Source organism: Drosophila simulans, chromosome 2R (assembly GCF_016746395.2).
Source record: "Drosophila simulans strain w501 chromosome 2R, Prin_Dsim_3.1, whole genome shotgun sequence".
Taxonomy (NCBI): Eukaryota; Metazoa; Arthropoda; class Insecta; order Diptera; family Drosophilidae; genus Drosophila; species Drosophila simulans.
Genome location: NC_052521.2, coordinates 7,254,431 through 8,299,634, shown reverse-complemented (window position 1 = coordinate 8,299,634; position 1,045,204 = coordinate 7,254,431). Strand labels below are relative to the sequence as shown.

General features: G+C 42.7%; 132 protein-coding genes, 12 long non-coding RNA genes and 5 pseudogenes across 349 annotated transcripts; 71 read left to right on the top strand and 78 right to left on the bottom strand.

Annotated features, from left to right (window-relative positions):
- The first annotated feature begins 26,435 nt into the window (after positions 1-26,435).
- LOC6733926 (serine protease inhibitor 42Dd) lies at positions 26,436-28,080 on the top strand. Its single transcript, XM_002080934.4, has 4 exons — positions 26,436-26,589; positions 26,662-27,566; positions 27,621-27,765; positions 27,831-28,080. The coding sequence occupies exons 1-4, from the start codon at positions 26,574-26,576 to the stop codon at positions 27,953-27,955; spliced, it is 1,191 nt and encodes a 396-aa protein (XP_002080970.2). The 5' UTR covers positions 26,436-26,573; the 3' UTR covers positions 27,956-28,080.
- Positions 28,081-57,570: 29,490 nt separating this feature from the next.
- On the bottom strand, positions 57,571-58,288 carry LOC6733925 (general odorant-binding protein 56a). The gene is made up of 2 exons (XM_002080933.3): positions 58,153-58,288; positions 57,571-58,096 (listed from the first exon to the last, which is right to left on the bottom strand). Exons 1-2 carry the CDS (start codon positions 58,204-58,206, stop codon positions 57,653-57,655), a joined length of 498 nt encoding a protein of 165 aa, XP_002080969.1. The 5' UTR covers positions 58,207-58,288; the 3' UTR covers positions 57,571-57,652.
- A 4,337-nt stretch (positions 58,289-62,625) lies between these two features.
- LOC6739376 (glutamate transporter polyphemus) lies at positions 62,626-64,687 on the bottom strand. 5 transcript variants are annotated; one of them, XM_016172201.3, is made up of 7 exons: positions 64,481-64,616; positions 64,360-64,425; positions 64,124-64,274; positions 63,582-64,061; positions 63,336-63,514; positions 63,035-63,207; positions 62,626-62,976 (listed from the first exon to the last, which is right to left on the bottom strand). In XM_016172201.3, exons 2-7 carry the CDS (start codon positions 64,401-64,403, stop codon positions 62,717-62,719), a joined length of 1,287 nt encoding a protein of 428 aa, XP_016026977.1. In that variant the 5' UTR covers positions 64,404-64,425; positions 64,481-64,616; the 3' UTR covers positions 62,626-62,716. The 5 variants fall into 5 exon arrangements, with proteins under 5 accessions (XP_016026977.1, XP_016026976.1, XP_016026978.1 ...); XM_016172200.3 differs by having other exon boundaries at positions 64,360-64,421; positions 64,485-64,599; XM_002076248.4 differs by having other exon boundaries at positions 62,627-62,976; positions 64,485-64,687.
- Positions 64,688-69,584: 4,897 nt separating this feature from the next.
- LOC6739374 (DNA-directed RNA polymerases I, II, and III subunit RPABC1) lies at positions 69,585-70,407 on the top strand. Its single transcript, XM_002076247.4, has one exon. It carries the CDS (start codon positions 69,685-69,687, stop codon positions 70,315-70,317), a length of 633 nt encoding a protein of 210 aa, XP_002076283.1. The 5' UTR covers positions 69,585-69,684; the 3' UTR covers positions 70,318-70,407.
- A 415-nt stretch (positions 70,408-70,822) lies between these two features.
- Positions 70,823-74,226, bottom strand: LOC6739379 (zinc finger protein 2). Its single transcript, XM_016172204.3, has 7 exons — positions 74,185-74,226; positions 73,550-74,119; positions 73,180-73,485; positions 72,936-73,127; positions 72,777-72,878; positions 72,043-72,721; positions 70,823-71,981 (listed from the first exon to the last, which is right to left on the bottom strand). The coding sequence occupies exons 2-7, from the start codon at positions 74,073-74,075 to the stop codon at positions 71,726-71,728; spliced, it is 2,061 nt and encodes a 686-aa protein (XP_016026974.1). The 5' UTR covers positions 74,076-74,119; positions 74,185-74,226; the 3' UTR covers positions 70,823-71,725.
- On the top strand, positions 70,872-71,436 carry LOC6739378 (NADH dehydrogenase [ubiquinone] 1 alpha subcomplex subunit 6). The gene is made up of 3 exons (XM_002076250.4): positions 70,872-71,008; positions 71,085-71,200; positions 71,255-71,436. Exons 1-3 carry the CDS (start codon positions 70,879-70,881, stop codon positions 71,381-71,383), a joined length of 375 nt encoding a protein of 124 aa, XP_002076286.1. The 5' UTR covers positions 70,872-70,878; the 3' UTR covers positions 71,384-71,436.
- Positions 74,227-74,552: 326 nt separating the features above from the next.
- LOC6739377 (tigger transposable element-derived protein 6) lies at positions 74,553-75,651 on the top strand. Its single transcript, XM_002076245.4, has 2 exons — positions 74,553-74,829; positions 74,887-75,651. Exons 1-2 carry the CDS (start codon positions 74,717-74,719, stop codon positions 75,449-75,451), a joined length of 678 nt encoding a protein of 225 aa, XP_002076281.2. The 5' UTR covers positions 74,553-74,716; the 3' UTR covers positions 75,452-75,651.
- LOC27206950 (zinc finger protein 423) lies at positions 75,488-81,825 on the bottom strand. 3 transcript variants are annotated; one of them, XM_039292048.2, is made up of 13 exons: positions 81,251-81,825; positions 81,089-81,188; positions 80,610-81,026; positions 80,396-80,545; positions 80,224-80,337; positions 79,800-80,150; positions 78,305-79,033; positions 78,055-78,234; positions 77,904-77,999; positions 77,754-77,789; positions 77,396-77,668; positions 76,338-77,247; positions 75,488-76,277 (listed from the first exon to the last, which is right to left on the bottom strand). In XM_039292048.2, exons 1-13 carry the CDS (start codon positions 81,638-81,640, stop codon positions 76,097-76,099), a joined length of 3,927 nt encoding a protein of 1,308 aa, XP_039147982.1. In that variant the 5' UTR covers positions 81,641-81,825; the 3' UTR covers positions 75,488-76,096. The 3 variants fall into 3 exon arrangements, with proteins under 3 accessions (XP_039147982.1, XP_039147983.1, XP_039147986.1); XM_039292049.2 differs by having other exon boundaries at positions 76,338-77,244; XM_039292052.2 differs by lacking the exons at positions 79,800-80,150; positions 80,224-80,337; positions 80,396-80,545; ... (1 more) ...; positions 81,089-81,188; positions 81,251-81,825 and adding an exon at positions 79,237-79,373.
- A 389-nt stretch (positions 81,826-82,214) lies between these two features.
- On the bottom strand, positions 82,215-83,405 carry LOC6733924 (INO80 complex subunit E). The gene is made up of 3 exons (XM_016167821.3): positions 83,056-83,405; positions 82,436-82,998; positions 82,215-82,377 (listed from the first exon to the last, which is right to left on the bottom strand). The coding sequence occupies exons 1-3, from the start codon at positions 83,287-83,289 to the stop codon at positions 82,281-82,283; spliced, it is 894 nt and encodes a 297-aa protein (XP_016026972.1). The 5' UTR covers positions 83,290-83,405; the 3' UTR covers positions 82,215-82,280.
- Positions 83,406-83,775: 370 nt separating this feature from the next.
- LOC6733923 (peroxisomal (S)-2-hydroxy-acid oxidase GLO5) lies at positions 83,776-85,123 on the bottom strand. The gene is made up of 2 exons (XM_016167820.3): positions 84,611-85,123; positions 83,776-84,546 (listed from the first exon to the last, which is right to left on the bottom strand). Exons 1-2 carry the CDS (start codon positions 85,114-85,116, stop codon positions 83,850-83,852), a joined length of 1,203 nt encoding a protein of 400 aa, XP_016026971.1. The 5' UTR covers positions 85,117-85,123; the 3' UTR covers positions 83,776-83,849.
- Positions 85,124-85,453: 330 nt separating this feature from the next.
- LOC6733922 (peroxisome assembly factor 2) lies at positions 85,454-88,763 on the bottom strand. 4 transcript variants are annotated; one of them, XM_016167817.3, is made up of 5 exons: positions 88,629-88,763; positions 88,393-88,525; positions 87,822-88,334; positions 87,003-87,758; positions 85,454-86,946 (listed from the first exon to the last, which is right to left on the bottom strand). In XM_016167817.3, exons 2-5 carry the CDS (start codon positions 88,411-88,413, stop codon positions 85,543-85,545), a joined length of 2,694 nt encoding a protein of 897 aa, XP_016026968.1. In that variant the 5' UTR covers positions 88,414-88,525; positions 88,629-88,763; the 3' UTR covers positions 85,454-85,542. The 4 variants fall into 4 exon arrangements, with proteins under 4 accessions (XP_016026968.1, XP_039147988.1, XP_039147989.1 ...); XM_039292054.2 differs by having other exon boundaries at positions 88,393-88,551; positions 88,629-88,725; XM_039292055.2 differs by lacking the exon at positions 88,629-88,763 and adding an exon at positions 88,581-88,599.
- Positions 88,764-88,971: 208 nt separating this feature from the next.
- On the top strand, positions 88,972-91,351 carry LOC6733921 (transcription initiation factor TFIID subunit 5). Its single transcript, XM_002080929.3, has one exon. It carries the CDS (start codon positions 89,049-89,051, stop codon positions 91,161-91,163), a length of 2,115 nt encoding a protein of 704 aa, XP_002080965.2. The 5' UTR covers positions 88,972-89,048; the 3' UTR covers positions 91,164-91,351.
- Positions 91,352-91,354: 3 nt separating this feature from the next.
- On the bottom strand, positions 91,355-92,928 carry LOC6733920 (periodic tryptophan protein 1 homolog). The gene has a single exon (XM_002080928.3). It carries the CDS (start codon positions 92,815-92,817, stop codon positions 91,438-91,440), a length of 1,380 nt encoding a protein of 459 aa, XP_002080964.2. The 5' UTR covers positions 92,818-92,928; the 3' UTR covers positions 91,355-91,437.
- Positions 92,929-93,138: 210 nt separating this feature from the next.
- LOC27208337 (5-hydroxyisourate hydrolase) lies at positions 93,139-93,723 on the top strand. Its single transcript, XM_016183930.3, has 2 exons — positions 93,139-93,285; positions 93,363-93,723. The coding sequence occupies exons 1-2, from the start codon at positions 93,253-93,255 to the stop codon at positions 93,669-93,671; spliced, it is 342 nt and encodes a 113-aa protein (XP_016026967.1). The 5' UTR covers positions 93,139-93,252; the 3' UTR covers positions 93,672-93,723.
- A 155-nt stretch (positions 93,724-93,878) lies between these two features.
- On the top strand, positions 93,879-130,704 carry LOC6733918 (proteoglycan 4). Of its 7 annotated transcripts, none has more exons than XM_016182317.3 (8): positions 93,879-94,087; positions 106,747-106,881; positions 113,595-113,779; positions 120,581-121,238; positions 121,292-121,379; positions 126,294-126,731; positions 126,824-126,887; positions 126,956-130,704. In XM_016182317.3, exons 3-8 carry the CDS (start codon positions 113,596-113,598, stop codon positions 129,907-129,909), a joined length of 4,386 nt encoding a protein of 1,461 aa, XP_016026966.1. In that variant the 5' UTR covers positions 93,879-94,087; positions 106,747-106,881; position 113,595; the 3' UTR covers positions 129,910-130,704. The 7 variants fall into 7 exon arrangements, with proteins under 7 accessions (XP_016026966.1, XP_016026965.1, XP_039147981.1 ...); XM_016182316.3 differs by having other exon boundaries at positions 93,879-94,800; XM_039292047.2 differs by lacking the exons at positions 93,879-94,087; positions 106,747-106,881 and adding exons at positions 108,257-108,395; positions 126,067-126,210.
- Positions 95,898-96,482, bottom strand: LOC120284413. The gene is made up of 3 exons (XR_005543652.1): positions 96,417-96,482; positions 96,288-96,363; positions 95,898-96,033 (listed from the first exon to the last, which is right to left on the bottom strand). It is a non-coding gene; the product is annotated as an uncharacterized LOC120284413 (long non-coding RNA).
- A 309-nt stretch (positions 130,705-131,013) lies between the features above and the next one.
- LOC6733917 (protein LTV1 homolog) lies at positions 131,014-132,792 on the top strand. Its single transcript, XM_002080925.4, has 2 exons — positions 131,014-131,163; positions 131,223-132,792. The coding sequence occupies exons 1-2, from the start codon at positions 131,161-131,163 to the stop codon at positions 132,693-132,695; spliced, it is 1,476 nt and encodes a 491-aa protein (XP_002080961.1). The 5' UTR covers positions 131,014-131,160; the 3' UTR covers positions 132,696-132,792.
- A 1,244-nt stretch (positions 132,793-134,036) lies between these two features.
- Positions 134,037-142,352, top strand: LOC6733916 (glycine receptor subunit alpha-2). Of its 7 annotated transcripts, none has more exons than XM_039291320.1 (11): positions 134,037-134,140; positions 135,859-136,013; positions 136,625-136,701; positions 138,118-138,217; positions 138,266-138,441; positions 138,763-138,852; positions 139,834-139,989; positions 140,047-140,411; positions 140,526-140,654; positions 140,733-140,837; positions 140,934-142,352. In XM_039291320.1, the coding sequence occupies exons 2-11, from the start codon at positions 135,952-135,954 to the stop codon at positions 141,132-141,134; spliced, it is 1,461 nt and encodes a 486-aa protein (XP_039147254.1). In that variant the 5' UTR covers positions 134,037-134,140; positions 135,859-135,951; the 3' UTR covers positions 141,135-142,352. The 7 variants fall into 7 exon arrangements, with proteins under 7 accessions (XP_039147254.1, XP_039147255.1, XP_039147253.1 ...); XM_039291321.2 differs by lacking the exon at positions 134,037-134,140 and adding an exon at positions 135,438-135,768 and having other exon boundaries at positions 140,526-140,642; XM_039291319.2 differs by lacking the exon at positions 134,037-134,140 and adding an exon at positions 135,445-135,768.
- Positions 142,135-146,213, bottom strand: LOC6733915 (periodic tryptophan protein 2 homolog). The gene is made up of 10 exons (XM_016167816.3): positions 146,058-146,213; positions 145,893-146,005; positions 144,570-145,835; positions 144,172-144,511; positions 143,961-144,106; positions 143,757-143,904; positions 143,461-143,695; positions 143,234-143,395; positions 142,666-142,882; positions 142,135-142,604 (listed from the first exon to the last, which is right to left on the bottom strand). The coding sequence occupies exons 1-10, from the start codon at positions 146,073-146,075 to the stop codon at positions 142,400-142,402; spliced, it is 2,850 nt and encodes a 949-aa protein (XP_016026954.1). The 5' UTR covers positions 146,076-146,213; the 3' UTR covers positions 142,135-142,399.
- A 165-nt stretch (positions 146,214-146,378) lies between these two features.
- LOC6733914 (pre-mRNA-splicing factor Syf2) lies at positions 146,379-147,284 on the top strand. Its single transcript, XM_002080922.4, has one exon. It carries the CDS (start codon positions 146,512-146,514, stop codon positions 147,190-147,192), a length of 681 nt encoding a protein of 226 aa, XP_002080958.1. The 5' UTR covers positions 146,379-146,511; the 3' UTR covers positions 147,193-147,284.
- Positions 147,285-147,474: 190 nt separating this feature from the next.
- On the top strand, positions 147,475-148,099 carry LOC6733913. The gene has a single exon (XM_016182325.3). It carries the CDS (start codon positions 147,498-147,500, stop codon positions 147,990-147,992), a length of 495 nt encoding a protein of 164 aa, XP_016026953.2. The 5' UTR covers positions 147,475-147,497; the 3' UTR covers positions 147,993-148,099.
- LOC6733911 (proteasome subunit beta type-5) lies at positions 148,082-149,184 on the bottom strand. The gene is made up of 2 exons (XM_002080919.3): positions 148,925-149,184; positions 148,082-148,862 (listed from the first exon to the last, which is right to left on the bottom strand). Exons 1-2 carry the CDS (start codon positions 149,069-149,071, stop codon positions 148,161-148,163), a joined length of 849 nt encoding a protein of 282 aa, XP_002080955.1. The 5' UTR covers positions 149,072-149,184; the 3' UTR covers positions 148,082-148,160.
- A 26-nt stretch (positions 149,185-149,210) lies between these two features.
- LOC6733910 lies at positions 149,211-153,161 on the top strand. Of its 2 annotated transcripts, none has more exons than XM_016182328.3 (4): positions 149,211-149,451; positions 150,080-150,153; positions 150,220-150,645; positions 150,701-153,161. In XM_016182328.3, exons 2-4 carry the CDS (start codon positions 150,094-150,096, stop codon positions 152,996-152,998), a joined length of 2,784 nt encoding a protein of 927 aa, XP_016026952.1. In that variant the 5' UTR covers positions 149,211-149,451; positions 150,080-150,093; the 3' UTR covers positions 152,999-153,161. The 2 variants fall into 2 exon arrangements, with proteins under 2 accessions (XP_016026952.1, XP_016026950.1); XM_016182326.3 differs by having other exon boundaries at positions 149,212-149,451; positions 150,091-150,153.
- Positions 153,162-153,322: 161 nt separating this feature from the next.
- Positions 153,323-155,641, bottom strand: LOC6733909 (deubiquitinase DESI2). Its single transcript, XM_016167815.3, has 5 exons — positions 155,440-155,641; positions 154,968-155,151; positions 154,592-154,900; positions 154,218-154,306; positions 153,323-154,151 (listed from the first exon to the last, which is right to left on the bottom strand). The coding sequence occupies exons 2-5, from the start codon at positions 155,103-155,105 to the stop codon at positions 154,070-154,072; spliced, it is 618 nt and encodes a 205-aa protein (XP_016026949.1). The 5' UTR covers positions 155,106-155,151; positions 155,440-155,641; the 3' UTR covers positions 153,323-154,069.
- A 176-nt stretch (positions 155,642-155,817) lies between these two features.
- On the top strand, positions 155,818-157,105 carry LOC27206620 (transmembrane protein 170A). The gene is made up of 2 exons (XM_016182329.3): positions 155,818-156,226; positions 156,285-157,105. The coding sequence occupies exon 2, from the start codon at positions 156,431-156,433 to the stop codon at positions 156,815-156,817; it is 387 nt and encodes a 128-aa protein (XP_016026948.1). The 5' UTR covers positions 155,818-156,226; positions 156,285-156,430; the 3' UTR covers positions 156,818-157,105.
- LOC6733907 (crossover junction endonuclease EME1) lies at positions 156,963-158,119 on the bottom strand. The gene has a single exon (XM_002080915.4). It carries the CDS (start codon positions 158,052-158,054, stop codon positions 157,125-157,127), a length of 930 nt encoding a protein of 309 aa, XP_002080951.1. The 5' UTR covers positions 158,055-158,119; the 3' UTR covers positions 156,963-157,124.
- A 51-nt stretch (positions 158,120-158,170) lies between these two features.
- Positions 158,171-158,599, top strand: LOC6733906 (H/ACA ribonucleoprotein complex subunit 3). The gene is made up of 2 exons (XM_002080914.4): positions 158,171-158,331; positions 158,394-158,599. The coding sequence occupies exons 1-2, from the start codon at positions 158,278-158,280 to the stop codon at positions 158,532-158,534; spliced, it is 195 nt and encodes a 64-aa protein (XP_002080950.1). The 5' UTR covers positions 158,171-158,277; the 3' UTR covers positions 158,535-158,599.
- Positions 158,542-159,491, bottom strand: LOC6733905 (transmembrane protein 223). Its single transcript, XM_002080913.4, has 2 exons — positions 158,960-159,491; positions 158,542-158,900 (listed from the first exon to the last, which is right to left on the bottom strand). The coding sequence occupies exons 1-2, from the start codon at positions 159,360-159,362 to the stop codon at positions 158,608-158,610; spliced, it is 696 nt and encodes a 231-aa protein (XP_002080949.1). The 5' UTR covers positions 159,363-159,491; the 3' UTR covers positions 158,542-158,607.
- Positions 159,492-160,201: 710 nt separating this feature from the next.
- Positions 160,202-168,795, top strand: LOC6733904 (activating transcription factor 7-interacting protein 1). 3 transcript variants are annotated; one of them, XM_016182330.3, is made up of 5 exons: positions 160,202-160,418; positions 163,607-163,759; positions 163,821-167,046; positions 167,522-167,964; positions 168,027-168,795. In XM_016182330.3, exons 2-5 carry the CDS (start codon positions 163,648-163,650, stop codon positions 168,473-168,475), a joined length of 4,230 nt encoding a protein of 1,409 aa, XP_016026946.1. In that variant the 5' UTR covers positions 160,202-160,418; positions 163,607-163,647; the 3' UTR covers positions 168,476-168,795. The 3 variants fall into 3 exon arrangements, with proteins under 3 accessions (XP_016026946.1, XP_039147252.1, XP_016026947.1); XM_039291318.2 differs by having other exon boundaries at positions 163,595-163,759; XM_016182331.3 differs by lacking the exon at positions 160,202-160,418 and adding an exon at positions 162,541-162,665.
- A 1,748-nt stretch (positions 168,796-170,543) lies between these two features.
- On the top strand, positions 170,544-235,408 carry LOC6733902. 2 transcript variants are annotated; one of them, XM_016182333.3, is made up of 9 exons: positions 170,544-170,922; positions 174,699-175,063; positions 215,565-215,617; positions 217,935-218,949; positions 219,046-220,536; positions 233,339-233,501; positions 233,563-233,831; positions 234,021-234,224; positions 234,281-235,408. In XM_016182333.3, the coding sequence occupies exons 4-9, from the start codon at positions 218,029-218,031 to the stop codon at positions 234,536-234,538; spliced, it is 3,306 nt and encodes a 1,101-aa protein (XP_016026945.1). In that variant the 5' UTR covers positions 170,544-170,922; positions 174,699-175,063; positions 215,565-215,617; positions 217,935-218,028; the 3' UTR covers positions 234,539-235,408. The 2 variants fall into 2 exon arrangements, with proteins under 2 accessions (XP_016026945.1, XP_016026944.1); XM_016182332.3 differs by lacking the exons at positions 170,544-170,922; positions 174,699-175,063 and adding an exon at positions 192,755-193,319.
- On the bottom strand, positions 175,739-177,546 carry LOC27207685 (probable G-protein coupled receptor Mth-like 7). 2 transcript variants are annotated; one of them, XM_039291323.2, is made up of 7 exons: positions 177,185-177,546; positions 176,962-177,112; positions 176,725-176,901; positions 176,392-176,643; positions 176,151-176,325; positions 175,895-176,089; positions 175,739-175,840 (listed from the first exon to the last, which is right to left on the bottom strand). In XM_039291323.2, exons 1-7 carry the CDS (start codon positions 177,539-177,541, stop codon positions 175,801-175,803), a joined length of 1,347 nt encoding a protein of 448 aa, XP_039147257.1. In that variant the 5' UTR covers positions 177,542-177,546; the 3' UTR covers positions 175,739-175,800. The 2 variants fall into 2 exon arrangements, with proteins under 2 accessions (XP_039147257.1, XP_044778554.1); XM_044922619.1 differs by having other exon boundaries at positions 176,725-177,112.
- LOC27209381 lies at positions 177,782-179,637 on the bottom strand (annotated as a pseudogene).
- On the bottom strand, positions 179,996-182,157 carry LOC120284331 (annotated as a pseudogene).
- On the bottom strand, positions 182,035-184,109 carry LOC6733903 (annotated as a pseudogene).
- Positions 235,409-235,613: 205 nt separating the features above from the next.
- On the top strand, positions 235,614-236,857 carry LOC27206621 (CDK-activating kinase assembly factor MAT1). The gene has a single exon (XM_016182334.3). It carries the CDS (start codon positions 235,759-235,761, stop codon positions 236,719-236,721), a length of 963 nt encoding a protein of 320 aa, XP_016026943.1. The 5' UTR covers positions 235,614-235,758; the 3' UTR covers positions 236,722-236,857.
- Positions 236,858-237,202: 345 nt separating this feature from the next.
- LOC6733900 (ubiquitin-conjugating enzyme E2 W) lies at positions 237,203-243,855 on the bottom strand. Of its 2 annotated transcripts, none has more exons than XM_016167811.3 (5): positions 243,717-243,855; positions 238,812-238,903; positions 238,565-238,667; positions 238,269-238,500; positions 237,203-238,203 (listed from the first exon to the last, which is right to left on the bottom strand). In XM_016167811.3, exons 1-5 carry the CDS (start codon positions 243,738-243,740, stop codon positions 238,190-238,192), a joined length of 465 nt encoding a protein of 154 aa, XP_016026940.1. In that variant the 5' UTR covers positions 243,741-243,855; the 3' UTR covers positions 237,203-238,189. The 2 variants fall into 2 exon arrangements, with proteins under 2 accessions (XP_016026940.1, XP_016026941.1); XM_016167812.3 differs by lacking the exon at positions 243,717-243,855 and adding an exon at positions 239,513-239,898.
- A 53-nt stretch (positions 243,856-243,908) lies between these two features.
- Positions 243,909-245,922, top strand: LOC6733899 (D-aspartate oxidase). Its single transcript, XM_002080907.3, has 5 exons — positions 243,909-244,037; positions 244,400-244,823; positions 244,889-245,012; positions 245,087-245,232; positions 245,309-245,922. Exons 2-5 carry the CDS (start codon positions 244,636-244,638, stop codon positions 245,856-245,858), a joined length of 1,008 nt encoding a protein of 335 aa, XP_002080943.1. The 5' UTR covers positions 243,909-244,037; positions 244,400-244,635; the 3' UTR covers positions 245,859-245,922.
- Positions 245,923-246,246: 324 nt separating this feature from the next.
- On the top strand, positions 246,247-254,137 carry LOC6733897 (ras-related protein Rab-3). Its single transcript, XM_016182335.3, has 5 exons — positions 246,247-246,874; positions 250,419-250,663; positions 251,128-251,246; positions 251,310-251,481; positions 251,539-254,137. The coding sequence occupies exons 2-5, from the start codon at positions 250,439-250,441 to the stop codon at positions 251,683-251,685; spliced, it is 663 nt and encodes a 220-aa protein (XP_016026939.1). The 5' UTR covers positions 246,247-246,874; positions 250,419-250,438; the 3' UTR covers positions 251,686-254,137.
- Positions 248,215-250,236, bottom strand: LOC6733898. Its single transcript, XM_002080906.4, has one exon. It carries the CDS (start codon positions 250,012-250,014, stop codon positions 248,431-248,433), a length of 1,584 nt encoding a protein of 527 aa, XP_002080942.1. The 5' UTR covers positions 250,015-250,236; the 3' UTR covers positions 248,215-248,430.
- Positions 254,138-254,545: 408 nt separating the features above from the next.
- On the bottom strand, positions 254,546-303,302 carry LOC6733895 (protocadherin-like wing polarity protein stan). 4 transcript variants are annotated; one of them, XM_039291314.2, is made up of 8 exons: positions 302,639-303,302; positions 283,967-283,995; positions 267,385-269,084; positions 259,961-267,284; positions 258,022-259,878; positions 257,136-257,142; positions 256,560-256,624; positions 254,546-255,673 (listed from the first exon to the last, which is right to left on the bottom strand). In XM_039291314.2, the coding sequence occupies exons 3-8, from the start codon at positions 268,904-268,906 to the stop codon at positions 255,640-255,642; spliced, it is 10,809 nt and encodes a 3,602-aa protein (XP_039147248.1). In that variant the 5' UTR covers positions 268,907-269,084; positions 283,967-283,995; positions 302,639-303,302; the 3' UTR covers positions 254,546-255,639. The 4 variants fall into 4 exon arrangements, with proteins under 4 accessions (XP_039147248.1, XP_039147250.1, XP_016026938.2 ...); XM_039291316.2 differs by lacking the exon at positions 256,560-256,624; XM_016167810.3 differs by lacking the exons at positions 256,560-256,624; positions 257,136-257,142 and having other exon boundaries at positions 302,639-303,301.
- Positions 303,303-319,584: 16,282 nt separating this feature from the next.
- LOC6733894 (early nodulin-75) lies at positions 319,585-320,555 on the bottom strand. The gene has a single exon (XM_002080902.4). It carries the CDS (start codon positions 320,498-320,500, stop codon positions 319,790-319,792), a length of 711 nt encoding a protein of 236 aa, XP_002080938.2. The 5' UTR covers positions 320,501-320,555; the 3' UTR covers positions 319,585-319,789.
- Positions 320,556-320,773: 218 nt separating this feature from the next.
- Positions 320,774-323,705, bottom strand: LOC6733893 (probable elongator complex protein 2). The gene is made up of 6 exons (XM_002080901.4): positions 323,442-323,705; positions 322,607-323,390; positions 321,995-322,552; positions 321,631-321,934; positions 320,986-321,483; positions 320,774-320,928 (listed from the first exon to the last, which is right to left on the bottom strand). Exons 1-6 carry the CDS (start codon positions 323,562-323,564, stop codon positions 320,814-320,816), a joined length of 2,382 nt encoding a protein of 793 aa, XP_002080937.2. The 5' UTR covers positions 323,565-323,705; the 3' UTR covers positions 320,774-320,813.
- Positions 323,706-323,925: 220 nt separating this feature from the next.
- On the top strand, positions 323,926-327,516 carry LOC6733892 (ARF GTPase-activating protein Git). Of its 2 annotated transcripts, XM_016182336.3 has the most exons (8): positions 323,926-324,079; positions 324,262-325,161; positions 325,398-325,554; positions 325,617-325,702; positions 325,765-326,049; positions 326,419-326,609; positions 326,682-327,078; positions 327,141-327,516. In XM_016182336.3, the coding sequence occupies exons 2-8, from the start codon at positions 324,286-324,288 to the stop codon at positions 327,342-327,344; spliced, it is 2,196 nt and encodes a 731-aa protein (XP_016026937.1). In that variant the 5' UTR covers positions 323,926-324,079; positions 324,262-324,285; the 3' UTR covers positions 327,345-327,516. The 2 variants fall into 2 exon arrangements, with proteins under 2 accessions (XP_016026937.1, XP_044778503.1); XM_044922568.1 differs by lacking the exon at positions 323,926-324,079 and having other exon boundaries at positions 324,184-325,161.
- LOC6733891 (mannosylglucosyl-3-phosphoglycerate phosphatase) lies at positions 327,479-337,000 on the bottom strand. 3 transcript variants are annotated; one of them, XM_039291887.1, is made up of 11 exons: positions 336,793-337,000; positions 334,668-334,776; positions 331,612-331,813; positions 330,780-331,386; positions 330,633-330,719; positions 330,009-330,572; positions 329,364-329,878; positions 329,060-329,299; positions 328,896-328,991; positions 328,761-328,831; positions 327,479-328,680 (listed from the first exon to the last, which is right to left on the bottom strand). In XM_039291887.1, exons 3-11 carry the CDS (start codon positions 331,798-331,800, stop codon positions 328,620-328,622), a joined length of 2,430 nt encoding a protein of 809 aa, XP_039147821.1. In that variant the 5' UTR covers positions 331,801-331,813; positions 334,668-334,776; positions 336,793-337,000; the 3' UTR covers positions 327,479-328,619. The 3 variants fall into 3 exon arrangements, with proteins under 3 accessions (XP_039147821.1, XP_016026935.1, XP_016026936.1); XM_016167808.2 differs by having other exon boundaries at positions 331,612-331,810; XM_016167809.2 differs by lacking the exon at positions 331,612-331,813.
- Positions 337,001-337,337: 337 nt separating this feature from the next.
- Positions 337,338-388,159, bottom strand: LOC6733889 (myb-like protein Q). Of its 3 annotated transcripts, XM_044922566.1 has the most exons (11): positions 387,468-388,159; positions 384,035-384,300; positions 383,807-383,971; positions 343,318-344,277; positions 343,018-343,156; positions 342,397-342,927; positions 341,928-342,122; positions 341,484-341,873; positions 340,709-340,811; positions 340,453-340,636; positions 337,338-340,062 (listed from the first exon to the last, which is right to left on the bottom strand). In XM_044922566.1, the coding sequence occupies exons 2-11, from the start codon at positions 384,182-384,184 to the stop codon at positions 339,757-339,759; spliced, it is 3,123 nt and encodes a 1,040-aa protein (XP_044778501.1). In that variant the 5' UTR covers positions 384,185-384,300; positions 387,468-388,159; the 3' UTR covers positions 337,338-339,756. The 3 variants fall into 3 exon arrangements, with proteins under 3 accessions (XP_044778501.1, XP_039147811.1, XP_039147813.1); XM_039291877.2 differs by having other exon boundaries at positions 341,484-342,122; XM_039291879.2 differs by having other exon boundaries at positions 337,338-340,047; positions 341,484-342,122.
- Positions 376,659-378,241, top strand: LOC120284393. 2 transcript variants are annotated; one of them, XR_005543607.1, is made up of 2 exons: positions 376,659-376,864; positions 376,939-378,241. It is a non-coding gene; the product is annotated as an uncharacterized LOC120284393 (long non-coding RNA). The 2 variants fall into 2 exon arrangements; XR_006541569.1 differs by having other exon boundaries at positions 376,919-378,241.
- Positions 388,160-402,857: 14,698 nt separating the features above from the next.
- On the top strand, positions 402,858-464,071 carry LOC6733888 (longitudinals lacking protein, isoforms F/I/K/T). 25 transcript variants are annotated; one of them, XR_006541568.1, is made up of 8 exons: positions 404,556-404,915; positions 412,271-412,663; positions 412,726-413,119; positions 413,339-414,061; positions 414,127-414,207; positions 436,019-436,360; positions 436,607-439,050; positions 439,119-439,512. XR_006541568.1 is itself a non-coding variant. In XM_016182338.3 (7 exons), the coding sequence occupies exons 2-7, from the start codon at positions 412,490-412,492 to the stop codon at positions 437,812-437,814; spliced, it is 2,922 nt and encodes a 973-aa protein (XP_016026930.1). In that variant the 5' UTR covers positions 402,858-403,271; positions 412,271-412,489; the 3' UTR covers positions 437,815-439,512. The 25 variants fall into 25 exon arrangements, 23 of the variants coding, with proteins under 23 accessions (XP_016026930.1, XP_039147815.1, XP_016026911.1 ...); XR_001600069.3 differs by lacking the exons at positions 436,019-436,360; positions 436,607-439,050; positions 439,119-439,512 and adding exons at positions 426,946-427,120; positions 430,200-430,416; positions 430,563-434,521 and having other exon boundaries at positions 404,563-404,915; XM_016182338.3 differs by lacking the exon at positions 404,556-404,915 and adding an exon at positions 402,858-403,271 and having other exon boundaries at positions 436,607-439,512.
- On the bottom strand, positions 404,098-404,424 carry LOC27206900. Its single transcript, XR_001600195.3, has 2 exons — positions 404,294-404,424; positions 404,098-404,238 (listed from the first exon to the last, which is right to left on the bottom strand). It is a non-coding gene; the product is annotated as an uncharacterized LOC27206900 (long non-coding RNA).
- On the bottom strand, positions 426,711-428,190 carry LOC120284392. The gene is made up of 2 exons (XR_005543606.1): positions 428,102-428,190; positions 426,711-427,106 (listed from the first exon to the last, which is right to left on the bottom strand). It is a non-coding gene; the product is annotated as an uncharacterized LOC120284392 (long non-coding RNA).
- Positions 464,056-465,846, bottom strand: LOC6733876 (peflin). Its single transcript, XM_002080884.4, has 5 exons — positions 465,712-465,846; positions 465,433-465,652; positions 464,778-464,857; positions 464,653-464,716; positions 464,056-464,581 (listed from the first exon to the last, which is right to left on the bottom strand). The coding sequence occupies exons 1-5, from the start codon at positions 465,718-465,720 to the stop codon at positions 464,355-464,357; spliced, it is 600 nt and encodes a 199-aa protein (XP_002080920.1). The 5' UTR covers positions 465,721-465,846; the 3' UTR covers positions 464,056-464,354.
- Positions 465,847-465,852: 6 nt separating this feature from the next.
- On the top strand, positions 465,853-466,918 carry LOC6733875 (translin). Its single transcript, XM_002080883.4, has 5 exons — positions 465,853-466,011; positions 466,065-466,152; positions 466,221-466,317; positions 466,380-466,495; positions 466,552-466,918. Exons 1-5 carry the CDS (start codon positions 465,937-465,939, stop codon positions 466,866-466,868), a joined length of 693 nt encoding a protein of 230 aa, XP_002080919.1. The 5' UTR covers positions 465,853-465,936; the 3' UTR covers positions 466,869-466,918.
- Positions 466,919-467,314: 396 nt separating this feature from the next.
- On the top strand, positions 467,315-476,448 carry LOC6733873 (carnitine O-palmitoyltransferase 1, liver isoform). 3 transcript variants are annotated; one of them, XM_044922567.1, is made up of 9 exons: positions 467,315-467,538; positions 472,425-472,606; positions 472,667-473,404; positions 473,686-473,885; positions 473,946-474,284; positions 474,629-474,688; positions 475,165-475,546; positions 475,609-475,968; positions 476,029-476,448. In XM_044922567.1, exons 2-9 carry the CDS (start codon positions 472,466-472,468, stop codon positions 476,149-476,151), a joined length of 2,343 nt encoding a protein of 780 aa, XP_044778502.1. In that variant the 5' UTR covers positions 467,315-467,538; positions 472,425-472,465; the 3' UTR covers positions 476,152-476,448. The 3 variants fall into 3 exon arrangements, with proteins under 3 accessions (XP_044778502.1, XP_016026901.1, XP_016026903.1); XM_016182366.3 differs by lacking the exon at positions 474,629-474,688 and adding an exon at positions 474,397-474,462; XM_016182368.3 differs by lacking the exons at positions 467,315-467,538; positions 474,629-474,688 and adding exons at positions 470,323-470,646; positions 474,397-474,462.
- LOC6733872 (peptidyl-prolyl cis-trans isomerase-like 3) lies at positions 476,276-477,416 on the bottom strand. Its single transcript, XM_002080880.4, has 3 exons — positions 477,279-477,416; positions 476,979-477,215; positions 476,276-476,718 (listed from the first exon to the last, which is right to left on the bottom strand). The coding sequence occupies exons 1-3, from the start codon at positions 477,279-477,281 to the stop codon at positions 476,473-476,475; spliced, it is 486 nt and encodes a 161-aa protein (XP_002080916.1). The 5' UTR covers positions 477,282-477,416; the 3' UTR covers positions 476,276-476,472.
- Positions 477,417-477,460: 44 nt separating this feature from the next.
- LOC27208567 (chromatin assembly factor 1 subunit B) lies at positions 477,461-479,908 on the top strand. Its single transcript, XM_016184143.3, has 2 exons — positions 477,461-478,059; positions 478,121-479,908. The coding sequence occupies exons 1-2, from the start codon at positions 477,470-477,472 to the stop codon at positions 479,757-479,759; spliced, it is 2,229 nt and encodes a 742-aa protein (XP_016026899.1). The 5' UTR covers positions 477,461-477,469; the 3' UTR covers positions 479,760-479,908.
- Positions 479,909-480,474: 566 nt separating this feature from the next.
- On the bottom strand, positions 480,475-508,078 carry LOC6733870 (G protein alpha o subunit). 6 transcript variants are annotated; one of them, XM_016167801.3, is made up of 8 exons: positions 507,923-508,078; positions 506,381-506,637; positions 497,582-497,766; positions 497,336-497,496; positions 484,907-485,035; positions 484,713-484,842; positions 484,484-484,637; positions 480,475-484,418 (listed from the first exon to the last, which is right to left on the bottom strand). In XM_016167801.3, exons 2-8 carry the CDS (start codon positions 506,496-506,498, stop codon positions 484,231-484,233), a joined length of 1,065 nt encoding a protein of 354 aa, XP_016026892.1. In that variant the 5' UTR covers positions 506,499-506,637; positions 507,923-508,078; the 3' UTR covers positions 480,475-484,230. The 6 variants fall into 6 exon arrangements, with proteins under 6 accessions (XP_016026892.1, XP_044778504.1, XP_039147822.1 ...); XM_044922569.1 differs by lacking the exon at positions 507,923-508,078 and adding an exon at positions 507,733-507,750; XM_039291888.2 differs by lacking the exons at positions 506,381-506,637; positions 507,923-508,078 and adding exons at positions 500,365-500,750; positions 501,523-501,664.
- Positions 487,067-496,676, top strand: LOC6733871 (probable cytochrome P450 49a1). 3 transcript variants are annotated; one of them, XM_016182370.3, is made up of 14 exons: positions 487,067-487,283; positions 489,817-490,049; positions 490,281-490,444; positions 490,518-490,683; positions 493,612-493,692; positions 493,786-493,902; positions 494,002-494,078; positions 494,583-494,778; positions 494,846-495,020; positions 495,085-495,254; positions 495,326-495,404; positions 495,470-495,575; positions 496,019-496,140; positions 496,220-496,676. In XM_016182370.3, the coding sequence occupies exons 2-14, from the start codon at positions 489,847-489,849 to the stop codon at positions 496,331-496,333; spliced, it is 1,770 nt and encodes a 589-aa protein (XP_016026897.1). In that variant the 5' UTR covers positions 487,067-487,283; positions 489,817-489,846; the 3' UTR covers positions 496,334-496,676. The 3 variants fall into 3 exon arrangements, with proteins under 3 accessions (XP_016026897.1, XP_016026898.1, XP_016026896.1); XM_016182371.3 differs by having other exon boundaries at positions 487,067-487,508; XM_016182369.3 differs by lacking the exon at positions 487,067-487,283 and adding an exon at positions 487,690-487,868.
- Positions 508,079-508,561: 483 nt separating the features above from the next.
- LOC6733869 (succinate dehydrogenase assembly factor 2-B, mitochondrial) lies at positions 508,562-509,465 on the top strand. Its single transcript, XM_016182372.2, has 3 exons — positions 508,562-508,713; positions 508,766-508,953; positions 509,016-509,465. The coding sequence occupies exons 1-3, from the start codon at positions 508,696-508,698 to the stop codon at positions 509,284-509,286; spliced, it is 477 nt and encodes a 158-aa protein (XP_016026891.1). The 5' UTR covers positions 508,562-508,695; the 3' UTR covers positions 509,287-509,465.
- Positions 509,466-509,656: 191 nt separating this feature from the next.
- On the bottom strand, positions 509,657-510,818 carry LOC120284352. The gene has a single exon (XM_039291459.2). It carries the CDS (start codon positions 510,816-510,818, stop codon positions 510,345-510,347), a length of 474 nt encoding a protein of 157 aa, XP_039147393.1. The 3' UTR covers positions 509,657-510,344.
- Positions 510,819-510,842: 24 nt separating this feature from the next.
- On the bottom strand, positions 510,843-516,073 carry LOC6733867 (ran-binding proteins 9/10 homolog). Of its 4 annotated transcripts, none has more exons than XM_039291456.2 (12): positions 515,951-516,073; positions 513,799-515,186; positions 512,875-513,039; positions 512,613-512,806; positions 512,363-512,544; positions 512,176-512,288; positions 511,966-512,117; positions 511,705-511,907; positions 511,478-511,641; positions 511,283-511,422; positions 511,034-511,145; positions 510,843-510,979 (listed from the first exon to the last, which is right to left on the bottom strand). In XM_039291456.2, the coding sequence occupies exons 2-12, from the start codon at positions 515,132-515,134 to the stop codon at positions 510,843-510,845; spliced, it is 2,898 nt and encodes a 965-aa protein (XP_039147390.1). In that variant the 5' UTR covers positions 515,135-515,186; positions 515,951-516,073. The 4 variants fall into 4 exon arrangements, with proteins under 4 accessions (XP_039147390.1, XP_039147391.1, XP_016026890.2 ...); XM_039291457.2 differs by having other exon boundaries at positions 511,283-511,416; XM_016167800.3 differs by having other exon boundaries at positions 512,613-512,803; positions 515,951-516,072.
- Positions 516,074-517,854: 1,781 nt separating this feature from the next.
- On the top strand, positions 517,855-518,937 carry LOC27207150 (peroxiredoxin-6-like). The gene is made up of 4 exons (XM_039291376.2): positions 517,855-518,051; positions 518,114-518,488; positions 518,552-518,627; positions 518,691-518,937. The coding sequence occupies exons 1-4, from the start codon at positions 517,969-517,971 to the stop codon at positions 518,817-518,819; spliced, it is 663 nt and encodes a 220-aa protein (XP_039147310.1). The 5' UTR covers positions 517,855-517,968; the 3' UTR covers positions 518,820-518,937.
- A 706-nt stretch (positions 518,938-519,643) lies between these two features.
- On the bottom strand, positions 519,644-520,552 carry LOC27206158 (HIG1 domain family member 1C-like). Its single transcript, XM_016167799.2, has 2 exons — positions 519,864-520,552; positions 519,644-519,805 (listed from the first exon to the last, which is right to left on the bottom strand). The coding sequence occupies exon 1, from the start codon at positions 520,414-520,416 to the stop codon at positions 519,934-519,936; it is 483 nt and encodes a 160-aa protein (XP_016026886.1). The 5' UTR covers positions 520,417-520,552; the 3' UTR covers positions 519,644-519,805; positions 519,864-519,933.
- A 246-nt stretch (positions 520,553-520,798) lies between these two features.
- Positions 520,799-522,243, top strand: LOC27206622 (peroxisomal membrane protein 11C). Its single transcript, XM_016182374.3, has one exon. The coding sequence runs from the start codon at positions 521,477-521,479 to the stop codon at positions 522,080-522,082; it is 606 nt and encodes a 201-aa protein (XP_016026887.1). The 5' UTR covers positions 520,799-521,476; the 3' UTR covers positions 522,083-522,243.
- A 1,372-nt stretch (positions 522,244-523,615) lies between these two features.
- LOC6733866 (peroxiredoxin-6) lies at positions 523,616-524,660 on the top strand. Its single transcript, XM_016182373.3, has 4 exons — positions 523,616-523,807; positions 523,870-524,244; positions 524,308-524,383; positions 524,447-524,660. The coding sequence occupies exons 1-4, from the start codon at positions 523,725-523,727 to the stop codon at positions 524,573-524,575; spliced, it is 663 nt and encodes a 220-aa protein (XP_016026889.1). The 5' UTR covers positions 523,616-523,724; the 3' UTR covers positions 524,576-524,660.
- A 1,195-nt stretch (positions 524,661-525,855) lies between these two features.
- LOC27207204 (peroxiredoxin-6) lies at positions 525,856-526,908 on the bottom strand. Its single transcript, XM_039291378.2, has 4 exons — positions 526,710-526,908; positions 526,273-526,647; positions 526,134-526,209; positions 525,856-526,070 (listed from the first exon to the last, which is right to left on the bottom strand). Exons 1-4 carry the CDS (start codon positions 526,790-526,792, stop codon positions 525,942-525,944), a joined length of 663 nt encoding a protein of 220 aa, XP_039147312.1. The 5' UTR covers positions 526,793-526,908; the 3' UTR covers positions 525,856-525,941.
- Positions 526,909-528,273: 1,365 nt separating this feature from the next.
- On the bottom strand, positions 528,274-529,683 carry LOC120284336 (peroxisomal membrane protein 11C). Its single transcript, XM_039291379.2, has one exon. It carries the CDS (start codon positions 529,038-529,040, stop codon positions 528,435-528,437), a length of 606 nt encoding a protein of 201 aa, XP_039147313.1. The 5' UTR covers positions 529,041-529,683; the 3' UTR covers positions 528,274-528,434.
- A 280-nt stretch (positions 529,684-529,963) lies between these two features.
- On the top strand, positions 529,964-530,873 carry LOC120284337 (HIG1 domain family member 1C). The gene is made up of 2 exons (XM_039291380.2): positions 529,964-530,653; positions 530,712-530,873. The coding sequence occupies exon 1, from the start codon at positions 530,101-530,103 to the stop codon at positions 530,581-530,583; it is 483 nt and encodes a 160-aa protein (XP_039147314.1). The 5' UTR covers positions 529,964-530,100; the 3' UTR covers positions 530,584-530,653; positions 530,712-530,873.
- A 706-nt stretch (positions 530,874-531,579) lies between these two features.
- Positions 531,580-532,626, bottom strand: LOC6733863 (peroxiredoxin-6). Its single transcript, XM_039291377.2, has 4 exons — positions 532,466-532,626; positions 532,029-532,403; positions 531,890-531,965; positions 531,580-531,826 (listed from the first exon to the last, which is right to left on the bottom strand). The coding sequence occupies exons 1-4, from the start codon at positions 532,546-532,548 to the stop codon at positions 531,698-531,700; spliced, it is 663 nt and encodes a 220-aa protein (XP_039147311.1). The 5' UTR covers positions 532,549-532,626; the 3' UTR covers positions 531,580-531,697.
- Positions 532,627-534,838: 2,212 nt separating this feature from the next.
- LOC6733850 (potassium channel subfamily T member 2) lies at positions 534,839-632,253 on the top strand. Of its 18 annotated transcripts, XM_039292644.2 has the most exons (31): positions 573,006-573,714; positions 589,847-590,696; positions 596,957-597,150; positions 614,299-614,378; positions 614,833-614,932; positions 614,998-615,196; positions 615,259-615,333; positions 615,390-615,473; positions 615,535-615,629; positions 615,694-615,877; positions 617,413-617,676; positions 617,747-617,925; positions 618,064-618,204; positions 619,132-619,281; positions 619,383-619,648; positions 620,624-620,935; positions 622,195-622,506; positions 622,680-622,830; positions 623,246-623,770; positions 624,399-624,504; positions 624,571-624,786; positions 624,841-625,004; positions 625,061-625,172; positions 625,245-625,430; positions 625,485-625,691; positions 627,953-628,129; positions 628,599-628,804; positions 628,968-629,204; positions 629,280-629,325; positions 630,151-630,339; positions 630,401-632,253. In XM_039292644.2, the coding sequence occupies exons 2-31, from the start codon at positions 590,568-590,570 to the stop codon at positions 630,686-630,688; spliced, it is 5,574 nt and encodes a 1,857-aa protein (XP_039148578.1). In that variant the 5' UTR covers positions 573,006-573,714; positions 589,847-590,567; the 3' UTR covers positions 630,689-632,253. The 18 variants fall into 18 exon arrangements, with proteins under 18 accessions (XP_039148589.1, XP_039148591.1, XP_039148576.1 ...); XM_039292641.2 differs by having other exon boundaries at positions 573,003-573,714; positions 625,254-625,430; positions 628,968-629,325; XM_039292640.2 differs by having other exon boundaries at positions 573,005-573,714; positions 628,968-629,325.
- Positions 540,679-541,122, top strand: LOC6733860. The gene has a single exon (XM_002080868.3). The coding sequence runs from the start codon at positions 540,679-540,681 to the stop codon at positions 541,120-541,122; it is 444 nt and encodes a 147-aa protein (XP_002080904.1).
- On the top strand, positions 541,178-541,948 carry LOC6733859. Its single transcript, XM_016182376.3, has one exon. The coding sequence runs from the start codon at positions 541,464-541,466 to the stop codon at positions 541,899-541,901; it is 438 nt and encodes a 145-aa protein (XP_016026884.1). The 5' UTR covers positions 541,178-541,463; the 3' UTR covers positions 541,902-541,948.
- LOC27206420 lies at positions 542,085-542,744 on the top strand. Its single transcript, XM_016174475.3, is given in 2 exon segments — positions 542,085-542,257; positions 542,259-542,744. Coding segments are annotated over 2 exon segments (600 nt in total). The 5' UTR covers positions 542,085-542,143.
- Positions 542,914-543,348, top strand: LOC27208813 (annotated as a pseudogene).
- LOC123327144 lies at positions 543,626-543,952 on the bottom strand. The gene is made up of 2 exons (XR_006541638.1): positions 543,836-543,952; positions 543,626-543,782 (listed from the first exon to the last, which is right to left on the bottom strand). It is a non-coding gene; the product is annotated as an uncharacterized LOC123327144 (long non-coding RNA).
- On the top strand, positions 544,412-545,168 carry LOC27206623. The gene has a single exon (XM_039292660.2). The coding sequence runs from the start codon at positions 544,412-544,414 to the stop codon at positions 544,880-544,882; it is 471 nt and encodes a 156-aa protein (XP_039148594.1). The 3' UTR covers positions 544,883-545,168.
- On the top strand, positions 574,209-578,325 carry LOC6733855. The gene has a single exon (XM_002080863.4). It carries the CDS (start codon positions 575,083-575,085, stop codon positions 576,862-576,864), a length of 1,782 nt encoding a protein of 593 aa, XP_002080899.1. The 5' UTR covers positions 574,209-575,082; the 3' UTR covers positions 576,865-578,325.
- Positions 591,069-593,777, bottom strand: LOC6733854. The gene is made up of 2 exons (XM_002080862.4): positions 591,829-593,777; positions 591,069-591,676 (listed from the first exon to the last, which is right to left on the bottom strand). The coding sequence occupies exons 1-2, from the start codon at positions 592,753-592,755 to the stop codon at positions 591,518-591,520; spliced, it is 1,086 nt and encodes a 361-aa protein (XP_002080898.1). The 5' UTR covers positions 592,756-593,777; the 3' UTR covers positions 591,069-591,517.
- On the bottom strand, positions 593,979-594,782 carry LOC27208615. Its single transcript, XM_016184177.3, has 2 exons — positions 594,656-594,782; positions 593,979-594,603 (listed from the first exon to the last, which is right to left on the bottom strand). Exons 1-2 carry the CDS (start codon positions 594,726-594,728, stop codon positions 594,215-594,217), a joined length of 462 nt encoding a protein of 153 aa, XP_016026881.1. The 5' UTR covers positions 594,729-594,782; the 3' UTR covers positions 593,979-594,214.
- Positions 598,017-598,645, top strand: LOC27206687. Of its 2 annotated transcripts, none has more exons than XM_016182493.3 (2): positions 598,017-598,323; positions 598,435-598,645. In XM_016182493.3, the coding sequence occupies exons 1-2, from the start codon at positions 598,125-598,127 to the stop codon at positions 598,515-598,517; spliced, it is 282 nt and encodes a 93-aa protein (XP_016026880.1). In that variant the 5' UTR covers positions 598,017-598,124; the 3' UTR covers positions 598,518-598,645. The 2 variants fall into 2 exon arrangements, with proteins under 2 accessions (XP_016026880.1, XP_039148596.1); XM_039292662.2 differs by having other exon boundaries at positions 598,020-598,397; positions 598,457-598,645.
- On the top strand, positions 599,123-600,089 carry LOC27208648. Its single transcript, XM_044922718.1, has 2 exons — positions 599,123-599,308; positions 599,521-600,089. Exon 1 carries the CDS (start codon positions 599,123-599,125, stop codon positions 599,243-599,245), a length of 123 nt encoding a protein of 40 aa, XP_044778653.1. The 3' UTR covers positions 599,246-599,308; positions 599,521-600,089.
- On the top strand, positions 599,577-600,089 carry LOC27206624. The gene has a single exon (XM_044922717.1). The coding sequence runs from the start codon at positions 599,577-599,579 to the stop codon at positions 599,769-599,771; it is 195 nt and encodes a 64-aa protein (XP_044778652.1). The 3' UTR covers positions 599,772-600,089.
- LOC6733851 (beta-mannosyltransferase 4) lies at positions 600,418-601,460 on the bottom strand. The gene is made up of 2 exons (XM_016167798.3): positions 600,774-601,460; positions 600,418-600,704 (listed from the first exon to the last, which is right to left on the bottom strand). Exon 1 carries the CDS (start codon positions 601,301-601,303, stop codon positions 600,914-600,916), a length of 390 nt encoding a protein of 129 aa, XP_016026874.2. The 5' UTR covers positions 601,304-601,460; the 3' UTR covers positions 600,418-600,704; positions 600,774-600,913.
- Positions 601,579-602,438, top strand: LOC123327143. The gene is made up of 2 exons (XR_006541637.1): positions 601,579-601,945; positions 601,998-602,438. It is a non-coding gene; the product is annotated as an uncharacterized LOC123327143 (long non-coding RNA).
- On the top strand, positions 602,736-603,334 carry LOC123327142. The gene is made up of 3 exons (XR_006541636.1): positions 602,736-602,879; positions 602,946-603,094; positions 603,151-603,334. It is a non-coding gene; the product is annotated as an uncharacterized LOC123327142 (long non-coding RNA).
- Positions 632,254-632,321: 68 nt separating the features above from the next.
- LOC6733849 (nidogen) lies at positions 632,322-640,550 on the bottom strand. Its single transcript, XM_016167797.3, has 12 exons — positions 639,845-640,550; positions 637,459-637,938; positions 636,625-637,386; positions 635,915-636,556; positions 635,416-635,686; positions 635,208-635,353; positions 634,738-635,147; positions 634,407-634,564; positions 633,618-633,872; positions 633,387-633,561; positions 633,045-633,329; positions 632,322-632,985 (listed from the first exon to the last, which is right to left on the bottom strand). Exons 1-12 carry the CDS (start codon positions 640,073-640,075, stop codon positions 632,730-632,732), a joined length of 4,071 nt encoding a protein of 1,356 aa, XP_016026863.1. The 5' UTR covers positions 640,076-640,550; the 3' UTR covers positions 632,322-632,729.
- LOC27206796 lies at positions 633,885-634,589 on the top strand. Its single transcript, XM_016182603.3, has 2 exons — positions 633,885-634,008; positions 634,063-634,589. The coding sequence occupies exon 2, from the start codon at positions 634,065-634,067 to the stop codon at positions 634,368-634,370; it is 306 nt and encodes a 101-aa protein (XP_016026864.1). The 5' UTR covers positions 633,885-634,008; positions 634,063-634,064; the 3' UTR covers positions 634,371-634,589.
- A 1,126-nt stretch (positions 640,551-641,676) lies between the features above and the next one.
- LOC6733847 (general odorant-binding protein 68) lies at positions 641,677-643,339 on the top strand. The gene is made up of 4 exons (XM_002080855.4): positions 641,677-642,597; positions 642,716-642,829; positions 642,881-643,037; positions 643,096-643,339. The coding sequence occupies exons 1-4, from the start codon at positions 642,457-642,459 to the stop codon at positions 643,305-643,307; spliced, it is 624 nt and encodes a 207-aa protein (XP_002080891.2). The 5' UTR covers positions 641,677-642,456; the 3' UTR covers positions 643,308-643,339.
- Positions 643,333-644,397, bottom strand: LOC6733846 (cell growth-regulating nucleolar protein). Its single transcript, XM_016167796.3, has one exon. The coding sequence runs from the start codon at positions 644,242-644,244 to the stop codon at positions 643,399-643,401; it is 846 nt and encodes a 281-aa protein (XP_016026862.1). The 5' UTR covers positions 644,245-644,397; the 3' UTR covers positions 643,333-643,398.
- Positions 644,398-644,589: 192 nt separating this feature from the next.
- Positions 644,590-647,705, top strand: LOC6733845 (ribonuclease Z, mitochondrial). Its single transcript, XM_002080853.4, has 2 exons — positions 644,590-645,962; positions 646,021-647,705. The coding sequence occupies exons 1-2, from the start codon at positions 644,738-644,740 to the stop codon at positions 647,094-647,096; spliced, it is 2,301 nt and encodes a 766-aa protein (XP_002080889.2). The 5' UTR covers positions 644,590-644,737; the 3' UTR covers positions 647,097-647,705.
- On the bottom strand, positions 647,376-685,764 carry LOC6733843 (sorbin and SH3 domain-containing protein 1). 30 transcript variants are annotated; one of them, XM_044922679.1, is made up of 21 exons: positions 678,804-679,007; positions 669,844-675,322; positions 667,348-667,554; positions 661,685-662,062; positions 660,992-661,090; positions 660,670-660,809; positions 660,499-660,571; positions 660,249-660,281; positions 659,665-659,818; positions 659,480-659,600; positions 659,128-659,160; positions 658,874-658,942; positions 658,657-658,709; positions 658,410-658,588; positions 654,191-658,024; positions 653,871-653,969; positions 649,458-649,764; positions 649,286-649,400; positions 648,743-648,949; positions 648,451-648,683; positions 647,376-648,273 (listed from the first exon to the last, which is right to left on the bottom strand). In XM_044922679.1, the coding sequence occupies exons 2-21, from the start codon at positions 675,278-675,280 to the stop codon at positions 648,105-648,107; spliced, it is 11,940 nt and encodes a 3,979-aa protein (XP_044778614.1). In that variant the 5' UTR covers positions 675,281-675,322; positions 678,804-679,007; the 3' UTR covers positions 647,376-648,104. The 30 variants fall into 30 exon arrangements, with proteins under 30 accessions (XP_044778614.1, XP_044778626.1, XP_044778615.1 ...); XM_044922691.1 differs by lacking the exons at positions 667,348-667,554; positions 669,844-675,322; positions 678,804-679,007 and adding exons at positions 666,363-666,434; positions 666,620-666,802; XM_044922680.1 differs by lacking the exons at positions 653,871-653,969; positions 678,804-679,007 and having other exon boundaries at positions 669,844-676,019.
- Positions 685,594-689,863, bottom strand: LOC6733840. Of its 2 annotated transcripts, none has more exons than XM_016167793.2 (4): positions 689,614-689,863; positions 687,546-687,708; positions 686,746-687,052; positions 685,594-686,649 (listed from the first exon to the last, which is right to left on the bottom strand). In XM_016167793.2, the coding sequence occupies exons 1-4, from the start codon at positions 689,713-689,715 to the stop codon at positions 685,827-685,829; spliced, it is 1,395 nt and encodes a 464-aa protein (XP_016026858.1). In that variant the 5' UTR covers positions 689,716-689,863; the 3' UTR covers positions 685,594-685,826. The 2 variants fall into 2 exon arrangements, with proteins under 2 accessions (XP_016026858.1, XP_002080884.1); XM_002080848.4 differs by lacking the exon at positions 689,614-689,863 and adding an exon at positions 687,781-689,482.
- A 286-nt stretch (positions 689,864-690,149) lies between these two features.
- On the top strand, positions 690,150-691,543 carry LOC120284455. Its single transcript, XR_005543719.2, has 2 exons — positions 690,150-691,150; positions 691,214-691,543. It is a non-coding gene; the product is annotated as an uncharacterized LOC120284455 (long non-coding RNA).
- Positions 691,544-693,614: 2,071 nt separating this feature from the next.
- On the bottom strand, positions 693,615-698,693 carry LOC6733839 (mRNA cap guanine-N7 methyltransferase). 6 transcript variants are annotated; one of them, XM_016167792.3, is made up of 5 exons: positions 698,051-698,687; positions 695,483-695,963; positions 695,307-695,418; positions 694,512-694,925; positions 693,615-694,031 (listed from the first exon to the last, which is right to left on the bottom strand). In XM_016167792.3, exons 1-5 carry the CDS (start codon positions 698,066-698,068, stop codon positions 693,827-693,829), a joined length of 1,230 nt encoding a protein of 409 aa, XP_016026857.1. In that variant the 5' UTR covers positions 698,069-698,687; the 3' UTR covers positions 693,615-693,826. The 6 variants fall into 6 exon arrangements, with proteins under 6 accessions (XP_016026857.1, XP_039147969.1, XP_039147971.1 ...); XM_039292035.2 differs by having other exon boundaries at positions 695,349-695,418; XM_039292036.2 differs by having other exon boundaries at positions 693,888-694,057; positions 695,349-695,418; positions 698,051-698,693.
- A 717-nt stretch (positions 698,694-699,410) lies between these two features.
- On the bottom strand, positions 699,411-705,616 carry LOC6733838 (chondroitin sulfate N-acetylgalactosaminyltransferase 1). Its single transcript, XM_016167790.3, has 5 exons — positions 705,479-705,616; positions 700,850-701,917; positions 700,606-700,742; positions 700,243-700,545; positions 699,411-700,183 (listed from the first exon to the last, which is right to left on the bottom strand). The coding sequence occupies exons 2-5, from the start codon at positions 701,886-701,888 to the stop codon at positions 700,040-700,042; spliced, it is 1,623 nt and encodes a 540-aa protein (XP_016026851.1). The 5' UTR covers positions 701,889-701,917; positions 705,479-705,616; the 3' UTR covers positions 699,411-700,039.
- Positions 702,486-705,485, top strand: LOC6733837 (synaptobrevin). 5 transcript variants are annotated; one of them, XR_001600071.3, is made up of 5 exons: positions 702,486-702,644; positions 702,932-702,988; positions 703,712-704,046; positions 704,334-704,551; positions 705,092-705,485. XR_001600071.3 is itself a non-coding variant. In XM_016182387.3 (4 exons), the coding sequence occupies exons 2-4, from the start codon at positions 702,942-702,944 to the stop codon at positions 705,166-705,168; spliced, it is 459 nt and encodes a 152-aa protein (XP_016026854.1). In that variant the 5' UTR covers positions 702,486-702,644; positions 702,932-702,941; the 3' UTR covers positions 705,169-705,485. The 5 variants fall into 5 exon arrangements, 4 of the variants coding, with proteins under 4 accessions (XP_016026854.1, XP_016026853.1, XP_016026852.1 ...); XM_016182387.3 differs by lacking the exon at positions 704,334-704,551; XM_016182386.3 differs by lacking the exon at positions 704,334-704,551 and having other exon boundaries at positions 702,487-702,644; positions 703,781-704,046.
- LOC6733836 lies at positions 705,510-707,148 on the bottom strand. Of its 4 annotated transcripts, none has more exons than XM_016167787.3 (6): positions 706,985-707,148; positions 706,713-706,907; positions 706,495-706,645; positions 706,282-706,428; positions 706,027-706,232; positions 705,510-705,976 (listed from the first exon to the last, which is right to left on the bottom strand). In XM_016167787.3, the coding sequence occupies exons 2-6, from the start codon at positions 706,823-706,825 to the stop codon at positions 705,901-705,903; spliced, it is 693 nt and encodes a 230-aa protein (XP_016026848.1). In that variant the 5' UTR covers positions 706,826-706,907; positions 706,985-707,148; the 3' UTR covers positions 705,510-705,900. The 4 variants fall into 4 exon arrangements, with proteins under 4 accessions (XP_016026848.1, XP_016026847.1, XP_016026849.1 ...); XM_016167786.3 differs by having other exon boundaries at positions 705,510-705,999; positions 706,095-706,232; positions 706,985-707,147; XM_016167788.3 differs by having other exon boundaries at positions 706,095-706,232; positions 706,985-707,145.
- Positions 707,149-707,475: 327 nt separating this feature from the next.
- On the top strand, positions 707,476-708,918 carry LOC6733835. The gene is made up of 5 exons (XM_002080843.4): positions 707,476-707,691; positions 707,744-707,888; positions 707,945-708,070; positions 708,122-708,271; positions 708,328-708,918. The coding sequence occupies exons 1-5, from the start codon at positions 707,564-707,566 to the stop codon at positions 708,634-708,636; spliced, it is 858 nt and encodes a 285-aa protein (XP_002080879.1). The 5' UTR covers positions 707,476-707,563; the 3' UTR covers positions 708,637-708,918.
- Position 708,919: 1 nt separating this feature from the next.
- LOC6733834 (histidine decarboxylase) lies at positions 708,920-715,045 on the bottom strand. Of its 4 annotated transcripts, none has more exons than XM_016167781.3 (9): positions 714,992-715,045; positions 713,766-714,000; positions 712,640-713,218; positions 712,301-712,410; positions 712,085-712,138; positions 711,107-711,800; positions 710,644-710,789; positions 710,361-710,589; positions 708,922-710,095 (listed from the first exon to the last, which is right to left on the bottom strand). In XM_016167781.3, exons 2-9 carry the CDS (start codon positions 713,791-713,793, stop codon positions 709,392-709,394), a joined length of 2,544 nt encoding a protein of 847 aa, XP_016026842.1. In that variant the 5' UTR covers positions 713,794-714,000; positions 714,992-715,045; the 3' UTR covers positions 708,922-709,391. The 4 variants fall into 4 exon arrangements, with proteins under 4 accessions (XP_016026840.1, XP_016026842.1, XP_016026844.1 ...); XM_016167783.3 differs by lacking the exon at positions 714,992-715,045 and adding an exon at positions 714,204-714,222; XM_016167779.3 differs by lacking the exon at positions 714,992-715,045 and having other exon boundaries at positions 708,920-710,095; positions 710,361-710,583; positions 713,766-714,073.
- A 2,813-nt stretch (positions 715,046-717,858) lies between these two features.
- On the top strand, positions 717,859-756,967 carry LOC6733832 (probable nuclear hormone receptor HR3). Of its 5 annotated transcripts, none has more exons than XM_016182391.3 (9): positions 717,859-717,916; positions 746,131-746,358; positions 746,585-746,753; positions 746,929-747,092; positions 747,158-747,261; positions 747,330-747,476; positions 747,545-747,788; positions 747,848-747,998; positions 748,060-756,967. In XM_016182391.3, the coding sequence occupies exons 1-9, from the start codon at positions 717,874-717,876 to the stop codon at positions 748,178-748,180; spliced, it is 1,371 nt and encodes a 456-aa protein (XP_016026838.1). In that variant the 5' UTR covers positions 717,859-717,873; the 3' UTR covers positions 748,181-756,967. The 5 variants fall into 5 exon arrangements, with proteins under 5 accessions (XP_016026838.1, XP_039148758.2, XP_016026836.1 ...); XM_039292824.2 differs by having other exon boundaries at positions 717,883-717,916; positions 746,923-747,092; XM_016182389.3 differs by lacking the exon at positions 717,859-717,916 and adding an exon at positions 722,949-724,234.
- On the bottom strand, positions 719,389-721,044 carry LOC123327146. The gene is made up of 2 exons (XR_006541645.1): positions 720,368-721,044; positions 719,389-720,276 (listed from the first exon to the last, which is right to left on the bottom strand). It is a non-coding gene; the product is annotated as an uncharacterized LOC123327146 (long non-coding RNA).
- LOC27208973 (THAP domain-containing protein 11) lies at positions 721,436-722,460 on the top strand. The gene has a single exon (XM_016184513.3). The coding sequence runs from the start codon at positions 722,066-722,068 to the stop codon at positions 722,402-722,404; it is 339 nt and encodes a 112-aa protein (XP_016026839.1). The 5' UTR covers positions 721,436-722,065; the 3' UTR covers positions 722,405-722,460.
- On the top strand, positions 724,250-732,718 carry LOC123327145 (putative uncharacterized protein DDB_G0283779). Of its 2 annotated transcripts, none has more exons than XR_006541644.1 (2): positions 724,250-728,902; positions 732,166-732,351. XR_006541644.1 is itself a non-coding variant. In XM_044922728.1 (2 exons), exon 2 carries the CDS (start codon positions 732,371-732,373, stop codon positions 732,716-732,718), a length of 348 nt encoding a protein of 115 aa, XP_044778663.1. In that variant the 5' UTR covers positions 728,244-728,896; positions 732,166-732,370. The 2 variants fall into 2 exon arrangements, 1 of the variants encoding a protein (XP_044778663.1); XM_044922728.1 differs by having other exon boundaries at positions 728,244-728,896; positions 732,166-732,718.
- On the top strand, positions 756,875-759,010 carry LOC27208199 (uncharacterized histidine-rich protein DDB_G0274557). The gene is made up of 3 exons (XM_016183811.3): positions 756,875-757,008; positions 758,146-758,219; positions 758,483-759,010. The coding sequence occupies exons 1-3, from the start codon at positions 756,991-756,993 to the stop codon at positions 758,718-758,720; spliced, it is 330 nt and encodes a 109-aa protein (XP_016026835.1). The 5' UTR covers positions 756,875-756,990; the 3' UTR covers positions 758,721-759,010.
- A 5,532-nt stretch (positions 759,011-764,542) lies between these two features.
- Positions 764,543-803,821, top strand: LOC6733830 (potassium voltage-gated channel subfamily KQT member 1). 17 transcript variants are annotated; one of them, XM_044922499.1, is made up of 19 exons: positions 764,543-764,743; positions 794,983-795,168; positions 795,334-795,551; positions 795,611-795,786; positions 796,003-796,128; positions 796,187-796,297; positions 796,536-796,723; positions 797,240-797,284; positions 798,619-798,815; positions 800,572-801,021; positions 801,446-801,573; positions 801,661-801,745; positions 802,032-802,074; positions 802,139-802,235; positions 802,300-802,653; positions 802,718-802,821; positions 802,889-803,004; positions 803,270-803,484; positions 803,552-803,821. In XM_044922499.1, exons 2-19 carry the CDS (start codon positions 795,032-795,034, stop codon positions 803,636-803,638), a joined length of 2,877 nt encoding a protein of 958 aa, XP_044778434.1. In that variant the 5' UTR covers positions 764,543-764,743; positions 794,983-795,031; the 3' UTR covers positions 803,639-803,821. The 17 variants fall into 17 exon arrangements, with proteins under 17 accessions (XP_044778434.1, XP_016026820.1, XP_016026833.1 ...); XM_016182408.3 differs by lacking the exon at positions 764,543-764,743 and adding an exon at positions 794,724-794,892 and having other exon boundaries at positions 798,634-798,815; XM_016182403.3 differs by lacking the exon at positions 764,543-764,743 and adding an exon at positions 794,724-794,892 and having other exon boundaries at positions 801,503-801,573.
- LOC6733831 (tubulin-specific chaperone cofactor E-like protein) lies at positions 790,640-793,826 on the top strand. The gene has a single exon (XM_002080839.4). It carries the CDS (start codon positions 791,546-791,548, stop codon positions 792,923-792,925), a length of 1,380 nt encoding a protein of 459 aa, XP_002080875.1. The 5' UTR covers positions 790,640-791,545; the 3' UTR covers positions 792,926-793,826.
- Positions 803,739-807,401, bottom strand: LOC6733829 (zinc finger protein 761). Its single transcript, XM_002080837.4, has 10 exons — positions 806,577-807,401; positions 806,367-806,522; positions 806,045-806,306; positions 805,833-805,985; positions 805,630-805,773; positions 805,441-805,576; positions 804,904-805,359; positions 804,655-804,841; positions 804,364-804,596; positions 803,739-804,308 (listed from the first exon to the last, which is right to left on the bottom strand). Exons 1-10 carry the CDS (start codon positions 807,328-807,330, stop codon positions 803,832-803,834), a joined length of 2,958 nt encoding a protein of 985 aa, XP_002080873.1. The 5' UTR covers positions 807,331-807,401; the 3' UTR covers positions 803,739-803,831.
- A 150-nt stretch (positions 807,402-807,551) lies between these two features.
- Positions 807,552-810,345, bottom strand: LOC6733828. The gene is made up of 5 exons (XM_044922484.1): positions 809,486-810,345; positions 809,281-809,369; positions 809,051-809,225; positions 807,798-808,994; positions 807,552-807,737 (listed from the first exon to the last, which is right to left on the bottom strand). Exons 1-5 carry the CDS (start codon positions 810,311-810,313, stop codon positions 807,684-807,686), a joined length of 2,343 nt encoding a protein of 780 aa, XP_044778419.1. The 5' UTR covers positions 810,314-810,345; the 3' UTR covers positions 807,552-807,683.
- A 145-nt stretch (positions 810,346-810,490) lies between these two features.
- LOC6733827 lies at positions 810,491-811,993 on the bottom strand. Its single transcript, XM_016167773.3, has 3 exons — positions 811,852-811,993; positions 811,401-811,793; positions 810,491-811,341 (listed from the first exon to the last, which is right to left on the bottom strand). Exons 1-3 carry the CDS (start codon positions 811,904-811,906, stop codon positions 810,734-810,736), a joined length of 1,056 nt encoding a protein of 351 aa, XP_016026811.1. The 5' UTR covers positions 811,907-811,993; the 3' UTR covers positions 810,491-810,733.
- A 69-nt stretch (positions 811,994-812,062) lies between these two features.
- LOC6733826 (upstream-binding protein 1) lies at positions 812,063-822,727 on the bottom strand. 3 transcript variants are annotated; one of them, XM_016167771.3, is made up of 13 exons: positions 822,129-822,727; positions 821,025-821,136; positions 820,687-820,932; positions 818,030-818,102; positions 817,570-817,956; positions 817,290-817,434; positions 816,522-816,995; positions 815,730-815,905; positions 814,322-814,447; positions 814,049-814,253; positions 813,864-813,979; positions 813,166-813,240; positions 812,063-813,106 (listed from the first exon to the last, which is right to left on the bottom strand). In XM_016167771.3, exons 1-13 carry the CDS (start codon positions 822,462-822,464, stop codon positions 812,689-812,691), a joined length of 2,889 nt encoding a protein of 962 aa, XP_016026809.1. In that variant the 5' UTR covers positions 822,465-822,727; the 3' UTR covers positions 812,063-812,688. The 3 variants fall into 3 exon arrangements, with proteins under 3 accessions (XP_016026809.1, XP_016026808.1, XP_016026810.1); XM_016167770.3 differs by lacking the exon at positions 814,322-814,447; XM_016167772.3 differs by lacking the exon at positions 814,322-814,447 and having other exon boundaries at positions 820,687-820,893.
- Positions 822,728-822,989: 262 nt separating this feature from the next.
- Positions 822,990-825,451, bottom strand: LOC120284436. Its single transcript, XM_039292293.2, has one exon. The coding sequence runs from the start codon at positions 823,221-823,223 to the stop codon at positions 823,044-823,046; it is 180 nt and encodes a 59-aa protein (XP_039148227.1). The 5' UTR covers positions 823,224-825,451; the 3' UTR covers positions 822,990-823,043.
- A 1,825-nt stretch (positions 825,452-827,276) lies between these two features.
- LOC6733825 (copper chaperone for superoxide dismutase) lies at positions 827,277-828,328 on the top strand. Of its 2 annotated transcripts, none has more exons than XM_002080833.4 (3): positions 827,277-827,390; positions 827,442-828,085; positions 828,147-828,328. In XM_002080833.4, exons 1-3 carry the CDS (start codon positions 827,286-827,288, stop codon positions 828,280-828,282), a joined length of 885 nt encoding a protein of 294 aa, XP_002080869.2. In that variant the 5' UTR covers positions 827,277-827,285; the 3' UTR covers positions 828,283-828,328. The 2 variants fall into 2 exon arrangements, with proteins under 2 accessions (XP_002080869.2, XP_016026807.1); XM_016182410.3 differs by having other exon boundaries at positions 827,293-827,390; positions 827,455-828,085.
- Positions 828,329-828,447: 119 nt separating this feature from the next.
- Positions 828,448-832,240, bottom strand: LOC6733824. 3 transcript variants are annotated; one of them, XM_039292287.2, is made up of 6 exons: positions 832,158-832,240; positions 831,348-831,852; positions 830,173-830,421; positions 829,910-830,108; positions 829,541-829,848; positions 828,448-829,487 (listed from the first exon to the last, which is right to left on the bottom strand). In XM_039292287.2, exons 2-6 carry the CDS (start codon positions 831,780-831,782, stop codon positions 828,873-828,875), a joined length of 1,806 nt encoding a protein of 601 aa, XP_039148221.1. In that variant the 5' UTR covers positions 831,783-831,852; positions 832,158-832,240; the 3' UTR covers positions 828,448-828,872. The 3 variants fall into 3 exon arrangements, with proteins under 3 accessions (XP_039148221.1, XP_016026805.1, XP_016026806.1); XM_016167768.3 differs by having other exon boundaries at positions 831,985-832,236; XM_016167769.3 differs by having other exon boundaries at positions 832,016-832,236.
- A 177-nt stretch (positions 832,241-832,417) lies between these two features.
- Positions 832,418-840,167, bottom strand: LOC6733823 (ATP-dependent 6-phosphofructokinase). 7 transcript variants are annotated; one of them, XM_016167762.3, is made up of 12 exons: positions 840,012-840,167; positions 839,844-839,946; positions 839,724-839,791; positions 839,350-839,665; positions 838,328-838,429; positions 836,915-837,256; positions 836,703-836,857; positions 836,481-836,589; positions 834,766-834,954; positions 834,099-834,541; positions 833,199-834,041; positions 832,418-833,145 (listed from the first exon to the last, which is right to left on the bottom strand). In XM_016167762.3, exons 1-12 carry the CDS (start codon positions 840,053-840,055, stop codon positions 833,007-833,009), a joined length of 2,853 nt encoding a protein of 950 aa, XP_016026799.1. In that variant the 5' UTR covers positions 840,056-840,167; the 3' UTR covers positions 832,418-833,006. The 7 variants fall into 7 exon arrangements, with proteins under 7 accessions (XP_016026799.1, XP_016026798.1, XP_016026803.1 ...); XM_016167761.3 differs by lacking the exon at positions 836,481-836,589 and adding an exon at positions 836,223-836,331; XM_016167766.3 differs by having other exon boundaries at positions 839,844-839,964; positions 840,012-840,137.
- A 33-nt stretch (positions 840,168-840,200) lies between these two features.
- LOC27208070 (14-3-3 protein zeta) lies at positions 840,201-850,383 on the bottom strand. Of its 4 annotated transcripts, XM_039292289.2 has the most exons (8): positions 850,256-850,377; positions 845,499-845,653; positions 845,082-845,195; positions 844,845-844,971; positions 844,094-844,217; positions 843,470-843,633; positions 843,123-843,251; positions 840,201-842,426 (listed from the first exon to the last, which is right to left on the bottom strand). In XM_039292289.2, the coding sequence occupies exons 2-8, from the start codon at positions 845,558-845,560 to the stop codon at positions 842,271-842,273; spliced, it is 876 nt and encodes a 291-aa protein (XP_039148223.1). In that variant the 5' UTR covers positions 845,561-845,653; positions 850,256-850,377; the 3' UTR covers positions 840,201-842,270. The 4 variants fall into 4 exon arrangements, with proteins under 4 accessions (XP_039148223.1, XP_039148225.1, XP_016026791.1 ...); XM_039292291.2 differs by lacking the exon at positions 843,123-843,251 and having other exon boundaries at positions 850,256-850,383; XM_016183697.3 differs by lacking the exons at positions 843,470-843,633; positions 850,256-850,377 and adding an exon at positions 848,873-849,023 and having other exon boundaries at positions 843,123-843,286.
- On the bottom strand, positions 843,547-844,105 carry LOC120284435 (annotated as a pseudogene).
- On the top strand, positions 844,230-845,579 carry LOC123327093. Its single transcript, XR_006541556.1, has 2 exons — positions 844,230-844,749; positions 844,809-845,579. It is a non-coding gene; the product is annotated as an uncharacterized LOC123327093 (long non-coding RNA).
- On the top strand, positions 850,381-851,477 carry LOC6739369 (mRNA turnover protein 4 homolog). The gene is made up of 3 exons (XM_002076242.4): positions 850,381-850,535; positions 850,601-850,848; positions 850,909-851,477. Exons 1-3 carry the CDS (start codon positions 850,508-850,510, stop codon positions 851,401-851,403), a joined length of 771 nt encoding a protein of 256 aa, XP_002076278.1. The 5' UTR covers positions 850,381-850,507; the 3' UTR covers positions 851,404-851,477.
- LOC6739371 (transcription factor AP-1) lies at positions 851,423-853,088 on the bottom strand. Its single transcript, XM_016172198.3, is given in 2 exon segments — positions 851,423-852,751; positions 852,856-853,088. A coding segment is annotated over 1 exon segment (1,119 nt). The 5' UTR covers positions 852,728-852,751; positions 852,856-853,088; the 3' UTR covers positions 851,423-851,608.
- A 461-nt stretch (positions 853,089-853,549) lies between these two features.
- LOC27209024 lies at positions 853,550-866,281 on the bottom strand. Of its 4 annotated transcripts, none has more exons than XM_039292282.2 (7): positions 865,719-866,281; positions 859,154-859,422; positions 857,947-858,186; positions 855,798-856,797; positions 855,310-855,738; positions 854,969-855,251; positions 853,550-854,895 (listed from the first exon to the last, which is right to left on the bottom strand). In XM_039292282.2, the coding sequence occupies exons 2-7, from the start codon at positions 859,362-859,364 to the stop codon at positions 854,701-854,703; spliced, it is 2,358 nt and encodes a 785-aa protein (XP_039148216.1). In that variant the 5' UTR covers positions 859,365-859,422; positions 865,719-866,281; the 3' UTR covers positions 853,550-854,700. The 4 variants fall into 4 exon arrangements, with proteins under 4 accessions (XP_039148216.1, XP_039148215.1, XP_039148217.1 ...); XM_039292281.2 differs by lacking the exon at positions 865,719-866,281 and adding an exon at positions 863,392-863,590; XM_039292283.2 differs by lacking the exon at positions 865,719-866,281 and adding an exon at positions 863,556-863,589.
- Positions 864,025-865,705, top strand: LOC6733820 (facilitated trehalose transporter Tret1). Its single transcript, XM_002080828.4, has one exon. It carries the CDS (start codon positions 864,177-864,179, stop codon positions 865,509-865,511), a length of 1,335 nt encoding a protein of 444 aa, XP_002080864.1. The 5' UTR covers positions 864,025-864,176; the 3' UTR covers positions 865,512-865,705.
- A 645-nt stretch (positions 866,282-866,926) lies between the features above and the next one.
- Positions 866,927-872,628, bottom strand: LOC6733819 (protein eiger). 2 transcript variants are annotated; one of them, XM_016167760.3, is made up of 7 exons: positions 871,800-872,628; positions 869,430-869,555; positions 868,112-868,437; positions 867,945-868,049; positions 867,789-867,853; positions 867,622-867,693; positions 866,927-867,545 (listed from the first exon to the last, which is right to left on the bottom strand). In XM_016167760.3, exons 1-7 carry the CDS (start codon positions 871,968-871,970, stop codon positions 867,181-867,183), a joined length of 1,230 nt encoding a protein of 409 aa, XP_016026788.1. In that variant the 5' UTR covers positions 871,971-872,628; the 3' UTR covers positions 866,927-867,180. The 2 variants fall into 2 exon arrangements, with proteins under 2 accessions (XP_016026788.1, XP_002080863.2); XM_002080827.4 differs by having other exon boundaries at positions 867,622-867,711; positions 871,800-872,627.
- Positions 872,629-875,023: 2,395 nt separating this feature from the next.
- LOC6733818 (nodal modulator 3) lies at positions 875,024-879,954 on the top strand. Its single transcript, XM_002080826.4, has 6 exons — positions 875,024-875,453; positions 875,574-876,120; positions 876,274-877,159; positions 877,562-877,740; positions 877,803-878,767; positions 878,828-879,954. Exons 1-6 carry the CDS (start codon positions 875,311-875,313, stop codon positions 879,705-879,707), a joined length of 3,600 nt encoding a protein of 1,199 aa, XP_002080862.2. The 5' UTR covers positions 875,024-875,310; the 3' UTR covers positions 879,708-879,954.
- Positions 879,815-882,194, bottom strand: LOC6733817. Its single transcript, XM_002080825.4, has 4 exons — positions 881,578-882,194; positions 880,881-881,028; positions 880,472-880,822; positions 879,815-880,411 (listed from the first exon to the last, which is right to left on the bottom strand). Exons 1-4 carry the CDS (start codon positions 881,771-881,773, stop codon positions 879,970-879,972), a joined length of 1,137 nt encoding a protein of 378 aa, XP_002080861.1. The 5' UTR covers positions 881,774-882,194; the 3' UTR covers positions 879,815-879,969.
- A 45-nt stretch (positions 882,195-882,239) lies between these two features.
- LOC6733816 (cyclin-dependent kinase 10) lies at positions 882,240-883,751 on the top strand. The gene is made up of 5 exons (XM_016182412.2): positions 882,240-882,460; positions 882,522-882,594; positions 882,651-883,028; positions 883,082-883,528; positions 883,594-883,751. The coding sequence occupies exons 1-5, from the start codon at positions 882,332-882,334 to the stop codon at positions 883,728-883,730; spliced, it is 1,164 nt and encodes a 387-aa protein (XP_016026787.1). The 5' UTR covers positions 882,240-882,331; the 3' UTR covers positions 883,731-883,751.
- On the bottom strand, positions 883,723-884,203 carry LOC6733815 (39S ribosomal protein L42, mitochondrial). Its single transcript, XM_002080823.4, has one exon. It carries the CDS (start codon positions 884,150-884,152, stop codon positions 883,778-883,780), a length of 375 nt encoding a protein of 124 aa, XP_002080859.1. The 5' UTR covers positions 884,153-884,203; the 3' UTR covers positions 883,723-883,777.
- Positions 884,204-884,426: 223 nt separating this feature from the next.
- Positions 884,427-887,390, top strand: LOC6733814 (GPI ethanolamine phosphate transferase 1). Its single transcript, XM_016182413.3, has 2 exons — positions 884,427-885,289; positions 885,348-887,390. The coding sequence occupies exons 1-2, from the start codon at positions 884,506-884,508 to the stop codon at positions 887,246-887,248; spliced, it is 2,685 nt and encodes an 894-aa protein (XP_016026786.1). The 5' UTR covers positions 884,427-884,505; the 3' UTR covers positions 887,249-887,390.
- Positions 887,280-898,316, bottom strand: LOC6733813 (SPARC-related modular calcium-binding protein 2). Of its 3 annotated transcripts, XM_016167757.2 has the most exons (11): positions 898,230-898,316; positions 893,539-893,831; positions 890,506-890,665; positions 889,765-890,267; positions 889,592-889,706; positions 889,031-889,309; positions 888,733-888,824; positions 888,394-888,674; positions 888,141-888,275; positions 887,942-888,081; positions 887,280-887,885 (listed from the first exon to the last, which is right to left on the bottom strand). In XM_016167757.2, exons 2-11 carry the CDS (start codon positions 893,611-893,613, stop codon positions 887,824-887,826), a joined length of 1,842 nt encoding a protein of 613 aa, XP_016026783.1. In that variant the 5' UTR covers positions 893,614-893,831; positions 898,230-898,316; the 3' UTR covers positions 887,280-887,823. The 3 variants fall into 3 exon arrangements, with proteins under 3 accessions (XP_016026783.1, XP_002080857.1, XP_016026785.1); XM_002080821.4 differs by lacking the exon at positions 898,230-898,316 and having other exon boundaries at positions 893,539-894,088; XM_016167759.3 differs by lacking the exons at positions 889,031-889,309; positions 898,230-898,316 and having other exon boundaries at positions 893,539-894,088.
- Positions 896,313-896,731, top strand: LOC6733812 (defensin). Its single transcript, XM_002080820.4, has one exon. It carries the CDS (start codon positions 896,358-896,360, stop codon positions 896,634-896,636), a length of 279 nt encoding a protein of 92 aa, XP_002080856.1. The 5' UTR covers positions 896,313-896,357; the 3' UTR covers positions 896,637-896,731.
- A 368-nt stretch (positions 898,317-898,684) lies between the features above and the next one.
- On the top strand, positions 898,685-900,012 carry LOC6733811 (protein seele). The gene is made up of 3 exons (XM_002080819.4): positions 898,685-899,070; positions 899,167-899,334; positions 899,524-900,012. Exons 1-3 carry the CDS (start codon positions 898,986-898,988, stop codon positions 899,838-899,840), a joined length of 570 nt encoding a protein of 189 aa, XP_002080855.1. The 5' UTR covers positions 898,685-898,985; the 3' UTR covers positions 899,841-900,012.
- On the bottom strand, positions 899,987-900,510 carry LOC27209189 (cytochrome c oxidase subunit 7C, mitochondrial). Its single transcript, XM_016184670.1, has 3 exons — positions 900,301-900,510; positions 900,112-900,239; positions 899,987-900,055 (listed from the first exon to the last, which is right to left on the bottom strand). Exons 1-3 carry the CDS (start codon positions 900,388-900,390, stop codon positions 900,046-900,048), a joined length of 228 nt encoding a protein of 75 aa, XP_016026781.1. The 5' UTR covers positions 900,391-900,510; the 3' UTR covers positions 899,987-900,045.
- A 250-nt stretch (positions 900,511-900,760) lies between these two features.
- Positions 900,761-901,369, bottom strand: LOC6733810 (cytochrome c oxidase subunit 7C, mitochondrial). 2 transcript variants are annotated; one of them, XM_016167755.1, is made up of 3 exons: positions 901,183-901,369; positions 900,923-901,074; positions 900,761-900,868 (listed from the first exon to the last, which is right to left on the bottom strand). In XM_016167755.1, exons 1-2 carry the CDS (start codon positions 901,264-901,266, stop codon positions 900,958-900,960), a joined length of 201 nt encoding a protein of 66 aa, XP_016026780.1. In that variant the 5' UTR covers positions 901,267-901,369; the 3' UTR covers positions 900,761-900,868; positions 900,923-900,957. The 2 variants fall into 2 exon arrangements, with proteins under 2 accessions (XP_016026780.1, XP_016026779.1); XM_016167754.2 differs by having other exon boundaries at positions 900,928-901,074.
- An 800-nt stretch (positions 901,370-902,169) lies between these two features.
- Positions 902,170-914,918, top strand: LOC6733809 (lysophospholipid acyltransferase 1). 3 transcript variants are annotated; one of them, XM_044922500.1, is made up of 8 exons: positions 902,170-902,565; positions 910,868-911,091; positions 911,145-911,313; positions 911,370-911,540; positions 911,743-912,090; positions 912,157-912,489; positions 912,938-913,184; positions 913,295-914,918. In XM_044922500.1, exons 1-8 carry the CDS (start codon positions 902,470-902,472, stop codon positions 913,351-913,353), a joined length of 1,647 nt encoding a protein of 548 aa, XP_044778435.1. In that variant the 5' UTR covers positions 902,170-902,469; the 3' UTR covers positions 913,354-914,918. The 3 variants fall into 3 exon arrangements, with proteins under 3 accessions (XP_044778435.1, XP_039148219.1, XP_002080853.2); XM_039292285.2 differs by lacking the exons at positions 912,938-913,184; positions 913,295-914,918 and adding an exon at positions 912,832-912,867; XM_002080817.4 differs by having other exon boundaries at positions 902,171-902,565; positions 912,938-914,918.
- On the bottom strand, positions 902,565-907,086 carry LOC123327092. 2 transcript variants are annotated; one of them, XR_006541554.1, is made up of 3 exons: positions 906,361-907,086; positions 903,675-906,260; positions 902,565-902,896 (listed from the first exon to the last, which is right to left on the bottom strand). It is a non-coding gene; the product is annotated as an uncharacterized LOC123327092 (long non-coding RNA). The 2 variants fall into 2 exon arrangements; XR_006541555.1 differs by having other exon boundaries at positions 904,004-906,260.
- On the top strand, positions 907,169-909,539 carry LOC27208799 (mucin-2). The gene is made up of 2 exons (XM_039292286.1): positions 907,169-907,308; positions 907,365-909,539. Exons 1-2 carry the CDS (start codon positions 907,299-907,301, stop codon positions 909,422-909,424), a joined length of 2,070 nt encoding a protein of 689 aa, XP_039148220.1. The 5' UTR covers positions 907,169-907,298; the 3' UTR covers positions 909,425-909,539.
- A 1,144-nt stretch (positions 914,919-916,062) lies between the features above and the next one.
- LOC6733808 (activating signal cointegrator 1 complex subunit 1) lies at positions 916,063-917,480 on the bottom strand. The gene is made up of 4 exons (XM_002080816.4): positions 917,214-917,480; positions 917,062-917,161; positions 916,744-917,008; positions 916,063-916,694 (listed from the first exon to the last, which is right to left on the bottom strand). Exons 1-4 carry the CDS (start codon positions 917,362-917,364, stop codon positions 916,152-916,154), a joined length of 1,059 nt encoding a protein of 352 aa, XP_002080852.2. The 5' UTR covers positions 917,365-917,480; the 3' UTR covers positions 916,063-916,151.
- Positions 917,481-917,800: 320 nt separating this feature from the next.
- LOC6733807 (palmitoyltransferase ZDHHC20-B) lies at positions 917,801-922,353 on the top strand. 9 transcript variants are annotated; one of them, XM_016182416.3, is made up of 8 exons: positions 917,801-918,349; positions 918,407-918,528; positions 918,618-918,724; positions 918,958-919,204; positions 919,338-919,500; positions 919,570-919,699; positions 920,536-920,640; positions 921,740-922,353. In XM_016182416.3, exons 1-8 carry the CDS (start codon positions 918,214-918,216, stop codon positions 921,876-921,878), a joined length of 1,149 nt encoding a protein of 382 aa, XP_016026770.1. In that variant the 5' UTR covers positions 917,801-918,213; the 3' UTR covers positions 921,879-922,353. The 9 variants fall into 9 exon arrangements, with proteins under 9 accessions (XP_016026770.1, XP_016026776.1, XP_016026775.1 ...); XM_016182422.3 differs by lacking the exon at positions 921,740-922,353 and adding an exon at positions 920,727-921,082; XM_016182421.3 differs by lacking the exon at positions 920,536-920,640 and having other exon boundaries at positions 918,958-919,195; positions 919,365-919,500.
- LOC6733805 (putative methyltransferase C9orf114) lies at positions 922,293-924,627 on the bottom strand. The gene is made up of 2 exons (XM_002080813.4): positions 923,146-924,627; positions 922,293-923,086 (listed from the first exon to the last, which is right to left on the bottom strand). Exons 1-2 carry the CDS (start codon positions 923,855-923,857, stop codon positions 922,350-922,352), a joined length of 1,449 nt encoding a protein of 482 aa, XP_002080849.2. The 5' UTR covers positions 923,858-924,627; the 3' UTR covers positions 922,293-922,349.
- Positions 924,628-925,016: 389 nt separating this feature from the next.
- Positions 925,017-955,536, top strand: LOC6733804 (cAMP-dependent protein kinase type II regulatory subunit). Of its 5 annotated transcripts, none has more exons than XM_016167131.3 (10): positions 925,017-925,219; positions 926,863-927,018; positions 944,592-944,812; positions 949,960-950,141; positions 950,369-950,469; positions 951,080-951,175; positions 951,312-951,459; positions 951,528-951,603; positions 952,023-952,208; positions 953,301-955,536. In XM_016167131.3, the coding sequence occupies exons 3-10, from the start codon at positions 944,599-944,601 to the stop codon at positions 953,429-953,431; spliced, it is 1,134 nt and encodes a 377-aa protein (XP_016026765.1). In that variant the 5' UTR covers positions 925,017-925,219; positions 926,863-927,018; positions 944,592-944,598; the 3' UTR covers positions 953,432-955,536. The 5 variants fall into 5 exon arrangements, with proteins under 5 accessions (XP_016026765.1, XP_016026766.1, XP_016026768.1 ...); XM_016167132.3 differs by having other exon boundaries at positions 926,768-927,018; XM_016167134.3 differs by lacking the exons at positions 925,017-925,219; positions 953,301-955,536 and adding an exon at positions 952,361-952,503 and having other exon boundaries at positions 926,614-927,018.
- Positions 955,537-956,179: 643 nt separating this feature from the next.
- LOC6733803 (transitional endoplasmic reticulum ATPase TER94) lies at positions 956,180-960,659 on the bottom strand. 3 transcript variants are annotated; one of them, XM_002080811.4, is made up of 5 exons: positions 960,492-960,659; positions 959,167-959,269; positions 957,043-959,079; positions 956,823-956,977; positions 956,180-956,759 (listed from the first exon to the last, which is right to left on the bottom strand). In XM_002080811.4, the coding sequence occupies exons 1-5, from the start codon at positions 960,506-960,508 to the stop codon at positions 956,666-956,668; spliced, it is 2,406 nt and encodes an 801-aa protein (XP_002080847.1). In that variant the 5' UTR covers positions 960,509-960,659; the 3' UTR covers positions 956,180-956,665. The 3 variants fall into 3 exon arrangements, with proteins under 3 accessions (XP_002080847.1, XP_016026761.1, XP_016026762.1); XM_016167752.1 differs by lacking the exon at positions 960,492-960,659 and adding an exon at positions 959,347-959,594; XM_016167753.1 differs by lacking the exon at positions 960,492-960,659 and adding an exon at positions 959,347-959,594 and having other exon boundaries at positions 956,823-956,974.
- Positions 960,660-969,037: 8,378 nt separating this feature from the next.
- LOC27207579 (segmentation protein even-skipped) lies at positions 969,038-971,130 on the bottom strand. The gene is made up of 2 exons (XM_039291927.2): positions 970,272-971,130; positions 969,038-970,201 (listed from the first exon to the last, which is right to left on the bottom strand). Exons 1-2 carry the CDS (start codon positions 970,408-970,410, stop codon positions 969,210-969,212), a joined length of 1,131 nt encoding a protein of 376 aa, XP_039147861.1. The 5' UTR covers positions 970,411-971,130; the 3' UTR covers positions 969,038-969,209.
- A 5,970-nt stretch (positions 971,131-977,100) lies between these two features.
- On the bottom strand, positions 977,101-978,586 carry LOC6733801 (WD repeat-containing protein 89). The gene is made up of 3 exons (XM_002080809.4): positions 978,458-978,586; positions 977,436-978,402; positions 977,101-977,378 (listed from the first exon to the last, which is right to left on the bottom strand). The coding sequence occupies exons 1-3, from the start codon at positions 978,483-978,485 to the stop codon at positions 977,138-977,140; spliced, it is 1,236 nt and encodes a 411-aa protein (XP_002080845.1). The 5' UTR covers positions 978,486-978,586; the 3' UTR covers positions 977,101-977,137.
- Positions 978,587-978,955: 369 nt separating this feature from the next.
- On the bottom strand, positions 978,956-980,802 carry LOC6733800 (eukaryotic translation initiation factor 3 subunit J). Its single transcript, XM_002080808.4, has 6 exons — positions 980,609-980,802; positions 980,298-980,389; positions 980,000-980,113; positions 979,647-979,935; positions 979,446-979,582; positions 978,956-979,383 (listed from the first exon to the last, which is right to left on the bottom strand). The coding sequence occupies exons 1-6, from the start codon at positions 980,622-980,624 to the stop codon at positions 979,321-979,323; spliced, it is 711 nt and encodes a 236-aa protein (XP_002080844.1). The 5' UTR covers positions 980,625-980,802; the 3' UTR covers positions 978,956-979,320.
- Positions 980,803-981,363: 561 nt separating this feature from the next.
- Positions 981,364-984,474, bottom strand: LOC6733799 (spaetzle-processing enzyme). Its single transcript, XM_039292403.2, has 3 exons — positions 983,913-984,474; positions 982,106-982,718; positions 981,364-982,049 (listed from the first exon to the last, which is right to left on the bottom strand). Exons 2-3 carry the CDS (start codon positions 982,654-982,656, stop codon positions 981,575-981,577), a joined length of 1,026 nt encoding a protein of 341 aa, XP_039148337.1. The 5' UTR covers positions 982,657-982,718; positions 983,913-984,474; the 3' UTR covers positions 981,364-981,574.
- A 54-nt stretch (positions 984,475-984,528) lies between these two features.
- LOC6733798 (prenylated Rab acceptor protein 1) lies at positions 984,529-985,769 on the top strand. Of its 2 annotated transcripts, none has more exons than XM_016167135.3 (3): positions 984,529-984,963; positions 985,016-985,225; positions 985,282-985,769. In XM_016167135.3, the coding sequence occupies exons 1-3, from the start codon at positions 984,881-984,883 to the stop codon at positions 985,571-985,573; spliced, it is 585 nt and encodes a 194-aa protein (XP_016026757.1). In that variant the 5' UTR covers positions 984,529-984,880; the 3' UTR covers positions 985,574-985,769. The 2 variants fall into 2 exon arrangements, with proteins under 2 accessions (XP_016026757.1, XP_002080842.1); XM_002080806.4 differs by having other exon boundaries at positions 984,532-984,963; positions 985,019-985,225.
- On the bottom strand, positions 985,749-989,602 carry LOC6733797 (peptidyl-alpha-hydroxyglycine alpha-amidating lyase 1). 2 transcript variants are annotated; one of them, XM_016167749.3, is made up of 6 exons: positions 989,301-989,602; positions 988,898-989,075; positions 988,597-988,837; positions 987,558-988,057; positions 986,943-987,377; positions 985,749-986,405 (listed from the first exon to the last, which is right to left on the bottom strand). In XM_016167749.3, exons 1-6 carry the CDS (start codon positions 989,427-989,429, stop codon positions 986,236-986,238), a joined length of 1,653 nt encoding a protein of 550 aa, XP_016026756.1. In that variant the 5' UTR covers positions 989,430-989,602; the 3' UTR covers positions 985,749-986,235. The 2 variants fall into 2 exon arrangements, with proteins under 2 accessions (XP_016026756.1, XP_016026755.1); XM_016167748.3 differs by lacking the exon at positions 985,749-986,405 and adding an exon at positions 986,482-986,525 and having other exon boundaries at positions 989,301-989,601.
- Positions 989,603-989,819: 217 nt separating this feature from the next.
- Positions 989,820-990,483, top strand: LOC6733796. The gene is made up of 2 exons (XM_002080804.4): positions 989,820-990,153; positions 990,206-990,483. Exons 1-2 carry the CDS (start codon positions 989,922-989,924, stop codon positions 990,370-990,372), a joined length of 399 nt encoding a protein of 132 aa, XP_002080840.1. The 5' UTR covers positions 989,820-989,921; the 3' UTR covers positions 990,373-990,483.
- Positions 990,484-990,610: 127 nt separating this feature from the next.
- LOC6733795 (myocyte-specific enhancer factor 2) lies at positions 990,611-1,035,325 on the top strand. Of its 10 annotated transcripts, none has more exons than XM_039292394.2 (12): positions 990,612-991,371; positions 1,008,416-1,008,631; positions 1,014,843-1,014,901; positions 1,026,950-1,027,343; positions 1,028,186-1,028,389; positions 1,029,170-1,029,488; positions 1,029,839-1,029,937; positions 1,030,053-1,030,189; positions 1,030,260-1,030,432; positions 1,030,531-1,030,946; positions 1,031,344-1,031,412; positions 1,031,972-1,035,325. In XM_039292394.2, exons 4-12 carry the CDS (start codon positions 1,027,290-1,027,292, stop codon positions 1,032,115-1,032,117), a joined length of 1,617 nt encoding a protein of 538 aa, XP_039148328.1. In that variant the 5' UTR covers positions 990,612-991,371; positions 1,008,416-1,008,631; positions 1,014,843-1,014,901; positions 1,026,950-1,027,289; the 3' UTR covers positions 1,032,118-1,035,325. The 10 variants fall into 10 exon arrangements, with proteins under 10 accessions (XP_039148333.1, XP_039148328.1, XP_039148334.1 ...); XM_039292395.2 differs by having other exon boundaries at positions 990,613-991,371; positions 1,029,170-1,029,470; XM_039292399.2 differs by lacking the exon at positions 1,029,839-1,029,937 and having other exon boundaries at positions 990,611-991,371.
- LOC120284446 lies at positions 1,013,599-1,020,243 on the bottom strand. The gene is made up of 3 exons (XR_006541619.1): positions 1,018,715-1,020,243; positions 1,016,074-1,018,594; positions 1,013,599-1,015,366 (listed from the first exon to the last, which is right to left on the bottom strand). It is a non-coding gene; the product is annotated as an uncharacterized LOC120284446 (long non-coding RNA).
- Positions 1,035,326-1,035,330: 5 nt separating the features above from the next.
- LOC6733793 (electron transfer flavoprotein-ubiquinone oxidoreductase, mitochondrial) lies at positions 1,035,331-1,037,929 on the bottom strand. The gene is made up of 5 exons (XM_016167747.3): positions 1,037,533-1,037,929; positions 1,037,196-1,037,422; positions 1,036,568-1,037,139; positions 1,036,056-1,036,505; positions 1,035,331-1,035,991 (listed from the first exon to the last, which is right to left on the bottom strand). Exons 1-5 carry the CDS (start codon positions 1,037,558-1,037,560, stop codon positions 1,035,454-1,035,456), a joined length of 1,815 nt encoding a protein of 604 aa, XP_016026753.1. The 5' UTR covers positions 1,037,561-1,037,929; the 3' UTR covers positions 1,035,331-1,035,453.
- A 414-nt stretch (positions 1,037,930-1,038,343) lies between these two features.
- LOC6733792 (FMRFamide-related peptides) lies at positions 1,038,344-1,042,474 on the bottom strand. The gene is made up of 2 exons (XM_016167746.2): positions 1,042,340-1,042,474; positions 1,038,344-1,039,665 (listed from the first exon to the last, which is right to left on the bottom strand). Exon 2 carries the CDS (start codon positions 1,039,663-1,039,665, stop codon positions 1,038,622-1,038,624), a length of 1,044 nt encoding a protein of 347 aa, XP_016026752.1. The 5' UTR covers positions 1,042,340-1,042,474; the 3' UTR covers positions 1,038,344-1,038,621.
- Positions 1,042,475-1,045,204: the final 2,730 nt, after the last annotated feature.

The window sequence follows — 1,045,204 nt, the reverse complement described above, 5'->3', positions numbered from 1 at the left end:
CCTTGGACAGGACTCTTCCCCAAGTTCATTTGCAAACAAAGCTCTTGCTCTGTAGTCGCTTTTTGTATAAATTACAGGCAGAATTCAGCTCAGCCCGGCATATGAGTGCTTGTGTATTTCAGGAGTGCTCTTGCAACGTGTTGGGCTCGGAAAATGGTGATGGTGCGCAATGCGCATCCTTAAAGTCAGAAAGACCCAAGGCGCTTTTAGCGCCACAGCCACACAGGGAGTGAACGAATGCAATTTCTTTCGTTTTAGCCGCCACAAAATTGCCACCAAATCAATATTATTAGACACGACAAGGAAAAGCAGCGGAAAACGTGTGGGAAAAACTGTGAAAAGTGTGTGGGAAACTGAAAAGGAAAACCCTGGCGCTGGTATGACAAGCTCGAGAAACATGTGATGTTCACATACGCAAATCGGGGGCGTAGATGGTTGCAAATGGGCGGCTGGTTGCCAGAGGGGGCGTGCCCCTTCCAACTGTAGCAACACGAAAATTATGATTACAAGCAAAGACTGTCATTTGCCATAATATTTGCAGCATAACGATTATGGAGCGCTTTAGCCACGACTCCCCCACCGAAAATGGATAATAATAAAGAGCTGAATGGGTGGCTTGGGTGGCTTGGTGGTTCGTCCTTTGAATGTCTGGCCCCCAAGATAACACACATCCAGCGAGTGCCAATGACAATGACATCAACTGCAGACAAGCCCACAGAATGGCACACAGAATGGCCAAAAGGGGGTGGTGTGGCCCGCAATAGGAATAGGAATAGGGTAGCTCCCATATGGGGCGAATGAAACGGGGCTCGAACTACAAAGATCCATGGACCGATAGAGCCAGGCTAACAAGCCAACCCAGCCCGAATGCAAACCAAAGCAGTCGAGGGCGTTGTTAGCCTTCCAAAGCACTAGGATCACAAAGTCTGGCGAATTCTGCTCGCTGCTCAGAGCTCAGATTCTTTTGGACTTAAGTATAAAGTTATAATCACCAAATAGTTATGTAAAATCAAATAAATATGCTTAATTTACATAAAATGCATAGACTAACAAATACTTTGGTGTAGGATAGATTGAAAATACATAGCCTAGCATATTACATAACTTGCTCGTATATCCTTTAACTCCTCTTAAAGCTCTACGTACATTACTAAATTCTTCAACTTGTAGAAACCTAATTCCCTTGTCCGACCTCTGCCGTTAAAAATTAGTTTATCTATGACAAACTTTTGGCGTCTTTAAGCCAAACTCGCTTTTTATAAATCCTCTTTGGGAATTCCGATGGGGGATTAACGGCTCTCGCAGCGGAGACATCTGCCGATTGCCACAAAAGTTGCCACCCAGCGGCTGCAGTTGCAGTTGCAGTAGCCGACTGGCTGGCTAAACAGCTTAGAGGTGCTAATCCAGAGGCGCGGCAAAAATCGCAAAATCAGATTGCCAAGTTGGCCTGACAGGCGCAACGTGGGGCGTGGCGGGTAGGGTGCTGCTTTGTGTGATGTCATGCAAATGTGGCACGTTTAAATGCTTCGGCTTGGCAGCTGCCCCAAACCATTGGGACTCTGGTATCGCTTACCAGACTTGTCTGATTCCGATGCCGAAATTGCCTGCTCACTGCCAATGGCATCAGGCAGTGCACTGCAATATGCAACTTATAGTAGTGGACCAAATGGTAATAACTAATTCTACTCTTTTTTAAACAGTTAAGACAAATCTTTAAAGCCTCAGATAGATGAAGATAGCTAGTTATTTCCTAGATACATATATATAACACAAGCGAATGACTTCATCTTTCTACTGGCTTCTGTACTAGTCTTTCCTTTTTTTGCAAGCGCATAAAGAAGCAATGTTTTTCTCTGTGTAGAACAGCGACAACGACCGCAGGTGCAAGCGCAGCCATCTCCATTTCCTTCCGCCATCGCCATCTCGCTCTTTTTGCCAGGGTATAGAATAACTCCCCCTTCACACATACTTTTCTCATTTTTTTTTTTTGGCAACTGGCGGCAAGTGCACTTGAAGTGTATCGAATTTGTATGGATTTCGCTTGCAGCCAATAATTTGACACTTGCACTGCGCGCAAGTGGAACGAAATCGGGCAGTCGGGAAGGTGAAAGAGACGACACGAGAGAGAGTCAGAAAGAGACGGGGCGATAAGACACAGGGACTCTTAAACCAAAAAGAGCGGATTCTTGAATAAAAGTTGGCATCGCCAGCACGCGAGGGCGCCATAAACAAGGAAGCTCGCACGAGATTGTGTTACTCAGTCTGTTTGTGTGGGCATAAATGCATGTTGAGTAAGCAACAATAATACTCACACACACACAAACGAGTATGTGTGTGCACCAACACAAGCGAACTTCAACGCAATTGTCATCACCATAAAAATAACATAAAACTTTTTTACGACTCCTGTGGCCTGCGTAAGTCTGTTACAGCAGGATTCCCCAGGCGAAGTGGGGATAGTGATACTCATGCGGGCTCTAAGGATTGTGGCCCGGCATGTCCTTGTGGCACCACTTCAAAACGGGACTGGCTAACCAGCCATAACCCAGCAAAAGCCCCCAATTCGACATCGCTTATGTCACGACAGCCAGCTCATTAAAGTTGTAGCCGCTTCTTTTGTGCGGACGTGTGCTGGCCCACTCCCATTCTCACTCCCAATTCCATCCGAACCTCCAGTTGGCACTCCAAGCTTCCCGCTCCGCTTTAAATGCATCCCGCACCACCACCGCACCATCAATTTATCTCAGTGCACCCACCCACTCATAATTCTCCGTCTAAATGCCTGTTTGGCGAAGCGTAATTGATAATGCATTCAATTGGCCAGCCAATTTGCTAAAGTGCCTAAGTGAAGTCGCCCCCACCAGAAGTTAACAGTGGGCGAAAGCTCGAACTCACTCGATAGTTATTAACTTTTTTTATACATTTCTTGGAATTGTGGCTCATAATATTTATTATCGGTAATATTCTGAAGTTAGTTTGTTATGGGATATTGACTTCTTCATACATTTTAAGTGAAAAATTTAAGGCCTTCACATTGCAGATCCTTGTGGTTTCAGGACACTGTGCCGATACTGCAGGCTCCTGAGCTCCGCAGTTTCTGTTATTGGCCGTTGTCAGTGCACAGATTTAAAATCAACAACGGGCGAGCGACAAGCGACAGCAGCAGCAACAACAACAATGTCTGACCGAAGTCAGGCGTACACTCATTTGCACTAAAAGCGGCATAAATATAAACAGGCAAGAAGGCGCAGACCGAAAATGCAAAAAAAATAAGCGGAAAAGCGGAGGAAAATGGGAAAAACCGGGACGAAGGCTCTTCTCAAAGAGCAAGTGCAATGAGGAGCAAAGTGGGGACAAAGGTAGACTGCGTATCGAGAGGAGACTGCAAATGAATGGCAGTGCAGCCAAACGTGTGCCCGACCTAACGTTAATTTAAATGTTAATGCGCAGCCATCAGGTCGTTGCCAGACTTCCACTGCCCGATACTTCGTACCCGATACCTAATACCCCTTATTACCCCTTATCGGCACCCTACACTTGAAACCCGCCGGCTGTTTGCATGTCGCTTCCGCTCTTAAATGCTGTTGACATCGTTGTTGTTTGTGTCACTCTTCTTCTTCGACCCTCATGCAAAATGGCCACTAGCCAAGGGTCGCCATTTTGTCAATGCGCTTGTTAGCGCCGCCGATGTGCCACTTCCGGTTCGATCATCTGGCCCTGATTGTACATTGTCCGCTGCAAAAACCAGGGGATACCTTAAAAGATAAATCTGCTTCTAGAAACTAACATAATGAAATTGGTTGATAAAACACTCTATGACTAGGTTATTTCCTTGAGCTTTGAATTGCTATCTTTCCTGTATACCTATACTACATTTTAAATCATATCCAACATATCACAACGTCACAATTACAACATCACTCATATTAAATGTAAAAGATTCCATAAGTCATTCTCCACATTAACCTCAAAGCAGCTCCTCCATTCCAATGCATAGCAACGTGAATCACTTAGTTTAGTGTTAATTAAATCGCTTTTTATTTCACAACCGCCTACAATTAGCCTTCATTTAAATAATGCTCAGGTGGCTAGGTGATGAGATATAAGGGACTTGGTCGGTACAATTAGCCGGAAGCATGACTTTACCAAACCGTGGGTTTAATGAGCCATACGGTTTCCCCAGTCGGTGACTTTTTTCTGTTCGAAATAAAAAATGAAACGCGGACCAACCCAAAAAAAAAAAGAGGAGGAAAACATATCCATGTATAGCTACCACTCACCCACTTACCAGTGTAATAGGGGTCAAAGCTCTGTGGACACGGGTGGACATTAATTTCGCTCCAAAGTGGAAATACACACGCATCGAGGTTAGCTTTCCGTGGAAATGTCACACATGCGGATATGAGACGGGTATAATTTTTCATGCATATTTCAGAAGGCGTGTGCCTAATTAATTGCAAACATCTATGCGATGACATTGGCATAAATTGTCTTTTAATTTGCGTTCAGGATCCTCTGCACTTGATTGATGCCCTCGCCTGGGTGTGGTGTGACCCACTTAACTGACTGATTCATCTCGATTCGCTCGATATTGGCATTTACAGAACTCTGCCGTTGACATTTGATGTCGGTCAGGACGGCAAACAACAGGAACTCGACCACTCGCAATGTCCTTGAGCCCGACGGCTACATAATCGTGCCAAGTGTGCGAATTCGTTGGGGGGGAAATCCGTCGCAACGATGGACCAGGGATTTTAGCCACCGTTATGCATGTGGAATTAGCGTCTGCGGCTACGCCTGCATACTCGATGGACCGCCGGCAATTCGCACGCATCCAAATGTTAATTTCGCCGGCACTGACATATGTACACAGGTACTCTCATTGCCATTCCCGATCCCATTTCCATTTCCATTTCCATTCCCACACCCATACCCCACCTTCGCCATCCGCCGGTTAGCTGACTAATTGACCCAGACACGGCTCATGACTGCCCCTCGTGCTCCAGTAATCACGCATCCCACGTCCATTTCGGATTCAGAGGGCAGAAATAGGCCTGCGTCAGCGAACCTGCAAACCAGAGCACTATGGTCAGGGTCATCAATTGGGCATGCCAACCCAGACCGCCGTGATTTTCATGGCTTCACGGGATTCATGGGCACTGAATCAAACGCAGCCCGTGAATAATTAGAAGTTCAAGGGTAAATGAAAAGTGGTCGCCATCGGGATCATTCAAGTGGAATTTTTTACATATTGCTTACTTTCTATCTATGTATCTTATATTAGCCGCAGTATTAAGTAAATAAATCCAATACATTGAAACCGATTACTTAATGTGCAACGGAACCCAACTAGGGTAAGTCACAGTCCTCCGCGAAGTCCAGCTCATCAAGGACTGAAGACAGAAATTAACTTCTCAGCTTCGTATTTCATAAGCCAGCCACAATGCACGCCAACCGTTTGGTAAACCACTTGCCTCACAATGGCTCACAATTAACCCAGACGGTCAGTCTGCGTCCTTCTCCGGGGCTGGTTTCGCCTTAACTTTATTGTTCCGATAGGGGAATATATGGGTGAGAGAGACGGGCCAGGGGGAATGATGGCGGCAAACTTCCTTATAAGACATTTACCGACCGCACATTAACCAAGCAGGATCAACATGGCATCCATGTATTATTTAAGCGCTGCGCATCCTTTTGCCGTGCCCTGCATAAAATTTCCTCCAGCGGAAGTTTGTCTGCAGGACGCAGATCCTGGCTTCCCAGCCTGCGCAACCTTCCCGCTGCTCCTTGGCGTGCTTTATGTGTTTCCGCTCGCATTTCTTTTGCCATTTAAGTACACACCTAGTTTGGATTTTCCTCCTGCCCAGCCGCTGTCGTTCCTTTGTTCTTTTTGCTTCGACTGCCGGACGCTTGTTTATGTCTCTTCTTACGTCTTTGGTTGCCCAGCCCCTCGCTCCCATTTCATTCCCCATTTTTTGTCTGTTTCCCTTTTCGCTTTTTATTTTTGTTTATGGCTTGTTTTGAACCTTGTTTGAACTGGTTTAAAATTTCTTGGCACAGGCTCCACAACGCTCCTTTTTGGCAGGCTCAACCGCAATGGACTGACGAGGAGGTGGGGCGGTGGCAAAGCTGAGCTCATAACTTTGTTACACACAATTAACAATTTGATGCTATGCCAAAAAGCCTACGGCACCGAACAAAAAATAGAACATTTTCATTTTTATATAGAGTATCTAAAGTGTTTTATGTGTACATATTTTTAAAAATCCTCCTTTGAAACCCATTTGAGTAACTCAATTTGATTTCGTTTATAGGCCTTTAATTTACCAATACTTTGATTGCATGGTCACACTCGTTATTGGTGGTATGGTTGTGCTTGCTAATTTCTTTAATTTAAAGGATTAAATGTTTCTTTACGTGTATACACCAGCTTCTACCCGCCCATTCCACTCTACCTTTGACTGGAGTTGAGCAAACAAACCCAGAACTGGCAGTTACATTGTTCCTGCGGTTGCCAAACACCGACAACACACGAGCCTTTAAGTGGGCGTCTCTAATTGAAAAGCGCAGCCAAAAATAAAACACACGCATTCCCCATGTGGCCAACTGAGTGAGTGTGTGAGTCCCGGGCTCTCCTGCGCCGGAAGACTCCTTCCTCCTACTTCCTTTTGGGGGACAGGTGCGCCTCGAGTGCACTGCAATTGCTACGTAAATTTTATGCGCTGCTGAAACTTTGCTGGCAATGGGGTTGTAAAGCCGAGCTGAGATGACGCCCTTGCCCGAGCTTAGCCCGCAAAACTTTAAGGTCAACTTGTTACTTAAAGTTGCATCCCGTGGCGTACAACTACCTAGAGATGGGATAAACAGTGTGTTACATGTTTGTACTGCACCTTATATTATTGTAAATGGGACCAGCCTTTTACTTGCTGCACTTCAAACGAAAGTATACTGCGCGGTGTGACCATGCAACTGTAAATTTGTCTAAATATAGCAGATTATTACAAAACTATAAATGCAGCTTACTCCTACTTACTTGAGAGTAGTTTAATTTTTAAAGTTTACACATGAGGACTACAATGGTGCCTTATAAATTCTTTATCTTGACCATCGCTAGATGGAAAAATGCAGCATATGCTTTACCAAGGTAACTCGGTGTGGGTACTGCTGGAAAATTAGCCAAATGGCCGCTAAGTGTTCGCTCTGCGCTTAAGCGGCATAAAAATGTGCAACTTTCCATGCAGATGCGCCTGCCGCACTCTCATTTCTTTTTCTTTTGCGACAGATGGCGGTGGTGGAATGCAGCTTGACCTTCACCTGGAATGCCAGTGGACAAGACAAGGCGGCTGGAGGAAGGGCGGGGATGACGATGTGAAGATGGCTTTGCAAGCGATTTGAAAAATTTATTCGAAAATATTTTTGCCAGTCAACGATGTAACGACAGAACTTCAGCTTTGGGTCCTGCCCTGCCATACGGGCAACCAGCCATCCTTCCTGTCGTCCTGCATGAGAAATAGCTATGCTCACTAACAGGATATGCTGCCAAAAACATTTTTAATAATTTAGCACACATATTTTCACATCTTTGGTGAAATTCACTTTGAAGACCTTGCGCAAAGTATGCGCCTGATGTTGTCGAAGGGGGTGTGGCTGGTTGGGGCCGTACCAAACATATACATACACATATATAATATATATATATATATATATATATAGGAGCAGAAGGACCAGCTGTCGATGCGCCTGGCATCGCTTGGGACCCGTGTCGACATCAACGTTAGTGTTGAGTAATGCGAAACCAATTTTCGAGGCAGCATTATTTAAAATCCCAAACATGAGACAGCTTTGATGTCAAAAGTCGTGAGGTTGCAGCAGCAGCAGCAGCAGCAGCATCGGCATCAGCCGACTTATGAAATATGAGCACTGAGCATCGTTGGAATCGCTGGCGGTAAAGACTCTCAAGGTACACACACAAATTAGTGGCCGGCGCAGCGGGCGGGGATGGCATGAGAAGTTGGCTTTGGCTTGGTTCGGTTGGGTTGAGTTCAGGTTGGCAAAAACTGTTTAACTATGCCTTTGATGTTCTCCAAATGCCGCCGGCGAACTCCGAACAAGTCCCTTGTATTGCAAAACTCCAAGTTGAACTCATTATGCTTAGTGCAGCTGTGCCTTGCTGTCGCTTTAATCCAATTCGCAGCGTTGCGCAGCGCGCACAGCCGCATCGCCTTATTATGTGCTCCACGTGGCGGATGAGCAATATGCGCCGGCATTGGCCGCAGCGTCAACATTTGCCAGCACATACGAGCACCGTCAAATTGATTTCGTCCTGCCAGAGTCAGGACGAGTTATGCACGAAAAGAAACGCATGTTAAGTAATGCCTGACTTTTTTGTTACACTAAAGAATATTTTGTAACTGAAAAAGGTAATGGTGTAAATATTGTTCGTGTCTTTAAAAAAATATCTTATACGACCAAGAAATGGCTATTACTTTTTAATATGGCTTGAGCTTATTTTCAAAATTGATCATTTGAAAATACTTAAAATAATATATATTTTTTTACAGTGCAAGGCCTGAAGTTTTGGAAAAAAACCTATTTTCAAACGACTCTTGAGCTGAACAGCAGAATACTGTGAATCCCATTCGATGTAGGGTATTCAGGATCTGTATTGCAGGGCATTTCGCAATTCACTAACTCTTCACCCCAGCAAGTTGGTTAGTTGCATTGACTAGTTTGTTGGCAGGGCAAACATAAACACGCCTTTACGTCATGCGTCGTTTGAAAATTGAATTTTAATACACAAAAGCAGCCGCAGCTGGTTGGCGGCACTGTGAGCTGAAAGTTGGGATTTCGGTGGTGGTGGTGCTGGTGGCTTTTGTCAAGGGATTGTCCTTGTGGGCCCTCATACATGGAAATTACGCCTAGACAATTGAGCTGGCGTTTCTTTGGCTCAGACTCGGTCTCATTTGGCTTAGTGCATTACCTCAGTTTCGGGCCTCGACAGGACCTTTTATGTGCCGCCATTAACGAGAAGAAGTTGCACTCGATTCGGGCAGAATATCTGATATTTTCCAGGCAGTTCTCAAAGTAATTTTGCTGATTCGGTTTGGCTGCAAACTCTGCCTATTCGATTACCTCCTCAGCTGACTCTTGATTCAAATTATGGCCGTGTGTGTGTCTTTGGACGTAATGCCATTCCGGTACCAAAGTTGTCGACGCAGACAACTTCATGGCTTGCTCATTGATTTCCTAAATAAATTTGCCAACTGCAGCTGACTTTCTATCTCATTTGGCCCGTGTGTTATTTATTTACCAAAAAGTGCATTTGCCATTTTGGCCCTTTCAAAATCAACCGTTTGCTGAGCGAGCGAAGGACTCGAAGTCGAAATGCTTTGGCAGTGGGTAGAAAAAATCTTGAAATTAAATTTTCAAGCAACTTTCACTCGAGCGCAATGCAAACTAAATAATTCATGGCAGCAGCGGGGCAAAGTGGGTTGTGCGGGGGACCGGGGGCCTGAAGGGGACCAGCTGGCCCCAAGGTGCGCATGTGTGTGTATGTGTAAGGGAATACATTTAAATAAACAGCAGTCGCCGTCGCAGCGAGTTAACTTTTTGCCAAGGACCTTTGCAGACAGACCGCTGTGGGCGGGATGATAACGTGGCCTTAAAGCACTCAATCACTGAGAGAAATAGTACCTTACATTTTATTAAAATGTGCGGATTCACCAAAACAACGCTTCCAATTGATATTCAAAATACTCAATTATTGATTAAATATACCTGTAGTTTGCTTTCAGTGCACCAACTGACTGCGTGCTGGTATTGGTGGGGGAACCCTTTCTGTGCCGAGTGCTTTTGTGTCCTGGCTGCCATCGTATCGTCATGCCAAAATAGGCAAGTTCACTCAGGCAGAGCAATTGCACAAATGGCCAATTCTGCTCGTAAGTAGAATTTCCTACGTTTCGTCAGGGGTGCGCATTCACATTCACATTCGCATTCGCATTCGCTCCGATTCGTTTCTTTTCGTTTCAGTTTAGTTTCGGTCCTGCTCAGCACAGCGCTCAGCTCAGTTCAGTTTAGTTCAGTTCACTTTGGCTCAGAGCCCCCGAACTCTGGCTAAAACAGTGCAATTCTGTAAACATCTGGGTGGGCGGGCTGTGTGTGCGAGTGTGCGGGTGTGAGCTGGTGTGTAACGAAGCATAGATAAAATAAACAAAACACAAATAAATATGTACGCTGCATGGCCAAAGTTTAAAGTGCCAAGAAAAAATGAAAATAAAAACTTTTTCCTTCGCCATGCTGATTGCTTTTAACTTCGTACTGGTCATTTCAATGTGTGTGTGTGTGTGTGTATGCTTTGGCTGGTGGGGGGGTAATGGCAATGGAACGGAAATTGGTACGAAATGGAATGGAACGGAAGCTGGCTAAGTTGCACGCCAGCTTACGGATTGCCAGAGATGCTGCATATCCGCAAATGTACTTGAGCCATTGACCTGAATAAGTGATATTGAGCATTCGATTGCCAACTTGTCTCGCAATACCAAATTCTTCTCACACTATTAATTACATATGAAAGCCAGTCTGTTTGCACTAAAACGTTTTATCTGGCAATTAACATAATCCACTCGTGTTTCTCCTCCCGTAAGCTATGTACATTTGGATGGCTGATAGATGTGCTTGTTTAAGGCCAGAGACTTGTTGACTTGTAATCGTTCGGAATCTTGTCAAGAATCGTTCAAATAAAGTGGAAACGAAGCCATATCCAATTTAAAAATGCACATTTAATTAAAAAAAAACCCTTTGATACTCTTAAAATTTTTTGTTCAAAAGCATATATAGTTATACAAATTAAAAATGAAAGAATAAATAAATTAAATATCGTAGTGTTTTTTCCGATTTTAATTTGTTATAACCGCTTTTTGAAAGTTTTTTCTATCCCTTGGGACGTTTAATCATGTAATAAATTATATTCATTTAAATAAAAAGTGCGATGGCAATTATGAACGTTTTTTCCCGCGTTTTTTGCGTTTACGGATACAAAAAATAGTATTCATCCTGGAGGTTGAAAACCGTGTAAGTTTGCCATCCTGAAAGTACTCGAATAACCACGACAGCCCAATAAACAGAGATGTGCAATAACAATTTTTCTACACTTAGCAAAACGGACCGACACATTTTCAGGGTTAAAAAAGGATATTTGCCTACTTCTTGGTACAGAATGAGGTCAAGCGGTTGTTGTCATAATGTTGATTGCATTTTTATGCACTGCCATCGATGCAGTAAATTCAATTTAACGAAGTCGCCGCCCAACGTAATTAAATCCACGTCTACTTGCGTCCAGCTGGATGTGGATGTTGTTGCTGGCTCATTCGATTAACTTCAGCCGGGACTTGGCCATATGGAGAGTGGGGGAACGGCATGGAGGAGCAATGGCAATGGCAGCGGAAAACCAGTAACTGGCAACTGAAAACCGGCAAGCTGAAACTGAGAAACTGAGACGAGGACGAGACGGAGCGTATTTGCTCGTGACACTTAAACACATGCGGACCAAACTGCTTTATGCTTAATTGAGTATTATCCCTGTTGCACATGGAGAGCGATGGTCTGGGTTTATGGGACGTGGGCGGGTCGGGAAGATGCAGCATGTCTGCAAACAGCAGCTCTGTTTGCTTAATAGCATGGTCAGTAAATTTAATTAACTTCCCTTAAGGATACATGCAACATATAATAAAAGCAGTGCAGCACCAGTAGCAACTCAAAAGGACAAAACAAAGGCGACTCGAAAAAAACAACGGAAATATCCAGCTAACCTGCAGCAAGCCGAAGCTCAAATGGCCCTATTGGTAGCAACAGAAAGCATTAAAATCTTTAAAAATTGGTAAATACTAGTGGGAAAAAGAACACAACAATAATGAATTCATTTTGAACGTGGAGCTGTTTTCATTGCCAACTTTCGGTATGTTGTCACCATTGCTTATGATTCTTATATCTATTATATATATACAAACTACAAGATATAGGAACAAAACACCCATACCCTTGGCAAGAGTATCAAAAAAAGGACGAAAAAGAAACAGAGGCGAAGGAGACAAGCTCCAATGGCAGCCTGTCCCCATCTTTGGCTCAAGTTGCATTGGGATTACACACACACACACACACTCGGAGATATATATATATATATATACATTTATATATATGTGGAAGGCCGAGATGGAGAGCGTGGGAGAAGGGGGAGCACAAGACTTGACTGGCTCCTGGCTGATTGTTGGCTTGCCGTTGTCCTTTGAGATGTTGTGCAAACAAGCAGCTTAATGTCAGTCGACACAAGACAAACACAAGCACAGAGCAACACACACACACACACAGCCACACAGTGAGAAAGAGAGAGAGGGAGCGAGAACAGCACGCACACACGGACAAGGGAACACAGAAATTAACTTCTTTTTGATGAGCATATGTTGCACAGACGAACAAGGAACAACGAACCCAAAAAGCTGACTGCCGGGAATAAAACACGCCCGTAGCTATCATTGCCGCAAATTATAGTGCGCTGGCCTCCACGTTTATTGGCAGCAGATGTGGCTAAAACCGCCTCTTAGCCCCACTTAACCGACGATACCCCGAGCTCCTCAGCATCCCAGACGGAATGCATTCCGACTCAAAAACTGATTCACATTCCGACTTCGATTCATAATTCATAGGCATCCACTTTGCATGCCCAACGGCGGTGACGCGTCACGTTCTCCTGGTTAGGCACTCGCTTCCTTTGCTCCAGAATCAGTTGAATATATATATATGGATATGGCATTCCTGCATATATGTGCTGCATTGTCTTGTCTGGCCACGTTTGGGCCATAACAAATGATGCACTCGACGGCGGCACGGCCAAAAGTTCGCTCAAGGTGAATTGAATGTTGAATTGTGGCTGGTCCCCGGACTTTGGACTCTGGATTTTTTAAATTCGAAATCCGCGGCTGCCGGCTGCCACTTGAATGGTTGATTATCCTCCCAGCAGACAAATGTTAAAACGTAAAATTCAGATCCTTTCAACCGGAAGTTCAGTTTAAGCACAGCTCAGTTTGAGGAGCTTGAAAAATAGTTTTAGATTTAGTGTTAGCACATATTATTAATGATCGGTTCCTTGGTACTTACCATTTAATAAGTTAAATATTTGTTTGAAGTATATTCTTATAATTAAACTCAATCTGTGAGAATAGCAATAGAAATACATAGTTATCAGGAGAAACATTCATTTCCAGTTACACTTGGCACCCACTTCGCCCACTTCTTGTGCTGACCAGTTCACATACTTCACATCACTCATACGCAACGTGGTCCGTTTGAAGGCCTTTAATTGTGGCCGAGTGGAGGAGTCGGAAATCACGGCGCAACTCTGATGAGGCGTGCAATCAAAGTCAAGCAGCTGTAACCCCAGACACACCCTCTTGCGGCATGGCTGCCATGGGTTAAGGGCCCCGGGACTGGCTGGGTGCCTCAAAAAAGGTGCCATTAATATGGCCGTTAACATTGCGGTTAGTGGCGTTACCTTCGCACTTGCCGCATCGCCTGCGGGCAGCGGCATCTCATATTGCCAGTTGCCACTTACTCCGTGTGTGTGTGTGGCAGCTGCATTTAACACTGCCATCGACAGCGTTTCCGGACGTCCAACCAGAAGGACGGACGGATGGACAGACTGTCACCGGCAGTCGGCTAATGCCGGGTACCGCGCAAAAGTTTAAGTTGACTGCCGCCAGTAAAAGCCATTTAAAATTACGTGCCTGGATTTCTCGCCCTGGCTGCCTTGCAGCCTGGCTGGTTATTGAGAGCTTGAGTACGTGGACAGAGGGCCACCAGGCAACCAGGTTTGTCACTTGAAATGTTGCAGTTTCCCCAGCTGCACCCTCGTATGTTGCACATAATTTTCACATAAACGAGAGAGAGCCTAATATAAAAAATTCCCTCAAATCGTGACCGGCAAACGCAAGCGACTCCAAGGTAGACACATTGACTTAAAGATCCTTCGACCCCGCACCCGCATCCGCATCTGCACCCAAACCCAAACCAAAGACCATCCGAAAATGCAATCGTCCCGGGGGGCAGAGAGGCTCTTCATCTCATTCTCGTGGTCGTTGTGCGCCCCCAATGTAATAAATAAATCAACTGCAAAAAATGTTGCGCCCGCATCGACATTTTAAGTGTTGCCCATTGACTTTTGATTGCTTTTGGCCGGGGCCAAAGGCTCCGGGGATTCCCACTGGTGGTCGATGGCAACATTTTGTTGCACACAACGCAGCCAAAGCAGAGCTCAAAAAATGGAATGGAAAATTTAATGAGCTAGCCAAAGTCCCGAGTGGAACGGAATGTTTGCGGAGTCAACTTTTGTTTTCCTCTTCTATTTTTTTGGTTTGGTCTTGTTTTTTTTTTCTTCAACTGGGTTCGTTCTTTCGTTTGGTCAAAACTATTTTCAGCAAATTTGTCAAATTAAATTGCATGTACAAGAGGCCGCCATCGCATCCCTTGAAGGACCCAAGTTCGGCTGCTTGAGAGGATTGAATTAAAAAGTTGGTGTGGCGGTTGGCGGTGGCAGCACTGAAGCGCTCCAAGTAAAATGCCGCAAATTAATGTGCATAGTTTTTGTTTCGGTGCTCGGCTGCGGCCTGGCATTTAATTAAAATTGTTTACTAAATATGCTTAAATTTGTGCTCTGCCAGTCGCATCCCTTTCCCAATCCCAATCCCACACCCATTTTCCATTCCATTTTCCGAATCAGGTCAATGCACAATTCAATTTACGCGCCTGTATGCAAAATCAGTTCCGACAAACTCGGCTTTGTAACCGGAGTGACAAATGTTAATTATGGCATTTCGCGCCTCGACCTTTTCCTTTCCCTTCAACCATCCTCCTCATCCATCCCCATCCCATTCCCACCGCTTTATCAGCGGTTCGGATTCCGGCTTTGATGGGTTTTAATAAGGTTCAGAACGTTAGCTATCCGCCCTTTGCCGGCTTGTTGAGTGCTCGCGAATGCATAAAAGTCAAGTCAGAGCTAAGCAAAATGCATTACAATGATAATGCTGTCCTGCTTACTGGCCGACTTTATGCGCTTACACCGGGAGAAATAGGTGTGACAGTGGGAGTACGTGTGGGCATGCAACAGGCGAACAAGAACAGATGTTAGATATAACTGCTTAAAGTATTTAACAAAATATTCAATTATGTATGTACTCTAATTGTAGTGTATATATTCTAGAGCCTCGTTTTAGCAATTCATTATAATGTATCCCTAATACCAACCCCACATTTTTTCTCTGTGGTTCTGTGATGCGGCTGTTGTTACTGTTGCTCTTGCCGCGCTACATAATTCAGCAGGACATGAACTGACAATAAAATTTAGTGCTGAGCTCGCATAATAAAGTCGGCCGTGGATGAGAGAAGTGGTAAGGAGCTTGTCCAGCTCGGGATTTCTATGTTGCTGTTTCTGCCCCTGTTGCTACTTCCCCCGCCCCCTTGGCAGCAACTAAAAAGGGCTAAGAACTAAAAGCAAAGTCATGCGGCCAGCAGCAGTAATGAAAAAGATGAAGAAGAAGCTGCCAGGCTGTAAAACTGTAAGTTGGCATTAAGTTGCAAGCATAATGAAATTATTTCTCAGGCCGCTCCGACGACAACAGGATGATGGCAACGCATCGCTGCCACTTGCTGTTGCTGCTGCTGTTGCTGCTGATGTTGCTCCTGCCACTCCTGCTGCTGCTGCCACGGTTCCTCAGCTGGCAAGGCGTCGGCACATAAATACTTCATGCTTAATTGTCCTTTTGGGTGTAATTTCAAACGCTGCCACGCACACAGCAGGCAACGCACGAGATGACAGCTCTTAAAGCCGAGCTAAAAGCCAACCCTCTGCCCCATTTTACACCCCTTAACTGGCGCTTCTTTCGCTTCTCTCGCTTTGTTGCCTTTGCATCATTCTTTGCGCTGTAATTTTAGCGCTTGACACAAAAGTTGCAATTTTCGCCGGCTAGGAGCGGCAGAGAGATGGGGTTTTCGCGTGGAAAAACTTCCTGATAGAAGTAGAAAGGGAACTCTACCGGAGACTGACCAGAGGAGAGAAATGAAAGCAAAATTTAAGGGAACTCCCAACTTTTGCTCGTTAGCGTTGCCTTAACCCAAAAGCAAACTCGCTGCAATGGCAACTGCAACACTTGCTGCAATCGCAACTGTGGTCACACTCATGAGGCGCCGGCCCTTAGCAATTCACTCAACCATGCTCTGGCCACACTCGAGCCTCATTCAAACATTTTACATTTGCACAACCATCCTGCGGTCTTCCAGATGGAAGGCCTTCGTTTGTCAATGGCATGAATACACCGAGGTCCTGAAAGAGCGGCCAGCAGACTTTTGTGAGTGTTTATTGAGAGCTCGATGAGTTCCGGGAAATGTTAATGAAGAAAAATTGCAATAATCGGGCTGGCCAGCGGCTGAATGAAATGAATGGACATAAAACAGAGGAGGCAGAAGGTAAATAAAAACCTAAAGCAAGTAACATATTCATTAAGTCCCACTTTATATCAAATTTCAGTTATTTTGAGGAAATATTTTAAATAACAACTAATAAATATTACTAACACAGCAAAATATATTTCAAATTTATTCCGTTAATTCTTGGTTGAATAAACAAGAGATTTATTGCATCGCACAGACTCTAACTTTCTAATGTTATTTTCAAGGTATACATAAGCTGATTGCTTGACTAAACCAAAGTTAAAAACTAAATCGGTATTTTCAATGACCAGTTAAAGCAGCATGAGGAATAATTTGTTTAGGATTTTGAACCACTTCCAGCTGTGTTAATAAATTTCAATAAATATTTTCAATGCATTTCGGTGCGCTTTGCATGAATGTTATGATGTTTGCACGCGTGAAACGTCAACAATCAACGCACCAGCGAATAAGTGAATGCACTCGTGCAGCTGCTGCAGCTCACATGCCGAATTTTGGCCAGAAACAAAGCAGGGCCGAAATCAGAAAGCCCTAAACCCAAAACCGAAATCGAAACAACAGCCAGAAATTCGCCGGGGCGAAACGAAACGATTCTGGCAACGCAATCCACACGAAAGGCAGACAGAGAATACTCATCCATTTTTAAATTTTATGGCACAAACAAGCAGCGCCAAAATCGCAGATCCAGATGGGGGGCGGACGCCGGTCGCGGGGGCGTGGCACTTACCCACACAATTCTCTTTGGGAAATTAAACGCTACGTGATTGAAAGTTTGCTCACCCAAATGGCACATGACCAGCTTCATTTTGGGCTTCAGTTTTAGCTTTATCTTCGGTTTTCAGCTTCAACTTTGCCTGCAGTTTGTTGGCCTCATCAGCGAAGGGGGCGTGGCACGTAAATGGGCGTGTGCGTGTGGCGATTTAGTGTTCCGTTGGGGGAAGGCGCGTTTAATTATCCAGCTTAAAGCAATTTCATTCATTCCGAAAATCAACTCAGGTGGCCAACTGCTCTTCCCTTCGCACAAAGTGACTATTACTTTTCACCCCTTCACATAACAATATTTCCTTCGAATTGGAGAACACTAATAACTAATTAAAATGCCTGGTGAATGGTAGCTTCCGTTTTTAAATAATAGCCCACTTTTCTCGCAGTGTTTCCACTCCGCCCATGATTTGTGACTCATGAGTGTTGGACACACATTAGCCGCATTTGCATGACACACAGGCCGGCCACCACGCCCCTTTCTGCCTGCATAATTGGCGCCAATCAAATGCACTAACATGAAGGGAACGTAGTAGATAACAAGGAAAAGAGACAGCCAGATGGCGAGCGAAAGAGAGGGCACGCCGCTTCCTTGGCTTCGTGCAACTTCCGCTGCCTTCTGGTAAGTTGCCTGCCTGCTTTCTACTTTCCGTTTTTATCCGCTAACCAAAATAGAAATGAAATAAGTATCTGCATGGCCAGCCGGTCATTAGCGGCGACATTCTAGCCACGCCCCCTGGCCCCGCGCCGCCTGCTTTTTTTTCCTACAGCCAGCTTACTCATTTCCGCCCATGGGAAAAGTTTTATGAGATTCATAACTTTGCCTTGGCTTCGGTTTATTCGCCCGTACAATTTTTTCTTCCATTCAGTTTTTTTTTTTTGCATTTTGTGCAGCTTGTGCCACGTCTCGTCTCATTTTTATTGCTTTCTTAATTATGGAGTCACTTTACATTGACACGCTCCGGAGTTTCTGCCACTGACCCGTGCGCACTCCATGAAAACGATGCAAAATAAATAGCAAATAATTCGGCGCAAGCCGCTTAAAAGTTGGCAAACTATGGCTGGCTGGCCAGCTACGAAAGTTTAACTTTGTCATAACCTCTTTTTGTGCGAAATACTTTAGCAGCTCCGCCCGCCCCTTTATGGTTAATTAGCAGCAGCTCAAATTTCACTTTAAATATTTACGGAAAAGCGAACGGACGGTTGACAAGTTCGTCCTTTTTATTGGGTATTTTTTTCACATTAATAGCGCTAGCCAGTTAAGCCACTATAATATTTGAGTTACTACGAAAGTTATGTCTAAATTAAACTATTTGGTATTGTGAAATTTCATTGCTCGTTATAATTAAAGTCTGACAAACATTTTAACCACTTACTAGCCTTGCTTCAAACATAATTATAACTAAATATCCTCAGTTCTGGCTCACTTGCCACTCCTAAAAAGCATAAGGACTCCCCTCATCACAAGCTTTATCACCTGTAATTAGTCACTCTTAATCAGTTGCCCTCAAGAAGGATTTTGAAAAAACGAAAACATAAAGTAAAGATAATTAAGGGCAATAATAGGTAAGGAAAGCGGGTGAAAAACTTGCTGTAATTTCTATGCTAATTGCTGGCAGTCACCTTGCTGTTTGGGTTCATCAACAGCAATTAAATAAACACAAAAATCCCCCGTGCAGCGTGAGCAGCGTTAAGTATACGCCGCGTTGGCCGCAAGTGGCGGTGGTTTTGGCTGAAAGCGCGAAAACTTGCAGCCTGCCAGCAGCTCAGCACGATTCTGTGTCTCTCGCTGCCTGTCGGCAAAAACAGGCCACAATGGACCATTAACTGGTTGACAACAACATCAAAAGCCCCCTCCCCCCCCCACACCGACCAACCCAACCCCTCCAGGCAATCCCAGGTTTTAGGACTGGGGCTTAACCCAACCACCCGGCGGGCGGGAAATGGGAATCTGACGGAATCCAGCATCAAGTCAAACGACACTTCCGTTCTGCAACAAGCACCCCCTCTCTCACGGATTTCTGTACTTGGTGTCGCGTCCAGCATTTACAGTTAACCACATTTCCGGATTTTGCATCCTGGTGACTTCCGTCCTGGCATTTTGCGCACAGCATGCAGCTGGCAAAGTCTAAACAAAACGAACGAAAAGGTGGCACCGAAAAGAAGTTCCAGTTGTCATATGCACTGCTCGGTTCGGCTCGAGTCGGAGTTTTGTTTAAATAATTGAAGCAAAACACTTGCGGATCGCTCATACGCTGCTTGGCCCACGTCAATTTGGGACTGGGCAAGAAGTCGGCTTACTAATGAATAAATCAGCATGCACTGGACACGGCAAGCAAACAAAGCAAAAGCTCCAGTTCCTGTTGCCACTAATGAAGTCCTGCAGAGAGGAAAACGAGTTTCAAAGCTCATAATCAAGAAAATACAAACTTTATTATAAAATGTTATTTCTGGCAAGGTAACATTATGCATATAAAAGCAGCCAAATATGAAAAAAAGCTATACAAAATTATTAAAAATCTTAACTTAAGTACTCAATGCGCTGTGTATAATCCTTCTTTTTTGAATCCTTATGAACTCTTCTAGAGTTTTGAGCCAATTAGATTATTTTTTTCCTCTGTAGAGCTGTGCGCACGTGCGTTGTCATTTGGTTTGAAGCTGCAAACACACAAAACACGAAATCTCTTTGCCTTTTCGGACAAATCAATTAGTTGGCAAGCGGCCAAGGAGACGGGTAGACTGGGTGGGCTCTTAATTATGCGCCAATGTTGCCATTGCAGTTGCCATGACAATCCAAACTTATTTAATGGCCACCGAGCGGATCGCACACGCATACACGCACATATAAACACACACACCACCAGTCAAGTGCCGGGTTACAAACTTTGCCCGTTGCAAGATTAAAAAAAAAGGGAAAAAGATTCTCTATGCACATAAACAGTTTACAGTTGAAAAGTTAAAAGCATGCCAACACCTGCTTTGCACACACACACACACACGCACACGCACACGCACGGAGATTTTCTCGGTAAAATTTGTGGCATTCACCTGATTTGCCCCTGCTCGAAAAATACACACACACACACATCCTTTTGGAGACACTCCAAATTTTGACAGTTAACAAATTTCGTTGCAAAAGTTTGGCACATGTTTGCCATTGACAGAGAATTATGTCGGGCCCAAAAGCAGGACATGTTTGCCCGGGAAAAGGGAAAACCAGCCGAGGAATGGGCCACAAAATTAAGTGAAGCATTCGTGCGTGCCCGACAAAGGTGAGAAACTGCAAACTGCAAACTGCAAACAACTTCATTCTGCAACCAGATTTCCATTTTTTTGTCTCCTGCTGCTGAAACTGCTGTTGACATTCCGGCTGCTAAGTAAATTAATTAAAAGCATTTTACCACTGCCAAGCCGACTGCACTTACCGGCAATCGAATTGGCCGCAGGAACTCAATGTCGGCTCTTCTCTGGAATTTTGGTCAAGGATATTGCATTAATAACTGCTTTCGATCGCATCACAGATTGGATTTTGACCAAATCCCAGTTTCTTGTCTGCGAAATTGCACAACATGAGCTTTGGTGATTATCATACAAGCAAAAATCGAGCCATCTGGTTAATCAAATGCGGGTAATGTACTGTTGATATATTTAAGATATAATCATAATATTTTCTCTTAAATATATATCTTAAATATTCACTTTTAAATATCGTTTTTGTAATCTGTATTATTAAACTTGTTGCTCGCAGAGTAAAGTATGTAACAGGCAACGTTTCCAACCTTATAAACTATATATGTTCTTGAAACCTCGTATAAAATTTATTAATTTATTATTAATGTAAAATATATACTCGTAGTAAATTTTAGATGTGTATGATAAATCAACAAATTCTTGTTCTTTCCAAGAACTTTAATTTCTTCCTGAATAAAGATTCTCCCCCTCCACATGCTCTGATCATCTTTAAGAATCCTTGAGACAATCCGGCTAGGATTTACGGTTTCAGCCACGTCAGTTGCTTTTGGGACGCAGCTGCCGAGGACGTGGTTGTCGGCGGATAGTTATTGAACCGGTATATATAACCGGAGAATATGTGAAGTGGGGGTAACTTAGGGTTGCCTGTTTCGAGGTTGCTTTTGGCCGCACAACTGTGGCCATGTCGCAAATCGTTCTCCGTTGTCACTGGCCAAGGCGCAGAAAGCGCCCAAATCGTTTGTGTCTTTGCATCTCTTCGGGGATGCGGGGCATTTAAAATCGCCCTGCGGCACACATGCAAAACAAAGGAAAACTACGGGGGAGTCTAAGAGTCCTGGAGGGAAGGAAATTAAGTGCTGACCATTTTTCGACATGGCATCCCCACGCCGCTGATCCTTCGCCTCCTGCTTCGCTCATGCATTCATTTCACTTTGCACTATTTTCGGATTAAGTCCTGCGCCTGTCATGTTGATTTGTACGCCTCTGTGTGAGTGTGCGTCAGGATGAGTGAGTGCGAGTGTGAGTGCGAGTGTGAGTGTGAGTGTTTGGGCCACGTCTGCGGTTGCAGCGCTTTTGGCATTTTGCGTTGGTGTCGGAAAAGTTGAATGATGGCGTTTGCCTTTACTCAACCTTTCTACCCTCCACTTCCCCAACCGATTTTCCTCCTTCATGTGTGTGCGTGCGTTTGGGACCCAAATATTGTTAATCCCATTGATTTGTGTTAATGATTGTCATTGACACTGTTGACAGAACTGTTTGTGGAACCCATGTCCATGGGCCTGCTCCCTTCCTTGACCTCGCCACCGTTTCGCTACCCCCTCGCCACCAATCGGCAGCCGTTTCCGGATCCGGTCACTGCGGTCACTGGTCTTTGGCCTTTGGTCTACGGTTCCTGTCCCTGGTCGCTGGGAGCCAAATTTTATGAAAGACCACAACAGCTGCCAGCTGAGGTGCTAAATTCAGTTTGGGCTTTGTTTAAATTTTCAGCTGGCCACAAAAGCTGGGACCCTCGCATTTTCGCCACAGTGCGGAAAATTATAGGTGTCGTTATAAAAATAGCTGACCACAAAGGCAAATGGGATTAAATTGTTAATGATAATAATTATAATTGTATATCTTTGCTTAATAAGCTCCTTTTTTTATTATTTAGGCTATATTAGTTATCCCATGTGTGAGTAATAGAGCGGCTCGTTTAAGTATTTAAGTAAAGAAAAGTTCTTTAATCTGGTGGGTTATTAGAAAAAATTGGAACTCAACTCAATATCATGCTGAAGGTGATTTTTCTCTCTGCCACGAAGCCCAAGGACAATTCTCGCCGGCTCACTTGAGCGGCTGCAACTTGGAAATCTCAAGTGGACGAAGTCCGGGCTGTATAGTATGGTTGCCCCCCGCCTTCCCCTGCCACTGAAGCGGGTATGTTTGCTTTGCTGCTTGGCTTGTATTGATATTTCACGAGAAATCAACACAACATACAAATAGTCAAGCACAGGCTTCCTTGCCACCTTTTTCCCCGGTCCACTCACCTTTGAGAGATTTCCAACTTTGTCACCATTTGCAGCGGAAATGAAAAATCAAATCGAAGAAAGGCACAGGAAATGTAGCTCTTCGCTTTTCACTTCAACACTGTGTGTATGTGTTTGTGTGTGTGTGTGCTGTTTAAATTTAGCCAATGTCTATAGAAGTGACTGCTGGAGAGCCTCTCCACTGTCTATTACAAAACTCTCTCCGGCTGGATATCTGTAAATGTATTTGTAAATGTCCTTGCCGCTCCACGTGGCTCCTTGTATGTGCTTGGTAGTACTAACACACATGTCAGTGTGTCGTTCGCAATACCTATGGCTATAGGTAGGTGGATCCCACTCCCAGTCGGAGTCAAGCTTAGACATCAAATTGTGTTTTCATTGTTTTTCCAACGTGCCTTTCGATACTCTTCTAAGCCGTCGGTAAGATTATAAAAAATGCTAGCATCTATACATTCTACATTTTATTGTATTATGAAGGAATCCTCCAGTAAAAGATCAGGCCTTAGTAAGAATGTAAGACATTGCAAGCTTTAAATATACGATACCTTATTGAATAAACTCGTTTAATCGCTTAAGAACTTGTAAATAAAAAAAGTTCAATATAAGCATTGAGCTTTGGATCATTATCCCCAAAATTCATAGCTTAATATGACTCTTGTTAGCAAAATGCTTCTGCTCAACAATAGCTCCTTCGGATTCAATTCGATTTTGTTTCGTTTTCTGAAGAGTAACCGAACTTCGATTGCGCCCAGTCAGCGTCATTCACTTGTTTTCTCTGGGCATTTGTCTGCGCTTGAGACGTTTTTATCGTTTTGGCCATAAGCCTAAACAAATACAAACAATTTTGCCTCAACAGAAATAAAAAAGGGAACTCACGAGAGGAGCGGAAACACTAGTAGAGCCAACAAGAGCAGGGCAGTGCTGCAAAAACAAATTGTAAAAATGTCGAAAAAATATAAACAGAAATCAGCAGTCCAATGGGGAAAAACCACGGGAATAGAATGAGCAAACTCTGTGAAAACAGAGGAAAATCAATTGAATTCAGCTCAGACAGCTCTCAAACCCAAAGCGAAAACCAATCGCAAGACCCACACACACAAAACCCCAGCACGAAATGACACAAAACTGTTGCTCTTGATTTATTGAAATCATATACCACAAATCAGACAATTCACGCACAAACCGTACAACTAATTAAATGATGAATGCCTGGTACAATAGCTCAGAGACTTAAACTCACCTCAACGACTGAGCTCAACAAATAGAATTCCCAGAAGTTTGATTGAACACAATGAATGATTTAATTAATAAATAAATAGGTGTGTGCACACGTGTCTCAGTATCGGTGTACGGAGCAAAATTTCAATTGCAGCACAAGTGTGGCACAACAATTAATTATTGAGCCCGTTGTGCGTCTTGTTCTCAAACTCCCTTCACTGGTGCAACGGTGCGTATGCGTGACAACGTGTTGCAACACATTTGTCGATTGCCGATTGTCGATGGCAGTTTGCATTTGGCAGATGCAGTTTGCCGTTTGCTGTCGAAGCTTACAGCTTTCGACCCACTCTGCCATTTAGTCGGTTGTTTACTGTTTTCCAGATTCCGCCTGCTGTTTGATTTCAACTGCAAAATGGACCACAAATCAAATGGACAAAGCTGCAAAGTCACACATCGGATGGCCAGAGCGATTGAGAATTGGGCAAATAGAATACGTTAGTCGCAGGCAAAGTGAATAAGACCCAGTTTCTGTATCAGTTACATTTGCCTTGCAACATTGATTCGGCCATCAAATCGAATTACCATATGCTAAAAACCGGGCTAAAAAAGGTTAATTCCCTTCATAGTCGAGCCAATCAACTCGCCATTGTCGGTTTTCACTGCTGCTGCTGCTGCTGCTCAATATTCTAGCGAAAATTTCGTATTTATTGCGGTCTGCTCTAAGGAACTCGAAAGAGGTTTTTGGGACGGGTCGAGTGGGATTTTCTGAGCCGCAAACTAGTTGGCTGAGTACTTCTCGATGCGCGGCAACCGCAACACAGCACACAGAAACTTTCGCAATCGAAAATGATAGCCTGAAGGGGGCAGCCGAGAAAATTTGTGTGAGTTTCCAATGCAGCAGCTGCTGTTGCTGCGAAAAACCCCCACCCGGCTGCCGGGAAATTCATCCCACTGCCAGCCTGTATGCCTCTTGCCGTTTGGCGAATTGTTTCATTTCGCTGGCAATGCCTAAGCCATCAAAGCCGCATAATACAGAAAATTTCGAAGCCATGTCGAATATGTTGCCTACCTTGGGGCGCTTTGGGTACTTGCCACTTGGTACTTGCTACTTGATGAAAATGCAATTAGTGCGCGATTTGAATTTGATACCCCAGCGAATTCGCACTTGAACAGAGAGCGGCAGGCCGAAGTTGCCTTCCTTCGCAAGAGACAAAAGAATTCAATTATAATTGCATTATGGCTAAAAGTTTCGGCTCATAATGCGATCAAAATATTGCGAATTAAACGCATTTGAAAATCTATTGAAATTGCCATCGCTATTGGGTAAATGGAAAATGGAAAATGGGAAAAGGAATATGGAAATGGAAAATTGGGGAATGGGGCTCGATTAGGCAGGCGAGTCGTCGCACTTAAATGGCTCAATCAGACGTGAAATTTGTTCATTTGCGCCAGCCGAGTGCATGAACAAATGCATGATTGAATGAAAAGCACACACATACTTACACGGGGACAGAGCCGTGTCGCACAGATACTCACCCACACACACGCAGAGGCACACACAGAAATCAGGTGCCTAGACATGTAGAAAGCGTGACGTCAAAAGGTGAACGAAATGAAATTGAAATATAAATACAAAACGCATCAGGCGCATAAGCAGAGCAATCAAGCGCGAAATCTGTGCACAGCAATGCATAACTGCAGTCTCTTTATGAGAAAGAGACGGGTAGAACAATGCCGAGAGAGACGGGTAGAATGGGCACAAAAGGGAGGGCGCCATTCATATTCACATTCACATTCACTGTCAACTAGGAATGTGTAGAGTCTACACTGTAGACATCATTTAAGTCACTCCCGCATCAGCACAGGCACCCACACACTCACACATAAGCAGACAAAGAAGGGGATAGAGTTGGGCTATTAGAAAGAGAGGGTTAAGCACACACAGCTGCCAATAGAAAGAGATGGCCGGTGGGTGAACCGCCAAGGCAACTGCCAATACATTGACATTATTGACTTGCTGTCGTGGCATGCAAATAACAATGCCAAGCCCCACTGCATTTTCCCCCTATTTCCCGCCGATTTTCCACCATCGCCTCACAATTCTACACTCTCATCTCGAGGGCTGCGAAAATATTTGCCAGTCGAGATAAAAAATTGGCAGCGATACGAATCGGTATAACAAAACTAGCTAAACAATAACGAAATAACAAAAGCTATTGACATCAATGACAGCGTCCACAACCAACAATAAACAATTCCATAACCATATTACTGATATCCAAAACAAACTGTTCAATTCACTAGCAGATTGCTTAAAGTCAAGCAAACTTTACGTTAACTTTTAAAAAACCTAGAGTACTAAATTATCTGAATTAGTAGTGAATATTAACATTTAAAAGCTTTTAGGACATTAAAATAAACCCAATAATTCACTTCACTTCGTAAGATTGAGGGGCTTCCATATTTTGATTAACAGCTGACCTACAGCAACCGGTTTAGATGCGACTCAATCTTTAGAGATGATCTCGAACAAGTTGGTGACTCAGCTCGCACAATCCATTGTTCAATTCTTTAGAGAGCATCAATGAGCTTTAGTTGGATCGCAACATGCCAAGCGAATGGGGTAAGTTATTTTGTAATCTCCAGATTGTTGTATTTTTTAAAATTCACAAGTGGCTTTTCCTGCTTTCCACAGTATTTCTGATCTTCTGTCTGATCCCAATGGCCTCCGGGGGCACTACAGCACCATCGCTGAGTGCCAGTCCCATAGTCTTCGCCCGAAATCTGTTCCGGGCGCTCAACGATGAAGTTCCGCCCGTGAATATGATGGTATCTCCGGCTGGTGCCCGCAGTGCCATGACCTTGGTGTTCATGGGGGCCAGCGGGAAGAGTGCAGAAGAACTGCGCTCCAAATTGATCCTGGGTGTGTCAAATAAATCGGAAGTGGCCAAACAACATGCGGAATCCTGGACCGATGAGTGCTCCTGTGCGAAAAAAGGAGTTGCGCTGCGTTTGGTCACCCGATTGTACGTCAATGAAGAGGAGAAAATCCGAACTGACTTTAATGACATGGCCTTGGAGTTCTTTAATGCTGAGGCTTATTCTCTTAACTACTTGAACCCGGAAGATTCTGTCAAAAAAGTTAACAAATGGCTAGAAAAACAAACGTTTTACACTGTACGAAATCTGTTTACGCCTGAGGTTTTCAATTCCGAGTCCAGTGTAATCCTTGTAAACTCACTATTCTTCCGAGCCAAATGGGACAAGATATTCCCCCAACAACTTACACAGGTCGATGACTTCTGGATCAATCTTCTCCAGCGAATGGAAGTTTCCATGATGAGGCAGATTGGTCAGTTCCGCTATGGGGAGTCCAAGAAACTAAAATCACAGATTCTGCAGTTGCCCTTTGAGAGATCCAACTTGACCATGATGATTATTTTACCGACTGCTATCGATGGTTTGCCCGAATTGGAGGAAAAACTTGGTCAACTGGACATGAACGAGGTAGCCGCCAAAAGTCTAATGAAGGAAGTGGATGTAACTATTCCCAAATTCAGAATCGAGTGCGCCGTTGATCTTAAGGTTCCACTACAAAAGGTAGGTCCTATGTAATTACTTTGAATTGACACCTCCAACCATTCTATATTTAAGATGGGTATTAATAGTGTTTTTGAGACTGGACAAGCGGATTTGAGCTATCTTTTCGAAATGAAAACACCACAAAAGATTTCGGAGGCCAGACACAAAGTGTTTCTAAATGTTACTGAATTTGGGTGCGAAGTAGCACCAGAAGCAGGTAAGTAAATTGAAATGTCTTCTTTTGTTTTACTTCAGATGTATCTAAAATTCCATTATTATCAGAGGTCCAACCTGAAGTCCTCAAGAAGAATCCCGATCGCAAGTTCTTCAAGGCCGACCGCCCCTTCGTTTTTGCCATACGCGACAAGAAAAACGTTTACTTCGTTGGTCATTTCATTAAGCCCTAATTGCATGTATTTTGATGGTTATGGCCCACAGGCAATCACGCCAAAATGGGCAGTATCCCAATGAACTTCAAATTATTGCCAAACAAATGTACACAATGAATGCGAAATACAACAAGAGAAAACGATATAGTTCATTTCCTCGACTATCAGATACCCCTTAACTCAGCTAATGGGATATTTAAAAATATAGTTTGAAATAGGTACGATTTTGGGCGTGATACCAAGGATGCCACGGACACCCAGGAAGTCCTGGAGCTTCCAAGGAACTGAAAGTCCCTTGACCTGTCTTAAGGTAATTGAAGAATGGAAAATTGGAATTGCAAATATAGTTTCTGAGATCGAAGCGTACATACGTACAAACGTTCGTCTGATAAACGGACATGTCCAGATAGACTAGACTAGAAGCCTAGTGAGTTCTCCTGCCGATTGAGATTACATATACTTTACAATGTTTCCTTCTACCTGTTACATTCCATTCGACGAAACTAGTATACCCTTTTACTAAACGAGTAGCGGGTATAAAAACAGCAGGCGCATGCTAACATTTGTGCGGTGGGAAGATTTTGGGGTGCAAAATAAATGGCAACATGGCCGTCGCGGACAGATCATTGCAAAAATTCGTTGATGGGAGTAGGAGGGGAATTAATGGAGGTGGATCAGAAGGAATAGGGAAAATGGGGGAAAGGCAACAAAGAAACGGCGGCTGCCCAAAACCAAATGAAAAGTAGCTTGGAAAATGTGAGCAGCTGAGCAAGACTTTAAATACTCTTTCGCATTTCGAAATCCAATAAAAAAAGTAAATGCAATTATAAAACAAATAGATACTCAGCAAATCATGTAGCCTGCACTTTAAGTTCAATTAAGTGCAATAAAAGAGAAAACAAAATTTATTAGGCATAGGAAAATATCTGTTAAGTGCAATCCAAGCTTAAAGCGGCCCAGCAGGACCAAAAAGGACACCAGAAATATGTTTACCCCCCGTGAGAGTAGAGAAAAGAGGCAGCAAACGAGCATCGCCGGGATTCTTTTGCCGGCCAGGGAAGCCAACTTGTTAGCCAATTTTAAATACAACTGCTGCCACTGACAGTAATCAAGATTGCACGGCAATGCCGGCGCGGCTACAACAATGCCAAATGCCATTCCGGCCAGCAGAGGGCCAACAATTGAAAAATAAGTAATTTCTCAACTGTAGTGAACTTCGCCGAAGAATCGGAGGAGCATCAGGAGCGGGAGGAGTAATAGGACGTGCTGTAGTGGGTGGAGCAGCAGCTGAAACAAGCAGCCAAAGTCCGAGCTGGAGCATCGGAATAGGAACAGGAATCGGAATCGGAATCGGAATCGCAGGAGATGGAGTCGCTCGTCCGGTTGGGAAACGAAAACTTTGCCCGTCCAATTCATCGATGATTGTCGTGCAACGCGATGCGATTCTGGTTGTGAATCTGTTTCTGATTCTGATGCTGATTCTGAGTACGGCACCGTCGTCTGCCATTGATGACCATTGGCGGGAGCAACAACAGCAACAGCCGGCGTGGCACAAATGTTTATCTTTCCCCCAATTTTTGCCCCAATGGAAGCGAAGTTGGAGCTCTTCCGTCAGCGCAGCGGAAGTGCAGCTGCACAAACTTTGAAAAGACCCTGGGGAAAGTGCTGTTGGTATCGAACTGTTTCTGGCCATGTCATCTCCGTCAAATGCTAATGCGAAATGTCACCATAATCAAATTACCGAAACTGGGCACAACGAAATTAATTCGATTGCAGGCCAGGGCCATGAATAATTACAAATAAATGTGGAATTTCATATAGCCAATACTTGGTCAGGACACACACACACACATATACACAAATACAATCCAATTAATTTAATTGCTATGCATACGCTCGTGTTTGATTTACTCGAAATGCCAATATCTAATGGCCACAGTTGCGCAGAGGCATAATCTATGGGAAAAAACTGACCTCGCTTTTTCTGTGCATAATTAATTTGAATATGAATATTGTGGGGCAATGCAACGGCGGTCGCTTGCAACAAATTCGAAGCTAGGACCCATTTCGGAATGTAATTTAAAACCAATCAAACGCATCCACATGCAACAACGAGCGGCAAGTGCCGGCGGTCACAAAATGTATTAAGCATCCTTGTTGGCTTCGCAATGATGAGTGGTGGGTGGGTGGTGGACTGGGGCATCACTATTATCTATACATAACCCGTATCGTATTTAGGTGGAGGCAATTGCCTCACAATGGGGCAAGCAATCCATTTAATAGTTGCAACAATGGGGGTAAGCGGATCTGCATTATGAAACAATCACTTGACCATGTGTAAAATAGGGTTAACTTAACTTATAAGGCTGAACAATGGAGCCAATAGCTTCTACTGTTCCAATTCTAAAGGATATTGTATGTTAATAAGCAAGAAATTTGCCTGGAATATGTCACATGCAATCTACAAGCAGAGCAGAGACTCTTATCAAAGTTGTACACCAGCTCCGCCTAAAATCAATTACTTTAATAGCTATTAACTTTAAATTAGAGGCTCCAGTTTAAAGTATTTTGGGTTAAACTGTTAGGAAAACTCCCATTTAAACATTGCCTCATTTTAAAGTAAAATACATACATAGGTTAAAAATGTTACAAATTTCATTGTTAAATACGCTGTTACATATTATGAACTTTATAATATTTATATACAGGCTATTTGTAACCTTAGAAAGACCACCTAAATCAATATGCAAGATGTCTTTAGGACATCCTTTGCCATCGACTCTGTGCGAAGTTAATCAACTAACTGTTCTGCAAGCCACGCCTCCTGACCGCCCCTGCAAAATAGGGCGCATCTCTTGAGGGGCTAAAACTAACTTATTTATGGGTATCCCTGACTTTGACTTACGTGCCTGCCATTCGAATGAAGCTTCGCTCCTTGCGAATCATATTCATATGAGCTCTGTCCTGTTGGGTTCGTGTGGGTATTACCATTTCCCAGGACCCGAGTCCTTCGATCTGCGTCCTGAGTCCTGGAGTCGTGAGTGTCTATTGCCGCCCGTGCCACATGCTGCAGGAAATTACATTTCAATTTTAAAACGACTCTCATTGCCAGCTTCCGTTACAGTTGCTCACCTCCATTTGCCCATCGCGGCAGGTGGCCGTGTGGCAAGTAGTGTGGCAGGTGTGGCAGGTGCGCCAGATGCGGCAGGCGTGCCATTTCGGGGCAGGTGATTCGGAAAGGGAACGGCATCACACAAAATGGCCTGCCATGAGCGGCACTTATCGCTCGACTGCAGCTTAAGCGCCGGTTAATCCATCACAAAAGTGCATGCATTCCTCTGGCCAGCACCGCATCCTCCCCTCCTTACCCCTTCTACCTCCCTATATCCTCTCGCCTCCACTCCACTTCACGCCACTCCACTCGACTTCACCTCGCATCCCCCACAATTTCCATGTGCTGCGGGCCGTGCAAAGTGCTGCCGTTGCTGATAATAAGCCGTCATCCAGGCAAAACTCCTGATGAGCAGCAACTGCAGCCAAACTAAAGCGGCACCGAAAAAAAACAACACTCTATCTTTCAGAATCAATAATGATAATTGTAACAGCATAAATACTATTGTATTTACCTAATCGAAGTTTCAAAAAGGAAGTCAAGCGTATGTGTTAAGCAGCCGTATTGAATAATTTTATGCTTTCTATATATTTATTTATCTGGAGATAATAAACGAAATATTCAGCATAGTTTATCATATTATTTCTCACTGTGTAAATGTTCATAGTTGAATACGGCGCATGGCCTTTCATTGCGGTTACGCATACGCCGCGTTGTCCCGCTGGCCGACGTGCGTGCCATAAATAGCGGATGGCGGGGGCGAGTCTGAAGTGAAGTGGAAATGGCAGGGCTCATCCATTCCACTTGCAACGAATTGCAAGTCAACGCCAAGTGTCTTAAGTATGCAAAAAGAAAATCTGCAGAGCGCGGGCGGCGAACGGAACGCTGAACTCTTAACTCAAGTCTGGACAGGTGATTTAAAAGCCATTTGTCAGCCGAACAGGGAGAGGGGGGGGAGTCTGGGTCTAGGTCTGGGTGATTGGCTTGGGTCAGTGAAATTATTCAAATTATCCCTGAGAAGATTTCGCTGTCAGGTTCTGGCAGACGACTGCAGTTGTTTGGGGGCGGCAATCAAATGGCCTTAGTGGCATTCTTTTATCGCCCATCCGCATCCGCGTCTGCACTCCACGCAATCCTCCAGTTGACAGTTGACAACAGCCAGGCACCAGTAGCCAGCATCCTGAACCCAGAACCCAGAACCCATGAGTCGTGGGCCGTGGGCCCCATTTGTTGTCGCCGCTGGCAACCGACTGGATATCCCATCTATTATAAGTGCTTACCACTCGCCGACGAGCATTGACATTTGGCTAATGGCGAAAATGTCACCGAAATGCAGACCCAGACGCAGACGGGCAAATAAACAGCTTTCCAGAAAGGGGCGTGGTCCCACTTGGCGTGTGCTCTTACTAATCTCGCAAAATGGAAAACGAAACGGAAATCATAATTTTGCAACCTTGACCCATCACAATTTTCAATCAGCTTATAATTCCGCTCTCCAAAAGCAATGAATCATTTCTTACTTATCATTTCAGGATTTGATGTTCATTCGCCGCCGTCAGGTGTATATTTAAATGTAACATAAGTTCTGCCTCAAATTCTTAAATTTTTAGCGAAAGTTAAAGAATGGATCTTAAAGTCAACAAAAATTAACTTTTATTTCATGTCCTTATTGATTAAATGGTTTAATTTTAGTTATTGTTTGCACAAAGCTGTTCGAATACTTAATTATCCAGTTCCCTCTTTTAGCCTTTAAATTATTTTGTTTCCTGTGTAGTTTAAAATAAAATATGATTGGCACTGCATGGGCCCAACTATTTATCAAAATCTTATCATTAACCGAAGGGGGCCGCATTTCTTATCCGCAGTCGCGCACATAATTCATTTAGCAGCGGGAAGTTGTGGTTGTGAGTGGAGCAAATCAAAAGCAATCATAAATCAAATCATTTGATTCATTGATTACATAACACATGCAACGCTGTGCCTTTGTGCGTGTGTATGTGTGTGCGTGGCAGCTGTCCTAACGCGCCTATTTAATCAACCCAAACCAAACGCATGGTTGTGTGTAGCACTCATAAGCCACCGGATTTCCAGGCCCAATGAAAGGACCCCACCTAGCCAAGTTGCCCGTCCATTGATTAATAACAGTGCCCAGCATGGAGTAGCGAAAGAAAATTGCCTGGCTGGATTCTGGTAATGGGCCTCGATCCTGCCCTGCGTTGATTGGAGGAGGCCCTCAACTTAAAGCTGTTGCAAAAATATGGCAACAATTAAAATTGCTGTGGCCCATTGTCTGAGCACACACAAAAGCAATTAACTGTCCGATTTGATAACAATGACAAATATAAATATACGTGTGCGCACTGAGAAAGATATTTAGCTGCTTTTAAACAAATTTAATACAATAATATCATACCATCATAACCTTGGCAGTTTAATATAACTATTAAAATTATATTGCAATAAGTTGCACACTAGCGATTTGACTTTGATATGGTTCTGATTTCATGTTCCCCTTTATTCAAGTTCAATTTTTCGCAGTGTACCTGCACGCTTTGGTGGTAATTGAAAAGGACTCGATGCAGCCCGGGTCTGGTAAATGACTAAAAACATACAGAATATACAAAACACAAGGAGCTGGTGGGGATGCGGATGCGAATGGAGATGGAGATGAGTATGGGGCTGGTGGTGGCACGTCCGGGTCGCAAATGTTATGACAAGTGATGTCGCCTCTTGTTTGCTTTGCCAGCATGCTGGCAAATTCTCAAAATTGTTTTTTCATTACAGACTGTCGGTGGCGAGGAAAAATTGGGAGACCGTTGGGGGGCCGGGGATCAGACTGTTTGGCCTGCAGAAACTGTAAGCAACTGCAGTTCGCTGCACTTTGCCACTTGAAGACAATAACTCATTAACATAACATTCTGAAAGTCACTCGCTGGCATTCAAGTTGCAACACATGCGCCAACATTTCGCGCTGTCAATCAGCAGACAAGTTTCGCCGACAACAGAACACAAAACATTTTGACATTTGGCAAACGTCAGCGGAACAGATGATGAATGCGTTCCAGAGCCAGGCTACCAGGATCAGCCTCCTTCAAAAAGGACCAAAAAGGACGAAACGCACCTTTTTGCGTCTGGCAATTTAACTAACGAAACTCAGAAACAACAGATAAATGACCACAGAATGTATTTTATATTCCGGTGTGGAATCTATATATCTATTATATCTATGTGTGGAGTAAAGAAATTCAGGATTATATCCCAAATGTTTGAGATCTTACACAAACATGGAATCAAATAACAATATTTATATATTTAGAAAAAATAGACAGATAGATTCATTTATACACCTTTATAATAATAAACTTAAATTTATAAGTTAAAGCACTTTAAGCATTTTCTGCGCACTGGTACCTGTACACAACCTGAGTTAACTCGCCACAATGAATAATCTGAAATCAGCAGACATTTATGAATATTTTTCAGAGTATCTCAGTAGTCATTCCGTAAAACCATAAAGTTTCCAGTCGCTTTTTGTTTTATGTCTCTAAGCACTCGCGGCAAAGATGAACGACAACAAAAACAATGGCCAAGAATAATTGCATGAAATAAAAAGCGGATTTGCATTTTAGATTCGCAGCGTCCACCTTTTGCAATACTGTTGATTTTTGTGTTGTCATTAGAGGTGGGTGGTGGGTGGTAGGTGGCCACTGGCCAGGACCGTAGATTGTGCCACAACGAGCTGGAAAATATCTCAGCTGCCCGCTGACAGTCGAGCTGTGGGACCAAAAGTGGAAACTGCTTGGTCCTTCCGATAAGAAGTGCAGCCACTGGGGGCAAGGCGGGGGAAAGCCACTCTGAGCAAATGTCACACAAAACTAATACTCGGGGCCATTTTTTATGACAGCCTGTGTCCAGACCCTATAAACCTGAGAAGGGCAGATAGAACAAAGGAAAATACACTGACGAAAATGTTTCAAAATAGATGTAAAAAAATGTATACAGACCAGCTATAATCAACTAATGTGTGATTTAAGTATAGAAACTATTAAACTAATATTTATAAGAATTTTCATATAACTAAGCATTATAGAAAATGTTTTAAAAATGAAATAGTAAATAGTTTTCGCTTTTGGTCACTCGAAAGGTGTGCTTCGTCACTACGCGTTTTGCTGTGAACAATCTATAGAAAGGAATGCAATATTTAATTTGTATTTGTATCGTTATATTTTGTCTTAGTTTATTCTCACTCTGTACGACTTAAAGTTTTTGCAGTCTTTACAATTTGACATTTTGTGCGTCCTGTGCCCACGGCTCAGTTTTCCTGATTTCGGTGTTTAGTTACATGTTTGTCTTCCCAGGGACCGAATCTCCGTTGATGAAGTGCCGGCTAGCTTTAAAGTGGGTAATATATTTTTATGATTTACCCGCTGCCCCGGAAATTTTGATGAGATTTGCGTGGACGAACTTTTTCGTTTTCTTTGTTTTTTTGGTTTACGCTCATTTTGACATAATGCGGGAAGTTTGATGTGTTGTGATTTGCTTTTGATTGTTGGCATATTTCTGCACGGTGGTATGGGGGCGAAAAGAAGACTGCCAGCGATGGCAATTAGTTGAAAAAGAAAAGCGCGCGAGCAGAGGAAATGCGAAAAGTGAGTGTGAATATTTTAGCTAAATTTTGCAGAACGAAACCGCTGCGCAAATAAATGCGAAAATCCACCCACTCTCCTTGGGCCATTTTCGCCATTTCCCACTTTTTCGCCTTGTATGGGGACAATGTAACATGCAAATTTTGTGGTGAAGACTGCACAAAAAGCGGAGCAAGAAGCAGCGGCAACTATTTGCGCAAACAGAACAAGCGAACGAACAGCTTGTCTAATTGTAATCCGAGTTGTAAGTCGTTTAAAACAGACAACGAACGTTGCTCGAAGTGGGCGGCGGGCGGTGGGCGGCACGGACGGTTAGGGGGGCGTGGCAGGAGCTGGACGAACGCTGGAGTACTCGAATTAATTACCCTCGGAAGTTGCTTGGTTAACAACGCGCAGCGAAATGGAACGGCACACGGAAATGCCCAGAGCAGCGAGAACAGAGAGCAAAATGCACTGAGAGAAAATGGGTATATTCATAGGTATATGAATAAGTTAGAAACATTTTTCCTAACTCCAAACTTCTTTGCCTCTAATATTAGACTTGCTACTAGTAAGGCCCCACTATGTTACTCAAATAATATTCTAAGTTAATATACCACTCTTGATTGTTGGAAGCGTTTGTTACAAGCGATTGCTTATTTCTCCCAGTGCACCTTCCAAATCGGACACTCGGTGCTATGTGGACTTTGCGTTCGGGAATGTCATCATCAACGCTCAAGTTCGCGTGCACAATGTGGCAGTGGCAGTGGCACAGGATCCGGGAATGGTCCTTATACTGGCTCGGTTTCTGGCCAGGACTTGTGGCCGCAATGCAATGAAATGGCGACCGCACCATCCTCCCACTTGGAATCTCTTTCGCACGTCGTGCAAATGAATGCAGCGGAAATGAAATGAATTCGTTAGAGCCGCAAAAACGCAGCCAACGAGCTGCAATGAGAGCTGTGAACATTTCACAAACGGTTTGCAATTAATGAGTGCGGACGTTCCAAAAAAGTATGGCAGTATGTCTGTATGTACATCCGCCACTGCCAGGGGAAAATCTATAAAGCTATGCGTAAAGTGCAGGCGGTGATGGACACGCCCACTGTCGGCATGCCTTTCGAGCTGTCAGAAACATCAATCGGCAACTTATCGCTTCAACTTGATGGCAGTGTTGTGGCACGTGAAGGCCGAGATTTTCTATTTCACGGATGTGTATACGGAATAGTTGAGTACCCAGTCAAGTCCAAGTTTCTTCTCTTTGAACAGAGCTTAACATAATGAGCTCAAATTAAAATCTTGTTAAAAGTGCAAAAGGCGCAGACACCGAAGACAAAAAGAAAGGAGCGTTTGGAGCGGGCAAAAAAATTTATAGAAATTATTCACGACATTTGCACGGCGCTGAGACACTGGAACTGAGACTGAGCCTGAGCCTGAGACTCTCCACTCGGCTGCCTGCACTTGACTTCCAGTTAATCCCGGCAAGCTACTTAAAAGTCATTGCAGCAACAAAAGCAGCAACAGGAAGAGCACAAAGTGGGGAAGTGAAGATGCAGCTGCAAAGGAAAACTTAATTAGAAAATTATGCGCGCAAGTCGAAAGAGCAGCATTAGAAATGCGGACGAGCGACACTAAGCCCATCCCATCCCCATCACAGTACGCTGATTTGCATATTAAATGTCGAGAAGTGATTTTCTAATGAATCAAAAACCATAAAATTCGGCTGCATCACTCCCAACTTCACGGTGAGCGAGTATCTCGTGCAGTTTTAATGATGGCTTCGCATTAATGGCTGTCAAAATTGTAGCTCCTTACCCAGCACTTAGACACCAGCACACACACACACACTCCCACGTCTTGAGATGCTGCCAAAGTTGTGTGGATCTACTTAGGAAAGTTGTTGGCTTAAGCTTTTTGGCCCGTCGCCGTTGTGCTCTAGTGTCTGTGTGCAAGTTTATATCCTGCGACATCTACCACTTTTTTTCCGACTTTGTCAAAGCCAAATCCATGCGAATATGACTGATAAGCATACACATGTACGGTGTCACACAGCATAATATGGCGACTCAATTGAGCAACGGCTCTCTAACTAATTTAACCAAAAGACTATTAGATTGCAAGCTCTTAAGTTACTCACCTAATACATATTCATGCACAAAATGGCGTCCAACGTGGAGTCATGTCACGCCAGTATTTTTAATGGCGCCCAACGTGGGACTTTGCGCTTGAATTTTTAAATTAAATTTATCGTTTGCGAGCTGCAAGCTGATTATGCTAAAATATTTTAACATATACATTTTAATAGGAGATTTTGCAAAGCACCATAAATTCCTCTTAATCGTTTTACGATTTCGAAACTGACTGTTCCTGTAGCTACACTTATGTGTATAATGTGAATTTGGCAAGGCAAACTTTTCTAGCAGTTGGGCTGCGGGAAACGATAATTTCACACACGACAACAACGAATCATAATTTTCTCGCATTGATGTTGATTAAGTTGTGCTTAAAGTTTGCCATCAAGCGACCCTCGTTGGCCCGCCCCCTCCATTCATCCGCTTTTCACGTGAAAGACAGTTGGCGCGTCAAGCTGACTGACGACATCCTCACGTGCCAAAAAAGGAAGGTGAAAACTTTCCCAAGGGCTGGATGGAGATTTTCCGGGAGAAAACTGTGCTGGAAACGGAGACCGGGCGACAGTCGCATCAGAAGCCAATAAGGGCAGACATTAAAATTCATTTAATGGTCAATGCACTCGCACAGGGCGGCAAATCGGAGTTGCGGAGTTGGTTGCACCGCACCACAGTCATCGCCATCGTCATCGTCGGGATCAAAACCAGACGAGCAGCTGACTAAGTTTTAATTGAACTTTAGTGAGTTCCAAAGCGCCAACTTCGCAACAGCAAAGCCACAAAAGCAATGAACAAGCACAGAGACAGAGACAGAAAGCGGAAAGAACGAGACTCACCGGGCAGCGCTAAAAAATGGAAATGAAAAAGGGATGCAGCCAGGTAGCAGGCAATATTACTTTAATGGAATAATTAAGCATGTTTGCCCAGCACAATGGCCAAGTTTGCTTTCTTAGTCTTTGTGCCAAGACTATTGTTCGGGTTATCCACTAGCCAAGGAGCTGGTGGTGGTGGCAAGTTGGGAAGGGGGTAGCAGCGAAAGGCCCGCAGCTGAAATTCCTGCCATCCTTCTTAGCCATATTCAATATGCAAGCCGCAACGCAATTCGCAATCGCAGTCAGCGCCAGATTCTCGGCCATAATCATATTGAATGACAAATAATTGAGGTTAGTTTAGCCATTGACCTGTGGGATCTGCGAGCACTAAGAGCCGTCTCGCAAAGAGTGGGAACTACTCGGCGATGTCAAACACGTTTCAGGGCTCATGAGCAGGCCAAGTGTTGATGGGCGGCGGTCCAGTGGGTGGAACCACCACAAACCACACGTGCTGACGTCGCCGACGAACGAAGCTGATGTTGCCAGGACACTAAGAAAAACAATTACCTTAAACTTATACATTCGATAGGAAACTAGACCATTTACACCTGCTTTGATATTTCCCACGTTTGTTTAGAACAATCTGAAGTATTTTGAACACTAGGAGCATGTTCGTTGATTATACCCACATCACATATATACCTATAGATTTTTTTGAGTGCACTTTTCCCACCGCAGCTGCTATCGCCTCTGCTTCTTCTTCCACTGCCGCTGATCCAATACAAAGGCGAACAATTTTCTAAAGAAAAACTTTTTGTAACGGAAAAAGCAAAAGTTTTGCCTTCGACACCGCAACGAGGATTGTGTTTAGCAGGCCATACAAAAGTGTGAAGCAGACAGCCCGGCCAAAGAGAGAGAGAGGGAGAGGCAAGATGGACTGCGAGTGAGACAGCGATAGATGTAGAGTGCATCGCACTTCCTGCTCCTGCCGACTGCTAATCCATAGTCATAGTCACACTTGGCTAGTGATAGTTTTAGGCGTACGTGTGGAACGTTTCAATTTAGTCCGACGGAGTCGCGTGCGCAGCAAAAATTGAATTTATTATCATTGGAATTGATTGTAAGGAGCCGCATCAGCATCAGCGTACATTTTCTATTTCTATTTCTGAGACTGTGCCACTGCCACAGAGTCAGAGAGCCATAGAGCCACTTTTGCCACAAAAGCAGGTCTAATAAGTGCGAGAACAGCGGTCACAAAGTGTCAAATTTACAACTGACTTTGATTTATTCGCCTGATGAAGGGGTGGCGTAATTGAAATATCTTTGATTTAGCCGCCAGCTTTGCAGTGTGCGTGTGCAGTGGGATAAACGGGAAAGTTTGCTGAATGGAAACTTACATTTTCCATTCAAATGGCTGCTGTTTTCACAAAATGAATTTTCAGTTTGAATGCGGCTTGTGTGACCAAGGCATTAGGAACTTATTATTGAGTTATAAATTACAAATCTAGCAATTAAAACAATATTTGTTAAGGGACAGACAGCAAAAAAGGTGAAATTTAAACTATTTAATACAAGCAACTGGGTATGCGACCATTAACTTTAATGCAGTAATAGTAAGAAAAGTTCGATTGTTTTAAGCAAATTTATTTCTCGTCGAGATCTCGTAACCTTTTTTCGGACTTTCGCTGATTACACTGGAAACAGACGGAGGTTTGCCAGCGGAAGTTGTGTTCACTTTGGCAGCGTGGCCAAAGTCGTTAAAGCTTCATTTCCGGCCCAGTCATGCATGTAACCGAGAATTGACCGGAGGTTGGAAATTTGGGGGGGCTAGACAGAGAATCTGCACTGATGAGCATCCATTGTCTTTTGGCCAACTGCGTGGACTGCTCTTTGGCAGCTCTCTCTCTCTGTCTCTTTTCAGCGTTCGCGCTTAAAGTGCTTAAATTATGCAATTTAAATTAATTAAAAGACTCGTCAATCCGACACGTGCGCATTAGCAGCTTCAGTTGCAGCGCCAATTTCCACGCACCAACTTGCGGGCTGGGCGGAAAATTGGGAGCCGGGAAAGTCGCGCACAGTGTGCGATTACTGCCAACACTTTCATTAAAGTTATTACGGCACAAAATGCTTTTTGCTGTTTGCAATTGCTGCCACTCGTCTCGCGCTGAACCTGAAGTTGCACCCATAACAGTTGCCCCATTCTGCGCCCCGGCCCCAACATTTACATTTGGCTCACTGCGTTGCCTGCATTGTTGCCGCTTGTTGTTACTGTCGGCCGAAGGCGGCAAACTGAATATCCATCGACACACTGGGCTAAAAAAACAGAGTTTCTAATTCGGAAAGAAATCTTTGTAATTGAATAGTAAATATGTATTTAAAATATATTTTTGTAAGAAGCTTTGCAATTCATGTTGCAGTTATGAAACAAATATACTAAATGGGATATTCGCTTGCATATGTAATATGTATGTATTATGTGCATATGTAATTGTAATAAAAATATACAATCCATAAATTGTTATAAAAATTATAAGTCATAAAAATATATAAGTGATTCCTAAACCACAATTTCTTCCATATCTTCTAAAAACTTATTGTTTGCCTAGTTTATTTCCTTTTCCAGCTGCCTTTTTGCAGTTTTTTTTCAGTGTAGATGATGGTGGCGTTTCAAGGGAAATGAGGGGCACTCCAGGTTGTGTGTATGTGTATGTGTGTGTGTGGCTGAGGTGTTTGTCTGCGGTGCTGCGTGTGCTGATTGCTTGGCTCCTGCCAATGCCAACGGCGGTTGGCAGGGGTGTTGGCCAAAAGGAAAAAGGAGCGGGACGGGGGCGGAACATGAAAATGCAATGTGCTCGAAATGAAAACATTAAAAATTTAATTGCGATAATACAAGCGCATAAAATGTTAATGGAGTGTATGTAATCTGACACAGCAGACGACGAGGAAACTCCAAGGACTCCGGCGACTGCGATGACGGCAGGACTCGTCGGGGTAGCGAAGTGGAATGCAATGAAATAGCCAAAAGGAAGCAGCTGTAATGAAGGATAAAAGAAATTAAAATGCTTTGTATGTTTGCTGGTTGCCAACAAGGATCTGTGCAGGAGCTGCAGCTCCCGTGGAAGCTCCATCAGAAGCTGCCAGTCGGACTGTCAGTTTGGTTTGGCCATAGCCCGCCTGCGAAACGGGTTGCGCCAACTGGACACTGGTCTTGGAAAGCAAGATCCTTGGCGCGCACCGATGTGCCGCTTTCAGCGCCAAAAACCAACGAAAATGCCGGCTATGCGCATTAAAGTCGCTGCCAAGCGCGAAAGGAGCGGAATAAGTCGGTCCAAGACGCCTGCATAAAGAAATACAAATGCAAGCCAAAGGAGAAATGCTAAAAACAAGCTGCACAACAAAAACAAAAAACGGGGCCCCCCAGGAAATGGGAAACGTCTTGGGAATACCCTGGAACACGAGGAAAACTTTTCAATTTGCTTCACTTAAGAATGCAAGGTTTGGCAGGGCATATCACCAGCCAACTTTGCTTAAGGTTAATGGATGTCTTGGGTTTGATGCAATCTATAAGAAAGGGTATTGCAAACTTTAAAATAAACTTCGAAACATCTAATAGGTATTTCAATAATGTTATCATGTTGCTTTAAATACAAGTACTTATTTTCCAAATGCCTGCTCCTTTGTCATACACCCAATATACCCTTACAAAATTGCATTCAATGGGTTCGTCGACAAGTTGAAGCGTTGCAAATTCAACTCGACAGGGTAGTCGAAGGTGCTTCGTCGCTTCTTGTATTGGCAAAACAAAAACAGGAAGTGCTCTGCGTTGCGCTTAAGTACTTCCGCTGCCTCATTGTTGCCGTACACCTTGCGAACGAGAGCGCTGGAAACTGAAACTCGCTGGTGGAAATTCCAACTCCGCAGAGAGTGCAAATAGTTCTCGCATTCGCCATAATTGCCGCAAGCTGTTTTCCCTCCACCTGTCGGGCAGAAGCGGCAAAACAGCAGCAACAATCAAGAAGTTATAAAGCACAAGCACCCACTATATACAGATATATGAATGCTTTTGCATATCGAAGGTCCTGTGCCCCGCGGTGTGGCAAACAAATTGCGGAAGAGCAAAGCAGAGCAATCGTTTCGGGTTCTATAATCAGAAATGCCCGAACCAGATTCATACAAACTCATATATTCGAGCCAAACTCTGTGGCAACTTCATTTTGGCCATATGCCGGGGCCACCTTTTTAAAATGCAAAACAAAACTTTCGGTTAACAATACTAATCCGGCAATTTATGCAAGGGATTTCGACAGCTGGACCACAGCTGCTTAAACAAACTTAGTGGCTTGGGGGCAAACTACAAACACACCCCCAGCAGATAGAGATATAGGTATGGAATGCGACAAATACAAAGCACCCAGCACCCAGCATCCAGCATCCAGCATCCCGCACCCGGGTGGCCATCATAAATAAGTGGCCTGGGTTTCCCGACTGGCCAACGGGCTGACTGGGTGGTTGGGGCGGAAAGGCGGAAAAATCCGTGGTGGCCATGCTGAACGGACGAAAGATGCCCCAAATTATGCCAGCAGCAGCAGTAGCAAAAAAAATCGAAAAAAAGGAAGAAAGCCGAAAACAAAGCAGCAAAATTATATGAGGCGCTTACGGAACTTTGCATCGCCCATTTTCCCACCAACGCCGCCCAAAAAAGTCTGGCGGTGATGCATGGCGTATACGCAACTTTTGATGCCGCTCAATGTAAATTTGCCTCGTTAGCTAACGCCTCCCCCACTCCGCGCTAGGGGAAAAAACAATTCATTATAGAATTAGAAAGTAATTCGAACGGAAATTTTACTTGTGGACCGTTGCACAGCAAAGTTGCCACATCGAGGGGCCCAAAGGAATATCGTTATCTGTGCGGCCAAAACGGAGAGCGGGTGCGCACCTCAACATAAAATTTAAGGCGATTAAAATGTCAAACACGACAAAGCGTGCGGTATTAAAAATGCCAACAACGTGGCAACAGCCAGTACAGGGGGCGGCGGGGCGGGGCGGGGTTTGATACCCTGTCATAATACCCTGGAACATAAGGGTATATGCGCAGTAAACGGTTCACAAGCTTGACACTTGGTGATTAATACATTTTTATTATGCCATAGGATCTAAAGATACTCGTAGGTTTTAAAGATTTAACTTGTTAATAACAATAATGATATAATAATAATAATAATGCAATAATAATATTAATATAACAACAGAGAACCCAAAACAAAAATCAGAAAAAATTAAAAGTTGTCCTATACTAAAGTTAGGGTATTATTAGACTCGAATATCGCACTGTTGCTCCCCACAACTTCCCAGCTGCCTTTCTTTTCTATTTGCGACGGATGTGTGTGGGCAGTGGCCACTGGTCCCTTCAATTTTCAGCTCCTGTTTGCGTTTGCATAAAATCCCCTCCCTCCCACTGATGTCCCCGTTTTGGCCGCCACTGTTGCTGTTCTCTGTTTTCGGTTTTCCGCTGGCTGCTGCCTGTTTTCGATGCTGATGCTCCAAGCTGGATGTTTGCTGTTTGCGCTCAGTGTTAAGTGCTTAACGGCATGTCAGCGCTGCTGGTCAGACAAAGTCGGTGGGTCTTAAAAATCGAAAGCTCGCTTTCGGTTTTTTGCCTGTCAATTAGTTTTCCAGCAAGTGGCGAGGCAGCTTCAAGTCGCCTTTTCCACTCACTCTCGCACACAAATGGCGCACTTTAAGTCCGTTGGCGGCGATTCGCGGTTTTGTTTTCCGCCCGCTAGATGGCGCGCGAGAAAATTGCGCAAATTGTGTGACAGCGTGTGTAAAGTTGGCACTTTCACACATAACTCATAACTTTGGTGGCAAAACTTTCGCTTTGGCTGCAAGAAGTGCGGCGTGGGATTCGCTGGGAGCCAAAACATTGGCGACTATTTGGACGCTCATGTTCGACTATTTATCTCGACAAGTGTATGTGGGATTGTGAGCGGCTAAATTCTGTCTGGCTATAGCCTTCTCTTTCGCTCCGGAGTGCCTCCCTCCTCCGTCTCTTTCGCCTTCTTTCTCTGTCTTTTTCCTATGTGGTGGAGTTTTGACAGCGCATATAAAAGACCATAAAACAAAAGTTTTTGCTCAACTTTCAGCGCTGCAACGCTCAACTTTAACGCCTACAAAGCGGCGCTATAACCACTGCATTGGCTGGAAAGAAAGAGACGGGTATTGGGCAAAGAAAGAGACGGGCGGTCTAAACTATAAACTCTTTGCGGTATTAGAAACGCAGAGCGCAGCGCAGATTTTTTGCTCCTGCTTTTTGTTTTTTCTATTTTTTTGACTCCACCTTGATGTGTGTATGTGTGTTTGTGGCTATATATATGTGTGAGCCAAACAAACGCCAAAAGTAGAAGAAGAAAGCGAGGGGCTAGAAGAAAGAGAGAGGCAGAGGGAGAGGAAACGGAAGGAGCCATGAATTATGAAAATTTAAAACGTTGCCAGCATCAACGCAATGCAACTTTTTTGCCCTCTTAGCCTTTTTACAGCTTTACCGCTTTTTAGCCGTTGTTTTTCTTTACGCTTGAAATTAACTGGTAAATTCTGAGTTTCAATTGCCAAGCACACAAGGCACAAGTGCATCAACCCAACCCAACCCAACCACCCACCGTTGACATCAATCTTTGCCTACTTATGGGAGTCAGGGTTTTCCAAAAGGTCAGTGACTTTAAACCCAGATTAAATCCGATTGGAATATTATTCAAAAACGCTTTCGAAAACGTTAAAATATTTAGCAAGTCTGTATGAAATACATAAAAATAATTTCTAATCAGTAATTTTAATGATGATGCTAAATAGTTTTCATAAATGTTGAACTGCAATATAGTTTCTCAAATAATGTCTTAATATCCACCGACTTGAACTCTTATAATATATTCCTGTAGAAACTGAAGATGTATGTTTTAGAATGAGAGAAAGCAGGATTGTCGTGCTGCAACTGCAATTTCGTGCCTGCTCCTTTAATGAAGTAATAGAAAATGCAAAGTGCTGCATAAAAAATGATGCACATTTCTCAAAATGCAATTATGTCGGTTGTCTAACAGCAATGGCCATGGAGTAAGATCGTGCGAAAAGCGAGGGAAAACGCGGGAAAAAGCGGGGAAAATGGCGAGTGGAGGGGAAAAAGCCATCATCATCCTGGGGTGCTGCAGCTAATAATAATAACAGCTCATGAGCACTGACATTTGACAAATGGCGAAAAACAAGCGAGGAGCGCCCCAGACACGGCCACGCCCATCCATTTAGCATGCAAATGCAGTAGTGCAGCTGCCACCAACCGCCCACCCCCTCCAAGCCATTCCCCACTCCACTGGCCATTCAGTTTGGACAAGAGGGAATGGAGCACGCCGAAGGAGCAGCCAGTGGCAGTGGACAAAAGGCTCAAGTTGATCGGCCATATTGACAATGCCTTGTCGCACAAATTGTTTATTACCGGAAAATGTCCAGGCAATGTCTGCCAGTTAAACCTTACGACTTGGTAGCCCCAGCCCCCAAAAACCCAGCCCCCCATCGCCAGCCGCCCCCCAAAACCCAGTCTCAGTTTCAAATCAAAATGACAACGAAGCTTCTTTTCATTGTTGTCGCTGTCGATGACACAACACAAACAGAAAACAAACAAAAAAAAAGGAAAAGAAAAAAGAAAATATAAAAGCTGGCAAACAACTGAAAAGCGTGGAGAACTTCCATCCGCAGTGTTGATTTTTCTTTTTGGCTCCCACTGCTCTGCTCTGGTTGTGTATTTATTAAAAAACTTTTGTAATTATAGCAATGCGTCTTCTGCCATCGGACACCTGAGTGCTGGACATTTGTCTGTTTGAAGTTAAGTAGATTGCCGTAGCTCTTTGGGTATTCTACACAGAGCAAAAGCGATTCTTCGATGGGGATCAATGGGATCTCAGTTTACAGCTCAATCTGTGAATGTTTCAAAAGCTACGAAAGCGAATCAAGTACCCACTCTATCTATACAGATATTTACTAAGCACCAAACCATTTTCATATTGAATTAAGTACCTTGCTCTTTGATGGGATTAATTTGGATTTTTGTTTAGTATCAAAAACCAATGCGTTCCTATTTTGCATTCCATTTTTAATTAGTTAAGTACATAGGTTTTATCCTTAATTTGACATGGATAAACGAAACTTCGTTGGGGATCAACAGGATCGCTTTCAATACACAGAGATATATTATAAGTATATATATAATATTCATATTCATTAGGTATTCAACACATAGAATAAAGCGAAACTTTAAGTAAAATGACATAATAATATAAAAAATAAATGCCCTATTATATAGTATCCCTTTAGAGCTGTACCCATTAGACGCCAGCTAGAAAACACGTTAGAGCACTTTTCATTTGTGATACTTCGAAAAGTTTCCAAATGAATGGTACTATGAAAACATCAAAAACTACAGAGAAAAATAACCAGTTAAATAGCTGGAAACATGAAGTGCAATATATATGTATGAACGGCAGCAACATCGAGTGCAACTTGCTCTCATCGCCCATCAAGGCAGCAACTTTCGACACTACATGAATTTAATTTTTAGCATTTTTTCTCCTCGCTTTCCCCCAGCTCGGTACTAGGGCGAAACTATTGTAATTATTTTGAACAGCCAATAAGGGCAATGAAGCCGCACCGAGAGCAACAGCAACATCGACTAATGGTCCAACAACGGAGCCTTGTTTGTCCTTGCAGCAAGGAATTTCCCAAACTTGTGCAGCACCATGTCTATATAGGGAGTGTCCAATAGTCTCCCCTTGACATTACATTCTTTGCTCCATCGTAAGCTGCTCCTGCTCCCCATACCATCGTACCGAAATTTGTTTGTTTATTCCCATTTTGTGTGGAGCATTTTGTGCAACATTTTTTGGCAAATTACTTAAACAAACTTTAAGAAGGGGTATATATGTAGTCTGGATTGGCACCCACTCTCCTTATCGCACGGCAAACATTCCGGCAGGCAAAAGTTTAGCTCTAGGTCGGCCAAAAATGTAGTTTGATTTTGGGGCCTCGTTTCGGGCTAAATGTATTTGTTCAAATATTAAATATTCATCGGCTTTTAAGTGCCTTAAATGCTTACCTCTTATATGCCAATTTGTGTTTTAACCCGCTTTTTTATATTTTAATTCTCATTATTTTGTCGTCACATCACATTCACTGCTTTCCAAAACATTTAAAGTTTGCAAGCAGGGTTCATTAATTATTATTTGATGCTCAGGCGCTTTTCCAACTGTTTAAAATATATTTATTTAAACTTGTTTCTTAGTTTTAAAAAACATATATAACAAGATTTTATTGTTGCAAGACTTATTTTTGCAAATATTAAAAAGGTGGCTGAAAGGAAATTATTAATTTGCTGCTGGGAGTAATGGCACTTTTATCCCATCTTGGGTAAACATCTGCATTTGTGGCTTCTGGCTCTCTGGAAGACTTCCTTTGGCAAATATTTGAAATTTGCTCAATTTCGGCATCTCATTAACTCTAACTGGCGGCTATGGGAAATCGCACACATGCACATGCATAGATGTATAGCAGCTAATTAATTTTAATAAATTGGCCGCAGACTTTCCCGCACATATACATATATATGTACATATATAGCAACTCGATTGTCTCAAGGACTTGTATTATTTTTTGAGCTGAGCCTCCACGCAAAACCGAAAATTAAATAAATCCTGTGCCGTCAAATTAGCGCACGCAAGCTGAAGAACTTACTGCCTGTGTGTGTGTGAGTGTGTGGTTGAGAGCCTAAGTGTGTGTGTTAGCCAAGTAGTACTTCCTCTGTTTCGCCGATTTCCCCGACACGCGCCCCAAAAATCCCAGCGACTGACAAAGTGGCGCATATGAATATTTATGTTGGCGAAATTGATGCCGCTACAATTACCGTTACCGCTAACTACACACACCCACTCGCGCTCACCGAACATGGCTAACACATACGTTCACACACGCACGCAAGACACACACACACAGTTACATAGAACCACAAAAGCAACTGCGAGCTGCCAATTTACGGCACTTTGGCAGTAAAGTTTTTGCCTCAGCGCCTATAAATTATTGACAGCTTGTAAATTTCACTAAAGTCACTTGCGGTTCGTACACCCGCTCCATGTCGACCATTAAATGTGGAAGATACATATATTCGCATGCGAGCACGAATAGTAAATATATGCCTTAGCGAAGATTTATCTCCATCGAAATCTTTAATGTCCAGTTCCAGCCCATTTTTCCACACCCTTTGTCTAATGCACCGAAATTTGCATAGAACAGACTGCGCAAAGATCCAAAAAAAATAAAATGGCTGGCGTAACATTGTAATGGAACTCGGAAAAATCCCAGAGCGTTAATTTCTTTCGCTTCCGCTCGCTTTTAGTGGACTTAATTCCATTTGGGGCCACGACGACGAGGAGAAGGAGGATGAGGAGGATGCGGCTCACACGAGGAGCGGATGATGTCGCTATTAAGGACACATTAGCTGGACACTTTTCTGGAATTATGTGGCCGGCGGACGTGCATGCTAATGTCCTGTGAGCGAGAGAGATTGCATTAAATGCAAACGAATTCGCACAATGCATATGCACACTATGCGAACATTCATCCCACTGTATGGATTTTGCAGCCACCATCGCTCGCTTTCTGGCCATGACGACGTCGCCGGGAACTGGGTTAAGTTTTTAGGCGCTTCGAGCGTCATCGATGGGTCCTTCTGGTCCTGAACGCCTGTTCCAATGGCAGCCAAGACAACATGGCGTCGATTGGCGAGTGGCAAATGCAGCCGGAAGAGAGGGAAAACCGAAGCTTTCTCTTCGCATCTAATTGAAATAATACTGTCGTGCAAATTGCAGAACTGATTTCGTTTTATGTCGCCTTTAGCCGGCATATTTAAGCGAAATTAATGGACTTTCCGGGATGACGACACGAAGCGGAAAATCGGAATTTCCGTATAAGAGAATGCACAAGAGAGGGCAGCGAAAAGCTAAGAGAGTCCCCCGAAAAGCTCTTGATTTCGTGCTATAAAGTATGAGGGAACTTACGGTATTCTCAGGATATAACAGTTTCGCAGAGTTAACATTGCTGTCCACTGCTAACAGTCGGGAAATTTTTCAGTTCCGCTTTGAGAAACCCAAGAAAACATTTTCAATTTGTTTGCCAACGCTTTTTCCGACATGTCCCTGATGGCAAATTTGCATACTTAACGTTAATTAAAAACAACAAACATGCCCAAATCAGATTCGATATTCTTTCGTTTCGTTTTTCCCGCCGAACAACTTTAATTTACAACTTGGCAAATGAGCGTGCCAAGTGGCAGGGAAGTTGGCTCCTTTTTCCCTTACGCTCGGCTGGAAAACTTGAAGAAGGCAACGCAACGCAACGAAAACGCACAAACCGGAAATAATAATCAACAACAAACATCCACTTGGAGAGTTTGAGATGTCTATGAACTGCCACGACAATGTTTTCATTATATATGAGCGTGCGAGTAGATGTGTTGGCGTGGCAAACAAACGAATATTGTTGATGAATACTCGACATCACGTACGCCCGAGAAATGTACGTGTTCCCATTGTAAGGAAAGCAGGCAAGGCAAGACAAGTCAAGCCCCTCCCCTCTCCCTTCCCTTTCCCCACCTTATTTTTCCGCCTTTTCCGAATTTTCCGCACAACCCCTTTTGAGGAATGAGCTACCAGGGAGGCAGACAAAAGCGTAGCATAAATTTGAGCGTCTACGAATGCGAACTAAAAATGGGGCTTGAGCCGGCCAAAAAAATGAAAAATAACCAAAAAGCAAAGACGCTCGCGGTTATGCGGATCCAAGTGCCAACAAGCCGAAGAGACAATTTCTTGGTACACAGAAAAAAGTATCTAAGTATCTAATAATATCTATCTATCTATAGTTATCTAATAAAAAAAAGAAAATATTGTTGTCTACTTTTATATACCATTTATAATTACTTTCAAGGCTTCAGTGCTTTTGACTCGTAACAACAAATCTATTTTAAGTTATCTAAAATTTAGCAATTTAATTAGCATAATTTATCAATCGAATTACACAAACAGTACCATTATTTTCTCTCTCTGCACGATTGTATGTGCTTGCACCGAGTGTGGGCAATACAAAATACCATTTATCATATTCGTACGGGTTTTCGCTTCCCCAGTTTTCCCAGTTTCTGGATCATGAGTGTTTTATTGCAATTAATCATTGAGCGCACGCACGCACACACAGCCACTCAGACAGACACACACATCCAGATACAGATACGCTCACGCACACATTTACAACTCGTTACAAGTCCGCATTTCCCCCGAAAAAAAATAACTCCATTCCATTCCCCCGCTTGCCTTTTCCCCGCCAACATGTTAAGTTGATAAACTGCGCTTCCCTCTATTAACTGCTCCTGATGGCTGTTGTTGTTGTTGCTATTGTTGTTGCCTGACTGCCCTTGTTGCTGCTTTTATTATTTGTTGTGCACAACATGTCGCAGTTGCCACAGCCACCGACGGGCCTCCACACGTCCGTGCAACTCCCCAAGATCCTTGGCAAGGAGAGATAGCTTTATCACAATTAAAGGAGCTCAGTCAGGAAGTCGTGAGGGAAGAAGGCCAGGTGTCTACTGCCGTCTCTCTCCCGCCTCCTATTGCCGTCTCTTTCCATGTGTACTCTTGTTTATTACCCAATTTGTTAAGTTTTCCCCAGCATATGGCAAGTGGAATCAATATTTGTATGGGCTGAGATAGTGGAACTATTATTATCTTGATATGTAGATGCAATTTAAAAAAATATCTTTAAACAGTTGTGAAAATCACCTTCTTACGAGATTTTCAATCAGTTATCAGTTACGCTGATTTCGCGCATATTTAAATGCTCTAATTGTGTAAAGCCTAAGTTAATTACAGTCATAATTCAATTACTTCTCACACACAAAAATGAACTCGCACTCGGGCCAAATAAGGAAACTCCACCTTAGTTTACTTTAATTAAAATCATATTAGACAAACCTCAAATGGCAGCACTTTATGCTCACTCCTGGCATAATTAACCAAGTAAATTCATCTTTTGTTTGGCGAACTGGTCAGGGACAAGTGGCAGCCAACAATAACATTTCATTAAACTCATTAGCAAAGCCAAATATTTGCGCAATTAATTAGTTTTAATTACAATTGTCGGTACTTAGGCCTTCGGCAGTGGCACTCTGCATACACGGCGTATGCGCAATATATTTTAAGCTCAACACCAATGCGTAACAAATCAGCATAATTTAATTGAAGCCCTCCAAAAAGAATCATCCAAGTGGGTCGGGCATTAAATTCAACTTTAAATGGATTTGCGAGTAGCAAATTAAATCCAAGCAAAAGAACTAAGACAAATGAGAACGCTGGAGGGGCGAAAGTTGAAGCGAAAAATAGCAAATAATAGTGACATGACGAAATACAATCATAATCATGGCACAATACCACCGCACAAAAACAACAAACTACCCGAGAATAAAAAGCAAAATGGAGGAAAACTTTTGCCATAAACAACCAGCCGAGCGAGATGGCTAGCTGCCGCCAGAGCGAGATGGCGAATAACAAGGAGCATAATGGAGCATGGCTGCCAGCCAGCTGAAGCTGGAGCTGAAAGAAAAACTAAGATACCATGGCCATGAAGATGATGACGAAGTGGCAGGAGAGGCACGGAGTGGCAGCAGAAGGAGCAGCAGCAGCAGGACGACCACAACACAAATAATAATGGCATATAAATGAAGTAACAAACATTGTTTTCCTTTGACATAACTCATTAACCATCGGAGACGAGGCAACGGCACTGGGAATGCAGCTCCTTGGGAATAAGGAATACGGCATAGGGAATAAGGACTCTCGCATTCCAGAATGCTGCACATTCCTGTCTGGCTGCCGCTGCATCACGTGCCTGGCTCCAGCATTAATGCCAACTGGTGGCCAACTCATTTTAATAGACCCCAAATCCACCAGCCAGAATTCCCAACTAAAATTTCTTAATTAATACAATAAGCAGGAATAAATGCGGGTATGCTCGGCTGTTGGGTTGGCTGGCATGTTGCCCACTGCCGGACCACAAATGTCTGCAATTATTTTTGCATGCCATGCAAGGGGGCACAACAGCAGCTGGCAAAAATCTAAAACCCAACATCGCGACCACAACCGCAACAAGCCGTCAAGCGGCTCCCCCCGCCCCCTTTCCATCAACCCCTGCCGCTGTCTCTTTTGGCCCTGTTGTCTTTGCCATGTCAGCAACTTTCACCACAAACCGTCTCCTGTAAATGAAGAAATTCCTCGTGTCGCCCTGTTGTCTTCAGCTGTCTCGAACTCAGACTAGAGCTCAGACCCTCAGCTGGCGCTTCAAGCTGATTGAGGTTTTCCTCCAATGCACTGAGAGAAAAATGTGGAAGAAACCATACAATATCTTATTGAGATAATAACCAAACTGAAAACAACATACAGTCTATTTTCAGATTTAAACTTCAAAATGAAGATGGCTTAGCTTTAGTTGAACATGTATTTCTACCTTTACAATGAATTTCTCTCAGTGCACCTTTCGTATGACAGATGAAACTTCAAGATGGGTAGCTTGAGCTGCAGTTCCGTTGATTTGACTGCCATGAAATGGCAGAAACCGAATCGTTCTCCAGGGGCCACCTAATTAGGCCCTAAGCTTTCGGACTCAATCAGCGTGTAAGCAATTGCCAATACGTGATTTGCCAAAAAACAAAACGAAGCCAAGCCAAAGCAAATAAAAAAAACTTTCACACACGGCCGAAAATGTGGGTATGGCGATGAAGGAGGGCGGAGAGGGGGCGTGTCAGATCACAGCTGCGTAATCGATTTTCAAGTGTGAAAATCGGCCCTACTTTCTGGCCCAAAGCTATTTGCGGCCATTTTTTAATCTACACTCGAACGCTCGGCTGGCATGCGGCCGTATTTGCACAACGTGATGAGATTTTGTGGTCTACTCGCATGCCCACTCCACTTGGCCAGTTGTGAGCGACGCAACAACGCAACTTCTGTGCCCAGTTCCCAGCCAAAGAACTCTATTTACATTTTTTTTTGGTTGGCATATCGATCTTTTGGCCAAATCTTTGACTCCCTTTATGGGCCTGTTGGTCTCTTTTAGCGCCCAAAAGCAGACAACAGTTACTGCCTCTAAGCTCGAGTAATGTTTTTTTTTTTTTGTTCGTCCTTGTTTCTCCTCCTCCTCCTCATTTCTGGGATGATGGCGATGCGGATGGGGCCAAAACACGCAACAGCTGCCAGCAGCCGGCGAAAGGCGGAAAACTTTTCTCTCAGCCAGCAGCCAACAACAAACAGCAGGCGGCTGGAAAATGTAGGATAAAAAATGAAATAAGCATTACCAGTTCGAGGAAAAAATTTAAAAAAAAAATGAGTGAGCTGGAAAGTTGGGGATTATTATCAATATCAGATGGGCAAGGGGTTTTTGTTCGCCCCTTATGACTGTTAATTATGTGATTATTACTAAAAGTTTTCATAACTAATTTCAGTGACTGCCTTTATGTCATATATTCTACAAATATACTAGTTATAATGTTATATTCAATCTTTAAAGAGACTTTAGCTTCTTTTCGTTAGTTCTAAAAACAAATACACACTCCGTTCGTTCCTTTACCTATGTACTCCATTATAAAAGCGTGTTTGACTGGTAAATGCTCACCAATCCCCATACGTTTTTCCCCTGTCACATGATCTGCTCACCCAGCAGCATAGCCATATTTTTTGGAGGATTTTCTATTAGGACATTGCATAAACTCGTACGTATATGTACATACTTATATATCTGGGCAAAGGCAAAGTTTAGTCTAATGCTCTTAACGCTCATGTCTAACCTTTTTCCCGCTCCTGCATTCTGTTTGCAGCTGCGGTGAGGATTTGTCGCCTGTCTGTTTGCCTTCATCTTAGCCCACTGCCAGTGCCAGTGCCACGCCCCCCGGAACCGCCCACCTTCTCAGAATTCTCTACTTAACACATCTTCTAACGACAGACGTCGCGCAACTTTCGACATGTCTCCCGAGTTGTAAGGCGCTGAGAGTAGTTCCATGTCCAAGAGAGATGGCCCAGCTATCCTCACACACCGCCCAGTACACTGAAAGAAATAAATGAGACTATTTGGTGTAGTAAGTTACTACTTAGGATTCCAAGGAGTGTAATATCAGCTTTTTAAGTTAGTTAATGGAATGCCATACCATACAAGCAACCCATTTATTCTTTATTTTTTTATACAAACATTTCAATCCAGTAATTTAATCTATGTAACCTACTCTCAATACTATTATGCATCCTTTTAGAATAGCACCCCCCTTGTTTTCAGTGCACCCTTGCAGTTGTCTGACAGATGATACATAATTTGATATAAATGCATTTTAATATGCAACTGCTGCTCATTGGGACTCCCATGCTGCGGTGAATTTATGTTTTTTGCCGTAAATCAAATGAATAATTTAAGCTCTCCGCATGGCCAGTGTCTGTCACTTAAAAATGTCACGGGCTGCCATCAAAAATTTCCGCCATCCGCTTCGTTTTTTCCATATCTGATTTATACTGGCCGCCGCGGGTGAAATGCCGGAAAATGGGCAATGTAAGCTTTGCGTAATTGCATTAAATGGCATGGAACCGAATCCATCACACAGCAGAACAAGAATCGGTCTTATAGATGGAGTAGGGGGCAGTTCCAAAGGGTTGGCAAGAATGGGTAAACAAAAACAAGACAGCTCGTGGCCCCCAATGACCGAGACTTAAACTACCCTCGCACAGCCATCGAAATTTTAATATCAGCAAGCTCAGTTAAATGTTAATAAATATTCAATTATATAGTAAAATGTGAATGGCTAGAAAATATATAAATATTTGTTTTGAGCAAATAAATTCGAACTTCATTATGGAAGCCAACTTACCCGTTGATGGGGCATAAATATGCTCTTCTTGTTCAACATCAGCGCACAAAATTCCAATTTATTTTAATTGATTTATTAATGATTGCAATGTTCCATAAATGTAGCAATATAAATGTATTTTTCGGCTACCGCGATCTCATCTGCACTTTTTGTACTTCTGTTTGTCTGATGAGCGAAATCAATTTTCAAGATGAATTAAAACCGCTCAAATGACCAAAAAAGAAAATCCCTCAGACGTGTTTATATAAAAACATTAAACTTTTACAAGGGCTTAGTTAAAAACAAAACTTGATGCATAGTTTCGAGTGAGTTCTTTGCAAAAAAGGAGCATTGCGTACCTTCATCAATTATAACCCTTTCAAAGGATAAGAAATGTAAGCCTAAGGAAAAACTCGAGGGGTTTACAGAGAAAAGAAGTATGCAGTTCCTTCCTTTGTCTTATTTCTTAGATTGCACATTTGCGGATTGCCCCCCAAAGATCGGGCATAATTATGCAATTTCCTCTTTAACGCTTAGCCAGACAGACACAAAAAGAGTTAAATTCAATAAAATTTACATTTAACCACAAAAACAGCGACTCCGCCGGAGTCGAGAAGCCAGTGGCAAATGAAAGTAGGCAAAAGTTGAGATGAAAGTCGAACAAAGAGATGGAAAAGCAGAGACTTATGTAAATTGAAATTCAAGAGCAGAAAAACCAAGAACAACAAAAGCATGCCGGGGGAAAAGCGGGGAAAAACAAGAGCATCAACAGCTGAAAAACCGACGGAAAAGACAAAAAGAAAATTTTCATTCATTTCGAATTACGCTGTATGAGTGTCAAAATGGCGCTGGTATGCTCCTACCGCCCAGCATAATTCAGGGCTTCAGGGGGGATCCTGCGGGGGGGGCAATAGTGGGTGGTGGGCGATGGGTGGTGTGTGTTTTTATATTTTTTTTTGGGAGCATGGGCGCTGGAGGTCACCCGACAATTGGCCGGGCTTTTGTCACTTGTCGCTTCTGCTGGCGGTGCAGACCGAAAATTCAATTTCATGCCGCGTGACACAAAGACAAAGACAAAGCCAGCAAAGACGGACGGTTTTCCCGCTTTCCCGCTCGCCCGCTTTTCTGGGTGAAAATGAGGGGAGTGAGAAAAGTTGGGGGGGATGGAAATGTGCAGTGCATTCAGGAAGACGCCGGAAAGTTGACATTCAAAAATGTGCGCACTTCGCTCAAAAGAATTTCAAATTAGCCACTTTTGCTTAACAATTGGCGCAGGCAACAAATTAAAAGGCAGCCAAGTGGGCGTGGCACCGCAAAATAAATGGAAATGGAAAATCGAGTCGAGTCGAGTCGAGTCCGGGTTGAGTCGAGAGTTCAGGTGGTGGTCACAGAGCATCTGGCGACAATTTAAAGTCAAGTGGCGCGTTTGCCGAGTATTGAGCAAAAAATAATTGCCGCACAAAATGCACTCGAAATCGCAGACAAGTGGGCAAAAATGGTGGGTCTTTGGGTTTGGGTGGTCTTAAGTGGAGTCTGAGGCCAACTCGCAACTTCGATCTGGCATTAGCGTCATTTACACATCTGTGTGTGCACCACGAACTGCGCTTAGCTAACAATGCCGCTGCCTTCGTCTGCGGCACTAAGTGGCAAAATTTCCATAGAAAAGCGAAGTAACCGCAGCAGTCGCCGGAAAAAAATCCCCAATCGGAACACCAGCAAACGCTAATGGTCGCCGTCGAGTCAAGTGTCCGACTTTGGCCATATGGAAATATCAAACGTGGCATTGGATCGGGAGCTGTCCAAGATGGTCAATTTGCTAAGTGGAGTCGGGCCAAGCAGGACCTCTATTTACACTGAAATTATAGTATGGTGGAAACTATAAAATAAGCGAATAGCTAAGTAACACAAGGAAATATCACTTAAAGCAATTTCTTTGATTCTACGTTATTTGCTCCAGAAATTGTTATGAACTTTTTCTAACCCAAGAATTTCCATCTAATTTTTTAATTCATTTAATGTGCATATATATTATATTGTAATTGTTAAACCCATATACCGCCACCAAATGTTGTGTAAAGTTCTAAGGTTTTGGTTCATCGGATCCAGCTGGTGTCGTGGTGACCTCCACCTCCTTGGTGGCAAAAGAGTTCTGCTGCTGCTGTTTCAACTGCTGTCGGCATTGGTGAATCTTGAAGGCCGTCTCACATTTGTTACTGCCACGAATCGCGTGGCACTGGCGTTCTGGCCAGTTGATGGGATTACTGGCATCGGAAAGAAGCCCGAAGAGATCGCGTTCCACAAAAACACCATCGTGCATGAGACCCATTTGCTCGTAGAGGCAATGTGTGAAACACTGGACCGATTCCGAGGGCTCCGAAAAGTCCTCCCTTTGCAGCTGGTGCAACTCCCTGAGTGATATATCCGTTTGATCGCCGCACAGGCGAATCATGTCCTCGGTGATCGTTTTGGGGGATTCATCAGCCACGGTTAGACCCAGATTGATGTTTATCTTGGCGAAACGGGACTGACAGAAGAAGTCCTTTTATAAGCAAATCCCTTTTTTATAGAACTCCAACTTACCTCGCTTAAAGCGAACATTTTAAGCACAACCAATAGCACTAGAACTCGATTCATTTTGTAAAATTCGAATGATTCTATCTGGTTAAAAGCGCCGCTTTTATAAACTCATCTTTGCGATCATTAGTGGCAGCTTGGGAATCATTTTAATTGCGAATATCAACTCAATGAGGCGAGCGAAATTCGCGGTTTCCGTGGCCAAAAGCCTGAACAAGTTTGAATAACCAAGAGTAACAAGCCAAGTCGAGCCAAGCAGAAGCCAAATCGATACCGAATGCCAATTGGCATACCAAAAGTATCTTAAGAGCTGCTTCAACAAATCCCGAGTGCCAGCAAGTTTTCCTCTCACCCAAAAAGGAAAAAAATACACAAGTTGCAAAACAAAATTTTGAAACAAAACAAGAAGAAATCGGCTGGGAAACCGCAGCTTTCAATTGCCGAAGAGCAAATACCGTAAATTTATCAATGAATTAATTATGTCTTCAGGGTTTCTATGATTTCGTTATGCTAATTTAATTGAATATTTAAATCATAAAACAGCAAATTGCCTTCTATTAGAACAAACATATTAAAATTGAATTGAAACAAGCCACAGAAACTCAGCTAAAAAGTGTTTCAAAAATACCTAACTATAATAAGTTAAATACATTTTTAAAAATCCTATAAAAAATTTGAATATTACCCCACGAACTTAATCTACAAATCGGCATACTCTTTCGAAAACTAAAATACTAATAACAACTTTGGATATTCATACTTAAGTGTGTGTGTGTGTGGGTGTTTGGGGCACTTCCGTTTGGTTGTTGCGCCATTTTGACTGCGACTATTTCCGCTGGTCGCATTAACTGCAGGCGCATAACTTTTCCAATTTGCTTTTGGCAATTATTGATATAAGCCAGCAACAGCAACTTGAACGAGCTTCTGTCTGCCACTTCAGTCGATCTCTACCCGTCTCTTTCCCATTCTAGCCATCTCTCTCTCTCTCTCTCTCCCACGGCCAATCACGTTTGCATTGGTCCAAGCATATTTTCCTGCATTCTTGCGCATATTTGTGCAACATTCCAAAAATTCTTGAGCAAAGTTTCGTTATTATTGCCATTTTGCCGACTCTGGGGCTCTCGCAGTTGGGAGCCTGCCACTTTGATTACTTTTGCACTTGCCGTTAGATGCAATTAGTTGGTTCATTAGAAAAACAACAACAACAACGAAAACAACAACCCCGCCCGATAGGAATTCACACACTTAATCAGCAGTCTCGGATGAAGGGGAAAACTCTGTCTGAACTCTCACTGATTGCAGACGTTTGCACTCGGAAAAAAGAATTTACTTAAACATGTTTTAAAGCACTCCAAATTTGGTTGTCCTTGAAACTTGCAGAACTATACACACTATCTACAGATGGATTATTTATAATAATAATAATAAAGGCTTAAATATAAAGCCCACACTCTGTGCCTTTACTTCCCCATAAGATGCATCTGACTTAAAATATCAAGTAAATAAATTCCTTTCAATTCCAATTTCTAGGCAATAATTTCGGTTTCGAGTGCAGGCGAGAAGTTGTATCTTCGTATCTTAAGGATGCCCGGACTGCTGCTTGAGTATGCAAATCGGTCAGCAAGCCGGAGCTGAGTGATTTGGCCAACTCTTTTGGCCCTCTGGGGTAAAATTTGCCAACCACGCTGCGAAGAACTTAGCATGCAAGCGGCCATGTGACCCGAGGCTTTGAGCTCGGCTCTGTTGCATATTTGTTGCATAATGCCTTATAAACTTATGCACTGGCACATTGTTGACCAGTTGTCCGGAATCTCTCCGCCGCCATATATCCCGTATCCTATAACACATATGCCTTCGTCGTATCCTTCGCCCCTCGACATACATTATTTGCCGCTGTGTCCACTGCCAAAGCGTTTCGGGTTAAAAAATCTACAAATCGCATGCCGCAAACAAAAGCAAATGCCAGCAGAAGGATGTGGATATCTGGATATCTGGATAGGTGGACGGATGGATGGATGGAAGGATAGATGGCACAACGCTTAGAGGGTTAGATGGTTAGATGGCTGGCATACCAGCATTATTCCACGTCACCGGCCAGTGCACATTTCAAATTGGAAAGGAACGCTGCAAATACTGGGAACTTGGCTAAAATTCTCAGGCAAACTCTCATTCAATGCGAAATAAATAAGTAAATAGTTGAGATGCTCTCTCCGCTGTGACAATTTGGCCTTCTTTCTTTATTTCTCTGCTCCCAGCCCATGCCATCCTTGCGGTTTAATTTTCCCAACCCGTCGGCATGCAAATCACATACAATCAGAATGAAGTAAACGTGGGCCAAAGGCAAATATGACATTTCAGTCAGCCAAGTAAATAAATGTTAGGCGGCACAAATGGAACGTGCCAAAGCCGCTTGAAGAGTACGAGACCTCAGACACTCGAGCCCAGAGTTACCTTCACCTGTGCTCCGGGCTCTTCATCTGGCCGACAGGATCCGCTTTCATCCCTGCCTCTTTGCCCCGTGTCAATCCTTCGCAAACAACTGTGAGAAGTCATTTCGCAGCCCTAGAAATATGGAGCTCTTCACACGGATTTTTTATGCTTACGAGTGTGTCTGCTTAAGAGGAATGACCAGTTATCGAGATTTAATATTTTCAGCAAACTAAGTAATCGATTTATACCCTCTTAGTAAATACATTTAAACTTAAAAAATGCGTTGCCATCCTGAAACGATGGCAAATGTATATCTCAATAGCTATCAAATTATCGACGTTTATACGGACAGACGGACAAACGTAAGGACAAACGTATGTACAAACATACGGACAAACCTACGGACAACCCTACGGACAAGCATATGCATTTACAGACTGACACTTCCTGCAGCTTTTAAACCTACTATACTACTACTACTACTATACGAGAAGCAAGTATAATTATTAAAGGATTGTAAATTTAAGAAGTCATAACAAACCGCAGACTTTCATCATACGATTTTCCCATTCTTGGGCATCGTCTTGCGCAGCTTCGCTATCGTTTCTTTTTAGCCAACAAGTAATTGTATTAAAATGGGAATTTTTTCAATTTGAGAGTTTAGGCTGACAGGACTCGACTGCGACTGCGACTAGCGGACATGTGACAGGCGAGACACGGAGCGAGACAGTCGGGAATGAAGTTGTGGCACGCATTGTCTGAGACTCCGGCGAAGGGGCCAGCGACATTTTAGCCACCAACCATGTGGGACTTGCCTGCGCCGCCTCCTCCGCCACACTGCACATTCTCCCGACTCCTGCGGGTTTGCTCGGAATTGTTTGATAATGACACTGACATGATGCTGCACTGACAACTAGGCAAGAAACCGGCTGCAGTAGTCCTGGCCACCCGGCCACCCAACAAAGCACTTCCGCATCCTGTCTGGCCCACGGAATTATATACGAAAATTAGTTGAAGCGGCCGCCGCTGGCAAATTTCCTATGTGAGCTTTTCCTTTTTTTCCTGATCTCATTTCGTGTTTCTACCCACTCTGCTTATTTTTCCCCGGACGTTTTTTTTCCGTTGATTTGCTGTTCGGTTTCGGGCCTTCTTTTTGGGAGGGCCAGTGCAAGCGGCGCTCTAAATTAAGTTTTAAGCAACATGTCTGCAAAAATCATGCCCCAGGATACCCGTACTCGTCCTGGTTCCCTTCGTCCTGGCTGCTGTCGCTGGCAGTCGCAACGTTTTATTCTTAGCCTCCTCTCGGTTTTACTTTTTTTTTTGTGTATTTCTATTTGAAGAATGGAAATTGTGTTTTGTGTGTGTTTGCTGCAGTGGTCTTCCTTGTCCTTCGTGCAGTTCCTTGAGGAGCTGCAGGACTATTTTTTCGTATTTATTTTTTATTGTATTTCGCTGGCCGTGCTATTTACACTGGCGCAGTCAACAGTCGCCGTCGTCGGCAGTTGCTTTTCCTGTGCCTATTTATATAAATATATATATAGGTATTCGTATACGTATATATTTGCAGGAGCTGCAGGACGGGCAGCGATTTAACTTCCTCTTCTTGGCTCGGAATTTGTATTTGTGTATTTGTCTTTTAGTTTATTGTGCGGCAGCTAGGCAACTTTGCCTTTTGTATTTGCGCTCCATTGAGGCAAGGAATTCAATTTTAAAACCCCCAAACCAGGCGCAAACGAAGCAGGAACTTGTGGTCGTGGTCCAGCCACCCCTCACTGCATTTGATTACAGTTCCCCATGCCGTGGGCTCCATTTTAAATGATCGGCGGCTCCTGAGCCTGGGCTCAGCTAATTAAACGTGGCGTATACTTGATGTGCGCCTAGCCTAGTCGAGTATACGCCACGTTAAGCAAACAAGAAGCGGACGCCAGAGCTTAGACAACCGACTTAATGGGGGATAAGCCAGCAGCCGGCAAACACTTGGCTGGCAATTAATTAAAAGCCCCCGAACAAGCAACCAAATATTTGGTTCTTAAACGCTAAAACGCAAAGGAACGAGGGCGGACAACTGGGTAAATCCGATTTTATTTCCAACGATAAGCAACAGAAGCTGAGAAAATCCAAAATTGCAGCCCATTCTACCCTACATACTGTTGAGCGTCAACTGAAAATCACGGATCAGTTGCATTATGGCCACCGTGCAACCAACTGTCCCGAAAATAAGACCAATCAGCATAAGTAAGATATCCCGGATCAGCTTCCACATCAGCCGGCCATAACCCACATTATAGTTCAGGAACATATCGATCAATGCCGGACATAGAAGATTGAGGTTGCTCAACGAAAAAGCGCCTTCCAGTTCCGTGAGAGCCGCCAGATTGGGCACACCAATTGCCACGGCACCTATGAAAACGGAGTAATCATTTTTATAATTTCCTTATTTTTTACGTGTAAAACTCACCTGTGAGAAAAAGAAACAACAATCGAACTACGTACTCAATCAGCGTGCGATACCTTCCCCTGGGTTCAGAGTTTTCATAGTCGCTGAACATCACTGTGATCACTACGAAACCATTCAGAGGATAACTCAGAAATATTCCAGTGGCAATGAATACCTTAATGAACTGGGAAAGGCTAAGTAGAAAAGAGCACTTTAAAAAAGGTTACAGATAATTGAATTTTCTTTTAGAATAAGCAGAAGTTGAATTTGAAGAAGTTGAATTTGAAGAAGTTGAAATCTTATTGGGAATTATTTTACCTACATTTCATCCTGTGGAATATTTAGGGTAATACTGGCATGGACACTGTCTCCGAAACGCCAATAGCCGATGATTCCAAAAAACATGTTCGAGAGCAGGATGAATAAAACAGCAAGATTGAGGACACCAAAGAGGCCCAGATAGCTCTGCGGATGTGCCATATGGGCCTCAACGACGAGCATCTGGAGAATGGGAACCATAGAAGTTGAGATATATTATATACAATTATTTATATTTATTTTTACTTACAGAACCCACGGCTGTGAGGGAAAAGGCGGCGATGGCAATGAACTCGATCCACTCGACAGGAGGTGTGGCCATCTCACGATCATTAATATTGGGAAGACCATTGAACAGATAGTACATGATTAGGGCGAAACCCGCGTACAGCAGGAAGTTGGAGATCAAATTCAAGGGTACCAAATACTTTAGACGGCGGATCATGAAGAGCGGCAAGAGCAGCAAACAGGCGCCCAGCACATAATACCTTTCGTTGTACCTATCAATATAATGGTCACCAATCTCCTTGAAGTTCTTGGACACGAAGACCAGGTAAACGGTGCACAGCAGGAACTGACCGAAGACCAAAACGCAAGTGGTCATAAAACCAGCGGCCCGACCAAAGCAATTGATCCACTTGGGACCCTCCTCGTAGGCAATCCTCACGGCCTCCGGCATGGAAACTTGAGGAACACGACGCCTTCGACAACACTCCGTCATGTCAGCTATCTGTTGGTACCGTAGGTATTTAAAGAGGGGGATTCGGTTGGCCGAGGTAGCCACTTACAGACCAGCAAGTGGATGGAGTACGTCAGGAGTATCATCAGCAGAACGGACATCACGGCGCCCACCACGAATCCCGAGCAGCGGAAGGCCAGCGGCATCGCCAGGATGCCCGTTCCAATCACACATTTCAACAGGGAAATAAAGGCGTCACAGTTACTTCGTTAAAAGTGGTAAAAAATTTATGTAATTAGGCAGTATGTTTGGCGAACTCAATCAATTCATTATCCTACATGAAACTCACGTTAGGGGCACCTCCACACTTCGCTTCTCGTAGGGATTGTACATGTAGAAAGAGGTTATGGACTGGCTGCAAAGTAGCCTTAATATTATTAGTCTGTAAATGGAACGGATGGGGGACATACTCACGCTATGGTCGGAGGTTCAGTCTGCAGGCCAGGATCATCGTCCCGATGTGGAGCCTGATCCTGCGACTTTGGCTCCATATCCTTGGCGACATCAGCGGCAGGAAAACGAAAGAGTCACACAAAAAATAGCTACAAAAAACACAAAGTCAACGGCAAAATTGCCCCGAACTTTTGACAGCGATTCCAAATTAGTTTAGTCGATTGCGTAGCTTCGTTACTATTCCCACTCCCAATCCCACTTCCATTTCCGTTTCCGGTTTCCGACAATGCAGCTGCGCACATTCAATTCACTTACGCTTGATAACTGGCGCTGCATTTAGCATTGCCACTACAATCCTGCCGCAGCCCAATCAAAATGGCTGCACATGCGCACCCATTATCATAATAAGCGCAACTTATTGCCCCTTTTGCGGTCCTGCAGGACATAAAGTTCACCAACTAACGGCGTATTGGTCCTGCGGCGGTCGCAGGATGAAGGTTTCCGCGGTTGGCTACGGTTAGCCCAAATTACAGGGGACTTACTGAGCTAATTTAAGCCTGCTGTTTTCAAACTACTTAACTTAATGCAATCTGACTAATCTGGAAACTTCAAAGAAAATCCGAATTTTCTTTATATTTTGTTTCTAATATCCTTGAATTTATAAAAAGATAATAGATATAAGAGAAGTATCCCAGTTTAATCAAAATGAACTTATCCTGTCATGTTCTCCCGTGCCTAAGCTTCACTGTAGCCCTTGGCTGATGGTAATCTCCGGCTGCAGAGCGTCCTCTTTCCCCTTCACCATGAATTCCCGGGCTGCCGGAGGACGATTGTCATGCCAGAATGCGCACTTCCGCGTCCGCATTTAGTTAGTTGTTGTGTCTCTGGGTGAGTTTAACAGTAAATTGAATTAAAATTTATTGTGCAAATTGCAGAATTCCGAAATCGCGCCGCCCTGCGCTGCGTTGCACAGAGGAGGACTCGCCGAGACAGCGGCGCAAATCCAATACAAATAAAATTAAGTAAAAATGCACGAAACGTGGGCAGTAAAGGGGTAACCAGGGTGTACTGCATACATATAGATAGATATATAAATGCGGGTCTGTGTTGGCACAGAAATATGCAAATGCGATATTGTCGCTGGGCGACATTTACAACAATTACAATAACAACGAAGGCACCTAACTGCGTGCGACATGTGACACGAGATTCAAATGGGGGCGGTGGGGCAGGGCCATTTATAGCATATATTTTGCATAAAGGGAAATATGCAGCAGGATCTCCGACTGCTGGAAATAAGGAGCAGAAAGCGGCAAGCCGGGAAACGGGCGAGAGCAGCGCAGAAATCAAATAAAACAAATTTGGAATTTTACAGCAGACAAGGAACCGAGCGGCAGCATCGAAGGAACCAAAGAACTGCTTATGTGCGACAATGTCCTGGTCCCAGGACCTCAGCCTCCACATCCACTCCAACCCCATCTGTCCCGTGCTGCCTCCACATGTTCCTTAAACTGTCAGCAATGTGCGAGTGCGAGAGTGCGAGTGCCAGTGTGTATGTTATGGAAACAAACAGACTGACATTCAATTTAAATTCCTATACAAATAATTGCATGGCATGGGCGTGGGTCAGAGGGCTGCGATTCCGTCGGGGGGTCGGCTGTGATTGCTGCCGCCTGCCGCCAATAGATTGCAGCTCCCGGATAAAGCCCCTTACCTGCCCCCTAAACTCAATTTTTCACAATATTTATGCACAAAGCGAAACCAGGACACTGGGGACTTTAGTGGCTGAGTTGTTATTGTTAGTTGCAGGAATTAACTTTAAGCTACCTACAAATATTTGGTTTAAAACACCATTGTAGCTACATAAATAAGTCATTGGATGGGAGTATATATTGGATCCTATGCAATAAATACCTCTAATTCCACAGATCATATGCATATTGTATTGAATTTAAACTCTTTATAATTAAACTATTACTATGAACTTTTATATTTGTTCAAAAAATTGTCACATTAATATTGAGTGCTATGCTTTGATTGATAAAATATATTTAAATGCACAAGCTTTGTTGGATATCCTGCTTTGCCTGTTTTGGCTCAATGTCAATGGCCAGACTTGAGTACATCCCAGCTGAAATAATAATTATAAACTCCCCGTGCTGCTCCGTTCGCCTGGATGCTCGCTCGCTTTATCCCTACGCCATTATCCGTGGCTCATCATCAGCTAAACCGAAAATAAATGCCATTTCGAGCGAATTTCCCAATGCAGCGCACGCACAGGACGACGAGCCACGACCGCACAGCCACAAGGACATGCTGGCTTTTGTCCTTGCCAATTGGAGCTCAGGCGGCGTTCATCAAGTGCTGGGAAAGGTACTATTTTCTATCATTATCAAGGGTTTAGCTCCTTAGGTACCTATGTAAGGAAATATCGAAAAGGATTGAAAGGATTACAAATTCATATACTTTATCTTTTAGATACTTTAATGATTATACATATGTAAATATCAGAGCGTTCAAATAACACAAAAATAGATACTTAATATGAATATATTTATTTATATATTTATTTATATTTATAGAATATTTTTAGATATATTTTTAGTTTTTTACAACCTTATACTTGTGCACCTTATAAGCAACCTTATATTTATGCACTCAGTACTGCAGGAAAGAAAAAATAATAATTTCAAACTGAAATGCGTATTTTTAGGTACTTATCTTTCGTACCCTGCTTGGGGACTCTCCATATTCGTCATCACTGCTCCACTGGCTCACCTGAAGTTGGGGCTTTTGGCTGCGCCCCAAACATTATCGCCGCGCTTATCGCGTCGTCATCATCGGCGTTATCAACAGCTTAGCGTCGCCGCAAAAACTTTGCAAGTGCGCCACGTTCCGCTGCAGTGAGTGCCACGCCTCCAGTCGCAGCCCGCTCCGCCCCTCCTCTCCGCGACTTACCCATTCCGTGCGCCTCAATAATTTTGATCAGATTTTCTGACGCGCTTGTCCAGCGGTGGTGGTGTCGTGCTTCCTACAATATTTTTGCATTTATAATGCAATTCATCGTTCATTTTTCATACTTGCACAAAGTGGATTTTTATTAGATTCCCTTTATATTCGCCGCACTGCCCCTTTCCCCCCTTCTGTCCCTCCCCCGCTTTGGGGAACTTTGTTTTCGCTATGCGTAGCCTGCACTTTTGCCCGGTTTTAATGTGGTCTGGCCATATGGAGCGCCGGGCAACTTCGAAATTTCAATATCATCGAGCTGGAGACGGACGGTTGGATGAATGGACGGAAACCAATAAATTCCAAATAAGGATAAGAACGCATTCGCAGGGAAAACTACTGGCAGTGGGGATTGAGATCTTCCCTAATCCTGGAGGGCTATCAACTAACCCTTTAACTGATATGGAAAATACAACAAAAAATACAACGAAGATACAAAACTATTTCAAAAACATATGGAAATCCATTTTATGAGACAGAAACAAATTGATAAAATAACTTTTCTTACTTCAAATCTTGGTGATTCTTTAGGAAAAAGACACCCTTTTCCTTTTTTTTTTTTTGTAAGTTAAGCAAGTTTAATTTTAAGTTTATGAATGTTAAGAAACAGAATCCTATTATTCCAAATTTGTTTTTAATGTCCATCTGTTTGCGTCTTGAAAATTCATAGTCATGACTTCGAGAGGAATTCCACACGCTCCCCGCTTTTAATAACTGCAAAAGTTCAAAGTGCGTGGCTTCATTTATTATGCATATTTTCCGCACAATTTGTCAATGCCGTTCGCTGGCGTATGAGGCCGTCGAGGAAAAACTATTTGGAAAACAAACGCAAACCAGCATCCATACACATGGCGAATTTTCTATTAAATAAACTGTCAGTCATTGACGATGGTGCGTCGCCGACGTGCGGATGCGAAAGTCATACCCGATGATGTTCCAAATAATTGCACTCGGCACCGGGAAATAGGATGGTGGAAAATGCGAGGAAAAGCGGGCTGGGAAATATTAACGGCATTTTTAGTGAGCGGCACGCAGACAAAGGATAAGAAGAGCGGCATGCCACCGCAGCATATTATTTGCCCGTCTGGGTCCTAATTGAATGTTGCACGTAAAATATTGGAAGGAAAGTGAGTTGGGTTCATTGCGGGGTCACCAAACGTGAGCTGGGGAGCACACATATATGTACATACATGTATGCTTAACACATTTTGATTGCATTAACAATGGGTGTCAAAAATAATTATAAATGTAATGCCACAAGACATAGACAGATATGCATAGACAGATATGCATTAGTTAAAGTTCACATCACATATGTCAAATACGAAACTGTGAAAAATTCCGAATAACTACTTTTTTTTAAGTTAAACTATTTCATAACTAAGCAAACGGAAACCAGAACGAAACTTTCAAGATCATAAATATTCTATATTAATTACAAATGGCGTATTCTCTACCCAGATAAAAAAGGAAATTTTGCGTTTGAAAAAATCGTTGTATTCAAAAAAATCGTTGTAATTGAATCATAGGACATGGCTATTTGTCCAGTGATGATCGACTAGTGATCCTGATCAAGAATATATGTACACACTTAATCTATTTTCTAGATTACAATATTCTATTGTAATTATATTCTCAACATAATTTCCAACAAATCAAGTTTGTCTGTCATTTTTAAAGAACAACCGTACAAGGTGCCCTGTGCACGGAGCCTCAGGCATGGAGGTACAAGGTCCCACGTAAAAGGGGCTCCATACAAGTTGCTTCGTAAAAGGTTGTACAGGGTGTACCGTACTTGATAGTAAAGGGTGCTCCATACTTGTACAGTGGAACAGAACGGATCAGTTTCTGTGAAACTGATGAAGAAAAGTTCTAGAGCTGAAAACCAGGGAGGCCACGCAAAAAAAAATAATTAAAATTAAAGTTTTTTACATGATATGTGATACATATTTTGCATTTGCGACTATTGGCTTTGAAGCAAATTTTGCCATTACAGAGCTGGAAATTTTTTATTTAAATAAATTTCACTGCTGTTACGCTCTTATAAATGGTTCGAGTATTCGCTAAATATGTGACCACCAAACGCTCTTTAGTATTTTTAATTGTTATGCTGTAGCCGCTGTAAGGTATTTTATGCAGAGGCATTCTCTGGTCCTACTACATCATCCGCGTGCTCTGTTTATAATTTAGAAATTGTTAATTTTTGAAAATAGCCATGGATGACGAAGCGGAAACCTATAAGCTGTGGCGCATTCGCAAGACCATCATGCAGCTGAGCCACGATCGGGGCTATCTGGTGACCCAAGACGAGTTGGACCAGACCTTGGAGCAGTTCAAGGAGATGTTCGGCGACAAGCCCAGCGAAAAGCGGCCGGCTCGCTCCGATTTGATAGTTTTGGTCGCCCACAACGACGATCCCACGGACCAGATGTTCGTCTTCTTTCCCGAGGAGCCGAAGATCGGCATCAAGACAATCAAGACGTACTGCACCCGCATGCAGGAAGAGAACATCCACCGGGCCATCGTTGTGGTGCAGGGCGGCATGACGCCCTCCGCCAAGCAATCCCTCGTAGACATGGCCCCCAAGTACATCCTGGAACAGTTCCTCGAATCCGAACTGCTGATCAACATCACGGAGCACGAACTGGTCCCGGAGCACGTGGTCATGACCGTCGAGGAGAAGCAGGAGCTGCTCAGCCGTTACAAACTGAAGGAGAACATGTTGATGAGGATCCAGGCAGGCGATCCCGTGGCCCGGTACTTTGGACTCAAGCGCGGCCAGGTGGTTAAGATCATCCGTTCCTCTGAGACGGCGGGGCGGTACATATCCTACCGATTGGTGTGCTGATCCTGGACTTATGAATTAATTTAAGAAACCTATGATTTAAGGAAAAGGCAGCGAATTGTACACACTAATAAATCGCAATCTTTTCAGTGAGTTTTGTGTTTGGTATTGGTAAAAAATAAAAGTACTCGAAATTTAATTATTTCCTTTAATACTAGGGAGTTACTAAGAAACGAGTTAATTCAAGGTCTCCGCATTTTAGTTAGGATAAACAATAGTGTAAGTTGACAAAATGATATAAATTTAAACTAGTGTATCTATTTTATCTAAGCAGCTTATCCTAATCCATAAAAAAGTTTATATTCTTTTATTTCGAAGCACCAGGACAAAATTTGGGGACTATATTGTGGGTATTCAAAATCATTTGATATGAGATTTATTATATCGTGTAGCACCATATATTATTTTCAATCAGAAAAAATCATTGAAATAAATAGATTCATTTTTTTAATAATTTTAACAAAGTTTGGGTTTGTCGATTTGGGCGTAGTGAACTGCGGTCACACTGTTCTGCTTGGAGCAATTCGGTCGTAGGAAAAACAGAAAGAAATAAAAACAAATCAAATGGCCGGACGTGAAGCCGTGAAGCGAGCCGTGCAGCAGGTGCGTCCCATCCTGTCCGTGGACCGGGAGGAGGCCCGCAAACGCGCCCTCAATCTGTACAAGGCCTGGTACCGCCAGATTCCCTACATCGGTAAGTGCTCCTGGTTATGTCATCACCGTATGCATCCGTATCCCGACGCCATGTAACGCCATCCGTCCGCTTGCAGTCATGGACTACGACATCCCCATGACCGTGGAGCAGTGCCGTGACAAGCTGCGCGAAGAGTTCGTCAAGCATCGCAATGTGACCGACATCCGGGTGATCGACATGCTGGTCATCAAGGTAAAAGCATCCATAAGTGATCTATGCTGCAGGTGTTAATATTCTCTAACGCAGGGCCAAATGGAGCTTAAGGAATCCGTGGAGATCTGGAAACAGAAGGGCCATATCATGCGCTACTGGAAAGAATCGCAGGATCCCAAGCCCACCGACTTCCTCTCAAAATTCATCCAGGGTGTTAATTAGTTATTCAAATTGAAATAGTTTAAATACAAACTCCGACAGAGTGTAAAACGAAACGAAGGGAGTTTTGTGCGCTTCAGAAACGCGTGTGTGTCCTTGTTTATTTAGATGGTGACTTCAAAAATATGATGGTTTCACTGTGAATACATACTAATGAATGTTCTAATCTGGATTCTGATTCGGTTGAGCAAAATAGTTGTTCAAACTTAAACAGTGTGGTGTATAAATGCTATTTCTGTTAGGGCGATTTGTAAAGTGCAGACAGTCTTCTTGCTCTCGTCAGCTAATATGTGTGCCGTTTAAATTTGTAAATTCTATGCAGGTAGATTGATCGTCGCCGTGTTTTTAAGGTATCAAATTGAGCAGGTTGTCCAGAGCGGCGGAGCTGGCAAAGAGATCAGTAGTTATGTCGTCATAGTCCACGCCCAGGCTCTCCAGCTCGGCGAAACAGTCCTCCGTGAGGCCTGGAATCTCCAGCGAGTTGATCGACTTGTTGAATGCATCATGCCGATTGGTGTAGCCCTTCTTCTCGCGGAACATCTCAGCCAACTGCTCGTCGCTCAGTTCGATGCCGTGCACCTTCTTGGAATGTTGGCGAAATCTGTAAGTGGCATGGTGATGATTTTTCGGCCCAGTATATTCAGTTAGATTAAGTTACGTACTTGCTGCGATCAGCGAACTCGTTGGTACACTTCTGACACTTGTACGGATAATCCATGTGCTCGTACTGATGCTGACGCCTGCGCCATCTGGTCTTCGTCTCAAAGTTGCACACCTCACAGCGCCAGACCTTCGACTTCTGGTGACTTCTTTGCTCGTGCTCGCGCAGCAGGGTCATGTTTTGGAACTGATTGCCACAGGTAAGGCAGCTGACTGGTTCCTCATTGACGTGAGCCCGTTCGTAGTGCACTCGCAACTCCGCTGAGTTAACATAGTTCAGCGAGCACTTACCGCACTGGAAGTGCCGCTCCGAGTGCCGCTTGCGATGCATCGTTAGGGTTTCGGCGCTCTTGAAGCTCCGCCGGCAGATCTCGCACTCGTGTACTGTTTCCACGGCATGGAGTTGCTGCAAGTGCAGCTCGTACTTGCGCATGCTGTTGAACTGTTGGTCGCAGAAGCTGCAATGCACGACATCCTTCACCTGGCAGAAACGCTGATGGCTGTGCAGGCTGGCCTTCTGGTTGAACACCTTATCGCATGCCGTGCAGGCATATGACTCCGTTGGCGACACCGAAATTTGCACCGGAGTGTGCACCCTGGTGTAATGTTTTCTAGCCGAGCGCTGATCCTTGAAGATCCTGTCGCAAGCCGGGCAGTTTGCTTGCATATAGCAGTACATTTCTGGTGGATAAACTCAGTGAGTAAGGGCTTTTTTGATTCGAATCTTAGAGCCTACCAAAATCACCATCTATCTTGTGGTGATCGATGAGATGCTTCTGCATTTCAGACCTGTCTTTCGTCTCATAACTATTGCAAGGTCGGCACTTGAAGTTTTGATCTGCAACAATACGTATAAGATCGGTGGTACAAGGAATTTACTAGAAAAATAGCTCACTTTTGTTTAGGCCAATTATTTCGTCTTCGATCATTGAAATCTTGTGAATACTTTTGTAGTGAATCTTTAGCTGCTCTGCATCGGTATGCGTGTATTGGCAAATGTTGCATTTCAAAATTGGTATATTGGCTGTCGTGCTGCCAGTCGTGGCCAGCTTAATAAAGAGTGGCGATGAGACCTCTATTCCATTGGCTAGAAAGCAAGAGATGATAACTATAAATAGTCCAACTCGGTATACACTTACATTTCAGCTGAGTTTCATTGCTGGCCTCCTTCTTGGGACTTTGGCTACAGCCATCGTCGTTTAGAGTCATCTCCAGAGCGCGTTGTATAAGGTCGCACTCCTCGTCCGTCACATCGCCGTTTTTGTTATTGAAATTGTAATTGTTATTATTCTCGACAGCTTTTTCCGCAACTGAGACGACCATTACTGTCTCTCCAGATGTAATACTGTTTTCGAAGAAGGTCTCATTGTTCTTCGCATCCGAGCCGTCGTTCTCGTCCTCCTCCTCCAGATCATTGGTGTCGTACTTGACGTCGAAGAGTATGACTTTAACGGGGTGTAATAGAGAAGATTAGGGTGAATGCTGGGGTAAACAGTCAGTTAGGCCTACCTTCATCTTCCTTCGGCGGTGTCTTGCTGCTCGAAGAAGCGTCGACGTCCAGTCGCGGCACCTTGGTTCCTCGCATGTAGAGGACATTCTCCTCGATGGGACCCTCGTAGCCCTCGACAAACTGCTCGAACTCCTGGCTAAACTGATTCCAGGGAATCGTTTCGTTGCTGGCCTTTCGTTTAAGCTCTCCAGTGGGACTGGGCAGCTTGACGCTTTTAGCTTCGGCATGGAGCTTGAGATTCGATTCCAGGGCCATCTCGACAAAGTGCATAGCCACCTCCAGGGCGCGACAGCAGCGCACGCAGATCTGCATGGGCCAGAGGTAGCCACCTGGACTAATGACCCGCAGGTCCAGGTTGGTGCACTGCTTCAGGCTCTGGGCGTAGGTGCGCGACTTTTGCAGGTTGGGCACCTCGGCGCTCAACTGCACGGTTTTCCGGTCCACCGATAGACAGGCTCGGCACTTGGAGCCCTTGTTCAGCTTGTTCATCGCCAGCAGCGCGGGATCCGGTACGGCGGCGTCCATGGCGCTGCGGTTGATCAAGATGCTCCTCTGTGCTGGTTTATCCGCTTGTTGTAAGGTAGAAGTAGTTTTAAAAATAAGTTCGGCAAACAATGTGTATTGTATTTTATACCGCTCTTTTGTGATCAAAAGCAGTGTGACCGTTTCTTTAATTGCACAAGTACCCATGCCGGCTGCGTGCTGCGTCATTTAAGCTTCAAGGGTGTACACAAACAGGTGCGGGGGGTAAGTCACGTACAGAAGCGAATATAATTAAATATATATGTATTAAATATCAATCTACCTGCTTTCAATAAGATCACATGCCGGGCAGTAACCTTTGAGTTACAGTCGCTAGCTAGAAAATGGTTCAAGGCCAATAAAAGTTGCCTTTGATGAAAGCTACATTACTTGACAAAAAGTATATTCTTTACAAATATAGTAAAAACTGTAGTTTCTTAAACCCCCTTAGCAGCCATAATAACCTGGCATACGCCCTTGCCTTCTGTATACTTCATCGCTCTGGTCATACTGCACCACATACCTTTGGACGGACGGACACTCCCTTGAGCGGACAAGAAAACTGCCAAATTTGGCAGCAAGTTTCAGCAATTTTGACAGATAAGTGTTCATCGCTCACCCACCAGTAATGTTCGTCGACAAATATGCCATCGGGAAGAGTCAGAAAACCTAGAACATCGCTCACTTTGGAAGAGAAAATGGAGGTAATCCAGTCCCAGGAGCGAAACAAGCTATCGGTTCGGGATCTGGCCAAGAAGTAAGATCAATGCCTGATACATACATATGAATGTGTAAAAATAACGAGTTTCCACAGATTTAACATTGGGAAGACACAGGCAGCAGACATTTTGAAGCACAAACAGTCGATCAAAGAGGGTCTGTTGAGCGGAGAACTAAAGTTAAACCAGATGCGGAGGAATCCCCTCACTCAGCGGGGCGCCCAGATCGATGAGATGTGCTTCGATTGGTTCTCGCGTGTCCGTACCGAGAATATACCCATATCGGGGGAAATGGTGCGGAAAAAGGCCAAGCAGATAGCGTTGGAGCTGGGCCACTCCAATTTCTCTGCCTCCTCCGGATGGCTGGAGAAATGGCGGAAGCGACACAACATCCGATACAATGACACCGGTGACAGCCTGGATCTGCAGGAGTTCGAGGCCATTCTGGTGAAGAGCGAACCCATCTCGAACAAGGACGATTGTGATGAGCCATATCCCGTGACGCTGATCGAACCTATCTATTCCACCGAAGAGGCCATGATGCAGCTGGCCCGCCTGAAGGAGTTCGCCAAGGATGACTATGCTTCCTACCAGCAGTTGCTTAGCCTGGAAAATCAATGGAGCTGGAAGTGGAACACCTTTAAAAAGGAGCTTCCTTGACCCAAGCGTGCAATTTAAGTGCAATACACATTTATCTCGAATCTAGTAGTAAAAGTTATTTAATGTACGTTTCTTTTATAAGCAACATCGTTGAAGATAATTTATCCCTTCATCGCGTTGAACTTAAACCTAAAACTATTGAATATACAAAATACATAACTCACAAGAGCCGTTTGCCAAAAAAAAAAATTATACATATATATAATGGAGAATTTTAAACATTGGATGTGAAGCGTTTCTCTTTGGCCAATACAGAGCCAGCTGGTGGAGATTGCCTTAATCATGCTTGGGTATCGAATGGATTAACTATTGATACCTTGAGACCCTTTGCGGATTGTTTAAGGCGGTACCTTAAGTTGCCATTTGGGCATTGCTACTTTTGGATCCTCATAATACATTGAAAATTTCACCGAAGTCTATTTGTCAATAAGTGATCGCTCGTCTGTATTTCAACTAATTTTATATAAGAGATTGTGTTTAATGTCTTAGTCTAGAACTTAACAGGAAAACTTCAAGACATTTGATGTGCTAAAACGATGGAGAGGAACAGTACTTAGACTATATCAAACTTTGTACATTGTGCGATTACTTTGCTTGATTGGTAAAAGCAGAAGTTCTCAACTACTTGGAATTATCGTCAGCTCCTCAGGGCTGCCCATTTTCTTCGCTTGCACCGCTCGCATCCTTACGGCCATCCAGGAGCTCCACGGGCGTCGCGTCTTTAAGATCGTTAGGTTTGGCTTTGTTCTTAGCCAGGGATGAGACGTTTTCCAACTCTTCGGTGGTAAGTTGCATGTTATGGATTAGGAGTACATGGGTTACGAGTCTGCGTAAGAGAAATGATTGTAGAAGGATTACAAAGGATTAGAAAAGGGGAACCTCTCACCTGCCACGCCGCAAATAGGAGCGATCACACTTGGGACACTTGTAGGTTATCTCACCTTTGTGCACGCTCATATGATTTTTCAGATGCACATTGGACTTTTCCTCCTTATTGCAAACGGGACATATATACCGCGTGCTCAGATGAGAGGCCTTCTGATGGCGTATCAAATGGTGTTTGAAGGCAAAAGTCTTTCGGCAGCCATCCATAGAGCACCGAAGCGTCTTATCCTTGCTGTGCTTGGCCTTCGTGTGCCGCTCGAGCTCTGCAATGGTTACACAGGTCTTGGGGCACAGCTTGCACTGTGTTTTTCTATTACTGTGTCGCTTCATATGGAACTTGAGCAACGTGAGCGTGCGGTAGGTTGTATTGCAGATGGGACACTTGTGCTGATAGCCCCATCGCGAACGTTCCGTATTGGAGTGCAGCTCCATTTCATGCTTGACCAACTTGCCCAGCTCGTCAAATGTCTGGTTACAAAGCTTGCACATGTGAAGGGAAGAACGATGCAGACGGCTGTTGGAGCGTAAACCCTTCGCTGGTGAAGTTTCCAGGGCAGTGGTGGACAGCAGCTTATCGCTTTCATTAATTGGGCTGCTGAATGAGGCATTGTCGCTGAGGTCTTTGGATACGTCATGGATATTGGGCGACGATTGCTGGGCTTCGTCCCTCATTATGTCATATTCAAAATCAAAGGGTGTGGGCGTGGGAAAGAGAGTGGTGGACGATGAAGCTGTGGTTGCTACGGGTGATTCTAACGAAGTAGCTGCCGCTGCTGCTGCCGCTGATATTGCTGCTGCTATTGCTGTTGTAGTCACCGCTGTGGCTGCGTCCAATGTTACGGGATCTAGTTCTTCCTCTGGCACCGCCGGTTCTGCGATTTCTCCTGATCCATCATCTGTGCCGGCTTCTTCTGGTGAGTACAACAACAATCGACGATCATTGTTCGTCGCCGAACAACAGCGTTTTTAGATTATCATTTGTATTATGCGTTGGCGTATTTTGGGCACAGTTGAAATGGGAATTTGATTTGATTGGTGCAAGGCTATTGAGGCTCTTACCATTGCCATCGCCATTGCCTAAAGCTTCCGTCATCTTTTCCGCCCCAACATCCGTCTGCATCATCTCATTATGTTGGCCATCCACTGTGACCGAGTTTACGGGCCCAGGAATCGTCGATGAGGATGTGGCCATCGTGGTCGTGTTGGCTTCCCCGCAATGCGACGTTTGCATCTCTATAATTGTGTCTACCAAATGACTGCGCTGCAGGTGGCGGCTAAGGGTGGTCTTGGCCGCAAACGATCGAATGCAGCGCGGGCATTCAAATGGTAATTCTATTGTTGGACGAAAGAAGTGTTCATATATAGCCACAACGATGAAAATCGTATCCAGCCCAATCAAAATAACAAAACTACTTACTGCGTATAATAAACACTTCGTTTGCATGCTCGGACACTGGAATGAAAATATAATGTATCTTATTAGAATTATTCCATAAAAACAATGGTGGAATTCAAAATTATATCTTTAATCAATCGATACTTAATTATTGATCATTCATTAACTCACCTCCGTCATTGATTCCATGGTGGGCATTCAGATGTTTGCGCATCTCCGAATCTGATTCGCATTCAAACGGACACTTTGCGCACATGAGCATTGGATCTGTTGGTAGATAGAAAGTTAAGATGCTGTGATCTGTATACTGTATGTAACTTACTCTTTATCCTGCCAGGATACAGTTTTTCGATGTTGGTGCGGGCTACGGAAACCTTATCGCCCTTCGCCTGGACCATGTCCCTCGTGGGCATTCGCTTGTGCACAGTTTTATAGTGCCTGATCAGCAATCGCTTCATGTTGTAGAGGTTGGTGCACAGCTCGCAGCGATAGGGAGCCAGACCTGAAATCCAACCAGACATATGCATGATTATAGGGTGACTAGAGCTGTGTGACCGACCCAGCTGACTTACCCCGATGAACGAACATGTGGTTCTCGAATTTATACTGACTGGTAAACTTCTTATTGCAGTAAATGCAGTAGGGCTTCTGCAGATGCTTCGATTGCTCATCATCAAAGTCGTCCACATCATCATCGTCGCTGGTCAGCAGCAGATTCTGATCCGTGGCAGCATCATTGTTGTCATTCTCGTCTTCATTGTCGGCCTCGTCTTCTTCGTCGGCCACAGTATCCTCCTCCTCCTCGAAGTCTTCGAACAAATTCTCGGCATCAAAGTCCAGACTGATATTGTTATTATCAATCACAATGTCGTCACCATCCACAACGGGCATGTCATCCGCGGGAATTGTGCATATGGCAGCCACATCGGTGTTGTCAATGAAGTCCTGCATGTCGCCAAACATCGAAATGTTAGATGTATTGGCTGGTGCCTGAGGTACGGCTTCGTTCACGGGCAGATTGCTCTCTGAGATTTCGGGAAAGATTCCAAATGCATGATTGCTCGCCGCGCCGGTGGTTTCCTCCACTGTTGTCACTGGCGCCGGGTTCGTCACTAACAGGGAGTTGGAGGTTGCCGCATAGAAGAGCGGCGTCGCATCCACCACTACGTTGATGTCGCCCGATTCGGTGATGGTCGTCGATGTAGTGGCCATCGGCTCCGTTTGCTGCACTGGGTCAGGCATTGGTTGATCTACCACCGGTTGCTGCACTGACGCTTGCGTTTCCAAAACACCAGGCGGATCTGGAAGACATTGCATTACAAACATGCCAACATGAAACATATAAAACGGAAAGCCAGGGAATTCAAATGAGTATACAAATTTAACTGTTGGACTTAAATAAAATTTGGTTAGAGTGCAGGCTGGACAAACTCAAAGATAAACACGGTAACTATAAACAATTAATTATCAAAAACGAGTTAAGGTGCTCCTTTAAAGTCCTTACCGAAAGTCCACAATCCCTCCACTTGTATTCGATTTGCTTTTATTTACATGGAATAAAGGCCTCAACGTTTTTGTAGTTTCATCAGCGCGATGGCTAAATAGAGTTTCCCCAATCCTACCCGATAGTTAATGCCAAAAAACTAATTGCCATTATGATCATTATGAGCATCAATTTACTAGAAAGAGGACATAGCCTTGATATACACGGTGTTATGCTAAGTTTGTATATACAACAAATGTTACAATTTAAAATTTTATTGCTGTGATCTATATATTTTCGAATGTAAACGTTAAATTTTACTGCTGTGTAGAATTTTGGTTCATGGTTTGTCACAAAATTGCCGCAAAAATTATGATAAAAAAAAACGTATTGCACGAAAGTATGGTGAAATACCTAATGAATAATAACAAAATAATAAATAAATAAATATCAACATAAACTCATTCAACCAACGAAAAGATTAATACGAATTATCGTTTGCGAATCATTTCATAACTGTCCAAAAAACCGGCGAAAGTCGATACCAGTTTAAATGCCCTGGTTAAAACGATCTCATGACTCACATTTAATGCCCAACGGGATGTCGGTGTGATTTGATATCTTGGCCGGAGTCTGCTGCTTGGCGGCAACGCCTCTCGTTGTCGTTGACTCGCCCGTCCAACTGGGACGCAGTTGCACCTCCGTGGGCTGGACCGTGTGCCGCTCCTTGTAGTGGATTCGCAGCTGGCTAACGGTGGACGTCTCGAACAGGCACATGTCGCACGAGTAGACACGAGACTCTGCAACTTTCGCCTGTTCCTTGCCGGCCTTGCCATTTTCATTGAACCGATGGTGGACCATCTTGTAATGCTGTATTAGATCGGCGCTGCGCAACGAGTAAAAGTCGCATTGGTCGCAGAAGAATTTAGGAAGAGCTGTTTAAAAGAGATTCGATTAGTTATAGCGAATGATAGCATGCTGGTTTTAATGAAGGTGGAGTAAACTAACTGTTGTGAGTCAACTGATGAGATTTTAGACGCGCTACAGTGGAAAATGTTTTCGGACACAATTTGCACTTGTGCTTGTGAATGGATGTTCCGATAACGGCTGGTTTTGGCTTGACTGTAAGCGTACAAAAAAATAGTAGAATCATATTGTAAGTCTTTGGGACGGATCTTACTTCTTATCTGTGGCATCGTTTCCTCCACGATCAATTCGTTGACATCGATTTCCATCGGATCATTATGGCTGGACAGGAGATTTTGTAGACTTATATTGACGTTGCCGGAACTATTCGGTTTGCTATCGTCAATATACTCGATGACCACGCCTAAAAGAGATCATTATGAGTTTCATTTTGCAATCATGCATGAACCCTAGCTGGTTCAACTTACCGCTTCCGTTAACCTGCTGCAGCGAACCATCGGGAAGGACAAGGTACTCGGTGCCGATGCTAACATTGGGCGTATCCATCGGCGGCAGCGTGGAAGTGAGGCTGTCCACTGCCGGTAAGGGTTCACCCATGCTGACGGCCAGCTGGTGATCAATGTCTCGCAGTTGGTCGTTATCAATATTCGGATGCGGCTGTACGTAATCTTCCGGCCTAAGTACGGTGGGTATCAGCAACTCCATATCCTCAAGCGTGCACACTGCCTTGACCTCTTCTTCTTTTGGCGCTGGAAAATGCTTCGATTTTACGTGCTCCTCTGCCTGACTGAGGGGCATGTTGTGCATGGTCACATAGTGCTCAAACAAAACGCGTTGCTTCAACGACGTGAAGCTGCACAACTTGCAGTTGTACGAAAGACCCTCTGGAAAAGAATTTACACTTTTAGTTCCATAAATTACGCTTGTGGCGAAAGCCAAACTGTACCTGCATGCTGGCGTATGTGCTGCTTGAGCTCCAGGCGATTGTAGACCACTACTCCGCAGACCTGACACTCGTGCCGCATGGTCTTTAGGGGCTGTGCCGGCTGAAAAGGGAGAACCAATAGTAATTGTACGCTGTGAATGCCACTACTTAGGACAAACATACCTCTGCAGACGCTGGCTTTTCCAGTTCGTGAGCGATAGTGCCATTCAGTCTCCTTGTGACCTTGGGACACAGTTTCCGGCACAGGATCTCGTGGGCACGCAGCGCATTCTGAAGGAAGTAGTAAGCAATCTGCAGGCTCTTGCTGCACTCGATGCAGATGTGCTGCGGCAGCTCCGGCGCATTATCGGCGCTCACGCAGAAGAGCAGGCAGCGAAGGAGCGGTATCTTCTCAGTGGCGTCCGCCGGGTCCAGACTACGCGCCACCGACACCGAGTCCAGTTTGACGTACTCCACGTTCGTCTTCAAGCAACAGCGACAAGACAACTTGTAGTCCACTTCGGCGCCCGAAATTGGGTCCGAGTACGGGCTCTTCCTTTTGTTCAGCGCCATTGTTCATGAGCTGCTCATCGGGTGGCACCCGTATCGCCTGCGGTCCGTTCGAAGCGATTAGCTGGTGAAGCGCCACAATTTATCACGTCTTAGCGAATTTAATTTGATTGTTTTTCTCCACTCGCGTCGCGTCGAAATAAATTAGTAAAACAGGGTTGTTCTGCATTAGTGTTTTGTGCGGCAGGGCTGGGTAACAATTGCCAATGGCCAGGGCTGCGCATTCACTCGATGAACAGCGCTTATCGATAAGCAGGCACTTTCGCGCCATCGCATTTTTGCTTTTACACGGGGATACCAAAAAAAATTATAATTTTGTTAAAATTGGTAGAAATGTAATTTATTTCAACTACTCGAATCTTAAGCTTTTAAAGATTGTCAACTGATAAGGGTAATTAATGCTAGTTATATATGTTTTTTTATCGGGCGCAAACAGACTTATCTTAAATGTTCACAAAGTTTTTATTTCCAATTAGGTTTCTTGTAAGCCTATTTCTTTATTTAAAAATGAACATGTTAATAAATTTCAATCTTATTCTTTTTAAGCCCCAAGAAAGTTATTTAAAAACAAACCAAATAATTTATCAATCCAGTTGGATCTAGTTAATTTATTAGCTTTTCGTATTTAACTCAGTAAAAAATATTAGCTTGTGTACTCCATGGGCACGCACTCCTCGGCGGCCACCTCGTGCGAGTGTGAGTCGTCCTCCATCAGATGCTGCAGGCTCTCATTGGGATAACTAAGAGAACACGATTATTAGATTAGTGCTGCAAGGTGGGAATTGCACAACTTATTACCACTTAGAGGGGCTCTCATCGCTGAGCATCGTTGTGGGCACGGTGGCTGAAGTGCACTCCGGACTCATTAGCTCCAACGGCGTGGGTCGTCGCTCCTGCAGCTGGCGGGCAATCTCCGCTTGGCTCAGGCCGGGCGAAACATCCTTCGGAGCAGTCTGTAGTTGCGGAGGCTGCTGTGAAGGTGAAACCGTAGCGGTAAGTTGCTTTTTGGCAGCGATTGCTGGGATTCCATGGTTCGCGGGCAACATTCCGGTTAGGATTTTCCGTCTTCGACCGCGTGGGGCGCCCACTGTGGGCATGTGCGGAGGCACACCTGGAATTCCCGGTGCCCCCTTGTCTTTGTGCTTGCGCCGAATGGCGTCCTTGGATGTCTGAGATCCGCCGGCGGCGCCGGACGTTGATGCTGGCTCCGAATCGGAGCTGTCGGTGGCATCCGAGTCGCTAGAGTCCTTGGCCGGCTTCTCGTACACCAGCAGGCGGTCCAGCAGGAAGGTGCGATCCCGGGAAACCTTCAGCAGACGCCGCTGGTTGGTGTGCAACAGATCCTGGAAGTACTCGTTCTCCTGTAAACACAAAAAGCTGTGACTTGCCGTTGGCCAAGTTCAACTTTAGATATTTACATAGATGAGGAACTTCAGCTTCTTCTTGAGGTTCTTGTAGCGCTCCTTGAAGTCAGTCTCGCCTGCTCCCAGGCCCGCGGAAACGGAGGATGAGCTAGCGGGCGCTGCTCCGCGGGAAATTGGCGGGACGCGATCTCTGGCGGGCTGTGCAGGCTCGTCGTCGCTCGGCGGCTCGTCCTTTATGGCGCCATCCTCCTGGTTGGCCAGGGATCTGCAGTACCAACCGTCTAGCATTGTATTTTAATGGTGTTCGCGTTTTGTTAATTTTTTCTTATATGTACATGCCTCATAGAGATGGGAGCATTGCGATAACTGCTAGTTCTTCGCACTTATCAAGCCAAGCATGGTTATCGGACGACTATTTACCGTTCTCTGTTATCATTAAGTTAAAAATTGAGTTTCAGCATTTAAGTAATTTATAAAAATTGAAAACTCGCAATGATCTTTTGTGTTAAAAAACGTCTGAAATCAAATGATGACAGCATAACAAGGATCTGTAAGCTTATATGCTAAGCAGTTGTTTAGCCAAAACTGCTGTAGGCAATTGTATATATATTGTTGATATTAAATTTAAATTAATGTCTAAAAAATGTTTCTTTATAATAGGAATATTTCCAAAAAGTCTTAAATCTAAATGTAATCTTCCTATTATATTTTTTGTCTGAACAATGTAAATATTTTAATAGTTTTTAATTGCAAGAATCTGTTTTTAATTTATTGTTATAGACATGTTTATTAGATTTATAAAAGCAAGTTTGATAAGTTTTATGTATCCACACTAAAACGCTCCTGATTTACAGCTTGGCATATTTACTCTCATGTACCACCATTGCCGACGTGATGTCCCCCAAACTTTGGCAACCGATCAGCGCCATGGTGATCTCAAAGTCCTTTTTCAGCACACTCAGCATCTCCTCCACGCCCTTCTGTCCATTGTAGGCCAATCCCCACACAGCCGGACGACCCACAAAGACCGTCTTGGCTCCCAAAGCCAAAGCCTTGAAGATATCATTGCCCTGCATGATGCCTCCGTCCAGCATAACCACCAGATTATCGCCCACGGCCTTTACGATCTCCGGCAGGGCTTCGATCGAGGCCGGAACCGTATCGATCTGACGAGCTCCGTGGTTGGAAACAATGAGTCCGGCGCATCCAAACTCCTGGGCTAACACAGCATCTTCGGCAGTCAGCACTCCCTTGACCACAATGGGCAGATGAGTGATGCTCTTTAACCAGGCAATATCCTTCCAGGTGATAGTTGGATCAAACTGGCTGGAGACGTACTCATTGATGCCCGAGGCGCCCACAGCGGCATTACCCACTCCAGTAGCCTTAACGCCCTGGAAATTGGCCAATGTCAGGTGCGACGGCAAGCTGAAGTTGTTGCGCACATCGGCTCTACGGTGTCCAAAGATTGGAGCGTCGATGGTCAGGACGAGCGCTTTGAAGTTGGCCTTCTCGGCACGACGCACCAGCTTTTCCGTTATGGTACTGTATTTAAAGTGTTTTGTGTTTAATAGAAGTATTTGCTTATATATATAAATAATCAACTCACCGATCCTTGTAGATGTACAGCTGGAACCATTTGATGGTGTCCGGGGCACCGGCTGCCAAATCCTCCAGCGAAGTGGTGGACAGTGTGCTGAGTATAAAGATGGAGCCGGCTTTTCCAGCCGCCCTGGCATTGCCTACTTCGCCGTCCGGATGAGCCATCTTCTGCATGGCCGTCGGAGCTATGCCCAGAGGCCACTGCATCTGCTCGCCGAAGATCTTGGTACTAATGTCCAGGCGGGAGACATCTCTCAGACAGCGAGGTCGCAAGCGTAGCCGGCGGAAGGCCTCGCGATTCAGTCCCAAGGTGAACTGCTCACCGGCTCCGCTGCGGTAGTAGTCCAGGGCATTCTTCTCCAGTTGCCCAACGGCCTTCTTCTCAAAGTCCTCTACGCACACCAAAGCCATGGCTGTTATATAACAGGGGAATGGAAATATACAATGTTTGGCAACACCTCTTGACGCACCTCCCAGACTCGCACTGAACCCACTGAGATTAGGTGCCAGCATCAACGCTTTTGTCCGGCGGAGTCCATAAACCAGGGAATCGCGATAAGCACACTGTCTGCCGGGTGAAATAGATAAGGAATGCCTCACCAGCCCGAGATTATGGAGTAAAGATCAGCGCAGGGATCATTTAAATCAAAAGACGTAATTTTCCTGCTCGACATGGGGGGAAGCTATTGTCCGAGATGATAAGAACCCACTTCGCAAAGGTTAATTGGTATCACCTACCTCCTGCTGTCTTCCAAAGTAATCAGAGTCGCACTTCCACACGCTGGTTCCTATTTCATACGAGAGCTCCACCCACCTTTAGTGGTTCAAACGAGTGGAGGCTCGCTGGGAATTGTGAACTATCAACGGGTTTATTGAAAAACAACGAAAAATGTCTGTAAAAAACTAACTCTTAGAACTAGTTAACCATCTGCGCCTACTCTAGACACTGTATGAAGCCTTAAGGTTGTTGAAATACTCCAGATCCTTGGCGCTGATCGAGGGCACAAACTTGTTGAAAGACTTCGTGAAGTCTTCCACCTGCACGATTACGTTCTCCGGCACCAGTTCCTTCTCAGCTATTGTTCCACTCAAGTGTCCGTCTATGGTGCGCCTCACAGCGGAGAGCCATGCATTCGAGCAGATGGAGTACAGATCTGCTCCGCTCATTTCGCTCTTCAAACGCTCAGCAATCTGTTCCATGTCCACACCGGCTTCCAAAGCGAATCGCTGGGTTTGGGCACGCAAAACGGCTGCCTTGTCTTCGGCAGTTGAACACGGTCCCACGTAGAAAAGCTTGTCAAAGCGACCGGGACGCAAGAGAGCGGGGTCTATAAGATCCGGGCGATTGGTGGCGGCCAGAATGAATATGGGCTTGCTGGTGTCGCCATCGCTCATTCCATCCATTTCCGCTAATAGCTGCGACACCACCCTATCCATTACACCGCCAGAATCCCCAGCCACACCTCGATTGGGAGCCAGGGAATCCAGTTCGTCCAAGAAGAGTACACAGGGAGCCGCAGAACGAGCCCTGGAGAAGACCTCACGAACATTCTGCTCGCTCTGGCCGACGTACATGTTCAGTAGCTCTGGGCCTTGAACGGAAAGAAAACTCAGGTTGCACTCAGTGGCGACAGCCTTGGCCACCAGGGTTTTGCCTGTTCCTGGGGGACCGTAAAGCAGGATTCCCGATCTTCTTAGATTCTTGCCCATGAGGTGAACATGCTTAAGCGGCAGACCGATGCTGCTCTGGATCTCATCTTTTAGCTTGGCTAGACCACCAATGTCGGACCAATAAACCTTCGGCACCTTGGGCGCACCCAAACTGTCCGCGAAGGAGCTCTGCATGTCGGTGAGGTTCTTGGCGAAGTGAGACATATCCAGGGTAGTCCTACCCAACCTATTGCGAATCTTCATGCGAACCGCGTTGTCGTACAGCAACTGAAGGTCGCCCAGCAGAAAGCCCTGCGACTTGGCAGCCACATCCTGAAGGACATTGAGGGTGTTCCTCCAGCTGGGAGAAATGCGTGGCATGAACTGCGACTGATTTTCCCGCGAGAACAAGGGCAATTGCTCAATGGCCTTCTGGTTGTAGATAATATCGTTGAAAGTCTCGCGCACGTGCATCCAGCGAAGAATCTCGAATCGCTCCTCCTTGCTGGGCATATCAATGTTTATGATCTCCAAGAAAAGTCCTTGGATCATGGGTTTAAGGTGTCTGTCACTGGTCAAAGCCACTACTACAATCGGATGCTTGCGGTCCCTGTTGAAGAGTTCCTGGACCTGCACGTGGAAGGCGGAAAGCAGACGCAGATCCTCGTTACCCTCGTTGTCGATGCCAAAAATCTGAAAATATGAGTTGTAAAAACCTCTGCAAATTTACCCAACGAGAGCCCACGTACCTCGAAGTTATGGAAACAAATCATAAGCGGTTCGGAAACTTGGCTCTTGGCAAATACGGCTTTTAGCTTCATCTCCGTGTGGGAGGGAACTTGCGAAACGATCTCTGCGCAATCTGCTCCGTAAATATGCATTCCCAACTCTTGGGCTACGGCGCTCACGAGCTTTGATTTGCCCGATCCTCGCTCGCCTTGCAGGAGGAACACAGGAAATATGTGCTTTGACGACAGGCAGGCGGACTTTTTTGGCAGGAAGGCATCTACTGAGGAGCGCAACAGCTTATATGGCTTTCGCAGTCCACTTGGATAGTTCTCAACGATGGCCATACTGTCAAGCACTTGACGGGGCAGGAAACTGTGAGATGCAGGCACTTGAACAAGGTTGCTAAAGTTTTTGGCAACAATCGCTTGCAGCTCGAACTCGCTGCCCTTCGTCTCCAGGTGAATACACTTTAGGTGGACGTGGCGTAGGTGAGCGAATATCAGGTAATAGTGGGCATAAGTCGCAGTGCCCACCAACTCTGCGTTCACCTCGATGCGGTACGTATGTCCGCGATGCATAAGTCGAGGTGTATTGAAATAGTTGCTCAGGATGACCTCTGTCAGTTCGGCGGGAAGTTCATGGGGATCTGCGACTAAGTACACATGTGCTTTGGTTGCTATTCCAGGTATTGTCTGCTCATCGGCAAAATGCTCCACCTGCACCCAGCAGTTGGAGCGGATTTGAAAGCGATCCAATATGTTGCCGTAGAAGTTCTCCTGAAATTGTACACGAAGTAGAATTATAGCACATTTTTCTTTTATTTATAACTCGATACCCACCTGAACGTACAGACAATTGGGTTGGCACTGTGCAGCCGGCAAGATCTGGGCCACAATGGTATGCGGCGCCTCCTGCAGCATTTGCTTGATAACCGTTTGGGTCATATTTCCTTCATCTGAAGCTGGCGGCTTACCGATCCTTACCCTCCTGCCGCGGATAACCAAGTTGACAAAGTTGACGTCCGGCGATTCCGCATAGTTGTCGTACACCTCCTGACTGGCGAACACCAGGTGCTCCGACTTAATCAGCTCGTTCTTGATCAGCAGATCGTAGAGGCGGTTCGGAATGGGGGTCAGCTGCAACTTGCCCTTGTAATATTTGGCGTAACGCCAGTATACGGCGTATGTCAGATATCCGGGGTAGAGGAACCAGGGCCACTTGGGCGCCAGCAGCTGTATGGCAGAATTGTAGCCCTCGACTAGCTCCTGTACTCTTCCAGAGAAGCTAAATCTCGGCTGTCCTGGATCTTGCTGATCGAACGACACCGAATTCCGCTTGCCGACGACTTTTTTCTGCGGGAATTGATAACGACATTAGCTAATAGGGTTCAAATGTTAGTTATGGACCTACCGCATCATCATTTTCATTCATTTTATACAATAAATATGGACTAAACACAACAGAAAGCACGAGTACAAGGGTTAATTTCGAGGAGGCGGTGTCAAAGTTCAAGGAGTTGGGAGGTAGGCGCCAGACAAATACACTGAAATATGCAATGGCAAGTTAATCCTGTTAATGCACAGCAAATTATTACCCACTGCTATAGAAATTAGATTGTTTGTATGGCCAGTTACTTTGTATTTTACCTTTTTCACAATTACTCTCCTCTTCATTACGAATGTTTTGATTCTGGTAAGATATTTGCTCAAAAAATACTAAAAGTATTCAGTCAGCTGTTCACAGTTAGGCCTCTATAATCACATATTTAAATAATTTCCTTGGCCTGCATAAAAGTTACAATATTGATTTTTTAGTAGAATGAAAGAATGAAATATGTTTTTATATTTTAAATAATGCCAAATATCGGCAAAAAGCCATGTATATTATTATAATTTTTATATATATCCGTCTTTGTTAGTGCTTACTGTATACTTTGACTGTACTTGGTGCATTTCAGTATATTTCATTCTCTACTTTGCCGTTTTTAACCGCTCCGAACCTGGTCACACTATTCCACGCACAACAAAATAATACACAAGTTTCATATATTTCAATTTTCCGCGAAAATGAGCCTGGAAGTGAGCAATATTAACGGGGGAAACGGTACTCAATTGTCCCACAACAAGCGTGAGTTGCTATGCCTGCTGAAACTAATCAAAAAGTACCAACTAAAGAGCACTGAGGAGCTGCTCTGCCAGGAGGCGAATGTGAGCAGTTTGGAATTGTCGGAAATCAGCGAAAGTGATGTTCAGCAGGTGTTGGGGGCAGCTGTGGGAGCTGGAGATGCCAACCGGGAGCGGAAACATGTCCCATCTCCGGCGCAGAGTCATAAGCAGTCCGCGGTGACGGAGGCCAATGCTGCAGAGGAACTGGCCAAGTTCATCGACGACGACAGCTTTGATGCCCAGCACTATGAGCAGGCATACAAGGAGCTGCGCACTTTCGTTGAGGACTCCCTGGACATATACAAGCATGAACTGTCCATGGTTCTGTACCCAATTCTGGTGCAGATCTACTTCAAGATCCTCGCCAGTGGACTAAGGGAGAAGGCCAAAGAATTCATTGAGAAGTACAAATGCGATCTCGACGGCTACTACATAGAGGGTCTGTTCAACCTTCTTTTGCTGTCTAAGCCCGAGGAGCTGCTGGAGAATGACCTCGTAGTAGCCATGGAGCAGGATAAGTTTGTCATTCGCATGTCCAGGGACTCGCACTCTCTGTTCAAGCGACACATCCAGGATCGCCGGCAGGAAGTGGTGGCAGATATTGTTTCCAAGTACTTGCATTTCGACACCTACGAGGGCATGGCGCGCAACAAGCTGCAGTGCGTCGCCACCGCGGGCTCGCACCTTGGAGAGGCCAAGCGACAGGACAACAAAATGCGGGTGTACTACGGACTGCTAAAGGAGGTGGACTTTCAGACTTTGACTACTCCAGCGCCGGCACCAGAGGAGGAGGACGATGATCCGGATGCCCCGGATCGTCCGAAAAAGAAAAAGCCGAAAAAGGATCCCCTGCTGTCGAAAAAGTCCAAGTCGGATCCGAATGCTCCATCCATCGACAGAATTCCCCTGCCGGAACTGAAGGATTCGGACAAGTTGCTAAAGCTTAAGGCTCTCAGGGAAGCCAGCAAGCGTCTAGCCCTCAGCAAGGATCAACTGCCCTCTGCCGTCTTTTACACGGTGCTTAATTCCCATCAGGGCGTAACCTGTGCCGAGATTTCAGACGATTCCACGATGCTGGCCTGTGGATTTGGCGATTCTAGCGTGAGGATTTGGTCATTGACGCCCGCCAAGCTGCGTACGCTAAAGGATGCAGATTCCCTTCGCGAACTGGACAAGGAATCGGCGGATATCAATGTGCGTATGCTGGATGACCGAAGTGGTGAGGTAACCAGGAGCTTAATGGGTCACACCGGACCCGTATACCGCTGTGCCTTTGCCCCCGAGATGAACCTGTTGCTCTCATGTTCCGAGGACAGCACCATAAGGCTGTGGTCTCTGCTCACCTGGTCCTGCGTGGTCACCTACCGCGGGCACGTTTACCCGGTTTGGGATGTTCGCTTTGCGCCGCATGGCTACTATTTTGTTTCTTGTTCGTACGACAAAACTGCTCGTCTGTGGGCCACGGATTCCAATCAAGCGTTGCGAGTCTTTGTGGGTCACCTGTCGGACGTGGATTGTGTTCAATTTCATCCCAATTCCAATTATGTGGCCACCGGTTCTAGCGATCGCACGGTACGCCTGTGGGACAACCTGACCGGTCAGTCGGTGCGTCTGATGACGGGCCACAAGGGATCGGTGAGTTCTCTGGCCTTCTCCGCCTGCGGCCGGTATCTGGCCTCGGGCTCAGTAGACCACAACATCATCATCTGGGATCTGTCGAACGGATCCCTGGTCACCACCCTGCTGAGGCACACTAGCACTGTGACCTCGATCACCTTTAGTCGCGATGGAACAGTCCTGGCTGCAGCAGGCTTGGATAACAATCTAACTCTGTGGGATTTCCACAAGGTTACCGAAGACTATATCAGCAATCACATCACTGTTTCGCACCATCAGGATGAGAACGACGAGGACGTCTACCTCATGCGTACTTTCCCCAGCAAGAATTCGCCATTTGTCAGCCTGCACTTTACGCGCCGAAATCTCCTGATGTGCGTGGGTCTATTCAAGAGTTAGGAGCACAGATAAGCTAATTTGGTATACGTAATGTAATGTTAAGAATTTCTCGGAATGTTTAGGATTAATGTTTTATATTCCGTTTGTGCCCCACCCCCCCTGAAATGTCTATTAGTTGTTTAAGCATAAAAGTGTAAAGTGCATATATGCGCAAGTTATCAATAAACTTTAATTAATATAAAAGTCAATCATTAAGGTTCTTATATATAATTCATATTTATTTAAAAGTCATATAAAGCATATACACAGATAAATACGTAGCTGTACGCTTTACCTACTCCGCATCAGCGATTCCAAACGTTCGGCGCACGGCTATCGAGTTCTTTATGTTAAAGATCGCACAGCGCGGAGGCTTCTCCCCGCCGAAGGCCAGCGTGTAGGGATCCTCGGGGCACTGGCGCATGCACTGCAAGCGACCCATGTTGAACTCATGCTCGTAGACGTGCTTTGCCTCTGTGCCATCAAAGTTCCACACCTTTAGGGTGCCCTCCGTGGAGGTGGAAGTCAGAAGATTGGGCATCTGGTTGTTGAAGCACACACCGGAGATTTCTTCGTTGTGGGCCTTTACGGACCACAGCAGTTGGCCAGGCGAACGTTTGTCGGCGTAATGCAAGGTGCCATCGTTGGTGCCCACGATGAAGTAGTCGGTCTGCGTGGGATGCCACAGGACCTTCTCCACTTCACCGTCAACTTTCCACTCAATGCTGGAAGAGTTGACGCCTTCAGAGTCGCGGCAATCGAAGAGTCGAACGAATCCATCGGCACAGCCGGTTAGAATGCTTTGAGCCTCTTGCGGGTGGAATTCCAGCGACTGAATCTGTTTGCCAAAAGCGGTAATGGTTGTATGAGGCTGGCCCTCGTCCATGTCCCACAGAATCACAGTTTGGTCTACGGACCCGCTGGCCAGAATGTGCTCAAAGTTGGTGTTCCAAGAGAGATCCAGCACGGCGTCCTTGTGTCCATACTGCTCCTTGTTCTGTTTGCGGCTGCCTTTGGAACCAAGCTTAAATGTGGGCTCGATAGCGTCCTGGATGTCCAGATCCCAGATGGTGATTATCGGATCCATGCAGCCGATGGCGCACATGTTGCCCGCCTTTTCGCTGCCCGCGTCGTGATTCATCCACTCGATGCACAGAGGAAAGCTTGGCAGCAGAAAGTCGTGGTGGGTGTAGAGAGCCTCCTCCTCCTGGTTGAACACCCACACCTCCATGGAGGCGGCGTCGTCCTGAACGTGACCCACTAGAATGAGGTTGTCGCTGGGCTTGATGACCTCGTCCTCGGCCTCGGAGTCTTCGTCCTCATCGGGGATTTGCTCGCCAGCGTCCACGATGTTGGCCAGACTGGTGACATTGGCATTCGCCTCGTTGTCATACTCTTGAAATTGGAACTCGTCCTGCGGATCGCGGTTCTCACTATTGGCATCCGCGTGGTCGTCCACATCCATATCGTTTTCATCTTCCGCGGCATTTTCACCCTCCTCTGCCTCGTCGTCGCTCTCCTCGTCCAATTCCTGCTGGGTATCACCGATAATCCTGGCCAGCTCCGCCTGCGTCAGCACGATCTTGTCGGGACGATCCTTAGCCACGCCGCGAGGTACAAAGCAAAGAGCTGGGACAAAGTCAATGCTCGGCTCCGGTGGTCCTTCCTCAGCCATTATGATTACACTTTCAACTTAGTTTGATATACCAAACGAAATGGTAAACACGTGCAGTTCAAACGAGGCAGGTTGTGTGACCAGCTCTTATCGCTGTTACTAATACTTTAAACAAATACTGAAACGGCATCAAACGATTTTTATATTTTTAAAAAACTATTTCAAATTTATTTTATTTAACAATTATTTGGAATAAAAGAAACCCTTTCAAAAAATGAACATATGTATATATTTGTTTTATGTATATGCACTCCTCAAAAAACGTTTTGATTTTTGTCTTACAAATAATTTCGACATCCCACTTATCAGTGATTTTCATTGTTAATGCAAAATGCAATCAAAGATTAAGATAAAGAGTCTCATAAACTGGAGCTTTTGCTACCGTCTGAGATACCAGAGATATCTACGATCTTTAGTCTTAAATTTGCCCTCAGGATGGATGCACGAAAGTTTTCTACCCACATATTGGTAACCTTGCTTCAATTTTTTATGTATAACTATATTTGTGTTTATATAAAATACAATTTTTCGTTACCCCTTTACAGGATACTTCGGTGGGAAAGGCGGCAGCCAATGTGAGAATAACAGTTTCGAGGCTGGACGAGATTCAGGAGTGGAGATCCCTTCGGGCGGCCCAAACTGATGCGGATGGTCGCTGCCTGCTCTTGGAATCTGGTCAATTCCCCAGCGGGATCTACAAGCTGACCTTTCACGTGGGCGCCTATTACGCGGAGCGCAGTGTGAGGACACTCTATCCAGCAATCGACTTGATTGTGGATTGCAGTGAGAATCAGAACTATCACATTCCTTTGTTACTCAATCCCTTTGGGTATTCCACTTATCGTGGCACATAGTATACATCTAGCTCGGTAAAACCGAAAATGGATTTTAAGCAACTTAAAAAAATTGAATTGATTTGAATAAAGGTCTTTTAAATGTTTAGTTGTAATGTCTCGGGATTGCTCTATACTTCGTGCGATGTTCGTGCATGAGCAACCGTGTCATGAAATCAACTTATCTCACGCTCCCATCCCTATTCGCCAGTACAGTATCTTGCCATCTCTAGCCAGCATTCGGTGTCGTTTGGTTCCGGACTCAGTTTGTATTTAGCGGCTGACGCGGGAGGTTCGTGCGTTCGGTGCGTTGTCGGTGTTTGGAATTGAATGTTTTTGAAACGGCGATCGGTCGAGTCGTGTGCCGGTAATTTGTATACAAAAAAAAAAAACACATATTTGGAAATGCAATATCGATGGCAAGTGCTCTCTGCAAAGTGAGTGAGTGATGGATCCTTGCGTCCTTCAGTTCTTTTCGGATTCAAATCCTCCACCGAGGTGCAACAGTTGTTTCGTAGTTGGATTCTGAGTGGAAACAATATATCCATAATAATATATGTGTGCGTGTTTTCAAAAAGAGGCAAACAAGAAGTGGGATTTGTTATTGGAAAGTACAAAACAGCGCTCCCATAGACACACACACTCGATGCGGCCGAGCCAGCAAATCCCCGACAAATCTTAAACCAGTTTTAAGATACATATTCTTGGTGTCAGTGTGTGCATGTTGATTTTTTCTGGCATTGTTTTCGTTTATTTTTTATACTCCGCGCTGCTGCTGGCTCTGCATCTTTTTTGTGTACCCATACCCTTTGCGCCTGCCCCTAATCGCGTTTCCATTTTCTGGCCATCGTCCAGATCCGAGGTTTTGGTTTCGGGCTCCGCGTGAGCAACAAGTACCCCCGCCTAGTACCTATACCCATACCCAGACCCATACCTATGCCTTCATCTATATCTGTACCCATACCAAGTGCCTGGCCGCGTCTCGCTCCGCCTGCCATCTGAAAACCCGAAAAACTCGGAAAGAAACGAGCTTAAATTCTAACGAGATCAGCACGCCAGTTGGTAACTCTGCCCCTCCAATTGGTCCAATTTGAATGCGGTACGAAGCACCTCCAGAATCCGGCGAAGATCGCACAAGTAATTCCAAAAGGTGAGTGGCGGCGGCTCTAGGTGATCTCATCAGGAAGCTAGGAATAATATGTTGTTTTGGAATATATTTTAATTGGACGAAGAAACCTGTTGTTTAAGATTCACCCCACTTAGAACCCATTCTTCATTTATGAAATCCAACTTGTTTAAGTTTTCTTTCCTTTATCTTTTCCCAAATATTTGGGAAATATTAAAATTAATAGCTTAACTCGTAACTTTAGTTAAAATATCATAAAAAGTTTTTATCGTATTTAAAATAAACTAGAAATCATCTTTCATTTATGAAATCAAATTCTTTTAAGCCTTTGCTCTATCTTTTTTACCAAATCTTAATCACATTAAATGTTTCAGGATTATCGTAGCTAAATATTAGTTTTTTATTATTTTAGAATCATAACACAATAGAAGCATTCTCCAGATTGAGCTAGATTCTAAGCAAAATTAAAATGTAGATTAAATTTAATTTTATGATTGTGCAAAAATGTCGCCAGAACCAGTTGAGCTACAACAGCAAAATGAACACTTTCATTGTTCATTCGCCATACAAGTTCTTTGAAACGTGGGAAACAGTTTTTTCATTAAATATATTTAGATTGCCTAATTGTCTAGCCCGAGGAGTGTTACCTCACCTTTTCTGCGACATTTCGCGCAATTTGGTTTACCTAATAATTGAAAGTTCGGCGCCGAATTAAAACGCAATCAATATGACAACTTGCTAACGGTCAATTAATCACAAGACCCAATGAATTCGACAAAGAGCAGCCGAAAAATTGTGTATATGTAATTGATAATCGATCCGACGATAAACGCTTTCCTGGCCCGCAGCTCTGGCCAAAAGCCATCATTAATTACTGTAGTCCAGCGATAAATTGAACTATGGCTGCGAATACCGTTAGACGCGGCGCTGGAAAAGTGTCAAAAATCGTAACCTACGTGGTTATAATTTGCACTGACGTAAAGCCAAAAACCCAATATGCGATGATCGTTGAACGCCGTAGGCAAATTAGAGAGCGGCTAAGCGGCCAAAGTGCAGAAAAGAAGGCAAAAGTTGGCCGCAAAAACAAAGCAAACAGCACCAGGAAAAAAAACATCGAAATACGAAATAGTAAAAAATAAATGTAAAAAACCTTTAAGTCTGCACAGGTGGGAAGGGGGTAGAAATGGGGGGAAATCGCCAGTGCTTGAGCATGTTTGTCGTCGAGTTCAGCTGACATCGCAAAATGGCAAGAAGCCTCTGTAAGATGCACAGAAAAAAATAGTTTTTGAAAACATGCAGCCAAAATATAGCCAAAAAATATACTCTGTCCTTGTCATTAAAGTCATCAGCACATATTAGGGAAATATTTATAGAATCCAATTTAACATTGCATATCTTTTATAGATATAATTGTGGGATGTATGAACTTAACATTTTCTGTTGCTTTTTCTTCAGCTGAAAACCAATTACAAAACTTACAAATCTTTGTCCATATTCTAAGCTTTCCTTACCTTTCATTTCAATAACTATCTGCTGCATTTTTAGTGCATAAACTGTGAATAATACCCATTATTTGCAGCCGTGTATCTGAAATGGCAAGAGCAAACAGGAAATGAACCCGCATGCACTTTTTCAAGTACCTTTCGTTCGAATTCGCTGGCCGATTGCATCGAGTTGTTCACTCGAGCACCGGAGTTGGTTGGAGCCAGAGAACTGCAGCCCGCCACTGGCACTCTACGTCCACCCGATAAACACTCGGTCTCTAGGCACCCCGTCTTTTTTGACACCCTACTTGCGACAACAGAAAATATTCGGGTGTTTTACCAACGTTGTGTTTTTGTTACGAGTAAAAAAACCACCCGAGGCCTGCTGCGCAAGAGCCGTATGGGTGAGTGGACGCACAGTCAACGATCGGCCGCAGGTCATTTTTTGTACGCCTAAAATTTGTATGGGTGGAAGCGCGACGGGTATAAGAAATGAAGGGTAAAAGGGAATACCCAAGAAAAATTTCGTGCTCATGTCGGGTGCCACCCGTTTCGAATCATTACCTTAATAATTTTTCACAAGTCGCTAGCTGAATACTCTAATGACAAATATTCTTACATAAATTCATTTTTGAAATGAATTTTGTGACATTATGTACATAGATTCGGCTATTAGCATTATTACTATTACTATTATATTTACTATAATTTACATTTAAATAATAAAAACGTTAATAATATATAATAATATATAATATAATATATATATATATATAATAATTAAATTACATATATATATATATTAATAATATATAATTTAATAAGATATAATATAATATACATAATTATAATAATATATAATGAAGATGAAGGGCATATTTTACAAAGTATTCGACAAAGTCTAGAGCCACGCCGAAAGAATAGTGTATAAACGTATGGAGTGTAAAACGTATGGAGTTACGCATCTTGTCTGTGACTCGACTATCTACAAGAGTAGATAGACTGATAGAGACTATTACCCGAGTATTTTTCGAAACACCCGAGTATTTTTGGAAACACCCATGTGTTTAACGGTAAACCCACAAGTGTTTTTGTCACTCATCCCTTTTTAGGCATTTGTCTTTTTCTGACTGTTTGTCTTCTCTACCCTCCGTTATGGGTGCCGAGTATGATCGGCACCCGCGACGCAAGGCACCGTATTGATTCGGGTGCGCGCACAACGGGGTGTCTTGTCTGCATGTGCAGACGTATACTGTGTGTTTGTAAGTACCCGCGATGTGCGTGGCGGGTAGCACCCGCACACAAAATTGTTGGGTGTGAGTCGAGTGGCTAAAAATGCCACCTTTGCAGTTCTCTGGTTGGAGCTCCGAGTTGAGCTTGAGCTTGGTCTAAAGTAAATTTTGTCGTCGTCTTGTGTTTCTTAGTTCGCCTTTAAGTTGTGCACATACCCAGCGACTTTTGCGATGGTTCCATGCGGGTATATTCGCACTTGCAGTTGTGAGAACAATGCTGAATGTGCGAACTATTCAATGCAGTTTCACAGCAATTACATTTAGCCTTGAATACCAATGGGCAATTGCGTAGAGCTAACTCTGTTTCAACTGGGAGCTTAGAATAATTCGTCTTACTTATTCTTGACTTATGCTTATACTTATAATAATATGCTTTTCGAAATGCAGTAGAGATTCAAATGAATTTTACATACTTAACCTTCAAGATTTGATAATGATTGAGATGAATATAACTAACCTTTGACATTTCAAATTATCAAATATCACCTGCCCTTGCTCGCTATAGTTTGTTATAGTTTCTATTTAGCCACAACAAAATGTTGAATCCCCAAAATCGCAATTATCCGCGCTCTCAGCAGTTCAATTAAAAGGTATCGCCGTGTCGAATGTGCACGTCTAGCCTCACCTTTTAGTTTTATTTCATTGCATTTTGTTTTGTTAATTTCCATGCAATTTCAGGGCATTTCATTCCACTTGGGCGTAGTAGATGCTTTTCGCAATATTTGCGCAGTTGTGTGGGCATTTGCATTTGTATCTGAGTCCGGGTTCCAGGGGTGCGGATGTGTGTGGAAGTGTGAGTCGGCCAACCTGTTCGGAACTCAAGGAAAATGAGTCAGCAGCGGCGGGCCGGGCTTTCGCATCCATGAGATACATTTCGAGTAGACGCCGTAAAGTGTTTGCCAAGGATTTCAGGGGCTGCGGGGTCCTTCTTCCTTTCTGACCTGCACTCAAGCGTTTATCCGCCGAAGGTTTTGATTATTTTGTTTCATGTGCCCTTAGCAATGTCTCATATTACTTGCAGGGAATGGGCATGTACATGCCTACATATGTATGTATTTTCCCTGCCATCCGTATCTTTTCCTCTTCGCTTTGTTCGTCGCCCCTTCGCTTCATTTCCCGGCTATGCATGGGGCCACTCTAAATGTGTTCAATGTGTAGTTTCCGATAAGCATGCATTATGATATACACTTCGAGGCCGAAGCCGTACTGCGTCTCTTTAATTGAGATACAAAATGAGCTGCCACCAAAGAGCAGGTTACATAAAAAGATACATACCCAAAACCATCAACCATCCTGTGGGAGGAAACTAACAATTGCAGCTACATTAATATAGTTCTTAATAGGTAGAAATTTTCTTTAACCTAATGACATTTTTCCTGATTTACTCGCGTAAGATGCACGACCTTGACAATCTCTGGCCAAGAGTCTCGGCACAATTATCGTGTTTGGCTTTAATTCCACACGCTTCGTCTACAATGTTTACCAAACAGTTTTGGAGTGCGCTTAGTACCTTCCTTACCTTCCCACCTACTTACTGCCCCAAAAAAAAACCAAGTGGATTGCAGCAGGTGGCGTGACTAAGACATTCCGCCATGGCAAAGTGAGTTTTTCAAAAATTCGAAACTAATTTCAGACTTTTTGTAGCCGCTCTTCTCGGTTTGTTTCTGCTTTTCTGTGCACTTTATAGTTCGGTAGCTGCTGCCGCTGCTGCTAACAAGCATTCAGTCTTCCAAGCTGGCTTTTATTTTAGCCAATTTTTTATATTTTTTTATTTTTGCACACACATGAGCACTTTTATGGTTTCGGCATTAAAAATGTGGCGCAAAATTCAAACACAGAGAGGAGTGTAATTGAAAAGGCATAAGAGATGAGATGCTTCATGGGTGGAGCTAATGGGGGGGACTTTGGTGGTTTTGCAAGGGGGTTGGAGGAGGGGATGGTATTAGCCGAAGTCAGTCGCGCACTAAATCCCAATGGTAACGCACCCATTAATCACAAAAGAGAAACAATAATGCTCGGACGAGCGAAAAAGTGGTAAAAGCCGTTTCCAAAAAACAAAGCCAGTTGAGAAACGGCTTAAAGATGTTCCTCCAAGATATCAGCCAAGTGTTAATTAATAAGTTTAATGTTTTGCGCCATGAGCATGAGCATTCTTAAACATAAATACAAGATTAGTGAGTTTAGTGAGTCAAATAGAATGGTATCGCTTTCAACGAAATTTAGCTGCAGCATCTAGTGATTTTACCGCCTGACATTTCCACATTTCAGGGTGTGGTGCATTCGTCACCCATTTCTATAAGGTTTAATTAATCCGAATTGCGTTGTGCAAAACAGTTAGCTTCTGTCTCTTTGTCTTGGCCAATTTTTTGTGGATTGGGGAACGGCTGTAATGGGGTAATTAAAAGCATTGTTAATGGGATTCAACGGGGGAGGTACACACATACAAACCATTCCTGTAGACAAGTGTATGAAAAACAGGGAAAATACACTAGTGAGCATGTGTTGCCAATTAATTAAGTGAATTAAAAAGGGGTGGGTATAGGAATATGCCACTGTATCAATTACTTTGCAAATGTTAATTCAAGGAAAAATTGTTAAAGCTACGCTAGAATTACTGAGTTGTTTATTTTGCGAAATTATAAGACAACATATTATATTTTTGTCTTTAAATAAAACATACTTTATTGTATAAATCATTTGATATTTATGACTGTATCGTTTTCGCTACCCCGTTAACTCGAAAGGGAGAAGCTCTCGTTTGTAAAGTTCTTTATATATTTTAACTCATATTATATTATATTATCCCTTACCGCATTTGTATTCAACACTCAATGAAGAACACTTCGGTTGTGCCCTGCAATAAACTGCTATTATTAGCTAGCACTTATGCCCGTTTTGGCCAGCTCATTAGCCATTCTGGGCACAAGCCACGTAACAGTAACAAGGCATAAAAGGCGAAATACACGAGTTCGTCTATATGGCTATGAGCGATTCCATATTCACACCATTCACGATGGTTTATCAGGTTGCATGCACGCGATTCAAATCAATTGCCACAATGACACACATACAAATTGTTGTTGCTGCGGTGTTAGATACTTCTCGCAGGCACTGTATTTGTTTCAGACCCAGACAATCGCCTAATGCCCAAACCAGAACGATGACGAGGCAGTAACGCGAAGAAGACCTTCACGGTGGCAAACAAGATATATATATATATATGCAAAAGTATATTCTGTGGACTGAGTCGCATTCTATATTCTACGTCATCCAAGGAAAAGGGGCGGTGGGAGGGGCACACTCAAATCGAGACAATTGCACGTGCTTTGCATGTCGAATTACAAAATAACGAGAACAACAACTTGTAACTCACTTTACAATCGACAGCTACGCAGAAGCTCTTTTTTTTTAGTTGCAGAGCAACAGGTTTTATATACCTTCAAAAGCACTCAGAAAAATAACAAATAGCTTTCTTAACAATTGGAAACAAAGTCTAACTAAATAGTCCAAAATATCCCAACAAAATGTATTGTAATTATTAGTTATTGTTAAGAACTTTCGATGCTGGTGCATTCGTCATAACATTTTGCCTGCTGAAAGGGCAACGTTTGTCTGTGTCAAGCTGCTATTCTATATTCTATATTTTAAATTATATAATATATTATTTTTTTTAATGGAATTTTTTTTTTTCTCAAAAAGAATCGCTCAGAAGAGTGGGCGTTGTTTGCTTTCTTGTAGCGGTTCTTCGTTCTGCATAATTAGAAGGTTTCTTCTTCGGCGCATCAAATATTCAATCGACACAATGGCACACATTCGACCTCTATATTCTCCTCGCTCTTTGTTTTGGCCAATACATCTTATATTTTTATTTTGGCTGCTTTACTTTTATTTGGGTTAATGCTGAAAAATTGTCAGAGCTGGCGAACAACTTTCGTTGGGCCAAAGAGCGGAAAAAATGAGAAAAAAACTAATCTTTTGCACACCAAAGCCGACTTCTTCGCCAAGATCATGTCCGGCTTAGTGTCCGGGAATTATAAACTTCGTTTATAAACAAAGTTTGACGAACAGTTTGTTAGTAACTTTACTTTTTATACTCACAAGAGGTTAAAACGATTAGGCATTAATGTTGGCCAATCTTTTTGATGCGTTTCTTGTATAATTTGCGCGCTATTAGCGTACTTATTTTTAAGCACTCTTTTTTTTGGTTTTCTTTTTGGGTCACTGCTATTAAGTTTTTAGGTAGCAGATGGGTGGTATGTCTGTTTGGTAAGGTCGTACAGATATACAGATATATAGCGTGAAAAAAGGCCTAACGACTTACGAACTTGGTGCAGTAAAAGTTGTGCAGAAATTACACTGACCTTGAAATGTGCTTGAACTATGCTTAACCTTTAGTTTATTTACTAACGATTTAACTATTTCAATTGTATCACTTCTTTGTTTACATCTACATATGTAGATTGATGACCTATTGAGCTTCAAAAGATTAATAAATTAGAAACGATAAAATATTAATCGATTTCCGACTTATCGAGCAGCTGCAACGAAAGCAGAGCTTAATAAATAAAATATTCATCTTGTTATTCAGTTACTTTCCCTTTTGTCCATTTATCAGCTGGGGAAGTTAAAGGAAGTGTTTCACTCTATAGAAGAAATGAGCACCAGTCGGATAAGGCACGGACAGATATATGTTTATGGGTAGTACAAGAATATACGATCTCCAACCTTATCGCGAACTGCATCCGGACCACACCCAGGGACTGGAAATACACTGAAATGAAACCAGATCCAATCTCCTCCCTCCATTAAACGGAGGAATGTTCAGAAGTCACTTGGCGGATTTCATGCTCCGTTGGCTTTGATTAGAGCGTTCGATTTGTTTGTTTGATCCGATCCGATCATGCCGGCAATTAAATTCAATGAAATTTAATTTCGCAATTGAATTTCATTTTCAGCGTGCTTGCGAATTACTCGAGCGTTCAAACTTAGCCAAGTATTTATCGCCCCCGCAATTTTCCCTTTCGCCACTGGTTTTACAATTTTCACCAGCCCACAAAGAAGGCAAAACACATCGATTGGCTTGCCTTGTTTTTGCGCAAATTATCGGTCATCGAACATTTCAGTGTATAATACCCGGAGCACTCAAAAAAATAAATTTCGAAATATTCAGATTGCATTATTCATACACTTAAATTGTTTGTTATTGTTTTCATTAAGAGTACTTATGATAAAGGGTTTCTTAATAGAACTTATAATCTATTCCTAGTAATAGCTGGTATGTTTATGAATGAAAAAATGGGTTCATAAAAATACGAACTAAAATACTTATGATCCCAGCATGAAAATGTATTTTAAATTATTAATATTTAACAACAGGTTCTTTCGCCAGAGGGGAATCCTTCTTATTAACCATATGAACGTTACAATTTGGTTTTGGTTCGGTTTCCGCTATTCATGTTCATGCCCCATTGACTTATACTCGAGATGATCGAAGTGGCGGGGCTTGGGTAAGACGATGATGATGATGATGATGACCAAGGGGCGAGGTCGATTCCAAAGCTGGTCCGTACTCGTTTCATTGCCGATCATTTGGGTTTGAGGTTTACGATATTCTATTTAACGGCTCATCGGGTCTGATCGGCTATGGATCATGCCCCCAAGCGGGGGGATCTCGAGATTTTTCTTTGTTCCCAGCCCGCTGCAATCTTAATGTGCGGCTTAGGTGAGTGACTAACGGCCAGCTAAACCATGAGTAAGTGGCCAGGTCCGTGGGTAGTTCGAACATTTCAGGTATTGTAGATGGGAAATGATATTACTTTTGACAAGTTTGCCAAAATTGAAGCCATAAATGGTCAAATGGTGATCTGGAAATGACGTGGTTACTGTCAGCAGTCAATTAAAAATTTGCCAAATTAGAAATGCCTTTAGTGCTAAGTGAGTCACCAAGCAGATTCAGATATTAGAAACAAATACATTTTGCCTTACATTCATGCCAAGTTTGAAATCAACCCAAGATCATATTTTCAGCACAATTAGAGCATATTAAGTGTGGCAAGCGAGTGAGTGAGTGAGAGGTGTGGAGGGCGAGACAAGGAGAGAGTACGTACTTCTTGTTACTTTTTTTTCACTGTTTTCAGAATATAAATTAACGCAACAATTAACAGAAACGAGTTTTCGAGTTTAGTTAAGGGGAGAAAAAAGAATGAAGCGAAGAATCTGGCCATGGATGATCTTTCGGCGGCAAAGGGGGAAAAGATTGGAGTGGCAAAGCTGCTTTATTGAACACAACACAACTCTTCAACTATTTATAAGGGACCCCCGCTGAAGTGGCAAGTTCTTGTTTTGAAAAAAAGAAAAAAAATGAATCGAAAAACCAACGAAGCGATGGTAAGAAAGGGATAGACTTCACTAAAACATTAGAAATTGAGTGGTGGCAACGAAGAAAATGTTAATTTTTATGCCACATTGATGATGACTCCGATTTTCCAAGCAATATATATATATATATAGCACTTAAGGAAAAAACCCAAGCTTCTATCAAAAAGTTGTTTCTATCCAGTGCTGCAAAGTACAAAAATCGTTTGAGTTATCCAAACAAAGTTTGGGTTCTTAGCATTCAAATGATGTGATATTGCTAACTTTGCTTTTATTGTGGCTGTTTTTTTTTTCTTTTTTTTCGCCTCTGGCTTGATGTGGTCTTGTGGTTTTCCAGTTTTCAGTTTCTTGTTCGGGTTTTCGGTTTTACTTTTATTACCATTCCACTTACGAGCCGTATGGCATTGAAGTGTTGCATTACTCCAGACTTTAGGCAAATTCTGTCTTCGCTGAATTCGCAATCGCTGGCGTCATTTTTTTGGCCCACAAAGTTATGTGACAAATTTTCCATAAATACATTTGGCCGGCGGGCGAGAGAGTTCAGTAACCCCCATCTGAACTGACCTATTTGCGGCGATTGCCAGGCGGAAAATCGTGAGAGAGAAAGTGAGCCATAACATCCCAGAATAAGCAGTTCGGAAAAACTGGACACTTTTCTGAGGAAAATCAAATAGATTGTACTCATCGGAGATAATAATCTATTATAGCTCTTACTCTTAGATGTATAATGTTATTAACTTCTTAATATAATTTTTGCATATATAAATTGTTGCATTGTAAAGAATATGTAATTTGTATAGATATAATATCTTGCAATAATAGTTTTCATGCCACACAGCAGATAATTATGTCTTTCGTTCACTTATTATTGTGTGGAAATAATAATTATAAGCAAAGTTTTTTCCTCACGCTCGCATTTTTGTTTATTTTTGGAGTGTTCAAAACAAATTTTCTTTGCCCTGATGAGTCATAAAAACTTAAAATTTTGCATTCTTCAAATATTTATACTTATTATTATGGATCTACGCATTTTGTTCTCCCGCCACAAGCCAAACTAATTTAGAGAAAACAAAACAAATGACAAACGAAATTCAATTAGGTTTTGAATGGGTTAAATTAATGGCAAGAGACCTCGATAAAAGCTTACCGAAACCCGTTTAGAATCGACGATTCGGGATAATTTATTCATGGATTCATCATTTGATGCGATGCATTGTTCGATGGCCTAAACAGAAACTTTTACTTTTCATCATTGTTATGGTTCCACTGTGAGTGCTGCTCATCTTCGAAGACCCTCGAAGAGATCTCCCCTGCAATTAATCTACGCCAGCCCCAAAACATTCCAATTAGATAACCCAGGGCCTACACATTTCCAGCGGGCAGTGAAAGTTTACGGCTCGTTCTAGCCCACTGGGCCAGTACCCGGAATCAGAAAGATGAAATCCGGAATACGATCGCCATTTGCATAAAACACTCATCGAATAAAAGCCCTGTGCAGTAGTGGGCAGTCACTCGAGTGCTCGATCTCAAATGGTATGGTATATGGTATGGTATCGTACGTGGAGAAGATGCGTAGAAATCAGATCATGTTTTTTATATACGCATGCTTATTCCTCGATTGATGATGATGATATTGCGGAGTTGGAGTTTCACTAACAGCCGTGAAAAGCATCTTGAAGATTGCATCGGAAATGGTCAAGTGCATCACGATTCCCATCTGCGTTTTTCCACAAACTTTAACCTATTCCATAATGTGCTTCAACTCGATTTAAAAATCTTATAAAATACGTAAAGAAAAACCCTACTAGCTCAATTATTTTGGCCTTATTTAATTGCAGGCTTAGTTTTACTTTCTCACAAAGGACTGACCTCTCCTCCCTCGCTGACTTTTCCCGCCTATCGACATTTTTGCAGGCCCATTTCTATGCAAATCAGCTGAGAACACGCACACATCAGTTGGGTGCAAAAAGTAGGAGGTGCTTGGGATGGCTGGCTGGCCTCATATACTTATAATGGGGCACCGGCTTTCAATACACCGCATGTTATGCGATATGGATATGCAAATTCAAAGGGGTTAGGTTGGGCGAAAGGGGTGGCGCAGGGTTTTTCGAAGGGATTGGGCCTAGCCCAATGTGCAAATTCCTTTGGCCAGGGGCTTGGCTTGGCAAAAAACGTGACAAAATGAAGTCTGTTTTGGGTATTCAGGCCTTACGTAATGCGCCTGTTCGGGTCTCCAGTTCTCAGCCATTGTGGCATTGTAGTGCCGGGGGATAATCAAGATTTACGCCCGACTTTCGCCGCTATCATCGGCTAATGGGGCTGGGAAATCCAGGAGACGGATGGCAGATTGCGGCCGGGGGTTCATGTTCCCTTTGTGGGTCAATGACCGTCCAATGTGTTGATTGATTCTAATGCAGGAGACTGTTCCAATGCACAGTGAAAAAAGTTTCGAAATCTATTTTAATGCAACATTATCTAAAGGCTGGCATAATATCTAGCCTAATCTTTAAATGGCAAATTGCTTTTATTTCTTTTGGTAACATTTAAAAATTTTTTTTAATTGTTATCGAACACTGACAATAATGGATATTTTTTGTTTAAACTCATAAACATGTGTATTGACTATAGATCATTGCACGTTTTCGTTGAACATGAACTTGACGGGTTCATAAATAGCTTACAGACAGTTCTTGGGCATGGATACAGATGCCCCACACATGTGTCCCTCGGAAGCAGCTGAAGCAACCTTGGATTGCATCACTTCACCCTCGAAAACCACAATCATTTAATCTGTTTTCGTTCTTCTCTATTTTTTTCAGACCACCAACAAAAGAGTTTCGAACAATGTAACGACAACCTAAACGATCTAAACATAATCGAAAGCCGGAAAATTATTGTATTGCCCAGAAATCAAGTTGTTGAACAGACGCCAAAAAGCACTTCAGCGAAATCAGGTGAGTTGGGCAACGATTTGGAATTGCTTCTGAGATTGGAAAAAACATTCGTTACTAAATATTGATGTGCAATCATAATTCGCTTTGATCATATATTTTTCTGCTTAAATAGAGCAATTTCAAATTGCCATGAGAAATGGTTCTCTTAGGCAAGAGTGTATAAAACCCCTGAGAAGGGAAAACGACCAGTTGTTTATGAGTTTGTACTTTTCAAATTTACGTTTATGCGCGGAAAGAACCCTTCAAAGTTCATAATACGTAAGTGAAATAAACGTGCATATATATGCTAATATATATACTTATTCGCACCTGGGCGACGTTTCGCTGTTGTTATGGTAATGTGAGCTTCGTTTTGGGGTTTCATTCTCATTACAATAACGCTTTTGCCCTCATTGTTTGCAGGCAGCAAAAGACCTTGGTTGCAGATCGACCTTGAATCCCCGCGTGTAATTCAAACAATATAATCAGACTGATTAACGCATAAACCAAGCAGCTTAACACCTTCTCGCCGGAAAAAGAGGCAATAACTCTGTCAAAGTCGAACAACCTTGTAGCGTCCTCAGTTTTTGATGGCTCAGTTTTGGGCCAAGCCCATAAATTAGACAGTCGGCTCCTCGGATTTCCTTGACTAATTTCAAGGAGGTGGAAAGCCTGAACAGTGCTTATGAATTTCCACCAACTTGGCCACTCTCCAAGAGCGCAGGGATTCTGTTGCAGAGAGGAAGGATGTCGTCGGCTCCTTTTTGCCTTATTTGGTTATTCGGTGACAGACTTCTGCCAAATTCGTTGACTAGGTCAGGCTCTCTCTGTTTTTTGCATGGAAATGTGTGTGTGTGTGTGTGTGTGTTTCACTTTTGTTTTCTGTTGGCCAAAATGCGACTGCGCAGGGAGAGAGGAAGCCAGGAAGGTCCTGGCAACATGCCGTTGGCAACATAACTTCTTTAAAGTTTTCGCCTATAAAATACACTGAAAATAAAGGTTAGACTAAGGTGATAAGCTATATTAAGTTCATTAAAATTATGTGAATATGTTTTAAGATATCAAGCTGTCAGAAATAGTTATATTTAAATGCGAAATCCTCTCTTTAAAGTTGAGTCATCAGAGACTCCATGTTCTTAGCAACATATTTCCAGTACATGCAAAACTGTGTGAGCAATGATGCTGCGCTGCCGCCCCCGCGAAAAGAGCAAGCAGGATGGCAGGATGACAGAGGGAAAGGGACGACGAACTGAGAGCACATCTCGCAGTTGCGCTCCTTGACCTTGGGCACAAACGCACTCGAAGCCAACACCCCTCCCCTCCCCCCCCTTCGTTGATGCGAAATCCGTACAGAAATTCCGAGTCAGTCGCTCGCTTCCAGCAGCCACAAGTTGTGGCCACGCGGATGGAATGAAAAGTGGGAAGAAACAGTGAGGATTGAAAAGTGTTTGTTTTATTTTTTAATGTTGAATGGTGAACGGTGAATGATCCCCCGCAATGGCAGCTAGTCCCACCGATTCGCATCTGGATCTGCAGTATGTAAAGGGCGGAAAACGGGGAGCTGGAACTACAATTCCATCTGTTTGTCAATTAAAACGACGCAGAAGTAAACAGCACATAAATCAACAAGAGCATCATCATCAGTCAGTTTAGTTCAGAATCGGGTTCAGAATCTCTGAATCAGCGATTGCTGCTGCGTCATAATCATCAGCGCTCTTATCGGAACTCTTACTGACCCCCAACCCCCATCGATTCGCATCGATTGCCATCTATCATACACAGATTGATTGATAGGAATAGGTGGGGACATTTCCATGAGCCTCCAGGGTTCAAAGTTCGCATTTGTCAAATGGAGCGAAAATGGGGACTGTATAAACACGCCTGCCGTTTTGAAGAGCCCAATCAACTAGAATGAGATGAGATTAAATGGTTCTGCGAAAAACACAGGTTTTCACTGGACTGAGAGACCATCAAGGGTCGCTGGAAAATTTATTTGTATTTGGAAAACTCACTTAAGAGCTGTTGCTGTTGAATTTCAATTAATTGGCTATTAAAGTGGATGAAAACTCAAGGGTTTTAGTTAGAATTGCAAAATTGGGGCTTACATCAGATAGAAAATGTATTCATATAACTTCTAACTAACTATCTAACTAACTAGTCATAGTATTGTAATGATATTATAGAGCGAATATATATATGTGTTGGTAATATTTGCTAATTGATTTTCTTATCACAACACACCCACTTCTCATTACTTGCTCAACATTGTGCAATTGCCAAGACGCGTAAAATATGGCTCATTACATTTGTATTGGCCAAAAGTGGCCGGAATGTTTATGCTCTCCTTGGCCATTTGTTTATACAACCTGCCAATCTTTGTGTACACAAGATACAGCCATCTATTGCCTCATAAGTAAGCAAATATTTCATTTTCCTCGCGTTTTCATTTGAGATTCTTAATAAAGCTGTTTGGAAAGTAAAATAAATCATAGAAATAAATAGCAATAAATAAATATGATTTATTAAATCCGAAATTGGCATATTCCTTGTGTTTTAAAATTGCACTTATGAAGCTCTAACTTGGCCATTTTCACACTTAGAGACGACCTTCAAATGGCCCGAATCGCCCTCGTTTCGCATTTTGACCAAAGTCGCAGTGGCCGGGTCATTAAAATTGATGACAGATCCATTCAGTTGGCGGCAAATCGGGTGAGGTAATAAGGTACTCCACTCCGGAGGTTGTGCACCTTGCTCATGTGCGATGAGCATGCACTTTTGTTCAGCCCGGCTGTTTGCTTTTCCTTCTCGGCATGTTCGAGCTTTCCGGTCAGGGGCACTTTCCTTTTCAATTTGTCCAGCTCTTTGACTTGGCCATTATGCCACTTGGCCGTTTTGCAATGACGCTCGCTGACCAGCGTTTAGCCATTGGGAATTGTGCTGAAGTGATGGTAACAAGTGGCTACACTGGGCAAAATAACTGATTCTTTTGGCACTTTTTCATTTAGCTATTAGATAAGTTTATATGATTAAAATCACATGTACAACCAAGTAAACTTTGATTTGAAAAATTTTAATAATAAAATAAGCCATAATTATATACAGCTGTGTTCATAAAAATAGCAGTGCTTGGGACATGCGAGTTTAAGATACAAAATAAGTATGATTTACAGTTTTAATGCTTAATAATTAGGTATTTAATTTCAAACAATTCAAAAGATGTTTCACTTTTATTTTTTCAATAGTTTCGAAAATATAGATTAAAACAATATAATAGGCAGAAATTCTGGTGTTCACTGAAATAGCAGTGCTATGAAATAATAGTAACAAAATTCAAATTGACTTAGAATGAGCTTATTTTTTATTTTTATTGTGGTAATTATAAATATATATATATATAAATAAATGTTTTAATGTATGAACTGATGAAACGTTTCATAAATAAAACATAGCTTTTACAAACATATTTTTAAAATTATCTCACATATTATATATTAATTTAAAACAGCTAATGAATATCATACTTTAAGTATTATCCCATAGTTTTTTCTGCCTGTAGTTAATGGCTTAAACAGAGACGAGAATCTCTAACTCGCGAAACTGAGTTTGCTTTAAAGTTAGAGCCATAAGCTGGCTTCCTGGGCCATTGTGCATAGCCATCCACCTTCGTAATTAAGTTGGCAAATTTGTGTAATGAGCTAGTGCAATTATATGTAGGGGCTGGCACCGTGTTGTGGGCCTATGCAAATGCCACACATAATTATAGTTTGCGGCCGTCTGTTTTTTTTTTTATACTTTTGGTTTTGGTTTTGGCTTTGTTTTCCTTTTCATTTTCATTTTCCCTGCAGTGTTTGCCCACTTTGCCTGCTGAGTCGAGTGGCGAGTGTGTGTGCTCATCTGCGAAATGCAAATGAAAGTCAAAGTTAATTTGTAAGATTTTCACGTTGAGATACAAGCTCGCGAGACCGCCGGCAAAAACTGCGTGACGGCGATGAGTTACTTTTGCGGCTATGGTTAAAAAAAAAAAAACAGAAATGAAGTGAGATAAAAGTGCCAGGCCACGTCTCAATTTTCCGTCTGCCTGCAGTCTCGGCGGAAAAGCGGCGGAAAAACCCTCAACCGGGGAAATCAACGCCGTCGTTTTGCATTGCGACTTTCCAGCCACGAAAATGTGGCATACTTTCGGGCTGTTAATCAATTAGGGCTGCGGAAATTTCATGGATTCTTTAATGGCTGGTGCTCAGATAAATGGCGAGGGAAACTCCAGCTACTAGTTAATTTAATGTAATACTTAATTAATTAAACAATATTCTTTCAATGTGAATTGCACTTTAATTTAGCAAAAAAACGAGTTAATGATGTTTCAAAAAACACTACAGTTTTCATTTAGATTGTAATTAACGTATGATGGTTGCCGTTTTATTGAAAGATACTTCTAAGAATCCCAAAGAACAACACATGGCAGTAAAATTTGCATATATTCAAATAGAACCTACAAATTAAATCTTTTAAATACATATTCTTTAATTTGAGTGTGTGAATCGTAAACAAACTTGACTCATAAACTATTTAGCAACCTAATTCCCTACCCATATGCCCCCTGCTCAATTGAAACTTTTAATGAATTTCGCCTTGGCATTCCCCCAAGTTCAATGCCAAAATCGCATTTAGTGGACTGATCCCCCCATCTTATATCATCTATATGCCATCCAGACCCCCAGTTCAGTCATTTCGTTTAATTAACCAACGCTCAAAACGAAATGAACATTTTGCAGTTGTGTTGGCTGAGTGCAGATCGCTCATTTGTCTGCCCCAATCAACATCATCGTCATCGTCATCGCGGTTTCTATCATCATTATGGAGCTCTTCTTCATTTCATCAACTGGGGGATGCACCCACGAGTGTCGACACGAATCCGCGGCTGCAGTTTCCATTTCAATGCGCAAAAAACGCTTAAACTGCAATTTGCGCTTGTTTCAAGCGGGAAAAGGGGCGGCCAAGGGGGCTCCAAAAGGGGCGTGTTCTCCCCCACTAATTAGCACATCAAATACTCTGTGCACACGGAACACGTTCGCATCGCGTAGTGGGTGGGTTTTTTGTTGCCTGAAAGGGGTCAAATGTCAGCTCAACGCACAGCGCTATTTGGACAGCCCAACTAACTGGGTTAACTTGCTGGCTCTTTTGGAGCGTTAATCCCACGCTCGCAAACGCACTAATTACCACTTCTAAATTAGGCTGCCCAAAAGTATGCAGCGAAAAAGGTGTCAACTGCATTACTCACCAGATTGATACATTTGAGTTGAGGTAGAGTAGTTATTTAAAGCGCTTAAATAAACTTACTAAAATTAGTAGCATAAAACACTGTTAATATTACCTTTAAAATCGTAATGTTTTCAAAACTAATTTCTTTTCGTGCTTTAAAAAATATGAATGAAGTCTAGAGGCTGCCAAAAAATAATGATTTTAGAATGATTGCTCATTTGAACAGTTCTTATTACCAAATCAATACTTTTTGATGACGTAGACCCGCAAATATTTAACCATCCCACTTAAACCACTCGTAAATCAAGTTAGTGACCCAAGATGATCTGCCTGATGTAATTTAAATCTCACAACGTCTGTGAGTGTTCGGCATCCCCGAACTTGGCATGAATCATCCGCTCGAGCAGCCATTACTCACGTCCCATTCGTCCGGCGCCAAAATAAAGCCAAAACAAAGCCCACGACAGCAGAGGAGGACCATGAGCCAAAAGGCATATGCACATCGACAAAGTCTGCAGGCCACAGAGTTCAGGAAAAGGGGCAAATTCCTAGATGAAAATAGCTTTCCTTGAAATGCCTTTGGACCAGCCGCGATTTTCGATGCCAGCGATTCGAGGGAATCCGCCGAGCAAATGGAAAATGCATTCTGCTCATGCCGGACATGAATTTATTGGATGACTCGGGATGATCGAGTGGGTTGACTGAACTAAGGATGTTTTGTTTTTTTTTGGCATTTAAATCATTGTGAATCACACTAATTCCTAATGCTTTGAGCATATTGTCATTTATGTGAAGTCGAAATAAATTCCTTGCTTTAATACATAAATCAAAAATTCTCTAGGCTTAACTGAAAATATTTACATAAAATGATTGATTAATTTAAAACATTCTTTACACATTCTATCGTATTCACAAGTATAGAGATTTTTTCCAAAATTTCAAAAGCAGTGTTGTAACTATTTCTTCACATTCAAACTGAATTCAGTCTGTTACTTGTTGCCTTCTTCGGTTGACAGGTAACTATTTTAATTGCAAAAAAACTGTCAAGCTAACTTTTAATGTTTAGCTATAATTGCAAAGTCAACACATCCAATTACCCAGTGTTCAATAAGTAATTATTTTTAAGATACGCACAAATTGAATTAAATGCCACAACTTAAGGATTCTCTCAACCAATTTCCCTGTCACTCCGTCATTCTGCAGAAGACTGAGTTTTCCGCCAGTTTGTGGTGGCTTTTATCGCGAATGCAATATGACATTTAATTTCCCCCAGAACACCGACATAATGGAGATCCATTAGTGCGGTGTCGCAGGATGTCAGTGCAGCTTGAGTGATGGGTATGGGTTAAGTCCAGGGAAGTTCCTACGGAGGACTCCGATGCGGAAGAGAAGATACATATATTTCCATTGCACTAATATCGCTAATACCGCATACTTGCAGATGGCAATTACAAATAGTTTTCCCTTTTTTCCAGCATGTCTTCCGGCCTGATGTCGTGTGTGAGGGAAAACTCGCCGCCGCTGGAATCGGAGTTGGATGCCAGCTGCGCCGGGGGACCATTGTCATTGCCGGCGGGTCACGCCCACCCGCACAACCATGGCGCCACCTCAACGCCCATCTCCAGTCCAGGAAACGATGCCCACCAGTCCCCGACCGCCGGTGAGTTATCTAATTGCTTTCATAATACCACCAACGAGCCGAGCTGAGCTAACAAACAAACACATGCCGTACTCCTATTCCTGCCAAGGAATTTCTCGTTGGTCTGCGTTATTAAATCATTCAAGTGCGGAATGTGGGATTATGAAATTGCCTTGGGGCCTTTGCTCTTGGTTTCCGGGAATCGCTTACAGTATTGAGGATTTCTCTCCTTCACGTGTTCATCATTTCGGGAAAATCCCCCAGGACACGGGTTGCAAAAAAGGTTCTCGCTGATTGCCAAAGGCTTGGAGTTTGGTTTGATTGGCATCCCCGAGGGTTGATTGCAGTTGGGCAGGTTTTAGCCAGGGCTTTATGGATGTTTTACGGGCTTTGAATATCTGCTGACCTTGTTTGGGAAAAGCCAACATATTCCACGCCATGAAAAATGACATCAATAGGGTCCTTGGCCAAGAAAAAATTACTTTGTAGTAGGTAATATATGGTTTTGATACTAAATATTATATATTTGATATTAATATTTACCTTTTTCGCAAACTATTCGCGAAATATATCTCATAGAAATCTAGTATTGAGTTTTATATGTTATATAGTTTGTTAACTTACAATGAATTCATTTTACTAGGCCTTGATTACATCACTTGCCAGAGTAATGCCATCGATCATATGGAACGAGATTGGGCCTGTGCTCTTCCTTGAAAACTAAGTGAAGTATCATTGTTGCGATCGGTTTGCAGAGTTCACAGACGTGAACCCCTTTCGCAGATCCAGATCTTATGGTAGTTAGGAAAGTGTGTGTGTTGCATACCCAACAAAGCCATGTTATTGTAGACACCCTATACGAGTTGAGGGTATATGCGACTTGTGCAGACAGTTCGGTACGCACAGAGATGTAACAGAGTTCATGTGCTGGTTTGTTGGCTGTTTCGTATGTGCATAATTAGTGGGTTGTTTTGGCTTTCGGTTTGTCGACGCCAACTCCCCCTGAATCAAACACAGATGCAGATACAATGAGCCAGAGATAAAAGTGGCTGTAATACATATTCAGATTGGGCCACACATCCACATGGCTGCTACTGCACGAATCTATATACTTCAGTTCACATGTGAACTGGCCTTTGTCTATTTGTTTTCGTTGGGCTAGCCGTCATATAGCCACCGACAACTGAATAACTGGATAATGTTTATATAATTGTGGGTATTACTGCCTACACGTGCTAATTAACGCCCCCAACTTTCTACGGCTAATGCAAATGCACAGCGAATAGCGAATACAACCTCATAGGTTGGTGGTTCTGCCTGCGGATTCGTAATGGGAATAGGAAGCTTTATCCATTTGGGGTCACCCCAACCGTGGTCGTTATGACAACTCCCACAAAGAAACGACATCAACAATAACGGACAGCACACATATTATTCACAACATGAATAAATGGATCGATGGACAGTGGGTAAAAACGCATTAAAGTATTAGTTACCTTCAAAAACTCGGCATATTTAATCCCAAATTATTCAAGTAATGACAGAACCTCTTTATTGTTTTCATTAAAGTTTATTTTTATGTTTAAATATAATTAACAACGTTGTTAAATGTTATTGCTTTATTCAAAAATAATACAGCATTCTCAAATGTAAATAAGTCATATAATCTTAAAATTATATTTATAAGTTTGATGAAAAAAAGATGCTCATTTATGCATAATGTTTGAAAGAATTAGAAAATCATTATTAATTGTCTATATGTAGCTATTGCATCCAGTCACATTAACTCTGATTGCATAACACACTGATTGGTAATATAAGAGCGGTAATAAATATATTTTTTGAACAGCTCGCGGAAGTAGTAAACATACATGGGGTTCGATTTTTTGATTAGGCTCGTTAAATCGCGTTTATGGCCCACTGTGCTGTTGTGCTGCTAACAGCGCTGTTAGCCGCTCAGACGGCTGGCAGACACCTGCAGTGAGCCAAGAAACGCTAATCAGTCCGAATTGGCAACACAACGCGGCCAATAAGCCCAATCCCGCCGCTGTCGATGACTCGATTCGATTCATTTTAGCCGAGTTCAGTTGAGTACGTTTTTTTTCTGTTTCTGTTCGGGCTTTTCGCTTCGTTTCGTTTTTCGTAGATTTCAATTTCAGTTCCCGAGAGAAGTGAGTATCATTTGCTTGTATTGTATTGTGTTGGGGGGTCTGTTACTTCGATTTCCATGGCGGTCTTTCGCGCTGTCCCCCATTGATTCAATTCATTCTGTGCGCTCCGCTCCACCTGAACAGGTGAGCAATTTCGCTGCCGAACGCGCCGGTTATTGCACTAATTGAATTGTCGCTGAATGCAATCGCAATATTCAATCGAATCCGTAATCCCAACTCGCAATTTGCCATTCGCAATCTGCGAGCGATCAATCCGTATCCGAAAGATACAAGAGCTACGAAAGTCAACAAAGTTTAATCAATAATATCGGGAAAACATACATATCGAGTCATCGAACTAAGTGCAAACTTGTGTGTGCGCCGCTAAGTGAAGTTCAACTAAAGCAGATACTTATGCCTAAAGATACATGCCATATTCTTCTAACTATAAAAAAAAACAAGCTTGTTTACAATAGGCAACAATCAGTAAAGTAAACAATTCGCGGGAATTGTGCAGTTGAATAAAACATCTGGCGCTATTTTGGGCTTTATGATACATATTTAAACAGGTAATAAAACGTATTGTGTTTTTGTGCATTTTTTGGACTAGAACGAAGGGTGAAATATGTGAAATATTTGAAATTCTGTGGATACTGAACCCAGTTTGTTTTGAATATGCATTTCAAACATTTAATTTTCCAATTAAAACGCCCGATGAGCATATAGTTTAAAACTATTTACACAATCGACCCATAAAACCATGGGCCATTATAAAAGTTGACATCAGTTTGGAGCTTATCAAGCGATGATGATGGTTTGTTTTGGGTTCAATCTCCCATCTCTCCTCGAAGAAACCTCGTTACGAGCAGCTGCCGGGGGATTGGGCCAATTGCTTGACGCCTCTAATTGAAGTGCCACATGAGTTGTGTAATCAATTTGCTGCGTTGTACCGCCTGTTGTCGTTGTGATTTGTCGCGTTCGAGTGCGAACACCTCGAGTAAAAAGCACTACATTTCGGCCTGGTTAAAACTGATAAGCCAAGCCATTGGCCATTGGCACGCAGACGACTGATTGCAGTCGTCGTCTTTTGGGCCACAGATTGGCGATAGGTCTTCGCTGGAATAGGCTCTGATTGGCATTCGATCTTTAAATAAAATTGCCAGAAAATGTACTCAAATAGATTTCTTAGCACATTACACTCAAGTCAGTAGGATTATTAGAAAAATTAAGTTGACTTTATCATTAGCAAGTACTTATTAATCAGGCCATGCGATATATAGCGCTATATATCTAGCTGACTAAGTACATCTATTGATTTAGTAATCTATCTTTTTACCAACAAGATATGATTTATAAAGAACGAGAATGAAAGTTTTTAGGCCCTGGCACTTATTGTCTCTAAATTTCATTCTATTTTCTTAGTTGATTATAAAATTTCAAGAACTACGTAACTAAAATAATCGAAGGGTATTACTTTTGAGGCAATTTCTATTTCTTTGACAATCTTTGATAACTCTACGATCAAGTTATTTATAATTATTGGCCACTATGCCTAATCTATATAGCCGCAAATGCAGCTTTATCTCAGCGTTTTTTGTGTGAAACAATTACGCAGCAATTGATTGAAAGCTCGCCGATTATTTGCCGTGTTGATGTAATTAATCATACGCCTGTTGAACTCTTTGACCAACAAAATCAACGAACCTTGGCTAAATCCATCGGCATAACATTCAATTCTCGAGGTTTACAGCATTGCAATTTACTATATGCACACGAGTAGCGCCAACATTTGAAGGCCTCGAGACTCGTTTCTATTTTTTTTTTATTTTATTTTATTTTATTTCTTTTCTTTTCATTTAATTTTATTTTATTTTGCTGCTAGCAAGTTGTGCAATTCTTGGAGCTTTTGTCTATCTCTTTGGGGCTCGATTCTCGTTCTCCGCAATGGTTTGCTATTTTTATTCCACGCAAGTGAACTCAGCACTTGTTAAGCGGCTAAGCTGCCCACATGGGGTGTTCCAAAGGGGCGGCCGTGTGCGATGTGGGCGTGGCCTACTTGACCTTACCCAATACAACAATCCCAAGAGCCGGAGCTGGTCGAGCTCACATCCGCTGGCTACAAAATGCTCAAGAAAAACTGGCAAAAAAGGTCTCCAATTACTGCAATCGGCTAAAAAGTTGATTTGCACAATTTGCATGTTGAGTGTGTGTGTGGCAAGTCGATTGCTTTTGCCAATGATTAATTAATAAATAACGAACCCACAGCCAAACCTTTTTGGAATTGCAAATTCAGAATCGAATGGCAATCGGTGTCACTTGAACACCTCCAAAAAATCCCACGTGGGAAGTCGCTATTAGTGCTAACATTAATACCCAAGGCATCCATCCGCCATCCGACTGCCAAATTGAAAAGACGAAAATCGCTTTTGATGAATTACCAAAGCCATGCCAAGATGCCAAAGATGACAATGACGCCCACATTCGCGGAAAAAGCGAAACCCAAACCGATGACAGCGGCGGGCAAAGCCAAGTTGAACAATATGGGTGCTCAATAGACTTTAGGATAAATTAGAGATACTCGTAATGTATCCACAATGCTGATGTAATCGGGATTGCCTCATAAAGTGAATCACAGTCATGAGCCAGATAGAAACTTTTCAATTGAAAAGTTGGTTAATTAATTTAAGAACTTCAGCGTGTTGCAGAAGTAATGCCATTCTCGACTGACTCTGCTGACCCAATTAGGCATTCCATAAATAAACAATTTTCACTTGCTAAATGGGGTGGTAATGCCCGCCTTTGTTCGGTTAAAATTCCATTAGCCGCCGGTCCCCAAAGCAATTTTGGAGACGAACTGGGGCAGACAGCCAGACACCCCAAGGGGCAATAAATAGAATGACTTGCCACCGGGAGTCCTTGTGCCCCTCGAATAATTTCTACTTCTTTTTCCATGACTAATCAAGCGATGATGACCAGCCCCAACGCAGGTGAAATTAATCATTAAAATCGAGCCATCAGCGAAAAAACATAAATGAAGTAGTCGTACCCATGACTACACATGTGTTTGGCCATAAACAAATTCAAATACTTATACATTTTGTATATATTTTATACATATGTATATATAGTATCTTTTGCTCGCGTGTCTTGGCCCCAAAACGTGACTGTTTTTTTTGATTAGAGGGGTCGAAGCTTTCTTGGCAGAGTTCATTTTATTTTGATTTTATTTTTCGAAATTCTTGTACTTCCGTTCAGCGGCATTCTTTTCTCTAATTAATATATGCACTTACCTCCGCTGGTATGCAGACTTTCCACTGAAAGATGGGTATTTGTTTTCGAAACTTTCATTTCTGGTAATGACACACAAAAAGAGTGAATCACTTTAGGAGATGTTAAATATTCGGAGATGACTGAAGTGGAGCTTATCAGTACGCTTTGCGAATAATGAGGTCAGCAGTCGTGGAAATGCATATCGATTCGTTTATGAACCCATATATGAAATCCCAACTAATTCTTAGTATTTACACTTCACTTAGTTCTGATGCATGGGTATATATACTAACTACTTTGTGTACCTGCAAAAAGTAATCATTTCTTTATGATCGATAAGAAAAGGTTCTTTTTCTTTCACCTGCCTTATCGGCCATCTAAATTGTGCAAACATTTTGCGTCTACAGACATCCAAGTAAAGAAAAAACCTATAAAAGCTATTTAAGATAACTCAAATCGATTGATAAGCGTTTTTATAACCCTTTTTTCGCTTTCGGATTTTCGTATGCAATTGTTCTATGTATTGCAAATTGTGTATATCGCGCAAACTTGAGATACGATATGACCTTGTCTAGTAAGCTTCTATACGCGTTTTTTCACGTGGTGTCCAATCGTTCTTATCAACGATAAGAAGCCATCCCTGTCGCTCTCCTAATCCCTGCGTATTTCCCTCTCACTCTCGGCTAGGAACTTCCAGCAATTGAGAGTTCTTCAACTTTTGCCTATTTATGGTCATGTTTTTGGTACCATTCGCTGCGTTTTCCCTCGCTTATTGTTTACTTCTTATCGCTCAATTAGTTTTTTTTTGTGTATTTGGGGTCTTAACTTCTGATGAATGACAGAAGAATTCTATTAACAATCGATAGGCTCAACTGTGCTGAGTAAACTAGGAAGTTGACCATTTCCTCGGAAGTTACTACGGTTATTTTTACGGAAGTGCTGATTGCAAAGTGTATTTTGTCATCTCTTTAATGGAAATCCTTTATCAAATTGAATTTACTGAAAGGGGGGAAGCATAAGATTCCGTGATAACGCAATTCCCATCGCTGGTAATTTAATTCCCTTTGCCTGAGTGTGAAGCCCTAATCCCCAAGCGATTTTGCTCCCACTCCGGAATATTTATGCCCGCGTGTCAATCAAAGCGAAAGCATTGAATACATTGCTCTACTTGAAATCTTTAAAAATTAAATATTTTAAAATTTTTTTATAAATATGTTTCAATTATTTATTTAAAAATTTCCGTAACCTAACGATAAAATTTATTAATAATATAATTTATTTTTGATGCTTGGAGACAATTGCACCAGCAAGCGTCTGGAAAGCTGCCATCACTTATATTTCGAAAAAAAAAAAATTAAAAAAAAAATGTTCTTATATTAAGCATATTTCTTGGTCTTTCCAGAGCATCCAAATCAGCAGCAACAGCAGCAGAAGCGTCGTCGTTTCCATCCGCTTCGCAACCTGCGGCGCATCTTCCGGCGACGTACGATCAATAGCTCAGCGGACAGTCCTGCATCCTGTCAGTCGCCAGGAGCCGGATCCTGCAACACCTTGCCACCGCCCGCCACCAGCAGCAGCAGTGAGAAGAATCTGCGCAGCGGGATCGCATCGCCACCAGGATCTCCCCTGAATCCCCAGCAGCTGAAGGAGAACTACCAGACGCAATCGCTGCCCAAGTCCAAATCGTACGGCTCGCATCGCGATGAGCTGCTAAGTGTGCTCCTTGGCAAAAAGCGGGCCAGCAAGCAGGACCACAGCCAGGTTGCAGTCCAACCCGATTCCCAAGCGCAGTCGCAATCCCCGCAGGAAGCCATGTACCAGGCCCAGCGACAGCATGGCGGCGTCGCCGTCTTCCCCGATTCACTTGTCCTTAACCGGAGCAGCTACTTTGCCGAGCAGAGAATCCAACAGCGCCATCTTCGCAGCGTGGGTGACTCCTCGCAGGAACTGGAGTCCAGCCTAGGCTTAGGTTCGGGATCAGGATCCGGAGCTGGTGGCGCCGCTGACATCTCCGACAGCCAGCGAAGCCTTAGCGAAGGTCGCCTTCTGGATGTGGACGGGTGAGTTCATCTCCATTTCGCAGTTGCAGCGGTAGTTCAATCTCTGATTTCAGGGATTACTCTAGGGATACCCTGTCCCAGTCACATGACAGCGTCTTCTCCGAATCGGCCACAGCCAGCAGTCTATCCATTGTACTCAAGGTGAGTTACTTAAATATTTAATATGCATTTAATGTACATATGGAAGGAATCTATACCTTTTTATGTCCAAATTCTATGGCTCTTACTTTGCCAATAGGAAGTGATTTAACTTTTGTTTTTCATTGAACAAAGTTCACGGACCTCGGGTCACTGGGGGAATCCGCTTAATGTTTTTGTTATCTGAGCACTTGAGCTGCAATCAATCTAAATTGATTTTAATCAAAGTCAATTGGTGGCTTTGTTGGCACTCGTATCTGCATTGTGATGACCAAATCTTCTCTAGAGTCCATTGACTCACCATTTTTCGAGATTGGTGGGGAAAAAACACAACTTTGTCACCACTTTGATTAGCTGAGTTATTTTCGATTCAGAACATCTATTAATTGAGTGTTTTTCCCATGGGGATGAGTTAAATAACTACCAAAAATGGTGGCTCCATTGGCTTGGGTTTATTTCCCATATCAGATTTCATCGTTGATAAAACTATTTAGCAACTTCCAAAACAATTGCAAACTGAACTAATTAAATCGACTTGAAACTTGTGCCAAATGAAAGTCCAAAATAAAATAGTCTGGCTAAGATAGTTATCTAATAGACTAAAACATCATTGCGAACGTCATTATCAACATTAATGCATAAGTCGGTTGAGCGTTTTTCTCTTCATTTTTTGAGTGAAAAAAGAAAAACTATAGCCAACGCACGCGTCTTGCAAGTTGCAACTGGAAACAGAAACCAATGTTAGATGCTACACTAAAAGAAATACATTTAAACAAGTTTAAATATTTAAAGAAATTAAAATATGTGCTGTTAATTTGATATTTCGTTAATAGACGAATCAACAAATATTTCCCAGTATAGATTCTTATTTTATGGATTATTCTTTACTTTATAGTAAAGTATTTACACTTTAGTTGTTCATTATGGCTTCTTAATTGACGACCCAATATTTTCTTTCTGTGCACCCATGCAGTAAGTCGCTCCATCACCCGCCCGCCACTTTTCCCCCCCTGGAACTCCCGCTTTTCCCGGCGATTTTCCTCCACTGGCAGCGCGTGGCAATTTGCGGCTTCTTCTCCCGGCTGTCGGCTGTTACTTCTATTGCTTCTTCGGTTTCTGGACAAACGAGTTGCCAGCCCGATGGTCGCTTGGCCGCTTCTTGTTATTCCACTTTTTTCCACTTGGCCAGTGCTCCTCCAGCTACCCGCTTTTCACTCCGCGGGCTCCCAGCTTATTTGCCAACCTGGTTAGCAAATAAATCGCATTTCTTTCTGTTTCTATGCTATTGAACTCCTGCAAGTTTTCCGCTAAATCAGTTTGCATCGAGACTTTAGCCAGTGAAGACACACGATTTCCACGATTCCCCGACGCCGATTGCTATTTCGAAACCGACTCCGATCCGCGCTATGTCCACGATCCTCGAGATTCCTGGACTCTAGCCAAGTGAAAAAGTTACTGAACCTGCGATTTAACGGTCCAACTGGGTAACTGTGGTGGAGATTGAAAGAACTGCGATTCCTAGGTTGTCGGATTAATTGGTTTGACAAGCGGAAGTTCCAAGTGCTGAATAGATGATTGAACTTTAAATTCGAATTATTCAAGGATAGAAGATTAGATAGATTTTTGAATAGATAGATAGATTGGTAGTACAATACTGAAAGTAAAGTTCTTTATTTTCATTTCCTTGAAAAAATCCGTTGATTGCACTCCTGGGAAGGTGGGTATAGAAATCTAGAAGTCTTCCTCGTTCCTTCTCCAGTATACACATTTTCTAAGACCATTCTGTCCTGTGGCTCCCTGCTAATCCTCCAGTCAGTCGAGTTGAGTTGACTTGGCGACTTTTCTCTTGAAAAGCTGAAGAGCAGGTCGGAAAACGAGCTTAGGTCTATAAATATTTACCAAGCGATGTGCAGATGTGATCCCAGAGTCAGAGCCATGCAACCAGTTTGATGAATTAATTGCGGATAAATAGAAAGAGAAAAACATCTACACGATGGCCATAATGGAAAGACTAAATGACAATGCAGTGGAGCAATTTGCAGGCGGCCATCCGATGATGGCTGGTGGAGCGGGGCGAGCATTTAGTCCGGACGACTTGGAATGACAGTGATATGGTAACACGGTAACACGCATTAAAATCGCCTGGGAGCGAGCTTGGCCGTCATCGGACTTGGACTTGGATGTGAATGGGGATGGGGATGGGGATGGCGGATTTGGATTCGGATTGAGGGGGGAAACATTTCACACGATCTGCGCTAATGGACCAACTCCAAACACTCCTGCCCAGCTTCCCGACACTTGATTTTTCATTTTCGGCCTACATTCGTTTGCAGCGCCAACATGTATGAGATCTGTGGCACTTCCCGTCTGGTGGGCCTTACTCCCAGATATTACGTAATCCATCCAGTGCTGAATTTGCCTAGCGCACCGATTTCCGCAACCATTAGGAGCACACTCTGGTTCCCATGTACCGTGTCAAATCGTCCTCGACGCATCCGCGTTGGGATTTTAATTGCATTTCTTCGCACGCCGATGGGCGCATTCTGGAGTTGGCGAAAAAATGCGGCCCACGTCCATATCGGCTGGCCACTTCTACTGGCCAACTCCATGGCCCCACTTTCCGCCACTTGGGTTGACAGCCGAGGAGAAATTGATTCGAGGCGATTTGATTTGATGTGGCGTTGTGATGCGATGTGTGATGTGAGGCAGCCGGCGAAGCAGACTTGGGTGAGAGTTTTGGAGAAGGGTTCTTCAGTGCTCACTGGGAGAAAGCCAAGCCTAGCTCGGACAAAGTAAAGCTAACTAAGTAAATCAATAATATTTAGAAAGCATTAAAGTAGATGCAGTTTTTATGATTTAGGTGAATTTGGAGTATGCATCACTTGCAAGACAAACATTTATAAATTACTGTGTCGGAACTACTCATTCTCTTTTCTTAGACATTTATTATCTGGAAAGTACAAACCAAATGCAGTTCTTTGAGCTATAAGAGCCCGGTAATAAACCCACTGCCTTGTTTTACCCACATGCAGTATCATTTGTACCAATAAAATTAAATGCCCCATGCAATTGCAATTGGTCTACATAAAATATTAAAGATTATGGCCGAAGTCAGGGTCAAATCACGTTAACCATTTGCCGATCGGGGCTACCAGTGGTAAATGTGCACACTTTGCAGCATTTATCCCACTTGCAGATGGCGGCCATTTGTTTGAGCCGCATTTGAAATGCAACTCGGACGGCGCAATGATGCAATTGCATTTAATTCAAAGCGATTGCCGTGTGCCTCCCACTTGGCCAACTGTTGTGCCCGTTCTCTGGACGAAAAGAGCCCCTCTGTTGGATTGCGGTAATCAATGTTGGCGTTTGTGTGTGGCCATGTTGGGAGCCGACTATCCACTAGCGACCGGTTCCCCCCTGCTATCTCCTCCTCCAACGTGAGTTGGCCCACTCGCCAAGTGGGCCAATAAATCAGTGAACGTGACGACTGCTCGAGTCCGCTCCGCGATTTTCCTACTCAAAGGCGAAGTGGAACTTGGCGTAGAAGTGGCCATCCGGTGCAGGTAGCTCAGGTGGAAAATGGGTTAAGGTACGCAGGATAACTACCTGCAGGATACACGAAGCACCGCGAATTTCGCGGAATTGAAGCAGCTGTGAAAGGTTATGTAAAACTGTGTTTTCATTAAGTGTGGATTCACTATATTAAGAGGATAAAGTTATCGCATTAAAAGATACTGATAGCTTGTAGGACCTAGTAAGCATCTAGGTGAGATAAATCTCATTTTTGTAAAGCTAAGATAACCTGATCTATGTGTTTAAATAAAAACAAACACATGTGTCCTAATACTAACTTAATTATAAATGTGGAATATCTTTTGAATTAGGTATACCTCATATATATGTACTTAGGGATGCAGGCGCCACGATTTATCATCTTGCAGAACATTGAACTCGCCCCCAAATCCCCAATTGCAATTGTTTAGCTAGAATTGATGGGCGAGGTCTTTAACCTGAACCAGCACAGCACTTAATCCTCGAGCAACGAGCTCCCAAAAATAGCATCCCCACCAGAAATGAGTCCAACAAACAGATGGCGACGTCACGCGCCGCAAACACTGATAGATGAAACAACATGGGTCACGAAAAGGCGGGAATTCCGGAGTTAGAGGAGGGATTCTTTCTCGTTTTCGGACCCGTTGTGTTTACTCTGTGGACAGAGTCGTACCCTTGAAATCCGGTCGAGAGCTGACAATAAACAGATCTTCTGTGCCTGCCCTGCACCAATTGTGTTCGTCTAGGTAGCAAAGCAAATGCGACGCCATTTCCATTTCCATACCGATTCCCATTCCCATTTTCGTTTCATTTTCATTTCACTCTCGAGATGCATCTGCATCGAAATCTTCAGTTGCACATTGCACTTGGGTGTCGTCAGTTGCCGCTGCTCGAGTTGAAAGTGAAATCTTTGAGATCGCGTGATCCTCATAGGCAGAGATATTTCCATAGTCATATTAACGTCACAATGGTAGCCGGAGGTGCGGGTTCTCTCAGGGCGCAGTCCAATCCCTTCCAGCTTTCGTTTGCGGTAAGAATTCGTGAGGTATTTTTGCAATCTTTTCGGAATCGCAGGCTTCTTTGGTAGCCACAGTTGCCCAGCTTAATCGGGGATTACCCATCCATCAGTCATTTGTAGTCTCGTCCGCGCCGTGAGGCCCACCAAATGATCGACTTTAAGCAGAATCCCTTCAAGATGAAGCTGGGCGGCTCTTCCATGGGCGAAAGTCGCCTGGGACGCAGTTGTCTGCGGGCTCGTTTCGTTTTCCGCTGGAAAAGCTGGGTAACCCAACAGAAATGAAACCATGAACCACTCACTCTATGCCCATATAACCCGAATAACATCTTTATAAATATCCATTTCAGGCGGAACTCACGGATGTCCTGCGCAAGCGACGCAACAGGCCAGATGCCTCTGACGAGGATTTGGGTCTGCCCCGCAGCCCGGCTTCTCCGCAACGGAGGGCAGGGGGTGGAACCAGCAGTCGAAATACCTCCGGAGTGGGTCACCAGTCACGGGGTCACCAGAGCGAGGTGTCTTCACTCAGCTTGCACAGTGTCAATAGTGCCGAAGTGGAGACGGAGGACAGCCAGAGCTCCCATCAATACCGTCATCACTCGCGCGTTTCCACCAGCTCATCGATCTCGATGGGCTCGGATATACTGCGATCACATCACGAGGACGACGTGGACGCCGTGGGCGGAGAACGTCATCGTCTTTCCCATGCGGCGGCCAAGCACAAAATGGCCATCAGGCCTGTGAAAAAGAAAGGACCCACCAGGCAGCACCGGATGACATTGGAGGTAAGTGGATATAACATGGCGCACACATGGATCATGTGAAAATTAGTTTATATTTGTATATTAAACGTTTGAATATTATTATTATCTTTCAGACTTCCATTCCGGAGGCCAATGAGGATGTGCTTAAGATTAGCCCTGGATTAAGAGCTGTCCATGGTAAGAAACTGGCAATATATTATGTCAGCTTCTAGTCTGAACTAAATCTTTTTAATACCAATTTTTAGAAGCCGATCTCAAGATCAAGACGCGCTCTTTGCCACCGAAGACTCTAACTGCCATTGCACCACCGGTCCAGGCTAACGCCGCCAGCTCGGTGACGACCAAACGAACCAATACAATCGAGCAGAGCTCCACCATTACCAGCACCATTAAGACCACAAGCTCGTCCTCCACGACATCTCAGATGTTCGGACTTCGAGGTCTGACCAGCAAGAGCAACGCTTTGCTGGAGAATCGTGGAGAGTCTTCCACGGATGGGGACGACTTCCTGGCCAATGAGCGGGAGAAGGAGAACGAGGGTGGATTCCTGCGCCGTCTGATCCACCGGAACTCCAAGAGATCCATAGCCAGGGCCAACGACGGAGTCGAGGATACGGATTCCAGCCAGAGTGTGGCCAAGAAGCTGCAGATCTCAACCTCCTGCTTGGAGGCCGCTGCTCGGGATGCCGTTCAAGTGCCGGACAAGTCACGCAGTGCCACGTCGCACGAGCAGCACATCCAGGAGACGCGACAAACAATCAAGCGGGAGATTCACAACGAAGGCAAGCACGGATTGAACGCCATGGTCAGTAACTACGGTGTGCATCCACATCCACCCACGGCATTAAAGCCGAAATCAGGTCCTGCCGCCAGGCAGCGATACATGCCCAAGGAACTGGGAGCTGCTCCGCTGGAGAAGATAACCTCGGGCAACGATGTGACCAACTTGTTGTCGAAGAGCTCGCGGGGCAACGACACCTTCCAGTCCACCACTTTGGTGCGGGAACAGCAGAACAAAGTGGAGACCTCAACGCATTTCGGGAGGAAACCAAGGATTGTGGGCTTGAGTGCCTTCCAGCAGAAGCTATCGCGATCCAGTGACTCAGTGGGCCAGCACTCCAGCTCCTCCAACTCGTTGGAGACCAGCACGGATGAGCCCTCGGCCCTGTACTACGAGGAGAAGCAGCGCAAGACGGTTGAAAAGTCCCGCAGCTTCCGAAATTATGAGGACGAGGCTGTGGACTCCACGGCCGTGCACAACAATATGCCGAGTTTGCCGGATCTGTCGCTAAGTTTTCGTGTGCCTGCCTACTACAAGCAACCGCAACAATCGCCCTGTTCGCCGATTTCCCCCAACGCCAAGTGTGTGTCACTGGGATTCGAGATCAACGACAACAAGTTGCTGCAGGCCCGAGCTGAATCCACGGGCCAGTTGCCATCTTCTGCGAAAATCTCACCGCAAAAGGCCACCCCCACAAAGCTTATCGTGAGTAGTCCGGGTTCAGCTGATATCTCCAAGATCGAGGAGAACATTGACCTTATCGTGAAATCCCCTCTGGTGAACGTTCTAAGGAAGTCCGGTAATGTGGCTGATAAGCTGCCCAAGGAGCAAACTACTCCGACCAAACAGCGACCCAAGCTACTCGACTTGGGAGCAAAGATGACAGCTCCTGCGGCGAACCCAAGTCCCAGCCCGGCAAGTCCGTTGACCAAGAGTGCCAAGCTCTCTAACAGTCCACCCACCACCCCGGCCAAAGGGCAGGGATCCTCGAACAGCAGTCGCCGGAATTCCAGCAACGTGGAGAATACCGGTGAGCCGGAGTTCATGAAGATCCAGCTGAATCGCGTGGACCAGGCGCGTCTGCACAACAAGACCAATCACTTGGTGCTAGCGAAGAACTTCAAGTCGCCCACGGAGCGGAGTCAGAGCAACGATGATCTCAGCTTCCGACGGAACAGCGGCGAGAATCTGGCGGGAATCGAGATTGTGGAGCACCCTCAGCCGAAGCCTCTAAGCCCGGCAATCAGGCCGACGACACTGGAGCCCAGCTTGAGCAGGCAATTGAAATCCGTTAGTGCCACTAGTATGAGGAATAGCTATGGAAGTAGTAGTGAAGGATTAGCCACTCCAGTTACTCCAGCCACTACACCAAGCACACCTAAAAGCAATGGGTTTTCGAAAAGTATTCCCAGTGCTCCCAAGAACGTAAAGGAAGTTAAAGATGCCAAGGAGCCAGTCAGCCCGAAGGAGCCAGTGAAGAGCAATCGCCTTTCTCTGGAGGATCGCAAGCGGTTATTCCTCAGCGAAGAGCGAACGAAGTCAGTGGAGCTACGCAGGAAGTCCATTACCAAGTCAGAAAACACTGCTCCACCCACTCCTTCGGTGATTCCAGCAACGCCCGCCATTCCAGTCACTCCGGTAACTCCCACCTCTCCCGAAATATTCGAGGTCAATGGCAACACTTCACCCACCTCCAATCCCGTAGTGTTGCGCAAGAAATCCTTTGCTAGCTGCAACGGCAATCCCAGTCCCTCCAAGGACGATCCCACACCCGAGCTGATGAAGGTCTTTGCCCGCCGTTCACTTAAAGTGAAGGATGACGACGTTGTGGCTGTGCCACAGGTACAACCAGCCGCTCCAGTGACCAACAGCAAGAAGCTGTCGCCTAGTGGAGGGGGAGGTCAGAGCGTGGATAGCGACAAGGAGAACCAGTCGAACAGCGAGGAGAAGCTGGACAAACTGGCGCCCAAGAGCGAGCCCCAGGCGAAACATCACCCCAGCACCAATCGCAATTCGGTTGCAGACTTCCGCAATCTCAACAATAATAACAATAACCATCAGCAGCAACAGAAGGTGCCACCAAAGGTGGTCAACTACCTGCCCCCCATTAAGACCAGCAATCAGGGCCGCAATAGCCTGAATAACAATATCAGCAATGGTAATGGGAGTGCAAGGCCCGCTGCTGAAAGGTTTTCCCTGCAACTGAAGCAGGCCAACCCGACAGCAACTACTCCAACGTCTCCGGCAGCAGCGGCAGCAACACCTGTTGCAGCACCAACTGCAACATCTGCAGCAGCAGCAACAGCAGCAGTAGCGCCCAGTAAACCCATCGAGAGATCAGCCACCGTGGGCGAGTTCAAGGGAATCCACCAGAGACGCGCCGAGTGGGAGCAGAGGGCCAAGGAGGCGCTAAAGTAATGGATTACTTATTTGGGTTAACCTAAATACTCCGCCGACCAGACTGTACCTAGCCTAGCTGCAATCCAAGTGCTTTTGTCTAGTGATGCGCTCTCCTTCAAGCAAATAAAGCCAACTGGGAGGCAACAAATAATCAAATTATCATTATAATCGTTAGCTTAAAACCTGTAAAGAATCGCAAATGAAATCAAAGTTGAGGGCGCCGGACTGGCGAGGTCATCCAAAGACAATAGCGACCTGTTCGGGTCCGGTGCCCGAAAAACTCGATAGGCAATAACTATATACCGATCTTCAAAAAGTGACTAGATTATACTTATTTTTAGTCTGTTCAGAGTATCGCTTACTATTAAAAGCTACTAGGCTTCGATTCGAATTTGTTCTGTGCATGTCGAGAAATGTTTTCAAATAAACTAAATTACATCTATTAATTGAGAGTCAAGAAAACTGTAAGGACTGTGAGTATAATTACGCGTAGCAAGGAGCCTGATATTCGAAACATTTGATTTACTTTAAGTTGATATTTTGCAAGCTTTTAATTGGTAGAAGAGATTGATTTTACTATCTAGGCTAACTATTATTACATATTAGTATCTTACATGTTTCGAAGACCTTGTTTATGTATAATCTTTAGAGTCTGCCGAGATTACAGATCCATATGAATGTAAACGTGTAGAAATTTAATCATATTCACACCCAAGTGTATGCAAAACATTGCGAGTGTACAATTGTTTTCGAAGTGTCAAGATTGTAAATGTACATACAACAAATAAAAACGATTTAATAAATATTCAAGTACAAATTCGTGTTTCTATACTTATTTTAGTATTGGGAGATTTGTACAAATTTTAGTAACTATTAATGGTGAATATATTTTACAATCAAATGGGAAAATGTTTCAGTTCGCGGTTCTTAAGATTAAATGTTTACAATATATTACACTTATCACCCGGAACAAAACCATAAACTATTGATTTCATGGAATGAAAAATATTGGAACTTGGATTTTGTTTAAACGTGAATAATTTTATTAATCTGTAGATCTGAAAGAAATTTGGTTCAATATCTAAATTTCCATTGCCGCCTATTTTTCGAATTGAAGTGTACGTTGTTCAACACTAAGCCCAACTACGCAGTGGAAAAAAATCAGTGTGACCGGAAGGCAGTAATACAAAATCCCTTTCTGGGTGGCAGCTCCAGCAGGCACATGTGTTTCTCTGTATTTACAAAAGATTTTCCGAAAACAATCCAATAATGGTGGGTAAAACACCTCTAAACTGGATGAAACTTATCTCACAGGCCATCCTCCATTGCAGGTTAAAGGCAAGAAGCCGTACATTGACCGCAAAAAGGCGGTCACCTTCCATTTGGTGCATCGCAGTCAACACGATCCCCTGGTGACCGATGAAAATGCTCCGCAGAGGGTGCTCCTCGAGGCGGCGGCGCGCCAGCAAAAGCCGAAGGATCCAGAGCCATCCACCAATCCCGCCCAGCGGCAGGAGGAGCTAAAGAAGTTTGGTATTCACTTCGACGATGACTATGATTACATGCAGCATCTGAAGAAACGCGAGAACGACGTGGTTTGGGAGTTCATGGAGAATCCCAATCAAGCGAGAAAGCAAAAGGATAGCGAGAAACCGGGCCCTGCGCCCAAGCTAATGCTGCCCAGCTCGGTGTTCGCCAGCGAGTTTGAGGAATCCGAGGGCATGCTAAACAAGGCGGCTCCGCAAACCTTGCGTCTGGACTGGGATCCCGATGTGGTCGCTGCCCTGGACAGCGATTGTGAGAACGAAGAGCTGGAAGATGACTTCGTAATGCAGGCCATGGCTGAGGGCGACTCCGACGACGAGGAGTGGGATGACGAAGATGGGGAGGAGCAGTCCGACATGGACTTCGATTCCGATGACCTAAACGAGGATGAAAACGAGGACGAACTAATGGATCGCTTGGCACCCCTGATGCGCGAACGTCGCTTTGACGACGAGGAGCTCAAGTCGCGCTTCACCGAGTACTCCATGTCATCCAGCGTAATTCGGCGCAATGAGCAGCTGTCCCTATTGGACGATCGTTTCGAGAAGTTCTACGCCACATACGATGATCCGGAGCTGGGCGACCTGGCTCTCGAGGACATTGAGGGCAACTGGCACCAGAAACATCCCGTTGTGATGCAGTGCTTCCAGGAGTTCAAGAAGAAGGACAAGAGCATCGAGTATAACAAGGAGTGGGATCGCGAGCGCATCGAAAAGTATCGAAATGTGGTCGAGGGCGAGGAAGATCCCACGGAGGAACTGGTGGAATACGAGGTCGCCGACCCAAAGCAAAAGAAGTGGGACTGCGAGTCAATCTTGTCCACCTACTCGAATATCTACAATCACCCGAAGGTGATCGATGAGCCGCGACGCAGTCGTCGTTCCAGTGCCAGCACAAATCCAGCTCCCATTCAGATCGACCCGAAGTCAGGCCTGCCCACAAATGTGCTGCGCGGTGGGGTCGATGGCCAACTGACAGCCAAGGCGCTTGCTAATCTGGTCGATGAATCACCCGCTGCCACTGGGCCAAAGTCACTGTGCGCCAAATCGGTGCTCTCCACATTAAGCGTTCTGTCCATCAGACCCAAGGACGAGACCCCCGAGGAGAAAAAGGAGCGGAAGCGCCTGCTGAAGGACTATCGCAACGAGCGTCGCATCGAAAAGAAGGCCAACACGGAGGCCTTCAAAGAGGAAAAGAAGCGACAGACGCACGTGAAGATCAACCAGCGAACCAACCAACAGGGAGCCTCCATCGTCTAGCTTAAGTTTCCGGCTCTGTTCTCTAGGCTTAAATGTGAAATGTATACACAGGCGTATATGTTAAGTGATATCTATAAACGAACGATTGGATAAACGACAAACTGTTGCCGTGATTACGGGCATAGTTCACCCGAACTCAATGCATTAGCATTAGGAGTTGGAGACGGCCCGGGATGTCGCCTTCCGTTGGCGTCATCGTCGGTTGCCAGTTGTCAGTCGACCATTAATCAAAGTGGCTGACTGTGCAGCACGCGCTGAGGCTATAAACCACAACAACAATGCCACATCGCGATACCCTGGAAAAGAACGCAGCGAATGTCCTGCCAGGCGGCAATTAGCCCCAACTGACTTACTGACTGGCTGGCTGACAACAAGTTTAGTCTAGCGATTTGCGAGCTGCTAAATAGCTCGTCGGGCGGACATAAAGCGAAATCCACAGCGAGACAATCGAAGTGAAGCGAAAATGAAATAAACTCCAATTCATTGTCAGTTGGCGAACAGCAATGCCAACAACAAGAATGCTATAACAAAGTGGCTTTTTACCCCGCCACAAGACCATATGTACTATTGAGCTAGCAGTAGCGCCTAGCTACATCAACTATATGCACGACATGTCTGTGTCAGTGCGCTACTATATATTAAAGTCGGTCCTACAAACGCGATTTGTATTTACACAGTCATATAGAAATTTCCCACGAGGTTTGAGGCCGAGGGGGGCCCATTCAGGCCTCGTTTCCAGCCCTTGGGCACTTGGTTAGTGGCAGGTGGGGATTAGCCTGGTGTGGCAGTTGTTTAGCGTTTTGGTTACTTTGCGGAATTTTCAAGTCAACTCGCATGCACCTCGTTGGAAAACCCAACCGATGTCAGTCGACAACAAAATGCTGGGGATATTAGATTTATAAGTATACTCTATAGATTCAAAAGATCATAGTTATGCCATGAAAAACCATAACTGACCTTTAAAATTTAGAACTGTTCCACCACTTATAATTACACATGCGTACAATGATTATGGTAATGATGGATTTGTGGCAGCTATTGGAAATTACATTTGATCACTCCGCTGGCGGGTGTGGGCATGGGGATTAGAAAATCCCAAACACACTTCCAGCGAACCCAACACCAATTTGCAAGCGAACCGAGGGCCCATGCCCGTGCCCATGCAATCGTCCTTCCAGGCCACCATTGCCCACAACAGGCGGGACCCATTCCGAAGCCAACTCCCCATCGCTGTAAGTGGAAACCCGTTACAGTTGGTTGTCGTGCCTGAGCCTCCGCAGAACGTTGGGGATTTTTTCGTATGTCGTATTAAAGTTGGCAAGGCGAGCGGCCAAGAAATTCGCGTACTTTCACAGCCCAGCTCAGTTCCGCTCCATTCAGTTTAGTTCTGTTTAGTTCCTGAGCGAAGGCGAACGGACTCGGGCGCGCGTCGTTCCCGCAGCGCGGTAATTCCCCATATAATATAATAATAATATGTACATATCTGAATAATACGGCCTGGGACACGATGGGTGCACGTTGGAGTTCGCGTGAGGCGTGGCGCTGGAGTCGCGCAATTTTAGGCCGTTCTTTCGGGGAAAAACCAACCGAGAGTCATTAGTGAATGCCACTAACTACATAATTAATGTAATTGCCGTAGATCGAACATCCTGGTGTTTATGCATATAATAACAAAATGCGTCGGCATCTTGGGGCACTTTAAATTTCCATTAATTTCAATCCGAGCTGGATCTTTGAACATAGCCGCCCCAAACGCCACGCAGGATCCACGGCATTAATACAAATGGCTTCCATCCGAATGTTAGTGCGTGTTTTCAATCAAAGTGAAGTCCATCATTCAGTCGAATGTGTAGATAAAGTATCTGTGAGATCAACGCTACACGAGACATGTGGTGTGAGTGATTTAGGCAAGATTCGTATCTGTGTGTGTCCACACCACTTGGGGACGGGCCTGGCCTAGCCGGATACGGTTCATCTCACGATCTGCATACAGCCGCACTTCTATATACATACCCGAGATCGGGCAGATCTGCAAGTGGAATTTTTAATTTGCGCGAAAATACCCATTGCCATTGCCAATGTCAGCCGTAGAAAGTAATTTATAGGAAGTGGATGTCCATGCAATTATGTGTGTGCTGCCTGGCCAGGAAGCCTGCAATTGAAACCCTCGATCTGTCCATCTAACCCACAGATCGCCCGTGTCCGTGCCCGTGCCCCGTGCATCTGGGAAATCCGCACACTCGTATCTGCCAGATATCGGTCGCATAAATAGTCGCATAGATTGAGCTGTTACACCGGCCACCGTAAAAGCTGTCTGTCTGTTCAGCGACTTAAGTAAAATTGGCACGCGATTCAATTGAATCTTGGCGAGAAGTGTGCTGTGTGCCCTGTGCCGGGGCAATTGCCAGTACATCAGCATTATGCCATGCCTTGACCGCCGGCGGAGCTCCTCCTCCTCTCCATCCGCTCCAGCTTCTTGCGACCCTTCCGCGTCTATGTGTACAGTGGAGGCTATGTGGCCTGAATCCCCCCTACTGACCTAGGAAAACAAAGTATTTCTTTGGGAAAACTAGGATTTAGCTATCAGTAGTAACTGATCATATCTGTTTTCTTAACTTATTGAATAAATTTTACCATTTGAACAGACTTAATAGTTCTTTCCTAAGGCATTAATCTTAGTTTTACTTGCAACTAGAAACACGTAGGCTATAGTAATTGCCCGCTAGTGAGTTACCACTGTAGCTACCATTTTACGACAGCAATCCGCAATCGCACGCCCACACAGAATCCAGAATACAGATATCACAGATGCGGATACAGATACTCGTATCTAGATGATCACTCATTCGGCGCGCGAGCTCGGCTCTTGTTTATTTGAGTTCCGAACGGCAGCCGAGTCGGAGGGTAAACCTTGCGGATTAACTTAGCCCCAACCAGGACCCCGTCTATATATACGATCTATGCTCTCCATATATATACATATATCTTTTGTTCAGTGTTTGTGTCGTGCAAAAAAAGAAAAGAAAGTAAGAAACCGCCAGAGAGTCAAGTAAATCCAAAATCAAAACAAAATGTAAGAGCAGACCAAGATACATCCGTACAGAGATACAGATATACAAGTTGCGAATAGCAAAGGCAAATGATTGAAAATATTGTGTTACAGAAACCGAATTATGATATTCCCACGTCGGTGTAAAGTGAGATGATTTGAGGTCTGTGTGTTACAAATCCTTTCCCGTGCCGTCGCCCCAACATCATGCTCGACAAATTCAACACAAACGCATTCATATCGTTTGGACTGGGATTCATACTGATGTGGTAAGCTCGAGTTACACCGATTCCAGAATCCTGATTCCCTATACCCACTCCCATTCCCCGTGCCATCTGGAGTTCTGAGTCGCCAAGTGCAAACCCCACTTATCCCAGACCCAGAATCATAATCGTTTCCAGTTCAAGGGGAACCTTCGTCCTGCCAAATGTGCAAAAAATCGGTTCAGTTCGGTTTAGTTTGATTTCGGTTCGAAATACCTATAGCAAGGTCAATTGGATCACAGTCAAATGAGAATCCTGCACGGCATATGCGGAGGAAACTAATGTTATTACTCGCCTGCCAGGAGGTTAAACACCAAAACAGAACAGAACACAAAACCAAACCGAACCGAACTCTGAAACGAATCGAATCGAATGGAATGGTAGCGCCGGCCAGCACGAAGGAAGTTAATTTCAAATTCAGACTTAAATTGACAAAGTTTGCTACAGTTGCATGTGGCAGACATCAGGCAAAGGACTCCCCTTTGTCTCACCACACCAAACACCACACCCCCCTCCCCCCTGCTCGAAAGAGGGCTTTCCCACCCAGTACATTACATGCCCCAAGGAACTGCATTTGAATTTGCCCCACACTCTGTTTTCTGCTGCTCATTTTGCAGGCTGAGCGAAGCCACGGAAGCCCACATGAACTACACAGCCAAGCCGCGAGTAGTTCTTCCGCCTAATTATGTCAAGGGTAAGTTGAACTCCACCCAATAGCAATGCCCCCTAGATACCCTAGAAATACCCCCTAATAATATCCCCTCGAATGCAATACGGTTGCGGGCAGTAAATCGTACTCCTCGGAGGTGTCCTTTTCGATGCGGTCTCCTTTTGTGTTTAATTGCCACGGATTGCCCGCAGGCGTTTTTCTTTCCATTCTGATTTCTGATTTGTTTGCACCATGAAACCGCCAACCGTGCATATATGGATATGGATATGGATATGCGTGTTCGGGGTTTTTCTTCACCATATTTAGCCTTTTTTCCAACGTTTTTTCAACCGTTTTTCCTCTCCGCGCGTTTCGTGACGCGGCGAGTTGAGTTTCATGGCCTCCGTCTATGGCATACTAGGTTAGGGTTACGGATTACGGGGTAAGGGTTAGTAACCAAGGGGGCTTTTGACGTCATCCGGCATTACGATCGATTAAAATCAAAATAACATTTACCGGCGTCAATTGCCAGCCAGTCCGAATTGCCGAAGAATTTGTGCAATCTAAGGATCTAAAGGAGAGCCTCACATTAAAGTTACATTATTTCGCAAAATATTTCATGCTAAAAACGGAAACATTTAACCGAAACTCAGCCGCATAATTGTATGAGTTGAAGTATGCCAATTAAATTAGTTACTTTTTCATTTGGCTTACTCATAAAACGGCTAAAGTTCACTAAACTTAAACTTAGCTATAAATTACTCAACACAATTAAGTGCATTTTGTGCGAAAATGTAAACGACTGGCAACTGTTGGGTAATAAATCCTTAAGCAGATACAGATATTGAAAGCAAGCAGATGGTTATCCACTTAAAATCATTGTTATATACCAATTAGTGCGAACAAGTTTGAAACACCTTTGAATTTTGCTAATGCATTAGAGCATTACTTTTGTTTAAGCCAGTAGAGATTATTGAAAATATCCTTTTACATTTTTCTTGAATATATCTTAAATTAATATATTTCAATTGGTAAGTGTATCCTTATGCAATAGCTGCATTTGTTGGCCAGAAACCTTTTGCCAGAAGTATGAATAATTCACCAAAATTACCGTGAGGCGTGTTTTCTTCATTTGCGGCAATTGCTGAGAAGCTAATCAACACCTTTATTTCTATCGATTTTCACGGGTTGTGTAATACGCATGAAAACCGTAGGCTGCCCCTGAACTTGGTGGGAAATCGGAGCAGAAGTCGGGGGTTTCCTTAGTTGGTTTTTTTTTGGGGGAATTCCAGACGGAGGCCCCTTTAAAATGAATTCGCGCACGAAAGTTTGTCCGGATTTCTCTGTGGGATGGGATGGAATGGGTTGGGATGGGGTGATTGTGATTCGTGAATAAACGAATAAAGTGTTCACACCGAATGAATGTGTTGGCTAACCGGAGATCGCGTTGATTTATTGCAGAAATACGACCGCCCTCGAAGAAGGGCTCACCAGTGATAGTAGACTTTAGCATATTCGTTGTAGATATTAACTCAATTAACGTAGAGGATATGGACTTTAGGTAAGTGGCGACACCTCTGAGATCGGGAGTTCGTAATGGAGCATATAGCGATACTGTGTACATTTTCAGAGTAGACATGTTTATACATCAGCGCTGGCTGGAGTCGCGCCTGGAGATCCCAGATGACATATTCGAGGAGGGCGACGACTACGTGACGCTGCTTCCAGAGGTCTTTGAGAATTTTTGGCAGCCGGATCCGTACTTTCTTAATTCCAAAATTGCCGGTACGTCCAATCCCCACTATTGAAACCCATAGACTTATGTGTATGTGTGTAGTATGTATGTGTATGTGAGTAGTGTATGCTTCATGTTCGATGTGTGTTTTACGTACAATCTTGGATCGGGATTCCTCCTGCACTTTTGTCCAGCTGAGCTCATCACCCCTATGTGTCTAATTAAGCTCTATAAGTGTGGACCGTTTGTATATAGTAACGAATTACTTTGTTTTCCTTTGTTTGTTTGTTTTTTTTTTCCTAATCCAACGGTTACTAATCCACCGACTAACATTGAATTCCCGAACTAACAATACCGATACTTCTGCATAGGATACGGAAGTCCATATGTTGCGTCCACCTCCCTGCTACGCAATAAGGGTGAAAGAGATTCGAAAAACTTTCATCTAGACAAAGATATAAGTATATCAAAATGACCCTAGATCTGTGTTTGCCACTTTTGTGTTATTTGCCAAAATCCATCGAAATCGATATCAGTATCAGTATCAGTATCAGTATCAGTATCAGTTTCAGTATCAGTGCATAACTTCCATCCAATGTATCCTGTATATTCAACATTCTTCGATATCTATCTATATACCGACTACGTACTGGCCGATTTAAGTGTATACAGTTCCCTGTGTGTATATATACATATATCCCCCATGCATCGCACAGCCAGCAAAAGACCCAGTGTACATTTAAGTTCTTTTATAATTTACCCACCCAATACCCGGACCCGCCCACTGGCGGCCCTCATTATACGCACGAAATCCATTCCGGTTCCAATGCCATGGTCGAAACAGGACACTCCACCAATCCACCGTAGAGCCACCCGTAGTCCCCCACCGCCATGGTCAGGACCATCGCCCACGCTCCGTATCCGAATCCTAAAACGAAAACGAAAATTTGCAGTTGCACCCGCGGTCCTGATAAGATCTCACCTTGGAATCACGTGTGCACCCTCGTTGGCAATTTGGTTTTTTCCATTTTGGGTTGCCATTGTCAACATTTACAAAACAAAAATCGATTCCAAATCGGTCAGCCTTGTTTATATTCCCAGTCACGATTGTTAAGCACAAGTCAGTCTTTGATTTTCAAATAATATTATTTTCGAAAATGAATTATTATTTTTTTGAAATCATTATAGTAAGTTTTAAGTTTTACAAATTGATAAGAAACATCAACTCATTCGTCGTTAGTAGAAAATCGCGCTTAAACCTAGACGTAATGTGATCACCAGCAAGATCACCATCACGGCACCACCAATTGACCACCACCCAACCACTGAACCACCACCGAAATGCGCAAGAAATGAGTCTATCGATGCCAATGCCATAGTTCTAATCAAAACCCATTTGTTCCGCATCTCTGCAACGTCTTCTCGATGTCTTTTCGTTGTAGAAATAGCGACACTGACCCACAAGTTCACGTCGGTGACGCTCTACAAGAACAAGACGGTGCGCTATGCGGCGCGGATGCACGCGATCATCGCCTGCCAGATGGAGTTCCAGCTGTACCCCATGGACATCCAGGTGTGTCCCATCTACATCGAGAGCTGTAAGTGTGTGTGCTCTCCGGATCTGCAGTTTTATCTTAATGTATCCACTCCCGAAGTCTCGTCGAACAATCAGAAGGTTAAGCTGCGCTGGTCGGACTCCGGGGTGACCCTCAATCCGGAACTGAAGCTGCTGCAGTACAATCTGGGCCAGCCGCTGGAACTGGAGGAGAGCGACGGCTACATGCCGGAGAAGGTGGGCAACTTCTCCCGCCTCACCGTGTACTTCCGCTTCGAGCGCCAGATTGGCCACCACCTCATCCAGACCTTTGCCCCCTCATCGCTGGTGGTGATGCTGTCCTGGTTCAGCTTCTGGCTGGGACTGGACGCCATTCCGGGGCGCGTAACGCTCCTGGTGACCTGCATGCTGACCCTGGTGACCATGTTTACGGGCGCCGACATTCCGCCAGTGGCTTACGTAAAGGTGGGTTTATTGTAGGACTTAAAACTGAAAAACGAATCTAAAAAATATCAGCCTATATATATTAAAAACTAAAAAAATATAATAGTTCTAACCAAGGGGGCCTCCCTTTTTCAGGCACTGGACCTCTGGATGGCCGGGTGCATGCTGTCCGTGTTTGCCGCGCTGGCCGAGTTCGTGGTGGTGAAAGTGCTGGACGTGCAGTACCAGTACCAGGTGAACCGCATACCCAAGGTACTGCCCATGGTAAGGCAGCTGTGGGGATATCGCTTTAATAAGTAATGCCACCTTCTTGTCGTTCCGATTTCGATTCGATTCGCGTAGCGCATCAGCAACATGGAGAAGGGTCAGTGTGCGACGGTGGCTAGTTGGGAGGGCGGAGCGGTGCGGTCGCGGAAGGCCACTCAGACGCCCACGACACCGGGCCAGGTGAGCTATTAGCCACTGATATGGATATGTGGGGGAACCTGTGCACATGTCACACACATCATATATACATATATATAATTTCAAATAACTCCCTAGACATCGCTCCAGGGAAACGGCGGACCGCCCAAGCCAGCAAGACGTCAAAGTCTACTTTCCGTGGCGTGGACGGATACGGATACCGGCGTGGAGAAGATCATGTGGCGGGAGATCGACAAGGTGTCCCGCGCCGTATTCCCCATTCTGTTCTTTGTGTTTGTGCTCCTGTACTGGCCGATACTGCTGATGAAGTCGTCCTAGGATTTGGGGAGCTCCAGACTGCACATGTCTGGACTCCGTTAAAAAGTCGAACAAACGCGAATATGCTGATGAAACTGCAACTGGACTGGATTTGGATATGCACACTCCAAGTGCAATGTCAGTGATGCTAGGTATTTGGATCGGAATACTTGGAACCGAGAGCTCTATGCTGCACGTCATCAAAGTACAAGAAACCACAAGGAAAGTCTACAGTTACCTAAATACATCCATCGGGTACATCGAAATGCCAGTACTGAGTGTTACGGACTACTTGCTCACAAAGAATATATATGGTTCATTTGAGTATATGCTTTGTACAGATCCAAACAATAACGATATGTCCCCCAAATTATTTCAAATCTATGCCTCAATCGCAGAACTAAACACGTATGTAACTCTTTCGGCAGGACACCGCGCACTCCCACAGGATGGAATGCTTCGCTACTCAACTATATTAGCCATGATCCCACGAGGATAACCCAAATTTGAGTTTAGTTCTGCCTTATGCATATATATGTACACCGGATATGAAAGAAACGTATATCACTGTGCTAGTGACAATACCCAGAGTCGAAAGGGTTGTCCCTACTTTCAAAGTATACACTCTATTACAATTGCGAGCTACACGCATAAATCATTTTCGGGCAAACGATTTTAATTGAACTTTTGTATTAGGCTTAAGCAAATCAGCCAAGTTATGGAATTGGTGCTTTACGGAGATAATAATACAATGGCCTCAAAGGATATTTGGATTGTAAATAACGAAACGAACAGTGAATGCTTTTAGAGATTTTTACATATTTAGAATTATTTATCCATTATAGCGCATTTTAATGCAAACATTAGAGCTGTGGCTTTTACATCTAATACTAAAATCGACCTGTAGTTCAAACAGCGCACATCAGGCAGAATTTTTGAAACTATAAACATATATATATATATATATTTGTTAAGCTAAATCGAGTTTATATTTGATATGGAAATACAAACACAATGTAAATACATTACATCACTACTATATATATTACATGCATATATTTATCTAGGATTGTAACTGCTATACCAAGTTAAGTTTATATAAATATCTGTATTCTTTCCATTTTTAAGTTATGTTGTTCACTCAGCTAATCGTAGTTCAGTGAACCCTCTAACAATGTTATCGAAAAGCTTTAAATTTATTCTTAATAAAAGACAAGGCGCGTACATCTATCAAACAAACTAAGCGTCGATTTAGATAACAAGGAAATAGGTGGCAAAGCTCCGATTCAAGCCATCTCTTCTTCGGAACCGCTGTCGCTCTCCTCCTCATCGCTAAACTGCTCCTGTCCATTTTCGTCGTCCTTCGACCTGATAAGTAGCATTTCCTCATCACTATCTTCCTCCGTCGCATTGGGTTTGCCCTCGTTTTCCTGCTCCAACTTATCCGCTCTATCCAGGAGTACTTTCAACGTGTACTTGTTGTAGTCGCAGCTGAAAATATCAAGAACATAGTGAAAGTTCTTCTTTACACAATGTGAAAAAGTATACTCACATTTTGTTAAGCATTTCGTATTTCCTCGAAAGAACCTCGTGCAGTGCCAGCAAGCCCGTGTGCTGAAAGACTCCGTCTTGGTTTCCGTGTTTGGTCAGCAGACAGCAGCTCCATTGCAGATAGAACTCTATGTGTGGCGTGGACTGGAGATGACGGGCCAATTGTTGCAACAGTCGCTGGGCAAACTCCGGCGACAGATCCGCACAAACCAGTTCGACTGGAAAAGCGAAAGGAGCAAGGACTCAATATGCATGCAATGCAGACACGTGCTGCCATAGCTGTTTACGGCAAGCCATTTGCATGTACTACCATTATAGTTCGTTTGCAAACGGTATTGGAAGGGGTTATTAACCAAGGTGAGAGCTGGGGCGAGGACCTTGAAACTGTTTATTAACACAGCAAAAGTGCAAATTTGCACATTCGATCGGAGAACGGAGTCAGGGCAAGTGGCGAACGCCACTACGGCGGAGTGTGTCGCCGCTATTTTTAGTCGCGGCAGCGATGAAGGTTGCCAAAACTGACAAGGACTGGCCCCTGAATGCAGGAGGCGATTTAGCATTTTACTCACCGTCCTTATACGGCACTCGCTCCAGCACTAGGGCAATCAAATTGGGCTCGTTCAGCTTGAGGGACATGACCAACGCCTTGGTGTAATTCTGCTGCTTGAGGGACTCGTGGACCGCTTTCGGCGTAACTTCCAGCGAGAGATCAAAGGGATCGAAGACAACACCTGAACAGAAAAAATAGGTAGATTCAATATTTATGGTAATCATAATAAATCTTAGTTGAACCTACCCTTGTCTAAGGCGTATATGCAGAGTCCTTCAGTGCCAGCAGCCGCAAATGCCTGGCCTGTGGGTGAGAACTTTACGGAGAACACCCTAACCTCTTGCTGGAATCTCCTGGATGACATGTCTCCCCGTTGCACGCCCGGCAATCGAATAGCCACCCTTCCGCCCTCCAGCTCTTCACGTTCTTCCACCAGAGCCATGTTGCCAAATTCACTTAAATGTTTTCGACTGATAAAATCCTGTGAACAAAATAAACAGTGAGTGCAAGGATATGTGTTTAGGATTTCCTTGAGTACTTACATTAAGTCCATCTAAGCTGTGGTTTTGTGTGATCTCAAATTTCTTCAATAGTATTGCCTCCCTAACATGGTAAATGCATATGTTCGCAGACTTTCCAGCCGCCAGTATGCACTCACCATCCGCTGAGTACTCAATGGTGGAAAAATAGCTAGCAAAAAGGTAGTTAATATATAAAACTTATTTCAAATATAAGGATCATCATACTTTGCCTGAGCATTTTTCCTCGCTGTTATAATATCGGTTTCCAGGCGCCCTGCGCTCAGATCATTACGACCCTCTATAGTAGCAACTTGGCCAGCAGATTTGATGTCGAAAATGGTTATATTACCACTGAGAGTGGCCACAGCAATCTGCAAGAGTTTAAATGCCATATGTACTAAAGTAATGTCGAACGAATAATGGAGTGAACGCATACCTCTTCACCACTAGGACTGAATGTAACATTTGTAACATCTGAAACAGCATCAATAGTTTCGTGCTCGCTGTTGCTCTCGAGGCAGTTCCATATCTTGACGGTCTTGTCCCAAGAACCAGACACCAAAGTAGATGAAGTAGGCACTGGAGAGAATGCTATGGAAACTACGGGTCCCTCGTGGCCACTGATGATCTCCAGCAGCTTCCCTGTTTTAATTGACCACAGGAAGATGTCGAATACGTCCTGGCCGCCAGCCGCAACCAACTCGCCAGAGTAATCCACAGCCACACAGGAGAACTGAGCAGGATTCGGTGAGGTGAAAGTCCTGAAGTTGCGGTATCTGAAAAAAGGAGCAGCATATAAGTCTACCATACGATTGAGACCTAAGCAAAACCCACCTGTTGACATCAAAAGCACGTACTGTGCCGTCTAGGGAACTGCTAACCAGGAACTTCTTGTTCCTGCTGAACTGTATGCCAGTTACTCCACTTGTGTGCTCGCTGAAAGTAACAAAACAGAAGCTGCTCTGCGTGTTCCAGAGCTTCACCTTTGAGTCCTCACCGCCAGTGGCAATGAACTGACCATCCGAGGAGTATGCAATGCAGGTCATTTCGCTGCTGTGTCCCTGCTGCTTCATTATGTATTGCTCACTTTGCCACTCCCAAACCAGAAGTTGTCCAATCTCTCGGGAGGCCAATGCCACCCAGTCACCAGTGCAGTTGAAGAGGGCCGCCGAAATGGGATAGTCGGAGATGCTCAGCGAATGAATCATGTTCACGTCGGGCAATTCGTACAGGTAGAAAGCTCCGGAACTGAAGGCTACCACCAAAACCTTGGTACGAGTGTTGTAGTTTGCCGCGGTCAGTTGTACATCCCGCTGCTCTTTTCGCGGCTCATCGGCCAAGTAGTGACGAGTTATTTTCTTGTAAAAGAAGGGGTGACCCTTCGTCTCGTCCTCATTTTTTATATGGTTGACATCTTCGGCATCCTTGGACGATTCTTCCTTCAACGCATCCTTTTCCACCACATTTTCAACGTCATCTTCTGACTCATTATCAGATACTGCCTTCTTTTCCTTCTTCCTTTGAGGGGGAGCGATCTTCGGCCTTTCAGCATCCTCTAAATCCGAGGGAGCCAGGCTGCATTCCCACAAGCAGAGCTGACCATTGCGGCTTATAGTGTTCAAGTGCAAGCTGTTCGCCTCGAAAAAACAAGCCACAATGGCATCCGTGTGGCCGCTTAGGTTATAGGTTCGGAAGTTCTTTGTATAGTTAATGGCAACGATTTTGGTGGAGCTATCCCGACAGCCGATTGCCAAAAGTCGAGAGTCCGAAGACCAGTCCAGCCAAGTAACATCGTCGTATCCACCGAGGAATTTTCGGCGGAGGACGAAAGGATTGTACTCCCCGGTGATCTCACCAGGTGCACAGAATATTAGCACTACGTTGTGGACAGCGACGGCAAAGAAAGCTCCATTCGGACTAAAGCAGATGCACTGTACGCCCGTCTGGAACTTGTGACGATGTATCACCGTACAGGACATCATGCTGATGAGCTGCGCCTCTCCCCTTTCATTGACTGCGATCAGCAGACTTCCATCCGGGGAAAGAGCTATGTTCGTGTAGTTATACCGCGATTCCAGGGACAAGGTGCGCGATTTGTTGCTGCAATAATATATAAAATTTATTCATGATATCCTTGGATTTGAAATGGTAACTCACTTTTTCAAATCGTAGACCGTTATCCTATTGCCAACCGGACTGATAACCGAATTGCCATCCGGTGTGAACACCAAGTTTCCATTACGATATATTGTGCCCAACAGGTTGGAAAACTGTGAAATCAAACATTAGCAATTTGTAGTAATAACATATGACACAATTTACTTTGTAGGAAAACTTCATATTGCGGCGGGCTTTTAGCTAAAACCACGAGCTAAAATATAAACAAAAACTCCCGCACGTGTTGAGGTAAACAGCACATGAAGTTGGAATTGCACTAACGCTTTCTTAAATACCGCAGCACAGTATATACCATAACGGTGACAAACATCGAACAAAGCAAATACTAAACAACGTCTTTATAAGAAATATAAAATAATAATTAATTTTTTAAATATTTCATTGCTTAAACTTTAATTTGTTTAATTGCTTGTTATAAAATAATCACTTCACATTTACGTTAGCTGTCATAAGGGCTGTTCACTGTAATACGCTCCGAAACAGATGTTTTTACTGGTGCTGCCAACGCGGCCTAAAACCGACCAAAATAACAAAGAAGGGAAAACAACGCATTTTTACAATTTCTAAAAACTAAACAAGTTTTTAATATAAATAACCTATGGAGAAGACCAAAACGGCTGCGGAAAAATTGGCGGAGCGCAAGGCGCGTTTGCTGGACCTGCACAAGAAGCGGCAGGAGGCGCGTACGGACAACCACCAGGAAGTGGTGGCAGAGGACGCTCGCAAGAAGCTACCCAAGAACTGGGAGGCTCGCAAGCGACAGGCGGAATGGATCCTAGCGGACGACAAGGCGCGAGCGGAGGCACAGGCAGCTGGCAAGGATTACGAGCGTTTGAAGCTTTTGGAGGTATCCGCTGTGGATGCGGATCGCATTGAGAAAAAAAAGAAGCGTAAAGACAATCCAGATCTTGGTTTCTCCACATACGAAGCACAAACAGCTAGACAGTACAACCGATTGGTCAAGAGTATGCCTGCTCGCGATTTGGAAAAGTACGAGCGCCAGAAGGAGGAACTCGGAGACGCCTTCTACGGTGGTGCACACACCACTTTGCATTCGAGGACGAAGGACACTCCAGGTGCTATTAACAAAATGGTAACAGACCTGGAGCAGCAGATAGAGCGCCGCAAGAAGTACTCTCGCAGGAGGATCTACAACGACGATGCGGATGTGGACTTCATCAACGAGAGGAATTCCAAGTTCAACAAAAAGCTGGACCGCTTCTACAGCGAGCATACAGCTGAGATCAAACAAAATTTGGAGCGGGGAACAGCTATTTAAGTTTAGTATTTCATTATTTTATTATCCTTTCAATTTCTGTACGTATTTTTGCAAATCCAATAATAGACCGTTTACATGAAATTCACCTACAACACACAATCGTCTGATTACTTACACATTAAAGTTTAAACGTAAATGTTGAAGTTGGAAGATTCAAAAGTAATCTAATTATTTCGACAATTCATTTTGGATAAGATGTCCAATTTATAGCAATTTTTTTTTTTCCAAACCCTTACGTGAAAACTTCTGTAAGTATTTTTCTTATATGTAGTTTAAAACAAATTAAATAAAATGTAAAATTACTTATGAAGCGAGTTGGCAGCTCTGTTTCCAAGAGCAATACACTTATTTTTAAACGTATTGGAATAATGCAGCAGTTTAGTGCGCGGGAGAAATATTTGGTGTCCAACACCTTGAACTGCTGGCCCGTGATGCTGCAGGGTCATTCCGTGCTGATCGATCTGCACAACGAGACCTCCGTGGCCGGAATCATCGATGTAGCGGATGGACACATGACCTGCGAGCTCACCCATGCAGTTTTCATCGATCGCAATGGTGGTCAGCACCCCTTTGATAACTTCATGGTGCGGAATCGTATGATCCGGCAGATCCATATACCTTCGTACTTGGATGCCGAGCAGGAACTTCGAAGCGCAATGGAACGGGGAGTCCTGCGAAGAAAGCGAGTGGAAACCAAGGGCGGAAAGCGGACATTCAAGCAAAAACGAGCGGAAGTGCGACACAAGGAAACATTGGAAATGATCTCCCAGCAGAAAAAGAATAAGGAGACCTCAACCTAGACCTATTATATTTACCAATAATACCTACATTTATACTATTAACCCATTAAAGCCAAAAAAAATGGGCCCAATCCATTATACACAAAACATAGTCTCTAGCACGTTTATTTATTCCAAGAAATTCAAACGTATACAAACTGAATATCTTATATTCCCTTAATCCAAACTCTACTTAGCGGCCTGCTGCTTTAGCTGCTCCTGGTACTTGTAGTGCAGCTCCATGCAGTCGGTGTTGGAGATGTTGACCCAGCCGTCCTCCTTAATGTGATACACGCGAATGATACCACCGGAGTAGGCATCCCTGAATGTGGCATGGTAGATGGCGCGACGTCCCAGCTCCTGGGCCTCTTCGTCCTCCAGGTCCCAATGGTAGCCAGAGTCCAGGACACCGTAGGCGTACAGCGATCCACTACCAACGGAGAAAAGATTGCCAGGCGTGCGAGATCCCTCGGAGTCCACATAGTAGAGGCCAGGACCACGCTTATCGTAACCGGCCAGCATCATGCCCATGCTTAGACCCATTCCCTTGTATTCGTGGGCAATGTTGGCCATTATCTTGCTGGCGGCGGCCACCGAGATGCGTTCCTTGTTTCGCAGCTCGTGCAGGCGGCATTCCTTCGAAAGGACCCTGTCCCAGTAAACGCAATCGGCTGCGCCACCGGCCAAGGTGCCCAGCATGAACTGATTGATCTCCACGATCTTCTTCATCGACTGGGAGCCAATGTACGATCCACCGGTGGCACGGGAATCAACAGCCAGGAGGACGCCGCCCTTGAACTTGAAGCCCAACGTTGTAGTGCCGTGATCGAAGTCGATTTTGATGCCGGTCTTGTCGCCATTGGCCTGGATCTGATTAAGGTTGTGCAGGGGCTGAGGAAATCGTCAAATTTTTAAGTAAATTTCCCATGAAAGTCAGCTATTTAACTACATACGTTCTCGAATGGCGGAGCAGCCAGTGTGTAGGGATTGGCCAGATTGCAGATAAGCCCTTTTTGCTCTTCCTCCACGTCCGCCGATGACCAGGCAGTGGGCCGCATGTACGGAGCATTCGATATCTTGCAGATTTCAGCTAATGCCATTGTTAAAGCTCCTTTAAAAACAATTGGAAACGTTGAATGCGAAATGCCGATGACAAACAAAATTCGTTGCCTACTTGTAGAGTGACCGTACTTCGGTTGGAGCAATAATACGGACTATCGGCTTCATCGTTAGCTGCCGCAGGTACGGCAACGCTGCTCGAAACCTGTTGCCAATTTTGCCTGTGATTGGCTTTCTTTTAGTCTCTTTTTAGGCCTGGCTTGAAGCCAAATTAACTCTGGGCGTTCCATCAATCGTTGGCCAAATACTGCAAAGTCGGGCACTGAACAATAGTCGAAAGGAAACATGTGTAAATACGTGAGAGTGGCGAATTGCAATGCGTAAATTGCGGTCCAAAGACGGGATTTAAAATTAGTGAAAAGTAAGTCGGGAATCGAGAAAACCTAGGCGCACTTTAAACCTGGTTTTCAGGCCTAGAAATTTACTGTAATAGTGTTGAACATTTAGGAAACCATATATGTTTTATCAATGTGTTATAATGAAAGACATTTAAGCTACCCTCAAAAAGGTTGTATTTCAAATTACGAGTCCTTTATTTGTTCGTTTTTGGTAACTCCCACTTTTGTTTGTAATGACAATTACTACGTGGTACACCATTACGTGAGGCACACACACATGCGCATACACGGCCAGAAAATGTGGGATCGAAGATCAGATTCATTTGATCCCAGGTCAAGTCAAGCTCTTTCGTCGTCAACAAGGTTATATCAAAGCATATAATTTTTCATAAGATTTTGTACAGTATAAACAATTTTAACGGGTTATGATATATATTTAAATTTTAATGTTTAATCTTTAATTATGATGTTTTATTTTTTAAAGAAAAAATAGGGTTATAATTCTAGGAACATTGCAAATAATTGTTAGCTATGTAAGGAAAAAGTCATGAATTTTTCTGGCTTAGAAGTGGGTAAAGGTTACTTAAGACAGGGTAAAAAAATAATGTAGTTGAATAAAATGATGATTTAACAAATTTAATAAATTTTAAGTATTTTTGCAGACAATGCAGCATGGATCCTCCCGCATCCCGAAACAGGAAGCTCTCCCGAATGCGATATCCGGGGTAAGTTAGGGCACTTGCCTGAACCCCCCAAGCTTACACCGATGTAAAATCTTATTCTGATTTTAGCCCGACTCCAGCAACTGGACTTCTCTGCACGAGGCGGTAGCCGCCGGCGATGATCGCCGGGTGGAGGGTCTCCTGTTTAGCAATGCTGATCGACTGGCCAGGGAATCTGTGCAGGGAAACACCCCGCTCCACGAGGCCGCCAGTCGGGGGTTCAGTCGCTGCGTGAAATTGATCTGCGCACCCCCCACGCCACCTTCTTCCTCGGGGGTGGGAAAAGCAGCAAAGGGACAGAAGGACAAAGACAAGGATAAGAACAAGGGCAGGGTGAAGGTGGCCCACCAGACCATCGAAGCCCTACACAACAGTGCCCTGGGTATTGCCAACAACGAAGGGTTGTCCGCCCTGCACTTGGCCGCTCAAAATGGTCACAATCAGAGCTCCAGGGAATTACTGCTGGCCGGCGCGGATCCCGATGTCCAGAATAATGTAAGTGGGGGGCTCATATCAGTTATAACTATGTTAAAACAATCGGTTATTTCAGTATGGAGATACTCCGCTGCACACCGCCTGCAGATATGGACATGCAGGAGTCTCCCGAATCCTGCTCTCCGCCCTTTGCGATCCGAATAAAACAAATCTGAACGGCGATACCGCTTTGCACATCACCTGTGCCATGGGTCGCAGGAAGCTCACAAGGATTCTCCTAGAGGCAGATGCTCGGCTGGGCATTAAAAACGCACAAGGCGACTGCCCCATGCACATAGCGATCAGGAAAAACTACCGTGAAATCATCGAGATCCTGAACACGCCGAAGAAGATACGGAATCGCAAGGAGAAACCCAAGGAGGGCGGCAGCAGATCGGACAAGGACAGAGATCGAGAAAGGGATGTGGTGGACAAGGGTATCAACTGGTCACCCTACGGCTGTCACTACTTTCCCGATCCGCGTGCCTTTCCTTCACCAAAACTGGAGACACTGCCCAAGGAGCCACTTAAGTCGGGGGAGCAATACTTCCTGGATTTGGCTGGGCATATTCACAAGGGTCCGGTCAGCGTGGGCAACACATGCTATTGCGGTCCCTTCTTCCGTCACATTGAAAACAAACTGAATTGCAATCGAAAGAGTTTGAAGAAATACGTTCACAAAACAAAGGAACGTTTAGGTCACAAAGTTCAGGCATTGGCAATCAAGACGAACGATCAGATTGAACAGCTCACAAGAACGATTGTCGAGGACAGATTGCGATGCGAGAGCAAGAGGCAGCACCTCAGTGAGTTCCTGCGACGAGGTGAACCTATGCGCTCCACCTTCGATCAGCAGAACAAGAGCTCAAGGATCGAAAGAACAATGTCCAGGTGCCGCAGTCTAGAGCTCTTGGAAAACAGCCATGAAGGTGGCAGGCTCACCAACTCACGGAGTGTAGATGTCCTGGAAGATCAGGCGGTAGAAGCTATAGTACACCGATCAGCGGAGGTCCAGCTGGATAGCGACAGCGATGAGGATTCCAATGAAGCTCGGGATGAAGAAGAGGCTGAAGTGGGTGACAAGGACCAGGTGCAAGAGGAGACGGAACCAGAGGAGCACTCGAAGTTAGATGAACTTAAGCTAGATTTCCTAAAAGTATCCGAAAGATTGGGAGTGCTTTTAGAGAAAACCACACTGATCATGGAAAGGGACAGCGAACAGGAGGGCAAGCAACAGCTTTCTTCCTTATCGCCACCTTATAATCCCCATCCAAGAGCGGAGTCTGCCCAACTTCGTGACGATAAAGAGAGTGTTAATAGTCCTAATTTCGACGAGTACGCCAACGTAATGCGGCGCTATCCGAACTCCAGTGAGACCTCAAATCCCTCCCAGAACTCCAACAGCTGGGACTGGGAGGCTTCCCCCACGGGCAGCAATCCCCACCCGGATTACAATAAATACTACCAGCGCATTGGGAGAGGAGAGAACATGCTTAACTCGGTGATAAAGGCGCTTCGAAAAGATGCCTCCTTCGCGGATCTCGGCAAAGAGGAGACTGCTGTCAATGAAACTGCCGAGGGAATGGGTGGCGACAAGCTTCTCTACAAGGAGCAAGCAAGCGAGGCGGCAGGTATCTCCAATCTGATGAAACGACAGCCTCTTTGCTTGGAAGACAACTATCCCGTCATGTCGAATTTATTTTACTCCAATCCCATCATGGAGTACGCCGAGGAAACAGAAGTGCGGCAAAATGGCAATGAAAATATGAGTAAGGTGGAGATTCGGAACAGTGAAATCAAGTGCCTTAAGAAGCCGAACGCTGGTCAGGTGAGGGATATGGTGGCCCAACTGCAAAACACCATTGACTCCAATCGGCAGGACTCCCAGACGGCACATGTGATCGCGGCAAGATCACACTCCCGCTTGAACAATAACTTCCATCACTTGGAGGGCACCTCTTCGAATCCTTCGCCCACGTATAGTATTCCCCACCGGAGTAGCGCCCAGTTTGGGCTGCCCGACAGACACATACCCAAAGATGCCTATTTCCACGAACTGCCCCACCGTCCACCGATTCCACAAAACCCGCAGAGAAGGCTGCACTCCGGCTACGTACCAAATCCGGGTCTCTATCGCAGTGAAGATCTATACGTGGGAAGGATTCCACATCCAAATGCTCCACCGAGACAAGGGGACTACGTGGATGCGGTAGCCTACAGGCCTCTGCAGTCCCCCACCTTTCAGGCCATTGTGCCGCCCCATGTTAATCATCGGCCAAGGAACTGGCCCCATCCCAATCTTCCATCCAATGAAATCGATCTGGACGAGGTGTCTGCCGTTGGCCTCTACAACAATGTCTCGAGTCTAGTTTGAGCTCGGTAATCTTTCAGAGGTTCCCATTGTACATAGCTAATCCCTAAAAATTTATCTTAATTGTAATCAAGTTTTAAACTACAAAGAAAAGTTAACTTATTTCCAACTGATGCATCTAATCTGGAGGGTCTAAAATATATAAATATAATACAAAGATATATGTTGTTTTTTGTTTGCGGGGTTTTGCTGAGTGCTTTTAAATTCTGCGTAAGTTATGAGAATATCTATTCCTTAAATATTTGGTTCTTCCACTTTTAACCCCAAAAATAACCAAAATATTAAAAACTTTCCACCCCGCTCGTTTGTAAATCAAACCCAACCGAATGTTTTCGATCAAAATATATTTTTCTTTAAAAATGTTTAATAATAGTATTTATGCATGTGTAAATATCAGAATGTCAAGTACATATATTTATTGATAACAGATCATTTTGGTGTTTTGATAGACATGCGGCTTATGAACTCTGTAAAATTGTGTAAACGAAATCAACCAGGAAATCATCTCAATAATCGAGCTCCGATGTTTGGTGGGAATTCAAAAAAACCAAATCCCCACCGCTGACAAAAGTAAACAAGTAAATTGGGCAACATTTTGATATCGTTCACCAATATGTCTGCGGTATTGTTAGTACAATTTTAGCAAGTGCCTAATGATGATTTCTCGATGTCTTCGTAGTTAATTTAAAATTCTATAAATGACACTGCTGCTGAACGGCGCCTGCTACTTAAATTTATCGGCCACTTAATAATATCTTAATTCTGAATAGTCATATTACAAATACAAATTACAATAGCCAATAATTTAGTCACTTCGCATGTATGTATAAGTATGTCTCAATGTAGGTATGTTCTATGTAAGTATGTATATGTATATCGCCTAATTTAAGTCTATTAATAATAGTTGTTGCTTTCTATTTAGGGGGCGCTGTTGGCTTGGAAATTGATGTGACATGAGTAACCCGGCTTTTTTGCTCTGCGTAACTTAACAATGTTGGTCTCAGGACTGTTGTTGGATGTGAACTATGATCGCTTGTGTGTCGCCAAGTGACATATTTTCGGTCAGGTAACGTCTCAAAGGGGACTGTTGTCGGAGTCTTCGCGCTCTTGGATTGTGGTAATGCTTTGCTGCAAGGCATTCGGTGTCAGCCATTCTCTAAAAACCAACATAGAGTAGTTAATAATCATGAACGTGGCGTTTGTTTCACTTGGGAAGGCTTACTTTGGCAAACATCTTTGTAGAAATGGCACACAGGAGCTGAAATGCGCTAGACGATTGACCCAGCTGGGTATTTCTTGGCCGCAAAGTATCTAGAACGAGTAATTAGAATTGTAGATATAGTCAAATAAATCTATTTGGGCTTCAAAGCTTTCATTTTCTTGCTCCTAAACTCCAATCGTTTGGAAGCATCTAATTGTATTGGACTTACATAGGACTGCCCTACTTTTTAAGGTGATTCACTACAAGCAGTTCTGATTGTAACTGGCAGTATCTGACAATCGGTGAATCATGCATAAGCACACCCAAAATATTGCTTGATATCTGTAAGGGTATTCGATCCACGCAGTGGAAAGTTTCCTCGATTTATGTCTCACCTGAGTTAATGAGCCCGAGAAGTGGTTGCAATTGTTGTTCATGAGATGATATCGGTCGCCCCGGAACTGATTGCCCAGTTCCTCGACGATTCGTCGCACCTCCTCGTACGTGAAGTCGGTGCAGCCGATTTGGATGCTCTGCCGGAACTGGAACTGATCGCCCAACTCGTCGTGATCCCGCGGTGAGATCTCGAATACCCCCGTAAACGGAAATGGATGTCCGCCGTATGCGAATTCGGTGCCAAAGGCTTCTACGCCGGAGTGAAATACGCCCAGTCCGATTGAGGTGGTGTACTCGTTGATCCAGTACTGCAAATGCAAGGTTACATTTATAGTTATGCGGTTCGGAGTGGGCAATAGGAGTAAGCAAGCGTACCATATCGTAGACATTGAGTATAACAGGCTCGCGAGTACCCATATTGGATGGCAGGAGCTCTTCATTACCGATCTCGTCTTTTGGTACACTGAGACAGCTCGGAAACGACAGATTGCACGGCAATCCGTTGGAGAACATTGATTAAATGCGTCGTTGGTTTTGTGGGGCTCGAAGTATATGAAGTCTGCAATGCAGGGTCTTAGATTAATCTCGATTCACAAGCATATGCTGGTTAAGGGTATGTATATATGAATATATATCCACCGCAAAATGAAGACAACATCAACCGATTCGCATATTGACGGCTTACATGCATATATATTCCGCATATATATGTGTATAGCCGCGAGTGCGTAAGATACATATATCGTATATGGATGCAGTTACATACATGCATACATATGTGTACATATGTGCGTATGTATGTAAGTTCGTCTCGGAAGAAATGTGTCATAGTAGGAGGACGACTTACACCTGTTCAGGGCTATCTCAGCATCTCATTTTCCAAAACAGAAACTTAACAAATCATAAGGGGCCAAATTATACGCTAAAGTGTTGTTTTTCAACTTCCGCTTTTTGTTTTTAGTTTACACAAAATTTTTTTGTTTATGGATTGGTTTCAGAGTTGTCACTTGTGCCAAGAAGGTTTATGTTGAACTAGTTCGCCGATTATCGCTGCTCGATAACGATAAGCATGCTTGGGCTGAAAGCAGTGCATTTGAACACAGCATACAAAAGAATATACCTTAAAGTCCCTGTGCCTTCCCACTACGATATCTGCCTTACACGTGGATATTTCGAATAGAATAATTTAGAGCTGCACTGCGAGCCCGGAACCAGTTCGCAAGTGAATCACAGCTGTTTGCTTATCAGAACTGGCCCATTCCCAAACGTTCCATTCCCATTGCCATTGTAAATCGCAGACAAAAACAATATAAAATTAAATTAAACCAACTAAAAGTGCTTTGTGTTGCTCAAAATGTGGAGTTAGGGCTGCCGTACACCAGTAGCCTGGTAATTAAGCCCGATTTAGCATTCACTGCCGCCAGCCGAGCGCTAATTGAGTGCCGTGACGAAAGTTCAATCGATTCTTGACCGAATTAAAAATAAGCCAAACATTTGCTAAACTACAGTGCTAACCGGAAGTTAAGGCCATGCTAAATAGGATCAAGCAACTGGAAAAGACTGCAACCAAAATCCGGCTATAGAATACAACCAATGTGGTGTGGGTGTGGCCAATAACACACACATGTGTTGGCGTAAGTATAAATAAATGCCAAAAGGTCAAGTCTGAAGGGAGTGTGTTATTGTTTGCAGGTTTATGAATATTGGCTGATACATGCTATAAGAAGGGAATCCCCACCAGACATGCGGCTGGACACTCAACTGACCAACGGAAAAGCAATAACTAGCAACTAGTAACTAGGAATACCACGTCAGCTTCCATCGACTACGATTTAGCCATGTTCTCGGACGACACCGACGAGTTGGACACCATCGCCGATGTGATGGGTCTCCGGTCACAGGCGCGTCTCAATACGTTTCGCGAAATGTGGTACCACGTCTTTCTGTGGGCCCTGTTCTCCTCCATATTCATTCACACCTGCGCCGCCGTGGTGGCCTTCTTCACGCTCCGGAAACACAAGTTCGGACGATTCTTCTCGATCCTGATCCTGGTCATGGGTTTCCTTTCCCCGGCCTCGAGTGGCATCATCAGCAGTGCGGTCATCGCCTTTGTGCATCGCGCCTCCAGTCTGCCGATGTCCCCCATATACGCCATGATCTGGGGCCTAGGACAGACCATCGTCTCCGCCTGCCTGGGATTCACGCGGATTCTGGCCACGCTGTAGAGCACGGACTGATGTTTTTCATCATGGCCACCACTTACTTCATTCTCCTCATCGCGCCCAATCCAATGTTCACAGAGTTCCGACTTCCAAGCGGACATATTATCAATTCTTCAGGTGTGCAAACCACAATTAATTGAATTCATAGTTATGTGTATAGGAACATTGTGATTTTTTAATTATACCTTATACGATGAGAAAATAATGTAAAATACTTAGCTCTTAACTTAAAACCTAATTCTAATTGTACATACTTTAGGAAGCTAATATATGAGCAGATTCTAAAGCTAAGAACGTTTAGTTTAGTTTCCTAGATCAGGGTATTGGGATCCCTGGCAGTATACAATGTATACAGTTTGTTGCTGAGGACATTTCCAATGCGTCGCTCGGTGTGAAGAGGCTGTGGTCCATTGCATCGCTTGATCTTCAAATCGGCGAGACTTTGGACGGCCAGTGGATCGCTGGAAAAGTGATCGATCAGTTTCTTGGGACAGGGATACTGCGCTATTATGGATTCGGCCACTTCCAGCGTGACCATTGGCAGTCGATTCAGATGCTGCTGCCAGAGACGTCCGTATCCATTTCCCTGATCCACACGGACGCACTGCTTCTTGTCGTTGGCCAGGTACTTCTTGAAGCCTCCCAATGTCTCGTTGCGTTGCTTCTTATAGGGGGCTTCGGCTACTGCTTTTGTATAGCGCTGCAGCAGGGCCACTAGATCCTGGCTTTCGGGTTGATTGAGCTGCTCCACGTGTAGCTCCTGGAGCAACTGCATCTCGATCAGAGCGTCCTGGCTGGCCGAGCTGCCATGCTTGCTGTGACGGAGCGTTGGCAGGGCAATGGTGTACTGGCAGTCCGGAAATGAGGCCTGCAAGCGCGGTCCCAGACAAACAAGGCTTTGATCCCTTACAGCTCTTTGGAAGCTGCTTTCGGATAGCCACTGGACCACTTGGTTTTCCGATTTCCAGGCGTCACCCAGGCCGGTGGGACTGCTGTCCAGAGCAATCGTCTGCTGGCCCACATTGCGTTCCCACAGGATGCAGTGGCTCACGGGCAAGCTCCTTATTTCATATTTCAAGCCCGTTGAATTCAATTGCTGCAATGCCTCCTGGCCCACGGGAATGCCCAGAAATCCGGCATCTATGACCATCCGCACATATTTCATACATTCTCCGGGCTTGATACGCTTCTGTTGTTCGCGCAAACCCAGTTTGTGCAGCTTGTCCGCTTTATTTGACATTGTGTACGAAAGTCCGCCAAATATTCTATACAAATATGTTTAGAGATGGAAGTGAATCGATAGCAATGGAATTCTAGCTACGGTTCGAGGCTAGACTATTCTGTTCATTTGGATTATTTAGCGCCTATTCTTTTTCAAGCCTGGTAACACATTGCAACGCACGCCACACGTGTTTTATTTTCTTCTTCTTTGACTACGGAAAAACAATTCTAAAACTGCAAAAATGTATCTAATGTACACAATTAACGAAAACGGCGATCGCGTTTACACCCTGAAGGTAAGTTGTCATCAAAACCTATATGTATTACCCAGCAAAGATACAACTTGTTGCTCTCCTAGAAACGCACCGAGGATGGTCGTCCCACACTGTCTGCTCACCCAGCACGTTTTTCGCCGGAGGATAAGTACTCCCGCCAGAGACTGACCATCAAGAAGCGCTTTGGACTGCTCCTCACCCAGAAGCCGGAGCCCATTTACTAGGCCAAAGTTTACTTTTAATTAGTGTACACCTTTATTTACAAATAATAAGCTACGAAACAACAAAACTTGGCCTTTAAATGCGGCGCTTGAGGCCCGCCGTGTAATCGAATAACTCGGCATTCCGAAACTCGCCACGCATATCCAGGACATAGTACAGTGTCTTGCCCTTCACCTTAATGGGTAGCTGCACCCTGGCCATGTTCCGTGATTCCTCGGCGGAGACGCACTTCAATGGCACGGTCATAATGCGATTGCGGTTGAAGGGACCGTAGGTCACAAAGGAAACGCTCTGACCACCCTTTCTCAAGATAAGAAAACGCACCGATCGCAGAGTAAACATCCAGACAGCAAACAGTATGCCATATCCTAAAATGTTGGTTGAGTTTTATTTGCGGCTCGCCGAGATAGTACTTAAACACTCTTACCTATCAGAAAGCTACAGGCTGTGATGCCATTTCTGTACTTATTATCGCCCAGATTTATGCGCTGGAACCACTTCAGCTCCTCTCCGGGTTTTTCCACCACTGGAGCATCCTTAAGTGTCGTGAAGGCGAAGTGCGAGAGATATGTCCAGAAAACAAACTGACAGACCCCGAAAAAGTTAAGCATCTGGTAGAATCGGGGGTTCTCATACTTAAAAAGTATTATGTCCTTGGGGACACTGGTGTTCACATCGAAGGGGGCGGCTTGGGAGGAGAACCTCTTTATCGTGGAACTGACCGGCGTTTTAGTTACAATGGCCGGAGCTGCCAGTCTGAAACTCTGGAGGCTAAGGCGCTTAATGGAGTTGACGCCCTGCCGCAGGGCGAAATTCAGCAAATTGCTCATCTTAATTGAATACTTCCCGCATTTGTTATTATAAAACAAATTAACCTATAATCTACAGATGTTTTTATTTTGTTCCGCTGGCTATTGGTTCACTAGCTCCGGAACTGGAACTAGTACAACAAAGCCGAATTCAGGGCTGGCACATGCTGACTCCGTTCACTAGTTCACCCATTGGAGCAATTAACGAAAATAACACGATTTTTGCAATGTTCCCAGCTGTATTTAATAAGAACTTAACATTACTTAAGCGGGCCGAACATATTTGTCAATAGGATTCAGTTTAAAGCAAGATAAGGGACAGTGGTGATCACGTTGTAGTTCCAACTGGCAACTTAATAGTTCTGATCCCATGAATCAAAAATTCAGCTATGCAGCCCTAGTAATAACATCAGATTTTGTTTGGTTCCAAACTAGGGATGTACACGTGCCTATACAGCATGACGTTATTTATTTTGTATAAAAATACAATACAAATGGAGATTTACCACAGCTATTAAATATACATCCTTTTATAATATCACTATCGTAATGATTAAGTACCTAGTTTACGTTATATTTAGCAAAATATCCGTTCATCAATGTTAAGAATAAAGAAACAGACGCATAAAAATGCAATGTTGAATATAAGATAAAATAAGGTTTACCAAAATCCAACCTAAATAAATCCAAAAATAATAATTATTGTTAGAAACGTAATAAAACCATAATAAATCTCTTCACGATGCATAGCATTAATCGGCATCCGGAATCACGCGCCAATCTCTATTGAAAGTGCCGCTAGCTTGCAATCTGGGCGCTGCTCTTCGGAACCAGTTGTGCATAGACTAGTTCTTTTCGGCACTTTCTGTTGTTGTCCGAATTTAGTCTGTGTTTCACTCTTCGTCGTTTAAGGGCATAAGAAGCGGAGTTGCTTGCGAATTGTAAACAAATCGCGGAAAAGCTGTTAAATTCATTCAAATCATTGACATTTGATAGTAGCCGATGAACCACAAGTTATATTTCAATAGTTTTCGCTACTAAATAAGTTAATAAACGAGTTTATCGAGTCGTCGAAAGGTAAGTGCAGTTTTTTTTTATTCATTTTATGTTATATTTATAATTTTATTTAAATACCCTGCAATATTATGATCCAATCGAATGGTTCACTTGGAGTTTGGGTTTGTTTACGGGTTTTTGAAAGTTTTTTTTTTTTTATTTGGGCTGGGTATGGGCACCATACGCCAGATATGGTACGAATCTCTTTAAAGACATTTGTGTTTTCAGGGTTGTCAAGTGACCGCGATTTGCAAATCAGGCGAAATCTGCTATATATCTAGATTTGTTACTATGCTATATTTTAGACTAGACTACTGACATATAGGCGACACAATCTACCGCAATGCCATAGCAATAGGACAAAAAATGACCTGCCGGTGGCAACCCTGCCCGACAGCATGGTCTCAATTATACATTTAAAGACATTTGTTTTGCGCTTAATCGGGCACAACGCGTTTTATATGATAAACATCATGCATACCTGGCAACCCTGAAAACATAAAATTGTACAATAGGTGAATAAAAACGCTGCCCGTTTTGCTATTGCTTCTGCTTGCAACCTGCTCGTTTTAGGTTTTTCGGGGTTTTGTCTTTATCGAAAGTCTGATACCAGAAACGTGCAGAGGGCCCAGAGGGGATTTCAAAAATGTCCTTGCTTTCGTAGAACATGCAAAAACTTGGATGTTTTTCGACCTAACCTCACTCTGCATCAAAATCGATACGTAACCTAAAAAGAATGTAAATGCGTTGCAAAATCGCACACATACACGTTCTGATATACATACACGCTCACACCGATGTGCCGTTGCTACAACGAACTTAACTGGTGTGTGTGTGGGTGTTAGAGCGGGACAGCTATAATAGACATAGAGCCCAACACGGGCTTAAATACAAGACCGAACTTTAAAGACGATAAATTGGCCCATAGATACTTTTAGTTGCAAAAATACGACACCTAAACATGTTTGTTATCTACATTTGTGTGTATAAGCAACGGTTTTAATGGACCTAAGCATCTTGAAATAAAATATTGCCATCGGAGCAAGTCGAAATGCCATGATCCAATGTCAATAGCTCCTAGGATCAATTCCTTTAATATAGCCAAAATCGCCGGTTTTAGCATTTTATCCACAAAAACAACGACTTTACGCCTCGATTTTTGTTTGCCCGGTGTTGTAGTTGTTGCTTTCGGCCTGCTGCTGTATCTTTGTCGTGCTCTGTTCGGCGCTACGCGAACTTTATTCAATTCCTACATACAGGCAAATATATATAGCCACGTGCATATATAAATTTGGCCTCTTGCTCTCTCTTGCAATTACTCTCCGGCCGCTCTCTCTTTCCATCCCGCTCACTCCGCAACTTTCTACAAAACCGGTATCCTGGCAAGGTCCTAAGTTCGTTTCGAAAAGACCAGAAGGACGGACGGACTCTAGGTTCTAAGTTTTGAAATTTGGAAAGTTACTTTTTTTGACAGGGTTACATTCTGTTACATTTTTGCTTCAGCCTTCGCTAATTCCACATACTCTATGCATTCGGCCTCCATCTACATCTACTACAAGTCATCTATTTTATTTACTAACTCTGGTTGGAGCTGTGTGTAGTTGCACTAAGAAATAGATATTCCATAATGTTCTTTACTTATAATGCTCCCCCATTAATTGTAAACATATAGTCGTCCCGCTCTAACTGCCTGTTTCCTCATCTCACCCTGCCGCTCGCGACCAACAAAACGCGTTCTATTTGCGTTATTATTAAACGCTTTGCTTTTTTCGTTGTTATCAAACAATGTTTTTTGATTCAATGAGGATCCCTTCTCACCTCATTTCGATTTTTATACCATCCCCAATTGTTTTTATTTTTTAATTTTATGGAGAAACTGCCATACCAAAAGAGACTGCCAACTTGCCATAGAGCACAATAACAATGACGACTTTAGCTTTGCCCTATTTTTCGCGAAAGTTAAAGTTTAAGATGTGTTGTGGTTTCCTTAAACTCCGAGTAGAATTACATTATCGAATCTTATCATATCATCCCGAGACACGCCCTCCCGGCGACTATCTCCCCTTTGCTTACCCGTACGCCCCTGCCGCTTTTACCGCTCTCAGCTGTTTACTCTCTCGCTCTCATTTTCGTTCGTCGAGAGCTGGTTTGGCGTTCACCTCGTTCATTTTTGCACTAAACGCGGCGAGATGTTGAAGTCATTTTGATTTCTTTGAGTGTAGCCAAATCAAAATAAATCGTAAACAGGGTATCAGGAAGTTTAAACGTGTAAGTTACTCAACTCAATATAACTATTACATGTGCAGTTACGATATCACGTAAAAACCCAACAAACTCAACATAACCTCACTTTCGATAGTGAAAACTATTATATGCAGGTTTGTGTCACTTTAGACTCTAAAATTTTGAGCATAGATTAATTAACTGCTACCTAGTTAATTTGCTCTTTCTCCCCTTATTCGCATTTTTCGTCACACACTTTTTTCCCTTGCACGAATATTTATCGTCGCTTTGCTTTGTCTTTTCGCTACAATCGTGTAGTTATTGTTGCGTTCGGAAAGCGACGAACGCTTAAGACTACTAACAACAAGAACAATCACAACGGAGTAGATACACACCAAACCAAACCCAAAAAAAGAAAAAAAAAAAAAATAAAAAATGTTGGTCTTGAGTTATGATGATAGGAATATCATCCTTTGACTATGGAACATCCATACTCAAAGATTACATTGCAGTTAGTACTTCGTATATTTTAGAGTTAGAAGGGACTTCAAAATGAATTCGGGGAAGCGGTTTATGAGGTTTGGCTCGCTTCAGCGAGTCGGAAGCCGGCGATATTTTATTAAGACTCCGCCAAACCTCATAAACCGCTTTCCCGAATTAATTTTGAAGTCCTTTCTAGCTCTAAAATATACGAAGCACTTACTGCAATGTTATCTTTGAGAATGGATGTTCCATAGTCAAAGGATGAGAAGAACATCATAAGTCAAGACCAACATTCTCAAGTTATTGCATTAGCGTTTTGATTAGCGAAAATCGTGAACTAAGCTTTTCGGGAGCTTTCTTTTAAAAGCTATTTTAAATAAATTTTTTAAGGAGATTGAATTTCTTTTTTTTAAAAAATGGGACGGGAGCAGGTTTGTGACAGGGTTGCCATATCCCAGAGTTGTCAACATACGTCGTGAACTATAATATAGATTTACTTTCAGCCATCCAATGACGATTAAGTAAATCGACAAAAACAGTCAAAATGATGGGAGTAAGCCAGAACATGGAACTGAAGGAACTCTCTACAGAGGAAGCTTTGATGCGAACCCTATCCTCAGAGCTCGGCAATGAAGTGGAACCTCACTCCACCCCTGGTAAGTGCCACTTAGTTATTTGGATAAGTCCATTTGGGATATATCGATATCTGAATTACAGCCATTCTCAATGAATCCAGTCGAACGTCTGTGGATGAAGTGGATCTTTGTGAGCTAACCAATGGCGTCGATAGCTCCGATAACGTCAAAGTTATTGACAAACCAAAAAAGATATCGGACCAAGAGCGTAATCCAGGTAGCGATTTGGACGCTCTTCTGGACAAGATTAGCTCTATTGTGGATTGTAGTCCCAAAAATTCCGATGATATTGATTTACTCGATAGAGGCGAGGAATGCGACTCTGTGTCGGCGAAGAAGAGAACAGCTGGTGATACGGACAAAAATCTAAAAGAGCAAAAAGAAAAGCCAGAAGAAGAAGAACAAGGTGAAGATGTGCTTAGTTCTCTAGAAGGAGCAGAGTGCATCGATCCTGATTCTGAGTTAAAGACTGAGGAGAAATTAGAAGAAAATGAAGAACACGCTTCAGCCAAAGAATCCACACAGAAAACCGAAGATTTAGCTGATTCAGGTGAAATATTAAAGTCAAAGGAAGAAGATGAAGTCGCAGCCCATACTGCGGATAACATTGAAAAAGACGGTAAAAATAGATCAACAGAAGATGTGTTTATGTATGCTTTAGACTGTATTTCGAGTGCCGACGAGTTTGATGTCTTTTCCTCTCAGGACTCCAAGAAGGTAAAGCCAAGCAAAAAACTAAACACGGAAGATAACTCTTCTGCCAATGACTTAGAAGATATTTCATCTGATGACGATGATATAATTAAGGAAAATGAAAAACCCAACACTGAGGTTATAGATTTAGATTCGTCGAGTGAATGTGTGCCTTGCGAAACGGAATCGGAGGTCGAGGAAACTGCAGCTAACACAGAAGATACCGAAGTCGTTACTCACGGTAAGGTTTCTGCGAAGAAATCATTGAATTTGCAAAGTATTATCTCAGAAAAGTCCGCGAGTGCGGTCGAATGTGAGCCTGTCAAAGCTGATGAACATTTAACAGAAGGTGACGAACCCATGTTAGTTGGAGACGAGGTAACCGAAAAGTCGAAAGAGTCTATCCCAATCCAGAGCGAAGAGTCAATGGAAATCGATGAACCGGATGAATCCAAGGAATCCGAGGAACTTCAAGGGCAAAAGGAAAAAGAAGAGCCTGGTTACTGCAAGAAAGCAAAAGATTCAGAAGAGGCGAAGGATAAAGAAAAGCCGGAGATGAAAACCATACAAGCGTCGAAAAGAGCAGACATACTGGGAGACACCAAGGGAAAGGAAGATCCAAACCCATCCCAGGATGTGGAAGATGTTAAGGACACAGAAGAGCCAGAAAATAAAAAGGAAATAGAACAGACTGGAGAGCTTGAAGAACCTGTGGTGATCGAAGGAGAAGAAACAGAAGATCCAAAAAAGAAAGTCCAAAAGGAATTTGATGCTCGAACTCAAGCCCAAGAAATGAAATACACAACCATAGATGATTTGCTTGTAGAAGCGGTCAGAAAGGTTGTAGGGATAGAAGAAAAGAAGGTTGCAGAGGATGAACCAGAAGGCGACAAGGAACCCACGACAAATGGAGTATGCGAAATTTCTACTGATGGAAATTTAAAGCATTTAGAAAGCAAGGAATCAACGGCTGTTGAAGAGGAGACCAAAGAGACGGAGTCCGATGACGAAGTTATATTCTTTGAACCCCTAGAGAAGACCGAAAATGTTGGCACCACAGCCAATCCAACGAACGAAAATTCTGTGAAACCACAAGCTAAGGATGACGAAGTTGTTCTCGTCTCCGAGGATGAGGATGAAACACCGCAGAATAAGATACCGGAAAAGGAAGTTCAAACTACCCAAAAGGAAACAGCTTTAAAAGAACTTTCCAATGAGTCCACTACAGAATCAGGTGAAGCTAAGGACCTACAAATAGACAACTCCGACAATGCGTGCGATCAGTTTGAGAAACTGAAGACCCCTGATGTGGTAAAGCAAACTGCCACAGAAGATGGGAACAGTAATTCCAGCAATCTATTGCGACCCGCCGAGTACACGGAAGACTCGGCTCCAAAACGGTTGCGTCTCAGTACCGATGAAAAAAATGAATTCGAAACGGAGACGAATCAAGATGCGTCACCAAAACTCAGCAGAGCAAAGGATGGTTTGAAGGATGTAACCAAGCGGAGCCATGAACATCTGGACAGCAGCCCTCAGGAGGAAATACCCAATAAGAAAGCTAGGACTGAAGACTCCGACTCAAATAGCTCCCACGAAGGCACGCTACAGATTGATATGGGTGGACAGGATGACAAAGAAGAATCCCCCAAAAAAGAAGTCGAAAAGAAACTCGACTTCGACCTTAACCCCGTTCCAGAAATTAAACAGAATGTTAAGCCGCTGCGCTTGGAATTCTTTAAGACCTTCCGACGTAGTTTCGACACAATGACCCGTGACGACCTGGAGGAGCTGGTGCTGCAGAAGGTCGTCGAGGCGATGATGGTTAAAAGTGATTTCGCAGAAATACGTATGCAGCTGGAAAAATGCGAGAGCACTCTCGTCAATTATCGCCGCAAGATTGCCGAGGTGTCGAAGCAATTCCTGGATTTGGAGACGGTGCACAAGCGTGTGCTTAAGGACTTGGAGGCTAAGAACTCTCATTTCACCGCTCCTGTGCGGATAACACGAGCTGTTGGTCTTCAGGTGGGCATTCCGTTCAAGGCCATAAAGCCCACCGTCGCCGCTCCAGAGCCAACGCATGCTGCTGGCAGCGTGTTGGCTCCGCCCAGCGGAACGCCACCCAAGGCCAGCACCTCCCCGACGCGTGCGTCCGTGCGACCAAGACCTCCTCCGCCTCCCTTTGGACCATCCACATCCTCATCGGAAACGGGTGCGGGCGTCAGCGCCTCTCAGAATTCCAATCCCCAACAGCAGCAGCCGGCAGCACGGTCATCTCCATCCTTGGCCACGGCTAGTGTCACGCCACCTGTGCGCCGGGGCTGCTTGCAGAAGGTCACGCCCCATCGACCGGTACCTACTAACTTACAGCCCGGGCCAATGCTCACGAATCAGGCCAGCGTCCAACGTCTGCAGCCCCCACCGCCTATAGCTCAAAGGACAACGCACGCCTCCAAGCACACGGGAACACCTGGCTCCACGACTTCAGCGGTGGCCAATGCGATTAATAAAAGCGTCATGCGTGGCCGGATGTCAGCAGCCGCTTTCTTGGCGCAAAGACAACAGCAGCAACAACAACAACTGCAACAACAACAGGCGCAGCAACAGTTCATACTGTGAGTATAATCCTAATCGTCCTCTTCGATTAAAAGCGAATTCCACGCTTGTGCAGAAGTTTACAACTAGCAATTTATTATGAATGGTTTCAGACCCAATTAGGTAAATAGACTCATAGATAATAGCGAATTTTTATACCCTTTACTTGTACAGTAAAATGGTATACTAGAAAACTACCATATTTATGCCAGAAAAAATCAAAAAAATTAAACGTTCACACTTCGACTAGCTGAGTAACGCGTATCTGATACTCGGGGAACTCTTTTTTCTTAACATTCCAGTATATTGTATTGCTAATGAATCTTTAGGCATTACTCGTTGGGATAATAACCTAAATAGGTAAATACAATGCGTTACCGGTATATAAATATTCTTGTCAAATCAATTTTTGTATGTCCGTCCGTATAATCGCCGAGATATCAAATTCCTCATGTCATATTCACATTACTAACTTACAATTGTTTCATATTGCAGACCTCGACCTAGTTCCGGTCCCACGCCAGGTGCGAGTCCTGCCAAGCAGGTGCCGAAGTGCACAACTAAAGTGCGCGCCCAGCAGCCACCGCTTTCGGGGGCCACGGTCTCGGTGCCAATCTCATCCAGCAGCAGTGGGTCGGGATCTGGCAGCTATGGACAGCAGCAGGAGCCCAGCTTGACGCCGGCCAAGCCCAAGGAGAAGGCAGTCATTGACCTCACAGATGAGGATGATGCAGCGGCTGCTGCGGCGGCAAGGGCTGCCCAAGCACAAATCGAGGCTAACGCTCGTTTGCGTCAGGCATCCAATGCGGCGATTAAGCGGAATGCTCAGACCGCAGCAGCGATAAGAGGAGGACGTGGAGGCGGAAATGTGGTGCGAGCTTCTCCAATGCAATTGGCTCGCGTAAATGCTCGACAGTTAGTCCATAATAATGGAGGAGGTGAGTTGGAAAATCATTATATTCAAAATATTCATCGTACTTATTTCAAAACGTATCCAAAGGTCAGCGAAGTTCCTTGGGCTCAAACGTAACTATGCAGATACGTTCGGAGAACACCCCGCCTCCAGCATCTCGTTTAAGATACTCACATCCTGCACCACTGCCCACGTCACCTCCCCAGCCCTTCAATCCAGCCTGGAAGGTGCCTCCTTCGCGACCCGTTATCCGGATTAGTCTCCTTGAGACTGGTATCGTTATATCCTGGACTCTGGAGGATTCGAGCCCGCGGTTCGCAGAGTGCGTAATGTACCAGATCTATGCATACCAGGAGACGATTCACGAGCCCAGCACGGATAGCTGGCGGCATGTGGGCGATGTCAGCGCTATGTTGCTGCCCATGGCCGTGACTTTAAATCAGTTCCAGGAGAACCAGAGGTATTTCTTCGCTGTGCGGGGCGTTGATAGCCACGATCGATTCGGGCCGTTCAGTGTTCCCAAGACCTGGTCGTAGACGGATTGGTCTGTTCTCTTCCTTAGGTGTAGATTCTAGTTTTAGTAGGCGATATGTAATTTATTTTTGTCCTTGGTAATCCGTTCTCGAAACTAGCCGAAATGATCAGTTTACGCCTAAGTTATACAGAGATTTTTGAAGAATTTTTAAGAAGAAATAAACAAGTTATGCCAAGCAGCCAATCCTCTGCAGCCAGTAAAGAACAAAAGAAAACATTGTATTTTATTCTCAATAGGTTATTTAACATAAATAAGTTCAAAACTTACATTAAATAATACACAAGATTGAATAAATATCAAATGAGAATGGCGTTTATCTTATATTACATTTTGTGTGTGGGCTCTTTTTATTTCTATGACTAACATGACTTTTACTATTTTTAAACAGTTGTTTTATTTTATTTAAAGCCGATTAACGGAATTAGTTTTAGTAAAAGTTCATCATTCTTGAGTTTGTTGAACTAATGGATGGATTCCGATTAATGTTAATTCATCTACAATATGTAGTAACAATTATAATACGGTGCAAAAGCATTTCTAGCCTCAGAATCGATTGCTTATCTAATTAACAAGTTAATTGACGAAGCACCTGATGTTTGATATTGGCAAATATTGAGCATATAGTCACTAATTGGTGCTCAAGTGAAATGGGCCTGAGGTGTTGGAATAAGTCGGCCCAGGACACAATGCATGCGATAGTTTTCGGGTTTAAGGACGATGGGACATAAAATATGGATACACTCCCATTTAGGTGAGTGTGCCAGCCAATTTGGAGGTCACAACATCAACCGTCCCAATGCTCGATGAGAAGGTACAGTCGAGCTTGTGAATGTCAAACTTATGCCATGTATGAAAATTGGTATTATTATAAGCGAGTCATCATAAGCCAGACCATATCATGGATTTCAATATTAATGATAGCCCAATGTCGATTTATAGAAGCTCCACTGTAGCTACTGAGGCCCGCGAGGAAGGGGAACTGACAGCGGGGCAGAAGGCTGCCTGTAATGTGCTCCCGCCTCCATATCCTTGCGCCGCGTGCACTTGACATTGGCTTTCGAATCGGGTCTGTCGCGGCATTTTTGCTCATTCATGCGCGGCACACTGGCAGGGGGTTGGGTGTTCCGGGCGCGGAAGGTGCAGGATTGCCCTGGTAATGGCATAATCGACCCCCTTTCTGGCCCCTTTTCGTTCCGGGGGGCTGGCCACGTGCCGTTCTCTTTCGGCCGTTTCTGGTTTTTCTGTTTTTCCTGCTGCTGCTGCTGCACTTGCAACAGCAGCCAAAAAACCTTGACATTAAGCAGCGCCGTCGACGAGGCACAAAATCCTGCACTTGTGTGCAAATCGTCCTGCAAAAAGGGCGCTGTACTTGAGCTGTCCTAGCCAGATATTTGTGCTTCGAAAAAGCGGGTTCCTTAAAATTGACATTATTTCGGTATAACAGCTAGTTACCAATTTTTGATTATTTTAACAGGTTTTAAGCCAATATTAAAAAGAAAAGTCATTGTTATAACCCACTTTTACATTTAAGGACCGATATAGGTGGTTAGAAGAAATCATCTTTCTATATTATTTGTATATTTTCAACATATTAATAAATATATCTCTGATGAATACGACTATCTTAGACAATAGCAATTCGATAAATATTTGATATCTATGCTTCGTTTCCTATGACAAATTAGATTAATTACTGGACGTATACGTTCATACTCATACATATGTATGTACAGTTCGCAATAATCAATCAAAATGAGCTCCTAAATCGTTTGTGTGCCATCAATTAGTCGGCAGTTATTTTCGGTGACCCCGACACACGAGTGAGTGTAATTGAAATACCTGGATGTTCGGTCGCCACAATTGCAATTGAATGCTACAGTTGTTGCTGTTGTTGCCCTGACAAAAGCATAATAACAAAAACACAGATGTTCCGTCAGCAGGTTGCACTTCGAAGAGAGCGGGAGAGGAAAACTCTCTCTGGTCGCGTCGTGCGCAGTGCGCAGGACGTGCAGCACGGCAACACTGGCCGTGGAAGTGCCTACAAATGTGCGGTGGAAAGTCCGTTTGTTTATTCGCTTGCGGAACGCGTTTCTCGACGGTTGGTTCGGTCGCAAAGCAGGAAGCGGAAGTGCTGGAAAAACGTGCAACATCCGGCGGCAAAGCAGCAAAATGCCAACACAATAAAATCAAAAAGGAACCTGTAAACACACACACCTCCAAAGATATATAGTTAAAACATAAAAAATAATTTACAAAAATTACAAATGTATAAAAAGTTATTGCCTAAATTAGTGTGCGCTTGTTGATCAAATCAAGAATTAAAATTATTGAAAATAATTAAAATTGCCAAGTGCTTTTCGAAAGTATAAATATCTTAATTAAAACCGCGTTAGACCCTCATTTAGAAATCGAGATTACAAAGGGTCGAAAAGTTTGTGAAACCGATTCGTAAGTGCTCAAAGAAGTAATCCCCCCTCCCCCCTTCCAAACACCATTCACCTTTCTTTGTGTGCCACATTCTCCTTATGTGTGCCGGTGTGAGTGTTTATGTATGTTAATTAAATTACCGTTATGTGTGCTTACCACAGCAACACACTTACACAGAAAAACCAGCTCTATCGCAGTAATTATAAAAAAAAAACAAAGAAAAACAAGAATAATACAAAAAACAACAATTACAAAGGCCACTGAAAATCCATTTCCCATTTTCTTGGGCTCCCCCCCGCATTTCCTCTCTGCTTTCCCCACTCATCATCGCATGTTTTGCCCGCCCTGACACTTTGGGGCATATTTCTGTGTTAACTGGGCTGTGCGTGTGTGTTTATTACTGCGACTACGGCCATTGGCACGTACATCGGACGGAGTATCCTCAATTCGACGCCCATGTCCTTGCCATGTCCCCTCCTACTCCACGCCCCTGCTGGGCACTACTCACAGTTATTAAGCGTCTTATGGCAACTCTCAAAACGGCCCATAAGTATGCTACAGTTTTTGCTATTCTGCTGAAGAGTTAACTCAGGAACACTTGGAGAAAATTGTAGTGACAATCACTTATGCTTTTGAGTCGTGTATTTATAAAATAAAATATTTTCATAATATTTCAAATCAACAACAACATCAACAAATTCTTATAAAATAATGTTTAAAATTTCTGGTGCATTATAATTAAAAATAAATTTAAGGCTTCAACTTTATTCGGTACTCGCATTAATCTTTCAAATAGTGTCACGTTTCTCTCCGTGTAGGAGCAGCAGGTGCATTTGACTCAGAATTTCAGGTGCGAGCAGCGAGCTTCTGACCAGAAATCAATAGAAAATCAAGCTTTACGCTTGTGGATCTAGTTGGGGCTTAGTCAATCGCCTGGTGCAGCCATATACGCCGTTATTGCCCTTTGTTACATTCACCATTTGAGCCACTTTTATGTTCGGGCCCTTTGCACATCAAATTGATGATAAATTGCAAATTGCGACCATAAAATCCCCAGAGAGTTATTGAAAAATTTCACCGAAGAGGTCGTAAGGAACCGATGAAAAGGTATAGCATTTCATATTTATGGTACTTCCTGCTCTCATTTCATAAATATTAGGAAAGCAATAGGTACAAAAATGCTGGTGTATATGAATAAATGTTTTGGAAAAAACCTACCTAAAGTGCATATACGTTTGCATTTGTCAAAAGTATAATAAATATTTATTTAAAAAAAAAATGTATTTCTCCTTTTAGTTTAAGAATCGATGAGTGTGACAATTTATTTTACTATGTTTTTTAAGCAAAAGCTAAAGAAAACCGAATTTTAAAGTTCGACAAATGGCATTGGCCACGAAAATGCGATTTCCTGTACAGTTTTCCTGCAACTTTCTTGCACTTTCAAATGTTTGATCTATGCAATCCATGGTTGCAGGGCCAGTTGGACTGAAAGCTTTTTGGAGTCATTATCCCGTATTTCAATTAAGGGTAAAAAATTCGCGCTTCACACATCGAACATTAGTACGCTGTACGATGGTCTGGCTCAATTGAACGACAGCGAGTCCTTCGTTGGAGGGAATTGGGAGGACGAATTCAGAGGATTTCCCGGCATAAGGGATACGGGTGGCGACATCTTCGAATGGCACATGCCCGTATGCAAATTGCGCCATAATCTCCACTGAGCGTCGGGCATTGAGTCGTCGCCTATTGATTATCAGTTTTGCATACTAATATGCCCAAGTCGGCAGTGCATTGAAATCGAGCCAAATAAAGTGACAAGCTCCGTGTCCCACTGTTTGTTTCTGCCCGTCCCTGTCGCACCAACCGCCGCTTTCGTCTCTCTCGCACGTTTGCCATGGCAGCTGTCAGGGGGGTTCCCCTCGCTTGAATGTGTGCGATGTGTCCGGGCTTAAGTAGCTTTATGTGTCTGTATGTGTGAGTTTTGTGTGGTTATAGCATTTTTTGTTTTTCGCTTTTCTCGGTTTTCGATTTTCACCACGGCATTTCCACGAAAAGTTGTTTTTCCTTTCGATTCTGCTTTTTGCTGGCATTTTTTGCTTAACCTTATCGAGTGAACTACAAAAAGTAAGAAAAATAGTAACTACAAAATATTTAGGTACAGTATAGGTTGTGATTTCTTCATACAGAAAATAGGGCTATTTTACATCTATCTGATATTTTTCGAAAAAAAAGCTTTTTAAAACTTATTTTCCCTTACTTAATGTTTGTTGAGAAGTGCCAACGCCGTCGTCAACGTTGCCATTGTTTTATCACTTCGTAGTTCCCTTTTTAGTGGGTGGGTTCTATCACATTACGTATACGCATTTAGTTCCAATTTTTGCCTCTCGTTCCGTGGGCTTCGCTTTATTTTTATCGCCTTGCGTGTGTAAGCGAGTTTTGCTTGTGTCTTAGTGTGTTACTGTGTTTGCATTGCCAGTGGCGGCCTTTTTTTGCTTCCGCTTTTCCTCGACTGTTTTCCACTTGCTTGTGTATTTCCGCTGAAGTCATAATGGGAAACAGCTGATAGTACAAGCCCCCGCCCATCGCCCCCTAATCGAGCCCTTTTCTCCAGGGACACAAACAGGGGGCGGAACGGCCATAAAAGAGTTCTGATAATGGGCGTGTTTTTTGGGCCTCCAATAGTACATCTGCTGTTTATATGGGGCCCGTTCTTGTTTCGGAGTGCTGGAACATTGATTTAAGTTTTGCTTTTGAAACACCAAAACCAGGACTTGTGCCTCAAATCCAAACCAAGATTTCGGACACCTGCCACAAGCAATGCTGCAATGTAATAATTATAAAACATGTTCATCTTCGGAAGTTTTCGAAATTCAATATTTTCAAAACTGGACGTGAGCAAAGAAAACTAATTGGTGGTCAAACTTTTCTTGCTTTTAAATTCAAAATAGTCCATTTTCCCGAACCCAGCTTCTTTAAGCTGAAAAATCCGGCCTAAACAATCAATCAACTCACAATCCATAACATTCGGCACGAAACATAAAACAACACAAAATGATTTCGATGGGCAGCTGTCAGTTGGCATTAAAAGTTGTTTGGATGGCGTATTATAATTGCATTTGGTCATTTTTATTTGGAAAATTGGAGTCCCAACGGGAAGAGGGAGCCCGGCAGAGGCAGAAGTGAGTGATTTATGGTGGGAAGAACGCATGGCACACAGGGCGTATGATAAATGTCTGCAACGAGCTAAATTTGTTAGGGATGGAAATGAAATTACAGAAGTGCTCAAAGCGAACTCAAAAAGAAACCACAAAAAAAGGCACGCATAAACACAGTAAAAATAAGATTAATTTATTAAAATGGGAAGTACTGTTTAATATTTAAAATGAGTAATCATAAACATATGGCACAATTTCCAGAGCTCAACAACGCTTAATGCATATTTAACTTTATATAATTTTACTTTAATTTAAAGACTGGATCTAATACGTAGTAAATTTCGTCATTTCATATTAAAATATAAGATTATTATAATATAATTGTATAATTTAATTGTAAATATATTTGTATATGTATAATCATTATTACAATATCCATTATTTGTATTGAAAGTTCGTACAAAGATTTTAGTTTTACGTTATTATTTTTGTCCGTGCATCCACACACACATTTGCAATATTAATGATGCTGCTGCTTATGTAAATTGAAAGCAAAAAGGAAACCGCAGAGCATCATCATCATCATCATCTGCATCAGCATCATCATCAACTATAAAACTGTTTTTATTCTACCATTTTCAGCGGAATCTGAGCCAGCGAAAAGAAAGCAAGGCAAACAAACGATATGCGTATAGGCCAGGCCAAAAAGGACAAGATAACAAATCCCCCAGCAGCACTTAAGGCATAAATCTCAAACTCAATCAACCATCTGAGGCTGAGAAAGGGAAAGAAACAGGAAAGGTCCAAAAGACAGAGACAAACGATCTAAGTGGCTGCCTTTCATCTGGATATTGGGACAAAGTCGGCAGCAGAATAGGGAGCAGGATAAAAGGGAGCAGGGGCAGTTAGAGGAGCACCATCGTCATCCTGCATGTTGATTTCAGTTGAAATTGCGACCGCAACGAAGGACAAACAGTAGAAAGCTTTCAAGGACGTAACATGGCCAGGTAAGTCGACTTTGGCCTTCTCCGCATATATTTTGCCGGCAATTTATATATTCGCTCGCCTGTCAAAATACATTTCCAGTTCAATGCAAACGAAAACGAAGAAAGAAATCGTATATATCATTAGTCGAAATAAATATCGATATTTTTGGGATACTTTTTGGTAAATGATAAAAGTGAATGGCTTTCACTTGCTTTTCATTGTGGGAGCACATGTAACCGGCGAGAAAAATGTGCAGCTGTTCACTAGAGAGAGTAATGTGAAAGTACCATAGGATTTGATACCATAGATCCATTGATATCCATTTAGTGATATACTGATAACAGCATTTTCCACTTCCTTTTAATTAGAAATCTAGTGTTGTGTAAGAAAAAAAAAACAGGGTCATTTGACCAATTTTAACCAAATGATTTTCGAATTTTTATGCTGTTATCAGCTATTTTGTGGACATGTGAGTATATCTGTATACACTTACTTATTATAGGGTATGCTGAAGAAAATATGTGCATAGAATCTAATATCCATGTTAATTTATTCCTATTTTCGAGCCCCGAACCATAATCAAAGACCAATTATATAGGATTTAGTGGTGACTTATTAATTTATTTAGAAATGTTTAGATACAAAATTAAATTAAAATACAAAGAGGTTGTAGTTTTGAAATTCATTTACTTTCTTTTATATTTAAATATATGTATGTATGTTGTGGGATTTGCAGCACTTCCTTATTGATCGAACATCAAACAACGGTCTGTTGGTGTAAGTTCTTACCACGAATTCTGATTGTAATATACTTATATTATTAACGGAATAAGAGTTATAGGATAACATACTTAGTAATGAGTAGTTGACGGGTGCTTCGCTTACAAATAAGCAGGACACATAAAATGATACCAAAACCATAATGGATTTGAAAGATTATTATACAGAAAATGTCCCAAGAAGTGGTATTCACTTCTATCATCGAAACAAAGGTCAGTACCCAAGATACGCCCATAATAGCGGAAATCCGCAGAAACAATAGGTTCCTTAGGAGGGAAAATGGAATTTTAAATTAAAAAGAATAAAAAGCTCTAAGCGTGCACTTACCACTGAAAATTTAAAGTAACACAAGTCGCGTTCTTATCTGGTCGTTCTGTTAAGTTGCGGATGTTTCTTTTTGTTTTTATAATGTGTCTGATAGTCAGAACGAACATAATTATATTAAAGGCGTTCATGATCGCATCGGGCCCAAAATAATATAACCAGGCAGACCGCTTCCCAACTGCGAAATGGAGTAAATAGCTGAATCAAATGAATGCTTTAAATGTCTTCCACAATCGAAACGTACCCTCCACCGTGCATCTACTAAAACCAACTGAGGGCAACCAGTTCCATTTCTTGAGATCCTCTTCCCAAAGTTGATTCATCGTAAAGATGATTCCGAGTGGTATAGCAGATATGCCGTAGGCAAAAATACTGTAAGAGACGAACTCATAGCGATTTTCTTGGCTATCGACAGATGTGACTTTCTTCCATATGCAATAGCTGATTATGGAGAACCAAACAGAATTGGCAAAATCAAAGAAGTGCATGATATAACCTGCGGAAAATAAAGTCAGTATAATTTTTTCTTCATTTTCGATGCCTTCTTATTTAAGAATATGTATATTAAACCACTAACCTGCCAGTGAGCAAAAGTCATCCAACAATCTAAGTTTATCCATAAGCGAGATTAGATCGGTAAGAAATAGGCAGAATATGCAACTTATAAGGCACTTTCCAAAGTCATTTCGTAGTTCTTTCACAAAAAGATAAATGCCGATTGTGAAGATATAGCATATTAGCGAAACTGATGTTACTAAAGAATACTCTGAGTTAAAGGTTTTACTGAAGGATTTCTTTATAGACATAGCCTTACGCCCGTAAGCTCCTGGTATATCTATCGACGAAAACTTGTGTAAAATAATCCAAATCGTTTCTGGGAAGTCCGAGTAAATCTGATGGGGGTAAAAGCAATATTCTTCTTTGGTCTTTGAACTCTGGTCGAAGTGAAGGTACATGGTTCCGTTCTGAAATTATTCCGAATTATCCGAATACATTACATAATAGATAGGAAAATGTAGTTTATATCTAGGGTATACCTTGTACAACGTGTACTCATCTCTTCTCAGGCCGATCATTTCATCAATATCCCAAAACGATGTTATTAGCAGTGTTTGATTGTTGAAATACAGGGCCTCTGTCGAATTGTCATCGAGTCTTATGCTTAAATCAAGTTTTGAAAGGAAGAGATGCTTCTTAAAACTACATCCGCCATCGGCCATCGTATTCTTCCGGGGGCAACAAATCCGAATGCAATGCCACAGATCATCTTCATCGTTCGAATTGTTATCACTTTTTACACATGATTTCTCTTCAGTTTTATTGGAGTCTGCATTAACGGCTTGAAATTTTAACAAGATTAAAAAAATAAATGTACAAAGCAGTTGAAGTTTCATTTAAGAGCTGGATACGTTCTGTGCGGATATCCAAACTAGATTAACTCTCTTTAAAATTTTTTATAATTTATATAGCTTTATTTCTACTGCAATCTTCTGAGTAGAGAACTCGTGCTGTGACCTCCGTATTCCCTAAGGGACATACTCTTGGCACACTCGTTTCACATATTAATACGTTTGAAAAGTTTTACATATCTACCGATAATTGGGAATGCGATAATATTAAAAAATAATTTAGTAGCGGTTGGAACACGCACAATCAATGCGAAACGATGGTATCATTGTATCAGTTCATCATTTATCAAACGTGATTTGTGCTTCGGGCTGTGGTTATGAGTTCTCACGACGAATTCTAATTGTAATACACTGTTATTAAAGAAAAAATTAAAATTTAAGGAGAACGTACTTATTCATGAGGAGACGATAAGTGCTGCGCTTAAAAATTAGCATCACAAATATAAAGATCCCGAAACCGCGGTGAAAACTTCGGATTAATATAACAAAAAAATTGTAAAAGTTGGTACTCCACTGTAGACGGGTAACGAAGAACAGAATCCAAGATATGCCCATAATGGAAAAGATTCGCAGGAACGATATGTACCTTGAATAGGAATATGATATTAATATATTTATGGATAATAAGCTCCTAGTTTAAAGGACTAACTGTTGAAAGTCGACAGTAAGGCAAGTTGTGGTCCTGTCTTGTCGTTTGGCTAAGTTGTTTATTTCTCTTTTTATTTTCAAAATGTGTTTGATAGTCAGAACGAACATAATTATGTTAATGGCATATGTGGTCAAAGAGGGCCCCGCATAATAAAACCAGGAAGACCACTTATAAACTGCGAAATGGAGTAAATAGGTGAATCAAATGAATGCTTTATATGTCTTCCACAATCGAAACGTACCCTCCACCGAGCATCTACTAAAACCAACTAAGGGCAACCAGTTCCATTTCCTGAGATCCTCTTCCCAAAGTTGATTCATCGTAAAGATGATTCCGAGTGGGATAGCAGTAATGAGGTAGGCAATAATACTGTAAGAGACGAACTGATAGCCATTTTCTTGGCTATCGACAGATATAACTTTCTTCCATATGCAATAGCTGATTATGGTGTACCAAACAGATGTGGCAAAATCAAAGAAGTACATTATATAACCTGCGGAAAATAAAGTCAGTATAATTTTTTCTTCATTTTCGATGTCTTCTTATTTAAGAATATGTATATTAAACCACTAGCCTGCCAGTGAGCAAAAGCCATCCATCAATCTAAGATCATCAATAAGCCAGATTAGGTAGGAAATAAATAGGCAGAATATGCAACTTATAAGGCACTTTCCAAAGTCATTTCGTAGTTCTTTCACAAAAAGATAAATGCCGATTGTGAAGATATAGCATATTAGCGAAACTGATGTGACTAAAGAATACTTTGAGTTAAAGGTTTTACTGAAGGATTTCTTTATAGACATAGCCTTACGCTCGAAAGCTCCTGGTATATATATCGACGAAAACTTGTGTAAAATAATCCAAATCGTTTCTGGGAAGTCCGAGTAAATCTGATGGGGGTAAAAGCAATATTCTTCTTTGGTCTTTGCACTCTGGTCAGAGTGAAGGAATATGGTTCCGTTCTGAAATTAATCCGAATTATTCTACATTACATAATAGATAGGAAAATGTAGGTTATATCTAGGGTATACCTTGTACAACGTGTACTCATCTCTTCTCAGGCCGATCATTTCATCAATATCCCAAAACGATGTTATTATCAATGTTTGATTGTTGAAATACAGGGCCTCTGTCGAATTGTCATCGAGTCTTATGCTTAAATCAAGTTTTGACCGGAAAAGATGCTTCTTAAAACTACATCCGCCATCGGCCATCATATTCTTCCGGGGGCAACAAATCCGAATGCAATGCCACAGATCATCTTCATCGTTCGAATTGTTATCACTTTTTACACATGAATTGTCTTCAGTTTTATTGGAGTCTGTATTAACGGCTTGAAATTTTAACAAGCTTAAAAATATAAATGTACAAAGCAGTTGAAGTTTCATTTAAGAGCTGGATACGTTCTGTGCGGATATCCAAACTAGATTAACTCTCTTTAAAATTTTTTATAATTTATATAGCTTTATTTCTACTGCAATCTTCTGAGTAGAGAACTCGTGCTGTGACCTCCGTATTCCCTAAGGGACATACTCTTGGCACACTCGTTTCACATATTAATACGTTTGAAAAGTTTTACATATCTACCGATAATTGGGAATGCGATAATATTAAAAAATAATTTAGTAGCGGTTGGAACACGCACAATCAATGCGAAACGATGGTATCATTGTATCAGTTCATCATTTATCAAACGTGATTTGTGCTTCGGGCTGTGGTTATGAGTTCTCACGACGAATTCTAATTGTAATACATTGTTATTAAAGAAAAAATTGAAATTTAAGGAGAACTTACTTATTCATGAGGAGACGATAAGTGCTGCGCTTAAAAATTAGCATCAGAAATATAATGATCCCGAAACCGCGGTGAAAACTTCGGATTAATATAACGAGAAAATTGTAAAATTTGGTACTCCACTGTAGAAGGGTAACGAAGAACAGAATCCAAGATAGGCCCATAATGGAAAAGATTCGCAGGAACGATATGTACCTTGAATAGGAATATGATATTAATATATTTATGGATAATAAGCTCCTAGTTTAAAGGACTAACTGTTGAAAGTCGACAGTAAGGCAAGTTGTGGTCCTGTCTTGTCGTTTGGCTAAGTTGTTTATTTCTCTTTTTATTTTCAAAATGTGTTTGATAGTCAGAACGAACATAATTATGTTAATGGTATGTATGGTCAAAGAGGGCCCTGCATAATAAAACCAGGAAGACCACTTATAAACTGCGAATTGGAGTAAATAGGTGAATCAAATGAATGCTTTAAATGTCTTCCACAATCGAAACGTACCCTCCACCGAGCATCTACTAAAACCAACTGAGGGCAACCAGTTCCATTTCTTGAGATCCTCTTCCCAAAGTTGATTCACCGTAAAGATGATTCCGAGTGGTATAGCAGATATACCGTAGGCAAAAATATTGTAGGAGACGAACTGATAGCCATTTTCTTGGCTATCGACAGATATAACTTTCTTCCATATGCAATAGCTGATTATAGTGTACCAAACAGAATTGGCAAAATCAAAGAAGTACAATATATAACCTGCGGAAAATAAAGTCAGTATAATTTTTTCTTCATTTTCGAAGTCTTCTTATTTAAGAATATGTATATTAAACCACTAACCTGCCAGGGAGCAAAAGTCATCTATCAATCTAAGTTCATCTATAAGCCAGATTAGGTAGGCAATAAATATGCAGAATATGCAACTTATAAGGCACTTTCCAAAGTCATTTCGTAGTTCTTTCACGAAAAGATAAATGCCGATTGTGAAGATATAGCATATAAGCGAAACTGATGTGACTAAAGAATACTCTGAGTTAAAGGTTTTACTGAAGGATTTCTTTATAGACATAGCCTTACGCCCGTAAGCTCCTGGTATATCTATCGACGAAAACTTGTGTAAAATAATCCAAATCGTTTCTGGGAAGTCCGAGTAAATCTGATGGGGATAAAAGCAATATTCTTCTTTGGTCTTTGAACTCTGGTCGGAGTGAAGGAATATGGTTCCGTTCTGAAATTAATCCGAATTATTCTACATTACATAATAGATAGGAAAATGTATGTTATATCTAGGGTATACCTTGTACAACGTGTACTCATCTCTTCTCAGGCCGATCATTTCATCAATATCCCAAAACGGTGTTATTAGCAGTGTTTGATTGTTGAAATACAGGGCCTCTGTCGAATTGTCATCGAGTCTTATGCTTAAATCAAGTTTTGACCGGAAAAGATGCTTCTTAAAACTACATTCGCCATTGGCCATCATATTCTTCCGGGGGCAACAAATCCGAATGCAATGCCACAGATCATCTTCATCGTTAGAATTGTTATCACTTTTTACACATGAATTGTCTTCAGTTTTATTGGAGTCTGCATTAACGGCTTGAAATTTTAACAAGCTTAAAAAAATAAATGTACAAAGCAGTTGAAGTTTCATTTAGGAGCTGGATACGTTCTGTGTGAATATCTAAATTAGATTGACTCTCTTTAAAAATTTTTATAATTTATATAGCTTTATTTCTACTCCAATTCTCTGAGCTGCGACCTCCATGTTCCCTAAGGGACATACTCTTGGCACACTCGTTTCACATTTTAATACGTTTGAAAAGTTTTACATATCTACCGATAATTGGGAATGCGATAATATTAAAAAATAATTTAGTAGCGGTTGGAACACGCACAATCAATGCGAAACGATGGTATCATTGTATCAGTTCATCATTTATCAAACGTGATTTGTGCTTCGGGCTGTGGGTATGAGTTCTCACGACGAATTCTAATTGTAATACACTGTTATTAAAGACAAAATTGAAATTTAAGGAGAACTTACTTATTCATGAGGAGACGATAAGTGCTGCGCTTAAAAATTAGCATCAGAAATATAATGATCCCGAAACCGCAGTGAAAACTTCGGATTAATATAACGAGAAAATTCCAAAAGTTGGTACTCCACTGTAGAAGGGTAACGAAGAAGAGAATCCAAGATAGGCCCATAATGGAAAAGATTCGCATGAACGATATGTACCTTGAATAGGAATATGATATTAATATATTTATGGATAATAAGCTCCTAGTTTAAAGGACTAACTGTTGAAAGTCGACAGTAAGGCAAGTTGTGGTCCTGTCTTGTCGTTTGGCTAAGTTGTTTATTTCTCTTTTTATTTTCAAAATGTGTTTGATACTCAGAACGAACATAAATATGTTAATGGTACATATGGTCAAAAAGGGCCCCGCATAATAAAACCAGGAAGACCACTTATAAACTGCGAATTGGAGTAAATAGGTGAATCAAGTGAATGCTTTAAATGTCTTCCACAATCGAAACGTACCCTCCACCGAGCATCTACTAAAACCAACTAAGGGCAACCAGTTCCATTTCCTGAGATCCTCTTCCCAAAGTTGATTCATCGAAAAGATGATTCCGAGTGGGATAGCAGATATAACCCAGACAAAAATACTGTAGAACATAAACTGATAGCGATGTTCTTGGCGATCGACCGATGTGACTTTCTTCCATAAACAATAGCTGATTACAGAGAGCCAAAGGAAAGTGGCATTATCAAAGAAGTACGAGATATAACCTGCGGGAATTTCATATTCATTATATTCTATGCTTTTCCTATATTAGAATATATGTAGAATATATTAAACCACCAACCTGCCAGGGAGCAAAAGTCATCTATCAATCTAAGTTCATCTATAAGCCAGATTAGGTAGGCAATAAATATGCAGAATATGCAACTTATAAGGCACTTTCCAAAGTCATTTCGTAGTTCTTTCACAAAAAGATAAATGCCGATTGTGAAGATATAGCATATTAGCGAAACTGATGTTACTAAAGAATACTCTGAGTTAAAGGTTTTACTGAAGGATTTCTTTATAGACATAGCCTTACGCCCGTAAGCTCCTGGTATATCTATCGACGAAAACTTGTGTAAAATAATCCAAATCGTTTCTGGGAAGTCCGAGTAAATCTGATGGGGGTAAAAGCAATATTCTTCTTTGGTCTTTGAACTCTGGTCGGAGTGAAGGAATATGGTTCCGTTCTGAAATTAATCCGAATTATTCTACATTACATAATAGATAGACATTTTCCTATCTTATATCTAGGGTATACCTTGTACAACGTGTACTCATTTCTTCTCAGGCCGATCATTTCATCAATATCCCAAAACGATGTTATTAGCAGTGTTTGATTGTTGAAATACAGGGCCTCTGTCGAATTGTCATCGAGTCTTATGCTTAAATCAAGTTTTGAAAGGAAGAGATGCTTCTTAAAACTACATTCGCCTTTGGCCATCATATTCTTCCGGGGGCAACAAATCCGAATGCAATGCCACAGATCATCTTCATCGTTCGAATTGTTATCACTTTTTACACATGAATTGTCTTCAGTTTTATTGGAGTCTGTATTAACGGCTTGAAATTTTAACAAGATTAAAAAAATAAATGTACAAAGCAGTTGAAGTTTCATTTAAGAGCTGGATACGTTCTGTGCGGATATCCAAACTAGATTGACTCTCTTTAAAATGTTGTATAATTTTAATAGCTTTATTTCTACTCCAATCTTCTGAGTAGAGAACTCGTGCTGATAACCGTTTTCCCTAAGGGACTAATATGTTTGAAAAGTTTTACATTTATAATTGGAACTGCGATAATATTTTCAAACGAGTTTTTGAAGCGATTGCTATCCGCACAATCAGAATTTGGAATTCGGAGAATTAAGCCCAGAAGAACAGAGGGAACTTTCCCAATGGGTTCGAACATATCGAGATAATAAATATAGTTGATCTACTTATATACTACTATAAAATGCGTGGCAACCATTTTGGTTTATGAATAGATTTCATAATGAAAGGGAATTTATGTAGACGGTTCTAGTTACCAAAAATCCTTTAATTTAATCTCTTAGAATATGAAATATCTTAAGAAAATTCAATATATAATGTTCACTAACTACGTCTTGCTGAGTTGTCCGACTTTATTGAACTGTATTTATTCTATGTGATAGATTTATGTGATTTTTAAGCAAATATCTTTCATACACATTAAAAAGCTATATATTTGCAATCTTTATTTGATATTTTAAACAGTTTTCTCCCAATTATTACCTTAGTTATGTATGGGCAAAGCAGTGGCAAACTAAATAGATTTTGCAGGACATGCAAGGACACAGCTGCCAATGATGGCTAATAGTTAGCAATGGCCCTGGCCATAAGTTTTACGACTGCTAATGTGCGATCCCATGTCCTGGACAAGTGTTCTGCCTAATGACGGTCCTTCGACGGTTTGCCGTTCGCAGTTAGCGGAGCTTCACTGCCGCCACTTAAGGGCGATTTGTTGTTGGTCCCAGACCTTGTTGTTACTACATTGCCACCCTTTTCTATGGCTTCTACACTCAAAAAAAGTCAATTATTTTTTCTTCATAATTCGGTATACAGTATAGTACATGATGTATATTGATAAGATTTAAAAAATTGCTTAACAGTAATGGCTATTGGTTACAACATTTTTTTTGGTGATCCATTAAGCCATATCTTTTAAATATTCATATTATATTTTAAATATTCATGTTATTTTAGTGTTTCGAGTGCATTAGGCCCTCTTTATCGCCGCTACAACAACGTTCAGTGTGCAGCAAGGAAACAATGGAAAAATTTCAAGCGGATATGGATACATTTCCGGCGCGTGCTAAGTACGCACCAGCGAAAATACAATGAGGAATTGTTTGTCATTAATTTAATTCCACTAAGGAAGACGTGCACAGTACACATGCATTAAAAAGGCGTCTCGGTTTTAAATTTCATTCGCTCCACCCATCAACATGGGAGTGTTTTGTCAGTCGAGTTCGTCCTCCAGTGAGAAGGCAAAAACAAATAATAACAAAAGTTGCAGGATGAGAGGGGTGGCATTATAACTAAGTAATACAAATGATTCAAGTTGCTGCGCTGAATAGAGCGATTTCGTTTTCATCCAATGCCAGATGGATTTTCGCAGATTTTATTGAGACCTACCGCGTAAATTTCACTTTAAACAGCATATTTTATGACATGTACTTAAATCAAATTGTATTTATTAAATGCACTATATGTCCATATTGCAGTTAACATTTTTCTTTTATTTTAAGTGTTAGCCTGTGCTAAGCAATATTACGCATACGACTAGTTGGGTATATTTCTCAATTGTACTTGAAGTCAGCACAGATGCGGCTCGTCTCAATGATAATTTTATTTATTAATTGAAAATTACGCTGTAACAATTGTGCTTATATGATAGGAATGGTAACACCTAAGAAACAAATAAAACTGTCTTATCATTCAAAGCGGATGTTATAAACCATTGCAGTCACTCTCCTAATACATACGTTAAATCGTATTAAATATGGCGAAGGGATGGGTAAAAGCCACAGGTGAGCAGGGACTAGGAGGAAACTGACGCCATCATCTCATGTGTTCCTGGTCGCATTTTGATTGGCCATTGCACAACAATGTGGCTAATCTTCCTTATGGCCCCTGATCCCCTTCCTCACCAGCTTTTCACCTGTGTGCGAATTGCGTCAGAGCCAAGATTAATGGGTTTTCATGTAGGGCTTCCTTCCATTGGGTTTTCATTTGTTTACTTTTGTCATTGATTCGGTTTTGTTTCACTTTTTGCTCCACTGGCTCTGCTTTTTTTCGGTTTTAAAATGATATTAGGTACTTACTTTTGGGATGTCATTTTGATAATGTCAACTCATGAGAAGCCAAAATGTGCTGGTCCTTTTATAACAGATGTCATTGCGTTTGATGGTGGTTTTTGAAATATTCACGAAACAGCTATACAAAAATGTATTAAACCACTGCGAATATTGTGGTAATGCATAAAGTAAAATCAAACTTAACTTAAATTATAGAAAATTTGTGCAAGTAAACATTCGTAAAGGGGAATTAAAAATAGATGGGACACACAAGAAATTTCATTTGAGTTTTCAATTTTGAGTTCAGTAAAGTGAGCATTACTTTCTCTTGATTGGATTTTAAATTCGAGTCGATTGCGATTTGTTGGCGAACAAAAAAGGAGCAGCTCATTCAGGCGAAAATGCTTCGGCTGGTTTTCCTACTATTTGACCTTGTTATTTATACAAATATATATATACGAGTATGTACATATATATACGAGTATTTTTGGGAGTGTGTGAGTGCTTGTGCTGTTGCGGACTTCAGTTGTCGCTTTGATTAGGCCTTCTGCAGAAACGTGTCCAATCCTTTTCGCTCTACTTGATTTCAGTTGACGTCCAATTCGCCGCATATCCTTGCTAGTTCATTAGCAAAAGCCTGCCTGAGTTGCCACCCCTTCCCAACTCACTTTATGCATAGCGAAAATTGTGTTTTGCTAGCAATGTCATTTGGCGTGTGTTGGTCATTCTTATGGCGGTTCTTATGTCATGACCAACAACAATTAACGTTTATGTCGCCGGGGGACTTCGTTTCCACCCCTTTTTCCCAGGGTTGTTGTGTCGCACCTTCAAGCGAAATATGAGAAAAAAAGAGAAAAAGCCATACTCGAGTTTCTCGATTTCTAGATACCTCAGCTAACTAGATACTCAGCTAACAGAGCGGGAGTAATAATGTGTTCTCATAACTCTCAAATAATAATAATCCATCAACTAATTTAAGAGAAAATTTTTAAGCGAGTTGGCTTTAAACATATTTTAAAGTTATGGGCGTTGGTTTCTGGCATATTAGAGTGATACTGCACAGGTAATCACGAATATACGTATGTTTTCCATCGAGCTTAAATCACTGTTACATATGTACTTACCAACAAACCTAATATACCCTTTACCCTACAAGCACAGGGTATAATGAGGGAAAAAAGTCGGCGCCAGCGAAGCCCTAGCAAAGTTTATAGTCAACTTTTTTTAGCAGCGAATGGAGCAAAACTTTTAAAGGCAAACTTAAATGAGCAAGGACACAATAATCCCTTGGCTCTCGCAGCTTCAAATGAGCCATCAAAGGAAAGTTGAGGCCAAGTCGGGACTTTCGGCCTTGATTGCCAGTTTGGCCCCCAAAAGTCTGGCTTCAATGCCATGCCGCCTTCCCCCCCGCAACTGATAAATAATTCTCTTTTTGTGGTAAAATAATTTCAGTTTTTCAATGTGTAACCACATTGTTATAAAAGCTTTATTTTTGCTTTGAATAAAAAAAAACCAACTGACTTGTAAATAAATTAAGCCGTAACGTTCTATATATATATGCATAAGTAAGTTATTAACTACCTTTAGGATATCGAATTACAGAAGTGCAGTCAACTGAGTGGCGAGGTGTGAACATTTGAAAGCGCTACAAATCTATGAATGATCGCCTAGCATTAGCAGGCAATTACTGCTGGCCCAATTAAATGCAATTAATCGGTGAAATAATTGCAAACAATTAAAATCGCTAGACGACACTTGACCGGCTTATTGGGGCATAAGCGTTAAAATGCGAAGCCGAGCGGATAACTTTAAATGGCCAACCAGAAACTCCACCCAGGAGGTCTCCTCCAGCGGACGTCTGTCCTTGCATACAAAGCAACTCATTATGGAGCACAACAAATTGTGGCAAACATTTCAGAACGTAATTTCTCTAGATTCCAATCGTTTTTCCGCAGTCCTGGCAACCTTTCCGTGGTGGAAAACTCTGCGGCGGGAAGGTGGCGGGGGATGTTATTTGTCTTGAGCTTTGCGGCGACATTTTATCAAGCTTAGGTGCGCGGGTCCAGTCGGAAAAGCAGGGCAGCAGCTTTTCCAGCCATTTGAGTTATTTAAACTGCGCTTGCGGTTAAATTAACGCGATTTATATGAATTTATCGTCGCCGGCACACAGATTTTCACGAGATTTTCCTCCTGGCTCTTCCGTGTCTAAGTTAACTTGTTTCCCTTTGTGAACCTATGAGCGCACACATTTTTGCCTTTTGTTTGTCTCTGCTCTTGGCCAAAGAAAAAAAAATGAGTTTTTCCACGGCAGTTTTTCTTTTTAATTTTTTTTTTTGGGTGGGCGTGAGGAAATCTTTTTGGGATTTGCATGCTCCCAGCGTGATTTCTGGCTTTATTGCCGTGCCAGTCGACCCCGGAAAACCCCTTCCATATTTCCTACTCGTCCTTTATATTTTTTTTTTTTTTTCACCCTGCATTTTGAAGGCGAATCGATTTATTGTTTTTTCGCTTTATATATATTTTTTTTCCTGATTTTACGTTGCGCGCGTGACGAGCGCTGACTTTGTTACGTGCTATTACATGTTATTGATCCCCGCCCACCGCCCACTCTATTTGCCTTATTTTTACGCCCTTTGACATCCACATAGTTGCAGCTAATGTGCAAGTTAGAATAACTAAGGTGTTTTTTTTAGGGCATGCAGATAATTAATTAATTTAAACCGCATCTGTATTGCTTATTAATAACACAGATCTAGAATGCGTTTATTTACATTCAAAATTATTCATTTGTCATGACACTACGTTATCATATGGCATTTTTTTAATAAACAAATTTTTGTCAATATTTGAGTTACAACTCATGGATTAGTTGACATAGAAACACATTTAAATTGTGCACGTTCTGAGCTGCTGTTAATATTATCGCCATATTAATAATATTTGGCGAGCAAGGCAGCAATTATGAATAATAATAGCAAATATAACGCATATTATGATTTTTCATAATATGAAATATTTAAAATAACTCACGCGGTAATTGCAAATAAATATAAATGCCATGCATTCAATTAGCAAATAAATCATGTGGCCACTTTTTTTCACAAGATATGTATTAGCTGAAATTGCTCAATTTTCTTACCTATGTGAAACGTTTTGGAATTAAAATTAAATACAATTAAATTATGGCTTAAAATATGTAAATTTTTCTATTAGGCAGGGCATACCCTACAAATTAAGGTTCTAATGGCTTGACAACTATAAAGATTTCCATTCTGCAGGTATATAGCCATATTTTACCAATCTGAAACTAATCACCTTCGAAGTTTAAACAGCTGCAGATGTATGAACTCGATAATGAGGGACTCACATGCACTTTTGCCCGACAATTCGCCATGAAAGGCATTAATTTGCCTTTAATTTATAGGTCATTATCCATATCCAATTACGTTGGTCGAATAATAAATCAACGCCTGATTCTGGCACCGTTTCTAGATATCGAATACATTTTTACAGCTGCCGGCGACACATACTCGTAATTAGTGTGTGACTAGTGGGTTTGCCTTCTGCCTTTAAGTTTTAGGCCCGTACAACAGGGCGTATGCGCAATAATTGGATTCGGTGTGCAAATGAATGATTCATTGGGCGGTCAAGATGCTATTTAAACGACACAACCCTTTGCCCGACAGCCTGTTTGCTTAGCCCTCCAAGAGCAGGCAGCTGGAATCGCTCGAAAGATAAACACTGAGGCCGGAGCTCCTCCCAGTTCTAAGCGGCGCAGCATCTTTCAATGGCAACGGCTGCAATCAGGCAGGCAGTGCGTCGTCCTCTTTGTCAGGGATAAACAGAGTCCTTGCGGAGGAGGATAGCATCGGATGGGGATCTCTAGAAACTGTCCAAACCAAAAGCACATCGAGCAAATCAGAGTGGTGGCTGCTAAAACGCTCAGAAATGGAATGTGCGAATATAAAAAGTATTTATTGATGCATATTTTGAATAAAAAATCTATTAATTTTAACAGGACTTCCTGTAAAGTCCAAAAATATTTAACAGAACATTATTTTTTTTAATTTATTTTTTTTTTAATTTTTTATTTTTTAATTTTTTATTCTCTCAGTGTACGCCCAGAGCCGTAATCAGACATGAAAAAGTGAAACAACGCAGAGGCTGGGATTGCCGAGGAAATGAAGTGCGGAGTGTCGTGGATGGGGTATCCATCAGATGTGTCCATCATTCGGTGAATGCCGGGGATTAGTTGTGTTGATGGGATGGCCGATGTCCCACGTCCATTGTCCAATGTACGATGACCAGGAGCCGGTCCTTTCTTTTGTCGTCCAGTGTCCTTTGATTGCTTAGTCTGCTTACGGGCTGCTCAGGTGACTCCGTTGAAAGGACCCCGGGATGACTTAAAGTCCCAGGTTTATGGAAAATTTGAAACGGGATTACAGGGGCCGTGGGTCGATTAACAAAAATAGCTGGCTCGGGCTTTTGGGATATTCCCAAAATAACCAGATTTCATTTAGGGACACAAAGTTTGGCCATCAAAAGGTTAACTTCTGCAGAAATTAGTGCGTTCGGTTGAAAGATTTTTAAATACTTTTGTTCACTGTCGTATGGAAAACGATAAGGCATAAATATGAGAGTTTTCTTTTTTTTTGATTGAAAATCCGTCAAATGCGATTAGAACATTTTTTCCCTTGTTCGGCGTTTTCATTACAAATTCGCTTGAACTTTAATGTTTCTGACAGAAGTTGAGAAATTGCGAATGTTCCGCCATATGATCCCACAGCTCCGGCCGAAGTTTGGATGCACTGCCTCCCATCCTTTTTGGATAATGACCCATCCCGTTCCCCGTTTGTCACTTATCGCGCCACGCGAATTTCTGGTGCTCATTATGGACTCGGCGACACTTTCGCCTGCAAATAATGAAGGGGCTACATCATTATCGCTTCTGCAGTCATCATCATCAGGAACAAGAGGACCGGTTGGACCACCCACTTTTTAACGCCAGCCCCCCAAAATCCTGCGGCAAGTGTTGATGTTGTTGCTGTTGTTGTTATTCCGCTTGACTTCGAATTTCTGCGGGGGAAATGCGGAAAATATGGGGGCGCTTGACTCAAATGGAGCTCTGTAATCAACGGGCGGCTGCGAATGAAAGTTGACAGGAGCAAACAGACTGGCAGTGGGTTCGTCCTCGCCCTCCTGCCATTTCCATTTCCACTTGCCCATCCGTTTTTCACAGTCCCATTGGACATTTCTTCAATTTTATTGCTGCAATTTGCTGGTAGGAGCCGAGCACTCTGAATGAAGACTTTGTTTCGATTCGCAGGATGTGATTTTAACCGCACTGAAAGAAGTTAGCGGAAAAATCAGCTAAAAGTTTTCCAGATCCTTTTGGTTCTTAATGAGACAAAAGCTAAACTTATTTTCAAAATATGTCATTTTCTAAGATTTTAGACTATACAAAATATTATGTACAAATTTATGTACTTGCTTAACAAAAATTTCATATTTATAGATTCTTAAATTACAAATTAGTTGTGTAATCTATTATCTCATTTATGATTAAACACATTTTTCAACATTATTCATGGCAATTTTCAGTGCGAAGCTGTGTAAATCATACATTACTGTAGATTTTAAAATATTTTATATATGTATTTTAGGTTTTTAATATTTTCTTTCTGTGTACCTTTAACTATTTAGTTATCTTTCACTTGGCAAACGCAACATGAAAAGGGTCCAATTTATGCTTCAACTCGGGCTTGCCTTTTTTGATTCTGTTTCTGCGCCTTGTTGCTTGTTTTGAGTAATTAAATTCCTAGGCTTCATAATACCCTGAATAATCACCGACAAAATAAAGGAGTCGAAGGACTGTTTGAGGCATAACCAAATTCACAGTCGACTGAACTTAATGACCACTTAATGAGTTTCACGGAAAGATCTACGGACTTCAACATCAAAATCCAAACGGGCCATTTAAAAGTTCCATGCATTTTTGATAATTGTAATTTGAATTCCTTGCCATGACTTCTTGCACAAGAGAACTTTTGAACGTATCGTTTTTATTAGATTTTTAACGAACTTTATTAATTACGTTTCGGTTTGAGAACCGGTTTGTCGACATGTTAAATTGAGGTATCGTTACAAAAGATTTTCAAATATTAGCTAGTTAACTCCCTTAAAAAATATACTCGTCTGAAATGGTGATAACTTGCTGTTTTTTTCAATTTTTTTTTATTAAATTATACACAATTTGCTGTTTGCATATACATATGTTACATACAAGTACATTTTTAAAAGTCCGTAATTCCGTAGACAATTGTTCTTGTTCATTTTTCTAAAATTCCTATAACATGTTTTTATTTCGTAATTTACAAGTCCCTCTTGCATACAGAATACCAATTATCTTTAAATTTCAAATCCTACTTAATTTGCCATTAGTTAATTTTGATTTATTTCCTACATTAACTTCCTAAGTTTGGCAAGGATGCTAAAATTTTTTTTTTAATTTTTTTTATTTTAACAGAATAAATATGTTAAAATTAATAAAAATGTTATTGCCTATTAACGTTTTTAACTAACCTATAAAACATTTTAAGACTTACAATGGAACACAACTTTTGAAAGGCACTGTTACAAACAAAAGATCACTTCTAAAAAAAGAAAGAAATTATCATAAAACATTGTTGTGAAAGTTGTGTTTTTTCGCCATAAATCAAGTAAAAATAGAAATTTGAGATAAAAATAGATTTTCTAGAATTTGATGTTTTCCAATTTCGAACAGCTGTTCGGGCGGCAGTGTGGCCGCACACCGCGCTCACCCAAAATCCCGCAGAGCACCGATCAAGGGCCACACTGCGCCGACGCTCTCGCTCTCACCAGCACTCATTTCCAATTGGGAGAGCGGGCGAAGCAGTCGGGAAAGCAGCAAAGCGCGTGTAAACAGCAGGGAAGTCGAAATCGCATTTGTGCCTTGTTTTTCTTGGCCAAGTCGAAGAAGTCGCCAGAATTGGCCAGAAAAACGCAGTGCAGCAGAAAACTGCAGAATGCAGAATAAAGCTGGCGTATAAGCACCGGATAGGTGTGTGCGTGTGAGTGTCTCTCGCAAACGAGCGTCAGTGTGTGTGTGTTTGGTGTTCGACAAAAAAATATTGCTCAATGGCCCAAAAAAATGGAATGGGCAAAGAAAATCAAACAGCCCAGAAAGTGAGCAGATGAAAAACAACTGCTGGCAAATGAAAACAATTTCCCTAACGTGAAAAGTGCGGTGAAAGTGCAGCGAAAGCCAGTGGAAAGCAAATGCAAATAAATGCTGTTTTTGCGCTCAATTTGAGTTTTTATTTTTGTGAAAGTCTTGTGCTCTTTCTCCCACATCTTCCCCTCTTCACCGTTCCACGCTCTTCGCATCAATAAACCAACGAAAAATCAAAGAGAGGTGAGTTTTCGCCAAGCTGGAGACCAAAAATCGTGTAATGTCGTCTCTGTTAACTTTATTATTATATTATGTGCTTTATTTTTGTTGTGGAAAAACGAGACGGAGTTAAAAAATCTCAGGGCGTTGCGAAATTTGTTTCTCCTTTTTTTATTTTGCTTCGTTTTCGTTGCTTCTTATTTGCTTTTATTTTCTCAATGGCCGCCGAGTATTTTACAAGCAGCTGTGTTAGTGAGAGCGCGAGAGGAACGCTCTCTCGCGCGGTGGAGCCCATCAGCTGTGTTGTTTTATTTATCACGTTGCTTCCAAAAAAAAAAAAAAAAACAACAAGAAGGAATAAAAATCACTGGACATACGTATATTAAGGCCTTGCAAGCCGCTAATTGATTCCCGCCGCTGTTCAAGTTTGTTAGCATTAGCAGGCTGAAAAGGTTTCTCAGCCACTCGAGCGTATTCGCGAAAAACTCATAAACAATTCACTGTTTTCAAACAAATCGACTGCTGCTCTCTAACGCCCCCGCCCCCTCCCTCTTGCCCATTACCACGATTTGAGGCATTGCCAGCTGTAAGAAATTTTGCTCACATCGAAAATAGAAAATTTTTCAGATTTGTAAAAAATATTTGCTTTTTTCTAAAAGTTAAAATATTTAAAATAGAGTATAAAATAAAACGAGAAATTTTTAATTTGCCTATATGTTAAACATAGTAAAACTGGTCAAGATGTTGACAAATATGGTATTATTTTATTATATTACATATTTTAAAACCTTGAATATTGTATTTCTCTAGCTCACTTTTAGCGCAGTCTTGCTTAAACTTCATTAAATTAGAATTTGAATGCTAGGAAATTTACCACACGAATATCTAAAAATTGATTTTAAATCGCATTTGCGATTTTCACTGTCTCGGCTTGTTGACATTGAATGGTTTGTGTGTCAAACACACACGGGCTGTAATGTTTGCTGATTTATGCACTCTATCAGGGCTGGCAAAGTGCAATAAATTCACTTGAACTCGCCCGAGAAAAGCCATCACCCCACTTGATCTGTGTGCGTTTTCTATATTTAATTCGTTAATCAATTGGTGCCTATAAGGCAATAATTAAGTAGGAATATAAATGTTTCTGATGTTTGTTGTGCGCGGCTCCCGAACTGTTAAGTGTGTAATTCGTTTGAATCATTCACTTAATGGTTTCTCGTAGAATCACCATGTGGGTTGGTTTTTTATTTTTATAATTCGTGCGGCGGTTTCTCGGGATCCCAAATAATTTGCACAATTGTTATTATAATTTGTGTGTGATTTGGCTTCGGAGAATTATTCCCAAATACCAGAACACCACTTGGTCGAAACTTACATACATTTGCGATTTAGAGAGGATTTCTGACGAAAACTGGTTTTCGAGCCATACGTTCTCGATCATAATTCATTGGCGAGTCTAGTCGCCGTCTGTCCGACTTTCCAATTGTCCATTTGAACACCTTGATCGACATCGGAGACTGGGTAATCATAGTCATTGAACTTGTAATTGTACGACAGCCTAAACTTATTTTTAGTAACTTGGGTGCTTTTCAGTTCCAACGTGGTATTTAGTCTTATATCTAATCATTTACCGGTTTATTTCTTTAAATAGTCACATTTTAATTAAAAATAGAAACCAAGCAAAAATAAAGTAGAAGCGATTTAAATAAATGCTGTCATTAAAAATAACAAAATACATTAACGTTAGTCAATAGAATAGATTAAAAACTATTTTCTGTAAAATCAAAACACATTATACTTGGTTTTTAACTTTCTTTTATTTAATATATATAGATAATATATAGAAAACTATTAATGATATGCAATAGATTCCAATTAAAAGAACCTAGAGCTACATAGCGTGTGCCCAGCGATCAAAACTCGTGCCAGTTCAATGTTTATGTATGCAAATCGATGTCTAAGCTGCTCGGAACGAAATAAACCTTTTCATTGATTGATTGGCCAGTCGGATTTGGCAATCACACCTCCACGCATGCGACCCATTCCGAATGGAAAACCAGGCACAGTTGAGACCAAACAACGCAAACTGGCAATTAACAATATTATCGCCATCAGACAGAATTTACATTTGGGGCCCAAAGGCATTGTAAATTTGCTTTTCTAATCGAAACAGCCCGGGGCAACGAGAACCTCAGCTGATGCCAGCCCAGCCCCAACTTTTAAAGTTCTCAAAGATTAGAAAAAAAAAACAAACCCAACTCTCTATCCAAATCAGAACCAATACTGTATCTTTAAAATGCGCTCTAAACAAACTGCATAATAAACAGGAGTATTTTGCTTTATTTTGTCTACAGTTAATAAGTGACTGAAAGTCACGACCTGCCATAATATTGGCCAAACCCCACTTGATCCCCCCCAGTATCGTTCGATTTTTGCACTGAGACGTGCCTGGCGAAGGGCCATTAATCAGCTAACTAAATTGTTTACCTCAACCAGAACAACAGCAGTCGCCATGTGTGCTATTCAGAGTTGTAAAACGAGATATATTGAAACAAAATATATATTATCATATCTGATTGGGATCAGCTAAGAAATCAAGCTAAAAGTTCACCAATAAATTAGGCTAAGTATTAACTCACTGCTTAAAAAAGGTTGTTTCTATGTTTGTATTGAATTTACTAGAAATCAATCGAATTTTCATATCAATATTTGTCTATTAAATGCTGTTTTTGCCTAAATGGCTTGCAAATTGCATAGACTTAAATCACTATTTTAATGACGTTGTCATTCGCAGTTATTATAATTCAAAATTAAGCTGAATCTGGAACAACTCAGATAATCTTTATTGTGAAAATATGCAAACCAAATTGAGTTTAAACATGTTGGGGATATTTTTAAATACTTGTTAAATTTAATGTCCACTATTAACCAAAATATTTTCAATAATAAACAACTGCGGTTATCAATTTATAAACAAAATTCAATAAGTATCGTTGGTAAAACAAAACTTTTAGATTGCTTTTAATAGTAAAGGGAGTACCCCTTACATTTTATTGCTTGTTTTTAGTGCTCTATAATGACATAAAATCGGTCTAGCCTTGTCGCAGTCTTATAAATAGATTATATTGGAGTGGAAAGAAGTATAGATAATTAAGGCAAACAAAGTCTATTTTCTATTTCAACGATAATAGATAGCAGTACACAATTTGTTTCATGGTAAACGCCCCAAAAATAAAATGCAGTTCTATGCTAAAACCAACAACTATCTTTAGATTTTAGATTGATCTTTGATCTCGGATCGTATATCCATCTTTTCTGTATTTTTCCTTTCTTCGGAGTGCGGAATTTCGATATGAGGCGTGCAGAGCTTATTAGCATACATACGTATGCTTACCAAAATAAAAACAGTTTTTTATATTTTCTGGTATTGGTTGTTTTTATCGCTATCTCAGCTGTGCGTCCTCTGTCTAAGGTCAGTTTAGAGCTATTAAATCGAATTCGATATGCTTCCGAATGAAGCAGGAAATTTTGATGGAAAATTACGAGCGATTTTTATTCAATTTATCACTTAATGCTATAAAACCCTATAAATGCAATATGGTAATTGGGTCTTACGAAATAGCTTTTTTAAATGTCATTTAAATATAAAAGCGCAAAAGCAATCAATTAAATCAAATTAGTAGAGAACAATATTCATTATATGGTATATATAAGCAAATTGGTTGACTCGCAGTGAAGTTTAAGCTTAAGTGTAAAAACCTTCTTGACACATCATAAAGTTTCTAGACGCGTTGGGAAAACTCAGTCAGTGTGACAAGTTGGTAATAAAAACGGCCAAGTCAACAGGTAGAACAGAGTGGCAAAGCCAAAATGTGGAGAAACAGAAGCTGAAAAGAAAACGAAATCCCACCGAAAGGCCGACGGTTGGTCAAAAAGCCACTCCACTCCACTCACTCCACTCACTCACTTGGCCATAATATAGTACACATCGGCATAATATTATTTTGCGGGCCCAAAAGATAAGAGCTCCGGTTTAGTTCAGTTCAGCTGAGTTGAGTTGAGTTTGGCCAAAAGTTGAGTGGGGCGTTCGGCTCTTGAGATCTTTTGGTGGAGAGCTCTTTAACTTTTGTTGGCCAAGTCGTGCCTTCACTTTTGCTGAAACAGCAGCCGCAGAATTTGTAACCTCAGATCGTTGTTGTCTATTTCGCTGCTTATTTTTCGGTTTTAATGGTCAGAAATACTAAAAACACTGTGCGCTGTTGTTGCCGAAATGCGTGAGCCAGTGAAAAAAACAGGTTTATATTTTAGCAAAGTCGAGAGAACAACAAAAGGCAGAAAAAGAAAACAAACACATACGTAAATAAATAAGCCGCCACTTCTGAGCTGCCAATTGGTTTTGCAGTTTCAAAGTTTGCTCAGTCGCCGAGCGAAGCTCTATTTTTATATATTTTCTTCATCTAGCAAAAGTGGGAATAAATTATTGTTTTTTTATTAAGATTTTCGGGTTGGGCTGGAATCATGGATAAGTTTAGAACACGCTCGAAATTCAAATGAACAAAGCCGCTTTAACAGAAGTTTTGAAAGCAAGCCTCTTCAATCTTCTCTTTTCTTTTAAATGGGAATAAAATATATGCTCCTTCTTATCTACGTTGCTAAGCAATACATATAGTATTCTCTTTTTAAAAAACATATGTTCATATTTAATCAAAGAACTAAATCATTTATAGAGCAACTGTTGCGCCAAGTTCTTAATCATAGTGTGAATAATCGCTCTGAACGACTGAATCACATTTAAAGTTCACTTAAACGTACATATGTTTCACGAGAATCATTATTCTGAATAAAGCTGCTATTCAAATGGTTTCTTTTTTCCGCCTTATATAAGTGTGTTTTTCCACCCACACATTGTGAAGTTCTACGGTTTAATCTATGCAAATTTATATATATTATATCAGCTAGATTATTTATGAGTTTTCTATTTACCGTAGCCTTTTTTTCTTGGTCTCTGCTTTGACTTTTATTTATTGTTTTGCTTTTTACGTTTATTGAATTTGAATTTCTAATTATTTTCATTATTGCAAATATATTCCGGCCCCAGTTGGCTGCCTCTCTTTCGCACTAACAGTGTGCTAATTGTATAATTGCACCGCCCGTTGTTTGAAGTCCCCCTTTGACCCCGCGATCGTTAACCCGTGTGGGTGTTTTAATTTATTGCACTTCTGCGCTGGCTTTTCAATTTGAGACGTTGAATCCGTATTATTTTACCCCCGCCAACCACAAGGGGGGTAGGGGGGTGGGGGTGGCTTTTTCCAGAGATAATGAGAACGTGTGAATTTGGCCATTGTGGGGGAAGCGATTATTGTCTCGCTAATCAAAAATGTTGTAATATTTTCGAGCTCTCGATTATCAACCGAAGGTCGCTAGCCGGAAAAAAATGGCATAAAAGGCGGTTGTAAAATTCACCAGAATCAAGTGTCAACTCAGCACTTTTTCGCTCTGTGTATATATGTATATAGAATCGAGATTGTGTGTAACTCGTTCTGGTATCTCCTTAATGGCCTATTGCACAATCATGTTTATTTTCCAGCTAGTTCTTATTTGTTTCCTCGAACCATCTAACTACCTACCAACCAAGCAGGCACAATTATGAAGTCGGCGAAGTTTGTGATATTCGTATGCTAACCTGTTAAGAACCCCCTCTTCACCCGCTTCCTCCCATATCTCACTTCATTTTATTCAGGTATTTTTTCACCTGCATTGCCGCCTTGCTTCCTTATTGACCATCGAACTTAACCTGACGCATGATTCAGGTGTCGCATCGGAATTCGCTTTAGAATTTTATTCGGCAAAGTCAAAGGTTAACGCTCTCCAGCTGAATTCAAAACATTCGCTTTTTAAGCGGAACTAACTGCATGTGCTGAAAAACAAGGGATAATAATTCTTATCGTGATTATTTGGCTCTTATCGTTTGGTCGGTGCCCGAAAGTAGGGATGGTATAAATATGCATGATATCATATCGCTTAGATACCGGTTCAGCATGCGATATATAGCAGATGTTTTTCGAGCCGAGAGCTAGACTGGAGTTATAAATTAAAGTATATTCTAACTAGAAAATAAACTGTATATTCTTGAAATATTTTTTGTATGAAATAAGTACCTTTTTGTAAGAGTTCACTTAGGAAAGAACTTATGCTAATGTATGTTTTTAGTACACTATACTTTTTGTAAGATCTTAAGGATATTTTACATATTTCCATTACCATCTGCAGGTTTTCCATCTGGTCAGTCTGTAGATACAGTATCTTATCGATGGCACGGCATGTCCATTTTGGAGATTGCATCGCCCAAGTGACCTTGTCGTGCTAGTGGCTTCTTGGCCCCATCACCGCCCCCCAAAATGACTCCGCCCCCCAAAATGACTCCGCCGCGGGCAGAAGTTGGACAAAAGTCTGTGCCAATTGCCTTTCATTTATCATCATATTTCTTGCGTTTACCGCACACATTTCACCATTCGAACGGACGTGTCGTGTTGGCCTGGCCAAAAGAGTAGAGTCTGTGCTTCTGTTTCAGTTAGCGTTTACTGTTGCTGGCATTGGATTGTGACCCACTTTCGAAGCCTGGCCATTCCTCATTTCCCATTTCTCATTTTACATTTCACATTTCGTTGCTCGGCGCAAATTCAAACAAATGCATTTTTGCGGCACTTGGCCAAGTTTTTGTGTTTGTGGCCGAAAGTGAATGTGGCAGCGTAGTATGTGTGTGGACATGGGTATGGGCATATGTATCTGCCGCCTTGTATCATCTGGTGGCGAAAAGAAAGCTGTTTCCTTGGCTTACTTGGCTTTCACTCGCAGCACGTTTTTCCTGCCTAACCAAGCACACCGACTCGCCTGCCCCGCCCCCTTTTTTAGGCCCCCTCTATATAAATATATATAAAGGTTTTTTTTTTCGATCCCCCATCCACGCTTTTCGATCTCCTGCTTCTTTTTTCAGCTTTATTGCCTGGCCTGCCGCTGCACAGATGCTGTAAACATTTTCATAAGCACGCACTTCGCTCGCCGCCTTGCGAAACCGATGTGCAGGTCCATAAACATTCTCGGCCCCGATTATAGCCATTGCATTAAAAAAGGGCGCGGCACGACTTGTAAAAGGGCGCAATTTATGAGGCAGTGGTATATATGCCCACTTATTCACAAACCAGGAAGTGGTGTGCGTAGACATAGCCAATATATCATTTATCAGGCTTATTTATTTCAATAAGGAAGCGAACAAAACGGTTATAAAACATTGTTTTACGATTAAAACTAAAAATAGTATTTGTTTAGTACGGCCAACGTCTGTCGAACTAGTTAATACCTTTGCCTAATATGTCACTAAAAATGGTTGCAAAATTTAAATAGCCAAGAACCTCGCTTAAACATATTAATGAAGCTTGCAGCTCAATTATCTTAAAGTGTGTTCCGTGCAACAAATTCGAGACCATAAAACCATGAAACCGAAAAGCGTTGAAAACACAATCAAGTTGTTTCCTCATATTTATATGCTCTTCAAGTTGTCCGAATGGCACAAAGTATGGGTGCACTTTGCCTTTGACATTGAAGCGCCAAGCTGATAAGAAATATAATACTGATAGCTCAAGAGGAACTGGCCGAAACATGCATTGAGCTCTCTCAGTCAGGGTCACATGTTTATAATTTCAATAATCGTTTAAAATTCTCGGTTTTTAAATGAATTTGTCCGCGGCTGCGGCTGTTGCCTAATTAATTCACCATCAAAATTTTCCCATTAATGGAGAGTTATTTTCTTGAGTCCCACACTTGAATTATTCATTCATTCGTTTCTGTGCTGCAACTGGTTTGCAACTCTAATGAACTGCTCAAATCGAATCGAGTCATTTGCATAATGATTACAATCTGTGAAGTATGTTTGCGCATGCAAAAAAAAAAAAAAAATAAAATCCTTCAATAAATTTTCCACTCCTCCACGCGGCCAAATGAATTGGGATTATGGCTATTTATTTTATTTATTAGTCATGTACTTTGAATAAATTCAATAATTGCTCGCAATGCCTTTTAATTTTAACACGATAGCATACATACATATATGGTTCAGTGTTAATTTTCTGTTCTTTTTTCATTGTTTTCAATTTTTTCTTTTGTTTTTCTACTATTTACATGTTGGTTGAAAAATCATTAAATCGAGTATTATTGAAACATTTACAATTGAAGGCCACAATTGAACATGCAAATCACGATTACACAAAAAAGTTAATTTATTTCGGTTTCGGTGATAAAATATTTAATTGTATTTGCTTTTGTGCATTTGTGCGCCGAAATGGGAAAATTACAAGCGAAACGTCAAATTGAATTAAAGAGAATCTAGTGTACAATAAGTAAAAATGCAATTATTGCAGTGTTGACTAACAGATACTAACAGAGATATATTGAGTGAGCGGATATCTGTATCTTCAGTATTTATTATCTTTGTTTGCTTTACATTACTGGCAATTTCCTTCGGCGCAATTCAGAACCGCAAGCCACACGTCTTTGCGAACTTTAAATCAATTTGCAACTCAGGCCTGTTTCAAAGGGCCAAGTCTCCCAGCAAGCCGACACTCATGGTTATTCAATTGCCTTGCCAAAAGTCAACGTCATACTCAACGCCCTTCCCTGCACCGCACCCCACCCCCAAACCCCATTTCGCCGCCCTTTGTTACCCCTTCTTCTTAGCCCCCTCCTCCTCTGCCCCTCACGCAGCAACTGCAGTCAACAGAAATGCTTCATTAATTGCTGCACACAATGGAGGAGCAGAGGATGGGCAGCAGGAGGAGGAGCAGAGGAGCGACTGGGGAGCCAAGGAAAACGCTCCCCGTGCTGCGCTTATTTTGCTGCCTGCCGAGCCGGCGACTTCGACTTCGACTTCGACGTCGCCTTGTCGGAGTTATAAATATGCAATTATGTGCCCGGGCCAAACAACATTGTGCTCGACATACCCGAAAGAAGAAACTTTTAGCTGCCTTCCAGCTATCAGCATTTTATCCCACTCCGCGCATTTAATCTTCGCATGCACTGGGAGGAAAGTCGTTACCAAACTCATCATAAACTTATCAAACTCATAAACGAATGGGCATATGTCCTTATGAAAATATTAAACCGTTGGGTGCGCGAGTAAGAGGTATCTGATAGTTCATACATATATTTAGTTTTCCTGATCAAATGTTCAGTATTGCATTTCATGGCCTTGAATTTGGATTGGATATTCAAATTTATTACTTAAATTGATGATTTTTAATCATTAAATGTAGTATATTAAATACACCTATAAACAATTTGAAAAATAACACTTAGAAAGCATTTCTTTTGGAATAAGGCGTATTTACTGGTGCAGTTTCAACAAGCCTTTTAATTATTTATTTATTAAGCTATTTGTTTAGTTTGTCTCATTTTCTTGCAGTGTACGCCCTAGCTTATTCTCCCTTCAGCTGCTGCTACTTCGACGCTGAGATCGCGGCCGGCATAAACAAATCTTGTTACACAAAGCTTTTTAAATATTTCATGGATGCGCTCGTAAAGTGCAGCAAATGAAAGGGGCAGGGTTTGGGGAGGTGCCACTGCGAGCAATGGGGTGTAGTCTGTGATGGCCTCCAAAGGGTGGTGGGGGGTAGAATGGAGGAGGAGGAAGTGGAATGCTGCTGGCAGTGGACAAACTTTATTAGGCAAACCGTTCCGAAATGCAGCGCTGGTCCGGGGAAGTGCAACTAATTAAACAGCTGGCAGCCAGAAGCGCCTCCTTCAAATCCCCCTTGGCCCACCGCTTGCCACGCCCCTGGTTTCCCGTTTCCCAGGGAACTTTTTAACGCGCTTATCTTGAAGCTCGCTCCCTTTTTAGATCGCGTGTGGGGGGAGGGGAGGGGGCTTTTGGTTTCTGTTTGCTTAACAAGTTTGCCCGTAAAGTTTTGCCAAACTGCCACATGGCATTCCCAACCGCCCACCCGCCACGCCACACCCCATGCCACCCCCCATTTTCGCCGCCTGTGTCCCTGCCATTCACACACACAAACACACACACACACCACTCTAGCCTTTGTCTGGATGATATTTGTATTCGAGTTTGCCTCTTTGTTGCACTCTTCGTAGCAATTTTGGGACTTTGACAGCAATAAAAAAGCATATTTTAATATTTCAATATTAAGTGAGTAAGCAGGTGCAATAAAAGCGATTCAAAAACCTCATAATCTTAAAAAATAATTAGGTACTGCCAAGCATTAGGGTATTCCCCCTTCGGTTTCAGCTTATTTATAACCTTTTACCCCGCCTGCGACTTCAATGGCCTGCCATAAACTCTCTCGCAGCCCTTTCTTCCCGCTTTCTTTTCCTTGAGGAGAATGCAATGAAGTGAACCAAACCAGAAAACAAAACGCTTTTTTCTCTGCACTTTCTTTGTGTGTGTGCGTGTGTTTTGGACTCTTTTGTTTTGGTCTCCGCACGTGAGCGAGCGTTTTTTTTTTTTGTTAAAGCTTCCCACTGTTCAGCAGCATCCCGCACTGAGCATTTTCCCCCCACTTTTCCGCATTTTCCCGCGAGTCTGGAGGTTTCTCCTTGGGTGAATGCACTTTATGGGACTTGCGGTGTCCGTTATTGTTGCAGTTGCCTTGCATTTCGTTGTTTTCGCTCAAGGAAAGGGCTTTCCAGCTGAGCCCGAATACCCGAGTATTTTGACTTATGACTGCCTCACTGAATGAATGAATGAATGTCTGACTGAGTGAATGGTTGAATGAATGTATGACTGACTGGATGGATGGGCAGAAGCACGAATGGCTGGCTCTCGCTTATTAAACTGCAAATTTTTGTTAACCTTACAAAACTATAAAAAATACGCTTCTAAATTATACTGATTTTTTGATTTTATAGGAATAAAGTGTTATTCATTATTTGCTGTACTAATTAGTGTCTTAAATGCCAATGAATCATAAGGTATACAATTTTGTATCTTTATCTTGTAGTTTGCTTTGTTCCCTTTTGATAAAACCGTCGTATTTGTTTCTTGATGATGCTAATTGGTGCCAAGTACAAAAGATGCAGAAATACAATTATGATTAAGGTTACCGAAATGTTTTCTGTCTGCAAACAGTTGAAGGTTTGTTTAAATTCATTTAATATCTTCAACAATATATAGATCATATTCTAGAAAACCAAGTTTCAAACTTATTATTCATTTCAAAAAGGTAATTTTGTAGTTTAAAAATTTAAATTTGCCATAGGGTAGCTTATCCCTTTTTCGTTTATCTTGTTCTGCCCACCTGACCTTCGGCTTTTGTTTGCGCAATAGCTCGCGAAATGCAAAACATTTAACGCAATTTTCGCGGTTAGCCGAGGCGGTCGGTTCAGATGTGCCACACAACAACTGCGCCTCAAATCAGGCGGAACTGTAACGATTTCGGTGCCCGGCCGCAATGCATTCAAAAATTATGGGGTGGTGTTCTTAAATGGGTGGGCGCAGTGGGGTGCGGCACGGGTCACATTCGCGATTCAATGCCTCGAGCGATGTTGTGGTGACCCCACCACTCGACAACAACCCCACTCAACCCGAAAGCATTACAAAACAAGTTTATTCTGTTGACACTCTTTGGCGAGTATAAATAAATAATAATAAAAAATACAAAAATATATAATAATAAATAATAAATAAAGCAGACAAACGTACACGTAAACAAACGTGTGTAGAAGCAAAAGTTCGGAAAACAAATACAAATTCCTATGTACAAAAATTATTTATAAATTAATATTAATTCTATTACAATTTTAAGAAGTTAGTAGAGATCGCCAATTTTTGATTGTGTATATACAAGAGAGTGGATAGACAACAGGCGGTGCGATATTGGCCATCGGTGGGAGGTACTTTTAGTTAGGCAAGCGGCGTGTCTGGAATTTTCAATGAATAACACGCATACGCCATGGGGTGCGCTGGTCGAAATATTCTGAGCAATGCCTCATCGCATCGTTATTGCACAGACAAAAAGTCAAAAGGAAAAATACAAAGACGAGCGGAAAAACAACGAGCGTGCTTGCCAACTCGAACAGAGCAATAAACGTATAAATTAATAAGCCAAAAAAAAATATAGGTAAACAGGAAGGGCATTGTAAGGGAGCTTCCGAATTTTGAGTTTAAACACATGGCCTGGAAATTTTCGATGGCACAATAATAATTTTGTGGGTAATTTTCCACAGCTGTGTGTGTGATTAGCATATCATTTTCAATCATTTAGCTACAAATTTGTTTTATTGGTCAAACGAATTGCTATATCATATTTCATTCAATCGTTCTCTAACACTCGACTTTAAAGCTTTCCATAAATGCAAAGACAACTATGCATTCATATGATTCATAAACCAGTTCGTATGCAGTGATAGAAAATACCCATTTTGAACCCGATTTGCGCCCCCTTAGTTTTTCAATCCGCACTTGAACACGCAAACTGATAAGATTTCCCACCCATGGAGGAATAAACCTTGGGCTTTGTCTACTTGCTCTTGGTCTTGGAGGTTGAATGCACTGAAAGTTGCCCAAGATAAGCTTCGATTAATTAGGAGTGCCACCTATGAAAACCAGTAAAGAGCCAAGTGAAAGGAGATTGGTATATAATATATAATATGATGTTGAACAATGGCTTTGGGGCTGAATGTTAATGGCGGATTTTACACTCTATGGCCAAGTTTATTTCGAGTAATAACATTTTTTAAGACTTGTTTCTCTAATTAGCAAACAGGCAGACAATCAAGAGAGCTCATTAGTTGCATTTTCTCTGCTCCTGCGTTGTTATACAAATTATGTTTTCAGCTTTTCACTCGTGCGTCAATGACAAAATTAAAATCAGCTTTCCTTTCATTTCGATTAATGCAAGAGTCTCAATTAAATGTTTTAAATATGTGCGTGGCAACACTGCTCGTGGACATTTGAAATAAATCGTCGGATTCGTGGGTGAGAGGCTGTCCCTGACTTTGAACTTGAGTGCTGGAATAAATTTAAATATGCTATCCGCACATTGTTGTGTACAATGCCTGTCGATTGTTTCTTTTGGCTCTTCGATTCTGCCTCTTTTTCGCATGTAATTTAAATTTATTTTACAAGCCAGCGCTAATGAAGTCATCGGAGCGAATCGTAGAATTGCGTAAGTCTAGACGAAACACTGGGGTGTAGGCGATTACTGCGGATTTCGGGGTTACGAGGGAGTGGGAGAAGGCCATCAAACAGCATAGCAAACACATGAACACTAAACCTTTCGACTGAATCATACTCATGGAGTGGCAAAGATACAATAGCCATGCTGTGGAGTACATGCAGATGGGCAGATAGGTAACTTCTAATCTTTATTATATGACCATAGTCTATGAATTGCTCGATTTTCCGAACATTTGTTAAGTGCCGTGTCGATTTGGCAACTAATGAACATGCAATCAATTAGACACTCAAAATATGCCTACAGCACTTGTTGCAACGTTTTCCTTATTGATTAAAATCGGTTATTTGTTAGTGAATCACTCAACTTTCGAATACAAATAAGAATAACATGTTGTTAAGGGTACAATCCCAAGCTGTCAAGTGATTTCTTCCCTCTAGCTTTGATTTGTGTGAGAAGGTGGCTTTATCTGCAGCTTTATCTGCAAAACGCAATCGTGACTGATAACTAAAATATAAATAAATATTTAAGGCGTCACTGTCTACAGCCAAGTGTTATTTTTTTTTTTATCGTTGATCGACTGCCAAGTGATTCATGAACTGATTACATTCGGATTCGACGTCTTTTGTTCTGGATGAATCTGGATGGGTGAATCAGGGCCTTTGCCTTTGTCTTTCGCATCGGATTCACGATCCAATGAACCTGCAACTGCAATGGCTGATAATACTTTTATCCAAGGGCTTAATGCAACGGCGCCGCAATCACCATATCAATTATGCAACTCAGCAGACAATTAATAATTCAGCTCAAGTAGACAATAACTCAATTAGGAGCGGAAAATGATTTTGAAAAAATGTGCAAACTGCAGGCGAATGAATTGCATTGAACGGCCATTGGGGCGTCAATTGCACAATAATTGAGTCGAAACTTGTCGCCGGTGCTGGGCTTTTCAAATTGCATTTCGTATATACATATATATGTTTGTTGTATATATGCCTGCCATATCGGGCGTTGCAATTTCGATTGCAATTGCGAATGTATATTTTTAGTTTGCCGTGCGTAACTTGGTCAAAGCTAAAATGGTTGGCAAATCAGGGGGAAACAGAAGAAAACATAAAAAAAAACAACTAAATGAAACTAAATAAAACCAGGGTAAGGTTGCGGTTTGAGCCAGAGAAGACCTCGAAATCACTTCGCCTCGCCGGAATGCTGCAAATGTTCGCTGATTTCTGCACGAACTTTACAATTTCCCATTCGCGGCGGCATATTTGTTGTTATTTGCATTTCGGCGCAATCAAAAGCCAAACAAAGTCTTTCCGCTTTGGCCAGCAGCCAGAAGTGAAATTCTTAAACATTTTATAACATTATTATTGCCCGATCGTTTCAATTAATGGCATCCACTGAAATTCAGGAACCAAAAATAAACGCAATTCGGGAAATTATTTGTGGAAAAAAAACACACGTCTCAATTATACCGACTTGTGCGGCCAAATTGGAAAACGCGAGAAAATGCAGTGTTGGACAGGAAAAGTATCATTCGTGTCGTTTAAATAAATTGCGGAACATGAATTTTAATTTTGATGATTCATTTAGCGGCATGACAGGCGAATGTTTCGCCAGACAATTATTAAATCGAAAGCGAAATATTAAAAATCCATTTTCCTGTATGTACATATTCTTAAGAATGGTGCCATGCAACAAAAATTTTCGGATTCGTGTGGCTTATTTGTGTCCTAATGAAAATGAATGAAAAATGCAAATGAAAAAATGATTGCAATGATTGCGGATTACCAAGTGCACAAAAAGCCAAAGCCAAATAAATAATAAACCATGACCAGCAATCGGTAAACATTGTTGAACATTGTTCGAGTAAACCACAACTAAATTATGAATGCTTTCAGCAAACGGATCTCTGTTAATCCGTTCTTAAACTCCCATTCTGGTCCAAATTAAATGTCAGTCCACCGCAAACATCGTAAAATGAAAGCTATTTACTCGCACAGCACATGTAGAAATTCCGCTGCAATTGACTTTTATGTTTGCCATTGCAGTTTTTTTTTTTTTTGGTGACTTTATGCAGTTTTTAATTTTTATGGCAATGTTATGAAACAATATTTTCATTGAAGCTGTGACCGAAGTGTGAGAAGGCAATTCATTTTCAATATTTGCCCGCAGAAATTGGCGTTTATTTTTTATTGCATTCGTAAATTGCTACTGGGGTCTTACTTGCATATACTTATATTCCCCAACCGAAACTTAACCGAACTAAACTGAACTCAAAAGACCGTAATCAGTCACAATTTGTGCGGCAGCTCAAGTGTTTCCATTTGCAACTGCATTGCAATTGCATCAACATCAATCAGAGTTTGCTGCTCTGACTTGTCACCCACACTATCCATGAACTTATTTACCTATGAGATAGATATTTTGGTATCTGGAGGTGACTGACGGATTTTTAAGGCTATCGCCACATTTACTTACTTAATTCCTTTGGCCTGTTTACTAATTTAAGCACATTTGCTCTTTGTTTATTGCAGGTAAGACGGACGAACAATTGATGGATGTTACTTGGGCAAATGACAGTTCAAGTTCCTGTGCCCACTGATTGCCAGATTACTTGAGTGAGACTACTATATTCTATCTATAAACAGCAGGGAACTCAGATATTGATTATAGTGTGGGAGATGCGCTCGCAATCAATTTTCATTGACGTCACGTGCACTTATATATTATAAATAAACCATCACTTTACGCATTCTAAATAATTCAAGATCGCTTTGCTCACGCTTCAGTTTTATTGAAAAGATGACCCTGAATGCTTCACATGCTAAACAGTTTTGGTAAAACAATCGAACGGAAAATCCATGTCATTAAGTAGAATATATCTAAATATGGGTTAAACCTTGCGCTCCTCTGCCTTTTCGTATTTGGGCATTTAGTTCGTTTTCCTATTAACCCTACCATTTTACTAGCCAATAATTCAAGGTGCTCACTCAATAATTTCTTAAAGTCAACTGATGTTTAAGTCATCTGCTCAAGTGAAAATAATTCAAATTGCCAACAATATCCGATGAAAATTTTCCACATGAAAAATTTGAAATTGATTTACGACTTGCCATTTCCCACGAACATTGAACACACTGAGCTAAACATAGCCTGGATTGTGGGGCTCATTCAATATGCAAACAATGGCAAATAGTTTATAATTGATATTATAGTTAATATTCGAGCTTCTTCAAGTATAAATATGACGTTAATCGATTTTGGACCAGGACACAGCCCAAAACGCTTGCATTGTTGTCCGGGTAATATTCAAGTTGCTCAAGCATTTTCCAGGTATTCAGGTGGAAATGTTTCAATTTGCTTAAAATCTGTTTGCTCAGCTCACAAAACCAAAACAAACAGCAGCGCAGCCAAGTACAGTGCGTTTCATTGCTTTAGGCCAGAAATTAGTGGGGAATCTATTCGAAATCTTAAGTTTTAAACATTTCTATTTTCTAATATATTTATAAATTAACAACTATTTTCTTACTTTTGACTAATTTACTTTAAAAAATATATATTTTTAATGCGTTCTGTTAGTCTAGACAAACAAAAAACATAAATTAAATTAGCGGGAAAAATTCAAAAAAGTTTTCAATACTTTTAAATTTATCAGAACGTTGGTACTTTAGAAAATTGATTTTTATAAAATAATAATAAGTAATAAAATTATTTATTTTAATTATTTAATTATTTTCCATGGCAACTCTAGAAACAAAATAGAGCGTAAATATTACTATTTCATTTCGAAACGCAGCTTAAAAAATAAAGTGAACGGATAGTTCACTTATGTTGATGAGAGGCTGCGGTCAGGAGTCAGGTGCGTAAGTGTATGTTAGTGCACGTGTGTGTGTGTGTGTGTGGGGGGGTCCTGCGGCAAGGACAAAGAAGGAGAGTAGCTGAATGACAGAGAATGCCAACCGCACATGTGCCAAAGATCCATAGATACACCGACCAACACACCCACGCAAACAGGAATGGCAAATATGTGTTTTGCGACTTTTAACAGCAGGTACCCGCTTGTGTGTGTGTGTGTGTATCTGTGTGTGTGTTGCTGTCAATATTTTATAATGTCATGTGCCAAATTATGGGAAATGTGAGTATCCATACAGCGCCTATATTTATTTACTTGCCATTTGTTTGATTATCCCGGCGACAGACGTCATTCTCGAAATTTATGCGAGACTTTCGAGATAAAAGAACATTTATGCGCTTAATTAAATGCCGTGTAAAGTAATTGAATGTATGCGAAAATTAAGTGCATTAATTAATTTGCCTCTGGCATATAATTTATACATACCGTACATTGCTCATACGCCCCGTGGTGCGGCGCTCTCCTTGCGCCAATGCATTCGAGAGTTTTAATTGCACATTTTTCAATTAAAAACTATGCGCGAGGGCGCACTCGCTTTTTAGGGGGCTGTAGATTTGTTTATACGATTGCATTGTTTAATTGAATTTACTGTAACAAATGAGAGAGGCCAAAGGCAGCGGCGAAAAACCAAACCAAACAACAGCATCAAAAGTTCACAAGTGCAATTAATTTCGGAGCTGTGTGTGTTTTCACTCTGTTTGGTTTTTATTTCGCGGGGCGCACAGCTCGATTTCAGCTTTTTGCTCATTTTATGCTTTCGGTTTTTATTCTCAATTAATTTTGCCCGCCATAAATCAGCAGAAAACGGTGACAATTTAAACGATTCTTTTTTCGCACGGCATTTATTTACTGAAGCGAAGTTGGCTAAAGTAAAATGTAAACATTGTGAAAACGTGTGTGGATTTATTTGAAAATGCACAAAAGTGCAATTGTCAAATCAAATTGTATAATCTCGAAATGGGTTGTACACTTTTATTCTTTGCATTTCTTGCAAGCATAAAACTTAATTGCCATGTGAATCTTTAATACACAAAAGCAGTGCATTTTCCTTGCTTTTGCCAAGACAATTTACGTCGTTGTGGCTGAAACTTTGGCTCGATTCCGCTTTGATTCAAGCCTTAAAAACTCAGAACTCAAAACTGAAACGCTCTTAAAGTTCCCGCCGGCAACTTTTCTCGTTCATTTTGCTGTAGAAAAAGTTTGTTTTTGTTAGATAGTTTCGCTTCCGCTTGTGTCTATCATTCAGCCACTGTTGTTTCATCTGTCTGCTCCTTTGCATTACATATTCCTAGGAACAGTAGGAGCCGCCGGAGGAGCCAGGATCTGTGCTTCCGCCCGCAGCGCTCCCCTTTGTCATCCTGCCATCCAGCATTTTATGGCAGTTTCGAACAGGAAATGTTAAGCACGGAAATCATGCGCGCCCGACTATGACAACGACATCGAAATGCTTTTCTTCAGCTCCTCTGCCTTTGTGCATTTGCCTGCCTGCTGCTATCTGCCTGGTTTTGCCTCGTCATGCTGCCAACTTTTTGTGCACGAAAAGTCGGCAATTATTTAAGCCATGTTGATATATTAAATTATTTACATTCTGTGCAAGTTGCCAGTAGTAGGAAGTGTGCTTTTTACGCTTTACAAACCCAAACAGTTGGTTGCTTTTTGCCTTTTGGTGAATTTTATGAAAGATAGCCGATATCTACGGTTGCAGCCAGTCATGATGGCAACTTTATATCGCTGTATATAAACAGGGTTTTTTTATGCGAGCAAACGCCTTGCCTTCATATTAAGTTACTGGATAAAATAACTACATTTATTCAATACTTCCCTTCAGAGGAAATTGTTCTACAGCACAAAAGCTGTGCATTTTGATAAAAATACGCATTGAAAATTCCAATTCCAACAACGTCTTATAAAGATAGCAAATGTTTATAGTCTGGTCATAGTTAAAGCTTTTTATAGGCGTTATTCAACGATATTTTATTACTGATAAAATATTTTCAGATATAAATAACATTTAGTATTGCTATCTTTCGCTTCCTTTAAAGTCAAAGAAAACAATGTTGTTTTTATAAAGCTATTTCATATTGAAAATAACAATGTTTTCTGTATTGATTTAGCTTGTCATGCTAAAAACTATATCTTTGATTCTACGAAGCGTCAGTTTTTCATCTTCAATATTAGATACCCAAGCCTGCAATAAAGCTATACACAAATTTAACTAATGGTCGCACTTTAAGAAGATACTTTTATGCACCAGACATTTTGCTCTTCGTAACTGCATAGTTATTAAATATTTAAAGGAAACGCTTCCCTTCAACTTGGCTTAAAATGTTGCCTATTATGGCAAAAGTGCACTTCTCAACGCGTTGTAAGTCCATTGAGTTATTTAAAAATAACCAAATAAAATCAGCTTTCTATGGAGCTTGTCAGGAAGCATAATTTCGAGAATTTCCACAGCCACCGCATGGCAGTTCTTTCATCAAGTTTCCAGACCTTGTGCTATTGGCACTTTAATGGATCCACATGAAAGGAAGAGAGCTGGGAGCAATGAGTGGTTGGATTGGAGTGAAGTGGATTGGTGGGCTGGGCTGGTGTGGGTGGGGTTTTTGGATTGGAGCAGATGTTGCAAGGAAGTGCGGTTGCAAGATGTTGCTTTTGTGTTGTTTGTGGCTTTCCCAGCGACATGAAAATGGCGTCAGCTGCAGTGGAGCAACTTCGCAGGGCCCCCCAGATAAAAGCCAGATATTCGGAATCGAGATTTTGCAAAATGAATGCTGATTGCCGGAGACCTAATAAGCCTTGCGTGAGTCTTTAATTTGTGCAATTTCCTCGAGACATGGCCTTAAAGGCCGTCATTAACGTAGCTTGGGTGTTCACTCTGAAAAACTTATGTTTCGCGGCGAACGGGGCGTATACGTAATGCACTTGCAACTCGCTTTCTCCTCCCGAACACACACACATACTGGTATCTTGTTTATTTAATATTATACCATCTCCGCCCTCTGTCTTGTCTAGACTTTCAAGAGCCTCTCGTTTTACCGCCCCTTTTCGCCAAACTGGGCGTGGCCTGGCTGAGGGGTTTCGAGGATTCGCGTGGTGTATCTCCTGTGTGAGCCGTGTAAAATCTCATTTTCGAGGCTCAATTCCAGCGGGGGAGTCCTGCTTAAATTGCAACTTGACTCGCTGCAATTCTTTTGCAGGTGCCAGGTGAGACTGACTGCCTTATGTCACGTACTTGATTGCGATCCTATTGCCCCGACATTGATTATTGATGCACGGTCCTCGGCTTTGACTCTTGGCTGGGCTTTTGCCAAGCGGCAATACTGTGTCTGTGTTGGCTGAATGCCACTCTAAATCTAATACCTTATATTATATATCTGGGGAATTTGGTGTAACTTGGTTTCAACGGAAATCATATAAGCACTCAAAAGTTAAATTAGAACTTTCGTAGCTGGGTAAAGTACTGGATTTTATTCCTTGTTAAAATATGTTTTAAGCAGTGGTTGCATAAAATTCTAGTTAAATAGAGTATTTAATTGACTTTAAGAGTGTTTAATTGTTTAACCCACAGAAGAAGAATATGTGTTTCATGTAAATTACGACTTAAGCGCCGTACAATGGCTTTGTTAGTCAACCAACTTCGAAGTCACTTGGCATTGTTTAAGTATTAAATTAGATTTGGAGCCTGAAATGGCTACAACAGTCTGGGCTTAAAGCTTGACTTGGCAGCGACTTAATTGAGATTCCACCTTATGGCGCAGAACTGATTCGTTTGTCACTCGTGTGAGTCCTTTGGCTTGACGGAGGACCCAGGACTTAAGCAGCTTATGCGGTGTGGCTGTGTATTAATCCTTTGGCTGCCATCCTGCTGGACATGAGATACTCCCAGCTCCCGTTCGTCTAGCAAACCCGTTAACAAAGCTAATTAGAGAGGGTGAGATAAAGAGAGAGAGTAAATGGCATTGGTGCTACCCGCTCCCTTGTTAAAGATGACAAATATCACACATACGCTCCGTTGGTCGCCGGCAGTAGTCAGCACTTGATAAATCTTTCCCAAGCTGTTTGTGCTCGCGCCACTGACGTCAGCAAATGCGTGTTATTTTCTTTTTTATTTTTATTTTTTTTTTTTTGATTCCCCTTCATGCTCTTAGCCGTGATTACACAACTTTCTACTGTCATCGTCCAAAACGTATCATCGTTGAAACTTGATAAATGAATCGGTGACTTGTGTCCCTGACTTTTCTTGGCTTCGTCGATAATCGATGGAAAAGCTGTCAGCCAACTGGTAGTTATGTCATGAGCAGGCTGCAATTACAATTAACTTAGTTTCGCCCCGAGTGTGTGGGTGTGCAGACAAAGCATAGCACAATTCTCAGGGCAACCTGTGTGTCTTCATATAATTTATATATATATATATATATATATGAATATGACTACATATGGAGCACTTGTATAGTTGCACGTATGACCACTTGGCCAGGCTTAACCCCGAGCCAAGTGGTCATATATGCCTCCGGTTTTGTTGGAGGGTCGCGAGTCTAATTAGCCGCTTACACACACACACACCCGTTAGCACACAACGACAGACAGCCAATTAAAATTCCCTTTTAGCCAACCACTGATGATGGCCAAAAGGTTGTTAACTTAAATTAGGGGCCGGTCTAATAACAATTAATTGAGGCTTTGAAGCGAAGCAATTTTCAATGTTGGGTACCGGAAAAAGCAAAAGAAAAGTCATTACTAGCAATGTTGGATCTAAAATTTAATTATATGCTTGAACTTATTATCTTTTCTCATGATTAACACGCATTTTTATTTCTTTATTACATTTCTTAGATATGTAGATGACGTTATTCGCTAGTAATAACATTGAGTACAAAATTTTATATAGATCCAAAAGCTATCCTAATTTATCCCTCAATATTATAGCATTCAAATAGTTCTATTGAAATATAAATAAATACATATATGTTCCAAACTATTTAGGGCACAAAACATTTACGTGTCAAATTAATTTCCTGCCTTGCGGGAATTTTTTTGTCACGGGTCATTTGCTTTGTTATACAAAATGCTGCATATTTAAGTTATAAATTTGGGTCAACCCTAACTATAGTGCTGCGAATATCTTATAAATATTTCAGTTTTTAAACCATATTTTAATTACTACTCTCTTTCCAGGTTCAACGAGGAATTCGGGCTTTCTAGTGCATTTGCTGGCCATTTGAATTATGGTAAGTTTTGGTTTGGTCTGTTTATTGATTGCCGGCGGTAATTGACTGAAATAATTCAGTGTTTTTGCCGCTCGTTCAGTCGGCTCTTCATTAATTCCGATTTGGCCAATTGACGTATGTCAATTAGTTGGTCTGTTGTGGCGATGATGAAACAAAACCCCATTTGTTGTGCGGGATTTGCGACTTGATTGCCAGATTTTTGCGTTGGAGATGAAGTTTCATTGCATGTCATGATGGGATGACTTGGCAGTATGTATCTCGTAGATATAATTAGCACCGGATGCAGGCTGAACGAGCTGGAAAACAATTGTCGGTTTTGCATTTGGGACTTTCATCAATCTTCGGTTCGGCATTGACTTCTGCCTGCCCCTACCCCCCTCCCTTCCCTTGCCTAAATGGCGTTAAGTGTAAATGTACAAGGGACAAATTTCGGGAATTCACAAAGTGCGCCAAAGACGATTAATTTCGCCGGCAGAATCCAGGCAGTCAGTGTCAGCCCGGCGGCAAATGTGTCTTGTAGATGTCCGCCCCATCACCGCCCACCGCCTGCCACCACTCCACCCCGATCCTCGTCCTTTGACTTGTCCTTGTAGCAACGCTTATGTGGGCGTGGGCAAGCAATTTATCTTTCGCTTTTTTCCAGCGCTGCGGCTTGTGGCTTCTCTCATCCTGCACGGGAAAGTAAAAATACACAGCAAGAAATATCTTAGTAGCTTGATGTCACTCCTAAATTTCAATAATATTTATATGTTATACTAATACAAAATATGTTAAATTTATATTTCAACTGAATTGTTTATCATTGGTTCTTAATCTGTCCCTTGATTCCAAACTGCACTTCATCTCTTTAGCAACTTTTTTCTCAGTGTAAGACAGCTTCTCTGTTGCGCCCCACAATTATGCGTAATTCGCATTTTTTCGTTGCATACTTCGTTGCGTTGCGCTGATGCGGGAGGATGTGGGCCAAAAGGCGGCGGCAAGGGGAGTGGCTAGGCGCAGGCATGCCAAAAATTAATATAGCCACATACCTCGAATGGCGGAGTGGCATGTGCAGCTTGAGCCAGCTGCGGCTTCTGTTTCTGCTGCCACCGTAATTAAGTCGAAATTAATGGAAAATTCCTGCAGGTTGCCACCGAGTTCAGCGAAAAAGTGTGGCCAAGCCGGGGGCGACTGAACAGAAAGAAACCAGTGTGACCAAAACGAAAGAAATGATTAAATCGTAGTATTTATTCGCCTGTGGAAAAAGGCAGTGTACATATTTTTGTCACAATTTAAATTTAAAAATCTAAATGGCATTCTTTGCCATTTAAAGCGAAAAAGCACAAGCACATTTATTTCAATTACCGAAAATGGTATTTTTCGATTTATTATTTATCAATTTGCAGGCCATGGGGAATATTTTTAGGCGCACTGGCAGCGCCACCTGATTCGGGCTCAAAGGGGAATTAAACTTAATTGACTGGATGCAAATGGAGAGGCAGATCCTCCAGAGACTTTTCCCTCCGCTGCTGCCCGCTTCGTTTTCGGTTTTACTCCGTTTGCCTAGGGAGGAGTTTGCGAATTGAAATTGGTTTCCTTGTTTGTTGCAGCGCAATGCAAATTTCTGCTGTAGAGTTTCTGCCAATTAATTGGCATTAAATTGGCTGGATTAGCGGCGCTGGCCACATGGATACCGTGGCAAATAGCAATAGGCCCCAGGAGTTTTTCCCACCATGATGGATGCGAAAGCTCAATCAAATCATTCGCCCGATTGGAGGCAAGCTACATTGAAAGCCACTTAATGCGGTTATGCGACTCACAATCACATTATATTCATTCGCATTAGCAGGAGATTCAATTCAGGCGTCACGTTAATTGTGATCCATCGATTACCTGGATTCCCCCTAATTCTATGCCAGCTGCCAAAAAGGAAAATTCATATTCGGGCAAATTAAATCCGAAGGGAAAGCCCCGCACAATGCCCAATTCTAATCGGAATACAAAGCCCCGATTCGATTCCCTTTCGGCCAATTGCTATAAATCCAATAAATCGGAAAATGTAAATGCGGTTGCAGCTGCTGGCAATCGCATGAAATTCGTAGAGGTAGCAACCGCTTTTTTTGGGGGGTACATCTTGGCAAAAGGGTATATTGGTTTCATATAAATGTAACTTTGTGGCGAAAGTTCCAATTTAATGCTAGGCTTAACTTGTCAGATTCGCTTAAAAAGCTACTAGAACACTAAAATTATTAGGAATTCCTTTTTACTTATTCTAGTTTAATATATTATTTTAACTACCAAGTCACCAATACTTACAGACTTAATTCATTTCTAATAGGCCTTCGTCAACATGACGCTGCCGTCGCCAGCCACGGTTAAGCTGAGCACATCAATCGCCAGAAGCCCCCTGATCGAGCGCAATCTGGGCCAGAATGCGGCCACCAATGGCGATGCCATCGATGCAAGCGTCGACGGGTTTGCAGCCGACTGAAGTGCATCCGGTGCAACAGCTGCACTTGCATGCCACGCCCTCCAATCCTTCGGATATTCACCAGGATCGGAGTCCACACAACCATAACGCCAAACTGCCACCGCTGGAACTGCTGGTGGAGAACAAGATCAGCTACAGCAGCTACCAGCAGCACGCCAAGGACCTCAAGCACCAGAGCCACAATCAAAACCGATCCAAGAGAAGTTCCCTTAGCAGTCCCTCGTCCAGCGAGGATTGCGTTAGTGCTGCCAGGGCCAGTATCTTTGATGACGCCGCCGAGAACTTTGTGATCAATTTCCCCTCGGAGTCGGCCACCTCGCAGCATTTGCTGCCCTTGTCGGAGACTGTGCCCCTGCTCACCCACATCGAGGCCACGGTGGTGAATAAGCAGCGCTCCATAAGGCTGAACAAGAACAGTGCCTCGCTGATCTTCACCAAGAAGGAACTTAATCAGGGAACCAGGGAACATCATAATCAGCACAATAATCATCAGCACCAGCAGCAGCAACGGCGCCCGCACCACAGTAGTTTGTACGGAGTGGGCAGGAAGCCGACCAAGCACCTGCCGCCTACTAGAGGACAGCACCAGAGGCGCAGTCTACCTCTTAGCTACAACAACAATCTGGTGACCACCGCTCCATCAGTAGGAGGGGCAGGAGCTCCCGGTGGAGCAGCCAAACTTGTGCCGCTCAAGCAGCAGCATCAGCATCACGGAGCGGGCCACACGGCACCACCCACGGCGAACGTCGTTGTTGCCGGTGGAGCGGGAGCGGGAGCTCCGTCTGCCCGCAAGCAGCTCTCCTACTCCTGGTACGCGCCCGTCTACAGTGCGCTCGAGGAGGAGCTGGAGCAGGACTCGCGGGTGGGTGCACTCTTTGTTTTATACGTTACCCTTAACTGGTTTCAGTTCAGTTTAGTGTTATAGATCCACCAACTTATCCATTAAATTCATTCGCAGGACTCTTCGCCAATCCACAATCTGGCCAACACAAAGCAGCACCAGCGGTCCGCCAGCCAAAAGGCATCCACCGCCCTGCATGCCACGCCCCGCCAAGATCGCTCCCACGATTCCGCCGACGCCGAGACGGTTGCGCTGCTGGACACGCAGACGCGCAGCAAGATCATCATTTCCTCGGCGAATGGTGACGCTGGCGGAGCGGGGTCAGGAGGTGGATTCGGTGGAGGCGGCGGCGGAGGATCTGGAAACGGCAGGGTACTGGCAGCGAACGGAGGAGGAGATCTGGAGAGCTCGTTGGGACTGTCTGGTGGTGGGCAATTGCCACGAAAGCGTCGCATTGAGAACTTTCTCAAATCGCTGGTGGGACTCAAGGCGAGTAGCAGTCGCGGCGGAGGTGGTGGCAATGCTGGTGGGGGCGGGGCAGTACCAGATCGGGAACGTCCTGCCTCCCCAGAAATTCGGATCACCCGCACTCCATCCGAGCAGGATGTCGTGCTGCGAGATCCTTCTGGCCGACAGCTAGCCAACGGCCATGGTCGTGGCAGCCTGAGCATCAGCGGTTCGAGCAGCTCCTTGAATGTGGTCCAGCAGAAGATATGGCACATCATGCGACGCGAGGGTAGCGCCAGCAGCTTGCACCAGGAGAAGTCCCAGTCGATTGTCCAGTACACGGGACTGCGAAAGTGCGAAACGGTCCTAGCACTCACCCGTCAATCGCAATCGCATGGCCACGTTCACGGCTTGAGCCAGAGTCGAAGTCAGGGAAACTCCTTGGCGGTCCATGGCAGCGGGATCTTCAGCTCTGGTGGCGTGGAGCAGATCCGACCACTGAATCGCCTGCGGAACAGCGTGAACAGCATCAACGGCGTGGGTACCTGTTCGCGCTGCTCCAGTCTGTTATCCCTGGCTGCCTCCGGATCGCGTTACTCCCTATCGAATGGATTTGCGCCGCGACCAACTTCAGCCCTCAATCACCTAGAAGCTGGATGGGAGGATGATCAACGGCGCGTGCAGGAGCCGCATATCAACGTGAATGCCCAGATCAGACTGAGCGGTGGAGCAACTGCCAACTCGACCAGTCCCAGTCCGCCGTCCAATGTGACCACGGCCACACTGCACTCCAGTTCCGGCAATAATCTGAATCAGGAACCGCAGCAGTGCTCGTCGACGCCCGCCACCACGCCCACTGAGACACCTGGGAGCGGCGAATTGGGACCCTTCGGTACCAATCATGCATATCCACTGACCGTAAGCTCCCTGCTCTCCATGGCCAGTGCGAATCAAGCGGCGCAGGCATGCTGCGTTCGGGACGGGATTGCCCTAAAGCGACGAGAGATGCTGGCCTCCGCCGATGTCACGCCCTCGGTGGGCACCCCGGCCACGCCCACCACCGCTTTCCAGCGCTTCACCTGCAAGCTGTGCCTCATTGATGTGGAAGACGTGGGCGAGGCCATGGCGCTTCAGCAGTGCGGCTGCCAGTTTTGTATCGAGGTAAGTCCAGTTTTGTATTATAGAAGTTACAAATAATAGTTTTTAAACTGTAAAAACTATGTATATAGAGTATATATTTTCATATCGAAAGCAGAAGTTTCTCTCTTAAGCCAGAAAGCTATGCTAACTTCAAATACAATTTAATGTGGTATTACACAAATGGAATAGTTGGCCAACAGGGGATTATGCCTGATTGCATGTTCACTTTTCGGTTCAGCGAAATTTGTTCTAAAGCCCAGAAAAGGTGTTAAAAATATTGTTTGGTTAAAGCGAATAGAAAAGCCAAATGCCAGTTGTACAAACTCGACAGCGAATTTTCAACTGATACCAATTACCATTAAATATGAAAGGAGATGAACTTTTGGGCTTTGTTAGGCGATTCAAATATTTCAAACTTTGGCTTTGCTACGATTATTATGCGATATGCCTTAGATAAAATTGTGATTTTATTCGCCGGCAGCAGACATAAAATTGGTTTGGGAAAATTCCTCTAAGCCGCAGAAGGATTTCCTTGTGGTTTTCCCGCTCCCCATCCTATTGATTGCGCCCCCACTCACACATACACACGTACATACACAGCTGCATATGTTAGCTTTCTTATTAGGATATTTTCCTCCGTTTTCTCGCCCAGTTTTTCTCGGCTTTTCCTTTTTGCCAGGTGCACCAGCGGGGAAAATTGAAAAATGACGCACAGGCAGACGCAATATTTTGCAAGTGTTAGAAGCGAGCTGCTGGCTGGCAGCTTAACCCAAAGCTGAATGTTGGGCATAAATAATCAGAGAAGCCAAATGTATTTTCATATATTTGATAACTTTACGTTTAAAGATTAAGTTTGCACAAGCTGCAGTGTGTTGCTGTTTCAATTGTTGTATACATTCACACCATTTGGTCGGCTTAGTAAAGTTGTTTAGTTAGTAATAACTTGGAATTTTGTGGAATTTTGCTTAGAGGCTAGAGTTTAATTTCTGCAATAACGATTTTTTAATAGTCTAGCTATTAAGCAAAATAGCACAAGCACAGGGGATTAAGTTGTATGTACATGACATGTACATATATTCAATTACTTGCTTTTAACAATAAGCGATTCGATTTACGTATCGTATTTACTTTACTCTTGACACTTTAAAGACTGAAACTCCATACTTTTCTGGCCCTGAAGCTAACGATATTTTCCTGCATCAGCTTAAGGAAAATATTAAGCTGCATTTGCAAAGCTAATCCACATCATCAAATGCATCTGCATCAGCATCAACATCAGCCTCATTTATTCCCGCAATTTGCATGGCAATTTGCTGGAGCTGCGGAAATATGGAAGGAAGTAGTCAGCAAGGGGTTAAAGCTGCAAGGTGACTCATCTGAGATCCTGGCTAGCTGACTGGCTGGCTGGCTTGCTCAGCACTTCCTACCATTTTCGCCGCTTCAAAGTAATTTCAACAAAATTCGCTGCGTATCCTGGACGTCCTGTTCGTCCTGTTCGCCCTGCTTTCGCACTCACAAAAGCCGCATCCCCAGGCTCCGGGACTCCTGCTGCCTTTACTTTACTTTGCCATAAACAAATTGCATTTGTCTTGAGGGGGAATGGATGGGGGAGAGCCTGGCACAAATTGCATGGAGCATTTTAAATAATTAAGTAAATGATTGCGAAAGTGCAGCAGGAACAGAACACATTAAAGGCAAAAAGAATTTATATATTTAGCCGGCAGTGAATCTAATTTCATGTATCTGGTGCCGAGAATAATTCTTTCTTGAGCATAAATAAATTAGACGAAATTCACACGTAAGAAGTGCATATAAAGAAACTGAAAGAAAGAAGATGCACCGAGAGAAAAAGGTCAGATATCAAGTTCTGTAATAATTTGGTCTTAAATTGTATGGCCAACTTAACTAGAGCCTAAATAGAAAAAGGATTATAGTTATTTCCTGTGCCTTCTCAAAACTTTGTATTTTATGAAGTCATAAAAAGCCACTCGCTCCTGACTTTAGTTATTCATTTTTGCTAGTGCACTAAAAGGCTAAATAAACTTTCGGCAACACTAGACAAAGGCACTAAATAAGCGAGCTTCATTTTCTCGATTTTGTTGCTGCTCCTCTTGTTGCTCAACTTGTGTGCAGGTGAAATTTATTACACGCACACTCACCTGCACACCTGATGGAGGGACATGCCCGGCGGCAGGACGTGAGGACCACGCCCCCCGGCTCTGCTCACCCTGGATCCCGGTATCTTCCGGCTATACGTGTCTAATGGCTACAGATGTACTGCCATGTCTTCGTCGTGTCCTGGCCGAGGCCATTTGTCAACCTTAAACTAAACTGCTGCCAGGCAGCCAGTGGGAGTGCGGTTCCCAGTTTGTTTGCTCTTGTGGCTTCCCTTCTTTTTCCTTGTCTAAGCCGCAAATTATTGCCAAACATTGCTCATACGCAGTGGTGGGCGCATTCGCCTAATTGAAAACCAAACGAACGAAATTTCAATGCAAACAGTATTTTCATTTGTTTACTCAGTGCTCTTGTCTCTTCCCACAGCCACGTACCCGTCTCGCTCCATATAACATTTACGATTCACTGAGTTGACAAATTTTCCGCTCCTGGTATATTATATGCATAGGAATAAAAAAAAACAGAAGCAGCAGGAAAAATACCAGTCAGACATCAACAAAATGGCCAGAACAGCACAATCCTCGGCGAAAAAAAAATGTTATTCCACTATGAAACGCTATGTCGCTCTTATGCAGCATCATCATAATTCACGTTTAGTCTGGGGCGCATACACCCAAGGCAAATGGATGATAAATGCAATATAAATTGAGCTGAGTCGCTGTGCTCCTGGGGGAAAGATTCGCCAGAGATTCATATCTTTATTGGGTTTCGCTGGTAGCCTAGCATTTGTCGCCCCGCCATTAATTCGCTTCGCAGATGTGGGAAATTGAAGTGGATGTTTCGGATTTTATGATCCCTATAGATAAAATGGCAGTCTTATAACCAATTATCCCAATTCTCAGTTGAAGATTATATTTATATGTATAATCCATATATATTTTGGTATCTTTCCGTATATTTGTTTCATATTAGTTCGTTTTACTTGCTCATTAAGTACACCCTGTATGCCATACTTCGACATCCGTTTTCCACAATTTCTGCGGTGTGTGGTTGCCATTTTTTTCGCTGAACGCTCGTCGTGCTGTTCAAATATTTTGCAACTGGCTTGCTAAGAGCAAACTCTTCACGTGGCACTCATAGTTCTCATGGTTGCCCCAGCCAACCCATCCATCTGCATGTTACATCGCGGAGTCGGAGATGGGGCCAAAGTGGTGGAGGCGAGCTGCTCCTCCGCTGACTGCGCATGAAAAATGGCGACGCTTATTAAACATGCTCGAATGGACAGCAACGCATCCTGATGACGAGGGAGTGACGCTGGTGGAGCACTAAACTGGTTGAAATTTATGCGCCAGCGATGAGGTTTAAACTCTGCCATTTGATGTGCCACCAATGTGGAGCAGGGGTTAAAGTGGTAGGTTGTAGTGTGGATTTCTATGAGCATAGGTGTGTGCCATATCTCATTAGTGTGTGTAATAGATTTAGAACAAAAAAGGTCCTCGGACAGTGGGTCAGGTGATGTCGGGCAAAGGGAGCCAGACACAGACGTCGTCTGGCCTGAATTCCATGGCTCCTTTAGCGAATTTGAATGGCGAATCACGCACACATGTTAAAGATGCCACATTGGCCCCAAAGAAGCAATTATTGAATATTCATGTAATTGATGACTACTTTACTAGGAAGAAATTACATATTTTTAAAATATTTCTGACATGTTTGTGGTTTCCATTACAGTGATCGTGTGTCACGTGCATTGAAAGCCCTTTTCCTTGGGTTTGAGGGCGCCTTCTATTTGTTTAACTCACATTTCGTTTCTGCAGAGAAAGAGCCTCATTTTGCAATTTGTTTGTTGCTGTGTGGTGGAGCTCCTTTCATTACCGGATGCTGCAGGACTCTCTCATTCTCTGTTTCGGTTTCCTTTTTGTGTTAATTGAGCTGCTCGGCTGCTGTTCCTGCTGCCTTTTCCGATGGCCACAAGCTGAAAAGTAAATTAACACGGAAAAAGCCAGCCTGAAACAGGAACAGCCACCTGACTGTACCATAAACGCTGCGTATACGTTATATGTGCTATATATGCTATATGCGCTATATAGCGCACATGTATGAATGGAATTTACACAGAAGTGGCTGGGATGGGGGGAACCACCGTCTGCGGTGGTGCTGCACGAGGTTGGAGCATTCAAAGGGAAAAGCCAAGCGAAACAACACGCGAGCAATTAAAATGCTCGACAACAAATTGCTATCAAGTACTCAAAATTCAAAAGGGAAGATGAGGCCAAAAAAAAAAGGGAGAGGGTACGCGTTAAGTGTGAACGAACGAGTAAAAAATAAAGCAGCAATTTGAGTGAAACTTGATTAAAGCTCTTTTGAAATTAAAGTAAATTTCCTAGATCTACACTTGACGTGGTGGCTCAATTCAAATCTCTCGAAGGACAAACCCCATGAACAGGATCAAACTTTATTGTCCTTGGCCGCCCTTAATTTCGCATTTGATTTGGGAATTTATGAGAAACAAGGAATGAAATGATTTCATTTAGATTTACTCCCGACAGAAATTGGCGCCCCATTGTTCAGACTTTTCCCATAACCCGCAGCCCACGCCATGTTGGGGTATCCCACTGAAAAGCCAGTGAAAATTTATGACTGCCAGCGAAGAAGACTGGCTCAAACGAAGACATTCGCCACGGGAAAGTGGGGCCAAAGATACGCTGGGGTCTCGCCTTGTAATTGCAGTCAACATTTTAGCATTTTGAAGCAAAGCGAGAAAACAAATAAAAATAAAAAAAGCAAAGGGGAGCACGTGACTGGCATGAAAGCGGATGTGGGGGGTGACCTCTAACCCCTCGGTCCGCTGCATGCCAACCACACCCCCTTTTTCTCGCTCTGTATCTGTCAAAACAAGAAAAAAGACTTGTAAAATGTAAATGTTTATGGCTGGAGAGGCGCGCGAAAAGAGCTCTTGAAATGGGCTGTAACTATGGTTGAAATGAGTGGATGGAGTGGTTCCCCTGCACTGGAAAATATTCTAAAGTGTAATAATAACATAACTTTTTCTATAAGCAAAATGTCACATAGATTTCTTGGTAGTCGTTATAATAACCTATGACATATATTATCCCCTCTTCTGAATCCTGAATCCTGATCCATTTTTAAGCCATTTTTTCTGGTCTTCAAAATCAATTGAAAAATAAGGATCAATAAGTATCCTTATGCAATTTGTCTGAGTGCAAAAGTTTCGCCCTTTTAGTTTTGGTTATGAACTTGTTGACGTTTGGATGCCGCTCTCCGCCGAAATGCAAAAGCACTCTTGGGAGGCGAAAGAGCGGCGAAGAGTCGGCGAAAGCAATTTCCGGGCGGGTCAGCCATTTTCTCCGCCCAGCGCGTCATTTCCGGTTTCTCAGTTTCCATCAGTCGTTGCTCTGCTCTGTGAGCGCGTTTCTCTGGGCCAAAAATTAAAGCTTACTTGGACCGCAAGCATTAGGCTAACGTGTGGAAAATTGGCCAAATCCGTTTGAGAATTTGGAGCCTTACTTTTTTGCTTTTTTCACTTTCTTTGCTTTTCTTTTGTTTATGTTGCTGTACTCATTTGGTATGCAAATGTGTGCGCCAATAATGAATTGTTTCTCTTTTCCGCTGACTGGGGGGAGATAAATTGAAATTGGAATTTCGGGCTCGTAGCAAATTGGCTGGCAAATGTTTGCTTGCTCTTTGTTCAGCTTGTCGAGCGATTAATGCAGCAAATTGGCAGTGAAATTGCGGCCCAGCCGAGGGTCAAGGGTCACTCCTGTCCACACCACTTGTGTCCTGTCGCATTCCTCTTTTGTATGAGTGTGTGTATCAGCTCGGCCCGAAACGGAAGTGTTGGCTTTATCGCTGCGGAAGTGGACAGCTGCATTGGTCGGTCGGGTGGGCAAAATGCAGTCGTCGCTCCTTGTAATCGCCGGTCAGCTTAGATTGCTCAATTGCGAATGGCCGGTTCGGCCAGGCATTCTGGCTAAAAGCCATCCGGGCGGGCCCAAATGCTTTGGCCACTTAATGAGTGGCCTGTGGTCGCTGGCACTCGCAGTCATTTGCGTATGGCAGTTGGCCAGTCCAACGGGCTTTAAACTGCCGTGATTGCTGCATGGATTTGTTTCGAGGAAAATGATGAAGTCAAGTTCGATCTGAAACTGTTTTGAATTGCCTTGAACTTTGTAAATGTACTTTTTCCATTTCCATCGACTTTGAACTCAATTATGACATTCGGCTGAAATGTTATTGACTTGTTATTGTAGGAAGTCAGAAACTAACTTTGATTTTAGTGATTAGTTTTCCTTTGCTCGTATATGGTCAAAGGAAACCATTTTATTATTTAATGGCTTTTACTTAAAGTCTAAAGAAAACATACTTGTTATTTTCTTTTATTTAAAGAGACTGCCTTGGAAATATATATAATCGAATGAGGTCAGAGGCTGCAAAAATATTAAATCTGAAAATATAAGCACCAATTTCAACTAAATATCATGTCTCTCATAAAGTCATGTTCAACCAAAGTTACTCCCACTGCAACTGTTGTTTAAAAGTCAGGGTATATCATGATAGATATGTCGGGAAGTCACTTGCGATGTTTGTTTTGTGGATATGTCGGTAGTTTAACCTTTGGTGGCCTAGTTGACCCGAATGCTGACGTTGCCGCAGGCTCTGATTGGAACTGAAATTCCGCTGACCGGGCTTAAACAAAATGTAGCAAGGAACGTGGGCATTGTAGTTGGGCGGAATGGTTTGTGGTATCTGGCTGGCATTGTATTACAGGCTCTTTGGGCCAACAAGATGCCGAAACTCTTGGGTCTTGTGTCTGTGATGCCATAAAGGCATTGGTTTATCAGCTGAATTCCAGCATTCGGAACTGCAATACCCGAAACTTGTACAAGGATATTCATACTGCTGCCTCATATTTGATGACAAGCAGCACAGTTTGCTTTCTGCTCTGGCGAAACAAGTTGCAAACAAGCTGAAAACTTTGCCCCTCGGCTGTGGAAACGCAACAAAAGTTGCTCCTCGAATGGAAACCGCTACTGCAACTGCTACTTGCCATTTTCTTTACGACTTCTTTCAATATTTATACATACTTTTTGTTGCCCTGGATGCTGCTGTTCGGTATTTTATAGTGGGACAGCCAAAAGTTTAGACTTTGTCGAATCTAACTGAAAAATGCAGTAGGATTTTCCACCCTCGTCCTAGCGGGAGATCTGTGCAAATAGAGCGCTTTCCCCCAGAGCGGTACAATGTAACTGCAAGGATGTGGAAATATATATCATTTACACCACTCAGATATTTGACTTTCGCACTCCGTTCGCCGAAATTGAAAAACTTTTGCCGGCATTTGCTGGCATTTGTGCAAGTGCAAGTGTGAATTGCGTTATTCAGCTTCCCTTCTTTCATTTTTAATTGACTAACTTGACTAAGGAGGGTGCCAAACTTCGTTGCGATGTGAAAATAAAAAATAAAAAAACGGGGAGAGCATACGCGCTGTCAAATTGAATTTTGATTCAATTTGCGATGACATCAGCGCCTTCAACGTTGCCAAATTGCATTTACACATTTTACACGTGGCTGCCGTTGCAGCAGCATATTTTCCTCATTTCGCGAGATGTCAAAAAAACGCGTTCACCTGTGAATTTGAATTATTTACGAAAGGCGTCGAGTGCGCCATATAAATTTGGAAACTCGCAGGATCCCAGGATATGCAATTCCATTCGAGGTGGCAAATCAATACGTGACTAGTTCACATTTTACTGCTCTTTTGGATTGAAAAACAGCATCAAAACAGCATCTGCTATTTAAATTCTTAAATTATGTTTGAAAATATAACAAAATAAATACTCTCTAGGATGTAAACTTTTGCCATTGACCATCTATTACAACAACTGAATGCATTTCTCAAGTGCCACCCATCCATGAGTTGAATATATTTTTTATAAATTTGCCATGAACATATACTCAACAGATTACGATAAAACTGAAGTTTTCATTATAAAAGTAATAGAAACCATTTGAAGTAACAACTAGACGGATTTGCAATCAAGCATGCAGTTCATACTTGAATAGTACCAATTATTTGTATTTCTACTTAAATTCCGTATGCATCGATACATTTCTTGCTTGAAAACAATATACAAATTGTATACTGTTCAGTAGCATTCGAGTATATGATTCAATCATGCAAAATGTGTAAAACTAAAAATGCCTGCTCTCATTCGAATCGAATTTCCATTCAGATGAAGTGGTTTCCATTCGCATTTGGAGACTGTAAATTAATTCAACAGCACGATTGGAATTGAAATTAAATGGCCATCCAATATCGGCCATGCAAACCAGTGGCCATCAAGTAATGTGGCGTGTTAAAAGCGCTTAAAAGAATTCCAAAACTCTTGATGTTTGCCGTGCCTGACAGCTGCAGATAAAATGTGCTGCTGCTGGAAAATCAGTCTATTAAAAGCCATCAAATTCATTTTGTCGACTGGCCGGTCAGCAGAGCAATCACAAATTGCATTTAAATAAGCCAGTGGAATTTGTATTTTGTGTCTAGACCGGAAATGAAAAACGTTTTTGCCTGTGCCACCGTTGACACCAGGTGTTTTCAGCCATGTATCGAGTTTTTCAGTAATTCCATAGAAGTATTTTCTACGAAATGAAACATAAACTTGCCCAAATTCCCTATTCCCGCTCTCAAGTTCTTAGCATAATTTAAATCATTTTTTTAGCCGCAAAAATAGACCGAAAAGGAGATGGAAAAAGACTTAACAAAATCCGCTTAACTGAGACGTCGGGCTTGAATTTAAACTCTTGTCTCCTCAGTTCTTTTCCCCTTTTATTTTGTGCGTTATCAAAATAGTTGCTGGCATTATCAGGGTGGAGTCGTGGCCGGAGCGTTTCCAATCAATTGAAATTCAATGCTCCAGTGCAAAGGGGAGCGGAAACGGAAGTGGAACTTTGGACATGCAATTTAAATTCAATTTTACACACAAACAGCGCAGCAAGGGTGCCAAAAAGGAGCAGGTGGATATGCAGGATCTCAGTTCGGTTGTGAGCTGGCTGCCAGCCTGCTTTTATGACGATTTCCAATACAAATGGGTTTCATTCGATTTGCCCAGGACGTGTCCCAGCAATGCGGGGACAGCTCAGGGTCAGGGGTGAGCCATGCCATTACTTATGGCAATCGTTGGGAGGTCTAAAAATGGCTGCTATTTCTGGATTATAGGGTATCAAGTATCTGATTTTCCCATCAATCAATGGGAGGTTCTTGATCATGGAAACCAGTAGGATAAACACTATCTTTGTTGAATGCAAGGAACTTTAACCTTCTTACAAAGCTATCTTATTATTTTTTAATACATCTCTTATAGAGCATCTAGCATTCGTCAGGACCCCCGAGTTCGGTCAACTGTCACTGCTGTCCTCTTTCTATCTGTACGACTATCTTTATATCCGCTGCTGCCCCTGTCGCTTGTTGCGCTTGCATTTCAATTGACAGGACCATCATTAAATTTCCAATGTTTATCCCCCTTGCCGCATGCTGAATTCTAAAAACAAACCCCATATATACTGCACACTATGCACGCCCACTTCCTGCGTTTCCTGTCACACAAACACTCGCAATATTATGTCGCAAACCAGGCAGAACAACAAGTTTACTGCTAAGCGGATTGGGTTACTACCCGCGTCTAATATCCTGGACGCTGACAATGTTGTCCTGCTCCTTTGTGATGGGATTGACTTAATGCCAACTTGGCAACTTGGCTGCAAACTATAAATAGATCACACCACACATCTGACGTTGATTCAAGACGCTGCCGACCCAGCTACACTGCGCGAACACATAATTCTACATAAGTCTTGTTGTAGATGTTTAAGTTATAGTGGGTAGATCAGAGTTAATGTATAATATATGACTATATCTACAGTTTAAAGCGTTTACTACCTAATCAAATCAGCGACTCGTTTAATGAGTTATTTATTTCTGTGCATCCGTGGCTAATTGGCATTCAACACGTCCCCCGCCCCGCTGGCCGTGTAAATCAGGCTAATTAAATCAGAATGCGGCATTAAAAGTTTATGGTGGCTGTGGACCAGGACAGCAGAACATTAATGTAATCATTTGCCATAAATTTGCATTTATGACGCGTCTTGTGCACGTTGTCATAGCAATTCATTCGCCGGTCAGCGATCCTGTCATCTCGTAGGACGTGGGACGCAGGACGCAGGACTCCGCCAAGGACAAGCTGCCATATTAATTAAAGAGTCGCTGCTAATGAGTTAGATTAAAGCTGGCAGATGCGCGGCTTTTCCGGAGCCAGTTGCTCGCTTTCATTCCGGGCGAGCGTGCGTGTAATTGGCAATATCTGCTGGCCAGGATTACATGGGATTTTGTGTGTGTGTGTGTTTAAGGTCGTCGGTTTTGGCTCTGCGACATTCATTAAGCACTTTATGCACGATGTCTTTCCAATTTAATGCAATTTCGCGGCGACGCGCAGAAAAGTATGCTACAAATGGCGTTCGTTTGGCAAAAACGAAGGCTATTAATTTAATAATCCATTTATTATGTGGTATAAAAACATTTTCTAATTTGAATTCGTAATTGATTTGGGCAATTCATTGTTTACTTTTTAGTGGACTGAAAGATATTCACTAAACAATTGTCCTTTAAGGAATATAATCTAATCACATTTCATTGTGAACTGATATACTGATAGAAGTACTTTTCCATTTTGTTTTCTTTATAATTTTTTCCAGCCAATGCTTTCCTTTGATTGAGTAGCTTCGAAGCGTAAATAATTTAAAACGAAACTTCTGCACTCAAAAGAGAAAATCCTTAGACAAAGTAAACAAAAATCAGACGTTTCATTTGAACATTCCATTCTGCCCGAAATGAGAGCCAAAGGGAGAAAAGAGCAGTTCAAGGAGAATATAAACAGCAGCCATATATCAGAATTATTCAGCAATAACTATGGAAATGTTTATACCGAGTCATCTGTCTTTTCCTGCGAGCTGCAGCTGATAAAATAAAATAAATTCGCATATTAAATGCGAACTTTCTGTGTACGTACGTTCCTTCCGCCCTCCGCAGCCCTCCTTATTTCATGTCCCTGAACATTCGCCAACTGACATTATTAATACTAATTTATACACAAGCCCTGTTTGTAATCTTGTTGCGGCAGTTGGCTTTTTAAATGGCCTACCCAATTGTGGGCCACAAAGGTTGCCATGGGCTGCCTGCCCGAATGCTCAAAATTTGTCTTTTCAATTGTGCTGCTGGTCTCATAAATGTTTTATGTGGTCATAGCCAACAACAGTTTCCCATCTGTCACTTGGGCCGCTCTGTGAAGCGATGCGAAATGAAATTCTTTGGTATTGATTTTCAAGAATTTAATTAAGCCCTTTCGCCGCCCGACGTATTATCAATAAATTTGTGTGCCAAAGCCATAATCCCCGCCCGTATTTGTAGTCCCGATAAATCGAAAAGTACACAGAGTGTGGTCCACAAAGGAACGCCGGGATGTGCCAGTAGCATTCGGCTGCACCACAATCCAGGCTGCAGGCCACTAAATTGTGGGACCAGCTGGCAAACGGCCATCTGGCCAAACGGTATCATCATGACGCCCCCACTTTCCACGTTCCACCTTCCACTACCCAGTAGCCAGTTCCCTTTTACCGCGCATCGCAAATCCGGAGGCTGTGGCTGCTGTGGCCCGACTGACTGATGACCAGGTGAAGCCTTCAACACTGGGATTAAGCGGAGCTGGGTGGGGAATAGTGTGCACTTTGAAAAATAGTTTGCACTGCAAACGTTTAAGGAATAGCTTTTACTAAAATTAGAAAGTTCTTTGAAAATTCTTTTCAAAATTCGCAGATGAACTGCAAATGAAAAATACGACCATAAAGAACTTCTATTTACATTCCATAACCAACTTGCGAAAGTTAAACATCCAAATTGTGTGGCTCAACCCTTTAGAAATGCAATAATTTCCAATTCGCTTATATGCACACAAATTTCGCAAAGTGCTTTATGCAGTTGCTTTAATGAAAACTTTCATTTGAGCGGAATATCTAGTTTCATTATTGCAGCTAGCAAACAGAAAGTTGCCAGTAGCCCAAATTCGAGGCAGAGCTGTCCAGAGAAAGGAGAAATTCACTTTTAATTATTTACGGCTAAACAGAAAGTTGGCCAAAAGGAGGGGAGTTGGCCTGGCCGCAGGAGACACTTTTTTGTGCTACCGACTCGGAAACTTTTCTCCAGAAGCGTTTTTGCCCGGCTTTCATTTGCTGCTGGCGGGGCTGAAAAGGGAAAATATGGTTGGTGTCGAAGCATTTGAGTATTTCCTTTGGTTCCGTTTGCAATTCCATTACTTTAATGTGCCATGGAGGAAGGGAAAACTTTTAAATCTTTATTTATAAAAGCTTCCGCACAGGCGGCAACTTTTGTGTGCGAGTGAAAATGAAATAATTCCGACAGCCGCAGCCTTGTGGTGGGCCATGCGGTTTTCCTGGCCGAAACTATGCCAGCCAAACTTGCTAAATGCCCTGACAAACTTTTCCCTTGCCAAAAAGTGCGGGAGTGAGCTAGAACTCACATATATGTATATCAAGATATATGTTCCCGGCTTAGGTGCGATTAGGCTTAAGACGTGCAAATTGTTTGGCTAATTCATCGCCCGCTTCTATTTACTTGCAGTGCATGCGTGCCTACGTGGAGTTCGAGATTTCCGAGGGCGCATACGAGATCTCCTGTCCGGATGCCACGTGCCCGGCCGAGGGTGCCATTTCCCTGCCCGAGATAGCGAACCTAACCACAACGAATCTGATGAAGAAGCACCATCGGTATCGCCTAAATCGAGGTGAGTCCTTGCCTAAGAGATTGCTATAAAGGTCTTTCACTAATGTTGCACATTCATTTAGAAATCGAATTGGACAAGACGCGCACCTGGTGTCCACGAGCTGGCTGCGAGACCATCTGCACGGTGGGTGCAGCAGCACAGCCCGGCCAGTCCAGCGCCATTTGCCAAATGGACGAGTCGCCGTCGACCTCGCAGAGCTACAGTCCACAGCAGGAGGCGGCCGGAAACGGAAGCACAGGTGCCGCGGCCGGAAACGGAGCTCCCGTGCTCTCGGTGTCCGTTCACTGTCCCTCCTGCAAGGACGAATTCTGCGGCCTCTGCAAAAAGGCGGTAAGTGTGTGGCATTGTTTTTGTTTCCTGTCATAAATTAATTATTTGATAAAAAATTCTTAAATTCCTAAAATGAATATTCTATGTTTTGATTAGTGCAATCATTCGGTTCTGTAACATTTCTTTAGCTTTAGTTTTATATAATTATTAGTGGTTTGTAGTTTACAATGATTTCTCTCCTTTTTGCAGTACCATCCGAACATAAGCTGCGAGGAGTTTGGACGGCGCCTGATTGCCGATGGCCAGGACGACATTGGCATACCGTTCGACAACGAACTGATCAAGTGCTGCCCCATGTGCGCCGTGCCCATCGAAAAGGACGAGGGCTGCGCCCAGATGATGTGCAAGCGCTGCAAGCACGTCTTCTGCTGGTACTGCCTGGCCAGTTTGGATGTAAGTCCCTAGATCTTACATGTCTAGAATATTTCATCTAATTTGTATTCCTGCAGGATGACTTCCTGCTGCGCCACTACGACAAGGGACCGTGCAAGAACAAGCTGGGGCACTCGCGGGCCTCGGTGGTCTGGCATCGTGCCCAAGTGATCGGGATCTTCGCCGGCTTTGGCATTCTGCTGCTGGTGGCCTCGCCGCTACTGCTCTTGGCTGCTCCTTGCATCATCTGCTGCAAGTGCAGAGGGTGCACCGGCTCCAAGATCGACGAGGTGGACGCCGAACTGGAGGAGGAGGTCACTGCGCTGCAGGGCTAGGTGGCTGGATCTCCACGCATCCCCATCCATACACGACATAGGCTGCAGCCTGTAAATGCAGCTGCTGTAATTACTGGTAGTTTCTATTGTTAATGACGACAGCTTACGTACATTTATTTTAGTTATTACAATTATAATTGTATATGTGTTAACTAAATTGTGATATTTACAGTGATTCGATTTCTAATTGAATCGACAAATTTGTTGAGAACCTATACAAAGACAAGACGCCTTCGATTCTTTTTAGGTTCTGTCTCTACATATATTCTTTCCTCCCCTAACCACACCTTTGAATATATATTCGACTAAATCAATCTGTATAAATCGAGTAGGTCCTCTTCCTAGCGCATAAGTTAGTCTAAATATATTAGGAGTACGCCTCGTATTGCAACAGTGCTTTTATAACGCACCCACCCAAACAAAATCGCCCCACTCACCACTCAATCCTTCTCTCAAGTATTACGCATGCAACTAACACCCAAAATTGATGGGTCACTTTGATCAACTGCTTGGCAATGCTTTTATCTACGCAAACAAATATATACTGCATATAAAGGAGGTGTATATGATGTCACTACTACTGTTTATTGAATGTATTTAATTGTAAACTTTACTACGCAGCTAAAACAAATGTATATCAAATCGCTGCTCTCGGGTCGCTTGCCTAAAGGCTGGCAGGTGCACCTAGCTGGGGATGATTTGGTTAATGTAAATTATTGAATTATTTAATGCATATACACTCAGAACACATATATCAAAATACGTATGACATAAAAGTGCGTGTATCTTTAAAGAAAACATATTTAAACTTTACTCTTAATGTGAACAACTACCGCGTATGCTGTTTGAAATAAAAATGTTAAAAGAAAACTGTGCAATTGGCTTTTATTAATTACTGGGTTATTTACTGGCTTCAAAATACAGGGTTTATGATTCCGTATGCTTAAGCATTCATTTTAAGTTTTAAATTTTTAAGCTTGTAACGGCTATTTTTAAACATACATAAAGTATGGCAGCGCTGTGTTTGGCAGCTGAGTGGTTCGTGTATGTGCTAGATGTGAGCTAAATTTATGAAGCGTTATCGCTAACAAGACATTCCGGGCTAGCCATGGTCACATTAGGGAACGCATCAAATAATAATTTATCGAAAACATTGGCCGGCAAAGTTTTTATTTACGGATTTTAGCAGCAAAGAGGAGGACAGGTAAACCGGCGACACGATGGACGACCAGGCGTGCCCGCGGTGCAAGACCACCAAATACCGGAATCCATCGCTCAAGCTGATGGTCAACGTTTGCGGCCACACACTATGCGAATCCTGCGTGGACTTGCTGTTCCTCAAAGGATCCGGCGCCTGTCCAGAATGCATGGTGCCCCTGCGGCGCAACAACTTCCGCGTGCAGCTATTTGAGGACCCAATGGTGGAGAAGGAGGTGGACATTCGTAGGCGAATTCTGCGCGACTACAATAAACGCGAGGAGGACTTTGCCTCCCTGGCGGAGTACAATGACTATCTGGAGGAGATCGAGGACATTGTGTACAATCTGTGCAACAACATCGAGATAATCGAGACAAACAAGCGTATTGAGGCCTACAAGCGGGATAACCGTGAGGTCATTCAGCGGAATAAAACCCGCGTGGGGCGCGATGAGTACGCGTTGGAGGAGATGCTTGAGCTGGAGAAAGTTCAGGAGGAGGCGCGTAGGAAGGAGCTAGAGGAACTGGAGAACGAGCACAAGAAGAAGAAGGCACGCGACAAGCAGGCGCTGATCGAGGAGCTGATGTACAGCGGCAAGGATGCCGCCCAAATTGTCACCGAGTTCGCCGAAAAAGCGGAAAAGCAGCGTGAGGAGGAGAAACAGCTGCCACCGCCGAAGCCTGCCAACGAGTTCTCCACGGGCATCAAGTTCGGACAGACAGCCGATCCCAGCCTGCTGCCCGTTCCCAAATCGGAGGAGGGTCCACTTTTCGTGTACGAGCCACTTGTTCCTTTCAGTGAGGGACCTACCATGCCGCCAACAAGTGAGATCGTGTCCAGGGGCTATATTGCCCACATACGAGCTGAAACACCGCAGGAGAATGCCGGCGGATTCACATCCGCTCTGGCTTGTGAACGGGCGCTTCAGGAGGCGCTGCAGGGACTCTACTATACGGCTACAACGGGTGTGGTTTCTGCCACCTAGCTCTCCAAAAAATATCCTTTAATGGTCGCACAACCAGAGCACTGAACGCTTAATTTTGTTGAACAAATGTGTCCTATACGAATCCATTCAGTTAACTCGTAACTTAATATATGTTAAATAAATAAATGCTATATCCGACGTTATAGATATTATTTATTCAAAAATGGATTGTTGTTGGCTACATAGATGATCAGATGTCAGTGGGCTACACAGGAAAATCAATCCTCAATCCTTACTTCGTATTCAAAGTAACATGTCTTTATTTCTAGAGAAAGTTGTCTAAATCATTTTGATAATTATAGAATAAGAAAAGCTTCCTGAAATGAACCAACCTCCCAATGACAGTTCCCTTTCGCCTGTAGTATCCTAAACGTATAAATACAAATCCAATATAAGTACAACCAACTTATTTAGGATTTGAATTGGCTTGAATGAAAGGCTTTTTCAGAGATCAATTTGATGCAAACAGAAAAACAGATGCTTCGTTCGACTACAGACTTGTTTTTATTTTAAATACTTTTAACAGTAAATATTTATAGGCATTTATAGACATACGCTGGATAAACATACAGTGGATTTAACTTGTTCTTTATACATTACACGGATTACAGTTAAATCGTATGATAGTCGGACGAGTAGCTCGTCACATCCTAAGATCTACTTGCACAGTTAGAGGTAAATGTGTTCTGCGTTCGGGCCACTTGCGAGATTTTTGGCCACAGATGGACTATCCTAGCCAAGTATATGAACTGGTTAACTTAACGACCTATGCATGGGCAATGTGGGAAGATTACAGAGTGCAGGACTGGTGACAATGAGAGCGATCGGGGATATGGCTGCTAATACATTTAAAATGTCGTAATCTTAACTATGATCGCATGAGTTTTGCTTCTCATCTATGATGATAGAATACACAAAATTAATATAAGCTGGGATGGAGGCGATGTGTGTGTGTGCTGGGTGACGCTCCTCGGGCAGAATGCCGCGAAAGATGCACGTGGAATGTGGAAGCAGCAACTGGCGATAGGTGCCAGAACCATCAAACGTTCAAGTGGTTTGCATACGCTTAGTAGTTAAATGGTAGCATAACATTTAATTTAGACATAAATTTGGTCTTAACAATCTAATTAAAATGTTAACATTTAATAATAGTTTTTCGCACACGCCTTTGTTGATTACACATAGCTACAATTAGAATTGTTTGCATGCGCCACGATTGTTTACCAAACACTACTCATAAGTTTCTCGCTAACTTCATTTGCTTTGTTACACATTGCGTTCGCATCCGAGTGCACTTGGGTTTTAGCATGCTCCACTCACGAGCAGTGCTTGGCCGCCGTCCCACATTTCTTGGATTTCTGGGGGCATCTTGCCGTTTTCTACTTCTGTATTGCTAATGGTGTTTTTTTTTTTGGGTGGATGCGCAAAGCAAACATTAGCAGGCAGTATTCGCAAATGGCAAATCCAACTAAACAGAATCATCTGAAAAATACAATTAGTCGAGTTTAGAGTCAGTGGGCTTCAGTTGGAAAATCACGCATACGTACCGTGATACCACCATTTAGTCTTTTTAGGATTCTTATTACAGGTTTTTACGTATAGCGTGTTGTCCGGCGGACGCTTCTTTTCGCGACAACTACTCAACATGGAGGCTATGCTAAGGCACACTGACTGCACGGACAGCGCCGGCGACCAGTCCTCGGTCAGAATGGATAGGCAGATGTGTCCGTTGCTGTAGACATGCGGATGCACCGGTATATTAGTGCCGATGAAGGTCACCTGCAGATTAAGTGAAGAAGGTTAAGATTCCATGCAGCTTCGCTTTGTTTAACTGAATTATTACCTCTGGCGAATCGAACGGATATTTATTGTTGAATTTGAAAAGTAGCTGGAAGTCCTCGCCCTCGTAAAGTGTGCCCTCGAAACCTTTAATGTTTATTTTCCATCTGTAAACGAAACAACGATATTAGTGTCAGCTTGCAACAACTGCGGGCTTTGTGCTCAGTGCGAATTGCTGAATTGCGAATTGATTTAAACCAGTTTCAGTTGTCGCTGAACTTGGCCTACTCCGCCGCGTAGTCCATACTTACTCTGATAAATTTTGTTGTACGCTCTCGGTGTCGATGGTTACGCCTGGTGGCGGCTCCTTAATCAGGGACATCAGCTCTTTGTGTAGGCGGCGCTGTGGGGAGAAAATAAAATTTAAGACTTGTATTAGTTAATGACTCGGACAGTTCGCGGTATATCTTATCGCGAAACACACCTACAGCTGGGACATTCTACTTAAGAGTTCTCAAGACTTATTTTTTCCGCTCGCCTTATCGGTGCGCCATTTCTCCTTTGGCTTACAAACGCCAATATACGCTATATGGCGAGTACATGCCTACGCGCGTATATATAAACGAAATGCTCGATAAGATAAAAACAAATGTCACTGAAATTTATAGAACCGCCGATTGTTTTTCCGTCTTTCGGATCCCCCTTATCGAGTGATTGACACTTGCAGGCCCGTTTTCGGGACCATAAACAAGTACCGCACCGCTGCCCCCGCAAATGAGCTGCTGATAAATGGGTTTGATCGATAAGAACTGGATTTTTGCAAGGGCAAGAATAATAAAAACAAATCTCGGCCCAGCCTTGAAGAGAATCAACACAGGATTCACGCTGATTTCTTGGAAATCAAAATACTACATACTCATGACGCAATGGAACACCATATGTATATTGACGACCAGTCGTTCGAACGCGATATCTGGCCAAAGTTCAGGTTTAATATCTCGAATATACTTGCCTCCCATCGCGAGTTGTCCAACTGCAAAGGTTTTCCGCACTTGGAGACCGGCGGTGTCTTTGGCTCCTTGGGTTCGGTTATGATTTCCGATTTGGGTATTTTGTCTTTGGGTTTTTTAAACAGCTTCAGCATTTTGTAGTTTTAGTTTTCACACAGTTTTTCACAAATTTTAAGCGTTTGTTGTGTCAATTTTTGGCAGATTCTTCTCGACTTGCTGGGCTTGCTTTTAAGTATTTAATTTTATAAGTTAGTTAGTCGCACAGTTCAATATGCCAGCGTTTTTCCCAGGAGGCGAGAGTGGGCAAGGGGCGTGGCAGTCATTTTATTCGCGAACCGATTCGTGTCGACCAATTGCGGCAACGTTCGTGGGACGACTGCAGAAAAGCGCCCAGAAAATTGTGGGAGAGACTGCAAGGCGAGTCGAGTGACGAAGCCCGACGTAGCGACGTGTCTCGGTGTACGTACGGTCGGCACAAGTAGTAGTAGTCGCCGCCGCTTTCGGCACCTCTCCAATCGCACCACCTCCCGCTCTCTCCCGATCTGTATATAGATACATGTGTTGGTTGTGCACTATCAAAAATGAGAATTCGCAAGTGCAGCGAAACGGCCCAAACTAGTTCGTTAACCTGAACAAGTTGCCCGCCCAGCTGGTTTGGTCCTAAACTTAAGTCGTGATTGTGTCCCCGGATCACGAGATGGTGGCTCTCACAGCCACCTTCGCGGCACCAAAGGTATTGGCAGAAACGCTTATCGGACCACTGCCCTGGCACGCAGCCATTACCTGATAAGCACACGATTAGATTACAGCGATGGAAGTGGCGATAAGCACATCTACGTATATGTTAATACAGTGTGGGAAAAGCTCTACGCATTGAGGTACCAAAAAATATATTTATATAGTGATAAAGAACTCAATCTTTCACAGTTGCACAAGTTAATCAACAGTTTTAATTTTACGGAAGTTCTACTGGTAAACAGCACTTATGATAACATATAGCATATGAGTTCCGCTCGTACTGAAGTTCATTAAGAAGCATTTTCCCAGTACATTGCGAACTCGTTTTGCTCACTGCACATACTCGAACAAAAGGAACACAAGTGTTCAAGACGGTTGCATACGTCAATGGGTCATGCATTTCAATTGATGGCACAATGAGATCTTCGGCGTTTTAAACTGAAATGAAGACGAGCGTCTGCTTGTGATTAAGAGCAATCAAGCAGGGCCCTAGAAGATGATCGATTATATAAGTCGGACACTGGTTTACAGAGAACTGGTTCTAAATGAAGCGACAGATCGACAACCACTTAGCGAGGCCAATTTAAGTGGACCCATTAAATAAGTTCCGCAACCATAGTATAGTATAGTGTATAGTATGATGGACCCAAATGGGCCGCCAAACGCGAAAAACTCAGCGCTGAAGTAGGCCATACCAATAAACACGCGCCACACTCAGCGGGGGCTACTTGCGTTTATTTTGGACTCAATCAAACTTAGAGAGCAAAACAAAAGCTGCTTGAATCAGCCAGAAATAAATAAATAAAACTGCAGTTGAATGCCAACGTCTAGAGGAGCGCTGACTGGGAAATTTTATGAAAACAGCCAAAACAGACAAACAATGGACTCGAAAAATTCTTCGGCAATAAAAGCCAAGCAGAGTGTAAACAAATAAACCAGCGACTGCCAGACTTTCGTGGCGCTGGAAAGGGGGGCCGCGTCTGTTTTTTATTTATTTCGCCTTTTCCTAGAATATTTTTCGGCTAAGCACAATGGCCAGGGAATAAAGCGTGCCACCACCGAAATCTTTGTGGCTGATAAACATTTTGGCAGCTGATAGCCGCAGTATTTTGGAGGTAAGCCAGAGGGTGAAGGACGATTAGCGTAGACATAAACACATAAGATTTGGATTGTGGGTGGCTTTGCAAGATGGGGAAATCATTTGAAATGAATCACGCCCCGAAAAATGTTTTGGAAATCGCATTTGCTGGCCAACCTTGGGCTGTGAATCACACGCCAGGCTAAAATAAACAAACCCAAGCCACTACACTCTGGCCAAATTATGCAAGTGGGAGGCCCGGAGGCCCAGTCCCAAAGCCATATAAAGCGATTTCCTGAACCGGAGAAATGCTAAGCGCATTACGGTAAAGGTGAAAGCGGAAGAGCCGAGGGATGGGCCTGATTATACACTCGTTGCAACCTTAAACTTGGCAAGAAGCCACCTGCCCCCCTTCGACACAGGTCGATAAATCATCGGGTACGTCATCATCGTACATTGTGACGTCAGAGATCGTGCTGAGTGGCGTATTATAAAAGTACGAAAACCTGATGCGCCAGTTTCGGCTTTATCATCAGCTTGAAGAGAGCGGCAATCGACATGTGTCACGTTCGCAGCAGATGAGCAACAAGTTCCATAGCGCATCTAGAGCATCTCCTTTGGCCGATTGCCGCTGACATGAAAGTACATATATAGCCGTAGGGAAATCTAGGAAACGTAAGCCATCAGAACGAGGACGTGTTGTTGTCGCAGACACGTGAAAGGCGTGTGTAATTACAATGTGCGAAACTTGTTGCTGTGAGGAAAAGACAACGGAATCGCAGTAATTAAATTAAAATGAAATGAAATGTAAGCGACTTAAATGCAAAGGTGTCTCTATTCTGAGATTAAAGCTTTCTTCGCTGTGAAGGCGATGGGAAACCTGATGAGGAAAGTGACATATTAATCTCAACGATAATGAAATTGCGCAGGTACACTTTAAGCGATTAAATATGCCGATCAGCGATCACGTTTGGCAGGTCAGTGACTTCAATAATCCATCTATTGCCTAGACCTTATCAAGGAGACACTTTCCAAAAGCTAAATTGCTCTGCTGCCCTTTCAATGCCATTCGAAACCGCCTTTCAAACTCACCCATAAATCACTAATTGACTCGCGGGAGTGCTAACAAGGCAAACCACTTCCTTATGGCGAATCTTTGTTATGCCTGATATTCTTTGTGATCGGTTCGGCCCATGCATATTTCATGATGCCACTTCGGAGGCTCGATACTTCTTGATTTTCCACTACAGGCTGATATCAGATTTATAATAAAATTTGAAAACACTTTTCATGGTATTCAAAACGTTCTAAACTGGTTCTATATTGTGGTGGCTATGGCTTGCTGTTTATTTATAGGGATCTAATGAGTAAATGGGAGCGCCGGGCAATTAATATGTTTAGCGCGTGCCAATGATGTCGCAATTGAGGAGCGGACAAGAGGATCCCTGGGAAAAACGTTTGGCCACCGGTGATCAATGGTTGGCAAAAGTTGAACCTGCGCACTTTGGATCCAAATTTAAGAGTTTTGGCTTTCGCGTCGCGAAGAATTTGGCGGAGAGGCGCGTGCGAGTTCGCGTGGCATCGAACACTGAATGCGAGCGGCGTCACTGGCGATGAGCTTCTATTTTCGGCGAACGGGAGAGCGATCCGCGTGAGCCACATACATATGTGTATACAAAAGACATTGCTTGATGAGAAAGGTGCTGCATAAAGCAACAATATTAAACCAGATTATATTTGCGAAGGTACACAATAAATATCCCGCACCGGTAAAATATGCAATACAACTTTATATATAAGACGTAGGAGATACAATGCCGTGACTTGATATATACACAGGTTTTACAAAACTCCCCATTCCAGGTTAACAGCTCCCTAAAGAGCATCGAGCTGGCAAGGATCGAAGGTTTTCGCCACAATGCAAATGCATTGTTTACGTGGCATAAACAAGCATTCAGGCGAAGGGAAAGTGCAATGAATGCCATGTAAACATTTGGCCAGTGGGAGGCAGATGACATTGGGCTCTGTCTGTGGCCTGTGGGTGGGCACAAACAGCGGGCCGATTTTGGCTGGGTTAGTAGCAATTAGCGACCGGGGTCAGACGACCTCGGCCTGCAGAAACCAATAAGTTATATAACGATAGACGGTAGATCGAGCAGGAAGCTGGACAGGCTTATCATCGCAGAGCGCTGCGTCACTCCTCAGCTATGAATCTCTAGAACGATAAGATGACGTTGAACCTTCTACTCGTGGGATGGCAGCCTGACACGCGATTGCGAAAGGGAAACCTTCTCGGATCGTAAACATTTGCCCAGCTGCGGGTAAAACCCTCTACTATTTTGAATACGCCTCGGATATCGAAATTATCCCAAGACTTCCAGGGAACTCACCTCGCTGGGCGACTTCGAAGACATACTACTACTGCTTGTCTTGGGGAAATCCGTCCTGATGGTCCTGCCGCTTTCGCTCCAAGTCCTGGCTGCTCCGCTCGCTGTCTATCTGTTCCGTGTCCTTCGTGGCCAAAGCTGTGCGTAAAGTCTGCTTTTGGGTAAATGTTATTAGAAAAATAAATATCTGAGTGGATAGTGTGACCCTCCGGGCAGTGTTGAAAAAGATTCGTGCATCGCACTTACATTGTGAACGTAACTAAAAAATACCGCACTCAGCTGTTCAGCGTGTGGGTATTTTTGAGTTTTGCGGTTTGAACGCCGGTAAATAGTTTTATTTCAGCGGAGTACAATAATTGTTTTAAAAATTTGTCAAGCCAATTTGGGTTGACAAGTTATACTGACAGTTCAGAAAAGTTGTTGTGGTCCCTACAATGGTGTTTTTGTGTGTAGTACAAACAGCTGATTCAACACAGTATTTTCGATGTACAGTAGATACCCGTATGGAAGAATAGGACAAACAGCTTATATTTAAACAATGAAATATATGTATTTTGCCAGTTTTTTTAAGCAAAATTGCTTTTTTTTACTAAAATATGTTTAAATAAAAGTCTGTAGCTTTTTAAAAAGCTGTATCTCGCATTTAATACTCACTGATACATTTAATTTTGTAAATATTTATTTAGGGTCTATTGTAAGCGTGGAACACTGTTTGCAACCATAACAAAAACAACGAAAAAAAGTGTTTATTGCAATTTTAATAGAGAGCAGTAAAGTTTATCTCATCTTTGGAGGCGCGATGGAGAGCGTATTTGATAAGAGCTGATAAGCCGCTGCCACCTCCGCAAGTACCTTTAAAAACACGCTCAGTACCAAATCGCCTTCCATTGGGATTGGGTAATCAACGCAAAGCGGATCCAGAATGCATTTCGGAGTCTTGGGAAGCGGTATCATCGGTCTTACGACCGCCTTAGAGCTCCAGAAGGAGTTTCCCACGGCAAGGGTTTCCGTGATTGCGGATCGGTTCAACGAGGACACCGTCAGCTATGTGGCGGCTGGAATTTTCCGACCTGGAACCAGCTTCATGGGCCCCACCCAGGAAATTACGCAGTGAGAATCTGTTTTGGATTCCAACACACCTGTTGTGCATCTAACGACTTTTCTTTTCATCGTAGACAGTGGATGACCGATGCCTTCAACTACTGGGATGAGCTGCGTCGCTCCAAGGAGGCTCCTCTGGCGGGCGTGTGCCAATTATCCGGCTATATTTACTCCCGCACCTCCCCCTCCATCGTACGGGTACGTTGCCGGGCAGTCGACAATCAGTGATTCTTATCATCATCGGCTTAATTCGATTAACTTTGCTGCCTTAGAACCACTTTATCGAGAAACTACTGCCCGTCTACCGAAGAGCCACGGAGGAGGAACTGAAGCTATGCAACGGCGGCTGGAAGTACGGATCCTTCTTCACCACATGCCTAACGGAAAGCCGGCTCTTCCTGCCCTACGCCACCAAAAAGTGAGTAGCTGTTTAATGAAAGAGAAGCCTTAAAATCAACAATTTGAAAATAACCGTAAATATTAAATGTTGCTAGATTCCTGGAGAACGGAGGAGAGGTTGTCCGTCAGCATGTGAATAGCTTTTTCGAGGTGCCGCAGAACTTTGACGTGCTCCTTAACTGCACCGGCATGGGAGCTAAGGAGTTGTGCGGCGACCAGCATTTGGTTCCCATCCGGGGTCAAGTGCTCAAAGTGCGTGCTCCCTGGGTAAAGACGGCTTTCTACGGCGATTACGACACCTACGTTCTGCCCGGATTTGAGACTGTGACCCTGGGAGGATGTCGCCAATTCGATAGCTACAACACCGAGTGGTGCAAATACGATAGCATGGCCATCCGAGAGCGGTGCTACGATTTGCTGCCCAGTCTCCGGAAAGCGGAGATCGTGCGGGAATGTGTTGGTCTGCGGCCACACCGCTCCGTCGTTCGGGTGGAGCCAGAACTGATCACGAATCCGGAAGGCAGGCGGCTGAAGGTAGTCCACAACTACGGCCACGGCGGCTACGGTGTGACCACGGCTCCTGGAACGGCTGTGTACGCAGTTCGATTGGTACGCGATCTGCTAGCGGGAAACAGTAAACTGTAGGTGGTAAAATCGTTTTTGATTATTGGTCATTAAACTCTTTATACTCATAATCTTTGAACCCAGATTTGATTTGGATTTTTTATTGTGCAATAAACTAATTGCAATTCTCAAGGTCTCGATATGCGCCAGTTCCAAAGGTTTGAAGAAGGATTATTTAAAAAATGTAGAGAAACAATTATACATTTTGTTTACTGTTTTTATCAGTTCCTTGGTCTATAGTTTCTGGGTTCACAAAGTGAACGAATGAATTCGCGCCCACAAATAAATTCAAATGAACCCCTTGGCCAGTGCTCCAAAAGGCTCCGGAAGTGCGAGGTGCGCATGACCGGCGCATGAATGGAAAGCTCGCCCGAAATCGCCGCGAAAGCTACGCCCACACACGGACACCCCAGGCACGGAGACCCATCGATTTTCAGCAGCAGGAAAAGCAGCAGGGAAATTGTGTGGGCAGCAGCCAGTCATCCAGTCAGTCAGTTAGCCAGCCAGTCAGCCAGGTTGAAACAGTTGAATTATGAAAACGTATACAAAACTGGCCCGATTTCGCCGCAGCAGTCAATTCGCCGCCTGAGAGCGAAGGAAAAATTGAAAATTGTGTGTCCTTTGGTGTCGACGTGTCGAGGCAAAAAGGTAGAACAGTTGGTGCGTTGCATTTGCTGAATAATTGAGCCACTGAAGCGGTAGTCAGCTCAATCCTGACCAGACGAGTGGGTCGCGGGCGTGTGAATAGTTGATTGGGTAACCGTAAACAACTCGACGAATCAATCGACGCGAAATCGCGGCGTATGTCAGTCCAGTGCCAAGGCTGAGTCGAGTCCTTTTCCTTCTCCCTTCAGCGAAAGGAGCTGCCATTATCGATTTGTGTGTATGTGCGAGCAACAACACGGCGTACCTCTCACCCACACATCGAAAACAGCAGGATATTCTTGTGACAGCAGGATCTGCAGCAGCACCATCATAAACAGCAACTGAAATATTAGCAGCAGATACTACTGCAACCGCAACAACCTCAAGACAGAGTAAGTTTATCTGACACATTAAGTATCCGCCATGATGGACCAAAAGTGGTTGAGGGGGTGCTAGTCCCAGGTAAAACCAAAATACCTGCGTTTTCGCATCAAAATCTTAGCAGTATCAGTTCCATATTGTCAAATAATGTGGTCGTTGGTTGGATTTTAATACTCTTATATTAAACATACTTGATTTTGACATTGTAGAGATAACACATAAACTTATTAAAATTATTGAAAGTATTTAAAAACCGAATGTTACTTTTATAGTAGTTCAATATACTTATGATGCATGTGAGCTGAGTGTTATTATCTTGTTGACAATAGATATGGGCTATACATACATATGAACCTGCGTATGAACCAAATAATATGTAGTTTCACAATTTCCAGGAAAAAGTTGATTGTATAGGATTATTCATATTGATTGCAAAAAATAAACTGAAATAACCCAGTATTTATGCACATGTCTAATATTTACGTCTGACAACAAACCTTAAATAGAAACTTTTTCAATTGGAACCGTTAAGGCAGGATTGAGTTCTCGTTTTGGCCAATATTGGGTTTCTTATCAATAATTAAACTAGCCCGCAGCTGCCGACCGCTGAACAGCTGCCAAATCATTGGAAATTTGAAACATGAAAGAGCAGTTAAGGGGGTGGGAAATGGGGGCAGGGTCTAGCAGCCACCCCCACGCAGGGGGAAAACAACAGAAAAATCGATAATTACACGCAGTCGAGCAGATAAAAACATTTCCACACAGCGCCTGTGATAAGGGCCGTCTGCCGTTGAAGACCTCTTATTGCGGCCCCTCTTTGGTGTCTGGGTTTGGGTTTGGGTTCGGGCCCCTCCAGGATATTTCTGGGACTGAAGAGGCTTGACAGGAGCGAAGCCTGTCCTTTTGCCAGCAAAATCCTTGACGATGACGCGCGCACTCGGTCCTTCTACACCAAGTCGTTCATCAGCAATCTGACAGCATTTTGCCGCTGCGCAACTTCTGATTCTGATTCTGGAGGGGGAATAAGGATGAGCGGAAACGGAACCAGGAGAACCAGGCTATATACACAAATTATCGACACAATGTCGCCGCCTTCATTGCATATGGAAAGCAGGCAGCCAACCATCCCGAATGGCAAACTGTAAGCCGAGACTGTTGTCACTTGCCCAAGCCAAGGCTGAAAGTTTTCAAGGCCGCACCAGCCCACCAGTCCACCAACCCGCCGTTCAGCTCTGCAATTCCCTTTGAGTTTTCCCAGTGACGTGACAGGGATAATCAAGTGGGTCCTTTCCCAAGTCAGGCCGCAAAAGCCAACCCCTCCCGCCTACTCCAAGGGTTAAAAGTCAAGGGGATTGGGGGGTAATGCTTTAGAAAATATAAACGCAACTTGTTTAATCCACGCGCACGCGATTCAATCACTTCCGGGCACCCAGAGAACACAAGTTGGCCGCCAGTTGGCCTTGACCGGTGTTCCGTGTCCATCATCTAGCCCCACCGGTTCTTCGTGCAGCATGGACCACAAATGGAGTGTCTATGGATGACATAATGGTTGATAATAGCATGTCAGCTACTCAACCATCTCCATCCGAATCCCGATGTTGACGCCATCGCCCACTCCGCAAAAGGCATCGGCCTTGCAGCCATTCTGTCCACCCATATTCATTCCCACTCCTCTGTTATGGATCATTAGCTCCTCCGGTGTATCCTGTTGGATGCCGCACTTGGACTTGGATTCATTGACACCGCTGAAAATCACAATGCCAGGATTGCAAAAGTTACCATGATTGGGAGCCATCATAGGCATCTGAGGTGGCTGTTCCAGTTGCCTGGGCGAATCCTTCCGCATCAGCGTAGTCATGCATATGCTAGTGTTGCTGCTACTAGTTATTATGGTAGTGGTATCTATAGTCTCAACTAGCTGACCTTCGTCCTCGGAAGCAGCGATGGCCGCCTCGCTAGCTTGCTCCTGCTGAGCTTTCAAGTCGCTCTCCCGTTGCCTCTCCAGTTCGCGCTCCAGTTCCAATTGCTGCTCCTGTTCGATACGGTCCTCGTCGTGCTCCTCCTGAGCTTGCGCCTGGCAAAGCTCCACATGCATTCTGGACAACTGGGCGGCATCATATGGGCAGAAGCAGTTTAGACTTACGACCCGATTGCCCATGTGCTGAACTGGGCGGCTGTTACGGGCTATGGGCGAGATCCCATCCGGACCGAGGAGCAAACGAAAATGACGCAGCTGAAAGTCGCTGATGGCTAGGGATTCGGGAAAGATGAACCATTCGGTGCCTTGGTAACAGGGCGGATGGGTCAGCGAACCGCCGTAGGAATAGAATCCAGATCGAAATTGATACATCAAGTAGGATATGGGAAACGGGGAAATCTGGACACGCTTTCCAGGCTTCTGAACCAATCGCAAATTCTGCACCAGGGGATCCAGGAACGGATTGTGGGCGGACAGCTCAAAGACGTATCCGATCATCAGAAGGTCATAGCTGCTGGTGCAAGCCCGGGGAATACCCGATCCCGTTTTGTGCATCACCTGCATCTCAAGTGGGAACTTTCGGTGGTTGATCGTATGCTCGGATCCCTCGCTGTTGCACCAGCCCCAGTGGAAGCGCAGTTCCAGAAACGTATAGCTGGCCAGGAGATCAGCTCCACTGATAGTAGGTGCATTACCGTGGAACTGGGCACGGAGGATAAGTGTCTGACCCGTATTCTCCAGCGTGATGCTGGCGGGCAGATCATCATAGTGGTTCCAGCTCAGGAGCTCCCTTATGGCCATGCGTTGAATTTGAGTTTCATCGATGTTGACTGGGCTCTGGAAAAAAGTTGATTCCTCCACAGAACTGGCAGATGACCTGGACTTTGGCAACCAGGTATGCGGACCATGTTGCATGTCGTAACCGTATGCTGGAATAAGATTTCTTGAGCTGGATGTGTTCCCAAATTGCAGTGGAGTCCTAATCAAATCGAGTACGCGCTGATATATCTCCTTCAGTGATTCCTGATCCGCGTGGTATGCAAATGCTCCCAGCAGGCAAAGTCCAGTAGTAATCAATGGATGCTGGACCATTTGTCCCAGGATCTGGCCAAATACTAGGAAGATCAACTGCACCATAACGCTCAATACTGTTCCCAATGCGGTATCAAACATGTTGCCTTTTAGTAGACGCGGACTTGCATTAGAGTGCCAGTTGTGGGATAAAAAGAATCTGCAAACGCAGAAATGTCCAAACAAAAACTCGATAACAAAACGCTCAACTCCTTTTAGATTTCCAAGTTATTTTGCAAAACTTTCCCGTTCGTAGGTTTATGACTGTTCCTTATACGAAAGTGTTTATGTGACTGAGTTCTTAAAGGTTCTGCTGTCTTACATCTTAAATACACAGTGACAGTCAAGTCTAGCCTGCTACTTTGTTAATCTCATCTTGATTCCTTGACATTATATAGATCATGGGGATTAGTTATTATAATGTGGACATAATGCCTTAGGGTGTAGTGAGATATTGCAAGACTACTACTCCGTTTCTAATCCATGTTTTCATCCACTCCTTGCAGCACCGCTCTAAACAGTCAAAATGGCGAGTGGCGGAGACCCCAAGTGGCAGAAGGATGCCGCCGACCAGAACTTTGACTACATGTTCAAGCTGCTCATCATTGGCAACTCCAGCGTGGGCAAGACCAGCTTCCTCTTCCGCTACGCCGACGATAGCTTCACATCCGCCTTCGTCTCCACGGTGGGCATCGACTTTAAGGTGAAGACCGTATTTCGGCACGACAAGCGCGTGAAACTCCAGATCTGGGTGAGTATATATTGATGTTCTTTCTAAGATATATAATCGGGTCGCAGCATGTGCTGCCTACTGTTATGGGCACTTGAGATGTGTAGAACTTGTTTGACCTCGATTAGTTTTGTGGGGGCGAATGAATCGTCCGGAGAAGAGCATTAAACCGGAAAGCTGAGACATTGATTTATTGATTGGCCATCGCTACGGACGAGAGCGCAGGTGAGCGTCCTCTCGAGAGTCCTTGCTGTGCGATGCCAGTCGTGTTTTCAGTCATCCATTAAGATAATATAATCAATGAGTGGAATACGGTAGAGGCTTGTGCTTTAAGCCGTTAATCTATGTTGGGGATTCATTCATTAGGGCTTAACTGCTATTTATTGAGTTATAAGTCAAGTACCGGCTCTAAAAGGTTTTTTAAAATCCTAGTCTCTTATAGTCTTGATGCCATTTCCCATTGAACTGTATTTTTGCTTTTATAGGACACTGCTGGACAGGAGCGGTACCGAACTATCACCACAGCCTACTACCGTGGAGCGATGGGTTTCATCCTGATGTACGATGTCACTAACGAGGACAGTTTCAACTCGGTTCAGGATTGGTAAGTGAATCTATTCATTAAAACTGGATCACCTCTTATGCTGTTAATTCTCTTACTCCAAAGGGTGACACAGATCAAAACGTATTCGTGGGACAATGCCCAGGTGATCCTGGTGGGCAACAAGTGCGACATGGAGGACCAGCGGGTAATCAGCTTCGAACGTGGTCGCCAGTTGGCCGATCAATTGGGTGTTGAGTTCTTCGAGACGTCCGCCAAGGAGAACGTCAACGTCAAGGTGAGTAGGAATTCTTCGATTGCTCCTAGATATCAGAATAAACCACCTTACTTTCAGGCTGTTTTCGAGCGCCTGGTGGACATCATCTGCGACAAGATGTCCGAGAGTCTGGACGCGGATCCGACGTTAGTGGGCGGTGGCCAGAAGGGCCAGAGGTTGACGGATCAGCCGCAGGGCACGCCTAATGCCAACTGCAATTGTTAGAGGTTCGATGGATGGATTGGAGGACGGGTGAATCCTGCAGCACCGCAACAACCATATTCGTAACAACCATAGACAACAGAATTTGGAAACTAGCTAATTAGTCAGCATTGAACAGGGCTTCGATGGTAATCCCTCAGTAAGCCGACGATGACGGTTCGAATACCGATGAGGAGATAATGATAATATAGGCGCGCATTCCCCTTTCAGTGGGGGCGTGGCCCTGTGTTTGTATTGATATGTGTATGTATATCCTTTGCGTAAGCTCGCCTCAGTGTAAATGTCAAATGTTATTTAATCCGATATTTGAATTGTATCTTGTAATTTGTAATTGGTATTTTATAACCTGTAATTTAATTGGCTGACCGCAGCGATGAAACATTTGTTGAGTGTGTGTATTGAGTTGAATTTATTCGAATTGCGAGATCGAGATTCAGAAAAAAGAGCAAAGAATTTAACGAAAGTCCGATTTGACGGTAATTCGGCACTAATTAAGCATGCACCCCGAGTGCTGATTAAAGTCATTTGATTAGCGACCCCAACACAAGGGGGTCAAGAGGTCAGGAGGTCAGTCAGCACGAGTATTTCGAACCGTTCTCCACATCCACATGTATATACGCTGGCTAAACTGTACAGTTTGAGATGCTTGACGAAACGCACAAAGCTAGCGAATCGGTGAAATCGAACAGACAACTAACTACTTATATAGTACACCCCTCCACCCTCACACACACACACACCCATGTATATGTATGGATACACACACACACAACAAAACAAAGAGCACTATACACACACACACACACACACCGGAAACGGATGTAGTTTAACCAAAAATCCCCGGCTTGGAAAATTCTAGCGAACACAAACAAAGCGGCTGAGTGGTAAGCCGCTATTATTAAATATTATGATTATTATTATTATGTACGTATGTATTTATGTAGTGAAATGAAAAGTTTTAATGTGTTGCAAATGATAAAAGAAATATATACATCAAATATACATGTATCGCATAGAGTACCAGCCAGATCCACAGCTACACATAGAGGTACTAGCAGTTTTTGTTGCCCGAATCCCCTATCGAACACCTTCCGAGGGCCAGAGTGACAATAACCCGCAGGAGATCAGGAGCACCACTGCGGCACCCCTCCCCCTCGAGGTCCGGCCACCCAAGTTGAGTTTCCAGCACCTAACCGCCCACTTCGCCCACACTTTGCTTTCCCCTACGAGACTGTTGCGAACTGAATCCGGATTGCGAGTTACTTGAACCCACCGAGCCAGCTGAGAGATCGATGCATTTAATTTGCCAGCCCCTTCCTAGCCCCGACATCCGAATCCCCAACACCCCCCGTTTTATATGCACACAACACCCACTTTTCTTTTTCTTTACTGTACAAGGCTTCCCTTTGTTGCCGCTTTAATGACACAACAAACCGCTGCCTAAACTAAATTTGAACGAAGATTGTAAGCGGGACAAGGACTTTGACTTGGGGGGGCTAACACTGCTGAATCTGAATATGTAACTGAATATATATATATGTATACATATATATTTGCCAATGCTCGTTAATGTTAAATATGTGTACAAGCAGAGTTTCACTTAAATTACGATTAAATTAAAGGCATATCGCTGTATTATAAATACCCAAAAAAGAAGACAAAATCCGCGCACCTACGAAAATGCCAGGAAAATCTACACAACAGCGCAACGAGTTGCTTAGTGCCCGGGAGGAGAAGAGGGGAAGGGAGCTGGGATATAGAAGGGGAAAATTGAGATGATTCTATACGAAAATGCCTTAAGCCAGTCTTGGTACTTTTGGCATTCGAACTGTTTTGTATTATAATTAATCATAAAACGCGCATAACCACTCGTTCAAGAATTTGTCCTTATATTCGTGTGTGGATTTCGCTTTTAGTCAAGCCCCAACTAATAATCCAATCCAATTCAATTAAACTAAACCAAACTAAACTGATGCTAAAACTAAAACTAGACCGGAGTAAAATCAAAGCAAATAATACATACGTACCCGAGAAACAATTGTTGATGAATTCGTGCATAGGCATAACGCAAACATTTTTGCGCTACATTGTTGTCATTTGAACCAATACTTAGCATATTGATTATTGCATTGTGTACTCAGCTAAACCAAATATTTGTAAACCCTATGAAAACAATTCCAACTCCAAACAAAATGGCATTATTTGGATTCCATTTGAATTGCAACAGAATAACCCAACTAGGCAATGTATACAAGAACGTCAAAATAAAATAATTCAATATATTATTCAATGATGGTTTTTAAACACTAACACACATCTGCATACCCGTACTTATGAGGATACTAACATAGATATACAGATACACACATATATACATAATATACACATAATGGTATTGAACTTATTGTATTCCCATAATAAAATATATGCAAAAGGTGTATGGTAAAACAAAGGACCGAATTATGTTTCTATTACGGGCGGAATGGGATAACATGGTATCTGATCCTTCAAAATAGGTGAATAACATAATTAAAGCTTTACATTTTTAATGTATTCCAATTGCTTTCTGCATTGTATCTATTTATATTCATACTTGCCTGATTGCCAGAAGGTTCTTTACAAGCATCAGAAAGATAAAAAAACACACTTAATTTTTCTTCATATATTTTACACATTTTATTCATATTGATATACTTGTATAATTTACAATTAAATAAGTCAATTCACATAAATATCAAATATTGTGTGCCACATTCAAGCGCAATCCATAGCTTACGTAGGTGCCACAATGAGTGGCAGTTGAGTGGAGTTCGAGTACAGTAAGTACGGCTTATGAATTATTTATAAATTGTACACAGTTCTCAGGGGCATGAGCGGCTATTGCTGAGTCGGGGATCAAACTGTTGGTCGAGCTTCCTTTGGCCAGGACTCGGATATTATAGACAGATATATGTATCGAGTATACTTTGCAGGATATGTCAATGCAGCGCGTGTGGGTTCTATATTTCGCATAAATACGGGAGCTGTCCTGAATTTATATACTTTCTTGCTTTTGTAGTGGGTTTTACTATACATTCGCAACTTTCGCTCGGATAGTAGATGCTATCAATTAAAACTAACTCCCAAACTAAATGGCAACATGTGCGGATGCTAGGCAAATGAATTGCAAACTTTCGCAGATTATTTTTCATTTACAAGTTCCCCTTCGACTTCAACTAATTTGGCATAAAAAGCTCGAGGCACACAAACGTTCTCAAACTAAAGTCGCACTGAGAACCCGATATCGCCCCTCGTTCCGAACCCGAATCGGATCTGGGGCTTTCGAAATTGTTAATGGTAATGGTATGGTAATTGGACCTAAATGCATGAGCTCGCTGGCTAAATGTTTGTGTGGGTCTTAAATATAATAGCAGAACGTAAAATGCATAAAATCAGTCTGACTCTTGTTTTAATACATAATTATATAGTGTAATTTATAATACATACACAAGGCTAAAGCTGAGTAATTCTGTGTCTGTGTGTGCATGCGAGTTATGCAATTCCGAACGAAATGCAACTGGCGCTTCAAATTATGTAAATGCTAGGCTATCGTATAAATATCTGTGCCCGAATGGGGGCTTACTAAGCTGGGTTTACGTAAAATTAAGTGGGTGCGTGTATGTACAAAGTTTCAATTATAATGACGGGCGTGCCCCTATGGCAGGTGCTCCCAAAAGTATGCTACGATCGGATCGATTGGCAAGAAGGACCTCAGTCCTCCGTGTGAATCCTGTACTGCGGCTTGCGTCTAATGGTGGCAAAATATTGCGTTTGCTTCTGCTTCCGTTGCTTGGTGCGTTGCTGCTGCAGTTGTTGCATGTGTTGCTGCCGCTGCTGCTGATGCGGCTGCTGCTGCTGCTGCCTTTGTTGCAGCTTCAATTGTTGCTGCTGCTGCTGCTGTTGCTGCTGGGACAGTCGTCACACTGTGGTCTCGTCATCATCAATATTCCGCCTGTTTGCGACAGAAATTTGCCATTAGTGGGTCTGAAATCGGCTTAGGCTGCAGGTACGTATGTATACACATATATGTACATATGTATCTAGCTATATTTCTATATTTGCATCTACGCTACACTATGTTAATTTACGTGCTCCTCTACGACGTGCAGTACTTTGATAAGTTTCAATTTGTGGCATGCCACAGAGTCTCATAAATTGCATGCGAATACGTGTTTAATGTATGGTTGGGTTCAAGCGCAAACATAATTTATGCAACTGAATTATCAAAGTGAAAAAATAAACATAATTCCACGTGTGGATTCGTGTCGGTGCGTTAGTATTGGGGTTACTTGTGTTGTAGTGTGAGTTGTTTAAATGTGGTTAAGTTTATTATTTGGCCAGAACCCAATTAACTTGCCAAGTTATTCGAGTGTTAATGGATTCTGGTTGTTTTTCGGTAAATCACTAACATTATTGGGCGCCATTGGGTTGTTGGGTCTATTGTTTTTCACTCTAGGCGCTTTCATTTCATCAAGATGTGGCGTTCATAATTAAGAGCCAAGAAACTTAAGTTCAGATTGTGAATTTCAATTTATGAAAGTAATGAAAACAAAACTTTGTAAGTGCTTTTTAATTTACAGGTAGATTATTTTATGAAAGTAGCATTTAGATATTAGGTTAAGATTAAGTAGTAGGAACCTTTCGTTTCATTTCGATTGCCATTTAGGGATTAAAACTAACTAAAGGGGATTCTGATTTAGCTGCGTGTTTAATAATCTCGCCAATTCACTTGGTCAGCCTGCCATTATTGAATTGTTTTTGGGTCTTTAAGTTAAGTTAACTAGGACTAACTGGGGGGCTAACTAAGATCGGACACATGTCCTTGTTACTCATTATACCATATGGTTAGCGACCAGGGATACTGTTGCCTCTGTTGCCTGCGATGCAGCCAAATAATGTCGAACTGTGGAGATGTTCAGGTTGTTTATAAGGTCTGTTTTTGTAGCTGGTGAGTGGTGTGGGGGGTGGGAATGGATTGATGTATACAGTTGTTAGATGGGAATTAATAAATGTAGTGAATGCGTAAACTCGATATTACACGTTCCAATTAAATGCAGCACGAAATTCGAGCATTCGTATTACAAATCAGAAAGTGTGAGATTCAACTGATTGGATTAATCAAACTAATGAACAAAGAAACATTCAATGGCAGCGGGAGCCAAATAAAACGAAAATCAATATTTAATATTTACATTCAATTTAAAATGGTCAAATCAAATTAAAACGGGTGCACTTTGGAATTAGTTAAAGAGCTCGAAACGCATCGATTTAAATCGAATCGAATGGAATCGAATCATTTTATGCACACCCTAGCTACGAAAATCGAACACAAATTTAAACGAAGACGATGATGGAAAAGTGGAAAATGGGAAATGTGATGTGCGATTTGAAAATGCATTTTACTTGTGGTTTACCTCTGAGCTGTTGTTGTTGTAGTAGTAGTAGTAGTTGAATTTGTAGTTGTGTGGTTGTTGTTGATGTTGTTTGATTTGGTCGGGTTTGTTGGGTTTGGATGAATGGAACACGAGCCGCCATAGCATTTTGCATTACGTCGAATTTCAGTTAGCATTTTTTTTGTATTTTGTCGATTATAAGTGTGTGTTTGCGGTATGCGTATGTGTGTGTGTTTTGGGTTTATTTTTCAAAGAGCAAAAACAGAAAGAGAGAGAGAGAGCGAAAGCACGATATTGGAGAGAATAGAAGTGAAAGATAGTCAAATTAGATTTGCTTCAAACGTTCCCAGGACCAGCTGAAAGGATATGGACATGTATACGTATAGAAAGATGTATATGATATGTGGGTACGAGTGTGCATGTGTGTGTAGGCGTGCAGTGAGTGAGTGTGTGTTGTTTGTACCATATTCATTTGCATTGTTTTCAGTTTTCATTGTTGTGGGAAAAGTCGAATGGCACAAAAGGGTTTATGTCATTGTAGTTGTTGATTCGAATGCCATAAAGAAAAGAGAATCAGAAACAAAGGACCACAGATTAATTGCTGGATTCAAAAACGGAGAACGAACAGGAACTCCCGAACCAAAACTAATCATCTAGGCCAACAAAAAACTCAAATCAGGAGACAGGATGGGCTGCACAAGGAGCACAAGAAGCATTAACTGGTCACCAGAACCACAACAAAACTGAAACCAAAACCGAAACCTAAACCGAAGCCAACAAGAGCAGTAGGCATGTCACAGAAATCTCCCAAAACCGAATGTTACCAATGGTGCCATACGATTTTCCAGGGTACCAAACTCGAGACTTCTGTGACACAATCTTGCTGCAGACCTTCTGGCCAACTTACTCGGTATCCGTGATGCTGGTCAGTGGCCCCAGTGGCTGCATGGGAGCCACCATGGTGGAGGGCGGCGAGGAGGCTCTGGAACTGTGTCGGGATCCTCCATTTAGGGTGTGCCTTCCCATCAAGCCCGGATTGTTCACATCGTTGACCAGACCCACTCCAGGTGGCTGCATCAGCTGAGATCCATGTAGCGAAGGCGGTTGGGTGTGGCTTAGCTTCCTGGCGGGCAGGTGGTCCTCCTCGGCGGTGTAGGGAAAGTGGTAGCCATTCTTATCCGATCCCTCGGACAGTCTGTCCTGCAAATGGTGTTGCTGCTGCTGCTGTTGCTGCTGGTGGTAATCGTTCTTTAGGAGCGAGTGAACCGAGTGCAGGGAATCAGTTGCATAGGCAGGCTGTCTCTTGAGGCTATAATGACCATCCCTGGACCCATAGATATCGGGTGTTATGCGATCTTTGGACAGGTAAGGTGACTCCGACTTGGTGCCCAAGTAGCCACTGCCCAGCGTTCGCTGCTTGTCGTATATGTTGTCACTCAAGTACGCGGCATCCGGGTGGAAACTCCTCATATGACCAATCGTCTGGGAGCCACTTCCTCCGCCGGGGTAGTCCTTTTCGCTGCCATAGTGACTGGGTGGCTTGTAGGAGCCATACTTGTCAGGGTACTCTCCCCGTCTCCCATATAAGCTGTCCTCATAGCCCTCCCGAGCATCTCGAATATTTTCCAAAATCGAGGGAGGCATATTGATTTTGTTATGGTGCTGCTGCAGGTAACTGGTGTCCGTGAGATCGGGATTGGGCAGTGGATTCGGCGAGATGGTCATCTTCGCTTGCCCGTGAACGTGTTCGTTATCAGATCCAGTGTCCTGGGACCACCGTCCGATGTTCGGAGGTGATTGCAAATACGCATCTGTCAGCTGACTCGACCAGCGCGGAGCATAGACCGGCTTATTTACACTCGGGAAGAGCTGCGGACTCTGCACCACATTCAGTTCCGGCGGGGTGGTGGCCTGGACGTGCTCCGTGATGTTGGGCAAATAGGCTGGCGTCGAACTCACGGCCGTGCTGCGATGTGTACCAGAAGATCTAGCTGTTCGGGACTCATCATCATCGCTGGAGTGACTGCTTGCTAGTTCGAGGGATCTTCCATCTGTTTCGGAGCCAGAGTCTGAGTCCTTCCTCTGGCGACGGGATGGTTTCTCCTCGCCACCCCTACTCCTTCCGGTTGTAGAAGATTCGAATCCTCTCAAGAAACTCGGAGCATCGCTGGCTGAATTGTAGTTCGAGGTGGACGTTGAGGTCTGCCTCAGTTGTCCGTCGCTGTACGGACTCGAACTCGTTTTGGCCGTACTTCTCGACGTGGTGCTACTAGCGCTGATGCCTATGTTTCGCCTGGTGGTGGTATCATATCCACTTGCCAGGAAGTTACTCGGCCTCGCCGCTGCATTCACGTTATGTGAGCTATTGCTAACCACCATGGAGGAATCCAAAAGCGGAACCTTGCGACCCATGCATCGCAGACAGGTGCGTTGGAGGTTTTCCCGCACCCGCTTATTAATGATGCAGTATCCGATGAGACAGAAAAGCGCGTGTAGTAGCACCACACCGGAGAGCAACAGGCTCAGCAACTGAGAGTGCTCCGAAGCGGCCAGCACCGCTAGGACCCACATGACTCCCATCAGCGGGAGCGATACCACAGACAGCCAGAGGAGCGTTCGCAAATTTCCAAATCCAAGTACGTGATCCTTAAGTGTAAAGGCAGCTTTGACGGAGACGAAAAGGATGAGCAGGTTCACCACGGACATGCCCGCAATGGGTCCCACCAACCACCACACAACGGGCTCGTAGACGGACAGCCAACAGCTGTAACAGAAAACAATTTAAATTAATATTTTTATAGTTTTTGAAGTCTAGATAAGAAAGGTTTCCATTATTGGGTACTCACAATAAACTATTTCCATACTCATGAGCACGAACTCCAACAGATAATCCGACGACGATGGCTGGGGCACCATAGCCCATGGCGAAATAGAAGCCCATGGGACCGTGGTTAATGTCACGCATTTCGGTGAGCATTCTGTATAGATGAACGCAGTCCACCGTTGTCCACGCGAAGGCAGCCAACCAGAAGTAGTGCAGACAGATGGCCGTCAGCTTGCAAGGAAACTCGCTCTCTAGGAGCTGCCGACGCGATTGCATACCCACGAAGAAAAGGAGCTCCGCGCAGAAGACACAAAGCACAATGTTCTGGTGAATGGTGTTTGAGTTGGTCTGCTGACCACGTAGGAGAGCCAAAGCTAAGAGCACTCCCAGCAGCAGTGGTAGTGAAACCAGGAAAGCGGAGTAGGAGGTAATCTGCACCAAAAGCGAAGGTTCTGGGATGTCCTCTGGATCAATCACATCCACAATGACAGCATAGCTGGAAATATGGGTGCAGCTACAGTTCACAAGGATCGCTTGTTGTGCCGCAGGGTTGAAGTCTCCATCGAAGTCGGGAATCTCAGTTTGACAGCCCAATCTAGTCCACTGATTGGTAAACGAGTTCCAGCGGACGCATTGGGGGTTCGAACGGGGTCCAAAGCGAGCTGAGTACACATCCAGCCACATCTGCAGCTTTATGGGTTGCGCCAAATGAGGCGAGCCCAAGGATCTATACACCACCTGTTCTGATTGCTGCATTTGTTCTGAAGGATATGTGATCTCTACCTGTCTCTTCACCAAACGGCGATCTCTATAAACCGCTTCGTTTTCACCCTTTGGCTGCTCATCACTTCCAGTAGCACTGACGCCTTCATAATTTGGATTAAGCATCTCTGGTGAGTCTGGAGATATGACCTCCTCGCCGGAGTTGCCATGGAACTCAATGTCGTCAAGATTTAGGCGAATGTGTGGTTCCCTCTCTTCGCCGTCTTCACCACTTGAAGCCTCCTGGTGTTCTACAGAGGAAACTGGTGGCGGAATTTCGTGGGCTGTTATCCGTATATCCTCAATCTGTTGCTCACTACTGCTCGTTGGAGCTTTAGGAACATCGAAAACCTCCACAAATTGTTGTTCCGTGCTGCCTGATGAGGATGAAGATGGCGAAGATGAAGAGAAGATCTTTCTCGACGGAATCTCCAGGCGTTGCGTCTCCTGTTCCCTTTCCATTGAGGGAACTAAAATTTGCAGGGAGAGAATGGGGGTAGCCAGCTCTACATCCACACCCCAACGTCGGGTTATGGTTTCATCATACAGATCGGGGAGCAGCTGTCCCACATCCTTGTATTGCGCATACGCCACGATGGCACGATGGTCATGACTACTTCCTCTTCGTCCACTCTGTGAAATCTCATCGCTTTCGGGAGGCGTAATTCCCAGCATCTCCAGGGGCACCAGGACCTTGGTGTGCTGATCAAACTTACGACGATCCAATATGTAGTTATTGTACTTGGGGAAACTAATCACTGGTCGCTGACGAGCCGAGTGCTGTAGAAATCCACTGGTATCCGGCAGTACAACACTTTCTGTGGTAAATGCATTCGGTTTGAGGTACTTGCTCCGGTGGTATTCGCTTAACTGCTCCGGTTCATAACCAAATAGGGATTCCGTGGTGACGATGTCCAATCCTAGGGCCATGTTGGGCTGCACGATCTCAAAAGGACTAGTGTAGGTGTCATGTTGGGATCGAGCCAAAACCACCAGGTACTTGTTAAATGCATCAACCAGATCGTCTGGTCCCCTTTGGATGAGTTCCGTTGCCCTTCTCCATTCTGCCTCGTATTTTCGGTCCAAAATAACGCTGGCTGCATCCACCAGATTCTTAATAAAGTATTTGTCTTGACTGTGGGACAAGTTAAGGCCACTTTGCATGAGTTCATAGTTGATCAACTCCTGTAGGAGACCCTCCGTCACCAGAAGATCTGCGCCATACAGACGATCATGAGTGAATTTCAGTTCATCAGAGAGATAGTCCATTTCGAGTTCATGTGACCACACGTTTCCGCCATTGCTAAGCAGGAAGGATGATTCCATTTTGTAACGCCGGTTAGGGCGGCCATTTCCCGAAATCTTTTGATCCTTGCTGGCACCTCTCCTGTCCACCGCCTCGCAAGCTTTTCTCAGCTGTTCTGCCATTTTTATGGCCACAAAGGAGTTAAGCTCCAGTTCGAGCTTCTCCAGTTGTGACAGTTGGCGACGCAGCTCAACAAAAGGCTCCGAGGTGCAGTTGTACATATCCGGAGTATTCCAGCTTCCCGATTGAACATCGCAGCTGCGTTGACCTTTTCCTCGAGCCGGTGGAGGACATCCTTCGATGGCAACTCCTCCAAGAGGAGTGCGTGGCCACCATACCCCACCGGCAAAGGATCGCGGACAGGCATCGTAAACCACCTCGCATCCACTAAGGGTGACTTCGGCATAGGGATTTGAGCATGAGTCACACCTGCGTCCAATAACTCCTTCTCGACACTCGCATTGTCCTGTCAGCGGATTGCATGCTCCACTAAAGCTTCCGATGGAGTAGCAGTCGCAAGAAAGGCAGGCGGTTTCGTTTGGCGGTTGGTAGTGATTCGTCTTGCAATAGCACTGTCCGGTGGTTTTGTTGCAGTCCGGGTGGTATCCTTGGGCCAGATCGCATCTACATGGACCACACACCCGTTCGCCCCACCAACCGCCAGGACACGGTTGCTGAAGTTCCTTCTCACAATAATCTCCATGCCGGGAACTGCTGTTGCACTCGCAATCATAACCGCGAGTCAAACTTGTGTTTGCTCTGCAAACTCCGGAAGCACAAGGCCTCACCGTACAGATGGGGGCACAGTCTGTACCAACATACCCGGAATCACACTCACAGGTAGACAGATCCCAAGAGATCTGGCAGGATGAGTGGTTGGGACAATGATCCGGACACTGAGCACGTGATTCGCAGCCATCTTCTACGTTCTCCCGAATAGTTGGACGCGAGAGAACCGATTGCCCTGCTCCAATACGCACATCTTGAATGCATCCTTCGAATGGAGAGGCTTCCGGAACTGTTCCAATACTTCCGTCGGGGCTACCCATTACAATCTTGCCCACATAGAGGCCTTGAACCTTCTGCGACATGGGCACCGATCCAGACCGCTGTCCATAATCCACTGAGAAGTGTATCTCGGAACCCTGCTGCCAACGAATTTCTACTCTGTGCCACTCACCGTCGGAGAGGAAAGCTCCAGCCAAATACATGGGTTCTCCATCAAAAATATAGTAGAGTACTCCTTGCCTCAGACAAACTGCGGCCGAACTGTTCTGTCCTATTTGAATTTGGAGGAGGAAAGCCTCTTTCTGGCGTGTTCTCAGCGAGAAGGAGGTGGTCCACGGCAACTGAATAGGTCGCAGAAGGGGATTGAAACTGAGACTCCCATCTCCGGAGAATCGCCAAGGAGCTGGTATATTATCCTGGCAGCTATTTCCAGCATATCCCTCGGGACACTCGCAGGAATAGGTTCCCCAGCCTTCGCGGCAAGTGCCGCCATTGAAACAAGGCTCGGATTGGCAGAGAGGAGCCTTTTGTGGGCAGCCAGCTAATGTTCCATTATCCGCCACATATGAGTTAAGATCTACGAAGCGATCATCTATTCGAAGGTCAGAGATACATCCCACAAAGTCGCGATTGGTCACCGGGAAGTGGGCTGGGATGCGAGGAAGTCCGCCCACTTGAAGGGGTCCTGTCAGATCCAGGAAGCGATGGCAGGTCTCCGTGAGCAGCGAACAGCGTTTGTCCAACTTCAAAGTGGTGCGATTAGCGCAGCTCCATCTATCACCCAGTTGTACAGAAAGGGCAATGGCGGTGTCACAATTATCTAGGACTAAGGTGACACTTCGGTTCAAATAGACCACTTCTACTTGGTGCCATTTTCCATCGGAAACCTTTGCCTCCTGGATCACCGAAATCCTTTCACTATGATCTCCCAAAGAAAAGGAGAAGCTCACGTGTCCTTCATGGATCTCCAATGCAATAAAGTCATGCAGTTCGTTGTATCTTCCATTGTAGAGTAGCAATCCATTTTCCTGGACGGTGGCAAAGCGGAGCTTAAGATTGAATCGATGCCTTTGCTTTAGACTTTCGAAAGTTAGGAAGGAGTTGCGCCCAAAGGCCCGGGCTCGCAGCTCACAGGTGGCCGTATAGGGAGGAGGCTGTGAGCTGGGATAATTGCTGAGGCAGGACAACCCTCCCTCACAGGTTTCCGACGGACAAGGACGCAGGTGTCCCACTCCGGTTTCGCAATTCTGACCAGTGTGCGTAGATGGACATACACAAGTGTAGCCACCTTCTCGCCTCACACAGGTTCCGCCATTTTGACAGGGATCAGAGTAGCAGAGATCCACTTCAGTGTCACACAGATAGTGCTCCTTGCTACCCGTAAAGCCTTCTGGACATGAGCAGGCAAACGTATTAACCGGATATATGGGTCTAAAAAGGACTGTATCGCTGTGTATGAACTCAGAAGCATTTCCGAACTTCAGCACCGTTAAACACTCTTCGAAATTCAGGCAGGGTTCTCGCACGCAGAGATTGTCGTCGAAAGGAAGCACCTCCACGGTGGCCAATCGGGCAAGAATGGCTCTGTTCAAGTAGACTCGCTCCTGCAGATACTGCGGCGTGTAGAACTCCTCGTGGGACACATCCGGTCGGCGGGCTGAAAAGCTGACGTTCAGAATGCGTGAGCTAACGTCCGTGTCATCCTGGATGCTAAACACAAATATGTGTTCCTTGGGACAGGGAATAATGGCAGCCAGTCCGTCCAGGAAGAAGTTCAGCAAGGGTGATAGGAAGGCCTCCTCAGTCATTTCATTTAGTCGAACCGTTACAGAGTTAAAGAGCATGTCCTCGGTGATCAGTCGGACTGAAAGCTGCATAATCGCCTTGGCTTCGTTAATTCCATCCGATACGGATACCTCCATCGTGGCAAACTTGGGCACATTGGTGTTCAGCTGCGGACTTAGCACCAGTCCTCCCGAGCTGCTGTTCAGGCGCAGCAGATTGGCATTATTGCCGGAAAGTATCCTGTAGTGTAGCTTATCGCTAACATCGGCATCGAAGGCTGGAATTCGTCCAATCTCTCCACTGGGAAAATGATCGCGGAAATTGTTGAATATCACTTGAAAGTCCCGCAGCACTGGGGCATTGTCATTCACATCTGTGACTAGGATCTCGATGTGGGCGTCATTACGTAACGGAGGGCTGGCTGCCCGAACCACCAATTCAAAGCGCTTTCGAGTGGATTCATAATCTAGTTCTGTCATGGTCAGCAGTTGAGCTCGTTCAGAACCAGGTCGAGTTACCAAAGAAAACGCATTGGAGTCATCGCCGCCAATAATGGAATAGTGCACCACTGCATTGACGCCCTCATCGGGATCGTGGGCATGAATCTCACCCACTACAGAGCCCACAGGCGAGTTCTCCGGCACATAGAGTGTGATTTTGTCCGAAGCAAAAGTTGGTGGCGAATCATTGACGTCCTCCAATCGGATTTGCACCTCTACGGTGCTTGAAAGCGGTGGTGATCCCTTGTCCACGGCAATGGCCGTTAGATGAAAGACGGCCACACTTTCTCTGTCCAATCCCTTGTTGGTGCGAATGGTTCCCGAGGTGGGATCTATCACGAAGGATCCGTCCTCTATGTCACGGTCACTTAGCAAATATTTGATCCGCCCATTAAGGCCTACGTCGGGATCACTGGCTGCCACCTGGATCACCGAGGTTCCCACTAGGGCATCTTCCAAAATTGAAGCTTGGTACAGGGGGCTTTTAAAGGCAGGTGCATTGTCATTAACATCGGTTACTCCAATCTCCACGTCGGTAGTGTCACTTAACGAAGGGTTACCTCCGTCCTTGGCAGTCACGGTGAGCAGGTATCCACTTGTGGTCTCCCGATCCAGAGGGGCATTGGTAACAATGGCACCAGTCTGCGGATTGATCGAAAATGGATCTGGACTACCCAAGCCGTTTATACTCTCTTCATTAAGGGAGTAGGTGATCTGTGCATTCACTCCCACATCACTGTCGGTGGCGGAAACCACGAGGACAGTGGTGCCCACTGGGGCATCTTCAAACACCGATGCGCTATATGGAGCATTTTCAAAGATGGGAGCGAAGTTATTGGCATCTGTAATGTTGATATGGACAGTGGCCGTATCAGAACGTCCTCCGGAGTCTGTGGCAGCTACTGTGAGCAGGAAGCGCTTCTCCTGCTTGTAGTCCAACGACTGGGCGATGGTAATTAGACCCCGACCATTCTGAGAGGTGATCGCAAAGCGACCCCTTGTGTTGCCCGTTGTGATCTCGTAGTGCAAGCGGGAGTCCTCGTCCGGATCCGTGGCTGTGACTGTGGTAACCGGAGTACCTGGCGGTTGATCCTCCCCCACATTTGCCTCGTAGTACTTGGGATTAAAGGCTGGATCATTGTCGTTCACGTCCTGTACGGTGATTACCACCGAGGAACTGGCCGATTTGGGGGGTACACCACCATCTTTGGCCACCACCTGGAAGGCAAAGCGACCTTGCTCCTCACGATCCAGTGGCTTGATGGTTTGCACCCAACCAGTGCGAGGATCCACGGCCAGGGGAAAGTTGTCATCCCGTTCGGAAATGCTGTAGGTAATCTCTGCATTGGCACCTTCGTCGGAGTCGTAGGCCTGCACCCGAATGATGTTGTAACCAACGGGGACATTCTCAAGTACGCTCTCCTGAAACTGTGAGGTGTAAAACCTCGGGGCATTGTCATTCGCATCGATGACGTTAACCAAGAGCTGGGTGGTGTTACTTCTGGAAGGACTGCCTCCATCTTGAGCGCGAATAACCAGTCTGTAGCTGCGTACACTTTCGTAGTCCAGCGGTTTCACTAGACTCACATCACCGGACATCGAGTCGATAGAGAACTGTGACTGAGTATTTCCGCCGATTATGGCGTATCTAATGGCGGCATTGTTCCCTTGATCCGCATCCGTTGCCCTGATGTGCGCAACGGTGTTATCCTCAGTGCCACCCCATTGATCCTCCGGCACTTGGACTGTATAGGTCCGTTCGCTAAACTGCGGGTAGTTGTCGTTGTCATCGAGAACCTTCACCTGGACACTGGCCGTGGCCGTTCGTCGTTCGCTTTGTGCCGAAGCCAAATCCGCTGCGGTTACCAGCAGATGATAGCTATCCGATGTCTCCCGATCCAGACTGCTCCTCGTCGAGATCACGCCCGAACGGGAGTCGATCCGGAAGATGGGCATTTCCTGGTCTTGAGCCAATCCGGCGCCATCTAGAATATAAGAAATAATACAATAATTAATGTTAATTAAATTGCTTTAAATTTTAATAATGATACGATCTTTTTTATATGATAAATCTTTATAACTTACCAGTCACTGCCTCAATACCATATTCGATTTCCGCATTCTTGCCAATGTCTTGATCGGTTGCTCGTAGCGTTATCACCGTGGATCCCACAGTGGCTCCTTCACGGATACTCGCCTCGAACTGTTCCGCCTCGAAGGTGGGACTGTGGTCATTACAATCCAGGACGTTCACCTGCAGCGTCGTCGTTCCAGATCGCGGTGGGAAGCTGTCGTCCGTGGCCACCACTCTGAAGTAGTGCACGTCCATGAGCTCACGATCCAAACTGGCGGAGGTGGTAACAACGCCTGTCCTGGAATCCACCTTAAATAGCGACTGCGAGCGGGAGTCCAACAGTGAGACCATGGAATAAACCACAGGTGAGTCTTCGGGATCTCGGGCCCGCACAGTGGTCACCGCGGCGCCTGCCGGTTGCTCCTCGAGAACGGAGGCCACATAGAGGGCTTGTTCAAAGTAGGGTGATTGATTGCGGAGCTCCCTCCGAACCCTTCGGGCGATATCCGTATCGTTAAACTCCTGGTGGTGGTAAACGATCTTCAGGCGATGGTCCGAGTCCACGATGTCGCGTCGATCGCACCTGATGTTGAAGGTTATGCTCACTTTCCACATGGACTCTGCGATGCAGACATCCCTGCTGGCCACCAGATCCCTGCTCTGGTGTTCGATGGCGAATCGCTCGTCGTTCACATCCAGAAAACTAACCTTGCAGTGCTGGCAAACGGATCGTGGCAGAAAGGCATTCAGGCTGTTGATGAACTGCGATCTTCTCAAGCAGATCTGGTTCCATTTGTCCGTGGTGTGAATGGCATAGGAGGCGTACGTCTCTGAGATCCACTGCTTGGCATCCGAGATCCGTCGATGCAGGGCGGGCTGGAGGTGCAGCGGATCCGGCGATCCCACTGCTCTTCTCTTTCGGCTCAGAATTCTGTGCCTCATCTCATTGTCGAAGCTGTCGCCAAATATCAGATCTCCTGCTCGGAACTCAGTGCTGTTTTGCCGGAAAACCTCCTCCAGCTGATTGCCATTCAGTTGGATCATCTCCTGGGTGGATCGCCTTCGCCTCCGCTTTGAGTAGCCCGTATTGTCCTCCTCCTCATAGTGATGGTGATGCAGTTCCTGCTCTATCCTCCTATCCTCATTGCAACTGTGGCCCGAGACGAAGATCCGCACAGGCAGACTATAGTAATCTATGCTGCGCAGTCGATTCGAGGTGGAGTCCACGTAGAAGGTGAACAGATTCGGATAGTAGATGCCATCGCACTTGAGGGCCTTTCGCAGCTGAATCTGGCCATCCTTGTGATTCACGGAGACCAGATGGTGCACGAAATTGGCCGACTTGTGGGCATTGATCTTGTAATGCCGTTCGGAACCAAGTTTATAGACGGAGGCGTTGAAGATTACCGTGCCAGGAGGCGTGTCCTCGTGCACGATAATCAAGTAGCTCTTGATGAGCGATGATTGCAGCAGGACCACAAGGAGCACGAGGCGCAGGCCCAGGGGCCTCTGAGGGAACTCCCTCGTTTGCATGACTCGACCACGTGGCCTTATTTTGGTCGATGTGTGTGTGTCTCAGTCTCTCCCCCGTGAATGTGTGTGTGTGTGGAGCGTGTGTGTGGGTGTGGTGCGAGAACCAACAAACCACAGTGCAATTAATGGTCCTATTCAATTATCATCGGTGGGCGGTGCTGCGGGCGTGGCCATCTGTCTGAAAAGGACAAGAAAATGTGGAGAGTCAGTGAGGTTAGCGGAGGTAATTGAGTTGCGTTTGCCCTTAAATGTAGGCCATGTATTTGAAAGTGTCGCCTGCTGGGAAAAATGTACAAAAATTACGTTTTTAAACTTTGAATTAAATTCATTAGCGCACACTTGTTGAAACGTATTCACATACATACGGTTCTTCTTTTAGTACTTTAAATATTTGAGATACTCCTCTACGAGTGTTCTAGAAATAAGTTTGTATGTGAGGTAGCTTCTGCTTTGGCAGTTTTAATGCTGCCTTTGACTTAATTAAAAACTCTTCATGAAAAGCTTTCACAAATTTTAGAGGAACCTACAAAGCAGCGGGCAACATTTTTAATTTCATTTTCCTCAGCCACGATGACTAGCTAATATGAAGCTAGATAAAGTGAAATTTAATCTTTTTTGGTTTTCTTTGGCGCTTTGTTTGGCAAACCATTTTTTCCAGCCCCCTTTGACATTTTTGCAAAATGAAGTATACAGCTTAATCAGACAACGAGGAGCAAAACTGGCGACATTGGCGGGAAATGTTGGTTGAGGGTGGTAAAGTGGATGTGCAAGTGCAGCCAACAAAATGCCACAATGTGACACTGTCCAAAGCTCGGATGACCGTTACCCGATGGTCATTTGGTCGCTGGAGTTGAAAATTTAATGAAATTCGATTTGATGTCCCTCTAATGGCCATTTGGCAAGCGTTTCGGGGACGTTAATTAACTGAAGTTAGTCGAACACGTACGGACTGGCTCACACCATACTAAAATTACGATTTGCCCCAGCCCACAGGGCTTGGACGGTCGGTCCAGGTGCCAAAAGGGGGGTCGAAGGTCGGCAGTCGTGTCGTGTCGAATTCCATTTCGCATTCAAGTTGCAACTAAACTGTTTGTTCATTGCGCTGCTCATTTCGGTGCAGATAATTCGCACGTTCGCTCCATGAAGGACGCAGCGAGCCAAAATCCCCATTTCTGGTCCTGTCCGGAATTGCGTATACGCAGTGTGGTATAGCACACATGCATTGCGCAACGAAGTCCTGTGGAGGAGTAGCAACTGGAGTGACATATGCTGAACTCTTATCTAATGCAAATCTAAAACAAATTGAATCGAGTCTGGGGACCATGAAGAATGGGAACAATGTGGCTTTAATGCATTCTAATGCAACTAAAAGTTGGAAACAAGTTCTTAGCTTTTAGAATGCTCTCTAAATATTGTATCAGTAAATATAAATATAAATTTGTTTTAACAAGTCCTGTCTGAGCCTGACAATTTATTTAGCATATTAAAAATATTGTATTAGGAATCTTTAGTTTCACTTATGCTATAGTATACTATAGTATATAGGATACAAATGTCCTTGCTGCAGACGACCATTATAAAAATGTGTTTCCCATTTGGGAATAAAGCAGGTTAGAGGAGTGCTTACAATGCCTGCAGGACATATGGAGTGGGAGCTCGCATTCTCAAGGAGTCACAACTTTTGCCTAGTCTGGACTCGTGTGTTTCTTTTTGTTATTTTTTTTGGAGAAATCCCCTAGACTGCAGTTGCGTGTGAGGCGCTTGTCGCCATGTTAATTGCAGTGTTAAAATGTTTAATTAAAATTTCAGCTTGGCCGCGTTCGACGCAGACGTGTGCCAGACCCAGGCGCAGACATTATTATTGTTATTGTTTTTCCGGGCGGCTGAGAGCACACACTGCCACACCCATGACCATACTGATACTCATGCCCCCGCCGTTGCACCCCGCTTTTCACTTTTCCACATTTTCCACCTGGGCGCAGCGGGCAGGGGGCAGACGCTTTTCATGGTTCGTCAAGCTTGAAACAGGCGCGCTGGCAGCAAACATGAAATTATTAAATTTTCACACGTTGCCTGGCCTGAAACAATTCGAAAACGAAAGGCGAAACCGAAACGGCAGGTGCATTTTGCATAGTTTTCCCAACTAATTAATATTTTTGGCGATTGCAGCCGTTGCAATTCCGAAGTTTGGTAGCTAATTAAGAATGCGTCACTGTGTCGGCTGGCAATTACAAGTTGCCATTTTGTTTTATTGCCACCCCCGTCGACGAATCGCAATTCAAAGTTATGACGCGACATATATATATGTACATATATGTACCATATGTGTGGGGCTTCGATTGGGGGGTAATGTCAAAATATTTTGGGTGGGCCTGAAGCCAGGCAAATATTTCCCACGTGTAACGAATATCGTCTAAACGGAAGCGGGAAATGGGAAATGCGACTGTTCATGGCCAGAAAGGGTTGGCCATAAACACTCGCGTTTTACGAGACATTCAGCCGCCTCGAAGAAGCACCGGCAGCTGGAAACTTTTTAAGTAGCACAATCCCAGGAAGGTGTACCTGAAATATTATCCAGCCCCAAAGTTCTCGCATTCTCCGGATTCCTTTCCATGCTCCGTCTTGGTCGTTTACAAAGTGGAAGTGTAAGCAGAGATGGGGGAGTTGCGAAAATAAAGGGAACCCGAAACGTGTCAACTTTAAGCCCGATGAAAATTTATCACGGACCGCCCACTGCGGCCTTCTGCGTGGGCGTGGCAAGCCTTTTAAAGTCTCCTAATGAGCGCCTCAAGGAAAGCGCTGACTTTGCTGGTTTTTTGCGCAATCAAGAGCGGGAAAGTGGTCCCAAAAAGCTAATGAAAATTGATCAACATTATGAGAGCGAAAAAATATTCCTTCGTAGCGAAGAGGACTTTAATTGAATTTGGTCTGAGACTTGGCTGAGTGATTTCCCTTTTGGGGCAAATTAATATTATTGCTTGTTTTGTTTTAATGAAGTGGCAAATAACCAAGGGACTCACTGTCTGCTGTCTGCGAAATTACCATAAATTCGTGGCCAGGATAAGGCGGTCGCGTGCCAGGCAGACATTAGCCAATTCGAGGACACGAAGTGCAATAAAATTCATTGTCTGCCAGGACACGAGACAGCGGCTTGCGTGCCGGAAATGCGCTTGTCTCCGGTCTAGACGATCTAGACGCTCCTTGGCATGAAAACTAAATGAAAATGCGAGGAAAACGAGACAAACAGACAAAAATAGTATTAAATAATACACCTGGCGAGTCGTGTGAGCAGCAAACTGCATTAAGGCCACATTAGCTGGCCCACACGGCGTATACGTAATTTCCAGAGTCTACAGAATGGCATCCCCCGCGCGGGAGAAGCAGCAGCACATTTCAGATACCAAGTGCCAGACGAAGCACTCAGCGCCGAGTGAAAGTGTATTTCGGATGGCGGGGTATTAATTTCCACTCGCCCGGGCACCAATTAAATTTGTACGAGGAAAAACCATTTGAAATGGCCTTTGTTAAGCATGCAAAATGCAATCGAGGACGACAAAAGGAAGCAGCCAGTGCAGCGGAAGCGGAACAAAAAGTTTCCACAACAACAGAAACATAGTAGAACAACGCACACACACACACACAGCCATTGAAATGGGAAAAGCGGGGAAAGCAATACCGAAAGAATCGAAAGAAGAAAAGTCTCTATTGTTGTTGCTGATGCTGTAGTACTCATACTTAGCCAAAGGCAGAACAGCAACAAGCAGCTACAAATGCAAACTACCAGCAAACCCCTGACCGAAAAGACACCCCCAAGCCGCACCAACCCGAAATATAACACACATGCCCCCAAAACCCCATGCCCCATTCCCCAAAACACAAGCAAACAAACGAGAGAGAACACAGCAAAGCAATGCAATTGAGCTTAAACGATAACATTGTCCAGGACAATGCATATGGAAAACTGCGGAAAAGGAGCTACGAATAAAGTGTGGAGTCACTGCACATGGAAAATCTTCTAGTTAATTTTTAGACATTTTTAATTGTAACCTAATCGGCTCTTTTCTATGAACTAAGTATTAAAGTAAAGTATTTAAGTATAAACAAATTTAAAAAAAGTTAGTTAATCAAGAATTACAATATAGCGATGTGAATATACAACGCTAGCTTAGTCCAACTACTTATATACTTAAGCTAAGTTATTCGGAATATTAATCCCAGCAGCGAGAGACCTGCAGTTGCTTTAGCATTCATTCCTATTGTTAGCAAATATTTTGTAACTAGTAGATGTGCTTAAAATGGTGAGGATAATAATTTAAGATGAAAGTCCTTTAAATATGAGGCCATTAATTTTGTTCAAGTGTGCTGAAACCTGGAAAAGGGGGAATAGAAACTTGACTTGCAACATGGCGTACAAATTAAAAGTGTGCCAGAGGCGAAACAAGTGGTACAGGAAGTGCAGCAGCTGAGCAGCAGAAATCGGCGACTGGCAGCCGGGAAAGGACTTGAAGTTAGAAGATTTAGAAGGAGCATTGTAAATTCCGCAGGACTCGCATTTAAATGCAAATCAGAGCTGCCGCCACCGGCGATCTGCTCGCGCTCCATTAGCGCGTATCGCAGGGAGGAGATTTATGTCCAACTGCCAGGATTTCAGGAAGTAAAGGCAACAGAACAGCAGCCACTTGACATTTTCACTTAATTGTGGATGGAACCGGGCTAAGCCAAGTTTTCCTGGCTCGACACAAAATCAATGCTGGATGCGCTCGAGCTGCCTTCCTTCCGGAATTGCTTAATTAATGGGGGAAGAATCGCTGAATTAGTGCAAAAGTTCCAACTGGAGCGTTCGAGTTCTATTTGGGCATGCGGGAAAGTTTGGAGTCAAAAAGTTCGCTCCAAGGCCTCTCAATTTTGCAAAAGGCGTAGCAACAGCATCCTCGACAAGCCTTTAAGAGCTCCTCCATAATTCAGTTGAACTCCACTTGCCGGATCGATTGCCCACTTGGCCGGCAGGGAAGTTTTAAGTAGATGTCAACGCTGGATGACCCGACATCCTCTCCACGCATTAATTGCACAGTCCGGAGGAGAAACATCCAAACATCCAAGTGGGCGTGCAAGGAAAGCAGGCAACGGGAAATTCACCGGCAGCAGGAGCCGCATCCGCCAAAGGAAACAAAGGATGACAAACGAAATGCGTAAATGAAATGAGGGCATGAATAAGTGAGCCAGGGCCAGAGGCATCGGGCTAAAGTGGGATTCCACTGGATTCAGTTGCTCCACCGCATATATCCGTGTGCATACGGGTCGAGGCAGGGATCTAAGTGCGTTGCAGTTAGCAGTTTAACTTTTGCCGTCAAGTTAATTCAAATGCAGAGCGAACACTTAGGGAAAATCTCATGATAAATGTGGGGGCTTGGGAGGAAGGTGGGTCGGCGGTCGGGGGAGGTGGGCTGGTTGCAGTTGACAAGCTTTTACTTCACTCTCTTTTGCGGATTTTCCTTTGTGGCATTGTCATCGTGCTCGTTGCTTTTGCTTTCTGCTCGCAATTAAGTTTGTGTGTTGTGGCTCACACATATCGCTCACAGCGAGAATTCCGCAACCGACTATGCACTGAGAAAAACAACGTACGGCATTCAATGTATTTATCATTGTTTCTTATTTATATTGCATTGCAGTAAGCATGTGTGTGCTGCAGCTTTTCTTCTTAACTTGATTTACCATTTCCTGCCACAGGATAACTAATTTTATGCAACCCCCTGATTACTGTGAGTGCACCCAAAGGGTAAAAGGGGAAGGGAAGCTAGGGGCGGACAACATATGGCAGCGCTTAATCAGAAAAACAATGGCTGCCATTGGCGCTACTTCTTCCGGAAATGTGCTGCCACTATACGAGGTTCCCGGCTGCTCAAGCTTTTAGCACATTCAGTCAAGTCCATCCATTCGCACGGAGACGCCTCTAGAAGACCAACGAGTCCTAGTCCAGGATATCATGTGGGGGATAGGGTATAGCAACAATGACAAGGAGCCAGAGGATCCGAAACGTATCGTCGGCAGTCGAGCGCAAATCCCATTGAATTTATTTTTATAGTTGTTGTAAAGTTGATTATGTTAATGCGATTTAATTCGCATTGGAGTCGCAGTTTTATGGGGAATTTATGCAGTCCTGCCTATGAAATATTGCCAGTGATTTATCCTCCCGACGGAGCGAGGCGATTTAAGTAAATTGAAAAGGGGCCCGACAGGGGATAATGGATAATCCTGTCAAATGGCTGGGAAGGAGCCGGAGTGCCGTCAATGAATCGGATCATTGGAATGCACATGCACACTGGGTGGGATTTCATTAAGAGGAGGAGCGGGAAAAGCCGGAGGAGCAGAAGAAGGGGGATCTAGCCATCAGACATCACCCATCAGCTATCAACTCTGCTAATGACTAAGACAAACAAGGAGCGGCAAAGCACTAAATGCGATTTCAGCTACCGTAACAGGATATGGCCAAAAGGAGACAGGGCAAAGGGTAGAGAACAAAGAATTAGAGATGTGATGCTGATGGTGATGGTGATGGTGGGGATGTAGGTGGCAGCAATGTGGGTCACAGTCGAGACAATGGCTGGGCATTATCAATATGTAATGACTTTAGCCTTCCACCAGCAGCACTCCGGGCGTATGAGCAATCTACCATCTACAATCTGCACCTAATCCATTAATCAAAGACTCTGTGCCAGCTCCAGTTTGCTCACCTTCCAGGGGAATTACGCCAATTGGAGTTGTCCGAAGGGGTAGAGATGGGGAAAACGGGGTGCCATTACCATTCAATTGCAGGCTGAAGACAACGCCTAATTAGCAGCAATGACAAATAATTTGCCGGCAAGCAAACAAACAACAGCAGATGCCATGGAGACAGAGTGTCCAGTAATTAGCCCACGGACAGGCTCAAACAATTTCCATTTCGATTGTTGACTGCGATTTAAGCAAACAAACTACGCAAAACAGTTTGTGTTTGTACGTGTGCAACATTTGGCAACTCACATCATGGGCAAACAAATCCGAATCCATGGCCGAAAGGCATCTTGTTGTTTTTACTGCGGCAATTCCGAAAATCGAGACCGGAAAATTATGTTGTGCAAGACATTCGAATCGGGGGGCAGCCACAAGTAAATCGAGGAAAAGTTTACTTTCCCAAATATCAAATACACATATGTACGTCTTGCATGTTATCTCATTTTAAATGGGATTTGAACTCTGCCGGAATAGGTTTTTGTGTGATTTGTGTAAGTGAATACTTTGGCTTGGCTTTGATGAGATTTTCCCTGGAAAACCATTTGCAAATTTATTCTGCGCTTTATAGTTTGCAGATGGCAAACACAGCTTGTTTGTGTCTTGATGGGAATTCAAACTTCTAGCCAAGAAATCTAATATTCATTTGAGAGAGTTAATAAACAATATACTTGCCATACACATGCCCCAGTGGTTTCACTTGATTAATTGGTCATGTGCAATATTTAATTTATGGCCTATCAATTGTTAATTAGTATATTTTACTAATAAATATTAATATTAATTCGCTTTTGTCTCGTTCTGTGTATAAATCACGCAAAACTATCATGCCCCTGGAGCAAAAGTACTCAAAGGGGTATCTGAGGAGATAGACTTGATTACGCAAAAAGTCGTAAGCATAAATAAACACACAGTTGGCATATGAATTGCCGGGCAACAAAGATAGCAAAAGTCCACATTATCCCAACTTTGTGCTTGCAGCCCGGTCCATAGAGTTTCTAGGGTTCGTACTCGTATCTGTATCTCTGCGAGCACTGGAAGTTACAACTTGTGGTGCACACTTTTGTGCGTATATGCTGCTCCTGCTCCTCCAGCAGAAACAGCAGCAGCAGCAGCAGCCCTTCAGGCATTATTAATGCGAGTGGCTGCCACTTGAAGAGTGCTTTACACGAGGAGCGGAGTGCCATGGAGCAGTATCCACCGTATCCTATTTCCCAGCCGACTGTTCCGCCTGTCGACTGGCGGAGCGGCAGTGGGCTTGGCCTGGTAATCAGCATCGACAGTTGGCCAAAAAGTTTTGTCACAAAGTCTCGAGCCGCCAGTTGGCAGTGATAAGTGCGGGTACCACAGAGGTGCAGGATAATCCTGGTGTCTTTAATTTCGCCGCATTAAAGGAGCTCAGTCTTAAGTGCAACAGCATGAGTTAAGAAATAGGGGCCTCGGGGATGAGCAAGGAATAAAGGATGCAGCCTGCCTACGGGGGGATGTTGGAGCGGCTACAATGAAATGGATTTTTATTGTACCACCGCGTCGACAAACAAATTGGAAAAGTAAATAAAACAAAGGCTGGCAGTGGGCAACACGCGGGCAGGACGAAGGAGGCAGGACGAACAGCGATGAGGACGCTGGAATGGAAGGTGTTGTCGTCGGGCACAAAGGACATAATGAATACGCTTAACTTTTAAGTCACGCTGTGCGAGATAACTTGGTGCGGAATAATGGCGCGAATAACGATGCTGACAAACAACAACAACTGGCGCTGCAAGGACAATGGGACCACAGGGCGGATGGTTTTTCCATAAAGCAGCCACAGTTGCCATACTCAGCTCGCCTCCTCCCCTCGTCCCTTGTCCTGTGTGCTGTGTCCTGAGTCCTGTGTACCCCATTTCTCTGTGGCCTGGCATTAATGTAAATGAGTCTCATTGAAATGTCAATATGACTTTCAATGCTTCAATGGGGCATGCTCTCAAACCAGACTGCGCAATTAAACCTCGCACTGATGGCGCTATCCACGTATCCATCGCCACTCCCCCAATTTCCAGCCCACTACGCTCATGGCCGAAAAAGCGCGAAGTGCAGCGCCTTAAATCAATTGGCAAACAGCAGGATAGTGGCGGGATGGGCGGCTATGGGGACGGGATCACAGTGGGCGTGGAACGGAAGTGGGTAGTGTGTGCCTGGCTAAGAGTGGCCCAAAACTCATTAAACCGTTACGCGCAGTTGAAGCGAATGAGTCATTGCCGAATTTTCCCCAACAAGCAAATACAGACTCACCTAAAAACAGGGAGGTCACAGTAAAGCAAACGTAAGTGTAACAAAGTACTAAAGATAATTGAAAACTAATATGAATATGAAATAGATAATAAGTTATTAGAACATTTTAGCTATTACAATTTTCCAAAACTTCAATAACTTAAAATCAAATGGGGTAACCAGCAATTTTACTAACATTTGGTTATTTGCAACAAGGGTCAAAGCAAATTTTTCAAATTGCATAGAGAGGTTTGGGGTTTTGCATTTTATTCGCCAACTTTTTCATTAGATTTTTTGTGTGCCCGAAAAATAAAAAGAAGTCATTGTCCTGGCAAAACTTTGATAGCTGGCCAGAGAATTCCGGTAAATTGGTTTCCCCCCGGCGCAATTGTTCACTGTACCTGGGACGCAGCACTATATAGATAGCTATATAGATGGTTAAGCTTCCTGCCCGGTACTCCGCTCACCCAAACTTTGTCGATCCGTTCTTGGGAAACTGTCCACGATGGCACAAAAATTTTCACGAATTTGTTAGCAAATGCAATCATTTTGTTACGTGGTTTTATTACAGTGGTTGCTCTGTCGCCGTACCTCTGCTATAGTTCATCGCAGCGATGCAAAGCCAATAACATGAAAATGCTCGTTTATAGATGCCCATGCCACATGCCCCACGCCGTGTGCTCCACGCTGCTCCATGCTGCTCCGTGCAACGGGGCGTATACGTAACCGTGTGCAAATATTGTCTCAATTTGGTGCTGCTGCACTACTACACTTGGCTCGCCTTCGTCGAAGGGCAAATAGAGTTGGGAGCTGGGAGTTGTGCTGAGTGAGTCGAGTTCCGCCCAGATGCAGATGCAAATGCAGATTCAGATTCAGATGGAGCTCGAGGTGGCGTGGGGTGGGGTGTGGTGTGTGGGAAATAAACAATTTGTATGCGAATTTTGCCTTTGCCATGCGAGAGAAGCCCATGAATATGAAAATGTTCAGCTTCTCTTTGCCAGCTTACAACCCTTCTGCCATCCGCCATCTGCATCCCCATGCCCATACCCATACCTTCAGCATAAGCAAACAGTGAGGAAATTGAAAGCAAAATATGATGATGTTCGATTGGCAGATTTTCCATGCGGCCGTAGTAGAGTCGAAATCCGAATCCGAATCAGAAGGCACTAAACTATTCCCTTCCAGCTCAACGCACAGGCCCCCTTAAATATTTGGCTTGGCCAGCTGGCCGAAATTAAAGGCTCATGCAAATGTCCTTATGCGCTCCAGTAAATTCTGCATTTGTCTAAGCTGATTTTGGGGGCACTGCACCGTGAACCCAAGTAGACGAGCGATGGCAAAGCCAGGAGCCGGAATTTGGTTACTAGCCCTAATAGCACACGGGGCAAACAGGGTCTATGCAACCTATTGAACTTTAAAGTTTGTGATCTGATGAGCAAGTGTTGACTTCTATGTTTGTGGCAATTGTTGCAAGCAGTTATGGATAAACCCAGTATATTCCCTCATGTTTTTTCGTTTAACCTACTGATATTATTTTCATTTGGCAAGCAATTTATTTTATTTCTCTGCAGAAAAACCAAAAATTTAGAGGTGACAGCAAGTTATGTTTTTGTATAAATATTATTTTATTCATTTTGCCCACAAAAAACATTTGGATTTCAATTTATGTTGAATATACATTTCAATTTGAATGGTAACTGAACTCTCAAAAGAAATATAGGATTGTTGCGGAAAAAAAATAAATTGAAGTGAATCACTTTTACTGAGCGCCTCATTCAGGACTTCCTGTTGATGATGATAATTGCAAAAAATAACTCCGGCAAACATGGCGAACAATATACGAATATCGCATTTAATTAATGCACGAACATTGCCGACATCACTGGGGTAACTCTTTTGTGCAGCGAGAATCAACTTCAGACATAACTGCAGGCAATACCAGGGGGAGATGTGGGCGTGGGTGCGGGCAGGAGTAGTCCGTGGAGCAGGAGGATTGGGGAAACCAGGAGCAGGACTCGCTGAAGAGCTGTCAAAGTGCTGCGGGACAAAATGGCTGCCGCTGTCTGCATTTGTATTAATGGCAGCCATGCAAGGATGCCGCTTTCAGGCGAAGGATCCTGCATCCAGGGGGAGGTCCTCGCAAAGGTGCAGGTATTTGACTGCCTTTGGCAGTTTCAAGTGCACGGGCATGTGTGCATAAACGAGACTCCTCCTACTCCTCCTGCTCCTCCTCATCGGAATTCCCGAGCTCTTCCTGCGGTGGCATCTACTATGTTGAATGCTCGAAATCAGAGTGTGGGACGTGCGCCAAGCACTTGCATTTATTTTGCAATTACTCTGCTCAAGCGTGGGGCCTTCAACTTTTTCCGCTCAAACTCGAATATAATTTCGTCTAATCAACACTTTAAGTGAACTAAATTTGTTATGAGCCAGTGAAATGTTCGCCTGGCCTGCTTTGCTGACCAATTAGTAACGTCTCCAGGTGAAATGAGAGCACAGCGAAATGTTGCACGGCTATAAAATGGTAACTAGGTGGGGCTCAAATGGGGTTCTATAATTTAGCACTCTTCCAAAAATTGCCACTCTTCTTAAAATAATTTGCACTATTTGCATAAATTTATAAAATATAAATTATTCTCAAGTTTTCCTTAGTTAAATGAATACTTCAGCAACAATTTGTATTTCCTCGTTTATGGAATTGTTCAAATATTTTGAATATTCATATATTTATCTTATTTTTGTGCTTTATAAAATTATTTCCTGTGTGCAAAATAGAAAGTGCAACCGACCAGAATAGACCCGAAAATGTCCAGCGAGGTGGAAGAAATTACAAATCAGGTCGAAAGGTCGCCGTTCGCCGGAAATGCCGCCGAAATAGAGCAGCGATGGCATTGATGAATCTCGCCATGACAAGACGGGCAATTAACCGGGTGAAAGTGGCTATAATTAGGCAACAGGGGCAGCAGTGTCCGTGACCAGGCACAAAAGACCAGGACCAAAAAAACGCGGCAGCGAATACCTAATGAGCCGGTACTATCCGAAAGGTGAGACAAAGTTGGCAGCCAAAGTGGCAAGTTGCTGTCGCAAAAGTCAGAGTGCAACATTCGGCGTCATCGTCGCTACGTTGCAACTCATCATTTGCCAGCGTGACGATGATGGGGAAAATTTGCATTCTTCTCTTTGACTTTCGTTTTGCGATTTTTCATCACCTTTCTTTGACTTTCCAGCAGAAGCAGCAGCAGAGGCAGTCGCAGCAGCAGCAGCATCAGCATCAGCAGAATGCAAAACCGTGCGCCCATAAACTACTTTTTAGCCTGGCCAACTGGGTATGCCCCCGCTGGCAACTGGCCACCAACTGTGTCAACCAGTCAAACTCGTTTCCGCTGGCTCCTCGTCGACCAAGTCGAACTGAACCGCAAACTGCAAATGCTGATTGCTCTCCCAGCTGCAAAACAGCAACAGCAGCGGCAATTGATTGAAAGAGTTCGCTCCTCTTTGGCTGGGCGCAGACAAAATATTCACCCATTTTGGCCGCTATGCCTTGAACCCGGCAACTCACAGCCAATCGACTCGATGTGTTTTCCGTGGCCTGGATCGAAATGTTCTGGTCCGAAACAATCTTGAAGGCCACTCGCAGCTGCGGTGAATGGAGAGTCAGCTAATTTTATCTGCCTGCCAAATCGGAATCCAAATCGAAATCCTGTCCATTTGAACCTGGTTTCGTGACGTTCACGCCCATATTGAATACCGAGTGCTTGCTAATATCTGCAGCTTATATAATGCAAGCGCTGCAAACGGGGGAAAACTAGTTTTCGGTCACCAAGTTTTGTTAATTTTCGCATTATTAATATGTTGTATTGAGGGAAAAGTTTAATCAACTTTTCACTGGTTTGCTGTTGATTCGCTTGCGGCCAAGGAAAGTTTGGCCGAAAAGCCCGAATTGAAGCCACAAATGAAATGAAAATACTTTTTGCCATTTTGATTAGAAGTTTGGCAAGTTGAGAATTGCATGAAATGGTCGAATAAATTGTTTATTTAATGTCCGACTTGTTGCCTTTTTCGGAGCTTCGGGCACGTACAAAACTCCGGACTTTTCGCACGTACAAGCCGCAAAGGAGCAGCGGAAAAAGGATCCGTCGCTGGATCTGGTTGATGCACATAAAGTTTAAAATGTCTAAACCTCTTTAAAACGCAGCACGGCAGTTGATGGCCCTTGTGGATAAGCACTTGCGAATATTTCTGCTAAATTGCTGGAATATAAAACGCATTTCCCTCCGCAAATATCCACTGCCCACCATTCAGCCCACTTTCACCGCAGAGCGTTTGATAGAGATTTCATTCATTCAGAAGCTAGAAAAAAAAAAACAAATTCAGTCTCGATTTCAGTTTTGCTCGGGCAATTGCAAACATTTTCGCATTTGCCACCGCAAAAACCCAGCCCCACACAAGGGAAGTCGGTGGGTTTTAAGCCACAAAAGCAAATTAAAACATTTGCCAACAGAACCAGAGCAGTTTAATGCATTACAACGGCCCGACGGCTAACATTTGCCAATTTACCATTACCATTTACCATTTACCACCCGCTGCCGTTTTGATAACTTAACTGGATATCCCTCTGCCGAGCGTTTGGCTTCCGTCAGTTGGCACAACAATTAATCACATTTAATTTATCAATTGTTCCGACGGAAAACAAAGAGATTAGGCCAAACAATAAATGCGAGCGAAGTCTGCTGTAATTATTGGGCAAAAGCGACCACAGAGAGCTCGAATGCTGTTAATTGGATCGCGTTATGAAGGTCATAAATAAGGCAGGTGAATAAAAGCAGCAATAAATGTCATACACATTATGGCATTTTCGGGTATACTTTTCATTTGATTAATAAATAATATATTGATTATTTCATTGTAATTAAATGCAGGCTAGCTAATTATTTGAATTATAAATGAGAAATCTCAAATTTACAACATAATATACTTAGATAAAACAAAACTGAGAAATGAGTATAATTATTTTACAACTGTATTTCTTACATAGTTTGGTGCCTGTGCCAATCAATCAATATATGGCTTTATTTGATTAATTAAATATAGATATACTACATTTTTCACAACAATTTTGGCTACTACAAGAGCGGCATCCTCTTACTCAACGAAAAACCAAAACATCAACTTGCTGGATACCCAGTCCTGAGCACACACACTCGCCACATTTTCAGGCCACAATCGACTCATTCATTCAGCCATGGTGGAATGTTCGGCGCTAACTGATCGGGCAAACAAAAACTGTTTCTCGGGTGTTTGGAGCTGGAAAAACGTGTGCTACATGTGGACTGGATGGGGACTATAGGATGGGATGGCTGGTATGGCATGGAGAGGCCCGACTTGATGGGAGTTTGGGTCCAGGTTCGATGGCGTCGATAGGCAGCGTTAACTGTTGTTCGAATTTGTCTGTGGTCAGTGACCCAGGCCGGTCGACTGGCCTGGAGGAGATGGAGGTATCCGAGGCGGGGCCCAACCGGCAAAACAAACATGTTTTAAGGCAGAAAGAAACATTAAGAGAGCGCCGACGATCTGCTACACTTTCATGGGGGAGCAGGGAGGTGCGGAGGAAAGAAACACATTAACTTTGGTCAGTACATGAATAGGAGCGGTCGTTAGCAGATGGAAGGGTCGTAGGGAGCGGAGGGGGATCGGAAAAGCGGACAACCCTTTGCGTGCCGAATGCCATAAAACTCTGGAAGAACGCAAAACGCACTACGGTGTCCATAAACTATAATTTGAGAGTCTTGGCCTCGGATCGCAATTATCTTCTGCCGAACATGGAGCGCGATCAGTGAGTTCGCTGCTTAAGTCTTTTGTTTCTGGCTATACACAGATCGTCGCACCATTAGAAAGCATCGCCGAATGTGCGGCACCAGAAATTAATTCAAATTCCCCAGAATGGCGGTAAATTATTCAGATATTTACTTATAGTTGGCCGTGTGAAATGCTCGCTGCGTTGGCTGCTCGCACACAAATTATGATATTATATTTACTTACATTTCCTCAAGTTAATGCGATGCCCAGGTCTGTAAAAAAGAAGAAAGAGAAAAAAGGGGAAATTAATATAAAATTACACATTACCGCACGCAGCGGAGGCGTTCGATAAAATACCCACATTATCCCTCTCACATAATGCGAAAGATTCAGAACTGAAAGTCGGGTATCATTTTAAATTTCGCACCAAAGAAGTTAACAAATTTAAGCTCTCCATTTGGAGAGGCGCCTTGTACTTGGCGCAATTCAAGTTGGAAGTGCAGAACCTGCAGTCCCCATATGCTATGGTATATAAAGCGCTAATTAAGCAAGACTCGGCCTCCGGAAACTTTTACTAAAACTAAAAGCGAGAAGACGAGCAGCGAGTGGAGCGGCAAAATTAAATTAAGCACTACTGTGGGAAAATGTCTTGGAGCGTAAAGCAATAAGAACATTTCCATGTTCCCCCTAAAAAAGTGGTTACCACCGAGGAAACCGCAGGGTGGTGGAGGTTCGAGAGTAGGAGTTAGCAACTTCGAGGTAGCCAAGCGTACAAGTTTTCCCAAAGCCCGGGGCCAGACATGTGTCAAGGTTATATGTACTCCTTCAACAATTAATGCGAAGCGACAAGAGGAAAACTCTTCGTTTAGCCAACTCGGTACCCAGAACACGGGCGAACGATTCCGAGGGGAATCCCAATCCCAATGAAATCCGGAGGGGTAAGTGGAAAGCGATGCCGGACAGGGAATGCCGGAATTTTTATTGCCCTAAGCTCCGGAACACACACGACCACACACCTGGCACCGAAGCTGCTTGAAGTGTAAATCACATTAAATCGGAGAATTTCCATGGCAGTCGGTAGCTCCTGCTGCTGACGCCGTTTATCAATTATCAGCAAGGACCGATCGTCCTGCCGGCAGTTCACAGCATTTCACAGGCAACGAGGAGAATCGATTACGCAAACAATTTAAGGCAGGGATGAGAGTGCTGCCCCAAAGCAGAAAGAAAAAAAAGAATTTATATTCCATCAATATTGGTTATATTGGGGCTCAAACCGAAAAACCCTTTCGGCCTTTTTGTCCTGCCAGAATCGGAGCGGCTTGACCATTGCCAATTTAATTTCCCATAAAATTCAAAATGTTTCCTCAACTCTTTTGCTGTATTATGGCTTTGCATATTTGTATTTATAAGTTACCGAGGCGAGTGTGCGTGGAAATTTTCATTTTCATTTTCATTTACAATTTCGATTCAATCCGCACACAAGGCCACATAGCTCACATTTGAAGGATCTCTGCCGTAAGAGTTATTTATGTTTACATTACAAATAAGTGCTGCGGCTGCCTTTGTGGGCATTGGCCATAAAGCGCTGGAAATCATTAAATATTTCGCATTTAATTTTACATTCGCAGCCCGGCAAATATTTATATCCCTGCGGATGCTTCATAAGCTCCTCCGGTCGTCCAACAGTATTTCGAAACTTATTTAATTAGTGCCATAATGTATGATTATGCCGAGTGCCTGTTAAATAATGGTTGTTTTATTTGCCTTGAAATAGCTTTGGTTTATGGGCGGTAAATAATAAAAAAGAGTAATAACAGAAATATCTAAATAGATTTGACTAAACACAAAACATGCATACTCGAATATGTTAAATATTTTTACTGCCAAATTGTAAGGAAATTTATTCTTTTTATTCTTAAAATTCAATTAAACTAGCTTCCTTGAACTGGTTCACAAGCTTCGACCCTGCAAAGATTAATTAAATGGAAATTTTGTAAGGGAACACATAAAGCATAGACAGCATTGATTAACCCACCATAGCTCGACCCTTAACCCTGCACCATTACTCCTACCACTGGCGATTCCTATTCGGAGCTCTGGAACCCATTTAAACGACGCCCACGTGACTGCCAGTTGATCCTGCAGTTTAAGACGAACATCACGTAGCCAGCCAAATGCTTTTCAAAATATTTTTACTAGGTCGCCTGGTGCCATAAAATAAAACAAAATACAAGAAAATAAAACGCGCATTTTTCACGACGTCTGGGACGTGACATAAATTAAGTTTTCCGCCATTAATGGAAAATATTATGAGCAGATACCAAGTGAAACTGAACAGAAACTTGTAAACTGGCAACTTTTAGCCGGGTAAAGTATTTCAATTTACAATGGGCGAGGGAGAAGTTGCATCCAAAGTTGAGCCAACTTGAATTGGCGATTGTTGTCGACTCTATTGAACGCCAGACTGCAGCTGAAGTTTGGTAATTTCACAAAGCTAAGACTGAGCTATATCGATTTAAGCCGGATGCAAATTCGTCGGAATGTGCTGGAAAATATGCAACAATTTCAGATGTTCAATTGTCCGGGGCAGAAATATTGTTTGCCCATTTAATCGCACCCCTAAGCCCCACTTTTGCATTTTGACATGGCGAATGCAGTCGGAATTCGTGCTCCATGAATATTTCCGGCTTTTGGCTTCATTGATTTCAGCATGCATTTTTCACTAAGCTGCCGGAGCATCGTTGCCAGGGCAAATCGTTCGACGGGGAATCAAAAACCTAATTCAAATTGCTTTGGCTATCTGCAAAAGAGGGCCGAAAGTGGCCATGTTAAGTAGGCGACTTCTCCTCGAGTGAGATGAACAGTTCTAAAGGGATCGTAAAGGCTAAGTGCTGCAGCAGCAAAACAATTGCAACACTCTCCAAACAGACAACCCATTCAGATCCCCGGGGGGTAAAGAATGTTAGGGGTTCCCTGCCTTACGACTTGACCGACTTGTACTGACCAGAAACGAAAAAAAAAGGGAAAGCCCTCGCCCTCGCCCTCCCAACTTCCACTTCTCGGGTTTATGGCTCTGTTCTATTTCATCAGCTCGGGCTTAGAGCTCCGGCTTCCATTTGCTGACCCCCAAATCCGAAATCCTTCGCTCCACCACACCAGCTCACATTTCACATTTCGCAGTCCGCGCTCATAAACATTTTAGTGGCGGGGCACGTTTCGTTTTGCGCCGAAATGCGTGTAAATTGCTTTCGCTTTGCTTTAGCCGCTGCAAATGAAACTAAAAACGCTGACCGACTGTTGAATAGTTTGCGCCAGCATCGCGCCCCATTTTATCCCACTGGCTGGCCAAAGTTGGCAAATGGCAAATGTTTGCATACGCCGACGTGATGCCGAAAGGATAATGGAAATTTCTAAAAATTGTATCGCCTTGCCGGCCATTCCGCACCGAAACAATTTTGTAATCGAAAAAGTTTGCCCGGCCTTCTGGCCGAAAGCAAACAATTAGTTTAGGGTCCGTGGGTAAAAACTGGGGCGAGTCTGAGAGCCGTGCAGTTCAGCTAGCAAATGTCAGATGCTTTTACTTATAGCCCTTAATCGCTTGCTCATGTCACGAGCTCATTGGCTCTGGCACACTTGACTGGAGTCCGTCGATTTTCAAAATACGTCGGCTTTGAATTTGTTGGGTGAAGTACACCAAACTAAAATTTAGATGACAGAAAAAGACCAACTAAATATGGGGTTATTTTGATGCATATGTCACGAATCGAGCAGTTCGAAAAAACAAGCCATGTAAGTGTGAAAGAGTTCTATATTTAAATCGAAAATTGTTTAATGAGTCGAAAACGAACAGTTTTTTTCAATATGTATCTAATAAAATTGAAAATATCCATGATATCATAATACACATGCATCGTAACCTGAAATGGGGGATGATTGGAATATAAACATGGCCGAAGTCAACCACTAAAATTATGCTTTGTTGACCCACGCTCGACGGCAGTTCAAGATTTCCTGTGATTACTCTACCGTAGACTCGGCATTTTTCCACCCACCACCAGAATCCGCATTATCTGCCCACCCGCTCCGCCGCAAAACCATTAATAATGCTTAAAATTTAAGTCCTGGCAAATTGGTTTAGCCTGAGCCGCAAAAATATATTCCCACTGCTCGGAAATAAGGCAAAAACTGGGAGCCAAAAATGTTTGTGTCGCAGTTAATTATAACGCTTAAGCTGGCAGCCAAAAAATTCCTGCCTGCGGGTTGAAATCAAGGGGGTTTACGAATATACATATATACGTGCACAAGGCGTCGGGTTTTACCTGTCAGGCGTTAATAATTCACTTGTCGACCTGCCGCAGCAGCCAAAGAGCAAAACCAAATAGCTCTGACAGCAAATTTGCTTTTAGTTTGCCTGCGAAAACTTCCACATGGTTAACTAATTAAAAGTTATTAGAACATTCCCGCCCACTTTTGCGTTGGCAAATTTATTGAAATTTATTTCGTTTTGTGCGACACGAAATTCACATTAAAATCGACTTTCATGCGGCACATCTCCGGGCAAAGGACACATGGACATGACGAGCTCCTGCCAACTAATGTGCCGCACGGAGGTCCTACCTAGTCCTGGCCAATTACCTTCACCTGATGGTCACCGGGTCAGCTTTAATTAAACGAAATATTCGCTTAGTCCGAAGGCAGTTAGATGGCTGCCCAGTGTGTTTTTGTGGCAATTTAAAATGCGAAGAGACGCACGAAAGCCGGGCAAAAAGGACCTTTTCTCATGTCGAGCGTTTGTCGGTGCCTAAAAGCAAATATTCATCTGGCGGTCCGCATCGTGTTTCACAATTTTTATTGGCATATTTACCGAAAATTAAATGGAGCGTAAAGCAATCTGGCCCAGCTTCCACTTCCCCTTCCAGTTGCTCTGCCCTTTTGGGCGATTTGCACACGCGGCGTATGCGTAATTTGTATGCCATTAAGGCGATGGGCGCAAAGACGAATTACATTAATTGCTTAGGCATCCCCCTATATACACATACATATCGTATATAGGATGTACATATAAATGGTATAGCTGCACTGGCTCTGCCCACTGGAACGCATTCAATTGTAAATTTCGTACTCGGCGCTATTGTTGATTTTTGCAGCATCTGCCTCCATTTGATCTCTCCCACTTTTCATATTCCTTGATAATTGCTTTTGTTCGCTTTTCAGGGCTCTCGTTCTTTTTTCCCTTGTTTGCAATCAATTTGATTCTCCTGGGACTTGACCAGAAATTAATTAAAATGCAAATTAATTTGCAATTATGAGAAAATCCCTCATAGAAACTGCTGCTCATAGATACTTGCTGCCATTCTGCGTGAAATTAAATCGATATGCAAATAAGCCCTTGTCCTTAAAATCGGCAAAAAAAAAAAAAGAGTGAGAGTAAATAATTCAAAACAAATATTTGGCCATGAATTAATTGCAATTTTACATTGTTTGCCTAACTATCAGCAAGCTAGATGATGACAGAGCGACTTTTTCAAGGATTACAAGTGGAATGCGAAAATGAAAGCTTAAAATGGGGGGTTTAAGCGATAATATTAGTTCTCTCTGCCGTTTTGTGTGAAAACGTTTAAATGCTTAATAATTTCATATTGTTTGAATCGAAAAAAGTAATTTAACGAAAGTTCTGGTTAACTTAAAGAAAACTTGTAGCTATTAAGAATCTACAGGTATGTGATAACAGCGTGTGTTTATGCACACCTTAGCTATCATTTAAGATAGAACCCTAAGATAATCGCTTATTGATAACCGCATTCGTGCGTGCCGTTGGCTCACACACACAAATCAACAAATGGGAAACCACTCTCGATAAAAGCCAATAATCGCATTATCCGTTAGCCAAATCCACTTACACGGAAATCAATCAGCCCCATTATTGTCTGGGTATTCGAATAGTTACCATGACCACAGCGACAAAAGCAGGCGAAAGAAAATGGCCAATCAGTGGAAATCTGGGTAAGCAAAGTGCAAGCCATCGGAGGATTCCTATAAGCCCCCTGAACTTGTTGGTTATAGGGTATGTGGCATTGGTTGAAGGGTACGATGCATGGAACGAGATGTAACTAAATACATGCGAAGATATATCAAATTCCGATTGTTAATAAATTACTTGTTAGTTTTAATGTTAGTTGTCATCATAGAAAAGAACATGAAATATAATAGATTATGCTTTTTTATACGTATTATATACCTTAATTTGCAAATAATCCCAAATTTATATTATTTTCTAGATAATTCTTTCGTCTTTTGAAGTAGTTAGTCAAAAGTTTAATAGCTAGATGCTGGATATGCGACAGTCTATTCCCTAGACCTTCTTGTGTCCTTCTGATTTGGTTTCCCATGGTCTGCGGCATATGTTAAATCAGTCGCCGATAGCATCGAATGCCAAGAGGGAAGTTGAAAAGTGGCAAAATGTGGACGAGGGGCGAAATCAAAGGTTAATCACCCCTGCAGGGCACGCAACACAAACACATGGACAGGCACACGCATACATTAGCTCCACATGGCTCTCTGTCTCTGTGTGTGTATGTTTGTGAATGGGATTTTCGATGCGAGACTTGGCCAGAAGTTGGAGTTAAGGACACCACTTGCCAAGGGTGAGCCTTGCAGCCCTTCAGCTCTTTTTCCCCCCAAGAAGGCGCAAAGCTTTTTGCAAAATGGCGCACTCACATATGCAACTGTGTACCAGAGGGTATACATATGTGTGTGTGTGTACCACTTGAAGTTCTCGATTTGACTCGAACTGAACTTTTGCGTGTTTCAATACCATAAATACTGCATGCCTGTCTGCCCCCGGGAAAAGCGAGGGCGGGGCAATTGGGGAAAATGGGGCGGAAGGAGCCACATATGCGGCAGACACACTCGTAAAAAAATATTACCAATTATTTGTCATCAATTTCGGGTGTATTGACAGTTCCAAAAAGTTTTTACTTGCCACATGCCCAACAAGTTTTCGTTTATTGATGAGTAATAAAATGCTAGCTTCTGACCATTTAGTATCAATATTTAATTACTTCTCTAAGAACTGAATATGCTTATCACAATGTCTTTACGAAGTTTCAGAAATAATCATATATTTTTGGGTCCTAAATACATTCCTTTTAATGAATATCACGAAAAGTAAAACTGTCTGGTGCTGGAACCAACTTTCTTTTTTTAAATAACATGTACTTATACTGTTGAGAAACTTATCCATAGAAATGTTCCTGTGTATAAACATTTTTGTGTGTCCTAGACAAAAAGCATAAACAATCTCAACCGGTATTATGGCTAAACTTTTCGTTGCTAACTTTACCTTTGTGAATGTTTAGCCAGCAATAAAATATATCCGTGCACAATCGCTTTAAATTGAATTCAAAAGATACTATTTTTATGGCATATCAATTAATTCTGCAGTAATTTTACATTTTAATCATGGAGAGTGGACGCCGCATAAATGATGATCTCCAACAGACTTTCAGTTGACAAATGATGGACGGATGAATCATCCCCTTTCGCAGGACTTCCTCTTCCTCTACCACGACCCCACTCTTGCCAGGACATTTTAGCACACAATCAAAATCCATACGAAATGAGCTGCGCTGCTCCTTGTTTAGCTCCTTCGGTTGATTATTTTTTCATTAGCGCCTCGAGGCAAAACTGCCGGGCGGCGGTGGCTATATAGAAACTTGGGGGCGGGGTCCCTCGGTTGGCCACACGAAAGAAATGTCACAGTCCATTCTTATTTATTGGAATAATTTCCGGAGTGTTTCTGTCACACTGCTTTTTCCAAATGGGGTGTGGGTCGTTGAATGAATCATTGGATTTACAAGCTTTGCATAGACAAATAAAACAGAGAAATAAAATAAAAAGAGAAAGCACTGGCGAGCACGCCATGTTGGGGTGCGGAGTAAAGGACTCAAAAGTGGAGAAATTTATATATTTTAGAAACATAAATAAAGCGGGTCCGAATCAGAGAACTGCAAGGGTGGCATTTTTTACCACTCGACTCACACCCAACAATTTTGTGTGCGGGTGCTACCCGCCACGCACATCGCGGGTACTTACAAACACACAGTATACGTCTGTACATGCAGACAAGACACCCCGTTGTGCGCGCACCCGAATCAATACGGTGTCCTGCGTCGCGGGTGCCGATCATACTCGGCACCCATAACGGAGGGTAGAGAAGACAAACAGTCAGAAAAAGACAAATGCCTAAAAAGGGATGAGTGACAAAAACACTTGTGGGTTTACCGTTAAACACATGGGTGTTTCCAAAAATACTCGGGTGTTTCTAAAAATACTCGGGTAATAGTCTCTATCAGTCTATCTACTCTTGTAGATAGTCGAGTCACAGACAAGATGCGTAACTCCATACGTTTTACACTCCATACGTTTATACACTATTCTTTCGGCGTGGCTCTAGACTTTGTCGAATACTTTGTAAAATATGCCCTTCATCTTATTATTATATTTTATTATAATTATATATATTATATTATATTTTATTATATTATATATTATAAATATATATATATATGTAATTTAATTATTATAATTATATATATATATATATATATATATATATATATATATATATATATATATTATATTATATATTATTATATATTATATATATTATTAACGTTTTTATTATTTAAATGTAAATTATAGTAAAAATAATAGTAATAGTAATAATGCTAATAGCCGAATCTATGTACATAATGTCACGAAATTCATTTCAAAAATGAATTTATGCAAGAATATTTGTCATTAGAGTATTCAGCTAGCGACTTGTGAAAAATTAGTAAGGCAATGATTCGAAACGGGTGGCACCCGACATGAGCACGAAATTTTTCTTGGGTATTCCCTTTTACCCTTCATTTCTTATACCCGTCGCGCTTCCACCCATACAAATTTTATGCGTACAAAAAATGACCTGCGGCCGATCGTTGACTGTGCGTCCACTCACCCATTCGGCTCTTGCGCAGCAGGCCTCGGGTGGTTTTTTTACTCGTAACAAAAACACAACGTTGGTAAAACACCCGAATATTTTCTGTTGCCGCAAGTAGGGTGTCAAAAAAGACGGGGTGCCTAGAGACCGAGTGTTTATCGGGTGGACGTAGAGTGCCAGTGGCGGGCTGCAGTTCTCTGGTCCGAATGCAAGGGATTAAATGTCAAACATTCGTTTGTCCCCATCGCCGCGGGCTTCTTTGATGCAGTTCGTCGAGGCGTTGAATGCCACCCTCGCTTTGAGGCCCCTTTTTATTTGGACTTTTAGTCCTCCTCCTCCTCCTCCTCTTCCTCTACTCTCCCTACCTTTTGACTTTCCCTCTTTTTTGGCCACCACCCTTAGCGTTTTGTAATAGAGTTTAATGCAACTTTTGCGGCAGGCTGGCTGAATGGCGGACTGGCTGGCGGTCTGGCTGGCTGGCTGGCAAAAGCCTTTTCCACAGACACAAAAACTGAAAGGAGGGAGATCCTGCTAGGGGAACCGAGGGGGGGAGGATGTGTCAGGGGGTTGCATTAGCCGAGAACTTCCCTTAAACCAAATGCATAGAAAATTCTATGAAGCAACGGCCACAACAAGGAACAAGAACAACAGCCGGCATTCTGCCGAAAAAAGGACTTGCTCGTGTCGAATTTATTGATTTTTGGTCCTGCCGCCGCCGCATCCTGAATGAAACGCACACAAGTACACTCACATAGACACACACGCACACACACAGTTGATTGTGTGTGCTTGGTTGTATCCTCCCCAATTTTGGCGAGGCGATCGAGCAACCACCAAAAACGTTGAATGCGTGGGGTGGTTTCGTTAGTTTTTCATGAAAACAAGGACAACAAGGACAGCAAGAGCAGCAACAACAAATGGAAATGCAATCAGCAACAATAACAACAACAGCAATAAAGGAGCAAGGACAACGTGTCCAACAGCTGTTCTCCACTTTTCAGGACAACAAGGACGCTGATGATGATGATGATGATGAGCAGGAGATGCTGAGTCGTCTCCTTATGATATGCAAATATTTGACGAGCGCAATAAACGCAGAGTTTTCGTGCAGTGTAAGAGGAATAACAACAGACAGAAATGCGGGAAGGAAGGAAGCAATTGCTAGCAGGACGAAGGACATAGAGAGCGACTGAGAGCGATAGAGCGAGAGAGGGAAATGACGCATTAATGCCCTTCGTATATTGTCGGCAATTGTTTCAACAATTTCTTTCTATTATGCTAGGCAAATAGCTTTTGCTTCTCTTAAAAATATAAGTGGAATACAAATTAGTTTTACAAAAATAAATAAATTAGGCCACATTATTATATATATATTACATAATTAAAATATAAAAACATCGCAGAGATCTCTTATTATAAAGTTATGGTTAACCATTAAGTCTTGATATAATTTATACACTATTGCTCAGACTATTATTTATGGCAATTCAATAGAATTTATTTACATTAAATTCCATTTATGGCCGACATGGGCATTCAGTCTTCTCATTCGGCACATAAATAACCCTGGGCCCCTCAATATCCTGGCAAAATGCGTGACCAAAAGTTAATGCCCGGATCGGAGACAGGGTAAAAACAACAATAACACCCAACACCGGGGGACTGGCGAGATGGGCTACAAGTGTTTGAGTTGCCGGGCCCGGGACTCTGCTCCAGACAAATGCAAACCCATTACGGAGAGATGATGATAACCAGAATAAGGACGAGTACGGGTACGGGTGCGAGTACGAGAGCAAGGATGGGAATGGGGTCTTGAGCCAGAGCCAGGGCTTTGTATGCAAAGGAAACTCGACAAATTACGACGAACCGCCCAGGGAAAAGCGTCAAAGGGCGGATGGAGGCGAGATGGGGTACGGGGCAACCCGGAGAGAGCACACATGAATGGGCATAAGGAGAAAAATCGGCAAAAGCCGAGCGAAATAAAAATCCCATTGCCAAGTAGGAATATGCCTTTCAGTCAGCCAGGACAGCCAAGTGAGCCAGGTAAGCACACCAGGTGACTGGCGAGTGGTAACTGCCAACTGGCAACTGCCACGCCCCGTTGCACGTTGAACACACCTGCATGAGTCATGCTGCCCCAGCCGTCGCATTTTGGATTTCTGTTTATGTTGCACGAGAGTTTATTATGGCAAGCAGCGGCAAGGACAACAACCACCCTGCTGGCTACACTCAGAAAAAAGGTTAGAATCCAAGTAAACTGCCTAACTTTAGAAATCCTTTTCTTGTTTGAATATAGTATTATTGTGACTAAATAAGAATCCAATTATCTGGTAGATGTAGTTTAACAATATAAGTAAAGTTTTAGGGAGTTACTTTTTAATAGATAGAGAAATATTTGTCTCTGAGGAACTCACCCTAACGAGTTATAGATTGGTGATGGAAAATCAAAAAAAAATAGAGCCATCCGACAATATGCTTTTTTCGCTGTGTGGCCTTGCTTTCCTTTGAGTCGCGAGTCCCGAATCCCGAAACCCGAGTCCTTTTGGCCGTCTGCTGCTTTGCCTCTGGCAGCGGCATTTATGGCGCAAACTTGTTTAATATAATGAACACTGCGGAGCAAAGTCAGGCGGCACGTGAGTCAGCCGCCTGCAATCCTGCCAGCTTGCCATCCTGCCTAGTGAAAATAGGAGGACTAGAGAGTGGAAAAACCACCCTCGGGGGCGCTAGAGTGCAGTGGAAATCCACCACCGACGAGTGGTGTTGCGGACCCGGACCTGCAACCACCTTGCCGCAAATACGATGAACAAACACAATTTCTGTCGCTCGAATGATGCAGCAGGCTCTTTAAAAATGAGTAAAATGCAGCAGCAGCAGCAGGAGCAGGATCAGGAGCCCTTTGATTGCATCACTCCATCGTCGTGGAAGAGAGTGAAAATTGCTTCGACTTCGTGTCCTGTGGCTGCTCATTAGTCCTGGTCAGACGAAAACACAAAATGTCAGGCATTTCTCGAAGCTGCTCTGATTGAAATCGACCACAAAACGAGTTGTGTCATGTAAATGTGGCTTTGGCAAGCAGAGTTCCCTGTCTCTGTCCCATCAACTGTCTCCGTCTCTGTCTGGCCATGTCTCGTCCCTGTGGCGCCGCTTGTTTAGGGCTTCTTTATTGGCCAGTTCAGTTGGGGCAAGAGGACCTCGTGCGTTTGCCTGCAATGAACTCTTTTGCAATTCCATCCATTCACTGTGCTTAACATGGCAAATTGTTTGAAAAAAAGGACAGCATAATTGTTCGAGAAGAAACATTCGAAATGGAATATAATCGACACAAGATTGAATACGGAATCCCATATTCCGAAACGATATTAATGAGTTCCGGAAACGATGAAGCTATTGCTGCTGTTGCTCCATTTTCCCAATTAAGTCGTTTTGGCCATTCACTCCGGGCGAGAGTTTCCAAAGCCGCAGCTTAGCCAACTTTATGGATAGCCATCAAATGGATAACCATCACACTGAGACACTTACGACCGGGGATTGATGCGCGAATTGCACTCCATCCATCCATTCATTCTCTACCCCTTGCTCATAATTGTTAGCAGCAATAAATTTCAGCTAAAGATAAAGGACTAAAGCAAACTGACAGACTTTCTAACTCCGAGCCACAGACACGTACGCGCGTGTATCCAGCCGGATAACAGAGTTCATCTTCGCCCCAAACTCACAAAGCTACACTTGCAAAAATCTTGACAATCATAGTTTTAATCGAATTATATTTATATATGTGCTGTATAAAAAACTAAAAACAAAACGAACACAATGTAGTTTTCTCAAAATAAATAGCATTATACTTGCAAAAACTAACTACGAAACTAAAATTAAATTATGAAGAAATATTTTTGCAGAGTGGAATTCTGATACTGCTACAGAGGAAGATACACACTCCGGCAATAAAATGCGGGATTCAAATATGAAATAGGGGGCGCAACATCCCGGACTGGGGTCCCGATAAATTGAATGAAAAGTTTTATCTGGCAACGAGTTAAGCTCGACGCTAATCGCATTGGAGGCGATAAACAGGAGCGCTGGCAACTCTGGCACATATATGTATCTGCGATGCACAGCGTAAATTCAATTTGCTTAAATTGAAAATGTGGTGCGAACTTCCACTTCCGTATTGATAGGATGCCGCAAACACGCATACATCCACACACATCCAGCAAGACAGCCGTACAGCCACACTGGGGCCAGTGTGGCCAACTGCGTGTGTAGGGCACGTTCACTGATGGCTTAACAACTTATTTATGCTTAGCTATAGCGAACCCGTCCCCCAAAACTGTGCAAACTTCCCGAATCCCCCCATTCCCCCCATTTCGCGGCATCGTCATGGCGACCGGTTCTTGTTGCTTCGCTTGCTTGCTTTCCTTGTTTGCCTGTCGCGGCTTTCCATTTGTTTTTGGGGATGGCAAACAGCTACAGCCTCCCTCCCACTCGCATCACTCCCCATTTTTGCCGCCTTTTTGCAGGAGAACCTGCTGGCGAATTGTCCTCGGCGTTTTGTCTCCCAACTAAGGGCTGGCAATTTCATTTAAATTTAATTCCACTTTCTGGCACGTTGTCAGCGCTGTCAGTTTATTCAAATTCCCTTGTACGGGCACGCTCGTAAATATATACAGCTCGAGCTATAGCAATGGCAATAGCAATACATGTGTGGATGTGCGTACAAGTCAAGGACCTGCTATAATCAAAATAATCAAAATAAATTGCAATATGAAACTATTTGCTCGGATAGACAAAAGGCAGTGGGTTGTGGCCTCCAATACAGAGTGTAGAAAATTTCCCCACAGCAACGACACCTTTGCTGCCATCAAGGATATGCATTTCAGCATTCGTTGGCAGAGTGAGGGTGGCATTTCGGCCTGGAATCATTATGATAATGCTCGAGGAGTGGCAGAAAAGATTGACATCGATACACAGCCATTCATAGCATACATTCCGGGGAGATAGAGCAAACGAATGACAAAGGCCCGCATAATTGGGTTACGCTCCCGGAAAAGTCTAACAAATATGGGTCAACTGACGGACAAAGAAGATATAGTCGGAAGCTGTCGTCCAGAACTTTTTCTAGGAAACAGAAGCAGAGGGGGCTGATAAATTGTATGCAATTTATATATACAAGCGTGACTGACATGCAAATTGTGATAAATTAGAGGGGGGATAACGCTGGGCATAGAGGGTGTACAAGCCACCCCTTTTTTTCTGGCTACACCCCCCACTGAGCCAACTTTGATAAGCAAACTTGCTTGACATCGAGCTGCCGATGAAGTATAGCAAACTTGGGGCCGAACTCCACTGATTTTGCTGCTGCTTTGGCTTTCAGTCGTCTGGCAATTTGATAAAGTTATTACTGGATGCACTTCGGCGGGGAAGTCGGTCAGCTTAATTAAGCCAATGAATTATAAGCTCCACTCGATGGACTCGATGCGGCTGCCTGCTGCTTTTGCATTCATTTTGAACTCTAATGAAGCGTAATTGATGCAGTTTCTGCATTATAAACATGTGACGTCCATTGATGAGTCGTTTTAATCAAATGAAATGCGGCGACGGCTTTTGCTGTTGGCCAATTACACACATTTGTCGGGCGGATGGCACTTGACTTTCGGAGTGCATAGCGTATATAAATCACGCCCTAACACCTTAAACTCAATTTAACTCAATTTAACTTAGTTTGGGTAACTTGCAAGAATTCGCAAAGAAATGCTGTTGACCACACTTAATATTAATTAATAACCATTAGCCCACAAGCTTTTGTTTAAAATCAAATTTCTGACAATTTCTTTCAAATATTTTAAATAATAATAGGCTTATATACAACCTTAATAGCTCTACTATTTAAATAGCTAAAGGGCAGTCCACAAATAAGTGTATGTGGGTCAATGAATATGAATTTAATACATTACATGGCTTAAAGACACAGGAACGTTTATCATATTTGTTCGAAATTATCGATTGCATATAAACCGATTAAATAAATTCTCGCCTGTTCATTTCACAGTGTGGCCCAAATAGCAATTGCGGAATAAATACCTTTAATTAATAGATTATGTACGAAAGTTTAGCTGCAATGCAATCAATATATCCGCTCTTTTAAGGTAATTATGTTGCATTGTAATAGTTATACTCAGAATAATGAGAACGTAATTTTCAGGTGGCAAGCAATTAAACTTGCTAATCAATTTACGTTTGATAAATAATCTTCAATCGGCGTATTAATTTGCCACATGTATTGTTTCAATTGAAGACAAAGAGTGCCGTCTCAATTTAAAGTGACTCATTCTTACTAATGAGAAGCACAACGTCATTCACTTAATTTGACAGCCCGATCTGCCCGGCGGCCTCCATACGTGCATCCGCCCACCCAAATTGATAAGTCTAATTAATGCAATTGAAACAAATTTCTAGCATGCAAATGAACGGCACACATCTCTGGGCTCCCTGGCTTTTGGGCATGCTCTGGATGCTTGGACATGCCTCATTAGCCAAAGTGCCACAAACTTTGGCTCCTCTAATTGAATTAACACTAATGAGGTCTCTCGCACACTCTCGAACTTCTGAATCGCCCGCTGCCGAGTTTGCCGATCCCGATTCCAGCGAGGTGTGAATTCCATCACCATTCACCATCTGCAAGGGAGAGCATCCTTCTTGCCGCATTATTCATGCATTTGCCAACCGCAACCCAAAAACCACCCGCTCTACTTGACGTGTTAGTAAATTTAGCAAAAACTAAAAACATCGTTTGGGTGATGCGCCTGATGTGCAGGGCTGTCAATCAATCAATTTGGGCATCCAGCCATGGACAGGGTTGCCACCACACCGCCTCGGTTGCTTTGAACATGCGAGATTTTAGTTTGCCAACGGCCAAACAAGCTGTAATTTCATCGAGCCAGAGCACAAAATTCCTGATTCTAATTGACGCATAAATATGGTAAATTCAATGAGTTTTGGTCATACAACTTCTGAAAGCCGGCATTTTAATAAATATAAATTAAATTCATTTTATTTCATGTTTGCAAGCAATTGCTGGTCTTTTGAGTAAGCAAAGGCAAGCGTATTCGTTTGGATTTGCAAATAAACGTAAGTCAATATGGAATATTTCAAGACATTTAGCTTTTGGAGTTCAAAAGGATGAAAACTATTATCAACATTGGTTTTTTGCGCTAAAGCTTACATATTTCATTGAAAGAAAAACAATTTCACAAAATATTTTCTCAGGGCAGTGCGTTGATAGTTGATAGATAGCTTTTCGGAGCTAAGTAAATATTTAATTGGTATATGCTTTCACAGCCAGCATTCATAATTCATTTCGTCTATTGGACTTTTCCACCTGTTGAGCATCCGAAATACAATTATCAACGAAACCAAATCAATATCTAATTTCGACGGAGGAGCCCAGAGTAACATAGCCAGCCAAATGCCATCAATCATGCGATAGACGCCGCATGACATAACCTATCCAGCTGCGTCTGGATTTGCTTCCATCTGTATTTGTATATGTATCTGAATCTGGCTGTATTTTCGGCTGTATCTACAGACCACTGCTGCCGTATAAAACTGAACCGTACGTGTGTATATGCATCAATTAAGCTTTTATTCTAACATAACAATTTTGAATGTGGCCGAAACCAGTTTTGAGTGCGACCAAGAGGGCCGAAGCCTACGCAGAAGTATCTCATGGATAGCCGAGTGAGTAGTGGCCAAGAGAGCCCAACATAAACCCACAAAAGATACCGAAAAATGTGGACCATCAACGTCATCAATGAATCTCTGGTGTGCACACGAATTCGTCCAACTCCTTGCCATGCAAATCCCATTTGGCCATTGGCCCTCTGATTCTGTAATAAATTCCACAATAGACTGTTGATATTTGATGGACTCTAGCCGGTCACAAATCAGCCACATTAACTGGCACGAGACAACATTCAAATGTTAATTAATCAAGAGCCATAACGAGTTTTCCTATGCCGGCATGGATATCGAATGGATTGACTGAGGTTAGTTCGCCGAGCGAGTTGGCTATTCGCAGTGAATGTGGCATCAGAAGCCGGAAAAAATCACCTTTTTCGTTGGCTCCTTGGCCAACTGAAGTCTAAACTGATCACTTCGAACTGAAAACAAAACGAAAAAAAAACCCAATGAAAAACAGGTTGCGGCTACCGAAGAAGAAGAGGATGCGTTCTGGCCAGGATGATGGCCCGTAGCGGATCTGCCTGCCGGTGGTGGATTGCTCCTAACCTGGCCGAGACAGCTGCAAAACCGCCAAGAGAGCCAGGCGCTAACAAACTCATTTTAAGCACGGTAAAATATTTTATTTACCTACTTTTTATACAATTTGATTTAAGTATTTTCTCTATGGCAAATAATGCTTCTTAACAGCAATCATTCGATTTAAAATATATATTGATTAAACTCATTCTACAAATATTTCAAGAAAAGAGCCTATTGTAAAAGTTAAGGTATAACACCTTAAGCCTTTAACTCTTAAAATTAATCGTCTTATAAAATAAAATATAAGGACGTTTGATGTTTTTGTTTGTAACTAAGCTTGGATCACATAATAATGAACCTAAATAAATAATTTTTTTTTCTCTTCAACAGCCGCATGAAGAATGGGAAAAGGTTGGTAACACGCCGAGAAAGAGAGACAGAGAGAGAGAGAGCTAGAGAGAGCGAGGGAGAAAGGGGTCGAACGAGGAGCAGTAGCAGAAAACCAGTCTTACAACAATTTTTCAGCTACTTGCCACTGGCAGGCTCGAAATGGACTTGACTTGACTCTTCCAATTGCACCAAACACACCGCATTCCAACTAGAAAATCATAAAACATAAATGTGCGATAGTATCTGGTCCCGCTCGAAATATAACAAAGGCCCTGTTAATGGCCTCGAAAATAAAATCTATCTTAATAAATTGGCAATCCGACAAAATCGTCGAGTGAATAATGTATCCAGCAGATAAGTTTGTCCCGGCCTGCTGAAATATTTATGCGCCAGACAAAGGGCGCAGATACAAAGATACAAAAGCAATGGCAAAGGCAAAATCCCATGGACAAGTGTGAAATGCAGGGAAAACAAAGCACTTGCAACGCTCAGATACAGATACATTTGTATCTCGTACAGGCATTTGATTCCACGATTCCCCGATTCCGATTTCGGTTATGTTTTGACCCGACTCTTCTCCTTTCCCTCCTCTCGCTCTCCGCGTTTTTAACCCACGTTTTAATGTGACTTTTATTGTGCTTCCTCCTTTTGTTGTCTCATTTGGTATTCAGTTTAATGTTTGTTTAGAGCTTCGCGTTTGTATCTTTTTGCGACGGCTCTGAACTTTAACAGTTGCACTGTGTGAGCGTCGGACTTCGACTTCATCGGCCAACTGTTTGTGCCAACTGCTAATTGGAGATGGCCAAGACAGAGGCCTTAGGTTTAAAGGCCCAATTGGAGCTCTATTTTATTGCCGAAGCCCTAGAGCTGAAAGCCGTTAATTAAGAACGTCTTAAATCGAAACATTTCAGAGGTAGCCAGAACCTCTAAGCTTCATATCATATAAATATCATATAAAAAGAAAGGTTCTAGAAATATTTCAAATAGGCCCCCATTTATATGCAGATACTAAATACTTTTTTAGAGATCATAACCCTTTGTAAACATGAATTACGCGCTTCCGGTATGGCATAAGCCCTTAAACACGAAGTTTATCTAAGAGATTTAAAGCCCCGCCTGCGGAACATATAGTGTCCTGTTGGAACGACACCTGTCATACGTCATGAATCAGGTGTCATGCGTCGCACAATTCCCATTAGAATGCAGCCGCATCCCGCCCACAAGGACATATGTATATGCGCGAGCACATATCCTTGCCATATCCTGGCTGGAACGTGTGAACTTACAGGCTTTTGTTTGCTCTGCCGCTGAATTTCCACGCGTGGGTGGCCAATAATCCGCTTTAGCTGCACGGCTGCATTGTTAAATATTTATAATATTGCATTTAAAATCGCGCATCCGTGTTGTTTCCTCTGCGTGAACCTTGTGTTTGTATTATTAACACAATATATTATAATTAGCACTCGCCAGTTTGTGTGACTGGCCTCACTCTAGCACTGTTTAAACTGATTTAACTATTTTGATTCCGGGAAATTCGAATAATTCGAATGCTAAACCCGACTATAACCCCGACCGTTAAGCTGGGCGGCGAAAAGGGGGTGGTTGTTGGAAAAGCCAACGCACTTTTCGGAAAACAGCAGGCGAAGAAAAGACCGCGCGCTAAAATTCACTGAGAGCGAGGACTGTTGTGTTGGCGAAAAACCGGTAATTTCGACCGTCGAAGTTGTTACTTTGAGTTTGCGTTTACCTCTGGCTTTTGGCTTTGCACTTGCCTTTGCATTTGTCTTTGCTTTTGACTTTGCAGAGACGCGCACGCGTAGCCCCGAGTGGAAAATAATACCGTTCTTGCTGGCCAAACGCTCAAAACGCGTCCAATCGGTCCGGAGTCGCAGTGGTAACTGGCAAAACCAGAAACAGAAACTCAGTTTCTTGCTGAAACTCAGTTGGAAGCCGAAGCGAGTTCGTCGTGTATCCGACGGATACTTTCGTCGGTGGTGGATTTTCTGCGGGGGTGACTGCGTGTTGCAGCAACATTGCCGCGACTGTTGCAACATGTTGCGGCAGCAGAGAGGTGCCACCAAATTTCAGCTTGCATCCGAGCACAAAAACTTGCAATTTGATCCAGGATTCTTCAACCTGTAGGATATTCAATCCTTGGAAACTTAAGATGACTTATCAGTAATTTAGTTTGGCAGCGCGCTCTGCATACTCAAAGATTTAATTTGGATTAATCAATAAATAAAAAAAAAAATTAGAATAATAATAAATACAAATTAATAATTTAATTTTACTACAATTATTGAACTATTTATTAAATAAATGTTGGAGTTTTTAATTTGTGCAGCAGTCCATCACAGGTAAAACGTAAACATAAAATTGCCAACTAATATATTTATACGTGCTGTATTCATTTGTTAATATTGATAAATAATATACCAGATAACCTAGTTTTTATGTCACACCAATAATAATTCATTTTCTGTTGAATGGCATGTTTCGTAAAACTAAACATATATAAACAAACAAACATATTAAAACCATTATTTGGCATAATTAAGCGATTTATGTTCATTTATGTTCAGAAACATAATATTCTAAAAGTTCATTGTCAAAACCAAAAATATAGTACACCATTAAAACCGGCCAAATGACCATTTTCTATGTTATGATGAGGTTCAAGTGTCAAGAGCTGTTAAGTCAATAGTTTCAATTACGTAGCCATTAGGGACGAACAATTATTCCAATTGGGACCTGTAGGTATTCCAGAAATTCTCATGTTCCTGCTTGCCATTCGATTAGATTTCAGTTTATCGAATTATGCAAAATATTTAATGCAATTTTGGTTGGCAGAATTCGGCAGCAGTGATAAACATATGCTAGTACCCAGAAACCGAACACGCTTTTGGCCCACAAGGACAACAGCCGTGGGTAATGGCTATGCTTGGTAGATGTATGTATGTATATATGTGTCGGCGGAATTTATAGCTTACAGGAAGGTGTTGGCCAAGACATCGTCGTTTGGCCAACAACTCGCATTTGGCCAGCTGACGTGGTCCGAATACTTCCGAACAGCAACGGAATCGAAGGGCTTTTGGGAGGAATCGAAGGAATAGGAGAATAGGAGACCGAAAAGGGGGTTCCTTGCATGTAATTGACATTGGCCCCTTGCGTTTGATTAATTGCATTTGGTTGAGGCTCTTCCAAGCCATTGACTCGGAATGCTCCGAATTCCCCCATTGATCTGTATCCGTGTGTCTATGTAACCTTGTGGCCATGTGTAGCTGCATCCGTAATCTGTAACCGTTTCAATTTGTATCTGTGTGCTTTTTGCGGGGCAATAAATTCGACATGTTCGACATGCTTTCCAATTACTGAGCGCTGGCATTAAACAAATGCAGCACACTTGACACATGTCGAAAGCCGGCAGCCCTTTTCGGAGATCGGAGCCAGAAGATGGGTTATCCGGACGAACGGGGCCAAACCTCCAGGATCCAGCGGGTCCAGCCAAGCAGGCCAAGCACTTGGAAAAATATCGCTTCGAGGGATTCTGTTTAAATAAGCAAAGTCCGCTTTTTTGTATTCAATATAAATAAACAATCTGAGAGTAGTATAAAAATCTTTGAAATGCACTCAACTTCTCGTCTTCTTGTTTATGTAGCACATAAATTGGTTTGGATTGAGTGGCTATCCATAGTGCCCACTGCTTTCTCTCTCTGCAGGACGAAGACACTTGTCTCTGCATTTGGTTTATGCAAGTGCCGCCTGCGAGCGATATAAAAACGCCGGAAGGGGAGGAAGGCGAAGGGGTTTTGCTGCCGCTTCACTGAACCTCAATGGGCGCCAGGATGAGGTCGGTTAGTGGGCGTGGAGGTCAGGGTGTCCAGTGGGTGGCGCAGAGTGGAGTGGGTGTGGGATCGGCAGAAACATAACTCAACAATGCAAAGGACGAGCAGCGGGCAAAAAGCGCAAAGCAAGCCAAGGAGCCACAGGCTGCATCTTCAGAAGGAGCAATTTGAGCGTTCTTTCGCTCGACAAACGCTGCCCATGCATAGTTTATGATCCCCCCTCTCATATCTATGCATTTTGCTGAATTAAACCAACTGCACAGAATGTCGCAGATAATTCAATGCACCTACACACACAGCACAGTTTTATGGCTCTCATCGTCATCGTTGTCCTCGTCCTCGCAGCGTTATCCTGCAATGTGGAGGAGTCGAAAAGTGCCACGAGGGTAATTTAAAAATCCATTTGTGTTTTGAGATTTCGCCGGCAGGACCTGGGAGATGTAAGCTGGCCAACAATTGCGGTGAGCGGTGTGTAGAAAAAAAAAATGCGGGCGAAAAATAAATGAAATAGGAAAAGGCATGCTGGAAAATTGGCGAGTGCGGAAAATGGAAAATGCGAACGTCAAATGCCCGACTTGACTGCGTGACACAATTTCAATTTGCATTGACAGCATGAATTATAGCAAATAATCCCCGCAGGCAAATGCGATTTTAGTGATGCCAGTAGCTCCAGTCTTCCAGCAATCCAACTTGCCAGTTTCCCAGTTTTTCACGACCCAGGTCAAGTCCGATTTCCTGGTAGCAGGGAGCCGCGAATTCGAGGTCCATCTGTTATTGATATGGAAATGATGCGCACACCAAAAATAGAATGCTGCTCGAGGAAAAACAAGCAATCTTGCAAAAATAAAGCAAAGCAGGACGCGACTCGAAATGAAATAAAATAAAACAGCGGCAATAAAAGCAAATATAATTTAAATTTTATGCAACGGCAAGGAAAGTTAATTTTGCCCAACAGAATAGAAAAAAAAGGCAAACGAGGAGGGCAGATAGCTACTGGAAAAGAGAGAGCAATAGAAAAGAATTTGTGAAAGTTGTGGAAAGAGCTAATGAGGAGAAAGCCAAAAGGACAAATATGAGTGGTACTATAGATAACCAAAAATGTTTCTAAAATGGCATTTTAAGCTTAAATTTCACAAGTATTTTTGCCAAAGTGAACGAAAATCGTTTAACATTCAATACATTCAAATGCGATGAGCTAACTTTGAATTCAAATTAATTTATGCCATCCGGAACAACTATCTCAGCTTATTTTTGTGACAGCAAATCACAATATGGAGCCCAAAAATTATACTACGATTTTTATCACAACTGATTGACCTGGCCTGAATAAGTTCAGAGCTAAGAAACTTTGGTTTATACCTCTAGGAATATAAGAGAATATAATCCCTAGAGGTATAAACTTATATTTTCTTTTAATATTTAAAGAAAAAATGTTTCTCTGATTAGAAGAATTGCATTTCTTTCTTTAATTAACAATATTATCTAGAAGATCTGCAGTATTTACGTAGCTAATTTACCCCAACTATCGGCAGCTCTTTGAAATGTCTAAAGCTCTACTCCACTCCACAGGATTTCTAATTATTTTTGCCAATTTTCCGTGGCTTCCTGGAGAGAGAAGATCTCTTTACAATCACACATTCCGCCAACGAAACGTGGCAATGCGAGCACTCCACTAACTAACCACCTGAACTACTGAGTCCTGCGGCTTCCCTCACCTTTCACCTCACCTCCCAGCAAGCCCAACACGCCCAACACGCCCACCATGCCTCATTTTAACCCATTTACCTGGTCTTCACACCTGCATCATCTAAATTAGCGCACTCCGCGCCACGCCATTGCCACCTGGGAAACTCCGTTCCGCAGTTCGTGTTGCTTTACTTTTTATTTCGGCGGAACCACTTATAAGTTGATATAAAAAATGCATACCGAGTGCATTACGCCACCACCGTTCGCAGGTGGGCTTCCTGCAGCTCATTAGCCGTAGACGTCTGCTGGTTTTCCGAATTGCGGAACTGCGAAAATTTGCGAGTGCGTGCGAGGGGGAGGCGTGCTCAAGTGGGCGTGGATGCCCAGCTGGATGCCGACGTGGAAAACTATGTCAAAAACTTTAAAAATATTCACCGGCATGGCGTAGCGTGGCGTGGCGCTAAAATGTTTGTTGTTCCGAGTGCTTTTGCTATGGCTCTTAGCTTGTTTGCCGGCGGTACTTCGAGAGGAGCGTGTCTTCATCGTCCTTGCTGTCGGTTGGACCAGGTGTGAGCAAATGCTGGGAAATACTTGAAAAGTTGCCGATGCGGCCTGCTGCCAGAAGCTGTAAATTATATGCAAATTACGTCGAAGCGACAAATATACGAACGGATCTGCGCGGTAAATCATGCGAAAAACAAAGTTGCTGACGCTCGAAAAATGCGGGGAGTTGACTTTTAGGCGGTGCCCCCTCCACCTTCCCTGCCACCGAAAAGTTGGTAGGTGTAAAGTTAGGTGGCATGAGGCAGGTCGGCGTTGAAACTAACAACACTTGAGAACGTGCGAAACGTGTTCAAGACGAGGAGTTGAGCCACGAAGTCCTGCATCCTTGAGCCTGCGCCTCTGTCCCGCATTGATATTTGTGGCACGTCACAGTCGGAGTCATCACGTCGCGGCGAATGGAACGCATCCGCACTGCACGGATATCGGGGAGCCGCAATCTCAAGGCTGTAGCTAATGCACTGCAAGAAAAAGCCTACTCGATTCAAGGACAAACATATTTTAGAGTCATATTTCTTACTTCTTTCTTCAGCAAATGAATTGAATTCTTCCCAGATCTCGCATCTTAACAAAATATTTATAAATCATCTCTTGATCCAAATACAAATTGTAAATATGTGTTAAATTTCATGTATCTTTACTGAAATATTGTATTGTTTTGGGATTTTTAATTTAAAAGTATTATTAAGTCTTGCTTACTTATTTTGTCAAATTTTAGATTGAAATACCTAAAGGTCAAACAAATTAAAAGATCCACTTAATTTGCAATTAACGTTTTCTATAAGGTTAATATGGGCTAGTGATTTTTTCCGGTGCACCAGGAGCTTGCAGCCTACGAGCAGGCAGCACACGGACAGCTCCACACAGCAGGACATCCCGGCAGGCTTAAACACATCACGTCAGCGTGCTGTCAATGAGCAGCACTTGTACGGCCTGCCAAAGGATACTGTTCCCGAATGGGATCGGATGCGATGGGCCAGGCGGAATTGGGCTTGGGCTGGGCTGGGATGTGATGGTGCGGTGTGATGGGCTGGCTGGGAATCAGAGCACTGGGATGCGGTGGCCCTCAATGTGCCGCCACCTTTTTTCCTCCAGCGACTTGCCGTTCGCACGCTCACAAATGTTTTATAAGTCATTTTTATGCATTTTTTCCTGTACGGATATTTCCCTGGCTTTTAGCTTTTTTCCATTTGCTTTTCCTGCTTAAAAGAAGAGCGCCAAGCAAACGCAGAGATGCGAACTTTGGCCATTTATTTCTAGGATAATAATGGAAAGAAGCAAACGGGAGTTTTTTTTATTTTAAACATCTATTTTTAATTGAAGTTTTTAAATGCTGGCACACTGAACACGGAAAATTAGTTGAATGTATTTTCACGAAACATTATATATTATACGAAAAGGATTTTGGTAAAAGTAAGTACATGTGCTTAAGTTTATAATATGCACTTAAATCAACTTTATTTTTATATCAATAGAACGTAGCTTAAAGGTGCTTGAAATGGAAATTGCATGTTTGAACATAATTTAAAATTGAGCGGATGCAGTTCGTTCAAAACTTGGCTATAAAACCCAGTCAACACGGCGTGTTACTGGGTGAGAATTTCTTTTTGTGCTCATTTCCCATTTTCTTTTCATTTTTCGCTGGCGTTTTCCCTGCTGTTGCTTTTTGCCGGCGATACAGCTTGGTGCGCGCATGACTTGATGCTAACAATAGCACTCCGGCAACGGGTTGCACCCAGAGCATTGGATCCTTGGTAGCCCGGAGGCCAGGACATCACGGCATCAGCTCGCCTGGTTTGTCGACTTGTCGGGTTGTCGCTTCCTATGCCTCTGCTGCCTCATGCCGCGTATATACATTTATACATACGTATACAGAACGCATTCGAGGACGAGCACACAGATTGACAGTCTTTTAATTAAGAAGCCGTCAAAGATGGCGCTGGCACGCTCTCCAGCTCAGTAAGGAGCCCTCGATCTGCGTGCGAACTGGGAACTGGGTACTGAGAACTGGCAAGTGGAAACTGCAGCCATGTCACTGGCAATTATGCACCGACTGCAACAGGCAGCCCGCAAACGCAATTCAATTTAACGTTTATTCACAAATTAATTGAATTTTTGGTATTCATTGTGCGGCGTAACAAGACGCACTTGGTCCTCGCCAACGGATTGAGAAGGGGCCTCTACCAAGGACCAAGGACTCCGGCCGATTGATTAATCATATGGCTGGCTAATTAACCGCAAGCGCCAGCAGATGTTGTCAACAATTAAGCTGACACCTGACAGACGAATGGAGAGTGGATTAAACCGATGGCATTTATTGGGGTAGCTGCACTCAACGGATGTCTTTAATATTAATTCAAATGTAAAATCATTCCATGCATAAACAAGATATTTCAAATGCTAAAAACTTATAATATATCCAGTTGCAGAGTGTCATAAGTATATATTTTCTGATCTGAATTACTAACTAGCCTAGTTGATCTGACCATATCCATTTGTCCGTCCGTTTTTCTGTCAGTATGGTATCAGTATTAATAGTAAGATCGTTTATATTAATATTATTATAGATTCTAGCTTGATTTAATTATTATTTTTCAACAATTTTTTATTAAAATGTACTTTTATCGAAAATCGTAATTTGTACGAATTTGTTAAAAGCGAACTCCGCTTTCTCTTATAAAACTTCCTCGTTAGTGCCGACAATGATGCCCCAATTGAATATAAACTAATAAAGTTAATAATAACGCAACCCTCACTTGCCTGTTTTTGCTGAGCTCAGCTTATTTGAACTTTTGGAACTCGTCGTTAGGTAACTTTTTTCGGCAACTTGCCGCCCCCTTTTTTCATCCTTTCCCAGTATCTTTGATGGTGCAGCCTTGACAATTTATTCAGTCGCTGCTGTTTAACTTTGCCAGCGAAAAGTTTGCCGTGCTGGACTATGGCAAAAACAACTGCTCCAAAGCACTTATTTCGCTTATTTGCCAAAGGTAAGAAGCAGTTGCCGGTCATGTAATAATTGCACCTTGTTGTAAAGAGGCCAATAGATGCTCCAGATGCCCCATCCAGACTGCAGTTCAATTTCGAGTGACACTTCAAAGTAATACCTAAGAATGAAGGACTGTTCACGTGGAAGGACTAGTTTTAATGCATACACTTGTAAATTAATTGGGCACAGAAATCAAAGACTGGAAACAATAAATTAGTAGGTCATAAAAATAACAAACTATTAATAAAGTGTCTGTTTCATAAAGTCAATTAAACGGCAAGTACTTCTTTACAATTAATTTAAGCTACAGCTCATAATTATTTGAATCAAACAAACCTTAAGTGCATATTTGATTAACTTAAGAAAGATTCTTCATTCGGTAACAGAAACTAAGATCCCCTTTCTTAGAAACTAAACCATAAGGTTCTAAATATTTTGCGGTGTGTATTATGCACAGGGCTAAACTATATTAAAATGCAGTTATTTAAGACACTCGAGGGGCAGCTTATGCAAATCATGCACATAAATTTCGCAGCAGCGACATCCTGGCAATTCATTCCTAACTTGGCCAAAACATTTGGCTGGCAAATACTTCACATTTGCCACTTTTCTGGCTGCTTGATTACTTATGCCACTCCACATATTCACATATTCGCACACACATATGTAAGCCAACCGAGGCAATGCAACAATGTGCATAAATTTAGCCAAACCTTAAAATGGCTGCCACCACGCCCTTGTGTATAAAGTGCCCAACACACACACACACACACGCACCACATACGAGAAGAAAGTTGCAACACATTTCGAACTGTGGCACTCAAACGCATAATTAATGTTTATTTTTGCACTTTAATTGGTTATTAGAAGTGAGACGGACAAACTTTTAATGGCCCTGACAGCAGCCCGTGTGGCATACACTTTTCTTTTAAGTGCATAGAATTTGATGCTGATTGAATGCTATTGCCATTGGCAACCTCGGTGCGGCACAAGCCTGTTTAATTGAAATAATTGACATTTTATGCCGCATGTGGCAAAGTTCCTAGTGTTAACTGGTTGCCTTGCTTGATATGCCACATAATTAATGCCATTACAATCGCACAGAACTCAAAACTCCCTGGCAATCTGAGGGCCAGCAATTAGCGCAATTAGGGGGGGCACTTAAAAGTTAATATCAAATTCATAATCAATTTAGTGCGCCAATAAAGTTTAGTTGAGCACAGGAAACGAGCTCACCACCACACGTTACTTTGCAGTTTTTCTGTAACACTTGAAACACATGTGTTTTTAACAAACAACTCAAAATGCACTTGGCTAAAAGTGGTTCAGTGCAATCGAAAAACTTTCAGTTAATAAAAAGATACACTTTTAACTTTTTTTTTAATTTTTTTAAGCAAGCTTGTTAATCATGGCAAATAGACAGCGAAACGAGTATCCTCTGCAAATGCTTTTTTTAACAATCCGTGCCAGTAATATATCCACTTAATATGATACTGAATGCATAATGGTTTTAAAGCTTAATTCAATTTCATTATAGTACCACCTGGGGCATCTTATCAGCCGTCGAGTAAGTTAATGATCTTTCAATTAATTCCCAGGCAGTATTTGCACTGGCACTTTATTTGCTTCGCAGAATTGCCCGAGTGCGCTGCACTCGATTACTTTTTCACCCATTAATCCGGGCAAACACAGCCTCCGCCACCCACCACCACCCACTGCACACATGAGCAGACATAAGCACGTTATAATTATAACATATTAATTAAATAAAGTGCACTTCCGCTGTCATTAACACAGCTCCCGCCAGAGCTCAGAGCCAGCTCATCATAATAGCTCGACTAAGCTGGGATCCCAACCCTACGGCATTGTTTGGTGCCAGGAGCAGCAAGCAGACAACAAGCTGGATGCATCTGCATCAGGTGAGCCAACAAAAGCAAATGCTCCGACTGGAGTTGAGGCGACACCTCCTCCATTACCATCCATCCATCCATCCTTTCCATTCCATCCCACTCCATGCTATTCTGTTCCATCCCCAAGCCCTAACCCATTCCGTTGACATTTGACAACAGGAGTCAAACCGAGGGCGAGGTCACTACTCCCCCGGCGGGCGGCCAAAGCTAGTTTATGGTCAACTAGCCGGTCCCTAAGTCCACTCCCGCCGGAGCTCGGGGGCTCCAACACGTGTGGGCAAGTCCCAGATGATCCCCATCACCGGAATGAAGTGTTGTCACTGGAGGAGCTGGCTGTGATTGCGCAATCACTGGCTTTCGCTAGCAAAAAGGGTTGAACGAATTGTTATAAAAGGGATAGGTTACTAACTATTATTTTTAACCTACACATTTTTTAAACAAATTCGATATAAAATTTGCTACTGTAGCATAAATTTATGTCTATTTATTGTTCGAGCATAGATTTTAATAAACTTCATTAAAGACAAAGTTGAAATGCTTTTATCTTGTAAAGGGTTTCAGAATAATAAGTGCAAACGTTTTGAGTATTTTCTTAGCATAATGTTTTTCCTTTCACTGAATATTACCATTCACACTAGGAATCCATTGCATTCAAGATTTGGCAAAAACCGCTTCACATTCATTCCTATATTCCTACATTAAATGGCCTGTTCTTGTCGAGCGCCGTGACTACGGCTCCAAATTCCAAGTGAGGAGTTGTTACTGCAATTGCATTGTCTCAGCACTGACAACCGTTTGTCCAAGGCAAAAATGATCCCCACCCTGTCATCAGTAACCATTTCCCACCCACCCACTCACTTACACACACATCAAACACATGTGCACACAATGGCACTCGAGTTGTCTGTAGTTGTTGCCAGTGGCACATCCACAAAGTTGGAGGGGGTTCAGTATGCAAATGTTCTGTTACACTTAATAAGTATTGTACTTTATGACTTATTATAGCTTTAGTAGTTATGACTTATTGCTAATTGTTACAACAGACCTAATAAAACTATACTTTTTAGAGACTCTAGAGAGGGAGATGCTAGCCCCCCTCGTACGCCACTGGTTGTTAGTGCTGCTTTTGCCTTTGTCTGACGTCGAGTGTATCCGAGCTTTGTTGGCAAGTGTTGCTTTGTGCTCGCGACTTGCGATGAACTCATAATTTGAACTCTGACATCGGCGACGCATGCAAAGGACCCTCGCTAGATAAGGGCTAAAAATCAATACTGCAGCGCTGCAGAAATATTTGTTAATGGAAGAGTGCTTGTTCGCCATTAGCAGTCCACTGAAGTTGAACTTCCAAATCGCGTTCGCATGACCGAGAAACATTTTTGCATTATTGCAATTGGTTGGGCAAATAAATGGCCGCCGCTGTTAATGCTGTCGGCAAACAATTGGGTCCACCCAATACTGCATTTTCGTCCCGCCCACCAGAGTAATATCAATTAGCGCCACTCGTGCGATTGATGGATGCATAAATTACACGGCGCGAGCGGAGCGCTCTATACAAATTACGCGCAGCGTGTAATATGACAGTCGACGCCATTCAAACAGCCATCGCTCACTCCGACGGGGGATTTTGGGGGTCTGGGCTCCCCTTCCTGCAAGCAGGGGGATATGCGGTGCCCAGATGATTGCCGAGGCAGACCATCCGTTCTGACAGCAGCAGGTGCTGCCAGTTACCAGTCGCACATAGTCCCTTTAAAGTCCGCTTAGAAAAACATTACTTTTCTATAAATAAGACATTAGAATGTATCTTCAGATATATTCAGTATCTTGTAGCCTCAAGAAGTTTTCTAACGCATCTATTTTATAGGAAGATACTCGTTTGAATATACTTAGCCAGAAAACCTTTGAGAAAACAAAATATTTATTTATAAAAAAATAATCTTAAAAATCTTAATTTAAGAGTCTGCAAAAGGATGCAAGTAAATTTTGCAAGATAGGTAAAATTTCGCTTATGATTATTTTTCTTTATTTATAAAACATACTGCACAAAAAATGTGGAATATTCTTCATAAAATCCAGCACTGTCCTAATAATAAACACAGATTTTCTACCATATTTATTTAACTTTATTATAGTTAAGCACTAAAAATATGTACGTGAGTAGCCGCAACTCGTCTGATAATGCTTACCAAATTAAAAAGAAATAAACGCACGTAAATGATGGTTAATTTTCTCCCTTTAATGACGATTCGGGAATGTTTTTTAAGTGTTCCCCGGCAGAGTTGCTTCTGGTGGCAAGACGTCCCCGACCGCATAATTTGCGGCAAAGCCCTGAGGAAATGTCGCCGCTAAAGTTGCGGCTGTGTTTCCACCAAGTTTCCCATTCTCGAGCGGCAGAAACACACAAGCATACTTATAAACTTGCCGTCAGAGTCGTTCGGCATAAAAATTTATCATCTTTTCAGTCGAGTGGGAGTTGGGTCGGTCTGTCCTCGCTGTTAAAATTAACTTAAAGGCCTAAAGGAAGGCCCCTTTAAATGTTGTTAAGTCAAAGTTGATTTTCTCGGCTTAACCCGGTTCGCTTTTGTCCCTTTTTGGGACAGTCCCTTTTTGTAGAAACGGCGGCCAGTGCCAACCACATCAATCGGCACAGCTTTGCTGTTAAACGAGCTCAACGGAATATTGAATTTATAAATCCCCATGATATGGCGCAAATTTGTTTGACTGACAAATCTATTCGCGCGCCCTTGATGAAGTCGCAAAAAGCGAATTTTTATATTGACACATCAGCGTAAACAAATTAACTTTAACGCCCTGCAGCTGCAGCAGCCATTGAAAGGACGTAAAAAATGCGAAAAAAATCCGTGACAGCTGAATGAACCGAGAGGCGGATGCACGGAGTTACGAGTTCGATTTAAAAGCCATAAACCGAATGCCCTCCGGATTTATTATGCATGGACATATTTAATTAAAAAAATGTTAAACACTTTCTTTAATTTTCAAATGTACAGAATGAATCGTATTAAGCACGGCTCACTTTTTGCCATCGGGCATATTTCTTTATCGAAAATAAATGTATTAACTTTATGCTTAACATATTTTAAACAGAGCTTTAAAACTATTTTAATGCATTTCCTGAAGTATTTGTGACAAACAACTATTTAAACCAACTCAAAATATTTTAAAAGAATGCGATAATCCATTTCAGCTGATATGTTGGCCAATTGTAAATAAAGTTAATAGTTGGCACATTTCCCAGTTGACTTTAAATCTTAATTTATCTTCCTTAGAGGCGATCCTTTAAAATACCATTAACGGCGGTCTGTCACGTAAAATTGGATCAGTCCAACCTGCAAGTAGTATAATTCCAGAGCAAAGTAAAAGTTATGGATGCAATGCATTACAGATGTCCAGCCGAATGGCATTTCAGGCGCGCCAGGCAGGCATATTGATAAAAAACATGAAATTGTCAGCGGGCAGGAAAAGTGTCCGAAAAGCGAAATGAAAGCGCGCTGGCAATAAGGGAAATCGTAAATGCTGGAAAAACGCCCGCTGGCTTCTGCATTCGGGCCATTTGCCTGCGGTGGTGCAGTGGTTTCGCTGGCATTGCTGGCATGATGATGAGCCAGGATGGTGATGATGGGGCTGTTTTTCTGTTGACAGTACACAAAAGCGTTTGCTCTCACATTTCTTTTTTTTTTCATTTGCAAATTTACAACTGCAATCAAGGCGTGTTGAAAATGACCGAAAGCGATTCGCGCATGAAACAATTGAAATTGTTTTCGATTCCATTCAGCAAACACAAATAGCACCTGAATTTAAATAGAGCTCAAAGTGGCGACCAAACATCACGGCATAAGTCCGCCGTTTAAGCCAAACACTTAGTTCTGGCTCATTGTCAGGAGCAGGACACCAAATGCTGCAAGCCGACTGTGCAATTATCTTTTTGCAGTTATGAACACAACGCCCCGGTAAATACTCGTATATATGCTGGCTTCATGTTGCAGGTTGCAGGTGAAAAAAGTCTGGAAAAACGATTCGTTTTGGGCTTTAACGTACTTCTGGAGGCCCTCCACTTTTTGGAATACTTTTTTGGGTGGCTGCAATTTGCAAGTGGCAAACAGTTGTTACCAATACTTTTTTTTCCCTTTTTGTGCTTCCTCACTTTTTCTGTCTGGTTAGCTTGCAGCACACGTAATTAAAAATTCATCATACGCCATGTTGACTGCGACCGACTCGAACAAAAAAAAGCAGGAAATGAAGCGGGCGCAAAAACACGGCTTGTGGGAGGAGCTAAATGAACTTCAAACTTTTTGCTGCAAAACTAATTGGAAAACAATTAAGGTTTACCCACTTTCAAAGGCTTCGCAGACAAATGAAAACGGACTAGCACACTAAATTGAGCAGGCTACCGGTTACAGGTTTATATTACAATATTTATAATCAAAATCCACAACATCGCGAGTCCATTTTTTCCCTTTTCTGTTGCGCCAAAACTTTCAACTTGCTACTTTTACCAGTTTTTCCTGTTGTCTTGTTAAACTTGCCCCTTTCCCCACCACCAGCACCACCGACACCACCGATCCCGAGCAAACAAAACTATGGGAATTTGCTCCGGGTTCCTGCAGGATTGTGGAAACAGGAGTACAGCGTGGTCAGGTAATTGAAAAACTTTGAACGCTTGGGCTTTTGGGCTTAGCAGGCCGAAAGTTTTCGATTTGAAGTTTCGCTTGTTACAACGGCAAATGCGCCAAAGAGCAGTGCTATTGGTGGCTCAATCAATTGGCGATTTAAATTGGGCCAGCGCCGCCACCCCGCGAGGCACTTCGAACTGGGCCAAATGCTCTGCTCCATTCGCATCAATAGGCTTTGTCGCAGTTTTTGGGCCTCGGCTTTGGCTGCTCGGCAGCTTCCGGTTCGTCCCCGCTTGCAGGTTCGTGCATGTCGCGTGCGTGCTGCCAAAAAAACGGAAATGCACAAATCATGGAGCGCGTGACATTGTTGTTGGTGCAGCCGAAGCGGAAATACGAGCGAAACATATGCGGGGGTGGGTGTGGATGCAGTTGGGAAAAGGGGGGATGCAATTGTGACGACGGAAAGCGAAGGGAAATATATGGATATGGCTGGCATAAGCCAGTCCTCCGGAATAATTAATTTTCATAGAATTTCGGCATCCAATGGAGTCGTCTTTATGTCATCACTTTATTGACTTGGATTATGGATTTTGTATAATCAGTAAGTATCCAAAAAAAGTAACTTCAGGAATACGGGATATAAAAAGCTTATCAATAAATTTAATTAAATATAAATAAAAAAATGCGGATCTAACTTAATAAATTATTTTAATATTTAATTCAAATTTGCATTGAATTAATTAAAGTTATGAACCCCAACATAAGCCAGACACTAAATAAACATGCCCTCATCAATAAAATCAAATTGAAATCAGGTCCTACAACCCTTTAACTCCATTAATAAACAGCTTTTTCAAAAAGTGTCAACTTTATTTTGGTATGCGATGAAGTTCGTTTTTGCAAGGGATTAATTGTTCGTACTAATCCGCCCACCTGATTCTGGGATGTGCAACATTTTTTCTTAGAAACCGCTTAGTTCCCACAATTTTAGAGCAATTTTTTTCGCAGCAGAAGGAAGATTGGACGTCAAGTCAAACAAAAAACTATGGCAGACAAACAGAAAGCGCAACCCGAGCGAAATCCACTACTGACACACATGCAAACGAAGGGATCTGAGGACTTCGGTGAGGAGTAGGATGCAGGATGCAGGATGCTGGATGTTGGATGCTGTATGCTAGATTCTGGATGTGGTGTTTTCAAGGAGGGGGCAATATGTTTACACATGTTATGGCTAGAATGGCTTCAGTTTCCACTGCTCCAGTGGCTGTCAGCAACTCTGGGGCACGTTCGCTGCAATTGAAACTTAAACTTTTTCCGCAGAATGCAAAATTGTTGCAGCAATAACAAATGGCGGGGCTAAGAAAATAAATAAAGAGCGGAATCATGCCACAGCACAATGCAAGTTGAACAAAAGTTTCGGCGCAAATGCATGAATGTATGGATTTTTTCCGTGCAACTTTCAGCGGAAGCGGAAACGCGTGTAGCGCCATTGCAATGGCCGCTTTGTTTGCCAATATTTGACTCAAAATAAAACGCGTGCGAATGGCGCTGTACTGTAAAAAAATGTATTCTAATGGACTAGATTTATGCGAATGTGAATACAGTGTCATTTCAGTTCGAGCCAGAGGAACCCATTTGAAATTATTAATTATTCATAAGCTAAGGTATTGCTTTTTAAACCAATAACTCCAAACCTTAGATAAGCATTGCTTTGAGTTTGGCTTTAAGTTTGTATATACATAGTTAAACATTAAAATCCTACTCAAGCGAACATAAATCTCAACAGGCCATTGGTCATTTTTATACCATTCTGTATTACAAAACTGTTTCAAGAAAAAATGCTCCATTGTCAACAAAAAACTTCTTCCGCTGAACAGGAACTGAAACTTTTTTATGTGTAATCCCCAAAATAAAGCAATCATGGTGGCGAAATTTTTCGCGGTTTTTCCATCACCGCGGTGCGATGTGAACAAGCGTAGAAGGAAGTCCCGGATCCATCGACCATCGAGCCATGGGAGCAGCGCGGCACCATGGAAGCACCACCCACGGGATATTGCCGACTCTGAATAGGTGCGAGGACAATCGACCTCCGACGTGGCCTAAATGCAATTCAATAGTTAACTTTCTGCCCATTGTGGCAGCCGGAACAATGCAGATTTATGCGCTTATCTATGAGGCGGTTCAACGACATTCGTCGGGAAGGAGATAGAGTTATGGATATAGGTATGGAAGTTGCCTAGTAGTGGAGTTGTGGACTCCACGAAAACATAATTAAAGTGCCAGTGAAAGATGGCCGCCAGCCAATTAACCGCATTGCCAGCCACACTACGCTCTACTCCGCTCCTTTTCATCCCATCCCGAAAGTTTGGACAACAATGGTGCTGCCGCTGAAGCTTTAGCCAGAAGCCAATGGCAATCATAAAGTCAGTTGGAGCACGGAAATTGCGAGCTGCGGTTTAAAAGGTGGCACGCTCTGGCCATAACTCAGCACCCGGCACCCGGCACCACTACCGACTCCTCGCTTCAAACTCCCGATCCCGGACACGTGGCGGTGGCTGCTGTCTTGGCCGAAAACTATGCAGCACCAGCTAAACGGAAATTGCAAACTGCGGCTCCTTGTGCTCGCTGCTCTAGACCATTTTTATTTATTTCTCATTTTACAAGCACCTTGGGAGGACTGGTCAGTGAAAACGCTAGCTTTGTAATTATACATATTTAATGCGCTTTGTTAAACGGATACATTTTGTGGCCCGTCGCTCTATTGGTGCAGATTGAGGTAGAAATGTTGCTTCTGCAGTTAGGATACCATAAGCTCATTCTCCTAAACAAATTCTAGCTCGATTTTCTGGGAATTGTTCAGCTCATGATCGATGTGTTGGGGCTTCTGCTCCACTGCACCCAAAGAAACCAAGTGTCCCTGGGCAGAGCTTTGGTGGTGCTGCTGCTGGATTTCAAGCTCCACACGGTGAGGTGGCTTCTGGTCAACGGGCTTGATCTCAATCTCCAAGTGCTGAGGCGGCTTCTGTTCCACCTGCTTGATTTCCAGTTCCACCTGATGATTTGGCGATGAATGTGGCTGCTGCTGCTTAATCTCCACCTCCAAGTGCTGAGGTGGCTTCTGCTCCACCGGCTTGACGCCCAGAGAAACCAAATGCCCCTGGGGAGAGTTTTGCTCGTGCTGCGGCTTCACCTCAAACTCCAATCGCTGGGGTGGCTTCTGCTCCACCGGCTTGATCTCAATGTCCACGGTGTGAGGAGGTCTCGACTCCACCTGAGAAGAACCATGTTCCATGAACTGAGGCTGCTTGGGCTCCACATGATTGATTTCCGCATTGACATGGTTGCTCGACAGATAGTTGTGGTGCTGTGGCTGGGATTCAATCTCCATGTTCTGGTGCTTCTGGCCCGGTGGTCGTACCTTTGCAAATATGTGAGCGTACTGATCAAGCTCACTGCCTGGTTTCGGCATCACCCTGACTGGCGGAGCCGTCAAAACTGTACCGATTAGTGCCAAAACTATTGCTGCCTTCATATTGATTGGTTCACAACAAACTGTGAATCAAGCTATTTTACCATTCTACTTAAATACCCAAATCGAAGTGCTTGCAGCGCCAATATTTTGCAGCTAATTAGGTGTCAATAACATCTTATCAGAGCACGTAAAACAGGAGCCGCGGGGAGAACCCTGAACACAGTTAATTGCAACAGATTAGATAGCGACATTCAGATAAATCAGGCGAGACGAGACCCATCCCCTTTCTACTCTGTCAGCAGATGAGACAGATTTCTAATTAAACGCAACGGGTGGAGTTAATAAGACTACTTTAATGCATATGGTCTTAAACTCATGTGAGCTTAAGGTCGTAGATGCGTACCAGATGATCCTCACCACAACTCGCAAGCTGGAGTTGTTTTCCCGGGCGGAACTGCAGACGTCGAACGGTGAGATGATGAGCTTGGCTAAAATTTACAAAACATTTATACTACAGCACAATAATAGGGGAAAGTACAACTAACCTCTTATTCAAATCGCTGAGTAACTTCCATTGCCCTCGAACAAACTGATATATTTTTATCAGTCCGGTTTCCGTGCCCAAAGCTAGAATGTATGTGTCATCTGTACCACTAAGATAAGCATTGGAAAAAGCCACAGCTGTGATTGACTCATTTTTAAGTTCTAAAACTCCATTCGCCTGCCAGCCATTTAGTGAAGACTCCTTACAGTCTTCTTCCTTTTTCCAGACCACTACTTTTCCATCCCTTGAGCTCGTCACAAAGAACTGACCATCATGCGACCAATCACAGGACCAAATGATGCGTGTATGAACTCCATTGGATTTGTCAGTGCTGGCCACCAGTTGATAGCTCACCGAGGAATCCTGTCTCTCGTAGAGACACCAGCGACGATCCCGGGAAACTGATAGCAGATATCGCGAATCGGGGGAGAAACTAAGTTGGGTCACTGTCAACTGGTGTCCACTCAGCTTCTGTATTTGCTTCCAGTTTGAAGGGTTCCTGAAAAAAAGAGAAACATCATTTCATTCTTAATGTGCCCATGTGCACCACTAATTAAAGAGTTTTAGAAAGTGCTTTAGCACCAAACTATGTCAATGCATGTAATGCATTTTTATATCCCGCCTCAAACTCTGCAATTATACGTACCATAATATTATCTGAGCATGCTCGGCATTGCTGGCTTTGCAAGTGGAAGCCAATAGGGAACCATCTGCAGTGGCAGCTAGTGCAAAGATTTCGTAGCCATGGCCATAAAGCTTCTGCAGCTCCGGCCAAAGTGTATTCTGCATTAAAGTCTCTTCTTGCGGTGGTGTTTCCAGAGCAATAGGCACAAAGTAATTGTCAGGGTATTCATCTTTACCCTTGCTGGTCGACTCCACTTCAGATTCTACCTTGTAGACAGCCTTGTTGGATAATCCCAAAGAAGGCACGAGAGCTCCTTTTGGAAGAGCTAAATAAATTTAAGTTAAAGGGTACCCTAAATAGTAATATAATTCCTCAGCTGACTTACAATCCAGCAGAACGTCTCCAGCATCGTCATTTTCTATCCTACTGATGTGACGAAAGTTTTCAATGAAGTTGGCTGGCGCTTGAAAAGTGCGCACAATCTTTTCCTCAGCTCCACTGGCGAATTTATAGCGCGAAAGCAAAGCCAACGCTTGCATATCATATCCATGAATTTGTGGACGAGCCAGCTCGTGCCACGTGGGATTAGCTCCATCCTGTAGCCACGGAGCGTGTAGTCGAGTTGTTTGGTCTGCAGACGCGGTCATCAAATAGGCGCCGCTATGTTCCCAAGCTAGATCCCTGACTTCGCCATAGTGACCACCAACGATGACACTTGGGGTCCAGAGCTGCGGGCGATCTGGATCCTGGCTCCAAATATGAAAGCCACCTTGGTAGCTGTGGGCCATGATCGACTGTCCATCGCCGGAGAATTTTCCACCATAGAAGCCCACGGAGTTTCCACCCACTTCGCCCACACGAACTTCTTCTAACCAAATGCCTTCTTCCGTCGGTGCCCAAATTATGACGGTCTTGTCAATAGAAGCGGATAGAAGGCGGAGCTCTAAAAGGACATCGTTTTGAAAGGTCTTTCGGAAGTTCAATTGTTGTGACTTACCTTGGTCGGGTGTCTTGTGCCAGTGGACACCATAAATCCATCCCTCATGTCCATATAGAACCGATTCCAAGCTCACTGCATACCAGGCTTCTTTCCCCAGTTGCAGTATCTTCTCCTCCACCTTTATCTCATCGTCGTTCTGGCTCAGTTGATGCAAATCAACCCGATTCTCTTGCATTTGTTCCTTGCTGCGCGGCGCAATCCTCCAGAGACGAATAAAGTTATCCTGAGAGCCACTGGCCAGCAGCAAATCCTCGCCATCAACAACGAAATCCAGACCTCGAACCCAATCTTCATGTCCAGTGAGCTTGTGCTTGCGTTCGAACTGCCGACCCAGTGAATCTCCGCCACCAGCGGCTTCTTCCTGTTCTGTCCACAGGGAAACAGTCTCGTCATCGCCACTGAAGGCCAGCAAAACCTGGTTGCTCTTGGGCAGCAGCTTCAGACGAAGGCAGAAGCAGAATCCGTCGGATAAAGATATGGTTTGAAAGCACACATAATTATTCTCTTGGAAAGTCCACAATTTGATTGTGCTATCTGCTGCTGCGGTCGCCAAAAGCCAGGAGCCATCCTGTTGGCGAACTCCATCCACAGCATTTACGCCACTTGTGTGTCCTTTGAGAGTGAAGCTCTTAGTCGTTCCCTTGTCATCCAGTTCCCAGAGAACAGCATTTCCATCATCGCCGCCGGAAAGAAGTTTGTCGCCGTCCAACCACCTCACAGTGTTTACTCGCTTTGTGTGCTCCACCAGAGTGAACAGGACCTTGGCTGAGTTGCCTTGAAACTAAAAATTGATTAAATTTACTATGTTTCCAGGAAAGCCACCAGTTCCTACCTTTGGATCCATGATGGCTATGGCGTTACAGGCTCCATAGGCTATCCAACCATTTGGACCCCAATCCGCGCATTCCGTGCAGCGGTTGCAGGCCACTGAAGTGTGCAGATTCTCAACTTGCATGCTTATGTTGCACTTCTATTGTTTATTGACAACTAAATTCGAATTGAAAGTCGGCAAAATTGTTTTGTTTTGGCACATGTGCTTCAAAGAATGCAGTGCTTTTAAAACTGTCACATCTGTTCATAAACATATGATTTCTTAGAGAGTGCAAGTGAGACCACTATATGCTGTGAAGAAGCTGGAATAGTGAGGCCAGCCGACAAAATTAAAAAGTCTGGCAAGGCTAGCTACAAAAGTTACACCTGTTTGGTTTTTGATTTTTTAGGTATTGCAGACCATTCCAAGCGTTTGGTCTAAAAAATTTTGCCACTTCTGTGGTTCCGGGTAATTAGAAGTTTTAAACTCCGTTTGGAAAGACACAAAAACAGCTGCTACATTCGTCAACCTTTTCACTTCAAATCTGGCGCTTTTCCAGTCCTGCTGATTGGCCACACTGGCTCGCAAAATAACTAAAACAAATTCGGAAAAGGCATCCGCAAATGTTTTCTTTTGCTGCTCCCCGCGTTTAATTAAAAGTAATTTTCCTAATTGATGGCCAGGGGTGAGCCCCAGTTGCTGATATTTGACCTTTCACCGCCAGCGTTTCGGATTTCCAATCAGAAAGCAAACAGTTTGCAACTGACTCACAACGAAGCCACTTGAGATTGTCCGAGTTTTTTTCAACTTCGGTATTCTATTTTTCGTATCTCCCCTGCAGCTTGTGAGCGTCTTGGAATGCTGAATGTGTTTCGCCAGCAGTATAATCGAAGCGCACAGGAAGTTATTTATAGCGCCGCCGGATTTGGATCATTCCGATCCAGCCACACCCACGATTTCGACCAGATCCAAGATGCCGAGGGGGAAATCCCGCCTGCAAACCGAAGTTTGTGGCGATTGCGGAGCTGGTGATCCATCATGGGCGAGCATCAACCGGGGCATCCTTCTCTGCGCCGACTGCTGTTCGGTGCACCGCAGTCTGGGCAGGCACATCTCCATTGTGAAGTCTCTACGCCAGGGTAACTGGGAGCCCTCGGTACTGAACTTTGTGAACTCACTGAACGCTCATGGAGCCAATAGTGTTTGGGAGCACCATCTGCTGGATGGTAGCACCAACTCCACCGGAGGAAAGCACGTGCCACGCTGGCGGAAACCCACGCCCAAGGATGCACTCCATCCCACCAAATCTGATTTCATTAAGGCAAAGCATGTGAATCTAACGTTCGTGCTAAAACCCAGTCTCCAGGATGATGATGATGGCAACGGCTCTGCGGGCAGTCTGGAACAGGAGCTGAGTAGACAACTCCATGCCAGCGTGAGGACCAGCAATCTAGAGACCTCACTGCGCTTCTTGGTCCAGGGTGCAGACCCAAATTACTACCACGAGGACAAGCTATCAACGCCACTTCACATGGCCGCCAAGTTTGGCCAAGCATCGCAAATCGAGATGCTGCTCATCTATGGAGCCGATGTGAATGCCTTGGATGGTAATGGAATGACTCCCTTGGAACTGGCCAGGGCCAACAATCATAATACCATCGCCGAAAGACTGCTTGATGCCATGTACGATGTCACCGACAGGATCATAACCTTCCTAGGTGGCAAGAAGCCAGATCATGCGGTGAGTTTAGATCCTTAGCCCTAACCAACCTTAATGATATACGTAGCCCTAACCAACCTTAATGATATACGTATTAATAGTTTGGCTACAACCTTGTAATTAATCATTCAGACAACTTTATTTAATGGATTCATATTTCCATGAGTAACTGCAGAGTTGACTCCATCTTTGTAGCGCTCAACTCCACATCCTACCCTTTTCCAAATTTCATTCTATTTAAATATTTCCATACTTAGAGTGGCCGGCACATGATTATTCCGGATGCCAATGGCGCGGACATAAGCGAGCAGCTGAAGATTGCCCGTGGAAAGTTGCAACTCGTGCCAAATAAGATGTTTGAGGAGCTGGTGATGGACCTGTACGATGAGGTGGACAGACGCGAGTGCGAAGCCAGTGAGTATGACTGCTAAACATATCTACAAACAAAACTAATCTTATTTTTCTTAACGAAATAGTCTGGTCGACAAGCACCCTGAATGCTGATCATGCAACTGTGCCATTTTTGCCGGCTAATCCATTTTTGAGCGCCACGCGCAATCAGGTTTGACCTCGCCGTACATTAACGATTCGAACCTTCATTCATTGACATGGTCTCGTCTACAGGGTCGTCAGAAATTGGCACGCTTCAATCGCGCCGAGTTCACTGGGCTCTTGACCGACGTGCTCGTGGATGCTATGCGACGGCAGAATATGGCCAACCTGCGTCCAATGGATGCCCCAGTGCCCGGGCACCAGTCGCTGCAATCGCTGCCGTATGCCAACAACTCAATGCTGCTCGGCTCGTTCGAGCAGGGCGGTCATGATCCGAATCTGTCGGACGACGAGCCCATATATGATCCGGTGGCCAGTGATGACGACTATGCCCCAGTGCCACCAATGGCCCAGCAGGTAAACCTAATGCGGCAAAAGATACTCAAGCTGAACAATAGCTTTGGCTAGAAGCGTAAGCGAAGACTGACATTTAGACAACCCGTGCTGTACCCATTGTGTTCATCCGTAGGCCAGGGCACTATAGCTCCCTGATTTTAGGCAACCTAATCCATTTTCAAAGGTAGAAGTCCAAATGTAGAACATAAGCCTCAATAAAACTAGCTGATACTTGTGAAAATGTAGTTTAAATAAGTAGTAGTTGGTACCGTGACTTGTCTGCCTTGCCTTTTGTTTTTATGCAATTTTGATTTTTAAAGATTCTGTAATTATTAGTTGTACTTGATTTATATTGATTTATTTTCCTTTTTTATGATTTATTTCACTTAGGCCATTGTGCATACACCACCTCGCAGCGCAAATTCGAACAACGAAATGGAAACGTTGCGCAAACAGCTGAACGATTACAAATCGGAGATCAATCAGCTAAAGAACGTGGTGCAGATGTTGTCCAGCGAGAACACGCAGCTCAAGTCCAAGTTCTCGAGCGCATCGAACAACAGCGTGTACGATGAGCCACTGTGAGATTTTTCATTTGAATTTATTTAGTTAGCTTTATTTTTATGATTTGTTTTTAATTATCCTTTGCATAGTCGCATTGATCTGAGCTTGAGCAGTCCGGATACAGAGCACGAGCCTCTGTCGCTACCTGAAGGTGGGACTGCCAATGGGGAAAGCGGCTCCTCCAATGATTCGTCAAATCAGTCGACCATCAAGCGTCCAGCCAGCATGTACGAGCGTCGTTTGGTTCCCAATGTGGCCAAGGGCCAAACGGACATACGAAATACGACTAGCATGTACCAAATGGCTGGGGAATGCAAACCTTTCGGTGAGGAGGTCAAAGTGCGCTCTGACTTGGTCACACGCCGTCTTAAGGAGCTCATAAGAGCTATGCAGCCAGTGCCAGAGGATCAAAAGCAGTCGATTGCTCCACATGGAGAGCTTATACGCAGTGCCGTGACTGATTTAATTGCCCTTTATGCCAATTTGGTAAGATGAACATGGGGGCTTCCTTTATAAGGATGTTTCATAATTATAAACATATATTTTAGCCACCGAATCCCAATGACCCGTCTCGCGAGACCCTTAAGCTGCTTACCCGCCAGAACATTCTCATCCAGCACGAGTGCGAGAATCTGCAGAAAGCCATCGAGGCGGATGACAAGCAGGCCATACAGAAGAACACCTTGGAGGTTCGCGACTGCGCCTTCCACATTGCCAGTGCCATAAAGACTTTGGTGTTGCAGTTCTATTAAGGCACCCAAAACGCAATCATCGACATAGAAGTTTAAACTCACTCACTCTTTTTTGAAGTATTAACCGACCAATTTAGTGCCCTGCTGACTAACAAAAGTGCTTCCGCCAAATAATTTAAAGAATCCCCTTTACATATAGTTTATGTATTTAATAAATGTTTACATAAATCAATGTACTTCGTTCAATATACACAAAATGCGTTCTTCTACGGGCTAATGACCCATTGCAAAATAGTTTAAAAGTGTTGAAGGATTGGCCCTCAAATTCAAAGGGGATGACAATAGAGGTGGAAAGATTTACGATATCTGTGTATATATATATTATATGGGTCCTTTATAATTTTAATAATCAGGTGCATTGTTGAGCCTGTATATTGTTCACTTTAGTTAACTGTACGTTCTAAGCATGGACAATCAGTTAAGCATGGAGTACATATAAGTGGCTTCCTCTACTTATTGTTTAACTTTGTGTAATTGAGTGGGTAGCTGCTGCCTTTGCTCTGGCTGTTGTTCTGACCTCCGGCTGGTCGGATTGCTTGCCTATGGACAAAAATACACTCGTCGTGGTTGTGGTGTGCAAGTTCAAGGAACTATTTAAGATTAAAGCATTTATCCATGAGTGTTGCACGACTGTGCTCGCGGTCTCTAAAAAATAATATGCTCTGCCATGTTCAAGCGCACCAAAAGTGTCCATAAAAATATACACATCCCATTTTGACATTCAAAATCTAGGTGCATTGTCTAAAATATTGCTTAACATTCACTTTACATCTGCGTGCCCCTTCAGTTAGCTACTCGTAGTCCGTAGTCCTCCTCGTCGCGGTCCAGTGTTTTATTTGCTTGCGTACAACCTACAGTATTTGATTGTGTTCATGGACTCGGGGTTTTTGAAACAACTACTTGGAATATCTGAAGGTTTCTCCCAAAAGCTCGGCTCAAACTCTTTTCGTTATCTAGATCACAAAACATAAGGGCTGCTCTGTAGTTACAGTACAATAATCATTTGGTTGTGTAAATCAGTTTATCTAATTAAAAGTAAATTAAACTAGCGGTAAGCTTTAGGTACACGTACTCACTACACATGCATCATATACAATATCAATATCAATATCTCTGGGGAAGTCTTACAAACGTTCACAACGAAACTTAGCCGAAAAAAAAACAGAGGAGCATTAACAATAAACGGTAATAATATAGGACACGATCCCACAGATCTGCCAACTATCTAACTAGCTAAAAGGTTATATCTTCGCTTTGCTTTTGCCTAACCCCTACTCAAATGTTTCTCTCCACATCGGAACCTGCCCCTAAATCAAGTTGTCTTATTTTTTTGTAACTAGAAAAACGAAAAAGAAATAAAGAATACAATAAATTAAATGCAAATTGTAAATCAAATGACTCTTGGTAGTTCTTTACTCGTCCTCAGCTTCGGTGATTGTGGAATTCATTATGTGCGTCTCCTTTTTGAACAGTAACTGTCGATGATGCTGATGGAATAAGAATTGGATACTGTCATATTATTTAATAAAAATAAAGAGTACTGTATTTTACCTCTTCGTTTTGTATCATAACGATACGGTGCTCCAATTGGGGCGCCAAATCGCAGGTGGACTGCTCCAGGTCATCCAAGGAGGCACGTCGTAACATCTTTCAGGGAGTAAATATTTCATTTGAGATATTTAATTTATCTATAGTTATTATTCATTCGCGTATACCTTTTGAGAATTTCCATGTGTCAAATCCATGGATTTGTTGTGATGACCCACGGACAATTTGCGGATGGGCGATGGTCCATCCAGATCCATACTATCCAGGCACTGCACCAGACTATGCCTCCGGGAAAGTGTCACCAGCGACTGGCGGTGCTTAGTGTTTTGTCCACACTTCCTGGAATTGATGGCCTTGAAATGGTTCTGCAGAGTGATTCCCAACTCCGGACAAGCATCATCATCCATCTGAAAGGGGGGAACCCCAGCTTAAAAACTAGATCGTAAAAACAAATGAAAATCCACGACTCACCAGCACAGTTGCATCCTTGAACATGGTGTAGCCATCACAGCCCATGAAGATGTAGCTCTTGACGCACAACTTGTAGGACTGCTCCAGATTGAGGTACTCGTCGCCCACCTGGATAAGTTGTGGATCAATACGTTTGCCGGGCTCCGCCTGCGGATCGAAGGCGAAACTGATGCCCGACACCTGAGGGAACCTGCCCTCCAGCTTGGGATAGGCAGACACTCCATTCTCCAGTGCCTGCCAGAGTATTTTACCCTTCACTTCGAGCAGGATTAGTGGGTCCCGCATGGGTATAACGTTCACCAGATCGCCCATGGTAAAGGCACCCACCGGATGCACTCGATCCGAACGGAAGGTGCCGCCATTCAGGATGACCACATCGGCGCCAACGGCGGCAAGCACTACGTCGCACACCCAGTTGCCCAGATTTGTTTCCTGGGTTCGCACGCGGGAGAAACGGCCATCCAATTCCACGCTGAAGACACCCATGACATCCGAAAGCTTGCTCTCGATGAACTCTGTAAGGAACAAGGAACTCGATTAGCTTGATTCAGTTTTTTTAAAACTTTTTTTCTTTCAAAAAGTAGACTGCGGAAAATAAATTCCGAATCTAAACTAAAAATGAAATGAGATCTTTATTCCACCTACTGGCATATTTGGAGAGCTCCTGTTTTAGTTCCGGATCCTCCGGAATTTTGGCCGTCACGTCGAAGCATTTGACGTCCGTTGTGAAGTGTTCACGATTGGCGGCATCCCGCTCGATGGTGATGACGGAGAACTGCTGGAAGTCCGTGCCTGATTTGACGATCATTTTGCCATTGATTTCGGTGACCTCGCGGACGTGATCGTGACCACCAAGAATGATATCGATGCCGTTGCATTTCTCGGCCAGATTAATATCGTTGGGAGTACGCATGTGGGTAAGGGCAATGATGAGATCACATCCCTCGTTTCTCAGCTCGCGGGCCAGCTTATTACCCGCCTCCACGTAATCGATGTAGGTCACCTCATTGGGATCAATGGTGGGCAGGGTCTCCAACCACTCTCGCTCCACCAGTCCAATCAATCCAATGGATATCTGATTGTGTAGTATGAAGTGCGAGATCTTGCCACCGCCCAATGGACGACCGGTTTCGTTGTCCACCACATTGGACATGAGCCAGGGGAATTCCGTTTGTTTGATCAGTTTTACCAGCACATCCAAGCCGTGATCTGGAGCGGATTATAAGTTAGAAAGTGCGTTCTGAAATTCACCAAAAATTCCCTTCATACCAAAATCGTGATTGCCAAAGACGGCACAGTGAGTTCCCACCGTATTGAGCACGGGAATCATCTGTTCACCCTGGGTAAAGGTGCTCACTGCAATAACAAAATATATCATTCCACTTGAAGAGCAATTTATGTCCATTCAATACTTACACATGCTCGGCGAGAAGGCATCACCGCTGAAGAGCACGAGCGGATTAAGATGCGCGAAACTCTTGATGGCCGTGGCAAATCTGGCTGCCCCTCCAACGGGTTCCGTTTCCGCCATGGACTCAATATTGTAGACATCGTTGTAGTGCAGAATGGTCAGTGGCTTGTCCTCGCCCTCGGTCATTTTCAGTAGCTTCTTGGTCTTCTCCAGCTGCGAGGATATCGATGTGGAGCGTCCGGTCAGGCCGTGTGTGATAATTCGTGATCCGGAAACAGACCCGCACCCCGAACCTCGATGTCTTGGACTTTGTGGCTGGCTGACGGAGGCGTAGGCGCGTGTGGGTCTCGTCAGGAGCTCCCTGGCATCAAGTGGCGTCAGCGATTGGCTTCCTCCGGCAGCTGATCCTTCTTCTGGTTCCTCCGGTCCAAATTGCAGCGTGGAGCCACTTAACGAGGCGGTGGCACTGGCTGGAGCAGCTGGAATTTCGCTGGAGGTGGGTGTGGTAGGTGTGGGCGTGCCCAGAGATAGGTCCAAGGATCGAAAGTTGGGATTGCTGCTCTGCAGCATCGACAAAGTTCGTGTGCCGGCGTCTCGCACTTCAATGGAAGCCTGCAAAAGATTGGAAAAGTATGCATTATTCACCAATTGCTCTGAGTTAATCCTTAAGGACATCGAAGGACATTAGGGGCAAAAGAAGAATCAGGCGGGTGGATACAACACAAAAGCTAATGGGTGCAGGTATATCATAGTGTTTCTGGGTGTACACTGTGTATCGTGCTGGGTGGTTCAACATCGATTCGGATCACATTTTGGATTTTTGGGTTTGGACAGAACCTGCTTCAGCCAGCCCACCACATTGCCCATGGCGGCGGCTCCTCCCGAACGGCCACTGCCCGTCAGGTGGCTCAGGCGGCGAGTGGATCCATGGCCAGTGGGTGGTGGCGTTGTGGGCGGCACTGTTGTTGATCCCGATCCTCCGACGCCGCCTCCTCCTCCTCCTCCGTCCATTCCCGCATTGCTCATTCTACAGACGCTGCTTGGTTAGGAAAGATCGAAATGGAAACGGCACACAAGAGATTGGTGATAGACTCGACTTAAGGTTCGTTTTCATGATCTGATTGCCCGGATTGTTTTAATTAGTAATTCGCCAGCTAATCTTAATATTTTAAGGCGCTTACTTATTATTAAATGCATTTATCCTAGTGATACTAAACGTTTCAACTACATGATAGTTCCTTTAGACTATTGTTCGGTATTAAAACTATAAAAATGGAATTATTTTAAAAATAAGAACTAATACGATTAACAGTATTTTTATTTAATAAAAGATTCAATATAGCAATAAGTAACCAATTTGTAATATGCATATGCATATATTCAGTTGGAAGATCGACAAATAAAATTATTATTACAAAATAGCAACGAAAAATTTTAAGACTGCATGTCACGTATATGTAAATTGAATAGCAATTTTTTTTCACTTGAGTCTCCGAAACAAGGGAAAAAAGGCAAACAATAAACTGAGGTGTCAGATCATGAAAATATATCTTTTGTATAACTCACAAAACGGCTCGCAAACCACGCAAGCGGCTTAGGTTCATTTTTATTTAATTCGATTTGTAAAACAATAAGGTAAATAAGGTAAATTTCGTAATTTCGCGCTAAATATAAAAACAACACGAGACCCGCACCACTTGAAATGCAAAACACAAGTGCGACTGCTTAAGCAAAATGAATATAATTTTCTTCGATGCAAAATATATAAAAATATACAAACAATGATAAGGCTGAGAGCATAAAAGTGCACAGAGAGGTGATTGCAACTGAAGCACAGAAGGAAATTTATTTTGCAACAAAGTGATAGCTTGCTCACAACCTAAGAACAGGAATCCCCATTAATTGCTCTTATTCTGTATGCCAAAATTGCCATGAAATCAGCGAACAGCAAAAACAAAAAGATACAAAGAGATTGAGACGGAAAGTATCTCACGGATGCACTGAGTGGCTAAAGAGCAACATTGACATTGATAATGGGAAAGCAGCAACAAGCAAATCAACGAAGTGATCGATGCAATACTCATACGCAACGTTGGCCGAGCGAAACAAGGTCAAATGCGATTGGGCATCTTCTGCAGGTCGAGCACTAAGCTGACGGCAAAAGATAAGCTGTGGATTCTGGCAGGACATGGGAAATGAACTGCAACCGGGCAGGAAATGCTCACAAATGGCAAATTGCCTGGCGGATGGGTTCCATTTTCAAGAGCTCCACTTCGTGACCAGTGAGTTTCCAGCTTCAGCTGACTTTAAGAGCAGTTGTTGGTCAGGCCACTCAGTTGACTATTTAATTACACATACGCACAGTTGGTTTTGCCTGTAGCCCCAATTAATGCCCATCAAATTGAGTTGCGTGTATCAGTGTCAATGATATTGTAGCCATAACTTTACTTTAATCGAATCCAGCGAACCAGACATAATTAATTTCATATTTCAGCTAAGTGCTGTTTACCCCGCAACCACATTTCAAACTGCACTAATATGCCCATTAAGCATTCATGCAGAAACATCCAATGAAACAAACAAAGTGGCAACCGCAAAATCTCATTTCACAATTCGCGCACACCAAACAAAAACCATAAATATTTGGAATTCGCTTCGATAGCAAAGTTGCAGACACTCTCACAAAAATATTGTATATTTTCATACAGTTTACTGTCCAAAATGAAGTATTCATTTTTAGGAAGGCTTGGAACTTCGTGTGGAACTTTTGTGTAAATCCTAAAAACTTTACCAGTATTATTCCTTTATTTAATTTTTTGAAAATGAATTATTAATTATTTGACTCCTGATTACTTCCCATTGAAAGGGTATGCATTTCATAAATGAATTCAGACCAAAATGAAACATGCATTTGGACATGACAGCTCTGATTTACGAATGCGCAACAGATGAAATGGGTTCCGAAAATGAGAAACACATTTTCAAGGACTGCCCTTTTGAAGCAACCTGCTGGCAACACACCTGAATAATGTTTAAGCATTTTCACTTACTTAACATTCGTATTCGTTCTGCTTTCGCTTTTTGCAAGGATTTGGCTCGGGATGAGCAAACAAGTGGAAGTCGAAGGAAAAAACAATTGCATGCAATCAATTGGTGAAATCAGGCATGCAATTTGCATGAGTGTGTGTCTGATGCCCTTGACTCCTGAGCAAGCTACGTTCCGGCAGGTGAGAGACAACCCCAAGGCAAGGGTTAAGGGTCAATTGGGCGAAGGCGAAGGCACAGGGCCACAGGGAAGGTTGAGACTGGGCTGTGAAGTGAGCACAATTCCGCCTGATTTTCTACATCCGAAGGAGGAGCCCTCTTATCCTGACACACTCACTGTTACTTTTGCAACAGTTGTGCGCAAAGGTTGGGGTTTGTACTTGGTTTATCGCCAGCTTGTTGGCAACAAAAGTTGATTAGCATATTACGTATACGTCCGATTGCCCTGTAACATTTTCATTTTGGGCCGAGGGGAACGGAAATGAAATGTGTAATGAGAAAAACGGAAACTCAAACAGCAACTCAGGAATAAATTATTAAGGGCATTTCCACATTGCCTCAGAAGTGAGCACATATGTGTATGGTTTTCAAACATGAGTTTAAAGTTAGTGCAACAAAGCCTTAGAACTATTTAAACAACGCTATGTCCATAGGTTCTTAAACCAACCTGCTCAACTATTTTAATACCACTCCAACCTTGGCATTTAATTTAGATCAATACATGCGACGGGCGAAAGTTTTAATAACTCTCAGCTGAGATACTCGGCTTCAACAATTTCCACCCCTTTTAATTGCATAATTGATAATTTCACCTAACGACCGCCAGTTACAGCCAGTTATTTACTCACTTGCGTGTAAGTTTCCGTGGGTCCTCCTCCCTTTTCGATTTTCCTTTTTTTAGTAGGGGTTGCCCAGCAACTGATTTTCGGGGCGTTCGTTGTGTGGGATGCCAGCAAACTGCAAGGTAAAGAAACTTGCTAAATAATTCAGGAAAACGGATACACAGGCCAACTTGTCTTACGCGAACTTTAAGTCAATACTAACTTTGATAAATTGTGGTATACTTTACAGGGAGCCCCATACATGTGAATGGCTAAGCATGTATTCCAATGCTTTTTATATATGTTATTTAAAGCCATTTCTCTTAGATTGCATTTGCATTAGTTCGCATTTTATTAGACAAATAGGGTTTTACAAGCTAATGAAATCTGATATCATCATTTCAATCCTTTTCACTAACTAATGAGTTCATTTCAGCTTTGTTGAGCTTTATTTAATCCATCTGAACCTTACACTGACATGCTTGTATCAGCTTTACGCTAAAACATTGTAACTAGTAACATTGCTGGTCTATTTTTACTACCCACCCTCTGGTTGGGTTCCTCTCGAAAACAGCAAACAAGACTCCTCATCTGCCACAAAGTATATTATGACAGCCACACTGGCACCGCCACTTGACTTGGCTGGCTTTTAATTTTATTACACACATACTCTTTATTTTTTGGCTTCTCTCACTTCAATCCGTCAATCGAAGTTTCAAAGTCAAAGATTCGATCGCACCTGTTGTGGGTTGTGTTTTTATTTAGCGTAAGGTCTTTAATTATTTGCCATGCCTGTTAAAAACTTTTTAAAGTGATTGTTTTTAACTTTCTAATTGCTAGGCAATCAATCAAAACACCTTCAAACATGTAACTATTAAGGCTTTTGCCTTTTGATGGCACGTCTTTAATTGAAGAGCAGTCAATCATGAATACTGACAACTGAGTTGATATTCGAAAAATGTTTAAAAAAAATCGAAATAATGCGAAATAAATGTATTCTTTAATATCAGTCATGACCATCAATATGTTTTAAGCATACAATTTGCCACTTGTTGAAAACACGAGAAAGTTTTGAGATATGTCATTTCAGGTGTTTATTTTTAGAACGAAATAAATTTCGTGGACTCCAAGGTCAAGTAATCTAGAGCAGACACCGAAATGTGGTCACACTTCTTGCGAATAGCCAAGACCCACTTTCCTGCTGTCAAGTTCAAATGGCCAAAAACATGACAAACATCAGCAAACACTTTTTCGCCAGCAGCGGCACTTGTTGTAAAAACAAAAGTGGGCTGTTTGAGGTGGTTTCTGTTGGGTGGGCAATGGGAGGTGGGGTGTTATCTAGGGGTATTTGAGGCCAACATTCTGACAATCAGCTGTCTTCTATAGAGAGAGAGAGAGAGAGCGAGAGAGGGAGAGAGCATTTCTCTCTTGAGAGGAAGCTTTTTCGTGGGGGCTGCTTCCGCGAACGCTCTCTCCCAATATTTATAACCCCTCAGTGGGTTCTCTTAATAAGCACGTTGTTTGGTAGCTGTTATTATTGTTGCGTATTTTTTGCTGTTGTCTTTTAAGTTAATATTTTAGAACGTGTTGAGCGACGGGCTTTCGCACACCACGTCATACTCCCATGTACCATGCATATATGTATGTGTATACACATCTATAGCTGTGTGTTGGTGTGTATCATGCGTAATGTAATTTCATGGGGGTTACGAGTTTTGTACACTTGAACTTGCAGCTGTCCTCTGGCATACAAAAATAAACTGTTTATGCAGTTAACTTTTGGGCCGTGCTTTCGTTGCCCCGATTTAGCCCCACTTTTTCCGCCTATCATTACTAATTCAACGCACAGTCCTGTTTTTTCGAAAATTATTCGCAATCATGCGAATTCTTGAATTGACACTTCCGCCATACTCAAATGTACTCGCGTATTTCGCGAGTGGGAAAGTAAATTTGCAATTTCACACTCAATTAGAAGACACATCATATCACTTTCACTTAACAAAGTCATCACTTTCAATTGAGCTGATTTAAATCGAATATAAACAGATTAATACTGATTAATCAATTAGCTCATGCTCATTCGCCACTGATAAGCTGGAATTCCCATACGACACGATTGCGATTCGTTTGTTTGTTTATAACCAAGACTTACAAATGACTTTTCCAAAACCAAGTTTGTTTCTGAAGCCAGCGAAAAGTGCTGAGTCTGCGAAGTTTTTTCTTTTCTTGGTAAAAAATCTTCTGCGTAGCGAAAGGAATCGGTGCAGACGATCGGAACGCGGAATACAAAACACCACCGTTCACATGGGAAGCAGAACTTTGACTGGCATCTTCCGCTTCTAGGTGAGCACGGTCAAAAGTAAGTTCAACATGTGGGAGAGCATGCGCTAGTTGAGCGGAGAGCCGCCTAACATAAAAGCTCCCCTAACATTGTTGGCCAAGACAGTGGCTCCCTAAGCCAAGATCAGGTTAACAGAGGCAAAGCTTTACAACCGGTTAAATTTAAACCGGGAGCGCCAAAAAAGCATAAGTGCTAGCTTTACAACAAAATAAGAGCAAACATGTGTGATAATCATCTTGAATAACCATTGTTATCAATAAAAAAAATGTGTCAGAATTTAGAGAACTTATTTATCATAAAAATAAAGAACAATTAATCCCACTCTACAATTCAGATAAAATAAAATATATGCAGAATTATGTAATTATTCAATAATTTTTATTTATAGTACCTCACTTTAAAAATTACGTTATACCAATATTACATTAAATGTTGTTTGTTTATTACATGGGTTGTTTTCGCTATTTCGGCTGTTACATAGATTGTTTCAGTGTTTCTTTTTGGGTTTACATTTACCGTTTATAATAGATATTTGCTGTATATGCATATTTGATAATCCGAAATGTGCTATAATATTGTGTGGTTAAAGGTTACTCTTACACATTTAGTTAGCTTAAAATTGTAAATGTAATATTTTATTATTTTTACGTTTCTGTGATTCGCCTTCATTTTCGATTCTTCAAGTTGCTGGGTTCATTTTTTAATTGCTCTTGCGACAATTTTAACAAAGTTATAATGATATTTTCTTTTATTGTTGTTCTAACTCTTGTAGATGCTACTCCGTATGCTTTAATTAATTTACAATGATATACAGTTTTGCTATAAAACATTAAAATGAATCCAACTAAAGATAATAGGAATAGAATTAAATTATGTTGAGTTTAAGGTAAGCATATTGCATTCAGTTCTACGGGTCTATAACGCTAAAATAAATTAATTTGCAACATTTGATTTTTATAATATTCAGATACCTGTTCCCCTAGGTCAGCTAACAACTAAAAAATCTATTCAAATGTATATACAAAGATATCCAAGTGCTCTAACCGCACGCATAGTTGAGATGAAACCAAAAAGATTTGAAGTTTCTTCAGATGGGTGTTTACAGTATCCATTCCTCCTCGACTCCTAAATATGTAGATACGCTAGTGGAAGCTATTTTACAATTTTTTCGTTTTTAAATTTCTAATTCAAAATTTTGAATATATTTCCCCTTGTGGTAAATTTCTTGTCGGATTTTCATAAAGAACAATTAGGTCTACCCCCGATTCGTAGGGTATCCAAAACTCGCTCGAATAATGTTTTTTTAAAGAAATGTATATTATAACTACTTTCATTCTCTGCTACACTAAGACATTTTACAGTTCAATTAGAGGTGTTTTGTATCCATATATATACGTGTGTATTTATTGGTTTATTTTTCTTACAAGCTTGTTTTAAATCTTTGTTTGAGTGCGACTTCAAAGGACATTAGACATTAGAGCTTAGTATTAACAACATTTGCAGTTTGATTCGCATATTTCAGCTGCTTCTGTTTCCGGTTCTATCAAAAATACATTCCATTTGTTGATTCCTTGCAATTACTTCATTTCTACATTTATTTATTGGCTATATTCTTAATTCAGTTGAAATCAAATCAATATCCATTGATTCCGGGCTCCTCCAGTTAAATTCAAATAACTCGTGTTCCTTTCTTTTATCTGATCTGTTGTCGTTACAAGCTAATGATTTAAGTTCTAGAACCTTGATAATTTGGTTTAATTCTACGTTAAGGTATTCTCCCACTTCGTTCTATCTGTTCAAACAATATGGTTATAAAGCATTTGATTCATGTATGGGTTGTGTTGTATGCGTCTTCACTATAATATTGGGCATGGGTTTTTCAACAGTTTTAGGCGCACTTTCAGTCTCACACTAAGCGAAAATTATAACAAAGCTGTGAAGGGGAAACAATCTAGTTCGAAATTCCACAATCAACTACCGATTCAAGGTCTTCAGAATGGTCGCGAGTCCAAAATAAATACGCGTGTCTATATCCATTGATAACAAAGTGCTCTTAAAACTGCGAGCCCAAAACGAATCCATTAACTTTCGAGTCTAGGCAAATCTAAAATTCATCATTCACTTACGTTCAAGGTATGTTCTTATCTTTCTCCTTTCTCCACCTTATCTAACTAGAACAAAGGACTTTCGCGAACCTAAAACCTATATAACTATGTTCCGTATAATGTAAATAAAGCATATTTCGTTATATATTTACATTTTATACACATCTCGGTTGTGTAATTAATGTCCATCTAGTTGAAAAGTGGCTTTGTGATTGCTTTATCCTACCCTTGGGAATTTTTGTCTGTGGGTCATTCAAATATGTGTGTACCTTCCTAACTGACTGACTGACTACTGTTTGGACAATAGCAAATGAAACTGCCGCAGCTTGCGCTTCCAGTGCTTGCAATTAAATCTAAACTTGATGTCCTCGGGCCTGGCCACTCCCGCAATTGTTTCCAACTCCCTTTGTGGCTGATCATCCTCCTGCTCTCAACGCTTTTGCTTGTTGGCTTTCTTGCGCTTGCTGGTGCCGCCACTGACTGCCGACGAGCCACTGGCAGTTACCGGCGGTGGTGGGGCACTGGACGGTCCGCTGACCAGCGCCGAAATGCTGGCAAAGGGCGTGCTACTGGCCGCCGTGCCGCCGCTAGTACTGGCTGCTACTCCACCAACCCCACCGCCTCCTCCACCGCCGGTGCTGCCCATTAATGTTGCAGCATGCAGTGATTCTCAACTACGCTCCGGCGTCCCGTGGTGCTGATAGATCTGCTGAAGCTGCTGCTGCTGTTGGCTGTGCACCACCTGGCTGCTCGATGTAACCACGTCCTGCTGCATATGCTGCGGATGGTGGCCCTGGTGGGGCGACTGCTGTTGCTGCTGCTGCTGCTGTTGCATGTGCACCACGTGCTGCTGCATGTGCTGCGGCGTCGGCGGACCCTGCTGCGCCGAGCTGTGGTGCTGCGGCGTGCTGTGATGCTGCGGCGTTGGCGGATGCGGCGACGGACTGTACGGGAACTGTTGCTGTAACATATGCAACTTTGCATAAATAAATTGATTATCTCGGTTAGTCAAAGCTGGCATTTGTGTATAATGTTTGTGTGGGGGAGTCGTAGATAAGAGTTTGGATGCAAATAATAAAAATTGATTGCGTAGTGGTTAATAGGATTAGCATCTCTTAGATGTGAACATGAGATAGAACATATTCAAAGATCGGCAAAATCGATCTTGAACCGGTTTATTAACAAATTTAATAGGAGTTTATAGAAAAGACCTTTTTAAGGTAACTAAAAACATAGTGATATCAAAACATTTCTCAATATAGGTGTAGTTTTTATCTCTTTGCTATTGCAGGTGGAGTTCAGAGTTGGTTGGCTGCATTTGCGTTTGCTTTTAGCTTTTCAGCTGTGTCAGTCAGTGACTACGTACCGAATTCTCCTGACTGTGCTCGATAATCTCAATGCTGCCGGTGGTGTTGCCCGAGGTGTTCAACAGCGCCACGCCACTCGTGTTGGCCACCACATCGTATTTGCCGCGCTTGAAGCGGCCGTAGAGCGAGCTGTAGGGCAGGTTATAGTGAATGGCCGCCTGGTTGATGGACATTTGGCCAACGCTGTGGGGGATACACGTCGGAAATGGTGATTAGCGACTTAATTGACGCCACCAGTTCGGCTCACACACTCACCGCACTGAGTTCAGGGCCTCGTTCATGGCATCCTCGGACCAGGGTGTTGGATTCGAACGCGACAGCTCAATGCCCTCCCGTTTGCAGCGTCCGTAAAGTGTTCCTTTGAGGCGGTTGATGGAGTGGAAGAGTGGGATTAGTCACGGCAAAATCAGATCAAATCAGAAAAAAACGGAATGGAACAAAGTCATGTCCACTTTTTTGAAGGCAAAAAGGTAAGGGAAAGCTCAAAAATCATTTTTGCAGACTGCTTTTAAGGCACAAGACGTTCCAAACTTTTAAAAGGATCGATTTAACATAAGACATATGTATACTTATATATAATCCATGTCAATTAAGGTTTTTCTTCTCCCTTGTTTTCCTTAATAAATAATAAATATTGTTATACAAAAAACTAAAAACAGGTCAACTAGACATAATTAATAAATATTTCAGATGAAAGCCTTAGCTAAACACTGTAAATACCTAATTATACCATTAGCTTTAATGAAATGTACATATATATATAAGGGATAAAGCACAAATAAAAATTAAAAAAAAAAAAAAATATATAATCCTATTACAGTTTCTTGTTTATTTAATGTTTAATGTTACATTTGAATAAATACTCAAGCAATATTCTTTATCCTTTTCAAACGAAAACAAGGAGAATACCTGCCTCACTTGTTAGGAAATTTTAAATAAAACAAATTTGGCGAAAAATATAATCGACTCATCGACGAATGACAGAAGGCCACCTTTATTCGATCTGCTATTGGATTTGCAGACAACTCACCTGTGGGTATGCCAAACTCAGCGCTGGCTTTCTGCACCGAAGTGTTACCCGCCCGTATCGCCTCCAAGGCACGCTCCAGATCCTCGGGCGTCCACGTGGTCGGGGCGGCATTGAAGGGCGCCGCAAGGCGGATGCCTTCGCGCCGAGCAATCTTGTAGAGCGTCGAGGAGGGGATGCCGAAGGCCTTTGACGCTTTGTTCGCGGATATCTGACCCGAACGCAGCGCCTCCAAGGCATTCTGCAGGGCATCCTCGTTCCACGACTTGGTGCCGCCCTCCTTCTTGGGCGTTTCGATGCCCATGCGATGAGCACGTTGCCACAGGGTGGTCGATGGGATGCCATAAATGGCGGATGCTTTCGTCAGGCTCATGTTTTGGTTCTTTAATGCATCTAAAGCTGAATTCATATCATCTTGTGTCCAAGCTTTGGGACCATTAAACTGACCTTTCTCGCCAGAGCCAGAGCCAGCCCCACCACTCATGCCCCCACCGCCACCAGCACCGCCGGGCCCCGGGCCGCAAACGCTGCCACCCAGACCGTGCTGCTGATCCAAATTCGTATAGTGCGGTTCCTTCTGATCGTGCGGCGAACCGTTGGCGATCATCATCGAATCCTCACTCGTATCCGAGTTATACATGTCTACGTATAAGGAAGAGAGAAGGCAATTAATATTAATTTCTTAAATTGATTTGGTATTTAAGCCAGTTTTAATGTAGAAATTTGTATAGCCAATTTGTTCCGATTATTCGGATGTATTTAGGAAGAGAGAATCCAGGAGAATCCTGCAACTATTTTTCGGTTTTAATCTTTTCTTTTAATCACTACAATCCTCTCTTATTTACATATATAGCCACTTTTTGTGCTTAATTTAAATGTCTGGCTGATAACCCCAATCTTCTGAAGCACAACTCACCCATATGCCCGGAGGACATCATGTTGACAATCTCTGGCGTTATTATCATGCCCGGCTCGTGTTTAATCTGGCTCGGATCAATCTCCATGACAGTGGCACCGCCGATGTCGGCGTGCGTCACGTGTCCCCCATGCTGGCCATGCACACCAGCTGCTGCGGCGGCTGCTGCCTGCTGTTGCTGCTGGTGGTGTTGCTGCTGCTGCTGCTGTTGCTGTTGCTGCTGCAACTGACTCTGGGCCAAGAGCTGCTGAGCATGAAGATGTTGCTGCTGTTGTTGATGCTGCTGTTGCTGATGCTGTTGGTGCTGCTGGTGGGCCTGGTGATGGGCATGTTGCTGTTGGGCCTGGCTAAGTGCATGGTGCTGGGCAGCCAGGTGCTTGGCCTCGATCACTTCGCTCTTGATATGCTGCACCAGATTCGAGTTGCTTTCATCGCCTGTATGGTGGTGCGATATCGAGTGCATGGGGGACTGATCGAGCCGATGGATCTGCTGAGCCAGATGATTGTCTATATCGAGCGGTTCGGTGGTATCTGCGTGGGAAACGAATGAAAGTAATGTTAGCTTGGAACTCTTCAAGGATTTCGACGGTAGATCCGCTGGCAACACTACCGATAACTCACTTGATAGATCGCGCGTGTCCGTGCTAGGGTTGCAGGACAGATCGACGTGCTCCGTGACGGTGACTGGGGTGGCAGATGGTGCTGGTGGCTCGGGTGTGAAGTCCAGGAATCCCATGGGCACGCCCAACAGGCCGCCGTTCTGCAGGCAATCCAGATTCGGGTGGAGAGAGAGATAGGAATGTCAGGTTAGCAAAGTAATATTCATTCGGGCCTGGGGAGATCCGATCTGGGATCGATCTCTGGCTAACTGAGAGATTTGCTGAGAATGCTAACTAAACCAAAACTAGCTAACCAACTTACCATGCCCATGCCTAAACTAGTCATATTTTTTGTATCTTTTCCGTCGCGCGCTACTACAATTTGTGTGACGATGGCTTGGCCGGTGGATGTCACGCCGCTCACGCCCGCTGCATTGTTCGAGGCGCTGGATGAATTGGACGCCGGCGAGGCCACCGAGTGCTCGGTCTTGCAGATCTTGTTCGGCTTATGTTCGTGCTCGTGATCGTGACTGTGATCGTGGCTGTGACCGTGTCCGTGCGGATGTCCTCCGTGCCCGTGCCCGTGTCCGTGGCTGTGTTCGTGCTCGTGGTCCTCGGCGTCTGAATCGTCTCCAGAACCCGAAACTGGTATGTAATTGCCGTCGGCCGTCTGCTGAAGGCTCACAATGGAATTCGGATTTTGGCCCTGGATGAGAATGGTCTGCGGGTGGTGGTGGTGCGCCGGCTGCGGTTGCTGCTGCGTTGAGCCGCTACTCGAGCCTCCAGAGCTTCCTGGTCCTCCGCCCGACGACAAATCCGGCGATTTGGAGCGCTTTAGTCGAGACTTGCGCGGCGTCGGCTGCAAACCGGATGGCGTCTGTGTAGCCTGCTGTCCGCCGGCTAAACTTCCGCTGCTGCCGCTGGCCGAGGAGCTCAGCAATTGCCCGGAAAGAGAAACACTTCCGCTGGACACTCCGTGTTGCGTGAGCAGGGCAGCGTTTATTTGCTGCTGCTGCTGTTGCTGCTGGGCATGCACCTGCTGTTGCTGGTGCTGCTCCTGCGCCTGCTGCTGTTGCTGCTGGTGGTGTTGCTGCTGCTGTTCCAAGGACGGCGACGGAGCTCCGGGAACTATGGTCGCGTTCACTATATTGCCAACGACCGCCTGCTGTATGTTCTCTGAAACTGTTATCGTTGCAGTGGCCGCGTCGTTCAGGTCATCCGCGTTCTCGGCGGTTTCGCAGAGTCCCTTGATCTTTAGCTGCTCGGCGGTGCGCAAGAGGCCCTGTAAAAAAAAAAAGAACAACAAATTAGTAACTTACTCAGGGTTAAATTTGGGAAATATTTAAAAAGGGGTTCAATTCTAAACAAACTGCGATATAATGTGTACTATATTCAATCTACTGTATGCACTCTATTTTCTATCGTATGATTAATGGATTATTGCCAAATATATGTGAAACAGAAATAGTCACGTTACAACCGAGTTCGCACAAGAAAAAGTTGTTTCGTAACCAATTCAAATTTGGATTCCCGCACTCATATAATATCGGATACAAAGGCTAGTTGCCCCGTTTCAAGGATATAATTGTATGCATCAACTCAGCATTTTCACCCAAGGCTGTTTGAAGAGTGCGAGAATGCGTTTCCCTTGGTAATTTACACACACTGAATATGGAATGCGGTGATTTGATTGAAAAATAGCCTATATCATCGGATAGTTGAAAGAGTTTCAAAGAGCCGCACCCATTCCGACAGCGAGACGCCCGGGGGAATACATATAACAGAGCTTAGGTGATGGAAATTTGTTTCCATTCGTTTTTTTTTTTTCCTTTTTCCATTTTGGGATGTTGTTGCCTTGGAGGCGTTGAAGGCGGAGGTGGAGGTGCCTCGTGTTTGTCCATGGAGCGCTGTGACAGTCATTATGGCGTCGCTTGTCTTGGCATGGTCGGTCACCAGTGTCCACAGCAGTGTCCGTTGCCCAACCCGTCCAACAACACTTTCGCCCAGCGCCCATCGCCCCTCGCCCATTGCCCTTCGCCAATTCCAGCGACAACGGCAACGACAACGCCCACATGGCCCAAAACCCTCTGGCCACCCTCATCTGCCAACCCCCTTCTGTTCCAAACCCAATCCGCTGCAGTTGGCAGTCGCCGCAGCAATTGGACAGACAAATATTTACTTCAGAAGTTTTTCTTTTAAGCAGTGCGCAAAAGCCCTCCCACACCCGCTTTCTTTCCATTTTTATACATATATTTTTTTCCATGCTTCGCATTTTAAATTAAAAATACGGAAAAAACACTACGGCTCACGCACACTCCGGCAGCGAAGAAAAAATTCTTATTACCGCCTTCTGCGAAGATGGAGCGGCGGCAGGAGGATGAAGCTGCGAGAAGGATTTGGGACGGAATGGGATGGCCATGGGTATGAGCATGGACATGGGCATGGGCATGGGATTGGGAATGGGAATGGGTATGGCTCCGGTGGCCCGAGGTCTCCTTGCGAAACAGAAAAGAAATTAAGGCAAAAATTGAGTAGGTTGAAATTTGTGTACCCGTTCTTTCGGTTCGCTCAAGCCGCAAAGAAATGCTGCCCACCACCCGGTTGGGTTGCTTCCTCCCCGCCATCGCCATCACCATCGTCGTCGTCCAGTTTGTGTGTTTTAAAAAAGCGAAAAAAATCTTTTCTTCTTCGACAGCAGAAAAAAAAAATAAGAATCACCAAGAATGGTGGATTGTGGAGCTGGGCGGGCGGAGGGGTTGAAGAATCCTTCGAATAAATGAAAGAATTTTTTCTGCTGTAGATGCAAATGGCAGGCGCCGGAAACGGAACTACAGGCCAAGAGGATGGGGGGTGCACCGTCGGAGGAAAGGATGCATGATTGCTCGGCTATATATGAGTGGGTGGGGGCGGCTGTGGTTGCGCTGCTCATCAACGCCATGAAGACTCTGCCCCCCCAATCCCCCCAAAACCACCCCTCCCCCTCCCCCACCACCAACCCATATTTATTTATTTAAAAAGAAAAAAGTACATAACAAATTTACGCAACTTCTTCACAGCGCTTTCTTGGACCTTTTTTTCCGTGTCCAGCGCACTTTATTAAAAACAACAAGTACAAAGGAAAAAGGGCTGAAGAAATTAAGAAGGAGCCAAAGAGTTCGGCTCAGAAAATTTAAATAAATTGCGGCAAGGGCAGGGCAAGGGTTGGATGGAAAAGGAAGGTGCGCGACGATGAGAAACCGAAGGCGACCCAATCACAATCCGCCTCCTTGGCACAATTTTTTTCGCTCCGTGCAGAATTTTCCTTGTTTTTAATTACGACAACGACAGAGCACAGAGCGCTCTAATGGCCGTGAGGGCACACCCGGACTTGGGACTCCGGACTGCGGACAACGGACAGCGGACAGCGGACTACGGACTTCTCCGGACTGTCCGGGTCTTATGTAAAGCAATACACAAACACACACAGAGAGAGAGACCCTGAAAAAAAGGCTGCGTGGCAAAGTCTTGGCAAGGAAGTTGAAGAAAAAAATTGGCATTGGGCAGGTATATATACGTATGTATCCAAGAACTGCTACCCCAAAAAAAAAAACAAAAAAGAGGCGGAAAAATCAAAGGAAGAGGAGCAAAGAAAAATCACTGCCCCTCGCCTGGTTTTGATAATCTCCCACTGCAAATTCCAATTAAAAACTCTTCATGTGCTAAAGTCAAATCAAAGAGATGGAGCTCAGAACAGGGCGGGCGATGGCCACATCCCTCCCATTTCTATTGAAATTCTAACGCAATTAGTGCATGAAAATAAAGCGCCAATGCTGCGTATGAGTGATATATAGCTTAAATGCTACAATGGCTAGTAGTTCAGCTCGGTTCGCTTCATCTCAGCTCAGCTCAGCTCGAGAACGAGGACGAGGATGAGGATGAGGAGCAGCACCAAGACCAGGACCACGACCAGTCAGGCATAATTGAAAAGCGAGACCGGCTGACAAGCAGAGTAACAAGCAGCACGTGGAGCAGCAACAAAAAAGTGGCATCAAATGGCTAGTGAACCAGCATCGCACAAAATGCAGGGAATGAATGAAATGCAAAAAAAATTGATCAAAGAGGCCAAATCTGTCTAAACCATAAACGAACAAGGTTCGATCCACATCAATGGCATAAATGCAAAGGAGAAGACGTTCTCAGAACGTTAATTACTAGGATGATACACAAATCCATCTTTTTACTTCTCATTCTAAAATAATTTAGAAGAATAAAATTTATGCAAAATGTAACCTTGAAAATTTCGTTTTTTCTCATTTATTTTAATTGTTTTATCCTTAATTTTTCTAAATTTTAGAACAAAGAAGTTAAGCAGGCATTTAAAATATGGATTAATATTTGCAAGATATATATAATTTTTTGGGTACTTCTACTTTGAATACTTCTACTTCTAGCATTTTTTTTTATTTTCTACATAATTATCCCCATTTTTCTTACATTTTCACTATTTTTCCTCGCAAAAAGAGCTACCTTCTTGAAGGGTTTCCCATTCACCCCCAAATTCATCAGCAATCTGGACGTCTTAAGCCCTTCCTACCGTTCGACATTGGGTACAGTCCCATCCAGCGGTTCTAGTTAACAATCCCGAGCCCCAGGAAAAATCGATAATAACTAATGTAACTAAATACAATTAAAAGCACGACCGAAAAAAAAATTACACATACACATAGAAGGGGAAAATCGCGGGCATTTTCATGCAGAGACAAATGAGCGGAAGAAGGAGCAAAAACAACAGCAGCCGAGGCTAGAAAAAAAAAGTCGGAAAATGCGCTTACTTACAGCCCAGTTGGCAAATGGGCAACCCAGGATGCTGCCCACCATACCCAACCCCGCATCATTTCCACACCCCGTGGACCGCTTTTCCTGGTTTTCCGCGGACTATCAAAGACAATGGCGGGCCCATTCAAGGGTTTAGAATTTCACCATTTGCATTTTTTTCCCTCGACTCCCAAATGCCCCCTCTCCTCCTCATCCTTCCATCCGATTTTGCTGTTCAGTAATTTCATTTCATTTACCATTTTTTTTTTCTAGCCGCTCCTATCATCCTTATCTTCGACTTGATTATTTTTTTCAAACATTTCCTTATGGTTGCATGCATTTGTCATTGAAGTTTGGGGAGTCGAATTCACAGCTTGATTAAATGCCCATTGAAGATGAATGGGAAATTACAAGGAAAAAAGCATCGATATTGTAGCTGAAACTGAAGTACATGTCACAATTTGTCTATATCCTGAGTTCCGCCCACCCAAGGGCTGAAGTTTTTCCACCAGAGAGCAGCAAAATAATTGCATGCAAATGAGCCACTGACGTGCCGCATGAAAATCTCCGTTATTATCCCATAAGTAAGAGGGTGTGCAGGAAAAACTTCTGGGGGGGAAAAGCCATGGTACTACACAGGGAAACATCCATTGATTTGCATTTTAACACATTTCCAATGAAAACTCCATGTTGGCCACAGCAATGAGGATTAGTTATTTAAAAGTGGAATGAAAAATAGAGAAGAAATTCAATTTGTAAATAGTTTTAAACGGAAATTATTAGCAAAATAACTTACTAATTATAATTCAACACCAGCATTTTATTTGACAAAATAGCTAATTTTTGTAATTAACATAATTAGCAATAAATCTTGCGCTTCTGCCCAATAAATTACTCAACCCACTGATTAACCCTTATTTTATATACCCAAAAAAAGACGAGACATAATAAATTCAGTGAACCACAAATCAATTTCGATCTTGCGACCCCGCTGATTACCCTTTTGGCATTTTACTTTGAACCCAGCAGCTACTAGTAGCATAGAAACAAGTCAACAGTGGGCACTCACTAACGAGGAATTTCTGATTGAGAGTCGTGGCCTCGAGTTGCCAGTTTCGACAACGTTCGATGATATTTACCTGCAACGAGACGAAAGAAAAGAGAAAATTTGCAAATTAGTTGAAATGCATAATTAGGTTGCTTAAAATGTAAAACTTTGTATTTAGCCAAGGCAGATGGCAGATGAGGTAGCGAAAAATAAGAAATTAATAATATTTTTCAAGAATAACCGCGTGGGGGGGGTGAATTCCAGCTGCTGATGAAGAAGACAAGGAAGGGGAAACTTTTCGAAAGCGGAACCAAACCAGTTGCTCCGATGGCTGAGTTTTGCTTGATCATCAATAAGAAAAGGCAAAATGGAGTCGAACGAAACCATCGCAACGTTAACAGCGCCGACTAATTGCCCAGTTAGCGATAGATATATACACATATAGATATAGATACAAAGTATAATATATATAAGTATATATAAGCTGGCAATTGGGTGCACATTGCAGAAAATTGTAGTTGAGAAATTGCTAAAAACCTAAACCGGAAAGATTCTCCAAATTGTTGTGTGTATTATAGTGGTAATAATTTAAAATATAAAGCAAAAGCATGCTGAAAATTAGCTCGTGCTCATTAAAATGAAATATCGTCTAGAATTCAGTTTACATTTCTTTTAATTGTGAAGAACGAACTTCATTCAGAGAAAATCCCGAAGATGGGCGCAAATAAAAGCAAATTGGTAAGCAAGTAAATTGCAAAATTGCTGATTGAGATACACACACACACACACACACCATCAAATCCAAAGGTGTTCGAAAGAAAAGGAAGGCAAAAAGTATATGTACATATATATATTTGTATGTATAAAGAAAAAGAGCAACAAAATCAAATATTCGCTAGCTGCAAAAGTTTATTGAACTTTTTCGACGTTTCGCTCGACTCTTATTATGGCTCCATTATACTGTTGTTGTTGGTGTTGTTTTTGTTGCCCGACTTGGGTAAGGTGTACGCCAAAGTTATAAAATCGGCAAACAACAACAGCAAACATAAGCAACGCATATTAATGAGTTTTGCATGCGACGCGACTTTGGCTTTTCTCTTAATGGTATGTGTGCGCGTGCGGAAGGCATTTTCGTAGCCAATTAACAGAGGTAACAGAAAGAAATTGCCCATTGAAAATTAGACACAAAGAAAACTTCAAATTAAGCGCATTTCATTTAATTTTCATTTTACAACACTAGCGAACACGTTGACTTAATTCTTAATTAGCTATACAGAAACACCCAAAAAATTACCAAAAAATACCAATAGGTATACAAATTTAAGTATTTTTTGTTTGTAATATAATAATAGTTTAATTAATTTAGTTAATTTATTTTGTATATTTTAACAACAAAATCTAAAGTGGATCCATAATGACTTAAAAACTTTTAAAGCAAAGCTTAAATAGAAAATTAAGTAACTAAACGATCTTCAATTATAAAAACTATTTCCAATTTTTGAGATTGCTCTGCAAAAAAATCTAAAAGAGCGAGAAAAACTGCGGCAAGATTGGAAATTAAGCCGGAAAAGTGTTTAAAAACCTTTAAAAGCTCAGCTAGCAGAGGGAAAACCAGTCACTAAACGACCTTCAATCATAAAAAGAAAAGCAGACAAACCTTGAAAAGTGCCATAAAAATCAAATAAAACAAATGCGAGTGAGAACAAACTGAATGAAAAAGGGGGAAAATGCAATTTTAGGTTTAACCCCTCTTGCAGACACACACACACTCACACGCAAACAAGCGCACACATACGCTTCGCGTAATAAAAAGCGTGAAAATGTATGAATGAACGTCTAGCCCTCTCTTTCGCTCCCATTTCCCCAACATCACTCCATCTCACTCACGCCCAATGTGTGTGCTTAACTTTTGATATTGAAATGGAGGAATATAAGGCAGAAAAGGAGGGGAAAAACAAAATAAACAAAAAATAACATAAATTGATAGACTCAGAACGAAAAGGGGGAAAGGCAAAGTGAATGCTAAATTTCACGAGCAAAACAGAGGAGCAGAGTAACAAAAAATAATCATAAAAATACTTAACACACACACACACACAACCAGTCGAGGGCATAGAAGAAAAAGATGAAGGAGGCAAATAAAAGAGAACAAAAAACGAAAAAAAAACAAAAGTAAAAGTTGAATTTTTCCAAAGAAACTGCAGAGCAAAACAGAGAATTACGCGAAAAATAATAATAATAAAAATACCAAAGCGAAAAGGAGAGACGCCAAGGCAGACACAAAAGCAAATAACGTGTGGGAGAGTAGAGTCAGTAAGTAAGTATGTGTGTGTGTGGGGATGGTTTACTGGAGGGGGTGGAGGGGGGGCTGCCTCTATGGGTTGGGGCGGCAAGGTGTGACGCAAGTACGCGTCAGACAAACAGACGCAGCAGCAGCATTTTTATAGCCCTGTCTACGCGAAAAATGAGAAAAGGAAAAAAAAACCGGGCGAGGAAGTGGAAAATATAGAAAAACGTGGCACAATAAGACGCCGTCGTCTCAGACGGGAAAATCGCAGCCATGTGGGGAGGAGAAAGCCCCCACCCACACACAGCATTCCGAATAGGACGAAGAATCGAGGGGTTTCCCCAAGCTTGAATAACATGTGAGCTGTCGAAATGGGTATCCTTCTCCAGGAAACCGAAGTGTATCTACAGCAAAGTAGCAAAAAGAGTAACATTGTATGATATAATAGCTACTCTAGAGGATTAGCACATTCGAACACAAATGATATGGTTTATTATTTGAAATGTAAGTTCCAAAATTAATTAGATATATCAACTCAATATATTCATATGATATAAATCAGGACAAGAAGTAAAATACCTCGAGCAAGGGTCCTCCTCCCAGAAGAAGTTGCACAAGTGTCAAGGATCTACTGAACACACCCAATCTCCAACACTAAAGAATCAAGTGGATGGGCCAAGCGAAAGAGAGGGTTGTATGCTTGGCGAAAGAGAGGGCAGTATGCTTAGCGACAGAGACAGCAGTAAGCACGTTAAGCAGCTGTTAAGCGGACACCGGCAGCTGCTAGCATATGCACTTTGTGCTTTAGCATCTCTCGGTGTGGGAGACAAAACGGCTCAAAAATCAGGTGGAATAACGGAACCACTCTCGACTGGCAGCCCCCAAAAAATAAACGTTTATCGGCTTTACACCACAAAGTCAACGATGGGTATACACATTTGGGGGATATCTGTCTCGCGAAATCGGCAGACAGGAAGCTCCAAATCGAGGACAGATGGAGCAACCCCAACAGCTGGCATTGAAATAAGAATATTTACGGATAACACAAATATTGCAGTGGAAATTGCATTTACACTCTTGATTTCATATCTTCATATCTTATCTTGTTCTTAAGAGTTTAAAATGTTAAATTTTCTGAATTCTATTGAAATCTCTTCCCAAGGTCTGGTGACACCACCCAAAATAAACCCAATCACAAGTAAACTAACCCGGCAAAGTGCAGAATTATCCAGAAACAAATCGGCAAACGACGAACAATAGCCCAGGGATAATGAGAGGAGCAGACAAGCGAACCGAACAGGAAGTGTCGGTCATTTGGTCAGAAAAAGGCATATTTATTGGTTGGATAGCGGGGAAATAAGGCTTGCAGCTGAAATTGAAAACTTATAAAATCGAATCCAAGCGAACCTAAACTGAAATTGAACTCGTACTCGTATCTCAGGGGGGACAAAAAGGCAATGAGCAGCCATCTGGGATGGGATGGCATGGAATTGGGGACTGCGGATTGCGGATTGCGATGTCAGATAGGTTCCACCTTCTGGCTGACTCACACACATGTGTGTGTGTGTGTGTGTAGACCCCATATACCGATATACTGGTGAGACCAAATACAAATACAAATCGTGAGGCTTAATATGCATGGCTGGATAAATTGCTGGCTGCCCCGAGTCGTCGCCAACGTTGCTTCTGCTGATTGAAGGCAGTCGGCGAGAGCTCAGCTCAACTGAACTCTGAAAAAAAAAAAGCAGAAAAAAGCTGAGGCGGGAAAGGAAGAACAGTGGGTCGCTGGGCGGTAGGGATTCAAAGGGGGGGTCCGTTATTGAACACAACATGCCATTGGGGCGGCTTCAGACGACGACGACGACGACGGAGGAGACCACGACCACGACGATGACGATGACGGCGACGGTGACGACGACGCTGGCAGTCAGTCACTCAGCGAGTCTGCTTGATTGGACTTGGACGGACCTCGAAACGTGCCGATTCCCAGCTTGGATATATGCACCCTAGGGTGGTCCGCGATGCAGGCCAATACTTGGGATGCCTTTGCAGTTACGAAGCCAAAGCCGATCGCCTTTGAGGAACTACACAGAATGTTGAAGGTTCTCATTAAAATACCCAAATGTCTCTTTTTAGGTTTTATATGAAAATGTATTGGGTTGTATGGATTACATAATAAAAAAAAGGTTATTAGAAGAAGTTAAGTAATTTTCAAATATATTACTCATATATATATTACTTTGTTACTGAGTTACATAAAGAACTTCAATTTCACTATTAAGATGTTTATTCTTAAATGCAATGAATTTTTTTTTTTTATATTACATTAATTTGTAAATATTATTGACAGGTCCACCCTAGTGCTGAAAACATATATTTGTATGTATGCTACATGGGGCCATCGTTTTGTTTGTGGCTTCTCTCGGGCAAAGGTTTCGCCAGCCCTTACAAACACAACCATACACTCCACACACACACACACACGCTCACTACACACACACCAGCACACACACTCGCTGTGAAAATACACGGTTAATTTGCCATTTTTATGGTTTCATGCCTTTGGCCTGGACAGTCTAAACAGAAACAGAAACAGAACTACATAGTATACATATGTATGTGTATGTATTTAATCCCGCAACTCAGCTCAAAGAAATTTCATAAAGCAAACTTGATACAGATTATGCATACGGAGACATACATACTATATATACAGATAGAAAGATATTTACATATACGTATATATATCCCGACGGTCGGCTGTTTATGCACAAATCAAAAACTTCGCCCTCTTCAGACGCAGGAATGGAATGGAAAAAAATTACCAAAAATTTCAATTTCAAAACCCAAAGCCCAAAGCCCAAGCTCAATCTGAAGTTATCCCCTGGGCAGCCAGGGATGTCTGTATGTACATGTGTATGTATGATGTACATATGTCTGTATGCAAAACTTGGGAGGAAAAAAACTCGGGATGACGAAAGCCAAAAGAAGAAGCCTCAGTCAGCACACAAAAATCATCATTTATGCAGATTTCAAGGCAGTGATAGCGACAGTTTTTAGAGTGTGTGCGGCCTTTTTTTTTTGTTGGATTTGCGATACGTTTCATATCTATGTGGGTATGTTTATGTAGGAAGAAGAACACCCAGCTCCAAAGTTCATAATACGTATGGTGGAAAGTATGTGCGCTGACCATACAGTGCGTTTCAGCGGCGTAAGATTGTAATAAGTCAAAAAACACCAAAAACGACATGTAAATAAATGCATTATTGGCAAAAAGATGTATAAATTAATCTCAAATATTTCAAATTTTTTGGCTTCATAATGGATATGAAAGTAAAATATACTTTTTAGTTATTCGATTTTCAAACGCACTGTATCCAAAGTGAGATATGCATAAAATGTGAAAAATAAAGCATAAATAACTGGACGTTATCAGAGTCGGAAAAAAACTTCCACTCGAAACTCTGCTACACCCCCAACCCCTCAACATACCGCCCTTTTTTTTAGCATTTTGCAATGCAAATTTGTATTTTTTTTTTATAACGAAACACATGCATAAATACATAAACAAGCACAGACATACATATCAATTTAAAGCCCTCTTTCGGCAAAACTTTCTTTCTCGGGTGTTTTTTTTGAAAGTAAAATAAAAATAAAAGTGATTGGAAGTTTTTCGGGCTGATTTTACAAAGCGATAATAGCGCAGCCAATGAAATATTTATGCATTTCATACATGTGGTATATCATCATATATACATATAGAGAGCAAGTCTGCTCTTTTGGTCTTCCGATAAATTCGTTGGCAACTTATTCGCCTATCGCTTTAGCAAAGTTTCTCACAAGACAACTGCAATTTGAGCCCCCAAAAAAAAAACGAATAATAGGAAACTTTGTGGCCAGCATGAGAACAAACCAAGTACTAAACGAAATCAAACCAAACCGAAACGAAAAAAAAAGAATCTAAGGTGGCGAGCGAACCCTATAATCGAAATCGATTTCGCAATGAGGTATACAATATATATCTATGTATAAATATATATATACACATGTTTATATGTAGGGGAAGCGACACCTACAAAGGGGCTATCACCCCACCCACCCCCTCGGATCCCAAGACCGTTGAAATGGCACCTCAGCAGCGAAGACGATTTGCCAAATTTGCTACTTACAAACTGATGGCAATGTCGTGATGGGTATTCTCTGTATTTTCCGTTCGAGCTTCTATGTGTGTGTGTGTGTGTGTGTTTGCATGTCTTTGTTAGTAAATTATGTTAATTGTATTCTTCTTCGACTGTCACCGTATCAAACTGCCAGGCAGCCCAGCCAACTCGGGCCCATCAGTCCCACCAGTGCCAGTAACCAGTACGAGCTCCACTCTGGATCCCAATCCCAGACAAAAAAAAAACAATAAAATCAGCCAAAATATTGGCAAGCCGAAATTGGAATACACTTGGGGGTGTTCAACCAGTTAATCCATTCATCTTTTAATGCCAAGGGAGTTGAGGTTACAAATTAAGAGGCAGGAAATGTGGGAGAACTCAGCTCTGGTTGCCCTTCTCAATTGCATTAGTTGCATAGGTTAAAATTAGTAACAATTTTAAACATTTCTCTATACATAATGTTTATTTTGTCTTCTGTTATTCCATTTTCACAAGAGTACATACCCAGAGTTTGCTTTTTAAATATATATCAAATCCAATATAACTTTACCAACGATCCAAAACCTTTTAACCCGAAATCAGCGAGGGTATACAATTAAATTGGGCAACAAACGTACGCTCTTTTCTTACATACAGAATATATCCGTGTGTATTTGTGGGTACCCCAAATATAAGGTTATGTACAGTACAAAATCTTTATCTGTATCGTACATACCTATACGTACATACAATATACATACATGCACATGCGGATCGAAATAAAACAAATTGAAATTCATTTCGTGTGCGAAACGGTGCAGAGGGGGAGGGGGTGTACAGCAGGGGGGAAACGCGGCAGCAGGAGCAAAAGTCATCCACTTGGGCCATTTGGCACACCAAATCATTTTCGGTGCCCACAAGAGATATATTTTTAAAAAGATCAAAAACCGAAGAAAAAAAAGCGCACAGCACGCAGACATCCGTTTTCGAAAACCATTTTTCAAGTTCCTAACCAAAACGAAAGAATTGATATTATACCCACTTGTGCAAGATTTTTCAATAAAGCTCTAACAAGCTGAGCGGAAGCATTTTGTGTGAGAAACAAAAGACTAAAAAAATAAAAAAAAAAAATAAAAACGTGCGAACCAAACTTACAAACAAGAAAATGCCGGCTCAAGTCGGACATGAGCTGAGAAACTTAATTTTTGGCTGACTGACGATTGGTGAGACAAGAAACTGGTTTCCAATTGCCGGCAAGAAACCAACCGTGGGCCAAACGGGGAGAGGGGGGAGGTGCAGGGCGGCACGCATGACTTCAGCAGCAAACCACAAAAATACGAGAAAAATACGAGAAAGAAATACTTTGACGCGCCGTTTTCCCAGCTGTTTGTTGACCTCAAAGAGCCCAAGTCAAAGCCAAAGCCAAAGCCAAAGCCAAAGCCTGAAGCCTGAAGCTCTAGCTAAAGCCAAAGTCGGGCCAAGTCATGGTTATGGCCAGGCCAAGTCGGACCGGGCCATAAAAGAAGAGCAGGCCGAGCACAGTCGAGTTAATAATAGGCAGCCAGCCAGCAAAGTAAGTAAGCCCAACTTGAAGGCGAAGCGGGCCGAAGAATCAGCAGAAGACGCCAGCAGCAAGAGGAGCAGAACGATACTGGTTCTTCAAAGGGGCTCTAATGCGGGCAGAAAGAGACGGTTGAATTGGGAGTGAAAGAGAGCGCAGCTAAGTGTTGGCTTACATGGGGTTTTCTAAAAGATAGAAACCAAACTACGCTTTCAATATTTCTTCAATTTAACGCAATTAGCTTTATAAGTAAATATTACTATCCAATTGGAATTTGGGTTAAATGCATATAAACAAGAATGCATTTAAATTACTTTTTAACTTTGTTTAGAAATATATCCTTACACTATGAATGGGTGTATTTGTCAAATAATTTTAAAGAACTAGATCCGGTTTGCTTAAGCTAGTAAATAAACAAATTGAAGTTAGGCAATTTTAATCGAGTTTCAGTTGGCATTGCTGTTTTAACCACTAGTTTATTTTCCCGTATCCGGCGAAGCGGCAAAGCACACTCATTTTATAGCGTTTGTTGTTTAATTCTTTGGGCCACAATTGAGTAATCAAGCGTAAAGTCGGAGTGAATGAACACATAAGAGCGCAAAAGCGAGAAGCAAATTGGCTACAAAGGATTTCCCCAAGAAGAAGAAGAAGCAGAAGATGGCGCCAAAGGGGAGAGGGGGAGAGGAATGCGAAGAAAGCGAACCAAACGGGAAAGGAAACCCGGCAAAGCAGCAGCGGCAAGTGTCAAAAACGAGATGAAAAGCGGCAAAAGTGACGACACAAAAACCTATAAAGACCAAGAAACGGCGCAAAAGCAGCAACAAAATATAAGACAAATCTTCAAGGACGTATGCCAAGGTAAACAGACACACATATGTAAGCCAAAGAAGGAGAGGAAGCAGAGGAGGAGGAAGACGATGGCGGGGGAGAGTGGCGGGGCACAAAAAATAAGTAAAAGTAGAAGAAGCAAGACGGCAAAAGAAAACGCGACCTGTTTGATGGCAACACACACACACACACACACAAACGCGCTGAAAAGGAGATGTGAAAAGCAAGTGTAGGAAAAACTCGTTTCCAAAACGAAAAGGGTGGGGGAAAATCCCCAACAATCAGGAATAACTCGAGTAACAAAATGTAGGTAAGTTTTATAGCGTCGTCCGCTTCGTTTTCTTCTTCTTAACGAAAGGAGTAAGTGTGTGTGTGGAATGGTGAGGGAGGAAGGGGGGAACATAAAATTTAATCAAAAGGCAAACATTTGAAAATGTGCCAAAGAAGGAGGCAAGCCAAAGGAGAAGAAGAAGACGACGTGCGCGTAATGTGCAGTAAAAGCCAGTTTGATAACGGTCTACTTAGCCCCCTGCCCCTCTTAACTTGTCGTCCCTGTCTAACCCGCTCATGTGAGTGTTTGTATGTGTGTGTGTGTGTGTGCAATGTCTAGCCTAGATTTACGGACATAAATTATGCAAGAAATGGAGCAGACAGCGAAAAGGAGAAGAAAAAGGAAGAGCGCAGCCAGTGGAAAAAGGAAGAACCAAAGCAGCAGACTGACAAAGTCAAAGACAAGGTCAAGGTCTCTATTTCGCTCACTCCCCATCCCTCTTTCTCACTCCCTCTCTCTATCTATCTCTCTCTCGTTATTTCTTTTTCTGTTTAAGCCAAAAGAGATAATAATAATAACAAGGAGCAGAGGGCCAAATAAGAAAACGTGTTCCATTAAACAGGTTCTTCTTCGTTGGCCAAATCTAATGGTCTCAGGTTGCCGCCGCGAAAGGGAAAATTTGATGTTCTACCTGCTTTGCTACCTGTTGCATTCGGTAAAAAAATAATAACTAAGAGTCACTTCAGAGGAACACAAAAGACTGACCAACAACCCTCTTATAACTATCCAAAACTGAACCCTCGAATACACCTGCACATAAGAAGATTGTAAAGTCAATGAGCTCAATTATTTTGAGTCACCCCAAGCTATTTATAGCTATAAGAAGGTGATGTAATTAGGAAAGTACATCTACCGAAAAATATTATAAAATGGAAAAGAGTTTGAAACCATAAAAACCGAATCTCACAGTTAAAGAGAGTTGCAGCAATAAAAGAAAGTACATACTGCATTTAAATATAAAATAATAGTTTTAAAGTTATTCAAATCTAGATTGGATTTCTAGATTGGTTTTATTGATATCTCAAAGAATACCATATATAATGACATATGGAGAATCTATTAAATTGAGTTCGTTGGCAACTCCAACACACATGGTTGTATAATTTCTTTATTAGAAAAGATCCAACTCCCTTCTCCAAGAAGCCACAAAAATGAAAAATAATTCTTAATTGTCATGGGAGCGTAGCACAAAACGTTCTCTTTCTAATTCACTTCCCGCTTTTTGAGGTTTTCGGTTCGGGTTTGAAATTTTTTTTTTTTTTTTTTTTTGGTAATTAATTCTACGCACTTGCGCAACAATGTCGCCGTGTTCGCTATAATTTCCAACCGAGTCCACGCACTGGATTTTCAAGGTCTAATGAGTTTGTTGCCACCGAGCGAGAAACCATTGGCTATAATGAGCCTGGCCGAAGAAAAATTATAATCATCATAGAAATAAATGATTAAATTGCCCTGCCAACAGTGCGTTTCATGAATATAAGGTGAAATATGTGATTCTTGAAGTGCGTAAATTGAGCAAACCAACGATTATGTGAGAACTAATTTTATTTTATACAATAATACTTAGACAACATTCGTAATTAATTCACTTAAGTATCTGCATTCGATCAGGTTTACAAGCTCTATAAATCTGATTGCCAAACATTTTTCAATTATTTGGCAACCCTTAATCTTAAGAGTCTCTTCGCTAATGTGACGCACTGTAAACATAATCTTTCGTGGTTCATTATTATAATTGTAGTCGGTGCTTTCAGGCCTAAAGCTTGGAACAACCAACTTCTTGGCGATCTAAACCAAATGCGAAGGGGAGGGGAAAGGAGGTTTTCCATCCGGCCAAAACTTGAGTTCAAGGTTTCAGTTTGATAAAATTTCGAAGAAACTCGGCTTTAAGTATTTGGCAAGTTTCTGCGGAGATTGATTTGTTCGTATACATATGTATATGCTTTTCGTTTATAATTTTTGCAAGCTCTTTGTGATTAATTAGTGTTAATTACAATGTCGTCCAGGCGAGCATTTCGTAAGGCTTGCTTAAAACCTTATACAATCTCTCCCATCCGAAGCGAACGAAATCAACGAAAATCGAAAATTGTAAAACGATTACATAAGCCTTTTAATATGAATGAATTCGGGGACTGAGTCTGAGCTTCGTTTTTCGTTTTTATTTGAGTTTTATTTAATACTTTCATTGGTTTATGGCTGCGAGATGAGCTCACTTTTGCTTCGAGGCAAGACGAAAAAAATATGAATATTGAAATATAATATAGGGGCAGTTCGCCGCTTTGGGTGTCATCATTAAGTTTTCTTGGTCTACAAAGTTCTTTGAACTGAATTGCTTAATGGTTGGTGGACAAGTGAAAAAGGTTTTGAAATTCTGGTTGTGGAAAATGAATACGAGACACAAAGGAAAACCAACCTATCATAGAAGAAATTCTTTCGTTATGTGCAAAGCAATTAATACTCACAGAATGATAGGAACACTTTTATAAATCCCCTCGTGTAATTAGCTTTCTAAGATTCGAAATGGCTAAATCAATCACTTCAACTGGACAACAACAAAGTGGCCAACATATTAAACTGAAAGATACAGTGGCATTACAAGAGCAGCATCTGTGGCAGAAGTGGCAGCAGCAGCAATTGCTGCTGCAGACCCCATTGAGAAATAGAATGTGAACACATAACATAAGTGCGTGCGGGGCACACACCCGGGGATATATGTATATATATATACACATATATCTGCACTCGATTTCTTAATTGAATTTGGTCTAAAGCACTAAGCCAAGCAGAAACCGAGGCACGAACAAACAAGACAGAAACGCATTAGGGGAGATGATGCTGGCGACTTTGCACTAATAAGTTTATTATAAAACAATAATTGCAAACCGAACTGAGGCGGAGGGAGGAAGTAAGTAAAAATAACGAGAAAGTCGCTGCTGCACGCTGATTAGCTTTGTGGCTACCGCCGACTTGAGCCCCGACTTTGGCTGGATGCTGCTGTATCTATATATATCTGTATATCTATGGCTCTTGCTGCACCCGTGAATGGATGCTGATTAGGCATCAGCAGTAGCAGTGGCAGCAAAGCGAAACCGAAATCAAGCCAAGCACGTACACCGAAGTGTTAATTGCAAATGTACCAAGAAGTAACATTGGGGTTGGAGCCCCCGAGTTGCAGTGAAGTTGCAGAGGTGCCAATACATTGGATATGTGGCACATATTACGCTGGGGCTACTAAATACAGTGAACGATTGCTTAGACGGACAGTCGATAGACTTTGATTATAGAATTTGTCCGCACAGGAATTGTCCGTATAATATATGTCAGGAAAAGATTTGTGCGCAAAACGCTTATCCATGGATTAAATGATTTCTTTCTCCAATAGTTCCAATAAAACCTCTTTTTAATTTTTAATCTTGCATAATTTTACTGCCCGCCTTATCTGTCCGCTCAAGAGAACTGTCCGCTTAAGTGATCAGTCAGCCAGAACACCATCCACCACGTATTGGATGTCGGAGGTCACAAGCGCATGCGCAACTTGAGTTTTCATCTGGTTACATAGGAACGGCTTTTGTCCATAAATCGATGATCGGCAATTGGATTATAGTAGAGGATTGATGGTCAGTTTGGACCCAAATTGGGTGCTTGGTGGGGGGAGGGGGAGGTTGGAGGGAGAGGTGGCCGTGGGGGGCACAAAAAGAGAGAGTGCCACACGCAGGCACAAAACAGAGGCGTCAACGAACCGGTTTGCAAAGGGTCGTCGTCGCGGCGAAGTCACATACGCGTCAGCAATAATTAATCAATCAATAATTGAGGCAGCCCAGGCACCAACACACACACATACACTCGCACTTGAGCACACACACTGTCGCAGGCGCACACTCATACAGCGACAGAAAGACAAATCCAGACGTCGAGCGAGAGAAACGTTCAACTAATGACAGGGCATACAAAATGGCCGACACATAAGCCCATTAAGTCCGAACAAACAGACATCCGGTGACCATCCATCGAGCAAGTGTTCAAAGGGAGGGGTCGGTCTAGGGGCTAGATTTAACCTTACTTCAACTCTTACTACATAATAGCCCGCCCAGAATCTAGAAAGAACCGAAAACTAATCCGCTAAAAAGTCTGATTGTCCGCCGTAAATGTGCCGAAATTATGTAAAACCGATCAACTTACTTTCTTCGCTCAGTTTGTTGGTGCTGTAACTTTTGCTTTTCTCTGTCACTGCTAGTTTGGTATTTTTTTGGGTTTTGGTATTTTAGTATTTATTCCGGATTAACTCCTGTTATTTGGCGATATCCTTTGCTCTTTTTTACTTAAGCTTGCTTGCAGCAAAAAACTTTTTCTTACTTTCTTTTGATGGTATTTTTTTCAGAAGAACGTATTCCTTCGTCTTCCTTTCAGTACATTTGCTTTGGCTGCACTTCTTGCGCGTAATTTCGCGACGTTTTGGAAATATTCGTTTCTTTTTCAATTAAAGCAAATCGAAAACGGAACCCACATGTTTCGGCGGCGAAGACGAGACGAGAAAACGAAGAGAAAACAAAAGCGAAGCGCACAGGTAAGGTAACGTTGCGACTGTGCATAAAAATCAAACTGAACTGAAACCAAAGAAGAGCAAGAAAAAAATTCCAAAACCCAAGTTTTGACGCCGCTGCCTGACGTCGCCGCCGCTGCTTCTGCCGCTGGCTGCTGTTGTTGTTGTTGTCGTTCCTGTTGTTGTTGTTGCTTTTGGCCCGCTTTACCTGTAGACCGCTCTGCTGAATATCCAGAGAACCGACCGACCGAACCGAAGACTTTCAACGTCGCCCCTGCTCGTTCGGTTCGGTTTCTTTTCTGCGCTGCCAGCGTCGTCGACGTCGTGTGGTTAACGCCGCCGGCGGAGCGGCAACAACAACAATAACAACAACGCCGGCTCAGCTTAGCGTGGCCCGTTCAGCTTGGCTTGACACCGGCGCACGGGTGCGAGCGAGAGAGCGCACAACTGCCGCCGACAGCGATCCTCTTCTCTTTTTGGCACAAGTATGTGTATGTGTGTGATTTGTGCACAGGTAGAGGTGAAAACCGTATCTGTGTGCGTGCGAGTCCCTTAGGTAAGCAAAGAAAATGTGTCCAACTTCGGCGAACAGGTAGACCGCTGCTCACATGCCGGTTGTTGTTCTTGTTGCTCTTGTTGTTGTTGCTGCTGCTGTTAAGGCCGCTCATGTTGCTGTTGTAGCCTGCGATGTTTCCACTGCTGTTATTGTTGTATCTTCAGATTGAGCTTCTGTTAGGGATGTTGCTTAATACTGTTGATGCTGTCTATAAGCTGTTGCTGCTGTTGCTGTTGCTATTGTTGCTACTGATATAACTGTTACTCGCATTGGTTGAATCACCACTGTTGCTCCTATTGCTGCTGTTTCTGTTGCTACATTGTAGCTTCTGCTACTAATGTTACTCTTGCTTCTGTTGCATTTGTTTGTTATGTTATGGGTGATGCATCTATAAAAGTGCTGCTTATGTTGCAGTTGTCTTGGCTAATGAAGATATTGTTGGTAATGCTGGTCATTATGTTGCTGCAGACACTTCTGTTGTTTAAGATAATGTTGCTGCATTAATGTTAATGTCTCATCTTCTACTGTTGTTGTTTCAGTGTTTGTGCTGTTATTGTTGACTTTTCCATAGTAAGTAGTTGCTTCAATTTTCCCATTTAGTTGTTGTTGCTGTCGCCTCTGCTAATTTCGCCGGCGGCAGAAGCGACGGCGCGGCGTCGACTTGGTTTTTTGCGGCTTAAATGCGCACACATGCACACACTCATCGAACGGAATACTAATACGACTCACACACACACAAGCGAAAAAGTCAGCGCATTAGGGTGCCTCACCTTATGGCAAATAAATTGACTTCGGGATAATGCCACTCAGAAAACAATGAAAAGTGTGGCGAAAAGGCAGCGCATAAGCCGGGTTTACAATCTGCGTTAATGAAGTCAAATGGAAATGCCTAGGAAATCAGATAATTGTTTTCAGAACTGAAGAGGTACACCCACGATTTCTTAATGATCTGGGAAATGTGATCTTCAGCAAAATAATATTAGTATTTTTCAACACTACCCAGTATCTTTAGAGTTCTTTGTGAAAATATCTGTTTTAGGAACCCAAATCTTTTATATTCAAATTGTAACATAACTTAATCTGTAAGTTGCATCTCAGATGTTGCAACAACCTAACTTTCTTATCCTACACATAATTAGAGCTATGAAATATCGAGGAATTTTGAGTATTCGTCGTGGGTCACCCTAATCCCAGTGCCCGCATACAGGTAACGTGGGGAAATAAAAACGGCCAGGCGTTTATGCATATGGAACGCAGACACATAAGCGGCAAGAAAGCATACGTCATTCAGTGAAATTGTATGTGGAAAAATACGCGACGACAACAACAGCAGCAACAACAACAGCAACAACAACAACAACAGCAACAACCACTAACAAAACAACAAACAATAACGAATGGCGATTTTTGCGCGTGAGTAATTTGTTGACTATGAGTATTGTGTTGTATGGGATGGTGTTTTGAAAAGATGTGCGCTGTGGTATGGTGGCATTTGTCCAGTTTTGTCTCTTGTGAGGCTTCTGCTGCAGGTAGGCACACACACATACACACATACACACGCACGCGAGCAAAAACCCGGCACACAGATACAAATCCAAGCCATACAGATACTTTTGTATGGTGGCGGTAATTATCGGTTTTCGATGCCATATGGCAAGCAAAAAAAAAAAAAAAGACAACGCAGAATACGTATCGAAACCGAAATCGAGCCGTGTGTAATGGCCCTTAATTTTTGCATTTTCTGTGCTGCTGGTGTTATATTCCACCCAATCTTGCTAACTAGACACAATTTTAACCAGCCACGGATCGTTTCGAAACCCCCGGAGCACCTGAAAATGTATCTACGTGTGATTGTCTGTCCGTTTCTCTTATTTTTTTTTTTATTTTTTTTTTTTTTTGGCATCATGCATACTAACTCAATTAGCACATCGTGTAAACGTGATGTGGGAACAAGCAGAAGTCTCCCAGAGGCGCCTGCCTATGGGACCTTGCCACAGTTTGGGGATTTCGCTCTTTTTGCTTTGGTCTTTGGTCAGTCAGTCAGTCAGTCGGCTGGCAAACAAACAGAACCAAGTACACATGTTCGGGAGCTAAAATGCAATCGCCGGTTCCTGGAAAACGCCAAACTGATCATGCAAACAACAAATATCAAGCCACCACGGACAGACACACACACACACACACTGGAGCAAACCACTTTTGGGGCAAGGGTTGGGGATACGACACGCCCATGAAGTGAATGCCTCGGATTTAGTCCAGCGTTCGTTCAACAGGTAAACCGTATATATATGTATATATGATAATATATATGTACAATATCGCCCATATAGGTTTGTACATCTGTGGTTTTTTGGGAGTGGATGGATCGTAGCAGACCTCAGTCCAGCTGCTTTCGTTTTTATTTTGTACGTCTGCGATTTTTATTTTTGACACGAATTTCGTTGTTTCCTCAAAGGAGTTTTGGACATACACTATCCTATTGGTAAAATTAAACTTTATAGATGAAGGTTGTTTTGAAACTATCTATAAGATGCCTACAAAAGTATCTTAAGTAGTTTATGATTAACAAGAAGTGCTTGTGACTAATCTTTTCTGAATTAAGTCCCTCAAGATACAAAGTATCTGAATCGCAATTCCCAAATTGAAATGTATTCCAAATTCGACTTGCTTTCGATCGAAAAACAATATCTCAGCTCGTTGGCTGCATTGTGATTCAGCTTGCATTTTTGCGCATTTATCGAAAATATTTGCTCTGGCTCAGCAGCTTGGCTCATATTGGATTCAATTTTAGTCGTATCCGCTGCTGGCCATCGATGAGTGAAACTTACAGTTCATTTGTTGGCTTTACTTTTATTTCGTGTTTTGTTTTTATTTTTTGAATATTTGCTGGGCAGCATTACATTGTCACGACTTGGCTTACCTGCAAAGAGAAAGATAGAGAGTCAAATTGAGGTCATTAGTAAGAGGTTTTTCAGGTCTCTGGCTTACGAACTGCTTACGGCTAATTAGTGCAAATGTTTATAGATTTGAAATGAGTTTTCAAGAGATGGAGCGAGTTGGAAAATTGTTTAATTTTCAGTTCTCAAAGTGCTTGGCAAGTCAATAGCGGGCTTCAAAGCCCGACTACATTTGTAGCCCTAGTAAAGAAACGATATTTATAGAGGCAGAGAAACTAATTTTGAGTAAGAATCCTGAAGCCTTAAAAGCAATTTTTAATTACAACTGAACTGAACTGAAAATTTATATGCGAACTTGGCGCTGGAAAGGAACGAACGAAGCTGCAGCAAGAACTGCAAAAGAAAGCTGGGAAATTGAAGGAAAAGGAATGCCCAGGGTGTGTAGAAGCTGCGCTGTGTGGGAAAAAGGAAAAATCTGTGCAAAGGAAATCGACATGCAGATTAAAAGGAAGTTGCACAAACCGAATGGACAGGCCAAAGGGCGTGGTGTTGGTAGATTGCGTAGAGAGCCAAGCAAAGGCAGAAAAAATTCGATTATCTGCGAGAGGAAAACTGTAATTAAATCTATGGGGTTTTCCACACAGGACGCCAAAGGAAATGTGAGAGTGGGCGGCGGGCAGTGGGGCCATGGGGCCGCTGAGGTGGAGTCGCAGAAAAAATGCAACGAAATCACGTAAAGCAAACTAATACCGCAACAAGGCGTGCAGATTGCACTGCAAGAACAAGAAATGCCAGGAGTGGGTGGGGTGGTCCGAAAAACGGGCGATGGGTAATGGGTAGCGGAAGGACACAGCTGAGCCTGCGCAGGAATTGCCTGGTCCTTGGACTACGAATGTCCTGGCTGGGGCTCGGGCTTTTGGGTCTTAGTCTGGGGCAGTGGTCTTTAGTGGCAGGGATTAACAGAGGAGCCAAATGGCATGAGCTAGGCTCTTGGACGACCATTGAAACCATGATGATGGCACTGCCTGCCTGCCTGCCACACACACACACACTCGCAACCTTTATAAAATACAGAAAAATACAAAAAAAAAGAAAACGGAGTGGCAACGCAAAGAAGAGGCTTCATTAGCATAGAGGATAGAGTGCTCGAGTGCGAACAGAACGAAGGCGAGGGGGAAATATCCTGGCGGAAATGCGCCACATTCAAGAGTTCTAGAATGAAAGTCACAGACGACTATATCTTCACAAATCTCCAGTTTTGCAGATAAAAGATATTAGATCGTGAAAAACTTAACCTGTAAGTAAAACGCTGACAACCAGTTGGAAATTTGTTGCTTTAGAAACAAAAGTGTAAAGTTTTTAAAATAATATATTGGGCAGTTCCAGAAAACTTTTGCCGCACACAGATATAGATTGTTTTATCGATAAATCGTCGCTTGCCCACTCCCAGAACGTTTTTTTTGCTTGGCTTTTTTTTCTTCTCACTTGTCATACATACCCCGAGCTGCAGCATTGTTAGGGTATGGGTTAGAAGAAAAAGCAAAACAAAGAAATGTCGAAGTAGAGCGTTGCATGTGCGGCTTATGTACCCCAATCCCCTTCTTCAACCGGCCACGCCCCCTTGCCACCCTGCAAACCCCGAAAACTCCTTCCATGCCATTGCCGCCTGGCTACAGTTGCGGCAAATGAACAAACGCCAAGAAGAATGCTCCCCACGCTCCAGCAGCCTTCTAGTCCTGATGCTGGTATGGTGCAGGAAAAAAAGGACATTGTGGAGCTGGCAAAAAAAAAAAAGTGGGAGAATGGAGTATGCTCCGGGGGACGCAAGATGCCACTAACTCAAACTCAAAACTCGAGGCACCAAAACAGCCCGAAAAAAGCCACCTGAGCAACCTGCAGCAACTTGCAGATACACATAGAACAAAACTAGCACTGCATATTAAATATTGAAAACATTTAAAATAATCATAACAGACACTTATAGCTCTGGTCACTCTTAAGGCGCTGTGTGACCTTGCAAACATTATTTTGTCTTTATTTGAGCTATTAAAATTTAAATGATTTTGGTAAAGAATCCTCATTTGATCACATTAACAATCAAATTCGGATATAAATACATTTTATAAAAATAAGCTTAGATTAATAGAAATTTCAATATTGTTATTGGCAAGGGAATCTTTTTTTAGTGCAGGTGGAATGACGTGAGCTGCGGTGGTTGTTAGTTGGGCGGAGCGGGAACTAAAAGTAAGAGGAGTTCTGATGGGGACAGGACAGCAGTGAACGGGAAGGATTGGATTGGGGAGTTCCAGGCAGGACGCGCAGTTTGACTGCCGGAAATGAACATTGAGTTGGGCCCTGGCTCTGTTTCGGTTTCTGGCGCGGATCTGGGGGATCTGGGGGACCTGGGCGCAGGGATCCTGGGTGGTTTCACTGGGACGACACCACTACTACTTCTACTTCTACTACTACGACTACGACGTCGTCGACGGAGCACAAAAGAAATTAATTTCATTTTTTTCACCCGCGCTCTCTCACTCTTTCGACTTTCTTTCATTCTAACCATTTCCAATGCTCTTCATTTTTTTCCTGGTTGTGTTTGTCTTTGTTGCTTTGGCCATATTTTGTTTTACCCTCAAGTTTGCTGCAACAAAAATTGCAAAGGAAAAATTTCTGCTAAACCAAACATTGATTGTCAGCTGGTGTGTGCTCGGTTGGGTGTGTGTCTAAAGATGAACAACGACTGCACTGAACAAATTTGTTTTAAATAGCTTAGAAAGGTTGTGCTTTTGAACAATCTAGGAATCAATCTGGGAAATTTAGCAAAAATCATTTAAGCCTCAAAATGTCTGAAAGTATGCCAAAAATGATCAGAAGTATTAGAACCAGCTTGTTTTTTATTTGAAGCATACTTTTAAACACTTATGAAGGGAACACAATACACAAATGATTGATTTATTGAGATTTTAAAGGCACTAAGTGTTGGTGATAATAATCCATTAAAATCAGGAAACTTTGCTCTTATTAAACATTGTGTACAGTGACAATAGAAATCCATGGTATTGACGAGCAATTTCATTTAGATTTTCCCGCTGTGCTGGGGAATAGAATGCAAGCTGGCCCAGCTGCCGCTTGTGCTGATGATGATGATGGCATTTCCCCAACTAAGGCCCAGCATAGTTAGCTTAGGGAGCGGGAAAATTGCACTTTGCATGCTGCTGCCACTGCTGCGGGATAAAGCAAAAAAAAAAAAAAAAAAAAAAAAGGAAGACGAAAAAAATGGGGAAAAACTAAAACAAAAAGCGGCGAAGGAGCAGCCGGAGAATGCTGCGGCGCGGAAGTAAATGAAGATTCGCTTGGGCTATAAACTGTCTCCACACACAGATACAAAGAAACATCCATATACAGGGACACAGGGCAGCATTTGAGTTACGGAAATGAAATGTCAGAGGAGGAAAAAGGGGTAAAAAAAAAAAAGGAGAAGAGCATCGTAGAGCGCAGAGCCTGGAGAATTGTCCCTTATGGGGCCCGATGTTTGTGAATGATGTTGGCTTAAATGCCAGGGTCCAGGGTCCAGCCTAGACTTTTCCCCTCTTTCTTTCCCAGATTCGGTGATTTTTCCTCCTTTTTTTGGACTCCCTCCTCTCTAGTTGAGCTTCGTTTCCGTGGCGGACTTTTGCCTGCGTGAACTTCCGGTTACGTGCTTGGGGTTTCTACGTGCACATATGTATGTATGTACATACATGCATCTCTATATTTCAGGTGTGCACATATGCGCTGTTTTTTTTTTTCATTTTTTTTTTCTGTTTCTGTCTCTATTTTTTGCAATTTACTAACTACTTTTACGCGCTCTGCTCTTGGCCAAAAACCACAGCATTTTCTCTCACCTTCCCCGATTTTCTTTGTTTAGTTTACAGAATTACAACAGCAGCAACAACAATATAAGAGCTGCCTTGCATTTTAATTAAAAATTCTTCAAAATTCGCTTTGTGCTTGCTTCGTGAATTTTCCATCCCCTTTCTCCGACCACTTTCTTCCTGCTTCATTTCTCTGTGGGTCTAAAATTTTTTCCATTTTTTTTTTTGCCTGCTACCAATAATAATACGCTTGTTGTTGGCCATTTTGCTGCTGCATGCCACCCAAAAGTAGACCACATATTTTTAATTTGACTGCAGAGCAAGGATAAACGGAAAAATGTTGCGGTGGGAAAACAGGAATATTTGGACATATCAAATGTTAGAGAACTGTTTGCTTTTCCAGATACACAAATCTTAATTGTAGACTTTGGTTTACATTTCAAGTAAACGAGTTTTTATCACTTGTGATTAAAACTAATACAAATATAATTGCATTGCTTCCTAACAAGATTCTGTTGAAAAACAAAGTGAAATACAGAATCAAGCAAAAAATATATAAATAAAACTTACAAAAATAACCTGATCTAATCTGTCTATTTAAGTCAGAAGAAGAAGTAACTCTATTTTTAAAACACACATTGAAATAAGCAAGCAAAATGCCAAAATATTATCCACTCATTTAGAAATTTGCATACTGTAAACAAAATTCTACTTTGAAAGGATTTTTGCCACTTAAAGGGGCAGTAAAAAAAAAAAAAGAAAAAAAAAAAGAAAGAAAAAAAAGAAGAAAAGTGTTAAACTCTTAAAGAAAAGAAAAAGACCTAAATTATAAGTTACATTTTCAATTGAAAATGTAATTATAATGCACTAATATTTAGCAAGTTCGTAAACAGAAAAAACAGTTCTGCAGTTTAAAGTCATTCAATAAATGCAGCACATTTCCCAGTGCGAAAAATTGAAGCTTTAAGAGCAACCGTTTAACTTGCGGGAAAAATGCGACAAGAGAAGAAAAGTTAGCATACGTGAAGAAGGAAGACGCAAAAGTGAAAAAAAAAAAAAAAAAAAAAAAAATCGCTGCTGTCAAGGAGTTGGTGTTTGGGGTAGTATTATCAAAATACATAATAAAAGCGGGGGGAAAAGCGGCGGAAAGCAGACGGCGGAAAAACATATGAGAGCTTGCACGAGGTGCTCAAAGAAAACGAAGCACCGGAGGAGGCAAAAGAAGCGAGAGGGCAAAACTGAAGTAAGTAACGGGACTCAGCAGCAGCTGACTGACGAAAATAGTACGCGACGATAGAAATTTCGCGCGCGTGTGTGTGTGTGTGTGTGTTTGTGGGGGAGCCTCCTCCCCCAGGAGGATAATAAAAGGGGGAAACGAAGAGAAGATGCAGAGATGGCGGATAGAAGGGCACAGAAATCAGCCGCTTAAAGCGGCCGGCATTTTTATTATTATTTTATGTTATGTTATGTGGCCTTGGTTTGCTTTCTCGCTTTTTGTTATTCTTTTTCCCCTCCTTTGGCCGGCTGCCTTCACACTTTACTTTTATTTACATTGTGCGCAACGTCGCTATTTTATTACTCGGTCACATGAGGAGTTCGTCGTCTGCGTCTTCTTTCCTTTGCATTTCTTCTCTGCGCCTCCGCTTTGCGCTTTCTTTCTGGCGGAATACGTGTGAGCTCTTTTTGATTTTCGCCCCTTTTCGTGGCTTTTATTTTGATTCGACTACTTCAAAAACATTGCCGCAGGTTCAAAAAACGCTTTTGTTTTTCATATTTCCCTACTTTTATTCCCACGACAATTATAGTGCCTATTTTTAGGCGCACATAGAGCGATTTCTTCCTGTTTTCTAAAACTATTACTTTATCATGACTAACTATTATATGTTACTACATTTACATTTACGCATTTTAGGTAATACGAACTACCAAACATAACTTTCGAATGAGGAACACTCTGCGAATTAATTTAGATTGTTATCGCGAACTATCAGTTATTGGGTTCAAGTTTATTGAATGCCCAAAGCTAAGGATTTGCTTGTTCGATTCAAGGACCTCGGAACAATAAAGGGACCGAATTTTTAAGGGGTGGCCCGACTGTATAACTGAAATGAGGAAAATGGGAAGGAGGCTTGTCCAATGAAGCACGGCGAAAATGGGACGGTCTGCGAAAAAAATACGAAAAAAAAAAGAACACAACAAAACTTAAACCTTTTCTTTATATAATATGCCCCTAGACCATCGTCCATACAAACAAACAACTATATACCATTTTGGGACAACAACAATTGTAATCTATATCTTTGTAGTACAACAAATCCAGTTTAAACGTGGCCGAAAAAAAATCGAGAAAGGGACGAAGACGAAGAGGTTCGGTCCAAAAAAAAAAAAAAAATATATATATATATACACTTTTGGGGAGGGAAAGGCATCACGAAATCACTGGGTGTGCCCGGTGGTTCGGTGCTTCGGAGGTGTGGGATTAGTTGAGAAATAAAAACCCAAAGCCAGGCCAAAAGAAAAAAGTCCAGCAGCAAAAAACTGCTGATGAGTTGGAAACGTAGCCGAAAAAAATCGGTTATTTAGTAGTTGTGTGGGCGGCACTGGGTGAATATTTTCCTCCTTGCGGATTTCTCTGTTGTTTTGTTTCTATCCCTTTTTTCCTTTTTTTTTTTTTTTGTGTTTTTTGGGTGTGCTTCGGGAAAAAAAAAATTGGAAAAAAGAGAAATTAAAACAAGCGACTTTTCCATTTGGCACCAATGAGAAGGAGAGTTCTTCCGTTTCCTTCTCCTGGGCACTTTTTTTCCACTTGCAAGCCAAGCAAGCTGCTGACTTTTATGTAATTATATAGCATTGTTCAATGAATGCCATAGGTTGGGGGGGGGGGGGGGAGGGGGGCTCCAGGGGGAAAACGGTGAGTAGTGGGCTTGGGGGTGGTGATTGGTGGTGAGTCCCAGTGTATTTGTATGGAAAAAGTAAATGCAATCGTTTGAAATTTGAATTCCAAACGGGAATTGTGCAATGCATTGGATATAGTATTGCGGAGTTTCTAGGATAGACAATGAAAGCATGGACAAAGTCCTTAAAAACGAGATGAAGATGAAGATATTTGCAACATCCGATTGTGCAAAGGATCCAAATCGAGTTCAGCTATTTTTTTCTTTATGGAAATGGTTAGGATTGATATTTTATGGACTGATTACCAAACGAAATAGTAATTCAATCTAAAAAATTTAAACTTTATTGCAGTAAAGTGTTATTCAATCTAAGTATATTAACTTTATTGCATAAACTTTTACTAAAAGTCCTCATACAAAAGTAACATTGAATCAAAGCATTTCAAATAGAAAGCTTTAGTTTAAAATTACATTTTCCAGCACTGATTAGATGCCATTCAAATGCGTCCACTACAAACGAGATTCCTTTTTGGTCGACAAGTAAGTCCACAGTTTTCTCAAATTTCCACGCACAATTTTTCGTGGCAAAAATATACATTTTCCACAGACAGCCGCAGCAGGAAAAACGATGAAACATACCTGGAGGCATCGAATAAACTTTAAGCTGCTTGCCTTTGCCATAATTTCAGCTTAGAAGTTTATTTATTTCTATTATCTGATTTGACTGCAGGATTGCCCCGTTGCGAGACTTTTTCGGATATTCTTTATTTCGCTGACCTGCCGCTGACTGTGATTGATGTTCTGGCCGTGCGCCGCAACGCTCGCCAATCCGATCGATTAAAAAACAGGAGGGGAAGGGGGAGGGGAAGGGGGGGCTATTGGGCGAAAGAAAAGCTATAGAGAAAAGAAGGCGGCGAGGGAGACAAAAAGTAGCACCCTTAAAAAATGGTGAGGCAATGCCAGCAACAACAATAAAGCAACAAATAAAGGAGAAGCAATGAAATGAAAATGCCTGTCCAGTTGTTTTACATTTCTTCTGATTTTCTTGAGTAAATTTTCGCCTTTTTCCAACCCAAGGGGGTTGGTTTTCTTCGCCTTGCAACACCCACCCCCTCCGCCGACGACTCATTTAAGCACTAAAGAGAAATTAAGAAGTGGCAAATGAATGCAGGGAAAAAATGTAAAAACTCCCAGAGTGAAATGAACGGGGGAGGGAAATGGGGCAAAAAACAGCAAAAAAAAAAAAGAAACAAATTGAAAAATATAAAAATCACAGCACGGAAATACCCTGATTACGCTATCTGTAACTGTGTGAGTGAGGCGCAGCGAGCGGGGGCGGGGCGCGGCAATAAGCCGCCTTACACAACCCCCAACCAACCCTTCATCCCCGCCGCCCCTTCCCCACTCTCCACCAACTACAAAAACAACAACCAGAGCCGCTCAATAGGCTTGTGATAAGCAAAAGCGATGCTTGAGCGAGTCTCGTCCCTGCTCCCTACTCCTCCCCGCCCCTCTTCCCCACCAGAAAACACCCACATCCCAAAACCCCACAATCCAATAGCCCACATAGCAACCACTCGGACCCGGACTCACACTCGCAAAAATAGGCCCATTGTCCGGATTGATGTGCTTATAGATCACAAACCTATAGTTTCCAGTGTTGAGAAATATCCGTTTACATATTGTATATGTTAAAGTACTCTCCAAATCACACATACAGTGTAATCACTTAATTAGATCCTATTTTAAATGTAACTAAACATTCCTGATTCATTACGTAATGATGTGAAATTATTTCTAGCTACATTTTCTAATTCTCTGAACTATAAAAAGTGCAGCTATCACCAACATTCACTGGTATAGAACTACACATTTATCTTTCATTGTTTTTCTTTAATATTAACATAGGGGTTAGTGTTCTGCACTCAGAAACAACACTCTGGGAAGTTATATTTAACATTTATAGACTCCATCTATATATATCTATCAACTAACAACATGACTTCATACGGAATAGGCTCTCTTTTGATTCCTATGGTTCCTGGTATGTCTAAAACTAAACTAAATGAACCAAAGTATCTGAAACTATGGTATAGAACAACATACAGAATTGGAGATATCATGGACCTTTAATCACCAAACCTTCCTTGGTAAAGTTCCATTGGAATTGAACGAATTTCTTCAGACTTGATCTACTTTCGAGAAGCTGCATATCCATTATTTCCAGTGCACGAAAAGGGGGAAAGGGCTCAGTGGTTGGGCCGCTGTTTGGACTTGATAACCCGCCATTGTATACAAGTGAGGCCAAGCCGGCGCATAATCGTCGCCGTCGTCGACGGTCGGCCCTCAACCGATTTCTTGCTCCTCTGCATGGAGAGTGATGGGATGGTTGCAAGGGGGCCGTCCGTAGTGGGGTATGGAGATGGGGGTTGGGGTCATAGTTTGCCGGGCATACTCGGCTCATCTGCTCAGTGAACTCCACCCAGATACCTCGTCACAACTTGTGCTTGCTTGGACTTTATACTATCATTTGAAAGGCTTTTGTTCTTATATCATTCCCATCACGGCATCATGGTCATCGAGTTTTTGCTGAACTCCTCGCGATCGTTCTCCGATTCACGGGGAGATACATTCCCCCAATACGTTCCCCCCTTGATGATTTCCCTTCTCTGTATGTGCACTACACAAAAGGCGCATAGTTTTGTTGGGGCCACTTGGCGAACTTTGGCGCTGCTTGATGTGTGAACTTTTCTTTTTGCCGGACTGCAATCGATTGGAGTTCATCGAGGCAACTTCGAGTAGTTTACTCGAGTGGAAATCTGTACTCCAAGTTCACCAAACAACATCAAAGCAAGGAAATGCTGCAAGAAACCTTGATTTCTTTCCTATGAGCAGGTTTAATTGCTGCAGCAGGTTTAAAGAGCTCAAAGTAAGATTTGAGTGTGTTTCTTACACCGTTTCCCTGCTGATTTGGTTTTGCCATCTTTATCCTTATATTCTAAAAAAAAACAACGTTTACCCAGATCATTAGTTCAGTACTGGGTAGTTGTTAGTTGGTGCGTTAAGTTCGAGTTCTAATTGGCTATCGATAAGGACGATCCTTGAAACCGAAGTAAGGCCACGCGAAAGACCATTTTGGGTGCGCCCAGGTCGGGGAATCCGGCGAAAGTTCCACTACAGTTATTTCTTTCATTTTTCTCTGTGGTAAGCTTTTGTTATGTCTCAGTTTTGCCGTTATTCTGATGGTCGCTAATTGCGAGTGTGTGTGTGAGTGTGCGTGCGAGGGTGTGTTTAGTGCGCCTGTATTGGTGCGCTGGGTTAGGTATATCTAATTAATGGCATTATTTTATGTGGCCTAGCCCCCGAAAAAAATACGAATATTTTGAGTACAGGCGGCACAAGGAACGCCCAAAAGTAAGCAACGAAATTGAAAAGGTTGATTTTTACCTTGATCGAAGGACTGCTGGTTAATTATTCCAGGGAACCAAGCCTAGATGATTTCGATTTGTTTTTTCGCTTTAAAGTTGACAAATTGTAGTAGACGACGTGACGGAATTAAATTCATACAAAAAACGGTAACATTTTACCCAAAATCAAATTAGAGAAAATTAGAAATAACGAGTAATTAATGAATGACAACAAAGTGTATTATATTTTTATTGTGGGACGCAATCGTTGCGATAAGTAGGCAGATTATATTTGGTTATTTCTCCTTTTCATTAATGTTTATCAGCACGTGGAGTTTTGTTTTATTTGTTGTGTTAGTTGCTAAAAAAGGAGAACTGAAATCATTGAGAGCGGAGTAAACAATTGAGCGCGAGAGCAAACACACGCGAATAACGCGACCAAAGGCGAATGCACAATAAATATTTATTCTACAAAAATATGTACGTGAATATAATCATAATACGAATAATCGCACATGTATTGTTCGATTTGTTTGTGTGTGGGAATGCCTTTTTACTACGTAATGTGAAACGTAAAGCTTTTTTTTTTGCAAATTTTGAAACGTATGCAGCCGGCAGTTCGCAAAGAGAGGAAGAGAGAGTGTGCGAGAGAACGGTAAAGAGCGCCCGCGAGTGCAGTCTACACAACTAACGGGATCAGGTGGGAGAGAGGCCGAAACCGAACCGGGCACATGTGAGTTTTTAATTTTATGATTTCATTTGGCACTGCTATAAAAGGTTTTTATAGGGTTTTAATGCGCTTTACAGGGTTTCTTCCTTGATTTTTCTCCGATTTTTAGAAATATCTGTAAGGCTTGCGTCCACTACGGGTTTCGCGTTTTCAAGACCGTTTTAATTCCGATTGTCCGAGAGATCGAAAGCGCGAGACCCACCGACTACAAATACAAATGTTGTCTGATGGCTGGCGACGCAGCGCTTGGCAGAATTGACCGTCGTCGCCGCTGCCGCCGCTGCAGAGAAGAAAGAAGCAGAAGAAAAGTAGAAGGAGGCGGAATGTACGAACAAAAAAATGTAAAAACAGAAAAAAATGTATCAGCAGCGGCAACAGCACCAACAACAACACAAGAAATCTCACTCAGATTTATCTGCCTCTCGCTCGCTCCTGCTCTGTTTGCATTACATACATGTGCGACAGAACGATGAACGATGATGATGAACCGAATTACAAATAAAAAGAATGATGCCAAAAGACGACGACAACGCCAGCGATTAGCAAAAGCAAAAGCAAAGGAGCAAAAGCACTCACACACACACAAACACACCCGACCCACCCACTCACACACACATAGCATACATAGCGGTGGCGAAAAAAAATCGGTCGCAATCGGAAAAAATGCAAAGGCAGCGACGGCGGCGGCAGCAGCGGCGGCAGAACTCTCTCTGCACATAAAAAAAAATAAAGAGAAGACGAAAAAATTAAACATAAGCAAGCTCACACACACACACAAGCTCAGAAAAGTGCTCAAGCAGGCTGGAAAAAAATGAGAAGAAACTTTGAGCCTGAGCGCCAACTGACAACAACAACGACAGCATAAAAAAAACTGCGGGCAAGAAAGCCGAGGAAAAAAATTGCGGCACATCACGCGCACAGTGGGCAAAGCCATGTGTTGTGCTTAACAAAAAGTTTATATATTCTTTTGTGATGGACCCTTCATGAATAAGTACACAGTCTTATATGTTCGAGATTAAAACTAGCCCAGCTTATAATACATTTATAAAACAGATAACAAGAAAATAAGCATGTTGCTTGACTGTTCTAATTGAAATGTAAACGATCAAAATAAATAATTTAATTTTGGTTTAAATGTACAAATTATGGTATCATGCGAAACGAGTGACACTGGACTGAACTAAAGTGCACTGAAAACAATTTGCATTATTGATGAGTGGAGCACATTTCTTAACAAACTCGTTTTGAGGAAAGCAAAAGAACGAGGAAGTAAAACAAGAAATATAAAAAAAAACGAATGAGTGCAAATTATACATAGCGCAACCCACAGTACATAGCACCCTTAGAAAATGACCAGCACACTGACCATCTACAGAAAACCCCACCCCGAAAAAAAATCGCCAACACAGAAACCGACTCAAACTCAGACTTCCGACTCGCGACGCCCATTAACTGGAGATGAATTCCCATTCTCAGGACCCCATGATTTGTGTTTGGGTGTCGCGTAGACATTTCTCCCCATTTTCCCCAAGAACACCAAGCCAGTTGCAAAAACAATGGGCAAGAATAAAAAAATAGAATAGTGCGGCAATTGATGGAAGGACGTACATGACTGTTGTTGCTGTATTCCAGAATGACCATAAGCGAGAACAAGCAACATGGATGTAAAATGGGTGTGGACATTGCGCGGATGAATTGGAAATTCGAACTGGTCCCATGCCGTTCTAATTGGAAGCTGTTTCTGGACCAGTGTTAACCAAAAGCCAAAGCAAAGCCAGGAAATTGATTTTTGGTTTTACTCCTTGAGTCATTCTAGTTAGTTCCATATCTATGAATCGGTTTAATAAATAAAGTAATACTACGCCTCATGTCATAAGACCCCAAGTTGATGAATATTCATGAATTTCATCGTATGGTTCGATTAGAAAATGCCTTATACATTAAAGCACATGTATTGAAATAAATTATTTTAAATTTCTTAGTTTTTCTTTAAATTTGGAGTATTAATAAATACAACAATGTTTTCTTACATTTAAAGAGATTATTATTTCAAGCAAATCTTTAATTATCTTTCTTTCGAAAATTCTTTCTTTTCAAGATTTTAACCATAGTCACTTTAAAGCTGAGATACAATTTCGCATACTTCGTCCCACTGTGCAGCAAAAACAATGCACGTTCCATGTGCCGCAAAAAAATTCGCTCTCTGGCCGAAGTAGCAGCAGCAACAACAACTACAGCAAGGAGTGCGAGCACGAAGAAGAGCGGCGAAGACAAGAAACAGGACGAAAAGTTGAACACGGGGAAAAAAATCCTGATGGAACTGGACAGACGCAGCGTCGTCCGCAGAGGGGGTGGGCGGTGAGGTGGAGCTGTGGGGGGTTAAGGCTACGACTTGGACTGAGAACGAAAGTGTATGGAGCTGTCTCTGTGTGTGTGTGAGCAGCGGCCATTGTTGGGGGCACTCACACACACATATAAAGGCGGGCAAAAAATTTTTTCTTTGCGCTTCACTCAATTTCGATTTTTTTTCTTTTGGTCCGTTTCCTTCGAAAAGTTCAAAGTTGCAAGCGCGCTCTCGCTCTTTCACTCAGCATAAAAATACAAAAAAAAAACGTAATTCTGTTTGCAAGAAAGAATGAAAGAAAAAATCGGAAAAAATGCAAGCCAAGTGCTTCAGACGGGGGGAGGGGAAATGAGAGCGAGAGAGAGAGATAGGGACAGTGAGCGAGTGCGGGTGGTGTTGAGCCACCCCACTAACTGATGTCCACCTTATTCCCCGTCTCTGTCTTGTAGTTGTCCGTGTGTCTGTCCGTTTCAGCTGCTCACATAGTTGGCAAAAGATAAAGGTGAAGGAGCGAGGGGGAAGGAGAGAAGTGCACAGAGAGAAAAGCGTGTAAGCGAAATAAAATCAACTTTGTCTTACTCGGTCAAAAATTAACATGAATTTTAATTGTAAGTCAAGAGCACAATTTGTAAGTTTTTCTTTTTAGAATAAATTTGAAATTTTTTAATATGTGTAATTATATATTGTAATTATTATTACTTTTTAAATGATTTAGTAGTTAGGATATAAAAAGTTTATATGTAATGTACATGCAAATACAAATGCTCTCCGTGTACCACACATGCAATGAGGCCAAAAGAGGAGGTGGCACCGAGTGGGTGGCTGGGTGGGTGAGGAACGACGCATTGGGAAGACCCTCAAGTGTTGGCATGCAAAAAAAAAAAAAATAAAAAAACAAAACAAAAAATACATAGCAATAAATATAACCAAAGCACATGGCGTGGCAGACACATGCATTTAAAAGTGGGTGCGGGTGGGGGGGTTTTGGGGGGCTAAGGCAACTGGCAACACTAAATCATCTGCGCATGTGTGCGTGTGTGTTGGCTGACCACGTTTGCTAAAAGCATTAAAGCAGCGCCAGCATTAATTAACGCTTAGCGAAAATCGAATCTGAGCTTAACCCCAAAAAGAACAGAAGAAAATAAAACCAAGAAAGAAGTGTGGCAACGCCGGGGTCAACCGGCACGTGTGCGAGCGAGATGACCTGCCCAGGAGCGTAAGAAACCGCTTCTTGGTGCAGCTTTCCTTTTCTTTCCTTTTTTTTGGGTGAACCCTGTTCGCGGCAAAAGAAGTTTCACTAATTGTTTCTAAATGCGACTGTGAAGGAGTTATGAACAAAAAAAACCCCAAACAAATCTACTTTTGTTTTAAGATCGAAACCAAACTTGAAACCAAATAAAAAAAATCACTTGAAAAAAAATAAGGATACTTATTCGTGTTACTAAACTAAAACTACACATTTATGACAAAATATTTGAGCCATGAAGCTTCGTTTTTCTCCTTAGAAATTATATTTCGTTTCAATTTAAAGAATTAATTTAAGCAGTACATAGTCCCATTTAAGCGTTAACTAATTAAGCTGACTTTGTAATTCATTTAGGTAGTTAAAAAAGTTTGCACAAGAACTCATATTCTTGGGCAGTCGCAACAACAATGAGCAAGTTTGGCAAAACAAAATTTGTTTTTCCTCTTCGTTTTGGGAACACTCCGCTGCACAACGAAAAGTTTTCGGACCCCCCCCGTTTTCCACAGCGATATTTCCTTAGCATTGCCAATCTGAAGTCCACGCAACAACAATTTTTCAAGGCGAAATGGACGCGCCAAAAAAAAAGGGGGCACCACACACACATACATACCCACTCACACATTTATAAACAGAGGAACAGAAAAAAATATCCCCAAACACATACAATGACACTAAATACGCACCAAGACGAAAGCTCCAGCTTACCCATACACACGCACATACACACACACACACAAACAGAAGTTGCGGTTGAAACGTACAAAAGTACAAGGGCAAATACAACAAGAACAAAAAGGCGGCGAAAATAAAAATGGGGAACCAAAAAAAAAAACAAAAAAACAAAGAAAAAAAAAGAAAAACGTAATACATAAAATGAAGGAGAAGGAGGAAACTCCAAGAACATGTGCAGAAACAACGGCGACAAACGAAAGAGATACAAGCTGTAGTTGTAGTTGTCGTTGTAAAAGTCCCCGCAACAGAAGAAACAACAAAAAGTAAAAGAAAATAGAGGCGCAAAAAAATTCACAACGTGTGGAGATGAATGGCGGGGTGAGGCGCAGGAAGAGCAGGGGGGTGGTGGGTGGACAGATGGCCGGCAAAACTTTTGCAGCGAAAATATAAAAATGGAGCGCACGTCTGTGACAAAAACAAGAGTGGAAAAAAATTAAGGTGGATGGCAGAATGGCCGAGGGGGAAGGGAAAAAGAGAGCATGAATGGGAAGTCGACGTCTGCCAGTCGCCGCAAGAAGAAGAAGAAGCAGCGGCGGAAGGAGGACTGTGTGAGGATGTGTGTGTGTGTGTGTGCGGTTGCAAGTGGGAGAGAGAGCGAGCGGGTGGAAATGGACCGCCGTTTGAGTTATTTTTTTCGTTTTCGCTTGCCCCCTTTTAGCTTGAGTAATTTTTTATTTCTCAGCGAGGGCGACTTGAGTGCGAAGCAAGTTGAGCGCTCGCCTCTATTTGCTCAAGCGAACAAACGTCACACGTTGGCCGCCACTGTAATGCGGTTGCTGTCCCCGCTTAAGCGGTTGCTGTTTAAATAAGTTAATGTTAACACTTAACAGCGAAGCGGATTTCCGCTGTACAGCATTAACATTTTTGTTTACTTTTAAATAGATAAAATGTTTCATATAATTAATTGTGTTTAATTTTTTGTGAATAATATTTAAAGTGAGTAATGTAATAAAAGTTTATAGGGTGTTATTATATATTATATTATATATATATTATGGATATGGAATTCAGATTTTTTTATAAACTATTTACAAGCAACTAGTCCGCAAAAGTGTTTAAATTAATTTAAGAACATTTCTAAAAAATATTTAAAAATTTGTAATTTGTGTGTATATTTAAGGAAGATTATCTGCGATAAATTTAAGAAATCGAAAAGCAATCAAGCTTAAGTTTTCGATTCGTTTTTATAATCGGTCAATCAATACTAATTGACTTTTAAATGAATAAGTAACATGTAAGGACACCGAATGGACTCGCCCACCGATCCAATTAGTTTCGGAATTGATTAGCCTAATTCGATTTTCCGACAGTTCCCAAAGGTTAAACCCTTTGACCTGCCAGCCTATTATGGCCTAAAATCGATAAACTTGTAGAGCTGCGGTGCACAGAGCATGCAAATCAATATTAATTACCAGTTGTGGCAACAACAAACCCTCAGGGCATCCCATATCGCCAGTGGAAGCACTACATTCTACCCATTAACTTTCAATGGTGTAGTTTCCTATATAGTATATATAGTCTATATGTCTGGACGAATCGGAACAACGAGAATTAATGAAGCGCACAAATGACAATTACAATGGGGCGTTGTCGTCAAATGCAAAAGCAACAAATCGAGGCACGTTGCTGCACCGGAAACAAATTGTACTATTTGTTTAGTATTTCTTTAGTATTTGATTTTAGTATTAGTATTCAAATAAAAATATTGTATTATTATTATTAAGATGTTAAAATGTGGTAAAAATTGAACTTAAATCCCCTCTTGTTTGTATATTTATTTAAATATTTTGATAAACTGACTTAAGAGCACTCTGGCATAGTTGAAAGTATTTCGTGCAGTGTAGTAGATCGGTTGCGGTGGGTGGCACTCGGATAAATGCAGGAGAAAAGTGGAAGCTCGTACAGAACGGGGTTTTCGGTGGGGAGCTCTGCCCAGATAAGAACGACCCTGAAAGCAATTGTGCACATACTATACTGCTCCCCTTCATATTTGTGCGTTCAATTTAGAAAAAGAACCACTTTTGTGGTCGGTCTAGTTCGATGTTGTTTTGTTTGTTGACAAACCGATTAGCAGGTGGTAATTGTGGGTGCAGTGTATTTCATAGATGATGACCAATGGAATTTGAACGATATTACTTTCTCATCCCAATCGCACAATTGTTTAGTAAATAGAATTATCTTCAGATGTTATATAAATCTACATTTGCTTGATTTTATGCTTATTCATAATCTAGTATTTCATTTCATTCGGGTTTTTACGAAATAAAAAGATTTACGGGTATTAGATAAGCAGAAAGATTCCAAATATAGTCTCCCACACAGTTATCTTATCCACAAAACAGAACCATTCCACATATGGTACCTTTCAATTGCGAGAAATATATAAATAAATATCGCCCTCATAACTCAGCACCTAAATTACAGGCGATTTTTTATAAAACTCATTTTATCGTAACGCATTTGGAAAGATAAAAGTTCATGTTTATCGATTCCTCTTAATCTTAATCTATCACTTCCGATTTCAGATAAATTCCTTTTTACTTTCACATCTCTATTATATCGTTCTTATATGATAAATCTATTTTCGAATCAACTGCAAAACTAACATCTAGTATCGACTCACCTGTAATTCCGATTCGGTGACGTCGATTTCTCCACGATAAACAAAATCGATGATGGTTTTCAGGTCGGTGAAGATAATGTCGGCGGGAAGGATGATTGTGGGATGTTTGCACGGATTCTCGAGCAGTAGTTTTTGGAAATACGTCGAACAGGCGGACAGGACGACCTGAAAGTTTGGTAACAGAGTTTGATTAGCTTCATAACTATGGTGTATCTTCAGATACTATACCTTGTGCGCCTTGAGGGATCCGTGCTCGCAGGACAGGGTGACGTCCACGAAGGAGAGATCCTCGCGCAGCTGCTGGAACACTGACGTCATCGTGTTTTGGTAGTTATTCCAGCGCAGACTGAAATACTGATGTCCTCGAACCGCTGCCATTTTGGTTGGTTATTCGTGTTCGTTTCAAGCTGAATCCTTGCTGAACTCCTGTTGCTGACTTTTGTTTATGCTTCTGGCGTGCTCAACACGCTGTGGAAATGTGTGTATCCAGTATCCTGCGGGAAAAGCGAGAAAATCATCAGTTTAATGCGGCTTACTCGAGTTGGAATGGCAAATCATCAATCAATACAGACTTTAAGGACGACTGACTGCATCCTCCTATCTGAGTTCTTGGCGAATTGCCGTCTCCGATGCAACTGAACCACCACCAACCACATGTTGAAGACGCCACAAAAGGAGTCGCAGCCAGTCGGTCCATTGTGTTCGAGAGCCTTACAGCCTTACAACGAGTTACAGGGCATAAGACGCAAAGTGGGAGGTGGCGGGCAGGTGGGGGGTGGATAAACTATGCCGAAGACAGGTAGGAGGAATAGTCAATGGCTATCCTGGTCGAATTGTTAATGCCCTATGGGACATATGATAATTATCTAGCAGCCTGAATAGTTAAACTAAAACTTGCTTTGAAACGAAGTTTCACGAAGTTAAAGGTTCCCATCAACTAACTATTTTGATAACTCTATAAGATTGATAAGACTTAAAACGTTATCATTTGAGTTCGAATTTATTGAATCATGTCTTAGAAACATTTTCAATGCTTTTTAAACCGAGACTTAATCAATTTAAATAGATGTAGATCACAGTATCCAAGCCTATTTAGAAATAATATAATAATATAATAAATAATAATATAATATAATATAATAATTATAATAAATAATATTTGGCATGCTTTCCAAATATGTTTAGAGTAAAAATAATCCAAAGAAAATCCAAATTACTTGTATGTAAATAAACATTCTTTCAAGGTAATTTCGTTTGTTTTATTTTCGAACGTAAGTTACCTTTGTTTAAAGCTTATGAGCACAACGGATAGTTACTATTTTAACTTTATTTAGTGCTGGTCATGTCGCGTGGTTTTTAGCACCGACGGAATGGTTTTGTTTTGCACATTTTCATGTAAAATGTTGGGCCAGGCCCGAAGGAAGAAAACCGAAACTGAAACCAGTTTTCAGTGAAACTTCATTTTTGTATGCCCTTTTAAAGGGTATGATAAAATAATCAGATGTTTACAACAAAATATATGCTATTTTTAAATAAAATTCTCTTTATACACTAAATTTTTCCATTAAATACTAATTTTTAAATAAATTAACATTCAAACAAAACCCCTAAATAGCAGATAGAGTATCTGGAACCAGTGTTTTTCGGATTAAATTCCCTTTCTCGTTTTCAATGGCACGTATTGGTGCCTGCAAGTTGTTTTTGCTAGTTGGGGCATTGTCAAAAAAAAAAAGGAAGGAACATAAAAAAGAATAATAGGAATGTTGAAAGGATGCTCGAGGAGGCAACTTGCCGTGCAAATAAAATGGGAGGCAATGGAGCGACGAAGGAGCGGAGAGGGAGGAGAAGCCAACTTTTGCTTGCAACTTCCAATGCGGAGGCTAAAATGCAACCACAATTTTATGCCGAACAATAAGTCCGATTTTCAAGGGATTTTTTTATTACAAAGTTACAGCCACAGTGGATACTCAAAGAAATGTTTTTGATTTGATTTATTCAAAATAAATCTTTATTTACAAATTTCGAAGTCGAATAAAGAAAAATAATAAGTAAATTAATTGTTTCATTTTCCAAACTTGTTTTATTTTAAATTATTTGTATTTTGTTAGTTTACGAGCTTAAGGCTGCTCCACTGTATTTGCATTTCATTTCGCAGAAGACTCGCAATCAAAACAAAACGGCGGCAAGAAAAGGTGTGAAAGAAAGAGGAAGACTAGGTGTTGCCACCCACTCGAAAATCGGCGGGCCTCTCTCCCGCGCTCTCTCTCTCTTCGTTTCGGCCAGAGAGACTTATCATTAATCGCGCATTATGCGGTCCGTTCGTCCCCGTTGTTACTGCTCTTCTTCTTACATTACTAGACCAATTCCACGTTTTTTTCCTGCTATTGTTCGTCCCATTCTTGCCATCTCACTCACACATGCACTTGCAGCGATTTGCCGCCTTTTGGAGCCTCTTCTTCTGCATTTTGCCCGTCTTCCTCTTACTTTGTGCATGTTTATTTGGCAAATGGATAATGTGTGTTCGTATTTTTTGTATGTTTGTTCTATTGCTTTTTCACTTTTCTTTGCCCTTTAATATTTCCTCACTGCACTTTATGTTTCTACACCCTACCTGACCTACGAACGGCCTATTGATTCTTATGAGATCTACATTGATTGTAACATTAGTGCATAAGACAATGTAAATCTTTATAAAAAATTATAAGTAAATATTTACATATATGACTACATACTGAATCAAATGAAATAAATGTATTCGTATTTATTATATTTAAATGCTTGAATCAAATCACCTACAAAAAGTAAGTGCCATACTTTTTGTTTATTTTATTAGCATTCTTGTACTTTGAACTACATATTTATAAATGTGTGTTACGAACATAACAGTAACTGGTATCGTGTCAAAGTTCTAAGAATATGGTTAAGAAACTTGGAATCGAATTCATATATATAATTATAAACAATATGTTATATTTGGATTTTGCGCTTTATTTTTTTAGTTTTACTTGACTTGATAAAAAAAACCATAGTTTCTGTTGAAAAAAAAAACAGAATAATTTAGTACATATCCCACTGTGTCGACTATGACCACTACCAATCCCTTTTGTGCCCACTGTAGCATTCCAGGCAAACCAACTTCGTTTTCGTTGCGTCTCCTCTTCGACCGTGCATGGTGTGCATGCGAGCGAGCGAGACAGCAATGTTGCGGGGAGAGAGAGCAGAAGGGGGACAACGTGAAGAAGAAGAAGAAGAAGAAGATGGGGAGGCAAAGGCGCAAGACAAATGACAGCGCGCTGCGAAATGAGTGAGTGGGTGAAGGAGAGGCGAAAGAAAATGGATTTTAAACATTTTTGTTTTGATTATTATTGTTCTTGTTCGTCGCAAAACTTTGCAAAGTAAAAGGGGCAAAGGGAGCGCAAGAGCGGAGCACAGAGTGAGAGAGAGAGAGGGAGAGTGAGAGGGAGCAAGAGTTGGAGAGCGGTGTAATGCAAATGTAATGCTGAACAATTGCATTTGCCAATTGAAGCCAATTGAAAGGTTTGCAGTATTTTGTTGCTTCTTTCTTTTGCCCATTTATTTGCGCCCATTTTACTGCACTCTGCAAACAACAAATATGTTCGGCTCTTATTTTTAGTTTAGTTTGTGGGGCCTCTGTCCTTACCTTTTCGCTATTTATATTTGATTTTCGCTGCTGCTGCAATTTGCCGCCTGCCTTTTTGCATAATAATAGAGGAAATACGTCAAAGAGTTCCCGTTACGTTGCGTATTTGTTGTTGCTTCTATTTTATTTTTTTTATCGTACTGCATGCGTATTTACCGCCAGTTTTGTGTTGTTGTTTTTGCTGCCGCTTGTCGTGTGTTTTTGTTGCTTCTGCTGTTTTTCGTTTGTTGGCCTTTTTGCTTTTCTTCTTTTTTTTTTCAAATCAATTATTGTATGGTTTTTTATTTTTATTTCTCGCTACGCCTTCTGCTTCTACGCTCGCTCACTAACACACGCGCGCACGCACCACACGTACACACACACACACGCATTGCGATTGGTTTTTCATAATTCGCAAAGCAAGAAACTTAAATTTGATTCTATTTTATTTTACTGGGCTGGCACGCTGTCGCTACATATTTTTGCCATTTGGCTAACCATTTGCATTGGCGCCGCACTTTGACCGCTTCATAATGGGCCGATTTAATTTCCCAACCGCGCTTTTCCGCACTCTTTTTCGCGCACGCACCGAATTTCGCTGGCAAAACGGAATTTAAAATAATAATTATTTTTTCAGCTCGTCGTTCATCGGAGTGCTCGTGTTCGCCATTTTCGTGTGGCGCTGCCAGATCGCCGCAAGGTGCTCAAAGGTAGCAAAAGGTGTTCAAAGGCTGAAAACTACTTGTGTACGGTTTCCAAATCGTAGACAACTTGCTTTAAAATTAAGTGCGAGTTCATTTGGATTTTCCATTGTGTAAAAAACTGTATTAATTAAGCAACTACTTATAAGTTTCTAACTAGGTGGCATCGCCTTATCGGGTCTTCTTTGCTTCGCCGCTTGAGTCAGCTAGTCGTCCCGCTTGCACCTATTGCATTTCCTATATTGATTTTTTTGCTATGGACTTTGATATGGGCGGGCAAAAAGTGAAAATTTTAAAAATTAAATATTACAAAATGTACGTATATAAAATTATGTATATTCACACTTTTATTCAGTTCTCCTATAATGTGAAAGCCATAAGTGCCTACAGACTTTAATGAGATTTATTGTTTGTAGAATTTTTAGAATTCTATTATTTAGAAGTATAATGCTTTAAAATAGAAAGTTGGAGGTTTTGCTAAGCACCAATATAAACATAATATATGAGATGCATTAGAAGTATTGAAATATAAATTTATTTAAACCATTTATAATTATTTATTCACTTTGTAAATTGATTTTTTACATGTATTATACATTTTAAAGCTGCCACCCAGTTGCGCAGTGAGCCTGACGAAAGCTGACTGATATGAACCTATCGATTGTCATTATCTATTATCGATATGTTGGCGCCCACTTAGTTCAAATTCAAATGCAATAGCCCCATAAAACTCGATCATTACACTGAATTTTAGAAACTCGTTTAATGCTCGTGTGCGTGCAAGTCATGATTGCTAAAATGCCAAAAACTCTATGTATTTATAATGAGCAAATAAATATTCGCCACCAACAGTGCTCGTATTTGCATAATGAAGGCGAAACCATTCAAATGAGTTGCACTTTTTCCGCTGTCTCAATTTGTATAAATATGTGCGAGTGGGTGGGAGTCGCCTAGCCCCCATAAAAAACCATAAAAAACGAAGCTAGCATACAAAACGACTGATTTGCAGCGTAGACTATATATGTTTGTCTGTGCACATTTAGGTACATATCTATATATCTGTATACGTAGAGATTTGCATTTGGATGCGTGGAGCCGCGGGTAAAAGCTAATAGCTAATGGAGAACTTACGTGCCAATTGACATTCATGAGTCCCAAGGCCGAATACATTAAAATAATTGCATGTTCTAGCTCCACACGGCAATGGAATAGTGAATAGTGAAACATAACAGCAGCAGCAACAAAAAAAACAAACATAATTGTAGCATGATCGCATCGGGAAATAATTGCTCCGGTTTTTCCACTTTCCAGTGCGGAAAAATCGATCGAATGTGGGACTTGGAAGCGAGCTGGAGGGGGGCTGGAAGTGGGAACCCATTGAGGTCGTTCCAGCAATTGACGTGTGCACCTATTTACCCGCCGAAAAACACGCAGCTATGCTATGCCCATGTACAAACATACATGGTGTATATGCCTTATAATTATAGGCGCACATAGGCCACCGAATTCCCGCCCCCACCAAACCCACAAACGCACCCTACTCCATTCGAGAAACCCCACTCGCCAGCCCCATAAACATGCTATATGCATCCAAGCACACACATATCGTATTTGCTTAGTTGCTTGCACGGTGGGTGGAACTTTGTCGTGTCACGAGGCTGAATCATTTGAGTTAATCGGTCAAATCTAAAGATAATTATTCCAAAATATTGAAAATTAAAATTTCTAATATTTAGATGCATACCAATGGATTTTCCCAAACCCTACAGCCAAATATCTTACAGTGCATAGGAGCAAACAATTTCATAAGTTTTTAAGAAGAACTTTTAAGAGTTTCTATGATTTCTATGATTTTATTGGGGATATAGAATTGTTTAATATATAAATTTTTAATGAAAAATCTTCCATAAATGGCATAAGTATGAAAATACATTAAAAAAATCCATAAATTAGTTAAACTTTGAATTTAAGATTATTTTTTATTATATAAGGTAGTGTAATTAACGTTGAATAGCTAAAAATACAAAAAGTTTATATGAGTATTATGTTGGTTTTATGTTGGAATGCGTTGTTTTCAAAGGTTTCTTTTTGAAGCAATTTTAGATAGCTTAAGCTGTAAACTCAATGCTGCTATAAATATTAATATTAAAGTGGAAGTTGTGTTCCCCAATGTAATCCCAGTTAATCAGTATTGATTTAACATCCCCCCACCACCCACCAAAATTCCCGACGACTTCCAGTGCCATCTCTAAGACACACACACGCACAGGTTCCACAATTAGAGAAGGACAAACAAACAAAACAAAAGATCCCCCACACCAACAAAGAGGCCACAACAACAACAACAGCAGCAATGGGATCGAAATGGAAACAGCGCGCTGCTCCAAAAAAAAGCATAAAGCACGTAAATGGAAAATGCACAGTGCGGGGGAGCGGAAAGAGAAACGCGCTGGAGAAAGAGAACGGGAGAAAGGGGGCGAGAGAGGGAGAGAGAGAGATTGGGAGCCGGAAAATGAGAGTGAGCGCATTAGAATCGCTCTGCTGCAACAATTAATGCATATTAAGGTCAGCTTTTTGCCCTTCTGCTCTGCTTAGATAAAGAGACAAGTGCGGCCCACAGGTGGCGCCAGTGGTTCCAAATTACAACTGCGAAAAGGTGTAATTTCATAAGGTTACAGCAGAAAAACAAGAAATTTGTGAATAAAAATCATAAGCTTTGTTATCTTTTCAGTTGTCAAAGAATTATTTATTAATTGGCGTTTATTGAGTAAGAGGCTTTAGTTAAGGAAATGAATACTTGTAAGTTGTACTCATAATAAATAAACAAATAAATCGCAAAGACAATTGAGGCATTGTTAAACAATTTTCTATAGATAACGAGCTTAAGTTACAGCATTTTTGTTAAATTAGTTTTGAAAGAAAATACAAAATATTTGCATATTTTTGTGTATGAATTCTGGGTGTGTAATGTTTTATGTAATTGATGATCAATAATATTAAACACTTTTCTTTTACTGTTAAATTTAATTGTAAGTTTCTGAGGAAATTAAAAAAAAAAAAAATTTAATTTCTTTTATTTATTAAATTTTCAAGTTACAGGAATAAATAAATTACATTCAATGGGAAAATCAGACAGTTTTGTGTCTAAATTTTTGAGCATTTGGGTGGAAATTCGAGTTGTGAAAGATCGATGGAGCGAACAAACATAAATAGCGCTGATTTCACGGTCGATGATCCACAAATTGGGCTCCCAAAACAGTTAAAAAGTGATGCCAATGAGCATACAACCCACTCGAAAAGCCGAAAAACTTCTGTTTTTGGCATGGAAAGGAAGCAACAACAACAAAGGCAGCAGCAGCAACAACCAGTTAACAAAAGCCACAATTTACAGAGCGATTGACGTCATTTGGAAGGTTTATACATTTTTTTTTTCTATGGAAAAGTTTATGTAAGTCTGTGGGCAGAAAATGTGTGTGCATGTGTGTGTGGCTGTATTAGTGCGCGTGTTGGGCGACAAGTGCAATGCATTTCTTGAATGGTGCGCATGCACTCACCCCATCGCCACCCCCTTTGCCAACCCTTCTACCGCCCGCCGCCGAAAAGCGAGAGAGCGAAGGAGAGAGCGCGCGAGAGAGAGGGAGTCGAAGAGCTTTTATGAGTGTGTGCAAAGCAATTTCATGTCATAAGTGCATAAAAATTGCAAGGCCCTGAAAAGCGGTTCGCTTCGCATGACAAACATTAGATTTATCAGTCGAGCTCTCTTTATCACTCGCTCTGTCCCTCTCTCGCTGTTATCGCTATCTCTTTCGTGGTCGCTCCAGCGCTCATTATCTAATGTTCACTTTAGAGGTTTTTGCAAAAAAAAAAAACTGCAAGAGTTAAAACTATAACCTGCCCTAGAACTTTTTTTACATACTAACTTATGCACACACGCGTAGATAAAAAGTTCGTAGGCAAGTACAGTTGTGGCCAATAGAATAGCACCGTGCACTTGCAACTACTAACTGAGATTAGTTTTGGCTTAGAAAGTTAGTTGCTTTTTTTTGTAAAGTCTTGCAGTTTCTTAAAATAAATAATCTTATTTGTTACTAACACTTTTTGAAACGTTTCAAAAGAATATTTTATTATTTTGAAAATAATTAAAAGGCACGATCAAATGAACCATTGATTAAGCTTGAGCTGATTAGTACTGAAAAGGTTTTATAGCTTTTTTAAAGTAAGAAAGATGTAAGTTAAGATACATTAATGTTTAAATGATTTTAATCCTTATCCGTGCATATGGTTCAAAATAATAGCTTTTTAAGCATTTTAAAAACGAACTTATTGAGTAATGTGGTTCTAGTTAAGTGATTAGGACTGTGAGATCACAACATATGATTCAAACTTAGTTCAATTATAATGATATTCTGAAATTTATATTCTATATTTATGTACTTAAACAACATTTCCACTATTTCCCACGTGTTAAAGTACTTTAAAAAATTGTTATATTTTTACATAAGTTAACAAAGGTGAGCCCTAGCAAATTAAAAATTATTCCAAAAAATAGTAATTAAGCAATATTTCATTCATTGTGTCATTTGAGGGCTGTCGCTGAACTTATAATTGCTACCACGCTTGTTAGGGGCATTAGCTATCTCGATTCTAGTTGCAGTTTGTGTTGACGTGTTTCATTTTCGCAGCGAAGCCCTTCAATGGATGCACACACACATACACACAAGGTGTGTTTAACGCAAAGGTAGAGAGCTAGCCTCTAGAATTATCCACGTGCATATGTGCATACTACATGTATGTACATATGTATGTATGTATGTTTGCATAGGTACATATATGTACATATGTAGCTTTAGCGATAGGTATTGCATTTTAGTATATTCCTTCCTTTTTTGATATTCAGCTCAACTAAAGTAGCTGTTATTCCATTAAAAGGTAATCAAACCACTTGAAACTTAATGCAGATCGTTTGAATAATATGATACAAAATATTCTATAATAAACAAGAGAGAATGCTAAAGTCAAGTTCCCCGACTATCAGATACCCGTTACATAGCTAGTGTAAAATGAATTTTATTTTTGACATTTATCTATAAACTTCACTGTAGTATTCCAAGGTCATGTTATGTGGATTTGTCATACAAGTGACAGCATTTCATAGTACTTTTTTATCTTGGATATGACATAACGCTAAACTTAGTTAAAGAGTTACCAACAGTTTGCAATTTAAATTTAATATTCGGTTCAATTTAATTGCGGCAACAAATTAGCTGTGATTAAATGTTGGTTTATGAAGTTGAAAGCCTGCATTGCAATTTTTTGTGTGCTTTAAACAGCAACGGTTAAAATAATAGTTCAGATACTATAATCTATATAAGTTATGTAAAAATATGAAAAATATATAAAAATAGTATATAGTATACAAATATCACAATAACAGTAGAGCCTTATATTGAAACAGTTAGATCAAATAAAATAAAATAATAATGTAATTAGATCAGCACTCCCAATATTAAGCTAATTTCCTCCCCAAATTAGCCATTTGTAAGCGTACTGCTCCTTTTTACAAACCCCTTCTCCTTTTCCATCTCTTTACCTTTGCTTCATCCTTGTTTCTCCTTTCTCCTTCTTAAGGAAAAAGCTCGCCTGGCAACACAAGCACAAGTGAAAAGTAAAGATGAGACAAAGCAAAAGGTGGAAATGAGAGCACAAAACAAGAGCATACTTCGTGGCGCTTTCTCGCGGATTACTCTCTCTCTCTCTCTCGCTGTCTCTCTCTCGCACTCGTTTACTCTCTTTGTCACCCTCCGTACTTTCTCTCCCCCTCTGGCACGATTTTGGCTCGTGTGGATCTCGTGCTCTCTGTCACTCCCCCGAAACAAGAGAGGCGCCGTAGGAGGGAGAGCGCACGCACTTATCCCTTCGATCTGGGGCTCGTTTTTTGTTTTTCCGTGGAATGTGAAATAGCGGGATTGCGTACGCCTCTCATTTAACGTTATTTTCAGGGTAGTTTTCTGCTCGCTGGCCCTGAAGCTCTATTTGCCGCAATCGATGTTACCTCCCAACCCCCCGACACCGAAAACCCCCCCTGAAAATGACCTCTTTTTGGGGTGGAAATTGTCTCGGCTACGGGGATCATCATCATCATCATCGTCGCATTGTAACGAACCGAAATGAACTTTTTCTGTTAGGGTTTCACCATTTTGCTGTTCCTAAATCTGCCCCTCTTGTTGTTGCTTTGTAGGTTTTGGTTTTGTGGGCCGACATGACAACGTGAAATTTACTTTATTGTCTGTCCGTGTATTCCATTTCAAAGCATTACTTTTCGCTGATGCGCCCTCGGGGCAAATCGGTGAAGCGCCCACACCCATCTCCAAAAATGTACAAAAACACCCAACACACATTCACACACACTCACGGGTCCAGACCACAGTCGAACTCCCCTAAACGTAATAACCTAAAAATCTAATTTTTTTTAAGTATATGATCCAAACCGATATCGTATGATCTAACTACTTCGTGTCATTTGAAAACATTTCATCAAAAACTGTTGAATAAAAATTTGTTATTCTGCTACTTGGAATTATTTTTAAATTTACTTCTTATTCAACACTATTCCTTGCTAATCCGAATGTTTCAACTTAAGCCGCAATATATTTCTAAGTCTTTCACACTATAACAATTTACACGAAATTGAAAGAAATGTTGCAATTTAAAGTTTTGAAAACGATTTTAGGGTAAATCGCAATACCTATTTAAATATACACAAATAGATATTAGTGCACCTTGATCTTTATCTAACGGGTTATCAAAATTGATTTAAGTTCTACTTATGGTAGCTCCACTGTATGTATTTGCGTATCCCATATCTCGGGATCGTCAAAAGCTCAACATCAAAATAATTTTTAAACATCTTTTTTTTTTTGTCTTGCATGCAACTTTCTATGTGTGTATAAATCTTTTTTATATGTAATTAACTTTTATTCGCGGCTTTTGTTTTTTTTTTTCCATTTGGCGTTTCTTTGTTACCAAAAACAATTGCAAAAACTTGATTTTCAGCATGTACGAAAATAAGTGCTTACGATAACCGTGTTTCATCAAAAAACCGCAGCCGCAACAGTCATAATTTGGAAACTATAATTGCGCATCCTAAAATTCTTCGCATAATTAGCGGAACGAAGAAATTCGAGCTATTAGCAATTAGCTAAAGCTTTAAATTAAAGTTAAATTATTATATTTAAGTTACTTTTGGGTCTAGTTGATTTAATAAGATCATGCAATTATTTCTTGTATTTTACTTTATAAAGAATATTTTCCTAATTTCTAAAATTTACTCTAAAATGGGCAAAGAATTGTCTGACATCATGAAAATTGAAAGCTGTTGCTTAGCCAAAGATCGAAAAACCTAAAAACTTGTTTAGCTTCAGTTTTCTGATGTTTTTTTTTTTGGCAACATTTTTTTCCCATTTCTGAAGCTGAGGCAAAGTGAAAACTTAAGCCGCACCTTAAGTCTGTCAATCTTTTTAAATGCCAAACGCTCTGAAGATCTCTAGACTTTGGCCAAATTTTTGTTAACCCTATATGAAGTTTGCTTTATAAATAGTTAATGTTAGAGAATTGTGAGCAAATATTTTTATTTATTATATTTATTTTTGAAACACATCTTTATGAAACTATTTTAATATTTTTTCCAATGCATTAGAAAATGTAAAAAGTTGGAATATTTTCCTATGCAAAAAAAAAAGCAAAGGGTTAAGCAAGCATTTAACTTGATTTCCGTGGCAGTTTTCTCGAATAAGCCAAGTTAAAACGCAGATATGTGTGAGTCACTGATTGAGTGCATGAGTATGTTGGGTTTTTACCTTGTTTTCCCACCTCCATCTTCTAGTTTTCTTCGGCTTCCACTTCCATTCCGCCGAATGGCGAATACAGCTGTTCCATAAAAATTCCTTTTTCGCGTTTAATTTTAGCCACAGAAATTGCACGGGGAAAACAAAAAGTCCAAGAACAAAAAATGTTTATTTTCGTATTGTGCTCGAAACTCATTTACATGCAAACACAAACACACACACACACACAAACACAGCGACAAACAAGACAGCCGACGAAGAAAATGCAAAAGGAAGCGAGCAAAATGCGTGGGACGCCAACTCTACACCCCGGGCCACAAAAAGAGGGTTAACCTTGAAGGAGTCGCGTTGTAAGTGTGTGCCCAGCAAATAACGTCAGCACAGGGTGCATCTTTGTGAAAAAGGTGAAACTATACATAATTTTCCTAGCTATCAAATACAATAATAGTTAAAAGCAGTAATCAACAGTTTCCTTTGGAAAAATATTGATAAATTTATTAGGGAGTTAAAAATATTATATACTCTATATATATAATAATGTATATACTGTATCTGTCCACTTCGATCATATATTTCCATTTTGTTTGGCATTTTACCATCAATGAAATTTTAAACTGAATTGAGATACTTAATACTTCAATAACATATCATAGAGAAAAAGCTATGCACTTGCTTTTTAAAAATATACAACATTTTCTAACACTTACTCAAGAATCGATTGATCATGTCTTTAAAGCGCTAGTTTTTACCTTCTTTTTTTGCCCATATAATTATTTATAATATAATATATGGCTTGATATGATATATGATATTATATATGGTTTGCTAATTGGTATAGAAAGTTAATTAAATGGAGACTTTACTAGTAATTTAGTAGTATAACTACTGAACTTTAAAATGTTATATATAAATATAAAACATCTTATATATCTTATATATATAAATAGACATATTTCTCAGATAAATTGATCTATAGTTGCCTTAGTTCCATGTTTTCCGATCATTCGTTAAAGGTATCTGCAGATCGATCAGTTTTGGATCGTAATCGCCTTGTTTTCTCCCCCTCACAGCTGAAATTCACATGCGAATGCAAATTGCGAATGCAAAAGGCGAAGCCAGCGGGGCAACATGGCCACAAATTGTGTAGCAGAGCCCACAAAGACCATGCACCATACAGTGCCCAACAGCAGACTCATCCCCATCCGCATCCGCACAGCCATCCCAGCCATCGGAAGCCGAGGAGCCGAGAGCAGATGTGCGGCGTTTGGGCTCCCGCGTCACCGATCCCATCCAGAAGCGAGCTGAAACCCCCCGAAAGTACCTTGAATTTTCCCATTCTATGCGCCCCTACTGCCCATTGTTGTTCTGTTCCTCTCCATTAATCTGTTTTTCGTGTATATACATATGTGTGCATGTATGTACATGCAAGTTGTTGTATGTGGCACATGCATTTGTTTTTCGTTTTTCGTGTTTTTTGTTTTTTGCATGCTCATGTTCATTTCCTTTTGTCAATTGAATTTAATGGAGTTGAGTGGCGACCCCATTGCCTCCGTATGGGTGAGTATCTGTATCTGTGAGCGCACGTTCGTGTGGCCAAGGGTGGATTGGAAGGGCATGGAATTGATCGATCAAGTTGATCAGGGGAGCGTGCAACGATCGTGTGCATAATGCATGCTTAGGGGTGGTTTTTCGCCCAGAGATCCTGATCTGCAGCTGTTGGGTTTCACTGTTTTTTTTTTTTTTTTTTTTTTTTTTTTTGCTTGGGGAGGGCGGGAAAATCGCCGAATGCAACCCTTGGGGAACTGGATCCTACAGCTGGATCCAATGCACCCGGTTTTCACACTGAGGGACAAAATGGGCGATCGGAAGCCTATTTTAATAACCATTCACATATGTTTTCAGTTCGCCTGCATGGATCATAAAACTTGGAAACCTGTAAATGAACATGTGGTTTATATCTAAGTGTGCAGCTTTTCATTATGCATCAACAATCATCGTTAAGTATGAAAAAATATTAGGCATGAGAGCTTCAGAACTAGTAAATTTTACAAAATTAAAGAATATTATTAAAACCTCCATAGAAAGTTCTAAAAATATAAAAAATAAATAAATAAATAGTTTCTATCACAGTTACCACGTGATTTATTCCTTTAGCTTCTTATTTCCTTTAAAAAATTAATTTAATAATTTAACAGCTATACCTAAAAACCCCAAGAACTTGAGCCCTAAAAACCATGACATTGGACCCTCTAAAAATTACTTTTAAGGGAAACCCTCTGTTTATTGTTGATATTTATCTACGCTACCGGATAAACAATTTAATCCCGAGCATTAGACGATGTTGCAGCATTTTCTCGCTTTCAAGGACATGATTAATTCGCTGTGTAGGGGATGAATGCAACTCTTCAGTTCTTTTTTTTCGCCAAGTGCCAAGTCCCCTGTGAGATCGCAGCTGACGTTCAGTTCAGTTCGGTTCGTTTTTGCAATAACGCAATAAAAAGGGGGGACCAACTGGGACCACCAACCCCTGACGGCAGGATCTGTTTAGTGTGTGCGTTCGCATTTCCACCCCAAAAGGGAAAAAGGACAGTGCCACCCTCGCACCCTCCCGAATTCAAGACCGACCACCCGCCGACCATCCGCTTGTGATCTGACTGTCGTTCCCCCCGTTTTCGGGGTTTTAGGGGTTGGTTTTTGGTCCTTGACAGCGGCGGCGGCAACGAGAAAAAAGCTCTTTGCTCCGAGCAACCCCCCAAAAGGAAACGGGATAAGGACAAGGGGAGCGGAACGGGGTGGAGAGGGAGCGGCAGCAACATCCGCTCGAAGGGATGGAGGTCTATAGGGTTGCAACTTGGGTCGGAGGGGATCATGCTTGGCTGCCGCTCGATTTCTGGGCTATGCAACGCCTGTCGTTGCCAGACAGCCACCCGACCATCCGAGCACACTCCTCCACCCCCTCGGGCATCCTCCCCCAACCCACCGCACAACGCGTCCTTGTGCTGGCCAGAAAAAGGGGCGGTGTGGGAGTTTTCCCAGGATTTGGCTATTTTCGGGCCTAGCTAAAGTATGGCGAATTGTGTTGCTTTGTTTTGCCCAAGCAGTTGGTCCACATACATAGCACATGTGTATGAGTGTGCCAGTTAATCTTCTAAGCAGCAGGAGTTTGACAAAGTTGGGGTAATAATAAGCGCATAAATATACCTACTAAATACATAGATACACAAATAAATTAGTTCACAGTTAGGAGTCAAAGGCTAAACAAAGTGTTTTTTGGTTTCTTGTAAACTTGTCAGTTTTCGTTGTAGCACAGTTCAGCAAATGTAAGATAACCTGCAACAGCATAATCTTATCTCTAGGTCATGTTGTTCTGAAACCACACTGTCGATTTGAAAGAAATTATTTCCTGGTGCCATAGGTATGTACATAGTTATAGGCAGAGTTTTTAGATTAAATTTACTAGTATAGATATCATATTACAGATTGAAAATGCTACTCTATGATCATGCTATCTGAAATAACAATATATATTTGTAAGAATAACCCACTAATGGTTTCAAAAGCTGCAGTCTCACATTTCCCAAGCTAATCCCCTCTGCTTATCAGCAACATCAAATTCGGATTATATCTGCACAATGCTACATTTGATGTGAGGGGTACGCAAAGCTTCGTTACACTCCGTTTCTCTAATGGGTTTTTGTGTAGGGTTGGAAAATCGATGTTTTTGGGCGGATCGGGAGTGGAAATGTGCGCAGTTGGCATCCGATAGTGATGATGATGATGATGATGTTGGGTATTTTCAGGGGGAGTTTGGCTTCCTTTCACTCGGATTGAGTCGCTATTGTTACCAATTCCATCTCCGTATCTCCTTCGTTCTCTGTGACCCAAAAAGTAATGAGCATAAGAAGAAAAGAATTTAAATTTGCCAGCGAAAGAAAACCAGAAAGTTCCATTAACAACAAATATTTTTGGCAGCCTCGATTTTTGTGCTCTCCTCCGCTTTTTCGGGAACGGGAAGCTGAGCAACGGGGGCTTAGGGGGTTTTTTCCCGATTGCGAGCGAGCGTTTTTAGAAAAACACAGGCCATCATCCATCACCCATACACTGGGAAAAAATTCAAGAGGCATGCCTTCATAATGATAATATAATATAATATTTTTTTTCTCTTTAGAAGTAACGAGAATAAAACTACCAAGTAGTTCTTTTTTGTAAGAAACACTTTCTTTTGATTTGAAAATTCTATAAGAATGTACTAGTTAAGTTCTAACACGATCAAAGTCATTCAAAACATAGAAAACCTTATCTCAATTTTTTCCCTCTGCGCGAAAATCACTTTGTAGAAAAAGAGAGGGAAGAAGCGAGCGATAGAGAAAGGGACACATGCTAATTCTGTTTTCTGTTTCGAGTTCGAAATGAAAACGAAGCGAAGCTCAAAAATTCGAATTGGAATTGGAATTGGTAGCTGTGAAAAGAGCGGCGCGAAATCATAATGGAAATCAAAAATAGCAACCAAACTCACACACACGCACGCACACACAAATACGCATGATCAAACAACGAAGTGTGTGGAAAGAAAAGCCACAAAAATGTGTTCGACGAAAATTTGTTGAGCAAAAGCAACGGCGGAAAAAATTTCAATTACATATTGGCTTTTGTTTATTTGCTGCTGGCGGCTTTGAAATGGATTGGAATTTTGGTGTGTTGTGTTGTGTGAAATCACGGACTCTAGTTTCTTGTGCTTTTTTTTTCGTGTTTTACTTTTTTGAGCGGGGTGCGGTATAAATTTTCACTTTGCCAGGCGGCATAACAACAACAACAAAAACAGCGGAGTAGAAGTGTTGCCAAAAATACAAGGCACACGCACACACACACAAACACTGGAATTTCGAATGCCAAACGAGTTTTGGAACTCTGGTTCCTCTGCTTCTTCTTTCCCTCGGCGAATATTTTCTTCGTCATTCAAGAGCCAACAAAAAAAAAAAACATTAAAAAAATAAACAAAAAGCGTTGAACAAAATTTCCAACTTTTATTGTTAATTTCTTTGAGCGCAGCTTTTTTAAGCTGCTGCGCGGGCGTCGACGTCGACAGCGCTACACTGCAAGAAAATATTAGTAAGCGATCGATTTAAAAACCTTTCGAATTCTTTGTTTGCTCTCAAGTCTTTTTAATACACCAATTGAGTTAGAAATCAATTAGATTTTATTGCATATTAGCAAAAATATATGAATGAATTTAAATTCTGCATTACAGTAAACATATTCTTACTAACTTTAATTAATCATAACACATATTTCTCACCGTGTAACAGCATTATTGTTCTTCTTGTTTTTCGTGTAATTATGGTCTTGTGCTGACTTTTTTTTATATGTATACATGCATGTGTACATATATTTGCTTAAATCAAGTAATCATTTATATTTAAGCATCAAAATCAAGTTTTGGCAATTGCTAATGCAAGGCGGTGGTAAAAAATTGGCAAAGATTTATACGAATGTATGCCGTGTACGTACATTGACGATTTTATTAGAAAGTAGCAATTGGCAAAACAAACAGATATGCAAAATGGCAAAATGCAAAAAAAAAGAGTGGATCCATAAATTGAAAGTTTAATCTTTTCTTGACACCTTTCTACTTCCCCAGCCGGGAATTTTAATTGCCTCGCTAAAAATAATGACAGGTGTCTGGTGAATTATCTTCTTCAGCGCTAATAGCATTTATTTTATTTGTAGTAAGATTACCTAAATTAGCTTTTTATGTATTTACAAATTTTAAGTTCTGCATCTGCATGGTGAGATCATTTAAGTTGCTGTGTAAGCTTCTTAAATAATAACTATATATGTATTTAAATATATATGTTTTAAATGTATGCTTACATACATATGTATACATATTTACATACAGTATTTCAAGAAACTGTTTACGAACTTTGAAATAAGTTGAATTTTTGATTTTAAGGTAAAAATAAAGAGTTCCTTGCTTAATTAAACGCAAATTTTTTATGAAATATAATTAAACAATATTTATTTTACTTTTAAATCAAAAAACAAATTAAGAATATTAAATATACAAGAAAATAAACAACAAATTCCAAGTTTACACACTTTTGGCACTGTCAAGAAACTCTTTACGCAAAACACTAAACCTAAGTTTAATCCTAAACATACAAATGTACATATGCATGTACATATATATGTACATATGTACATACATATCCTCTTCACTGCTTTGTAATCTCTAAAAATTGTAGAACCTACATTGTATGACCTTGACATTTCATAATTTTTTAGAATTTGCACATTTGCACATAGTTTGTAAGAATTCATTAAAAACTATGTTATGCACATACACACGTATGTACATAGTACATCATGTGGCTTAACTCTCCTATTATGCTATGCTCTCATTATGCTAATTATAACTCTTATGCATAAAAAATATATTATAAAAGTGTTTCCCACAAATTCCATACTCCATACATATGTACATATGTACGTACATATGTACGTTTTATTTGGCGATCTAAAAAGCCTTTTACATAGAACTCCACATGCCATATTTCCTTATGTGCCAAGCGAAAAAACACATTTTCTTTGCCTTTTCATTTAGCGCGACTTCCTTTTGCCACAACCCCTTCTTCTTCTTTCTTTTCTTCCCCCTGTTTCCCGCGCAAAACGCTTTTTTCCAAGCAGACAGTTGCAAAAAGCAATCAACTGTATCGTGGAGTGTCCCCATCTCGCTCGCACTCACTTGTTCTAGCGCACGAACGATCTTCGGATTTTCGAATGCAGCAGAAAGAACAACAAAAGCAGAAACTTCGTGCTCACACACACATGCACACACACACACGCAAAGCCTATTTCTTTTTTCGACTTTTATTCGAACTTTTTTGCAGCGATTTTTCAGTAACAAACGGCAACTCTCAGGAATAAAATCGTCGTCGCTCCGCTCGTTAAATTCTCGTTGCTTTCCCACCCACATAAAAAATCAGGATAAATTGTTAGTAGCCTAAAAAGCAGCGCGGATTGCATAAATTCAAGTGGAGTACCGATTGGAAAAACACCCACGGAGAAAACTATGTGATGTAAAATACGTTTTTGTGTCGAGTGCATTACAATAATTTGTAATTAAATTTCAACTGCAAATGCAAAAAGACGAAATAGATAATAATTCATAGGTGTTTGTGAGTGTTTGCGCCCCTCCTGTGCGACGTGTGGGAAAGAGAGAGGGCGAGAGAAAGGGGGAACGTGACCGAGTTGCCATGAAAACTCCAATGGAAATTCAGGTGAGCGATTGTCAAACGACGTGATGTTATGCGGAGACCATCATCTCTATACGTTCACCTCACATGTACACACTGTAGCCGTCGAAAAGATCTGTAGAATTTATGTTTTTGCCACAGAGACGACACTCCTCGCATCAATTAGTATTGGTTAGAGCATTTGGCGTGCGTGTAGAATTTCGCACAGGAATGTTAATTTTCCAGCTGAAAACCCGATGAAACCGTTAAAAATTAAGGTACATATTTAGGTACACATAATTTGTACACCGAAATTAGAGAGAAAACGCGCGGCGATGAAGTCATGCTGGAAGCCAAAAATAAATCAACGCCGATCATAAAAACGTTTGGAGAGTGCACAAAATATAATTTGCGCTTTTTAGTGGGAAATGCATTGCACACACACAAGCCGAGACCATCTTTCATCCCCCTCGCACACCCTTAAACAACTGCAACGCGAGAGGGAGAGAGGCATCGGAGTGGGAGAGAGAGAGAGCTTGCTCGGCAACGGTAATTTTACCATTTCGAACATTATGGCTTCGCTTTGCTGCGAAAAAAACAAAAATCGAGCAAACAAAAGCTAAAGCAACAACAAAATCTCGCCCCTTGGTGGAAAACAAAAACACTACCAATGCGAATGATATTTTCGAACTCCGCCAAATATGTGCAAACAGAGTTGCCAGCCTCGTTCGTTGTCAGTTACAGCATACGAGGTTCTATTAAAGAACTTTTTAGAACTCACACCTCACTGTCTATGTCAAATACTAATTACCACCTAGAGACCCTAAGCAATTCAAGTTTTTGTGATATTCATATTCAATACTTTCTCCAATTATTTTTAACATTGTCGTGTTTCATCATTAATTATTTTTAGATTAGCAAAAACGTTATGGCTTTTGAAGTAGTGTAATTAGTAAATTTGACGTCCGTGTGATCTGAAATTATTGTGGGTTGGAAACGTATTTCCTTGTTCCTTGATGTGGAATTTAAATTAGGTGGCAACCAGATAATAAAAAGTTGTTGAATACCTGTGATGATAGGGATAATAGATAATTTTTTCCTGTGGTGTGTCCTCTTTTTGCATCATCCTAATTTGTCGATCTTTTGCCGTGAATTGGCAACTCTGCGCGTCAAGCATACAAAAAGCACACGGTTGAAGAGGGGTGGCAAGCAGGCGACGTCAACTTATTTTTCGAACTCACACTCTCATTCGCACTCGCACTCGCACACTTCGGGTTTCGCTTCGGCTTCGTTTCCAACTCTCTCGGCGCTCTTCGGGGTCTCTGCTTTTGGGCACCTTTCGTTTTTTCGAGCGCCAGCGGAAAGTCGCGTCAGTCGTCAGTTTTTCTTCAGTGGCTTCGCGCGTCCGCAATTTTCAGTGTGTGGTGCGTTGTTGCTGCTGCCTACTCTTTTCTTTCTGCTCTCCACGGCAGCGGGAAAGGAAAATACATACACATGCATACAGGGCCCCATCACATACAGTAAAAATAAATTCAACTTTATTGCTTTTCCCCCCGTCGCGTTATCGTGTGTGTGTGTATTAGTATTATATATATTTTACTATATATATACGGCTTGGAAAAGCAACACCAAAAATTTGATATGTGCAAAGTTTATTGACGACTACGTGCTGCCTGTGATTCTATTTCGGTGTGTATATAAAATTGATCAATAATGTTAAAACTACCGCTTAATAATATACAATAAGAACTTGCATTTGAACTGTACCTGGCAATTATCTGCCTGAGATTGTGTGTGTTTTTGCATATCGAATCGATACTTCCAGTGGTGTTTCTATCGATTTTTCCCTATGCTCGCTTCACGGGAGAAAGCTTTTCACCAGTGTACGAAAAGAGACAGGCACAGACAGAGCAGGAGAGGGAGAGCTTTCCCACAAAATGCAACGCTGAAGTAAATGACGGGCGGTTTTCATTAATTTTCACACACGCACACACTGCCAGTGGCTCACTTTCCATGCAAATGAGGTCAAGTGTTGCAGTGGGAAATGTTTTCTACAAGTACACGTGTATGTGTGCATGTGTAGGAAAGTTATATAAGCTTTTCATTACCGATTGCGACGAGAGAAAGCTTGATAAAAACTGTGATTAGTAAACACGAAGATTGCCAAGAGCGAGTTCAATTAATTGCTTTCTATTCTAAACTCCTAGAAAAAAGCACGTTTTTCATTTCGATAGATTCCCAAAGTCTTGGTGGCCGCCATCTTGGTTTTTCCCCCACACATAAAATATTTTGTTCAATGCTAGGCTCTCTCGCTCTTTTGGCTCCCCTTTTCTTTCTCTCCCGCTCATTTTGTCATACTCCCTCGTCCGTTTTTATGTTTGTTCACGAAAAACAAAAACAACAAGCGTGAAATTTTCTCTCTGCACTTTTCACACACACTTAGAAAAGTGGGAGAACCAGACGGCACAGCAAGAGGGAAGGAGGATGGCGAGGAAGGGAGAGAGAGAGAGCAGTCGCCACATATTTTTGTTTCCACTTTGTGCTACACTTCTGCTACGCCGCTTTTGTTGTTTTCTTTTCGACACGTTTACACATTTCCATTTTTCATATTTTCGTGTCGCCTAATCTTTTTTATGGGACTGCGGCGACGTTGCCAAATTTCACTTGTGACTTTTGCAAAAGTTTCATTTGTTTACATTCTACGCACATGTGCAGAATAATAACAATAATAAATGAGATATAAAAAAGCTTTTGCGCAACAAGTGTAGAAAAGCAGAAACTGTATTTTTCTCTTTGGTTTCTTGCCTTAATTCTTTGTTTACAATTTAAACTTGTACACTTCTTTCAAGTCATCAACTTTTTTTCGTTCTAAAACACCATGACCTTGCAGCGAATTTCTGACCTACACACGCACGTGCAAAAAAGTTAAATATGTGTCGCACTTTTCTATTATCCACTATTCTTAATGTTCTTGTCTTACAGTAAACAGCAAAAATATAGAAAAAATAAAACGAAGGCGGGGAAAAATAATGAGCGGCCGTTATCGCAACCTGCTCTTTGGCCGACTTTTATTTTTGTTAGTTTTGATTTACTTATTCGCTTTGTGGCCATTAGCAAAAAAGTTCATTGAACTTTTGTGCGTTTTATTTCACGGTTTATTGTTGATTATTTTCGGTGGCTCACTTATTTCACTTTCACTTGAATTGGCCAAGTTTAAAACTAATATGGCACATTGAAAGGAGTTTTTTCTAGTGGTTGGTTTCATTATGAATATGTCATCAATTGAATTTGATTTAATTTTGACAGTTAAGTGTCATAGGTCATAAATAAATTGAAGTATTCGCTTGTAACAACTATTCGATAACCATTGAACAATCGATCTACTTTTTGTCGTTTACTTCCATAACTGGCTTTTGTTGAAAATGCCCTTCAAAGAAACCTCAAGAAAAACCAGCAACAAAAGCATCGTGCTTAAGAAATCTAGCAAAGAAAGAATAATCGACATCATCGGCGGGGCAGATCTCCATCGGTGTCCATGATAGATATGGATAGCCCCACCAAAACCCAAAGCACCGACTTCCTCCGCTCCCACACAAATGTACAATACTCGCAGATACATTTACAGATACAGATACAGATACATTCGCGCATAACAAGCCCTTAACATTCACTTTAAATAGCTTTTTGAGAAAACAAGTTTTGTGGTTGACGTTTTTTTTTTATACGTTTTTTGCTGCTTTAATGGCAAAACGACATTTTCTGCGGCCGAACAGAAGCGAGCGAAGCGGAAAAGTAAAGGAAAAGAAGCGTGGAAATGGAAAATGCTATGTTTCAACTGTCAGATGCAATTCATCGTTTTTAAATATTATGTACAAAGGTGGCAAGAACTTTGTTCACAAGATCTTTAAGTAATACTCCATTTCTGATATAGATATGCTATATGATGAACAATGCGAACATATGACATATGAACCAACATATGACTTGCATGGAAAACAATTGCTATCCAGCTGGGAAAAAACGTAGCTTATTTCCAGGAAATTCTAATAACTAATCCTATTTTGGGTGGTTTACCCGCTGGATCCGATGTTGACTCAGAATGGCTGGAACACTTGACTTGGCTTTTCTCAATCTTCGCTTGCAGCCTGTTTGCTGCTAAAAGTGCAGAGGGTGAAGAATGAGAAAGGAGACGCGCTGATGAAAGGGTGTAAAAATAAATAAAATGAGCGACAGACGACGGACGCCTACATACGTGGGTTTTCAAAGGTGTTTTTTCCCCCCAGTTTTGCGTTTTTTGGGCTTCGAAACGCCAGAGTTTCAATTGTGTGTGTGTGTGTGTGTGTTGGTGTTTCTGCGTTGCTATTCAGCAACATTTTCAGCTGCCAGAAATTAAATTATTGAAAGTCAGTGCGAGAGTCGAGTCGTCGTCGAGTTTATTTTTACGTCGTAAATATACAAATTTTATGTCTCACAAACGCAGCACACACATATGTCATATGTGTGTATGTATGCGTTCGAGCAGAAAAAGATTCCACTTTATGCAAATCTTGTGGGGGAAGTTTTATATTTGTTCTTGGCCTCCACTCACTCTTTTTTTTCCTCACCTCTCTCTCTCTCTTCCCCCTGCCACCTCTTTCTTATTCTTAAGTTATTTCCATTTTAAATTTGTTTTTCTGGCGGCCCAGTGTGTGTATGTGTGTGTGTGTGTTGGCGATTTTTCTGGCAGCGATGTGAAATGAAATGAAATGAGTTTCTTAAACTGGTTTTTCTGCCAAGCGATCGGATCGGATCTCGGATCTCTAAACCAACAAACAAAACTCGACTTGCCAGCCGAGAACGGGGCGACCACCCGCTCCTCCGTTTCGTTTTTCGAAATGGCACAGTTCTTGTACATTCTGTCGAACCGGTTTTTCTTTTGACTTTTGCACAGCAGAAACACACAGACACACACACACAAACAGCCATGCACAGACACACATATACTATCCAGAACAGAAGTCTTGAAACCAGCCCCATTATGGTTCCCAAGTTCAGAGCTCTCTCCAAGAATTTTCATTACTCTAAAACAGTGGAGGGGGCTCCGGGCTCCAGACTTTGGCGGCACTTCCTGTGTGCCCAAACGAAAGGGACGACAGTTGTGATCCAACATCTGCCGGCCGGCCGCAGGACGACAAAATGGAGGGAGGAAGGAGAAGGAGACCGACTGCACATACACAAGCGAACATGGTGCGGAGAGGGGGGATCGGCTTAGTTTTAGGGGTTGATTGCAACCCCAAAAAACCCGGGACCCGGCCTACAGGACCCTCTCCCTCATCCTCCTCCTCCGACCTTAGCGTAAACCGGTCCGCTTCGGTTCTCCCCGGGGCTCACCTTTATGCCGTCTGGCGCGTGCTTAGAAAAAGGGGACCGCTATCGCCCGACATCCTTTATATTATTATTATCCCGCTCCCCATCCCACCGACATCGCCGCATCCCATTTTCATTTCCATCTGGCACTCGAAAAGTCTGTTGGCATGGAGGCCAGAATTAATGAAGCCTAGCTGGGCCAAATGGCTGAATTCTGAAACAAGTTTGCGACAATAGGATGGAAATGGTAATCTGGTACCAATTCCAATCCTAATTCATTGTAAACCGATCTGCGCTTACATTCCATACTGGAAAAAACTCATTAATCTGACATCTGACATTGATCGCCGATAGTAAAAGCAGCAACCTAATCAAATTGCGAAAAATATAACATTAGTTTTTCGTACTACAGCGGTTGCAATATTAACCCAAGTTGAGTTTTTCGCTAACAACGTTTCGTAAAATGAGAATTTTGAACGTAGTTTGATAGTAGATCTCAACACAAGAAAATATGAAGCAACTAGCTTGTGAAAAGTGTAAAATGAACTATTAATTTCTTTTTTGCGATCCAGCAGTTGCTAAAACAAAATTTAGATGAGTTTTTCGCTAACAACGTTTCGTAAAGTGAAAATTTTGAACGTAGTTTGATAGTAGATCTCATCACAAGAAAGTTTTTTGTATTTTAGTGGACTTAAAATGTTGGCAACAGCTTTTAAAAGTATGGAAAATGCATTAAATATTCTCCAAACAATCCGGCGATTGCTAAAATAAAATTCAGTTGAGTTTTTCGCTAACAACGTTTCGTAAAATGAAAATTTTGAACGTAGTTTGATAGTAGATCTCAGCACAGAATTACTCATATTTATTTTTATTTATTTAAGAACATATAGAAAGGTTTTATAGCATTGAAAAGTTATTATAAGCTATTTAAAAAAAGAACCCATGATCTTAAGTTCTTGTTCAACATATTAACGATATGCAACAGCAGTTTATACAGTGTCTTGGACTTATTTTTGCCAGACATTTTCGAATGCAGTTGCCAGATGAAAACCAAGTTGAGATTTTCGCTAACAATGCTCCGTAAAACACAGTTTTGGACATCGTTTGATAGTAGACCTCAGCACAGTCTCGCAGTTTCTTGTCTTGGTCTCCAATCACCAAGTGCTCATTACTCCACCCCCATTTATAGTACATCACATCATTTGTGGGTTCTCTCGTGGGAAAACCGAACCCCAAAGAAGTGCGAGTGCCTTTGGGCCCAACTGTACTTTTCCGCACACGCACACTAACTCACTGGCTACATAGCTCGCTCTCGCTCTGTTCGGTCACAGGATCCCAATTCATAATCCTCCACCATCTGCGCAAAAATAAAACCTTGCAATGTGCAAAGAGCGCACGTCATTCGTTTCCAAAAAGGGAGAGGAAGCGGGAGAGCGAGAGAGATCCTTTTTCGCCTCCCTGCAGTTTTTACCTACTTCTCTTTGTGCCCGACTTATGTATTTCTTTGCGTAGCAGTGTGTGTGTGTCTGTGGAAAACCCCTCGAATGCATCATCGTTGGGGTACGGCTGGATGTTGATTTTCACCGCTTCTCTTCAGTGATTCATTCAGAGAAAAATGCAGGTCAAATGATATTTTCACTTACCATATAAGTTCCTACAAAATGAAAGCTCGAGTTAATGTATTTCGAAATTTGTTTTAGTAGCAGATGTAAAATTATGACACAAAATAGTTGGCTAATCAAATCGAAATGATCATCATTATCCTTAATAGTTTTTCTTTATGTGTATTTTGTGCGCATGCCTTGCACCTTCCTTCCATATGGGCCATGTGTGTTGTGTGTGTGTATAACTGAATCTCGAAAAACTGATCCCTCCGCCTAACGGTAAATGACTGGATTCGCTTACCCTGGGGGGTGATTCTCACTGTCTCGTTTCCCCACGAATGTCTAGTTTTTTTTTTGCCTGGATCTGGCGAAAAGTAAAAAAATGAAACTGGAAAACACAAAGGGAAATGAAAAAGGGAGCCTCTAGTCACGTAGACATTTTTGTGTGGCTATCTCCCTCGCTCTCTGCCGCGGAGAACAGTTAGTTTCCGTATTATGTATGTACTTCTCCAAAAGTGGACCTTTGTGTATTATATTATCTCTTTGGAGTTTCTAAAGATGTCAAATAACATCTTTTGAAGTAGAAGCACAACAAAATGAACGCAAAAAAATCAAAGTATGAACATTTTCCAGCCAATTTTCGCTACCTGTCTGTGTTCTTGAAAGTGTTTGTGTGTGTATTTCCCGTTATTTCTCTTTGGCACGATTATTACCGCTGCAGTTCTCCTTTTTCCTTTGAGCTCCTTTTCCCTCTGCCGCTGTCGGCGTCGCTGCCTCTGCTTGCCTGCCTTGTCCTCTCTCGCTCGCTCCTTTTGCCTACTTGGCAATTTCATAACGTGCCCCCAAACGAGAGAGAGCGAGAGAGCTTGTCGCTCAACTCTCGTCGCTCGCTCCCTCCCTCTCGCTCTGGCAGCAACTTCGTTTGCTGGTCGGCCGTGCTGTCAGCGAGAGATAAAGAGAGCGCAAAATGAGCGCCAGCAGCGAGGCGTCGTTTTCGAGGGTCGCTCAGTCGCCGTCACATTTGCGTCGTTTCATTCGGTTTCGTGCGCTCGGGGATTTTGTTTGGTTCTCTGCTTTGTGCGGCAGATCGCGAGGCAACGCGTGCGGTTTGCTGGCTAAATTCTACATATACACATTCAACATTCGACGGCCGAAGCGGAGCTAGAATAGGAAAACCAACCTTTGCAGTGCTAATTATTTACAACACAACAGTAAGTGTGTGGTGTGTGGAAATGAAGCAGCATAATCGCGAGCGGGAGAGGTTGTGAAATAGCGCCCATATCTATATGATGGGTGCCTTTGTTGGCTGGTGTGCGTGTGTGTTTGTGAGCTTCTAATGAAAAACGTTCTATTTTTAAATGCGCACACCATAAAAAACTGAAACGATTGCTCCACACTTCAACTTTAAAAATTATCAGTCAGCGAGTGCGAGTGTGTTGGTGTTTATGATGACGGGGGGAAAATGAAAATCATCATAAATATTCGTCTGTGTCTACTTGTGAAATTTTCCACAACGGAGAAAAAGGAAACGAGAAAAAAAAAACCCAGACACAATATATGTGTTTGCGCTGCAGCGACGCCGACTGCGAAACTTCCCCTCTTTATGTTTCATGCTTCGTTTTTTTTTTATTCCATTTCATTTTTTCGGTCGTCACGAAGTCTCTTCGGCTTTTATCGTGTCCATCGATCTCCAACACTAAAACATACGCAGTCGGGAAGCAGAAGCAGCAGCAACTGTAACACAAATCCGTTAGCTCTCTCTTTAGGCGAGAGCGTGTTTAGTGTAGGGAAAGAGCAAAGTTGAAAAATTAACAAGAAGCAGAAACTCGCTCGGAAATTTAAAAAAAATAACTGCATTTTGCTGTGCAAAATTTGCATACAAGTATGTCGCTGTGGGTGTTTATTTGCGAATGTGTGTGTGCCTATGTGCAAAGGCTAAGCAACAATAATAATCTAGCTGAAATTTCAAGCGCGCAAAAGAGATGAAAGATATTGTTATTGCTGCGCTGAAATTAAACATGAACTTGACCTTGGGCCGCATTGCGAGTTTTTTTGCGTTACTAATTTTGTTTTCTGTCTTCTTTCTCTTTGCAGCATAACTGCTGACACACTAAACAAAACTGAAAAAAGAACCAAAGGCGAAAGCTGTTTATTTTGTTTAGAAACCTAAGTTTGGCCAAATATTAATCAAAGAACGAGTGGCGAAAAAAACAGCAAGTCAGAGAGAGCGCTCGACGTTCGGCCCCAAGGTCGTGGGCCCAAACCCCCAGGATCCATTTCCAACAACCCCATCCAACCACCCAAGAAACCAAAATGGATGACGATCAGCAGTTTTGTTTGCGGTGGAACAACCACCAGAGCACACTGATCAGCGTGTTCGACACGTTGCTGGAGAACGAGACTCTAGTCGATTGCACGCTAGCCGCCGAGGGCAAATTTCTCAAGGCCCACAAGGTGGTGCTGTCAGCATGCAGTCCCTACTTTGCTGTAAGTGTTGCCAAATTCATAGTTTCGGAAAACTCTGTTAACACTAAAAATACACTTCGCAGACCTTACTACAAGAACAGTACGACAAACATCCCATCTTTATACTCAAGGATGTCAAGTACCAAGAGCTGCGCGCCATGATGGACTACATGTACCGCGGCGAGGTCAATATCTCGCAGGATCAGCTGGCCGCTCTGCTCAAGGCCGCCGAGTCGCTGCAGATCAAGGGCCTGTCGGACAATCGCACTGGCGGCGGAGCAGCTCCCAAGCCAGAGTCCTCCGGCCATCATCGCGGCGGTAAGCTGAGCGGTGCCTACACACTGGAGCAAACGAAGCGGGCTCGACTGGCCACCGGCGGTGCGATGGATACGTCTGGCGATGTGTCCGGTTCGCGCGAGGGCTCCTCGAGTCCGTCGCGTCGTCGCCGAAAAGTCCGACGTCGCAGCATGGAGAATGGTGAGTTGTCAAGCGATTAGGATTATCTTACATATTGCTAAATATACAAAAAGTTCCGATGCGGGAACATTCTTCAAACGAAATTCGCGTTAATCAAAAATCTTCAATTTTGCACAATTAATAAATTAAAATTGCTTTGCTAATAATATATTTATGCAAGACAACAATATTTTTTTCTAAGTATAAAGTTATTTATTAAAATTGTTTTTATTTTTGCAGATGCCCACGACAACTCAAACTCGTCCGTGTTACAAGCTGCCGCCTCGAATCAGTCAATCCTCCAGCAGACAGGCGCCGGTTTGGCCGTCTCCGCTTTGGTCACCACCCAGTTGTCCAGCGGACCGGCAGCCGGATCCAGCAGCCAAGCGTCGTCGACCCAACAACAGCAGCCATTGACCAGCACCAACGTTACCAAAAAGACTGAAAGCGCTAAACTAACATCCTCGACAGCCGCCCCAGCGAGCGGAGCATCTGCGTCAGCGGCCGCCGTACAACAGGCCCATCTGCATCAGCACCAGCAGCAGGCGCAGACCACAAGCGATGCCATTAACACCGAGAATGTACAAGCCCAGAGCCAAGGTGGCGCCCAAGGCGTCCAAGGCGATGACGAGGACATTGATGAGGGTAGTGCCGTTGGCGGACCAAACTCCGCCAGCGGACCCAATTCCGCCTCCGCCTCAGCATCCGCCGTCCATGCCGGAGTTGTGGTAAAGCAGCTGGCCAGCGTTGTGGACAAATCGTCGTCGAATCACAAACATAAGATCAAAGACAACAGCGTGTCATCAGTGGGCTCCGAAATGGTTATTGAACCCAAAGCCGAATACGATGACGATGCGCACGATGAGAACGTTGAGGATTTGACACTGGACGAGGAGGACATGACAATGGAGGAGCTGGACCAGACGGCCGGCACCAGCCAGGGTGGCGAAGGATCTAGTCAAAGTGAGTTTGCATCCTACTCTCCTTCTTGTTTCCTTATAACTAATATGTGTTTTTTTCTCCAATAGCATATGCAACATGGCAGCACGACAGATCTCAGGATGAACTTGGACTAATGGCACAGGATGCACAGCAACGGGATCCCCAAGGTGAGTGTTTGTTGCCTCTGAAATCGATAATATGAGCTATGAACAAATGAAAAAGCAAAAAGTATAGCTTAGCCTAGAAGTATTAGACGAGAAGTTTTTTCGAATCAGCGAGCACGACAAACAACAAGCTTAAATTCAAATGCAGATTAAAGATTGAAATCCAACTTTTCAAGGTCACAACTCCATTTTTTTCACACCAACATTTAAATATACAAATTTACTTTTGCCCATTTTAATGTACACTACACAAACAAAAGTCGTGCTCCGAAAAAAGCTCTAAAACGTTGAAGAAGAAAAAAGATGAAAAAGTCGTAGAATTTGTTCAAATATGATTTTCAACAAGATAGCAGACGAAAAAAGCAAGCAACAAGAAAAAGTACAAATACAAACCCAAAATAACAAGATTTGTGAGCGAGAGTTTGGCGCAGAGAAAAAAAAACAATATGAAAAACAGCAAAATTAATAATGAAGAGCAACAATTTACGACTCTTATTTGAATTTTTTTTATGAGGGAATTTGCAATGCTGGTTTTGATAATGTTTTGTTTTTGCCTGCGTCGCTCCATTCGTCACAGATAAATTAACCCGAAACAAGAATAATTTGTGCAAGTTGAAAGTATTACTTAAAAACTCTTTCTTTACTTAATATGATTTTTTACAAAACTAATATTTTTTTAATTATGACACACATAATTCGTATAACTAGTAATCTTTTTTTGTACATATCTATTATAATTAATTTTTAACACACACACACTTTTGAAAAGAAAATGAGAAACATTTACCACTCACACACCACAAACATATATAATTGCTATATACCACAAAACCCAACCACCAACCATCCCCTAACATTCTCATTTTATCATTATCTATATATATGTATGATTCCATGTATGATCATTTGTTGTTGAATTTTCGTAATACGTTTCATTACAATTGGTGTTTGATTAACTCTTACTTTTGCTTTATTTTATCTTACCGTATATATAAATCGCATAATTATACATTCCCAACATTTTTAGTTGCTCGCCCTATCTTTCTTCCTCCCCCACCTGAACTCCCCTCTTTCCGACATTATGCCGTTAGCTGCAGAGTAATTAAACAGGAAATATAAATTGAAAGTACCTTTCATAATAATTCATAAACCATGGTCACACTGACTCACCCACAAACACACAAGCACCCACACTGCAGCTTTGTCCTAGGCAGAAATCTCGAAGAAATGCCCATATCTTTTAAGTTAGTGTTTAAATTTACGTATCAACAGTGTTCTATTTGTGTGCGTTGTGATCTCTCTCGCTCGCTATTTCCCTCTGTAAGCTGTTTGTGTGCGTGTGCCATTGTGTGTATAGTGCGTGTGTGTGAGTGTGCAGGGCTCCGTCCACATGTATTTTCCCTTCACAAAGAAAGCTCTCTCACAGTACAGTCGCGTCAAAAGATTGCAAAGTTTGGCCACACTTCCAGCATTTCTAGCAAAACTCGATTATGTTTGTTCGCCTTAACTTTGTTTGCATTTTCAAAGCATATCACACCACACCCGAGAACTTTCGCAAACAAACACATTCAATCTTTCATTTGTCATACTATACTTTGTGCCATTCCATTTTGATTGTCCTCTACTTTAGAACTCTCAGCGCGTGCTAATGTTTTTTACACATATTTTTTACTTTACATATTATTATGAAAATACGCATGCAGTTTTAAATTGTATTTTAGTACTATCTCTATATATACATATATATTTTGCTTTATTTTGGTTGACGGGACTTTTTTTGATTGTTTATTTTCCTTACGGATTTGTTTTTAGTTTTAAAGCTAGATTGTAAGCTTTTCCGATGCAAGTAACGCGCGCGAAACTTTCTTACGCGTTTTTACATTTTGTAAGTTTGGGAATTCTTTTTCCCATAACTTCAGATGTACGTCGTTGTTAAAAACTTTAAAAACCCTTTATTGAGTTAAGTGAAAAGTGAAAAAATAAGCTAGAAGACCGCACGGATGGAACCTGGTACTGAAGGATCGCCGCTTTGGAGGAGGATCAGCTGCCGAAGGTCTCAAGTCGTTGCCAAAACAAAGCACGTAACCATCCAAGATGGTGAGGTACACTTGCAGCTTTGGGTAACTCGACGAGATCCAACTGTAGTCAACCATCTAACTGCGTCACGGAAATCTCAGGTGCGTGTCCAGGTGAGTATGCTCCGCCCAACGGTATCGGTTGGGCGAAGTGAAAGACAAGAATGAAGTAAATTTTTTATTTTAAGTTCATTTTTGTTTGACTCCGAAAATATCCTATCCTATCAACCCTTCCTTTAATCCTCCAAGTATTACCAATTATCCGCCTTCCCAGATCAACATTCATACCTCATAGAAACCAAAATCATTTTACAGCGATTCCAGGTAATGTGTTATGTAAAGAAAATATCTGCAAGCGCTCTCTTCAAACAAAAAAAAAAAAAAGAGTCGATGGACTTCCAGGGTAAGCTATAGTGTAACCTCCAGTCTCTACTCTTCCGATTTATTTCTAAGTGTACACCTTAAATTTACATTGTATATATATTTTTCTTAAAATTTCATTTTGCGTTTGGCGTTTGTTTGTTTTACAAAATTGCTTGAAGCGTTGCCAAACAAACACCAAACACCGAAAAATACATTCTCGCAAGAAATTCCACCGATCCTTACATACATATCCATATAGACAACACTGCAACGTTGCATTTCTACATTTATCCTGTTTGCCAAATCAATGAAAAGAAAAATCAGAGGAAATGGAAATGATGAGTTACTAAATAACTTAGCAGGAAACCCCAAATTCATGGATCGTTTGATGTTTTTTGTTGAAAAATCCATTTGTGCAAGATATATGTGGTATGACAAACTAAATATATTTATATATTATTAGTTTTAAAACACTTTCTATAACTGATCCGAAGCAATAATCGATCAACCTTTGATCTTTTTGAAGCAAAAAATCATGGGGTTTCCCTAATCGCTTCTTAATGGTCAATAAAGCAAGTAATTCTTAAAAAGCTTTAAAAGCTTTTTCCCCCTCCACAATTCTCTCTTTTGGTTAGTCGGTTCTTCTGTGACAATCTTGTTTGCCCACTTAATTTATAAACTCTTTGCTTCGCTGTGAGATATTTAAAAAGAATATCTAATATTAATGTACATGAAACTGCTGTGGTTCAGCTCCTATATACTATTCTAACCACCCTCTTTTACCGGCCCTCTCTTTCTACGCTCGTTCTGTTAATTGTTAATCAGAAAGAACAACAAATGATACAACAATGCCCGAAGCATTCGTTCAAGTTCAAGGTCGGCTAAATTATAATGTGTTTCTATGTGTGAGGTTGTGAATTTTTTCTTTAATCAGCATTGTTCACATGATCGCGGGTTGGGGGTGGTGAAGAGGGCAGACGACTGAAGCGGTAATATTAATGTTCATATCTGTGTGAATGTATCTCGTTTGCTTGATTTTTTGTTTGTTTTCGCCGTTTCCTTCGCGCTTGCTATTTTTAAAATTTTGTTCTGCATCCGTGTAAAGTCAATAATGATACGATGCGATTCTGCTTGAACAATTAAAGCTAATGGTTGCATAAATAATCAAGTTTGGGATTTTTCGATGAGAATTTCTTCACACGCAGAAAGTTTTTGATTGGTGTGTGAGATAGTGGTTCGAAAAACCGCTTTATTCGCGATACTTTCGATAGAGTGCTCCATTATGACGGGAATTTATAATCTAGCATGACTTAAGGTTGTATAACCAAGTATCCGTTGGTGGAGAGTCGTTATTAGAGACTTGATTTTGCTTGATTCAATGCTGAATCATAACTGTTCGGTTGCTGGCAACGTATTTTGTTTAAATGTTTCGCACTATTTGTACATTAGTAATATGATAAAACACTAGTGTAGTAATGGCAATTATGTGAGATATAAATATTGCGTAAATTAGATAGTTTTGCAATCGTACAGCCTGATTTACCCAAAATAGGTTTTGAAAATTTTGTTTTTCGCTTTTAACGCCCACCATTTCTCTCCCTATTTCTGGTTTTGGCCCAGTTGAAAGCTGTTTGCATGGCCTTGACCCAATTTACACAGGCACATTGCATACATACGCAAAACAGGCAAAGTCGACAGATAATATTTTTGTTATTTTTTTGTGTAACTTGCAATGTGCCCAAAGCTTTTATCACATCACGCAAACCACAAGTGAAAAAACAAATTATTTACTTGCAGTCCTTGCTTTTTGTTAGTTTATGTGTGTGAATGTTTTTGGAGAAATTCAAACGTTTGTTATTCATGTATCTTTGGATAGGCATTTTAATGTAGTTTATGTGAAAGAATTTATTCTTATCTTAAGTTAGTTGTAGTTGGATTATGTATCTTATATTAAGACTTCTTACCTCTCTTGCGCTAATTCCCATTACATATTTGTGGTTTTCCTTGCATTTAGATTGGAGATATAGAATGATAGTAGGCATAGGTAATGATAGGACAGAATAGAGCTTTTTTCTTCGGCAAAAACGGCTTAAAGTAGAAATTAAACTGACCTTTAAACATAAAAGACGTAAACAAATCTAGAAAACATTTAACCACCTAGACAAATACTTAATAGGAAAATGGTTTTTAAGTTTGTTGGATCGTAAATGCTTATTTATGAATTTGTGTTTAGTCTCTGTGTTGCTTGTCGCTCAAAGAATGTGCTACTTTGTAATTTTTATTCAACAATGATTTTTATAAACCGATGAAAGAAACGAAAATTTTCTATACAACTACAATGCAAAAGTATAAACAAATTTGGATTTAAATGTTTTTCCTTCTAGAAGCTAATGTTTGTCAGTGAGAGGTTAAGCATACACAGTTTGTTCTTTCATTTGTTTTTGGTTTCGGAGTCGATATTTTTGGGTCTTTCTGTCCCCTATCCGCATTTGAAATATTGGTCCATTGGTTGCAGACTCAATGGTTGTGCCCAAAATCACCGCGGTGCGCGGTAGCTCGATGCGTCTGGCCAGAAGAAAGGCCACCCTAGCCATCGCTACGGCGATATCCACTTCCGTCAGTGCCACGCACATGATGTCCAGGCGTAAGCGCACGGTGATGGCGGCTACCTCTTCATCGTGCAGGTAAATTTTGATAGGCGATTGGCGCTTGGATTTTGGATCCTTTCATGATGAATCTGTATCCCAAAAGCCGATGATGATATTTCCGTTTCCTCTAGAAATGCCAGCAGCGGTGAAAATGATCCCTCCACATCCACAAGCGCATCGGCTACCACCGCTTCCATATCAAAATCGAAATCGAAATGCAAGTTGGCGGATTCGGCGGATGCAGCTCCCTTCGTGTGCCAGACGTGTGGACGTCGCTACCAAGTCCTTGGCACTTTGAGGCGTCACATGCGCAAAGAGTGCAATCAGCCGAAGAAGTATGTGTGCCGCATGTGCGAACGTCGTTTCCACTATAATTTCAAGCTGCAAGATCACTACTACTATGTGCACAAAGGCGTCCAAAAGAGGGAATAGTTCAGTTTATAAGGACAAAAGTGTAACCGATGTAAAACACCCGTACACTCATCTTATTAGAACACAACACACTCAACATAAAACTACAATAAACTTGGGTAGATTTTCAACTTGTGGTTCTTCTGTATCTCAGATCGTGGCTAAGTGGAAGTTGAGTGGACCAGGTGAAGTGGTTAGAAGTGGATTTGATTGAGTGATTGAAGGGATTCCAGTGTTGCCAGCAAACTATTTTATGTACTTCATAGACAAGTCAATCAATTCAAGTAGACGAGAGATTTAATTATTTAATAATTACAATTATCCATAACCTAGAGACAATTTTGTTTAGTGCATTTGCTAATTAGGCATGATGTGTCTATGACTCGTAGATGTAGACTGACTGTTAGATGTAGTTTAGCTAATATACTTCAATAATGAGTATTTTACATTCTCTGATCATTGGAAACTACATTTCTTAATACTGGGAATTTGAGAGTATTCTTTAGCGATTGATCTAGAATTGATGAAATTTTTAAAACATTTTCAAACTACTGCTAAACAAAAACAATTAGGGAAAAATTACGCCATTGCTTTAAGTTTATGTATGTTATTATTCCCGTTAGTTTCTTTTCTTTGATATATGTCATATAGACAGTCTGGTTTGACCTTGCATATAACGTTAAGATAGTGAAGTTGGCAACACTGTGATTTTCGAAGTTTGTGTGTTTGAAATATAAAGCTTTGTCTGTCGATTGCTCGCTTTTTCCATTCTGTTCTCTGTTTTCCTGGCTTTTATGTGTTTTGTTTCTCTATCTCCCCTTTGCTCAAACATTTAATTGCAGGTCTGCTCGAATTGAGTTTGAATCAAATGTTTTACTATGACAGCGAAATGCCGCCGCCACCGATACCGCCACCCGTGGTCGTTGAGTCGCCGCCAGCTTCGCCACCACTTGCAGTGGTTACACCTGTGGTGCAACTGCGACGTGGAAAGCTGCGATCGCGGAGAAGGAAGGCGGCAAACAGTAGTAGCAGCACCACCAAGAAGAGCATTCCACCGCCAACGGTGCGGAGCAGCTCGGCGGCGAATCTGGCGAGAAACGCGGATATGCGGGACGATGGGAAGCTCCAGTGTCCACAGTGTCCGAACGCCTACACCAGGTTATCCGCATTGAAACGGCACCTGGAGTTCGAGTGCGGGATGCTGGAGAACTTCCGGTGTCAGGTTTGCGATGCTGGATTCAAGCGTAAGGACTCGCTGAATCGGCATTGCAAGGTCAAGAAGCACAATACCAAATATTTGTTTTAGACTGATCAAAGAAGCCATTAAAAACGTTAAGATAACGATGCCAATTTATGAATTACCCTGGGAACTCTTTTCTTCAATGTTGACTCGACTTCTTTCTCGCGTGTCCCATGATCAACCAGCATATAAAGCCATATGATATCTGTATATGTTATATTTTTGCTTGCTCAAAAACAGATCCACACTTACATTTTCTCTCCATATAAGCTCCTTTTTTCATAAATCACACACCCGAACAAACAACACACCAACAAAGGAACACTCCTTTTTCTCGTGATGAGGTATCTGTCTTTTCTCTCAATCCCGACCCACCTTTCTACGTCTTGCTCCACCTAAGATTAATCTTTAACCTAACGCCCGCTCTCCTTCCCTTTTATTTTGCCATGCTGCTGTGCAATTGTTTTTTATACATATATGCCTGTTTGAAATTTGTTTTTGTTTAATGCCGAGCAGAAATTAATTTATTAATTTACCACGAAACAAAAATAATAATGCTTTCGAAACTAATCTGGCATTTTGAAAAACTAAAAAATAACAAATTGCTTGTTTTGCCTTGAAAAATAAACAACTAAACGAAACCAAATCTTAACCTTCGATAATGAAGTAAACGCATGATTTACCAAAAAAATTAACGTTTAATTAACGTTTTAAAAACAGAAAATCGCAAGGAAAATTATAGAAAACAGAATTCGAAACTGAGAAAATATGAAAATACCAAACGAAAAACAAAAACAAATTTCAGGCCTGCAGCTGATAGACGACTCCTCCTCAAGCCAGCAGAATCATCTAAATGGCAGCAAGCTGGAGCTGATGGATGGCAGCAGCGATGACTATCACCAGGGATCGGGATCCTTGCATCACTTTCATGCGCCGCAATTTGATCACTTTCAAGGATTATTAGCCGGCGGAAATAGTGTAGGTGCCGGAGCAGGAAGTGGTGGGGGTCAGGAGGAGAGCTTTACGTGCCCGCAGTGCTATAGAACTTATCGAAGGCACGGAACCTTGCGACGCCACCTGCGCCAGGAGTGCGGCAAGGGAAAGAGCATGGTGTGCTCCGTCTGCGGTCATCGCACGAAGCGGGCAGATCATCTGCGCCAGCATGTACGCAAAAAGCATCCGGAGATAGCCATGCGATCGTTGTTCAAGCGTCAGCAAAGAGCTGCAGCTGCGGCTGCCTCAGCCGTCGACGGAGAGGATCAGAAGCCCGAGACGGAAATCGTAGATCTGGTGGACATGCTGGACGATGGATCTGTGGCCGCTGCGGATGAGGATCATCAGCACGCCTACCTAGTCGAAGATGACGATGAGGATGAACTCCCGCAGCATCAGCAATCACATATAACAACAGAGGAGTCCACCAGTAACTATTACCGGCAGCAACTGCGGCAGCAGGCCCTTCTACAGCAGGCTCTCCAGCAAGTGGCAGCTGCAGCTGCAGTGGTGGCCAGCGGCAACTCCACTACCTCCACTGAACTGCTTAACGGGGAGGGTTTGTAGGAGGGATAGCAATTTGAACTGAGGGGCGGGTTCTCCTCTCTACCTCCATTTCGAGTAAAAGACGCGTGAAGAACGCTATCCTGTCCACTGAAAATCTCTACTACTACTAATTAAATTAACCAAAGAGCAGCGGTTGAACTTTGACCTTTTGGCTTGCAAAATTCTTTATTTTTCCTGCATTTATATATGATGTTTAATACATTTATTTGGCTGTCGCACAACCAAAATATATGAGTATTTCTTTTTCCAGCGCAAAATCAAAAAGTTGAGAACTAATCAAATAATATTACAAAAAAAGTATATATATATATTTTGTATAAAATAAAAAAAGGAGAAAGCTATTAACTAAAAATAAATGCAACGTTTTTTATAAACCAAACCACAACAAATGCGTTTTTCAATTGATGCATGAAACAAATACGAAAAAGTTGAGACACAGTTTCAATTGTAATTTAATTTCTTGATAATTTTTTGGTAAATAACATTTTCTCGAACATTTCGTTGGTGCCAAAGTTGATTATTTTTGTGTTTACCTTTAAGTTTAACTTAAGTTTTAACTGCGGCAAAATGTATATCCATGTAATGGCGGCGTCGGTTAACCTAATCCACATTATATATTGCATAATACAAAGCGTAGCTATAAGCCAAACAACAACACACTGTAAAAAATGAAACCCAACCAAACCCCAATCAAGTCAAAAAAGAAAGAAAGAAAAACAATAGAACATCGAGGACACAACACGAACATATCCACACAACACCACCCGCCATAACTTTTTTCTCAACTCTACTCCTTTCTTTGACTCTCTCTGTACTCTCTGTAAGAATCGTAAAACAGTCTCAGCAAATCTTAGACAAAAACCCAATCACAATTCTTACAGATTTAAGGACGCTTTACTGTAATTATGCCACGGCAGTTATAGCAGCGGCCAGTGCGGCCAGCAAGAAGCCGGCGGAGCATCAGACCGCAGCCAGCACAGCAAACCACCAGAACCTCAACCATCAGAACTTGCTGCAGCAGCATCACAGCAACAGCAGCAGCAATAGCAACTGCGGTGCTGCTGCTGAGATATGCGAGCCAGAAGTAACGATACGCAGAATGTTCAAATGTGGAAACTCTGGCCAGGCGGAGGCCATTGTAAACCACTTGCAAGTGACCGGTCAACAGCACCAGCAGCTCCATTGCAACGTCAGCAACTGCAGTGGTTGTCACATGTCTGCGGCAGCAGCCTCCTTTCAGTTGGCCAATCTGCTGAATAGCGGCATACGTACGTCGTCTACCAGCAAACCGCAGCGTAATCACATTTCTGCCAGCGGCAACACAAGCAGCAGCAGCAACGCCAACACCAACAACAGTAGCGGCAATAGCAGCTCGTCCTTGGCGGCCAAAAAGACCAGTGTTCAGTTTCATTGCGAGTTCTGCAACTTTAGCTGTTCGTGGCGATACGATTTGAAGCTGCACCTTAGGCAGAAGCACGGCATTCATCAGCTGAAGAAAGTCTAGGATTTAGGCGGAATGTGATTCCAAGATCGAGATCAAATTGGCTGTTATACATCTACATAAAACATCCTTATTCTAGTTAAGAAACGTTGTTTAATCTCGCTCTATTGTTCTGTGTCTGTGCTAAGTCAATATCTGAAGTTAAATATATGTGTACGAATATTTATTGAAATGAAAGTTGATTTTTTATCACCGATATAAATTTTTAATAATGTATTTTTTAGAGCGAATGATGCCAGAATTACCATAACCTTTGGAGACCAACAACACCAGACCTCAGAACAACCCCTTTAGGAAAAAATATTAAAAAAATATCAAAATGTTTGATAAAAATTCCATTGTATAATTTTTAAAACAAAGTTTAAAACTTTTAGGTTTTTATTTAATTTAAAAGGTTTAACCTTGAATTACAAGTTTTGTTTACAATTTCTAACATTCTAATCCGATAAGTATTTGATATTCGTTATTTAATAGTTATTTTTAATCTTATATTATGTATTTTTGTTATAGAAAGTATTTTATATGTATTTATTTTAATTATTGTTTTCCTTGAAAATTGTTTAGTGTAGCCTCTTCTGTAGTTTATGTTGATAATGAATTAGTATCATTATGTAAACTTGATTTAGACATTGAATTGTATAATTTGTATTAGTTTTCCTTCAACTTCTCAAAATCAAATGCAACAAAATTTAACATTTAAGTTTAGTTTTAAGTTAAGTTCATAAACAAAATTGAAAGCGAACATTTGAGTCTTGTTTATGCCAATCAATTACCATTAAGCCTAATTCTGGACCTTGTTTATGATTTTTCACACATGTTTCTTTTTATTTTCTTTTCATTTTCATTTCATACAACCCCCACAAAACATCAAAACCAAAAACCAATCAAATCGAATCGAAACGACTTTAATCTTCCCAAATCACAAATAATCAAACCCGAAACCACCGACATCATCACCAAAACCACACAAATACACACCATTCAAATCACATCACAACACACCACACCACTAACCACCGATCGCCGGGATTCGATTTGGTTCGAACCCACCAGACCTGAAGTACGACTACAAGCACAGCGTTTTTGGCAGCGATGATGCGGATCAGGATCAATACAAGGAGCGTTTCCACTGCGCCGTCTGCAACAAGAGTTATCTCCGCAAGCGCCATCTGCAGCGCCATATGCGCGATGAATGCATTGGCATTCCGCCACGATTCAATTGCGAGTTTTGCAGCTCTCGTTTCCGTCGCAAGTACCACATGGTGCGCCACTTGGTCTCCAAGCACGGTATTCCGCCGGCAATTGCACAGATGACAACGGGCAGTGGTTCGCGTTCCTCTATCGGCGGCTCGCTAGACCTAAAGTCCGGCGGCGGCCTAGCTGGTCTTCAGCAGATGGGTGGTGGCGGCGGCGGAGGCGGCGGCTCCACCGGTGATTGTGGCGCAAGTGTGGGCAGTGCTGGATCCCATAATGGCTGCGAGAGTCCCATACCAGAGAACCTGTCGCTGCGCAAGGAGAACTACGAAAACGAGAATTTGTCGGGCTCGCGGTGCACTTCGCCACTGCCACCGCACATTATGCCGATACCCACGTATGGGTTGACAGGTGCCATCACTGCGATCTCTGCCGCAGCAGCTGTGGTCGAGGAGCAAGCAGCGGCCGCAGCAGCAGCTGCAGCCATCGCTGAGGCTCAAGCCAAGAACAACAATGAATCCGGAGGAGGAAGATCCGACGCCGATGAGGATGACGAGACGTTGGCCGCACAAGCCGAGGCTGTCGCAGCTCTCGGCATCAAGCCGGAACCGGTGACGCCCAGCAAGGTGCAGCACCTGATGAACGAGGAGTGGAACATGAAGCTGGGCCTACAGATCATATCGAATTCATTGCTCAAGGAGCGATTGATGAACACTATGCCATTTGCTTATAACAACAACTAAAGCTCTTTCTAGCTATTTATATTATTTATTGAAACCTAAAGAATCTCTCAATTTTTTTAATTTGTCAAGAGCCAAGGCTCTGCGTATTTGCATACTGTATTCATACGTTTTCGCCCCCCAAGCACCCCTTTTTTACACTATGTATTTGCCCTGTACGAGAATCTCAAACGTAGACATTCCATTTTGAAGATAATTTTAATTATGTATTTTTGTGAGTCGCCCGTAGACAAAATGTGTCTTAAAATTTGTCATTATTACAGTGTTGAATCATCCAACGACGGATCTTTCCTAAGACGAACGATAACTAACTCGAAACGTCACGAATTTCTAAACATATAAGACGCTTTTCAGCATGACAGGGATGGGATTACTTTACCCAAAAAGAGTCCAGCATCTAAACTATTTGTTAGTCATTTAAGATGAAACCAAAAAAGTCAAGAGAGAATATCAAATCTTTTACTACAAGTTGAGTAATTTCAATTTGATTTAATCCAAAAAACGCAAAATACTCAACTAGCCACCAAACTTTTCTCTTGCAAAATGGAGGAAGCCATGGAGGTTGATTTATAAATGTAACGCACTTATTCCAAATGATATGCCACCAAAATGTACGACCTAGTTAAGTTATTACTATACTATACATTTCTAGCATGTATACCTAATTTTAAAGCCTAATTTATCCAAAGTCAAAGCGAAACCGAAATGAGAATTATATTTTAATTGAATAAATTACGAAAACACCAAATACACAAAATATACCATATTTATGTATTCAATTGCAGCAATCGAAAGTTTTATTTTTATAGCCTTTCTCATTCCCAATTTGCCATCGTGTCACCACCTCATCCTTTGTTCATACCCCACATGATCCATCGATGTTTTCGTTTTCGTGTATGTTTTTTGGTTTCCATCCCGCCCTCGTTCAGTGTTGTCTTTTTTTTTTTGTTTCATCCGAAAATTGTGCGAATTTTTCACTAACCTATTTTTATTACTAAATTTCTTTTAGATGTCTCTACAAACCAAACTGTTGTACTACCCCACTACTCCATCTACCACTACTACTCCAATATCTACTACCTACTATCACATACTACTATCTATGAAGCCGACCGAACCGTATCCGTATCTTGTCCTGGAAAACTCAACTGCCTGCCGCAGCGCAACGATCTGCAAGAAACAAAGTCTGTCACAGTATTATATACCATACATTTTTTCTTATATATACTTATGATATATATCTTTGTTCTGTGTAAAATCTTGCCTCGAATTGTTTTTGTCTGGGTTTCAACTTGATCTACACGTACATCCGGTGCGATACAGTGCGTTTCGGGAATGGTATTACAGTAAAGTATATAACTAAATTGATTTCAATAAATTTTGGCTTGAAGTAAAGTACCGATGCGCACTATATCGCCCCATATAAGCATGTTCTCAGCATAGTTCGTGTCTATTTTCCACTTTCTTGCTTGGGTTCTCTCATGTGTCTGCTTTTTGTGTCTCAAATGCGTGTGCGTTTTGTGGCGAGTGTATGGGCGTGTGCGTCCTTGGAGCTTTTTGTGTGGTTTTTCCAATTCCTAGTCTTAATCTTTCTCTATTTGATAATATATTTGTGTCTCCTTCAATGAAATACTTGCAAAAACAAAATAAATTACTTAACACTTGATGTTTTTTCTTACAAAGACTTTTTTCTAGTATCTAAGGCGGTTCAACTTGGGTTTATTACGAATATATATATATATTAATTATGGGCTAACTTTTCTAATTCTAAGAAATCTCGATGTTTACAATACTTTTTTTTATTTTCCCGTCAAAATAGTTAAATTTTTTTGTTTTTGGAATGCCTGACATGTTTTTTAAGTCGTTAATTATTATGAATTTTTATTTAATATTTATATATACATATGATTTTCTCCTGATTTTTTTTGTAGCTTAGCAAATTTGACTTGCTCAAAAAGTACAGAAATCGAAATGTGTAAAGCAGAGTGTCCAATACAGATATCAAATATACAGTCAGTCATACACGATCAGGAAACGTATCATTCTATATCAACAATCAACCAATTCAACTCGATCACTTTCACCCACTCACTTACCCATCCGTCTTCGTGTGCCCCCCACTCTCCGCCCCGCACCCACATCTACATTGCAGATTTCGTACTAACCTGGTATCAGCACGCCTGCGATCAGTGCGGCAAGTCGTACAAGACCCGCAAGAGTCTCAGTCGCCATCGACGGTTCGAGTGCCGCTTCACCACCGAAAGACCCATCTTCCAGTGCCCCAGCTGCAATTATGCGGCCAAGAGGAGCGACAACCTAACCAAGCACATCAAGACCCATTTTGCCAAAATGAAAAAGGACTTCCTGCCGCTGGCCTTTCAGATGCAGGCCTCCACGGGAATAGCCACCAAATGGGAGGCCACCGCATAGGGAGGTGGCACCAAGAAAAAAAAAAAACCAACCATATTATCTCCAACTTTAATACAGTCCTTGAAGTTTAGTTCCATACAAATTGAGTTCTTAAAACAAAGGCCAACCAACCAGGACCGACTGCAATGATCTACTGAGCTCGCGCAGGAGCACACTTATGCTTATCGAACGAACGGCAATGAGAAAAACAAAATTCAGCTTTCACTTTGTGTTATGTATGGTAAACACGATTTGCATAAATTTGGTTAATTTATGTAGATGGCATACAAAGGCGGGCAGCCGGCAACCAACAACCTGCCCTGCTTAAAATTCAAATCATTGCAGTCGACTTGTGTCGGTTCTTATTTAACATTCGTAGTTTAGACCTAAGTTAAGCGCAGAAATTTTCGCAATCATAACTTATGCTTCAGCTAGTCTGGCTTTTTCCTAAGTTAATTTAAGTTTAAAATTGGTAGTCTTTAGTTTATAGTCCAGTAAGCCAAAAAAAAGTCCAAAGAGAAACGTGAACGAAACTAAGTCAGGGAGGGGATGGGATGAACTACTGAGAGTAGTTCGGGGTCAGCGACCCGCACACTTTGCATTCCTAAGAAAAGAAACCAAAAAAACCAAAACCAAAAACCAAAAGATAAAAAGTGAAACATTTTTCGATATAGTCTAGTTTGTAGTTAAGAGAGGCCATGCCAAATCAGCGAAATTCCAAATGAAATGAGAAAAAAAAAGAATCAACTAACACTAAACTTTTGTGGATTAAGTTCATAAAATCTAAGTTCCTTTGCTAGCTAGGATTATGACTAACTGATAGACAAGGATCTCAAATGAATACAAATGAAACGCAACCAACAGTACAAGTACAACAAACAAACAATTAACTAAAACTATTGACTAAACAGCCGCAAACACATAGTTCAAATGTATAACACACATATATTTACAGAGCAGCCATTGAAGAAAGGAATAACTTAGAGCCCGAGTCTTAAGCAGTTACTATATATTTTGTGAACCGTTGATGAATGTAAATCGAATTTTGTGAACACACACAGGAGTAAAACAAGCGAAAATGATATTTAGCTAGCGATCTAAGTAATTTGAACTTATACCTATATTTATATTTATAAGCAAAATGCCACTATTTTTATATGTCAGAGCCATTACTAAGTATTTTTTATATGCATATATATGAATATGAATATTTTTGTAACTCGAATAAATTTGTATTGATCAAGAAACCGTTTGTATAACTAGTGGGTCGCTCTCTCCTCGTCTCTCTGCCGTCCAGTTTACTAAACATGTTTCATTGCAGACCCATGTCAAGCATCACCATCATATGCATCAACATCAGTCAAGATCAGTCATCATCCCACAGCGTTCATTCAAACAAAATCAATCAAAAAAGCAAAAAAGAAATCAATAATAAAAAAAAAGCAAACCCAGCAACAAATAAAACCAAGCCAATCTGCAACTACTGCTGCTAGCTCTGCTCACGCTTCACCATGCCACGCCCACACAAAATACAAAAAATTTAAATCAAGCAAACCACCCCGCAACACACACTAACTGTAAATATCACCAATGTATTACTATTACTATTTTTTAATTTATAATACTCAGTGCAAAAGTTAACGTTACCAAATTCATTCTATTTACGAAATTAATTGTTTACGAACTCTAAAATCGTTTTTCCTACTGAAATCTTGTTACTTTTTCGAAACGAAATATGTGCTCTAGTTGTGTAAGATTTGTTTTTTGCCCAAATCAAATGGAACATGCCGACACTCATGAAATGTATCTCTCTTTCTTCTCCTTCTATACAAATGCTAAACATCTAATTTGTAGCGCCAAGCAGCTATGTATCCAACTCGAGCCAAACTCCACCGCCAATTGGGGGCTCATCGTCGGCCAGTTCGGCGCAAGCCCTGATCCGCGACTACTGGTACGAGCTAAAGTTCTCCGACCTGTTCAAGTTCATTAATCCGGATGGACGTTACCAGTGCCCCAGATTCAATTGCCTGAAGAGCTACAAGGACGCCAGCTCGCTGCAACGACATATCAGGTGAGTGAGTATCCACGATGTGGATATAATCGAGATTTGTGGTCGGTCGTCTGTCTGATGATATTGTGATGATATGATACTGATACCTGTATATCTCTATCTCTGCCTCTCTCTCTATATTTATGCGATGACTCCGTATCCTCCAGATATGAATGTGGTGGACAGAAAAAATTTCGCTGTCTGATGTGCGGCAAAGCATTTTCACAAAGCTCCCACCTAAAGCGACACCTTGAGAGCGGTGTCTGTGTCAAATATTACTTATGAGATAATGTTTTCTTTAAAATCAAATAGAATAAGCGTTATCCCAATAGGCAGAAGATCAACTGATGATCGAAATGAAGATGTAGAACATGAACAAGATTATATACACGACACGTATATTACACACACACACACACAAACACACGCAATGCAGCAAGACGACAACAAACATTGAGAACAAAAGGATATATAGAACAATTAGATAAAACCAAGAACAATTACAAATAACAAACAACAAAACGAATTTATTGGATGCCACATCATTTATAAAGGAAATGGATAAAAAAAAAAACCAACCAATCTATATATATAGTATATATGATGAGAATTATTGTTGAAACTGAGCATTAATGAAACAAACGGAATACTTAGTTAATGAACAAGTGAAAACGAAATATTTAACAAGCTAGAACAACAATATATACACATATATTAAATGCAGTCAGTGAACATTTTATAGGATTTTAGTAAAATGTAAAACCACATAAAAAACCTAAGAAAACCAACAAAAAAAAAAAAAAGAAACTAAACTAAGTAATAGAACAGAGAGGCAAACAAACAAAAGTTAAAGAACAAAACGTAAAAAATTAAAGAAAACCGAAAACATAAAACAAAACATACACGCAAGGAAGCTAAGAGCAAACAATTTTAGTCAAACTAACCAAAACTACGTAATTTTAGTTAAAATATATAAATAATATAGAAACTAAACCAAGCAAAACTTAGTGAAATTAACAAATGAGAGAAATGCATATACATATAACAACCGACAAAAGGAAAGAGAACAAAGCAGAGCAGAACAGAAACAGAACAAAATTAACAGAAATGCATATAACAAAACGTACTGTGTTTATTTGTTGCCAAATATATATCTATTATATATATTTCTAATATATAATATAATTAATACGATTCTTGTTATGCCACACAACCACGAAATTAACTAAACCTGAAATGCGAGTGGATGACATCAAAAACAATAAGAGCAGAGCAAGAAGATCATCAAAAGATAACTAAATGTTATTGTTTAAGTTGTTATTATGCCAGCAGGTACACAGACACACCAACACACACGCTGCCTACGTACAGTGAAACTTCTGGATTGAAGAAACCCGTGTCCAGATAGAGGCCCCACTGTATGTAGCCAGTAAATGATACACGTTAAGTCTCATAGAGTCAACTTTGTTTAGGCATCACGAGTGTTTAGCAGAGGCAGTTGGTCGAAAGGGATTGCAGGAAGATTTGTTACATGGTTCCAAGAACAAAAATAGTAAAGAGAGTTTATATACATATATACAAAACATATACATATGAGAGGAAACAACCACATCTACATAAAAATATACACATATAGAACTATATATAATGCTATATTAGCAAAAATGTTGTCTGTTGAACAAAGAGAGGATATTAAGGAAACGGAAATTGTTAGTCAGTGGCGAGGATTAGATGTTGGTAACATGTACTCACATCGCCAAAAGTAATTGTATTTGTATGATTAGGTGCGTGTCTGTGTGTGTGTGGGTGTGGGTGTGTGCGTAGCCTTGTGCGAGTGTGTGTGCCAATCGGTCAAAGGATTTTTTACCAGAGAAAAAGAAAAAAAAAAATAAAGAAATAGAACATTTTGTGCCATTAGAAATTCTCCACCAAAACTGAAAGTAAAATTCAATGCTGCTTTAGTGACGACGATGAAGCCATAGAAGAGATCGAACAATATACTCATACATGATATATGTATATGTGAACCAATATGATTTGTTGTTGCATTCGAAGACGAAACACGATTCTGTTGACAAGTGTAATTTATAGTACATTTTTGTTGTGAGTTCAAAGATTGAGTCTAGTGAAATTTTTGACGGCAGAAGTGACAACTAAATGCTACGAGAGTGCCATTATCAAACAAATTTTTAATATATATATATATAAATGATAAATTATTGAAATTATACGGAATACATATATATATATAACCTAAGCAGGAGGCAACTAAACATAATTTCTAGTTAGGAACGCAGTAAGGAAGTGTAAGGAGCGCAGAAAATATATTGTTTGTTGCTTGTTGATTGTTAATTTTTGGGTTGCAGAAATAAACCTAAGCATATATGCAAGATACATGTATATGACAGTACAATAAACAAATAAAATAAAAATACAGAATATAGAGAACAAACAAAGCAGCAATAGAAACCTATATGAACTCGAATGAACTAGACAAATTATACACAGTATAAAGGAAGCTAAAAACGAATGAAAATCAATTATAGTGAAGTACTAACTGCAGTTTAAGACCGATTTGACACTAATCCAAGCACGCAACTGACCGATCTGCCTGAAGAAATTGATTAATTGTTAGTTATATTGGAAAGTAGAATCCTTCATTTTGGCAACTATCCTTGCAGCATTCGGTCGGTCCGGTTTGTGAATTTAGTGTCAATTATCGGTATTAGCACATGTTCACCTCCTCCCCCCGTAAATAACTAATACCAAAGGCAAATTTTTGATTGATTTACTTCAATTTGTTTACAAAATTTTGCCACAAGTGCAATACTTCAAAAGTTTGTTTAGCAATTTGTCTTGTGCGGCTATTTGCCAAAGTCAATTTTTGAAATGAATAGTCTAAAGAACCATTTTGTAACCCCCAAAAACCAACCTCCAAGCGAACAAGACAAATTGTGAAACTCTTTGAAGGAATAGAAGAAATATTGCTTTTAAATTAGTAAAAATTTAATTGAGAATTATTCGCTTTACTTGTATGAATAATGTTTTTTGTTAAACTAATTTACTAAGACCTTGTTGCGAGTAGCTAAATTATTATTATTATTTTTGCTGTTAAAGTTTAGATAAAGGGAATGAAACATGGAATGTTTCGCAATAACTTTTTTGTTAAATCGTTTTTCTTTAAATTAGTTATAACACTGTTTTAATATTATTATTACGTATACAAACATATATCGTTTCACATTAATTTAACCAGAGAACTCTTTATGTTTTAACTTTTGTTATATTGTTAATTAATATTTATTGACTAAGAGCAGAAAACTGTTTGCAAAAAACCATAAAAAAATTAGAGTTAACTATGTAAGTTACAAAATAATGAACAAAATATACTCCAAAGAAACCAACCAAAAATATATATATATACACACATATATACAAGGACATATACATATACCAATATATATATATTTTAGACAAAAACTGAACAAAGCAAAAACAGCAACCAGACAAGAAAACGTTTTAGTAAAAGTGTATTTGGAACAAAGAAATTGCCATAACAAAAGGATTAACGGATATATATATATATATATATATATATATTATATATATAATCAAACCAAAAACAATAATTACCAGAACAAGAACAACCGTAAGAAAAGTTTAATTGTAACGAAAGTTGTTTATTTTTTGTAGCGTAATATTTAACAACAATGAAACCGAGTAAATTGATAAATGATATATACATATATTTATTGTTAACGAAACCACGGATAAGGCGAAATTATGAAACAAATTTATACAACATGAATAATAAGAAAACGTAAACAGAGAAAAAGCAAGAAAAACTTTCATTGACGAAGCTGATATTGTTAGTACCTTAAAACCATGGAATAAAAAACAAAAACCAATTAATAATTATTAATAATTATAATAACAAGCGGTAGGATTAAACAATGAGAAAAACACAAAAAATAAGATTTGATGTAACCAAAACCAAGCTAAGGCCATTTGAGATTATGTTTTAATTTTTCGAGAAACCATTTAACCCCAAAAATTGTTATTTTTGCGAAAACTGAACAAATGGCATTATATATGAAATCGTTTATATACACATTGTTTGAAGAAAGTGGTAACAGAAAAACCAACAACAAGAATAATAAAGATTGATATTGAAATGTTGAAACCCCAAAAAAAACAGAATCAAGGACCTTAATAATTGTTACTGGGCAGTGTGGGGGCCGCAATCCTTTGTTTGCCTCAACTAATCCATTTCCCTACTTACAGATGAACTATCTCGAAGGGTCAAGAGTCAGGTCAATGGTTGGTTTCTAATGAAAACTGAAACCATTGCTACCGTTACGCCATAGTAGACGGTACTACCTGCAACTGTGGGCCAAGTCATTGCCTCGAATTTAAAGCAACTTCTAGATTTTATTTTCAATTAAAACAAAAAAAAAAAAAATTATTAAAAAAAGAGAAAGAGAGAAAGAATGGTAAGATTGGTTTTCTCATTTTGTTTTAGCTTAGATTGTAATTTTCCTCTAGCTACCGATGTAACTTTCTGCTACAGTAACTATCTATCGCTTCGCAATTGAACTGGAAGTTGGTTATACAAGAACATGCATACATATATCATCATACACACAGCATTCTTCATCAGTCCCCATGTGATTTTTGTTTAACTATGAATTCGCGCCCATTAAATGTGCATTTTGTATATAAGAAATTCGCTAACCTATTTCGTTTCTTTCTCGCAACTCTTTTAGAAAACTCCTGGACGATATCCGTGAAATCGGTCACCTCGCTGAACAATGTCTCGCCATCGAACAACTCGCACATTTGTCCGCGCTGCGAGAAGGCCTACACGTACAAGAAGAATCTCTCCAGGCATCTTCGATACGAGTGTGGTCAGCTGCCCACGGAGAAGTGTCGCCATTGTTCCTACGTGGCGCGCTACAAGCATAGTCTTAATATGCACGTAAAGACGCAGCATCCGGAGCAGATCAGTGATGCATCCGTGGGTTCTTCGGGATCGAGCGATGGGGTCAGGGATAGACGGGGCCGATCACTAGTTCGTGGTCTCTTCGATTCGGCTAAGGGGGAAAAGTTCCTTGATTACCTTAATAACTAGTTTTAGATCCGATCTCGAGCGCAGGTAAGTTGTGCAGGGAGGGGGGAGGGGGAAGAGAGGAAGGTACCAGAGACCACTTCTAATGATAATAAAAATGCCTTTTGTAACCAAAATTGAAACGTGTCATTATTGAATTCTTCTGTAGTCCTTAAGTTAGTTAAGCCTTTTTAGGGGCGCGGTTTTTATTCCTTTTTTTGGCTGTGGTATTTTGTTTGTCCTTGGTTATCATTTAATTGTGCTGTACAGCAAACACAACCCACCAACACACACCTATACATAAAGCTTTAAATTTAAGAAAATAGCTTAAGAACTAAAACGAAAACGGAACCCGAAATTTGTTTGCTTGTTTTCACCAAGTTTAGTTGTAATAACAAAAACAAAAAAGTTCAAAAGGATACTATTAGTGACAGGAGCTGAGCTTAACTACTTCCACTATGCGGTAAACTCTTGCAACCCAACATCTTACTAACCACTATTCGTTCGACTCTGCAGCATCCAAGCAGGACAAGGGCGAGCAGACCGAAGGAGCACAGGATGAATTCGAACTGGACGACTGTTTGCTCGAAAGCAACGACATAGTCATCACCCAGAACAAGGATGGATTCGTGCTGCACGTGAAGAAGCTTGGTAACATTACGGCTGCTAAGTTGGAGGAGAACCAGGCGGTGGCACAACAACAGGCCCAAGCGGCAGTGACTGTCACCGGGCCGGCTGGACAACCCACGCCCACAATCACGGAACTCTTGAACGCCGCCGCCGCTTCGCACTCGGAAGCCAAACCCACACTGACCACTCTGACCAGTACGCCCATTAAATTGCCGTCATCGGAATGCGGTAAGTCGATATTTGTAATAAACAAGCAAAGCTAGAAAAGTGCCACAATATTTATATAAATGAATCTTCGATTTTAGTACTATTTGAGATTAACAATAATTGAAAACTAGAGTTTTCTTAAAGTTAAACTGAAAATCTGAATAAATGTAATGTATTCCTTTCTATAAAATACGCTAATGAACGAGTAACTGAATTTGTATTATTCTTTTAACTAATAAGACCTTTTGTATTCTTTTCCAATTATAGAACTTATCAACATTAAAAAGATTATACCGGCAACCACAACAATTGCCACACACCATCCGCACACGAGTTCGACAATCATACATCCCCATCACATCATTCAGCATGTGTCCCAGGAACCGCACCACCAGGAGCACCATCAGCAGCATCAGACGATTCACATTGAGGAGGTGCCGCAGACTTCGCAACAGCACCACCAACAGCAGCATCACCACCAGCTCCAGACGGTCCAACCGACCCACACCCAAGTACAAAGCATAATCACAGCTCATCCGGGCCAGACTATCAACCTGGTGGGTCTGCGCAATGTGCAGTTGGCCGATTCGAAGCCCATAGCCTCGAGGATACGATACTCTCGTGGAAAGATCATCGGGCCGACGGTACAAAACCTGCAGATCGTGGAAACCCATGAGCCCATCCAGCATCAACATCACGAACTGTCGGATGGCACCAAGTATGAGATTAGCGAGATCGATCTGAACAATCCCAATGCATCGGCGGCAATCATAAGTGACTTAGTGAAGTATGCCGAGATCGATGATATCGAGCTGCCCGACGGCACAAAGATTGGCATTGGCTTTGCTCCTTCGGAGATTACTGAGCATATGCAGACCTCCGGCGGAGAAACGCACATTACTACAATTGAGCACGAGCCGCAGGAACTGCAGACGGTCCATCAGCACGAACAGACGCAGCAGACGCATCACATCCATGCCAGCCAACTGCAGACGCATCACATCCAGACTGTGGTGCAGTCCAGCAGTAGCCAGCAGCAGCACGATCAGCAGCAACATCATCAGCACCATAGCATTGAGCTGCAGGACGACGATGGTGTGGAGACAATCACACCCGAAGAGCTTGGTATGCACGATTCGAGCAAGAGCTACACCATTCTCACCACTCGTCCCATGAAGGAGGAGTCGGAGCACGATCCTTCGGGCATGACCTACGAACTGTCGCTGAGCGACTCGTCTCTGGGTCCCTGCGATGATCCAGAGTCCCGGTATGTGTGTCGCCATTGCGGAAAGAAGTATCGCTGGAAGTCCACGCTGCGGCGCCACGAGAACGTCGAGTGTGGTGGCAAGGAGCCGTGTCATCCGTGCCCATACTGCAGCTACAAGGCCAAGCAGCGCGGTAATCTCGGAGTGCATGTGCGCAAACATCATCCGGAGAAGCCGCAGCTAGAGAGCAAGCGAGGACGCAAGGTCTAGGCAAAAGTTAGGAGGATTGTGAGTACACAACTGTTGGGTGTAGAGAAGTAACCATTTTTGAGGTTTAGACCAGTTTCATTATTATTAAAACTATTTTGTATCATTTTATAAACGTGTACACCCTATTAATCTTAAAGTTCTTATTTGTTGATTATTTTTATTAAGTTTATAAGTTGACTTCCACTCGGTTCTCAAAAGTTACATTTTTCAAACAAGCAAGCATTGTGCGCACTCAATTAAATTTTTATCAGGCTTTAACTTTAATGTTTTCATATTTAGTAGAATTGGTTATGTATGTCCTTTATTTCATCGTAATTTTCAAAATTACAAAAAACTAAGCCCCAAAAGATGTCGACAAATTGAAAACAAGAACTTTAATTAATGTGCAAGTATTTTCATGGAAATAACACAAAGAATATAGGAGCAACTATATTAATGGAACGTAGATTAACATTAAGAATAATTAAAAACTTATTTCTGTATGTATGTGTGCGTGCTCTCAAAAAAATAAGAAAATATATATAAAAATCTTGATTCAAATCTAAGTTATGTAGAAAAATCTTAACTGAAGTCCTGAACATTTTTAATTTTTTACTGCAATTTAACGTTGGTGCACATAAATTTCATGTAACCTATTTAAGCAAAACTTATCGACATACAAAAATTGGAGAAAATTGTAAACTTATCTATATTGGAGGCTTGCAAAAATAATTTTGTAAGAATGCGTTTTCAAATCTTTATATATATATATGATATATGAATAGCATTCAAAAAATATGAATGTAAGGAAGTTATTTTTCTGTAAATTGCAAAAACTTAACAATCTACTCGAACTTAGTAAAATTGATTGTACATCGGAATAGCTGAGTAAATTGTGAACACTTTGAAACATATTACCGCAGAAAAAATTAAATATAACAAAAATCTAAGCAAATGTATTAGAACAACAAATATATATACATATTATGTCTTTTTGCAGTTTTTTGTGTGTAAATCAATTATTTGATTGAAATTAAACATTTATTATGAATACTTATTCTATAGAAATTATATTTTGAAAACTAGTTGTAAAAACAAAAGGTCAAAATAAAATACTATAAAAACCACAAATCCAAATTTGAAGCCTTGATCTTTGTGCTAGGTAGAATACTGTATTGCAAAAAGTTCATACTAACATATTTCTCTTTCCAGGTGACCGATGAGACAACATTCAGCCAGCGATTGCCCCGAGTTAGAGTTAGCTAGCTAACACTTAAGATCATCTCTTTTCCGAGCATACCTAATATATTTCTCTTTTCTTTTAGATTGACCCTGGGACCGGGACGTGGATTGGAACTCGCGAATCCTGCCAGACATCCGCATTGAGCTAACCTTAAGTAAAAACATGCCACATGCCAAATTGTAAAGGGAAACAAATGCCATTACAATACTTTATTATTATTAAGAGCCCAAAATCTAAACGTTCGTTTCTGTATGCCACTAAAAAGTAACCAGACCCGAATTGAACCCGAACCTGAACCACAACCTGAACCTGAATCCATATTCCCAGCCGTGTTTATCGATGTGTTCAAGCAAAATCAAAACAGCAACTACAAAACCCACCCAAGCAGCACTCTCCAGCTACAGTTCAATTAATTTAGTTACCCTCTTTTTAGTTTTTTAAATTTATTTTTAAAATAAATATGTTTACACCCTGCACTAATTGGCCTTAATTTGCTCAACGTTTTATTGAGAGAGAGAGAGTTTTCTTTTATCTTATCTTTTACCTGTATATATGTTTATTAATTTGTACTCTAATTTTGAATCATGCCACGCCATCCTAACGCTTACTTCCTTACTATGTTTTTATACACGTGTATATTCACCCATTGAACGCTTTGACTAATTTATATTATTTGCTTTGCGCGTCCACCTCATCCAGATCATCCCCAGCCAACTACTCCACTCTCATTTGTGTGTGTCACTCTATGTTGGTTACCTGCCCAGCTTGACTTAACAGCTAAATTCCTAAGTGTTAAGTTGGTTTTTTTTGTCTTGATTTTTTTTTTCAATTTAAATGAGTTTTTCTTGCAGTTGTCCTTGTGTCCAGTCAAAAGTAATTCTATTTATTTTTCGTTCTTCTTTTCTTTTGTTTTTCTTTTCTCGTTTTTATTTTCATATGTTGTGCGCTGCCCCCAAATAAAACATAAACTAAACAAACTCCACAAATACAACACAAATCCACGCTTGAACTTGTGATAAATGAAACGAAATGAAATGATAACATAGATCTGAGTATTACGCGCATAGCGGGACTCACCTGGAACGAATGGAATGCCCGCCTGGCCATGCCACTGGTGACCCTACGCGAAGGTGTCCAGCCGCTGGTCTTTCCCACCGACCTGTCGGTGGACAAGCAGCAGGGAGGCGCAGGTCTGACCGCCAAGGATGTGACCGTCAGTGGCCGAAAGACGCCCACGGATGGGGGATGCAAGAGTGAGCCCCGGGCTGCCTCGACGCCCGCCAGGACACACAGCAGTAGCAATCACAGCAGCAATGGAAATGGCAGTGGAAAGCCCACAAAGACCAGTAGCGGTGGCAAATTGAATCATCTTACCGAAGAGGAGGCCACCGCCCTGATGCTGAAAGCCGTAGCCGAGAAACAGGCAGCCGCAGCGGCCGGCACCGAGTTGAGCTTCGGTGAGGATCAGGCCAGCTCGGGGAACGGGAATAGCAGCGACTACCCGGCCACACTGAGTGGAGCCGTTACCTTTGCGGATGTTGGCGGCCCAGCTGGACTATGCCACATCAACATCCTGAACAGCATCAGCGCAATGAACAATCTGATTAGCGGCAGTACGGCGTCTGGCGTTGGCATATCCACCGGATCAGGCCAATCGCCCTCAAATAGTGGCCACAACAACAGCGGTGGCGGCGGTAGCAGCGTGCTGGGCGGTGCGGACAACGGTGCTGGACACCCGTGTCCCGTCTGCGGGAGAGTCTACAAGCTGAAGTCCTCGCTCCGCAACCACCAGAAGTGGGAGTGCGGCAAGGAGCCGCAATTCCAGTGCCCATTCTGCGTCTACCGGGCCAAGCAGAAGATGCACATTGGTCGGCACATGGAGCGCATGCACAAGGAGAAATTCAAGCTGGAGGATGTGAAGAACTTTGCCGGAGCCGGCGGCTTGGATGGCGACAGCAGTGGAGCCACAGCGACGGCCGTTTCCGTGGCAGCAGCTGCAGCTGCGCTGGTCAGCGGCGTGGAGTTGCATCCCCACTTCTCGTAGAGAAACGAACACTCTATTGAAGAAGACTTGTATAAAAAGTTAAAGTTGATCAGTTATTAGTGTTGAGAAAGGCGACCAACTACACGAACATAATCAGGGATAATAAGGACGAATTACAAGAAAATATATAATTAATCACACACCAAGCTCTCGGGAAAACGGAATCAGTGTGCCAAATTAAGCTTAAAACAAAACAAAAGAAATCTTTAAAAAAAAAGCGAATGAGTAAAAACAAAATGAAATAGTTTTGTAAGATGCCTGGATGTTTCGAAAAAGATAATACTTGTTCGAATGGACCGAAAACAATTTGTTGCAAAGCACAAAAATTTACGCCATTTCACATAAAATATTTTTTTGTTATTGTTATTAATTGTTTACACGAGACCGATTTGAAAATCTATAATTTCTATTTTTCATGCAAACAGCAAAGTGATCAGTAAAATGATTTTACACAAAAACAATTTTAGATATTGCAACATTCCACAAATCGTAAATATGAAAGACAAAAATTGTACAATGAAACGGTTAAGAATTATTCATTAATAGCATAGGCTTAGCATGAGGAATATAAATATATATAAAAATATATATAAATATATATATATATACTAATATATAAAGTAGTAACAGTAGCAGTAGCAAACTCAGTGGATAAATAATTCAGACCATATTAAGATATTACTCGCTAAAGAGAAACAATCAATCAATTAAAGCAGAAAGGTTCTTTTTCAAACACATCAGCGATTAGAAGAAACCTAGGCTTAAACGGCAATATCCCAGTGGGAATTGTAGAGAGATTTAAAAACATCAGCTGAAGCCGAACATTCAAAGGATGTACTTGAACATGCGATTGAGCCCAATGGAAGTACATAGATAGATATTCAGTACAGAGTGCCAAACAGATTCAATTTTAGGTTCCCATACAGCCAGTCAGTCAGTCAGTCAGTTAACCAGCCTCTTCAAACAACATTTTACCTCAAGTGGAAATATTTTGCTATTATGACGATGTCTTAAGCTAGAGGAGAATACAATACATTCGATAAGCTCAGCAACTTTTAATAGAATTTAATGTAGGCGAGGCGAGACGTTCGATAGTCAACGGATAAAGTGCCTTGAAGAAATTGATGGAAACAGAAACAGAAGCAATTTGCAAACATTTTATTATAAAATATATGATATGATATACCAATATTCGTAATTGTTTAAAGCCATATGAAGTAGGTTAAGGCAGGAATTTAAGTCAAAAGTCATCCAACCGAGGGAGGTCGGGATTTAAATGGTTTTTGTTAGACATTTAAACTCAGGTACTTAGTGAGGGCTAGACCCAAATTCCAAAACTATAAAAAAAATTACGAAAAACGACACAAATTGGTAGCTGAGCTACCACAATAGCATCCACAAATCAAGAAACAGTTAACGGAAAACTAGAAAACCAACAACCAACAGAACACCGCCACAAAATACGTCACATGCACTTTATTTATTATTTTTTGATAACTTATAAATATGATATGAATATGTGTTTTTATTTTTTTACTTTTACTCTGCACATTTATAAGTAGTCAAGTGTAATTTATTTTTATTTACTTGCTTTCCACTACAACGAAATACATTCCATAGATGATTTTATTAAGCTTTAATGAAACAAACTAATGACGACAAACTACAAACATTCACAAGAACAGATAAACTAAATCCATGCAGAAATGTGCGGCCAGTAAAACTGTGCAACAAAAAAAAAAAAACAATTATTTTTAGAGCTCTGATTATTTAAAACTTTATTACAAACATAGAACCTGAAGGGGAAGACGAAAAATCTCGAATGCTTACGTATAAAATAATTTCTTTAAGAAACTAAAATTCTTAAACAAAAAAACATTGGTTATATAATTGCGGTGTTGGGCTAATTTAGCGACTCTTTATACAATGAAGAATAAACAAAACAATTTCTAAAATTTTAATATCGAAACATTATGGCAAAAGTGGAAAATTCCAAATTTTCTAAAAACAATATTGTTGAACAATAGGAGAACATAAACCTTTATGAATAGAGTATAATTTTTAATAAATAAAACACTTAATAAGACAACAAATACTCATTAAACAAACAGATTTAGCATACCCTTATATATATAATATATATATTTAATTTTTCTATGAATTGTTTGTAAAACTTTTTTGTAAATTGATGAAAACTCCAAATTCAATGTGAAAAATATACAAATTCCATGTAATAAAACGCAAAAGAAACGAAAGTTGTTTGCAATAGTGAGTTGATAAATATTTTATTGATGTCTACGTCTATAAGTTATATTTTCTACACACAGATTTATTATCATTTTATTTACTGCTTGTAAGTATTGATTATAATTTTTTTTATAATATTACACTATTTTTATTTCATTTTTGGAAACATTTTATTTCGAAACATACAAATTATTGAAATATCAAAAACGGTTAGGAAATCATCTAGTATAGGTACACATAAAAATCTGAATTATAGTTTGAATTTTGCATTTAATATATGATTACTAATGAAATCAACACAATTACCTGAAATTTTCAGATGAAGCTGGCCAGAACGAAGGTGGAGAGTCCAGGATTCGAGTCCGTAATTGGCTAATGCTGGCTGACAAATCCATTATTGGGAAATCCTCAGACTCAGGTATTTTAAACAACTACACTGACTACAGTTTTCTTGATTTATGCATAATTTGATTGATTTTGTCATTTACATATTATGGTTTGATCCTATTTTTGAATTTTCCAATAACTTTGTTTTCTTTTTACAGTCTTACATATTGTTTTGTTGCTGAGCACACACAGACACATCATAAGTTTCTTACTCATTATCCAATGATTACACTCATTTATTGACAAGATTTACTAACTAAAACCATTCCCAATTTCTATTTCATGACTAACCAAACAAACAAAAAAAATACCGACAAACAACTAACCTTCAGACAAACTAACTCAGTCCAAAAAATCACTCATAAGCGATGCTAAAACCACTAACAAAACGTCGACGCCGATCCGACCCAAAGTTTCGACGACGACCACATCCACGTCCACGGCGGCAGCTGCAGCAGCCACAATTGCAGCCAAGCAGGCGGCAGCGGCTATTGCCAGCAGCAACATCAACAACAATAACAGCAGCTTGACGCAGACGGTCACCCAAACGGTGACCCGTATCGGGAGCATTGGACGCACAACCATTGCCTGCATCACGCCGGCGAACAATGGTAACAAGAGCTCGTCGAGCAACTGCAATGTGGATGCCGCATCGGCCGCTGCACTGGCGGCTGCCGGCGTGGAGCTGGACAGCATCGATGACACCATGACCGAGGTGATTGTAAAGATCGAGAATCCAGAGAGCATGCCGCTCAACGACGATGAAGACGATGCCGTTTGCAATGAGGCTATTGAGGATGAGAATACCTTCGACTATGACCTGAAGTTGGGCAGTCCGTTGTCGTGGACCTACGATGCGGTAAAGATTGAGAATGAAGAGTTCGAGGATAGCTATCTGATGGACAACGACGATGATGATGACGATCTGTTGACCACAGCTGCGGCGACTCAAAAGCATGCCAAGCAATCGAATGAGAAGCAAATGGCCGGATCTATGGTGCCTGGAGGTGGTAGTGGAGGTGCCGTCAAGAAGATCGTGCTTAGTGCCCAGCAGCAACAGCAATTGCTCGAACAGCAGCAGCATCTGCAGCACTTGCAGCTACAGCCCACCAGTCAGTCGCTGCAGATTAAGTTGCCCGCCATACCAGCCACCATAACGACGATTTCGGCACCCAAGCAGATGATGTCAGGTGCGGGAACCAGTGGCTCCCTAACCACGACCAACTGCACGCTGATGAGCAACAAGCTGGGTCTGCCCGTGAAGGGCCAGAATCTCGACCTGCACTGGTCGCACTCGGACGACAATCGTTATCGCGTCCTGGTCCAGAACAAGCGCACACGCAAGGAGTCGCTGGAGCACTCCGCCGACATGATCTACAATGCGGATATTGAGAAGCCGTGGGTGTGCCGCAACTGCAATCGCACCTACAAGTGGAAGAACAGTCTTAAGTGTCATTTGAAGAACGAGTGCGGCTTGCCACCACGCTACTTCTGCAGCAAGATGTGCGGCTATGCCACCAATGTCCACAGCAATCTGAAGCGTCACCTGAACACCAAGTGTCGTGATCGCGAGAAGGATGCCGACGAGGAGAAGAAACCTGGGTCGGCCAGTGGCAACATGCCAGTGGTTATGGGCGTTGGCAATGGAACGGTTCCGGTCAGCAGCAGTAATAACAACAACAACGGCGGCGGCAGCAGCACCAGTAGCACCTACACCTTGGTGTTCCAGAACGATAGCGCTTAGGAGAGACTTGGACTTGTACAAAACGCAGGCAGCGGCTAAGAAGGCTTTGGAAACGAACATTCTGCTAGTGCAAATCTTGGTAAATCCTTCGAGTTGAGTTTTATGGGCCCATCGGAACTGTGGACCCTTCACAATTTCGTTATTTTCGTTGAGCGAAGCCGGTGATGCCGTGGAAACTAGACGTAGTTTGCAATACATTGAACAAAAAGACATGCAAAACAAATTATATTGTATTGCTTTAGCAAATTCTCACAACAAATTTAAACCTAATCTTTATAAATATGTGTAAATTTTTTTCCCAGAAAAAAAGAAAGAAAAAAAAAAAACGAAACCAAACCAAACAGAAAGAAAATATATGAAACTAGTCATCAGCTAAATTTGTTTTAGGTGTGCTACAAACACTACAAGCAACAAAAATAATAAAAGAAGAAGGGAAAATTTTGTAATATTATAATTTAAATAAAGAACCTTAAACTATATGCATGGCATGAAGATAAAGCAAATGCCCCTCCACAGATACTTGAATATAAAAAAATAATGATAATCTTTTTGATTCCGTATTATGTTTGCATTCGCAATAATTTTTATAATTTGTTAGAAACATTTTTATAACTTTATTTCTGGTCACTAAGTTATGCTTATATAATAATAATTATTAACTAAAAATGATTATCTAGTCAAAACGAAACGATAATGAGATATAATATTTTCAATTTTAGACAAAAATTAAACCTAATTGATAAAGGCAATGTTTATAAACATTAATTCGAAATATCATCAGCGCATGTATGCTTTGAAAATTGTTAGATTTAATGAAAAGAATCACGAAACACGACGAACGGCACTGAAACCCAGGAGTTGTACCATCAAATTACCTTACCAAATTGTAATGTAAACGAAAAAAAAATGACAAATACCTCTATGAAGTTGCAAGAGAGAATACCATTATATTGATTGAGTACGATTACCACTATGTATTTCCAATAAACTGACGAATCGTAATTATTGCCGGCTAAATGTATTTAAAACCAAAACACACCCGAAAGAAAATTCGAAATACAATTAAAAGCAAATGTCAAAAACAAAATACCAAAACCCCCTGTTGTACTTATTTTAATATAGAACCCTTCTTCATTCCCCATCATCCAGGTTAAACTCGATCGCCACATCCCCATATTCTCCACCCCTTTCCCTTCCCTTTCGAAAAACCAGTTTTTAGGCAATGCTTTCACTTAGAATCTATACTAATCAGATCTATATTTCAGGTGGATGGATTGATGTGATGGTGATGATGATGAAGATGGAGATGATGATGTGGGTCTTGACTGATGACAACCAGCCAAAGAACGCGATTCATGGTGTTGCCTCTTCCCTCTCTTATTGTTGTTTGCATGCTTAACTACTACAACCAATATAAATACTATTTATACAATATAGATATGCATAATTATGTATTCCTCTACTTAGACTTTATATACATATATGTATTTGTTAGACAAAGTAATTATAATTTACATAACAATGTATGAGACCTATTAGATTTGTAGTTTGATCTTTTTTTTAGTATTACTCCATTCGTTTGTATTGTCGAAGGTTTAAAGTTAAGTTTCTTTTACCTATCTAGCTATCTATATATCTATCTATCTATCTGCCTTCTTCCTAGCGATTGTGAAGTGTGTAAAACGAATTACAATGCATACATAGCATTAAATTTATTTACAAATTAAAATATGAAAATGAAAAAAGAAAAACTTAGTTTGTATAGATATTTTTTTCCAAATACTTCTATCGAAATCTTTTAATTTTACCTGACTTTTGTATTATGATTTCCTTTACATTTTAATATTGCATGCGTATTTATAAAGTGATAAAGCGAGACGAAAAAACTTCGGGCTCTGGAAACCGGGATAAGATTTCCAAGTCCTGCGAGTTATACGTCCTGCCCTCCACTAGTATTATTAAGTGTTTTTGTCACTAACCACCCAACATACATTTCTTAAATAATTATCAATTATCGGAGAAATTCTTTGATTTTGAGGCCATTTATCTATCACTTGTAACTTGAATAAGAAGTTGATGTTTATTTTTGCTTAGCTCCGTTAAAATGTTTTACTCAACATTTTCGATGTACTCATTGTGTTTTAATTTTATATTTAATAAATATTTAATTTTGCAGCGTACTTATACAAGCTCACACACACACAGATACACTGACATCTACACACCACACGCACACTCCAATCCAGTTCACTCCACTTCATATAGCACCATGTCTCACTAAAGCAACACATTTAACTCAAAACCCAGTAAACAAATGACTCTAAGAAACTACGGTAAAACTCCATATATATTATTTATTTTCAGTTAGTTATAGGTCTGATTATGATTTCTATTCAACAGAAAATTTTTAAAAATCTTTTGAAATTGCTTGAAAATTCAACCAACTAAAATTATATTTCTTTTATTTTTATATTTTAACCATTATTCCCAGACTTCGGCCGTTTGTCGCCCAACCGTCGCAGCTACAGCTTGCTGGGCGGCATCAAGTCCAGTCCGTACAACAGTCCCATTGGAACGCCGGTCATCAAGTTCGAACCGGGCAGCGGTCAGGAGGACCACAATGAACACGAAAGTGGCCGAGTCACGCCCACCGCCCACTGCCCGGGTAACCTGCTGGTGCCCAAGTCCCAGCCGCGCCATGGTAATGGCGACAACGACGACAGCAACGACGAGGATAGCATGGAGCCCTGCGATCTGCGCATTGACCTGGCCAAAGCCTTTCTGGCTGCCGCCCAAAGCGGTGCTCCCACCACTCTGCCCCTTGGCCACCATCATCACCACGGCCATCATCCTCATGGGCGAGCCCTGCCGAACCTAATTTATCCGGCTGTGCCGGTGAAGGTGCCCCGTCCCGATACACCGACGCGTCGCTACAGTAGCAGCAGTGGTCCTGGCCAGGACTCGGCCAGCAGTGTGGCTGTGCAATTTGTGGCCGCTGCAGCTGCCGCTGGCTTGGCGGCCAACAACACAAGTGCCTCAACAGCCGCAGGTGGAGGAGCTTCCACCTCGGCGGCAGCTGCAGCAGCGGCGGCGGCGGCAGCAGCAGCAGCAGCAGCTGCTAGTGGATCGGTGTCAGGGAATTGGAGCAGTGGAGGGATCGGTGGAGGTGGAAGCGGTGGCGGTGGCGGAGGAGGCGGAGGTGGAGGTGGAGCCTACGCCTGCGATAAATGTGGAAACACCTACGCCCGGCCGCACAGTCTCAATCGACATGTGCGCTTCGAGTGCGGCGTGGAGCCGAAATTCGAGTGCCCCATTTGTCACAAGAAGTCGAAGCACAAACACAATCTCGTGCTACATATGCGCACCCACCAACATCGATGATACAACAAATGCTGCAACGGCCTCCGATGACGCCAGGCTCTCAAGCTAGTGACTGCCGGGCCGGATCCGGGATCGGTATCGGTATATCGGGGATCTAGAGAATAGGATTGTACCACAGGTTTCGGGTCCTTAGTGCCGGGTTTGCTTCAGTCTGAGTCCAAAGTCCTAATCACACAGAGTTCAGTCCAGTCCAGAGCGCGGTTTTGTGTAATTTTCCAAATGATCTTGAAACATATAGTCGTCTTTACACATATATATATACACATATATATATATATATATATATAAAATATATATGTATACAACTACACTAACTCGTAACTATGTATATAAAGAGGAACATTAACAAATTCTAATTCTTAGATCATTTTAAAGTTTTTTTTTTGTTCACATTTAATCCATCTTGATAGTTTTGTCCGTAACAGTTTTTTGAAGTTCTAATTACTTTGGGTTCGAATCGGCAAGAATTGAAGCATTGAAGAATTGAAGCAGGCGATGTATTTCGAGGGGCGCGCGAGAGTCCAGGCGCCGCTGCATGTTGCATGATGTGTGTAAATCCTTAGGAAAACTCAATGATCTCAATGAACTTTTTCTTGATTTTGGTGAAAATACGGAAAATGGGGGAAATTATGCATTTTATTGTAGCAGCAACAAGGGCAACAGCAAACGCAACCAACCGCTAACAAAAAGAAAACATTCACATTAATTATAGTATAATTTCTAGTGCAGGACACTCTCGCGCGTCTTTCACGATGATAAGGATATCGAAAATATCCTTGGGGAGACACGAAAAACACAGTCAGAGACAGAGTCAACATGTAGAGCTTAAGTTTAGACCCCAGAGAAGGCGTTTCCCAAACTGAATCGACTAGATCATGTGCAATACGAAACGGGCACCAAAAACAAAAAACAACAAATAATAAGAAATGAAAAAAAAAAACAGAGGAAAAAATAGATATGAAAGGCAGTCGGCGTTCTTTACCTTTTCACATTTTTTGTTTGCTTATTTTCACAAACTCACATCGATAAAAAATGTTAAAAGTTTGCTTAGGTACGCGTATGCACCCAAAAGGCCACCATATATTACGCATATACTATATATAACAAATTATAGCTAGTAGTAGAAACTCAACGATCTCTATTTACTCTTTTTCCAAAAAAAAAAACAAAAACAAAGCAAACAATTTATTAATTTATCTTGTGCTCATTCCATAAACGTTTTTTAAATTATGATTTAATTATGAACCACGATATGTGATAGCGGAATTTTAATTTGACCAAAAAGAGATAAACAAATCAAAATTAGCGTGGCTTTGGGTTCAGGCGCCTCTACGCAAAGCAAACCGTTTTTAAAGCAAACTAAGCAGTTATTAATTATTTTTAAATATCGCTAATATAAATATAAACGAGCAGCATATAGGAGTGTGAAAAGGAGGTGGAAATTGGCAATGTAAACGGGTTGGGGGAACTCGCATCGAGTCACAGTCAGAAAGATAAATTGGTATGTGATATAATGAATATAGTCCTCATTGTAATTAATAGTAATCATAATTGTATATTTTTCCTTGTTAAAAATAATTTACTTTTGTCAAAATTGAAAGAGAATCCTGAAAACTTGCAGTGCGGTCTTGTTATAAAAGGATAAAATATAGATATATTAACGAGCGTTTGTTTCACACATGCAGACACAAAAACACGAATTGAAGTTTTGATAATTGTTGATATACAAACAAAGAGCTTAAATGTATAACAAACTTGCTTAGGTACTTCATAAACAAAATATTGAAATAACAAAAAATGAAAAAAAAAAAACACACATAGCGGGGCGCATACCATAATTTGTTGTCAGTTTTAAAGTTTGTGCCACACAAAAAATGTGATAAAGAAGTAAATTAAACAACAGACAACAAATTGGCACAAATCGACACAAAAAATATGTACGAATATTAAGCGAAATTGTTTAAATTGTTATAACAAAAACGAAACAAGAAGAAAAAAAAACAAAATTTTATCAGTCAGTATTCGAATTAGGTGAGGAAATTCTAAATTAAATTCGTTATAAATTAAAAGAAAAATTTGGTTATCATCTTTGATTTCTTACATTAATAACTATGTATATTTTTTAATCGCTTTCTTGCGCTAGTCAGTTTCTTGAGAGTTTTGCTTATTATTTTGTTCGATTTATGAATAACAAGAGCACTACACGAAATTCAATATTTGTATCCGTTTTGTATAAATAATATCCTAGATGCGATCTAATTAACTATTTTCTAAGGTTGTGGTTCTTATTTATCTATAAACATAATAAGTTTAATTACATCTAATTTTTGTTACAACAAGAGCAAGGCGAAGAACATGGATTCACCTACTATGCATATTTTATAATTTATCAACAGCGCATGTGATGGACTCGAAATGAACCAAATATAAACGATTGTAATTAAATCCAAGACACACGAGACCATGCAGTTGAATTTGGTCCGCAATGGCAACACTTTCGAGTCGTATAGTTAAAATGTTAAAAAAAGCATGTGATAAATTTCAATATAATTTGATTAACAATTTACTAACACAAAATCCCCAAAACACACCCCAAAAACGTTCGCAGGCGATTAGTTCGAGTTTGAGAACAGATTGAGATGGTCGTGAAATATTTTTCGAGAAATTGTACTAACCCAGATAACTCTATTTCTACTAATATGTATCTTATTCTGTTATATAAACAATATCAAAGATTTATAAACACCCAAAACACACCCCAAACACACAAATACACGTTTAAAAAAAGTTGTAAACAAGGAGCTGTGAATGTAAAATTATATGTAAAGCAAAATATATCTACATATAGATACAAACAAACATACAAACATATAAAGGAATCGATGTGATTAATTGTGATTGAAATGAAACGAAGCATAGATCAGATCTGATCTGATCGGATCTGATGAGTCGAGAGACGTGGGAGGGCAATAGGTTGGGTTATGGACATGAGAAAGGCTTTCTTTTCAAACACATAAACACACACAATACACAAACAACACACATAAATAATAGATACAAGATATGTCAAAGAAAATCTGATATTTTGTTTCTCTTAACTAAGCTACATTTTCTGTTCGTTTTTTTGTTTTTCCTAATATTATTTCCAAAAAAAAAAAAAACTAATAATACAAAATGGGGAATTCAATAAATAGCACACGCATACACAATAAATCAAGTAAACCGTAGCTTTAAGTTAACAAAAAAGGAAGTTAGAAATGATTGTTGATTGCTGTTTACGCACGCTTAACGAATAGTAAATGTTGAAAATGAAAGCAAAACGCCGAAAAAATGTGTAAAAATGCATCTAAAAAACAAATTGCAAACCGATTGAAGTTGGAACATCATTTGTTATATAGCTAAGATTGCGCCAACAAAAAAATTTACAAAAATTTATACAATACGACAATGAATCACATTGCTTTTTGCACTGCAATTTAGATTAACAAATTGAAAATAGTAATCAATATATATTTATGGAAATGAAAACGACATTCAAAATGCCAGTTAGACTATGAAAAGTGTGCTTAAACCAATTTAAATGGAACGAAGAAATGTTAGAACGAATTCAGAGTAAATTTAATTATGTAATTGTGTATAAAGCCGAGAAAACGCCTTAACAAAATTTGTAAAACTATTTTAAATGTTTAACGAGTAAAACGATTTATTTGTATAAGTAAACAGGCAAAAACAAAACAAGAAATAAAAACTAAATTTAAAAATATATTAAAAAATAGAAAATATTTAAAACTACCTTTAAATGTTGTTTGAAAATTCTCATCTTTTCAGCGCAACAACAAAAGAATCCAGTAAATCACTTGTATATTTAGTAACTCGAACTAATAGTACCTTTTCTCTTTTTCTAGGTTTGTTGGAACAACTGAACGGGCGGAAAATTCAGAAGGCGACCGAGGAAAACTTGAATGGCCCCGACCTGCTAATCAATGTTATTATACTGAAAGTGAACTGAGCTTAGTTATACTGACAAAACCAAATATATGATATGAACATATGTAATTTAATTTGCTGTATTGTTGTAGTTTTGAAATTCACACCAACAACAACAACACACCAACACCGACATTTGATTTGTGATCTCTATAATCTTATTGTTTTTGTACATATGTTTCGAAGCTTTTGTTTAGAGAAATGCTTGAGAGTGGCTTTTGTATATGTGGTGCATTCGTGTAACTCTGCTGGGGATTGTGTCATCCATCCATTACCGCATCTTCATCAAATAAACATCATCAACCGCCTCCCAAAAGCTGCTAAAACTTCATCAACAAGAACCAAACGAAACCAACAACAACTAGACTCATAATTCAACAACATTCATCGTTCAGCGTCTCTTGGGTAGAAGCCAACAAAACACTAAGTTCTCAATATTATTTGATTAATTTAACTAATTTAAGTTGATGTGTGCTCAGCTATCGGCCCACTATTAATTTTTTGGTTTGTTCTCCTTTTATTTTGATTCGACACCTCCATGCTGTGTGTATACCCGTGTGTGTTGACCAGCAGACATCTATCCGATCCTTGGCAGTCTTCTGGGCGTGGACACCTCAACGAGTGCCAATCCGGGCTCAGCGGCCAATGCCGGCGATGAGTTCTACGGCTATCATCTCAACAACAATAACACCACCACCAGTAGCAGCACCACCATCTCCCATGCAAAGAACACCTCGAACAGTGGTGCGATTTCTAGTGGCGGAGGTGGATTATCTCGGGACTCCTTCATGCAGTGCAAGCACTGCAACCGCTACTACAAGTCCCATCAGAAACTGCAGGAGCATGTGCGCAAGTACTGCCTCAAGCAGAAGAAGTACAAGTGCGTGTCGTGCGAGTATCGATCCCGACGCAAGGATCATGTCCTGCGGCACGCAAAGCGCAAGCACTGCATGCTCTACGAGCAGTCCAGGGATGACGAGGAGAGCCTCTATGTGATACGCAACGAGGACGATATGAGCAACGACGAGGAGGCCGTCGATGGTGACGATGGTGATGCGGAGGATGGAGATGGCGGCGGCATGGACAGCGACGTCGCTGCCGCTCTTTGCGAGATCAATTTCGATTTCGCCGGCAGGGATCTGACCATCACTGCGGTGCCGGCGTTGCAGGAGAGCGAGGAGGATGACGAGGACTACGATGACGATGGCTAGGAAGCGGAGTTTCGACAACCCGAGAGCACCCGCTCGAGAGGCGTAATGTGAAATGTTTACCAAATGAATAATGACAATAGTTGCTTGTCCAAGTAGTAGCTACCTCCAAAACCATAACCAACCCAAACGAACCCAATTGTTGTGGAAAAGCTGGTCCACATTCCTGCACAAATTACTTAATGAACTTTTAACTTTTTATACCGTTTTCTCTGAGCGCATTCCGTTTTTTTAAACTTTTCGTTTCATTTGAACTGTCTTTAAGTTAGCCGCAAAACGGTCAAAGACCATTTTATTTATACACACATACGATACGTACTATATACGGATACTATATGGAAAACTTAAATGTTTAGTTCTACTGTGGTTGGTGTTCTCAAAACTCAAATATTCTTGCCAGCAATTAGGGCTTTCGCATGCAAAGCAGTCAAAGACTTAAAGCGCCATTAGTTTGCCACGTTTAATCAAACAAACACATACACACACATATATATTCCTCAGTTATACATTTAAAAATTCGATATACCTACCACATAAACGACTGTAATATTAGTTCTTGGTGTCCTATGAAGCATAGCAAACGTAAAGCAAGAATTTGTAAATGTTCTAAATAATACATTGTAAATGCAAGCAATTAAGAATAAAGCATACGAATCATATATGCGTGAAAGCAAAACCCAAACAAGCCCAAGTTTATAATCCCTCAATCAAATCCACACTCTCCACCAAAATCAAAAACATATCCAAGTAACCAATTGGACGGCCTTGCAGCTTACACACTTGTTAATGCTTACAAGTAATTATAGAACCGAATCTAGAGTTACTCATCCGGCGGATGACTAACCCGTGTCTTTTTCTCTTTCCCTGGCTTCTTGCAGATGGCTACTGGACCATTCTGGAGACGGTGCCCTATTCGATTGCGAGTGATGCACCCAATCAGGCACTCACCACGGCCACCACATTGAGCAATGGTGGGTCAAGTCTGTTGACGGGAGCCACTGTCGTGGTGGAGCTGCCGCCCGACGATCTGGGTAATCCGGTGGGCAATATACAGTACACCATACCGGCACTGACCAAAAATGCCACAACAAACACCAACACGACCAGTTTGCTGCACAAGCCACAGGCTACCACCATTCAGATCGTGAAGCAGCAGCAGCATCAGCAGCAACATCAGCAGCAGCACCAGCAGCAGCAACATCAGTCGCATCAGCAGCAACATCGACAGCACTTGACCATCCAGCAACCGCAGACGCATGCACGGCAGGAGTACATCAAAATAGACACATCCAGGCTGGAGGACAAGATGCTCCTGCGCGACGTGATGCAGTACGGGGCCACCAGCATTGCCATGGCACCGCAGAGTGCCAACACCACGGTGGTCTCCACACATCCGGTGGAGTCCGGCTTGCTGCTGGCCGATGCCGATGAGGCTGAGCGCGAGCTCGAACTGGAGGCCATGAAGGTTGACCAGCACGATGAGGAGCATCTGCTCGACGACGAGGGCTATGTGATTGAAAAAATTCACGGTGATGGGGAGCAGGTTAATCAGCCGCAGGAAAAGCTGTACATAAACGGAATGTCCAATATCATCCATACAGCCACCACGATGACGTTGCAAGCGGACGACTGCAAATACGCCTGCAATGTGTGCGGCAAGACCTACAAGATCAAGGGATCCCTCAAGCGCCACAAGAACTACGAATGTGGCGTGGAGCCGAATCTCAAGTGTCCCCACTGTCCGCACAAGTGCAAGTACAGGTCGGACTTGCGCAAGCATATGAATCAGAAACATGCCGATTCCGGGGAGGCAATCCTTGCAACCTAGATCGATTAGTACTAAGATGTTTTAGCATTCGTAGTCTCAGTTTAGCACTTGTTGTTGTGAGTTACCATATTGTGTGATGAATTCTTACTCTAAACCTATGAATTTACACGGGCGCCAGATAGTTTTGGAGATTTACAAAATTGTTTGGATGTAAATGCATTTCTTTTTTCGGAAAATTCAGTTCCTCTATAGTACTTAACAAATCAGTTTAAGTACTAGCAAATATACTACCCTTCTGTTCCTTTGTATATAGCGCCTTAGAACCGGCTTAAACACACTTCTATTCACGTTTTTAAATCTCCAAAGATGTGTCTTGGCCCACGTAGTCAGTAAACTGTTTGTACTATAGCCAAAGTTATGATCTCGAAATGTAATCTATATACACATTAAGTAAGCTAGTTGGACTGAGTATCGAAACGCGCCGTCAAGTCGAGGCAAAGTTGAATTGCTCAAATTGTAGAATCAAATTTCGCATCAGCTCAAGCCAAGCGTAAGTTTAAGTATTTTAAACTCGAACACTATACCCTAGATGACGTTTTAAAAACATTACCCAACCAATGCGTATTTACCGTGTATGTGAAAGTACGATTAAATAAATGTTTACAATCAAATCGAAGACGCTGTCATTGAATCAATAGCGATGTAATGAACACATTCAAACCCAACACTAATAGGATTCTCTTTTTTCTCTAGGACAAACCCGTGGATTGAGACCATAAGGCTGGAGGCAATCGGATGGCTGGCGCTCAACCGAAAAAGGTCTATACTTTTAAATTGACTCGTATAGCATTAAGTAGTCCAATCATTTATCAGCAAATAAAAATGTCAAACTAAAACCAATTTGTTGTATTCATCACCACGATCACCACCAAAACTAGCCTGTATTCAAAACCCCTGTAAACTGTGTGACTAGTGTAGCTAGCTGTACGGAAAGGCCTAAGCAATCGCATTCCCATCTCTGTTTTTCCTATCTGTCTCCAGATTTTGTGCGTCATGGCCCGAAGAATCAGCTCCTGTGCCAATGTGGCCGCTACTACAACACCCTGAGCCGACTGATGCTGCACCAGCGCGAGGAGTGTCAGGATTTCAAAAGGTTCCAGTGCGACTTCTGCCTCAAGTGGTTCAAGCGACGATCACATCTGAATCGCCACAAGAAACTCCACGATGCCGAACTCTTTCTGGAGCCGCTGTCCAAGCAAAAGCCAAAGACGACGAGCGGACAAAATTTGTCGCTTGATGCAAATACGGATGACGAGGTGGCCACGACGAATCCAGCGGCCACCGATGACGCATCCAACTATCCATTTACGTCTGAAATCAAAATCGAGAACGAATTTGATGAATTCATTTAAGTTTTGTTACAAAAATTATTATAAATATTACTAGACCAGTTCTCGTTGATGCCAAAACATATAATATACGGATTTTGTAAATAAATAGTGGAAAACAAGCGAATGTCTTGTCCTGTCGAAAGCGAATCTTTTTATATTAGTTCTTGAAGTTTTAAGTTGGCTTTTAGCTTTTAGTTTTAATGTAAATACATGTATGTCTGAATGGGACTGATTTGTTTGAGTGTACATCGCGCTGTAATTAATTTTATGTTTCATTCCATTCAGCTTATTAGATAATTTCGTTTGTTAAGTCTTATGATTTGTTATTTTATTTTGATTTCCTGGGACTTGTTCTCTCGTTTCAGTGATCACCGTGGATAGGAAGTACAATCTGCGCACCCAGGATAGTTCCGGTTCTTCACCAGATCTGCCAAGTACTTCCAAGCAGAAAGTAGCTGCAGTCCAGCCCAAACTGCCCGAAGTGGTCAGTTTGGACCAGAAGAGCGAGAATGAGGAGCCCACGGATGTGGACAATGCGGCGAGTCTCAAGAAAGCCATGGCCACCTCCGATGCCATGATAGCCCTGCAGCAACTGGCCTCCATTTCCACAGCTAGATCGCTGCAGCATCTCGTCCAGAACATGAGCAATATAGACAACAGTGCCCTGGTGCCTGGACGGAAGCTTCCGCGGTACGCAGCGAAGAGATCACCCAAATATGAGTCCAACCGATGTCCACTCTGCTCCCGCGTCTGTCGATCCCAGGCCTTTCTAAACGAACATATGCGCAAGGAGCACTCCGTGCTCATTTAGATACACTTTCATTTTAACTTCGTTTGGATTGGAAAATCCAAATTATGTCAGTCTATTCTATAGCATTCTATAACTATTTGGTTAATGTATATAAGAAGTAACTATAATGCTTGCTATTTAAATGCATCCAATTTAACTTTGAAAACACTAAGTCAAATATGTCCACTTATGGGAAAATACAGTTACTTCACTTTGTTCAAAACCAATTTAATTCCAAATAATTGATTTTTATCAGAACTGACAGTTTTGTATTTACAAATGATACATACTTTTATTCCTCGAACTTAGTTAAACCCATATGGATACTAACTTTATTGAAAGAGAAATTCAGCCAAATTTAAATGACCAAAAAGCGTAAAATATAATTCTTACATACCTATAAAATAAGTCAAGTGCATAAGCATTTTTTTAAACAGAAGTTGCTCGTAAAATATGCAGTATATTAAGGTAGACATTAGGTAGCGGTTATTATCCATACAGTAAACGAGGTCCAATTAAATAGTTTTTATACTTATTGCTAATAAAAAAGGAAACTTGATATTATAACAAGGTATAAAATACAAATGTTTTTTTGTGCCATTATTTGATAGCTTAATGTTTTATGTATGTATCTATTTTTTATATAATTTCGTTTAAGTTTTCTGTGGTCTATTATTGCTTGGTCGTTTTACTAGAAAAGGTTAGTATGTGCTGTACTTAATAATGTTTTATTTTTTAATTTATTTTTATTTTTTTCAGTTTCGTTTCTCCTTTATCTCATAATTGGCAAATGCGTTTTAGACAAAAGGAAGCAAAACCAGGCAAGTACCTGATTATATTTCAGAGCCATTCTTTGGCATTCTTTGTAATTTCCTTGTAAAAACTGCACTGGGATTCGGGCATCCAGACAAGTTGATATGAATCGGCAAATACCCGAAAGGAATAATAATAATCCTTTAACCAAACAGGTTTTGGTAACAATAGTTGGGTGGTTGGTGCCCTTGAATCTGCACTGCCGTGCCAAAAGGAAAATCCCTTCCCCCGAGAGTCGGCCAACCACACACTAACTGTACTCTCGGGTCTTTTGTCCTCGAAAGAGATATGTATCTCCCAGATACACGCTCTATGCCATCCATGCATCTCACGCTCTCGCCCACACAAATCCCGAAATGCATTTGAAAAACATTTGCGCACGCATAAATCAGGATCGGTTTTATGTGTTTGTGTGTTTTTCTAAAAATAAGTTTCACATTTTCCACTGCCTGAGCCCAGTTTGCCTGCCTGCCCGGTTTGTATCTACATCTATGCACACATGTATATATGTATCTGTATCTCCGCGCTGGTGCGGCTTTTGCAGTCGGGCTTCCCACGTGATTTTTCCCGATTTTTCCAATTTTGCCTGCTTGCCCTATCGGTCCCTCCTTTTGGGCTTTGCCTTCGCAAAGCCTGGCCTGATCTATTCGAAGTATCTACACAAATGCACAGGACACACAAGTTTTAGGGGCTGGTTTTCAAGCTATTTGTGTGGGACATTCCTGGAAAATAGTCGGTAAACCTTGATCGACAAGATAATTGTGTGTGCGTGCATCTAAAGATATTTCCAGAAGGAAGCGTCCTCAAGCTGGAGTTCTGGAAAAACCCAGCATATGTGCGTTTATTTATGACCTAGCTGTTCTTAAGTTTTATTCAGTCGATTGCTAATGCATTTAAAATGACACAGTTTTTGGAAAAGAGTATAAGGACGATCAGCATATTTATATATATCATATAATCCCAGCTTTTATTTCGAGTACCATTTTACTTGCTAATTAATAATTAATAATCAACTATAAAAACAGTATAGAACTTTTTTATTGCAATTCAAATTTAAAATGAGAACTTATATACTACATCAAAATAATATTTATTTATTCACATATAAGAAAAGTTTTCTTTGAGTTTAAATTTTTGTTTAAAATGTTGGGTAAATTTGGAATCCAGAATATATTATTTTTGTCGAACTAGATATATAATAATGGCTTAAAAAGAAACTGATTTATATTCCTAAATCCAAAAGTAACTTATTTGGACTTTTTAGTAATGGAAGTAAGGATTTAAGGAATTTTAAATTATCATAGGCTTAGGCATGCTTTTTATTTAAACTAAAATACAACTGCACAATTTTAAAATACACAAATGTATCTAAAAGCAGTTCTCGTAGAGGATGTCTATACTAATCTAGATACTGGAACCCATCAAATCTAACTTTGCCTCCGTTGACCTTGAAAATCCAACATGTAATTTGAACAGATGCATTTGGAATAGGAAAATAAACATGGAAAACACCACCGGAAGCTGTGTTTATATGTATTCAACTGCGCCTGCTGGAAATGCTTTGAAACACACTCTCTACTCGCTTAGATAAGCAGAGAGTGGTGTTTCTCTCAGAGAAAGTTTTCCGGATTGCAGTTTTCCACAAATAGAAAGAGAAGTAGGGACAACAATCAACCCACAACAACAACTGTTGAGCTGTTTAGGTAGAAAACCCGAAAATAAATCAAGGATTCGAAATGAAGCCGATCCCAAAAAGCAGGCAGGCTACACTTGCTGTGCAACAGATACACACGGCTCACACACAGATATTCTCTCACACACACACACACACACAGATGCAGGCAGAGGAGCATTTTTCAGATGCAGCTGCGTTTCGGAATCGAGGACTTGAGGATTGAAAATCCGTAAGCTAGATCCAGCCAACCAGTGCAGTGTCGATTGTGTTGCCGTGTGGACGCTTTTTGGTGCGTTGGTCGTGGGCTGAAATGCAAATTAGCAGCTGGAAAAAGCTGGAAAAGCTTGCAAAAGCCATTGTGATATTAAAAATAAATTATTTTAAAATTTAAAATAATTATGTTGCATCGGCCCAGGCCAACTTCCAAAGGCTAAAACAGCAGCCTGCACTAGAAATGTGCTTTTAAACGTGTGTTGTGATTATAAATATATTTTTTAATACACCTGGTGACAATAATAAGTGTCTAGATATGTGCCTCATTTTCTAGCACTTTCAGATATTTTTTAATTACCAGGCTTTATTTTCACATAATTACACAAATGTAAAAAGCAGTGAAAAAGCACATTACACCAACTATTAAACAATAAAATTAATATGCAATTTTTTATTTATTTATAGGTGCAACAAATTAGCGGATTAACACATGGCTTAATTTAAATCATTTCATCATATAGCTAACCTATTTTTTTTTCTATTTTTTAGATGGCTCAGGTTATGAGTTATTGTAAAACGGTTTTGGTTAAAAAAACTTCACCCATCACAAAAAACCACCAACACACATCAGCCACACACCATCAACATCCATCATCCAAAAAAAATCAATGTGTTCATTTGCCGAGCTTTTCAATTTTATTTGTTTATGCCAAACATGTGTTTACCAAATTAATAAAATTTTTACAATGTGTACTTTAATTTGTTTAATTTAAAAAAATATGAAATTATGTGTTTTGCTTTAGTTATTTATTTACTTGTAGTGTATTTTGCCTATTTATTGCATGCCACTCATCTAACAACATTTTTTGACCTAATCCCAGCAGTCCCAGAGTTACAACTTGCTTTTTCATTTGACGCAGCTCAATCCAAACGATTTACATAGATCAAAGCGAAGGAACTTCGAACGGAGTGAAAATAACTAAATAACTAAAATAACTAATCGCAACCATGTTTCCAATTGCAGATTTGAGCAGGAAGGAGAACACCGCACCCGAGGTGGCGTCCACCGCCGAGATTCAGCGCAGTTTCCAGCGCAGCATTCTCAATGGCAAGCAGCGGGATGAGCAGAAGATCCAGTTGCCCGGATCTCGTCGCAAGCGCTTGTCCGTCACCGAGGTCTCCGACATGCTGTTCGAGTTCTACAAGACTAAGTCGGCCAAGGTGCCCAAGGCGGAGCAGCCGCACCGCCAGGTCTCGCCGACATCCGGTGAGATCCTAGATCCCTCGACCATTTCGGCCATTGCCGTTTATGGTTCGGCCTCCGAGACGGCCTCAAAAAACTTGAATGCTGATGAAGTGATGCGAGTTCAGAACGCCACAGCTACGCGTGTGGTGGGTGCTGCCGCTGGCGCCGCCGCCTCATTTCATCCACGGCCCAAATACACCCTGAAGACAGCGGCATCGTCCACGGAGCAATTGGGCGTTGTTAAGGCCATACCCACTTCGGTGCTGGTGGCCAATAGTTCGGCGGCTCTGACTCCGAAACCCCAGGCAGCCGTGATTGCCGAGGCCCTGATGCGAAATGGACTGCACAGCTTCCAGCAGCAGTTGCGTGCCCAGGAGATCCTGCGCCAACAGACACCACATCGTCGCATCAAGGAGGAAAACAATGTCGAAATCGCTGGGAGCGACATAACACCCACTAAAATTCTGGAGAACCTCTTGCGAAAGCAGCAAGAGCGCGACCTCCGCCACTCGGAGTGCGAGAACGAACCGGGCTACTCGACTGAGGACGACGATGAAGGTCGCTATCATGCCTTCGATGACATACACCTGATGGAGCAAAGCGGTGGCAAGTTTGTCAACACCTCCGGCATGGGCATGTTCAATGCAAATGCCCATGGAGGATCGGCCAGCTCGATTCTAGATGCCCATCACGGCTTCCGCAACCTGGAGTTTACACTCAGCGATTATGGCGGCAGCAGCAGCAATGGCAGCACCACCAGTCCCAATGGCATCGGCTTGGATGGCGAACCCGTGTACGAGTGCCGTCACTGCGGCAAGAAGTATCGCTGGAAGTCCACACTCCGGCGCCACGAGAATGTCGAGTGCGGCGGCAAGGAGCCATCGCACCAGTGTCCCTACTGCCCCTACAAGTCGAAGCAGCGCGGCAATCTCGGCGTCCATGTGAGGAAGCACCACACCGATCTGCCCCAGCTGCCCAGCAAGAGGAGATCGAAGTACTCGATGAATCGCGAAAACGGGATGAGCGGCTCCATGTCCGATGACTCGCAGGGCAAGCTGATCATCGACTTCAATGGGAAGGGAGAGCTTGAAACCAAATAAATTTGTACGGGGACCGAGTGATGCTTCCATTTGATATACAACATTTTTTATGTCTGATTCCTTGTTTTGTCCATTGGATTAGTGGAAATTTGCCTCTTGTCATTCATGTGTCATCCCAAATATTTAATGTTTACTTGTAGTAATTTATGTAATGTAAGCAAATGCAAGCCAATCTAATCAAGCATATAATCAAATTAGTCTTAAAGCCTTTTTCTAACGATGCGTTTATGCGTCTTTTAAATTGTATAAAATTATCATCCATGAATTGTCAATTTTATACTTACGATTACGTGTGCAAAATATTATCAAACGACACTCAAATATTTTCTAAGGCCTCTACTATTTAAGATATCACGATGTTGTTCAGAAAAAAAGTATTTAGAAAGGGTTCTCCTCGCCGTGTGCGTATTTCCAAAAAGTTCCCAGCATCTTGCCCAGAAACCCTCTGCCATCCAACGATCTCTTGACTTGGCTTGATTAAGCTACTAAGACCAAATCTTTTGGTAACTACTCGATAAGCTCAATCGATGCCATTTACAATGATATACATTATGACTGAACTAGTTAAGAAGAGAATTGCATTGAACTGACAACTGAACAAACCAATTAATAACCAATTGAAAACCAACTATTCCTCGCCCTGAAGACATTCGTTTCATATATTTATGGACTTTAAGACTGAGTTTATTGTATCTTAAAAATTATTAACCCATGACCAAAAAAAAAAAAATTGGAACATCGTACGATTCCCAAACCAAAAACCAAACACTTATGCCTAAATGTTTTAACTGATATTAATGTTTGTATTTTACCATTAAGCTTTTGTGCCGTCACATTGAATCGCCCGATATTTTATGATTATATACTTAATAAGATTATAATTCCTAACTGCATATCACGTGGTCTTCACCGATCGACGAAGACACGATTACGAACTGTGGGCAGTGTGACTGCTAACATAAGACATGATTTTATAATGAACTTTTCATATACAATGTTTACATTTTAAATAAAACGCAGATATCTTTTAATTTTTAAAAATACGTGTGTATAGTTTATTATTAGGCGCAAGAGACTTTGTACTATGATTATTGAGTCGAACTGCGATAACAAATACTTTTGAAATTTGATTCTGATACCAGGAGATTGCAATATGACTGTGGAGTGATTCATTTACATATTAAAAAGCTAACACCGTCGAAAATTTAAGAAAAATGCACCAGTCGCGGAATTAATGGTCATCCACCGTTGGCTGTAGTGTGTGTGTGTGTGTGCAAGACTGTGGATATGCATTCCCATGGAGCGGTTGCATTGATTCATTCTTTCAGTACGAGCAGCCAATGGCAACGGTGAGGAAGTCCTCGAACCCAATGGTGATGGTTCCATTCTGCTGGGTGTCGCGCTGCCTGAAGGCCTCCGTGAAGCGCTGCACCTGCACGCAGAGCACTATGAACTGATCCACGGACACCTCTTTGTGGGCCTGGGGATCGCTCTTCTTCACCAGGAAGTTGATGAACTCGGGCGAGAATCGAAAGCCCATCTGGGTGAAGGCTGCGAACAAGTTTGGTAATTAGTGTAAAGGCCATAAAGGAATTGGAGATTCAGTTCTCGTGTTAGCTTACCTTGGGTCAGCTCCTGCTCTTCAATATGTCCAGAGGAGTCCTGATCGTAGGTCTTGAATACTTGCTGCAACCAGTGATACCACAATGAGTCAGAATATTTAGTTCCGATATCAGAAATACCTTACCAGCCATTGGTTGATGTAGTTGTAGAGCTTCTCGAACTCATAGATATCGATGGTACCACTGGCGTCGTTGTCGAACATGCCTGTTGAGTAAATTAAAAAAGGCGATTAAAATACAACATAACAACGCAGGGTAAACAAACGGAAATGTGTCTGCCGCTCCAGGTGATCTAAACAAATATGCATGTACCCTAAATTGGGGCTATATATACAGTGAAACCTTTATAGCTCAAACTATAACTCAATTCATACTGACTATCTGTTAGGGGAGTTTGACTTCCAGAGACTCTTCTGTACACACATATGCGTGCACCTACTGACGTCACAGTTTCAGGAAGGGGAACCGAGGGAATTTTAAAGTATTTCACAACTGAAGCTTACTTAGCTATTATCAGCTCACAGGATGATCTAAATATATACCCATGTGCCCTTCATTGGTTCTTGGCATACATCGGGTCTTCTAGGCTTCGCATAAAAGTTTTAAAACAACAACCTGTTCTCGTGTTCTTGTGTTACTATGTTGCCAACCAAACTAGTTTGGCTTACGTTCGTCTTTTAGAGGGTCTACTGTATACACGTTTGTTAGTGTGCACCTACTGACGTCACAGTTCCTGCAGAGGAAACTTTGGGACCGTTTTTGGGCAGGGCTTTAGCTTACTTATCATCAGTTTGCAGGCATTATCCGAGAAGTGATCGCCACGCCCATTCACCAGAGCCGCCTGCAACTCGGAGGCGTTGATCTTTCCAGATCGATCGCGGTCCACCATGGAGAACCATTGCTGTGCCTGCGGAGAAACTTGGGCATTCTGCGGCGGAAATGCTCCGGGCGGCGGAGCATAGCCACCACCGGGCTGGGCATACGGGTTATAGCCTTGTCCCTGTGGATAAACGATAGTGATTACATTTAATCCACTTTCTTAAGCCTAAAAACACTCACATACGACATTTTGTCACGAGCCTAGTTCGATTCTAATTGGAACTTGAGGGACAAAACAATTTTAATGAAACTACAGATGACAAGAAGGGCGTTAGCCAGCACTGGCTCGGGCAAGCGATAACAATGTGACATATCGATAGCATTGCTAGACTTATTGCTTGGCTATACTCCCATCTCTAGCGCCGGTATAAACAAGCAACAAAAGCAGCAAAACATTAAGCAAAAATGTCGAACTTCGTGAACTTGGACATCTTCTCGAATTACCAAAAGTACATAGACAATGAACAGGAGGTCAGGGAGGTGAGTTAACGGTTAATAACCTAAAAAACACCATCTTAAACCATTGCTTTTAGAACATCCGCATTGTGGTGCGCGAAATCGAGCATTTGTCAAAGGAAGCGCAGATTAAACTGCAGATTATTCATAGCGATTTAAGCCAGAGTTAGTACTGTACAATTTCGTAGCTTGTATGTTTTATAATATGGCTTAAACCTTTACCCGAACAATAGTTAGTGCCGCCTGCGGCTTGGCCCGCAAGCAGGTCGAGCTGTGTGCCCAAAAGTACCAGAAATTGGCTGAATTGGTGCCAGCTGGGCAGTACTACAGGTGAGTCAGATGGTGAAATCCGTGGTGTTCATTGTGGGTGTCTAATGCTCCGCCTTCTGCAGATACTCCGATCACTGGACCTACATTACGCAGCGTTTGATCTTCATCATTGCCTTGGTTATTTACCTGGAGGCGGGCTTCTTGGTCACCCGCGAAACAGTGGCCGAAATGCTGGGATGTAAGCTAGGTTTGGAAGGCTCTCGGGATACGAAATAATAGTTCATTACTCCACAGTGAAGATAAGCCAGTCTGAGGGCTTCCACCTGGATGTGGAGGACTATCTACTGGGCATCCTGCAGTTGGCGTCGGAGCTCTCCCGATTCGCTACCAATTCCGTCACCCAGGGCGACTACGAGCGTCCCCTGAATATCTCCCATTTTATTGGCGACCTCAACACGGGCTTCCGTCTGCTAAACCTGAAGAACGATGGTTTGCGAAAGCGCTTCGATGCCTTAAAGTATGATGTCAAGAAGATCGAGGAGGTCGTCTACGATGTCAGCATACGCGGTCTGTCCAGCAAGGAGGAGCCTGCTGCTCCTGCAATCGAATAGTGGAAAAGTTTCATTTAAAGACCCAAATATATCCCATACAATAAACAGAATAGCATTTAAATTTACTAATTAGATCGGGAATGCTCGTAAGAAAAGTATATAGAATCAAATGTAGCTGGATATATATCATCATGTGTTGAAAGTCAGAACACATTTCTTTACATTTTAATTAGCACCACTTTATTTTAATGATCACTTTACACAGAAGATTAATTAACTCTGAACCATAAAAAAAACATAAGCTTGTGCAACTTAAAAGTAATTAAAATGGCTGTGCACATTTTGATTTAATCATAACCAAGTATATAGGCAAGATGCAGATGGCTTAACCCTTTCGAAACTTGTTTAGCCACCACCACTGGGCCGCAGTTGTTGTTGTGGGCCCGATCATATGGTGGATTTGTTGCTGCTCTTCTTTGGCCGCTGCTTCCGTTTCGGTTTTGCTTCTGCTTCTCAGGCGCAGTTTCAGTCTCTCTTTCGCCACCGCAACGCTTACAACATTAACATTGCGCGCGCGTCTTTGCATTTGCTTGTTTGCTGCTTTGTCGTCCGTCGTCCTTCCCGTGTTGTTCTTATTGTTTTTTCCCGTTTTGTGCGCTCTTTATTGTTTCGCCCTTTCTAGCATTTTGATTTAAAAGAGGAGACTGCACTTGGTTACCATTTCAAGAAAGTAAGTCTGGCGGGCAATTGGCCGTGTGAAAAGTACGTTGCCCCAGAAACTCACACGCTCTCTTGACCACGCCCCCTTTTCCGCCCCGGCCCGAAAAAAGCTAAAAACTAAGAGACTCCAACCTGTTTGGCAATAATTGGGTCACAAATCTGGTAAAAACTTGTTGCCCGAAATGGTCACTAAACAAATAGCACTGTATTTATTACAAAACTCTAGTCGAGTCTGCAGTTACCTTGTTGTTGTTTGTTTGTTTTAATTTTTTTATTTCGTTACGCAGACATAGTTGTTGTTTGGTGTTTTTCAAAACACGCTTTAATCGAAGCGGTTCAAAGTCCGAAACAAGTTTCCGGAGAGGCTTAACGGGGCACGCTCTCTCTTGGATGGCCTCCCCCCTCTTCTGAAAACACACTGAGTGGGAGGAGAGCGAGACAAACTGAGAGAGCTTTCGACGTAAACATCTGTAAAGCAAAACCACAACAGACACCCACACACTGACGGGCAGGTGTTGCTCTCTGCGCCTCTCTCTCTCTCTCCCCCCATTCCCACCTTCTTGCATTCTCATTTCGAAGGGAAAATGCCAAGGAAAAGCTCAGCCGACAACCAACAACAAAAAGTCAATATAATAAACCCAGAATCCGAGTGCTAACTGTTATGGAAAGTAGCGAAACCATTAGCTATGGACCTCCTTCATTGAGTGTTTTGCTTGCATACCCGGTAATTGTGGACTTGCAGGGTATATGCATTTGAAATACCTAAAGAAACACAAACAAACTAAAGAATATATTTTAGTATGTTCATTCTTAAACTAATTTCAAAAAAACATATCTAAAAATACACTCTAATATAAAAGTCGCATGTTTTGAGTATCGGTTACTATAAGTATATAATTAGTAGTGGGTATGTCTTGAGACAAAATCATTTTAGTATGTTTGCTTGTTTACTTGGCATGGTAATTACACGTTTATAGAACTATTAACCTGCATTTAATATGGTTGTCAAATAAAAATATTAGGTATAGTTCGTTATGACCGCTTTTAACGACCACACTCAACCAATAGTGTGTTACGTTTTTAAGTGCGGCAGTACTTCAGAAATGTTCAAAGCACTTTTAGTTCAATAACCCACGTGAATCCATGTAATAGCGGGTATCTTGTAGTCGAGTATCTCAAAGATACCCTGCTCGCTTTATCAATTTTAGTTGCGCTGGCCGCGGCAGCTGTGAATGATTTGCAAGGGGTCCTAGTCGCAACTGGTTCCCAGCGCCTTTGTGCCTCCCCCCGAAACCCGACCCTCCAGAGCCACCAATACCTCGATCGTACCGCTCTCGTTAGACATGCGTGGCTGGCTGCCTCTGTCGTTCGCAGTCGCCGCACATTTCAAGTTTGCTGCGGTTCAAAGTCCAAACTCAAGATACAGATACCAGCACCAGCAGCACCGAGAGATTTTACTGCACCTTCTCGTTTTCATCGCAGTGGTTATTTTAAATTCAAATTCTCCAATCTGGGCAGACTTTCGCTGAGGGGGTACGAAGATCCCGAACGTGTGATAAGCAGACAACATTTATGCCAGGTAGACACTTCCAACGCGTCACCGATTGCACTAGGTTATTCTGACAGCAATCACCTCTTATCGGAACCGCGTGCTCGAGCAATCCTTATCGGAGCGCCGAAATTGCGTACCACTGGAGTTCTCACAGGCCCCCCGCCACTGCGATTATTGGACTTTCAACTATAAATAGTGAGCGATAGGTTTTATCGCCTCGCTCACTTGTTGCTTATCCCCGCCAGCTCATTGGCCAGTTTTCGGTTATAGAATCAGATCGTACACATATGTAAGACTTGTTTTTCAGCTGGTTTATCAAGTAAACACGCTAACGATAGCAATGTAACCGCGATAAGAACAGGTGTGGAGAGCCCATCTTCAGATCTCAAGTTGCTTACCTAAGCCGGCATGCAGATACAGTGCCATCTGTGCAGAGGTCAAAGTCCCCTTGCCGAATTTTAAAGTCTAATCTTTATGATATGAACTCTGATATTACGAAATCGCGCCGACTGCAATCTCGAATATGAGTTATTTATGTTTTTTTTATAGCTCAGCGAAAGATATATGGGATAAGCACCAAATACAATCTTATTTTATCATGCCCTTTAGACTTGAAAGGAATCTTATCAAATACAGCTGTGTATGTAGATTTAAAATAATTATCATTATTTATTGAGCGAGGCAAACTAGAATGCTAAGCCTTTTGAAGTATTTAATCTGTTTAGTTCAAGTGTTTATAGGCTCTCACTATAGTTTTGACATAAAAATAAGCGACTTTACATAATTTTAATAATATATATTAAATATATCTTTCGAATCTTGATAAGCGGACTGATAGGCGACCAAGATTCCTAGAAATTTGTCTAGCCACGTTGAAAAGGTTGAATTTTGAAGAGACGCATTATCGAGGCTAACTGCGCATACCCCTCAAACGATGAGTACACCCATCTTATATACACACTTGTAGGTGTTTATTGGACCCAATCACATATCCATTTCGCCACAAGATAAGGCCCTATCGATCTGAAGAGAGCGTATTCCCGGAATATCGCCGGTCAACACACTCCACATGGGCAACAGCTCTCCCCCACTCCACTTTTCGACGAGCCTCTCGACTCGTGACGCATCCATACCCATACCATATCATACTATACCATCCAATACCAAACAATACCATACAATACCATACTATACCATACAATACCATACTATACCATACAATATACCATACCAAAAGCACATTCGACTGTGGGCTATACTCGTAGTATCTCCGTCTCGGCGCTCCGCTCCGAGTGCTTTTAAGACCCTAGCGAACCCGTTGTGCTCACAGTCGGTTCAGTCAACGCTCGGCGTCCAACCGATCAAGTCGCTTTATAAGAAGGGGATCGATCCGAAGCATCCCCAGTGGGAATTTCTCGTGTGTGCATCTGGCCTAGGATTTTGCAATTGTCATCTACCAATTCCCCCGCCCCCCACAACGTTTATAAATACCACGCTCACACATCGCGGTGCAATTAACACAACCCGGAAACAGTTTACACCGAATTGCTTTAATTCGACTAGAAGGTTTGTTTTCGTGTCTTTTATTCATCTCCCTACCACAACAAGCTGAAGGTCGGAAAAGCGTAAACAATGCGCAATCGAAAGCAACGGGTTTATAATCCGCTAAGGTTGCATTTTTGCGGCTTACGTGGACCGCTTTTGGCGATCTTTCCCCTCGACTTTATCTCGGTCCCACTTATGTGACCTAAATTCGGGCACATGTTTTTGATAGTTGGGAGAATCTATTAAAAAAACCTTATCAGCGGGGGGGAACTTTCAGTGTGGTTACATAAAACCCGGCATTGGACCCGCCTCCCCTGGCAAGTAAATACATAGGCGCACAAGGTCGAGCCCACTCGATCTAGAAAATAGCAACAATTTAAATTTTGTGCAATATAATTAACGCTGTAGATGTAGACCGCGTATAGGAAGAGATCGCGCAGACTGTGAAAAAAATAATTCGTGGACTTTGGCCCCTCGTGCCCAGCGAAAAAAAAAGTAAAAAAACAAGATCTTATAAAAAGACAACAAATCGCGCATACATTATTTCTGTGTGCCTTCTTATTTTGCCATGTTGAGGTGGCTTTTGTAGTGGTTATTGTTGCTCCTCTCGCCGATACGCAAACAAATAAATGCCGGTAGTGGTCGGTGCTCAAAATTATTAAGCATACGCCGCATAGTCGTCGCCACAAAGTGGGTCAAACGAAAATGAATTCGTATCGTATCTTGTTGTGGCTATTTCGAGTTGGAGCTGGTGGTCATTCTGCTTTATTGATATGTTTGGGCAATAGATATCCGATTGGATGCACTGACCTTCACCAAGGTTTCTACATCGATTCAAGGTTTTCCTTAGGCCAGAGTCTAGCAAAACGAAGTGTATTTTCGGGCATGCTGGGAGTTCATGAAGCACTTTATTTATTTTCATTTTATAAATAGATATATATAAATAAACATATATGTGCATATATGCATCGCACGTCGAGTTCCAAAGCTGAGTAAAAACGCTGAATTAGCCACTCAAACGAAACACAATAGCAATCAAATAGTTGTGCAATTTATTTGCGAATCCAAACCCGGCGAAGGTGTAGAACTGCAGCTGACTGGCGAAGCTTACAAATTATTTATCGGAGCAATTATCTTTCGAGTGAGGAAAGGTGTACTTTGTCTTCGTTGCTTCCTAACCACTCGAGGCCGTTCTAGAATTGAATGCCATCCATTCGACGGACTCAGAGTCACAATCACAGACAGACTCTATCGTTAGTCTCGGCGATGATAACCCTAGCCCCAGCTGAATAAAGCTGCGCTCAGTGACGTCAATCATCAATTGCATGTAAAGTGTTATGACATCGAGAGCTGTATACTAATTAATTTATATATATATGTATGTTTAACGAATCTGTAGCGTGCAATAAGTGAACTTTGGACTCGCACCGCTCCAAACAAAACACTTATGAAAACAGAGATACACGAATGTGAAGTATCTACAATCTAAAACGCATTTTAACTCAAAAGCGAGTGGCAAAATGACCAAGATGTTATTTGTTTATGAATCATAAGGCCTGTTTGTATGTCTGGCAATTTCCATTCCACCTTATCAGATAATGTTTACTACGACCTATCTAGACCACAAAGAAACAAGTTATCGGCAGTCAAAATTTTGGTTTAATGGGCGTTCACCTTGGCGAAAGATGAGTTTTTCGAGTCTGCTGCATCTGACTTCTATTTGAAATGCGCTAGATTTCCCTTGACTTTTATCTTAAACTTTCTATCCGTTGCTTATACCCATTATCTGTCTCTTGCAGCACTTTTCTTGTACGTGGGATATCATTAGTAGCCAACAGGTATGGCTGAAGCCCATGCCGCCGTGGCATTTTCGTTTGCCATCACCCACGAGGGCTTCGACATCAACTATGACCACGAGGTGCTCAATTTGGTGTGGAACTCAGGAGTTCGTTCCTGGAAAAAGCGCTTGGGTCGCGCAAGGGTAAGTTCAGATCACAGACTCAAATGGATTGCAACTTATGTATATGTCAATTCTTTCCAGAACGGCGTACGCAATGGCGTCTATCCGGCTCACATCCAGAGCCTCTGGCTGATCTCAGCAATAGCGCTGGGTCTACACTTTGCGGGCTACCAGGCTCCATTCAATCTGACCAATCGGATACTGGTGCACCTGCCTTCCAATACGATAAACTGGCAGGTGACCGCCTGTTTTTTGGCCGCTCTAGTCGTCTGGCTATCGATATGTTTCACCATGAGATACACGCTCAAGCTGCTGCTCATGTACAAGGGCTGGATGTACGAGTCCAGAGCTCCCGGCAGCCGCGTCTCACTGCCCACCATGTTGTGGGTGGCAGTGGTGCGGGTTCTATCTAGTTGGAACAAGCCGGGCCTGTACAGCTTCCAGGGGTCTCTGCCCAGGCTTCCACTGCCCTCCGTTAAAGACACCATGACCAGGTACCTTCGAAGTGTTCGTCCCCTGCTGGATGATGAGAACTACACGCGCATGGAACGCCTGGCCAAAGAATTCGAACAGACCATCGGCAAGAAGCTGCAGTGGTACCTCATCCTCAAGAGCTGGTGGTCCACCAACTACGTGTCGGATTGGTGGGAGGAGTACGTCTACCTTCGTGGTCGCAGTCCTCTCTGCGTGAACAGCAACTTCTACGGCACGGATGCGATCTTCATGAACCTCACCGACAAACAGGCGGCGCGTGCGGCCAATGTGATTTCCCTGCTTCTGAACTTCCGTCGACTTATTGAGCACCAAGAACTGCAGCCTGTAAGTATAATGTATATGGAATAGCATTTTTAAAAATATTTGTATAGATAGCGTTTAATGTGTGTTAACGCCGACACTTGATCTCGCGTTGGCGTAAAATTCCACTAAATATTTGAAATATTTTACGGCACAATTTCATGAGTTTTTTAACTACTTCATATAGCCCTCATTAGTCATATCTATTTGCTTTGTTGGAATGAATATTTGTATATGTATTTAGGACGTGTACTTAGTACTTTTTGAACATATGTCTTACTTTAAATCTGTTTACTCATTTTTAGATCATGGTTCAGGGCATGATTCCTCTGTGCTCCTGGCAGTACGAACGTACCTTCAACACGGCACGCGTGCCAGGCCTGGAAACCGATCGTATCATCCACTACAGGGACTCCAACCACATTGTGGTTCTACACAAGGGCTGCTACTACAAGATGCTCATCTACCACAAGGGTCGCATCCTGCGCCCTTGCGAATTGCAAGTGTAAGTGACATGTGGCCACAACAGTTTAAGGGATAGTGATTAATTCCTATTATTTTGCAGTCAAATTGAGGAAATCCTGAAGGGCAAAGCCACTCCCGTGGAAGGTGAGGAGCACTTGGCTGCCCTGACCGCCTGGAATCGCTCCAAGTGGGCGGAGGCTCGCAACACATTCTTCTCGTGGGGAGTCAATCAAACCTCTCTGCGCACCATCGAGTCGGCCGCATTTGTGCTCTCCCTGGATGATGAGCCCTTCGAGTTCGATTTGGCGCGTCCGGAACTGCTGGACAACTTTGGCAAGAAGCTGCTGCACGGCAATGGATACAACCGCTGGTTTGACAAGTGTTTCACTGTCTGTGTGGGCACCAATGGTCGCGTTGGCTTCAATGCCGAACACACCTGGTAAGTGGAGTCCAATCGCTGCCGCCAATATCTCCCTCTCAGCATTCATAATATTTCTCCGATTTGCCATACTTAACTATCTGAACCGATTTGTAAAATTACAATCCAAAAGGTCCGACGCTGCCATCGCGTCACACATGTGGGAGAACCTGATCGTCGATGATCTTGTATCGGACGGGTAATGATTTTCGATTCCTATACCCGCCTGCAATTTGTCGGTTTCGGTTGGCTGCGTTTAGTTATCATCACCTATCACCCATTGTCCCAATCAATAATTATTATTATTTTTATTAACTCCGGTTGTGGCCTAACAATTTATTTACACCATTTACACTTTTTTATAGGGCCGATGCACCGGTTTTGGGACACCTGTGGGAGTATATATTTGGTGATGATATTTATGGGTAAACACTTAACTACAAAGCACACAAGCACAAAGCAAAGCTATTTAAGTCATTTTTGGGTTGACTACGAGAGATCAGTAGGCGCTAAAAGCTTTAATGATCTCGCCATACAGTAAATACTAGCTAACTAGCTAACTAACGAACTTAAAACATACAAAGTCTAGTACGCGAGTGCAAAACACTTATTAAGGGATTATTAATCTATGACATCAGGAATAGTTTGATCAGTACTAAGCATATTTTATATAAGCTTAAGTTGGCCATTTTAGTTTGATTTCCTTACTTTCCTTACTGCCTTCATTTACTGTATTTACAAATTGTAATCAACCCAAAAGCAAACATTTAGTTTATTTTGTTTTTGTGACTAACAACAATTACACAAAATTAACAATACTTTGATTTACGTTGCTTGCCATAAATTTGCCCAAAAAAACATCTCCCCAACAATGCTAACCTATTCCTTGGTAACCCTGTAGATATGATGAAACGGGTAATACAAAGGGCATCCCGGAGTTCCAGCCACCCACGCCCACCAGGCTCACTTGGGATCTTAAGCCATGCCTGCCGCAGATCGAAGAGGCCACCATCGATGTGACTAAGCTAATCAACGAGGTGAATCTGCGCATCCTGGTGCACCAGGATTACGGCAAGGGCTTTATGAAGAAGTGCCGCATCTCACCGGATGCCTACATACAAATGGCCCTGCAGTTGGCCTACTACCGGGATGCCGGTCGCTTCTCGTTGACATATGAGGCCTCCATGACCCGTCTGTTCCGCGAAGGAAGAACTGAGACAGTGCGTCCGTGCACCATTGAGTCATCCGCCTGGGTTAAGGCCATGCAGAACCCAAATACAACCGTAAGATTATTGAATTTTATTTAACTAGATCAAAGGCTAATCCATATATCCTTGCTGTGCAGAACGATGAGCGTGTGAAGATGCTACAGGCTGCCTGCGATCGCCACCAGTTGGGCTACCAGGATGCCATGTGCGGTCGTGGCATCGACAGGCATCTGTTCTGCTTGTATGTGGTCTCCAAGTACCTGGAGGTGGATTCACCCTTCCTCAACGAAGTGCTCAGCGAACCCTGGCGCCTGTCCACTAGTCAGACTCCGCACGGCCAGACGCCGAAGATGGACCTGAAGAAGCATCCGAACTGCATCAGCGCTGGAGGCGGCTTTGGGCCCGTGGCCGATGATGGTTACGGTGTGTCGTACATTATTGCCGGAGAGAACCTGATATTCTTCCATATCTCAGCGAAGACTACGTGCCAGCAAACGGTAAGGAGGAGCCCTGATTCGTAGGATGGAGCGCAGTTAATCGAATTGTTTTCTTTACAGGATGTGCATCGCTTCGCTCAGAACATATCGCAGGCTCTGACCGACATTCGCAGCATGTTCGAGCAGCACATGAAGGACCATCCGAAGCCCGCCAAATCACTCACAAACGGCAAATCCACATAATCCCGCTTAGTCCATGTAGTCGAGATTCTTGTTAGCATTTGTTTTTACCCCTCTAGTTGGTCGTTTTAAACACATCTGATACATCCGTCTAGCTTAAGTTCCAAATGAAGTGCAAAAGTCGTCGTGAGAGTTATACATAAACAATGCAATTTTTTATAAACAATTGTGACTTGGCTGGTTTTAAGATTTAGTCTTTAGATACTTTTGCACAATATTTGATGTTTCTCAATCAATTAGTCTGTAATCGAAGAAATCGCGTAACCTTAAGTGCTATAAATATATTTCATTTTAAGCGTACGATTGGCCTTTGTGTGTTCTCTATCACGTCGCCAAGGGATTGGCATGTATGGTTACTCCATTGATCTTCTTGTCCACGTGGGGACGATAGTTCTTGGGATTGACGGGCAACTTCTCCAGTTCGTCCAGGGCATCGAATCCATCGATCACACGGCCGAAGAGCGTGTACTTCAAGTCAAGATTTGGCTGGGCGGCGTAGGTAATGAAGAACTGGCTGGCATTGGCGTTGGGTCCGTTGTTGGCCATGGAAACCATTCCTCGATCAGTGTGCTGAAGAATTAAATGACCAAGAATTAAAGGATACAGTCCTGGAAATATTTTAGACTTAAAAACGAATCCTACCTAATGAAATATAAAAATTTTAAATGGTATGGAAATCAACAAACATTTTGAGATTCATGTACCGCTTGTTACATTTTAAGATTAGATACAATATACCTCTTAAAAACGGAGCACAGGGTATTAAAACCAGCCGGCGTGTTGCAACTGAATAGTGGATTTTTCTAGTAAAACCTAGGTAGCCCGCTCACCTTGATGGTCTCCTTGAACTCGTCGTCGAACTTCTGGCCCCAAATGGACTGTCCATTCTTTCCGGTGTTCGTAGGATCTCCAGTTTGGACAATAAATCCCTTGATGTTCCGGATGAAGACGCAGCCGCTGTAATAGTCGCTGGCGCACAGAGCGAGGAAATTTTCGCAGGCCTTGGGGCAGGCATCGCAGAAAAGCTCTATTTTGAGGTCACCCACGTCGGTGTGCAGCGTTACAGACTGCAAAAACATGAAAAATTGCTTAAAAACTGTAAGAAATCAGAATTCCCAACTTTTGTTTACCATTTTAATAGTGCTTGTGCAGCCCTCGTTTCGCCATGCAATCGCTCCGTCAACGATAACAGGAATCGATAACAGCACTATTTGGTATTTCCGTGACCGAAGGTCACACTTTTAGGCGCGAATTCTGCCGCATAAAGTGATTTTTCTCTTCGCACTTCAAGTAATCAACGGCGGCCAATTAAGTAAACAGGATGAAGTGCAAGATACCCGAGATTTCGTGGCACAACCGCGATCCTGTCCTGAGTGTGGATATACAGCAAAATGGCCTGGGTCTGCGCTCTCCGACGATATGCCGCCTAGCCTCTGGTGGTTCGGATGCCCATGTCCTCATTTGGTATGTGAACCGAAGTGATGACGCTGAGGGCGTGGATGTGGAGCTGGCCGCCGACCTGTCCCGGCATCAGCGTGCTGTCAACGCCGTCCGCTGGTCGCCGAACGGAGAACTGTTGGCATCCGGCGATGACGAGAGTGTTGTCTTTATATGGAAACAGAAGGCCGACCACGAAGTTGTCAACATTGTGGACGCCGATGGCTGCAGTGAACAGGACAAGGAGGTCTGGCTGACCCTCAAGGTACTGCGCGGCCATCGCGAGGATATCTACGATCTCAGCTGGGCGCCGAACTCACAGTTTCTGGTCAGCGGATCCGTGGATAACACAGCGATGCTCTGGGATGTGCACAGTGGCAAATCACTGGCTATTCTAGATGACCACAAGGGCTATGTACAGGGCGTGGCCTGGGATCCCTGCAATCAATACATCGCCACCATGAGCACCGACAGGTAAGCAGTATAGAGTCCAAAATATTTGAACTTTAATCGAAGGAAGTTAAATTTCTTTTAGACAAATGCGGATATTTGATGTCAATACCAAGCGAGTGCTGCACCGAGTCAGCAAATGTGCACTCCCAGTAAAAGAGGACCACGAGATGCACGGCAAGAGCATGCGATTGTACCAAGATGGAACCTTGCAGACCTTCTTTCGCCGCTTATGCTTCACACCCGATGGTAATCTGCTGTTAACGCCGTCAGGAATTACCGACTACGATGGTGTTGTGAAACCCATAAACACCAGCTATGGGTTTAGTCGCCATGATTTGTCCAAACCCGCCTTTGTGCTGCCCTTTCCCAACGAATACGCGGTGGCTGTTCGCTGCTCTCCGGTACTGTACCGTCTGAGACCGTACAATGCGGAGAAGAATCCTCCGATCATTTCACTGCCGTACCGCATGATCTATGCTGTGGCCACAAAGAACGCGGTGTTCTTCTACGACACCCAGCAGCCGGTGCCGTTTGCCATTGTCTCCAACATCCACTACAGCAGGCTTACGGATTTGACCTGGTCGAGCGACGGCACCGTCCTGATAGTGTCCAGCACCGATGGCTACTGCTCACTGATTACCTTCGAGCCGAACGAGCTGGGCGACTGCTATGAAGATATGGAAGCAGTGCTGAGCGTTGTTCTAAAATCTTCGGAGAATGCAACGGTGTTGAAAAAGAAGAGGCAAAAGCTCCGCAAGGCATCGTTAGATGAAGTGACAGCCTCACGGAAACCACTGCAGGAAAAATCGAAACCGAATACAATTAGAAGGGCTTCCGAAGCGGGTATCAAAGAGGTAGGGGAACCCGAGCTGGATGCTGAAAACGAGTCATCAACGCATAGTGTCAGTTCGACTAAAACAAACAGTCCCAAAACAAACGCCAGCGGAGAGATGAAACCCACTCCCATCGCCATCAGGCGTTCGCCCCGTAAAAATTCGACTGCACCCATGCCGATTGCTATACGCAGAGCTCCGCGTAAGCCGGAGGATAAGGGGAATAACGAATCGAGCATGCCCAAAGAAGAAGCTGAAGTGCAGAAAACAGAGGCATCGCCTGTCAAGCGCAAGATGAGCCCAGAGGCAGTGCCTCCAGCAAAAACATCACAGCCGGCACTTGGAGTTATCCCGGTTATGGACAAGGTGATCATCAGTTCTGATGAAAAGTTCGAGTCGCCTGAGAAGAAGTCCCGACCCGCAACACCAATCCAAGTGCGTCGCCAGCCACGAACTCCTGGCAGCTCCAGCCACTTTAATCTAACGCCGAAAAGCCAACCCGCCAAGCAAGCTACTCCCATTGCAGTGAGGAGAACCCCACGCGTACTCATCGAAATGCCGGTGAACTCGCCTGTGGTCCCAATGGAGGAGGCCATGGATGCCTGGCCCCTCGAGGAGGGCATCACACCTCTGCCAGCGACAACGAAGGATTCTGAAAAACCCTTGCCGGAGACTATAAAGACCGAAACGGAACCTGCGGTAATAGAAGCCAGTGAGGCCACCTGCGAGCGAACTGAGGACATTCGTCTGGTCTACGAGGATACGCAAGAGGAAACACCGAAAAATCCGACTGAATCGGGGCCATCTACGCCGAACAACAAGACGCCACGTCGGGTGTCCTTGCGAACCATATCCACGCCCAAATCAAAAAAGAAACTTTTAGAGTAGACAATGCAATAGATTAGACGTAACAGATTTATGTTAGAGGAATTCCTGATAAAGATTTTAGGGATTTTGGGGATACCCCATACAAAATTGTAAAAAATAGCCAGAATTCTTCCTAAAATATTCCACAATAAAACGCAACACAAGGTTTAGAGGTAATTGTATTGCTTTGGCTTCGTAGACTTTCAAAAATGAAACTGGCTGTTTTACAGGGTCTACAAAACGAAAATTTCAGTCAAAATGAGGTGAAATTAGTACAGTTTCAGTAGCTCCTACATACACGGTTCTCCTACCTGTGACAAAAATCATCTGATAAGTTATGTAATTGTACTGGTCAACTGTACCACGAAATCATCAAATTGAAAATGCTTCAAAGGGGTTGTTCTACCTGGTCCCGTTAAGTTTCCAAGAATTTGCACAGAGACGTCGTCTTGGGAAGGCTTTGTGAAAAGACATTAATTTACAGACCAGGTAACTATTTTTATAGAAAAATTTCCAAGAATTTTGGAGAGTTTTTATCAAGCAAAATTCTGACGAAAAATGAAAAATTTTTAATTTACGTGACGAATAAGGGAATTAGTGGCATTTCACCACTTTCTCTCCTGATCCTTAATATTGTTTCAAAATCCAGCCACGCAAGAGCGCTTCGTCACTACGTGGATGTATTTGTGGACCCAGTAGTTGGGTCTAGCTTTTTATTAAGAAACAACAAACTTGCTTGGTTTTATTTATATTTATTTAAATTGTAGATGATCTCTAACGTTTTGAGTTTCTTTTACATACAAACATTTCGGTTTACTTCAGTTTTTATATCATTATTTTTATGTTTTATATATTATTTTAAATTTTTAATTCAACGATTCAAATTCATTCATCATGTTTCGAGCTTAGTTAGCTTCCGTGGCTCGCCTCAAACTCATTTTAAAATTTTTCCATGGGCCATTAGCTACACTTCATCCATGTGGTCATTAGAGAGAGAAAAGGAGCTCAAGAATTGAGGAGAATTATATTTCCACATACGTTAATATAGGTAAGTATATAAATAGTTAAACAAATCTGATCTGTTGCATGGGACAACCAAAGCAATTATAATTAGGCTACAAATTAGATTAGATACAATGTCTAAACTTTGTCTAACCTATACTCTTGGTTCCACTGGCCACCTCGTCTTTCCTCCAGCTCCTCTTAAAATCCCAAAGTTTGGTATTCGCCACTCACAAAAATCGTGTGTCTGAATGTCCGCGGACATTTGATTCGAAGTAATTAACATTACCGTTGTTATAGCTCTTTATGGATTTCACTTATAAATGTTTTAACTGCTATTAAAGTAATTTTAGTAGTGGTGCGACTTGCGATTTTATGAGTTATGTGGGTGTGTGTGGAGCAAAGAGGTGTATGAGCTTTAGAAAAATATGAATTATGTTTGATTCCATTTCCGTTCCGTTCTATTCCATTTAGTATTGAAAATATGAAAAAGTTTATTCGATATAATGCGGTTAACACTATGCTGTACTATATGATCGAATGTTGCTATTACTTGAATGCTGCTTTCATTAGTTATTTAGTTCGGCGATCTCTGCTGATTCGAAAGTTGAGCGACATCGAGGAGGTAAATTATAGTCGCTACCGTATGAGTATTCGATTAATAATTATTTACGAGAAAAATATAGTACATATGTATGTATGTTTGTTTGTAGCAATTTGTTGTTCTCCCTTTACTAAATATATTTATTTAAATTTATATATCTGTATATATAGACCGACCTTGTTTACTTTTGTCTCGAAGGTAAATGAATAACTTTCTTGTTTGTGGCTTAATTAAATTGTCAATAAATATATCGATTTGGTATTTATTTATAGTTACATACAATTATTAAACTCTCGTGTTCTTGATCTTTTGCATTACTGGTCAAGTGACTATACACTGATCGTCTGCTGTTTATTACTTGTTTTATTTTGTTTACCCCAAATTCGAAGCCAGCAGTAACTACATAGGTAATCTAATTCATGCAAAACCTCTTGCTGGCTGTAAGGAAATCATGAAACAAATAACGAAAATAACAAAATGGCTGTTGGTTTTTGTTTTTGAATAAATAGTTTTATTTGAAAATGGTTTTTGCGTTTTTGTTTTTTCTTTTTGGTAGAATTTTACAAGTTGAATGGAAATACATACGTATTAAATATTACAGTATTTGATTGGGCCAGGATATAGTAGAGAGGTCGGGTGGGGTCATGGAAATGGGAAAGTGTTGGCTGACCTAAGTAAATGCGTAGAAGTGAATGTTCGCTGATCGGTATATAAAATCTTGGAATTGTACGGACTTTGTGGCCAACACAACTTTTGAAAAGTTTCACTGGATCTGCTGGGGTTGCCAATTAAAAGTCGAAACGATGTCGTTTCGCTTTTTGTTTTCGCAAATTGTCCTTACTCTTCTGTTCTTTGTTCTTTTTGAATGTTAAATAATATTTATTTCGCTAATAAACTTACTTAGTTGATGTTTAAGTTGTGTGTGTTTTTGTGTGCGTTTACATAAATTAGGCTTAAAAACTATAAAACATAAATGGATTTCCGTCCAACTAGAGCAAGAGCACAAGTGAGGATATTTGCGCAAGGGATGAGGAGAAGGAGAAGGAGGAGGAGGAGAGAAGTAGTGAACTGGGCAGATACAAAAGAAATACTATTAAAATAACAATATAAATTCATTGCAGCTAAATCGTTATGTAAAATCAAAATGCACAAAATACATACATACAAAGCATATACATAATAATTATAATAATAAGTCTAATCAAACAATTCAACATACTGGGGGTTAAATGCCATTCGCTAGATACAGTCACATACATAGGTACATGTATGAAGATGTTTTTATCATTAAATGTAGAATTTATAAATTATTATATTATTACATACAATCCTTAGTTTCATTGTGGGAGATTTGAGTTCTGCGTTCCATTCATTTTGATTCATATTTTGTGTGTGTGGGTGTGCGTAGATATGGCAAAAATATATAGCATGCTTTTGTGCGCCGCCAAAGTTGAATTGCGTGTTTGATGATCGCTGATTTGCCCTGCTCCTCGTATAAATGCCACAAATCATTGTAAGTTACAACAAATCAGCTCAATAAGTGAAGGAAATTATATTTAGTTTGTGTTCAGTATGCGCTTGTGTTCGTGTGTGTGTGTTTGCCAGCTAAACTTCTCCTATACACGTAAACTCAACAAAGTACAATTTACATTGAAGTATATCAATCAATTATCGATGGCTGCTGCTACTGCTGCTCTTTACATAAGTTAGTTAAGTGGCCACATACGCGTTGCTTTACTTGACTCTTATCTGGATTTTAGTTTAGTTTTGCTTCGTTTTTGTTCTTGTAAATACAATAGATAGATTTTATATCCGTTTCATTTATCTTTAAATTTTACTTAACGTTTAAGATTTTGCTTTCCATATTTTGTGTTTTTTCCTTTCCTCGTTTCTTATCTTTTCATTTCATTTTATTTGTTTTTTTTTCCCTTTTGGTTTGTTATTTTATATTTACTTTAGACCACACGCTGACACTCAATCAAATGAATATTGATATTTCCTTTGCCGCTGGATTTTGTTGAAACTTTCGAACTTAAGTCTAAACAAGCATGACAAATGCAGAGCGTTGATGGCATGAATAATTTTAAAGAGAGATTGCAACAGGAAACATTTAATATATAATATTTATATATATGTATATATATATATGTATAGAAGTGTATGTATATATATATGCGGTATATGTAGATATACGCTCGTTTGGTTTTTGTTTTAATAAATACATGAGGAAACTAAACTACACATAAATTATGAAATTCTATAAAAATTATTCAGACCAAACAACAACTGTATGCAATGCTGGCGCTTGTGTTTGTCGTGTGAGTGTGTTAGTGTCATGTCGTACATGTGGCTTTTGCATAATGCATATGTATGTGTTTGTATATGTTTGTATATAGGAAATGCCTTTCAATCAACTGCCTTTTTATTCAGATGTGACTTTAATCGCGTGTCCATGTGTCAGTTGCCTGCTGCCTCATTTTGTCATTGTCGCCCTGATCATCATTAGCATTGTGTGTATCTGCATCTGCATCTGCTTCAATATTATCGATATTATGTAATGTACTTGTCGCTCATTTCCCCTATAACATCCATTCGGGATTTCCGTCCGTCCGCCGTTTTTTTGTTAAACAAATAAAAGTTCTTTGGGCTTTGCTTGTTCAGTGTCCTATGTTTTCTGTGTGGTTGCGGTTGGTTGGTTGGTTCTATCATCTGCTCCTAAATTGTTTGGTTTTTGATCAATGCTGGTGGGTTGTTGTGCTCCCGCGCTGCTCTTTAATACCGTTACGGTGTTCCCTGCTAACGCCCCCATTCTGCTCCACATAATCGTCATCATCATCAACATCGACTCGGACGTCGACATCGTCGGGATCCGGCCTGGAATCCATCTTAGTACAGTCCACAGCCGCGCAAGTTGTTTGCTATGATGACATCGGTGACAGCATCGAATACAAACTGAATGTTATTGGTATCTGTGGCACACGTCATGTGGCAGTAGATTTCTTTTGAGGTTGATTTGTTTTTCGCTTCAAATTGAGCCTGAATGTAAGCAGCCGCCTCGCCGTACTCCTGTCCACCTGCAATGTCCAAATATTGGATTAATAACCAGACTACTACAATCGAGTTCGGATGGACCACTCACCTGTGTATTCGGGGAAGCAAATCGTCAGGGGACTCTTGCGAATCTTCTCCTCGAACAAATCCTTCTTGTTCAGGAACAGAATAATCGAGGTGTCCGTGAACCATTTGTTGTTACAGATCGAGTCAAACAGTTTCAGCGACTCTTGCATGCGGTTCTACAAAATGATAAAGATATTCACAAAAGTGAGATATATTCACAAAAAGTAGCTAGGCACTTGACTCAATCCTACCGTGGTTTCATCCTCATGCAAGACTTGATCGTACTCGGACATGGCCACGCAGAAAATGATCGCCGTGACATCTTCGAAGCAGTGTATCCATTTCTTACGCTCCGAGCGCTGTCCGCCCACGTCAAACAATCTGTACGATTAAAAAGTGCATTATCATGAGGATATATCCTGTTAAATCACATCTTTTTACTCACTTAAAGTTGAGATTTTTGAAGGAGAAGTGAACCTCAACGATGCCAGTGGTCTTGACGCGAGTGCGCAAGATATCCTGTTCAGTTGGCTGGTAATCCTTGGCGCCTAACCGATCCAAATCGTCCAGGAAACTGCAAGGAAATGGAGAAAGGAGAGAGTGTTACAGGCCAGGAGCTAAGGCATTCCATTTCCCATCACACATCGTTTGACCAGACAAATGTTTACCCAACCCTTCCACCCGTCCATTCTCAATTTTCCGCCCGTATCTGCCAAGACTTGAGCAAACAATTAAGGCGCAGACCAAAGCGCTGAGCAAACAATTAAAAACAAAAAACCTGAGCGCGTGTCGAGACCAAAGGGAAATGGGAAATGGTGAAAAGCCCCCGCACTCACACGCACACACACACACACAGCTCACTTGGCTATGCAAACAGCTTTCCCTGCAGAAAGTAGCCATTCAAAATGATTCCTATTTCCGCGACTTGTTCTGGTTCTAATTTCCGCGCATACAAGCCATATTTGTATATTTCCCATAATAGTTTTATTCGCCGGTTATGTAACCGTCAACCAAGCAAAGGCATCTGTCAGATACAGACGGAGGTGTTCAGATACACATATAGAGTCTGCGTGCTCGGGAGCAAGAGCGCCAACAAGTAGGTCATCACAGAGGGGCCACCAGTGAGTCCAGTGGCCAGTTATGTGAGTATGTGTGCTTTGGGGCCATAATTAACGTGCCGCACGCAATGCCTTCAAAAATAAAGGGCTGTGCGGCAGCTAATTTTATTTGTTGGCCAGCTCTCGCAAATAGTTTTTTGAGGCTGGCCGAGGAATCTGCGCTTGTTATCGCATCAATCTCCGCTTGACTTGCTCTCGTGCTGAAATCGGATGCATTGGTCAACTGGTTTTCGCCCAAATTACACGCACAATTGCCCAACAAGTTGGCCAAAGTTAGCAGCAGCGGCAGCAGTACTTCAAAAGATGGCCATGGCTCCCCTCCTGCAGTTTGGCCACAGGGAAATTGGCCCAGTCATGCTCGCCCGGCATAACCGCAAAGTGCCACCTTTCTTGCGGAAAAGTTGGCCGTGTGGTCAACTGCATAATCAAAGCTAATGCCCGATATTCGTTACAATTTCTTAGACAAATGTTAATTGAACGACTGCAAACGGATCCGATGGGCTCGCCGATTGGGCAATCGCTTGGTTAGCACTTGGCTACCCGAGATCTTATTTAACATGTCCATCATAAAAGTTTTCTTTTCTGTTTAGTTTACTGATCCGAAACCGCAGACACACATGCAGATGTAATTCGTAAGCCCGGAAAATGTGTTGCAATGTGTGGCATGTGCCTGAGTTGTGGTTTCTTGAAAGTGGATCATAGACCTGACAAACAAATTGCAGCGAAAGTAAGCTACAGATTGAAAAACTATGCTTTGAAGAAAGAACAGAATCGGTGAAAGCTTGACAGTTTAAATACTCTTGGATAATCAACTTCAAGCTCCTTGCATCTAACTTAAAATACATGCTGTTTGCAACTTAAATAACTTAAGCTACGTTTAAAAATATTTAAAACCTTTTCTAGCTCAACTGAGTTAAAAACTCCTTCATGTTTTTCTGCATGAAGTTTTTCTTGTTAACCAATTCAGATGTCGTATCCCAGATTAGCAAAGCCATCATGCGAAATTTATTAGCCGGTTTCCGCTGACTATTGTCTTACCAGCTTTTATGGCCTTTTCAATTAAGCGATTTGCGCGCAATTTAGCCCAGCAAATGGGTCGTTAGTCCCAGCAGCGTTTTATAATAAATTATTTATGTATTTTACATAACACTCAAGCCACGAACCCCATCACAAACTCATCGGGCCCCTCATTAATGTCAATCAGGGGAGTACAAGACGTTATATGTATATTATCACGAACTTTTGCTTTTTGATTGCGATTATTAGGCACTTTCAATTTCATATTAATAAAAGAAAAGAAAACCAAAACCCACTAGTTTCTGGGTTAGAAAGACCAATAAAGTTAGCTGCAGCAGTGGCATCAATTAGCACAAATACCTTAAGTGACAAAGCAAACAGAAGCGCGCCAAAATAAAACAAAAAAACAAAACTCTGAGCTTGCCGAGATCGGCAGCTGGTGGAGCCAATAGCGTTTGGCGTATAAGTAGACTAAGAAGCCCGGCGATCGCGTTTAGTGCGTCGCGGTTGGTCTACGAGGCAACAGCTCAAGACTCCAGAGCTCCATTCGCAGCTCTCGGACTCGGATTCGGATTCCGTTGCGGTTTCGGTTTTGCTTGTGGTTTCGGTTTTCAAAAGTCAGTGTTACCGCCGAGTTAAACTTCGCGTTGCGTGACAAAAGACCTGGCGAATCTCCCCGGCTTTTGAGTGAGTGGGAAATTGGCCAAAGCCACAATAGAAATCCACACAACAATAGGCATCAAAAGCTGTTTTTAATTGTGCACAAACGGATTGAAAGCGTTCGGGAAACCAAGACCAAGTCAAATAAATTAAAACTAAAATTGAATCGGCAACAAGTTGATTGAAAACCCAACCAACTGGCAGTGCAGGCCGAGAAAACTGATAGAAAAAAAAAACAAATCAAACGCTCAAGTGAGTTTTCCTCGAGAGGTGTTTTCCCAATGCAATTTGGGCGTGTCAAGTAAACTAGTTGCACTCCGAAAGGCATTCAGTCAACTTGACTATCAAAGAAATCAACGTTTAGCGTGAAAGGCCAATTCGATTAAATAGGAAAACTGATGGGGGCAAAAAAAAATCGAGTATTTAATAGTAGGCTTTTCCATGCAGGCGGTGTCAAATAAATCGTAAAAAAGCAGTTAAAGTCCTCAAGTTTATTTTGTTTTACTACAAATCCGTAAAATGAGCAGTTAAAATAGTAAATACAATCAGAAATGGCTGATAAACAAAGGAAACGATAATTATTCGCATGAACGACAAATTAAAGTGACGAAAGTGAGTTTTCCCAGCTGCATTTTTCCAGCAAATTAGGCAAGCTGGCTAAACTAGTTGCACCTCGAAACTTGGCCAACTTGGGCGGCGTGAAAGCCAATTTGAATATGCTTTTTGGCCACACCTCGAAGGGCGAGTCGAAAAGCAATATCCAAGTGATTTGCCAAGATGTCGAATGCCAGCGAGAGTGACATAATCGTTCGGGATCTTTCGACCACCTTTGCTCATTTAGCAGCTGAATGCTAATAGGATTCCTTTCGATTTCGGCTTCATTCGAGCGTGAATGAAACGCGGCCCAGAGAACAGCTGTCCTCCACGCCCCCAACCCACGGCTGTTTTGGAACAATGGCCATAAAAGTCAACGACAAGTGGCTGCTTGACATTTCTTCTACATTACTCGCAGGCGCTAGGATTATCACTCAAGTTCATTATAACCGCCTGGGCGATAAAGCCGCGCTATATATACGTTATATATAAATATATATCTCAGATAGTTGTTGTTGCTACCGCTCGAGAGCCTCAAGGTCGTCGCTTGTGCGACAAGGGCAAGGATAATCCGCTCTGCTCCGCCGCCATTGTGCCGCACAAGTGTACACAAGAAATAAACGCAAACAGAGGGAAAAAATGGAACAAAAATTAAAAGAATAATGGCTGGCAGCTCGGCTAACTTTCTGAATTCGGGTGCGCAGATTTCTGTTCCATCAAATTTTCGGCATTTAAATTATATTGCCTTTGGGGAGCAGGCGCACAAAATGCCAGAAAGCAGCAGCAGCAGCAGCAGCAGCAGGAGCAGCAGACCCACAAAAGTGCCACTGCCACCATTGTTCGATGGCGTACGCGGCGTATGAGCAATCTTGCCTCGTTGCCACTTTTTCCGCCTGCGGGGGAGCGCAACTGCTTTTCAAACTAAATGCGTGTGTACCGGCAAGTTCTGTCGACTTTTGGGGTAGAAAATCAAAGTTTATACACAGTCAGAAAAGTAATGGTATTAAGTCCAAGCACAAGTCATCTTAAAACTTAGGCTGTTTCAAACTTCGAAAGTACGTTTTTATTAGAAGTAAGTTCTGCACAGTGGTAAATAGCTTGCTTATTTTAAAAGACATTTGAACATTATTGAATGTCCATTTAATTCAACTTATTCAGATTTATATGTTTTGTTGCTTGCTGCTTTTATTTCCAAGAACTGTGTACTACTTTTCAGCCATGTTCATATGCTTAAAAGCATTGTAAAGTTCAACTTCTATGGTTCTCCTTCAAAGCCTTTGCTTGTAGTAGACTCTATTTTATGCACAATAAACAAGACTTGGCCAGGGTTGATTTGGCCCTCATTGGCGCTACTTCAATAACTCTTCAATTTGTGTTTTCTTTGTTTGAACTCGCATTGCACGAGGGCTTGTAGCTGTGCTCAATTTAACGCTAGCTAACTCCGACTTGATTATTGGCAGCGACCATAAAACGGAACGCACCGAGTCTACCGACAAATGGGAATCCCCTGCCAACCGACCGAGCCCCCCTCCCACCATGTATATCACTTAAGTGCTCCCCCGAGATCCAAAATCCGAGGACAAGGGACAATCGACGATTGTTTGCCCGGGTTTGTTTTGCAACTAACTCGAACTAAGTGCTGTCAGTGCTGAAAGTTAAAATGAATATGGATTTTGCGAGTGTGCCACAATATTTGCACTCCAACCAAACGCAGTTCAGTTCAGCTTTTCAGAGTATATAATTCAAAAGTGGGGGGGGTTAGTCGTTTTGAATAATAAACGCGAGTGGCCTTTATTTATTATTGATTGATTTTCCCGGCAAACCACTTGGAAATGCATCAAAAGTTTCGCCGCCAGAAGGAGCGAAAGAAACGCCACGAGAATCAGCATAAATACACAATTTAGTTTGCCGCCGGCAGCAGATTGCTCAACTTGCTCAACTTTTTACATAATACCATTCCCAACAGGACCGAGTGGATCCGAGGACCAAACCGAAGATGTCGGGCTTACGCAAAACATCCATTGCGCTGATGAGGCGCTCCACATCCAGCACCACCATACTGCCGCATTCCGGGGGCGGTGGTGGTGCCGTGTCGCCGCCCAGCAGCGGAGTGGGCGTGGCCACGGAAATTGAAAAATCAATTGCAATGCAACGGCTGCGGGCGGGAGAGTCGGCGATTCGGAAGAAATTAAATGTCAGGTTCGTGATTTTCCCACACCAAATACTTGGCTTACATGGAAATTAAATGTTTAAGTTTAAATAAATATTTTTGAATTAACTTTACAAATAAAAGACTGTTACTTTGCATTTCCAAAACTACTTCTTGCTGGCTAATAAATTCAGTTTAAATCTAAGTATTACAAACCAAATGTATTAATATGTAACTTAAATGTTTTTTTTTCACTGTATACAATTTGCACTAATTGACAGCCAGCAGCCCGTTACATCAGTGGCAACAACTAGGACTACAGCGAGCGCACTACCAGCAGAAACCAGTTCTTCACCGGCGGCTGCAGTGCGTCCTTATTCGGATGTGCCGGGTCCATACCCCTTGCCCCTCATTGGCAACTCCTGGCGCTTCGCGCCGCTAATAGGTGAGTGGCCATTATTGGCATCCGTTGTAACTCCGACCAGGATAACTAATGAACCACTGCCACCGACCGACAGGAACATACAAAATCAGCGACTTGGACAAGGTCATGAATGAGCTGCATGTCAACTATGGAAAGATGGCCAAAGTGGGCGGTCTCATTGGTCATCCCGATCTGCTGTTCGTCTTCGATGGCGATGAGATTCGTAACATATTCAAGAAGGAGGAGGCGATGCCGCATCGGTGAGTGATTAATCAACTTTTGCCATCATCCTTCGGTGGTGCAGTGCGAAATTGCGTATACGACGTGTGTGCGGCATGTCAGTTTGGTATGATTGATTATCTCCAGCTTGCTCGTAAGTCGTGATCTGAGCTTACTTTGGGTTATATAATTCGAAACCCTATTAGGCTTTAAGATTATTGTTATTGAATAACCCTAACATGATTCGCAATTCGTTAAATATGCTGTTTACCCACGATTATGCCAAACCATGTCCTGCATGGCTGCACCTGGTCCGTGTAGCGAGAAATCCCCCACATAAATGCCATAGCCCACGCACATGGTATAGCATATTTATCCACAGCAAAGTCAGTCATGCATGGGTGGTTCCGAACCCCTCTCCGTTTTCCCGCCCCCATGGAAATGCAATTCCTGTTTACTTATGCGCATACCGAATGAATGCAGCCTGTAATTAAATTATTAACTAACGAAGGCACAAAATGGCGATTGCGCCTGGGAATGCGAATTAAGCGGGATGTGTGAAAACATGGCGACAGATTGAAATCAGAGGTAAAATTCGAACATCAGTGCAAAATTGCCTTTAATCTATCTGACACATTTGCGTGGGAAGTGAAAATGAAATCAGCAATTTAAATGAGATAGACTTGTAAATAAATAACTACCATTGAAAGCCATAAGCTTGGCTTATACTTTTAATTAACAAGCTTATCATGTATTTTGATATTTCAATATTTTTGTGATTGTAAATAATCCAACCGAGGAGATGTCATCCCAATTGAAGTGTTAGCGCTCGATAAAACAAAACCGTCAAATTGAAATTAGTTGAGACTTTCACTTCTCGTCTGGCTTCGCGATCCGTAGGCCTAGCAACCGAGATTCCAATCCGAAATAAAACCAAACAAACCGAACTATTCACAAAGTCCGACAAGCGTTTTTGCATCATAGAAATAAATAAAACTGACCGAAATGTTGAAGCGGGCAAAGAAGCAAGACAAAACTGAAAAGCAAACAAAACGAAAGTCACACAGATCGCTAACGTGTCCATAACTTTTATAAGCTTTCTTTTCTCCGCCTTTCATTCCTCCTATCACTCGGATTTATCCGCCATGGCCATGAACCAAATTTAACAAGTTACGCTTATGTTTCGCATACCTGCGAGTATCGCACAATATCATATCATATCATATCATAATGTGGTTTGCGGATCGATAGTGAATCGCAGACAAACGCGCATTGTTAGCATTTGGCGAACGCGTTTAGCAAGTCATCATTAAAACGACTGAAAAGAATCACTAATAGATTGGACATGAGACAACATTAACGTAATGTTGGCTCTTTTTTTGACCGCCAGACAGATTGATGAATGAACCATTTGCCGGCGCAGATGTGTGAAGCTAACTACTACTGCTCACTGGCCAACTGGCTAACTGACGGATTGACTGACTGACAGACTGAGCGACAGACGGAGCGACTGCCCAACTGATTGATGAAGATATTTGGCCAAGAGAAATGTACACAAGTGTGTACCAGAGGCGTCGGCTTTGTTGACTTTTTTACGAGGCCCATAAAATCCGAAAAGAAACGCCAATTCGTGTGTGTGGGAATATCTAAGTCGGAAAGAGTAATCGCCGGCTTTTGGGCCAAAGTTCCGATCGTGACAATCTTGGGGTCAACTTGTGGTTACAAGCTTGTAAACTGGGGGATTCCCAATTTGGTGTTTAGTATGCGAATTGAGCGTGAAATCTTCACTCAAACAAACTAGTTTATGCGATGTTTTCAGTATTTGAATATCATTTTTGTTATGATACTTGACTTCTACCATAGACCATTCTACATTATTTATTACATTAATAAATACATTTTACATTACATATTAAACTTTACAAATTTAATAATTTAAATAGCAAATTCAAGTCAAATCCTGTTATGTGCTATGACTTATTTAGCTCTGACTATTTTTAAACTATTGCGTTCTTCTCAATTGACTGCTAAAATCGAAATTTGCATAATTCGAAGGGGAATTTTACTAGTTCTATAGACATTTCAGGGTTGCGTTCTCTCGACGCTCGAAAACATACATATTTACACTTAAATCTCGCATTTAATTGATCATTCAGTTGCCTGTGGCAACCCCATTGTCAGTTCGAATGAAGTAACAACAGTCAAGTCAAAGCAAAGGCGGCAAATTGTTGGCTAAGTTGTGGGCCAGGGTGGTGCATAAAACAAAAGCCAATAAATACGCTTCTTCTATTTGCCCAGTGACATGCGAGTAGGCAAATATAATGCAAGTTCGAGGTGGGTATGTGTACATATATGTATATACATATGTATCTGAGAACCTGAAAGCTAGTAGATGGAGTTGAATCGCTTCATTTTGTGTGGGCTTTAGTACGAAATTGTGTTTGATGTTGTCGTCGCCGGTCTGTCTGCACGCAAGGGCAAGCGACCTCAAAGGGGGCGGTTGGGTGGCCAAAAGGGGGTGGGGTTTTAGCCACACCATACCCAGACATGCTCACACTTTTACAGGCAGAAAAAATGGTCAAAATGGTCATGACATCGAACTTTTTCAGGCCCTCCGATTGAAATTTGGTAATGAAATTTTGGATTATATAAGTTTCTCTCTTTGAATATTTAAATAAATATACTTTTGTCCTATTAAATGCACAAATATGGTTTAAAAAGACTCGTATTTAATTTATTTGATCCTGTAAATGATTATGTTATCTTATTGGGCTATAATTGAATAAGTATGTATGGATAATCAGCTAGAATGGTTGGTTATATTACATTAAGTTATAGCACATTTAGTTTGATAGATTTTACTCCCCTATAATAATTTTATTGACAATGTGCTAATTCTTTTCGCTCTGTGTACTTTCCGGCTTGTCCCTTTATGTGCACCCACTTTTTATTCGCCATGGAACCGTCAGACCGTCGATGCCCTCACTGCGCCACTACAAGGGCGACCTGCGACGCGATTTCTTTGGCGATGTGGCCGGCCTAATTGGCGTGTAAGTAATGTGCTTATATAACGGATATTGTGGCGGGCTCAACCACCGTACTTACTATTTTTGCACATTTTTTTTTTGTTGTACCTTATTCAGGCATGGTCCCAAGTGGGAGGCCTTCAGACAGGAGGTGCAGCACATCCTGCTGCAGCCGCAGACCGCCAAGAAGTACATTCCGCCGCTAAATGACATTGCCAGCGAGTTTATGGGCCGGTAAGTCGGAGCCTAAGCATCCAGCCAAGCTGTGATGCAATCAACATATACTTGGGTATACCTACATATACTCTATATATACTCTATATCCATCCGCAGTATTGAGCTGATGCGCGACGAAAAGGACGAGCTGCCAGCCAATTTCCTGCACGAGCTCTACAAATGGGCCTTGGAATGTAAGTTGTTGCCAATTTCGTTTCACTTATGCGATTATGACACTTTGCTGGCCAATCGCATTGAAATATTGAAAACGCAATTAGGCTATAATGATCTGGGGACACTTTTCGAATCCAAGGACTATTGCAGTGCCCCATTGACAGTTATAAACTAATTTCAGGAAGATTTTCAAGCTTTTTTCCTTGCATTTTGTTAAGAAAACCCTTTTAGAGCATATACAAATTTAACTAACGCTGTGCTTACTTCTAGTTAAACTATTTATTTAAAGTTTTAAGTACAATTTGTTAGCTCGAACAACAAGTAAACTTCATCAACTCTCCTATTAGCATATTAGAAAACTTTTAATTGGCTGTTTTAGCTACAACATGGTATTAGTTTTTTCTTGGAATCTGTAAAGTGAACTGTACACATTGGTCTTCCGAGAAGAGAAACGATGGTGTTTATAAAATTTATGAGCTGGCTTCACGTAACTTTGTTAATTAATTTATTAAAACGAACTCTAGCTGTCGGTCGCGTTTCCCTGGACACGAGATTGGGCTGTTTGTCCCCCGAGGGCAGCGAAGAGGCCCAACAGATCATAGAGGCTATCAACACATTCTTCTGGGCCGTTCCAGAATTGGAGCTGCGAATGCCGCTGTGGCGGATATATCCCACCAAGGCATATAGGAGCTTCGTCAAGGCTTTGGATCAGTTCACAGCGTGAGTCGCATAAAGTACGCGAATAATTGGGCAAATAATCACCTCAAGAAATCACTTTGCACCCCAGAATTTGCATGAAGAACATTGGCAAGACCATGGACAAGGCCGATGCCGATGAGGCTAGAGGATTGCCCAAATCCGAGGCGGACATATCCATTGTGGAGCGGATAGTGCGAAAGACGGGCAATCGCAAACTGGCTGCCATTTTGGCACTGGACTTGTTTTTGGTTGGAGTCGATACGGTAAGCTAATCTATTATCTAATTGATAAGTATAGTAATATTTAATGGTTAAATCTATAACGTAGACCTCAGTGGCCGCCTCCTCCACAATCTATCAGCTGGCCAAGAACCCAGACAAACAGAAAAAACTCTTCGACGAACTGCAGAAGGTGTTTCCCCATCGCGAGGCGGACATCAACCAGAATGTCCTGGAGCAAATGCCCTACCTGCGAGCCTGCGTAAAGGAAACTCTACGGTATGACAGTTCTCCATTCAATTGAGTTATAGTGCCTTCTTTAAAAAGTAAAACCACTTTTAACCTTTTAGCATGCGACCCGTGGTGATTGCCAATGGACGCAGTCTGCAGTCGGATGCTGTCATCAATGGCTACCACGTGCCCAAAGGCGTAAGTTTCCGGGAAATGGTGACCATTTGGAATGCCAGCTCACTGCCATCCCTGTTTCCTTTCAGACACACGTTATCTTCCCCCATTTGGTTGTTTCAAACGATCCCGCATATTTCCCAGAACCCAAGCGTTTTCTGCCCGAGCGCTGGCTGAAACAGTCCACAGATGCAGGTGAGTTGGATGCCACAAAAAGAGTGTCTTGCAGGCACGTAAGAACGCTTTCGTCGAGCACCATAAAATGCCGAGTACTTGGCTCTTAAAAAACAGTGCATGTTTTGGTGACAGACTAAAATATATGGAAAAGAGCAGAAAAAGGCTTAAAAAGTACAGTTTTAATAAAAATGGGCATATAATCAAACTTTTGACCGCAGCAGAAATAAAATTATTAAGTATCTAGTAGCTATACATATTTAATGTGTATCTGTAGATTTGTTTATGTTTAAACGTACACTGCTTAATTGTTTATTGCTGTTTCGATACACAAAAGTTGAGATGCTTTCGTGCGCAGATATGATTTATTTTCTTTCACGACAGGTTACATGGTATTTTCTGCTCCAAGGTGAATGGCACACTTTTTTTCGCAGTGTTCTAACCAGAGTGGCGTTTATTTTCAGCTGGCTGCCCCCATGCCAACCAAAAAATTCACCCATTCGTGAGTTTGCCCTTTGGCTTTGGGCGTCGCATGTGCGTGGGTCGTCGGTTTGCCGAAATCGAGTTGCACACGCTGCTGGCCAAGGTGGGTTTTAATCATGTTTTGCACCTGGCTTTGCCAAGAGTTACCCCTTTTAATTTGCCATATTTGATTCCCGGCACAGATCTTCCGCAAATACAAGGTCTCGTACAATTCCGGAGAGTTTGTGTACCGTGTGAACTCCACGTACATTCCGCAGTCGCCTCTGAATTTCAAGCTAACGCTGAGGGACGAGTGAGCTGTCTGGAACCAAAGGGAACCGGAGGGAACCCATCATGGAGCTCAAAGCTGCAGTGACACACGGCGGATGTGTGATATTTATAGTCAAAGCCCAGCTGCTGTTGCTATGCTTCATTTTAATTAAGCAAATGTACATGGAGCACAGTTCCGACAAATTCAGTACATCCCATCGCCACGAGCGCAGTTTTGTGGGTGCGTGTAACTAAACTAAATAATCGTTGTGTATTTATGCTGATACATGTGTATATAGGACCCATTATATTCCCCCCATGCTTAGTTGTAGTTTTCTTCTCGAAGAATAATTGTACCCAATAAAGCGTCGAAAAGTATGCAATAAGCTGTCTGTTTCTGTTTGTTTTTCTTGCCTCGCATTATCATTAATCAAAAGCCTAGTGAGCTTAACTTGGGACAAAGTGTGATGGCTAAGGTCAAGCAAACGCCAATCTAGGCTCATGATTAATTACTTTTTAGTAAGTGTATCATTAGCTCTGTAGGTTGAATACACTTGGCTGACTTTAAGGGGCATTTGAAGACTTTTTGCCAAAGCTGCAAAGCTGCACAATTTATTTTATTTTTAGAAAATTATACAGAAAACGCAAAAATATTCGGTTACAAGAGTAATTAAATGGGCGAAAATCACGTATTCAAGAGTCATTGGGATGTGGCTTAAAATAGACTCGAAGACAGGGCCAATAATTATATATTTGGGCTTGGAAAGCTTAAGCGTATTGAATTTCAGTTGGCAGAATATATATAAAAGAGCGTAGTCTTCAATTAATTTTAGGCTGCACTCTTGCTCTTTTAATTTGCTAAACAATTAGCTTTAAACTTTTACCAATTAGCTTCAATTTACTTTTGCTGGGCTCTATTGTACAGGCAATTAAATCACTCCCAAATAGAAAATTTAAAATAAAATTCAACTATTCAATCAGCCTGCGTGTTAGCCAACTGATTGAAATAATTCGCACCATCCTAGTTGGATATTTGATTTGGTACTCACTATTTTGCGGAATCGTTTAGTTGGTATTCGTTGCTGCGCGAGAAGCACTCCTGGACACCGGCGTCCTGCCAGAGGCGTTTCATGGCGGCCAGCAGCTCCTCCGAGAAGGGCTCGGTGTCGTGCATGCGTTGGCACACGTCGAACACCATCTTGGCATCGCTCTGTGAGGATGGGAGGTGGGAGAGTGGCGTGGAAATGGCCGGGTTAGTGACTGTGAGCCTGAATGGGCACTCATTGGGGACTTACCTCCCGCTCGTTATTGCTGTACTGAATACTTAGGGTTGGCATCGCGCGCAATATTGCAACTAATGATTGTATTGTGTTGCTGTAGACAACCGGTCGATATTGTTTAAAGTCCTCCGCAGTGAAGCCGCTCTCGTGAATGATTTTCATCTGTTTGACTATTGTGCTCTTGCCCGACTCACCGGCACCTAGAAGAAATGAACAAAAAACCAAAAAAAAAGAAGTTAGCAATGCGTGTTGGAACTTAAGATTACAGATGTAATGTGTATATAGGGTCTATTTGTGCGTCTGGTTATCGGCGCCGACAAAAGAACCCGAGGGGGGTTTCAAATATTTATGCTGCGTTTAGTTCTCGAGCACTAAATGTCTGTGCTTTGTATTCCTCAAGTTGGGCCTAATGGCCTTTGAGCACACAGTGCCATCCAGGTCCAGCCACCCACATCAGCATCGTGATTATGATTATCATCATCGCCGTTGTCAATGTATCATCTTGAGATGCCGTTGGGCCAAAGAAATGAGAAAAACGCAAGGAGTGGAGGGGGCGGACCGAGAATAAATGGCAAACAAAGGATTAATTGTTTGGCCCTGGTCATCCGGCGACTGTATATAGACTCCTTTACTTTCGTCTACATCTCTATTTCATTGGGTGTTTTTTTTTTGCGGGGCTTTGAAGGATTTGCGAGCTGCAATTCCAGCAGAATTTCCTTGCAATTGAATGCAATTTGTTAATTGAGTGTCTGCTGAAGGGGGTTTTGTGATAAACGAGATAATCAAGATAGCTGGCAGCTCGGCTGGAAAATTGCTTAGCCTAGCTGTCCTTGGGAAAATGGCATAATTTGATAAATGGTAATTTCATTTGCCCATTTTCGCTTGCCACTAAGCTTAATCCTCACTAAGAAGCTTTAATTAAAACACAATTGGTTGGTATAAGTATGAAAGTGGTTGATAATACTACTACTTAAGTGCTTATCATCATCTAGGCGTAGCCTTCATTATTTCAATTTCCTTACGATTTCAATATTATAATGATACCAGATTCATATCTGGTATATATTCATATATTGGCTGATTTCTATCAATGAAAAGTTGCCCAATTCGTCAGGAAACTACAATAAAGCTTGCAATTCAAAATTGTTTTTCCAGTTTCCACGACATTCATGTAACAGAATAAAGAGTTCATTGTCCACCACTTGAAAAAGTCCACACATCTTTAAAAGATCTTAGAACAGTCCACGAAAAGAAGAGCTACTCTCAGAAAATGTTTAGATTTGGAAAACTCAAGAGCAGCGAACAGGGAAATTTTCCTGGGTTGTTTATAGAGGCCATCGGTGGACTGAGTAGGCACCTGAGATTAATGTTTTGTTTGTGTGGAAATCGAAGGCAAAGTGCTTAATTTTAATGCCTTCGTGGATTGCAGGAAAACAAAAGATTCGGCAACGGAGCAGGATGGAGCTATTTTCATACGTGTTGCTCTGATTATTATTATGAATTCTTGGATGCGCACGGCATGGCAGTACAAAAAAAATAAAATTTTTTTTAAATAAACATTTCCAGTACACTCGCCATCACACACACGCAGTGGGTGTTGCCTGAAAATGAACATTTTTATTCTGAAACACACGCAAAACTGTCAGAAACTGAAATCTTCTCCCCCTGCCAAACATTTTCGACCGAAAATGCTCAGTCCGAGCAAAAGAGGAAATTAAATGAAATGCCCGAAATGTAAACAGCGAAATGGGGCTGTTGGTTGCTTCCAAAATATATGCAGCCGGAGATGAGATGAGAGAGCTACAGCAGAGTATATGAAAATATGGAAATTACTCACGCGCCCAGCTGAACGAAAAGCGAAATGCAATTTTCCTACATTTTCCGCCTTTGATTAACAGCCCAAATTTGGTCAATTCTCGTACTCTTTCGCAAGCGGAAACAATTCGCAAACATTATTTATGCCGATGCAATGTCTATTTTTCATTTGTTAATGCCTCCCAGCGGGCATGTTTATTACGCTCGCTTATCACAAATCGGAATCCAATTGCAATTACAATCAACTGCCATATATTATTATTTACATACATATGCGCACACTATATTGCCCGACTTTTGCACACAAGCCCTCCCATTCGATTCACCCGCAAGCGAGTGACCTTGAACTTTCCGTCTGATACATAAAAATATTATTGTGATTATTAAATTGATGGCATTTCACATTCGCTCCAAGGGAACTGTGCCAAGAAAATGGAATCACCACTTGCAGTTCCTCTGTCGGCACAATCGATATAAAGTAATTAAATAATTAAATAGCGAAGTTGAGTGGGATTTATTTATCGGTTGGCACAAGTTCCAGTCAGGATGACTTTCATTTTCAAGATGGACTGTTTATATATGAGGCTTTATTCCTCCAAGCAGTTCGATTATTTTTAAAAAGAAAGAACAACGAGTCTGAATCTAAGGTTAGTTTTAAACTTGAGAATGTCGTGATTGAACTAAAAAAAAAAACAGAAGCACGTTTAGCTAAGAACGCGTCAAAGCGAAGGACCTTAGAGTGTCCTGTTCTGCACCACAAATAGCATCGGTCAAAGGCCAAGGCTGCCATAGAGCCGAAGCTCATGCCCTGAGGACATTTTAGCGGATTTAATGAGACGCCAGGGCAGCCGCTAAGTATGCTACACTAATTTTAGCCGTGCCGCGAATCAAATATTCATGTGTGTGGCACACTCAGCGAGTTGAGTTGGGTTGGGTTCCGTTCGATTCAGTTTGTTTCGATTGCGTTCCCGGGGAAAACTCACCCAGCAGCAGGAGTTTGATGTCCTTTGCCGCCTGTATGCCGTCCTCCTTGAGATTGCGCTCGATGAGGCGACTCCTGGCGGCTGCGGCTCGCTCCTCGGCAGACTGTGCGCAGCCCATGGTGCGTATTGCCTCGACGCAAAACGTTTTGAAGGTCGTTTGGTATCGGCCAACTCAATGGCCGACTACGTTGCCAGCGAGAAAAACCAGGTGTACAACGTGCGGGGACTCAAATTCGGGGGGCTAAACTAACTCCGCTATCCGAGGGTTTCGATCGTGTCACTGGTCTTCAATTTTCAGTACGGCACATCAACTCGATATTCGATTTTTCAATCACTTCTTTTGGTTTTTTTCTGTTTTTTTAACTTTGGTTTGCTTCAATTCAACACTGCAACATACAATTATGTCACCAAACAATTCAGTTTTGTTTTTATCTGCGCATTTTGTTGTGATCCGCACAAAGAGGATTCTCAAGGATACCCGATTTGACCGCTAACGGTAGAGTCTAATTGTAAACTGAAAAACCCGCATGTCCAAGAGCGAGGAAACCCGTTACTCGCTACGAAACTCGGGAAATTTTGTTGTCTTTGGCTAGGAAAAACTAGAAACGAAGAGAGAGAGAGTGAAAGCAGCGAGTATAAAAGCTTTAGGCGAGGGCTTTTCGAGCCAAGGAAAAATGTGTAATTAAGGAGCGTGGTTTTATTAACCAAAACTCAAAATGCGTACAAATATGGCAAAAATCAATAATATACGATTGCTGCACATTCTTTTATTTTATACTTTTATTTGAAAATGTTCTTTTTTGTGATATTTGCCTTTTATTGCATCGAGAACGTACAATTAATAGTTCAAATTTGACAACTTTTGTTTAAACTTTTTATTCACGCGCTGTCTTACAAGTGGCCATAAACAAAAGAGAGGGAGTGAGAGGACTGGAAAATTGAGGCGTTTTACTTTTTTTTGTTTTTCAGCCAAATAAGAAAAGCACAAACAAAACTTTTCTTTTGTACACTTGGCAGCTATTTGTTTTTGTATTCCAGCAGGAAAATGATTCATGCGTTTATCCAAAAAAAAAAAGGAGGGGAGATAACGGGGGACGAACTTCGGCGAAGTCACATATTAAGCGCCAAACTGAATTGTTGCGGTGGCTTTTAATTTACACTTTATATTATTACGTATTTTTGTTATATATATTTAACACTTTTTCAGCGTTTTCTAAACTTTGGAACGTTAATTTAACGGTTTAGCTCTCTTTTGTGCGAGTTTTCTAGAGAGCTGGCAGAATTCAACTGAACTAACGGAACTATGTGCCTGGATGCGCTGGAAGTACTCTCTCTCTCGTATTCTGGTGCCGCCCACGTATAGTATACACGAAAGCTCCGAGAGACGCAGAGAGAGGATGAGAGAGAACTTGCGCCTGCGCCACTGGAAAGTGTGGGAGCCAAAATAACGAGTCTGCGCAGGACGAAATCAGCGAGTGGTCGCAAGACAAGGACAACCCCAAAATCAACGAGTGCGCCCACGCGATATTCCTTTTCCCCGCTGGTTTTCTTTTTTTTTTTTTTGAGCAACTTAAAGTGGCTTTGCAGTTTAAATGGAGAATGCCATTGGTACCCCCTCCCCACACACAATTAAGTCGATGGCTTTAGAACTTTGCCACGTTTATGGGCCAAGCCAAAGCGCATTAGCACAAAACAGTTGGCCAGCAGCAGGATCTTTTGTGTTCTCTCTCTCGCTCTTCCCACGCCTGCATAACGATAGAGCGGAAAATCGAGAAAAATCACCATTAGATAAAACAATCGCATTCGTTCGATTGATGGGATTCTGTCGACGGGAACTGTGATTGAATGGCGCAATGCCTCAAATACCTGCAACTGCAAATCGAGATAATAGGTAAACCAATTAAGGCTATCATAAAAAATGCCATTGAGCCTCAATTAAGGAATTGACATGGCCATCCGCGATCGAAATGCCGAGAATTTGTACAGCTTAATTGTACAGTACAGCCTCTCTGGCATGAAGTTATGGCTCTCGCTAATAATTCGAATGGTAAGGATCAATGACTATTACAACATTTTTAGGTAACTAAATGTTCTAATATAAATGTTCGTATAATTTTGAAAAATAAATGAACTTAAAATTAAAGGATATGTACAAGTTGAACAAATGCTTGTTTTGCTGTAATTAAAAAAAATTGAACCGATTGCACCCCTCTTGTAATGAGCTCTTTAATCCAATATAAACTTATTTAATTACTTAGTATTCAGTAAATAAGTACAAGTACATCTCAAATTTACAAAAGTTATAGAATAGTCACTTTTCCCCTACTGCTTTCATTTTGCCTTGAACTCATCGGCCAGTCAATTAGAAGTTGACATCTTGATTCTGAACCTACAACAAGAGGCAATGACGAAGAAAGTTTTCCGGTAAAGCTTTATTTTCCCAAGAATTCTGGCACCACCGCCCCAAAATAGTTAAGGGCGGCGGTAATTACCTGTTGTTGTGTCAAAGAGTTAAGAGTCAAAAGAAAGCAGGCAATTTAACTCACTACGAGCACATGGCGTGACAAAAGAAAATGTTGAAAAAAAGCGACTATTGAAAATGCAGAACATGCACGGACAAATAAAGTGACAAATAGTAAAAAAGAACTTCAACATGTTGTTCTGACTCATTTATTGGGTGTTAGATAGAATTTGAAATGGTTTAGTTACCCAAAATCAAAATGAATCTTTAATACAAATAACTTTTTTAAAAATTCGGAATTTGCAACATTTTTTGAGCAACTTATAGAACAAAGTCCAGCGATATTTAATATTGCTCTTTGCAAACTATTTGAAATTCAAAAGGGATCCCCTGTTGTCACCTCGATGCCCCTGACGAGTTTAATTAAATTATCACTCTGCGAATATGGACCAAAACGATGGAAGTCAAGCAAAAAAGAAAAAAATTGAAAACAATGAATGGGCCAATGAAATTATTGAATGAATTGGAATCCAGAAGCAGAGGGTGAACTATATAGATAAATGCGATTGGGTGAGGGGGCCGGAACCACAAACCGCAGTCAACGACAAACGGCAAGCAAATTGACAACGTTTTTTCTGTTTTTGTTTTATCACGCGAACTCTGCGCTCTTTCGAGCAAATGACAGACAGCGGCAAAGTGGAGCACTTGTGCACTTGTCCGAAACAATCTGCACCTACCCCAAAACCACCCATCCATCGAATGCCATTTTCCATTCTGTGCGGCGTTCCATGGGTTGCAGGTCGCGAGGCCTTTTGGCACTCGGGCGACATTTGACTTTGCTCAATTACGTTCGATTTGTGCTGTATTTGGCATCTTTTATAGTTTATTTAACGAGCCTGTTTATTGTCATTTTGTGGCCTGCTTGGCTCCGAAAGTTCGGAGAAGCGGCTCCCAGCCTAATTGCTACATGTGTTTGGTGTTCCAGATTGGATGGGTTGTCGACAGCTCCATATTGATAAATATATTTTTTGATCAAGAAATATAAGTAATTATTCATTTATGTGGAAACAAGAATTTGGAAGAAAAAACTGTGACGTCTTTAGGAAACGACAAGTTTTATTCTCCACAAAGTCACAAATCGATGTGATGTGTGGGTCTTAATAGGTCTCCAGATCCCAATAAATATATTTAAAATGTTTTGCAGTTTTTCAAACGAATTAAAGTCTGGTTCATTACAAAAATTCCACTATATAAAAAACTAATCTTTAAAATATATTTAACTTTTCAACGTTCTGACGATCTTCTGATAAAGATAAAAGATAAACAAAATCCCCTTCAAGTTCATAAATATGGAACCTTATCTTTACTCATAATATTTATTTCCAATTCTGCCATAGAATTAATGGTTTTTGTTCTTATCTGTATAGGAATGTTGGGGTTTTACAAAAATGAAACTTCTACTCCGTTTATTTGCCGTCTAGTCCGTCTGAGTTGGCAATTGTTTCTTTATTGTTTCACGTAGCCATATCACTCGGCACAAGGGCCGGCAAAGTGGCAAACAAACGAGCATCGAACGTTTCCTCAATAGCCTTTCCTTTCGGCTTGAAAATTATGCCTCAAGTGGCGGTTTCTTCAAACTTCCGCCACGAGGCGCCACTCGAGAGGCACAGTGCTGTGGCGAAGTATGCAGCCACACCCAGGACATGTACACGTTTCCTCTCGCTCCCTTCCGTCCGGTGCCACTGTGTCCATTGTTTCGTTAGTGTTTCCTGGCCGCCATTCGATGCTTCCGCCTGCCATTCGTCTCTCGCCCCTCGACCTCCCCCCGCCACCCCCTTCTGGGCACCACCCCCTGCAGAGGAACCCCCAATCCGGCGCACTTTCAATGGGCCTTGTTGCAACATGGCTGCAATCCACTCCTCGGCACTCCTCGCCACTCGACTCTGCTCCTTGTTGCTTGTTAGGGCGTTTAAAAGTTTTGCCTGATTGCACAGAACAACAGCGAGCAACTGTGGGGGAAGTAATGGGCCTACACAGCGAACAAAAACGGGTTAGAGAGCAGGGGAAAATGTATTAAATTGAAAAACTTGTTCCAAAAAAAGTGATCCATCTTAACTAAGTTATATAAACAGTACTTTGATCTGATTGGTCTTTGGTTTAAGCATTTTTTCTAAACAACTTTAACTTTTGGTTAGTTTGAATACTACTTTAAGTGCATCCACGATATGGAGATTTTGCTTGTTTTTCGCAACATGTTTGTGTACAATGTTAAAGTGAAAGAGAAATTCCTGTGCACATTGCAGCTTTGTCATTTTTCTGCCTGCCTGCATCCCTATCTCGTTTTCGGGGGCAAGTCAAAGTCAATGGGATTAACTGACATTTCGGTGTCAGTGGGGCGCAACCAGGTTAACAAACACTGCACCTCGGAACCATGGTGCAAACATGGTGCACACCCGCCCACTGGCACACACGTGCAATTGTTTCAATGTCAAGTGGCGTCGATTGCCCTCATCTTTTAGCGGATGCAGACGCACTTGGCCAAAATCTAAGGCTAAGGCTAAGGCTGCAGCTGCAGCTCACAGATGCACTCGACGATGAGATGCAGGCTGATGCAGAATAGAGATGACAGCAAAGAAAATATGTATCATGTAGATTTACATTTAGCATCTCTAAATTCTTAAGTTATGTTCAGATAATTTGCACTGTTTTCTTAGACTTGGCTAATTCTAGTCATTATTTTATATTTCCTTATAAAGATGGTAATTATTTCATCACTATCGTACTGAACCCACTTCAATCGAGGCGGGGCATCCACAGGCCACATGGCTCCTCGAAACTGTTTGGGTTTTCACACTCGTCTGCCACGAGGGCAGATGCAACTGTTGCTGCTGCCATTGTCTAAGATGTTGCATGCACAGTGGTGCATGCGTCCATTTTATTTTCGGATATCCATGCCACATGCAACACCCAAAAGTTGACCCAAATTACTTCGGTTTCGCCTTGGCCAAAAAACACGCTAAGAATAGTTTTGTCATGGAATCGATTCATCAGCACTCAAATAGAGTGGAATAACCTTGAGTTCGATTCCTTTTTTTTTGGGGCAACAAGTCGTTACTTTTAATTTAAATAACTAGTCAGTTGTCAATACCTTTGTAAGGTAAATGTTGTTGAAAGTTTAACCTTACATACAAAAATAAGAGTTTTCGAAACTACTTTTATTCCAGTCTTAGTATTTTCTAAAAAATGTGAGCTCTGATAAAAGCCTTGATGGAAATTGAAGATCAGGTAATCCAAAATTGCGCTCCGCACATCCAGCATTTCCGCCGCAGAGTAAAAGTGTGCGCAATAAATATTCCCCTATCTATCGGCACATAAAACCGAAAATAAAATTTTCCAAGTGCCCCGGAATCTGGCGGCCGATAAACCAGCAATTTCCACCGAAATAGAACAATAGAGTCGGGTCGAGTGGAAAGGTAAACGCTGAGCAGGTTTTCCATTTCCGGTGAGGAAAACCCAAGTGGAAAAACGGGAAAAAGCGACGAAAAGTGCACTTACCCAGCAGCAGGAGCTTGATGTCCTTGGCCGCCTGGATTCCATCCTCCTTCAGATTCTTCTCGATCTGTTTGGATCGCTGGATGGCGGCGCGTTCTTCGGCGGATGTGGTGCAGCCCATTGTGGTTGGGTTTAGATTCTGATTTGGATTCGGATTCGGATTTACACGGGGCTTTTCGGTTTTCGGAATTTTGTTTTCCAATTTTCCTGGACTTTTTTCTTTATGTCTTATTTGCTTATGTACAGTTTAACGATTTCAACTGAAATGGAATATTGAACCCATCAACAATAACAAATGCACGGGTCAGCGGATGATTCACTACAAACAGTGCGCGATCGATAAGGCGAACCAATGAATATCAAGGATGTGTTAAATATACAGCCGAGTTCAAAACAATAATGATGACTTGTTTTAAATAAATTCTGTCTGCTGTGCATAAGCACAATTTTGTAATATTTTGTTTACTTTACTTTAAACACAGCTGTATATTAATTTGTATGTAATATTCAAAAAGATTATTTTAAACTGATGAGCTATGTACATGTGGTACATTTTTATCGACTGCACACACAAAGTTTATGGATCGTTCGCTCTATGGAAGTTGCACTGTACTGAGACAAGCACTAATTTTATGACCGCCACTGTCTGTGCAATGGGCCGCGCACTGTATCAATTATGTTGCTTTTGTTTTTTATCAGCAGACGCAAAGTAAAAATAAAAGCAATGATAGCCAGCTAATTTGCATATGGAGCATGTTTGCGATATCGATACAAAATTCATCAATCGCGCTGATAAGATAAATCCATCAGATAATGCTGGATCGCGATAAGAACGATGGTAATTTATCATGTAAGTGAATTAGTCCCGAGGTCAAAGAGCCAAAAACGCAAACTTATTTTTTGGACTACTGCTTATTGTTTATTTTTTGTTGTCATTTTTTAAAATACTTTTATAAATTTTGTTTGTTTTTTTTTTTTTTTGGTTTTAATTTGTATGTTTTTTATGCAGTGTGTATGTATTAAGCGTGGGCGTAGGCGCTAAAAAAGCGCCGGGTTGTTGGAAAAAAAAGGCGGTGGGTTGTGGAGTTTTCTTTTTCGAGCGTTTGCTTAAGCACATTAAAATATGCAAAAAGTAATGCCGTTTTTATGCAAACTGTTAACCATTTCGGATGTATAAATTTTCATTTAGTTTGTCGCTGTTTCACTCACACGCGCACACACTCACTCACTCACACGCACGCACTACGCACTCTCACGCGCTGCACACGCCACACCCCCCGCCCACTGGGCCGCCACCCACCACCCCACGAGTTTTCCTTTTCCTTTTTTTCAGCTTTTTTCAGCTTCACATTTACCACCGCCTAGTTTTCCAGTCGTATACACACCGCACTAGTGTATGCGTGTGTGTGGGTCTGCTTCAGCCTGCTGTGTGCGTGTGTGTGCAGGAGGCTCTCTTTTGCGTTTGGCTGTTCTTATTGGTTCCGTTCGCTTTGCGCTTCTTTTTCGCGACTCGCTGTTTTTACTGCACCGATCGTGATAGTTTACCGTTGCACTTGCCGAGCACTTGCACTTGTATTTTTGGCCGCAGTGATATTGGTAAATTGCACTTTTCTGGTGTGCGAAAATTTAGCTGCTCTCTCTCGCTTCGTTCGCTCTTTCCAACTGCAGAGCGAGGCGTTCGAACAGCTGTTGGCGGCGTCGGTGCGCAGCACTGGACGCGGCGGGGGTGGCTGTTGACCAGCACTGGCCGCAACAGCTGCTGCAAAACAAGCTTATATTTAAATATTTAAATTTGTTATAATCTTCCGCTATCTATATTTTTATAGATTAATGTAATTAAATAAAAATGTAATATTTAAATGTTTTATATAAAGATGAAAGAACATGCTCACTTTACTCTTAAGAAATATTTTTCATCAATTTGTATTTACAGACATTTTTTTTTTTATCTTTTCTGAAACATATCTGCAGGCCACTCGAAAGAATCTCATGAATATTTGAGCTTTAAATATTATATTTTTTTGACGTATATTATTGAAAAGAATTATTAAAAATTCGCACACCTTTCAATGCATTGCATATTCATCAAAATATATTCATATTAAAAAAAAAACACTATTTTAATTTAAATTTGCTTGTGGTTTAAACGGTTAAATACAAAACCCAAAAAATGTTGAATTTACCAAAGTGCGGACTTTTCAGCACTATTTATAGCTACAGTCATCGATTATTATAGCAGGAATCTATCGATTCTACTTGTTTTGTGCACCTTTTTAACCAACACTGTCGTTATATCATTGTTTTGGTCGTTTCCTAAAATGTTGCGGCAATTTATAGTAAGTCTATGGCCCCAGATCTTTTTAAATATTACTAATGTTGCTTAATTAGACACAGGTATCTACGGTAGGCCGTCGCCTGCAACTACCTATGATGGCCCAAAGTCGCCTCGCCAGCAATTTGGACAAAACTGAGTACACAACACCCGGGGAAATTGTGGATTACGATGATCCGCCGCATTTGCCAGTTCCGGAATATCCTGTCCGTCCGGATGAGCCGCTGGAGATTCGCAAGCAGCGGTATGAGTTTATAGTGATAATATACCTAACTCTTAGTTATAATCGTACATTACCTTGTTCAGCCTTTTGTATCAGAGCCGAAAACGCGGAATGCTGGAAAACGATCTCTTGCTGAGCACTTTTGTGGCCAAGCATTTGAAGGACTTCAATGCCGAGCAGACCGCCGAGTACGATCAGCTGATCAATGGAGTCAGCAACGACTGGGATATATTCTACTGGGCCACCGATACCAAGCCCACACCTCCTCAATTCGATACCGAAATAATGCGTCTGCTAAAGGAGCACGTCAAAAACCATGAAAAAGTGCAAAGGATAAGGCAGCCGGATTTGTGAACACTATAAACTATATTATATATATAAGCATAGAGAAAAATGTATTAAAAAATGTGTTATTTTCTACTCCTGATCCTTCAAAGTCCAATGGCTTAAACTTGCATTTTACCTGGTATTTAAAAACGATCATTTATGCGGAATAATAAATAATACGGTTGCAAGTGATTTGGTAATTTAAATGTGCTTTCATTTTTATTTATATTTGTTAAAAACTTCAGCTTAATCAACAAATCATGACATTTGAAAAGATACAATTTTAATGTATAAAATTGAACACATTGTCAGAATGGCATATATTCTATAGCTATCAAAATGAACTAGGCCAAGATTTGTAAACCCATTTGAACCCCCTTTAAAACACAGTTCTTGATTTCCTGAAATACACATCCATACAATATATTTAAACGATTATCCAGTTAAATTCTATTCATGTTTGCCGAATGTGTGTATGACCAATCTTGTATATATAGATTAAATTTTAATACGCTTAAACACTATAGCGAAACGTTACACTTAAAATGTTCATTTGCTTTTGCTTAGTCTTGCCACAATACACGGGATGGCGCGGAGTCCATCGAAAATCGCTGAAAACACGGAGAATTAGAACGCGAATGTCTACCAGTTAACTATGGATTCGGTTCTACATTAACTTGCTAAGGAGATGATTGAACAGTTTTTGCTCCAGGCTAGTCCCTTCACTATCAATTCTAGATTATATTTTGGTGTGTGAGTGTTGTGTTTCGGGCGGTGGAAGCGAAAAACAAAGGGCTAAATCAGTTTCAAGGGTCGTGTCGCAGCACATTTCGCAAATTTAATTATACATCATAATATTACACACGTTATGCTTACAGAGGCTATATAAAATATATGTTAAAAGTTATTAAAAATCACGCCAAATCAAAGGCCGCCAAACGCATCGCATCTTTAGCATAATCGAACAATTAAAAGAACGGCGATTAGTTTTAAATAGGCGCACTGAAGCCGGTTGCGCAGGTAAAAAAGAGAGAACGGAAGTAACAACAAAATTTAACCTACTGCAAATTGTAAATAATCTAAATTTAGTCCAGTGTCTCGAAGAAGTCCTGCGGATCGACGAACATCGATGGGCTGCTGTTTCCGCTCAAGATCTCCGCTGCCTCCTCCTGGCGAGCCGCCTCCGCTTCCGCTTCTTCCGCCTCCTCCTCCGCTGCCGCTGCTGCAGCCGCTGCCGCCGATGAAGATGAGCTGACCCCGCTCCTGCGACGACCCCGACGCACTGGTCCCGTGCCCGTGCTCCCGCCCACCGATGCCACAGCTGCCGACCGGAGCGTACTGCCCGTCATCACGGGATCGTAGGTCCGGGACGACGGGGCATCGGTATTGCTGGACAGGGAGGATTTGCGGCGACGTTTGTTTCGTCGCCTTCGTCGTCGTTTGCTGGTCTGAACTGCCACGGCAGCCGTTGATGTGGAGGGCCCAGATCCGGTTCCGGCGCTGCCCAACGGTTCCGTAAGCACACTGGTTCGCGGCAGGGTCAGCGTGGTCTCGAACATCTTCAGCAGCGTCGGGGAACTGGGTCAATTTTGCGGGAACACATCGTCGATGGTAATGAAAGCGTCCTCGCCCAGCGAGTGCTGTCCGATCACCTTGATCAGCTCCGAGGCGTGAGCCACTAGGTATTCCAGCGGCGGACGACGCTCGAAGTTCAGGGACTCTGCATAATCGAGAATGAGCAATCTCGCTTCAAAACAGTTGTTTAAAGACATACCCAATATGGCCGAGTTGAGCGTGGTGGAAACACTCTCACGTCGCGAGGGACACAACAGCCAGCCCAGCGGACTGGACCAAGGATTAGAGTAGGCAATCAGACTAAATGCATCCTGTAAAAATCATAAATTGAATATTAGGGATAGGAATCAGGGATAATAATATTATTATTTAAGTCATTTTTCAAGTACAAAGAGTGCTAAATCTGTAAGATACCTGATTTTATAGTTTATAAATATTTATAGCTTACCTCCAACATTTGACGCTCCTCTTCAGTCATTAGGTTCTCCTTCTCCAGCTGCTGGCCCATGCTGGACAGTTCCTTGCCGAACTCAAGGATCTTCTCGATCACACGACCACAGTTACGCGATGAGGGGGAAACATCTACATCTGCAAGTGCTGTGGATTACGGATCTTCCCGGAAACGCCGCCAATAGATACATACCCATTTCCTCGTCGATGGCATCTAGAGAGTTGCGCACTGCGCTGGCATTGCCATTGGAGCTCGAGTCCCCGCCGTTGGAGTGACTCTGGCAGGGCTCCATTTCTACGTCCATGCTGTTGCTGTCGTGCTCCACGCACTTGTTGGAGTTATCGTCAACCAACATGCTTGAATAATACGTTGTGTTTAAAGATCCGAGTAAATATTACATACCCCTTAATTTCACTTACTTTTTTATATCTGGCCTATCGCCGCCTTGTGGCTTTATCACAGCTGGAATCGCAGTGTTGTTCTGTTGTTGAGTCTGATTTATGTTGACGTTGCCATTTCCATTGCCGCTCTTGCTGTGCTTGAACGTCTTGGTGGACTGTATCACTGACGTCTGGTTTGTGGGCATGGTCTGTGTGGTGGCGGTGACTTTGTTGTTCACGTTCTGTAAGACAATCCATCCGGTTCTACTTATCTTCATCATGTAATGTTTAAAAACCCACCTCAATGTCTGCTCCATTGATCATCTCAATGAACTGGCGGCACTTCAATGCGAACCAGAGGTTTTTATTATTTTCCAGAAGTCCGGGGAAAGAGCGTAGTGTGTGCTCGATGGCCTGGCTCATTTTGCCTGTCAGTATGAGCTTAATGATCTCTGAAAGAATTTAAAGTTGGTAACTTGCGTTGTCATTTCCAATGGCAAATATACGAACTTTGACGTGTCTTGATCGATGCCAAGTCCTCGTTGAAAGTCTGATTTGTGTAGCCATTGAACGCCTCGGCCGTCTTGCTGAACGCATTATGCACCAAATAGGTGGAAACCAGGCTAAGCAGTAAGGAAAACATTGGGTTAGTTGGCACTAAGCCATGGTCACATATACATATTTCAGAGAAACGCACCGATTCATCAGGTTTTCTGGGGTCTCCAGCAGATGTGGATAACGGTCGATCTTGCGCAGCACATTGGAGCGCATCTCCTTCATCATATCGACGATCTTGTCGAACTTGAATGGTTCCTGACCAAAGTTGGCATCCACTTCCTCGCCTGGAGTCTGTAGGCCCACAGTGGGATAAAGCTTAGTCTAAAAGGATAAAAAAGATTAAAAAAGTTAGAAGATGAAGCAGTATTTAAATTCCATTGAATACGCACCGGCAAATCCCTAAATGCGATGCCCAGATCCACTCCGTTCTTGGTGTAGAAGCACGTGTTGTTCACAAAGTTGACGCAACATCCAATCACATCGCCGGTGGTAAATGTGGGGCCGTAGGTCTGGCCATTACCCGAGGAGCTAAACGAGTTGCCATCGTCGCCGTGGTACCCGTACGACTGTTTGTCCCAACCTACTTGAGGGGGGGTGCGGTTATTAGGAATCATGGGGACATCTCGCCAAACAGCACAATGCAACACAAACCTGGCAGGCGGTTCATACGGAACTGCTGGGCAGTTAGGCCAATGCCCATGTAGCCGTTGCGTCCCTTGGAGATTATCCGCACCTCGAAGTAGTACAGTCCGCAGGAGGACGGGATCGGATAGGCAGTGCGCACTGAGGCGGCATCACTGTGCTGCTTGCCCACACCTAAAAAGTCATGAGGTTTTATCATTTGCCAGATCTCAATTTTTATATGCTAAAGCATTGCAGTGAGATAATATTCTTTTATACATTTGGTATGAACTTCCTTTAAATTCTTCCAACTTCCAATTTAAATGAAATATTTACAATTATTGAGTTATATATTTTACTTATTGAAATCAAAGTAACCTAAATATACATTTTACATCTATGCGACGCACCATCTACATAATAACCTTTATAAATTTTTACATATTACGCGAATTTTACATGTTATGTCGCACTGGTAGGCCAGCTGTTGCTGTTAGCGGTTTAACAGCCACGCGAATGAGCGTGGGAGAAGTGGGTAATGAAAAACAAAAACCACCAGTGCACAGCTGAGAGCACCTGTCTGTGCCCTATGTGTGTGTGTGTGTCAGAGCGGGATAGAGCGAAAGAGAGTGAAAACTGCAGCTGCACTACGACTCTTCTTCTTTCTACTGAATTGAGTTATATCCTTCAAGACAAATATTAGATTTTGTGGACGGGATTTCGAATAAATCTGCTGTTCTCAATGGTTACAGATGGTACATTTCATTACCAAATTGGATTGTGAGTATTAATGGCAGCAAGAAAACGATTTATGATTGAAGTATGACAGCTCCTAGGAAATCTATATATGTATCATAATTGCCTAACCTTTGCCTACTATCTATTTTAGTTGGTATTAATTGGAGAATTGATCTATAGAACAACAGAGAAGATAAGACTTTGAATCGTACTCACCCTTGTAGGTGACCCTCAGGTTGTTCTGCGACAATCCGATGGACAAGCACTTGTCATGGGGACTCCAGCACCTGGGCAGAGGAGTCTCGCTCTCGTTGACATTGGGATAGAGCAGCCTTAAGGGATCCACGCCCTGGTGCTGTGGCGAATTGGAGCTGGCGGCGGGGGTCGAGTGATGGCGGCGACCTCCGACCCGGGGCGATGATGTCTGGGTGCTGCTGCGGGGGGCGTGGCTGGGGAACATGTCGTTGCTGAAGTGACTGCCGTTGTTGCTGTAGAAGTGGCGAGTGCGTCGCGAGAGGCTGCTACTGTTGGTGTTGTTATTATTGTTGTTGTGATTGCTAATATTGTTGTTGTTATTGTTGCTGCTCCTTGGGGCTCGTGAGGCTGAGGAGTAGCGCGGCAAAACGGCCACCGAGTGCAGGCGCTGGGCACCGGAAACGGATGCGACTTCGCCGGCTCTGTCGACCCGGTCCTCTACCACCTCCTCCTCTTCATCCACCTCCTCGTCGTCGTCTTCGTAGTCGTCGATGCGCTCCACGGCGTTGGCGTCTATGGTCTCGGCTATGGCGTTGGCGTCTATAATCAGTGGCGGCTGCTGCTCGTTAAGATCCTGCGATCCGGAGTCCTGCTCGTCCAGATCTTCAAGAAGCAGCGGTGGCGGTGGCTCGGCTTCTGGTTCGATTTCGGGATCTCGAGCTTGCGGCTCATCCGGTTCTTGGTTGGTATCTTCTTGTCCTGATGGCTCCCGGTTTTCCAGCGATGCTTGTGGTGGATGCTCTTCCTGATTCTGCGATTCTCGGTGCCGAATAAGACCCTCTATGTGATGCAGCTCCTGGTTTAGCTCCGCTTGTTGATCCTGTTGCACTGCCGGATATTCTTGATTTTGTTGATCCAGCAATAGGTGCAGCTCCTGGTCCGGCGCGGGCGGATTCTCCTGCTGATCCTGCTGCAATGGTGGCGCCTCTTGCTGCTGCTGCTGTTGCTGCTCCCGCTCGTCCCGCTGCGGTGCCGTCGATGAAGTCGTGGGTGGCGGTGCAGTCTGGTGGAAAGTAGGAGTGGGTGAGTGATCATGTGGTGAATTCTCGCGAGCCTCCGTTTCAGATGCATTCAATGGGGGACTCGGGTGATCGGGATGGGGTTGGTCGTGAGAGGACGCGGGGACGGGGGGCGAGGGTGTGGGCGAATGAGAGTGTGACCGAGACGTAGAGGGGGCTATTTCGGCACCCATGGCTCCCGATTGAGAGAGCTGGTGAGAGCTGCTGCTGGCGCTGCTGTTGTTGCTATTGCTGTTGCTCTCCGAAGAGAGTGGCGGGGCCTCTTCGACGTTCTCCATGTTATGGTTGGGTTGTCGTTGTTGTTTATCTTGTTGTGGTTGCAAAAGGAGGCTGAGAGAGAGACGTTCAGCGAGGAATTAGAGAGAGTGAGCCAGCAACGAGCGAGCCAAAGAGAGAGCGGATGAAGTGCATATGCAGATGCTGTGTGTGTATACGTGAGGAGCGGCGAAGGGAGGGGTAAGGAGGCAGGGACACTAGCAAACACAAACAACATCCAAAATGCAATGTCCTTTGTCCGTTACACCGTTCACCTCATTCGCACTCTCTCACTCACTCGTGCACTCTCTTTCGTTAACTGACCCAAAATACAAAACAACAACAACAGCAACAGCAGTTTACAGTTGCGACGCGCAGCTGCAGCACAAAAAAATACAACAGCAACAACTACAGCTACAAAATTGCATGCACGAAAATGCAAAAAATCAATAGCCAAACGAAATTAGCCAATGCTTTCTGCACTTTTTAACATTGCTAGCAAGTCAATTTTGATAATTCTACATTTGTAAATGCCTTTTTACGTCGTACTTTTCTGAAGTTTTCTTTGTTTTCCCTTCTAACCAACGAGTCACTGTCCACACACACACAAACAAGCACCAGCTAACACACGGGCAGCACTCTCTCCCTCTCGCACACACGCATATATGCATGCAGCAAGCACACACTCGCAGCTCCCACACGCACAGAGAAGAAAATTATCATTTTTTTTTAGCTGGGGCAAATGATCTTTGTTGGTGTTTTAATTAGCTGATGAATTCGATTTGGCTGTCATTCTATGCTGTTGATCGGATCTACAGTTGATATTTCCTTATATTTACCTTCAAACGATTGCTATGAGTCGTTAAATCTACGAAGTTTTGACTTTATGCTATAGAGCTGGAACAAAAACCGATGTTCATTCGATGCTATCGATATTTATTCCGACACCTGACAACATCCGAGTGCGCTCCCTAGCTATCGATTATTCTTATCGAATAAATCTATTTAGGCGCCTAAATGTGAAATTTGATAAGCAATAACACATTTCACAAAGTGCCATTAAAAGCTAAAAATAATAATTATTCTTAAACGATGCAGTTTTAAATATGTTAAGGTAATAACCGTCCTAATACTTATTGAGGCTATTATTGCACTACTGTTAGATGTCTAGTTTTTCGGTTAAAATTGAACCATGCGTAATTCGTTATGTTTTTTAATGCTAATTTTATCTTTTAAATATTGGTTTTAATTATTAAAAAGATCATATTATCCATTTTTAGCTCATACTTTACGACATACCGATAAAAATATTACGGACAATTGTTCCTTGGAAACTTCTGCTTATAGTATAAACGTATTACGATTGTCAAGCATACGCATTTTATATTGCAATCAGACTCAAAAGGCCATTAGCCTTTAGTAATTTTTAATAATCTGCCTAGAATGTAATTACTAATTACTAATTACTGCAGCGCAGTAAGTGCACTGGTAAATAAGAAACCGCCATAAATTCAAAAGATTCGATTCGATTGACAGACTATCGCTGCTGCAGAATTTACCGGTTCGCTCTACGGCTTCTCTTTAATGCTTTGACACTCTCTATTTCACTCTTCTATTGTTTTTGTTCGTTTTGCCTCAACCTTCATTCTTTATTTCATTTGCTTCCTTTCCGAATAGAAATCCTATCACGAAACTGATAAATAGTGGAAAATTACCACACGTTTGGTGTAGAGACGAATGTTGCTGGATTCTTGATTAGACTCTATAATTAGCACGATTTAACACGAATTTAACACTGTACTTGTAACTTATGAAATACTGGGAGTAAATCCAATTTTGTTAATGGTAACACTCCTCTAAATGAACTTATCAATTGTTGCATTTTGGGTATCCATTATGACTAGATATTGCATTTTAACCATATGATTCCTATTTGGGCTGCTTTCATGCGTACTGTCTTTTGCCTTCTGAGTTAGCAATCTGCCCATCCGACTTCCCAAAACCAATTCGATCTATATGTGAGACTTACTGAGAGAAAACCTATGCTGGTGTGCTTATTTTCGATAGACCCACGCATACAGTCTCATGATTTCACTCGCTCTTCACTTTCAATTGGAGGCTCGTTTTGTATACGTAAACGGGAGAGCCTTGCGATCTATGGAAGTGTGCGATTTTTGCAGGCACTCACAAATACCATCACACTGCTCTGCGCTCTCTCCCTCTCACTATCCGGACATCGGTGTGCCTGTATGTTTGCCGGTGTTGGTGCTATGCCTCAATTTACCAACACCATTTAATATTTAAATGCGCTCTGGCTCTCTGTTTATGTTTGGAGCCGGCGAAACTGTCAACTGAATTAGATCAGCTGTTTTGATACTAGATCCTGAAGGAATTGGTTCGGGACTGGGATTGGGCTATTTGATCAAGTTTAAGCTAAAAGAAATATGCAAAACTGTACCTTATTTTGCGTTACATCTAAAATGTTCGTCACAGAGTCCATATTTGTGTGAGGCCCCAAGCAGGTTTTTTTAAGGCCCCTGTTCAGATTCAGACAAATATGGAGACCCCGCACGAGGCCTCATCATTCCCCTCACCATGTCCCTTATTCTTCACTGAGTTGATTGTTAGTCTACACGCAGCCCCAGGTACTATACATACTATACTATATGATACGATAAGCCAGCGCCCGTTCTCTGTCTCTATCGCTCCCACGAATCGCATTGATTCTGTCGGGTATAAAAGGCAGCGAGCTCTCCCAGTCAGTATTCAGTAAGCAACAAGTGTGCGAGCTAATAACAGCTACCAGCTGAGCAACTAACAAGTTTTTTCCAAGTGAAACCTATAATCAAACAGCAAGATGCGTTTGGGACAGACCGTACCTAACTTCGAGGCCGACACAACCAAGGGGCCCATTAAGTTCCACGAGTGGCAGGGCAACTCGTAAGTGCCATCAAACCCTTTTTCTCTGATCGAATCTCACCAATTCTCCCTCGGATCGCCAGCTGGGTGGTGCTCTTCTCTCACCCCGCCGACTTCACGCCCGTCTGCACCACTGAGCTGGGCAGGATTGCGGTGCACCAGCCGGAGTTCGCCAAGCGGAACACCAAGTGCCTGGCGCATTCCGTTGACGCATTGCACTCGCACGTGGACTGGGTGAACGACATCAAGAGCTATTGCCTGGACATTCCCGGGGACTTCCCCTACCCGATCATCGCCGACCCCACTCGCGACCTGGCCGTCAGCCTGGGCATGCTCGACGAGGAGCAGAAGAAGGATCCCGAGGTGGGCAAGACCATCCGCGCCCTGTTCATCATCAGTCCGGACCATAAGGTGCGCCTCTCCATGTTCTACCCCATGTCCACTGGTCGCAACGTTGAGTAAGTACCTCCTTCGAGCTACACCTGTTGTTAATCTCAACTGACGATCCTGTAATCTTACAGTGAGATCCTGAGGACCATTGACTCCCTGCAGCTGACTGATCGCCTCAAGGTGGTGGCCACTCCCGCCAACTGGACCGTAAGTTTCTCTACCCACTTAATGCAAACTGTTCCGAACTAACTAATTCTGTTTCATAAACAGCCTGGCACTAAGGTCATGATCCTGCCCAATGTCACCGATGCGGAGGCTCATAAACTCTTCCCCAAGGGATTTGACAAGGTATCCATGCCCTCCGGAGTAAACTACGTCCGCACCACTGATAACTACTGATAGAAAACCACTCTCCATTTGTTATCAATTCATATTACATATCTACCATAATTCCTGATATATACTATATGTGCAGTTCATTTATTTAAATAAAAATTATTTTAATGACATATACAAACGATTTTAAATTTATTTTATATAACAAATTTTTGGAGATTGATCCAATCTAATTTAATGTGCCTTAAAATTAGGGGAATTGCAGCAATAGTGATGTTCTTTAAGATTGCAAATATTTAAAAAGAAATAAACTTACAAGCGGATGGGTGTAGTGATTTCAATCGGAAGTTTCCTAGGAAGTAAATATCGGTATATTTCCATTGCAGGTGGTTAATAAGTCAAAACTATATTATATAGCTGCTTTTGGACTGATTGTATAATAAAGAAAAATGAGAAAGTGTACCTTTTCTTTGACAAATAATTCGGTTTTTTTTATTTTATCAAAATCATAGTTTTCTTATTCGGTATGAATCAGTTTCCATCACCATTAGTCGTAGAGTAGTAAAGGGTATTATTATCACTTAATAAATATAAAATAAGAAAATAAAAAAGTAAAGGGTATACTGGGATTCGTTGAAAAGTATGGAGCAGGTAAAAGGATGCCTTTTCGACCATTAAAGGCATAAAAATTCTTGATCATGACCAATATCCGAGTTGAGGCGGACCTGTCCATCCGCATGAACGCCTTTGAAATTTATGCATTTTTAAACTTTCTCGTTCGCACTCCCACTAGCTGAGTAAGGAGTATCTGATAGTCGAGGAAATTGACTATTGAAGTGATCTATAAAATTATAGATGTCATATCTGTGAGTAAAATGTATGTTAGGTTCTTTGGTTCAAACATTCTTTATTGTGTACATTTAATAGTTAACTAATTTTAAATATGATTAAACCTGATGGCTAATACTTTGCAGAACTTTCTTAAATTCTAGAATAGTTTGTTCTACCGTTTTTGATTCGATGACGGTGGGGAGGTAGGCAATATGATGCTGTTGAAAAAATTAAATTAATTGTTGTTCACTCAGAATTTTGCACAGATATACTTACAGTTTAATTAACGGTCACCATTTGATGTATGTATGTTTGGTCTTTGGCTAATAATCCTACTATACTTTATTTATTCCTCTGGCCTGGTATTGCTTTTCTGTTCCTCGTGGAACAGGTACTCCTTGGCCATTGTGTACGCCAATCCGGCTGTCAAACATCCGACGACGGTTCCCTGGGCAGCCACACGCAACTGCATCAGAAAGACGCTGGTGCTCATGGTGCCTCGGTTCCGATATTTGTAGGCTCCAACCAAACCTGCGGCCACGAAACCGGCAATACCGACCAGCATGAAGGGGGATTCCTTCACTTTCCGGGATAACTTGTTGGCCTGAGCGACATCTTCGTCGGTTTCGAACAGAGAATTGGAACTCATTTTGAATAGGTTAGAAAACTTGTCTATGGATCTTGTTGTTTGCCTCTTTTTGTTAGTTTGCCTGATAATTGCCAACTGAATTCCGAGTGAGAGAGATCGCTGGCTTTTATACCCACTTGCTTTGAGACGATCAGTGAGCGAGATAGCGACAGTGTTGTTTTCACTGATATGTATGTACATACTTATATACACCGATATAATGTACAGCTATGCATGTGGGCAAGGCCTCCCCGTTGCGAACGCCTCTATTTTTGAATGTTGCCATGTACCAACCTCGTGAAACTCTGGACTTTGTGATGAAATTCTAGAAGTTTCCTCAAAAGTACAGTACATCTAGTGTATATTTTATAATTATTTTCAAATAAGCCAGAATTGGTGGCTAATTTCAAAAGTTGTCCATGTAAACCAAACAGCTGATCCAACAGCTGATCCAACAGCTGATCACTTTCCAAAGAGTATTGAGAGAGGAAGAGAGCGACTCGCCGCGTAGTGGTATTTGTGAGTGCCTGCAAAAATCGCACACTTCCATAGATCGCACGGCTCTCCCGTTCACGTATACAAAGCGAGCCTCCAATTGAAAGTGAAGAGCGAGTGAAATCATGAGACTGTGTGCGTGGGTCTATCGAAAATAAGCACACCAGCGTAAGTTTTCTCTCAGTAAGTCACACATATAGATCGAATGGGGTTTGGGAGGTCGAATGGGCTGACAGCTAATTTAGACGCAAAAAGACTGTTCGCATGAAGAGACATTGCTTTGGAATAATCATGGAGTAGAATTAAGTAATTTTAATACTACATATTAAACTTTGTTGTGCTAAGAAATACGTGCGGAAAATCATGCAAACAATAAAATGACTCAAAGTACAGCCTGTGCATTGCCTTATACACATTTTGTGGTAATTTTCCATCGGTTTCTGGCTTGTTTGTCAATAACAAAGCGGATTTTGTGGATGAGGGGAAAAGGCGAGTGCGGAAGGAGAGAGATGCGGAGGCCACGCGAATGTTGGTTGGTTGAAAGATTAGCGATGGTGTGGGAAAGATCGAGGAGGGGTAAGCAGTGAAAGAGAGTAAACGGGCGAGAACGAACCGGGTCAGATCAGCGATAGCCACACCCAGAACCGAATAAATCGAATTTAAATTCTTGTTATCGACATCGGACGAGAGTTGGGCTATATGTTCCGTTTTCGTTCAGCCAACTCAGTGTAGATTTTCTCTTCACATAAGCCGGTAGCATACAGTTATGGCAAAGTTTATAAATGAGATCGGTGGACTTCTCGATTCCTGTAGAGCTCGAGAGGTTTTGATGGAGGTATTATGCCAAAGTGCCCAATTGGTAATAGGATACCAAATCAAGCGGAGTCCAGACCTAAACAATGTGGGCTCAGAAGACTCTGGGGAGCCACCTGTGCTTCGGTACACTGTGGACAGCGGACTGCACGACTATGAACCGGATCGCATTACGTCTGTATTGACGGTGATGTCGAATGCGGTGGATCTGCTTTTCTATCCCGTCGACACCATTTGCTGGCTGGCCAGGCACAAAGTTTTCGATGTCAAAAAACAGGAGACCTGGCGCTATGTGAACTCCATACTCAGCATGGTCTCTGCATACCTAAACGTCTTGAGAACATCAAGGATTCTCTTACAAGATGGCTATAAACTGAGCCACTTTGATGTTTTGTCCCTTGCACACTTTTCAATCGATCTGCTTCACACCATCTGCAGTTTGCCAAGGGGTTACCTGTGGGGCATGAAGCATTCATCCGTTTACATGGGAGTTATTGGCACCATTTCTGCTGGACTGGGAATTTGCCAGATCTTGACCAAAAGAAGGCTACCCAAGTAGAAGGTTTTGACATTGATGCCGATTTTGGTGAATGAAATTTGAAGATAGTCGTTATCGTATTTTTGGCACGGTGATATTGATAAGAAATTTGTATAAGCCTTTAGTTGGCATTCGTTTTATAAGCAGTACAATAAAAATAATTTTAAATACCTACACTTGAATTTATTTATGTATTTTTGACTTTTCTTGCTATTAATAATAAAGACGCAGTAGTTGTCAAAAAGGCCTAATCAGGGGACATTGTAAAGCATTTAGCTCATCTCCACGCTAGGCTTGCGGGTTCTTAAAAGGTCGTAGAAGAATTGTTATTTATTTCAATTCTATAAACGTATATTTTTAAGAACCCGAAATCTTTTTAGCGCTTAAGTTATCGATAACAATTTCCATTTAGACTATCGTTGATCACCCGGTTCGCTCTTTTATTTCATTCCGTCCTTGTCTCCTCCTGATCTCTTCCACACACTTCCACTAAACCGCTTCACTTGCGCCAGACCTTCGCTCTCACTTACACTAACGCAATCTTTTGCCCGCTTGACTACAAATTTGAGGTTGTTTACAAACAACCTGAAATAGTGTAAGCGACGAGGAATGGAAAATTACCACAAAATGTGTATAGCAAATGGTTTTGCGTCTTTACAACAGATTTTCAGCTGAATGTACGGACTGTACTTTTAGCAATTGAATTGTAACACACTGCATATACGATATTTGTATTTATTACTGTAAACTGATTCCCATTTGGGTTGCTTTCATGCGTACTGCCTTTTGCCTTCTGAGTTAGCAATCTGCCCATCCAACTTCCCGAAATCCATTTGATATATACGTGTGACTTACTGAGAGAAAATCTATACTGGTGTGTTAATTTTCGATTGACCCACGCACACAGTCTCATGATTTTACTCGCTCTTCACTTTCAATTGGAGGCTCGTTTTGTATACGTGAACGGGAGAGCCGTGCGATCTATGGAAGTGTGCGATTTTTGCAGGCACTCACACATACCATCACACTGCTCTGCGATCTCTCGCTCTCACTAACCGGCTATCGGTGTGCCTGTATGTTTGCTGATGTTGGTGCTTCGCCTCTATTTACCAATACCATTTAATATTTAAATGCGCTCTGGCTCTCTGTTTATGTTTGAAGCCGGCTGAATCGGATCAGCTGTTTTGATACCAGATCCTAAAGGAATTGGTTCGGGACTGATTGGGTTATTTGATCAAGTTTAAAGCAAAATAATTATGCAAGACTGTACTTTATTTTACGATGCTTCTAGAATGTTTTCCTCACAAAGTATACATTTGGGTGAGGCCCCATTCTGGTTTTTAGAGGCCCCTGTCGAGTGTCGACAAATATGGCGATGCCTCTTCATTCCCCTCACAATGTCCGTCAATCTTCTCTGAGTTGATTGTTAGTCTACACGCAGCACCCGGTACTATACATACGTATGTACATATATGATACGATAAGCCAGCGCCCGTTCTCTGTCTCTATCGCTCCCTCGAATCGCACTGATTCAGTCGGGTATAAAAGGCAGCGAGCTCTCCCAGTCAGTATTCAGTAAGCAACAAGTGTGCGAGCTAATAACAGCTACCAGCTGAGCAACTAACAAGTTTTTTCCAAGTGAAACCTATAATCAAACAGCAAGATGCGTTTGGGACAGACCGTACCTAACTTCGAGGCCGACACAACCAAGGGGCCCATTAAATTCCACGAGTGGCAGGGCAACTCGTAAGTGCCATCAAACCCTTTTCCTCTGATCGAATCTCACCAATTCTCCCTCGGATCGCCAGCTGGGTGGTGCTCTTCTCTCACCCCGCCGACTTCACGCCCGTCTGCACCACTGAGCTGGGCAGGATTGCGGTGCACCAGCCGGAGTTCGCCAAGCGGAACACCAAGTGCCTGGCGCATTCCGTTGACGCATTGCACTCGCACGTGGACTGGGTGAACGACATCAAGAGCTATTGCCTGGACATTCCCGGGGACTTCCCCTACCCGATCATCGCCGACCCCACTCGCGACCTGGCCGTCAGCCTGGGCATGCTCGACGAGGAGCAGAAGAAGGATCCCGAGGTGGGCAAGACCATCCGCGCCCTGTTCATCATCAGTCCGGACCATAAGGTGCGCCTCTCCATGTTCTACCCCATGTCCACTGGTCGCAACGTTGAGTAAGTACCTCTTTCGGGCTACAACTGTTGTTAATCTCAACTGACGGTCCTGTAATCTTACAGTGAGATCCTGAGGACCATTGACTCCCTGCAGCTGACTGATCGCCTCAAGGTAGTGGCCACTCCCGCCAACTGGACCGTAAGTTTTTCTACCCACTTAATGCAAACTGTTCCGAACTAACTGATTCTGTTTCATAAACAGCCTGGCACTAAGGTCATGATCCTGCCCACTGTCACCGATGAGGAGGCTCACAAGCTCTTCCCCAAGGGATTTGACAAGGTATCCATGCCGTCTGGAGTAAACTACGTTCGCACCACTGAGAACTATTAAAGACCTACCAGCATGTATTTTTCTTCCTGTTGTGCCATAAAAGTTAATTACTGCTAAATAAAAATTATATATTCTGAAACTATTACTTAAAATATTCTTATTTTAATAAATATTATTTTGACACAAAATTGCGAATGAATATTTTTTTTATTTTAATAAAATGCAAAAATTTGTCTAGCAATATCGATGAAAGTCCCATGGCAAAAAACTAAATGAAAAATCGTAGACAACTTTTTCAAAAGTGTGGGTTTGGCAATTTGCCAATATTTCAGCACAGGCGTTGACTGAAATTTGCATGTCTAATCTCAACTTTTTAGCCTTATTAGATCCGAACTCACATACAGATACCGCCAGATCGACTAGTCTAGCAATCATGATTGAGAATATATATACTTTATAGGGTCGAAAACGCTTCCTTCTACATATGTACATACTTTTAATATAATGCAATTCAATTTAAGTATTGAAATAAAACAAGAGAGGATGCTATAGTCGAGTTTTCCGACTATCAGATACCCTTTAGTCAGCTATTGTGAATGCGAACGAGAAATTTTTCTGGGATATCGATAGATATTGGGAATACCGGTTTGGTGGCTTTTGGGCGTTAGACTGCTGGCAATAAGTTTTTTGCAAGTCTAATAAAAATATGAGAAAGCGGGACAGACTGCGGAACCGACAGCGGGACTGATCTCTGTCCCGATCTCTGTCCCGCTGTCTGACCCACAAACTGGACAAACATGGCCAAATGTACACTGCAATTGCTTCTAATAAAGACTTCATATACTTTATAAGGTCAGAAATGCTTCCTTCAATATATTATATACTTTTCAATGAGTAACCGGGTATAAGAATAAACAAAGCAAGTGCACAGTAAAAATTGAATTGTGTAAAAATATAAAATACATAGCACCTCCTGTAATACCAATCTTTATTGTACACTAAAATCTTGTACTTTAAGGCTTATAATTTATATACGACGTAGTATAACCAGCTGATAAGATAAAAATGTAATAGTTCTCTGTGGTAGTTTACTACTCATCGGTGACATTTGTAGAATCATGACCTTAGTGCAAGGCTATTTGGGAAACGGGTATCTGATTATAGCGTTCTCTGTTGCTTTTATAATTTGTTTGCAGTTTTTAAATATATTCCTACAACACCCAACTAGTTGACTAATGGATAGTCAAGTAAAGCGACTATAATATTCTCTCTAGTTTTGTAATATTTTGTGAGGGCAAAGCTGACAAAATAATATTTATTAAAATAAGAATGATTTTAAGTAATAGTTTCAGAATATATAATGTTTATTTAGCAGTAATTAACTTTTTATGGCACATCAGGAAGAAAAATACATGCTGGTAGGTCTTTAATAGTTCTCAGTGGTGCGAACGTAGTTTACTCCAGACGGCATGGATACCTTGTCAAATCCCTTGGGGAAGAGCTTGTGAGCCTCCGCATCGGTGACAGTGGGCAGGATCATGACCTTAGTGCCAGGCTGTTTATGAAACAGAATCAGTTAGTTCGGAACAGTTTGCATTAAGTGGGTAGAAAAACTTACGGTCCAGTTGGCGGGAGTGGCCACTACCTTGAGGCGATCAGTCAGCTGCAGGGAGTCAATGGTCCTCAGGATCTCACTGTAAGATTACAGGACCGTCAGTTGAGATTAACAACAGTTGTAGCCCGAAAGAGGTACTTACTCAACGTTGCGACCAGTGGACATGGGGTAGAACATGGAGAGGCGCACCTTATGGTCCGGACTGATGATGAACAGGGCGCGGATGGTCTTGCCCACCTCGGGATCCTTCTTCTGCTCCTCGTCGAGCATGCCCAGGCTGACGGCCAGGTCGCGAGTGGGGTCGGCGATGATCGGGTAGGGGAAGTCCCCGGGAATGTCCAGGCAATAGCTCTTGATGTCGTTCACCCAGTCCACGTGCGAGTGCAATGCGTCAACGGAATGCGCCAGGCACTTGGTGTTCCGCTTGGCGAACTCCGGCTGGTGCACCGCAATCCTGCCCAGCTCAGTGGTGCAGACGGGCGTGAAGTCGGCGGGGTGAGAGAAGAGCACCACCCAGCTGGCGATCCGAGGGAGAATTGGTGAGATTCGATCAGAGGAAAAGGGTTTGATGGCACTTACGAGTTGCCCTGCCACTCGTGGAATTTAATGGGCCCCTTGGTTGTGTCGGCCTCGAAGTTAGGTACGGTCTGTCCCAAACGCATCTTGCTGTTTGATTATAGGTTTCACTTGGAAAAAACTTGTTAGTTGCTCAGCTGGTAGCTGTTATTAGCTCGCACACTTGTTGCTTACTGAATACTGACTGGGAGAGCTCGCTGCCTTTTATACCCGACTGAATCAGTGCGATTCGAGGGAGCGATAGAGACAGAGAACGGGCGCTGGCTTATCGTATCATATATGTACATACGTATGTATAGTACCGGGTGCTGCGTGTAGACTAACAATCAACTCAGAGAAGATTGACGGACATTGTGAGGGGAATGAAGAGGCATCGCCATATTTGTCGACACTCGACAGGGGCCTCTAAAAACCAGAATGGGGCCTCACCCAAATGTATACTTTGTGAGGAAAACATTCTAGAAGCATCGTAAAATAAAGTACAGTCTTGCATAATTATTTTGCTTTAAACTTGATCAAATAACCCAATCAGTCCCGAACCAATTCCTTTAGGATCTGGTATCAAAACAGCTGATCCGATTCAGCCGGCTTCAAACATAAACAGAGAGCCAGAGCGCATTTAAATATTAAATGGTATTGGTAAATAGAGGCGAAGCACCAACATCAGCAAACATACAGGCACACCGATAGCCGGTTAGTGAGAGCGAGAGATCGCAGAGCAGTGTGATGGTATGTGTGAGTGCCTGCAAAAATCGCACACTTCCATAGATCGCACGGCTCTCCCGTTCACGTATACAAAACGAGCCTCCAATTGAAAGTGAAGAGCGAGTAAAATCATGAGACTGTGTGCGTGGGTCAATCGAAAATTAACACACCAGTATAGATTTTCTCTCAGTAAGTCACACGTATATATCAAATGGATTTCGGGAAGTTGGATGGGCAGATTGCTAACTCAGAAGGCAAAAGGCAGTACGCATGAAAGCAACCCAAATGGGAATCAGTTTACAGTAATAAATACAAATATCGTATATGCAGTGTGTTACAATTCAATTGCTAAAAGTACAGTCCGTACATTCAGCTGAAAATCTGTTGTAAAGACGCAAAACCATTTGCTATACACATTTTGTGGTAATTTTCCATTCCTCGTCGCTTACACTATTTCAGGTTGTTTGTAAACAACCTCAAATTTGTAGTCAAGCGGGCAAAAGATTGCGTTAGTGTAAGTGAGAGCGAAGGTCTGGCGCAAGTGAAGCGGTTTAGTGGAAGTGTGTGGAAGAGATCAGGAGGAGACAAGGACGGAATGAAATAAAAGAGCGAACCGGGTGATCAACGATAGTCTAAATGGAAATTGTTATCGATAACTTAAGCGCTAAAAAGATTTCGGGTTCTTAAAAATATACGTTTATAGAATTGAAATAAATAACAATTCTTCTACGACCTTTTAAGAACCCGCAAGCCTAGCGTGGAGATGAGCTAAATGCTTTACAATGTCCCCTGATTAGGCCTTTTTGACAACTACTGCGTCTTTATTATTAATAGCAAGAAAAGTCAAAAATACATAAATAAATTCAAGTGTAGGTATTTAAAATTATTTTTATTGTACTGCTTATAAAACGAATGCCAACTAAAGGCTTATACAAATTTCTTATCAATATCACCGTGCCAAAAATACGATAACGACTATCTTCAAATTTCATTCACCAAAATCGGCATCAATGTCAAAACCTTCTACTTGGGTAGCCTTCTTTTGGTCAAGATCTGGCAAATTCCCAGTCCAGCAGAAATGGTGCCAATAACTCCCATGTAAACGGATGAATGCTTCATGCCCCACAGGTAACCCCTTGGCAAACTGCAGATGGTGTGAAGCAGATCGATTGAAAAGTGTGCAAGGGACAAAACATCAAAGTGGCTCAGTTTATAGCCATCTTGTAAGAGAATCCTTGATGTTCTCAAGACGTTTAGGTATGCAGAGACCATGCTGAGTATGGAGTTCACATAGCGCCAGGTCTCCTGTTTTTTGACATCGAAAACTTTGTGCCTGGCCAGCCAGCAAATGGTGTCGACGGGATAGAAAAGCAGATCCACCGCATTCGACATCACCGTCAATACAGACGTAATGCGATCCGGTTCATAGTCGTGCAGTCCGCTGTCCACAGTGTACCGAAGCACAGGTGGCTCCCCAGAGTCTTCTGAGCCCACATTGTTTAGGTCTGGACTCCGCTTGATTTGGTATCCTATTACCAATTGGGCACTTTGGCATAATACCTCCATCAAAACCTCTCGAGCTCTACAGGAATCGAGAAGTCCACCGATCTCATTTATAAACTTTGCCATAACTGTATGCTACCGGCTTATGTGAAGAGAAAATCTACACTGAGTTGGCTGAACGAAAACGGAACATATAGCCCAACTCTCGTCCGATGTCGATAACAAGAATTTAAATTCGATTTATTCGGTTCTGGGTGTGGCTATCGCTGATCTGACCCGGTTCGTTCTCGCCCGTTTACTCTCTTTCACTGCTTACCCCTCCTCGATCTTTCCCACACCATCGCTAATCTTTCAACCAACCAACATTCGCGTGGCCTCCGCATCTCTCTCCTTCCGCACTCGCCTTTTCCCCTCATCCACAAAATCCGCTTTGTTATTGACAAACAAGCCAGAAACCGATGGAAAATTACCACAAAATGTGTATAAGGCAATGCACAGGCTGTACTTTGAGTCATTTTATTGTTTGCATGATTTTCCGCACGTATTTCTTAGCACAACAAAGTTTAATATGTAGTATTAAAATTACTTAATTCTACTCCATGATTATTCCAAAGCAATGTCTCTTCATGCGAACAGTCTTTTTGCGTCTAAATTAGCTGTCAGCCCATTCGACCTCCCAAACCCCATTCGATCTATATGTGTGACTTACTGAGAGAAAACTTACGCTGGTGTGCTTATTTTCGATAGACCCACGCACACAGTCTCATGATTTCACTCGCTCTTCACTTTCAATTGGAGGCTCGCTTTGTATACGTGAACGGGAGAGCCGTGCGATCTATGGAAGTGTGCGATTTTTGCAGGCACTCACAAATACCACTACGCGGCGAGTCGCTCTCTTCCTCTCTCAATACTCTTTGGAAAGTGATCAGCTGTTGGATCAGCTGTTGGATCAGCTGTTTGGTTTACATGGACAACTTTTGAAATTAGCCACCAATTCTGGCTTATTTGAAAATAATTATAAAATATACACTAGATGTACTGTACTTTTGAGGAAACTTCTAGAATTTCATCACAAAGTCCAGAGTTTCACGAGGTTGGTACATGGCAACATTCAAAAATAGAGGCGTTCGCAACGGGGAGGCCTTGCCCACATGCATAGCTGTACATTATATCGGTGTATATAAGTATGTACATACATATCAGTGAAAACAACACTGTCGCTATCTCGCTCACTGATCGTCTCAAAGCAAGTGGGTATAAAAGCCAGCGATCTCTCTCACTCGGAATTCAGTTGGCAATTATCAGGCAAACTAACAAAAAGAGGCAAACAACAAGATCCATAGACAAGTTTTCTAACCTATTCAAAATGAGTTCCAATTCTCTGTTCGAAACCGACGAAGATGTCGCTCAGGCCAACAAGTTATCCCGGAAAGTGAAGGAATCCCCCTTCATGCTGGTCGGTATTGCCGGTTTCGTGGCCGCAGGTTTGGTTGGAGCCTACAAATATCGGAACCGAGGCACCATGAGCACCAGCGTCTTTCTGATGCAGTTGCGTGTGGCTGCCCAGGGAACCGTCGTCGGATGTTTGACAGCCGGATTGGCGTACACAATGGCCAAGGAGTACCTGTTCCACGAGGAACAGAAAAGCAATACCAGGCCAGAGGAATAAATAAAGTATAGTAGGATTATTAGCCAAAGACCAAACATACATACATCAAATGGTGACCGTTAATTAAACTGTAAGTATATCTGTGCAAAATTCTGAGTGAACAACAATTAATTTAATTTTTTCAACAGCATCATATTGCCTACCTCCCCACCGTCATCGAATCAAAAACGGTAGAACAAACTATTCTAGAATTTAAGAAAGTTCTGCAAAGTATTAGCCATCAGGTTTAATCATATTTAAAATTAGTTAACTATTAAATGTACACAATAAAGAATGTTTGAACCAAAGAACCTAACATACATTTTACTCACAGATATGACATCTATAATTTTATAGATCACTTCAATAGTCAATTTCCTCGACTATCAGATACTCCTTACTCAGCTAGTGGGAGTGCGAACGAGAAAGTTTAAAAATGCATAAATTTCAAAGGCGTTCATGCGGATGGACAGGTCCGCCTCAACTCGGATATTGGTCATGATCAAGAATTTTTATGCCTTTAATGGTCGAAAAGGCATCCTTTTACCTGCTCCATACTTTTCAACGAATCCCAGTATACCCTTTACTTTTTTATTTTCTTATTTTATATTTATTAAGTGATAATAATACCCTTTACTACTCTACGACTAATGGTGATGGAAACTGATTCATACCGAATAAGAAAACTATGATTTTGATAAAATAAAAAAAACCGAATTATTTGTCAAAGAAAAGGTACACTTTCTCATTTTTCTTTATTATACAATCAGTCCAAAAGCAGCTATATAATATAGTTTTGACTTATTAACCACCTGCAATGGAAATATACCGATATTTACTTCCTAGGAAACTTCCGATTGAAATCACTACACCCATCCGCTTGTAAGTTTATTTCTTTTTAAATATTTGCAATCTTAAAGAACATCACTATTGCTGCAATTCCCCTAATTTTAAGGCACATTAAATTAGATTGGATCAATCTCCAAAAATTTGTTATATAAAATAAATTTAAAATCGTTTGTATATGTCATTAAAATAATTTTTATTTAAATAAATGAACTGCACATATAGTATATATCAGGAATTATGGTAGATATGTAATATGAATTGATAACAAATGGAGAGTGGTTTTCTATCAGTAGTTATCAGTGGTGCGGACGTAGTTTACTCCGGAGGGCATGGATACCTTGTCAAATCCCTTGGGGAAGAGTTTATGAGCCTCCGCATCGGTGACATTGGGCAGGATCATGACCTTAGTGCCAGGCTGTTTATGAAACAGAATTAGTTAGTTCGGAACAGTTTGCATTAAGTGGGTAGAGAAACTTACGGTCCAGTTGGCGGGAGTGGCCACCACCTTGAGGCGATCAGTCAGCTGCAGGGAGTCAATGGTCCTCAGGATCTCACTGTAAGATTACAGGATCGTCAGTTGAGATTAACAACAGGTGTAGCTCGAAGGAGGTACTTACTCAACGTTGCGACCAGTGGACATGGGGTAGAACATGGAGAGGCGCACCTTATGGTCCGGACTGATGATGAACAGGGCGCGGATGGTCTTGCCCACCTCGGGATCCTTCTTCTGCTCCTCGTCGAGCATGCCCAGGCTGACGGCCAGGTCGCGAGTGGGGTCGGCGATGATCGGGTAGGGGAAGTCCCCGGGAATGTCCAGGCAATAGCTCTTGATGTCGTTCACCCAGTCCACGTGCGAGTGCAATGCGTCAACGGAATGCGCCAGGCACTTGGTGTTCCGCTTGGCGAACTCCGGCTGGTGCACCGCAATCCTGCCCAGCTCAGTGGTGCAGACGGGCGTGAAGTCGGCGGGGTGAGAGAAGAGCACCACCCAGCTGGCGATCCGAGGGAGAATTGGTGAGATTCGATCAGAGAAAAAGGGTTTGATGGCACTTACGAGTTGCCCTGCCACTCGTGGAACTTAATGGGCCCCTTGGTTGTGTCGGCCTCGAAGTTAGGTACGGTCTGTCCCAAACGCATCTTGCTGTTTGATTATAGGTTTCACTTGGAAAAAACTTGCTAGTTGCTCAGCTGGTAGCTGTTATTAGCTCGCACACTTGTTGCTTACTGAATTCTGACTGGGAGAGCGCGCTGCCTTTTATACCCAGCGTGATCGAAGTGAACAGCGGGTGCGACAGAGATAGGAAATGGGCGCTGCCTCAACGCGCGTGTTTGTTTGTAGTATAATGTTCTGAGAATAGATTATTTAACAGTACTGAACAGATTGTGGAGTAGTTTGCTTTGCAGTTGAGTGAGAAGACCTTGTGCAAGGTGCCATGTGTGTGAAACTCGACAGGGGCCTCTACTGATTGGGGTCTCATATAGTTTGGACTTTGAGACGAAATGCTTCTGGAAGTATCTTAGAATAAAGTTCAGTTTTCCTTATTTAGTTCTCCATTAATCTCATTTTAAATGCAAATAGGCGCAAACTCCTTTAGCATCTAACATCAGCAACAGCTGATCTGGTCCAGCTGGCAGTTTTGCGGCTTCAAACATAAACAGAGAACCAGAGAGCATTTAAAAGTTAAATGGTATTGGTGAATATAGGCGAAGAACCAACATCAGCAAACATACAGGCACACCGATAGCCGGATTGGTTAGTGAGAGCGAGAGAGCGCCGAACAATGTGATGGTATTTGTGAGTGCCTGCAAGAATCGCACACTTCCATAGATCGCACGGCTCTCCCGTTCACGTATACAAAACGAGCCTCCAATTGAAAGTGAAGAGCGAGTGAAATCATGAGACTGTGTGCGTGGGTCAATCGAAAATAAGCACACCAGCGTAGGTTTTCTCTCAGTAAGTCACACATATAGATCGATTGGGTTTTGGGAAGTCGGATTGGCAGATTGCTAACTCAGAAGGCAAAAGACAGTAGGCATGAAAGCAACCCAAATGGGAATCATATGGTTAAAATAAAAGATCTCGTCATAATGGATATTATGATATATTGTTCAATTTATTTAGAGGGTTACCGTTACCGCAATCGGATTCACTTCCGAAAGCTCGATATTATTTCAATGTATATAATTTCAATTTACTAGTACGGTCGTAAGGGAGTGCTAGTTATAAAGTCTAATCTAAGAACCAATCCAAAAACCTTCGTCTCTATAATAAACATTTTGTAGCAATTTTCCACTATTTATCAGTTTCGTGTTGGTATTTTTAATCGGAAAGGGAGCAGACTGTGTTAGTCTAGATTTGGGAATGTGCGTGCATCTACAGAAAATATAATTTGTTTTTATCGTTTGTCCAACCTTAAAAATGTAATGACCGGCATAGAAATAACAATTAATTATTAAATATTATTAAATTAGTTTAAAAATAACTTATATCGAAAAATTCGATATTTCGTAACCCAGCTAATTTAAGCTCACTTGAAAAAACAACGCTAATAATAACAACAATAAAAAAAATGTTGTTTCTGACGACCTCTCTTAATTAAAACTTATGAGGATTTTTACTTAGAGACGCAAGGATTTCCTCGGGAATTCCTCGGTTTTCAGGCACATATACATATGCATTTTCCTCATGAATATCTTGTAATTAACCTAACATTTAAATTCCCTAAGAAACTCCCCGGAATTCTTCCTTATTCCTAGCTGCTTAATTGAAAAAAAATCAAACTTGCTTCGTCGCTTCGAATCCTTATGAATTCCCGCCGCCGATTCCTCAAAGATTTTTTAGGGAAATAAAGGTAATTTATTATACACCTTTAGTGGCGATGTTACTTTTATTATTTATTAGTACGGAAAGATAGAAAGTAATCGAATCTGGCGAAATTTTTTAGCGCTTACTTTGTTATTTACTTTTGTTTTCTTATCTTGTCGTAGGAAATACTTTACCTTTAAAAAGGTTTGAATACAGAAGTTAAATTTGGCCTTGCATATCGTTGATAAAAACTATCCTTATAAATATGTTACTTTTTAAAATAGCAATCAGAAAGAAACCCACCGCCAAAAGAATGTATATAAATATTTGTTTTCGCCTGAAAGTATGACCCACCAGACGATTTTTTTTTACAACTGTGATGCATGACAAAATGGTTTACAAACGTATATATATCAAGCAATATTTTGGTTGAGAATCATATTAGTGCTCCAAAAGCTGTCCTATTTCCGCATCGCTGACTGTTGGAAGAGCTTTTTCGCCTGAAAGCTAACGCTTGAAGTCAGCTTCCGAACAGCTGATTTTGATAAGCACCGCCTTCGCCCACGCCGCATGTTTTCCTTTCTGCCTTCCTTCTTTCCTTCTTTGCTTTCGCTTTGGTTTGCTTTTTGGCGCTCCGGCTCAGTTCAAATTTAGCGATGCGCGCGTGCGGTTGCTGAGCGCTCCAAACATAACGGTAAACGGTCCTCGAAACTGTGTTTTTGCCATATTTGTCTTATCGTATCGCCGACTTTGGGCCTAGGGACCGCCCCGTTTCGTAGTAAACTCGCATATTCTGACAAAGTGCACACACCTTTTGGCAGGCGGCGAAAACTTTGTGTCCGCGTAAACTTTTCCACTTGTGTTTGCCCATGCGGTGCGCTCGTGTGTGTTTGTTTGTCAACTAATCCAAACATGTGAGCCTACAAACAAATCATCTTCAACACTATCCACCCAGTCGAACGGAGCGTTTTCCCAAGTGATCTGATCGCCGCGCCGTAAAAGTTTTCCCTTGACCAGCGCCCTAATGGTAAATGCAACGATAAAGTTGTTTTCCGAAATTCGGCGAAAAGTTGCCAGCCAACTGTCCTCATAAAATATGCCAAGACATTTACATCGCCCGGCCCAACTGCTTTAAGCCCGCTGGCACCCGTTGGCCATCAAAGTGTTAAAGTGCTATAAAAAAAGGTACGAAAACATACTCCCTCGGCGGCCATTGAATAATGCATTCAATTACGAATGTCGCCAAAATAACAAAACAAAAAAAAAGCAACAATTTATGTGCACGTGAGGTGTGGGTACAAATGTTATTATTCATATGTACAAGCTCTTGTGTACTTAGCCTAATGTTCTCTTTCGTAGCGACAATTAATATTTAAAGTTGCTCTAGTAATTCATGTTGAAAGTAATTAAAGGATTGTTTAGTGGGTAATGCTTTTTGTTGGGCAGGCAATTAAACATAGAGCTGGCCATTTGAATTAAATTAGCTTAATACCTACTATATATGACTTTTAAAACTTGTTTGCTTTGGGCAATAACACTGTTAAATATAATTGTTTAAATATTGCTAAAAATATAACAATAAAAAGTAAAGATTGCTAGAATACATCATGTAGAAAAACAACTAAATTCTTAAAATAAGGAAATACTAAAATAACTTTAACTACAGTTGCGCAATAAAACAGACACACAATTTAAAGTGTTTTTTATGAAAATGCCCATTGAATAAACCATTTAAATACAATTAACAGCTTATTCGAGATTATTTAAAGGTTCAAAAGGTGGCACAAACAAGAGTAAAATCGCATTTAAATTGAAAGTCAGCGGGACCCAAAACCGTTAGACAGATCAGACCGCCATAAGCCTTAAATATTAATGAAACGATTAAGCAAACTTTTTATTTCATTTTCACCTTTTTTTTTGTTTGGTAAGCGTCATTTGTACGCCCGCGAATGTTTTTCTTTGTATTTTTTTGCACTTCATGAAATGTTAATTTTAATTAAGCGCCGCTGCGCAGCTGAGAAAAGAAGTTAAAAAATAAAAACGGGGATTAAAGGAACGTGGAAAAGCGACAGGAAAAGTTGGAGTGTGAGTATGTATGTATATGTATGTATGTAGTTGTAGCAAGGGGGGTTGGGGGAGGTACAATGATAAAACACAACCAGAAAATAAAACAATAAGTCAGCAGTTGATGATGAGCAGGTGTGTGGCGTGGTAAGGGACAGGAAATGCGGATTTCCTGCGCTCCTGGAAAAGCGGGTCAAGTTTTTGTTATAAAATATTCCAAGTGTCACAAAAAAATAAACCAACGAAAATAATAATAACGAGTGGATGTACAGAGGGGGTGGGTGGGGGACTTTCCGCGGATGCGTCTTGTTTAGCAGCTCCGGGGTCCTTTGGTTAATACTTGTGCAACAGCAACAACAGCAAAGGAAAGCGCTACAACAACAAGCAAGACAACAACAAAGACAACTGGCGACGACTTCTTGCGGGACATTGTATAGGCCAAAGAATAATAAAGACCTGGAAAAACAAAGACGCCAAGAAAATCCCCTCGCCCACAGTGTTGATAATGAAAGCGCGGAAAATGCACATGCAAAATAGGTGTATTGTCGTAAAGGAATACATAATTTATTTTCTGGATATTTTAATATCTATATACATATATATGTGATATGTGCATTAGACAAAGTTTTTATGCTCAATAATGGTTAATAAGTAGTTTAGTGATACCATATTTTGTACAAGTTTTTATTCTCAATGTTGGTTAACAGTGAAGTTTAGTGATACCATATTTTGCACAAGTATGAAGATACCTAAAATAATAATTAAGCAAGTGCTCATCTATACAGTGAAGTTTTGAACTTTTTTTTTAAGAATTATATTTTAAGGATACCTTTTTAACGCAATTATTCTCCGAGTGTATGAAGAAAAGGTTAGGGCCAACTGAACGGGACACGCAAGAGCGAAAGGCTTAGGAGCACAGGTCTGGGCAATTATTGTTGATGAATACACCCACAGAGACCAATAGGAAATAGGGCTAGCCCCCCTCCCCCCTTTCCTACCCAAGCCCTTTTCAGCACGCAAAGTGTAGCTTTTCTTTTTAGGGGAAATAATGGAAAGCGTGCCTCCATCCTGTGCATGGAAAACAATAATTTGTTATCTGTCCGCTCGGAGGATCCTCTCACTTTCGGGCCTAAGAGCAGTCTATAAATTACAAAAAACCGAAAAATATCCATCTATGCGTGGGCTAGCAAATCGTTTTGTGTGCGACCAAAAAGATAATTAAGACATTATGGCATATCTTCTTGGCTGGCTGGCACATGCATACATATAACAATGAAAGGACCGCTCGATGTGGTGGCATTTCATAAATTATGATTAGAAATTTAATGGGTTCCGCACGGCGCAGGAAGCAGGTCCATTTATCGCTAAACAAATTGGCAAACTAACCAACCAGATAGAAGGAAATCAATATTGAAATACAAATACAACAGATTTGTTTCCGCAGAACGAAACATAAAACATGTGTTTATTTGAATTAAAGTATCTTTATCTTAAGCAGAAATTCAATAAATAAATATGTATATCAAGGCGTTGAACGTTCACAAATACCAAGCATTTGTATATATTTCGTTTCTAAATTGAAAACGAGAATGGAAATTTAATATCAGTAACTTTGCAGCTTTATTTGCACAGCTAAATTATTTTGTTAAGCCCCTAAATAAAACATGCTTAGCAAATAATCCTTGAAGCTGCTTGAATGCGCATTAATTTTCACTGAAACTTTAATTCCAACAGAGCACTATAAATCTAATTGAAAAACTAATTTGCCGACAAGCAGCTGAATTGTTGGGGAATTTCCCACTGCCAGCGACAGATGCTGTATACAAATTTGTTAATTTCGCCAGCGCTAATTTGCTGTAACTAATTAAAAAACACTTTAAGTGAAATATTTGCCAGTCGCATAAATATGCCAAATTTGTGAGGAGCGACACAACGACATAGATCCTTGCCGGAGCAAATCTAATTAATGTGCGAAACAAACGGGCGGGAAATTTATTTAGCGCATTCGGAGAAGGCAAAGGACACCTGCCCATCTGCCCCCCCCCCCCCCTCTGCCCCCACTACTGCTACTTCATTTTCGTCCTGGCGGCAATAATTGCGTACATTTTTCAGAAACAGACAACAACAAGTGGAGCAAGTGCCTCCGAGTGCCTTCAAGTGCCGGCAATCTGTGTCCTGTGTGTGTTTTGACTGTCTGAGCCTGACGATTTGATTCGCCTGCCCGGATTTCTGAAGCATCCGCATCTATATATATAGATATATATATTCTGTGCCTATGGGCCAGCTTCGTACCTTTCTCACTCATATGTCTAACTGTCTGTTTGGCTATCTGTTTGTTTGCTTGCTTGTTTGTTTGTTTGTTTGTTTGTTTGTTGGTCCTTGTCGCTTGTTTGCGCGTGTTGTTTGAATTGAATTTGTTGCCCTTTGACGTGAATTGGATTGCTGACAGACTGGATTAATGGGCCAAGCCGAAAGGATTTCTAAAATGCCAGATCGATGCGGTTAAGCCTAAAATGTCTAGTGGAAATGGTTGATTTTTTAAGTAATATTTTATACGATTTTCAAGCTAGTCTTGCAATTCTTAAGTGTAATGTATAGAATCTCCCAAAAAATGTGTATTAAACAGCAAAATGTTGTGGCATGACTCGAAACTAGCCAATACACATGCAATAAAGTAGAGTAAAATAAATGCTGGGTACTTTCCTTATTGATTTCCTTTACTTCCGTTTTTTTTGTGCATATTTCCAGAGCCATGTCCGAATCGGGATCGATACACCTGCACGCACCTGTCGCGAGGCCGTTGTAATGCTAATAAATTCTCGGGCGCCATTGGTTTAATTAAAGAACCGTCAGAGCCGGACTCCGCGGAGGGCACTCGACCAGCCTGCAGAGGAGGTGGACGGGCTGAAGGCAGGGGCATTGTTCGACCAGAAGGACACTCGCCAATCTGTGGACGCGCCTACGCTCGCCGCGGCCCAATCGGGCCACTGGCGGCTATCTGCTGACGGGCACAAGTGCGCCGCGTGACGATGAGTTCGTCGCAGGACGGAGGCATCTCCTGGATCAGGGCAAGGATAAGGATAAGGAGCAGCAGCAGCAGCAGCAGCTGGGGCGGCGGGCATACGCACCTGCCGATGAGTGCTTAATTAATGTGACGGACTTTAGTGATATTCAAATAAGTGAGGGAACTGGCGAGGCAGCGGCCAAGACCATCACCGAGCTGAGAGTGCCCACCATAACGACCACAAACAACAGCACCACCATACACAGCAACAGCAACAGCAGCAACATCAACAGCAACAGCAACAGCAACAGCAGCAACATCAACAATAGCAACATGTCGCGCCTTATACAACCACGATATCGTTTTCGAGATCTATTACTGGGCGATTTCTCATTCAACGACGACGGCGAAAGGTGAGTGGAAATGTACATTATATTGGCATTGCGCATACGCCCCATTGGCGGTGCAGCAGTTAGCGTATCCCCATTTGCTTGCTACTTCCGAAAATAGATTCTTAATTACACTCGCCAACTGCAATTGGCAAAATGATTTTCTACCACTACTGCTACCAGCGATCGATTAATCGATTTTTACTTAAGGCGGATTATAACGCCAATGTCCTGTCTTCTCAATTATTCAAGCGAATGTTTAAAGCTCGTTACGTCAGTCGAAGTCTAAGATAAAGTGACCTAGATATCGAAAGGGTTGGGAAATTAGTTGGGTGCACCATGTGTGGTGTGAAACTAAAACGATTGTAATTTAATCAACTTCTTAAATACGAAGTGCTAAAAAGTGGTATTCAGTATGAGATACCTTAATCCGCTTCTAAAAACTGCAGGAAAAATTCGTTTGATTGAATATATAAAGCAAACACACGCAGCGTAGCGATTTGGTAACCTGTTCCCATTCGCCCCCAATGCAATTGTTTTTAAAAATCGAACATTTCGCATGAAAACCTGTCTAAAAAGGAGAACCCCGAAACCAATCAATATCTGCAGCTCTTGCCATTCTGTTTGAGTGCCACTTCAGTGCCACGAAATTACAAAAACCAAAGTGGATTCACAGCAGAGAAGGGGTCGCGAATAATTTGATTTAGCTATTGTGCGCTCCAATCATAAAAACTGAAAACCATATCGCTATTCTACACATTCAGCGCTATAACGAAATGACTGCGATAATCGTTATGGGTTTTTAATATATTTTATTTGGGTCGACATTCAGCTTTCAGTGAATGCTCAGTTAATTTAGTTATAATCCAATGATTGACCACAGCATATCTATCACATTTTTTGTGAGTCTTTGCGTGATTACAATGGGATCGAAGGCGAAAGTAAGTTGCTTATTATTAGCTAATTAAAGTATTTTACAATATTATTTTATTCAGGAGCAGAAAATGAAAGCCGTGTGCTTAGGTTTGGAATTGAAATACAATAGATCGAATGTGGAATACTTTGGTTTGGTACCAGGAGAATCTTCCATGATGATGATAAACTCAACCAAGTGGTTTAAAAACATCTTTTTGGACAATCGCATTGAGAACGCGGGCTCAAACAGAACCATTTACAATATCAAAAACCTGGCCATCTGTAACTTCTTAAATAATCGCTTGATGTCCAAGGTTTACTCGGTGATCTATGAAGGATTTGTTGGCAATTCCACGGTATTTAGATGCCCCGTCCAGCCAGGTGTCTACTACCTGAGCAATAGTGTCAGAGAAGTCGAGGTGCCCATGTTTCATCCACCTGGAATGTTTCGATTGTATGTCAAACTAAAGGCTGAAAAGGAGGGCAATATGCTTACAGAGCTCAACTGGCGATATCGTGTTAGGCGTATATGAATCTTATTTTGCCCAATATATGTCACAAACATTTTGAAAAACTAGCACCCGATGAGTTTCGAATGTTCATGTTTCCCCCTAATTAAACGTGCAGATGTCACAATTATTAGCTCATTTATATTTCGAACACTTGGCAAATTGTTGATAATGGTTTGTTTGTTTAGTTCCAAAATGAAGTTCAGTTTCGTTGGATGTCTGTGGACCATTCTGTGGATCGGCGCAGTGGTTTTAGGTGCGGATCATGAGGTAGTATCGTTGTGAAGTAGCCAAAAGCACACTGATTTTCTTTACATGTACCACAGCAACCGCCTGTTTTCAAAAGGGGAGGCTCCAAGTTTATCATGGAATCCCTGGTGACCAGTTGTGATCACAATTTTGTGGAGTATTTTCGTAAGGCTCCCGACACGGTGGATATTTACACCTTTCGTGTTGTAAAACTGGCCAAAGCCTTTACCATCGATTTCGCTGTGAGGGTCGTGAAGACAAAGAGAGTTATGTACAAGATAGATAACTTTGATGGCTGCCAATTCCTGATGAATCCCCTGATGAATCGCGTTTTCGGAACTGTATACAAACGGTTGGTCGTAAATGGCAGTTTCTTCAGTTGCCCGATTAAGCCGGGGGTGTATTTCATCAGGAACGAGGGTTCCGTGGCCATGTTGCCGGTGTTCCAGCCACCTGGAAGATACCAAATCACCATACGCGTCAGGATGCAAGAAAGTAGGCACCCCTTTGTGATGGAAATGCTGTGGGTATACAGTGTAGCCCGAATTAAATAAATAGGGATTTCATTCAAATAAAGACTGCAGTTTTCCAATCACATTTCAATTGAATGCTACTTTGTTTTAGCATAGTATTACCAATAAGTGCTTAAAGTGCATTAAAAGATTGTTAGAGATTAAACTGTTTTTTTCCGCTTTTGTTATTAAGTTATCTTTCTCCTGATTAATTGCTTTTGAAGTCGATTAATAGCTCATCAGTTGAATCCCAGACATGAAATCGTTTAGCCAGTTGAGGTTCCATGGCTGTCAATAGTGGTCGTATTTTTTATCTTTGCCTATTTGGCTTACTGTTTTTCGTAGAAAAACATGAGGTAAACTCAGTTTTTTGTTTAAATTTAGTAAAATATATATACAACACATCCGCAGCCAATTTCCGTTCAAAGGGGCAATGCAGAATACAGCCTAGAGTCGCTGGATACCAGATGTGATCATGATTTCGTGGAATATTTCCATAGAGTGCCCGACTCTAAGATTCTATATACTTTTCGTGTCGTCAAGTTGGCCCCAGCTTTTACCATCAGTATAACAATTAAAGTGCTGAAGACACATCGAATTATGTACAAGATAGAAAACTTCAAGGGTTGCGAGTTTCTTAACAATCCTGTGATATTCAAAATGTTTGGCGAGTCATACAAAACTTTGGTGGTCAACGGCAGTTATTTCAAGTGTCCTATCAAACCGAAGGTTTACTATCTGAAAACGGATGGCATTATGTCCATGATACCAGGCGTCCATCCATTTGGCCGCTTTCAACTATCAATGCGTGTAAAAATGAAGGAAAGTCGCAAGCCATTCGTTATGGAAATGCTTCTCAACTATACAATTGTGCGCATCAAATAAATATATTGTCAGCTTTGTCTCTTCAAAACAATAAAAGTTGTTCATTTATTTAGAAGCAATTGGGAATTAAGCTCATATCTCAATTTTGTTATGTCTCTCTGTATTTTGAACTTCATAAGTAATAGTATATACAGTTGAAAACAGCTAGTATCTTGTAAATATTCCAAAAAAAGGAAACATGTGTTGCATCCTAAAGTTTCTAGAAACAAATTGCAACGTCTATTATTTAAAACATTTTTTTTCTTTCTGACCAAATAGACTGATGAATTTGGCACCTGTCTTCAGCAGTGATATTCCAGTTAAAGTGATAAAAACGCAAAGAATATTTTCATGATGGAGAACATTAGGGGTTGGCACTGCCTAAACAACCCTCTACCTTTCAAAGTATTTGGCCAAATTTACAAGCAGCTGGTGGTCAATGGCAGTTACTTCGAGTGCCTCATTTAGTCGAAGGTTTACTTTCTGAAAAATGAGGGTTTGGTATCCATGATTTTCAACATTCATCCACCTGGACGCTTCTAACTAACGATGCGGTTAAAAATTACAAAAATGCCCATTCGTTATGGAGCTGTTGTGAAAGTATAAAGTGGAAAGCATCACGTAAAGAAATTTGCCTTTTTAGCTGTGTGGAGCACTTTATAAGTTTGTGTAGTTTGTGGTGATTATGGAGAAAGTTACTAATGTGTCGGCTAAGTTGCCTGTACTTCAAGCAACTTCTGATTGACAATCAGTTAAGGGGTATTGAAATATTGGTGTGAAGTTTTGCCATTTCGACGCCTTAAAATATGTATTGGTAGAATTGCGCAAAAACTCCTTTTTATTTAACTTTAACGAATGAAACGCTCTCGTTAAATCTCTTTTTTAAATCGCGCCATGCGTAATTGGTATTAAGTAAAATTTATTAAGTAATTTTCCAGCTGAACGATTGCATTGCGGCCAATTAATATACCATCAATCGAATTGAGGTGGAAAAAATATAAACATTTATTCAGTTGCAGTTCCATGGCGTTCAGTGGCTGTTCTCTCTCGCCGTTCTGGCTGCAAAAAAAACGAGGTATTTCCCGACTACCAAATAATTTATATTGATATACTTAAATTTCCTTGAAAAGGGCAACACGGACTTCCCTTTGAAGTTGGTAGAAAGTATTGTGATCAATATTATGTTGAGTACTTTTGTATGGTCTACTGTTGTTTGGGATATAATAATGAAAAAATACGCAGTGCTCTAAAAAACCCTTTGGGAAAAATGAAAAGCATCATATCATATTTATATTCCATAATTACACATATACTCTCCTATCCGACTTAAAGTTGTCATATTAACTTTTAGAATTTTAGTAAAAGTAGTAGTTTTAGAAATAGTAGTATGCCATGCAAGTATCTTTACCTTGGTAATAAACAAATGTGGCTGGCAATTTTATATTAATTCGCTTATCAAGCTTATCTTTAATCATTAATTGGTTTTGTGGGCAATTAAGTGTTCATCAGTCGAACTGTTGTCAGAAAATAAAAGCAGTTGGTCAGTTGGTATATGATGGCTTTCATTGGATGTTTGATTCTTTTCTTCCGGTTGCTTTTCATACACTCAGTATTAGCAATAAATCAGGTATGAGCTCTTCAAAAGCATATTTTAAACTCAAATTAAATGTTTGAAATTACATTAGCCAATGGTCTTCCAAAAAGGCAACATCGAGTTCATCCTGGAGTCACTGGAGACGAATTGTGACCACGATTACGTTGAGTATTTCCGCAAAGTTCCGAACACGAAACTGCTTTATACCTTTCGAGTGGTCAAACTGGCACCTGCTTTCACCATCGATATAACAGTGAAAGTAGTTAAGACCCAGAGGATTTTCTATAAGATGGAGAACATAAAGGGCTGTGACTTTCTGAACAATCCGCTGCTCTTCAAATTGTTTGGTGAGGTCTACAACCACCTCGTGGTCAATAGCAGTTACTTTAAGTGCCCCATCAAGCCGAAGGTTTACTACCTGAAAAATGAGGGTACAGTGTCAATGATTCCCAGCATCCATCCACCTGGACGCTTCCAGCTGTCGATGCGTGTGAGAATGGCGGAAAGTCGAGCGCCATTCGTTATGGAAATGTTGTGGAAGTATAAAATTGTGCGTATCAAATAAAAACATTTGCAAATTCGGGTGGTGGTGTGCTGTGCAAATAGCTTGAGTTGCTCATATGCCGTGTAGTTAGCAGTCATTACTTCATAAGTTCCGCACACTAGGACGCAAGTTGCTCATACGCAGCGTAGTGCGCACTCGTTGCTCATACGCAACGTTGTTGCCACTCACTCCCAGAGGTGCCGTTATGTGTGGAACGGCCGTGTGCGTTTCGGCACTCGCAAAATCATAATTCGCCGGCAATGCCTTCTTTGCATTTAATGTAGCGTAAACATTTTAATTTTTTATAAGCCCGGCCGCCCCAGCCATTGCCAATTTCGCACGGCTCTTCCCTGCTCAGCTGACTGCGACGTGCGCAAGTGGCCGTGGCTGTTGCCTTTATAATGCCACGTAGTCCCAACCACTTGGCCCGGCCCGGCCCATAGCACATGGCCCATGGCCCAGGGCCCAGAACTCGTGACGTGGCTGTTCACTGTGTCACGGATGCCTGCACGTCCCGCCTGGCCAGGATTCCCTACCTGAAATCGGTTATAAACGGCTTAGTAAGCTCCGGCGCTTGTTGAATGGTTCCCCAATGCTTCAAGGTTATTACCTATGCCACCCAAACGACGCGATCCTGTGCCCCACGAGCCTTGGGCTCTGTGCCACAAAACCCACAGAAGGGCTGGCATATGCGCAAATTTATTTACTCGCTCTACCCACGACTCGATGACGGATTCAATTTCGCATTTTATTAACTTTTGATAAAATGTAAAATGGATATATAAATCGATATATAACTCAAATGCTTATTACAATAGCTATTCATTGTATTTTCTAGAAAGTTTGGATTATTCAAGAAAAACTGAGATTAATTTAAAAGTTATTGTTATATAGTGTCTTTAATATGCCTAAGTCTGTGGTAAGAGCATTTCATATCCTTTATTCTTTAAGGACTTTCCGTTTTGACTTAAAGGCTTTGTGACACAGTGTAAACCTTTTCGGCAAAACCCTTTTACTTTTATGCGAAATATTTAATATGTACGCGGAAATTACGCTTTTGTTTTGTGAGCGTTGACGACGGCATGGCAAGATCATGATTTATGGCTCCTTAAATACAACACTTTTATGGCCTAATCCGTCCTTTAAGGCGGTGTCCAAGCCCCAAATATTTAATTGCCCCTCCAAATGGCTGTGGAATTCGTGATTTTAATGGCCGCACGTTCGAGCCGAGCAAGTTGGCAATTTGTTGGTCCTCGTTAACAGATGAAATTGTCCGCATTCCGGGACAAATATAACATTTCCGACCTGCTAATAAAGATCAGAGTTCGCGTCACTTAAAGTTACCGTATACAATCCACTTTGGCTTCATTAGCAAACAAATTCCCGACCAACATTCTGGGTTGTGCGCACTTGAAATGATTTGGAAAATGTGCACACAATTTTTCACTGCGTAACATGAGTAAAATGTTCAATTAAGCCGACTGGGCCTTTGTTTACCTTCTCTGGAAAAGGGTTTTTGGCCCAAAGACTTGCTCATTATACATAAGTGGCAAAATGCCCAGCGAAAACCACGAAAGCAACAGCGGGTAATGCCCTCAACAAGTTTGAACGGGAAAATGCGAGAAAATCAGGGAAATGCTTTTCCAGGCTGAGTAATGGCGCATTACTCGCTTTCGCACGTTTAACACAATTTTCCCGCGAGCACCTGATAGGTGGCCCTGACTTCACTTGGTTTGTCCGCAGCGAAAGTGCAGCTTTGGCCTTCGTGGAAATACCTCGGCGTATCCATTAGTGCTGATTATGCTGCTTATCTGGGAATATGGAAATTTTGAAGGGGCCTGCTTGTGAAATACAACTTCTGACATTTTCCATTTACATTCGTACATCTTTCGGACACATCCCTCACGTGAGCCGACACACTTGTGTGGTTTACCATAATAACTTATGTAAATCGCTTCCCTTTCTGGTCGTTTTTCCATTTTCCACTAACATTCAACTGCAGTGCTGCCTGCAAGTTATTAGTTTTCTACCCCGTACTTAACAAAGTTCATACATTCATACAGACTTGCGCTTATTAAATAAAATCGTTTGTCTAGGTGGTTTGTATATATATTCTATAAAAATATTGAATCAATAATCCACATATTATACATTTTTATTTGACTTCCTAAATAAGTCATTATCCGAACGGCATTAAATTAAGAATCTTCAAATAGTTGTGTAAGTTTTTTCTTCTACTCGAGTGCTGCGAATATCAGATACCCATTATTTCACCCTTAGTAAATGCAAGCTGAATGTTAGCGGTTTATTCGAAAGAAAATAACAGAGGAAAAGTCTAAATTGACGCAGAACCGACAGATATTAAAGCAGCAAAGCGCCACCTAGCGCTGGTGATATTAATTGCTCCCAACTGTTTTATGCTTTACTTAAATTTGATTCCAATGTAGGGTAATAAGTGGACTCAATACCAATGAACGTTATTTGCCCACATTTGGTCGGCTCCCCCTTTATGACAAGTTGGACAGGTGGCTGGTTCCTCACATACCCCAGTTCCGTCCCAGGTTAATCCTCGAGGAGCTGAGCTGAGTGACGAGGGAGGCGGAGCTGACTGGCTTAATCCACACGACTATAATTATAATAGCATTGTGTACAACGCACCCACAGGCTGTTGCCATTGCGCTCTCAATAATGGATATGTCTGGCACTACATGGAGTACATGCCGCAGGGTCCTTGGAGGCTCTCCTGTCGCATTAATGCTTGTAAAATGATGTGCATTATGCATACAGTTCTAAATTTAGTATCCCTAGTGTTCCGCTATTAAGACTGGCGGCTTCTGCCGACCTGACGGCTTCAGTGATTTAATCTACTGGGTAAATATAAAGTTACGCTAGTTGATTTCTGCTGAGAGCCACAGTCTGAAAATGATTCCAATTATCCTCTAGCCAGCAAAGAATATTAAAGTAATAAAGTAATAGTTCATGTTATGTTTTTCATGGCTAACGAATGTGCAATGTTAAGATGGTTGGACTTTAATAACATATATAAAATTTGAAGAAGTTATAACACATATAAAAGGCTTCTCATACTCCCCATTTAATGTTCTATTTTCACTACAATTCACGGTCATAGAATTAGTTTTATAAATACAAATTTGCCGCAGAGGCATGCAGAGTGGTTATCCTGAATGTTTCCGTTTCCGTTTCCCAGCTTTGGCAACGTCACTGACTATTTTTACACACCTGGCAACAAAAAGCGAAAGAAGGCCGCACTTCTGGCGAGGTGAATGGGCCTGAACCCTCACATTTGGCATCGGTCTGAAGGGCAAAAGAGCAATATAAACAGCGTTTGTGTTCATCAATGAATGAACACTCGTAAATAAATAATTATGTGTTCAGCAACTATAGGATCGATGGAGGTCAGCCAAGGCGAAACCGAGTCGAACAATTGCGATGGCATCCGAATTGCAGCCATTTTATTACCACTTTTGTGCTGAGAGCAAAGAAGCCTCCAGTTTTGGGGGCTTTAGGGGGGCGGTTCAGGGAGTTCTGCTCAAAGAAAAAGTTCCAAAATCAATCAACGTGCGAAAAAGGCAATTTGCGGCTACCAGTGAGAAGCAAAGCATCAGAAGCCAGTGAACGGTTCTCGGGCTTAAAGAGTTCATTTAAACAGAACGAATACATATATACCCTAACAAATATTTCTAAAAACTTGTGAAGCTCCTATATATGCTATGCAGTGCAAGCAGAAGAAAAATAATGTTAAAATTGCTAAAAATATTGCTTTTGAAATCACTTAAAATCAAATCTAACGTAGATTTAAGCATATTGCAAATAAATGTTTCATTTTAAAATTTACTTCATGGCCATAAATACTACAATATCTAAATAAGACTGCTCCTAAATGGACACTTGTTATTTTAAAAGTACTGCCAAAATCTACATGGCCCTGACGTCATTGAGAGTATGGTCATGCCTGAAAATTCTATTATAAATAAAGTTTCCTCGCTGCTTCCTGTGCGATGTGTGGGTGTGGGTAAAAGGTGTTTTGTCTGGTCCTTGACTTTGTGTCTGTGTGTGTGGGCGGTATGTGTGTTTTTTGTGTTGACAGCTTTTTTTTATTTGTACCAACAAATGTGTCGCAAAACATGAGCAACGCTTGACTTTTTGGGATTTGTCCACGTTTTCGTCCAGTTTTTCTTTCTTCTACCTGACGAAGTACACTTTTTAGCTCGCCTGTTGGTCAATGATGCATTTAATAGCGTTCGCTTGGGCGAACTCCCGCTTTCTCGAATTTCTATATACAATGAACAATAAAGAATTTTTTCAATTTCCTGCCATAATAATTCATTGTCCTGTATACTGTACGCGTGTGTGTGTGTGGGTGCGAGAGAGGAATACAGGCAGACAGGAACTCTGTTAATGCTTAAATTTAATTAGCGATTGGGCCATGCATGACTGCGACTGAGACGTTTTTAAATTTAGCAATTACGTGGGCCGAAAGCAAAGGGAACCAGGTATGCAAAGGTGGGCAGAACAGATAGACCAGGAGACCAGCAGGCGCGGCCCACACAAGCGGATATCCTTTCTGGATGGAATCGAAACGAAACAGGACCGAATCGGGCCAAGCCAAGTGGAAGTGAAGGATACTGCGGACCGGCTGACTGACTGACGGAATGCTACGACTGATTGTCGGATTGAATCAGGATTCGGGCCAGCGGGCAAAACAATCCTGACGGCATTAAAACCGCTTACGGTGGCTTTCAATTTATGCAAATTTTAAAGGGATTTCTGGCTAGCTCTGCCATTTTGCGGCAATTGGCCTGACAGGATGAGCAAAACAATGGGGCGCCAGCGAAATGGAAAAATATATATATATTCAACGCACCTGATGCGTTATTAATTTCTTCGATTTGATGGATTCGTCGACTGCGTTATTGACGAACCATAAAATAACCAAAGAGTTGAATGTTTTGTTTCTAAAGTGAGTGAAATAGGCTTTAAAAAAAATTTGATTGTGGCATTTTTAGTTTAGCACTCTTGTTGCATTTGGTTGGCTTTAAATAAAATGTACATTGACTTTTTTATTTGAATTTTTCTTTTATTTATATGCGCATATATGCGCGTTATTATATTTGGACATATTTAAATAAATTTTTAATACAGCAAACTGGTCACTTTTCTGACATTGTAGCATGTATATATCCAAAATATGATTTTTGGGACCTTAGAAACCATAATTAGTTAGAAACCCCAGCATTATTTTGTTAGTATCTGATGACAAAATGCTGAACAACTTGAAATGTCGTAAGCCATTTTTATGAAGGAGCTTAAGGCCACAAAACTGCTTTCGTCTTAGACAGGCTCATTAGAGCAAAAGCCGGCTGGTAATATGATTCCCTTTTAAAAAACTGTTTGTAATTAACGGTTAGAAATAGAATACTTATAATCATCTTGTTAAGATATACAATTTGTCTATTAAATTTCTATCTATGTAATTAAATTTACTGAATCAAAATCATGTCCTTTCGCACTTGAGTATCGTTCGCTGTGATTGTGTGGCGAATCACCATTATAGAAATCGGACTCTAATTGCTTGGGAAAATAAAACGAATGCTCGCAGCTCATTTGCGGCAATTGAAGGCATCGCTGGGTGGTTGAAACCTCAAAGAGTTTCAATTGTCTTCGAGTTCCCTCCACTTGAGCAATTAAAATTAAATGAAGGCTTTCGGTTTTGAAAGTAAGGCGAAAAGTAAAGAGAATGCATTTGGCCCAATTGCTTGGTAATGAGTGGGGGTACGAATTCCGAAAAACTACATAAGTATTAGCCAAGACTTCTCAGTTTTTATATACATATTTTGTGATATATATATAGCTTTTATTTATAGTTTTTTTCAGGATATATTTTTGTTTTTCTGCTACTCAATATTAGTTAGTTTCTATAAGCCTTTTTGCATTCACACACATGAATATGTGTACCTCCAATGGCGAGGCTATAAAAGTGCTACCAAAATAGCCGTGGAAAGTGAAAGCAAACAGTTGGTCAGCCAGCAAAAGTGTTCTACAGTATCGAACAGGAGGTAAGAGCTGAGAAAAAAGCAGAAAAGTAAATAGAGTAGAGTTTTCCTTCATTTTCCTTGATGTGCTCGCTGTTGTTGTCGCTGTCCACTTGTGACAAAGTGCACTGTGGAACAACGGGTTTGTTTACACTTTGGTCCCTCTTGAGGTAGGCGTTGACTGTGGGCGTGGTCGGTGTACACAGGGAGAAAAAAAACATGGTATTTAAACTGGAGAACCCTCTGATGTAGGTCCTCCACTTTTGGCTCACTGCTGGCAGGTAGGACATCCTTTGGTCCATTGCTCCTACGGTGACCTCTTGACTGCCCCGTCATCTGATTTCTTTCCGCTCTCCATCTATGGCGCAATTTCCTAATGGACCAGCGCTTTAGGTTTCAACAACAAGACACCGAAATGCATTGTCAGTCGTATTGTGCGAAACGCAAAACATTTCGAAACGGAAGCAGTCCAAGGCGGAGCAGTCCGCCCTCCAGGTTGACATTTGGAAACACCACGTCCCCGGGAGAGCATGCCCCAATGCCTGACCGGGCATATCCATGGCTGACTCATACATCAATTACTGTCCAACCAAATGGCGTTCAATTAGCCCTCAAGCGGGCCTGCTACTTTCCCCAGCCAACGCCAAGGTTCTTGGGCGTCCTGCTTGGAGTCTTATTCAAAATTCAACAAGGCAGGTCTCAGCGTTAGTACAGTGAGTACACGCTATGCTCTTTTACCCACTTTCAGCATAATAAAAAAAAAGCATTAAAATTCTACTTTGATTCCTATTGAATCCTATTGATGATAACTGATCTGAACCATGAATGATTTCAGCACCAACACCTTTAATGTTGTCCACCAAACGGGGCTTTTGCTGTAGCTCGGTGTATCTTTTAACCAAGTTCCAGGCACGTTTCGTCCTTGCATAATTGAGCAAGCTGGCCGGGGTCTCCTTTCCATTTCTTTACTTTGGCGATTCCTTTTTATTTTGGCTTCGGTTTCTGCAACTGGCTTGGATTCGCCGAGCACGAAGCTTGGATAAATGGGTATGGGGAGCAGGATTTGCGGGAAGCTTCAGTTAATTGATCCGACAGGAAATGCGCCACGTTTGGGGCCTGGACAGAATTCAAACTAAATTCTATGTGTCAATCAAAATTTGTAACCAAAAATACGCTTTCGCCGAAAGTCCCAAAAGTCGGAGGACACACATGAACAAAAACAAATATTGACAGTCACTGGGGCAAACAACAGAAATTTGGGTTGACGTTTTTGGCAATTGTCGCGATTCGCGGAAAAACTGCCACGACCCGTCAAAAAATCGAAGCAAAAATGAAAATAATAAAAACGGGAAAAAACGTGAAATGTTACATAATTTATGCCCAGCAGTGCGAGCGCACCTCCTTTCCTTTATTTCGCTGTAGTATCTCAGTATCAGTATTTCAGTGGCAGGCAGTTCCTCTCGCAGGACTCGCATAAATATGCAATTTAGTTTAGGCATTCGAATATTCCCTTCGCCGAAACCGTGCCTTTCAATCTTTTGATGAGCCAGACGAGTCGGCAGCAGCTGCGTTTTCCACATTTCCACGATTTTCACGTCCTGCGATTCATTGGCAGCCTGACACTAATGAAAAAAGCCAAATCGTGTCGAGTGCTGTGAGCGAAGCGATTGGGAAAATAATTTAAGCTTTTGCACCATCGGCAGTTCGTCTTCCTTGCTAAAAATAAAGTATTGCCAAAAATAAAATATTTATTTGTGCTCTAGTTTTTAAGAAAGTAAGGTTAGAATATAATACATAGAAGTGAATACATTTATTATCAGCAAGAGATACAATTCAAATAGAGTAAAATTACCGATTTTAGCATGCTGCTGACCTTTCAGTTGTTTGGCTTTTTATACATATTTTCATTTAATTAATATCGAATGAAAAAGGTCCCTTTTTTTTAGGAACATCAAATTACACAGCTTGTTACATGCAACAAATTACCTATCCATTAGTCGGTGGAAAAAAGTGTATTCAAAACATTTATCTGCGAAAAGGCCAATAGAATAGGAATTTAAGTGGATTCTCTCTAATTTATATTCATTCAAGTTTAAAGAGATTATGTAAGTGCCTTTAAATTTGAAGCATACGAGTATGTGAAGTGTAAAAATATTTTACAAAAGTAGCACAGCTGTATTGTGAGTCCATTTGTGAATAAACCATGTGCTTGGTATTTATTAATTTTTTTATTTACTCCCAACTTTTATTACCTTTAAAATGAAGTCAGACATGAACTGAAATATGTGTCTGCTAATGTAAACACATCTGCATTTTTCCATAATTTAAATAGACAGTAGAAGGGGAGCATAACCTACCTGACTTCTGCCTGAAATGCAATCTCTGTTCGAAATCCCCAGAGGTAGAAAGTCCTTCTAATGCAATTCCTGTGCGAATATTTCAACGTTGCTGTCTAAAGTTCCTCATCTCACTTGACTCTTTTGGGGCTATAAATATCACAGTTACTTATTTGTTGACATTTACATATTTTTTATATTTTTTTTATGCCACGCTGTGCCAATTTATTTATATTAATGTCCCAAGTGATTTCGGTTGCCCATATCAACAGGGTCACAGCTCATGAACGCACAGTGGGGAAGGACTTTGGTCTTAGATTTGATCTGTTTGTGTTATTCGGCCTTTCCTTTTCAATTTCAATAATGCGGTTTTCATAGTAGGCAAATTGAGTGTGGGTGGTAATGGAAACTTCAAATCTGCTTACGTAGGTACCAGATATCTTTTATCGGGGAAAACATAGCAATATACTGAAACTTAAAGTGTAGCATCTTTCATTACTATAATAACTATGAAAAATGTTAGTTTGCACACTTTAAATGCTATTAATAACGATGATTCGACTATCAGATACCCGTTAATCTGCTAATCAGTTTTGACTGCACTTACCCTTTAAATAAAGTTTGATTACTTCTTCAAAATGCTTGCTAAGTTATGCAAAATTTTTGTTCTACTTTGGCAAAGGGTATCGTTTAGTTGTTTATAATCTGCCTGACAACAGTATTGTGGCCTATTCTTTTTGCATCTCTTGGTCTGTTTGTGAGCGATGTCTTGTCTCTGCTGGTCATCTCTGGTCGCTTTCTATTTATTCAGAAAGCAGTTGAAATACTTTCACTATCTTTCTGTCTGTTCGACCGGCGCTTTTTGTTGGGCATTTTTCGTTTTCTTCTCAATTGTTTGGAGCTGACAGACGGCAAACCGCAAACGAAAAGATAGGCCCAGGCATTGCCATTCTTTCTTCTTTTGGCTAAGAGCGTCCTGTATTGCCCCGGAATGTGGCATGTAAATTCGTTTTGACATTTTAATTACGCTGGCAAGAAGAGCGAGCCGTGTAAGTGCGTACGTGCTAACTGGGCTGACACACTAATGCATTCCGGCAAGATTAAGCAATCAGAGGGCTCTTGAACTCTGGCATAATTGGAACAACCTGACAAGCGAGCTGCCATCGCAGGAGGTGGCTAAAACACTCAATTTGGCCCATCAGCTAGTGCCTCGATGGCCTGGTTCACTTTCTCCCACCACTTTCACTTTCGCACTCGCATTTTCGCACTTGACTCTCATTTAGCGGCGAAACAAGTTACCCGCCAAAGTTCCTGCTTTTTTCGCCCTATCTCAGCATTCTAATTTACTTTTATATTATGTTGTGTTGATTGCGTTGCCAGGCCGTGCGGATCCATTACAGGATGTGTTGGTCTCCTGCCATTGCTGGTGCTGATGCCTTCGTTTGGCCCTTATCACAATGATTTGGCTGCCAACGACAAATTGCCGGAAATTGACAACAAATTTCCAGCCCACACACGCACTTGCGTATATGGGCACATAAGATGCCCATTTGCTAACACTCGGGTGCAGTGTTTGCTGAGGTTTCCCTTGGCCTGCTCCTTGGCATATCAATGGCAGCATTTGGGCTCCACATATTGACCGGAATGTGTAATCCAGTCGGGGACATCTTTGAGCTCTGGCAAACCCTTTGAAAGTTTTTTGTCAGACCCAAACAGCCTGTAATGCAAACTATTTCAAATATGAATTGGCCCTAATGAAATTTGGTGAAAAGGTCTTAACGTGTCATTTTGCGCTTTCAACGAAGCAATAGAGCTTAATGTAGTTTACACTTCTTGCTTGAAGGGAAATTTAGTTAGCCAATTTAAAGCTATAATATTTAGGCAAGATATCCTTGATATTCAAGGAAATTAAATTTAAGACACACTTTTAAAAATTAAATTTAGCGTGTCTGTGAGTCTTTTATAATCGAAATTAATCTTTCAATAGATTTCAATGATTCTTGTTTAAGCCCTAATAGGTTTTCAAATGTTCATCCTAACGCGTATCCTTTCACCAATTTTTAAAGCAGGATTATACTGAATATTAATGCGGATTCTAATGCATTTTCGATAGTAAGCTGGCTGCAGTAGAAGTTTGGGGATTTGCATATAGAATGAAGGATTCCAGAGCACCCTGAACACCCACATCCAACCACTCAACCGCTGTCAGTTGCACTTTTGTTTTAGTCCATAGACCTTGGTTCATGTGTACATATACATATGTATATTAGTGGCGGGTCGCTAGAATTCGGGTTCATCAATCACTTATGGAAATCAATACGCTTTCCATTATACGCAAAAGTAAGTGGGGGAGAACCTATTGTATTTTGATGTTTTTGAATTCCCAAATGAATTGATGGCGGTTCGGTTGCTCCTGCACCTCATTTCGCCTTCTGGTTCTTTTAGTATGATTGGAAGTTTTTAAATGCAGGCATATCTACGTTTATTTAGCCACTATAAGTGGTTAGTTGAAACGTGCTTGAAATATAAAAAATAGTCTAAAATGCCTCGGGGACCTGTCTTTCCTTTTAATTTAGGATCCTTTACAGTTTTTACTTCAACAGAACACTGCCAGTTAGTTTCACAGCTTTTCCCACAGATGGCGCTTTGTCGCTCTTCCGTTCCCCTTTTTGTTTTGTAGACTTTTCTCTTGCTCTTCCATCTGACGTCATGAGGCCGCAGCTGACGTCACAGAAAAGCTTCAATGTTTACACGCAACGGAACGGATATCCTCGTGTTTCAATTCCGCACGTGTCTTTGGCGCCAAATTGTTGGGGGGGCAAAAATTCTGATTCTCAGTGCCCGAGAGGAGCACGCTTGCTCTTACGCTTCTTTGTTTCTTATATAACACGTGTTTGGCCAGCAGTTGAGGCCCACTAAGTAATGGTCATACACCGGCGAAAATAGGGAGGTATTATAATAGTATTACTATAATAAACGGGTAAGAATAATAGTGCTATATTCAGAAGGCAAGGGCAAAGTGAAGTACATAAATAAGATTTGAATATGATATGATCTTATTTTTACAAAGATTCCTAAATTCATTTTTTATTATATTTTCATTTGGTGGATATTACTTACTTTTTCGAACATATTATGTTACTTACTAATCTCTTACATTCCATTGATGATATTTTATTAAAGGCATTTTTAAAGTGAGATCACAGTTTTATTGAAATAGTGATTTTCGCATCTAAGCACTTTGGCAATACTATATTCAGATTTTGCCAGCTGACAACTCTAGTTAACTGCGTGCAGCGTTCACATTCGCTTAAGAGAGCTGACATGCAGAAGAGCACCGATGAAGAGCGGGCTCGAAGGACCAAGACACAGATGCACGCACACAGGCACGCCTGGTGGGTCGTCCTGCTCCTGGTGGTGCGTGACTTTGGACGCCTGCTGGAGCCAGTTACGAAAAGATTGGTAGCAGTGCCTCAGTTCGTTTGTGCTGCCAGTTGGATGCAGAACGCCTCGACGACGAATTGAGCCATATATCCCCGGAATCGAGCTGAATATATGCGGTATGGTGTGCGCGACTGTCACCTTCGCGAATTAATCAGAGTGTATTTGAACGGCATTATCTTGCTCGCGTTTGTGGTGGGCCAAACGAGGCCATCGCCCACGTGCCGCCGGATTTGTTGTGTTAATTAGTGGAAAATGTCAGGCCAAAAAAGGAAATATATAATATAAAGCGAAGGCTGGGCTGCAGAGAGTGAAAGTTATTGTGTGTCCTTGGGCTCGTTTGGAAAGTAATGATAATATATAGCGAAAATACGTCGAAAAACAGTAAAAAATGTGAGAGTTTAAAACTGTGCGGCAAGTCGAGAATGCCTTCAAGTGCGTGGCTGCAAACGAGGACTTTTTTTTAGCACACTTTCGTTTGAAGTTACTCCGTTTTTCGTTTGAAGTTACTCCGTTTTTTTTCGCCCAAAATCGATCCGCCCCGTTGTCCCTTGGCATTGTTTACCGAGCGCAGCGAATTATTTTCAAGTGAACATTTTTATTTTTACATATGCTGTCGTGTTTGCTTATGTGAAAGGCCCCTGCAGGTATTTCGCTGTTGTATGTTGCCTCCGCCGAATCGCCTTGACACATTTCGTTTTGGCCATTGCAACTAGCTTCATGCCACCACGGCTCATGGGATGCTGCAGTTTATTTTGCTTATCTGGCGCTCACTCGACAATATTTCTTGCCACACCCACCCGCACACAGATTGTTGTCAGTTCGTGGCTGAAATTTTCAATTAGGTTTTATGACACATTCCGTCCGCTGCCATCAATGCAGTCGACCCTCAGCAGGCTGCCTGGTATATTGTGCTCCGCCCATTTAGGGGAAATTGGCCAAGCAGTGCTAATTTGCATACCAATTAACTTTATTATATATTTACTTTAACTTTCATCAAGCCACTCGGCGATGTGCAGCCCCTATTTTGTGGCTTGTTTTGGTAAATGGGAGTAAGCGAAGGCAAAGTTAATTAGGTTGCCAAAGGTCTCGGCAGTATCAGAACTAGATAGTTTTTTCAACAAAATGGATAAATTTATTCTTAAAGTTTTATTGTTTGCATAATTAAGATTTATCTATGCTCAACTGGGCAAAATGTCGTTATACTCTTCTGTTGCCAACTATTAAAATGGTTGAAAGGATATCAGTTCCTTTCATTCGGCAATTAAAAGCTAAAAACCAACAAGTTTACAAAGAAGTAGTTTTTTTAAAGTGACTAAACAAGGTTTGCATATTTGTTTGGACTTTGGACGCCTGCTGGAGCCAGTTACGAAAAGATTGGTAGCAGTGCCTCAGTTCGTTTGTGCTGCCAGTTGGATGCAGAACGCCTCGACGACGAATTGAGCCATATATCCCCGGAATCGAGCTGAATATATGCGGTATGGTGTGCGCGACTGTCACCTTCGCGAATTAATCAGAGTGTATTTGAACGGCATTATCTTGCTCGCGTTTGTGGTGGGCCAAACGAGGCCATCGCCCACGTGCCGCCGGATTTGTTGTGTTAATTAGTGGAAAATGTCAGGCCAAAAAAGGAAATATATAATATAAAGCGAAGGCTGGGCTGCAGAGAGTGAAAGTTATTGTGTGTCCTTGGGCTCGTTTGGAAAGTAATGATAATATATAGCGAAAATACGTCGAAAAACAGTAAAAAATGTGAGAGTTTAAAACTGTGCGGCAAGTCGAGAATGCCTTCAAGTGCGTGGCTGCAAACGAGGACTTTTTTTTAGCACACTTTCGTTTGAAGTTACTCCGTTTTTCGTTTGAAGTTACTCCGTTTTTTTTCGCCCAAAATCGATCCGCCCCGTTGTCCCTTGGCATTGTTTACCGAGCGCAGCGAATTATTTTCAAGTGAACATTTTTATTTTTACATATGCTGTCGTGTTTGCTTATGTGAAAGGCCCCTGCAGGTATTTCGCTGTTGTATGTTGCCTCCGCCGAATCGCCTTGACACATTTCGTTTTGGCCATTGCAACTAGCTTCATGCCACCACGGCTCATGGGATGCTGCAGTTTATTTTGCTTATCTGGCGCTCACTCGACAATATTTCTTGCCACACCCACCCGCACACAGATTGTTGTCAGTTCGTGGCTGAAATTTTCAATTAGGTTTTATGACACATTCCGTCCGCTGCCATCAATGCAGTCGACCCTCAGCAGGCTGCCTGGTATATTGTGCTCCGCCCATTTAGGGGAAATTGGCCAAGCAGTGCTAATTTGCATACCAATTAACTTTATTATATATTTACTTTAACTTTCATCAAGCCACTCGGCGATGTGCAGCCCCTATTTTGTGGCTTGTTTTGGTAAATGGGAGTAAGCGAAGGCAAAGTTAATTAGGTTGCCAAAGGTCTCGGCAGTATCAGAACTAGATAGTTTTTTCAACAAAATGGATAAATTTATTCTTAAAGTTTTATTGTTTGCATAATTAAGATTTATCTATGCTCAACTGGGCAAAATGTCGTTATACTCTTCTGTTGCCAACTATTAAAATGGTTGAAAGGATATCAGTTCCTTTCATTCGGCAATTAAAAGCTAAAAACCAACAAGTTTACAAAGAAGTAGTTTTTTTAAAGTGACTAAACAAGGTTTGCATATTTGTTTGGACTTTGGACGCCTGCTGGAGCCAGTTACGAAAAGATTGGTAGCAGTGCCTCAGTTCGTTTGTGCTGCCAGTTGGATGCAGAACGCCTCGACGACGAATTGAGCCATATATCCCCGGAATCGAGCTGAATATATGCGGTATGGTGTGCGCGACTGTCACCTTCGCGAATTAATCAGAGTGTATTTGAACGGCATTATCTTGCTCGCGTTTGTGGTGGGCCAAACGAGGCCATCGCCCACGTGCCGCCGGATTTGTTGTGTTAATTAGTGGAAAATGTCAGGCCAAAAAAGGAAATATATAATATAAAGCGAAGGCTGGGCTGCAGAGAGTGAAAGTTATTGTGTGTCCTTGGGCTCGTTTGGAAAGTAATGATAATATATAGCGAAAATACGTCGAAAAACAGTAAAAAATGTGAGAGTTTAAAACTGTGCGGCAAGTCGAGAATGCCTTCAAGTGCGTGGCTGCAAACGAGGACTTTTTTTTAGCACACTTTCGTTTGAAGTTACTCCGTTTTTCGTTTGAAGTTACTCCGTTTTTTTTCGCCCAAAATCGATCCGCCCCGTTGTCCCTTGGCATTGTTTACCGAGCGCAGCGAATTATTTTCAAGTGAACATTTTTATTTTTACATATGCTGTCGTGTTTGCTTATGTGAAAGGCCCCTGCAGGTATTTCGCTGTTGTATGTTGCCTCCGCCGAATCGCCTTGACACATTTCGTTTTGGCCATTGCAACTAGCTTCATGCCACCACGGCTCATGGGATGCTGCAGTTTATTTTGCTTATCTGGCGCTCACTCGACAATATTTCTTGCCACACCCACCCGCACACAGATTGTTGTCAGTTCGTGGCTGAAATTTTCAATTAGGTTTTATGACACATTCCGTCCGCTGCCATCAATGCAGTCGACCCTCAGCAGGCTGCCTGGTATATTGTGCTCCGCCCATTTAGGGGAAATTGGCCAAGCAGTGCTAATTTGCATACCAATTAACTTTATTATATATTTACTTTAACTTTCATCAAGCCACTCGGCGATGTGCAGCCCCTATTTTGTGGCTTGTTTTGGTAAATGGGAGTAAGCGAAGGCAAAGTTAATTAGGTTGCCAAAGGTCTCGGCAGTATCAGAACTAGATAGTTTTTTCAACAAAATGGATAAATTTATTCTTAAAGTTTTATTGTTTGCATAATTAAGATTTATCTATGCTCAACTGGGCAAAATGTCGTTATACTCTTCTGTTGCCAACTATTAAAATGGTTGAAAGGATATCAGTTCCTTTCATTCGGCAATTAAAAGCTAAAAACCAACAAGTTTACAAAGAAGTAGTTTTTTTAAAGTGACTAAACAAGGTTTGCATATTTGTTTGAAAAAGTTTAATGTATTTTGGTATTATATCCAGCTTCAAATAAATTACTGACTGCTTAGCTTAATTTGTACGTAAATGGAAACAATTTTTGAAATAATAAGGCGACTTATCATGATATATGGAAACATCAAACAAAGATTTCCATTTATTTGTTCTTTGATTTCATTTTGCCTAAAGAGTAAAATCAAATTATATTTTAATGCACTTTCAAACTTATTTATGTACCCGACAACAAAGTCAGCTCCAGTCATAAATAATCAAGCATTTTCTCTTGGCGAATAAAATAAATGGCAAACGGAATAAGGGGAAAGTGTAACGATATCGAAAACCCACAAAACCTAAAATAATAATAAACATAAAAGTAACATAAAAAACAAACCTATATTGGCTTAACCGAAGGCAAGAAGGACATAAATGGGAGGGTCGTAAAAGTCCTTTAAGGCGAGCGGCACACATGGCGTATGAGTAATATTTTGCATTTAATTCCCTACTCATTTTCCAGAGGCTGCAGGAGTAAACGGAAAATTAGAAAGATGAGGAAAACAGAAGGGCGACCAGTTCAGTGACTGGGTAAGCTGGGAAAATACCTTAAAAAGCTAAAAGTGAAAGCTTAACAAAATTGAGAAAAACCACCAAAAAAGCCAGCAACGAGGGGAGTGCGGCGAAAACTTTTGTGGCTACGTGGCTGAGACCTTTGGACCTTTGGATAGGCACCCAGGGGGCGGGGATGACACAGGATGTAACAGGCTAGGCTAATCCCTGGCTAACGCCGCATCGCCAGTGGAAAGGGCGATTTTGGCCAGAGGCTGGCAAAAGGTCGAGTTAATCTACGGGTAGGCCACACAGCAAAAAAAGGCAGAAGGTCGGGTAGGTTGAAATATCTGGCATAGAACTTTTACACACTTCTTCTATGAAATATATATGCGCAAATCATTCGACCGTCTCTATGCAGCCATTCCCATGCATTCCAAATGAAGAACTTTGAAACTCAAACATAGTCTCCCTAATTTATAGACAAAGTATCTGTATTCCCATTAGGAACTTGCTGCAGTTAGGCAAATTTATAGCGTTTGCGCCTTCTGAGATTAATTATAGTTGGCCAATTGCCACTTGTTGTCCTAAGGATGATTTTGCCATGCTCCCATTTAGATTGATTACTTTTTCATTCACTTGGCACCCTGTGAATCCCTCAGTGGTTGACATCGCCAGGCTCCACTCGTATAATTGACTAATGAGCCAAAGTTCAGGGTTCAGCAAATGTTTTTGTGCTATTTGGTGACATTTTGGCATTGTCGGAATTACGGATATTAAATGAAATGGTAGATCAAAGCAACCGATGGCTAATTCCATTTTTCTAACAGATTTTTAAAGCGAATATTAATGCTGATTTAAATGCATAATTTTCTGGCACATATTAAATTTAAAGCACTTTATTAGTTATTCATAACTAATTTGATTAAATAAACGCTTTTGAATTGGTCATTGTTGTTCTTTGTTTTTATTTATTTTAGCTTATTCTGCACACACTTTTAAATAATTTTATTTCGTTTCCTTTTGGGTTCCGGGGCAAAATTTGTCTCAAACAAATAAAATCGTATAATCCAATCTCTCTCTGGTAAAACATTTCAACTTTTGCCTCAACTTCTGCCCCAAGCATTTGCGGTTGACATTTGTTGTGGGTCGCCCAAAACATCTTAATGCTTATTTTTATCTGATAAGTGATGACGGTTGTGGCAGAAAAAAATTGCTTGAGTGCCCAGACTGACTCAATTCCTGGTTGTTTGTTTGGCAAAATGTATAACACAGACAACTTATCACGCTGTATTAACCCATACTGTATGTCCTCCGATTTTTCCTTGGAATCTGGAACCACGCCCACTCAGCAGGCGCACAGTTTGTTTATACATTATTTGCCTGGTATGTTGGGGAGATATTTCATCGTCGACTCCATCCAACATTTCTCAGATTTTTTTTGGCCGATTTTTTTTTTGCTGCCATTTTCTACTCTTATTTGTCAATAATTCTTTTAGTTTTAGGAGAAAAATTGAATTCAGTTTTAATGTTAAAGAATTTAAATAAACTATTACGTAAAAGACAGTTTTGGTTAGTAACTTTAATATACAAATATGTACATACACTTGTAAAAGTTATTTAGGAAAATTGGATTCCGCTTTAATATTAAGGAATTTAAATTATCTATGAACGTGAAAGTCAGTTTCGGTTAGCTACTAAAGTTGCAAATGTGCATCTAGTTGTGAAAGTTATTTCTGAACTTTCCCTTCTGCTGGTCAAAAGTTTTGCCTTGAATGTGCAATAACAATGTGCACATAGATGCTAAACCAAACGTTAAGTTTTTGATAGAGAATATCTACTTGAATCGGCGAACAAACTTGTTTGACTTGCTAATTCAAACCTTTTTTTAGGCAGGTGTGAAAACGACGCGAATATGTGGTTCCTGGATAACTTTTCTCCTCATATCGAGATGCAAACAGAAAAGATGGCATGGCAAAGTGGAAATAAAAATTCAATTTCCCGACCGCAAAAAGTTAAACTTTTCTCAGCAGCCACAAATCAATTTCAACTTGGCTGGGAAAAGCGCCGTAAAAGGGAAAATGGGAAAGGAAAAGGGAAAAACAAAACTCTTTCATGGATGTTGGCCAAGAATTAGGGAAAAGTGTTATACCATTCTAGAGATTGAGAGCAAAATGAATTGCAACGCAAAGAAAATGGGTGAAAAGCTGGCTGATGAAAGAGATTAAAGCCAGCTTTGTGATAGCAAAAAGTTTCAAGCAGCAGTAATCTTCCTTTAGTTTTAAAGGCTGACTATGTTTGTATCTGATTTTAATATTTAAGGCGATAACGATACAAAGCCCACACAAAGTCTTTAAAAAATAATAAAGTTATTAGACTCAAAAAAATGTTCGCATAAATACTTAATAAACTAGCCATGCAAGCCTTTTGTACATCTAGTGACCTTTCTTCCTGAACCATTTGAATGGGGGAAAAGGTCACGCTTTGTGCCAGAATTGGGTTCAAAGCGCTGCTGATGAGGGTAAGATACTGCTGACAACTTTTGACCAGCTCCTTAGAAGGGGATACTCATTTCACATGCAAATGGTGGGGATGGGACTCAGATCACACAGAACCATTTTGATGGGCTTACGTTGGATGTCAAGCTAGAATAAAACGCTCTTGAAAAGCGGATTCACCTTGGCTTTAAGCGAGTTTCCCTCCAAGGAGTGTCTCGACTGGTTGCGCACATGTCGACATATATTATGTGCTCATTTCGGGGGCTTGCTTTGTTTTTCCACCCATTTAATTTATGGCCAACACATGGTAGGCCAACACATTTTTTATTGTGTCCCCTTGCCAATCTGGCTCCCACTAACAATTCCCGCATGTTTACAGAACTTCTGTTTGTCAGCCATTTTGAAAGACATTTCCTATTCGGCAACGACAATAAGTGTTCTCTGTGGTGATATAAAGAGGAAGGAACTATTGTCATATGTTTCACTTTTCCAGGAAAAATCCGGCCTTTTTTCCTGCTATCCGGACTCGGGGTGAGAAAGTTCATTAATTGATAAGGAGGCAACTTTGCTCATGTGCGTCGAATTTTAGACAGGGGAATTGTTCTGGGGCCACAGTCAGCTAATAAAGGGCAAAGTCTATTTCCAGAATTATATTATGTATGTGCATATTGATAGGCATGCAAGGATATAAAGGTCCTCAGATATAAGAAGTACGGAACATAATGTTTAAAGAAAGGTTAAAGTTTTAAAAGTCATGAGTCAAATTGTTAAAAGGCGGCTTTAAAGGACCACCAAACGAATCATGATAATTATAATCTAAAAAAAATTATCCAAAATTGATTTTTTCGCTTTCTGTACTTCTGAATACAAATATATTCTTTTGCTAGATTGGGTGTATTTTTCACATTTTTATTTGTTTCGGGCTTGGCTGGCACCCAAAAAATATGCTATGTAAAATACGTTTGTAATCATGACCTTGCAAATGTCGCCAAAATACTCTGGTCCCAAAAATCCGGTCCACTCCATATCGTTTGACTTTGGGACACTTAATGTCTTGGTTATGCTAAACTTTGGCTGGCAAATCGCGTGAAACACTTCAGTTTTTGTTAAGAGGAAGTGGGCGTGGCTCCAGTTTAGCACTCTTTACATTTGTTAATTGCGGCACTTAGTTGGCCAAGTTATGGTTGAGCATGCAAATGACCTTGGCGAGCTTTTCAACACACTCTGGCCAAGAAATTCTGTAAATAATTGTTGGGCACAAAACATAAAACTCAAGTAGCCGAAAAGAGCACAATAAAATGTTTCTTTATAAAGCATAACGAGGGAGCAGAGTTAATTTTGCAGTAAAAGAAAAGGGACCGACTAATGGGAGTGTCCTTAAAAAAGGCGCTAGAATTTTCAATTTTGTTCATTTCTCGTCTACGTCATCTGGCAAAACTGCAGCTTTTTGTTTTGGGGTGTGCGTGGGTGTGTCTCCTTTTGAAATTTATTTTTCATTATGCTGATGAGCAGCGCTGTTCGCCACGCCCCGGGCTCATTTCAGTTTGAAAAGGGTCTGTTAACTAACTTATTTTAGGAGAACATAACTTGATTAATTAATAAAATGAAACATGGAAAGTTTGGTAAAAACAAGGCGCATTCCCTTTCTTCAGTACCACAAGATTAATTTAAAAAATGAAAACATTTAGAAAGAGTTTTGGTTAATTTATGCGTGTATCTGTTTAGTTCTTTGTTAATAAAAACTTATATTCTGTATAATATGACAAAATGTTTATAAAACGATATATAGCAATATATCAAATATTATTAGAGTAAAATACGCATATGCATAAAATTGGGAGAGCTTTATGGTATTTATAAAGATAATATTCGCGTCAAATAATAATTTTTTACCATAATTATGTATAGGCTTGTAGTAGGGATTTTCGAAAGCGACTTAGAGATTTTCATGGGTTTTGATTGATTGAATAGCTGGCTGATTGATCGTCGTGGTATTTGAACCCTAAACTTTGCAAATTTTTGCGTGCTGCAAGTCGGCTGCAGTCAATTAACCAGCCGACGAGTGTGAGACAGTGGAGAGGTCACGGGGTCATCCATTTATCAATGTCACTTAGTTGCAGAATATAGCGATGTGGCTAAAGACGAGAGCGGGATCGAACGACGGAGAGAGACAGCCAATTGTTTGGGCTGATTGTGCTTAATGAAGTGTCGGATATGTCATGAGCCCAGACAATAAACAAGCCTTCGCAGTCCGCAGACCGTGCTCGGTGCAGATGCATCTGTGAGATACAAAACATGAGCGGGAAATGTGAAAAGTGAGCAGTGACAGCTAGCCGCGAGTGTGAGAACCCAGCTAAATAATGTAGACCTGGTCAGAACCGGTGACCTGGTCAGAATCGTACACATATCCCGAATCGCCCCCCGTGCCGAAGGACATGAGCCAGAACCTCCAAGTGAGCTACACCGCTTTGGCCATGTCGGACGATAATCAAACCTGCAGCTACTCGATGCCCTCGGTGGCGTCGCCCAGCCTCAATCACCGCCTGCAGCGCAATGTCAACTTCAACGAGGACCTCAACGACCTGGCCGGCTACCCCCCGCAGCAGCTGCCCACCGCCCCGGCGGTCCGGCGCTTCTCCAAGTCCATTTTCCAGCGACCGCGTTCCATGTCCGTTTGGAGTGACATCAGTCGCAGCAGTATGCGTCTGGATGAAAGGTGAGTGACGGCTCGAATTGGGTTTGGTTTTAGGGTTTCTTGGTCTCGGATCGGGGTTACGTGATTATCGCATTTCGTACACTGGGAAAAAGTATCTCTCCCACGAGGTATACAAATCCGTGTACCCACCAGCAAAACATATACAACTTATTACATGTTTACCAAGAATTCCCGTCACTAAAAATATATATCATTCCCGATTTAATAATAAGATATATTTCTTAACTACAATATTATTGCATATTGAAAAGGTCTTTTTACCAGTATAGCACCTAGTCTAATTAGGGCCAGGATTAATCAAATTGTTAAGACACTTATACTAACTCAAAAGAGACTGTGTATGAATGTACAGATTTCATAGCAATAGTTTCTAGAAATCTGAGTGATGTTTTTTTAAAAAAAAAACGTAAGGCATTATGACTATTGTTATTTTTGCATCTTAGTTTTCTTGATTTAATATGCGAGTGTTTTTTCTGTGTGAACAGGCAGTTCCAAGGCGATTTGTACCATGTGGTTTGTTATTCAGTTGGTTGGCCTTCCTCCAGGCGAATTTATGTGTTTTTTTGTATTCTTAGGCTGATTGCGTGCGTTGAAATATACATAAATATTTGCTTTTATCCGTATAAAGGCCTGACAAAGGGGAATATCCCCTAAGCGATTTCTTTTTTTTTTGTGGGTACGTGACACACAAGAAAGTGTTATAAGCCCCATCTGATTACAGCTAATCTATCAAGGACGAAAAATCCATTCAAAGTTGGCATTGATTTTATGAGACATTATACCCATTTGTTCACCTTAACTTTATGCTATAAAAAGTTAGCATATAAGCAAATAAGAGAAATTACAAATTGGATGCATATTTCTATTATTTGAAGCAAATCCCTGCGCTCAAAAACTGACAGAGAATGCATAATTAGAATTAAACTATATGTCATTTACTTATAAATCAAGCATGTTCCTCTATTGGAATTTCTTGTGTAAATTGTCATTATATTTGCACATAATCGAATTCTACTTTCACTGCTTGCCATTTAAGCGACAGATGAGTTTTTTATTATCACAGATTTACGCATATTAAATCTTTCTATTCGAAGCCTGCACATTTCATCTAAACACACAATTTATGCATAATTGTTTTCCATAAATCTGGCAAATATGCGCAAATTAAATCTGAACCCCACCATGTGCTGCAGCCATTAAATTTGCTCTTGAATGCCTGGGAAAAGCTTGAATCAACTTTGACACCCGCGCAGAATCGCTTTTGCTTGGAAGAACCGCCTCGAGGTCAATTTAATTTTGTTTCAGCACTTTGACTTTTATTATCCTGTTACCCAGTGCTGTCTGTGATTATTGTATGCTCGCCCAAAAGCGGCTATAATGGGATTTGGATATGGCAGTGGAGGGATGCAGACTACTACCAACCACTTGCCCAAGTGCTAATTTGAAATAGATGAGTGGAGATAACTATGTGAACAATACGGTCACAGATAGGACTTTTCTATCTTTATACACATAAACTATCATCCAGGCCGATTCAACAATTGTTTGAGTTTTGTGGCCAGCGTGTTTGTAATGCAAGTGGCTTGAGTTCGCTCAGCAGGATGTGGCACGTAGCTGCCAGCCGGAAACTTGGCTCACAAAAATTTTGAATGAAATATGAGTGGCACAGTGCGGTGGGTGGCCGCTCGAGTCATTCAGGGATCTACAAGCCAGAAGGCTCGTGAGTTTGCTGTGCAAACTTTTGTGGCTTTCGCCTGCAGCTCAGCCAATTTACGTCGACAGCCTGTGCATGCCAATTAGTGCAAATAACTCAATTATGCTCGGTGCTGCCTTCATTTCGGTGTGTAGAGATATCGACACCTCATTGATTGCTGATTACACCAATGGGTAGTAGCTTGTCAGCTCCTGACTGGGTGCATACCCCATCCAGTGGAAAAACCATTAATTAAGCCCGGTCTCGCAATGGATTCAACCCTCTGTTAATGTGCGAGCGCGTAATTGAAATGAATGATTATCACCGGGCTAAAGTAAAACGGGATAGTGGTATACTAGACAGGACTTAACGTCGCTTTAATGGCTCTTCGTGGCTGAGATCTCAACTATCCGCAGCGTCTGGCCAAGTCTCTTATGTACCGTTTAAGCCATTTTATTGCCATAAGCACACAAAGCTTTACCTCTTCACAACAAAAAATCCCTCAACAATAGACCATAAAAGTCGGTACAGAAACGCCACCCAGCACCACCTCATATATCAAGAGCTATTGAAGAACATTAAGAGGTTTAGTTTCTAGCCACACCCACCTCACGTTGGACACGTTAGGTGCTGAAGAAGTACAAGATACAATAAAATTTAGATAGTCTGAGTGCATATTCACTCCGTGGCAACAAAGCCATAATAATGGAAATCATTGTGTATAATATCGAGACCAATCTCTGTCAAATCTGCGATTTATTGAGAGTATAATCTGAATAATTTATAATATACATTTAATATAAAATATACATAAACCATTTTTCTATCTCTTATCTCAGCATAATCTTCTTAAGAAACAAAACTTCCGAATTTTCCTGCAAGTACTTATTTTATTGTTTCATAAATTGTTCTTCTTTTCTTTGCAGGTGAGTAAAAGTGTCTAAATTAACGTGAGATTTTATCCTTCGACTGTGGTAAGTATAAGTAAGAAAATATATGTGTGCAGAATAGACTTTATCATGTGTAAACTTGGTTATTTGTCTGTGAGGAGCTCAAGGAGTTGCCTCTTGACTGGCGCGCTATTAATAATGTTTTATCTGGAAGAAAACACCTTTTGTCTGCCTTTGTTGTTCCACGGCGAATTCCTCAAAGGAATTCGTGAAATTCGCAAATGACTTCTGGCATTCCGTAGTGGTCTTTGCTTTCGTGGGCCGCATTTCATTTTTCCCCTCGCATACCCATAAAACAATCATAAAAAATGCCGCAAATCATCGCGGCCGAAGGACGAACATTCTTGTGGGTCCTGCAGGTGTATAGCTCCTGGTTTTCCCTCATCCTGGCGCCAATTTCGCACTGCCTGCGATGCGTCCTGTGTTTTGGTTAATGTTTTCGCATTGTTTATGTTATGTTTATGTCCTGCGTCGTGTGCGTGCCTCCTAATTGTGTTTTACGTGCGAGTTTGATACCTCGCACTGTCGAAACTCTGGGCTATATCGTGTCAATGCCAAACAATGAGATATAATATACATCTATAAGTTCGACGTGAAACTGTTCGTTTGCAATTAACAGCGCGTTTAATCTCTTTAGCCTGTGTGTTCTCCGTCTCTTGGGCATTTCAGTTTCGACAGCTTATGTGGGGAATTTTCTGCATTGTCTAATAAATCGATATAAATATTGTTACTGGATATGTTACAATTTTCTGACATAATATCTGGGGATACTTTAGATTTTAAGTAAACGGGCTAGCAGAGAATTATTCCGTGATATTTAATGTACTCTACAGATTCATCAATTCCTAAAAATGTACATAATTATATTACATTCTCAGTAACAACAGGTACTTTGTAAGTCGTAAGCCATTGGCTAACCATAATTTCAGCTTATGCCCACAAAGTTTGTCCAAATTTGAATTATGCTATTGGCCTGTTTTATTTGCCCGAAGAGCAAAGTGGATAGAACACTTTAACACACCAAGCTGGGCAACTTTATTGCTGATGAATGCTGCGTCGGATATGAATAATACATTCAATTTCGCAGTTCATATGATTGTAAAGTCGACAAATTTCTTCACCCTGAATTCTTGGACTTGGCAATTTGCAAAGCTAGTTCGCAATGCGGCTGCTCCGCAAGCAAACTCGATAAATCGAGTGCGCGTTGCCTTGCTCAACAACTTAATAACATTTCCCAAGCACACTCCATCGCAAGTCCTTAGCCAGCAACCGCTAAGCGATTTAAGCGATTTGCTATTCATAACCACAAGGGTAAATCCATTTAAAGTCATTGCTCCTTGGATGGTTAATGTGTTTTGTGCAGCATACTTTGTGGCGCGCGTCATTGCGCACATTACGTATACGCCTCGTTGCGTCATAAGGTCTCATTAAAACATTAATGCAACAAGTTCATGACATGGCCGACCTAAGCATCGCCTGGATTTTTAAATTAAATTTCCACATTTAGAAGGTGCGTGTGTTAAATTCATTAGTCTGAAATCAACAGGAAGCCAAGAGAAAAGGCCACCATTAACGGCCACAACAATTTGCTTTCACTGAAATTGCCAATTAGGCAGGAGGGCAGTTGCAAATGCAGCAGGACCACTGAAGGCCAACGGAGGTCAACTAGGGACACGATGCTCCGGAAAAGCTGGGAAAACGCCACGGAAAAGGCCAGCGAAAATGTCAGTTACATTGAATGTGAATTGTGCCTAAGCAATGACCGCTCCTAGAAGTTGCCGATGATTCGCACATGTTTTTCCCGTTCTCTTTTCCGTTTTCATGACCTACCTTTCTCTTTTCTCTTCTCTTACGTGTGCCTCAACCACGTGTTCGTGCTGCTTATGCCTTCACCTTGTTATTCGCAGTTCAAGCTCACAAAACAAAAAAAAAAGTGTATAGTTCGACAGAGCGAGAGAGAGAATTAAGAGGGGGAAAGCTGTGGGGAAAGTGAGCTTCAAAGGACATTGTCAGCTTTTATGGTATTTGATTGTGTAAAGCTTTTTTGGAGACTTTTTTTAATTTCTTGAACAGAGCAACAGATGGCGCATTAACATTATTCGAAAATATTAAAACACTAAATGTTTAAAAAGGATGTTGTTGCCTAAATAGTACCCAATTAGTTTATAAACTAATGCAGCTTAAACGTCGAGTTTATATAGGGTCATTTATTATTCAAACGTAGACTTATCAATTTGATCATCAACTTCCTTTCTGCCTTTATTGTTATTCATTGCTGTCAAATTGTTCGACAAATTACCTCCTCATGAGCTGCATAAATACGTCCGCATAATGTTGATTATATCAACTACAGGCAGCAATTGAAATAGCCGTGCGGACTCTCGGCTATCCCATTCCCATGCAATAACATCCTTTGGCCGGGACAACTGCGATTAAGATGCAAAGTGAATATTAGTATGTTAACACACTTTTGCCCCCTTGTCACCAGGACCGCTTTCCACTTGACTTGACTGGAGGCAGCTGCCTTGTTTTGTTGTTCCATCCTGGCTACTTGAATGCCTGTCCGCCGTCCCTTGGTCCTCGGATGCTTTCGTCCTTTCGTCCTGGCAAACTGTTTGGCTTGAGTGGCCATCCAGCTGCGTGTCCCTGTGTCTGGCATTCGTAATGAAATTCAGCGGAGGAATGCCTGTGCCAACCTTAAGCGTCTTGGGTGCCGGCCGACTTTGGTTGGAATTGATTTATTGGCTCAGCTTGAGCTTAGGCCAAATATCTATTTGCTTTTCCTTACGGATTCCCATATATCACTTATCTAAAAATGATTTAGTGGCGAATGAGGTGAGGCTTAGTTATCTAAACACCATGGACGATCTTAAGTGCTAACTAAATATAATAAAATATAACATGATAAATCATTAAAATGATTAATTCTTACTCCTTCTATAAAATGTGAAATTTAATAAAATCCCAGAAACAATTTTAAATATGCAAATAAATTTATAAGAATAGGTTGTAAATAAATATTTAAAATATTTAATAATTTTTTAAACTAAAATTGTATTTATTAGTGAATACGCTCAAATATTTAATAATATTGCAGACAAATATTAATTTTACCACAATAAATATGTAAATATGATATAATTTAAATTGAAATTAAATACATTTTTGAAAAGTATGGGTGGCTTGTGGGCGTGGCAAGAGAATTCGAAAAATATTTTTAAGTTTTGTAAATTAGCCTACAAAAATTTATTTCTCGCGCTCCTTTCTGTTGTTTTATTTTAAAGTTTATTTTAGCTAATTAATATTTTTTTTACTGTTTTCATTAAACATTTATGATTTGTAGTTTGCACTTCTGCGGCTTATTGCTTAGTTTGAAGCGCCGCAAGCTTCTTGTGGTTTCCGCACACCTGTTGCTGCTCGGCGTGAATTTAATTACAGCCCCATAAGTGATTTGTGGCGAGCCGCAAAGCTGAAACTCGAATTCACAGCTGAGTTGGGTGACGAATCGCAGTGAATTGAGGCTGGGCCGCCATAAACAAGCGTTAATTGCACTTTGAGGTTGCACGACTGTCTATCTTTATTTCTATTTCCATTTCCCCCGACAAGTGCGAGTTATGTGGGAACTTGGCCCAAAAAAGTACAACGGGCTTAAATAACATGGCCCAATTGTGGGTCGCACTGTTAGCCGGTTAACAGAGGAGCTTTGAGCTTTCCCCGCTCGGAAAATCCTCCGGCTAACAGAGATGTTACTGCGTAACATCGGGATTTGAAAAATATATGTTAGTCGGTCGGCATTGTCGGCATTGTAGAATCGGCATTCAGTTTGTTTTTATACTCTGCACATGAAACATGTGATTTCCCTCGAACGCTCGCCGCCGAAGCCAGAGTTTTCTTTAGAGTTTTCCCTCGCTGCCCAGCCGAAGGAGTGAGCGAGAGAGCGAGTGTTCGTGAGTGCGTTCGTGAGTTTCGTTCAATTGTTCGTGTCGTGTCGTGTGTCGATGACATTTTCCTGAAGCGAGATTTTTAGTAACGGAAATCGGATTGCTAATTAAAATTGCATCTGCCCGCCGTTGGCAGTTAAATGTTTAGTCGTAGAGAATAGTAACTAGTTTTAATTAAGTCGCATAAATAAAAACGCTGCCATAAATCGTAGCCAAACTAGGCGGCCGTGTTATTTTCCACATGGCCCACATAAATCAATAAGACGAAAATAATAAATCACCAAGATCACGTTAAATATTTAATTTCACACCGCATGATACAAGTGGCAATAAAAGTTCCGTGCGAATTTGTGCGCTGTCTACAACTCCACGTGCATAAATAAATGAAGCTGTGACCAGCCAGTTGACCCGTGAGCCTTTATTTATCGGGGCATCCACCTGAGGAGAGCCCCAAGTTGCCGAAAGTTTCGCCGTGAATTTATTGCCAATGCCGCGCTCGCGCAATACGGTGTCCTTTGGGCCTCATTGTCGGCCAGCGAAAAGCAGCTTAGCCTCAATAAAAGTCCTCAGACAACGCACGAAATCTTAAACACCACACACACCTAGCACTTCGAAGGGCCACGATAAAGCCAAAGGTACGTTGGAACGCCGTAACATTCAAGTATTTCCGCTCTCGACTCAAGTGTGCAATCGAAAGTGAATCCGCATCCGCATCCGCATCCGTGTGCCGCTTCCGTTATAACGGAACTGTTGTCCTTACCAATTCTCGCTTTGCCTTCCCGGCTGTTTGCTCTACGTGGGTAATTTTTTATATCAATAAAAGTTTATCTGAAGGTACATGCCCCCACACACAAAGTAGTTGGGCGCCAGTATTTATCTGGGCTTGGTTCCGCACTCACAAGCCCTCAAAACGATGGGGAATGTTTCAAATGGTTATATAAATATAAAGTAGTTTTTGGAAAGGGTCAGGAGGAAGAAAACTCGTTGGAAAAACTTCGTTTGATATAAGCGATACAGCCAATGTCCAATTAAATAGTAGCAGTTAAACAAAAGACGTCGATATTAATAGCATCTATGGCTTCTGCAACTTATCGATACTGTCCACATTGTTAACTTTAGAATCCTTTTGTCCAATAATTTTCTAATAGCGACAAAACGTACCCAATTAGCTTGTTAACATGTTGGCTTAAAAGTTATAATGAGATAAAAGAAAGTCCCCTGCCTGAGCTTCTTTAAAAATATGGTGTGTGTGCCCTTTTGGCAGAAGAAAGTCCCTTACCCTTTGAATTTCTGCTCTTTCTCCTCCATTTGCGGTTTTGTACTGAGGTTTGTTGTTTCCGTTGCTTTGTTGCATTTGACATTATGCGCATTAAATGCGCTTGGAATGCTCTGCTTCCTCCGGCTGCTAGGACTCCTGCTTCCTTCCACAAACACAAACTGCCACTGACAATGATAAGCGGGCGAGGAGGAGAGCCGGAAGTGTCGGTAAGGAGGCAGGAGAGCCGGGAGCTAAGAACCAGGAGCCTGAAGACAGGAGCCGGGAGCCGGGAGCTGGGAGTCGGAAGACTGCAGACAGAGGTAGACAGCTGCCAAAGCGCTTTGTAAATTATGTCGTTGAGGGGCTTCAGCTCGAGTGGGTTTTATGGGGAAAGTAACCAAAACCGGAATAAAAGCACTACCGTATGGCAGGACATAAACATGTGTGTTCGAAAGTTTCCGAGCTTGGGGCACAATGGCTGCTCTGCCTTTAATTAAATATGTACAAACCTGGAGGTTGCCGCGGTGTGAAAGTAATTTGAGTTTAATATTCATGCTAATTTAAATATGAAAACGCAGTTCGCGGATTACAGTGCGTATACGTAATGCTTAGCTTGATTGCTGGTTTTTAGAGCACTTTAGATGGGGGTTTGATTTAAATTACATTAGTGGCATGCGGATATACGTTTTAAAAAGAATGGCAGTTTCTTGTGTGACATCAGTTCAGTTTCAAAAGGCCATAAAAAATGAGGCAAATAAAACTCTTAGTCTGGTTACTGGTCGGCGGAGTGGTTTCCTCAACGGAACAACTGCAATTCCTAAAGAATTTCCTAGAAGCGGTGCACAAAGAGAGATCTATTTCAACTATTCTTCTCATGCAAAGGAAAGTTCATAAACATGATTTTTTGCACGGACTTTACCCCATATCCTGGCCTATAATTCGCTTGGACGAAACTAAAAGAGTTGAACTAGTAAACAATTTTAACAAGGACATCCTGGCCCTTGTTTATATGGAAGCTGAGGAGGATACATTGCTACTTTCGGCATTGGCTGCCGATTTCAATCATATTAGAGACGCGAGGATTATGATCTGGTTACAGATGAGCCCTTCGGAAACTTTTCTTGAAAATATTGTTTTTCAGGCATCTAAAGAGAAGTTTCTTAATCTCGTGGTAATAGAAAATACATTAAAAACTCGACGATTTTATCCATTTCCCCAGCCAACGGTGCAAGTTATCGACAAACCTTTCGAAGAAAAGGAAATATATCCCGCTCTTTGGCGCAACTTTATGGGCAAAAATGCAATAGCTGTGCCCGACTTGGTGCCACCACGGAGCTTCTATTCTTTTAATCCAAAAACCGGTCATAGAACGCAAAGTGGATCTGTCTACAAAGTCTTTAAAGCCTTTACGCAGAGATACAATATTACCATGCTCCTGAAATGGCCACTCAACACAAATACTACCCAAGAGGAAATTATCGAAAGGACTGTTCGGGGAGAGATAGATTTACCACTAACCGGGCAGTTGATTAGCTTTAGACACCCAAACGGAAGTAGGGCTCAGCCTCTTTTAGGAATGACAGCCCTATCCATTGCCGTTCCTTGCGGCCCGGAGTTGCCAATGTTTGATCGGTTCTTTTTGGTCTACGGACTGGCTACACCCATCACCATAGCTGGATACTACGTCCTGCTAAACACCATAGAGATCATACTTGTAACCCTAAGCGATCGAGTCAAACGCCATCCAAGACATGAGAAGATCCTAAACCTGGTGCTCAACCTACGGGTGTTCAGTTGCATTCTGTCCCTGCCCACTCCACAAGGGAATCGACTTAGGTCCGTCAAGGGTCAGCTGACCATGGTGATGAGTATCACAGGGCTCATTCTGTCCTGCATTGTGGCAGCACAAACGAGTACTATTCTCACCATGAAGCCCCAATATCGGCATATCAAGAACTTTCAGGAACTACGCGACAGTAACATAACCGTGGTTTGTAACCACCTTAACTACATGACCATCAAGCAGCAAATGGATCCCAAGTTTTTAGCCAAGTTCATGCAGAACATCTGGATTGTGAGCAGCATTGAGCAGATGAAGATGATCTTTGATTTGAATACGAGCTATGCCTACCAGACATTCTCCTACAAAAGAGACCCCTTTACGCTGCTTCAAATGCACACTACCCGTAAGGCGTTTTGTAGGACCCCGGATCTAGAAGTGGTCAGTGGACTCGCTTATACTGCGGTTCTCGAAAAGAATTCGATCTACGCACTGCCCTTGCAGGACTACACCCTTCAGGTCTTTAGTGCCGGTCTGGTCTATTACTGGGCGGAAGAGGCTATTCGGGATCTTATCTCCACCGTGAGGCACTCACAATTGGAAAAGCTACCCATTGTAATCGGATATCAATCTCTGAAGCTGCAGGATTATAAATGCTGTTGGATGATTCTCCTATTCGGTGGCGCTCTAGCCTTTTGTGTATTCATCGTGGAAGTTGTCGTGGGCTCCAAAAAGCGAGGAATATGAAAGACAATAGACAGGAAAATATGTTATAAAATGTTAAATATTATAAATCATAATCAAATTGCAATTTTCAATGCTTAGTTCGCTTAGAAAGCTTTCTTAACGTAATAAAAATTTAAATTGTATGTTCTAATCAAAAAAGCACCGTGTGTTCAATTCTCAAATATAAAGCAGTCATTTTAAAAGGGGGTTGCCAAAAGCGTATACCTGTCTTATTTATTTTCACTGTGATAATTGCACAATTGTATTAATAATAATTTCAATGAAAAGCCTCAGGTTGCGTAGTTGAGATGGAATATGTAGCGTTTAAATTGATTACAGGCTGGCAGAGCTTTTTAGATGGGCGTCCGATTTAAAATGCATTATTGCAAAGATGCACGGATATGAGTTTAAAATGGGAATGCACAATTCCAAGTGATTTTAGTTCACTAGAATTAATCCAGAAGTCATGAGGGAAGCTCAAATAATTATTTTCTTGTTGGCAAGTGCTGCAGCAGTGACTGTGAAACAATATGAGTTCCTTCAAAGTTTCCTGAAAGCAGTGGAGCAGGAACAAACGATTACCACTCTTTTGATGATGCAAAGCCACGTTCAGAAAAAGAATCTTTTTCAAGGACTATATCCGTTACCCTGGCCCATAATCCATATGGATGAAACTCAAAGAATTGAGTTGGTTAACCACTACAATAAGGGAATCATGGCTCTGCTCTACATGGATTCTGAGCAGGATATATTCCTCCTCTCATCATTGGCTGCCAATTTAAATCACATGCGAGAGGCCAGGATTGTGATTTGGCTAGAGCTCGAGCCTACGGAAAAGTTTCTCGGAGATATGGCAAAGCAAGCAGATGTACACAAGTTCCTTAATATTTTGCTAATAGAAAGAACCTTACAACTTTTGCGCTTTTTTCCATTTCCTCAACCGAAGTTCGAAAGACTCGAAAAGCCCCTTGGAAAGTCTAATATTTTCCCAGTCCTATGGTATAATTATATGGGAAAAATTGCTTTGACACTAGATCACTTGGTGGAACCACGAAGTTTCTACTGGACGGATCCCAGTACGAATGTAAAACGACCCACAGGATATATTTACAAGTTGATTACAAATTTTGCCGAGCAGCACAATATCACTTTGCAACTGGACAGTCCTCCAAGCGAAGATATGTCCCAAATAGAAATCATCGAAAGGACTCTTCATGGAGAGATAGATCTGGCCATAACTGGACAGACGATAAACTCGAGACATGCGAGCGGGAGCAGGATTCACTGCTTCCTCGGAATGGCATCAATGTCCATCGTAGTGCCCTGTGGACAGGAAATGTCGGCCTATGAACGGTTCCATGCCGCTTATTCATTTCGTGCGCCGATTATATTTTTCGGATTTTACATTTTTCTAAGCCTTGTAGATTTTCTTCTTAGAACCATAAGCGATCGAATCCGGCGAAATCCAAGGCGTATTCCCCTCCTGCAAACGGTGCTTAGCCTGCGTGTGCTGTGTTGCATTTTAAGCATGTCTGTTCCCAATTCCAATCGACTGAGATCCGTTAAGGGACAGTTCACCATGGTGATGAGTTTAACAGGCCTGATCATATTTGGCATTATGGCCGCTCAGACCAGCACATTGCTTTCTATGAATCCGCAATATCGGCACATTAGTAACTTTCAGGAACTGCGCGACAGTAACATAACCGTGGTTTTCAATCACATGAACTTCATGACTATCAAACAGCAGATGAATCCCGACATTCTGTCGAAGTTTCTGACGAACATCTGGGTTGTTAAAAGCCAGGAACTAATGAATATGATTGTTTCGTTTAATACAAGCTACGCCTATCAGACTTTCATCTATAATGAGGGCCTTATCAGGGCACTCCAAAGCCATTCCGTTCACAAGGCATTTTGCAGCTCCCCAGAACTGCGTTTGATCAGCGGACTTACATATTCCCTAGTCTTGGAACCGAATTCGATTTACGCATTGGCCCTGCAGGATCACGCACTTCAGGTGTGGAGTTCCGGTATTATGAATTACTGGATCGACGAAGCAGTTCGGAAAATAATATCGTCAGTGAGGAATTCCCGATTTGTGAAATTACCATTTACGACATTTCGGGTACTAAAGCTCGAAGATTGCAGAGGAGGTTGGCAAACACTTTTTGTGGGTTTTTCAATAGCTACTTGTGTTTTCATTGTGGAAGTACTAATAGGCTTTTTCCGATATAGAAATCAGAAAAAATAAAACAAATAGGCTTTTATAATAACATGCATATTTTTAAACCCTTGTTTGGACAATTGTATTAACATAAGCTACAACCTTGACTATATTCCTGTCTCTACACTCCATAATTACTTAAATAAATTATTTAAACGTGAGTTCAAGGTAGCTTACATCATGCCGCCTTCTTTGACTATCTGGGCCCTCATCAATGACAATAAAAACTCAGTCATAAAGGGGCCACAAATGACATATGTGACGATATGCCGGGCATTTATGATGGCAAAGGGCCAGCAGACAAGAGGCTATGACACCCAATGCCGACATGTCCGGTGCTCAGATTGAGTGTGAGAATAAAGCATAGAGTCGACACATGGGAACTGGGGTCCCAATGGCCAACCTTGACCTCAAATGAGGACTGTCCCGATTCCTGGAGTCCGACAATTAATTACTGCATAATAAATGCCTATGATACGATTGATGAGCCGGGCGTATCTGACTGCTGGTCAACTGCAATTAGGGATGTAATGGAGCGAAACGGAAAACACACTCGAAAATCAATCGATTGACGTCAGTGAACGAAAATTGGGCCGAAGAAAACAGTGTAAGGTGACACAATCCCACAAAGGATACACACCGGGGACCACAGGGCGTATGCGTCACGTGAACTGCCGAAAGCCCGGGAAGGGGTTTAAGTTCTCAACTTACGCGCTCCTTTATGCCCGACTTAACGTGAAAAAATAAACGAAATCCCGCAGCTAAAGTTACGATTGCGTTCCGTTCCATTTTATCATTTAATTAAAATTTAAATTGTAACATCTAGCGGAAAATCGGGGAAAGCTGAAGGCGGAAACCGACTTTTTCACATATACGAGTACCCTTCTGGCTGTGGCGTCCCCTCCGCTCGGTGTGAATTATTTATATCACATACAATTTGAATTTCTGGTATTTGCATTTGTCAGATTGTTATTTGCTGATTGACAATGTGTGCCGCTGAAGGTGTGTGTTCCTGATTGGACTACGTTCTCCCAAGGGAAGCCAGCGAAATGGACGCCTCGCATGTCAATCTTCATTCGGGAAAGTGCTGAAAGGCCCTAGTTAAAGGTTATGAATTCATTAGAATAAAAATCCATATGTTTACATTAACTTTTTTGCAAGCGAACTCCGCTGGGCATCGCGTTCAATTTCATCCATGGCTAACCTCCCTGGCAATGCGATAATAATTAAACCAACGCTAAATTGCATACGCATGCCATTAGTATTTGTCGGTCAATTTGCTGTCAAAATATGCCAAAACAGCACAAGTGGCTGGGTCAGGTCACTTAACCGCATTAAAGCCGTCAGCAGAACACAATGGGTCAAAAGTTCATTTGATGTAGGAATGCGCTTGGCAAGCTCTTCAACAAATAATGTCTATATAGTTGAAACTACATAGAAAGCAAAGCAGTTTGGGGCTTACAAAGCTATGTAGATATATAGATATATTTTCCAATTGCATATTTATCGAAAAGGTAGAAAAATAAATGTTGTAAATTACAACATATCTGCTTTTTATTGATTACAAATAGGCGTAGAGTCCAGAAACAAATGTATTTAATCAACAAAAAGATATAATATATTGCATTTGTTTCATTTTAAATTTACCAGAGAGTTTTACTGGTTAATACAGATTTCCCATGCTGTTTTCTATTAGTGTGAAAAACAGCACAGAACTGGCTGGCAAGGATATGGGGGAGGGTCCTTCTGGGCGGAGTGCGAAAAGTAAAGAACCCCTGGGCTGCCGCAGTTTCTGCCAACTGCTCTTCTCGCCAGGAAAAAGTTCTGTTTAAGTCAAATATTGGCCTGGCTTAGCCGCCTGCTCCGCCTTCTCCGTTTCGTCCTGGCCCAGGGATATTAAGCGAGCAACGGCAGCAGGACAATGCAGATGCAATAAAAAAATATGGTCGGTGGAGAGGGAAACGGGAGAATGAAGCTGAATGACTTGCAGTCATTTAAGGGCAAGCTTAAAGAGTCAGGCGAGGAGGTATGGTATTCATCAATTATCCAAGCGTAAAATGCATTGAAATTTCCTACGGCGACGGATCAAGATTTTTATTACGCTTTACACTCGAAGACCATTTTCCCGCCCACTGCTTTAAAATCGTAAATTCACAGCTGACAGCTTTTCCCGCCAGCGGGAACGGAATGGGAACGAGTCGGCTTATGTCAGGCCTGGCTAAGTGCATGACAATCACAGATAGTTGGCGGCTGGAGGGGCTGGGAAGTGTTCTGTTTCGACCCGCTTTCCGGGCTGTTCTATTTGTTCTTGTTGCTGCAACAAAGGACCAAACAAACAAACGAACAAACATTCAGACAAACAGCAAACAAACCCTTCGACACATTGCAGCCCAAGGAAGAACAGGACAGTTTGATGGACAGCCTGTCAACGCGCAGTCGGTTCATATTTTACTATTGCATATAGAAGTCTGACTTTCGGATTAATGGTTTACAACAAATGGAATTCACAGAAAAACTGCTAGACAATGCAGAGCGGAAAACTAAAATTGGTTTTTCCATTTTTCCTTCATTGATTGATGGCTACGGACCATGGTCAAAAGTGTTATATTTTCAAACTCGTTCTTTGTCTTGTTTAAATATCTATTAAATTTATGGCTGAGTTTGAAGATATAAAAGTTGAATTATTTAAAGAGAGAATCTGCCAAAAATAATGGTGTGTCAGACATTAAAAATTTATGCCGAAGTGCCTAAAAGGCGCAGCCAACTTGCAAGTTCTGTGTATATTTGACAGGATGTGCGGGCGAGTCCTTTCGCGAACTCACTCACAAATGTGCTCAGGCTTCTTAGGATACCGAGCATTATTGATCGCCCATCGAGCTGTGACAGTTTGCAAGGTGCATTATCATGCAAATTAATTGCATTGCCCGGCGAAGCGTGCATTAAGATGGCCACTGTCACCGACACCGCATTTCAATTAAATCAACACATTGATTTAATTAAATTTCCGCCGTTTTACGAACTGGCGCTACTCAGTAGTCTATTTTTTACGCCCCTTTCAATGGTTTGCGGTGGTGCTGGCTGCGTGGTGGTGGTTCAATTAAAAATGCCATCGATATGCGCAACTGCATAATTTATGCAAAAGAGTCGCCAGGCACTCTTCATCTTTCAGGGCAAAGCTCTTACAACATGTACATACGTATATTGCTGAGTTTGGGCAAAGGACGTGGACGAGATGGACGTATCCGTAAAATGGATTTTAATACGGCTTTATCAGCAACTTTAAGCGAGGGAAAGTGGGACACTCTGTGAAAGTAATTACCAGCATAGTTTGTCCTACTAATTTAAGTCCACTTGTTCCCAAATTGCCCTTTAGCACAACAAATGGCTCCATTAGAGGGAATCGCACTCGTACGTGTAGAAACGCCTTTCAGAGGCTCCTCAAGTGTTTTAATTACAAAAAGCGCGACAAACGGCAAACAAGAAGCCACGACAGCCTACACATGCAATCCTAAGCCGCTTAATTTATTTACACGAGCTCTAAAACAAGCTTCAGTCGCCTTAGCGGCTTGTGCCACCTAAAGTTGGCTTAAACGCTCCGAGCCACATGTTGACAGCCAAGATGTAGGCCGAGAGTTTCCGCCCCAGGCGTGTGGCTCGTGTCAACAATTTATTTTTGTAATTTATGCATGAATAATTAGTCGCCACCATCCCAGGCTGTTGCGATTCACACGGACTTTAGCCGGAAAAGGGGATTTAATTGTACAAATCCAATTTGCTCACATTATGCATCAAAACGCGGAAGCTAACTCCGTTAAGAATCTTTAAAACCTACTCATGGTGTCTGTAGCTAAATAAGAAAATATAATTATTACAAATTTATTTACACATTAATTAATAACGAATTTAACGTATTCTAGTATTCAATATATTGTATTGCATACATTTAAGCATCTGAGCGTCTTAAACTACATAATCTTGCCACATTCCTTGGCAAATATTCAAATCATTAAAAATTCCTGCCAAATAATTTCTGGAAAAGAAAACAATAATACGAACACTGCGTTAAATTGCGGAAGTAAGCACCTGACTTACGCGCCAACAGCCTTTTGCTCATTATTTATTTAAGCAAAGTTTTCAGAAATTTATTCCAACTTTGGCGCAACTATTTTTCCTGTAAACTTGCCACTTTATTTGTTTGACACGTGCAGCGATGAAATTTTATATTTAGACGGGATGGCAAACTTTTGGCCCACATAATGACTGTTGACAATTGCCAATAAATGCAGATGGGTGGGCCGGGGGGTGGCTCCACCACCCGTAAAGGATACCAACAATATTTTAGGCCTCGCTGAGTGCGATGAGTTTGCCATTTTATTGTATTAACAGCAACAGGCTGTTCAAACACTGGTATGGGATGTGTACACTCGAAGAAACCGAGCGAATAACTAAGAAAGTGATGGTCTTTGGGCCAAGTTCATAATCATAATTCTCGCAGTGCAAGACGTGTTTTATTAGCAGAAACAGCAGGACAGCACCAGCGACCAAATGAATTACCTTTCTCGAGTCGCCCCAACAAAGGCAAATGTATTTTGCTTGTATGAAGGGGCAGAAACAACTTTCATTATAGCCGTAAATACCAAAACCAGGGGGTGGCCCACCAAGGGGATCCCGGCGAAGGGGGGGCTAGTGTTTGCTTAGCGACTAAGGCGGAATTCATTCATTCATTTCTGGCCGACGCAAATTGATTGTTTACTTAATTTCATCATCGATTTTGTCGCTCGGAAAGTTTTTAATCAACACAAGCTGGAGAGCCGGCGCGGTAATTCATTGATCATCATCATCATCATGCAAACTGGCAAAAATTAATAACAATTATAATTTACATGCAAAAGGCATTTTGCGGGCAGCTCCTGCGGTCACAGCTGCTCCTGTGACGTGCAAAGTGCGTAAATTTGCACCCAACCCCTTCTAGTTAATTATTAATTTTAGCTCGGAACAGTGAGTTTTCACTCCGGACTGCAGCCGTCTGGTAAATCATACGCTGCGTTGGTAATAGAGTAGGTAAAAGTTGAGATTTGTAATTGGAAAGCTTTGCTAATTGGCCTCAGGTACGATGAGGGACCAGCTGATGGTCCATCTAGTTAGCCATTTATTAGTTCGAAGGCTTTCGCAATTCGGGGAATGTTTAACAGAAAGCTTCGCTGAAAATCCTGATTAAATGGAATTTCAATCCATTTGAGCTGATTCAGTTACAGCGCTGAGTGCTTCATATTTAATGAAAATTAATGATACAAAGTTTAGGCTTTCGAAGAATATGTAGCAGCTTAATGAAGGTAGGCTGTAGAACGATAAGAAAAGCGACATAAAATCCGTTGTTTAAATCAAGTCAGGAAAAGTAGTGATATTATCTATATTATATTATTTTCAAGTAGGGTTCTTAAGAGCTCCACTATAACTTAATTAGGAAATTTGATAGATGACAAATGAATGTGGGGAAAAGTTTATTGTGGGAGGAGTAAGTCCTTTGAAACTGCAAACAGTGAATAAAGTTTTAATTATTTGCGACTCACTTGATTTTTGTTCCAGCTGATTGATCTGCAAAAACATTGTTTACATTTCATTTAACACTTGATTGCTTAATTTTAAGTTACACGATACATAGTCGATTGATATAGTTAAAACACCTAGTTATTGCATTTGACTGACATGTTTTCGAACCGAATCCTTTCTATGCCGAAAGGCGAGGAAACTTTCAGACAATTTGCCCGATTACTGCTCTCAAATTGATTGTGGCTCTCACCTGGTAATGCTAACTGACAGGTAGATAATTGAGACAGAAAAGCAAGATAAATAAGTAAAAAAGAAAGAGCATGTGAAAGCTTTTAAGTGACAATTATGTGGCCGCTTCTGACCTGATGCGAATTGACGTGCACAAAACTTTTGCATTAAATATTGCGGACGAAGCGAAAATTAATATTAATTGTAAGTGTTCCAGTTCGCACGGCCAGTCAAAACAAAAGGCAGGCGAAAATAAATTGAATTTATTACATGGACAGGGATTTTCGGGCTCTAACCTAGAGGGAAATTTAATTTGCCGCTGATTGAATTTAGCACTTTCTTGGAATTCACCTAGGGACGAATCGGGCATACTTTATTAATAACCAGGCGCCGATGTTCTTCTGGTTGATTTTTTATGCATTCCAGAAAATTCAAATTGCGTAATAATAATGAGCCCAGCTTCTCCGGGGGGAGTAGGGAACTCTGCGAACTCACAGGACGAAATTCAAATTGCAATTTGCCTTCTTTTTCACTCTATATGCCTTTTCGGTATCTCTCTATTTCTGTTTGTGCGTATTTTCCAGTTGGTCATAAATTCGTGTTCAATATTTAATGAGCTGAATGTTTTTGCGCTCACAGGAAGTGGTGGCAGTGGCACAGAGCGCGGTCTTTAATGCATGCCTTTAAATTGTTTATGGCCCATATGAGTAATGTGCACAACGCATTTGCCAACTGATGTGTGGCGAATGCACTTGCCAGCGGCCAAATCAGCCATAAAACCAGCTCATACCTGTCACGGCCACATTTTTCGCCCGGCTTTTGTCCGAATTTTGGCCTTCCTCGCTCCCTGTCACATTAGCCAACTCATTTGCGCTGCATGTCGAGAGCAGCAAGTCACTCAGCCGGAGTGCAGAAGGCATTTCTAGTAGACAGGCAGGGCTTTAGCTTGATTTTTGCCCCTTAAGTGTGCTGCAGTTAAAGGTGTTGCTGCCTCCCATTTTGGCGCGTTTAATTTCAGTGAGTACACTCTGGAATGCCCCACGTTGGGCGCCAGTAAGTACACCAGCAGCATGACTCGCATTGGGCGAATGTAAGAACTTACGGGTATGCCCCACGTTGGGCGCCACCAAGGACAGTCTTCATTGGCCTGTGCAGAGGAAATCAATGAAAATACTGCATAACTTCATTTGTGCCCCTGCCCTTTGGAGTGGCATTCAAGTGGCACGTACCGACAACACAGCGGAATCGAACCGAACAGAGCGTACACAAAGCGATTTCTCAATTTAAAGTCATTTTGCGTTTTCCCAGCGAACGTTGGTCGAATACGAGTAACGGGGTAAGTGCTCCCTGTCCTGTACTGCCATACAGCCAGACTGCATCCTCGTTCAGGCAAAGGACCCTTGCTCTATCCCTTGGTGACACATTTTTTACCGTTGCCAGGCAACGCGTTGCATTTTTTACAGGAGTAAGTCGCACTCTGCTCCACACCATCTCGTTTGCTAATCGGCCAACTGCAGCAGGGTTTCCTGCCCTGCGTTAGTTGGTTTCGTTAGATATTCCCGGGGAGTCTCGAATTCCAGCAGCTCCGCTGTGTCGGGCGAAATGGGTTTCGATTGGATTTGACAAACGTATGCAAAGTGAGCAAGATGTAGCAGCAAAGTGCTGTCAAAGTATAAGGGATAGACACTCAGCTGTAATCGTATACCGTCCTGTGATGCTGTACCACTGTAGTTTATCAATGGGAAAATCAAACATCAAACATCGAAAAAAATAAATTCACAATGTAACGAAAACGGGCAAGAATGTGATGAGATGCTGAACTGGATATCTTTCCAGTGTATTTCTCTAGAAGTTTGTGGTTGACAAAAGGATTTATTCGTAGAGCAGCCGGTTTTGAAATCTAATAGCAGGACTATGTAAAAATAAGTTTCACATTAAAGAGTTTTACACATATAAAAACTCTACCCGAGAGCTTCGTCACTATTTGGACTGCCGCCGACAGTGATAGTACTGAACTTCTTTCAATTACCGCTTTCGAACGCGCTTTCCATTATCTTTAAATGGGTTTATTTATTTAATAAACAACACTGAAAACCTATTATCATTTCGTTCAGTATTTAACGAAGTCACATTGGCCCTGTTTTGGGGAAAGGGAAAACTTGTTGCTTGGGGGACCATTTTAAGTGAAAACTTTCAGACAAGCTGGCAACATTCAAATCGAATCGATATTCCTGCACTCTTCACTCGCACATATTAATTAAAGTTTGTTAATGCATTGCCATGGCGAGCGAGTAAAAGTTACAACAAAAATTGAAAACTTTTCTCGCAATTGAGAGTTGTTTAAACATTCATAAGCTTTCCATTTGCCCTTCCCCACGGGGAGCCTGGCCTGGGCCCCAGTGCGGTGGCAACTCGTATAAAAGTAACTCAACTAACGCAACTGGAGCTAAATGGCCCTGTTGCAAAACGGTCAGCAGGCACTTGGCCAGTGCCAAGCCAATTATGAGCCAAGTCAAAGGGCGACAAAGGGGTGGAGATGGCCTGGCAATCAATAGGGCCTTCTTTGGGCGCCCTTCAGTGTCAGTTAATGTGCCCAATTGAGTGTCGAAAATTTCGCAACCGAAAGCGTTAAGTGCCAGTCAGGCAACACAATGCAGGGGCATTTTGGTTTTGGCCAACTCAACACCGTGCCGGTCGCATTGTTGCAATGGATGCGGTGCGCTCTGGTGCTTTAATTACTCGAGGAGCTCCAGCTCAGGTCCTGGGTCTGGCTCTGGCTCCTTTGTGTATTTGGCCGCCAGGACACAGGGCGGAGGACCACGGCAACGTGGCAGCAATTAAAGTAAGTGGCGCCATTCGCCTTTCACGCTGCCTTGGTCATTTCTTTTGGCCGAGAAGTGGTGCGTCCCGCTCAGAAGGCATTAATTTCCGCTGACAAACACCCACAGAATAGTTTTCACGTTGGTGAGGTTTTCATAATTGCCCACGTGCCCAAAGGCCAAGTTCTTATTATTTATTTTTCAGCTTCTTTAGCATAATTTTGTGTGATCATAAGGACTAGCTTAATTATTTTGTGCGACCTCCACTTTTTTAATATCTCCTTTTTCAAATGAATGATATGTAAGAGAGCCCACAATATTTTTTTATGCTGCTGCCTACTACTATAAATTTAAAAATGTTATTAGTAGAGACAAATCTTTAAAAAGAGCATAGCTAAGTTCGCTGTGTGGTTTATCTGGCATATTTTTGCGTCAAGGGCCGGAAGCTCTTGTGATTAATGAGCTCAACCTTTTTGCAGCGCGGAAAATAGTGTCACAATTTATGGGTCAAAAGCCAAGTAAAGCCAGGGATTTGTTTGCGGAAAACTCATTCTAGTCGTTAGGTAAACAAAATGTGAACAATAAACTCCTGGGGACTGATACCTAAAACCAGAAGACTTAACATAAATCAAATTAACTTTTCAAAATAATATAACTTGTTTCATATCTCAGTTAATTCTTGCGTATACATATTTAAAATTGTTTTGTCGTATTTTACTTTGATGCCACAACTTTTTTGAACTCACTTAATCCAATTAGAGACACTTCATTGGTGTTTTCTCTGTGTTTATATCTTGTCGGGCTTAAAAAGAAAATATTCAAAGTAAAATCCAAGTCTGTAATTACTCACAGCAGCACAAACATCCATAGAGACAAATACGTGTAATTCGCCAGAATAATGTTGTGTAATTTCTGAGTTCTGTTGGAAAATTGCCCACCCATGTGGCTTTGCGGTGTGAAAATGCCAACACGGCAAAACAAATTCCGATTTGAGGGGCAACAACAACAAAAACAGTGGTAACTACCAGTGAAAACAATGGAAATGGGAAAATAAATTGAAATGAAATGATTTCTCTGTGGCTTCTGCTTCGACATTGGTCCTTGGTCCCTAGCCGGCTTCAACTGGTCCTTAGGTCCTTTGGTCCTTTGGTCCTCTGCGTCTCCGTTTGGCATTCTGATCTTTAAAAATTGCTTTGAACTTTTGGCATAAAAAATCGTAGCCACATCAGCCAGGAGCAGAAGCCCCGAGATAAACTTGTTCGCTCAGAGCTGATGGGGAAAGTTCCTTGGCTCTTCGGGTTGTGCGGGGGATAGTGGTCCAAGTATAAAACTTTGCCTTACATGCCGTATATGGGAAATGTGTAAACTGTCGAGGCAGCTGCTGTTGTTGTGTGTGTGTGTGTGTTGGCCATAAATTCAATTTCCAAAATGGGGACAAAGCAGAGTCTCGTGTTGCATGTGTGTGCGAGGTGACTTGATGTCGCGTTTTTGTCACTTGCAACTGCAACAAAACTAATAATCGAAGAAATTTCGTTACCTTAAATGTCGCCAGCGCACACCTGGCGTATGAGCAATTTTCAGTGTAGCACATATTGATTTTCGGTTTGGGGCATGCTATATGCTTCTATATTTAGGCAGCGGGCAGCTGAACAACCGGTCGTTTGCAGCAGATTAAGCGCTTGACTCTGGTCAAAATGAATTAATTAAACGTGTTATACACGCTTATCCCATATTTGGGCATTAAACTTTGCTGATAGAATGGTTAAATTAAATCAGCACAGAGTTTGCAGAATTAAATTATTGTGGCTGCTGCCAAAGCGGGGACAAGTGGCCAATGGAGAATGGAAAATAGCAAATGGTGAATGGTGAATGGTAAATGGTAAATGGCAAATGGCGAGTGGTCCGGGCTAAGTGGCACAAAAGATGGCAAAATTGCTGCCTGGCACGCATTTGAACTTAGCAAATGGCCGACTGACTCTCCTCTCAACGGGTGTCCTTTCTTGGCTGCTGTCCTGCTTTTCTGCTATTCAGACTCCTTTCCCTTTATTATTTGCAAGATATCTTGGCCATAATTTCGTTTGGCTCAAAAATGTTCAGTCGTTCCCAGCACACTTGAGTCGATGCGGACCAGCAATAGTTTTTCCTGCCCGCAGCATCCATGTTTATTTCTCTCTTGCAGCACGAATGGATAGCACAATAAATATCAACTGGAGTCCAAGGAGAGAAGCTTTAAATATTTACATTTTCGACCAGCAACTGACCAAATAAACTTACGTATAACTAACTAGCAAATAAACAAATACCTAATCCAACTGAGCGGACCAAAACGCGCATATTCCCTAAGCTGTAAAAAAAATCAATGTGAGACTTGTGCTTGTAAACAAACCGGAGACCAAACAGTATCGATTATACGGTTCTACATAGGAATATTTATATTTAGCCTAACTTTTAAGTGTACATATGACCAGAACGGAATACAAACTTGGTAAAAGCTTTAAACTAGTCAAATAAGAGCGGAAGGAGGCAAAACCAACTCGAATTTGCTGTCAATTCTCGTGTGTACTGTGTAACTGAACGTGTAAACTGTAGACTGTGCTATAAACATATTCAACCTATTTATATTATCCAAGCATATACACTAGTGTCGAGAAAAAGCATTTAGATCGGGCAAGTTACAGAGACCGCATTCAGGTAACTAACCAGATAACCAGATGTAACCCAACCGCAACACACCAACAATCCTTTCTGGGAGCTTTCCTTGCTGTGCTTTATGTAGATCTGTCTATCGGTGTTCCTAATGCATTTATGTGATCTGTCTGTGTCCTTGCCTGTGTGTAAAGAGTTCCTAGCACGATATAGCCATACTGGCCATCCTGCGAGAGTGCCTCTCCTTCCGCAAGATGAGCAGCAGCAACTTAGAGCAAATGCCCAGTGGCAGCAGCAACGACAACAGTGATAACAATAATAACCACAACTGCAGCCGTTTAACTAGCATTCGTAACTACAAGTTACCTAATTGGTTTCCACATGTAAGTTTTGTTTATCCTTTGATTTTCCCGCTCCTCAGCATCCATTCCCGTTTTCGATTCTCACTTTTATTTGCTCGACAATTTTCACACCGCACCTTCCGTTGGCTTTCATTCATGGCAAATCAAATTAAAATGCTCACTCTTTGGCAACACATGCACAATGACATGAAAGCAGTACACGGTCACAAAGTAAGGAACAGAGTCCTTTGTTGTCGCAGGATGTCGAGAAAAATACCCTGCAATGTGTTACTATCTCCTACTGAAACGTAGACTTTGCCCGAAGCAGGAAGCAGCTTTATACAACATTTATATTTTAATTAAATATTTGCAAAACAACATTTTACAGTGTGAGTGCTAACCAAGTCCTGTAACCCATTTACGCAACATACGCCTTCTTTTGGAAATTGAAAAGACACATGATCATGCTGAATTAAATTGCATTCTAATATTTACTAAAAATGTAGGAAAAATCAATTAAAGTTCAGCTTAGCGATGGGTATTTGTAATTCGAATAGCTTTTTCCATTCCCACTTCTTTTATAAACCATTGTGCAACTTAGCCAATTCACCTCATCATCATCGTCATCATCATCAAAGCAATAGTCATCGTGCACATTACCTCAGGCTCGTGGCTTTGGATTTGGATGCATTGTCGTTGATTTTTCCATTATATATTTGCTGAGAACATATGTGTATGTAAATGTTTGTATTGCTTTAAGTTGTGCATGTGCCTTGGCTTTTGCTTTGTGCCCGCAGTCCAGACAAACTCGAGTGCGTGGGATAATAAACTCTTGGGTGGCCAGGATATGCCTTGAATGGGGTCTACGCCTTGAGTTTGTTGTAGTCGCTTTGCAGCCAGCATATTGTGTACAACGTCGACTTGGCCAGCAGCGTTAGAGTCAGCTTTCGGTCAAAGGTAAACACGTTGAGTAAGACGACCCGCTGGGGATGGAGGGCCAACTTCAAGGCGAACATGGAGAGCTGCAATCGGAGTTCAAAGGGGAAGTTTAGAGAGCTCTAATCAAGAATGAGCTTAGTTGGAAGCAAGCTTTATCAGTAGAAGATTTTAATTTCAGTTGAGACTTCGGTACCATATCCTTTGGTTGCATTAGTTTAGAAGACTAGTTACTCACCAAACGATCCAAGCGACTGGTCTCCCTCAAAATGCGTCGAGAGTCCGCTCTGAAAGTACTGAACAGCTCGGAAATGTCTGTTCCAACGAATAGGTTCATGGCATCCAGAATGTAGCTAAAAATTACAAACACTCTCATGGACGTACTCAAATCAATTGACTTTGGAGCAGCCACCATCTGGTATATCTCGTAGCCATAGGTGATCTGGAACCAGCTCTTGCAGGCCAAAACCCAAATGGCAACATGTCCAAGCTGACTATTGAACTGGTCACAAAGCAGTAGAAGCTTGGAGTAGAGTCTTAGGCATTGCTGCATCTTTGCCAGGCGATTTCTCTGACCCGACCTGGCCAAAATGAGCGTCATTTGATCATTTATGAGCTTTTGAATGCGACACATTTCCCACAGCAGAAAGTAGAAGCCCAGCACAGCGGCCAAAAGCATGTTGTAGAGCAGCCAATACGCTCCCAAATTTAGATAAAATTGCGATGTTAGCAGTCTCCTCATGTAGATCGGTTGGATCAAATGGATACGCAGCAGGGTTATCGAACCAAAAGTAATTTTTATGTAGTATCGGAACTTCAAGAGCAGCCCGCTGGGTCTCCCAGCGAAATACTTCTGCTCCATGTTGACAAGTCCGCGCGCCAATTTTCGAATGCCCTGCGCCTTTTCCCAGCAGGACTTCACACAGCAGGCCATGGTGCCACCAATTGTCAGAACAGTCACACTCACTCGCATATTACTAGGGGTGCTATAGGACATGTGTGCCAGAGCCAGCACACAGAGGGCATGATGGATAGCGCAGTATATCTTGAGCTTCCAGGAGCCCCTGAACGCATTCGTCTTGGGATCGAAATAGTAGGTGTTTAGTCCATTGAGCGCCGTAAACTTTGTAAGCAAACTGCACAACTGCGAGCTGGTTACGCCCATCCTGAAACTGCAAGCTGCATTTGTTTCACGGCCTATTTTATAGGCCTTTGGGTCAGGCCAATTAGGCCAGTATTTATAGTTTGGTCATTCATCACTAGGGGAGCGATAAAAGGGTCATCGGAGAGTTGTTTGTCGGCGTTGAAAAATTGCTCCCGCATTATCGGTCATTTGGCAGGACATGGGTAATCAATTACGTGACATCAAAGTCATGCAAAGTTTATGCTGAAAACGTTGTCCACTTCAATCAAAATTGTGTTGCTTTAAATATGCACTTGTGTCGGGCGACAAAACGACAGTCGAATTGGAAATACCTTTTGCAATGGCATACAAAAGATGAAAGGGCAACGACAGATATGGTTTTCAATATGGATAAATCAAATACAGAGTGGCGGAGCCCGTGAAAGCCCAATAACGCCACTGACAAAGACCTTTTGTGTGGCAAACTATAATAAAAGTATGGATGTAAAAAGGTCCTTGGGGGCACTCCTCGGATGCTCCGCCTCCACGACCTCCTGCTGGGCAATCAATACTGCTTTTTAATGAAGAAATAAAAGCGGAATGTCCACTTGTGTTGTTCGGACAGTGTCGTAAAAATTGTCTACATTTTTATTACGTATCCCTGCGTTGGGGCAAGTCAGGCCGTGCCAAAGACCGTGAAAAGATTGTAGCCTGTCTGCCATCAGTCTGTGTGTCCTTCCTTGGCCGTTTCTCATATACAAGTGCACCACCCACTCACCAGGCTAATGGTGTCCAGGACTAAAGGCACGCACCAGCGCCTAAACGCGTGCTGAGCTGGAAAATATTCGCTTTTGTGGTTGGGAGAGCGTAAGCCACCTAAGCCACCACCGTTCCAAATTTCACCAGCGACAAGTGTTTATTTTGGCATTTTGCCCCTGCAAAAGCCTCTGCTCTTCCTTTTGCCATCTTTTTTAGCCTGGTCAGCGCTTGACAACGCACTCAACCCGATAGGACAGCCAGCCTGGCCAACCTCAATCCCTCGGCGAGGGAGAGGCCTTTGTTGGCCTAATGATTATTGCTTTCCCTTCGGTTTTTTCGGTTCCTGCATCGGTATTGTTCTCCTTTGCGAAAATATCGTATATTGTTCGCCTTTGCCCTTCGCTTATTTTTTTTTAGGAACGTGAAAATTCTTTTTGGGGGAGTAAAACTGAGGGCTGTCCTCGAGCTGATAGGGATTTTATGTTATTTAAATGATTTGCTAATTTCGAAGAGCTTATGGGCTCCGCACTAAAACGCTTCATAAATAATCCCAATTAGGAGGCTCTTCTTCAATGAAAGGGAAATAACCAATTATAGGCTTAACGCAAAAATGGCTTTTAGTTATTAGTAGGTATTAAATATGCATTAAACAAATATGGAGGAGGATATCAATTTGCTTTACCCTTCCTATAGTTTTTCCCTTGTGGTTATAGTAATTAGGTTCATTTGCTAATTATCTTTGTTAACATATCTGTTTAATGGTAAACTGTCTCGTTCTTCGAGTTCGTTTAGGTCTCCTAGTTTCTCTGGTAGATGGTGCAAATTCTTCTCCAGGTGTCTCAAAATGCTCAGTAGTCGTTTTAATTTCCACCTCTGTTGTTGCACAACTGGCTATGGTTTTTTGAATTTCTTTCGTTTTTATTTGAGGTTTTGTGGGCGTACTCAATATGACTTTCTTTTTTTTCTTTGGCTGTTTAAGGCAATTATCTCGGCACTCTTTTTTTGAATATCCATCCATACAATGAAGAGCCTCTACACATTTACCTTTTCTAAGGACCCAAAGTGAGCGCAGCGGTGAGCACATCATTCGATGCTTTATTAGCACCACGCCCAAGGTGCAATAGTTTACAGCTGAAATTGGGAGTAATGAACAACCTTAAACCACCGAAAAAACGGAACTCACCAGGATCCTTTTTGAGGGATCGCACAATAATTAAAAAAGTTAGAAACAAAAACACACCTGCTGTATTTCTCATAGCTAACTCAAGAACACTGTGATGATTTTATAATGCCTGTAAAATTGCAATTGGTCTAGCTTTTTAATAACACGGTTTCTCAAGTGTGGCAAATAGTTGGTTTGCTTCCATAAAGAACACAATTCGGCCTATAAAACACAGAGTTTGCTTTTCTTTGAAGCATTTAAAACTTGATGCTGAGGAGTTATGGTTGTATTTCAGTTTAATTACAGTGCCATGTGCATAGCTAAATGGGCAGTGTTAAACTCCATTAGTTCTAATAAGGCCATTCTCATACAAAACGCTCTAGTGATGAATGAACACTCATTTATGAAGAGGAACTTACTTTCGCTTTTGTTTTGCTCATCCCCATGCCTTCCCGATTCACAAATTGCCTTGGATGGCCGTCATTTTGAAGTGAAATAAATTTTTGGGATTACATGTGCAGCTGGTCGGACATTCAAATATTTGCTGCTTTAAATTACTCTTTAAAGAAAAAGCCCTATTGGTTAGATGTATATATATGCACTTAAAAAATCTTAAAAGCATCTATCCAAGTAACGGCTAGCCTAAAGTTGGTTTTTATGACTTGTTCAGCAAATATCTTTAACTATAAACTATTAATGTTATTTCTAATAGTTGGTTCATTCTGTACACATCCTTCTGATGATGACAACCTTCTGACAGTCCTTATGGCGAGGAACTTACTTTCGTTTGTTAATCCCTTTGTCATTTTGGAGGAGATACTTTTTAATATTTGCCGATGCAATTAACCAAATTGAGTGGTCCACGAGGACCAGCTAATGATGATGCGAACCCTCCTTATTCCAGTTCATCGCCACCTCCAACGCTCTCTCATTTTTCGCTGGCTTTTATAATTAAGTTTCGGGTACGCAATCACTTAGAGTGTTTGGAGTATTGGGGCAGACGACGCGACACTGTATTCAGACCAAAACAAATTTATGCAAATTTCGATTAATTTATTTTTGACACAAGCGAGAGGTTCCCACTCCTCCAGGCTCGTTAAGGAGGCAACTCGCCTGCTAATTGAACGGAAATCTCGAGCTGATGACAAGAGAATTGGTTCATTGCCGGCAAATATGTATTCGCGATATGAGCTGATTGCAGCCGATCAATCAATCAATTTGCCAGCAAAACTTGACTTTGGATTCGTGCATAAGGAATATCAAAGTAATGAGAGCTGCAGACCTAAGATCCATGGAAATCGGGACTTACCCACAGAACTTCCGCCATTTCCTGCCTTTTTCCCAAGGACATTCGACGGCATTTTGGAAGGGACATGGACAAGCCGCCCAGAATGCGGTTCATATTTCAATTTCCGGAATGGAAGGAGCATTTCAGCTTTCAAGCCATGGTCCTCCGCTTGCGGACACAGTTGCCACTTTGTTGCTGCCTTCAGTCAGTTGGGAAGTTTTTCACATTTCACATTTTTTGTTCAAAATTCCATTTCGCTTTAAATTTGATTGATACTGCGGAAGTTGGTTTGCGCCCTCGAGCGTATGGCTCTCTATTTGATTTAGTTTTGCCATTAGTTTGCCTTTGTAATCTCGGGTTTGCTGTGATTAAATGTGCTGCTATTTCTTAAGCTGTTTGAGTGCCGAGTGAATCATTATTATTAATTTGTTTCCCTTGGCTTTTGAACCATTCTAAGCTAAATAAGATTTTGATATATGTGGTTTATGTACTGTGGCACTCTTTTCTGCTTTTGAAATCACTATTTATTGGTTTTTTATTCTAGCTATTATTTATGAAGCCTTGTTAATAATTTATAATTTCTGTAAATACTATGTTGTATGAAGTGCAGAAAGCTCCCTAACATAAACACACACCACAGAACACTTTTATAAAATCAATTCATATATTGTATTTGTAAATTCGTTGTGCTTTTACCATACGCTTCATAATAACTCATGCTTTCGATGCCAATAAAAACTGAAATCGACCTGCAAACAATGCGAAATGCCTTACAAAATTAATAAAACTATTTGTGAAAAACATGAAAACAATTAAAACTCCCTCAACAAAAATAATCGAAACATTGTGCACAATGACGCGGCGAAATTCAACGGAAAATCAACCCAAAAACAAATAACGAACCATTGGAACTGCAATTGAAATTATTTCTGCAATCAACTCGTCATAACATCCGCCACCCACCCACAAAACAAAACCAACCCACCACCACCCGCAGAATGTCAATGTTCTTCTTTCGATTGCATAACCTGCAGCGCGCCGAGGAGAACAAGCGCAAGAAGCGCGTGGAGCAGCAGCGCCAGCAGCAGCGCCAGCGGAGGGGGGCCAAGGTGTTCAAGTGTGTCAGTGACTCCACCGGCCACCTGACCTTGGCCCCCTCGCGCCTCTTCGAGCGCACGCCCATGAGCCCGTCGGACAGTCTGGACGAGATCGCTCTCCAGATCCCCAGGTGAGTGGAGTCGAAGGAGTGGCTTCGATGGTTGAGTTCTACGATCTGCGGGTGCCAACGAGTTATGTTCAACTTCATAAACACATTTAAATAAAATGATAATATTAATGATAATTTATAAACAATTTATCTTAAAGAACTAAGATCGAGTATGGTGAAGATTTTGGTTCAGACCTTCAAAATAACCCTAACCCGCTGAATAATTGTCATTAATAATGACTTACTATTTTATTTAGAAATGTATAAATGCTTTTTTTTTGTATCCTGTAGATACAATGTAGAATGTCAACTCAGCGAGTTGTTATACAAATTCAATATTTTGGATACGTTACCATGCTTTAAAAATACGGGCTTCTCTAAGTCCTGCGCAACTATTTACTTTAAAGGCTATTAGTAACAGAAAGAAAGATTGAGTAAAGAACAAGTTTTTAATATTTTCCAAACGTTTTTGTCTTTAGATGGTTGCAGCATTTATTTAAAGCATGTAAAGTGTTGGACTTGACTGCACCAAGTGGTGGTAAAATACTTATTTTCACAAGAGGGGCAATAAAGGATTTCATGGCTTACCTCACCCATTCGGTTTTATCTGCCGCTGAGTGACAGCGAACTAGTTCCAGAAACTTGCGGACTCTACGGCTTGTGTGGTTTGGTTTGGCTCTGGTGTAAATAAGCCAAATGGGATTTTTCAAGTCACTTTGAAAAAATGTGGTTATGTCAAGAATGCCTTGCAACGAACATGTAACATATGCAACATATGCAATAGCTGAAAATGCATTGTACTCTGGCCATCTAACAATTTTCATTTGTTAAGTTGGCCAATTTATAGAGGCTTTTTACCATTTCAGGCAGGCTTTGCTATTCCATCCATTCTATTTAAGCCTATCGGAACTTGTTACATATCAAAATTTTAAAATTTTAGGTTTCCAAAATTTGTAAATTTTATACCCCGATTAGCTAGATTTTTATTCCTAAAGATGCGAATGCTTTGCGACAGACTCTCCGCCCTGACGGCTGGTGCCATGGTCGGCGTTTGGTACGCCCAGAACTTCCCCTGTGAAAATCCCTCGGATGGAGGCGACAAAAATAAGGCCAAGGACAAGGCCAAAAGCGCGGATAAGGGAAAAGAGAAGGAAAAGGGGAAGGATGGTGGCCAGAACAAGGGCAAGGAGAAAGGCAAGGAATAGGGATAAGAAAATAGCTAAAGAGGGTGGAAAAAATCACACCATTTAGACGATACAATACGATACGTATGTGCAAGTCCTCTTAAACGAATTTCTCCTCTAGTTAGTCCAAAACGTACTAGTAGACACGATCAAAACTCAAACGTCGACGATGCAATTGGCTCGAAAAGGAAAGCTGCGAAGTAAATGGCCGCTGATAACGCTTCCGAAAGAGCTATGTTTACATGGTTTTATTATCACATGCTCTGAAGCAGATGTTAACGATTTTGCATTTAAATAAATATACGAAAATGCGTATTGTATCATCTTAAAAAGATATCTTTAATTTTGGCTTAAACGGCTCGCTGAGTAAATTGGGATTTCTTTTTTTTTTTTAGTTGTGCCCCCAACTGATTTGAATTTCGCACAGTGCTGCATGCGCCAAAAGTACGCAGCGATTTCAATAAAAGTTGCCCACCGAGGTGGTGTAATGGTACTCTAATTTCGCATTTTCACAGCCCAGGGACACACGTAATCCCAGCTAATTAAATTGTCCTTTGAAATCGTTCGGTTAATTAAGTGTGCGCCAAACCCAATAATTTATATTGTGTAGAAAGTGCTTCAAAGCAGGCTGTGAGATTTGGGTTAATGGGCTTTGAAACTTCGTGCCGACACTTTTCAGTTATCCGTTTTGGCCACAGCAGTAGACTTCCATGAATCTGGAAAAACTCAAAATTGTTGAAATTTAAAAAATCATCTGTTGTTCTGAGGACACCCACGTCTTCCTTTGGTTATCATCTAGCAACACCAACATGCATTTGATGTGCGAGCGATTGTCTGCGATTTTTGCGGGCGTCCTAGTGGGTTTGTGGTACGGTAAGACCTTTTCTGAGGACGAAAAGCCCAAGGAGAAGGGCAAGGAGAAGAAGAAGTAGACCGACCCCCACAGCTTCTTTCTACACTCGCAAGACTGGCAGAAACCAATTCGATCTTCTTAGGTGCGTATCCACTGTGCGAAAATGAGCCATAAGCCGTAAGATAATGTCTTTGATCTAGTAGTCGAGTTGGAAAACTTCGAGCCAGTTCAACGTTCTGTCAACGCGGCAGCTCAGACATAGCTCAGTATTTATTTGGCTTTGCAATCAGTATATCAGACTTTCGACGTACACAAAATTTATACCGTGTTTGTTTTTAATTTAACATCCATCAGACAGCGACTCCAGTTTCGGTCTAAATTGAGGCAAATCCTGTCGAGCTTTTGCAGCCATGCCCTGTTGTAAGCGTACCGAGGTCCGCAGGGTGTGCCGGCCGATGCCGTCGCTCCTTGCCAGGCTCAACTGTACGCCGTGCAACCGCGTCCTGTTCTTCGTCATCGGGGTGGGACTGGGCGTGCTCTTCGTGCGCAACAAGGACGACAAGTCGGGCGGCAAAAAGAAGGACGAAGGCAAGGCCAAGAAGTAGGACTGACCGATCTGCCATGCCCGGCGGTATTAGCAATCATCCAAGCCTGGCACTAGCCAAGTGAACCTGGACTCATCACCCATGAAGTAACCCATCCGCTTGCAGCGTTAGCCAGGGAAGACAAAATGCCATTCGATAAGTTTGTCCGCCGATGAATGGAATGGAGAGGAAATTTCTCAGTCGATAAATTTATCTAAGGAGCAATTTGTCAATCGAACAATTAACTGCTACATTTAAAACAGGTTTATTCGATTGATCTATTCTCTATTATTCTATATTCCTCTGTTCAAAATGCTATAAAATTGGTGCTGTAAAAGACTTATTGTGTTTTTAATATGGGCTCATCATTAGATTCATTGGGAACAAATCGATTAAGATGTAATCATTAGGCATAAATGATCGTCCTGTAATAAAATGTGTAGAACACCGTCTAATACGAGTTTCCAGATCGACTCGTCTATTGAGCCTGATCAAGAATATCTATACTTTATATGGTCGGAAACGCTTTTTTTTCTACCTGTTACATACATTTCAACGAATCTATACCCTTTTACTGAGTAAGGAGTTATAAAAATGAATATCAAATTTACCGAGAACTAAAAAGTGCAATCTTATGCTTTATGGCCAACCATAAATATTCCAATAATTATTTGTTGAATAATTTCGGATAAATTTACTAATTTTGGGTCCTTGCGGGGGAAATACATTTGATGTGTATTCATTGTACAATTTTTAATAGAATATCAACGTATTAGAAAGCCTTAGCGGTAAGAACATAGATCATCATATCGCAAAATCATTATCAGGAATCCGAAATGTAAATTTCAATTTTCGGGTGATGTATAATTTGTAAGCCTGATATGGTTGGTTATCCAAATTTCGCAGACATTTCTTCTCTCCAGTTAAATATCCCATCCGATCTTGTTACTTGATCTGGAATTATAAGGGTGGACACTAGATTGTAAATAAAGAAGCCTTCCATCAACGCGGCAAATGACTGACCAATAGTAATCGTTAAGTATGCCATATAATGCACTTGAAATTTTTGAAGTGTAGAAACGATATGGTTTCGATGAGAATTTTGGAAAAAATTTGGGAAAACATCCTGCTCCTTGACATCTCCGTTTGGGGGTCTATTGTCGTTACTTGCCCTCCTTGCCCTTCTCCTTGCTCTTGGCCTCCTTCTCCTTCTTCTCCTTGTCCTTCTTCTCCTTCTCCTTCTTCTCCTTCTCTTTCTTCTCTTTCTCCGCCTTCTCCTTTTCGGCCTTCTCCTTCTCCTTTTGCTTCTTCTCGCGCTCCTTGGCCTCCTTTTCCTTCTCCTTGGGAGACTTCGCGGCCTCCTCGGCCGCCTTCTTGGCCTCCTTCTTCATATGGTCCCAGAATAATCCGATGCCCGCCCCGATCACGAAGAACGCAAATCGGTTGCACGGAACGCAGTTCAACTTCTGCCACAAGGTGGGCGGCGGACGACAGGGAGGCGGTGGCGGAGGACAGCATCGCGGGGGCGGGGGGCAGGCAGGCTTGTCGCACATCTTCAAAGGATTTAGGATTAGATGTCCGCGCAATCACAGGGTCCCTCTAATAACGTGTTAATTTTACGCCAAAAAAAAATCAGAAAAATGATGTTAGCCGAATGAGAAATTTAGAATAGTGGGGCCTGTGTTGCCTTTGGATGTGAGTTAAGTATTTGACGTTTATTTCGAACACTACTTGATAAAACCTAAAACTTATGCCTACAGTTTAAGATTACTTGAAAAAGCCAACCAGTATATTGGCTCAACCACGATCCTTTTAAAATGGATCTTTATTTAAACTATTCCTATCTTCTTCATATGTAAATAAGCTGAAATGAAATAATTTATTAACTGTTATTTTTATAATGAGAAGGCTACAGTCACAATCCTTTTTATAAATACATCTGAAAAACAAAGCCAAAAAGAAAACTTTGTGTAAAATGCATTTTTCTAAAATTAAAATCAAACTCCTCAGTCTCTACTTCATTGATAGTATTGTCGATTTAAAGTACAAAATTCAAAATTATCAATGCTTTTCAAAAAGACCTAACAAAAATTACTGAAACTTTAGGGCTGAAAATTATGGATAACTCGTGGTTCATCACTTTTATTGTAGGCTGTATTGTGGGTTATTTGATAGGCAAGCACAATTAGAAAAAGGTAAGAGCTCCTATGCATTTGTGGTAGGCTTTTTTAAAACACTCAATTTTAGTTTATTTTAGGCCTAACAAGTTCCAAACCAACTTTCGTTCCATAAAATGGATGTAGATTGGGTACTCACATTTATAGCTGGCTGTTTGGTGGGATACGTCGTGGCCAAGAATACCTGAGAAAGGTCAAGACATCTTTGGGTAGTTCGCCTGAAATCTTATGCCATCCTGAAATTCAAAATCCCGACTGGACTGGATTTTGATTGGAAAGATAACATTTGGTATCAAGCGCTTGAAATCATTTTCTTATTTCCAAAACCTAAGAAAAAAGCAAAATGACCCATGTTATCTCCTTTGCCTTGGGCGTGATTATCGGAATGATGAGCTGCCGAAAGTGCTAGGCCTAAAGCCCCAATAACGAAATTATAAATAACATCATTTATGAGAAACATTGCATATATAAAAATGGACAATAAATAAAATTGAAACTTTCGAATTTATTATATTTCACTATTTGTGCTTGAGAATTGAAGATTTGAAGCAGTACAGCTAGTGCTGTAGCAGGCAGCAATGTGAGTGCTGTAGCAGGCAGAAAAGGGACTGGATTTGGGATTGATTTTCTCAATGAACCTTAGGTTAATAATGGTCTGATGTAATCAATATTTTCATACGTAAATAAGTATTGATTGCTAAGCTAAATATGAATAAGTTGATAGGAATCAAATAAGTTGGCTTTTCTGGTAAAGTCAACTTTTAACATATTCGTTTTGAGCTATTTAGGCCGTATTAACAACTAAAATTAAAGTAATCGGAGGAAATGGAGTGGATCTTAATCTTTATTATAGGCTGCGTTGTGGGATATCTTATATCGCAGAATACATAGGAACCAACCACCTTACAAAATTCTTCCAGCTAAATTATTAAGCTGTATTCAGTAGATTCAAGTATGCTTGGCTTTTTCTATTATAAAAATGTGCCTCAAATTAAAGTAATCAGTTTCCCATCGACAGTCAGAACGAAGTGTACGTTTTGTATGCTCTTAAATAAGACAAATTTTCCGTTAATATCTCGGGAATTCAAGTTTCATTAAAATATGCAGCGGTTTATAACATTCGTCGTTGGTGGAATCGTCGGTTTCCTCATCGCCAAGAATACCCGCGTAAGTCTCTGTAAATTCCATTCGTTCTCTTGTGATATTCAAATTCCCTTCTTTAGTAAACACAATCATGGCCTATGTAATATGCTTTGGGATGGGCATGGTTTTTGGCATGTTCGTATGCCGCCGTTGTGAACCCAGAATAAGAGGAATCGACGAATAAATTAAGACCTTTATCGGAAACCAGATGCCCCGAGAACTATATTTAAAATGAATTTGGAATAAAGAAATCTGCCACAATCATACTGTGTTGTTGTTTACTAAACCTAATTGCTGCTTTTTTTCTCTGTTCCAGGTAACTAACCCTTAGACAAAAAACATTTTATATTGATTCGTAAGTAAACTTTCGGAAATCAACTATTTTTTGTATTTTTACTAACACTGAATATCATTTAAATGTGTTCCCAATATAACAAATTTGCGGATAAAATCCTTTTCACAGTTTTCAGTACATAGTCGCTGGGGATTTAAGCCAAGTTGAACGCATTTATGACTTTGTGAAAATTTTTCCCACCTTTCCTTTTAATGGCTGAAAAAACAAAGGCAGCGGCAATAAATACATACGTCAGGATCTGAGTTGGGTAAAAGTTTGCCAACTTAAAGGAAAGGAGAAAACTTTCCACTTCCTCAATCTTTTGGGGCCACGAAGGTGGGAGTTAGAGCCAACTTTAAGGGCAACCAATTTGCCATTTTGTGTGGGGGCGGGGTCTCGCTATCCCTTTGACCACCTCCACCTGGCCATTCATTATGATTGATTATTGCGCAAATCCAGGGTTATACATATGTATATGTGTTCTGCGTCGTCAGCCGCACAAAACGTTTAACAAATGAGAAGACAGACGACCTCCTGACACACAAATGAACTCGTTCGCCATTTCAATCAGTCTTTGGGCCCCCAGATCGAGCCGCAGCATCCGCATAAATAAATATTTTATGAACTCGGCACCAGCACTCCAGATCCATTTCCAGTACGGTTAGGCTCGAGTGCGTCGCTCTGCATAACTTAGGCCGGGATGTTTGTGGCAAGACTTATCTGGGTAGCAAACAAAGGTTGAACTCAGCCCGGTCCCCTTTTCCCACGATTTCCCCCCGGTTTTTCATCTGCGGTTAGGTAATTGGTTAAGGTGGCGCTCACAAGATTGACTAGCCTACCAAATGAAACGCTTGCCTTCCAGAATGATTGATGCCCCTGCCAGGATGTGGGTGCCCTGCCCCTACCACTAACAGGTTAAATTGCTTAACCGTGCGGCTCGGGACTTGGATTTATAAGCCAGCCCAACAGGTAAGCTGCTCATGGGAATCTCACCTGGCCTTCGAATTGGGGAAAGGCACCCTTCGTCACTTTCACTGATTGGTTCGCTCTTATATTTGTTACCCCTTCCCGAAACATTTTCTTAGCATTCCTAATGCTAATTTGTCAATAAAAAGTTTTAATTGAATTTTTGGTTCACATGTCGGCACTAATTTATGCAGTTTTCCCGGCTAACAGAGCGATTTAGAATTTCGATTGAGCAGTCCAAAGCTAAGCTACTGTTAATGGAAAGCTTTGGCCTTAAACGCTTTCCCCGTTCTCTTCAAGCTTTTCACTGCTCTCATCTTGTACGACAATTTCTCTCTCATTTGGGAAAACGTAAACAATAACGGTTGCCGGCATCCCAGCTGTTTGGCGCCCTCGCAACCCACCACTGTGGTGAGTTCCCGCATTTCCGTTTCGCTTTCCGAGCCTGCGCCACTTCCTTTCGCCGAGCAAGGTCCTCGGCAGGACTTCAGTCCTTATCACAGCGCCGAGGCGAGCGTATCTAAAACAGCCGTTCTAACGCTTCAACCGCGAGATATTTTCAAAACTAAACGCTCGAAAACGCTTATCCCTTCGAATTTCAAACCAAATATTGTGCAAAATAGAATTTAATTTTATTTGGTTTTTGTTTTCGATATAAGTGATAAATAGGCAGTGAATCAGATGAAATTTTCAAATTATTAAAGTATACAGCTTGTTTGCATTAATTAAATATTCAAAATACTCGTCGAACTATAAAAGTAGTGTGATTTAATACAAAATCTTTAAATATTGAAATGAGTGGAGAGAAAATTTTTATAAATTACTAAAAGATACAAAAAAAAAGCAATACAACGTTTCCATAAAAATCTGTATCCATGATAATGGATTAAAAGAAGCAAAAGATTAAATTCTTTTGTAATCCACAAAAGAAATATTTTAAACCATTTAAATATTAAACAAAAAAGTAAAAGTTTACAAACCAAAGTGAAGAATATAATCTAATTTAACAAAGTAGGAATGCTTGTTTAAAAATCCCTTAAGCAAATTACTCAGTTTTAAGCCAGCCACTTCTGCAATTAGCCAAGTTAATGCTCCAGCTAATCAGGTCCTGGCTGATGGGGATTATGGACTAGTCCTGCTCCTGGCAGAATGCTATTTGGATGTCACTGAAAATTTGCGGCAATTCAGCCAGAAGTCTTCCCAACAAATTGACTTGGCAGGAGAAAGTTTTCGCCAAACTTTCCGCAAGTCGAAAACATTTATGATGACTTGACACGCGCCACATGTTGTGCGCTAAACTAAGTCAAATGGGGAAGATTAATTGGATTCGATATTAGTAATCGAAACGGGGGGCGTGGCGGCCACATCAGTCAATGGGCCGAGAAGCCTGAGAAGATGACTTTAATTAGCTGCCTCCGTAGTGTTGACAAGTCTCCGTCTGGCTGGTTTGCCGTGTAATTAAGTTATTCGCATGGATTTCTGCCGTTCTAAGTATTTTACCATTTTATTATTATTAAATGGCTGCTGCGACAACAGGCTGTTAATGGCAGTCCATAAAATGCCGTTTCTGTCGCTCTCTCTCTGTGTGTGTGTGTATCTATGAGTGGGTGAATTGGTGAGCCTAAGCGACGTCATGATTGTTTTAATGGCTACTTGAACGGAAATTAACTGACAGCTGCAGATAAACGAAATACCCACTCAACGGGAACCGCACAATCTTAAAGCCCCATCGAATCCAGAAACGATTGCAGTCGGGCATGAAAAATGCGTAGCGACTTGTTTCGCACTTTTCCAAATATTTGCACATTCAAATGTCAAATAAGCTAATTTGGCCCATAATTCCCATTTCGTACGCTCGCCCTGTGAATTTCCATGTATGATAAACAGAAATGGCAACCAATTTGTTCACGAACGGCAAGAACAACAAAAAACGCAAATGCAAATTGCTTTTCGGCACGAAGAATATGAAAATTATGAAATATGTGCGACATTTCTATTTGCATACATTTGGCCAAGAAATTGGCTGAAGGTTGGGAGGAATGGCAAAAGAAAACACAAAGGGAAAGGGGAATGGGGAGCTGCTGGTAAACAGAAGTCAATTTGGGCGAAAGGTGAAAGTCGTTTTCCATTATAAAGGGACACTAATTGAAAATATATTTCAAGATCTTTAAGAAACGATTTAATTAACTACATACAGTCAAACCCCTTTTGATTCAGACCCACTTGCATTCAACATTGATTAACTTCATCTCTGATGCTGATATCTTTGATGGCTTGACTTATTCAAATACTTTAGAAAAAGTAATTTCGAGTTTGATAAATTGCTTATATAGTTCCCTGTACTGCTTCACTTCCGAGTTCCTGTACCTATGACTTCATTTTGTAGTAGCTCATCAGGACTCACTTAGGCCGCAGCACTTCACCTTTGGCCCCCGTTTCATTTAATGCGCTTTTCTTTTATTCCTTGGGCCGGGCCATCAACACACTCACACTAACAACCACACACACGCACCGACCGACCACAAAAGAGGGATCAAGTGAAATGTTTAAACGGGGAGTGGAAAAACAACATGCTAAACGCTTTGTAATACGCTTTTGTTCGGCGCAAGAGCCATTAAGCTGGCCAAGTGATAAATTCGTTCTGCCTACTCAAGTTTTTTGCGCCCCTGCTGCTGCACTGGGAGAAAAAAATTATTTACTTTAGGAATCAATTTCTTAACTTTACAAGGTTATGTACTCAAGTTTGAGAAACATTTGTAATGAAGAATAGAAAAACAAAATATTTATTTTTATTTTTATCAGCTAAATGTCATTGTTTCCTTATAAAAACATATATTACGAATTACCTTTAGCTGAAGAGTTTGACTTTGGGATGTAAACTTGTTGTATGTTTATTTTGAATATGAATAATTTATTGATTCAAATTTATAATTTAATATAGTTTACATTTTGCAATGATATTTTTTTTCCGATATTTTCTCTCTGTGTAGTGCTGCTGGCCTGCGCTGGCCGAGAAAGGGTCGCGTGCGGTTTTTGCCAAGTTTAGAGCATTGATTTATGAACGGCATGCCGGTGCAGACATTAGCCTTTCTTTGTGGCAAGCAATGTCCTGCGGCCGTTGGACTGCTTTGTTGTTCGCTTGTTGCACGTAATGACGTCATTAGGAGCAAATTGCCACCCATTTTGCGGCAATCGATTGCTTCCGCACGATTAAATATGCTAAGCCGAAAGGGGAAAGAAGCAACAGTTTGTCTGCCCGTCTTCATAGCTCCACTTCCTTCCTCGTCCTTTCCTTTTCCTTCCACTTTGTTGTCCTTTCTGTTCCGACATGTCGTGCCCCGCTGGTTGACGCCTACTTTTTAAACTGTTGCGCATTTTTGTTGGCCGACAGCCAAGGCGTGCCGCTGTCTACTGCTCCGAGTCCTGGCTCCCCCGCCTCCTTTTCGTATCCTTCGCCCTGTCTCCATTACTTTCCCCCGCTTTCACTTTCCCCGCGCTTTGTTGGCGCGTGCCAACTTTCACTCGAATCGGGAAAGCACACGCAATGGGAAAAAACGGCAAAAGGAGCAACTAAAGTAGTGTTCAACAAGTTGTGGGAAATAGAGCAAAACCATGGCAGTTTATTGAACAAATAACAAATAGTACACTTCAAAATCGAAGATTCGAAGAGAAAAGATAGAGATTAGAGCAATGCTACTTTCCAGCGAACTCGAGTATAAATTGAATGTTTCTTCTATCTTAAAACTTCAATCCCTTTCTTGTTATTTCAAAAACAGAACACATTCATGTGCGAATATCTCCCTTTCTCCCAAGAGCCTGTTTATAAGTAAGTCGAGAATGGCTCGATCGCGTGGGAAACGGCAATATGTTTAAGATGGCTCCAATGATTTGAAAGGCTAATTTGGCGAAATGCGAGTGCAAGTTGGGTCTGCTCCAGTGAGCAGCTGCTGGGAACACATCAAAGCCATTTCCACTTCCAGGCCGATGGAATGTGCAGCATTAGGAGCGAGCGGGATACATTTGATCCCATCATATTTCTGGGGTTTTGTGCGCAATCAAGATACAGGACCATTAAAAGGCGACCTTCACTCAATTTAAGCGATTCAGACATCAAGTTTATTATGCTGCACATAAAGCCAGGACATAAACTGCCAGCAGAATGGGCATAAAAAGCAATGAGCGGGGAAAGTAGAAGGGGCTGGGATGCCCGAAAAGTCCACCGAAAGAGTTCATGAACTGTGACGTCTTTGGACTTCCGTAGGAGCAGCGGGCAAAGGTCACCGGTTTACCAATTTCTATTCGCTTGGCTCACCAAAATGAATAAAGATATTTTCGGTATGCAAATGCCAGCAGCGCCAGCGAAACAAAGCCAAACTGTCTGGACAATGAAACAAAAGCGCTGCTCAGCGAAATTATTTAAATTTTGTGCAGCCAAATTGATTTGTTTGTGAGCTGCCAGTTCAACGCTCCTGGTCCTCGAAGGACTAGCATCCAATTCGTGTGCCGAGTGTTAATGCAAATGTTTGCATACATTTAGGCAACACACACGCCTTTGACTGCTCCAACGGAACTTTATGGTTTCCCTCTGTCTGCCGTCAAGGATATTGGGATTCAGCAGTCTGCTCCAATCCGGGCAATCGATAAACCTAATGAGCTGTGAGACAGGCGGGCAGACGGAGTGCCGTCGTCACGGGGCTTGTTTTAAAATTAACCCTCATGCGGCAACCAAAAATAAACTCGAGGTGGAACACTCGCAGTACTTCCTTGATGGGGAAAACAACAGGCACAGCCCGGAAAGTGGATCATAAATGAATAAATTATTCCCTCCTGTTCGATTCGATTTTACCTAATTTTAATTTAAGAGCCATTTCATTTGGATAGGGTTTGCTAGAAGTTGTATACCCACCGTAGGCGTCTTGGTACGCTTACAAGCCCGAAATTTGGTAACTGAATAATATTTTCGGGCTGCCCCAAATAATATAGTTGAGGCGATATTTCTGTGCATTGTTTCGCACCCTTTAAGCCCAGGAATTGGGTTACTTGTCCCCCTGGGACCCACATCGCTCGGGCCTTGAACTGAAGCCCATGAAAAGGTGTTTGCCGCGGGACAGGCCAATTACCGTAATTGCGGGGACCACGAAAAAGCGCCACATCACATCACACAAGCATTACCAGCGGATACTTAACGAACAGGGCGTATGCTTGATCTGCGACAGACAGACGGCACGCACAAGATTTCCCAAGAAAGCACTTCGATTAATCACTTCGAATGCCTAAATAATTCACGCTGAGCCATTGCCATGCAAATTGCATTTGGAGACAGGATGAATAAAAGAATAAATGCATTCGAGAGTAGAAGACGTGAATCGATAAGCGCCATCAGTGGTAAGACGGAAAGTGCAGACAGTAAAAGTTCAAAGTTCGCAGCAAAAACATCCAAGAAAGGAACGGGTATACTATATCTTTCAGATTTTTAGCTGAGATTTCGCTGAGATTTTTTAATTGAAGTCCGCGCACAGCGAAAGCCATAAAGCGAGGTGGCAGATGGTTTTGGACCAGACCTGGGGTTCTTTAAATTACAAATAGCAATGGGCCGTGATGCAAACGCTTTAAGGAAGAAAAATTTATCAAGCAGAATGGAAACCGCAAAGTGTCCTTTGGATTCAGGACAGACGGCACTTGGTCCTGTCATTTGTCAATGTGTCACTTAGCAGACTTTTCAAGTCACGTCTGATGATTTGGCTTTGTGTCTGTCAGCGAAAGTTAAAGGCGACAAATTTTATTGACTCCTTTGGGCCACACCGATGGAGTCCTCAAATCACTCACACCGAACGTGTTGTTCAACATCCGTAACGAGACTTAAGCGAATTTCCCCTCCCGCAGTGAACATGAATTCGCAATTAAAAAGCAATCAAAATGAATAAAAGCATTGAATACCGCAGAGCACCTTAAATAATGTATAAATTTTCAATTGAATTCCGGGCTTAACAAAAGGGGGAGTTCCAGTCAATTCATGCATTTTAATTAATTGCGTAAACTGAAAAAGGGGAAGTGGAAAATAATGTAGGCAGAAAGTAGTAAGACCATGTCAAATAATAAAAAGTGTAAAAGCCGGGCTTAATGACAAAATGAGGGCACAATGCTTGCCATATCATGCTCATCCGTTTCCGCCGGTGCCATTGCTTTTCAAGGCTACGGCCGTTAGGGCAATAAATTTATTAAATGGCCAAAGAACACACAATGGGCGGACGCAACAACACCCAGATGGCGGGCAACAAAAAATCATGTTAAACAAGCTATAAATAAGTGTGTGCCAGCGTGTGTGTACATGCGTTCTGTCCTCAATTGCGTGTTCAAACAGTAAAATTAATTGCCCGACCAGGGCAATCAATTTTGATTAAAGTTGAAGTTGGCCAGAAGTGCTGGAATTAAACAAGTGTGATATTCCTAAAGGGTCCAAACTAGAATAGACCACCCATACATATCAGTACAACCATCCAGAGCCCGAAAATGCAATGCAATTTCACAAAGTGATCGAATCGTGAAATTACCTAAAGTGCTTCGAGCCGCGGTCATTCAAGCCAATGGATCATCTATTATGCAACATGGCGGGCAACAGTCGCAATTCGTCCTACAATTGTCTCTCCTCGTGGGACTCCTATGATCGAATACCCAGGTAAGCCGACATCGCGTATACGCCGCGTGGTCCTCGAAATCTAGTATGCGCCGCGTTTCTCCTAACTCAATTCGAAATTCGATTTGGGCCATTAACAGGTCAAAGCAGTGACAAGGCGTCGATTCATAATTAAATAAGCTCTCAACTAAAAGCTAACACTGGCAGAAATATGCAGGGGTATTTTAAAATTACATATTACATATTAAATATATTAAATTATCTTTAATTAGTGCATAAATGTAGCCAGCTTTACGTGTGGCCTAACCAATCCAAATAATAAACACAATAGTGAATTTAAAAAAAAATCCAACATTAATATCTTCAATATTTACAGTGAGCATTCATTACTATAGTTAAGCAAGGAATTATTTTGCAATTTGAGTATCTTTCTGCAGAAGAATTTCCCTATAAATATTTAAGCAAACAAAAGACAACATTGCATTTTAAATGACAAATTAGCGCCGGAAGCTTGTCGAGCAAAATGCATTCTCATCTTGAGGAATTTCAGGAATTCCGCCCCCAGTAAGCTGTCATCAGCAAACACATAAACAAGTGTATATCCCTGGCTAAGAGCTCTTAGCTTTTACGAGAAGCAATCAATGCAGCGTTTCTCTAATGGACTTCAGCAGAGATATAGAAGTGGCTCATCAGGCCAGCAATAAACATGCTGGAGCCGAGGACAAACAAAAACAGCAGAGCCGCGTTTGATCCCTCAAAGGATGCAATTTGTAGCTACCTGAAACCACGCATGGGCTTGAATGGTGTCCTTTGTCCGCCAATCCTTTGTGTTGGCCAGGCCCAAAAATGCTGTTGTGCTAGGCTTTCTCGCAGGTCTCCTTTGTGGTCTTTGATTTGCTTGGCTTTGCCATTTCGCCATCGCCGTCCTTCCTTCGTTCTGACGCAATTTCTTCAAGGAGTTGTAATCAAATCTCGGCACGAACACAGAAACCCGAGCCCACCACGCACACGAAATTAAATCACATTTTCTTTAAAAAGCGCCAAATCAAAAATCAATAAAGGTAAAACAATCTAAGCACATCAAGCCGCGGGCTGCCCATTCGCCCATTTTAGCCAGCTTTAAACTCAATATCTCTGGATAATCAAATGATGGCACAACAAAAACACATTAACGTGCAATTTGTCCCCAGCTCAACTTAGCCCAGGTAGTGCTCCCCACTCAGGTCCATGAAAACCTGGATGAGCCATGGAAAGGAATCATTTTAAGCCACAGTTGGGGTATACTTTAAAAGTTCTAAACTTTGCGGGCTCTGCCACAAACTTCACATAGGAAAAATGTGGGATCCTGCGGGTATAAAACCAATTATTCTATGCTAAAAAGTTCACCCAAAAGATATGCAAACAAATAAATGGTATTATTAAAACTTGCCAACATGTTAGTCAAAAAGCATATCTGTTGAAATCCTAGACAGCGAAATTCACAAAAAAAATGGAACTTGCGTTTTTAGTTTTGCAGAATATATGTAAAGCAAATAAAAATTGCATTAATCCGTACTGATACTTATATTACTTTTCAAACCTGAAATATATGCAAAAGTAAAGTAATTAAGTCATAAGGTCATTTGGCTGGATTTACTGGATAGTTTCAAAACATTAAAATATATGCAAATAAAAATTAAGAGGATTTCGAATAGTTGGTAAAGTATTTCCAACCGTCCACTTAATTTGAGTGGCCCATAAATAAGCAATGAATTCAGTAAAGCTCTAAACAACTGCGTTAATTTAGTTTACGACACCGATTTAAATAATCCGCGATTTTCCCACACGACACATTTGTCGTTTTTCAATTTCCGTGGCCTAGCCGCAGGTTTTACCTTTAAAGCTAAATTTCCACCAGCACTTTGAATTTTCGCAATTATTTTTGTTTATGGAAATATTGGCAATCAAACTTTATGCAAATAGATTTTAGTTTTGATTACGCTTCAGCTTGGATAAATGAAATGCGAAGTCCATTGGAAATATGCACAGCTCCATGGGCGCCACTGAAGACTTAAAGCGTGTGAAAATGGCTAACAAGTGACAAGTGATTGGTGACCCCTTCTTGGCCAAAACTTATTGCCAGCTGCCCAACGATGGTGCCGCGTTCAATGGCCGGAAAAGCAGTTAGGGAGGAATGAACCCGCCGCCACAAACCGCACAGAAGTGCGAAATATCCTTCGGGGGCAGGTCAGAGTTGATTGTATGCAGTGGCACGTTGGCGCTTCTGGCCGGGTCATAACTGATTGGTCATTTGCTAGTGTGTGTATGTTTGCATGTGCTTGGATGGCCTCGGATGGTGGTTTGGGCCAAGCTCGTTAATTTCGCCACGCACACGCAGTCATCGTCCTAGGTCCTTGGAATGGCCCCCAAGGTGCCGTTTCGGCGCAAACTCTGCTGCCGGGAGCCACTTGACTTGAACTATTCTTACAGTTTCCTAACCGGCTCCGGTGCATTAACCCCCATGAACCAAGAATATTCACCGAAATCTTCCCAAATGAGCTGCGACAGAGAGCTGCCAAAACAAAGGCCAAGAAGGTGGCAAGCAGTTAATTGAATCTCTCCTAGGTTTCCTTTGTGCCCCGGTTCAAGCTACTCTTTTAATTACTTGAACCCAAAGTGGATTTCAAATGTTCGGCCAATGTCTCCGTGCAGCCAAGTGCACAAAGATCCGGCAAAAGTGTTTGCTCAACTCTTAGGATGCGGCTAGCTTGAGTATTCAGACTATGCGACGCCAAATGCAAAACTGGGGCAGCGCATAAAAAAATACATGGCGCCACCCGAAATTGTGGGAGAGCTTAAGTTCCACATTTTGTTGCTCATACGCCATGTGCGCCGGAGTGGTTAGACTCGTTTGTTCACTTAAGCCAGCAGTGCTGCAGCTGCAGTCAAGGGTTATCAAACATAAAGGTATAAAGAAGTTCAAACGCAAACTCAAGGAGTCGCAAGAGGCGTGCCCTGTAGCCAAAGGACGGCTGTTATATACTCGTATAAGTGTGCAAAGAAAAGGGAATCTCCTTTGATCTAAAGTAATAAAGTAATAAGGTATCGGGAAGTGTGCAGCCAGCTGCGTCGCCTAATGTGATAAGTAAGCGCATCAATTGTCAAGTGCAGCGAGTGGCGCCACAGAGATGGGGGAATTCGATTGGCGGGGATAAGGGCGTGATGGCGAACAAGGGTCCTTGCAAAGGCTTTGTTCGACAATTCAATTTAGAAGCTCAATCATCAGTGCGCTGCTTTCTGCTCGTTTCTTTGCAGAGTTCGTGTGGAGTACTATGTGAACGAAAACACATTCAAAGAAAGACTGCAACTCTATTTCATTAAGAATCAGCGTTCAAGTAAGTAATCACCGGCCAAGTATTGCCTATGAATTAACCAAAACATTCGACTTAATTACAACAATCAACAAGGTAGTATTTAATTGAATTTGATTAGTGGCGGGCTGGACGGGAAACGGATGTACGGTGTATCCTGCCGGGATACAAACGCCAGCTCTCTGACAACCGCACAAACCCACCCACAGACACACATACACACAGCCACACAGACAGACAGACGGACAGACGGACGGACTAACGAATGACATTACAAAGGCGGATTCGATAATCTTAAGTAAATATTGATTTGGAGAGAAAATAATTGAACAGGTAAACAGGTCTCGATTGTGGGGGGGGATTTGTTTGCTCGGGGCCGCAGGGAGCAACCCACTCAACGAACTTTCGTAGACGGTGTAATTCACTCAACTGACCCAAATTCTAACGCATTTGCTATTCCCCTTTCCCAAAACATTAGGCCTGCGCATACGAATCGCCGATTTATTCCTTAAGTTACTGTCGTGTGTTCTCTACATAATACGTGTGATATTGGATAAAAATCCAACATTTATAACATGGTAAGTCCCGTGCCGGAGATGCAACTGACCGGTGATTAAAATGTATCCACAATGCCAACCCATAGCTATGGCTGCGAAGTGGGCAATAAGACGGAGTTCATCATCTCGGCCAAACTGACGGAGGAGGAGTTCCAGGAGAACCCCATCATCAACTGGGACGCAATACTCTGGGTGAATCGGCCAACAGTGCTCTGGGTCCTGCAGCTGCTTCTAGCCATGGTGTCGCTAACGCAATCCTTGGTTCTCACATATCTAGGCTATAAGGTATACCACCACGCCGTAAACTTGATATCACCAAGTCGTTCAAACTAATCGAACCATTCCAGGGCAACATCTGGCAGCAGATACTCTCCTTTCACTTTATACTAGAATTAGTAACGACAATACCCTTTGCACTTACGGTAGGTTCGATTTTGAATCCTTGGTACAGGCTGTTTAGCGGTGTTGATCCTTTCAGATTGTCCATCCCCCGCTAAGAAATTTATTCATTCCCATTTTCCTCAATTGCTGGCTGGCCAAGCGATCGCTGGAGAACATGTTTGTAAGTAGAATCGTCGTCTTTATCCTAATGTGAAGTTTACCTAATGTCCTATAACCAATAGAATGACCTCCATCGCGCCATGCAAAAGTCCCAGTCAGCCCTCTCCCAGCAGTTGACCATCCTATCAGCCACACTGCTGTGTTTGGTCTTCACGAGGTAATAGGATACCAACTTCCCCTGAAATCATCCCTCAATATAATCATCTTTTATTTATCCCCAGCGTTTGTGGTATCCAGCACTTTCAGCGCGCTGGCCATCGACATTTGAATCTCTTTCAGAGCACATACTATGTGGTTGTGACCTTCTCCACAGTGGGATACGGCGACTTTGTGCCGGACATTTGGCCCTCGCAGCTCTATATGGTCATCATGATTTGTGTCGCCCTCATTGTGTTGCCCACGCAGGTGAGTCCAATCTTGGGCATTACCCAAGCCAAATAGGAGTAGTTCCGTTTAAAAGCCATCTTACTGCCAGGCAAAAAAGCCACATCAAATATTTATGCTCCATAAGCCTGGACGAACCTTATCCCCATTCATCATCTGCATCTTTGTGGGGGTGGGCGACTTTGGTCATCAATCGATATTAATAAATAGGGGGATGTTGTCGATGGAAATTGCTCACCATGCGCCCGGCTGCCTTCCTATCAGTGATCCCATCCCAATGGCGTACTGTCTTTCCGAAGGCCACACTGACTGACTGCCATGTTCAACAATTTGCAAACAATTGTTTTATCAACAAAAACAAACGCCAAACAAGCAAGAAGCAGTAGGAGTACAGATTCCACCGAGAAATGTGAGATGGGATGGACTCTAAAAGTGCGAGTACTGTAACCGAACACCCTGTAGGACATTTTAAGATAGATGGCAAAGTAAATAAAATATAATTTACTAATTTCCACAAGAAAGGGAAGAAAAACATGGAATGTGGATCTTTTTTAGAATAATGTTCTTAAAACCAAACCGAAAAGTATAGTTTCGAGGGATCCACAATTTAAGAGAGAGAGTTTTAAAAAATATATATATCATCTGAATTGAAGATCCCAAGTAAATAGATAGTCTCATATAGCATCGACATAAGTCAATTGAAAGTGTATACAAATACGACTGGCCATTGGTCTTTTGGCCGAACGGCAAACAACAAGAGCATCCATCAAAACAGTTTTTCTACCTTTTTTCTGAAACAGTTTTGGTTGTGGAATGGGGCTTTATTCAGCCAGCACTAAAAGTTCGAAGTGCATGTCAATATGTTGCAGAATTTATGACTTTCTGGGACCCGCCCAATAATAAAAACAACAAGTTTCAAGCGTTTTTGGTCAAAATGTTGCAAAAGTTCAGGAAAGGTGCTGGCACTCAAATTTAATTGAACTTATTCAATCCCAGTAACACAATTATCCCGAAAGAGGCTTTCAATAAACACTGCACGATATTATAATAGTTTTATTTGTAGAAATATTCTGAAGAAAAATATTATTTCAAAATTATCAAGTGGAAACTCAAACAAATAGTTATATATACAAATTTTAGGCATCAAAACCAATCTTTTAAGGTCCACCCTCTTATCATTGCCACCAAGTAGCGAGGTCGCAATAACGTTTGCGAAACTGCACATCAAAATATTTTTATAAGTGCTTCCCTCTGAAACTACAGTTTTTTTTAATGACACTGACTGTTAACCGACCAGTTTTATATGAGGTAAAAGGATTAAGCGGTATCAACTATAAACTTAGCCTTTTATGAAGTAAGTGATAAGACGTTTCTAGTACATGTGGTGTTAAAGTGGACATAAAGACGTATTACAGGGCCATTAATTTAGTGCAAGCCTGAGAGAGAGAAAGCGTAAACTTAAAGAGCTTAATGTCAACGTCAAGCGTTTAAAAGATGATATTTTCTCGATGGGATTGATGATGTAGTTGGCTAATAAATTACTCCTATCCGCACAGTTCGAGCAGCTGGCCTTCACGTGGATGGAGCGCCAAAAGCTGGGCGGCAGTTACAGTTCACATCGCGCCCAAAGCGAAAAGCACGTGGTGGTGTGCTCCACCACCCTGCATGCGGACACCATAATGGACTTCCTCAACGAGTTCTATGCCCATCCGCTCCTGCAGGACTTCTATGTGGTGCTGCTGAGTCCCATGGAGCTGGACACGACGATGCGGATGATCCTGCAGGTGCCCATTTGGGCGCAGCGCGTCATCTACATTCAGGTACATGTCCTCCATAATCCGGATTAGGCTTACACTACTAACTGGCCGAGGAACACCCACGCCTTTGCAGGGATCCTGTCTGAAGGATGGCGACTTGGCGCGCGCCAGGATGAACGAGGCGGAGGCGTGCTTTATCCTGGCGGCCAGAAATTATGCAGACAAAACGGCCGCCGATGAGCATACGATTCTACGCTCCTGGGCCGTCAAGGACTTCGCACCGAATGTACCGCAGTATGTGCAGATATTCAGGTGAGTTAGCAATGCAGGAGATGGCCCGTTCCGTTCCCGATTAATTCGAATTTTCTTTTGACATTTGCAAATGCCAAATGCGACGCAACCAATCGCACATCCTGCGGAATTTCCATTTCGCATTTCCGCTTCACGCAGACCTGAGCACAAGCTGCATGTGAAGTTCGCGGAGCACGTGGTCTGCGAGGACGAGTTCAAGTACGCCCTACTGGCCAACAACTGCACCTGTCCCGGCGCCAGCACACTGGTCACCCTGCTGCTCCACACATCCCGCGGACAGTACGTATACGCATGGTTGTCCAGCTGGCAGGACATGCAAAAAATTCTCTATCCGCCGTGCGTCATCGGCTCGCTTGGATGCGTCACGTCACCGGCGGAGTCGGTGGCCAGGTCACAGTCGCTTGATTGCTCATTCAGACGTTTTTCCTCAGGCCCTTATGTACATATTTAGTATATATATTTTTTTGTGTGCTAGCTAATTTAGTCTAGCCGCGGTTTGGGGGGTTAAGTGCATAAGCTGGTTGGTTAGGCCATGATTCCGTAAATCCCAGGAGTAGTCGGGCGTTCAACAGAAAAACTAAGTAAGGAACTGTATCAAAAAAGGGGCCAATTAAATTCATCGAAAAGTACTAATAAAGTTTCGCATTACGATAGATTTTTAATAATAATTTTTTAAGTAGATGGTTGAATATTAAAAAAATGTTCATACGTTATGTAGAGAGTATCAAAAGTTTTATATTCTCACTTGGCCAGCAGACATGTTAATTAAGCTTTACGGATCAACGTTGAATAGCTGGAAAATACATTTAAAATTAATGAGTTCACCGCAAACAAACGGACGGGTTTGCTAGCTTTTATCTTCCTCACTTACATGACAGAAATTCAATTTAAAATTCCAGTTTTAATTAAAAGCGCTTTGTGACACGCCAAAGAAAAACCAAAAACCTTACTCGCCATCGGCAAGTGTGAAAATTAGCAGAGCGCAGGTGGCGAGTTGAGGTGAAGGCGGTTTGCGGGACCTCCAATTAAATGCGGCTTTCAGTTTTAGTTTCCGTGAGCTGTGGTCGCGTGGCCTGAAACGGCGGGTTAATCAGATGTCAGCGAATGCTAATTGGGGCACCAACTGAGCCATGACTCATGCATTTCACATGAGCCTACGCCAAGATACATCCCTACAAGTACATATGTGTTTCCAACAATCCGCAGGGAGGGCCAGCAGAGTCCGGAGGAATGGCACCGCTTGTACGGCAAGTGTTCTGGAAACGAGATCTACCACATCGTCCTGGGCGACAGTCGATTCTTTGGCGAGTACGAGGGCAAGAGCTTCACCTACGCCAGCTTCCATTCGCATCGCAAGTGAGTACTCCGACGCCATCGGTTTGGGAATCCCCGAAATCCCATTCACAGGCGGAATTCTTGTTAAACCGTGACCATTCCATACAATCCCACTTCCGCAGATATGGAGTGGCCCTGGTGGGCGTGCGACCGGCGGAGCTGCCGGAATTCTACGAGGAAACCATTCTATTGAATCCCGGACCCAGGCACATTATGAAAAAGGATGACACGTGCTATTACATGAGCATCACCAAGGAAGAGAATTCCGCATTTGTCGTTAATCAAAATCAAACATCGGACCCCACGGCAGCTGCCAAGGAGGGGGGCGGGACAGGGGGCGGAGGTGGTGCCTCCTCATCCGCCTCCCACCACCCCACTGCTGCAACTGGTGGGTAGACCCTTTCTTTAGACCCAATTGTGCGAGTGTGTGTGTGTGTGTTTGAGGTTCAATCATTTAAAATTCAAGCGAATGAATGAACAAACTACTATGTATATCCATTTACATACAAACATAAATATGATATATATGAATTGTGAGCTTCCTTATTTAGCAACCAGTTCTTGCTCTACCTCTCTCTCTTTCTCTACCCTTCTTACATTTATCCAATAATCCTTATTTCTGAGGCTGAGTTAAAAGTTTTCTTTGTCGTTTTCCTCGACTTTTCAGTTTGTTTGGTTTGTCTGAATGAAAAGAAAACGCTTTAAGTGTGTGTTTGTGAGCGAGGCTGCCTCAAATTAACGTTAATCATAATATTCGCCTTGCCCGAATTCGTTTTCTCTTTTTTAAGTTTGTGAAACTTTCCACCTTAATCATTTTGTATGGGTTCCACTTTGTTAATTAACTTATTCCCACGAGGAAGTTACTTAAGTGCTTAAGTGCTTAATTTTCTTTTACGAAATATGTATGAAAACCAATGCAACTTTTCAGAACTGAAACAGAACACGCTTTTAGGTCCTAGAGGCAATGTCCTTTACATTAAACTTAGTTTCATATACAATGACCCATAGGATTTTATTGTTTTAGGATAGATTATGTCTACAGCCCAACACACACACACACTCAATCACTACACTAGATTAACAAACACTCGCCACTCAAACTGATATACCGTTAGAAAAGAGCTTAGGCCCAATTTCCGTTTCCGCTCTCGATCAAATTTAATGAGACTGGCTTGGAATTTAAGAATATATCATCAATGTAAATTTGATCGAATTGGAAAACCGGAAAAGGGGCTGGGGGAAACTAGTGCAGAGTTTCCATTATGTAGACCACATAAACCCTCGTTTTATCCTTTTATGTTATGTATGAATGTCGTCTAAGTACAACAATAACAATAAACTACATCATCGACTATGACAACAGCCAACCCAACAACAACAATAACAACAACAGTACAAGCAACAACAACAACAATTAGCACCACCTTCACATCATCAACATTACTATCAGCATCAACAACAACAGCAACAATAAATGCAACCTCAACCGCCGCAGCCGCACCACCACCAGTGCCGTCTGTTTGTGTGCGTGTGCCCCACAGTCCCAGTTACGATAGTGGTGGTGGCACCACCGGCACCACCCACTTGCAACCGTATCCGTATCCGCAATCGTATCCGCAACCGCATCCGCCAATGCAAACACCTGACAGTGGCGAGTTTGCATCACTATTTGTGCGTGAGTGTGACACCAGAACTACCGAAACCCCAAACGAAAGTAAAAAGCCCGCAAGTCAAGCCAAACCCGCATCTTTGGAATCCAAAAAGAAAAGATACTACCAAAAAAATGAAGCAAATCACAAATATTTCGTTCACGTTCTTTGCCTAACTCTATCACTCACCGAAAACCGATTCAGCGTCCCCACATACAAGCTACATACATATATCTTTCGCAGTTTCTCTCTTGCTGTCTCGATTTTGGAGCTTGAGCTGCCTTTAAACCCCACCCCATGTTACATTCTCCGCTACCCATGTCAAAGCACACATCCGGCGCCATCCAAGCCCATTTCTGCATTCCTTCCTCCCACATACACCAGTCAAATAAAAAACCCATACATGAACACTAGGGTGGACCATCAGATGCACCGCAAAAGAAATCGTTTTTAACGTATACGTAACATTGAATATATATCTAGTATTCAATCTTAACTGTAATTTACACGCGGTAATTGTAAATATTATTTGTTGAAAAACCGAGAGTCGAAATATAGAACTTTAAATAAAGGTCCACCCTAATGACCACACCCACGCTGGCCTCGCACTTTTTCCTGTTTTCTCCTTTTGCCACTATGCAAAACTATTTCTGTTGTTTGCTTCATTTTTTACATGGCTTCTTCTTCACGTTTCGTAGTTGTCTTTGCTCAAACATCACTTTTTCAACTTCCGCCCGTCATTTTCTTCTTCCGCCTGTCTTTGCACTTCGTTCTGTTTGCGATGTTATTTGTGTGTGTGTGCATGAGCTTTGGATGTGTAGAACTGGCTGTAAATAATATGTACACCTCACGCAACAATTCGTGTAAATTAGCTGCATAGAAATAGTCTAGCTTATTGTGCGTTCAAATTAGACCCGTCATCGTAGCTCACCCCTTTCCCACAGCCGCCCCTGTAATTAAGTAACCAAAAACTGTTGGCAGAAGGGGAAAGACAACATTTTGGCCAAGTTGCACCTTAATCACTTTGCTGAAAGTTTCCCGGCCAGTGCAAGCTTGTCGAGGACTTTTAACGAGTTGTTTTCCCAGGTTTGTCTTGTAGAATCTCCCCCAATAAACCCGCTCCACTTGCCTTTTTGCCCTTTTCTCTGTCACATTTTTGTCGCTCAGCTGAAATTAGTGGACATTTTATCCTGTATAGCAAGCGCCTAAGTAGTTGTAATTAGAATGGATATTGATCGTCAAGTTGACCGGGACTAATTGCACTTTCCGCTTTGACCCAATTTAGCTAGCGAAAATCCGACGGCTGTGATAATCTCGGACTCTAGGCAGAACCTCAAGGACACGACGGTGACCCAGACGGCGGCAACGATAACCACAACGACCCTGCCGCCACCGCCCCAGACGATGGGATCTCCCAGCATGGCGGGCGGATCGGGTGGATGTGGTGGAGGCGGCCTCGGCTTGGGCAGTGCCCACAGCATGGGCACCTCGCTCAGTATCACCCCAGCCACACTGACCACCACGGGCAATCACCTGGATGTGCCCTTTGCCAACAATCCCAACCTGCTCAGCCCAGATGTGCTCAACCAGCGGAGGGGTAAGTTTAAAGAGGAAGTCCAGTCCTACAACTACATGGCATAAGATCTATTTGAATTATTCCTTGAGTTTCCAACCCCAGTTATAACAGCATTGATTGAAAAGTATAATTTCTTAGTTGCCCCAGAAATATGACGTATCTATTTAGTTAAACTACATCACTGCCATTTACAGGTAGTAGACGTCCCTCGATCCTGCCCGTGCCCGACATGTTCACCTCCTCCTCATTCAGCATCGCCGGCAACGACGATGGCGAAGAGGGGGACGAGAGTGATGACGAGATCGACGACGAGATGCCCTGGCGTTCGCCATCCGAGAAGATTGCGTAAGTATCTCCCCTCTAATCAAACCCTTCACACTCCCCTTTTTGTCACTATTCCGAGGCACCGAATCCACCTTTCCCAGTGTAGTGTCTCTATCAATATAGATCTAGACCCCCAAACAGATTGTACTACGTATGTGTATCACTAACTATATTTCTTAGCTACTCTGTTTACCACGAGAAACTAACCTCTGACATGAATCTGTGTACATAGACCATGCTAGTCTGATCTCAGAAATCCGAAACGATCTAAGTATATTATTGTACAAAAGAAGTGGATCGTTGAGGACTGCGAGATCCGACTGAATGTAAATTGTATATGTTGTACTTAAGCACTAGACACCCGCCCCATTCCTTAAATGTAACCACCGTTCTTTGAACACATCAAACTAAACGACAATCGAAAACTTCGCATCAGCTGCTTGGGCGGGCACTTTCCACAATCGCGCACTTATTCGCTCATCATGAGCTCCTCGGAGGATTCGTATCAGCGCGGTTGCAGCTTCTGCAGTGCCACTGCTTCCGCTTCCGCTGCTGCTGTTGCTGCTGCTCCTGCTCCTGCGTATCCAAGTGATTCTGCCGGCGAGTCCGGAACTAATGCCGATTCCGCTGCCATGCCGTCCGAGGAGTATCTACCGAAGTTGCGCAGGCGCGTCATGAAAAAGAGCTACAGCTGCGATAGTGAGTGCCGCTCGGTGCCCGGAATGGGCATGGCCATGGGTGTGGGCCTGAATGGAGGAACTCTGGCCAGACTGGCGGCCAGAAGGCGTCAGTTGCAGCGATGTTGCTCCTGCAGTTGCTCCACTGCCACCACAACAACCACGCCGGCGGTGGCAGCGACAACAGCAATGGCAGCAGGAAGTGGGGCAACGGCATTCACGTCGAGCAGTTCCGTAGAGACACGTCGACCGGTGCGTCCGGTTTGGGTCTACGACTACTCCTGGTAAGTCTGACTGATGGCGGGGGGATGGGGGGGAAGGACATTCTGCGGACACACGCCATTTGTTGAAGAGTTCTTGTCTCGTTGTTGCTGTTCGTTCGTTGTTGTTGCTTTTGTTTGCCTGCCGCAGGACATCTTTTAATGACGCCGCCGTTTACCTTGGACCAACTAAGGCGGAACAACTCGAGATTCTGTGGTGTTTGTCGTGGCTCTCGGTGCCGTGGTGCATCTGCATATAATCAGCATTTGCTTCTGCTTGCTCCTTGGCTTTGTTTTGTTTTTCGGCTGCAATTGTGTATTCATTCCATAGGGCTTCCTGAAAGCGCCAAAGTTTCGCCTCCATACGCAGTGGTCGTAGAAGGAGCACAACGGCAGGGTTCTGGGAATCACTGTTAAAGTTTAAGTTTCACCATTCTGTTAATTCGTAGTGAATGCTTTGGATCTGCTCGTAGTTTTCATTTCCCTTTTTACCCGACACAATTTCCCAACTTGTAGCTAAATCGTTTGAGTCCCAGCACAATCTGCTTGTTTTCCCACCCGCACATCTCACCACCACCCACCTTAAAACCTGTCGCCCATCGCCTTGTCCACGGGGAGCTCACGTCTAACCCAGAATCGTCTGCCATTCCAGCATCGTCAAGGGGTTTCCACCTGTGTCACCCTTCATTGGCGTTAGTCCCACGCTCTGCTACTTGCTCAAAGAGAAGAAGCCGCTCTGCTGTCTGCAGTTGGCTCAGGTGGGTCGCTATGACAGTCCTTGGGCCAGACCATTTCATTTGGAGGAAAACCAATCTCTTTCGCAGGTCTGCGAGCACTGCAGCTATCGAAACGCAAAGGAGTACCAGTGGCAGAACAAGACGATTATCCTGGCTGCGGATTACGCCTCCAATGGCATATACAACTTCATCATCCCGCTGAGAGCTCACTTCCGATCGAAGACCTCGCTGAATCCCATCATCCTGCTCCTGGAGAGAAGGCCAGATGTGGCCTTCCTAGATGCGTTGTCTTACTTTCCTTTGGTAGGCTGTCAAATTCTAAATTGGTTGGTGCATTCTGATTCTACTTGGTCGCAGGTCTACTGGATGCTGGGGTCGATCGACTGCCTGGACGATCTGCTGAGGGCTGGCATCACTTTGGCAGAAAGTGTGGTGGTGGTCAACAAGGAGCTCTCCAATTCGGCCGAGGAGGACTCCCTCTCAGACTGCAACACCATAGTGGCCGTGCAGAATATGTTCAAGTGAGTGATAATTAGCTTAACTGAAACAGCTTGGACACCGTCCTGCCTCTTTGTAGATTCTTTCCCAGCATCAAGAGCATTACCGAGCTGTCGCAGAGCTCCAACATGAGGTTCATGCAGTTCCGGGCCCACGACAAGTATGCCCTCCATCTGAGCAAAATGGAGAAGGTCGGTAGCGCGTTGGCCCCACGCCCCCCTTTCAGTTGACATTTGGTTAATTTGCCGCTCACTTAATTGCAGCGCGAGAAGGAGCGCGGGTCGCACATCTCCTATATGTTCCGTCTGCCCTTTGCCGCGGGAGCCGTGTTCAGTGCCTCCATGTTGGACACCCTGCTGTACCAGGCCTTCGTGAAGGACTATGTGATTACCTTTGTGCGGTTGCTGCTGGGCATTGACCAGGCGCCGGGCAGTGGGTTCTTGACCTCGGTTAGTGCCAATCAGGTGATGAAAGGCGATTTGTTTCAACTTTATCATCCGTAGATGCGCATCACTAAGGACGACATGTGGATACGCACCTATGGTCGGCTGTACCAGAAGCTGTGCTCCACCACCTGCGAAATACCCATTGGCATTTACCGCACGCAGGACACGTCGAATGCGGACACGTCTCATGTGAGTAACTCGCCGGTCGAGAGATGGGGACCCTTCTCGGCCTTCAGCAGGCATTGTGTGCGCTTGCGTCCATCGGTGAGTCCAAGGCAAAACAAACAATAGCAAATCTCAAGATCAGATCCCAAGATCAAACTTCTAGACCGCGCATCCGATCCCAACTAAAGAAAAAGGGGGACGGCTCTGCAGGACACTCGAGAGACATTTGTTTCTAACCCAACTAACACGCTCACTCCACTCACTCACCAGTCCACACTTAGCCTGACTATATCTCTCTGTTTCTCTATGTCTAACTCTATCTTCCTAGCTCTACTCTAACTATAGCCTTTTACTTGTCTTTGCTCACTTGTTCGCATCTCGAGCTGCGATTAGGTACACACACCGAAACACAGCGAAAAGCAAATTAAACAGAAAACGATAACTTTTTAACTTCAGTTGCAAATTAACTAATTGAGTTCCCCAGGTGACGACGAGGCCTAATCGAAGTTCTTTTGATTGTGTTCGGTTCGATTCGGTTTTAAGTTTCACTATTCCTCAGTTGATTTACTTTTGGGTTTTGTGTTATAAATCACACGCTTACGCTTTACTACTAACTGCATTGAGTCTCAAGTCTGTTCATCATACGAAGTTTGCATATTTACCTCGAATAATGTTAAGTGCATACATATACCTGTTTCCCTCTCTCGCTCTCTCTCTCTCTATAAATATATATAAATATATATATATCCAAATATAAATAATCCTTTCAATTTGTAATCGTAAACGGCCGAAATGGTAAAGATTTAGATTTATCCTTAAAACATATATACTATAAGCTTGATTGACGCTATTAGCAACGAATCGCTCCCTTTAAAGTAAACTCCTACATACCAGAATATACTCATTTATACAAAGCATAGCGTGCTGATTCTGATTCCGATTCCGATTACGACTCCCACTCCCATTGCAGTTTCCGTTTCCGTTAGATTGCCCTCCTTATTTTGTTTACTTTTCCAGTAGCTCTGACCTTGCTGCAAATCAGGCCGCAAGTTATCCGCTCATACCCCAATCGCCCGTTTCGTTTTTGGATTAAGTTTTGCCGTCACAGCATTCATCATTCGATAGGATAACAGATCAGACAGACGAACCATTAGCCAGCATTCTGTGAGCATATTAGATCAGGCCAATGAAATTACTCATACAAATTACACATACGCCCCGCTGTACCAATTGAACAATTGATTTGCGTTTGTATTGGACCTGACGCACACGCACGCAGTGAGTTCCCCAAAGCGAAAAGCAAATAAGAAAAAGCAAAAATGAAAATGAAAACGAAAACAAGCAAAATACCAATGAAATACCGAAACACCAGCCAAACTTCATACATTCTCATATGCCTGCCCCTTTAGTCTGGCCACCAATTCGTTGTGTGTAACTGTGTGTAGTCTAGTCGTAGTGTTGTTGTTCCTGGGAGTGGGTAGTGGTACCTCCAATCCCATCCTGTTGGTCCTTTTTGCGTGACCTGTTGGCTGCTGCATGCTTGGCTCTTCCGGCTTTAATTTGACTTCAGTTTCAGTTTTGTTTTCCTTCCGATTTTGTTTCCGTTGCTGTGTGCATGCCGCCTTTTAATTAGCTGATTGCATTTGCTTATTGTGCCAGGCCTTGCAGTTGTGACTCTTTCTAACCCATTCTGTGGCATTGAACGAACAACTCCCCAATTACTCAAAGTTTTTGTCCCTGCCCAGATGCGCACGCTGATTGCTCATTAAAAATGCTCGCTCGATTTGAAAATCAATAAGAGCCTGCCGCATGAGGGATGGGCAAACAATTTTGGGTTAATTGGCAACACGAAAAAAAAACTTAATTTAATTAGACTTGAAAAACCTCCGAACGTAGGTGAAATGTCGTCCCAATGGTAGAAACTTTGCTTTCTCTATTTCCCAGTTGAGAAACAACCGCCAATAGCTTGCCCAGCACCTTTTCCATAGAGTTTTTATCGATTTTGGTTGAGAAACTTTTTGCTTTCTGGCTTTTTAAATCAATAAAACGCGTGTTTTCAGTTCTTAAAATTTTTGAATTCAACCGTTAGCGGAAGGGGGAAACAAACTTTTACGTGTTTCCTCCCCACGGCATGCCTAAACAACCTAAATGTTAACCATTTTGCTAAGGCCACAACTCAGTCACCATACCACACACTGATACTCTCTCTCACACACACATGCATACTCGAACACTGAGAGCAGTGAAAGCAATTTGCCATTTCAATTAAAAACCAATTAAATATGTAAATCATTTTGTGTTTAACCGAACTCATTGAACTCGAATTTGCATACACCAAACTAATCATGGGCATGCCTCAGTACGACGAGGAGACCGGCACGCCCGACTCGACGAAGGACTCGACGGAAATGCTGCGCGGGGTCACCTACCGTCCGCCTGGGTCGGCAACAGGTGGCGCCAGCAGCTTCCGGCCTCAGCCGCAACGCCAGCGGTCGGTCAACTGCCTGGGCGGTTGCTCGGAGCGCAAGGGATCATCCGTAAGTAGCGCCCCACTCAACAGCATTCTCCATTTTCGATTTCAATCAATCAACTGTATCCCGTAAAGGGTAAAGGGTGGGGGTTAAGGGGCGCCATTTAAGTTTGGTTTCAGGTAGGTCCGTCTTGATTTCATTCCTGCTTCTGCAGCATGATGTTCTTTGTATGGTAGCATGATTCACTACAACTAAAACAACTAAACCAGCAAGGGACGATGCTGCCCATCGGTCTCGTCTGCATTTTCGCACAACAATTAAACACACACTCAGGATCAGCTAGCACATTCTTAAACGGGCCACTTTGGGTTTTCTCTTAAAGTCTCTTATTGGGCATGGTTTGGTTCGTAAAGTGGTTTACACTTTCGTTAAAATTCAATTAAATCATTACAAGTGGGAAACCCAACTGGCCTGTAACATCCTGTAAATGGTTTACCTTAAGATAGTGTGCTTAGCAAGTACTTCAATCTTTTAGTACTCCATCAATCTGGCTGACGAGGCGAGGGATAACCATGCGCAGCAGATCGAGCGGGCGGAGATTGCGAATCTCGTGCGAAGTCGGATGGAGTCTCTGAATCTACCCACGATCGACTACGACGATGTGAGCGAGAAACGCAACCACCTGTCCTATGTGATAATCAACCCGAGCTGTGATCTCAAACTGGAGGAAGGCGATCTCATGTGAGTAATATCATACTTTTTATAAGAAATTAGTTTATACCGTTAACTGTTGATAAGGTATAATGAGTATGATGCCATGGGTAGAAAACATCCATATCTCTACTCGTAGATCTCGTAGAAAATGCTCTTCTAAATTGGTTTTATTTAACAAATTTTCCATTAGATACTTGGTGAGGCCGTCGCCGTTCTCTGCCCAAAAGACCTTCGAGCGACACAACTCGCGCCGCAAGTCGAACATCTCGTTCTGCTCGAACATCAACCTGGGTGCCACATGCGGCCCTCAGATGCCGCAGATGAACATGAACATGGCCAACACCGCCGTCGGGGCTGGATCGCGTCGAGGATCCGGCATTGCCGGATTGAACCCCATGCAAATGCAGAGCGTTCAGACCTTGGCCGGGTATGGATCATCCTCGCAGCGCTGTAGTCCCCCGATGCAGCAAATTAAATCGAATTCTCTTTCTCTACCCGACAGTCCGACGGTGGTTGGCAATCAGCGAGGACGGAGTAACTCATTGCGGGTTGGCTATTATTCCTATTACACCCACACACAGCAAACACACACCACCGATTTCCTTCTCTATGTTTGTTCGTTTGATTCGATTCACGTTTCCACGTTTGTTTGTTACATTTTAACATTTGAGTTTAGAAACACCAGGACCACAAAATTAAATTAACTTTATGCTGCGATTATTAATGATTGAGTTTATCTCAAATTTTAAATTCCCTGATCGCAGCATAAACTCAATCCTAAAATAACTAAAGTGAGCTCTTTGTGGAGCATTTGATTTGATTTTTTTGTTGATTTCTTAACCAATTGGCTATGACAAACGAATGTGTTCACTTTGTTGCTTGTCCCATTTGTGGGACAGCATTTGCACTCTCACACTTAGCATCAAAATTATGGGAACACAAAATTAAGCCGCAGATCACCCCTCCAAACAAGCACGGCAGCAACTGCAACTGCAACAATCTACAGCAGCAACCGCAAAACAACTGCAACAATCAACTACAACAGCAAACCGTAGTCATAGTCCGCACCCAGAGAATAATCACTAAAACAAGGAAACTCATGAAATATTAGACACGCTTCATTTAAGTGTCCAAGTTAAAATCAAATTAGCCCCACCATCGAGCCGCATTACGAGTTGAAGTTCATGTGTTTCTTCTTTATGTGTTCGTTTAGTTCTTTGAGTGACTGTAGCTGTTACTGCAACAATTGCCAATTTGTATGTGTAAACGTAATTGAGTTTCGTTGGTATCAAAGTACATCTGCCTTGGGCTTACTAACCCTACTAATTATCGCCAATCTTGGTGGATATTTCCCGTGCTTGTTCCCATTGCAGATCGACAACGATATCCTGCTGCGTCGATCCTCGTCCCTGCGACAGGGCCTTCCCAGCGTGGGCGTCAGCCACGGCCGGAGAAAGTCGTCGCTGGAAGAGATCGGCATAAGCCACTTCACTACCCTCATGCAGGCAACGAACCATAGTAACCCCATTAAGATATCCCTAAACGGTAGCATCGGCATGGAGGTGGGTGCCATAATGATCTGTGTAATTAACCATAAGGCTAACCTATCCTTTTCTCCCTCAGAACCAGATATCCTTGCAGGTGACACCGCCCGAGGAGCCCACACCCATGTTAGGTGTGCCCTGTGTGTTAGGCGGTGGCGGTGGAGGTGGCATTAATCCATCTGGAGCAGGTTCCTCCACCGGCGGCATGCTGGGTGGCGGCTCCTCACTGGCCATCAATACCGCTGACCTGGGACCCGGACCAAGTACCTCATCGGGCGCCAGTGGATCACTGCAAGCACAGGACTCTCTGGGACAGCAGTCATCTCAGGTGTCATCGCCACAGCATTTGCAGGGAACGATCGTATGATACAACCTGATGTGGGGGCGCCGACTCCGCTCCTCCATGTCGAAAAACAAGTGGATATAGAATACGGCCAGCACACACAGACACACCCGTAGAGATAAGTTCTAGGCAGAGCGAAAGTATTAGGAACCCAACCAAATAAACCCACCCACCCCAAAGGCTGTCTGTGGTGTGCGTTCCCGGTTAGTCCACTTCGAGTCCCATTAGGTTAGTCTCGTACGTTTAATAGATCACTAGGGAGTGGCGCGTGCTTATCAGTTTATCGCTAGGGAGTAGGCATATATTGTATATTGCATGTTTTGCAAATTAGTTGTAAGCTATGAACATGTCAGCTTTGCACAAAGGAAGCCGCGGCAAATTGTGTTTTGGGAACAACAAATGTAGTTAAACTATTGGATAGGTGGGAAGATGATTGAGAAAACTGTATAACTGTATATATCGGATGCCTAGTTCTAAGCCAGATGTAGCAAACTATCAAATAGATCGGGCTTTAACGCAAAAACCATGTATATACCTTAGGTATGACCACTTAGTTGGGCTTCAGCTCGGTTTAGCTTCCCCTTCCTTCGGGAGGATCTTCCTCTGACCCACTTATAACCCCATATAGATACATATATGAAGGTGCTATCGATGTCTTGTACTATACACACATTCAGATTCACATTTTGTAAAACTACTAGGAGTGTTTTACGTAATTATAGGAGAGAAAGAAGGAGAAAAACAAACCAGAAAGTGAAACGGTTTTCATAACTTAAATTGGAACGGGCTTTGGTATACTCTAATGCTTTACAAAACCAACAGAAATATGTATACATATAGTAAAATAAATCAAAGAATTTGTATATAAACTATGTGAGTAAGAACCAACCATGCATTAAAACTTAAAAAAAGGAAAAACAAACTACTAGAACTTTATGAACAAAACTTAATTCGAAAGACAACAGAATTTAGATATAGAGTTTAGAGTTAACTATTTAAGGCTAGTTCGAACCAAGGATCAAGTATCGGAAACTGTACCAAATTCAATGAGCTATGTGAACCAGCGTTCGCATCTAACACAACCCTGTAGCAAAGTGTAACTCAATTCGATCCCGGCTATAGGCTCTTTAGAAATTAATTAAAGCAAACTATGTACCTACTCAACCACATGCCACATGCCACATACCACACAAACATTCACACTCACAAAAATGTTAGTTAAAGCACTTACGTCAGTTTTATAAGGAAATTTTAGTCAACGATGACGATGAAATGCATTCCAGTGTCTCGAGGGAATAACTAGTTTAGCTTATGCCTAGCACCCCAGAAACCTATTTATATAGACATATATAGTTCTGTATACTACTGAATGAATCTGTACATCTGCAACCACATAGGCCACATAGATCAAATCGATGTCTCAATGTACAAAAGTAGTTAACTGAGCCGCAATTGGCATTGGCTGCGGCATTAGAGATACGATTAGTGCGGACTAGGGTATAAACTTGCTGTAATATTTATCGGCGCCTTGCTCTTTAAGGCATGCCGAGCAGAACTCACAATAAACTCAAACTATAGTTGGAAATAAATATTCGACTTTTTGATTACATCACATCCAATTTGTTATAGAGTTTCAATCATCGTAAGATTTTGAATATTGATTTGGGATCCCGAACAAAGAATTGGGTTTTTTAGTTCAATTTATTTGTCGACAAAGCTGAACTTGCATTCGGTCTTATAAAAAATTCGTAATTTATGTAAGAATGTGCCTTTAGCTCAGGGGAGTAAAGACGGTTATATAACGATTTTCTTGAATTAACTATTGAATTATTTTTTGAACATTGGATCTAAGAAACGCTTCTCCCAAGCACTTAAATTCTGGCTAAATTTCTAGCTGGTTTCTCTTTATTAATTATTCTTCTTTGAAATGGCACACAGGCACTCCTAGTTAGTTAAGTTAATTTAGTTTAGTGTACTTCGATACCCTTCCGCGCTTTGGTTAACTTGCTTTTTATATGATTGTATACGTATCGAAAAATAATTTCAGTTTGCATTTAAAATAGACTTAGTAGCCGGGCGCCGGCACGGTGCATCCTGTGGAGGCGCTGGTGCACTTGCAGCTCTTTCCGGACGGAGCCTGTCGGTTGACCAGGCAGAGCCGGGAGTCCGTGCATCCGCCGTTGCTGATCTGGCAGGGACTCTGGTACTGCGGGCAGTGCTGCTCCACGACGGTCATGCCGTACATCTTGTGGCTGCCAAAGAAGGGCGGCTGAATGGGCGTCTGCCGTGCTCCCAAGCTGTCAACGATCTCCACTTTTTTCCTACATAAAATATTCCTATTAGTTTCTATTCCTGAACCAAAGAAATGCAAAGAACTCACGTGGTCCAGTCCGTCCAGTAGAACTGATCGTGCGTGAAGGTAATGCCGAAGGGATAAGTCAGTTGGTTGGAGATGGTGCGAATTTGGCGGTTTTGTGGCTCGATGCACTCCACCTTTTTGGTTCCCGCATCCGCATAGCACACCTCGCCGGAGTTCTCAAGCACCACCAAGGAGTTGGGCAGAGTGACAGCATCCTTGCCCAGCAGAAGTTCTCGACCAGTGCCGTCCAGGTTAGACATCTCGATCTTGGGTGATTCGCGGTCCCAATCCGACCAGAACAGTTTCCTGTTAAATCATACCGTTAGAAGGCAGTTTGCAAATGGTGTTGAAACCAGGACTTACTCCCTGTAGGGATCCACGGCAATACCACGGGGGTTGACGAGCTGCTTGTTGATGATCACTGCCCGCAGGGAAGGGTCGTCCAGGCTGGCCACCTCAATGGTATCCTTTTCTGAGTCCGCCCAATAAAGGCGGCGCGAGATCACATCAATGGCAATACCCTCGGGAGATTCAATATCTGAGGAGAACAATGGGTTAGGCATTTGCTTTCGGCCAACAATAATTGTATCCTACCAGTGGTGATAAACGGTCTCAGATCAGTGCCGTCGTATTTGGCGCTCACGATCTTCTTGGTCGAAATATCGCCCCAGTAGACGCGGCCCTCCACGCAATCTTTGTCCAGACCAATGGCCATCTGAGCCACCGAAATGGGCCGGACATTACGTCCGTTTAGCGGAACGCGAGCGATCATCACACCCTGGCTGACAATCAGGAAGTCAGAGTCCTGATGCTGACGCTCCTGGCACAAGGATCCATTACCAAAGAAGCCTGAAATTAAAAAAAAAAAAAAAACAGTGTATTAGTTACAAAAGTATAAGGTTGATCATAGTACTCCTAGCTGCATAAGTCTTGTCTACTTTCGTTCTCTCTCTTCCAAATTTTCAGCTTGCTGATCAATTAAACGGTAAGTTTCCTTCGATGGCTTATATAAACCAATTAATTTTGTTACTCTGTCAAGGGATGCGTCATACCCAGAAAGTGCTAACAAGGCTGTGCCGTTCATCCGCCGGAGGTCTTAGACAGAAATGCCGATCCTTCAACCAACAAAACTTTAAGCCCAGCATAACCGACGAGGCTAGCAAGCGCCCCACGCACTTCCAGTCCATGCGAGAATTCTTTATGCATCCGCTGACCTGGGACCGCAATAACGGCTATTTCAATGTGGTTCTGGCTTTGTCCATCTTCGGATTCTGCTTCTTCAACTCCTGCGCCCCGTGCGAACAGAAGAGGAGTGGCCTTGAGGAGCGGACCACCCGCCCGCAGTGAAATCGGAGGGCTGTCCTCGAATCTTTTCAAACTCACCCTGATTGCAGACGCAGACTAGACCGGAATTGGTCGAACGGCACTGGGCATTCATGTCGCACAAGGTCGGGTTGTTCAGGCAGTTCTGCTCCTCGATGCACACGTAGCCATCTCCCTTGAAACTAGCGATGCACTGGCACTCGTAATTGGCCGGATCCCTATAAATATAGCAGCAGAAATGTATTATTATTCCTTCGTTTTAATGGGTCAGCAGATTGTAACATAATCCTATGAGAACATAAAACACTACAAAAAATGCATCTCCTTGCATATTTTATATAGTTGTAAGGATCAGTTAATAATCAAATTATTGCATCGTTGAGGCACTTACTCGGTGGGTTCGCAGATGGCGTGGATGCCGCAGTTGTTAAGGACGTGGCAGGACAGAGGCTTGCTGGTGCATCCTGTAAGAGCGTCGCCCTGATATCCTTCGAGGCAGTCGCAGTACTGGACGCCCTCCGCCGAATCCCACTTGCAAATGGCATTCGAGCCGCAGAAGACGCTGCCGCAACGTCCCGCCGGAACACAGCGGTCACTGACGTCCCGCTCGAAGTCCGCCTGGCAGCGGCAGACGCCGTCGTCGCAGAAGGCATTCTCGCCGCAATGCTCTGCGGACTGGCACTCGGCGGCCAACTGGCAGTTGAAGCCGTTGCCTGCGTAGCCCGCCTGGCAGTGGCACTCCGACTTGCCCAGCTGCTCCTCATAGACGCAGTCGGCGTGAACGTCACAGATATCGGGTCTCTGAAGGGGTTTTAAAGATGCTGTCATGGGGATATCTTATATGAAGGTATAATCACTTACAATTGCACAGGAGTCGTCGCTGATGGGGTCGCAGTTGTATCCATCGCCTCTGAATCCCGGCTGGCAGGTGCAAATGTGGCGAAGCTCCTGGCCATACCAATTGCAGGTGGCGTTGATGTGACAGTTTTCATCCACATCGCAGGGAACTACAAGGTACAAGATGGTTAAGTTATCCCGACGCCTTCCACCTATCTTGACAGAATCTCACTCAGATCGGCATTCCTTTCTCCATCGAATTCTTGCACGTAGGTGCAGCGCAGACTATCCTCGCTCAGTTCGTAGCCATAGGGGCATCGGCATTCTCCTAGAGCATCGCACAGTGGATCCACATCGTGCCTCTCGAGCAACAGAGGCTCGCAACGTCCGTTCTCCCAAACTTCGCCATGTCCGCAAATATTGGTGCAGGTGTAGCCATCGCCGTCGAATCCTTCGTGACACGTGCAACGTCCCTGGTAACAGTCGGCGTCCTTCGAGCAGCGCTGAATACGATAGGATAATACATATAATGAAAAGATGCCAACTTCACATTTACCATAAATGTTGCATACTTCTAAGCGCTCATTTCGATCTTAAAAGCCATAGAATGTTTATTTTTGGTATAGTCTTGTATGATACAAATTATGGTGTCTTTTTTTAGGTCTCTCTTCTCCAATTTCATTCAATATTAAGAAAAATATAAAATTCAATCAGGCTTTTAGTTTACTCACGTAGCACTCGTCGGGGTGTTGGGGTATCTGCTCCTCAGGATATGGATATGGATTCGGTTGGGGATACTGATCACGCTCCCGCTCACGCTCATCTTCCCTTTCCCGCTCCTGGTCCTGTCCCTGGTCGGGATACGGGCTGGGATTGGGGTTTGGTTCGGAGGTGGGTTCAACTTGTCCCTCGACTGCTGGCGGGTACTCAATGTTGTCAGCGGTGCTGTTGGATAAACAACGGTAGCCGTTGCCCTCGAATCCCTCGGTACAGTAGCAGTTGAATCCGCCCTCCGTGTTGTCGCAGACAGCATTCTCATCGCAGACGTGGGCGCCCGTCGCGCACTCGTCAATGTCCAGGCAGACCTCCACTCCACGCTCGTCCAGCTGGGCAGCGAAACCGTGGTAGCAGTCGCACCGGTAGGTGTCCTCGTAAGGAACGCACACGGAGTTCTCCACGCAATCGGCGGTACCATCGTTGCAGGCATTCGATTCGGGGGTCACGCCCACCTTGCTCATGGCGCCAATGCGCAGAGCCTGGTCACGCTCCACATAGTCGAGTGCCACCTTGGAGATCTTCTGCAGCACCTTGGTGGCACTGGGATCTGCCTCGTCATCGCGCAGGCAGCTGCGGTACAAAATTCTTTGCTCCACCTGCAGAAAACATAAAATTAACATTTAGAAATCGGCACACCAAATGAACGTGGAAAGAAAGGACTTACCTGAAGTCCCAACACACGCTGCTCCTCGGTAATATTTATATTGAGCACCTGGACAGATTTCAGTTCTCCAGGTCTTTCGAAAGTGTACTCCTCCACGTAGTCGGGTAGGACTAGGACTGCATCCGCTGCCACTGCCGGAACCTCACCATAGATCTCAATCTTCACAGATAGCTGGTCCCAGTAGTTGAGCCCCTCGAAGGTCTGATTCACATGAAGATTCTCCCCAGAATCGAATTGCAATCGAGATACATGGGTGTAGACACCGCCGGTTAATTGGTATCCATTGGCCACACCACCCACCGACTTGGCAAACAGCCAGGGCACGGTGGTCAGCAGTGGGAGAACCAGTCGGAGCTGGGCGCCCAGTTCGGGGGTTAGGGGATTGATGGTGGTATAGGTGCGGCCTTCGCTGGTCACCACATACGACTGCAGCTTGGCTTCCTCGCTGACGGGCTGCTTGTTCAGCTCTCCGGCCAGAGTTCCTGTCACTCGGATCGGTTGATCATTGGCTAGGCAGGACTTTCCATTGCCATAGAATCCGGACCCGCAGACACAGCAATATCCTTCGGCTTTGTCGTGGCACTCGGCCTTCTCGTGGCACTGATGGGCGTGGGCCTGGCAACTCAGAGCCAAAGCGGGGGACTCTGTGAGGGACTCGGCATTGTCGGGAGTCCTCACGTTCTGCTCGCTCTCAATGGGGGCCACTTCAAATAGCCAGACTCCGGGAACACCAAGGTTGGTGCTTTCGCTCAGGAAACGGGCCTACAGAGTGTAAATGGGGAAATATAAGAAACAAAGTCACATAGAATATAACTAGTTATATATTGCACTTACATTCTCCGATCCGGAACCGTTCAAGGTGTAGAAGCGTCCATCTTCAGCCACGAATCCTGCCTGGGCGCGAATGTCAGGGAGACCCAATCCAGCTGTCTCGCCCTGCAACCAGTTAAGACCGCCATCCGGATAGATGAATTGCACAAACGTGCTCTGTTCGTTGGCAATCAGCGCCACCTGAAAGGTGTTCAGGCGGTCCGTCTTGGAGTCGAAGTAGCCCACATTGCGCCACGTGGCCACGATCACCTGGCGAGCCTCGAATTCAGGCTGGCTGCTAAAGGCGTAACGCACCAAACTGGAGGCCCTGTCGAGGATACTTTGTTCCTTGGACTCGAACAGGGAGATCGAGGTGCCCTCATCGCTGAAAGAGGTATCCACGTTCGAGTAGAAGGCCGCTATCGAAGCATATTCCAGCGGAAAGGGCTGGTTCAGGTACTCGGGGAACTCGGAGTTGAAGGTGAGGATGCCATTGGTGTTGATCTGGGGAATTCAAGAAAGAACTATAAGTAACATAGATAAGGAATACTAAGGAGTTACATTTAAAATATCAATTTTCTTAGTCACATATGTTTTTTATAAATGTTTTGAAGGCGATACTCAGTTCATCAAGGTGTTATAGAAAATGTTTTGCTTAGTAAATTTTAAAGATTCCAGGATAATTTTGTTAAGTGTATGGGAATAAGGAAGTTCCACTTGGGATCGTTTGAAGTGGAAATACTTGGCCTCCATATGGCGTGGCAATTAGCGCGCCCCGTGAAGTGCTAACGGGCCACTTAACTCCTAATGGCCATTCGCCTGGCGGAAACAAAACAACAACAAACCATTAACAAGGCGGCAAATGATCTGACGAAGGGAGATGCATATCAAGTGATCTGCTGCAGTGCCTCCTAATTGAGTCCTCGGCCGACATCCGCCTAACGATCCGCCTATAATTAGCTGCAACTCCATCGATGCAACAGGCAACCTGAATAAACAACCCGGAATGGGAGCACAGGTGTTTCCGAAATGCCTTTCTTGTGGTTGCCGACAGGCCGTTGCATAAATCATGTCACTCTGGTGGCTCCACGGGTTCCGTTCATCGCGACGGGGAAACACGGCATGTCTGGAAATTCCGGCAGCTTCCCTGGTGATTTGTATGGATACCCAACTCCGCATGGATATCCAACATGCCACAATGGGTGCCAGATTGAGGTTGGGTAAGCAAACATCAAATGCTTCACTTCTGCTCAGTCTCTATTTCACACCTGAATTGTTTCAGGACTTGGACTGGCCTCAAAGTATTCAAAATGTTTAAATTTTTGTTAAAATTGTTTCTGTTTTTCTAAAGAGTGGATGTTGCATTTGCATACAAAACGACAAATCTAGATCTTAAGATCTTGAGATCTTAAAGATTAGGAATCGAAAACAAATGATCCTATGAAACATAAAAACCACGAAACATAAAATAGATTCCCCTCAAAATTTAATTTGCAATTAAATGCAAATTCATATCCTCGAATGATCTTTTCAAGTTTTTTTATTTTTAATTTTTTCCTATTGAAGAAATCTAGGCTGGCATTGTTCTCACGCTTTTGCCGACTGACTGACGGACTATTGACGAGTTTATTTATACCCTTTCGTAATGGCTTCGACACCAATCCGACCCAAGCGCTTTGGAGCTGGCTACTGGCTACTGGCTCCTCCGATCATTTCAAGCATTCGCCTAGGAATTTTCAACGAAATTTATGGATTTCTATGGCCATAGTGCTCGTTTTGGCCGTTCTGATTCTGTGCCGCGTGCTATTTCTCTACGTCAGACACATAAATTTAGTTAATTAACTAACAAAATGCAGAGCAGATAAAAAAGCGCGTTCAAAAATAGGCGACACTCGCAGTAGGCTCTCACTTCGGAGAACTCATAACTTTGGCTGCCAAGTGCCGAAACCACTCAGACACTCGGATGCCCGGAGCTCTGGCATCTGGCACTTGGCCAAGGCGGCAAAGCGACATCAATGGGTTTGGTTTTCGGTTTTTGGTCTTGGACCACCCTCAAGTGCCCGCGGATTGTAGCTGCGGATGTGTGGCACTTGGGGCTTATTGGGACACCGTGCGAGTGGGGTGCGTGTGTGGAAATCGATGTGCGACCTGTCATGTTTTGCCGAAAATTAATGTCGCCTATAAATACGCGGGCACCACAACAAAGCAGGCTCCCCCAGAAATAGATGCATGGTAGTCTAGAAACTATTGAACCGCGTTGTGTTTGCATATAGATTGCCCCTTATCAACGCGTGCTTATCACCTCGTCACCCTGCACGCTGCAAAAATTCATTCAGTGCACAATCTTTGAGATACTTTGTAGTCTCACAAAATTCTGCATCCACTGAGGGGGTATGCTAGGGGTACTCACATAGAGCTGCTCGTACTGCTCCCCGTAGAAGTGAATGGGCTGCTCCAGTTGCAGCACGATCGTCTCGCTGTCGCCCTTGGGCAAGAGCTGTAAGCTGCCCAGGGAACCCTCTTCGAACTCGTACAATTCCGAGGCGCGCAGGCTGTCCAGATAGTGCTCGAACTGTCCGCTGACCAGGATCACCGAGCTGAGCAGCAGGCAGGCGAGCAACTTACTGCCGAAGGTCGGCATTGTGGCGGGATATGGATGGGTCCTTCCTGACTTGTGTATCTCTTTACTGCTTTGACTTTGACACGCGGGGATTTCACAATTTCGCCACTGGCATTTTCACACTAGACACAAAACCGAATTCCTGAAGCACTCTTGCCTTCGCCTCAAGTTTGATCCAAAAATATAGGCGATTTATAAATAAAATGTGGCACTATCTATTCGACGAATATATGTAGAGGTTTATGCCGTGTGTATAGTTTGACAGAATTTTGGAACTGTCGCTCCAAGTGGCGGACCAGCTCCTCTGCTTTTGCTTTCTGCTTTACTTTTGCTTTCTGCTTCCTGAACACGCGAGCAAGGAAACCCGAACGAACTGCACGGCTTGCCAACAGATTCTCGACTGATTGGCCGTCGTCTCCGCGGTGGATTCTCCTCGACTCGGTGCTCATCCGTCCGTTACCATCGCGTATCTGTGTGAGCTGCTGGCCGGAGTGCCGTTTAGTTTGTGCATGTGTGTATGTGTGTGTGGGTGAGTGGCGGAAAGCGAGAGTTTCTCTGGAGGCCCCAGATACCATACGTCTGTGCCCCGAATAGGATCCACACACTGACTGCACTCCGAACCAGATGCTGTACGATTATGACAATTCTTTATTGATGTTTACCATCAACAGTCGTCGTTGGCATGGGCTCTCGCTTTGGAGGGAGTACGTAATTATGGCCAAATAAAATAATCAGTTAACAGCGGAATATGGTCAGTATAGGATTGCTCATTCATTTGGTGATATTCAAAATCAGCTTTATATCATTGCACATCGATTTCATTATAAATAGGGGTACGTTCATTGTAATTCATGTTCGACCACCTCATTGAAAATATATATAGTATGTATTCCTTTTTATAAACTCAATCATATGATTGAGTCTATAAAAGTTTAAAATATATTGCCCATATGTTAGCTAGCTTACCAACTATTGAACGACTTCATAAATGTTGTTACTTGTGCCTTACCTTTATCTATCGATGTTTTAAAAAGGTAGAGTTTTCAAACTAATATTAAATAAGTTAGATTCACAGATTCTCCTGAAGATCGCTATACGGCACTTTAAACATATGGTCACCTTGGATATAAAAATTAGTTCTCCTAAGGGAGACTTCTGGGCCGGGCTTCCGTAACACATTGGTGCTACTAGATAGTTTCGGGAGTCCCAATTCCAGGGAACTGAACTTGAGGCGGGCACGTGCCGCTCGATTGCTCTTGCCCCCCAAAATTCCCGCAGCGCATGCCACCGTGAAGCGCCGCGAGGAAAGGGCGAAGCGTATGGATACCTTCTCCACAGTCACACCGACTCCACACGCATATCCACACCCAATCCTCAGAGGCTGGTGCCCACTCCAAGACTTTTGAGCAGTGGTGCTAAAACAGCTATGTTAGAGTTTTTTGTTTTAAATGGTTTTAAACTCAGTAAAACCTGGCATATGAATTAAAATCGTGTCATTTTAATTTAAAAGTTAATTCGAATGTATGTGTTCTCAAAATGAGGCGGAAATCAAAAAGTTTGGAATCAGTTGGTGCTAGCAACCTTTCTAATAATATTGAGGGGTTTTCCCAGTGGTATGACCAATCTTGAGCGAACATTAATTTTTACATTACATTCATTCAGAATCAATATTAAAATGTTAACATTTAAATAAAAAGCTAGTTCCTAAGATCTAACATCACTAATCCGGAGCACTCCCATTCCACGGCGGGGTGTGTGTGCGAGTCGAAAATAAACAAATGGTAAACTTCTGAGGCAGCGACGCAACGTCTGCGCCCTGACTGATGAGGATCGGGTGCGGGCTAGGAGGAGGTGGAGGTGGAGGAGTAGGAGCAGGAGGAGCTGGAACCCAAGATGCAACTGGAACCAATGACGGGGGATGGGGGTCCGTCAGTTGGACTATTTATGATGTATTTCTCGGTTAATTAGTTGCAGCTGAATGCAGCGGAATGGGTGTGGGAATGGAATTGGGATCGGGAATGCTTCCGCATGCATTTGCTAGACATCATACCAGTCATCTTCGCCCGACCAGAAGACCAAAGGAAAGTGCGTGGCCCAGGGCCCGGGTAATTTTTGCTATATTTGGATATTGCGCCGCTTGATCGGTGATGGATGCCTGCGCCTTTTCATCATTTATCTTCGAGTGCAGCGGGCTAATGGAACTGCAGTGCGTTCCAGGAACTGGAGCGTTACGATGACGACGTCGACGGTCACGATGACGCTGCACCCGGCCAGACTGTTGGGCCATTTTCGGGTGGAATAATTAAAAACGTAAATTAAGCCCCAAATTAAAAGCCATCAAATGTTACGCAAAATTACACCCCTGAAGCGGGCACTCAGTTATAAAAGCCGCTGACTTCTAAATGGATTTACCCCTGGCATTGCGGAAAATGTGCTCCCAACTGTTCGCATTTCTGCTCCTCCTTCTGACCGCTTGGGTGACGGGCAGAAGTACTCCACAGGACTTGGATGAAGACTGTGAACTGAATTCTGTAGATACAATGGTGAGTTGTAGCCAAGTCTTTCGATGGATTTAGAGCGATTTATAAAAAAATAGAACTCGAGAGCCAGACAATGAAATCGTCATATAAAATGATGATCGGGTACAACTTTTTATTGCAGCATGATTTCTGCTGCGACCTGCACGACGAGAGTCCCCAGTTTAGCGACTGCCAGATGGAATGGCACGAAAAGATTCCATACGAGACGGATGAAGAGGAGCAGACATACATGTTTGTGAGTTCGGTTGAGGAGCGTAAACAAGTACCAAACTAATTGCTTAATCAGTGCACCGCAGAGTGCAGTTTCAACAGTACGAACTTCCTGGGCAGGGACCGCCGTTCACTGAACCTCAATGAGGTAAAGGAGCACTTGGAAAGCGACCTGGTCAACGATGCGGACATAGAGCTTCTCTATGACACCTATGTCAAGTGCGACAAGCATGGTGTGCAAGTTGTCCGAGTTGTTTATTAAATCATCTCCAAATGAACTACCCTTTGCAGCGCTCTCACTGATGCCACATAAAGGAGTGAAGCAGCTGGCCAAACGTCTCTCGCGCCATGGCTGTCATCCGTATCCCGGGCTGGTTCTCGAGTGCGTAGCCAACGAGATGATCCTGCACTGTCCGACCAAGCGCTTCCGGCAAACAGCCCAGTGCGAAGAGACACGCAATCATTTGAAGCAATGCATGCAGTATCTAAAGTACAAATCTTAGATGTGGGATTAATACATGGGCACCATTTGCAGCTTACACGTTTATTGTCCTTTTGTTATAATTTAACTATGACTAAAGGTAGGATATTCGGCTAGCTAGCGATCTTAACTAAATCGCCATCCACTTGCAAGGAATCGGCGAGCTTGAGTTGCTTATCAAAACGTTTCTGGAACTTCTTCGTCTGTTTTTCGGTTAACTCCTCGACGGACAGATGCTTGGCATACTTCTTGAGCAGCTTCTTACGAAGTTTTTCCATGAAAATGCCATCTTCTTGCTTGGTAACGATTTTAGTTAGCTGGGCGACCCAATCAAAGTCGCTGGACACTCCATTGGAGGTCTCCTCAGCAGCAGCATCTTCCGTGGCCTCCACTTTGGCCTTCTTCTTGGGTGGCGCCTCTTCCTCGGCCTCTGCCTTCTGCTTCTGCTGTATTTCCGCAATCTTCTCCGCCTTGGCTCTGGCCAGGTCCGCTTGCTTTGCCTCCTTCATCTTGTTCAGCTCCTTCTCGAGAATGTCCCACACCTGGGAGGCTTGGTTGCGGGGCATGCGCATGCAGTTTCCTACGAAGTTCTCGAACTTGGCCTTCTTCCGGGGCACGTTGTCGACGCTCTGGAGCTTCTGGAAGGCGGATCGAACGGCCGGAGTTAAATTGTACTCGTTGCTGTCGAGGATCGACCGGATGATGTCCATCCAACTCTCCTGCTTCTGGGCGTTCTTGTTGCGTGGCTCCTTGGCGGCAAAGCCCTGGCTTTGGCTGGCGTACTTCTGGGCCTCCGAGATGCACTTAATGTGTGCCACATACTCCTCGCCGTAAAAGTCCTTCAGGCAGTCCATGCAGGACACGTTCTTGTCTTTGCCGCGACAGCGCGTCTGGTAGTGCTTCTCCACCGCCGGTTTCTTTACCGACTCGCCGCATATGTTGCACGTGAAAAATACCATGGTGTAGCAGTCGCTGATCTCTTGTTTACCGGGGAATCCTTGGAATTGCAGGTAATTTCGGTTGAATTTAGCGCCGGCGGAGGCCAAACAAAACGCACGTGGGCATAAGAGTGGCCATATCCGTTCGCGGCGTAAATACCTGAAATGCAGTGTTGTCTAAGAGCGATTTCAGGGATGCACATTAAACATTCATTGATATGTTAAATAATAATATTAAACTGGAATAATATATTGCTCTCATTTAGATAAATATATCAAGGATCAATTTTCTAGACAATAATAATATTTAACTTTAATTTAATTCCCTTTAGGACTTCTCTATTATCGTCCCATTTCGATGTATCGCAACCATTAGCGGGCCATCACTAATAGCAACAGCTGTTCGTAGACACACGTTGCCGGTGCTGACGAAATTTGTGCGAATGATTTCAGCGAATTCCCCGCTTTCTCAGTTTATTAAAAGCCCGCGACTGGAGACTCCGACGAAATACGAATGTATTTAGTGAAATCAGCCGGGTCGCCGATCTACAGAACCTTGCGAACGCTCACAACGAGTAATTTGATGTCGGCCACGATTGCCTCGGCCAAGGATCCTTTAACAGGACCTCGCTATGAGCGGGAACCCAATGTGCTTAGAAAAAAGCTGGCCTCTGTGGTGCCGGGAACAGTAAATCTGCAAGTTCTGGGCTCTGGCGCCAATGGAGCCCCGGCCGCTGTTTATTTGTTTACAGACCAGGCACGCTATCTCTTTAACTGTGGCGAAGGAACGCAGAGACTAGCTCACGAGCATAAAACCCGGCTATCACGCCTGGAACAAATTTTTCTCACACAAAATACGTGGGCTTCCTGTGGAGGGTTACCAGGTCTGACGCTGACCATTCAAGATGCCGGTGTGCGCGACATTGGACTCCATGGACCGCCTCATCTCGGCTCTATGCTGCAGTCAATGCGACGTTTCGTGGTGCTAAAGAATCTCCAGGTGCGGCCAAACGATTGCTCTGAGGGCGCCTGTTTCGAGGATTCCATCTTGAAGGTGGACTCTCTGCCCCTGATCAATTCGGAAGATCCGACGAAAAGTGTGATTAACTACATTTGTCAGCTAAAACCGCGAGCTGGCGCCCTAAACTTGGTGAAGTGCGTGGAGCAGGGTGTGCCGCCAGGACCTCTTCTGGGGCAGTTAAAGAATGGCAACGATATCACGCTGCCTGATGGAAAGGTGGTGCGTTCACTCGACGTCACCGAGGCTAGTGAAACTGCACTGTCCTTTGTTTTCCTTGATGTGCCCAGTGAGAACTATCTACCAGCACTGCTTACACACGGCACAAGGCTCAAGAAGTTGGGCGAGGAGAAGTTAACTGAAGTTGCGCTTGTGGTTCACTTCACGCCTTATCATATGTCTTCTCGCCAGGAATACAAGGATTTCGTGGTCGAGAATTTTTCACCTGAGGCACAGCACATCTACCTAAGTTCTCCCCTAAACCAATTCTCAGGCTATGCAGCCGCCCATCGCATCCAACACCAATTGCACCAACTGGCACCGCAAGTATTTCCACTCCTGTGCGAGCAGTTGTCCTGCCAGAGTCAGACTCTCAGTATTAACCTTAAAAAAACAAAGTTGGACGAGGCCGATTCAGAGGACCAAGCAAATGCAAAGGCTAACGAGGCAGAGGAACAGGGTGTGGTCGCCATGACGAACTTTCATCTGAGGCCAAGGAAAGGTTGGTATTTTTTACTTACCATTTACAAGCACTATATTCATTTCCTTATTACCTAAAGGTCTGGATCGCACCCTTGAGTCGAAACTCACACCAGAGGAGTATGTTAAGGAGACCCATGCCGTACCTGGGTTTCTGGAACTATTGGCCAAATTCAAAGAAGACTATAGTTTCCCCAACAATTCTGCCGATGTCTTCCCAAAGATCATTTTCTTGGGCACAGGCTCCTGCATTCCCAATAAGACGCGCAACGTGAGTTCGATTCTGATCAGGACTGCAATTGATGCCTACGTGTTGTTGGATTGTGGAGAAGGAACTTATGGCCAAATTGTACGACTTTATGGACACGAGAAAGGGCAGCTGATTCTTCGCCAGCTACAGGCGATTTATGTATCCCATTTGCATGCCGACCACCACATTGGATTGATTGGTCTGCTCCGGGAAAGGAGGCAATTGGAACCTAGGGCAGACCCACTTATTCTGCTGGCTCCTCGCCAAATTGAACCTTGGCTGGAGTTCTACAATCGGCAAATAGAAACCGTAGAGGATGCGTATACTCTAGTGGGCAACGGTGAACTCCTAGCTAGTCCCCTGAGCGGTGAACAAGTTGAACCTCTAGGAATTACCTCCATATCCACCTGCCTAGTTAGACACTGCCCCAACTCTTTCGGAATAAGCCTAACTCTGGCGGCAAAGCACAATAGCGAACCCATCAAGATCACTTACAGCGGCGACACTATGCCATGCCAGGATCTAATAGATCTGGGCCGCGATTCCACCGTTCTTATTCACGAGGCGACAATGGAAGATGACCTGGAGGAGGAGGCGCGGTTGAAGACGCACAGCACCGTTTCGCAGGCCATTCAACAGGGGCGGAATATGAACGCTCGCCACACGATTCTCACCCACTTTTCTCAGCGTTACGCTAAGTGCCCGCGATTGCCGAGTGATGAGGATATGCAACGAGTGGCAATTGCCTTTGATAATATGGAAGTGACCATTGAGGATCTGCAGCACTATCACAAGCTCTACCCCGCCCTTTTCGCAATGTACGCCGAGTACACAGAAGAACTAGAGCAGCGGGCTGTCAAGCGGGAGCTAAAACAGGAGCGAAAGCGAAAACTGGCAGAAACGTGATTGCCGGCAAGTTAATCGGATGATCAGGATAAGTTATTCAATGAGCTACTGTTAATCTTATGTCAGAGATGAGTGGTAATTGTTAAGTTTAATGTTATTTCTTGAAACCATAAAGTTTGCCCAAATACTAATTGGAGATATATATATATATTTTATATATGAGATTAATAGAGCACATTTGCATGTATCTGTATATGCTGGTGATATTTGCATTTGCATCATTTACAAATTATTTGTATGATTCAACCCAAAACCCAATAAAAATGAAAGAAAAATCCATTTTGTTTTTTAGTTTCTTCTTTATTTACTAATTACGCTTGCAACAGTGTCTGTGTAATAAACGCTTTTTGTAATGATTTTAAAATGGTTTCTGTTGGTTCGGACACGACAATATCATAAATAATATTCATAATTATCAATAGTAATTATCCACTCTGCCGACTCAACAAGGGCACTTGAATCTTAGCACTTTGAAACATTTTATATCGTTTTAGTCATTTAAATTTCAACTTTAAGGCACTTTAGTTCAACGGTCTCTTCTTTTTCGCAATTGATTTTCTTTTTGGAAATTAGCTGTGACTAGTTAAAATTAGTAGGTAAACGACAAAGTACATATGTATGTATGATCTTAATTAAGGTCCTTCGATATTTGGTGTGTGTGTTTTGGGTGATCGGGGTGTCGGAGTGTTGGAGTGGGGGAGGTGGAGGGGTCAACTTTTGGTTAATATTTGGATGTCATAAATAAACGTAATTCCAACATTGATAAAATTAATGCTCTGTTTAAAAATAAATAAATAGCTTTAAAATACGGCAAAACGAAAGCAGCAGAATTAGCGGGATAAGAATTATTCAACAACAACATAAAATAATCCAGTAAAACCAAATCAGAGTTAATCATAGAACTGCCTTCGCCCCGGCCACGCTGATTCCTCCTCGTATTAGACTACAAATTCATTAAGATTAGGCACGATCGCCGCTCCGGGGGCTGGATCATTGGATCGATCTCCTCTAGGCCCGTTCCACGTAGTTGCCGGGGAATGTGCCGAAGCAGCCGGTCCTCTGCGAGGTGCCCACGAACCATCCGTCGTCGCACTTCTCCAGCACATGGACAACATCTCCCTCGAGCAGTTCCAGTTCATCGGAGTTCTGGGGCCGGTACTTGTACAGTGCGCGGTATCTGAAGAAGATCTCATGTTTATAATGGTATTGTATTGGTCTAACAAAAGTAAAACACTAAGATATATGTCTAGAAGTATGCATCCGTCTTACCCCTTATTATCAGTCTGTATTAGTTTTAAAACAGGATGCATTCTTTTGGACAGTTTCTTTGATATTTAATAGGATGATTACTCACGCCAATGGTTCGGAACTGGTGTCCACATGGAGGGCGTCCGTCTTATGAAGTGTCCGCGTTTCCTTGAGGATTCCGTTCGGTGGCTGTGCTCCATTTTGCGTCAGCGTATTGAACTCATTGTTGATTTTTGTGCGCAGCACGTCGAGATTGGGCCGCAGATTCGTGGTGCTCTGGCTGGTGATCACGGTGGTTGTCCTGGCCGCAATGTCCTCAGCACCAATATCAGTAAGTACCTTAAGGTTAACGTGGTATTAGGTAACTACAAAGATTGATTGCTAGTTATATAACAAACCTCCACATAGGAGCATGGGAAGATGCCCTTTCTGTTGGCAATCTTGCCCTCGAACCAGTTGCCATCCACTCGGCGCGTCAAAGTGACCAATTCGCCCTTGTTCAAGGAGAGCTCGATGCCCGACTGGGCCTGGAAGTTGTATTTGGCACGGGCCTGACCCTCCGATGGCCGCTTGGATGGGGTACGGGCTCCATCTCGACTGACAATCTAGAATTGTAAAATGGGTTGGATTCGTTATTAATAAATATCCTGAACTTCAGTTTTTTAAGAACTGCATTAATCATCTTTTGTCAAAAGCAATTCAGTTTAGTTTGATTCCATTGTCTTTGTTCTATACAAAAAAGTAAGATTAAAATTAGGCACGATTTCCACTCCGGGAGCTGCTTCATTGGATCGATCTCCAATGATTTATATAAATATTTATATATAATTATATATATTTTAAAAAAGGTCTATGTTTTGAACTTGAGGGTTCCGAGCTTTTCGTTGGATTGCATTCTTACAGATAAAGATAGGATCGCTGCTGTCGAGAAATCCACTCACCTCAACATAGCTAGCTGGAAGCAGTCCAATCATGGCATTGTGCTCGCCCTCATACCAGTTGGCATCGATCTGCCGCCTGATGTAGATTGTGTCGCCCTTGCGGAAGGATAGCTCCCTGAAAGAATTACGGATATAGTGCTGCTTGGAGGAATCCTCCTTAGGGGCTACATACTTGGAGGTCTGTCCCTGGAAGTTGAAGAGAGCCCGGGCCACCGTCTTGGGGCCCACCAGCGACTTGAGGGTCACGTCCGTGGGGAAGTCATCGTAGCGATTGAGGGCGATGGGCGACTTCTGCGACGGGGTGAAGTTGTCCGTGTGGCGGCGCGAATTCATGTCCTGCAGCTCCTGTAGATACTTGCGACGGCGCTCCTCGTGGTAGAGCTTCTGCATATGCTCCGCTTGGCGAATGGCTAGTTCCTCTTCCGACAAGTTCTGGCGCTGCTCATGCCTGATGGGGGTCTTGAAGTGGATGTTCACGTCTGTGGCATAGTAATGATTGGGAGACTCTGTTTAGATGAGAGGCACAAAGTGGCAAGATGGGGTTTCAGGCTCAAGCTCAAGCGAAGCGTCTTCGCCTTCGTTGGTTTCCCAGGCAACCATATAATCTATATGCTTATGCTAAAACCCAGAGCTCGATTACCGAAGTGGTTCTCAATGGGATCTAGTCACCCGTCCCTCCTAAACAAGTTGGTTGAACTACGAACCCATTTTCGCCGAGTGTACGCGCTGTTTACCCTACAAACAGCAATCTCTTGTCGCCATCGTAGTTGTCTGAGTCGTAAGACGATCTAACCGCAAATCGTAACTGCCGCCGCTTCTGTTACGAAACAATGGCTTATCTGGGAGTCGGGTGCGGCGTACATATCAGTCTGCCAATTGGTAGGCAAATAAACAGCCAGCTCATAGCCCCCACTTGGTACCCCCGACCAGTAAAAGTGGCATTCCACAATATCAAATTGAATAAAGCAGCTCTCTTAAATGGAGAATTAGCTGCAATTGAAGTTAATGCTCGTTAGCTTAACAATCTGATGCTTGGGCTCTGAAGGGGGAACTGAACTCTCAGAGTCTTGGAGCTTTCCTAAGCCAACTGACCTCGTGATAAGATGGATTCGAGTCCAGCGAAGTTAGTCATCGCCTAAAGTAGCCCAGATCCATTCCTTCTCAATTGATACTACAAGTGAATTGCGCAGCAGGCGGTCAACTGATTAAGAAAGAATGTAGCTTCAGCATCTATTGAACTGAATTGGAAAATCTCAAGGGGAAAGCCTCGAGAGAATGGTGAGGAGAGGGTAAGGGGGGAGGCGGAATTGCTGGGGCAGCTGCACAAATATTTTCACGGCAAATAAACCATGAGCCACAAAGCTTTGTCTTCGAACAACAACAATTAACAACAGCTTTGTACGTGCTGTTTACGCCAAGTGAAGAAATGGAAAGAGAGGCTTAATTGACACTCGGGGGATTGGGATTTTCACTTTCACTGATTCGCTGCGGCATATTTCGCCAGCGTTTGAAAGTGCTTGCACGGAGAAAAATCGCAGTGCTATCAATGTGATAGTGTTATCTTCTTTTATAAAGAGGTTTAACTATCAAGGTAGCTCTATTTGTAGCACATTCTTGGCAGCATGTGTTATATTAATACGTTATCACTGGATATTTTAGTTAATAAAGGGATGTCTGCATTATCAAGAAGACAGCAATCAAAAGATTGAACTTTAAATTGAATAAAAGTGCACAATTAAGATCACTTTGGCTACATGACATGCCCTGTATGGAAAGCTTTGCATATTTCCATCCATTCTGGAGACACAAACAAGCACACACAGAAACACACGGGCTTCTCAAGGCTTTTCCTCGCATTTCACGCTCAATTAAGTTTTAAACGCTTTTCTTTACTGTTTTCTTCGTTGTGCGCTCATTAGTCACAACTATCAATCAGAATCGGAATCGAAGCCTGAGCCAATTCTCTGATAAAGCTGGGGAGAATCGGCGCGCAACAACAAACAAGCTTCGCGCTTCACTGGAGCCGGAGAAAGAGACGGCGAGCGAGGGGGCGGAAAGAGAGGGAGAATAGTGTATGACTTTACCGTAGCACGCGCAGCGCTCAACTGAAACCGAAATCGAAATTGAATGGGGACCCCAAGGCAGCTGAGCAATATAGGGAAACAGAGCGAGAGAGGGATAGCTGGAGAAGACGAGACAGAGAGGGAAGACCAGAAGACGAAGCTTCGCGTTGACGTCAAAGAGATTTCGATTTCGACTCTCTGCCGGGTGAGTAATTCCCAGAGATAGCGGCGTTCGTATTACTACAAGTTCCGTTTTCTGGCGGCGCCGCCTCACGTTTAATTGTTGTTGTTGGTGGGGGTGCAGTGTGGTGTGTGAATTGCTTGATGGTGGCACAGTGGGTCAGAGCGGTCGAATATTGGTGACTTTATCGCGCAACAAAAAAGCAAAGATTTAAATCGATTTCAGGAGTATCTGTCTTTCTTTTAAACAATTTTTATGAAACATAAATATGTCATCCAGTTTTTGGGGCAGTTTAGGCAAAAGTATATCAAGTCATATCAATGGTCTCTACGGCTCTGTTTGATTTTAATTTTCGCCCAATGTACTTCCCATTACTGCTTCTTCATCTTGATCATAGTAAAAAGCTTTTCCTGCCATCTACTTTTATAGCTTTTATCAAAGACTTTGGCATTGAAACGCATGGAGCACGGCCAAAAGCTGTCCTCTCTTTTGGCCACCTCTCTTCGCCAATCTTAGGCGGCCCAGGTGATAACGAGTTTTTACCTTTTTGCAAAAGAAAAACCGTGAGAAAGTGCAAAACAGGAAGGTCGCTTAGTCAAATGAGAAAGTGCAAAGCGAATGTAACGGTGGGAGCTGCAAAGGGGTTCAATCGATCGCTTGACTTTCTTTTATCTTACTGGGGGCCTATCATAGAGAAATAATTGGAAAATATTTGAGCCACTTGAGAAAAGTATTCATAATTGGAATTTAATAATATGTTTTCTGCATAATGTACGTGAGCCTTTGTATGGAATAATCAAGGGAGTTAGTTAATCACAATGGCTCAAAAGTCCTTAATAACCTATCTGAAGTAATCAGTGTAGCACATCCTAATACGATTATCTAATTTAGTCCAGACTTTAAGCTATATACTAACTGCTTGGCCACCGATGTTGCAGGTTCTGATATTTCCGATGCTGCAGCTTTTGCAGATTCTGCTGATGTTGGCGCTGTTGCTGCAGCAACTGCTGCTGCTGCTGCCACAGGAGCAGTGGCATGGATGAACCAATGGCATGTTGGTTGGCCAGATAGGCCTGTCGTTGGTTAGGCTGCGGTGTAAGGGGCAGTCCCACCACGTGGTAGCCCACGGCGCTCGGAACACCATGGTAGTTCGAAGGGGAAGGTGGCCTTAGAGGGGCGGATCTTTTGTAATCGTATTCCCGGCGATGTATCCACAGGATTTTGCCACAGTTGGGTATGTCGCAGACGTTGTTGTTGCCACTGCTGCCAGAGTTACGGATGTTGCCGTCAGCCCCACTGCTCTGTGGCCTTTGCCAGGGATTTTCATTAATCTCCTGACTGTGCCACATGCCTTGCGGCTCCGGGAATGGCTCATCCCCCAGCTCCAAGTCGTTGCAGCTGCTGTGCAACTTCTGACGCCAGTGGACCGCCTTGCTCTGGGAATAACTGGAGGATTTGCTGCGGTGCGGCGCCAGCGTTTGATGGATCATATTGCCGCGGTTGCATAAGACATTTAACTGGCAATTTTGCGAGCGCAGCCCGAAAGACACGTTTTTTTGGCACGGAAAAGTGAAACTGACTAACGGCCACGACCGGTATGTGTTCCCGAGTTTGTTTTGTTGACGGCATCGTCTTGGCCATGGCAACGCCAACGAACTGCAGGTTCGCACCGGCAAGGTGAGCCACCCCCAGCGAAGCAGCAACAACAAGGGCAGAGCCACCACCCGGACAGGTGGACAGGTGGGTGGTGGCTTGGTGGTTCGGCCCGGTGAGCTAAGCAGGTCAGGCCCGTCCGCGTGGCCGGCATTCTCATTGGAGATATCGATTAATTTGGTCAACTGAGGCACGGCGCGCCTTCAAAGCGAAATTGCACCAATTGCGGAAATTGCCCGTCGTTGCGGTAGTAAAAATGCTTTTAGCAAAGGTCAACGAATGACACTGGCTTAGTGCGGAATAGAATGGATACATTAAGTGTCCTGGCCAGGATAAGCTAACTAAAATTAATCCGCTAACTAGTTTATAAGGGCATTGAGCTGGGTCATTTTCCCTTAATTACTTTTCATGTAGTTAGTGGATATTAACAGTAAACTTCGAGTGTTTTAAAATATTTTTTTAAGATTGAAATGTGAGCTTTGCAAGTACGCTTGATAAAAATATGTACGATTTTGATGTAAATGAAGTTCAAGCTTAGATTTTGTTCATATATAGGGAGGGGTTAAGACTTCCCAGCAAATTTAAGTCCCATATTCATTCCCTTACTTATTTGCTCGACTTTTAAGCAGCGGATACTTCGTGCACCATTTGGGAAATGCCAGAGATAACCTGCATCATCGTCACTCACCTGATCCGTCGACGGTGTCGGTGTTGTACGAGAAATCGTAGGAGGAGAGACCCTTGACTGGCGGCTGTGGGGGAATGGGGGGCGCGTTCGGGTCGAGATCTGCGCCAACGATTACAGATAATAGACGAGTAAAGGGATAATTTCGAATAGTTAAGACCAATGGGGGAGTAACCAAGAAGCAGCAGCTAGCTCTACGAGATCTACGAGATCAGGCGACCAACGAAGCGTAAGGAAAGGTGAAAGGTTGCCCTGGCTCATTCCCTGATCATTTCCATGGAGACCCCAACCACTGCTCCCCGAAAGTCATACGTAATAATCACCTTTAAAGGTCACCATGGCTGTCTTCTTGAGGCGCTCTAAAGTGCCATTATCCTTGGATTTCTGATTGCCATTCTCCGCACCATCGGGAACATATCGGGCCTTGGGACGATGCTTGTTAGGATCGAACTTCTGGTTGGCGAATATATCCTTCATGCAGCTAGTTAGCCGGGAGCTCAGCTGGTGGTTTTGCGATCTTGCTGGTCGAGGTGGAGAAGTGGAGCTCGCCCTCACCACTCGTTGTGGCTTCTTGGGCAGGTCCTTGGGCTTCGTCGGTTCCGGGTGCTTGTGAGCCACCCAATCGGCACTCAGATGGGGCGATATGTCGTGGACATCCCGCATATCCGGATGCGAGGTTGACAAATAGCTCTGGGTCTGCGGCTCCGGTGACTCGTAGCGCATCCTCAGACGCTCGAAGCAATGGCTGTTGCTGCTAACGCTCCTCGTGGGACTCGATCGAACGGGAATGGGTAGTTCTCTCTTCAAAGCCGCTGTCTTGCTGATGATATCGATGTGGGGCATTAGGCGGTCCTGGGCGCTACGCATACGCCTTCTTCCTCGTTCCGGCGATGGCGTGGCTGCCCTCAACTCGAATTTGTGGGTTAGCCGAGGCACATCCTCCTTCGACACCGCCTCCGTAACGGTGTCCGGGGCGTCTTTGGATCCCGCACTCATTTCGGGATCGCTGCGCGCCCTCCGCAGCGAGCTAAGCCCAAAAAAATCACGCCGCTCATTGGATGGCTCCCGGGACTGTTCGCCGGACTGCTGAATGCTCTCGAAGTGCTGACGCATCTTCCGCACCTCGCCGGTGTACACCCTCTGCAAGTAGGAGCTGGAGCAGGCGGAGGCCTGCGATTGGGGCGACAGACTGCGCGACCGATAGTAGGAGTCCGAGTAGAGCTCAAGACTGCCGTCTCCGTGATCCGGTGATCCGTTCCCAAAGCTGATAAGCTCGGTATCGTCGGGCGGACGGTCGGGCGGGCTGTGCAAGTGAAAATTTACCCGGGCCGCAGGGCGCTCCCCAAAAACCCCGCTCAAATCGGTCAATGAGTTACTCAGCTCCTGGTGGTGGTGAAGTTGCCTGGCTCTTTGACGTTCTTGCATGTTTTGATTGATAAGTCGCATAACCTCAGCTTCGTCCGGCGAGGAATCTTCGCGAGCGTGGTAGATGGTCTTGGGCGGCTCATCGAACTGGCGATCCTCGAAGTATTGTATCTTCTGGCTTATGTCTTCGGCCGGTTCGCGAGTTTCAACTTTTGGTTCCGCCTTCGGCGGTGGCTTGCTCTTGACCTCCTGACTTGGCGTGGGTTTGGGTCTTGGTGGCACATCCGGCGGTTTCGTCAGGGTCAACTCTGCGTTCTTGGCTGCAATGGCACCACGGGTTTCTCGTGCCACCACAACCGGAGATTGACTGCGAGTGGGGCGAGGCAAAGTCTGATTTGAGTGCTGTTCATCTCGCTTACGCTGAACTGGTCCCAGTAGCTGATCCTTGGAGATGGTGGAGTTGCAACGTACCTTCAGACCATTTGGACGGGAGCCCTTCTCTACGGTCACGACATACTGCTCTTCGACGGCTGGAGCATGGCGATTCCCCGAGTAGATCTCGTTCAGCTGCTGGGTTATCTTTTTAATTTGATCCTTGGACAAAGTGCTCACTAAGTCGTTGTCCAAGTGACGCTCCATCTCGGGTTCCGCCGAGGCCTGGTGCTCCAGACTGCAGGCCAAATCAGCCACCGTGTTGCGTCTCCAATGGCGATGAACTGGCTCCGATTGGAGCTGCTGCTGCTGCCTGAGGAGATTCAGCTGCTCAAAGTTTTCGCGAAGATCCTCCACAGACTTCTTCTTGGCAACCAGTGATTGGTCGGCCTCTTGACGCCACTTAATGGAGTCTACATCCTTTGAACGAAAGTGAAGATCCCTTTGCTTTTGGTCATCTCGTAGCTTTCCAACTAAATATTGCAGCTCTTTTTCAGCACGTTCATGAAGTCGCACCCGGCGCCATTCATCAAAGTCCAGGAGCTCAGCATCCTTTCTCAAGGGATGGAAACTGCTGGAGGACGTGGCCCTCTCCAGCTGACCCACTCGCTCCAAAGTGCTGTAGAAGCGATTCAATTCAGTGAAACGCTCGCAATTGTTACGATACCGACAGCTGGGACTATGGCGTTCCAGGTGAGTCAATGACGTGGCACTGTGGGCTAGCTCTCCACATTGGTAGAGCCCATTCGAAGGAGCTGGAGTAGCCCTCTTGCGGTCATCTGCGCTGCTAAGGCTGCTGGCCCTGGCCAAGGACTGTTCTTTGTCCTTGGAACGCAGGCTATCAATGCGTCGACGAGACGGAGATCTGACCTCCCGGCTGATTTGGGGCACCCTAACCTCTCGAGTGGGGGAAAAGCGACGCTCCTGGCTCAATTGTGGCGATTGGGGACGAGCGATGTCCGTCACGGTGACTTGTTTCGGTGGACGCTGCTCCTTGCCCTCATATTTCCACACAAGGTCCTCGATACACGGTTGCTGGATCGTATGACTCTCGAAATCGCACACATCCTCCGGACAGAATTTGTACTCTTGCGGCAAGGACATGGCCTGCTTGGCGTTGTACTCGTTCCAAAAGTTGGTCTTCTCCCTCACTGATTCGCTGTAGGAGTGGACAGTAACTGGTGGTGGTGGCTTGGTGGTGCTTTTGCCAGACTGACGCTTCCTTGGCACGTGACCTTCGCTTCGACTGTTCTGGAGTGGAACCAGCGCTTTAGAGAGTGATCCTCTGGACTTCCCGACATATGTCTTGGGCGGTGCTATGGGCACAATTTCCTGACGCACCATAGAGTCAATGGAGAAGGTGGAGTTACTTCTCGGCAAGCTGTCATTGGATCCGTTATTTTCTTGGCCTTTTCCTGCTTTCGAGGAGCACTTCCTCAGCGACCGAGTTCCGCAATCCAAAAGCGTCTGGGGTCGCACTTGCGGGAAGCACATGGTCTGCCTTGTGGTAGTGCTCACTGTAGTATGACGAAGCCGTGGCAAGGACTTGCTGCGTGACGTCGCATACGAACGCACTGCCTCCCTCACCTCTTGGGGGGATTTCAAGGAGGGATCCCTTAGTATATTGGTACTGGCCTCAAAGTTGGTGCGATTAGCTGGCAGCGTGTTCTCCAGTCGCTTTTTCTCCTCCGCGAAGCTTCTTTCCTTCGATATGCTCCTGCCAAAGGCCACAGGACTTCGGCTGGAATGACGAAGGGCCAGAAGACGAGCGGGGCGTCTACTAGGACTCGAGGACCTCAAACGCGATTGCTGCTGCTGCTGCTGAACCCGACGGGTGAGTCGGGTCTCCTTGGTGGCCGTAAGCGTTTGCAAAAGGGTGGACACCGCTCCCGCCGACTTCGATCGGCAGATGGGTTCGCGACGGGAACAACTCGAAGTGGCCACCTTCCGCAGGGTGATGGTGGATACCCCAGGGGCAGCTCCATTTGGCGGTTGGAAGCACTGCTCATGCCTGGACTTTGAGGCGGAGCTCAGGACTCGCACAGTGCTCTTCGTGCAGCTGGACTTTCGATGGGGCGGCCTTGGGGCTGGGTCATCATGTTGCGACACTTGCTGCTTCTTGCTCAACGGAATGAACGAGGGCAGATTCTTCGATAGCTGGGAGAACATCTTTACGGGCTTATGGTCCCTGCTTGTTGGCAAAGATTGATGAGGCGGAGGAGGTGGTGGTGGTGGCGGCGGAGGCGGCGGTGTTGCTGCTTTTCTCACGGGTTCCACTTCTTCTTCCAGCTCCTTGGTACTGACACGAATCTTTGTGAGCGTGGGAGTGATTTGTATGAACTCGAACTCCTCCAAAATTTCTTAGGGAAGGCATTAAAACGGATGTTAAATTAGCCAGCGGCTTCTGTTGTTTCGGTGGTGCCTGTGACAGTGCCATTAACGGTGGTGCTTTTTTACTTTTATTTGTTTTTTTTTTCTTTTGGTGAAGCCCGCCTCTTTGTGAGCAGACAAGTACAACTTCAGGTGAGCAGTGATAGTGGGTGATGGAGATACAACCAGGGCAAGAGGTGGCAAAGAGGTTAAAGTCTTACATAGATTGGTGTACAAAAGATAGACCTTGGAACCAACACCGTTTGCAGGATTAGTGAGTAGATAGCCCAGCAACTTATGACTATGTTAAGTATTATATATAATTAGAGCTACGGCAAAAAAATAAACCAAAACCTAAGAAAGTTTAGCACTTACCACGGGGTTTCTCGGGCGCTGGTTTACGGAAGCCGAGCAAAGGAGGTTCTCCGCCTGCCTGGAGACTCTTGTAAGCCTGCTTTTGTTCAACTGGGCTAAGGGGGCTGCTTACGGGTACCTCCTTCTTACGGAAGACCAGATTGGAATCGCTAGTATAGCCGGATTCCTTGGCCAAAGCTCTGAAAATGTAAGAAAGGAATGGAGGTTATATAATGAAATCTATTTAAGTTCTAGCTACTTTGCTTACCTGGACAAGTTACCTTCAGTGTACAATGGCGATAGTTTCGATTGTTCTAGATTCTATTGAAGGAAAAGAGAAAGTAAGTGGATAAGCATTATTTCAGACACAAGGATAAAACTGATCGAGAGGCTTCTATTAGTAGTTCTGGTGCCTTTTGCAATGATTCCTGCCTCGCTTTCATGTATCTGACAGACCGATGGCTATTCTGTCCAAGGAAACTTACTCCGATGCCGTCGAACTCGTCGACGAACTCTATGATAATACGCGGGATGCGTGTATGCTCCCTAAGCCACTTTGCGAAGGATATGGATCAGGCATTTTGGTAGGCGGTAAATGGTAGGCAAGGAAAGATATAATAGTAAGCAAACAGTTGGGAACGGTTTAGTTCACGTTAGACAACGGAAAACGGTCTCGAGTAACTCAATCGGAAGGTAAATTAACTAAGACTAAATCTAGATAATATAGTAGAGATCATACCCCGTTAAAGATGTCCATCACTTCGTCCCACCACTAGAATTGTGAATAGAATAATTGCTGTGAGTTAGAATACTTGAGGCGATCTGAATGACAGATTATGGGTGGTGAATATGAATGCTGAATGATTATGGACCCGATTGGGGCTTGGTGGGTATTATCGTGGCATTGCAGATGAGCTGGGGCAATAAGCTAATATTGATCGGTGCCAGTGAAGTGGTTCCATTGAGCAAATGCGACTGATTGCTTTGCGTGGGTTAAAATTGATGGTGATGAAGTGGATTGGCCCAAAATGATGAGCATTTCGTCACACTGATGAAACGGTACAGTGAATGTTCTCGGAACTGATACTTACCTCCTTCTTTTCCTTTTCGGAAACAGACGAATGACCTGTCGTATAGTTTTCGATGCGACCTGGCTGATTCTTATACGAGTTTTGCGCTGATTTTATGGGATTTGGCATAGTACCATACAACCTGCAACGTAAAAGGCAGTTGTTCGATTAGAAAGGTTCATTAAGTATGGAATATAATGACTCACTTCTCGTCCTGATTAAGGTTGCGCACATTGACAGCCGAGGAGACGGACTGAACGCGGTGCGGATTCTGGGTGCGGTACCTCAACGTCGAGTAATCCGAATCGTAGTTGGGCTCGGGCTCTGAGACGTATCCGTTGCTCTTGTACGACGGACGGGCTGATCGGAGACGGAAGAACTGATTAGTCGGGGTAAGTATTCAGTTGTACAAGCACAAAGCGGTTTCTCAAGCTCTACTTTCACATAATCATTACTTCGTCTTGGTGGTGTACTGGCGGACATGATGTTAGCGTTGTTTTGTGGTTTTGCGTTCGGTGAGTTAGGCCTTAGATTAGGTTAGTCGTGAAATTTAGTAGAAGCTTCCAAATTTTTAATGATCTACACACGGGAACATGGGAGAAATCATAGGTAAGCCAAATAATACAGCATGCATGTAAACAAAATAAAACCAAAATAGAATGAAGCGCTCTATTTGTTAGAGGTTAGAGGTCACTAGACCCTGTCTATATGTACAGGCGAAAGCGAGCTACTAAAGGGGAGGAGCTACTAGGGCATAGCATAGTTTATAGATCAAAGAACAAAGAATCACCTCTAGGACACTTGTAGCGAATCACGAATTCATCTTGGGGCGAAAGCGAATGGGGAAATGAGAAACGAGAGTTTTTGAAGACACGAAACGATAAGACGGAAATCAAATCAGACTGAAGCATTAGAAGGATTGGGGAATGGACATTGTTGGGGAGTGGGAATGAGCTGGGATGGGAATGGGGTGTGGTGTGGTGTACTAGGATCTAGGATATTTGAATGCTTCAGACCAGGGGGAAAGTAGTGACATTTACCGCCGTTCTTCTGCTTGTGTATCGTCTGATACAGACGCTTGTACCACTCATGCTGATGCGGCTCCTTGACCTCCTGCATGTGGATAAGGATAAGGAACAATACTCGTATCAATTCGTCTCACTTCGAGTTCAAAACCCCCGATATGCCCCAGTAAGTGGGGCTGCCTTTACCGATCTCAGGATGATGGGCATTCCATCGTTGGTCACCGGACCGATGCCATCGTACTGCCTTCGCCCTAACTGTGCCATTTTCCGGGGACGATCGCTGCCCGTCTCCGGTTCGCTCATATACTCGTGCTTGACTTTGTAGACTGGAAACCGCAGATGGAGTTTGGTTAGTGTTTGGAGGTCTATGGTGGCTCGGGTCATTGGTTTAGGTTTTAGGTTTTAGGGTTAAACGGGGACACAAACATCACAGCTACATTCAGTGTTGTGCGTCGACATGAGCTCGCTTCACCTGGTCACTTGCCCTACCCACATCGGGTATACTTACTGACTTCATTGGGCCTGTAGGCTGGGCGACTGGCGTCGGACAGCTGGCGCCGCACAAACGGCCTCTGCAGCTCCGAGTTGGACGAAGAGCGTTCGAATGCTTTTCGGGGCGGTAAACGACGGAAAAACGTTAGCGAAATCGAGCGAATTTTGGGCCAGAAAATGGGGAATTTGACATAAAGACATAGTCGTAGAAGTCGACTTTTTCCAACACTCAAAGGTAGAGCAACATACTAATAAATTCTTCTATAATTTATAATCACACTATAAAAGAATTGCAATTTTGCCATTGACAAATCTTTTTACTCTAGCTACTAAATTTGATCGATATGGTCAGTAGCTAAAGGGGCTAATACATATATAAGAAAATTGCTTTTACCAACAAAAGCAAATATGATCTCAGCTATAGGTTTTTAGGTATATGTACAAATAATGGTCACCAAAATATCAACAGGTAATTGATATTCACTTGTACCAAAATAGAAAACAAATAATACTACGCGAAGCAAATGTGATCGTTTTGGAAAACAGAAGATAGTGACGTTAAGAACTATGTTTCACGATATATCTTTCGAAGGTATTTATAATATAATTATAAATAAAATAATTATTTTCAAGTTATTCGGTTTCTTTGAGTATTGGACTAGGACCTGACTAAGTACTGAGAGGAATAGGAGCGAACTGCATATAGTACTTCTGATCTTGTCGGAGACACTGGCACTGGGCGCCACGGGGCCAAAGTGTCCGGAGCAGTCGGTTTCGGCGTAGTCCGAGTTGTAGTTCACGGAGTTGAGGGAGGCTGGTGCGGTGGGAGGTGGGGCACCTTCTCCGTTCTCTGCACTGGACCACGGCGGGATCGTAGTCGTCGTCTTCTGTTGCTGCTGCGCCGTGTAGCGACGTGGCAGAGTGGGGGACTCGAAGCGGACCGGACGGAACTCCTTGCGACCGCTCAACACCGGCGATGGCTGTGGTGTCCAAACGGGCAGCGAGGGCGGCGGCGGGGGCGGTGGCGTGGCCGAGGTGGCGCCCGATTGATTTAGATCGCCGCTGGAACCGTAAGGTGTCCACACGCCTGTCGAAAGTTTTTGAAAGGGTGGGTGAGCGAGTGTGGGCGGCGGTCTTTGCGTCTTTCATGTGGCCGGTGACATTTTCAGGGGCGCCGGCGAGTTCAGAGATTGAGTTTTCCGCCCCGACATTTACACTTGTCAACAAGTTTATGCTGCCTGGCTATGCTTAAACCGCAGATCTGCTCGAAAATAGCTTTTTGGGCAGTCAACAAGCCGAGCGGAGACAAATTGACAAACAAACACAGCGACGTGGAACAGCCATAATTAATACGACGGCGACCGAGGAAGCCGCCATTTGGCAGCCATTCAAAATTTGGCCAACACACATAGGCACACTCACACAAACACACACACACATAGAGACGCACACTGACGCTTCTCTCACACGAATGGAATGAGTCATCGCATTTGGCGCATGTTTAGCATTCACAAAACACACACACATGCAGGAAAATAAAATAAATTTATATTCCCAACCGTTAAAGAACTGGGCGAGGTGTGATACTAAGGTTCCCATTACACTGAAAACCTTTCGTATAGAGCTTTATCAAAAAGGTTTCTAATATGTCAGATGGCTCGAATTTCCTATTACCAATAAAACGAAGAATTGCTCAAAAACCATTATTAGTTTATATTATGATGGATTCCGACACAAGCCTACGCCTACTTTTGCATTTAAATTCATTAGCATATAAATTCAATTTAAAGCTTTTAAAATTGTTATTTCCCCATAGAACCATTTGAATCTGAGAACCCTAAATATGATAAATGTGATTTATGTTCACAAATTTACCTTAATTTCTAATGGTCGTACAAATTGAAGCCTATCATCCATTTTGACCAGCGATTAACCAATCTAATCCGCAGAAGAATGTCTTGTATAATTGAAACCAATTGCCTTCAATTGTGATTTTTACTAGCCATCATTATTTTGTTTCTTATCAACTAACCCTCGCGATGTCTGTGCAGCTTTGCATCGGGTCTAGCCAAAAACTTTCATTCTACAGATTTATATGCCACCTGTAAAAAACAAAAACCACAAACAAAACACTGCGAAATCACGGATACTCGTACATTTTCCGATTCAGATACAGATAGATACATATAGCGGTGCCCTAGGCGCATTGCCTTCGAGACATTGACACGTATTTGGCCGAGGAGCAGTGGTGCTGCCTCTAAATTCGTTAGCGGATTTCTTGGGTTTCACAGTGGAGGTGGGTGTTGGTAGAAACTGTTAGGGTAGGTGGTGAGGTGGTGCTGATGCTGGTGTTTCGTATGTGGGCGCGCTGACGTCTTTATTCAATCAGCACTTAATTGAATTATACAATCGAATCAAAAGGAAATTTCTGCTTGCATATGTCAATCAAACTCGCACACACCGAGATCCTCTGAGTCACTCAGATTAGTCGCCTAAATCTGAGGGATTTACCTGAGCAGATTCCACGATGCGACTACGGATACGGATACGAAAACGGATGGTCCACCGATTTGGATTTCAAGAGCGATTTGCTGATTGAGTTGCTGACTCCGCGCACGGCTCGAGGCGAACTGAATTTTGCGTGACTCGCCAGCGTCGAGCAGAGCTAAGAGCCCGGGAATGGGGATGGATTCGGAATCGGATTCAGATTCGGAATGGGAATGGCTATGGGCAGGGAGAAACAAAAGGCAAGAGCCAAACAACACACCCAGTTTTGGCAACGGGAGGAGCCTCCGCCCCATAGTCACCGTCCCCAAATAGCAGATCAATTACCATTCTGGCTGCTCGGTGCTCGATCAACCGGAGATAGGGGAACCTCGAGGGGAAAACGCCAATTATGCGTGCAATGCGAAATGGAACGGAAGTGTGTGCGCCGGAGTACAGTGAAGCAGCTACAAAAGTCACAAACAAAACATCGAAGCATCAAAACATCAAAACAACTCTTCGGCAAAGCCAGACAAAAAGCAAACCCAAAACAAAAAGCAAAGCCAAACACAAAGCCAACTCGATTGGTTTGGCTTGACTTGGCTTGGCACTTCCGGTGGCCACTGACGCTGACGCTACTGCTGCTGCTTTAGAACAAATCAGACGGAAAATTCGAAAATTCGCTTGGAAAAATGTTAATAGTGGCACTTGAGAGCGCGACACACCCGCTAAGGAGCGCCCGCAGTCGAGCAGAAGCCGCATTTCGCTGGCTTTCGTTGTTCAGGGCAATTCATTTCAAATTTATCGATTAGCGCATAAGAACCAATTGGAAAACAACACAAATGGGACTCCACTGAAACAAAAATAAAAATACCCTAAAGGACAGATTTAAATTCAACAACAACAACATTTCATAGTAATAAATGCATAACTCTGAATTGACAAATGAAATGATCGAGATAACCCCAAGCTCTTTATAAACTTAGTATAATCTTTTACAGACTTATAGAGGGAAAGAGACTTTTTCTACAAAAACTAGTTCCCGAACCTAGTCAAACATTTTTCTCAGTGTTTGCATCATTGCAGGAATGAGGGAACCATTTAATTTTAACTCTGGATAGTTTGTAAAATGCTTTTCAATAGCAGAGCCCATATGTTCGCTGCGGCCTTGTAAATTTCACACAAAAGGTGATGGAGAAAATAGTTCAGAAGGAGTGGCCGGGGGGATCTGGGCAACCTGTCACGGTTTGGAAACGGGAGTTCGGATCGAGAGTTCCGAGTCAGAGTGCGACCTGTCAGTTGGACGTGGGTATGAGAATGGACTTGGGTGCGGCTGGCTGTGGCAAATTAAGAGCATTTCCTGAGTTGATTTATGTGGAATTCAGGGGAGTACGTCTGCGTGTGGCTCGTGGATGAGGCGGGAACTCCTCCACTGGGGATTATTTATGGAGTGCATATCTGCGGTTCATTCGGAACTGATTGGAAAAGCCCTAGTTGGAAGCCGCATAATGGGCACTGTGATGAAGGGAAGTGATTAGAATAAGAATACAGTGTCTATTTAATTTGTTTTTTTAGGACATACTTTAATTTATGAAATTTCTGTAGATTTAATGGCATGTAGCAATCCGCTTAAGGAAAATACAAAATATATAGAAAAGAAGATTTCCTTTGATTTATTATTTTTCTAAGCTATGTGAAGTAATATAGAGATAAAAATGTAGACATAATTATTGCCGGATTCCAGCACCTTGTGCACGATCTGTATATTTATTCATCTGCCCACCTATTGACTCATGAATTCCATTCCAATCGCTATTATTAAGATCTCTTTTCAGCAGATTGATAATCCCAACGATGGCAACGTCATCAAACAGAATTAAATCGCCAATTCCCGGCCAGCGGCGACGGCGAAGGAATCGTTGTGTTCAAGTTCAACTGAATTTATACCAAACTATAAATTATTTTCACTCACTAAAAGTCTTCAAATTTATATTTTCCATTCTTCGGCATGGCAAAATAAAAAGTCTGAACCGAAAAAAAAATCGAGAATGGGGGAACTGTTAAAAATATCAGCATACAAATTAATGCTTTAAATAAATGTGTAGGAGATCGAAATTTCCAAAGCATAGATAATGCCATCAGATGACGCCAATCAAGGAATGAAAGTTTGATGGATTTGCCTACGCCCCCCTAAAATCCTCAAAGGGGTTTTATGGCCCACGGCGGATGGAAGACTCTGCTGAATGGAAGATCCAACGGACCTGGCCAGAAAACATCAAATGGATCTTGATGGCGACATGGCAGGGTACTCAGCTCTCCGTGTTGATCTTATTTAGCAGGCATTTTTATTGGAGACTGTAAAAGGCGGCGTCCGCGTGGGCGGCTAACACGAATAGCGAACAACAATTGGGAACATTGCAAATATTGTAATAAATATACAGCATTTTCTCCCTCGGATTGTACGTCATGCCGTATATTTAGCAATGGCGCACCTCGTTCCAGTTTGGATTTTCCAAAATGTTTCCCTAAATCATGTGGAAATTTTTGGTGTGTGCACAATTAACATGAACTAATGTGAAATATTTAAAATAAACAATCGCAACTGCCAAAGGCAAAATCAAGTTCAGCCCAGCTGAGAAAAAGAACAGAAACGAACGAGCGAACACAAAAAATGATCTATAAATACGAGCAATAAATTTGGAAATGAATAAGTCGAAAGGTGGAAAGTTGACGGGGAAACTGGGAAATCGCGACGAAAGAGCCACTCAACTCAACTCAACTCTTCGTCAGCTTCGCCAGCGAATCATCAAAGACGACCCACTGAAAACGTCATGTTGGCCATTTGTCACACTTGTCGTGGATGCATCTGCGAGATGCGAACGCATCCGCCAGATACAATTTACCTGAGCCTGGTGGCGCGCGCGCCTTGAATTTGGGTGCAAACATCGCGGTGCCCGCCGTGCTTTGTGTGTGCTCTGCAAAAATCAAATTGCAAATGCCCAGAACGGCGATTTAGATCGGGATACTCTTCACTTCAAACACTTCACTTCGTGTGTAGCTCGTGCATCTTGGTATCTTTTTGATAATTTTCGATACTGAGAAAGTGGCAACACGTTTGCGCGGCACACAAACAAATTCGAACACAAAACACTCAACTAACCCTGCCCCATTTGTGCTGTGGAAATATAGAAGCGACTTCTTTTTGAATTTCAATTTCCGACTTCGGACTTTTCTATATTTTCTATTTTCTGTTTTCTGACGCGCCTTCGCGTTGCTCACACGACTTTAACACGACGACGACTACGAAACGGTTGAATTTTCGGGCAGGTTGCTTGGACTTTCGTTAGCCAGATCCCCAGCCGAAAAATCTCAATTTGTGTGCGAGCGCAAGACAACAAATTTGTTGAACGTTCTCGTTCTCAGATGAAAAATTCGTATTTCTTTCCGTTTCGCCCAGTATAAACAACTATTTTTTTATGCTTTCGTAAACAGAGACTGTGGCAGGAGAGGAAGCCAAGAGGAGCGATCTTCTGGGCAGTGAATGCGAGAGATCTTCGACTCAAGTGGGTCATAAATTATGGACGCAGTGCAGATAAAGATAAATATATAGCGGTGTGTGTAAGTGTGTAGGCGAGTGTGGCAAGTGACCAAGGAGAAGCCTTCACGTCGTATACGCAATGTGCTGAAACAAAAACGGCCAATATTCGTTGCCTACTTTCAGGCAGCGCAGCGAAATTCTAGTGATTTTGTCTAAAAATAAACTTAACATAATTGCACAGATATCGTGAAGGGGTTAAACAATTAGACACAGGGGCTGGGTGGCGGGTTGCGTGGATCGAAGGCAAGGGGTGATGGGGGGAGGAGGCGTTCTGGGGTTTTCTGACACACCATTCGCGTAGAGGAAGCCCTTGGCCAGCTGCAGTTCGCTGTCGATCTCCTTGAGAAGATCGCTTTCCGACCAGCTGCGCCGCTGCCTCTGCTGCTGCAGCTGCTGCGCGTTAAGGAGGAAGCGCGTCTGCTTGGGTGGGCGTGGTCGCAGCCGGACACCCATTCCCGTTGTCGCTGAGTTCGCCTCCTCGGATGCGGTGGCTCTGTCTGAACGATAGCATTCGGTTAGATCTTCGCCATCTAGCGGAGTCCGATCGTCGCCCCCGTCCCCGTTCCAATTTCAGCATGCACATTCGCTTGTACACAGAGAAAAATCAAGGCAACCTAACATTGTGCTTTGTTATGATGTCAATTTATCAAAGAACTATTCATTTTTATATGCAATATAAGTAGAAAAATTGTAGCAAATATGCTATAAAAATGGTAAGTCACAGGAATAAAATATTTCTACATGAATGATCATATCTTGGATAAAAGCGGAATAACCATTGAATAGAATTAGTTTAGTATAAAACCACTTTTATATGTATTTATCCCAATAAAGATCTTTAAAATTGTAGGTATAGAATTACTATACTTATTTTTCTCTGTGTAGACGCTCTAGCCCAATTGCCCCCGATTCCGTAATTCTCTTTTAAACAAACGGATCGTCTGTCGGACTCCACTTTGTGTCCATGCAATTGAATGGAATTAATTTAAAATTTCCGCTTAATCGCAATTTCGCTTGTCTTCCCTTACTTTGTTCTCGTTTCTTGAGCTTGATTGCATTTCTTGAGGGGCAGATAAGTCATCACGAGGGGTGGAATGGGTGGTCTTGCAACGCATCGAAAGGGATAAGCTGGTTTTAGCCCTCGAGCATTTGAGCTTTTGGTCTTAAGCGAATGTTTGCGGATTACAAAGCCAAATGATTTATTATAGCTTAATACTTAATATTAGACAATTATATTTTGTTATATTATGGGGTAATTTGCAGAAATATCAGACAGTTGTAATTCAAAAGAACTCATTAGTTCTGAACTGAATTGAAAAGGTTATGAACATATTTATGTAAATGATAAGAATAAGCTGAATAAATATTAAAATAAGCTAAGTTAGAGTATTTGAATATCATTTTAGTACATGATTAACAGCTTGTTTGGACTTTCAAATTCGAAATGTTTCCCAAAACGATGAGTCGATCGTTTACAGATCTGGCATATATTTCCCAAACATTTTGTTTACGCATGTCTGATATTTCTCAACCACAACCGCCCGCAAATATCTGTACACTACAAACAAATATGGATTAGTTGTTTTTTCAAGCACATCGTCTCTCTCTTTCGGGACACATCACACAACTAAAAGGAATCGCATGCGGAATATATACAACGAATATCGAATGAATGCAACGAAAATACTCAAATCAAGTAAACAATTTGTGGTTAATCAAATAATTTCGTTTATTAAACATTAAACAACACTAAATATAATTTTCGGTTTCGTTTTATTGCTATGGTATTAAGATTATTTTCAATGTTTTCAACATTTAACAAAGTTTCACAAACGCAATTTGGACAAATCTGTAACTTGTTTATATTTGATTATATAACATGAGCTGAGAGGGGGGATGCTGCATGCAGCTGCTGGGGCAGGGGGCTGGGAAGGGGCCGGGTCAAGGGTTAGGGGTCAAAGCATTCGGTTTGTGGTTCAGGATGGCCCTAGAAGGTGTTCGAGGCGGAGTGCTCGAAGTTTCGCCAGTACTTGTCGAACTCTTCGTAGATTTTCGCTCGGAAGGGCGAGCCTGCGAAAAACTCGTTCAAACTGGCACCGATTTTTTCCGGCTGGGGATCGCTGGAGCGATTTATCTGGTGGATTGTGGTGCTCCTGGTTTCGGAATCTGTGGCCTCGTCTGTGTGGAGGAAGTAGGAGCAATTCGCGCACAATGAACAATCAGAAGAGAGAGATAGAGATATACAAAAGAGAGAGATAGCACAACACCAAGTAGCTACGGTATATGAGTGTATGAGCGAGATGGCCAAAAACCAGACAAGGATTACTTTCAACTTGATATTAACAGATGGAATTTTGGTATGGCATTGTGAGCAACTTCATATCGATACCTTTTAAGATCAAGTTTGATTGAAATGTGTGGATCAACTTGGGAGTGTGTGGGAAAGATGAACTAACTGAACTTGTTCCAGGCGGTCAGCAGGGATAAGCCCAGCAACAAAGCCGTGCCCAAGATGCCGCCAGCGGTGCTGGATGAGGGATTCAATGGTTCAATGGGTGGCGGTGGTGCTGGTGTAGGAGATTGTACTAGGGATGGGATAGAGGATGGGGTAGAGGAACCTGGAGCTGGGGACGAACCACAACCGGGATTGGAGTCGGGGTCAGGCGATGAGCTGTGGTTACTGGTTAGTTCCAGGGGGATGTTATGACTCACGAGCCGCGTCGTTTGCGAGCGTTCGCGATAGAGTCGGCCGCGATTTCCCCCGGAAAACTGGCCGGGAAACTCACCCTGGACGGAAGGCGGTAGCCTGGAAACCTTGTACGTCTTCACGATGCTCGTCTTCTTGGTGGCACTGCTGTGCGCATTGTCGGTAGCCTCCTCCCTGCGCTCCTGTTCCTCGTGACGCTCCATTTGGGCGCCATCCGGCAACTGTTCGCTGGTAGAGAACTTGGCGAACTCCCGCAGGTGCCGTGGCAGCTGGCGGAGATTGGCCTCCGCCTGGCCCTCCAGTATGCGTACTGGTGGCGCCTCCACATCCGATTCTGGCTGGGATTGGGCGGCTGGCTGGGGTTGTGATTCTGCCCCACTTTCCCAATCGCTGTCCGCCGGCATGGACAACTTGTGACGCCGCTCCTTCACCCGATCCAAGAATTCATCGCTTATGGTCGCCTTGTCTACGGCGGAGTGATCGTGCTCATCCTCGATCTTCGATATGCGTATGATCTTGTGCTGACGACGCTCTTCCCGCTCAGCCACCTTGTTCATCCACTCCTCGGCCATTTGCTGCCGGAATACCTCATCCTCGCTCAGAGTGGGCAGCTTGGCGGCGGGCCTGTAGCTCTCCCTCCTCTGAGGAGCAGGCAAGACCGGAGCCCTCTGCATTTCCTCCATTAGACGACGGCGCTCCTGCTGCAAACGCTCCACTTCAAACTTGAGCTCCTCCTCTTTGGATAGAATGTACTTCAGCTGCTGTTCATGCAATTCCCTCGGCAGCGAGGATCTCCTCTGCTGGCGATCATAGGCAGGTGGTGGCACCTGCTGCTGTTGCGGAGTTGCAACTGGTGGTGGGGCTGGGCTCACGCCCCTTCGCGAGGTGGTACTTATGTACCTGGGATTGGGATCCCTCTCGATCATGGAGTAACAGCTGCCGTAATGAGGACGCTGTTGCTGTTGCGCCTGGTTCAGCATGGGGGCATGGGTCCTTCTGCCACCATAAGCATTGAAGGTATCGTAGCTATATTGACTAGAGCTGCTCAGATCATTAGTGCTGGCGGAGAGGCGGGGAGCCCTAATGCCATGTGGTGTTCTCTGATTCTGGCGCTGATAGCAAATCTCCACCTCCCTGGCAAAGGGTCGTGCTATGTTCTCCGAGTATCCCAAATCGTTGGCATACCTAGACCAGTCATCCTGCGCCACCGGGTGGTTATAGTGACCCACGGTGGTGTGCGGACGTGGTGGTGGCTCATTCAGATTGCACATGGACTCGGCCCGTCGGGAACGTGGCTCCAGCTCAATGGGAATCTCATGAGTTCGCGGTGGTGTGGCCTCCATTTGTCGCGGTACCGAGGACATTCGCTCCTGTCGCGACTTTGCCGACCGCTCTATTTCCCTTTCCAACTCCTGCATGTGGGCATGTCTTCTCTGCTGCAGCTCATCTAATCTCGGATGACCCGTCGTGGGTCGCGTGAAGCCACTGAGATCGTACATGGAAGCGGACTTCTCCCGCTTTTCCCGGGTGCTTTGCAGCTCGGCGTGCATCTGCTGCGATAGCCTATCGAAGTCCTTGAACACGCGGTCTTGATCCAGCCCGTTTTGCTGCTCCCGCTGATCTCCAAAAGCATCCGCGGCGGCCTTGGCACGCTGCCGAAATTCCTCATACGTACCGTTGCCGCTGCCGCTACCGCTCTCTCGCGACGGCTGGCTATTTTTGGGCGCCACGTCTCCATCAATGAAAGTGTTACCGTTTAATTTCGTTGCTGACATAATTGGCGGCGGGGGAACGGGTGGTACGGGTTGGTCCTTGGGTGGATCACCCTGCTCCTTCTTCTCGTGACTTGAAGTGCTCACATCGTAGACTACCTGACCATTTTCCATTCGCTTCTTGGACTCGTAACTGCTCGTCTCGATGTTGGAGTACCGCTTGGTTTGACTGACGGGCTGGTGGCTGGGGAGCTCAATGTTGGAGAACCGCTTGCGGTGCTCCTCGAAAATGTCGCCCTTGTGCTGGGGGAACATCCTGGCCAGCTCACTCTCCATGCTTTCCAGCGTGGGAAACTTGGCGGTGTCACTGGACATGGTCTCTGTGGTCGCTTTGTGGCTGGAGGTGGTGGTGCTGCTGCTCTGGCGTTGCTCTGCCGACTGCTGAGCACCAAGATCAGCTGCTTGCCTTGGTTTATTTTCAAGCGATGACGATTCGCATGCTGCGATCTTCTGCTTTTGTTCGCTTGCGTCATCTCTCTTGGCGTTTTCATGAGCGGTCGCCTTGGCCGCCGTTTCGGCGCTCTTCAGCGGTACCGGCGGCGGAGGGACAGGAGGCGCCGGCGGCGAGAGGCTCTTGCGCAACTCGCGCATCATGGCCGCCGTCTTGAGCATCTCACTCTGCTGTTGCTGGTGGTCTTGCTCGAGAACCTGGGCCTTGGACAACTCATGGTATCCCCGACGCTCCACGAACTTCTGGTGGGCATCAAGCAGGTCATCCGGTTGCGTTTGGTTATTTACCAAATCCCTCTGGCCGGGCGACAGGCAGACCAATAGCTTGGGATCGGACTGGGTCGGCAGACCCAGCCAGGCGGAGGAGGACTTGCTTTCATTGGCGTTTAACTGCAGCTCCTTGATGTGCGGCAACTGGGGCATGGGATAGGGCATCTTGTTCTGGGATTGGTCGGCAATGTTCTGGGCCACACTGGCTAACTCCTCGAGCACCTGTTCGCCATAGGGCATGGAAGCCAACTGCTCGGTGCACAGCAGGCGCAGTTTCTTTATTGCTTCCGTATCAGTGTCGGCATCTGCATCTACATCCGCATTTGCATTCGCAACCGAATCTGCAACTGAAAGCTCTGGCTCTGATTGGGGAGTGGGTGGTGCGGGTGGTGATACGGGTGACGGTACGGGTGGTGGTGCAGGCTTTTGTCTGAGAGGCGGTGTGGGTGGCTGAGCAGTGGGTGGCGGTGGGGGACTGGCCAGGTTGATGGCCGTGCATTGGCTGTGGGTGGTGCTGTCGGAGCAGTGGGAGTCGTTAGACTCCTGCCGCTTCAGCTGCAAGGAAGCTAGGTGGAACGAGGAAGACTCGGGACTGTAGGGTGGCACGGAAGCGGGAGGCGGGGGAACGGGCGGCGGCGACGGCGATCGCGGTAGTTCACCTTGCTCCTGTTCGCGCCGCGTCATTTCAATCAACTCGCGCACTTTGTCCATATTGCGAACGAACTCCTCGCGCGTGGCCGCTAGCGGCGATGCTGCCCCGAAACTAACAGTCGATCCACCAGATACATTTGTATCTTTTGCTAATTGTTCTCGATCGGCGGGAGTGGGCGTCGGCGTCGGCGTTGCGGCGCTCAGCAGCGAAGACTGCGAACTGGCGAGCGTCGGGTTGGCGTTAACAGGTGTGCTCTCGCGACTCTGCTCGCCCTCTCTCTCCGTCTCCGTTTCCGTTTCCGCTTCCGTCTCGCTCCTGTCTGCAGTGGTGGTACTAGTGCTGCTCATCTCATCGTCCGGCCGAGCAATCAACCGACTGGCATCCGTATCCAAGTCCACGAGGGCCCTCTCCGCCAAGGCGGCAGCCTGCTCTAGTTCTAGTTCCATGAGGTCAGAGACACTGCTGGAGGCCGAGGAGCTCAGGTAAACTAGCTCTGCATCTTCGGACTGTGGAGACAGGGTGCTCTGCAGTCGGGTGCAGCTCTCCAGATCGGTTGAATCCTCCAGCAGCCTGGTTTCGAGCTTAAGAGGCGTTGGGGCCTCCTCCCTCCGCCTGTGTCTGCGGCTGAAGTCCAACTGACTCTTGGGAAAGGTCTCGTTCAGCTTGGGCGTGCGGATCCCCGTCTGATCGCTTCCGCCAGAGGAGGCGGTGGAGTTTCTCCATTCATTCTCCTCCAGGATGCTGTCCAGATAGCGGGGATTGAGCAACTGCGGCAGGAAGTGCGATTCCAAAGCGTTCCGATACTGGGCACGTTTCTGGCGCACCTGCTCATGCTGCTCCACGCGGCTGCTGGACGGCACCTGCTGATCCGACGGCGATCGCTCCGGTCCCAAGGCTACCGATCCCTCTGATTCCGAGTCTACTTCGCATACCAACGGCGACTGCAGGGAATTGAATTCCCCGGAGCTGCAGTCGCTGTTCAGTTCCATCTCCTGGATTTGCACATCGCGCGAGAAGCGCGAAAACTGGCCACTTGACACGTTCTTCGGCGACTCCACCAAATAACGAGGTGGTGGAGATAGGGTTCCGGCCAAAGAACCGGTAGTGCTGCTAACCTCCTCGAAAGTGGGCTTGACATTTGGCTCTTCGTCGGTGGTTTCCAGGTGTATCTGGTGGATAATCACCTTGGAGGTGGGCTTCTGTGGAGGAGGCTGCTGGGAGACAGGATCTTCTGTTTGAAATTGAACTTTTATTTGGATTTCTCTTGGGGATTTTGGTGCAATCTCATCAAATTGCTGTTGGGCGTTATTCAAAATGGGTTCCTGTTTCACATCATCCTCTTGTTTCTCCTTGGGATCTACAAGGATTTGTGGAACTGCAACATGTTGCTGATGCGCTTCAGTTGATTCCTGAAGGTGCTGTGCTTCACTTTGCTCCTGCTGCTGTGCGTCTTGCTCTGTGTCTCTTTGTTTTTGATAACTTTGCACGGCAGCAACGTGTTGCTGATGTGCATTTTCTACAAATTCCATTGCCTTTTCGAGTTGCAACACATACTGCTCCGGTTCCTTTGGATCATGTTGCTCTTGCTGTGGGATCTTAGTGGTGTTAGTGGTCTCATCCTTTGAGTCCACTTCATCATAAATTGGTTCATTCTCTTCAACTTCGACATGTTTCTGCTGTGCGTCCTCCGAAAGATGACTAGATTCAGGAAGTTCCTTTAGACTCTGTTCATTCTCCCGTTCTTTCTTAGTTTCAATCTCCTGATGAGCTTCAGGTTGCTGCTCCCTTGAATTCTCGACCTCCAATTGCTGCTCCTTAGATTCTACGGCTTTGGGTGGCTCTGGTGAGTGAGCTTTACCATTGGCCGTGTCCTCTTCCCTCACAATTCGATGAACTATGACCTTGGCTTGCCGGGGGCTGCCGGGTGGCCTTCTAATAATGGTGGGAGGTGGACGCACCTGCTCTTCAGCTTTTCCATTAGACGCCTGCTTATCGGACTTTTCCTTGCGATGTTTTGAATTTTTGGCACCCATTTCTGCGTCCGAATCGGCTTCTTTTTGGATGACTGTTGCTGGTTGCTCGGATATTTCTTCTTTTTTTTCGGTTTTCTCAAGAGTGTTCGTCACCTCTTCGCTGTTTTCCGTTGGCCCATTTGAAACGCTGCCAGAATTTCCATTATCATCTACGAAGGAAGAAGATTGCGCTACTGCGATTTGAGTCTCGAAATCCTGCTGCTCCTCCCGATCCTCCGCACCTTCTGCCTGCTGCTGATGGTTTTCGTTTTGGTTTTGGCTCGGATTCTGATTTTGATTTTGGTTTCGATTGCGTTTGTTGCGATTGCGATTGCGATTACGATTGCGGTTATTGGGCATCGTCTACGGCACTTTCGCTCGATCTGAACTAATGCAGTTTTCCTTGTGTGTGAGATATATATGTGTGTGTGTGTAAGTGAGTGCTTCGTGTTTCGTGTTTCTTAATCAGCCAGAATCTACAGTACAACTAAGTGTTGTTTCGTTTTTCGGTGTCGCTTATTTCTAGTTCCCTCTGTGTGTGTCACTCGTCGCCAGAAACTCAAACAGAACTGAACTGAGAACCAGAACCGAGAGCCGGCGGCATTCTGCTCACGACGACAGCCGGCAAAATCGAAAAAAAAGAAAATAAAAAAAAACGAGCACTACGAGCGGAAAATCATATAAAACAGCGACGTCGCTGCCGCTGCCGGCGTCTACGCCGCCCCGCCCACCGCCCACCGCCTGGCACGCGTCCGAAATCGTTATGTTTTCAGGTTTATTTTTCGCTGCCGAGATCGCGCCTTTGTCTCCGATTGCCTCGAATTGTTTTGGCCAAATTAAATTGCGTTTTGAATACTGAACTTTCGCTCTTGTTTTGGGGGTATGTTCGATTTGAGCAACGGGAACACGGGGTGAACAGTTTTTTAAATATTTTTTAAGATCGCGCTTCCCGTTCCTCGTGGCGCTGGCGACCGACGGACAAGGAATGGGCCGTGGGCTTTCCACGATCGCAGCCGGGAGCCAGCTCCCCAGTCTCCCACTCACACACATTTCTACAGACAGCCCGATTCGGATGCACAGTGGCAAGTATTTGAAAATATACACACAAAAAGGAAAATCGGGGAATTCATAACGTTGCTCATGTTCACAATACATACGGAGAAAATAGAAAGTCGTACGGGAGAGCGGGAGAGAAATGTGCAAAGCCAAAACGGAATCAGAATCAGAATGCAGGGTATTCCAAAGACATCAAAATACCCAAGAGACCGAAAAAACAACAATATGACTTCTAGGTCAATGCAATTTCCACAAGCCAAACAAACTCATAAAATCCGATGAGCAGAAAAGAAACGCACGGCTCGAAAATATATTTGGCGCATTCATAAATATTAGAAAATGTTTTTGGAACACGTACATAATTTGTTTGTGGAATTTAAGCTAACGAATATATGCTTTCGAAAATAAATTTTTTAAAATGTCACAAACACATTTTTGTCTTGAATTTCGGTTGATAAATGCGCAGGAATGAAAGATGTAAGACATTAAGGGAAAATAAAACATTTAGAGGTCAAATAAAATCAGATAAACTGTTTTCCAACCACTTAAATTGTTTAATTTTTTAAGTGGTTGATCTAAAAAAAACCTTCGTGCAATATGCCCAAAATGGCCCAATGCAGGGCATTGAGAAGAGAACTCAATACGGAAATAGTTTGCCACAGTTCGAGTTTGCTTATATGTATCTTCTGGCCGATGTGTGTGCTTGTGTATCTGATGAGTCTGCGCTGGCTGTGTATCTATATACAACTTATGGCATTTTAAAGATATTTTTCGTGCGTAATTTCTTTGATTTTTGTGGTCACAAGTCTCTGCTTTCGGTGTACTCTTGAATAATTGAAGCAGCATATATCCACGCGCATATATGTATATAGCTCTCCCATGTATCATCCCAGTGGGCCATGCGGTTAGTAGTATTCCGCTTTTATTTTTAAAGGTACTTAATGGCTTTCAATTTCTCTTGTTCTGTCTGGCCCACAGCCCCATCATCTCCATTAACTTCCTCCGACCAGAACCAATCCGAACTGAAGTATCTTCGCGGTCTGTCAGGTGCCAGACGACCCAGACACGTGATGTAGGGGTTTTGGCCCGGGCATTATGCAATTTCTGCACAGTGTGACAGACACGGGGATACCAATTAGGGAATACTAAAACGATCGCTTACTTCCCCTCCTCAGAAACCCACTCACTTAATGTGTATTCTCAATTGGTTTCGGTTTCCGTTTGGATTTCGTTCGGGCCCCGCCGAGTTGCCTGAATCACTGACGTACGAACATCCAAGTAGCCGCTATCTATATCTGTGGATCCAGTGTAGCGGCTTCTATTTTCTGTTTTCTTGCCCCGTAATATCAACAAATTCGAAATTGATTTCTACGCCTCGCCTTATTTGCTGTAGAACAGCACACATTTTAGTTATCTTTTCTGGGCTATCGCTGATAAATTTTGCATTTTTGATAAAGAACGTGAGTTGCCTGCGAAAATTGTTTGCTTTCAATGGAATTGGTTTTTGTGGAGCTAAATGCAGCTAGCAAGATAACTTCTTGGGAAATTACTAAAGATTGAACTCTGATATCTAAAGATGGATGAGGGGTCATCAAAAGAAACCTTTCATGAAGACTTAATTCAACAAGTGCGCTTGGCAGAAGATCTGTGATTCATTTATCGCTGGGGAATGTCTTTTGCATTAGTAGAGAAAACTCTCTCTCATCTTCCTTTTCTAATCAAATTAGAGCGATAAAACACTATAGAGGATTAAGCTATAAATTTAAGGGATATCTAAAACACAGAGTATTGTTTCAAATCAAGTGATTTCTAGTGTTTTCATCTAATCTAATTTTTTATTTTGAATTGGTAAATTTTCATAATGAAGTGAAATTATCATTGACTTTCAAAGATTTCCCCCTCTAACTTTTCCGTTTACTGTGATCGTTTGAATGTTTGCTTTTAGCCACACTTCCCATTCACTGAACATTCACATTTTGTGATTATTCGATTTTTGAGGGTATTCCGAGTGTTTGGCTGCCTGCCGATTTGTTGGCTTTGCACTTATGTTGTTGTGGGTATTTGCGTATGGGTATGGGTTCGAGATACATTCTCTCGGATACATAGATACACTCTTCGCCTTTGTTGTTATTGCTGCTAATTAGCATAGATTTTTGAGAGTCTCGGTGCTGTCATGTTTACGGTTTGCTTATTTATTTGGCCAGCGCCGAGCGTTTTGTTCTCCCATAACGAGCTGAGCACATGTCTGTTTTCCGCTCTCCTCCTACTTATTGTTTGTTTGCCTTTTACACAACAAACATACAGATACACACGCACACACGCAGCGTATTAACACAAACAATGTGCTTAGTAAATGAGTTTATGAATCGCCCCACAAGAACATCGAACCCGCTCTGACGTCACGTCCTTACAATTTAATTCCCAATTAATTGCAAATCGTCGGCATCGGCGAAAAGGCGTTGCATCAAAGGCCGCGTACGTGAGCCAACTGAACTGCAAGTGCATTAAAAGAGACCGCCGCCAGAAGTCCGCCGACCCACTGTCTCCGCCGCACAGTGGGCCCCATTCTGTTATCTCGCCGGCACATTCTAAAACCGTATAATGATCTCAGTGCCGCGTCGCATCCAAGTGCCAAAGTTGGCGCGTAATTGCCAACGTTTACGCCAATAACACTGGTAGCACTGCTACTACAGCAGCTTCGCCTCGACCTATTGCGTCAGTTTTCCCTTGTTTTTCCCTGCCGCATTTCCCCCCGCCGACTTTCCTTGGCCGAAGTTACACACACAGAGGCCGTGAAGTAGGGGCAAGCCAAACAAAAAGCACACACAAACACACGAGTCTATTTTTAAGGGGCCAAGTCAATGGGCTAGTCGAAAACCACAACTGAGGTAAGAATCACTACACTTCCGGAACCGAGTTTGTAGTGCAGTGTAATTTCCGATAGCTACAATTAAATGGCTCTCGCTCGATCGACACAACGTCAAAGTCGAAGTTCTAGTGCCCAACTGAAGCCGAAGCTCCAAAAGCTCCCGCTAACACCTGGAAACACGACACATCTAGGTAGCAGATAAGTATCTGGCGAAGCCTTCAACTTTTCGCTGATTGGCGGCCGTCTCGCTCTCGAGCCCCAAGCCCTCTCCCTCGCACTGGAATCGATTGCAAATCGGCTTCCGACAGCTACTAATTTGCTGCGAGCTTGGTATCGGACATTAGAAATGTTTTGGCACTGCGCCAATCTGCTGATAGCTGGAAGCAGCTTTCGATTTCTGGAATAAACAGCAGCGAGAAGTCGGTGCTCTTGACTTCTGGTACAATTGGAAGTGCTATTTCGTGCTATTGCCATGAAATCACAGGCAAAATATAAACCTGATTAGATGGCAAAGTTGGGGTTAAGCGGGTTTTCAGCTTGCCAACCTCACTAGAGGGTATGCAAATTTTGAACCAATGCTCAAATGTTAAATGTTAATCGTATAGTACAAGGGGGTTCTATGTTTATTTTGGGCTTCCGGCAAGTTCTTTTAATTTTACATTTGTTTACGCAGCGTTATTGGCTTGCGGTGCTTGATTTTTTTTAGCACAACTATTTTAAATAAATATTTGGAATTTCAAAGTAATGTAAACAGAAATATACGAGCAAAGTGTGGTATGATTTTCTTAAAGCACTCCATTACTCAATTTATATTCGAATAAAAAAAATATTTCGCAACTAACATAGGATAAAATATTTGAATCGTTTGTATACTTTTTTATGTAATATAGCGTTGTATTAAAAATGCTGATATGATTGATTTTACCAAATCCACCATCTATTTTACCATTTCGTAGTATTTTATCACTGCTTTTCACTAGTGTGTAACTACTTATTTTCGGAAATTTATGAGTTAATCTTCGCTGTAATCAACGATTTGCCTTTGTTTTGGTACGATGTTAACTTATCGTACAACATAAGTCGACACAAATCAAAGTCAGATAAGAATGAAATTTTGCACAGCAAACTCGACCATTTTTATCAATATTTATTCGAGCATTTGTTTTATGATTTATTTGTGAGCTTGAACCGCGGAGCAACGAAACGAATTATATAACCGAAACGCATGCAAAGCGAAATTCTGAAGTCATTTCTTAGCGAAATAACAAAATCACGTTAATTGCATTGTTAAAAATTCCGTTTGTGCGCTGCTCTTTTTCAGATGCTGAATCACATTTCAATACTGAAACTCAGTTTTGTTTGCCATTTGCACAGCAACTTATGGCCAAAAAGCCAGTCGGTCAGCTGCGTCAGCTGAGCGGCGGCAAAACGACTTTATAGATAGCCACAAACAGGCTGCTAAAATTATCATAATGGAATAATGGCCAGCGACACAGTGGTCAACGATTTTGGAAAGGTTCGGTGGGGGTCGAACTGCGGGGGCGCTACCAGAAAGGTAAACCTGACGCCATTAGCACGCCGCACTAAGTCGAGCTTTTTGGGAAAAAACATTAGACTAAATTGGCCAGAAATGGAAGCAGAGGCGGCTTTTAGTAGCTTTATGTTTCTAGCACATATGCAACCTACTTAAAAAAATCGTTTGCAGCTTATACATTACTACGTTATAGTAAGGAATTTCTAAAAAATAGAATAATATTCATAAGCTTATTCATTTCATTACTAAGTTAAAGTAAGAAATTTCTAAATAAAGAATAATATTCATAAGCTTATTGGATTACAGGATTTTGCTTTCATAATAATTTTTTAGCGAATTTGTCACAGGGCATAAGTCATTTGTTGATGCCTATTGTAATGTAATTTTGTTTGCTGAGTAACTTTTGAAATACCTAAAAATATTCATAATTATTCACTTAAAATGTGAAAAGCAGGCCGATAGTTCTAATTAATTTTCTAAATAAATCAATTTGTATATTCACCTAAAAGTATGCAACAAAAATTCAATTAAAGGGCACAGGAACAGCAATTTCAAGTAAGCAGAACTAAACCTAAACTGCGTATGCGGATACAAGATTCTTTTGTTTATAGAGAAGCCGGATAATATTTTTTAAATTACTTTATAGCTATTCCAAGCGCAAAAAACAAGGAGCCTTCTTATCGATCGCAATCACTCATTTTTGCTTCATGCCTAATTAATGTGACAAATGCCATTAAAACTGATGCCCGACAAGCAAATTGAGTAGCCACCGAGGTGAGACCCTAGCAAATAACTTCCCCCAGGTAACCAGAAACCGCAATACTGCCGCCCAAAATCGGTGGTTTGAGCCGACAATTGATTGAGGAGTGTTCCCCGGGCCAATGACCACACTTGATTGAGTCACCCTGCCGATGATAATTTGTTGATAATTTCGTTTCGTTAAATTGTGTACAAATCACAAGTGTCTGTCTTGGGACAAAGAACAGCTGCTGGTTAAAAATTTAGGCGACGCTCTAAACTAGGTCGCCTTTAGCCTATAATCGATTGTAGTAAACAAAGAGCTTGTCACTTGAAAAGGTTCCTAGGTAATACATATTGATTTCAGTTCGTACACTCACAGGGAAAACTGCTCAAGAAGGCATTTCCGAGTTTATGGGGCACATAATTTCGGTGTAAAGTGTTGGTAAAGCTATTCAAACTTTTTAATAGCCTGGTAAGGGTATTCTTCGCCAGGCAAATAATATTTTTTAAACAATTTCTAGTTCGCTGCAGGCACAGCCAGACTCATTACCTCTCGCTCTTTTAGTGTCTTTTTATCGCTGCCAGCAATTGACAATAACTTTTTGTTTGTGTGTTTTATTTGCCAAAACGCAGAAAAAAAGCATATATAGGGTAATAACAAAAATTTTGACTTTTCGCCAGCTGGGGCTTATCAAAAAAAACTGTGTGTCGTCGAGGGGTAAACAAAAGCAAAATAAATAATAGTACATAGACAGTGTTCGCTATTTGCCTTGGCTTTCTTTCGGTTCAGCGATAGAAGAATACCGAATGTGGAATTATAATTAATCGGGAACGAGCTCGGGGAGTGCCGGTTGCCAATTGAATTAGTTATTCAACTCGGGCTGACTGACCCAGTGGGGCGAAATTATGAGTTTAATTTTGAAAAATATAATTTCACTATTAAATCAAACCCGAATTCTGGGACACACTCCCGGCTTCATTTGCATGCAGCAAGCACAGCACGGCCACAAAAAGCACAGCACTAACATCCGGTCATTAGAGACTTAATTGAACTATGACCAACGGAGGAGAAGGGTTGCACTGTATAATTTAAATCAAATTAAACCACAAACGTATGCACAGGTAGATCCATAAACGGCGAAATACTCGTATTTAGACCAGCAATGCCGTTTTCGGGCTATCATTATCACCAGACGCACAGGCCATGATTAACCCGAATTCGGTCTGCATTTGCCTATCAGCTGAATTTAAAATGGAAACCGATAAACGAATACTATACGATTAATTTAAATACGTAACGAAGCCGAGAGGTATGACACTTTTCCACTGTCGAATCTTGGTCAATAGCGACTTGGCCCACTGGCCCGAAAAAAGGGCGCCAAACTCAAGCTCTGAACGGCTGGCTTGAATGCTGTGAGGCTTAGGAATACGGTTAGTAATTCGGGTAACTCACTTTGCTTGGCCTGATTTTATGGCGTTCTTTTAGCACCAACGGTAGTCAGTCGCGAGTACACTTAACGCGCCCGTTCGAAAGGTTTACGGTCTATCGTTTTTGCCACTGAACTTGACTGATCGCCCGTAAAAAGCTAGCAAAATATATAGATTTCGCTCGCGACAACTTGACTTGGCAAAACTTCTGTAGTAACTAAATCGCTGGGGGAACACGGTATCGTATCGCATAACACCAACACATCGAACGCAAAAAGCACGACAGCAGCGCGCAGCACAGCAAAAGCAGACGAAAAGCAGCGCCGCAGCAGCAGAGCAGAGAGCAAAAGTCGCCTGTTGATTAGTGACGACTTGTTGCTGTCCCTGCCTCTGCCGCAGTCGCCGTCTCTGCCTGTGCCTCTGCCGGCGTCGACGTCGGCGTCGAGTGGTGGGTGAGAGGACTGGTCGCTGTTTGCACTGGTAGTTGTTGTTGTAGTTGTAGCCGGCTTAGAGCCGTGACTTGTTGATGTTTTGCCATGGCGATACCCAGCAATCGAAGGTACATAGGGTGTATTGGACTAGGACATCAGCAGAGGAAGTGGGCGAAACAAAGGAATTTATTCATAAAGTTGGTGAAAGGTTGTCCAGCTCGTGGTCTGTTAATCCATTGAAGGATAGGAATGTCAAATAACGACTTTCAACACAAGGAATGCATTTCAGTGAAAAGGATAATTATTATAAGTTTTATTCTTCTTGCTTTATCTCTCAAATACTGCACTCCAGGGAATCATAGATGCGGTACACCCATTACTCCCATATTCTCGGTGACTTTGTCGTCGTTCTCCCCCGATTTGCGTTCTGCGTTCGGCGGCGGACACGAACCACAGATCCGATATTTTTCAAATTTGTATGCATAAATTCACACACAAATGCACAGCACAGAGGGTCGGGGGGTCAGCTTGCGTGGGGACGGGGGACCGGGAGGCCTGGCCAGCAAACAGAACAAAAGAATCCAATCATTGTCAGTGCATTGTGCCGCAGCATGTGCGCATCTGGCTTAGGGCAGCAGTAGAGGCTGGGCCTACCACTGGAATCGGAACTGGGACTCGCTGTGGATGGGGCTGTATCACCCACACTACACTCGGTGTGTAGTCACTGGTCGACAGGCACGGACATATGTCTATATGTCCGGAGTGGAGGCAGTCGCTGAATGACGATGACGACATAGCGGGTGGCAGTGCAAATGGTCATGGGGGCCCAAGGAAGTTCTTAGAGGCGGAAACAAAGATTATTAGACTTAATGAAAAATAATAAATGTATGGAATCCTACTACTTTTATTTTGGCAAAATATGATATGCAATTTAAATTTCTCCACCCTGTGATGTTAAGATACAATATTATGATGTACGGATTCTTCACTTAATAAATAATAATTAAAAAAAAAGAGATGTCAGAGACTACAAATAGGTTTCTATAATCCTCTATTAACATTATTTTAAAACTCAAATGGTTAAGAAAGAGAACGTTAGTTTGATCCTACAATATACGCTTAAAAATTAGAACCATCTTATGTATTACAGAACGGATCATTTTTTTTTTAAATTTTCTACTTTACTTAACTACTGCTTCGCCCCTCGTAATGTGTGAACTTTTATATTCGGTTTAAAAGTTTTTGCCGGCTTAGGCAGTGACCACTCGTTGCGCACCCTCCTGTAATGCCGAGGGTCCCATCCCCAATATTCCCATATTCCCGGGAACTATCCCCCCGTTTTAGCCCCCTTCCCCCGCCTGTCATACTCCGGCGTAAACACATAATGCCAGCGTCATTGTCATCGACGCGTCGCTCGCGTCGTCGAGCTCCAGATGGCCAGAGGCGGAGTCACGAGGGGTAAATTGTGTTGGCGAGGGGCGTGGAGTGAGAGAGTTGTAGGGGGATTTCCTTGAAAGGGGTTCGCTCTGAAATGGACCGGCCCGTGGACTGTTAGTTATTATATTTCCAATACCATTTGCGAGGGACTGAGCTATTCTATTCTGTTGTTTTCCCACTAAACAGTTTATGGTCTTGTTTTCGTTTATGCAGTGGCATGTTTTATGAATAGCAGCAATTGACTTTTCTTTAAGGCAAAGTAATTAGCAACTAATGTAGCCGTTTAGCCATTTGCAACTTACAGAATGTACAAAATGTTTCGATTATTAACTAGTAGAAGCGGTAAATATGATTTGTGCACAATTTTCATATGCAAATCAGAAAATGTGATTAATTTAATTACTTTTACATTGTGCATTTCTTACAATTTATGTCTCGAAACAAAATGCATGAGAACGCTTGTTTCTGATCAAATCCTACCGATTAAGATTATCTCAAATGACCTCCATTGTGATTCAGTCCCAAAAAGGGTAATTCGTCACTCCCTGGGGCGCCCCAAAAAAGTGTAGAGCCTCTATTTTGGTCAGAGATTTTTAGGCTGCGATAAAAATCCCCCAGAGAATACTTGTCATGAAATGGAATTTGAATGTTTGGCCCGATTTGTATGGTATCAGCAATTAGGGGAGGAAGTTTTGTGGCATGGAAGAGTACGAGCTATGCTTTTTCGAAACCAATTAAGTCGCTTATGGCTCAAGCCCATAATATTTACTTAATTCCCCTAAAGTATATTACACGGTTTTAGTAAGGGCAAGCAGGATGCGGTTAACTACTGGACTCGTTGTAGTAGCAAGCACCCACCACCACCTGTAGCTCACCTGTTGTTCCGTTTTCGACCACCTGACGGTTTTCGTAGGGGGTTCCGCACTTCCGGCAAGTTTGCGCTGCATTTTCCACACTAAAAATGAAAAAGGGGGAGTTCCCACCGACACGAAGAAGACCTTTCGAGCTGCTCACCTGCTCAGGGCCAAAATCAGAGGTCCTCGCTCCCGCTGGGCGTGGAGCACTTGGAGCAGTTGGGCGTCGTTCAGCGGGCCATCCTTCAGGCGCAGCGATGACTAATAGGTAGGGTAGGTGGGTGGGTCGTGGATGGGGAGAAATGGAAACCAAACACTTCGGATTACATCACAAATCACTTAAAGCACATTTTATTACGGTATAACACTTATATGGGAACGGCTAGGACTTATTCTAATTTGTCGTACACTCTTGGCCACTTTGGGAGCCACAACCGCTGGCTCCTTGCTCCTCCGCAGCGAGCAGAACTTCAGCATGTCGACGGTCTGAGGCCACGAACACAACTGGCCCGAGAGATCTGTGGTATTTTTTAGGGGGCGTCTCTCGAAGATCGAGCTACACCAGATCGCAGACGCCGCGATTTAGAAAAACCTCCAGGCACGTGTTGTCCACTCGATCGAAGAGCAGTGAGCCAAATCTCCGGGCCGTATAGTCGACGATCAGCACCATCTTGCAGTTGATGCACTTGTCGCGGTAGTGGAACAGTAGTCCCACCGTGGGATGCACCACATGATCGGCGTATCCGGGTGCGGCGCGGTACACCTGGTGGTTGCCCATCTCCACAATGGCCCTGGCATTCACCACCACCTTGCTCCGTATGTAGGCGGGCAGCACCTCCAGCGTTCGCCGCACCTTCGACTGGGTGTAGAGCAGCCTGTTGAGGACGTGGCTGGGTGCGTTGAAGGTGTCGTTACTGTCTCGCCGGTGGAAGAATACGTTGCGGAAGACGAAGCCCGCGGTGCGGCCCTCGTCGCATTGGCGCAGGTAGTCCGCCAAGGTGTTGTGCTTCAGCGGCATCACCACCTCGTCAAGGTCCACCACTGCCGCGTACCGAAAGTTGTCCACCACATTGGCACGGTACACACAGTCGTTGAACTGCGCCACGATTCCGGCGTAGTGGACATCCTGCATATGCGCCTGCACATTCCACTCGAAGGCATCGGCCAGGCCAATCCGTTGGTAGTGCTCCAGCACGCGACGCACCTCCTCGCTGGCCTCCACGTAGTAGAAGTAGAAGTGGGTGGCACCCTGCAGGCGGTACATCTCCACGAACTCCACCAGTCGCAGCACATTAGAGTAGTTCTCGTGCAGGGGACCCACGCACACGGAGATCGTGGGACGAGATCGTCCAAACATGTTGGTCATGTTGCGGGGATAGCTGTGGGAATACATCAAAAACGAGGTTAGAGAGCGACTTGCAGCCTAATATTATATAATATATTTGTACAAAATGCAAAATGGATAGTTGACTCACCTGATTTGAATAAAGGTAGGACTAAGATGACTGAGTCGATTGGACGCGTAGGCCAAGGCCACCGCCTGGGGAAGGCGCAAAGGGGAGCGGCGGGAGGCGTGCAACGGACACATGATGCTCCACGCCGCAAAGGTGTTGTTGTGCACATCGTGCATGGCGCCCGCCTCCTCGGCCTTGATCTCCTGGCTGGAGAAGTCCGAGAAGCGCACGATGCAGTTTATCGAGGAGTCGCGCAGACGCTCCGGCAGAATGGCGAAGATGCGCAGCGAACCAATGGTCATCTGCTCGTCGTCCATTCGGACATTACCTGTTGGAATAGAAAAGAATAATAATTGAAACTTATTTAAAATTGATTCATATGATAATTGTTCTTTAGACCTAATGAAACCGTTTAAAACATTTTTATTCTTATGAAGACAATAAAATGTTTACTTCTAGCTTTTGGGAAATGTTGTTGATACAACAGCGAATCTATATTTAAAGATTTTCATATTCATTTTATTTAAATTGGCAGATTGTTTCTATGGCAGTATAAAAGTAATGAGTACAAAAATATATATTCAAATATAAAAGGCCAACATTTCTTTGGTGTTTATTATGTATTACTACTTTGTATAGAAACGGACGGATGGGCAGAGGGTCATGAGCATATATAAATTTGAATAGTTCTTTAAAGAATAAAAATCCACAGATATTTAAGGATTTATGAATTGGAAATGCAAATATATTGAAGAGGTATAATAATCCTAGGTGCTTTTCTGTATGTGAATTACAATGTACTATCCTTCGGACAATCTCACCTACGATATCCGTCCGGGCATCGAAGTACGCCGAGTAAATCTCATGCCTGAGCGTGCTGTTCCCTATCCGGCGCCAGCTGTTGCTATAGTCCCAGTGCGGATTGGGTCTCTCGAAGATCAGCTGTCGCTGCGCCTTGGCCAGATCTTCGCGCAGCCGCTCGTTCTGCAAAAAAAAGAGTTCAGGACATGAGTCACAGGATCGCAGCAAGGACAAAAGGCATTCCGCTGCACTCACAAGGCTCGAGCGCATGGAGATGTAGACCAGGACGAGCATGGCGCTGGCCACCAGGGCGGATAGCGCGAAGTACACATGCTGGAAGCGGTTCTCCGGGGCGGCCAGCATGTCTCGAGCGGGAACAAACTGTGCGGCAGGGACTCCGCTCCTCAGGAATCGCCGACGGCAACTAAAACTGTTTATTTATTTGCGCGTGGCGTGGCGCTACCGTCGACTGAGCAGCCGACGTCTTGGGTCTCGGGTCTTCTGATTCTCGGACTTGGGGCCCCGGCTTTCCGTCTGCAGTCAACCCCAAGCGGCTCCTGTTGCTTATTTGCTTAGCGCTCTTGATGGCCGGCCATCGATTAGCGATAGCCAGTGTGTGGTTGTTGCTGCCACACTGTGCGGCCGTCCCTCCAGTGTCATCACCATCGACTGCCGCCCGTCCTCGGCGTTCTTTGGCCACCACCACAGCCACACACCACCTTGGCACCCACCACTGACCGACCCAGCCACAAGTTCACTTGGCGCCCCGCAATACGCAGATAATTATGGCTCACACACACTGGCAGAAAGAAGAGCACTCAGCGATAAATTTTATATCTTAATCCCACAAGTCCACTTTGAAATAGTTTTCATATAAAACAGATCTCTTAGTGTTTATCACAAATGATGTGCCAAATGGTCAAAGGCCTTGAGACGTGAAATATTTACTGTCTTCATTTTACATGCTATCTTTGGCAAGTTATAGGAAGTTATAAAGAGCTGATTTTAGTTATCAATATTATAGATTTCCAATGGTGACATAAACTAATGTTCTTATCACAGATTTAAACCTTTTTCTGCCTAGTAAGCTAGTTCCTATGGCTTTTTTTTTGCCGTGCACTAACGATGTGGGTGGGGATAGCGCTTTCCACTTTTCCGCTTTTCTCCAGGACGCGAATGCAACAAGTTAATCAACGCACGCCTCGCATCAAACTGGCGCCTCAGTCCACAAACGCTGTCATCAAATGGCGGCACCCGCCGGCAGCGCAGCAGCTGAGCAGCAGCAGCGCGGCGGCAGAGCTTCGAGGGCCTTGTAAAAGTACTCCAGACCCCCAAAAGTGGGTGGTGCTGGTTGGTGGGTGGTGCTGGTGGGTGGTGGTTGGTGGGGGACTTAATAAATTGTACGCTTGTCTCACGATTGGAGTGTCCATGTCCATGTCTGCCGCTCCGAGTGAGTCAGCGTCGCTATTCCGTGCTATTTTTAAGTTAATACGGCCAACAACATCCTCCACTTTTATTATTGAGAATGAAAATATATCAATTATACATAGCAGCATGCCAGCACACACAAAGCGCCTTCCTTTTATTCGGACACATGTTTATGTATAATTGCCGCTTTTCATACATTCGTCTTGGGCATGGGGAATCGAAAGTGAACGGAGGCGTTGACCACTTGATGCTTCTTTAAAAATAAATCCGGCACAGTGGGTCCAACTAGTAAAATCTCATGATTCAAAAACAATTTTATAACCAAACATTCTTTAAATTCTGGAGTGTAATGGAATTTAAAGTACCTCTTAACGCGAATATTTAGGTGGTTGTGTTCGACTTTTTGTTATTTGTGAACACAAAAGGTTTGTAGACGTTGCATGGTTATCTTAAGCCATAGAACACTTGCCGCACTGTTCACTTATTTTCACCACATATTCGAATGAAAACAACGAATTTTTTTTAGGTATTCTTCAAAGTCGTTCTACTACAGGAGAAATATTAATTATTCAAATCGTTAAGTACTCTAAGGGGGTCCGGATGTGTATTTGACATAGCCAATTTGTAGCTAATAGAATGCAGCTAATTTGTCACACTCACTTGAAGGAATTTGTAGCTGAAGAGAAGGAAAACATATACGAGGAAGATCAGAAAGGCGAAATGCGTCACCCTGGGACGATGCCAGAAGCCAGGTATGCGCATTTTCCCGAATTGCCGGAAAATCGGTCAACTAAAAGCACCGAACTATAATACAAACGTTGTGGAACTGAACTGAGGATGAGTGCGTGTTTGCCTGCCCGATGGGTTCCCGCTTTTATCAGCTCGGTTCCATTGATAAGATGTGCTATCATCGGAATTGATACGCACCTATGTATGTGCATACAGTGTGTGTTTTACAGTTAGAGAGCCCCTACACTCTCCTATAATTTTTGGAGAGTTTTACAGAGAAACCACCGGTGGCTTCTCTTTTACCGAGCATATTTCTGGATAAAAGAGATGGGACTAAAGAACTTTTAGTTGGTTAAGGTGGCAAATAAAACAGAAGCTACGATGGTTGATTCTTTCTTTTCGGTTTTTACCAATGGACAATTTATTGGAATTATAATTACTTATATAGAAATATACTGATAAAGGACTGTTCTTGCATTTTAGTAGTATTTTTAATCCGTTGTTGAGTTTTTAGAGTAGTTCATAATAAATTATTGAATACAATTAAGTACTAAAAAATCGCTTTTTGTATTTTGAAAGGATCCTCGTTCCGCGCAGCTGCACCTTTGGCTCATTCCCAGCCCGCATGCTGTCAGTAGTCGAATCATGTCATGCCACCAATTGATGATCCCACAAGAGTCCTAAATGAAATTAAACGCAACCAGCATAACTAAGCTACCAGTAGCCGCCAAACTGGCACAGGAGCAGCCCAAAAACTACCCCAATGCGTATACCCCCGTCCAAATCCCAAACCAAGTGCTTTGTTATCTGTTCCTTGAGAAAACAATTGGGTGAACGAACACCTTTCTCGGGGAGATTTTCGCCAAAGTAGCAATAGACCAAAAGAAACCCCCAGGAGCGTGAGAAAGCGAACCAGCGAAATCTTGACTAATTACTATGCACTCAACTGGTAGCTCTAGATCAGCTCGGTTCCCACAAGCCGGGGGTGACTTAACCCGGTAACCCTCCACCGAGAATCGGAATCCCGGAGCCAAGAAGCAATGCGATCGCGGGGACATACCAGCATAAAAATGAAATAAGCATTTTCAATTCGATTCATTCAGTTCCTTGGGCCTAACCCTCGTTTTATTATTGTTATGGCCCAGCGGCACGCACCCGGTTCTTGCTTCCCAGTATCCAGAATCGAACCCCCACCCAATGTGTTAAATTCCCCCTCTGCCGGCACGCCTGCGTCATGCGAAAGTATTCCATGGTGGTGTTACGGTGGTGGGTTTTCCACTTGGCACAGTATAAAAGACCGATCCGATCGACATTGCGGCACAGTCCAGTGAAAAGTGCCATTGAGTTACGACCTCGGTCCCAAGATCGCTGAGCCGCCACCGTTGCTGTGGCGGCCTTGGCCGTTGCTTAAAGTTCAATTAAAAGTAATTAAATCTTCTACAAGTTTAAGTCACGCCCATGGAGATCTGTAAGTACTCAACTATTGCAACAATCGATTGAGGAAATTCAACAGCTTGTTTCCCTTTCGCAGAAATACAACTATACTAAGTACAACTTTTAATGCACTGAGCAATAGTACAATACAAACAAACAGTCAGAAATATTTAAAGACTTAAATATTCTTCATCTGAAAATTAAAAGAAACCAGAAACTAAAATGCAACTGGTATTCGATTTATATCAATAATCAAGAAACTCAATTCCAAAATATACATGCTTCATATATGGATGATATGGACAAAAGTATAACAGGAACTAAAATGCAACTGGTGTTCAAGTTAATCAAGAAACGCAGTTCAAAAATACTATATAATTGACGAATAAATAAATAAACATAACAAGATGACTTAAATGACATAATACCAACAAGAAAAAGTTACGCGCTCATGGATCTATAAAAGAATTAATACATTCAATCAAACAACAAAAATTAAAAAAAAAAAAAAACCAATGGTCATTTGAATGATACACAGTCGACTACTGCAATTTTCGTTAAGTTACTACATTTATTGCCTCATAAAATCTGGAAATTTTCTTGGCCGCAATAAGAAATCCAAATGCATCTAAACTTTTACGATGGTAGAGTTGCCAGGGTTGAACATTTTCACGATGATCAACGCAACTATCAACAAAAAAAAACATCTTCCAACATTGAATACCAATTAGTTTTCCAGTCTTAAGAACGAAGCTTAGTTGTAAATTTATTTGTGCCTTTTTAGTTCCCTATTTTTTTTCTTTTCTGTTGTGTTCATGTTTTTTGTTAAACAAATTTAAAAGCTAAAAATTTGTTGGTCTAACAATATCCTTGAATAAGGTTTCCATTTCATTTAATTAATCAAGAGAAGGATATTTAGGAAAGCTTACTCAATGTATATTGCCAATAGCAAGGCGTGTTTTTGTTGCTAAATGATTATTTATACGCGAGGACCCTTGAGTTTTAACTTTTTATTTGATTTAAAACTTTTTATTTCGGTTGTATTTGATTTCTGTTCAGTTGGTATTAAAACATACCGTTTAATTTTTTTGGATTCATGATTTCGGATTTGGTAAGTGTTTTCTTTTATTATTTATATAAATTGTTATTATATTTTATGTTCATGTTTTTAAAATGATTTAATTATTATTTGTTTTGTGTACTTTTTTAATATTTTTGTTCTATCTCTTATAATTTGTTTTATTCATTCTTTTAAGTTATTTTTTATCAAGTAATCACATTTTTATAAATTATTTTTAATTTTAATATATGTATTTGTTTATTTTGTCAATATCCATTCGTTTATTATGGTTATATTTTGTTTGTTAATATGTTTTTCCAATTAAATTTGTTTATTCTATTTTAAATTCCTTAAATTTTAATCATTCAAATTTTATTTGTTCTCTTGTTTTTTATATGTTTCATATTTTTCTTGGTTTATTGTTTCATTACTGTTTATTATTTTGTTTTGTTGGCTCAATTTGTGATTTGACTTTTTGTATTATATTTTTGTATTTATGTTTTTAAATTCTTTTGTGGATATACTTTAAATGGTTAATTCTTATTTTGAGTTTTTTTTTTCAATTCTTTCTATTTTAAATTTTTGTTTTTTTCTATATTTTATACATACATATATACAAGTACTTTCGGTATTTATCAATAGGTTCCTGTAAGTTTTTTTTTGTTTATTTATTTCTTCTGAAATGTTTATTTGTTGTGATAATTAAGTATTTTTGTCTTTAACTTTTATATATATTTTTAGTTTTAATATTTGCAGTGTCATTATTTGTTTTTTCATTATTTTTTATTACTTAACTTTATTTTAGGTAGTATTTATTTGGTAATACAAATTTTTTGTTCTGATTTTGTTAAATAATTAAAATAGTATATTGATTTTTTAATACTTTTTGTATTTTATTCTTGTAAATTATTATTATTAAAATTTTTATATTTTTTATTTTAAATTAATATTCTTATTTTCTTAAGCTTTATTTTTTTCTTTTGGTTTAATTTTTGTTGTTTAAATGAATTTTCAGTTGATTATTTACTATTGGTTTGGTTTTATATTTCACTTGATTTTATTTTTATTTATTTTGAGACATCAATTTATTGATTTCTGTTTTTTTTTTTTATATCTATCAAGATAATTTTTTTTCTTTGGTATCCTTATTTATTAAAGTATTAATTCAGATTTTTAAATTTATCAAGGTCATCTTTTTATTTTTGTTGTTAATCTTTTGTTCATTTTATTTGTTTCAATATTTTTTTTTTTAATCGAGCTCTGGGTCTCTCAATAAAAGTTACTCTAAAAAAGAGACAACCGAATGTATTACCTTTAAATGTAGTTCTTAAAACTTTAACAATAAAATAAACTGTTTCCAATTAAAAGAACAATAAAATAATCTGTTTCCAATTTAAAGAGTCGCTTTATTTCAATTTCTTTGTAAAAAAAATATATGTTTGAGGATCTTTGAAAATTGTTTATTTGAGCAAAGCTGTGCCACACATAAATAGTTTCTTTGGAGACTTAACTTACGATTAAACATAAATACGGACGGTAGGTTACACAAAGCCCAGCCACGCCCACCGGGCGGGCGGGCGTCTCTCCCAGCCGCTGCACTGCGTCTGTCCCTGGATTTGGACCTGGATATGGTTCTGCGTCCTTGTCCAGTTACTGCTCAGCTGCGCCGGAAGTTCCCTCGGCGGCTGTCTGGGCAGCTGGGATGGGCATGCTCTGACCCGCAGCACCACCACCATTACTTCCACCATTTCCGGCGGCACTCGCCGTGTTTCCTGGGCCATCCGACGGAGTATCCGCGTCCCGTTCGAGCAGATAGCTAACGCCTAGAGGACGCGGTCGGCCACCATAGGAAGAGCTACAAGGGGCGACAAGAGGGCAAGCCTATCTTAATGCCGTGACCGATTCCGAATCCGATTCCGTGCGGGAAACAACTGTGGGTGCACTCAGTAACAAATAATAAACCTCATGGGTACAAAAATTCTTCTACTTATAAGCAATTATTCCGAGAAAAGAAGTTGTTTAAATATTTAAGAATTTATGCTTTCGTAGCTTTTTAAGTGCTTACAAAATGTTCAGTCTGCGGTTTGATTGATTTGTACGAGTAGTGAAGTTAAAAATTATTAATTCATCAACTTAATGAAAGGGCTTAAATGAAATGAAAGCTATTCAAAAGAAAAGCTGAATTCATAGCAACGATAAATATTTAGATAAAACCATACTGTTTCTCAGGATAATTGATTGTTCAGTTCAATTGAATTTCCTATCCGTAAGGCCAATTTATTTGTCTGAGTGCATTGATGATGCTGTTGCAGGGGCAGCACCCACTGCAACTTACCTCTGTGCATCCCGCTCCCTGTCCCGTTCCCGCTCCCTCTCCCGACTGCCGCCGCTGCCGCTTGAGCCGCTGCTGCTGCTACTGCCGCTGCTGCTGCTGCTCCCACCGCCGCTGCCACTGCTGCTTCCGCCGACCTTCTCCTGATCACCCAGATAAGTCCAACTGCCGGGACCTCCCTCCGATCCCATTACATTGGTATGGCCTCCCACTCGCGAACTGTCGCTTCCAATGGCGGGTGAGGTGACCTTGGAGCCACCGGCATAGGGACAATTTCCAGAGATGCGTCCGCAGGGCGAACTCATTGAGGAGGAGGGTCGAGAGTAGGAGTAGCCATATCCGCGATTCCTGTCGCTTTCATCCTCGTCTGTGGCAAAGTAATAGCCACGTCCGGAGTTATCGAAACCGGACTGACCCCTGGATCCGTTCGAGGTTTTTGGGCAAGTGGAAACGGAAGCGGTAGTCGGTTGGGAGTCAACGGGGCGGATACGGGATTTTCGGGCGCGAGTTAGTGAGTGCATTTGCAGTTGTTGTAGTGCATTTGGGATAGTTTTTTACGATTGGAATTGCCAGCCGTGGAATATCCGCAGTGTCCACAGTGTTGTTGTTGTAGTTGTGTGGTGTATTGTTCATGTTGTAGTTGTACATGATGTTGGTGTAGTTATTGTTGTTTGCGTGTTGTTGAGTTGTTGTATGAAAGTAGAGAGTAAAAACAAAAAGAGCTCAGAGATAGAAAGCGTATAGGTACACAGATAGCTGACAACATGGATGTATAAACACAAAAGAGTGCGACGATACCTGTAGGTCTCATCCCAAGGGCGATAGTTGCGAAAATCATACCTGGAGTAGTAGCGATCGTACGGATCGTAACGATCATAACCGCTTGTCCTTGAGCGATCGTAGTAGCGATCTAAAAAGGATAGTTTGGGATATCTTACAATTGGTCACTTTTAGAAAAGAAAACTTGGGCATACCTCTGGATGACCCTTCGCTGTAGCGATCACCACTGTAGTAGCGATCCCGGTTGTCGTATCCATATCCGCGTTCCCGATCGTAGGATCCCCCATAAGCGGATCCCCTTCTATAATCATCGTAGCCACGACCCTCATAGCGATCGTATGTTCTCGGAGTATAGCGATCTTCGTAATAACGGGAGCGATCGTAGTAGCGATCGTAGTCCCGATCCCTGCTGCGATCATCGTAGCCGGAGTAGTACCAGGAACTACCTCGCATATCGTCTCCCGTTCGACTGGAGTATCCGCTGTAGTACCGATCACGATCCCGATCCTCGTAGCACCTCACACATCGCGACTGGCGGCTCTTCCCACGGAGCACGGAGTCGAGGATTCCAACGCTCGCTGTAGCCAGCTGCTGATCCTTGGAGTCCACACTGGATCGAGCTTCCGGTCCTGTCACCGCTGCCTGGACACAGACGAGCAGCGTCAGGCAGGATATCTAAGACGGACAAAATTGTAACAAAATTTACATTAGGTTTAAAAATTTTATAAAAAACATATATTGTTTTATTGTTAATCTTTTTGAAAGTTATAATATAAGTCGTGGTAACTAATGGGTTGGGTGTCTTGTTCTGTACTCAAAGGATAAATAAATATATACGTTTTTATAAAAATGATTCGTATCAATTAAAATAATAAATAAATCTTAAGGACTTAATGTTCTTGTTGGTTTGTTAACCACTTTAGAAATCAACAGCATAATCCAATGAATCAATAATAATCAAAGTGAAAATGCTCTCAGCGAAATAAAATCAGTTGATTTGTACAGTCCCAATTCGAATGATTTTACTGATGTGGTTCTAAAGCCACAGATAAGATCCTTTCAAAGCACTCAATTAAGCAGATATGTTCTGTGGCTAGTAGTTAATTTGCCGTATGGAAAACCAAAAGAGAGCGCGATCGCCATTAGCTGATTGGCTTTAATTGCCGCTGAGTGCCCGGCCTATCGCAATCGGCTAAGCCGGGGAATCAGCCAGCCAATGCATATCTCACGGTTCAGCTGCCAACTGGGCCAAATCCGAGTGCTCCACGGCAGCCTCCGAGCGTAATTGAGGAGGGCTCCGAGCCAGGCGCCCTCCGCCCACAGATGAACACCGCTAAAACGGACGACAACACCGTGTGACCAGTCGGCGTGAAATATGATCAGCTCCCCCACCGATTATGCAATGGATTTTGGGCCAGGCCAGAAGTACGAGTATGTGGCTCGTCTCGGCACCAAGTACATGGGGTTGGCCACATAGCATTGACATCATTTCTGAGCCCGGCTCATGGCTGCATGAATCAGATTTGGGCTCTGAATTGGAATTGGAATCGGAATCATAACTCCAGTGGCTGAAGCCGAAAAAATCGAGAATGGCCAGCGCGGGCCGAGTTAATCATGGAAAATATTTTGCTAGCTGGCCGCCACGCTTTGTTAGCCAAGCATCAGGAACAACTTCCGGCCAGGCGGATGGTGTTGGCTTTGGCATGTGGGGAATGGATCGACGTGACTTGTCACTGACTCTGGCCAACTTCATTAGAATAATTATATTTCGAGCGAGTACCGAAAGGTGAGTATATGAATGTGGCAAATTGTTTCGCCGTCCGCCGGTCGTTGCCATCGAAAACCTATGAATGGACTTTTCGAGACTCCACTAGATTTGATGTTTTTTTTTTGGTCTAGCCAAATTAACATAACGTAATCGTAATATTTTGGGGGTTGCATAATGGGTTCTACGAAACTTGCATAAGAGTTTTTCGGGGTCAGAATATGTTTTGAGTCCCACGACTCAACGGTGTTTAGTTGGCAGGGGGATGAATATGCTTCGAACACATATTGCCTTTATATAACTTTTGTTATAAGAAATCTCCTTTGAGAGGAGAACAATAATTGTCAGAATCTGATTTATGTTCCATTTGTAAGTGGCTTTAAAAGAGATATGAGGGTATATTGAAATTTAAAGTAGCTCGCTACCAGAAATTATAAAAAGAATAAGTGTATATGAGATTTTGTAATACAAAATATGGGTGCGTTATGTTAGATCTACAATAATTCGTAATTAAATATTATTTTTATCAAATTAATTACACAAAGTCATTTTGTGTATTTCAAGGAAATAAAGAACTTCTCTTAAACTTTTTTTTTTTGTTTTATGGTAATTTATGTTTTTGAAATTAGATCAAATATATTAACTTTAAAAATTTGAAGGATGAAGAAAATTAAAGTAGTTCGTATAATCTTAAAATCCATTTCAAATGAAAAATTCCAAGTAGCGATAAAAATACTAATGTGAAAACTAATGTTATCCTGATGAGATTCCTAACTATTTACTATTTATTAATAAAGGAAACTTCGGAAGTATGTTAGGTAAGCTAGGTAAACATCCTGTAGATGTAACGATATTTTTCACGTATCTAGATTGCTTCTTAAACTAAAAATATCCCAAGAAGTGTAATAATGGTATCCCCAACTTTAGGTAGTGTCTGATAATTGTCTTTAGTATTTTATGCCAATCCTCTGAAGAATTCCATTCAGTTCGAACTCACCAACATCATAGCACGCATGGTGTTCCCTCTTCAGATGGCTCCACCGAATCGATCACAATTTTATCACCTGACACACGTTGTGCCTCTCCAATTTGGGGGGGTGAAGCCGAAGGTATCCTTTCACACTGTATCACAACGAGCCAAAGCTTCTCGAACTGGCGACGGACCGCGAATGATGTGGTCGGAAGCGATGGATCCGTATTTATCTGAACTCCAACCCGAGCTGTGGTTCTGCCCAAGCCGAGAGCACTGAACCGCGATCCCAGCCCCGGATCATCGTGGCTATTAGAGGTGGCTTGGCTTTCGGTGGTTGTGCTGCTGACGGCTGTGGTTCGCTGGCATTCGTGGCTAGGGTGTTGGCAGCCAGTGTATTCATTTTTTGGGTTTTTTTTTTTGGCCTGGGACGGGACGTCGATTTGTCACTTCGCCTGCTCCAACACCTTGGGGCGTGCTGTGCTCTCGTTTCATGGTCAGTTTGGCTTTCGGAGAATGACATGGAGGATGTGCCCAAGAAACGCCTCGATTGCCTCATCGAGAAGCAAGCTAATTATGCGTCTGTTGCGTAATGACCCCGAGAACACTCCTGTGAAATTATCGCAGATTAATCCGGCTTCTCGGAGTTTGAGTCACTGCTGAGATCTGACTTTGGGTGTCAGCACGAGATTAGCATTTCCACCGGCAACTGGAACAAAACACTTTTCAGCGCTTACATAATCCGCGACCGTGACCATGAAAAGACTTTCCACCTGAAGACGTGCCAAATTAAGAAATCTTACAAGATACTTATAATACCCTTGAAGAAAATTAAGATGAGCGGCAAAGGTTATACCAAGAAAATGTATATGGATATACAAAAATCATATTATCGTATACATTATTAAAAAAGAAAGCTAAAATAATCTATCTATTCACTAAACATTTTAAAAACCTAAATAATTTTCAAATGTATCCATCTACAAGCAAACTAAGTTGTAAAACTTTATCATTCATTTAATTATTATTTAATTTCCTTAAATATGCTTCTTTAACTTTATTTATTTTCCGTGTACTTAAGCTATTTAAATCACGTCAAGTAATAAAGATAAATTGTAAAAGTGTTTAATTATAATTTCTAGAATCTTTGATTTCAATTGGGGGACCGTTATATCAAATCAATTTGCTGAAGAAGAACCTCCGCTATCGAGCATAACAAATTACCTTACCAAAAACTTTTTGTGGAAGGGGCACATCCGAGGTGTAGCAGGTGGCGCCACGGATCACCTTCTTCGTCTGCATGCTCAGTGAACCCCAGGCAAAGGTCGTTGGCATTGCCCATAAAAAGCATAGCCCAGCGGCGAAAAAAAAACAACCAGGCGACAAGTTTAATTAAACGATTTAATTTAGTTTTTACAAAGCGCGCAACAGTCTGGCAGAATTGCTAGGCTCAGTTTGAGATACAGATTCGATATGGTACTCGTAAATATATATTTTCTTGGGCTTTGGAGATTGCATCTAGTTCGCTTCATGGAAGAACAATTTGTGATGTGTATGTGTACAGTGCGATTTGACTTCATCTTCAACTTTGTGTGGTTGTGGCTCCCTTGAGGGCGCAATAAGATCAACAATTAAGCTAATTCAACGATTCTGCTAAATACGAGTTATTGTCTCAAGTTGTACATACTTTATGGCCTACAGTAAGTACGTGTGTTTGCATGTGTGATACAGTGGCAGTGCTCCTTTCCATTCAAACTGATTTTAAAGATGACATAACTGAAGCATAAAATAGATATCACAATATTGTATATTCTATCTAAAACAATACATATAACTAATGGTACTTTGCTGGCGATAGAAATGAAATCACAATTTAATTTTAGAATAAAACAGAATGGAATAAAAGCTATAATTGGTAGAAAACCCTAGACATTTAAACTACATCACTGCTTTCCAATCACACACACTTAAGTAGAGAAGCCAAGCGATTTGGGATACATGGGTGATAGTCAAGTATCACGATGTCATCTTTGCCGCATTAGCCGCGGCTATATCATCCCGGAAAGCCAGGAATCCCAGTTGGGCGTGCGAGGCCTCGTTCAAGGCCCTCGATCGAATGCAGGCCCGGTACTGATCGGCTGTCAGGGAACTGGAACAGATCTGTAAGAGAGATAACTTGGTAGCTCCAATGTGCCGGAATTCGATGGATACAACAGTACCTTGGTGTGCCAGCGGTGGAAGATTCCCGGGTCGGTGGCCCTGATTATCTTGATTTTGGATCGAACATACTTTCGGTATAGCATCACATCCTCGCCGCCCCAACCTACAATCTCCTCCTCGTCGAAGCCGCGCACCTTTAGGAAGTTCGAGCGGTACTGGCACGTCATCCCGTAGCCAAAGTCTCGCCAGAATCCGGTGTCCCTCGATATCACCAGTTGCTCCTCTTCGCTGGGCAAGGGTTTGCCCTGCAGTGAGTACACCACATGCGGATTGTACAGGCTAAATACCACGGGGTAGTAGACCTAAGCATTAAAAAGATTTTTTAATGTATTAGTAAATAAGATAATAGCAGATTTATATACCTTCTTTCCGGGCGCGGCATTCCAGCGACAGCGCTCCAGGAACTTGGTCGTGAACATAATGTCCACGTCGCACATGAAGAGCAGCACGTCCTCCCCAGCGGGTTGAATGTGCTCTGCTCCCAGTCTTAAAGCTTTGGCTATAAGCAAAATGTCTATTATTAACTACCAATATTATTTGTAAAGCCATGCGTAATCAACTTACAAACGTATTAAGAACGAATTAAACAACAAAACCAGTACTTACCCCTACTGAAAGTCTCATTGAGTGCCAGAAACTGAGTTCTTTGGGATCGTCCTGCCAGGCTCCTAGCTTGCTCCAATCCGTGAGTTCCGAAGTACACCACAATTAGCTCCAGGCGACGATCATCGAGCTTGGCGAACATCTGCAAGAAGCTGCGAAAGCTGTGCAGACGTCCAGCCAACGGAAGTATCACGTGGATTATGGGCGGACTGTGACTTGGAGGGGCACCACTATTATCCACACTGGAAGATAGCTCCGACAGCTGCACAGTTTGCAGAGGAGCAAATGGTCGCATGACCAGGGCTCTCCGCACTGGACTCGCCTGGTGCTTGACACTCTGGAAGTACAGCTCGTACTGGGTGCCTGTGGTGGGTTCGTTGCGGTATATGCCCTCGATGAAATCATCCAGGGTGTACTTGATCACATCCGAGGGGTAAGCCGCTGCAGAACCAGCTCCCTTGGCTCGTATCCTCGCTGAGTGATTCCTGTTCAGGCTCTCCAGCGCCTTATTTACCGCCTCGATGAGGTCACGTCGTCGATAACCGATGGGCTTCTCCACCACGCGCTTTCCCAGGCCCAAGTCAATGGGATATACCCGCGTGAAGGTGAAGTGATTGTAGGGTATCAGCTCGTACTCGTTGTTCAGCGGCAGTCCATGCAGAATTTCTGCGGCGCCCACCTGCTTGCGAATATAGCTGCTGCAGTCGTAGTGGTGACCCAGTGGAGCAGTTGCTGGACCCACGGTGGTTTCCTGCAACTGAAGACTGCCATTGGATGGCTTGGCAGTGCTGCGATTATTCTGTAGGAAGAGGATTTGAGTGCGGAGAGCCAGGACTTCCTGTTTCAGCCGCTCTATTTCCGCCTCTCTTTCGCTTAAGGTATAACTGAATCCGCTGGATTCACTCGGATTATTGGCTTGAGTTTCCCTCGTCGTCAGTTCATCGAATCCGCACTTTGTGAGCACCACAATGGAGGCGCCTGTCAACAAAGCGAAGAGCAGCAAAAGCCGCAGCAGCAACTTGGACACCAGGGAGTTATGCATTTTCCATAGTTTCTTGCAAGATTTTCAACCTGTTCAAAATAATAAAATAAAATAAAATCAATTTCGCACAATAGTAGAATTCAAACACACATTTGAGCCTGTTTTTCAAAAACTATAATACTTTTTAAATTGTCTATACAGAAAAAACTAGTGACGAAGTATCTTTCACAGATATTCTACATTGCTTTGGAATTCTACATTTATTTACATATTACATGTACATGGCTCGGTAGAAAAGTTCAGTGGTGCTAGTCTTTGCTATTTAGGCAACAGTGCGTTATTAATTATTTTCCCTGATCCTTTGTAAAAGTATTAAAGATAAATCAGTTTGGAGCAAAACAAAATTTAATTTAAGCTTGCGGCATTGATTATTTAAAAGGATACAATAATATCAATACAAAATAAAATAATATAACAATCAAATGATTTAAAATCTAACATCATCTGCAAGGAACTTAAGAAAAATGGAGTGCAAGTGCTTGTAAACAATAATTGGTATACTGATACAAGCTAAATATCCAAATTCTTTTTTATAAGCTAAATAAATTTTTTATTTTTCAATTTACAAGGAGTTTCAGGAAACATCGATAGTATCGATAAGGTATCGGGTTTGGTTCCAGCTCTATTAGTTCAACGGTCACACTGATCACAAGTTGATATTTCTATATAAAAAAAATAGTGCTATCTAAAAAGCAGCCGAAGTTTTCCGTGGAAAACCCGAAATACACAGCAGTATTCTACAGACACATTGTCAAGGTGAGTGCTCGGGGGTGGTGGGTGGCTGGGGGTGGCGTTCCACCCACGTAAACAGCGTTTGTTGGCATTGCGGCATGCAACAAGTTCTTTTTTCGAGCAATGGTGATGGCATTCCTCTAAATCGAGTGATTCATAGACCGAATAGATAAGGCGTGTGCTGCGTTTTGTTTTCTTTTCCTTTCGGACCTGTAATCTAAACATTTTCGGGTGTGTGTGTGACGGAACCTGCATTCTCCCTTTTAAGACACCCAATAAAGGCCTTTCTCTGCTTCGCTTTCTTCCCGCAGCAACTTCGCAATGGAGAACAACGAAGTCCCCTCCCCATCCGGATCCAACAACAACGAGTAAGTGGTGGAAATCCATCGAATCAACAGGCTCAGCGCACAAAAGCGAGGAAAATCCCATGCAGTGACGTCACCTGACTCATTTGGGCCACAGCGAACCGGAAGTAAAGTCTTCGGCCTTCACTTTCGGACATTGGAATTCCTTAAACGTCATGCTGCCTAAGCGGCAGCTTCAGTTGTAGTTTGAAATCAATTAGGGTCATTAAAAGCGCTCAGTTAAGTTGAGGTAGTGTAGAGTCAGCTGCTATCTTATATGGAATATTAATGTGAAATGGCAAATTCCATTAACTCGAATAACAAAAAAGTATTCATAATATTCGATACAAAATTGTAAAACATTTGCCAGTAGCTTATCAAAAAGAGAATTTCACTTTATCGCAAATGGTTACTTTGCATACTTAAGTATGTTTCATTTAACATATATGAATAACAAATGAATATTACTCATTTTATTTTGTTTTGTCAATGCAATTTCAACAGAACTTGAGATTATAACGTTTTTTTAGTCTATACGAATTTAAGAAGAAAGAAAATATTTTTAGGACACAAGTCTCATTATTAAAACGTGAAAGGTAAATTGGCATAGCCTCACAAAGAAAGTAATGATAACGAAGCTGATATAGGCCACCAAGACTCGTGCTTTTGTGCGTTGCAGCTTGATGATCCATCTGCTGCTCTTAATAAGTGTAAGCAACCCCCACAAACACACATAATATTGTACAGTTTTCCCATACTTCCGCCACCGCCGAACGCGAATGACAACTACAATCAATTCGGGGACCATCAAATCAGGAACAACAATGCGGCCCAGAAGAAGCTGCAGCAGACCCAAGCCAAGGTTGACGAGGTGGTCGGGATTATGCGTGTGAACGTGGAGAAGGTCCTGGAGCGGGACCAGAAGCTATCGGAACTTGGCGAGCGTGCGGACCAGCTGGAGCAGGGAGCATCCCAGTTCGAGCAGCAGGCCGGCAAGCTGAAGCGCAAGCAGTGGTGGGCCAACATGAAGATGATGATCATTCTGGGCGTGATAGCCGTTGTGCTGCTCATCATCGTTCTGGGTAAGCTAACCGATTTTATACCGCTTCGGCTTTTGCCTTTTGCTGGTGCTTCTGGTTGCGGTTTTTCTCGATCAGGCTAAAGATCAGTAGTGTAGCTAGGTGGCTGGTTTGGTTTGGTATTGTTATATCTATAACGCAAGTCGACGCCCTGCAAACGCCCTAATCTTGCTCAACCTGTGGTTTCGGTCCTAACAGCTTGTCCATGTGGCTCGCAGCTAACTAATCCAATAACAGATACTCCTACTCGTACTGATGACAACCCCTTGTGAATTTCTGTTTACTTGCAGTGTCGCTTTTCAATTGATACAATTAAACACACACTCACAGAAAAACAAAAGCAAAGCCAACAAAAATCATGTAATTCCGTTTCCCAATCAGCAAAGTTAAGGTTCAGATTAATCGTTTAACACGTTTGTGTACGTGTACTGGCTCCTACTATATACACCTTTAATTGTATATTATATTTTATAAAAGTCTTAAGCTAAGCAACTCTAAAGCTCTAAAGGTAATTGTTGTTCTTGTGCCTGTCCTAAGTGTTAATTATCGTTATATTTGTTTAGTCTGTAGTGTGCGAAGATTAGAACCTCCATGTGGTACGTGTGTAGACTAAAAAGTTCATACATATGTATATAGTGTAAGCAAATCTATTAAAAAGCTAAAAATGGGGTTATATCTGCAATGTTGGGGCTACGGCGCTGTTCTATAGAGAAATTTCATTTTAAAAAACCATTTCGATTTTATTCAAATTAAACTCGCGTAAAAAGTATTAAATAAGTATGACAGTACGAAATCCGTTCTAACATCGAGAGGTATGTAAGATAGTAAGCGGGAAGATAAAAGCTGACTTCAAAAGTTGTTAATTAATAAATAACTAAAGGAATCGTTCGTCAACATAATGTTCAGTATAATGGGCTGGGGGTTAAGAACTTTTACTTAAAAATAACGCGATTTCATTTAATTTCGAAGTTTAGTTGTTTGCTAAGAAGAGGAACTCGTTGAATCTGATATAAGCATAGCTCTAACATCTGTGTATTTCCCTTTTTAGTGTCCGTTTGGCCGTCTAGTAGTGACAGCGGCAGTGGTGGAGGAAACAAGGCCATCACCCAAGCACCGCCGCACTAAAGGCCTCTTAGGGAGTGAGTTAAACACATGGATACGAAATGGAAAAGGACCAAACAAACACAACTGGGACGGAAACCTTTCTGGTCTTTTCGCGCAATGAGAGAAGGGGAGATGAAGCAAATCAAAAGGATAACTTACTAAAATTGCGTCTAGCATATATTTAACCAGAATGTAATTATTAAATCTTAATGTTAAACTTAACATTTTTACGTGTCGTAGCCGAGACCAGAGGTCCCATTAATGTGTATTGCATATATACAATTATATATACGTGTATATCATCCAATTGAAAATACATCATGCCACCTACACTTTAACCGGACCCATGAAGTCCACCGAAGTTTTATGGAAACGTTTCGCGGACAGAGCCATTTATTTACATTCAGCGTTTTTGCTTAAGATGCGCGTGCCATGGAAACAGTTATCGATTTTCCGGCAAACCGAATCGAAACAAGACGACAGCAGTCGCGGGCACCTAGACAAACTTGCCCCATCGACATCGAGGCACTGACCAATTGCCGCAGGAGCTGCCTCGTCTCGCATAAACATTCTGTCCCAGCTGTTCCGATAGTCCACGCATGCGTCCCACTCATTCGATGTTCTTCCGATAAAACAGGTACACGAATATATCATGAATGTCCGCGCGCCATCCCATCAATTCTATAAACGAGGCTGTCGTCCACACATAGCCCATGTACAGGGCAAAGAAGTTGAGGTAGTACAGCTGGCCGATTAGTATGTAGTCCCCGGTCGACTCCTGGCGGTAGAAGTTCGGCTTTCGCATGGAAGCGGCAAAGACCATGACAAACTGTGGGCAAAATTGGAGGAATACTGTGTCGTTATTTTAAAAATGTTTACCCTGATTGAAAAGATGCTCCCAGCACCCTGGGAAAGTAGGTGTATCGATTCGTTTCCCCGAGGCTTACCACGCTCGAGAGAATGGTGTATACTAGCAGGGTTGGAAACTCTATGATAACACGCTTCATCTCGGCACACACGATGATGCCAAAGCAGGTGAGCACAAATATCCGCTCGCTCCACAGGATAACCTTGTGCCGGGTAGTCTGTGGTAAAGGAGGTAAGTGTCGGCGACTCAACAAGTTCCTCACTTACGAAAAGGCCTTTCTTGTGTTTGATGGCACTATTTCCGTATATTACACTGATGATCATCATGAGGAATGTTAGGAAGATGGACAGGATGAGGCTTATATAAGGGGCACGTTTGGCGGGCTTCATGATCGACATGGTGTTAACCTCGTACTGGAGATCAAAAGAGGTCGTTCGAAAAGGACTCCATCAATCAGTTGAGATTATATATGTACTTACCGTCCAGAGGCCCGCCAATAGCCGCACCCACATCGGCTTTTTAACGATGATGTGGTAGAAAAATCCGTAGAGCTGGATGGATAGGAAGCTGACGACAAATTGCACGAGACTGAGGTAGTAGCGATCCGCGAGAAATTCCTTAAGAGGCGTTCTGAAAAAGAGGAGCAATTGAAAGGTCTGTCAAATGCCGCAGGGCAAGAGCAAGGACCACTACTCACATCTCCATGGCCACCGAGACCTGAATCTGTCCGATGACGAGCATAATTATGGTTACTCTGTACGTGGGTCCCACCCAACTCTTTTGGCGCGGTGGGGGGTTTTCGCGCAACATATGTACAGACGCTCTAGTTGTGAAACTGTATTTGGAGTGGCTTGTTTCGATTCACATCTAAATTTATGAGAAAAACATCAAACTATCAGAAAAATAAATGCCAACTGTTCTGTCCGCCAGCGGGATCGCGGTGGGTTGGATTGTCCCGGTAATCGTTACCTTCCGGTTGGTTTTGAGGTGTGAAAACTCATTTGCGGCACGTAAATGACCAGCAAAGTACGGCCATACAAAAATTTTGCGAATTCTGTATGTTGTGTAACTGCCAAACTCCCATTTTACATTTTGCAATGAATGATTTTGTATTCATTGAAAGCATTCCTACAAAACCCTAGATATCTATGATAGAACATAAGTTGTTTGAACTAGTTTTTGAAATCAATACACTATAATCATTTAAAAAGTTGACCATACACGCCATAGAATTGCGTAAGATCGCTTTGGCTTTCTTCTAAAAGGTAAAACTGAATATTTTTGAATCATGCATATTTTCATGCTTCTTTGTTCTGAGTCCGCACAGTTTACCTAGTGAACTGATCTATCAGATCTATCACTATTCTATCAGTTCACTAATAGAGTTAAAGATCTTGGTGTAGTGGGCTTCTTTCATGATAGTGGTTGCGTGCCACCCAGCTTCACATATCAGAGTGGCCTGGACTTCTCCATTAGGTTTGAAATTAGTTATCGTTTGTTACTGAATTCCATACTCCGACACGATACCCGGGCCACGCCCACACCGCCATGGAGGACCGCCGCCAGAGAATGCGGGCATATCGGCGGGCCCGCCGGAAGTTTGCATGCGTCGTCTACATGGTGACCATAGCCTGGATGGTCCTGGCCCTCTTGCAGTGGCTCCTGGTCAGCCTGATGTGAGTTGGGCAGCTGGGTTTGAGGTGCTATGTGTAACCGCTGTTCTTTTAGATCGGACATAAGTGTGACCTTTACAGACTTTTACTGGATTAGCGTGATCTTCTTCGCGGTGGCCATGGTAATGGTCACGCTGTTCATATTCTTCGAGAAGATCCGCTTCATCATTGGCCTCAACTGGCTGATCACCGTGCTTATAGTGAGTATCCTGCGAACACATTCCGCCTGATCTTCCACCTTGAATCCCTTGGCTAGGTGGAGTTTGTGATAATTGGTATTTTCGCTCTGGTGGCAAGAACTCTTTGGCAGGACTTGATAATGTGGTTTTTCATCTGTGTGCTGCTGGTCTTCCTGTTTGTGCTGCTGGGATCCATTATACCAGTAAGGACGTTTATATATTTCCAATATATTTGCTTGAATTTGTATTCCCAGCACGATCTTACATTGGACGTTGTAATACTGTTTGTAATGGCCTTTATTTTCCTGATCGTCACCGTATTCTTTGTCATGATGCACATTCTGATCGATATGCCCTACTCCTTTGTGGTGTTCCAGATCTTCATAAGCATTATTGTGCTCTTGGTAAAAATAAAACGTTTTACGTGTGAGCCATTAGTATGATTATATATTATCCTTAGTTCGTGATGTACCATGCCCAGACGATCAATGGTGGACGCTTTGCCGAGATGCGGCTGAACGATCACCTGCTGGCCTCGCTCATCCTCTTCCACGACTTTATCATCATCTTCCTGCTCACCTTCTATGCACAGATTATCTACAAGTTCGCTTCGAAGGCCGCTGTAACCACGAGATCTCCGTTAGAGGGCAGCTGGTTGCAGACGACACCGACTAATGGGGATGAAGTCGTGGAAGACAATGACGAGGACACCGATGAAGGACCGACGGCATTGGGCAGTGAGGGCTCCCCAGGTGTAAATGCACCATAACCCTCCAAAGGGGGCAATGTATTCTTCTAGAGGCGAAGCGACTATTTTTCCCCACTTAGAGTTCGGATAGAGCGCATCAAATTCCAGGATGCAGGATTATCGACATGGTTGGGCACTTAGTCGACTTGTAATTAGTGCCAATTAGTACCTAAAGGTATTAAGGAGACATATTTGGTATCCTTAAAACGCGAAAAAGCTGTGACTATACAACAAAGAATCCAAAAATGTGCTTAGAACAGCATATATTGCCCACAATAAAACAGATATTTTTCTTGTGTTTAACTAGAACTTTGAAACTTTAATCACACTGACATTGATTAGACATGGAGATACATAGGTAAGCCGGTAAGTTTTTGAGTTTTAGTCTTGACCGATTGTTAGCTTAAAGTAGGAAATTCATAGTATTATGGTATGGGCATGCATATTTTGTAGATTAACGTACGGCACAACATTGATTGGAATTACGATTGATTGCGTTATTGATTGATTGCACAGCAGCGTTCGATGATTTACCCTTCTCCCCAATCACACTTATATACAATGAACTGAGGTGCCAAATAATATTGAATATTAAGGGAATAGATTGTTTTTGAACGTAAGTCTAGTATTCAAAGAAAATATGTAACTTCAGATTGAGTAAGCTAGTAGTTGGCTTAAACATGTTTAGTTAACAGAAAAAGATCATACAATTAGGTACTTCTGTCCTTAGATTCGTATTTTAGTAAAAACTTAATATGGGATTTTTAAGGCTATCACTAAAGCGACTCCATCGATGAGGTTGTCGAGCAAACGGTGGCATCCGAGTCGCTGCCCTGCTCCCGCTGACCCTCCCCAGTGCCATGGGCGGAGAGCATCGGCTGCGAGGGGGATGCGAATGAGAGCAGCAGTGGCGTCACCAGTTCATCCAGGCTACTCAGGGGAGTGGGCGTGGGAGTGGCCCCGCCGCTGAGACTGCTGCTCTCCGTCGAGGAGTTATTGCCCAGGGACTGGGACTGCGAGGAGTAGCGCTCCAGCAGCAGCTGGCTGAAGGTCTTCGCCGGCCAGTCCGGATCCTCAGGCGATTCCCGGGTGGGCGTGGCCATGGGTGTCGGCAGGCGGAAGATGCTGCTGCTGAAGGAGGCACTGGTCTGGGCGAGATTCTCGAGGGGCTCCAGAAACCGCTTGCCATGGTAAACGTTGCAGGTGGTGACCGGGGTCAGGAGGCTATCCACGGACACGGTGACATTGCGATTGGGCAGGGGCATGGCAACGGGCATTGAAAGTTGGCTTTGACTGGGCACTGCGCACAAAGTAATGGGTAGAAATTGGTTGACTGGTGAGGATCGCGGCGAGGATTGAGTGAGAGAGTGGGTCAGTGAGTGGGGGCTGGAGCTACAGCTGCGACTAGGAGTGGATAGGGAGTGGGCGTGCTCGGGACTGGGTACATTGCCGGTCCTGCACAGTGACAGCAATTCAGTTTCTAAAATGAAATTAAATAACTGAAATGGTTAGCAGAAGTTTCTGTAACATTGGCCAATAATGCAGCATTGACTGATTTTAATCGACACCTACATTATTAAATATACATATTTTCTTCTATATTCAAGATACTCTACACAATTATTGGGTGTCTGGTTAAAATTGTCAATCGACATCACTGGTATAATTACTGCAAGAGTTCCTCAATTTCTGACTAGCTCTGGCGATATATCTAAAAAGCCGACTACTCTACCTGGGCTTCATACCTTCCGGCGACTCCTCGTTGTCCTCCTGGATGCTGGCCTGCCTCTCCGAGGTTGCCTGGGCCGCCGAAGTGGTGCGGCCATAGGAGTTGGTGGTGCTGGTACGAGTGGCTCCATTGCCGGCGTCCAGGGTCGTCTGAACCACCACGTCCATGTGGGAGTCCAGCGAGAACTGCTTGCCCGACATGAGGATGCCACGCACACGTCGTCTCATCGATGGCGATTCCTGGTGCTGGAATACCGTAAGTCCAAGAACCGGCTGCTTAACTAACCCATATCGACTTACCGCTATCCGAACGCCGGCATAGGTTTTGGCCAGGAACTCATCCGCATCGAATATGGCCGCAAAGGAGCCGTTTACCACCTTGGGCGAGAGCGGAGAATTCGACAGCAGAAGACTCGAGCCAAAAGCTTCGTTTTTCTCCTTGGTTTCTGAGGGGTAACAAGATGGCATTAGAAGAAACTAACCGCCTTCGTTGAAAACTAGACGACAACAGCCTACAAGAGATTTTCTCTCTGATTAACGCCGTTTGAAATAAATATATTTATAAATAATTACAAAAAAAAAAACTGTAAATGAAATATCTGAAAAATACAACAAAGCTCAATTGTATATTAGCAAAACCACATAATCGGGTGGATCGGAGTGCATAAACAAGCTGAAAACATAAACAGGAACGGAAACGGAAACAGGAACGGGAACGGAAGCGGAAGCGGTGGCTACTTGAGGCGGTAGGCCTTGCGTTTACCCTTGAGATAGACGCGATTCGTAATTGTGATGTTCATCTCCTCCAGCACAGAGGAGGCCACCTGACGGATCTCCATCCAATCCTTGACGATATCGTCCAAGGTCGTGTGCGTCGAGGTGATGGTGAACCGGATGACATACTGTCCCTTCAGCGACGATGGGATGCAATGCAGGTTGCCGCGGTGATTCAGCCTCTTCAGCAACTTTTCGGTGATCTCATTATCGCCGCGTATCCGGAATACCACCAGGCCAAGATGCCTTTTGGCGGGCAGCTCGAAACGATGATCGGCCAGGACGAGGGCTTCGAATTTCTGAGCCAATCGCACGCCCTCGCGGATGTGGCGCTGTAGTCCTTTGATCCCGTACGATCGCAGGACGAACCACACCTTCAGGGCACGGAATCGGCGACTCAGCGGTATCTGCCAGTGCATGAAGTCCACTGCCACTCCGGAATTCTCGTGCTGCAGATACAGCGGCTCCACATTGAAAGTCCTGTGGACAGCGGTGCTATCCCGAACCCACAATGCGGTCGCATCGAAGTGTACCATCAGCCACTTGGACGGATTGAAGGCTATCGAATCCGCCCGCTCAATACCACGCAGCCAGGTGCGAAACTCCGGGCAGATGAAGGCGCTACCGGCGTACGCGGCGTCCACGTGGAGCCACAGGTGGTGCTCCGCGCACACGACTCCAATCTAAGGGAACAAATGTTAAATTATTTTTTTTTGGGAAAAAACTATGCGTTATAGTAATCAATCAATACTTCAATTTCTTGAGTGTTAAATTCAATTCATTCACTTTAAACACTTTTGTTAACAGATATTAACAAAAAACAATTTACTTCGAGCTTTTTAGGAAAACAATTAAAATCCTTTACATTAATTAGAGCTTTTTATATCACTGGTAGATGTTTCGAGGCCAGTTAATTTAGGCCATTGGATTATTTCTATTTTCTTGTAATTATTCCCTAAGCACCCACCTCCTCCAGGTTATCGAAGCTGCAGCTGCCGGTGGTCCCGAGCGTGGCGCAGACCTAAAAATAAACCACCGCAGGACACTTAAATGCTGACATGTATTAATTGGCTCCAGTGGGAGTCGTGAATCTGGCGTCACCAGTTGGGAGTTAGGAATCAAGAATGGGGAATCAGCTGGCTGCGGAAGGCAAGCCAATTAATTTTGACAGACTGCCACTCACCCAGAAGGGGACCAGGCCCTGCTTAATGTCATCCTCGATGGCCTCGCGCAACAGTTTGCCGCGCATCGCCAGGTCCTCATCCGCCTCGATGTAACGCATCCTCACGAGTCCTGTGGAACAAAAGAGTGGGAGTGTGGCCTAAACCGTAAGCGGCTTAAACAATGAAGTTGGCTATGGTCGAGCGTGCCGACCAATAGATAGAATAGTTGCAAATGTGGATCATACGTATTTCGGTGTATTAGTGTAAATGGTTTTCGCTATAAGGGAATGTAATCAGACAAAGGATCCCCTAACAATCAATTACTAGAAAGTTACTCCTCTTAGATAGATTAAACCCACCAATGAGCGCCGCCTTCTCCACACTGGAGTGCGCCTGATCGGAGCAGTAGGCCACCAGCCGGGCATTGATCTCCGCATCCTGGTAGCCTGGATGTCGCTCATGGAATCGCTGGATCGCCCGAGTCCGTCCCGCCAGCAGACAAACCAGAGTAGCTTCACTGGCAGTGGTCTGCAGAACTCCGCCGCCCTGACTTTGGGAGCTCAGGTGGAGAAAGGCATCTGGCAGACCGATCATCTTGCCCAGCCAGTTCATCACTATGATCTCCAGTTCGGTGCAGGCCGGCGAGCTCGCCCAGGTGAATCCCAGACAGTTAATCGCATCCGCCAGCATGTCGCCCAGTAGGGAAGGCATGGAGTTGAGGGCCGGAAAGTAGGCGTGCATGTGGGGCGACTGCCAGTGGGTTATGCCCGGCATCACGATCCGCTCCACATCCGAGAATATTTTCGGCCACGGTTCTCCTTCGATCGGAGCGGACTCCGGCAGTAACTGGCGCATGTAGCCGGGACTCACATCCGGAAAAACTCGGCGTTCCCGGATGTTCTCCAGATAGTCCGCAATATAGTCGACCATCTCCTTGCCTGTAAATAAAGTTTACATTAATAAAGTTCAACTGAATTTGCAAGGTCTTTTTTCCTAATTAATATATAATATTTTTAAAAATATTTAATCCTTATAAATGTCTATTTATTTATAATAAAAAACAATTATTTATGACTAGGAAAGGTGTTAAAGTGTTAATAAAACCAACAAGAAAATAGATGTAATATACTAACATTTCGTAGATTATGTTAACCAAGAGTGTGTAATTAACTCGCAATTGCAATTATTTAGTTGTTCAGCTAAAGTTGCGAATAAATAATTGCCACACGCTTTAAACAAAAGCAGCCATGTAAGCTCGGAAATGTCAATAAAAATTGATTTGAAAATATGATACTGCATAGCTGGGATTTTCTCCGTGTGTGGGATTTCAATTACGGGCCATGGAACGAAGACAAACGGCCGGGACAAATCCGCCTTGGGCCAATCAAATATATGGGGCCCTTTGGATACCGGATTTCCATCCGGTATTTACTTACACGCGTCCGCCGCTGTGCATTTTATGGCCCAGATTTGGACAGTACTCACCCCTTTGGCGGTATTCCTTGAAGTCCATGGTGCAATCGCCTCACTTAACCGATGCTGACGTAAATACTGTGCAATTGTCGCACGCAATCAGGGCTTGTAGATGTATCTTCAGGCGTTTAGTTTCGCAATGAGTTTGGCCTAATCCTGTTGGACTCTGGCTAGGCTAGCTCCATTTTTCGGGGACTTGTGCCAAATTGAAATGCCGAATTGGGAACGTCAACCGTCTGTCTGACCGCTGGTGGAAAATAGTAAAAACAACGGAGAACAATATAATGGAATAGAAACTTGTGCACTTCCGATGTTGTGGGGCTTCTGGCGCTCGCTGGAAGTGGAAATGACAAGAAAAGCGCTTGGAAAAGCTATGAAAACGCTAACAGCTGTGAAAACACAAGGGTGCACCTCGGGCACTGGAAGGGTTCGAATCCGATGGGTGGTTACCTAATTGCGGCCGTGATAATATTTGTCCTATAACTAGGGCTTTTGGGATAGCGCCGGGCTTTTATAGACCTGGCCAAAACCAATTAGGTTGTTGGCTGCAATACAAATCCGATCTGGCTGTGGGATGTGTTGGCAAGTTGTCGGAACACACGGAGCTCCCTAATTGGCCATCCCATGGGTAGCACGATATTAGGGGTGTAACCAAGGGGGATGCGCTCGGATCGCCAGCTGATTCCCAACAAAATTCCGTTTAAATTGGAAAGCACCCTCTAATTGTTTATGCTTGCTGACTTGCATAGCTTGATTATATTTTAAATACCGCAAATTAACTATATCTGTAGCGATCTGCAGCGCGTGCACCCATACTCCAACTGCATTTTGTCATGCATTTAGAACGATGGAAACATGAACTAAAATTCATCGATCGAAATCAAATTAAATGTTTGCCGTTTCACAAATAATGTTGATAGTCATAGAACAGCAACATTGTGGCTTTTTAAGCATTTGTAAATATCTAGGGAATTTAAAAAATATGTTAGCATTCACTTGAAGTTATCACACAAAATTCTAACAACCACACGATAATCTGGTTACAATTCATCTGGTTATTAATAATTTACAGCAGATACTCGCTTTTTATATACTTAAAATAATTTTATTATAATAATTATATTGAGATTAAGCTTAACACTTTCTTCGAACACTTTTGTTTTTTAAAATTATAGGATTTTAACATTTTTAATATATATCGGAAATACAACTATTTTACTACCAAGTTATATACGCACAATTACAATAGATTTCAATTTGCCACGCACAGGACTCGAATCAAAGTCCAACTGAATGGAATCGGAGTCAAACAGGACCTATTTATACCCGGAAACTGTTTGTTTTCCGATGCAAAAACGAAGGACAAGCCAAATGAAATTGCTATTAAACAGCAGGATGGCTATTTTCCTAAAATGGGTGATGACAACAATAAGCTTAGAGCAAGGCGTTTGCATTGATGCACACCTTTGAATACCCTTCTAGGATATCTTTCGAAGAGTTGTTACTTGTTATAAATTGTTATATATTATTTTATAAGTTTTCTAATATATAAGTATAAATTTATTTGAAATATTTATTACTTGAGTCTTGGAAAATCATTTAAAAATAAATTGCAAATTTGATTTAATTTTTTCTTATTCATTATGAAATAAAGGGGCGATGAGTCACAAAACGTCAAGAGCTGAAAGGTATTACGTGTAGTAATCAACATTTTTATGGATATTTTATCATTTTCGTTACGAATACTTCCCTTCAAAGAGAAAGAGCATATAAATCAGCAACAGGCGGTTGTGAAACAAAAGGACATTGAGCACGAAGCAGGATGAAAAAGAGAGAGTGGGCGAAAGAGAGGGAGAAGCAACAGCCAATGGAAAGAGGTGTCCTTTGGTAGGGAAACAAATCCACTGACCAATCGGATGGCAGTAGACGCAAATGGCATCAACAGGCTGCCAACTAAATACGTCCCTCATTTGCCAAGTTTTGTGGGCTTACTGATAAATACCCCATCTGACCAGATTTAAACGAAATTCCCCAGGGAAAACGAAGAATATGAAGAGTCGCACAGGAAGGCATAAAAGCCGAAAATGTTCGAATCTTATGTTAGCTGGAAGCCCGTCTTAAAACGCCAAAAAATATCAGAAACAGCAAATCAGGCCCGCGTTCCCCGCTCATTACACACTTGTTACAAGGGAATGGGGCAGAAGGCACAAGAGAGAAGAAAGAAAGAGGGAGAGCATGAGGTCAATGAGCTTTGTACTCGTCTCGAGACTCAGGAAATTTCGACAAAATACCGCTACATTGAATGGCTTTTGCACGTCGAATGCACATGTATCTGTAGTTGTATCTATATCTGTATCTGTATCCATGAGTGTGTATTACCAAATATTGAGCAATAAGAATAAGAATTTCGGTTTCTTTTGGTCATGAGACAGACAGTTACAAAGCGGCTTTTGTTCCGCTCTCTCCCTTTTTGTTCTTTTAAATCTGCGGCTAAAAATACACAATTTGTAAGCTTTTTCATTTAGCTGTGGGCAACAGATAAATTCGTTTCAAAAGTGCATGTGCATACAAAAACACAATAAAAGATACTGTCTCCTTTCTCTTCGTATTCGGATTGGCTCTCTTGGTTTTGGTTGCAGCGCTTACCTGTCGCGCTCTTAAGTCGATCGCATGGCTTTCTCTCTCTTTCTGCTTTCTTTACTCTCCTCTCTCACACTCTCTCACTCTCTTTTCTTCGCTCTGTGTTTTTTGGTGTGTTTTGATTCCTTCATTCTTGAGCGCTAAGAACGTTCGTTGACCTCGGAAAGTTGGGGCCTCCGCTTAGCGGTACTTCTCAACCTGTTTTCCCCCTCTTACGCCTTTCCCGTTCTCGCCCCACAACTCGAGTGTGTGTGCGAGTGTGCATGTGTGTGTGTTTGCCGTAGAAGTCTTCCTGTTTGCTCAGCGATTAAAGGTGCAACTGAGCGGGTTGCGATCCGATGACGGGCCCCAAAGATACACAGATACTTGCCGAGCAACGTCACGGGTTTCGGTCGCCAACTCTTCGTACCGAGCACTACGTGTATCATTGGGAATAACAGTCAGACTCTCGGACTTTCGGACATCTCATCTCTGATGAAATGCACGCATGACTCCGCTGGCATGTGTATTTGTTACCAGCCCGTACAGGCCAACTTCCATAAATCGATCCGAATCTTGGTATAGTTTTTAATATCTTCTGATGCTTAAAGGGCTTTAAGCTTTGTTAATTTTAAAAGGTACCATGGAAAGCTTTATACAAAGAAAAGCTAATCGGTTTTTCTATAAGCCTATCTAAACTGTACATTCAAATATATTATTATTATTATTTTGACGAATTTTAAAAATGATTAGATGCCAGAAGTTTTAAATGATTTTTAAAATGATTAGATGTCAAAAGTTATTTTTGCTTTTGTGTCATTTGTTTTGAATGACTTCTATGAAATCCTTCGTAGGAAGGCGGGACTGTAGCTTTTTGGTTGCTGCGCGAATATTTTTGGGCAGTGATCACGCATTTAATTAGCAGGAATTGTGGTGAGCGCCCCTCCTGCAGGTGTGTTGGTGAGCGCGTTCGTGTGTGAGGTGGGAACATCTTGCAGCTCCTTTCTCCTTTCTCGGCTGAGCTTCTGTTTCTGTTTCTTTTTGGAGCTTGCCTGGCTTTCCACTCGCCTCCGCACACAGGTTCCCGCCAGAGGATGATGATTCCACCGCCGATGCAGAGGATGATGACCACGATGATGAGCGCGATCATGATCATCGGATGCAACGGGTCTTTGACTCGGTCTCTGGCCATTTAGTGTGCAATCGTTTGTCCCCACGTCCAGTCCAGTCCACTCGGATTCCGGGCTCTCTCATCGGATCGCTTCCAGTCCCGATTACGCTTGCTCTCCTTTCTGATCCGTTCCACTCCGCCGGCTTCATCATCGCCTTCGCCGGCTAACTTCGCCGTTTGAAAACTATTAGATGCGATACCATTACTGGGGCTCGAACTAATTCGCCGATTCTACGATCGTTATTATGATCTCATGGCCGGGAGATGAGTTCAAAGCCTTGACACTGATCTGATCCGATTGAGTGTCTGAACGAAAGTCCATGTCCATTGATGAGATTGCAAAACCCGGATAACATGCCCAGCACCATCAGAGGTTAGTGAGAATGGGGAGTACTAAACATAGCTATGATATACCTAAAATATTTATGAACTATTGGATATATTAAAGTTCTTACCATAAATCAATTTATATTTAAATAATTTTATAATTAAATAATTATGCTTCAGCAACAATTGCGAAGTCTTAAGAATACAAAGAACCGCAATGCGAGTCCAAAGAAAGGGAATACATAATACTTCTCAATATTATCAAATTTTAACAAAGAAAGAATTAATTAAAGAATTTCATATAGATGAAATAAATTGAAAAGGGCCTTAACACTCTTTAGAACCAAACACGATGACAAATAATTCCTTAAATTGATTTCAATTGGCTTAAAGGATTTTGAAATAAATTTGTTAAAGGTCTTTCGAGTTTGGCAGTTTTGAAACAGAGTTTCTCTGGTAATCAAAATAGTTCTGGTGATATTTTGCCTCAGAAACCAGCCTTGCCTGGCTATAAGCGACTATTGGATTCATTAGGCTGGCGAAAAGTTAAAAAAAAACCTAATTGATTATAAAAGGCAACGGCTTTCAATAGCCGCAAACAAATGGATGGGATATGCAGTCAAGCTGCAAGACATGCAATGCAGCACCTCCGCCAGTCTCGCCGTTGGATTTCCGATTCTAGCCAAAAGATTTTACCACATCTTCAAGGCAGAACAACAGTAATGGCCCGGCCAACTGTTGCCTCATCGACAGTGGGGCTGCAATAAACCAGTTGGAAGTCGCAGCTAATCTTGCAACACAGTTGCGCAACAAAGAATCCGAGGCAACGGTACTAACGTGTTTGCTGTTTCTGCTGCTATTGTGGCTATATGCTGGGTTCTTTTTGGTTCTGTTCTTTCTTTTCTCCATCTCCATTTTCTTGGCAATCAGCTCTCTGAGCCAGTTGCGTGTAACAGGTTTTTCCTCTTGAATAACTGGGACTTTCTTACGGGACTTTTTCGGAGAGTTTCTGCAGAGAAAACAGGTTAGAATCGGCACAGACTTGCAATAGATGAGGCAACAGCCGCCGCAAGAAGTTTACAACGGTGAGGCACACATTTCGCGTTCACGTTAGAACCAACGGTGTTTTAGCCAAGTTTAGCTGCAAGTTGCTAGTAAGCTGCCTGCCAGAACCACTAACCAGTTACCAGTTTACCAGTTAGCTCTTGATTGTTGTTGCGCAAGCGGCAGCTGAAAGCGGCGCAGAATAAATCTAACATGATTTAAGCAACGGAAAAACATGAAATATTAATGCCGATGCTTGAGTCTTGGCTCCGAATCAGAATCCGAATCCGTCCTAACGGTGGTCGCTCGGTTCGCCATCATCGGCCCTCCTCTATAAGAAGTTTGGCCCTATACCCCCCCAATTCCCCAACTCCCCCCTTATTGGTGGCTCGATCCGATCGGTTGGGCTGGAGCCCAGTTAGGTGATTAGTCCAAATTTGCCCCGGCTGTTGGCCAATGCACTGTGGTTTTTTATGCGTTTTTTTTGGCAGAAATTCGAAATGATGACCTATCTTCACCAAATTTGGTTTGTGTTACTCTTTACTTCCCCCAAGATGATTCACAAAGTTTCAAGTGATTTGGTCAACTTTCATATAGCTGCCATATAAACGATCTGGCCGATATGCCATAAAAATATTTACATTACCAAAAAAAAAAAAAAAATTTGTATCTATTTTTAATTATATTATATTATGATATTATATACAGAAAATCAAATAAAATAAAATCATATTAAGATGTATATGATGGTATGATGATATACAACTGCCATGTCCTTTTCATTTCCTTTTTTAGCCGAAACTGAAGCAGCATGCAAGAGTAATGGTACAGAATTATTATTTTCATCCGCAAGGTCCGAAGCTAATTTTCTTTAAAGTCGGCCACTAGCCTTTTCATAAACTAGTTTTGGACGACCAACTTTGTTTGGAGTTTTCCAATCAGCGATTATACTAATACTAGATGCCAACCATTTGAAGTGTTTTTTCTTCAACCTGTCCAGCGATCTATTGCAACCTGGCAAATGTTTCCTTATGTAATCAAAGAAGGACCTAACTTTTTTATTTATCAATGAAATACAACATTCATTTAAATTATTCTGACCAATTTTTTTAAATATATGCTGCCTAACTGCATCCTCAGAGCGACTATTGTTGCTCCAAATGTCAAGCAGCTCTGCATGCCCAAACAAGTATTCATCTACAAAAACGTAATTTTTTCAAAAAGGAACAAAAAGGTGCATATGAAACTAGTTGTATAATATTATACACATGTTAGTTAATAACTTGCCGTTAAAATTCTTTTGAAGTGGTTTGCCATACAAAAGTTATATTCCACGAAACACAGCTACAATTGTTAAGTTGACTGTAAAAAAGGTACATAAACAAAACACGATACAACTACACAAAAACATATAACATACACAAAAATTTTACTGAACTACAAATCTACATACCTGGCCTACTGTTTTCCATGACACCAGCTTAAACTTTTTAATTCTCTGAGGAAATATTAACCACAAATGTTGCACAATGATTTGCCGCCAATTTTGTCTTACGCATGTTATCGACAATCAGCTCTCTTTGAGAGGTGGGCAATAAGCCAGTGTTGCATAAAAAAGTAAAAATCGACTTTTTTTTATCTAATTAGACTATCCTAAATATAAAGAAACTAAAAATTTTTTTATTCCGTTAAAAAATTTTTTTGACTTTCTGCCAAAAAAAACACATAAAAAACCAATGTGCAATGGCCGAGATGTTCTCTGTTCGCCCTTTTTTTTGTGGGCATTCACTCGAGGGTCATTGTGGTCATAGTAGTTCTTTGATTGGTTTTTGCCCAAATTGGCATTGGCAGCTTTAATTAGCGAACTTAAGATTTAAGTGCATTCTTGTAATTTTGAGAGCACTAAAAATGCGCATTTATAGCTCATTTAAATATATATATATGTGCCAATGTTCATACTATTTATGACACTTTAAATCTTATTATAAACATACTATATAATTACATAAATTTAATTATCTTTAAACTGCTTGTGTTGCCTACTTCAAATTTTTCATTACTGGCTACCACATCTACAGTTTATCTACAAATTCTAAAAATTTGGTTTAAAAACAAGGGGTTGACCTTGGATTACATATTTTATGCACTATTTGTATGTAAGCAATTATTTTTTACGAGTTAAATAATCTAAATGCAAGAAAATATGTTTTTACTTTTACGAAATATTGATTTTTATGCTTACAAAAATTGTTTTTTTAAATGTTTATATAGCAAATGCTATAAAAATATATATCTCAGTAGAATTTCTATTAACTAACTCTTCAAATTTATACAAATGTTATAAATGGTAGTTTCAGTTGATAGTTGAGCACACAAGCGACTCATTCAAAATTTTCCGCCCTTGGAATTTCCACCTCCAGCGTGCAGAAATTTCCCATGACGCTTTCTCACCACGACGGAAATTTTCCCGGCCCTCAGCCCGCCCCCGCTGAGATTTTAAGGGTGGAAAAGCTGCGCAACTAACGTTCGACTGTGCTCGTTTTCCTTCGTGTTGTGGCTTCCAGTTTTTCCTGGCTATGCACTTGGCATTATGCCTACTAACCCTATTTTCGCAGCAGTTCGCAGCGAGTCCCATTTTTCAACTTGCATGCGGATACACACGCACACACACACTCGGATTTTCCTTTTCCCAGAAACTGAGGCGCAACCCCCACGAAACGGAAAGTTTGTGCAGCGGCAGAACGAACTGTGTTTGTGGCACTCGAATTTGGGACACATTCCTGTAAAGGACGCAGCTCCGGTCAGCTGCTTCTCAAAATCGACAAAAAGGAGTCACAAAAAACGCGCGCGGTGCATTTGGCCACAGATCTCTGAAAGTGAAAATACAAATATTGAAACAGTGAAATCCACACCCCAACCAACAGTGAAACAAACTGAAAACAGTGCTTAATTAATACAGAAGCTAAGGGATAGAAGTCCGATTAGGAAAAGGGAAAGCTGCAGCGCTGCTCCTGTTTGCCAAATATTGATTCGCAAGTGTGCCGCTGAAAAATCGATTATTAAAGCCACTTTCCACACAGCTGGTGGTTGTTGTTGCTGCGAGGATGGAGGTGGTGCTCGGGGTGGTGGTTGCATAGGGTTGCGTGCCGCGATGTGGGAAATCAACAGCAACATTGGCACATCCACATCCAGATCCAGAGGCACACTTCCAACTGTTTTGACGTGGTCGGGTTCCAATGGCGCTGGCACTACCGAATGCTGCAGCGCAGCCTTGCAGCCATCCAGCGGCGACGCGTTGCATGTGCAGCAGCAGCAGCAGCAACAGCAGCAGCAACATCAGCAGCAGCAGCAACAGCAACAGCAGCAACAACAGCAGCAGCAGCAGCAGGATACGAAAACGAGGATGACAACGACCACAGGCAAACGCGGAGGACATAGATACAGAAGCAGGCTCAGTCACCGAGGCACAGCAACAATTGCTGCATATTAGGCAGTAAAGTAAAGTTAAACACAACCCAAAACCGAAAAGACTAACCCAAATGTACTCAAAAAATCAACACAAGTGGAAAGCATTAATCGGAATGTCGAACTCTATGCATCGCACAAAGTTACGTTAAGTATACGACGCGTATTTCCAGCTGCAAAACGAACCAAAAACGAACCGAACGAAACGAAACGCACAGGTGCATCTGCAGACCCCACTACGCCCCTAAAAGCCCCCGCCCCTTTCGAACCCCCAGCCCCTCATTAAGCCACCCCCTCTGGGGTATCTACACCAATTGACAAGCAATCGAGGCAATGCAGTATGAATGAACTTGTTTAGTCGACAATTTTTTAAGTGCACTTTCGTAAGGCTGATTTTCAATTTATTTCGATGTTGTGCTTCTACACCCAAAAAACCAAAATATAACAAGTAACAAATACAAGCATAAACGAAACCAAGAAATCCAAGCAATGAACCAAGTGAAAGTGTGAGTGTTTAGTGTTTTAAGCGACGGCGAAACCCGGACATTTGAGAGCATTTGTGAGTAAACGGCCGCCACAACGGATAGGCCCAGAGATCTCCTGCTGATACAGCAGGCCAAGCCCGCCGGCGGCAGCAAATCCTCGAGCGGCGGTCCAACGTACATCGGCACCGATGCCGCCACGGCAGCGGCGGTGGCCAATCTGCGCAGCAAGGTGCCCTCCATCTCAATAATCCCGCTGCCCGTCTCGACGACCATTGTGGCACGCAGTGGTAGCAGTGCCTCTGGCGCTGGCGGCAGTGGAGGAGCACCGCCAGCACTGCCCCAGCTGATCCAGTCGTCGCGGAGTGTGTCCACCAAGTCCACGGGCACGTCTCCACCATTGGCCTTTATTACGGAAGGCTCTGGAACATCGGGTGCTCCCGCCCTGACCCTGCTGCCACGACCCCAGCAGCAGCACCAGTACCAGCAGACCGACAAGTGCACGGTCCTCAAACTGGACGTACTGAAGCAGCAGTCGGGTGTGGCAGCCAACTCCAGCAGTAACACCTACCTGCAGATCGAGCAGCAGCTGAGCGAACTGGAGGCCGCCGACGAGGAGGAGGAGAACATGGCCAGTTTGCTGGGCAGTGCGCCACCCGCCCAAATACTGGCCAATCAGCCCATCATCGTCAAGATCGAGCCCACGCAATCCTTCCACATCGTGGACGAGGGCGACACGAGGGTGCTGAGCTTACCCCTCAGCGATGCGGATAAGCTGGGCGCCAGTTGGATAGATCTCAAGGATATTGCCGGCCTACAGGCGGGTGGCGGAGCCACCTTGCTGGACGTCTGCTTCGAGCAGGCCAACGAGGACGGCACCATCATAGCCACCGTGCAGCCGGACCTGGAAAACGAGCTCGAGGCTGAGCTGAAGGCGGAGGGCGAGCCCGAGGATGAGACTGAGCCAGAGCCTCCGGCGCCCAAGAGATTGGCCACCACCAGGCCAGCACAGTCGCGGCCACAACAGCAGCAGCAGCAGCAGGTGAAATTCCTATCGGATCCACCGGCATTGGCGCGCTCCAGCAGCTTCAGCAGCCTCAGCAGCTTTAGCAGCATCAGCAATATCAGTTCCGTGTGCAAAAACATGGCCAGCAATACCAGCCAGGAGGGCTCCCTGAAACACACAAAGGAGCGAACTCCTCCGCCAATGACACCGCTCACGACTCATAAGCCCGCTGCCACATCAACAGCAACATCAGCAACATCCGCAGCATCTGCAACATCAGCAGCAACAGCAAGTGCAACAGCAACATCGGTCAGGGAAAACAGCAGAGAACACAGCAGCGGCAGCAGCAGCAATGGAGCCATGACAGGTATGTTCCAGTGCAACTCTCAAGTATATTTTAGTCAATTTGGGAATATATATACTGTTCGAAACTTTAATATATCTATCTATCATATATCTTCATATGCAAAGCAATGTTCTTTGTCCCTCTTGCCGGTTACTTGCGATTTTTTATAGCACAAACGCCATCGTGAGTGATTGTAGCAAATATTTGAAAGACCTTAAGTCAAGGATTCCCGCGAGTGATGAGTTCGCACCCCAGAAAACTCGGCGAGAATTCCACTTGTTGCGAGTGCTGGCGAACAACCGCCGGCTAACCACAGTGAGCACTCGCCCAGAGCGACCACCAGCGATCAGCGATGGTTCAGATAATCGCACCCATATCCCCCTTCCCCGCCAGAATCCGTGCTATGCAAATGAACGCTCGCCCATTGCGCAAGCATCCCAGGCAGCGGCAATTAACAGGCTGACACATCAGCAACACATCAGCAGCAGCGGCAGCAACACTAGCAGCAGCAGCAGCAACTGCAACAACAGGTGTACTGTGTACACTGCACGGTGTACACACCCCATGCTAAAAAGAATTTCAATTTACAAGCCTCGATTTATTGGCTATTCACCTTTGTGTGGCTGCAGCAGCAGCGGCAGCAGCAGCCGCCGCAGCAAAGCAGCAACACCAACAGCTACGGCCATGTGGCCCACTTTCCATAGTCAACAAACAGCGGCAATAGCAGCAACCAACACACATACAGATACAAGCAGCAACAAAAACATGTTTTGACATACTAAATAAGCCGCTGCTAGGCTGACTAGCTTTTGGCCAAGTCTAGATGGCGTTCTTTATCATTAGGTTCTGTTAGCTGTTTCTGCGATTCTCCCTGCCTCGGCATATTCGCTTTACTGCTGTTGCGGCACAGCAGCAGCAGCACCACCACCGTTCTTCTGCTCGGCCCCTCATATTTTTACCGTAGCACGAACCTTAGCGGTAAAAACGTCAACTACAAACTATACAGTTACCTGAATGAAGGCTCAAACGGACTGAGAGCGAAACTCAAGCTGGCTAGAACAGAATGAACGTTTTTACACTGGAAAAAAGGGCTGAAGAAACTAAGCTAAAACTAACTAAAATAATCTTTATAAGAACACTTTGTGCAAATATTTTAAATTTGTCGTATCTTCAACACAAGTAGCATTATGCTTTGTTTTTAGGACATTTTATTATCGAAGAATACATTATTTTTTTTTTAGTGTAAGCAGCCAAACAGCGAACGGGCTTAGGGCGCGGGGCGGCTAAGCTGAAAAATTGATTTGGCAGCGCCCCGGGCCAGCGAGTTGAGTCTGCTCCCTCGACTCGGTTCACTTGATGACTACAAATGAGTGTCAGCCACTGACACGACTTCTCATGCAGAAGCCCTACAGTTTTGGCCAAGATTGATCTATATTTTATAGTTTCTGTTGATATCTTGGCGCTGGGGGCCGCCGTATCCACTTGCATGGCTCATTAGCGGGCTGGGGCGGTGGCCAAAATGTCGGATATTCTGGTCCCATGATTGATGATCGAGGCGATGAATCGTTACCTAATTGTTGTACCCGATAGAACAGAGATGGCGTTCAAGGAACAGATCAATCGATTTGTTTCCGAGATTAACTGCTCTCACAATTCCAGAAGCTGAATGATCGATCTGCGAATGTGACGAACAGTCTTTTATAGTTTTATTTTGACTAGAGATGAAACGGGATTTGTATCGGCTTGGAAATAATATTCTTATATGTCTAAAATTCTAAATGATTTCTACTTGTTCGCCTAAATTTTTGGAGTTCTTAGAAACTATTTCTAATCTCACATAATACATTCATATTACTAGAAAAGTGACATGTTATTACCAACATTTCTTATATGTTTTACCACAAATTAATATTTGAAATATCTTTATAATATTATTGTACATTTAAAGGGAATTTTATAGTTATCGATTTGTAAAGTACCCATCACGTGAAATTTTCCAAATGATTCAAATGGTTTGAAAAACCCGTTCAGAGCCCCCTAACACAAGCGGATTTGACAATGATTAGCCCACATAATGGTAGTTGGCAAAAAAAAAAAATGCAAAGCTAAAACATAAAGGTTTTCTTCATCCGAACCTTTCTGCAGATGAACCGACCCTGAACGTGGTCGATGGACTTTGGCAGTTCGGCGCGTTGTCGCCGTCGTCGGTGATGTTGCAACTGGCGGATTACGAGATATATAGCTGCGCACTATCACTTTTGCGATGGGGCATATATTGGCGGTGTTTGTTGCTGTAATTTCCCATATGAATCGGAGCCAGGTTCATTATAATTTGGTTGGACAACGCTTTGCATTTCATGCATGAATCTGCGGCTTATTGACCGACCTGGTCGTCTGGACCTGGATCTGTGGCTATTAGCCAGGTCAGCGCCGCATGAGATTTCGTCTCCAATCGAGCGTGGCGAAGTTTCATTATCATATTTTCGATTTTGCCAAACTTCATCGATATTGCCCGGCGATTTCGTAACCAACTCATCTCTTACTCGTCTATGCGAAATTCCAATTATGCGCGCACACATGTATCTTTGTATCTGCGAGATACAAAGCTAATGGCTTTAGTATTGGACGTCAACGAAAATACATAAATTATCGTAAACGAAATATTAATTTATAACTTGAGCGAAGTTTGTTTCTTTTTTGTTTTCAACATTTACATGGAAATTTACTTTTTTATTTTGATATTGTGGTTCGCTTTTCATTTTGGCAAACTTCGAAAGCAAGTTGCCAAATGACTTAAACTAATTTTAACATTTTTAATTGGCCAGCACAAACTCCGTGTGCAGTTCACCTTGACTGTTCGGTGATTTTTTGGATTTCTAAATTTGTTTGTGCCACACGTAATGGCTTGAATATTTATAAAATTAATAAAAATAAATCCATAAAAAATTCATCACTCTGGGACTTAACCCAGTTTTTTTGTGTTCATTGTCTAAGAACTGAGATCCCGCGTGCAATGGTTTATAGTATTGAAAGCGGGCTTGCAGGTAACCGTCAAGGGCTATGTTATGAACCGCAAGTTTTATTATAAAACTGTGAATTTTTAATACAAGTTAGTCCGTTATTATCAAAGTAAAGAGATTTATATACTTGAGTGAAGGAAACCTATGGTGAATGCACCATACAACATTACAAAATATAATTAATATAGAAATATTCTCTTCAGTCTGCTAGCAATTCAGCTGTAAAATATTAATATGAGTACAATGTAAATGAATTCGACTATAAGATACTCTTTAGTCACTGCCCTGATGGAAAAACTTGTGACCTTATAGCGCCCCATTGTTAGAAATTATCCTATTTATATCACCACATAATTTTACACAGGTTTCACTTAACATGAATTTAAAACCTCAAAGCGTATAAGCCTACTTAATCATAGTTAATAAAATAATTGTATCAGCGCAGCTTAAGAGTCCCAAGCCTTTTCAATCATTAAAAGCTTGTCGGCAGGACTCAAGCGGTATAATTTAGGGCCAATTGCCACTTCCGCCCCCGAAAAAGGATTGGAAACAATTTGGCCAGTCGGCGGTGCAAAAGTAAGAAGTGCAATTAAATTGCTCGCAACTGCAGTGTACACATTTTGGCCTAAAAAGCAATTGACCTGCTAATCGAAGGAAGCGCCAAAAGCTCCCTCTCTTTTCCTGCCACCCTCTCTCTTAGTCAAAGAAAGCCCGGGGTGTAAAAAGAGAGCTAGAGCACAGATAACAGCTGATTATGACTCTTTTCTTCGCCGAGCGGTTGCCATAGCGAATGAACGGCACAAAGCGGACGAGGCAAAAGTGGGTGTGATGGCGGCAGCGGGGCGGGGGCTTGGGGCAGCGAACTGAAGAAGTCATCGGCACAGAGACACATATACCCACTTCTCTCTCTTGCGCTCTCTCGCTGTCTCCCTCTCTTTTGCTTTTGGGGAGCCCGAGCTCTGCTGCCGCATTGCGGCGCTGCTGCTGCGCCGCCGGCGTCGCTGCCGCGGCACGACGACAACGAACAGTCGATAACATTTTGCGGCACTCTTCAGCTACACCTCGTATTGAGCGTTTCGCGGCGGCGGGTTACGATGCGTGGCGCGTTGTATCTTTATTATTAATTATTTGTTGTTGTTGTTTATACTCTGTACCGTTTTCATTTCCCATCGCTCGTGTGTGTGCGCCGTGCGTGTGCGTGTGTGTGTGCGTGTGCCTATGCGTTTTGCCCCCCAATTCCCCCAAAACGCCTCACCACCCCCACTCAGCCGGGAAAAAGCCCCCAAAAAGCAAATTTACTCAAAAGGCAAAACTACGAAGCGCGAGTGTGTGCCAGTGTGTTGAAAAAATAATAGTAAAATATGCTGAATTAAGGCCTTGCAACATGCGGCGGCAGATGAAGTTTGTTCGGTTTCAGATCAAAACAAAATCATAGGATACGCCTATATATATCGCTATATACAGTACCAGTCAATCAATCAATATCGTGTGCATTCAAATTCCACATCGTGCCTACAACTGCAACAGCAATTGCGCGCCCTCTCTCCGCGAGTAAAAAACGGAAACGGAAGTGCCAGTGACGTAATACTCCCGAAAAAACCCAGGAGAATCCCCCCACAGCCTCCCTACGACATTGTGCAACAAAAACAAAGCCAATCTCCGTGTATGTGTAAGAGCAATGTGACAAAAGAGTGTGTGTGTGTGTGCCACAAGGATATACAAAAATATTTTTAACCAAAACGAAAAATTCAAAAATCCATCGAGGAAATCCCTCATCGCAACACGGCGAAAGCCGCCTTCATCGCCCGCAAATTGGATAATTTATTGGAATAATCTATTTGCCTCTAATTGGATGGCTAACCACCACTTTTCGGATATATCACACGATCGGGGATTTGATGATTGGGAAAATAAATTTATGGCATCGTTTAGGCTATTTCGCTTCTATACGTATTTGTTAGAACTTGGGGGTTTATTAAGTACACGTGTCTAAAACTGCAATAAGTAAATGCAAGGCGATGAAATTTAATTGAATGGTTCGATATTTTTGTTTGCAATCGCTGAGCTACAAGCTGGACTTAGATTTCATCTCTAGTACAAAAAACATTGTTTCAAAATGTAACTTGCTCAAAGTCTACAAATTATTGTTTTTTTAGGATTAGATGCTATCAAAAACAGATTATTGTAAAATAAAACAGTAGAAGAGTTACGATTTTCTTCCGTCCCTTTAAAATAATCAAATATTAAAACTGACTTAAACTGATGCCATGAAAGTTTCAAATTCGTTTGAAACTAAACTTCAAGACAATAAAATGTGTGCTAAGTGCTTTCAAAAGTTCAAATTCTTGAAATATGGTTTCCTAGTCACAACAACGATTATCCAGCTTGCTTGGCATCCCATATACGCGGCAGTATCCCCCAATTAACAACCCCATTTTCGACCAACTTTGGCGAACTGTCAGCTGAAAGGCTTTTGCAATTTTTCATAGGGCTCCGTTCCGAGTATCTGCTGCACGGGCAATTCTTTTGGGGTCCATTGTCTTTGCCGTTGTGCTCCATCCTCCGAGGAGATCTGTGGAGCCCGAATCTCCGGGCACAAAGCCGAGATGATATGCCCTTTTCTTGTCCACAGCTTGTGGCCCTTTGTTGGCGCTGCAGTTTTCTGTCTGTGTCCATTGTGGCAACTTATGATTATCAACAATTGTTATTGTTGTCGTTAGAAGCAGTTTAGAGGCGGCAGTACGAGTACTTGCACCGACTTTCCAGTTCAGGCGAGTTCACAGCAGAGCAAAGTCGGTCGTCGCCAGCGCCACCCACTCTGCGCCTCCTGTTCCCCCGGTTCTTCTACTGCTCCTCCTGCCTGTTTAGTCGACTGTTTGCATTACCGTTAGTGGAACAACATTGCTAAGCACACACACACACGCGCTCACTGCATGTGTCGCCCCATAAGTGTGCCACCCCAGCAACAACAACAACTTGTGTTACACGCAGAGAAAAGTAGTTCCGCTGTTTTCGTCCTGATTTGTAATATTAATATTTCCTTTTTTTTTTTGTTTAAATGTTAACCCATTCATAAGAATCCCATATTAGATACAATTTACTAATTTAATACCAATGATAATATCAACAAAATAAACCAAATAGCAAAAATGAGTAGTAACAACAGCTAAGATTCAAAATGTTAGGCAAATGTTAAAACTAATTGATTACCCCAGCCTTTCATTATTAGTTTGAATCATAAACAATGACTTAAAGGCTAACGTATCTCAAAGATACATTCTCTGCAGGGTGATGGCACGTAACGGGATTACCAAATTGCTGATTAAGACAGATATTCTTGCCGTGTAGAGGCGGAAAACAGCCTAAGCAGAAGTCCCAGGCGGAAAAGTGGGGGCAGCGGCATGGCCCACCCATAGGTCATTGGTCTTTTTCGTCGGCGTCAACGTACTGCGACGGCAGCAGCAACAACAACACAGCAACAGCAACAGTACAAGCAGTGCTGCGACTGCGACGCCGGCAGCGCTGCCTTGTAAACTTTGTCGTCTGCTTTGCTGTCGCTCTGTTGCTGTTGTAACTGTAACCGCCTTCGGCTTCTGCCCCCATCCCCCCTCCGGAACATCTCTCCGCTCTCTCTTTCTTTCTCTTTCGCGCTGCTTCATCATCGGTTTGACCGGCTCGTTAGCTTTAGTACCGTTAGTAAGTTCGTTGTCGCTGCGAGAGAATTTTTCATTTCCACTGTGCGGCTATTCATTTTCATTTTCTTTTCAGCGTTTTCTTTGCGTTTTGTCTATATGTAAATTTCCCGCTCTCTCTCTCTCCCTCTGTCCCACTCTCCCTTCGCGTTCCATCTCTCTCTGCTTCTGAGCTGGCACAATTTCAGTGTTGTTGCTGTCGCTTTGGTGACGTATTTTATATGTCTGCCAGAGGCTTCCGCATGGCCACCCAAAGCCACCCCCAAACCACCAACAAAGTGATTACACTCCCCCAAAGACCCCCTCCAAAAAAGAGTGAGAGAAAAGTAAAAATGTTTTTATATTCATTGGGTTTGCCGGCTCGTTTGTCGCTCGCTTTTCCTCTGTTCCACTGTGTGTTTGTGTGGGTGTGCGTGTGTTTGAGCTTTGGGTCATAGAACTTTTTTCTATGTTTACCCACACTAATACACCAACACACCCACTATGCTTGGCGACGAGATTTATGCGCTGCATTTCACAGTTTTTCCCCATTAGAGCCCCCTTCCTGCCCCGCAGCACCCATCGTCTGTCTGGGCACCCTTAAATCCCATTTCTCTATCGATTTTCCATGCTCATGTCCATACAGACATCAGCAGCCGAAGGGAGTTGCCAACCGAAAAAAGGGAGAGCTCGGGGTTCGGCACAGTTCCTGAATTGCGATGCCTGCACAGGGAAAAACATCGATTGCCAATGGACATTGCATTTTGTATATGATAAACTATATCATTTGCTTTGTTGACTCATATAAGAGAGTATTTAGCTTTGATTCTGATATGGAAACAGGCATTACTGAAGGATTTTAACTTTATATAACTTATTAGTACAGATAAAAATGGAATACACCACGTTCCATCAAAAAGAAAAGGAATTTCATTTTAAGTCATAATAAAAAAGGTGATAGCTGTCAGTTTTACTAATTTGGGATTCCACACATATAAATTGAAAACAGTTAACTATTTGTTGTATAGACAAGCTCGAACTACGAAATTCAACTTTATATTGCAACAAGGGAAACTAACGAAGATGGATTTTGTGATTTTCTTCTTTCTGAACATAACATAACTTTAATTTAAAATATAAAAAATTTGAATTTGAAATCAATTTCGCCGTACACACACACACTCGATTACTTATTGAACGATCTTCGTTATCGGAATATCGACGATCTTGGCAATTTGTATATCGATTTCTCATCTTGCAGACATCATTCCCGTGCAATATGCTGAATGCCATGATTTGGCCATGGCTGACAGTGCGTAGCAAAAGTATTTACATAACTGGCCAAACCATTTTGTACATCAAAGTGTTCAAGCTGAGGGTTTGAATAACACATACACTGAAAACAAACAGATGAACGTTTCCACGGCAGCGACAGTTCGAATCGATGAGAAACAGATTGCGCCTAAATGTCTTCCGGAATTAATTGTCGTGAAATTTTCGTATTTTTGGAAATTTTGATTTGGAATCAAGCAAAACAGAGAAATCGACAAAACAATGAGCATAGCAGCAGCAACAACAAGGAAACCAACAGCAGCAGCGGCAACAACAACACCAACAAGCAACACAATAAAAATCACAGCAACCGTAGCAGCAGCAGCAGCAACAACAACAACGCAGTGAAAGTGATAAAGCAGCAGCAACAACAAAAGCTACAGCAACAACAACTGCCCAAAGCAACCAAAAACAAAAACTACAATAGCAATAACAATAGCAGCAGCAACAGCAACAATCTGCACTTACTGCAAAAGGGCTAAACGTTGAACGTTCGATTTAAATAGATATTATCAAATCATAGAAAATTGCTTTAAATAAACGATAACGATAGATAACTAAACAAGTTTAATACATACGCGAACAAGTGTCTTATTAACAAATAGTTTGATAAACGAATTAATAAGGAAACCCCATAATTAAGCGGCAGCAACCACATATAACATCAGATCCAAACAACATCAACAATTTAGTACCTACAGGCCTGACAACGTTAGATCATTATATACATACATATAGATATATAGCAATATACAAAACAAATATATATACATATATATCGATTGGCAAGCCCCCTCACACCGCCCCTCGCCCGTCTCACAAACACCCACACACACTGTGATAGTTCTTGATTCACACTGAATGCGAAAAGCGCTGAAAATTCATTCACGAAAGCATCTGCGGACTAGCTAAAACACAAGCCACAAAACAAAAGTAAAGACCAAGTGCAATAAGACGATTGGCTAATACAATTGGAACCGAAGGGCAGCTACATAAAGTATATATATATATATCTATATATTAAGTACTGTATACAACGTTTTACACATTTACAAGCAAGAAAGAAAACTAAGATCTAAGCGAAAACCGAATTCATTCAACTGCAAAGAGCAGACAAATTGCGCATACGCCGCGTATGGCCGTCGGTGTGAGTGCCCGTGTTCATCAGCGGTTGCATCAACTGATACCAAGTGTACATAACTACGGTTACAACTACAACTGCAACTATTTCACCAATCAACAACATCAGCAGCAGCACCGGCAAACGTTTGAAACGTCACCAAAGCTTCGCATTTCCCACTAATAATTATGTATACGCAACGTATGTTTGACATGTGGAGCAGCGTCACTTCGAAACTGGAAGCACACGCAAACAACCTCGGTCAAAGCAACGTCCAATCGCCGGCGGGACAAAACAACTCCAGCGGTTCCATTAAAGGTAATACACCATAAATATTTCAATCCTTTAAAATTAATAAATAAATATGCTGCAAGCCAAAAAAGCTGCGAAAATTCAAAGAAAATGGTTTTAAGAAGTAGTAAGCTGGTTAATATCTAAATAGCTGGCAACGAAGAAGTCCTTATAAGAAATTAATGGTACATTTAACTAGATACTTTTAAATCTATCAAAATATGAGTACAATTCCTATGATGTAACACAAATCTTAAGAAATACATCAAACCAGGGGGAGTGCCCCTTTTCGTTCTTCAGGAAGTTGTAGACCATTTTGTTTCAAGACATCATATTAAGTAAGCGACAAGTGTGAACTTTCGTCCCGCAAAAATCAACAGGGGAATTGCACAAAGCTGTGAAATAAAGTATAAACTTAATGAAATCCAGTTAAGTTGCTGGTTTTATGTGGCAGAGCGGAGTCAGTCAGTCAGTCAGTCAGTCAGTTGGTCCCGAAATGAGTGGCTGCTGGCTGCTCTTTTCGTTATTTTTGCGTTTTCGCTGGCCTGACAGTGAAAGTCACTTGGGTTTCTTGGCCAACAACAGCAACAAAAATTATTTAAGGGAAATCCATGAAATTCGTAAATGAAGAAAGACAGACAAACGAATATTACGAAACACACTTGCGTGTATTTGTGTTGGTTTGTGCGAGTGGTTTGCTGACTTTTTTGCATTGACAATTCAACTAATTCAAATCGAAAAGGCAGGCAATCGGAGAACGGGAAAGAGACGGCTGCAGACCCTTTCTTCGCTGCTGCCACAGATAAATAGATACAAAGATACAAAGATACAAATTGTGTATGTAACACATGTGTCATAAAAAGCGTACAGCAGGCGATCATAATAAAATAAAATGGAAAAGAAACTTGCGAATTAAAATTCGCGCGTCAGTCGTAAAAACATATTGTAATACCAACAAAGTTGCGACAAGCCATATAAATATAATACTATGTGAGCGAATATGTATGAAATACACGCTTGCAAGTGTGCGTTTATTATATATGTATGTATGTATAGGTTAATTAGCTTACTTGATTGCACTTTACACTTATTGAAGAGATTTGTATTTTTTGCTCTGTACAATTGGCTCGCTTGTGGCTATTTTTATTCGGCGAAAAGGGAAATCTTGGTAGTTTAAGTAGTAAATGAAATATAGCAAGTTTAGGGCCAAATCTTGTTTCGATGAATGAATATCTTTAAGCAAGTAACGCACCATTAACTTACATTTCATTTTTCCAAGCTCAGTTACTCAAAAAAGTAGTTTATTCAGTATGTATCTTTATCTGTGCAATCTTTCGATTGATTTAAGTAATTATTCGCACAAATATTTTAAAAGAAATTAGTTTTGCGTGTAACTTTAGCATGTTTGCTTTTCAAAGTTAAATGCTTAATATAATCTTAATGTCTTTAGTTTAATTTGAAGAAGGTGAAAATGGTGCTTTGAAGGATTATTAAATCCTTCGCAGGACTTAAGGCTTGGCAGGCGGAGCTGAATTAATTCGACTTTAATTGGGGTGCTTTGACCCCTTAGCAGGTCAGCTGCGAATGCAATTAGTGCCCGAGTTGGGAACATGGAGGATATTATTTCTAACATAAATCTTAATCGCGGGCAGCAATCTATCCCCGGGATTTCCAAGTTGCGTGTAAGTAATTAAGGGAGCTGCAGGGGCGTGGAAAGGGGGTCGCTTTTTTCTGACCGCTGGTCACTGTTACTTTTGGCATGCAATTTGCCTTTACGACTTCCGCAAAATCAACTCTTATTTTATTATTGAAATTTTCACTTTTTCGCCGCTGCTACTGCGTTTCGCTGGTGTTTCTTCGCCTTTCCGTTGGTGAAACAGATAGAAACGTAGGCAAAGTGAAAGAAAGAAATTTAGCGGCGTAAACAGAAAGCGGCCAAAAACGAAATTTAAAAAGCGAAAGAGTTGACAAGATGGGCCCTTGGCTGCAGTGGGAGCGAGACGGCGCAGTGGCAACAATAAAAAATATTCAAAAAAGCCAGACCGAAAAGTTTTGTTAAAGTGAAATGCTGCTGTTGCTTTAGCTGATTGTGTAGTCCGCTCACACGCACACACACACATGCCTTCGAAATAAAACAAAAAGAAAGAAATGTGTGGAAAAAAGCGACCCATGCAGGCCCAAGCCCGAACCGGCCTGGCCCGCCCCGCCCCATGCCCCCCACCGCCCCTGCGAGATAGTGCGAACGCCCGTTTAACACTCGAAACAAACGAAAGACCCAAAACTATGGAGCTACAAAATTTCTGACTGCCTGCGAAAGTGTGCGTGCGGCCAGGGGCGTAGAAAGGGGTTCTAGATTTCTGCTAGGATCAACTGTGCAGCTTATCACATTTTTCTTTCAATTTTTAAAATTTAAATTAAGTCTAAAAAGTTTATGTTCGAATGAGATATACTTACCGAAAAATTCGATCATTAAAAGCCCAATTTTGTTACCTCTGACCCCCCAAAACCCCGCTGCACACACCACTGTGCATGAGTAGTTCGTTTCAGTGTGTCTGTGCGAGAAGCGCCAAAGCACACACATGCGTGCATAGCTACATCCACAATCATCATCGCCAGCGTCAACATAGTAAAAGTCTAAAATCGAGGAAAAAATTATTTTCGGCGGTCATTCAACTCGCACGCACGCACACACACGCACTTTCCGATAGAGCAAATGGGGGAGAGAGCGAGCGCTGGCGGGAGTGGGAGAGCGGGAGAGAGTGCGTGAGAGTGGAGCGTTCGTTGACTGTTATGCGGGAGCGTGCGTCGCGGTCGACGTCGACAGAGCAGCCGGCTGCGCTGCTCGCACCACGCACATTACAACATAAAAAGAAAAGAAACTATATGAAAAAAAAAAAACAACAACTACAATCAATGGGCAATACTTTCTACGGCTTTTTCCACTTCTCCCCCATTTCTATTTCTCTTTTCAAGCCAACTGAAATTATTATTTATGCAGTCAAAGTTTTGGAGCCATAAAAGCGAATGAGTGGGAGAGGGAGAAGGCGAAGGCGAAAGAAGAAAGAAGAAGGGAAATTCTTTGTTTGACAATTATTGCGTGAATTTCCACGATTACGGCTTCTATCGCTCATGTAAATGCCGTATTAATTGCTCATCGTAGAAAAGTCGCCGAACTTTTGACTTCCTTTTCTGGCCGACCGTTATTCGATTGGGAAGAGGGAATAAAGCCTATAAATAGGATTTACCAGCCCCGTGATCATTTAATGCGAGGTTATTATATATACAGTAAATATTTGGGTTGTATTAACTGAAACCTTCAAGCTATCCATTTTTAGAATAATATAAGAATTGATCGATAGGCATGTTATCGGTCCCGATAAGAATAATATCCCGATATCCCGATAATAATAATATCCCGATAATATTAGAAAAGGGGCTAAATAGTATATGTAACATATGTAAAATAATCTATACAAAAATTGAAATAGTTTTGGAAAATTATTTGAAAATAAGAATTATTACTGTTTCTTTTGTATTGTATTAAATTAAAAAAAAAAATAATAATAAATAAACACTTATTTTTGCAAATAAAGAGGAATGGACAAAACCTGCTGATCTTACTCTATTACATGATGCCATAAGACTTAAAAGAGTTGTCTAGATGAGCATTAAAACTAGTCTCACATGCTAAATAACAAATATAGTTTGTCCATTCAAAAGGTTATGTTAAAACAAATATTGTATTTATGCAATGATATTAATGTTGTATAATATTAAATTGAGTGTGTACTAGATCTCCTTACACTTTCATATGGTACATGGAGGACAGGAACTCTTGGGCAAACAAATTCCTGCGAAAATTCCAATTATTTGACAGATGTTTGTAATGAATATGGCCGTACTTGAGCACACAGAATTCAGCACCATCTCGAAAAAAACCTAAATTTGGCATGGAATTCCCCATCAATTCCCACCCCCATACATATCCCATATAGATTCCGTATGTGGAGCATGCAAATATTTTGAAATATTTTGGTCTGTCTGCTGGAAGCAAATATAGTAATGTGTTCTTTTTCCTGGTGTTATTATGGTTCCCGAAAGTTCATTCGCCTGTGTCCTAGAAAACTATGAAATGCACAAACCACATACATATTTGTTTATTCTGATAATTTATGGAAACTTACAAGACTGTGGCCAAAAGGCCAGCAAATAGATGAGCAATTCGACGACAGGTTCAACGACCTCTGGCAAACATAATCGTCCAGATTGCGACAAGGAACATATAGCCCATAGCCCATCATAGCCCAACCCCTCGAAATGTCTGGGAATTATCAATTGATTTTGTAGCAGATATGGTGTATTGATTCAGCGACACGCTTAAAGTTCGGCTTCGATTCATTTTATCTTTCACGATTGATTGTTGTTAGTTTATTTTCGGACTATGATCCACGACAAAGATGGAAGAACAGCCGCTATCTCTTTGTCTTTCTGCTCAAACTATTGTAGTATATTGTAGTAGTTCGCCTAACGTACAAGTAAGCAAAAATAACTTTTTACATATACGCGAGATAAGCTTAACCACAGAATGTGTGTCATAAGGCCACCGCAACTTCAATGCTATATACCGAAGCTATAGACAAGAAATCCAAATAGAGTACAACAAAACTAGAAAACTAGAAAGTTCTGACTTAAAGTCTATGTTGTTCAATATATGTCAATATAGCAATGCATACAAAAATATGCACCATAGTTCTAATTTAAGCACACGTTTCATTATCAAATTTACACAATATATGTAGTTTTGATTTTATTTCAACAAATTTGGCATCAGTGATATGTGTTTGTATGTATCTCTGTTTCTAAACAGCTTCGCTTCTATTTTAACGTCCAGCATTATTGGGTTAATTGCAGTCTCTCGAGTGCGTAAATATGCACCATACATCACGATACATGTATGTATGCACATATGTATGTACATATAATGGACATCCGTTCAATAAAGTACGCTTTCGAAAAAATGTAATAACCGAAATAACAAACGCTTCCATTATGTTAGGCAGCGGCGAAAAAATAAATTAAATGATATTATTCTAGTAATTATAAAGCAGACATCAAATGCGATGCATGAGTGGGCCCCTCCCGCCCCTGCTCGCCCCTTTCCCATCTAACCCAATGCAACAGCCCCCCTTCCTCCCCTCAATTCCCCTAACAGCTGCGTATCTTATCTATGCAACTCTTCGCATAGTTTAACGTTTTGTGCGTGAGTTTGTCACGAATATATGCGAGGTATATATCTAGGAGTACACATTCGTGATTACTTGCGCCCGCCTGTGTGTGCGTGTGTGTGCATACGTGTATATATAGGCAGCAAATAAAAGATTGCATGTGCCCCACAATGCAGACACAAACAGATTCACAGACATTGCATTTGAGTCGCGTCGCCAAATGAATAGACAAATATATACACACGAAACGCACACAATCGCAGGGCAGCTCCAAGCACACACACACACACACACACTCATACACACAGCCGAATGCACACTCACACTTAGACAGAATGCAACGCCAACGTTTGTGGAGGCAAAGCGCGCCAACAAAATGCGAAAAACTGGGACAAAGTTGAACAGACGAGCCAAGGACGGATATTAGTGCGACGCGGCGCGAGCAGTTGCATGAAGTGCGGAGGGGGGAAGGGGGCGAATTGGGGGGTGGGGGCTTCTGGGGAGCCAGAGGGGCCCAAAAAGGCGGGGGTGCGGGTGCAGCGGGCGGTGAAGTTGGCAGCGAAAAGTGGAAAAACAAAATGAATGTTGTTGTTGGTCCCAGCAAAGTGAACAGTGGGTGAACATTAATGAAACATTTAAATTGTTGATAGATTATGAAACTCATATCTGCGAAATACTCATTACATATCTCACAAATATATGTACATATATAAGTTATATCTTGTATGTCCTTTAAGTGGCAACTTTATCTGGAACTTTTGTATTATATAGCTATTATTCGTGTATTTATTATGCATTTCTATTATCAAAGTGTTACGCCTTCTTCAAAAAGTGCTACAAAAATATACACTTACACTTAGTTAGTTACTAAGTTAGTTTAGTGAGTTTTTTAGAATGGCTACAGCGCTTAAAACATAAACTGAGCACTTTTAATTATATATTTCCGATCTCAAGGCGAGGGCTCACTGTGCCTGCAGTATAGTTTTCAACTCTACAGAAAATTTTGTTGTTTGTTGATTACAATTTGCATGACGCCAGCGGGCAGTACAGCCAACAGGGCGGATAGAGCACACTTGCCCTCTCCCTCCCTCACCCGGCCGTCTCGCTCGCTCGCGCGGGATTTCCATCTGCTTTTTCAGTAGCGAATGCAATCGTTGTTGGTTTTCATAGTTGTTGTTAATTTTGCAGACATTTCAGCCGAAATAAAAAAAGGAGGGAAAAACAAATTTTAATTAATGGTGGAAAAACGAGTTTGCCTGGTTTCCATCAACTCAACAACGACCACCACTATGAATGGATTTTCTTCAAGAACGCTTTTTTCCCCAACACCGATTGCATTTTTCGTGCACATTTGTATGGGATTTTTGAGTCTGTCTTGGTCTGGCTCAACTTGAAAATTCTTGTTTTGGCCAAATTGCAAGCTGCCAGCGGCAAATGTTGACGTCGAGCTCTTTTTGCTTGATGCTTTAGTCAAAACACTTAAATACCATAAATAATTGGCTACTTAAGTGCATTTGTTGCGCAAAACTGAGGGAAAAACAATCGGAGAGCAAAGAAGTCAGCTTACCAGCTTGGTGTGTGGCTTTTGAGGTTTTCAAGGTATTTTCCACGAGCTTGTCCATTTTTCCATTTTCCCGTTCAGTTTCATTTATGCTGCCCCATAGCTGGTGCATTTGAAGCATGCATAAATATTGCCGCAGGCCTACTTTTTATGCTTGCGGCGCGGCTTGTTTGCTTTTTTTTCGTACGCCGATGTCAAACGCATAAATATGCATTTACCCATACTAACTCCTGGCTGAAGGCATTGTTCAGGGAATTTTCCGAGTGATTTTAGCGCATAATGCTGTTTTTCGCCGCAATCAGTAAGTTTTCAAAACTTGTTTACATTCTGTGAGGCATAAAAGTAATATCTATATAAGGATTCCAAGCTTAAGAGTAGAACACTTCACTTCTAAGACATTTTAAGCATGAAAAAGTTATTTCAACTGAGCTCTGACAAGCTGCATCCTTAAAAATATACATACATATAAATCTAAATAATGTATATTTTTAAATATAAAATATTTAAGCTAAAATAATATTTAGCTAATGGCGAACACATTTAGCTCCGTCGAACTGAGCAAATAATTGGCTGTAAATCTAATTCGACGACTTACAGCTAATTTTCCACAGAGCTGTGAATCACTTCTAAGAAAACTTGTAAATTTCACCCGCTCTCACTCGAAATATTTCCGAAAGGGTTCTCGCCTGGCATCATCATCACGTGAAGCAACGTATACGTGATGTTTGGGAAACAATATAATTAATTGCGCATACGTCATGTGTGCGACGACCTGACTGAACTGAACTGAGGTGTTTGCATATATTTTCGGGCATTCTCGGCGATACTTTGTGTAAATCTCGCATAGAAAGCGATCGGATTACGAGGAGAAATTACATCATTTGGTGAAAATGCTAAGCGTTTCATTAAATCGTCTAAAAATGGCAAATTCTTGCGCTGCCTTTTCTCTGCTCCGTGGGTCAATAAACTTGTGGGCCCAGTCAAAAATTTGTATATGAGAAATTCTTTTGTTGGCAACAAAAGAACGAGCGCGTCACGTACGTCGGCAGTGCGAGCGGGAGGGCAACAGGGAAGCGAGAGGGTGCGAGCGGGAGCGAGCGAGTGCGAAATGTAAACATTACAAAAATGCCAAGCCAACGTCTTCATCAGCGGCGTGTGGCCAAAAAAAGAACCGAATCATACGGCACCGTTAGCCGAGAAGCTTATAGCCGCCTCGTATTATGTATAATTCGGGATGAATGAATTTTGGCCCTTACGAAACTCTAACGGCATTCTAAGAAGCCTCGCCAATATGCGAGGGGTAAATGGAAACAATGAGCTGGCCGAAAAGAAAGCGACAAATTACGTAGCCAGCATGCTAATGCTGATGCTAATGCTCTTTCTTCTCTAACGGCATTTCGCACAGCCGGCTAAAAGGTTCCCCTCTAAGCCTCCACTACCCTCCGCCCCACAGCATTCATTTTGAACTTTTTTACTTTTTGTGAAAGCTGAAAACCCGTTTTCTATTAGCATTTGCTTGGCGGCAAAAGAATGAAGCACGACGGCCGCAGAGAGAACACGGCAGCGAAGAGAGCGCGCGCGCTCTTAGGCGCTCTCTTTCGGCCACAAGGCACTCGGCTGGTGCATTGACCCCACAGCTCGCTGACCCACTTACGAAGCTGCTTTTTGCCACTGCGAATGCGAGTTGCGAATTGCGAACTGCCGACGCTGCGAGCTCGTGCCTCCGTCGACGCCGCTGCCGTCATCGTTGTCGGTGTTTCTGTTTCGACGAACGAGCAACTTGTGCAATAGTCGCAGCAGCAGCAGCAACAAGAGCAGCAACAACAACGGCTGCAGCAGCAGCAGCAACAGCAATCGCAGTCGCAGCAGAGGCGACTGCGCTGCCACATGGGCAACTCAAAATTGACTGTGCTTCACTCTTTGCCTCAGCACAGTGGTTGAAAGCCAGGCATTTAATATACGATCACAAATTACAGATGCATTATTGAATGAAATCAAGTATTAAATTCAGAACTGCACGTTAATTTGATAAATACATATAACATAACAATCTCATTTCTGAATTTCAAAGCACTTATTTATTTTATACCCAGTTCAAAACTATTCCTATGTGTATACCTAACTACCTGCCTTTAATTTTGTGTCTTAATCTTACTTATACAATACTAATTAGAGTGATGGAACATTTGCCAATAGTATTGCCTACTTATCAGCTCGAGACCCTATACTCAAAAATCTCTAAGCTTCTTTAATTATTCAATATTCAATAATATAAGTTGGTGTGTGCATTTCCGTTATGAATTTCCAAAGTTTCCTCGGCATTTGGTCACACTGTTCGTGAGGTATTATGTGTGAGTTATTTTTTATATCATTGCCATAGTTTCTGGCGCTGTTATTGTTATTTTATTTGACTTTGCCGTTCGCCGCAGTGCCAAAAACTGCAATTCATATGCAGCGGCCCCTGTGCCCCCCTGCGGCCTGCTCCCCTGCGCCCCTACCACCCAGTTTTACATACATACATGTAGTATGTACGTATGTGTGTGGGTTTTTTTTCGTTAGCACATGTCGTTGCATATTAATTTTCGTGTGCCAGTGTGCACACATGCATGTGCGAATGCTTTTCACACTTTTTACTCGCTTTTTTGCTGCTGCTTCTTGGCGAACTGCATTTTTTTTTTGCTGGCATGCATTCGCAATAAAGAAGAACATATTAATTTTGACTTCTGGTTATTGCTGCACCCAGCAGAAGCAGTGCAAAAAGAAAGCGAGTCCGCGGGGCAGTGCAAATAAATTGCATATGCAAAATATTTGGGCGGTTTTCCGCATCGCTCTCTGGCCATTCAGAATTTATTTTCTTAAACCGCTTTTCGATGGCAATTAATTTTCCTTTGGGCTGCACATAGGCGGTGCAAACTTGTTGGTTGATCAACAACGATATGCCGTTTTCTTTAGTTGATCTGCTATTACAGGTTTTCCAGCGGACAACGGTGCGTGTACGTGATGTTGTGGAATTACCTAATAATTGAATGGATGCGTTTTCATTGAGCAGAGGCGTTCGTGCCACTCGTGAGCAGTTGCCAAAACAGTCGCGGTTAATTAAAAATTTATCGAAACTCTTGGCCACTTAATATTGATGTTTACTTAGACTAAATTCAGCTTTTTATTCCCGACTTTTACCTCTGATAAGTAAACAATTTCACCCAATATTTGCCTTCCTTTCGAGAAAAGTATGTCATAAATATTGTTTTCTCGCCGTCAAAGTACACAAGGCAAAAAATGCCAAATAAGACAATAAAATGTATTTCATGACACACTTTTCCGCGCCGCGTATTAAGTAAATATTTGCGCCTGTTATTTGGTAACCCAAATGCGGGAGAAAATATGCGTAGGTTCAAAATTAATTACCCAAAGGTGACTTGTTACCATGTAAGCTTATTTCTGTCATTTAGGGTTCTGGTATGGGTAAGTTTTGAAGTCAGGTGGAAAAATAACAGTTAAAGTGTGTAGAAATCATGGAAACCCCATATTCGAGTACTATCTTCAGTTAGTTATTTGGGTACATTCAGATACATAATAAATATATTTCATATTACAGATACTTGGGTAGTAAATTATTTATTTCGATGAAAACAACTTATTAACATAAGCATAGACCTGCTTAACTGCCAAAAACCAATTAAATACTACACATTTTTTTGTTTTGTTTTGTAATAATTAAATAACTTTGGTAGGAATTCATTCTTAAAATTATTTATATACAATTCTGTTTACTTTATTTAAACTAAATTGTATATAAAATGTATGTAAATACACATGTAGCTCCGACTTTAAGAAATACAAATGCATGTGCTATCGCTTGACTTATCGATTTCCTGAACTGCATACAAATGAGTGGGAATTGCCTGTAATTTTCGAAGCTTTTACTTGTCATAACGGTAAAAGTGCCCCTCTCTTCGCTTTGCTCTTCAGTGCAGTTACCACCGACTTATCTGTCTGAAGACCCATAAACACGCACATTCCGGTACTTCAGATAAAGATTTATGTGTACGTTTTCGGGGGAAAGGCATTACAAATACTGCATTTTCCGTGCAAGTATTTCGGGTATTTCGTAATGCTCGAGAACGATAAAAAGTTTAAGGCGGCTTAGTGAGACGAGCAGCCGTTAAAGTCCCCCTAATACCCCCCAAAAACCCTCTTTAAAACCTTTGCCAACGATGACGACACACATTCTAGCATAATTAAATATCTGTCTGCGCGCTCAGTTGCAACGAAAGAGAGTGGCTCTCGCGTTGCGCTTAAGAGAATTCCATTGAAGAGAAGTACAAGCAAAGAGAGCGCGCGGCAGAGAACTTTCTTTTCGATTTTGTTTTTGTTTTCTTTTTCTTCGCTCGTTAAGAATTCTGGGTGTGTGTGTGTGTGTTGGTGTGAGATACTGCCGTGCGGGAAAGGTTCATTGACACTTGAAAAACATTCAGTCACTCACTCACACAACGCCAGTCGGGTTACTCACTCACTCATCATCTGTCACACATTTCTCCGATCCGAAACAACAAAAAGAAAAACAAAAAGGCAAGAAAAGCAGCAGCGCTTGGCACATTTTTCAAGCTGCGCTTGTGTTGTGTTTTGGTTGTGCTCCCTGCTCTCTGGCAACGTCGACGTCGCTGCTTCTGCGGATGCTGCTGCTGCTGCTGCAGCGGCTGCGGCGGCGGCTTTTGTGTTTGTGTGCGTTCGGTTCAGCGCGCATCTTTCATCCTCGTGGGTAAATACAAATACAAGTACGCAAGGCAAAGCGCCTAGATTACACAATACCGCCGCCAGACGAGACCAATCTGCCCCCTCGCGCGCTCTCCCTCGCACATCTACCCTCTCGCTCTCTCGCGCTGGCTTTTCGCTCCAACACTGCGCTGCAAGGTTCGGTTACTTTAAATCAGTCTTGGTGGAGCGCAGAAGTTCTATTTCTGCAGTGATTGGTTTCTTTTATGATGATATATAGCAGATGATAAAATAATGCATACAGAAATTAAGTGAAAATAAAAATGATCAATTGATCAATGTACAATGTATAAACTTAAGATGGGACCCAAATGTGTGTTGTATGCAGGCCAGTGTAAACTGACGCAAATCTTTATTCTCCCCGTGAACCAGTTCTCAGCGACGCGATGGTGCACTGCTGTTGATCAGGAAATTGCATCACCGCTGAAAGGATTGCGGACTGCAAGGGAAATCCGAACAGCTGTCGCACTGTCTCCCTCTCCCTCTGCGAATGCATCCCCCTCCCTTCCGCACGCGGAGCATTCTGCATTGTCTGGGCAGACAAGTGGCTTAAGGTACACGGATAACACACAACCGTATTGCGCAATAGTTCTCTGGGGTCGAAGTGGCTTTGTCTGAACTCCGACAATGGGGATGGGCTGGCAGCGGGAAATCCATTGATTGTAATTGCGGGGCGTTCACTATCGGAAATTGCTCGGGCCTCCAACTTAAAGGGAAAACTCTGGCATTACTTCTTTACTAAGTTTGCAAGTTTTCCTCAAGGCGAAAAAGATTACAGTAATACGCACTATTCAGAATTTATATAAAGACGATAACTGTTCGTTGTATAAGACTCTATTACGATATAAGACTCTATTAAAGACTATTATATTTTATTATTTGAGATATTATTCTAAATCACCTTTTTCCGCCTTATGCTTACAGCTCAAATTGAGATAATTCCATGCAAAGTCTGCGGCGACAAGTCATCCGGCGTGCATTACGGAGTGATCACCTGCGAGGGCTGCAAGGGATTCTTTCGAAGATCGCAGAGCTCCGTGGTCAACTACCAGTGTCCGCGCAACAAGCAATGTGTGGTGGACCGTGTTAACCGCAACCGATGTCAATATTGTAGACTGCAAAAGTGCCTAAAACTGGGAATGAGCCGTGATGGTCTGTAGAAAGTGTTGCATGTGGCACCCAGAGTAAAGAGCTAGGGAATTCAATTGATTTTTTAAAAACATAAATAATAATTTATTCGAGTATTATTTTGAGAAAAAGTAGTCCAGATTGTGTACTGCCTCAGTTTAGTTTCCGCACTTTTCTCTGGGTGCCAGTGATCAATTTGCGCACTGCATTAATGTGTTAATCCCGCCCCCTTGACCACCCCCCCTTGCAGCTGTAAAGTTCGGCAGGATGTCCAAGAAGCAGCGCGAGAAGGTCGAGGACGAGGTGCGCTTCCATCGCGCCCAGATGCGGGCACAAAGCGACGCGGCACCGGATAGCTCCGTATACGACACACAGACGCCCTCGAGCAGCGACCAGCTGCATCACAACAATTACAACAGGTGCAGTATGACCGAACCGAGAATGACCCCCCATATTGATCCGCCTGCGATCCCCCTGATCCCCGACCCGCTGTGCGACCTCGCTCTTTATCTCCCTCCTCTCGTCTGCTCTTCTCTTTCCCGTCTGCCATCACCGCTCCCGACCCGTAATGCCCTTCTTGTCACTCAGCTACAGCGGCGGCTACTCCAACAACGAGGTGGGCTACGGCAGTCCCTACGGATACTCGGCCTCCGTGACGCCCCAGCAGACCATGCAGTACGACATCTCGGCGGACTACGTGGACAGCACCACCTACGAGCCGCGCAGTACAATAATCGATCCCGAATTTATTAGTCACGGTAAGTTGGCCCAATCTCCAATTAAAGAATAAATGATAAATCTATCAATACCCATAACTCTCCAGCGGATGGCGATATCAACGATGTGCTGATCAAGACGCTGGCGGAGGCGCATGCCAACACAAATACCAAACTGGAAGCTGTGCACGACATGTTCCGAAAGCAGCCGGTGAGTGTTTATCGCAAAAGCCCGAAAGTATACCCTTGATAATGGAACATATTCTTCTGGCTGTGCAGGATGTGTCGCGCATTCTCTACTACAAGAATCTGGGCCAAGAGGAACTCTGGCTGGACTGCGCCGAGAAGCTTACACAAATGATACAGAACATAATCGAATTTGCTAAGCTCATACCGGGATTCATGCGCCTGAGTCAGGACGATCAGGTGAGTTTCCCATGCAAACATAATTTAAATACTTAAAGAGAGTTAATAAATTACCTGATTTCCTTTAGATATTACTGCTGAAGACGGGCTCCTTTGAGCTGGCGATTGTTCGCATGTCCAGACTGCTTGATCTCTCACAGAACGCGGTTCTCTACGGCGACGTAATGCTGCCCCAGGAGGCGTTCTACACATCCGACTCGGAGGAGATGCGTCTGGTGTCGCGCATCTTCCAAACGGCCAAGTCGATAGCCGAACTCAAACTGACTGAAACCGAACTGGCGCTGTATCAGAGCTTAGTGCTGCTCTGGCCAGGTGCGATTCACTTACATCCTACATAGGCCTATATAATATGATATATATCTTTCCCTTAGAACGCAATGGAGTGCGTGGTAATACGGAAATACAGAGGCTTTTCAATCTGAGCATGAATGCGATCCGGCAGGAGCTGGAAACGAATCATGCGCCGCTCAAGGGCGATGTCACCGTGCTGGACACACTGCTGAACAATATACCCAATTTCCGGTAGGTTGATTGGAGATTCTATCGTTTTCGGAGCATACTCCTAATTTTCCAATTTTTCCAGCGATATTTCCATCTTGCACATGGAATCGCTGAGCAAGTTCAAGCTGCAGCACCCGAATGTCGTTTTTCCGGCGCTGTACAAGGAGCTGTTCTCGATAGATTCGCAGCAGGACCTGACATAACAAGAGCAGCAGCCGTTCCTGGAGACGACCGCGGACGACGTTGCCGAGGATGCGGCTGCCACCGGATGTGTCCTGCCGCCGGTGGCGCCCCCTGCCGGGCAGCAGCCAGCGCTGCTCGAGGACTGAGGGCCGCAGGATGTGGCAACAATAATTATTTGAGTAAACACTGCACTGCGCATGCAGCAGATACAAGAACTTTATCATGATTTAAGCTAGCATACAACCAAGGATGTGATCCTCGCCAAGGACTCACTTAAAAAGAACTCTATCTATATACATATATATATTATATATGACAGAGCGGATGACGCAAAGGGAAGGGAAAATATTTCAAAAATATTGTTAACTCAGTTAAGACTTTTGCTTCGTAGAGAACCGAAACCGAAACCGATTGCATTTCGAGCAAGGGGCATCAAACTGATTTTCGAGGTTATACTATACATATACACAAACACACACACACATATATATATATGTAACTTCCAAACTTTCATATCCTGGCCCGAGCAGATCAGATCGACTAAGTACTTAAAACCAAGCGAAATTCTCTACACCGCACAGCCCAGGACCCGTTGACCCCAATAATTCAGTTCGGTTAGTGTTAACCCCAGAAAGCCCGATTCCGATCCCGCCTAGGTTGTCTTTGCCTTACGTTGTAACTAAAGTATGTGTATTATATATACAGCAGATGTATGTATAACTATGTCGTATCGGTTATATGCCTAACAACATTATTTTTTGTAAACAACAAAATCGAATATCTCGGAAAATGTGTTCTTATAATTATATTGATTAATGCAATTACAATATATTTACAATTTACCGTTACGTTTTTACATTATACATAAGTCGAAGAGAAGGAAACGGAAGTTTAAGGATTAGGAAGCTGTATAAGAAAAGGCTTAAGGACGAGCTGAGTAGCAGTTAAAGTGAGCGAGAAATCGAAAGAATACCAGAAAATTTCAAGCAAGCACATAAAAGTATGCAATATTTTGTTTAAAAACAACTTTTTATTAGTTTCTTAAATATAACATAATTACGTACATACACACACGTATATATAGGGCTATATATATCTATATATATACATGATAGACAAATCCCAATCCGGTTCCAAGGTTTAGTAAAAATAAAGAGAAATAAAACGAAAAACAAAAACTTTTGATATGAAATCCTACGCATAATTAACAACTTTTATTGTTTCTAAGACTTAAACTTAATTAAAATGGAAACCAAAACAGACTGACGGACCGACCCCGACAGCATGCCACGCCCTCCCCCGCCCCTCCCTCCTCAGATCCTGGCAGAAATTTATAAGGAGCTTGATACACAAATCGAAAAAAGAAATCTTCAAAGAAAAAATATAAAGACAAGCAAACGGCGACTTTTTTGGTTGATACATTTGAAAAGAATATACAATTAAATATCTGACTGACTATACAAAGACGTTACACACACGCATACACACACATACACGCATACACACACAGCTTACATTACATAAATTAGTTAAACTTAAAGTAAACAAACGACAACAAACACATTGGATAGTAGGTGATAATTGGTGTGTCTTAAATAAACCTAACCCCCTTCCCGCCCCGCCCACTTGCTTCATACCCAACGCCCCAAAAGCCCCACATTTTTACTAAATTTAAAGCTTAATCAAAACTTTTTTGAAATTATTCAAGTGAAAATTTCAGCAGGCAGGCATAAATATTAATTAACATTAATTATAGAAAGGAAACTTATAAATAAAATGTATACAACAAAACTAAAAAAATCAAATAAATTACATTTTGCAAATTCCACAAAAAAGAAAACATGATTTTGCAAATTCACTTCAAATCCTTTCCCTGAATCCAAGCAAAAATATTTACACTAGCTTACATAGAACTGGGACGAGGACATCAATATTTCAATTGAAAAAAGTCTATGTTAATGTAAACGATCGATTTGGACATATTTAAGTTCGACATTTTTGGCCTTACAAAACAAAAAACAAAAAGAAGAAACCTAAAGTACTTTATATATATACAAACCATATATACAATATAGAGAATACAAAACTAGTTTTAATTTATACAAAGCAAGGGAGCAGCTTTCAAACTCAAAACAAAAATATCCCCGAAAAACAACAACTTTGTTAAAAACTACGCATAATAAAGAAAATAATAAACAAAGTTAATCTATAATATAAATTGAAGTTAAGTTGGTTTGAGCGGTCGACAACAAGAACATAAATGTATCTTTAAATGATATATGTATTGTTACATTTGTATGCTAAGTTTTTAGAAAGGTTACATTTTTAAAGAATAACAAAAGATCGCGAACTCGACAAGGTGTAAAATGAGTACATTTAAATTAAAATTTAGCGTATATAATGCATAAATATTATGTTACGATATTTACATTTATATAAAACAAAACAAAAACACTAAAGAAAACCGAAAAAACAGAAGTCCCATATTAAAAATGAAATAAAATGAGCAGAAGCTATAAACTGATAAGGGAATTCTGAATCTTAAAAAAAAAACAGAAACCGAAAAAGGTAAACAATTAATTATACAAAACCAAAAACTTATAAAGAATGAAAGGCAAATTATATATTATATATATGATTAAGTAGCATTAGGCCGACTGTTGCACATAAACACACACCTCACACCCACACCTACACTCAGACAAACTCACACTTGCTAATACGAAAAGCTGCGATTGAAAGCTACAAAGGATCAAGGATAAAGTGCAAAAAGGAGCTTTCATAAACACGTTTACATTAAGTCATTCATTTATGCGGTGGGAAAAAAGCAATAAGAAATAGCAACTGACATGAGTACAGTGGATACTCGCTTGAATGGATCATAAGTTTCAAATTTTATTTTAATTTGTAAATTAAAAAGTTTGACTGAACTTATTCCGAAAAACAAAGGTTTTAAGATAATAACTTTCAAATAACTTTCATATATAAACGACTTAGAATTTTTTAAAATATTTCCGATTTTATACAAAAAGGTATTCTTTACCTAATAACCACTGTACTGTCTGTAAGTTTCGTACTCCTTTCATCTCCCCTTTGAATTTCCTGACCGACAAACGTGGCATATGAGTAATATAACTGGTCCGCAAACTTTGTTATTTATATTTCAGCGAGCTAGACTCCGAGCATGTTTAATTTCAAACAAAACTATTCAGTTTTTTATGCCAGGGCACGAACATAAATAAAACCGAAATGAACAGATAAACCGATATATTATTTGTGTATGTGGATCGGTTGTAAACAAATAAAGGCGGAGGCACACGAATGTTGCATAAACCGAAAATAAAAACACAAAAACAGACTATAGGCATCAGCTATCGAACAGGAATAAGCGATATTTTACCACGTGCATAAAATGGAGAGGAAATCATTTTTTATAAACTATCACACATTCACAAAAACACACAACACTCACACACACGCATGTAGCTTTAGTTTACTAGGTGAATTCGTTTTTATATATTTGTAAATTGTTTTTAGGTAAATTGAATTATATATACACAGACATTTACAGACATATATATGTGCATATATATATATATATGAATCTCGATACATATACACGCATATATATGGAACAGATTATATATATTATGTCATACTTCATTATGATTATTACGATTATTATGATTCAACACAGAACCCAGAAAAAGGCAAGCATCTAATGGTGAAACCAACCAACCAAATTATCCGAGAATAAAATGCTGGAAAAGCCGTTCAAGCCGCAGTTGAAGATGCAGAGATCGGAAAAGAGCAGAAATAATTCAATTCATTCTTAACAATAAAATGTAATCTGAATTATACAAAACAAAAAAACAACAACAACAGCAAACCGAAAAAGAAAACAAAAGAAAATCATAAAGAAAACATTTTCAAAAGCTTTTACTTACTGGGAAATTGAGATGGGTTGCGAGCCGTCATTAAATGGCCTTTATTATGTCGATTTTCCAATTAAAAATCGTATTAATTGGCCAACGGCATTGTTCGAAGCAGCATTTTGCATTTATAATCCACATTAATAAAACGTCAATCATTCGGATGGGAAGTGCAGACATCGGCCACCGGAGACAGGAAATGTGCGAGATTTTCGCACGGAAGTTGACTGGCTGATATCCATTATAAAGTGGGTATATTTAAGTACGTAAGATACTGCTAAGGTATGTATCTACGCGTCATTCTGAAATTATATCAATTGGAAAGTAAAGTATTTAAGAAATTCAGAATTAAGAATCTTACTTCCGATTAAAGAAAAAGCTAAACAAATGCCACGTATTCGCAGGACTTTAAAGTAATTTAGGTTAACTTCAGAAACCCAAGAAGTCTGCATAAATCCTTATGTTAAGTAATCCAGAGTTGAGTAAATCAAAGTGAATATAATCGTAAAACAAACTGAGTTCTCCACATGAATGGGAACACCAATTCCCATGTTATTTAGGTCGATTGCAGTCAAGTGTATGCGATCATGAGTCATTTGATGGCCAACCCGCTGGGCAGGCCAAAATGTCTCCAGAAGGCCAAACATTGCGGCTGAGTACGCATGTTAGCTCGATTTCTGCTGAGTTCAGCAAACTTCTGTGGCAATCCGAATACTCAATCGTCTAACTCGCTTTTGATGGCCATAAATTCGAGCGCCCCCTGCCATCGAATCGACAGTTTCAGTCTCGGTGGCCATAAAAACGTGCTGCATACAAAAGTCGGAGAGAATCTTGTATGCTGCTTTTCAATGCGAAATAACAGAGTGGCAACAACCACAACGACACCTGGGCGCCCCGTTAAAGGCAATTCCATGTTTTAGCCAAAGCAAAACTTTGCCCCACCAGCCTCCCCACTCGAAACAACGCACACGTACACTTGTGGTCAGAACTAGATTTATGGCCACTTTCACATGCTCGTATACGCAAGTTCTCGATTCCGATTACAGTGGCAAGGTCACTTTTAAAGATGCCAACAAGCAAATTGTTTTCCATGCGAGCAGCTCTTCGAGTCCGTCCTTAAATCTTAACAATTGATACATCAGCTTTCGAGTTTCAAGGACGTTTAAACAGTTGCTGATGTGGACGTGGGTTTGATTTACTGACGGTATGAAATTCATATACAGTAGGATTATAGTTGTTTCATTGCTTAGAGTGGCGAAGTAAGAGAAAACTGAAAAATCCATTTAACAGGATTCACAGACGAGTCCTTGTCCGTTTGTTTGTCCGTCCGTATAAACATGTAAACTACCGATGTATGAAATTCGTCCTTAAACACTTTACATACATTATGAAGTTACAGTAACAGTTGTACATCCAATTACATCACTCAATTACGGGTCTGAAAATTCCTCGGACCTACTAAGGATAATTAGTAAATGACGCTAGTTAAAGCCACACGATACAAACTGGTTATTATTGTGATTAAGGAAAAGCGTCAGCCCGATTTTAAAGATACAAAATGTTATTCACTTTCTGGTCTGGTCGAACTAAAGCTTGATCCCAATCGCGAGCTCTTTAATATGGTCATCAATTACATATGGGTAAATGAAGCGCGAAACACCGGCGGCTGGAGTATGCAAATGCATAATGCATACACACATTTTCACTTTGTTTTCATTTCGATTTTTCGCAACCATGTTTTTTATTCAGCTTTGGTTTGGCTCTGCAATTTTAACGCGCTTCCGTCAATTAAACTTACGAGGCGCAACTGGCAAACTGGAAAATTGTGTCACACACATGCCACCCGAAACCCACCCACCGGATTGGGGTGGTGGTGGTGGCACGTCGAGGAGGGGTTGCGTTGTTGCACATGAATGTTGCATGTTGCTTACATTCGCATATGCGGCGATGATCGACATAGTTAAGTGAAAATTTATTGCTAAAGGAAGTGGCTGGCGGACGGGGAGACAACGGCCTGATGTATCGGTTTCCGGGGCTTTTGGTTGGCTTTCGGTTGGATAATCCTTGCCAGGCCATTCGGCAGTGAAAGGCCGTAAGCACAACAGGTTAAGCAAATTTGGCATCGGCACTTTCGTTTGCATTGGCATCAACGCCGTTGGCCATCTCCAATATTCATCTTTTGGCGAAGTGCACAGTGTTTCATTCCACGGCCTTGTGCTGCAGTTCTGTGTGTTTAAAAAATAAGTGATTTTAATAAGATTCGTAAAGTAAGAATATATCAAGGTAATGAAAGAATTCTACAGGGTTTTCTTATCGGAAAAACACAGCTGATCCCACAGACTTTGAAACGTTAGATAGATATAGAATAGATATAATAGATATAATGATATATAGAACATTTATGTTTACAAATTTGTGTTGTATGAACTCAAAAATTAGCTATCGTTAAAATGGCTTAAAACTGTCAACATTTCAAGCACAAGTACCAGATATGTTCGACACATTTTCTAGCCTCTATTAACAGGAATGTATTTTTAGCTGATGTTGCCACTTTCAATGCAAATGTGGTGCTAATAGCCCGGTGCCAGTCAGCCACCGCATCGAATCGAGCCACTTTGTGTGCAATTAATTTTGACACTTTTTCGCAATTGCGCGATCATGCTGGAAAAGTGGTCCGAACCGGTCAAATGGCCCGATCAAATCGGTTTGCTTTTATGATTATATCATCAAAATGTGCCTGTTAATTGCCCCAACTTCTGGCGATGGAACCCCGCGAGGAGAAAACTTTCCTCCGCGCCAGCAATTGCAGACCAATAAGTGGCCGTGGATGTATCATAGTTATATCATTTCAGGCGGAACAGCGCTGAAAAAGCGGCCAGAAAAGCCAAACTAGTTGGATGAGACCGTCTCCAACGGGGCGAAGACAATGACCAAGTGTCGTGCCGGTCTGGATTTGTCATTGTTATGCAATCGCCGCCGCGGCGTGCCAGTGAAACCAGTTGATTAGCTGGTAGAAATGGTCGAAACGGTTGCAATGGTAGAAATGGCCGAAATGGAGCGCTTCCTGCATTACATTCATGCAGCCATGATACCACCAGTACCTTCCACGCAGACCCAGCGGCCAGAATGGCCAATCAAATGAATTGCCATCGCGTTGCACATGCAAATTGCAATCAAATGCAGGGCGGTGCGGGTGCAGGAACACTGCTACAAATTGCCCTCAAATTACTTTCGAAATATTTGCAAAATAAGCCAGATTACTAACAATCAAAATAGTTGTAGAACCAATAGGTTTACCATACAATTCATTGTAATAATGCAAATAATTTGTTATTTTTTCGGGATAGATGGTCATAGATACATAGTAAAGCTAATTCATTGATAAGATTAATTAAACAATCAATAAATGACCAAAAAAGTATGCAACATGGTATGTGATCTGTAACTTTATTAACTGGATGAACATCACATGTTTCCTCCACAACCATCTACATACATATGGGTTAGCCTACCTTAACCTAATAAATTGCCCTAATCACGCTAATAATATTTTGAATTTTAAAGTAGCTAGCTCCAAACTAGTTGCGATACTTTTCTCTTAGTGGGAGTGCAGTTGACACGACGACATATTTCAGCGCACAACTCAATTTGCGACAAACGAATGCCAGTCGAGATGCCTAACCAGGAAGCTGGCCAAATCCTTGCCACTGCCACAGCGGCTGAAACAGCAACTGAAAACCGAAACTGCAACTGCAACTGCAACCTGCTGCCGGCGCCAGCACCTCCTCCCCCAGCCACGCCCCCCGTTTCCGAGCGCTGGAGGCGGACAGACCGACATAATCGCTGCGTTTAACTCAGGCACTGGCTTCAATTACACGCTGCCCCATCTCACTTGCACTCGGGCTCGGAAAAGTGTCTTCATGTTCGGCGGCTTTTCCAGCGTTTGCCACCGTGGGTGCGAGCGAGAGGGGGACATACGGTACGATAGCTTAACAAAGCTTGTGGCTTTGAGCCTCAGTTTCTGGATTGCTGCTGGCGCCTGACTTTGCTGGTTACTTTGGGTTCGCTTAGGCTTTGGCTTTGGCTTTGCTACGGTTTGTTTGCGGCATGTGTTTTCACTATCATGCCCCAGGATGACTGGACACCCTACACCAAGCCAATTTTCGGGGTATATGGTAATGCAACTTGTTAGCAAAGCAATTAAGGTGCACGTGGGAAGCTATACAATATTCCTAGAAGTTTTCAAAGTTAGATATTTAAATTGCGTAACAAAACTTTCATTTAACCAGAATATATCTGAATTGTATTTCGAAGAATTCATTAAAATAAACTTTTAAATAGTAGCTTCCAAATGTATCCTTTGTACTAGCGAATTTAAGGCGAATTGTTGACAACTTTTAAATACTATTATATGTATTTATTATTAAGTAATTACCTATAGCAGCGCATTTGGAAAGTCGACCAAATCCGAGTGATGCCAAGCGTCTGTTAACATGGCCACAAGTCCGAGTCCGAGTTCGAAGCCCAGTCCGAGCTGAAGCAAGTCGACTGGCCACTTCCGCTGCCCCTCCGCCGGCTCCTTGGGCCAACTTGATTATGTTTTTGTTTTTTTTTTGTTTTTTTTTACTTCGTTTCCAACTCAGCGACTTCGTGTCACCGTCACCGTCGCCGCACTGTTGCAGCAAGTGGCGCTGCCGTCTGTGGCACGTTTCACTGTAGCTCATAACTTTTTTCTTCGCTTTTTGGCTCATATTTAAGCGGTTGCAGGCGGTGGGTCCCAGAGCAATTCCATTTCTACGCCCGTCGTCGATGGTTTACCGAAATCCGCACTCTTAATACAATTAAACAGCGTCGAATAAATATATTAAAAAAAAAGAAACACACACACAAGAAAAACAATGCATTTGCCCCAAGGAGTAAGTGTTAATTATAATTTTAAAACGAATAAACAATGGAGAGGCGGGCAACAAACGCGCGTAAACATTCAAAAAACTCATAATATTTGTGTTGGCTTGCAAAAAAAAAAAAATGGAACAAAATAAATATTTAAAGTAAATCCAGCTTAGAAAGTACGCGTTAATGCACGAAAATATGCAAATAAAACGCTTTCATTTCGCAACGAATTCATTGACTCCAATCGCGCGGGAAATGAATAAAACAAAGCGCAAAATAAAATGCAAATAACCACAAAAACTTAATTTGTTTTTTTATGAGCCACAAATGTCGAAACATGAAAAGAACTCTCAAGTTGGCCATAAACGGTTAATTGAACGAAAATGTGCAACAAAGGGAAAGTCACATTTGCACAATAGTAAAGGGAGCAACAAAGTGAAAGGCATTTATTTTGTGATTGTGAAAAGCCGGAAAATTACGAAAATATTAGTTTCCATCAAGTGATAAGCAGATAAAAAGAAGGCCTAGTTGAACTTTGTGCAAAGATAAAGATATCAAAATCAAAATGTGCTTTTAGATTTGATTTTCATTTGGTGTTTAAAGAGTTTCTAGAACAATATCCATTACTTCGTTTTGTAAAAAGCCTTAATTTATTAAACATTTAAATTTCTGCTTGCTTATTTTAAACAAATTTATTTAGACAAATTGGTTTTTAATGTTTTTTGTCCATCCCCCAAATTGAGCCATCAGTAGGATGAAAAGAAATTTGACTTAAGGGCTTTGAGTTTCTAAGAAAATGCTGTGCCCGAGTTGGGGACAATTTACCACCCAGTGAGTAGTCGCCAAATGCTCTTCTATTTCCGTCTGGCCCAAATTGTAGTTGACCGGGCCAAAAGTGTGCTTCCTGTGCGGCTGACAGCTTCTGTCACGCCCACATCAGAATCTATCTGCAGATGAAGGCGGTCCCATCATCGTTGGATGGCCTGCCAATAATAATAACCCCAGGACGACGAGCTCCTCGGATGCGTGTTATTATGCTAATTGTATTGTTTGGCTGTTTATGAGCCCTTTTTGGGGGTCAGAAAGAGGTGGGGGGGGGGGACGATAACCTCTTTACGTTGGCATACGAATCGTAATCTTTATACTTGTTTCCCTTGCAGGCATTAAGCTTTCTGTTCATCACTTGCATGATGTTCGCACTGGCAGGCGGCCATCCATCAAGCGACAAGCTGAAGTAAGTCCCTGCCCACTGCCACGCCCCCATAACGATCACACTGAAAATAAAAACAGCTAACAAAATCGCTATTAACTATAAATAACACACTTTTTGATTAAAATAGTATTACTTTCTTTTCACGTTGGTTTCTATGCACTAAAAAATATAGAGTAAATATTAACCAAACTTTGTAACACCAATTGTTTTGCGTGCAGTTGATAGAGTGCTCCTTTATTTGTTTGCTGTGTAACCATGTTCATGGGCCATTCGACCATTTACAGGATCCGAATACACGTGCCGGTGAAGCACCACACACATGTGCACACGAAGACGGTCATTAAGAAGGTTCCGCTGCCCATTCCGGTGCCGGTCAAGGAGCACCACCACGAGCCGAAGAAGCACCACAGCAGCCGCAGCCACCACCATCACCATCACCACGAGGACGACCAGGACGACGATTTCGAGGGCTACGAGTACCCCATCAAGGCCAAGCGGCGCACGCGGCATCCCTTTGTCTGAGCCGGGGCACAGACCACCCAACCACCCACTCAGCGGGGAAAATGAAATCAAATGAAATACAATTTACGCAGATTAAGATGAAAATAAACCAAAATACGAGCCAGCTTGGGTAGGCTGGAAAGCAAGAAAAGTCCGAGAAAAACAGCACATAGCAAGAAAAACGCAATCCTGGGTCTGATTTGTCACTGTTTTTAGTGCGTAAGAGTACAACGTAAAATAAAAAGAGAACCCTTAGATCTAAGTAATCATTTCAGTGCAATAAAATATACAAAAATTACACTTAAGCACAATTTAAAGTCGGCATCGAAAACTTTTTTATGCCTGCCGTTGGCCGCTTTTCATTGGTATTTCAGTCACGACAAAGTTCGAACAGATAAACATGTGTTTTTCGGGGGTTTCCCATTTGGAATCTAAACTGCGTGGGTAGTTGGAAAAATAGGAAAATGCTAGACAAAATTTAACAAGGATTCCTTTGATTTTCTAGAAATAAATGGTACGTTGTAAAATTGTAAGCAACTAGCAATTCATAATTGGAAAAGTATCTAGAGCTTGAACAATAAAATCACATCTGTGGGAAAAGAACATTTTTTAAAGCTTATTCAATGTATTTTATTTAAAGAACTTTTCACTTTTTAGTACGAAAATGACTTGGAATCAATTTTTGATTTAAACTGCTATTATATTCCTGGCATAAATGTATGCAAACCAAGTAATAAAATCCGCCATGCCCATCAGTTTGATATTAACATAACATATTAACTTAATTTAAAGAATCCCTTACACTCGCACATATATTAATATGTATAAGCTGCATTCCCGCTGTCATATTATAGTGCTGAAATGAGAAGCGTTGTGACAGCCAAATCGGGAAAATTCCCATTTTCCGGGCACTCAGCGGAGAGATTTAAACTGATTGAATTGAAGATTTCCAGCTGTTGCTGTTGCTGCTGCTGCTGTTGCTGCTACCGTTGATGTTGCCTCCTGTTGCCGTAACCCTGTGGCTGCCTCACTAGCTGCACCTTCTGTGGGATATTTGTGCATAAATAAATGAAGCGAACGACATGCGAAACAGCAAAGTAAACCCGGTGCCGGGCTGTTTGTAATGATGTTGTGGCTCCGTGGCATCATCCTCCTGCCAACCGGAGCTGGGCCCATAAAATATGCATGCTCAGCTGCGTCCCGCTCGCGTTACTCTGTCCCGCTCTAACCAGCACGGCAAGGCGACGAACCGATGCGGAGCGACAGCACGTGCTGGGGCGTCTAGTCAACAGCCAGGCTAAGAAGAATGTCAACAACTGCTCGCCTGTTGCCTCTATGCACTGAGAAAAATCATTATAATTATACAAACACTATGTAGATGGACTAAACTGACCTAACTCATTAGAACAAACATTTAAGAAATGTACATTTTTATATTTGCCAAATAAGAAAACCTTATTTAAAAACATTTATTCAATTTCATAACTATTTCTTTAGTTAGAAATTTTTCCGCCTGTGCTGCGTGTTTTCCTTTCGGCCAAGCAAACAGACCCGGGGCGGCAGCTGTTGATGGCTCATTTTCCACGACTTTAGCGCCACTCAAGTGGCAGCCACTCAAAGCCAAGGCGAAAGCATAAGCAGCAACAAAGCAACAAAGCCACAGCAACAAAAAGCAGGCAACAAAAGCAGCCAACGCAAATGCCACTCGTCATACGGAGCCACTCAATTTACGGAGCACTCAGCGGCTCTGTAAGAGATCAGCGGGGAAATCGGACTGGCGGGGGGTCTAATTAATACGACCTCCCACCTCCAGCCACCCAGCGCCCAGAACCACCCACAACCACCTGCTGGTGTGGCACACTTAAGTGTGGGCGGAGTGCGAACAGAAAAGAAACAGCAACCTAATCACCCCGCAAGCAAAGAAAGCGGGTCGATAAAGCAGTGCACTGATGCACGATGTTAATGGACAGTTTTTGAGCCGCTGTTAACCAACCACTGTTAAGCGAAATAACATTTCAGTTTAATTGATCGCTAAGCTTAAAATTTATACCCGGTAAATTGTAGAGCAAAAATGGGTATTTGAGGTTTGTTGAAAATCATGAAACAAGTAAATATAACCACATTAAGTATATACTTGTTATTAAATAAATATACCTGATCAGGATCACCAGGTTGTCCATATAAATGTCCAGATCTCGTGAACGAAGAAGAAGAAGATAAAAGCTAGCAAGTTGAAGATGTATCTAATTCCTATGAGGTTTAAGTTTGCTTCCACTCATTTTCAAAATAAAATAACAATTTGCAAAATTAATGTACTATATAACTTGTGGCAAGTCAGACTGATTATAATTATTTTATCAACAATCAGTAAGAAACTAAGCGCTTATATTAAATAAGCAAAAAATGATAAGTAGACAAATTATTGTATTAAGATCCTCATTATTGACTCATAGTATCATAGGATAATATAATGTCTAAATATTATTTTTGATTTATATTTATAATTTTGATCGGAACACGTTGTCTGGCAAAGGGATTAATCAACCCGGCTACAGATGCGTGGCGAATCAATTCAGTTAGCGAGTTCAGAGACAAGGTCTTCCATCGTTTTTAGCCACTGAAAGTCGCCCTCCTGCCAATTTGTGGGTGTGAAGGCCATATATTTACTTAGCTCTTCGTGTGGCTGCTCCTCCGCCAGTTGTTGTTGTTTGATTTGGGCGCTTCTATTTGATTAGGCCGCCTAAGCGGGCTACGTGCTTGGGTTAATTTGTGGCCCCAAGTGTTGGCCCAGGGTGCAAAAGTCATTGTTACTGGGTGTACATACAAATGTATGTGCGTCTATCTCCGCCGATGTTTGTGCTTGTGGTGACAGCAAATAAATCGCACGCATGTGCTCGACCAGCAGTCAGCCACTCGCAGATACACTGCACTCGAAAAAACTCGTAGTCTTTTATAAAAGTATATATGATACCTGCCAAGTCTTGCTAAAAAGATAAGAGTAGTCTAGTCATCATGAAACTTAAACTACACCATAAAATAAATTAATTTAGATACGTTAAATGTGGCCTGTTAGTGTCCATCTTCCATCAAATACAAAAATTATATCACTTCTTATTTAGCTTTTATGACTAGCATAGTAATTTTTCCAAGTGTCATACACAAACAATAACACAAATACAAAAATTGTGCATAGCACGCATAACAATGAGAGAACATTTCGAGTTTTGCGAGGGGGTGGCATGGAATGGAAATGGGCCTAGACAAACTACTTCTCAGCTACTTAGTGATAAATATGCTGGCTAATCAAATGGGAACTAGATTTGCGGATTAGCTGCGACACGAAGTTCGTTGGCCAAGTTACAAATCCCCCAGCTAATTTCACTTCATCGCCATTGACACGAACTTCTGGAATTAATCTCAAGTCCTGAGATGTTTAGTGTCATTAAATGGCATGGTTTCAAGTTCAAATAGCAAACGTTCTTACAGTATTATCTGATTAATCCTATATGGAATGTATTTAAATAGTAATCTGCCAGAAATATACTATAATTTCGTTCGCAATAACTTTGGAGACCATCAATCTTTGGGTCACTCAACCGTACCCTTTGACTCGCCCAACGCAATAAAAAAATCAATTTTATTATGCCCGGATTAGGCCAACGCACCCCAGGGTATACATCATTCTACCTCTTCCATCAGCCATAATATTCTAGTTGGTCAAAAAGTAAAGCACCAGCACGGGCCAAAAAGGACATTTGTCTTGAGTGGACGGCGGTCAGTGGAACCCTTGGACCCCCGCTTCAACTTCATATTTGAAATACAAACATAAAAGTACAGATTTGCTGACTTCAGAGCATAAACCAAGGCAAACATAGTCCATATAAACAGATTGTTAAATATAGTTTATGCCGCAGGCTCAGAAAAAAGGAAATGGGCTCCGACTTTTCATATTTCTTTTACGATTCTGCGAGGACGTCGAGCTGAATGAGCAGAAGCTTAGTCCTGGGAACGGGATGCGATTTTATTGCTCTCGGCAATGGGGATGGGGTGGGGGGTTGGGGGTTGGAGATGGGTATGGGGATGGAATCAATGTCGGGCTTCGGTTTTATTATTTGCATACTGCTTTTATGGCCCCCATTTAGCGATGAGAACCTTCCGCCGCCCGTTTAATTCCCAATTAATTTGGGATTTGGCCAGTGCTCTCCGACCAGTTAATTAGATGGCCATAAAACGGCCGCTAAATGCCGACGGCCAGGACGTACAGCATCTGCCGCAGCTTTTGGCAATAAATGCGTTCGTCACATGCACAAATTAATTACAAATAGTTGTTTTTCCCCCTGGTCCAGCTGGCAAAACGATAGTTTGTTGCATATTTTATGGACTGGAAATGAAAGTTTCAAGCACAAAAATGCAGCATTACAAAACACAGCAAATTGGCGACTCATTAAAGGCCGAATGGTATTTTTCAGCTTTTGGGAATGTGAAATATCGTGGGTGGTGGTAGTGGGTCTCGCAGGTGCGAGAGAAATGAAACTTTATGCTTCATAAATAAACAGAACTATTACCCCTGTTGCACGGCATTTTGGTACCACTTTGGTATACATACTTATTATAAACATACGAAAAATATTTATTTGTGTTTGGCTTAAAAATTGGCATCATCTGGGAGAAATGCGATATGCATTTTTAAAACATCATAGATAAAGATTCCTTAAAATTATTGTTTAATATTTTATCAGGACTTCATTTGAGAATTTAATTATTTTTTCTATACATGTTAATATAAAAGGTGGAAGGATTCCTTTCATATATATATACCAGCTGAATAAATATAGAATTAGAAGAAGATAAACCACCTCGACATGGAAACTCCATTGATTGTCCACAGCCTATTCTCATTTCATCACTGTAATTGCGTTAGACCTAAATACACAGCTCCATAGAACTGCAGGATAGAAAAGCCAAGGATATCCAGTGTAACCCGTTCGTTCAATCAGGACTTATTTGTATTCACTGACGTATTGGGGCTACGAATCCTTTCCAAACTAACTCTAGTTCTGCGAATGCCATTATTCGAACTACAGTAAATAAACGAACGAAACGAACCCTTTCGGGTATGGCAAACCGCACAAAAGAAAGCAAAGCAACGAATTTGCGGCGTCACGTGCAAATCGAGGGGATTCATTAATACGCATTTGCTGTTTTGGCCTCAAGCAATTACCCCGAATTTTCGGGGGTTAACATGGTCAGCTGGCTGGTGGTGGTGGCTTGTAACGGTAACGGATACAAGCGAACGAAACTGTTGCGTTAATGAACTTATGAGTGGGCACAGATACAGATACAGAGGCGCTACGTTCAGATACAGATACAGATACAGATTCAAGTACGATACGCTGACCTACCAACCTACAAACGGCACAGGCAACAGTTTCGAACCGCAACATCGAGTATACGACATGTTGGCCGCACCGGTGACGTAGGCGTCGGCCAACAGGGCGGGTGGTTGATATTGTTTGGCGGCATCCATTTGGCCCGTATCGAGAAAACAACACATTTTCGCTCGAGCAACGAACGCCGACGATGATGTTCGCCGCCGTCGTTCGGCGTCGCAACTCTTGGCATTCGAGCGGATTCCGCTCACTCGCTCGCCAACGCTGCTGCTGGCCGCTACGTGTCCGCTCCGCTCCGCTCCGTACCGCTCCGTTTCGTCCCGTTCCCCAGAATCATTCTGGCCGTTTTGCGCGATCTCAGCCAGTTGGATAAGAAGCCGGCGGACGGCGATAATAGCCTCCGTTCGAGCGTGAAAGTTATCAAAAAGTTGAAAACCAATGCGGCGCGGCGAGGGATAAGGCTAAGGAAAGCGATCTCCCAAAACAAATAGCAAAGATCGTTGCAATTGAGTGTATTTTTGTGTGCCAGTGCATCTGTGACGCTTAAATAGCTGTGTAATCAAATAGAAAATAAGAGTTTAAATACTCGGCGAGCAAATTGAGCAAACAAACAAGTTTAGCAGCCAACGAAACAGCGAAAATCCAGTCGGAAAGGTGCGTGCAAGACTTATTTAAATAAATAAAACAAGCCAAGTTCAGCTAAGTACATTGCAAATAATGCATTACCAAATTTCGCTGGAAATTTATTTACGCGAATGAGAATTTATTTTTGTTGGAAAACGTTTTCGGCCTTTTTGGCGGCGGAAACAACGTCCGATTTTATTCGATATAACAGCTCTATATGTCTGCCCCTGCATTGGATCTATATAAATATATGCGTGCGAGGCACGGATGTTTTGTATACACCACAAAACAAATTCGTATTTATAAGATTTTATTTAAATATTCAAATATTCAGTTGTTAACGGCTCGTTAAAGCAAATTGTGCAGCATTCTTGGCCAGCAGCAGAACATAGCACAGTATCGTTAGAAATCCATCGCTTTCCCATGCTCGATTTTGATTTGTAAGTAAAAGAAAACAAAAAAAAAAAAAAAATAGACCCAAAATCGCAACCGGCGAGCTTTCCATCGAGAAATTCAAAACTAAAAAATCATTATAATTTCCAAGGAATGCGACGAGTTAGCGCCAACGACAACAGAAATGTGCTCATAAAATACGAATATATAGAGTGTTTATTTTAATCAAACTCTTAGATACGCGTAACGAATCGATTGATACCCACGAAAAGTGCTGTCAGGAAAGGAAGTTCTCATAAATTTGATATCTCCTCGAACTGCGAATGCCATTTTTCTCATTTGGCCTACAAAACCTCAAAGACAGTCCTTATCGCGAGTCATAAACAACATATAGCCTTCTTTGTATGGAGAGTACAAATGTCAGTTTCTTTAAGATAAAGTTCCCGAGAACCTTGCTGAATTGTGTGCTTAAGCTAGAAGCGCCATATTTAAAAGATAATATTTCAACAAGCTACAAAATTTAAATGTCAGTTATTGCACCAAACATTAATATTTGCAATCAAACTTATAGTGCTGAAAGTTTTTTCAAACTGTTTTGATATGCTATATAATTATGGACTGTTATGAATAGTCTACATTTACTTATTTAACATATAATGAATAATTTCTGTTGCTTTTAGCAATAAGCTTGCAATAAGAATGGCATGACTGAATTGTGCCCTCTTTAACTTGTTACTAAATGTGCAGTCTAGTTGGCAAACGTGAGGCTGAACTGTAGACCATCTACAGGGCATTGAAACGTGTTGGATTCCTTGTCCGAAAAGTATTTTCATGGGCGGAACGTGCTGGGTATTGTCACCAGGGGCAGAGGAGTGATACTGAAACCCGGCCTATTGGAGGGAGGAAGGACTGCCTGCCGTGCGTCCCACGCGCCCTTTGCGGTTGTCAAACCAATTTGCTGAGCCCCCTTTCAAACTACGGCGATATGGCAATTACAACCAGTAGCAGCAACAGAAACAGAAACTGAAACGGAGACTCCAATTTAAAGCAATGACAACCGGGGAGGGGGATGGCTAAAGGGGGGCACAGATATATATGGGGCGAGGGGAGGCAAGGTTTGTGTACGTGCCTGAAATTATATCGCCTGGCTGACATCCAAATTGGGGACACAACTTCTTCGGCTCCTCCTCGGCAGATTGAAGGGCTAGGAATGACATTTGCATTTGGTAAATCAATTACCCACCCACATTTCACTTCGCCCCAAGGTCGTGCTCTGCACTTCACACGTTTGCACCGATCAATCAGACATCTGTTCATCCATATCTGCGCAACAATTGCAGGCCGGGCAGCTCAATCTGTTCGATTGGTTTGGGGCTAATCCCAAAGACAATTCCATCGGCGGCCCTGGTTAGCCATGTTGGCCCGGGTGAGCTTTTCTTGGCCATTTCGCAGTTGACAAATGTCAGGGATGTTGCAAACAGATGACCCCAACTTCCAATTTGCCAGCCAGGCTTTGTGTAGTAGAGTAAAGTACACAAAGCTGCTCCAGATGCAAGCGCTCGAAATGAAGGTCAAAAGTGGGTGCACTCACGCCGTGAATGAATCATAAAAATATTTGCCATGGGATTAATACCCGCGTTCATTTACTGAACCCACAATAGATAGGTACAATAATCCCCCAGCAATTCGATCCTTGATAAAGCCGAATGAACAAAGATCTTCTTTTTCAAAGCCACCGTAATCGCAGTGTATGTAATACCCCTTCTCAACATTTTGAGAACAAGTTCTAGCTCAGCGCAAATCGAAAACGAACTTGTCAAACTGCATTTGCTTGATAAATGCGAATGACTTTAAATGGCATCAATGTGTCGTTAACCAGAAGTCGAATTCAATTCGATTTTCAGCAAGTTAAAAGTATTCGTTATTCACTAAGTTCTGCAGCGCCAGCAAAAATCCATTTGGGTTAATCAAAGTCCGTCGAAATGAAGCCCTTAAGCAATTTTTAATTGATGGAGGTGGAGTAAATGTCAAGAACTTTTGCTTAATCGCAAAAAAACAATATCCATTGTTATAACATCGAGATTTATGTATTCGTTGGTTGGTATAGATTAATGACATTTTAATCAGAATTAAATTAATGAAAAATTCTAAGAAATATTACCTACTACCTTTAATGAAAAATTCATGAATGAAATGCTTTATTGTACTAAAGAACTTCAGATGACAAGTTATTTTAAGATTAATACACAATAAATTTATAATGAATATTTTTTTGCAACTTTTTTGTGTCATTAGCGAGATAATGAGATTTAAATTTCATCTTAGACTGTTTATAATAATAGAAGTCTAGACTTTTTGTATGCGACTTCAAGCAAAATACTTTGGCTCTTTATATTGAATTATTTGTATTGTTATAAACATTATTTAAGGTTTTCTATGACAGAATGTTTTATAAATGAAAAGCTTCAATGGCAGGGTAAAATGTGAATAATTCAAATATTTGGTATAAATCAAAAAGCATTTTCAGTTTTGATTGAATAAATTGGTTCCGATATAAATGTATTTATACGAATGATGTGCAGACCCTTTTTGTGCAAAGGGAAGCTGACTTTTGATAATTTAAAGTCAAATTGAATAATAATGGGATCACATTTCCCATGATTAAATATCCTTAAATTTACCTTAAAGTAATGTTGTAGGACCAAATTGAAAGTGAATGGCGAACAAGTGGAACACAAATTACCAGAAATATTCGGCAGGACTCCACTGCTTATGGCCTGCCTTTCGTTGACTTGGCAACTATTTATCATGGGCAGTTACCTACGTCCAGAATTAATTCACTTTTGTGCATTTCGCGCTGCATTTCCGTGAAAATTCTTGGGAAAGAAAAGCGAGCAAGAAACGGTAAACTTATGTTGAAGAAGCGAAAACTTTTGTTCCGGCACGAGTTGGCAAAGTCGGAGAACAAAAAGTTGGGACAGGAACCTACCGATTTCCCCTGCTTGACCACAACGAACGGCGGCGAGTTCCTGCCCAATGGGGCATTAATTAATTTGATAGTCCTCGACTGTCAATCCTTGAAGTATTTACATAAATTCGACATTAATAAACCACAAGCATAATGCCCGGAAGGATCACAAATTGAGTGTGAAATTTTACGCACCATTTAACTGGAAGGCCGACGAAGTAGAAGAGTAGAAGTAGGCCTGGGCTAGGCGATTCTTTCTTAAGGTGAAATACGGCCAGAAATTACAGCATTCGGGGCGCAAAGCATTTAGCCCGGCTGTCAATTACCCAGAAATAAATTATGAACACGCCCACGACGTCTGTGAGGAGGCCAAATGGAGGAAATGGAACCAGGCCAGAAGTAGAAGTGAAGCCAAATAGACATGTTCCTTCGTCGTCCTGCGTGCGTCCGCCAGTGCGCAGACATTTTGGAATTATGCTGATATGTTCGCACATGTATACATAATGTACGCTAGGAAAAACGCTTCAGCAGGGCGCTTTCCCGATTTCCCGATTTCCCTTTTCCACACTTCCCCCAAAACCTTTTCCGGGGGCAAAAGAGTTTCGTACTCACTTAATTGTTGTCTCGCATATCCCATTCACATGTGCCGCACAAAAGATGACAGCGGAATTCATCTTAAGATGTTGCGACTTGAAATTATTTTCGCGAGCTCCTCACTCGCCAGGATTAAAAGCATTCGCTGCTGGCATTCAAGTGGTTCAACATCTCGCATTACCACCTAACCATCCATGGGTTTTAGCCCGGCCAAAAATATTCCCGGGGGTGTCGCCATTTTGGCCAAATACAAGCCCGGAATATTTTTGAACCAATTCAAATTGATTGCGGTTTGCATATTTGCTGATTCTCAGCGCAAATATTTTCGCGCTGTTTTAAACATTATGAATTCTGCAGTTGGGTAAACAAGCTTAAACTAGTTTATATGAAATGGAAAATCATTTAAATCGTTTTGCGAGCATTGCATGTGTAATTAAGTTGAGATTAACTCTTCGAGGATTATCTAACTGAATGTGTGAAAATTATGCTTGATGAGTTAAAAAATTAGTCAATTAGTTACTGTTTTTCAGCGTCACTCTTTAGTTTTAGTTATAAATAAAAAGATTAATATATTGAGTAAATATAGTTGATAACACTGAAAACTCTCAGATATGTTTTGATATGTTTTTAATATTCAATATTTGCAGTAATCAAAATATGGTTTTTACTTACTCAAAAGAGGTGCATATTTGCATAAACTTTGTGTTTTGGCCATTCGAAGCCAAAAATAAATGTGGGCAAGCCCTTTTCCGAGTACAAAAAATGCCCCTTTTCAGTATTGATATCGAATGGCATAAATACATTTCGCCTTTCGCCAGCCGAGTTCAATAATATAAAATATTCGCCTGGCATATGGCTTGGTCTTATGCCCCATTCTCATTCTCAACCTGATGCTTGCGAAGGACCAACCCATACACATGTAAATGGCACGCACACAGCTGCGCCGGGATGTGTAAATAAGAGCGTTAGACTTCAGGAGTCGCTGACAAGGATGGGCTCCTCCAGCGCTTCTGCCTGGATTCCCTTTTTCTGCGCCGCAGCCGTCATCTTGGTCTCATTGCCAGCGTTTTGTAAATGAATAGAGGCCCGCACACACCAACACACACGCACACACACACTTGCATGGGTCCCAACACTTTATGTTTGTTTACAAATTCGTTTCTCACTTTTTCGCCTCTTCTTTGCACATTCGCATGTGTGTTTATATGGGCCAGAACACACACACACACGTATGTTTATTTGCTATTGTTAACCTTACCTCAACACACACTTTTATGACATTCAACGGCAACGCGGCGTATGCGTAATTATGTCGGTGACGTCACAAGCCGCTAGATGAGCAGACCATCAAAGTTCCAAGTTAATTTCTTTCTTAGTTTCGGCCGCCAGAAGTTCTTCGTGGCAACTTCAAAGCTATTTCGCTTGCTAAATGAAAACTTTTTACGTTGTCGGCTTTTGCGGCCAGGAAAACCCTTCACAAACTGTTGAGGGTAGTTTGTTTTTGGGGTTGGAGGAGCGACAGTGGGTGGGGCTCGTGATTTGATCCCCCCTTAGCAGGCAGCGCTGAATTTTCAATATAATTTTCCCATAATTTTGCACGAAATTGAAAATTTACGCCCAACTTTATTTTCGCTTTTAATTTGTGCGGCGCCTTGACTTTCTTGCAGCGCCGTCAACTGAGACACACCCTGTCTTAAACAGGGTGCTACGTACACGTGAAGAAAATTTATTGTTTATAAATTAGCTTAGGGAATACATATACATCTTATGAGTAACTTACTAACTAACTTAACTAAGCTAAGTAACAAAAACCAAAGAGTTTTTATACTAAAGTAAGGTCATCTTAAAAGTGCGATACCTTCAATTCATGCTAACATTTTTTTTAGTGTATAATACAACCCTGAGCATAAGAAACCTTTTTTCTTCGAGTGTTTTAACATGTGTGTATGCCTGATTATTAAAATTTGCATACAACACTTGGTGGGGCGTGAGTGTCAAGGGGGCTAAAATTTATGTTTAATTGTAATCAGATTGATCCCCCTTTTGGGCCAGAGGATTGGGGTGTGCAATTTGTATAATTGATTTAACATTGCGTGTGGCCACGAGTCGCGGATATAGCTCTTAATTGAAGAAAACTCCTGGGCTTTCCCCCGCGTAAATGTGAAAGTTAAGGAAATAGGTTAGCGAAAGTCTGCTGGTAGTTCCTTAGCGAAATCTACATAATAATTTGTAAAAGGTAGGCGTCTTTAGTTCTTAGTTCTTCTTGCCCCAGACTTGATTCGTGACACATTTTTGTTTTCATTTTCGTATTATTATGCCGCTGTTTGTGGGGCTTTTGTTTGGGAAGTCCCGCGATAAGGCACGTCTGGAATTGGGTCGTGTTTTGCCAAACGTTCGTGGCGGAACTTTCCTTTTCCCCGGACAGGTTCGCACTTTTATTAGCCAGTGGCATGGAATTCCTCGACTTTGGCCCAAGTTGCTGCTCCACTTTTCCACTTTCCCTTGGCCGAATATGATGGAGCTAACAATAAAATGTGACATTCCCTGCCAAAATTATTTGCTTTTCGCTCTAGGTCGCGGACAATTGTTTGTTGGTCGAGCAAAGGGGAAATGGAACAGGAAACGCGGCAGACCAACCCTTCGAAAAAGGCACCCAAAATGTTGTAGCATACTTTCTGGCGCAAAGTGGACCAAAAAGGCAAAAGGCTAAAATAAAGCTTAGCACTTTAGGGGATTTGTGTTGATGTTCATTTGTCGCTTTATTGATAAGCCCTTCCGAAATGGAAGTTTGACGTTTCCCTATTCTTCTTATTACAAAATAACAAAATTAAATAAACTCGATTTAAATAAACAAGGAAATCGCTGGAATTGACAGCAAAAATTGTCGTGTTAAATAACATAAAAGTTTGTTTTATTTTTGAATGAAAGCTATTAATTCTGTATAAGCCAAAACTGTGAGTCAACAGCAAATAGCTTGAGGTAAACTTACACTTTCTCCTCACTTTAATAAATGGAAAAGTTTCCAAATCTGTATACAAAGCCCTCATTTTCTGGACACATGAGGGCTGTAATTAAATTGCCAAAAAAAAAGGCAAAAGGGAAACGAACATGAAATAGTAACCCAGAGAGTTGCAGCCTTCGACACGAAAGCAATTTCAAAGCCACCTTTTGTTGCGGCCATCCATAAAATATGAAACATGGTAACTAAACAGGAGAACCACTCCAACGGGCGGTGGGCGGTGGGAAATACTTTCGCAACATTGCGGCCGTAATAAATGCAGAATTGAAAAGTGCACTTGAGGCCCTTTGCATCGATATATCGAAAAATAATGCCAACACTTCGGTGGAGTCGAGACCCAGCCACTTTCCAACGACCACCACTTTCCCTGACCTGGCACACATATAATTTCGCCCATGCTACTTTTCCGGGCTTCCGTGAGATACGGATCACGGATGCCACGTGAAAAGTTTGGGATTGGGTCCGTAACCCAAGCTTGAATAACTTTAGCCAAACACACGTTGGTCGCTTTATCCTGGCCAACATTTCAGCGAAGGCATTTTGGGGCGTCATATTTTAATAAGCTGATTTTATACAATTTTATAAATTCCTCAATAAATCGATATGTGTGCTTAAAAAAAGGAAACTTAATACCGTGCTCTGCTGTTTTAAAGGATTTTACGCAGCTTACATGTAGATGGCAGTGCACTGATGTCTAGTTCCCTTCCAATTTGCTAAAATACCTTGTCAGCTGGCGGATAAGCGAACAAAGAGCTGGATGCTCCAATTACCGTGTCCCTGTTGATATTGATTAGGCCTACGAGCCTGATAAATTCATGAGTGTCTTCCAAATTAGAGATTTCTGGCTCTCCATTGCCGCACTTTCGGGCCAACAAACAATGGGCTCAGCAAAAAGAACCTGCAGCTCAGGACGTGCCACGACTTCACCAGGATCCCTTGAGAACCGCAGCACTCCACTCCACTTTCCGACATCCTGGCTTAAGGACCTGCCCCACTTACCTCGCCACATACCCTTACCCCTTGCAAAAAGTTTCACTCAACCTGCGTAGCTTGTCAATTCAAATAGAATTGGAAGTGCGAGCTGCTCAAATTAAGAATGGAATTAGTGAGCACTCAATTGGTTTGCTGAATTCATTTCGATCGCATTCAATTTACTTTCCTGCAAATAGCTCTTATAATTATAAATTCATTTAACTGCTTCCACTTCCATTAAACTTTTCGGGATTATGCTGTAACTTATCCACTCGATGGCTAACATTACAATGAGGTATTGAGTCCATTGTGGCTGCCATTTGTACATTAACCATTTGAGGACTCTATTTACTGCAATATAGTTTGCGGTTTGGATTGAAATTGGCAAACTTGCCGCCTTCTGTTTATATTTTTAATGAATGTATATACTTTAAACTTTCATTGTATTAAATTATGGGGTAACTAACTAAAAATGTTTCAATTTGTTCAGTTTATCATTAGTATAACAACGAGTTTTTGATTGTTAAAATTGAAAGCCTTGCTCGACTGAAACTCGTTATTGAGTTTCTAGTAAAATATGCATACACAGCACCGTGCACTAAATTCACACTGAATAATTTAGCTACCAATTCCCCCAGTTGGCTGGCAAACAAAACAAAAAAATGGCCCAAAATTCGCGAAAGTGGCCAATTGCATATGGAAAGAGCATTTCCGCTTCGTTGGACGCCCGCCGATCAAATGGCATTCTTGTACTTGATGTTTTTTTACGCTTTCTTGCCAATGTTTCCCCCTCACCAGCACCCTCCCCCCTTTGCAGCCATTATTCTCTACTACCATGTTGGTGAGGAACCAGGACTAGAGCGTTTCGTTAGCTTCAAACGAGCATTTCGGGCCCGCCAGCAAAAAGCTGTTCATAAATTGCATGTTGGCTTTTGTGTTGGCATGTCGCTCCCGAGGACCCCAAGGATCCCCGACAACCCGAAGACCCCTTCTTATCCACCAACCAGGTGAATGTGTGTGTACTCCATTTGGTTTTTTAATAGACCCTGCTCGCATTTAAACTGTTATGCTCGGCCTGGTCTGACGCTCTGCCCCTGGACTGGGCACAAAGGACCTGCTCCTGGCTTTATCGTTTAAGCCAAATCAGTGTCGAGCTCTGCCACATACGTGTATTCCTGCCGCAGGTGTCTGTGTGGGTGTGATTGGGGCAGTGGTGGTTGGTTGAAATCGATGGCTCTGGCGGCTAAGTTTAGTATGAATTTACAATTTCAGTACCTGCACACGGACTCTGGGCACCATAAATTCTGAGGCAACTCCCACGCGTCGCGTGGGCGATTCTCGACGGCAATTAGCACCAGCTCATGGACACATATTAATCGTTTGCTGGAGCAAATGTAATTAAAAACCGGTTAATTATTGGAGTAAATACTAAGCTAAAATTTCCCTGCTCACACATACGATAAAATATTAAAAACCCATTCGGTGCGGTTAATTAGCAAAGGTAAATAGCACTGTGTGTATTTATTTCATAACATTTAATTTTCGACCGATTGCAAAGTAGCGTGGGCTGAATTCGATAGCTGCCAAAAGTGCTAAGTGATTTATACTAACGATTAGAATCGAACACGGCATAAAAACAAACATACAAAGCATTTCTAGCCGGGCTGTTCGATAACGTTTATATCGCCTCCATTACGGAATGACAAATGACGCGAAGATACGACTCGGATGTTGATGGAACGGGCAAAAATAAATTATTACCATTCAAAGATATTAACAGCCTATAAAACGCTAGTTCAATAGTTATTTCTGCCAAGATAAAAGACATTTTCGTTCGCTCAAGGCGATGACAAGAAAACAATAAAAGGAAATTATTAAGTAGCAGTATTGGGATTCCAGTACTTATAATCTGGCTAATAGGAAAAATAAAATCATTCTGAGATATGTTAAGTGATATAATATTAACTCATTTATGCTTGGGAAATTAATAAAATATAATTGGAAATTATTGTATACATTTAATAAGTATTATTCATTTAACATTTTAACAGAGAAAGGGTATCCTGAAATAGTTTTCTTTACATTTTGTTCGTACAAGTTATTTAATTGGTTATTCCTACAATGGGAAACATTCAATTTGCCGCAAACTCTGGAGGATTCAGGCGCTCGTTCTCAGGAGTCTCATTAGCAATACAATTATGTGTGTCTTTAACCAAAATCAACTGCTTCTGGCCATGAACTTTGGAATTATTTAAAGACCAACCAATTGACCACTCGAACAATTAGCAAAGCAAATATAACGAAAAAAGTGCAATTCAATCATGGTGAAATAAAATGCCAGGCAAACAAATTACTCAATTAGCTAGTGAAAAATTTCGAACAAATTTAGCCAGTATATCGCGTTAATGAGTACCAGCAGCATTCGCCATGCTCGTATTAACTATTCATTAATTAAAAAGCCACAGCCCGCTGTCTGTGTTAGTTGCAGCAATTAAAATGAATTTATACCGGAAATGGAAAAGTTCACAGTTTACACTCGCTGCTGCTGCTGCTGCTGCCAAATCAAATGGCATTCTGCTGACTGCAACACATGACGTATACGCAATGCGGTCACAGTTATTATTGGGTTGGCTAAAAGCACGTGTCCCTGTATGGGTGAGTGGGCCAAAAGGAAGAAGCAGAACACAGCCCCGTTTTCGAGTGTTTATTAGAACTATTTTCCTGTGGTTTCAGTTTGTATTGTTATGGCCGGGTGTTAGTTATTAGTGCAGTTCGTTGTTCGTCCTTTGGCTTCTGGTTTTTGGTTGATGGTGGCTGTTGGCTGTTGGTTGTTGGTTTGTTGCTTGTTGAGGCTTGTTTCTGCAGTTAGTCGTTATTGCGGCTTGTCGTGTCAAGGGTTGGCGACAAATTCCCCCCTTGCTCCCCTATCCCCCCACCAACCAACCATCAAAGCCCACAGTTTCTTTCTTTCGCCCGCCGATGCGACATTGTTAGCCGCAGTTGTTCGAGCCTTCAAGCGTTTCTCAACATTTGTTAGAGTCGAAAATAGTTCAAAGGGAAGAGCCCACCTGCAGGCAGCATTTTGGCTTGGTTTCATTAATTTGCATATTTAGCAAGTCACTCGAGTTTCACGCGGCGCACTTTCAATTTCCTCGCTTTTCCGCACTTTATTTTTAGCCAGACAGCCAGCTAACTGCACTTGGCGCTCATCAAAATTCACTGTCGGAAGTGGTTGCTGCTGCCAAAGGAAATCTGCACTTGACTCCGTTTGCTGTACGTACTTGGCCATTCGAATCTGCATAAATACTATATATACACAAACAGATAAACATATAGCAGATGCTATATGTGCAGCGTGGTCGGCGGCAGATTGCTCCTGCACTGCGGCATCAGCTTATGCAAATGACCCAGGCGGGCTATCTATCATAGGTCAGCAGATTATGCTAATGCCCAATATCTCGTTGCCTTCGAGAGCGGAGAAGGCAAACGTATCTATTTCAATATTCAGTGAACCTTCATCGGCTCAGGAATCTATCTATATTCGAATAGCTTCGATTCTAGAAGTCATTGCATTGGCATTCAGCAGTCAATTAGGGAATGCCAGAATAAACAAACAGGATACTGGGGCTTAAAAGAACTTTTAAAATTTATTTTAAAAGGAATACATATTTGACATACCTTAAGCTAAAGTTATTCTATGAACCTATTTTCTACTTTTGAAATATAAACTTATAAGTTGCACATACTTCCGACAATTCATGGGTTGTTACTATGCATGTGAATTGTTTGCAATGAGTTTGGCTATTAACTTGATTGTAAAAGCAATAAATTAAATAAGTTACACTTTCATCAATCATTGCCTACAATTATAAGAATTTTAGGTTTGAGTTTGAAAAGCATTGAAATAGATTTAAGTTAAACGGCAAACTACTCAGAGGTTTCAAGTCATTTCCAGGCAAAGTTCTGCAAGAAAAACTTTGGAACTTACGCTTGGTTGACTTGCAGGCGATGATGAAAGGATTTTGGAATACCACCCTCATCGCTATTAAATGCACAACGAAAACAGTTATTATCAGGGATTCTCGATTTTAACCCCGTGCTCCTCTGCACTGACCCCTCTTTTGGGATATTGCCTCTTTTCATCTTATTCTTAACCTCGAAATCAATTATTCCCAGTTCGTTTAAATCATATTAATTATAAATTGAGTATAACGAAGCGAGGCAAAGCCGCTTAAAGAAAAGCGGAACGGAAATGCAAATTTACCCAGACGCTGCTGGCCGAATTTCTGATTACTTGACTTGCATTTCAAATTTTCTCGGACCGAGATTACGAAAGAAAAAGTTGTTAGGCCAAAAACTTTGAACATGGAAATGCAATTCGCCACCGTTAAATCAGCTTAAGCCTATTTTTCAACCCGATCCCGAGACTGTGCAAGCGAAAGGAAACCCCTAATCGGATTAGAGTTTGGCCAACTTAAGGTAAACCAAATGATTACCTGGAAACAGACCGAAAAAATAGTTAGGAAATTCCTGTACACCACATATGAAACTTTGGCAGCTTTCAGGTTTCAAGGCACTCGGCAAAGAGTTGTATTTAAACAATGGCTGTTTATTACCACTTTAATACAAAAGCTAAGCTAGTTTAACTACTATAGTACCAAATATATAAAATCTGTTATTATGTAAATGCATTTATTGAGTGGTTTTTCAACCGCTTTGATTTCTGTGCCATCCATCTGATATGATTGGCCATCGAATGGAAAAGTTTCGACTGCCTTTGGCGGAGCACTCGAGTGTGGTATCAGTTAATTTTGGAATCTGTCAAAAAGCATTCAGCGAATTAAACCCAATTGGCACAGCCACAACGTTGAGAAGGAGTTCCGCAGTGGCAGCAGCCACCAGCCAGCAGGCAAATAAACATGGCACATGACACTGGATTACATTTCATTTCACATGTCCCCCGCACACCCACCTACAACCACCCACCCACCACGAAAGGGGTGGCAGACGATGGCCCTTGGAAAAGCCAAGCCGGCAAAATGGCAACTCGCAACTGGCAGCAGTCAGGTGGCGCAGAGACTGCTAAATTTTCAAGTGCAGCAAGGCAGCTCTTTTAGGCGCAGCTCGTGGAAATTGGACATGAAAATGAAAGGCGCCAAGGGATGGGGGTTTTCTTTTCAGGAGTGCGGAGGAGGGAGCAGCTGAAATGGCGCACGGAACGTGGCAGTAATGCAGCAGCAAGTGGCACAAGTAGCAGCTGCCACGTTTTGCAGCAGAACAAAACCAGACCAGATTCCCTAACGAACTTGCAATGCCCTCGGGAAAATTGGATGCCCAAATTAGATGACCACAACTCGGAGGTCAAGCCAAAATCAGGGCAGATGTAAGGTGCACAGATATATACATATATAGGTCATACATAAAGTAATATTCAAGATAAAAAGTTGATTATTATAAGCAAGATAAGTTTATGTATACAACAAATTACACTTAGGTATGCGCTGAGTTCCACCTAATTAATTTTGAATTTTCCTGTATGAAAATGATTGGAAAGAGCACAGAAACCTTTTGTGTGTGAGTAAGGAGTGGTTTTCTGAGGCTTTTCCGGATGAACTTTGATTTATCTGCTATTTTTGTCTCAACGATGCAGGAATCCATCAATCACCTTCTGCCCAATAAACTTGGTTCATCCTAAAAGAGCTCATTTGAACAGAAAAAGTTTACCTTGACCACAAAACTGCCGATCGAATCAATGAATGTCAACTTTGAAAGCGAATTTTTCCATTCGCTGATGGACTTTCGTTTCAACCGAGTCATCAAGCGAATTACCCGGTACATTTAAATGGCCAACGACTGGACGAGGATTTAAGAGTGGAAACAAAGAATATTTATGGGCGAAGTTTTTACGAGGGGTTCGCACAGAAACCCAGCGGCGCTTAAGCTGCCCAGTTTTTCCGACTACCCCGTCGGACATTAGAGTGCATGGGAAATGCGGAAAATGGACCGTGCCCCACTCTAAGTAGTTCGTCTGCCCAAGTGTCAAAGCGTCGCCAGCCGCAAGTGTAGCATACTTTTCGAGCGGTCAGTCTGTGCATACACACACACACACACACACACTGCATTGTGGCATGTGGTGTGTTTGTGTGAGTGTGTGTGTGTGGCCTAGTCCGAGTGGGAAATTGTTTCGTTTTCTTTTCGAAATGAAAGAAAATGCTGTTTAATGTGCTCTTTATTATTTACATTCGCGTTGCGAGGAGCAGGGAAAACGGACCCTAACAAGCGGGAAAAGCGCCCCTTCCACCAACCGCAAACTCATCAACGTTTCCTTATTTTTTATTTATTTTTTTGTTTTTTTTGCTGCATCGTATTTTGCCCTCGGATTTTTTATACTTTTCTGTGGCACAGTTCCGGCAGCGGGTCTCTCATTTCTATGCAAATTCAAAGTGCCGCAGGCGCAAAATGTTTTTATTGTATTTAGTGGAATTATTCACGCCAAACTAACTTTTGTCAGGCTACAAAAGGAGGGGAAATCGGTTCATATGTCTTGGCATTGTTTTGATTTCCAGCAGACGCAATTTTCTTTGATGCCGCCTCAAATTTTAATGCGTTCAAATTGGCTTTTGCGGAAATGCCGCCGCACCCCCTTTTAATTTCCATTCGAGGTGTTCCGGAAAAACTGACATGTGCTTTGAGCTTTTTTGATTGCCGGCAATCAATTGTAATGACAAACAGTGCAAATATTTTCTCAAATCACTTGGTCGCCCCGCAATGGCCAGCCATAATGCGCCAGGGAAGAGAAAATCGCAATAAGTCTCGCGAAAATCAAATCAATATTATCGATCCCTGCACTCAAGACGTGTGTGCACATACATGTATATATATGTATATATATATGCCCATAAATTATTCACATCATGTTACAATTGTATAATTATTGGCTGGCAGAAAAGCGAGTAGGATTTGTCAATGGCATGGAATCAGTTTGGAGTGCTTCAATTGAGAACTTCTCTACAATGCATTTTCCTCGCATTCAATATGTGTATTATTGTTGCAGCCATAAAATCTGGCTGCAAATCAATACTTATTGTTTAGGAAAATGCGTATGAGCCATGCATATGGTGACATTCTTCTCTTAATACCTAGTAATCCCCTCTATTTGGCTTGTTTTCATATATCTAAGCTACCGACTTAATAACTGAAATCTTTATAGTATGTCGTAAGCGTATAGAGATCAGTACTAATCAGCATAACCCCCACATTCATAACCTTTCCAATTGATTAATTAAGCGGAGCTATCTAAACAAACTAATTGAGGGTGGCATATTGCAACCTGTTGTACCGCCCACCGCCCACTTGCTACCTGCCACCTGCCATTGATATCCGCATAAAACGACGGCGAAATCTTAATTGTCAATCAATTTCAGCTTGTTTAACATTCATGATCCGCGTATCAAGCAACCAAAACGGGAATGGAAATAGAATCGAGAATTCCAGCTCAAGAGATGCCGCCAATTCCTGGCTAGCTCTTACGTAACCCGAGTCGAACTATGTGACGCTTTATGGCGACGGTGCATGCATATCGGGCTATATGGTGCATGGCTGGCAGCGACAACGTTGCGTATGAGCAACTTTGAATAATTAACTCACTTCAATGGGTGGCAAGCGTGCTGCGGTGGGTCCTTTGGAACTCTGGAACTCTGCCACGTTCTCTCGATTTTCCCTATAGCCTCCATATATAAATTAGCATTTTAGTATATTTTCCATATATTTATTAGCGTAAGTTTATTAATTACAATAGGGCTTGCGCGGTCTGCACTTAATGAGACGAATAGTAAGTACGTGGCGATGACCGACGCTTCTAATCTTCCAAAATCGACTGACTTAAGTATAGCAAGAGTTCTTATCTCTAAAGCTTAACAAGTTACAGTTTCTTATAGGTAAAGCTCGATCTATAGATGGGAAAAGCACTTGAGGCTTACGACTATATTTCGGGTGTTTTGTGATTGTGTTAACTCCTCCCCTTCTAAGACGAAGGCTGTCCACAGACTTTTTACAATTGGCAAATCTATTTGAAAGCGGATCTTACGGGTAACATTGGTTGTGCACTAAGTTCCCATACTGCCAACCTGGTACTGCGTTAAACCATCGAAGGGAAGGCAGCTCTGCGTCTCTGGATGATCCGAGAAGTTCGTAAATGCTGCTGATTCTCCATGTCATGGGTTCGCAACAAGGTTCTGGAGATGATCGTAGCGAACTTGGAAAAAATCTTTATTGTAACCGTCGACTTGTTGACGACGATGATGCTGATGTTGGTTGAACTAGTTGACCATCAAAACGTATGTGTTGAACGCACTCTGGTTGGCGTCTGATGGCAGATATTATTCAGTTCGTCGTTTCAGTACACAGGCGCAGAAATAGTTGCCGCATCTTTACGTCTTTAGCAGATACTACGTTGATAGATCTTAATTCCCTCTTCTACTCTTCTCATCTACTTAAGAGGTAGTTACAGTTTTAATACTAAAGTTTTGACAATAATTAAGTATAACAATTATAATTTTATAATAAAGTTCATTCAGATATTTTTGATATTAAAGTATGTAGTAAAACGCTTATTGATTGCAAGTATTGATTTTCCTATTTAGTTGAACAGAATCAGGAAAGGGTATTGATAACATTAGTGTTTTTTTTTTTTTAATCGGGAATTTGAAATCTAATTAGAGTGAGTGCGCTATACTGTTATTATGCCGTTTTGGCAATGCATTTATTTTCTATGGTAGTTTCAGGAAATATTTGTGGTTGCGTGGACTTTAAGTTTTCAAATCATTCGGGTCTAGCATTTCATCACATACCTTTAAAATTTTCTAAAGAGGATGAAGCGGAAATAATACAAAATGTTTAAAGATTAAATAAGAAGGATTTGACAAATATTTAATTGAAAAATGTTTGCAAACTCTTTTACTAGTGTTCAGATTTCACGTTTGTATTTTGCTAACTTGGCGATGGTCACAAAAGGAAAAGAAATACTAAACCTAGCGTAGATTATCTTTATGAACGACCCTCCCTTTTATGAGGACCGTTGTCCCGAGGTCTGCTTCGATTAGTTCTTCCCTATACCGTGGGGTTAGTTTATTTCCCAAGCGATTGTTTTGTTTTACCATGACGGTTTCTCCCACCTCAAAGGTTCTGTCTCGTCTTGTTACATTTTCTCTTCTTAGCTGTTTTTCCTGAGCTTCGTTAACCATTTCGCTAGTTGTCTTTGTTTTTGACCACCAATTATCTGATGACTTATTATTTTTTTCTGCACTGTTTTGCCTACTTGCCTGGTGCGCTGACCATTTATTTAAGCTTGACACTAGGTTGTCTAAAAGGTTATCACTGTCACTCATGTATTTTTATTATCAATACTCTTTGCATAGGTTATAATATAATAATAATAATAATATTTTTAATTCGTTCAATAAGCGTTATACTTACAATATAATAATAGTGATTAACAAACAATTTTAAGGTAGATGGTCTTAGTAATTAATATTATATTTTATGTAATCACGAAATTTTTAATTCTTAGGTTAGAGTTAATTAGCCAAAGCCGCTGGTTTTGTCTCCGGATCCTCCTTTTGTTATTTATTTATAATTATTCAGTTATCGTAGGTTTTTATATCCGTTTGGGCGCCAATTATCATTTTAGTATATTTTCCATATATTTATTAGCGTAAGTTTATTAATTACAATAGGGCTTGCGCGGTCTGCACTTAATGAGACGAATAGTAAGTACGTGGCGATGACCGACGCTTCTAATCTTCCAAAATCGACTGACTTAAGTATAGCAAGAGTTCTTATCTCTAAAGCTTAACAAGTTACAGTTTCTTATAGGTAAAGCTCGATCTATAGATGGGAAAAGCACTTGAGGCTTACGACTATATTTCGGGTGTTTTGTGATTGTGTTAACTTATATATCTCTGCTCCTGTCACTTGATGTGGAACGTAATAAAGTGATGAGAAGGGGGCGGGGAGTCGCGGGTGTGGCAGAATATTTTGCTGACAATATAAATTGCATTTTGGCCATTGTCACTTGGCCCAATAACTTGGCAGCGAAAAAGTTACAGCAACAAAACACCGAAAACCATAAAATAGTTGAAATATTTTTAATCAATTTGGCAGCGGGTGACCTTTAAAAATTTCAATTTAAGGCGCATGAGTAAAAGGGGTTGGCATTTTACACAAATCATCGGGGCGAAGAAGTTTTCCGATTGATTGAAGCCAGGGAAATCGAATTATTAAATGCTTCTGTATAAATATTTGCTATTTGAGTGGAATTGAAATGTGTGTTTGAACAGTGAGCACAATAATTGAAATCTAAAGCTAACTTGCACTTTAATGTCATGTAAATTACTTAGCGAATTAAAGTAACTTAAAGAGTTTTTCAGTTCTCAACTTAAAGTAGTAATTTACTGAGCTTAAGCCATTTAACATGGACAACTTCCGATTGATGATTCCATCTCAAACGGTGGACTCCTGTCACGAAACGCACTGTATGTGAGGCTAATCAAATACGGGGAAGTAAAATAATTGCTCGCTGAAGCCTGCTGAGAATGTAACGCAATTTGACGATAATTAAAATTATGCCTGCTGTTGGGCATCCGAGGGGGGTGGTGTGTTGTGTAGGGATGTGTCACGAATAACGCTTTAAGCGGCTTATAGGCCGCCCACTGCCCCTCCACCTCCCTCCCCTCACTGCACCCCTCGAAGGGAGCAAGGCCACGTCGAATGTAATTATCATTAGTAAGAGACATTGGTGAACAATTTTTGCGTGTCCGCACGTACACGGTGTTTAGGACTTAGGATCCGGGGACTTGGGAGTCCTCGGACCACGGCAAAGGGGCCAGCCTAATCTCTGGGCAAACAAAAGCCCCCCAGCCCCGCCTTCTGTCCTTTTCTTTTGTTGTTTACCCTTGGCAGCTGTTCAAACAAATTACAATAAATTCGCAATTGTTCTTACGGAGCCGCGGACATTTGATTGATGAAAAGGCATCAACAAGTGCGGCGGCTACAATGGCATTAAGATCTTAACAATTTAAGCCAACAAACACCAAAAAATAAATTCGAAACGAAAGGGGAAACGCGGAAAAGCGAATGGCGCGGCGAAATTAGCGCACTTAAAGTGATTCATTGATAACTTTTTGGCACGCCATCGGACAAAGCCGGCATGGTATGGTTATAATCCTCGGACCCATCACCCATCACCATCATCATCATCAGAGCAGGTCTAATCAGTGTCACACGCCATAGAAGTGGGCCCAAAGCCACCGATGCGGTGTTCCAAAATAAAGGCCAAGAGGCAGTGGCAATGGAAGGGGGCACAGCCGGCAGGTGCATGGATAATGGGTTAATGGCATTAAGTGCAGGGTAATCAGGGTCTGCTTTGTGGGAAAATAGGGCTGACACGGTTAAACCGGATTTTCCGCCTTTTGGCAGATGCAATCGATGTCTAGTCGCATTGATTGACTGCCTCTCAATTGACTCGAAGTGCAATATGATTGAGGATTCCATCTGGACTAAAACCAATTCGCCTCTTTTTTGTCGAGTTTTTCTTTAACTTTTCTTTCCAAAATAAGATTTCTAGTTCTTCGTTTAAATCAATTCGTTGTCAGTCAGGAATAAGAAAATCCAGAAGAATCCATTCCTTGTTAAGAGTACATGCATTTCTATAACATTACGTTCTTTTATACTGAAAGTGACTTGGTGATGCATTGCATCCTTGATATGCAAACTCATACCTTTCTTTCCATTCAACTGCACAACTTTAAATGAGCACATGATGGGGGGGAACCAGCATTGAGTGCCGGGTAAACAACTCCTGCCTGGAATCGCTCATCCCTAAGCAAATCAAAAAATACCAGACCAGGTCGGAACTCCCCGTTCAAATCTTCCACCCCGCCGCATCCCCTTTCGGTTGAGTGGGAGTTGGGGATACACTCGACGTTGCCTGGCATTTTAGTTTGATTAAAAACACGGCCCAGAAGGAGAAGATGGGCCTGTTTTGGGGGGGGGGAGTAATCTATAATGCCTGCTAGTAAGTATCAGTCTGTGCCTGCTGGCGATTGATATGCAGATATAAGAGGACAGGAGTGGGTCGAGTTGGATTTGGCGGCAACACCTTGGCAACTCTGCATCTGCCAGGGTTGCTAAGTAGGCCATGGCAATGTGTTTCTTCGCAGAACACACACACACAGAATCGCACACCTGGCGAATGAAATTATTCCATTGAATGCCAAGGAAAATACAACACGAGTAACTTTTTCCATATGCACAAGAAAAATGGAGAGTCGAATGGTGAATGGTGGAAACCCGGGGGAAAACTGAGTGCCGCATGCAGTCAACTGTCAACGATTTTCCTTTTTGCCAGCATTTTGTCCTAGATTTCATTATTGCCAGCAAATTAATTGCACACCGAGCCCAACACAACCTGCTTACTACCCATACACGTGGGGAAAAGCTGAAGAGATTTTCGATGTAATTCAATCTTCATTACAGAGACTCACTTATTGGGTTATTTTTGGGCATGAGTCTTTTCCAATTTTCCGAAAGCGTATATTTCCCAAATTACGATTACATCCATTGCCCTAGGTGTACGATTCCCCTTTCTGGGAACTAGGAAATGATGCATTTTTTCCGAGTGCATCCATACCACCATGGACTATGAATAATTCTGTTTGCTGTTGGCCTGTCCGACCAGGCACGCCCATGCCAAAGGACGACTGCTAATTGCCCGTAATGAGGAACTATGGCTGTCCGAGAAAGGGTTTCGCAGGGAGTGGGCAGTGACCTTCTTGAAGACCACTTTCTTGGTCTGCCGTTGACTTTCCATCCAGTTGATTTTCAGTTGAGCTATTTTCAGCCTAATCAACTTGACTTTTATACGAGGCATTCCCCGACATTATCTGCAAACTTTCCCGTGAGCTCTGGCGAAACCAGCCAGCATAAGCCTTATCAAGGCTAAGAGAGCGCTACTGGCTGCCAGTGACTAAGCCGAATATTATGGCCATAAAAATGTTACTTTAAGCTGATAACAGGGCTAACAGGGAGAGCGAATGGAATTCAACGGAAGGAGAGCAGTCGAGCATGCAAAATCCTTGAGCAAAGCAAAAGAAGAATCTCAATAAGCAAAACACGGTATTATTGTAAGCAGAAATACTCAAGAATAACTCTCGGACCACTTTAATACTCTAAGCTGGCTTAAAAGAGTGGAATATTTAAGTATTAGATTTCACAAGCAAGTATAAATTAAACTTATTGCCAAATATATATTAAGTGCAAATAAATATTGAAGCAGATTGTTTAAAAATAGTCAAGCTGACACAAACTAGTTAATGTTACATGGATTTATTATAAAGCATTTCTTTAATATCTTTAAGGATAGCTTATTCTCGGAAAGATAGGCAGACAATTTGCCCTCGCACACAGACAGACTGACTTTACATACTACACATTTGCATAATAATTTCATTATCCCTGTCCCTGACTGTCGCAAAATTCATTTTTCATAAAAGTGGGCGATTTTCATTACACCGTACTCCTTCAATGCGAATATCTCGAAGTGCTTGAATTTCATAAAAATGCGTGATGCTCAACTATGGCAACCATCATTGTCACGATGACAAACGATGAGCAATATACCAGATCCACCCACCCACTGCCCCTTCCCGCCGCAGCCCCACAATTTCCCCAGTTGGCGAAACCGGCGAAAGTGCAGAAAGTGCATTGCTTAAATTGAACTTTGGCGCTGCCAACACAATCTGCTGCTGCAGCTGGAGGGCCAGACCGCAGAGACACCTTCCCAGGAAAACCTCCGTGGCACCGAGTTCTCCCTGTTCTCCGAGTTTCCAGAACATGACACCGCCGGCGATAGCGTAACCGATGAACCCAAGTCCAGGGCAGCTCGTTGGGGAGTGTGGGTTCTGACCGAAAAGTGCAAATGTCGCATATTAAATTAACGCTGCCACTTGACAGACACCCCCTGCCATAAAGCACCCCGTGACCCACCTCTCGAGGTCCAACACCCAAATTGGCCGAGCGTGAAAAAGCAGATCATAACAGCCACAACCATAAAATGGAATCAAAAATTGCTAATCGAAGGTATCGCAGTGTACGTATATTGACTTGTCAGCAGTCGTTGAATACACTGTACCCCATCAATCATTATATTTGTTTGCTCTTATCAGGAATGCATACTATTTATACCACTCCTTTTGCTATTTTCTGATAGAATTTACGAGCAAAGTGGCGTCATAAGTTATGTGGAGTGCCTCGAATATCAGATACCTATTGCTTGCACCCGAGCGCCACCTAGCGGCGTTACAACACTATATTCAAAGACAGCATTTTAATGGTTATACTAAACCACTTGTTTGTCGTATTACTAAGTATTCTCCATCTAAGCAGTGGTTCCTCATTTGAAATGCAGCACATGGCGGCTAATCATAATGAAATTACTCATACGCAAGGTTAGCCGCCGACCAGACCCATTTACTGCGAAGCAGAGAGAGAGTGGATGCTGTTGACACTGGGTATCGTGCAATAATTCAAAATTCCGTCTAGACTCTGAAAGAGACAAAGGAGATGAAAAATAAAGATGTTGCCGGGGGAAATTGTGCCATTTCGTGTCATTGTTTACGCTGCCATGGCTGAGGTTGTGTGCCATTCGCTTTAAAGTCGTTAAACACTGCAGACACCAGCACAAATTTTAGAAACTTTACGACCGGCCCACAACAACTCGTCTAGTTTCTGCATTAATTGACGCAATCGATTTGAAAATTCAATGGGCTGGATTATACCAGGCCTTTGTGCCGATCCCATGTGTAAACAAGAGCCAGCGCTTTTGTGGCCATAAAAGCAATATTTATATCGCTGCGAAGCAAGAGAAAATTCCTAATTACCTCAAACGCATCCATCTTCACGAGCAAACCCCCAATAAAGGCAAATCAATGCGCATATAGATCAGCAAATAATAAATTTAGCTGATATACATGATGCATGATATGTGATATATGATAGAAGATATACACGACGTTGATGGGCAAAATGACCTGTGGCCCAGAGGACTCGACTGAATTATGACCGCTGGGGCGAAAGAGTCAAGTGAAATGAAAATTCTATTGACAAATGACTTATTTGTTGCTCTGCTTTCGCCGGCGAACCCTAGCGAAAACATTTTCAAACTATGCAATATCGCACATCGCGAAAACGCCAACAAGTCTAAGCGCAAAAGTCCCAACGATTTTGTTAAATATAGACGCAATGCTTAGTGGCCAGGAATTGGCCACGTATACAAAAATAAGAAATCGCTGCGATGTGGGTCGTCGACATAATTGATGACTTGATATATGCAAACACACACAAGTCCGCATCTTGGCTATATAGCACAGGTTCAGGCCTACTTAAGTGATTGACTTCTGGGGTTAAGAGCCCCATAAAGCGAATAGTATGGTATAGGGAATGGTCAGTGAATGCCATTTTCCATCGAAGCTGTTTATGGTTTTAGGTGGCAAAGTTTGTGTAATAAATTTAAATGTATTTGTTTTATTAATATTTGATCTGTGTTAAAATTCAATTAAATATTTATAATACTATTAAAAAAATAAAATAATAAGTGATTTCAATGCTCTCAGATTTTCAAATGATTCCTATTAGAAGAAACTTTAAGGATTAAAGTTGATTAAATCTTAATGGAAATCTATTGGTTTGGTTTTTTAGGGAAACCATCGAATATAGCTCGTACTTAATAGTACTAGTACTTAAGGTACTTAATAAGTACTTAAATAAGGTTTTTTTAAAGTAGCTGCATATTTTAGGCAGATTTCAAATGTCCCATATTCAATTGCAACAGATTGTAATGATTTTAGCAGCCTTGAATCATAAATACCCACGCAACCGAATTTATTTAAATTTGCAAGATAGTTTAGAATTCACACTCATTTTTTCAAGCTGTCAACAATTTTGACTTTTCCATTTCTCATATTACCGAAATTCTGATCATACAAGGACAGTAGGCAAAGAATGGAAAGTGAAATATTACTGGAACCTGATTGAACCCTCCTCAGACATTGACCAATTTGCAACTGGCTGTCAATTCGGAATATTAGCTTGCATGTGTGTACAAACACTTTTATCTAGCACCCATATTTATGGCAGTCTGAACAGTGAAATATTCGCAAATTGTCTCCAGTCATGCGGAACTGTAGTGTGCACAACAGAAAAAAAAAACACCTGAATCCGAATTCTGTAAAGCGAAACTCAGTGAATATTATTTACATACGAATAGCAGTTCGCAGGCTAATTTGAACATGCTTTGCCTCCACTTTAGTTAACTTTGTGCAAGTTCTGCCTTCTGCAAATATCACCTTATGGTAATATATCTATATAGGTTTAAAACAACATTTTTATAATTGTAAAATCATCATAATAATGGGACATTTATTACATATATAATGACCAAAAACGTTATTTATAAATATATTTAATTTTTACTTTTTTTATTGAGAAATCCCTTACCATTTTTTTTAATTTTCAAATCCCTATATTAACTGACTGGTTATCTCTACTGAGGCCCCACTGTGTGGCGAAACCTTCGATTTGGTGACGGCGTTACAACAACGCAGACCATAACGCCCCCCAATGACAAAGGAAAGCACAAAAGAGCGGACACAGTGCTGCCATTTGTTTGCTCTTTGTTTGTGGATTGGTGTTGCACATGGCACAAAAGCTTTTTTTGGGATCCGAACTGAAGGTGGTGGTTTGGTGGAGGGGCATCGTGGGGAGCGTGGGGAGCTTTCCTGCCCAAACACAATCAGCTGGTGGCTGGCAAAGCTCCAGCGCAATGCTGCGTAATTTTTGTTGTCCGCAGAAGCACCGTAATGCAAACAAACATGTGAGTGCTGACTTCCTCGCCCCCCTGCTGTTTGGTTTGTTTTTGCTTTGTTTTCGTGGAACAACAAAGCCCAGCTGAGTGCGAGAGAGCTTTGTTGGTAAATGGGCGCTCTGCGCTCCCGCTCTCTAAGCCCCGCTCACTTACAACTGCACCCCTTCCCTTCGTTCACAAACGAATCTATTGCGCACCTTTTTAGCTCTAAAGTGGAACCCCCTGGCATGCAACATTCCATCCCCAACGTAACGGCACTTTATGAGCTGCAAGGTCACACGAAATTTAAATCAATCTATTTAATCTATTTATTTGCACAGTCCCATGATATTTGCAATTGCAACTGTCACGCGTTATCGCAATTGGCCACCTGTCACTCGCAATGAGTACCCACTGTGGCATGACCATTGACTTTATAACTGGTTTTCATCATGGCCCGCCAGAGGCGCACTCAATTTCCACGGGGAAAACTAGGGCGCCCAAAATGACAGTCTAAGGAATTTTGGTTTATTTACTTTTTTCACTCTGTTTTCTAGGGCCCCTGTCAAGTGCACACAGCAAGGTCATTGTAAATGTATTTATTTATTTTTAATATTTCCCCAACCCCCACAGCAGTCTATCTTTGGTCTGGCCTGCGCCAAAAACCCCAATAAATAAGCGAGAGCAAGCCAAACAAATAATTTGTTCTGCTGTCTTAGTTTAAACAAAATTTCGTAATTGAAACAGCGTATTTATTTTTGGCGGCAAGGTCGCTGTCAAATCATTTACATGTGGGGCGGACGAACGCAGCGCCCCAAATTGGGCCCACCGTTCATATTCGATTTATAGAGAAGTACGAGTTTAATCTTTGTTTTAACTGAACGACCAATTTACGGTTATTTTGATAGTTCCGTCATAGCGGATCTATCTTTTATAAAGTACTGTAAGTTCCAAATTGTATGAGATATAAATTGTTTACATCATTTTTGTGTTTTAAATTATGACAACCAAAACAAAAGAGTTATATCAAATATATTTGAATAATCACATTCCTATACATATGTATGCTGGCACACCCTAGTAATAGGGGGCCGTGAGAAGAACGCCCCAGGGTATCCTTTTTTTCGGAAGCCTATCAAAATTAAACGGTATGTTCTTGTCTGATCGGGATTCGGACGCACATCAGACGAGAACTTATCGCATTTGTGGAAATAAAAATTTTCCTTGTTAGTCCGAAATACCCAGAAATCGACCTCTTCAGGCCCGAACCGCTCCTGTGCGCATGTCGAGCGACCTACACACAAAAAGCACTAAACAGGCCAGAATCCGAATCCGAACACGAGCGCACGACTCACCCATATACACTCGCGCACACACATATAGCCACTGACTACTGCACCACCGACCGCCGAGGAGTTGGCGCGGTTCTCGGTGGTTAGTTGAGCGTTTGGTGGCATTGCGAGCGGACGGAGAGCGATTCGGAAAAGCAGAAAAGCAGAATAGCGCAGACAAGCTGAAAAGCGGAAAAGCTGGCCACTGCGACAAAGGTTAAGCAGCAGCGACAAACACAAAACGACAACAAAGGGAAAACGCATCTAAGCTGGCGCAGAGATCCGAAAAAAAATACACTCAAAAACCAGCCCAGACCAACGCACTTTGGGTTTCTTTGTTACGATCTTTTTAACATCGAGTCGGAGCGGAGCACGTCGGAGTCAAAAAAGTCTTCGAATTAGTGCGCAATATTTAACGGAATAACAAGAAACACAACGAACGCGAAACGTGCGCAATAATTTGTTTAAAATCAATGAAGACTGCAACTGCGCAAAACTGAAAAATTGCATCATAGCCAACACAGAACGGGGCAGGGAAAAGTCTATGAGCGAGGAAAAGTGGAAAATCAATAGGGGGCAGAATAAGTAAAGCCCGAATAAATATAGGGGGATCCAAAACCAATCCCATCTAAGTAATCATCAAAAGTGCAAGTTCGCTATGCCTTCCCTTTTGGAGGCGCTGGAGCGCAAGTACTTCGCAGAATGCGAGTTCGAGAATGCCCACCAACCGGAACTCCACAAACGAAGCGACCTGCCCAATGACTTTACGGTCACCAAGTGCGGCGGACGCATGGAGTTCTCCATCTTCATACCGCGCCTATCCCCGCTGACCAGTGTGCCAGCTTTGCTGGTCCTCAACGACTGTGACATCGATTCGGCCGGGGACTTCGACAGCATCCGGGAGAAGTGCCAGCGGGTGAGGGAACTGGATCTGGCCCAGAACAAGCTGAGCGACTGGTCGGAGGTCTTCAGCATACTGGAGCACATGCCGCGCATCGAGTTCCTCAACCTGAGCAAGAACCAGCTGGCCAGTCCGATCGGCACGTTGCCCACGGCTCCCACGATCAATCTGAAGAGCCTGGTGCTGAACGGCACCTACTTGGACTGGGCCTGCGTGGATACCCTGCTGAAGAATTTGCCCGTGCTCCAGGAACTGCATCTCAGCCTGAACAACTACAGGCAGGTGCTGATCGATGCTAAGGAGGCGGAACAGCGGCTGCAGGAAACGGAAACGCCAGAGGAAACCGAGCGGCGAATCACCAAAGCCCATCCTGCTCTAAAGACCCTGCATTTCACCGGTAATCCCGTCGAGCACTGGCAGGAAATCTGTCGGCTGGGCCGGCTGTTTCCCAACCTCGAGGCCCTCGTTCTGGCAGATTGTCCCATCAAATCGCTGCAGGCCGAGGAGAGCAGCGAGACCCATAGATACTTCCCCAGCCTGAGGCTTTTGAACCTAAGTTCCGCGCAACTGGATAGCTGGGCGGCCATCGATGAGCTGGCCAAGTTTAGCGAGCTACGCAACCTTCGTGTGAAACACTGGCCACTCTGGGAAAGTCTGGAGTGCACGGAGCACGAGAGAAGGCAGCTCCTGATAGCCAGGCTGCCCAATGTGGAGATGCTCAACGGAGGCGGCAAGATCAGCAACGATGAGCGCGTGGACTCGGAGCGTGCTTTCGTTAGATACTATATGGACAAGCCGGAGGAGGAACGGCCTGCGCGCTACCAAGAGCTCCTGCAGATCCACGGCAAGCTGGATCCCTTGGTGAATGTGAGCCTGAAACCAGACAAGCGGGTCAAGGTCCTGTTCACCTACAACGATGTGAGCGAGAGCCGGTTCGTGGACATCTATTTGACCGTCAACGACTTGAAGGTGAAGCTGGAGAAGCTGGTGGGTCTGGCGCCCAACAAGATGCGCCTCTACTATCTGGATCAGGACTACAAGGAGTTCGGGCCGGAGGAGATGCGGTTCCCCAACAAGCAGTTGTACAGCTACAACATCCAGTCGGGCGACGAGATCATCATCGATGCCAAGAAGTGAGGCGCGACGTATGGGCTACATGCTTCCGTATCTGGAGAGGATTAACATTAACCCGAACCGCGCTTCGTTCCCCGCCTGGTGCTACAACTTGTGATCTTGTACACGAATCATTTACATATACTTTACTCTACTGTTAGTGCCGTTCTGTTCTCCGCAGCGAACCCCTGTGTACATACGTTCTGAAAATGGCCAAGCGAGCATTACTGCGCACCCACATCGTATATTTTAATTACTGCCTAACCTAAGCCACACACAAAATACAAATACAAACCACCACAAACAACAAAACAAAACAAAAAATCAAAAAAAAAAAAAAACAAAAACAAGCAAGAATGCATTAAACAATTTTAAAATTTACACACTCTGAGCGTTTTATGGTGATGGGCAGCACTTGCCGTTGGGGATCGCTGGAAGATAAGATATGACTCATGGAGCGTACTCGAAGCACCCCAACACAGGCGCACGTCCACGGATTGGGGATAGTGGGGAGCTTTCGCGATCCCTTTGTCGATAGCCGACTTCAGCACTGCAATTATCTCGTTCGAGGAGAGCTTTGAAAAGTTGCCGGAAAAGAGACCTGAGAACTGGCTCTCCCGCTTCCCACATGCAATTAGTTGAACAACAATAAGTATCTATGATGGTTATACGTCCACTTAACACATTTTAGTTATGGACACTGGTGTTCAAATTAATAGTGATGAAATGTCTACTAGATAATCGATCAACGATTAAAATACATCTAAAATATTTTAAAAAATTTTAAAAAAAAATTATATTTATGTTACACATTTTATAATACTTCGAATCTGATATATAGGTATCTTAGATATAAGTTACAATTACTAACATTTATGTGATATTTAAATAAAATGCTATGCTCGTACTATTTATTTGATCACAACTGAAAGATATTCACCATTCAGCGGGGATTTATCACGTTCTGGTCAGTAAAGTCACGATTATTTGCTTTGCTTTCATCTGAAGCTTTTTATGAACAATTAATTTATTGATTTATCAAGTAAGTCCAGATGAAAAGCTTCAATTCTTTTCTTGTTGAGCGTTTCCTTGTTATATGTCTTATGAAAGAGCAATTCTTATAGATCAATAATCACTACAAAGACAATTTATTTAGATTTCCTTATTGCTTAGATCATTGTTTTGATTTTATTGAAAACATTCGTATTCATGTATTTCAAAGCTAAAATTATCTTATTAAAATCCTATCTTCCATAAATATCTTTTAATAAATTTGTTGACAGAGATGTAATCGATCGTCAAATCTGTCGTTTAGTTGTACTAAATTTTTTCCTACGACTGAAACCCCTTTGGAACCGATTACCAATATCTAGTAGAACTCTCCCATTAGCGGCTGGTAGTTTTCCAGCACTCCCCGAACGAATTGCCAAAAACTCACCCACATTTAGGTTGTTTGGACTGGGGCATGGCAAGTGCCCAATGTTAATGACGTAGGATCGATAGGCAGCACGTTGGGCAAAGACAAAGTCGAGAGATCGTGACTAAAGCGAACCTGACCCGCCCACAACGGCGATGGGGAGCCGAAACGAAACCGTCGCTAAAATGCGCGAAATTTTATGGGGCTCCGCTGATGACGAGCTGCAATATACTTGGGTATATGGGGTATTTATTAAAACAAATCAAATAGAGGTCTACGCAGACTTGGGCTGTCGTAAAAATGCAAGGTGTGTGGAACGAAAAAACTGTTTATGTAGATAATTAATAAAATTTACACATGGGGTTTTGAAAGTCTAGTTGTTAAGGAAGGTTTTTTAACCGGCCGTCGCTCGCCCGTCGATCGAGTTGCGGTTCAATCGTCGTTGGAGCCAGACGTGTCCGAAGTGTCAAAAATATTTGCCGAGATTTTCCGAGAACTCAGCGGGTTGGAATGAGATCAGAATGGATCCGGACAACGATATTTATGCCTTCTACGACATAAGGGGGTACAAGGGGTACACTTGAAACAATATTAGCAGCTAAACTAATTACCAAAATGCAAATCAATACTCAAATACTAAACATTCAAATTTCTGGACTTACAGGAAATGTAGACCGGGCAGGCCGAACTCGGAACGAATCCTGCAACCGCGAATGTCACTCCTAGGAAAGCCGCTGAACTACAACCGCGGCACCCGCCGCGATGTTCGCTACCGGCGCCTCCAGAGTCGCCTCTACAACTTCCTGGAGCGGCCGCGCGGCCTGCACGCCATCTTCTACCATGTGATGGTGTAAGTACACTGCAAGAAATGTTGTTAAAGTTCAAATTTCACGTAAGAAAAGTGAATTTCTTTAGAAGTTTTTATAAATTGATTTCATTACACTAGCAATTATTGAATGAAATTATAGAAAATAGCATTTATATACAATAATTTTCGATTTCTTTTTGTCTAAAGATTCCTGATGGTGTTCACCTGCCTGGCGCTCAGTGTGTTTTCCACCATCAAGGAGTACGAAGAGGACGCCGTCTACATTCTGTTCCGCATGGAGATCCTGGTGGTTATCTGGTTCACAATGGAGTTCGGAGCTCGACTCTGGTCATCGGGCTGCCGATCGCGATACCAGGGATGCCTGGGTCGACTGAAGTTCGTGAAGCGACCATTCTGTATTATAGGTAAATAACAATAAAACACAAACTAGATTCACTAACTGAATGCGATCTGTGCGTTGCAGATATTGTCACCATTTTAGCCTCAATTGTAGTATTAGGAATGGGCACCTCGGGCCAGGTGTTCGCCACGAGTGCTTTACGTGGCCTCCGGTTCTTTCAGATCCTTCGGATGGTGCGCATGGATCGGCGGGGCGGCACCTGGAAGCTGCTCGGTTCGGTTGTATACGCACATAGACAGGTAAGTTTGCCTTCCACGTTTACACCTTGAAAGTATTTGCTCAAGTTCTCTTTGATTAGCGTGATTAATAAGATCACTTACTCTTATCGTTATCGGGATGACAAGTGCACTTTAATTGCGTAAAGAACACATGCTTTAAAATTAATTAAGTGCCTTATCTTTAAACACGTACACGATTTCCTACCTATGTACATATGTATATATTTTACCTTGCAGGAGCTGATCACAACCATGTACATAGGGTTCTTAGGTCTAATCTTTGCATCATTCCTGGTCTATATGTGGGAGAAGGACGTCAATGATAAGTTTAGCAATTTCGCCCAAGCCCTCTGGTGGGGTGTGGTAAGTCCCTAAGACCCCATGAATTAATCCCAGTGCTAGCCCATCCTTCCGATTCCAGATCACACTCTGCACGGTGGGCTATGGAGACATGGTGCCGATCACCTGGCAGGGCAAGCTAATTGCCTCCTGCTGTGCCCTTCTGGGAATATCCTTCTTCGCCCTGCCAGCGGTAAGTCACTTTTTGATTACAAAAAGATATAGCTTTAATAGTGCCACTTATTTTCAATTACTTTTTTATACGTGGGTACATGATAAAGACATGTTATCTCACTATTTATGATTGACAATGAAGTGCTGTACTATTCTTATCGATCAAACATAGAGGCGCAGCCCCAGTTGCTCTTGTGACAATCTTACATATGTTATGAAGTCATTCCAAATCCACTTCATACCTTATTTTTTCCTAGGGCATCCTCGGCAGCGGATTTGCTCTGAAAGTGCAGCAGCAGCAGCGGCAGAAGCACATGATTCGGCGTCGCCAGCCGGCGGCCACTCTCATCCAGGCCGTGTGGAGATGCTATGCGGCCGACGAGCATTCCGTATCGGTGGCTACGTGGAACATCCACCGGGTGGCTCTGCCCAGTCCGCCAGCTTCGTATGTATTGCCTTAATATCGACTGATCCTTTGTGGGGCGGAACATTTGAATGAAACTCAAGTATCTTTTGGGGGTATATTGCAGAAGAGAAGTTCAACGACTACTGTACAGTAACGATAAAACACTTACACAGTCACAAACACTTGCACACTGACACAAACACACACACACAAACACTATTCGCATTGGTGTGTATAACCAAAGAAAAACTTGAGAATGTGTTTACGAGCTGGCGAGCTAGAACTTATGAGAAGCGCGTAGAAAGGCGCTAAATTTTGGTATCTTGTCATGTAGAGCTCAATTCAAAATTTGAAAAAATCCCTTAATGTGTACAGAACAATAACACTGATCAAACTAAAACACTCATAGGTAGAAATAGAGATACTTAGCATATGCAACTATAGCCACCCGACTGTCTTTCTATCCGTCTTTCTTCTGTCCACTCGATTAATCACTTATGTTCTATATAATTTACTTATTCCCATAGATAATATAATTTTTGTAAACATTTTCAGTTCTGAAAACTGGGAGCGATTATTAAAAAACATAACTGAATATAGGTAAAAGTTGATAACCGTAACAAAAAGCAATCAAAATCAAGCCAAGCAAAGACTCAAGCAATCTGCCAATCATTCTGTACGGGCGGTGTTCCTCAGCCCCCAAAAGCACCCACATCAGTAGACATGGCTCCCACATCTGAAATCAAAATTAAATCTAGTTAATTCGCAGCTTTTCTACCATCAGCACCAGTCTCAATCTCCCTCTCTGTCGCACTCGCTCTGTCGCCTCGTCTTTCCATCTCTGTCTTTCGCTGCATTCAAAGGCGTTTTTGCTAAATTTTTTAAACTTACCCCATTGACCGAAAACGATTAATCAATATGATACGAATTGATTCTCATTTTGTGTGTTCTGCTGCCTCGCGCCCAAAAACTCCATAAAAATGCATATAATTGTGTGTATAATCTATAATTAACACGTGAGTTCAATGAAGCCAAATGAGTGAAAAGCTTTTTATTCGATTCTCTCTCTTGCTCCTTTTACCCCTTTAATCCATGCGAAATGAAGACACCACCACCCACTCACCCCTCCCTAAGTTCGTAAGGTTTTTCTTCTAGCACCTCGATGCCTCGTTTCCCCCAGTCCCGCCTTTCAAAAATGAAGGCATCGCCTCAAGAATTTTACAACATTTTAGTGTTTTAGTATTCAGATCCAAAAATATTTTCGAAAGATTGTATAGGGAGCAGTTTCTTTTGTAGTGATGAGTCAATTATTAAATGATAAAGGGCGAGTACATTGATCTCTCAAACCAAATGTACAATTTAATATTAATGAATCTTAATATTTTTTCATGTGTAGCTTCAAATAATTTTTGCTTAAACTAAAAGGCGTGCGAATTTCATGTTTTAGCTTGAGTCACGAAAATAGGAAAATATACCCAGATTTCGGAAGGTGAATCATAGTTAGCACTCAGACACAACCGAGCTGTGTTTGCAGATAAATACGTTGTATCTCAGAAATACCCAGTAAACAGAGCATAGTAAGGCGATGCTTTCTTTTTGAGTTACGGGTAGATAGTAGTCGGAACCTCATCGACTTTTTAGCACCTCACTTCTCTCCTGTAAATGTTGGAATTGATATACAATGTTGTTGCCTCAGCACCGAAATGCCAATTTTAATTCTGTTTATTCTCACTCTATGTACATATGTTGTATGCGCAATTACACACACACTCACACAGCTACACACCCACACCTTAACTGTGAACCACAGTCGTGTACTGTTAACTATTTGCCAGATAACCTATCTCTCTATTATATAAGAATACATATTCATCTGATAAATGCCAATATTTGAGTGTTGACTTACCCCTTCTGTTTCCACCCCCTCGATGCAGACGGGCGTCATCCAGCTTCAAGCACAACACGTCCTTCGTGGCCCGGCTGCCCACCATCCGGAGGCACAAGAGCCAGACGATCCAGACGCCGGGCGGAGGCGACGGCGGCGGAGTGTCCAAGCCGCCGGGCTCGTCGAGGGCCTCCACGAGGTACACCCGCACCATCCGGGACATCAATGCGTCCGTGGAGAATCTGGGTAAGTTGGTGGGCCATCGGGCAGCTTCTTCCGATTTCCGTTTATGTTTCCCCATTTCCATTCCATTGCGAATTTCTGTTTGCACACAGCCCACATGCACACACACACACACTTTCAGCTTTTGAAGATGTCAAGGTGCGTTTCGTGACTATAAGGCGATATTTTTTTTAAATCGATATAGTTATCAAAACTTTAAATAATGCGGTTAAGGAATTTTTAGTATCCATGTCTCACAATCTAAATTTTAAATATTTCAAAAATATTTTCTTTGTTCTTCATATTACATTATAGTTTGGGTCAGAAACTTAACAAATATTAAAAAATATTTTAAATATTATAAAGAAGTTATCAACAAAATTACAACAATATTTCAAAATGAGCAAAAAGATTAGAACACGGACATCCCTAACAAGAGAAATTATTTATAAATAAAGAATTATATTATTTCTTAACAATTGACCGTGTGGTTTCTAAAAAACGTTCCCGATTCCTTAAAACAATGAAACGCACTGAACGGCCTAAGCATGTTTTTTTCAAACTTTATTGTTGAGCAAATAATAATAGATAAGACCAAGATTTCTTTTGCTATTTAAACTGACACAAATTTTTTGATCCACAAGATAAATCATATACTAAAGAAAGTAAACAGGAAAGAAACAAAAAATTGGAAAACATTTCACTTTTCTCTTTCTAACGACTTATTTTGTTATGCATGCAGCGTTCTGCAATAAATTCCACTTAGGACAATTGTCAATAAGCCAGTCATTAATCAAACAATAAACCAAACTAGCCATTTTTGCATCGATGTTAATTGAAATGTTGCAGTTAAATATTGTCTTTGCAAGTCCATTAGTAAAGTTTTGGATAAGGAAAATGGATTATGGGTCAATTTATTAGCATTTAATGAATGCTACTAAACTTAACTACAAAAAAATATTCATTAATTATAAAATACAGACCTACAACGCTATATATTTGATATAAGTATACTGCCATTACTCGTGAAAATCCATTAAAATAAAAAATCATAAACCCAAGCAAATACGTTTCCCATCAAGTTCAAGTTTATAGTTAAATTTACCAACAAACAATGTGAATAACGTACTAAAATCCGAATTGAAACATTTAACCACTCAAAAGGATTTCCTTTTCGTTGTTGTTCTTAGAAGTTGGATATTTTGATTTCTCACTGTGGCGCATAACTTTTGATTTCGTATTAAATGTTCCAATATTGTACGACCCATATATAGAGTGTACCGTACCGTGTCTCTCGAATCGCAGATATGAATATATATATCTATATAATATATATTGGCAATCCGATTCCAGTTACAGTTACAGAACGCTGCTCCGATTCGCAATGAGTGGAGTTTCGATTGTCGAGTTTAACGTTTGATTTGAAATTTTACAGAGGTAGTACAAAACGGCAAATCCATGAATCCAAGTTTCAGCGAAGATTCAGTTGCTGAAACCACTTGCTTAAAAAATATTAAAAATTCAGACGGTAAGTCTACAAGGTCCTCTCCCCCAGGTCCTACAATACGAATATTAAAAAAAAAAAAAAAATGATAAAATCGATTATTATATCATACTATATTGTATTTGAGTGTTGTGGTTGTGTCAATGTTGTGAATCCAATGCATCCCAGAGATAAGATTGATTGAACTTTGAATTGATGTTGTTTGTTGGTTGGTTGCCTAACACGACTACCCCCTCCCAATGGGTCCTATAATCCAGAAATCTTAACTTAACTTAGCCAGCCAGCCCGCGACGCTGGCCAACTGCAAGCTCAGCTCGAGCGCCGGTTCCCTGGCCCAGTTTCCCGATCGTGATCGGGATCGACGAGAGCGTGGCGAAGGGGAAGGGGATCAGGCTGAGGAGCAGGCCAAAGCCGGTGGCTCCCGGAGAAATCTCACCATTCCGGTGGTGCTCTACGGTTTTCTGCACGGCAACTTCTTGGGCTCGACGCTTTCGCTGCGCAATCCACGTGTGGCTCCCGCCAACGATCGGGACCTGGAAGCTGGCCGGGATGAGGATGAGGTCCACAAAGACACTTGCCAGCGGAGCAACACCTTGCCGCTGCCCGTCAAGCCAGACAGTCCCAGTGGTAGCCCGGGAAGTGGTCGTACGGGTCGGTTTTTTGCGGCCGCATCGCACTTTCTGGAGACCGGATTCAGCACACCAAATCCAACCATCGACGTGGCAAGTGCGTGTGCTAACCAAGAGAATCGTATCTCCGAAAGTATCTCCAAACGTATCTCCTTCGCCTGCGCTAGGGTTGCATGCTGTCCACCCCCCAATAGAGTATCCTTAGCCCGGTTTGATTTGTAGTTGATGTAGGTATTTGGTTACACCTGGCCCACCTGAATATCCATATTCCCCTCCATCACACAGCGACACCTCACACCACAACGCTTGCTTCAGTATCTGGGCTGGAGAATCCCACGGCCTCGCATTTACTAACTAACTAACTAAGCTCTCTATCCTTATATATCGATGATAATCCATGTGTACTTACTAATTGTTCCATATGTGTGTGTAACGGTACTTTTGTATGTGTTGTTGTATATTTGCGTTGACGTTGACTTGATTAACCATATCCAAAAAAAACCAATAACCAACAAGCGAAGCTAGCAACCAAAACCTAACGCACAAGCCAATCTCTCTGATTCACAAATTGCCCGCAGATGAGGAGGACGAGCCGCGCTGCACGCAGCTAACCAACCGGCACAAGACCGCCATCAGGTTCATACGCAAGGTGAGAGGGTTCGCACTACGGAGATACCCTGTAACTATGCTGTACTGTGGGCTTAATCTTAAAACCGGCTTCCTTTCTATCCAACAGCTCAAGTACTTTGTGGCACGGCGGAAATTCAAGGAGGCCTTGAAACCGTACGACGTCAAGGACGTCATGGAGCAGTACGCAGCCGGTAAGTGGGAATTAAGGTCTAGATACATGAACCAAATAAATCTACTTACCAATAATAAAATTAAATTTAAGCCGTTATGAGCGTCTTAACAAACTTCAGCTCGGATTTTTAGATAACGACGTTTATACGGACAGACATACGGACATGGTCAGATGGACATAACCATCTATCTGTTTAATATTTTTCAATACATTACAGATAGATTACGAATGGGATAGTTAAAATACTTATAATATATATATAACCCCTTGTACCACCTTCTATAAATGCAATTTGTATATTTTAGGTCACGTGGACTTGTTGGGTCGCGTTAAAATGCTACACTTGCGGTAAGAAATATACACTAATTCCCATCTCTTAACCTATATTAATTAACACAAAACTTGTGCGCAGCTTGGATCAAATCCTGGGCAAACAAGGGTCCAAGGCCAAGGATGTATATGCATCCAAAATAAGCCTAGCCTCCCGCGTGGTTAAAGTCGAGCGGCAGGTGAGCTAGAATCTTAAAAAAAGCATTAAACCGATGGTATAAATAATTTTCTGACTAATTTTAGGTCGCTGATATCGAAGAGAAGCTAGACATTCTGATCAAGGCTTACATGGAGGATCGTGATAGATTCCTGGCTCTTCCGCTGCCAGCCAAGCCCAAAATACATTCCATTAGTCCTAGCCACAAGCCCCTGCACCACGCCCACAACCTGGCGATGATCGACGTGTGGAAACGGACCGCGGCGCTCAGTGTGCATCCGGAGCAGGTGACCACCACACCCTTGCTGAATCCCTCGGCGCCGGACAGCTCCGAGCTGCGATCCCTGACAGCCACGCAAACGCCTACCACCACAACCGATGCAATCGCCACACAAACCCCCATGCCGCCGCATATGCAGCATACAGCGACCAATACAAAGGTATTACCGCAGTCTAATTAATTTAATTGGAAGTATGTGATGCAAACTTAACCACTTTGTACAGTCTTCCGTGCTTAACTCATATCAGTTGGGGTCTGAGAAGCAGCAGCACAATGATGTTTTTATGACTGAATTAGAGAATAGAACCAAAAAACGTGTTACGTTAAGGTGTGTTCTGAAATAAACATATATTTACATTTGCATATAACCAGTATAAACATCCGAAAACCTGCAGCCTTCATAGATCAACATCGGAGCCGTATAGCAAGCAGGAGCAACGGATCACTATACCCGATGAGGGAGCTGATTCCCTGGACAGCAGTGCAAAGCCAACGCCGCCAGATAGTTCAAGTAACTAAAAATTAGATCTATTCTATTTATAGTATTATTATCGTAAAAGTTTTAGACTACTTGCCTATCGAATGAGAATATAAATAAAACGTAAAATCATTATATTGGCTTTCTTTGTTTTTATTTTTTTAAATTTCCTTTCTATAACTATGAATTAAATGTATATCGACAGATTACAGAATTCTTCTTTTTTTTAAATATGATATGTGTTGTGAAAGCATTTAAGCATTTAGATTATTCTAAACACAATCTATCTTCCATTTAGTTATATTAATCGATGAGTACGAGGACTTCGAGGAGGAGGATCTTAACTGTGAGGGTGAAATGGATCATTTCCCCACCTGGGAGATCGACAGTGATATTGGCGTAGAAGTCGATGTGGACGCGGATGCCGATGGCGACTGTGATGAGTCCACCGAGGACACGGCACTGCTGCAGTGTGCCACGCGCACCGCCATTGTTATAACACCAATTAGCCCAGTAAGTCTTGGCAGATTTGTTTCATTTCGTTAAGAATCTTTTTAATACAAGTTAATAACAATTTCAGGTAAGCTCCGCACACAATCTTCAGCAATTAAATGACCAAACTACAACGCTTAATAAATCAAATTTGCTTCCGCCAGACTCTGGCTAGTTAATTGCAATTGAAATTAGCTAAACGTAGCCATTACATTATCACTAGAATTATATATTATATACTATGGAATGCATATTAATGTCATTTTGGGGCATCATTTGTGTTCAATTAATTGGTAGCAAACAAATGAAAATCAAACTAAATAAATCTGTTTTAGCAGCAAATCTTACATTACCGAAATGTACCAGCCTTAATTCTGTGTGTCCTGATCTGGTATCTCGTCTATAAATTCGTCCGCCTCCTCGTCATCATCTTCCATCACTATGTCATCCCCATCTGCTTCCTCTATAAACTCAATATTTTCATTCAGACGGCGCTTTTTAGATGTGGATGGCGGATCATCGGTGATGTATTCGTCCTCCTCAACCACATCATCCTGGAGCAAAATGATGCCATCGTGAACCTTTCGGACATGCACATTCAACTGGGAACTGTTTACAAAGGTCCGTCCACAGCCGCCGTCGAAGTAGTCGCGGCACGTGTATTTATCCCCATGGGCTCGCTGCATGTGCGTCTTCAATCCTTGACTGCGCCCAAACCTCTTTTTACACACGTTGCACTCGAACGCGAATCGCTTGTAGTGTTGACCAAGAACATGAACAGAAAGGGACTTTTTGTTCCTGGTGGTGAAGCTGCACTGTTCGCAGCTGTAAGACTGCCCATGAAGCTGCAGGATATACGCTATTAAAATTAACCGTTTGTGGGTCGTCTACTGTACTGACCTTTTGATGAGCCTCCATTTCACTCTTGTGATAAAAGCCCTTCTGGCAGACACTGCAGGAATATCGCTTCTTATTCGAATGCACCACATTGACATGAGTGTCATAATTCCGTCGGTTTTTGACTATTTTAAAGCACTCAGGACACTCTATTGGTTCATGCCAATAGGCATGGTGCTTGGCCAGAGCATCATGGCTTTTGTACGAAGAATTGCATAACGGACAAGTGACGTTGTCTTAAATATAAAATTATTTAGTAAAAGAGGAATATATTAGAAAACACATTATACTTACCATTGTTATGACTCCTTGCTACATGAACAGACAAGGACATCTTTGAGCGGCATTCCTTTAAGCAAAACTGGCAAACCCATTCCTGGGCAGACTTTGAACCCTTCTCCGCCTGCTTGGTCGAGGTTTCGTGTGTGCGCCGCTTGTGTGTGTACAAGGAGTTCCAGTTCACGTAAGACTCTGTGCAGTTCTGAAAGGAGAGGAAACAATGTTATGATCAAACGTTCTGTGACCAAAAGGAGGACGCCTCACCTCCTGGTCGCACATGTAGTAAACACATATTTCTAGCCTGCGATGTGTTGAGTCCGATCGAAGTTGTTGATAGTTGCGCAGGTGATGGCGATAAAGTTTCATATGTGGGAATTCTTTGCCGCAGGGCTGACACAAAAACACTCCATCCTTATGTACCCCGGAATCGCGATGGGCTTGAAGACAGTCCTTTTCCTTGAAGTACGAGGAGCAGTACTCGCACACATAAGCATCCCGTAGGAGTTCCACGTCTACCTTCGAGCCAAAACAGGCTGTCTTCACGGAATTTACATGAGCTTGGAGGGTTTCGCGGTTATCACTTAAAAGACCACATTTGCTGCACACGTGCACATCTTTTTCGATGATCAGATGCTTCTTCATGTGAATATTGTAAGTAGCTTCGGTGGCGAATTCCCGGGAACAGAGTTCACAGCTTATTACACTGCCGTGCATGGCTCTCTGAAATTAGGATTTCAATTAATTCCTGTACCTCAAAGCATATTCGAATAGGAGGATTTGATGTTAAGATTCATGACCTACCATGTGTCCATTTAGCCGGCCCCGCGACTCAAAGTTGGCCATACATTCGCTGCAAGAGTAGGTCGTGCTGCTAACATTGGCATGCGACTTATTGTGCTCCATAAAAACTGAGGGGTCCCGGAAAGTGCGGTCGCAACTAGCGAATAAATAAATAATATAAATGTCTTAACAATAATTTGTAGTACTAACAGGTCGCAGAATAAGGTGCCCACTGGCTCATGAGAATAATTTAAATGCTGGAAAAGTTCATCTATGTTCGTGGTGGCATAGTCACAGACGAAGCAAGCTCTTGGTCTGTGCTTTTCTAAGTGAAACTGGCTGTGGAAATTAAATCTGTAAAGAAATATAAGTATTATTAGTATCGGTTATAATTTTAGAGAGAATAAACATACCGCTTCCAGGAAGGAAACTCCAGCGAACACATTTCACAAAATGAGCGAAAACCTCGCTTCTTTTTTATTACATGAGCGCAAGAATGCTTGTTGTACTGCAAAATGTTGGAGAAAGTCAATTTACATTCCGGACAGCTGCCGTAGATCGGAATTCTAGGTAATACAAACATCAAATATATAACACATATATCTCGTTTAGTAAATATAATTACTCAGCCACTGGCGCGTGCAACAAAACAAGATGCATGGCTAGGAATTTGCGTCCTTTCAACTCCTTGTTGCATCCTTCGATGGGACACTGGTAGACATCTCTGCGGCTTTTGTGTACCTTTGACAAGTGACTAAAAAGGCTCTCGAATGTGGGACACTTCAGGGAGCAATGCTTGCACACAGTGCACCACTGAAATGTCAGCTTTTCAAAGCTCGTCTTCACCACGGTAGCCAAGTACTCCGGAATATTATCAACTTCATCCTCTGTAAATATGAAGATATGTAGAGTTGGGATTGCCTTTTGGTTTTAGATATTATACCCACTTTCTTTGATGTCCACAAAGTTAAACGGAACAATATTGCTAGTCTCTCCCTCGTCGATGTCATCATCGCTTTGACTTTCCTCAGCTTGAGCTACCAATCTAGACGAACATCTTATGGGTTTGACCTTAACATTGTCCAAATTTGGATCCATAACATCTAGAACATTTTAAGTGTTAGTTAATGGACGGAAAATATGAAATTCAAACAAACCCTCATGCTCGTATATGTAAACATTCTCATCCAGATTGGTTTCTGTCACAACCTCTCTGTTTAGGATGACTATTTGGGCAGGGGTTTCTGTTTCCTCTGTGACCTGGACAGCTTCACTGGACTCCTCTTTGACTGCGGTTTCATCCTCAACAATAGCTTCTTCTTCGTCCAGAATATTTTGTATAAGGACACTGAACTGCTCCTGATCTGCGACTTTAGAAACCAGTTTTGCATCACTTTTGGAAACAGCATCTTCTGGGGAAGGTGTCTGTGGTGGCTCAGGAGATCTAGACGTATCAGGCGTTACATGGGAAGCAGCAGCCGCTTTATTCCTTATCCGGGCACTCGGTTCCCGGGTGGGAATAATGGGCACTGGTCGCAGAACCTTAGTCAGGGGCCTTGAAGGCACTGTTTTCTGGGCTGGTTTCGCAGCTGGTGGAGTTGGCTGGACCTCGGTAATCACAATGGGGTCCTCCTCTGCCTTGAGATCTTTGTCCTGGGCCACAGCCTTTGCAGCTTCCCGTTCTCTTTCCAGTTCATCGATGTCAAAGAGGCGGATGAGATTGGTGACACACACTTCGCACAGGAGCTGCTGCTTCCGCGGATCGGGCGACACTTCGAGCTGATAGTGCCTGGACAGCAGGGACTGCAGTCCCAGTTCGATTCCGAACTCATCGAAGATCTCCTGGTACTGGTATTTCGTACTGAATACGCTGCAATGCAGGCAGCTATTGTTTTTCGCGTTTTCCGACATCTTAATCTTTGTCCGTCAGCAAATTGTAGGCGTTATGGCATTTCTGGTTGGTTTTTTAGTGTTACCTTTCCGTACCAGTCAGCTGTCTGGTATTTTCCGCAGTGTGACTGTCTTGCGCAGATTTTTAAAACCGTTACCGTTACGATTTGAAAATAGTGTAAAAATAAAATGGCATAAAAAGTAAATAAAAGACTTAGGGAACCCAAGGAAAGAAGACAAAATTAGTTTTTCGAAATATTTAATAAACAACTGCTAATTTCTATACAATAATTTCATTTCATGTACGTGCATAAAGTTTTGAGTGGTTTTAAAAATCGACTTGAAACTTTTTTGGTGCTGCGGTGCTTCGAAATTTAACTGTTGACGCGCTTCAGCAGTGCGAAGTAGCTGTAGGAGCAGTTAACAATCTGAAAGAAAAAGAGGATAACTAGTAATTGTGAAATATAAAGGACTTTCTGCTGCCCTACAGAACCAAAGGCCTCCAAGCTGAAAGCAAAGGTGGGGTTAAAGGTGCGCAGGAGCATCGGGGAATTAAAGCGCTGCATCATGAGCAGGACAATCCGGCGGTTTGCCCTGTTCCATCCCGTCCATTGCGAGCTGTAGATGCTGTGACATAACCTAGAGCTCTGGACAGTAACCTCGTTGGAGGCGTAGCAAATGATGAAGATCTGCCACAGCATCACCAGCTGATAGATACAGGTCTTGAGCATAAAGATGGCATCGCCGTTTGCAATGGACATGGTGGACATGTCGTACAGGTTGGACACCAGCACCAGAACAGAACACATGAGCTGCACAGATCCTGGCCACTTAATGAACAGCTCCACCAAGTCCTTGAACCGAACAATCCTGTTGTAGTAGGCGGCACACTCACGCAGTTCCATGGCGATCCTCTCGTTATCCTGGGGCTCAATCACAGGACCCAACTTTTCTAATCTCAGGACCAGCATTTGGAGCTGAACCTTCAAGAAACAGAGCAACGAGTAGGCCACCGAGTCGTAGGTTATATTCAGCACACAAGTGGGCAGCAGGCAAATCGAGTGGAACAGGTACTGCGACCAATAGCAGATCCATCCCTCGATACTGCACACCTCCAACATGGCCAGTGGTAGCTCCCCAAAATTGTCGAAACAGGGAACTATAAGGATCAGGGCAGCCGCACCCAGAGACATGATGCCGTAGAAGTTCCTCATACGGACAACCGCCACTCTATCTGATTCCAGCATCTGCCTTTCCTGTTCACTTTTAACGTTGAACTCCGGGGACAACATCGCATCAACGAGGCCAGCGAGTTTGCGGCTCTTCAATTTCAAATGCAATAGTTTGGCCATGCAGGATATTTCGGTGGCGAACATGAAGAATACCTTTAGGATCTCCCTCACTTGGTAAATGTTGTTCAACAGTTCGAAGGAGAAAAGCAGCAGCATGATGAACAGGATGACCAGGATAAACCCAAACCTCATGGACTGAAATCGACGCTGGTGGTCTGCAGCCCAAGTGGGGAGCTGCCAAACACCAAGGATTTGGAAGTACCACACCTGGTACTTATAGAAGTCCTCCGTTACCATCTGATGCTGAGACATGCTGACGATTTTCACTTTTCCATCATGAACCGCCCGAGGAAAGCCTTTTATAGGCCACGAACTTAAATTGGCTAATGAGCCTCATTATGGAAATTGGCTACAGTGCACAAAAAGTTCGAACCGCGAACAGAACTCACCGAGCTGAAGAGCATTAGGTCAAAACCAAGACTGGGATTTAGTGTCCTAATCCTCAGGGTCGACTGAAGGCGTTGCATGAAGAGGAGCGCAATCCTACGGCTCCTGTAGTCCCAGTCCACCCAGGAGGTCTTGTACAGCTCGTGCGGAAGGTCCAGGCTGCGCTGGGTTACCTCACTGCCAATGAAATTTATTACTAGCCTGGGATGCATTTTGAATATGGAATACCCACCCGGCATAGTAGCACAATATAAAAATCTGAATCAGCATGCACGCCTGATAGGTCACATACTTAAACAGCTCCAGCCTCTCGTCAGACAACTAAATTCATATAGGGAACACAAGCATTTATGATAGTCTTCTAGTTGAGGAAATTTGAATTAAGTACCCAACTTGGCCAAATGCCAAATCAGGCTTTTACAATATTCACAGCTCACCACAGCAATGGCATAAAAATTGGCAGTCAGCACCAAAACCGAGCAGAAGATCTGCACCGAAATCGGCTTGCAAAGTAGACGCTCCACGGTTTTCGACAGTTCAACGATGGTCATGTGATAGCGGATATTTTCCTTAAGTTGCTGTTCCACAGTGCCACCAGAAGTAGTGCTTAACCGACCGATCTTGTCCAGTCGCACGGCCAGAATGTCCAGCTGGCACTTGATGAAAATGAACAGGGAGGAGCAGAGAGAGTCGAATCCTATGTTGGTGATGCAGGACACGGACAAGGCCAGGCACTGATAGCAGTAGAGGAGCCAGTAAGCAGGTGAGCCAGGATTCTCGCCAAGCGGATTGTATGTTTTGAGCGGAAGGTGGGACCAGTCCAAGGCGAACTGGGGTATGAGAATCATGCTCAAGGCGGCAAACGAGAGCGCTCCATAGAAGTCTCGAAGCTTCCTACTTCCTTCACAGGCTGCTGCAAAGATCAACTCTTCGTTGGCGCCTCTAGGACGAAACTCTTCGTTATCCAATGTCCTGAAGAGCTCCTCCATCTCCACATTGTTCGCCTTAATGGACAGCAGCTTGGTGGTATGCCCTGCACTGGTGGCCAGGATAAAGATGGCTTTCACAACATCGGACATGTAGCTCAAGTTAGCCATCACATGGAGCACCAAGAGGAGATCAAAGAGCAGCACCCAAAACACAATTACGTGGACATAGTTCACCTGGTGGATGATTCTCCACCAGCGTTCCTTCTGAGGCCACAACGAGAAGATGTTCAAGAACGCCTTCTGGCCCTTGTAAAAGATTTCTACTCCTTTGCTCATTTCACGACGAGATTTTCCTGAACTTAAGGTTAATTGATTTAGTCAAGTGTTTATAAGGCTTCTCAAAGGCATTTAAAATGTCATTAGATGACCCAATCGTTGGTTAATCGTCGTGGCGCGGTTTAAAATATTAAATTATAAGAACAAAAACATAATATTACTAATAAAATCAAGTCGTCTCAAACGTCTGAAGAATACTTCTTTTAATTTTCACTCCTTATAAAGAGTTGTAAAATATATATTTGCAATTTCTTTGATTTTTTTTGCAGTGTATGTCATTTGTCTATGCACTTTCGCAATTTTCAGCTTACATATGTGCGTATGTTGAGTAAAAATACTGAATTATTTAGCCGACGATTATTACGTGGGTTTAATTTCGAGCAGCCCTTAGATAAAATATACATAAATGCTTCTCCTTCCTTAATATGGGAACCGCTTGGGATCGCAACAGAAGGTGAATCCATCGTCGGGGTTATTCGGGAGGGCAATGGGGCAATTAACTGGGTAACAAATAGCCAGACACTGGGGCCGCTCCCTTTGGAAGGTACTATTGTAAGTGAGGAATACGTACAGCCCATTGCCGGTGGCATCCCGTACCACTTTGTAGGTCCACTCGGGAACCGGGATCTTGGAGCCGGCGAGGAAAGCCGACTGAAGGAAGCCCTTGGTGTCTGGCAAAGTCAAGATGCCAATTCCGCCGGACTTGACCCGGAAATAGGATGAGTTCGGGATCTGACTGCGCACCCATCTCTCAATTTTCTCCCAGTTGCCATCGTTAATTGACTTGAATTGCGGCACCACATTCAGATAGCGGAAAGTACTGCCCATCTGGTCAGTGAACAGGAAGTCCGCCGAAGCCACCATATGTCCTCGATTAATCACCAAGTAGTTGGCACTTGGCAAGTAGGACTGGTCATCACCGTAAATGCATTTGAACGCAAAATAGATGTTGGACTTCATATAAGCAGCAGCCTCCTGCGGACTGAACATCTCATCTGCCACAAACTCCACAAACGGCCGCTTCGGAACTAAAACTCCGTACACTAATAATAGTGATGCAAAAGGCAAAACTTTGTGATTTACTCACAAAACGTTTTGTAGTAGACATCGCTCTGCGAGTACAAGAGTCTTCCCTGCCCGGAATCGAAACATGTGCGATACAGCTCCAGATCCTTGCCATCTATGGTATATCCCACTGCATACAGGTTCCCCGCGCAGTCCCCATCGCGAATATCCTTGGGCACCGGTTGCATTGGACTTAAACAGTGCATGGGCAGCGGGACCGAGAACTGTCCATTGTCCTGGCACATAGTTTCCTTGAAATCCGTAGGACTGCAGTACATGAGTAGAGTGACACCGGATGGAACTGTTTCCAAGCGCTGCAGCTGGATAGATCCGCTCGCATCGCGATAGGTGAAGATTCCATTGGATTGCTCTACCATATATTGCAAAATTTGACAATCGCCCTGCACTTCCCAAGCTGCCGAGTTCAATCATGTGCCAAATTCACAATCTTAAAACATAATTTTTTAACTCACCCAGAAAGCATAAGAAATATATGTATATAAATAATATAATATGGAGGCAATCCATACTACGAAAATTTTGAAAAATGCCAAATAGAGAAGTTAAATGTACTAACTTTCTAAATCAGAAGCTTCTATCGATACATTCTAGTCAGCAGTTAGTTCAACATACTACTTTATGGAACCCATTGTAAATTTCGGAACCTACTAAATAAGTAAACACTTTTTTTGACAGTCCACTTGTGGATAACACTTTATTGCTTCTATCACATACAAAAGTTGTTGTTTGGTTGCTAGTTGAACTCTGCTTCGAAACAATTGATCAATTCTTGTATTCGTGGTACTGTACTTCAAGATAATAATCAGTATTTTAAATTTGTTTTTTTTTTGGGTTTTTTCTTTCTACTTCAAACAATTGATATTGATGTGGTTCTACAAACAAATATATAATAGTTCTTTAAGTGATAAGCATACGCCATAACGATAAAAGAAATTAAAAGTAGGAAAAGAACGAATCGAAATGCAATCGCATCGGAGAATTAAATGTGCATATGTAGTCGTGTATCGTAGGTGGTATAAAATACATATAAAATAAACAAAACTTAAAGTGAGAACTGAAAACGAAACTTAAATATTTTGCACTAGTTCTTTAACAAAGATTTTAGGGAACAGGGTTAGGGGCTGCTTGCTTTTCACTTGTTCAAAATTGCTGCGCGAAATCTCATACAAATTAAAACCTATATAGAAAACGGTTTCGATGTGCCATCTTACTGCGTGTAAATGCTATAAACTATACTTGATTGCTCGGGTGGTCTCTACTACAGTGCATCCGCGTTGCCAGAACATCGCTTAGTTGTTGTCCTGCTTGTTGATCAGCTTGAGGATCACCTTGCCGGCCTGCACCTCCAGCGCGTAGAGGCTGCGGTCCTTGATCCCGTTGTTCAGCACCTCGTCGGTGATGGTCACAAGGATGCCCGATGGCCCCGATATGTACACGCAGCTCTTGTTGGCGTCGTTGAAGATATTGGAGCCGCTGCCCGAATACTTGGAGTGCATCCCCCAATTGTTGAAGAGTGCTGCAGCAGCTGCAGTGGCTGCTCCACCGGCTCCGTTCTCCTGGGCACTGGCCTTGGCCATGAACTCGTAGAAGCCAGGCATCTTGAACAGCTTCTGCTGCAGCTCCTTGGCCGTGTTCGACAACAAGTAGATGGCATTGTAGCTGCATCCATCAACGCTGGCGTACAAAGTTAGCCTGGGAGCAATAGTCCTGAGGGAAGGATCACAATTAGAACAAATGTCTGAGTTTTTCAAGATGGTTACACTCACTTGGCGCGCAAAATGTTGAACATGCGAATGCCATCGGCCAGGCCGCAAATTTGAATCAAATCCTCCTTGGACATGCTAAAAATAATTCAAAAATATAAATAAGTCGGAAGAACAAACAAATTTCAAATGTGCGGTGTGGCACGAGTTAAAGATAGAAATATTACATACATAAACCTATAAATGCATATATAGAGTAATAACCTTAAACGATCAAGTATCTGACGGAGTAGGCCAGCTATCTAATCAAGGTATTTAATAATCAAAAACTTTATGGTTTGATTGCTCGTAATCGATTGGATGGGGAATCATAGTGTCCCTTAGCTGTTTTATTTTAGTTCCGCTATCTGTTATATGCCAGTCAATAAGATAGCACAACTAACTGATTAAAACATTATATGGTTTATCGCTTGATTGTATAAAACGGTAATCAAAAACACCTTAGTATTCGCAGCTTAGCAGACAAATAGGGGCGTGATGATAATTAAAACGCTTTTATACATAAGTAAGTTAGTTGTTACTTCAATCGAACGACGCTTTTAATTACGGCGGTCATAAAATTGTTTTGATAAAAGAAAACTACTCGACTCTCCTACGATTTGGTTGGTATAAAATTGGGTCACTTAGAAGCAGAAAAAAATAATATTAATTCGGTTCGAATTCTAGATGACTACTATTCCCAAACGCTCCAGATCACATACCGCATGATATCCGCTCCCGAGAACTGTGCAAACGTTGAGAGATAGGCCGTGAGGCGATGATTGGTCAGCCACTGCGTCACTTGCGAGGGCGTCGATTCCGGCATTATGTTCTGGCTCTGAAATGGACAATAAAGGGTCATTTATTTAGTAAGTCTGCTTAGGGAGCAGTGGGCAATGACACCTACATAATCGTCCATGTCAGCGGGCACATGCTGCGGTGAGACCATGTTGGTGGCGTCCATCAGCTTGAGGGTGGGCGAGTTGGTCGATGTCACCGAGTTGATGGCTATGGGGCTGCTGCTGGTAGCCGGCGATGCTGCACTTGGCGCAAACGGAAGCATTCCATCGTACTTGGGTATGTGCACGGGCGAGTTTGGCCAAAGTTTCATACTGCAAGGAATAGGATACAGGAGGAGATTAGTACAAGCCAGCTTTAAGTGAGTTCTTGCAGATCCTACAAATCCAGTAGAGCTCGTTCCGTATCTGACGTTGGCAGGAGCGACGATCCTTCAGATGCAAGCGCATGTTCACGAATGCGAGGAACTCCAGCGCGGAATTCACAATTCGAATTTCCCATGGTCCCGCTGCTCCCCGGGGAATCTGGTTTGCTCTTCGCCGAGCCACTTGCCTTGCTTAGAAGGCACCCGATACGCCCAGTTGCGGCTGATTGGCCAGACAAACCCGTTTGGAATCTATTTTATATGGCTGCTTTTCCACCGGGTAAATTTTACAGATTTGCGTCTTTCGCCGCCCCCCCATGATTTCCGGTTTTTGAGTGGATAATACCTAGCCGTAGGCTTTTCTGCACCTGATCGACATAATCGATCTCAACAATACAAGACCTTATACAATCCCCATATCATTCGCCATCATTATCTAAAGTGCTCGGAATGCAAACAAACGAAATCATTGAACAGAGACCAAAACCAAAAACCGGTTAAAAGCAACTTTAAACTAAAAATAACTTGGAGCAGACGCAATAACAACAAAGACCGCGGCGCAAAGTGCTCTTAACTGATCTCTTAGCTTTCCACTATCCTTCGGATTCTCTCTAGAAATCTCTCTGGATCTCTTTCTCCCCATTTCTCCGGATCTCTCGCCGATCGAGGTGTTCTCTCTTTATATGATACACGTATACAGCCGCTCTCAATTCGATTGATCTTTATGATTTTGTGATCATGCAAATGACAAACTGAATGATTTTCATTTGCTCTCGTTATGGAAAATTTCCACCGAAATATCTGTATATAGCGTTTTTCACTGCACACTAGATTCTAAATAAAATACATATTTAATAGAACCACAAAAAACAACGTGTAATCGCTTGGTTTGTTTGTTTATGTTTTAAATTCGCAAATAAACAGAATGCTTTTGATCTTTACATTCAAAATGTACCACTTCAAATACAATGTAAGACCGTACTTATAGCACTGAAATCACTCTAAATGTAAATCTTAATCAATAGCATAACATGATCTTATCGTGTGAACTATGTGGACCAGAATGTACTAAGCCAAAACATGGCCAAGACCCCGCCTTAGGGCTATGAACCGCACTGTACGTTCAGATAAGGAACGAGTATCTAAGTAATACGTAATATGCACTTGATCTTAACTGCACGTTATGTAAATGTGTGGAACTGCACTCGCTTGGTTCGTAAATCAAAAAGCTCGGTCCGTAGTTGTCGCATAAACAAGAGTTGTGGAAAAATTTGCGGGCTCAATTGGAAAATTGCGCGACATGGCAGCGCAATAAATTGTTACTCAATTCTGGAGCAGAAGCTATGACAACTGATCTTCCCTTCCCTGACCCACTATGTGTCTATATCTTCCCGCTTAACTGAAGAATCTGAAGGTAAATACTCACTATTCGGGACTGTAGCAGCCAGTGGTGGTGGCGGACATCACCAGATCCAGGGATATATCGTTCATGATGGTACACTCGTAGCTGGGCTGGAACTTCTCCTGCTCCGATTGGGGCCGCTTCTGGATCTTCTCCCGATCCTGTTTATGTTTGCGATCAGCTCCCTTTAGCTTAAAAACCTGTAAGAATAAGCGTTTAATATAAGCGTTCTAAGTGGTTTGCACGGAATATGATAATTGGTAATCTTGATTATCACACATTTATTATCAAAAGAGCTATTGTCAAAGCTATTTGTACTTCGCCACTTTTACAGGTAATAGCTTAAAACCTTCACATAATAATTCCGCTTTAAATAATATTCTTGTTTTCATTGTTTGGTATATCTGTAAGTCACAGATATGAATACGTGTGTAGATAATTTTAATGGCCAAAGAAATTATACACTTTTTATGGTACTTGTTGTTTGTGAATGCTACTTTCTGATTACGTTCTCTTCCGTAAAATTCCATTGGCTATTTTCGGACCGCAGTGGCAATATCTCAAAATTAAAGTAGGTCATTCTCTTTTAAGATCATATCAACGGCCAACATACATTCAACACTCCAATTAAGCTGGGTCATTTTGTATAAATGAAATAAATAAATTAAATGAATACTATGTAAGCATAGATAGCTCACTGAACATTAATGGCATACTATATTTAAAAATAGGATCCTGTTTCCTGTTAACGGACAAAATAAGAGACTCTCTCCGTTAAGCGGACAATGATCTTGTCCAGTTCTTCTTCTCACTCACCTTGATCTGGCAGGCAGCTGCATGGACCGCCTGTTTACCATTGCTGCCGGCACTAGGAGTCCGTTCCGGAGATGCTGGGGCAGCGGAGCCACTGCTTCCGCTGCCACTGGCGATGGCGCTGTTGTTGCTGCCGCCCGAGCCGCTGGCGGTGGCACTGTTTGTGTTTTCTATATAGGTTTCAATTTGCAGTCGGAAGGGCACACCCTTCTCGCCGCCGTGCTTCTTTGGGGTAAATTCGGTTGAAATGCAGTTGACCTTGATGTAGACGCCGACCTCCTTCAGTGGGTCCCAGAAGATCTCGACAGTGTTCAGTGAGGCGGAGCTCAGCGGCTGCGACACGTGGCAGAGGCCGTACGAAAGCGGTACGTCCACCTCAATGATGCGTTCGCCTGGGCGGGATTGCTGCCATTGCTGCATCTGCTCGCGCTCCATGAACTGCAGGCGGCGCTCGTGGAAGCAGATCTTGATCACGCTCTGCAAGAGGGAATCGGAGGGGAAACGGTTTTGTGAGAAGTGGCAAGAAGTGAAGTCATTTGGAAAGTTTATTCGCACACGCAGATTTCACATGTACATGGAATGGTAATGCCTCGCATCTCTCAAGTCGCCCGGCTTAATTGGGGCTTATTAAAATCAATTGAGCCCCCCATATACACACATGCGGTCACACAGACGGGATGACCAAGTCGCTCACTCGACAGTCAAATAATTCATCGCATCACATGACTCTCCGACTCAATTGGAGGCTGCGGACAGAGACTTTGGACTCACCTTCAGTATCTTATCCCTATAGAGGGACAGGTCTCCGATCTTCTTCAGCTTTATTTCGTAGCTCTGGCCTTGGTTGAGGTACGTCAAAGTCTCCTCATTGTTCTTGGTGGCGATCGAAGTGGCCGCTGCCAAAATGTACTGAAATCTGGAAAGGCATAGGTGTTACTAAAATAATCTATCCTTAGTTTGAGATAAGCCAAACTGTACTTCAATTCAATCTGATATAGTTTTATTGCAACTATAGGTTTTTAGAAAATTATTAAATATTTATAATGCTCACTTGTGATCCTCCGCATGGGTAGCTCCGTTGGCCGAACCGATCTCGATTTTAGCAGGATCCAAAACGCTAAGTTGCTGGGGCTTTCCCTTTTCGTTCAACTCATACTCGGCGTTGGCTAGTGGTGAACCCTGAGGAGAGCCGCACCCGCAGGCGAGTCCGGAGTTTACATCATGCTTGCCGTTGGCGGTCGATCCTGATCCGTTAGCCGAATCTTGGCCAGAAATAGCCTGCGGCGGCGAGTTCTGAACCTCATCCAGCTTGGCAATGGCAATGGAGGGCGATGCGGCGGCATTGTCCAGGGATACCTTGGGGCTCGGCTTGATCTGCTCCGTTTGGGGCTCCTGCTTCAGGGTGGTCAGCGTGGGGGAGAACGACAGGAAGTTCTCACTGATCGCGGTGGGAAAACGTAAATTAGCTCAAATTGGATTCAGTTCCCTTGGGGGAAGGGATGGGGGCTTACTTGTTCAGATACGAGTTGCTGTTAAACTCGGCGTTTAGATCGAAGCCGATATCATCGCTCCAGCTGCTGCGACCTGAAAATTCAAAGAATACCAAAAACTATATTTCAACCCATATCTGTGGCACGTTTGCGATTTCTTTTAGATTCTAGACGTTATCACAGAGTGACGCTCTCAAAACCATTGCCGACCTCAATTCGTTGACGTCAAACTTGTGTGTCTTAGCCAAAATAAACGCTCTGATGAATTTATAGAATGCGGCACTTGTAGGGCCAATTTATAATTAATTGATAAACACGTAAGTATAATTTTATACAGCTTGAATTAATGCTATTTTGAGTGCAGGTCCCCAATATAATTTACTAATGTCTAAATTTGGAATACAACACTTTCATAAAATGTTTTAATAAAAACAAAAAGAATATTAAGGAACATTTAAGGTTTTATCCCGAGTGCAACCGTGCAGCGATTACAGCAATCGTTCATAACATTTAAATTATTTGTCTGATTTTCTCATGTAGATGGATATCGATTAGGAAAAAAATCACCCATGTGCTTCGCTACCAACACACATTCATGTCAGAAAACTTTTCCTATTTTATTATTATTGTACTGCTAAGTCCAAATTAATAGTAATTTACCAAATATGTTCGTGGAATTTACACGCCATTACTTTCAATTGTTTTTAAAAAATGTCTGAAAAAAAGTTTACTTCAATGAATACAAGTTTGTTAATTGATTTAATCCGTCCAGAGATAGGAATTGTAGCTGTGTGGGTTCCATCGGACAATTCATATCTCGATCACAATTGATTCCGAGTTATCCAAGACCGAATGACGCACATCGATTGCGCTGCTCACTCGTTTCACATGCGCGATAGTGTCACAGCCAATTGTTAGATACATCGTATCTGTAAGTGTGGACATTATAGGAACGCCGAATAGAATGGATGCGCCGCTTAGTTCCCTTGACAAATGGCAAGAGGAAATGGCCTTAAAGCCATCTCTTATATAAGTTCGAATGTGGGAAAAAGGCAGGACAAAGGCTGAAGCCATTAGCCCGTTCGAGTGATCTCAGTTCCTCTATAGCCATGAAGTTCTGAATAGTTCTGAATGATCTCAGTTTTTCCACAATCGCTGAGGTTTGCCTAATAGCGGATTGTTGTACGGCCAAACGCTAGCATTTAGCCTTATCTACTCCGAGTGCCGCATGCCGAATGATAAGCCATCAAAAAGAGAGGGCCGAGCTCTAGATTGCAGTCCAAATTATATGGTCGGTTGCCCCCACACAAGTGCTTCCACCTAAATCTGTTTGTTCCGAAGTGTACCAGTGTGCCAGTCACTCGTTTCGGGGTAATTAGTACAGGGACCCTGCGTGATTTTGGAGCAATCTCGAGGGCATATCTACAAAGTTGAAAGGGTTTCGGCTGGGGGCTTGTTCGGGCCATTGGAAAATTACCGAGGGAAGATTTTATTTCTTTAGTGGCGTTCTATTATTAAAGCTCCATTGATTAACACAAGCGGAGGTGCTAAGTTAATTACTGTTTTACGGCGGGTTTTAACCATCGCAGTCTGTTAATTGTAACACGGCTTCCTAACTTCGATATTGAAAGCCGTCGCATGTTAATGAGTTTATGAAACTATTTAAAGACCTGATCTTTCGAAGTGCAACTCCACCTGCACCAAAGTTTGCCCAACATCTCCAAACACGACGACGAGCTTGGCCCTTTGTCGAGCTCAATCTTTAATTGCGATCTCACGCACTAGTCGTATAACTTCTGTGTCTGATAGATACAGAGTAATTAGCGATAATCTTCCATTGTTTATACGCCACTTAGCACCCAACAACAGAGAGTCTCACGTTTGTCTTACGGACCATCGATCGAATTAGTCGTTATATCGAATACATCTGTCTAGGCATTTCAATACCCATATACCATACTCATACTTGCACGGGGCTGTATAATCAAAGAGGCACTACTCGGAAACGGGTTTCTCAATTACGACGGCTTCTAATTTGCACACACGGGTTTCCGACTCGCTCTCGGATTCCAGATGCAATCCCAGAAAGAAGTATGAAGTCAATTCGAGCCGATTTTCATTCTTGCTGCCTTTCTTTCATTGATTACGTTTTATGCAAATCACTGAGCTAATTCAATGAATAACAAAATTATGGGGACACATTTTTGTATAATCTTTATGCCATCTACTATACTTTACCCGAATTTTTAATTTTTGTCGCAATTTAAATCATTTCGGACGAGAGCGTAAAATAATACCTTAAATATTGTTGAATGAATCAGCTTAGAATCAATGTAGTCTGAATTTTATCATAAATATTGGACCTGTTCCATGAAATTAGCATTTTAAATACATTTTACTTTACAGCTTGATTAAATTAATTGACATTTTTACAAATTCTCATCTGTAGGTGGTGTCAAAGAGCAAGACACTATACCATTAATTGGGTAAATGGACATAAGTTTCCTATTACTATATTGTATGATTGTTCTTCGCTTTAAGGAATACCTATCCATACCGCATTATAATCAGCATTTGCATATTTGTGTTAGACTGATTTAGTTAGTTTGACTAGTAGACTAGGACTACTTCGACAGTAGAGAATTTTCCACAAAAAACGATTGAGTTATAATCCTTACCCGAGTGCTTCTCGCGCTTGTGCTTTTCCTTCTCCTGATGGGCCACTTTGGAGGGCAGATCGCCGCTCTGCGATGCTGTGGGTGAGTTCTCACTTTGGCCAATGTCCAAAGAGTCCCAATCCATTCGTCTTTTGCGTGAGCCGCTGTTCAGGTAAATGGTCTGCACGTCGATGATCTGCGGTCCCGGCGAGTCCTTCGACTGTCCGTCTACGACAATCGTAATTTGTTCGATTAGCGAGCTGCCCTCTACGAGATCGATAGATGTGGAAGTTGATGGTGATGGGGATGAGCTGAGGTGAGCTGACTGATCTGGGTGCACTGATAGCTGGCAGCCTTACCTGTCCACGATTCCTCTGAGTTTGGCGGCGAGTCAACAAAGTTGATCACTTGCTCATAGTCCGATCCAATATGCTGATGGTGGTAGCCGCTGATGAAGTGGCGGTTTTGGATCTGAAAAACCCAAAACGTATGGGAGTTTAGTTCGAAAACGGAATTTTGACGGCTTAATCAATTATAGAACCGAATCAGAGCCAGAGAACCAGCAGCAAAGCGTGTCTAGCCGCCAACGAGGCTATGCCCTCTCAACATTATCTCTACAGTCCAGCTGGAATACTGTATATGTAGGTCCGAACCTTGCTGATAAGGTCGCCAGCAATCTCGCCTGAGCTCTACCAACCCCTCTTTCTCCCTGACCCGAGAGAGGGAGTGGGCATAAACACCCATCGATTCATGTTTATTTGCCGATGAGGACTCGAACTCAGACTCGGACTCGGTTTGATTCCACAAAATAATGCTTTCCCAAGATAACTTCAAGCATGCTTGATGTGTGTAAACAAACGGAGAACGCTCAGTCTGAGGAGCTGGCCAAAGAAGACCCAGAACAAGCGGCGTTATTTAAAGATACATCCAAAAATAAAGGAAGATAAAACACAAATCGATGGGGCGGGTGAGTCCGACTGTTGACGTAACATTTGCAACTATTTATTAAGCGCTGTTCTGTTGTTTTTCCCTCTATCTGTCTACCACAAATTCGTTATATGATACACCCCGCCATATAGTATAATTAGCAATTGAACTATATATTTATATGTGCCTCAAGGCAAACAGATTTCGCTCGAAAAATGTAGTCACTCAATTGTAGGGAGCTTTAAAGGCGGCTGTTTCGATTTACGAAACAAACTATGGTTTAAAAACAATTGTACAAATATTGCTAGCTGTAATTGGTTTAGATTCTCTGGAATTTCTAATTTTCTCCATGGTCTAGCTATAACGTAGAGAAATGCTTTACACTGAGGGAATGAAATTATATATATAATTATACTATATGGTATTATATTGGCTTATAGACAATCGATTTATATCTACCTCATGAAAATCTGTAGCATTTATGTTTAACCATATAATGCATTATAACCTAACTGATTTTTACCCACGAAACTTACCTGATTTAGATTTTCACTGATACCGTTAGTGGTGTTGGTGTTGTTGTTGGAGTTTTGATTATTGCTGATACTGTTATTATTATTATTATTATTCTGATATTGACTGCGATTTAAATTGTTGAATTCCATTTGGTCGAGTTCGTTGAACAGGTTCAAATCGAACTTTGTTGAAAGGGTGCGTTCTTGTTGTAGTTGTTGATTTTGGTGTTGTTGAATGTGATGTTGAGGGTGGTGGCTCAAATGTTGTTGTTGTTGTTGATGATGAGTATATTGTGGGTCGAATATGCTTTGTAAATCCAACAGACCGGAGTTTTGGGATAGAAACGAAAGCGCCATTCGGTACGTGAGTTAACGGCGTTGGAATCGCGTTCTGGTCTCTATTAGTCCGAGCTTGTTGTTGTTGGTTGTTTGATATCCTCCTGAATTATTGGACCGTGATCGCTCTCACCAGTATTACGAAACACCACTTCCGACCGGAGTAATTTCGCCAGCAATTTTGCTCAAGTTTTTTGGTGCAATGCGAAATGCAACAAAAGTGATTGATGGTAATAGTAATATTCGAAGTAGAAACCGTATATTGATCGACCGACACTTACTGATTACTTGCTTAGGCTAACATTTTGGCATAGCTTGTTCAAAATGCTCATATGACACACTTACTTAATCGTTCGTTCGTCGCACAGCACTTTGGATATACGAGGGCTAACAATATGCACTTGACGTGAGTTCTACTAACAACCAAATAATATCTCTAGTTTATTCATATATTTATTTAATGTAGGTAAAACATATAACTTGCTTTCTTGTAACTTTTTCTAACTTGGCTCACAGTTGAGTGGAATTGGAAATGTTGCTTTTGTGCTTTTTGTGTTTTTGGGGCCTTTTGAGGGGGTTCGGGACTGGCCGGGGGGCAAATTAAAACAATACGAAAAACGAATTGTATAGTTTCTTGATACCGGTGGTCTCGCGCTGACGATGGCTTCGAAGTAGGGTATTCTCGATTTTTAACAGCATCTTGGTCCGGAGGTACATATAGCTCGATTGCGACTGATATTCATTAGACATGCGTTGCAGTCGTATTTCAGATTTCTCCATTTATCGCTGAATTGGTTAGCCCGTGTTGCAAGCTTAAGTGTCTTGGGTTGGTTCTACGGTACAGGTCTCACTCGCTGTGGTGAAACTTGTCACTGGCTGCGGCGACTTCTAGCTCTTTGTGCTGGTTGTTTGGACCACTGTCAGATGGCGACGGACATTATATAGCAGTTGTTTACGCTGAAATCGAATATATATGTGTGTATATTTTCACTGATAACAACTTCGCTTGCTTTCCTTCTGCAGTTGGGGTTCTCTATTGAGTTTGGTTTCGACTGATTTCGCTGTTTGTTTGGTCACTGTCAGATATTCGACATTCCAATTGGGCACTTGTGGGGGTTCGCTTCCAAAAAATTGGATTTGCAACGGTGATTATGTAACTTTATTCGTAATACACTGTCAGAAGGCTGACATTATTTCGATCGTATTAGCACTAGAATCTGATAGCGATTGTAGGGGTGGTTTCCTAGACTTTTTGCGATTTAACGATTGGATTTGGGCACAACTACTCGGTTTGCTCGACGATTTAGCTCTGGCTTGCACTGACTTTGCGACTTTACTGTGAAGTTGATTCGCTGGATTTGGTTTCTCTCTTATTTTTTTGTTTAGTATAGGTGTTATCGCGAACTTTACGTTTGTGTTGGGGTGTTATATATCAAGCGGGCGAGATGCCAGTTTCTTGGATCGTCACTTTTTATTGGGGCCTAATTTTTGCGGTGACTGCAAACAGGTTTTTTTCGGGGCTAATTATTCACAAATGCTCTCGGCTTTCATTAGACAAATTAGGCTGTTTTTGCAGCGACTTTAGTTTGTTTCACACGATTTAGCACTGTATTTACGACGAAGCGAAACGGAACGTTTTTTATCTGTGGATTCTGTTTCGCGATAACGATAACGGTACGATTCGGTGGGTGGTGATAACTTTTTCTGCCAATTCAATGGGTTATGGTTATATTTTACAGTTTTGGGTTTTCTTATTTTTGTGGCCGGACTAACTTGCGAGCGTGCTAGAGGAGCACTTTTAATCCGACGAAGCGAGGCTTCGAAAAGCCCAAAGAGACGAGCATTTTGTGCGGCAGAACCTTGGTCGAGCGGCAGCCAACGCGGACACGAGGTTAAAATATCAATGAGTTGTGTGAATTTTCGCCGTTAGCGGGAAACTACAGATACACCAGTTTCGGAATCAAAAAAGTACGAAAAAAGTCAAGAAACACAGAGCGTTCCAATCAAGACGACGTCGCCGTTACAAACACAAGCAAAGATCGCGGTTCGCGGATCGCAGACGAGTGCGGCAATAACAACAAGTACTTGCGATTACGGAGGCGGAACGGGAGCAACTACGCTCACATTCACACTTTTCGGAATAATGCCGACCCGAAGATTCAGATGCTGACAGCAAATTGATGCGGATGCTGCTGCTGCGCTGCTTTTCCTCTGCCGCCTGCTATCACTCTAATTGATTGTGGCAACAACAAAAGTGGCCGTTGTCTTCGTATTCATTGGAGTGCACACAGACACATGGACCACCTCTCTCTCCGGCAATTGAAAGGGCTTTGTATTGTTGTTGATGCTGGTGTTGTTGTTGTTGCTGCTGTTTTCGCTGCTACTGCTGCTGCTGCTGCACTTGTTGCTCGACGTTCCGTTACTCTCAGTTCGAGTCCCAGCTGTTTTGCACGTTCTTTTGTGTGGCTGCGTTTCGCGGTGAATGGCAAGAAGCGGACTGCTACTACACAATAACAAGTTAATTAATTGAAGTTGTCGCTGTGCGGTTGGGGGGACTGTTTTCCTCAATTTGTTTGGCTATTTGTTGCTCCTGCAATTGAATTCAATCTTTCGCTGGCATTTGTGTATATCAATTAGTATTGTATTCCTTTTCGATTTAAGGCTGCGCGCGTCGATGACGTATTTGAATTTTGGCACGCACACTCAAAGACGCAAAGGCGAAAAGACCGAGATGAAAAAAGATTTCGGGGTCTCGCTTGTTACGCGCTTAGTAAGCTTTTCCGCTCGCTATAAACACTAGAAAAAGCGTCAACGTGTTAAAATTTTCTGCTGCCGTTGTTGTTGCTTTGCTGACGATGATGCTGTTGTTGTTGTTGTTGCTGTTGCTGTTGCTCTTTCAGATTAGTTTACACTCCCGCACTAAATCGCTGAACATGTGTTTTAACGCCGATGGTACGAAAAATACTGATTTGGTGAGCGAACGTCACAAAGCTAATATTAAAATAAATACACTAGCCCGTTATGTTTCTCTCTCTCTTTGCTCTCTCACTCTCGCTCCAAAAGAGCGTGGCGGTCGACCCGCAAATACAAATACCAATACCAAAGCCCCACTGTAAGGGTCATTCTGTGCACGTGTGTGTGTGCGTGCGTCTTTGTGGAATGCAAGTGAAACAAAGGCAAGGCTAATTTGCCGTGGCACGCACTATCCAGGCCAACTTATCTATTCACATTCCCGAAACACGTATCCTTCCAGGTGATTGTTTCATAGGCTGACTTGCATTTGTTGCTCTCTCACAAGACAAGGCGACAAAAATCTTAATGATATTTATCAACAAGAACAGCTGTTGCCATTAGTCGCTGCCCCAAAGAGCACATTTCTTTTTTGTGTGGGCGTTCTTCTCTTCAGAGTGGCTCAGGGCGTCGATCTGTCGTTAGGGTGGACCTCTTCAGACTTGTAAAAATTATTACGGATCTGCGGAACTAACTCAACTTATATGTAAATTAATACAAACATTAAATAATATTATTAATGCTAATAGCCAAATAACTATTGGAAAGAAACTAAATTTATTACATTCCTCCATTCTTTCTTGAACGAATCACATTTATGTCAAAAAAGCTTATTGAATTAGTGTTGCTATCGATTTCATTTAATCTTTTTAGCTTAAGGTCTAGTAACGGTATTCTAATAGCGACTAATTGTTATCATCCGATATCATTCATATCAATCCCTAGATCGACGTGCTAAGCAAGGCCTTAATTGACAAAGCCATGTGCCGACTCGCCAAATTTTTGGGAATTGAACGGCTTTATTATAATTCTTTGTTGTAGTGCTTCCTTTTACAGTTCTTCAATTGAAGGCAATATTAAATATTTCTCAATTGTTTTTAAATTGCCATCAATAACGGGGTCCAAGTGAAATTAATTTATTTTGCACAATGAAAGTCAAGGCGCAATTGGCTGCAATAAAGTGGCGCGCATGGAAAAGACTTATTCATATTGGTTGCATGTTTTTTTTTTTTTTGGGCCTCAATAAGCCAGCATCTGTCGCTTGGGGTTTTTGTAGACAAAAATTAGCGCTATCAATTCCAAAAAATTAGCATCATTTGGCTTAAAAATACTCTTTATGGCCATTGATTAAAACTGTCGGCGGCCATAAAGAAAAGTTAAGCCAAAATTATAAAGCGTAATATGAAGTGAATGGAGCTACAGGTCTGAAAATTAGCACGGAAATTAAATTAGTTAGCATCTAAGCTAGTTCGGGGTTAGCGTTTTGAATCGGTCCAGAAGCGTTTGACAGCGTCAGCCTCAGATTATAAAATACTTGACCAAATTAAACAGAAAACCAATAATTATATCCAAGGTACTAAGCCCTATTAAGTTAAGCTTTAACTTAAAATATAGTTTTAATCTAAATAAATTTGAAACACTCCGATCGCATATATTATTATATAGTCATATTGAAAATATGGAGTGGTTTAAAAATAAATACAAGAATTCATTTTCTTCATAAAAAAGCATGCAATTAATTAACGCAGATAGATAAGTTCGTTCAAAAAATTGTTGCCCTTACAGTTCATAGCTATAAACAGTTTTTGTGGCGGAGTCCCCCCACTATTTGCTTTTTGTTTAAAGCCTTATTTATCTATCTGCACTTGGCCATACTGCAAAAGTTCAAAACCGGAGCTAGTAACTTTGGTTCGGTTAATGCAAAACGTTCTACCACAAAAATATTACAACTGTGTTCTATCGTAACTAGTAATATAAGTTTAACTTTATAATTTAAGTATGTGTTTTACAAACGCCATAAACTTTCGTTCCGTGTGAACCTATCGTTCTTCGATGACAGAAGGCGCGATTTGTCTGAACCTATCGACGTCCATCGATACCAAAGTTTGTTTATCATTGTTATTCGGCACTTTGACCATCAACATGAGCTCCATCAAGGTAAGTATATGTGATTCGGGTCAGGAAACTTGCTTCCATGTTAATGTGCAGATCGAATTTGCAGTGCAGATGCGAAGAGGTGACGAATCCTATGCCGGTGCCCTCCGTTCGGCGCTGGATGGGGTAGGCCAGGTCGAAATTGACGCCCAGGAAGGTCGGGTGATAATCCAGACCCAACGACCTTGGTCAGAGATTCAGGACAAGATAGAAGCCACAGGTGTCCGGGCCGTACTCTCCGGATTCGGCGGCCAGTCGGCGGTAGCCCTCATTAACACAACAGGAAGTGTAGTGGACAAGACTCCAATCCAAGGAGTTGTGCGGTTTACCACCATTACCGCAGACAAGGAGCCTGGAGTGGTGGTGGATGGCGTTGTGGACGGTCTATCGCCTGGACTGCACGGATTACACATTCACGAGAGTGGTGACACTTCCGCAGGTTGCTCGTCGGTCGGAGATCACTACAATCCCCGCCAGTCGCCACATGGAAGCCCTGCAGGCGCGGCAGAGGAGCGGCACGCCGGAGACCTGGGCAACATTCGAGCGGATGAAAACGGCAGGGCCACCTTTAGATTTGTGGATCCAGTGCTAGAGGTCTGGGACATAATCGGGAGGGCTGTCGTCCTAACAGCCAACGCCGATGACCTGGGACGCGGGGGCAATGATCAGAGCCTGATTGACGGCAACTCTGGGGAAAGGTATGTAAATATGCCACACTTTTGGATTGATCATTGATTTGTATAACTCTTTTCCCACTAGAATTGCGTGTGGTATAATTGCTCGTTCGGCGGGCATCCTGGAAAACTTTAAGAGAATCTGTGCATGCGATGGGGTCACCCTATGGGATGAACGCAATAAGCCACTGGCTGGCAAGGAGCGATCACAAAAGCTGTAAACTTGTTTCCATATTTGACCTTGTAAATAAAATTATCTTATCTTTAGGTGTCTCTTTCAACATGTTCTAGAAATTTCTGTCGACAAAGTCCATAGAACATCCATTCTCGTTCGGTAATTAAAATTAGAATACTAAAAACCACATTCGCAGCAGTTGATTTTAATGTTTTTAAAGTTTTATTTAAAATATTTCTTTGCTGTTTTTCTTTTTGTATTTCTTAGTTAAAATTAATTTGCTTTTTAATTATTATTATCTGTTTTGCTTTGCCAATAACTGCCAGATTTGTGTGATGTTCGTGTAAAGTGGTGGTTAACTACAATTGGTTTTTGCGGGGCGTTAAAACCGAAGAACATACAGACACTTGTTGTACGTGATAATAATAATAATAATGAATAATATTCGAAATGCCTATTGCATTTGACATTAATAGATATATGTGTATATATTAATTTGATTCCTCCGTTAACACTACGGCGCATGCCCCGATCCCTAACCCACATCCGTGGGGTCAGGTGAACGACGGCATGCACGCTTTATATGTAAATAAGTGGTAAAAAATATGTAAACTGTATATGCGTAGGTCCTAATGCTTATTTACTGCGTTTGCCGGGCGTATTTACATATCTGTTGGCCTTTTGTACTCTACGTGCTTTCTTCGCCTCCTCCGGCTCTTCAAGAGCCTCCGATCCGGGCGCCGCATTGTCCGTTGTCGCAGCCACCCCCTGATTCTGGGACACAGGACTGACAATCACGCCGCCGCGCTGATGATTGCCATAAAACAGTTTTGGGGAGTAACCTCCCGCAGCTTTGGCAGCTCCTGCATTTCCGGTGGCCATCGGCTGCGATTGGGACTGGGCAACCTCAGCTGCCTTTGAGGTGGACGCTATGGCATTGGACTGGCTATCTGATGGCATCTTGCGCTTAAGATTCTTGGCTGCGGTGCTCACGGCTAGCAGCTTGGCCGTGGTGGACTCATCCGGCGAGGCAAACTCCTTTAGCTCGCCCACACTAACATCGCTCTCGGCATCCACATCTTCGTTGATGATAATAAAGTGCTCGGGATCCACACCCTGGTTGACCAGCGCTTGAAAATCCTCAGGCGGCACCACGGGCGCCACCTTTTGATTGCACGAACTGCATACGGCAGGGATGGCCGGACTCTTCGAACGCCAGAACTGCAGCTCTGTCTTGCACTTGTTGAGCTCCTGCAAGAAAAATAAATCAATGCCAATCAATAGAATGCCGAGCCTCGACTCACCTGCAAAAGGGTGGAGAACTTGCGAGACATCTCCTCGTTCTTCTTGTCGTTTTCGTCCAGACGATTGGCATACTCCAGCGTCTGCTTCTGCTGCTCCGAAATGAGATTTGATTGCTCAGCCAGCTGCTTGCTCTGCTCGGCGGCCTTGCGCTTGCAGGTGCGAAGCTCGGTGCGCAGCACCGATAGCTGGTTATTGTACATCTTCATGCCCTGCTTGATCTTGCGGATGCCCTTGCGGAGCACCATGTGGTTCTGAGGCGGCGAGTTGCTGGCGCTGTCTTCGAGATCTGAACTGATGGCAAGCGTGGCTGTTGGTTTGGAAATGCTGCTTAGTTTGTTTTCGCCCCTAGGAAAGATCAAAGCACTTACGTCGCTTAGTTGTGGTGGGCAGCGTATAGAAGTCCTTGTTGAAATACGCCAGCCCCGGTAACGTGGCCTCGATGCGGTCCTTAAAGTATTCCATGGCCATAGTGGAGAGATCGAAGAGCTCGTCGGTAACCCGATAAGGTCGCTGCAGCCTGGGCGTAATACTGATATAATTGAGAATCGCCTGGACTTCGTCTAGTATCTGGAAATGAACAACCTTCTTATTAGCGCTTGTAGGGTTCAGGTATGTTATTCACTGCACTTACGGCGCCCGGAAAGAAGCAACAGTGGCCCCGCTCGATGTGCTTGCCCATGGACATCTGGAGCAGGGATAGACGCATGTAGCATGTCTCGATGATGTCGCACTCGCAGGCCAACGGATGATTGCGACGGTGGGATTCCCGGCGCGGCATGCTGGCCTTGATCGCCTGGAAGCGGCTCAACGTGGTCTTGATCTGCTTGGAGAAGGCTGTGTTCAGCATGGCCATGCAAATGTCGTTCATGCGGTGCGACACCTGCGAGTATGCATATCCGGGATTCAAGTTAATAGGGGGTAGTAAAACAGCTAAAAATGTGTCGTGCTTTGGGCTAAGCTAAGCTCAGATTCCGACTTCTTTTTTCGGCTGCTGTGCCCGCATTCATCCACGAGCTAGTGGTTCTGCCTGTTATTAAATTATATCAGATTACATTTGTCTCCGCTACCTACGACAAATAACCGTGCATACATACACAACGAATTGTGGATGGGAGACGCGGGTGCAGGCAAAAAATGCCAACGAGAAACAAACAACGAAGTGTAGTTACCCTCTGAACCTTGAACTAAAGCTGTTATTAGAAAGTATTCCTGGAATTGTTTTTAACCTATTCTGTCTTGATTTTAAAAGTGTGATATTTCTATAATTGGTATATTTTGTTTGATAAGTAGAATGAATATAAGATATTCATAAATGTTTATCTCTTTATTTGAAAGTGTATAATCCTTCAACTGGCTGGTTCTATATTCACTTTAATGCTTTCTGTGTAGAGCAAGTTGTTTATTTAAAAAAAGTTAATGAACACATCCATTACATTGCGTTTTTAAAGCCGCTAAATCTACAAAATTTAATACATTTGCTCATACCCCCAACCGAAGCCAAGATTCCAAGTGCTTCGCTAAAAATAAGCATTCGCAAATGCATGTGCCCTCGTGACAAAGTTTTAATTGCCTCCTGCCAAGGGAAATCCGAAATCCGTTGAGGAAAGTGCAACGCATGGCGCAAAATAATGCTCATAACAGCAGAGCGGCAGAATACACCTTATACATATCAGAAGAGGCATACAAGTGCAGGTAGTTTGTTGGTTGGATAACCCAGCCGTACCACGCTTGCACTTGGGCAAATTGCTTTTTATTGATTTAATAGCCAGCGCTTTGGGTGGAACAGAGGGGCAGCAGTGCACTTACCAATCTGAGATTTGAAACTTTCTTGTAGTCCACGTAGGTGAGGATCTTCTCAATCAGCTCGTTGGGGAGATCGTACAGGCTGAGTGCGCTGGTGGTGGCGGTGGCAGTCGGTGGACGCTGCCGTTGCATCTGCATGGTGTACGAGTGGTGGCGAGTCACCGCGCTGGGGGACTCGGCCAGGCTGCCCGCCGAGACGACGCGATAAGAACTATGGGCCTGGTGACCCTGATAGCTGGTGGTTCGCCGCAGGACGGAGGAACGGTTTGCTGTGGACTCGGGGGGCTCTTGTACTCCAGTTCCCGATCCGGATGCCACTGCTGATCCGGAAGCTATTCCCGGTCCAGATGCAGATCCCGAACCCGCACCACCGAACGGCGAAACCCCCTCCGAAGCGGACGTACCGCCTCCACTGCACATTTGGCGGGTGGACACCATTTCCTTCTGCTTCCAGTGGCGTTTCGGTGCTAAATGGACAGAATTCGTTTGCAGCAGCGTTTTGAAGTTGCTGCAATAGCGGAACACACACAGAAAACAACGTATATACTTATTAATTCGACTATATGCATATATATGTAGCGTCTCTATGCTGTTTTTTCTCCCCCCTTTCGAAATTTCTTTAACATTTTGTGCTACGCACTTTGCGACTCGATTTCGAGATGGCTTCGTACCCGTTTTAGTAAATGGAACTAGTGCGATTGCATTGTTTTTGGCCGCGCTTCACCGTGGTCCAATATGTCTAGTTCTTTGAGACGCAGTTTAACCACACTGACTTCCACTTTAACGCAGTTTTTCACAATTAAAACTACATACACAATCCGTGGCAAAAAAAAGTCAAAGTGGCTAGGGCTGCAAGCGCATTGATGGCACCGACAATCGATTGCGCCGATAGTTTGCAAGCAGTGAAGTTGCTGCAGAAACATCGATTATTATAGGCCGGTTCCACTGAAACAATGCTGTTCCAACTGCGCCCAGCTAACCATTTCAAAAATGAATTCTTTTTTTCTTAACCCAAACTGAAATTCAAGCTCAATTCCCACATACCACTGAACAAATAGAAAACAAATGGTAAATAAATTGTGCCAACAGGTGTTTGAATATGTATTTAGCACGTCGTTACAAATAGATCATTGCTTCGTTCGATAACAATACTCGAAAAACAGTTTGCAGATAGAATTTGTTCCTTTGACTGGGTAATTTGTCTAAATACTTTAACATTTAATTTAGTTGGGCTGAAGAACCAACAATTACGATAACATACGAAACGTTTTCCGCTAATAGGTCGCCAGACTCTTCGGAACGGCTGCAATGTAGAATGAACTATTAACGTTATTCAGTATTCGAGATTCAAAATTCAAGAATACACGATATTTGGGAAAATCATAAGAAAGAATCGACTGTCGAGCAATATAAATAAGTTATGTATTTGTGCGTTTTTTATGCGTCTGTAGATGATGAAATACTTTCGTATGTGCTGCTGTCATGGGCCTCTTCGTCTGATCTTGGTCAAAACCATAAAACGGATCGGATGCGGTGCCAAAACAACTTAAAAAGCGAACACAGAGACTGATTCGAGGGTGCGGATAGGTGGACATTGATGCTTCGATGCAGCGATGGTGGTGGTAAGCGGAAGTGGGGATCAGAGTCCGGATCCGAGTCCGCTTAGGCGACGGCGTCGGTGTCACACTCCTCCTCGACGGTGATGTACATACCCTCCTCCTCGTAGGCGGAATCGTGCTTGGCCAGGATGCGCAGCAGGGGACGCAGGCGCAGCCACCACTGCTTCTTCGGGATGCGTTGACTGGAAGAAGAGTGGGTTATGTGGGTTTGTGGTGGCCATCGGGTTAGACTTACTCGAAGTTCGTCTCGGCAATGAGGTCGACCAGTGGTGAGAAGCGGTACTGCCGCGACACGATTCCCAGCAGCGTGGCGGTGTCCGGGGACTTGCAGTTGACCACTCCGTTGGCGTCTATGTTCGCCTTGATCTGGGTGGCCAGCCAGTCGACACACTTAGCGGCCATTTTGGTGCCCATGTTGCGGTCGAAGGGAGTGGGTGAGCCGCCCTGCTGCATGTGGCCCAGGATGTTCATCCGGCAGGTGAAGAGGCCCTTGCCCTCCTCCGAGTACAGGCGGTAAATGAAGTCCGTGCTGTAGTTCTCGCTAGCCTTCTCGTTTCGCAGGATCAGACCGCGGGAGACGCCCTCGGCCATCTTGGAGGCCATGTGGTAGACATCCTGCTGCAGGTCCTTGATGGAGAACTTCTCCTCGTAGATGTAGGCGGCATCAGCTCCACCGGCCAAACCGGCCAGTGTGGCCAAATAGCCACAGTAGCCACCCATCGTCTCGATGACGAACACTCGGCGCTTGGTGCCCTGGGCGGACTGACGGATACGGTCGCAAATCTCCGTAATCTCATTTAAACCGGTGTCACATCCCAGTGAAAACTCTGTGCCGGGCACATTGTTCGAGATCGTCGATGGAATAACCACAATGGGGATGCAGAACTGCGGGTAGTTGTCCCGCTGATCGGCGATCTGTCCGGCGGCATGGTAACTCTCAAAGCCACCGATGATCAGGAGACCCTGGATCTTGAACTCCTTGAGACGAGCAGCGATCTCCTTGAACTTGCCCTCAGGCAGTGTGCGTTTAGTGCCCAAGTAGGCGCCACCCTGACCAACCCATCCTGAGACATCGGACCTGAAATTGCATTGCGTTAAGCACAGATTCAGAGTGATCCCTTGTCGGATTACTTACCAGCCCAGCTCGCGGACATTTCCGGCAATCAGGCCCTCGACACCGTCGTTGATTCCATATACCACATCACCGCGGTAGATGGCATTGCGCACGAAGCTGCGCACAGCGGCATTCATACCGCAAGCCGGAGCACCAATGTGCATCACAGCTAGGCGGTAACCCTCGATTCCCTTGCCATCGGCGTCGAAGTTCTCCTTGGGCGGCTTCAAGCGCGTCAGCATCTTGTAGGTCTCCAGATTCCGCTCGAAGGAGCGTCCGCGCAGTTTGACGGCATCCGCCCAGCGTTTCTCCGCCATGGCTTTGGCCACAGCCTGGGTGCGCTCCACGCACTCCATCAGCGGAACGCGAACCGCCTGGTTGCCGTCCAGAGAGATGACCACTGGCACCGAGTCCTTGGTGGCCTCCATCAGGGCCAAAGTGGCCTCAGCTCCCATGCGGCAAGCCTGTGCGGGGAAGAAGCATTAACTCTCAAGTCAAAAATAGTTGAACCATATCTTAAAAAGTATATCTTATTTTGGTAACTTTAGTGTTTCAAATCAGATTTACAGCGCTTCTTAATAAACGCGTTTAAAAGTATTCTACAATATACTATGGGGAATGAAAAAGTAGCTAGCTTTGTAAATGACTAAAAATTAAATTTGTAGGTCATCTTCGGATAAATACTCACCAAAATACGATCGAAGGCACTGGGATTGCCACCGCGCTGCACGTGACCCAAGACAGTGATGCGGGCATCGTGCTTCAGACGCTCGTCGATCACCTTCTTTACATCCTCGGCTGTGATGGGATGACCCTCGCGATCCATGGCTCCCTCGGCCACGATCACGATGTTCAGACGCTGGCCAGCAGATCGCTCCTGTTGGTCAATGGTGAAGGGATTCAGTTAGGTATACATGTATGCAAGATGCTTATCGTGGATGATACAGAAACTACAAAAGCACAAACGAATTATGAAGAGGCATGATGAGTAGACATCATCATAACAAAAAAATGTAGTTTACATATGCTTTGCTTTACGATGTTGAAAGAGTGTGTCACCTTATGTGTATAAGCAAGCGAATGAGTGCAGTGCGTTTCATAAAGTTAACTCGATTTATTCTGCGATATTTATGTATTTCAGTTTGAATCATTAAAACGTTCTTTTCAATGTATTTAAGTATTGAAATCAGTTTCGAAACTTTGAAATGCACTACAGCTGAATAGGTGTTTTGAAATATGAAGAATGGACGCACAAGTCAAAGTCGATGAATAAAACATTGATGAAGATTTACAGATCGATTAAACGAGGATGGACGTTAGTGGATTTGGGAAAGTTAGTAAGGGAACTCAGTGAGATCATCGTGAGTACATAGAACAGAGACCCAAAACCCAAACAAGTAAATCAAATAGCTGTTAAAGCTGTTTATCGCCATGGAAATTTCGGCACATCGAATAGGCCAAGAACAATTCAAAAATTTGACAAAAGAGTAACTAGAAATTAATTGGATAGCGAAGGACTCTGGACCTGACCTGGTGGAGCTTGACACAGATCTCGTCCTTCCAATTGACTGACACCGGCTCCTCGGGTATGAACATAAAATCAGCCTCTGTGGCTATGGCTGCCGATATGGCTAAGTAACTAAAAAACAAGAGATTAAGTACAAAAATAATAGATGGTTCACAAATGTCGGGGAGATAATTATCCGGGGGATTGGGAGTATCTGGGGTAAACTTAAGATTAGTTACAATATGATTTTGGTATGCTGGTACAGACAACAACTGTGTGTAATTCATTCCGTATCTCCGGTTTGTGTTTAAAGATACATTCGTGTGCAGTAAGCAGAAAATAAGAACAAGCTTTGTATGGCAAGTGTCGCTCTTAAAATGTGTCTTTAAAAAAATGGTGTACTTAGAAGTACATGTGTACTACTTAAGCATCAAGCAACGACAACTGCACTGAAGTATAAAACTCTATCTAAAACAGGAATATTATCTCGACAGCTAACTTGTTATTAAAAAATTAAATTACAACTATATCAATAAGATTAATATTCTAAAATCCTATACAAGCTGTCGAGAACATATTTCCGATGCTGTTGCGACTTTTCGCAATGCTGATAGAATGGAAATGGAGCTGCATCTTGCCTGGGCCAGCTGTGAGCAGAGCCTGTCTGGCCAATCGACCTTGGGCGGCATTTCGGGAATGAATATGAAATCCGCCTCGCACGCCAGTCCGCCCACAAGAGCTAAATAGCTGTAAAAATATATATTACAAAATATTAGTCAAAAGGGGGATGGGATTTTGGAGGAGATGAAGATCGATCGACATAGTACTGCGGCCATAGAAACAGAAATGTGCGAAATGAGTCGACGACATTCAACAGATTTCCGTTTTGGGCTTGCCTGTTCCAATTTAAGGACAAGTCGATCGGGCCAATCGGCCTGCGGAGGAGACTCGGGCAGAAAGACGTAGTCTGCCTCGGAGATAATGCCAGCTACCACCGAAAGATAGCTAGAGATAGTCGTTCCAGGCATTAGCTAAAATCCCAATTAATCACTGACACTTAGGCTAATACAGAGGCAGCCCAACTTTGCTCGCAAATATCCGCTCAGAGATCAACTTACCCGCAATGACGACCCATGACCTCCATGATGAAGGTGCGCTGATGGGAGTAGGCGGTACTGGAGATGGCATCGATGGCCTCGATGATGCGATGCAGTGCCGTATCCGTGCCGATGGTCATGTCCGTGCCGCAAAAATCGTTGTCGATGGAGCCCACCTACAAAAAGATTCAGCCATAAGTAAATATATCCAAGGAGAAATCTGTGTTGCATACCAATCCAACGATGTGCAGGACATTGAACTTCTCCTGCTGCTCGGTGGTAATGGTCTTGTTCTTGACCAGCTCGTCCAGCAGGCTGGACCACTCCTGACGGAACAGATTGGCGCCCGTGAGGGAGCCATCGCCTCCAATGACCACCAGATTGGTGATTCCTCGCTGAATCAGGTTGTTAGCGGCTTTCAAGCGACCCTGACGCTCACGGAAGTCCTGGCAACGGGCGGAGCCAATGATGGTGCCACCGCGATGGATAATGGATGAGACTGAGGCCCAGTTGGCTTCCTGGATGCAGTCGCCTCCATCCACCATGCCCTGGTAGCCTTCACGGATGAAGTAGACCTTGCCGGAGATAAACACGAAACAATTGTAGATATGGTGTAAACCAGAATAGAGTTTGGTATCTTCATGGCGCATGACATCATTAACACAATTAAAAATGAATCACCGAATTCGAGTGTAAATTAATTTCATTTCATTTTCACTCTTCCAAAAACGTAATATTTTAATTGGAAGCATTAAAGAACAGACAATAGAAATATAATTATACATTTTAATAACCTTAAAAAAATATATATATACTTTTCTGTATATCTTTTATAACCTTTCCTGAATAAGTTTAAGTTTTAAACATCAAAACATTTGCATATTCAAAATACCGTTACAGGTAATTACAATGTAATCGATGTTAAATCGATACTTTTTAAGCAACTCACATAACCAATAATTCAAATTTTATAACGCTCTTAATTTGAAAAGTGAAAAAATAACATAAACAATAATGATGCCAAGGCACTTGTAGATTAAAAACAAAGGTTAGGTTACTTGAACTGATTAGGAAACATTTGAACAGAAATTTGTTTAGCATACTCATGATATATTAATTAATTTGGTTCAATTTATAGAACATATCAAGCGATGTCATGCAAACCGTGGCAATAACTCTACTTTTATTGACCCCCAAGAAATTGAAATCAAATGAATAGATTTTAATCAATTTAAATTGGCTAGCAATTGACACATTTTTTGCATATTTTCGAGGGCCCAACAGCCAGAAGTTCCCTACTACATTAAAGAACTCATTTAAATATACCGAATAGAAACCAAGAGCGACAACAAAAAACGAAACAAATTAGCCGAAATCGAAATCGCATGTGAGGGGCCCGAAAATAAACCCAATGTCAATGTGCATGTACACATATATTCTTGAATTTCTTTTCGCACCGATTGGAGATTATCTAACTGGCTTTGCGGCCCAATAGTCGCGGTTCAACGGCTGCTGATAAGCAAATTACCAGGTGTTTTACGTAAATTTCTGGGTTCACATGGGTTTGTTGCCTGTGCTCGGGGGTTGGGGTCACCGGACGCGATGCTGCGTGGGCGGAAAGTACTTGACAGAGGTCACCAACTTACCTTGCAGCCCAAATAGATGGCCATACGCACACAGGCTCGCACGGCGGCATTCATGCCCTGGGAATCCCCGCCGCTGGTGAAGACCGCCAGTCCTTTGTCCTTCTGCGAGCCGCGGGCCAGGAATCGTTGATTAATCTCGGAATTCATTTTTCAATCTTTTGCACTATATGTAAATCTAACTGGGATCGTAACGGATATCGCACAATGCACACACTATGAACCACTATTGTACTCGGTAGGGAGTTTCCCTGTTCTGCAACTATGCGAGCTGCGCCGCTGGAGCTGGGTTATATCCAAGTGGGCTATAAATACTACTACTGCTCCTTGCCGTGGCTTTTCAGTTACTAGCAATATGTACGCTCGCAGGCGGTATTCACAAGTTTCGCTTTTGCTTTTGACGTTTCAAGGTGACCTTCAGGCCAGAGACGCATACACAACACACACGGACACACGCACACAACCACGGGCTTTCTGTAAGTGCGTACTGATGCAATGCAAACTTCGGATGGCTAAATCCGCCCAAGAGTTCGCTCAAGCGCGATTGCCCTAACTTCGTTTGATTTAGGTCGAAAATCTGATGATTCTGTCTGTTATGAACGGACTTTTCGCGACTAGCAACGAGCGGAAAATAGTGTTTAACCAATTTGTTTACGTTCGACCCACAATCGTTCAGCTGTTGATCAGCTGGTTATCACTGGGCGAGTAAAAGCTTTCGCGAGCTTTTACTCGCGAGGAATGGGGAAATTCGGGAGCGGTCATCGGTAGTGTGTGGGTGCGATAGCCGTTATCGTTATCGTTGATATAAGCCGTTATTCTGATATTCAAAACCGGAAAATACAACCTCAGATTGGAAAATTAAACGCCAATTATTATGCTATATGTGAGTATCTTAAGTATTAAACTGATCTACTCTATCTACTATCCGCGTAAAGTAACGAAATGTAACGGCTTTTATGGGTGAATATTAGAGCTAGTTTAAATGCGTAATTATTCGAAAACTGTAAAAAGCGAGAAAAACTTACAAAAGGCTTGACTGGATGTACAAAATCAATAACATCCTGCATGGTTCTTAAACACTTTCGCAGCTCATCCACCGTTTTGCCACATTTCTTTTTTGGAGCACGCTTTTTCTTTTTCATAACATTTTTTTCAGAATAGTTCTCAGCATTGAGAAATCCGCTGTGCAGATTGTTTATTGGTTTTCCACATCGTTGCGCAGACTTGTCATTCTTTTTGTTTTTATCACCAGGACTGTCATTCTTTTTATCACCAGAATCACTGCGCAACTTTATAACATGTCGTTTGCAATTAAATTTTACACTTAAAAGAGTACTTCCTCTAAGCATATAAAAGGAAGAAGTGTTATTATATAAAGTAAAACTATATAAGCACATACGAAATATCTCGAGGACAACACAAATGAAGACTTCGTGTGCATTGGATGCCGATGTTTGGAAATGTGAGCTAAAGTAAAACAAAGTCTTATAAATTGATAAGATTTAAATTCAATTTTTACCTTTTGCCTAATCGGAGGTGTTTTGTTTGAGATTTCTAATCGAAATGTTGAAGGCCCATGAAAATGGCGGCATTTAGGTATCCGTCCATTTATTTCCAAAAATCTCCAACCAATCGAAAAGCTTATAAGTGGGTATAGTGAATAAATCAAATTCAGACAGCAACTTACAAGGGTTTTAATTTGGTAAATACTCGAAATTTTATTGAATGCATGCCAAACCAAATTTTGTTTCTAAATATTGAACATTTTTATTAGATTACCAATTTTTCTCATTTTCTGAACTCAGTTTTTAGTGATTTTTGACATTTTAGCTAATGTTACTACGATCCACAAATATTTGAATAAAAACTCATTTGGTTGGTTTTTGTATTATTTATTTAATTTTTTGTTTTTTTTTTTGTTGGTAATTAAGAAACTGTAATTTCAATAAACTTAAATATTCCACTCATACATCAATCTTTGCCTCTGTTATATGCATACAATTTACGCCTACACCCGGTTTAATTTTCATCTGGTTGTTATTATTTTTCGGTTTCATGAATGTATTGCAGTTTCACAATATTATTATTTTATATGTTCTGGGATTCGACTTATTAGCGTTGCGGCAAAAGTGTTTCTTTTATTTAAATATATATTTTTTTTGTTTGCTTTTTTTTATATTCCTCACATTCATAATATAGCGATAAATTCAATTGCGAAAATATACATTTACTTTTATCATACATACATATGTTCTGTATGCTGGACAATAATATATTTTCTTTCAATACACATGCAAAGTTTTCTTGTATTTAAATTAAAAATTTGAATAGTTTAGTTCACAATATTTATGTATTTTGATTCGATCTTCATTTAATTTCCGTTTTAATATTTCCATTGCTGATTTGCAGGCTGCAATTGTCATAGATTGATGAAGTCGACCACATTTTCGAACGATAATAAAACAGCTAAGAAAAAATCGCCAGATTTTAGGAACAATTTGTGGCTGTTTCTTTGTTGGGGAAACGCTTCTCTGGGCTTAAACGTACACATATGTATGTATGTACTTCAAAAAGTTACACCCAACTAACGAATAAATGGGAAATTGGGCAGACATTGCGCACAATAAAACTCGTGCCTTCGCCATGTTGCACAGTAAAAAAAAAGTATTAGTGGACTTCCGCGAGGGGATATTAGATTTCATTTCGTTCGAAAAATTCATTTGACAGACGACAGTTGGTTATATGTATGTATTATATGAGTTATGCTTTTCACAATTGTTTATACCAAGAAAAAACAACAAAGAAATTGCAATTGTAGATTTAACCCTTTTGTTTTATGTAAGACATGTATAAAAAATAGCAATGAACAATTATATATTTTCTGTATTTTTCCGTTCTCGCCACATTCCTCTAACAGATATGGTTCCTGATTCATGGGATTTGAACCGATTTCCGCACGTGCATTATAAATGCAGCCCTGTCTGTGTGTGACTGTGTGTATCTGTGTGTGCTTCTGTTTGTGTGTGTGGGGGGCAGGTTGAAAAACGAAAAGTGAACCAATTTCGAAATGAAGTAAACGTAAAATGGGAAACTAGGTTTTTTGGTTTTATTTGTTTAGAAAAAGAATTACAAATAATACATAAGTTTGTTTTTATTTTTGTTTTCTCATTTGGTTCGCTTGGTTGTTGTTGTTGCTGTATCTTTTGCAGTTGTTTCTGTTGCAATACGAAAATTAAATAATTAATTTGGACTCTTGCAAAAAACGTATAATAACCGATTATCTCATTTCATTTCTTGTGTATACAGTTAGGAATATTATTTAGTTGTTTTTTTGTTGTTTTGTAAGGAGGAAATCCACACGAGGCATCGCCAGGGCGAACAAATTCGGAGCATCTAGAGTTTGGCCGTTTCGATCGGGAAAAACACACACAATTACGAATTATCTGCTAGATTAATTTGATTCAAAATCCGGAAAAATCATGCCAAACTCCCAAATAGTCCGCATTCGTTTGGCCCTCACAGCGATGCTGTATTTTTCTGTATTTCTTAAGCAGTTGCAGATCTTAAGCTACATTTGAGTCGGATTGGCCGGCATCTGTCCTGTCCAAGCGTTTGACCATCTGTATACTGGATTCGCTTGCAACCGGAGCCCGGATAAAAACTACCCGTGACAATCGGGAAAACGGCCTCAAATGCCGGCCCATCGGCCCCAAATGAACTGTGAAGCATTCTGCCCTCAATTCGTATGTTAATGTCTCAAATGCTCGCGCTTTTTGCCTGCCTGTCTGCTGCTCTCGCCTGGATTATCGTTTCATTTCAAATTGTTTTGCTTTGCTGGTTGCGTTTTATAATATTTGTTTCTCTTTGTTGTTTCTGGTTTTTGTTTGTTTGTATTACTGAATAATATTTGCATAGTCAAAAAGGAAACATTTGCTTAGTTGTTTGGTTAGTTGTCGCCGCCCTCCTGTGGCTCAGCTTCGTCGCCTTGGGTGTCGGACGTCCAGAGAGTCAGGTTGTCCCTCAACAGCTGCATGATGAGTGTCGAGTCCTTGTAGGAGTCCTCGTTCAGTGTGTCCAGCTCGGCTATCGCATCATCGAACGCCTGGTGGTGTTGGTGGCGGGTCAAAAAAGGTACTTTTTAGTATAAATTCTCTAAGGATTCGGATCAAAGGAAATGTTTGGCAAGGCGAATGCAAGTTGGTAGAACAATAGCATTTTCAAAGTGGCGTTAGGTTCATTCATAATTGGCTTCACTAAACAATTTCATCAAACTGAAATCTAAGGCAAATCGTGTAAATCAAAATAAAAGTAACAAAAGAGTTTTGATGACCTTAACAAAATAAAAACAAAAAGTGTTCACCAGCAAAGGCCGCATGTAAATTATTTCACAGGCAAAGTTTTTGGTATTTCTCATGCAATTCAAGTGGGAAAATAAGTGGGTGGATGGATATACATTGCGCTTCAAAGTTTGAAATTTCAGTAAAAAGAAAAATAGTTGCAAAGTTCGCTTTATAGACAAGAGGGTAGCTTAAACTGTAAAAAGTTTACATATTTAAGTCACTACAAGGAATTTGAGCTCAAGAAATTTGTAGATGTTTTCTTCTCAAACTTTTGAAACGCCTTGGTGGTAAAGTATATCTCTTCGTCGGGTTAAAGCTCATTTAGTTGGTTAATTAGTCGCTGGGTATCTTACTCAGTTTAGTCACAGAACAACAACAATTTCTATCATTGGGTGATTAGTATTCGTAAGCGAATTATTAAGTTTACACAGAAGAAACATGTATAAGTTGAACTGAACCTGTTTAGCTAAGTGACAAGCCCTCGCTGGTGAATTGATAATTTCGTAATAGAAGACGGAAAAGTTGAGAGCAAGACCTAATCTGATTGGATGTGTGGGCTGCATTTTGGTTTTTGCAATATCGAACGCCTCCTGATAGGCTTTTTTCGAGTCCTCAACGACGGCTTAACGATTTACACATGATTCAGTTATGTAAAAAAGTAAGAAACAAAACCAAATGTTAGGAAAACCATTTAAAAGTAAGTAAAAAAAAGTTCTAAAATGTCAATGGATAGTGATTTTGTGTGCCTTCTGCTCGCTTGCCATACATTTCGATTAATCGAGCCAAGTCTCAGTGTGTTATTAACCTGTTTAGCCAATTGGCAAGCTTTGTCTGGTGAGTTCAAAATCTCATAGTAGAAGACTGAGAAGTTAAGGGCCAGACCCAAACGGATGGGATGTGTGGGCTGCATTTTGGTTTTTGCAATATCGAACGCCTCCTGATAGGCATTTTTCGAGTCCTCAACGACGGCTTAACGATTTACACATGATTTAGTTATGTAAAAAAGTAAGAAACAAAACCAAAAGTTAGGAAAACCATTTGAAAATAACCAAAAAAGTTTTTTAATATCGATGGATAGGAATTTTGTGTGCCTTTCGCTCGCTTGCCATACATTTCGATTAATCGAGCCAAGTCTCAGTGTGTTATTAACCTGTTTAGCCAATTGGCAAGCTTTGTCTGGTGAGTTCAAAATCTCATAGTAGAAGACTGAGAAGTTAAGGGCCAGACCCAAACGGATGGGATGTGTTGGCTGCATTTTACCCTTGCTAATGTCAAATGCATCCTGGTAAGCGGTTTGCGAGTCATCGACAACGGCTGTTGTTTGCAAGAGTATTTGTAGTTTGTTTTATAAAGATTTTATTATTGTACAATTCGGGTGTACAATTCGGGCATAGAGTGTTTTTGATGGTGTGCTTGACAAGATACTTACTGTTGCGTGCATCTCCTGTGGCAACCTCGGCTAAATACCTGTAGTAATCACCCTTCATCTTCAGGTAGAACACCTTGCTCTCGGGATTGCTGGCTTTTGGAATAAGGTATTTGTCCAGAAGTCCCTGTAAGCAAAGGAAGCAAGCACTCCAATTAATTTCATATCAATTTCGAAACCCAAACGCAACAATTAACCAAGTAAGCCGCCAGGCTTATTGTAAACCCTGTTCTGCCTCATTTTCCATTTAAAAATCCATCAAGCACCAGTTAAGTTTAATCCAATATAAAAGCCCCAATCAAAGAAAAGCGAATGGGGAAACCCCCGAGTTCAACCCTGGCCATGGTCTATTTTCTGATCCGTGAACGGCAATATAAATTTCATATACACACAAGCGAAAACCTCTGTGTGTGGGGGAAAATGGAACATGTTCATTTTAAAAATAGATTTATTGATTGTAACAAATTTTTATATTTCACTAGAGCAAGAAGGAAGACCAGAAAACAGGTCCCACCCTCTGGAAAACCCACCGAACCATCCAACCAACACCCTCGACAGCTGAGCTTGCCAAGGGCGGAGGTCTTTATATACATATATATATATTTAGACGGTTGACAGGTTTGCCATCTTCATCACCGTCAATTCAGATGAACACCCAAGTGAGTTGTGGGCATAAAAATAATTAGATGGACCAATTACAACCCCATAAATCCTTCAGAAAGAGACTTGCGCAGACTTGCGGACCACCACTTACCAAAACTTCGTAGCAGATTTCCCTCAGCTCCTTCTCCACGCGCTCTCTGTACTCACGGGCGAGCTGCTGTTTTCTAGCGGATGCTTCGGTTTTCTGCTCAATGGAGGAGATGACACGCCACGATGACCTGGTTTGGACATGTTAAACACACCCAGAGAAGGGGCAGAAACATATAGCTTAGCACTTGAACTCCAATCTATGGTGCGACATTAATCAATCGGTGATTGATTGACTCACCTGCGGGCACCGACCACATTTTTGTAGGCAACGGAGAGCAGATTTCTTTCCTCATTTGAGAGCTCAACGCCAGTCTCTGTGACGGACTTCATGGCCTGGGCCATATCATCGTAACTGCATAGAAAATATTCCATTAGTAATTGGAAATATTTCGTCATGTAGATGACAAAAATATGTGCATGCTTTTAATTTTGGAGAACAACTTAAATGATATATTTTTCATTAGAAGATGTTTTCAAATAGATTAAATAAATCAGAAAACAATGTTAAATTTTAGAGTTCTTATAACTTCCAAATATGTCTTTTTTAGTTACTGTATGACATTTGGTTTTATATATTATGTGCAACTATAACTTTTGTCAAATCTTTTGAAGTTCTGTGAGGTTGATGAACTTTATTATATGATGAACCACTTACCGTTCTGACTGCTCGGCCAGTTTAGCCTTCTGGACCAGCTCTTCCTTATCGACTGTCGACATTTTGTTTGATTTTTTTTTTCGGTTACTTCACAAAACTAATAAAATACGCCACACAGTTCGATATGCCCCTCAAAAGTTGCTAACAATGGCTTTCTGCAATAAATTAGAACGTAAACAGGAGCATTAGTGTGTTTTTCAGTGGAGGAGAAATGTAGGTGAGGCCACCTTAACCCGTTATCTCGTTCTCGCCTAACGGTTCTCGGCTGTGAGCTCTTAACAAACACCTGACTGACTAACAGAGTTCTGTTGCGGATTACCTGTCTGTTATATTTAGCTAAAATTCCACAGCAACCAGCAGTTGCACAACACTGCGAATTTTTGTGTGGCACTGTAAATTCTGTGAAGTGAACTGAACTGCCATATACGATTACCCCTTATATGGGATAATAGACATTATAAGATATTCCATGTTTTTGATTCGATAAATGCTTAGCTTTTAAATTAATTGAAGGCCACGATAAATTCTATATTCGTTAGCTCTAAAAGGAATTTAAAAGATGTTTTGCTTGACTATAAAATTATAAAATGATTCTTTTTATGTCGTTATAAAAATATCGTGAAATGATACGAGCAATAGTTTTAAGTTTCCTTAGAAATTAATGAATTCGAGTGACTAATATATTATCTGAATCACTCAGACACGTCCAATATACCCGCAATGCACTTGCGCGAGTATTCCTAGGTAGGTCGTACGAATTTAGTTTGTTGTCATGCTTCCGCTGGACGAAAGTGTTGGATTCAAAGCTGCGATGACTCATGCATTCGCAGCAGGTCTTTATTGACTAATCGCTGACGGAATGGCTAATTTAAATGGGAAAAAGCCAGCGACAAAAACAATGTGGCACTGGACATGGCCGCACGTGTGGCAACTATGCAACTATTCGAAGCCCAGTTTATGGGTTTGTGGAAGGCCGAAGGTGGAAAGAGAGTATCTGGCAGATAGATGTGAAAAAATACAAGTTCGACAACAGCGATAAAAATAAACCATGAACAAAAAGAGAGAGGGAGAAATGGAGCACAAGTCGGCCCGCCTTAATGCGTTTTTATATATTTTTGTGTGTGTGCCAAAGATAGAAATTTATGTACGTGCATAGAGACCGTCTGTTTGTGTTCCCCGCACAGTGACGCACTCAATTACTTGCCCACTCGCTGAACTTCTATCGATTAAACGTGCAGTAATTATTGGAAAACAAACTAAAAAAAAATCCAAATAAAAACACAGGAAAGCAGGCGACAGTCATTAATCCGCTCACACGTAATCCAATTATAATTCCTTGCGATAGGATCATCCAAACTTTCAATGTAGGACCAATTTCCGGCTTGGATTTTCAAAGGGACGTGGGAAAGGAAAATCGATTAATTTCCGCTCGACCTGGAGAAAGCTTGGAAACAAGAACTGCGTGGGACGAGGGGTGAAAATCGGTCTGTGGAAATGCATATGTATGGGCGTTGCTGGTATTTTTAGACAACTGGCGGCTCTGGACAACAAAAAAAATTGTTTTGTTTGCCCGCGCAACGGAAACCTCGAAAACCAAGCGCAAGAATGCCAGCTAATGCAGCCAGCCGATGATTGAAATGGAAAATCTCAACACATCGGCGTCATAAAAGCACCATTAACAATCCCACAAATACCGCGTTCAATTGGATTTACAGTCCAGCTTGGCTAGGAGCGACCGCTAAATGTGGCAATTGAATAGTTGCTAGACTAAAAACTACACAACTTCTACATTCAAATGGTTATGTGAAAAATAATCTCCAAACTGTTTGAAAACCCATACAAATGTTGTACGCTGAAGCTAACAACTAGTTTCAGAGACCCAGTAACATTTGCAGAAGCAATTATAAATGCTGAGTTCTGCGCAGTTGTCTAAAAAGCAAACAATTGAGGTTTAAACCATATGAAAACACAGCTATTATTTGTGTTGCGATCGACCGCCAAATTGAAAAAGCATTGACCCTTTGTCAAAACAAAAAGGGCGGCCGGGCGAGGCGTGGCAAAATGATGGAAGGGGGAGGGTGCGGTGCGGTCTCCCGACGCGTTTTTAGGTCAATTGGCATGTTTTCTGCCTGTGCTCGGTAAATGCCAAAACATTAAGCCAGGCGTAACGTAAATTAACGTAACACTCCCCTAAATGGTCACAAATATGTTTGTAGTTTTTATCGGATAAATCAAAGGGAAAAAACTTGTTTCAACCACGCAGATTGCTCATCTGCCTGAATGGATAAATTGGTAAATAGGGGGAAAAACAGGTGGGAGGTGAGTATCTCGAAGTTGTAGATATGTAGACTTTAGAGGACGGTTAAACACCCATATGGTCAGGCTAATTCCGGGGCTAGAAAATCCTGCGAAATCCGTGTCTGATGGATACTTGGGTACTTTAAACTTTATCTGCGCCGGCCGACAGCATGCGCAGTAGCTCAAGAATCCCCCTCCAAACCCCCAGAGACCGAGCCCGAGCAAGAACCCAATCCCCGATGATGTAGAAATTCCTCTACACTGTAGATACCGCTACTGCGGCTCTACATGGGGCGAAAAAGTTACTAACTTTTATTGGGCCTGTGTGCGTGCGACTCTGCGTGTGTCGGTGCGTTCTGGGTGGTGGTGGTAATGGTGGTGCGGATGAGTGAGATGGTGTTGGTGGGGCCGCCAATCGTGTTTCCAAGTGCGGCGCTACAAAATTATAAAAATAATCGGGAGAAAGGGGGAGCGAGGTGGGAGGGAGGGAGAGAGCGGAGAACGCCGCAGAGAGAGGCCGAAATGTATCTACCACAGGCGGCCGCCAAGTGTGTTGAGTTTGGCGAGGAAACCCACCTAACCGCGTGTCCCCATCCAAGTTGATATATATATATATCTATCTTGGCGTACTGTGTGTACATATAGCTGGCTATATATGCGTAAATATAGAAGTCGGCTATGTCCGCCGCCTACAACTTAACCGATGAACTGCTGATGATGATGATGAGAAATACGAAGCTACAAGCGAATCTCACCGCATCACATACATGCACCAATACTCGGGCAAATCGGGAATGTTCTTTTCTTTCAATTTTTTTTTCTTATTTTGCACAAATTTACACTTTATTCTTTTGCGTAGAATTTTTTTTTGGCTTCGGATCGATGCCTGATGGAGCTATTTCGATTTTTCTGCGGAACGAAGTATAGATGCATGTAAGTGATTACTCATAGGCGGCATTACACGTGTTTTTCCTTCGGATATTTTAGCAATTTTACGTTTTATAATTCAATACACACACTGGCAGGCGCACACACATAGATACAAGTCACTCTGGGCCAGCAAAAATGTTACTTACATTCTTGATTAACTGAAACTGAAACGACAACGAACACTACCAACGAACGAATGAGAATGACGGACGGCAAAGGTTGCACACATTCGCCGCGCCGCTGTATCTGTGTTTCTGCGCTCTCTCCTCACGCACACTCTCACAGGGGCACATGCGCCGCCGCAGAATGAGAGGGAGCATATGGGGCTGGCGCAGGCGAGAGCGAGAAAGTGCGACAAGTGAGAGAGTTTCAGGGTTGCCAACCTGCTGTATAAATTAATGTTGCCAGGTGTGCAGGTAAAACTTGGAAACCAAACTTTCAGATAAAATATACTAATTAATGGGCGTCTCAGAACTTGTAGATAGAGAGCTTTAAAAAGAGCCAACTTTTATTGTCAAGTCTCTGTGTTATCATCGTTGTATGAAGTAATAGTTTATAGTTCGTTTCCAACCTGTTGAAACTTTCGAGCGCTTATCTCGCTGCCAGATTACGCTTTTATCTTGACTTTATGGCCTCCGCAAGGAGGAAACTAATCGGGAGATGTATGCCATTGATAAGGGGGTGGCGGTAAATTGCCTTAATTCTAATTTGGATTTCATTGAATTGGTGCACTCACACATAAAAACGAGATATCCACGCACTTATGATTTTCGTGAGGCGAGCCAGGGCCTACGATTGTGGGCCCGAAGTTAAGGCGAGGATTTAACAAACAATTTCTAATTCTAATAATACTTAGTCCTGTCAATATGGGATAATTCCACAAAATTAGAGTATATTCATTTGAGTCTACATCTATTGTTAATGATACTGCTAAGGCTATCGTTCATTTAAGAAAATGTATTTAATAATTTATGATGTTTTTGTATTACATTAAGAAAAATGTTGAAATCATTTAAAAAACAAACGGTTTTTTGCTGTATATGGAATTTATCAGAATTTTCCAAATAATCCCAAGTATATTGCACTTTAACTCGTGCGTGACGAAGACATGCTCACGCCCCCATCTCTACATTTTACTACAGCTCACAAAGAACAAGACGGAGAAAATTACGTCATCGGCGTCCTATTTGGTTGCGGTAATGAAAAATTGCTACGTCCATTTCCAATTGTAATGGGATTTTCGCAAGGCCAGTACCGCACGCAATCAAATGCGGAGAGCCCAACGGGCAGGTGGCATCCAATTAGGAGGCCAACCAATCGATAAAGTGCGTGGGCGCACTTATTCGGGGAAAATTTTATCCGCCGACAATATGGCGGTCGCAAGCCGACACACGACGCACTAGGTGAAACTACTCACTGCGCCTGGGTTTTCAAGCGAATATCGAATATATGCGTAATCCTTGGGCTCTCAGCACACGACTTTTAACTTAGTTTTAAACGAGCAAGCACTTATTAATTAGTTAATTCACCTCTAACGGCTCGGACGTGAAGGTTCTTCTTCTTCTCTACGCGCAGATGTGTTGGAAAACGAGGAACGCTGACGTAGGGATGGGCCCGCAGGAATTTTCCAACCCGCGCGGTGCGAAATTCCGATACATGGTGGAGCTATCGATTGTTGGTTAGGCAGATTTACCATCTCTAGAAGGCCGCACGTGTTTACGTTCAGTTAGAAATATTCGTGGTTTCGGTTAAGAAAACGTTGCAATTCAAAGACTACAGTCATGCCGCGCTCCAAACGTGATAAGAAAGGTGAGCGTTTGGGTTTTAATACATACGATTTGTACTTATAACGTGCGATACTCTTCTTTCCTTAGTTTCCCTGACCAAAACCGACCGCAAAGGTCTGGCTTGGAAACAGCGAATTGTGGACGACATTCGGTTCTGTGTGGGCAAATACCCTAATATATTCGTTTTCCAAGTTCAGAACATGAGGAATAGCTTGCTAAAGGATCTGCGACAGGAGTGGAAAAAGAATTCTCGTTTTATCTTTGGCAAGAATCGTGTTATGCAGATTGGCTTGGGTCGCACGAAAAGCGAGGAAGTGGAGCCTGAATTGCACAAGGTAATTAGGCTTAAGTGGATTAACATGTATGAGACACTAATCCCAGGCAATGTCTATTAGCTATCCAAACGATTAACTGGCCAGGTGGGACTGCTCTTCACGGACAAATCCAAGGAGGAAGTCCTGGAGTGGGCCGAAAACTACTGGGCTGTTGAATACGCACGCAGTGGCTTTGTGGCCACAGAAACGGTTACCCTGCCAGCAGGTCCCCTGGAGGACTTCGCCCACTCCATGGAGCCGCATCTACGTTCCCTGGGCCTGCCCACCAAATTGGAGAAGGGAATCGTTACGCTGTACAGTGACTACACGGTTTGTGAGGAGGGCAAAGTTCTAACACCCGAACAGGCAAGAATCCTCAAGCTGGTGGGCAAGCCCATGGCCAAATTCCGGCTGACCATGAAGTGTTCGTGGACAAAAAGCGAAGGCTTCCAGCTGCATGTCGAGGATGATGTGAACGACGAGGAACAGGCTGATAGCGCAATGGAAGAGGAGGCCGAGGCCGAGGCCATGGATGACAACGACGACGATGATGACGAAGAGGAGGATGATGAATAAATTAGTTTTAGGCGTAGAATTAATTTTTTTATGTATATATCAAGTGCAGAAAATATACGTATATTTTTAAATTACATTACATATTATCTTACGTTCAACACAGATAATACTTGATTAAAACTATCTTATACTAATAACTAAGTAAACAAAACACTTAAGAAGCATTTCAGATATTGCAGCTAAAACCATAGAAAGGCACAAAGCCTCAGGTTGCGTCGTCCGCGAGGATGTAGAGCACCAGAGGCCGTTCATTTTCGCTATCCTCCTCCAGGAGTTCGCTGTTAGTAAGGGAAATATCCTGAGAGGCCGAGCCCTCCAGCTCCAAGGCACCAGTGCTAGCACTTGAGAAGAATTCCAGAGGCATGGGCTGCTCGGTATCTTCAGGATTCGAGGGTGTTTCAGTCTCCAGTGCCACGTCCTCCTCATCCTCCTCCACGGCTGACAACTCCAAATGTTATTGGTCTGTCGAGTTCGGCGGCACCGTGCAGCCCGCGGCAATGTGCTCCATCACCTCCTGCTTCAGTTGCGCCACATGGTCCTTGAGGTTCTTTACGATGCTAGCCAGGTCGACGTTCTCGCCCTTGAGTACCTTTACGCGATCCTCCAGCTTTGAGATGCGTTCCAGCTTGCGCTTGCGGCACTTGGATGCAGCCACACGGTTACGCTGCCTCTTGCGCTCCAGCTTGATCTTCTCCTGCGTTTCCATGTCAATCGGACTAACGGTGGGCGAACCGGCTTGATTGACGGGCTCGTCCTTAATCACCGAGAAGCCCTCGGTCATGTTGGCGTAGGTGAAGGTGCCTCCGCTGATGCCATTGTTTACCGCCGTCATGGCTGCCGCAGTTGTGTTATTGGCGGCGGAATTAGCGGCGGAATTGGCGGACGGAAATGCCTGGGAGTTAGTGTGGAGATTGTGTAGGGCCTCCTCGAATCCCCTGCCGAAGTCCAACTGCTCCACGGTGACGGGCCCCGCCTTGGTGGGGAACACCTTGCCCGGCTGCGGTGTTTGCATCAGATTGTTGGACAGCAGGATCTTCTCCAAATCAGGTGTGTTCACCGTCTTGGATGACAGATCCGGTGAGTTGATGACCAGTGGTGCGAAGATGCGCTTGTTCTTGGCACCCTTGCTGTTCAGATCCAGCGAGCCGGGACGCTTGTTAGGATTCGGGGTGGATGTGTTCAGGTTCGGCGACTGAAAGTCCAGCGACATGGGGCCTTCTTCTCCAACGGGTTCCGTTTTAGGTACGATCTGAATGGCGGCTGCTCCGGAACTGCCAGCATTCGGGTTACTTAAATTCGCAGCAGCGGAAACGGGGGTTTTCATGTTTGCTCAAGCAATGACGTCAAGCTGATTCGGATGAAGTGAAAGAGACGAAAACGGCATGAAAACAATCTGATAAAAACTCGTTTCGCGATGAGTCATGCGAATAACTCGCTCTTCTTCTTACTCACCAGTGGTGGGAACTTTGTTTGCAAAATTTGATTAGCACAATCTGTACTCCTGTGTTTGTTGCTTTCTGCGCTGCCACTGTTTAATCACCGGTTTTATCGGCCAACGAATCGTTTGATTTTTATTTTTTTTCGCCTTCAAATTCAACGAAAATATTTATTACGCGCAAGGTTGTTTTCAGAGTGACTGCCAGCGGTGGTACAAATGTCGATTAGTACTTGATGTTGCTATCGATATTGGTCTTTAAATGATATGCTTTAACAATATGGGCAGCATTGACTCAAGCAAGACGCTTAGCAGTGACACCAACCATTAAATTTAAATTCAAATTTAAGACGTTTTTTTAAACTTTTATTAAAACATTATGAAAGGTGAATGGAAACAAGGTCTTCGTTAGTCTTTTATATTTTTCTTGAAATTTTCTTGATGCTTGGCTGTAAAAGAAGATGCAATAGAGCTCTTCATCACTCCTGGGCGTCGGTAAATAGGAAAGGAAATGTATTTCTCGGACTGGTTAAGATAACGTTTTCGCACTTGAGGAACCAAAAATTGTCCAGAAGGATCCATTATGTCGGGAATTCCAGAAAAACACTGATCATGATTTTGTGAGTTACAATTAAAAAGGGGAAACAAAATATGACAATTAACTCGCAGCAGGCCAATAATTTGAAAACACCCGAGGAAAAAGGCCATCAGTTTTTGGGATAATCCCGATATATTTATATTCGACATTTATGATAACTGTATAGCAATAAATATTTTCAAATACGGGATTTGTTCTGTTTTGTTTTGTTTTTCAAACTGTAGCATATACATCAAGTTTAAATATATATTTGTTCGTTTATGTAAATACATTAATAATATTTTGATTTCGCAACCAAACGTCTTGCTGTTGTTCAGATTGGTATATATGCTGGCCCTAAAAGATTTACACATTTATTAAACTCCTTGTATATATTAATAATCACATCTATAGATTTGTTAGAGCTTCAAATATTTGTCTTAGTTATGTCCATTTATTGTAAGCACGTTGAAACACATTAATGTATATGTTCATCTGTAGACAAGTAATGCGGAGAGAGAAGTCTCAGATACTATAGTTAGTTGCTCTGCATGTGGCGTTCGCAAAGATACATAGTTTTTTTCCCAGTGTAGGCTAAAATCGTTATATATGTACGAGTATAGTGTGTAGGTGTATGGTATGGTGTATGTATGTGCACACCTCCAAGTCAGAACCGATTAGAAGAATTCTGACGGTGACTTTGGAGGACTAGCTGCCAATGTGAGCTCTGTCTTTCATCTTGCTTAGAATGTCAAGCGAGTTAAGTTACTTAAAAAGCTGACTGTGTGGATTAAATACTTGTATGGCTTGGTTAAGCATATGTATGTTTGTTATGTTTCGTCTATGATCACGTTTGTACACTTAAACACCCATAAAACGTGCAAATATGTTTCGAAAAATTCCATTTCACGCTGAACACTTAAACCAAATAAATCGGGCCGCATCGGGCGTCTACTGCGATTAACTGAATCCAAATTGTATATATATCTATATGCATCTCTTTAGGTATCTGGTAAACTCTAGTTGGCTGCTGCCGCCTCGCGAGGCGGTCAGGAAAATCCATCAAAATATTATGTCATTGTATGCGACGACTATTTGGTTTTGAAACAATCGTTTGTTTGATTTTTGCCAGTTCAGCAAGGTTTTTATGTTGGTTTTTTTGGGCTCATATTGTTATCTTCTCTCTCTATTTTTGCTTTGCATTACGGGGTTTTCATTTTTTGTTTTTAAACGCACACAAAAGAGACGTTAGGAAAACACTGGGCGGCAATCCGGAGCAGTTCGCTTAAAGCCCAATCTCCCGCATGGCCCTGTACAAGCAGGGATTCTTCAAGCACTCCCGAGGACCCAGCTGCCGGCCATGGGATCCGCGCAGGATCATCAGGATGGAACGTGCCGCCGACTGGCAGTCGTTGCTATCGCCACAAACGCTATCCGCCTCCGCCAAGTACTGATAGTCGCAGGCTACCTGCGAGGCACCCTGGAAACGGAAATGCAATGGGTAAACTATAGTTAACTAATAATTGATTAAGGCATCCAGGCGGACCACTTACACATAGATAGCATATCTGGTGGACACCGCAGAGGGGCAGGAGCTCCTGGTTAATGTCTCCGGAGATGAGATCGACGCCCCGACAGCGCTCCGCCATGGACTCGATGATAGGGCACTGGTTGGAGCCCACTATGTAGTTCTTATTGCCCAGATAGGCGTCGTTTAGGGTCTCGTAGGGAGCGCTGCCCAGGCTGAGGGCCTCCTCCATGTTATTTGGCTGCTCCGGATAGCGCAAGTAGCCACTGCGCTTCCTCTTTTCCATGTCCTTGGGTGGTCTCGAGTCTCTGGAGGATTGGAGAAATAAACACATCGAAATATTGCAGATTGAAGGGCACTACTCACTCTGCCAGCTGATCCGCCTGCTCCTTCTTCACCGACTTTTTGTTCAGCCAGTAATTGGAGTCCAACGCGTTCTCCTCGGATTCCGGTTCGATGGTATTGCGCATCAGGTGACTCTCGTTGTCCACTGATCTCCTTAGCTTATCCAGAGCCCTGCGCATCTTCTCCAGACTGTAAGCGGTTGCCAAGCGCGAGAGGACGTGGTCCTTGATTCTGCGGATGTCGTCCTTGCTGTTGAGTCCCTCGTGGGCACCCGTATACTTGATGGTCTCGTCGATGATGAAGTCCTCGATGGACTGCAGCTTCTTGTCCATGCTGTCCAACTTTTCGGCATCGAAGTCACGCTTCTTTTTCTCCGCCTCGGAGCTGTCATCGTCATCTTCCTCATCATTATTGGTGCTACTATCCGCGTCACTGCGTTTCTTTAGGTTTCTGTTAGGAATTACATTTATGAAGTTTATGAGAAATGTTTAAATCCCTTCAAAACTCACTCTTTCTTCTGCAAGGACTTCTTCTTGCGATCCAGCCCGAAGTATTGCGACCAATCTATGGACTTCTTGGCACGGAGCATCAGGTGACCCACAGTGGGTGCATGGAGGTGCTTATTGCCTCCACCATTTCCAGTTAGACTGGCAGCAGCTCGTTTCTTCTTGCGCCGCTGCTCCTCGGCTTCCTCCGCCTCCAGGTCAGCTTCACCGTCCTCCTCGTCAAACTCGTCGTGGTCATCCTCATCGGAGCTCTCCTCACCCTCCTCATCGTGCTCGTCCGCCTCGGTATCCTCCGTGTTCTCGCCATGCGCATGATCGCTTCGCTTGCGATGACGATACTCGGGTGACATTCCAGGCACATGGCCACCATGATGACCGGCATGGCCGCCATGCTGGACCAATTCACCAGCGCCAGCTGGAGCGGATGTGGGCGTCTCCTTGGGCGTGACATTCACCCGCTGAAAGTTGATCTCCAGACGCATATCCCCCAAGGCGGTGGCGGTGGCTGGCGGAGATTCAGGAAGATTGGTCGTGACCTTTGGCTGCTCATCCGCCGACCGCTTGCGTTTCTCCTCGGTATGTGATTGGGCTTCTCCGGGCTTGCCGAACAGCTCGCTCAGCTCCTGGGCCACTCGCTCATCGGTTCTGCCCAGTGGAGATTCCGGATTGGAGTTGGTGGTGCTCCTCTTGGCCACCGGGAAGCGTTTCCTCTTATCGCCGTTGTACGGCAACCATGGCAGAACCGGATAGGAGCGCTTCTTTTGCATGAGCAAGTAGTAAGGCGGCACTCGCATCCGCTTTTTCTGCTCGAACTGCTCGACTTCCTGTTCCGGTTCCTGTTGGGTTTTCGCCTGGTCCAGGTGGCGCCACCATTGACGCACTGCATCCCGATCCCTGGCCTCTTCGATCTCGCGCAGAAACTGCTCCGTGAGCTCATTGTGAGCGGGCTCAGCGTTCAGTGGCTGAATTTCACGTTCGCGGAAAGCCGAAGGAGCGGATCCATCTGGAAAAGATTGGGAAATGGAATTAGAGAAATTAATTTAATCCTCTAGTTTACTGAATGTGTGGATTAACATACAGGATATTTTATTTTTAGCCACACTGATAATATATAATGATTAGCCATTAATTTGTGCAAAACATTAACAGTTTAATATTGATATATTGGTATTGATTGATATTATATTTTATAATAAATATTCTAAGATTATAAGATTCAAATTTAATTTAAAGAATGAAGTGGGATGAAATGATGCTTTTCTTTATATAATATAACTATGCAGTTTATTTAAATGTTCATTCCTGTTTAGCTTAAAAACGATGAATATCTTGAGTTTCGACGATTTCTTTTCCTATCAATGAAAAATGACTTAACTTTGACCTTCGCCAAAACATAATATGAAATAAAAACAGTCGATATATCCTGGCCGTGTGTGTGTGGAGGACATGCATCAAGTTGCTGTGTCGGCCGGCCATTAAATCAAATGACAGGAAGACAGGCAGGATCTGTCGGTCCTGAGCCGCTTCCAGCTGATTGCATTCATCATCGTGACTCTGGAGCAGAGCCGTCAAGCATCGTCCCACTCAGCACTCACAAGTTAATCGGAGCTAAGTGGTTTCAGCCAGCCCATTGTTGGCCCAATCCACTCCATACTCCCTCCGCTGGCTGCTCAAGTGGACGCATGCTCGCCGATGCTCATGGATGTCCACAGTTCGGGTCAGGATAATAGCACTTAAGGATTAGACGCATAAATCGTGCGTTTTCGGGCATTCGCATTGAAAAGTAGCCACTTGAGCAAGGTGCTAATACTTGTCCATTAGTGCGCTCCTCAATCAGGATATTTAGGAAAAAAAGGACCTTAAAGCATGGCGTCATTCTCTAGAGAGCTTTGGCCATTTATTCACTAAACAAATCAATTTTAGTGGCCCTATTTTATGAGTTATTATATTAAACTCTTATATTTAATGGAGTTCTACAAAGCATTCAGTCTTGTAATTTAGACAGTAAAGCTTAACATTCATGCTCACATATTTCCAATTAATTTATAATAAAACAGCAAACTAGCATGGTGCAGTGCTACGTGAAGGACCTTCATAGTGAGTAGGTATTCCGAAGGTGCGTGATTCTCAGTGCTCTGTGCTTCCAACTTACCAAACTGCTCGTCACGTTCGCGAAAAGATGAGAAACGCTTTCTCTTCTCATCGACCAGATTACTGGGGCCCAAGTCGCCTTCGTCATCGAGTCCCAGACCCATGCCCATGCCCAGACCCAAGCCCAAGCCCAGGTTGTGATCCGGACCGTAGTTGTCCTCGTCGCGTTCTAAGTACTTGCCAAGTGCCTTATTAACTCGATGGCGATTCCGATTCCTATTCTTGCCAAATAAATCGCCATCTGTGCGAGCGTTTCGGGGTGGTGAAGAGGGTTTGGTGAAGAGGTGGAGTGGCCAAAAGAGAAAAGAAAAGGAAAAGAAGGAAACGAGGAAAAGTAACAGCGGTACATGTGACTGTGAGGGGAAAATCCGGAAAATCTGTGCTTGGGGATCGGCTATCCGGGGCACGTGCACTCCGCATGCGGCTTCCCGACTTCTACGTTTGCCTGTGATGGATATCACTTTCAGACTTCAGCAGCCACTTGCGGTTACATAATCTACACATGCAGTTGACGGCCATCATCTTCAGAATCAGGCACACAAATCGAATATTAATATTTCGGCATATGAATTGGCATATGGCAAAATATGCTTCACTGAACAGAAATTTCTAGTCCAAAATGACTTTAAAATATAATTTGTAGGATTTTATGCACATACAAATACTGTGTGTTTCCGATTTTTAGCTATTTTTTTTAAATATTTTTTTAAATCGTATTGCGCTAGGATAGAAATACAAATTTTACATATTAAGTAGCCAACATTTATAAACTTTCAAACACTTCAAACATTTGTATTTAAGATAATTACTATTCTTACTATTTACTTTTCTATATTTACTTTTCTATATATCTAAGTGAAGTAAGATTATATTCTGTAAAAGTTTTAAGACATCTACTCCAAACTACTTCCAATTTTCAAACAAAGTTTTTAATTTGTTTAAAGCACACAGATAACTATGATCGACAAGTACAGGGTATGCATTAAAAATTGATGAACTACAAGGTAGATTGGAGCATCTCAAAAGGTCCTGCCTGGCGTTCATTCTAGTTCAACCTTCACCTTAACGTTAATCAAAGTTCAAATTACATGGGGAATTGCTTGATTAACTTACGACGGCGTAACGTGTGAGCAAAGGTGAAGGTCTGAGCTTTTCCCCGAGGGAAACCAATTTCCCGGCCAGATTCGCCCAGCCCCCCGCTAACTCACCTTCATCCCAGTCGTCGAGAGCGGGTTGCGGAGGGGCGTTCAGTGGATACTTGGCCGCCTCCCGACGATGCAGTTCATCCACGGCCGCCTGCAGCGAAAAGGCGGCGGTGCGCTGTGGTGTCGCTAGGATGCACTGCACCACCGCCAGCAGCACCACCATGGCACCACTGGGGCCTACAAATCGGTTGGCCATTGCTGCCATTGCTGCCATTGCCTCGCTGGCTGCTTTCCTTCTTCTTTTACCCTGACAACAAATTGAACTCCTGAATCTGGAAAAAAAATAGTGCAAGTATTGTTAAAAATATTAAATTCATAAGATTTATTCGAAGATTATCCTGTGCACTTTCCTAAAGATCATTGGTCTAGTCTAGGACATCTATGTATATCTTAGCAGCAAACAACAAATCAAAATTATAATATATTTTTAAAAGATTTCTCTCTCTTAAACTTTGTATCTGTTTGATGAATGTTTATGGAACTTATATAAGTATTTAACTACATATGAAGCTTATGTTAAAAATTCTGATATTTAAAGACTATGATAAGCATTTAAAACCGCATTGAATTGTTGAAAAATTTCATTGGAAAACGTGGCTTAGGAAAACCAGTTAAACGTTGAACGAACGGGATTAAAGTGGTTTTTAATGCACGACACGTTTGCGACAGGTGCGTAAAAAACTTTTAATTACATTTGCACTTTAAAGCGTTCTCCTTTTCCGTGCATGAATATATGTATGTGTCGCTGTGTGGGTGGGTTTTTGTCGGTGTGTGTGTGTGTGTGTGTGTGGGTGTTTGTGAGTGTGTATCAGGTGTCATCTTTTCGCGGCCACTTGATGGCGTGTGAAATTCCATATTTCCTCGCTTAATTATGCAAACGAGCAGCAGGTACCCGAAAATTCCGGACTTACGCCGCACGAAGTATTTGAATAATCTGCCCATTTCATCCTGACTGACTAATGAAGCGAATCCCACAGCCTCATGCATATAGAAAGGACCAAGGAATATAAATCAATAAAATTCCAATGTGCCTGCAAATATCCAGCGTGCTTGGCAAATTAGAGGGGAAAACTTCATCCGATGAGCTCTTGTACTTTCCCGCCTGACTTTCCGGCATCGGCATTCTTGGCCGCTGACAAAAGCCAAGCTGACAATTATGGGAAACTTGAATTGCTGCTCGGATGCCAACTGCCATTGAAATGCTCATCCCGACCAGAGAACTGCAAGGGTGGCATTTTTAGCCACTCGACTCACACCCAACAATTTTGTGTGCGGGTGCTACCCGCCACGCACATCGCGGGTACTTACAAACACACAGTATACATCTGCACATGTAGACAAGACACCCCGTTGTGCCCGCACCCGAATCAATACGGTGACCTGCGTCGCGGGTACCGATCATACTCGGCACCCATAACGGAGGGTAGAGAAGACAAACAGTCAGAAAAAGACAAATGTCTAAAAAGGGATGAGTGACAAAAACACTTGTGGTTTACCGTTAAACACATGGGTGTTTCCAAAAATACTCGGGTGTTTCGAAAAATACTCGGGTTATTGTCTCTATCAGTCTATCTACTCTTGTAGATAGTCGAGTCACAGACAAGATGCGTAACTCCATACGTTTTACACTCCATACGTTTATACACTATTCTTTCGGCGTGGCTCTAGACTTTGTCGAATACTTTGTAAAATATGCCCTTCATCTTATTATTATATTTTATTATAATTATATATATTATATTATATTTTATTATATTATATATTATAAATAAATATATATATGTAATTTAATTCTTATATATATATATATTATATTATATATTATTATATATTATATATATTATTAACGTTTTTATTATTTAAATGTAAATTATAGTAAAAATAATAGTAATAGTAATAATGCCAATAGCCGAATCTATGTACATAATGTCACAAAATTCATTTCAAAAATGAATTTATGCAAGAATATTTGTCATTAGAGTATTCAGCTAGCGACTTGTGAAAAATTAGTAAGGCAATGATTCGAAACGGGTGGCACCCGACATGAGCACGAAATTTTTCTTGGGTATTCCCTTTTACCCTTCATTTCTTATACCCGTCGCGCTTCCACCCATACAAATTTTAGGCGTACAAAAAATGACCTGCGGCCGATCGTTGACTGTGCGTCCACTCACCCATACGGCTCTTGCGCAGCAGGCCTCGGGTGGTTTTTTTACTCGTAACAAAAACACAACGTTGGTAAAACACCCGAATATTTTCTGTTGCCGCAAGTAGGGTGTCAAAAAAGACGGGGTGCCTAGAGACCGAGTGTTTATCGGGTGGACGTAGAGTGCCAGTGGCGGGCTGCAGTTCTCTGATCCCGACCTTATTTATTCGCCACTCCGCTTCTTCTCGGCTTCATGGTGGCGCACATAAGTATGCTACGCATTTCTCGGACGGAATATATGGCTTGGAAGCAGAATACATATATGGTAATCATACCAGGACGCCCACTACCCACTACCCACTACCCTCTATCCACAAGCACTCATCTCCATAGTTGTGCTCCTCTCACTTGGCTCATACCTGTGGTGGCCACGTTTGCTTTTCATTTTTCCCCTATTAAATGTCAAGGCAGCCGACGCTTTTCATTCGCTTTCCTTGGCTTTTCCTGCGCTTCTATGGCCACTCCCGCGCTGCTGAAGACCCCTATTTGCGTCTCGCCTGCAGCTGTTGGTTCGTCTCAGTCCACGTCCATTGTATTATTGCTGCTTGGCTGGCTTTTGTCTAAGAAAGCGAGTCCCCCAGTTGTTGATGTTTTTGCGTCTGTGCCTCCGCTCTAATCCAGATTAAACGCAGCTGCATAAAGCAGATTCCATTTCCCCTCGATTGCAAAGGGTTTCCCGGCCACATGCCTGTTGATCGGGATGATGCAGCTCCTATAAGCCATCTACTAAGGCTCTTACAATGTGCAGAGAAATTAAATGGGGCTACTCTGTATCCCTTTTTTTTTTTAATTCGGCCAGGAGCACAAGCCGCTAAACGAACTCCAAAATCCCCAAGGATACCTATACTAAGTTAGTATTAAGTGTTTTTGTTTAGACTATCTTACGATACGGTTTTTTATCCTGCAAAGATTTGAGTTATAGTTTGGCTTACATATGTTTCTTTTGCCGTTTTGAAATTTAAATAAGTGTATGAATAATTATGACAGAACATAACTCTTAAATAAGAAAAAGTGTAGCAACTTATGTAAGAAAAGTTACCATTCAGCTTAGCAGTAAAAATAGTAGTTTTTTTCTAACAGAATCTCTTCTAACGCACTTTTTAGTTGGCGAACAGGGCGTATGATTAATATGCATTGCTTCTTAAGCGTCGTTTTAATTCAATATCATATTCTCTGTCTATGCTAATTCAATTATGCTCGATTCAAGGAACTAAAGTCTTTATAAGTTACGGGTTAGTGGGAATCACTGCCAACAGCTCAAGTGGTTCACGGGGCGTATGATTAATATTGATTGATGCCGCTGTCGTCTTACGTTTCCTACATCAAACGGAGTCAGTGCTAATAATTTATTGAGTTTCAGCTGAAAAGACTCTGCCTCTCGCCAATCAGATTTCCCGACCGAACAAATGCGACCCAGCAGGGCATTTAAATTAGCGTCCTAATTGAATTTGTCGCAGCAACCATGGATACTACTGCTCCATATATACATATATACCAGGAGCAGGACTCGGCCATTTTGCGCTAGAAAAGGGATCCTTTTGCGGGAATTGGGACAAATTGAATCGGGCTTTTGGCCGGCGACTAAGTGAATGTGAATGCATTCTGGCGGCAAAGGAAGCGGCTAATTACGGGCCGGTAAAAGCTTTTTGCCTTAAAATATTTAGGGCCAACGAGGCAAATGTCCTGTCCTCGGAGAAGTTGCCAACTTGTTAGCCAAGATTTTGCGAGCGTGTGTATGTATCAGATATTCAGGGAAATGCCCGAGGTAGTTTGTCAACAGGCCAGCAAACAATTCATCAGCTCCATTGTCCAATTAGTGAATCCCGGGAGTTGCAAATGAATTGTACGCAATTATTTTGGCTCCGCTTCGCCCTCCCACGCATAAAAATATATCTATGTATATATATATATATGCATATATACACACGCCCACCAGCGAAATCAATGGAAACGGAAAATCCTGTGCAACATTTGCGTAATTTCCTCGCCGCACACACAATCACTGGCCAAAAAGTTTGCACTTTTCACAACTCACTTGGATTGTTTCAACAATGCTGTTTATTTCCGCGACTTTCGAGTGCAGTTTTCCGTGCGAATTTTCCACTTTCTGCCAGACACTTTTCACAACATGGCGTCACGCCTACGCCAGCACCATAAAGGAAGCGCTCGTCACTGCCAGCCAGTAGCCACTGTACCCACCTCTGTGCTCAGCCAAGGCGGAACCAAGAGTGTCGCCAGTCTCTGGAGCTTCCACGCTTTATACAGGACCCGCGAGGACCGACGGCACCCGAAGCTCGCCGAGCGCCACTCGTCCTCGCGAGAGGGGGGAGCGTGGGAGGCGCGGAGAGAAAGCTTTCAGCTGCAGCCGAGCTTCGTTCGGGAAGACACTGAACAAAATTCTTACAAATAGTTGAAATTTATACAACAATTTCTTCGAATATATAAAATATGGTCCTAACAACTGTGGCAAAATAATAATTAAATATTAAGGAAAAACATTTTTTTGGCCTAATCAATTTTCAGTCTAAATCGAATGTAAAATTAAAATATTTTATAGCTACTAATTATTATTATATAATAAGCGGATTTTCGTATAAAAAATGTAACACTTAACATACTAGGCCTTGCATAACAGCATTAAAAGCCTTTATTCGAACTTAGTAGCATATGGATTTTACGTTCAGTCGAACGAACTGAACTATTCATACTAGGTAGACTTTGCACACACACCTTAATAGTTACAGTGTAATTTGTCTCAGTTTCAAAATTTTACAAATATCAATCGAATACTGATTTTTTCATCGCGCATTTTGCGTAAAAATGGGAACCGCCACTCAGTTTATTGTTGGTTTCATCGGCGCTCTGGGCGCCTTTTGCCTTGGCGCAGTGATCGGCTGGTCAGGACCGGTGGAAAATGAAGTCAAGAAGTCGAACGCGTACAGCTTTACCCCTGGACAAACGGAATGGGGCCTGGTGGGATCTCTGATGACTCTGGGAGCAGCCTTCTCGTGCATTCCGGTGGGCGTGCTCATTGGTAAGATCGGGCGGAAGATAACAATGCTAATCCTGCTGCCACCGTTCTTTATCGGATGGCTCCTGATCCTGCTGGCGTCGCACATAGCAATGCTGCTGGTCGGACGCTTCATAGTGGGATTCTGCGGAGGAGCCTTCTGCGTGGCTTGTCCCATGTACGTGACCGAGATAGCCCAGGTGCAGTACCGCGGAACCATGGGCTGCTTCTTCCAGCTGCTAATCGTCTTCGGGATCCTGTACGCCTTTGTGGTTGGAGGTTATGTAAAGACCTTCTACTTTAACATTGCGTGCGCAATTTTGCCCGTAATCTTTTTTATCTTGATGATTTTTATGCCGGAATCCCCGATTTTTCTGGCCCAAAAGGGAAAACCCGAGAAGGCGGAGAAATCCCTGAAATTTCTGCGCGGAAAGGACGCGGATGTAAGCGGTGAGCTGAAGGAAATGAGCGCCGAGGGCCAAAAGGAGAAGGCCAGCGTTGGGAAAATCCTATGCCGCAGGATTACCCTCAAGGGACTGTTCCTCTCCATCGGTCTCATGTTGTTCCAGCAGATGACGGGCATCAATGCGATTATTTTCTATTCTACATTCATCTTTGAGACGGCTGGATCGACATTGGAGCCCCGAATATCTACAATTATTGTGGGCATTGTCCAGGCAATTGCCACTATCATTTCGATCCTGGTTATTGAGAAAGTCGGTCGGAAGATACTCCTATTGGTGTCCGCCTGCATGATGGGCATCAGCACCCTGATCATGGCTCTTTACTTTGGCATGTTGAAGGATTCTGGAGTCGGCTGGCTGGCCCTAATTGCCGTTTGTGTGTTTATTATTGGATTCTCCCTGGGATTCGGTCCTGTTCCCTGGCTGATGATGGCCGAACTATTTGCCGAGGATGTGAAGGCCCTAGCAGGATCGATTGCCGGAACTACAAATTGGTGTTTTGCTTTCATTGTGACCCTTCTTTTCCCTGTACTTAACGACTTGATTGGAGCAACCGCGTGCTTTGCAATCTTCTTCGGATTTGCGGTGGCCGCCTTTGTCTTCATTCTCTTCCTAATTCCCGAGACGAAGGGAAAAACGCTTAACGAGATTCAGGCCAAGATGGGCGAGAAGGGCGAATAGTACTTGGAATCCTTTGATATCTTCAGGGATTCAAGTCTATGGATCTCTGAGCAAACTTTTGATAAATTTTCGTGTAATTGGAACTCAATATTTGTACCGTCAAATGCGATGAAATGCATTTAAATTGATGTCTTAACATTTTTCTACATGACATTACTATAAATAAAATGCCAACTGTTGGCATTTTAAGTGTTGTCCCCGACTCACCATTTCGCGCAACGTATTCCTTGCAGATCCTTCAATCCAACTACTTGGACTACTTGGAAAGAGAAGTCGACACACACTGCACTGAAATCAGAAACGAATTGCCAATTGCCAGGCTCTATATGCAAAATAAATGCGCTTTGACTTCGTATGCAATCGGAGGGTAAACAGCAAATAAGTCCAGGTAAATAGTCGAAAGCTTTCCGGCTGACAGGATGCCATTTCCCCAGCAATTTCGGGCCTGGTTGCGATTTCCCGGCCAGTGCGCATGGCACACGGAACATCTGACGGGCGCTGCAGCTGGCGGTTATGTACACACGTTCTGGCCAGGCCAAAAGCACATACCAATTCCGGGAACGAACTGTTGCTCTCCCATCAGCAGGACCTCAATTCGAGCCACCTGTTACTCCGCCCGCCCGACAATCGGCGTGCATACCCCCCACAATCATTTCCGGAGTTGTCTCTCCCAACCACTAGAAATTTGTCCATGGCTGAAGATGGGAAACAAAAATAAGTAGTCAAAATATATATAAGAGGAACTATATCTTGTTATTTTCAGGTATTTTAAGCTTGTCTTTAAATTATAACAAGTGACGTGTAGTCAAAAATGAATTCTTGTATCCATTCTCATTAATCCTTGCTAATTGTTGTCAAGGTAAGTACACTAGGCAACACCAGGCACAACTAATTGATTATTTGAGCAATCAAGCTTAGCATAGAAATGCCACCTCAACGTTTTCTTGTACATGACGTCTGCCAGACTGATTTAGTCGTCTACCGATGACTGTACTTTGGCCCCTCCTTCGTGTCCAATTGTCCGAATTCTCGGAACAGGTGGGAAAAAAGATTGGAAGTTCGGACTTCCCTGCTCTCCTGTGGTTTCCATGACGATGACGATGACGATGCAGATGTTGCCCGGGACAGACGCTCCGGCTGCAACGCAACTCCCAGTCCGGATATTATCCAGTTGCAAAGCAATTGCCCTGCCCTTTGACCAAATTCCATTCACAATTTTTAATAAAGACCATAGTAAGCAGGAATTGCGCAAATAAAGCTGGGGGATATCTCCTTTGAATGGCTCTTCATTTGAGATTTGAATTGAAATGCTAAGCGTTTTGAATCGAAGTATACTAGGAACGAATATTCATAATTGTAATATTCAATTGAAACTGGTAGCAATTGATTCAATTGATGTTTCTTAAACAAGCGGGTAATAGCTACATATATTTTTATTCACTTTTTAGAGTCGAACGAGTATATACAAAATAAATATGATTTTCCTCCGTTTTCTGACTAATATCCATGCAGTATGCGCGATTCCGATTGAGATTAGGTTATGAGTGACTAAGACTAGGTACTACGAACTAATGGATTCACGCTGGCGATGAATCGCATTCACGAGCAGTCGCGGGGACTAAAGCTTAAACTGGTATTCCATCTTCTGACCGGGGATAATCTCTCCAATTTACACCTTGAAGATGCCAAAGTAGCTTCGGTTGTTTCCCTCCCGCAGAACTGCATTGCGATCGTTGTGAATGTCCTTCAGATGGATCCTCTCGTTTCGTTCCAGGTGGATCAGACCACTCGTGTGGCAGGTGTGCACCTTATGTGGCATGTTGGTGGGCACCGTGTTCAAGCACTGCAGGAATGGAGTGTCTCCTTGAAAGACGATAAATCCGTTCTGGTCGTGCGAGTTGTTGTAGCATATCTGGGCGTATACGTAATATAGGCCTGTATTGGTCACCGTCAAGACGCCATCGCGCGTTTGAAAGTGTCCCTGATAAGAGTTTCTCTCGTTATCATTTCCTATGTACATATCTCCATGGTAGCCTGAGAAATTCAAGAAGTGAGTTCATTTGGTTGCCTGTAGTACATGTACATGCTTGATGCGGAAGCATCTCCTTACCCATACTTCCTTGGTGACGCCGTCTGCTGCTCAGGTGGAAATGGGCTGCAGGCCTCGAGTCCTCGGATCTGGCTGAAAGAAGAGATTCACCTGCAAATTAACAGAGGTGCGAATAGAGATTTGGTATTCGATTTTTGCCAATTGTTTCGCTTTTCTACACTACACACCTTTGCGGACTAGGAGGTGGCGATGGCGGGAATGCATCCTGCGACGATGGTGAAGTGGTGCAGGGCTTTAAGTAGAAAGAAAATATATACATAAGTGTTTTAGTTAACAATCTAACATATATCGTAATGTTTTCGTGTTGCCTGTTTTCTACTTACCTCTCTTTGGAAGTTGCCTCATTGGATGACTTTTCCTGAAGCTCTGTGTGATTTCCCTGAATATTCTGCTCCTCATTGCGAACATCGGCAATCGAGCGAGATTTTCTGTGAAGAGGGAAAGCGAAGACTTAGTACGTTAAATGCCTGAAAACTTCATCCGTGCTCACCTCTCGTGCTTCTTCTTGTGGGCATTGTAGCTGGTAAAGTCATCGAACACATTGTCATCATTCGAGGCGGAGGATGCACTGTCCGTCTCGCCCTCGCCCTCAGCAGTGGTCTCCGATGTGGGCGTGGTGGCGGTGTGCGCATTGCTGAGTTTGTTTAACATATCGGTATAGTCCTCGTAGTCTGCGCCAACATCATCCACGGAGCTGTAGCTATCGTCGTCGTCCTCGCCGTCTGCAATGGAATCCAGACCATCGCCATCGTCGTCGTCCTCCTCGTCCGTGAGGCCATCCACCTTCCTGGGATAGTCGATGAGGGCATTCTCGTACTGCAACGAAGGGATGGGGTCAGCATTTTGGGTCAGAAGACTTGGCCAAGTACGTGACTGCAGCTGGCACAGTCCTGGCACATATCTCGCATCCATTTGGGACATTCATTTTTAGACACACGCCCGCAGCACAGGCTGTTTCGTCATCATCCTAATTGATGGCGCCTCGCTCAAAAACATAATACTCGTATACATATACTTGTGTACGTACATATATTTAAAAGCGAAGGAAACTCTCAAGAGAATTGGCTCCACAGATGCCCAGCCATCAAAATATAAATAAATCTTAAAATCTTAAAACCATCTCTGGCCATTAGGCCATTTGATGAGATTCGATCAATCGTCACATACAGCCAAAAGCGATCGCTCGCCTTGAACGACTATATCTACTGATAGAGCCTAGTATTTTAGCTGAATTATTGGGGCTTTTGCCTTTTGTCACTTGGGGATTTGTATCTCATAAATTACGTGAACCGGCTGGCGCCTCACATTTGAATTGAGTGCTTCCCTGCGGAAAGAGACATTATAATTCAAATAATCTATCACAATTTCGCATGTGCCTTTGGCCAAGCAGCTAACAAAAAAGAACGAAACAAATAACAGATGAAACAGCTTCGAAATTATATTTTAGCACATAATTCTATAAATATTTTTGTATGTCCCACACAATAACCACATATTACGTCTGGGCATTTTTTTGAGGCATTCTTTTTCAAAAACAGGCGCATGGCTTACCGACTATGAGATACCTTATAAGTTTATGCCATCATAAAATGCAAAAAAATAACCTAAACATAATAGATAGTCAATAACAAAAGTTCGATATACCCTCATTAAAAACTCAAGTACCGCCCTGAAGGAATAACAATCATTTCCGACTTTGTAAACAATTGGAGAGATCTGTATTTGCCCGGGGCAAATGTTACAGCCCCCCCTGTCCCATCGCCGAGTACAAATATTGATGTTCAAGAGTGATTTACGCAATTGCTCACCTCCTTTTGGAACTCGTCGAACTCGTCCAGATAGTTTATGCCCAAACGCTGCTGGAGATTATCGACGACTCGCTTCAGGCTCTTCAGCTCCTTGTCCAGATGCGATACACGCGTTGTCTGCCAGATCTGCACGATAAGATAATTCAATTGTTACACACTCATTCAGGCTCGTTTCTAATCATCCGCTCATTAGCAGTTGGGCAATCAATTTAACGTAGCCCCAATTAAACATCTATAGCTGGTGCTAAGGCCCGGCACATCATATAACACCCAGTGCCGCGAACTTTTGACACCCGAAAAATATATAAAAACTAACTGAACAAACTGATAGAGGCGAGACGAGAGAGATTTCGTGGGGAAATACGGCGAGGTACGCAGATCGCCACTCAGCCACATAATCTGCTTTAATGGATCATTAACATTCAGGCCGAGCAGACGCCTTATATATGTATGCACATACAGACACTTCTCAAGTTTCGACTGGCAGCCGAAATCGAAAAGAATGGCTCAACTTAAGCCACTGTGCGCGCAGACGGGGAAATATACACATGTACATACATGTAGGTACACACAACAACTTGTACTGAATTCTTGTATAATTTATGGACCCAAGAAACTTGTTTAAGTTTCCAGTGAACCACTTTCCATTAGAGCTTATCGGCGATCAGTAGATCGATCGTAGCGCCTGCAGTTTGTCACTTTCCCAGAGGCCCCTAATGATGAGGGTCACTTTGTACGGATGTCAGTGAAATTGAATTAAACAACGAAAAATGCTTCATGGCTTAACGGAGATTTATGAGGAAAACCGAACTTGAGGCCCACGTCAGTGGCTGAAGCCAATCATTTACAAGTCAATTGTCAATTGTACGATTTCCGTTCACTTAAGCCAAAGTTGAGTGGGTCATGGAGGAGTCCTGGGTGGGGGGGCGGTAAGGAGCTGATTCAAGTCCACAAACTTAATCTTCTGCAATTCAAATCCGGATTTCAGCGAGCACAGTCATTCGCAAAGTTATCAGCGAAAAACATGACACAACAACCCAGTCGAAGATTTATCCGCTGCGAATGCATAACAGAACGACTCAGTGGCATTTATTTAAATCGGTTGAACAACAACAAAAGCAAGAACAGACATGTACCGATAAACATTTCTCTAGCATCTGCATCCGCTTTATTTGGATTAGCTGGATCATTTGGAACCGATTTGGCCTAAAGACGTGTCGGTGATGACATCGCTTGATCAGCCAAGAAACCGCCGTGTTTCCCGCTCTAAATATAGTTTCATGCCAAATTATAGTTAACCTATCTGCGACGGTCACGGATCATAAAGTCTGTTTTCATTTCAATTTATGCATCCGCGGAATTTCGTCTTTAATTTGGCATCAACAAAGACTGTGTGACAAACAGCTTTATAAGCCGAAGCGTGCCAGAGGTTAAATATTCATTTTTAGATTGCGATTTCGGGGGTGTCTATACACATACGTTGTTAAAGTCCAATTTGCATTTAAATTAATTCGCATTTTATTTTGGCGAGCTACTGAAATAAACATTTCCGAAAAATAGGAGTCTGTTCAGAGTCTAGAAGGCGGTTCATGGCTGAATGAAATCTTTTTCTGTTTTTATACTTTCATTACTTTATAGGTGCAATCTGGTTTCCAGATAAAACTAACAGTCTTTGCGATGGTTTTTTTTAGAGATAACTTAACAAAATTATAAATTAAGCTACCAAAATAAAACACGCTGGGAAGAATTCTAAAAAAGTGTAAAACCCTTAAACACATTAAAACGGCCATTAATCATGATTGGCCCACTTTGGCGCCCAAAATTTCATTAAACAACATAGCCCATAACAACCCATTCCTATCTATATTCTGGGAAAACTCCCACCAATAACTGATATCCCCACACCTTTGGAATTCCGACGAATCATTGATCGCAACACAGCAACAAAAACAATGGCATTCAAGTATGGAATGGACATTTCAATTTGGAAGTGAGTACTTTAATCTTTTTCAAATTATATTCATTAACTAAATCTATTCAGCACATTTTACGATTTTCGTGTGCTAAATAACATTAAAAACATAAAATGCGACTGAAGAGATTGTACGACGCTCAAACAATCTTAAAATATTTTATACTATTTATTTATTTGTAATTATATCATTACTTATTATGCTTTGTGCCACTTTAATTAAACATCTTTATCAACATCGTTATCAATTAATAGCATCTTAATGAAAATTTTGTAGTACCTAAATACAATTTCATGCAGTGTTTAGAATCGCGATAACCGATCCAAATGGGCAATAATAACTGATTGGGCTGCACTTGGGTAAATGCTAGTGAATATATCATCGAAGGGAAACTTACCGTTAGTGCGAGAATGGCAACGACCAGCCCCAGACCGATGAACCCCAAAACCAGGGGGATCAGCTGGCGGGTGCGTCGCTGGGCGGTCGCCGTGCTGGTCGCTTTGGCCGGAAAACCATCATCGTTGGCACTCGTTGGCGTTATAAACGGCTTGAGGGTCTCGGCAGTCATAATTGATGAACACTGGGGATCTTAGAGCAAACGGGGCCTCCAGATGCTGATGCTGATTCTGTTGATAATGACGACGACGATGATGATGATGACGATCTTGCCCACCCACTCAAGGGCACTCGACAGCTGTTTCCAATCGAGCTTTGTCGCACTTTATATGAACACACTCTATGTATTTAAGATACTACACGAGCACACAGAACAATCTCACAGACAGCATGAGATGATAAGCTGCGACATCTATATAGATAAACCCCGCGGGCTGCTGACGGTGCCCTTTTAAGATTGTATTTTCACTCTTGTTTTGTCTACTGCTTGTTTTCCTCTTCCGCGATCGGCAATTCGCTAAAGAAAAGCGCGAAAACAAGTTCCTCGAGATATTTTCTAGTTTTATCAGTTCTTGTTTGTGATAAAGGCACAGCAAAAACCAAAAAAAAAACACAGGACACACAGTAAACGAGTTGCACTTATGTATTTTTAGTAATTTGCCCGATGGCGAAATTCGATCTTGGTAAGTAGTTAACTGAAACGGATAGCTTTTTTCTTCGCTATCATGCACGCACGCGCTTGCTTGGGATCTGAGATTTTACCGGTTTCTTTTCTCGCTTTAAACGTCCGTTCGCTTCGACGATTCGAAAGAGAATGAATTTGAACTGAGAACGGGAACGTGAACTGAGCGAAAACGAACCGAGCGGCACTTGATTTCTCACGTTCGAGCAGGCAAGCGAGCAAGAGGTACAATGTGTTGGCACCATCTCCCTCGCTCACGTGGCGAGGATGCGCGGTATACTTAAGGGCGCCTGCGCTGTTTACTTTGTGTAATTAATTTTTGGCAAGGCTCTCCCGGGGTGGTGTTTTGGTGGTACAGTGGGTTCTTGCAAGCAGGAATGAAATTAATTATTATATTTCTACACTTTTACTTTTACACTTTTACTTTTAACGAAATTCATAAATAGGGTGCCCATAAGAAATATTTGCAAAAATTTTAAAATATGTTATAAAATGAAATAATAGTACAAATAGTCATTCTGAAGTCTAATTTTGTTAAGAATTTAATAATGTTATCATTATTTCAATATCAAATTGAAATGCTCAAATAACGAACTTTAATAGCATGTATTGAAAGAGAAAAAAATAGTGTATCCAATTTAGAATATTTGATGCCATATTTAAGACCATCTCTTCGTTGTTAGGCAAGACATACTGTACTCGGTTTCGATTCCCCTTGCCCATATGGCGATCATAAGTAGCAAAGCGTGTTTGACTTTTTGCGCAGTGTTTTCCACTGCCTTTATTTCTTTTTATGTGTTTTGTGCACTTAAAACCTCCCCCTGCGATTAATAGGGGTTGCTCGATTGCTTTTTGAAATCGGCACCACTGTAAGCGGCTTGGCTTCGCATCCCCGGGGTTTCGCTTCATTTTCTTTGTGTGGCTGCTTTGTTTGAGCTCCCTTCATGACACTGACATGGAACAGATCCCCGATCTTCGATTCCCGAGCCGCAGCTAATTGAGTTCCGAAAAGCGGCGGATCGTTGACAAACCCATAGATAAGCCAAATGAACTTTTAGCATTTCATTAAAATCGTATTTATTATTACTTAGACCGACGATCTGGGTCTGTCAGCGCCATGCCTAAGTACGGGTTCTAATTGCGGGTAGCGGGTAGCCATAAACCTAATGCTGATCCGGTCCGATCAGCCACCGTCGCGACAACTTGTCTGCCGAACAGACCCGTATCGTAAATCCGCCCAAGGGTGTCGGGATTCGGCAGAGATGCAAATGTCGGCGCTGGTCAGCTAATTAGCTTCTAATCGTCTGCGATGGGCAGGTAAACACAGGTAGACCTCAGGCCGAAACAGCGGGGATCGAATGGCATACACTTCCGGTGCACTTAACCCATTAGTCGTTATCTTCTTTCGCAGTGTGCAAGACCACATTTTTATTTATAATTTCCAATATTCGGAAATGGTAAATCAATGATTTCCTATTTTATATATGTACAATGATTTTGAAGAGCTACTATTATATTTCTTACTTTTTTGTATTACACCTTTTTTTATACCAAATCATTCCTGGAAAGCTTAATTATGGAACATATCGCAAGAATGGTTTCAATCTAAGCTCTGAGACCTTTTGTTTTTATGCAGTGATGTATGATGATCTGTGCAAACATGTATATCAGCATTGAGCTGGTATGTCGATGAACATACATACATACATGATATTGTAAGATCTAGATATATCACGTGCTTGCACAGAGGGTTAACCCTCAGCCTCACTTAATGGCGCACGGCCAAGAAGCAAGACGATCTCGAGGCGATTTTTCAAAGTCAATGCCGGACAATTGACATGGCTACAGTACAGACACCCAGTCATGCCATTACACATATTCTCCCCCCAATGAGTAAGTAGCGCTTCTCTTGGGCTTTGTTTGGATCGGATCAAAGACTGGGGAGTTCGGACCCATATATTCCGTACTGTGGATTCCTTATGTGCACGTCGTTTATCGCGCGATCGGCGATGATATTTATTAGACAAGCGCCGCAATAGCACCAACGACGCTTGAAATGAATTTCTTTGCAGCAATATCTCGGGGCCTGAGGCCTCAGATCGGTTTACTTCGGATTGATTCGCACACTCATCCATGTACAAACATAGATACATGCGCATTTATATTCGGGTATGAGTCTTTATCTTGCATTGGGGTGATGGAAATTGGTTCCGATTATTAATATACGACAAGCCATTATCTGTTTCAGCAAAGTGTGTTCATTCAATGTCGATGCCAAATGGCGAGCGCTTAATAATAATTCTATCCACTTTATCGCACAATCGCACTTCTTTTATTGCCCATCCTTAACGATAACTCAGTTAAGATTGGGTAGAAGATAAAATCAATAGATATAATAAAATGAAATATGAAGTGAAGAGGTAACATTCAAATTCTTTTGATTTGATCATCAAAAATGTAAAATGGGTGTTGTTGCTTGACCAAAATATATATGTAAACTGTAAAGTAAACTGAAAAAAAACAAAAATAAAGCAAGCTGTTCTACAATATTTAGAATACATATGTTTAAATTGAATTGTAATAATTGTAATGTCGATTTTAAATTAAATCGCTAGCCATGTGTTATGTATCAAAAGTAACGTGCATTTAAATTTAATAAAACCGATGATACATAGGCTTTTGAAACCGTTATTTTAACGGATGCAGTATTTAAATACTCAAATGTTAATTTTTGTAACTATCGAAAACTGAGTGTGTACTTTAACGAACGGCCACACTGTCGCCCGTATTCGTAAGGTGCAGCCCTGGTCACTCTGGGCACGTAGTCAAAATGAGGTTTTTTTCCGGCGTTTTCGTAATTTTATTAATTAAACTTTTCCAAAATGCCAACGCCGGCGAGGTGGAGGTCGTCGGCTGCGGTGGCTTCATCAAGAGCCACGCCGAGATCGACTTTTCCCGGGTGGAGATCAAACTGTAAGTAGCAGTTCTCTTTCTGGGATGACCTGATAAGAATTGTGGCGCATGGTGGCCGCTAATTGAATAATAAATTAACTGGCCCGTATGTGATTAACCTAATTCCATCTCGCTCTGCAGGCTGACCAAGCAGGGATCCCTGAAGGACAAGACGGACTGCTCACCCTCTAACGGATATTACTTCCTGCCGATTTACGACAAGGGCGACTACCTGCTCAGCATTTCTCCGCCACCGGGCTGGAGCTTCGAGCCGGAACAGGTGGAATTGAACTTCGATGGCAAGACCGACGTTTGCAGCCAGGGTCGCGATGTGAACTTTGTGTTCAAGGGCTTTGGCATCACCGGACAGGTGGCCCTCGCCGCCGGCGGCGGTGCCCGTGGCGTAGATGTGGAACTGCGATCTGAACAGGGCGAAGTCCGGCGCACAAAGAGCGATGCGAACGGAGTGTTCTCCTTTACGCCCATTATTCCCGGTAACTACGTGGTCAAGGCATCGCATGCAAGGTGGCACTTCTCCAAGGCGGAGCACAAGGTGGTCGTGGTTAGCGGCAACACCGAGTTGCCGGCAAACTCTTTGGTAGTATCGGGATTCGATGTGGTTGGTCGCTTTGATTCCAGCTCGCCGCTTCCTGGAAATCTGGGTGTGGCTCTTTACAAGAAGAAAGGAGTAAGTATAGTCCTTTGCTAACACATATTCTGAAAAGAAAGTAGTACACAAAAATTGTTTCATTTATTTTAAGCTGTTGTATACACTTTACATAAATTAAATTAAATTTTTATGTAAACCAATTATTAACGTTTATCCTTATTCTCTTTTTAGCAATCTTTAGTGCCAAAATGTGAGACATCCTCCCCAGCGCCGGCTAATAGTGTTAATAGCGCCTACGAATCCGCATCCTCCTGCTTCTCCCAATTGGACAAATCGGGAGAGTATATTTTCAAGAATGTGCCATCTGGAAAGTACCTGTTGCAAGCTATCAACCTAGATTCCAAGTTGAAGCTGCACTTGAGTCCCGAGCTGTTGGAACTAGAAGTGGGCAAGGATACGCTGCAAGTCAAGGACGAATTTAAGATCACAGGCTTCACCGTTTCTGGTCGAGTCCTGACCTCCGACGGAGGGGAACCGCTAAAGTCAGCTGTTGTTAAAGTAAATGGAAAGAAGGTGGCCGAGACTGATGCCCAGGGCTCATATACGTTGGAAAACTTAAAGGCAGGCACGGTCAACATCGAAGTGGAGTCCTCCCAGCTGCAGTTTTCTCCCCTGCAAGTCAAGGCTCAGATCAACACAGCTTCCCTGCCCACCATTGTGCCATCTGCTTATGAGGTGTGCGGAAAAGTAGTGTCTCCGAAATCACACAATGTGGGACTTACCAAGATCGGCTCCACTTTCCACTCGTCGACTTCCACAAACGCGGAGACCGGAAACTGGTGCGCCTTTCTTCCTGTTGGCAAATATACCATTGAAGTCCTGACCACGGATGCTGACAAGGCCGCTGGAGTGCAGTTCTTCCCTGTTCAGCAGCAGACGGAGGTTCGCGATGCACCCGTCAATGGCATAACCTTTTCCCAGCTGCGCGCAAAGATTCGCGGCGAACTGCAGTGTCTGCCTGATGCTACCGCCACCTGCACTTCCGCTGAGGTCACCCTGCAGGCTTTAGATGCCACCGGTCAGCCCACGGAGAACAAGTGGAAGGCCAGGGCACATCGTAAGTAATTATTATTAAGTTGAAGCGTACGAATGCTGAAAAATGTAGCCATAAACAATTTAGGTTTCAATTTGATTATCCTGCTCACAAGAAATAATCTGCAGTTTTGAAAAAAGCTATTTTAGAAGGTTTAAAAATTATTCAGCAGAAATGGATATGTGCTAATAATTCTAGTTTCAAAACTATTTTTATATTTAAATTAAAAAAGTACCAAGAAGTTCATTAGGTAACAATATTAGTTGACACAGATTTCGTTACCAGTGCTCGCTGATAAGTAATAAGATTACAACACTAGATAATGTATCTTTGGCGTGATGGTTCTGTTTTAATTAGGATGGTCTTCCGAGTAACTATTTATCATATAAAATTACCTATCATCAATCTTATGCTTTTGGATCGTAGGTGGCAAATACGTTTTTAAGGATATGCTTCCTGGTCCCTATGAACTTACAATTCCCCAGGGAAATCTCTGCTACGAATCGACCCGTGTGTTCCTGAACGTTGCTTCTGCTGAAGAGGATGCGCCCCCATTTGTACACAAGGGCTACGAGGTGTCCATTATCTCTAGCCATCGGGCACTGGTAAGTCTGACTGTTTAAACGACTTAATATGTATATTGAATGATGTATATTTTCCTTTTAAGATGAAATACACCCACGTCACTGGACCTTCTGAGCCAAAGGCACCTACTGAATCGCTGAAGATTGCGTCAGGAGTGAATACATTTTGCGTGAACAAGTATGGTAGCTACGATTTCAAGCTAGAGGGCTGCCACACGTATGATGAGTCGCTACCCAGCAAGTTCATTACTCCAGAACCAGATCAGTTGCAAACACTAATCATTAATGCAGTGGCCCATAAGACTGGCGTTCGAGTTCTGTCCACTGAACCCACTGCTGATTCCATTAAGCTTGTGCTCGAATCTGAATCGCTGGGTCAGGAGGTGATCACACCCGTTGCTGAGTCCCACAAAGTAGATGGCAAGTTCGCCTACCGCTATGACACGTATCTCAAACCGGAACAGGTCCTTCGTATTACACCAGTGAGCGATGTCTTGCTTTTTGCGCCCCAGCAACACGAAATTGTTGGCAGCAGCGATTGTGTAGATATTGCCTTCAACTTTGTGGCTACCAGAGGTTTGATTCTACGCGGAAAGGTTGTTCCTGCCATTAAGGATGCAAAGATCACACTGTCTTTCCCTGATCAGCCTGAGTTGCAGAGCCTGGAAGTACTCACCTCCGTCACCGGAGAATTTAAGTTTGGCCCAATTGAAGAGTCTCTTGCCTTTGACCTTAAGGCCGAAAAGGAGTCGTACGTTTTCAGCGACTACAACCGCCAGACAGCTTCGTTTAGTGCTCACAAACTCTGCGAGATTTCCGTGGTTGTCAAGGACGAGTCTGGTCAGACATTGGGCGGAGTCCTCCTTTCGCTAAGCGGTGGGGAGAGCTATCGCAAGAACCTCGTCACCGGCGATAATGGAGCTATTAACTTCCACTCCCTTTCGCCATCGCAGTACTACCTGCGTCCCATGATGAAGGAGTACAAATTCGAGCCCAACTCAAAAATGATTGACATTAAGGATGGCGAGACTGTGTCTGTTACCCTTGTGTAAGTACAATTTCTGATCATTCCTCAACATACATATAAAGCATTTCCCTATTTTTAAAGTGGCAAGCGATTCGCTTACTCAATCTTTGGCACAGTGAGCTCCCTAAACGGTGATCCCTTCGCCGGCGTTAATGTACAGGCCACAGCCGATAACTTTTGTCCCCAGCAGCCGGAGGAGGCCACCAGCGAGGCGAATGGACAGTATCGCATCCGAGGTCTGCAACCTGGCTGTAGCTACTCCGTGCGCGTCGTCCCCGACAAGGAAATCGTGGAGCGATCTATTCCTGCCCAGCACACGGTTAAGGTGGCCAGCGAGGATGTGCGTGACATAAACCTGGTGGCTATTAGTCCCTTGAAGATTGTGGACATCACTGCCAGGGTGACGGCCACACTCAATGAACACTACAAGACGCTGCGCATTGTGATGTACCGCAAAGGAAACTCGGATTCTCCTGTATTCTCGCAGCGTGTGGGCACCCCGGTGAATCCTAAAGCAAGACTGAACCCAGGCATCACCGTCTTCTTCCCTCGCATTCCTTTGGACGGCAAGAGCTACGTGGTAGAACTGCAGTCCACTCTCTCCGATAAAACATATACCTACAAGCTGCCATCGACTACGTTTGTGGCTGACAGGGGTTCCGTGTTCGTTGAGCTGGAGTTCAAGCCGGAGGTGCGCGCCGCCGAAGCTGATCTCAACCAGAATTCGATTTCGGCTCTGGTGCTCATCGCCTTGGTGGCCATTGCCTTCTTTAAGCAGGATCTGGCCACCAGTTTCCTCAGCTTCGTGTGGGGCAAGCTTAACGATGTCGCCACCGATCTCGCCCAGCGACAGAAAAGCAAGACGCAGGTGCGGAAGAACGAGCCAATCAACCAGCGCGAGATTGAACAGATGGCTGACCAGATAAATGCCATCAAGAAGAAAAAGACCAAGAAGATTTAGTTCCGACTGATAGTCGCATTAGTTGTTCAATTTAGTCACATTTCGAGGTATTCGCGGTAGGTATTCATCTGGTTTTTGTTTCTGTGAGATTTTGTTTAACCCTGTTGTAACTTAAACTTTTTAATTTGAATTGCATTTAAGAAAACGTTGTAATTTTTCACTTTCCATACATAGATTGAGGCAAGTTTATTTGTGTTCGTTATCCACTCTTATAGCTAAAATAAATAAATACAATTAAATAGATTAATTAGACAAGGTTGTTCTACTGCATCAGGATGTGCTCGGCAATGGAGCTGAGCTTGCGATTCTTGTGTTTGGCTCGTCGCCTTTCGGCTTGGAGGTTGATCTCATTCTGGGAATCCTCAGCGGCAGATTCCTCGGTGGCTGCCTGCTCCTCCTGTTGCTGTTCAGCTTCCTGTTGCTGATCAGCCTCCTGGTGTCCCTCCGACTCCGGATTTTCCTCGGCGTTATCGTTCTCCACGAAAATGCACTCGGGATTGACGGCAGCACACTCGCCAAAGCTGGTGGCCCTGGCCATAGGATTCCTGGCATTGGTGTACTTCTCAAAGAATCCGCGACCCACAATGCGGAAGGCCATGCTGGTCAAGGGATTCAACTTGGATCTGAACTCCATTTCACAGACGAATCGGCGTCGGCACGCCTTTGAGTCCAGGCCCAAAAAGGCGAACATAAAATCGGCAATCCTAAAGATGAATTTGCAAAATGTTACCTTATCTAGTGAATAACAAACGTTCTGTACTTACTGCTCTTCGGCGGGCATTTGGCGAGCCACGCTTTCTGAAATTTCCTCATCCACAATCTCCACGTGCTCTTCCTCCTGCTCATCCTGGATCAAATGGGCGTTATCTGCAGCGCTACGCCGTCCGCGACGGCGCGTATCTACGGGACCAGATGGACCACTTGGTCCAGAGGGAGATTCGCCATGGTAGTCGCCATGCACATCAGAGACAATGTCCGATCCTGCATAGCTGCTGTATCCGGAATAGGGCTCGAAACTGGCGCCGGAGTCAAAAGATGAAGGAGCATCATAGTGCTCCGAATGATCATGGTCCAGAGAGTAGGGAATGTGATCGTGATGGGAGAAAGACGAAGGACTAAAAAAATGGAATTATTAATAAGCCGGTAAGGGAGGAAGTTTTGAGATCTACTTACGGATGATCCAGGATGATCTCCTGGTTGCACCTGGCATGGGGCCAGAAATAGCGCAGACCCAAGTAAATGGCACTGCCCACAAAGAAGGATACGATCACCACTTTCACCTTGATCCAGTAAGCAATGGCAATGGGCCATAGGTGACGATCTGTGAAGATAATAACAATAATATCGACACGATTAAATAATTTTCCATTGCATCAGATTTGGAAAACTTTCACTGCTCGACTTCTACTTCTACTCTTGAAGAAGGTTTCACGACAATTTATTAACCAATATCTATGCCCAAGATTGAAAGTGAAAAGTGTTAATTGCGAGCAATTCGTGATCGTCCAGTTTGGATGAGGTGCGTCTGGCTTGGGATTTGAACTGTGGGGAAACTTTCGAAAGAAAGTGGGATGGTTAACGCCCATGAGATGTGATTATGTTGATTCCGAACGATCAGAATAATTGTAATACTCGCTCGCTAATTGTTATATAAATTAGGCTTTTTGATAACATTGGTAGTATCTATGTACTGAAAAGTGTCTGGGTGATTATTGTTAGGTAACTTTTATGAAGCAGTTTCTGTTTAATCTAAGAATTGCAGAAATTGTGATAAAATGTTTACAGATTTTGGGAGTTTAAGATAGCTAACTAAAATTTAATACTAATTATATTTGTTTGCTTTACTTTTTTAATGTTCAATATTACTTACACCAGAACATGTGGTGGCGATGGCGGCGAGTACGTCCCTCAAACTCCATTAACTCCCGGCCGAGATTTTCCCATGTGTCCTCCACTTGGTTATCCAATTGCGCCGGAGCCTCCTCGTTCTTCGTCTCCTCGCAAAACACCAGGGTGAAGTAAACGACAAGGAGCACAGCTGCGTACCAAATGGTGTTCTTGTGCATGATTGTTTAGCGTTGTAGCGGTGTAAAGAGTAAAAGCTGGTATCCCTGTGGCTTTGGTTTGGTCACTGCAGAACCGAATGATTCAGCTCGAAGCCGGGTAGCCGGCTTATATACCACCGGCTATCGGTGATCCGCTCCAAGTTCAAAGTGATAATTGAAGCGTCGTTGTTGTGGCTTTACGCGCAGATTTTCACACATGCGTATTGCCCGCGATGACGAGTTTAATGCCCAAGACATGCATTTGAAATTTCTTTAAACTAGTGCAATTTCACTTTCATAAATCGTGCCCGCGTTTCTAGCCACTTTTGTCTTTGGTTCAATTAGTATCTATTACGAAATATGGGCCTACATGTACGGTAATCGACAATTGGCGATTTTCCCAGAACCGTTTTCAAAAGTTATGTAAAACCCCGCCAAATCGAACCGGTTAAAAAAGTTCTAACGGGGGCTATCGGACAGGTCGAGCATATATCGATCTAGAACTTCCATCTCTAATTAAATATTGTAAACATTTGTTGACGTTATTGGCTTCGTAAATAAATGCATCTTACTTAAAGGATGTCCAGCTTAAAGTCAAACGATGTGGACACCAATCCCGCGCCGGATCCCCAGGCGCCCATTACCCGGAAGGGCTTCCTCATGTCGCTAAACACCGGAACACCCATGCCGATTCCCGAGCAGAATCTGGTAAATAAGATTCCTTTTAGCTAATCTTCATCAGAACATTTGATTTATGCGAATATCTCAGTTTGGCCGCTGTCGTCCTGTCTCCGAATTCGAGAAACTGAACCGCGTGGGCGAGGGCAGCTATGGAATTGTCTGTAAGTTTGGTTGCATATGCATTTAACGCATTCGGTTAAACTGAAATCCGCTGCAGATCGCGCACGTGACACCCGTAGCAATGAGATTGTGGCCTTAAAGAAGGTCCGCATGGATCAGGAAAAGGATGGGCTGCCAATTAGTGGACTCCGCGAGATCATGATCCTTAAGCAGTGCCATCATGAGAATATTGTCCGCTTGCGTGAGGTTGTGGTGGGCAAAAGCCTGGACAGCATCTTCCTGGTAATGGATTTCTGCGAGCAGGACCTAGCCTCCGTGCTAGACAATATGTCGCAGCCCTTCACCGAGTCCGAGGTTAAGTGCATCACCTTGCAAGTGCTTAAAGCATTGAAGTACCTCCATTCGCGCTTTATGATCCATAGGGATCTAAAGGTATCCAATCTGCTGATGACCGACAAGGGCTGCATTAAAGTGGGTAAGAAGATAAACCATATTTAATCCCGATATCGGCTAATTTTCATTCCCCAGCTGATTTTGGACTGGCCCGCATGTTTAGCAATCCCCCGAAACCAATGACTCCCCAGATGGTTACTTTGTGGTACAGGGCACCGGAACTTCTCTTGGGATGCCGAACACACACCACGGCGGTGGATATGTGGGCGTTTGGCTGCATTCTTGGTGAGCTGCTGCTCGGAAAACCTCTGCTGCCGGGCAATTCAGAGATAGCACAGCTGGACATGATCATCGATCTCTTGGGAGCTCCATCGGAGTCCATTTGGCCTGGCTTTGCCGATCTGCCCGCTGTACAAAATTTTACCTTAAGTCAACAGCCCTATAATAACCTTACGCCGAAGTTTCACATGATTGGCCAATCAGGCAGGAATCTCCTGAACATTTTGTTTATCTACAACCCAAAAACGAGAGCAACGGCCGAAGAGTGCCTGAAAAGCAAGTACTTTGTCGATCCGCCGCAGGGTGAGTTGGGATTTCTATTGTGACAAAGAAAGTTTTCAAGGGACTAAACCATTTTCCCCTTTTAGCGTGTGACCCGGGCATGATGCCCACTTTCCCTCAGCACAGGAACAATACTGCAGCTCCTCCAGCTGTCCAGCCTCCCGCCGACATTCCCATTTCGGATTTGCTCAATGTATTTATTAAGCGTCAACGCATGGAGTAAATAAGAACGAATTTATTTGAACATTATGCAATGCACTGGGTGGAAAACTATAGGTACGGCCGGTCCATCGGCGTTTGCTTGGCCTTCTTGTCGCGGGCGCGTGGAAACCAGCGGTGCTTAGTCGTGTGGGTCAGCTGCATCAGCTCCTGGCGAGCCACTTCTGGATGTTTGCTCTTAAAGGCACGCATCGCCGTCTTCAGAGCCGATTCCTTAACCACCGCCGAGCTCTGAATCTCGCTGATCTTTGGCAGCGGCAGGGTGTTCTCGTAGGGAACTGGTGTGTCCGGATGCCAAGCCACAATGGTGCGTCCATTTTTGGTCACTGCCACGGCCTCCACCAGGCTCTTGCCACCGACGGCATTGCGCTGCACGGCGCTCGAGGAAAATAAACGAAATCCTCCGTATAAACGTGCCGCTGACATTTTTACAATTAGAGGTGAACCGATAACTGAACAGCTGGAATGTTATCGCTTTAATTAATTGGCAGTAATGCAACATTAGCTTTTTTTCAATGCTTGGATAAAAATAGCTAATACTTCAAAAATTAAATCTGAAACCGTTTCGATGGTTACTCTGTGTAGATGGTTAGGCAAAAAGGCTAATATACAGATACATTTTTAATTAATTTTTCATTTATCGATTTCTTTCCAATAAAAACATCGATGATTCGTCACCTTTGTTGAGTACTCGATACCAGTGTTGAGTACTCGATACCAGTCTCTTATCATTTGCCGTCACAGCTGATTTTCATTTAAATGTAAACATTCCCGTTAAAATGTGGATTGCTTACGCCCTGGTGATCCACGTACTGCTTCTAGGCTCAATTTTCGTGATCTACTTCCGCTCGCCGGTGATCACGGGCCTTACTCCGCAGAAGCATCTTGAATATTACGGCTTGGAGCCACCGGCGAATCGTTTAGTGCTGATCGTGACCGACGGATTCCGCGCCGACTCCTTCTTTGAGGAGAACTGCCGCTATGTGCCCAACCTGCGCAAGATCTTCTTGCGGGAGGGCGTTGTGGGCGTGTCACGCACTCGTGTGCCAACGGAAACCCGTCCCGGACACATCACCTTAATTGCCGGACTCTACGAGGATCCATCGGCAGTGTTGCGCGGCTGGAAAAGTAATCCCATCGATTTCGACACCGTATTCAACCGGAGCTCACAGACTTACGCATGGGGAGCGAACGATGTTCTCAATGTGTTTTCCCATGTGTCTAACGGCGGCGAAATAAATCTCCGGTTCTACAACCACGATCTGGACTTTTCGCCAGGCTACGATGCCTACGAGCAGGACGAGTGGGTGTTCAAAAGGGTGAAGTTGTTGCTCCAGCAGAAGAGAGAAGCCCTGCAGCGGGCAAAGAATGTCGTGTTCTTTCTGCACCTCCTTGGACTGGACACCGCTGGACATGTCCACAAGCCAGGCGCCCCAAAGTTTCGACAGACCTTGGAAAAGACGGAAAGAGGTGTTTACGCAATATACCAGGAATTCGAGCGGGTGTTTCCCGATAAGCGAACTGCTTACTTGTTGACCGCGGATCATGGAATGACGGATTCAGGTACGCGATAAAATTGTATACCCGCAAAAATGCTTTCTAACCTGTTTTTTTTTTATAGGTGCCCACGGTGCTGGTTCACCCCATGAGACGGACACCCCTTTTGTGCTCTGGGGTGCCGGAGCGTCAAGGGTCGTTCCCAATCCTGGAGGGCGGACATTTATGCCCAACAATGAAGGTCCTGCAATGCCACTGCACGAATTGGAGCAAGCCCAGCTTACACCCCTGATGTCCGCCTTGTTGGGTCTCGCACCGCCAATGAACAACTTTGGGACGTTGCCAGTGGGTTACATGAATGTCAGCAAGGAATACGAGGCAATGGCTGCCCATGTAAACGCACTGCAGCTACTGGAACAGTATGTGGCCCTGCAGAAGGAGCATAAAAAGGGATTTTTCGCGGATATTTTGCTCGAGTATGATGTTTTAAGCGCCGAAGCAATCAAACGATACAAGGATACTATTGTTCAGCTGCAGAAGAAGCGGGAGTATTCACTTTGCATAGGCAAGAGCCAAGTCATCATGTCGCAAGCCCTTGAGGGCATCGATTACTATCACGGATACTACCGTAGAGTGCTTTTACTGAGCACCACTTCCACCTTCCTGGGATGGATGTTCTACATCTACCGCCTCCTGTCTAGGAACAGGGCCAGTAAAGTGGAGTTGGTCCTCGAAAGGAGGAACAAAATAGTCAGAGTGAGCATAGGAAGTTCTGTGATCGTGCTCGTTATTTGTTTGCTGAGCCAAGGAACACCACTGGATATATCCTTTTATCTGCTGCTTCCATATTTCGTTTGGCTTAAGGCCTTGCAGCCTTGGAACATCAACTTCTATTCATCGCCAGCTTCAGCGTATAGTGTGCCGGCCCTGCAGACCTCAATGTGGCAGATTATGTTACTCATCGCTTGCGCGGAGCTAATGGTTTTTACCTTCTTCGAGCGCCGCCTGATCGCGCTGAGCTTCTGCGTCTTTGCCTGCTACAATAGCTGGGAAAATTTTCAATCGAAATCCAGGGATTTCTTCTCCTGGCTGGCATTGGTCCTGATTCTGTCATGCTTTCCGCTGCTGCCGCTGTCAGTGGGCTACCAAAATGGATACCTGCTAGGAGCTGGAGTTATAGTCATTTTTACAAACGCATTTTGGATTTCTAAGTCGAGATTAAGCTACAGGAATCACACAACGTACTGTAATGGCCTGATACTGCTGCAAACCATATTGTGTGCTTATCTCCACTCAAACGGCATTAATATACCAATTCCATTGAAGTTGGCTAGCTGGTTCTACCTGGTATATGCCTTTACATCTATATTGCTGAGCAAAGAATCAAGACTGGATTTGCGTCTCGCCCAGATTGGCTTCAATTTGGGATCTCTCTACGCAACACTGTGTACGTCCTATGAGGCTGTGTTCGTTCAGTTGCTGACTATAGAGCTGAATATCTCGTTGAGGGCTCAAAGTGCGCGGGCAGAGAGATCAGTGCTCCGTCTGGCCTTCACCCTGCTATTGTACACCTTCTTTTCGCTCTTTGGATCCGGAAACATAGCGTCGATCAGCTCCTTTGATCCGAACATCGCTCGCTGCTACCTCAGTCACTTTGCTCCCTTTGTGATTATGGGTCTGGTGCTAGTGAAACTACTTGTGCCTGTGGTGCTTATCATGTCGGTGATCTATGCCAACAGCGAGTTTGTACGCCAGCATGAGGAGCAGATCTTCATCTGTCTGCTGCTCGTTTGCGATGTAATGGGCCTGAACTTCCTATTCCTGGTACGCAACCAGGGCTCCTGGCTGGACATCGGTACGTCCATATCACACTTCGTTATCATGGAAGTAACCACGCTGGTGATGCTCCTGATCTTTCATACCACGAAGCAGCTGCTTCGAGTGATTCCTTGGGAGGAAATAGACTTCAAAATGTTGCCGCTGCGGTTAATCCACTGGGATGTGATCAGCGCCAAACATCACTAGTCGTATTAACCGATTTGACAAAGATTCTAGCTAAGCTTAAACATTTATGTTCGATAATATTTACAACACTAATTAAGAATTAGTAACATACACATGTAAATTATAGAATCTAATGCTAGGAATGTGTCTGCGTGTAGGTGAGGGTCAGGGTGGATCGATTTAATGGACAACCAAATCTGAGCTTATAAAGAAGACGAATACTTATTTGCAAACAAGACAAATTTTTACTGATTCTGTACTGTACTGACGCATTTAAGAATGTATTAGAAACACCAGTATTGTTACTATTTTAAACATAAATAAATTAAGAATTTTAAAACACCTTTGATAGTTAAAAAAAATTGTAAACTGAGAATCCTAATAGATCTTTAAAAAAATCAAAGACAGAAATTATATTTCTTTAAAAAAAAATGTATCCAGTGTATATTTTTAGGATTACTCCAAAAAATCGACCCACCCAATTGTGGATGGTGTTGTGTAGGATGTGTATTCGTGTGGTTTTGTGTGTGTCATGGCACGACGACATCTAATGAGTTGTAGAAGCAGCAGCACGGCTATAGAAACGTTTATCCCGATTAATCTTTCAGATATCGCTCCACCGGATTCACACCTTGAAACTTTGGACTGGCGGTCTCATCTGAAATGTATCTTGGATTAGCATTAAGCTAAGCGCTTTTAAAACGGAGAACCCACTTGACTGTGCCGGCTTGGCCGTGGTGGCACTTTCCCGCGGAGTTGCTTGCAGGCAGTTGAGCCACTCGGCCAGCGAGATCTTTTTGTCACCATTGACGTCGCAGTAGCGCGGCATCTTCTTGCCGCATCTGCGCAGGTTGCTGTTGAATAGGATAGATTTAAAACGCCATTAAGGATGGGCTTTGTTTTGATGGCTCACCTTGCACTGGTAACCAGATCGCGAAAGTTCTTCCACTCTCGACGATCCCACGACTTATTCTTGTTCTTGTCCAGATAGACAAAGCTCAGAGTGGCGATTCGCTCATCGTCTGTCTTCCACATGCTAGAATTCGTACTGAAATATAGAGAATACATTCTTATAAATATATTATATATATTGACTAAAGACTATATATAATGACTAAGCTTGCTGAACTGAATATCTGAGCTCTTAAAGTGATGATCAATCCTACCCGGTGGTGCTGCTGGGCAGAAGAGAGGTGTTGAGGTAGGCCTTCAGCTCTTTGAGGAACTGCGTCTTGCGCGGCTCGGTGCATCCCTTCATGGGTCGCACGGCCACACTCTCGTCACACTGAGGCCGCTTGTTCTTCACCGATGTGCCCGGTATGCTCTTTCCCGTATCCTCGTTGACGCACCAGCAGTACGAAGTGGACGTGGAGGAGTAGCACTGAATGCGCTGATAGCGACCATCCGGAAGGCACTGCGGCACAAATAGAACGCTCTTTCCGCCGTGCTATGGGTTGGAGTAACATACAGAGGTTTCCTTTGCGAATGGTATTTTGAAGACTTACGCCTTGCTCCTCCAGCGTGACCGACTGATCCATCCAGCAGTTGGAGTCATTCTCCAAATCCTGGCTCGCCGTCTCTGGCTTTGAGTTGAGCACTGAAAGAATTTGATAATTAACAAACATTTTAATCTGCCCTTTGGAGGCGTGCAGAAATGATAAGAAATCATGATCAATCGGTTCCTTTTGCATGACAACTTTGTGATTAAATATTAGTTGATAAATAATAAATTATACGTCTGATATCGTGATTTAGTTTATGCCAATGCACTTTGAATTTGGTTAGTAGCCCAATTCTACGTACTATATAATGATGGGATATGCGTTCGTGAACTGGGCAGATCTGCTCCTTGCGAGTCGTCCTCTTCACCGCCGTAGCCCGTTGCACCGTCCTCGTAGTTGTCCTCGTGCTCCTCACTGCCACTCGCATCCTCGGAATATGAGTGTGGATTAACTCCAGTACCAATGGTATTGGTGTGACCTCGGTGGTGGCCATTGACGTTGGTGTTGTGGATGCTGTAGTGCGTGGAGTGTGGTGGGGCGGTGGCTGCACTGCTCGCCAGAAGATTTACGACAGCACTACCTGGATTTAGATGACACACAGATGTGAGATGAACTAAGGATAAATGGATCATGATGTTCCGCCAGCTGCCTAAACCGTGCCTTGAAGTCTTCATTGGTTTTTTTTAATGATTTTGAGACTCTCATGAACTATAATTAATTAAGTGTATTCAATGAAATGCAGCTAATCGGAAAGCAATTAATTATCAATGAATTAATATTTCTAAAGGTTTTGATACTGCAAATTAAAGTTCATGAGGTGCTGCTACAATATCCTGTTCTATATATGCCAACTTTTACTCACGGTTGTGAAACTCCTTGGTGAAGCAGACGCTCCATTCCAACCAATTGAGGTTGGCATCCTTGATGACATCACAGTATTTGCCAAAGGTCCGTCCACAACGACGAGGTTTAACGTTCTAATTGAAATCATTAATGTAAAAGCAGTTTTCCAGACTAAAAACTATAGTTACTTACCCGCCGGAGCACCTTCTTCAGCTCCCGAATCTCCTGGCGATCGAGCAACTTGTTGCCATTCGTGTCCAGCTTGGAGAACTGCCACTCCAGGATGTGGGAATCCGATAGAGATGGCTGGCGGAAAAAGCTCTGAGCCTCGTTCCTAAACATCCTCATCAGGTTGGTGTTGAATTGCGACCGATCGGACTTGCTGCAAGTCCGGTGGGCTGTAGATCCCGCCTCCGAACTGCCTTTGGACGCAGATGTATCCGGATTGTAGCCAATCTGATGCGATGCCAGGCGGCGTCGGTCACGTCGATTGGCCCTGCAGCGCAGCTTTCCCTTCCGCCGGAATTGCTTATTATCATCCTCGATGGGCCTGCCCTGACTGTCGCTGCACCAGCATCCGTTGTTCCCATAGCACTGCATCGCCGCAAAGTTGCCATCCTTCCTGCACCTGGGCACAAAGTACCCGGGATCTCGCTCCTGCTGACGACGGGCAAATTTCACCGCCTCCAAACATGCTAAAATGATAGTACATATTATATGTAATATATATTGTATATTGTATAGAATTCGTCATAAATGTCACAACTAGATTAACTAACTAATCAAAGAAGATGATTAACACAACTGTTTGAACTAAAGAGATAATCAATCGAAAACATATTATTTAAGCACACAAGCAATTAAAGCATTTCAGGGCTATATCTCCCGACTTATGTATAAGTTAAGTTAGGTATGTGATACATTGACACTTACCATTGCAGGAGCCGCTGTACTTGAGGCTCACCTGGTGGCCACCGCACTGCGCCCGCAGCAGATGACACCTGGTGGGATAGGTTTGGCCATCGGTGCCGCAGACGGGACCCTCGTTATCATCGCACTCGCCCTGTTTGGCGGCGCAGGCGGGTAGCTTCATCTGCGGGTAGAGATCGAGAGGAGAAGGTGGTGGTGGTGGTGGAGTCAGTGCAAGTCTCAACTGTATGGTAGCTGGGAGGGAGTGGGTGGGGTACCCGTACCGCTCCCCCTTGGGCAAATACGCGTAAAATGATTTACTGCACTTATGGCCAAGTCTGCGAGTCGCCAAGCGTCTGGGCCTTTGCCGCTGACTGGAATACGAATGTGGCCAATGGTCGACAGGGGCGGCCGCTTGAGGGGGGTGGGCTGTGGTGTGCAGAAGCGGAGGGGGTTTTGGGGGTGGCCTACCTGTTAGCCGGCTAATGTGAAAATCAAAGTTGTCAGGCCCATAACTCGAAAGCCCCGAAATCCGCACCAAAATTATGGCTGCCTGCTGCTCTCGACCAACTTGGCTGCTGAGTGCGCAAATTCTTGTTTAGCCCACAAAATCACATTCGAGTATACGCAAATATCTGTATCTATATATCTTTCTACACACATACACAGATGGAGCGGCCCAGCACTTTGGGATTTGCCAGTGCAGCGCCTTTTGTCGCCAATTTGCTCCGGCCGACCCACGGATATTTATTTGTCGTGTCGCTTGGACATTAATTAGATTTCGCTGTTATTGAAAAGTGAAATGCGGCAAGCCATCTAAATGTTCCATAACTGAAACATGTTTAGGATAAGATATGAGCATACTACTTGTTGTGCCAATGGTAGTTAAAGTGTGTGAGCTGTATACTTCTCTAACATTTCTGTATCATTTTGAATACTTTCAATGATTAAAGCCCAAAAACCCATACATCCAAAGAGAATCAAGTGAACAAGAAGGGATTATGGCTATCAACATTTTATAATCCAGCTTTGTAATTTAATGCGTTTATGTGAACACCCAAAATGAAACGAAATGCACCCCGAAGATACTAAACACCAGAAGCTCGACAAGAAATGTTATACAATTATGAGAAGCACAAATATTACCTGTCCCAGTGTTATCTTGTTGCCCCAACATACATATATGTAGGTATACAAATAATGTAGAATGTCTGTAAACAATTCGAATTCTTTTTTGTGGGCAGCGAAGCACGCGCTGCTTGGAAATCGGAGTGCGCAGGTGATTTTTGACTCCCGACTGGGCACAGACAGATATCGGACAAAAGTATGTACATACATGCATATATAACCAGAGCATACATATGTACATAGGTATATTGCTGCAATAGGCAGATCGGATGGCTGTTCTCAGAAGTGGAGAGTGGGGCATCTGGTTAAAAGTTGAACATGAATACCCCATTAGCTAATTATCAATTTCGGATATTGGGGAGCAAATACCTACAAGGCTTGTTAAGTTCCATACAATGCTTGTTGTACAGGCAAAAGTGTGTTAAATGTTTATAAATTATAAGTAGTTTCTATGTAAAACCCCCTCGAATATCACGTTTGCAATGCCCATGCTACGGGGAATGTCTGATTGGGAATGCAAATGACAGTTTTGCTGGTGATTATCTAAGTTTTTGAAATAGGGCGTTATCCCGAAAACGTGCCTGGATTGAAAATTCCCACCTGGAGCACCCTGTTGCCTTCCGCCCCCCTCACATTGTCTCACCCTCTTAGCCACAAATTATAAACTGAGACAGCTCAAGGATTGTTACCAAGATAACGACAAAATTATTGACTGACAGTTCTCACGCTCGAAGAACGAGGCGGCGAAGAGGAGGCTGCAATGGGCGGAGAAGAATCAGAAGAACAAGCTCCACACTTTAAATACTTCTTCACACTTTGTCATCATCAGCCAGCTTAGTGACATTGGCAAAATGACTAAAAAAGGTATTTAAATGAGAATGAGAAAGGATTGCTAGCCTTTTAAGTCGAATCTGGAATACGCTTTATAGCAAGGAGAATACGACTGCATATGAATTCGAATTCTTCAGTTATATTTTGCCTGTTTTACGTCAGATAGAAATAAGAACGAAATCGGCAACTCCTCTTCTTAAATTCTTAAACGCGAATTCCTACGCTTTGTGCACACAAATTTTGCTTTCATTTTAAAGGGTATAGAAACAAAGAGGAGCCAACGCGCAGGAAAGAATCGCTTTTGACTTGTGATCATATTGTGTTCTCCTTTTTGCAGCTCCTCGAGCTCTTCTTCTTTTTTCTGCAGGAATAAGAAACACGTTCGTTCGTCGGTCAGATGAAACAAAAACAAAAATCAAGGTGTGGGATTGAAGACAGGCCAAGAGGAGGCGATCAGAAGAAGAGGAGACAAGAGAAGAAACAAAAAACAGGAGGGGAGAGAAGAAGAAGAAGGAGCCGGCAGACTCTCTTTTCGGAGTTTGGCAGACAGCGCGGCGGCGAACAAGCTGGAGAAAGACAGGGCGAAGAAGAACGACCGCAGCTTCTTTGTTGGCTGACTTTTGGTACCTTTGATACCTGGAATATTGGAGTGTTTTCTCGGGATTTACGAAGTAATCGCTTGTAGCCTTGGCAGAAAGTTTGGCAGGCTCCGCTTACAAGCAGTTATACAAATTGGAAAGGACTAAATGCAGCTCATCATCATAAAACTTAATGTATGAATTGGTACTAGATACATCTACCTATTGTATGTTTGTACACACATATAAGCAAAAAGTTCTGAGAGTTGAGAACTCAAAAACTCTAGAGAGGAATATGTTCGGCGGCTGAATAATCGATCTACTGATATTGATTTAACCACACCTTCTATGCAAAATGTAATATTGTTTGTAACTTTAAATAGTAGTTCTTTATAGACAATTAATTAACTGTATACATTCAGCTCTGTTCTACGCCAACACATTACTGCAAATGATTAACCCAATTTACTTTGGTTTGTCCTGCGAATATTTTGTTAACAGTTTTTGAAAGTAAACTTACCAACTGATCGTCACTTTTTCCAGTCGCGATGGAAACCGCCAGCCAAGTGACGAACAAAACACATCTCGCCAACATTTCACTCAGCAGTTCGAATTCGTCAATTAACTGTTAACTGTGCTTGGGAGGGGGGATTGGTTTGATACGCGTGCTTATTGCATCAAGTTCGATTCTCTCATTATAGTCAAAGTTTTTCGTTTATTTCACCATCTTTTTCGCAAAGTCGCAATTAGATTTTCTTCCTAGAACTTTTACTTTGCCGCTCTCCGATTTATTTATTTACCGATTACCGCGGGCTATTTATAGTGGGAGAGGTGTGTGCGTGTGCATTAAGGTGTTGTGGATCTTCTGTTTATATAATGCGTCTTGATGTGTGCGATTTTTGGTTCGTTTCGATTGGAAAACCGTCCGAAAACGTTCAGGAAGCGAGGAGGAGCGAGGAGCACGGATCACAACGAATCTGCAGAGCGCACTTCAATAGTCAACCGATCGCAGCCGAGTTCCACACGCGACTGGCCATTTGCCTTGGAGTGGAGTGGCCCAAAACCGAAGAGAGAGGCCCCAGGTGAGAGTGGGCGAGGAATCGGATTCGGATTCGGATTCGGAATCGGAATCGAGCTGAGAGATCGGCGGAGAGAGCGAGGGACATCGCCGCCGCCAGAGTGTCTGGCGTGTCGCTTCCAATATCTTATCTTTGCCACACTCCGACTTGTGGAGGCTGGACAGACAGCACAGTGGAGCCTCACTAAGTTAAACCGTATATTGGATCTCTGACTATGTTATTCTGTGTGCTTGAACGACTAATTAACTATCACTACCACATTATTAGTACACTAAAACGAAACCGGCATTAAAACAACATTGTAATCATCAAATTATGCTAGTCCGATTTTGTCTACATGAATATATTGTTTGCTAATATATTTTATGCATATGTAGGTAGAGAGAGCAAGAACAATGAATTTATAATTTAGGGATGTTCTACTGTAGCAGCATAAAAACGATCACATTCACACACCGGCAGACAGAGAGAGCACTTGTGTATGCGTGTGAAATTTATCTTTCTTTGTGCATCTCAAGAGGTTGCCTCACCAACAAAAGCAACAAAAAACCTCTAAAACAAAGCGGCCAACAGTTCCACCAGCTGCTCAGCCAGCGGGGGAGGGGCAAGGGGCAAGGGGCGCAGGAACGTCGGGGTAGGGGCAGGCGGTCAGGAGAAAACGTGAGCCGTCGAGGGCCCCGCTCCTGTGATTTATAGAGCCGCTGGCCAAGGAGTTCGCCTGGAGAGGATTTTAGGACGGTGGATGGAGGAGTCAGAGGCGGAGGCGGAGGCGGAGACGAAGTAGAGTTGCCGGTCTCCGTCTTCGACTCGGTGTGAAACCTGCCAGACAGTCTGACGGCGGCGATAACTGCCCCCTCTGCCCACCACTTGATATACCCCAACACCCCCGTTCCTGCCCTCGCTTTGTTTTCGGCTGTGCCACACTCCGTTTTGTGGTCTTCTTCGATGATCGAGCATGCACTGGGGAAAATATGCCTGTACTCGTAAATAGTACGATCCTATAACTTCGTGCAGAAGTAGCAACTCTAGCTAACTCCAAATATTCTACAATATCTAGGGATCTATAGATTTGGATTTTGGGATGTATGCAGTTCTGATGCGTACACATATGACAAATAAATACCCATACTATTCATTTTTATGTATTGAAAACGTAAAAGAAAAATTCGGTAGTTTCTCCTCGTGTGAAGATGGGCATGCGGGCAACACTCTAGACTGTAGACGGTTGTAAGGGGCGGGGTAGAAACTCAAGTGGAGTGGACTGGCAGACAGTATGACGCCAAAATGCAAGACAAGACAACCTGGTCGATAACAAAGGTAAACAGGCAACGCGGCCAGCCGAGGAGGAGCAGGGCAACTGAAAAAGCCTCGGTCGTGGGATTCGATCGGGATTGTCGGCTCAGCGCGACTGGGCTGAGAACCAGATGCAGATGCAGATACAGATATAGATACACGTACGCGCAGATACGGATTCAGATACAAGTACACCCGCCCCTGCCGCTGTATGCCCAACTAATCATTGTGTGATTCTTGTTTGTTTATTTGCCCGGCTTTATGAAGAGACTTTTCGGTAGAAATTATTTATTGTCGCATGTGTTTATGTATCTGCGTATCCGTATCCGAGTATCTCAGTTTCTTGAGCCAACTGAGCATAGCCCTAAAAGTGGCACCCAATCGATCAGTTAGCTAGAAATCCAGATGATTAAAAATGGATTCCCCTAGATCAGCAAATTTCAACAGTTTGGGAGTAATAATATCGAAATTGGATGCTACTAAAGGGCACATATTTACTTAGGATTTTATCGACAAAAAAAACAAATGTCCTGCATATCTCACAAACCAAAGATTCTTTCTCAAGATGTAGATGTAGATAGATATTGCCTTCTACAATTAACTTGTCATGTGGGGAGTATACTTTACTGCCTAAAATTTAAGGGCAGCTAAAATCCGCTGAAATGCAAATAACTTATTGTAGAAACGGGCCCTGTCTGCAGTATTTTGCTCTTATCTATGAAATATTGTCAATATTTTCCAGGCAAAGCACATGAAATAATATTCCAGACAACGGTTTCTCCCATTAGCAGTGAACTTAAAAATTAAAAACCCCCGAGACGTGTCTTCCTGCACAGCAAAAGAGACAATAGGAGGGTAAGTCACCGGGTGGGAGTCCCTGGGCGAACCGATCAGCCCGTCGCATCGCTATATAAGCTCGGCGAAACCCCGATCTGCCACAACAGTATCTCTCCAGCTGTATTCCAACATGAAGTTCTTCGTTCTCGTGGCTATCGCTTTTGCTCTGCTCGCTTGCATGGCGCAGGCTCAGCCCGTTTCCGATGTGGATCCGATTCCGGAGGATCATGCCCTGGTGCATGAGGATGCCCACCAGGAGGTGGTGCAGCACAGCCGCCAGAAGCGAGCCACCTGCGACCTACTCTCCAAGTGGAACTGGAACCACACCGCCTGCGCCGGCCACTGTATTGCCAAGGGGTTCAAAGGCGGCTACTGCAACGACAAGGCCGTCTGCGTTTGCCGCAATTGATTTCGTTTCGCTCTGTGTCACAAATGAAACAAAACGTTGAAAAACTCTATATATAATTGGATCCTTTTAATCAATAAATATTAAAGAAATCCCTAGTAGGAGTTGTAAATATTACTAATTACTTATTATGAAAGAAATTGGTAAGAAGGAACTGGGACTGCACAAATTCCTTAATATAGCTGAACTATTTTATTAATAAATATTTATCCCCGAAATTTTTCAAAATATTTTATATTATTTTTGCTTAATAACTTACAAAGTCATAGAAGAACGACTTAATTATTCCTTGTCTAGGTTAGCACTGAAAATAATCTGCGTTCGCATATGGTTTAACCAAAGACACTAGAATATTATTCTATATTCTATATTTTAAAAATATCATTACCAATTCGAACAACAAAATAGCGGTCATTAGCGAATTTCCACATAATACAACTGATAAGACAATGTTACTACTAACTAGAAAAAACGGTTAGTCCGGCTATAAGATACCCGCAACTCAACTAAATAAAGTTTTGTGGAAATAAAGATATTCAAACAAAAAAGTGTCTGAATTCGAGATTGATAGAACGAGAGATAGATAGAATGTTAAGGATTATCTCTTTAATTTATTACTTTAATATAATTCGGTTACATAAAGTTACATAAAGCTTTAACTGTAGATTCCTAAGTTATGAACATACAATGCCATATAACGACATAATTAGTCAGTGTCTAACTAAGCAACAAATGGAGACAGCTTTCGCATATATTTTATTCCGCATTTTCCATTATTACAACAAAAATACTCATTATCATAAACCGGCAGCCTTTCAATTTACTATAAAACACGAGTGCAACCTGAACGAGCTAGAACAGTTCTCGATTTTATATCCCAACATGAAGATCACTATTATTCTGGCGCTAACTCTAGTTTTAGTTTGCGTAATGCAGGTTCGATCTATTCCGGAGGATTCCGAGAATACACATCTGCAAAAGGAGCTTCAGGGGAGTCTTATCCAGGATGCGGAGCAACACGTCCGCCCAAGGCGGCAGTCCTGCATTGAGAGGTGCAATTCCCTCTGTTCGAAGAAGGTGTTTGTGTTAAAGGTTTGTGCCGTTGCACTTGATTGTGATTTAAATGAGATTTTAATAAGGAAATATATATATTTTTCTATATATTATTAAATAAAATCCACATTAAATCTATGTATTTTCTATTTGAGATTGCGCTGCTTCTCGAACTCATTCATAGCTGAATGAATTGTCGATCTCTTATCTCGCAGCACGCGAATGCCACTTTCTGTTTGGCAGGGTCAAAAAATTGAACCTACGCTAAAAGGTATAGCAACAATTTGCATTGCATTTCCGTTTCTTCTGCGGCTTTGCTCTATAAATACGGCAAGTCGACTACAATTCGTTCTTATCAATTAAACGAGCAAAAAAAATCAGTCGCCAAGAAACGAACAACGCTGCAAGCGAACAAGGGGAAAAGGGAAGGGAAACACGCGCCGAGAGGGAAACACGACACTTAATTAACGCCAATTATAATGGTTAATAAGAGTATGCAGAAATCGAGGAACGCGGCCGACTTGTGGGTTTCTTTTAATTTACAAACGCTTTGCCGGTTAATTACGCGAACCCCTCGTCCTCACATTTCGGTCCGAAAACAGAGCAACCACTCGCGAGCGATTCCCCATTTGCACTGACTCTTCAGTTATCGGCACACTATATAGTCCCACATCGGCTAATGTACATATATAAGTTCTCGATGTAGAGCTAAGAGAATACGAGAATTGAGATGCACATATATAATGCAGCTCTCCCCCAAAATATAAACAATTCAACGTGCATCTTGCTACGATTAAGATTTGAATTACCGCGCGCACTTGACTATCGATATATTTGTTTGTTCAAAAACATTACGATTTACAAATGTTAAGAGACATCATTTTATGTGAATTATCTAATTAAAACTCTTAAAGTTAAGTACATATTTATTTATTAGCTAGAAATCGCTAGAGATGGTAACCTTAAAAATATTTGATAGCCAATACTGGCGTTAGCTAGAAAAGTTCTATCGATAGCCGGGTATTATCAATAAGGTTTCTTTAAAATATTTACCACAATTCTTGTGAACGCTGACACAGACCCGCTGACCGCGTCCCTCGTCACCAAATCTTGGGCATAAATTAAGTAGAATTCTTCACTTATCGCTGGAGAGCATCAAGAACCACGTCGCTCTTAAGTCGTGGTAAATACAGCACACGTCTTTATCAACGCCGCACTTTCAAACGGAAGGCGCTTCTGCTGACGTGGTTAATGCAATTAGTTTCCACGCGTTAAACTATTAAACGATCAATTAAAGAGATGCTGACGAAGGCGCTTATCCTGTTCGGCCTGCTGGCCTTGGCCCAAGGTTACAGCTTCACCTCCCGCGAGGTCAAGTGTCACGGTAAGGAGAATACACACATAACATCGCGTCAGCAACAGGCGGCTGTGCACTTGTTGGCCCTGGGAGCCCGGATAATATAGGTTCCATGAATTACAGTGTGCAAGGCCGTGGTTACGGAACTGGAGGAGGCCATTGCCAAGGAGGACCCCCACAAGATGGCCGATGTCAGTGGATTCCGGCTGGACGCACAGGGAAATTCGATCAGCAAAAAAGTTCGCCTGGTGAAATCTGAGATGTTCCTTACCGAACTGATGGAGAAGATCTGTAAGTAATTATTACCATATGGTACGGAATAGCATTGAGGCTTGATAAAGAGCAGTCTAATCTTCAAAAACTTGGCGTTGGTCAAAAGTTTTACCTTCGAGCGTTTATCAATGAGCTAAGATAGTTGTATGTGGTATTCTATTAATAATAATACTTTGCTTATCATTCTTAATTTTTCCCCGTTCCAAGGCGAAAAAATGGACGACTACTTGAAGGCAACCTACAAGAGCAACGGGAAATTCACACTCCTCAAGATGATCATCAACGGTCAGATGAACCCCGACTCCTCGTTGGTTGACTTTGTGCAAGATGGCGATCTTAACAAAAGCCTGGGGCACTTCTGCAACGAAGTATTGGAGGACAACGATGAGATCTTCGTTAAAGCCTTCCAGGCAGAAGAGCTCGGCAACGATTTGGACATCAAGATCTGCTCAGAACAAGCGAGCTACTGCGACGAGTCGCCGGTCCAGGAGGAGTATGACTTTGATGGCAAAGAGGAGCTGTAGCTTGTCCCAGTGAAAGCTTAGTTAATTAACGAATTTCCTTGATCTCCGCCAGTGGAGGTCTTTGTACTGATATTTCGAACCAAAACTATGTTTAGCTAATGTAAAGAAAACCATGCCAAGTGTTACAAAGTATGTACGACAATAAATTCCATGTGCAATGTATTTTTATTAATTTATTAACGATTGTTCTGTCATTTTGGGATTACTAATCCTTGCTGTAAAGCAAACATTAATAACGAAACGATTTTATTGGATTACTCAGATTACTTACGGATCCTCGGTTACATTACGAAGCATCTGATGGCGAATCACTAGGAACGGAGCCCCAAAGCCCACGACACCCGCAATTAGGTAAAACAGTGTGAAACGCATTGGACTATCCAAGCCAAAGGGTAAATTCTGTGAGGGAAATTGTAAGTTCTTAGAATGGTTAGCTGCGTGTTGACCCTGGGTTAACTACCGCCCCAGGAGAGCCGCCTGGATATCCACTCCCATAACGCATCAGCGGCCCGGTAAACTTGCCAATGGGTTTACGAAGTGTGGGCCACATGGGTAAATTTTAATCCGTTTGTTGAGACGGGAATTAGAAATTATTTGTTTGCTTGCGCGTAAGAAGTTACTCCCAGATTTCTAGCGAACGAATGAAAGTACTGGCTTTTGAAAAAATTGCCTGACATATCTTTATAGGCAAGCCTACTAAGGGAACCCTTTAAACTTCACCATTATTACAATATTGCTTGCAGTTGGCAATTGTAATGAATATTTTTGCTTGTACATCGGTTTCAGACGTCGTTCTACCAAGTCCATGTTATTTACGAGCTAGCTCACTCACAAAATATTGATACTAACACCTTTAAAAATGTGGATGCATACAAAACTGATGTGCCGTCTTGCCAGCTTTTAAAGAAAACATCCACCAATCGGTTCTACGGTTACGGGTAACTTTATTTCGTTTCCACTTTTTACTTAAATTTAAGCTGTAACACACTGTTATGGCCTGACGACCAACTCAGCAGATGACGCTACATCTGAAAAGTGAATAGTTTATTAAAATGCAAGGAAAATATAACCAATAAACTAACCTTACATTTGTTGTTGCTGTCGCTAGGGAAGCACCTTACTTCTTGAGCAGCTGGTGCCTGACGATCAGGAAGGGTGATCCGAAGCCCAAGACACAGCCGATGGTGAACAGGGCGGTGATGCGGTACTTGTTCGTCAGCCCGAAGGGAAGATTCTGCAGTAGAATAATGTGTTTTCCGGCGTTAGAATTGATTTTCATCCCAATCCTATGCGGGTCGTGCAAATTATGTAACCCGCAATGGGCCCATTTTTCCGGACTCACCTCTCCGGGAACTCCGCCGTGTCCGCTAAAGCGAACCATAGACTGGGAAAAGTTGCGTGCAATCACACTGCTGCGGCCCAACATCTTGCAATTCGACTTATTTAATAATAATTCCAGAAAAATAAGGTTCGCAGTCGGTGCGCAAAATAGAGATGACAAATGGTCGATAGCTGCCTTGCAGCTATGCTTTACGTTACGTTAACAGTTAATGCGGCTTCTGTTAACATTGCCTATCAGGCTTCACAAAGAATACATTTTATTTTCAAAAATAAAATTGTACAATTTAATATAAGAATAATAAGAATAAACATTGGTACTTCAAAAACACCACTTGGGTACCCAGGTGTACTAAAGACCTATCTTCAAACCTTAAACCAAATCCCAATTCAGTTACAATCTTCAGCCGAAAAAAGCAAACTCAACTTTAAAAAAAATTGAGCCGTTTTTTAAATGACTGCTCCTAATAACAATTTAATTTTGGTCTTTTATTTCCTAAATGACTGCTGTCCTTAATGTCCCGTAAACAGTATTTTAAATATACATAATTAGTAGAAATACAATTTTTTTAATTTTCCTCTTAAAGTAGAGACCCTAAAACAATTTTAGAAATATTTTCGCTTTATATAAAATAAATATATATAACAGTGGCGTGTTTTTATTTTGACGTTGAGTAAATAAAATTTAAACGTAAACTATTTATATATATATTTGAAATAATTTGAAATTAATAATAATAAAAAGCATTTTAATTAAGAGTATTTTTTCAAATATAGTAACTTTCAAACACGTACTAAAAACATCTTTTATATTCCCGTTTATTTGATTGCAACTTACGCTTACGTGAATTATTGTTAATTTATAATAACGACCGAGTTTGACACGGTATAAGGGGTATTCGATCTATCTGTTCAGGGGCTTAACAGACACTATGCGCTCTGTTATCCGAGTATCTTGTCAAAAACTATCGGCTAATAGGGCCATCGCTGGCCCCACCGAACACGCCGAGCGCCCATCTCTATTGCGTTTCGAATATTTCATTTATACGCACGGGTACGGTAGACTCGATCCGAACAGGCAAACGTTCAAAATTATTGCACAAAATTATAAGTAAACGCCCCGCGCGCATCCCACCGCCCATATTGGGTACCTCGTTGTTTCGGTGGTTCCCTGAAATACCGGAAAAGTGTTTGTTAATCGTGAAGTTTTCCCAATGAAGCACTGAATCAGAACGACCGACAGCAACAACAACGCAACAGAAAAGAGTGGATAAAGAAAACAGACAGCAAAATGCTAGAACCGCCGAAATTCATCGAGAATGATTGCTATAACGGCAGCCGGACCTTCACTTGGCTGGCGGATATGGTGGGCCTCTCCGTGGACTTGGTGAGTAACACACTATTTACACAAAACCTCGACTCCCTGGTTCTTAAGACCCCTCCTCCCCTACCGTTATCTTTCGAAACGGGTGTGTGCACGTGTGCGTGTGTATACGCGTGTTTGTGTGCCAATCATACGGGATAAAAGCCGCTGAGCAAATCTCTCTCTCCCTGAGAACAATGCACTTCTTGAAGGACAGAGCTGGGATTTCCTTCCGGGAAATATGCAAAACTTACCTGGCAACGGGAGGTAAATAGATTCCATGCCGGTTGCCCAAACAAAGATTTAGTTTACAGTGAACGATCCATGTGTTGAACCTTCTAACATAGGAGACTATCTGAAAATGTATTTATTATAATATATAGATGCACACATTTAATACGAGAAATTGTTTATTTGCAAATCATGAGAATACAAACTTTAAGCGGTGATATTTTTACAATCACATGTAAATATGAATTAGCTTTAATTGTTTACGTTAATGATAGCGCAATGCAGTTCGATGATTAGAACGATTGATATACTTGGCAGCTAATCGCATCTGGCAAGTGCTTTATATTTTACCCACTTTGTAGTTTTTCTAATTTAATTTAGACATCTTGAATTATATGATGACCTTATCAGCTGACAAGAATTATCTACCAGTGGAATTTTCCAGCCCTCAAGCGGTCTAGCGTGAAATTTTGAAATTACTATTGTTGCGACTGACGCACCGTTGATTTCGCTAAATTTAAAATGCTTTGCATCACTTAATAGTGCGGTGGGTACTAGAGGGGGGCACTGATTAATCTCTTCGCAGAGAGTGTCGCACAGGCACACTTACTGCCCCCTCTCTCCTGTAACCCCCCTTTTTGTGCACCATTCATTTGGCGCAATGTAATTTGCATAACTGCAGCTGGCATATAGAAATGTGATTCATAGCAAGGCATTTTCTGGCCCAAATCAAGCGACATACACGTACGTAATCGTCACATTTTTCAATTCCGATGACCTAATGCCAACTTCCGATGTAAGGAAAGCACAACTAACGGAAAATCAGTGGGATTTCGCCATCGGGCCATTGTCTCTATCAATAGTCGCACTAAATTCAATTTGACTTGGCTCAAACTACAAACCTCTCTCCATCCCAGATAATTGAATTTTTAGCGCTTCTTTTGTTTGCAAACAAATATCAACAGCTTGTCGGTGTGTTGGTAAACGGATTTCTTGTTATTCCGACTCGGCTGATGTAGACCGCATGAGTCAGCCAGTCTGTCGAGCAAAAAACAGTAAACGCAGCAAAACAGAGGTACTTTAGGAGGGTATAGCAATAAAAACAAAAACAAAATCACTACATTATTATAATACATTTTACCAATCCAGCTATCAAAATGAGTTTTCTTAGGATGTGAATAAGAAAGAAGATTTAAATACAAACGTTCACCGGCCACAGAGTTGACTGTACCTCGTAATGGGGTTTTGTGGGTGGGCGACACTTTTTTTGGAAATCGCTACGCCCGATATTTGATTTGTTTGTGGCTTTTTATTGCGCTAATTCGAAGCGAAGGCCGCAGCACGCAACTGCGCAAATGCCGGTGAATTGGCCAATTGTTCCGTGGGATCGCCCCATGTTTAAGGCACCTACTACATATCCATATAGTACTTGGATAGTACAACGATGTGCTCAATAGCAACGCGCGAGGCCTTAATGGCCAAAGATGCATTCCCGGCCGGTCACTCGCGGTTTATTCTCAACAGTTTGCCCAGCCTTCCACTCGCAATCTTGAGTTTTCCTCCCACGCCTCACGCTTTCTTCGTACACTTGGCGTCGCGTTGTTAGCACCTTTCACAGTAGTCATTTTTTAAATTAATGTAATGTATAAAACATTGTTAATTTATTATTTGGAAAAAAAATTGTCTTATCCCCAATTTTTCATAACCCTTTATGAGGATTCGGTATTTTATTTTGAAGGCTCTTATCAATAATATTCCCACCGCTGTTGTAATACATATGTACATATGTGGTACGATATTTTTATTAATAAACATCAATAAACAACTCGTTGCTATTGTGCTTGTTTTACTAGCTTATACATATAATTTTTATTGTATATACTTATTTCCCAACTTTTGCGTTGCCGTGGAGGTTTTTAACCGGTTCGCGCGATAGCTTGAAAATATCAATTGAAACTGTTGTGTATTAGACTTTGTATGAGCTAATAAAAAGGTATTATATATGTATATATGTACATAAACAAATACATATGTATGTACATGATGATAAAGGGAGAGCAGAGACTAGGCCGCCACCCTCCCCACAGGCGTTATATGCATTATATTATTATTATTATTATATCTACGACCTTGAGTTTGGGTGTCGCAGTTGTTTGAACTCGTTGCTTCTGTGCTCGTCGTCTGTTTTGTGCGCTCTTCGCAATGTTTTCTGCTTTTGACAGCTGTTTGGCGCCTCTAACGGTTGTTGGCATACCCTTCACTTTTTATGCGGACGGGTCTATTGGCTGCAGAAAAAAAGAAGTCTAAAATGTTTTACGATGAAGTAATCGTTTTGCATTAATTACTTTTATTTATGTGCGTTTGTTTTGGTTGGCTGTTTCTCAGGCGATTTCCCTATCTTGGCATTCTTGACTCATTTCGCCATTCGTCTTTGTTTTGACTTTTGCTTTTATCGTGCGTTCGCTTGTTGCTTGGGTATATCTCTTGGCGGTTCTTTTATTGTTTTATTTATACCGATCACGCCACTTTTTTCGTTTCGCGCATTGCCACCCCCTTCTTTTCCCAATTGCCCCCTGCCTTGCCTATTTTCGCCATCCAACTTACAATATTTGGCAATGGAAACACACCATGCTAATTAAATGATTTATGATTTGTTTGCACTCACACTGCACGTGTGTTTATTCAAATGTTTGGTGGCATTCCTGGTGGAGCCAGCTCACATCGCAATTGATTGATGAGACCACCCGTTTATATGTAAAACCAATTTTTTTTAACATAAAAAAGTACACTTTAAAACTATGGCAAGTTGTAACACTGCTATTATATAAATTATAATTCGATTTCAAACGCGGTAAACTGCATATTAAAGTCGTCCCTGCTATAACTAACGCCTTCTGTGACATCAAACAGTTTAATGGCGCTCTTCTGGGTGAAGAGGGGGCAAAGTCAAGAAACTTAAGCGCAGCTTCGTAGCCAAGGAACCGCAGCGAACAATGGCAGACGAGTACCCTGCCCACAAATTGCTGGCGCTGCGAACCACATTGCATTGTTACCGGCCGGAACTATGGCACCGTCTTATCTCGACGAGCAGACAACTATCTCCTCATAGTAGCGAAAATAATGCATCCGAACGGAAGATGAAGGGCTGGGTCCACATATTTGATTTTAAACTGTTTGCCCTCCCAACAGACAATATTTGCCGTGTTCATTTGTTGCAAGTATGAAGTGTCCTGTAATGTGCAAGGAGAAGCACTTGGCAAATTGGGATGCGCATTGTAACCTCAAGTCTGCGTGCCTCGAAATTCCAATCTGTGCCCCTGAATTTATGTTCCACTTAATTATTTCACCTTGAGTGCAGTGCACAGAGACATGACCATTGCATTCCATGAAAACTGGCTGTGCCGAAACCCTTTTTTCATAAACAAACCAAAACCAAAGCTGGGAAGATGTCGTAACCTCTTTTCTGTACTTGTCCCAAACGTCTTGCACTGAAACGAAAATTATTTTTTCATATTTACCAAGAACATACATTTTCATTTTGGCCAATTCTTAATTATAAAACAAATTCTTTAACAACAAGTTGCTCACCCACTTGTTGCCCTTTTTTTTTTGGCTTAGATCCATTATTCTTGAGCAAGATTTTCCTTTCGGTTGCCCCCTTGTGCGCTTGTGTTTTAGCCATATAGCTTGGATTGAGGTAAGAAAGAACCGGTTTTGGACAGCAGCAATGCGAAGCCACTTATTGCGCATGAGGTATTCGAATGATGATTACAACATGCGTCTGAGTGGGAAAACGGCTCTTTTGGTGGCTATTCTTCTTACCAAAGTGATTAACCTTGAATCGATTTGATATCCAAAGTCTTACTTTGATTGTCGTTCGAGCCTTGTAAATTGACGCACTTTATTGTTCTGCTTGACTTATCAAGCGATATCAAAAATCGTTTCAGGGTCTCCTTTGTTTTTGACCCGTGGCATGATGGTGGCTTGGGAGACGTGGCCCCTTTGTGGGCGCTATTTCCCCATTGACAAAGAAAGGCAGATAAAGTATGTACGAGTGTATCTAGACTAGTACGTGTTATCGGTAAAACACTGAAGTGGGCCTGTCCATTATGAAATTCGACACAGGAACATCTAATATTGTACAAAACGTGGAAAGATTGTATCGGAAATGAGAATTAAGATCAGCTTGTGTGCAGTAAATCATTGGCTTTACATTAGTCTTAAATAAAAAATGAAAAACATTAGGCAACTTAGAAAATTCCAGGTTTCCATAAAATCATTTTTTAATATGATTGTTTATTCAACCACGGTTACGTTGTTGCTTTTGCTGGCTGCACTTTGCAAATTGGTCAAAAGTTATCTGGAAAACGTGTAACTTGTAACCCGGTAGCCAAGAACATTTCCACCCTTTACGGGTACACCTATAAAAAGAAGCTGCAGGTGGGTCAGTTGTCAGAGCACCGAAGCGAAAGCGGTAAAGTAGCCAACTGCAGTTAGTTATCCTTTTGCGCCTCCCGAAATATACGATGAATCTGTGTAAGTGTCCCGGTGAATTGTCTTGAAGGAGCCGTAGCTAAAGCTTTCCCTTGCAGCAAGCCTCTTTCTTTTGGCCCTCGTGGCATCAGTCGCTATCGGCGCTGGATCTGCCCACAGAATAAACAGGCCCGAACAGGAGCCCCCAAAGGAGTCGTGCCAGGTTACCACCACAAGCCCGCCGTGTGAGACGACCACTCCACCATGTGCTAGGGAAACCACGACAACAACGTGTTCCCCTACTACCACAACAACCACAACGTGTTCCCCAACTACCACGACTACAACAACAACTACGACAACAACCACAACTACGACAACAACAACCACCACCACAACTACGACAACAACGACATGTTCCCCAACAACAACAACTACCACCACAACAACAACAACAACGACGACGACGACAACGACATGTTCCCCAACAACAACAACTACCACCACAACAACGACAACGACCACTACGACAACCACGACGACGACAACAACAACCACCACCACGACGACAACGTGTACTCCAACGACGACAACAACCACTACGACCACCACGACAACAACAACGACGACAACCACCACCACAACAACAACGACGACGACAACAACTACTACTACGACAACCACGACGACAACAACCACAACAACAACATCCTGCGAAACAACAACGACTGAGTCTCCAGAACAACCCCCCTGTGAGCCCAACGAGCCGTCCACTCCAACTCCATCACCACCCTCTCCCTGTGAGCCCAACGAGCCGTCAACTCCTACTCCATCCCCACCCTCTCCCTGTGAGCCCAACGAGCCATCAACTCCTACTCCAGCCCCACCTTCACCATGTGAGCCTAATGAAACGACAACTCCGCCACCTTCACCTTGTGAGACGACCACCACTACGACAACAACCACAACAACGACGACCACCACGACAACAACTACAACCACTACGACCACCACGACAACAACTACGACCACTACCACCACAACGACAACGTGTACTCCAACGACGACAACAACCACTACGACCACCACGACAACAACAACGACTACAACCACCACAACAACAACGACGACGACAACAACTACTACTACGACAACCACGACGACGACGACAACAACCACCACAACAACAACAACATCCTGCGAAACAACAACGACTGAGTCTCCAGAACAACCCCCCTGTGAGCCCAACGAGCCGTCAACTCCTACTCCATCACCACCCTCTCCCTGTGAGCCCAACGAGCCATCAACTCCTACTCCAGCCCCACCTTCACCATGTGAGCCTAATGAAACGACAACTCCGCCACCATCACCTTGTGAGACAACCACCACTACAACAACGACGACCACCACAACAACAACGACGACTACCACAACAACGACGACCACCACAACAACAACGACGACCACCACTACAACAACAACACCCTGTGAAACAACAACGACTGAAGCTCCAGAACAACCCCCCTGTGAGCCCAACGAGCCGTCAACTCCCACTCCATCTCCACCCTCTCCCTGTGAGCCCAACGAGACGACAACTCCGCCTCCTTCACCTTGTGAGACGACAACAACCACGACCACCACAACAACAACCACGACCACCACAACAACAACCACGACTACCACAACAACAACCACGACCACCACAACAACAACCACGACTACCACAACAACAACCACGACCACCACAACTACAACATGTATACCAGCAACAACAACCACTATTCCCCAACAGCCACCGTGCGAACCAACAACCACACCAACACCCCCTCCCTGTGCCCGCAAGACCACCACCACCCCACCTCCGTGCGAAGAGACAACGACACCTGCCTGCGACACTAAGAGTGATCAGAGTGGTCTAGCTCAATTGATTCCCAAGCCAATTAAGGATCTCTTCGCTGATTCGACCAAAGCGACCATCCCGATCGGATCCAGTCCCATGTGCGCTGGTCGCGCGGACGGAAGTATAGTCCAGGACCCGAATCATTGCAGGAGGTACTATGAATGCCGCGCTGGACGTCGGCTGTTGCGCAAGTGCCGCGCCGGTCTGTGGTACGATTCAGAGGCAGGAGAGTGCCTTCCACGTAGCCAGGTGTTGAACTGCCCGGCTCAACGTAACTGAGACACTTTAGCCGACTCGACGCAACTGGAATGGTTTCAGAGATTGTATTGCAACTTTTATCCGTAGCCAACAGTAACCTCCTATTCAATAAACAGCATATAAATTTCACAGCAAATGATATTTCGTCTTTAAATTTTCTTTCAAAACCCCAATTTAAATATTTTCAGTTCAGCTAATCAGTAAAAATTACACTTATTCCAAATCATCTAATGAACTTATTGAAACTGAATAGTTTCAATTAAAATCGATGAATTTCTTTAAGAACTTCCATAAATGTGGATTGCTTTTCAACAACTTATATGTAAATCACACTTCATTCTATAAGGTGATTTTGTGATAACATGTAACAAATAGTTAAGAAACCGTCCTATTCCTGAGAAAAAATGTTCGGGTTAAATAATGTTGTCGTTTAACTGAAGTAGTTTAATCGGCGCATGAAACATTGTTAACGCTTGACTTGATTAAAAGTCATTGACTTTACACTTGTGCCAATCAAATTGTTCATTAATGATTGTGATTACGTATAGCCTACTTAGTATTTGATTTGTTCTCTACCATACTGGTGAGCACCGAGCGGAGAAGGTATGTGTGTACACGGCTACTCGTATTTAAATAATAGCACAATGTTGTGTGTACGGCAAACAATTCGTTATTGATAAGAATGACACGAATCTGGATTCGCTGTCGCATCCGCTTTCGATGATTATGTTGTCCACGAATAGCCCCCGAATGGGTGTGGTCTGAACTCCCGCCCTAGACCATTATTTCTTATCGCACCTTTTCGAGGACACTTGAATATGCGTTTCACAGAATGGAAATCAATTTGAAAGCGTCGAGCAATTGATATCAATTAAACTGCACCCACAGGGGGCTCATTGCATATTCATTGGCACGGGACTCGGGACTCGTGCGAAAAAAGCAAACTAGCGAAAAATACCACCAAAACCCGCCCGCTCTTCAATGACAAAAGCAGGCAAAGGCCATGTTTTGCAGAGATCCGTTCGGGGTTCCTGTAAATTTGCATCGGAATAGAAACCAAGGCCGCTGGGGGTCAGAAAAAGTGGAGGAAAACGAACATTGATCACAACGCGTGATCGTGATCGGCAATCGCCATGATCAAGTGCGACGGTTGACAAGCACTTGTGGCCGCAATTCTCTCGGACTGGCTGTTGGTTGGCCTGGGAGGTAATGAGTGGGGGATGCCATTCTCGCATTACAATTGCAAATCTAGCCAGGCACGTGCCGGCTGCATGTGCTCTGCTTTTGCGGATGGGTCCAAAGATCTTGTGTTGCCTTAAAAAATTTATTTATAGATATAAATTATTTAATGGTATTCAGGTTCTTTCAATTAGTTTCTGCAAGCTTGTCTGTTTTGGTATATTTACGATGCTTGGTGGAAAAACATTGTCTCATCCCGCTCCGAATTATAATATCCATTTTCAGGTAAACTTTTTGATTTGCCAAATATCTGCTCTCTTCCTGGCCTCGCTATTCCGGTCGACGCTGCATCCTTCGAAGGTTTCCAGCAAATTGCGCCACACATTCGCCCTATCGATTGGCCTGGCCTTCGGCTACTTTTGCTTTGGTCAGCAGGCAATCCACATTGCCGGATTGCCGGCAATATGTTACATCGTCATCCGCACGCAAGATCCACGCATTGTCCAAAGGTAATTACAAAATTGGAAAGTCTTAGCCTATGACTTAATATTTGACATTTTAGAGCCGTCCTGCTGGTAGCCATGTGTTATCTGCTGTGCGTACACTTGATGCGCCAGCTTTACGACTACGGATCCTATGCCCTGGACATAACCGGGCCCCTGATGATCATCACTCAGAAGGTAACCAGCCTGGCGTTCAGCATTCACGATGGCTTTGTGCGGGGCGATGAGGTAAGTGTGCATAAGGTGACAATCATGAGTCCTAACTCATTTTCTCCTCCTGGCAGGAACTCACCAAGGCGCAGCAGTACCATGCCATCCGCAAAATGCCCTCTGCTTTGGAGTACTTCTCCTACGTGTGGCACTTCCAAAGCATCCTAGCCGGTCCTCTCGTTTTCTACAAGGATTACATCGAATTCGTTGAAGGCTACAATTTGCTGAGCACTCCACCAGGCAATGTAAGTTTAATGGCGACACCTGACTTTCTTATAACCACCGCAGTAATTTAATTAGCGGTGTGTAGGTATGTGAGTTAAGTACTCGACCTCACTTCTCGTATTGTTTATATGAGTATAGTCTTGACGCTCTTTATTCTCAATTCAGGAAATGAAAAAATATTGCACCGAATCCACCTTTTATGAAAGCATATATTTTTTTCAGGGAAATCTCGACAACAGTAAGAGAGAAGTAGTGCTGGAACCTTCGCCTACTAAAGCGGTAATACGTAAAGTAGTTGGTAGTCTTGTGTGCGCTTTCATCTTCATGAAGTTCGTGAAAATATATCCCGTGAAAGACATGAAGGAGGATGACTTTATGAACAATACCAGCATGATCTACAAGTACTGGTACGCCATGATGGCTACCACCTGCATACGCTTTAAGTATTATCACGCCTGGCTCCTAGCGGATGCCATATGCAACAACTCAGGTCTAGGTTTCACCGGCTACGATAAGGATGGCAATTCCAAGTGGGACCTGATATCTAACATCAATGTGCTGTCGTTCGAGGTGGGAAATGAAGCATAATGAAGCATAATTTAATTATATTAAAACTATTCTTTGTTGTGATCCTAGTTTTCAACGAACATGCGCGATGCCATCAACAACTGGAACTGCGGCACCAACCGCTGGCTGCGAACGCTTGTCTATGAACGGGTGCCCAAGCAGTACGGCACGCTCCTTACCTTCGCCCTCAGCGCCGTCTGGCACGGCTTCTATCCGGGCTACTACCTGACCTTCGCCACCGGCGCTGTCGTTGTGACGGCTGCGCGCACCGGCCGGCGACTCTTCCGTCATCGCTTCCAGAGCACGCAGGTCACGCGAATGTTCTACGACATCCTCACCTGCCTCATCACACGAGTCGTACTGGGCTACGCCACATTCCCATTCGTTCTGCTTGAATTTATGGTAAGTTTGATTTGGGAGTTCGAATATGATGTCGATAAAATAGAAAGGAAACATGCAAATATTTCATAGGAGAGATATGCGCTTAATTGTGTTGTATTTTGAATATCAATTGGATGCATTAGGATTTAACTCATTGAATCTAAGAATTTTTTTATTTGACATTCGGCAAAACAATGTGGGTAACCACAGACTTGAAGCAAAACTAGATTCATAGATTTAAAACTAGATTTATTGTATACGGTTGAAATAAATTCAAAATTTTTTAATAAGTTCAGGGCACTAATGAAAAAGTTTAATATTAAGGGAATAATGGCTAAACATTTTTTCATTAATTACTTGCAGGATATTTCTTCTATTTCTTAGCATAAACATGAATCCACTCACTCTACATTAAATTATATTTATTTAAAGGTCACATATTAACCGACTTCACGTTTTCGCTTTACAGGGCAGCATCAAATTGTACCTGAGATTTTATTTGTGCCTTCACATCATTTCACTAGTGACCATATTTATTTTACCCAAGTTTATACGCGGCGAACGCCGGCTTCGGACGTCGAATGGCAACGGAAACGTGCGCTTGTCGGGCAGCGGCAATACCAAGGATGCTGTGACCACTAGTTTGGAGTCTACAGCAGCCTTAACCGCTGGCAATGATCTCAACGAGGATAAAGAGGAGGATAAACACGCTCAATGTAAAGTCCACACGCCCACACACCAGCAGCCAGCTGCTGGCCCACACAAAACAAGCGTAGAACAACCAACCGAGCAACCAAACAATGTAAATCTTCGATCACGCCCACAGCAGCAGCAGCCACATCTCGAAAAGAAGGCAATGCCCACATGCGCCCGGGACGCCGTTAGTGTTCCCCATGACCAATGCGAGATGGATCAGTTGTCCAGCAAGCTTAAGGAAAAGATCGAGGCGGAGACCAAAAACATAGAGGAGTTTATTGATAAGACTGTTACCGAAACCGTGAGCGGCATTGTAGAGTTCAAGAACGACCTGATGCGGGACATCGAGTTCCCCAAGCTAAAGCTACCCGGCAGCAACGGCGCAATTTCTTCGGACTCTTCAAATGGCGGTGGGCTGCGAAAGCGCAACATATCCTCTGTCCATGACAATGGCACAGATCCTGGCCATGCTACCGCTGACCTCCATCCTCCTCTCGAGGAGAACGGCGCCGCCTTTCTAAAGAAGGAGATCGAGGTAATCAACGCGGTGGTGCAACAAGCAGTGCCGGCAGTGCTTAGCAACGGTCATGCAAAATAGTAGCATTGGCCAGCAAGTGTGAGGAGATCGAACAAAACAACGAGGACGAGGGTGGAACGGCAGGGATTGGAAGCAGTCAGGGGCCAAAATGGGTGCTCCATATCTGATTAATTGATTAATATATATACTGCGAGATTTATCCAATGCGCACACGATATTCGCACACACAAACAATTGCAACAACTTTTTGGTTTCTTATTTAATAAATTGTTTTCGTTGACAATCCTGAAGTAAAGAAATTGTTTACCCTAATGCAAGTGTTTAGGACGGCTGATTATTTAAGAAAAAACTAAAGTACACTAACATAATCGGTATGTTCATCAGCAGCTAATACCCTTGTTTAAATGTGCACAAAGTCTCTAATTGTTGTTGAAAGTCTATATACATTTGTAGTTGTTTGTTTGTTAATATCCCACGGCCTGAGACGAACAGTGCGTTTAAACCAAACCCGAAACATATCCGCTAGATTAATAAAAACCCTGAAAAAGTTGAGATAATCGACAGATATGTATGCATGTCGAGTACCAGACAAGGGAAGGCTTTTTGATGAGTTTATAAAAAAAAAACCCCCGAACAAGAAAACTAAAAACGCACTGTTTGAGTCACGACTTTTATCGAAAACTAATCCATATATATGTGTGTAAGCCTGCATATGTTAAAATGTTTACCATATAGTCTATGTGCGAACAACTAAATCAATTTTCCAGTATGATTACTATTGTAGTTCAAATCCCGCCCGAAGGAACAACAACGTGACAAGTAGAACCAATGATATCACCTTCAATCTAAAAACAAAAGCCTAAAACAAAAGTCAACCAAATCCTAACTTTAGACTGAAGCTATTGACATTTACTAAGCAAACAAAAAGCAAAAGAAAAAAGTTAGTTAGTAAGCCGTCGAGTTGATTTTGATATTAAATTTAAACCAATTTTTGTACAAGTGCGTAAGAGTGTCTGGACGGGAGTACCGGCGTGCTCCTCATTTATATATCGTTTCCAAACCGGCTTATTAGCTGGCTCTTTTTTAAATGTTCGTGTCCTCCACTTGTGGCTTCCTACTCCGTAGCTCTTAAGCATGCTCTTTATATAACCTTTTTGTTTTACCCATTAATTTGTTAAATCCAATAAACGATTTTTCCAGAAATCCTTACACGTAATCGATATATTTTTATATTTATTGTAATAACGAGTCGGAAACCAAACTACTCGTGACCGAAATCTCAGAGCACATTCGTTTTGAAGTCGTAGTTTTCTCCTGGAAAAGCGCCGGAGAAGATTTCGACAGGCACAAATCACTAAGGTGTTAATCAGTCCAGTCGCCTAAGATATACAAAACCAATTTGATCATTGATATTCGAAAAATAAATCGTATATGTGTAATTTACTTTGAATTTACTGGTGTCCTTCGAAAATGGATTATTTATGTAATGGACTTTTAGCGGATAGATATACATATATGATCAAAGCTGTCACCTCCGTCCATCGCCTCAATGATGCGAAATTGGAAGTTCATAATCTTTATGTGTATATCGGTGGAATGCGACGGGAAAAGTCAGCAATAGTTTGCAGAACCGGACACTCGATGCAAGCAGATAGGATGCGAGTGTAGCAGCGGTATCCGTTCATTATATCCAGACATTTAACTTCAATTTCGAAAGGTGGTTTTCAATCATACAGCTTAGCTATTTTTAAATCAATAACCACTGCAATTGGAAGCATTCGAAACGGCAATCTTTAGACAATTATTTAACATATAATTCAACTCCGACAAAGCATGTCTTTGGCAATGATCTACAGTGCACCATTTGACCTTTCAATATGGAATCCCTAGAAGAATTATTTACGAATTAATTTAGGTTTGTACGTTTGTGATGTCGAGGTGGTTAACTTAACGCCGAATTGAATGCCAACTATTTTAGACCTTATATTTTGTTTATAAAACTATCTCATTAGATTTCAACTGGTCTTCAAGTGCATTCATGAGGGAGCTTACAAACCCTTGCATTAATTTAACTTGATTAAAATAAAAAAAAAATGTATACCAAATAGAAAATAATGTATGTTCACAAACAATGAATGAATGAACCCAATGAATGAAAAACCCCAACTTTATATGGTTAATAAACTGGAGCTTTAAAACGTTTTATGACCGAAATCCGTATATATTTTTATATTTGCGTAAGGTTATGGACGCTCTTTCAAATATTTACATACATCTTTTTATTAATACTGCCATTTAATGGTCATTGATAGGCTTAAAGCTAAAAAGCGATCACCACGAAACCCCTTACACATGAAAGATTCAGTTAGCTGGGCTCTTGTTTATTAACATTTTATGAACATTTTTAAAATGTTCTATTAAAAACTTAAAAAAATCTCTGTTTTAATTCTTAGAATTCGAGACTACCGCTTATCTTATAGAAGTCATCCTCGGTGCGCGATTTTAATACGCACAGATGCACAGCCTGCGACTGGGCTACTCCAAAATCGAAGTCTCCAAAGCGCTTGAGGATCTCGCGGGCGTCAAAGCTGTTGCCACACTTATTTGCCTCATTGCGGTAGCGGTTGTTCATCACGGTCATGTGCAGTTTAATGGATTCACGTTCATTATTATCTGCAGCACACAGTCCTGTAGTCTGAAAGTGGGCCAGACACTGATCCGCAAACTTTTGCAGATCCGGAGACTCAATGCGGGCATACAGAATGCGAGTGGAGCTTGGATCGTCGTTCATTATCTCCAGGCCCTTAACTTTAATTTCGAAAGGTGTTTTTAGGCCATCCAGTAAACGACGACATGATTCCAAATTCTTGAGGGCTTCTTGGCGTTCATTGTCATCTAGCAGCACATAGACGCCTAAGGTAAGATGGATGCAGCACTCCGGAATGAAAAGCTCCGCATCGATGCCTGGCAACTCGGCCTCCAAAATGCATTTCTAGGAAAATTGAATATAAGTTTTTACACAACTAGATTTTAGCTCATACCTTTAGTTCCATAAAACGCTCCTTGACTTCCCCAGAGTTCAAAGCCACGGCCAAAAAGTGTGTCGGTTTCATTTTTTTCCGTAAAGAGGTTACAAGATGCTGGATTTGTCGCAGTGCAGCGCATATTTGACTGCGTTGCTTGGCCTTGATAGTCACTTCGTTTGACCTATCGTTCGGACGCGGAACAAAGATCTCTGTACGGGTCTCTTCCTCTATGCGGCGCTTCGTAGATCCTTTCATGCCAATTAGTCCACCGTAAAATGATCTGCAAGGATATGTGTCAAAGATATCGTCAGCAGTACCTTGTATTCAACCCACTTGGACACATGAATGGAAAGACTAAAATCGCCATTTGCTGACTCCGTAATAGATTTCAAGGCCGCATCGTCCTCGTAATCATCATCATCACCATAAAGATCTGGAAAGAAGTAGTCAATGTGTATAGTTAAAAATCTACAATATCCACTTACTCTGCTCTTCGTAGGTTTTGTATTCTAGTTTAGCTTGTTTGTTTTGACCATTCCACTTGTCGCCACCGAAGTCGTCGTGAACAACGTTGACTCTATAGCGCCGCATCTGGCTCATCTTTTGGACAGGAGGCGTTAACACTTCGCGACTCATGGTGATCGAAAATATTTAGGACGCTTTTATAATTACGGCGAAATCAAATGTACTTCAATGAAAGAACGACAAGCCGGGAACGACTACTATGCACTTTGGTATATTAGAAAACTCTTTAAAAAAATACTAGATACGAATAAATAATAGTGATGACAGCTACTTATTTAAGTATTAAAAACGTTTATTTGTTTAAAATAATTATACACAAAATATACACATTATTTTATACCAATCATTATATAGAGCTGGGGTACGATGAAATCTACCTTAGATCATGTTAGATTTGTAAATATATTAATCGTACCGTAATAAAAATCTGAGACTGAATCATTTTGAACAATTATTATATTTATATCGGAAACATATCCAAAGTCAAGCAGTTATATATTGAAAACTACGCAGAATACGATGGCCCAAAATGTGTTACCAATTGAAATTCGTTTAATCGATAGTATCGTGTCACCCACAACACACGAAGCGCCCATCCCTAAACCAATTTGAGTTTCCCCAATTTGACAGCCAAAATTAAGTTGGTTTCATCTGAAAAAGCAGATTAACTGAGAAATACTACCGAAAATGTCGCAGCGGTAAGGTGAAAACACGCACCTGTCCGCCCAAAAGGGGAAGCAAGCAGCGGATAGCGTCAAAAAGCGTTTATCAACAGCTTGCGAAGCCAGTGAATCACTAAAAGATAAAGACTTTGAATTCGCCAGTGGAGCGACCGCTGTAGGAGCACCCACAATTGCAGACCCATCGATCGCCCCCAATCCGCTCCAGCTCCAGGTGGAGGTGACACCAACGCCCCGAGACACACGCGCCCTTGCCGAAGTGGTGGCCCACATAAATAGAATGGGTAACGACGATCATAGACGGCGGAAGACACCTTGCGGATTTTGCATGGCAGTCTTTAAATGGATACCAGTGCTATTTATCACCGCGGTAATAGCTTGGTCCTATTACGCTTATGTGGTGGAGCTGTGCATCCGTAAGTTGTATTTACAGTCTTGTAGGAGGGGATATAACCAGATGTTTCCTTTTTCAGGCAACTCGCAGAACCGCATTGGTATGATCTTCATGCTTCTGTTCTACCACCTCTTCCTCACCCTGTTCATGTGGTCGTACTGGCGCACCATAATGACCTCCGTAGGCCGAATACCGGATCAAGTGAGTGAATCATAGGCCTTATCAGCTCGTGTTATTAAAAGAAAACGGAAAAGCCTACAATATTCTATTGCCTTTTTTCCCGTTCTTAGTGGAGGATACCGGATGAGGAAGTGTCGCGACTTTTCCGAGCCGATAGCCCGGACACCCAGAAACGCATTCTTAACAACTTTGCGCGCGATTTGCCAGTAACGAATCGGTAAGCATTGACCATGTCATATCGTTAAATTCTTGTCAGTTGATTTGTATTTGTAATTGCTAACAAAACGGAAGCGTCGGACTTTATAGTACTTAATCGTCTTTGATTCATATAACTTTATCAAACAAAACCACTTTATATAGGAAATCAAAAATTGCATTTCTCAGCAGCAGAACAAATAAGATGGCGTATTCCGAAACATTTTTTATAATATTTAAACATTTGCCTTGCAGCACAATGAATGGTTCGGTACGGTTCTGCGAAAAGTGCAAGATCATCAAGCCAGACCGAGCTCACCACTGTAGTGTGTGCAGTTGCTGCGTACTGAAGATGGATCACCACTGCCCCTGGGTAAACAACTGCGTTAACTTTTACAACTACAAGTACTTCGTGTTGTTCCTGGGCTATGCTCTTGTCTACTGCCTGTATGTGGCTTTTACCTCGCTACACGATTTTGTCGAGTTCTGGAAGGTAGGTGCAGTAAGTTTCCGATTCGTTTCTACTTTTACTACCATCCTAAATGCCCGTTGCATGCGAAGACCTGTTAGTTAATGAATGTATTCTCTCGTTTTGCTGTAATGTTATCTAAACTGCTTGTACTTACTGATCCAAGTACGATAATAATGGTTACTCGGCACAGGGACAGCTAAATGCCAGTGGAATGGGGCGTTTTCACATCTTGTTCCTGTTCTTCATTGCCATTATGTTTGCCATTAGTTTGGTGAGTTTATTTGGCTACCACATCTACCTTGTGCTGGTGAATCGCACGACATTGGGTAAGTACCTAAAGCCTGACTTATAAACCACATGCATACCATTGCATCTTTAATCTATCTTACATTCAGAGTCGTTCAGGGCTCCCATCTTCCGCGTTGGCGGCCCCGATAAGAATGGCTATAACTTGGGCCGCTACGCCAATTTCTGCGAAGTATTTGGCGACGACTGGCAATACTGGTTCCTGCCCGTGTTTTCCAGGTATTTAGCGGTTCATTTACTACACCATTTCTACTAATTTGTGCTGCACCAGAAGCTCTCTCACTCTTTAGTTGTTGTTTTTGCGCACTTTTGTTTAATAAGATTTGATGGCTATTTTGGTTTTTATGTTGATTTCGGCAAATTAAAAGCATGTTCCAAAATTAAAACTTTGTAGTTAAAACCTTTAATATTCTTCAATGTGTGTTTGGTGTGCTAAGTTATTAAGAAAAACAAACGACTATTGAAAATCACGGTTTTTAGATCAACTTAAAGCAATTTCTAACACGTATAATTTATGTAAGCCAATAATAACTGTGTATGCCTAAAAATGAGAGCGGAAAGCAATGAATCAATGTTGTCGATCTCTTTTTGTAATTTAGTTTTAAGCCAAATTCAAATTATCACTTTATTTCAATTGCGTTCGTTGTTTATTTTTGTAAATAAAAAGAGACGAATCTTGGCAGCGATTTTTAGAAATAGACACTTAGATCTAACCAAAACAAGCTTAGTAACCAATTGTCCGCCCCGTAAAGTGACTAACTAAAAGTGTCCAAGTTTGAAATTCTTACGGAACTTTCAAAATTTTAAATGCTCATTAAGCTTCTTTAAAACCATAACACTTGCCACACACGAAAAGTGGATTAAATTTTAATATTCGTCTTCACACATCTGTGCAAAATTATATAATAAAAAAAAAAATGAAAACAACAACAGCTACAACTACAATAAGCTAAACTGTAAAAAAAAAAACAAACAAAACAAACAATATTTCTGTTTACAACTCTCTGTTTAACGCAATACCCTAACCTTCTGCTTATTCATAATCACGGAACTAGTCGCGGTGATGGCTACAGCTATCCGACCTCCAGCGACCAGAGTCGAGTGTCCACCAGCTCTCCCACCCAGCGGTACGATGCCATGGGAGATACGACCACCAGCAGGTTAGATGGCAATCCAACAGATAAGTTGATTTGCGCTAGTCCCCTCGACACCACTAACCATCATCACAACCAATCGCCTCATCAAGTAAGAAGCACCAGCGTCCTGCCAACCCAGCTGTTGCAGATCCAGCCGCCATCTCCATACCGGGACGAGCTCAACGAGCAGCAGCAGAAGCTGGCAAACGGCCAATCATTAGACTGCAGCACGCCAGCAGCCATGTCTAGCCCGGCCGAGTGTGGAGTCAATGGGGCAGCCGTATACATCAAAATGATCGGAGATCATCCGTTGACAAGCGCTGATTCTGCCAAAGGTTTCCCACGGCCGCCGAATGGCGATCTGCCAGTTTGAATAATAACGTAGAATGTATTATGTGTATGTGTTTGTACCATAGAGCCAAGTAAACTGCCAGATTTGTCAGCGTTGCGGTTTTTAGTAAGCAAATAAGTTACCTCTATGCAATTCATCAGCTGTTTAGTGTAGGCTATTTAAATGTTTAAATGGCTGGGACCACATATGTATGTAGCTATAATCGACTAAGTTAACATTAGGCAATATGTCATTGGTTTCACACACGCATTTATCGAATTTTTTAATGGAAATTGGAAGAATCGAATGTGGAATTTCCTAGTAGATGAGATGCTGATATCCTCCGAAGATTTGTACCTTGCTAATGCATTCATGAAACCAACTATCCTTGTAGATATCAAAAGATCTTCAAGACTTAAACCTAATGATAAGCAATGAGATTTCAGTACACACTATTAACACACGGAATTCAGTAATTTCCATATGGTTTTAATTTATGTAGTTAGTAACTGTTTGCAAGTTTTTATACTTTTTCTTACTTTGTACACCTTTATGCCCCAAATACATATATTATTGAACATCTGCAAGTGACGAAATTAAATGGATTTTTAAATATTTAATGCTTATAAAGGTTTGTTTTTAGTTTGCCAAATAAATAAAACTGACAACTTTGCTTCAGCTGCACAGCAACGAATCATCAATCAATCCATTACATACACAATAACGCACTCATTACTTATTAATTTCCCACTGATGATCTCTAACATATAATTCACCCCACACATCCTTTAGCTTTGGCGATGGCAAAACATTTCCGATTCGACATATGGAAGAGGACACGGAATCTTTGCTAGGATATCACAGCGATACGCGCATCGAGTTGGAGGAGGACTATCTGCCAGAGCCGCGATTCCAAGACTCGATTCCATAGCTAATCATGACCAGCGACAATGTAGCCACATATTACATTTAGAGATTCAGTTGTGAAGCCTCTTTACGACATACATATACTTTCAGTGTGTAAATAACAGAGGTACAGACAGTCCATCCTATAGGGACAACTAGGTTATTATGTTTAAGTTACCAATGAGTCGATGGACAATTGTAATGTATATGTATGTATGTAAGTGATAATGCGAAAAGTGTTAGGAGATCGAAATCTTAATTCTTGCTTTGACATTCGAGTTTAAAATCGTATTAATTTAGTGTGTAAGGATAAAGTTATTAGAACATTTCGAACAAAAGTATATGTCTATATAGAAATATAGCTCGTTATAGCTCGCGTCAACAAAAAACAAAATAGTTTACACGCTTAGTGGAATAACAAAAAAATCAAAAACGAAACTTTAAGCAACACATACGGATCTGTATATTTACAAAAATAAAATTCCAACTATTCCAATTAATCGAACCGACTTAAGTCGTCATCTGCACACGAGTGGCTTGTTCCAGAAACGGTGGTGGAGGAAACCACTTCAAAATCGTCTTCTGCTGGGGTGTTTTTCGCTAATGCCTCGGAGGAATCGGCAAAAGGATTGGCCGTCAGTCGAGCCACTTTCGGCAATGGTTTTGAAAACGGAGGTTCATCAACGACTGTTTCATCAGTGGTGTCCTCTACTTGCTTTCTTTTCGTCTGCTTTTTGCTAACTAAAACATCTCGTCGCACTGCAATGCCTGAATCCTCACTTTTAGGTAGCAGATCACTCAAATCAGTCTCGACATCAGCCACTTGCGGTTGAAGCTTCTCCTGGAGAGCCGCTAAAGCAATCAACAGGGCTTCCTCGGTGCGAATGGTTCGAGATCCTTGGCGTGGCAAAACATTTAGATAGTGGTCGAACAGCAGCTCAGGATCATCTACGGTCAGTTTCTCGTCGTTGGCCAAGGCAGATTCCAAGCCTTGCAGTCCGCCAAATACAATGAGCATATGCTTAAAGCTATATGATCGGTTGGGCACCTCATGTACGTTGGTTCCGCGATCCGAGGTACCCACCGTAACATCGTAGCCGTTTGCGTAGGGTGATTTGGTAAAAATCTCAGACATGGAGTGTGCGATGCGCACCTGGTAGCCCCAATAAACACCTGTTTCCCGACGTGGTTCATCCGGGCTAACTAGTGTTCCCCGCTGCTTTCTACAGCTCTCTGTTAGGAAGAACAGTTCATTAGTTCGGAACTAGGAGCGCAAATGTGCGATTGCCTACCACTTTGAGGTTCCATTTTCACAGTTACCCTGACGCCTGGTTCTATAGCCTTGTCAACCAAAACGTCGTTAAGCAGCCCAACGTTGGCGTAGCTGTGTCCCTCCTTGGCCTTCTTGTCACAGATGACTCCCTCACGATACCTGAATTTGCTCTGCTGCCGGAGATGGTGCGGTGTGTCCAATGGATTCAGCAGGCCAGAGTACTTAAGGTCTTTGTGCAGCGGGAAGAAGTATTTTCGGAGATACTGGGGGCATTCCAGATACTGCAATATGCGAGCCAGTTGCAAGGAGCTGCTGCGCACAGTGCCAGTGCTGCTGCCTTCCGCATCTGCCTCGTAACTGCGCTTTGTTTCCCGGGCGGTGGCTATACCCACGTCGTCGAAGACGATTACCTCGTTCACCCGAAAGATGCAGGCGGCCCGGGCTATTTGACCGGCCACGTAGGCCCGCAGCTCGTTGGATTGGGCATTCTCGAGAATAGAACCGGGCACTGCTATGCTCAGCGTGGACGGATTAAGCTTATCCTTCGCCTGCACCTCATTGGCTGCCTTTTCCGCCTGTGATTCTGCCTCTTTGGCTTGCTGCAGCTCCTTGAGCAGCTTGTCTTGCTTGCGCTGCCGCTTCAGCGATTTCCGCTCTTCGTTCACCTTCTTCCAGGACTTGTGGGGCCCCGCGGTCTTTCCGTTGCTGCTGGTTGTGGGGGCGGCGAGCATCGTTTTTATCAACAATTCCTTTATTCGGTTGAAATCGTTGCAAACAAAACACGCACGTGCAACCTCGGTGGACAGTATGTGGCCTGAGTATAATACCAGAGTTGGTATCTATCGGTTAATGGTATTAATCGGTCGGGTTTATAACAATGCACAGAATTTTCATTCCACCTGGTAACATATTTAATTCTCTCAAGGAGTGAACTGTAAACATTTATTGGAGCTCGTAAAAGCGCTTGATTCAATGAACATGGACAATGGAATCCAGTCAGTCAATCCAGTCCAGAAACGCACAGGACGCAAACGCTATTCAAAGGAAATCCGGGAAAACCGAGATCCCAACCATTGATGAAGCTGTGGCCTATCTACAAATGCGAGCAATAGGGCGGAAAATAGACAAAACATATCACGCATACTGCGGTGCCATAATCAGGGAGTACCTGGCTAAGAGACAGCGCGTACCGTGCAAAGTCGAATACGCAGTGATGAAGGGAGCTATGGCGATGCACTTCGCAACACTCGGACCCATTTTCGAGTTTGACATGTCCGCCGTTAGACGACACAATGATGCGATCAGTATGAGAGCGTTACACCTTACGGATGATCAGTGGACACTCGGATCGACTTGCATCTGGTTTTTAAAATATTGCATCCTGGGATTGCTCTTAAACGTTTTTATAGACCTCTGCTTCAGTTCACGCTGAGTTTATTATGACGACCGAAAGAAGTACAATAATAAAAAATGGTTTTTATATTATTACTCCCTCGAAATGGTGTATGCTGTTTGTATTGACCGTTGATTTTTTTGTCTACGATATCAATGTTACAAATATAATATTATTAACTTATTATTATTATTAACTTACTAAATTAACCTAACTTATTAACTTGTGTGTAATAGACATGGACTTGCATTTAATAAGTTTTGTGTTATCATTTTAGGGGTTTCTTTCATTTGAGTAATCAATTTTTCTTACATATATTTTTATTAAATTTTCTAAATATCTGAAGACAACCGTTGCAAAACTGACGTTACAATTGCCCCGCTTTGGTATGTTCTTTAGTATTTTTACACCCACACGCAAGAGAGCTGGCCGCGAGAGAGAGAGAGCTTTTGCTGAGAGCGAGCTTTTGCGGGAGCACCAAGTCTATTTAAGCAACCCGCAATTCAAAACTTTTTGTAATTTTTGCCTGACACGGAATCGGAATACAGAGGCTTCTGCTTGCGATATATTTCACCGTTCGCACTTGTTTACGTTTGCCATTAAAATTTTCCAAAAAAGCTACCGAGTAACAGCGGTTGAATCGCCGGTGGCAAAGATATAGAACCGTGTGCCGTTGTGCGTTGGTGGATCGCTGGAAAATGTGCGTTTAAAAGTCGAAAAAGCAATTGCACCGAAGAGAAAAGCCCGAAAAACCAAAAAGCGTGCTCGCCAATTAACTCCAGCTTCGCGCCGCCCCCGCCCCCCACCCCTACACCTGTGCACTTATCACCTCTCGCTCTCTCTTCAATTGTGCAAGTGTATGTAAAAATGTGAGAGCAGAGAGCAACAAAAAAAACCACACTACGTGCGCGTAATAAAAAACGAAGTGGGCTGTAGGCGGGAGGCGGTGTAGGTGGCCTGCCTCCCAATCCCTCCCCCGAAAATACAAAATACATACATACAGAAATCTACCTATCCGCTGCTTTTGTTGTTGCGTTGTTGTTACTTGAAGGTTTTTTTCGGTGGGGGACAATCAATAAACACGAGAGCTGAGTGTGAAAAAGAGACAGCGAGTGCGGAGTGCAGGTGGAGAAAGGGGATCTCAAATTGGAGCGCGAAGAGAGTGAGAGAGAGTGGGTAGCGAGAGAGGGGCTTGCGCATATGATTCAAATGCCGGTTTTGAGCGCTCTATTTTTCGAGTCTTAAACAAGTGCAGTGATCAATTAACTAATTGCTTGCCCTAGTCAGTTGTTTTTTGCCAGATATCATATCTCGTTTGGATTTAACAATAGTTGAAGAATAGTTGAAAAAAGTGCAAGTGCAAGTGCAACTGCTACCTGCGTTATCGACGCCTATCGATATTCGGAAATTGGGTCACGGGCGCCAGCTTTTCAGGATGCCAATCAGAATTTGCCCCTACATTATTACAAGCCCAAAAAAGTGAAGCAAAATAAAGTCAATTTACGTAGGAGTTGCAAGAAACGAGAGAATAAACAACAATACATATGCCTAATTATACACAAAAACCAAAATGTTTATTTAGGCCAACTTTAACAAATTATTTCGCAAAAAAAAACAAAAGTTCCTCTATCTTTTAGCAGGTTTTGATCAAATTTGAGCATTAAGCAAAATAATAACGTACATTTTTTCGCTAATTTGTGTTTCCCATTAGGTTTTGCAAAGTGGCAACCAGAATTCACCCATATTTTATTTATAACCGAACAAATGAATTGTGCTGGCTCGCTTTAGCAATTCAAAAATAAACAACAATTGCAGTTAAGCACACAAGAAAACAAGTTCAAGCGAAAAACAATTTCGGGCACCCAATTAATAAAGCAGTTATGTACATTGGCGAACAACAAAAATGTTTTTCTTCAAAGCTTAAACGAAATCTTAGGAAAACCTGGTTAAATTGGTTTACGTGATTTTTGGCATATTATTATTTTATGACTTTTGGGAATTAATTATTAAGCATAAAACAAATAAAGTGAAACCGGACCAAAACTAATTACATACATGTACAAAAGTTCACCGTATTCAGTCTGAAAAGAGCAAAAAGATTGAAAATTAGTTTAATGGCTGAAGCTCGTCTTATTGACGTTTCAAAAGTGTACCGCACGAAAACTAAAAAATCGCTCAAATCTCAGTAAATACGAATCCAGCAATCAAAATCTAATAACCGAAATACTTTCAAAACATCAAACAACAGCGAAAGCGGCAATAAACACCAACATCAACCATCCAAAAATAAATGTAGAAAAATAAGGAAAGTCCACGAGAGTAACAAATTAAATTTGGTTTTAGCCAAAAGAACAAAAGCGAGCTAAGGAACAAGGAAAAAAAGCCAGCGAAGAAAGAAAGAGCCGGAGGAGCAGGTGAAACAGGTGGACGCAGGAGACCCACCCACCCGAAAGAAACTATCACCACCAGCAGGTGACAGCAAAGCCAGCAGAAAGTCAGGTGAGTATCGCGCCGCATTCGCGTTGGAATCCATTCCATTCCATTCCATTCCTTTCCATTCCGCTGCCATTTGTGTTTACTCCCCGTGCGATTAAATATTTCACGCGCTTATCAATTGCTCAAGGGTTGGCATTGCTTGATAAACAAACAACTAAACAACTAAAGAGCAAACAGAAATTAAAAAGCCAGCAAAAGTCGCCTACTTGGGCAGGTGGGCCGCCAGGTGAGGTTATACTACAGCTAGGGTGGAGGGGATCGAAGTGCTCAGAAAGCCACTGAGATATTCTGGAATGAACGCACAATATACACACAATGTACCTATACCTCTACTCGTATATTGTTGAATATTGTTCATTAATTTGAAAATGAAAGAAAAGCATTTAAGTACACTAGTATGACTAGTGGTTGGCACACTTTACTTGTAATACTAACGACGATTTAGGAAAATTATGAGCTTTGCTGCTCAGTTACCCGTTGTATCTACAAATGTATATGTACTTCACCTTTATTATGCAATCAATAAATTCATAAAAACTCAATAAAAGGGTTGGACAAGCTTTTAAAAACAAAAATAAACATATAAATTGTACTGTAAATAGTACTGTAAACTAAATCGTAAAAACATTTTGCTCAGATAATTTGAAATTCCCTTATGTCTAAATTTAAATTTAACCCAGATTTCTTTGAAAAGAACAACAGGAACTATTAAGCGACTGGAAGGTTCCTACGCAGTGCCATCTATTTTTTAAAAACCTTCTATTTGAGTGTACGACTATTAAGCTGCTTGAATTCCAAATTCCCCAGTTACATCCAAGGAACACCCTTTTTCATGTAATCCGACTACAACAAGCGAGCGACAAGCAAACATCAGCAGCTCAAAGAAGCTGGGTTCGGAAAAATTGCATTTTTGAAATTTGAAAACTAGAATCGTTTGCCCATTATTTGTCAATGTTTGCCCACCAATTAGTTTTTTATGCTCACGTTTTGAAATATTATATTTTGAAGTATAAATTTTCGAAAATTTTCGGAAATCAAAAAGTCGACTTTTTATGTTTGCCCACCAATTAGTTTTTTTTTGCCCACGTTTTGAAATATTATATTTTGACAAATAAATTTTCGAAAAAGTTCGAAAATTTGCCCACTCTCAAAAATAAATATTTTCAATTAAAAACGGTTGCCCACCACTTTATAATGGTTTTTTTTTTCGTTTTTCCACCTATTAAAACTAATGTTGTACATATGTATGGAATAACTTAAAGTTGTGGCGCCAGTTCACATATATGAATTTACATTTATGAACAACTAATGATGAACATAAATAAATATATGTACACAAAAAAACATTTCGAATTTTTTGGATCTTTTTTGAAACTTTATATCCCAAAAACTGGACGTGGACAAAAAAAACTAATTGATGGGCAAACATGGGCAAAAGATTCCAGCTTTCAAATTTCAAAAATTTGATTCTTCCGAGCCCAGCAACACAGTTGGCCAAATTTCAAATTTAAGTTTCAAAAATTTGATTCTTCCGAGCCCAGCTTCTTTGAGCTTCCATCAGCGGCAAAACACACAATTTCCAAGCCAAATTCAATTTCGAGTTAAGAGGGCGAGATTGTGGCCCGAATCTGTGCGCACCACATATACACACACAGATACATACATACATAAAGAAAGCCGTGGCAGGACGACTTCAATGCGTATTCGATTCTATGGCCCGGGGCCACCACCCTTGAAAGGCCCTTTATTCCGCCACCATGGCCTCGGGCCCACTACCACCCACTCCCACTGACTCCCTTTACTTGCCTTTGCCTTCCTTTCTGCTCATTGTCGTAGGACGGCGGGAGATTCCTGTCATGTCCTCACGTTTCCTGGACCCGTGGAGCTTATAGTTCAGCTGGGCTTAGTTTCAGCTGGGATTCCTCGTTTATTGATTGATTCCCCGCATCCGTGGCCAGTCATAATGGATACCCCCAGCACGGGCTGGAATAGAAAGTCATCAATAATATTTGCTCAAAACGGGGGAAATGTTCTAAAAATACAACTAAAAACGCCGACAAATTGTTAGCGAAAAGGAACTAATGAAAAAGTTGCCAGTCCGGCTTAAAGGCATTTTTATCGACAGCAATCCTTTGGCTTCCATTTATGTTTCATATTTTTAAGGTGGCCTGTAACTGGAATTGACAAGGGTGAATACAGCGGCACGTGAAAAACTCATCACAAAAACGAAAGGACAATGAAGGCAAGAAGCTCTCTTGATTGTCCTCGTTTTTTGTTTTTATTCCCGGCGATATACATCTTTCATTCCATTCTCTTTTATGCCAAACAATTGGCTGGGAAAATTGTTTTTCAATTCTGATTCGCAATTAATTTCGCAATCCAGAAATAGAACGCATGGCGTAAACAAAGGCAACGCGGCGTATGCGCAATATTTGCTGAATATTCAATTTCCACCTGGTGGTCGAAAAACATGGAAATCAGCTTTGGTGCGCCGTCAAACTTAAGTTGATATTATTAATTAGTCGCAAAAGTTTTTTGAGTTCTGATTTGCGGTGATAATGCCTTGAAACTTTGACGGATGTTGATAAATTATGTGTAAATATGAAAAGTGAGTCACACACTCTTCGAAAAATTATTGCGCATAATTTGCGTCTTCTTCAGAAAGTGGCCAACAAATTTCTTGGTGCTGCCTGAATAAATAATCATAATACCAACCCCCCACCCCCTGCCTTCACTTTCCGCAAATCAAGCAAAAAAGCGAAATAAAAAGAAATATTCACACAGCGAAAATTTAATTGTTTGGCCAAAAGGAAAGAAGAAACGAACGGAACGGAACGGCCAATAAAAACCACGACCTTCGGCCAACAAAAAGCGAACAGAAATTGAATCAAACCGCCCAAAACTGCCCTCTTTCTTTATGTGCGTATATATAGAGTGTGCTAAGGGGATCCAGATTGCTATTCAGATTCGCGAGGCTCTTCAATAATTCCCTTTTTTATGTCCAAGAAGCAATTTTGCTCCACCAATTAGGACATGAAAATCGATACGAGACAGCCGCAGAAACTAGGCGCATTATCAAGTGATAATTCGATTTTTTTTTATTTAAAAGTAATCGTTTTTCATTGATATCTAAAATAGATATTAGGTACTTAGCTTTTGAATAAGCTGATTCGTGGCAAAAGAATAAATAAATAAATATCTTTAATAAATATCTGATTTCTATGTGTTAGAATTGTTCTTATTTACCGTCCTTTATATGGCAAGTTAGCAAGCTAAAACTCCAAACGAATTTGTTTGTCAACTTCTGGCACTTTTGTGTCCCAAATGGGATTTACTTGTCGTGTTTTCGGGACGCCTCCGCCATTACAGCTTCACTTTCTTAGCTCATTTGATTACACGAACTTGGGAAGTTTTCCCTAGTTTTTTCTTTTTGCTCCCATCTAAGACCTTTTCGAACTAATTAGGAGGGCAACCGCATTTTGCTCTGATGGCAGGGCCAAAGTTTTCACTGGCTTGCCTTGACTGGATGCCAGTCATTTGGCCTCCACGCTCCCGAGAAACTTATCTTGATTAAGTTTTATATTTTTTGCGCAGACTACATATATATAAATATATATGTATATATTGAATAAACGATAAACTTGCTGAGCCGCGATAAGCGGACGCGGCACGTGAGGCCAAAACTATTATTAGTTGACAGAGTTCCAAATCGATTAAGTATACGCCACCGCCAGAAAATTAACTGGCGATCTATGAGCTCATTGATCCCAACCGATCCCATGCGAACCGATTGGTTTCGCGGATGCGGTTTCAGTTTAGTTTTCCCAGGTTGTCAATATGCCACAGATGTCACTTCTTTTGGGCCAGCCGATGACAGGTCCCCTGAAATGTGTCATCGTGGAAAAAGCGAAGCTAAAAGCTGGCCCCATTTTCATTTCATTTTATTTGTGCCCGCCGCGGTTTATTAGTCGTAAATTTGGACTTCTGTGCTTCTGTGCGAAACTCATAAATTTCATTGTCTCTGTGTGGATTTTAATATGCACGCCGTTTGTCTGCAGCTCAGCAAAAAATGCCGAATGCTCCAATGAAAAATCCAAATGCCCACGCATAGGATACTCATAAGATATACTTGCATATAAGACAAGCATATGTCAGCAGTCTTCTTCTGGTGGGCCAGATTGACTGACCCACTGAGTTTTCGTCTCGAGTCTGTCTCAATCTGAAATCCCCGGCGACTGATAACTTATGTACCGCCCACTGACGCATTTGCGTGGACTTACTTATATCTAAAGTCTTGGCTTATCACTATGTATTCGTTCAGATAACTTTTATGTGCATGCTAAGTAGCTTTGATTTGATGACGCCTTTTGCCATCAACCGATTTGGTGGTCATATTACCAAAGCTCTTCACTTTAATGCTATATATTATTTAAATTACTATATATTAAGGTATTTATACTTTAAAGTATTTATCCAACCTTTTCTTCACTTTAGCCACTTGAGTCTCTCTGACACTGCTGAGTGAAATAATTTGTAAATTATTTAAAAAACCTCCTTGTTAAGCTATATATACAATATTTAATTTAAAATATATATTTAGCTTATCTACAAGGTCAGAGCTTATCATTTTATCGTGTGTGTGTGTGTGTGTGTGTGTGCTGGCAAAATGAGTCTGATTTGATGACGCCTTTTGACACCTGCGGTTGCGAGTCCTCACTAATTAGAAAAACTTTTCTAGTACAGTGGTAACTTTTAACTTTTGTTGATTGCAAAACTTTGCTTTTCATAGTGTCCTGGTGAGGGGGAGCTGGGTGGGCTTAGGGGGGGTGGATTGATGGGGCAGGTGGTTGGAAATGATTGACTGACTGATGGGCAGCGGCATTATCTGGCTGCTGTTGCTAGTCTCTTTCACTTTCAGACCGCTCCACTCACGCACTTTATCTCACGAAACTTTGACTTTAATCGATTTAACAATTTTTCCCTTAACCCCTGTTGGCCCCCAATAAACCAGCACCTACCCCCCCTCCCCCTCCAGCAAGCTCCCACAAGCTTCCCTCTGCCCGAAGGCCAGCTGACGAGCTTGTTGTGTTGCCCACAGGCAAACATCAAAAGTCAAGCAGCTGCGTGACGTCAATTGGAGCCACGAAGCGAAGGCCATCGGAGTGGTGGGTGGGGGGAGGTAGGTTGAAGAACCCCCCACCCCACCCCCTGAGTATGTCTTATGGAGAGTGTGGTCAAAAGAACGACCCACACATACCGCACACACCAAACCGGGCCGGCATTACTTCTATTTGCCCACGTACAATGTGTAGTAATCTTGGAGCGATTGACGAAGTGCCCAGCTACATAAATATGTCTGTATGTATGTATATTCGATATGACTACATGTGGCTGTTCGAGAAATTGGATAATTGTTTCAGATTCGAGCAGTCGAGCGAAAGGTAGTTATTTTCTGCTAGGCAAGGTAAACAATTTTGGCAGACATTGTTGACCAGTTTGGATATAGGTTCACTTAAAAATCAAGCCAAGGCAACCTAACTATGAACTGTGTTTATATCTAGGAACTAAGAAAGTCGTACGCATAGTTAGCATTAGGTATTAGAAATTTGAAAGATATAAAATGTCAATGCTACTCTTACATCGAAAGAAGACGGATATACTTAAAAAACTAATGAGTGAGCATTCTTGGGTCCCTGTTAATTAACTTTCCCAGATCCCAGCTTGATTAGAGGGTCCAAGGAATGGCTTTAAAGTACGTCCCTTGCTCCTGTTCAAAGGAGCGCTCAATCCAGCTGGGCAAACAGAAAACCCGCCTGGCATTCGCTGTATTTATGAAATACTTGGGTGACCTAGCTTCCTTTGAACGACTGCCCACACATGGCCCTTGGACTTTGGGGCATCCTAATTGATAATTTAAGGGCTATCTGTCTAGCCCCACACCCCAGAAGCCCGGGGACTCGAGCTTGTAAATTGGGCAGAGAAGTCGTCGGCTTAATTTATTTCTCTTTGAATCCGGCCGCCGGGCCCCAAAGACATTGCAGGCAATTTAATTATGGAATATTTATTCAAGTGAGATGTGAAATCTGTTTTATTATTTAATCCTCGGAGCACTTTTGTCCCGTGGAAAGACAAACTGGCCTGGAATGAAGTTTGCAGCTTGGCAATATTTTGGCAAGGCGAATTGTTTTCTTTATTTTTGGGGCGTAGGTTCGTTTTCCTTTTTTGTTTGTCGTCTCGAAGATTATTTACTTATGGAACCCTGGAACCCATTGTCCTCGTCCATGTTTCTCTACTATCTCTTGTTCGGCGAATTGTGTTTTTTATTTGCACTTTGTTGGTCCTTTTTTCTTTAGAAAAGGTCCTGGACCTTTGATTTATTGTCAGGCGGCTTAAAATGTTGAAACATGTTTTTAAAGCACGCTCCCAAGTTCATCGAATGTTTTGACTCGGCAACTTCCTACTTTGCAGCCAACCTTTTTTCGCTTTATTACCTTATGTTTTTCCCACCCCACAAGTCTTTCGAACAACATGATTTTTTAGCCAAAAAGTTTGGCCAAATTCTGCCACGTGTAATGGCCATAAAGCAGAGCGGCCTTGCAGGTAGAAAATAAAACAAGTGAGTTGAGTAAATTTAATTTTTCATGCCAAGCTTCTGGGGCTGGAAAGTGAAAATACATATTTGCCAGGATGGGATGGGATAGCTAGCATAGGTCTTGGGGGCATGAAAATCCCAGCTACATGTTGCGCTTTTGTGGTGCACATATGCAGGCTTCACAGTGCCACGCCCACAGAAAAATATATCCAAACTCACAGAACATATGCAAGCCATAAATAAACATAAGTTGTCGCTGGTGCTCCCGTTTCGCTGCTCTTTTTCTTTATGGGCGCCAAGTAAGAGTTTTTCTTTTCCCCATTTATTCATACATATGTACATTTTGTATATATATGTACATATATATTCATATTCTTATGTATTTGCATATATAATTTCCATTGTTGCTGCGGTCGAAAGGGGAGTGCGAAAAAGATAAAGTTTTGTGTGGGTCGGAAAAATCGAAGGAGGGCAGTCAATTGTGTTTTATTTTTTGTTTTTTTCAGACCCTCGACAGCTTTTGAATTTAAATATTTTCTGTTGGCGCTGTTTGGCTTCGTTTGTAATTTTTTATCGCATTTTAATGAGCTCGCCAGCTTATTACTTTGTTGATTTATTTCCTGCCTGTATTGCATTTTATTGATTATTTATTGAAGCGATATTAAACAGTTTTAATAGCTGCATTCTATGTAATTCTCCTTTAGAAATAAACAAAATAAATAGTTACTAAAACATATTTATTTGGGAAATATGGGTAATTGTTTCATATTTATACATATTTTGTATCTGCAGCGCGATTATTCAATTTAATTAACTTTTAACTTTCGATTAATTTTTTTTTTTTAATAAATCACTTGATTTGTTAGCACATTAATTCTGTGACAAACAAAATAAAAAAACACTCCAATCGTTTAGCTGGTGTAATTATTTAAGTACCCACGCTTCGTTTAGCATTTATTTAGATATCAATTAAAATATTTTCCCTGCCAATTTTTCGGACATTTATCACAGCGCTGAATTACCATTTGTTTTTGCCACTCACATATTTTGTTGGCCCGATACGCTGCCGCCTAATTATGCAATTAATTTGCGGCCTTTGTCAATGGCTTGTGTCTAATCACTGTCGCATTTGTTTGGGGCGCACATATCTCGAGTTAAGTGCTCGAGTACACCAATCCGTAGATTGGAATGGCTAGAATTTCTGAGCGATTTGAATATTTAAATATGCATTCAGTCACTCGGCAGACGAGTGTCGACTAAATGGCCTTAGTTTTATTTATCGCACCACAAATGTCACTCGAGCGTTTCAAATGCCCGGCATATACGGCATACTTGCTGTTTTCTTTTTTTTTTTTTAACTTTCCAACCATTATTTTTTGCCGTGACAGGTGTTACACGTCATCGGCTTATGAATCGGCACGGCTTTTATTTTTTACGTTTTTGCAACGCTCGAATTGTCCGATTGTTTTTTTTTTTTGCTGCATTGGCTTTCTCGAATGGCTAATTCTAAGTGCCAATTTAGTATGGCCCAAAGCAGGACAGCCACTCGGTGTCGCCGCCAGTTGCGATTGCAGTACTACCAACAGCCTTGTTCGCCTTGTCAACCTCACTTCCTGCCACTTGGAAGTACAGGTTGAGTTCCGTAAGATGGAAACTGTTTGCTGGCATAATAAGGAAAAATGCCATTCTTAACTACTCTATTTTTTTTAATATAACATTTTTTTTTATACCCAGAAATGTATACCATTTTATTAAAGATTCAAAGCCTAATTTAAATTTACTTTTACAAGCTGTTCTTAAGTTTTACTTTACTTTACTTTAAAACTTTCTGTTGTATTTCTCTGTGCTTAAAATGTCTGCATTTGAAATTTATTTCGGCCTTCAATGGTTTTAGTTTCGAAAAAAGTTTTGAGCACATTATTTCTTGAAAATGTAGTTTGCTGAAAATCAGTTTAATCGAGTTGACCTGTAAGTGTATACACATGACGTCACCGTGTCTCCTTGCTGGCTAAGTGATTTCCAATGCAGTCGGCTATGCAGGCCAAGTGGCGATGGTTTGGCCAGGGGGAGGGGACTCGCATCTAGATCTGGATCTGATTTGCATAAATGTCGGGCGGGGACGGTGGATAATAAAGTGGCGAGTGGCTAAAGTTGCGACCATGGGGGAGCCTCATGCATGCATATCGTCAAAATGGCACAGACCGAAACACAAAATTTGCGTTCGCTTAGCACATTTCGCACATTAACCCACATGCAAAAAAATGGGGGACGGCCAAGGAAAGCCTTGTTTTGTCTATTGTTCACGTTCTTTTTGCCGTTTTCAAGGCAGAAACCTTTCTCAACCAGCTTTTTGCATAATTATCCAGAAGGTAGAAGCGAAAACACCCAGCAAGGCGACCTGGTTACAAAAAGCACACATTCAAGTGCTTATATTTAGATATTTCAGCTACGAATAATTACAGCCCGCTTGCAAAGCTTTCAGTTTATTTAACTCGTCTCCTTGTTTGAGGCCTAATTAATTGAGTTGGCTTAATTGCATTGCGTAGGTGGGCCTACACAAAATATGTACCCATGTGTACATATGCACATGTATCTGCGCTGTGTATCTATGTGCATATATCCCATTTCACTTTGCATTGCATACTTGCAATCTGTGATGCCACAATGTATGCTGCAGTAATTGCCGAATTGCAAGCAAATTTGCAAATGCCAAATGCGGCTTTTGTATCTCGAGTTGTAGAACAATGGTCATGTTGTCTGTAATCGGAAGTTGGCAAAGGATCCATTTGCGTGGCTCCATTAATTTACTGGGAAATGCATCGACAGTTCCTACCATCTTAGAACTTGTTAAGTAAACTCATATTTGTATTTAAGAAATATTAAAGTGCATAATGGGTTAAGGAAATGTAGAACATTTACGGTGTCAACTCATTAAAATTTTCTCACACTCATGTGGTGCTTTTCGTCACTATGTGGAATGATACAATCAATACAATACAATCTTATAACTTGTTAAGTTAATTTTTATTTTGAAAGTCAAAAGATATAATAAAAACATGACGTGTATGAGTGATGAGTTTATAAACGTCAAAAAATACGAGGAGTAATGTTACTTAATTCAATCTGATTTAAACATCGGCTGACAATTTTCGATCAGCTATAAACACCTTAAAGATGCTGTAACTATTAATTATATTCGATAAATAAGTAAGCTTTAAAAATAAAATTAATAATCCAAAACACCCTCCCGAAAATAGTCGTTTTCAGCTCTTACAGAGTTGTTAATTGCGTTTTGGAACACTTTTAATTATCGGCGAACTCGCACTCCGGGGCAAACAGCCGAGCAGATAATATCCACAAATTGGCCTCTTTTGCGCTGTTTGCTCGGCTGTGCAGTGTTTGGTAGTAATCCGTGTTTTGGGCCTTTTAGTTTATCGTCTTGAATTGGGCAACGGCAATCAATGCGGCAAGCGAACTGGAACGAAAAACGCTCAGCACTCGGCTTTTGTTGCTATTTGCCGTGTGTTTCTGCTTTTATCTATACTGCCATGTTGTTAATTGCCGAAAAACTTGGGGCGCAAGTTTTGCTTTTCTTCACGTTTTGTTATTCGCTTTTCAGTATTTCCATTTTTTTTTTTATTATTTTCACCCAATGTTTTTTTTTTGCCTTTGCCGGGCTTGTTTGCTTTGAGCACGCGCCGTTAAAAACTGCCACGCGCAACAAATTTTTGGTAGATGGTTCGAGGAAAAGGAAGAATCGTGTTTAAAATTAAACTGGGAAAACGACAGGCGAATGGAATCTAGGAACGTTTTTATGGGGCAAGAGCGTTGGCGGCAACAAATGTAGATAAACGTTTTGTTACAACACATAATCGCTTTTCCTAGGGTGGCTTCCAGATACAGATACAAGCACATCCGTTTACTGTACTCACACCGAAGGGTGGATGGCACAGTGAACACTCAATATGATCCACTAGTCTGTGACATTTTCAGACAGTTTTAGTTTCGATTTGTGTGTAATGTGAAACAACGTTGTCATCACAGATGTATCTATGGAGAACAAAGATACAACATCGCAAGATATTAATTCTTAGTGCTCACTGTACTTACTGGAAGGTAATCGCGTTTTATGTATCCGCGGGTAGAAGCTGTTGCTTTCGCCGCTGCCACCTTTAAAAGTATCTGAATCTCCATCTACAGACGAGTATCTGTATCTGCTGCCCGCCCCAGCGAGCAGGCAACATAATTGCTCACTAATTTAACGCTAATGGACATCAATTTAAGCATCCATCCAGCAGTTTATCATTCTGGCCATAATCGCCGGATGGCAGGAAGGATCGGAGGGATGCCTCGCTCTCAGTGGCTGCCTTAAAATTGTGCGTAGATGGCATTGGGAATTTTAACTATTTATAGCCAACCGATGGGATGTCCTTAATGGAAAGTGAGACACCGGACGGGTCCTTGACAAATTCACAGATTTTCCTTGGAAGTCCAAACGAGGCATCTTGTTAATCAATTGAAGAGATTTTATAGTCTGGCTTAAACAGGAAAACTTTAAGAGACTATAAGATACTCTCTGCTAGTTAAATAGTGGTAACAGAATAAAAGTAACATTCAAAATAAGTTATCTTCTCTTCTATGTTGACGAAAATTATTTGAGTGTATAACTAAATCCTTAGAAAATGCCAGACATATTTCAGAATATTGTTAAGCGATTTGTGCATCTTGCAGGGCGTCTTCAAATCCAATAGATTAAAAAGTAATTGAATTGACTTCAGACCGAAGCGAAAAGCTAAGAGCGGAGAACAATTGAGACCGGGTATCTGGCCAGGGAAAAGCCGAGAGATGGCAAAGGTTAACTGACAAGTCGTTGTCTCAGTGCCACCATAGCCCCTCTCATTCTGGTTGAAAATTGAATGCGAAAAGCGACTTGCACATATACATATATATCTACATACATATATAGGCAAGCTTCGATATAAAATCGTGTGTATGCCCTGGTGAATTTTCTTTTTCGCTTCGCGTGGGCTGTAAAATTCCTTTCGACAGCTTTAAGCGTTCCATTCGCTTTGTAAAAATCCATATGTACATGCACTGGAAAAAAATACTAAAACAAATATACAGGAAACGAATAATATAAAGCCTTATTTTTCTTGCCAATTTCCCTTGATAAGCCATAATAATTTCTTCATCCAACTTCCACCAGCGAAGTAAAGGGTATCTGACAGTCGAGGAAATAGCTAACTATAGCGTTCTCTCTTGCGCAAATTGCATTTTCTCTCTGTAAACATGTACACATAATTCCTGTAACAAAGGGCATTTGCAATGTGTGAGTCAGCAAACCGCATACGCCCCCCGCCCTCCCGCTTTTCCACAAATTTTCCCCGCTTTTCCCATCCGTTTAGTGAGCCCCTCTCATTACGCATACGACATGTGTTCTGCTGGGCGTTAATAAATCAATACCCAGGCGTCGTATTTTGACAAACATTTTCAAGCTGATGACCTTTTTACTTTAACGTCAGAGAAAGAGACGGCACCTTCTACCTCTATCCCCTTGGGTGAGTGCCACAGAGGGAGAGAGGTGGAAGAGCAGCGGCAGTTGCAGAAACAAATAAGAAATTCGCCATTAAAGTTGCGTGACGAAGTGAAATTTGCGTCAAATACTCGCGGGACTCCTTCTACTTCTACTTCTTCTTGTCCAGGATAAACACACATATATACATATACATACTCGTATATGTGGAGTCCCCACACACTTGGAGCAAACGACCCAAAAGTCTGAACCTCTCGTCATGTGGCGCATTTTGAGCTCAAGTGCCGGCGGCGCCCTGAAGTATGCCCTGAAATTGCTTTGATGTGGATGCGATACGTTGTGTTGTCAAAATACTAACATATAAATAACGTATATATTCCAAGAGGGGGTGGGGTTGGGTCTGGTTGTAGCCAAGCCCCCCGCCTGGAGCCCCAAATGTCAACGGGAATTAAGTGCTCGCCGCCATATTTTTCCGCATCTCGAGCTGCCACTTTGACGCATTGACCGGAAGAGGAAACCTTTTCCCCAAGCTTGAAGATGGCGGAAAATTTGAATCGAGATTCGAAAGATAAACATCGCTTTCAGGGCCACGGGAAAATCTTAAAGCATCGGAGGACAGGTAACATTGGGGAAATGCCTCCAGCAGCAAAGTGATTCTCATTAAATTGGGGCTTCTGGTGTAAAATTAAACGTTGTTGCAAACTTTGGGTTAAACTTTTCAAAATGATGTTCCTAAAATTCCGAAGTAGCGATGCAGGCAAGGGCCAACTCTAAAATAGAATAATATTACAGAGGAAATCTGTTTGGGAATGAAATAAAAGTTTGTGAAGTGAAACAAAGGTATGCAAAATAATGCGTGAAACCTAATGAAATACAAATTGAAAAATTGTTAAGTATTAACTTCAAGTTTAATAAAAACGTCATTGTTCCAAAATATTTAAGCAGAATGCAATTTTTACCGATTATCAAAAAATTAGTTGCATATAAGTTTCCCATTATCATAAAACTATGAAATTATTTAGTTAGATTCTATTTCATTAAAGGCTTTTGTAAAAAATAAAATAATTACAATTCCCAGTAAGAATATATGAAACTAAACTTTTTATCGTTCATTGTGAAGAAGCATTTCTGAAAAGAGCACAGCCAGAAGTAAATGAAAATTGCTACCAAAAATCGATTAAAATTCAATTTCGGACTTTGTCCGAGAATTTCCCCCCACTCCTGTCGCAACTTCAAGTTTTTCCCATTTTGAATATCAATTTCATTAGTTTTTCCTAATTGCATGCTGTTCAGAATCATGAAAAAATAATTGAGGATATGGCTGGTTCTATTTTTTTTGGCAGATTCCCTGCATATGAAACAATAGGCAATGACACTGCACTTGAGCTGCAGCCTTGCTGGAAAATCTCTTTCTTGCAGGACCAAATTTTCTCCTGCCGTTGTGCCATTAAAACACTTAACCCAATTCGAATTCAATAGAGTGGGGAGGTCAAGTAGGGTTGGCTTGGGTCTGGGCTCGGGCTCGGACTTGAATCTGGGTGAAACACTGTCAATGACACAGGCAGACCTCGATATGTGGTCATGGGACATGCATAATAATTAGGCCGCCTCGAGGGCTTCTTTGTTTGAGGTCTTCCAACTGTTGAATACACGAACTGACCATCAAATTCGAGATGTGTCCATGTCGTTTGGCTAATTAGGCACACACACACGCACACACATTCCTGGTTACTGCCGTTCCTTAATGAAGTCATTTGGAGCAGACCTTGTGATGGCCGCCGTCGCTCTTGAACCCAAAAAAAAAAAAAAAAAAATACGAAAACCCAAAACCCACGCACAGGTGTCCCATTTCTGAAATGTTGACGTAATTGGATAGGCCAACTGACACAGAATTCCGACGAAGGATCCCGAAAACAGGTCGGTTGGGCAACAAAAACAAACGCCATATGGATTTTGTGTCATCTGGGCTTTCGGGAGCAGGAAATCCTCAAGGTTGTTCGCTTGCAAACTTACCACGGTTCATCATTGCTGTTTTGAAATTTGATATCACAGGGCTTTATCATGTCAAATGGAAACTAACCAATTACTAAAAATAATTGATATTTGTATATCAATAAGCCACGTCATACTTCAAATAAACTAGTAGAGTTTTGAAAAACCTTTTAAAGCGACCTAATAAGATGCGCCAAGTTCCTCAGCAAATGTTCATGGCATTCAGCGATGTATCCCTTGAATAATTCAAACCATTCATTATGAATGGAGAGCATAAAACCGATTCCAAATGTAAATGCAATTTTAAAGTTGGATTCAATTTCGTTGCCAGCACAAAACTCAATTTCGCAATTTTGTAAAAGCGCAAACATGCGGGGATGATGGGGCAAAAGGTCGGGCATCCCGAGGATGTCCACCACCCACTGTGGGTGGCCATCGTCGACGGTGGGTGGGTGCGGTTAGGCGCCTTCACCTTTCACCACCACCTGCACCTATGTATGTACACCTGCAGCTGCAGTAAAAATGACATTAAAATGGAAGTCATATGCACATGGTTAACTCGCCACGCATAACCAAGCCGTAATCATTTTGATGGCCCTCCGGATGGAGGATAGCATCGGTTGCTCCGTGGGTGCAACAGTTTACCATGTGGCTGGGTGTGCTGGCGAAATTAGTTTGCCTTAATCCCATAAAGCTCTGCCACCGTTGATGATGACCATAATGACCATAATGATGATGCTGGCCAGCGGATAGAGACGCGAACCGAACCGAAACTCGGGAAATTCCATTAGGGGGATGGGTATGCGAGTGCGAATGCGAATGCAAAACGCGAATATAAATGAAGATTTTAATGGAAATGACAACGTAAAACAGATGCAGCTAAAGTACGATAGAAATATAGATACCCAGCGAAAAAATGAACTTCCTCCATTCCCATTTGAATAGCTTATAGCCCATAATAAAGTTTCTTCTTATATAACGTAATCGATAAACGAATAAGAGGTTACACCGGAAGAAAAGTGTTGGCAATCGATTGGCATTCGAGCTTCCGAGTATTTAATTATTTTACAAAAAATCTCACTATTTCCAATGCTTTTTGGCTGGTGTTTTTAATTTTAGTCGATTAGTCGATAAAATCCCATAAAGACCCCTTGCTGTAATCAAGTTATTATCTTTATTTTTTATGAAATTTAATCAGCTTAACTCAGTTAAATTCGTAGGGTGCGCGTATTAAAGTCTGAGTCAGCTGACTTCACTCGATTTACGAATGTGTTGATATTTCAATACTCGTATCTACATATATTCCTATTCCGTCTATAACTGCCGGCGAAATGGTTGTGCATTTTTTACCTTCCTTCACCGGCAGCTGCGGAAATTGTGAGGAAATGAAAATGGTTTAACTTTTCTTTCTTGTGTGCTCTCCGTTAACTTTTCTATTTCTATTTCTATTTTTTTTTGCCCACCACCTCGCACCCAAATCCTTGACTGCTGTGGGTGGAAAATGAGAAAAGCGAGGGGCCGGCCGGTGGGCTTTTCATTCAGCCTCTTATTACTCGGAGCCCAACTATTTATAGCTACTCAGATGTCTGTGCAATTGCCGTTCGTGTGGTTGCAGTGCGTTGAGTGAACCACCTTGACCCACTCTAATTGCAATTGCACCGCCTAATGTCCAATGCTCTCAGCCGAGCCAAAAGCAAACCAAATAAAAAGTGAAAAACTGAGCAAAAAAAACAGTCAGTAGTCGGCTTTTGGCCAGGCCAATCAGTGGGGGCACTTAAACGCCCAATTGGTTATTGAGTCGATAGACATTTCAATTAAATTTTCATCGCAATCGCGACTTGTTTGGTGGGCGGAGCAAACCTTTATTAGTTTTAAATATTTATTTGTTCCAACGCAGGCCGCAGGGCAAGTTGAATATTAATGAACCTAATTGAAAAAGTTCGGATGAAACAGCAGCGAGCAAAACAATAACCCAAAGTATTTTGCGCAGCCAGGAATTAATTTCCAAATTAGGGCGAATAAATGTTGTGGGCAAAAGTTGCAGAAAGCCTTCAGGAAATCATACCACTCCCTGGGCCAAGTCTCAATACTCAATTTACATAATTACGCACATTTGACGGAAACTTATAAATATTTATGCCGATGCTTAAAATTTAAGTTGCTTGTTGGTTTTGCAGACGACAAAATGTAAAAAGGGGGCAGATTTCCAGGATTAAACCAGCGGGGCTGAGAAATAAGGTCTACAATTTATTCACAGGCAGGAAAGTGAGTTCATGTCAGATATTTAAATATCTTAAAATTATTATATAGGAAGATTTTCTAATCCCCTATCAACAAAATGGAAACTTTATGTACGCAGTGTTTGCAACTGCTTAGATAAATTTGTTATAATAATTCTTTGGTTATCTACAATGAATCACATAAAACACTCATTATTCAAACAATAACCATTCGCTATCTGTGGCGACTGAAAGTGTTTTAAAAGCACGTTTTTAAATGCATCAGCAGTTGCGACCTCATGTAGCCTTTTACTGCGAATCGAAAAGACTACGCCATCGAAAGCAATTTCTATAAAAATAAAGAAACCCAAGTGAAAAGTGAATTACTCGTAAATTATATTTGTCGCAGCTCGTTTTTGGGTAGAGCTGAAATTTAACATGAATCTCACGTCAGTCGTTTCGCCGAACGACCCAGCCAAACCAAAATCTCAAATTGTGCAATGTTGAATCATGAGCAGAGTTCGGCTTGGATTTGGTTGACTGATGGACGGGTGGTGGTGACGACGACAAACACGGCGATGATGGATCGGATCAGGGGATCCGGGCGGGTAATTGCCACCCAAATGAGCGACAGCCAGCAGGTGACCACTGGCCGCAGTTCGAACTCGGCATTCCATCCAATGCCGCATCTGCCCGTGAAACCCAAATGGATTCACACTTTTCGGGTGTCCCATTGCACTTGCAGTGAATCAAATGAGTGCCGAGCATCGCTTTCAGTAGTTTTCCATGTATTTCCACTCGAATCAGTTGTGCATGCAACTATGTTTCTGATATCTCTTGGCGAAAGCGGATAAGTGTGTGCAAAAAAAATAATAAATATGATTCAAGCTGATTATGTGGATGGATTTACTCTTTGTAGCAAAACTTTTCCACGCACGTGGTTTTACTAAAAGTATATAAAGAGGTGACAGGTTAATCATTACATGTTGCAGTTTTCAGCTTATTTAAACTGTGTTAAGTTAACAAATTGACAAGAACAAGATGTTTATGCATACAACAAATGGCTGAGCTACTTATTTATTTCGCAGGCAGTATATTCAAAAAATCGAATAAGATCTGCCTACTCTATGCTGTTCTTTCAAAAAGTGAATCAATCTAATACTTACACACATTCATATACGAGTATATTCACATTCCTTCTGCAATTGCAATTATACCCAATCCAAACTACCTCTTGCAGCACAAATATGTCGAGCGATTCGAGTCGAAGGATCCAGGTGCCCGAGGAGCTGAAGGAGGTGCTGCTGCAGTTCTCGATCTCCTTCCTGGTGGAACAACCGCCGGACGTGATCGATTACGCCGTGGAGTACTTCACCAAACTGCAGTCGGAACGCCCGAGCGTCTCTCACACGGATCAAAGCACCGATGACCAGCTGAGCGTCAACTCACAGGATGCCGATGGTAAGTGGAGTTTTACTTTATTCGAGCAGCTTCTTTAAGCTGCCGGAATCCGGTGTGCTCCTCTTTCTTTTTTGTGCTATTTTCGTTTCCAAAGCAATTCGATTGCGTGTCCTGTCAACTTTTTCTTGGCTTAACTGCCAGCCGTAAGTCCTCTTCGTTTTGCATTTTCTGCTGCTGCGTGTTGGAAAATTCCTGCCGGGGATAGTTGCACTTTTTCCACATACTTTTCCAGAGCTCTGTTCACCCAGTCCGTGCTCCATTTCCGCCCAAGCGATTTTCCATGAACTGCTGCGTAGTGGATGCAAATCTCTGTCAATTCGGTTCGACATATAGACAATCTGCTGGTGTAATTCCCCCAACAATTCTGGCCAATTTTTTTGGCCGTGAATAGGTCGGGGGAAATCAAGATTTATTTGGCTGGCCGAAATTGAAAAGTTTTCCGTGCATCAGATGATTTTCCCATCCTTTCGAGCTTCTTCCTACGGCACGTGTTCAGATAATTAGCCTGGGCCACGCATATGGCCATAAATCGTTGGGTTCCCAGCACGAGCATACAAAATAAGAAATTAAATAATGATGCTGATGAAGCTTTGGCCGCGTTCAATTTGCTCCTGATCCTGCTCCAGATTCTGCTCCTGTTTCGGCCCCTCTGGGTGGGACTCCTCTGTCTGCGGGCTTTTGTTCACAGCTTCCTTTTGCGTGTTTATCTTCCGGTTAATCAAACACGCAGCCCTCGAGGGAGGAGGCGGGCGACGCCATGTCAAGTGGGTGGACTGCTGGCCGGGCGGACTTGGGGTGGCAGATGAAATGGGGCACACTGCTGCTGTCATTAAAAATCTATTAATTGTGCACACAGCAGACCGAAGAGCTGAGCCAACTTGCAGCTGCCAATCCTTTTGCTACTTGAATACTAGATCCACGCGCAGTCAGACTTTCCAAACGCCAACTAGCTTGTGTCAGTTGAAGGGGCTTTAACTAGGTTGAAGGATTATATTATAAAGATTATACATCTATATCTTGCTTAAAAAGTAACTACTCTGTTGAAGATGTAAAGGAGCTTAAAACTATTACCATTACCACAAAAGATCAAACTTTAAAAGGTATTAAAGAAGATTCTTTCTCATATATATATTTTAGATGGCTAGCTGGAGACATATAGTTAAAGAATGGATACATTTAAATTTTGAAAAACTTTCCATTTGTCATATATTTCGATAACTAGTGCCTGCTAGAACCACCAAACTTCCAGCACATTCATTCCGGATTCAAAAGCATTATAGTTGTAGACCTTTGTCTCACTATTAACGTCTGGCTGCCATGGCCAACTTCATCCGCTTTGGATGCCCAGTGAAGCCAGCGAAATTGCTTCCAGCTTCTGCCAGCAACTGAAGCGAATATGGCACGCAAATAGCTACTGGCCACGCCCACCGCCCACTTACCACGCTTTTCCGCCCTCTTGGATTTTCCATCGATCGGAATCTGTATTTTTGCGCTTTGATGTCTATTCGTGGCCGGAAACCTTGCAGCACAGTTTCTGTTTAACTTTGGGCTTTAAACTTGCTGAGACATTAATATCGCGCATACGCCGTGTAGGCCTTTGTGGCTCAATAAGGCGTGTGTGTGTGTGTGTGTGTGTGTGTGTTTTGGGCAGGTGGTCAAAGGTATGCGCTGGGCATGGAACATTTTATTAACACTCCCGTTGGCCACAGCGTCAAACCGAGGGAAGAAGCGGGAGCAACGGTTGGATGGATGAGCGTATGGCCAGGCGATGGGCAGGTGGAGGGTTATGTTTTGCAGGACTTGCTGGACCAGTGAAGCATACTGATGAACAGCTCAGCAGCCGCATACGCTTCATCGGGCACACAGGGCGCATGACACGCCCCGTGGCGAGGGGGAGGGGCGGTGTTGCGGTGGTGCGGTGGTGCGGGGCGGGGGCGGTTGCCGAGTGGAGTGAGTTACATTTCAACATTATTGACATGCCAGCAGCGTTTGTGGCAGGACTCTAGGCTGGCACTCGTTGGGCCAACCTGAACGGAAATGCCATCTCTTTCCTTTCATCCATCCTATTTGCTCTGCAACAACGGAGCGTCCTCCTGTTGCGCTTAATAATAATGTGTATATGAATGCTTATATGAAAAAGCTGAGGGAATGCTCATGTTAATCAAGACAAAGCAAAGTGGTGCTGCTATTTATAACGCAGCACGGAAAGAATTTAGATGGGTGTCATTTATTGTATGGAATGATATTAAAATTTACGATGGTTATGCTTAAAATGTGTTAAACTAAAGCTTTGAAACGTCATTAGTAACTTTTTAGCAGCTGTTTTCCTGTAAATTAGTGTTATTTTCAGTACAATAGATCCATTTGTTTGGGAACCCAAGTGTTGTCCAACTGTCTGGTCTTTTCTCTCAGTGTTTGGCCAACAAAACGACAGACAGCTGGCACACACCCACACACACACACACAGGGAGCTGTATAAATAGACGGCCGACTAACACTGGACCGCTTGAGTGGCGTGTTGTGCTGCCTACTTACAGGCACTATTTCCGCCTTGGTTTGACGTTTGCCTGTCATCAGCGACTCCAGCGGACGTGGATGGCGATGTGGTTGGTGATGCTGCGATGCGGCGATGCTGTGATGCTGTGCCTCTTGTGGCACCATTGGCACTTTCAGTCGCTCGGAGGACGTCACAAGGATAGCACGCACATCCAAAACCGTCTTTCAGTCGGTTTGTCACTCAGTTTTTGAGCCCGTTTGCTTGCTGGCCAGGCATTCATTTATTCACTCATTCATTCATTCATTCCGGCTCACGTCGTCAGCGTCGGAAGTTGTCGTATATAGAAATATATATATATATATACATATATATCTCAATCTCACGTTGCCGTCACTCGCAGTCGTCCTCGTTGCTGTTGTTTCACTCCGCTAATGAAATTAATGCAGACAACTTTTTATTTGCCATCCTTAATTGAATTCCCCAGCTTATTTGCCTGAGTGCATGTGTGTTTGTGGAGCAAGAAACTTACTTAATTGAAATACTTTCGGTGCATCAATTACCAAATGATATTCAAAGTTTTGCCAGCGGACTGAGTTGATATCTAAAATCTTTCAAATCTAAATATTTCCCGTAAGCAAAACACTTTGCCTCAATTAGTTTTCGTTTTTGACCAAAGCAAGGATTTGGCTTAGCATGCAATCTGATTTAGATTTTAATACCTAAAAAGAAGTTGCACTTCATTTTAGAGTGTTAATTACTTTTCAGTTGCAAGGAAAGAACTAAATCTAAATCTATCGATGTGATGGTCTCAAAATTACATCGAATAAATATTTTGAAAAATAATGCGCGCAGTTTTGACTAGATAGTTCCAAGTTGAAACATCAAATATCCCATAAATAAGGAAACGTAAGTTTATGTGATTGATAGACGTTTGCAAATTTTCGCCTAATTACCAGACTGTAAATCAGAAATCTCAACAGACCTTGCACACTAGGTTGCAATACAAAGCAGACCAGATCACGGAGGCAATTGCCATCCAAGATTTCGAACGTGGGCGTCACTACTGCTACCCACACAATGCAAACAGACAGACGGAGGAGATTCATTCAGGGCTTGGATAAATACTTATCTGGAGGGGAAATGGACGTGCACTTGGCCCGTCTAGGTTTACAATTTTTGTGGCCTTTGGCGGTTAGGGAAACTTGAGGGAAATCCAGAATGCGTGCCTGGGAAACTGTTGCGTAATTGCATCATTAGGTTGACACTCTAACTGGCAACTTGACACGACTGCGAGTGGAAAACTGCGGGCTGCAACGTAAACATTTTGTGCGAATCCAAATACAAAACCAAATCTGAATCCGAATCAGCAACAGAACTATGTGATTTTGATGCGGTCGAGCACAGAGCACAGATACACAAACATTTTCGACTGACTTGCTGAAGGCTTTGCCAAACATTCGAGTGCATAAATATTTATTACGCATACGCAGCGTGTGACGGGAAAGCCAAGCGCTCGGTTTTGTATGGTTTTTTCACTCTTTTTTTTTTGTTGCGTCTACATACATCAGTCACCTTGGGTTACATATACACCCAACACATTTTTATTTCTACTTATTTTTAAACGTGTTCATGCCTAACTGGTTTTTATTTTCGCGCTCGTTGCAACCGATTTGAAATCTTAACTAAATTCGGAAACACGCACAGAAAGCAGCAGCAGTGCAATTGAAAATGTCCACTCAGGTGTCTGGTAATTTATTGGCTGGTGAGTAGTGGCTTTGCTTTGCTTGGCCAAAGCAAAAACCGAATTTCGTTGACCAAAAATACGTACAGTGTGTAGACAGACAAAAAACATGAGCACTTAAGGTGTTGTTGTCGTCGGTTTGAATGTATAATTACAGCAATCGGTTTTGCGGTCATGTGAACCTGGGCAAACATTTAAATATCTGTAGCAGGCAGGGAAGTGAAACGTTCAGCCTTGATTGCCTCGCATGTTTCAACAAATATTCTGTCAGCCGGACAATGCCTCATATTTGTGCTGTTTCTGAAAGGCATTCTACGAACTATAGTACATCTGGGATTGTCACACGCAAAAAAAGGTCAAAGAGTTCGCCAACCCATTCTAATTTTAGCAGTGACTATGCTGTTTTAGAGTGTGGAACACAATGGAAAACAGATTCAAATTGTTTTTTGTTGGGAAAAGCAAACTAATAAATATGTTATAATTCTATAAAGATACATCAAAGCTGTATCGAATTAAATTTCACATATTAGCCGGGTAATATATTTCTTAAAAATATCTTAATATCTGACACTTTAAGCGTAAATGATTCTTTTCCGGTGTAAAAGCCTGAAGCTGAGTGAAAAATTTGTGCAGATGCTCTCAGAGTTTCCCGTACATGGCTCCAAATTCCATTGGATTATGCTGCCTGTCGTTGATATGCGAGCTCCTCTGCATTTTCATTTGAATTGCAATTGTGGCGCAGCAGGAGATGTGCCAGACCAGCAGATTCCGGGCTGATGCCAGTGCCCAGATAGCTGGGCATTTTGTCGTTCATTAAATGAAGACGTTGCCATTCCATGGGATGCACTCAATGAACAATATATACCATATGTCTGATTTATGATTTTGTTTCGTTTCATTGTGATTCAGCGGAACCACCAGTGATGGCCAGCTCGCGCCGCAAATCAGTTTTCGCCGAGGCCTACGATCCGGAGGCGGATGACGACGATGATGGCGCCACCGCCGTGTTCCCCAAGACAGATGAGCAGCGCGCCCGGCTGGTCGAGTCGGTGAAGAACGTCCTCCTCTTCCGATCCCTCGAGAAGGAGCAGGTTCGCATCTAAACACTACATAAATCATAAGTCCCTTTGGGGAGCTGGAGGAAGCGATGGGAAAGGCAAAGGAGCAGGCAAACACGCATCAGTGTTTAACCCGAATAAGTGTCTGCCTGCGGTTTTCCTTTTACGGGGGATTATCCCCCATCAGGCAGGCTTCCCTTTCCCTGCTCCACTAAAAACACACCCAAACCATGCGCCTTGTAACTGATTTGTTTTCGCAGATGAACCAAGTCCTGGATGCCATGTTCGAGCGGAAGGTTCAGCCGGGTGACTTTATCATCCGCCAGGGTGACGACGGCGATAACTTTTATGTTATTGAATCGTAAGTAAAACAAAACAAATTTCAATCAAACTCCATGAATAATGCACACTTTCTGGTTGCCAAAAGTTAACGTGAAGTTGTGGTAACTTCTTGATTTTGTTTGGGCTGCCACAAGCTTGGCATCGATATGGAAGTACTCTCTTTAAAATGATTGCAAACCTGTTTAGAAAAATGATAAGCTATACTATGCTACTAATACTATGGTATTTTGCGGCATTTCACATTGAATAAAACAAATATTTGTTTAATTTAAGTATTCATTACGGCCGCAGATATAAGCGCAACTTCCTACAATATTTTAACCGCAATCGAGCAAATTTTCCATATATGTATATATGGATGCGAATTAACCATTTTAGAATGAACTCAAAGAACTATAACCGCAAAATTACTCATGCTGGCAAGAGAAGCTCATTCATTTGCGAGCGGCTTAATTAATTCGTGTTTGAATGCGAATTAGTATTTGATATGGCAATTAATGAGTACTTGCATATTGATGAGCACACACACGCAGCGCATCAATTATAAATTGCATTCAATTAAAGTGGATTTTTCGTGCTTTCCCGGTAACGTCGTAACCCCCGCATTTCCCCCTTCCCCATTTTCGCAGTGGCGTCTACAAAGTCTATATTAATGACAAGCACATTAACACCTACAATCACACTGGACTCTTCGGTGAATTAGCGCTGCTCTACAATATGCCCAGGTATGTGCGACTCTCGTATTTGATCGGTTCATTTAGTCAAATTTTCCGCGCTGTCTGAGCCACAATTACAATGTGCTAATGGCTGTATACATATATATATATGGACGTGTCTCTAATGTTGAACTTAAATATCTAGAGCGGCCACCGTGCAGGCGGAAACGAGTGGTCTACTTTGGGCCATGGATCGCCAGACCTTCCGCCGCATCCTCTTGAAGTCGGCCTTCAGGAAGCGGAAAATGTACGAGGAGCTGTTGAACAGCGTGCCCATGCTGAAGGCTTTGCAGGTGAGTAACTTCGCTCCCACTGCTCCCCCAATCGATATCATATATCACCCACCTCTCTTGTGCTCCAGAACTACGAACGCATGAATCTGGCGGATGCCTTGGTTTCGAAGAGCTACGACAATGGCGAACGCATCATCAAACAGGGTAAGTGAATGGCAAAGTTGGGGGACCAACTCCCTGAGGTAAATCAATCTTTGCAATCTTTGCTATTTCTCTGTGGATTTTGTACTTCACTTTTGCGTGAAATAGAAAGGTTTAGATAAAATTACAATTCCCCAATTAAACCGATGGAATGGTAAAGAAAACCAAAGATCTCGAGGAAAACCTTTTAAATTGTTATGATTATTTATTAATAATCTTGGGATTAATTTTCAAATTATTGTGATTTCCGTAGAATGTCAAGTAAATATCCACAAAAATATAACTACTTAAATATATCATCATCACTTAAAGCGGCAAAGATTCTTAAACTGCCGTTGGTTGACCTTTAGCAAAAAGAGTATATTCCATTCTATACCTTTTGGAGCCCTTCTAATGGCAGCGATTTTTTGCCCGATTCCCAGGTGACGCCGCCGACGGCATGTACTTCATTGAGGAGGGAACGGTATCCGTGCGCATGGACCAGGACGACGCCGAGGTGGAGATCTCCCAGCTGGGCAAGGGACAGTACTTCGGCGAGCTGGCGCTGGTGACACATCGACCCCGGGCAGCATCCGTCTACGCCACGGGCGGCGTCGTCAAGCTAGCATGTGAGTGTCCTGGCCGGCAGAATGGCTACACGGAAAGCGTTTCAGTGGATCCCCCGCTTGACCTAATCCCTAATGCTTTTGTTCTTTGTTTGTTCTTTGTCCTGTCCACGTCCCATGCCCCATTCCTCGTATGTTTTGTGCACTGCGTGTAGTCCTGGATGTTATTTGCTTCGAACGCTTAATGGGAAAGTGTAGTGGGGGCATTCAGCGTAGCATTAGTGGGTATCGCTATCTAGAACAGGATCTGCGCGAATATTTCGGCAACTTGCCGCTTAATTAGCTTTGTAGTTGTAGAAGTAGAAATAGTAGTAGTTGCAATACCATTTTCATGACCCTAATTGATTGATAAAAATTGATTTAAGTTTCAAGTATGGATTAAATGGGAACGTAAAGTTTTCCGCAAGTTGCTAAGCCATACGGTCATGAAAATGGATCCTTTAATTAAGAAATATACATTAAATATATATTATTTAACTCCAAAATCCGTCCAGTCCTAGACACAGAGGCCTTTGAGCGCATCATGGGCTTCCTGACCGATGTACTCAAGCGCAATATCGTGATCTATGAGCAAATGTTCACCGACATGGCCCGCCGTAATACGAATTTGTGAAGAAATCAGTTTGAAGCGTTCCTAATTTTGTAGTTTATTTTATTCCAAATTTGCAAATGTACCCTATGCCATCATTCAAATCTACCAGAGCTATTCAAAATTTAAGAAAGTAAATAAAGCCAATTTCGTTCCGACGCACACGCACAAGATGTTACATGTTATGGGAACATCCACATCATTCCTGAAATTAAACCCACAGCACTATGAAATTTGAATGTCTGAAGCTGACACAGGCACTAAAGGTTGATGGATCGGTAAGAGATGGAAATGCAGATGATATAGTGGGGCCTGTGGTGATCAAGAATTCAACTTATTATGGTTATCCAATTGGATTTGGTGTGTGCTAATACGTTGTTTAATAAGTACTACTAAACAGCCAGTTCCCAAGAAATCCCAACATCCTCAGCATGCACTAAGTGTTTCAAACGCATTTCATAAAGTTGACACCTTAACTAATGATTATATACCACTTTTTCATCTAGTCCTCGATGTCAAGGCCTTTGAGCGTTTGCTGGGTCCCTGCATGGATATTATGAAGCGCAACATTGACGACTACGAGTCGCAGTTGGTGAAGATATTCGGCAGCAAAAACAATATCACCGATACACGATAAAAAGTCTGAACAACCAACCAACAAAACAACCAACCAACAACCACCATCAACAGCTAGAACACACGGCAACTGAAAGTGAAAGGTCACTTGCAGGCTTCTTAGGATTTTATTTTGTAACCATGTTTCTTTCTAATTGAGCAACTCAACGGACAGCAGATAAGAGATAAGAGCAGATCACAAGCCACAGCAATGCACAAATACCAAACAAAACACAAGGACACAAAATCATTTAAACTTAATCATGAATATTTGATAATTGAAATTAATCTATAATACTACGATAATAATGATTATGATTATGATGAGATAGTGTTGATCATGTTGGGGAGAAGCTTCGCCATGTTTCTAATCCAAAACAAAAAAGCAAGCATGCTGGCGAGTTAAGAATTGTATTGTATGTATTTAGCAATTGTAATTTGTAATGTATTTAATTGGGCAAAACTGAATTCAAATGCAATCAGCAAAGAGAAGCAACAACAAACGATTGGCTCAACGGAAATGTTAAAAATACTAATTTAAGTTTTGTTTATTCATAACTTTTTGTTATCCATTGATTTATTCATAATTTAGAAAATAACGCAATCACTTGTTTCATTGGCTGCTAGTTACTGATAAGTAAAAAGAAAAGTAAGAAAATATATCAAATAAGAGCAAATAGAACACACACACACGCACACAACACACATCAGCTAAGATCCCACATCAATCGGGAGATACTTACCCCAGAATCGAGAAGTATTCGAGCGGGGAACCCCAAACCAACAACCAATTAATGTTTGTATGTACTAGTCTATACAAGAAGCATCGGAGAGTAGGAAAGATATCAGATTTGCAGGTCCCCGAGATGATGAAGGCTTTCCACTTCCTAAAGCGATCTCACAATAGGCACACGAGGATGTTATTTTGTTATTCAGTTCTCGGAGCGGAACGAAAAGAAAACAAATAAGTAAGGCTAATGGCACAATCAATATGTTGCATGGGATCAACTTAGAAAACTTTGAGAAAAACTAGCGAAAAATACGAAATTTAGCTGAGAGCGCGGGTTGAGAACGGGAAAAGGAAAAGGAAAAGTGGAGTGCACCAGCACCAGGGGATAATTGCTTAGACCGCTTTTCGATATATCCTTATATGTATTCATATCCTTTATATCCTTTTTCGGGCCATGGCGAAAACGAATCAAAGCAATATCGATGGCCTGGATAATGTGTACTTAGTATGTCCCACTGTTTTTGTTGCTGTTCAATACCTGTACTACCCTATACCTAAACACATACCTATATCTCTATTTATATAACTGAATGAGCTTAAACTATGGTAACGCCTAAAACCTAAATCTAAACGACTCCAACTACTTTATATGAGTGTAACCGTATTGTTTTGAACAAACAGCGTAACTAAACAAATCGTAGAGGGATAATCAATGAACTTGCATACATACGTAGGTATAATATTAAATTAAATTAAATTAAATCAATTCAACTGGCATACCAACAGTCGACAGGTGTTCAAAGCTAAAAGAAACTACATATAAAGAAACCGAAAATATCATATGTGTAAAATTGTAAAGCTGCTGCAAGGCGTTCAAATTGCCAGCAAGGAATAATACAACTAAAGTATATAAAAGTATGTTTTTAATCTTAATTGGTGTCTAGTCTATGTTCAAGACTTTAAAGCAACAAATTCTTGGAAATTTTCGAAACAAAAAGAACGCGATGAGATGACGAGTTCGAGAAAAACATAAATAATAACTATTATATCAAGCGAGTAAAGTTATAGAAATTAATTAAGGTGCAGAAAGTGCTGGCCATTTTCTTCCACAAACCAACAACCACAACACGCACACACACTCCACCCACACAACAACACTTACGCACACACACAAGCCATATTGAATACTGTCATCAAGCAAAGCTCAAAAAAAGAATATTTAAAAAATCGTTGAAATCACCGATGACAAGCTCTAAACGCGCAAACTTCAAATTAAAGTCACAGAGGAAAGAGTACATTAAATACAAAAATAGTAAAGCCTATTCGTATTTTAACTGTTGTGTTGTAATTATGCATAAAGCGTATTAATTATGTATGTGTAACAAAAATAAAAGAGATAAACAAATACAAACGAAAAGAAAACAAATAAAGAGTATGTATTACTAAACAAAACAAAAGCATATTTGCAGAATTGAAGGTGTAGACACTGAGAGAAAGGGAAGCACACATTTTATTTAAATTAAGCGCCGAAGAAGCTGCAATAACACATTAAAAAGCCAATCAAATTCAAAGTTTCCTGCTTTTGCCATTAATATTATTATTATTATTTCCCTTATTATCATTTACCGATGCCAAAACATTGATTTAATTAACGAGCGGTTAATAGAATGGCAAAGAATGTTTATTTATAAGACCGAAGCGATAATGATTATTTAAATATGAAAGAATTCAACTAACTTCATATTAAGATGTCCTTGTTATGTCGCAAAGAATTAATAAAAATAAAAGTGAAAAAACAATTGAAAACCAGAAAAAGCAAACATGACGAATTAATACAAGTTTAATAAATGCGATAAAACAAATAAAACGATATTTTCAATGGGAACCATATGGATTTGGGTAGTATGTTACATACTTTTATTGCCTTAATAATAAATAAGATTTAAGACAAGTTTGGTGAGAAATCGTTAACTGAAAATGAGTAACAGAGTACTTACCTCGTTGGACTCATTTTTTCTACTTCAATGATTGTTGAATTGATTTTGTTGAATTTATAATTTTTATTCACTTAAAAATGTAGCTCCAAATACACTTATAATTTTACGGTGTTTAATATATGTATTTATCTTTAAATGTATGTGTGTATGTGTATCGTTAATAATTATGTTTATAGAAACTCATATATCGGAGCCACTCTACCGACAATGCACGAATGATTAGTGTGAGGCGCGGAATTGTTCGCCAATTAAAATGGTTTCGGATTAGGCGAGCCCAAATCCAAATGGGAACCTTATCCTGCTGCACGGATCCGCGACCAAGAGTAAGGAGGGTATCAAAGAAGTGAATATTGAATCGGGTATGTCATCTGATTTCGCCGTCGGCTGAATGTCTTGGCCAATGGTTGCTGTAGTAAGTTACCGCCTCCAGGATGCGAATGTGATTGGTTTTGCTTGCTCGGTTTTACGGAAAAAATTCATTTAAAAAGTTCCATTTTGTGGTTTTGTTTTGCAGTGTAAAACTAGAAATCTAACTGTAAAGATCATCGTCGCCGTTGTCGCCGGGCGAGTTAACTGGCAAGTTGTTACCAGATCCTGAGGTGTTGCCGGTTTGACCGGGGAATCTGCAATGACACATACATTTCCATCAGTAACGATTGCAACAAGAAAGAACATTCAATTCTCACCTGAAGTTCTGTCCGAATCCACGGGACTGCTGCAAAGTCTGGGCAAACATCTCGTATTTCCTGATGTCATTATCGGACACCGAACGGCGAGCGAACTTCATGGCCTCCTCAAAGTGGGCGCTGGTAATCTCCGGCACTGGATCGTCCTCGTCCATCTGATTATATGGTAAATAGTCAAACATAAACATTCTTATTTTTTGCGCTATGCTAAATGACTTACGTCCATCGCCGAGTTCTGGTTTTCGGCGCGCTCCTTCTCGCGACGAATTTCAGCCTCGATGGCCTGTCGGATGGCCAGCTTGCAAGCCCGCTGGCAGATCTCGGTCAGATCGGCGCCAGAGAAGCCCTGCGTCACCTTGGCGATGTAGGTAAGGTCTACTTCCTTGGCCAACGGCGACTTGCGCAAGTTAGCCTTCAGGATAGCCTCACGCGACTTATCATCGGGCAGCGGAATATAGATCAACTGATCCAGACGGCCCGGACGGAGGATGGCCGGATCGATAATGTCCGGGCGATTGGTGGCTCCGATGATGAACACATTCTTCTTGGCTCCCATGCCATCCATTTCGGTAAGGATCTGGTTGATCACACGATCAGCGGCGCCGCCAGCATCGCCGACATTACCGCCACGGGCTTTGGCGATCGAGTCCAGCTCGTCGAAGAAGAGCACACAAGGAGCCGCCGAGCGGGCCTTATCGAATATGTCGCGCACGTTGGCCTCAGACTCGCCGAACCACATGGTCAGCAGCTCGGGACCCTTGACTGAGATGAAGTTCGCCTGGCACTCGTTGGCAATGGCCTTGGCCAGCAGCGTCTTACCGCAACCAGGGGGTCCGTAGAAAAGGACACCACGACTGGGCTGCATGCCAAACTTCAAGAACTTGTCCGGATGCTCCACTGGGTATTGTACCAGCTCCTGCAATTCCTTCTTGACGCTCTCCAAACCACCGATGTCTGTCCAGGTGGTGTTGGGCACCTCCACAACAGTTTCACGCAGTGCCGATGGACTGGACTTGGTCATAGCGTAGCGGAAGTTCTCCATTGTCACGGCCAGCGACGCCAGCACCTCGGCATCGATCTTATCGTCTTCCAAATCGATGAGGTCCATCTTCTCACGGATTTGCTGAAGGGCAGCCTCAGAGCACAGTGAAGCCAGATCAGCGCCCACATGTCCGTGGGATTCGGCAGCAATCTGCTCCAGGTCAACGTCATCATGCAACTTCATGTTCTTGGTGTGAATGCGCAGCACCTCCAGTCGACCAGTGGCATCTGGAATGCCGATGTCAATCTCACGATCAAAACGTCCAAAGCGACGCAGGGCCGGGTCAATGGAGTTGGGTCTGTTAGTGGCAGCCATAACGATCAGATGGGAGCTCTTCTTCATGCCGTCCATGAGGGTCAAAAGCTGCGACACAATGCGACGCTCCACCTCGCCATGGGTCTTGTCTCGCTTGGGGGCAATGGCGTCGATCTCATCGATGAAGATGATAGCCGGCGAGTTTTTCTCGGCTTCCTCGAAGGCCTTGCGCAGATTCGATTCCGACTCTCCGGCCAGCTTGGACATGATCTCCGGTCCGTTAATCAGGAAGAAAAAGGCTCCGGTCTCGTTGGCCACAGCCCTGGCAATCAGGGTCTTACCGGTACCCGGGGGACCGTACATAAGGATACCACGCGGTGGCTTCACACCGATGGCCTTGAAGAGCGATGGATGCCGCAAAGGCAACTCAACCATCTCCTTGATTTGGGCCAGCTGCTTGCGGCAACCACCGATATCATCGTAGCCAACGGCGTTTAGGGACTCCTCCTCCTCCTCGCGCTTGATCGGATCACCGTCGCAGAAGATTACCGTCTCGGGAGCTACGATGCAGTAGGGCTCCGGGTCGGTCAGAACCACCTTGAACTCAATTGGACGCATGGCGGCGCGCACAATGAAGTTGTCGCCCATGTGGATTGGCCGATAGGCCTCTAGGAAGTACGGCTTCAGATAGATCTCGAACAGGTTGCCGGTAACGCCTTCGGTGGTTTCGTCGATGGGCAGGATGCGCACCCGCTTGCCGTACTTGACGTCCGGACAGGACTGCACGGAAACCACATCCGAAAGATGGACGCACAGGTTGTTGCGCACCACGCGGTTCATTCGGATCTTCTCGTCGGGGCAGGTGTCGTCCGAGAGCACGATGCACACCGTCTCCTTTCGGCGCTTGCCCTTCAGAATCACGGTGTCGCCACGGAAGAGCTGCAGCTCATCCATCTTCGCCTGATATAGTTTAAGGCGACGAAAAGAATAGCCATGTCATGTGAATTAGCCATGCGATGACGTGGCCTTTGGGAGAGTGATTCTTACCTGCGATAGCGACACCACAGAGTTGTCGTCATTCTGAGCCTCCTCCACAATCAGTCGGTTGGGACGGTCCTTGCGCTTCAGGATCGCCGTAGCCAGATCTTCACTGTGGGGTAGAAGAAAAAAGGATCGCGTAAGACTCATCTCTAAAGAAATATCTTATGTCCTGAAATTTGGCCTAACCGCTTATCGAACGAGTCTTTCGGCTTCATCTTCTCATCCTGCTCGCTGTGATATCCGCGCATAAAGTCCCTGGTATCCCCATCATGATCCATCTTATCGTTCTTGCCGCCGGACATTGTTTTTCTTTTTTTTTTTGTTAGTTTTGTTAAATATATGGAAACTACTTTCACCAGTAATACGGAATGGAACTAAGCATCTGGATAATTAGGCTAGCCGAATTATTTTTCGTAGCTAACGTGATGATCAATCTTTATTGATAGATTTGTGAACATAAAAGGTTATCACACTATATCGTTCATAAAAATCTATATTAATCGGAATAATAGTACAAATTCTGGTTGATGGCTTTATTATACGGTATATTCCCATTGTTTATAGTCTTTAGTTATGAAAGAAAGTTTGTATTTTTTGTATTCGATGCTAACTTTTTTGGCGCCATTTGATATAATAATATCTAAACTTTACTTAGTTGTATTTACACGAATTATTTAGAGGTAAATTATGGGATTTATTGGATTTATTGTTATTTAAACGATATATGTGTTGTATATTGACTACTGGATAGTTGGGGGAGCATAATGATTAAAACTTCTAGAATTAATGCAATATCACAAAGGTATTACTAATAGGAAGCATAGCTATCATTGAAATATGTGGATTCGGAATATAGAGTTTACAGTTTTCGCGACTTATTATCGAAATAGCTGCCATATATCCAGTATTGTTTTTCGTATCCAGGGCTATAACAACCGGAAAATCGTGTCCTCCAGCAAAGGGTGACTTGTATTTTTGGGACAACAAAGGGAAATCGTAAGTTTTTAAGCGGCAACAACAACTGCAAGGGCAGTAACACCAACAACAACAACAACAACAACGTACTGCAAATGGCGATTCTCGCTGGCGTTTTTTTTTCTTCGGTTTTCAGGTTTGCCCTAGTTTCGCAACATTTTGCAACCGAGCAGCGGAAAAGTCGCGCTAAATGTCTTGGTCTCGCAAAAATCGGCGAAAGCCTTTCACAATTAAATAATAGTATGTCTGCGATGTGGCCCTTGCATATTTTTTTCGGCTCAATGACTGAGCGAAATTTGTGAATTTCGACTTGGACCGACACAGTCGGCGTCTATTTGGGCGTCCAGTTCACTTACCCCTTGGAATCTGCCATAATAAACTAGTTGGCGTTGAACTTATTAACTTAATTGTACAATTCGGCGCGAGTCGGACTATTCGTTGAGCTGGAAATCGGCACTTTTAGTCAAATTCAAAGATGAGGCAGCAGAAACTGATTGGTGATGTGCGTAAGCAGACATTCATCGATTGGGCTTAGAAAACATCGATTGCACGCTGCGATGTTTTGTAAAAGAAATTGAAGTGGCAACGCCAAAGGAAAGAGTGGCAACTTGTGCAGGAGCCTAACCTGGCTATGTTCGCTGGCAGATGTTCGCTGCTATGAAGTCATTCGCGATAACGTAGCTGCTTACGTTTTGATTGACAAAGTGCAGCATACTTTTCGGCTATGTCAATATCTAAAATATATGTAGGATGTACATGTAGAATTCAATAGGTCCATTTAACTTAGTTGTAGAAGTTTTGGAAGTAAGAATAAAATCATTCTTTTCCATAGAACACTCGGCCATCAACCTGTCCCTACAATAACTGCTCAATCGCAGCTTAAGCTCGTAAAAACTTTTTAGTATTCATGGTTTTGGCATTAACGATGCCAATTATGGCAGCGTTTTATTCAGCTTTACTTTCAGTTTTATTTTTTAGCACTTAAGAGAGTGGCAGCGACGTCGGCAGAGCGGAGAGCAGCGCCATTGGGCGTGGTCGCTGCCCCAAAAGAATGGGAGCCAACTCCATGGCAACGCAGAACGAATTCAACCAATCGGCTGCAAGTCTCTTGTCTTCGAAGAGCGCCTGCGCAGAGAGCAAAAGAAAGTGGCGAGCGGAAACCAGTTTTTGTGATGGCGAGGGTGATGATGAAGGGGAGGTGGGGAGTCGGGGTGGCTGAGAAAGATGGCCGTCGCCTTCCGCGACGCAGGAAGCTGCAAAAAGCAGAGGGGGCAGGGCAGGCGGAACCGCCTCAGACCCAAAGTCACAATTATGGGGCACTCATTCATTGCGGTGTATGATGCAAACAGCGCTCTTCTCGCTCTTCTCCCTTTTCCAACAAAAGCTGCTGTACAGTCCGACGTCTTTAGCTCTGATTTATTCACATGGTTTTTTGTTTTATTTTACTTGCTCGATTCTGTATTATACTTTTTGTGAAGATACAAATTGACAAGACGACAAACGGTATATCTTAATTTATAAACTATTGGTTAGTATTGAATATGAAAAGAAGTCCATGAGTAACATATTGGCTATGATATACTTCAAAAGTCTTTATTCAGGTAATTAATTACTAAGATAGAATGTATACTTTTTTGATTGAAATTCGTACACAATAAATAATAATGATTTAATATTTAGATAATATAAATCGTGCAGTTTATAATAGTAGGTTCTTCTGCGACGTCCTTCTTAGTAGATCTAGCAATTTGTTATGAAAAGGAAATGTTTTAATTAAGTTGCATTCTTAGCACTGTAAGCCTGATAAATTATACGTACATATAAAGCTTATATAAGTTTGTCGATGTTTTTTACTTCCACCAAAGACTGGTTGCTCTTACGGACGCTCGACTGTACACCTCGCACCTCCAATCCGTTTAATCAGGCTTCCAAGGAGCCGCACAAGGGCGAGGATGGAGCGTTCTCCTAGTTGACGAGTTAACAGCAATTAGACGTCGACGCCTCACGCTGGATTCGCTTTATTGGAGGTTTATTGAGCGGAATCTGCAGCAGTCCCTCGGCTTGTCTTCGTTGTTGTAATTGTTTTTCGGGGGTGGATGGCCAACAGGGGGAAGGGGGATGCGGTGGAGGGCGAGGGTGTCAGTTCACCCGCTGACATTAATTGGTTGTGTACGAGCCAATTTGGCGTAAAAGGCGCTAAATTGATTGCCCTGCGGTTTTAATCGATGCGCATTCATTCCAAATCACGCACATTTATCACCCGCTGAACCTCCGCCCCCCTGCCAGCCAAGCCACCCACGCACCCCGTCCCTCCGCTCCCCACCCCCGATTTTCGGCATGAGATACAGAGATAGATATGGAAGCTGAGTCACATCTGCGCTATTTTATAATTGCCGGCAATTGCTGGCCATCCCGGGCAATTAACTGAAGTTGCAGAAATCAAAACAGAGCCTGCAGTTTTACTCAGCTTCTGGCGGTCCTGGAGATCCTTGCCGAGATCCTGGCCATATAAACCCGTTATATAACCGGTCCTTTAGTTTGACGGAATTCGCAATGCTACCTGGAAATCGCCGTCCTTTCGCCGTTTTTTGTCTTTGTTGTCCAGCAGTTACGCGGAAGTCGAAGCCGTTTTTTAGCCAACGGATTGGCAAGAGGTAAAAAGGATAATGCCAGGGATTCCGCGGAAGAGACGCTCGTAGGGTTATGAAATTTTACGCAAGCTGCTGTAAGCGGATAGTCGAAGGACCCGTCAAGGACTCCCGGCGAACGGGACACAAAGGGGTTCTGTAGACGCATGAAAGGATTTAGCAGGAAGTTACTCGGGGCCTCGCAGGATGTCCATAATTGCACGCAATCAGCGCATAATCCCCGCATCATCTCCGCAATTTGGCAGAAGAAAAACTTGGCCCAAACAATGCAGCGAGTTATGGCTAAAAAAATATCGCCGGACAAAAGGAAATTTGCTGCCGACTTGTTGACTTTGCGGCCTTGGGATATCTGAATATATGTATGGGTATCCATGGGATGCGGAATTCAGCATTTGTGCTGGACAGGTATGCCGAAAGGATTTGATGCACCCGCCCCCGCGCATCAAAACGGGCAACTTAATTGCCAGAAATTCTCAAAACAAACGAAAACAAACAAATAAACAGAAGGGGGCGCGAAAGGATTGGATTTAGTTGACTTCGCTGACAATTAGCTCCTGAACCAGATTGACTTTCTGCGGATCATCTGGGGTAATCGCAGATAATCCCATTACCCCGGGCCAGGACCTCGCGACTCTGCCGCCTTCTCGGCGGAAGGATTAGGGGCGGACCCAGTGCAGAAGTCAGTTGCAAATGCGAAAGGATTAGAGATCGGAGATCAGAGATCTGCAGGCTGCAGGTCAGTCGGTGCAGTGTCCTCGGCGGTTTCTGCTGCGGGTTCCGCCCAGCCAGCACGCCCTAATCCGTCCACGCCTCGAAATTAATGCAAACATTTAGAAGGATTATCGCCCTAAAGGGGTTGACAGGATAGCAGGGGTACTGGACCTCGACCTGAACCTGGACCTGGTCCCGCTTCGGATGAACTGAGATGCGCGGGCAAGAGTTGGCCGGCCATAAAAGCATGATAGGATTGCTAATTCGCCGCTACTTGTTGCCCATTCTCTGGGCATTGTCCGCTGGCGGATTTGCCAATCTCGACTGCCACTTGGCTGCGGTTCCCGGGCATCCTTTCCTCATCTTCTTCTCCGCCAGGAGCGTATCAAAAGCCGCGGCACAATTATGCATTTCAGGGAAGTGATTAGGCCTCAGATTAGAGCCAAAGAGTTGACAATATTTGTGGATTTGTCTCGGACTTGCCGGGGATCAGTGGGCTCAGGTACGGATACAGTGCATCCTCCTGCTTATCATTACCGTGTTGTGCATATCCCGATCCAATCCCGATTCCGATCCCTATTAAGATCTGCCCCGGTCGCTCAAGGACACCAGGAAGTCCTGCACTTCCGCGCCTCGCCCATTAAAGGACAACTCCTCAAGTGGGCATCCAAAGGATCGCCGCGATCTCAATTAGCAGGCGCCATCGCTTCTCAAGGGCCCACCGGCAGTCAGTCAGTCAGACAAAAAAAGGGAAGATCGATAGGGGAAGCTGCAGATCCGGACTCGCAATAGCTATGTATGCAACATACATATCTTAAGTGCCTGAGAACTGTGAAGTGAAGCAGCAATTATGTTGTCGTCGCTTTGATCTGCTGCCCGCCACTTGGAGATACAAATGCGGCTGCGGCTGCATCTGCGGCCGAACCACTCGCATCCCAAGTCGATTTCCCTGTTTAAGCATTTTTTAATTGTATGCTAATTGATGGCATCCATGGGATGTGGGTATATTTTTGGCTGCCCCCGCTTCCGGATGCCCAACGACTCTCCCAGCCGCCAATGGGGATGAGTGGGAGCCATTTTGAGCAGCATCCCATTAAGAAGTTGTTTATTCATCACAGCAACAGAAACAGATACAGATACCCATACCCATAGTGAGATTTCCAGATATCAGGAGATACATACATTAGGCGAAAGCGCTTAGTGTTTTATGGAGGATTGAGGGCGTGGGCCATAAACGACTAATCCCGATTCCGGCTAAGATCGCGCAGATTGTCGATCGCTTGATTTTTAGCATGCTAAAAAGGACACGCATGCTAAAAGGACACACCAAGGACAGCAGGAGCGCGCGCAAATGGCCTGTGAAAAATGAAGAAAAAATCGCAGCACGCAGATAACAATGCGGCAGGTCGAAGGTCACTCGATCGATCGATCGGTGGTTGTGGTGATGGTACTGCTGCCGTTGGCGGTTCCTTTGCCGTTGTGAGGGTGGGGAGGGAAGGGAGGGAGATCCAGCGGTCACGCCCATTAAGGGCGGCCTGACCTTGCTGGCCACCATTAATCTGGCTAATTTGCATGTCACTTGCTTTTTGTGGCCGTTAACGACGGCGGTTTCTGATCAAACGGTGATCCCCCCCGCCAGCCGTGTGAATCTTCGGGGGAATCCTTCGGGCGGTGGGAGCTTTGAAGTGCTGAGTGTTCTGCGTCCTTCTCGGTACAGACAGACATTCTTAACCGGGTCAGTTTCCCGGACAACCTTGTGACTTAGTTTTTTAGCCCGGCCCATTAACAGATCATTTGCAGTCGAAAATGCCCGCTTTTTGTTCTGCATTTTTTTTTACGATTCAAACCCAGATCAGGATTGTTGGAAAGTCAGATTTAAAAAATATTCCGCGCACCGCAGCGAGTCAATTTTTTTACGGCCCCTGGCCAAAAGGCAAGGTCAGCCAGGATTCTGTCCATTCTGGCATTCTGTTCCGCTTCCGAATTCCGCGAAATGCGAATCTAGGCGGGCTGGCAGAAACCTGGAAACCTAAAAACCTGAAACTAGAACTAGAATTCCAATGCAGTTTTTTTATGCCGCCTAATTTTTATGGCCTAAAAAACGGAACCGATCCCAGGCGAATATCATCTCCGCCATAAAACGCCATGTAGGTAATGCCCGCTGGCCGAAAAAACTGAGAGCCGAGCGCAAAAAAGGACAAATGCCTGGCCGAGAACAAAGAGTCCTGCTCGAGGCGCGCCGTGAAATTCAAGAAAAAATGATTTCATTTTTTAGAATCAGTGCGCGAAATGTGAGCAGAGTCCTGGTCCTAGTCCTAGTCCTCCTGCGGCTTTACGACGGTCATTAAAGCCCCTAAAAAAATAACGCGAAAAAAACGAGAATTGTAAATCATGGATATGGAGGGTCGGCGGATAGTCCAGAGTCCACAGCCCAGAGCCCAGGGATCCTGGGTTCCAGGACACGTTTGTGAGTTTCGAGGGGCCGCGGCAAAGTCAAACCGCAATAAAGTTGACACGTCGTGCGCAGGATCGCAAATCCAGAGGTCCTGAACTGCGGAATCGGTAATCGCCAGTCCTTCGCCACATAATGTAAAGTGCTCTATGTATCTCTGCATCTGTATCTGTATCTGCATCTGTATCTATCGCTATGTGCGCCGAGCTGTGTGTATCCAGGACATGCGCAGAGCGGAGGACACTCCGCCAGCAGGCTGCTGGCCACACCAGTGATTGCCTCAATCATTCTAGTTTCATTATCTGGCCTGCGGATTTATAGCCCTCCTGCCCCAGCGCGGAGTGACCCGAAAGCTGCAACTTTGGACAGCCGCAGCATCCATCAGGGCAATTGATTCGGGCCCTCCTCAACTGCCGCTTCCCATTTGGCTGGGCCATTTACAGTGAACCCTGACCAATTGGCGACGCATTCGCAACACCCAGCGGAGACCACCCCCAGTATGGAAATGCTGCGACTGTTGGCTAAACACGAGTTTGATTGTCGCGATTATCAGTGCGTTAATATCCATGAAAATGGATTGGCAGAATGGCTCGAATACGAGTCCGATAAACGGCGCATGGTCCGTTAATGGGCAGCGTGCAAATTGGCAAATACCATGCCTATAAAGTATCTGAATCCGATTTCGATTCCGACTACGAATCCGAATCTCTGCCCCTCATGACGCATACACACACTAGATAGATGCTGTGTGTGCGAGAAACGTGTGAAATTATTTCAGTGCTGGCATCATCATTTTACAAAGATGTTTATTCATCCGCTGGCTGATTGCAAAACCCCTCATCTATTGGCAGGGTCATAAAGCATTTTCGACTTCGTTTAGCGCTCTCAGCTCTCGACTGCAATTACCACGTGAATGGAGTATCGCAGTATCCAGCTCTGGGAATCTCACTGGCTCTCTATAGCTCGGCATGGGATTGGATAACAACCAGATTCCCGGCTCCAGCCTCAGATCTCGCCGTGTCCACCGGCGGGAGATCCACCGCGCCTCGCCCTCTGATGATCACTTTATATTCATTGACAGTTAGTGTGAAATTCGTAGCTCATAAATCGATGGAGAGCCCGAATTGCGGTCGTCTTGGCCACAAAAGCTGCCTTTTGTCGGCTCCGTCAGCTGGCAAGAGGAGAGTTTGCGCCATAAACGCCCGATTCCGAGGTGCTAATTCACTATTAAAAGAAATCAGAAACAGAAACCGAAACAGAAACAGAAACCTAAACAGAAACCCATCCTCGACAATCCCTAGTTCCTCGCTCACCACTCATCACGCCCCAATAAAACTTAATTTTGTTTGCACATCATATGGTAAATGCGTAGAGCCTTGGCTCTTGAATAATGCATTGTTTCGTGGGAGAACTTCGCATGAAGTGGCACCCATTCATGGGCTGTGTATCTAAGTATCTGAGTATCTGGGTATCTGGGCATCTGCGCGGTCATGTATCCACTGGATCGCAGCATTGATTGCCCCCATAAACGCTGGAAATATCGGGATTCTCGTTTCTCTGGCGGAGACAATGCCGAATTAGAGGCGAATGCCTAATTGATAATAATATCGCATTTACTCCCTCGAAATCAGTTAACTCTTTTATGCCGCCGGACGAGCAGCTGTGGATGTGGATGATATTCGGATTCATCAGTTCCCATCTGCCCTTTGGACAAACTAATCCTCTCGCCTGCCATTCGGGCAGCTAGTCGCATAATTTTGCAATAAACAACTTGATGATTTCTGGATTTCAACAAGCCTAATCCCTAATCCCCACATGATTAATTATCAACCTGCGCCAGCTACGTCAACCACCCAGCAATCGGATTCCCCCGCCGGCAATCCTGCAGAGATTTCCTGTTTGGCTATTTTTTAATTTACTGTATCCGAATCTGCTGGGGAATTCCCCAGGGCGGAACCGTGGCGCGTATCTTTATTATCAAATCATAAAATGCTGCCACTTGTGTGTTCGCATCCCCCAAGTGAAAATACGAGACGAAACTCCGCAAAACACCAGCAAAGGAAAGGGGTGTGTGTGTGGCACTCCAACTCCAAGGATAACACTTCACGGACCATTTTTTATGCCCATTTGGCTCGGCTGGCAAGTGTCAAAACATGTTTTGATGCCAGGCGCTCAATTAGATATTAGACACAGCCGGGATCAGGGGTGGCTGGCTGGGTGTATCAGCATCCGTGGCTGTATCTACATCCTTGTGCCTCGCACCATTTACCCACTCCACTTCGATTCCATTCGAGTCCCTGCCTTTGGGTTGACTTTGGTTTTTTTTAGCTGCGGGATTATGAGCAATTGACACCCCTTTACACCACGGCTGAGCAATTGAAACACATGTTTTGCACGGCAATTAAATAGGGATTTGATTCGAGAAGGACTCTACCAGCAACCCTCTCTCTCTCTCTCTCGCACTGGCTCGTCCTTCCGATGATTTCTCAATTATGACAATTGCCTGGCGATGGAGAAGAGAAAGCAAACATAAGGCCAGGACCAACAAACGAACAAGTAACTCAACGGGTGAGGTGACAATTAATTAGCCGAGCCCAATGCAATCCGAGGACACCGAAATTGATTCCATGGGCAATGCAACCTGACGCGTGGCAGGAAGTGGGCCCAACTTCTCGCCAAGGTCGACGCCCAGCGGGGTGGCTCTGCATTTGCAATGGGCCCTCCCGCTTGGATCCGCTCGGATCGCATTAATAAGCCATTGGCTTGTGCCAATCCCCCGTGGATGTTGTTGCCTTCCCCCGCCGGTGCCGAATCGGCATCCGCATCGGGAACCCTTACTCCTGATTGTGGGTGGCCACTCCGAAGGACACTCGGCACGCTCTGCCGCTCCGTCCCTCTTCCGTTCGATTTGCCACAGTTTCCCTGGGAAGGTCAGCAGCCAGCAGCGCAGAGCAGCTGTCCCGCCAGGTTTCTCCACAGCTAATCCAGAGAGCCAGGTCCATAAAAGCGATACAGCTCAGGTATATGTTTATATGTAGATGTATAGATACTACCAGGTACCAGGTAGTGCAAATAAACAGAGTGTGTCGTATAATTTTCAATGTTATTTTCGCATTTATTTCTTAATTTGATTTTGCGCCTTAATTATGACTACAATTAGCTACTCTACAATCTGTACAATCTTCGGGAATAAATAGATGGGGCTGACTAAGACTAGTTTGTACAATCTTTGGGGGAGCAGGATGGGGATGTGGATCGCGGGCTTACGCCTCAGTCTTGTAGGGCTTGAAGAGCTTCGGCTTGGGCTCCGCAATCACGGTTGTCGTCGGCGGCGGCGACATGTCGGAGGCGGGCCGCTTGGCACTGGGCATCAGGAGGCCGGGAGCGGGCAGCGGGCTGGTGGTGGTCAGCGGAGCGGGAGCAGGAACTGATGGAGCTGAGTGAGCCACTGGACTGCGGTCGAACACCTTGGCGTGATCGGATCCCACTGGCGAGAGCGACAGCGTGGAGGAGTGCGGCGATGAGGACGACTGCAGATCCAGCGGCGGCGTCTGGGTCTTGGGCACACCCACACCCAGTCCGGTGTAGCAGGAGGCGGAGGGCAGGGCGCCCAAAAGGCCGGCGGCACCGGCGGAGTACGACGATCCCGTGGCGCTGGATCCCATCATGTGCGGATGGTGCATATGAGGGCCAGCGGGATGTGGCGGCGCCGGGCGGGCGGGGATGTGGTAGGGCGTGTAGCGGTACTGTCCGTAGGGCGAGGGATGGCCGGCATGTCCCGAGTGTCCGGGCATTTGCATCGTGGGCATCTGGGGCATGCCCATCGGAGGCATTCCGGTGGCCATCATGGGATTGGTGGCCACGGCAGCGGCGGCGGCAGCAGCGGCGGCAGCGGCGGGGGCGTAGGGCGGATAGGGCATGCCCACGCTGTTGGCGGCGGCCTGGAGGATGGAGGCGGCGAAGGCGGGGTCGGAGTAGACGGCTGCGTAGGGCCAGGCGACGGCGATCCTCTGGCGCTTGTCCTTCATGCGGCGGTTCTGGAACCACACCTTGATCGTGCTCTCCGGGAGATTCAGCTGGGCGGCCAGTTCGCAGCGACGGGGACGGGACACGTAGTTCTCCTTGTAGAACTCCTTCTCCAAGCGACCCAGCTGGTCACGGGTGAAGGCGGTGCGGTAGCGGCGTACCGACGGGTCGGCGGGAATCTCCGAGCCGCGGCTGCCGTTCAAGGAGTTATCCGGACTGGATAGGCATTCTGTTTGGAGAGAAGAAAGATTGGGTGTAAGTAAATTGTCACGTTTGCTCGGCTTTATCTTTCAACTTACCATTTGGCGAGGGAGGCGGTGTCTGGGGCTTGCCGTACTGGGTGGCCAAGAGGTCCACGACCAGGGGCTTCTGGTCCACGGGACTGGCGTCGTGGTGGGCATGGTGGCTCTCCATGTTGTAGGTTCGGTATCCGTGCATGTTTGGAATGCGTCTTGTGATTCAAAGTTGGCTTATTCAGAGGAGAGTAACGAAGGCAGTTGTTGACTGTGCGGCGGTCACAGCTCGAGTGTGCTGCTCTCAGCCACCCCGCGCCCTTTTATACCGCTGCGCTCTGCAGGCAAATGGCCGCCGTCGCTGGGAGCGGCCAATCGCAGCGGCCCAGGCAGGTGCGAGCGGGACAGCCTGAGCGGAACGGTGCTAATCGTGCGGTGCTGAGAGTGGATGCGCTGCTGTGCGCTCGGTGCTGAGCGGCGATAACGAGGCGGGACAAAGCGGAGGAGCAGGAGCCGGAGCAGCGGGATGGAGCCGCGCTCTCTGCTCGGCAGGACCATGAGGAGGTCCTGGCCGTGCTGGCCATGGCACTCCCGACCTGGAGAGAGAGAGCTCCGATTTGGTATTCATAGCGGATGAGCGAATCTTTTGTCTCGCCCGCCCGCAGGCGGCTGCTCCGCAGGAGCGAGCGGGACGGGCGGGCCCCCTTAATAATGGGATTTTATCGGCTTCATCAAGAATGATATGGCATTATGCCGCTCAGTCGGGTCGGGTGGTGTGTGTTTGTCGGCAGAGAGTGTGTGTATCCCACTATATATATGTGTGTATTATCGATCGCCTGCCAGCGAATTATTTGCGCTTTTATGAAGTCTTAATATTATGCCGCACGTTTAACAGCCCCACACTGCCATGGCTGCCATGACTTTCGGGTTTTGGGGGCTTCATCCACCCCGTTGGAGCGGCGACAGGGGTGTCCAGCCATAACCATTTGGGATCTGCTGTAGCGAGATAATGGCCGCCCTTGCCCGCAGAACATGGAAAATGGAAAATGGGGACCCAGTTGCCGGGACTTAATTTGAAAAGTTTTCGGTTTCGTTGGGCAAAACATTTATTATGATGATATAATCATGCACAGCGTACCAACTGTACCAGGGCGATAGTGCCTCCTCTCCTGGGCCAGCAAACCGGCCACTTGCCACTTGCGCAAGTTAGGTTGGAGGTTGGGCCAAAAAAGTAGTGGGGTCCACCCACAACTACCTGCTGTCCGGCTCAAAACGGGTTAAGCTCGCGGATCAGGGCTAAGTCGGCGCAAAAAAATAACCCAGTTCGCTAGTCCGTTAATTGCGCGGCCTTAACCTGCGCGCCCCTAATCCCTTCGACATCATTATTATGTGTTTTTATGACTTTCTAATGAAAAGGGCAAGGGATTGGGATTGGGATCGGGCTAGGGATCGGGATTGGGTTCCAAGTCAAGCCCTTGGCTAATCCCAGCAAACAAACAAACAAACGCCCGCAGAAGATGGCGATGGCTAGATCGGCGGAATGCCCTGACTTTGCAACCCGGTTTCGTTGTGCGATTAGAGTCCAGGGTCCCTCGATTCCCTCTAAATGAAAGTAGGGCACAGCGTGTTACCAAACTGCGACGATTGTTCAAGATGCTGCAATAAAGTCTAACTCGAAAGTGAAACGAGGACGAAAGCGAAACGCTGCAACTGCAATTGACTAATAATCTGGCTGATGGCAAACGGATTAACACGGCACACACAGCGAGAAACCAGGCCAGCTTTTCGATCTGTCCCAGTTACGGTTCGGGTTCCATTGTTATGCAGTACCGGGTAACCAGGAAAGATACCTCGCTCCTGCGAGTTACTTCAAATTATTGGGTTATATTGCGCCGCAATTTGCATTGGCATAAACTCGCCCGGAATAGCCGCATCGCATCTACTCTACCTACTGGCCGACCTGGAAAAGGCCCGCATGCAAGCCTTCCTGCCCCGGGAAAGGTTCAATTCTCGAGGTTCGGGGTTCAGGGCTAACAGCTCACAGCTCATAGCTCAAACCCTACCCACAAGCAACAACCTTGCCTATTGTCCACCTCCGCCGGCCTTTGTCTTTGACTCCGTCCGGAGAATGGACGCGAAACGACCGCTTGGGTTAAGTCGTCAAGCGAGGCTCTGCGGCAGCGACAGTAAATACCCTTTATGGCGATCGGGTGGGTTGGATTGGATTGGGATGGGTTGGACTGGCTTGGTTAGGCGAAAGTGTCCGGCCGCGGAAGTACCTGCCTCTGTTGAATACTCAATCCTCTATCTACCATCTCGATACCGTTTGCGATCCGCAAACACTTTCGCATTTTCCCGGGCCGGCAATACCCGGAATACGGGAAGGCGAATCCCTGCCGATTGTTGCCGCTTTATTGCACATTCTGCACTCACAAAGCGCCGATCTCGCTGATTATGCCCGTCATCATGGCAAGTAAATGGCCAACACACTGGCCGGATTGTCCGCGCAATAGAAATGCCGGCGAAGATTCGCAAAACGCTGAGGGAAGGGCGGGAAAAAGGCAAAGGCAGTGCAAAAATTGGCAATAAAACGGCGAAAACGAGGGAATTATGCTTGATGATTGAGTAATTTCTGCCATAAAACAATTACAACAAAAAGACCAAAATTTATGATGATTGCGCGGATTGGATGAGTTGGGATGGGTTGAGTAAGTGATTCAGCACGGAGTCCTCGAAGTCCCATTCTTTGGAAGAGTGCCAGCTCAGTTTTTTACATAATTGATCCAATAAATGTATATTGCAGGTACATTTTATTTGCTAAGTTTATTAGTTGACATATGTATACATATATACTTATAATTTGTTTGGCAATCTATTTTAGAAATCCACATGACAGATTCTTAAAAAAAATACGCACATATATATTATTTCATTTTGAATAATTGCTTAAATAATCTGTTGACTTGCTAAATTACTATACCATTTGTTTCATTTTGGTGCTAATAAAAAGGTATACTTTATTAATTTATATGCGCATTTAAGCTTAAATAAGCATATATTGAGACTACACACGCTTAAATAAAAAAGGATATTGACATTTCCAGACAATTCTAACAATCTTGTAATATTTCAAAAGGCTATAACATGGTATGTTTTTAACTCCGCCTCATTTTACAAAGATTTTGCCCTGCCATAGAGTAGAGACCAACCCATTTGATGAGGAGGTATTAGAGCACATCATCCCTCGAGTAAATGTGGTGGTTTCCATCCGCCACTTAAGACAGAACTTTGCACCCCGCACTCAAATGGCCATAAAATGTGAGGGGGATGTATGAATGGCAAGATAAGTAATTTAATTTTCTAGCAAACATCATAAAAAAGTGCTTCAGCTTGAAGAACGCTTTTCAGACAATCGACGAATTAGCTGCATTTAGCAGTGGGCAATATAAAAAAAGCAGTGGAGGAATCTTGGGGCTTGCCTCGCATTTTTAATTGCTTACACAAATCCATTTCTCTGGTCTCCAGGAGCAGCGATTTTTATGGCACAACCTATTCACTTTTCCCGAGGGAAGAGGAAGGAAGGCAGCGACATCGACCCAATCGACCCAATGAAATTTCCAATAATTGCCAGAGACAAAAACAAACTGGCATAATTTTGGACATGGTTGGAACCGAAGGAACGAGCTCGTAAAAACGCGGACAAACAAACACAAACGGATCTTAAAAACGAGAGCAGTGCGAGTTATGGCCACCATTACAGGTAAGTAGAGCGCTATAACCTTGTCCGCGTTTTTCCAGGAGCCCAATGAAAAGCCGTGAAGAATTAAAAAATTAGAGCAGTTCGCTGGGTTCGGGGAAAAAAAACTAGCGCAGCGAAAAAAGCGCACAATGGGAACAAAAAACGTGATCTACTTTCCTAATACGGGCGACAAGGATCGCCGGCGAGGACCGCTCGCGGCAGGACACTCCCGTTCCGCGAACCGGATCGCCGGGACCCATAAAAATCTGCATATACCATAATTCCATACAGATTTCTGAGCCCGGAACAAAGGAGCTGGGAAATGGGAACGGGGCCATAAACCGTAAAGAGAGCACCGGGCACAAAAATCGGCCGGCCAGAACAAAAAACTGATCTAGTTTTCTAATGCAGCGAGGTCGCTCTCGATTTCGAGGATCCTTGTGTCCTCGTCGTCGCTTTTACTGCTGTTATCCTGCGGTTCTGCCGAAGGTGCACCAATAAAAAGGCGCGTCCGCTTTGCTAGTTTCCAGTTCCTAGTCCTACCTAGTTTTTTTTTTTCCGGCCCAATTTTTAGTGGAAATTCGAGCGGGCAATAAACGCACGCATGTCCTTCCGCATATTCTCCTGTCCGGACAACGACTAACTGCCGTAATTAGGAGGTTTGTAGGGCAGGCATCGCGGGAATCGAGGGCTGCTGGGCAGGCCCGGAAAAAGTGACAATGGAAAAAACTCATAAAAAGAGCAACAAAGTGGCCCAGAAAGAAAAAAAATTGGCTCGCTTTTTGTCGAAACAAAAAGAGGCCACAAAAAGCGTCCACGAGCCGACTGTCCGCTCCTCACAATCGGGCCAAATAATTAGGTGAGCGATTGTCCGCTCTTTGTGCGGCCCAATGATTAGCGGTTTCTTTTTTAAGGATCATCTTTTTGGACGGCCGGGATTTTTGGGCCAAGTAGCCCCGGGAAACCATCAATGAGGGCAGGGGCGAAATCTCAAAGTAGGACACATCTTGGCATAGATTATTTCCATTTTTTTAGACTCACGAAGATAATTCTAATTAATTTGATTTTATTACCATTCCTTAACTTGTTGTTGCACATATCTGATTTTTATTTTGAGAAAGGATAATACAACGAGTTAACCAGGAACATTATCATGATTGCCAGCTAAATTTGATCATGTGTAATATACATACTTTATTCATATTTGCAACTTGAGCTCGTTGGTATTCAAATTACATGTTAAGTTACCTCCTATAAAGAAAACAGAAACTGCCATGACTTATATCGCTGTAGTTACATTTAATAATTCACAAGTAAGAGCCTCGCAATGTTGAGAAGCCACCAACATTGGCGACCCATCGAGGGACCTTTTTAGAGCCATGTAAACCATTTGATAGATGCAAATTGAGGCATCTGTGACAGAGCCGCCACGGGTGGCCAAATCAATCGGACACGTTTACTATAAATACAGCGCATTGCGGTCTCCGGGGCAATTCACTCGGAGCTGTGACCAATTTCGATTCGGGCGAAGGCCAAAGAGCGGAGAAGGAGCGAAGGAGCAGCAGGAGCTCGGGGTCAGATTCGCCAACAAACGCCGCTGGAAAGCCGCAGAGTGCAGGGTCAGAGGTCGCGGGAGGGGGCAGCCGAACAGGACTCAAGACGCAGTCCTGCAAGAGAGCAGTAGCAGTAGTCCACCGCACTGACGAATCACATCAAAGTGGAACAGTGGACACTGAGTCCAGGACTCGGCCTCAGGGTCAGGCATCCTGCTAACAGACATGTCAAATCACAGGAAAACAACGACGACAGGACACAGTGCCGCCAAAGGAGCAAAGGAACTGCAGAGGAACAGGGACGGCCAGAGCAAGAGGGAGAGGAAAAGGGAAGAAGGTCCTGCGAAACAGCATCGACTCACCGCAGCAAATTCGCGCTGACTGTGCGAGAACAGCGGGGCACACCATAATATTTTGGTTGCTCGAGGAAATCTTCGGCTGGAGAACGGAGGACCCGGCTTTCGGAGGAATTCCTCGCTGCCCGGGCCCTTTATTGATGGGCAATTAGCCACGGTGAGTGGCGGTTTCGAGTGAGCTGCAGGACTCTGGCTACTCCGGCCCCGAATGGGACCCTACTCGCGTTGGATTCGCTCGGCAGGAGCAAACCCACAGCTTCAGTGGCGGCGTCGAGATATCTTCCTGTGTTTCCATCACCATTTCCATTCCCATTCCTATGTCATCGTCTGTTTCTGTAAATTTGAGAAAATTAAGTCGTTCCGGTTGTGCCCGTTTTTAGGTGGTACTTCTGTAGCAATTTTATTTGTATCGTAGGTGTTGTATTTGTCAACATTTAGACTCTGCGACTCGGAAATCTGGACATTGCACACAGGACTTTTGGACTCTGGACTCTGGAACGGCAGGCAGTGGCAGCGGATTAGCCGATTTGTGGGCACGGATTCGAAATGCCTACTGCAGCACTAATTGGGCCGCTCTCTGTGCGAAGGGATGCGGATGCAGGATGGACGGATGGTTGCCTGGCTGGTGGGATGGGCAGGGGGTGTTTTAAGGATGCGTTTATCAGCGCTGAGGATGTGCTAATTTTTTACTCAGCAGACCTTGCTGCGAGCAGAAAGTGAGCACTGAGTGCGCAGGCTGGGGGTGAATTGAATCATCGTTGAATGGCTTTTATTCCTTGAGCGTTTTTCAATAGAAAGCGTTTAGGATGGGCTTTTACAATTCAAGATACTATTAATTTTAATAATTACGTATGTAAGTACATACATACATAAGCAAATAAAGGAGTTAAATAGTAACCAAATGGCTCTTAACAGTTCTATGTAGAAATAAATTAGACAAAGTTATTAGAGGTTTTGATAATTTGTAAAATCTTACATAGCAGGTTTTTTTAATTCCCATGTGAATAATTTTATACTCGATTGTATATACATTGAAGCAAATTTTTTATCTACATTGGTGTATGCCCGTGTCATGTGGAAAATATGTAAGTAACGTAGCTTAAACGCAATCTCAAAAGTATGCAACACTTTTTCAAATAACGTAAGCCGCTCTCGCAGAGCTACGCTCACATCAGTGAGTCCCTGTCAGCCTGCAAACATGCCCGTTTCATCTGGCAACGCTGCTTCCCATTAAATTTAAAATTGCGTATTTAAAAAACCTTTATTTAAAACATAAATACACATTTAATATGGCGCTTGCTTGCGCGACTTCTTCTCCTTCTTGGCCTTCAGTTTTTCACTGCTGACCGCCGTTCCACTTGTGTCCTGTGTCCAAACCGTAACAATCCCGGATTCTCCGCCTGTAAAAAGTAAACTTCTTTTCGAATCGAAAAGACTATCTCTGACGATCTGCTTGTTGCCCTGGAAATTGGCCAATGGCTGGAGGCTGTTCTTCGAGGTAACGCTAACGGAACGCAGGATCTCTCTGAAAGAAGGTTATTCAGTTGGTTGGGTGCTAGGCAAAAGTCAGTTAATAACGAACCCCTTGTTGAAGTTGGTGCCCGCCAGCAGAAAGACTCCTCCGTCTTCCTGATTGTGGGCATTTATCAGGTTGAAGTTTGCGGCCTTTTTTCTCCTTATAGCCGCCGTGACATCCGGCCGCTCAAAGGACGCCACCTCGTCGCCCTCCTCGCACTCGTAGCTCTTGAAATCGCCAGTTGTCGTGACGCAGGATATGATGTCTTTGTCGTAGACGTTTTTGTGCCACGCCAACCGGTACACACTGCTCTCCGTGTTGAAGGTGTTAAGCAGTGCTTCATCCTCGTCTGGCTCCTTCACATCGAACACGTTTACTAGGCCGTCCACACTGCCTGTGGCCAGAAGGTCCGGATTCTGAGCATGGAACCGCAACGAGGTGATATCGTCCTCATGGCTTTCGAAGTAGACGCCCATCTGCTGGCGCTCCCGAACATCGAAGAACACCAGGAACGCGTTGCTGTGAAACTGTTCGGTGCCGCAGCAAATAATCCGGCCGTTGGCGTTCCTGTCGAAGCACGAAAGCGACTTGGGCACCGGAGGCACATTAGGGTGCTGCGTGTACTTGAACCGCGCCTGTTCGCCCCTTAGCCGCAGATCGTAGAGGCGCACGTAGCCATCGGTGGTGCCCACCAGGATGTTGTGTGGTCCCTCGTCGAGGAAGCGGACGCCACAGATGCTTACGTGCTGCGGCGAGTCTGTGGGCGGCAGGTAGCTAAAGTTCTCCAGTTTCCCGGCGCCCGAATCCAAATTGTAGATATGCACTGCTGAATTGGACAGTCCAGCGGCCATCCGGGAGAATTCCTGATCTGCGGCCAGGCTAAGAACATATTCACGCTGCAAGGACACGCTGACTTCGTCCTGCGGCTTGTACTTCAGCTGGAATTCGGCGGCAAGATCCTGTGCGCTAAAAGTGTCCTCGTCGCCGATGTCTTCCTCGTCTTCCGAGTCGGGCAGCGCCTCCTTCGCAGCTTCTGCAGGATGTACGGATTAATCAGGCTGTCTTGCCAGGCTTATAGCTAATAAAACCTTCGCAATATTTGTTAAAGTCGCTCATTATTGTTTATTGTTGATTTGCCGCACGTGCATTAAATGACGACAGTGATGGCCGTTTAGCTAGATTCAAGCTAACCTTAGATGAAGGCACATTGACTACTTAATAGACGAGTTGAAAGGGATAAAAGTGCACTTCAAATGCATAAGCAGTCTTTCTCTTATGACGAACCCATTTATTCGACAACTTTATTGATTTCTAACTGCTTCAAGAACTTGATAATAATATGATTTTGAAGCCAAATCACACACCATTCTTTGCGATGCTTCTTCATAGCTATTCAAACAAAGCCATTCACAGTGAAGCGCCCTCAAATCAAGGCGCGCAATTTGATCGTTTTAAATAAATTTAGATAATGGTTTCTTCCAAAAGTTTATGGTAATGGTTATTTAAAATTAACTCAATTGTTATCATCAACAGTTCCTTCCATCAGATTCGTAGGTCCATGCAGCACAATAAGCAAGATTTCTTTGTTTTCGTTTAATATCGATCTGTAGTTTTATTCTTTATACAAAAATGAATTTCACAAGAAGCCGTTCCGAATACGACCTACATACATATGCTGTTGCCATAAGTCAGTTGCCTAAATATTCTTTCGGTTTGGAGCTGGATTTGCGTGTTCGTTGAGGTTTCTTGATTGCCTGACTTGACTCTGTATCTCGTTTTGTGTTCTGTATGGTTATATAAATATATATTTACATATTTATATAGGTTCTGCCATTTTATATTTAACAAAGGACTCTTATTCCTGCGCAGCATCTCTAACAAGAAGAACTCTTCAACAAGCAACTATGTATTCAATAATTAGATATATGCGGGCTACATTCATAGATCCTATTCACATGAAGTCGTCATAGTCTTCGGTGAAGTCATTTCCGTACTTTTGGTAACCGTCAATGTCCTGCAAAAGAGCGGATTTAATAGGTTCATTGGTTGATCTCGAACGGGGATTGAAACACTCACGTCGTTTTCGGTGCGGAGAGTAACCTTGCCCTTGCCCTTTCCAGCGGGCTTTTTGGCATTGGCCTTTTCCAGCTTCAGCTTTTCCGAGTGCAAGACCTCCACGTTCATCTTGACCTTTTTGATGTCAGCGGCGCTTACTAGATAAGGTGCAAAATCAAATCAGATAGGCCGCCTTTAATTGTCAGCCAGCTAATCACTCACGATTCACGCATAGGCTGCGCACCAGATCCTCAACAAACTGGGGGAAGTGCTCAGACTCGCGGAACTGCGCCACCTTCCAGCTGAGCGTTGCGCCGAACTCCTTGAACTCCTCCTTGGTCTCGGGGTTGAAGGCGTCGAGCCCTCCGCACGTACTCGTCACGCCGAACGCTTCCTGGGCATGCTTGAGATCAGAGGCCTCCTGGATTTTTTGCAATCGCAGCTTCTCAGCCAACTTTTCTGCAGGCGATAGATTGGCCAGACGTTCTGCCTCCGCTTCCTCCTCTCGGAGCTGTTAAGAACAGATGATAACAATATAGCCAATGATTGAGTACTGCTTTTCAGCCTTATCTCACCGCCTGCTGTTCCAGTTTGGCTTTTAGCGCCTTATTTGGCTTCGGTTTGGCTGGTGCTTCTGTTTTCGTGGGCTTCTCCTCGTCCTTTTTTTCCTCCTCATCCTCCCAGCTGTCCTGTGGGCAGCAAACAAACAAATGATTCGATCAGTCTGCTGCAAAAGTGCACACGTGTACAGCGAAACGAAAGTGAAACCGTTTGCAAGAAAACAAGTTTTGGCCCATTTGTTGTTGGGCACTTGGCTAGTTGGTTTCGAATGCGGCTCTGCTTTCGGTCTCACTTGGATTTCGTTAGTCGCACCTTGATGTCCTCATCCTCGTCCTCGCCCTCCCACTTGTTTACGCTGGCGGCGGCAGTCGGCCGGATGACCACATCGCTGTCTGCTGCGGATTCTGCCAGGTGACAGGATGAGTCCCAGGAACATGGTGAATAACAAGGGTTTCAAACGGTTAGTTGGCACGGGGGCTAAAAATACTCATCAAGGCTGGTTGCATGGCACTCCAACAACAACAGCAATAGCAGCAGCAACAACAGCGACGGCGACCACGTTTATTGTCCGCCGTGCAGATGACGCACCGCCCACTCTCCCGCCTAGGCCAATCGCAACTTACCCCAATCGTCGGCCATGTTTTTGGTCGCCTATTTGCTTGCGGGATTTGTGCTTCTGGATGGGATGGAGCTGGGATCGACTTGTTTCCAGCCTCGGCAGCGATTTCGGGAATTTTCCAAAACCAAATTTCTGTGGATCTGTAGTGTGCCCAAGGCGCGACTGTCGGAGAATGCGGGTGTAACGTCGCCGATAGGCTGTTGCCATCGAGTATTCGTAGTGATATCGAGCTATCGACAATTTGAAATTTTTTACCCTAATATTTTTCCTTTCTAATATTTTTCCTTTCTTTATTATGTTATTTTTCTTTCAATTAATTGCAAAAATGTGTCAAGCCAACTAAAAAAGCTAATATGCAACACAAATTTATCAACTTTGATAGGAAATCTTCAAATATTTATAGATTTAAGTTAGCCAACAGTTTTTTCGAAAAAAATGCATGATAAATTCTTTAAATTAATTGCAAAAATATGTCAAGACAACTAAAAAAACTAATATGCCACACAAATTTATCAACTTTGATAGGAAATCTTCAAATCTTTAGAGATTTAAGTTAAAAGTTTTTTCAGAAAAATTCATGATAAATCTCCCTCGTCGTGGGGTTCTAAGACTCTTAGTCATAGAGTTATATGGAAAATTGATTCGACTCGATAAATTATAATGTAGAGAGTATATATGTACAAACATATGCATATTCTTGATAAGAAGAACTAGCTGTGTCGATATATACATACCTCCATATCCCTCGAACTCTCCAATAGCTGACTAAGACTATCCTTCAGTCTAGGAATTCTTTCGATTTAGAGTCTAAGTCAACCTTAATGGAGTTAGAGTTGGTCTAAGTAAGATCTGGAGTTGTTTTAAAGATAAGTGTATACTTTCGTTACTTAAGTGTTTAGGTGTTGTTTTGTTAACAAAGAACAAATTCCATTTCTGCGTGCATAACAAGTTTCAATTTAATATCGTTAAATTAAATTAGTATTTTTACCGATTTGTACTTAATTTTAAGTTCATCTACATCGATCTTATTAATTTCCTTCTTTATCCACTCATAATATGAGGAAGTTTTCGTGTAAACCGCTGGCCCACATCCGTAACTGGAGGGGCCCCCTCCGTAGGAGGTTATTCCGGCTAAGTAATAAAATTGACCAGCACCCCTGCCCACCGATGCCATCAGCGGGCTACCGGAATCGCCCAGTCCGGTGTCGGTGCCATCCCGTCCCATGGCACATATATGGATGTCCTTATCGACTCGTAGTGTGGGATACCGATTCAAGCACTCATCCGGACTCATTCCACTGATAGTGCCTTGCAACAGTACGGGGCTGTTGTGCTGCTGGCCAGAATCGCCCCAGCCGGCAATTTGAAAAGGTTGGTTTTCGAAGGAGGAATTTGACAATTCAATGCCAGGCCAAATGCAAATGGGTCTGATCTGAAGGGTGTATCTGAAAGAGAGACCATCGATTGAAAAAGGTAAAAAGAGGGAGTGCACACTACATACTTCACCCGACTCTTTAGACGCAACAGAGCAATGTCGTTGTAGTGGCTTTCATTTCTCTTGGAGTACTGCTCGTGCGGGACCCTTTTATCCACATCGATGTCCACGTAAGCTGGAGCGCATTTTTTGGCTCCATTCGGCAGTCGGGTGCAGTCGGGATCGTTATCGGTGTCATGCTCGCCCAGGCGCACACTGGCCACATAGAAGTCTTCCACGGACAAACAATGGGCTGCCGTCAGCACATAGCGACTGGCGATCAAGGAGCCCGCACACATGGGAGACAGCCCGCGGCGCTCTGCTGAGTAGGCATTGTAACCCAGCAGGACTGTCCAGGGAAACTGGTTGGGCTGTGCCTCCATGCCACCTACGATATATAACGACGGGGGACTCTGCCCGCAGACACTGCTATTTGGCAGTTTATCCCCAGCAACCATTGGGCAGCAGGTGAAAACCATGTGCACTAGCTCATGGGCAAAATTATCAATGTTGCATAGTTTGTTTCGGAACTTTGATTGCTCATGTTTTGTCATATTCCGGCGATTTAGAAGCTTCATAAGAGGTTCACATTTGCTCAGTGGGATGCAAATCTCGTCTAGTGGGCAAATACTAAATTTTGCTAAGGGCGGTAAAAAAAATTTACCAGTTAATGAAGCTCAAAATGGCCGAATTTAGCATTTGTTTCACTGTATAAAATCCTATTAAAGGTTGCATTTTCCTGGTAAGACCATAAGTGTGTGCATCGAAATCAACCCAATGGAGTTCTAATTTTGTAATTAAAAGGTATTAACTATTGTTGAAATTAAAAAAGAAATCCATGAGCTGCCAAAGGATGTATTAAACACTGGCACTGATCCGATGAAATTGTAAATATCCTTGCCACTATTTACCAAATTCTAAAGAATTCACCAAGGAAATCGCTTGAAGCCAAAGAGTCAAATAAAATTGGATCGAGACCATCTTGAAATGCCGGAGCCTAACCGAAGACTGAATTCAAAAGCCAGTTGGTCTTAAAAGTTTAAGCTTATCTCGATTGCTAAAATGATTCACTCTATGGCCACTATGAATCCACTCGGTATAAGATATGGACCGCGTAAACTTTGATCCGGTTAATTATTGTATAATGGCCTTGTCTGTCCGTCCGTATGAATGTCGAGATCTCGGAAACATTAAAAGGAAGAAAGCATGTAAGTTTTCTTTAAAACCGTACCACTCCCCTATTACGCCCAAAACTTCTTAAACGCTTACATGCTAAAAGTTTTCTGGATGACAGGAAACGTTCTAATCCTACTACCTTTAAACATACCAAAACTGTAGTAATAGTATCTTGATTGGAGCTATCTCCTTGCTACACGCCAAAATATTATAATTCTACATCTCTATCTGTTTCAGTTCCAAATTCTGTGTAACAGGTATCTAATAGTCGCAACACTTTACCATATTAATAGGAATTTGAATAGGAATAGGAATATTAATAGGAAATATCGTTGATCAAAATGATGATAATCAATTCCCATTTCCGTAAACAAATATCATACATTCATTCCGAACATTTCACTTTATGTCAAATCACAATTTCTTTAAGTTAAAATCAAAAATCTGATTCATACCGAATCTGCGAAAAAATACTTATCAATAGTGTCACACAAACAATATGTTATGACGTCAAAAAATACATATGCATCTGTAAACATATCTAAGTATAGTACTTTATGCAGAAACAGTTTCTATGGATAATGGTAATGCCAATGAAAAGTCTCTTAACTTCTAAAACTCTTTGTTAGTAAATGTAAATAGAAATGTACAATTTTACCTGAATAAGTTTACAAGATACAGGAAATACAGGATATTTATAAGACAGCAGAATTTTTTAACAAAAAATTGCATTTATCAGCATAAATTTCTAATCTGGCTACTTCGATTCGCAAGGCTATATCTCGAATTTTATGTAAAAGTGAGCAATTATTTCTATGACTGAGACCTGAGAAAAAGTTAAGGGGTACGGGCATCGATCGGAGTCTTATGTTGTGTTATCCGTCAAATAAATTGTTTAAAAAATATTTAAAATTTCAGCACGATTCTTACCCGTTACTCATACAACAATGCAGATTTTTAAATAGTGCCGCCTACTTATATAAAACGAAATCAAAAGAATTGTTTAACTTAAACCAGGCAGGTGAATTCTCTTATCAAATATCATATGGTCGAAAACGCTTCCTTCTACCTGTTGCGTATTTTAAACGAAATAGTATAACCATTTACTCCACGAGTAACAGGTATACAAATATAAATGTTATGTGTAAAAATATGTCTAACAAAATAATTTATATTTAAACCCTGGGAGAAAAAGTTTTGTAATGAATGTTTGATTGCATTTAGCGTGTTGGATTTGTTTTCAGTTGATTTCGAGAATTTGCGCACTCGCAACTCTGGTCACACCGCATGTCACGGCAACGGCAATCCTAGAACTATCTGCCACATCAGATTTTTCAAACTTTGTATACTGTTTCTCAAAAGAAAACGATGTCATAGCAAATTAAGAGTAAATCGTAAAATCAACATCGAAAGTGTTGCCGCCTCCATGTAGAAGTGACCCCGCTAAAGTCCTCGTCGCTTTACAAACGCCGCAGCATCCTCAAGACAGTTCTCGGGCCAAGTGGGCCTACTGCAAAGATACACATAACACTTGTGGAACGCCCACACTTGCCGAAAGAAGAATCGTATATTGCAGCGAAGACGTGTCTCTAAGATAAGCGTTAGGACGAGGTTGGGAAACATAAAATGGCTCAAACTGGCGGAAACTTATCCGGCAACATGCAGCCGCCACCGCCCTCTGGAGGCAGGTTCTCCGTGGACATGCAAAGGTGAGTAAACCGAAACAAAGAGCGAATAGGAACTAATTACTCTTGAACACAGCAGCCTGCCCTCGCTATCCAACCTGCCATCACCGCTGCAGGTCTTCCAAATGGTCCGGAACTCCCTGCGACCCTGGGTAGTCTTCTTCAACATCAACAATTTCAAAACGGCCGTCAGCATGCAGCGGCTAAATAGCCGGGTTATTCGGAATCTCTCCTACTTTCAGGCCAACTACGTTTTCATCTTTTTTGTACTGATGATATACTGCCTGTGAGTGATTCTAAAAACCTTATTGTACCACCCCATTTAAAAGTTATAATCTCCAGCATCACAGCTCCCTGCATTCTGCTGGTCATTCTGGCTTCCGCTTTTGGCTGTCATAAGCTACGCGTGCGCAACAGCAACATCACCATCGTGGGACAACAACTGACGCCCAGCCAGCAGATCATCGCACTCAATCTGGCGACGGCACCAGTGCTATTCCTGGTGGGCGCGGGTGCGGTTTTGTTTTGGACGCTGGGCGCTTCATGCTTCGTGATCGCCATGCATGCTATATTCTACAACATCGATGCTATTGTAACGGAGGAGAATGAGGGTTTCCTCGCCCAGGTTGTCTGACCGCCAGCCAGAAGCTAAACCCTAGGTCTTCTGGGATCGTGGCAACCGGGGACGAGGAAAGGGGCTAAACGTATTCGCCACCATGGGGCCTTAGAAGTCGACACAATATGTTGTACACCTATTTATAACGAAATCTAGTTAAGCCACAGACTTTAAATAATCGAAATACATACTATGACAGATTCATACGACTATATTCCTTTTGGCAAATTAATAGCAGTATATAAAAGGCGCATTCGCGGAGAACTTCGATTTGATTCGAAAAAAATTAAATTAAAAGGATTTGGTCAAGTCACTAGACTAGTGGCACCTACAATATCTCAGATATTTTCGAGCTGTTTAGGCATACATTTTAAAAATTTATTCTTTTAAATAAAGAATTCGACTAAGTAATAAATAACCGAAAAATAGTCGCATAGTCGGTTCTTCTAAAGAAGTTTCCATAAATAAGCTGTTTAAAATACATTGAACAAACGGCTCAATAAATCAACTTAAAATACACCCCGATCGGAATTCTCTGCGATATGCACCACAAGGAAGGTAAATAAAGTCACCTAAAATACACACATATAGCTCGCGTAAAACTAGGTTGGTATTTCAATGAGGTACAGGTAGTTAGAACTAGGAATGCTTTGTTAGCTGCGTAAGTCTTGGTCCTTCGCCTAGGCGTACTGGGCACTCGCCAGTGTCTTCGTCTCCTGCTCCTCGTCGCTGGCCTGCTGGTCAAGCTTCTCGAATCCGTTGCGATCCCGATCGAGAAGTCCGCCCAGCATGAAGCCATCGCTTTTCTCCCACGCGTGGCGACGACTGCGGGCTCCGAAAGGCAGGCAACCTGTGGAATATGTTGGTTTAACTGATTAACTTAATAAATACCATGGGATTTATATGAGCAACAACACTGCCAATCCCATTCCCTTCTTAGTTCATGCATAGATCTGCGATCTGGCGTGCACTGAAACAAACCGAAAACGAAAACAGAATACACTTAAGGATAAACGTAAATTTTGTTTGTATGCTTATGTATTTTGTATAAAAATTTGTATATAATTTGAAACACTAAATGCGGTATAAATTTTAATTACAATAAAGTTGAACGAAAAGTAAGCCAACGAATACAGAACACACAAAGTGGACATGCTGTGTAATTAACGACACCAAAAAAGCGTGAATAGGGAGATTCAATCGTGGATATACATGTAATCAGATTCGAGCTTATAAGTACAGGACACTAAATCAGTTAAGTGTGACAGCACAACACAGGACATTGAGTGAGGAGTTAGCACTGCCGATCAGCCAAGACTCTGGGTGGAAGCAGTCAGCTTTCGGTACACCAGGTCGCTGGGCGTAGCGGAGCTGTTCGCTTGGTTACCTCGTTTCCTTCGCCGCGCGAAGATCAAAGCCAACGCAAAGGTAGAGCCGGCGAAAAGGAGCATGAGCGAAGCCACTAGGATGGCCTTGCCGCTCGGGTGGTGCACAGCCACTGCGGGAACCTGATCCCCTCCCACAGCTTGGCTAATAGCGCTGTCCCTAGAGTCCTTGCTGGCCGACAAGGACATTGGTTTGGCCAGCGATCGGTGCACGAACTTGTGGATACGCATTGGATTCAGCTCGGCCACGTAGATCTCATTGCCGTCGGCTGTAACGGCCACGTCGTGCGGGTTCTGGAACTGCAGGTTATTGGGGCCGAACTTAGACACCAGTTGCTTGCTGCGCATGCTTAGCACGAAGCCGTGAACCTCGTTGTAGTGCTCAGGATGGATGCCTAACTCGGCGGTTGGTCCGTTGACAATGACCAGCTGCCCACCTGTAGCGGAAAATTAATACATTTAGGGGTAAGATTTGTACAAAAGATGCTCTGTTATGGTAATGTGAATGATGATGAAATCTATAGAAGCCCGCAACATTTTAAAGAGACGCTAAACCGTCGAAAGGTTCTTATGACACCTCATGAACACCGATACCAGAAGAAGATTTATCCACTCACCCGCTGCCGGGGTGTAAGCCATGCTGAAGAGGCGGTCCCCTATCAGCTGGTTGTGGTACTGTGAGTGAAAGGTGCCATTGCTCGAGAGGAAGCACTGTACGCGCCCATTCTCCCTATCAGCTGCGCAGAGTAGCTGCAACTCTGGGACGAGAGTCAGAGCGTGGGGAATCGCGAAGAAGTTCTGGGGCGCCACGTCGTAGGATATGCCAGAGAAGGTGTTCTGTCCCCAGAAGAGGATCAGTTCGCCTGTTCGTGAGTACTTAAGGATGCGAGCATTGCAGTATCCATCCGCCACGAAGAAGTCGCCATTATCCAACACCGCCACCGAGGTGGGCTTGCAGAATTTGCGTCCTGAACCGGGCTGGAAGGCATCGCCCAGAGTCAACGTTGGTTTTCCATCGCCTCCACGAGGCGGGAACTTGAAAACCTGGTGCATGGCGACGTCTGTTAACCAAACGTTGTCTTCGGGGTCCACGGTCAGGCCATGGGGCATGTAAAAACTGTGGGTGATATGGGATTTAATTAGGAAGGGCATACATATACATTGCTATTCTAGTGCTTACTTAACTTTAGATACGCCTTCAGATTATCACAGCCGAAATAAAATCTTACAAAATACTTTTGACTATGTGTTAAAACTTTTGAACTTACAAATGCAAAATGCCTTTACTACCGATTAAATTTAACTTCACCAGATAATTAACGCGAAAAATGATGTAGGTACAAACACAAAACAGCGCGACAATAAATGAGTACTGAGAATAATAAAGACGATATCCTCGACCATCAGTAACCCGATACACAAATAGTGGAGATTCGCTGGAATTTTGGGCAGGGTTTAAATGTTTGTGGCATATTGATCGGACAGACGGACATGGCTATATCGACTCGGAAGAAATGCTTTTGTTTACCTGTGCCTAGATTCATTTCAACAAATGCACTACACACATTACTACCCTGCAAACTAGTATTTGAAGTTAAGTAAACACTGGATAGAGAGCTACCTAAAGTACTAAACAAGGGAGTTACACTTTCTTACAAGTTCTTGCCCCAGTCGTATTGCACTTTGCCTGTTGCGGGCTCCAGTGCCAGGACGGTGCTCTCCCTGATGGGCCCGCGGTACTTCTCCTGGTACTGGTTCCTGTTATCGAATGTGGTCTGTCCCCAGACGCGGTCCACGCGATGAAAGATTACCACGTTGCCGGCCTTGTCGAAACTTACAGCTGTCACTGCACCCAGTTTCACATTGTTTGCCGGCCATGCGTTCTGGTAAACGTAAGCTGGGGATCGAGTTTAGTGTGAATTACACGGCGAGCAATTGTAAAAATATGCCAACTCACTGTTGTTTAGCTTGGCCAGCTCAGTCTTGACGTCGGGAACAGTTTGCTTCGGCGGCTGTGGCCAGTTGAGCTGCGTGGCTCCCGATCCTGCTCCGGATCCCTTGAGTATCTGGTGCAGGCGTTCGTTGTTGTTATTATTGCTGTCCACATTATGCAGATAACGCGATGGACTTTGAGTCTGAAATGGGGGATTGAGATTAAGATTAGGCTCCAGGTGAAGCAAAATAATTGCCACGGAGCAACGGCACCCACGCACACAGGCGAAGTACATACTACTGCAAAATCAATATGCTAAACATATGTGCGCGCACTGCAAACATATGTTTCCTTGGGTCAAGCAGCGACTTGGGTCTCGCAAACTCTCTTTAACCTGGTAATGCTTTGTTTATGGCTCGGGATTTACCTGCGACACTGCTGGTCGAATGCAGAGTAGGAGGTGGAGAAGCAGGCAACAGATTGCCAAGGACTTGCTGCCCAGGCACTTGGCGCTGTCGGTGGATTTCATTGCTTTGGAGTCCCTTCGAATGTACATATATAACTGCCCGAATGCTGGCGGAGATCCAGTCCGGCGTAGTTGTGCTCGTAAACAAACGGCTCGTCTCGTTTTGGAACTACAAATCTACTTATGACGCGGCCATCTTTGCTTGCGATTGAGATGTGATGTGTTCAGCGGCGCAGGTAGAATGTGTTTCCAGGGGATCAATGTTATGCAGTTACACTGTGTTATAATGTGACCATATTTGGTCACAAGCACCCTATGCACATTTTGAATGAATGAATTATCAATACGTCAAAAACAGATTAAATTGAAATGCGAGCGGTGGTTTTGTACAATAGGACGAATATGGTTAACAGTTAAATGTTTTTTCATATAGTTAGTATGTTAAATGAATCCCTATTCTATGCTACGTCCCTGATCGAACAGCTGTTGAAGAGGCGTTAGTACGTTTTCGGGTCTCACTTCGACACTTTTGTTTACTTCCGTGTTTTGCACATATCTGTTTGAAGAAATATTATTGGCAAAATGTCGCAAACAGATCTGAACAAAAGCATTGAGATAATAACCAAGACCGAGGAGTTGGCCGACAAAATTCTGGTCAACAAGCAGGAACTGACGGTGATGGATAAACGCCGCCAGGAAACCCGGCAGGCAATGCGGCTGATGGAGAAGTCGGAGGACAAGAAAGTTTGGATCACTATTGGCAGTATGCTAGTCAAAATGGAGCGGAAAAAGGCATTGGAACTGCTCAAAAAAGGTGGGTAACTGCTCGTCCAATACATGCGGTTATTAACTATAATTTTCGACAGATCAACAGCAAATAGAGCAGCAAATCAATCTGATTTACTCAGATCAGAAAGTTCTGGTTAACAAACATCGCGATTTGGAGTTCAAATCGCCCTTCTCGGGAACACATCTTAAGCCCTTAGAAAAGAAGGAGTTCGACACTCTGAAAGCACATCTCCCATTACTGTGAAAATCTTTATTTAAGTAAATTTTAGTGACATAAACCTTGTTGAAATATTTTCTATTAAATTCATTGCAGTCCATTGGCAGTTAAATGGCCATAGATTCCGTTTAGTTGTCCACAAAAACTAGTGCATATGCATGGAAATTAAATTAAAGATTTTCATATTTTAAGCTGGCGCCAGAAAGGTATCGCCTAGAAACCACAATCGATACATCGCCAAACTGCCATCGCCAGGTGTGACCGTGCTGCTCGCCGAGTGTGACCCATCCGCTCAAAGCTCCCGCAGCACATTTGTTGTAGCGCTCCGCCGTTGTTGACTTGTTTCGTCGAAGGCTCCGATTGGACCGATCTGATCAGACTTTGAATCGATCGGATTGATTTCGAAACGTAGACTCTTAATCGGGAACTAGCCGAATGCACAAGATCAGATCGAAAACACGCTGACAATTTAATTATATACCCTAAAAACCTGCAAAAACGTGCGCTCTTACGTCGGCCGTGCAAGTGTGTGTGTGTGGTGAGCTCTTCTCTCTACCGCCCCCACCCCCTTCGCCCACGTTTCGCTCAGCGCGCAAAAGTAAATTTTAGTGCAAATAAATTGCTTTGCTTATCTCGAAGCGCGCGCTCGCATGATGAACGCAGCTGTGTGCGTGAGTGTGTTTGTGGGGAGTGAGTGTGCGAGTGTTGTTAATTAATTTACAAAAGTCGCTCCTGTTTGGCGAACAACAGAGAACAACAATAACACCAGAAGAGGCAGCGAGAAGTGCGAAAACGAAAGAAAAACAACAACGGACCTGCTAACGGCAGTTGCATGTGGGCCACTTCGCCCAAACAACCCCCCACCCTATCCCTCGCTGGCGGAAAACGAAAGTTCTTTTACATGTAACACAGCAAGACTCTCAGAAAGGAGAAGGAGAGAGCGCAGAGCCCCACGCAGAGCGTGAGCGAAACAGAAGCGAGAGCGCCAATGCAGGAGAGCGACATTTGGCCTTGAACTTGCGGACGGTAAGTTGAGTTTAGTCTTTCTGTTTCTGTCACTCCTTCCACCACTTCGATTGCACTTCTTGTAACGTTGGGTCCAAAAGTCGATTGCACTTTCAGTGGCCAACTGAAGTCGGCTAGAAAGCGCATCCGATATCTATTCTCATATGTATAACCTATTAAATCATGATCAATTTGAAGTGTTTGACCTAACACTTACATTAACCAGAGAATATTTAATCCATGCCATGAAGACCGGATTACAATGTTCTACGAATATGTTCTCAATTCATTTGATATACTCAGTTTGAAGTTATAGAAGGTCAATTGTATTTTTTTGACCCTTCCATTTGATTTAATATAGAGCTTAAACTAAAATTCCCAACTTAATAGCTTTGTTTTGCATATCAGATCGGCTTAACCACATGCAGCATAGAATTAAGTGGCTGTTCCTCTCAACTTTCCTCATATTTTTCCTCTCGCAATGAAGCGACAATTGAATAGAGGCTCAAGAAAAAAAATCAAGAGGCGGACATTGCCTCCCCCACTTACACTGCGCAAAACGACATCAATTATTACCTCACATATTTGCATTGTAGTCGTGCGGGTGAGAAAAACCCAACGAAATGTTGTTACAAAATCACTGCTCGGGTATCTGGGTTTTTTTCGATAATTTATTGTAATTGTTTTATTTGCATGCTAAATGTTTAATGCAAAGTTTCCACAATGTCTGGAAAACTTTTGGTACGATGTTTAAATGTCATACGAAGAAAACCATTATTAAGTAACCACTGAAATACTTGATAAATTTGTTTACTTGAGTGACATAAATCTTTTATTTTCACAAGCTGAAAAATGTCAAGTATTTTAGAACATAAAGAATTACTAACGAAAAATACGAGCAAGATTTGTTCTATTGATATTCCTTTCGATATCTTGATTTCACGAGATACTACATCAAATAGGTTCTGACATGAGTTCAGTCATCAAATCCTTAAATTTGTGAGACTTTGCGTAAACCATCAAAGTTATTCACAATATTTCTTCGCTGTTCGCGCATGCAAACATCGAGCTAAACATTATTAAGCTATTGTCATTTCATATGCCGTAATATAATTGTTCAATAAGCTTACAAGCAACGGCAGAACAAACCGAAAGCAAATAAATAAAACAAGTTTTCAAAGTACACGAAAAATTCAGAATGTCTGTTGCCGTCGTCAACTTCTAATACTCCATGTGTGTATGTATTTTATGTACCCATGTATTTGAGCTTTAATATAATTTGTAAAAATATGCGAATTAATGTTGCGATGGAAAGAAACAAGTTTCTACCGATTTGTTAGAATTTGTTTGTGATTAGGAAGTGTGCGATTGACTCAGTCAAATGGAACGCAGCAAGTGGCAGGAAAATGCACGTGTTATTGGCCAATTGATAAGGCCAAATTGGAAAACTGGCAACAATGTACGCAAATTTTCGAGTTAAGGATCTGCAAACTCCGTCTTGCAAGTCGTTGAGGAATTTTCGTTTCGCTTTTGTAAAATATTGCCGGCCAGGCCTGATTAATTATGGCTTGTCCGCTGTAGTTGTCGTTCAAAATGCTCAACTAGGCGTCGTCTATATAGATATCGTGTGTGTTTGTGTGTGTATGTAATGGCACTAGTGTGTGTGTGTGTGTGCATTTAATGGGTGTGTGTGCGAGGGGCGGGCGTCCAGTTGAGTCCGGTTTCGTTTCGTTTGGCAGTTGCAAGTGCAGCACGGCGCTTAAGTTACTCTATAGCAAAAGGTCTTACGGTTGCAAAGCATGAGATCATGTTGCATTTAAAAACCTAACAATATTTTTTCTTCCCTCTGGTAGGATGTTTATAAGTATGTAGTTATGTCGCATTATCTGAACCATCATCCCAAATAATATTAGTCTAATTCAACCATTTTATAGTCTAAAAAAACTGAAGAAAATTAAGTTTAAAATCCATCTTAAAGAACCTTAAAATATAGCATTGTGGAGCAAAATGCAAAATTCTTTCCTAATTAATGTATGATTTGTAGCAACGAGTTCATAGCAATTTTAGTAGGTATTCACAATATAGAGGGTATTGCTTGCTTCGTGCATCCCAAACGAGCCTTTTTCTGGTTCCGCGTTGGTTTTGATATTGCATTTTTTAAATTTCAGGCACGTTGCAGGTACATAACTACAATGGAGGCAGTTGTTGTTGTTCGACTGGCTGATGTTGTTCTGCATTTTCCTTTTTATTTTTTTTGCTTGTGTCGAGTCCAGTTGCTTGCCATTTACCATAGAGGAGGTCAAAATTTTCCGTTCACAAGTTTTCCAATCTCCCGCTTTCTATTCTCAGTTCGTGGCTTCAATTGTTAAATAATACCAAGTGAATATGCTTCAAATCAGACAGCTGATTTGGCAGCTGACTGTGAGGAAAGAGAGAGAGAGAGAGGAAAACAAACATATTTGACAGACTAACTGGCGGAATTTGTTTTTTATTGAGGGGGAGGGGGGTAAAAGGTTGCAAAAGGGGTGGTGGGCGGGTTCTATCAATTTGTGCGCCGCACTTTACACATGCGTCACACACACACAGTCAGGCAATTTTCGAGAAATTCAATAATAAAACGCAGAATATGATAATCAGCCTGTAAAGAGGAAAACAAACTCACCACTGACTGTTTATCAAAGAGATAGAGAGAGAGAGCGCCAACGCTCTGACACACAGACACAAAAAAATGAATTGAGTAAGGAGCTACCTAACGCCCCCCGCCACCCAACTCCCCTCACCGCTTCTATCCAGCCCACTCACAGCTGAGCCACTTGTTGATGAGAGAGCAAGGGAGATACCGCTCTCGCGCGTGGCGAAACTCACCACTTTTGGGGCATCGATTGCGGTAGCCTCTCTCCCTGCCGCCCTTTTTCCACAGCGCGAGAGAGAAGGCTCCTTTTCCTGGGGTCTCTCTTTTTCTCTCTCCTGCTCTCACTGTGTAAAACTTATCAAGGTCGTTGGTTGGCTTGGCGTCGCCGTTTTTTTTCTTCGCTGCTGTAAGCGGGTTTTTCTACTTGTCCGCCCTTCCCTTCGCCACCCCTTTTGCAGGTTGGCCATCATCCTTTGGCAAAAATTCTTTTGCTTTTATGTTATTGGGTTTCTCCTGCTTTTTGCTGTTTCGCATGCCTTTGGCTTGTTATTCGTTATTGTGCTTGTTGTTGGCCCTCTGCTTCCCATTTGTATGCACTCGAAAAAATAGTCCTTTTAGCTGTTAACAGAAAGGCTCTTTTGATTCAAGAGCACTAATTGCAAATTTATTTTCCATTGCATATACGAATGCATATTCATTATATGTAGTATAACTTGTATACATAATGTGCCAAACGTTGAATTTGATAAGGTTTTAAATGTGTCTGTTGCCTGTTTAAGTGTCTCACCCTACGCCACCTCAGCCCACCCCTGGTCAACGCCCACCGTGGGCCTCTCCGTTGTTGTTGCTCCCGCTGTTTAATTTACTTCGTTTACCTTGCCCGAGTCCTCGCATTGCGCGTGTCCCTGATCCTGGGTTTTCACAACTCCTGGAGGAGCTACCTTCGCCTTCGCCCAACGCGTATTTGCTTTATGCAAACAGCATGAAATGCCAGTGGAAGTTAACTAAATTGTTTGAAATTATGCTCGCTAAAAGTTGTCAGGGGATTGCAGCAGAAGCTGCTCTTTGTTTCTCTTTCGTCACGAGCTCATTAAATGCGGCGATAAACTTGTACCATGAAAATTATTTGGGCCAGTTGGCCCTTTTAAATGCTAGAAATATCCCTTGGAATTTGAAGATAATTAGCTTGACCCGGATTAAAAGTTGTAGTTCTTACTGCAGGAGCTAAATAATTAAGTTGCTTTGGAGTAATAGATAATATGCAATACATACTATATAATTGTGCTGAAAGTCTTTGGAAATGTTTGTTATCATGATTTTAATTAACTAGCTGTAAATACTTACTGTCTCTATGAGTCAAAGGTCTCCCTCCATGAAAAAAACTTATCGCGGACTACCTCAACTTCAATTATGTGTGGACATGATATGCCAGTAGGAATCCCCCCTCTGAATTCCTTAAGCCCCCAAGCGAAGAATACCTGTTTTCCTGGGCCCCAAACGCTTCACATTTAGCTCGTAACTAGTGCAGTAGCTGGATTGCGAATCGCGAGATAACCAGATTGCAGCAGAAGATTGCACCACGGTGCGTATACGTCATGTGTCGCACTTCAACCTCTTCAGCGCCGCCATTTGCTCCGGTTTCCACTCCATCGACACTCCACTGTGCCATAGGTTGGCGCGCTTTAATGCCGCCGTCTATTTTTAGCCATTTCTAATGAGCGGTTGCTATTTTTAGGCCAGGTGCTCGTGTTCGAGCTTTCGCCCTGCCGCTTTGCGATTCGATTTTGGTTTCGTTTTCCACTGCAGAAGTTTATTGTGTGGGGATTGGCAGACCCACTGCTGGATGGATGGATGGATGGATGGATGGACGGACGGTTGGAAGTGGCCACTTGATTGCCGATCTTTGGCCGTGTTTGGCTCTGTGTTTGGCTTGTCTGGCTTTTTCGCCTCTTTGCTTCTGCTCGTTCTTTTTGCCAGATCATTATCATCATCGCTGGGCATTGCAGTTTCGTTTCAGATTGTGCGTTGAGGGGGAGGAAATTGTTTTTGGCTAGCGCTGGTAATTGTCTTTTGATGGCATTGATCACTTGAGCCCAGCTAGTTGAACGGGTTTTTTATGGCTCGAATGGGAGTAGGGTATTACATGTGGCTACCTTAAGTTAAGTGTAGCAGGCAGCTAAAATAAATAATAAATAACATTACACGTCTTGTTAAATCGGCTAATCGCTTTATTGGCGCATAAAAACTGTGGAAATTGGAGTCACCTCCTTGAGCGCCACTTGCATTCTTAAGGTTTTCCAGAGTTAAGTTAAGATCTATTTATATTAAAATTGACAATATTAAAGGGCATTTCCTAACATCCATCTTATAAAATATCTAAAGGTAGCAAATTAGAGGAACTTTTATTCTATATATTACGATAGGGCAATCGGTATTTCAAAGACTCAAAATGCGGTACTTGAAAACAGCCAAAAAAGAAAAGGTCCGTCCAAAAGGCGAAAAAAACAAACTCGAAAAAATACTTGATTTGTTCCACTTGTGGCGTTGAGTGCCAAAAATCGCCAACATCATAATGTTTGATGACTGTGAAAGTTTCCAAATGGTTCATTAAGCCGCTTAAATACACTCCGCACAGTCAGTGTGTGTCTGTGTCTATCCACATGGTGTGCAGGGTACAGTTTTGTCTCATTCTCAGCGGGCGATCATTAGAATCTGGCCAACGGGAAATGGTCACGGCTCAGACATTAGCCAGGGCCTACTTTAACTAATGGTGCAGGATGAACCACAAATTTGCTTGGAAATTAATGCGCTCAAGTCTTGAGTGCGGATAAAATGCCACTCTCGACCACCAACTACTGGTCAACCTTCAAATAGACATTTATAACTCTAATTTTAGACCGGATAAATATAGTGAGACAATTAGAGACCAAACAATGCTCAGACACACACAATTCGATTCGAAGTGACCATAGCCAGAGAAGGAAGCCGTGTAGCCTGTATGTAAGCTAATGAATTAACCAAATTATAGGTCATCCATAAATGCTTGGGAGCCCACCAGATGGGCTTCCTCCTTTTGGGGGGCGAACTTTTTGGGGAAAAGCACCTATGATGACACTAACAATGAACTTTAGTCCTTCTGGCGACTGGTGTCCTTCGTGGGATTTGAATTGTTCTTTCATATTAGTATTCATTCTGTTCATAAGTGCTGTACGCAGAATCGATTTTATAAAATAAAATTAATGACCTTAATAGGTTTATATGTTTATACGTATTTGGTTCCAATTAGGAGTTTAAGAAGCCAAGTAAAAAACGGCTGGCCTATTGAAAGTGTGCAGTTGCGTGTTGAGTCTTAAACAAATTTACAAGCAATTTCATGTGTTATAAAGATTTTTGTGTTGAAATCTGAATTTGTAGTCGATATGAAAGTTGTGTTAAAATTACTGCCAAATTAGAAACAACAGTAAAGGAGCAAGTTTTATATGAGAGTGTATAGGCAAACAGTTTCCTTCCGCCTAATTTTTCTGTTAACAAACATCTTTGAAGTTAATGTGACGCAAAGTTTTGCCGCAGACAGCCAATTCAATTGCCGCAAAAACAAAGCCAAACTTTTTAATCAGGCAAAGTTGAAGCGAATGTAAATGAGCAATAAAGTGACTTAATTTGTGTTGATGCGTAAAAAGCGAAAACATTTATGTCTGGAATTTCTCGAGACCTTTTAAGGAACAGGGGGCACTCGATCAAATCACAAAAAACTACAACTCATCATCGTACTTAAGCTTTTCAGTTAATAAGTTTCTAGTGCGCTGCGAACACGACTGTTTGGCTATCCAAAAATTAAATAAATAAATATTTGTCTTGCCAAAAAGTTCTCTCCCTCTCTCTCCACTCAATTTTTTCTTTGTTATGAATTTATAATCGAAAAAAGAATAAATAAATAAATAACAATGAAGCAGCTGAAGTATTACCTTGGGATCATTAGCAATTCGATGAGGTCGTAGAGACAGCTAGAGATGGCTAGATGGAGGGGTTGGTAGTAAGAGGGTGTTGGATAGAGGTCGGCTTGCCACGTCATGGTCTTGTCTTCGCTGAAAAATCTTTGCCAAAGCGAACTCGACTCGACTCGACTTGATTTAATTGCTTTAATTGGGCTAACCATTATTAATGAATAGAAAGAATTCTCTTTTTCGCAGTTATTACTTTTGTTTGGCTAACGGGCATCCATCCGTCTGGCAGATAATGGAGATAACAGGGTTTTGCATGAGATAACTATTTTTAGTGCGACTATTTTGGAATTCAGAGATTGGGGCTAATCTCTTGTTAACTCTCTAGTTCTTCTCGTCTGTGGTTTTGACGCCATTGGGGAGTTCTTCAGCTATTTGACAACCCTCCAGAATTGTCTGCTCTTGTCTGAAAAGCCCTCAAGTGGTGGAGTCCACTAAACAAAGCAAACATTGCATAGCTGAAGTGCGGAAATTGAGTTTTTTTCTGGGAGATTTTCACGGTTTTTATCTAATAGCTCGAATAAACTGATAAAATCACTATGAAGTAAGTTCCTAGCGATAAGAGCTATCAAAAAGCTTCGTTAGGAAATATGATTTGTGCTAACAGCAGTGGAAGAAGTCATAATAGAAGTAATAATACATTAGGGATATTAGAACTAAAAAGCAAATCAAACTTAAAAAGAACTGTACAAAATAAACATAATATATACGATGTCTGGCATGCCCCCAATACTTAAAGTAAAATATTATCTGAAATATTTCAAATGACGCATACATACTTCCTAGCACAAAGAGTGGAAGAATAAGAAGAATTCTCTGCTTTGACAGCTTTCAGACTCTGACATTTTGTGCTCATCGTGTCCCGGTGATTAAGGTGTCAATTGGGCGCAAATAAAAGAATAAAAATCGAAGATGCCGAGCGCGAGAGGTACGGAAAACATATAGTAAACACAGTTAATCCGACATCGGAATCAAATAAGAAATGAGTTTTTAAACAACATGTCTTCGGTAGCAGCAGCATCAGCAGCAGCAAGCGGAAAAAAAAACAAATAAGACGAAATATAATAAAAAATCTTAATCAAATACCGAAAAATGGTTACGCACAACAAGGCCTCCGAAAGAGCGAATGTGTGTGTGGATAGATTTTCGATGCCGGAGGGAGGAGAAAAAATTGGAGGGGTGGGCATGATAAAGCAGCTAAGCAAATAAATCAATAATGAAAATATTAGAGGCGACAGGTTCACAAAGTGTTTTATATGATTTGTGGCCCACTGCTGTTGTCTCTTTCTGCGGTCTTTTGGGCAACAATAAATACATATCTATATGCACATACATATATATGTATATATATAAATGAAACACTGGGAATAATAGCTAAGAACAGCAAATAGAAGACAACCGGTTCTCAAGAGATTTCACGCGTGAGTCGTTAAACGTCAATTAAAGCTTAATGCGATGTCCGAAAAAGTGAGCAGCATAAATCGGGGGCTCAAGTTTTTGTTTGTCCAACTTTTCGCTCGGCACGTGAAGCTGAAAATTTGCTGAAAGTTGCGCTTGCTCGATCAGTGATCGGTGGTACTCGTAATACCACGGCCCCCCTCTTTTCCGACACACCCCTTCCCCTCGCCCAGTGATCGTGCGTTTAACTGTTAACAAATCGTGCACACGCTGATGTCATATACCTATCGCCTTCGCTCCTCTCGCTCTCAGAGGCTATCTCGTTCTTATCGCTGGTGTGATGTCATTATGCAGCCAACTCTGATGCACTGAGAACAATGTCACCAGTGGTCATCGATCTGGAATTCCTCCACACGATATTAGTTATTTAAGATTTTACGGCTATGTGATATTTCTCAGTGTGATTGTGATTATATTGCAAAACTCGCGCGCTCTCTCTCTCTCTCTCTTGGGGATCTCGCTGTTTCTCCATCGCTCTTCTGATTGCTCTTCGAGCTTATTCTAATTGGATTGTGTGCGGTTGAAACCGGGAATTGTTGACTTTTTGTCATGTTTGTTTATCACTTTTGTCGCTTGCTCTGCTTGCGTTACAGTGCAGCCTGGCTATGAACACCAGTGGAGTAGTTTTCAGCCGTATAGATGATTTTATCGAGATATTCCTGTCGCCCGTATCACTTTCTCAGCTCGGTCTAGTTGTCCCACTAGCAATAAATGCTAATTTACAGCATTTGGAATTTACACGTGACTTTAGTTGAGAGTCGTCATCTCTTTCCGACATTTGGAAATGTGTGTAGCTATGTTTGTTAAATGAGTTGTTGTTCGGTTGTTCATCCATTGTTTACACCCTTTGTTATTGACTCTAAATATTACGCATACGACGCGTGTGATGAAAAAAAAAAACTATTTGCCAGGTGGTGTAATGAAAACACGCGTTATTCAATCCTCAAGATTGTTAAGTATTTAGAAATAGTTTTATTATTTGTTATTACTACTTAATATGTTTTTAGGCGAGTAGAAATAAGAATAAATTCTTTTACAAAGTACAGACTGTTGGATTCCATATTTTAAACAAGCGGCGCCTCGAATGAATCAGCTTTTCCGCCACTTGTGGCTGTTCTTATCTAATTTTCCTCACATTTTCCTGGCATTGCACAACTTGTTTGTTGTGGAAGTTCATAAACTAATTAAACAGCAAGCCACGAGGGTTGCGAGAAAAAGAAAAAGGCAAACGTTATTTGTTGTATCACCGAATTAGTTTAGTTTTCCTCGGTTTCCCGCCAATTTCCCCGGCATAATTGGCTATTCCACTTTGGCGGAAAAGAAACCCGAAAGCAATCAATTGTTTGTTTCAAAGGTTGCTTTAAATGTTATCCCCTGCATATTATCTGCAAATTAAACAATTTGTGACGTGCTGGCTTTAATTGCCGGGGTTTACCTTGTTCATTATTGTTGCTAGCATGTTCCATCGCTTTCTCTTCCTCCGCTTCGCGTGGTTTAATCTTCAAGGTCGCCGGCGACAGTGGGTGCACATTGCATTGAACTTGAACCAAGGGGTTGGTCGAGGGTCGATTCGCTCACTGGCTGCCAACTGGGGGCGTGTTCTCTTTTGCTGGTCGCGGTGCGTGGCCAGCTCACACAGATACTCACGCACACACAGACTGAGACTGCGGCCCACGAACACTGAACTAGACCAAGAACACCCACACTTTCACTCAAAAAGTGCATACATACAGGCGCTCGAGCTGAAATCTCTTTGTTGTGTTTTGCACTCAACGCCCCTCGGCTATGCAAGGGAATTTTCGAACCACCCACTCAACCTGCCCCTCCGTTTGTGTGTTTGCGTGTACGGCTGTGTGTCTGGGTAATGCATAAATTAATTGAATATTCAAATATTGCACTTTTTGTAGCCGAACGACTGACGTCAGTTGTGGGAACTCACCGCGGTGGCGGGGGAAGCGGTTCAACTTTAAACTTTCCGTCTATATTTAGCATCTAAAATAAGAACAAACAGCGGGGAAAGTTTTTCTACAGCTCCTATAAATGGTTTTTTTCTATTTTCTGCGCTTTTAGCGGCGTTTTAAAAGAGCAGCCGCGAAAGTGTTGCCTACTTTATGGCGCTCACTTTCGGGTGTTCTTGTGCTTAATGGCTGCAAGTTGGGTGCATTGTTGTGTGCCGAAGAGCGAGGATACCTATCATAACACTTGATTCAACTTGGCCGCAAACCGCAGTGGCAACAAAGGGAATGCCGCAAGACAACCGCAAATCCCATTTCCTGTGACATTTTCCCTGCGAACTGCAAGTGAAACTCAAAAATGCAACTGAAGCCAAAAGTCGAAGCTCATTACGAATGCAAAGCGCATTCCGCCTGCATTTGACGGCATTGACCAGGGGGCAGAGCCTTCTTGAAGTTAACCCAACCTCTTTACTTTGACCCCAGTGCCCTCGAATCGAGTATCTGAAGTTATAGTAAATTGTAGCTTTAATGAATAACATTTCGTGAGGGAAATTTAGAAGTTCAAGTCCACAGCTTACATTGTGTGTAAAGGATAGGATAGGATTTGTATAGGATTTGTATATTTTTGTGGATAATCTTCGGTGAGTTCCTGCACCTTGTTGACTACCTTCCTACTTTATTTGTCAATTTAAAACTGCCGCCGCAAATCGAGAATGCAAAGCACAACAGCGAATTCAAAGTCAGATTTTGCCACCTGTCAGGGCCAGCGATTACCACTGCATATCCCTTCAACACAATCCCAATCCCAATCCAAATCCCATTCCCACATTCACCTGGGCACTATGGGCAGCTCGTTTCAAGGACATTTTGTATGCGTCAAATGGCGTAACGTGGCAGGCCCCTCCCTGCACACCTGTCCGTTCTAACTTGTTTGCATTTGAATGGGAAAAACTGGCCATAGCGAAAGTGAAGTTTTGCCGTCGAGTCACGACGTTTTGGCCATGGTCTATGACTATATTACCAGCACTACCAACAACTGAACACTGCATTTGCATTCAGAGTTATTCTTTTCGCTCTTGTCTGACTGTCGCAGCGGAAATTCTCCAACCCTTTCCCCCCGTTTTTTTTCCGCCAATTGATTGACGCCGCACGCAGTTTGAATATTTGATGCCCTGGAAACGGCAAATAAATTGGTTTATCTAGCCAAAACACACAAATGTTATACTTGTTTTAGCCATAAAAATAAATTGCTAATTTTGTTGTTGCTCCTGCTCCTGTGCTGTGCGATTTTCGCGCTTCAATTTTCAATCTTCCATCTTCATAAATGGGCAAATTCGAAGGGTGCCAAGCACCTGATGTTACTACAGCATAGAATCGGGTTACCTACCTATCGGCTATATCTATCTATGTACTTTTATGTATTTGTATGTAAATATGTTTCATTTCCACATTTTCTGTGCGGTTTTGACAGGCAATGTAAGTTATTGGTTTTTAATGCGCCTCTCGTGCGCGGAAAATGTGGAAAAGGGGGGGCGTTGGAATTGTGGGTGTATATGTTTCTGAAAGGCCCATCAATAACGATGATGGGTTGAAAAGAGGTATCAGAAGGCATATTATGTAAATATGCAAATTACACGTGAATTACCAAAACATATTGAATTATGTATTTCCAGCTTGACGTTAGCTTAAATGTACGTGTAATTTAAACTAGATTATCCCTACTTGCTGAAATTCAGTTTTTATAAGATGGTATTATTTAACAAACAATATTTTCATATATGTATGTGGTAAATTCCAGTTAAATTTATGCGCTATATTGAAACTTTTTCTTGGTTTCGGCATTATTTTAAAATCAATAAGTGTACATTGAAGTTTGAAATTCTGTAATCAAAAGTGTTCGTAGTTATTCAGATTCGAAATTAATAACCATTTCCATTGAATCGTGGGACTCAATATGGTTGGAAAAGGATGGTGTGCCTTTGGTACTTCTGCTTACTTCACTGAATTTATTACGGCAAATTGGTGGAGTTGTGGGTTAAGGGGCGGGCCTTAACCCTTTGGGCCCGATATTGTTAATGCTGTCGCAAGCTTCCAGTTCAATAGGGCGCAAAGCGAACATTCTCTCCGTATTTAATCATTTAACGCCTCATTAATTCATCACTTTCAATCAAATTTTACGCTCATATACGTCTTTCCATCGCCGTAAACGCAGGTGAGTATCTGTGTGAGTTTTCCCTGTCACGGTGTTTGTGCGGATGTAAGTGCGACCAGGTATCGCTTCATTGGCCACAGTAACCCGCGATTAAATTGCTTTTGCCCGCCGTTTCCATCGCGGTTTCCGCAGCGCGAAACTCATTGAGTTTTCCTTTAATTCTTTAACTTTTGCAGTATATTATTTAACGTCGGCCCTTTCCCAAAACTCATTGCATATTTAGGGGCGCACTTCCATTGACTGCATAACTTTGGTTCACACGTTTATTGGCCACGTGACAAAATGGCTAAAGAGTGGTTTACATAAGCGTAGTAATTCGCAACCGGAAGAAGGTGAAGGAATTTCGGGCAATCTGCGTGCACTTTACAATTGTAAGATTTTATTCCAAGCCGAATTAGAGGAAAAGCAGAGGCCTTTCGTACTAATAATAGTACTTGGCTAAAAGGATTTCCCGCCCGACAGTCAAATCGAAAAATCGGACGTTTGGCATTCGTTATTTGCGGATTCTGCCAACTGAGCCAACACATTTCACTGCCTGCCTTCTGCTGTTTTAAAAATAACTCCTTGTTTTGTGGAATTCCATGGAAATCATGCACATCGGGAAATGTAAAAATATTGATGTTTTCAGTGCTAATTTTAACTGATACTCTGCGGCCGGCCATCGAGTGGGAAAATTAGCTTAGCCACCCCCAGAGAAACTAAACGCAACCAGTTAGGGATCCGCGGAGGATACTATATATACATAATACCCAGTGGATATTTTTGCGGGCCATGAGGTGTACGCTATGTGTGTGTGTGTGTGTGTGTGTGTGCGTATCTGTGTGGGAAGTGCTGCCCCTTGGCCCCTGGCCGTGGTTATATAAATAAGTGAACATTTATTTAAAAATCATCATCATCGCACTTCCAATTCCAATGCAGCAGCCACGCCGCACAGGCGGCCGCACGAAAACAGATGCTCAGAGTTTCCTTTCTTTTAGTTGAAGGAGATCGCCGGTCAAAGCAACAACACAGCACGAAAGAACACTGAACAGAACCGAAGTCGAAGGCGACCAAAATACGTGTACAATAACAAAGCAAATCAAAAACGAATGCGAACCAAAGCCCAAAAATAATACAATTCTAAAATATATCTCTCAGTGTGCGGCTGTGCGTCGCCGTGTGTGTCTGTGTGTGGCTTTTCGATTTATTTCCGACCGATCAGTCGGAATGAAGAGTTAAGAGCTTTATAAGCGATCCGCTCGAGCAGTCAAAACGCGCGCGCCATTTCGTCGCATTGCTCGGTAAATATCGGGCTGTCGATAACTTAGTTCAAATCAATAAAATATAACAAGTTAACTAAATGCAATACAAAAAGTGTTAGCATTATGCTTTTGTTATTACATTGTTTGGGAAAACATGTACAAACAGGAGTGCGAGGGAGATATTTAAAAATTACGTTTAAAACATAAATACAAAATTTTAAAAACACTAAGATATCTTAGGAAATTCTGGGCGTAAAATCCTGGCTTGCGAACGTTAGAGTGGGCGTGGTCAAAATGTGTTTGTCTTATCAATGTTAATGGAAATATATAACCCGATCGAATTGGCTAGTGATTAGTACTGCTTTATAGGTTCCAAATCGCTTTCTTCTACCTGTTACACACATAGTTATCAACGCATAAAGTACCTACTTATACTCTAAGAGCTTTATTAGTTATTGCAAAGTTGGATACTTTAACTGTCTCATAGTCCTCATTCCGGGAATTGTTCGTTTTCTATTGCACAGTCCGTTTAAACGCTTTGCTCGCTTGTTGAATACATAATTGGCCGCTTAATACGATTTGGCCATAATCTGATTAGCTTCTTCTTGGCAAAACATAAAAAGGCAAACAAAGTTCGCCGTGCAGCAAAGCCTCCTGCCCAATTTGGCATCCTTGAAGAGCCACCACAATCCAGCGGAAAAATCCTTTGTACACATACTCCCACAAAGGAAAGCACACACCCGCAGTACTCAATCACTTCCATGAAAACGCCATTAAAACGCTACGAGAGCGCTTTGGCGACGCTTAGCTCGAAAGCTCATCAAAAAGAGATTCTGCAGGGGATTCGACGAGGTCGGGGATTCCCCAGAGGATGGGGCTTTGAGGCCAGTCAAAAGATGATGTCTGCGCCTTGTTGGCGGCATTATTACCTTATTTCGGGTTACCTCTAATTTTAAAATGGCTCAAACGCAAACAAACAAATACAATATGAACCGAACTGAACCGTACAGAACAGAACAAAACGGATTCGAGCAAAACGAAACGGAAAAGCAGCAGAAGAAACAAAAAGCGTTTTTTATAGAACATTTATTTATAATTATACATTCTCGGTGTATATGCGATTTTCTGCGCCAGTAAAGTGAAGTGTAGGAAATATACACACGTCTATACCTCCTCGCACATATAGATTCTTGTACAATATTTTCATTTCCAATCCTCAATCCGAATCAATCGGCTCGCTTCGCTAGTGTCCGTGTCACATCGTAATATCGTTTCCATTCGACGACAATCGAAACAATCGCAATCGATCATCGGACGTGAGTGAAGCGGTGCCAATTAAATTTAATTTCATCCAGTAAAGTGCAATTCCGCTGTCATAAGTCGTGAAATTTCCCAAAATAAAGTGAAAACATCTGTTTGCGAAGAAAGAAAAAGAGTAATAAATAAAGAATCGGGAGAATTCAAAATGTTGAGTGAAGTCAGCAACATGTTGCCAGCAAGTGATGTGCAAGTTCGCCACCAGAGGTCGTTCTGTAATACTCAGCCCGCTAGACGGCGCCAGTCGCACGATCGGCTTCGGTTTTACCAAGTGCCCAACAGATGGCGCCAAAAGTGCCATTCGAAAGTGTAAGCAAAAAGTTAATGTTTCTAACAGTTAAAAGTGGAGCATAAGAACCCCTCGAGACTTTTCCCCGAAAGCAGCTTAGCATGAAAAGCTTATCAACTAATACCTCTGCTCTGGGCTAGGCTGGTTACTAGCAAAACAAAGGAAAAGAACTCAAGATGAGGTCGGATTTGAGGTTGACTGCGGGCTGAAGCTGTCAATCACTTTGGATGGCGAGAGGAGAGCTCTTGAGCCATTTCCGTTTCCGCTGGGAAATTTAATATGCCTTCCAGTGCATTGGTTCCCTCCAATATTCCTACTCTGCATTACCCGGTCCCGCGATTTTTGCACTATATGTTTCTGTGTCTAAAAATATTTGTTGTGCCCCTTTTTCGAGTTTACCCGCTACTCTTTTCCGCTTTGTGCAAATTTTATTGCTTGCCCTTTGTTAATGTGGTTTATAAATTCCATAAGATTAACGAGTAATATTTATTCCAGTACTTCTATTTAAAAATTTCTACTTCTTCAAAACATTTTTTGAAACGGGTAAGGAATATAATTTGTCCTCCCCAAATACTTTTATAATTTTGAATAATAATAATGAATAATTGAAAAAATTTATTAATTATTTATCCATTTTATAATTATTCGTCTATGCTGTTTGTTTTTCGTCATGTTGTTTCTAAATTGCAAAAAGTTGTTTATTTACGCAAATTTTTGTAGACTTTGGCCGACAGCCAACAATTGCAAATGCTCAAAATTTGAAAAACTGAAAACGGCACGAAAAATTACGATAAATACAAAGAAAAAAACCGTGACAATTCGGAATTTCAACTGAACGAAATCAGCTCAAAACATAAATACGATTTAAAAACAATAACTTTTTGTGAAGAAATAAATATTTTGTGTATTCAAAAAGAATTATAAAGTATATTCTGACTTTTTGACACAGAAACAGAGAGTTTCAAAGTATTCCTATATACATAAGTATATGTTGTGGGCGTCAGGGAATGTTAAAGGTATAGAAGATGTATGCCATCGATAGAAAACGAGGGGAAGTGGGGTAGCAAAAAGAATAAAACGAGGTGGGAAATGTGGAAAAATATTGAGGGGGAAATTTATGAGAGACAACTGCCAGCTGAATCTGTTTGATGTTTACTTTTTTTGTGCCTGTGTGGTAACGACTTGTCAATACCCTAAAAGAAAAGGGATTGAATCCGAAATTGGAGACCTAATTTTTAAGTAGTCTAGTTTTTAAAAAGCTTCCAAATAGGCGGCCCTCTTAATTCGGCTTTAAAGTTCCAGGAACTTATGAGTGTGCGTTGGTGTTTTTTGAAGTTTTCATTTTTTTTGAAGTAGCCACAGGAGGTGGCAGTCTGAGGCACTCATAGGTAGCCATTTCACTGGAAATGCCATGGCAACGCAACAAAGGGAGCACCACAAGCACACGCTCCTCTCGGGGACCAATGATATACAGAAAGCTGATCAAGTCTATGGCAACCTGGGTGGATGGGGTATGTGAACATGGAGGAGCTGCCTCCGATTGTCTGCTGCTGGGGATGTGAATGTGGATGTGGCTATGGCTGTTGCCGTTGTCGCTGAAGCATTTCATTAGCCACCCACGCACTCTGACACTCACAACCACAGCAAAGCGGCCCACAGATACGAATACAGATACAGATACTGCCGCAGAGATACTCCGACTCTGTGTGGGCGATTGTTGAGCACAGCACGCGCGCATTTCCCTCAACACAAGAGAATCCTGCAAGTGACTATCTGCCACCCCAAATGCCATCCCCATCGCCATTCCAAATGCCACCTCATCGACCCCCGAAGACCCCCGACTTGTTGCATTTTGTGTAGGCTCGCCACAGCGGGGGACTCACGTTTGCGCACATTTCTTCTGAAAACGATAGAAAAGCACTTGTGCAATGGCTAATATATATCCCCATTTTACTTACAGTTATACAACAAATCTCAGGTGGAAGCAGCAGTGTCAACGTCAATGTCAATTCCCATTAACTGCAAACAATAAGCCAATGTACAAATCCGTAATATAAGTGATCCACGCGAGTTCTCCAGGACTCTGTTTTGGGTAGTCACGGGATGCTCGTTGAACACTGGCCATAGATCTTCTTTCGGAGCGAATTACTGCAGGGACAGTTGGCTCCCATATAAAGTAAGTGATAAGTGTTAAGTTTAAAGATTATAATGCTTATTAATTATAACAGTGTTAGATGCCTTATAGATTACTTTTAAGTAAAGACCTTTCTTTCGGCCACTATATAACCATATTTCTTAATATTCAAACAGTATACAGTTCTAATAGAAAATCTTTTAGTTCTCACTTAATTTTGGTTATATTATTTTGATTATGAAAGTATAGATTTACAAGAACTGCCTCATTATACAGTATTTCTAGCGAAGTTTGATTGTATTACGAATCGCAGGTTCATTTGGCATACGCATAGTGTGGACCTGTAAGAGCTGGTGCTGTACACAGAGTCGTATCCATTTCGGAGCAGCTTTCTTGGCTCTCGACCGGATTCCTGGGCAGTCTGCGACTACGAATACCAGATCGGACCAGACCTACAACAACAGCTGCGTATGCGAGATGCGCACAGACACAGATACACTGGCACTCGCACACACTGCCAAGTATCCAATACTTTCAATTAACGTGAAACATTTTCGCCAAGAATGTTTCCTTCCCTTTGCCATGGAAACAGCGGGGTGGAGGAGGGGGGTTCGGTTGGGAAATTTGTGGGGGAAACAAAAGCATTGTGTTACAAAGTTCCGTGCAGATATCGATGGTTTTGGATTGCCGAGCTCCAAGAAGCAACACCATTTGCAGCTAATTAAGTACATATCTGCAGAGCTTCCTCTGTGTGTCAGAATTTTTCCTCTGGCATCATATCGAACGTCATTGAATGGCGCCCCGTCCCGCTCTCTCCTTCGTGAATATAACATTATATATTCAGGGGATCATCAAGTATTCAAGCACGCGTCGCCCAAATGTATACACATCGGCGTGCGTACATATATATAAGTACTTATATACTTATACATGCATATACATATATCTATTCGACGAACAGAGGGCCGGAAAAGTTCACCTGAAGATAAAATTTGTTGCAAACGCAGGGCGAGTTTTGTTTCTTTTCCTTTTTGTTTACGCTCGATAATTGCACTCGACGACCGCAATAAAGGAAAATTAAAGTTTCCCTTTGGCGGCCCACTCCGCCGCTCCCCCCCCATTTTCCGACCCCCTTTGACATTTGTGCAGTTTTGGCTTGACGTCGTCGTCGACGTCCCGTTCTCTGTCATTTCATTTGCAGCTTTAAGTATTTTGGCCGCGGGCCAAAATGTTTTTCATGTCTTGTTGTCGCTATGCCACAGGCACAGCCACACACTCTCGCACACTCGCACTCACACTCACACTCATACACATGCACATTCACCGGCGGCAGGCGAGAGGGACAGTTAGTGATTAAGCGTGAAAATATCAGATCCATCCCATCCCCATCCACGGGGTGGTACAGCAACCGCAACAGCGTCAAGAAAGAAAAAGAAAACAAGAAACTGGCAAAATTTTCTAGTTTTCTGCAACATTTTCTGCGACCGTTGGTCTCTGGTTTTCTAATTCGTTTTCTTCGCGTTTGGTTTTTGGCAAGTGCTGTATGCAAATTAAAATTGTTTCAGCGCAGATAAAATGTAATGTGAAGAGGGCTGAGCCAAAAGAAATGAATTTAATTCAATTTGAAAGATCCAATTCAATTGCGGCGAAATGGAGCTTGTTTCGGTGCAGAATAACAGAATTTATGGAAATGGCCAACGAAATGTTAGCTTAACAGTTTATTCTGACTCATTGGTAAAACAAAGAACAAATTTGAATAAATATTAGTTTTCACTCAAATGAAAGAAGTCTTGGAAAATATAATACAAAATATTTTCTTAAAAAAAGTGAGCAATATTTAACTATTTGATACTCTTCTGGAAAACGAGGCAGAACCGCTAATTAAATCTTTTGTTTTTAATACATTACTTTAGGTCAGATATCATTTTATTTCAGATCTTTCCTGTAACTTAGGATTTCTTAGATCTCTAGGGATACTCAAGAAAACAAGCAAATCGTAGAATGTTTTGCATTCCATTTGTTTTCTTTACCAATATCGCATAGCTCTGGATCATATATCGATCTGAGGCACACACATTCTGGCATTACGATTTCCATGTGCTTTTCCCCGCCGGGATTATCCAGCTTGCCTGCCAAGAAATACGAGCAAAGGGGCCAATACAGCTATATGGCCCCAGCGTAAAGAAGATATATACACAGATATTTGTTTATACGGAATGTCAGTATAGCAAACACTGGCATCCTCTCGCTCGCTCCTTGCCCCTTCCCTTGTATTTGTATCTGTATCTGTATCTGCATCTGTGTCGGCGTCTGTATCTGTATCTGTATCCGTATCCATCCATATGTGTATCTGCAGCTGCGCAATTGGCGACGACAGACATCAGGCGCTGTTAGCTGACATGGACAGCAACTGGTAGAGCGGGCAATATAGGATACTATATAGAGGTGGAGGAGGAGGAGGAATGGGGAGAGTGGGAGGGTGACATACCGCATGGGTCTTCATTTTGCAGTTACACATCGAGGCGCTTTCGTAACGCATTTTGGCAGCACCTGTCTTCCCCACCCTCGGTGTCCACCACCCCTTCCGCTCTGTCTCTTCCCCACAGAAGCAGCCATTGCAAAATCTTGTGTAGAAAGATCGGAAAATTTCGAAAGAGAATTGCCGAGGAAAACTGAAATTTAATCAGCAAACCCACACCGATGTAGTTTTGGCAGGGGCCCGAGCATAAGTGTGCGGAAGAAAGGTGTGGGGAAGACTCACACACGAGCATCCGAAGAGAGGGACCAAAGCAGCGCAACGTAATGTGGGCACACACACACCAACGCAGATCGTAGAGAGAGGTGTGTAGAATGGGTGGAAAAGGGGGAAGACTGGCGATCGAGGCGAGCACTTTGTCTATATTTAGCCCGAAATGCAAATGGCGTCAGCGCTCACGCACACACTCAATTGCACAGACAGGCGAGAGGTGGGTTCCACTGAGGTGAGTTCACGGTTTTTTGCGCATGCGCTCCTTCCCCACAGACCGCCATTTTGAATATCGCCGATCGCAATACAGAAAAACGAAAGCACAGGAAAACGCAGTGAGAGGAGAAAAATTCAAGCTAAAAACCTGTATAGATTTTAATAGATTTTTCCTCTTGGGCCATAACTAAATTTAAGATTTTGTTTTGGTTTTTGTTTAAATTTAACTTGTGAATGAACTGGCCAGCCGATCAGAGACAACAACAGGTCGCCACCCCCTTTAAGGCCCCCAAATATTATCAATTTTCTGCAAGCGCCAAGTAAACAATCGATTTGAGCTAAAAATGTTATTGGCCCGAGTTTTATTTTTACAGAAAGCGCACGGGCACGTGCCGTGTCTAAAATCGTGCAGAAAGCAGATATAGATATATAGCCACAGTCGTAGATGCGGTTATAGATATAGTTCTCTGCGTTTGCATCATCTCATCATAATCGCCGGGCTGTCCGCTCGTCTGGTTTGGTTGTTTCCATGTTTATACGGATTTCTGAGTTTATGTTTGCCTATTCTTATTGGTTTCTACATGTTCCTAATGTCCGGCTGTTTTGCATTACCGCTCGACTGGGTGGTCCAGAAATGCAGACAGACGATCTGCCCACCCATCGAAAAACGGAGGCCCGACTTGTCTGTAGATTTGTTTTGGCGTCGCCTTTTTCGGAAAATTTTTTAAATGTATTTGGAAATATGGAAAATGAGTCGTTGTAGATGTTGGTATATTAGGTATTAAAATGGAAATCTTAACCTTTTTAGTTGAACCATATACTGATTCTTTTTGCAAAGAACCTTAAATACCCATTTTCTTTATTAAGTGCCCATAGTTTAGATATGTGTTTAACGAACTTGTCAAAAAGTTGTATTAAAAATTCTTATAGGACATTTCGATGGATTTTCTAGGCATCTCCTAATCTATATTTAGATGTCCCCGCCTTCCGACCAATTGTTTTTCTATACCATTTGCCCATGGTCTCAGCTGTGTAACCCCAAACCGAAAGTGACAAACAGCATTATTGAAAAATTATGATTTCTTGGGCATGTCCCCAAGGCGTGACGAAGATCGAGGGATACACATGTACATGCAAAGGTGGGCTGGAGGGGGTGTGGCCGTGGCCAAAGGATTGTCTGTGCTCCGCGGTGCCCAGTTCCCGAGTGCATTCCTCCCTCCCCGCCGCGTGCATTTCAACCGATCTCCGCTGGAAAAAAGCCACGTAGAGCACGCGTGTTGTGTGCAGGCAGAGATTTGCCATGGATTTACCCCTCGGCTTCGGATCTACTCGGATATAGCTGCCCCGCTCAGTTTACTAATTGCTTCCGTTTGCCGATGCTACGGGTGCTACGGCTGCCCGAAGTTTTCAGGGGTCTAGAGACTCATTTTAATTGCATTTCTTTTAACGGTAACATCAGTGGCAGCAGTTTGCCCCCATCCCCCATCGCAGTCCCTCTTGGCTGCCTGTCAGTCTGGGCGACGGTCTGACGGTCTGATGGTCTGATATTCTGATTCCCTGCCACGTCAATAACATTTGCGTACGGCAGAGATGCGTGTCGGTGAACCTGTCCATGCATATGTATGTGTGCGCTCATGGGTGTGGGTGTTGAGGGGTTCTTCATGTTTCCCAGCTCTGGACTCCTTTAATGGGAATTTTCCTGCACTTAGTTGTTTACAAAAATCATGTTCTTTCACAAATGTTGTAAAGCCCCTTTGGGCTCCGCCTCTGTCTAGGCTTTGTTGTAGTTTCGGAGGCCGAATAAGTTAAAAAATCAAAGGAAACATTGCGAGTACTCGCTCGAAGATATAGACATATGTACATATGTGTATAGTATGTACTCACATAACCTACACTGAAGTCATAAAAATTTTAAGTTTAAAAACCAAAATTCTTCATACCAAAAATGGTTAAATCTTATTAAACAAGAATATTTAACATATTGGTATTCTTCTTTCAGTTTTAATATGGTTTTTAATATCTTTTTGTACTTTTAAGTAGTTTCAATTTCATAATTTTTTCGCCGAGTGTATGAAAAACCATAAGATGTTTCTACATCGATGCGCCTTATGGCCGCTGCTGCCGCTTCAGTTGGCTTTAGGTGAGAAAGACAACAATAAAATGTGGCTGCAGGCTCCTAAACAGATACAGATACAGAAACAGAAACAACCGCACACGGATACGGGGCTCAAGTGGCTTGGGTGCCTCCATTCCGATGCCCAGACATTCTCGGCCAGAGAATCCGCAGTCGAGGAGAATGTTATGCTAGATATGCCATTTGACTTCTGGCTCGGCAACTGCAAATGCAATGGCAACCAGGAAACGACCTCGCCATCCAAATCAGCAGCTAAAGGATGCGCCCACTTGAGACCGGGCTCGCTATCGGTAATCCCGTCCATCCAGACCGGGGAAATGTGCCTCATTAGGCCTGGGGATTTCCTGAGTGTCTTTTATGCAACAAACATCTGATGAAAATTAGTTTGAGAAATAGTCCTCATGTTGCAAATGCTGATTGGGCGAACATCATTTTCTTTCTATAGGGTAGGGGTGTAAAGATTTGACTTCATCTTTATTACTAGGATTATAGAATTTAATCTTAATTTAATAACATTGATCTTAATATAGTTACGATTTTGGTTCCTTACATTGGTTACTAAATTAAAGAAGAAGAACGTGCGCAATACTTCAGAAGTGATAGGTTCTATATATCACCACCCAATCTACCCGAGCAGCATCCCAAGTCGCTGCGTCACTTGTTGAGCCTTCAGATGGCTCACTGTTCCGCCGCCCTACTCCTTGGTTCCCCACGCATTCAGTGGCTTTGTTTGCGGCTTCGGCGAATGTCGCTTTGCATCAGCTTACAAGATTTATGGTATCCTTTCAACTTTAAACCCGCTCTGCTCACTTGTCGTCTGGGACTCACGCAGCAGCTTCTCGGTTATCCAACTCGTTATCTGAGTTCTTTTAGTCCATTTTTGCAGGGGGTATGCCGCACATGTGCGGACCCCGACTTTGCCACCGATTTCTGGGGCTTCTGGAGATTCTAGTGATTCTGGGGTTTCTGGGCGGGGGGCGCGAACAGCGCGATGCAGGAGGTCAACGTGGTACGCGTGTGCATTGAACTGAGCGTCATAAATCGCTGGCGTCACGGACGCGTTTTCGCAGCTCGGCGTTTTGTCGTAAGCTGCCCCTCCCCCCAGTGGCCACCCAATTTTCTAATTTCCATTTTCGTATTTTTCCGCCTCTTTGCAGCTCAATCTTTTGTACCTGTTGTGTCGGCAAAATTGCTGAAAGCGAGCTCCCCGAAGAAGGTGAGTCCTTAGAACCTGTTTTGTTTTTCGGCTTGTTTCACCTTCTTATGAAGCACGTGCCTCGTATTATGAAGCTGGCCAACAAACACACACGCACTCGTGCGCAAGTTTGTGTTTGTGTGTGTCTGTGTGTGTGGGTGCAAGGCAAATATTTACACTCAATGGAACATAATAAAGACATTAGGGAAATATTGTGTTATGTGGAGGCATAACTCAGGTTCTGTGGGTGGAAATTGTATAAACTTATCAACCCGCCGCCACCCCCTCGGGTTTTCCTTCTGCTCGTTTTCTCTCCCGCTGTGTGTGAGTGTGTGTGTGTGCGGGACACTTTTCTTTATTGCTCTGCGAGTTGTCAATTTCCGTGTGTCTGCCTGTCTGCCTGTCTGCTTTCCCACCAGTTTTTCCCATCCCTTTTCTCCAGCCAGGATGCTTGGTATTGTTTTCCACGAGTTCGGTTTTTGTTGGCTGGAAAAAAGGAGAAGGTAGTTTGGTTGTCTAGTGTTTACATTAGACTGCACATTAAACAGCAGTCGCTGGAGTTTTTCATAGGCAACAAGTTTCCTACTACACAATCTCGGAATCACAATAAACAGTATTTCGTAGTAATATTTAAAACAAATTTTCGGTTGAATTTGTTGTTTACTTGGCAAGGCAAGAAGTTATGACAGGACTAAGTTCTAAATTAACTTAAATTTCGTATTTTAAAATACTAGGACTTTAATAATTGTTTCTTGTTATTTTCCGCCCTACTTAATACCATGGATTCCAATTGTGATGCACGTTATTTATAGCGTACTTTCCTTCCAAAAAGCGTTATAACAAGCTAAAATGTAACCTAAACCGCTTTTCAATGCCGTGAATTAAAGCAGCCGAGGCCAGCAGCTCACTCCCACTCAAACTTTAGTTTTCCTCAGTACATGAATGTTTTAGTGTGTTCCCGAGTTTGCTTCAGTGTCAGCTGGGATATGCATAAATAACATTGATTGATATGCCACCCACTCGAAATTTATTCGCTAGCTATTCCGAATGTTTCAAAATGATTACCCAACTCACTGTCGCTCGCCGAATGATATGCCACTTAGTTGATACTGAAGCACACACTTTATGAGTCCATCAATGGGCCAACTTATGAATGAATGCGAATCAAGTTTGGGGGAACTCAATTAGCTCACCTTGAATGTATGTCATCCGTTTCAATTATAAACCTTTTTGCAGCTCGTCCTTGCCCCAAAAAAAGAGTTCTCGCATTAAATATGTGCCATTTTCCCAAACCAGCTCGAAAGGAAAAGTGAGGAGTAGAAAAAAAAAAACAGTTTGGTAACAAGGGAAAATGGTCGACGGTGACAGTTTTGCGGACGGCAGGTCGTTCAGTTCAGGATGTGTGCTAGAACAGTTGAAAAGTTTTCTATTTGCCGTGCCATGCTAATTGCAAGTCGGGATGACAGTCGAAGCCAATTAGAGGCCAGTTTTCGCATTCTAAGCCAGTCAAAATGGAAGGTTAGGCATCCGGCCTTCTTCTCTGGGAACTTATCAGTCATGCAAACAGAGAAATGCTTTCACCGTCGAATCTCGAATCCGAATCCGAATCCCTCGATCCTTCGCCCCGCAATGACACACGTGTTAAGGTGGAATTATTCGGGCTGACAGCCTGAAACTGTAGCTAAAAGAGGCTCTTCTGCGTGGGCGTTTAGCATCGGGGAAAATTGATTAGATTAGGCAAAATTCGACGTTGTCGCAATGAAGGAGCGGCAAGAGGAACAGTAGCGTACTTAAGCTGGCATTTAATCACATTTAAATTGCACTCAGTGCCCGGGGAAATTGATTGAGATTTTTATGAATTAGGGAGCAAGTCGGGGTCCTAAGCCCGTTTAAGTCGAGCAATTGAAATGTAATTAGGCAATGCTAATGGCGACACCTACCCCTCTCCTTTGGCAGGAAGTCGACCAGCTCCCCAGAGACTTTTCCGCGTCGAAATCACTTGAGCTGAACTGAACTTCCATTGCTTTTTTCGGGGGCCCAGCATTTGCATAATTGATACCACCGCAGACATTTTTCAATTTCGAAATCTCGACGAGCAATTAAAAAGATGTTTTTCCCGTAATTCCGTATGCTTACAACCCTCCGGATACACTTGGTGCTGTTCTACTGCTGGGTATCTGCAAGATGGGCATGGCACGAAGGGCAATTTGAATGAGATTTATGAAATTACCTACGCAGCGTTTACAAAAACATCAACGGCGGAGGGCAGTAGCATGGATATGAGTTTCACGTGGCTTGGCTTGGGGTACTCGAAGATCCCCCTGAAGAAACCCCTGCCAAGCAGTTAAAGTCGGACTCAACGCACATTGAGGCCGATGCTGCTGATGCTGCTGCCGCAGATGCCGCATGTTGCACATGTGTTGAGTGCATGCAACATGCAGCATCAACCGTACGGCGCACAGCATCGGGGTACATGGTCATGCGCAAATCGCCGGGCGGCGTTTATTGAATTAAGACTGTCGACGACTGTTTGCAGTTGGCAGTTGTCGCACCCAGTGGAAGCGTTAAAAGTCACAAGGACACTGCAAACGGGAATCGGAATGGAAATGGAAATGGGATTGGTAATGGGAGTGGGAAAGGGATCTTCGGATATACACACATGGATCGTTTGCTGCTGGGTTCGGTTCTCAAACTGCAACATTGTGGCGCCGCCGAGAGGCGAGGGCCATAAAACGGGTAACTTGGTCGCGCTGCACTTGGTATCGGTTATGCGTGATTTTTACAGAATCCATTCACTCGGCGGGGCGGAGCAATATCTGCGGCATCTGGCATTCGCATATTACTCGGAAAGTCACGTTAAAGTTGCGTCCACTTAACTGCAACTGCAATATGGGCATTCTTTAAGATTTCACCTCCCTCAATATCCTTTTGTCTGTGTTTTAACTATCAATCCAATTATTAAATCGCAGCTTACACTAAATAAGAATATCTTTTAATATATTTTCTTATTGATACAAATGCCATATTGTAATGGCTAATCACTAAAATTGTCGCTATTGGAATTATCTTTATTGTTTATAAATAGACGCAAAATCATTTCTTATATGGGTTAGAACTATAGATGGTAAAGTGTAAGAAACTAACTTTTATAAATAGTTTACACTTTATACAGTAGATTTTTTTTCTGGTTGAAAAGTAGCCACAGCTTTTATTTGCTTCGCAGAAGTAGACTAATCACATCCAACATTCCCAATTTTCCTGTCTTTATAAAAGTCGATTTTTGTAATAATTCCTATTGGGATCAAGTAGGGGTACATGTATCCCTACTTTATTATCTTTTCGCCTACATAACCTGCATAATAGAGCGTGTTTAAGGTAAATAATATCTCGCTTAACGCAACAATAGACAGGGTCTGGGTCACAGGGCTTTGGATCCCACTTGGCTGGCTGGCGGTCCGGTTCACAAATTAAGCCCCAACTTCAGCCATACAACTACTTTACCTCTGTCTGAATAGGCAATCATCAATCGAGCAGAAACAATGAATCGTTGGTTGCCGCACACCCTAGGATCCTACGGGTCCTACCCTTTGTCCCTTCCGATTCCTTCCATTTTGTGTGTATTTATTATACCCACTAGCAGACGATTTAGTTCAACATTCTAGTTCACATCGAAGCTAACAAGAACAGCAGTCACAACTTTGAAGTTAATATCACCTATTAAAAATGAAATTAATTTTAATGATAGTTATACCATACTTCACCTTTCTAAAAGGCGTAACCAAAGCTAGTAAGTATGCCACATCTTTTGTAACAGGGTATCGAGTATATACTTACCTTTTTCTGCTGCCAAACGCAGGTCAACAAAGTTTTTATTAAGCTGCGTCGAGGGGGAAAACTAATGGTAGGTGGGTGTTTATAGAGAGGATCCAGTGGCAAGGACAAATAAATAAAATACACACAAAAAAAACCCAGATAGTGGGAGGAGAGAGGTCCTGGAAGGCAGGGAGATACGGATACAAAGGAAAACGGAAACCAAAGCGATGTTTAGCAGGGGTGTAGTGAAGGGGGGTGGTGAAGTGGGGGATAATTAACATTTATGGGAGGTTGCCAGAGTGGGACAACAAGCTCTGCGAGGGAACTAACTGTAACTGTTGCTGATTGATCAAGTGTGTGGGTGAGTGTGCGTGTGTGTGTCTGGCTGGGGCACAAACAAAAACCATATGTTTCTCGTTCGACTCCCGCACGCACTCACTCACAAACCGAATTACTCACTCACCCCCACCAGCCCCCTCTCTAACGCCCCCAAACCCCGCCGCCTCTCGCTCACTCTTGCTTTCGTTGTGAGTAAGAACTCAAAGTCAGCGACTGCGCACTCTCTCTGTCTCTCCCGCTCTCCCATTGCCCGGCAATGTGTGTGTGCGATATTCTGTTACACAAAAAGGCAAAAACAAAAGGCACCGTTAGAAGGTGTGCGCGTGTGAGTGAGTTCACCACGAAACGAAAATCCTCACCGCCAGCCTACGTATACGTGTCCGTTTGCTGGCTGTGCGTGTGTGTGAGTGTGCGACTGCGAGAGAGCCTGGCGCAGTGCAGCTGTGTGCGGGCGTATCTGTGTGTGCGTACTTGGCGTTACGACGTCAACGACGGCATATCCGTCAGTACGTTTGTACGCGTCCGCAGCGCCGCTTCTTCAGTTTTTCGGTTTTCGGGATTTCGAGATTTTGAGATTTCGATTCGATTCGATTTCGGCAGATCAGTTTGCGATCCGTTTGCGAGTTCGATATTTTCATTCCGAGCCAACGATCCAACGATCCGATTCCGCTAGCGATTCACAACAGATAGAGATACTAAATCGAACGCCGCGAGAAATTATGCTGGCCCGCTGCTCTCGCACTACGCGCAATAATTTATTTTTACTCCATATAAACAAATTCAACGTCTATTTCCAAAAATAAATGGCAACAATAATAAAAATAACAACAGCCGTCGGACAATTATAAGTTTTTATTTTTAACTTTTATTTGCGCCAACCGCCGCCGCGACATCCCCGCCCCCGCCAGCCCGGACTTTGTTTATATTTACAAAAAGCTAAAGCACACGACAAACACAACAGCAAACATATCACTGACTGCATTTCGCCCCGATGTTTATCGAACGAGCGGCGTAAACAAAGCCAGAATTCAAACAATAATTCAATTTGCATCTCAATTGCAAAGATTTTCGTGTGTGTGCTCGGAAACATTTGTGCAAACACCTCGCCAGCGACCTGACATCCCCAGAAAAGTTCAAAACTCGTCGGTTTCTATTGAGTAGTGTATTTTTGAGAACATTTTTCGAGGAAACGGAAGCTCAGCTGAAAAGCGATTCATGTAAGTTTATCTACTACTGAATGTTTTCGTTTTCAAAAGTAGTTTTTAAAACCAGGTGAAATTAAATATCTCTGCAAAATGGGTAAAACGATTTTTACTCTTGTCTTTAGAATAATTTTTGCTGTTTGTGATAACAATTTGACTGATATTTATGAGCGTCATAGAATCCAATTGAATGCCTCATTTCAATATAAGGGATTTTTTGTTAGTCATACTTTTGAGACACATTTTTAAATCAATTATATATTATGAATTATAAAACCTAATTTTGGTTATCATATACACCTTATTCATTTTCGTTTTCTTATTGAGCTATAATTCCGCCCAAAATCTTAGTAATTATTTACAGATCATCGATGAGCTGTAAACCGCTCCTTTTATATGCCGATAGGGCAATTTGATTATTTATATTTTACAATTACAAAAACACTGGCAGCCGGCATGTCGGGAACCAAATAAGCAAGTTACCCATGCAAACTGACGTCATCGCTGAGCCAAACGTTGGGATTCCGAAGAAAAAGAGAGATATCAGCCTGGTTTTCGAATTGTGCCTCGCTATGTTGATTCCAGTTATTCCCTTTCAATTGATATCATTCGATGTTTCAATTTCTTTTCTTGCGATTTAATGCTGAGAGTGGCTGCCATACACTCGGACGGGCGAGCACGCACACACAAATACTATATACGCTCGCTGATAAGCGATTTTCGTATCAATATTGAGGGCCCGCGAGAACCGTACTCCTCCGGCGAAGTTCAAATCCATTTCCCTGCTATCAAGTTCTTTTGCATGTAGTTTTTATGGCCGACCGACCGACCAACCGACTAACAGACTGATTGACTGGCTGGCTGGCTGATTGGCGAATTTGCTGATAATTGTCTGCACTTTGTTTCAGCCAGCAGCAAATGCACAGTGAATTATATTTTCTCTTATCTCGCCTCAGCCAGCTGGACATGCGTGCAATGCACTTTGACACCTACGCAGGATCATAGGGGGGGTCGCGATGGGAGGGGTAGGGGATTTTCGATACGATCCAGGGGGCAGTGGGTTCAAACAGCAAACAAAGCCATTCGATGGCGATAATCACCGCAGATTTGCCGTGGACTTAGCCACGGCGATCGCCGATAAACGATAACGGTCATTCGGCATTGCAGAGCCTAGATAACGGGACCCCACCTCCGATCACGTTCACGATCACCATCATCAACCTCCGAGATCTTGAACACTATTTGGTGTAGTCACGTTTGGGTCGCGTTTGTATTTTAAGTGTCCCACCAATAGAGAATTATAATATTATGGTATGTATTTATTTACCTAAAGGTTAATAAGTTAAGAGAAAAATAAATATTTTAACAGTTTTTTTTTTTACTTTCAATTAGTTTTTAAATTCAAACATGATATACGATTCTGAAAAACTGCAAGAAAAACAAAAAATTCAATTCATAAAGGAAAACCCAACCGACATCTTATCAGGTCAAAATAATTTGTTGGCAAATTTTCAACGAAAAATAGTTGAGTTACGTTTGTTGTTGTCGCTTTCGGTGCTTGATAAAAAATTCGCAATCAAAATTTGTTTTATTTGCTCGTGTTTTTTGCGGCCACTATCTGCCATCGAGAGCGAGAGTCTTTCTTATCACACGTGCGCATGTGAAGGTGCCCAGGCTCACTGACAAGCCACATGAAGCACAATCTGGTCGATGTATTGGTGTAGTTATTAAAAAATAAATGTTCCTTTTGCCATTTGCCGTGTTTGCGGCTCTCGAGTGTCTGTGATAATTATGGTTATTGCCGCCGCGCTCCCCCACATATATAAAAATAAAAATAATAATTATTAATATTATTATAACGATTTCTCTCTGTTTGCGCCTGTGTTTTGGTTTGGCACCCTCCCCCACACTCCTCCCGTTTTTGCGGCTGTGTAGGTGCTGGCGATAAGATAGAAGTGCTCTAGGTGTACTTCTAGGTGACTCGGGGCCCGAGAACTCAAATTTGTTCGACTACCTTAACATGAGACGCGTGTTTCGGGGCGAAAAACAAAAACCTTGGATTCTTTGCTTTCGCTGGCATTTCTGCAATCGAAATTGTTGATAAACGCGGTGCAGGAAGGGAGCCAGATATCGCGGAGCCAATGCGATTGCTTGCAAAAATATTGGAAATCGAAGTTTGCAGATATTTCACTTGCTTCAAACAGGCACATTTTTTATCTCAAAAGTATTTTTCATTTGCCTTTAGCATTTACCACGAGCGCGGTATTCACAAAATGTGTGTAAGCTGTGGGTAATATTTAAATATAAAAGATAAATGTAAATGTTAATAAGAACAATGGTAGTTTGTATGACAAGTGCATTTTAGTTTCTCAACTCAACAGTTTTTAAAACCTATTCTTCAAACTCAATCCTATCCTTATCTCTTCGCCCCCAATTGGTATTGATGGCTATCCCCAGCATCTTTGCTCGTAATTTACTGTTCTAAACTCAACTTCCGACCGCCCCCGAACACTACAGAGAAGTTCCGGCTCATTGGCAGTACGCAATGACTCGTTTTCATCGCGTCTTAAAGCGCGCGCGTGTCTTTAATTAAGTCAAGATTTATAACCGGGGTCCCAGGAATGCGTTAACTGCGGCACATTAACAACAATAACAAAAGTCGGGGACATTGACGGATCTGATCTGGCTGATGAAAAGTGAAAGTGAGCTGCGACCAAGGAAGTCAAGACAGCCCGAAAAGCGCAGAGCTAGTGAATTAAGATATCTAGAACACTCACTGGCCAGGCAAACGTGCGTATGAACCCACGTAATGGTTATTATTTGAAATGGAGGTGATAAATTCGGAGTTTTTTAAACTTGAAATTTGGCCGGTCAGCAGCCATAAAAACGGAATTTATGAAAGGTCTCTCGTTCGCGATCTCAGTCGCTCTAATTGAGGCTGTAAGCTCCAGACGGTGAGAGATTGCATTCAGATCGGCTCATCTCATTGCGATCACAACTGGTTTTGAATCGGTCCGGGGTTCATTCCTCCAAAATACGGAAAAGTTTAACATTTGCATAAATTTGGCCGCAGCAAATGCTAATTGAGCGCAATCAAGGCGAGCAACAAGTTTTCGCCTTTTAATGCCCGCTCATCGGAGAAAAAGCCGCAGAGCGTGATTCACTAAATCAAATCGATAATGTCCCCGCCTTTGTTGGCCCAAACAATTAGGGAAAGCGCAAAGTTGCTAAGCAGAAGGCTTCCCTTTTCAGTCCGGTCCAACTGAGAAATTCGGAAACGGAGGAATTGCAAATCAGAGGAGCTGGGCAAAACACCCACATTCTTGAGATTTGTTCTTGGCCATTTGCCTAATGATGCCGCCGCAGTCTTTGGGCCAATTAAATGGAGAAGCTGGCAAACGTGTGGCGGCAGTTTGCTTCGTTTTAATTGCCCGGCCACAAGACAAATGTCTTGACATACATCCACCAATGGAACAGACTCGGCACATCCTTCCTACCTTCCTGCCTTCCTGCCTTACTTCCTACCTTCATTCCATTCGTCCTGCTGGCATCCTGCTCAAGTGCCGCCTTTGCCGTTGACCCAGTGAAATGCAGCAGCCGCAAATGGTAGATTGTTGCAATGAAAACCGTGTTAAGTTCTTTTGTCCCCGGGCCACGGATGATTCCGCACATCCTTTGTTTTCTCGCCACATTCCGTTGCGGTGATTAGTCTACTAGGTCTCTTCGCCCATTTCTCTCAACTTTTTAGCCGCAATTAGTCGAATATTTCTGCTGCCATTCTCGATTGTTTTCGCAGAGACCCACACCTGCACCACTTGAAGTGCCGCTTGACTAAACAAACACCATTGTGTGCCCATTACTATACTATGTATTCCCCGCGAATGACGTGACCAATTGATTTATAAAGAGTTTTCGGAAACTTGAAATTTTGGCCAGATTAGATACTAGTTGAGCTTTTTTGGTGCTACCGGCCGCACAAAATGCAGATTTGCGATAAAACGATCAGTTTGGTTAGTATGATTGATGATGGTGGGAAGCGGACCATTAGCTATTCGAAATCAAACTATACGTAGCATTACTGACCATGCAAGCTAAACATATGTGCTGGAAAAACTCCCTAATGTCTTAGATACTTTGATTAAAGATAGCAGCTCACCGAAAAACTCCTAATCGTGAATTGCTTTTTACTCACATTGAAGTAATGAAAATAAATATAATTTGCTTTCAATATCTATAAATATTCTGTCTGTTTAAACAACCTCGCCTCAACTGCACTCAGCTGACATTTAAAAACACCCCACGTTTGTCTGCTTTTCAGCAGTAGCCAAAGCAGCGGGAGTTTAATTCAATTGCAGACGCTGATAAGTATGCTACAAAACAGGACAAATTCGTAATTTGAGCACTTGATATCCTGCTGCTGACTGCCACATGGCCTTGTGTTTGCCACCACCCCATTTTACGCCCTTTTCCTCTTACAATTGCTGCAATGACTCTCGGAGTCACAGACGTACACGCAGACACACTCGGTGGCATGTGGCAATTGGTGAATTGACTCACTTGCGGTGTGATAAGTTCGCAGCTCTTGTTCGGCGGCCTTAATTATTCATCTCTTGGATTGACGCACTTGCTGCACAAGTTGGACCTCGGCTACTTATCGGCAAACTAAGCATCCGTTTGCGGTGGCTCCCGCTGGAGTGGAACACACAAAGCCACTCAAGAAGTGACTAAAACATGAGTTACTGCCGGGGGCGTTCAATCGCAAGTCTATTCCGAGATAATCCCCTGAACGGCAGTCACAAAATGGTGAGTGGCACGTCCTAAGCGGATTAGGTGTCCTTTAATTAAGGCCCAAGTGCTTATCCCGAACGCAAACAGCAGCAAACAAGGACCGCAATTTGTCCTGCTGGATAGAATTTTCGAAAATCTAATATTGATTACTAAACGGATAATTATTGATTGTTTGCGGGGATAGGGGTATGATGTGTACGCCACTGCGTATACCTAATACCCTATCTTTTATTTCCATTTGGAGCAACACTTGTCCGTGGTCATGCCATTAAATCTGTGAAAGAAAGTCATCGGGCGGCTTTTTTCACTCCGCGTTGTCTCCGACTTGGGTTGCTATCGAATCAAATGGTAGCGTCATCAATATCATTATCGATTCATTCCTTATGCCCGCTGCCTGCTTCCATTTCGTTTCTTTTCCATATCAATAATGAATGTTCAAGTCACCGAATACAAAACTCACGCATAATCATGGCGGGTCGCCCCAATAAAAGAAAGGCAAATGGGAAAATGTATCGAATTTGTTGAGTGTGTCCTCGCTTCTGCGAGAGTGTGGGTGTGTGTTGCTGTAAGTATGAGTGTGTTTGCTGGCTGTCACACATATTCGTCAAGGCTAAGACCCCACTCCCCACTCCCCAGTCCCGCAACGTCCTGTCACAACCCATTTCGCCCGTCCACCCACAATGCCACCACCCTCATCCCGCTGGCTCAGCTGAAAGCTGAAGCATATTGCGTAGGTCGCTGCGTGAGTCGGCGAAAGTGAGCGGGGAAAGCGAATCGGAAGGGAAAAGGAATGGAACGGCAAGGAAAGGAAAGGAAAGAAAAGCGTTGCCAAGGCACTTGTTGTTTTTGTCCCAGGTCCTGGCCAGAGGACAAACGACTGGCGAAGACGGGAAGGGAAGACCAAAACGGAGGCAAGTGAAATTTATCCGCCTCGATTTCCTTTTTCCGAGGCACGGAGAATAAAACATGCTTTCTTGTGGAAATATTCTACATCACTGGGGGACATCATATACAAATTCCATATATATTCCATTCCATATTCCATTTATATAATTGGAATGCACATGATAGTTAGCATTAACTTTTCTTATGAAATAATACATTTTAATAAACCTCTGAAGCGCATTAAAAGCCATTTCATCAGCTCCGAAATCAAACATTTATATAAATAGATATTAAAGTCTTGTGCTTATTTGTGTACCTGTCGTACCAATAATTTCTTTCCGATTGTGTATCCCCGTTTATCTGAGTGATTGAATGGCCCGACGCAAAGGAGCAGTGAGGGGTCCTGCGTGTGTTTTTGCTGGCTCGCGTTTGCCAGCCACGTGCCGATGCCGCAGAGGGAAAATGGTGGAAAGCTGTGGGGAAAGTGGGGAAAGATATGGAGACCCAGCTTCCGCCGGTGCTCTTGAGTGTTCTCGTTGCCCCAGGCAAGCGAAATAACGGGATCTAGAGTGCCGCTTCCGTTTCCGCTTTAAAACAGTTTGCGAGTAAACTTGTTGGCACATCCCTATCGATTAGGTGCGTGTGTGGTGAGCCCTGGCAGAGGACATCAAAGGGATAGATCTAGGGTCCAGGGTCTTCGGCGGAGGGACAGCGCGAACTTAATCATGCGTGGGGTCAGTCGCCATCAATTAAGTGAAGCCCAGCTCATGAAATAGGTCATCGTGGGCGATATGTAGTACATATGCGAGCACAAGTTGCTCTTCATCTTCATTAGCGGTGCATTGAACTTTCAGCGCCAGTGGAGCGACAATGGAGCAAGTTGACCGCAAATCCTTCCCCGTCCATCTGGAAAACCCTTTTGAAGTCGCCAGCTATGTGGGTTAAATGGTCAGCCATGGGTTAACTACTCCCGCACTCCCACTCCAGCTTGTTTAGCCAGTCAATCACTTATCGCTTCTCTCCTCCTAATCTCTCGTTTCAGTTACCTGAGGACAATTTATACGGAAACACAATTATATAAAATTATATACACAACTATATACAAGTAGAACTTGCCGTTTTAACAAGCCGTCCACTTATAAAACAAACATAAGGGATTATATATAGACAACCTATATAAATATGCCCCACGTCTGCCACGCCAGGAAGAGCCACAGCAATCCGCAGGGCAGCAACTAACGGAGTTTTCCCGCCAGCTGCCGGAAATCCAGTAGCAAATCCAGCAAACCAGCGACCCAGTCAGCAGGAATCAGCCAGCCGAGCCGAGCACAAGGACACCACCATCTCCGTTTCCATCGCAGGAGGATAGGAAATCTGTTGCCATGGGCCGCAAAAAAATTCAAATATCACGCATCACCGATGAACGCAATCGGCAGGTGAGTGTCACAATGTGTTTGCCAATCCGTAGCTATAATAATACAAATTCACTGAATATCTCTTGTTTGCCATCCTCGAAACAGGGGCTTCAAATTTGCCATGGCGATGAAACTTAATTAAGACGAGTGAATCGATTCATGGCTATTAAATTGAAATCAATTCTGAGTCGAGATAGCGTTTCATCATTAAAATGTAACAATGGGTATTCAGCGAATTAGTATATTGGATGAGACGAGGTGATTTAATATCTGATTAACGAGAATGATAGTGGAAATGTAATTAATTATTACATTTATAGAGGAATTATATTAAGGAATAACTGAGTAGCAACTGCTATGCATCCTAAGATTTTGGTCAATATTCACCTCTACAAAACTATCAAAATTTAAAGGCAGACATTTAAAAGCACTTTTGCCTCTTTAGCACGGATATAATTTTCCTTTGCCGTACCCATTTTTTAACTGTCGAGCGTGTGCCGTGTCATCGCAAGGTTTTCCCACCGACTTTTCGTTCCTTTCTGGCTGAGGCTACGTCTTGGCCAAGCCATAAACGCGTCATCGTCGAGCAGTGAAAAAAAAAAAAAAAAAAAAAAAAAACAGAACAAGGAACAGTAACAACTTGTTTATGGTGCTGCCCCTTTGGCCTTGACTCGGCCATAATCGATTCATTACCAACTACTAGGCAGCTAGGAAACGAGCAAGGGCCTGGGCCACTTTCCCACTTGGCCGGGCTACTTTGGCTAAGGCCATGCCTCTAATTACATTTTCGAACCGCATAAATATTTGAGCATGAGCAGTAATTGAACGCACTTCCGTTTCCGGTTCTCTTCCCGCCCGCACAGGTGACCTTCAACAAGCGCAAGTTCGGCGTGATGAAGAAGGCCTACGAGCTGTCCGTGCTCTGCGACTGCGAGATCGCCCTGATCATCTTCTCGTCGAGCAACAAGCTGTACCAGTACGCCAGCACCGACATGGATCGCGTCCTGCTCAAGTACACCGAGTACAACGAGCCCCACGAGTCCCTCACCAACAAGAACATCATCGAGGTAAGTTGGAGGGTGGAAAATTGGGCGGAAAATCGGAGGAAAGCGGCTCGAAAGGGAGCGCTATTATGCAAATTCAAGTGAGCCATGAAAAGCACAGCAGAACAGCAGCAGCAGGGAGCTGGAATGTAAGGGGAACATGCATGAACGTTGACAAGACCTACAAGTACCCTGTGGTTCTGTTAGCATTAGAACTAGAAGCAAGCATAAAAGTAATGATAACGTAGTAAATATGCAATGCACATTCCCCTACCCTGCTTTTCAGTACCACTTTGAAATGGTTAAATATAAAGTATGGCTTAGAAAACAATAAAAAAGGAATACAACGAATCTCCTTAATATATAAATCTGTTTCTGGGCATGTCAAATCCAATATCTCTCGCTAAATTCATACTCCCGGGAGCGCTGCAGACCTTTAAACAAACCCGTATCGCCTTTAGCAAGGATTAAGGCAATATCTTAGGGCGACAGCAACATTTGGCGGAGGGAGAGGTGAGACAAATCCGGCGGAGGAGATGGTGAAATGTCGCCAAAGTATTTTGCATTTCTAATGCGGCGTCGTCGTCTCGGTTTCGCCGTTCCGCCGATGTTGCTGTCCGCGCGTAAATGGTTTTGTAATGTTAATGCTGCAGGGGAGCGGAGGAGGGAGCAGGACAAGATTTGCATTTACATAATTTAGCACAACAATGCGTCAAGTGGCCCGAGAGAGAAGATCCTCGGGCAATTATCACGTCACTCGTTGGACTTCGCTTTCAAATCTGTCCGTTCATTTTCGCATTGCAGAAGGAGAACAAGAACGGCGTGATGTCGCCGGACTCGCCCGAAGCCGAAACGGACTACACACTCACTCCGCGAACGGAGGCCAAGTACAACAAGATCGACGAGGAGTTCCAGAACATGATGCAGCGCAACCAGATGGCCATCGGTGGTGCTGGTGCCCCTCGCCAGCTTCCAAACAGCAGCTATACGCTGCCCGTTTCTGTTCCGGTGCCGGGATCCTACGGCGACAACCTGCTGCAGGCCAGTCCACAGATGTCCCACACCAACATCAGCCCCCGTCCATCGAGTTCGGAGACGGATTCAGGTGGGATGTCCCTGATAAGTTAGTACAGTGTCTCGCGCCGGCTGCACACACATTTCTATCTATCTATCGTTGGTTCTGTTCTTTTCTGGATTTGTTGCCTTCGTTTCTCTCTGATCTGATTCGATCTGATCTAACATGATTTGCATGCTTGCTCGGAACTCTAATACTCTAACTCTTTAACCGTGCTTTTGTTTTTTTCTGATATTTAATTTCTTTAATTTCCCTAACCCACTCACCGCCATCTAACCAAGTTGCGTGCGAAGTTCTGTATACCATATACTCGTAGATATATAAATATATATGTTTAGCGATTGCAATCCGGTCTAAACGTGTGTTTGCATACTCTTATCTTTTCTTTGGCTCATCAGTCTATCCATCGGGTTCCATGCTGGAGATGTCGAACGGCTATCCGCATTCACACTCGCCGCTTGTGGGATCACCGAGTCCTGGTCCCAGTCCTGGCATAGGTGGGCATAAACATTACTCCTTCTCCTTTCCCCATCTAACCCACATCACCTAACTTACTCCATCGCCGTCTCAATCTGTGGTAATGGTCCCCAACTAACCGAAATCGTCTTGCAGCCCACCACTTGTCCATTAAGCAGCAGTCGCCGGGCAGCCAGAACGGACGAGCTTCCAATCTAAGGGTCGTCATACCGCCCACAATTGCGCCCATACCGCCCAATATGTCAGCGCCGGATGACGGGGGATATGCAGATGTGAGTACCCCACACATATAGTTTCCATAATTCGGTTTATCCTTATCCTTGTTTAATCCCGTGCCCTTAGCAACGACAGAGCCAGACATCGCTTAATACGCCAGTGGTCACGCTGCAGACGCCGATTCCCGCCCTCACGAGCTATTCCTTCGGGGCGCAGGACTTCTCCTCATCCGGCGTAATGAACAGCGCGGATATCATGAGCCTCAACACCTGGCATCAGGGCCTGGTGCCGCACTCTAGGTGAGCATTCCTATACTGGGATTGGATTCACATACAGTTACCCCAATATGTTACTTTTGATTGGTTGTTAACAACGTTGGTAAATCTCTGTTTTTTAGTCTCTCGCACCTGGCTGTCTCGAATAGCACGCCGCCGCCCGCCACCTCCCCCGTCTCCATAAAGGTCAAGGCTGAGCCGCAGTCGCCGCCGAGAGATCTTTCCGCCAGCGGCCATCAGCAGAACAGCAATGGTTCCACGGGCAGCGGCGGATCTAGCAGCAGCACCAGTAGCAACGCCAGCGGAGGAGCAGGAGGCGGTGGAGCCGTCAGTGCAGCCAATGTCATCACGCACTTGAACAACGTCAGTGTCCTGGCGGGAGGTCCTTCGGGGCAGGGAGGAGGAGGCGGAGGCGGCGGCAGCAACGGGAATGTGGAGCAGGCCACCAATCTTAGCGTACTGAGCCACGCGCAGCAACATCACCTGGTCATGTCCAACTCGCGGCCCTCGTCCACGGGCCACATCACACCCACTCCAGGTATGCTTTTGATTCTCGCACCTTTATGCTCTCCTTTCCTTTGTTCTTTGACTTCTCCCTCGTGTTTGAAGGATTTCCGCTTGCGAAAATTGCTGCCGTTTGTCTACTAATTTTTCTAGACTCGCAAATTTATAAAATATAAAATGTTAATCTTTATAGCGGCATGATTTTAGTGCTTAACGCTCTTTCTTTATCTCTCTGTTAACATTTAATTTCCTGTGCCCAACGGGCGTATACTTAACTCACGATTACGTATACGCCGCGTGGTCCGTCGAGTTTTCGTTTTCTCTCACTTGCAACCTGCCGTTCTAATATTGTTACTATATAATACGATTGTCTTTTTTTGCATTAACCCACAACGACAACGACAACAACTACAATGTGTGATAAAATTTAGGGCATGATAAGTATGAAGGATATCCGTACCGCGCGCTAATGGGACATAATCCTAGATGGAATTTTGCCGGTAAATTGGCCACAAACGAAATACATTAAATACATTCAGAAGCACACACACATATACATACACATATACAAGCATAAAAACACCTATATATACGCATACATACAAAACTATAGACCACTTCTTGTAAATGCAAAAAGATCTCGTTTTTAGAAACCGGGGGGCAATAGAAAAAACTTCAGTTTGATTTCGTCTTAGTTTCGGGAGCCTTAAAGATTGCAAAATCCAAAAGAAATTTGGTTTGCCTGCCTTTCGTTTTGATTTTTTTCTACTAACCACACAACCAAGCGATTTCCTGCTAACCAGAAACACCACCTACAGTTTTAGAAGTCCCTTTGAAATATAAATCTAAATTCACGAGCCGTAAGAGACTTCTGAAACTGCAGGACTCATAATCACAGACACAAGCTCACAATGGTCAGATGCTGAATGCCCGAGTGTCTGGCCACGCCCCGCCTGCCCTGAATGCCCTGAATGCCCGTCCGCCTGCCTTTGTCATACACATGCGACCATGGATCAAATCAAACTAATAGCTTAACAGACTTCATTATCCTTAATGCAGGTGCGCCGAGCAGCGACCAGGATGTGCGTCTGGCAGCCGTCGCCGTGCAGCAGCAACAGCAGCAGCAACATCAGCAGCAGCAACTAGGCGACTACGATGCCCCCAACCACAAACGGCCGAGAATATCGGGCGGATGGGGCACATAGCCGGCACGAGCTGCTGGTAGCAGCCACTACAAGCCACATCACAACAACCACACCGGCTGCAGCAGCGTCAACGGCAGCAACACCAGCTGCAGCACCAACAACACCATCACCAGCAGCAGCAACAGTAGCAGCAGCAGCAACAAGAAGCCGGCGGAGTGCGACGACCTGGTCATGATGCCGCCACCGCCCCGTAAGGACATAGGTCGCAGCTCCTACAGCCTCCTGCAGTCCGGCTACGACTGCTATGGCCAGCAACTGGCGGTGGCCTACGGAGCGCAGCAGCACCCATAGCCCCCGCGTCCTCCGTTTCCGGACCAGTGCAATAGTTGAGAGAGGAAACAGGAGGCAGTTTTGTTTTGTTTTCGGATTAAGCGAACAGTGACAGTGTCATATCTATAGTTATTGTAACTTAAATGAATTACGATTACACACCTACGGTAATAGTTATAATTTTAAATTATAAACGCAGAGCTGGCGGGGCTGCCGCCGCGTCCTGCCGAGAAATTTGAGCAGGTTAGAGTGTTGAGCTGATTTAGTTTAGTTACAATTACAAATACAGTTACGAGTACGGTTAAAGTTAATGTTAAATCTAATCTTAGGAATGAAATCATGCAGACAAACAAAAAGCAAAAAACAAAAAACAAAACGGACGCGATTGATGGAAGAGCTCTTTATGCTGTACATATTTGATTTTAGTGTCATAAGTTTTAAACTTAGTTCGTAGGGAACTACGAGATACGTAAACCATGCAAGTCATACGATGAAACGATGGAGAAACTCTAAGCAAAACACAGACCCTCACGCAGATGTACTCAGTGTTCTATCATTATTTGTAATTCTGTGCAATTTATCGTCAATTTTTAGTTCTTTTCTGGAGGTTCTGGAGTTCATCATCGAACCAAATACGTTTTTTGATGGTTGGCTTAATTGATTTAGGCCGAGATCACAGCCTTGTGCAAGTACGCATACACACTTATGATTTAATTTAGTTCCGATTTAAGCGATTATTTAATAGACACTTTTCTCTTCATCTCTTAAGCGAAACGAAGTCATAATTTGTAATTTAAATTTAAAGTGGATTTCTATTCAATTTGAAGTGTTTCAAATTCTTGTGCCTAAGTTTTGTATTTTTTACATTTAAATGCAGTTTGTAAAACAACAACAATCGCAACAGCAACAACAACTCAACAAAATATAATTTAAATAAAATTATTCGAGCAATTTTTCGTTGTCGTTGACAGTTTTATTTGATTAGTCCATATCTTTATTTGCTCTCTGTACATTTCACTCGGCCATATATTTAAACAGGCCATATTAAACAGTGGGCGTGTCTGCGCCTGTGTCAATGTCAATTGCCCATTTCGAAATTGCCAATATTTGGCTAAGGGGTAAACGCGCCCGCCAATATTTGCACTGGCCACATGACCTGTTGCACTTTATACAGCAGCGCGAAAAGGCGCAAACAAAAAAAGAGTAAAATATTTTATGTATATTTGTATTTGTATTCGATATAGGGCTGCATCAGCTGTGCATATTTGAATACAGAGCGCGAAAATGCAGGCGAATGCAGGTGCAGCCGGCGGCAAGCATTAACAATAAGCAAACACACACTCTACAGGTTTCCCCATTGAACAAGCTTTACAACACCTACATATTTAAGCAGATTGTACAGATTCGAGCAGATCGAACGGATCGCTGCGAAATTATTATATGTACGTCACCAGCACGTGAAAGATATTTTCTAGCCATATACGATATATACATACGCTAATCAAGTTGCCGCGGTTTCCCAAACCGAAGCGCACTTTTAGGATGAGGCAGAGGAGTTACCCTGATCGATCCACAGAGCAGTCCAGTCCATTCTATCGCAAATGTTTTCCAGTAACTCCAAGACCGGCTAAATATGGCCTGCTCGTTGTTGGTTATATTATATATGTAAATGTATATGATGTACATAAGTATTATATGTGAATATCTGTGGGCATACTTGTTGCACCACTGAATGTTGTAACCCAAACCCCATGTTTATCCCCAATGGTTTTTATATGATTTGCAGAACCTTTCGGATTCTCCCATATCTATCGTTTTCATTAGCACCTCGTTCTGTTTATGTACATAGATCCTGCTAAACAACTTCACTGTGTAGTGTTGCCTTAAAAACAGTGCCTCTTTTTGATGAACAAACAGATACATGAAGATATAACTGAATGTTGTACCAATGTTGATTGCAAATGATAATGATAACGAACAACTTGATGGTGAAAAATTTCAATACAGGTGTTAATTGTGCTATTTAAGTAAGCGTAGATAAATCTGGTAACTGATATTAACCTAAACCAATCCTAGTGAAATCCCGAGAGAGATAACCTCCACTAAGCAGCACGTAATGTACAAAGGGGCGTTTCGATTGGCATTGCATGAGGAAGGCTTACCCAGAAACCCATATATGTAGTCTAGTTAAATAAAAGATGGAGTATATATTGCTAGGAGTATATATTTGAGTATATTCGATCGACGCACTGTACAGTTGACTGTCTAAAGGACGTCCTACGGTCACAGGGACCACTCACAGCACGGAAGTAATCCAAAGGTCGGGATCTGCACACAGATCGTCCAGAGTGTAAATTCGTATTCGCTGTACCTTTAGGATAGAACCTAGATAAAATGTTACACCTATGCACTGTTGTAATGAATGAAATTTATGTGGCACTACCCACAAGCATCATATAATAGTTATTCAAAGACTTGTGCTTGAACTCACTTAGAGAATATTGAGGGATCCAGTCCCGCGGCATATATGTATGTATGTTCAGCTAAACTCTAGATAGGTCCGGGAGTGATATGCGGATAGGCACCAGGATTAGGGAGCATTTCAGAGAGAGGGTCACCTACTTAAGTGTATCCATCGATGTGTCTGTTCTAATAACCATATACAACTAAATCGTAACTCTAAGCTAATGACATGCAACCGTTTTGGTGAAAAACAAGATAGTACATTATACATACATGCATATATATGTGAAACTATATAATGAGAAACAAGTTTTATCCGTGCACTGAATATGAAAGGTTTTCGAAATTGACAAATTGATTGTGGATTCAATATTTACCTATTAAGTTGGTGTTTTAAACAGAAAAACAAAAAAATGAGAACAAAACCGAACAAATGATAGTAGAACATTTTAAATAAAACCTTTTTGGCAACTGACTGTCTGACTTTTACTACAATTTTATTGCAACTTTAGGCTTACTTCCGAATCATAAGTTCAAATTCTCAACTTTAAAAACTAGTGAAATGCAATTGCGGTACACTGATTGGCTGCGATAATTATCCTTTCACATGCCGTTGTAGGCGGGACCGCCACCTCCCTCGGGCACCACCCAGTTGATGTTCTGCTTGGGGTCCTTGATATCACAGGTCTTGCAGTGGATGCAGTTCTGAGCGTTAATTTGCAGCTTCATGTTGCCGCCCTCCTCGTTAGGCACGTACTCGTACACGCCAGCGGGGCAGAATCTCTGCTCGGGTCCCTCGTACAGCGCCAAATTATGGTCCACGGGGATGCGGTCGTCCTTAAGGGTCAGATGGGCGGGCTGGTCGCCCTCGTGGTTTGTGCCCGTCAGTGCCACCGAAGACAGCAAATCGAAGGAGATCTTGCCATCGGGCTTGGGGTAAACAATGGGCGGGCAGGAGCTGGCTGGCTTCAAGGACTCGTGATCCTGGGGACCGTGTTTTAGGGTCCATGGTTCCCGACCGCCCATGAAAATGGAGAAGCCACTGAGCACAAGACCACCGTACAGGCCCAATGGATTGTGGAATGAAGGGTGCACATTGCGCACACTGTACAGATCCTTCCATACAAAGGAGTCCTTGATTCTAGGAAAGATCATTTCGGTTACCATATGTTGGCTCTATTCTAGCTACAAGGCTATAAACTTACTTCTCCGCATAGCCTGTGGGTTCCACACCAGCCGTCGATTGTGCGTTCGCATTGATGGCTTCAAAGGCACTTTCCGCCGCCAGCATGCCGCTCTTCATCGCGTAATGGGAGCCCTTGATGCGAGCGACATTCAAAAAGCCAGCACTGCAGCCAACAAGGCAGCCTCCCGGGAAGGATAGCTTCTGTGGCAGACTTTGGAAGCCACCCTCATTGATGGCTCGTGCTCCATAGGCAATTCGAGTGGCACCCTCGAAGACGTGTCGCACCTTGGGATGCGTCTTGAAACGCTGGAACTCCTGGAAGGGACTGAGCCAGGGGTTCTTGTAGTTCAAGCCAACCACAAAGCCCACTGCGATGGTGGGTGTAGGCTCGTTCAAATGGTACAAGAAGGAGCCGCCATATGTGAAGCGGTCCAGAGGCCAGCCAATGGTATGCTCCACCAAACCAGGTCTGAAGAGGGAGAAAAGAAGATGAGGTACATGTTGTGTGGGTAACCTTGTTTAGTCACTCACTGATGCTTCTCGGGGGCAATCTCCCAGACCTCTTTCAGACCGATTCCGTAGGCCTGAGGTTCGCTGCCCTCGTTCAGTCCGAACTTCTGCATAATCTGCTTGGTCAGGTGACCACGGCAGCCTTCGGCAAAGATGGTAGTCTTGGCGTGCAACTCCATGCCGCGTGCAAAGGTATCCTTGGGAGCTCCGCTCTTGGCAATGCCCACGTCGTTGGTGGCAATGCCCTTGACACTGCCATCCTCGTGAAAGAGCACCTCGGAGGCGGCACAGCCGGGATAGATCTCCACGCCCAGGGCCTCCGCCTGATCTCCAAGCCACTTGACCAGGTGGCCCAAGCGAACTACGTAGTTGCCATGGTTGTCCATGGGCCAGCCCTTAAAGACTGGAATGGAGATGCGGCCGGATCCAGTGAGGAAGGAGAAAGTGTCCTTGGTCACGGGTGTGTTTAGCGGGGCTCCCTGCTCCTGCCAGTCCGGGATAAGCTCGTTCAGCGAGATTGGATCTATGACGGCGCCGGAGAGAATGTGTCCGCCAACTTCGGCGGCCTTTTCCACAACGCAGACGCGGATTTCCTGCAAGCAAGCGGTTGCTCACAATACTTCCGATGGTCATAAAGAGACTAGCTTACTTGATCCTTTTCCGCCGCCAGTTGCTTCGCCCGAATAGCCGCCGACATGCCAGCAGGTCCTCCACCCACGATCACCAGGTCCACCTCCTCGACGCAGCGCTCCATGTCCACTTCCGTCCAGCGCTCATCCTTCTCGCGGGGATTCAGTGTATAGTGGGTGGTTATCCTGGGATATTTGGCCACATCGGAGATGCTGCGCGCCAAGGCGGGGCTGAAGAGGCTACGGACTGGGTGGAGATAAGATCATTGTATAATCAGCCGATTTTATGGGTTTATGGGTCTATCGGCATCTTTGCGGTTATGTAATGCCTGCAATTTGTGTTCTGGGAACACTTACCTCTGTGCATTTTTAAGAGTGCCGACATTTTTCGATCCTTTTCCTGCTAATAGCGGTTTAACAGTGGGAATAGTTCTAGAGTTTCAGAAGTGCACCGTAAACTGTTCCTATTAACGTATGTATGTATGATGTTGTGTTTACTCCAATCCAAAACACAACACAAACAACGAGATCGGCGCAACAAGTTGGACTTTAGACCCGTCCACCAGATGACGTAGCTCCGTCCAAAGTTCGTTGGCAGTATTTACTGTTCGCTTATGTGTATTCAGCAGTCGAGATTACCAACGTGGAATCGAAATAAACTGATCAAACTAAAAAATTAAAGCTGTTTGGTTTCTATTCTCAAGCAGCGGTTTCTTATGCTTACAGCTGGGCGATAAGAATGAGTGGTACTAAAAATTACCACTCTCCGAGGACTCGAACCATCGTTATAAACTGGTATACACGAAATTCTAGCGATGTCACAAACCGGACCAGAGTTGTCAAGCATTTGAGAGTCGTTATTATTGGAACATGAAAAAAGTTTTTATTTAATTTCTGTTGGCATTCTAACTTATCTTTTTTAAAAAAGGAATTCAAGACATAGAATATATGATGCAAATTAAATTTAATTTAATAATGTTAAAATCCTAATTCATACTAAATAATATAAATAAGTGATAGATATAGAAATATTTTGATACTGGTTACAAGAGTATCCGATATTAAGATGTCCTTATTATTGTAGAGAACTCCAGATTATGACCAGTAGAGAAATTAATAATGACGATACAATATGAATATATACCCCTTAAAATAAAATCAGACGATACGAGTGCGCCATAATTTACAATAAAGCAATCTTTATTTAAAATGTTGGCACATGATTTTTTTCACGCCAATTTCAATTTCTTCAGTATTACACTAGATATATTTATAGATAAGAACTTCAAAGCACGGTGAATTTTTAATCCAGCCCATTCATTAAAAATTCATAGTTCAGGCATAAGTCAGGAGTTCGTGTGAGGAGTGGGGTATACGTATATCAATTTAGATCCTTGCGTACATTTGTCCATATCTATTTACAAGGAGGCGCCCCGCAGGACTCCTTCACTGGCCGAAGAACTGGTCCTGTTCCACACTCCCATCCTCCGTGGTGGTCGCCTGTGCGCCGTTCTTCACCTGCTGATCCTGCAGCTCCTGTTTCTTGAACAGCTCCGTCATGGCCTTGTCCACTGGACTGCGTTCGCCTGGGTTTCCTTGATTGGGCTTGGTTGGCTTGGACTCGGGAGCCGCCGGCTTCACGCTCTTACCGAATCGAATGAAGTTTGAGTCCATCTTCCCGGAACGCACAAAATCCTGCGGAGCGGAGCGCCCGAAGCGCATGAAGTTGTCCGGGCGACCGAATCGCATGAAATCCTGTTTGGGACTGCGAAGCTCCTCGTGCGGACTGCGTCCGAAGCGCATGAAATTGTCGGAGCGACCGAACCTCATGAAGTCCTCCGCCGGAGTGCGTCCGAACCTCATAAAATCCTCAGCAGGAGTGCGTCCAAACCTCATGAAATCCTGCTTGGGATCTCGACCGAATCTCATGAAATCCTGCTTGGGATCCCGACCGAATCTCATGAAGTCCTGCTTCGGATCCCGGCCAAACCTCATAAAGTCCTGTTTCGGATCCCGACCAAACCGCATGAAGTCCTGCTTCGGATCTCTGCCATACCGATCCATGGCTGCCCGCTTGGCCATGCCCTCCAGTTCATCGGATCCCCCATAGGTGCCCTCCGGTGGCAGCTGCTCCGCCTGCCTCTTGCCGAAGTGCATAAAGTTGTCCTGCACGGACCTACGCTTGGCCTCCAGCTCGGGATCGTACTTGTAGCGCGGTTTCCGGCCGTGTTTCTGGAAGTGCAGCACCACGGCGTTCTTCGAGTAGTCGATGCCTATCACGGAGATGGGGTGCCGGAACTCCAGCTCCGCTCTCTCGGTCTGATCGTTGCCGAGCAGTGCATCTACCAGGTCATTGTCCTGCGGAGAACTCACCTCGGAGTCAGCGTCCTGCAACGAGTTGCCCGCAAAGTTGGGCGTATCGATGATCTCGCTGTGGATGGCCGACTGCATCTGGTACAGGGCCAGCAGGAACATCAAGGCAATGCCCATCTGCAAGGATAAGAATGGAGAGAAGGCAGGATAATTATGAGGCGGCGGCAGCTCGCGTTATCTATTGCAACTTTAAATCACATTAAGACCGTTCGTTTTACTTAGGGTAACAGTAGCCACCCGCAGCCAGGACGCGCAGACAAAGTGTCCTGCTAATTAACCATCATGATATTTATGGCCAGATCTGTTGGGCCGGCGCGTAAAAAGTTAACCAGCCGCATTAAAACCACCACAATGGCATGCCACGACAATGGGCCCTCACACCCACTTAGCCACCCACTCAGCCACCCCCACTCATCCACCCACACTGGCATATAACCAGGTTTACAGGCATTAACACTTGTTCGGGAAGCCCGGCGAAGTGGGCGATGAGAGGAAGTGCCAGGGGAGCAGGGCAGTTGATGTATGGTGTCCGGACGAGGACGACGACGGCAGCACCATTAGAGATGCAAATGATTATGGCTTTTGGATATGGTGACGGCTCAGCCTGCGAGGCCTGCTCAAGGCAAGCTGATCCACTGAGTGCCGTGTCAGCGCATCGTGGACGTGGCATCTGCAACAGGTTGCAGCTGGCAGGTAGCAGGACCCAGCGGCACTCATGAGCATTCAAAATTGAAAAGCCAGGTCCATTGGGAATGGTGCAAAGGTGCTGCTGTACTATACTTTCTTCCCTCTGATGTGACTGTTGGGGTCACCAAACCCTTTCCGCCTGGTAATATTTCCATCTTGGCTAAGACTGCTGAATGCAAGGTATTCAATCAACTGATGGCACAACTTTAACATTAGTCATTAAATTTTAGTTACCGCTTTAAAATCTGGGCGTCAGCTTTCTGCAAACCCTGTTAACATGGGGATATGGCTAACAAATCTTCAGGATAAATGCCACTTTTTCGCTTCTCAACCCATAGATAATAATTTTTATTATCTGCCAACTTTATGTTTATCATTATTTACTTTCTTTCGTTATGGAAAATATTGAAATGTGTTTTGCAAAGGCTGCAACAAAGTTGCAGGAAGAGGAAAATCAGGGGTTTTCCCAACCGCCAGCCAGCCAGTGGCCAATTAGCACTTCTGTGCCGTCGATGTTTGAGTGCTCCGTTTGGATACATTAAAAACTTGCCCAGACAACTCACAACAAAAACTTGACCTCCAAGTCCAAGTCTGATGAGCAGACTTCGCAACCACGAGCATTAACATACTTTCGGCGGTACTCGCTTAATTCGATGTCGGGGCAATCAGAGCCGCATTCAGGCAATCGAGTGTTCAAGAGTGCGAAGACGATGGCCCAGACAAACCGTCTAAAGATTTGCATACGCACTGCTCAGCTGAGATTTTAATGGCCAACAGTTGGAGTTGCAGTTGCATGTGCATTTGCAGGCTGCGATTGCAACAGGTGAGGGAAACTCAAGGGTCCCATAACATAAAAGAGGAAACTAGTCAAGCGTCGTTTAATTTATGGGCTCCAACTGGATGTGTTGCAAGACCCACTGCCGCGGCCAAAATATGACAGACAGCCTCTCCAGAGGCAAGGAGTCAGCGAATTTGAAGTGGGTAGACAACAATTGCCAAACGTCTGATTGATTTGCGATGCCGAAATGTGCATTTAAAATTCATAAATGTGCCGCGCTGCCGCCTTATTTGTTCTGGGCAGAAGGCTAAAAGTCGTCGGAACAAGGAATGGGAGGTATCAATAACAAACTCGTTAATTCGCTTAGCCCGCCCAGGCAAGATGGCAAATGGAAGACGGCAAGATGGCAAGTGGTATATGGAAGATGAAACCCGGGATTCGGGGCAGGCCTAAACTGATTTGCATGGCATATGCGATACGTTTGATATCTTTGAAGTAGCTGCCCTGGCAACACCTCCAGCCGCCCGTCCGCACTACGCATCCTGGATTTGCAGGATTCATGCATGCGGAGCACATTAACCGTGGCGGGGCATTTAAATATCATTTGTCAGGCTGAAGCTGCAAATGTGGGACACCTCGGGAGACAAATGATGGGCTCGCGGGGCATTTCACTTGTCCACTGTCGGCGATAAATCAAAAATTGCACACGCTTCGCTGTACGGCTCTTGGGTTCTTGAGGTCCGGCTGTTAACACCACCATTTCCGCATTTTGCAGCGCAGGTGCGAATGCAAATGGAAATCTAGCTTCGCCCTGGGACCCAAAAGTGCACTCATAAATATTTCAATTTGCCTTCATTAACCGAAATAGCTGTTGCCATTCCCAGTGTCTGCTGGGTACGAGGAAAACTATTTCCTGGTTGTTGGTTTTTCCCTCACTCCAACTAATTTTCCAGGTGGGACGGACAGTCGAAAAGTTGACAAAACCGAATTAGTTGGCGTTAGTTTGGCAAACACTTTTGGTCCAATTAAAAATTACCCCGATCTGGGGATTATAGCATATTATTTGACGCTTTTACGAGGCAAACTTATTAATGTACACGAAACGGAAATGTCAAACCTCATATCCTCATATCCAACTCTATGTATTTACTCGAATACTATCATAGTAACTATCCTTGGTGGCATAGTTGCCATTAGGCGAAAGTTAACAAGTGATTTTAGCTTTAATTTAAAGCAATGGCCACTAATTGGCGGTTGGCTTTTCCAAAGAATAGTTCGATTGCTTAAGGCTCAGCACTGTTTTCACACTTTTCGCATGGCACTCACCTCTGAAACCTGTGCCCTTACTAGGAACTAGAGTGAATTCGGGGGTCTGGGGATCCTTTTGGGCCGCACACACACTTGTTGCCCGCTCGAAGGTGGAACAGTTCTGTGAGGATGTTTGGCGAAACATCCTGTTTTATATGCGGTGCGTCCTTTGTGCTGGCGCCCAAGGAGGCTGATGTTGAGGTGCCTGCGAGTGGGCGCGCGCAACAAGTGCTGCGGCAACATGTTGCCAGAGGACATTCAATGGCACTGATTTCCGCTGCAGTTTTTTTTGTGCTTTCCGAGCGCGCTAGTCAGCACCACAGATTAGCAGCTGTATTCGGGGCTGAAAAAAACCTTGACAATGTCGCCAAATGGTCGCTGGTCAGCCGCTGATATGTTTGTTTTGCTTGTCAGCGGCTGTCAGCGGGACAAAAGGCCAAAACACAGACCGCATTCATGCTGACTTATTAGCCAGAAGCACGAGAGGCAGCAACAATGACGTAGCAACATTTCGACGCCAGTTTGCTGGCCACTCGAGCACCAAATTGTATGCAAATCGCCCACAATTGTTATGTTACGCCCACTTTTAAGTCGGCTGCGGGATGAGCAGGGACATCCTGGCCGGGCACGTCCAATTAGCCTTCTAGCCAGTGGATCGACTACGTGTCCGTATGCGTTATAATTTGCCATTGCCGTCGCGGCGTTTATGGCGCTTTATGGCCCTGTAACCTGTAACGGGATACGTTGTGGCGCCTCTGGCATCTCGTCCAGCACCCGAAACCACCCCATCCCCGCCAGCTTTTCAAGACTCGCCTCTTGGGTGGGGCTGAGAAACTGTTCAAAAGACGGAAGTCTGTAATTACGGCCCGGCAAAAGGCCAAAGTTTTGGAGACGAGTCTCATCAATGGCATTTGGCTTTTGGCCACCACGCATGACTGGGCAGAAATGTGTCGGGTTTTTGGCCAGGTTTATTGGGTGCCCACTGCGCTCGTTGGCGATCACCCATAATCGATATAAATACGCTCGAAAACCACGTCTGCAGATGGCTTCATTAGCATAAGTAGATGCGAAAATCGAAAATGAAAACGAATTAGAAGGCAATGTGATAAGGCGAGACTAGTTCAAGTTCAAATCTTGGCTTGGGTTTGATGACCAGGCCAAGTCGTGTGCCAATCGCCCAGTTAAAAATAGTTCAGCTAGACCATCATCTGGCCAAGAAAACTGCGCTGCTCTGTAATCTATGGACTCACTCCAGAAGCTTTTATTGTTAAATCATTTGCATTTGTATGCCTTAAAGTTATAAATATCTTTGAATTTAAATAAACTTGTTGTTTACTTCACTGTTGACTTTTGTTATTTGTAAAAGACCTCATATTATGTAAGCCATAAAAACGTTAAGATTCTTGCATAGTATTTTCTTATAAGTTTTATAAACCAAATGATGTGGTAACTTCGAAGTTAGTTAGTTACATTTATTTTTTTTGAAAAGCACTTATTCGGCTTATTCTCTGTATATGTGCACATTTAATCAGTTGCAAAGTCTAAACTTTAAACAACTGTAACAATCAGAGTATATATATTATTATTATATATATATTATTATATATATACTTATGGAAAATATTTGTTTATGAATCTGATTGCTTGTTGTTTAATGGAAAACAGATATTTTATTACGTACAAGGTCCGAACAATAGGCAAATTTTTTTCTAATAATCAAAACTAGTTTATCATAGTACGCAGTTAATAACCAGAGTCTTTATAACCAATACAAACAATAACTGATTGATTTTAGCCAGATTTATAAAAACATATTGATTAAAATATATTAGAATGTAAGAATTTCTTCAACTTTTAGCCCACATGTGAGTATCGCGTGGCATTCTTTTATGTTGCTGCCCAAAACGCGAGTTGAGCAGAGGTCAGGTCAACCGTTGATGCCGCTTCGCACTCGCTTCTTGGCCACTTTGATTAGCCCGATTAGGTGCAGCCCTGGCTGGAAATAAAGCCAATAAAATAGATGCTGCGACGCTGTTTCGATGTCAATGCCATTGTCAATTCGCGGCTGCTGCTCTTTTTTGTTTATTTTCCTATGGCTTTTCTGTTTCGCTCTCAACGCTTTTGACCAGCAACTGTAACTAACCAGATTCGTCTAATTAATGGCCAGTGCAAAGGGGATTTATGTGGGCCATAGAGCAAACTCAAGCAGCCGCTTTTCGCCGATCCACCCACCGATGCGGTTCGTTGGCATTGATGGCTGCAGCCAAGCTGATTTCCCTAAAGCGGGGCGGTCCACACTGCGTATGCGCAACGCACGCGCTACTGGCCCGAAAATTGAATTGTTTCGCTTCGGTTTGGGGGGCCAAAACGCAATTGCATCACGTTCTGGCTGCTGGCGGATGCACTGCCTCCCAAATTGAATGGTGAGCCGGTAAAGCGGGTGAACACGTTCGTTTACTTTGAGCGCAGCGATGTGAGAAAACGGCTCACAGTAGTCCGACCCCTGACCGTCAAGGGGGGTAAAAGGGGTTAAGCGGGCTAAGAGGGTTAAGGGGGCTAGGGGGGGTCAGAAGGGGCCTAGTGGGAAACCCCTCGCCTGGCATAACGTGTCACTCTGCTCGAGTCTCTCTCGGATTCGAAGATCTATGCGTGCACCGAAAAAAATTATTTAAAATGGAAATCTGTTTGGCATAATATTACTCTATGTTCTACAAATCCCAATACTAAATAACGAATGATTTTATATGATTTGTGCATTAAAAAAATAATCAGAAGCAAATACCCTCGAAGATAATAAATGTTTTAGAAAGCTAAGCATATAGTAGGCATATTTGATATATTAACATTAACTTGCATTACATATTTCCAACTTAGAAAGTTGAT

What these genes read in the sequence shown, in the direction of transcription:
- LOC6733804 (XM_016167131.3), top strand. Translation starts at nt 944,599, where the DNA reads ATGTCGAGCGATTCGAGTCGAAGGATCCAGGTGCCCGAGGAGCTGAAG. An exon ending in CAACTCACAGGATGCCGATG is followed by an intron (nt 944,813 to 949,959) that starts GTAAGTGGAGTT and finishes ATTGTGATTCAG; the next exon opens with CGGAACCACCAGTGATGGCC. An exon ending in GATCCCTCGAGAAGGAGCAG is followed by an intron (nt 950,142 to 950,368) that starts GTTCGCATCTAA and finishes TTGTTTTCGCAG; the next exon opens with ATGAACCAAGTCCTGGATGC.
- LOC6733873 (XM_016182366.3), top strand. Translation starts at nt 472,466, where the DNA reads ATGGCTGAAGCCCATGCCGCCGTGGCATTTTCGTTTGCCATCACCCAC. An exon ending in AGCGCTTGGGTCGCGCAAGG is followed by an intron (nt 472,607 to 472,666) that starts GTAAGTTCAGAT and finishes AATTCTTTCCAG; the next exon opens with AACGGCGTACGCAATGGCGT. An exon ending in AGCACCAAGAACTGCAGCCT is followed by an intron (nt 473,405 to 473,685) that starts GTAAGTATAATG and finishes ACTCATTTTTAG; the next exon opens with ATCATGGTTCAGGGCATGAT.
- LOC6733824 (XM_039292287.2), bottom strand. Translation starts at nt 831,782, where the DNA reads ATGGTGTCCACCCGCCAAATGTGCAGTGGAGGCGGTACGTCCGCTTCG. An exon ending in GTTGCTTCTTTCCGGGCGCC is followed by an intron (nt 830,109 to 830,172) that starts GTAAGTGCAGTG and finishes GTTCATTTCCAG; the next exon opens with ATACTAGACGAAGTCCAGGC. An exon ending in GCCCACCACAACTAAGCGAC is followed by an intron (nt 829,849 to 829,909) that starts GTAAGTGCTTTG and finishes CCAAACCAACAG; the next exon opens with CCACGCTTGCCATCAGTTCA.
- LOC6733845 (XM_002080853.4), top strand. Translation starts at nt 644,738, where the DNA reads ATGTATTTAGTGAAATCAGCCGGGTCGCCGATCTACAGAACCTTGCGA. An exon ending in TCATCTGAGGCCAAGGAAAG is followed by an intron (nt 645,963 to 646,020) that starts GTTGGTATTTTT and finishes TATTACCTAAAG; the next exon opens with GTCTGGATCGCACCCTTGAG.
- LOC27206687 (XM_016182493.3), top strand. Translation starts at nt 598,125, where the DNA reads ATGCGAATGCTTTGCGACAGACTCTCCGCCCTGACGGCTGGTGCCATG. An exon ending in GAACAAGGGCAAGGAGAAAG is followed by an intron (nt 598,324 to 598,434) that starts GCAAGGAATAGG and finishes TTTCTCCTCTAG; the next exon opens with TTAGTCCAAAACGTACTAGT.
- LOC6733898 (XM_002080906.4), bottom strand. Translation starts at nt 250,014, where the DNA reads ATGTTTGATACCGCATTGGGAACAGTATTGAGCGTTATGGTGCAGTTG.
- LOC6733897 (XM_016182335.3), top strand. Translation starts at nt 250,439, where the DNA reads ATGGCGAGTGGCGGAGACCCCAAGTGGCAGAAGGATGCCGCCGACCAG. An exon ending in GCGTGAAACTCCAGATCTGG is followed by an intron (nt 250,664 to 251,127) that starts GTGAGTATATAT and finishes TTGCTTTTATAG; the next exon opens with GACACTGCTGGACAGGAGCG. An exon ending in TTCAACTCGGTTCAGGATTG is followed by an intron (nt 251,247 to 251,309) that starts GTAAGTGAATCT and finishes CTTACTCCAAAG; the next exon opens with GGTGACACAGATCAAAACGT.
- LOC6733835 (XM_002080843.4), top strand. Translation starts at nt 707,564, where the DNA reads ATGGAGGACCGCCGCCAGAGAATGCGGGCATATCGGCGGGCCCGCCGG. An exon ending in TGGCTCCTGGTCAGCCTGAT is followed by an intron (nt 707,692 to 707,743) that starts GTGAGTTGGGCA and finishes CTGTTCTTTTAG; the next exon opens with ATCGGACATAAGTGTGACCT. An exon ending in GGCTGATCACCGTGCTTATA is followed by an intron (nt 707,889 to 707,944) that starts GTGAGTATCCTG and finishes TCCCTTGGCTAG; the next exon opens with GTGGAGTTTGTGATAATTGG.
- LOC6733850 (XM_039292640.2), top strand. Translation starts at nt 590,568, where the DNA reads ATGAGCAGCAGCAACTTAGAGCAAATGCCCAGTGGCAGCAGCAACGAC. An exon ending in CAATACCCTTTGCACTTACG is followed by an intron (nt 615,334 to 615,389) that starts GTAGGTTCGATT and finishes TGATCCTTTCAG; the next exon opens with ATTGTCCATCCCCCGCTAAG. An exon ending in AGCTTCCATTCGCATCGCAA is followed by an intron (nt 619,282 to 619,382) that starts GTGAGTACTCCG and finishes CCACTTCCGCAG; the next exon opens with ATATGGAGTGGCCCTGGTGG.
- LOC6733840 (XM_002080848.4), bottom strand. Translation starts at nt 687,888, where the DNA reads ATGCTGGCCGCCCCGGAGAACCGCTTCCAGCATGTGTACTTCGCGCTA. An exon ending in TCTCCATGCGCTCGAGCCTT is followed by an intron (nt 687,709 to 687,780) that starts GTGAGTGCAGCG and finishes TTTTTTTTGCAG; the next exon opens with AACGAGCGGCTGCGCGAAGA. An exon ending in CCTACCTTTATTCAAATCAG is followed by an intron (nt 686,650 to 686,745) that starts GTGAGTCAACTA and finishes GTATTCCCACAG; the next exon opens with CTATCCCCGCAACATGACCA.
- LOC6739378 (XM_002076250.4), top strand. Translation starts at nt 70,879, where the DNA reads ATGGCCGGACGTGAAGCCGTGAAGCGAGCCGTGCAGCAGGTGCGTCCC. An exon ending in CCGCCAGATTCCCTACATCG is followed by an intron (nt 71,009 to 71,084) that starts GTAAGTGCTCCT and finishes GTCCGCTTGCAG; the next exon opens with TCATGGACTACGACATCCCC. An exon ending in TCGACATGCTGGTCATCAAG is followed by an intron (nt 71,201 to 71,254) that starts GTAAAAGCATCC and finishes TCTCTAACGCAG; the next exon opens with GGCCAAATGGAGCTTAAGGA.
- LOC27206158 (XM_016167799.2), bottom strand. Translation starts at nt 520,416, where the DNA reads ATGTACATACATATCAGTGAAAACAACACTGTCGCTATCTCGCTCACT.
- LOC6733826 (XM_016167771.3), bottom strand. Translation starts at nt 822,464, where the DNA reads ATGGCGCTTTCGTTTCTATCCCAAAACTCCGGTCTGTTGGATTTACAA. An exon ending in CTCAGAGGAATCGTGGACAG is followed by an intron (nt 820,933 to 821,024) that starts GTAAGGCTGCCA and finishes TCGATCTCGTAG; the next exon opens with AGGGCAGCTCGCTAATCGAA. An exon ending in GGCTGCTACAGTCCCGAATA is followed by an intron (nt 814,448 to 815,729) that starts GTGAGTATTTAC and finishes CCCGGGGAGCAG; the next exon opens with CGGGACCATGGGAAATTCGA.
- LOC27206950 (XM_039292048.2), bottom strand. Translation starts at nt 81,640, where the DNA reads ATGGCGCTGAACAAAAGGAAGAGCCCGTACTCGGACCCAATTTCGGGC. An exon ending in AACGATGCCACAGATAAGAA is followed by an intron (nt 80,338 to 80,395) that starts GTAAGATCCGTC and finishes GTACGCTTACAG; the next exon opens with TCAAGCCAAAACCAGCCGTT. An exon ending in CCATGGAATCAATGACGGAG is followed by an intron (nt 77,790 to 77,903) that starts GTGAGTTAATGA and finishes TTTTCATTCCAG; the next exon opens with TGTCCGAGCATGCAAACGAA.
- LOC6733894 (XM_002080902.4), bottom strand. Translation starts at nt 320,500, where the DNA reads ATGAAGGCAGCAATAGTTTTGGCACTAATCGGTACAGTTTTGACGGCT.
- LOC6733839 (XM_016167792.3), bottom strand. An exon ending in CCTTGGGATGAGACCTACAG is followed by an intron (nt 694,926 to 695,306) that starts GTATCGTCGCAC and finishes GAACGGATCCAG; the next exon opens with GGGTCAGTCCGGTTTCGATA. An exon ending in AGGGAGCGGGATGCACAGAG is followed by an intron (nt 694,032 to 694,511) that starts GTAAGTTGCAGT and finishes CGCCCCTTGTAG; the next exon opens with CTCTTCCTATGGTGGCCGAC.
- LOC6733813 (XM_016167757.2), bottom strand. Translation starts at nt 893,613, where the DNA reads ATGTTGGCGAGATGTGTTTTGTTCGTCACTTGGCTGGCGGTTTCCATC. An exon ending in GTACAGCGGCTCCTGCAATG is followed by an intron (nt 890,268 to 890,505) that starts GTAAGTGTCAAT and finishes CTATCATTTTAG; the next exon opens with CATGTTTGGAGGCGGTGAAA. An exon ending in CTGCCCAGCAGCACCACCGG is followed by an intron (nt 888,276 to 888,393) that starts GTAGGATTGATC and finishes TCTATATTTCAG; the next exon opens with TACGAATTCTAGCATGTGGA.
- LOC6733866 (XM_016182373.3), top strand. Translation starts at nt 523,725, where the DNA reads ATGCGTTTGGGACAGACCGTACCTAACTTCGAGGCCGACACAACCAAG. An exon ending in CACGAGTGGCAGGGCAACTC is followed by an intron (nt 523,808 to 523,869) that starts GTAAGTGCCATC and finishes TCGGATCGCCAG; the next exon opens with CTGGGTGGTGCTCTTCTCTC. An exon ending in TCCACTGGTCGCAACGTTGA is followed by an intron (nt 524,245 to 524,307) that starts GTAAGTACCTCT and finishes GTAATCTTACAG; the next exon opens with TGAGATCCTGAGGACCATTG.
- LOC6739369 (XM_002076242.4), top strand. Translation starts at nt 850,508, where the DNA reads ATGCCGCGCTCCAAACGTGATAAGAAAG. An exon ending in CTCCAAACGTGATAAGAAAG is followed by an intron (nt 850,536 to 850,600) that starts GTGAGCGTTTGG and finishes TTCTTTCCTTAG; the next exon opens with TTTCCCTGACCAAAACCGAC. An exon ending in TGGAGCCTGAATTGCACAAG is followed by an intron (nt 850,849 to 850,908) that starts GTAATTAGGCTT and finishes AATGTCTATTAG; the next exon opens with CTATCCAAACGATTAACTGG.
- LOC6733805 (XM_002080813.4), bottom strand. Translation starts at nt 923,857, where the DNA reads ATGCTCGCCGCCCCCACAACCAGCAGCAACGGAAAGACCGCGGGGCCC. An exon ending in GAAAATGGAACCTCAAAGTG is followed by an intron (nt 923,087 to 923,145) that starts GTAGGCAATCGC and finishes TCTTCCTAACAG; the next exon opens with AGAGCTGTAGAAAGCAGCGG.
- LOC6733838 (XM_016167790.3), bottom strand. Translation starts at nt 701,888, where the DNA reads ATGCATAACTCCCTGGTGTCCAAGTTGCTGCTGCGGCTTTTGCTGCTC. An exon ending in CAATGAGACTTTCAGTAGGG is followed by an intron (nt 700,743 to 700,849) that starts GTAAGTACTGGT and finishes TTTTGCTTATAG; the next exon opens with CCAAAGCTTTAAGACTGGGA. An exon ending in TCCACCGCTGGCACACCAAG is followed by an intron (nt 700,184 to 700,242) that starts GTACTGTTGTAT and finishes TCTCTCTTACAG; the next exon opens with ATCTGTTCCAGTTCCCTGAC.
- LOC6733823 (XM_016167766.3), bottom strand. Translation starts at nt 840,055, where the DNA reads ATGCATTCAATAAAATTTCGAGTATTTACCAAATTAAAACCCTT. An exon ending in TGTTGTCCTCGAGATATTTC is followed by an intron (nt 839,666 to 839,723) that starts GTATGTGCTTAT and finishes TTATATGCTTAG; the next exon opens with AGGAAGTACTCTTTTAAGTG. An exon ending in GTCATGGGTCGTCATTGCGG is followed by an intron (nt 836,590 to 836,702) that starts GTAAGTTGATCT and finishes GACTATCTCTAG; the next exon opens with CTATCTTTCGGTGGTAGCTG.
- LOC6733793 (XM_016167747.3), bottom strand. Translation starts at nt 1,037,560, where the DNA reads ATGTCGGCACTCTTAAAAATGCACAGAG. An exon ending in ACTCTTAAAAATGCACAGAG is followed by an intron (nt 1,037,423 to 1,037,532) that starts GTAAGTGTTCCC and finishes ATCTCCACCCAG; the next exon opens with TCCGTAGCCTCTTCAGCCCC. An exon ending in TGGCGGCGGAAAAGGATCAA is followed by an intron (nt 1,037,140 to 1,037,195) that starts GTAAGCTAGTCT and finishes GCTTGCTTGCAG; the next exon opens with GAAATCCGCGTCTGCGTTGT.
- LOC6733895 (XM_039291314.2), bottom strand. Translation starts at nt 268,906, where the DNA reads ATGCAAACGAGGGAGTTCCCTCAGAGGCCCCTGGGCCTGCGCCTCGTG. An exon ending in TGGTATTGAGGCAGTGACTG is followed by an intron (nt 267,285 to 267,384) that starts GTAAGTTATAAA and finishes CTTATATTCTAG; the next exon opens with ATGGCGCCGGATTGGCTCAA. An exon ending in GAGTATGGAAATAGTTTATT is followed by an intron (nt 259,879 to 259,960) that starts GTGAGTACCCAA and finishes TTTCTGTTACAG; the next exon opens with CTGTTGGCTGTCCGTCTACG.
- LOC6733830 (XM_016182399.3), top strand. Translation starts at nt 794,840, where the DNA reads ATGGATCCGGACAACGATATTTATGCCTTCTACGACATAAGGGGGTAC. An exon ending in TGCGTCCGTGGAGAATCTGG is followed by an intron (nt 798,816 to 800,571) that starts GTAAGTTGGTGG and finishes AACTTAACTTAG; the next exon opens with CCAGCCAGCCCGCGACGCTG. An exon ending in CATGGAGCAGTACGCAGCCG is followed by an intron (nt 801,746 to 802,031) that starts GTAAGTGGGAAT and finishes TGTATATTTTAG; the next exon opens with GTCACGTGGACTTGTTGGGT.
- LOC6733899 (XM_002080907.3), top strand. Translation starts at nt 244,636, where the DNA reads ATGCATTTCGGAGTCTTGGGAAGCGGTATCATCGGTCTTACGACCGCC. An exon ending in CCTCCCCCTCCATCGTACGG is followed by an intron (nt 245,013 to 245,086) that starts GTACGTTGCCGG and finishes TTGCTGCCTTAG; the next exon opens with AACCACTTTATCGAGAAACT. An exon ending in CTGCCCTACGCCACCAAAAA is followed by an intron (nt 245,233 to 245,308) that starts GTGAGTAGCTGT and finishes AAATGTTGCTAG; the next exon opens with ATTCCTGGAGAACGGAGGAG.
- LOC27206622 (XM_016182374.3), top strand. Translation starts at nt 521,477, where the DNA reads ATGGCAAAGTTTATAAATGAGATCGGTGGACTTCTCGATTCCTGTAGA.
- LOC6733920 (XM_002080928.3), bottom strand. Translation starts at nt 92,817, where the DNA reads ATGGCTGAGGAAGGACCACCGGAGCCGAGCATTGACTTTGTCCCAGCT.
- LOC6733843 (XM_044922679.1), bottom strand. Translation starts at nt 675,280, where the DNA reads ATGCCCAATAACCGCAATCGTAATCGCAATCGCAATCGCAACAAACGC. An exon ending in GGGCTTCCTCTACGCGAATG is followed by an intron (nt 662,063 to 667,347) that starts GTGTGTCAGAAA and finishes AACTTTCGACAG; the next exon opens with GCGTGTGGACACCTTACGGT. An exon ending in CCGAAAAGGAAAAGAAGGAG is followed by an intron (nt 659,161 to 659,479) that starts GTAAGTATCAGT and finishes TCACAATTCTAG; the next exon opens with TGGTGGGACGAAGTGATGGA.
- LOC6733807 (XM_016182420.3), top strand. Translation starts at nt 918,214, where the DNA reads ATGGGTAACGACGATCATAGACGGCGGAAGACACCTTGCGGATTTTGC. An exon ending in GATTTGCCAGTAACGAATCG is followed by an intron (nt 918,725 to 918,957) that starts GTAAGCATTGAC and finishes TTTGCCTTGCAG; the next exon opens with CACAATGAATGGTTCGGTAC. An exon ending in TTCCTGCCCGTGTTTTCCAG is followed by an intron (nt 919,700 to 920,535) that starts GTATTTAGCGGT and finishes TCACGGAACTAG; the next exon opens with TCGCGGTGATGGCTACAGCT.
- LOC27208337 (XM_016183930.3), top strand. Translation starts at nt 93,253, where the DNA reads ATGGATGCACGAAAGTTTTCTACCCACATATTG. An exon ending in AGTTTTCTACCCACATATTG is followed by an intron (nt 93,286 to 93,362) that starts GTAACCTTGCTT and finishes ACCCCTTTACAG; the next exon opens with GATACTTCGGTGGGAAAGGC.
- LOC6733888 (XM_016182338.3), top strand. Translation starts at nt 412,490, where the DNA reads ATGGATGACGATCAGCAGTTTTGTTTGCGGTGGAACAACCACCAGAGC. An exon ending in CATGCAGTCCCTACTTTGCT is followed by an intron (nt 412,664 to 412,725) that starts GTAAGTGTTGCC and finishes TACACTTCGCAG; the next exon opens with ACCTTACTACAAGAACAGTA. An exon ending in ACGTCGCAGCATGGAGAATG is followed by an intron (nt 413,120 to 413,338) that starts GTGAGTTGTCAA and finishes TTATTTTTGCAG; the next exon opens with ATGCCCACGACAACTCAAAC.
- LOC6733926 (XM_002080934.4), top strand. An exon ending in TTAAGGTTCCACTACAAAAG is followed by an intron (nt 27,567 to 27,620) that starts GTAGGTCCTATG and finishes TCTATATTTAAG; the next exon opens with ATGGGTATTAATAGTGTTTT. An exon ending in CGAAGTAGCACCAGAAGCAG is followed by an intron (nt 27,766 to 27,830) that starts GTAAGTAAATTG and finishes CATTATTATCAG; the next exon opens with AGGTCCAACCTGAAGTCCTC.
- LOC6733875 (XM_002080883.4), top strand. Translation starts at nt 465,937, where the DNA reads ATGTCGAACTTCGTGAACTTGGACATCTTCTCGAATTACCAAAAGTAC. An exon ending in ATGAACAGGAGGTCAGGGAG is followed by an intron (nt 466,012 to 466,064) that starts GTGAGTTAACGG and finishes CATTGCTTTTAG; the next exon opens with AACATCCGCATTGTGGTGCG. An exon ending in AGTGGCCGAAATGCTGGGAT is followed by an intron (nt 466,496 to 466,551) that starts GTAAGCTAGGTT and finishes ATTACTCCACAG; the next exon opens with TGAAGATAAGCCAGTCTGAG.
- LOC6733913 (XM_016182325.3), top strand. Translation starts at nt 147,498, where the DNA reads ATGAAGCGAGTTGGCAGCTCTGTTTCCAAGAGCAATACACTTATTTTT.
- LOC6733902 (XM_016182333.3), top strand. Translation starts at nt 218,029, where the DNA reads ATGCGGCCACCAATGGCGATGCCATCGATGCAAGCGTCGACGGGTTTG. An exon ending in TCGGTATCGCCTAAATCGAG is followed by an intron (nt 233,502 to 233,562) that starts GTGAGTCCTTGC and finishes ACATTCATTTAG; the next exon opens with AAATCGAATTGGACAAGACG. An exon ending in ACTGCCTGGCCAGTTTGGAT is followed by an intron (nt 234,225 to 234,280) that starts GTAAGTCCCTAG and finishes GTATTCCTGCAG; the next exon opens with GATGACTTCCTGCTGCGCCA.
- LOC6733863 (XM_039291377.2), bottom strand. Translation starts at nt 532,548, where the DNA reads ATGCGTTTGGGACAGACCGTACCTAACTTCGAGGCCGACACAACCAAG. An exon ending in CACGAGTGGCAGGGCAACTC is followed by an intron (nt 532,404 to 532,465) that starts GTAAGTGCCATC and finishes TCGGATCGCCAG; the next exon opens with CTGGGTGGTGCTCTTCTCTC. An exon ending in TCCACTGGTCGCAACGTTGA is followed by an intron (nt 531,966 to 532,028) that starts GTAAGTACCTCC and finishes GTAATCTTACAG; the next exon opens with TGAGATCCTGAGGACCATTG.
- LOC6733871 (XM_016182370.3), top strand. Translation starts at nt 489,847, where the DNA reads ATGTCGGGCTTACGCAAAACATCCATTGCGCTGATGAGGCGCTCCACA. An exon ending in TTTTGGTTGGAGTCGATACG is followed by an intron (nt 495,021 to 495,084) that starts GTAAGCTAATCT and finishes TCTATAACGTAG; the next exon opens with ACCTCAGTGGCCGCCTCCTC. An exon ending in GCTACCACGTGCCCAAAGGC is followed by an intron (nt 495,405 to 495,469) that starts GTAAGTTTCCGG and finishes GTTTCCTTTCAG; the next exon opens with ACACACGTTATCTTCCCCCA.
- LOC27207579 (XM_039291927.2), bottom strand. Translation starts at nt 970,410, where the DNA reads ATGCACGGATACCGAACCTACAACATGGAGAGCCACCATGCCCACCAC. An exon ending in ACCGCCTCCCTCGCCAAATG is followed by an intron (nt 970,202 to 970,271) that starts GTAAGTTGAAAG and finishes CTCTCCAAACAG; the next exon opens with AATGCCTATCCAGTCCGGAT.
- LOC27208567 (XM_016184143.3), top strand. Translation starts at nt 477,470, where the DNA reads ATGAAGTGCAAGATACCCGAGATTTCGTGGCACAACCGCGATCCTGTC. An exon ending in GCCACCATGAGCACCGACAG is followed by an intron (nt 478,060 to 478,120) that starts GTAAGCAGTATA and finishes AATTTCTTTTAG; the next exon opens with ACAAATGCGGATATTTGATG.
- LOC120284436 (XM_039292293.2), bottom strand. Translation starts at nt 823,223, where the DNA reads ATGGAGAAATCTGAAATACGACTGCAACGCATGTCTAATGAATATCAG.
- LOC6733812 (XM_002080820.4), top strand. Translation starts at nt 896,358, where the DNA reads ATGAAGTTCTTCGTTCTCGTGGCTATCGCTTTTGCTCTGCTCGCTTGC.
- LOC6733846 (XM_016167796.3), bottom strand. Translation starts at nt 644,244, where the DNA reads ATGGTATTTTTCACGTGCAACATATGCGGCGAGTCGGTAAAGAAACCG.
- LOC6733906 (XM_002080914.4), top strand. Translation starts at nt 158,278, where the DNA reads ATGTATCTAATGTACACAATTAACGAAAACGGCGATCGCGTTTACACC. An exon ending in ATCGCGTTTACACCCTGAAG is followed by an intron (nt 158,332 to 158,393) that starts GTAAGTTGTCAT and finishes TTGCTCTCCTAG; the next exon opens with AAACGCACCGAGGATGGTCG.
- LOC6733923 (XM_016167820.3), bottom strand. Translation starts at nt 85,116, where the DNA reads ATGCTGGCACCTAATCTCAGTGGGTTCAGTGCGAGTCTGGGAGGTGCG. An exon ending in CTGTACATCTACAAGGATCG is followed by an intron (nt 84,547 to 84,610) that starts GTGAGTTGATTA and finishes CTTTAAATACAG; the next exon opens with TACCATAACGGAAAAGCTGG.
- LOC27206623 (XM_039292660.2), top strand. Translation starts at nt 544,412, where the DNA reads ATGGTCTTCCAAAAAGGCAACATCGAGTTCATCCTGGAGTCACTGGAG.
- LOC27208070 (XM_039292289.2), bottom strand. Translation starts at nt 845,560, where the DNA reads ATGTCGACAGTCGATAAGGAAGAGCTGGTCCAGAAGGCTAAACTGGCC. An exon ending in AAATCTGCTACGAAGTTTTG is followed by an intron (nt 844,218 to 844,844) that starts GTAAGTGGTGGT and finishes CTTTGCTTACAG; the next exon opens with GGACTTCTGGACAAATACCT. An exon ending in CACAGGAGATGCACGCAACA is followed by an intron (nt 843,634 to 844,093) that starts GTAAGTATCTTG and finishes TAAATCGTTAAG; the next exon opens with CCGTCGTTGAGGACTCGAAA.
- LOC27207204 (XM_039291378.2), bottom strand. Translation starts at nt 526,792, where the DNA reads ATGCGTTTGGGACAGACCGTACCTAACTTCGAGGCCGACACAACCAAG. An exon ending in CACGAGTGGCAGGGCAACTC is followed by an intron (nt 526,648 to 526,709) that starts GTAAGTGCCATC and finishes TCGGATCGCCAG; the next exon opens with CTGGGTGGTGCTCTTCTCTC. An exon ending in CCACTCCCGCCAACTGGACC is followed by an intron (nt 526,071 to 526,133) that starts GTAAGTTTTTCT and finishes TTTCATAAACAG; the next exon opens with CCTGGCACTAAGGTCATGAT.
- LOC6733819 (XM_002080827.4), bottom strand. Translation starts at nt 871,970, where the DNA reads ATGACTGCCGAGACCCTCAAGCCGTTTATAACGCCAACGAGTGCCAAC. An exon ending in TCGACGAGTTCCAAAAGGAG is followed by an intron (nt 868,438 to 869,429) that starts GTGAGCAATTGC and finishes CCTTCGTTGCAG; the next exon opens with TACGAGAATGCCCTCATCGA. An exon ending in CCACCTCCTAGTCCGCAAAG is followed by an intron (nt 867,712 to 867,788) that starts GTGTGTAGTGTA and finishes GTTAATTTGCAG; the next exon opens with GTGAATCTCTTCTTTCAGCC.
- LOC27208648 (XM_044922718.1), top strand. Translation starts at nt 599,123, where the DNA reads ATGCATTTGATGTGCGAGCGATTGTCTGCGATTTTTGCGGGCGTCCTA.
- LOC6739376 (XM_002076248.4), bottom strand. Translation starts at nt 64,561, where the DNA reads ATGGAGCCAAAGTCGCAGGATCAGGCTCCACATCGGGACGATGATCCT. An exon ending in AGTGTGGAGGTGCCCCTAAC is followed by an intron (nt 64,275 to 64,359) that starts GTGAGTTTCATG and finishes CTTTTAACGAAG; the next exon opens with TAACTGTGACGCCTTTATTT. An exon ending in CGTACTCCATCCACTTGCTG is followed by an intron (nt 64,062 to 64,123) that starts GTCTGTAAGTGG and finishes CGGTACCAACAG; the next exon opens with ATAGCTGACATGACGGAGTG.
- LOC6733809 (XM_002080817.4), top strand. Translation starts at nt 902,470, where the DNA reads ATGCTAGAACCGCCGAAATTCATCGAGAATGATTGCTATAACGGCAGC. An exon ending in TGGGCCTCTCCGTGGACTTG is followed by an intron (nt 902,566 to 910,867) that starts GTGAGTAACACA and finishes ATCCATTTTCAG; the next exon opens with GTAAACTTTTTGATTTGCCA. An exon ending in TCAATGTGCTGTCGTTCGAG is followed by an intron (nt 912,091 to 912,156) that starts GTGGGAAATGAA and finishes TTGTGATCCTAG; the next exon opens with TTTTCAACGAACATGCGCGA.
- LOC6733909 (XM_016167815.3), bottom strand. Translation starts at nt 155,105, where the DNA reads ATGTTCTCCAACGGATTGCCGTGCAATCTGTCGTTTCCGAGCTGTCTC. An exon ending in TACTCAATGTCTACGATATG is followed by an intron (nt 154,901 to 154,967) that starts GTACGCTTGCTT and finishes TTGCATTTGCAG; the next exon opens with TACTGGATCAACGAGTACAC. An exon ending in CTACAAAGATGTTTGCCAAA is followed by an intron (nt 154,152 to 154,217) that starts GTAAGCCTTCCC and finishes GTTGGTTTTTAG; the next exon opens with AGAATGGCTGACACCGAATG.
- LOC6733872 (XM_002080880.4), bottom strand. An exon ending in AGTTCAAGGAGACCATCAAG is followed by an intron (nt 476,719 to 476,978) that starts GTGAGCGGGCTA and finishes TTAATTCTTCAG; the next exon opens with CACACTGATCGAGGAATGGT.
- LOC6733921 (XM_002080929.3), top strand. Translation starts at nt 89,049, where the DNA reads ATGAGCCTGGAAGTGAGCAATATTAACGGGGGAAACGGTACTCAATTG.
- LOC6733925 (XM_002080933.3), bottom strand. Translation starts at nt 58,206, where the DNA reads ATGAATCGAGTTCTAGTGCTATTGGTTGTGCTTAAAATGTTCGCTTTA. An exon ending in AAATGTTCGCTTTAAGCGAG is followed by an intron (nt 58,097 to 58,152) that starts GTAAGTTGGAGT and finishes TTCTTCTGTCAG; the next exon opens with TCCCGTTTCGCCAAGATAAA.
- LOC6733800 (XM_002080808.4), bottom strand. An exon ending in ACGAGGATGAGGACATCAAG is followed by an intron (nt 980,114 to 980,297) that starts GTGCGACTAACG and finishes TGCTGCCCACAG; the next exon opens with GACAGCTGGGAGGATGAGGA. An exon ending in CTCTCCGCACCGAAAACGAC is followed by an intron (nt 979,384 to 979,445) that starts GTGAGTGTTTCA and finishes GCTCTTTTGCAG; the next exon opens with GACATTGACGGTTACCAAAA.
- LOC6733867 (XM_039291456.2), bottom strand. Translation starts at nt 515,134, where the DNA reads ATGGAGAACGTCGAAGAGGCCCCGCCACTCTCTTCGGAGAGCAACAGC. An exon ending in ATCGATCAAGACACGTCAAA is followed by an intron (nt 512,118 to 512,175) that starts GTTCGTATATTT and finishes AAATTCTTTCAG; the next exon opens with AGATCATTAAGCTCATACTG. An exon ending in GCTCAACTCGGCCATATTGG is followed by an intron (nt 510,980 to 511,033) that starts GTATGTCTTTAA and finishes TCGATTATGCAG; the next exon opens with AGTCCCTGAACTTCGAGCGT.
- LOC6733918 (XM_039292047.2), top strand. Translation starts at nt 108,358, where the DNA reads ATGGCAGCTAGTCCCACCGATTCGCATCTGGATCTGCA. An exon ending in GATTCGCATCTGGATCTGCA is followed by an intron (nt 108,396 to 113,594) that starts GTATGTAAAGGG and finishes CCTTTTTTCCAG; the next exon opens with CATGTCTTCCGGCCTGATGT. An exon ending in AGCACCGGATGACATTGGAG is followed by an intron (nt 126,732 to 126,823) that starts GTAAGTGGATAT and finishes ATTATCTTTCAG; the next exon opens with ACTTCCATTCCGGAGGCCAA.
- LOC6733831 (XM_002080839.4), top strand. Translation starts at nt 791,546, where the DNA reads ATGCCTTCCCTTTTGGAGGCGCTGGAGCGCAAGTACTTCGCAGAATGC.
- LOC6739374 (XM_002076247.4), top strand. Translation starts at nt 69,685, where the DNA reads ATGGATGACGAAGCGGAAACCTATAAGCTGTGGCGCATTCGCAAGACC.
- LOC6733810 (XM_016167755.1), bottom strand. Translation starts at nt 901,266, where the DNA reads ATGTTGGGCCGCAGCAGTGTGATTGCACGCAACTTTTCCCAGTCTATG. An exon ending in ACGGCGGAGTTCCCGGAGAG is followed by an intron (nt 901,075 to 901,182) that starts GTGAGTCCGGAA and finishes ATTCTACTGCAG; the next exon opens with AATCTTCCCTTCGGGCTGAC.
- LOC6733837 (XM_016182387.3), top strand. Translation starts at nt 702,942, where the DNA reads ATGGAGAACAACGAAGTCCCCTCCCCATCCGGATCCAACAACAACGA. An exon ending in TCCGGATCCAACAACAACGA is followed by an intron (nt 702,989 to 703,711) that starts GTAAGTGGTGGA and finishes AATATTGTACAG; the next exon opens with TTTTCCCATACTTCCGCCAC. An exon ending in GCTGCTCATCATCGTTCTGG is followed by an intron (nt 704,047 to 705,091) that starts GTAAGCTAACCG and finishes TTCCCTTTTTAG; the next exon opens with TGTCCGTTTGGCCGTCTAGT.
- LOC6733876 (XM_002080884.4), bottom strand. An exon ending in TGCCTGCAAACTGATGATAA is followed by an intron (nt 464,858 to 465,432) that starts GTAAGCTAAAGC and finishes TTTACTCAACAG; the next exon opens with GCATGTTCGACAACGACGCC. An exon ending in AGAGCAGGAGCTGACCCAAG is followed by an intron (nt 464,582 to 464,652) that starts GTAAGCTAACAC and finishes ACTTGTTCGCAG; the next exon opens with CCTTCACCCAGATGGGCTTT.
- LOC27206620 (XM_016182329.3), top strand. Translation starts at nt 156,431, where the DNA reads ATGTTCTCGGACGACACCGACGAGTTGGACACCATCGCCGATGTGATG.
- LOC6733924 (XM_016167821.3), bottom strand. Translation starts at nt 83,289, where the DNA reads ATGCTAGACGGTTGGTACTGCAGATCCCTGGCCAACCAGGAGGATGGC. An exon ending in AGCTGAAGTTCCTCATCTAT is followed by an intron (nt 82,999 to 83,055) that starts GTAAATATCTAA and finishes TTGTGTTTACAG; the next exon opens with GAGAACGAGTACTTCCAGGA. An exon ending in GATGAGAGCCCCTCTAAGTG is followed by an intron (nt 82,378 to 82,435) that starts GTAATAAGTTGT and finishes GTGTTCTCTTAG; the next exon opens with TTATCCCAATGAGAGCCTGC.
- LOC6733827 (XM_016167773.3), bottom strand. Translation starts at nt 811,906, where the DNA reads ATGGATTGCCTCCATATTATATTATTTATATACATATATTTCTTATGC. An exon ending in ATATTTCTTATGCTTTCTGG is followed by an intron (nt 811,794 to 811,851) that starts GTGAGTTAAAAA and finishes TGAACTCGGCAG; the next exon opens with CTTGGGAAGTGCAGGGCGAT. An exon ending in TGTCTACTACAAAACGTTTT is followed by an intron (nt 811,342 to 811,400) that starts GTGAGTAAATCA and finishes ACGGAGTTTTAG; the next exon opens with TTCCGAAGCGGCCGTTTGTG.
- LOC6733869 (XM_016182372.2), top strand. An exon ending in CTGGAGATTCGCAAGCAGCG is followed by an intron (nt 508,954 to 509,015) that starts GTATGAGTTTAT and finishes TACCTTGTTCAG; the next exon opens with CCTTTTGTATCAGAGCCGAA.
- LOC6733900 (XM_016167812.3), bottom strand. Translation starts at nt 239,644, where the DNA reads ATGCTGAAGCTGTTTAAAAAACCCAAAGACAAAATACCCAAATCGGAA. An exon ending in GTACAACAAAATTTATCAGA is followed by an intron (nt 238,668 to 238,811) that starts GTAAGTATGGAC and finishes TTTCGTTTACAG; the next exon opens with ATGGAAAATAAACATTAAAG. An exon ending in ATCCGTTCGATTCGCCAGAG is followed by an intron (nt 238,501 to 238,564) that starts GTAATAATTCAG and finishes CTTAATCTGCAG; the next exon opens with GTGACCTTCATCGGCACTAA.
- LOC6733854 (XM_002080862.4), bottom strand. Translation starts at nt 592,755, where the DNA reads ATGGGCGTAACCAGCTCGCAGTTGTGCAGTTTGCTTACAAAGTTTACG. An exon ending in CCAGTCGCTTGGATCGTTTG is followed by an intron (nt 591,677 to 591,828) that starts GTGAGTAACTAG and finishes CTCCGATTGCAG; the next exon opens with CTCTCCATGTTCGCCTTGAA.
- LOC6733910 (XM_016182328.3), top strand. Translation starts at nt 150,094, where the DNA reads ATGCAGCATGGATCCTCCCGCATCCCGAAACAGGAAGCTCTCCCGAAT. An exon ending in TCCCGAATGCGATATCCGGG is followed by an intron (nt 150,154 to 150,219) that starts GTAAGTTAGGGC and finishes TTCTGATTTTAG; the next exon opens with CCCGACTCCAGCAACTGGAC. An exon ending in ATCCCGATGTCCAGAATAAT is followed by an intron (nt 150,646 to 150,700) that starts GTAAGTGGGGGG and finishes CGGTTATTTCAG; the next exon opens with TATGGAGATACTCCGCTGCA.
- LOC27206624 (XM_044922717.1), top strand. Translation starts at nt 599,577, where the DNA reads ATGCCCTGTTGTAAGCGTACCGAGGTCCGCAGGGTGTGCCGGCCGATG.
- LOC6733847 (XM_002080855.4), top strand. Translation starts at nt 642,457, where the DNA reads ATGGATTTACCCCTGGCATTGCGGAAAATGTGCTCCCAACTGTTCGCA. An exon ending in TGAATTCTGTAGATACAATG is followed by an intron (nt 642,598 to 642,715) that starts GTGAGTTGTAGC and finishes TTTTTATTGCAG; the next exon opens with CATGATTTCTGCTGCGACCT. An exon ending in TGTCAAGTGCGACAAGCATG is followed by an intron (nt 643,038 to 643,095) that starts GTGTGCAAGTTG and finishes TACCCTTTGCAG; the next exon opens with CGCTCTCACTGATGCCACAT.
- LOC27206796 (XM_016182603.3), top strand. Translation starts at nt 634,065, where the DNA reads ATGCGTCATACCCAGAAAGTGCTAACAAGGCTGTGCCGTTCATCCGCC.
- LOC27206621 (XM_016182334.3), top strand. Translation starts at nt 235,759, where the DNA reads ATGGACGACCAGGCGTGCCCGCGGTGCAAGACCACCAAATACCGGAAT.
- LOC6733870 (XM_016167801.3), bottom strand. Translation starts at nt 506,498, where the DNA reads ATGGGCTGCACCACATCCGCCGAAGAACGCGCCGCCATCCAGCGATCC. An exon ending in ACAGCAATAACGAGCGGGAG is followed by an intron (nt 497,497 to 497,581) that starts GTAAGTCCCCAA and finishes CCATCCTCACAG; the next exon opens with AGCGATGCCAAGATGGTGTT. An exon ending in TTGCTTCCCCGAATACACAG is followed by an intron (nt 484,419 to 484,483) that starts GTGAGTGGTCCA and finishes TGGACATTGCAG; the next exon opens with GTGGACAGGAGTACGGCGAG.
- LOC6733795 (XM_039292394.2), top strand. Translation starts at nt 1,027,290, where the DNA reads ATGGGCCGCAAAAAAATTCAAATATCACGCATCACCGATGAACGCAAT. An exon ending in TGGTCCCAGTCCTGGCATAG is followed by an intron (nt 1,029,938 to 1,030,052) that starts GTGGGCATAAAC and finishes ATCGTCTTGCAG; the next exon opens with CCCACCACTTGTCCATTAAG. An exon ending in GGCCTGGTGCCGCACTCTAG is followed by an intron (nt 1,030,433 to 1,030,530) that starts GTGAGCATTCCT and finishes TCTGTTTTTTAG; the next exon opens with TCTCTCGCACCTGGCTGTCT.
- LOC6733851 (XM_016167798.3), bottom strand. Translation starts at nt 601,303, where the DNA reads ATGTGCGACAAGCCTGCCTGCCCCCCGCCCCCGCGATGCTGTCCTCCG.
- LOC6733803 (XM_016167752.1), bottom strand. Translation starts at nt 959,462, where the DNA reads ATGTCCGGCGGCAAGAACGATAAGATGGATCATGATGGGGATACCAGG. An exon ending in CTGTGGTGTCGCTATCGCAG is followed by an intron (nt 959,080 to 959,166) that starts GTAAGAATCACT and finishes AAACTATATCAG; the next exon opens with GCGAAGATGGATGAGCTGCA. An exon ending in ACCAGAACTCGGCGATGGAC is followed by an intron (nt 956,978 to 957,042) that starts GTAAGTCATTTA and finishes CCATATAATCAG; the next exon opens with ATGGACGAGGACGATCCAGT.
- LOC27209024 (XM_039292282.2), bottom strand. Translation starts at nt 859,364, where the DNA reads ATGGCAGCAATGGCAGCAATGGCCAACCGATTTGTAGGCCCCAGTGGT. An exon ending in TCTCGACGACTGGGATGAAG is followed by an intron (nt 858,187 to 859,153) that starts GTGAGTTAGCGG and finishes ACGCTCGCACAG; the next exon opens with ATGGCGATTTATTTGGCAAG. An exon ending in CAGGCGGATCAGCTGGCAGA is followed by an intron (nt 855,252 to 855,309) that starts GTGAGTAGTGCC and finishes CCAATCCTCCAG; the next exon opens with AGACTCGAGACCACCCAAGG.
- LOC6733915 (XM_016167816.3), bottom strand. An exon ending in GCGAGTGCCGTATAAGGACG is followed by an intron (nt 142,883 to 143,233) that starts GTGAGTAAAATG and finishes TCGCTTTTCCAG; the next exon opens with TCGAACTGGTTTGTGCGGAT. An exon ending in TACGAAATGCTTAACAAAAT is followed by an intron (nt 142,605 to 142,665) that starts GTGAGTATACTT and finishes TGATATTTTCAG; the next exon opens with CTGCGACTACAACAAGTACA.
- LOC6733832 (XM_039292822.2), top strand. Translation starts at nt 723,490, where the DNA reads ATGGCCAGTTTGCTGGGCAGTGCGCCACCCGCCCAAATACTGGCCAAT. An exon ending in CAGCAATGGAGCCATGACAG is followed by an intron (nt 724,235 to 746,130) that starts GTATGTTCCAGT and finishes TTATGCTTACAG; the next exon opens with CTCAAATTGAGATAATTCCA. An exon ending in ACATGTTCCGAAAGCAGCCG is followed by an intron (nt 747,262 to 747,329) that starts GTGAGTGTTTAT and finishes CTGGCTGTGCAG; the next exon opens with GATGTGTCGCGCATTCTCTA.
- LOC6733817 (XM_002080825.4), bottom strand. Translation starts at nt 881,773, where the DNA reads ATGCACAAGAACACCATTTGGTACGCAGCTGTGCTCCTTGTCGTTTAC. An exon ending in GAGATCATCCTGGATCATCC is followed by an intron (nt 880,823 to 880,880) that starts GTAAGTAGATCT and finishes CCATTTTTTTAG; the next exon opens with TCCTTCGTCTTTCTCCCATC. An exon ending in CAAATGCCCGCCGAAGAGCA is followed by an intron (nt 880,412 to 880,471) that starts GTAAGTACAGAA and finishes ATTCATCTTTAG; the next exon opens with GATTGCCGATTTTATGTTCG.
- LOC6733855 (XM_002080863.4), top strand. Translation starts at nt 575,083, where the DNA reads ATGAGGCAAATAAAACTCTTAGTCTGGTTACTGGTCGGCGGAGTGGTT.
- LOC6733889 (XM_039291877.2), bottom strand. Translation starts at nt 384,184, where the DNA reads ATGGCAGCGGTTCGAGGACATCAGTATTTCAGTCTGCGCTGGAATAAC. An exon ending in TCACCGAATCGGAATTACAG is followed by an intron (nt 344,278 to 383,806) that starts GTGAGTCGATAC and finishes TTTTTTTTACAG; the next exon opens with GGCCTCTTGCGCACCGCCGA. An exon ending in GAGGCCCTGAACTCAGTGCG is followed by an intron (nt 340,637 to 340,708) that starts GTGAGTGTGTGA and finishes TATCCCCCACAG; the next exon opens with CGTTGGCCAAATGTCCATCA.
- LOC6733836 (XM_016167788.3), bottom strand. Translation starts at nt 706,825, where the DNA reads ATGTTGCGCGAAAACCCCCCACCGCGCCAAAAGAGTTGGGTGGGACCC. An exon ending in TATTGGCGGGCCTCTGGACG is followed by an intron (nt 706,429 to 706,494) that starts GTAAGTACATAT and finishes TTTGATCTCCAG; the next exon opens with TACGAGGTTAACACCATGTC. An exon ending in ACACCATTCTCTCGAGCGTG is followed by an intron (nt 705,977 to 706,094) that starts GTAAGCCTCGGG and finishes TTTTGCCCACAG; the next exon opens with TTTGTCATGGTCTTTGCCGC.
- LOC27207150 (XM_039291376.2), top strand. Translation starts at nt 517,969, where the DNA reads ATGCGTTTGGGACAGACCGTACCTAACTTCGAGGCCGACACAACCAAG. An exon ending in CACGAGTGGCAGGGCAACTC is followed by an intron (nt 518,052 to 518,113) that starts GTAAGTGCCATC and finishes TCGGATCGCCAG; the next exon opens with CTGGGTGGTGCTCTTCTCTC. An exon ending in TCCACTGGTCGCAACGTTGA is followed by an intron (nt 518,489 to 518,551) that starts GTAAGTACCTCC and finishes GTAATCTTACAG; the next exon opens with TGAGATCCTGAGGACCATTG.
- LOC6733797 (XM_016167749.3), bottom strand. Translation starts at nt 989,429, where the DNA reads ATGTACATTCGAAGGGACTCCAAAGCAATGAAATCCACCGACAGCGCC. An exon ending in TACGACTGGGGCAAGAACTT is followed by an intron (nt 988,058 to 988,596) that starts GTAAGAAAGTGT and finishes TATCACCCACAG; the next exon opens with TTTTTACATGCCCCATGGCC. An exon ending in CGCGCGGCGAAGGAAACGAG is followed by an intron (nt 986,406 to 986,942) that starts GTAACCAAGCGA and finishes CATATTCCACAG; the next exon opens with GTTGCCTGCCTTTCGGAGCC.
- LOC120284337 (XM_039291380.2), top strand. Translation starts at nt 530,101, where the DNA reads ATGTACATACATATCAGTGAAAACAACACTGTCGCTATCTCGCTCACT.
- LOC6733816 (XM_016182412.2), top strand. Translation starts at nt 882,332, where the DNA reads ATGTCCAGCTTAAAGTCAAACGATGTGGACACCAATCCCGCGCCGGAT. An exon ending in CAAGGGCTGCATTAAAGTGG is followed by an intron (nt 883,029 to 883,081) that starts GTAAGAAGATAA and finishes TTCATTCCCCAG; the next exon opens with CTGATTTTGGACTGGCCCGC. An exon ending in CTTTGTCGATCCGCCGCAGG is followed by an intron (nt 883,529 to 883,593) that starts GTGAGTTGGGAT and finishes TTCCCCTTTTAG; the next exon opens with CGTGTGACCCGGGCATGATG.
- LOC6733798 (XM_016167135.3), top strand. Translation starts at nt 984,881, where the DNA reads ATGGCTCAAACTGGCGGAAACTTATCCGGCAACATGCAGCCGCCACCG. An exon ending in TTCTCCGTGGACATGCAAAG is followed by an intron (nt 984,964 to 985,015) that starts GTGAGTAAACCG and finishes TCTTGAACACAG; the next exon opens with CAGCCTGCCCTCGCTATCCA. An exon ending in GTACTGATGATATACTGCCT is followed by an intron (nt 985,226 to 985,281) that starts GTGAGTGATTCT and finishes TATAATCTCCAG; the next exon opens with CATCACAGCTCCCTGCATTC.
- LOC27209189 (XM_016184670.1), bottom strand. Translation starts at nt 900,390, where the DNA reads ATGTGGCCCACACTTCGTAAACCCATTGGCAAGTTTACCGGGCCGCTG. An exon ending in CAGGCGGCTCTCCTGGGGCG is followed by an intron (nt 900,240 to 900,300) that starts GTAGTTAACCCA and finishes TTTCCCTCACAG; the next exon opens with AATTTACCCTTTGGCTTGGA.
- LOC123327145 (XM_044922728.1), top strand. Translation starts at nt 732,371, where the DNA reads ATGTCTTCCGGAATTAATTGTCGTGAAATTTTCGTATTTTTGGAAATT.
- LOC6733859 (XM_016182376.3), top strand. Translation starts at nt 541,464, where the DNA reads ATGGAATCCCTGGTGACCAGTTGTGATCACAATTTTGTGGAGTATTTT.
- LOC6733893 (XM_002080901.4), bottom strand. Translation starts at nt 323,564, where the DNA reads ATGCAAGTTGAGAATCTGCACACTTCAGTGGCCTGCAACCGCTGCACG. An exon ending in TAGCCATCATGGATCCAAAG is followed by an intron (nt 323,391 to 323,441) that starts GTAGGAACTGGT and finishes ATCAATTTTTAG; the next exon opens with TTTCAAGGCAACTCAGCCAA. An exon ending in GCACAAGACACCCGACCAAG is followed by an intron (nt 322,553 to 322,606) that starts GTAAGTCACAAC and finishes ATGTCCTTTTAG; the next exon opens with AGCTCCGCCTTCTATCCGCT.
- LOC6739377 (XM_002076245.4), top strand. Translation starts at nt 74,717, where the DNA reads ATGCCATCGGGAAGAGTCAGAAAACCTAGAACATCGCTCACTTTGGAA. An exon ending in GTTCGGGATCTGGCCAAGAA is followed by an intron (nt 74,830 to 74,886) that starts GTAAGATCAATG and finishes GAGTTTCCACAG; the next exon opens with ATTTAACATTGGGAAGACAC.
- LOC6733834 (XM_016167781.3), bottom strand. Translation starts at nt 713,793, where the DNA reads ATGGACTTCAAGGAATACCGCCAAAGGG. An exon ending in AGGGCCTGGTCCCCTTCTGG is followed by an intron (nt 712,139 to 712,300) that starts GTGAGTGGCAGT and finishes GTTTATTTTTAG; the next exon opens with GTCTGCGCCACGCTCGGGAC. An exon ending in ATGCCGGCGTTCGGATAGCG is followed by an intron (nt 710,590 to 710,643) that starts GTAAGTCGATAT and finishes ACGGTATTCCAG; the next exon opens with CACCAGGAATCGCCATCGAT.
- LOC120284336 (XM_039291379.2), bottom strand. Translation starts at nt 529,040, where the DNA reads ATGGCAAAGTTTATAAATGAGATCGGTGGACTTCTCGATTCCTGTAGA.
- LOC6733815 (XM_002080823.4), bottom strand. Translation starts at nt 884,152, where the DNA reads ATGTCAGCGGCACGTTTATACGGAGGATTTCGTTTATTTTCCTCGAGC.
- LOC6733828 (XM_044922484.1), bottom strand. Translation starts at nt 810,313, where the DNA reads ATGAGCAAAGGAGTAGAAATCTTTTACAAGGGCCAGAAGGCGTTCTTG. An exon ending in ATATTGTGCTACTATGCCGG is followed by an intron (nt 809,226 to 809,280) that starts GTGGGTATTCCA and finishes TTTCATTGGCAG; the next exon opens with TGAGGTAACCCAGCGCAGCC. An exon ending in GCTTGGAGGCCTTTGGTTCT is followed by an intron (nt 807,738 to 807,797) that starts GTAGGGCAGCAG and finishes TTTTTCTTTCAG; the next exon opens with ATTGTTAACTGCTCCTACAG.
- LOC120284352 (XM_039291459.2), bottom strand. Translation starts at nt 510,818, where the DNA reads ATGTTCGAGACCACGCTGACCCTGCCGCGAACCAGTGTGCTTACGGAA.
- LOC6733808 (XM_002080816.4), bottom strand. Translation starts at nt 917,364, where the DNA reads ATGAGTCGCGAAGTGTTAACGCCTCCTGTCCAAAAGATGAGCCAGATG. An exon ending in CAAAACCTACGAAGAGCAGA is followed by an intron (nt 917,162 to 917,213) that starts GTAAGTGGATAT and finishes ACTTCTTTCCAG; the next exon opens with ATCTTTATGGTGATGATGAT. An exon ending in AGCGTTTTATGGAACTAAAG is followed by an intron (nt 916,695 to 916,743) that starts GTATGAGCTAAA and finishes CAATTTTCCTAG; the next exon opens with AAATGCATTTTGGAGGCCGA.
- LOC6733796 (XM_002080804.4), top strand. Translation starts at nt 989,922, where the DNA reads ATGTCGCAAACAGATCTGAACAAAAGCATTGAGATAATAACCAAGACC. An exon ending in ATTGGAACTGCTCAAAAAAG is followed by an intron (nt 990,154 to 990,205) that starts GTGGGTAACTGC and finishes AATTTTCGACAG; the next exon opens with ATCAACAGCAAATAGAGCAG.
- LOC6733914 (XM_002080922.4), top strand. Translation starts at nt 146,512, where the DNA reads ATGGAGAAGACCAAAACGGCTGCGGAAAAATTGGCGGAGCGCAAGGCG.
- LOC6733799 (XM_039292403.2), bottom strand. Translation starts at nt 982,656, where the DNA reads ATGAAGCTTCTAAATCGCCGGAATATGACAAAACATGAGCAATCAAAG. An exon ending in CGTCTAAAGAGTCGGGTGAA is followed by an intron (nt 982,050 to 982,105) that starts GTATGTAGTGTG and finishes TCTCTCTTTCAG; the next exon opens with ATACACCCTTCAGATCAGAC.
- LOC6733820 (XM_002080828.4), top strand. Translation starts at nt 864,177, where the DNA reads ATGGGAACCGCCACTCAGTTTATTGTTGGTTTCATCGGCGCTCTGGGC.
- LOC27208615 (XM_016184177.3), bottom strand. Translation starts at nt 594,728, where the DNA reads ATGAGAAATACAGCAGGTGTGTTTTTGTTTCTAACTTTTTTAATTATT. An exon ending in ATCCCTCAAAAAGGATCCTG is followed by an intron (nt 594,604 to 594,655) that starts GTGAGTTCCGTT and finishes TCCCAATTTCAG; the next exon opens with CTGTAAACTATTGCACCTTG.
- LOC6733829 (XM_002080837.4), bottom strand. Translation starts at nt 807,330, where the DNA reads ATGTCGGAAAACGCGAAAAACAATAGCTGCCTGCATTGCAGCGTATTC. An exon ending in AGCAAGGAGTCATAACAATG is followed by an intron (nt 804,597 to 804,654) that starts GTAAGTATAATG and finishes TTTATATTTAAG; the next exon opens with ACAACGTCACTTGTCCGTTA. An exon ending in AAATGGAGGCTCATCAAAAG is followed by an intron (nt 804,309 to 804,363) that starts GTCAGTACAGTA and finishes TATATCCTGCAG; the next exon opens with CTTCATGGGCAGTCTTACAG.
- LOC6733904 (XM_016182330.3), top strand. Translation starts at nt 163,648, where the DNA reads ATGATGGGAGTAAGCCAGAACATGGAACTGAAGGAACTCTCTACAGAG. An exon ending in GCGCAGCAACAGTTCATACT is followed by an intron (nt 167,047 to 167,521) that starts GTGAGTATAATC and finishes TTCATATTGCAG; the next exon opens with ACCTCGACCTAGTTCCGGTC. An exon ending in AGTCCATAATAATGGAGGAG is followed by an intron (nt 167,965 to 168,026) that starts GTGAGTTGGAAA and finishes ACGTATCCAAAG; the next exon opens with GTCAGCGAAGTTCCTTGGGC.
- LOC6733907 (XM_002080915.4), bottom strand. Translation starts at nt 158,054, where the DNA reads ATGTCAAATAAAGCGGACAAGCTGCACAAACTGGGTTTGCGCGAACAA.
- LOC6733905 (XM_002080913.4), bottom strand. Translation starts at nt 159,362, where the DNA reads ATGAGCAATTTGCTGAATTTCGCCCTGCGGCAGGGCGTCAACTCCATT. An exon ending in AGCCTGTAGCTTTCTGATAG is followed by an intron (nt 158,901 to 158,959) that starts GTAAGAGTGTTT and finishes CCAACATTTTAG; the next exon opens with GATATGGCATACTGTTTGCT.
- LOC6733911 (XM_002080919.3), bottom strand. Translation starts at nt 149,071, where the DNA reads ATGGCATTAGCTGAAATCTGCAAGATATCGAATGCTCCGTACATGCGG. An exon ending in CTGCTCCGCCATTCGAGAAC is followed by an intron (nt 148,863 to 148,924) that starts GTATGTAGTTAA and finishes CGATTTCCTCAG; the next exon opens with CCCCTGCACAACCTTAATCA.
- LOC6733825 (XM_002080833.4), top strand. Translation starts at nt 827,286, where the DNA reads ATGACAGAAGGCGCGATTTGTCTGAACCTATCGACGTCCATCGATACC. An exon ending in TCAACATGAGCTCCATCAAG is followed by an intron (nt 827,391 to 827,441) that starts GTAAGTATATGT and finishes GTTAATGTGCAG; the next exon opens with ATCGAATTTGCAGTGCAGAT. An exon ending in GACGGCAACTCTGGGGAAAG is followed by an intron (nt 828,086 to 828,146) that starts GTATGTAAATAT and finishes TTTTCCCACTAG; the next exon opens with AATTGCGTGTGGTATAATTG.
- LOC6733849 (XM_016167797.3), bottom strand. Translation starts at nt 640,075, where the DNA reads ATGCCGACCTTCGGCAGTAAGTTGCTCGCCTGCCTGCTGCTCAGCTCG. An exon ending in AGCAGTACGAGCAGCTCTAT is followed by an intron (nt 637,939 to 639,844) that starts GTGAGTACCCCT and finishes TGAATTCCCCAG; the next exon opens with ATCAACACCAATGGCATCCT. An exon ending in AGAAAGGAATGCCGATCTGA is followed by an intron (nt 635,354 to 635,415) that starts GTGAGATTCTGT and finishes TGTACCTTGTAG; the next exon opens with TTCCCTGCGATGTGGATGAA.
- LOC6733916 (XM_039291320.1), top strand. Translation starts at nt 135,952, where the DNA reads ATGCTCGACAAATTCAACACAAACGCATTCATATCGTTTGGACTGGGA. An exon ending in CTGGGATTCATACTGATGTG is followed by an intron (nt 136,014 to 136,624) that starts GTAAGCTCGAGT and finishes CTCATTTTGCAG; the next exon opens with GCTGAGCGAAGCCACGGAAG. An exon ending in TCCCATCTACATCGAGAGCT is followed by an intron (nt 139,990 to 140,046) that starts GTAAGTGTGTGT and finishes CCACTCCCGAAG; the next exon opens with TCTCGTCGAACAATCAGAAG.
- LOC6733801 (XM_002080809.4), bottom strand. Translation starts at nt 978,485, where the DNA reads ATGAGCGACTTTAACAAATATTGCGAAG. An exon ending in CTTTAACAAATATTGCGAAG is followed by an intron (nt 978,403 to 978,457) that starts GTTTTATTAGCT and finishes TACATCCTGCAG; the next exon opens with AAGCTGCGAAGGAGGCGCTG. An exon ending in GGCACCAACTTCAACAAGGG is followed by an intron (nt 977,379 to 977,435) that starts GTTCGTTATTAA and finishes ACCTTCTTTCAG; the next exon opens with AGAGATCCTGCGTTCCGTTA.
- LOC6733891 (XM_039291887.1), bottom strand. Translation starts at nt 331,800, where the DNA reads ATGAGCAATGCGGGAATGGACGGAGGAGGAGGAGGAGGCGGCGTCGGA. An exon ending in TCAAGGATGCAACTGTGCTG is followed by an intron (nt 329,300 to 329,363) that starts GTGAGTCGTGGA and finishes CCCCCCTTTCAG; the next exon opens with ATGGATGATGATGCTTGTCC. An exon ending in TTATGATACAAAACGAAGAG is followed by an intron (nt 328,832 to 328,895) that starts GTAAAATACAGT and finishes TTATTCCATCAG; the next exon opens with CATCATCGACAGTTACTGTT.
- LOC6733922 (XM_016167818.3), bottom strand. Translation starts at nt 88,655, where the DNA reads ATGAAGAGGAGAGTAATTGTGAAAAAG. An exon ending in GGAGAGTAATTGTGAAAAAG is followed by an intron (nt 88,335 to 88,628) that starts GTAAAATACAAA and finishes CAATTCCCGCAG; the next exon opens with AAAAAAGTCGTCGGCAAGCG. An exon ending in CCAATTGTCTGTACGTTCAG is followed by an intron (nt 87,759 to 87,821) that starts GTGGGTATCGAG and finishes GTACAATTTCAG; the next exon opens with GAGAACTTCTACGGCAACAT.
- LOC6733860 (XM_002080868.3), top strand. Translation starts at nt 540,679, where the DNA reads ATGAAAGCCGTGTGCTTAGGTTTGGAATTGAAATACAATAGATCGAAT.
- LOC27208199 (XM_016183811.3), top strand. An exon ending in CCATCAAGCGACAAGCTGAA is followed by an intron (nt 758,220 to 758,482) that starts GTAAGTCCCTGC and finishes GACCATTTACAG; the next exon opens with GATCCGAATACACGTGCCGG.
- LOC27208973 (XM_016184513.3), top strand. Translation starts at nt 722,066, where the DNA reads ATGTGGGAAATCAACAGCAACATTGGCACATCCACATCCAGATCCAGA.
- LOC6733811 (XM_002080819.4), top strand. Translation starts at nt 898,986, where the DNA reads ATGCTGACGAAGGCGCTTATCCTGTTCGGCCTGCTGGCCTTGGCCCAA. An exon ending in CCGCGAGGTCAAGTGTCACG is followed by an intron (nt 899,071 to 899,166) that starts GTAAGGAGAATA and finishes CATGAATTACAG; the next exon opens with TGTGCAAGGCCGTGGTTACG. An exon ending in CGAACTGATGGAGAAGATCT is followed by an intron (nt 899,335 to 899,523) that starts GTAAGTAATTAT and finishes CCCCGTTCCAAG; the next exon opens with GCGAAAAAATGGACGACTAC.
- LOC6733818 (XM_002080826.4), top strand. Translation starts at nt 875,311, where the DNA reads ATGAGGTTTTTTTCCGGCGTTTTCGTAATTTTATTAATTAAACTTTTC. An exon ending in GTGGAAGGCCAGGGCACATC is followed by an intron (nt 877,160 to 877,561) that starts GTAAGTAATTAT and finishes TTTGGATCGTAG; the next exon opens with GTGGCAAATACGTTTTTAAG. An exon ending in TCTCTAGCCATCGGGCACTG is followed by an intron (nt 877,741 to 877,802) that starts GTAAGTCTGACT and finishes TTTCCTTTTAAG; the next exon opens with ATGAAATACACCCACGTCAC.
- LOC6733792 (XM_016167746.2), bottom strand. Translation starts at nt 1,039,665, where the DNA reads ATGGGCATTGCCTTGATGTTCCTGCTGGCCCTGTACCAGATGCAGTCG.
- LOC27207685 (XM_044922619.1), bottom strand. Translation starts at nt 177,541, where the DNA reads ATGAAACTTCAACTGCTTTGTACATTTATTTTTTTAATCTTGTTAAAA. An exon ending in GTTACTTTAAATTTTCAGTG is followed by an intron (nt 176,090 to 176,150) that starts GTAAGTGCACGC and finishes TTCCCTCCTAAG; the next exon opens with GAACCTATTGTTTCTGCGGA. An exon ending in CGTCAACTACTCATTACTAA is followed by an intron (nt 175,841 to 175,894) that starts GTATGTTATCCT and finishes TATTACAATCAG; the next exon opens with AATTCGTGGTAAGAACTTAC.
- LOC6739379 (XM_016172204.3), bottom strand. Translation starts at nt 74,075, where the DNA reads ATGGACGCCGCCGTACCGGATCCCGCGCTGCTGGCGATGAACAAGCTG. An exon ending in ACCGCCGAAGGAAGATGAAG is followed by an intron (nt 73,486 to 73,549) that starts GTAGGCCTAACT and finishes ACCCCGTTAAAG; the next exon opens with TCATACTCTTCGACGTCAAG. An exon ending in GAGTTCGCTGATCGCAGCAA is followed by an intron (nt 71,982 to 72,042) that starts GTACGTAACTTA and finishes TGCCACTTACAG; the next exon opens with ATTTCGCCAACATTCCAAGA.
- LOC6733892 (XM_016182336.3), top strand. Translation starts at nt 324,286, where the DNA reads ATGTGTTTCGCCAGCAGTATAATCGAAGCGCACAGGAAGTTATTTATA. An exon ending in CAGACGCGAGTGCGAAGCCA is followed by an intron (nt 325,555 to 325,616) that starts GTGAGTATGACT and finishes TTAACGAAATAG; the next exon opens with TCTGGTCGACAAGCACCCTG. An exon ending in TGAGCGCCACGCGCAATCAG is followed by an intron (nt 325,703 to 325,764) that starts GTTTGACCTCGC and finishes TCTCGTCTACAG; the next exon opens with GGTCGTCAGAAATTGGCACG.
- LOC6733814 (XM_016182413.3), top strand. Translation starts at nt 884,506, where the DNA reads ATGTGGATTGCTTACGCCCTGGTGATCCACGTACTGCTTCTAGGCTCA. An exon ending in TCATGGAATGACGGATTCAG is followed by an intron (nt 885,290 to 885,347) that starts GTACGCGATAAA and finishes TTTTTTTTATAG; the next exon opens with GTGCCCACGGTGCTGGTTCA.